Genomic DNA, 1,153,433 nt, shown 5'->3' on the forward strand with positions numbered 1-1,153,433 from the left:
CCTCCTGTATCAAGTTTACCCCCATTAACTTTTTTTTTTTTAAGATTTTTTTTTTTTGATGTGGACCATTTTTAAAGTCTTTATTGAATTTCTTACAATACTGCTTCTGTGTTTTTTTATGTTTTGGTTTTTTGGCCGTGAGGCATGTGGGATCTTAGTTCCCCGACCAGGGATTGAACCCACACCCCCTGCATTGGAAGGTGAAGTCTTAACCACTGGAAAGCCAGGGAAGTCCCTCCCTCCTTAACTCTTACCTTATCCCAGCAAAAAGTCAATACAGCTAAAGGATCTACAAACACCTCAAAATTACCTCCATAATACTTTCTACTTTACCAAAGAACATTCTGAAATAATAACTACTCATCATAAGATAAGAATACCTATCTGGCTGATATTGACAGAATGCATACCACCACTCACCTTGGTTGGATACTGGAAAACTCCTCCCTGAGGGCCCTTCCAGGTAAGAGAGGTTATCAACCTTGTGAAATTTTAGCTCCAACCACACCTATCCATTCACACCCAGCCTGTCCTTCATTGTTATTTGCACCTGACACTCATGCCAGGTACAATCCTAACTCTCACTCTTCACCAAGTAAATGGTCTTAGTTATCTAAGACATAGAACCCCAGTATGTCATTTAAGAGGTTCTGAATCTTTATTAATACAAGTCCAATATCTAGTTCCCTAGGAAAGGTGCAAGTCAGATGGACAGTAATGGAAGCCTTCCTCTAACTCTAATAATGTGTTAAGTGCACCCATTAGTCAACCCTGAAGGAAAGCATTTAATGACAAGGGTGTTAGTAGCCACTTTATCACTTAAATGAAGCTAGTCCACCTATTAATCCATGGTTCATTTTAGCTCATGACAGTAATTAGAACTGCAAATGGACTACAGTAAATAAACATAATATAAAAAGGACTGTCTTTGATTTATTCTTTTCTTCTTTGTAATAATCATTTAAGATTATTCACAATTTTGCTCAAGAACTCCAAAGGTATTTTTCCATAAAATATTTGGAGGTGATTTTCCCAGCATCTCAAAATTTAATTAAAATTTTGCACTCCACCCTTGAGAACTTACAAAAGAGAATTTGTTTTAACAAGCTATATGTTGTTACTGGGTTATTTCTGTAATAAAACAAACACCTTAGGAAGAATATACTTCGACAAAGAATCTAGATAACTGAAAGCAGAACATGGAACCCACTGGGATAAAAATAAGATTAGGTCTTCCAATGTCACACGAAAGCTGCTCAAAACCAGTATTAAGAACATATTTTTAAAACATGAGGTATGCCACCTTCAACAGAAGAGGAAAGTTGTTCCTTCTACTTTCCATTCCCAATATGTCACCACTGTCACTATTATACACATGCAAAAGAAAACAGTGAAGAAAACCCAATCCATATCTCCTAGTAACCTCACCCAACTATGCTAACTATTCATGTTTGTGAAATCATAAAAATGACAATTTCATAATTTGATTCATTAGTTTCATCATTTGTAGTAGAGTGGCACAGACAATGAGATATGAAAGAAAGCAAAGCAAATTTTTCAAACTGCCACTCATCTGACCCTCTTTAAGGACTCAAATTTGAACCTTTTTCCTAGATTTATATTGTCTAACTTTGCCTCATTTAAAGAACATTCCATTTAATACAATGAAAATATGCTACATAAGCTCCCAAAATGTGTACCAATACTATTTTTTAGTTGTACTAGCATGATGTATAATTAAAACTCAAGAGTAAATGAAAATTGAGAACATACATGGAATAATCACTTGATTAATTTGTTACACACTAAAAAGATTTTTTATTTTTTAGAAAACCAGCAAAAATGCTATTTTAGCACCAGTACATAGAAACATTTGTTACTTATTATTAATGTTTCAAATTTTAAAATACTGTGGTTAAAACTTTTGCAGCTTAACTTTAAAAACGTGGGAAGCGGGCTTCCCTGGTGGCGCAGTGGTTGAGAATCTGCCTGCCAATGCAGGGGACACGGGTTCGAGCCCTGGTCTGGGAAGATTCCCACATGCCGCGGAGCAACTGGGCCCGTGAGCCACAGCTACTGAGCCTGAGCGTCTGGAGCCTCTGCTCCGCAACAAGAGAGGCCGCGATAGTGAGAGGCCCGCGCACCGCGATGAAGAGTGGCCCCCACTCTCCGCAACTGGAGAAAGCCCTCGCACAGAAACGAAGACCCAACACAGCCAAAAATAAAAATAATAAATAAATAATAAATTTTAAAAAAAAATTAAAAAAAAAAAAAAAACGTGGGAAGCCATCAAATGTCCATCAATAGATGAGTAGAAAAAAATATGGTTTATACATACCTAGAATATTATTCAGCCATAAAATGGAATGAAACTGATATATGTTACAACATAAACACTGAAAACATTATGCAAGTGAAATAAGCCAGACACAAGAGTTAATATTGTATGATTCTACTTACAGGAGGTAGCTAGATAGGCCCAGAAAGTATGCTAATTAGAAATTAGAATAGAGCCTACAATGGTTACACAACATTGTGAACATACTTAAAGTCACTGGAATTGCACACTCAAAAGCTGTTAAAATGGTAAATATTATGTAGATTTTGCCACAGTTAAAAAAATCAACACAATGAAACAGCAAATGTCAATAAAACCTGAGATGAAAAAAAACAGTCACGAGAAAGTGATATTTCTTCCCAAACCTGTTTTTTCTAATTATAATTATTATAATATAATTACATTAGATATTAAATAAACTGACAAATGAGAAGGAAAAAGAAAGCTCTTGCTAAAAAAAGTAGGTTGAATGTTTTATGTTCAATGAAAGCAAGCCATAAAAAAGTGCTGATGAATTAGTTTTCAGTGACAACTATAAAGTTATAAAATATTGGGAAAATCATATTCTAAAACAAGCTGCACCCATATTCCTTCATAAGTAGCGACCGCCTGTCCCACTTCAATTTAAAAAAAAACAACAACTGAAAATCATGGGTGCCACATCGTTATAGTTTAAGTAAAATAAAGTCAAACTCTAACTAGCTATCTCTAACTCAAGAAAAAGGCCCTGACCCTATATCAAAAGACTCACTAATGAATCTACAGTTATATGGTATTTTTTACTTAAAATGTTTATAGTACATATTGATTTTTGTGATTCTATCATTTAACTGATTTTCAGTTAACTGACCAACTTCCATTCTCAGGCCCAGAAGGCTTATGCTGAATTATAACAATGCCTACCTGTACCTCACTGGGTTGTGGAGAAGATTTTTAAAAAAATAACACAAATGGAAATGTTTATTAAGGCACACTGCAAAGCATATAAAAGTACTAAATAAATGTTTTATATCTCTATTATTATTAATGGGTAAAGAAGGAAGCTATTAGAACACTATTAGGATTCATGTGAAGGGAACTTTTTAGAAGTATTCAATACTATAAAGATACATTTTCAGAAAGAAGCCTTCTTGAATTACATGAAGGCTCAATACTCCCAGTTACAGATGGAAAATTTTCTCTCTGGTAATTGAACTGAAAATTCCAGCTTAAAATCCTAGATATGATTCCACATGACATGATTCACAGATCAAGCAAAATTGAAAGAGAATATTGGCTCCATATCTTCCCAACTATGTGAACTTGGACAAGTTACTTAACTTCCAAAAGATTCAACTTTTCATCCTGAAATACCTCAGCGCTGCTGTGAAGATTAAATTGGACAACAAAATATGAAAGCACAAAATACAATGCCTGTCATATAGAAAGCACCCAAAATATATTTACTTCCCTTTGCAAATTGTGATGCTAATTTAGAAACAGAATACTTAAAACATTCTTAAACTACCTAAATGTAACACATTTTGATAAAGGAGGCTTTTCAAGATCTCTAGTTTCTCAGTCTCATTATAAATATCCATTATCATTATAAGGCTAAAATGAGTGTCATGTAATCTGAAAAGGGGAGGAAATGAGCTAAGTGGATTTAGTATGAACTCAAGACATCCCTGGATAAGAATGCCAGCCCTATCACGTATTACTTTATCTCAGGTAAATTACTTATGGTCTCTCTGTAACTCCTTCCTCATCTATAAAAATGAAATAATACCTATCTCACAGAGTGGCTGTGAATCAAGAGAAATTAAATGTATGAACATATAGTTAGAATATATGAACAGTGCCCTGCCCATGGTAGATACTCATAAAGGTTACATATTTGCTCTTTACTTAGTTGACTGAATATCACTAGAACATGTAAAGATAGATTAGATGAGACTGACATTTTCCTTTATCTCACAGAAATTCAGCATCTAAAAACAAGTAATGTTTCTTTTTTCCTTTATTGTGGTAAAATATATCTAACATGAAAATTGCTATTTAACCATATTTAGGTATATAATTCAGTGACATTATATTCACAGTGTTGTGCAAACAACACCACTCTTTCCAAAACTTTTTCATCACCTCAAATAGAAACTCCCTACCCATTAAGCAACAAGTACCCATTTCCTACTTCCCCTAGCCCCTGAAGCCCTCTACCTACATTCTGTTTCTGTGAATTTGCCTATACTAGGTAATTTATATAAGTAGAATCTTATAATATTTGTTCTTTGTGTCTGGCCTATTTAACTTTGCATATATTTTCAAAGTTCATTCATGTGGTAACATGTACAGCATTTCACTCCATTATAAGGCTGAATAATATTTCATTGCATGACATACATTTCATTCATTCATTCATCTCTTAATGGACAGTTGGGTTGTTTCTACCCCTTGGCTATTGTGAATAATGATACAATGAAAACAAGTGAACAAGTATCTATTTGAGTCACTGTTTTCAATTATTTGGGCTAAACATCTAGGTGGAATTGCTGGGTCAAATGACAGTTCTATGTTTAATCTTTTGAGGAACCACCAAACTGTTTTCCACAGTATGTGCACCATTTATATTCCCACTAGCGATGTATGAAGATTCCAATTTCTCCACATCCGAAGAAGCACTTTCTTATTTTCTGGTTTTTGCTTTTTTTTTTTTTTTATTAATATCCATTGGAGTAGGTGTGAAGTGATGTCTCATGATTTTGATTTGCAATTCTCTAATGACTAATGATGATGAGCATCTTCTCATGTGCTTGAGGGCCATTTGTATTTTTCCTTTGGATAAATATCTATTCAAGTATTTTGCCAATTTTTCAATTGAGTTCGGGGGGGTTACTGTTGGATGGTAAGAGTTCTTTATATATTCTGGATATTAAACCCTTATCAAATATATGATTTCTACACATTTTCTCTCATTTTATGGGTTGTCTGTTCACTCTCTTGAGAATGTCATTTGAAAAAAAAAAGTTTTTAATTTTAATCAAGTCCACCTTATCTGTTTTATACTTTTCCTGCCTATTCTTTTGGTGTCATATTTAAGAAACCATTACTAAATCCAAGGTCATGAAGATTTGTACCTATACATTCTTCATAGAGTTTTATAGTTTTAGCTCTTAAATTTAGCTCTTTGACCCATTCAGAATTAATTTTTGTAGATGGTATAAGGTAAGGGTCCAGTTTCACTCTTTTGCATGTGGACATCTACTTTTCCCAGCACCATTTCTTGAAGAGTGTTCCTTCCCCCAGTGAACGTTCTTGCCACTGTGGTAAAAAAAATCAACTGACCACAGATGTGAGGGTTTACTTCTGGACTCCCAATTCTATTCCATTGGTCTATATGTCAATCCTTATGCTAATATCACATGGTTTTATTTACTGTACCTTTGTAGTAAGTTTTAAAATAAAGAAGTATGAATCCTCCAACTTTGCTCTTTGGATTCAAGATTGCTGTGGCTCTTCTACGTCCCTTCAAATTCCTTATGAATTTTAGGATGGATTTTTCCATTTCTGCAAAACCACCATTGGAATTTTAATAGGGGTTGCATCAAATCTGTAGCCCACTTTGGGTAGTATTATCTTAACAATATTAAGTCTTCCAATTCACAAGCTCAGGATGACTTTACATTTATTTAGGTCCTCTTTCTTTCAAAAATGTTTTGTCATTTTCAGTGTGTAAGTCTTGCATTTGCTTGACTAAATTTACTCCTAAATATTTTATTATTATGGATGCCATTATAAATAGAATTACTCATTTATTAGGCCAAACAGTTTTTTTGTGGATTCTTTAGGTTTTACCATATAAAAAACAACATTATCTGCAAATAGAGATAGTTTTTTGTCTTCCTTTCCAATTAGGAAGTTTTTTATTTCTTTGTCTTTCCTAATTGCTCTGGCTAGAACTTCCAATACAATTTTGAACTGAAGTGGCAAAAGTTGGGCATCCTTGTTTTGTTCCTGAACTTAGGGGAAACGTTTTCAGCTAGTCACCATTGAGTATGATATTAGCTGTAGCTTAGTCACATCTGACCTTTATTATGTTGAGAAAGACCCTTCTATTCCTAGTTTATTGTGTGTTTTTTATCATGAAAAGGTGTTGGATTTCACCAAATGCATTTTCTGAGCTAATTAAGATGGTTATGTGGGGTTTTTTCCTTCATTCTGGTAATGTGGTGTATTACATTGACTGATTTTTGTACGTTGAGTCACCCTTGCATTCATGGGATAAATCATACTTGGTCACAGTATATAACCCTTTTAATATGTTGTTGACTTCTGTTTGCTATGTTTTTTTGAGGATTTTTGCATCTATAGTCATTAAGGATGTTGGTCTGTAGTTGTCTTCTCTTGTAGTGTCTTTGTCTGGCTTCAGAATCAGGGTAATGCTGGCCTCGTAGGAATTAGCAAGTGTTGCCTTCTTTTAAGTATTTTGAAAAAGTTTGAGAAGGACTGGTATTAATTCTTCTTTATCTGTTAAACCAGATTCACCAGGGAAGCCATCTGATTCCTGACTTTGCTTTGTTGGGAGGATTTTTATTACTGATTCCATCTCCTTACTTGTTACAAATTTGTTCAGATTTTCTACTTATCCCTGACTCCGTTTTTGTCGTTTTTACATTTCTAGGAATTTACCCATTCCATCTAGGTGATCCAGTTTGTGGTATACATAGTGGTTCATAATTTTCTTGCATAATCCTTTTTATTTCTATAAAGTTAGTGGTAATATCTACTCTTAAATTTCTGATTTACTAAGTTGAATCTTCTATTTTTCTTAGTCAATATAGTTAAAGGTTTGTCATTTTTGTTGGTATTTTCAAAGAAACCAGTTTTGGTTTCATTGATTTTATCTATAATTTTTCTGTTTTCTAGTTCATTTATCTCTGCTCTGATCATTATTTCCTTCCTTCTGTTAGCTTTGGGTTTAGTTTGCTCTTCTTTTTCAAGTGCCTCCAGGAGTACAATTAAGTTACTAATTTCAGATTTTTCTTCCTTTGTAAACATAAACTTTTACAGCTATAAATTTCTCTCTAAACATTATTTTTGTTGCCATAATTTTTGCTATACTGTGTCTTCATTTTCATTCATTTCAAGATATTTTCTAATTTCCCTTGTGGTATCTTCAATGTTCGATTGGTTGTGCAAGAGTATGCTGTTTAACTTCCACATATTTGTGTATTTTCCAGTTTTCTTTGTGTTACTGATTCTTAGATTCACGTCATTATGGTCAAAAAAGATACTTGCATGGTTTCAATCTTCCCCAATTTATTAAAAGTTGTTTTGTGGTCCAAAATATTGTCTAATCTTAAGAATATTCCATGTGTACTCTTCTGTTGTTGAGTGTAGCCTATTGTATATGCCTGTTAGGTATAACTGTCATACAGCATTGTTCAAGTCCTCTAGTTTCTTGTTGATCATTTTCTGGTTGTTCTCTCCATTGCCGAAAGTAGATTATTAAAGTCTCCAACTATTAATGTAAAACTGTCTTTTCCTCCCTTCAAGTCTCTCCATTTTTGCTTCATATATTTAGGGGCTGTGTTGTTTGAGTCATATATGTTTATAATTGCTATATCTTCCTGATGAATTGAAACTTTTATCAATAAATAATGACCTTCATTGTTTCCTGCAACCTTTTTTCACTTAAAATTGATTTTTTTTCTGATGATAATACAGATCTTCCTCAATTTACAATGGGCTTACATCCTGATAAACCCACCGTAAATTGAAAATATCGTAAGTCAAAAATGCATTAATACACTTAACCCACTGAGCATCATACCTGAGCCTAGCATACCTTATACAGGCTCAGAACACTTATATTAGCCTATACTTGGGCAAAACCATCTAACATGAAGCCTGTTTTATAATAAAGTGTTGAGTATCTTATGTAATTCCACTGAAATTGAAAAAGAGAACAGTTGTATGGTTATAAGTGTATCAGTTGTTTACCCTCATGATTGTGTGGCTGACTGGGAGCTGCAGCTCACTGCTACTGTCCAGCATCATGAGACAGTGTCACACCACATATTACTAGCCTGGGAAAAGATGAAAATTTAAAATCTGAAGTACAGTTTCTACTGAATGCATATGGCTTTCACACCATCATAAAGTCGAAAAATTTTAAGTTGAACCATCATAAGCTGGGGACCATCTGTATAGCCACTCTAGCTCTGTTTGGTTATTAGTATTTGAGTGGAATATCTTTTCCTATTCTTTTACTTTCAACCTCATTGTGTCTGTATCTGAAATGAGTCTCTTTTAGACTTTATATGCATGATTGATTATTTTTTTTATTCTGCCAATCTTTGCTTTTTAGAGAATCTATTTATATTTAAAGTACTGATAAGGAAGGATTTATTTCCACCGTTTAGCTATTCATTTACTATATGTTTCATACTTTTTTTATTGTTGTTCCTCAGCTCCTCCATTACTGCACTTTTTGTATTTGGTAGATTTTATGCAGTGTACCATTTGATTCTCTTCTTATTACTTTCATGTGTATATTTTAGTTATTTTCTTAATGGTTATCATTGAGATTACAATTAACATCTGAAACTTATAATAACCTTATTTGAATATTACCATCTTGGTTTCAATAGTATACACCCTATTCCTGTACATCTCTATCCCTCCTACTTTATATGGTTATTACGACAGATGATACATTATGTGCCCATTAACAAAGATTTATAAATACTGTTCTATACATGTGCCTTTTAAATCATATAGAAAAAAATAGTTAAAAACCAAAAATACAATAAAGCTATCTTTTACGTTTACCTATGTGGTTACTTATACTCGCATTCTTTTTTTCTTCATATGGCTTTCAGTTACTATCTAGTGTCTTTTTATTTCAGCCTGAAGAACTCTCTTTACCATTTCTTGTAAGGCAAGTCTACAAACGAACTTCCTCAGTTTTTGTTTACCTGGGAATATCTTAATGTCACCTTTATTCTTGGAGAACAGTTTTGCCAGATACAGAGTTCTTGGTTGACATTGTTTCTTCAACACTTTAAATATGTTAGCCAACTGCTTTCTGGCTTCCATGGTTTCTGATGAGAAATCAGTTGTTAATCCTATTGAGGATCCCTTGTATGCTATGAGTCACTTCTCTGTTGCTTTCAAGATTCTCTTTGGCTCTAGCTTTTGAAAATTAGACTATTATGTGTTTTAATGTAGGCCCCTTTGAAATCATCCTGCTTGGAGTTCACTGAGTTTCTTGGATGTATAGATTCATGTCTTTCACCAAATTTGAGAAGTTTGGGCCATATCATTTCTTAAAATACTCTTTCTGCCTCTTTCACTCTCCCTTCACTTTATGGTATCCCACAGGTCCCTTAGACTCTGTTCACTTTCCTTCATTCTTTCTTCTTTCTGCTCCTCAGACATGATCATTTCATTTGTCCTATTCAGGTTCACTGAGTCTTTCTTCTGCCTGCTCACATTTGATGCTAAATCCTTCTACTAAATTTTTTATATCAGTAATTACACTTTTCAGCACCAAAATTCCTATTTCATTCCTTTTTATACTTTCTAGCTCTTTATTGCTATTCTCATTTTGTTCATGCATCATTTTCTTGAATTCCTTTAGTTCTCTGTCCATGCTTTCCAAACCTTTCAACTTGATCTACAGAATCAACAATTCAATCAATTGCTATGTTTAAGAGTAAACAAGGGCTTCCCTGGTGGCGCAGTGGTTGAGAATCTGCCTGCTAATGCAGGGGACACGGGTTCGAGCCCTGGTCTGGGAAGATCCCACATGCCACGGAGCAGCTGGGCCCGTGAGCCACAATTGCTGAGCCTGCGCGTCTGGAGCCTGTGCCCCGCGACGGGAGGGGCCGCGATAGAGAAAGGCCCGCGCACCGCGATGAAGAGCGGTCCCCGCACCGCGATGAAGAGTGGCCCCCGCTTGCCGCAACTGGAGAAAGCCCTCGCACGAACCGAAGACCCAACACAGCCAAAAAATAAATAAATAAATAAATAAATAAATAAGAAAATCCTTTAAAAAAAAAAAAAAAAAAAAAGAGTAAACAAGAAAAAAATACCAGGAAAATTCATCAATTATGAAAGCTCCATACTAGGCCTTTTGAAACTTTATTATACATTTTTAAGTTGTTAATTCACTAAAAGTGTAATGTAGTCCACATCAGAGCTTATCAAATATCACTGGGTCATGAAATTAATTTACTGAGTGGATCAAGATCAACATTTATTTAACATAATAGTACAGAATAGAAAATATCAATTGCACTGTTCATAAGGCTATATATTACTTCATAAAACTTTTACTTCTATTTTGTGTATATATGAAAGCCATTCTCTTTCTACTATACCGTAACACTATCCCAACAGAAGAAAGAGGTTAAAAGAGGACACACCCTACCACAGCACCGTCTTAAGCATAGGAAAGGATTACTCATTGTACTGCAATGAGGTTCATATGCAATTACTTTTAAAAATTACTTAGAATGAAAAATATTTATTTTACTACTTTTATCAGATTATTACTTTATATAACTAATTCATAATTCAGAAACCATAAAAATCTGAAGCAAACATCTAATCTATCATAAATTAATGGGTTCCAAAATACCTCACATTCTAGGGAAGATTTACATAATTAGTCTCAAAGCTGTAAATATTAGATAAATTCATAATACTTAACTGGCATATTAAGTCTTGTTCCTTAAAGAACTTTTTAGTTTCCCTCTATTTCAACCATAAATATGACCTTATTTTTACAAGGAACACCCTTGGCACTCTGGTCAACTGGTACCTATTTGTGCTATATCAGATTTAAATATATAGCAAATTTAATCCATTTCTTAATAAATACATAGACTTTTTTAAATGTTTCACTGTGAAGTATAACTTGCTGGGAAATTTCCGTCACAAAAAAATCACACCATGTCTATAAAATTTATAATTTACCTCAAAGATTAATTTGTTTTAACAGACTTAAGAACTTCATAAAATGCTTTGCTAGTGAATAATCCTGTACATAGCAGAAATAGATCAGGACAAATATTACAACAGGTAAGACTGTTGTTGCACAATTAGCCTGTGCAGACAAAATAGGCTCCCTTATAAATTGCAGGATCCTTAACACATAAATTGGATTGACACACCTAGTACTATTTAGGATAGTCTTTCCAAATTTCTTCTAATACTGAGCTTTCAGTTAATTCATATGCAGTGTTTAAATTTAGGGATCTTCAGGGACTTCCCTCGTGGTCCAGCGGTCCAGTGGTTAAGACTCTGCGCTCCCAAAGCAGGGGGCCCAGGTTCAATCCCTGGTCAGGGAACTAGATCCCACATGCCGCAACTAAAAGCCAGCATGCCACAACTAAAAGATCTCACATGCTGCAACTAAAAAGATCCTGCATGCCGTAACAAAGATCTCACACGTGGCAATGAAGATCCCACGTGCTGCAATTAAGACCCAGCACAGCCAAATAAATAAATAAATAAATTTAGGGATCTTCATATTATTTCTGACTTCGTCTCAGATCAGACTTAAGTCTAGGACTTTACTGATACTCTGCTTTTCCTGGGAACTATTAGGACTGCATCTCAATTCTAAACTTAAAAAATAGTTCTGACTAAGTTCTTGAGTGGAATTATTAATTCTTTCTTTCAACAAATGTTTGCAAAGGGCACTGTGGGTAGAGTGGTAAATGTGCGCACCTCTGCCCTCATGGAACAGGCTCCTTTATTCAAGGTCTAGAAGAGTACAATCTATTGGCATGGAAAACTGGAAAGACTGTAGGGCAGTAGGGCTTTGGAGAATCCAAGCTTCAAATCCCAGGTCCACTCTCTACTACACATTAGGCAAGTTTCTTAATCTCTCTAAGCCTTAATCTCTTCCTTTACAAAATGAGTTTAATATCAACTATTTCCACAAAGTTATTTCAAAGGTTAAATAAAAAATACAAAAAGTGCCTAGTACAATAGAGGGAACATTACTAAATATTCAAAATATTCACAGATTCAGGGACTGGTACACAGAATCCATTCAATATCCACTCTGAGCCAAGTAACCTTAAATACCATTTCCAAAGAAAGTGAATCAACCAGAAAATACACATGATACTATATTTAATCTAATTATTGTGCCTAATATAGGTAATTACCATCTTTTTCTTCATTTTATACTCCTTAACTTGGACTTCCATTTAAAAGATATTTTAAAACATGTAAGCATGTCATCTAGTAACATAAAAGAGGAATTAAAAGTTAATTTTTAAAACCTCATGCTGACCCAAACTGCATACTGTATTACCTAAAGCAAAATTTCGTATAAAATTTAAGTAACAAAAGAATAAATTAATAAAATGGCTGGTCAAAGAAGTTCAGGCACTTATTAAAAAACACAAAAAAGTTAATTTATCAATTACAGCCATGGCACTCTAGTTCACTAACCCAAATATTCATAGATACATAAAAAGGATGACTTATTTTAGTCTCTGAACATTACAATACGTATGTTGCTATGTATGTTGCTACAACATAGCAATCTTTCAAAGTGTTGCTGCAAGAAAACATGTTGAGTTAATACAAGTAAAACCATTTTATAGATGCTAAAATTTACCTGTTTGAGTCCTTCATCAGTAAGTTTGTCCTGGTTGCCTACATGAACTTTCTGAAGTAAAGGACAGTGAGAGGCAACCGCAATAATAGAGGTGTCAGAAAGCTGTTTACACCTGTAGGCTGTATACCTAAGAAGTCCAGGACATTTAAATGCTAGAACACACACGCCAGTATCAGACATACTGCGACAATCAGAAATGTTGATTTCAATTATATTTTGACTTCTTGATGCAATTTTTTCCAATAATTCATCCGTGACCTATGAGAGGAGAGAAGAAAAGCAATAAATTTAAAAATCTGCTAAAAGTAGAAACTTACATTCTATTCTTTTATTAAATTCTCCCCAATAAATAATATAATAATTAGATTATAGCATAAAAACCACAATCAAAAGAAAACCTTCTTACTTAATATTAAAGCATAATAAGAACTGTGGTATAATAAAAAAGTATATTTGGTCTTTGTCTCCAGTTCCTAGAACAGAGCTCCTAAAGTTCTAGGAATTTCCTGAGTGATAGGAATGTCTTTTGTTATTTTTAACAAGCCCCTTTTACCATGCCTGAGTTTATACTAATGAAATGACTTAAGTTGGGGCCCCTAGATAGCTTCAGGATGGGGGCTGGTCACCAGAAAGACAAAACACCATGTGATTAGAGGGTGGAAACTTTCAGCCCCATTCTCCGACTTCCTGGGAGGGAAGGGAAACTGGAGACTGGATTATAAAAACTCTTGAACACTGAGATTTGAAGGGCTTCTGGGTTGGTGAATACATCAAAGTGCTGGGAGGTCGATGTGGATGTAAACAATATAGAAGCTCCAAACTCTCTCCCCCCGTACCTTGCCCTATGCATATTTTCCATTTGGCTGGTCCTGGTTTACATCCTCTATAATAAATCAGTAAACATAGTATTTTCCTGAGTTCTGATCATTCCAGCAAATTATCACACCTAAGGAGGGGGTTGGGGGAACTTCCAAATTTACAGCTGGTGAGTCAAAAGTATAGGTGGCTCCTAGGACTTGTGACTGGCATATGAAGTGGAGACAGTCTTATGGGACTGAGCCCTTAACCTGTGAGGTCTGCACTAACTCCAGGAGTTAGTGTCATAATTGAACTGAATTGTTGGACACGCATTTGGTGTCAGAAAATTTGTTGTCAGAATGGACAAAAACACATATTTGGTGTCAGAAAACACCAAGTGATAATGTATGTGTTAGTTTTCATTAAACGCCTAAAAATCTTTCCTTATTAGGAAAACATACTTTAATTAAACTTTCAAACTCACCAAAAACTCCCCACAAACAAAATTGTATCGAGATTTGGAGTTGGTTCTGTTTTTAACCCAACAAATAGTATATATCAGCCATCATGATGTATGACTCTTGACTTTTCACACTTATTATGAGATGATACCTACCAAAGTATATAAATTTCAATTGTTTTACTACTTCTATCAGAATACATTACATATAACTAAATCCATAGCTTAGACAATGTATCACTTTGGGTTTCAGCACACTGAAGACTTCATAGAAGTCCATTAAAAAAAGTTCTTCTCGGAAGACTCAAAGCTACATATAAGTAACCTTAAAATTCATCTGCTGAAAAATTCATATGGCCATCTCAATTCTTAAAACAAATTTTAAAAACCAACCTCTACACATTCCCTGCCCAATCATATTTCCAAAAAAAGAAAACAGAGTTAATATTATTCAAGTCTTTTGTGTAAAAATAATGATGAGAGAAAATGCACATGATGAAATTTAGAAAGGAAAAAGAAGGGCTTCCCTGGTGGCGCAGTGGTTAAGAATCCGCCCATCAATGCAGGGGACACAGTTTTGAGCCCTGGTCCGGGAAGATCCCACATGCCATGGAGCAACTAAGCCCGTGCACCACAACTACTGAGCCTGCACTCTAGAGCCCACGAGCCACAACTACTGAGCCCGCGTGCCACTACTGAAGCCCGCGCGCCTAGAGCCCGTGCTCCGCAACAAGAGAAGCCACCGCAACGAGAAGCCCACGCACCGCAATGAAGAGTAGCTACCAGCCACCACAACTAGAGAAAGCCTGCACACAGCAACGAAGACCCAATGCAGCCAAAAATAAATAAATAAAATAAATAAATTTGTTAAAAAAAAAAAAAAGGAAAAAGGAAAGAACTAGAGTGTTGAGGGATACAGGGAGTAAGAGCCAAGGTTGAAAATACCTTTGTTTATGCTTGTTGGAAACAACATACCTCTCTTTTTTTTTTTTTCCTTTTTTCTTTTTTCACCTCCAGACCTAACTACCAGGAGAGGGGAAAAGCTCTTCTTAGTCTGAGTTTGTAACAAATAGCTCAGACAACCAAGACTAATGAAGTAAAGAGCCAATGGATTACTTCACATTACCTCTCTCCACTGTACCAGCCACAACTAACTAAATATTCACCATTCCCCCTGGACACAAATTTCATGAACCTGGACAGGTAAATGACTAATTCTATAACTGTCTTAACCTCTTACCAATGAGGCAGAAAAACAAAAAGAAAACTCATCCACAAATGCTCAGGAACTTGCTTATTTTGTTTAAAGTACATGTGTTTATAAACACACACAAATGCTACCAGTGGTGTGTTGGAGTTGGCTTGTACCAAATCACAAAAGTCTATATAGTATATACCATTTTCAAAGTCAGTCATATCACTACATTCAGTGACATCACATTGGTAGCTTGAAACTGGTCATGGTACAAGTATTTGTACAACAAAAACTGGAAAATATAACAAATCAGGGCTTTTTCTTTGCTCATTTGTTTTTGAAAGCCAGCTGTTAAACATTTACCAGCACATCACTAACAATATCATGGAAGGATTTAGAGCCGGTTTAGTAGTCCAATAAAATCCTATTCTTATTGGATTTTTTTTTTTAATGTTTCCAATGCCAAGCACTGAAAACCAAGTTTAAGGGAAGAATTTAACAAGTCCAACAAATTGTTTGTAATAAGCACTATTAACTATCTTCTTTCCTAATTTATGCCACCATATAAACATGTTGGCAGTCGGGCAATAGGGAGGATTAGAAAATTCATCAAAATGAAAATTAAAACAAAATAAGTTATCTTATTCCATTTTGCTTCCATTTCTTCACACAAAATAACATTATAAGTATACTGTTATGAAAAGTATAATAATAATAATAAATTAATAGGGATAATGATAGTATCAACTCATAGGATTGCTGATCAAATGAATACATATAACGCTCACTGAACAGTATGTACATGGCACGTCAGCAGTACTATATAAATGTTTGCCTTATTTTCTACTATTAAACTAATATTCATAAAATGATCCCTTCAAAAAATGAAAAGTTTAATAACTCTTTCTAAAGGTAGTAAAAACCGGGGGGGATGAAGAGGACTAAGACACAGAGGATTAAGAACCAACCCAAAATTACCAATCCAAACTAAAAAATGTATTCTTCATCATAGGAACCTAGCTTCAACTTGAATTTGAAAAAAAATTACTAAAGCACAGAATTATAGATTACAGTCATTTGAACTACCTTGAAAAACTACAGCGTGAAAGAAGTGATTTCTGAGGAGGAAAAAGATATTTTTTGAATAGGTCAACCTGAGTGTTTCTTTAGAATTAGAATCCATACCTGCTGACGACTACTAAGATCCAGCTGCTTCCAAAACTGGAAATCTAAACAAAGGTCACGCCAGTACTTGCAAACCAATGATGCAGAAAGGCAACGCTCATCCAGGGATAAATTGGAAAATATCTGTGAATAAAAAAGGAACCACATAATATGTGCTAAAAATTTTAAAGGCAATGAAAAGGTCTTTATCAGTTAGAAAAAAATTACCCTTTTTTTTTTTTTTTTTTTTAATTTATCCTTTCTGTCGAGGGCTGACTTTAAATAGATCGCAGTGAGGGAGCTGCTCTGCTATGTAAGACACCCTGACCCAGAAGCAGGTCATCTACGAGTGGTTTAGCACCAGGTTCCCTGTGAAAGTGTGTTGTGTGAAGGGCGAGGGGGCATAACAGGCAAGGGGGTGGCTGCCTTTCCAGCCGTGAAAAATCAACTTTAAAAACAGAAAACCATCTTAAGTACAAGTGGTCATTATTAAAAGAGTCATTGTTATGGACTGTCCTAAAGAGGAAGTATGATATGGGAGAAGCTAAGAACACAACCAAGAGAGGAAAAAAAAAAGCAAACACTCAAATTACTAAAATCATGAATAAATAGAGACATTATTACCAACCTTACAAAAACAGAATAAGAGAGTATCATGAACAATTGTATGCCAACAAATTAGATAACCTAAATGAAATAGACAAACTTCTAGAAACATACAAACTACAAAAAAATGACTCAGAAGAAATAGAAAATTTGAATAGACCTATAACAAGTAGAAATATTAAATCAGTAAGCTAAAAACTTCTAACAAAGAAAGACCAAGGACCAGATGGCCTCAATAGTGATGTATTTAAAGAAGAACAAATACAAATTCTTCTTAAATTCTTCCCAAAATTGGAGCATGAGGGAATCCTTGCTAATTCATTATATGAGGTTAGCATTACCCTCATACCAAAGCCAAAGACATCACAAGAAAACTATAGACCGACGTCACAAGAAAACTATAGACCAACGTCCCTTATGAATTTAAATGCAAACAATCCTAACAAAATACATTTGACCCTTGAACAACACAGAGGTTTGGGGTGCTGACCCTCAATGCAGTCGAAAACCCAAGTATCACTTATAGTTGGCCCTCCCTATATGCAGTTCCTCACCCATGGATTCAATCAACCAAGTATCATGTAGTACTACAGTATTTACTCTTGAAAAGAAATCTGCATGTAAGAAAACCTGCACAGTTCAAATCCATGTTGTTCAAGGGTCAACTGTATTAGCAAACTGAATCCAGCAGCACATTAAAAGGATCATACACCATGGCCAAGTGGGATCTATCCCAGGAATGCAAAGATGGTTCAACATGCAAAAATAAATCCATTTAATATATTAATCCATTTAACCATATTAATAAAATGAAGGTTTAAAAAACCCAACCATCTCAATTAATGCAGAAAAAGCATTTGACAAACTCCAATACCTTCCTTGACAAAAAATACTCAGAAAACTAGGAATAAAAGGAAACTTCCTTAATGTGATAGATGGCATGTATAAACGTTCCACAATTATCATTATACCTAATAGTGAAAGACTGAATGTTTTCCCCTGAGATGAGGAAAAAGAAAAACATTTCTACCATCTCCACTTCTATGCAACATCGTATTGGAGATTCTGGCCTGGGCAATTATGTAAAGAAAAGCAGCAAAAGGGATCCAGGTTAGAAAGGAAGAATTAAAATGTTCTATAGTCACAGATATCATGATCTTATATACAGAAAAAAAAATACACACAAAAATTTAGAGCTAATAAGCAAATATTTCTGTATACTAGCAATGAACAATTCAGAAATGAAATAAGAAAGCACTTCTATTTGCAACAGTATCAAAGAATACTTTTTTATACTTTCCACTTCTTCATACTGAGATTTCCCATTTGTTGGGTCAATGTTGTCATATTCTTCTATAATTTAAATCATGTTTCCTTCCATTCTTTTAACATGTTTATAATAGCAGTTTAAAGTTTTTAAAGTCTAATAAATCTAAGTCTAATATCTGTGCCTACTCAGTTTCTATTAACTGCTTTCTTTTCTCTCAGTATAGGTTCCATTTTTTTCTGTCTCTTTACATGTCTCAATTTTTCATTCAAAACCAGACATTTTAGATAACATACTGTAGCAACTCTGGAATTTGATTTACTTTTCAGAATTTTTTTTCAACTTTAATTTCCCTGGCCTTAAATGGTAGGATATGAGTCCCCTGAAGTTTGAATGTCTCTGCTCAAGTTTTAATTCTTATTCATATTTTTTTTTAGCCTGGCTTCCTAGGGAGGTCAACCTGTGTCTAAATTGCTTAGTTTCCAGCTAGTTATTTGGGCAAAGATATGCTCAAACATCTCAAGTCTGCTCTCCAATCTGTGCGTGGGATGGGAAAAGCATATTCAAGGCTTATACTCAAGTCTGCTTTAGCCCTTGCTTTCTGCTAGATACTCTCAAGTCTCCCCTGCACATATGCATAGTTTCAGAGTAAGCCAAGGATATGTGAAGAGCTTATTATCCCTTTATGGTTCTCTCATTTCCAAGGTCTGCCTGTTAAATTCCTAGCTCGTCCCCCACTCATCCCAACTGGCACCACAACATGAGACTTGCAAATATGTGGGTTTTCACCATTTTTTTCCTAACAAGTTCATCAATTTTAGTTGACAAATACAGGTTACTTATTGCCCCAAACTAAGTTACCCTCTTAAGACACCTAAGCTGCTGGTTTTCCAAACTCTTGATTCTTGCCAAAGGTACTGGGGTACGAGGGTACAGTAGGGGCCTCATTCAAGAGTGGTGTAGACCTCCACTATTCTTACCTGAAGCTCTAGTAGTTTTCCTAAGAATAAATGCGTCTCATTTTGTTGTGTGCTTTTGGTCGATTTCCAAAGCCCAAATAGTTTTGGGCAACTTTTCCCAGTTATTTATTATATATATATAAATTTATTTTGTGTTTGTGGAGAGGATTCACCAAACTCTTCATACAGCCAAAGCTGGAAGTCCCTCTCTGGTGGATATTTTTAATGCTTGTTCCCTCATTTTATAGATGAGAAAATTTAGAGAGATTTAGAGAGACTGGATCATTTGTTTAAGGTTAAAGGACTACATGGTTTTAAAGGGCTAATTTGTCCCTTAACAAATAGAAGATTCGTGGAACATAGTCACTGGAACCAAGAAACACCTTGTTTAAAATATGTCTGACTTTCGATAGTACCTTCTTTGAACCTTAGTTTTCTCCTTTGTAAAAGTGAGATGATTGTTATCATTAACAGAAAATTGACTAATCTAGATAGATCTAGATGGGTCTTATTTATTCAGCTGAAAGGAAATTAATAAGTGAGTGAAGATAAAACCAGTACCAGCAAAGATGGATAAAAGTAAGAAAGCAAAATACTCAGCTAAAATACCAATGCATATTTAATAGATCTTTGCATATGGTTTGTGGTAGGCAACCTACAAAATGGCCCTCAATGACCCCACCTGCTGGTATTTACACCTGTGTAATTCTCTCCTCTTGAGGGTAAGCTGGATTTACTGACTCACTTCTAATGAACAGAGTATGGCAGAAGAGATTACATTAAGAAAACTGTGGCTTCCATTTTGAGTGTTCTTGACTCTGTTGCTCTATGTGATTAGCCCTATGGAGAAGCCCAAATGGCATGGCAAGGAACTTAAGCATCTGGCCAACAGCCAGTAAGGACCTGAGGCCTGCCAAAAACCATGCGAGTAAGCTTGGGTGAAAATTCTCAAGTCCCAGTTGAGTAGCCCCAACAAACACCTTGAATATAACCTCATAAGAGACCTTGGATCAGAAGGACCCAGCTAAGCCACAAAGGGATTCTAACCCACAGGAAATATGAGATAATAAATGTTTGTGGTTTTAAACTGCATAATTTGTTAAACAGAAATAATTAACTAACACGTGTTTAAACATTCCCGCTTTTCTTTCTGTCATTAAAATGCTATCTCACCCCTATCTTAACTCCTCAGAAAATAACTACCATGGACCATGCTATTTTCTTAACTCATTTAACAAACATCTGTGCACATGTACCTAGGCTTCTGTGGGAGACACTAAGACATGAGATTTATTCACTGGTTTCAAGATTATATGGTCAAAGGCATTTCTGAATTATCTTTGGATCATCTGAGATTCAAGAGAAAGAACATTTCAAAGGTTGCTTTGAAGAAAGAGAACATAAGTCTGTAAAGGACTGGCCTGGAATATTTTTGCTAAATAAGAAAGAGGAAAAAATGACAATGAAAAAACTGAAATGGCACTTGCATCAAGCCAGGAAATTGCTTACTTTAACACAGGCCTGTTAGCAATGTCTTGAGCGTGACAGAAGTCCAAGCCAAGTAGGTACTCTAAGGCTGTATTAGATCGAGGGATCTATCATCTTACATCTTGTTGCTCTTTCATCACTGCCCGAATTTATAGGGTTGAAAATGGGTTACTCTTTTAATCCAGGTGGTCTAGCCCTGGAAAAGGGAAGAGGAAGCAAAGGACAAGCAGCTGCCTTTTATAGTGTGATCTGGAAGTCATATACATTGCTTCCACTCACATCCTATTATCCAATATTTAGTCACATAGCCACCCCTATATGAGAGGCTAAGAAAGTCTCTAGTTAGGTGATCATGTGCCTAACTAGAACACGATGGGTACTGTCACTAAAAAGAAGAGAAGGGGAATGGATATTGGGAAACAACAATGACTTCTAGTCAGGACCTGGGTTGAAAACCTGCTTAATATTCTTGATCTTTACTGGCAGATCTGGACAATGCAACTAAGCTATTAATTACCAGAAAATGTACAAGCCACATTACTGATATAATCTGAACTAATCACTACCAGGCCAATATCCAAATATTTCTAAAACTTGAAGATTCTATTTTTGACTGAGGCATTGATATTAGGTATCAGAAGATACTTCAGACTAAAAAAACTTCCAGAGAACGTATCATTGCTTAACATTTGGTCATACATATCCCACAGACCTTTATAGTACTTAAAAATCAACCATGCCAACACCTACATTTGGCCATTTCACTTCTTGATGAAGAGATCTTATCTGCTATCAGGTATTACTACAAAAAGGAGTTAAGGCTTATGAGCATGCAGACTGTATGCAAGTTATAGAAATATAAGAAGTAAATCTGTGTAGCTATTTTATATTGGCTATCTTCTCTGTGTCAGTTTAACTTTTTTGGCCTTTTCAATTTTTTTCCTATGTACATCATATCTTGCCTCTTTCTTAAATATTCTACTTATATTGCTTGCCAAAAGCTTGAAAGTAAAATTTACTAAACAGTCTGTTGAATAAAGCACCATTTAGAAAAACAGAGACACAAAACATATTTCTGGTACTTTTTTTTTTTTTTTTTTTTTCGCCACACAGGGCTTGCGGGGATCTTAGTCCTCCGACCCGGGATTGAACCTGGGCCCCGGCAGTGAAAGCAGTGAGTCCTAACCACTGGACCTCCAGGGAATTCCCTTTCTGGTATTTTTCTAACCGTACAGCCATAGGGAAGTCACAGATTCTAAAACTATTTCCTAATCTGTAAAATAATTTCTCACAATTTAATCATTAAAATTTAAAGCACAGCAAACTAATAAAACCCCCAACTGTTACTACATAGAGTGTTAGCCTATAGCAAAGTCAGGTATTTACACAAGAATAAGTTTTATTCGAAAGCCAGGTCACAGAATTCAATAAAACAAGACTCTTTTTTTTAAGTATTTTGGGAGGAGACACTATGAAATAATGTGTTCTTTTGACATATCTCCATTATTCTCTGAGCACTTCCTTGCATTCTGGCTCAAAATATTCCAAGCTCATCTTATGCTTTACTTGTCCCAGCCCTGGAATCAGTCATTTCTCCAAGGAACACTGATTCCTTTTAGCAGAGAATGATATTTAGAAGCTAAGATCTGGACACTGAGTGTACTCACTGTTTTGGGTATTGCTGCTCAAAGACCCTCTCAGAGGGCAGAGCGAGGGAATGCATGCATGTACGTATGTATGTAACCAATCTCCCATCACTGTTGCTAGCTTCTTCCACCACATGGATGCCCTTACCACATCACTTGAACACCAAATTGGCCAAGACTTGGGCAAGATTCTTTATTTTTAATTGAAGTATAGTTGATTCACAATATATTAGTTTCAGGTGTACAACATAGTGATTCAATATTTTTACAGTTATACTCCATTTAAAGTCATTACAAAATAATGGCTATATTTCCCAGTGCTGGACAATATATGTTTGTTGCTTCAAGATTCTTGATAAGCATAAAACAGGATATTTAACCAAAGGTAAGTAACTTTTTAAGAAACTATTATTTTAATATTAAATACTTCCATATTTGCCTTCACATATCTTCCCTTACATTCCCTATCATTTATACAACCTGGTATCTTAAGTTGGTAAAGAACAGCTTAAGGTTACCCCCCTTGACAGCTACTCATTACAAGGCACCAAAATGTATAGACTTCTCAAAATGAGAAGAAAAAAAATCTCACCTTTTGGTAGCCTGATTTGATTAAATTATCCAAGATTACTAGGCATTCTCCAGCAAAGAACAATCTTGAACCTGACTTCCTAAGGACACTCCATTTTAGCACTGGCTAAACCATCCCTAGAACTCCAGAGACATACTTTCTAGAATTTACCTGGTACTGGAGCCTTAAGTCAAAGCACTCACGAAAAGCTACATGTAACTTAGTTCCTCTTACCCACTAGTAATCTACATTCAAAGCTTTAAAAAGTCGCATTACTTTTTTTCTTCAACTCCCATTTTCATTGCTTTTATCCTTGTTTTCATATCTGAAAAAAATAGATCAGATACATAAGCTTTCCTCCAAAGCACATTTCTCTTATAAAACTCTTCCTTGATCACTAAAGCAACCTGTTCGTAATAAAGCTATAAAAATACAGATTTAATAACTACTGATACATTATCAGAGATGCATTCCTGGTGAAGTGGTTTTCTAATGGTGGTGATAGATTTTGGGTCTCTCACCTGGTTTCCTTTGGAAAGAAAGAGTCTGCTGACAGAGAGCAAGATATCTAAATATATAGCATACAAAGCCTCTAAAATTTAAATATAGATTCAAAATACCCAGTTACTCAAATAGCTACTACTTAAAGAAAAATATTCCATTGCTATCATTTGGTAAAACTGTTATAGTGGATCCACTATATAAAAATCTAATTGTGTGGGGCTTCCCTGGTGGCGCAGTGGTTGAGAATCTGCCTGCTAATGCAGGGGACACGGGTTCGAGCCCTGGTCTGGGAAGATCCCACATGCCACGGAGCAGCTGGGCCCGTGAGCCACAATTGCTGAGCCTGCGCGTCTGGAGCCTGTGCCCCGCGACGGGAGGGGCCGCGATAGAGAAAGGCCCGCGCACCGCGATGAAGGGCGGTCCCCGCACCGCGATGAAGAGTGGCCCCCGCTTGCCGCAACTGGAGAAAGCCCTCGCACGAACCGAAGACCCAACACAGCCAAAAATAAATAAATAAATAAATAAATAAATAAATAAATAAGAAAATCCTTTAAAAAAAAAAAAAAATCTAATTGTGATATCAGTAGGTAAGGTTGCTTAAAGTAATAAAGGCAACAGGTAGCAAAGACTGAAGCTAGCTTATATGATCCAAAACAATCCATTTACCAGTCCAAGATCATATGTAACAGGTTTAAGTACTTTAGAAAATGCTATTCCCACAGTTGACCTTAGAAGAGCCATTCCCTGCTTCTCAAATTTCTAATATTTAAAGACACAATTCAACCTTACAGACCCAATTATAAAATTAGCCTCTGACTCATAATGGTTAGATGTTGGCTGGTGTAAGCTTCTCCCCACCCCCTAATTCAGGAATCTCTTTCATAAAATTCTGAGAGAAGACTATTTAAGCCCTTTTACACCATATGTTGAAAAGATCTCTAAACCTGGAAACACTGAGCTGGGTTCTAGCCCAGGGTCTGCCATTCACTATCTGAAACGTCTTGCGGTAAGCCATTTCACTTCTCCAGGCCTGTTTCTTCATGCATAAGAAGTAGGGAGTGACAAGATGACCTCAAAGGTCTCTTCCTGAAGTTACATAATTATGATTTCCAATGAAGGAAAGAATTTCCATTTTAAGAAAGAATTCATTTCATGTTTACAGAGCTCCTATAGTGAGAAAGGACTTTCTAAATTTTCAGAGAATCACATTCTTCAACCCTGAAATTCCGCTTCTTGAAATCTACCCTAGAAAAATGGCCACATGTGCATAGAAAACATCTACTACCATTGTTTACAGTAGTAATAAATTGAAAACATCCAATTATACCATACTGAAATAAATATAGTATGGCATAATACTATGGGATACTATACAACAGTTAAAAAGAATGAAGGAAACCATATACTCACTAATAAAAAAAGACCTCCAAATCATACTGTTAATGAAAACAATTGCAGAACATGTGCATTTTGATGCCATTTATGAAAAAGGCTATGAAGTTTTACACAGGGCTTTCTACAAAGAAAAAAATATTCTGGAGCTGCACAGTCCAGTACCGTAGCTGCCAGCCACGCATGACCACTGATCCCTGAAACGCAGCTACTGTGACTGAGAAACCGAATTTTAAATTTTATTTCATTTTAACTACTTTAAATTTAAATAGCAACATGTGGCTAGCGGCTACTGTACTCCACAGTACAAGTCTAGAAGAAAAATCTAAACTGGTAACAGTGGTTAGTGACCTCTGGAGAGAATACTAGATAGGAGAGTAGGGGGTGAACCAAGGCCAACTTTCGCTTTACGGGCATTATTTGAATATTTTAAGGCAAGTAATACTACTTACATAAAAGTAAAATTGAAAAAGAAAAAGCCCTATTGATATTGAGCCAAAAATCTGCATATGAACCACAGTAGAAAGAATTCAGTTTTCTTTTGCTTTTGCCATACCTGGAAAAAACTGAGCAAGTATGGTAGTTTGAGTCAACTTCCCTAAAAACATCTTTGAATCACATTTCCTCACGTCTCTCTCCCAAACTCTCTCCCCTCCACATCCCCCTTTTCTACAACTGTAGTAACTTCTGGTACAAAAGCCACAGCAATACAATTATATAAGTTATGGCCCATTATCAGGGAAGCAGGACATACTTTCTAATGGGGGTAATGGATTTGTGCCTCTCTGTGCAACAACTCTCTGGTACTGTAAAGAAAATTGTCATAGCTCCCTAAGTCTTCTCTTCTCCAAGCCTAAACAGAGCCAGAAACTCTTCACGATCCAATGGCTCTACTGCGGCTCAAAACAACAACTCAGGATAGAAAACACTTCTTAGAGACTTCCCTTATTGGCGAGGCATATTCACCCAGAGTCTCAGCTCAGACTTCCTAAAAACCTGGTCATTCACTTGTTCATCAATATTTACTGAGTGCTATTAAATGCCAGGCACTGCACTTAGGGGAGAAGATAGAGCAATGAACACTATCTATGTCACCAGAGCCTCTGCCCCCCAAAGACTTATCCCCAAAAGTTCTACTTCGGTTGGTAAACACTAAAAAACTTCGATTTCAATTCATTCCAGACAGTCCCACTCACTCTGTGCTGAATACCACCAGGACCATGAAAACCACACAGAGTATCTTTATCCAAGTTTCTAATACAAGTAATGGAAATCTATATAACATGTCTAAATACTCCAACACAATAGGGTAAGTCCAATGAGTAATTTCCCCAAATGCCCCTTACATCAGGTTTTCAACAGTCCCTAGCAAAAATATGGAAAAGAAGAATGTAGCAAATGAAATAAACTTGTTCTATAAGAAGTCTCTTTATTATGAAATCATGTCCTACCACCTTTTTTTTCTTTTTTTTTGTTTTTGTATTAATATTCTCTATTTCATGAAATAACAATGGTTTAGGTAGAAAGTGGGAAGTACCTGGTTTTTGTTTTGTTTTTAAACAGTTTTACTTACCAAACAACAAGACAGCAATCAAACCTCTATACCAAGTATTCGTTGATATTTAATTTGTCCATGTCATCCACTAATTTAAAAGGTTCAAGAATGTTTCCTCTGCCCTAAAATGCACACCCTGAACATACAGAGGTGGCAATTACTCCTCCAAAAATACACCTCTGTAAATTAAACAATTACATGTGGACACAAGGAAAAGGTAAGCTTTCCCACTCCTTTGCTATATTATTTACAAAAATATTAATATCACAATAAAACAGACCCAAACACACAGGATTACAAATATGCAAAAAGTCTAATCAAAGTATATTGTTGACAGTATATAATTATACTGTCAACAATTATAATTGATGACACTTACTTCAGTAACAATAAAAGTAGCCAAATTCTTATCTAGGTTTTTTTATCTAGTCTTAAATATCATCCACACTGAGTAACCGGGTTTATATTTATTAAGCTTCAGAAAGCTGCAGATGTGGGGGTGGGAGAGAAGAGAGAAAATGAGGGAAAAAATAACTTTTTAATAATAGCTTACTACAAATTATCACATAACTAAGTGACTAGCACTAGCACTAACATTGACAAAATTGCAAATTTTACTTAGTAGTTGTGAGACAAGGCTCCCACAAGACACCTACCTCTTCCCCACTCATCTATCCCCCAACAAAAAATACATTTGTCCTTACCTTCTGGTAATCTGTATGCTTTTATGTAAGGGTTAAAATGTAGAAAGGTAATACATCATAGCATAAATAAAAGGGTTTTCAAGTCAGGGAGGCCTAAATTCCCCAGAGCTGCCCCTTACTGTCTGTGTGTGACCTTGGGCAAGTCATTCAACCTCTTCAAGCCCCACTAGACTGGAAGCTCCGTAGGAGCAAAGACCACTTCTGCCTGACTTACTACTGTAGGCAAATGGCACTGAAATACCAGTTTCTCCTTGTATAAAGTAAGGATGTTAACAATATTTCTCTCACAGAGTTAACTGAAGGATTAAATGAGATATTACGTATATAAAGCTCTGGCACAGTGCCTGATCATGGTAAATGATCAATAAAATTAACTTTTTGACATCAACTAGCAGCTATCAAACCTGAAAATACTGTTTGAAGACGTTCAAACACTAATATACAAAGTCTTTACCCAGTCAGTGTAAACTGCTCAAGTGATAAAACAATATTTCACACAAAACTTACGAATAGTTTCTAAACCACTGGGCTGGGAATCTAATAATAGATGAACCCTGAATTATGCACAACAGACCCAAGCTATTAAAAGACATTTAGTAGACTCCAAGTTTTTCTACTTCAATAATATGCCATAGGCATCCTCCCCATTGGCTTCCCAATCTCCCCTTCGGACGTCTCCGGCTGTCAGGGAACCCCCTCCTCCATGCTTAGAGGGAGGAGAGAGAAAACCTCCGAGGCGGGGGCCGGGGTTGGGGGACAGCGCGCATCCCCGCGCCACTCGCCCGGACCCACCTTGAGCAGGATGGATGGCGGCAGCTGATTGATGTCTGGGGTTTCGGGGGATGGCTCCCTATGACAGTCGCACGGATTTTCGGGGGTCTCCTGACAGTCCGCGTCGCCGCATTCGTGCTGCTGCTGGGCGGGCGAGGGGGCGGTGCCCCCCGCTCGGACGGCGTCCCCACCGGCCTCTGTGGGGGCACCTTCCGAAGTGGGAGAGGAGCGCTGGGGACAGAGAGGCTGCGGTGGCTGCTCTGGGCCCTGGCAGCAGCCGGCGTCGGGGGGCCGCGGCGGCGAGGCGCCTCCCCCCGCAGGTCCTCCTCCTCCTCCGCTGCCGCCGCCGCCGCCGCAGGCCCCCCCGCCACAGCGGGGTTGCTTACAGGGGGTGCAGGCGGGGACCCCGGCCCCCTTCCGCTTGCACACCATCTCGGGAGGCGTGGGGGGCTCGGCCGGCGGCGGCGGCGGCGGCCCCCGGAAGAGCTGCACGGCGGCGGGCGGCCCCAGGAAGCGCACGGGCCCCAGGCTGGCCAAGAAGAGGCTCCGGCCCTGCTGTTCCCAAGCGGCTGCCGCGGCCAGCCCCAGCTCTTTGCAGCAGGAGGCGGGCGACGAGGCCGAAGCGGCGGCGGCGGCGGCGGCCGAGGATAGCAGGAAGCGGCGAGCGGCGGCGGCGCAGTCCTCGGCGGCCAGGGCCGCGTAGCGCCGCGCCAGGTGCTGCGAGGAGGCGACCGCGGCGTAGGCCCCGTCCCGCGGCGGCGGCGGCGGCGAGAGCGGCGGCTCCTCCTCTGGGCCGGCGGGGGCGGGCGCGCTGGGGCTGTGCACGATGAAGCAGAGCATGCAGGGCCCGCGGAAGAAGCAGTCCCGGCTCCGGGGCGCCGCCGGCTGGGGGGGCGCCTTGGCCGGGGTCCGGCGGGGCAGCCTGAGGAGAGGGCGGCGGCGGCGGCACCAGCTGCAACAGCGAGGCCTCTTCTGGCTTGGGCGGTTACGCGGCTCCTTCGAGAGAAGGTGGCCCATATAGAAGGCCCCGAGGAGGGGGACCGGGACAGAGAAGTAGGGAGGCCCGGACAGCCGGGCTCCCGGCAGCGAGGCAGGCCCCTCTCTGGTTGGGCCTCGGGCCCGCGGCGGGCGGCGGGGTCGCCCGCCTTGCGCACACACACGCACACACGGGCACAAACGCGACGGTGGGGGGGGTGGGCGTCAGCTGCGGGCCGGCCCGGCGCCGGATGGGGGCTACATGCTTTGCCCCGGGAAGCCGGGAGAACGATGGGAGCTAGCTTTGGGGACGCGACGGAGGGAGCGAGCCTGCCGGCTCAGTCAGTCAGTACGGCGGCACGGGGAACGCGGGGTCCGGCTCGGACCATTTTAACTGCGGCTCCGCTGGCGGCGCGCGCCCGCGACACAGCTTGGAGCCGCAGGAGCGCGCGGCCTGCTCGGGGAGGGGGCGGAGCCGCGGCAGCGGCGCGCTCGGGGCGGGGGCGCGGGCGCCCGGCTGCTCACCCGGGACGGGCCGCTAGGCGGGGACTGCTGGGAAGCGGGCCGGCGAGGGTGCGGGGCTCACGGGGAGCGGCGCGCGCCCCTCCCTCCCGTCGCCCAAGGTTTCGCGTAGCCCACGCCCCTTTTTTGGGGCGGGAGGAGAAGCTTCCGAGCCAGCTGTGTGGCATCCGTTTGCCCTGCCGCGCTGACGTCTCTAGGTACAAGTTCAAGAACTGCCATTGGCCGGGAGCCGCTCGACTCTTTCTTTCACCCCCACCTCCCGACTCGGAGACCCGGGCGACGAAGAGTAGGTAAACCCGATTCCGCCAGAAGGCCGACCTGGGTCCCCGGCGGCCCCTCGGGTGGAGTGGCAGATGCGCGGCCCTGGGCTGGTGCGGACCCTAGTTCTCACGTGAGGGACTAACAGCAGGTAGTGCGGCACTGCAGTGTTTCTCCACTTGTTTGCATACTTGTTGCTTGTGACAGACTACTGACTTTCCGTAACTTTATTTCAGAATGAAAGCATATATCGAATTATTTATACACACCAGAAAGATAAACAGTTTTTTCACCCCAGTTAGTCATCCAACATCCCAGGCTGCAAGCTTATGGATGACTTTATCGTCTGCACCCTCCAAGTCCCATCTATCCATCCATCAGGTACAGTAGTTTAAAAATGATTATGCAGTGCCTGCTCTAAGATAAAAAGTTCTAGGCAGACTTGGGAGACCCAGATGAAAAAGAGGAAATAGTCTTGGCAGACAACCTTTTAGAAGGTTTGACTACAACGAGACCAGAGAAAGAAGGCAATAGCTAGGAGCAGTACCTGGTGTTGAGAGAAGGTTAGTTTTCACAAGGGAGAAATTGGGAGAGGCTTTCGCAAGGAATTGGACATGCTGATGGGAATGAGCCAGGATAAAGGAGGAAGTAGGGAAATGAGAAGAGATAATACAACAAGGCCCCCGAGAAGATGGAGTGACGATTACCTTGGGAGGGATACCGTCTTCACTGTGACTGGAAGGAAGGGGGAAAGGATAGATCAAGGTTGAATACAGATAGGTGGACATCTTTGGTAGGAAAGTGAAAGAGTTCCTTTCAGATGGTCTCTACTTTAAGTGGAGCCTGGTTACATACTGAAGGGTGGAAGGGGGCCGATGTTTTTAAAAGCTACTGAGGGTAACTGAGAGAACTGACTGAGGAAGCAGTATTGCAATATTCAAGGCCTGTCAGCGTAGAAACCTTTGTTTGAGCATGCCTGACTTTCCCACCGCAGTGGCCAGCCTCACCCCACCTTCACCCAACGTACCATCAAACCTTTGCTAATAGAGGCCTCTTTGTCAGGAATCACTTTTATTTTTGGTCTGCCAGCATTCAGGGATCTCCCTTTCTGAGCTTAAGAACAGTGAGATGGAATTCCAAGAAACCTAGAGGCAAAGATTCATCAAAGGGTTTTACATACGTTTCTATCAAGGCACTGCCCAAACTGCATTTGCCTACAGGTATTATCCACACAGCTTTCATCCCTCTGACTTTAAAGGGTTCTTTCAGGGCCCCAGAGCTTCACTGGTGAGGAAGGGAGGTTAGGAGTGACAGGGTTACCTGAGGCCTTGTAACAAATCCTTTGCATCTCTTCCAGGCTACACTTTGAGCAAAAGGAGAGTGTGTTCTGAGCCTTTTTATTAACTCTCTCTGTGTCAAAATTGTGGACCCATTAGCTTCATATAAATTAAACACACATTATGACCTAGGAAATCCACTTACAGGTATTTATCGAAGAAAAATAAAAACTATACACACAAAAAGACTTGTACAAAAATGTTCATAGCATCCTTATTCATGATAATTAAAATCTACAAACAACCTAGATGTCCATCAGTAGAAGAATGGCTACACTGGTATGCTCATTCGATAGAACACTACTCGGCAATTAAAAGGAAGGGAGGGAGGGAAACAACATGAAGGAATCTCAAAAAATTTAGGCTGAATTAGACTCTGGAGTTGGAGGCCTAGACTTTTTACCTGATTTTAACAAGCTCCCCATGTGATTACTACACAAACAGCCTGGTACCATGCAGACCTATCAGAACTACACATAAAATCTAACGACAGCTTCTTGTTTTCAGAGATGAGGCAAGTGACTCTGAGACTTTTGAAGTGGTTTCTGAAATTTACAGCACTGGTTCTTCCAATTCCAGAGCCATTCAGCCACAAGCAGGTGGCTGCTGTACCACAGCATGTAGCAGAGGGTTTCATATGTTTTAACAAGGATTAAGCTACTACTGTTGCCACCAGAGCTATCATGAGTTTTAGAACTCATTACCTTAAGTGATAATACTGATAAGTATTCTAAATATTCAGGAGACAGAATTATGAGTAAGAGTAATAAATTGCAATTTAGAGGCAATTATAGCACTGGATGGCCTTTTTAATGAGAAAAAGGAAAGCAGCCTGAACAACCAGGAGCTGGCCTGGAACTATTTGCTAGGCCTTGGTGTTACAGGCATTCTCAACTAGGTTTGAGTGTTCTGTTGTACAAAAACAATCTCACAAAACATCAACATCGAACATGGCCACTCTGTGATCATAATAGACAAGAAAAAAATAAGATGCCTCCGTAATCATGTCTGAACACAACCAACACAAGAACACTCCAAACCACAGAAATGACCAAACATTCTGCCTAATATAAGTGATTACTGTTTCTTGACCAATTACAACCTAAGCCTTGCTCCACTCTTCCTACCTTCTAGATAACAATTATTAAAATATCCAATCATAGAATAACCTCTGCTTCCTGACAGCATCCAATCCAGAGCAAAGCCTTAAACCTTCCTCAAAATCACCAAGCACAAGCCCAATCCTATAAGTCTTTTACACCTTCTTATTGAGACTCTCCACAATTCCTCACATGTGCTATGTGCTTTTTTGTAACAAGTCAGTAAACTCAACTTGGTTTAACTATGGGTGTGCTCCTGTTGGTCTTTGGCTGGAGAGCATTAACATTTGTTATAATCAAATGTCACCACCCTGTCTAAAATTACTTCCTCTTTATGCTGTACACCTTAAATTTTATAGTGCTGTGTGTCAATTATATCTCAGTTAAACTGAAATAAAATTACACCTTCCTTTACTTTTCCTCTTACAGTGCTTTTATTTTCTTTATATTTCATTAGCACGTGTCTGTTTTGTCATTTTTTTCACTTTTAGTCTCTAGTGGAAGAGGGTAAACTCCATGAGGACAGGGACTTTGCTCAGTTTTTAGGAAGATAATCTGGCAACTGTATAGAAAATGGACTAAAGTAGGAAGAGGCTCTTAGCAGGAAGACCAGTTAAGACTGTTTGAAAGATCAATGGATGGGCCTTAAAAGCATGAATTAAGGCCAGCATGGTGGGGATAATGAAGTAGGGGTGGGATTGAGAAACATTTTTTATGTGGAGTTTTCAGGATGTAGTAACTTAACTTATGAATTAGGTAGACAGGAGGGGATGATGGATAGGGAAGAAATGAAGAACCCCAAAATAGCAACATGTATATTCATATGACTTATTTCAGTGTATAACATTGTGGTGAAATAATGGATTCTACAATATAAAATATTTACATATTTGAATAGAATTCAGACCTGGAGTAGATATGTATTGTAACATAGATTCACACTGAAAGCCAGCACATAAATTTAAAATGTTGAAAACAGTTTAAAAGAAAAGGCTTTTCTTTCTTCTTTGCTGATGTAGAATATATGTACTCACTTTGAAATTCACATTTGCCTGTAAAAACGCACCCACATATAAAAAGCTTTCATGCTTACAGCTGGCTAATGATGGTTGTTACTAATGGCTAAAGCATCCTATGGCACCAGTGATGTAAGTAGAGATCAGTTAACGTGCCGTTGGTCCCACCGATTGTGGTAGGTGCAGTGGATGACCTAGAAGGACACCCTGGGGGCAGAAGACATTGTTTATGCATCTGGAAATCATGCAACACCCCAAGTGTTCAATAAATTCAATCCATTATTGAATTGTGTTTTTGCTGCAATACTCGAAGCCAAAGATAGAGATAACTTAGCAAGCTTTCAGAGAATTCCCTTAAGGAACTGATCTGTACTCCTTAATAGTTTGTTTCAGGCACAGTATAAAAGTGCAACTGGTACCTCACTGGTTTTCCCTCAGTTCTTCCCATGACTGATTCATGCTCATCTTCCAGGTCTCAGCCCAGGTACCACCTCCTGTCACAAAAGCTCTTCCCTGGTGTCATACCACCCTGTTCATTTCCTTTACAGCAGTTACCAGAGTCTCCAGCTGTGGTATTTTATTTTAGTATTAGTTGACTATCACCAGAATTAAGGCCTACTTTGTTTACCCTTGAATCACCAGCACCTAAAGTCGCTAATCGGTTGCACTTTAAAAGGAAATTATTCTGGGTGGGCCTAATGTAGTCATGTGAAATCTTTAAAGACAGTCTGGAAGTCAGAATAAGGGAGATTCAAAGCAGCAGCGGTCGCTTTACCTTTGGCCTTAAAGAAGCAAACTCTCACGTTGCGGAGAGAGCTGCACCTGGCTGATGGCCAGTGAGAAGGCCAGCCCTCCATCCTACAGAATTCTGAATTCTGCCAACAAGTGCATAAGCATGGAAGAAGAGCCCGAACAACAAGGGAGCACAGCCCCACTGATGCCTTGATTCCAGCCCCATGGGAACCTGACCAGAGACTCCGGCTGAGCCCACGCCAGGATTTCTGACCTACAGAACTATGAAATAATAAACACGTGTTGTTTTAAATCACTCCATTTGTGGCACTTTGTTATTGTGGGAATAGAAAATGTATTCACCAAACAGTCCTGTGAAACTAAGACTTCATGCAACTTAATGGGAGAAAGAGAAAGCGAAGTAATCAATTATCCATAACTCTCCAAAGATTAATTCAAGCTCATGAAAGGAAACAACCAAGAGTTAATACAAAGAATTCATTGTTCTCCCACTTTTATATAAGTTAATGTGGTCATTGAGGCAAATGTAGGGGTTTATTTTATTTTCCTTTACTTTTTGCTTAAGATTCACATATTATTTATCTTTTCCTCTATTAAAATGAAATTAGTACAACACAAAGATGTTCTACCGTTTACATTCCCTCAATTCTGTGCCCAGCTATCTCCTATATTATAACTGGTATTTCCTTATTTTCAACTGGTAAAATAGGGCCTTTAGAAAGAATTGTTACATGTAACTCTCTAACCAATTTAATGTTTTTCCCTCTTAAGTTTAATAACATTTTTGTTTCTTATTGTATAATTTTAGAATAGTTATATATGTGCTCACAATAAACAAAGGAGAGATAATAATATTTACTTTTAGTGACTCAGAAATGGCAAGCCACAATTCTAAATGTTGACAATTTGTGGTATCAGTATAATAATCAATCAAATGTCTATGCTCCAAATTTGTTTGCTCCACTCCCAAATCTGATCACAAGTATCAGGTTGCCCCTTCCTAACCTGTTCCCTTTATAATATGGGTTTTATCTCTCCTTCCAGAGATAAAACAATAATAACCAGGATCCACAAACTACGGGGATTGAAAGAACCATTCAAGGTGTCATCCCTCCTGGGGCAGGTGGGAGACAGAGGAAGGGTGGCTGGAGTGGTGATGTGAAGTAGCTCCCACCTCTCCTCTGATCCTCTTTCTGATATGGCTGGCTTCATTAATCCCTGGATTATGGGATTTTCTTGTTTTATGTTGCCTACTTAGCCAAGTGATAAGATGTTATTCTTTGTTGCCACTCAGGGAGTAGATACTTCTCTTTGGATGTAGAAAGGGATGAGAAAGTACTTTTTAAAGTTATTTTTCTTCTCAAATATTTTTTTTATTTTTCTCTAAAAATAGTCATACCTAAGTGTGAAAACAATGGAAGAAATGATTTTAGCAACTATTCTCTTTAACCTCATAAATTACATCAATTCCCTCAACTTCCTGGAAGGACACACTTTATCAGTATACCACCTGTGTTACCTTGAGTAGCTTCGGGTTTCAATTCTGTTCTGCTTGCTTTTGAATTATACATTACTGTTTGTTTATCTTTAATTTAGTTTTTTGTGTGTTTGTTCAGTTATGCCTACAGTATGTTGTGAAGCAAGTCAATCAACCATATTTGAAGTCCATTATTTCCCACTACTTAAATGTTAAGACTAGGGTAAAGGGATTAAAAATTATATTGTCTATCATCCAATTGTGAAAGCAGACATAAAATTAATCTGCTCTAAATTTGATTATTCAGCAACACTTGCTATTAAGAGTCACCTCTCCCCCCCTCACCTAATAATGGGAATGAGAAATATGGGTGTTAGGGTCTTTTGCCCCCTCCAGGGGAATAGATCCAGAAAGCTGAGAACCACTGTTATAGGAAGCATGCTGTTCTTTGTGATTTATTGTCCTTTCACTTTATATATTCATTTCAATCTTATGTTGGAATTAAGTGTGTGTGTGTGTGTGTGTGTGTGTGTGTGTGTGTGTCTTGGGGAAGAATATGGGGAATCAGGACTTCTTCCCAATTCCTATTGATTTGCCAATGATTTTCCCTGACAAATCGATATATTTTCTTCCATATTTGTAAAAATTGACATTCCTAAACATTAGTGAATCAAATCTAATTGGAATAATTTGAATCTTTATTGGACTACAAATCAAAGGCATTTACTTACCGACAGGTAACAAAACTGCAGATAGTGATAGGTGCTGTTTTCATGTGCTGTGGATCTAGAGGAACTCTATTTCTAAACTTAATATAACTGTTTTCCATGTCAACCATGAAATGATAAATAATAATCTCCCTATGACCAACATGCTACACATTCTTATAAATAAAAAAAAGAAGAGGGCTTCCCTGGTGGCGCAGTGGTTGAGAGTCTGCCTGCCGGTGCAGGGGACACGGGTTCGAGCCCTGGTCCGGGAGGATCCCACATGCCGCAGAGCAGCTGGGCCCGTGAGCCACAACTGCTGAGCCTGCGCGTCTGGAGCCTGTGCTCTGCAACGAGAGAGGCCACAATGGTGAGAGGCCCGCGCACCGCGATGAAGAGTGGCCCCCGCTTGCCGCAACTAGAGAAAGCCCTCGCACAGAAACGAAGACCCAGCACAGCCATAAATAAATAAATTAATCAATTAAAATTAAAAAAAAAAAAAGAAGAAAATTTACTTTGAAGTCTTAAGAGCACTAAAGTGTGTGAGAATCTTCACTAAAAACATATGTAGAGCACATGGTCAAGTAACAAAAATCTATAAAGAACTGCAAGAAAATTTGTTACTTCAAAAGGAACTTTAATTCTAAGGGAAATTAACCCTAAAAACCTACTTTAAATTGTATTGCCTATTTCATGCTGTTTCACCAACTTTCATTACCAACCAGCCTCCCATCACCCCTTAAATGTCTCGTTTCTGACTGTGCCTTTCTATTCCAGACTGCACCTCAACAGTACTGAGATATGCTTCATGGTCTCTTCTTATAGATGGAGTTTTGGAGAATAGTCCATGAAGAAAATTAATAATCCTTTCAGACATGTTATAGGGAATATATGCTAAGATCAAATTAGAGAATAATCTATGAAGAAAATTAATAATCCTTTCAGACATGTTATAGGGAATATATGCTAAGATCAAATTGGAGAATGATTACTCTGAATAGAAATTCTGAAGGGTGGGTTAATGGGGGAATAATAGTTTCTAAAATAAAACATGAGCATGGAACACATTTTCTGTGAAACCATCAGTTCTTTGACTACGTGTTAGGTGCGCGTAGGTGTGTGTGTGTGAAAGAGAAAGTGGGGGCAAGAGACAGATAAAGCTACTTGTGTATGCTACCATTGATAACAATTTTCAAGAAGTACCTAACAATTCCTAACTTTAACTCATTTTCTTCCTTTGGTAGAGAAACTCTTACTCACACAAGCATGTAAAACATTTCAGGGTTGGGAAAATTTTGGCATCCTTCTGACTAGACTGAGACAAGCATCCAGGATTGGTTTATAATCTAAGCCAAAAGAGAGAAAGTGTGAAAGGAGGGAACAAAAAGAAGACAATAGAGAAATGACTTTAATGTTTTGGTGGGGTAGGGTACTTCTAATGGCACTCAGTCCAGAAACTATCCTTTCCTGCCCCCGAAACATAGGCCTCCACATCATCATTCATTAAGGCAATTCAAATTAAACTCATAATGAGATACCATCACACACCTACTAGAATGGCTAAAATTTAAAAGATTGACATAGCAAGTGTTGGCAAGGATGTAGAACAACTAAAACTCTCATATACTGATGGTGGAAATGCAAAATGGTATAGCCATTTTGGAAAACATTCTGCCAGTTTCTTATAAAATTAAACACACAGTTACCATATGATCCAGCAATCCTAATCCTAGATGTTTACCAAAGAGTAATGAAAACATATGTTTACACAAAAGCCTTTATGTAAATGTTTATAACAGCTTTATTCACAATTGTCAAAACCTGAACACAAACATTTTCCACTGGTAAATAGATAAACTATGGTACATCTGCACAATGGATAAGTCTCTAGCACATTACACTAAGTGAAAGAAGTCAGACTCAAAAGGCAACATCTTGTATGATCCCATTTACATGACTTTCCCCAAAAGGCAAAACTGTAGGGACAGAAAACAGTGCAGTGGTTGCCAGAATCTGGCAGTGGAGGGAGGGGTTTACTACAAAGAGGTAGAATGGAATTTTGGGGGGAGTTAGAAGTATTCTATATCCTGATCATGATGGCGGTTATATGACTGAATGCATTTGTCAAAACTCATCCACTTAAAAGGATGAATTATCCTTTTATCCACTAAAAAGGATGAATTTTACACTGTATAAATTATATCTTAATAAACCTGAGTTTTAAAGAAAGGAATATAGGACAATAATTTATAAGACATCTAAACTAGACTCTTCAAAAATTCACTTCATGAAGAAAGAAATGAAAAAAAAGTGGGGTATCTGAACTAAATCTAAAGAGACCGAAGAAACAAAAATACCAAATGAAATATATGAACCTAGAATGGATTATACTTCAAAATAATGTAACAAAACAACTAAGAAAATTGTTTTTGTACAGTTGGGGATATTTTAATGTGGACTGGATACTAGATAATATTACATAATTATTTTTAATTTTCTTAGGCATTAAAAGAATATTATGATTATATATTTTTTGTTAAGGAGATATAGACTGAAAGATTTAAGGTGAAACGTCATGGTATTTACAACTTATTTTCAAATGGTACTGCAAAAAAAGGCAGGAGGGAGACATGAGAAATGCTGATCATTATTGAAACTAGCTGAAGAATCTGTGGACATGAGTTGTACTCACCAGATAATATCTTTTAAGTGTAGTGATAACACTCTGATCTATAACATCACCTTTATTATATACCAAATGCCCATAACGGTTAAGAGTAAAAGGAAAACTGTAGGCAAGTATGTATCACACAATTCTAGGTTTTTTGGGGTTTTTTTTTTTTTTGGCTGCACCACACAGCTTGTGGGATCCTAGTCCCCCAACCAGGGATTGAACCCCGGGCCCTCGGCAGTGAGAGCACGGAGTCCCAACCACTGGACCTCCAAGGAATTCCACAATTCTAGGTTTTCAGAATATATGTGTGATTAGCATATTTACATCTATCTTTATAAACTCCTAAATAATTTGGCGTTGATACATATCATATTGTTAATAGTAGCACCCACTGGTAAATCAAGTGGGGGGGAGCAGAATTGGAAGTACTCAAGTGGAAACTTCATTTAGTACTCTATACTTAATACTTTATATACTTTAAAATGCTAAAATGCTTTTGGATGATTTCTACTTTTCTTGTAGTAAAAGACTCAAGGTGGAAAGGAGGTCATCTAAAACCTTATCATTTTCAGTCCTTAGTCTCATATCTGTAAAATGAGACCAAAATTCTTTCTGAAAGACTTTTGGCTCTTCCTAAAATAAAATCCTCCTTAAATGGATGAATTTCTACACTGGGGTATTCACAAGTGTACTTCTACACTTCAAGTGTACTTCTACATTTGAAGGCAATTCCAAAGAAGAATTTCAAGAAACATTCACAACAATAACAGCATCATTAGGAAAAGTATCTGCAGTCCATGGATAATATAGGCAGTTCCCAATATAACAGAGTAGTTTAAAATTGGTTTGTAAATTGTTACTAATCTTGTAGTGATGAGAAATTATGAGAGTAGGACCTTTACCTCCTCTATTTGAGAAAGCTGTAGAAATGTTACTGAGGTTTTTATTTAATCAACAAAAGTTGCTTGAAGTACATAACACATTTTTCCCACAGCAACATTGTTAAACATGTTAGTAAGACATGAAGATCAGATTGGAAAAGTTTATTCAACCCAAATGGGACTGAGCTGTAGTACTAACAGTAGACCTCAATAAATATTTGTAGTGTGAGAGTGAGTGAATGGATGAATCAATATTAAGGACTGGGAGGTTCACTAGATCGTGAACTGTCGAAGGAAGGAATTGGTCTTCCTTATGCATGTTTATATCCCCAACACCCTGCCACATAGTTGGTGATTAGTAAATGTTGAATGGATAATCCAAGGGCTATTCTCATTTTTCCTAAGTGTGGAACTGGACTTTTATAATGTTATGTTTGTCTTGACCAATTATTAAGGGACATATTTTGTAAAATAAAATCATGAACCTTGTACAAAAATAAAATAGACATGTGTTAAACAATGGTTTTACTCAATTATTGAGGAAACTAGAAAAGTGTAAAAAGCCAGTTCAAAGAGATTCTGAAGACAAGACACAAATAGAAGCAATCAAGAGTACTGAAATAAATTTGTTAACAGACAAAAAAATGGTCAAAATTCACAGGGAAGTTATTAATTGCATCTTTATCAGCAAAAGTCATCTGCATTACCAGCAGTTTTCTACAAGTAACAAAGTGGTAAAATTACTCAGAGGCAATGAAAGTTACAAATCATAACAAAGAGGGGGCTAGAAAACACCTAGCATTTCATGGGATGCCCAGTAATATTTTTTATTTTGTCATTTCAAAGTCTTTCACAATTTTTCCTTACAGTTTCCTCTCCTTGTGATAATGATAATTTCAAAGATTATTCTTAATCACACACACAAAAAACTGGTTTTATTAGGTTTGACCTGATTGTCTACATAGGTGAAGCAAGGGCAGGAATCAGCAAACTACAGCCTGTAGGTAAATTCCAGTCAAAAGCCTAACTTGCAAAATCTGCAAGTTAAGAATGTTTTTTACATTTTTAAATGGTTGAAAAAACACCAAAAGATGAATAATTTGTTGTGACATAAGAATTATATGAAAATCAAATTTCAGTCTCCATAATTAAAAATTCATTGGAATATAGCTACACTCGTTCATTGACACATTGTTTGTGGCTGCTTTCTCACTACAGTGACAGAGTTGAGAAATGTCACAGAATGGCTCACAAAACAAGACCAGGACTAAGTTAGGCAACTGAGGTACATCCCTTGGGCACAAGATTTAAGAGGGCACCAAAAACTAAGTAATGAATAAATGAATGAATAATACTTTGATGCATATTTTTTAAAATCAAAAGAATGCCCCCCAAATTGACCAAAATGTCAAAATTTTAAATGAAGACAGGACCAGTAATACTGTTTTTCCTTTTTCCCTTTTGCCTCAGGCTCCAGTATGGCTTGGCAAGGCTTTGCTACATTTTACTGCACCCTGATCCTGGCCCTGTTACAAAGCTAAAAATATTTACTACTGGGCTTTTATAGAAAATTTGTGAGCAAGAGTGTTAACCAACCATACAAGCTTCCTTGAGTTTGCTATTCAAACTGAAGCACTAAGCATTAAGGCCACAAATAAACTTCTGACTGGGAAATTTCGTAAGGAATCTTGGACTGGAATCTTAAAAGCTGCTATTATTTGTCAAGTTCCCAAACCTCTCTACACCAGATTTCTTCTGCAGTACCTATACATTTGATGACTTCCACTCTTTTTGAGGTCCTCAAAATAGGCTGTTTCCTGGCTTGCCAGAAAATGACATTTTCTTATCATTTGTAGGCGTGAGACCCTGAAAGTCAATTCTCCTAGGTGGGCTTAACAGGTATTGGTCCTGTATGTAAAATCAACCTTCTTTTTCCATAAAAATGACCTGTCATAGCTGATTAAAAGGGTATCATTCTCAAATCATAAATTCTAAGTAATTTGTCAATTGTATCCTGATATAAAGGCAGATAGAGTCTTATTGAATGTATGCAAATAACTACATTATCATGAAAAGCAACAAGACTTAGTAAAAGTTTCTGAATTTGGGAGAGCCAGTAAGAATCAAATACCATGTAAAAATGTTTAATTTAGCTCACAAAAGCAGTCTACTAAGTTGTGTGGGTTATAGATTGCTTAAGAAGAAAGAGAAAGGGCTTCTTCATATATCCAAAAAATGAAACAGTAACACAACATCAACAATATTCCAAACAAGGGGGTTCCTGAACAATATTCCAAAAAAGTAGCCATAATAACATTTCTCCCTTCACTCCATTTGGTCCTCTGTAATTAATTTTTGCTTTGCTGGATCTTGGACAGCAGTCTGCTCTCTGGACTAAAAAGAGTTCTGGAAATTCTGACTCAGTTCGTTGGTAAGGTCTGAAAGTTATCTAAGTGATATCAACTCAGAAGCCTGGGCAAGAGTCTGTTTTTTGAAATGCCAGTAGTTTGAAGTACTTGTTATGGTCCTTTCCCACTAGTCTCTAAGACTGTCCTTATTTATTGAAGACACAGACTCTGGGATGTAACTTATAACAGAGTCCTCAGGCAAGCATCAGATTACAAGAGATAGATGATAGATAGATCGATAGATAGATAAATAGATGAATAGATAGAGGGATGGATAGATAGATAAATAGATGGATAGATAAATAGATGGGTAGATAGTTAAATAGATGGATAGATAGAGGGATGGATAGATAGATAAATGGATAGATAGAGGGACAGATAGATGGATAGGTAGATGGATAGATAGATAGGTAGATAGGAAGATAGATAGAGATAGATTACAAAGACTCAATGGCTGTGGTTCATTTATTACCGTGGCTAATAATATCAGAATGAAAGAAAGTAAAATTCTCTATTGGGATACAATGCATACTATTTCATAAATTTTGGTCTGATTTCTCCTGAGAGTTAAATCCTATTATAGACAGCAAGGGCACTGGCAAACCTCTAGGGACATTCAATAAAGAACACAAGCTCTGAAAGTTATCTCAATATTTGTCTATACAAACCTATTCTAGAGAAGAGTGAACATCTCTCCTGATATGACAACACTTCCCATCCAAGTCTCACAATAGGAACATCTCAAACAAACCTAATTATTTTTAGCATCTCTCTTTTTATAAGGTGAGGAACCAAATCTTTGTGGTTTTCCCAGGAAACTTTTGCAAATCCAAAGACACTTTTAGGTGTAAAAGACATCCTGAAATTTTTATTTTATTTTTTCTAAATTTAGGGTTCTCATTTGGGGAAGGCAATTTCCAAAGAATTGGCAGAGGATATGTGGACACTTCATGAAGGTAGGATCATGGGTTACTGAGCAACAATACTTGGTTACTTATTTAATCAAAATGACAATAAAAGATTTTAAAAGTAAATATATAAGGTAACATGAATGTAAAGAACCTTAGTTCTTTCAAAAGTAAGAAGACTTTGTTCTTTTTTTTTCTTAAATAAACAAAATTATTCTGATAAGCCACAGATGTCTGCTGTGTAGGCAGATAACCCAAAAGGTAAAGAATGAGCTTTCATATTACAATTGAAGGTTATTAATCAGTGAACCAAGGAAGTAAGCCATTAAAACAAAATAATCTTTGCTAAAATTTAACATATCTTACAGCCTCTTTTCAAGCTCAGGTATTATAAAACCAAAGAAAATAAAATTCACTTTCCAAGTTTTTTCCATTACACTATTTTATATTCTGGAATAAACTGACCCTTTTCTTAAAGACTGTATTAATCCATTTGGGCTTGATGGGAGAAATTTTCACATATTCGGGTATGGGGAAGTCATTCTGGCTCATGTGAGATTTGGCTTGAACTTTATGCTAACTCAAACAGCCTGTTTATGGCCTATATCTGCTTTAACCATTGAAGAAAAGAATGCAATTAAAAATCAAAATGGAGTTATTGTGGTTCAGGCATTCAAAATGGAGCCAAGTGGCCATTGTGAGTGTGGTTTCAGACACATTCCTGAATCACTGAGAACTTGAATTTTCTAAACTGCATCAGTCTCAAGGACACCATCAGCCATTCTCAAAACAATATCTGCTAGCAGCTGCCAGCTGCAATCTTACAGTCTCAATGTCTCCCCTTGTAACTAGGCAACCATTTTGGACCCTTGCTTAACAAGCACCTTAACTTCCTGTCAGCTCCAATCCTAACTCTTGACAAACAACTTATGTAATTCTGTGGGTTTTGTCTTTATAAGCATCCCCTGTTTTGTAGTCCAGAGGAACACAGTGCAAAAGCTCCTTGAATCTGTCTCTCAGGCTACAGTCCTCAGTTTGGCTCAAATAAAACTCTTTTCTATTCCTATTATAGACTGGTTTATTGTTTACTTCTGTCTACAGGCTGCTATAACAAAATACCATATACGGGGCAGCTTAAAATATAAACATTTATTCCTCACAAATCTACAGGCTAAGAAGTCCAAGATCAAGGTCCTGGCAGAATCAGTGTCTGGTGAGAGCCCCGCTTCTTGGTTCATAGATGGCTGAGTCTCATTGCGTCCTCTCATGCTTGGAAGCTGGCAAGAGAGCTCTCTGGAGTCTATTTTGTAAGAACGCTAGTCTCATTCAGGAAGGCTCTGCCCTCCTGACCTAAGTACCTCCAAAAAGCTCCACCTCATAATACCAACATATTGGGGATTAGGTTCAACATATGAATTTTCAGGGGGACACAAGCATTCAGCCTATAGCAAGGACAGAGCCCTAAAGCTCTTTCAGGGGATGCATGAAGTAAAAACTATTCTCATAGTAATATTAAAATGTTATTTGCCTTTTTCATTCTCACTTTCTCACAAGTGTACAGTACAGAAGCTATGGGATGTGTAATATTACAACAGATTACATGCAGAAGTAGATATGAGACTCCAGCTTTTTTCTGGTAAGCCAGACATCTGAGAGATTTCCAAAAACATAAAACAATGCTATTGCCATATTTTTTTGGTTTTAGAAAATATATTGTTCATAAAAATATGTTATTTTAATATGCAATGGGTTCCTTTGATATTGCTGCTTTCCAATGATCAAAATATAAATATTTTTTATATTTCTCATACAAACAAAAGCTCTTCAGAGTCCTCAATAATTTTTAAATGTAAAGGAGCCCAGAGAATAAAAAAATTATTTTATTTTAAAGGAAAAAACCTTACTCTTTTTTTTGAAAAAAAATGCACAATTTTATTTCTCTGTCATTCTTGCTCCTATTATGGTCTCAACTACCCCTAATAATTATAACTTTTAACAAAGTTATTGGGGGGGGTGGGATGAATTGGGTGATTGGGATCAACATATATACACTACTGTGTATAAAATAGGTAACTAATGAGAACTTACTGTATAGCACAGGGAACTCTACTCAATGCTCTGTGGTGACTTAAGTAGGAAGGAAATCCAAAAAAGAGGGGATATATGTATACATATATCTGATTCACTTTGTTGTACAGCAGAAACTAACACAACATTGTAAAGCAACTATACTCCAATAAAAGATAATTTTAAAATTAAAAAAAATAAAATAGCTTGGAAAAGAATCAAAATCAAAAAAAGAAAAAAACAACCAAAGTAATTACCTGCTATTTCACAGAGAAAAATGATGGCATGCGGGTGAAAGAATTAAAATTTCTTTAAGCTTAAAACACCTGAACAATCAGCTGCCACAGAAAGAAACATTATCTAAACTTAAGCAGATACACCTGAAAATACAACTGCCATTGACCCATTTGTGAGAGATTTTCCTGTTTGGAAGGAGACTGACCCTTAGCACTAGGAAGTGCAAATTCGGCTGCTCACTAGCACCATGACATCCAATAGGACCTTCCATACTTTCCAGTGAAGCCCTAAACATGCTTCTTTTTTGTTAAGTTGGTATATAAACTTTTACCTCTGGCTAGGCAGTGAGTTACTCATTACTTAGTGACTTCGGTGAGCATGGGTGTAAATAAACCTTGTCTTTTCTTCTGCTTGTCAGTTAATTCACAAACCTACAATGAATTGAACCTAAGTGGATAAAGGAAAAGTTTTCTTCCCAACAGGGATGCATTATTGAATTGTATGTCATACACAAGCACTTGAGCAAACTAGCCTATGAACACATTTTATACAACTTTCTACAGCAATGCACATCTCTTTTACACCTCTTAAGATGGCAAAAATGAGCACGCTCATTAACATGACTGAAAGATGTAGCCTTTCTGTAGCATATAAAATAAGATGAAAAGTTGATAAATCTCAAACTTTGTTTCTTAATCAGTGGTTCAGTATTCTAATTTACCCAGAATTATCCTGATATTCAATGATTATCTATTAATTCATTTAATTTAATAACAATCCAAGGTTTTAAATTAACTACAGATCCTGAAAATTATCTTAAAGCTGACATACTTAAAGCTGACATAACAAAACATAACTGCTGTTGAAATTAAAAGTTTGTCGGAATACCAAGACATGGAAGCAACCTAAGTGCCTTATCAACAGATGATTATATTAAGAAGATGTGGTGTGTGTGTGTGTGTGTGTATATATATATATATATATATATATATATATATATATATAGTACTCAACCATAAAAAAAGAATAAAAAACTACCATTTGCCGCAACATGGATGGACCTAGAGAATATTATGCTTAGTGAAATGTCAGGCAGGGAAAGACAAATATTATATCATGTCACTTATTTGTGGAATCTAAAAAATAATACACTAGTGGGAAGCAGCCGCATCGCACAGGGAGATCAGCTCCGTGCTTTGTGACCACCTGGAGGTGTGGATAGGGAGGGTGGGAGGGAGGGAGACGCAAGAGGGAGGGGATATGGGGATATATGTATACGTATAGCTGATTCACTTTGTTATACAGCAGAAACTAATACACCATTGTAAAGCAATTATACTCCAGTAAAGATATTAAAAAAATAAAATAAAATAAAAAATAATACAAATGAATACATATACAAAACAGAAACAGACTCACAGATATAGAAAACAAACTTGTGGTTACCAAGGGGAGAAGAAAGGGAGGAGGGACAAATTAAGGGTATGGGATTAACAGATACACACTACTACATACAAAATAGATAAGCAGCAAGGATATACTCTATAGCACAGGAATTATACCCATTATCTTGTAATGACCTATAATGGAATATAATCTGCAAAACACTGAATCACTATGCTGTACACCTAAAACTAACACAATATTGTAAATCTACTATGCTTCAATAAAATAAATAAAATAAAATAAAAGCAACTATCAAAAAAATGTTTGTCAGAATAATAACTCAAATTAATTGAACAAAATTTACATTTTCCGCAGTCCTAAACATTATGTAAGAGTAATGTCAATTTATTTGATCAATAAACCTATAGCTTACGAAAAACAAATCCAAGTAAAATAAAAGGTATGTGAAGGGGTCCAGAATATGTCACTGTGGCACAAAAGTTATTTTGAACAGAAGGCATTTGAGTTCTTGAAATCCCTTATCTGCCTAAAAGCAGAGCCTTCCAAAGAACTCAAAAGAATTTAGTTGTTATAACTCCCCTCCCTGGGAGCAACCAGGGAAGATTGACCCATCACCAGAAATGAGAAGACTCTACACCCGACCTAAACAGACATGGGGACAAAACTCTGTCTCCTTTCTATGGCCCATTTATCTATCCAAAAAATCATTTGTTTTCCCATAAATGCCCTTCTGTTTTTGCTCCTGTCCCTATTAAGATGGTATATAAGCCTCAAATTCTAATCGCCCCTTTGAGTCACATTTTTCTGTGAAATTCTCAGTTATATATACGTAGGTACATGCATAAAAATCTGTCTTTTCTTGGGGCTTCCCTGGTGGCGCGGTGGTTGAGAATCCGCCTGCCAATGCAGGGGACACGGGTTTGAGCCCTGGTCTGGGAAGATCCCACATGCTGTGGAGCAACTAAGCCCGTGCGCCACAACTACTGAGCCTGCGTGCCATAACCACCGAAGCCCAAGGGCCTAGAGCCCATGCTCTGCAACAGGAGAAGCCAAAACAATGAAGAGTAGCTCCCCCGCCCCTCACCTCAACTAGAGAAAGCCCGCACTCGAGACCCAACGCAGCCAAAAATAAATAAATAAAATCTATCATTTCTCTTGCTAATCTGTCTTTTGTTAATTTAATTTGAAGGCGCCCAAATCCTGAACCTAACAATGCAAAGGAAAAGTTTTTATTCCATGACATACATTTATATTATACTTAACACTGATAAATCAAAGAGAAGACAGAGTTCTCTTTTTTTTTGAATGAAAATTATTTAACTATTCTCATTTATCTAAGGTTCACATAAATTATGTAAATTTGAATTCTTAAAATGTTTGATTTAGCTCATTCTGTAGGATAGATTTATTTTTAAGTGCAACACTTTTAAAGTATTAGATGTTTGATTTCCTTATTTTCTGGAAACCTAGAAATATACAATTTATGTAAATTCTTAGCTGTCTATAAACCAATCAGAAGAGAGTTGTTTAAGAAACTTTATTAACTAGTATATTAATATTCTCCAAAGATAGGAAAACCTTTTACAGTTACAAACCAAGAGGTAAAGGCCTTTCTGAATTATAAACACATATATATATATATAGACACATTGAATACTTATAACTCCAGTTCTACAGCTTCGGCCATAGGTCAAGACTAAACAAAGAAACAGAAAAACTCAGTGATCTATATGAGTTTGTGCCAATGGGAGGAAAAGTCAACAAAATTAAAGTCCTGGTATTGCTTGGTATTCGCCCCAGCTGAGGTACTGGGGCTCCCTCTGAGGTGTACTTCTCCACGGTGCATGTTCCCTGGCTCTGTCAGGTGAAGCCACTGGGCATCTTGGAGGATGGTGTTTTAAATTGTTAAAATTTAAATTTTTAAAAAAGGAAAATCATAGCTGTCAATCAAATGTAAAATGAATGTATGTCAAAGATTTTTTTTAAATGTGGTATTTAACGGGGGAATCAGGAAGGTTAAAAATCAGGTCAGAGGAGAAGTCAAAGGGCAGATAAAGATACAGGCAATCAGATAGGCTGAAATGAATTCAGTAACAGATGCCAAACTGGTCAATATTGCCAGGACAATAATCAATTACATCCCACTAACAAAAATGTATTTGTGTTTCTATGGACAAGAATTATTTGTATTTGTGGGAGATGAAAAAATTTTCCTTGACACTCAGAGTCCTTGGCTGGGTCTGAAAATTAAACCAACAAATACAGATGAACAGGAGAGAAGCATATGAGTTTATTTAAGTTTTACCAGACATGAGAGCCTTCATAAGGAAATGAAGACCTAAAGAAATTGTTAAACCTGATTGTTTTTATGCTAGGTCTGATAAAGAGTGGACAGTCATAGAGAAAGACAGTAAGACAAAGGGTATGAGGTAAGTGTAGTAAACTGGAGAAATTTCACAAGACCTGCTTGGATTCTTCTTGGTGTTCTTTCATCTTGGAGATAAGGATGACCCTTTCTTCTGGGTATCGGAAGGGCACCTCCCACATAAGGGTGTTATGACTGCTTCAGGGGAGAAGGGCAGGGAGGTGGGGTGGGGAAGGGAAAGTCAGAGACACCTTCTTGCTTCTGTTGTTTTCTCAAACTCCTGCAGCTTCAAATATTCAATATTCCAAAGTACCATATTTTAGGACAGTGTGTCCTGAACCCCACCATATTACTCTCTGTTTCCTGCAGCTAACAGTGATAAGATAGCTCTGAGACAATGAAAGATGTGGATAACCAGGGAGCTTGGGCTGGATAACACCTAAACTTCCATAGAACACCCAGTAATCTTTTTTCCCACTTTTCAAAGTCTTCCACAATTTTTCCTGACACAATTTTCTCCCACCTCTCAGCATGTCCCTTCCCCCCATCCTCACAAAGGCAGCCTAGTGAGACCTGCCCTTTCCCTTCTCTATCTTTCCCCTCCCTCATCACAAGTCCATTCACCTTTGGCTCCATCTACTTCATCTCCATTAACTTTGAGAAAAAGCACTAATTTACAATAATTTATAATAAGAAGCTATCAGCCCTTTACACCTTATCTGCCCAAAGGTGTGGGTATGCTAACAGTAACAACAGTAAAGATGCTTCTTGTCCTAAATGAGATCTCTAATTGAAGGTATTTTTAATGGATATCAAAGTAAAGTAAAAATTCTTTAGACAATTTACAAAGAACAAGTTTTTGATGTGGGGCAAGCACTTAGGCGGCCCAACCCCTGGCTGTTCTCTTTTTTTTTTTAAAGGGAACTTTTAAAAATTATTTTTATTTATTTATTTTTGGTTGCGTTGCATCTTCGTTGCTGCGCGGGCTTTCTCCAGTTGTGGCGAGCGGGGGCTACTCTTCGTTGCGGTGCACAGGCTTCTCATTGTTGTGGCTTCTCTTGTTGCAGAGCATGGGCTCTAGGTGCGTGGGCTTCAGTAGTTGTGGCTCGTGGGCTCAGTAGTTGTGGCTCGTGGGCTCTAGAGCGCAGGCTCAGTAGTTGTGGCGCATGGGTTTAGTTGCTCCGCAGCATGTGAGATCTTCCCGGACCAGGGATTGAACACGTGTCCCCTGCACTGGCAGGCGGATTCTTAACCACTGCGCCACCAGGGAAGCCCCCTGGCTGTTCTTGATCTGCAGAATTTCTGACTTCATAGACAAGCTCATAGCAAAGGTCCTATGAGCTCCAGTGGTCAGGAAAGTGAAGTGGCGGGGGGTGGGGGGGGGGGTGGTCAGCAACAGCCTGGATATGCAGGTGGGTCTTGTATAAGTGGCATGTTTAAAAATCTGTAACTGTCTGTTTTTTGAAGGGGACAATAATCATTGGGTAAACGACTAAGTTCTGGTCATTTAAAATCATTTTGTTTATGTAAGTCAACCTGTGGTGACAAAATGTTGTGAGTAATATGTTTTCCATGTTGCAAAAAGTGGGAGAATTGTTATGAAGTCTTTTATTTACCTAAAAGTAGATACTTCAATGCAGTGATTTAGATCATTTAAATTTGGTAATGTTTCCTATTTTTATGAAGGAGAGTTGAAATAGTTAAAGCTCTAATGTTACAGTCTTTAATATTATTTTTATTTTCACATTTCTTCCATCTCATGCAATTTTTAACATTGTGGAATTTATTGAAACTTACTACACATGTCTATTTTAAGTTACTGAAATATTTTCTCCCGCAAATAATGATGACAAAGATTCTTTGCTTGAGCAAACTTTAGTCAGGCTCCTGAACCTTTTCTGAGGTCCATCCATGAACTTCCCTGTAAAAATCTAATTTTAGCAAGAACCCTGCTAAGTCATTTTAACCAGAGCCCTTCACCCTAGATATCTGATCACCCTGGATATCTGATCAGGTCGCTCATCCCCTCCACCATCCCCCACCATCCCCCAGGTGATGTCTGTTTACTCTCACCTGTCTTCAGCAAGAATCCTGTTAGGTCAGTTTTTTGCCAGAATCCTCCTGATCCCTGATGTTTTCTCTTAGTAATTTGCCATCCACTGACCCCTCACCCTGCTCCTTGGCTATAAATTTCCCACTTGCCCATGATGTATTCAGATTTGAGCCCATTCTCTCTCTCCCACCATAAAAATCCCACTGCAGTGGTCCCTATACCTAACACAATGGTACTAAATAAAGTCTGCCTAACTATCTTTAACAAGCGTCAGTAAAAAATTTTAACAATGGCTTAGAGAAAAACTCTGTGAGGAAAATTATGGAACTGATTTTGTTAATTAAGAAAATACAAGAAAAGAAAGAAGTGATGCGATGACAGGTGGTATCTTGGACAAGGTTCTTACTATTCTCACTTTTGGGAGAAAACAATCAATAAAAATTTGTGTTCATCTCATCATCTCTTCAATCCCTACTTTTATGATTTACTGTCTCCAAACAGCTAGAATTCAAGTTCTCATTTTCCTTTCTCCGAGCTGAGTTTCTAAGAACATTTTGAGGAAACCAAAGGTATATGTCAAAGCGTAGGACAACACATTTTTATCATTTTACACTCACTTTCTTCTGACCCTGTAAGAAATCAGCTATATCTTAGAAAAACATTGAAAATATGTGTACTTTCTTTGTACATCTGATAGAAATCTTAAGAAGATACATAGCAAATTTTGAAGTTGGATGTAACAAGATTCCCTCGCTTGAGGAGCTAATGATGGGGGGCGGGGAGGAATAAACAATTAGCTATGAAATGAGACAATAAAAGAAGTGCTAAGGGCAGGAGTAAGACAAGTCCTTTGGAAGGCCAGAAAAAAAGGATCAGCTAATCTCAGGGCAGGAGGTGCAGAGGCCTTTTGGGAAGGCGTCACAGAATAGGGCAGCTGAATGGGTTTTTAAAGAATGATATGATAATGACAACAATTAACATGTGGTAGTAAGGTGCACTTCAGTGCTGCTTGGTGGTGGTCTGAGGCTGGAACGGAAGATGATTCTGGAAAGGTAATCTGAATCCAGGTTACGTGAAGTCTTCAGTTACACCCAGGGAAACCAGCAGTAGATATGCAAACCTTAGCATGTCTTGACTGGCAAAAAAAAAAGACCAGACAAAAATCACTCTTCTCACCCTATATTCCTCTTTCTTCTCAACCTAGTATTTTCATGATCTCTCAGACATCTCCTACCCATACCTTTCCAGTGAATTTAGCTGCCCTTCAAAAATCCCATTTTCACTAGTAACAATCAGAAAAAATACACAGTACTGCAACTGTATCAACCCCACTCTTTTACAGAAGAGTAGGGAAAGGTGTTTTGGGTTTCTGGTGGCTGTTGGTGTTGGCATCAGCATTTCTTAGGGGAGATTTCAGTTACTTCTTAGAAAAATATTACTTTTTAAACCCCAAACTGACTCAGGCTCCTGGTCTTCAAAAATTCCCATTTATATTCCATCTTCAGTCAGTACTTCAGTCAGTGGGTACTTCCCCCAAGACCCCCAAGGCGGCACGCATGAACACACACACACAGACACACACACACACACACCCCACACCTCTTTCGGGTGGTAAGAGTGCATTTTATCGGCCAAAGTCAGCTGTTCAAATCCAGCAGGTGGAGATAGGATTCATTAACATGTCAATGACTGCTATCTTTTATCTAAACCCTTCCTGCTAAACAACAGAAAAGTCAACTTAAACCCAATAATTCTCTGATAGAGCCTCCTCCAGATCATTTATAAAGATGCTAAGTAAGGTGGATTCTACCACTGTCTTAAGAGATCAACTCTTCACACTTCTCATTTATCTCCTCCATTTGCATTCTATCTCCAGGCCAACTTTCAGTTTTGGACAACTCCCACCCATCATTTCCCTGTCTTATTTCCCATAGCGAATTGTTAGGAAAAACTATGTCAGCATTTTATGCTTCAAAGAACTCACATAAGGCATACTTTCATATTGCAAACCACCACCCACGTATTGGTTTTCCATTTGGTAATCCTAAAACTTATAGAATCCACTAGCTCAGTTGCATAAAGTGAAAGTTAAGGCAAATTACTTCTCTGGGAGTCAATATTCTTACGTGTAAAAAAGTCCGCACCACAGGCCACTTACATGGCTAATGAACAATTATGAGAGACCCTAGCACACCGGCCTGCAGGTTCATGATCACTGCTGTTCTGCTCCAGCCCAGCTTGCTGGCGCCTCCTCTTTGGTTTACCACTGACTCTGCGACTAGCTTCTGGGTGAGTGTCCACATCTAGCGCAAGTTTACGAAGTCTGACCCACAGCGGTTCCATTTTATCCGCCAATATCTTGAGTTCTCTGGTTTTACTTTTTGTTTTTTCTGCCCTAAATCCTTACATTAATGAAGCAGGATAGTCTATGCGTACTTGCATTTGTTTTGTCAAGTGGAACTTGCAGCATTTTAGATGTGAATCTCTTTGATGTAGTAATTCACACATATCCATTTCAGGGGATCATATATTCATTCCATCAACAAATACTCTTGAGCATCTACTCTGAGCCACGCACTTCTAAGATGCAGAGTTGAATAAAACTGTCTTAAAGTACCTGCTCTCAGGGGATTTACATTTTTAGCAAATGGAGTATGTGTGTTGGGGGCTGGGGGCTATTTTAGATAAGATGGTTAAGGAAAGCTTCTTGGTGAGGTTAACATTTGAACAGAGTGAAAAATGCAATGAGCAAGTAGGTTACATGATATCTGTGGGTGTGTATGTGGGGGTGGGGATGGTCAAGTAAGTGCAAAGGCCCTGAGGTAGGAGTCCCACAACAGCAAAGAGCCAGTGTAACTGAATCAGATTGACTGAAGGCAAAGTGTAGCAGAAGTTACAGAGGTAGGGAGGGGCAATATCAAGAATGACCTTGACCATGATAACGACTTTGGATTTCATTCTGAATGACATGGAAAGCCACTAGACAGAATTCTATTTCAAAATGTGTCTTTCCGGTGTTTAAAAAACAATGTGAAAAGTCAACTCAGTCTGTACACTACTTTATTTTGACTCTGGAGCATACTTTTTTTTTTTTTTTTTTTTTTTTTTTTGGCTGTGTTGGGTCTTCGTTTCTGTGCCAGGGCTTTCTCTAGTTGTGGCAAGCGGGGGCCACTCTTCATCGCGGTGCGCGGGCCTCTCACTGTCGCGGCCTCTCGTTGCGGAGCACAGGCTCCAGACGCGCAGGCTCAGTAATTGTGGCTCACGGGCCCAGTTGCTCTGCGGCATGTGGGATCTTCCCAGACCAGGGCTCGAACCCGTGTCCCCTGTATTGGCAGGCGGATTCTCAACCACTGCACCACCAGGGAAGCCCTGGAGCATACTTTTAATTGTATGATAATTAACTGATGCAGAGATCACAAACATCTGTACAGGACCAGATAGTAAATATTTTCAACATTTCAGTCTATGCAGTTTTTGTTGCAACTACTCAACCTTGCCACTGTAGTGCATAAGCAGCTGTGGCCAAAAGAATATGACTGTGTTCCAATAAAACTTTATTAATGAACACTGAAATTTGAATTTCATGTAATTTTTCTTTCATAAAATATTGGGCTGGCCAAAAAGTTCCTTCCATTTTCAAGTAAAAATAAAAGACCCAATTTTCACCAACAACTTTATTGAACAACATATTCACCGTGTTGTTCCACTACCTTCTGCCATTTTTCAGGCAGCTGCATAATTCCATCGTCCCCAAATTTTTAATCTTTTTGAGCAAACAACTCTTCCAGGTGCCTTTTACAGTCTTCCAAGGAATTGAAATTTTTTCCATTAAGAGAATTTTGTAAAGACCAAAATAAATGGGAATCCAAAGGTGCAACATCTGGTGAATACGGCAGATGAACTTTCCAGCCAAGCTGTAACAGTTTTTGCCTGGTCATCAAAGAAACATGCGGTCTTGCAGTATCCTGATGAAAGATTATGCGTTTTCTGTTGACTAATTTTGGATGCTTTTCATCGAGTGCTGTTTTCAGTTGGTCTAATTGGAAGCAGTACTTGTTGGAATTAATCTTTTGGTTTTCCGGACGGAGCTCATAATAGAGGACTCCCTTCCAATCCCACCATATACACAACATCACCTTTGGATGAAGACTGGCCTTTGGCGTGGTTGGTGGTGGTGGTTCATTTCGCTTGCCCCACAATCTCTTCCATCCCATATTGTTGTACAGTATCCACTTTTCATCACCATCAAAATTTGTTTTAAAAACTAAACATTTTCATTACGTTTAATTTAAGTAGAGAATCGCATGCAGAAATACAGTCAAGAAGGTTTTTTTCACTTTACTTATGTGGAACCCAAACATCAAAGCGATTAACATAACCAAGCTGGTGCAGATGATTTTCAATGCTTGATTTGGATATTTTGAGTATGTCGGCTATCTCCCGCGTGGTATAACTTTGATTGTTCTCAGTTAATGTCTCAATTTGATCGCTGTCAACTTCAGCTGGTCTACCCGACCGTGGAGCATCATCCAGTGAGAAATCTCCAACATGAAACTTCGCAAACCACTTTTGACACGTTCGATCAGTCACAGCACCTTCTCCAAACACTGCACAAATCTTTTCGTGCATTTCAGTTGCGTTTTTACCTTTCTTGAAATAATAAAGCATAATATGCTGAACATGTTGCTGTTTTCTTCCATCTTCAATGTTAAAATGGCTACTCAAAAATTCACCAGTTTTGATAAGTTTTTTTTTTTAATTAATTAATTAATTTATTTTTAGCTGTGTTGGGTCTTCGTTTCTGTGCGAGGGCTTTCTCTAGTTGCGGCAAGTGGGGGCCACTCTTCATCGTGGTGTGCGGGCCTCTCACTATCGCGGCCTCTCTTGTTGCAGAGCACAGGCTCCAGACGTGCAGACTCAGCAGTTGTGGCTCATGGGCCCAGTTGCTCTGCGGCATGTGGGATCTTCCCAGACCAGGGCTCGAACCTGTGTCCCCTGCATTAGCAGGCAGATTCTCAACCACTACGCCACCAGGGAAGCCCCTGATAAGTTTTTTTTAAATGCACGTTGATATGACAGCTGGCACAATACAATCTAACAAAATTGTTTCGAATGAAGTTAAAGACAGCTAAGTGCTACTAGAGCCATCTTACGGAAAAAAGACGAATGAACTTTTTGGCCAGCTCAGTATTATTTTTCTTCTGATTTTTTTCAACAATTTAAAAATGTAAAAATTTTACAAAACCATTCTTAGCTCATGGGCCATACAAAACATGCGTTGGGTCTGATTTGGCCCATTGATTATAGTTTGCCAACCTCTATCTAAACCATAACTACTACAAAGTTGGGTTTTTATTTCTAGGCTACAGAAAGAGGAAATGAGAACTTGTGGCAGAAGGAAAAAAATTAATCCCATTTGAACTCTCTCAAGTAATGCATTCATTTATATATTTAAGACAAACACACAACATTGTAAATCAACTATACTCCAATAAAATTAAAAATAAAAAAGAAGAAGAAGACAGGACTTCCCTGGTGGCGCAGTTGTTAAGAATACTCCTGCCAATGCAGGGGACACGGTTTGAGCACTGGTCCAGGAAGATCCTACATGCCGTGGAGCAACTAAGCCCATGTGCCACAACTACTGAGCCTGCAGTCTAGAGACCACGAGCCATAACTACTGAGCCCGTGCATCACAACTACTGAGCCTGCACTCTAGAGCCCGTGAGCCACATCTACTGAGCCCGCATGAAACAACTACTGAAGCCCGCGTGCCTAGAGCCCATGCTCCGCAACAAGAGAAGCCACCGCAATGAGAAGCCTGCGCACCGCAACTAGAGAAAGCAGCACACAGCAACGAAGACCCAACACAGCCAAAAATTAAAAAATTTAAAAATTTAAAAAAAGACAAACATATATATGAAAATGTACTGAAATCTTAAGTGAATACAATCTCAAGTCTTTATGATCAGAAAGAAATAAGATTATATGCAAGATAGAGAAGGAAAAAATAGCTTTTGTCAGTAATCTGAAAAAGGCACCTACATTTTAATAGCTCAGAAACAAAATAGAAAGTATATCCAGAAATAAAGATTTAAATGTGGATTTTTCTCAAGAATCTAAAACCAGAGTGCATCTTATGTGCAGGCAAAGGATGATAACCATTAATGAGCAATTTCCAGGGCAATGGGCAAGTACTAGCACATTCCAAAATACTTTTACTACCAGCTCCATGATACCTGAAGTTTCTTTAAACAGGATGAATCCTTTTAGTCCATTAATATAAGGTTTAAAATAGAGTTAAGTTTTAAAAGATAACAATAGGTATGCACACCCATGGTGATACCTGAAAACTTTCCAAAATGTGCACTTACATGAATAGTTTAAAGTGATGTCAACATCCTTATGTATCTTTTCCTCAAATTGATCTGCCTGAAATATTTGAGTCCCCAGTGGGATGAGAATGGCATACCTGTCTCCCACCCCTAATCCAAATCTCATCACAGTGCTTGCCTCTGGGATGTAAGTACCTCTGAGGAGCCAAACAAATATTAAAGCTTTTCTTTCAAGGAACCCTCTTGCAATGATTAATTGAGGCATGGGATCTTACATACATTTCTGTTAAAGGTGAAGTTTGGCCTGAGAAATAGGGTGTTTGGCCCGTGTTGGGACACTAAATTCACAACATGGTAGGAAGCATAGATAATGATGCTTATTCCTTTAAATGCAAATGGAATGGTTTGTGAGGCTACCAAAATGTTGACATACATTGGATAAAACCCACAGATAAAAATACAACATCACTTCTTTAGGTGGACTATGCTTATTCAGCGAGGTAGTTGAGACCTATTTCATCAAATTTTATCTTGAAATATTGATTCCAATTATAATCAATCATCCTATTTTATCTTACAAAATATTTAATATTTTGTCTCCTCTATTAACAAGAAACTAGCTTATTTAAATGTATGATAAAATTTTAGTGACTTTAAAAATGAGCAGCAAGGTACACAGATTTTCATACTTATTTTAAGGGATAAGTGAACCAAAATGTTTGAAGACAATTGCCCTAGAGAACTGAGAGGGGCACTTGGTTCCTGTAGGGAAAACAAGAGGACAGGGAGAGGTGCGAGGCCTTGGGAAATTTGGGGACAGCACAAAAAGGTTGCTGAGGAATCCAAACACACACATCTACTTTGCAATTTTCCCAAAGAGTAGCCCTAGTTCTACCCACTAAATATATCCTCTTCTCCCTCCCCTCCATTTGAGATTGGGAAGAGGAAGCATCTTTATTGGGGTTTCCATGGGCAAAAAAAGTTGAGGATTAGCTAGTTTGAGTAATTTTAGTGGGATTTGGGCTATAGGATGGTCTCTAGTTGTCTGGTACCTGGCCCTAGGATGATATAAAGCAGGAAAATACTGGCTTGGTGTGTGAGAGTAAGACAAGGAGGTGGTTGGGGTTATAGATTTGGGATTGGTTGGTTTGTCTGTAAAAGAAGTGCTCCCAGCTCAGTCTTTGCTACCTCTAGAATTGGCTATCCCTGGGAGGGGCAGTCTCTCCCCAGCCAGCAAGCTTTGTAAGATGTCAAAACATCATAAAATACAAAAAAAAAATTTTTTTAACAATTAATACATAAAAAAGAGTGAATATGATCTTGGGTGGCCTCAGCTTTCAGGGCCTTGAAGCAGGATTTCAGTTCCCAGCTGGTTCCCATTCAGTTCCCAATCCTGCTTGAAGCAGGATTTCAGTTCCCAGACTGAAGTCAGGCCACAGCAGTGAGAGCACTGAATCCTAACCACTAGACCAGTAGCCAGTGACAAGGCCCTGGCCCATACAGCCTTGCAGAAATGAATTCCCATAAAGGCGGAAAGTAGTGAAACAAAGTGTTTATTAGGAGGAAAAAGAGTACATGTGGATAGACACACGGGAGGACTCAGAGAGAGAGTCCTGCCCTCGTGGTAGTTTGAATCACTTATATGGGGCATTTTTCTGGGTTTCCTTTGGCTAATCATCTTGCTTTGCCTGGTTCTGAGTTCATATTTGGCTTATCTCAGGGTCCTCCCATGTGTGCACACGCATCTCTTGGCCAAGATGGATTCTAGCGAAGACGTCTATGGGTAGGTTGACATCACCTGCTATGGTGTGGCACCCCCTCCCTTTTTGACCTTCAAGGAGCCTTTCTATACATGTGTAGTCAGGAAGGTCTCCTTGACCTTGAGAATGAGAAATGTGGTCTCTTATCTGGGAAGGGCTTAGCTCCTCCTTCTCTTCATCTTGGAGTATCTGTCCACAGGGGACAAATTCCAGCTGTTCAGCCAGAGGCCCATCTATCTCCTGCCTCAAATATATGTATATGTATAACTGATTCACTTTGCTGTACACCTGAAACTAATACAACATTATAAATTAACTATACTCCCAAATTTATTTTAATAAATAAATAAAATGATTAATACAAATTATCTGTTCATATCTTTTGTCCACTTTTATTTATTTTTTTTAAAGGAATTCCTTTATTTTTATTATTTATTTATTTATTTATTTATTTTTGGCTGTGTTGGGTCTTCGTTTCTGTGCGAGGGCTTTCTCTAGTTGTGGCGAGTGGGGGCCACTCTTCATCGCGGTGCACGGGCCTCTCACTATCGCGGCCTCTCTTGTTGCGGAGCACAGGCTCCAGATGCGCAGGCTCAGTAGTTGTGGCTCACGGGCCTAGTTGCTCCGCGGCATGTGGGATCTTCCCAGACCAGGGCTCGAACCCGTGTCCCCTGCATTGGCAGGCAGATTCTCAACCACTGTGCCACCAGGGAAGCCCTGTCCACTTTTAAATTGAGTTGTTTGCCTTATTATTGAACTGTAAGAGTTTGTAACCACAGGACCAGCCCAAACTGGACCTACTCTGTTGATTACAAGATACTTAGTTGTTTTTCAGAGATGACAGAACAAAACCACAAGTCATGCAGCTGAGCATAGGCAGAGGAGAAAATTTTGACCTCAAAGTCTCTACCTCCCCTCCCCTGTGACAGAACCAAAGGACCTGGGACATGACTGGAACCTGAACACTGGAACCCTTTCAGAAGCGAAGGGTCTACTGTCCAGGAATATCCAGTGCTGAAACTCCTTTACCGTATCTTACCATAAATGTCCAAGTTCCAAAGCCCTTCAGTTGAAACCTGCCTTGCCAGCGTTTGCACATACCAATCTGTTCCCCATAACCCCTTAAATTTCACCCTGAATCCTGGATTGCGAAGATAGATTTGAGAGCCCCCAGTCTCCTTTCAGGCTGACCTTGCAATAAAGCTTTTTCTTTTCTGAAAAGCCAGTGACATAGTACTGGCTTCTGTGTGTGTCAGGCAGTAAACCCTTGCTCGATAAAAAGTTCATTGTAAATTTTGGATAGTGGTCCTTTATCAGATCTGTGTTTTGCAAATATTTTCTCCCAATCTATGGCATGTCTTTTTGTTAATAGTTGAAGAGTTGTTCTTAAAGTGTTACCAAACCAAACTTGGGTCTGCTTGCCCGCTTTTACTGACACCAGGTTGTGGTGGAAAAAGAAAGTATGGCATTTATTTACAGGGTGCCAAGCAAGGAGCGAGGGCAGTTCATGCTCAGAAGACCAGAGTCCCCCAATGGCTTTCAGGGAAAGGTTTTTAAAGGCAACATTTGGGGTGAGGGCTGCAGGGTGTGTGACTTTCTTGTGATTGGTTGGTGGCGAGGTAACAGGGTGGTGTTTCAGGTATCTTAATCATCAACCTTCTAGTTCCAACCAGTCTGGGGTCTACATGTTTGTGGTCAGCATGTAGTCACCATCGTCCACCTGGGTGGAGGTGTTCTTAATTCCCACAGAACAACTCAAAGATATGTGACAGAATGGTGTGTATATCCCTTGAGGAGGAATTAGGACTCTGTTTTATAGCTGAACTATTGTTTCTTGATGGTTTTTCCTTTGTTTCTGCATTCCCTCACTTCCCTACTTAGTAACTGCTTGTGCCTGCTCTTTGGAACCCAGGGAAGGCCTAGAAGACCAAAGCCTTTCTCCTACAAACAAGAAACAGGGGACCCAGAGAGGCTTTTGTACCTGGGAAGGCCCTGCAGGTTCTGCTCGGTTTCCCTTTTCTTTGATACTCCTCAATCCTGAGAACAGGGGCAGGACAAGACAGGGAATAAAGTCTTGGACTGAGAAGTTAATCACAAACTTGGCAGGAAACTTGGTTTTAGGGGGACTAGATTTCACAAGTTATGATGATATCTTTCCTTAGCATAAAATTACTCAGGTCAGTGATTCTCAGTCATGACTTATGCATTAGAACCACCAGAAAAACACATATCTTTGCCTGCCCCCTCCAAAGATTCTGATTTCATTCCTCACTGCTCCCTCTCCTTCAATATTTTTTAAGGTTACCTAAGTGACCCTAATGTGTAGCTGGGATTGAAAACCACCATATTAGGGAAAGCATATAACAAGACTGTTAAAGGCATAGTCAAGGATAATCAAAGAGTGGGGCTTGTTTGATATTCTCTATTCCTACCAATTAGCAGCCCAGCCCCCTGGCCAGCTTTCTTGGATATCAGGATTTGGTTGCCTCTCCTCTGAATGCCTCCCTATGTGCCAAGTCATGTTTGGCACTTTTATGTATATTGTCAAATTTAACTCTCCCAACAAATCTTTGGGAGTAGACATGATTCCCTCTTTAGCAGATACAGGAAATGAGATTGAGAAAGGCCAAGCAAATCAATTACAAATATGCAATTATTAGGTGGTAGTGACACAAAACTTGAAATTTGTGTTCTGACTCTAAAAACCACATTCTTTCATCTACACCTCAATTTCACAACTGGGAGGCAGCACCAGCTTGAGTCAACACTTACTGCATGATGTCATTCTTCATCAGAGAACACCGTCTCATGTCCTGAGGCTTTCAGAAAGAACCGGGTATTTGAAGCAGACAGGAAGACCACAGCTGCATGCAAAACTTCCTCAATAATTAATTCCTCAGTGCCTTTAAGATTTTCTGAAGCAGATTTCTTACAAAAAGTCAGAGACTGTTAAAGGTGAAAGAGAAGAAATGAGCTCCAGAAAATTTTCATGTTTAAGAAATTCACCCTTGCTTTTAAAACTAGGGTACTAGGAGGAGGAAAAGCTTCATTAAAAAAAAACCCTCTCTAGCCCAGAGCGGGGGAAAAACCTCTATTAAGTAGAAGAGAAAGAAGTAGATTTAGGGTTAGCCTCCTAAAGTATTCCCCAGAGTCTCATCTGGAATTTTCAGCTTCTGTCTCTATGGTCAGGTTGTCAGGAAAGAAAACAGGGCGAAAGAAAAAAATCAAATTACTTGGAAGCTTCTCATTTAGAAAAATCCACTAAGGTCTTTAAGAATCTAAAGTTGGCAAAGAAAGAATAACTTGTTTTTTAAATTCTCCTTAAAAATTTTCCAGAACCCCTAAAATCTTCACAAAGTCTCTTTAGGGTCTTTCAAGTGAAAATGAAGAAAATGGTAGAAATTATTTAAAAGCATACAATCTTAGGTCTTTAAGACTATGAGGAAATAAGAATATCTGTGGGGGAAAATAAGCTCCATGAAAACTCTTAAGAAAAGAAAATTAAAAGTGCCAAGTGTGGGACTTCCCTGGTGGCGCAGTGGTTAAGAATCCACCTGCCAATGCAGGGCACAGGGGTTCAAGCCCTGGTCCACGAAGATCCCACATGCCTCAGAGCAACTGGGCCCGTGCGCCACAACTACTGAGCCTGAGCTCTAGAGCCCCCGAGCCACAACTACTGAAGCCCGTGCACCTAGAGCCCGTGCTACGCAACAAGAGAAGCCACCACAGTTAGAAGCCCGTGCACCGCAACGAAGAGTAGCCCCTGCTCGCTGCAGCTAGAGAAAGGCCGTGCAGCAATGAAGACCCAATGCAGCCAAAAATAAATAAATAAATAATAAATTTATTTTTTAAAAAAATTGCCAAGTGCAAAATAAAGAAATACAGATGACACAAAGAATTTTAGTGGAGAAAATGAGTACATTTATGTAAAAATCTTCTGAGATATTTGAGAATATGTATTAGAGCAATCTGAATATGTTTAGGCTAGCCTGCTGGAAGGGTAAGAGGATCAGATTTGGCATGACAAGAGAAAAAAACTTCACAGAAGCAATTACTTTAGGTACGAGAAAGAAAGAAAGAAAGAAAGGAAGAAAGGAAGGAAGGAAGGAAGGAAGGAAGAAAGAGAAAGGAAGGAAGGAAGGAAGGAAGAAAGAAAGAAAGAAAGAAGGAAGGAAAGAAAGGGAGAAAGAGAGAGAGAGAAAGGAAGGAAGGAAAAAAGGGAGGGAGGGAGGGAGGGAGGGAAGGAAGCAAGGAAGGAAAGAAGGAAGGAAAGAAGGAAGATCTCATGCAATATTTTTAAAATAATTAATTCCCTAGTGCCTTCCATAATTAAGATAAACTACTTCAGAGGGTAAAAAAAGAAATACTGGAGAAAGAAAAAGAGTATTGAAAAAATTACTTTTGCAAAATCTTAGGGTTTCTAAATATTTAAAGCTCCTGTTTGATGCCCCCTCCACACCCCTCTCTGGTTGTATTATTTGCTCCCTCTCCTTATTTTTCAAGCGCAGGGACTGCAACTGCTCTCCGCTTTCCCTAAGCCGCTACACACATCTTAAATTCTCATCAAACTATCCAGTTTAAGGAGGCCATTTGTTTCAAACAGGACACTGGCAAACATCATCTCCACATTTTAATGCTTAAAAACAAAACAAACACCATACATTTCCTGCTTACCTTATTTGCAGGAATGCAAACGTGAATTAGAGTCCACCAATCAGACGCAACCTCCTGAGATTTCGTGGTCGTTGCGGAGTTATCCAGGGAAGCATCCACTTTGCAGTCATGGATTACTGCAGAGGGAGTGTTTCAGTGAACTTCATTCAGGGAAGCAGAGCCACTACAAGTATATGCAATAAGGATTTATTATAGCAACTGGAAGCTTGGTGCGTTTTTTTTTGTTTTTTGGCTGCACCCTGGGATATGTGGGATCTTAGTTCGCCCACCAGGGATCAAACCCGTGCCCCCTGCAGTTGAAGCGCGGAGTATTAACCACTGGACTGCCAGGGAAGTCCCTATTATAGGAATTGGACAGTACACTAGTGGGAGAAGGGCTGGGGCAGTCAAGTTTGGAAAAGGGAGTCGGGGGGTCAGGGAAAAGGGCAGTTGTTCTGGACTATGGGCACAGGTGGACAAGCCTGAGCGTGAGCGTGGAGGAAGCCAGGCACATCCGCTACTAGCGCGGGACCCTGAAGGGCTGGCGTCAACGTCTAGGGAAGGCCGCGCCCTCCTCTTGGCTGTCGCCTCTGAGTTACAGAGGAGCATTTGGTGGTGGGTGTGGGGTCGCTCAGAACAGCCAGCTGTCGGGAAGAGCTGGGAGTGAGGTCAGAAAGGAGTACAAACCGGAACCCGCCGGCACCTCTGTGTCTGGCTCTCACACCGCCTCTGACCACAGTGACCTTCAGAGAGCACTGACTGCAGCTTCACTTCTGTTTTCCAGATCTCTCCCTGATTTCTCTTTCGGCCAGCTCTAACCCGGAACCAGACTGCTGCAGTCTTTCATGGAGTTTGGGGGCCTGCATTTCCACTAATGATCACTAGATGGCAGAAGAAGACGCTGGTCTTCTTCAGACTTCAAAGTGAAGCTGAATCCACATGTCCAGGAGCAGCCGCAGTCTTTTTTTTTTTTTTTTTTTTTTTTTAATATCTCTGTCCAATATTTGAAGAGGAGCTTATTTGAAACTGTAGTTTTTTTAAGCTTTTTTAAAAAAAAGTATTTATTTATATTTTGGCTGCATTGGGTCTTACTTGCAGCACACAGGATCTTTCATTGCTCTGCGTGGGCTTCTCTCTAGTTGTGGCCCGCGGGCTTAGTTGCCCCGCAGCATGTTGGATCTTAGTTCCCTGACCAGGGATTGAACCAGCTTTCCCTGCATTGCAAGATGGACTCTTAACCACTGGACCACCAGGGAAGGCCCCAGCCCCAGTCTTTGCTGGCTCTCCTGACAGGTGCTGTGTTGGCTGCAGTGAGGTCATCTGCACACAGGTCATTTGCAGAATTTCTGTAAAGTTTTCTCCTGTGGCCCCAGGGTTGTTCTAAGTTGTCGCAGCCATTTTGATCATCACCTGAACTGTCATGTAACTCCACCTGGCCTTGCTGGACAGACCAGAGCAGGAGAGTTTGTTAGCATGAGCCAGGTCATACTTGACATGGTATAGAGAAGACCTTAGAATATGGTGACCTGGTGTGGTCAGCAAGCTTTCCTAAAGGGATGTCACGTTCATTTTACCAATGCTACCTTGCAATTAAATTCTTGCTCGACTGGAAGCTCCCTGGGAACAGGCACCTGAAGATATAGCACTTCTAATCTGTTACCAACTAAGGATGATTATTTTTTCAGAAGAAAAAGAAATCCTCTGTGTGAAAAACAAAGCATGGGTTGCATCAATTGTAAACGGGAAGGATTGACTGTGTAATCTCCCTAGTAAAGAGATTTGTAACAGAAATAAATTTTGTATTTTCACCTCTGCATTTTCTTTTTATGTAAAATATTTGATAATTAACATTAAACATATACAAGAATTTATAACATGTATAAAGTATAAGGAATAAAATAAAAGGCTCACTCTTTTGAAAGAGTCATTCATTCATTCAGCAAATGTAGGAAATCTGCATAAAGATGGAAATGCATAAAAATATACTTATTCATTGGTCTCTCCACTTTCTTTCTGTCTGCCAGCCATTTTTTTTACACTATTCTTTTTCCCAGCTTAAATTAGAAGGTTTATTGTTTCAACAAGGCCTTTGCCCATTCTCTAAATTACTATGCTCTTTTATCTTTTCTCCCATGTCTGGCAAAACCTTACCCTGGATAAACCCAACTATCTGCTGTTCATGCTCAGCGGGACATTGATGATGAAAGTCACACAACAGAGAAGATCAGCCTCACTGAAAACTCATGATCATTGACCCTAATCCCGCTGGATTTATCTAAGCAAGTTCACTGTCTTGTCATTACAAAGCAATTCCGCCCCCTCGCAACACTGCAGGTTATACTTGCTGGCCAGGACTAAGATCCCTCAGGGTCTCTTCACTTCTCTCAAGCAAAGAAGTGAAGAGACACTGGAGGTGAGAACCTCAGCATACTGGAAACTGCCTATAGCAGGTACACGTGAACTCATGGGGTCAGGGGAGGTGGGATGGGGACCAATTATGTCTGCTACATCTGGGGTGAATGAGGTAGTGGGAGAATAGCTTAGGGAAAAGGTAATAATCTGACCTTTCATGTTTTAAGAATTAAAAATAAAAACTCTGCTCTGTGGATTATTTTCTGTGGTGAAAGGCAGACATAGTTTTGACATCATGCGGAGGTCCAAACAAGAAACCAGTCCCACTCCAGAACTTCTGGCCCAACAGAGACCCAGAGATGTGCCTGTGTATAAAAAATGGAAAGAGCTGAGCACAAAAAGCTACTGTCCAAGGAGCCCAAGGGTGGGACAAACTTGGCTGGGACAGCACTGAGGATCGCTCCCTTTCAAAGGACAATGTGCCCCTGACAGGGATCTGTGTCAGGATTAAATGAATTATATGGACTTAAAAAAACCTTTCTATTTTGAAATAATTCTAGACTTGTAGAAAAGTTGCAAAAACTGTACAGAAAATTCCCATTTGCCCTCCACCCAGCTTCCCCTAATGTTAACAACAGATTGCATAATCACAATAGAATTATCAAAACCAGGAAATTAACATTGAAACAATGATATTGACTAAACTACAGATCTTACTCAAATCTTTTCCGTTTTCTCATAGTGTCCTTTTTCTAGTCCAGTATCCTATTTGGGATCCCACATTGCATTTAGTCCACGCTTCCTTTACCTCCTCTATCTGTCACATTTCCTCAGTCCTACTTTGTCTTTTAGGATCTTGATGCTTTTGGACAGCACTTAATGGTCAGTTATTTTTTCAGAAAGTCCCTCAGTTTGGGTTTGTCCAGTATTTTATTATGCATGATTAGATGCAAGTTATGCATTTTTGGCAAAAAACCATGGAAGTGAAGATGCTCTTATCAGAGCATCCTTTCAGGAGGTACAGTGATGTCACAATGTCACATTACTGGGGATGACATTAGCCTTGATCACTTGGTTAAAGTGGTGTTGGCAGCATTTTTCCAATGTGATGTTTTCATTTTTCCTTTTCAATTAATAAATATCTTGGAGGGAGATTCTTTGAGACTACCCTATTTCTCATTATACTTGGCCCACTCATTTTTGGCATCCATTGATGGTTCTTGCCTGCCACATTATTACTATGCTATTTGCCTGATGATGATTTGCTATTTCCCTCATTTATATGAACTGATTTTCAGTAACCTGTTGGGTTGCAGTGGGAGCTAATGATGGAGATGGACTGACTGTGGTGCAGTTCTATTCCTGCATAGATGTGGAGGCCGGAGTAGCCTCCTTTTGACATTTTGGAGATTGTAATGGCCACAAGAATTCTTGTATAGATCTGTAAGAGGATGGAGATGCAACAGGGAGATAATTGACTTCCTGCTAATAAAGCAGTTAGGAAACTGAATAATTAAATAAAATGAATGAGACATCAATCATATTTATACATGATTTTGTGGAGCAGTTTATTTCAGTTAATTAATTTTTATCTGTAATACAATGATCCCTTTAAATCTGTAGATTTAGGTAAGCCTCCGTTTATTGAAAAATTTTTAAAATTGTTAGTGTTCCATAGGGCCTGCCCTTTTATTTGTACCAATTATTTATATTTTGGCTTTCTGTTGTCTTTCTTCTATATCTAATTATCTTTTTTCTAAATTATCTTTATCCTTTTTTTCCTCTGCATTGTGTGGATATCTTAAACATATCTCAATGTCATTTTTTCATTTCTCTGTAGGGTAAATTTTGCTCCAAATGAACTTGAGGTCCAACAATATTATCTTCCTCCTAAAATACTGAACTCTGTTCTGTTTTTATTCAATTCTCTTATGTCAACTTTTCTCTGACATTATTAAACACTGTTTTCTAAATTTTTTTCTATTTGCAAGAGTAAACTTTGTCCAGAGTATTCTCTTTGATGCTGGTGTTTGATTTCTTTTTCTCTTTTATAGATATTATTAAAGATTGTCTCTCTTATTCTCAACTTTGAATCAGTTTATTCAGGATTATTATTTGTCTAGAAATAACATCTATGGCTTCTTATTGGCTTATTTTCCTATTTCTCTGGGCACTATTTGAGTCTTCACTAGAGCTAGAAGATGAAATGTTCTATCCTCTGTTCACTTATGTAGCTGCATGAGCTGGATAGGAAGCCATGTCTATGGGTAACTATAGTCAGAGAAATTTATCTCCGCTTTCTCTTTCTTCATAATTCTGTTAAAACTCCTGCACCTGAGACTAGATGAATTGAGATAGTGATATTTCCCAACCAATTGTGAGGACATATTATTTTCAATGTGTTTTTCTCTTGTCTTTAGGATAAGTGAACCACTTTGGGGAACAGTCATCATATGTTTTGTCGTGTGTGTGTGTGTGTGTGTGTGTGTGTGTGTGTGTGTGTGTGTCTGCACCTACATCTCCACACTTATCTGCTTTTCCTTGCCACTATCACTCAAGATTGAGATAGTGGTCCCAGGAATTATCCCCATCCCTTCCCCACTTTGTGATGGGTCAAGGAGAACACCTCTCCTGCTTGGTATTTCTTCTAGCTTCTGCCTTGGAATGTGGGCTGAAGGGCCCCAAAGACTAGATTCCATGTCTTTTTCCCAGTATGCTCCTGTCATCAGTTCTAGTACTTCCCAACCAGACATGAAAGAAGTTTTTTACAATGTCTTGCCCTGCCAACTTTTCCTTTTCTTTTTACTCCTGGCATTTATATTTACCCTGCTCTAAATTGAATTATTCTTCATTGATGCCTTGTGAAGTTTATAGACAAGATTAGACATGTCCCCTTAGTTCAGTGTTGATAATATTGTCTTTATACATTTTTGTTGTTGTTGTTGCAGTATCTTTTTTTTTTTTTTGGTTTTGATGTCTTTTAAATTGATTTGTGGGAGGAATCTTCTGCAAAATCCCCATGTATTTTCAGAAGAATCAATATACTTTTTATAACCTAAAAACATGAAACAAGATAAATCTAGTTGCCATTTTTTTGTGTGTACTTTTGGAATTCAAAATGTCCCCTAATTGGTTTTCATTGTATACAAATCCCTTATTACTTTTGTAATCTTCAACAAATTTTACCTCAGAAAAACTTTTTTTTTTGGCTGCGTTGGGTCTTCGTTGCTGCCCATGGGCTTTCTCTAGTTGCGGCAAGCGGGGGCTACTCTTCATTGTGGTGCGCTGGAGGCTTCTCATTGTGGTGGCTTCTCTCCTTGTGGAGCACGGGCTCTAGGTGCACAGCTTCAGTAGTTGCAGCACGCAGCCTCAGTCGTTGTGGCGCACAGGCTTAGTTGCTCCGCGGCATGTGGGATCTTCCCAGACCAGGGCTCAAACCCGTGTCCCCTGCATTGGCAGGCTGATTCTTCACCACCGCGCCACCAGGGAAGTCCCTCAAAACAACTTTTGAAGTTCACAAAATAAGAAAGTACTCACTGAAAAGTTTTTAATTTTATTTTTGTTTCTTTTTTTTTAACATCTTAATTGGAGTATAATTGCTTTACAATGGTGTGTTAGTTTCTGCTTTATAACAAAGTGAATCAGTTATACATATACATATGTTCCCATATCTCTTCCCTCTTGCATCTCCCTCCCTCCCACCCTCCCTATCCCACCTCTCTAGGTGGTCACAAAGCACTGAGCTGATCTCCCTGTGCTATGCGGCTGCTTCCCACTAGCTATCTATTTTACATTTGGTAGTGTATATATGTCCATGCCACTCTCTCACCCTGTCACATCTTACACCTCCCCCTCCCCATATCCTCAAGTCCATTCTCTAGTAGGTCTGTGTCTTTCTTTATTCCCGTCTTGCCACTAGGTTCTTCATGACCTTTTTTTTTTTCCCCTTAGATTCCATATATATGTGTTAGCATACTGTATTTGTTTTTCTCTTTCTTACTTACTTCACTCTGTATGACAGACTCTAACTCCATCCACCTCACTACAAATACCTCCATTTCATTTCTTTTTATGGCTGAGTAATATTCCATTGTATATATGTGCGACATCTTCTTTATCCATTCATCCGATGATGGATATTTAGGTTGCTTCCATGTCCTGGCTATTGTAAATAGAGCTGCAATGAACATTGTGGTACATGACTCTTTTTGAATTATGGTTTTCTCAGGGTACATGCCCAGTTTTCTCAAGGTACATGCCCAGTAGTGCTGGGTTGTATGGTAGTTCTATTTTTAGTTTTTTAAGGAACCTCCATACTGTTCTCCATAGTGGCTGTATCAATTTACATTCCCACCAACAGTGCAAGAGTGTTCCCTTTTCTCCACACCCTCTCCAGCATTTATTGTTTCTAGATTTTTTGATGATGGCCATTCTGACTGGTGTGAGGTGATACCTCATTGTAGTTTTGATTTGCATTTCTCTAATGATTAATGATGTTGAGCATTCTTTCATGTGTCTGTTGGCCATCTGTATATCTTCTTTGGAGAAATGTCTATTTAGGTCTTCTGCCCATTTTTGGATTGGGTTGTTTGTTTTTTTGTTATTGAGCTGCATGAGCTGCTTGTAAATCTTGGAGATTAATCCTTTGTCAGTTGCTTCATTTGCAAATATTTTCTCCCATTCTGAGGGTTGTCTTTTGGTCTTGTTTATGGTTTCCTTTGCTGTGCAAAAGCTTTTAAGTTTCATTAGGTCCCATTTGTTTATTTGTGTTTTTATTTCCATTTCTCTAGGAGCTGGGTCAAAAAGGATCTTGCTGTGATTTATGTCATAGGGTGTTCTGCCTATGTTTTCCTCTAAGAGTTTGATAGTGTCTGGCCTTACACTTAGGTCTTTAATCCATTTTGAGTTTATTTTTGTGTATGGTATCAGGGAGTGTTCTAATTTCATACTTTTACATGTACCTGTCCAGTTTTCCCAGCACTACTTATTGAAGAGACTGTCTTTTCTCCACTGTATATGCTTGCCTCCTTTATCAAAGATAAGGTGACCATATGTGCGTGGGTTTATCTCTGGGCTTTCTATCCTGTTCGATTGATCTATGTTTCTGTTTCTGTGCCAGTACCAAACTGTCTTGATTACTGTAGCTTTGTAATATAGTCTGAAGTCAGAGAGCCTGATTCCTCCAGCTCCATTTTACGCTCTCAAGATTGCTTTGGCTTTTCGGGGTCTTTTGTGTTTCCATACAAATTGTGAAATTTTTTGTTCTAGTTCTGTGAAAAATGCCAGTGGTAGGTTGATAGGGATTGCATTGAATCTGTAGATTGCTTTGGGTAGTAGAGTCATTTTCACAATGTTGATTCTTCCAATCCAAGAACATGGTATATCTCTCCATCTATTTGTATCATCTTTAATTTCTTTCATCAGTGTCTTATAATTTTCTGCATACAGGTCTTTTGTCTCCTTAGGTAGGTTTATTCCTAGATATTTTATTCTTTTTGTTGCAATGGTAAACGGGAGTGTTTTCTTAATTTCACTTTCAGATTTTTCATCATTAGTGTATAGGAATGCAAGAGATTTCTGTGCATTAATTTTGTATCCTGCTACTTTACCAAATTCATTGATTAGCTCTAGTAGTTTTCTGGTAACATCTTTAGGATTCTCTATGTATAGTATCATGTCATCTGCAAACAGTGACAACTTGAATTCTTCTTTTCCAGTTTGGATTCCTTTTATTTCTTTTTCTTCTCTGATTGCTGTGGCTAACACTTCCAAAACTATGTTGAATAATAGTGGTGAGAGTGGGCAACCCTGTCTTGTTCCTGATCTTAGTGGAAATGGTTTCAGTTTTTCACCATTGAGGACAATGTTGGCTTTGGGTTTCTCATATATGGCCTTTATTATGTTGAGGAAAGTTCCCTCTATGCCTACTTTCTGCAGGGCTTTGATCATAAATGGGTGTTGAATTTTGTCAAAAGCTTTCTCTGCATCTATTGAGATGATCATATGATTTTTCTCCTTCAATTTGTTAATATGATGTATCACGTTGATTGATTTGCGTATATTGAAGAATCCTTGCATTCCTGGAATAAACCCCACTTGATCATGGTGTATGATCCTTTTAATGTGCTGTTGGATTCTGTTTGCTAGTATTTTGTTGAGGATTTTTGCATCTATGTTCATCAGTGATATTGGCCTGTAGTTTTCTTTCTTTGTGACATCTTTGTTTGGTTTTGGTATCAGGGTGATGGTGGCCTCGTAGAATGAGTTGGGGAGTATTCCTCCCTCTGCTGTATTTTGGAAGAGTTTGAGAAGGATAGGTGTTAGCTCTTCTCTAAATGTTTGATAGAATTCGCCTGTGAAGCCATCTGGTCCTGGGCTTTTGTTTGTTGGAAGATTTTTAATCACAGTTTCAATTTCAGTGCTTGTGATTGGTCTGTTCATATTTTCTATTTCTTCCTGGTTCAGTCTCGGCAGGTTGTGCATTTCTAAGAATGTGTCCATTTCTCCCAGTTTGTCCATTTTATTGGCATAGAGTTGCTTGTAGTAATCTCTCATGATCGTTTGTATTTCTGCAGTGTCAGTGGTTACTTCACCTTTTTCATTTCTAATTCTATTGATTTGAGTCTTCTCCCTTTTTGTCTTGATGAGTCTGACTAACGGTTTATCAATTTTGTTTATCTTCTCAAAGAACCAGCTTTTAGTTTTATTGATCTTTGCTATTGTCTCCTTCATTTCTTTTTCATTTTTTTCTGATCTGATCTTTATGATTTCTTTCCTTCTGCTAGCTTTGGGGTTTTTTTGTTCTTCTTTCTCTAATTACTTCAGGTGCAAGGTTAGGTTGTTTATTCGAGATGTTTCCTGTTTCTTGATGTAGGCTTGTATTGCTATAAACTTCCCTCTTAGAACTTCTTTTGCTTCATCCCATAGGTTTTGGGTCGTCGTGTCTCCATTGTCATTTGTTTCTAGGTATTTTTTGATTTCCCCTTTGATTTCTTCAGTGATCACTTCGTTATTAAGTAGTGTATTGTGTAGCCTCCATGTGTTTGTATTTTTTACAGATCTTTTCCTGTAATTGATATCTAGTCTCATAGCACTGTGGTTGGAAAAGATATTTGATACGATTTCAATTTTCTTAAATTTACCAAGGCTTGATTTGTGACCCAAGATATGATCTATCCTGGAGAATGTTCCATGAGCACTTGAGAAAAATGTGTATTCTGTTGTTTGTGGGTGCAATGTCCTATAAATATCAATTAAGTCCATCTTGTTTAATGTATCATTTAAAGCTTGTGTTTCCTTATTTATTTTCATTTTGGATGATCTGTCCATTGGTGAAAATGGGGTGTTAAAGTCCCCTACTATGATTGTGTTACTGTCGATTTCCCCTTTTATGGCTGTTAGTATTTGCCTTATGTATTGAGGTGCTCCTATGTTGGGTGCATAAATATTTACAATTGTTATACCTTCTTCTTGGATCGATCCCTTGATCATTATATAATGTCCTTCTTTGTCTCTTGTAATAGTCTTTATTTTAAAGTCTATTTTGTCTGATATGAGAATTGCTACTCCAGCTTTCTTTTGATTTCCATTTGCATGGAGTATCTTTTTCCATCCCCTCACTTTCAGTCTGTGTGTGTCCCTAGGTCTGAAGTGGGTCTCTTGTAGACAGCATATATATGGGTCTTGTTTTTGTATCCATTCAGCCAGTCTGTGTCTTTTGGTGGGAGCATTTAATCCATTTACATTTAAGGTAATTATCGATATGCATTTTCCTATTCCCATTTTCTTATATGTTTTGGGTTTGTTATTGTAGGTGTTTTCCTTCTCTTGTGTTTCTTGCCTAGAGAAGTTCCTTTAGCATTTGTTGTAAAGCTGGTTTGGTGGTGTTGAACTCTCTCAGCTTTTGCTTGTCTGTAAAGGTTTTAATTTCTCCATCAAATCTGAATGAGATCCTTGCTGGGCAGAGTAATCTTGGTTGTAGGTTTTTCTCCTTCATCACTTTAAGTATATCCTGCCACTCCCTTCTGGCTTGCAGAGTTTCTGCTGAAAGATCAGCTCTTAACCTTATGGGGATTCCCTTATGTGTTATTTGTTGTTTTTCCCTTGCTGCTTTTAATATGTTTTCTTTATATTTAATTTTTGATAGTTTGATTAATATGTGTCTTGACGTGTTTCTCCTTGGATTTATCCTGTATGGGACTCTCTTTGCTTCCAGGACTTGATTAACTATTTCCTTTCCCATATTAGGGAAGTTTTCAACTATAATCTCTTCAAATATTTTCTCAGTCCCTTTCTTTTTCTCTTCTTCTTCTGGGACCCCTATAATTTGAATGTTGCTGCGTTTAATGTTGTCCCAGAGGTCTCTGAGACTGTCCTCAGTTCTTTTCATTCTTTTTTCTTTATTCTGCTCTGCAGTAGTTATTTCCACTATTTTATCTTCCAGGTCACTTATCCTTTCTTCTGCCTCAGTTATTCTGCTATTGATCCTGTCTAGAGTATTTTTAATTTCATTTATTGTGTTTTTCATCATTGCTTGGTTCCTCTTTAGTTCTTCTATGTCCTTGTTAAATGTTTCTTGCATTTTGTCTATTCTATTTCCAAGATTTTGGATCATCTTTACTATCATAATTCTGAATTCTTTTTCAGGTAGACTGCCTATTTCCTCCTCATTTGTTAGGTCTGGTGTGTTTTGACCCTGCTCCTTCATCTGCTGTGTGTTTTTCTGTCTTCTCATTTTGCTTATCTTACTGTGTTTGGGGTCTCCTTTTCACAGGCTGCAGGTTTGTAGTTCCCGTTGTTTTTGGTATCTGTCCCCAGCGGCTAAGGTTGGTTCAGTGGGTTGTGTAGGCTTCCTGGTGGAGGGGACTAGTGCCTGTGTTCTGGTGGATGGTGGATGAGGCTGGATCTTGTCTTTCTGGTGGGCACGTCCACGTCTGGTGGTGTGTTTTGGGGTGTCTGTGGCCTTATTATGATTTCAGGCAGCCTCTCTGCTAATGGATGTGGCTGTGTTCCTGTCTTGCTAGTTGTTTGGCATAGGGTGTCCAGCACTGTAGCTTGCTGGTCATTGAGTGAAGCTGGGTCTTGATGTTGAGATGGAGATCTCTGAGAGATTTTCGCCGTTTGGTATTATGTGGAGCTGGGAGGTCTCTTGTGGACCAGTGTCCTGAAGTTGGCTCTCCCACCTCAGAGGCACAGCCCTGATGCCTGGCTGGAGCACCAAGAGCCTGTCATCCACATGGCTCAGAATAAAAGGGAGAAAAAATAGAAAGAAAGAAAGAAGATAAAATAAAATAAAGCTATTATAATAAAAAATAAGAAAAAAATTTAAGAAAAAAATTTTTTTTTAATTTTTAAAAATAAATTTATTAATTTTTTATAATAAAAAATAAGTTAAAATTACTATGAAAAAAATTTATTAACAAAAAATTTTCTAAATTTTTTAAAATAAAAAAATAAGAAAAAACTTATTAAGAAAAAAAATTTTTTAATTTTTTAAAATAAAAAATAAGGAAAAAATTATTAAGAAAAATTTATTAAGAAAAAAATTTTTTAAGTAAAAAAAAAAAACAGACAGACCGAACCCTAGGACAAATGGTGAAAGCAAAGCTATACAGACAAAATCTCACCCAGAAGCATACACATATACAGTCACAAAAAAAGGAAAAGGGGAAAAATTAATATATCCTGCTCCCAAAGTCCACCTCCTGAATTTGGGATGATTCGTTGTCTATTCAGGTATTCAACAGATGCAGGTACATCAAGTTGTTTGTGGAGCTTTAATCCGCTGCTTCTGAGGCTGCTGGGAGAAATTTCCCTTCCTCTTCTTTGTTCGTACAGCTCCCGGGGTTCAGCTTTGGATTTGGACCCGCCTCTGCGTGTAGGTCGCCTGAGGGCGTCTGTTCTTCGCTCACTCAGGATGGGGTTAAAGGAGCAGCTGCTTCGCGGGCTCTGGCTCATTCAGGCGGGGGTGGGGGGAGGGAAGGGTACAGATGCGGGGTGAGCCTGCGGCGGCAGAAGCCGGCATGACGTTGCAGCAGCCTGAGGCGCGCCGTGCATTCTCCCAGGGAAGTTGTCCCTGGGTCACGGGACCCTGGCAGTGGCGGGCTGCACAGGCTCCCGGGAGGGGAGGTGTGGAGAGCAACCTGTGCTCGCACACAGGCTTCTTGGTGTCGGCAGCAGCAGCCTTAGCGTCTCATGCCCGCCTCTGGGGTCCACGCTGATAGCCGCGGCTCGCGCCGGTCTCTGGAGCTCGTTTAGTCGGCGCCCTGAATCCCTTCTCCTTGAGCACCGCGAAACAAAGAGGCAAGAAAAAGTCTCTTGCCTCTTCGGCAGCTGCAGACTTTTTCCCGGACTCCCTCCCGTCTAGCTGTGGCGCACTAACCCCTTCAGGCTGTGTTCACGCCGACAACCCCAGTCCTCTCCCTGGGATCCGACCTCTGAAGCCCGAGCCTCAGCTCCCAGCCCCGCCCGCCCCGGCGGGGGAGCAGACAAGCCTCTCGGGCTGGTGAGTGCTGCTCAGCGCCGAGCCTCCGTGCGGGAGTCTCTCCGCTTTGCCCTCCGCACCCCTGTGGCTGCGCTCTCCTCCGTGGCTCTGAAGCTTCCCCCGTCTGCCACCCACAGTCTCCGCCCGCGAAGGGGCTTCCTAGTGTGTGCAAACCTTTCCTCCTTCACAGGTCCCTCCCACTGGTGCAGGTGCCGTCCCTATTCTTTGTCTCTGTTTTTTCTTTTTTCTTTTGCCCTACCTAAGTACGTGGGGAGTTTCTTGCCTTTTGAGAGGTCTGACGTCTTCTGCCAGCGTTCAGTGGGTGTTCTGTAGGAGCAGTTCCACGTGTAGATGTATTTCTAATGTATCTGTGGGAAGGAAGGTGATCTCCGCGTCTTACTCTTCCGCCATCTTGCCCAGACCGGTAACTTCTTTTTGAAACTCAGTTACATGCTGTCAGGGGCCACAGACATCTTCAAGACTATTTGAGGGCCAGGAAATCTTCGTTCTTTGACACCAGAGGTTGCTATGCCCCTTTGTAGAAGGCCATTTATATACAGTAAATTGAGTCCTTTACTTTCCTCCTCAAAGGGGGTTAGAATTTCTGAGGTTTGAGGCCTTCTGATTCCTTTGACAGCAATGTTCATAATCGCCGGCTCTCCGCTGGCAGGGCGGCACCACCGAGGAAAGCCCAGTGTGGGAGATGTGCCCAGTGCAACGATGTCGGTTAAATAAGTCTGTTTGTTTCTTTGTTTAATAAAAAGGAGCCTTAAAACCCAAACGAAATATTTCCAATGGCATAACTGTATGTAATGAACACATATGACCACCAGATGTCAGTCTTGCTTCATGCTAGATTTCAACCAGCGGCTAGAAAAGAGATAATGCAAAGCTGGTTTTCAAGTGGTAAAATATTTTTATCACTAGGGAAGACTTATATCCTCTAATTAAGCAACAAGACATAAAAGGGAGTTCATTTTAATAGTAGAAAGACAAAAAATTTGCTTGGCTTTAATTACCAAAAGAAAGAGGTAATTCTTTAAACCGCATGTCACCTAAAGAATGAAGGAGTTATCTAACACGTGGAGCTTAGCTTGCTCTTAATTATATACTGGCTTTATTAAGTTGACGTACACAATGGCTGATTCATACTTTTAATTTATGTAGGTACAATTACAACAAAATTTAAACTATTATTTTCTTCTAAGTTTTAGCAGAACGGATGAAGTTTAACTAGGTACAAACTAAAAATTATTATATTATGTTTTGAATTTTTCTTTTAAAGAAACAGAAGTGTTAACTTTTTCAAAGGTCACTCTTTTTTAAGATTGGTAAGGCCATTTAATTTCATGAGTACTATAGAAAATTATTTTAAGGATTTGCACGCTTAAAACAATGTAATGTCAATACCTTAAATTGCATTTCACTTCTAATTCCTAACATTTATTGTGTACTTACTAGATACCAGGCACTATTCAAAGCACTTTATATGTTTTAACTCATTTCATCCTCTCAATAAACCTATTAGGTCAATACACATCATTTCTTTTTGTTTTTGTTTTTGTTTTTTTTAATTAATTAACTTATTTATTTTATTTATGGCTGTGTTTGGTCTTCGTTTCTGTGAGGGCTTTCTCTAGTTGTGGCAAGCGGGGGCCACTCTTCATCGCGGTGCGCGGGCCTCTCACCATCGCGGCCTCTCTTGCTGCGGAGCACAGGCTCCAGACGCGCAGGCTCAGCAGTTGTGGCTCACGGGCCCAGTCGCTCCGCAGGCATGTGGGATCTTCCCAGACCAGGGCTCGAACCCCTGTCCCCTGCATTGGCAGGCAGATTCTCAACCACTGCGCCACCAGGGAAGCCCCACATCATTTCTTTTTTAGAGTTGAACAAACTAAGTCTCAAAGAAATTCAGTAAACTACCCAAGGTCTTGTCTTCAAACCCTTGAAGTCTGGTTCCAGGATCCACTGCTATGCCATCCAATAAAATTTTACACACCAGTAAACTTAAACGTCTGTAGAAGTTAAACTACCAAAGAATATACAGTAGTTAGTCATTTCAGTGTAGTTTTACAAGCTTGGTTATATATCAGAAAGTTATAGCCCCTTCGCTTAAAGACTAGATTATTTTTGTGTCAGTCTTCCTTACTCACTTTCAGAGGCTAACATTTCCAGTAGGGAACAAACTTAAACACTGTTCAGCAGCTAGAAGAATATATACATACATGTACATATATATTTATATATATAGAAAACAAAACTACTAAGACTGTAGGTTAAGATGCTGACTGGGATAACAAAATGCATATAATCTCATTCCTTTCCCAAAACATGCTAAAACTTCAGCCAAAGTTTACTTCCCCCCTGCCAAAGTTATTGATATAGTTGACATACAACATTGTATTAGTTTAATCTGTACAACATGATGATTTGATATATGTATATATTGCAAAATTATCACCACAGCAACTTTAGTTAACATCAATTATCTCACATAGTTACAATTTTTTTCTTGTGATGAGAACTTTTATGATCTACTCTCAGCAACTTTCAAATACTGCAGTATTGTTAACCATAGTCACTATGCTGTATATTGTATCCCCAGTACGTATTTATCTTATATTTGCGAGTTTTTACCTTTTGACCAGAGACAAGGTGTACTTTAAGATGTCAAAAACTCTCAACATAGTGACAAGTTGAGAGGAGAAAACAGCAACACAATTTTGTAAGGTGGAAAGTGGATCGTGGAGGGTAAACTGACTAGAAGACTAGATCTTCAGCTAAGAGCTGAGAAAGCTGAGAATGAACACAATTCACAATTTACTCCAGAGTCTTGAGAAGGCTGAGGAACCATTAGTTCCAGGTACATTTGGAAATGGATGTGAAGTGTGTTCATGTATGGGTGTGTGTGTTGGGGTCAAACTATAAAAAGTAGTACAGGGTAAATATTGTTTAATATATGATCATACTTTTAAATTACCTCTTGCTTTCCACACCTCTGGGCAACTGCCCAGTGTCCATCCAGGCAGAAAGCCAGAGGTTTATCTCCGGAGAGAGTAAATCAGAATCTCTGTACCGGGGGTGATAGGGAAGGGAGTTCATCCACAGCTGAGGAAACATGGGTACAATGACAGAAACAGAGGGAATAAGTGACCATACACTTTACTGAATGCTGCATGCAGAGACCTTCATCCTTCATTGAGCATCTGGAACAGTCAACCAGACTCTTTCCCTCCAGTCAGTGTCAGAAGACTTAGAAATCTAACAAGGCCAAGAGGAAATACCTAAATATATTAACATCAAATGAAGTTTATCCAGATAAACTTAAAGAGAAGCTCAGAGTTGATAGCCCTCATTCACATGCCCATTTCTAATTAGCTGTTTTTTTGAATTTTATTTTATTTTATTTTTATACAGCAGGTTCTTATTAGTTACCCATTTTATACATATTAGTGTATATATGTCAATCGCAATCCCAATTCATCCAAACACCACCCCCACTTTCCCCCCTTGGTGTCCGTACATTTTTTCTCTACATCTGTGTCTCTATTTCTGCCTTACAAACCAGTTCATCTATACCATTTTTCTAGATTCCACATGTATGCGTTAATATACGATATTTGTTTTTCTCTTTCTGACTTACTTCACTCTTTATGACAGTCTCTAGGTCCATCCACGTCTCTGCAAATGACCCAATTTCGTTCCTTTTTATGGCTGAGTAATATTCCACTGTATATACGTTCCACGTCTTCTTTATTCATTCACCTGTCGATGGGCATTTAGGTTGCTTCCATGACCTGGCTATTGTAAATAGTGCTGCAATGAACATTGGGGTGCATGTGTCTTTTTGAATTATGGTTTCTCTGGGCATATGCCCACTAGTGGGATTGCTGGATCATATGATAATTTTATTTTTAGTTTTTTAAGGAACCTCCATACTGTTCTCCATAGTGGTTGTACCAATTTACATTCCCACCAACAGTGCAAGAGGGTTCCCTTCTCTCCACACCCTCTCCAGCATTTATTTTTTGTAGATTTTCTGATGATGCCCATTCTAACTGGTGTGAGGTGATACCTCATTGTAGTTTTGACTTGCATTTCTCTAATAATTAGTGATGTTGAGCAGCTTTTTATGTGCTTCTTGGTCATCTGTATGTCTTCTTTGGAGAAATGTCTATTTAGGTTTTCTGCCCATTTTTTGTTTGCATTGTTTGTTTTTTAATATTGAGCTGTATGACTTGTTTATATATTTTGGAAATTAATGCTTTGTCCATTGATTCGTTTGCATATATTTTCTCCCATTCTGAGTGTTGTCTTTTCGTCTTGTTTATAGTTTCCTTTGCTGTGCAAAAGCTTTTAAGTTTCATTAGGTCCCATTTGTTTATTTTTGTTTTTATTTCCATTACTCTAGGAGGTGGGTCAAAAAAGATGTTGCTTTGCTTTATGTCAAAGAGTGTTCTTCCTATGTTTTCCTCTAAGAGTTTTATAGTGTCTGGTCTTAAATCTAGGTCTTTAATCAATTTTGAGTTTATTTTTGTGTATGGCGGTAGGGAGTGTTCAAATATCATTCTTTTACATATAGCTGTCCAGTTTTCTCAGCACCACTTATTGAAGAGACTGTCTTTTCTCCATTGCATGTCCTTGCCTCTTTTGTCATAGATTAGTTGACCATAGGTGCGTGGGTTTATCTCTGGGCTTTCTATCCTGTTCCATTGATCTATATTTCTGTTTTTGTGCCAGTACCATATTTTCTTGATTTCCATAGCTTTGTATTATAGTCTGAAGCCAGGGAGTCTGATTCCTCCAGCTCCATTTTTTTCCCTCAAGGTTGCTTTGGCTATTCGGGGTCTTTTGTGTCTCCATACAAATTTTAAGATTTTTTTGTTCTAGTTCTGTAAAACATGCCATTGGTAATTTGATAGGGATTCCATTCAATCTGTAGATTGTTTTGGGTACTATAGTTATTTTCACAATATTGATTCTTCCAATCCAAGAACATGGTATATCTTTCCATCTGTTTGTGTCACCTTTGATTTCTTTCATCACTGTCTTATAGTTTTCTGAGTACAGGTCTTTTACCTCCTTAGGTAGGTTTATTCCTAGGTATTTTATTCTTTTTGTTGCAGTGGTAAATGGGAGTGTTTCTTTAATTTCTCTTTCTGATCTTTCATTGTTAGTGTATAGGAATTCAAGAGATCTCTGTGCATTAATTTTGTATCCTGCAACTTTACCAAATTCATTGATTAACCCTAGCAGTTTTCTGGTGGCATCTTTAGGACTTTCTATGTATAGTATCATGTCATCTGCAAACAGTGACAGTTTTACTTCTTTTCCAATTTGCATTCTTTTTATTTCTTTTTCTTCTCTGACTGCTGTGGCTAGGACTTCCAAAACTATGTTGAATAAGAGTGGTGAGAGTGGACATCCTTGTCTTTTTCCTGACCTTAGAGGAAATGCTTTCAGTTTTTCACCATTGAGAATGATGTTTGCTGTGTGTTTGTCATATATGGCCTTTATTATGTTGAGGTAGGTTCCCTCTATGCCCACTTTGTGGAGAGTTTTTATCATAAATGGGTGTTGAATTTTGTCAAAAGCTTTTTCTGCATCTATTGAGATGATCATATGGTTTTTATTCTTCAATTTGTTAATATGGTGTATCACACTGATTTGCATATATTGAAGAATCCTTGCATCCCTGGGGTAAATCCCACTTGATCGTGGTGTATGATTCTTTTAATGTGTTGTCGGATTCTGTTTGCTAGGATTTTGTTGAGGAATTTTGCATCTATATTCATCAGTGATATTGGTCTGTAATTTTCTTTTTTTGTAGTATCTCTGTCTGGTTTTGGCATCAGAGTGATGGTGGCCTCTTGAATGAGCTTGGGAGTGTTCCTTCCTCTGCAATTTTTTGGAAGAGTTTGAGAAGGATGGGTGTTAGCTCTTCTCTAAATGTTTGATAGAATTCACCTGTGAAGCCATCTTGTCCTGGACTTTTGTTTGTTGGAAGATTTTTAATCACAGTTTCAATTTCATTACTTGTGATTGGTCTGTTCATATTTTCTGTTTCTTCCTGGTTCAGTCTTGGAAGGTTATACCTTTCTAAGAATTTGTCCATTTCTTCCAGGTTGTCCATTTTATTGGCATAGAGTTGCTGGTAGTAGTCTCTTAGGATGCTTTGTATTCCTGCAGTGTCCGTTGCAACTTCATTTTCATTTCTAATTTTATTGATTTGAGTCCTCTCTCTCTTTTTCTTGATGAGTCTGGCTAAAGGTTTATCAATTTTGTTTATCTTCTCAAAGAGCCAGGGTTTAGTTTTATTGATCTTTGCTATTGTTTTCTTTGTTTCTATTTCATTTATTTCTGCTCTGATCTTTATGATTTCTTTCCTTCTACTAACTTTGGGTTTTGTTTGTTCTTCTTTCTCCAGTTCCTTCAGGTGTAAGGTTAGATTGTTTATTTGAGATTTTTCTTGTTTCTTGAGGTAGGATTGTATTGTATTGCTGTAAACTTCCCTGTTAGAACTGCTTTTGCTGCATCACATAGGTTTTGGATCATTATGTTTTCGTTGTCATTTGTCTCTAGGTATTTTTTGATTTCCTCTTTGATTTCTTCAGTGATCTCTTGGTTATTTAGTAATGCATTGTTTAGGCTCCATGTGTTTGTGTTTTTTATGTTTTTTTCCCTGTAACTGATTTCTAATCTCATAGGGCTGTGGTCGGAAAAGATGCTTGATATCATTTCAATTTTCTTAAATTTACAGAGGCTTGATTTGTGACCCAAGATGTGAACTATCATAGAGAATGTTCCATGTGCACTTGAGAAGAAAGTGTAATCTGCTGTTTTCGGATAGAATGTCCTATAAATATCAATTAAATCTATCTGGTCTATTGTGTCATTTAAAGCTTGTATTTCCTTATTAATTTTCTGTCTGGATGATCTGTCCCTTGGTGTAAGTGAGGTGTTAAAGTACCCCACTATTATTGTGTTACTGTCAATTTCCTCTTTTATGGCTGTTAACATTTGCCTTATGTATTGAGGTGCTCCTATGTTGGGTGCATATATATTTATAATAGTTATATCTTCTCCTCGGATTGATCCCTTGATAATTATATAGTGTCCTTCCTTGTCTCTTGTAGCATTCTTTATTTTAAAGTCTATTTTATCTGATATGAGTATTGCTACTCCAGCTTTCTTTTGATTTCCATTTGCATGGAATATCTTTTTCCATCCCCTCACTTCCAGTCTGTATGTGTCCCTAGGTCTGAAGTGGGTCTCTTGTAGACAGCATATATATGAGTCTTGTTTTTGTATCCATTCAGTGAGCCTGTGTCTTTTGGTTGGAGCATTTAATCCATTCACATTTAAGATAATTATTGATATGTATATTCCTATTACCATTTTCTTAATTGTTTTGGGTTTGTTTTTGTAGGTCCTTTTCTTCTCTTGTGTTTCCCACTTAGAGAAGTTCCTTTAGCATTTGTTGTAGAGCTGGTTTGGCGGTGCTGCATTCTCTTAGTTTTTGCTTGTCTGTAAAGCTTTTGATTTCTCTGTCAAATCTGAATGAGATCCTTGCCGATAGAGTAATCTTGGTTGTATGTTCTTCCCTTTCATTACTTTGAATATATCATCCCACTCCCTTCTGGCTTCTAGAGTTTCTGCTGAAAAATCAGCTGTTTACTTTACGGGAGTTCCCTTGTATGTTACTTGTTGTTTTCCTTTGTTGCTTTTAATAATTTTTCTTTGTCTTTAATTTTTGTCAATTTGATTATTATGTGTTTTGGCATGTTTCTCCTTGGGTTTATCCTGCTTGGGACTCTCTGTGCTTCCTGGACTTGGGTGGCTATTTCCTTTCCCATGTTAGGGAAGTTTTCGACTATAATCCCTTCAAATATTTTCTCAGGTCTTTCTCTCTCTCGTCTCATCCTGGGACCCCTATAATGCGAATGTTGTTGCGTTTAATGTTGTCCCAGAGGTCTCTTAGGCTGTCTTCATTTCTTTTCATTCTTTTTTCTTTATTCTGTTCCGTAGCAGTGAATTCTACCATTCTGTCTTCCAGGTCACTCATCCGTTCTTCTGCCTCAGTTATTCTGCTATTGATTCCTTCTAGTGTAGTTTTCATGTCAGTTATTGTATTGTTCCTCTCTGTTTGTTTTTTCTTTAATTCTTCTAGGTCTCTGTTAATCATTTCTTGCATCTTCTTGATCTTTGCCTCCATTCTTTTTCCGAGGTCCTGGATCATCTTCACTATCATTATTCTGAATTCTTTTTCTGGAATTTTGCCTATCTCCACTTCATTTAGTTGTTTTTCTGGGGTTTTATCTTGTTCCATCATCTGATACATAGTCCTCTGCCTTTTCATTTTGTCTATCTTTCTGTGAATGTGGTTTTCATTCCACAGGCTGCAGGATTGCAGTTCTTGCTTCTGCAGTCTGCCCTGTGGTGGATGAGGCTATCTAAGTGGCTTGTGCAAGCTTCCTGATGGGAGGGACTTGTGGTGGGTAGAGCTGGCTGTTGCTCTGGTGGGCAGAGCTCAGTAAAACTTTAATCCACTTGTCTGCTGATGGGTGGGGCTAAGTTCCCTCACTGTCGGTTGTTTGGCCTGAGGCGACCAGCACTGGAGACTACAGGCTCTTTGGTGGGGCTAATGGTGGACTCCAAGAGGCCCATGCCAAGGAGTACTTCCCAAAACTTCTGCTGCCAGTGTCCTTGTCCCCACAGTGAGCCACAGCCATGCCCCGCCTCTGCAGGAGACCCTCCAACAGTAGCAGGTAGGTCTGGTTCAGTCTCCTATGGGGTCACTGCTCCTCCTCCCTGGGTCCTGATGCACACACTACTTTGTGTGTGCCCTCCAAGCGTGGAGTCTCTCTTTCCCCCAGTCCTGTCGAAGTCCTGCAATCAAATCCCACTAGCCTTCAAAGTCTGATTCTCTGGTAATTCCTTCTCCCATTGCCAGACCCCCAGGTTGGGAAGCCTGATGTAGGGTTCAGAACCTTCACTCCAGTGGGTGGACTTCTGTGGTATAATTGTTCTCCAGTTTGTGAGTCACCCACCCAGCGGTTATGGGATTTGATTTTATTGTGATTGCACTCCTCCTGCCATCTCATTGTCGCTTCTCCTTTGTCTTTGGATGTGAGATATTTTTTTGGTGAGTTCCAATGTCTTCCTGTCTATGATTGTTCAGCACTTAGTTGTGATTCCAGTGCTCTCACAAGAGGGAGTCATCTAATTAGTTTTTTAATTCTTTACACTTAAGGGCAAAAAGCCAAGGATTTCCAGGCACACGAGGAAAGCTAACACAGAAAATAGGACTTCCAAAGAAGATGTAGAAATGGCCACTAACCACAGGAAAAGATGCTCAACATCAGTAGTCATTAGGGAAATATTAACCAAAACCACAATGAGATACCACTTCACACTTACTAGAAGGCTGTTATAATTTATTTTTTAAAAAGATGGTAAATAGCAAGTGTTGATGAGAACGTCTGCCCCTTGAGAGAGGAGGAGCTATACTTTCCCACAGACCCTGTGATTTCCTGGTGCACACAGCTAGTATTCTTGTACAACTCCTATAAAAGTCAGCACCTCAGGACTTCTCTGGCAGTCCAGTGGTTAAGACTTCGCCTTCCAGTGCAGGGGGTGTGTGTTCCATACCTGGTTGGGGAGCTAAGATCCCACATGCCTCACAGCCAAAACACCAAAACATAAAATAGAAGCAATATTGTAACAAATTCAATAATGACTTTAAAAATTTTCCAAATCAAAAAAAAATCTTAAAAAAAATAAAACAGAAAAACGTCAGCATCTCCAAAGCAGACTAGGTAGTTCCCTCCCCTTGAATCTAGGCTGGCTTAAGAGACTTGCTTAACTAATAGAATGCAGTAGACATGATATTAGGGAACTCCCAAGTCTAAATCCTAAGAAGCCTTATAGCTTCCATCCAAGTCTTTTGGAACACTTGCTCTTGGAACCCAGCTGCATGCTGTAAAGAAGCCCAAGCAGCCTGCGGAAAAGAACTGAGCCTCCCCTAAACATCCCAGCTGAGCTTCTAGACAATAGCTGGTACCCACTTGCTTGTAAGTGAGCTATCTTAGAAGTTGAATTACAAACCCCAATCAAGCCACTCCAACCAAAGCTGTGTGGAGCAGAGGTGGACCATCTCTACCAAGTCCTGCCCAAATTACAAGTTCTTGAGCAAAATAAATAGTGGGTGTTGCTATGTTTTCCTTTTTAATCTGTTAATATGATGAATTGCATTAGTAGATTTTCTGATGTTAAATTCCCTGTGTCCTTGGAATATACTTTTAAATCTTGATGTAGTCCCACAATTTGGACACTGTACTGAGCATAACCATCACAGTTTACAGAGAAATAGATTTGCCAAGCAAATTAATAACGCTAAAAAATGCATAAAAATGTTTCACCTATTTCAGAAAATTTCAGACATATGGGTAGAACATCATTAAGTAGTCCAGAAGAACTCCTGGCTGGAAATAAGGAAAGCCAGTTTTCCTTATTTTACACAATTAGACTTTTCTTTAATTTGGAACCCTTAATCCAAACGAGCTATATATAAATTTTTTAGCTATTTTGAAGGTTGCATTTGAAGTTTAGTTTTTCTTTTTTCTTTTTTTGTTTTTTTGGTGTGTGTGTGTGTGTGTTTATGATTCAACGTACAGACTTGATTGATGGTATTGCATTTAGGAAATAACCAAGGCTTCACTAATCTGAAGTACTCGGAGGTGGAATTTTCTCTCTCTCACTCTTTCTATTTTTGTCTTATCTCACTGAGTGTTTTGCTTAATGCATATAATCAGCTGTTTACGTAAAAGTGGAGAAACACAAATGAGCTTTGAAAGGCTTTGAAAATGAAAAATTAAAAAAAGAAAAGTAACAAGGCAGACTAGAGGCTTGGGATTGCTCTAGTTTGAAAATTTATCACTTGAAAAGATGTTTTTCTGCTTTTTCAGATACAACAATATTTAGGAGAGACCCTCCCAGCCACCCCTCACTCTCCAGCTTCTACCCCAGCCACACACACACACACACACACACACACACACACACACACACTGTCTCTCTGTCTCTGTCTCTCTCTCTCTCCTATACTTCCCCACCACCTCTACAGTGACTCTCTTTTAACCAGTTCTCCAAAGCAGTCTTTCTAAGGTGGAACCAGTTCTCCAAAGCAGATTTTCTCCCCTCCTTCTACCGTCCTACCACCACCACCTTAAGAAACCTATTTTCTAGGAAAAGAAAGAGAGAGAGAGAGAGACCTTGAAGCCAAAGCAAATTCCATTTCTAAGGTTTTTCAATAAAAATGTCCTCTAAAAGATGCCTGCTCAGAAAAAGTTACTGGAGTGCCAGTGAGAGACCAGCATTTATTGCCAGAAGTGACACAAGCTGAGAGCAGAGCTCCCAGCGGGAAGCTGTCATTATGTAAATGTGCCCGCGTGACAGCCCTCCAAGGAGGACAAATGACTCGTCAGTGACTTCTTAATCAGCCTGTCTCTAGCAATAATAATCTAACCACTGGTCACCTAATTAAAAATGAAAGAAATCAGTGTCTTTTCCAAACACTGAGTTTCTAGAGCCTCAGGTTGCAGACTGTCATGAAGCAGAGAGCTGTCAGCTGTTTGCACTTCATGTCACAGACAACCAGACCCTTGTGAGGGGCCTCAAGCTCATGTCTGTGATTTGATTATCTTGCCATCATTCAGTTAATGCATTGATCTGGATGATTTGTTGCTATGGGCCCTTAGTCATTTATTCATTCATTCACCAGTTTCACAAGTATTTATTCATTCACGAGTATTTATTACAAGCTTACTGTATGCCAGGGGATATATCCTGGGGATATAAAGCTGAATAGGACACTTATGCAGCATTTGACAGATCTCTCTGTCGGGGAAACAGATAAAAAAATATTTAACTATGATACAATTTGATCTAGCTGTAATACAGAAAACAAATATATATGTGTATTGCATATTATGGAAGATGCAAAATGGTGGCCTACTGGACAGAACCATTCTACAGAATTTTTTAAAATTAATTAATTAATTAATTTTTGTCTGCTTTGGGTCTTTGTTGCTATGTGCGGGCTTTCTCTAGTTGTGGTGGGCAGGGGCTACTCTTTGTTGCAGTGTGCGGGCTTCTCATTGCAGTGGCTTCTCCTATTGCAGAGCACGGGCTCTAGGTGCGCAGGCTTCAGTAGTTGTGGCACTTGGGCTTCAGTAGTTGTGGCTCACGGGCTCTAGAGCACAGGCTCAGTAGTTGTGGTGCACGGGCTTAGTTGCTCTGCAGCATGTGGGATATTCCTGGACCAGGGCTTGAGCCCGTGTTCCCTGCATTGGCAGGCTGATTCTTAACCACTGTGCCACCAGGGAAGTCCCCATTCTACAGAATTTGAGATGCTTTTATTTGGGGCATGTGCCCCTCAGGTTACCAAAGACTCTGCCATATCCTATTCTTTTAAACTTAATCCACTTCATTCATTTATGTTACCTTCTTGGTCCTTGTTAAGCACTTCAGTTTCAGATGCTGGTGTAGAGATATGTCTAACAAGCAGACACTTGCCATGAAATGTGATATTAGAATTTAAGTATTGTTCTTTTAAATGAGTTTTAAAGAAAATTGTGTGTGATGTGTTAAAAAAATTCTTAATCACACTTTTCTCAGGTATGGAAAAAAAAAATACCTCACCAGCCACCTGTGCTGTGTAGCAGGGAAAATAACCAAATATTTAAAACTAGCCAATCAATAGTATCTCAATCTGTTTCCATTTTAGTTGTCTTCGTTGCCGTCATCAAAGAGGAGGTTCATTCTCTCTGGGTTCAATGCTCACTCTTTTACTTCTCTTCTCTACGAGCTGCTTCTCTTCAGATAGTGTTGGGGTGGCTTTCTTGACTCTGGTAGGGTGTGAGAAGTATCCTTGGAGCCATTGCTGGCCCTCCTGTCCAGTGGCTGGACATTGCTGGCCCTCCTGTCCAGTGGCTACCTCTGGACCAGTGACTGGGGTAGGACAGCCAGTCCTGGCCATTTGTGCACTATTGAGGTACAGGCACCACTGGTTAGTCCACAGTCACAGTCACTTGTTCCTGGCTCCAGAGTGTCCACTCCTGGCAGCCTCCTTTTCCTGACCTCAGCACCTGCTCATGTATAGCCAACACTCTCAGCACTTCTAGGCTACACTAAGGCACTGAAAACTTCTAGATTCCCCAAAACTCGTGAATAGATTATTGTGTTAATTGTACCGAGATCAAAGAACATAGTTTATGCCCTAAGACCTTGTTTGTGATCAATTTAATAAATATTCAATGTGTGGTTGAGAAGAGCATGCTTCTCTAATGGTTGAGTCTATATTGGTGTTCTATTCCTGTGTAACAAATTAACACAAATTTAGAAGCTTAAAACAACATCCTTTTTTTTTTTTTTTTTTTAACAACATCCGTTTTTAACATCTCACAGTTTCTGTAAGTCAGAAGTCCGGGCATGGGTTCTCTGCTTAGGGTTTCACAAGTCTGAAATCGAAGTATCCTCCAGCAGGGTTCTCATCTGCAACTCAGGGGCTCCTTCTAAGCTCATGTGGGTTGTTGGTAGAATTTAGTTCCCTGAAGTTGTAGAACTGCATTTCTCAGTTGAGAACGGCAGGCCTCATTTTCTTACTGGCTGTTGGCCTGGGGTTGCTCTTAGCTCCTTGAGCCCACTCTGCTCCTAGCCATGTGGTTTCACACATGGTAGGTTATTTTTTAAAGCCAGCAGAAGGGTATCTCTCTCCCATATGATAAGATGGAGTCAAGTATGACATAATGTAATCAAGGAAGTGACTATCCCCTCATATTCAAAGGCCCTGCACCCGCTCAAGGGGAAGGATTATATAGGATGTTTACCTCAGAGGTGGGAATTTGGGGACCACCTTAGGATTCATCCTACCACAGAATATGAGTTTTTATAAATGTTGATTAAATCCCACTTTTTAACTGTTATTCAAATCTCCTTTATACTTACATTTTTTTTGTCTGCTTTACCTATTTTAATTACTAATACAGTTGTGTTAATTGTGAATTTATTTCTACTTGTAGTTCCATCTTTTTCTTTTTTTCTACTTTATCTATTCTGAGAACATTTATTAGGTGTATGCAGTTTTGAATTATATTGACCCTCTTTAACTCTAATAATGGCTTTTGTCTTAAAATCTATTCTGTTTGGTATTAATATGTAATGTTGAATTTTCATCTTGCTAGGATTTGCCATGTATATATATTTTTAATCTCCACTCTGTACCTTATATGTTAGGTGTGTATCAGTTATCTATTGCTGCTTATTATACTGCTCCAAAATTTAGTAGCTTATTATAGCAACCACTTGACTTGCTCATGATTCAGTCATTCAGGAATGTGAGTTAGACTCAGGAGGTTCTTCTGCATTATTAGCATTATTCTTGCCTAGTATTATTCATGTGGTTGCAAGTCATCTGGCAATTTGACTGGAGCTCAATGGTTTAAGATGTCCTCACAGGTCTGGCAGTTAGTGTCAGCTATTGATTAAGCCACTCTCTTTACACAGTCTCTTATCCTCAAGGAGGACGCTTGGGCTTCATGATATAGTGTTGACAGGTGAAGACAGAGAGCAGAAGCTGCAAAGCCTCTTGAGGACCAGGCTTGGAAATCCACATGTTCCTTCTCTAGTACCCCTGCTGTGCTCAGTCATTGGCTGTGAGCAGTCAGAGGGTGTGTGGCCTCAATGTGAAACTTTTGAAGGTCCAGAGACATGTCAGTCAGTAATGCTCCTCAGAGTAGGTCCTTTGAGGGATGAGTCTGAGCAGTGCTCCTTCATGGTCACCACATAGATATGGTTTAATATCATAATTTAAAATATTTCAGACTTTTGCTATTAATGAGAAATCTTGTTATGGACTTCTGTTTTGTGTTTTCAGTGGTTGTGTTTTCCTCTCACATGTATCATGTAAAGCATTCAAAGCATGAAAGAATGAAGATATAGCTATTGGATATAGATTTACCATTAAAAAACCAATTGCTTTAACTATTGGTCAATTAACTCACACACAAAAAAATAAATTCGTTTCCTGATTTTTGGTAAAATTCAAGTACACTTTTCTTCTAAACTACTAGCTCGAAATGGCTATCATTAAGACAATGTAATTATGTAGTAAAGATCTTAAAAGACATTAAAACAACCATTAACTTCTGCTTATTAACTCTAGTTTTCAGCTTAAGGGTGTAGTCTACAGAGTAATGCTCATCCCGATTCTCTCCTTTCTGAAGCACAGCCCATGGCCTCTCAATATTTGTCTTCCCTTCTTCAATTTTTTTTGCTGGGCATATGGCTGCTACTAATGAAGGCTAGTTGTAGTTGCATAACTCAGTTCTGGAAAATGGGATATTGATGAAAAGTGATATACATGACTTCCAGATGAACGCTCTTCTCCTCCTGCTTTTCTTCTTCCTATTGGCTTAATGTTGACAAGAGAGTGGAGCTGGAGCAGCCATTCTGGATCATCAAATGATACCAGCATGACGGGGTTGACAGAGCAGCGAGGTAAAAGAAGCCTTGCGCTCGCATTCCAACTCTAGGTCATAGGTCTGTGCATTTAGATGAGAGAAAAATAAAATTCTATCATGTCTAAGCTATAGTTATTTGGGGATTTCTGTTACTAGTTGCTAAAGTTAATCCTAAACATCTTTCATATGTTTGTTTGGTTTGCTCCCCATTTTATCCCCAGCATCTGCTGTGGTACCTGAAGAGAGCAGAACTGCGAGAGGCAGCCACCCAGCAGGAGAAATATGATGGACCTTCCCCAGCTGTAACAATATGAGTTGAAATTAAGGACAAAACCCACATCTGGCATACAACATGCACTCAATAGATATTTATTGAATGAATTAATGAATTCATTAATTAATGAATTCATTAATGGGAGGGAACTGCCATGTTTTTGAACCCAACATCATACCTGTCTAGACGATCTCCGCCTTCTTACACGAGTTAGCCAACTGCTACTAATCTTCCAAGATCCAGCTTAAATGTGACTTTTCTGTCAAGCTCCCTCAGCTTTTCCTGGCGTTGGGTAGTGCCTGCCTTCTTGGTAGTAAATATCTCTGCCTCTCTTACATTTACCTCCCTTATCTCTCATCATATTGAAACTTCAGACTTTCTTCTTCGTGTTCTTAACAGCCAACATGATGTTTGGAAGGATGGAGGAGAAGTAAGGAAGGAATACTTCTAAACATGCAAAAAGTCATATAGGACTTTCCTCTGAAGATTTAGGAACTGGATTAATCAGTGTTCTCCAGAGAAACAGAACCAATAGGATGTGTGTGTGTGTGTGTGTGTGTGTGTGTGTGTGTGAGTGTATAAAGGGAGAGATTTATTTAAAGGAATTGGCTTATACAATTGCAGGGGATGGCATGTCTGAAATCTGCAAGACAGGCTGGCAGGCTGGAGACCCAAAGAAGAGTGGATGTTGCAGTCTCAAGTCTGAAGCAGAATTCCTTCTTCCTTAGGGGATCTCAGTCTTTTCTCTTAAGGCCTTCTACTCACTGGATGAGGCCCACCCACGTGATGGAAGGTAATCTGCTTTACTCAAAGTCTAATGATTTAACTGTTAATCATACCTAAAAAATATCTTCACTGCAACATCTAGATTGGTGTTTGGCCAACAACTGAGGTACCATGGCCTAGCTAATTTGACATAAAAAGTTAACTATCACAGGAACCATAAAGAGAAGTGGGTTTATTCCATAATTTTAAGTTCAAATACTACTATTTAGATGACATCTGCCAGGAAAGTTGCATGTATTACCAAGTGTCGTAGCAGGTCATCATGAAGCCAGAAAAAACGACTTATTATGACAATGAGAGAGAAGATCCTGCAGAAAACAATTAGAAATATAATCAGATGTGTTTAGTAACTTCAAATTCATTATTACTGTTTGTGTGGTTAAAGAAAGTTCACTCTCAGAGAGCATTTGCTATGTAACAAAATTAAGCCAAGCTTATGTGAACAAAGATCTCTGGGGGGAAAACTTCCTGCTTCTTTCAAATTAATTTTATACATATATATATAATTTAATTATGTTATTTATATTTTTTTTTCCCAAATTGAAATAGGTTTTTTGTTTTTTATATTATTTTTTTACTCTGGAAACCTCAAGATGGCAGCGTTTTACTTTGGAAGAAGATGTTCAGTGCCAGCAGTACCGTCCTGCTTTTCAATTCATAACAGCACTCAGGAGTCAGGCTGTCAATAGGGGGGAGGGGAATGGAGACAAGGTGGTAGATGTGTTTCGAAAATTTCTGACCTCTTACACTCTTCCCTAATTTCCCATCCACAAAGACCTCTGTAAACTGGCAGTTCAGGTAAATAGTTTCTCTACAGCAGCTGGTCCCCAACCTTTTTGGCACCAGGGACTGGTTTCATGGAAGACAATTTTTCCACAGATGGGCGGGGGTGGGCAGGAATGGTTCAGGCGGTAATGCGAGCGATGGGGCGCGATGGGGAGCGGCAGATGAAGCTTTGCTCACTTGCCCGCTGCTCACCTCCTGCTGTGCGGCCCGGTTCCTAACAGGCCACGGACCACTACCAGTCTGTGGCCCAAGGGTTGGGGACCCCTGCTCTACAGTCATTATAGAAACCAGTATTTTATTCTAGCTGCATTTGTACTGCTCCAGCTAAATAGCTGATTTTTCTGTTCCCAACACACCACTTTGCAGAAACAGTTTTTATTTTTCATCTTGGAATTAGGCAGTAAAGAGTCAATATTATAATAGTGCATTAGTGTCAGCCCTTACTTGGGCTACTGAAATGGCTTTCTTCTTGTCTCCTTAGGGCCTCTTTTCCAAACTTCACATCATGTCCCTCTCCTATTCCCAACCATCCAATGGCTTCCCATTGCAACTGAAGTAAAACCAAACTCCTTATCATGACCTGCATGCTCTACAGCGTCTGGCCCTACCCACTTCTGTGGCTTCATTGTCTATCATTCTCCCTCTTGCCTGCTCACTTTGTTCTAGCCACCATGGTGTTGCTGTTCCCTGAACACTGTGACCTTGTTCTACCACAGGGCCTTTGCCCTTCCTGATAGTCTCTGATTTTTACATGACTCATTTCCTCCTTCTAGTTCCTCCTCAAGTGTCACTTTCTTCAGATAGGACTTCCCTGATCACCGTCCCTCTCTCCCTCACCTTATCCTTCCCCTGCTTTATTTTTCTTCACTGGAAGAATAATACCACCTAATAATTGATTATCTGCCCTCCTCAAGCAGAATATAAGTTCTATGGAGGGTTGGGACTTTGTCCTATTTACTCCTGTTTCCGTAGAACCTAGAAACATGCCTGATTCATATTAGGTGCTCAATAACTAGTTGTTGACTGAGCGAAAGAACAAAGCAAAGTTCAGTCAATCTGGTGTCTTTATTCCATCTCTTTTATGTGTGGCAATGTGCCAGATACCTAGAAAGTAGCAGTATAAACCCTAATGAGGCAGTCTTATTGACACTAACACATTGGGTTTTTTTGACATACATGATTCTCTATTTTTTAAATAGATATTTGATTTTTAAAAGTCTCCCCCAAATTGTCACTAAAACAAAAGTGATCAGATAAGTGATAGCAGTTAGATGTCTTTAGTATTTACATAATTTTTAGAAAACCAAATTAGCATCAGATTTTTCTACAATAGATCTGTGAAATTAATTCCTTTTTAATATATATTCTTTATTGAAGTATAGTTGATTTACAATGTTGACTTATTTTCTGCTGTACAGCAAGGTGATTCAGTTATACATATATATACATTCTTTTTTTAATATTCTTTTCCATTATGGTTTATCATAGCATATTGACTATAGTTCTCTGTACTATACAGTAGGACCTTGTGTTTATCTATTCTATATATAAAAGCTTACATCTGCTAACCTCAACCTTCCACTCCATCTCCCCCCGCAACTCCCTCCCTCTTGGCAACCACCAGTCTGTTCTCTATGTCTGTGAGTCTGTTTCTGTTTTGTAGATAAATTCATTTGTGACATGTTTTAGATTCCACATGTAAGTGATATCATATGGTATTTGTCTTTCTCTTTCTGACTTACTTCACTTAATATGATAATCTCTAGTTGCATCCATGTTGCTGCAAGTGGCATTATTTCATTCTTTTTTATGGCTGAGTAATATTCCATTGTATATATGGACCACATCTTCTTTATCCATTCATCTGTTGATGGACATTTAGGTTGTTTCCATGTTTTAGCTATAGTGAATAGTGCTGCTATGAACAGAGGGGTGCATGTATCTTTTTGAATTATAGTTTTGTCTGGATATATGCCCAGGAGTGAGATTGTTGGATTGTTGGCAGCTCTATTTTCAGTTTTTTGAGGAAACTCCATACTGTTTCCATAGTGGCTGCACCAACTTACATTCTCACCAACAGTGTAGGAGGGTTCCCTTTCTGTGGAATTAATTCTTTTTTTTTTATTATTGGAGTATAATTACTTTGCAATGTTGTGTTAGTTTCTTCTGTACAATGAAGTGAATCAGCTATATGTATACATATATCCCCTCCCTCTTGGACCTCCCTCCCACCACCCCCCTCCATCCCACCCATCTAGGTCATCACAGAGCACCGAGCTGAGCTCCCTGTGCTATACAGCAGGTTCCCTCTAGCTATCTATTTTATACATGGTAGTGTATATATGTCAAACCTAATCTCCCAATTCATCCCACTCTCCCCTTCGCCCCCTGTGTCCACATATCTGTCCTCTATGTCTATGTCTCTATTCCTGCCCTACAAATATGTTCATCTGTACCATTTTTCTAGACTCTACATATATGGGTTAATATACGATATTTGTTTTTCTCTTTCTGGCTTACTTCACTCTGTATGACAGGCTCTAGGTCCATCCACATCTCGACAAATGACCCAATTTCATTCCTTTTTATGGTTGAGTAATATTCCATTGTTTATATGTACCACATCTTCTTTAGCCATTCATCTATCGTTGGACATTTAGATTGTTTTCCATGTCCTGGCTATTGTAAATAGTGCTGCAATGAACATTTTGGTACATGTCTCTTTTTGAATTATGGTTTTCTCAGGGTATCTGCCCAGTAGTGGGATTGCTGGGTCATATGGTAGTTCTATTTTTAGTCTTTTAAGGAACCTCCATACTGTTCTCCATAGTGGCTGTATCAATTTACATTCCCACCAAAAGTGCAAAAGGTTTCCATTTTCTCCACACCCTCTCCAGAATTTATTGTTTGTAGATTTTTTGATAATGGCCATTTTGTCTGATGTGAGGTGGTATCTCATTACAGTTTTGATTTGCATTTCTCTGATAATTAAAGATGCTGAACATCTTTTCATGTATATATAGGCCATCTGTATGTCCTCTATGGAGAAATGTCTATTTAGGTCTTCTGCCCATTTTTTGATTGGGTTGTTTGTTTTTTTGTTACTGAGTGAAGTCAGTCAGAGAAAGACAAATATCATATGGTATCAGTTACATGTGGAATTGAAAATATGATACAAATGAACTGTTTCCCTAGTGGCTGTACCAACTTACATTCCTACCAACAGAGTAGGAGGGTTCCCTTTTTGTGGAATTAATTCTTAAATGAAGCTAATTTTGCTGAGAAGTTATGCAAGTTACCAAAAAGAACTTGTCACCTATGTCAAAAGACTATCTGCATTACTAATCATAGGTGATATTTTGTCTGCAAAACAACTCTAAGGCATAGAATATTTAGGCTGCAAAAAGAAGAGTGTAAATAATTAAGATGTAAATTCAATTATGGCTGTCCCCATTACAGTTCTTTTTTTTGGTAATAGAAATATACTGTCTCCTCAGTTTATAAATGAAATTGCATCCAGATACAAGCAGGTGGAAGAAGTTCTGAAAAATTCTTGGTAAATAAAAAGCAATTCATTAAACATTATTCCTAGTAATACTCACAATATTTGATTCAGTTTTGCAACTACATAGAATCCCCAAATTCAAAATATAATAATATAAAAATATTCTATTTTGAAAAATATCAAGATAACTCCCTACCTAAATTTTTTTAGTAACAATAAATAATCTTTAAGCTAAAATATATTAAATATCTTCTTCTTTGAATTGGAATTAGGAATTAAAAGAAGTAGGGTTTTTTTTTTTCATAGTAACATAATGAGTCTCCCTGTCTGTTATTTTTCTAAATGCTCTTTAGCTTAATTCTTATTTATGATTTTAAAAAATCATTTTGATTTGATCATTTTGTTCACATTATTATATTATAACCAATGATAATAGCTGTATCTATTAAGTGTTTACAATGTGCTAGGCACTATACCTAGCATATTCAAATAAATTAATACTCATGGGCTAGCCTTGGAACCCAGTACCCATTTTTAATACATTTTCAATGGAAAAATGGATTCCAACTTTAAAAGCACTGACTTACAAATGAAGTTTTTTAATATGACGTATTTATAAGTGACTGAATTGGGTGACTGCAACTTCTAATGAATGGAAATCTATGCAGCCTGACAAACTGAGTTACATCAGAATAACCTTTGTGTGCAGGAAAATGCAGAAGCTCTTTCACATTTTATTTCCAAATAGAATTCTTGGCATTTGAAGATATTACGGCTGACAACATTGTCTTCTGCATATTTGTAAAGCTACAAAGTCTGATGCATGCACGACTTCCAGTTACTTTCACAGTAAGCATCATCCATGTGAATTCAATCTGTTGACCGTAATGTGGCAAAGTACTTTACTAGCAATGCCTCTCTACCCTCTGTGCTAAAGGTTGCCTTCGCTCAAATAGTCACACCATCTCAGATTGCCACAGCTAGCTGGGTATTCTGCTGCTGCTCTGTGTACACATCTGCGTCGGTATGATTCAGTGAAACCTTGTTGGTGTTCTTCCGCTCACTCTTGCCTTAACTCACCACAGGCTAGCTCACTGTAGGAAAGTCATTTTGATGGAGAACCCCAAATGTCCTCAAAGGGATATGGTAAGATGGAAACTTATTCTTCTGGCATGCCAGGCTGAATATACTGGACATCTGTGGTTTATACTGTTCAGCATCTATTTCCCTATATTGAGGTAAAACCATGCTCCTTTAGGGGAACCACACTCTTCCACTGATGTAGCTGAGGCCCGTGATTCTGCTGGGGCTGAACCTTCTTCTGGAGTCAGTGGTTGGTACGTGACATATGAGAGCAATATATGCCCTGGCCAGAGAGACTAGTTCAGAGGTAGACCTGAGACCCAAGCAGGCCAGTCACAGCCACAAACATCAGTTTAGGACTTTCTGCCAGAACCACTGTGAAAGAGAAACTGTCGTTGTTTTCTGGGGTTGCTAAGCCTAGACCTTCTAATAGCTATTCTGCCACCACTTGAAATCAGCCTGAGAATGAAACCAACATGGGGGTAAGCCAACTGGGAGGTGGAAAATATACAAACTACATTGTTTGAGTACCTAGATCTAGCTTCACCTGAAGGCAGTAGTGAACCCTAAATACTACATTAGCTTAAGTTACATTAGCCTAAGTTAGTTGAGTTGGCTTCTGCCCTTTGTAACCAAAAGAATCCTGAATAACACAATGGGAATGACCACAGACTGAATCTCAAAAGCAGTTTTATGGTTGTATTTGCCTTCCCAAAGAGGTAAACAGTCATTTTTGAGGACTTCAGTTAATATGGAGGAGCCCACAAAATCAACTGTTGACATGTTCCTGAAGATCAGCAAGTGTGTTGCATGTTCCTGGTGCTGTGTTTTGGAATTCTGCTTTGCTGTCCTTTATACTTTTCATAAAACTGGAGTGGCAGAGAGCAATAATCAGGGAAGTGCTGGTGCTATATCATCTTGCCAACTCTATAATCTTGAAACAAATCTTAGTATTTGGTTGAAAAATATAGAAATTAATAAACAGAAGAGTTCCCATGTGATGGACATGCTTTTGAATTTAGGTTTTGCTCCTAGATCATGGTCAAGTTACTAACCTCTCAGCCATAGCTGCCTCATATTTAAAATAGGAATAATAATAGTCCTGCCTAATAGGGCTTTTTTAAAAGAAATTAAATGGGTTAATTGAGGTAATAAGCTTGGAACAGTGCTTGGGTATAATAAGTACTCAAGGACTTCCCTGGTAGTTAAGAATCTGCCTGCCAACGCAGGAGACACGGGTTCGAGCCCTGGTCTGGGAAGATCCCACATGCTGCGGAGCAACTAAGCCCATGCGCCACAACTACTGAGCCTGCGCTCTAGAGCCTGTGCTCCGCAACAAGAAAAGCCACTGCAAAAAGAAGCCCGCTCACCTCAACTAGAGAAAGCCTGCACACAGCAGCAAAGACCCAAAGCAGCCAGAAATTATTTAATTAATTAATTATTTACTTATTTTAAAAAAGTACTCAAAATACTTTAATATTAGGCATCACAACATATGGCCCCAGAATGGAACGCTGAATTCTCACATTATGACACCATCCTCATCATTTTCTTCAGCCACATTTGGACATGGTCTGACAGCCCAAGGTACAAACACGAGACTCTAGGCTAGACCTTACCATGTTTTCAGTTTCTTGTAGGTTAATGGTTAATACAGAAAAGCAACAAACTATGACTACTGTATCAGGATTGTATTCAGCCTTGACGAAATTTCCATTTTTCTATGTTCACTTAGACCAGTTTGTATGATATGAAATCAAATTGGCAAGAACTCTGCCTAGTAAAAAGAGACATTTTCTTAGACCACATATGCCTTTAAACATTGTTATTTAAAAATTTGTTATTTCCTGGCAAAGATATGATTACAGCATTACAAGGAAGATATTGTAGTTGCACAATAGGCTTCGTTCAGCTCTCTTGAAGCAAATATTATAGATGTCTAGTGTAAGTACAACCACATGTTATAATGGGAAATTAAGTAAAGTATGTAACATCTGAAATTGGTCAGAAAATCAGAGAAAGTTTGGCTTTTTGGGCACATTTTTAAACCATTCTTTTTTGGCTTGTATTGCACAATATGAGCTTCTATTACAGAAACAAAATTATTAGAGAATGAAAATAAAGCATTAAAATAATTTAGTGAAGACTTTTTTACTGAGGTAATTCATCTCAGTTTCAAGTAAATAATTACCACATCTCTCACTTTATGGCTGCTTTTAATACTTTTTCTGCCTCCTTCTTTATTTTCAGATGGTCAGCTATCAAATGTTACAATGGTCAGAATGCTTGAGTCTAGAAGCTACCTCTTTTAATTTCTTGCTTCTAATCTGCAGTGGAGAGAGGAGTTAGATTTTCTCTAAATTAACAGTGAATAGCCTCTGAGAGTCAATTTTCTCAGGGTGAATTGGATGATCTTAGCATAAAGGGTTTATGATTTTTTCCCCCCTGAATATTCAAAGGCTGCTTGTTGCTTACTTCTTGTTTTCTCAACCATGTCCAGATGAGGATGTGACCTTTGGTTAAATGAAGTACTTTTATAACTAATTTTAAATTTCAGGGACTTTTTATACAGCTAAGCTCTGCACTTATGCATAATTTATTTTCCCTTGCTCACTACCTTGTTCATGACCTTTCAGTGAGGGTGTTCAGTAACAAGAGGAACAAATCCATATTCTATATTTTGTGTTAGTTGTTCTAAACTGACCCCCTCTTCCTTCTCTAGCCAATCCAAGACAATCATTGACCTTATCGTTGGTTCCTAAATATACCCTGCTTGCTCTTGCCCTTATGCAATATTTATACAGTTCAGTTACATTTTCCAACATGTCTCAACCCTCTCATGTTCCCAAGTCATCTCACAGCCTAATGTTTCCATGACACTAACTCTGGTCCATGTGAATCACTCCGCATTCTAATTGTCTATAACTGCATAGTCATTCCCATGCATTGGGGAGCTGATCAAATATTACCACTTATTTTTCTCTATTTGGGAGAATACATGTTTATTATCTCTAAGTATGTTATTATCTGCTTTGAGCAATTGTACATTCCTTATTCAGTACAGAGAAGAAAAGAATATTATTGTCTCTTTTTATATTCTTCCCACCACCTTGTCTTACGTCTGGTAGAAAGGCTGTGACATTATTCAGTGAGGGATGATGGAGCAGCAGAGGAAGGCTGGTGATTTGAGCAAACTTGTCAACCTTTCTTTGTTCATATTTTTGTTTCTCCTGGCACAGGCTTTCTTTGTTTAAAGGTGTCTGGATGTTGTCATGCTACATTGAAATGGGTAGGAAAAAGTGATTCCTTGATCACTCACACACACCTGTGAAGGGATTTAAAGGAAACTTGGCCTCCGAGATCTAGTTGCATACACAAAAGTTGAGAGATAAGGTCCATCTGTACACATAAGGTGGTTTCAGGCATTTTGTTTTTCAGATAGAGGATTTCTTGTTTTAAACATATGGTCCAGATATTTGACTAATATAGCTCTCTAATCATGAAGGCTTCATATTTCCAACTACAAAAGAACATCTTTGTATAATTCTGTTATTCCCACCTCAATCTTTATGTTTTATCAAAGGGAATCTTTTCCAATATGTTTCTTCTCTGTTTTGAAACCACTTTGTTGGAAAATTTATTCTATTTATTTTTGTACATTCCAGATGAAGGTTATTTTACTCTTATTCTAACCACTTGTCAATGAGTCACATAAATCCCTTGTGTTTTCCTGACCCAAATTCCAAGTGGTTTTTTTAAATCTCATAAAACGGTAAACACTTATTAGAGATGAATAAAATACTTCCTGGAAGTAAAATTTATGTCATTAATTGGATAACCCATCAGAGTCCCCACTTAATAATTCATAGAACCCAGCAAAAGATTCAAAGGTATCTGGGTTGTTTGGTTACAACCGGATGCTAATTACATAAGGTCAGAAGAGCCTCATTTCAGCCCAATTAGTTTATGCTGATGAAATTTCTGTTCTAAACATGTACACTATTTTTTTTTGGTGCAGGCAGTGATCTCAACGAGCCACCTGCTCTGTCAGGAAGGAAGAAAACTGAGTGGCAACCTCACCACTGCGAGTGAAGTTTCAAAGTGAAGAGCTCACATTTCTGTAGATGCAGGGTCAGTGTATGTCAAACCATAGTCATTTATTTCTAAATAATCTCAGAAATTAAATACCTCTATAATGCTGTGTTCCAGTTTATGTTGACCCACGACCTTTCTCTTCCTGGTGCTATAGCTAGTTCACAAAATGACACAAGGCATCAACCCGCCATATTTCATTACCTATACTCCCACACACTTCCCCAAAGCTTCTTATTAAGGAGATTTAATTACAGATCTAACTAACTACACAAAGCTGGCACATATAACATATAAAAAGCTTTTTGTTGCCAGATAAATGCTTTCTCAGTTGCATTCATATTGAATGGCAAGTGGTGATACCCAAGAATGGCTAATTACAGGTCTGATTCCCAGTGGATTATGGTGAAGCTGTGCTCTGGACTCACCTCGTATTTCAATGCAGAGGCATGAATTTGAATTAGGTAAAACTTCTTACATACCCATTACAGCTAAAAACTTACATTTCATGACTCAAAGGGCAAATGATTAGTATAAACTGCATTTTATATTTAAAATACATTAAATAACAGGATAACACTGGCATTTGACATTCTTGAAATTTTATACAAAGAGATTTCTGATATTTTCTCACTTATTTCCCACCACTTTCTTGTGAATAACGTGTTCCTTCATAAGTTTTCAGTGGAGACTTGAAAGTTTGAAGGAAAAATGTCATATAAGAGGAAAGTTTTAAAAAATAACCCAAATCTTTATTCTGTTCTGGTTAAAGAAACTTTTAGGATCCTATTATTCTGTGGATGTCTGGTGGAGAATTACTGTTTCTAACTATAGTGTTTACATTGTTTATGGTTTCACTTCCTACTCTCCAGTGTCATCACAAAAGTTAAGAGATAAGGTCTGTCCGTACACATAAGAAAAAAAGCAATATGATGTGCATGGTGAGCATTATCATAGCTTCTTGTCAAATAGATAAAATAATTAGTATTGCTAGAATCAGACTGCATCAGGTGAAGGGGATCTGAGCGATCATGGGTCCAGGTCCCTCAATTCACAGATAAAGAGAATTTAGCCTGAGGGGTAAAACTTGAATTAAAAAAAAATGAGATCTCCCGACTCAGGTACCTTCTACCACATTAATTTGCCTCTCAAACACCTATTCTGTGTTCAATACTCTACAAACCACTGTGGGAATCTAGGGGTATAAAACAAGGTCTCTGTCCTCAGGGACCTTATTTGAAAAGGCAAGTCTAGCACACGTGAACTATTAGAGAATACCAGGAGATAGCACAGTTCTAAAGACCACAATATGCAGTAAAATAATTCAGAGATAGTCAAGCAAAGGCATCATGGGAGCCACAGATCTTCAGCCAGACTGTGAAAAATGACATAATTTGGAAGGGAAGTTTGGGAGAAATATTACAGATGAGGAAAATATGTGGAAATGGGCATGAGTGTTTATGAATCAGAGAGAAGGGAAGCAGATGACCACATCGCAGAAGTATATGATAGGTAAGCGGTGGGTAATACTGTTGGACAGGGAGCGAGGGGAAAGGAAAACAAAAGGCCTTCACAACATTCATTTCTCTCTGATGTAAGAGTTCAGGTTTCTTATTTTAATGGTGAAGGAACTAGAAAGAAATGGAAGGATTTAAAGAGGAAATTGAAGTGTTGAAAGTGGTACTTAAGGCTAGTAGTTGAGGCAATGATGTGCTGAATGGTTTAGGTGGGATGTAGGACAGCTAGAGATATTGGAGGGAAGATATTTTCCTCTTGTACTCTTTTGGTGCTTGCAACTCTCACTTGGAAGTCATGAGACTGGATGCCGTCAACACCTCTTCATCACTGTCATGTGTCTACTTCCTAATATTACACTCCCTTGAGTAACTCTGGCAAGCACTACCTTCTCAACAAACTTCTCTGAACTTGCCAAGTTGTTGACTATACTTTCTCCTTTGTATGCCTACTATAATTGGGCATTTCATCTCAATTATTATTTATCACATACTAAATGGGATATTTACCAGTTTTACTCTGAACTCTTTTAGTTCTTATAAGGTCTGATTCATGACTTAATACAGTACCTGACACCAAGAGAGGCTTTATAGGAGTTCATTGAATTGTTGCATTCTTCCTCACCTGAAGTCCTCCCATTCAGTCACCCGCTCCATGGCTGATCCTTCAACCAGATTAGATCCAGATGAAATCTTAGACCCCTGCATGTTACTACATGACTAAAACATCCTACCATGTTGGTTCTCATACTGCCTTACTCCCTGGTATCCTGTCTCCTAATCCCTCCATCATCTCTCAGGTTATCAGCCTTGTCCTGTCTTCACTTCCTTCCTTCTGGCAGAGATCTATGACACATAAACACTGTTTACCTTGGTCCCTTGTTTTCACTCTACTATCCATGGAGGAGAATCACACAACCAGGTTGATATGGAACCTCTACAGATTCATGGCCTCCAATGTATGCTGATCTTTTATGCTGACTGGAATTTATCCTAATTCTCCTAATCAGCTGTCTTTCTCCATCATTTTGGTGCCTATTTCAAGCCTTTATTACTCTCCTCATATCTTTTAACAAACATGACTCTCAAGAAAGAATCTCAAATCCCTCTTCGTAGACAAAATAGAATTAACCAGGCAGAAACCTCTTCAATTTCCCCCAAGATACCTGCTGATTCAATTGCAGTCTATGTGCAGAGCTAATCGCTCCACCCTTGGTCATCGTTTTCACATCTCCAGTCCATGTGAAATAGCACCTCTTACCACTGGTGTTTCAGTATTTAGCCTGCTACATCTGTCACCTCCTTGGAGGCAGACTTTGAGTTTTTTTCTGTCTGTAGCACATCACCTACAGTAGAAGCTCAGTAAATATTTAATGTTAATAAATGAATTAATATATGTGATGGATGAAACTAGTGACACTATTGATGGGGGCATTTATTGAGAAGTAGAAACTTCTATTAAAGAGGTGTTTTCAGCTATAAAAGAGGATAATTTTAACTTTTCATTATAGGCATCTTTCTGGAAAGGATATATGGGACCAGATACTTCTGAATGAGAAAAGATTTGAATTCAAGAAGAACATTGGAGAATATGGAGAGGAACCAGGCCAGATTCAGGGAGAGTGGGAAGCCCTGAAGCAAGGCCAGGCCCTGAGATCTTGTTTTGTCCCATAAGACCTGGTCACACTCTGCTTTGCAAGAGGGCTGAAGGACAGATCTACAAAGAGTAACATCAGAAGGTATGACATTTAGTATTAGTTCAATTCTAGTGTAGCTAAAATGCTCTAAAGAGACACATTTTGAATAATGAAATTGGTAAAATCTTGTGGAAGACTCAGGGGAGAAGGGAAGCTTACCTGAATCATGAATTATTCATGCTTCACTCGAGAACAATGAGGCAGAACTTTGGCTTTTATTACTGCTTCTGACACAAAGTGATTAGTTTTAATTTTAGATGATTGCACATGCTTATGTAACACACTAAATTCTATATGGATATTAACTTTTCTTTTTTGACCCTTCCAATTTGAAATGATTTACTTTAGGTTATGGAATTGTTTCTTCCTAATGAATGCATTAGAACTGAATATCACGATATATGGAAGAATTCTTCCCAGACCTCAGTTAATCAAATAAAGTAATTTTTGCCTCTGATGCAGAACCAGAGACAAATGAATCTTTGAACTAAAATTAGATGAACCCAACACAGTCATCTGAAGAACGGAAATATACATACCCTTTGCTAATATTTATTACAAGAGAACATTCTTGTTTTCTGCTGTTGATTGTAGAGGTGCTGGCTGTAACATGACTGAAGTCACAAGTTGAGTCTCTAAAGCTGGCAAGGTGGTTCAGCTGTTTCCCCACAACCAAGAATATTGGTTATGTAGTGATAAACAGAAACAATTTAATACCAGATTGTGCACCATAATAATCACATGAATTTAGCCATAGATTTCCTGTTCGATTTTTGCTGATCAATAGTTACCACAGGGATTTTAAATCCAGAATTTCTTTGGTCATCTTGCATATTCTGCATCTCTTCAGGCTAGAGGGAGGAGTAGTTATGGATCCCTCCTAAAGCTTGTTTTAAAACTCTTGACACTTTTATGTATTTTAAAGTAGACTTATTTATATTATCGTTATCCAGTCCTAAAAAAAGTGACTGAAGCAGAGAAAATGACCATTCTTCCTGTGATATCATAAATTCTACTGCTATAGGGAAAGTCAAGAGAATGGATGCAATAATTTAAAAAGCAATGGGTGAATTAGTTTTTCAGTTAACCAAAAGGTATCAATAGAACTTTAACATTAAAAATCCTGGTTTTAGTATTAAGGAGATGATAACTTTTAATCTTATGATCAACACTTAATTTAGATTATCAGACAGAAAACAACAACCCTAGATGCCTTTAAACCTCTAGTCATCACAGACTGTGTCAACCTCCCTCAGAAAGAAATGAGGGGACTTCTCCAGTGGCACAGTGGTTAAAAGCCCTGGTCCAGGAAGATCCCACATGCCACGGAGAAACTAATCCCGTGCGCCACAACTACTGAGCCTGCACTCTAGAACCTGCGAGCCACAACTACTGAGCCCAGGCGTCTAGAGCCCGTGCTCCTCAACAAGAGAAGCCACTGCAATGAGAAGCCCACGCACCGCAACGAAGAGTAGCCCCTACTCTCTGCAACTAGAGAAAGCTCGTGCAGCAACAAAGACCCAACACAGCCAAAAATAAGGAAGGAAAGCAGGAAAGAAAGAAAGAAAGAAAGAAAGAAAGAAAGAAAGAAAGAAAGAAAGAAAGAAAGAAAAAAGAAAGAAAGAAAGAAAATGAAAGGAAGGAAGGAAGGAAGGAAGAAAGGAAGAAAGAAAGAAAGAAAGAAAGAAAGAAAGAAGGAAAGAAAGAAAGAAAGAAAGGAAGGAAGGAAGAAAGGGAGTCTCCTGAATTGTGTTTTTTAAAGAATTCTTGTGATGGCCTGAATTTGAGAAAAGTTTTAGCTTCTACATTTTGAAATGTGGAAAGATTGAAAATATCTTAGATTTCAGAAAATTATCTTTTTTCACCTTAACATTACGCATTTTGAACTAAAACTGTAAATTTTGTTCAAACGGTGGTTGTAGAAATAATTACATACACAAACACATGTTGTCTATGCTGGGATCACCTGTTAATTTGTTTACCATTTTTTCCCCTGAAATAACAGGAAACCCAGACCTTAACATTTGGAGATAATTGTCATAACTTAATTGTATTTTTACTATGAATAGAGATAAATTGATTTAGGAAATCTGAGATGTAATATTCTCCCCCAAATTAGAAGGATGAAGGTTCAGTACACTCTGTAAAGTGATATTTCTCAATCCTTTTTGATATAGGACAAGAAAAAACAATCTATATTTTCAGAGACAAGAGTAACACAAGGGCTACTTTTTAGTTGCCTTCAGCCTGGCTGTAGCCACCAGGGGCATGTCCTATTGTTTTTGTAGGTCTTTCCTGTTTTACCATTTCAAGTGCATTTTCTCACAGAACAGGGTGGAATGCTGTCCCCTCCTTCCTGTCTCCAGAGTTCCTGTGGTAATATCCCTTCTTCATGTTTTGTGAGAAGCAGTGGCTTTCCCCAGTCAATCAGAAGAGTTGAAGGTTTACCACCAGCTTAGCCCCACCCAAATGAGCTGGCCTGTGTCATCACACAATCCCCACCCCCTCACATTTCCCTCCCCCACACTCTGAAAATTTAAGCCTATCAGAAGATGAATGACTGTTAGAATATTGATTCTGAAAGGCTGATGGCACTTACTCTAAAAACTTAGATTGGATCTGATCATTTCTGTGGCTCTTTCCTTTATCTTTGCCACTTTTCCCCTTCACCTTCTCATGTCTCACTTTCTCCAAGGGAGAAGAGATTCAGGGGTGGCATCTACTTCCTCCCATAATCATTTCTAGTAATATTGCTTTTGTTTGTTTACTACTTGAGAATCCTTGGAAGAAATGTGCTATGTGCTTATAAAAGGTATGAAACATTTCTTTATAGAATTTGTGAAGACTTTTCCCAAATTGAATGGCTCTTAGAATGAAATTGAACAACTCTTCTCCTGCAAAAGAAAACAAGGAAAATGTCAGAAAGCACTGTATTCTTCTGAAGCTTTAAAAACTCACTGCGAGTTCAAGTTGAGGTTTTAGAGGGGGTAAAATCTAGAGTGAAGGAATGTGGTTGTGATAAACACACACAATGTTCAGTGGGTTTCAGCTAAAAGGTACTTTTTGGAAAAATATCCTTGGTTTTTATACCCATAGAGAAATCCTTCTTGCCTAGCTAGAAGAGTTTTGATAGTGCCAACAAATCTACAAACTGTGAGATCTGAAAACACACCAAGTGCTTACAACGAATGGGTGGCTTTGGTATCTTGAGATATCTACCAAGGAGAGGCTCTGGGAGGATCTATCAATCCATGGAAGAATAGCCACACTGTAAGAACTATTTTAGGGAGAAATAGCACTTTAATGATGTCTTATAATGTAGTAAGTCTAAAATATGATATTCTTTTCATACTCTGAGAAAAAAAAAATCTCAATTTTTAATTTTCATGGCCTAGAAAATAAAACCACAGGAAGAGGCAATACCTATGTCTTATACAGACTAGAGTCTGTTTGTAGTGGACACAATCCACTCATTCATTCATTTTATAAACATTTATTGGGCATCTAGTATTATTTGCCGAGCATTGTTAATTCATAAATAATTAAGACATCATTCCTCTCAAAGAGGGATTCAGATGAAGGAAGATGGACATATAATCAAATAATTAATTTACTACAAGGTGATAACTGCTTATGTGAGTTGCTCAGAGAACAAAGTAACTAATATTTGTTAGATATTGCCAGATGTAATTCTATGACAAGTCACATTGTACAGACCTTACTATATCCTTTTAGTATGGATTTCAGAGACAATGCTGTGGGCTTCCTGGTGAGACCTTCGCATAGGACCATAGACTACAGCGTGCATGTTATATCCTGGAGACAGGCAGTGTACCACCTACACAGACTGGCTATATTGGCTCTGTGCCTAGCACATGCTGGGTCCTCAACTTGCTGAAAGAACAGATAAACGGATGTACATACATATGCAGAGGGATGACTTATGGAGTAAAAAACTCATTTAGGTAAAAGAAGAAGTATAGGGAACTGTAGGGGTGAGGAGAGTTTGTTTAGTTTCAATATAAAGTCCTCTACACAATGATAAATAAAACCCCCATTTATGATAGCAACAAATATTTAAGAATAAAGTTAAGAAATGTCCAAAACCTATATGTGGTAAACCTTAAAACACTCTTGAAAGACACAAACATGAACTTGAACAAATGCAAAATATATACTCTATTCTTGAACAAGAAAACTCATTACATTCTTTTTAAGTGAATTTGTTAATATGATGCAACCCCAATAAAAACACCAACAAGTTTAATACAGAGTTAGAAAGTTGGTCTTAAATTTTGTATGGAAAAACAAACATGCCTGTATTGTCAGGAAAAAACAAAACAAAAATATGAGGAGTACTCTTACTAGGCATGAAAACATAGTACAAAGCCACTATAATCAAAGCAGTGTGGTACTGGTGCATGAATAGACAGACAAGTAGAACAGAATAGAAAGCCCAGACAGATATCCAAGTTCATGAAGAAATTCAGTGTATGATAAGGGTGGCATCTCAAATCACTGAGTCAAAGATGGACTTGGGTAGCCATTTGGGAAAAGGTAAAATTAGATCTCACAATATACACAAGAATAAATTTCATATTCATCAGAGATCTAAGTGTAAAATTCTAACAATTTAAGTACCAAAGGAAATATGGGTAATGCCTCTTTAATCTTAGTGTGGAGAATGCTTTATAATTATGACTCAAAATCCAGAGCCAATAAAAAAAAGAGAGCAATAAATTTAACCACAGAAATAAAAGAATTTTCCCATTACTTCTGTGATGTTTTTGCCAAAGACACTTACTGAATCTGAATCTCATCACAGGGAAACATTAGACAAACCTAAATTGACGTACATTCTACCAAATAAGTTGTCTATAACGCTTTAAAGTGCCAAGATCATGAAAGTCACTGAAAGATAAATTTCCTTCCACACTGAAGGAGACTAAAGGGATGTGATAACTCATGGAACACATGATTCTGAACTACAGATTTTTGCTGTAAAGCAGGGGTCCCCAAACCCTGGGCCGCAGACCGCTACTGGTCCATGGCCTGTTAGAAACCAGGCCACACAGCAGGAGGTGAGTGGTAGGCAAGTGAGCAAAGCTTCATCTGCTGCTCCCCATTGCTCCCCATCACTCACATTACCACCTGAACCATCCCCCACCCCCGTCCGTGGAAAAATTGTCTTCCACAAAATCGGTCCCTGGTGCCAAAAAGTTGGGGACTGCTGCTATAAAGGACATTGTTGGTACAGTTGACGAAACCTATATGGGGTTTGATGATTTGATGGTAGTAATATATTAATATTAGTTTCCTGAATTCCTTGTATTTGGGTTATAAAGGAGATTTTCCTTGTTTGTAGAAAAGTTATCCTAATGTTAGGAGATAATAGTGCATCAGGTCAATGAGCCACTCTCAGAGGGTTTTGGGGAAAAAAAACTTCTTTGCACTGTATTTGCAACTTTTCTGTAAGTTTGAGATTATATATATTGCATGTATATATATATGTAATATGAGATAATATGATCTTGTATATATAATATACATCTATCCTGGTAAAGTAATTGCATAGGAAAAATTAAATTACAAAAACTGATCTCAGAAGACATTTGAAAATACAAACAGCCATTACCAGAGAAGAAATACGAAATGTTGTCAAAAAGCAACGCCCAAAACATCATCAGGTCCAGATGTTCTCACAGGAGAATTCTATTTAGCTCCTAAAAGGCAGATAGTTCCAATGCTATCTAAATTGTTACAGAACATATGAAACAAATTAAGCCTCCAAACTCTTTTCATAAAATGAGAAAACAGCAATACCAGATCCCAAATACAGCAGCAAAAAAGAACAAGAAAAAAAAGAAAATGACAGATCAATCTTTCTTATGAATATCTATGTAATAAGTCTAAACAAAACATTAACAAACAAAATTCAGCAGCACATTAAAAAGATAATAAACCATAACCAAGTGACATTTTACCTAGAAGTGCAGGAATAATTCAACATCGGAAAAAGCTATTAATATAATTTATCATATTAATAAATCCAAGTGGAAAAATTACATGATCATCTTCATAGATGCTGAAAACGTATTAATAATACTCAACATTCATTTTTCATAAAGAATCTATAAATAAAATAGGAACCAATAGATATGTTTTATTATGTTAAAGATGAATCCATCTCCACTCTCAAGTGACACCACTCTCAAGTAATTTAAGATTGTACTGGAACTGGTTCATAAAGTGATGAGCAAGATAAAGATGTCAGGGCTACTTCACATTGTTCCAGAAGTTCTGGTCAACACAATTAGACAAGACCAAGAAACAAAATGAATACACATTGGTAAAAAGGAGGTAAAAATATTGTTATTTCTAGATGATATAATTATATGCATGGATAACATAAGAGAATCAACTAAAAAACTATGTAAACACTGAGAGAATTCAGTAAGGCATCAGAGTACAAAATTATATAGAAATAGATATCCTTCATAGATATATAAAACAGGCAACATTGAGAAATCCAACTACTGGTATAGGTTGGAAATACTCAGCATTTCCAGTAATACCACTGGATTTTTCTGTATTACGTGGATACACCTCAGAGGTGAGTTACCCAAGGCCATTATTGTTCTTTTGTAGGTAATCAGAATTTCTCTCTGGTAGCTTTTAGAATTTTCTCTGTGATTTTCATATTCTCAGCTTCATTATAATGTGGTTAGATGTGAACTGGTTTTACTCTCCTCAGGACCTGGCATGCCCTTTTCATTTGTGACCTCAAGTCTCCTTACAATTGGAGAATCTAAGCCATTTTTAATTTAAATATTGCCTCTTCCCATTGTCTCTATTCTTTACTCCTGAAACTTCATAGATATATATTGGACCTGATTTTCTATCCTCCATGTCTCAATATCTCTTTCATATTTTCTATCTTTCTTTCATATTTTCTTTTTATCTTGCTTTGGAATTCTCAATGTGTTTCCTAGATCTGTTTCCCAATTCGATACTTCTTTTTTGGCTGTATTTAAGCCACTGTTCAACTTGGGCATTGAGGCTTAAAATGTTTTAAATTGAGCTTATTTATAGATTTAAAAATCTTAAGTGAAATTTTAGTGTACTTGAGGTAGAGGAGGAATATCAAACTGTCATACGGGCCAGAAGTCTATAAACAGTTTTTTTATGTATGAATAAATATTCATGATTGCATTAATTTATGGCTAATATGCCATTTGTTTAACATCTTCCTATTCTTGACTACTGAGGTTGTTTCAAATTTTTGCTAATGTAAATAATTTTGAAGTGAATATCTTTATGCACAAGAGATTTTATTTTTTTTCATTTTAGATTATTTTCTTAAGAAGGATGGAACCAAAAGTATGCATGCTTTTAATGTTCTCAGTGCATATTGCCAAAATATTCTTTAAAGCAATGAGCCAGTAAAATGGCAGACTATAGCAGAGTGACAGACTCTGCCACTTCAGCTTCATTGGGTATTTTAATTTTGTTTAATTTTTTGCCGATTTAAAGGATGTAAACAATATCTTTTTTAAAAAATTTGCATTTATTGGATTACTGGTAGGGACTGAACATTTCTCCAAGTTTGTTTACTGGCTATATTTACTCTTTTGAGGATTGTCTCTTTGTGCACTTTGCATTTCATTTATTAGAGTCTTACTGTTTTTCTTGCTGATGTGTTTTACTCCATTCATGATACCAATATAAACCTGTTGTCATATTTGTGGCAGTTTTCCCCCTAGCTTATGGTTTAATTAATCTACAAATTGCCATGAATGCATCTATTCTCATGCATTCTATTGAAGCAGAACCAATCCTCTGATTATTTTAGTCAGCTTAGTACTGAGAGACACATTTTCTTCATGGAAATATAGAAACCGAAGCTCTGATTTCAGCTTCACATGATTCAAAATGGCCTGTAATGCTGTCCCTCTAATGAGTGAAGGTTACAGTTGTGATGGCCCCTCGATAAAGCTACACTGCTGCAGGTTGGGACAAATAGGGGCTGTCTACCTTAAAGAACTATGGCCAATATATTGTTACTACAAGATCAGCACACAAATCCATGCTAGCTTGAATAACTCACTTGTGAAGTGTATTCACATAACCAAGAAAAATTCCCAAAGGAATTTTTTAAAAAATGTACATATTTCTAAATAGTATATTAATTTGTGACCTATATTTTTTATTTATTTATTTATTTATTTATTTATTTATTTATTTATGGCTGTGTTGGGTCTTCGTTTCTGTGCGAGGGCTTTCTCTAGTTGCGGCAAGCGGGGGCCACTCTTCATCGCGATGTGCGGGCCTCTCACTATCGTGGCCTCTCTTGTTGCGGAGCACAGGTTCCAGACGCGCAGGCTCAGTAGTTGTGGCTCACGGGCCTAGTTACTCCGCGGCATGTGGGATCTTCCCAGACCAGGGCTCGAACCCGTGTCCCCTGCATTAGCAGGCAGATTCTCAACCACTGCGCCACCAGGGAAGGGAAGCCCCCAAAGGAATTATTAGACATGTTGAATAACCTGCTCATAGTTAGGTTTCAAAATGTAAACCATGGAAATGCATATATGTTGTGTCTGAGTCATTGCCCCATTTCAAGTAATATGAGCTGAATTATGAACTAAGCAGTTAGTTTAGTTCTGTTTTACGCATGGCCGTGTAGACTCACAGATATGGGAGATACATTCAAGCAGGTGTTATAAAATTTGTGAATATAATCTTGCCATTTGCAACCACAGGGATGGACCTTGAGGATATTATGCTAAGCAAAATCAGTCAGATGGAGAAAGACAAATACCATATGATTTCACTCGTATGTGGAACATAAGACAAACAAACAAAACAAAACAAAAACAAACACATAGATACAGAGAACAGACTGGTTGTTACCAGAGGGGAAAGGGGGGCCTGGGGGAAAGGCTAAATGGGTAAAGGGAGTCAACTGTATGGTGACGGATGGAAACTAGACTTTTGGTGGTGAGCACGCTATAGTATATACAGAAGTCAAATTATGTTATACATATGAAACATAATAAGTCAAAGTTACCTCAGGAAAATAAATGTTCTAAATATATATAGTGTTAGAGATAAAACAGGTGATGTAATTAGGAAAAACTTATCATATGTAATAATCAGCATTATTCAAACTGGAGATAATTGGCCCCAAAAGAGCCAAACCTGAATCAGTGCCAAAAGATTGAACTTGAACTGGCTGTGGCCAACATAGCTAATACTATCAGTAAATCCAAAAGTGGAAGAGCGCTCTCTCTGAATGGAGATAAAAACTGCATCTTTAAATGCAGGTTCCACTCCCCCAGTCCCAGTAGAATTGCTTAGGTTTAGCCTCAAGGGCAGGGTTTTTTAAAAACTGTAAATGTAAATCCAATTGTCTTTGGGGTTTCTAGCCTTTCTGCCCAGAGCAGGGTGATTCAGAACTAGTCTTTTACTACTGTACGAGAACCTCTGCTGTCTAGAGGTCCCTCCTTCCTCCCAGAAACTCCTGGTGACCCTCTGCATGCCCCGCAGAGCCCCCCATCTGATTTCATGGACAATCGTAATCAAAAGAACCAGAAACCCATCCTCATCCCTTTTATTTCTGAAAGCTAACTGAAGCAATGAATTATATTTCAGACATCCTACATAGAGCTACAGCATTTATTTTCCACTACTTGGCTTCCACTTCTTAATAAAAGCAGTTATGCTAACCAGGGTAATCAGTTCTTTTCACAAGCAATAAAGCACAAATATCACAGGTTTGAGTTCTCTTTTAAAAGAAGCACAGTTTAAAAACCTTTAGAACTTTGATGCCTGGAGCTGGATGGTATAATAACCTCTCCTTTCAAATCAACATTAGACCCAGATTGTATTTCCAAGTGAAAAGGCTGCTGGGCCAGAGAAAGTGACCTTTGGCTGAGAGACTACTTGTTACCTCCTCTGCTTCAGTGCTGCCTGCCATTAGGAAGAACTACCAAGTAATAAACTATTTACTGCCTGCACTTATCTATCCCCTACTGTGCCCTTTCTGGGGAGGAAAGTAAGGCAATTGATTTTTTCTATTCGATAGTCATCATCTTATAGTTAGATCATCTAACTGCCCAGCATTGCTTATGTTCAATTCTCAGGGTACCTTATATAACAAGGGCGATGTTTTTTTTTGTTTTGTTTTGTTTTTTGACAGATTTTAAAAGCCTAGAGCTTTTGTACAACATAAAATAATACCTAGAGCCATAGACAAAAAAAGGTACACAGACAAAGAACACAGAAAGAGGTTTTCCTGTCCTAAAGGATCTCATTTGAACCAAGCTGTAAAAGGACTAAATTCTCTCCCCATCTGCTCCAAACATTTTTATTCTGATGAATTAAGAATCATCAGATTCTTAATTTCTGGAAATTTCTTTTTGAAAATGTTTTTTAAAAAAGCGAATTCACTTACTCTCTCCAAATCTTGGTTTTCATATCTGAAAAATAAGGAAGTTCTTTTTACCTCTGCGATTGTATACTTTTAAGTAGATTTGCACACACCTGCAACTCCAACCTGCAGTTGGGAGTTCCAGCACACTATAGCCACAGGCAAAGTGCTTGATACCAAGTTGTTCAGAACAGTCCAGTATTGACCCAACTATAAGGTTTATTGACCTGAAGACTACAAGACAAGCTCTTCAATAATGAAATATGCTAGAGCTCATGTCCTCTGTAATGCATTTATAGCTACTGTGCCTTGGAATAACTATTCTTGTGGAAGTACCCGGCACACCTAAAATCATGTATATTATGTTCATGTATATTATGTTTGAATAAACACAACCATGAATATATTTGAGGCAAACATACTGAGTTTGTGATTTAAAAAAAAAAAAGGTGACACTAGTCTATGTTTGCTAGAAAAATTGCCTAACGCTATGTCTTGACTGCCTGGTTAATGTCCTGGCTTTGGTAAATTGCAGTAGTTTGCACCACTTTTACCTTTAGAAAGTCCATGTTGCCAAAGACGCAGTATAGCACAGTGGTTTGCATTGGAAAGTTGGTTTTGCCAGTTATTTAGCTGTGAGATGAAGGTAAGTTACTGAACTTCTCTAAGTGTGTTTCCTCATTTGTAAAATGGATAAAATAATAGTTCCTAGCTCATAGGTTATTGATAGGATTAAATAAGGTAATGTGTTTACAATGCTTAGCTCAGTGACTGTCTCATGGTTAATGCTTAATAAATATTAACTATTATTGTAACAGTTATTTAAAAGACTTTTGAATGGCCTCTCATACCTATTACCCCCCATTCTACTGGGAGTAGGAGCTTTGTCCCTTGTGCTGGAAGTCTTGCCTCAGTGGCAGTCTTTCACCATCCGTGAACCAGGAGTGTCAGGCATCAGGGTTGGGGTTTACTCTCCCAGGCAGAACTCTTCTCTCTGGCTCGTGTTTACCACCTCTGGTCTGCAGACCAGTGGTACAGAGGGCAATAAAAGGAGCCTGGGTGAGACAGTGCAAGATCCCACTTGGCTGATGTACAGCAAATACATCCCTCCTCTTCACCCCCACTCTAGGGAATGGTGACCTTCCTTTCACTGGTCAGGGAGAAGTCTGGCATAGCTTATTTTGTCCTCTCAGTGAAAGAGAAAGTTAAATACTCTGAGGGAAGGCCAGGAACTGATAGAGAGCCAGGGGCTTGAGAGGAAAAGTCTACTTTACTGAAGTGCTATTATACGCCAGGCACTATTGTTAAGTTCCGGGGATGTAAGTAAAATACACACTGTTCCTGCCATCAGAAAACTTAGGAGATTGATGTGGAAGGAAAAGCACAAGAAGTGATAGAAATAAGACCTGACCTAATCAAGAAAGTTCTGCCTGAGGAAGTGACATTTGAAATGAGATCTAAAGTTTCAAGAAAATACAGCCTGCTAAAGGGATGGCATACAAAGCGGTCAGCAGATGCCAGAAACCTGGGGCAGGAGAAAGACTAGTGTCCTCAGGCCTGGAAGAAAGCCATTGTGAATGGAGTAGAAAAAACAAAGGTGAAAGTGTGCAACGTGAGCCTGGAGAGGCCGGCAGGCCCAGACCCTGCAGGACATCTTTGGCCAAGCTAATTATTGTAGTACTTATCCTAAGAGCCCTGGGAAGTCACTGGATGGCTCTAAATTAGGGAGAGATTGACATGCTTTCACTTGCATTTTTACATGCTGCAGGGTAGAGTATAATGAGAGTGGATACTGAAGGCCATGGAGGAGCTGCTGCAGGAGTCCCTGCAAATGATGAGAGCACTGTGAACTAGGGTGGTCGTCCTCAGGAGGCATTAGATGCATTAGTTGTCATGGACAGGAAGGGGCTCTTATCAAGGATAACTCCAAGCTTCCTGGCTTGTACCAAGCCTGTGTGCTTGTGCCATTTACTCATGTTGGGAGTGCTGAAAGGGGACGGGTTTGAAGGAAAAGATAGTCTAATTTGGAGCATATGGAGTTAGAAACACCTTTAAGGCATTGAACGAGAAGCCTTGCACTGAGCATAGGTTCTACCCCAGTGCCTTTTCACTAGCTGTTTCCCTGTCTGGAAGTTCCTTCCTTCAGGTACCTTCATGGCTCACTCCCTCGTTTTGATCAGGTCTCTGTTCAAATGTCAGCTTATCTGATGAAGGGTTCCTGACCATGTTGTCTAGAACAGCAGATCTCACTTTTGCTTTCTATTATCTAATCCAAAGCGAGGCCCCTGCCTTTTCTGGCCTCTGGTGCCCTTGAGTGGGCAGTCCCACCTAGTGGTTTCCTGACGCCCCCTCATCCATGACGGCCATTGCCCCCCCAGGTTTCCCAGTCTCAGCAACGGCCTGATCTTGTTCTGAAGCAGAGGATGTATCTTCTTCCAAACCCCCATAGTTGTCCTGGCATAATTTTTTGGTTTGTTTTTTAACCTTTCTTCAAGTCCTAAGGTCATGTTTGATCTTCTTGGGGGTTAGGGACAAGCCCTAATGAATGTGTCAGGTTGTATTATTTTCCCCCAGTTTAATTGACCACTTAATGTTCACATGAATGAAAAGATGATGGTTCAAATCTAGTATTTCCTTCTTTGACTTTCAAAAAAAATCGGGATTTAATATTTTTATCAAAGCAACATATTATGTAGAAACAAGAATACCAAAAAAATTGATGTGAAGGGTTATAAAGAAAAAGGGTATAATCTCCTAGCCATTTTTTTCCCCACAGAAGCAGCCAACTAAAATCTTTTTTAAAATTTTTTCTGGTGATTATCTCCATACTACTAAATATGCTCATAATGCTGGTTTTTGTTTGATCAGTTAAGCCCCTGTCTTTTACTCCCTGCCTTGAAAGATGGATCTTTTCCTCATCTTTTGATCACTTCTGTTCCTTAGCTCATTTCCCACTTCTAATTTTTAGTAGTTATTATTTTAGTTCTTCTATTGGTTACATTTGAATATTTAAGCATTTATTTATTTAAATTCTATCTCTTGGCTATTCCTCTTTTAAGGAATTTGTTTACTCAAAGAGTTTTTCTTGACTCCTGCTATGGTGGATGAGAATATTTCCATTACTATCATTATGTAAGTATGGTCCATTGAAGAGGAAAGGAGCATGCTGGGTCCAATGTCATGACCCCTGAGCCACTAGAAGGCTAATATTCCTATCATGAATATTCCTACATGAATTCTCTTTCATATTTTGCATCAAGTCCAGCCATAATTTAGTTTGCTTATTCGGAGCATGACTTTTATACTCTTTTCCCCCTAAAGTTTCTCATTTTTCTTCTTCAGGGAGAAAACATTTGCTTTTTTTTTTTTTTTTAAGAACATATCATGAACAGCTATTCCCCTTTTGCTATTTACTGTCTTGGATCCATTCTATTTTGCCTAAGAACACTTCTGATGGTTCCTTTTTTTAATAGGATTTTTGTTTTGTCTGTATGATGTCTTTATCTCCTCCATGCTGATGGTTTTCTTTATGTCTATGATCTTGTTTGACTATGTTGATTGCTCCTGGTAGCTGGCCTGGAGTGTCTGTACTGTTTTTCTCATCTGATCTCTAGCACAATCAGGATGGCTAACGAGGAGTTCTGCACACCTGGGGTGTGGGGACAGAGAGGGAGCTGGCTAGGAGGCACGGGTGGCTCCAAGTGTCAAAATGGTAGTGGCTGCAGGCGCCTACCTTAATAACTAACTCTCCTCAGGCAGAGCACTACATGTTTAAGAGAAGAATCCCCTGATTATTTATTTATTTATTTATTTATTTATTTATTTATTTATTTAAACATCTTTATTGGAGTATAATTGCTCTACAATGTTGTGTTAGTTTCTGCTGTATAAAAAAGTGAATCAGCTATACATATACATATATCCCCATATCCCCTCCCTCTTGCATCTCTGTCCCACCCTCCCTATCCCACCCCTCTAAGTGGTCACAAAGCACCGAGCTCATCTCCCTGTGCTATGTGGCTGCTTCCCACTAGCTATCTATTTCACACTTGGTAGTGTGTATATATCAATGCTACTCTCTCACTTCGTCCCAGCCCACCCTTCCCCCTCCCTGTGTCCTCAAGTCCATTCTCTACATCTGCATCTTTATTCCTGTCCTACCCCTAGGTTCCTCAGAACCATCCCTCCCTTTAGATTCCATATACATGTGTTAGAACACGGTATTTGTTTTTCTCTTTCTGACTTACTTCACTCTGTATGACAGACTCTAGGTCCATCCACCTCACTACAAATAACTCAATTTCATTTCTTTTTATGGCTGAGTAATATTCCATTGTATATATGTACCACATCTTCTTTATCAATTCATCTGTTGATGGACACTTAGGTTGCTTCCATGTCCTGGCTATTGTAAATAGAGCTGCAATGAACATTGTGGTACATGACTCTATTTGAATTATGGTTTTCTCAGGGTACATGCCCAGTAGTGGGATTGCTGGGTTGTATGGTAGTTCTATTTTTAGTCTTTTAAGGAACCTCCATACTGTTCTCCATAGTGGCTGTATCAATTTACATTCCCACCAACAGTGCAAGAGGGTTCCCTTTTCTCCACACCCTCTCCAGCATTTATTGTTTGTAGATTTTTTGATGATGGCCATTCTGGCAGGTGTGAGGTGATACCTCATTGTAGTTTTGATTTGCATTTCTCTAATGATGAATGATGCTGAGCATCCTTTCATGTGTTTGTTGGCAATCTGTATATCTTCTTTGGAGAAATGTCTATTTAGGTCTTCTGCCCATTTCTGGATTGGAATCCCCTGATTTTTATCTAGGAATAACATTCGGTCAGGGGGAAGGGTGGGGAGAAGGGATAGGTAGGGAGTTTGAGATTGACATGTACACACTGCTATATTTAAAATGGATAACCAGCAAGGACCTACTGTACAGCACAGGGAACTCTGCTCCATATCATGTAACAACTTAAATGGGAAAAGAATTTGAAAAACAATAGATACATGTACATGTATAACTGAATCACTTTGCTGTACACCTGAAACTATCACAACATTGTTAATCAACTGTACTCCAATATAAAATAAAACGTTGAAAAAAACCAAAAACATTCGGGGCCTGGATGGAGAGGTGGAGAGCTAGGGGAGGAAGCTGTCCAGTGGAGCTGTTCACGATGAAGTTTTAAATATGGCATTCAAATAAATGCCTCCTATAAAGTATAAAATTTTGACTAAGCACACAATTGTAAACACTCATCAGACCCAGTCTTGGATAAAATGGGAAACTTCATAAGAAGCAAAAGGATAGAAGGAGAAGATGGAGAAGGATAATGGATTCATGAGTCAGCTAGTAGAACTTCCTGTATCAGAGAAATGAACACCACATTTTTCCATAAACATTTAATTTCCATTTGAACATCGCTATTGAGCTTACCATAATTACTTCTTTAGGGAAATGGTTCCACTTTCTGACAGCAGTTAGCTCCAGGAATATTTTCCCAATTTCAGTTTGAGTTTGACCTTTGCTCTTGTTTTACTGTTCTTCAGTTGTCGTCGATCTAAAGTCTACCTTCCTCTTAAGTTAGACACTTTTTAAAAAGTGTTTTTCTACCTGAAATGTCATTTCTTTAATCTAAATAAATCAGATCTCTTGATCTCTTTCTGGTAGTTTCCTTCAAATATCGGCAGCTTTTTTGGTTTGTTTCCAGAATTTAAGGTTCTTTTAACATTTTATCTCCCAAATTCAATTTTCACATAATGGATAAGTCAATCTTTTATTGAAATACAAAATACCACCCTAACCATTAGGTGGTGAAACCCCTTTCATCACCTTTCAAATCACAATTGAGTGAACCTTTCTTTGACAAATGCATACTCTGTATTCAATATGCTTATAGTATGTCTTCCGGGGTGGACTCATAAGGCAATTTTGAGAATCATATGCTATTCACTGCCTTATATGACCTCTCTTTGTGCCGTTCAACACATAGATTCTGCAAGTGTTACTTTATTAACACTGTGGGTCTTTGTTAAGACCCACAGCTATTCATGCAAACCCTGAGCCCAATCATTCATTCATTCATTACCAGTTATGTGCCAGAAACTGTGGTGGGCACTATGAAGCAAGAGGAATTAAAAGGAATCTGGTAGGGGAGAAAATTTCAACCATGATAAGTGCTATGAAGGAAAAGAATGGGATTAACTCTGATGGGACGAGAGGTGCTCAGGAACTTTTGCTTGAGATTGGAGATGCTATATACAAATATATTTATTTGTGTGCATGTGTGTAAGTGATATTTAAGAAGTATCTGGGACTTTAGCAGCAATAGTTTTTTTTTTTTAAATAGCAGGTTTATTGAAATAGAATTCACAAAACACAAAATTCACCTATTTAAAGTATACAATTCAATGGTTTTTGGTATATTGCATTATTAATTTTAAAAATTGTGGATATATGTAATAAAATTTTATATTTTAACTATTTCTAATTGTACAACTCAGTGACATTAATTACATTCACAATGTTATGCAACCATTACTACTATCTATTTCCAAAATTTTCAATCACCCTAAACTGAAACTCTGTAACTGCTAACTCCTAATTCTTCCTCCCCCATCCACTGGTAACCTCTATTCTACTTTGTGTCTCCATGAATTTGCCTATTTTAGGTACCTCATATAATTGGAATCATGTAGTATTTACATTTTAATGTCTGGCTTATTTCACTTAGGTAATGTGTTCAAAGTTCATTAATGTTGAAGCATGTATCAGAACTTCATTTTTATAAATGAATAATGTTTCTTTGTGTATTTATACACCACATTTTATTTATCAGTTCATCTCTTGATGGACACTCGAGTCATTTCCACCCTTTGGCTATTGTGAATAATGCTGCAGTAAACATTGGCGTACAAGTATCTGTCTGAGTTCCTGCTTTCAATTCTTATGAGTAAACACCTAGAAGTAGAGTTTCTGGATCATATGGTAGTTTTATGTCTAACTTTTTGAAGAACCACCAAACTGTTTTCCACAGTGGCTGCACCATTTTATATTCCCATCTGCAACATATGCAGGTTCCAGTTTCTCTGCATCCTCACCAGCACTTCTTATTATATTAAAAAATTATAGACATCCTAGTATGTGTGAATTGGTGTTCTATTTCAACTTTTGGAGAAGCTATCAGACTGTTTTCCAAAGTGGCTATACCACTTTACATTCCCAGCAATATATTAAGATTCTGATTTTTTCATGTCTTCACTAACACTTGTTATTATGTGCATTTTTGACTCTAGCCATCCTAGTGGGGATGAAGTGGTAACTCATTGTGACTTGAATTTACATTTTCTTCATGACTAATGATATTGAGCATCTTTTTATGTGCTTATTAGTCATTTGTAGGTCTTCTTTGGAGAAATATCTATTCAGATCCTTTGCCCATTTTTTAATTGGTTTATTTCTTTTTAAATTATTGAGTCATAAGTGTTCTAACAACAATAATTTTAATTCCAAACTACTGGGCAACATTTTGAAAAGGAGCTCTTCTTCATTTCAGTAGTAAAAGATTCTGGTCTGTAAATCCTGGGATGTTTTTATGAGTCTTCCAGTAATGCAAGGATTTATGGAGGGTAGTTATTCCTTGATTTGATTTCTTTAAGGTTTTCACATGAAGTCAAATGATCAATTCTAAAAAGACGAGAATCTCACTTTAGTTCAAAGCAATAGTCAAATAGCTAAATCTTATTATTATGCTCTACAATTTTACTATTTTCCTATACAACTTACCTTGGAATTTTTTTTTTTTTTGGCTGCATTGGGTCTTTGTTGACACGCGCAGGTTTTCTCTAGCTGTGGCGAGCAGGGGGCTACTCTTCCTTGCTGTGTGCGTGCTTCTCAATGCGGTGGCTTCTCTTGTTGCGGAGCACAGACTCTAGGTGCGCAGGCTGCAGTAGTTGCAGCACGTGGGTTCAGTAGTTGTGGCTTGCGGGCTCTAGAGCACAGGCTCAGTAGTTGTGGCGCACGGGCTTAGCTGTGGCATGTGGAATCTTCCCGGACCAGGGCTCGAACCCCTGTCCCCTGCATTTGCAAGTGGATTCTTAACCACTGTGCCACAAGGGAAGTCCCTTCCTTGGATTTTTAAAACTGTTTTGGGTTAGTGTTTAACTATATCTATTTCCACTTTTTATTCCTTTGAATTTGGTTAGACTCATTGAGTTTTATAATTATACAATTTATACCACTCCTGGGTCATGGGCAATTTTGATTCATGTCAAATTAACTCACATTTGATTAATGTCAAATTCATTTAAGGTTATTAATGAGAACTCATACTTGGGATTTATAAAGCAAGTGTAAAGAGCGTACTACATACACTCTTCAGATAGTAACTAATTATACTTTACAATATACCTGAAAGATAGATTTATTATTAATAATATTTGTCCTGATGTCAAACTCCATGAAGCACCCACTTGACATAAATGTCTAATGTGATATAAGTTAATTGAGAAGAACCTTTGCTTTTCAACTTGCAGGCAACTGTTTATCCAGATATTACATTACTAATCTCTTGGCAAATGTTTTTTTCAAAAGCAATACATCAAAATGTTACTAAAGCTTGATAAATTATACCTTGTCTTAGTAGAGGAACTGTGAATAAAAATCCGTCCTGTGGTATCTTATTTCAAGATAAAAGGAAGGGAAAATGATTCAAATTTTTTTAGTTTGAAAAGTAAATGTCTCGAGAAATGTTTAACCTATTTAAAGCATTTTGAATTTCAAGTGGATTATTTGACTACATAACAGTGGAACAAATTTCAGTGAATACTTAGGATAAAGGGAGTGCGAGGGATAACAAGAATTGAGTTCTAATCCAAACCCTGACACAAGTACTTTCATGATGCTCAGGCAGGTCTCCTAACCTGTTATTTTACTTATATAGTCATGGGATCACAGTAAGTCAGTTCCATAAACTGATAGGTAGTAGTCTGAATACAGTCCCAATTTACAATTGTTTGGCCAACACATTTTTTAAAATATTTGAGCTAGTTTGCAACATTTTTTAAAATGACAGATTACACATACAAATTCAAATTTCTAACTTCCCTTGAAAAAAATCAGGTGATCTGGCAATAGTGGTCCACATCCTTGAGTGACATTTGTTTGGGGGCAAGTAGCTGCCCCTCCTGCTAAACAGAGCAAGGCTGTGTCATTTGCCAAACCTGGCTCAGGTTGCTCATTTATGTCACCTGCCTATCTTCTGTAGTCACTTCAGTGTGCTCCTAAAAAAAGTAGGATATTTTTGGGTTTTTTTCCTAAAACATCTGTGATATCTGTGGCAGAATTCCAAGATGGCCCTAAGTTTACTACCCCTGGTGTACAACCCCTGTATAATCCCACGTCTTGAGTGTGGTCTGAACCTGTGAATATGATGGATGTCACTCCCATGATTATGTTATGTTATATGGCAAGAGATATTATAGATGCAATTAAGGTCCCTAACAGTTGACTGTGACTTAATCAAAAGGGAGATTACCCTGGGTGGGCTAGACCTAATCAGGTGAACCCTGAAAGAGTCAAGAAGCAACAGCAAATACTTTCCTGTGGATCTTAAAGAAGAAGAAATCAGTCATGTTGTGAACTGCCTATAGAGAGTGGTGTCTGTAGAAGCTAAGGCTCTCGGACCCACAACTGCAAAAAACTGAATTCTGTCAACAACCTGAATGAACTTGGGAAGAGGGCCCCAAACATCAGATAAGACCCCCATCACCGGTCGACATCTTAATTTCAGTTTGGTGAGACCCTTAACAGAGGATCCAGCTAATTCATATCCAGAGTCTTGACCCAGAGAAACTGAGAAAATAAAGGTGTTTTATATATTTTTTTAATTTATTTTTTATTTAAAAATTTTTTTATTTTTGGCTGCGTTGGGTTTTCATTGTTGCACGCAGGCTTTCTCTAGCTGCAGTGAGCAGAGGCTACTCTTTGTTGCGGTGCACGGGCTTCGCATTGTGGTGGCTTCTCTTGTTGTGGAGCACAGGCTCTAGGTGCGAGGGCTCAGTAGTTGTGGCACGCGGGCTCAGTAGATGTGGCTCATGGGCTCTAGAGCGCAGGCTCAGTAGTTGTGGCGCACAGGCTTAGTGGCCCCGTGGCATGTGGGATCTTCCCGGACCAGGGCTCGAACCCAAGTCCCCTGCATTGGCAGGAGGACTCCTAACTACTGTGCCACCAGGGAAGCCCAAGGTGTTTTATTTTAAGCTGTTAATTTTGTGGTAATTTTTTATGCAGCAATAGAAAAGTTATATAGTAACTATGAAGGAATAATAAAAAGGATACATATTTAAAAATCAAAGAATATGCCAAGAAATTGAATTATTTAATGTATGATATATATTTCATTTAAAAAGAAGGTTATGACTATAAAGGGAGAGCATGTGAGAGAGGTGGACTCACAGTTCTGAAACAACCTTGGATGTATAATAGAATTAAGCAAATGAATTAATATGTTGATGTTGGGCACAAGGGTTTTCAGTGAGGAAGAAGGGACATATGAATGTGGAATATAGGAAGGGATTGGATTTGGAGATATGAATGTGAAAATGTATATATGCATGTGTATATGCATATACCAGTTATCTATTGCAGCTTAACAAATTATCTTAAAATTTAGCAGCTTGAGACAACAAACATTTGTTATCTTACAGTTTCTGTGGGTTAGAAATCAGGGAATGACTTGGCAGGGTGGTTCTGACTCGTTGTCTTTCATGATGTTGCAATCAAGCTGTTGATTAAGGCTACAGCCATCTTAATGGTTGGTTGAGGCTGGGGCACCATTTCCAAACTCACTGATATGGTTGTTTGCAGAAAGCTTCAGTTCTTTACCCTGTTGGCCTCTCCAAACACTGCTCATGGCAGCTGACTTCCCCCAGAGAGAGGAAGGAGAGGAAGAAATGGAAAGTCAGAGAAACCAAAACAGAAGCCACAGTGTCTTTAATAACCTGAACTCAAAAGTAGACATGTCATCACTTCTGCCATGTCCGGTTGGTCACTCAGACCAAACCTTATACAATGTTGTATGCACACCAGAGTGTGAAAGCCAAGAGGCAGGGATCACTGGGGGCCATCTTGGAGGCTGGCATGGCTACTATAATGCATGTGTATATGTACATGTATAGATGTGTGTGTGTATGTTTATTTGTGTGTATGTTTGTGTGTATGTATATGTATATGTAGATATACATACATGTATTTCCTAGCTCTGTCTGTTGAAAGGGCCAAGAAGCAAAGACATGGTAGCAGCAATCAGTGTACATGGCATCCAGATTTTTATCTTTAATATCATTTTCACTAAAAACAACTAAGGTTTCTCAGAGAAATAACTGATTCCAGGGTTGGGGCAGGGTAGGTACAAGATGATACAGGAACATCATGTTATTCTAGAGAGTAAAGAAGTACTCAAAAAACATGATAGGGACATGTCACAAAGACATAGAAGCCAGTTGAATGAATTTCCACTTGCCAAATAAGTAAAATAATGAGTTTTAAATCACTGAAAAAATATGTACTCATGAATTTTTACTGGTGATGTATAGAGAGGTGACTTCTCTTGCTTAAAGTGGAATGGCTGGGCCTTTCTGGTAAATGTAGAGGGAGTGCTGGACTTGGGGAATCATCATTTGCAACCATAATGGTAAAGACTGGATTATACAAGAATCATCAATGCATGGTAAACCTAGAATTGAAGAATAGGATATTTACATAGTCTTAAAGTAGCTCCTCACAGACTGCTTATTGGTTGCAACTGAGGAAAACAACCCAGTAATTAAGGAGTGGAGAAACTGGGCAACACTTTAACCAGGTGATCAAAATTAGCATCGTCCATGAGGGACAGATGCACATTGTGCTTCATTGTGCTTCCAAATGATATACTCTAAGAGGAACACAACATCTCTGTCCTATGCAGTACTCCACCCAAGAATGCAAAACCTTAATCTAAGTAAGAGAAAACATCGGACAAACACAAAAGGAAGAAAATTCTATTTTAAAAAATTACGTAGAGGGACAGCATTCTTTAAAAATGTCAATGTTGTAAAAAAAAAGGCTAAGGAGATGTTCCAGATTAAAAGAGGCTAAAGAGGCATGACAATTACATGCAATTATCCAACACTAGAGTCAGTCCTGTACTGGAGGAGGAAAAAGTGCTATAAGTCATCTGGCAAAATGAAATATGGGCAATAGCTTACATAAAAGTATTGTGGAGGGAAAAGATTGGTCTTTTGTGTTGGCTAGAGATTGGTTTGAATGCTATATCCACCACTCCTCAATGTATGATTTCTGTGCCATGTAGAAAACCAAATGTGATCACTACAAAACTACCTGTCTCCCCTAATGCTGTGAAAGATTTAAATAATTTCCCTAGGGATATATCTTACCACCATGGGGGTAATTAAGGCCATTGCTACATGTTGTCTGATTTTTTTCAGCTACTTTAATTTTAATGGTTGGTGTTGGCACAGTCAATCAGACTGGCTGTACAACCTTGCAATTTGATTATTAACTGCCAAAACCAATTTTGATTATTTTCAGAGTGTTAGATGCCTGCTGCACACAAAATAAGACATGATACCAACCCAACAAGCTGGTTGTCTTAATGCCAAGACTATCTTTTCTCGTGTCCTATAGCTTCTATTTCGGGCATTCTATCAAGGGCATTCTTCAGAAAGGTAAGTGATATTTCAATAAATATAGAGTTGAATTAGAACAACCACATTCTTTAAGTAATTACTGGAATTTCTTAGAGTAATAGAACTAATATTGAAAGAGACTGTGTAATTCTCTAGCACAATTTTTACCTTTTTAGTAATCTTTTAGCAATTACCTTTTTAGTAACAAAGGCAACTCATTAGGAACACTAATAGTCACCAAAAATCAACACACAGCACAAAACAAAACAAAACAAGAGTCTCTGGAACTCTCACATAACTGTACACCACACATTGACTGTCTCTCCTACTGACACCTTAAAGCTGGATAAGATCACCCTTTGCACCCAAGGTGATTTTGATCTATTCCAATCTGCAAGGATTACTTGAAAATACAGAAATTCACAGGCATATTTTTAAAAATTTCTTGTTTTATTTTGGAAACAATTAATACCTTCACTCTAATATTCAAAGGGTGCAAAAAGCCGTATGATGACAAGTCCTCCTTGAACCTTTGTTCCCAAGTCACCCAGTTGCCCTCACTGGGCAATCAATGGTATGAATTTCTGGTATATCTTTCCAGGCATATTTTGTGCCTATACAAGCAAATCTTAATATATACTGTCCCCCTCTTGTGCGAATGATAGCCTATTACACACACTGTCCTGCTCCGTTTTTATTTTTCACCTGCAGTAGATCTTCGAGACCCTTCCATAGCAGCTCATAAAGAACATTCTTGTTCTTCTCTGGGGTTAAGAATATGTCATTGTACGACTGTACCATTATTTAATCAGTCTACTACAGATAGACATTTAGATTGTTTCTCAACTTCTGCTCTTGTAAGCAATGCTGTCATAAATACCCTTGTATATGTGTCAGTTTGCATATGCTTGAACATATCTGTAGGTTAAATAGTAGAGGAATTGCTGTGTCAAAAAAAATCCATTTGTAAATGTGATAGATACCATCAAATTGTCCTCCATAAAAGTGATATCAATTTACATTCCCCTGTAGTATAGAAGTGTGTCTGTTGACCTCCTTGATCTTCCCACATAGTGTTATCAACCTTTTTGACTTGCAAGCTGGCAAACAAAAAGTGCTGTTTCAATAAAGTTTTATTTGCATTGCTCTTATTATAAATGGGATTTAACATTATCTTATATGTTTATGACCCACTTGAATTTCTTTCTTCTGTGAACTGTAAGTTCATATACTTTGCATACTTTTTTCCTTGGGTTGTGGAATTTTTCCTTCTTTTTTTTTTTTTTTTTTTAGGAGGCTTAGTATTAGGAAAATTAGCCATTGATCTGTGATATGAACTGAGAATATTTTTTCCAAGTGTATTATTGTAGAGGCTTTTATAATACCTATTTTTTAAAAAAAAACATTTTATTGAAGTATAACATACACACAAAACATACTTAAATTCATGATTATTTTTTAAGTGAAGACACTTCTACAACCACTATCCAGATCAGGAAATACAATTTTTTTTTGGTATTCACAGATATTACTAATTTCAAGAAGAAGTGTAAAAATAGATCTTTCAAGCAGATATATTATTATGGACAGATTAGAGACAATAGCCAATTAGCATTTTAATTTTCATTATTTTTTTAGTGGAGTTGTTTGGATAGTGATATCAAAAAGTGGCATTTTATAGAAAAACAGAAAATTGTAAGGAATAATAATTTTTTTCGGGCTAGATTGCGTATTTTAACACCAGTTTATGCATACTCTTCTCTGATGAAGTGAAACATACCTACAGTAAATGCTATGAAGGGAGTCATGAAGAATGTTAATTTTAGATGGGCCCCAGAAGGATGATTCACCACTTTGCTCTTGGAGCAAAGATCTAGGCTTGTTCCACTGTACTCATATTTGCTACTAATTATTTTAGGGTTTCTGATGCATTTAAAATAGTATAGAAGCTTTTCTTGTTCGGGTCAATGATTCATTCAAACGCTTATTTCCTCTGAGTTCTGTAAATGTTCTAAGCGATTGTCCATTTTAACTTCTCTCCAAGTACAGCACTGAGAGCCTGTGGCAGCCACATCCAGGAAAATGATTTCAAGGCTAAACATGCAGCAACAAAAAGACCTTCCTAAAGTATCTTGATTTTAAAAGGCATTTATAAAATTTGGCCTTAGACCATACTTGATAGCTATTAAGAATGATAACAGAAGAAATCTTTTTTGAATAAATGACATTCAGCCATATTCTCAAAGTGGTGCAATTACATGTTGTCTTCCTGTTCTAGCTTCATTTTTAATAACAAATCTTCACACCCAACATGGATTTTAGAAATACCTAAATTTATATCAGCTTGGTAGCCCATAAAAATCACAAATGAGGAACAAAATACTCCAAAGTAAGGCAGTCCAAGTAAACTGTAGATGTACAGTGTCTTCCACCCTAAATTTGATCAGTTCTGAGCTTAGGCTTTAGTTGAATCCCTGGGGAATAATGAAGAAAATGTACTAATTTTGTAAATTTTGTGAGGGTTTTTGCCTGATTTACATAGCAAACATACCAAAGACTCCTTTCTTGCATAGCATTATTTTAAACTGTCATTATGAGTGATGCCTTTTGTTTTTGTTTTTTAAAAAATTTTTATTGGAGTATAGTTGATTTACAATGTTGTGTTAGTTTCAGGTGTACAGCAAAGTGTAATCACAAAATGAATACATATATCCACTCTTTTTTAGATTCTTTTCCCATATAGGCCATTACAGAGTACTGAGGAGAGTTCCCTGTGCCATACAGTAGGTCCTTATTAGTCATCTATTTTATATATAGTAGTGTGTATATGTCAATCCCAATCTCCCAATTTTATCCTCCCCACCAACCGGTAACCATGAGTTTGTTTTCTACATCTGTAACTGTATTTCTGTTTTGTAAATAAGTTCATTTGTACCATTTTTTTAGATTTCGCATATAAGCAATATCATATGATATTTGTCTTTCTCTGTCTGACCTAATTAGTGATGTCCTTTGTATAAGACTTCCTTGTAAATACGATAAGGTCAGAAAATCAAGGCTACACAGATTAACTACAAGCCACAACGTCCATGAGAATTTCTACGGATGAGGAAAGAGCTTCACCTGCTGTGAGAACTTCACCTCTCTCTTTTTGTCACAAGCAGAATGTGAAACAGCGGGAGACAGAAATCCTCCGTTCAACCCCAGTATAAGAATAGCATTGTTCTCACGGTTGATATTCAAATATGTGTTTTGCATGCGTGCTCTGAAGAGCTCAGAACATCTTGCAAACTTCAGTAGGAGTAGCACACACGTCAGCTTTTTTGAGGCTAGTTCAGTATTCCAAAATACCCAACTCATCTCTCTTAGTCACATTTGATCAAGAGCTAGGACTCAGCAAAATACAAAAGCAGACAATGCTTTTCATTTCTACCTTCCTTTTTTGTATCCTTTTCCACATCGTTAACATTCACAACCCAGCCCAAAGCACTGAGGATCCTTGGCTCCACTTATAAAACTCCTGTTCTTGTCTCCACCATGAAGAGGCAATAGGAATGAAGAAAACACTGAATGTGTATCTGAATTTTTATAGTCATGACTCTATAATGAAGTAGATGTCAGATTAGAGTTTCTTGCTACATCTCAGTGGTCTCTAAGTATCCCAGAGTATCTGCATTCTGTATTTTACATTAAAGTATAAATGACTGACAACCAGGCTTGTTAATTTATTCCACACAAAGTAAGTTCAAATCCTGAAAATAGAAGCCTCCCCTCTTTCTCAGCCTTTTTGTTGGAATTGGGAGAAGGACAGGTAAAGCAAGCAAGGACCGCAGAGGCACACGGGAAGAAGGATGATGAGAAGAGAATATCAGAGCCTATACTGGGCTATTCTGTTGTTTCTGCTCCTTCTAAAGAGACCAACCCAAACTGGTGGTGGCTAGAGCTGGGTTATAATGGGTATATATGGCTTATATGTTGCCAGGCTAAGAATAAAATATTGGCCCAGATTTCTATAGCTCTGATATTTCCTCTGATCTTTTACTGATACTATAGTTACCTTTCACTTATCAACATTTCACCTGAAGAACTGTCATAAAGACAGACATATAGAACAATGGAATAGACTATAGAGCCCAGAAATAAACCCTTGCAAATATAGTCAAATGATTTTTGAAAAGGGTGGCATAGATCATTTAATGAAAGGACAGTCTTTTTAACAAATGGTGGTGGGAAAACTGGATATCCACATGCAGAAGAATGGAGTTGGACCCTTACCTTACATTATATACAAAAATCAACTCAATAAATGTCGGCTGAATGAAGATAAAAACATTGGTTGAATGAAGTTTGTTTTTTCTTTTTTTCTCCTTTCTTGTTTTGCTTAGTGGAAGAAAGAGAAACTAAAATCTGATTTCAGTTGTGTGTTAGAAAAAGGGACAGTCGGTAATTATTCATCATGTTGAAGTACTTAGAACTAGTAGCTGTGAGTAAAAGGTTTTTTTTTTTAAAAGATTTATTGATTGATTGCTTGCTATGTTGGGTCTTCGTTTCTGTGCTAGGGCTTTCTCTAGTTGCGGCAAGCGGGGGCCACTCTTCATCACGGTGCGCGGGCCTCTCACTATCGTGGCCTCTTGTGTTGCGGAGCACAGGCTCCAGATGCGCAGGCTCAGTAGTTGTGGCTCACGGGCCCAGTTGCTCCGCGGCATGTGGGATCTTCCCAGACCAGGGCTCGAACCGGTGTCCCCTGCATTAGCAGGCAGATTCTCAACCACTGCACCACCAGGGAAGCCCAGAAAAAGGTTTTTGATGACCATCGATTTGATTGTGAAACTCTTTTTCTAGGAGAGAAGTTCTCAGCGCTAGCTGGACACTGAAATAATCTGGGTCATTTGAAAAAAAATACAGATGTCCAAATCCTACCTGAGAATAACTGAACCAGTTCCTAGGCATCAGTGTGTTTTATAATTACTCCAGATGTAATGCACAGTGCAGTTTCTAGGAGCCATATATCTCCCAGAGACAATTTCAGACAAGTTAGAAGGCAATTATTAACACAACACTGAGAATTAGCCAGAGAAATATTAAGCTATGATATCATACCAATTTAGGATTTATTATTGGAAAAGGTATCAAATTATCTTTTACGGGCAGTAACTCATTTCCTTGTTTTTCTTATCTCCCATGAGTTAATTCAAACAGTTGTCCTTATATGCTATTCCACCCCATTTCCAGAGTCCATACCAATGGAAGGCAGTAACAATATTTGGAGTCCTCTGCCATAACTTGGTGATGCTTATGCTTTTAGCCAAGTTACAACTATAGCACACTTCCTATTCAACACAGTCTGTGTCTTAATAATTTCAGCTAATGTTCATTGAGTTCTTACTGTATGCCAGGGTGATATTCTAAGTGCTTTATTATGTATTGATACTAATCTTCACAACAACACCATGAGTAAGGTGCTATTGTCATGCTTGTTTCACATATAAGAAAACTCAGCCTTAGAGAAGTAAAGTCAGTAAGTTGTGGAGCTAGGAGACCAAGCCAAGCCTCTGCCTGTCCCCAGCTCACTAGAGTGCCAAGGTCCCCTCATCCTTTGCAGCTGAGCCAACCCCCAAGTTAACAATTTGTGTGTTTAATTCATTAGAAATAGCCAATGACACCAAAAACATTAATATTTATTAAATCCTCACTATGTGCTGTGCACTGTTGCAAAGCACCTTCTATGCACTTTTGCATTTGACCCTCACGATAACTCTATTAGCTAATGTGACAATTAACCCTATTTATTCACAGGTAATGAAACAATGGCACAGAAAGAGATAAAATAATTAGCCCCAAATCACAGGTAGAGAGGGGTAAAGCATGAACTCAAAATCAGGACTCTGACTCTTTAACACACTATGCTATCTGCCTCTTAAGAAAAATGTTAAATATATCTTTGTGACTTAGAAATTCTAATAAAGAGTTACAGTTTGAGGTTTTGTTTTTCTTTCAGGTAGACTTTGAAAATACAAGATTTGTGGTATAAATTTCTTATGTATTTCTGGAAACATAAGCATCTTTGGTGGCAGTTCCCTTAATTGTAAAAATAGAACCTTAACAGATTTCTTCAAAGAACTTGTAAACTTAGAGTCAGTGGTGCTGGGTGGACCACTCTCACTGATTCATGAACTCTGATTACCTGCATCTCTTCTCAACTCTGGAATCCATGTCACACTTGTAGCTTGAAATCGGCCATGGTAGGCAAATTTACACTATGGAAATTGGTAAATGCTACAAATCCTCCAGAACATTTCCCCCCCAAAGAGCCAGTTGTTAAACATTTATCAGCACATTACTGTCTAAAGTTATAAAATAGTAACAAGTTGTCTTGTTAATATTTTAGTAATTTAAAATGAAGGAGACTGTTGTCATTTCGGGAAATCTTATTTCTTTTTAACAGGAATTTTGCTTATAGGAAATTGAAGAGTAAAATTCATTAAGTTTTTCAGATGTCATCAAATGTAAAATGCTTTACCTGTTAACTTAGTTCAGCTTCAAAGGAGATACTGAAAATGATTTTACTCTCATTTTTTGCAATGGACATATTATCTGGGCTACTGGCCAGAACACTTCGGTAATGATTTCACTTTACAAATTCAAGTACATACTACAACACTAATATTCTAACTCCCCTTGCCTTGCTTTAGTTTTATAGAACTGCAGATGTTCTGCCTCAAAAGGAGTAAATGTGAAACATCTGAAAAGGACTGTGATAGACGTGACTTTGAATCCTTGCTTTTTGGGACAAGTACTTTATATGTCTATTAATAGTCATGTTTGAATTTGAGAGTGATTCTCCCCCTTGCTGTTCAATAAAATGGAATGTTTTATCAATTTATGTGACTTTCAAATATTCAGTGTATTCAGTATATATGCAATTGCTGCTGTGTGGGACCCATTCTTTCTGAATACTTCCTTCAGCACTACCATCTCACCACCACCCTGCCCCCTTAAGATCTAGGGCTCATCCACTGGAATGTCAGGGCTGGGAACTGTAGCCAAGGCTGGAGCTGGTTACTCTGACAAAGATACCTCAGCATGCTGACATCCAGAGTGACAATTCCACAGGGGAAAGCTGAGGTTCAAGGACATTGAGAGAAGAATTGAAGGAGGGGTTTATAGAGCTAGGGATTCAGAGTCAGGTCCATGAGGTCAAGAGTTAGCAAGGTGATTGTCCAAGCACCAGTAGGGACTCTTAACTCACCTCACAGTCTGGATGTTGTGGCACATATATACAATGGAATATTACTCAGCCATAAAAAGAAAGGAAATTGAGTTATTTGTGATGAGGTGGATGGACCTAGAGTCTGTCATACAGAGTGAAGTAAGTCAGAAAGAGAAAAACAAATACTGTATGCTAACACATATATATGGAATCTAAAAAAAAAAAGAAAAAATGGTTCTGAAGAACCTAGGGGCAGGACAGGAATAAAGATGCAGACGTAGAGAATGGACTTGAGGACACGGGGAGGGGGAAGGGTAAGCTGGGACGGAGTGAGACAGTAGCATTCACATATACACACTACCAAATGTAAAATCGATAGCTAGTGGGAAGCAGCCGCATAGCACAGGGAGATCAGCTCAGTGGTTTGTGACCACCTAGAAGGGTGGGATAGGGAGGGTGGGAGGGAGATGCAAGAGAGAGGGGATATGGGAATATACGTATACGCATAGCTGATTCACTTTGTTATACAGCAGAAACTAACCCAACATTGTAAAGCAATTACACTCCAATAAAGATGTTAAAAAAAAAAAAGTTTCTGGGGCTTCCCTGGTGGCGCAGTGGTTGAGAATCTGCCTGCCAATGCAGGGGACACGGGTTTGAGCCCTGGTCTGGGAGGATCCCACATGCCATGGAGCGACTAGGCCCGTGAGCCACAACTGCTGAGCCTGCGCATCTGGAGCCTGTGCTCCGCAACAAGAGAGGCCACGATAGTGAGAGGCCCATGCACTGCGCTGAAGAGTGGCCCCCGCTTGCCGCACCTAGAGAAAGCCCTAGCACAGAAACGAAGACCCAACACAGCCATAAGTGGATAAATAAATAACTAAATAAAAATTAAAAAGAAAAAAAGTTTCAAGGTGTGTTAAAAGCCCTGATTCAATGTTATAGTCTCCCATTAGAATGACACCTCCATGAGGGCAAGATCTTTGTCTAACTCTTGCTTATATCTCTAGCATCTAGAACTCTGCTTGCCATATGGTGATCATAAACACTGAGCATTCATAAATATTTGTGCAATGAATGAATGGATGGATATGTGAAATATCCGTCCATCATCATATTGTGAACTATATGGAAAAAAAAATTTAAGGAACCTCCCATCTGGTTGGGTTATCATTTTATTCCTTTAGAACCTGTTTACTTCAAATGTGCTAAGGAAAAAAATTCTTTACTTCATCCAAAATTATAGCATCCTTCCCCCAAAATGTTCTATGACACATTATTTCTGCAAGATGCTATCACAAAAGGGTTTAATAATAAAATAAAATGGGGAAATGATGAGTGAAACAGAAATTAAAAGTATTCTTTGATGCTGGACCTCTCAGAGCTCTTAATATGCTACTGTCGTGTGGAATCTCCAAAGAAAGGAGAAACAGTGTGTGGGATTTTCCAAAATCAATTTGGCATGGAGCACTTTTACGCAGAGAAACTTGGGTATTCCAATGAAAAACGTTTAGAAATTCTTGTCTAGATGTTTTGTTACTGAACCAGGTTTGTTTTGCCCAATGTGTAGCAAGCCAAAACACTGAGATGCCGAGATTTGCAGCAAAGAGGGTTTATTCACAAGGCAGACAAGCAAAACATAAAAACAGGTCTCAGAACCACCTCCCCAAAGGCAAGGGGCTTGGAGTATATATGGGATAAAGAATAAAGCAGCAGGGCAGTCTGAGGCATGGGGAGTGTGGGGAGCATGGGGAAAGGTGTTTGGAAAAAGGTTCGGTAATCATTGTCCTGTGCAGGTGTAACTAAGTTATGGGCCTCTGCAGGTACAAACATGGAGGCATTTAGCAGCATCTGAGGGTGGAGCTTTCAGCCCTCTAACATCAGAAGGTCACCAAGCCACCTAGCAGACACTCACACATGACCACTTGGAGGGTCGGTGGTCCTAACCAGTCTTAACCAGCTCAGCTCAAACTAGACACAGCTGACCCCAAATTCCTGGAAAACGACTCCGGTAAACATCTTTTTTTTTTTTTTTAATAAACTTTTTATTTTGTTTATTTATTTTTGGCTGTGCTGGGTGTTTGTTGCTGGGCGCGGGCTTTCTCTAGTTGCAGGGAGCGGGGGCTACTCTTCTTTGCGGTGCGTGGGCTTCTCATTATGGTGGCTTCTCTTGTTGTGGAGCATGGGCTCTAGACATGCGGCTCAATAGTTGTGGCTCGCGGGTTCTAGAGCGCAGGCTCAGTAGTTGTGGCACACTGGCTTAGTTGCTCCGCAGAATGTGGGAGCTTCCTGGACCAGGGCTTGAACCCATGTCCCCTGCATTGACGGGTGGATTCTTAATCACTGCGCCACCAGGGACTCCCTCCGGCAAACATCTTAATATTTAGGCTACGTGCCACTTGGAGGATGTGCAAGTCTTTTGTAGAAAAATTAAAATGACCTTGATTTGTGAAGGCAGGTGAAATGGATTTGACTAATGATTACCCACAGTTTCATTTTCTACAGTTTTACCCTATCTAAAACAAATGCATGTGGAATCTTTTTCATGATCTGAATCTTTCTTCACCTGCTCCATACTCCATCAAAATTTATGATTTTAACCCATTTCCACCAGAGTCTGCCAGGGAACTGACTAGTCTGATAAATTATATTGAGGTAAAATGTTAGCACCCGATAAGAGCTTTCTTACCTCCCCGGGCTACCTTGGCATGGCAAAGAAACTTCAGGTAGCCCCAGCTCAAGAGTCAGCCAATTCAGAATTTCAGGTAGGATCAATCAATGGAATGGCAGCAGAAACAGGGCCGAGGATAACAAGCAGTTTGGTTTGGAAGCATAAGGTTTTTGATAACCCTTCAAGTTATATCTTATAGGGATCAACTGCTTTATCTACACAAACAGCAAACTATGTCCCCTGCTATAAAACCGATCGGGGGAAGTCTCTTTCTTTTTCAGCGTCAGAGGGAGAAATCAGTAAGATGACCAACCATCCCAATTTTTCTGAGACTAAGGGGTTTTCTGGGACTAAAGAGGTTCTAAAGCCAGGAAGGTTCTAGGCAACCATGACAAGTTGGTCACCCTCACAAAGCAGTCACTTCACAAAATGAAATGACTCTCTAGGTCTTTAAAATTTCTGGAATCAGAAGCTTCAGTGTGAACCACATATAATATTTTTCACTGAATTGCAGAAGTGCATTTGTGAGTTTGCTTATGGTGAAGGAAAACAATCCAGGAAAATAAAATGTACAGTATTCTCTCGGTCATTTGAAACCTAATCATGTAGTTGGTGGAAGGCCCAGCCTCTTCCTTCACTCTCCCACTCTTCTTTCCTTTTGACCGTTTCACTGCTTTTTTTTGGTAAGAGCACCAGAGGGGGCGCTGAAGCTGGAGGGAAAACTCTTGGCTCTGTAGGTCGAGCCTACTACTTGTGTTCTGACCCTGCTTTTTCTCACTCCCCAGTCTCTCTAGCCTATTCATTGATGTGCATCCACGCTTTCTATTATTAAATTTTATTCATTTTTCTTCTTATTATTTTGTTTGCTTTCCTAGTGTTATTCCCTAATTTTTTTAAAACGATTTATTTTTATTATTTATTTATTTTTGGCTCTGTCGGGTCTTAGTTGGGGCACGTGGGATCTTTGTTGAGGCATGTGGGATCTTTCGTTGTGGCACATGGTCATCTCTCTAGTGGTGGTGTGTGGGTTTTTCTCTTTTCTAGTTGTGGTGTGCAGGCTGCAGGGTGTGTGGGCTCTGCAGTTTGCAGCATGTAGTCTCTCTAGATGAGGCACGCGAGCTCAGTAGTTGTGGCGCACGGGCTTAGTTGCCCCGCAGCATGTGAGACCTTAGTTCCCTGACTAGGGATCAAACCCGCGTCCCCCGCATTGTAAGGCGTATTCTTTACCGCTGCACAACCAGGGAAGTCCCTATTCCCTAATGTTTTTTTTTGTGAAAAATAAGAATGATGTCCAACATTTACTCTGTGTCATGAACTGTGCTTTGAATATACTTGTTTTATATAATTTTCACAAAACCTTAAGGTGAAAAAATAACTTATCCCCATTTTACCATGAAATAGGTGAAGCGACTTGCCTGAGGTCATAATTGACAGATGGTGAAGCTAGGTTGCAAATCTGGGCTATCTGAGTCTGAGCTACTATTCTTAAATCCTGCTTTAGCTACACTGTCTCTATAGCTTTCCAAGGTTTGAAAGAAACCTAATGAGACTTTACCACCCTAGGCTGTCATCACCAGGTGAGATGGGTCTGGATGTTAAAAACTCTTACCAGTCTGACTGTCAGGTATTTTTATTACACACAGACCTATTTCAATAGCTGGATTTCCACTTTTCTCTCTGGCTGTTCCTTCTCAGTCCATTTGCATGCTTTGCCTCTAGCCAGTCATTAAATGATGGATTCCTCAAATCTCATTCCCAGCCCTCTCCTCTTTTCACTCTTTACTCTGTCCTTAGGCCAACTGATCTATGCCCACGTCTCACAAATTTACATCTTTAAATCCTCTCTTCTGAGCTCCAAACCCATACATCCAGCTGGCTACCTGCCCTTGTCCTGGATGCGGTAAATGCTCCTCATACCAAATATATTCTGAATCAAAATAAAGGAACTCCTTGCTATGCTCGCTTGCTTGGATTTGGAAAGCCTGGTTCTTTCCAGCATTCTCCATGTTACAGCCACTATATCATCTGGTTATGCAAGCTGGAAACCTGGGAGTAATCTTCATTATCTCCTCATCTAATCTGTGACAAGCACAATTAATCTCTCTTGGGCAGTTGATAAAATGTCCTAATTGATCTACCCACACCCATTCTGGCTTTCTTAACATTTTTTTAAAAATTACACCAAGAGAAATCTTTTAAAAAAGTATATCTGATCATATTAGTATGATTGTTCCCCTACCTATCTCTTCAGTCTCATCTCATACTAAAATTATCCATCTATATCAGTCAGGGTTCCAGCAAAAGTTATATGGTATAATCAAGTTGGATAATTTGTGAAGAGTTCAATAAAGATATGGGCAGTGTTAACGTCCTATGGGGCTACTAGTAAGAGGTCCTATAGGTTACCACCCAATGCCAGAAGGGGCAAGAAGGGGAGAATTACCATAATGAGGAGGTGGTAACAGTATGGAAATATCTGGCAGGAGCTGTGGCCTTGGATAGAGGGATGCAGATAATCCATGACTACCTGTCAGGGAGGGTGCGGGGGAAATAAATAACCTGACTTATTCTCTTTCTACCCTCCAGTCCCATCCCAGGGCTGCTCATTGGTTGCACTCAACTGAAAGTCAAGTGTCCAAAAGAGCCCATTGTGAGTGCATCAGCCTCCAGGGGCCAGAGCAGGGCAGAGAAGGATAGGCAATGGAGGAGGGGCAAATGGAAGATGGACAGGATGCTTACTAAATCAGGAAGGATTTTCAAATGCAGAAAGAGTATCAAAGCAAAATAAAGACTACCTCATACAACCAATAAAAACGATCATAAACTCAAAACTTGAACCTCACTTGGAATAAGTCTACTTGTTGTGCTGTGTGTAGTTCTAGAAGAAGACTTTCCAGGTTTACACAGAGTTCCATTCGCCGTAACTAGAGTTATACTTGCTCGTACTCTCATCCACAAAACCCCGTTTTACTAGACAATGGGCCCCTCCTCATACTTGAGTTAGTCAACTCAATTCAGAAATGTTCTCTCTCACTAAACCTAGTCTAACCACTTTGGAGACTGCCCCTTTCTTCTTCTTCTCCTTTTTTTTTTTTTGTTTTACATTTTTTTTTAACCACTCTACTAATTGCCTCTGAAAGAGTTCCCTCTCTTTTTACCTTAGTAAAGGAAAAGTTTGTTAGGTTTCTTTTTTTAACCCATTAGGCATGTGTTGTTATTCTCTATTCAAAACTATAGAAAATGTATTTATGTAAACAAAAACGATCATATGAATGCATTAACACTGAAACAAAGTGAGTTGTTTAAATGAAATTGACACACCTCTAAAAAAATCCAGCAGGTGTTTCGTAAATATCTGTCAGCTATTTAAATTGTGAGATTCTTATGGGAGATGATTGTATGCTTGCCTTGACTACAATATATTTAGAATATTTAGGAAATATTTTGAGACTTTTACTTCCAGAAATTTCTCAGATTAGATATTCTGAAAAACTCTCCTGCTACAAACACCCAGAAGTGCTGCATAAGGTAAAATAAACATCATTTTAAATATATAGGTGAGCTCACAATAAAACAATGGAAATCCTCAAGTGTCAAAAAGGAAGAGAGAGACAAAACCCAAAGGTGGTGATGCCTACAGGCTGCCCTGGGGCATCTCAAGTCCTGAGGAATCTGGAGACTAGGCTGTGAATGGGTCCTCAGACTAGGCATGGGGCCCTCGTCAGGTGGGGAGTTGGAACTGACACCCCTGCAGAAAGCCCAGACCCTCAAAAAGTCAGTATTTCTCTTTTTCTTTCTAGAAGAGGATGCTATATAAAGTTTTAAAATAATAAAAACTAATATTAGATATTTGGGGAGGGATATAAAATAATTAACAAATTCTGGTTATGGGAGGAGGAGAGGAAGGAGAGTGAAGGAGGTGAACACAGTGGAAAAAGGGCACAAGTAGGCTTCTAGTATATTTGCAATGTTTTACTTCTTGAGGTATGTCCAACGGAGTTTGTTATATTACTTTCTGTATTCGTGAAATATTTTAGGATGAAAAAACATAAAGAAAAACATGAGGCTACAAAGTAGCATGTATACTATGTCTGTATATGTGTGTGCACAAGTATGTGTGTAGAACTTCTAGAAGGATGTACACTTAAATGTAGACTAAGGTAAATTGCAGAAGAATTCACACAGTACAATAACACAGACAATTTAAAATATACAACACAATAAATAAACCATGGGATGTAACATAACAGCATAAGGAATATGATCAATAATATTGTAATAAATTTATATGGGGACAGATGGTTTGTACACTTATTGTGGTGATCATTTAATAATATATGCAAAGTCAAATCACTATGTAGTACACCTGAAACTAACATAATATTGTACATCAAATATATTTCAATTGATAATTTAAAAAAACATGCAACACAATACTACTGGTGCTTAAAGATATATATCCATATAATTACCAAAAAAATATGAGATTGATAAACACCAAATTATGTCCAATGGTTACCCTGCAGGGGAGAGTGGGGAAGTCACCCGGGGAGGGCCACACTAGGTGAACTGAACATTGTTGGCAATACATTGTCACTTAAGCTCGTGGTAGTACATCGGTATTAGTTATGTTATTCTTCATTCCCCTTTTGTAATATCTTAAATACTATAAAATTTTAAAGTGAAATATATTGGTGTTGTAATCTTCTGAATAGCAGCTGTTCATTCCTCAGGCTCTGAAGAGATGCTGGTGGTCTGATAAACTTAGAGAGTGAATACCTCTCCCAGAACAGTCTTTTACATTTTTTTCTAATGCAATGATTTATCTTATCAATAATATTTATTGAGTGTCTACTATGTCCCAGGCCCTGTTCTAGGCACTGGAGATAGAGAGGTGATTAAAACAGACAGAAACTATATTCTCGTGCATATCAGGTTCAGACAACATCAGAAAAATTGCTGAACATTTTCTCTTATCTGCTGTTAGTGGGCTTGACAGATGGGTTGGTAGAGGGTGCTGGGAGGTTCTTTGGGATTCGATTCTGAGAATGCTGTACATCCTCAAACAAACCTAGAAATTGTGATTGGATCCTGAATCAGCATCTGATAAAGTGCACCTATAATTACTACATTACACACTATTTGGGTAGACTCATTAGACAGGCCTGGAAGAAAATTGGATTGGAATTAAATTGGATACTATGACGGTATTTTTTATTTACAGGTCGTCCTGAGGAGATATTCTTGATATTTTTGTGGTTTAGATTGGCTCTCTTAGAAAACAGCCAGGAATCTGCTTCTGAATTTATGAAGCCACCATTCATCACCCTCGTTCTTAAGCATTGATTATAGTTTCTTTGCATATCAGTCATATCACTGAGTGATTACAACCATCTTTTTTAAAGGAGTAGAGAGTCATGCTTTCTTGGAAGGATAGAAGTCAATCTACCTGCTTGTACTCTCACCTATTGTCACTTCACAAACCACCCAAAACTTAATTCCTTAAAACAAGAACCATTTCATTAAGCTCAAAAATCTTCGGGTTAGGAATTTTAGCAGGGCGCAGCTAGGCAATTATTCTACCCCATGGGACATTGATTGGGATCACTCAATTGTATTCATTTGGTGGCTGTTTAAATTTGGAGGGTCCAAGAAGGGTTCATTCACATGTCTGGTGCCTTATTTGTGCTGACTGATGTCTGGGCTCAGGTGGGCCCCTTTCCCTCTCCTGTAGTTTGAGAGCTTCTCCACGTGGTCTTTCACAGGGTAGGTGAACTTCCTACATGTTGGCTCAGGGCTCTAAGAGAGTGTGTTCCCCACGGCGGGAAGGGAAACCTACCAGTTCCTTAAATCCTGAACCCAGATACTGGCACAGTGTTACTGTTACCAACCCTCCAGGGTCGGTTCCCAACAAGGGTCCTCCTGCCCTGTGTCCTTCCTGCCAATACAACGAGACCCAGTTCCATCCAGAAGCAAAGGGAAGCTTTATTGTTTGATCCAATAACAGAGAGGTGCAAGCTCCGCGCTAGAGTACATGCTCGCCCCTAAAAGGCTTCAGGTGCGGCTGCTTTATAGGGTTATTGCCCTTGGGGAAGGGAGGAGGCGGAGTTCTCCCAGGTCGGGCGCAGGTGTGCTGCTTCCCGCGCTCTAAACCGAAGCGCCGGCACAGTGAGCCTGCCCTCGGCCAGCCGCCGCCATCTTGAATTGCAGTGTCGTGCACAGCGCTTGCGCACATGCCGCACGGGGCGGAGGTTTCGCGAGCAGCCGTCTGGCATGAGGAGCTCTGGTCTGAAGCGACAGGTGCAAGACCTTCACACGCAGCACACTGTGAGCAAGTGAAACCGGACCAAGCACAAAGGAAAGAAAGGTTAGACTTTATTTTATTACCCAGATTCTGTTTTTATTTCCCAAGAATTGTTAATGGTAACAAATCCCTCCTCTGTCTTTTGTCCTCCTCATTCTTGAGGGGCGCTGAGGGGTGAGGTAGTCTTCTGAAACTGTTTCCTGCTGGGTCTGTGTGTCGTCATAACCACCATTTGTCTAACCTTTCGGAGACAAAGAATGCCAGACAATTTAAGATACATGGCCCAAATATTAGCAAGAGAGTAATGGTCACAAGTCAGATTTTTCCTAAAAATGAAGATATCTAGGTCTTTCCCCTGTAGGCACAAGTGTGCCCTGATGTTGAGGCTCACTGCCATGGCCTGAATCTCCCTGGTCACACTTTCGTTCTTTTTCTGGAAGAGAAGCTTCAGGTCAGAGGTTCACACAAATGGTCAAGGCGTGGGGGGCGGGGGGGGGGGGGCATGGCCCCAGGTTGTCTTTCCGGAGGTTGGGGCTGAGGGCCCTCTTCACTTGAGTGTGATGTCCCCATGGAATGATCCCCTGCACATTCAGGGCAGCATGGGTGGTTAGGATCCCCAAGTGGGGTCCATTCCACTTAGGGGTGAGTGGGTCTTGCAGGCTGCCGGTTTTCCAGGTTTTTAGGTGCACCCAGTCTCCTGGTGGAAGGGGTGGAGAGGCAGGTCAGTGGGTGCACACAGCACCTGGTTACCATATTCAGTGAGACCTTTCATGGTTGCTCCTACCTGAGGGCATACGTGAGTTGTTCCACTTCAAGGGGGTTAAGGGGTCTCTTTTCTCAGGCTTGGGGAATGGATCTACCATACAGGAGTTCAAAGGCACTTAACTTTAACTTATTCCTTGGGGCTAACCACATGCAGAGCCGGACAATCAAAAACAACTTAATTCAGTTTTCTTGGGTTTCCTGATATAGCTTGACTAAGACCTGTGTCAAGTTCTGATTGAATCTCTCTACTTGCCCAGACGATTGAGGTCTCCAGGATGAGTGCAAGATCCATTTTATGCCCAGGGTATTGATTATGCCTTTCATCACTTGAGACACAAATGCTAGATCATTCTCACTTTGTAGGGATCCTGGAAGCCCAGACTTGGAGATTATTTCTTTCAGTAATGCTTTGGCCACTTCAGCTGCCATTTCAGTTCTAGCAGGAAATGCTTCTGTCTATCCAGAAAATGTGTCTGCTAGCACCAAGAGATACCTGAAATTTCCTGGTACTCTTGGCATGACAGTGAAATCATTCTGGCAATCTTCCCCAGGATATGTTCATCTGGTCTGAATGGGCCTTATCTGGGGACCTCTCGGGGTGGGGGTGTCTAATGTTGGGGTTGTTTATTGTGCAGATGGGGTGTGTCTCAACTATTCCACTGATTATACTTTTCATGCCAGGAATTACCATGACCTCAATTGACCAATTATATAGGGCTTCCCTCCTGTAGTGAGTTCCTTGATGAGCCTCCCTGATGGCTTGACAAGCTGTAGTCTGGGGAAAGAAGTATTGCCCATCATCATTAACTAGCCACACATGGCCTCCTAGATCCCTACTGAAGTCCCATATTTGGGCTTTGTCTAATTCTTCCTTTGTGTAGATTGGGGAGTAATTGGATGGATCTGGCCTTCGAGGTATGAGAGGTAGTTGCCAAGTTAGTGGTTCTAGGGCCACCCTTTTGGCAGTCGTGTCCTCTTTGTTGTTTCCCTTTATTACCTCTGCATCCCACTTTGGGTGACTCCTACAATGAATCACTGCCACCTTTATTGGAAGCTGCACTGCTTCTAGGAGTCTCAGTATGTTTAAGCCGTGTTTCACCTGCTTATTCTCCTCATTAAGCATAACTCTTTCCTTCCAAATAGCTCTGAGTGCATGTAGGATGGCATACACCTACCGGGAGTCTGTGTAAACATTTAAAATCTTCCCTGTCCTGAGCTCTAAGGCTTGGGTGAAGGCTATCAGTCTGGCCTTTTGGGCAGAAGTCCCTGGGGGTAGGCTTCTCACCTCTCTGACTTGGGTCTGGGAGGCCACTGCATATCCCACCAGCCTTTTTCCCTCTCTCATAAAACTGCTCCTGTCTGTGAACACCTCCTCTTCAGCATTTGAGAGAGGTTTACTTCCTAGGCTGGGAGACTGGAATAAATCGTGACTGTGGTTTCTATACAATCACGCTCCGGGGACCCTGTTTCTGTGGGTAGCAGGGTGGCAGAATTTAGCATGTGACAGGTTTCTATGGTAGCCACTGGGTTGTCTAAAAGCATAGCCTGACCTTGAATCAACCTTCTGGGGGACAGCCATTCCATTCCCTTAGAACTTACTAAAGCCTGAACCTGGTGGAGTCTATACAGTGACTGGCTGACCAAACGTTAACTTTTCAGCCTCCTTTAGCAGGGTGGTAGTAGCTGCTCCTGCCTGTAGGAAAGGAGGCCATCCATTAGTGGTTTGATCTAATTTTTCAGAAAAATAAGCCATCATCTGAGTAAGGAGTCCCAGTTTTTGAGCTAATGCCCTGAGGGCGATTCCCCTTCTCTCCTGAATGTAAATGTCAAAGGATGTAGCTAAGTCTGAGAGGGCCAGGGCAAGGGCCTGAAATAATTGCTTTTTCAATTCTTGAAAGATCCCTTTGCATTCTGAGTTCCATTCAAAAGTATCATCACCCTTTCCTTTCAACTTTTCACATAGAGGCCTTGCTATTAGACCCTAGTTAGGGATCCAGATGCGGCCAAACCAGGCCATCCCCCAGGAAACCCCTAAGCTGTCTTCTAGTTTTAGGAGGGGCAAGGCTGCAAGTGACTTCTTTCCTTTCCTTTCCTGGGATGGGTTTCTCTGATCTTCTGTGAAAATGAATGCTACATGGGTCACCCTAGTTTGTGATATTTGAGCCTTTTTCTTGGACACCGTATATCCTTTATCGGCTAGGTGGTTCAGGGTGGTTACAGTGTTTTTGTCAGAGGCCTCCTTAGTAGGACTGGCCATCAGAATGTCATCTACATACTGGAGGAAGGTTCCTTCTCCAGACGTAGATCTTTTAGGTCTTTAGCTAAAGTTTCCCCAAAGATGGTGGGGGAATTTTGGAACCCTTGGGGAAGTACTGTCCCGCAGTGTTGTTGTTTTTGTTGCATGTTTGGGTCCTCCCATTCAAGACTAAAAATTTCCTGTGACTCTGAGGCTAATGGAATACAGAAGAAGGCATCTCTTACCTCTAATACAGAATGCCAGGTACTAGTGTACAGTAGAGTGGCCAGCAGGGTGTAGGGATTGGGGACCACTGGATGTATATCCTCGATGGCTTCATTGACTGCCCTGAGGTCCAGCACCATTTGGTATTCCCCATTGGGTTTCTTTGCAGGGAAAATGGGGATATTACATCCTGACTGGCGTGATCTAATAGGCCCTGGTCAACTAGGCCCTGTATAACAGGAGCAATGCCCCAAAAGACCTCCTGACAGAGAGGATACTGTTTTCTGCTGGGCCATGTATGTCTGGGTTTTAAGTGGACTATTATGGGACCAGCTCCTACAGCTCATCCTGCCTGTCCCTGGGCCCAGAGCTCAGGATTTACTCCGTAGAAGTTGACTTGCTCTGGCTGGGGAGATTTGTCCTCAGCCATTAACATTATCATCTCGTGCCCTTTGTCTAAGGGGACGGCAATCTCCAGTTTGTCTTCCATTAGGTGGATAGTAGCCCCCAATTTATGTAAGCTATCCCTTCCTAGAAGGGTTATAGGGCATTTGGGAACATATCAGAAGGAATGGGTGAGAGTTTGTTCATCCAGTTTGCATTCTAGTGGCTCTATGAAAGCCTATTCTTGGGCCTTCCCTGATAGCCCCATAATGACTGAGTTTGTCTGATCTTGTGTTCAGAACCAAGTAAGTGGTACTGATGTTGACTAAGAATTCAACAGGCTTTCTCCCTATTCCAGTGTCACCCAGGGCTCCTCAGAGGTCATTTGAAGTGCCAGCTTAGGACCCCCTGGGCCCGTCGTCCTTCATTGATTTGGACCATCTGCCTTCAAGGGGAGTGGTCGGGAACTGCCAATTCTGTCCCCCTTTGAGGGTGAGGAGGGCATTCTCTCTTCCAGTGTCCCTCTTGTCTACATATGGTGTGCTGATTGGGTCCTAGTTTCCTTGGCCTGCTATCCCTCAGAGGGGGGCGGGGGTCACTCATTGGAGTAGAGGCTCCGTGGGCAGTTAGTCAAGGTTCCTGTGCCTACCAGTTGACATTGGAGGGCAACAGCCAGAAGGTGGGTTTACATCCAGGTCTTTTTATCCTCTGACTTTTCCTCCTCTATATCTCCATTTTTAAACACCTAGTAGGCAACCGCAGCCAGAGATACGGTTATCTGGTTCTATTTCCAGTTTCTGAAGTTTATGTCTAATAGTGGGGCACTTTGGGAAATGAAATATGACCTCAGGATTGTGATCCCTTCTGATGATTACACAGGGTCATTGTTAGTATAGATTTGGAGACATTCCCTCAGGTGCTCTAGGAATGCCGAAGGGTTTTCTGTTGGCTCCTGATGGATTTCCTTTATCTAATTCCAATTGACAGGTTTCTTTCCTGCTGCCTGGATTCCCTTTAGGATCATATTTTTATAATGGATCAGCCTCTGTCTTCCACCCCATTCTCCATTGTCTCAGTGGTCCCAGCTGGGTTCATTATCTGGCACCATTTGATTCCCCCATCTGAAAATATTATGACCCGCATTGTTTCTTTTTTTTTGTCTGCTTCCTCTTGGGCTTTTGAAAAGATTGTGGCCTTTTCTTCACCTGTTAGGAGTACATTGAGGTGGCTCTCGATATCAGCCCAGGTGGGGTCATGGGTCTGAAAGTTTCCCCTAATCAGGTTCAGAAGCCTCTCTGGATCTTCCCTCAACACTTACTATGACTTTCCCAGTTATACAGATCAGAAGTGGTAAATGGGATGTGTATCTGGATGAACCTTCCTTCTCCATGGGCGACTTGTCTCAAAGGACGTTCTTTTCCTGGCAGGTTGTTGGGTAATGATTCCTGCTTCATGTACTTGCTGGACTGGGTTCTGAGGGAGGGGTCTGGTATGGAGGGGGCCCCTAGGGCATCTTGAATTGCAGGGTCATGCACAGTGCTTTTGCACATGGCCTGCTGAGTTACAGTGCTAAGCTTAGCCATTTTGCACCAGGAACTCTGGTCTGAAGTGCCGGGTGCAAGGCCTCTGCACGTGGTACCCTATGTGCAAGTGAAACTAGACTAAGCACAAAGGAAAATAAATTAGACTTTATTACCCAAATCCGATTTTTATTTCCTGGGAATTGTTGATGGGCTTTGCCAGTAACACTATTTCCAATGTATTCTATCAGCCAAAGCAGTCACAGAACACACCCAGATCCATGGGGAGTAGACATATTCTCCCAGACATATACCGAGGATTAGGGTCAATGAATTTGTGACAATCTTTAATCTGTTGCACTATCCTTTTCCATTGTTAGCTAGTAAACCTGGATAAGGATCATAGGTACTCATTGTCAGGACCCCATACATAGGCTTAGTCCACTGTCTTAAGCCAAACTCAGTCAAAACAGAATAGGTCAGAAGGTGACTAAAATATCAAATTGTCTCTTGGACAATTTTTTTTTTGGTTTTTAAAATTGTTTTATTTGGGAAAATTGCATCTTACAAAAAGGCAGCTGCAAAATACAGAGACCTCTGCAACAATTACTTGTTTTTGCTTAACGTGAAAGAATGAGTGGTATCCAAGGAATCAAAGCAGTAGGTGGACAAATCAGGGGCATCTCCAAGTTATTTTCAGGAAATAACTGAAATATCAAATTGTCTCAGGGGAAAGCCAGATAATATAACACTGGGCAGCAGGTGAACCTAATAACTAGAACAATAACTCCAGCACCTTGGAGTCAGGGGCTAAAACCAGAATGTCATTCCTTCATTCATTTACTTCATTCCATTTAATAAATGTTTATTGAATACCTACTAGGTGCCAGTTAAAATTAGGCACAAGGGTGAGATACTTGTTCTTATGGAGCCTATAGTCTGTTGGAGGTTAACAACAAATGGATAAATGATTAAGTAATCTACAAAATGTGACAGATTTGTCAGGGAGTGAAAATCTATTGGTGATCAGGAAGGACTGTTTATGGAGTGGATGTTTAAATCAGATGACCTGAGTGTTACAAAGGAGTCAAGATCAGAAGGAAGCACGTTCTAGACAGAGAGAGAAGTGCCAAGTAGAAGGAGCAGAATAAAGGTCAGTGTGTTTGGAGCAACATGAATGATGGGAGAGTTGTAGGAAATGAAAATGGAGAGAGGCAGAAGTCAGATAATCAAGGGCTTTGAAAGCCATGGTAAGGAGTTTAGATTTTATTAGGAGTGTGAGAGGAAGCCAATAAAGGGATTTGATTCAGGAGAGTGACATATCTTTTTTTTTTTAAACATCTTTATTGGAGTATAATTGCTTTACAGTGGTGTGTTAGTTTCTGCTTTATAACAAAGTGAATCAGTTATACATATACATATGTTCCCATATCTCTTCCCTCTTGCATCTCCCTCCCTCCCACCCTCCCTATCCCACACCTCTAGGTGGTCACAAAGCACAGAGCTGATCTCCCTGTGCTATGCGGTTGCTTCCCACTAGCTATCTATTTTACGTTTGGTAGTGTATATATGTCCATGCCACTCTCTCTCTTTGAGGAGAGTGACATATCTTGATCGATGTTATAAAAAGACCTCTCTGGCTACCGTGTGAGGAATGGACCATGATAGCACAGGAATGAGAGGAAGGAGACCGTGGATTGGTAGTGGCGGGGGTGTGTGTGTCCAAGGGAGAGCTGAAGTCTAGGTATTCGTGGTGGAGATGGAAACAATGGATGGATTCAAGAGATATTTAGGAGGTAACATCAATAGGGCTTCATAAAGGATTGAAAGGGGTACAGAGGGAGAGGAAGGCCTCAAAGGGGAGTCCTAGGTTTCTGATAACTGAGATCCACTGTCATCTCAACCTGCCTTGTCATCCAAACCAGGACAGAATATTTATTTAGATCATTATTTTCACTCATCTCAGCTTGCTTTTGAGAATGAGGCTTCTCTATCACCATGTGGCTTTTATAAATGCTACCAGCAGTGAGCACAGAAAAGTTCAAAGACGCTAAATATATTTTCAAAGTGCCTTTCAATTCACTAAGGGCAAAAAAGGGGGAAGTGCCTTCCTAACCCTTTCACTGTCAGCGTATTTAGCTGAGCCAAGTAACACAAGCTTTCCCCTATGTGAGTGTCACAGTGCATCTTTGAAAAGCAGCTAACCTGATCATGAAAATGAAATTGAGAGACTCAGGCTCTGTGGGACACTGACTTGTTCTCCCAGCTTGCACAGAAATAGCTCTGGGATACCTTACTTCCCTGCCACATGGTGCTGCTCCCCTTGATTTATTTTCTCAGATGAAGGGATGTTGAGTGATCACAGCTCTAGCTTTGTGCTGTCATGACCGACCTTAATCAATTATAGCCTCAGACTCTGGGCCAAACAAGAAGCCAGAAGAAAATCTGAGTGAGAATTATTTTCTGGGCAAACCTTTACAACTCTTCAGATTGTAGTTTATCATTCCAGTCTGAGTGGAAGGTGAGTTGGACACCAGAATAAAAACGTAGTTTATTGATGTGAGGAGTGACAGACAGGCACACTCTGAAGACGTAGCAATAGAAGAAAATAAACATGCTCCATTAGCCAGATGTTGTGGTCTCTGTCAAGGAAATGCCCTGGGTTCAAATTTTCAGGCCGGCTTGGCTTCACTGCTTAGCTGGTTGCTGATTTTCCTTGTGTAAATATTTCCAGGCTCATGTGAGAAACTTGTACAAGTAAATTTAAGGTGAGGGCTTCCCTGGTGGCGCAGTGGTTAAGGATCTGCCTGCCAACGCAGGGGACACGGGTTTGAGCCCTGGTCCGGGAAGATCCCACATGCCGCAGAGCAACTAAGCCCGTGTGCCGCAACTACTGAGCCTGCGCTCTAGATCCCGTGAACCACAACTACTGAAGCCCTTGAGCCACAACTACTGAAGCCCACGTGCCTAGAGCCCATGCTCCACAGCAAGAGAAGCCACCGCAATGAGAAGCCCACGCACCGCAGGGAAGAGTAACCCTCGCTCCCCACAACAAGAGAAAGCCTGCACGCAACAACGAAGACCAAATGCAGCCAATAAATAAATAAATAAACAAGCAAACAAACAAATAAATAAAATCTATTGAAAAAGAGAAAAAGAAAAAAAATTTTTTTTAAATAATAAAAAAAATAAATTGTTCTTCCTCGGTCCAAAAAAAAAAAAAAAAAATTTAAAATGAGAATCAAAGCACGTCGGTATTCGAAAGTCACAACCCTTACCTCCAACAAATAAATTTTGCTTCAACAGAACTGCTTCCCTGCCTCTTCACATTCAGCAACGTGCTATGCTCAACGTGGAGCAAGAGGTTTTAGAATTATTTCTAAATCAGTCTAAATGTGCACAAATAAATAGAAATATACAGTCAGTACCTTCTGCTCTATATGCACCAGGCTAAGGGTTGTACTTAAATGTGTGGACTAGGTATCTTACACTCAGGGCTACCACATGGGGTGACTCCAGTGGACACCATTCACATTGTGTTCCCTTTGAATCCTGTCTGCTGGGCAGTGCCAAGGGGTGCCGTACACATGCCCCTTGGAGTTGTGGAATGAAACAATCTCTTTGCTCATCCACCCATGAACCAACCTCATGAACCTATTAAATGTCTCTTTCCCAGCTGTGGCATGGTCTGTGGCACCTAGAATGGCTTCCAGGCGGTCTTGGGCTTACCAGGCTGCAGACTTTCCCCTTCACCCTGGTGGCGTACACTGCTTATAACTGGGCTTTTGCTTTGGTTTCTTATTTTGTCCTACTGGTACTAGAATCCTGCCCCAAACCCCACCCAGCACTTTTCATTCCCTTCTCTAGGGGACTGGTATCTGTTCTCTGTACCCATCGTTTGGCTATGGTCTTGTCCCACCAAGCTAAGTTTGCTTCAGTTTACTCCAGAAATTCTTTCTAGCAAAACTCATCTGCCAGATCCAACCCAGATCAAGCTCAGGTGTGTTTGACCCCCTAAAACATTGTGACTCGTCCTGATGTGAAATCAAGACCAGGCTTGATCCTGCCATTTTGAGCTTATTCCCTTCTTACAAGATCACTTTTGAGGGTCTTGTGGGCAACACAAGAGATGACATTATCCCATTATAGATCCATATTTTTGGACACTTCAGTGTGGGCTGAGTTATAAATTACTTCAAGAGTCTCTGACAGCAAAGTTTTAAATTTAGTTCATGAAACATGTCAATAAATACCACATTCTTTCTATTTTTCTTATATATGAAAAGCTCAAAATATTTGGAATATCAATTCCCAAGCATCAGATCCTCTTATATTGAGTCAGCTAGTGACATAAACTTTCTTGTCCTGCACTGTAATTCTCTCCTTCCCGTCCAAACTCCCCTATCTTTTCACCCCATGGAAACCTTAGGAATTTGGACAAAAGGAGGAAGTTAGATATAAGAGATGTAAGCCACAGGGTATCTTCAATGGTTGTTTTCCTTTGTGGTGAGTAAGATGTGATCTGTCCTTATCTTCCAAAAGGGACTCATAAAGCTTTGGATGTAATGAGTTCTATTCTGGGAAATAAACCAAAAATTGAAGTTTGGATTTTTTTTTAGTGCTACACTCCAGTCATCCAAAGAAAATAATGAGTTAAATATTTATAAATACTGTAATATGACTTAGTTACACTATTGTAATCTGGACACAGATTTAAGACACATGAAATCCCTGTGCTCCCTGGTGGTCCCCCCAGGGGTGACATCACTTATTATGAGGTTGAGAGGGAGTATCTCAAAGAATGTAGTGGAAAAATCCCAATGCACATGTAATTGGTTATGAATTCCAGAAAGTTCACTGTGTTTATACCGGGAAGACTGACTGCATCTTTTAGGCATCAAGAGTCTTTTGCTGTTACCACAAAACTGTCTGTTGAAGATCCTATTCCTCCCACTTATGAACCCAGATTTTGTTGGTTAGGAACCCAGATGTAAGCACAGGGACCTTCGGGCACTGCCTTTTTGAGAAGAATGGGAGGTGGGGTATTTAGGGACAAAGGGCAAAGCCCCAATCCTTGTCTCTTACAACCTCTCCCCACTTTCAGAGTGAGGAGATTTGGATAAATGACCAAAGACTGTTTCCCTGGTTCTGTGCAGTAGCCATATATGTACTGGTATAGTGAAAAGAGCCCTGCTTTGGCATTGGACTCGCCACCACTGGTTAAAAGTGCCTTAATCTCCCTGAGTCTGTTTCCTCATATGCAAAAGTGGGGATAAAAATATGTACCTTGCAGGAATCATTTTGAGAACTGAAGATGATAAATAACTATTATTTTCATGTTTCCCACAGAGTAGAAGTTTATAGCCAATAATAGCTATTATAAGTATCTGTAATCATTATTATTTTCTTATCATCTCTCTCTTCTATTGCTTCCTCCTAAGAATTCCTTATAGTGACAGCTAAGTCCTGAGAAACATTCTTTTTCTTCCTTTCTCTAGGAGTGACCTAGGTACTGAGGCAGAAATATTGTCCACTATTTCCCCCACAAATTGCTGAGAATTCCTCAGCCTAATGCATGCTCTGTAAGTCTCCTTACTCAGAACCTGAATGCACAGGAGCTGTCTTGCTTTAGTTACCTTTGTGGGGTCCCCTCTCCCATGCTCAGGGCCCCCCGGAGACAGTCTGCACCTCCACTTTACCACTTAAAATCTGGCCATTGAATGAAGCACAGCATCTGTTCATGGGAGGCTAAGTCAATGTTTGCCTAAATAAAGGAATTAGCTTAATCATCACACTTCACTTAGATATCAAAAATGGTCAGACACTTACTTCTAATGTTTAATGCCTTTCGCACCATAATCATAGACTTACCCATGATTATAGATTTTAAATTTATATACTACTAAAGTGTATAGAAATGTAACTTTTTTTATATCTTTATGATTGAATTCAAATGACTCAGGACCCCACCATATCCCCACTTACCATTTCTTCAGATGGTGGGAAAAATAATCTTGACCTTACAGATTAAAGATAATTTAGTCACATTCAGTTTAAAGATTAGTCTCTCAGCTAATTAGGTTCAGCAGGATTTAGAGTCATACGGTTCAAAGTTCATAGCCTATCTTTCCATTCCCCCATTGGTACCGGGGTGCAGGGGGAGCTTATGTACCATTACTTATGTTGGGGCAGTGTATGTGGTCTATAGTCTGGCCTCAGCTCTTCGCCAACCTCCATTGGCTCTTTAGAGATCAGCCTCTGTAGCACTTCATCTGCTGCTGATGTACCTGGTCACACTTGGTTGGGGGGCTTGGACGGAAATATGATGCTGATGCTTGTTGTTTCTGCCAGAGCCTCTGGTGACCAGGTCCACATCTTCTGCATCTTCTTCACCCCGACTGGGGCCTCTTTTAGTCCCCAGCTCCTCTCTTTACCTAAACACACCACTCTACCCTTCCTGCCCATCCATCCTGTGACAATGCCAGCAAACTGAGAGTGAGTCTCCTCCCACAGTTCCAGACAGGAAGTGGAGCAGAAATCTCTTCCACTTTCAGCCTACTCCCAAACCACCTGGGATTTTCATAGTCTTCCTTAGACTGAGGATCAGGGGATGGGGGGACATTACTGGTTATGATTCTGACAGCTCTTCCTTCTGTCCTCTTTGCTAAAAGAAACCCAATTTTGTTCAGGGTATCAAAGTTATTAGTACAAATATTTACCTTTTCAGACTTCTTTTTGCTAGGCATGGGCAATAAGATAACAAATGAAAATTACTGGGTAAACTTCTTAAAAGTTACTGTTTCCCGGACTTAGGAAACAAAAGCTGACATGTGCCTTTAGCCTTTGCCTTTCTTCTTTCTTGTTGATTAAAATACATATGTGATACCAGGATGTAGAATGGGCATCTTGTCACCAGCAAGACACATACTAAGGCAGCAGTTATAAGCTAGGAGACATTGATGATCGAGTACAGATTTGAACTACTTATCTTCAGACTTCTTGTTAGAGGGGAAAAAAGAAAATCCTATTTACTTACACCTCTGTGATCAGATTACTTGTACATGAAGCTAAAAGCAATAAAAATTGATTGACTTGTGCACCATATTTATCTTAGTCTTGCTGCCTGAAATATACCTCCATCTGAACCCCCCAGATTAGCAAGTGTTCTTATTGCCATCCTACATGTCAGGAAACCACTGTTACATCATGGCGGGGAAATAAAACTCCCCTGGATTCCTTAGTGCTGTCGTAAAAAACCCGAGCTTCCTGAGACACAGAAATATAAATGATATAAAGATAGAGAATATTGGCTTCCATTTCCCTTGGACACATTTTCACATATCATAAGGATTAGATCTGTAGCCATTTGTTCCGTAATGATGTAGCTAATTGCTCTGATCTGAAAGGATAATACAACTTTTCTTATCCCTCCCAAAACCAAATATCCAGAGATAGGCACCCAGGTTAGCTCCTAGGAATATATCTATAAAAATATACGAAGCCAGAGACCTCTCTAGGTGGAACACTCTAGGCTCTCTGACTCCTGGAGAGACTTTATTTACAATCCAGATGGTTAGGGTAAGATCCCAGCATCCTTTTCATCCTCATCTCAAAGCAACAAAAGGATTTTTTCCCCTTTCTTCTCTTATTTTGGGAGGAGAATAGAGGCAGCTTCTCTCCTGTACATAAACAGAAAATCCATTATTCTTCACCCAACCCCACCCCTGCCAACACGAGTTAAAAGATTCCATGGCTCTCATCAAGAAGCCTGTGGGACTAGGTTTGGGGGACTCATGCTGCAGCGTTATTCTGGTTGTTGATCTGGTTGTGTCAATAAAGAATTCTCTGGCCCACATGCCTCCTGTCTCTGCAGTACTCACATATAAAAAGTAACTGTGCAAGTGGCATAACATGTCACAGTTCTTAAGAAAACAATTGTATCTTTATCCTTGCTATTCTGTGGTCCATTTTATAACCACTATTTTTGATTTCCCATAAGTTCAGGCTCATTTAAAATTTCAAGTCCTTACTGGCTCTAAACAACCTGACTCTCACACTCTTGTGTGAAATGGACTTCATGAACTTAATGAGGAAGTCCAAATGGGAACGTATAAACGTTTGTCTTTCCTGTGTTCTTCCCTCACTCTGAAGAGGGCCTTTGGAGAAGTAATCTTGTAGGCATAAAATATGGGTAGTATAATACTTCAAAACATTAACCTGTTGTACTTTTTTGTACTAGCTGGCATGACGTTGTCATGTTACAGATGCTATAACCTTTCATGATACTGTAAATTTAACTCTTTGTCAGGTTCCTCCAGGACCACAGTAGCACTACCTCTGCTGACCTTACTGTTCATTTTGCACTGGGCCATTTCCCTCTGTCTCTTTTCTCAATGTCTTTCCTGCATGTACATGGTAGTTTGCATCTTGGGGAGGTGTAGTGTATGTCCATCAACCTCTTTTTTTCTTTCAAATTTGGTGGATTAAGTGGCCAAAAATTCTTTGATCCTTTTCCATTGAGGGGGGATGTTTATTTTCCTTCCCTCTAAGTCTGTGCACCACCTGTGATAGTGACCAGTATAATACAGCAGAAATGATGCTGCACTAGTTTCTGGGCTGCTTCCACTTCTACTTCACAGGAAACACTCTCGCAGCCCTAAGCCACCATGTAAACAGTTCAGTTACCCTGCAGAAAAGATCATACGGAGAGGACAAGGGGCCCAGCCAAGCCTAAGCTTCCAACCCTCCTTGTCAAGGCATTGAGCACATGAAATAGATCATCTTGAACCTTGCAGACCAGCCTGTCCTCCAGCTGAATACCTGAGTGACTCTAGTGGATGCCCCATGGAGCAGAAAAATTGTGCAGCTGAACCCTACCTTAATTCCTGACCCCTAAATTATGAGATATAATTAAGTTGGCTATTGTTTTTAGCTGCTAACTTGGGGGGAGTTTATTACACAGCAATTGATAACCAGAACACCCTGGTTCATTGCTGTCCTTCCTCTTTGTTGCCTCTCTTTGTCACTAGCATCTATTTTTTCCCTTCTTCTCTCCAGGACAGCCTCATAGCATCCCCAACATTGATTTTGCCCAAATGCTATTTATTATGATAAATAGCATTTATATATTAATTAATTAATTAATTAATTAATAGCATAATATATAGCATATTAATAGCATAATATGCCATTTATTATGATTCAAGGAATCATATAGTTAATTGCCAGACAAATTGCTTAATAGCCTAGAATATGAATTGTAATCATTATGTTTAGATATCTTCAGGATCTAGGTCTGTCCTCTACATGGTGAGACAAAGTATTCACTCAGAAGTAGATTTTTTAAAAGCTCTAATCAACATTATCATTATGCTGATGGAAGTTTTGGTATTAATAAACCCTAAGCAGCCTCAGGGTTTGAGTTTCTTTTCCATTTAGATCTATCAGAATTCATAAAACAAAACTTGGATTAATGCAAAGAAATATATCCAATATGCAGTGATGTAATTAGTGTCCAAAAACGTAGGGAAAAAAATAACATTTAAAAAATGTTCAAAGCAGAATCAAGATTGAAATTCCAATATGTTTCTCAGAGGGATTTAGAGAGACGTGAAAGGAAGAGGTGAAGTGGTTGCAATATGTTTGCGTAGTCATGCCATTTTGATTTTTCTTGTAAAATTTTAGAACCTTTCTTCCTTCAAAGTTCTTTTTTCCACTGGAGCCTATCCATGTTGCATGGTAGGCAAAACAGGTCCAAGGCCCCTCCAGCAGTGGGTATCGAACTTATCAGACCCAAGTTCCCCTTACTCTTCTGAAATGAAATTCATAGGTAATGTGATCTATCTCCACAAATATTTTGAACAAAATATATTATGCCTTAATTTTAATGTAAAAGAGAAATAAAAGGAATTTATAATACAATATTTTCATAGGTAAGAATTTGGGCTCAATATTATAAGAATAATGAAGAATCTGCTGCACACACACACATATAGAATCACTATGATGGTGACAGCTACAAATAATTTAAGTGTGGTATATTGGTGACTCAGATACCACCAGCACTGTTGCCACAATTGATAGGTTTTCTGGAGTGATGAACAACTGTTGGTAACATACTGAACAAAACAAAGTAAAATCATCCTTTAATTTACATAGTTGTTGCATTCTGATTTTTAAGACTCTGTTATATGTTAAATTCATTATACATTAAAACTATCCCTACTTACTTTGTTTTCATGAGTGTCCAGTGGGCTATTCAGAAGTCATGTGGCTACAGGACAATTTTCTATTGTGTAAGATTGGTCAACATGTGCACAATATCTAGCATCCCTGTTCCCTCCATCACTGTGGTGACAAAATTCCTTCCACAAATTATAAAATATCTCCCTAGAGTAGGGTTATCAGATTAAATCCATGATGCTTTGTTATATTTGAACTTCAGAGAAACAAAATATTTTTCAATATAGATATATCCTATACAGGGGCTTCCCTGGTGGCGCAGTGGTTGAGAATCTGCCTGCTAATGCAGGGGACACAGGTTCGAGCCCTGGTCTGGGAAGATCCCACATGCCGCGGAGCAGCTAGGCCCGTGAGCCACAACTACTGAGCCTGCGTGTCTGGAGCCTGTGCTCCGCAACAAGAGAGGACGCGATAGTGAGAGGCCCACGCATCGCGATGAAGAGTGGCCCCTGCTTGCCGCAACTAGAGAAAGCCCTAGCACAGAAACGAAGACCCAACAGAGCAATCAATCAATTAATCAATCAATCAATCAATCAATCTTTAAAAAAAATAAATATATCCTATACAATATTTGGGATGTACTTTCACTAAAAAAATTATTTCTTTGAAATTCATATTTTACTAGGCATCGTATATATATATATATATATATATATATATATATATTTTAAAGGAATTCCTTTATTTTTATTTTATTTATTTATTTATTTATTTTTGGCTGTGTTGGGTCTTCGTTTCTGTGCAAGGGCTTTCTCTAGTTGAGGCAAGCGGGGGCCACTCTTCATCGCGGTGCGCGGGCCTCTCACTATCGCAGCCTCTCTTGTTGCGGAGCACAAGCTCCAGACACGCAGACTCAGTAGTTGTGGCTCACGGGCCCAGTTGCTCCACAGCACATGGGATCCTCCCAGACCAGGGCTCGAACCCGTGTCCCCTGCATTGGCAGGCAGACTCTCAACCACTGCGCCACCAGGGAAGCCCCATCCTATATTTTTATTTGCTAGATCTGACTACCATACCCTCAAGGGAGGTACTGATCTCTTGCAAACCACTGCTCAGCAGGCTATTCTCAAGACCTCAAACCAAACCTCCAACATCTGGAATCATGACCCCAGGGCACATGGTGGCATCTCAGAAGGAGAAGAGATAGGCAGCAGGGTGCAAGGGCACAGCCACTTTCCCTTTGTGTCATCCACTCAACATGCAGAAGTTCTCTCATGTCAGAAACTGGTTTTGGGGTCACTCCAAACTTGCCTATGGCATTGTATTTACTTGTCATTCTGTTCTCTGTGCTAATTTTAATTTAAAGGAAGTTACAAAGGAATCCAAGGCCAAATCTTTCTAAGAAACCATTTAAAACATTTCCTTTATTGGGAGAAAGGGACAGTTAACCTTTCATTGATTTTCACGTTGGCATATTTTCTCTCTGGAGATAATGAAGATACATAGAGAAATAACATAGTACTTTATTGCATCTTTTGCTGTACATATTTCTTCTGAATACCAGAGACAGATATAGGAGATATGAAGAGAGAGGGGACAGAGAGAAGAGAGAAATAAAAATATATGTACATGTCTGTCTCTCCAACATGACTGAGAGATTTCTTGAGGGGAGGTGTCATTATTCATTCTCATGAGTCTCCCCAAAAGTGCCTAGCATAGTACCTTGTAATGGTGGAAACTCAGTTTCTCTCTAATATGATAGAAAGAATCAAAGGCACCAGAGTAAAGTAGATTTCATATTAAATAACATCATGACAAATGTGAGTCAAAAATAAGTAAACTATTTTTACAAGATCTAAAAATATTTTGGAGCAAATTTCCTCAACTTTATAGATGAAAAAAAGTCAAAGAGGTCTTCTGTGAATAATATGTTGGAGCTGGAAGTTAGGCCTCTTGAAAATAGATCCAGATTTCATTTCATTTTCCAAAAAGTGTGCTTAAGAAGAATGGTCTCGGAAGGTACTCTAGGAAAAACAAAAGTTTCTTTAGTAAAAGAAAATAGAAAGAGGGAGTTCCCTGGTGACCCAGTGCTTCAATCACTGGTTGGGGAAGTGAGATTCCTCAAGCCGCGTGGTACAGCCAAAAAAGAAAAAAAAAGAAGATAGGAAGCGTTTCATACTATGTTTCTCTACCGCAGTTTACAATGTACATTATCCTTTTAAATTTTTGAAAAGTCCTACAGTAAGTAAATTTATTTCGCTCTGATTAACTCAATTTCCCAAACATATTTAATCATGGATCTCTGCCAATATCATGCCTAGGAGCTTTAAGAAATAATGTTCTATTTTGCCCCAGAAGAATTAGAAGTACATAAAACTGACATTGGACTTGGCAAGCAGTGGTCAAAGACTCACTGGGAACTGAACTCTACCCTAGAGGTTCCCGAGTACTGTCCTGTGAGTATAGCTGCATCAAAATCACAAAAGGAGCTTATGAACCTACAGACTTTTTGATTCTATACCCCAAAATATGATCCTCTAGATCTGTATGGGGCTCAGGAATGTGTATTTGTAAAGTTCTATAAGACTGTTAACTACTGCCCTTCTAGAACTTAGTCTGGAAAAGGGTGTAAGTTACCTGATGTTCTGTCAACACGTATTAAGGGAAGGTAAAATGTGTACTGCCTTGGACTTATGTTTCCTGTGATCCCAGGCTTTGAGGAGCTTGCTGTGGAGATATTTGCACACATGTAACAGGGGAAAATGCAAGATCATCTAAAATCAATTGCAGGTTGTTAGGCTGTGAAGGCAGACATCTATATGGTTACAAAGAAAGAGAGAGACTTCATGGAGTCTTCAGGATTTAGGTGGTAGGCTGGATTTTGGACCTATAAAGAAATAACATTTTGAATTACATGGTATTATGGGTTGAATAGTGTCCCCCTGCCCAAATTAATATGTTGAATTCCTAACCCCCAGGACCTCAGAATGTGACCTTATTCGGAATAGGTTTGGTTGTTGCAGATATAATTAGTTAAGATGAGGTCATTCAATCAAATATCACTGGGTGTCATAAAAGAAGGAAACTGGGACACAGACATGTACCGAAGGATAGCGCCATATGAAGATGAAGGAAGTGGTTAAGGTGATGCTTCTACAAGCCAAGAAATGTTAAAAATTGCCAGCAAACCATAAAAAGCTAGGGCAGAGGCATGGAACAGAATCTTCCTCACAACCCTCAGGAGGAACCAATCCTGCTGACACCTTGCTCTCAGAATTCCAGCCTCCAGAACTGTGAGAAAAGACATTTCTGTTGTTTGAGTCACCTAATTTGTGGTACTTTATTATTACAGCCCTAGCAAATTAATACACAGGGACAGAAGTTACCATAGGCCATGAGGTTATCTTCCTGTTCCTGTGTCTCCACTACCTCCAGAGTTCCCCAGCCTCTGATGCCTTCAACCCTACTACTTCCACAGCTCTTCAGTAGCAACCATCTGTGGATAAGAGGTTAGGAAAGCTGCTGGTAATGATAAAAAACTGCCCCCCTCCTCTTTCCACTTCCTCTACAATCCTCCATCTTATAAAAGCAAACATGGCCTTTCAGACTCATCATTATTATTATGTATTACTATTAGTAATAATCGTAATGAAAAAGCTATATTGATTATATACAACTAAGAAGCTTAGAGTTTGCTTCTTATTACTTTTTTTTCCCAAACACACTTATAGGAGTTGAGCTCAGGGCAGGAGAGAAGCACAGAATTTCGATGACACAGTTATTAAATCGCTTAGCATAAAAACCTGATTCTGAAACCAGTTCCCTTGACTTTCAGTTCACACACAACACAAGTCTAATGGTTGTAGCAGATGCTGTTGGATCCGGCCCATAGAAACGTTTATCACTCACCATGCTGGTAGACTTAGATATCACAAGCACTCAAAACTCTTTGCCTGAGTGCTTTCTCTCAGCCCAATCAAGGACAGGCTAGCTGTTCCTCTGGGAACAGCCCTCAGCCAGTGACAGACAGGGTTAAAGGAAAAATATCCTACTTTACTTATCCTACAGGTGGGATAACTCTTTGGAATATTCCCAGAGGGTTTGAGCCCCAGTTGCCCACAGTAGCAACTGTTATCACACACTCGTTTTTAGCTTTCTTTCCTTCCTCTTTCACATCCTTATCCACTATGATCACTTCTAAAATAAACTACTTCTACTCAATTTCTTATCTCAGGGTTTGCTTCTAGGGGAGGCCAAGCTAAGACAATGATATAATTGTATAATTAATTTGGTTAATTTTTAACCTGTTATTTTATGCATTGATCTGTTTGTAACTGGTGAATCCCTCTACAGAGCCCAAAGTAATTTTATTTCATAGACAAAACATGGCTTTCATTGGGGTTGTTGGTAAATATTCTGTTTCTCCTCTCCCCAGGCACATGTAGAATTGCATCTCCCCTCTCCTAAGACAGGTATGGCCATATGACTTGGTATGGCCAATGAAATGTAAGTGGAAGTGATGTGTCTTTAAGGGCCAGTGCCTGGCCCCTCATGTTTACTTTTCTTTGTCTTGGTGAGTGATGGACAGACCCTAAGATGATCCCAAAAGACCTCCACATCTTGGAATTCATGTCCTTGTGCAGTCCCTTCGAGTGTGGGCTGGTCTGGTGACTTGATACTAACCAATAGAATATGGCAAAGGTGATGGGATGTCTTTTCCCTTATTATATCACATAAGATTGTAAGTTCAGCCTTGCAAGCACATTCTTTATCCTGCTGGCTTTATTGAAGTAAGCTGCCCTGTTTTGATTTGCCCTGTGGAGAGGTCCACATGGCAAGAAACAGAAGCCCCTGTCCCAACAACCTGCCAGGTACTATTTCTTGCCAACAACCACATGAGCTTGGAAGTGAATCCTTTCCCAGTCAAACCTTCAGATGAGACTCCCAGCCCTAATACCTTGATTGAAGCCCTGTGAGAGACCATAAATCCAAGGACCCTGCTAAGCTGTATTTAGATTTCTGGCCCACAGACCCTATGACATAAGTGTGTGTGTTATTTTAAGCTGCTAAATTTGTGATAATTTGATACACAACAGTAGAAAAATAGTTGGCAATTGTGGTAGCACAGAGATGTAACCTCCTCCCAGCTAGGTCTTGGCTGACCCAATGAACATGTAGTATGATTGAAAAATAAAGCTTTGGTATTTCAAGCCACTATGATTTTGGGGTTGTTACTGCAGCATAGTTTAGCCTATCCCAACTGAATTATAATGCAAAGTCTTTTGCTCTCCCCCACCTTGCTACCAGATTTTTTAAATAAAGAAAAAAAAAATCCAGCTGTGCTAGTCACCTCGAGTTATGCAGAAAACAGAATTTTACATGGAACCAAACTTGGTTAAAAAATCTTCCCCCCTAAATCAATATTCAGCTATAATTATCTCTGTCTTTCTCAGCTACTGGTTTTAAAATGTGACATCATCAAAGTTAAGACATATTCAGATCTCATCCTTGACATGCAAATATCCTAATACAAAAGTGCTAATATCCTGCCAACTTTCAGAATAGTTGCCTCAGAAACTAAAACAGCTAGTTCTATCCCTGTTGAAAATAACAACAACCCAGCCTCTAGCTCTAGTTTGATGATTCGCCTTTCTGACATTTTGCGTTTAGCAGGAGGTTAATTAGACACAATTGCAACACTGCTGTGCTGCCTTAGGGCACAATACAAAGGGCCAATTTGGAGACAACTGTATCTTAGAAACCCTGGGAGATACCAGCTTGAAATTTCCAGCAGGTTTAAAACAGAATCTTCTTTACAAATTTAGTGGCTTTATTGGACCCTTAAGTCTGTGGCATAAGCCCTAATTGGGCTAAAGTTTCCATGGCAATGATCTGCTCAAGAACATAATGAAAAGTCAACTTTCTGATGTGTTTATCTACTTCCTGGCTCCAAGGCACAATTGGAAATGCTAATATCCAGATGCCCTTCTACATAAAGAAACTGAGGGCTTTTTATTTGAATTATAGTGTGCAGGTTTTTCTGTAACCCAAACTAACTCACAATTAGAAAGTGAGTATACAAGAGACAGCCGACTGCTTAGCTCTATTTACGTTATAAAAAAAGGAAGAGTTAATCACCCCCAGGAATGAGGGCATTTCCTGGGCAGGCAGGCAAGCCTCAGGCTCCACCTTCCAGTGCTTGGTTCCTTCAGACCCCAACTCAGGAGGCCCTTGCTCTTCCCTGGGCCAGCTTCCTTCCTTCAAGACTTTGCTCAAGTCTGATCACTTCTCCCCCTAAAAACTCAAGTCACTGGAGGAGACAGGTCTGGATTCTAGTCCTTGACCCCTCACTTACTAGTTTACATGAATTTGTATCAAATTATTTTACCTTTATAAACTTCAGTTTCCCCAAATGGAGATAATCGCTCAGAGGTTGTGGAGAAGATTGGGTAAGACAATAAGTGGAAAGTCCCTGGCCCAGGGCTGGGCACCTTGTTAAGAGTTTTGACTACTTTTTTATACCACTCATTCTACTTAGCCGCTAATTATGATTGGCCTTGAAATACCTGAAAAACGGTTAAACCTGTCACACTTGTGTTTGCTCCTCAGCTAGCTTCTAGGTTTCACAAAAGCAATGACCAGTTGTCATTATTCTTTATATTCAATGCAACATCTAACACATAGTAACAGTTGGTTTTATGGTGAAAATGGTGAAGGCATTCACCTTGCAGGGACCTGTCACAGTGCCTTGCCCTCAAGAGTGACTTAAGGCATTGAATGATTGATGGGACACACAATAGAGGGGTCACAGTAGCACTAATTTCGGTGACCTTGCTGGAATATGATAATCTCACTAATGTGAATTATAAATGTGACCACTTGAAATAAATAACTTGTATTTTCAAGATTTGTGGGCAAGAAACATTCAGTTTGCTGAGCTTTATAAAGTTAAAGAGTGATTTGATTTGCCTCTCTATGAGTGCTTTCAGGCATATTCTTGTATTAATTAAGTCTATTTTTCAGGGGTTTTCAGCAGTACATGCCCCAAGTACTCAGGCATGAAAGGCAAGATCCTCTATACATATTCATATATTTGGAGAGGAGATTTGAACTTCTCAGGAGAGGGTAAATTTGTGGCAAGGAAGGTCTCAGATGCTTGAGGCTGTTTTCTCTTCCAAGGAGAAATGTTCACATTGGCCTCTTTTATGGACTGTACAAGGGAGTACACACGTCTGTGAAACTTCTAAGACCCAGAGACATTGTCCTGAGTCTAGAATAAACTCTTTAGAGTGTAGGTAGGCAGGGCTAGTGAATAATACAAATATTCTAATATATTCCATTTTTGCATTAAAAACCTTTGGAAATAGAATTCTAATAACACACAGAAACCTACAGACAGCTTCACTGCCAGGAATTTCTGTCAGCCTGCAGCTGCCCTGAGTCTCTGCTTAGCCAGCCTTCTCTCTTGAGGATCAAAGGGGTGAGTGACAGAAAACAGGCCTGTTCCATGTCAGTCTGAACAGGTGAGGGATTTTACCTAACAGCACAACAAATTGGATGATGCATGTTATTCCTCTGCCTTTTTGCCCTCTGTGGGTGGTATATTTGCCCTAAAGTTTCACTGAAACTGTCAATTTTAGTTTCAAAATATATTTTAGTACCAGTTACTTAGCAGCAAATGTCTTTCCAAGAGAGATGCAACTTGTGGTTCCATACTTAACCACATCTCTCTGTTCCCATTTCCCAGTTACACTCTTGCCTTTTCCAAAGGATCTGTAGGCATGTCACCTCCTGTCTGATGCTCCAGTCTCTGGTGAAGAGATGTGAAGCCTGCACACGCACACTACTCTGGCATGAAAACACTGCTCAGAACGTATGCCTGCTATTGTCATTGTAAACTTCACAGTGTGTTATATTGTACCTATTATGTTGTATGTTGTCATTGTTGATTTTTAAATATGGTAATCTTGACATGAGAAGTTTATTAGTGAGTACATCAGGTGATCATATTATATCATTAGGACCATGAAAATGATAATGACTGTGCTGGATCTTACAGCAGTTAAGATTTTCTGCGTTGTTCCATTAGTCAGGACACAGGCTAAGCTGAGGTAACAAAGAGACCCCAAAATAACGTAGCTTAAATTAGAAGCTTCTTTCCTTTTCATGTAACAACTCAGAAGTAAGCAACCTGTGCTCCACGTGTTCATCCAAAGACCAGGCTGCTGGGTTGGCCCAACCATGCTTAATATGCAGCTTCCGTCTCTACAGCTAAGGCAGCTCCTCTTGTTGTTGCCATTTCCCCCGATGGTGGGAAGGGGGAAAGTGGGAGCCCAAGGGAAGGGACTTTTCTTTATGGACATGACCAGAAGTTCCCACGTTTCTTATGCTCTCATCCCAATAACCTGCATCCCATTCAGCCTCATGTAACTACGACACAAGCTGAGACATGTAATTTCCAGCTGGTCGGTGATGTGCCAAGCTAAAACTTAGGGCGCTTTTTTTTAAAGTAAAAGGAACAAAGGAGAATGAATCTGAGAGATAATTAGCACTATCTTTTAAATTCCTTTCAATGTTAACCAAAATGGAGCAAGAAAAGAAATGGGGGCTTCCCTGGTGGCGCAGTGGTTGAGAATCTGCCTGCCAATGCAGGGGGCACGGGATCGAGCCCTGGTCTGGGAAGATCCCACATGCCGCGGAGCAACTGGGCCCGTGAGCCACAATTACTGAGCCTGCGCGTCTGGAGCCTGTGCTCCGCAACAAGAGAGGCCGCGATAGTGAGAGGCCCGCGCACCGCGGTGAAGAGTGGCCCCCGCTTGCCACAACTAGAGAAAGCCCTCGCATAGAAATGAAGACCCAACACAGCCAAAAAAATAAATAAATAAAATAAAATAAAAAGAAAAGAAACACCCACCAGGACAGCCAGGAGAGGCCACTCATCTTTGTTATACAATTCCTCTCTGACACTTGTATCCAGAAATGTTTGATGATCAATTAAGACACGTATTTCTGGTCTCCGTCTAACCTTTATGACATTTATGGAATCCTTGGATCCACCAAATAAAGTATCAGTTCTAGAAAGCATAGAAACAAGAGGCCTACTCAGACCTGAACATTATTTCCCACTATTCTTCAGGAGTTGCTAGATTTCCTGCACAAGATGGCAGTCTTTGGCCCAGCTACAGACCTTGTGAGCCCCATGGTATGGGAGCCAACACTACACATCCCTCTTTATGGAGAACCAACATGTGGAGAGCAAAAAGGGGGTGATCAGTAGACATTAATAGAAAAGATTGACCCAGAATGCATCAGCAATAATAATAACAACAACAATAATAGATCTTGAATGTGCATGTGTTTGTCAGATACGTACAATTACATTCAGTTTACAATCCTATCGTTTTGCTAAGTGATAAATAAAAGGGGTCACCCTCTCTAGGGCTGAACTCATTTTCTATTTTCATGAGGTATAAATAACAACAGGTAATTGATCAGTGATAAAAATGCCTTCTTGTTAACCTTGCTAAAATAGAATTTTACATAGTATAAGTGTAAAGCTCAAAGCCTCAGTTTATCTAGCTTAGGGTTCTTTTGGTTCCAAAAAATAGTAGATGAAGGAACAGTCTTCTGACAGCAAAAATTTAATAATTTAAATGATGGTTAAAATTTGCACACAAAACTTATTGGAAAAATATGTATTTTAAAAATATAACTACAGGGGAGACCTTCAAGATTGTGGAGGAGTAAGACGTGGAAATCACCTTCCTCCCCACAAATACAACAAAAATACATCTATATGTGGAACAACTCCTACAGAACACCCACTGAATGCTGGCAGAAGACCTCAGACTTCCCAAAAGGCAAGAAAATACCCATGTACCTGGGTAGGGCAAAAGAAAAAACAGAGACAAAAGAACAGGGACAGGACCTGAACCTCTGGGAGGGAGCTGTGAAGGAGGAAAAATTTCCACACACTAGGAAGCCCCTTCACTGGCGGAGATGGGGGGGTGGGTGGGGGGAAGCTTCAGAGCCATGGAGGAGAGCACAGCAGCAGGGGTGCAGAGGGCAAAGCAGAGAGATTCCCGCACAGAGTATCAGTGCCGACCAGCACTCACCAGCCCAAGAGGCTTGTCTGATCACCTGCTGGGGCGGGAGGGAGTTGAGAGCTGAGGCTCAAGCTTTGGAGGTCATATCCCAGGGAGAGGACTGGGGTTGGCTGCATGAACACAGCCTGAAGGGGGCTAGTGTGCCACAGCTAGCCAGGAGGGAGTCTGGGAAAAAGTCTGGACCTGCCTAAGAAGCAGGAGACGAGGAGAGGGGATAACTTCCCCATCTGCCCATGGAAGGCAGAGCAGCGCCTAAATGAGCTTCAGAGACTGGCCCAAGCCACAGCTAGCAGCTCAGACCCCAGAGACGGGCATGAAACGCTAATGCTGCTGCTGCAGCCACCAAGAATCCTGCGTGCAAGCACAGGTCATTATCCACACCACCCCCCAGGAGCCTGTGCAGCCCACCACTGACAGGGTCCTGTGATACAGGGACAACTTCCCCGGGAGAACACACGGTGAGACTCAGGCTGTTGCAATGTAATGCTGGCCTCTGCTGACACAGGCTCGCCCCACATTCCAAATATAACTACTGTACCCCTCCCTCCACCCAGCCTGAATGAGCAAGGACCCCCTAATCAGCTGCTGCTTCAACCCCCTCCTGTCTGGGTGGGAACAGGTGCCTGAAGTTGACCTACATGCAGAGGTGGGGCCAAAACCAAAGCTGAACCCCAGGAGCTGTGCGAACAAAGAATAGAAATGGAAATTTCTCTGTGCAGCCGCAGGAGCAGCGGATTAAATCCCCACAACCAACTTGATGTACCCCGTACCCTGCATCTGTGGAATACCTAAATAGACAACGAATCGTCCCAAAATTGAGGCGGTGGATTTTGAGCAACTGTAGACTTGGGGTTTGTTGTCTGCAACTGATTTGTTTCTGATTTTTATGTTTATCTTAGTTTAGTGTTTAGCGCTTGTTATCATTGGTGGATTTGTTCATTAGTTGCTCTCTTCCTTTTTATTAATATTATTATTTTTTATTTTAATTATTTTTAAAATGTATTATTTTCTTTCTTTCTTCCTTCCTTCCTTCCTTCCTTCCTTCCTTCCTTCCTTCCTTTCTTTCTTTCTTTTCTTCCTTCCTTCCTTCCTTCCTTCCTTCCTTCCTTCCTTTCTTTCTTTCTCTTCCTTCCTTCCTTCCTTCCTTCCTTCCTTCCTTCCTTCCTTCCTTTCTTTCTTTCTTTCTTTCTTTCTTTCGTCCCTTTTCTTCTGAGCCACATGGCTGACAGGGTCTTGGTGCTCCAGCCTGGTGTCAGGCCTGAGCCTCTGAGGTGGGAGAGCCGAATTCAGGACATTGGTCCAACACAGACCTCCCAGCCCCACATAATATCAATCAGTGAGCTATCCCAGAGATCATCACCACAACGCTAACACCCAGCTCCACCCAACAGCCAACAAACGCCAGTGCTGGATGCCCCATGCCAAACAGCTAGCAAGACAGAAACACAACCACACGCATTAGCAGAGAGGCTGCCTAAAATCATACTAAGTTCACAGACACCCAACAAAACACCACTGGATGTGGCCCTGCCCACCAGAAAGACGAGATCCAGCCCCACCCACCAGAACACAGGCACTAGTCCCCTCTACCAGGAAGCCTACACAAATCACTGAACCAACCTCATCCACTGGGGGCAGACACCAAAAACAATGGGAACTTACAAACCTACAACCTGCAAAAAGGAGTCCCCAAACACAAACTCAAAAACTTTAACAAATTAAAACACAGTAAGTTAAACAAAATGAGAAGACAGAAAAATATGCAGCAGATGAAGGAGCAAGGTAAAAACCCAGCAGACCCAACAAATGAAGAGGAAATAGGCAGTCTACCTGAAAAAGAATTCAGAGTAATGATAGTAAACATGACCAAAATCTTGGAAATAGAATGGAGAAAATACAAGAAATGTTTAACAAGGACCTAGAAGAACTAAAGAGCAAACAAACAATGATGAACAACACAATAACTGAAATTAGAAATTCTCTAGAAGGAATCAATAGCAGAATAACTGAGGCAGAAGAAGGGATAAGTGACCTGGAAGATAAAATAGTGAAAATAACTACCACAGAACAGAATAAAGAAAAAACAATGAAAAGAATTGAGGACAGTCTCAGAGACCTCAGGGACAATATTAAACACATCAACATTCGAATTATAGGGGTCCCAGAAGAAGAAGAGAAAAAGAAAGGGTCTGAGAAAATATTTGCAGAGATTATAGTTGAAAAGTTTCCTAACATGGGAAAGGAAATAGTCAATCAAGCCTAGGAAGCGCAGAGAGTCCCATACAGGATAAATCCAAGGAGAAACACGCCAAGACACATAATAATCAAACTATCAAAAATTAAATACAAAGAAAAAAAATTAAAAACAGCTAGGGAAAAACAACAAATAACATACAAGGGAATCCCCATAAGGTTAACAGTTGATCTTTCAGCAGAAACTCTGCAAGCCAGAAGGGAGTGGCAGGACATATTTAAAGTGATGAAAGGGAAAAACCTACAACCAAGATTACTCTACCCAGCAAGGATCTCATTCAGATTCAGTGGAGAAATTAAAACTTTTAACGACAAGCAAAAGCTAAGAGAATTCAGCACCACCAAACCAGCTTTACAACAAATGCTAATGGAACTTCTCTATAGGCAGGAAACAGAAGAGAAGGAAAAGACCTACAAAAACAAACCCAAAACAATTAAGAAAATGGTAATAGGAAAATACATATCGATAATTACCTTAAATGTAAATGGATTAAATGCTCCAACCAAAAGACGTAGAATGGCAGAATGGGTACAAAAACAAGATCCGTATATATGCTGTGTACAAGAGACCCACTTCAAACCTAGGGACACATACAGACTGGAAGTGAGAGGATGGAAAAAGATATTCCATGCAAATGGAAATCAAAAGAAAGCTGGAGTAGCAATTCTCATATCAGACAAAATAGACTTTAAAATAAAGACTATCACAAGAGACAAAGAAGGACACTACATAATGATCAAGGGATCAATCCAAGAAGAAGATATAACAATTGTAAATATTTATGCACCCAACATAGGAGCACCTCAATGCATAAGGCAAATGCTAACAGCCATAAAATGGGAAATCGACAGTAACACAATCATAGTAGGGTAGTTTAACACCCCACTTTCACCAATGGACAGATCATGCAAAATGAAAATAAGGAAACACAAGCTTCAAATGACACATTAAACAAGATGGACTTAAATGATATTTATAGGCCATTCCATCTGAAAACAACAGAATACACTTTCTTCTCAAGTGCTTATTGAACATTCTCCAGAATATATCATATCTTGGGTCACAAATCAAGCCTTGGTAAATTTAAGACAATTGAAATCGTATCAAGTAACTTTTCCAACCACAACGCTATGAGACTAGATATCAATTACAGGAAAAAAACTGTAAAAAATACAAACACATGGAGGCTAATCAATACACTACTTAATAACCAAGAGATGACTGAAGAAATCAAAGGGGAAATAAAAAAATACCTAGAAACAAATGACAATGAAAACACGACGATCCAAAACCTATGGAATGCAGCAAAAGCAGTTCTAAGAGCGAAGTTTATAGCAGTACAACCCTACCTCAAGAAACAAGAAAAATCTCAAATAAACAACCTAACCTTACACCAAAAGCAATTAGAGAAAGAAGAACAAAAATACCCCAAAGTTAGCAGAAGGAAAGAAATCATAAAGATCAAATCAGAAATAAATGAAAAAGAAATGAAGGAAATGATAGCAAAGATCAATAAAACTAAAAGCTGGTTCTTTGAGAAGATTAAAAAAATTGATAAACAATTAGCCAGACTCATCAAGAAAAAAAGGGAGAAGACTCAAATCAACAGAATTAGAAGTGAAAAAGGAGAAGTGACAACTGACACTGCAGAAATATAAAGGATCATGAGAGATTACTACAAGCAACTATATGTCAATAAGATGGACAACCTGGAAGAAACGGACAAATTCTTAGAAAAGTACAGCCTTCTGAGACTGAACCAGGAAGAAATACAAAATATGAACAGACCAGTCACAAGCACTGAAATTGAAACTGTGATTAAAAATCTTCCAACAAACGAAAGCCCAGGACCAGATGGCTTCACAGGTGAATTCTATCAAACATTTAGAGACGAGCTAACACCTATTCTTCTCAAACTCTTCCAAAATACAGCAGAGGGAGGAATACTCCCAAACTCATTCTACAAAGCCACATCACCCTGATACCAAAACCAGACAAAGATGTCACAAAGAAAGAAAACTACAGGCCAATATCACTGATGAACAAAGATGCAAAAATCCTCAACAAAATACTAGCAAACAGAATCCAACAGTACATTAAAAGGATCATACACCATGATCAAGTGGGGTTTATCCCAGGAACGCAAGGATTCTTCAATATACACAAATCAATCAATGTGATACGCCATATTAACAAATTAAAAATAAAAACCATATGATCTCAATAGATACAGAAAAAGCTTTCGACAAAATTCAACATCCATTTGTGATAAAAGCCCTCCAGAAAGTAGGCATAGAGAGAACTTACCTCAACATAATAAAGGTCATATATGACAAACCCACAGCCAACATCGTTCTCAATGGTGAAAAACTGAAACCATTTCCTCTAAGATCAGGAACAAGACAAGGTTGTCAACTTTCACCACTGTTATTCAACATAGTTTTGGAAGTTTTAGCCACAGCAATCAGAGAAGAAAAAGAAAGAAAAGTCATCCAAATCGGTAAAGAAGAAATAAAACTGTCACTGTTTGCAGATGACATGATATTGTACATAGAGAATCCTAAAGATGCTACCAGAAAACTACTAGAGCTAATCAATGAATTTGGAAAGTAGCATGATACAAAATTAATGCACGGAAATCTCTTGCATTCCTATACACTAATGATGAAAATTCTGAAAGAGAAATTAAGGAAACACTCTCATTTACCATTGCAACAAAAAGAATAAAATACCTAGGAATTAACCTACCTAAGGAGACAAAAAAGCTGTATGCAAAAAACTATAAGACACTGATGAAAGAAATTAAAGATGATACAAACAGATGGAGAGATATACCATGTTCTTGGATTGGAAGAATCAACATTGTGAAAATGACTCTACTACCCAAAGCAATCTACATATTCAATGCAATCTCTATCAAACTACCAATGGCATTTTTCACAGAACTAGAACAAATAATTTCACAATTTGTATGGAAATACAAAAGACCCCGAATAGCCAAAGCAATGTTGAGAAAGAAAAATGGAGCTGGAGGAATCAGACTCCCTGACTTCAGATTATACTACAAAGCTACAGTAATCAAGACAGTATGGTACTGGCACAAAAACAGAAATATAGATCAATGGAACAAGATAGAAAGCCCAGATAAACCCATGCACATATGGTCACCTTAACTTTGATAAAGGATGCAAGAATATACAATGGAGAAAAGACAGCCTCTTCAATAAATGGTTCTGGGAAAACTGGACAGCTACATGTAAAATAATGAAATTAGAACACTCCCTAACACCATACACAAAAACTCAAAATGGATTAAAGACCTAAATATACGGCCAGACACTATAAAACTCTTAGAGGAAAACATAGGCAGAACACTCTATAACATAAATCACAGCAAGATCCTTTTTGACCCACCTCCTTGAGAAATGGAAATAAAAACAGAAATAAAAAATGGGACCTAATAAACCTTAAACACTTTTGCACGGCAAAGGAAACCATAAACAAGACGAAAAGACAACCCTCAGAATGGGAGAAAATATTTGCAAACGAAGCAATTGACAAAGGATTAATCTCCAAAATATACATGCAGCTCAATATCAAAAAAAAAACAACCCAATCCAAAAATGGGAAGAAGACCTAAATAGACATTTCTCCAAAGAAGATATACAAATTGCCAACAAACACATGAAAGGATGTTCAACATCACTAATCATTAGAGAAATGCAAATCAAAAGTACAATGAGTTATCACCTCACACTGGTCAGAATGGCCATCAGTGAAAAATCTACAAACAATAAATGGCTGGAGAGGGTATGGAGAAAAGGGAACCGTCTTGCACCATTGGTGGGAATGTAAATTGATACAGCCACTATGGAGAACAGTATGGAGATTCCTTAAAAAACTAAAAATAGAACTACCATACAACCCAGCAATCCCACTACTGGGCATGTACCCTGAGAAAACCATAATTCAAAAAGAGTCATGTACCACAATGTTCATTGCAGCACTATTTACAAGAGCCAGGACATGGAAGCAACCTAAGTGTCCATCGACAGGTGAATGGATAAAGAAGATGTGGCACATATATACAATGGACTATTACTCAACCATAAAAAGAAATGAAATTGAGTTATTTGTAGTGAGGTAGATGGACCTAGAATCTGTCGTACAGAGTGAAGTAAGTCAGAAAGAGAAAAACAAATACTGTATGCTAACACATATATATGGAATCTAAAAAAAAAAAAAGGCTCTGACGAACCTAGGGTCAGGACAGGAATAAAGACACAGACATAGAGAATGGACTTGAGGACACGGAGAGGGGGAAGAGTAAGCTGGGATGAAGTGAGAGAGTAGCACTGACATATATACACTACCCAATGTAAAATAGATAGCTTGTGGGAAGCAGCCTCATAGAACAGGGAGATCCGCTGGGTGCTTCTGACCACCTAGAGGGGTGGGATAAGGAGGGTGGGAGGGATATGCAGGAAGGAGGGGATATGGGGATATATGTATACATATAGCTGATTTACTTTGTTATACAGCAGAAACTAACACAACATTGTAAAGCAATTATACTCCAATAAAGCTGTTAAAAAAATGTAACTACAAAGAAAAGTAAATAATTCTAAATACATTTCTGTGATTGCATTTTATGCAATTCCTAAAGAATAGTGCATGTAAATTTAAGATTTTTTCCACTATAGATCCAGAATCATATTTGTATCACTGTACTGGGCAAAGCATATTTGCAGGTCAGAAGTAGGTAGATATTTTTAAAAATATTACTCATGATTGTATATAATAGACTCCTTGGCTAGTTATTTCTGTGTGTATCATAAAACATCCTATGATCTATTTAGTAAAGCACTCCAAAAAAATGAGGAGGATAAAATTTTTTATATGTGATTACAGAACTAACATAGAAAAGCCTTCAAAGGAAAAAAAAGGCCTTGCTTGTTTTGACTCACAAAATCATAATCTAGAAATTCCTTCATTATAAATAACTGAATATTAATATGAAACCACTCCTTTCTTTCAAAGAAACTCTGATGAATTGAGGTATATAATGTTGTAAATTAAAATTTAGCCACATACAGCAGATTCTTAGGAGAAAAGATTGTGTGATGAAGATAAGAAATTTCTAATTTTCAGATTGCTTTTCAATTTTCTTCCTGTTAAAATAAAAAGTGTCATTGAATTTACACTTCTGGCTTCCTCTCATGCTCCTATAAGATTAAGAATTTCAGAGAGTGAAAGTTCTGGCTGATTGAGTTTTATAATAAGAATCTTCAAGTCAAATCCAATTAGGATGGCCTTCAAGGACTAACTCAATTCTATATTTATACTGATATTCAGCTTCAACTTGTGAAAAAGCAAACCAAACAAGCATGTTGTCTTGGACTTAGGGAAATTTAAAGTCCAGAGAGATTTCCATTGTGATGTTATATCGAAAATTGGGACTTAGCTTGGAGCCAAAGCAGTGAAGCCTTGTGGAAGGGCCAGTAGGTTAATGGTAGAGCACCAAAGAAAGGCCAAGAATTGGGAAGGGGAACTAAGCACAAAAGCAGGCAACGATCTGATAATTGATGACATCTGTCACAAGCAGTTTACATGCCAAGCAAGGAGTGGTAAGACAGAGGAGAGTTAGAGTACTCATGTTGCTTCCATGAGAAGGAGAGAAAAGTGTTCTATGCCAGACTGGTCAGATTTAGAGGGCATTTTCATATGATAACTATTGTTTTTTATGTGCATTTTGTTCCTCCCTACTGCATGTATAGTTGACAACTTTAAGTGCTTTTTTGAATATCTAATCTTTCTAGATGTTATGAAGTACATGATACATGTTAAATGTAGAAGTAGTAACACATCACATTTTGTAAATATATTTTTGTTAAAATTCATATGAAATGTTTTTTGGGAGGAATAGCCAGAGCACCTCTTTAAGCAGTACACAGGGGAGGGCAGAGGAGAAGGAAGTAGAGCTCTATGCCACAGTGTTTATACCGAGGCAAGAATTAACCACTGTCTCTTGTGTTCCTGTGTTTTATTTTACTTTGCTATGTATATTGTGTGTATCATGGACAAATGAGTCCTAATTTACAACATCTAGTCTTTCTAGATGTTAAAGAGGTTGCAGTGTATGACAAAAGTAGACTTAGTAACCAGTAACTTTTGTACATTTTGCACAAAAATTCCTGGGAAATATTATCTTCTGGAAATTTGAGCATTATATCCCGCTGGGTTGATAGAGGAATGGGAGGAGGAAAGGATTTTAGGCCAGAATATTCACATTTTGAAGATACTTTCAGATTAGAACTGTTGTTACATGTGTGCAGTTTATTCAAGACTGTTGTGTATATAATGGAGAAATTAAGTCCTTATTTGAAACACCTAATCTATCTAGATATTTAGAAGTGCTTGGTGTATGTAAAATGTAGAGGTAGTAAAATATCACTTTGTAAATAACTTTTTTGCTAAAATTCATAGGAAATATTGTCTTTGGAGACTAGAATTGTTAAATCACCTCTGTGAGCAGTATACTATTATCTATACTTGTTCATTGGTTTGGAGGAAGTGGGAGGGAAAAAATTGCAAAAGGTAAAGGCTAGTATGATCACATTTGGAAAATGAGTCCTAATTTTGCAACACCTAATCTCTAGTTGTTAAAGAAGTTGCCAGTATATGACAAAGTATTTAGTGATACTAGCACATTTTGTACCCTTTGTGTTGAAATTCAGGGGAAACTTGTCTTCTGTAAATGACTTTCAGATATGAATTTGTTCAGCCACCTCCAAGCATTACACATGCCTTTACTTGTCCACTGGATTGGTGGTGGAGAATGGGAGATGAGGAGGGAATTGTTTAAGGCCAAAATGGTCATATTTAAAAGATACCTCAAATTATAACCATTGTTATGTGCATGCAGTTTTATTTAGCAGTGCTGTCTGTGTACATAGCAGACAAGTAAGTTCTTATATCTAGTATTTCTAGATATTTAGAAGTGCTCAATGTATTTAAGAGTAGAAGTAGTAAATAACACTTTTTGTAAATAGCTTTAAAAAATTGATGGGAAATATTGTCTTTGGAAAAATGAAATGGCTAAACCACCTCAATGAACAATATACTCTTCATACTTGTTCATTGGGTTGAGGAGGTAGAAGGGAAGAAATTCCAAAAGGTGTTTTGTTAGTCTGTAATAGAAAATGTTAGCTTATCTATATGTTATGTTTAACTGAACTTTGCTGTACAATTATTTTTACCTACGTATCTATCCTTCTTTGGTTACTAAATCCTGCTTTCCTCTCAAAATCATCTCCTCCATTTTCATTTCATGAAATGAAACTTCCTCAAGGAAGTTCAGGTGACTCATCTAGCCAATCAGAGCACTGCATTCCCTAATTTGTAGTTATTGGTTCAGAGATGGACACACACCCAGTCAGAGCTAATGAAATATAATAAGACTTTTTGCTGGGTCTGCTGAGGGAAAGGCATATTTTTTTGCTGTTAGACTTAAACCTGGAAGGTTGTTGGCGTTGAAATTATTGGTGCCATCTTGTCACTATCTGGAAGCTAAGAATGAAGAAATGGAAAAGTTGCAGAGCCACAGGAAACTGGAGACACACTGGGTCCTGATGACATTGTTCCATTCCCTTAATTCAGCCATTTCTGAAGCCAGATCCACACTGGACCTATCAGATACATGAAGCAATAAATCCTTATTTGATAAGCTACTTCTGGTTGAATTTTTTGAAACTTGGAACCAAGAGAGTTATGAACGATCAACTGAACAGCATGATAATTTGTTAAGAAATAAAAAGCCAACTGGTGTACCATTTTTTTCTTGCCCTTACTTCTGAAAAGGAGGTCAACACAGTGTTTCTGAAAGTCTGAGCACATCTCTCAGGGGGATGTTAAGTGTTTTTCCATTTTAGGCTCACTGAAGCGACTTGCCCTAAAACAACAATAATCCTTTATTACCTCTTATGATTTCTGTGAGTGGGGATGACTTATCCCTGCTCCACAATGTTCAGGGGCTGAAATCTTCTGAAGGCTTATTCATTCACCGGTCTCATTGTTGATCCTGGCTGTTGGCTGAGGACCTAGCTGAGGTTGTAGGGCAAAATACCCATATGTGGTCTCTCTATATGGTTCGAGCTTCCACACAACATAGTGGCTGGGTTCCAATGGCATTGTCCTGAGAGAGAGATCAGACAGAAGTCACAGAGCATTACTTCCCCCACATTTTGTTAGAAGTGAGTACTGCCTACATTCAGTGAGAGAGGAATTAGATTTCATCTTTTGAAAAGAGGAGTGTCAAAGAATTTGTAGACATGTTTTGAAACCACCACAAAGGAGAAGGGGAAAAAGAAGAGTTTCCCTGACACTGGGGAAAACTGGAGCAGTGTATTTTTCTGATAAACAATTCCTTCCAGATTTCTCATTATATGTATTTAGGTATGCTTGGGAGAAATTATGTGAGTTTCTCTATCAGCTTTTCTATGCGTTTTCCAAAGTGGACTGTTGGGGATATTATGTAGCCATTATGATTTTCTGAAAGATTCTGGTTTCTATATTATTTCCCACTAACAGAATCAGGACTCCTTGGAAAAATGGTCGATTCTAGGTGTAGGGCAGGTAAAGAACAAGCTGTTTTGCCAAAAAGCAAATCAGTAGTCAAAGATTAATGGAGATGTATTAAAAGAACACAGGAACCAGCTTGAAGGGACTCCCACTGGTGAAACTTGAGATAACTTTAGCAAAAGAAGGATAATTATAATTTATGGTTAAAAAGAAGTTGAATAAATAAAACTTCATGAGGCTTGTTGGGTGCACACAAGAATAGGTGCATTTCTGACATTGGCTATTAAGAAAAGGATGTGTGATGTAGGGCAAGAGTTGCTAGGCTGATCAGGTAATCACTAAGACAAAGTGAAAATTAGATGGATCACCTAAAATTGAAAGAAGCTCACCAAAGCTCTGACTTGTACAGTATACAAAAAAGAAATAAATAATATTGTATATGTTGGAAACTTTCCCACGAATGTCCATTGGGTAAAGAACATATTTCAAATCTGTTTTCAGCCAAAGTATATTCAAAATGTGCATTTTTAAAGAAAATGTTATTCTTTTGTGATATTTGCAAATTCTGGAGAAGTGACTCATGCCCATCTAAAATGTGCACATAGTTCCCTGGTGGCGCAGTGGTTGAGAATCTGCCTGCCAATGCAGGGGACACGGGTTCGAGCCCTGGTCTGGGAAGATCCCACATGCCACGGAGCAACTGGGCCCGTGAGCCACAATTGCTGAGCCTGTGCGTCTGGAGCCTGTGCTCAGCAGCGAGAGGCCGCGATAGTGAGGGACCCGCGCACGGCAATGAAGAGTGGTCCCCGCTTGCCACAACTAGAGAAAGCCCTCGCACAGAAATGAAGACCCAACACAGCCATAAATAAATAAAATAAAATAAATAATAATAATAATAAAATGTGCACACAGGATTGGGAATTCCCTGGAGGTCCAGTGGTTAGGACTCAGGGGCATGGGTTCAATCCCTGGTTGGGGAACAAAGATCCCACATGCTGTGCAACGTGGACAAAAAAAACAAAAAAGCAGAAAAAAGAAAAAAAATGTGCATATAGGACTTACGAAGGCCGAAGGCTGATTTTAAATATGGCACATGTTTCCCACAGAAATTATCTGCATGCAAAATGACAGGGTCTGACTACTTCTGTGTAAAATCATTTAACTGCAAGTGACATTGATGTAGTGTAACTTCAGGAATAATCTGGGCCCCCAAATATACCATAAATGTGGAGCACTAGAGCTTTCAGATGTAAGAACCTGACTAATTGCTCCCCTGCTTCAGAAATAGTGGAAACTATTTTGAAAAGAGATTCAAATTAATTATCTGTAGTCTGACTTATACATTCTTTTTATCTGTGCCTTCTGACCTCCAAGCAGTTCAGCTTTCCCATTAGTCCCATAGACCACTTCAGTGTCCCCAAGGCAACCATGAATGAGAAGAAAGAATAGCTAGAGAGGTCTCTAACTCAGGCAAAAGTTCACCTAGTCAACTGAATGAACACAAGGCAGAGACTCCTGTCTATGTCCCACAGTGTCCTAAGTCTACAGTGCCTAGGACAGATTGGGGACTCAGTCAATGTGTTAAACTGAACATTTGGTATTAAACTCAGTCAAATTATTCAAAACAATGGCAAAGCTGTGCTGACTCACAGATCACCAGGCTGAGACCGTTCTCCTTATGAGGTTACAACTCCAATCAAGAGAAGACAACCAAGATTTTAAATCTAACCTGTTTTTCAAACTCCCCTCCTTTCTTGACTTTACACAGGGCAAAGCCTGCATGTCCATTATGGCAAGGAAAGACCCTGCTCAACCAGAGAGCGCCCAGAGATCCTATTTGAGGGGCTATTATTCAAACTGTTAAACCACAGTGACTCATAGTTTTGCATTGCCAATTTCAAGTGAAGAGTGAAATTTGAAGCTGAGAAAAGCAATCAGCATGAGTGAACAAACCATGCAGATGGCAAAGATGTCGACAGTAAACTTTGTCATGACATCAATAGACTCACATTCATCTAGGAGAGAAGTGCAGGCACACGGTGAATTCGAATGTAACTTCCCTCCCCAGTCAATTAGCAACCTCAACATGCTTCCTCAACATGGAGGAAGAAAGAACTTCCAACTGAAAATCTTTCTGTATTTAAAAAAAAAAGACTAGAAAACGTTTCCAGGGAAGCCTAGGTTCCTAAAGTTGGCTCATTAGTGGAACAAAAAGTTGATTGTAAATGAAAAAGACTGAGGTACAAAATCAGCGAGTAAGAAAATCAGAAAGAATTACTCTTCCTTGATATATGAAGTACTATGTAGCAACTACTAGAAAACTGGTACGTCCTTGAGCAGAGTTTTACTTCCACACACCTAGAAATCCCAAAATACACTCACTGTGAAACAGAATTAATTCCCCACTGTAAACCAGGGTAAAAACAATCCTTTGGGAATGACTCAGAGAATGATTTTTTTTTTTTGATCCTACAAACTGAGGCTATCCCAATCCATTTTGTAAGTGAGAAGAATTTTAGGGGAAAAAGTTTTGAATTATCACTAGGATAACTGGAGTCAAGAAATCTAGAATTTAAGGAGATACTAGAGAACATCCAGCCAGTTCTTTCCTTAGGCTCATCATTCTGTCCTTATAAACCACATGCCTTTCTCCATCATTTTTCCTCCTAAATAAATTAACCCCTGAAAATCCAATTTATTTGGAATAAGCAACTTGGTCAATCAAACACTCTGAGCCATTAGAATGTATTATACTTAACAGGCTTAGCAATAATTGAAGTAAGTGAGCTAAGAAAGAAGAATAAACAATTCTACTACCATCCACACTTATCTGAGTCTAGTTTCCTATAACTGGATTAAGGTCAACTGAAAAAAAAAAGTTAAAAACAAAATTAATTTTAGGGAAAAAACATTTTAGTTAAGCACTTCTCAAATATATGACTTGCAAAAGAAGGTCCTCGTTATGATAAGTAGTATCCAAGTTTTAAAATCTGGCTTTTAGAAGCACATCTTCTGCCAAAGCTGGGAGACCAGGTATTGTTTGGCTCTATCTTTTATACCAGTCAGGACACAGGCTGTGTGACATCTACTCTCTGTGACATCAATTCTCTTTCATAGAATTCTGAATTCTGGTTCATGTTCAGCCATGTTATAGAAAAATAAAATGTTAGAATATTAGTTTTAATCCTTTCATTATAGGTCTTTCACTTTTGAGGTTTTCGTTTTCTCCAAAGAAAATTTTCAGGGTTTGTCTAATCAAAAACCTATTTGGGAATTCAATTTTTAAAAATGGAACAAAAATCAAGCAACTGGGGAGGATAATCATGTCTTTAAAAGTCTAATCGTAGAAGAATGGTCAAATTTTATGTTTTAGTCACAAAATGGAACACTATGTAGTCATTTTAAATGATTTTAATGATCCATATATATGTTTGTTGACGTTGAAAAGATTTTTCATACTATATGATTAAGTGAAAACAAAGTTACAAAAGAGAAGGTAAATACTTGTTCTCATCAGGTTTGTGTGACTACTAATTTCAGTAACTCAACCATGTCAGTCCAATTAAATGAGGGTTATTTTAGCTACAAAGGGATTCTTATGGATTTCCGGAAACACAAACCACAGTACCGTAGGGCATCATGAAAACAGGTGTGGAATCTGGGAGGACATCTAGCCCTGGGACAATTCTCTTCAGATATACAATGACCACACAGGAAGTAAAAAATGATCAAGTGCTACTTTAAATTATTTTATTCTGTTTTTTCACCTTAGCTTTTTGTTTTACTGGAAATTCTTAATAATTGTCTTTCATTCAAGGCTATTTTTTTTCTGTTTTCTTTTTTACACACACACACTGTATTTTATTTTTACAAGAGATAAACTGACACCAAGCATTGTAAATGGATGACCACAACAAAAGCAACAATGATTGCAATTACCAAACATGAAACACACTCATAATATGTCATAATATTGACATTCAGTCCAGTAATCCTCCACTGTAATATGTACTTTACTTTGCAGTGAAAATTGATTTGTATATTTTTTGCCTCTGAGTCCTTGTGGGATTTTTTTTTTTAATTCAAACAGAAAGTCACAAAAATTATAATCATCCTCATGAGTTCACTCAGTCCCATGTAATTAATTTTTTTCTATCTTGATCTTTTGTTAGCACTTTTATGAATTCATCAGTTTTCCATTAGAGTTCTGAAAATGCTTATTCATTCAGTTCAGCAGTATAGTCAGTTACCAGAAACCTGTACTTGTCCGAGTCTTTTCCATGAATTCTTTGAAGATGAAACCCTTTTTTAGGAACATATTTGCAAAAGCACCAGAGTACACCCAGAACTGTCTGTAAATGACAAAAGATGTAAAAATGACCACGGTTAAAGATTTGATGAAAGTTCATAATAATGCAATTGACAAGGAAATTTAGTTATTTCTGAGATATACATTTAAAAGTAATAACTAGAATTATGACTTATAACATTATACCAGAACATATAAGATTTTTAGAAATTTCATGTAATGTCTGAAACATTTAAATTAACATATTTCCATACAAATAACCCAAAGAAAGTTTAGTATTAGTTTTTTTGTTTGTTTTTTTATACTGCATGTTCTTATTGGTCATCAATTTTATACACATCAGTGTATAAAATCCCAAACGGCCAATTCAGCACACAACCATCCCCACCCCGCCGCGGTTTTCCCCCCTTGGTGTCCATACATTTGACTCTACATCTGTGTCTCAACTTCTGCCTTACAAACCAGTTCATCTGTACCATTTTTCTAGCTTCCACATTCATGCATTAATATACGATATTTGTTTTTCTCTTTCTGTCTTACTTCACTCTGTATGACAGTCTCTAGGTCCATCCACGTCTCAACAAATGACTCAATTTCGTTCCTTTTTATGGCTGAGTAATATTCTGTTGTATATATGTACCACAACTCCTTTATCCATTCATCTGTCGATGGGCATTTAGGTTGCTTCCATAACCTGGCTATTGTAAATAGTGCTGCAATGAACATTGGGGTGCATGTGTCTTTGTGAATTACGGTTTTCTCTGGGTATATGCCCAGTAGTGGGATTGCTGTATCATATGGTAATTCTATTTTTAGTTTGTTAAGGAACCTCCATACTGTTCTCTATAGTGGCTGTATCAATTTACGTTCCCACCAACAGTGCAAGAGGGTTCCCTTTTCTCCACACCCTCTCCAGCATTTGTTGTTTGTAGATTTTCTGATGATACCCATTCTAACTGGTGTGAGGTGATACCTCATTGTAGTTTTGATTTGCATTTCTCTAATAATTAATGATGTTGAGCAGATTTTCATGAGATTCTTGGCCATGTGTATGTCTTCTTTGGAGAAATGTCTATTTAGGTCTTCTGCCCATTTTTGGATTACATTGTTTGTTTCTTTAATATTGAGCTGCATGAGCTGTTTATATATTTTGGAGATTAATCCTTTGTCTGTTGGTTCGTTTGCAAATATTTTCTCCCATTCTGAGGGTTGTCTTTTCATCTTGTTTATGGTTTCCTTTGCTGTGCAAAAGCTTTTAAGTTTCATTAGATCCCATTTGTTTATTTTTGTTTTTATTTCCATTACTCTAGGAGGTGGATCAGAAAAGATCTTGCTGTGATTTATGTCAAAGAGTGTTCTTCCTATATTTTCCTCTAAGAGTTTTATAGTGTCTGGTCTTACATTTAGGTCTCTAATCCATTTTGAGTTTATTTTTGTGTATGGTGTTAGGGAGTATTCTAATTTCATTCTTTTACATGTAGCTGTCCAGTTTTCCCAGCACCACTTATTGAAGAGACTGTCTTTTCTCCATTGTATATCTTTGCCTCCTTTGTCATAGATTAGTTGACCACAGGTGCATGGGTATATCTCTGGGCTTTCTATCTTGTTCCATTGATCTATGTTTCTGTTTTTGTGCCAGTACCATATTGTCTTGATGACTGTAGCTTTGTAGTATAGTCTGAAGTCACGGAGTCTGATTCCTCCGGCTCCGTTTTTTCCCTCAAGATTGCTTTGGCTCGCATGGGACAAGGGTTTGAGCCCTGGTCTGGGAAAATCCCACATGCTGCGGAGCAACTAAGCCCATGCGCCACAACTACTGAGCCTGCACTCTAGAGCCCGTGAGCCACAACTACTGAAGGCTGCGCACCTAGAGCCTGTGCTTTACAGCAAGAGAAGCCACTACGATGAGAAGCCTGTGCACCGCAATGAAGAGTAGCCCCCGCTCACACAACTAGAGAAAGCCCACGCTCAGCAACGAAGACCCAACACAGCCAAAAATAAAGTAAATGTATATATATATAAAAAAAAAAAGACTGCTTTGGCTATTCGGGATCTTTTGTGTCTCCATACAAATTTTAAGATGATTTGTTCTAGTTCCGTAAAAAATGCCATTGGCAATTTGATAGAGGTTGCATTGAATCTGTAGATTGCTTTGGGTAGTATAGTCATTTTCACAATATTGATTCTTCCAATCCAAGATCATGGTATATCTCTCCATCTGTTGGTATCATCTTTAATTTCTTTCATCAGTGTCTTATAGTTTTCTGCATACAGGTCTTTTGTCTCCCTAGGTAGGTTTATTCCTAGATATTTTATTCTTTTTGTTGCAGTGGTAAATGGGAGTGTTTCCATAATTTCTCTTTCAGTTTTTTCATCATTGGTGTATAGGAATGCAAGAGATTTCTGTGCATTAATTTTGTATCCTGCAACTTTACCAAATTCATTGATTAGCTCTAGTAGTTTTCTGGTGGCATTTTTAGGATTCTCTATGTATAGTGTCATGTCATCTGCAAACAGTGACAGTTTTACTTCTTTTCCAATTTGTATTCTTTTATTTCTTTTTCTTCTCTGGTTGCCGTGGCTAGGACTTCCAAACCTATGTTGAATAATAGTGGTGAGAGTGGACATCCTTGTCTTGTTCCTGATCTTAGAGGAAATGCTTTCAGTTTTTCACCATTGAGAATGATGTTTGCTGTGTGTTTGTCGTATATGGCCTTTATTATGTTAAGGTAGGTTCCCTCTATGCCCACTTTCTGGAGACTTTTTATCATAAATGGGTGTTGAATTTTGTCAAAAGCTTTTTCTGCATCTATTGAGATGATCATATGGTTTTTATTCTTCAATTTGTTAATATGGTGTATCACATTGATTGATTTGCATATATTGAAGAATCCTTGCATCCCTGTGATAAATCCCACTTGATCATGGTGTATGATCCTTTTAATGTGCTGTTGGATTCTGTTTGCTAGTATTTTGTTGAGGATTTTTGCATCTATATTCATCAGTGATATTGGTCTGTAATTTTCTTTTTTTGTAGTATCTTTGTCTAGTTTTGGTATCAGGGTGAGGGTGGCCTCATAGAATGAGTTTGGGAGTGTTCCTTCCTCTGCAATTTTTTGGAAGAGTTTGAGAAGGATGGGTGTTAGCTCTTCTCTAAATGTTTGATAGAACTCACCTGTGAAGCCATCTGGTCCTGGACTTTTGTTTGTTGGAAGATTTTTAATCACAGTTTCAATTTCATTACTTGTGATTGGTCTGTTCATATTTTCTATTTCTTCCTGGTTCACTCTTGGAAGGTTATACCTTTCTAAGAATTTATCCATTTCTTCCAGGTTGTCCTTTTTATTGGCATAGAGTTGCTGGTAGTAGTCTTTTATGATGCTTTGTCTTTCTGCAGTGTCTGTTGTAACTTCTCCTTTTTCATTTCTAATTTTATTGATTTGAGTCCTCTCTCTCTTTTTCTTGATGAGTCTGGATAAAAGCTTATCAATTTTGTTTATCTTCTCAAAGAGCCAGGGTTTAGTTTTATTGATCTTTGCTATTGTTTTCTTTGTTTCTATTTCATTTATTTCTGCTCTGATCTTTATGATTTCTTTCCTTCTACTAACTTTGGGTTTTGTTTGTTCTTCTTTCTCTTGTTCCTTTAGGTGTAAGGTTAGATTGTTTACCTGAGATTTTTCTTGCTTTTTGAGGTAAGCTTCTACAGGTATAAACTTCCCTCTTAGAACTGCTTTTGCTGTATCCCATAGGTTTTGGATTGTCATGTTTTCATTGTCATTTGTCTCTAGGTTGTTTTTTTTTTTCACACACACACACACTGTATTTCATTTTTACAAGAGATAAATAGACTGACACCAAGCATTGTAAATGGATGACCACAACAAAAGCAACAATGATTGCAATTACCAAACATGAAACACACTCATGCTATGTCATAATATTGACATTCAGTCCAGTAATCCTCCACTGTAACAGATCCTTTACTTTGCAGTGAAAATTGATTTGTATATTCTTTGCCTCTGAGTCCTTGTGGGAGTTTTTAGGTATGTCTCTAGGTATTTTTTGATTTCCTCTTTGATTTCTTAAGTGATCGCTTGGTTGTTTAGTAACATATTGTTTAGCCTCCATGTTTTTGTGTTTTTTATGTTTTTTTCCCTGTAATTCATTTCTAATCTCATAGCGTTGTGGTCAGAAAAGATGCTTCATATGATTTCAATTTTCTTAAATTTACTGGGTCTTGATTTGTAACCCAAGATGTGATCTATCCTGGAGACTGTTCTGTGTGCACTTGAGAAGAAAGTGTAATCTGCTGTTTTTGGATGGAATGTCCTATAAATATCAATTAAATCTATCTGGTCTATTGTGTCGTTTAAAGCTTCTGTTTCCTTACTTATTTTCATTTTGGTTGATCTGTCCATTGGTGTAAGTGAGGTGTTTAAGTCCCCCACTATTATTGTGTTACTGTCGATTTCCTCTTTTATAGCTGTTAGCAGTTGCCTTATGTATTGAGGTGCTTCTATGTTGGGTCCATATATATTTATAATTGTTATATCTTCTTCTTGGATTGATCCCTTGATCATCATGTAGTGTCCCTCCTTGTCTCTTGTAACATTCTTTATTTTAAAGTCTATTTTATCTGCTATGAGAATTGCTACTCCAGCTTTCTTTTGATTTCCATTTGCATGGAATATCTTTTTCCATCCCCTCACTTTCAGTCTGTATGTGTCCCTAGGTCTAAAGTGGGTCTCTTGTAGACAGCATATATATGGGTCTTGTTTTTGTATCCATTCAGCAAGCCTGGGTCTTTTGGTTGGAGCATTTAATCCAGTCACGTTTAAGGTAATTATCGATATGTATGTTCCTATGACCATTTTCTTAATTGTTTTGGGTTTGCTTTTGTAGGTCCTTTTCTTCTCTTGTGTTTCCCACTTAGAGAAGTTCCTTTAGCATTTGTTGTAGAGCTGGTTTGGTGGTGCTGAATTCTCTTAGGTTTTGCTTGTCTGTAAAGCTTTTGATTTCTCCATCGAATCTGAATGAGATCCTTGCTGGGTAGAGTAATCTTGGTTGTAGGTTCTTCCCTTTCATCACTTTAAGTATAGCATGCCACTCCTTTCTGGCTTGTAGAGTTTCTGCTGAGAAATCAGCTGTTAACCTTATGGGAGTTGCCTTGTATGTTATTTGTCGTTTTTCCCTTGCTGCTTTCAATAATTTTTCTTTGTCTTTAATTTTTGCCCATTTGATTACTATGTGTCTTGGCGTGTTTCTCCTTGGGTTTATCCTGCCTGGGACTCACTGCACTTCCTGGACTTGGGTGGCTATTTCCTTTCCCATGTTAGGGAAGTTTTCGACTATAATCTCTTCAAATATTTTCTCTGGTCCTTTTGCTCTCTCTTCTCCTTCTGGGACCCCTATAATGCGAATGTTGTTGCGTTTAATGTTGTCCCAGAGGTCTCTTAGGCTGTCTTCATTTCTTTTCATTCTTTTTTCTTTATTCTTTTCCACAGCAGTGAATTCCACCATTCTGTCTTCCAGGTCACTTATCCGTTCTTCTGCCTCAATTATTCTGCTATTGATTCCTTCTAGTGTAGTTTTCATTTAAGTTATTGTATTGTTCCTCTCTGTTTGTTTGTTCTTTAATTCTTCTAGGTCTTTGTTAAACATTTCTTGCATCTTCTCGATCTTTGCCTCCATTCTGTTTCCGAGGTCCTGGATCATCTTCACTATCATTATTCTGAATTCTTTTTCTGGAAGGTTGCCTATCTCCACTTCATTTAGCTGTTTTTCTGGGGGTTTATCTTGTTCCTTCATCTGGTACATAGCCCTCTGCCTTTTCATCTTGTCTATCTTTCTGTGAATGTGGTTTCTGTTCCACAGGCTGCAGGATTGTAGTTCTTCTTGCTTCTGCTGTCTGCCCTCTGGTGGATGAGGCTATCTAAGAGGCTTGTGGAAGTTTCCTGATGGGAGGGATTGGTGGTGGGTAGAGCTGACTCTTGCTCTGGTGGGCAGAGCTCAGTAAAACTGTAATCTGCTTGTCTGCTGATGGGTGAGGCTGGGTTCTCTCCCTGTTGGTTGTTTGGCCTGAGGCAACCCAACACTGGAGCCTGCCTGGGCCCTTTGGTGGGGCTAATGGCAGAGACTCTGGGAGGGCTCACGCCAAGGAGTACTTCCCAGAACTGCTGCTGCCAGTGTCCTTGTCCCCACGGTGAGCCACAGCCACCCCTGCCTCTGCCGGAGACCCTCCAACACTAGCAGGTACACCTGATTCAGTCTCCCCTGGGGTCACTGCTCCTTCCCCTGGGTCCCGATGTGCACACTACTTTGTGTGTGCCCTCCAAGAGTGGAGTCTCTGTTTCCCCCAGTCCTGTCAAAGTCCTGCAATCAATTCCCACTAGCCTTCCAAGTCTGATTCTCTAGGAATTCCTCTTCTCGTTGCCGGACCCCCAGGTTGGGAAGCCTGATGTGGGGCTCAGAACCTTCACTCCAGTGGGTAGACTTCTGTGGTGTAAGTGTTCTCCAGTCTGTGAGTCACCCACCCAGCAGTTATGGGATTTGATTTTACTCTGATTGCGCCCCTCCTACCTTCTCACTGTGGCTTCTCCTTTGTCTTTGGATGTGGGGTATCTTTTTTGGTGAGTTCCAGTGTCTTCCTGTCGATGATTGTCCAGCAGCTAGTTGTGATTCTGGTGTTCTTGCAAGAGGGAGTGAGAGCACGTCCTTCTACTCCGCCATCTTGGTTCCTCCTCAAAGCTATTTTAAAAACTTAAAAATTGAAAAGAAAATTATAGTTCAAGTTGAGAAAACTAATAATGCCCTAATATCAGGATATTTTTAATGTGCTCATAATTTGTATTTAGTTGTTTCAAACTTTTGTATGGACATCTGTTTTCAACTATCTTGGGTATATACATAAAAGTGGATTTGCTGGGTCAAATGGTAACTCTATGTTTAACATTTTGAGGAACTGCTAAACTATTTTCCAATATGGCTTTGTTGATGATACCATTTTACATTCCCACCAGCAATGTATGAAGGTTTTAATTTCTCCATATCCTCTCCCACACTTATTTTCCTTTTATTCTTTTTTTGGCTATAGCAACCAAACTAGTAGGTGTTAAGTGTATCTCTTTATTGTTTTTGTTTGCCTTTTCCTAGTAACTAATGATATTGAGCATTTTTTCATGTTCTTGTTCACCATTTGTATATCTTCATTGGAGAAATGTGGATTCAAATTCTTTGCTCATTAAAAAAGTTTTTTGGGCTTCCCTGGTGTCACAGTGGTTAAGAATCTGCCTGCCAATGCAGGGGACATGGGTTCGAGCCCTGGTCCGGAAAGATCCCACATGCTGCGGAGCAACTAAGCCCGTGTGCAACAACTACTGAGCCTGTGCTCTAGAGCCTGTGAGCCACAACTGCTGAGCCCACGTGCCACAACTACTGAAGCCTGCACGCCTAGAGCCCGTGCTCCGCAATGAGAAGCCCATGCACAGCAATGAAGAGTAGCCCCCACTCACCGCAACTAGAGAAAAGCCTGTGCACAGCAACAAAGACCCAATGCGGCCAAAAATAAAATAAATAAAAGTAAATTGAAAAAAAGTAACGTTTAGTAAAAAAAAAAAAAAAAGTTTAAAAAAAGTTATTGAGTAGTAATAGCTCTTTATATATTATGAATACTAGATCTTTTTCAAATATATGATTTGCAAATATTTTCTCCCATACTGTGGACTGTCATTTCATTTTTTTGTTAGTACCCTTTGAAAAAGAGAAGTTTTAAATTTTTATGAAATCCAATTTATCTTTTTTTTTTTGGTGGCTTGTGCTTTGGTGTCATATCTAAGAAACCACTGCCTATTCCAAGGTCACAAAGACTTACACTTATGTTTTCTTTGAGAAAGTAAAATTTTCTATAAAGAAAATGAACAATAGGTTTACATAAAGTATGGGGAGCAGGGTGTCAGATAAGGCCTCTCTGTGGAAGTGACTTTTCAGCAAATATCTGAAAGAATAGAGGAAGTAATACAAGGAAATATATTCCAGGCAAAGAGAATATAATTGTCAGAGTCACTGGAGCCAGAATGGGTTTCATGTGTAAAAAGAGTAGCAAAAAGTCCAGCATAACTGGGTAGTATGAAGAGGGAGATGGATGAGATGAATTGGAATTGGTAGGCAAGGGTATTGTAGATGCTCATGACTATAATAAAAAGTTTAGACTTCACTTTGATTGTCATGGGAAGACATTGGAGGGTGTCGTGTAGGGTTGATGTTTGAAGGGATCACTCTGATTGCTCTGCAGGGGCCTAGAGTAGAAGGGAGACCAAAAAAAGGCTAATACAGTGTCCGTGTGAGAGTTGATGGTGGCTTGGACTGGCTAGTAGCAGTGGTGGTAATGAGAAGTGTTCAGATTCTGGTGTGAATTTACATTGTGAAGGTCAATTCTACACAACTGATTGATGAGTTAAATGTGGTGTGGGGAAAAACAAAGAGAAACTAGTTCATGATCTCCTTCTCTGGTTTCTTTGCTTCTCATTCATTGACCCAATAAATATTTTCTGAGTCCCTTTTATGTGTTGAGAACTGTGTTAGATACTGAAATTAAATGGTGAGCAATAACCAGACTTGGTGGCCTTAGTGTTTCTAGGATAATGGAGAGAGAGGTGTTATTCAAATAGTCACAAAAATAAAAATGAAAAATTTTAACTATAATGTATGCTATTAAGGGGAGTTCACAGACCTATGAGAGGCTATAAGAAAAGAATGGATATCCTAAAAAGTGATGTTTCAGCAAAGTGGGAGAAAGAGTTGTCTAAGAAACAGGCAGTAGTGTTCCAGGCACAGGGGCAGTACGTACAAAGTCCCAAGAACAAAGCACTAAAAAAAGGCTAATGTGGATGCAGCAGAGAGATTATATGGTACCTTATTACAAGCCGTGTGAAGATTTCTGTCTCCCTCTTACATAAGATGGGAAGTCACTGATGAAATGTAAGGGGGTGGAGGATGGGGTGGGAGCAGTGGTGAGAGGATTGGATTTACACTTTTTTGTGGAGAATGGCTTAGAGAGGGGCTGGAGGGGATGCAGGTAAGCCATTTACTCTAGGTGAGCAAGAACAATGTCTTGCACTAGGCTGGGGCTACTGGATGCATGGTGGTGCCGTTCCCTGGGATGGAGAACAGGATGAGAACACTGCCCTAGCACAGCAACCCACTTGATTTCCTTTCCTCTGTTGTTCTCATAGTTTCTGCTCCCACAGCTTTGACTTTCATGTGACTGTTGCTTAATGTGCTCATCAAGGCCTCTCTCTTCCTACCTCTACTTCAGTGTCACTGCTAACTGCTTCAGTTTCTCAGTTTCCCAATTCCAAATTCCTGGTAAAGGTTTCTTACTGGCCCAGTTATTCTTTTTAAGGCAGGTCACATAGACCATGGTTGGATCACCAGCATTTGTGACAGATGCCCACTAGCCAGGTCCAATCAGCTTTGACCTTTAGAGCAGGGAAATGATACAGGCCACATGGTAAAAACAGATGCAAAGGTGTTTGGGATTGGTAGACATTGATAAACACCTCCACTAAGATTCCATTTTGGGAAAAGGAGCTCTCTCTACATGTAGAGAGATAGATATCAACATATATAGAAATATATCTGATGTTGTATTTGGGTTTTTAAAAAATAAGCAGGAAACACTTTATTAAACTGCAATAGGAAAGTGATCAAATACATTGTTCGTTTTAAAACCATCAAGGTAACCATCAATCTTTTTTATACAATATAACTTGAAAAAAAGTCTTAGTAAACTAGCTTTTAAATCTTTTATATTAACAACAACAACAGCAAAATCCAGGAGTCCACATTGGATAGAGAGAAGGAGGGAGAGAGTGAGACCCTATTTACCACCTTCGGAGGGACAACAGTGCCATTCCTCACTCTGAAAATTGCAATGAAAGACAAAAAAGTAAACATTTACTAAGCCTTTTTAGGAGAAAATATAGTTTATTCCAAACTCAGGGAAATTTCTTTATTACAGAAGAACATCAGCTAATAAATGTAGAAGGAATAAGTGAATTAGAAAAAACACCATTTTGCAACACCATTTGCAACACCATTTGAAAAAATGTTCCAAATAAAAATAATCAATGGATGCTAAAATCATGAGATGAAAGATTGTGAGGAGCAGAATATTTGAAGGGTTCTAAAATATCATCCCATGGATTACTTGCTAATTGTAAAGGAAGTAACATTCATTCCTAGTGGAGAGATTTGGTGATCATCAGCTTACCTAAGAGTTCAATCTTAACATCACTAACAGTGGGGAACCTTCACATTTTGTGCCTTCTGATGTGATACACTCTGAGAAGCATGGTATAACCTACAGAATGTTCTTGCCAAACATATTTAACCTCAGTCTAATTAAACTTTAGACCTTTTTGCTAATATGCAGGATATAATTTCAGAAGAGGAATAAGACATCAAGAAGAAAGAATCAGACAAATCCAAAATATGATATGAGACATTATTCTATAAGATGACTGGTTTAATTTCTTGAAAAGTCAATGTCAGAGAAAAAAAGAAACAGGGAGGGCTAAGATAAGATAGTTGGATAAATTTAATGTAGAGCAGAATTAAAATGATATAATGATGGAATTACCATTATTTTTCTTAGGTATGATAATGGTACAGTGGTTTCATAGGAGAATGTCATCACTAGAGTCACCCACTTAGGCTGATCAAGGGTCCTGGTTTGCCCAGGACTGGAGGGGGTTCTCAAGACACAGACATTCACTTTAAAAACCAGGAAAATCCTGGGCAAATAAGGATGAGCTTATCACCCTAAACCCACCAAAGAATTTGGGGGTGAAGTGACATGATATCTGCAATTGATTTTAAAATGGCTTGACAAAAAATTTATGCACACACACATATATACATATATATAGAGATAGATAAAAGCAAATTACAGTAAAATGTTAACAGTTATTTGAGTAGTGTATATTTGGTTATCATACTACTCTTTCACCATTTATATATGTTTGAAATTTTTCATAATAAAATGTTGGGGAAAACATGCTTAGGTAACAAAAGATAATGCAAATATGAAATTAGACAGGACTGAAGTTCTATTGGAACCTGAAACTAAACTTATTAGAAAAAAATATTAGAAACAAAACCTATTAGAAACTGAAAATATAACAAAAGTGAATAGATTAATAGAAGAATTGAAAGATAAAATTAAGGAAATATCCCAGAAAGTAGAGCAGAAGAACAAAAAGATGAAAAATAAGAGATCAAAATGAAAATCAAATTAGAATATTAATTTAGTAAGTTTTAATATTCAAATAACTGGAGTTCCAGAAAGAGGAAAGAAAGAAAAATAGAAGGGAAGAAATAATCAACAAAGTAAGTGAGGAAAGAATTCTAGAATTGCACAACTTAATTTCTAGGTTGAAAGGGCACACAGTGTGCAATACTTACAGATGAAAAGAGATCTACACTGAAGTACATCACTGTGAAATTTCAGGACACAGGACACAAAGAGAAAGAAAGAAAAAGAAACCGGCCAAATATTGGGTTGGCCAAAAAGTTCCTTCTAGTACGTTAGAAGCTGGAATGCTAAAGAACCTAGAATACTAACGAAGTTGGAATCAGAACGTTTTAGAATTTTCGCTAACAACACTGGAAGCTTGAAGGTGATAGAGTAATGCCTTAAACAAAGAAAATGGTCCTAATCTAGATATCTGTTCCCAGCCAATCAATGTGTAAGAGTAACATAAAGCGTCTTCAGACATATGAGTTCCTCAAAGCATCCTCTCCCATTCCTGTATTTTCAGGGCTCTTAGAAATTAAGTCAAGAAAGAGGAAAACATAGGATAGAGGGACAAGGAGAGCCAATGGAATAGGAGACAGAAGGAATGCCAGGATGATGGTGAAAGGAGATCCCAGGATGAGAGCTGTGCATCAAACCTGGAGAACTACCATTCCAGATTGATGATGTCAGAAGTTTCTGTAAGGCCCTTCTTTAGCAAGCTAAAATGGAGGTAATGCTAATGAGCCTGACAGTCTTGAGAGGAGCCTTTGACAACTGATGGCAAGCCAGGGGATGAATTAGTGATAAGTAAATTTAAAAATCAAGACAATCATTAATTCCAAAGAAAAGAAAAAATGGTGCAAGAAAGAATAAGTTACCAGAGTTTACCATGTATTTCAGCTATGGATAGCATTTATGTAATCATAATAAAATAAACCCTGATATTTATTAACCTAACAAAAATTATGATGCAATCATATTGGGAGGACAAGGTAAAAGAAAGGGAACACATGAATGGTAGGATCAGGGGAGGAAAAGGAGCCAAACTCTATTTTTTATAATGGGAAGACAATAATGTCTAAAATAAAAATTAATGATAAAAATTCAAGCACATTATTTCAAGTCTTGGAGGTAAATACCAAAATTCAGGTAAGAGTTAAATGTGATGTCTCTTAGGTAGATGCTGGCGTGGGAATGGAAGACTTCTCTTTTTCAATAAAAACCTTGTAGAACTATTTGATTCTAAAGTATGTACATATAAAACTTAGGTTTTATTAGTTAAAAATAAAGAAAGATACAGAGAGCTGGTAAAGGATTGAGTCCAGAAAAATAGAACCTGTAACAAAACTTATTTTTAAAGGAGTGTATGGAACCTTTTTTTTAAGTCTGTAGAAAAAAATTAAGAAAAATAGTTCTTTTCAAAACGTAGTCCGAGGGAGTTCCCTGGTGGTGCAGTGATTAAGAATCCACCTGCCAATGCAGGGGACACGGGTTTGAGCCCTGGTCCGGGAAGATCCCACATGCCACAGAGCAACTAAGCCCGTGTGCCACAACTACTGAGCCCACATGCCACAACTACTGAAGGCTACGCACCTAGAGCCTGTGCTCCACAGCAAGAGAAGCCACTGCAATGAGAAGCCTGCGCACCTCGACGAAGAGTAGCCCCCTCTACAACGAAGAGTAGCCCCTGCTCGCTGCAACTAGAGAAAGCCCACGAGTAGCAACGAAGACCCAACACAGCCAGAAATAAATAAATAAATTTATTTTTTTAAAAAGTAGTCTGAGAAAGTTATAAAACATTTCATACATAATGGCAATGTATAAAATAGATAATAAGGGCCTACTGAATAGCACAGGGAACTCTTCTCAATACTCTGTAATGACCTATATGGGAAAAGAATCTAAAAAAGCATGGATATGTGTATAACTGATTCACTTTGCTGTACAGCAGAAACTAACACAACATTTTAAATCAACTATACTCCAATAAAAATTTAAAAAAACAAAATGGCAATGTTTGTGACACACATCCAAGCATAAAATACCTAAACGGTGTTAAAGAAATACATCAAGTTATTTCCAATGGAAAACTAAGGCATATTGCTGAAAACAGACAGGAGCGTAGTGGGTGGAAAAATGAACAAGGAACAAAACAGATGTGTAATCAATTTTTAAGAAACAAGTATGATTTGGGTCAGCATCATCTGGTTGTTCTTATGTCGACAGATTAAAAAGTTGTGGTGCAGCTATTGAAAGAGAAAAGTTGTAAGCAACCAGAGCACAGAAGAACTATGTATAACAGAAGGCCGGATCTGCATAGAGAGCACATCCTACCAGAACAACCCCCAAGGAGGAGAGAGGGAGAATGCTGCCTAATTGATGGATGTAGGCGCCAATGGATCATTGTATCTGGGCCCTCCAAATCTTATTTACAAAATTAATTTAAAATGGGCTTGAATAAGAATCTAGTTATATTAAAAATGCTTGGATGATTATACACAATTTGGCAGATGATTAATGACAGCATAATTAAGTCTAAAGCAATGTGTAGTGGGGTGTTGCAAGGGTCCATATTGGGTCTGGTCTAGTTCAGTGCCTTTAATGAACTGGAAAAGGAAGTGAATAGAATTTAGAGATGTTACTCAATTTTCCACTGAGTTCATGGCCCTAAATAGAAGGTTTGCTTGGCGTGGTATGGATGGCACTCAATCTGGCATAGAAAAGGATGGATTACAATCTCGAGTCCTTCACCCTTGAATGCTTGCCTTGTATATTAGAATTAATATTCTTTTCACCTGGTCCATTTTGCAAGCCCTGGCTTTCTCTAAAACATTTTTCCTCTGATTCCCTTTATACTACTTTCTGCTGAAAGTCATGTGAAACGGCTCTCCCTTTTCCTATATGTCAGTTACTATTACTCTCTCAGGGCCTGAATTTATGCTCTGGTCTCTTATATGTATTTAACATACAAGTATACTATAAACTGAGTTAAAAATCTGACCACCTGTGAGTTGGACTAGTCTCTCTCTCTATATATATACACACACATATATATGTTGTATATGTTGTTTGATCTAATACTTACACGCCCCTTTCAAAATCTGATTCTTTAAAATCTCTCCCTTAAATTATGGGCTAAACCATGCCGTGTTATCTCTTGATAAGACATTCTGCACTTTATTACCTAGTTAGGAAACTCCATCATTCTCTGTGAGGTTGTGCTCTCTCCGTGTTTTCCACATTAGTTCCCTAAGAGAAGTGGCTAACTTGATTCCACTCTCTTTTTGCTTTTGATGGCTTATTAAAGAAGCCTATTTCATTAAAATGTTCTCATCAATTGAAGGCAATGAAAGTGCCTTGGTTATCCATGCACTGGGTATTCAGGTGGGGAGAGAATCCACTAATAATGCAGAGGCTTCATTATAGCCAGAAATTTCAACCCAAATCAACTTTTTCACAGTGGATAAACACAGAAGGAAAAGTAGTATTTGATTTTCATATTTGCCTTTTCTCTGTCCTTTTTACTTGGAGAACTAAGGAGGGAAGAGTAAAGATTAGAAGAGCATAAAGTAAGGATAACAGCTTGAGAGCTTTATTAAATTATCTACGTGTAGACAGTTAACCCTAATTGCAAAAAAATCTTCATTTTGTAAAGTTAAAAACATCAAAATTGGAAATTAGAGCAAAATGATGAAATGGGCAAATGCATTTACCTCCCTTCCTACCTCAAATCCCTTTTAAATATAGAAAATATATTTTACAGTGAATAAATCTTTAGCAGCATGAGAAAGCAAATTTTAAAATTATGCTGTCAACAGATAAAAGATTGTGAGAAATTCCTGGAAGATAGAAAGCAGATGGGACAAAAATGGAGAAAAAGATATCCTCAAACACACATACCACCACCACCACCACCACGGCAACCAACAGCAACTACAGAGGTAACAACGGATCCAGAAAAACTGCAAGCTCTGAATAAATAGCAAGCTCAGGAGGGAGTCTTGGGACAGCTGTTAGGAAAGTTAATTAGAGAGATGAGCAAAGAACAGCAGGGCCAGTGAGACTACCAGCTCAATCCATCTCAGCAACACTTGATCACAGGTTAAAACCTGGCATGATGAAGAAAGTAAACTACCTACTTAAGAAAGTTCCTGGTTGAGTGTAGGAAATTAAGAACAGACTTCATGGTTACTGGATATCCCATAGAAAAAAAGTCATTATCCTGGAATAAGATGTCCTAAGAACCCTCATTCCTCATGTAAAGCTTCCTTATTCTGGATAACTTGTAAAACCAGCGAGTCAGCACACTTCCATCCCCACTCCACTTGGCTAGTTTTCAGTTTGCTGTCCTACAGGAGAAATAGCACTGTCCTATAGGGGAAACAGATCAACACTTACAGAAAAAAAATTTTGCCTCCTCTGATAGAATTCTGAGATGACACCCAAGATTCCAGCCCCTTGGTGTACACATTCTGTGTAATCTCCTTCCCCTGAATGTGGACAGAACCTAGGAATACAATGGGATTTCACTCCCATGATTAGGTTACTAATAATTTGACTTTGAGTTAATCAAAAGGGAGATTACACTGAGTGGGCCTGCAATTAGCAGGTGAGCCTGCAAAAGAAGTCAGGGAAATTCAAAGCAGCAGAGATGTTTTCCTGCTGTCCTTGAAGAAGTAAACAATCATGTGAACTGCATTTGGCAGGGCTCTAGGAGGTGACAGTTGCCCTGAAGAAAGTAACCAAGGAAATGAGGACTTCACTTATTCAACAAGGAACTGAATTCTGCCAACAACCAGTGAGCTGGGAAGAGGACCCTGAGTAGAGGACCTAGCTGACACACACTGACTCCTGATGCACAAAAACTGTGAGATAATACATTTGTGTTGTTTTCAGCTGCTAAATTTGTCGTAATTTATTACGGTTGCAATAGAAAGCTAATGCACAACCTATTATTTGACCTATTTTTTTCAGTCATAAGAGTACCCTGACAACCAAGGATACCAAATGCATGAACAAGTCTGAGGTGGATGAAGAGAACAAATGACTTCTGCGAAAGCAAAGATAATTCAGAGACCAGAAAAGAACTTTTAAAAAAATGTATTGATATTCTCAGAATAGAGAGGATCTTGTATCCATTAAATAAGAAAATACTGCATTTTAAAAAAAAAGCACAAAAAGTTTATTTTAACTTAAAAACATGATTGTTGTAATTAAAAAAAATAAATAGAAGGGTTTAACAATAAAATGGATGAGGCTGACAACAAAATTAGTGATCTAGAAGATCAAGTTTAGAAAATATCCTAGACTACAAATTAAAAGAAGAGAAATGGAGTAAGGGAGAAAGAGAGGGAAGGAGAGAGAGAATGAGAAAGAGGACAGAAAATTGGGCACATGGAAAATTATCCCAGAATAATAACAATAAGTTGTTTAAATATGTCCATTAAATATATAAAAACAACTTCTAGAAGAGTAGAATCAGTATGACTGACTTCCAGATTATTAGCAGAAATATTAAGAGAAAATTAAAATGCAGTTAAGCCAATAAATATGAAAAAAATAATTAAAAGGTCAATAGAAACATAAGATGAAAGGGAAAAGTCCAAGTATAATACAAAAAAGTGAATGAGTTGAACTCCAAATAAAATAACCTAGGGTTACAGAAAAAAAAAAAAAAAAGTCCAACTGTATGCTCTCAACCAAGAGACAAACTTAAAATGACACAAGAAATTTAAAAACTAGAAGAAAAACACAGATATTCCAGACAAATGCTATAAAAGAAAACAAGTGTAACAATAGATTTGAAAGATAAAATGTATTAAAAGAAAAAGAGAGTGATATCTAAATTGAGCAAGAAGTTATTATCCACCAAGTCATTATAACAGTCAGGAAACTTTATGCATCTGAGAAAATAGATTTGAAATATGCTGACAATCACTGATATGTAAACTTATCATTAAGTTTACAAAGAAAAGTCAAAAAAACAATTTAAATAGGAGATGTCAACTTATCCTCTCATAAATAGTTGACAAAATAGATGAAAAATAAACAAGGGTATTGAAATAACAAAATTAGCAAGTATGATCTAATAGCTATACAAAGAATTTTGAAACCTGCAAATTGAGAATAGTGTGGTACATACTCCATCAGATATCAAAAATTTATATAATGTTATAGCAATTAAAATAGGGCAGTATTTGAGGGGCCATTTACAAATGTATGTATAGAACAGATTTGAAAGTTCCAAAACAAATCCAAGTATATAGGGGTATTTAGTATAAGATAAGGGAAATGTTTCAAATGCATGAGGAAAGAATATTTAGTAATAGTTGGATCAATTAGTTATCCATTTGGAAAAAGACAAAGGGCAGATGACTACTTTACTCTGTACACCAAAAGAAATTCCTGTGATTAAGGAATTGTCTATATAAAATAAAAACCTACAAAAGTATTAGAAGAAAATATAGGAGAATATTTTTACAACACTGGAGTGGAGAAGACTTTCATTTTTAAAAAAATAAATTTATTTATTTATTTTTGGCTGTGTTGGTTCTTCATTGCTGCGTGCAAGCTTGCTGCACACAGGCTTTCTCTAGTTGCATTGAGCGGGGGCTACTCTGCATTGCGGTGCACGGGCTTCTCATTGCCATGGCTTCTCTTGTTGCAGAGCATGGCCTCTAGGCGCATGGGCTTCAGTAGTTGTGGCACGTGGGCTCAGTAGTTGTGGCTCACGGGCTCTAGAGTGCAGGCTCAGTAGTGGCACATGGGCTTAGTTGCTCTGCGGCATGTGCAATCTTCCTGGACCAGGGCTCGAACCCATGTCCCCTGCATTGGCAGGCTGATTCTTAACCACTGAGCCACCAGGGAAGTCCGAGAAGACTTTCTTAAACAATACCCCAAAGTCAGAAATCATAAAGAAATGAAAGATTTGACTATATAACAATTTAAAACTTCTGAAAGACAAAATGACATCTTAAAGTTAGAAGATGAGTAACATACAACCCAAAACAATATCAGGATTATATAATGAGTTCCTAAAACTCATTAAGAAAAAGGCAAATATTCAAACGTTAAAATGCATACAAAGCACAAATAGTACACAGAAGAAAATAAATGAATAGCTAATAAAGGTAATTTAAAAATGGTTCACTTCTTTAGATATGAGAGCAAAGCATATTAAAATAAATAGGTGTAATTTATCCTCTATCTTATTTGTGTAAATAAATAAATAAATAAAAATGAAAATCCGCCGAGGCCAAGGGTGTCAGGGAAGCAGGTATTCTCTTGCATTCTTGGTGCACAATGACCAAGCCTTTAGTAGAGGACAGTTTTGTAGTATCTAATAAAATCTTTTGATTTTACCTATGACCCAGAAAGTCCACTCTCAGATATCTATCCTAGAAAAATACAAATGTGCACAGTAATGGAACAGTAATGTTGTTTGATACATTATTTGTAGCAGTGAAAACTAGAAACAACTACATATACATCAAATAGGTTATATGGTGCATGCATTACTATGAAATATTGTATGGAGCAAGTTTAAAGAAGTGAGGTGGGGCTTCCCTGGCGGCACAGTGATTGAGAATCTGCCTGCCAATGCAGGGGACACGGGTTCGAGCCCTGGTCTGGGACGATCCCACATGCCGGGGAGCGACTAGGCCCGTGAGCCTGCGCATCTGGAGCCTGTGCTCCGCAACAAGAGAGGCCGCGATAGTGAGAGGCCCGCGCACCGCGATGAAGAGTGGCCCCCGCTCACCGCAACTAGAGAAAGCCCTCGCACAGAAACGAAGACCCAACACAGCCATAAATAAATAAATAAATAAAATTAAAAAAAAAAAAAGTGAGGTGTATCATAGGGCAAGGTTACCAGGACACATCATTAATTGAAAAAGAGCAAGTTGAACTTTAATACATTGTTATTTAACTTCAGTATTGTTAAAGGTAAAGAAAGCAACACTAGATATTTTTATGTGTCTATACATATATGAATAAAAGGATAAAAGTCTGGAAAGATACACATAAAACTGTTAAGAGCACTTGGTTTTCTCTGGAGAGTGGATTGGAATTTGGGGAGAGTGGTAAGGATTATGATCTTCACTTTATATTCTTTTGTACTGTCTGTGTTTTTAATAAGGAGAATATATTTGCAATTTCCTTACAAATATTGATGATAAAAATATTTAAAGAAGAACACTTCTCTAAGCAGTCTGTATTTCCCCTTAGGGGTTAATTTAAATTTAGCCCCAAACATGTACAGAGAAAAACACACACTGCTTTCCAAATGAATTAATACTCAAGTGAGTAAAATTAAGAAAAAGTGTTATTAATTTTTTCTGTCTCATTACTGGGAATTAAAATAATTACCAAGGAATTTCTCCTAGAGACTGCATATTCTTACTGAGGAAAAATGCTGGAAAACTGAGCAGCAAGTTTCCATGGGCTCTAATGAGTGGGAGGTGGGAGAATGCGAAGGGTACAGAGATATTCAGGAACAATGGAGAAGGTGAATTGTGCACTGAACTACAGATAAGAAGACATCCATACTTTAGTTATGTTGTCCAAATGCATTTATTTTTCATACTGATTTGAGAGCCTATACCCTGGGTGAGCATGATCCCACTTAAGGGGCCCTGAGACCAATTCCCAAAGGCGTTAGTGTGACAGCAGTTTAGCAGAGTCTCAAGAAATGCATATTTGAAATGACAGGCAGCAGGCAGCTGAGTATTTCTCTATTACTTTTTTAAGTCATATTCATGTGGATCTGATCAAGCCAATCTTAAGCTCAAATCAGTTCCTATTTATTTATTGAGAACCAACCATGTGCTAAGCCCTGGACCAAGTGCTTTCACATACATACCTCATTTATTCCTCAAAACAACACACAAATTAACAAGTGTGAAAATAACTGTGCTTATTGCCTTTGAAACATGAAGTCAATCTGAAGATACGCAAAAGCAGTTTAGAATCCCCTTCCTTCCTCTATTAAATTCAGAGATTTAATGATTATCTTAAAGGCTGAATGATTTTAATGCTAAGACATCAGCATTTAGAGCTTATTTTTGTCCCCCACCTCCCGCCTTTTTAAAAAGACTAACTCAGTAGTGCTCAAACTTTAAAATTACTATTTAAAGTTACATACACAAACCATTTTAGAAATTTTCAAAGACTGTTTTGACTACAGGGGATTTCTGACTTACACAAATGACTTCAGAACCCAATGCTACTGGAAGATGTATAATCTAAAAGACATGGGATTGATTCCCATGTTTTTAACTTCAGAAGCTCCTATACTTATGTACAGGTTAGATTTCCAAGTTTGATCCTAAGTCCATTTATCTATGAGGACAACATGCCTATGGACAAAGTATATTTGTGTAGAGACAAGATCACTTTGGTTTCCATCATAATCATGTACCTGTTTTTCTAAATACATTCAATACTACTATGTTTTTTGCACTTATGGGATTTGACAGGGTTTGTAACAGATCTGGAAACAAAGCACAAATGTGACAAACTTGCTATGGGTTAACAACCAACACTGTATCACCACACAACTGCTGACCCCATTTTCTACAGAGGGGGCTGATATGACACTTTTGCACAAGCATGCAGCTTTGCTTAATCTCTCCAAATTCCTAAGTGAAAGTTGGTTTGTAGAGGAGCTTCTGTTTTACAGTCTATTCCAATGCTCCCATCTCCACTATATTATGTCAAAGCAAATTTGGTCAGTTAAACAAAGGGAAGGAAGAGAATTTCATACCATTAATTACCTTCTCCTGGCTTCTGTGGATACTGAGATATTACTAACACAATGCAACTATTGATCTGTATCCATCACCTAAACTGCTGTTACCACCCAACAGTAAAGTGGGGAAATGGCAGCCTATCTTTCTACACTGCTTTATTATAATTCATTCACTGTCTGTCTCTCCAAATAGAATAGTTTTTTAAGGGCAGGGATTTCATCTGTATTGTTCATCTCTGTACCCCCATGCATAGAAGGATGTCCAGTATCCATGTAGTAAAGGAAGAAAGGAAAGGAGAAAAGGAGGAAGAAAGAAAGAAGGAAAAACTAGGAGCAAGAGTGTAAGAAATTAATTGATCTTTATTACAGTTCTTATCTAGCAATTGTATTTCCTATTATACTTTTATGCAGCCAAAAATTATATTTGACAAATGGGACTTCCCTGGCGGTCCAGTGGTTGGGACTTCGCGCTTCCAGTGCAGGGGGCGAGGGTTCGATCCCTGGTTGGGGAACTAGGATACCACATGCCGCATGGTGCAACAAAGAAAAAAATTATATTTGACAAATGATGCAAGAGAATGCAGTTCTCTGCATATAGATTTTATTTTCAATAAGCTTTTGATCTCTCAAGTCAGTTGTCATCCTTATGAAAAAAAACTTTTTAGAACTTTTCCTCTCTTGCAAGCAAATTTGCACTATAAACCACGATAACTGCTAGAAAATCCTCTTCAGTATCCTGCTGATCTTTAGTTCAAGTAAAGAAGGGAAAATGTGTGTGTGGTAGGGGGGTGGGGGGGTGGCATAAATCAGAAACTAATAGAACTGAACTGATTACCCACAAGTGATGAATGAGAACAGAATGGAAGAAATAGGGGAGACCTTCTGAATATATATTTTAATATAAGTTTTACCTTTGAACCAAATCAATGTTTTATATATTTAAAACAGTGTAATTATAACAACAAGGAGGGGAAAAACCTAAAATTGAATATTAACAAAAACAAATGAACCTAAAATTTTGCATATCAAATATGTAACAAGCACAAAAATGCATCAAGTAACATCTGAACACAGTACATTATATGTATACAGTATATGCACTCAGAACTGCAAAGGAATCTGGGATTTTACTTAGTTGGTTTGTTATTGGTAGTAGTATAAGTATAGTGCTTCTAAAATAATTTTTTTATTTTATTTTAGAATAGAGTAAATGATTAAATATATCAGTGTTTGGAACCAAAGCTCTCACTGAGGGAGTTGAAATACAATAAGGAATGGAGGTGGTGTTGAAATGGAATAGGCAATATCTATACGAACTCACGATTAAAAACAACCCTCATATTTCTTCACTTTGTCACTGAAATGGTTTAGAAATAATGATGCATGCGGCAATGTGCACATTTAGTGCTCAGGTTTCTCATTGCTACTCCCCAGTAAAAGGAACCAAATATCCATGGAGAAATAACCTGACTCCAGGCCTGAGGCAAGGAAAACACAAAGCAAGCTGAAAGATCTTATGCTAGAAGGAAAATGCTCAAGGACAAATGACAACATGTCAAAAAGTTACAAGAGCCAGCTTGAGGACATTGTGACTGGCCAAATTTGGAATCTGGGACAATTTGAGCATCAAAAAGAATAACTGTGAAAGATAATACATTGAATTTTAAAAATAGAGTGAGCTTCTGGCTTCTTCTTAGGATCTGGAAAGTTGGAAGGAGTGTCATTCCCACCCTAGGATCGGGCAAATGCTGCATATTGTATAAAATCATTTTCTTGAACCCATTTAAGAGCTAAGTTTTCAGTGCATCCAACTATCATGAAATCTGACTTAAAAATGGATGCCTTCAGGAAGAGAGAGTACATGAGCCCTGGTTTGCCTGAGGCAGGGCACCGAGGAAGGTGGGGTCACTATGCAAGCAAGTAAGATTTCAGGTCACTTTTAATGAATTGCTAAAAGAAGAGGGTGAGCAAGCATAAGAACAGAGAAGCTCTGGGAACCTCATACACAAGGATGTCATAGCACTTCCAGGCTCCTCTCTCAGACCCCAGAGGGTGCTTGCAAGGGGATGCTGTGGGTAGATTACCTCCCTCCTGGGACTGGCTGGGAAGAGGAGAGCAACGGTCACTGAAGAGACTTGACAACTAATTGTAAGGAGCCTGGCTCTTTAAACAAACAAACTATATGACGTTATTGAGGAAATTGAGGAAATCTGAATACAGCATTTACATAAGAAACAATTTTTTCAATTTGATAATTGAATTGTGGTTATGTAGTACTTTCATGGTTCATGTCCTTGTTCTTAGAAGATACACACTAAAGAATTTAGAAGTGAAGTGTAGTAATGTCTACAACTTACTCTTAACTGGTATAGATAAAATGCGAGTGTATGTGGATAGAGAGAGGGAGAGAGAAGAGAGAGAAAACAAATGTGGCAAAATTTTAACAACTGGTGAATATAGGTATAGAGTATATGTGCGTCCAATTGTATTAATAGTCTTTCAACTTTTCTGTAGGGTGTAGCAAAGAGTGAGGACCTGTTAACATTTGAGTTCAGGTGTTATTTGAGTTTTAAAACTTTTTTATTGAAGCATAACAGCTACAACATTTATACAGAGAAGTAAACAAATTATGAGTGTGCTGTTGGATGCATTTTTATAAATTGAGCACACCTGTATAATCAGCGCCCAGATAAAGACACTGTGTATTCCTACATATAAGCCCACATATAAAGCAAAGATGTATGTACTGTGTAGACCCTGTGCTTTGAGTCAGCAGACTGGGTGGGAGGAATAGTTATACACATGATCCAAGAAGGAGATAAATGCAACTTTCCTTACCTGTCCGTGTAGTACAGGTAGATACTAACACAAGACCTACTTGTTATCTTTGGCTAGTTGGCCATATGTACTAACAGGAGACATAGGAGAAAGAACATCAAATAACTAAACATCCTAAAAGGTGAAAAAACTATACTTATAAAAAAATTTTTATTGGAGTACAGTTGATTTACAATGTTGTGTTTCAGGTGTACAGCAAAGTGAATCACTTATACATGTACATATATCCACTCTTTTTTAAGATTTTTTTCCATATAGGCCATTACAGAGTACTGAGTAGAGTTCCCTGCGCCATACAGTAGGTCCTTATTAGTTATCAATTTTATATATAGTAGTGTGTATATGTCAATCCCAATCTCCCAATTTATCCCTCCCCCCCAACCCTCTGGTAAGCATAAGTTTGTTAGAAAACTATACTTTTTGACAAGCTTATTTCATTGAATTCAGTTTGGCTTTTTTTTGGTGACCAGTGAAGTTGAGTATATTCTCATATGTGTATTGGCCATTTGGATATTCTCTGTTCAAGTAAAAGTTTATTTTTGTATTGTCTGTGTTTTTCTTCATGACTTTCTTTACGTAACATGTTTCCAAGTCTTTGGTTGGTTATCTGTATCACAAATATCTCTCCTCATACCATGGGCTGTAGTTCTGCTCCTGTAATGGTGTCTTTTGATACACAGTTCTTAATCTTATAGTTCAGTTTATCAATTTTTTTCTCAATATACTTAAATGCCTTGTGTCTTTTTTTTATATATACGTCTTTATTGGAGTATAATTGCTTCACAATGCTGTGTTAGTTTCTGTTGTACAACAGAATGTATCAGCCATATGCATACATATATCCCCATATCCCCTCCCTTTTGAGCCTCCCTCCCACCCTCCCTATCCCATCCTTCTAGGTCGTCGTGAAGTACTGAGCTGATCTCCCTGTGCTATGCTGCTGCACCCCACTAGCTATCTATTTTACATTCGGTAGTGTATATATGTCAGTGCTACTCTCACGTCGCCCCAGCTTCCCCTTCTCCCCCACCATGTCCTCAAGTCCATTCTCCAAGTCCGAGTCTTTATTCCTGCCCTGCCACTAGGTTCATAAAGATATTTTTGCCTGTGCCACAGTCATGAAGATATTCTCCTGTTTTTTCTTCTAAAACGTTAACTTTTCACCAAGTATAAGGTGCAACCCTCTTAGAATTTATTTTTGTATATCCTTGGGGGGATACAGATTCTTTTTTTTTCATATGGACATCCAATTTACCCAGCACTAATTGCTGAAAAGATAATCCTTTCCCCCACTGCACTGCATTGTCACCTTTGTGATAAATAAGTTCTGGAGATCTAGTGTACGGCATGGTGACTATAGTTAACAATACTGTATTGTATACTTGAAATCTGCTTAAGTGTTCTCACCAGAAAAAAAGAAATGATGGTAACTATGTGAGGTGATGGATATGTTATTAGCTTGATGGTGGTGATCATTTAACAGTGTATACATATATCAAAACGTCAAGTCGTACACCTTAAATGTATACAAGTTTTATTTGTCAATTATACCTCAATAAAGCTGTTAAAATATATAACCATCCTAGATAATAGATATTATTCAAGTAAAATATACTGATCCATATTAATCCCTAACTTTAACTCTCCACTCTTGAGTCTAGTCATTTCGCATCACAGAGTAGTCAAGGCAAATAATGATGAAAAAAATAGAAAGAAATTAGAGTTCAGAGTTCACATGAAACTTGCTAAAATCAGATCCCTTTGCACTTCCAGTCAATACATTTCCCTTCCCTTCATTTTGTTCCTTTACACTCACGCTGAAAGGAAACAAAAGTGGAGCCATGTCCTAACATTACTATTTGTTATGCAGGTCATGGCTGCTGTCACCTTCCCTGTGGAGCAGCCCCTCGTTCCCAGCTGTTCTATATTATCATGGTCTGCATATATTCACTCTGTCTTGCTCCTAATTTTCACATTCCACTTGCAGCTCCTGGTATCATTTTGGTGTTGTCTCTGGGTGACAAATGAGTGTTCAACTTTCTCTCTTTTCATGAGAGTGTTATGTCATAGTCTCTAAAACTCAAGAAATGCCATAATATCTTTGTGAAACCGATGGTAATACTGTCAAAGCTACGGAAAATTTCTTTAGACAAAGGAGAAAAGAGAATAAATCTTTGTCAACAAGCTTCTCTATCCATTAGAATAAGAATTTCATGCCAGCCACATTTAAAGTCTTGTACGATATTAATACCAGTGTTTATTAACATTCAGACATGTTCACAACTGTTGTAGCAGCTGAGTGCCTGTAAGTTAAATTGATTTTAGTCCTTAGCTACCCATTAACAGCATTGCTTCCCATTTCAGTAATGGAGTACAGTTGTTTGGGGGGTGTTTATGAAATGACATCTATTTGATTTATAAGTAACCTTGACTAGGAAATCTCTGTGTGTTAGAATGTAAATGATCAGCTCCCGCACTTTGATTGCCACATTGCAGCTGTGCAGTCTCATTTCCAAACCGTAAGAGACCAGAAAGATCTGGAAACACAACAAATACTAAGTTAGTCTCTCAGCCTAGAGCAGATGCATTAGCGGAAATAGCTTTCAGATTTGCTTTTAACTGGCCCAACCACAAGCCCACTAAGGGGACTGTGTGAGGATGTAGTGAAGAGACCTTGGGAGTTTTTCTGAATTCAAAAGAAGACATTTTTTTTGAATTCTGGCTCAATATGCTGACAACCTATTCTCAGACACATTTTAACCCTAAAAAAACTTAGAGTCTGACATGCCTTGTATTGATTTGAGATATTCAATCAAAGCAAGCTCCAGAGTTATAGAGGAAAGAAAATGCCACCCCCTGGTTTTCTGCCCAAATGGAACTTAACGTCGTTTCAGAGATTTGCTGGAACGAACCTGGTTGCAGACCCCAGGGTCAAGACACCTCCCTCTCATTCTCTGAAAAAGTCTGCACAGAGGGAATAGAGGGATTGACAGACTGTTCCTCTGCTTCCATGATACTCCCTTCTGAGTACTTTTATTTAAAGAATTTTTTTTTTCTTTTGGAAGATAGTGAGTGCACTGGCCAAGAAAAGATAACTCCAAGTGCTACTCTTCTCTACTGAGGGGAAAAGAGTCAGGGAAACATCCCAACCCAAGGCCACTTTTAGATTATGACTACCTACTTTCTGAATTTTAGCTTGAGAGTTGCATCAGTTTTATTTTAAGCACAGCAGAAGTCCCAACAATGTTTTGTACTTCAATGTTTTATTATTCAAGGCTGAATCACAATGTCCCTTACATAGGTATTGCAAAGCAAATTTATAGATGTGCTTACTTATTTTCCAGGGGGATTCTTTTTTTTAAAAAATAAATTTATTTATTTATTTATTTATTTATTTATTTATTTATTTATTTATTTATGGCTACTTTGGGTCTTTGTTGATGCACAGGGGCTTTCTCTAGTTGCGGCAAGCAGGGGCTACTCTTCCTTGTGGTGCGCAGACTTACTGCAGTGGCTTCTCTTGTTGCGGAGCACGGGCTCTAGGCACGCAGGCTTCAGTAGTTGTGGCTCACGGGCTCTAGAACACAGGCTCAGTAGCTGTGGCGCACAGGCTTAGTTGCTCCGTGGCATGTGGGATCCTCCCAGACCAGGGCTCAAACCTGTGTTCCCTGCATTGGCAGGCAGATTCTTAACCATTGTGCCACCAGGGAAGTCCCCAGAGGGATTCTTTAAGTACCAGATTCTTCTTTGTGTAACACTAAAGGGGAAAGTTTGTATATGAGGACAGGTTCCCACTGGGCTCCATGGCTAGAAGGTTTTCTGAATGCTGATGTTCTGAGCATCTCCATTTTAATTTACAGGCAATAATACTGTTTCCACGGACTGTACATTTTTTTTAGGGAATTTTGTGAAAAAAAGCAAATAAATGACTGTAGAATTAAGAAGGAAATGTAAAAACTTGCAGGTCACATTTGCAATAATATAGATAGTAGAAAACATGGCAGGAAATGGGAGGTAAGAAAATATGCAAGATAGAAGTACAACCTCATGCATGCATCAGGAAGAGGTCCAGTAGGGTTATCCTCACAGAAAGGACAAGACAAAATGCTTTCTTTGCGGGGAAGAATGGAGTTATTAGTTGTTGGGACTGGGGAGAGCTGACCTAAAATAATACGATAACAACAACAATGAAACCCACGTCTATTTCATAGATAATTTTTATGAATCTCCATCCTAGATTCTTGTCCATTCTACCACATAACACCCACCTCACATGTCCTATACTTTAAAAACTGAGTGGTCCCGAAGTGGAAGGTTTACAGATTCTTCAAGGCTGTTCATAGTAGTTGTCTTTCCTCTTTTTTCTGCCCTCCCCTTGTCTAAATCTCTGCTTCCACCAGACTAACCTCTTGGCACTGCACCTTCAACTTCAGTCCTGCCTCTGACCCTTTGTCTGCCCTTCTCCTGCAGAGTCTGCTGGCTTGCTTTGTCCTTTGGCTCTCTAAACCCTCAGGACAAACCCTCAGATCCACACCAACAATTTATGCAGTGCCAAGCCAGCCAAACCACCATTCACTTCCCATAAGAGGTCCTGAGTTCACAACGAGGTCCAAGGCCAATGATTTCTATCCATAAGGAACTCACAAGCCAGGCTAGGAGACACAGGCAGAATTTTTCAGAGGGATGCGTGTGTGTATCTTCCTGTCTGGTTTTGTTTGTTTGTTTGTTTTTTGGTATTTGTTTTTTGGAAGGGTAAGTCTTAATGAGGGAGAAATTATATGGGTTCTCCTGGACTATCACTTTAGTAGTTTTTAGAGGGATATGACCACATTTTTCCTAGGACTGCTGCTTTACTCTGCTGCAAATTCCCATGCTCACGCAAATAGGAAAAGGGAAGAGAAGGCCGTGGAAGTGAAAATACAGAAGGGAAACTTGCATTACTTGAGGTATGAGCAATTTGCTCCCCAAAGGCATAATATTTCCATATAGTTCTTACTCTAAAAATTGAGCAGGCTCAAGGTGGGAAAGGGTTACTGAAATCTACTTTCATTAAGTCATATACCCCAAATTGAAATATGTAATGAAAAGAGCATAGAGTCAGACAGGTCAAATTCTAGTTCACTTACTCTCTGTGTAGAAACCTGGGCAATTTAGATATTGTCAGCCTCAATATCCTTACCTGTAAATATGGAAATAATAATTCGTATGTAACAGGGTTTTCTAGGACTGTATGAGATAAGGTATGTGAAAATCCCTTATACTGAGGCCTAGTCTTAAATAGGCACTCAGTACCTACTTGTTTCCTTTCCTTTCACTGTCTTTATGGATGCCAAATAAAGAAGCTAATGTACTTTAATTTATTCTCCCATTCTTGTGGGGATAACAGTTATTTGAGCACATTAGAATGAATTTGTTGTGCATTTTCACTGACTTATTCCCTGACAGGTGTCTTTAATAATTAGTCCTTTGCCCTGCAATCATGAGGATGTACAATATATGCATTACATAAACAAAAGTTGTCTTTAAGCTGCATCTAATAAAAGGGATGGATCTTAAAAACATGCTCTGAATATACCTAAAAGCACTCTTCAGCAGAGAAGAGCAGTAATAACAGGGAAATATTCTTTTGGAATGAAGAGGTAGAAATCTGGTTGAAGCCAGCTGACATGTCACCAAGGTTTGTGGCCCCTCCCCCTCTTATGGCTCTCAGACCTTTTATACCTTAACCTCACAGGGGATGTCACAGTTGTGAGAAGTGCTTGTTTGTTCCCAGACCACACAGCAAGTCGCTGATCCTATGTTCTGTCTCTGGCCTGTACTCTAAGCTTGGTGCACTGGACTTCTCAAATGCAGTCTGCTCTCTTGGTTGCTGTTGACAATTATGATTTTATAGCCCGAAGTAATTTGTTTGAGGGAAGGAGCTGCAGCTTTGGGTATCCTCTGCCATGATTGGTGGGATGGGCTTTCAGCCTCCATAATAATGCACAACAGCTGCTGAAGAACATCTCATTCTAAGTGACACCACATTGGAAATGGAGAACCAGCCTCCACAGTCATTTGTACAGTCATTTGTATGATTGAATTTCCCAGTTTGAGGGAGGCAGATGACATTTTTATCTAAAAACAATTTAGCTTTCTTTCTTTGGTGAGGAGGAGCTAGATCTACCAGCAGAATACAAAACAGTTTATGGAAAGAGGGAGAAGGTCTGGATGGAAGGAAATGAAGCAAAGCAATAAAGTGAGGAATTTGCATCTACCTGTTTTTGTGCACAATGACTATTTCTGCCCTTGAATACTTACTCCCTTAAACTGGCTCCTCCCCTGTGCTCATAATAAAGAAGGATTGGAACAGCCAAAAGTTTAATTTGTATTTATCACATGGTCGAATTGCTGGGCATTTGAGCAGCTTGGGAAACAGGATAGCTGCCTGGGTGAGAAGGGAGAGCTGTTCTGAGACACCCCAGGTGCCCTTGCACCAGAGCCTGGAGCAATTTAGACTGGTTGTCCATTAACTAAACTCCAGCTGTCTCCAATCCAGCAGTTCCCTCCCTAAAATGAATTACTTCAGGCTGTAAATGTGTAGTCTTTAATCTGTTGTTATGACTGAGTTGGCATCAGATTGTACTCTGCTTGGTTGTGACATCTAAATTCAAAAAGCGCATTGTGATGGGGAAAGTCTGGGTTTTAAGACATAGTTCCGTGTATGGTCCCAAAGAATGGCATTTGGGGGAAGAATTACGAGCTTGAACCACCAAATCCAATGTTAGTTTGCTGCAACTTCTGAGTTATTTGTGTTGTCTCTTCCAAATTTCCCTTCTTCTGCTCTTTCCCTTTGGAAATTTCCCAGAACTTCTTTTAAGAAGGAGGGAGCCTTTTCCCCTGACTTCCCACAGGCCTTTTTCTGTACACCTCTGCACATTTCACAGACACAGAGCAGGAGGGTTGGATTCCTGCCTTGGCAGGTTTCTAGGTACCACTCTGACCACATCTTCCTCATAACCTGCTTTCTTTTTAGTTAAACATGTAGTTGGACATTCTAAGTAAACCCAGGTTTACATATGAACTACTCTATTACTGAGTTCATTCTTAAGGAAGTGGTTTGAATTCTACTTGAAAACCATGTGTTGGGCTATGCTTTAGCAAAAAAGAATAGAGTTGCAAGGGCTAAGAGTCTAAAATACAACTGTGCTGGATACAAAGTGGTGTCCAGGGACCCTCTGCAGAGCTAGCATAGAAGTGCAACCAGATCTCTAAATTCCAGGGTGTATGTGTAAGGTGAGTGGTAACCTCATCTCAACAGCTGTTTCTCCTTTGAAGGAGGACTTGTTCCTCTTTCTCTTGACACTTCTACAAGCAGGAAGAGAGCTATGAAGGAAGAAGTAGCGTAATAGTGTTTCTTTCCTGGCACAGCCCCTTTCCCAGGGTTTTCCCATTTTTACCAACAACGAGGCATCCTCTTTGCTCTCAGACTTCAATCTGGAAATAAGAAAATTATTCTATTTGAGGGCAAGAGGAAAAGAAAAATGGGTCTCTGAGTCTTGGAAGAGAAAAACCTTCTTAACATAACGTACTCTGAAATAAAATGCTTGTGAAAATTGATAGGTGGACTGAGATTTCCTTTCTCCTTATTACATGAGGGGATTCCATTTTGTCCGGGGTACATGTTGAGTTAATACATGGAGATGTGGAAACTATTAAGTACAACTTAGTTATGAACCAGAGCTGCTGTCTCTCTACTAATGTGATAGAGAAACTGAAATTTAGAGAGAAATTCATTGTTTGTAAACAAGAAACATGTAGCCTTGTTAGTCATTGGCAGCCATCTCACTACCATGAAGGAAGCCAGGTTGAGGCCCAAACCAACACAGTGGGAGGGCAGAGCCAGCACTACAGAGAAATGGAGCCAATGTCCTGATCAAACCATGCTTGAAGGCTATCCTACCACCAAACTGTTTATCACACAAACCGATAAAGCACTTTCGATGTTTAAACCACACTGCATGTTCTATTCCCTTTAGTCAAATACATCCTAACAGACACAATTTATTCCCAGAAATAAGGTGTGGAAAGTAACAGACTATAAAATGTGAGGATTATTGAATGGAAATTAGGTAGTGAACGCACTTTATTCTAGGCTGGGAAATTGGCAATCATTGTCATATGATAGCAAAACAATTGGTTAAACATAAGGATGGTGATCATGTGCCTAATGAGGATATAGAACTAGAAAAACTGGTAAGAAAAATTCACTAGGTTAGAATGCCTTGTGGTGTTCAATTTGATCCTAAAATAAAAAGGCAAGCTTAGGCTTAAGAGGGCTTCTACAAAAACAAGGAAGAAAGTACATGTTTTCTAAGAGAGGCCCTCTCGGGAAGCTTGAATCTAGCAGTGCTGGAAAAGCCAAGAGAATTACAGGGAAGGACATGCAACCCTAATTAAAGCTCACCTGAAGCCCCAAACATAAATGATATAAGCTATAAATCCCCCTTCCAAGCTCGAGTTGCGGTTTCAGTTACTTATAGTTACTTATCTTCCATTGAGGTTTTACTAACCTTTAGTTACTTTCTTTAAATCAATACAACAAGGTCTAAAATGTGTTGTTGCTGTTGCTTGTTAACCTTTATTCCATTGTATTGTTTCTGCCTCTTCCACGAGATTCAAGATTTGAATATTCTTCTCTTGAGTATCTGGCTTCTGCCTAATCCTAAAAGATAGATAAGCTAAATGCTATATATTTGAGTAGGGTGACTCCTTAACTACATGATATCAGATCAGGATTCAGAAAATAAGCCTGAGTGTGTGCTTTAGCAATGGTTGCATGATAAGACATTCATCATTAAGGCTAGCTCTGGACAGATCTGGTGTCTGAATGGTGAACCAGCAGTCTCTTCTTGGTGTTGGCTTATAGCTTTCTCCCTGCCTTTTTACTGAGGGCTTGATGATTACTCCTGGGGCCAAGCCTTGGGAATGTAGTTCTCTATACCAGGGGTCCCCAACCCCTGGGCCGCGGACTGGTACTGGTCTGAGGCCTGTTAAGAACTGGGCCACACAGCAGGAGGTGAGCAGAGGGCAAGCGAGCGAAGCTTCATCTGCCGCTCCCCATCGCTCACATCACCTCCCGAACCAACCCCGCCCTGGTCCATGGAAAAATTGTCTTCCATGAAACTGGTCCCTAGTGACCAAAAGGTTGGGGACCACTGCCCTACACCTTCTCTGCCTCCAACTTTCCAATATACACATTACCTCTCCAACCCTTTTTTAAAACTCCCTTCTTAGGATGGTCGTGACAACAATTGGATAGTCTTTTCCATATTCTTTTTTTTGATGTGGACCATTTTTAAACTCTTTATTGAATTTGTTACAATATTGCTGCTGTTTTTTGTTTTGGTTTTTTGGCCACGAGGCATGTGGGGTCTTAGCTCCCCGACCAGGGTTCGAACCCGCACCCCCTGCATTGGAAGGCGAAGTCTTAACCACTGGACCACCAGGGAAGTCCCCATATTCTTACCTAAAGCAGAAATGTCCACGGATTCTCAAGATCTCAATTGTAAGGTGCAGAAACACAGTTCCAACTATCTGAAGAAGGAATGAATTAGCTCACATAACACACCATGGAAAAGCTGGGATCTGATTCCAGGGATGATTGGATATAGGACTCAAAAGCCAAACAAGACAGTCTCTATGTGTGTGTGTGTCTCTCTCCAAGTTTCTTCTCTGCTTCTTTCCGTAAGTCAGCTTTGGTCTTCCAGGCCAGCTCTCCTTATGTCCTTCCAGGCTCTAATGATGGCCAGATTTAGGTTTACATCCTGATAACTTCCTGACCAGATATGAAAGAGAGTTCTGCCCAGCCAACTCCAAGTATGAAAATCTTGAGGAATGATAGAAGCTATAAATGCTCTCATTGGCTTCACATAGGTCACAAGCTCTACCACAGTCACTGTGGCCTAGGTGAAGAGATACAAGATTTGGCCAACCTGGGCAGGTGCCCACTTTTCCTGATAGAAGAGGATCATCTGTATCTCTCTACAGAGTCATGTGGTTGAAATGAGTGAGGAGCACTTCCCAAAAGAAGGGGAGGGGGTACTGTTCTAGGGAGACACAATAATAACCTGTCTGTCCACTAAAGACAGCAATGCCAGCAAAGGAACAATCTGTAGTGAAGTGGACACATAGTATAATAATTGCTGACTCACATGCAATATATCCTCAATAAATGCTACTGAATAGATAAGTTAGTCTTGAGTTCTCTAGCTTTAGAAATGGATTTTACTCATTTCTCTGTCTAGAGATTTCTGTTTAATCTCTGTCTCACCCCTGTTCTCAGTCTGGAGTCCTTCTGCCTAACTTCTCAAGAAACCTTATGACTTTTTCAGAAATAAAGCTACCAGTAAGTCATGCCATTTACTTGCCTCATTCCTTTTGAAAATTGAAATATTTTCTCCTTCTCAATCTTTGCTATCCCTCAGCCTCAACTCCTGGCTCCTCTTTGAACTTAGTGGTTTCTATAGCCACAGTCATGACAGTTTCCTAGAAGAATCGTCCTGTCAGCCAGATGCAAGATTTATTTAAGGTATGTAAATGCCAATGGCAAAAGTGCAATTACACACACAGACTGTATTTAGGAACCTTCACATGGGGATGCCTCCATTTATGATAAATCCCTGATATGCTGTTGGTGACAAGTGCAGAATGAATACAGGCATACCAAGAGATTTTGTGGGTTCAGTTCCAGACCACCACGATAAATAACTGCAATAAGCCGAGCACAGGAATTTTTCAGTTTCCAAGTGGGTATATAAAAGTTATGTTTATACTATACTATAGACTATAGTATGTACATACCTTAATTAAAAAATACTTTATTGCTAAAAAATGCTAACCAACATCCAGCCTTTCATTAGCTGTAATCTTTTTACATTAGTAACATCACAGATCACAGATCACCATTAACAACTGTAATAATAATAAAAAAGTTTGAAGTACTGTGAGAATTACCAAAATGTGATACAATGAGCAAATACTGTTGGAAAAATGCCACCAATAGAGTTACTTGAGGCAGGATTACCACAAACCTCCAATTTGTAAAAAAACAGTATCTGCAAAGTGCAATAAAATGAGGTAAAGCTGTACTTCCCAAGTCCTATTTCTAACCAGCAATAAATGTGGAAAATCCTGAAGCCAGTTTTTGAGTGGTTTCTCTTTGAAATTTCTTGCCAGCTGACTGCCTTGTTGCAATCAAACATGTGGGACACAGACAAGAGTTCCTGAAGAGTGATCATTAGGTGACTATAAATAACCGGGAGACAAATGTCCACTGGAAGCACAAAGAGGATTAGCTTGGCAAATAATATAACAGAGAAGAAATAGAAATGGATAATTGCTTCCTTCTTCTTGGTACAAATACAGAGAAATGGAATAATCTCTCAATGTCTTAGAAATAAGAAAGTGCATTCTTCTGAAAAACAAGGCAATAAAATTATGTATTGCTTTGGAAGAAGAGTAGACTCAGGATCACACCATTTTGCAGCATAACTACAAGTAAGAAGCTCAGATAATTTCAAATAGAGACACATGGTATACAGCATTACCACCATGAATCCTCTGAGAGACACAAGGATCTAAACCATTGATTCTGGCAACTCTTGTATGACTTTCCATTTACAGCAAAGTTACTGAAGGGGAAACGTGGACTGCCATTTTGCAAAAAGGATAATCTCAAAAACATGGCCATCTTGAGAACAAGAACATACAGACATTGGACTATTTATTTCTTGTCTATTATTGCTAGATTTCTCAGAATTCACGAAAACAAAACAAAATACTTGGTTAGCATTTACTAAGATGGAAAAAAGAATATCCTATCTGGTATGTCAGATTAGTCATTGAGAAAAATGCAAATTAAAACAGCTTGTGGGGAAAATGATGTTCTGTAAATATATCTAGCAAGTTTAAAAAAGGAAAGTGTAGAGGATAAAAGGAAGCTCATAATATTAAGAGCAGCTGATGTGACTTGTCCAAAAATATCTATCAGATGTTTGTACACTGTGAGCTTCATAGCTTATCACTGATGATGTCAGTCTTTGTTATTAATTGAATGATGAGCATTCAGAGTTAATTTCAAACACTTAATTTTTATTGTGATTTTAAAGCAAAACATATTTCAGGAGAAAATCATAAAGATTAAAAATAAAAAAAAATTAAATTTCAAACCAAATAAGCCGTTTATTTATGATATTAAGGATATTCTTCCCAAAGGAAGTCACGTTTTAAATGCATACCTATTGTATTTCTCTTTGTAAGAGATGGGTGTGAATCCCAAGATTAATGGCTAGAAGATGACATGAGTGAGAATTGGCATTTCCTTAGATAATTTACAGTTATCCAAAAATAGTGTAGGCAGGGATCAAAGTAAAAAAAAAAAAAAAAAAATAGAAGAAGAAGCAGCAAGTGACTTAGAACTGACCACAGTCATGGAGAGATGATAGATGATGTGGCCAAAGCTAGAACATTAATAGAAAGACAGTGGAAGAAGTGGTAATATGTAGTACTGGGGCTTTTGATCCAGTACCCACCCACATTGGTGGTGTGAAGAAAGTTCATGAGTTGATTCCAGAAGTACGTGATATCATGGAACGTTTGCCCTAGAAGAAACCCTTCAATGAGCCCCACCCTTCCATCTGACAGGCAGACCAAAAAGGGCTGGGGGTTAGCTCAAGGTCACAGCGTCTTTCCAGCTCTTTCTGTCTGAAGACCACTTACAGGTGAGAGTTTCTCTAGTTCTTCTCACCATCACAAACACAAAATCTTTGAGGACCTTGCCCGTGGAAAAGAAGCATAGGTTTAATGTCATTTTTTTTAAGTCTTCATTTTCTGTCTTTTAAAAAGCAGTTTCAAATCTGTGATACAGAATATATATATATTCTGGGGAAGTCCAAAGTGACAGAGCTTTTTCATTTGACTTGCATTTTGAATCAGCCCACACACCACCTGGTGAATATTAGACTCTCAGAATGTTTGCAATGAAAAGGCCTCAGGGAGCATTTGGAAGCACATCCCTGCTTAGAAATGGCGGGCTCTCTCACCTGCTGGCGTCTGAAAGGAAGCGGTGAGGCAGAGCAGGGCATGGATCCAGCACTCCTGACCTCCACTCTAACACTACTTCCACTGTTCCCTGCTTCCTCTCTAGCTTTCAATTTCTTCCTCAGCAAGAAAAAAGAAAAAGAGAGAGAGAGAGAGAGAGAGAAATAGGAAGTTCTCATGCTGACCTAATATAGAAAGCCTTTTAATTGTCTGACATTTTTGCCAATAATCTGTAGCATCTATTTGGGGAAATCATCATTCAGGTAGATAAATCACTAGTGCAGCCCTCTCATTTATAAATGATCATTATTCATGGACTGTTTGGGACTTGCATTTTAAGAACCACCTATGACAAATGATTCTTTCATTCATGCATTCATTCAGCAAATATGTATTGAGAAGTTACTCTCTGCCAGAAACTGCTAGATATGGGGAGAAAAAAGCCCTTCCCTTAAGAGGCTCATGGTCTAGTGGGAAGGACAGATGTACATCAAACATAAGTGCACTTCCATGTTCTGAGTGCTATGCTACAACCGCTATACAATATAGTAACTTAGCACAGCAGTTAATTGACTCGCAGTGCCAAGGGAGGCGTCTCACTTCTGACGCTTCTGAAACTTTCTTAATCTCTCTGAGCTTCAGCTTCCTCCTTTTCAAACTGTAAACAAATAATAGTTCTTATGGCATAGGTTGTAGGAGGATTAACTGAAATATAACTTGTAAACATGACTGGCATATAGTAGGTGCTCAATAAATGTTAGCCATTGTTATTATTCTTTCTACAGTAGAAATGAAAAAGAGGCAGTGTTTTATTTGACTTGTGAGGGTCTAAAAATGCTTCATGGAAAGGATTTCCTCTAGCTGAGTCTTGAAAATGAACTAAATTTCTGCCAGGTAATTGTGGGGAGAGAGAGGTTCTGGGCAAAAGTTACATGAGTAGAGTGCTAAAAGCAGGGCACAGCCTGACACATTGGAGAATCTTCTGGCCATAGGGAGTAGCCAGCATTCAGGATGCAGGCCTGGCTGTCCCACACACAAGGCCCAGACAGGGACAGGGCCAAAATGCTATGTGTACCTGGTTCTGTCCTACTCTCCCTGACCTGGGCCAAGCCAGTCCTATGCCTTGGCCTTAAGTTTCTTATTTGGGAATTAAAGTGGTAAAAGTAGATGACCTCTACTGTCCCTCCTAGCTCCAAAATGCTACAGTTTTATCTTAGGATCTAATCAAGTCAAACCAGAAGATTTATCATGCGTACTGGCCCAAACTAAGTGAGTGCTACGAGTTGGGATGCTGCTTAAGAAAGATATCAGTTCTTCTGTTACCAAACCAAACTTGGGTTCATTTGCCCAATGTGCAGCAAAGCCAATCTACTGATCCCAAGTTTTGGTGGAGACAAGGACAACATTTATTGCAAGGTGTCCAACATGGGGCCAAGCAAGTAGAAAAAGCAGCTCATGCTCAGAAGACCTGAACTCCCCAATGGCTTTTAGGGAAGTGTTTTTAAAGACAAGGTGAGGGACAGGGTCACAGCTTGATCACCTTATGCATGGTTCTCTGATTTGTTGATGGTGAGGTCACAGGGGTCAGCATTACCAATCCTCAGGCTCCAGCTGGTCTGGGGGCTATGTGTTCATGGTCATCATGCAGTTACCTTCTTCCACCTAGTGGGGGTTTTAGTGTCTGCAGAACAGCTAGGATATGGCTCGGGATATTACCTGTAGCCCTTGAGGAGGCACTAAATGTCCTTGACTTTGTTTTATGACTAAACTATTATTATTTTGTCTTACTTGACTATTTTCCTTTGTTTCTGCATTTTCTCACTTCTCTGATTAAATTTGCTCTTTGGAACTTGAGGAAGGCCTAGGAGGCTAAAACTTTTCTACACACAAGAGGCAGGTACTGGACATGGGGGTTCGGGGGTCTGTCTCTGGGAAGGCCCCTCAGGGTTCCTGCTCAGTTTCATCTCAAGGAAGTCTGTGTGGGGAGGTGCAGAACTGTGGGGAAAGGGTGGGCACAAATTCGTGAGCAGTCACTGAATTAAAGGATCAGCTCCTTCATCCTCATACTAATGACTACCCAAAAGTGAAGGATTGATATGACTCAAGTATAATGCACTACTGTATTTCAAACTTGTGAAATTGTTCAGTTTTTTTTTTCAAGGTGTTCAAATGCTTCTGCTTTTGTCATTAAGTAATTTTTCAATCAGTGGATACTAAATGTTCTGCTCCTACAATGTGGGGATCAGAAAACATTTTTAACCTGTTAAAGGGTCTTAAGTATGAAAATCCTGAGAATCACTAAACTAGACACTGCTAAATTGCTATGAATTGACTTTTACCTCAGGGTTAAAAATTAATCCACACAACCTGAAACTATAAAAATATAAAGAAAGTAAAATGATGCCCAGGCAAATAACATGACACTAAGGGAAAGTGAAATATGACAAAAATGGAGAAGCATCTCCTGAAGAATGAATGCAGTCTTTCTTGGAGCTTTTGGAGTTTTTCTGTACCAGAAATCTGGTACTGAAGATACTGATAATGTGGGACAGATTGTGGACTTTCTGTAACCACTCCTCACCCACATGAGTTTGAAAGCTCCCAATAAGACAGTTTACATAGAAGACATTTGCATGGCAGAAACCACCAACAGGCTAGGTTAGTCCTCATTGGCGCTGACTGGTGTGATAGTAAGAGCCTTTCATATTTTCAAAAGCCCAGGTGAGCTCCATGTTTGAACACAGGGTTCATTCATAGTGGAAGCTGCCCCAGGAAGGGTGCAGGACATAGGCCAGAATCTCAAAGACAGTTCTCTACCCTAATCCAGGGGTATTACCTCCCATTCATAAGGCACATCTCAGAATATTCACATAGATGGTGTTTTAGGAAGTTCAGGCTCCAACCTAAGAGATGCAGAGTGGTAGTGGGGAATTGGGGACTGAAAGAGACAAGTGAGTGAAACCAGATAACAGCTATAACTGGCACTGAGATCACATGCACCCTTCAGTCTATCCATAGGGTTCAAACCATGACTTGAAATGTGGTCTGTATTTAACAAAGGACATTGTCCACCTCTGCCACTCCCGCTTGCCAATACTCTTCTCACAGGTCTCTTCAACACTCTCAATGTTAAGTCAGTGGCAGTTTTTTTAGATTTGAAGAGACTTTCTCACTTCTACTTGTATAAATAATTCAAAATTATTTTATAATTATATACAATGGTTCAAAATAATTTAGTTTTTTGGTTTTTTTTTTTTTTTTTTTTTCCTTCTTAGAAGAATCTTCCATTTACGGTTGGAGGATTGGGGAAAGGTAATTGCTTATGGGTCCAACTGTATCAAAACCCTAAACCAAAAATTTGGTGGTATTCTTCCTTTGAAGTTGTCACAGCTTCCATATTTGGTTGTCTACAATGTCTCAGAAACAAATCTTGCTTTGTTTCTAATGTCATTGAGATGCTTCAAGGGTAATAGGCAGCAAGTGGATGCAAAGTCTGTTGCCTTCTGGGCTTTGTACTAGCTAAGATGAAAAGACAACAAAGGTGAGATGAGAGGGAAAAAATGGAGCTCCCCATGATGACCAGCACTGCCACATATAATATTGCAGCACAAAGTCACTGCACCGCTAGCCTGAGAGAGTCCTGGAGTAAAGGTGCCAGAAGGAAAGGAGATGGGCCCCATGCAGGACACACGCAATTTGCATAAATTATTTCATTTAATCTTCACACTAACCCCTACTGATTTATAACTGAGAAATCTTATGTTTCAAGAGATGAAGCAACTTGCCCAAAGAGCTAAGAAGTGACAGAGACAAGATTAAAATCTTGCTATAATTTCAGGCTCAGGAGAAAGGACTTATGGAGAGTAAAAAATTATTGCCTTGACTGGTACATGAAGTTTTGTTGTTAAAATTAATTTTGTGTAGTGGTTTTCCAAATATATTCTTAGAAAAACTACTTCTCTGAAGTTTTAGTGGTTCTTCAGTGGTTCGAGAATAATCTATTACTTCATTCACAAGATAGAGTTCTAATTTTAATAAAACACGGGTGTTATATACCAACACCTAGGAAACCATGAAATTATTCATTTAAATTCTTATTGGTTAATTTCATAAGTAAATGTTACAATTTGGGACTTGCAAAAAAAGGGGAGGGGGGATTCTAGTAAGAAAAAAGTTTTTTTCTACAGTTGGAATTCTGTCACCATCCCATTTCCACCATCCCATTTCTCTGCTTCTCTTTTCAGCAATATTTATTGAAAGAATTCCTATTTTTGATCACATCTCCCAAACCCCCATGCTCTCTTCAACCCACTTCAATCAGCGTTCAACCCCATCTACTTCACAGAAACTTACTCTAGTCTGTGCCAACATTCCCTTGGCCAAATTAAGCCAGCCAAATTTGGGGGTTTTTTTGGTTTGTTTTTTTGTGGGGTTTTTTGGGCTCTGATTTTATGTGACCTCTCAGAAACATCCAACATAGATGACAGCTCCATCCTCCAAACCTCTTGCCTACCCGCACCCCGCCCAACCATGTCTTGCAGGATGCCACGTTCCTCTGGATCTTCCACCTTAATTTGGCCCCTAAATATTGGGGAGATCAGCACTCTCCCCTCCGCTCCTCCCAGTCACCCCTTCTTCTTAGGTTATCTATCTAGTCTCAAGACCTTAAGTACTACCTACATGATGATAACTGTTACTAAAGTAGGTTCGATTTGCTAAAGCCCTGACATGCCGAAATCTGCAGCAAAGAGAGGATGTATTTGCAAGTCAGTCACGCGAGGAGACAGGAGAGATCTCAGATCTGCCTCTCTGAAAGCAAAGGGCTGGGGTAATTATAGGATAAAGAATACGAAGCAGGGTGGTCCGAGGCATGGGGAACGTGGGGAAAGGTGATTGGAAAAAGGTGTGGTAATCCTTCTGTGCTGTGCGGGGGTAACTAAGCTACAGGTCTCTGCACATTCAAAAAATTGAGGCATTTGCCAGGCTCTGAGGGTGGAGCTTTTGGCCCTCTGACGTCAAAAGGTCACCAAACTAGACACTCGCGCATGCCCAGTTGGAGAGTTGGTGGTTGTAACCAGTCTTAACCAGCTCAGCTGGAACTAGACACAGCTGACTGCAAACTTCTTATTGTCTAGCCTAAGTGCAGCTTGGGGGACAGGCAAGTCTTTTGAAGACAACCTTGATAAGCGAAGTCAGGTGAAACGGATTTGACTAATGATCATCCATGGTTTCATAACTAACCCTGACCTTTAGATTCAGACTCCTATTCAGCTGCTCACTTGGTATCTCCACTGTATAACAGATGTCGTAGTAAGATACCTAGAACAAAACTCTTGAACTTTCCCTTCTCAATCTATCTCTTGCCTATTCTTCCCCATCTTGGTAAATGACCTGACCATCTACTTAGTTGCTCAGACTAGAAACATGGGAGTCACCTTTGACTCCCTTCCTTAACTTCCCACAGCCAACTTATCAGCAGGTCCTGTCAGCTCTATCTGCAAAATATATTCTGAATCACTCTACCTCTCTCCAACTTTGTTGCTGCCATTTTAGTCCAAATAACCATCATTTCTCCTGGGTTCCTGCCTCGGCCTTCTGCTTCCACTCTTTCCCCCTTCCCGAAAAATCAGTTCTCTATACCATTAGCTCAGGGTTTCTCAACTACAGCAGTACTGACCTTTTAGGCTGCCTATTTGTTTGTTGTGAGGGCCGTCCCAGGCATCATAGGATATTGAGCAGCATCCCTGGCCTCTACCCACTAGATGTCAGTAGCACTTTCCAGTTGTGACAACCAAAAATGGCTCCAAACCTTGATAAATGTCCCCGGGGTGGGGGTGGGGGGGCAAAATGTCCCCCTGTTAAGAATCACTGCCATAGCAAGAGCAATTTTTATTTAAAAAATGAATCATAGATAATAATGATAATAAATATTAAAATAAAAATAAAATAAAAAATAATGTCACCTCCCTACTTTAAACCCTCCAGTGACGCCCCAGGTCTTTTGCGTGTCCAGGAAGGCTCTGCATGATCTAACTCTGCCAATTTCTCTGATTTTAAGGCTCCCGGTGGCCTTACTTCTATTCCTCATATAAATTAAGCTCATTCTCACCGCAGGATGTTGCCCTTGCTATTCTTTCTATTTAGGATACTTCTCCCCTAACTTCCTAACTTTTGCATGACTCCTCTCTGCACATAATGGATCTAGCTTCTCGGCAATTCTTCTCTCACTACTCTGCCTTATGTGTCCCACTTTACATTTCCACATCTCCTTTCTTCATAGCATCTGCAGGTACCCAAAATTACCTTATGTCTGTGTCTCTCCAACTACAGTGTAAGCTCCGTGAGGGGAAGCTCCTAGTCTGTGGAACACCCTGAGTGCATCTCCAGTGCCTAGAATAGTGCCAGGCACACGGTAGCTGCCTGAGCAATACTGGTTTTCAAAACTCTTCACGTCTTGGCTAGACATACTGAAGGGGTTACACGTGAAGCTTTGCAGTCTAATGTCTGCAGGTGTTGTTTAATAGAACAGGATACCTAGCACACAGAGCTCAAATGAATTCCTGTGTTGACACCATGTGTTTGATGTGACAAATGTGGAAAATGCCCCTTCTGTAAGGAAAGGCTGCTAGCCTGATGGGATTGTGATCGGAGCCCAAATGCCAATAAACAAAGTTTGGCAAAGTTAACACCATGAAACTCTTCCTTTCAAGTGACCTAAGCTGTGTGGAAACCCATTCCCAGAGGTGAAAGCCTAATGAATCTGTCTCCTGTGCCATCGAGCCTTCTGTTAGATATAAGCTTCGTCAGGGGAATGAGGTATTGATGTTTTAATGTCTGTGGATTATGGTAATGTGCTTAACTATATTGATCTGTTCAGCATTCTGTACTTGCTTTGGCTGCCATCCCAAAAACTCCAAGAGAAGGAGATGTCCAGATGGTCATAACACGGGCTATGAAAAGGGATCAAAGAAGTAGCACATCAGTGTTACTCATAAAATATTAGACATCACATTTTGACACTTCACTTAAGCCACAAGCCTAATGGGAAGGTGCTTAACGGGCTAAATTAATCCTACCACTGACAAAAATCGTGTGTGTGACAAGAATAAGAACTTCCCAGCTGACCTGCAGTCTGGGAGGGACAGAGAAGTAGCTTTCCATGGGTGAAACCTTGGGCTGTGCCGTTCAGGCAAGGACCTCACAAGTAATGCAGTAGTGGGTCACACAGACAGAGGAGGCACAGAGCACTGGGGGGTCCAAGAAGGCCCGGCAAAAGAACCAGAACAAAAATCAGAAGGGTGAAAAGTACTCAGCCTGTGAAGTTGGGCAGTCCAGGGTTATCCCTCAGCTCTGCCACTTGCTGATAACTTCTTATCTGCATACCTGCCTGTGGGTTATTTTACTTCCTGATGCTTTCTTTTTTTTTAACCTATAAAATACGGTAAATAATGGTCTTCTCTCATAAGATGGAAGGAGAATAAAATGTGCTAATGTAAAGTACCTGCAGCAGAATAGGCACGACAATTTTCCTCTTCCTTGTTCTCTATTTCCTTCCAGACTCTGTAGTGTCTACTGTAAATAACAAACCATGCGCATTACCTACCTGACCTTGAAATCAGCAAAGACCTTCAGAGAGGGAGCCCAGAGTCACTCTTCTGTTCCCGGCAGAGTTTTTGTCAGCTGCCTCAGAGGAAAGATTAGCATGTGTGAGTTGCTGACATTGAGTCGCCCTCTGTTCTGTAAAGGTGATCTAAGGTTTGGCAGCAGACATTGGGGGATGGGAGGGAGTGCTTGGGGGAGCATCTGCTCCCACTACCCCAAATTGCCAGCCTGCAGGAGAAGAGCAGGGAACAGCAGACCCCTGTCCTGCTAGGCTGATTCTCGTCACAGATGCCACAGACACTTTACAGCTATTATAATAAAAGCTGAGTCTGCCAGCCCTGGCTTCATAAGATGAGGGAATAAACAATAACTTGTAGATTAAATAACACAGGACATGTTACATTCAAGTTTGAGAGTTTAGTAGAAACTGAGAGCATAATAAATAAAAAAGACTGCAATAGCCTTTAATAAAGCAAACAGACCAAGGAGTCATTCATTTACCATATGAAGGATTTGTTTTCCAGGGCAATCATGCAAAAAGGCTTAGCCTATACTGCAGATGAAAAATTGGCCTGACCCTCTCCTGCCTAGCTGAATGAACTCTGCAAACAGGATTTTCAAAGTGCTCTTTTTCAATTAATGTTTTAATATTTTGAGCCTTTTCATGGAAATTATAGCTTTAGCTGCTCAAGATGACTTAAGCGACTGCCTGATTTACACATGCACCCAAGCAATGCCAATGGCCTTTGCAAATTAGATTTTTTAAATAATTCACATGGTGGCTTTTTAATGTACTCAAGTGCTTCCCATATGCTGCATTCTAGCCTCATTCTGAAAAACAGATTTTCAGACCATAGTGCACATTTCAACTCTTTTTTCATACTTTCCCTTTCCCTTTTAGATAGCTTCAACACTGCTTTTATTTATCAGAATAGTGAAAGGAGAGTCATAGGACTCAAGATGAGATGTCAGTCATCAAGGTTTCCTTCACGTTGAGTCTCAGATCATCGCCAGTCTTCAACCCTCTCTCCTCATTCTAGCATCTGTATTGTTGCCACAGCCCCTTGCTGTTTGATCCTCTCCATACATTGTGGCCAAGGTGTACTTCTTCTTCTTTTTTTTTTTAAAGCATCTCCAGTGACCAATGGCTGGGAATCCTCTTATTAATTTTATTTATTTATTTATTTTTGGCTGTGTTGGGTCTTCGTTTCTGTGCGAGGGCTTTCTCCAGTTGCGGCGAGCGGGGGCCTCTCACTGTTGAGGCCTCTCCCGTTTTGGAGCACAGGCTCCAGACGTGCAGGCTCAGTAGTTGTGGCTCATGGGCCTAGTTGCTCGGCGGCATGTGGGATCTTCCCAGACCAGGGCACGAACCCGTGTCCCCTGCGTTGGCAGGTAGATTCTTAACCACTGTGCCACCAGGGAAGCCCCAAGGTGTTCTTCTTAAAACATTGCTCTCATCACTATTCCCTGCTCAAGAAATACAGAAACACCCTGCTGCCTCCAGTCTAAACTTTCAATTCCCCATACTGGCTTTTTTTCTCCACCAAAAAAAAAAAAAAAAAAAAAAAAGGCTATTTTTTAGAGTAGTTTTAGGATCACAGAAAAATTGATCAGAAAGTAAAAGAGTTCCCCTATACTCCTTCCCCCCCACACAAATAGCCCCCCTCCCCGCACATTATCAGCATCCTGACTTAGAGTGGTACATTTGTTAAAACTGATGAGCCTACATTGATCCATCATTATCACCCAAAGTCCATAGTTTACACTAGGGTTCACTCTAGGTGTTGTGTATTCTCTGGGCTTGACAAATGTACAATGACATGTATCCCCCATTGTAGTACATACAGAATGATTTCACTCCCCTAATCCTCTGTGCTCTGCCTATTCATCCCTCTTTCCTCTCCAATCCCTGGCGACCACTGATCCTTTTGCTGTCTCCATAGTTTTGCCTTTTCCAGAATGTCATATAGTTGAATCATACATTACACAGCCATTTCAGATTGGCTTTTTTCACTTACTAATATACATTTAAGATGCCTCCATGGCTTTTCATTCTTTTTAGCACTGAATAATATCCCATTGTCTGGATGTACCAAAGTTTATTTATCTGTACACCTACTAAAGGGATTCTTATTTGCTTCCAGGTTTCAGCAATTATGAATAAAGCTGCAATAAACATTCATGTGCAGGTTTGTGTGTGGACACAATTTTCATCTCATTTGGGTAAATCCCAAGGAGTGCGACTGCTGGATTGTACGGTAAGAATACGTTTAATTTTGTAAGAAACTGCCAATTTATCTTCCAAAGTGGCTGTTCCTTTTTGTATTCCCACTAGCAATGAATGAGAGTTCCTATTGCTTCACATCTTTGCCAGCATTTGGTGTTGCCAGTGTTTTGGATTTTTGCCATTCTAATAAGTGTTGCAGCCTGACTTTTAAATCCTGATTTCAATTTACCTTGTCTCTCCAAATGTGTTCGCAGTTTTTTCAAACAAGAGCATCCTACTGTTGTCCAGCTTGTGTTCCAACTGAGTCTCCACCAGCCTCAGTTCAAGCTCTGCGCCTTTACCCATGCTTTCCCTCACATGAAAGTACGCCACCTTCTTCTGTGTCAAAATATCCTTTGCTCTTGTCTGTGGGATCTTCTTGACTGTACCAGACATTATTTCCCTTCCTTTGCTATGAATTTCTCTAAGGATATGGTTGTCAACCCTAGACAGCTTTAAGAGATACTGGAGGCTAGGTCCCATCCCTAGAGATTCTGATGTTTTTGAGCTGCGAGCAAGGACTTTTAAAAGTCCTCCAGATGATTCTAGATGTGCCCCCGGTGTCAAGAACCAAACACTGGGACTTACAGTCTTCACTGGACTATCAAGTACATTGTATGATCCGGTTCTCTGGAGGTAGGACTCAGCACCAGTAATTTTTAAAGCTCCCCAAGTGATTACAATGTATAGTTAAAACAGAGAACCACCAGCATTCTACCTTACAATTTGCTTCACATGTATATTCTCTACCCAGTTAGATTCCCAGTTAATAAATGGGGTTTCTACTTTTTGATTGCTGATCCCACCCCACCCCCATTCCTAAAACACACCGTAATACTGAACACACAACAGAAATTAGTCAGTAAGTAAATATCTAAGTAGGTAAGTAAGTAAGTCCTTCTGGTGGCCTGTTTGATTTTATCAATTGTTTAGGCTCAAGGATTAGAGGCAAGATCATAGGTTTCAATGTCAAAATGGTTATTTATCTTCACTCAAATTAAATTACTGCCCCATCACCAAAGGCTAAAAATTTACCCTCTGCTAATTGCCTGATAAATGTGCCATCTTTTAGAGCAAAGACCAGCTGAGCAAGTGTAGATGATACGGTACAGCCTGTCACACCATTGAGGAAAAGAAAAATGTCAATAAAAGATGAGGAAAAGAAGCATTCACATTCATTACTGATTTTTTGTTTTGAAGATTTTGCTGAGTCTTGTTCCATGGTTTTGTTATGATGCCACCATTATCACTTGCTGACTTAAAAAAAAAAAAAAAAGACTGTCAACCAGACAACAAATGCTACTTGCTTGCCCACCTAAGCTGAGCTTCTAGATTTTTCTTACCAACTTCAGCCCATCCTGAAAATATGATTCAGCCCTCTAGAAATTAGTTTTCTTCATTTCTTTCCCAGGCACAAAGCATATCAGGAAAAATCCACTGATGGTTAGTCACAGCAAAGTTTCCAGGGAATGAGTCCCTTCCAGATAGTGATGCCAAATATTAGTCCATTGACTCAGTTCTCTGCTGGAGTGGTTGAACTTTGCCTTTCCTAAAATTTACCTCTTTTAAAGTTTTCTGCTCACTATGATGCTGCTATAATACCAGAGCAGTAAGAATGTTTATTTTGTGAAAATATATTGCTTTCAAGGATGCACATGATGTTAAAGTGAACTAAGCCCATCAAAATGCAGAAGCCAGGTTCTGGTTCAGAAAGTTGACTGAAAACCTGTATTTATTTCTTCTCCCCCCATGTCCCATAGAAATGACAGTAAAGATAGCCAAAGAGGGATAAATCCATAGTAATATGTGACATGCCTCCTTTCTTTTACCCTTTCAAAAAAGAAATCTCCTTTGAGTAACCTTTAAATATTTCTCTGAAATGTGTTGATAAGGTCCCCTGATACCATAAGGATGTAGAAATCCTCCCTCTCCTTTATCATTTATATGCTCTTCTAGGCGTATATAGCCATATACATAAGCAATACATTATGAGCTGGCTTGCCCTGGATGGACCAAGCTTTGGAATGTTTGCCGTGCCCACAGCCCTTTTAAGATGTGATCTTCCCAAAAGTTGCCTCACTGTTGCGTGTGGTCCCAGGTGAATGAACAAGGGCAGCCAATCAATAAACCTACTGGCTGGAAACACTTTAGGGAGCCAACAGGTGAGCTTTGCCTAAAAAGTTCTCTCTCAAGAGTTCTGAACTTAAGGCATTAGCATGAACCATTCATTTTGGGAATGAAGTGAAATACACAAGGAGAGACATCAAAGTCATGAATAATCACGAGTAATGAGGGGCAATAAATAGAAGCCATGTAAAAGAGAGGAAAGTGGAGAGAAGTTGGTGGGAAACAGCAGGAGTAGTAAAAGCAGAGATAATAAGTAGATGAATGGACCAGTAGAAGAAAGATAGGGCTTTGGGGAATCCGTTTTAAGGACAGTCTTGACCAGCATGCTTTTCTGGCTTTTAGCCTTTCATGAAAATAAAAGCCCCATACACTAAAAATATCAGTGCAGGAAGTTGGAAAAAGGCATAGACTATATAAAGTTCCTTTTCTAAGCTACTTACCAAGGCAAACACAACCTCCCAGATTTTTTTTCTGCTTAACTGTAAAGAAGCTCTTCAAGTATATGTAGCCTATGGCAGTGAGGAAATAAAGGGAAAAAAGGTCTAGATTTCAGTCCTAGGATTCCTTTTGAATTCAACATCTGATTCTATATGTTGTGTTTATATGACATCAAAGTAACTATTTTAACTTGTGGGGTAAAAAAGGAGTCTTTGACACCACATAGACAAGAGACTCAAGGATTTTTCTTGTTTAACCTCTCCAGTTAGCATCTATAGAGAGAGCCCCTCTACTGCCAGACTGCAGTGTCATTATTTTCCTCTTCCATAGAGGAGCTGTAAATCACTCAGAGGATAAACTGGCAGGTGCTATATAAACACTGAATGCAACTGAACATTCCTTTCAAATAGTGTCATGGTAAAACTCACAAGGCTCAAAGAATTTGCAATACTCTGAAGAAGAAAGCAATACAATAGCCTCAGAAATACTGACATTGCTAGTGAAATAAATCTACAGTATTGACTTTGAGAAAAAAACAACAAAACAACAACAATGTCTATATGTAAAAGGAAGCAACCAATGTTAAAGTAAATAAAATGTCTTCCTATAACCAGAAATACTGCTGCTTCCCACAGGTTTGAAGTGCTTTTATGCTGCAAAATTACAGTTTACAGTTGCTTGTGTGATTAAAGAAGTGCAGTGAAAATGCCTACCTGTCTTTTGGACGAAACAAAAGCCAGGTATGAAGTAGAAAGGATAAAAGCTATTTCCTATTATTTTTCTCAGGACTTAAAGTCAGTTCACTGCAACAAATGTTAGCTTCATTTCTACATGGAAAGCCCTTCATTTTCCTTTTCTCTTTGATCCAAGTCACACTAGTTTATTGAGCATCTACTCTGCGCCACTGGTGAAAGATGCTGGATATTTAATGACAAAGAAGATTCAGTGGGGGGAGTGGGATTCAAATGGGGATGAGAACCTATGTGGCTGGAGGGCAGAAAAGATACCAGATGGGAAGTAACATCTGAAAGAGACCTTTAAATAATGAGCAGGTGGAGATGGCTACAGATTGTGTTCCACATTGAAAGAACTGCACAAGCAAAAGCATGAATATACAGTCATCAGGCTCTGAGACAAGAGCAGATAGTTTGGCATAATTGTAGAGGGGTAAGAGGAGATGCTTGAAAAGGTAGATGAAAGCTGTATTAGTCAGAATTCTTTAGGTTCAGGATTCTTTAAGCTCAGAAATTGGCCCACAACTGGAAAGTCAAGGGGTGCTCTGGCTTCAGTCGTAGGTGGATCCAGGAACTCCCACCTTGCTCTCTAAATGTCACCTCTTTTCTCTCTGTTGGTTTCATTATCATGTTTTACCTGTTAACTCCTGGCAGCTTCAGTCTTTTATCATACCAATTCTAACAGTCTCAACAGAAAATGAGCTTCTTTTTCTCAACTGTTCAGCCAAAAGACTCAGAATAGAGATTCACTGGTCTGATTTAAGTCATTTCTGCCTATCCCTGAACCAATTACTGCGTCATATGTCCACCCCTAGAGCCAAGAAGAGGGATGGGTGCCAGCCAATCCATATGGACGAGGGAATGGGGAGTGGGTTCCCATAAAGAATCTTAAAGACACCTACCAAAAAAAGAACTGGCTTCTGGGAAGGAAAAACAGCAGGTGTCCCAAACAGGGGCCATATTTTGGGGGCTCTGAAACCAAACTGAAGAATATGCACTTGATTCAGCCATGGAGAGTCACCAAACATTTTTATGCAGAGAAGCAGCATAATGAGAGCTATTCCAGAATGATCTAGCACGAAGATGAAGGAAAAAATAAGAGAGATGAGATATAAGAGGATCCAGTAATAATTTCTGAAAAAGAAAATGAGGGTCCAAACTAGAATTGTGGCCCTGATGTGAAGGTGATGGATTAGAGATGGAAGATGTATCAACTTGGTTATTGGTTGAATTCTGTGTAAGAGAAAGAAAATGAGGCAAATGAGGCAATCAAAGATTGTTGTTTTCAGATCTGGTCAACTGGAGAAACAGGGAGTCAGGAGGAGAAGTAGTTTGGGGGTGGAGTTAGGAGCTCGGCGGCACTGAGTTTGAGGATAGGTGATGCTCCCAGTACAGATTTTCATCAGGCAGCTGGGAATTGAAGTCTGAGTAAAATCCAGAAGCAGAGCCAGGTCCATACAGGTAACAATGGGAAACATCAAGGTAATCCCAGGAGGCAGTAAAGTGAGCATAGGACAAGAGCAATCCGGGAGCAGAGAATGACCAGTGGAGCTGGTTTCCATGTTAACACCCATTGGTTGTGTGTGAGGTCCTGACAGGTACTGAAGAGCAGTCAAGGGCCTGGGGTTTTGCCCAGGTGGTCACCATGGATAGGTAACAGAGGTAAGGAAAGAGGACAGGGCAGATTCTTTGTGTGATCAGCTGATTCTTTTCTTGATCTCTTCCGTAATAATTGAAAGTTTTCATTTCTTCCTTCCACTGTCTTACTTTTCATTATTCATATATATTCTGACCCTCCAAGGTTGTTAGCTGGTCTGCATAATCTTTCTATTCCCAAGTCTCTAGATTATTGTTGTCAAAATAGCTCCTCTGTGGTTTATCAGCTCCCCCCCCACCTCTGTCACATTCATTCCAGCAGTTCTTGTGAAAGAAGCCATTCCAGCACGGGACTAAGAACTTTGCTCTGGATCAGAGTTACTGTGTGACTGTGGCCAAATTATTAGCCTTTTGAATCCTCAATTTCCTCATCTGAAAAAAAAAGTCAGTAACCATACCTACTTCATATGGTTGCCATGAAGATTAAGTAAAATACATGTGGTGCAAAAGCAATAATGATGTGTTTAACTTACCCAATTTTGTATCTTAGTGGAAAATAATTTGCGAGGAAGGAGTTCAAATCTGGATAAGAATTCCATCTTTCTGTTCTTGAATTTTTTACTCCACTCCTCATGGGCCCTGCTCCATACTCCCCTCCCCAGAAGCACGTGGACAAGCTCAGTGTGAGATTCCCATGGACAGCCTTCACTTTCACAGGTCACAGCAACTGAACAGACGGAAGAGTGAGGTGACCTCCTTCACATTCACTGTGAGCACTGTGAGGCCGTTGCCATGGCAAAGACTCTCCTGGTCCTGGGTGTGCAGCAGCAAAGGAGGATGAGGCGAGCTCCCAAACCTCTGAGCTGCTATCTCCTCCTTCACAAAGAAACCAGGATACCGTTAGCATTAGTTCCACCCAGGTGAGGACCTAGGGGTGTGTGGTGTGTGTAGGGTGTGTTGTCGCCAGAGATATGTAGGAGAGAGGCTGGCATATAATAGTAAAGGGGAAAGGAGCAGGACAGTGTTATAAGCACAGACCAGCAAGTGAACTAGGAATACAGGGGATGAGAAGGAAATGGTGCCATCTGGAAGAGATGCAAAAGGCAGGACAAGGATGCCAAAGCCAAGTGTGTGTCTGAGGCCAGCCTCTATCCTCTCACTGTATAGAGGGTAGAAAAGATAGAAAGCGTTAAGGAAGCCCAGGAATATCTACTTGAGAAAATTCGCTTTACGAGAGTTTCTGCTTTCTTCATTTGCTACGGATTAGAGTCAAGAGCCTACACCTTCTTTATTCTTTAAATGTTGTGGTATCCCACCAAAAGAGTGAAGCAGGAGGACATGGACAGCCAGCACAGGTGGCCTTGGAGGGGAACAGGAGGCCTGTGTGTGCTGCAGGTGCGGCCGCGCGCAGCAACACTGATTCCGCATTCCCACAGTGGGACCAGGCCAGCCCCAAGAGCATATGTAGGAACGACTCTTTAATGAATCGTGCTATTTTGAAAGGGCCGTTCATCCGTCAGGCTGACCCAAAATAAATACAACTGTCACAGTCGGAAGCCCTGAAGAAAGCCCTTCTCTTTGGCACTCTGATTACAGCTGGAGCTGACATTCCACAGAATGCAGTGATTTATGCAGCAGGAAGATGACTGGCTGCGGGGCAACAGGGAGATTTTCTTCTGCAAGAATTTCTGTCATGGCCTTTCCTGACCCTTCACCCTGGTGATTGAAATTTAAAAGTAAAATGAATGCCTTTTCCATGAGTTATTGAGTTTTCCTACCCTGTACTTAGCATAACTTGCTACTTGGGGGGAAAAAAAGGGATAAAGGGCTCTGTTCAGTCAAATGTCTGAATTAATGATCTCCCTAAGCGTCTTGGATTTAAATGGTAGGTTTGAGGGTGTAGAGAACATGGGTGTGTTCAGTGAGATATGCAGCTTTAATAGGGCTTGTTATAGAAAGAGAAGCTAATCAGCAAAACGGTGATGAAACTCCAGTGAGGATGATGACCCCAGTTTGAAGTGATTTTAAGCTGTTCTAGTGAACCAGAGGAACTGGGTTTCCAAGTCCTCTCTGCTCATGTTGACCTGGTTTCAGGAAATTGATTCACAAAAGCACCAGCCCTGACACTACCAAAGGGGGGTGGTAGAAAGAGGACAAAGCGTATTTATCTTAGACTTGCCAAAATAAATCTGGTGATTTAATTGAAAAAGAATGGGTATCAATTAGAGCTGGGGGCAGAGAAAGCCAAAAGGAACCATATGGCAGCTCTTCATTTCCCTGAAATTGCTTTACAGAGAATTTTTATATTTAAATCAAAAGTTTCCAAGATCTTTTTACAATAGCCATCTGACACTACAGGAAGTCAGAGAGAATGGATGTATGTTGTACTACAATGGACAAAAAAACCTGTGCACTCAGCACCAGCCTGTGGGTTGACACTGTTTTCTTCTAGCTAGAAGTTTACCCTAAAGCCATCAACATCTGCAACAAAGCAACTTAAAGAGAGTGAGGCTGGAAATACAGAGGTCCACATTAAACAGCTGAGATAAGCAGTGTAATGCAGAGAGAACAGCATCTGATTAGAACCAGGAACACCTTCATCCAAGCTGGCTGCTTAGACAGCCCTCACCACAGCAGCCTCACACTGGAAGGACAAAGAGAGGTCTGAAAGAGGGGCTTCCTGAAAGCCTTCCATCCACTAAGCATACCTACCAAGTGTCAAGAGCCGAGGGACTATACACAGAAGCGAGGCACAGCATTTGATGAGTAAGAAATGCCTACATAAACAGCCATAATGCAAAACGCAATGTCATAAGCATACAAAAATCTCATAGTTAGCTTTCTGACAATCTCTGGGAGCCACGAGGCCTATCAGTAACTGCCTGGCAAGTCAAGATGTGACTACAGTACCCAACAAGCACTTATTTAACAGCAGCCATTAGAAGGTATACCCCACAAGGCAGGGGATTTTGTCTGTATGGTACACTGCATTACTGTTCCCAAGAGAACAAGAACAACAACAATAGCAGCTACCCCTTACTGAGGGCCAGTTATGCCAAGCACTGTGGTACAAAGTGTACATGTATTAACTCATTTCATCTTTTCAACAACCTAATGAAATAGACAGCATTATCCCCATTTTATGGCTGAGGAAACTGTGACAGATCGGAAAATCAACTTGCCTAAAATCTGACAGAGCTAAAGGACAGAGAAGCAAAGATGGAACCTGAGCCAACCACTGAAGAATAGGTAGGAGGAAGGCATGGAGGTGGCCAAGCAATAAGAAACGCAGAAGTACAATACGAGATAGTTAGATGCAAGTCAGATTGCAAGCCAGGGTTTGGCAGCTGTGTCAAGTTTGTACAAGGGGATGACAGATAACAGAGAATGTTCTTGCTGGATAGCATTGAGTCTAAGGCCTTTCACACTTTAATGTGCATACAAATCACCTGGGGATCGTGTTAAAATGTAGACTCTGATTCTGCCAGTCCTGAGATTCGGCATTTCTGACAAACTTCCAGGTGATGTGATGTTCCTGGTCTAAGGCTTCAATTTAAGTAGAAAGAATCTAGTTGATTGGTCCCGAATATTGGCCTAAGAACCAGTGCTCAACAGTCTATAAGGTCCACGAAGCTAAGTAAAAACAATAAAGACAAACTGAGTGGTTTTGTTTTTTTCTGCTTACTAGATTGCCAGGTTTTTTAATAAAAGGATACCACTCAGAACAGCCAGATGGAAGAGGCTCGCAGGCCAAGGTATGGGGAAAGGGGTACAGTTTCCATGCCCTCTCCAGGTGTGCCTCCCTCCCAGCACCCCCATGTGTTCACCGACCCAGAAGCTCTCCAAACTCCAGTTGCTGAGTTTTTTATATAGTTAACTTTAATCAGCATTTTCTTGTTATTTATGTTAAGTTGTAATTCACTTTATTTGCAACACAATCCTATTAAGATAGACCAACTGTATGAATATCAAACTTAATCGTAGACTAAAACACTGGGAACCCTATGTCAGTCTCCACATTTTTTTTTTTTCAGAAAATCTAGGAACCAATGATGTGATCCAACTTCTTATTTTATAGATGGGGAGACTGAGGCCTGGAGTGGAGAAGTGCTTTACCAATTAATAGAAGATGTAGGCTGAGAGTCTACTCGTTCTGAAAGGTAAAGCTAAGGCTACAGAGGTAGGTAGATTAGAACACACTGCAGAGAGCATTACTTGTCACATTGAGAAACACAGATTTTATCATATAGGCAAAGGCAAATTATTGAATATTTTGACAAAGAGAAGTGTCAATGAAAATTCTGAGTTAGGGTAACTAATCTAGCAACACAGCACAGCATAAGTGCCCAGAGGCTGGGAGATGAATTCAGAATCTTATGCCTTCTTAGCTTGATCTATAAAATAGAACCTAAGATGCCACCAGTTATAAGAAGCACTTATGTACCCCAAAGAAAGAAAAATGTCTGTCAATAGAACTATGAAAAAATGATTTCTTATTGCTTTGGAATGTTTATTTTATACGTATTGAATTGCTCTTATATACTAATGTAGACATTACTTTTCTATTATGTATTATTCTTATGCATTCATAAAAATAAACCACGAGCCAAAAGGACTGACTAAGGCCATGGTTCCCAGAATATGCACCAAGCCACCTCAAGGAGCCACAAGGAGTGGTTCCTCAAGGAGTGAACTAACAGGGGTACCATGGGATGGTTTTATTTTCAGAGGAAACACAGTAATACTTGACATCTGTTAGACATGGTACCAACTATGAGCTCAAAGTTATTTCTAATTTCGACATTAGATCAGGCTACACTCTTTTTGATGACATCGTATTTTGTGAATCTGGGTTGTTGGCAATTGCTGCGATAAAAAAGCAAGTACTGAAAAAAATAACGTGGAACAGGAAATGAGAATGGCAGTGTCCAATTTGATTCCAAGGTTTGGAAAGTTGTGTAGTGCCTCCAAAGCACATCCATACCATTAGTAAGTAATTCTAGTTATTTAAGAGTGAAATTAAAAGTTATTTTTTCAAATGGCTATTAAGCTGTTGAACCAAAGCATTTAAAAAAATGAAACTGTTAGATAATTCTTTTAGCCTAGGGGTGCTATGAAAAAGTACTCAGACCCTAGAAGTGTCATGAACCAAGAAAGTTTGAGAATCTCTGGGGTAAGGTATTCCTAAAGCTTCTTCACGTTCATAGTGCAACTCACCTGGATCACTCTGTTTCAAAGTAGTCTGCGCCCATGTTTTATCTATATAGCACCATTCTCTGTGCCATGGATGCATTGGTGATATGCCATATTTTTAAGAATGCTCCACTGTTGTTTCTACAATTTTTAAAGACCCATTCATCCTGAAAATCTTGTTGCTGACAAATATCCCAGTTTGTTCAATAGAAGGTTTTTAGGCAATAACCAGACCTCATATTCCTTCCTTGAACAATCTATTAGGAGCTAGCAGTTGAGAACAGTGAATTACATTTATTTCACCAGGAAAAATATGTCAGAATGAGCTAGCATAGGCAATGACAAATACACCACTACTGCTATCTTCTGTTAATACACCACTACTACTACACCAATAACAATTGTAAGTTGACATTGAGAGTAAAACCTATTACAATTTCAAATATATTAAAATGTGAAAAAAGGTATATGTAGCAAGAAACCAACAAAATACAATATCTATCTCACAATGCCATGAGAGTTGAGGTAATAATGTGAAAAGGCGTGTTGGAAGCTATAAAGCACTACCAATATTATTCTGATTAGGCACCAGGAGATAAGGGCCTGAAAGAAGGTATTGAAAGAGGCCATAGAAAAAGGGCTACAATGTTAAGAGGCACTGAAGTAGAATCAACAGGATTTCAAAATTAGAACACAAACTTGGGTCATTCAGCAACTCTCAACTCATGAAGATTGTCATAAAAGTGCTTGGTGAGGTACCTGTACCCACCATAACTCATAAGTTAGAACTTATGAGAAACATACAATCCACCTGGCAACTCCTTGGTTCTCTGTTACATCTTGTTCCAGAGTCATGGCCACAGATTCAAGTTACGTGTGCTTGACACTGATATTTATCCAGTGGTAGAATCTAGACCCCTTAGTAAAATTATGAAGAAAATGTCCTAGATATTTACAGAAAATCACATACATTTCATTCTTGAAAAGCAGTTTAGGTTGGTAGCTAAATTTTAAACTGGTTTTGGTAGAAACAGTCCTAGGTTATAGGACTGTTGTTCTTAAAACATTTATAGGACCTTTTTTTCTTAATTGAAGTGTAGTTGACTTACAATATTAAATTAGTTTTGGGTGTACCAAAAAGTGATTTGATATTTTTATAGATTATACACCACACAAAGTTATTATAAAATACTGACTATATTCCCTGTGCTATACATTACAACTTTGTAACTTATTTATTTTATAACTGGTAGTTTGTACCTCGTAATCCCCTTCACTTATTTTACCCTTCCTCCCACCCCTCTCCTGTCTGGTAACCACTAGTTTGTTCTCTGTGTCTATGACTTGTTTCTGTTTTGTTATATTTATTCATTTGTTTTGTGTTTTAGATTCCACCTATAAGTGAAAGCATATAGTATTTGTCTTTCTCTGTCTGATTTATTTCACTAAGTATAATACCCTCTAGGTCCATTCACATTAACACAAATGGCAAGATTTCATTCTTTTTGTGGCAGAGTAATATTCCTCTGTGTGTGTGTGTGTGTGTACACCATATCCTCTTTTTTCTTCATAAATTTATTTATTTATTTTTGGCTGTGTTGGGTCTTTGTTGTTACACGCAAGCTTTCTCTTGTTGTGGCAAGCAGGGGCTACTCTTCATTGCGGTGCACGGGCTTCTCATTACGGTGGCTTCTCTTGTTGCATAGCATGGGCTCTAGGTGTGCAGGCTTCAGTAGCCGTGGCATGTGGGCTCAGTAGTTGTGTCGCACGGGCTCTAGAGCTCAGGCTCAGTAGTTGTGGCGCATGGGCTTAGTTGCTCTGCGACATGTGAGATCTTTCCAGACCAGGGCTCGAACCCATGTCCCTTGCATTGGCTGGCAGATTCTTAACCACTGCGCCACCAGGGAAGTCCCTACACCATATCTTCTTTATCCATTCATCTGTTGATAGACACTTAGGTTGATTCCATATCTGGGGTGTTGTTAACAATGCTGTTATAAACATTGGGGTGCATATATATTTTCTAATTAGTGTTTTTGTTTTCTTTGTATAAATACCCAGGGGTGGAATTGCTGGATTGTATGGTAGTTCTATTTTTAATTTTGGGGGGAACCTCCATACTGTTTTCCATAGTGGCTTCACCAATTTACATTCCCACCAACAGTGCACTAGGTTTCCCTTTTCTCCACATCCTCGCCAACACTTGTTATTTGTGTTCTTTTTGATAATGGCCATTCTGAGAGGTGTGAGGTGATATCTCATTGCAGTTTTGATTTACAATTCCCTGATAATTACAGTAGGCACAGGAGAAGATGTTAAGCATCTTTTCATGTGTCTATTGGCCATCCGCATGTCTTCTTTGGAAACATACCTATTTAGTCCTCTGCTCATTTTTTAAACTGTATTGTTTGGTAACTATACCTTCTTTTTAGCTGTGTGACCTTGGATCTCTAAGCCTCAGTTTCCTCATGTCATAAAATAGAAATAATTATAATACCTCCTTCATAGGGTTGAAATGAGGATTAAATGAGATAAAGCATAAATCACAGAGCTTGGCTTACATTTAGTATTTAAATGTCAAAAAGACCAAGATATTCTAGTTCTTTTGCCACTTCTTTGACACAATTGGATTCATTTCTCATTGGAGTTTGTTCTCCTGCCTAAAATTTCATTTGGAAAAGTTTCATGAGCAATTAATAAACTGAAGCCAAATGTGAATCATATGTAGAATCTTTTCACTCATTCCATCTTCACAAGTATCTCCCTAGTCTGTGCTGCCACCATGTTTTCACTGATGCAGAACTATTCCTTCTAACTAGAAATCTTGCTTCCACTCTCAGCTCACTGGAATCCATTCTCTACCCGCATTTCTAAATTTTCTTCAGAGTCTGTCACTACTCATGTTAAAATACATCCAGCAGCTTCCCATTGCACTAAGAATAAAATGCAAATTCAGTACCTAGACTTTCCAGCTCTACTGTTTCACCTCACTTCCTGCCATATACTTACCACGTCTCTTCACCCATGTTGACCTGCCTTTTTTTCCTTCAACACGCCAACCTCATTCCCACTGTAGGGACTTTTATGTTCCCTGTGCTTAGCACTTTTCACTCTCTGGCATTTTCCTTGTTTGTTAATTTATTTAACAACCATGTTTTCTTCATCCACCCCCAGCCCCAGCCTTCAGAAGGTAAACTCTGTGAGAGCAGATATTGTTTTGCTCTCTGCTATGTACCCAGTGCCTAAAGCACTATCTGGCATTTATGAGGTATTCTATAAATAATTGCTTCATCATAAATAAACACATACAAATTAAACATCAGCAAAATACCATTACATATGTACCCTTCTGGGTACACATTTCTTAAGAGACAACATTCTGTAAGCAATAAATAACAACATATATTATAATTCATATCTGACAGTGAAGAACTGAAAGAATCTTACCCAGATACTGATAAACTGAATTTGCGCAAAGCCAAGGAAATGATGTTTTATTGTCACCTCTCTTTGTTTTAAACTGTTCTGTAACCAAAAGCTAACTGTAGGATTTTTCCTTTTACGTCTAGAAAGTCTTCTGGTTCTGGTTCCTGAAAGATTTTCTTGTCAGTTTATTTGCTCAGACAATACATCTCAAAGATTGACATTCTATTGCAAATTGAATCCCTTACAATTACTTGATCCTCCTAGCATTTAACAAGTAAGCTATTCCAAAATTCCAGGCTAGTAGTATGCTCTGAATAGCTATCAAAGGAGGAGACATTTATCTCCCTATGTATCAATAAACATATAGGAATCTCCCTTTCTCTCTCTCTGTCTCTCTAATTTTCTCTATTTGTTATTGGTGGAGAAAATGTCAATTTACAGTAGAGATTTATTTCTTCAAATTCTTTACTCATGAAGCTGGCAAAAACTGAGAGCCAGATACATTTATTCCATTCTGAAGGACTAGTCTCTTTCAAGCAATCAGCAGTAACAGCATATAAATCTGTCAGCATGATAGTAGTTGTCTGAGGAAAAATCTGTAACTTAATTACTGAGAAGGTACAGCAGAAGAAAATGGTCCTCAAACTCTGAATCAATGTAAATAAGATTCTATTCAATTCATTTAAATTAAAATGTTCATTGAACAACCACTATTACTCTCCAAGTACAATGCAATAGCAAGTCAGACACCTGAAGAAAGAGCTTTAGGAAAAGTGTATAAAGTGTCAAGCACAAGGCTAGGCACACAGAAGGTGCTCAGCAAACACTGGATTTCTCCCAAAGTCTCTTGATTTTGTCCTGTGACTCTGGGGATGTGTCTTTAAAAGTACTATCAAGCAACTCGACTCAGGTGGGCAAAGGTGGGGGCAGCAGCCCAATGGGACAGCCTTGTCTGTGCCCAGCATGGGACAAGACACTCACGTACATAAAATCTCATTTCTGTCCTCATAGATAGGTATTTTATTACCATTTGCCAAAATAGGAAACGGAGGCACTGGGAGATTAAATAAATTGCCCAATAATGTGTGATAGATACAGAACACAAATTAAATTCTTCTCATCCATAGCCATACTCATCTCACTCAGAACACATTTATTGATCACCTTGAATCCCTGAGGCTGAGGATTCAAACAATCAGGACATGCTCCAAATACCCAAAGAGCTTTCCTTTAATGTGGGATGATACATATAAAACAATTAACTTTCTTTTTAACATCTTTATTGGAGTATAATTGCTTTACATTGTTGTGTTAGTTTCTGCTGTATAACAAAGTGAATCAGCTATACGTATACATATATCCCCACATCCCCTCCCTCTTGCATCTCCCTCTCACCCTCTCTATCCCACCCCTCTAGGTGATCACAAAGCACTGAGTTGATCTCCCTGTGCTATGCAGCTGCTTCCCACTAGCTATCTATTTTATATTTGGTAGTGTATATATGTCCATGCCACTCTCTCACTTCATCCCAGCTTACCCTTCTCCCTTCCCCATGTCCTCAGCTCCATTCTCTACTTCTGTATCATTATTTCCGTCCTGCCCCTAGGTTTTTCAGAACCATTTTTTTTTTAGATTCCATATATATGTGTTAGCCACGGTATCTGTTTTTCTCTTTCTGACTTACTTCACTCTGTATGACAGACTCTAGGTCCATCCACCTCACTACAAATAACTCAATTTCATTTCCTTTTATGGCTGAGTAATATTCCATTGCATATATGTGCCACATCTTCTTTATCCATTCATCTGTCGATGGACACTTAGGTTGCTTCCATGTCCTGGCTCTTGTAAATAGTGCTGCAATGAACATTGTGGTACATGACTCTTTTTGAATTATGGTTTTCTCAGGTATATGCCCAGTAGTGGGATTGCTGGGTCACATGGTAGTTCTATTTTTAGTTTTTTAAGGAACCTCCATACTGTTCTCCATAATGGCTGTATCAATTTACATTCCCACCAACAGTGCAAGAGGGTTCCCTTTTCTCCACACCCTCTCCAGCATTTGTTGTTTGTAGATTTTTTTAAAAAATGTTTTGTTTGTTTTCAATTTATTTATTTATTTATTTATTTTTGGCTGTGTTGGGTCTTCGTTTCTGTGCGAGGGCTTTCTCTAGTTGCGGCAAGCGGGGGCCACTCTTCATCGCGGTGCGCGGGCCTCTCACTATTGCGGCCTCTCTTTGCAGAGCACAGGCTCCAGACGCGCAGGCTCAGTAGTTGTGGCTCACGGGCCTCGTTGCTCCGCGGCATGTGGGATCTTCCCAGACCAGGGATCGAACCCTTGTCCCCTGCATTGGCAGGCAGATTCTCAACCACTGCGCCACTAGGGAAGCCTGTTTGTAGATTTTTTGATGATGGCCATTCTGACTGGTGTGAGGTGATGCCTCATTGTAGTTTTGATTTACATTTCTCTAATGATTAGTGATGTTGAGCATCTTTTCATGTGTTTGTTGGCAATCTGTATATCTTCTTTGGAGAAATGTCTATTTAGGTCTTCTCCCCATTTTTGGATTGGGTTGTTTGTTTTTTTTGATATTGAGCTACATGAGCTGCTTATATATATTGGAAATTAATCCTTTGTCAGTTGCTTCATTTGCAAATATTTTCTCCCATTCTGATGGTTGTCTTTTGGTCTTGTTTATGGTTTTCTTTGCTGTGCAAAAGCTTTTAAGTTTCATTAGGCCCCATTTGTTTATTTTTGTTTTTATTTCCATTTCTCTAGGAGGTGGGTCAAAAAGGGTCTTGCTGTGATTTATGTCATAGAGTGTTCTGCCTATGTTTTCCTCTCAGAGTTTTATAGTGTCTGGCCTTACATTTAGGTCTTTAATCCACTTTGGGTTTATTTTTGTGTATGGTGTTAGGGAGTATTCTAATTTCATTCTTTTACACGGAGCTGTCCAGTTTTCCCAGAACCACTTATTGAAGAGGCTGTCTTTTCTCCATTGTATGTCCTTGCCTCCTTTGTCATAGATTAGTTGACCATATGTGCGTGGGTTTATCTCTGGGCTTTCTATCCTGTTCCATTGATCTATATTTCTATTTTTGTGCCAGTACCATACTGTCTTGATTACTGTAGCTTTGTAGTATAGTCTGAAGTCAGGGAGCCTGATTCCTCCAGCTCCATTTTTCTTTGTCAAGATTGCTTTAGCTATTCGGGGTCTTTTGTGTTTCCATACAAATTGTGAAATCTTTTGTTCTAATTCTGTGAAAAATGCCATTGGTAGTTTCATAGGGATTGCATTGAATCTGTAGATTGCTTTGGGTAGTATAGTCATTTTCACAATGTTGATTCTTCCAAACCAAGATCATGGTGTATCTCTCCATCTGTTGGTATCATCTTTAATTTCTTTCATCAGTGTCTTATCGTTTTCTGCACACAAGTCTTTTGTCTCCTTAGGTAGGTTTATTCCTAGGTATTTAATTCTTTTTGTTGCGGTGGTAAATGGGAGTGTTTCCTTAATTTCTCTTTCAGATTTTTCATCATTAGTGTATAGGAATGCAAGAGATTTCTGTGCATTAATTTTGTATCCTGCAACTTTACCAAATTCATTGGTTAGCTCTAGTAGTTTTCTGGTAGCATCTTTAGGATTCTCTATGTATAGTATCACATCATCTGCAAACAGTGACAGCTTTACTTCTTCTTTTCCGATTTGGATTCCTTTTATTTCTTTTTCATCTCTGGTTGCTGTGGCTAAAACTTCCAAAACTATGTTGAATAATAGTGGTGAGAGTGGGCAACCTTGTCTTGTTCCTGATCTTAGTGGAAATGGTTTCGGTTTTTCACCATTGAGAACGATGTTGGCTGTGGGTTTGTCATATATGGCCTTTATAATGTTGAGGTAAGTTTCCTCTATGCCTACTTTCTGGAGAGTAAAACAAGTAACTTTTTAAAAGTGGAAATATTATCACAGAGGTACACTTGGTAGGACAGAAGAGAAAATAGCTCACTCTGCCAAGGTGGAGTGAGGGTGAGGGATAGTGAAGACTTTTCCAGGATGTAATAACAGATGAGTCTTGAAAAAATGAGTAGGAGCCCATGGGGCAATCTATGGGAGGAGGAGAAAGAGGAGATGGTGGCAGTGCAGGAGTGAGGTGAGTTGGGCATAGGGAACTGCAAATGTGGGTCCAGGGGACTTTAGGGAACCGCAAGTCATTTGATTGGTCTGGAATGTGAATGTGTGATGGAGGTGGCAGGAGTTGAGCCTGGAGGAGGGAGCAGAGGCCAGGCAGGAGGGCTTTGTGTCAGGCTGAAGAGTTCAGACTTTATCATGAAGGTCACAGGGACCCAATAACAGATTTTTAAGCAAGAGGATGACATCCTTAGAATGGTATCATCTAAAGGTCCTCCACCAGTGGTTTGGAAGAAAGATTAGAAAGAGACTTATTCAAGGAAGCAGGAAGACCTGAGAAGAGGCTTCTCCTCCAGTCCTGGCAAGAAAGGCCCCAATCCAAAGCAGTGGCTCAGAGATGCTCCTGTCTGGGCCCTCTCCACTGCATAGCTCAGCGTGGTGTGCTCCTTGAAACAGCTCTGTTCCCTCAGCGAAGTGAACCGACTTCAAGGAATAGGAGAGCCCTGCTCTCAGCCAGTGCCTGACACTCACTGTCCTGTTCAGTCCTCCAATTGGATTTTGACCTTGCAAGAGTCCTGAAATTAGCCCATTAGTCACTCCTTTGCATCAAGTTAAGGAGACCCCTATTAAATTTACAGCAGATGCCCTAAGAGGAACGGAGCATTATAGGCCACTAATGCCCTGCCCTTAATTGCTTCCCCAGATTTATTAGGTGGCTCCCCAGCAAGGCCCTAATCAAAGGGGGACAGAACAGGTAAATGTTGATGAGGTGAGGGCGTAAATGAGATTCAAGGCACTGGGCACAAGCTGGGAGGGACTGTGCTCAGCAATCCAGGCAGAAATGGAGCACCAAATACAAAGGAGAAGAGTCAAGAAAGAAGGAAGGGCAAAGAGCTTTAAAGACAAAGGAGGTCAGCTGGGCTCATCGGGCATGGATTCCACTTAGAGCCCTTTCACCATCTCTGATGGGTCCTCTGTCCTAGAAAGAGATCCTCACCTGGGACAGCAATGGGGACTAATCAATGTCGTTTTTACATCCAGCCAGTTCCTATAACATGCTGAGCAGAGTACTGGATGCTTTCTATGCGTTCCCTTAGTCAACTCACATGACCATGCTCTGAGCTACACTTACTGTTTCCAGGTTTCCCAGGAGGAAACTGAGGCTCAGAGAGGTTAAATAAATTGCCTACAGTCATACAACTGAGCACCAGAGTCAGGATTTGAGTCTAGATCCATTTGGCTCCAGTATTTTAACCGCTAAGTCAACCGCGCCACGTCTTACCATTCACTCCAGCAATCACTACCTCAAATCTTCTCACTGGTTTAGGGTTCCCATGGCCTGCAGAGGTAGTTTGATGTTTAGAAGTCCTTGGATGCATTAAAAAAAACCCAGTCCAGCTCCATTTGCACCCCATATGGGCACCTTACTGCATCCTCACCATAGCCTGACGCTGCACTCTGTGGTGCACCAGGAGACTCGTAATCCCTGCAGTCTGAGCCCCAACAGAAGAGATTACATACCAAGGGAGCTGCTGGATTCTTACAGCAGTAAATGGTAGAACTGGAATTACAACCCAGGTCTGTTTGACCGTAAAGCAAATGCATGTCTATTCTATGACCTTCTCAGGTCATATTTGAGATAAACTTGAACAATGAGTCACAGAGGTGCAGAAAAGTAGAAATTGTAGGCAGAGGCAACACCGTCGGCAAAGGCATGTAATGTAGGCCTGATGCGGCAAAAAAATGCTTGGAGTACGATGAGGAGCTTAACGTGCTTGTGAGAGAAGACAGATGGCAGGAGATGAGGTTGGAAAAGAAGTCTGGATTGATGCTGGAAGGTGATGATCTGGGAAGCATTCAGTGGAGGGGAATGCCCTCATTGATGAGATGATGCAGGCATCTGAAGACTGTGGGGAGAACACAGCCTGCAGTGCTGTTGGCTGGTTACTACTAAGTTGTATTGAAGCCTCACAGAGGGATAATTAGGAACCAAGAGCTCCTAACAGTTAAAGGGTCAAAGTGAGCGCTTACCTGGTAGTTTACAATGAGGCGTTTATATCCTGCAGAGGGAAAGCATCATAGCTGAGGAGCAAAATCAAGATCTGGTAGTTGAGGTTCCTGAACTCTAGTGATATTTAAGTACTCTGCCAAAGCAGGTATGTGTGATAAGGTAAGGACTGAAATTGGGAAAACCTGGGACCCTGAAATGTGAAATGGGGACATCTGGGTGGGTGCTTCTTTGTAGAGCTCCCTGAAATATCAGAGCTTGAAGAAGTGGCCCACCTCTCTGGAGGAAGAGCTAGCAGCCCCAAGAAGGAAGATTCTGCTGAGTTCTTTTCCCCATAAAGCAATAGATAACCCCCTCAGGAGTTAATTCTACCTGCACTTCTGGCTGCAGGCTAATTACTAGGATTAACCCCACATAATCTGACTGGGGACTTACTGTACCTAAGAAGGAAGGAAAGAGATTTCTGTTGAAGGATCTGCAAGAATTAATCAGCATGTATTATATATGAGCTGGGGGATTGCCTCTAGGTTTGAATTTGGTGGGGTACTTGATCAAGGGAATCACAACATAAAACTGGATAAGCAAAAATTCAGTAACTTGAGACACTTTCTCAGGACACAGGATTTACCACCCTAGCAAGGACTCAAGGGGATGGGACAAACCTTCAGCTATGATGGCTCTTAGAAGCCTGGAAAACACAATGTCCTATGCTAGACAAAGTAGAAATGCCTGAGTTGCCCTGCACATAATATAGGAGGGAATAAAAAGGCTAAAGAAAGTGGGATGCTGGAGTAGATATATTATTGAAACCAGAAGACCTACTGCAGGATTATATATTCCACGGAGGGGCCCCGAAGATACCAAGGCCACTGGGAATGTGCTAGTGAGAGGGGCACCAGCAACGTTCAAGAGTTCAGGGCCGGCCTCATCTGCAGGCCAGGGAGATCACAGAACTGGATTCATGATGGGAAGTGAAGTAATAGCGGCCAGTCAGTGGAGCTCAGCCATTAAAAGCCAGAAGGCCACAATTATCATAACAACCAGCAAGGATAGAGGGGCAACCAAGGATACTTGATCCAGGAAGTTGTGGAGAAAATTAAAAGAGCATGGTATCCCAAGGGGCAAAGTTGATCAGTGCCACTTAACATCTACAAGCAGAAGCAAGACCAGAGGGCACAAATAAGCTGCATGAACAGATAGCCTAGCCCTTTAGCGCAGCTGTACAAGAACCCCTGTCCCAGATCACATCTATGACTATCTATAGTTCCCTTTATGACCAGCTGTAGGAGGGGAAAAAAGCCTAAGCTTGGTTTGCATATGGATCAGGTCAATATGTGGGTACAAACTAAAAATGAACGGCAATTGTATATAGCCGTATTCAGAGATGGCTCTGCAACACAATGGAGAGGGAAAATCTTCCCAGTGAGCAAGTACTATGTCTCATCATTAACTGTGTGTGTAACAAAAAGTGACTCAAGGCAAAAATATATATAGATTCCTTGGCAGTGACCAATGACCTAACCAGGTCATTAACCAGGAGCCTAAAAGGTAAAGCACTGGAAAATCAGAGACAAGAAGTTCTGGTGTAGACACAAATAGATAGCAAATGGTAGCGGGTACAAAGTATGAGGATTTTTGTTTTCCACAGTAATGCCCAGCAGAAAATATCTGCTATGGAAGAGACAGTGACCAAGCAAGTAAAAAAAAAAAGAAAAAGGTAGTTGACATTAGCCAGCTTTCGTTACTGGCACCGCAGAATGAGATTGATGACCCAGTAGAAGAGATGAAGGCTACACATGAATCTACAACATGTACTTCCATTTGCTAAGGCTGATCTAGCTGCCACTGCCTCTGAATATTGAACCTGTGAGCAACAGAAACAAATCAGTGTTGATCCCTCAATCTGGCATTACTCCTTAAGCAAACCAGCCATCTACTTGGTGGCAGGTGAACAATGTTGAGACCCTTCTACTTTAGAAGGGCCAGTAGTGCACCCTCAGAGGGATAGATACCTATTCTGGATATGAGTTTGCCTTTCCTCTTCATAGATCCTCAGGCAGCATCCCTGTCTTGAGGCTTACAGAATGCTTGATCCATTGGATGGAATCCCACATAACATGGCATCCAATCAGGGGAACCACTTCTCAGGAAAGAACACAGTTTGTATCACCCACTGTCCCATCCAGAATCAGCCAGCCTCACAGAGTACTGGAACAACCTACTGAAGGCACATCTGAAGTACCATCTTTAGGCACAGCATGCTACAAGCATGGGCTGGCATCAGAGGACCTCTAAATGGTCTCAATAGGAAGAATACATACATCTGGGAACCAGAAGTAGGCACAGAAGTAGCCCCACTTATTTTCACTCTCAAGATCTACTGGGGAGCCCTGTGCTTCTCCCCCATTCAATTCTGGACTCTGCAGGGCTAGAGGACCTGGTCACCAAAGGGGCACACTCTTGTGAGGAAGCATAGCAAGTGTCCCTGTGAACTACAAACTATGACTGCTGCTAGATCACTTTGGACTCCTCAGGTCCAAGGACCAGCAGGTGAGAAGAGGAGTCACCATCTTGGCAGAGATAATTTACCCCAACCAGCAGAAGGAGGTAGGAGCTGTATTGACAAAATGAGGGCAGAAAAGATATGTGGAACCAAGATGGTCCACCTGGCTGTCTCTTGGTACTGCTGACACAACTGTAACTGTGAATGGGCATGTGCAGCAACCCTGCCCTGAGAAGGGTATGATTTCCAAGATATCAGACCCATCAGATATGAGGGTTTGGGTTATACCACTAGGTAAGCCAACAAGACCAGCAAAGGAGATATCTGGGGGTGAGAGGAATTTAGAATGGAAGGAGGGAGAGCATGGTTATCATTGTATGGCAGTCCTGGAGAAGGGCTGTCCAGATCTCCAGCCTGCTGTAAGGAACATAGTTCCTGATAATTTCTCCCTGCTGCCCCTGGCAGCACTAAGACACACTTCCCACAGGCTGCTCCCAGTCACTGACTGAGCACAGCCGTGGTAGGAGAGCCAGTCCACTCCTGCTCAACACAGTTTCTCTAACAGGAAACTTTTTCTCAGTGATGTCTCATCAGCACAGCTGAGATTTTCTTAGAGCTTCGCTATGGCCTGTGACTTTTCTCATCCAACCCTTCCTTCCTTCTCTACTTGCACAGGATCTAAGAGCTCTCCCTGCCTATGCCAGCTCCTGTATCCTGCCCAGGCATTTCTCTCAATATATCTCTTGCATGTCTAATCCTGTCTCGGCAACTGTTTTTTCAAAAGTTCCAAACTGATACACCTCCTATACTTTATGTTCCATGAAGGCAGGAATCATATCTGCCTTGTTTGCTACTGTATCCTCAGTGCCTAGCACCATTCCTAGGAATTAATCAATGCACTTGTTAATCATAGCAGCATCGATTACATGGAAGGAGTGGAATCCAGGCTGGATGGAAATGGAGACAATAAGTCCAGGACACACTTTCAGGAATACTGGCAGTGAATGAGAAATAAGACTGGGGGTTGAAGGTAGCTAGAGGAGATTGACAGGAGTTCTTTTTGGATTGGAGAGGCTTGGTCACATTTATATGCAGAGGAGAAGTCAATGAAGAGGGCAAGACTGAAGGTACACTTGACATGGAAAAGAAATAAGTGAGGAACAGAGCTCAGATGGGAGTAGAGGAGGAATGAGAAGTTGAACACCCGCCTTGGGGTCTCTGTTTTTTTAGTGTCGTAGGAGGAAAGATCATCTGCTGAGAAAGAGAATGGGTAGTGAGGGATAGTAGGGTCCATGAGGGGGAATGAGGCAACTAGCCCCCAGTGGTGAATGGACACAAGAACACTCTGGGCCATGTGTAAGGCTGACAGAAGGAGTTCTTCTGAGGCCAGAATCATGAATCTATAATTCCAGCCATGGGATTTTCTTCAGCATCCCTTAGGGGTCCCTATGAAGAACTGGAGATGTTAGACAACTATGGTGATACAGGGTGGGGAAAGGCAGCCTATGAGGAGGGCTCTGGGGTGGAACTACAGGAATGAGAGGAGGTTGATGGTGACTGATTTTAAGCAGTGATTTACCAAGGTCCAAGTTTGGAGGAAGGAACTCCCATTGAGGGAATAATAAACTGACCACATTTCCTCCCTGTATCTTGTCTAATTCTCCCACGTGAAAGTATTTTCTGCCCACAGATGAGGTCCTGGAGGCTCAGAGAGGTTTGTAGAACATGCCCAATTTCCCTCAATTTTTGTGTATTGAAAAACTCTTCCAAGATGTAGAATTGGCTCATTCCACAAGAAGGTTTATTCTTCAAGGGAACAGAGACGATTGCCCTGGTTATGTTCAAAATGGGCTCTGACGAGAATTTTAAGAAGTTTTGCAAATGAGATTGCTCCCAGAAACTTGTTCGCTCATTATGAGGGCCCTCATCCATTATCTGATAAAGACAATTTGAGTCAAGTAAAGGGTGAAGTTCAAAATGAAAGCAATGAAGGATTTATTTTCACATCTGGTGATGACTGTGTTCCCATGAGCATCCTAGTGAATTCAGATTTATGGACATATGTGACTCTGCAACATGTCTTAAAATTATACTGCATTGCCTGTGGTGCCATCTTTGACAGCTGGTCGCATGTAAACGTGAGGCTGGACTATTAACCACACAACGTCACAGATGAATGTGAGAAGCGTGGTTCAGGCTGTCATTCGTTTTAATTTTTTAAGAAATTAACTAGAGGAAAAGTGAAAAGATTCATTATATACAGAAGAGGAAGCAAAATTTCTTTCCTGATGTTTTCCTATTGGAGTTGGAAGAAATAGTTCACTGAATTATCAGTTAATGGATAAGCTCTTCATTAAGGAGGAATTTTATTAAAATAATATTTTAAAAATCCAAAATGAATCAGATCTACCAAAAATTTGTGAATTGTTTAAAAAAAAAAAAAGTTCTATAGGAGTACCAGGAAGAATTTGTGCTACAGGTTGATTCTGAATCCCTGTTAATGTGGTAAGACCCTTGCTCATTACAAGTAATACCCAATTTACAGTGGGTTTATGTTTCCATTTTTTCATAAGTGGGTAATTTAGAGCTTCAGAGACATCTTGCTAAAGAAAAAAAAAAATACTGCCACAGAACCAATATGGGTCAGACTCATAGTAGGAGTTTTAGATACCTAATCCTTTAGATAGCTAATCCTGCAAGGCTGCCCATTTCATAAGTGAGAGAGTGGAGGCCCAGAGGTTACCTGTGTGGAGCTAGTCAGGTCCAGCAGTGTCAGTCTAAGCTCTGCAGCCTGGGAGAGGGCCATGGCATTCGAGAGGAAAGACATGAAGCTTAGAGAAATTCTATCTAATTCTTAGTCCTGGAGCAGGGCAGTGAAGAGGGCAAGTGCTCAAAAGGGCAAGTATCCTGAAGGTCTGGAGCCTTAAGGTTAAGAACTTTTTATTTTCAAAATCCTGACTTTTTTTTTTTTTTTTTTTGAATAGAGAAGGAGGGCTCTGTTAATTGAATAAGAGGGAAGAACCCAGCTATGAGTAGAAGAAGTGGAGGGGTGGTGGGGTCTAGTGGTTGATAGTTGTGCCCAGTGGCTGACTTGGGTGCAGAGGTGGCAGATGCAATGATCAGCAGAAAACCACATAATGACGAATAATGAGGATCTCAGTGCAGTTCTGATGAGCTCAACACCAGGCTACTTGGGATTCCTATATAATGCTTATAATGCTAGAGAGGAAGGCCTCCTAAACAGGACTTATACTGAATTTCTTTGCATGCAATATGATTTTGAAAACTTAAACAAAATATCCTTTGTTGTCCCAAAGATTTTTTAAACCAATCCTGCCCAGTTATATACATACATTTCTGAATGACAGATATTACCTTAACCATCCCAGAAGCTTTTGCAATCCTTATAAGAGGCTTTGATATTAATTAATTAAATGAAATTCTCATTGGTGAGAATTTTTTTTTTTAACAGTCAATTGCCTTTTTATTTATTTATTTATTTATTTATTTATTTATTTATTTATTTATTTATTTATTTATTTTTGGCTGTGCTGGGTCTTCGGTTCGTACGAGGGCTTTCTCCAGTTGCGGCAAGCGGGGGCCACTCTTCATCGCGGTGCGGGGACCGCTCTTCATCGCGGTGCGCGGGCCTCTCACCATCGCGGCCCCCCCCCGTTGCGGGGCACAGGCTCCAGACGCGCAGGCTCAGCAGCCGTGGCCCACGGGCCCAACTGCTCCGTGGCATGTGGGATCTTCCCAGACCAGGGCTCGAACCCGTGTCTCCTGCATTAGCAGGCAGATTCTCAACCACTGCGCCACCAGGGAAGCCCCGGTGAGAATTTTAAGCAACGTAAAATAATGAAAATTTAAGAAAAAGTCATGGGAAGATAGTCATCTGGGCTTTGGGGGATCCGTTAAGCTGCCTTGCTCCTTAGCATACCATTCCTCCACTTCTGAAATTACAAGATCTTTCGAAGTTCCAGGATGGTTTCAGCTCTTAAAGTTTCCAAGGTGATTTTCATTTGTTTATTTGTTCCCTCTGGTGGAGATGTCAAATGCAGAAGTTTGTGTAACACAAAATATCCAGGTACACATAGCTATTGCTATGAATCAAATCTTCTCTATACCAGGGAAGATCTCCCAAACTACTCTCATTTTATTTCTCAGTAGCCTTTAAAATAACCAGGTAAGATCAGTCATTTGGGTTTAGAGACCCAGAAACTGATTGCTGGAAGCATTTAATCCTTAATGTTGCCTCACTGAAATAAACCAGTCATTTGTCTTTGTCCATGAAATAAAACTAGATTGACTAAGGTCTCTTCTCAATATTTATTTTTTTCTCTCCTAAATATGTATTACACTTGATCAGAGCAATTAGACGTGATCCAATTCAGGTAGGAAGGTATTTTCAAAAACCTGACAACCAATCTGAATTCCAAATCCATGAAGGAGACTTGCCAGAATGCTGTTAGTGTGTGCAAATATATGCACTGTTCAAAATCAAAGAGAAAAAAGATGAAATTCTGTTAAAGGTGGCCCAAGATAAAGGCATTGAAACTCCTGTTCCTGAGAACTGCTGCTGAGTTCTTTCAATGTGAGGTGCGCTGCTGCGTGCAGACAGGACATAAAGGGATCAAAGGAACAAGTAAACAAACAGAAAGTGTTCTCAGAACTCCTGCTTGATGGCCTCAAAGAAGAAGTAGAAATAGATCAAATCAAAGCCTTTTTTATAGGTGCTGAGATGGCTTTTTAAAGATCAGCATCCTAAATGCCAGATGGTTAATGAAGGTCAGGCAGGCAACTTTCATAATTTGTCATTATGAGTTTAGTCGTGTGCCTTTATTAGGAACTGGTGGATAACTTCCCAGTTGGCAATATTTTAAGGAGTATTTTTCCTATAATAAGTAAAGTTTTAAAAATATGAGCATAAAAGTATAGCATAAAAGTAATTTAAAATTCTTTTTTTTTTGATAGAGTTAGGAAGGCAAATGAATTGCTCAATAGCCATGTTTATGCAGCCAAATGAGATTAATTGCTTGCTTTACTTTCAGCTGGAGCGGTTTCTGTGAATCTGAATCACATTTTTGCTGACTTTTGAGTTCAAGAACAAAAGTTAAGGCAGATAAAGCTGAAGCAACCAGTTAAAATGGCTTTTGCAGTACAGATTTCAGAGGCTAGAGGGCATAATTGTTTTAGCTGATCCAAAGCAAGGAAAAGCAAAATCTATTCATCTGTTTCTTACACAGTGACCTAGAGGCTTTAAAATTTGGATCACGAGTGCAAGCTCGTTTCTCATTAAAAACCAAATCGGTATCAGCAGAAAGGAGCAGCAGAATAAGATGTGCATTTTCTATGGTTGTTGGGGGTGTTTTTGCGGAGGCCCTGGGCTTGTGAGAGAATGTAGAGCACGCTCAAAGGGACCCTTTGGTTCTGCATATATTCCTATCTTTAGGTTTATCAAGCGGTCTGCTTGATCTCCACTTGGGCTAGTTTTCCCCCAAAACAGCAGCCCTCCCACCAAAGAATATGTATATATGTATGTATGTATATATACAGTGTCGTCAAGGATCTTGATAAGTAATTGAATACCATTAGGAAATGAGAAGGTTGATTCCAGGTAGTGAGATTTGACTTTTATGAAAATTCTTTCTTTTTAAAATGTATGAACCTCGATAATTTTTCTTCCAAAGTGGTTAGCTAATCAGTGACATTGTATGGAACTAACGTGGTTTCTACCTTTATTTGGCCTCTTCCTACTTAGGACTTTATGGGTCTTCTTTGCCATTTTACCTTCTTTATTATGATATACTTCTTATTTCCCCTCCTCACATATTGTATGTGACCCCGAGCCCCAGATCACCTACCTCTTCATTCATTTATTCTACTCCTGTTCATGCCAACATACCCAAATGGAAGAACAGTGGAAAAAGTAACTTCCACACTCACAAATTCCTCCTTAATTTCATCATGTCTTTGCCTCACAAACCACAATTCCTATGACCACATTCAAATTTTTCTTGAATGACAGTTGTCTTTCCCCTCTCTCTGCACACCGAAAGCCCTCAAACAGGATATTTGTAGACTAATGAATGCAAGTACTCAAGGAAATGATGGGGGTCTTTAAGAAGTTTCTAAATAAGGGATAAATGTCTCATTAAATAAAATGTTAAACACTTTTTGAAGCGAATCTTTTCACCTCCACCTCCAAAATATATTCCAAACTTATCTATGATAGGCAGAATTTTGGTCCCCATGATCGTTATTCCCTGATGTTACTCCTGTGAATATGTTACTTTGTGTAGCAGAATGGATTTTGCAGGTGTAATTAGGGTCACTAATCAGATGACCTTAAAACAGGAAGATTACTCTGAATTATCCTGGTGGGCCCAATGTAGTCACATGAGTTCTTTAAAGCAGAGATATTTCTCAAACTGTAGCAGAAGATGAAGTCATATTTGAAGCATGAGAAGGATGTGTTGATGTACCACTGTTGGCTTGAAGATGAAGAAGACCATATCAAGGAAATGGAAACCTAGTCCTATAACCCCCAAGGAATTGAATTCTGCCAACAACCTGAATGAGCTTGAAAGCAGAATCTTCCCAAGAGCCTCCAGATAAGAGCCCAATCCAGCCGATAACTTGATTTCAGTTTTGTGAGGCCCTGAGTAGCATACCCAGTTGAGAGATGCTGTGCCCAGACTTCCAGCCCATGGAACTGTGCTTGTAATTATTTACAGCAACAGTAGAAAACTATTAGACCACTCCTTCTTGTTATGTGGGATTTTAAAAGTCTTTGCTATTTAATGTCTTCATTTTCACTCTTCTGTTATTTATAATTGAAAAATAAAGTTTTATATCTGCTTCTCAAGCTGTGAAAAATAAGTCCTAAAATTCAGACTTTCCCTTCTTTTCTGATGGACTATTGTATGTATTGGCCTTTTGATGAAAGAATACAATTCTCTTTGCATTAGCTGAATGTCTATCAAGGACAAGGTCCTATACTATTCAGTTTACAGATCCTACTTCCAATCTTCAGAACAACTTTTATGTCCCAGAAGGGGATATAAATGTTCAAATTGGGGAAGAAACAGTAACCATCTCTGATGGTAAGAAGAACAGGAAACAGTATTCCAAAGGAAGCAGGTATGTAAGGAAACAGTTTATTTTTGAATCTGACTCCAATTTGCAAAATATCCAGGATTTCAGGAACCAGCTACAGAGCAGAAATGTTTCTAGTTTTAAGTCTTATGACACAAACTGAACTGTCCAGTAAATGAAATTTAAAAATTTTTATATGACAGCTTAATTGTTTACTCTCGAGTCCTATAAAAGAAACATGGTGCCAGACCAGTAAAACAGTCAGGGAAAACTTTATTCAACACAGTTGCAATAGGGGAGAGAAACTGAATTCAACTCCACTGAAACAAAAGGTGGGAGGATTTTTAAATGCTGGGATGAGCTAGTGGAAAAGTACAGGGGACTTTAGGGAAGTTGGTCACTGTGATTAGACCATCCAGATTTACTAATTGTCACTTTTCAAAGTTAGGATCCTACCTTCCCCCAGAGACTATGAGACAGGGCCTCTATCTTTCTGGATGAATTACATTTCGAAGGGATGGCTCCCTTGTTCTTGAGAAAGACATTTCTGGGTTGTATAAAATTTACATTACAGGGCTTCCCTGGTGGCGCAGTGGTTGAGAATCCGCCTGCCAGTGCAGGGGACACGGGTTCGAGCCCTGGTCTGGGAAGATCCCACATGCCGCGGAGCAACTGGGCCCGTGAGCCACAACTACTGAGCCTGCGCGTCTGGAGCCTGTGCTCCGCAACAAGAGAGGCCGCGATAATGAGAGGCCCGCGCACCGCGATGAAGTGTGGCCCCCACTTGCCGCAACTAGAGAAAGCCCTTGCACAGAAACGAAGACCCAACACAGCCAAAAATAAATAAATAAAATAAATTAAAAAAAAATTACATTACAAAGAGACACATGATTTACAGCTGCAAGTTTTCCAAAGTAAATGCTCTAGGAAAAAGTTGGTCAGGAACCTATAGTCAAGAACAAGCTTGTCTAAAGTTTAGTCAAGCTGAGGGGAATATTAAGCCTATCTTGGTCAGTCCCCATTTTGCTTACCTTCAGGAAATTTAAACATAGTCTTTTTGGAGAGTTTTACTTCTCAATTCCAGGATTCATTCCAACCCCTACCTACCTCTCAGCAGTTAAGTTGTGGTTCCAGGCACCCCTCTGAATATCAATTGTCCATCTGCCCAGTTTATGGCAGAATGGTCCACTGTGCTGGTTAGCACAGCTCCTTCAAGACCAAAGGCTCTCTGCTGCTTCTATGCTATATTTGGAGCACAGGAATATTACTTGTAAGTGGCTTGTGAGCCAGTCCGCCTACATAACCAGGATAGTTCTCTCTCTGCCACATTTCTTATCTAATCAAACTAACACTTAGCCTGATGGAGACAACAGGAGTAGAAGAAATAAAAAGAAAAATAACAGTTAATTTCTCAAACATATTTTCCTGCCGCACATCCTAAAGAATAGGCGGATTCAGGCAACAGACACGACAGCATTAAGATGCTAATGTTTTGCATTCACATGCTAATTCAGGAAACAAAGGAAATGTATCTCATTAGCCTAAAGTCATTAGAGTGAGCATCACCATCCTTTCAGTGTAGTTTCTATAGTATTCAAAGAACTTGTCAAGATAGAGCAGTAAATTTAAATATTAAATACATTTTCTTTTCAGTAGCACCCAGTATTGGAAATCATTCAATTTTAAAATATGCTTTTTACTCTCATATTATTAAAAGTTTTTGATTGTGTACTATTGTTAGCTATATAGGGATTTTATTTTTTAAGTTTTTTTTTTTTTAACCTTTCTGATAATCACATTTAGTGAAAAAAGAATAGGACAAGGTATAACATACCACATAGAATGCATTTATTTGTGTAATTCTGCAAAAATAAGGTATAGTCATTTTTTTTTTGAATTTTAGAATTTTATTTATTTTTTTTATACAGCAGGTTCTTATTAGTTATCCATTTAATACATATTAGTGTATATATGTCAATTCCAATCTCCCAATTCATCACACCACCACCCCTCCCCCACCACTTCCCCCCCTTAGTGTCCATACGTTTGTTCTCTACTTCTGTGTCTCTATTTCTGCCCTGCAGACCGGTTCATCTGTACCATTTTTCTAGGTTCCACATATATGTGCTAATATACGATATTTATTTTTCTCTTTCTGACTTACTTCACTCTGTATGACAGTCTCTAGATCCACCCACATCTCTACAAATGACCCAATTTCGTTCCTTTTTATGGCTGAGTAATATTCCATTGTATATATGTACCACAACTTCTTTATCCATTCCTCTGTTGATGGGCATTTAGGTTGCTTCCGTGACCTGGCTATTGTCAATAGTGCTGCAGTGAACATTGGGGTGCATGTGTCTTTTTGAATTATGGTTTTCTCAGGGTATATGCCCAGTAGTGGGATTGCTGGGTCATATGGTAATTCTATTTTTAGTTTTTTAAGGAACCTCCATACTGTTCTCCATAGTGGCTGTATCAATTTACATTCCCACCAACAGTGCAAAAGGGTTCCCTTTTCTCCACACCCTCTCCAGCATTTGTTGTTTGTAGATTTTCTGATGATGCCCATTCTAACTGGTGTGAGGTGATACCTCATTGTAGTTTTGACTTGCATTTCTCTAATAATTAGTGATGTTGAGCAGCTTTTTATGTGCTTCTTGGCCATCTGTATGTCTTCTTTGGAGAAATGTCTATTTAGGTCTTCTGCCCATTTTTGGATTGGGTTGTTTTTTTTTTAATATTGAGCTGCATGAGCTGTTTATATATTTTGGAGATTAATCCTTTGTCTGTTGATTCATTTGCAAATATTTTCTCCCATTCTGAGGGTTGTCTTTTCGTCTTGTTTATGGTTTCCTTTGCTTTGCAAAAGCTTTGAAGTTTCATTAGGTCCCATTTGTTTAGTTTTGTTTTTATTTCCATTAGTCTAGGAGGTGGATCAAAAAAGATCTTGCTGTGATTTATGTCAAAGAGTGTTCTTCCTATGTTTTCCTCTAAGAGTTTTATAGTGTCTGGTCTTAAATTTAGGTCTCGAATCCATTTTGAGTTTATTTTTGTGTATGGTGTTAGGGAGTGTTCTAATTTCATTCTTTTACATGTAGTTGTTTAGTTTTCCCAGCACCACTTATTGAAGAGGCTGTCTTTTCTCCATTGTATATCCTTGCCTCCTTTGTCACAGATTAGTTGACCGTAGGTGTGTTGGTTTATCTCTGGGCTTTCTATCCTGTTCCATTGATCTATATTTCTGTTTTTGTGCCAGTACCATATATACAGATTCAATGCAATCCCTATCAAATTACCAATGGCATTTTTTACAGAACTAGAACAAAAAATCTTAAAATTTGTATGGAGACACAAAAGACCCCGAATAGCCAAAGCAGTCTTTAGGGAAAATAACGGAGCTGGAGTAATCAGACTCCCTGACTTCAGACTATACTACAAAGCTACAGTAATCAAGGTATAGTTTTGTATATAATCTCTGTACATGAGGATGAAGCCTATGATAAAATTTTTAGAGATCATTTATATGTTAAATATGGATCTGGTGTTCACATCAGGAATAAGCATCGTAAGTCCATGGAATGATTTCTGAAAAGATTGAGAGATAAAAAGTGAAGACTTTTTTTTTAGAAAACCTTGCAGTTTTAAATAACATAGCAGACATCAACAGACATTAAGGTTGAACTACTCAGTTCATGATGTTGCCATGACAACAAATCTCAAAAACTGAAAGGCGAGGATAAAGTTGAATGAAAATTTGGGTTTTAGACCTTATGATCAAATCCTTAATTTTTTTAAAAAGAAATTTTCCAATGAACAAGGTTCCTGTAGGAATCCCTGGACAATAGTACTTCTCTCTTTGCCTCCTAAGGGTTTCCTGATGCTGCCACTGCACCCAGCCTCTTGAGTCTTTCTGCTTCCCTTGACTGTTGGTTGAAAAGTGACCAAAAAAATTCCATGCCTTGGTAGTGCAACAGAAACAGCTTGGAACACTCCAAGAGAGACTTTAATAAGAAAACAGAGAAAATCAAAAAACAATATGAAAGCTCCCCAAATCATTTTTCAATGATTCCTAGGTGTGTCTCTCTTGTGTGACCAGTTATGGAGCTATGACTAGGGAGACTAACCTGTCCAAGCTTTCCCAGGAATTCCCTGGTTTTAGTAACTGAAAATCCCACATCCTAGGAAACCTCTTAGTCTTGGGCAAACTGAAATGGTTCATCATCCTACCTGTCTGTTAGGGGGAATTCCATAAAGGGCTTCTTTTCCAGTCCTTGGACTTTTTCCTATTCAACTCCTCCAGTGTCCCTTGATGGTAGACACAGATGATAAGAAGGTTGAATGAGCTTGTTTCAATTTGAGAATGGAAGGGTCCTGCTTATTCAGATATGTTAGTGTGGCAATAGCTAGTCAGAGGGTCATTGAGCCATGGACTTGTAAATGAGTATTTCACCATAGAACTCAATCAGTACTCTTAGAAACAGATGTCATCAAACTCCAATAGTAGACAGCTGCCCCAAAGTTTATCACATGTATAGCAGGTGCTGGTGTCAAAGATAAGCTGGATCTTTGGGTAGTGTGAATAGTCAAACAACAGCTATTCAACTGAGTAATGTGTAAACAGTCAAAACAAAGTGGCTCTGAAGACTTTTTGACCCAAAAGTCCAGCACGCTTGGTCTTTTGTAGACCCAATGCACAAGTATGGACAAAGAACACTCTCAGAAATATCAGAATACCATATACAAATTACAAGTGGAGGATTGACTTTACTAAAATTAGAGCTGCCATTAACCTCAAATATGAGTGGAATTTTTATAAGTGACTTTTATTCTTTTTTATATGTACCCATGTAGAAGTATATATCTATATAGAAAAGAATAGAGAAGACAATGAAAATCACCAATAATCTTATTACACAGAGAAATCCACAGATAACATTTTATCATTTCTTCCTGATCTCTCTCTGTATATACTAACACATATATGCATATGTATCACATAGATATAATATATGTAGTTTTCTAATCTTTTTTTGACATAACATTTGTTAGGGACTGAATGTTTGTGTCCCCCTCCAAATTCATATGTTGAAGCTCTAATCCCCAATATGATGATATTTGGAGATGGGGTCTTTTGGAGGTAATTAGGGTTAGATGAGTTAATGAGAGTGGGACCCTCAGGTTGAGATTAGTGACATTATAAGAAGAGACACTAGCTCTCTCTCTCTCCCTGCCATGTGAGGACACACCAAGAAGGCAGCCATCTACAAGCCAGGAAGAGAGCTCTAACCTGACACCAAATCAGCCAGCACCTTGAACTTGGACTTCCCATTCTCCAGAACTAAGAGAAATAAATTTCTGTTGTTTAAGCCACCCAGTCTGTGGTATTTTGTTATGGCATCCCCAGCAGACTAAGACAACAACCATGAAAATTTTCCTATGTTAAACCTTCTTCAGATACATTTAAAATGACCAATCATCCACCATACAGTATGAATGTACTATAACTTATTTTACCAAACCACTAGTTTAATTCATTTAGATATACAATGTACACTTTTGGTTGCCCTTCCTATTTTCCAGAAAAGAATAACGATTTTGTTCAGGAATATACTTCTCCTCCATGTAACCTTGCACCTCAAAGAGAAATAATTCCACCACAAAATCCAGGAGTGGACCTGATTGGTCTAAGAATAATATAATTCTTTCCCAGTGATTGGTTCAGAAATGGCATATGGCCACTTCTAGCCAATAAGATATGAAGGGAAGTTCTGATGGAGAGATTTGAGGAAGTTTTCTGACATCTAAGATAGAATCATAAGAAGTAACAGACTCTCTTCTTCTTGAGGCCATTGTGAATTGTGGATGTACAGCCATCTTACTTTCAGCCAGCTTTGAAGACTGTAGAAGAGATTAATGAAACTTAGTTCTTTGGTGACATTGATGAACCACTGAATCACAACCCTGAAACCTACCTCCTCCTCTGTACTTCCTGTTATGTGAGATAAATTTCCTCTTTATTTAAGTCAGCTTGTGTCAGGGTTTCTGGTACTTGCAGCTAAAATATTTTATAAATTTTGCTGTTACAATCACCTTTGTACATAAACCTTTGTCTTTGTACATAAACCTTTGTACATATACCTCAGATTATTTCCTAGGATAGACTCTCTGAAGAGAAAATCCTAGGTCAAAGGTAGGAACACGTTTAATATTCTTCATACCTACTGCCAAATTTATTCCGAGAAAGGCTGCATGACTTTACACTCCCATCAGCAATATTTAAGTGACTATTTCAATGTACCTTTACTAGCATCAAATACTATCCTTTTAAAACCTTTCATTGCTGTGATGGAAAAATAATGGTACCATGTTGTGATATCAATTTGAGTCTTTGTTGAGAGGGTTGAATATATTTTCATATACAGTATTTATTAGTCACATATTTAGGCATCTGTACATTGTCTATGGCTGCTTTTGCTTACTGTTTTCTTAAGTGGAATTTGAGGACAAGTAGTCATTTTAAAATGTTGGTTATAACATACTTTTTATTTTAGTATCTTTCTAGTTTGGATGGAAAGGCATATTATTACAGGGAAGAAATTGATTTTGGCTTTTTAGTTCATAAAATGAAAAAAAAACCCCCAAAACCCTGAAACTCACTAGAGACACAAAAAGCTTCTCTTCTTTTAAAGATGTTCTTATCTATGGAGTTTGGGTAAATTCGTGAAATAGTTTGATTGTTGTAACCCAAATTCACATGGAATCTTCTTTTTGATTTCTCTAATCAGTACTCTTAGGCTATCTAACTACTCATTTTAAAGCTTCATTTATTGTAAAACGGATGGCTAGTGGGAAGCTGCTACATAGCACAGGGAGATCAGCTCGGTGCTTTGTGACCATCTAGAGGGATGGGATAGGGAGGATGGGAGAGAGGCTCAAGAGGCAGGGGATATGGGGATATATGTGTATATATAGCTGATTCACTTTGTTGTACAACAGAAACTAACACAACATTGTAAAGCAATTATAAGATATCCAATAAAGATATTTTTTAAAAAAGAAATACTACAAAAAAAAAAGCTTCACTTATGACCTGTTCAGCAATATTTAGGTTTCCCTCTACTGTTTTGATAACTCACTATGACTTTCTTCATGTACCTTCTTGCTAAAAATTGCTTTATGTCAGGACTTAGCAAATTTGTGATCAGCTGGAGAAAAACATGGGTGTGGGAAAGAAAAAATGAGCTCTAGTAATAATACATACTCAAGATATAGGAGCCAAGACTTGTCCATTTTTATTCTGAATGTGCCAGTTTTCAGTGTGTCTGCAACCCTGGAAAATAGCATAATGCAGTCTTCATTATTAATGTGTTCAATTACACCTTTTTTTTTTTTTTTTTACAACTTTTTATATAGGTTGGCATTAGCTAGGTGCTCTCTTGAGGGAAAAGGGGAAATGTGATTAATGATACGTACTTCCTCATTGCCAAACTCCTCCCATGATTTTGGCTGGATTGGAAAGAAGAATATTGCCAAGTATGGCAGCCTGCTTTGCCCAGAAGCTTTGTCAGAAGGAAAATTTATGTCACTCTTGAGTCTGGCCTTGTATGTAGGTGTGGAGGAAGAATGGCAGCCTCCTCAGTGTGACTCAACAGGTACCTCTCAGGCAGGAGCACAGGAGCCAGGAATCCTGGATGGGTGATCCTTGAGTCAGACAGGCTTATCCTAGAGGTCAGTCCCCAGACCAGGCAGCGGGGCTGCAATCACTGAAGTCTTGGGGTAGGGCTTTAGTGACCCAGGAGAAGCTGGCAAGGGGAAGACAGGGTAGCAGGACCAGATTAAAAAAAACAAATCCTGGAAACTGAAACATAGTGGTAGAAAGAGCTTCTGCCAGATTTGACTGGCGGCAAAGGAGACTCAGACATGTGGAAGCTCAGCGGTTGGCTCTGCACAACCCAAATTCCAGGTCTGTTGGAAGTAACAAATCTTTGCAAACTAGTTTTAGCAAAAGAGTGCGGTACAAAAGGGTATCATAGGACCCATGGGCAGGGATTCAAGAAGGGATTAGAATCAAGAGCAGGAAAATCATCACCAAGCCATGTTCTGCCATCTCTGCTTCCCATTGTCCATCTGCTACATTCTTCTCTCTATGTACCTGTGGATAACTTACCTTGCTCCACACAGAATGCAGCAGCTCCCAGCTCCAGAGTTTACATATTATAGTCCAGCCACACAGACCCCGAATCTTTTTTTATCACCCTTAGTCTCTTGCAAACGTTTCTTTTTTTTTTTTCAAACGTTACTCTTTAGATAGATAGATAGTAGGTAGGTAGGTAGATAGATAGATTCTATTCCAATTTCTATTCACTAATGGGCCCAGCTTTTAGTCCAGTGAGCTGTGTTTATGGCAGGTGAGGTCACAGTGAACAGACAGAACTGTGGAAACTCAACCCTGGATATTGGAGTGAATGAGGGGTAGCAGGATGGGCAGTTAAGAGATTATTGTGAACCATTTACTCAAATTCTGAATTTCATTAGATTGGAGAGGAAGAGTGAGGCTATTGATATACTGCCTGCTGCATAATGAGACTGGCCTTTGATCTATGGACACAGCTATTATTGAATTAAGGACAGTAGAAGCCACTACCGACGTAGTTCCTTTCTTAAGAAATATTTCTGAGGAAGTGGCTATGTAAGTGCTTATAAATTGTTTTGTTAAATAAGCATATATATTTAATATGTATTTGTTTTTATACTTTAAAAAAATACTGAAAACTTTCTGCCATGATGGAACAATAGTGTCTAGATTTGCCCTCCCACCTTCAACAGTTAAAAAATCAGATAAAATGTATAAAATGATGGTTTTCAACCATTAAACAATGAGTACTACAGGACTCACAATCTACAAGAGTGGAAGCTATGACTACCCCAGTTTACTGCCTGGAGAGGCTGCAGAACAGGTAAGCAAACCCAGACACAGCCCAGCACTTTCATGAGTTGAAAGTTCAAGGAGGCCAAGGGAGCTAGAATTTGTGGGGCATGGTGTTGGAGAGAAGGAGAGAGAGAGCTCCATAGATCTGCAAAGGGCCTTCCTCGTATCTTCATTTGAGTAATGATCTGAGTAAGCATGCATGTGAGGAAACTACCCGAGGCCAGGGAATGAACCAAGAGAAAAGAATAAGCATAAACATCACTGGAATTAATGCATTGCTAGGAGTAAGTCATGTTCCTACTAGCCCAGATGAAAAGATTTCCTAATACATAAGACATTGGGTAGACCCCTCAAGGGCTATTGCCTTGGTGGTGGGACCAAATTAGCTGTAGACCAAAGGCCATTCTGGTCCAAACCAAAGCTTAAAAGCAAGCCTCAAAATGATTAAAACTCATTCCAAGTGACTTAACTATGTCCCTAAACAGAGCTCATCAATGGTTACCAAAAACAAAAACAAAACCACTTAACAACATAAAATTCAAAATGTCTGGTATCCAACCAAAAATCACCAGACATACAAAAAGCAGGACAATATGATCCTTAGCTAAGAGAAAATCAATCTCACATATGTTAGAATCAACAGACTAAATATTAAAACAGCTATTGTAGATGTATTCCATATGTTCAAGAAGATAGACAAAAACATGAATGCATGAATATGATAAGAGAAATTGAAAATATAAGAAAGACCTAAATGTAATTTCTGGATGAAAATACAATATCTGAAATGAAATCTGAAAACAATACCTGAAATGAAAAATACATTGCATGGTGTAGAAGAAAAATTGTCACTAGCCATCTGCCTTTACAAGGATTAGGTCACTATCCACTGAAGTCACTGACCTTCAGAAAGGAGTTCAGGGCAGAGATCAGGAATGAGGCACCCTGTGCTCTGGGAAAAACTGGCAGAACAGGCTTTCAGATGGTTAGATGTTTTCTGGAAAAGATTTTATGAGCCCAATTTCTTGCATCTTCTCATATCTAGTAAAGCACTAAAATCATTAATGGAGACACATCTGCTCCCTGTGACTAGAAGCAACCTTGGGCCAAAATGTGTGCTTAATTGCACATAGCCCCCCTTTGCTAAAATCATATATATACTGACCACCCCCCTACTTCTTCAGAGCAATTCCTCAAAGCTATCTGAGGCGCTGTCTTCCAGGCTATAATCCTTATTTTGCCCCAAATAAAACTTACGCAGAACTCTTGCATTGTGCTTTTTTTTTTCTTTCTTAAGTCGACAATGGAATTAACGGCAGGGTAACACTAACAGAAAAAAAAAAAATTATTGGACTTGAAAAATGCAGCAACAGAAACTATCCTCAAAGAAAAAAAGAGACAGAAAAAAAAAAAAATAGAGCATCAGTGCCCTGAAGAACAGCATTGAGCAGTCTCATACACGTTGATTGGAGTCACAAAAGAAAGGATGGGCTGCAAAATGGAAAAAAAATTTTTTTTGAAGAAGTATTTTCCAGCAGAAGCAAGAAGAACTACAGTCCTCCAGCCTGTGGAACAAAAACCACATTCACAGAAAGATAGACAAGATGAAAAGGCAGAGGACTATGTACCAGATGAAGGAACAAGATAAAACCCCAGAAAAACAACTCAATGAAGTGGAGATAGGCAACATTCCAGAAAAAGAATTCAGAATAATGATAGTGAACATGATCCAGGACCTCGGAAAAAGTGTGGAGGCAAAGATTGAGAAGATGCAAGAAATGTTTAACAAAGACCTAGAAGAATTAAAGAACAAACAGAGATGAACAATACAATAACTGAAATGAAAACTACACTAGAAGGAATCAATAGCAGAATAGTTGAGGCAGAAGAACGGATAAGTGACCTGGAAGACAGAATGGTGGAATTCACTGCTGCGGAAGAGAATAAAGAAAAAAGAATGAAAAGAAATGAAGACAGCCTAAGAGACCTCTGGGACAACATTAAACACAACAACATTCGCATTATAGGGGTCCCAGAAGGAGAAGAGAGAGAGAAAGGACCAGAGAAAATATTTGAAGAGATTATAGTCAAAAACTCCCTAACATGGGAAAGAAAATAGACACCCAAGTCCAGGAAGCACAGAGAGTCCCATACAGGATAAACCCAAGGAGAAACACACCGAGACACATAGTAATCAAACTGGCAAAAATGAAAGACAAAGAAAACATATTGAAAGCAGCAAGGGAAAAATGACAAATAACATACAAGGCAACTCCCATAAGGTTAACAGCTGATTTCTCAGCAGAAACTCTACGAGCCAGAAGGGAGTGGCATGATATATTTAAAGTGATGAAAGGGAAGAAGCTACAACCAAGACTACTCTACCCGGCAAGGATCTCATTCAGATTCGATGGAGAAATCAAAAGCTTTACAGACAAGCAAAAGCTAAGAGAATTCAGCACCACCAAACCACCTCTACAACAAATACTAAAGCAACTTCTCTAAGTGGGAAACACAAGAGAAGAAAAGAACCTACAAAAACAAACCCTAAACAATTAAGAAAATGGTCATAGGAACATACATATCAATAATTACCTTAAACGTGAATGGATTAAATGCTCCAACCAAAAGACACAGGCTTGCTGAATGGATAAAAAACAAGACCCATATATATGCTGTCTACAGGAGACCCACTTCAGACCTAGAGACACATACAGACTGGAAGTGAGGGTATGGAAAAAGATATTCCATGCAAATGGAAATCAAAAGAAAGCTGGAGTAACAATACTCATATCAGATAAAATTGACTTTAAAATAAAGAACCTTACAAGAGACAAGGAAGGACACTACATAACGATCAAGGGATCAATCCAAGAAGAAGATGTAACAATTATAAATATATATGCCCCTAACATAGGAACACCTCAATACTTAAGGCAACTGCTAACAGCTATAAAAGTGGAAATTGACAGTAACAAAATAATAGTGGGGGACTTTAACACCTCACTTACTACAAAGGGCAGATCATCCAAAATGAAAATAAGGAAACAGAAGCTTTAAATGACACAATAGACCAGATAGATTTAATAGATATGTATAGGACATTCCATCCAAAAACAGTAGATTACACTTTCTTCTCAATGTGCACAGAACATTCTCCAGGATAGATCACATCTTGGGTCACAAATCAAGCCTCTGTAAATTTAAGAAAATTGAAAACATATCAAGCATCTTTTCTGACCACAACGCTATGAGATTAGAAATGAATTACAGGGAAAAAACGGGTAAAAATCTCAAACACATGGAGGCTAAACAATACATTACTAAATAAGCAAGAGATCACTGAAGAAATCAAAGAGGAAATCAAAAAATACCTAGAGTCAAATGACAATGAAAACACGACGATCCAAAACCTATGGGATGCAGCAAAAGCAGTTCTAAGAGGGAAGTTTATAGCTATACAAGCCTACCTCAAGAAACAAGAAAAATCTCAAATAAACAATCTAACTTTACACCTAAAGGAACTAGAGAAAGAAGAACAAACAAAACCCAAAGTTAGCAGAAGGAAAGAAATCATAAAGATCAGAGCAGAAATAAATGAAATAGAAACAAAGAAAACAATAGCAAAGATCAATAAAACTAAAAGCTGGTTCTTTGAGAAGATAAACAAAATTGATAACCCATTAGCCAGACTCATCAAGAAAAAGAGGGAGAGGACTCAAATCAATAAAATTAGAAATGAAAAAGTAGAAGTTACAACAGACACTGCAGAAATACAAAGCATCCGAAGAGACTACTACAAGCAACTCTATGCCAATAAAATGGACAACCTGGAAGAACTGGGCAAATTCTTAGAAAGGTATAATCTTCCAAGACTGAACCAGGAAGAAACAGAAAATATGAACAGACCAATTACAAGTACTGAAATTAAAACTGTGATTAAAATTCTTCCAACAAACAAAAGTCTAGGACCAGATGGACAGGACAGGTGAATTCTATCAAACATTTAGAGAAGAGCTAACACCTATCCTTCTCAAACTCTTCCAAAAAATTGCAGAGGAAGGAACACTCCCAAACTCATTCTATGAGGCCACCCTCACCCTGATACCAAAACCAGACAAAGATACTACAAAAAAAGAAAATTACAGACCAATATCACTGATGAATATAGATGCAAAAATCCTCAACAAAATACTAGCAAACAGAATCCAGCAACACATTAAAAGGATCATACATCACGCTCAAGTGGGATTTATCCCAGGGATGCAAGGATTCTTCAATATACACAAATCAATCAATGTGATACACCGTATTAACAAATTGAAGAATAAAAACCATATGATCATCTCAATAGATGCAGAAAAATCTTTTGACAAAATTCAACACCCATTTATGATAAAAACTCTCCAGAAAGTGGGCATAGAGGGAACCTACCTCAACATAATAAAGGCCGTATATGACAAACCCACAACAAACATCATTCTCAGTGGAGAAAAACTGGAAGCATTTCCTCTAAGATCAGGAACGAGACAAGGATGTCCACTCTCACCACTATTATTCAACATAGTTTTGGAAGTCCTAGCCACGGCAGTCAGAGAAGAAAAAGAAATAAAAGGAATACAAATTGGAAAAGAAGAAGTAAAGCTGTCACTGTTTGCAGGTGACATGATAGTATACATAGAGAATCCTAAAGATGCCACCAGAAAACTACTAGAGCTAACCAATGAATTTGGTAAAGTTGTAGGATACAAAATTAATGCACAGAAATCTCTTGCATTCCTATACACTAATGATGAAAAATCTGAAAGAGAAATTATGGAAACACTCCCATTTACCACTGCAACAAAAAGAATGAAATACCTACGAATAAACCTACTTAGGGAAACAAAAGACTTGTATGCAGAAAACTATAAGATACTGATGAAAGAAATTAAAGATGACACCAACAGACAGAGAGATATACCATGTTCTTGGATTGGAAGAATCAATATTGTGAAAATGACTATATTACCCAAAGCAATCTACAGATTCAATGCAATCCCTATCAAATTACGAATGACATTTTTTACGGAACTAGAACAAAAAATCTTAAATTTGTTTGGAGACACAAAAGACCCCGAATAGCCAAAGCAGTCTTGAGGGAAAAAAACAGAGCTAGAGGAATCAGACTCCCTGACTTCAGACTATACTACAAAGCTACAGTCATCAAGACAATATGGTACTGGCACAAAAACAGAAACATAGATCAATGGAACATGGTAGAAAGCCCAGAGATAAACCCACGCACCTATGGTCAACTAATCTAGGACAAAGGAGGCAAAGATATACAATGGAGAAAAGACAGTCTCTTCCATAAGTGGTGCTGGGAAAACTGGACAGCGACATGTAAAAGAGTGAAATTAGAACACTCCCTAACACCATACACAAAAATAAACTCAAAATGGATTAGAGACCTAAATGTAATTCTGGACACTATAAAACTCTTAGAGGAAAACATAGGAAGAACACTCTTTGACATCAATCACAGCAAGATCTTTTTTGATCCACCTCCTAGAGTAATGGAAATAAAAACAAAACTAAACAAATGGGACCTAATGAAACTTAAAAGCTTTTGCACAGCAAAGGAAACCATAAACAAGATGAAAAGACAACCCTCAGAATGGGAGAAAATATTTGCAAATGAATCAATGGACAAAGGATTGATCTCCAAGATATATAAACAGCTCATACAGCTCAACATTAAAGAAACAAACAACCCAATCCAAAAATGGGCAGAAGACCTAAATAGACATTTCTCCAAAGAAGACATACAGACGGCCACGAAGCACATGAAAAGCTGCTCAACATCACTAATTATTAGAGAAATGCAAATCAGAACTACAATGAGGTATCACCTCACACCAGTTAGAATGGGCATCATCAGACAATCTACAAACAACAAATGCTGGAGAGGGTGTGGAGAAAAGGGAACCCTTTTGCACTGTTGGTGGGAATGTAAATTGATACAACCACTATGGAGAACAGTATGGAGGTTCCTTAAAAAACTAAAAATAGAATTACCATATGATCCAGCAATCCCACTACTGGGCATATACCCAGAGAAAACCATAATTCAAAAAGACACATGCCACCCAATGTTCATTGCAGCATTATTTACAATAGCCAGGTCATGGAAGCAACCTAAATGCCCATCGACAGAGGAATGGATAAAGAAGTTGTGGTACATATATACAATGGAATATTACTCAGCCATAAAAAGGAACGAAATTGAGTCATTTGTTGAGACGTGGATGGATCTAGAGACTGTCATACAGAGTGAAGTAAGTCAGAAAGAGAAATACAAAAACCGTATATTAACGCATGAATGTGGAACCTAGAAAAACGGTACAGATGAACCAGTTTGCAGTGCAGAAGCTGAGACACAGATGTAAAGAACAAACGTATGGACACCAAGGGGGGAAAGCCGTGGGGCTGTGGGGACGGTGGTGTGTTGAATTGGGTGATTGGGATTGACATGTATACACTGATGCTTATAAAATTGATGACTAATAAGAACCTGCTGTATAAAAAAAAAATTAAATAAAATTCAAAAATTAAAAAAAAAGAAGAATTATTTTCCCAGGTTTAATGAAAATTATAAACCCATAGATGCAAGAAGTTCAACATTAAAAAAAGAACAACACTTTGGTAGGCAGAATCATGGTCCGCCAAAGATATCCATGTTGTAATCTCCACAACTTGTGAATATGTTACCTGACATCACTTTGCAAGGTAAGGTTCTTGCAATGGGAAGATTATCCTGAATTATCTGGGAGGACCCAATATGGTAACGATGGATCTTATGAGAGTGAGGCAAGAGAGAGTCAGAGAAGGAGATGTGACAGTGGAGGCAGAGGTTAAAGTGATGCAATTAACAGGCCAGGAGCCAAGAATCGCAAGCAGTCTCTAGCAGCTGAAAAAGGCAAGGAATGGATTCTCCCCTAGAGCCCCTAGAGGAAGGCCGCCCTGCCACCACTTTGATTTTAGGTCCATATGACCCATTTTTGAACTTCTGACATATAGAACTGTAAGATAATAAATTTGTGTTATTATAAGCTACTAAGTTTATCATCATTTGTAACCACAGCAATAGGAAACTAACATGGAAGCCAAAGCACATCATAGCAAAACTGCCAAAAAACAACAACATTGCATATTGAGGAATGAATCTTAAAAGCAACCAGAGGAAAAAATGCACAATATATATAAAGGAACAGACACGTTCTGAACACACTGACAGTGTTGGAGTTCACTCGCTATGCCTTCAGTATATGTTTTGGCTCTCATTTTTACACAGCTTGGAATACCATCCTTTTATGAGTAATAATAATAGTTCCCCCCCATTTTTTTTTAATGTGCCCCTGCTAGAATCCAGGCTTTTTTCACTATTCCCAACCCCACCCCTAAATTAACCAGTAAGGTTTTGAACCTGAAGATAGATGATTAGTAAATGGAAGAGGCAGGATTCAAATCCAGATCCTCTTAAGAGGATATGCTCATTTCACCATGAGCACTTTTCTTTCCTTAGGGAGAACCTACACATCCATCAAAGCCTTATTTAAGTCCCACCTCTTCAGCGAATTGTCTTCCTCGACAGTCCTAAAGACAATAATCCTTATTGTCACTGAGCTATTGTACCTTGTCTTTCAGGATATACCACTCCCCTTACCCTCAACCCCTACCCTACAAACCATACACCTGATAAACTCAAGGCCAGCATAGCCCTCATCTGAGCTGACTCTGTAACTCACTTTTTGACCAATGGATTGTGATGGAAATGGAACTGCATAACTTCCAAGCCTAGGAAATAAAATATCTAGAAGCTTCTTCCTGGGTCTCTGAAATGACTCCCTCTTGGGGACGCCAGCCTTCATGTAAAAACTCAGACTACCCTGAGACTGCCCTGCTGTGAGGAAGCCAAATGAAGGGGACACGTGGGGAAAGGGACAAATGTCTGATCAGCCTCTAACACTTCCAACCATCCCCATCCCAGCTGAGGCAGAAGAAAATGATATTGGATGGAAAAAAAAAAATCCTTAAAAAATGATAATTGACATTAAGCAAAAACAATAACAGTGTACTATGGAGGTTATAAAATGTACAGGTAACATTTATGACAATATGACCACAATAGCACAAAGTAAGAGAGGAGAGAAATGGAAGTGAACTGTAGCATAGTTCTTAAAAGATACTTTCAAGTGGTATAATATTATTTAAAGGTATGTTGTGATAAGTTAAAGATGTATATTGTAAACCCTAGAGCAGATGTTGGCAAACTATAGCCTTTGAGCCAAATCTGACCTGCCATCTGTCTTATAAATAAAGTTTTATTGGAATACAGCCAAGCCCATTTATTTTCATATCTGTATGGCCCACAAAGCCTAAAAGATTTACTCTCTGGACCTTTAGAGTAAGATTTGTCAACCCTGCCTTAGAATAACCACCGAAAACCCAGCAAAACAAAGGAGTATAGCTAATAAATCAGTAGTGGAGCTAAAACAGAAACATAAATAAATACGCTTAATCCAGAGGAAGCCAGAAAAAAGAGGAACAAAGTAACAATCTTCCTGCTCCATCTTATGCAGTTGAGCATGCTGTCCTTGATTCTCCTTCTCTGGCTCGGGCTTCTCCTTCTCAGTCTCCTTCCCAGATTTCTCTTCCTCTGCTTCTCTCTGAAATGCTGGCCCCTAGCTACCAGCTTGTCTACCTCACTAGCTTGTCTGCCACTTGCCACATGCGTCCTCCTCTCCAGACATGCAGAACCAGCTGAGTCTTTGCCCAAGATATTCCCTCTATGTGGACCTCCTCACTCCTTTCATCCCTCAGTCCCTACACCAGCTACGGCCCTGTGCCCTTGCTAACTCTGGTTAACTCTAGTTCAAGTTTGAGGATTTAACTTAGACATGATTTCATCCATCCCCAAAGCCTTCCCTCAAACCACCCCACACATGCCCAAGCTTGTTTCTGCTATTAAGGCTCTTACTGCATTGAACTGTAATTATAAGGTTACATGATTTTCTTCTCCATGAGACCCTAGGATCCTTGAAGCTAGTAATAATTTCTTATGTGACATTTTTTTATCCCTGATACCTATACAAAGTAGGGTGTTGAATAAATATTTGTTAAATAAATACATGAAAAGTTAAATGAATATCTACTTATAAAATAAGGATATTATAAAATAACTTGAATAATTATTAAAGGATACTTATGTTCCAGGCACTGTCCAATGTGCTTTACATGCATTAACTTATTTAATTTTTATCGTAATACCTATTAGACAGGTATTATTATCCTCATTAACTGATAGGTTAAGTAATTTTCCTAAAGCGGTAGAGAAATAATCAGGATTCAAACCGAGGCATTCTGATCCCACAGCCTAAGATCCAGAATGTTAGAGTTAAAAGAAACCCTAGAGATTGTGTGTTCTAACCCCTTCACTTTAGAGATGAGGAAGCTGAGGCTCACAGAGCTGATATGTCTTAATCTTCAAGAGGATAACTGAACATTCAGAAATATTTATAAATTTGTTGTCTTATTTAATTTATGAACAAAGTATCTTCAAACTATTAACACCTCCAGAGAGTGGCATTGTGTAATCCCAGTTGGGTTACAGGAAAGCAAGCCGTTCTCCTGGCAACCACTGTCTTAATGAAAGAGTGGAATGTGAAGAATTTAATAAACATTTTGAAATCCTTGGAAGAGAGAGAGATGCTGCCAAAGATAGAGGAAGAAGGTTAATTCAAAGAGAATGTATGGATTAAAACACAGCAACAGAAATCTTTGTACTTAAAATTAAAAATGAAGAAAGATAATAGAAGGCAGGAATACAGTAATTTTGTTATCTATAAATAAGCACTCATGATGGACACTGTGTGACCTTATTTGTGCTTGTGTTTATGAAAATGTAATATCCAGTAGTCTATATGCTGAGGTTATTTTTTCACTAATATAGACATAACATAACAAGAAATGAAGTCCTGTATTCCTACTCAGTCCCTGGTAGTCAGGTTTTGTTTGTTCATCTTTGAAAATAAGTAAGAGACTCTGAGACTGGCTGTTTTTACCACCCCCTAAGTAGGATTTAAAATTTTTATATCATGTTTTAGAAATGATTATATTTGATTATTTCAAGTAAAGTTTTTCTTTTTTTACCTCAAATGTTTATCTATATCTGTGAGCAGATATCAATAACAAAATAATCCTTTGTACAGTAGTAATTCTAATGGTGAGACTGGTGATACCAGTTGCAAAGGACAGGTAAAATATGTTCTACATTCCTGGTGTCCTAACACAAAGAGATTATCAAAATAGTTTATAACTGAGACCTAAGAAATAATTGCAGACAAAGCAAACAGGCAGAGAATTTTACAAGAGTAACTTCGTATTCACAGAGTACAAGGCCTGGCAGTTTTAGATTAAGTTTTTGCCTAATGAACTTGTAGTAAAAAAATTCTCCAAATTCCCAAGGTTGGCCACCTAGATGGGTTCAAATACTGAACATTAAATTAGAAACAAGACTTTGATTATGATGGAAAAAGGATACAGTCTTCTATTATTCATTTTTAAGTTGTCGTTCAGTCTAATTATCCTATGAGGCACTTTTCTAGATTTAAAGAAAATATCCATGGTAACAACCACATATTAAATAAAAATTACACCCTAAGCCACATTTGGATTTTTTGCCCACTTTTTATTAGAAGACCAAAAAAAAAAAAAAAATCTTTAGAATGAATATATATTTCCCATCAACAATTACAGTTTTCAGCTTTTCAAACTCTGGGGACTTTTAGTCCTCTTAGACCCACCTCTGGATTTATATCAATCTCTCTCTCTCCTTAAGGAGATGGGTTGTGGGTGCTTTTCTTTTTATGAGGCAATAACTGCAGTCTCCACTAAATAAACTCAGTGGCTGAGGCATTTATAGGAAATAAACTCAAGACTAAAAAGCTAAAGGGTTTTTTAGCTTAGGATTTGATGATAATTGAGTATTTCCTGGAGTACACCCTCAAGTTAACTCTGTTATACTGAACTGGCATCTCTCTCCCCCTTTCCATTTTTCTTCAAGATCTTAACTGACTCCACATTTAAAAGGTAGCTCTAAAAATTCTGTAATTAATTTCTCATTTCTCCATAACAAATGCTTTATTTTTAAACTGTCAGACTTCAAACTTCCTGCAAACTCACCAATTACAAAGTCAACACAGAGCATTCAAAATTTTAAAAGAGAGGGGCTTGGGTCTCCTCTTTCTCTACTACAAGAAGCATAGGAAAAACATTTATTAGCCCTCATGATTTAGAATCAGTTAAAAACTATAGTCATAAGATAAGGAAATAAACAATTTTAAAACAGTCCTGAGCTCTGTCCCTTGGGGAAATTGGGATTCGACGGTTTACTACCTTAGCTTATTTCAGTTCTGAAATCCAGTTTGTTACCTATATAAAGAAAATGGGGTCTCAAATAAAATGGAGTCTTTGCTTGCTTATTGCTACAGCATGAAAAAAGTAGCTGAACAGATTTTCACCAATTTTGTAGGGTATGTTTAGAATGGTCTGATGTAACAAAAAACAAACAAACAAAAATTAGTTTACAAGGGTGTACACATGATTCATTTTGAAAAGTCATTAGGATGGCACTTCAAAGAGACAGGACAGTATCCTCCAGAACAGCTGTAGGCTTTCAGATTTGCAGGGCAGTTCGATCACATGTACATGCATATTACATGTAAAAGCAGCATTTATTTGACAATGGTTAGTGATACTCCAAAGCAATGCTGGGTTGGCCCAGTTAATGCTGCCAATGTTTTTAAATATGTAAATCTATAATCAATTGTAGTATGGTCTTAGAAATGAATATCATTTTAGTTTCTCTTTTTATATTATAAGCCTTCCTTAAATTGGGAATTAAAAGTTGAAAGCTAATTTATTCTATGATACAATTTGACTGAAGCAGAAATTCACTTATTTATGAAGTAAACTGTTCTAATACAATTAATAAAATTTCTGGTGATTAATTGTTGTGAATTAATTCACATCCTGTAGCAGATGCTGTCAACGTCCCACTCATATCTCATGGGTCCAACCCGTGTGTGTTTCAGTGGTGGTTTCCACATATACCAAGGATATCCTTCCTTAAGCACCTGCATCTCCTGCTCAGCACATGTATGCTACAGGCCAGAAATGCCAGGGAATTCACCTCTTTAGGAACTACAGTCAATCAATGAAGGATGAAAACTGGCAGATAAATACACCAACTTCCTTGCCCCTTGGTCGGTCAGTTTTGAGCCATGTTCTACACAGTATCTCATAGTTCCCAGGGGACTGAGCCCACACAGTAATGTATTTGTTAATGCACGCTTTATCAGCTGTCCTCCTTTCTCTGCCTTACCTCCTCACACTGTGCCTCCCGAGATCACCTCTCAGATGACCTCTCATGCATCCAAAGCCTTGTCTCAAATTTGCTCTGAGGGGAATCCAAACTAAGATAAATTTAAAGCAGTAGCAATTCCATAACTTGGTAGCACTAATTTTTTTCTTTTTTACATCTAATTAGGAGGTTAAATTACGTGCTTTTCCACCAAGCAGGCCCAGATTTAAATCCTGACTTCCCCTCTAATTAGCTGGGTAATTTGAGCAAGTTACAACTTCTCTGAGCTTCAGTCTTCTGTATCTATGGCGTGGGGATAATAACAGCACCTATTTTAAGGTGTTGTATCTTGTGTCTATGGAATTAAATAATACACTCAGCATAGTGTAATGCATATAGTGCCTAATACAGGCATATCTCAGAGACATTTCAGGTTTGGTTCCAGACCAATGCAACAAAGTGGATATTGCAATCAAGTAGGTCATAAAAATTTGGGGGTTTCCCAGCATATAAAAGTTATGTTTACACTATACTGTATATTAAGTGTACAATAGCATTATGCCTAAAAAATAATGTACCTACCTTACTTAAAAAATAATTTATTGCTAAAAAATGCTAAACATCATCTGAGCCTTCAGTGAGTTGTAATCTTTTTGCTGGTAGAAGGTCTTGCCTTGATGTTGATGGCTGCTAACTGATCAGCGTGGTGATTGTTGAAGGCTGGAGTGACTGTGGCAATTCCTTAAGACAAGACAATGATGAAGTTTGCTGCATCTATGCAGTCTTCCTTACACAAACAATTTCTCTGTAGTATGCAATGCTGTTTGATAGCATCTTACCCAGAGTAGAACTTTCAAAACTTGAGTCAATCCTCTCAAACCCTGCTGCTGCTTTGTCAGTTAAGTTTATGTAATACAATCCTTTGTTGTCATTTCAACGCCTTCACAGCATCTTCACCAGGAGTAGATTCTATCACAAAAAACTCCTTCCTTTGCTCATCCATAAGAAGCAACCTCTCATTCATTAAAGTTTTATCATCAGATTGCAGCAATTCAGTCATTTTTTCAGGTTCCACTTTTAATTCTAGTTCTCATGCTATTTCTATCACATTTGCAGTTACTCCTTCCACTGAAATCTTGAACCCCTCAAGGTCATTCATGAGGGTTGGAATCGACTTCTTCCAAACTCCTGTTAATGTTGATACTTTGACCTCTTCTTATGAATCACAAATGTTTTTCATGGCATCTAGAATGGTGAACTTTTTCCAGGAGGTTTTCAGTTTAATTTGCCTAGATCCATAAGAAGAATCACTGTCTATGGCAGCTATAGCCTTACAAAATGTATTTCTTAAATAATAACAATTGAAATTCAGAATTACTCCTTGATCCATGGACTGCAGAATGGATGTTGTGTTAGCAGGCAAGAAAAGAGCATTAATCTCCTTGTACATCTCCATCAGAGCTCTTGGGGGACCAGGTGACCATTGTCAATGAGCAGTACTATTTTGAAAAGCATATATTTTTTTGAGCAGTAGAAAAGTGGGCTTAAAATATTCAGTAAACCATGTTGTCAACAGATGTGCCGTCATCCAGCCTCTGTTCCCCCATTTACAGAGCACAGGCAGAGTAGATTTAGTATAATTCTTAAAGACTCTAGAATTTTTGGAATGTTAAATGAGCATTGGCTTCAACTGTAAGTCACCAGCTGCATTAGCCCCTAATAAAAGAGTCAGCCTGTCCTTTGAAAGTTTGAAGCCAGACATTAACTTCTCCGCTCTAGCTATGAAAGTCCTCGATGGCATCTTCCAATAGAAGGCTGTTTTGTCTACACTGAAAACCTATTGTTTAGTGTAGATACTTTCATTCATTATCTTAGGTGAATCTTCTGGATAACTTGTTGCAGCCTCTACATCAGCACTTGCTGCTTCACCTTGCATTTTTATGTTATGGAGATGGCTTCTTTTCTTAAACCTCACGAACCAACCTCTGCTAGCTTCAGACTTTTCTTCTGCAGCTTTCTCACCTCTGTCATGAAGAGAGTTAGGACCTTGCTCTGGATTAGGTTTTGGCTTAAGGGAATGTTGTGGCTGTTTTGATCTTCCACCCAGACCGCTAAAACTTTCTCCACATCAACAATAAGGCTGTTTTGCTTTTTTTTTCTTTTTTTTAATCATTTGTGTGTTTACTGGAGCAGCACTTTTCATTTCCTTCAAGAACTTTTCCTTTGCATTCACAGCTTGGCTAACTGTTTGGTGCAAGAGGCCTAGCTTTTGACCTATCTTGCCTTTTGATATGTCTTCCTCAACTAAGCTTAATTGTTTCTAGCTTTTGATTTAAAGTGAAAGATGTAGGACTCTTTCTTTCACTTGAACACTTAGAGGCCACTGTTGGCTTATTAACTGGCCTAATTTCAATTGATTGTGTCTCAAGGAATAGGGAGGCCCAAGGAGAAGGAGAGAGATAGGGAAATAGCCAGTCAGTGGAGCAGTCAAAACACATACAACATTTAAAGTTAAGTTCACTGTTTTATATGGCTGTAGTTTGTGGTGCCCCAAAACAATTACAATAGTAACATCAAAGATCACTGATCACAAGTCACCATAACAAATATAATAATAATGAAAAAGTTTGAAATATTGTGAGAATTACCAAAATGGGACACAGAGACACAAAGTGAGCAAGTGCTGTTGGAAAAATGGTACCAATAGACTTTCTCAAAGCAGTGTTGCCAGAAACCTTCACTATGTAAAAAATGTAATATCTGCAAAGTGCAGTAAAGTGAAGCACAATAAAATGAGGCCTGCCTGGACATACAATACAGTGCCTAGTAATAAAGCATAATACAGTGCCTAATACATATTGTAAATATTCAGTAAGTGTTAGTGGTGGCTTCTTGGTTTAACATCTTCTTGTTTTGTTGCTAGAAGCATGTAACCTATAGATACTTGTTGAACAAAAAATAAATTAAGTTTTAAAAATCACAACCTTGGATGTCTAGAATGACCAAACACACTTATAGAATCTTAATGCAGGAAGGGCTCTTACAGATGCTTTATCCTCCTCACTTTAAAGTGTGAATGGGAAACTTAGGCTTTAAAAGGTCACATAGCCAGTAACTGGCAGTGCTTGATAGAACACAGGCAGTGTTCTTTACTTCAGTGTTCTTTACTTCAGCCTGACACTTCCCTAAAAAGCACGTGGCGGGCTTCCCTGATGGCGCAGCGGTTGAGAATCTGCCTGCCAATGCAGGGGACACGGGTTCGAGCCCTGGTCTGGGAAGATCCCACATGCCGCGGAGCGACTGGGCCCGTGAGCCACAACTACTGAGCCTGCGCATCTGGAGCCTGTGCTCCGCAACAAGAGAAGCCGCGATAGTGAGAGGCCCCGCGCACCGCGATGAAGAGTGGCCCCCGCTTGCCACAACTAGAGAAAGCCCTCGCACAGAAACGAAGACCCAACACAGCCAAAAATAAATAAATTAAAAAAAAAAAATGTTCTTAAAAAAAAAAAAAAAAAAAAAAAGCAGGTGGCACTCAAAGCCCTGCCAGAGGCAGCGTGGGGCCCCCACTGTTGCCACTCTTGTCCACAGCCGAGACCCCAGCATGTTCTTTCAGCAGCACTGCCCACCAGCACCATTGTTGATACATAACACCCTCAAGCCCTTGCCCCAAAGTTTCCCAACCTCCTATTCCTCTGGATTCTTGCTGGCAAAAAACAACTACTGATTCCAGATAATTTAGACTAAAAACAAACCAAATGAACTTACTGTAAGTAGCCCATTGAGCTGGTAGGGCAGCTGGAACCTAGGCTCAAAAATGGACAGGAGCGAACAGGGCCAAGCTACAGTCAAAATTACATCATAGTAACAGCCTGTGGCCATTGGAGGGGTACTCATGCCACCCTGCTGGAATCCACATTCCGGCAGGATGGCATGAGTACTGGCTACCATGAGGCAACCATCTCAGGCTATCCCCTGACCCTCACCCCACAAAGCCACATCCAATTGGCCAAAACTGGTTTTATCCACCATACCCTTCCCCTCCCCAAGTGCATTAGCTTCTGAGAGCGGGACTATTTGCTGCTCTTCAACTTTAATCATGGGAGGCAGTGCCTTTTTTTTTTTTTAATGGTTTCTATGGGAACTTCTTACTAATACATTTCAACAAAATCATTGCCTTTGGTATAAATTAGAATTAAGATTAAAAGTATATGTAATTTTCTGCTCTTGGATTGGAAGAATTAATATTGTTAAAATGGCCATACTACCCAAAGCAACCTAGAGATTTAATGCAATTCCTATCAAAATACCCATGACATTTTTCACAAGACTAAAACAAATAATCCTAAAATGTATATGGAACCACAAAACACCCAGAATTGCCAAAGCTATCCTGAGGAAAAAGAACAAAGCTGGAGGCATAACCCTCCCAGACTCCAGACAATGCTATAAAGCTACAGTAATCAAAACAGAGTGGTATTGGCACAAAAACAGACATATGGATCAATGGAATGGAATAGAGACCTCAGAAATAAACCCACACACCTATGGTCAATTAATCTTTGACAAAGGAACAATGGAGAAAAGACAGTCTCTTCAGCAAGTGGTGCTGGGAAAGCTGGACAGCTTCATGTAAATCAATGAAGTTAGAACACTCCTCCACACCATACACAAGAATAAACTCAAAATGGTTTAAAGTCCTAAATATAAGACATGACACCATAGAACTCCTGGAAGATAATATAAGCAAAGCATTCTCTGACATAAATCATAGCAATATTTTCCTGGATCAGTCTCCCAAGGAAAGAAAAGCAAAAATAAACAAATGGGACCTAATTAAACTTAGAAGATTTTGCACAGAAAACCATAAACAAAACAAAAGGACAACCTATGGAATGGGAGAAAATATTTGTAAACAATGCAACTGACAAGGGGTTAATATCTAAAATATATACAACTCAATATAGAAAAAACAAACATCCCAATCAAAAAATTGGCAGAAGACCTAAACACACATTTCGCCTAGGAAGACATACACACATAGCCAATAAGCACATGAAAAGATTCTCGACATTGCTAATTATTAGAGAAATGTAAATCAAAACCACAATGAGGTATCACCTCACACCAGTCAGAATGGCCATCATCAAAAAGTCTCCAAATAATAAATGCTGGAGAGAGTGTGGAGAAAAGGGAATGCTCCTACACTGTTGGTAGGAATGTAAATTGGTGCACCCACTGTGGAAAAAAGTATGGTGCTCCCTTAAAAAAACTAAAAATTGACCTACCATATGATCCAGCAATCCCACTCCTGGGCATATATCAGGAAAAGATGAAAACTCTAATTTGAAAAGATACATGCACCCCAATGTTCATAGAAGCACTATTTACAAAAGCCAAGACATGGAAACAACTTAAATGTCCATCAACAGAGGAATGGATCAAGAAGATGTGGTACATATATACAGTGGAATGTTATTCAGCCATAAAAAAGAATAAAATATTGCCATTTGCAGCAACACGGATGGACCTAGAGAATATAATACTAAGTGAAGTAAGTTAGACAGAGAAAGGCAAATATTATATCACTTATATGTGGAATCTAAAAATTAATACATGGACATAGAGACTGTCATACAGAGTGAAGTAAGTCAGAAAGAGGAAAAAAAATATATTAACACATATATGTGGAATCTAGAAAAATGGTACAGATGATCTTATTTGCAAAGCAGAAGTAGAGACACAGATGTAGAGAACAAACATACGGATACCAAGGGGGAAGGGGGGTGTGGGGTGAATTGGGAGATTGAGATTGACATATATACACTACTGATACTATGTATAAAATAGATAACTAATGAGAACCTACTGTAAAGCACAGGGAGCTCTACTCAGTGCTCTGTGGTGACCTAAATGGGAAGGAAATCCAAAAAAGAGGGATATATGTATACGTATAGCTGATTCACTTTGCTGTACAGCAGAAACTAACACAACATTGTAAAGCAACCATATTCCAATAAAAATTAATTTAAAAAAATAAAATAAAATAAAAAGTAGGGCTTCCCTGGTGGCGCAGTGGTTGAGAGTCTGCCTGCCAATGCAGGGGACACGGGTTCGAGCCCTGGTCTGGGAGGATCCCACATGCCGCGGAGCAACTGGGCCCGTGAGCCACAACTACTGAGCCTGCGCATCTGGAGCCTGTGCTCCGCAACAAGAGAGGCCACGATAGTGAGAGGCCCACGCACTGCGATAAGGAGTGGCCCCTGCTTGCTGCAGCTGGAGGAAGCCCTCGCGCAGAAACGAAGACCCAACACAGCCAAATAAATAAATAAATAAATAAATAAATAATAATTAAAGGTGCTAATAATTAAAAAAAAAAAAAGTAAAAATTAATACAAATGAATCTATGTACAAAACAGAAACAGACTCACAGACATAGAGAACAAACTTATGGTTACCAAAGGGAAAGGGGAGGTTGGTGGGATAAAATAGGGGTACAGGATTAACAGGTACAAACTACTATACATAAAACAGATAAGCAATAAGGATTTACTGTATAACACAGGGAACTGTATTCAACATCTTGTAATAACCTATGATGGAAAATAATCTGAAAAAATATGTATATGTATAATGGAATCACTTTGCTGTACCTCTGAAACTAACACAATATTGTAAATCAACTACACGTCGATAAAATAAATAAATAAATAAAATTAAAAATAAAAAACATTTCCAGCACCAAAAAAAAAAAAAATAAGTACATGTAATTTTCATGGAGTTGAAAATTGAATATGGCGTATAATGATGGAGTGCTAAAGTTGCTCTAGCTGTGCTAAAAATCTTAATATATTCACTGTTAGAGCCCCGTTAGGGATTTTTCCCCTTTCATACACCCCACAGTAGTAGGCTAACAAAGTTACAACTGTAAGTTTGATAGGATTGTGATTATGATAGGAACAAATTATATTTAAAACATATCTTAAAATTAAAGTGTAAAATTTTTTAAATTTCATAAGGACATTACAAAGATACTGTGTTGTCTTATACTCTACATGTTGCTCAGATGTTTGATGTGTATTTCTCTATTCTCACCAAAGTGATTGTAAATTCCATGAGAGCATAAGGGAGGCTGTACCTTGTATTATTTTCTTGGGCCCCACAGACCTCCAGTATTCTGTGAATAGCAGACATTTAATGAATGAATCTCTGGCTGGTGTACTAAATGAATATATACATGTACTATGCATTGCTTTTCCAGGAGTAGATTTATATTAATTTGCAGTCACTTTCTTGCTCTTCATCACAATGAGAACCACTGGCATGAGGTAGTGTCTGTGGCCGCAGAACATGTGGGTTTTCCTGAAATTGGGATTCTATCTTGTTAGGCTACACCAAATATTAGTTCCTTTGCCTCTGCCAGATTCATGTGTCATGAATTCTGCTTAGTCATGAGAGACAGAACAAATTCACACTCTAGGAGGGTGGCAAGGGCAGCCTGTGCCCTTGGGCAGGTTCTTCACCTTGCTTGTACATGCAGACCATAATGGTACCTCCTCCTCTTGAGATCATTCTAAGAATTAGAAGAAGGAATAATGGCCTCTGACAAGCACTCCAAGAATGCTAATCGTTGTTATTACTTCTGTCTGTGCATGGTGTAGGTGGTAAGAATGCTGCACTAGTGAACTCATAGGTTCCATCCCTGGTGGCCCTGTTGTTGGCCACACCCCCTCTTGTGCTGTCCTTAGGGCAGGGTTGGTAAACACAGTGAAGTCACGGGGGCTGGAGGTTTTGGTGAGAGGCATAAACCTATAAAGGGCTCTACTGTAGATTTTAAGATGAAGGAATGAAGGTGTTTCTAAAACATTTCTATATATTACAGAGATAGGACAGCAAATGGAGATGTGGGGTATTCTATATGATTAAAATATCACATGGTTAACGTTTGTAAAAAATTTTAACCTATCTTTGGTGTTGTAATTGAGCTACTAACGCCACTTGTGTTTCAGGCAGTGTGGGATGAGTTTTTCCCCCATCTTATTATGTAGAGATGTGTACAATTGATAAAATAAAACTTTATTTTCTAAGGCAAGTCAAGGAAAATTTAAACATAAAAAGTTTCCCTGCCCTTTGACCTTTTCTGTCCCTTTTACTGTGCACAGTGTATCCTCATTATGCGTCAACCAAACTTCCCCCTCCGCAGAAATAGCTGCTCAGCCATTAAGAGCAACATATCCTAGCATCAACAAGATAACTCCTTAGAAGGTAACCTTCCTGCTTAATCTTGGAAGGGGCCACAATGACCCATGACCCACTACTCGTTTTGTATGCTTAGATCTGGATTGTGTAAACCGTCAATAATATGTTATTTAATGTACAGCCTTCTGTCTCAAAAACTTATATATAACTGTGATTTGACCTTACCTAGTGGAACAGTTCTTGGAGCTTTCTGAGAGGCTGTTCCCAGCTGATAATCCTCAATTTGGCTCATATAAAATCTTCCATTTTTTTCTTAGATTGACTGATTAATTTTTTCGTCAACAAACCAAAGATAGCACCTCCAATTTTACTTCTTAGAATTTACTGTATTCTCAAAGATGCTCATATTTAGATTGACGTTGATTGGTGCATTGTTTGTAATAGCAGAATGTTGTAAGTGTCCTACATATCACCCCCCGACACACACACACACACACACACACACACACAACTGGGGACTGGTTAAGTAGTTTGTAGTGGATGGATACTGTGGAACACTGTGTGGTTTACGGTCACTTAGCATTCAGCACCCATTTCTACCCCTCTCTATGTTCTTTCCCAAAGGAAATAACTATTTTTCTCAAACTCACTTGCAGATAGGCTTCTGGATGAGAATTTGCTTCCACCAATGAGAAGTGTGTGTGTGAGACTTGGAAGTTGGAAGTTAGAGGGAGGCCTCCTTCGTAATGAGCTGCCAGCTTATTAGTATTTGCAGCTAGTCTCAACATTCCAATGTCTCGTTATCTCCCTTGTCATTATCTAGAGGCAGCAGCCCAGATGCAGCAGTCAGAGTCTAGTCACCAGCTTCAGGGGGAACTGAGGCAGCTGTGGGGCTCTCGCAGTAGAAACATCAGCAATTTGCCAACCTCTGGATTATAGTGGTGTGCCCTTGAAATCGGTATTTGGTAACACATCACTGTCTCCTGCTCCTTGAACCCAAACTACAATTTTGTAAGCACCTAATTTAAATCCCTTTCTATCTGAAGTACTTAGAGTGATTTCTGTTTCCTGCACTAAATTCTGACAGATAAAAATACTATACGGATGTCAAGAAGAATTAAAATAGCTGTGGACTGTAGAACGATATTCAAGTTATAGCATTAGAGTACAAAAATAAAAGTAGAGAATAGTGTGTAAAGTATATTTTCATTTCTGTAAAAATTAAGTGTGTGTGTATATTAACTTATATTGTTGACCTGAAACAAATGACTGCCAGGTATTTCTCCAGCAAGGATGGATTTATTCTGGATCAGCAAAGAATTGCAGTTGGGGGTCTGAAACCAACTGCATGCAAGTCACCACCTGGCAAGGGAAAAAGAAGTCTTTTATAGAGAGGAAAAGGAAGTTGGGAGGGCTGTAGTAAACAAAGAGTCCATGGCTTTTCATTGGCTGAGTCCCTGCCAGGAAAGAAGAGAAGTCTTTTTCCTGGCCTGTATTATCATCACAGGGCATGAGAGTTCCCCATTCTGGCCTCCCAACCCTATTTAATTATGGTTTCTGTTTATTAATTTTTTTACAACATATACGTACACATGTATGCTTCTTTATGTGTAGAAAAAATTCAAAAAGTTTATATAAGAAAATGAAATCAGTAATTGCCTCTGGGAAAACAAAAATGGAGTCTGGGATAGGAAAGAGCTTTACATTTCGTTTATATACCCCTTAAACTGTTGACTTTCTTTTTATATGTTTATGAAATACATTTTTTTCAATTAAAAACATTTTTAATTATAAGAAAATGGCAAGTTTTTGTAACAATTTGCAAGCAAAAGGAAAAACACCCATTAACCCACCAACTTCACATATTATCATGTGTTTTCATGTATGTGTTCTCCAAATCTTACAGAAAGATATGTACACAGACTACTTTATAGTCCAGTTTGGTTTTTTTGTCTGTTTTGTTTGTTTTGTTTTTGTTTTGCTTATCATATATAACTAGCACTTAGGAAGTACTGTTCATCTGTCAGGCACAATGGTTAGAAGTTTCCTTGAATTATATTTCATTGAAACTAAGATGTTATTGATTGTAAGATGCACCATTACCTTATGTATCATTAAGAAAGAAATTTTTTTTAAAAAACTGCCTGCTAAATTCTTACACAAACCACACATGGGCTTTCTCCCTCAAATGAAACATGTATCTCTGGAAGTTAAGCAACTTCTATCTGAAGGCAACAGGACATTTCTGACACACTGATGCTACCACTCTGATGATGGTTTTACAGAAGGCATGAATTGGCCAGACCAACCTCTCACTGCTTTGAGATTTCTTTCATCTCTTTCAAGCTATTTCACAGTTTCTCTTGCCTTTAATGGCATTGGCTGGTGTATGACAGGTTCATCTCACAGTGACAAAATGCAACACAGCTTCCTCTTCAAGGTTGCTTTGCATGAATGTGTGGAATTGCAATCTTTCTTTCAGGGACAAATATTTGTTTGCTAGGATCGTATATAAGCCCTCCTGCTCTACTTCTGTACCTTGTCCATACACAATAACATTTATTTCCATGCTGAATCATAGTGTAATTTTAAGGCACTTAAAATGGCAGTTAAATTCAAATTGTGGTACCATGATGTACATAATTCAGCTGATGTGACAACCACATGAGCAGAGATGGCCAGGTTTACATGGGTAAACAATACCAACTCTGTGATTGTAAGACACCTTCAACTGTAAGTCACAGCCCAATATCAAAGATGTTAGAATAAATGTGAAAAAAATATTCTCCTTAGAATAGATGAAACATTATCCATTTGATCCTCAAACAACCTTTAAGTCAATTCTATTAAGCCTCAAGTAAGAAAACTGGGAAACAAGGAAGTTATCAAGGTATTTAGCTATTAAAAAGCAGGTCTTTTTAAAATGTAGTCAATCTGGTTCTGATGCCCAGAGTCTTAATCAGTAAGCTGTGTTGTCCTCTTGTTGTTATAAAACTTTTCCTTTATTGCTACATACTATTCATAGTATGGCTGCTTAGTATTCCATTAAAAGGACAAATCAGAATTTAATAGTTATCAAATATTAGATAGATTGCTTCTAATTTTCCCATCATAAATTATGCAATTAATGTATCAATGCATATGGCTTTTCACAACCCAAAGAGATATATTTTATTTTTTTAAATACAAAAGCAACACATGTTCTAGAAATTTTGGAAAATGCAGAAATTATCAAGAAGCAAACAACAAAGTTATTATAATCTCATCACCTAGGGGCAGTCATTGCCAACATGGTAAGAAGTTTCTTTTCAGTTTTTTCCATAAGCCTTTTCATATAGTTAAGATTATAGTGGAAATACCTTTCCATGTTCTACTTTATTCTCTTAGAGTGTTGTATTAGTTTCCTGTGGCTGCCATAACAAATTACCATAAACTTTATACCTTAAAACAACAGAAACCTATTCTCTCACAGTTCTGGAGGCCAGAAATCCAAAATCAAGCAGTGAACAGGGCCACTGTACTCCCTTAATCATAACTGATCAAAACATGTTGCTTTTATAATGTTCTAAGATTACAATCATAAATGAAGAGGGTAATAACCAGTTGTGAATACTGGCACCTCACTGCATTCTCTTTAGAAGCTAGACACACTCAAATCAAGGAAGACTCATTCTCTATAGTCAGTCATCAACACTTTCCCTTTTTGAATTTTATTTATTTATTTATTTAGGCCCTGCCACTTGGCTTGCCGGATCTTAGTTGCCCAACCAGGGATTGAACCCTGGCCTGGCAGTGAAAGCGCCGAGTCCTAACCGCTGGACCGCCAGGGCATTCCCAATCAACACTTTTCTTGTTGCTTTAAAATTGGCTTGGAGAGATGTGGATGTGACTCATTTGTGACTGTGGCAAATGAGGATGTGACTTCATCAAGTTGACGGGTCCTGTGCCCTGTGTGTACCACTTTCCTAAATAAGGCTAGACATGTTTGCTTCAGATAAGTGTTCAAAATACAACAAAAATGCTGAGAAATTTCCACAGTCTTGGTGAATATCTCATTTAACAATGTTGCTTTATAAAGAGACTGATGAGTCAGCTGTGTTGGATTTGTAAAGGATGCTGTCCTCTATATTCAGGTGGTTAATTTGAACATAGAACTACCATTTACTAAAGAATGGATTTGCTGGAGAGGCAGTGCTTTGTGAAAAGAGGAAATATGAAGTCAGATCTGGATTCAAATGCTGGCTCTGGCTGCTTTATTTTCTGTAACATTTGGGAATTTAACCTACCTTAAAGAGTAAATGAAGATGATAAGGAGTATTTAGACGTTTGTGAAGATTAGAGATGGAGTATATAAAAAACATTGCACAGCCAAATTATTTTAGTCAGCAGATTATCCTTCTAGAGAATAAGGCAGTGAGTGGACAACTAAAGACCTTGTTTATTACTCGGTTGCCATTAAGCTTCAGTAGCGGTACAATGTGCTGCCATAATGCTAATGTTAGCTGCTTTGCATCAACAATGGAAACCAGTTAAATGCTTGGTGAAAGATTTCCCTTTGAAGGCATATATTCTCCTTCGCCCCATCCAAAAGCAAAGGTTCCTGGAGTGAGGCACAATCATGGAGTCTACATTTAAGGGTAAGTCTACACTTCAATAGATCAAATGAATGATTCACTATTCACAGCACATTGAAGAATTAAGTTGACACTGATGCTTTGGCCTTTCAAATAAAGTAAATAAAATGATGAAAGATAAATTGATGTTTCTAGAGTAGCAAAGCTTAATAAAATGTAATATAATTAGCAGACCAGCTCATGGTGCTTCAGCACTGATAATTCTGACACCAGAGTGATCTTGAAATGACTTATCAATGAAGTTATAAATTATTCTCTTTCTTATTGCAAAATGAAATTGTAAACCTGTTATAGTAAAGGTCTTTGGATATATTTAAGTTATTATGTGTTTTTTTTTTAATTCTGCAGTATTTAGAAAAGTCTATAGCTCTCTTGGAAATTAAACCAAAAAACTCTTTGGCAAGAAGAAACCCCTGATGACTTTGACAGCAGCTGAAGTCATGGGCTTCTCAAGGAACTGCCGGGACAGAGCTCCAAATGCAGGAGATCACTACCCCAGAGTTGTGAGTTCTTTGATGGCAGAAACATTGTCATATATGTTCATTCCTTATACATCACCGTGTGGCTGGACCAGAGTTGATGCTCGATAAATGTTTGTTGGTTCAATAGCTTATCTAGAGAAGCATTGTTTTCCATTGTGGTGCAACATCATTGTTTAGGAAGTTCTTCACATACAGATCCTACGAAAGTAGTAATCCTAAAGTATTTGCATTTCTGTTCTATTCCCTTCGTGTTCTCCATGTGTGATATTGATTCATTAGATAGAAAAGGGAAGCATATTAAACTTATAATTAACCTTTTCTCTTGACATGTAATTAGCTAGGATTTATGAGATGCTAAAGACTTCAATGTCTGAGAAAGGGAGCATAAATAGGGCTAATTTTGTATTACTAAGCTTGGAGTAATACAGTCATTTATTTTCATTGAGACATTATGTATCTGATATATTTTTACTTTAAAGTGGCTAATGATCTTCTAAAACCTTAGGTATATTATTCTAGTCCAATCCTGGAATAGAGATCTGATTTTAACTTTTTTCCACCATAATTGGGGATCATATCAGTTCAAGTCCACATAAAATTTTACAGATTGTGAATTCACTTTCATCTTCATTTTGTTAAGATAATTTTATTATTATGCTACTATCATAATTCAAAATTATACTGTCGATAGAGTAACATTTTAGATGAACCAAACGAATCTTATAGGAAAAATATATTAAAATTTATATTAAACTAGAACTTAAAACTATTTGTACTGTTTTACAATATGTTACAAGCAAACTTTTATCAAATAATAGTTATTTTGCATTAGATGGAATTAATTTTTAAGGTTTCTTCTCCTTTATTTAGGAAGAAATATTTCCCCCCTAAATTTAGTAGGCTACCTTCAAGAGAAAAAAATGCCTATAGTAAGGGAATAGATTACAAAGTATCTAATTTTTCACTTATTTGGAAAAAAATCTAATTGGCTTGCCCAACGAAATATGAGAGATTTTTAAACTTTGGAGTCTTTCTCCTAAACTTAAAAGTGTCTCACAATTTCTGTGTTGTCAAGAACATAGACATCCAACCTCACCTGAACTGTCTTTTACCTTACAATTCTCGTGCTTCTAAATCTTGTGAAAACCTCTCTAACATCAGTTATATCAGATATTTTCTTCCGGTCCTATACTTTATCATGCCAATTGATTAAGGAGGCTAAAATTAGTAGCTAGAACTCTTGTTCAAAGCATCACTTTTCCTCATCCGTACTGTAGTAAAGCACTCTTTTTATACTTTTTTAATTCACTTTCTAAAGTTTAAACCAGAAATAGTAGATATTTGCTCCATACTTAGCAATATTCCTTGGCTTCCTATTTATTTCAATTTTCAAATAGGAGCTCTACCTATAATTAGTATCATTATTAATACTATTGTTATCTTTCATAAGTACAACTTATGTTCTGCTAATCCCCTTCCCTTCTTGCTAGTTAGATGTATGTGATCTTTGACTAATAGGCTTATATTATAGTCTTTACGACCCTTCTTTCCCGTATTTACTTTTCCTAATCATTTGAATAGCATTTATTTTGTTCTATGATTTAATAATTGTTATTAAACTTATTGTTGTGACTTTTATGGTAAAGAGTTTTTTAAGAAACACATTTTAATAAAATATAAAATATGTGAGTTGAAGGAAGTAAAAATGCAATAAACACAAGAAAGACATATGAGAAGAAAGAAGCAAAGTTAAGTTAGCTGAACAGTGGTCTTTTGTTTAGGAAGTTCCATACCTCTCTTATGAGACCCGCCGTAAATCAAAGATAGGCTGGTCTAGGTTCTTCTTGATTTTTGCTTATGATGGGGAGGAAAAACGGCTTTTAGTTACCTGTTCCATTACCTATTCATCAAGAATCTGGGCATTAGTTTTCATTTTATATTTTGACTACTATCCTCAGAGAAATTCTTTGTTTCCGATGATTGCAATGGTTTCTCTCTTTTGAGAGTTGCTGATCCAAAGTTAAAGTTGATTATTCCCTCAACCTTCTTACAAGTGTTTTATTAAATGGTACCTGTCTGTACTTAAATATTAGATAGCAGAGCTATTAGGAAGGAAAGCCAGGAGGATAGCAGACATAAATATCTTTTTCTGTGCTGCTGGGACAAGGTGACCTGGAAGCCAGTTGCTGTGTTACTGTTAATGAGGATAAACAGGCCCTATAGGAAGACTCAGATTGTAGAGCCCAAATCATAATGTTCAGTTCAAAGGGTACCAGGCTCTGTGGTCAGAATGCAGAGATGAATGAGATGCTCTGCCCCATGAAGCTTGTCTAGATTCTTTTTTCCTGTGAGAATAGGAAAGCCCTATAGAATTGAGGCATCACTATTGGAATAACGTAGAGGAACCCCTCAGAGTGAGCCAGTGGGCATATCTCAGAATGAGAAAAATCAGACTTCGTGTGACACAGAATTTTTTTTAAAAAAATAGGATTTTTAGCAATTAATACTATTCATCTCCAACTTTTTACTACTAGACTTATCAAATAGCTGGTGTGCCACTACCATCTTTATTTCCTTGCTACTTCATTCCTTAACCTCTTGAGATCATCCAGCCTGAGCACTCCTCTGAAACTACATTCTGATCACTTAACTGAAACTACATTCTAAAAGGACATAATTTCCTGACTGTTAATTTAATGGTAAAATGTAGATGGAACAGCAAGGTAGTTAGTAGAATGAGCTTTGCAATCAGCAGACCTGGGTTAAGATTCTGATTCCACCACTTACTAACTAGCTCTGTGACTTTGAGAAAGCATTTTTTAAAGTCTCATCTGAGAAATCAGGATAATAAAATCAATCTAATAAGATTATCATAAGGATTGAGAAAATATATAAAGCACCTATCACAGGGCAAGGCACATAGTTGATACTCAATACTTTCATGATTATTTTGTTAAAGGCTTTTCACAGTCTTTATTTCTCCTGACATTTCTATAACATGTAAAAAACGCCACCATCTCATACTTACTAAAAATGTTTTCTTTCTTCTTCTAGGTCACAAACCTTAAACAGTCCTTAATGTTCAATCCTTGTACTGCTATTCTTTATTCCATAAGAAGCTGTTATCACATTTTACCTAAAGGGATGAAGGGAGTGACTTAAAAAGTCAGTGCATCACTTTGGAAGAAGAAGTAACCCTCAGTGGAGGGACATAGCCAACCCAAGACAACCTTGTAGGAGCTAGAGTAGTCAGTATTACCCTGATCTCACTCTCTTCCTTCTCTCTGATCTGCTGCTGGGGCCCCTTATTGGCTAAGAGCCAGAAAGCATAGGAAGCCATGGATGGAGTCTGTGTAGTCTGTACTTCAACATAGGTTCCACATGAATACTGACAAATTTTCAAATCAGTTTGTGCAAATTAATTACTCTACTGATACTGTCTTTGATATGTTCTATAGGAAATGCAGCTCTGATCTTTGAATGTTCTTGTGTACAGAACAGATGCCATTAGAAAAAAATTACAGCTAGAATGAATGAATGATCCCATCAAAGAATCTATTATTTTAAAATATTTTACTCTCCTATTTCTCAGGGTTGTATACAAGCAGGCCTGATTTTGCCCCCAAGGGACATTTGACAGTGTCTGGAGACATCTTTATTTGTCGTACTTGTGGATGAGGGTGGGTGCTACTAGCAATTAGTGGGTTTAGTGTGTAGAGAAGCCAGGGATGCTTCTAAACAGCCTATAGTGCACAGGCCAGTCACCCACAATAAAGAATTATCTGGCCCCAAACCAAAATATTAACAGTGCCAGGATTGAGAAACACTCCTCTAGCAGAAACTAAAGATACCAACAGTATATTTAAAAAGATAAAATAGATCTTTTTAAAGATATATATGTATATATATTTACACTGAATATACATGTATGACATGTGCTTATAAAGTAATGAGATGGGCTTCCCTGGTGGCGCAGTGGTTAAGAATCCTGCCAATGCAGGGGACACGGGTTTGAGCCCTGGTCCGGGAAGATCCCACATGCTGCGGAGCAACTAAGCCCGTGTGCTGCAACTACTGAAGCCCACGCGCCTAGAGCCCGTGCTCCACAACAAGAGAAGCCACCGCAATGAGAAGCTCAAGCACTGCAACGAAGACTAGTTCCTGCTCGCCGCAACTAGAGAAAGCCTGTGAGCAGCAATGAAGACCCAATGCAGCCACAAATAATACATAAATAATAATTTTTAAAAATAAATTAAAAAAATAAAGTAATGAGACCACTTTGATAACATATGAAGTTAATTGTTAACATTTCAATAATGGTTTACTGTTTATGAAATTCTTTCTAAACACTCTCCCTGGCAATATTACCTACTCCCACAGCCTCAACTTTCATCTCTATAATTATGACTGTCAAATATTTATCTCTAGCCCAGGCTTCAATATGTTACCACATACTGATTTTCTGTCCTCAGTATTTCCTGTCACTCCCCCTGCCCTCATACCACTGCATTAGTTTGGCCTCATCCTTGTTTGCCTGGATTACTATGTGACCCTCATTGTCCAAGATCACACCATCCTGTGGCTATAAATAAGGAGACACCTTTTTCTTAGTGCACAAATGATAATAATCTCAGTTCTGATTCACTCCCAGAAATCAGCTCTCATCAAATTACCTGCCGGCTGCTTCTGAGAGCTCCCAGGGTTCTGCCGTGTAGTCTCCTGAGCAGGTCCACAGGATCTTGTCCCTGCTAAGGTTTGAATGCTGCCATGTCTCCCTATAAGATCACACTGAGGACTCAGCTGGGCACGGATTTCTGCAGACTGTTACCAGCACCCAGGTCTCAAGGAGGAGGTATACTGCTCACCCCTTTGCAACTCTTTCTGAAGCACAGGAGGAGCACTTCCTGCATCCCCCGCAATGTAACCGAGTCCAGACTGTAACTTTTGACAAAATTTTACTGCATGTTTAGGAATAAAAAAAGAAGGGGTGTAGAATGAGGTAGTTACAACCTGCCCAGGCCCAGACCCATGCAAAGTTTCCATGCAGGGATCTCATTCCCAGCCCGTCCTCACCTGGCAGGGTACCTTCCACTCTAGAAATGCCCTAAGAATCTTTATGCTTGAAGTCCATTCCAAACTGATTCTGGGACCAGAAACAGGATAGTTTTCCTTCATTCATTCTGAAATCTCAAGTATGACTGGAAGAAGAATTTAAATTTCTTGTAGATAGAACTTCACCACACCCCTTACATGGAAGGATATGACCCAGTCCCCCAAAATAATCATATCAGAATACAGGGGCCAATTTCAGTTCATTTACCAGAGGCTGGATAATTCAATCTTAAAATAATCTCTCATGGGCCATCAACAACCCAGTGGAAGCTGGGCTGCACCAACTTTATGCTAGCTTATTTTCAGTCTCTCCTCATGAAACATTTAAAATCTTCATGTCAGTCTCACAAAGAATCACCTTGTTATGACAAAGATGAGTTTCCAGCTAATCTCCTTCCTCCAGTCTGGTCTTATCGAGTTCACTCCTTCCCTGCTGCCTATGTCCCATCAGAAATGCAAATCTGATCACTTCTTTACTTAAGACTCCATAGTGATTCCTCTTGCCTATTTCTCCACCCCCGTCACTTCTCTTTTCCCTACCCACACCCTGTGTTCAAGTCCAGACGCTCAGGTTTCCTACAAATCCCTAACCATGTATTCTCTCTCATGCATCTGCCTTTGCTGTTGTCTAGGCCAGGAATGCTTTTCACCCAGTCATCAGGGGGCCATATCTTATTTATCCTCCAAGATGCAACTCAGTTGTCACTCTTCTAGGAATCCTCTGTTTGCCCCATCCTCAAGCCTGGAGCACATTGTACTTATCTTTGACATGCCTCTCATCACACTGTAGTGAAATTGTTTGTGTCTTCCAGAAGACCATGGGAGCTCCCTAAAGGCAGAGGAAATGGTGTTGCCCTATGCATTTTCATGCACCTGGCATAAGCATGCAATATAGTAAATCCTCAGTTAAGTTTAATTGATGTTGACTCAATATTTTCATTTGATCCTCTAAACAACACTGAGAAGCTAGTATTATTTCCAACAGTGCTGGCGGAAAGCAGTGAATGCATTTAATTTAAGACTAAGATGAAAACAACCATGAAAATTACGGTTACAGAATAGAATGTAAAGTTTATGAATCATGACAATGTAGAAATAATATAATTAACAAAGAAGAAAGGAGAAGGGGGTGAAAAAGTGGGATGTGTGTAAGTTGTTGATTTTCTCTGTTATAGACGAGGTTATAAAGGTAGGTTTTAAAGCTGACAGATCAAGTAATAAATGTACAACCACATTTCGCAATATAAAAGCAAACAGAAAATATAGAAAAATAATGCATTAATTAAAACCAGGGTTTAGAGGGTAGGGAGCGGAAAAGGGTGATACTACTCACAGTGGGGATATATATATTTAGATATATTTTAAAAAGAAGTAGAGAATATGTTATATAAAGTTATGGTAACTTTTAGCCTAAAAACAACCTAGAGTACAATTTATTTTTTTACATATTCAGGAGAAATACATGTACAAAATATAAAATACAAATATAAAAATATATGGAGCATATATAGTAAAAAATAAAAACTAGAAAACATAAGGGGTATCTATCATACCAATAAATTTACCTATGAAAACAAAATGGCTCTCAGAAGGATTAGAAAACAAAATCTAATTAAATGCTATACACAAGATATATTCCTAATACAACATATCTAAAAATGTTGAGTATTAAGAAGTATAGAAGCAAGTCACAAAGTGAAACAAACATAAATAATACTGAGAAAATACTTGCTATAAAATATTAAGGAAAAGACTAAAGGAAAACAGTAGAAAAATGGGCAAGAAACTTGAGCAGACACTGTCAAAGAGCACATTTTTTCATTAACACATGGAAAGGTGCTCTACCTCATTGTTGATCAGGAAATTAAAGCCTCTACAGGTAGTTGTAAGAGTGGGTTTGCCAATCCCACACAAGTTTCTCTCTTTGTCTCTGCCTCTACAATAGGCAGTGCTTCAGATGGTGGCTTGAGTTCTGGAGTGAGGATGCCACAGAGGAGCATCCCCAGCCCACCACAAGGACATGACGTGTGAGCAAAAACCATGTGGCTGACAGGATCTTGGTGCTCCGCCCTGGTGTTAGGCCTGAGCCTCTGAGGTGGGAGAGCCGAGTTCAGGACATTGGACCACCAGAGATCACCCAGCCACACATAATATCAATCGGTGAGAGCTCTCCCAGAGATCTCCGTCTCAATGCTAAGACCCAGCTCCACCCAACGGCCAGCAAGTTCCAGTGCTGGATGCCCCATGCCAAACAACTAGCAAGACAGGAACACAACCCAACCCAACCTCCACAAATCACATCTTGGGTCACAAAGAAGTAAAACTGTCACTGTTTGCAGATGACATGACACTATACATAGAGAATCCTAAAGATGCTACCAGAAAACTACTAGAGCTAATCAATGAATTTGGTAGAGTAGCAGGATACAAAATTAATGCACAGAAATCTCTTGCATTCCTATACACTAATGATGAAAAATCTGAAAGAGAAGTTAAGGAAACACTCCCATTTACCACTGCAACAAAAAGAATTAAATACCTAGGAATAAACCTACCTAAGGAGACAAAAGACCTGTATGCAGAAAACTATAAGACACTGATGAAAGAAATTAAAGATGATACCAACAGATGGAGAGATATACCATGCTCTTGGATTGGAAGAATCAACATTGTGAAAATGACTTTACTACCCAAAGTGATCTACAGATTCAGTGCAATCCCTATCATACTACCAATGGCATTTTTCATAGAACTAGAACAAAAATTTTACAATTTGTATGGAAACACAAAAGACCCTGAAGAGCAAAAGCGATCTTGAGAAAGAAAAATGGAGCAGAGGAATCAGGCTCCCTGACTTCAGACTATACTACCAAGCTAAAGTAATCAAGACAGTATGGCACTGGCACAAAAAAAGAAATATAGATCAATGGAGCAGGATAGAAAGCCCAGAGATAAACCCACACACATATGGTCACCTTATCTTTGATAAAGGAGGCAAGAATATACAATGGAGAAAAGACAGCGTCTTCAATAAGTGGTGCTGGGAAAACAAGACAGCTCCATGTAAAAGAATGAAATTAGAACACTCCCTAACACCATACACAAAAATAAACTCAAAATGGATTAGAGACCTAAATGTAAGGCCAGACACACTATAAAACTCTTAGAGGAAAACATAGGCAGAACACTCTATGACATAAATCACAGCAAGATCCTTTTTGACCCACCTCCTAGAGAAATGGAAATAAAAACAAAAATAAACAAATGGGACCTAATGAAACTTAAAAGCTTTTGCACGGCAAAGGAAACCATAATCAAGACGAAAAGACAACCTTCAGAATTGGAGAAAATATTTGCAAATGAAGCAACTGACAAACGATTAACCTCCAAAATATACAAGCAGCTTATGCAGCTAAATATCAAAAAAACAAACAACCCAATTCAAAAATGGGCAGAAGACCTAAATAGTCATTTCTCCAAAGAAGATATACAGATTGCCAACAAACACATGAAAGATGCTCAACATCACTAATCATTAGAGAAATGCAAATCAAAACTGCAATGAGGTAGCTCCTCACACCCGCAGGAATGGCCATCATCAAAAAATCTACAAACAATAAATGCTGGAGAGGATGTGGAGAAAAGGGAACCCTCTTGCACTGTTGGTGGGAATGTAAATTGATACAGCCACTATGGTATGGAGGTTCCTTAAAAAACTAAAAATAGAACTACCATATGACCCAGCAATCCCACTGCTGGGCAGATACCCTGAGAAAACCATAATTCAAAAAGAGTCATGTACCACAGTGTTCGTTGCAGCACTATTTACAATAGCCAGGACATGGAAGCAACCTAAGTGTCCATCGACAGATGAATGGATAAAGAAGATGTGGCACATATATACAATGGAATATTACTCAGCCATAAAAAGAAATGAAATTGAGTTATTTGTAGTGAGGTGGATGGACCTAGAGTCTGTCAAGTAAGTCAGAAAAACAAATACCGTATGCTAACACATATATATGGAATCTAAAAAAAAAAAAAAAGCAGATGGTTCTGACCAACCTAGGGGCAGGACAGGAATAAAGATGCAGACATAGAGAATGGACTTGAGGACACGGGGAGGGGGAACGGTAAGCTGGGACGACGTGAGAGAGTAGCATCGACATATATACACTACCAAATGTAAAATAGATAGCTAGTGGGAAGCAGCTGCATCTCACAGGGAGATTAGCTCGGTGCTTTGTGACCACTTAGAGGGGTGGGATAGGGAAGGTGGGATGGAGACGCAAGAGGGAGGGGATATAGGGATATATGTATACATATAGCTGATTCACTTTATTATACAGCAGAAACTAATACAACATTGTAAAGCAATTTTATTCCAATAAAGATGTTAAAAAAAAAAAAAGCCTCTACAAACCCACCAGAATGGCTAAATATTAAAAGGACTAAAAAACCAGTATTTGTGAGGATACAGAGAAATGGGAATTCTCATACAGTGCTGGTGGGTGTATAAATTGATAGAACCACTTTGGAAGACAACTTTTTATGCCATTATGTTGAAGAATGTGTTCTTTATGATGCAGCCACTCAATTTCTAGATATATACCCATCATAAATGTGGGCATACGTGTACCAGCGGACATGTATAAGAATGCTCACGTGTACCAGCAGACATGTATAAGAATGCTCACCGGTCAAAAACCAGAAACAATTAAATGTTTGTCAAGGGTAATGATAAATTCATACAATGTAAAGCAACACAACAATGTAAATAAATGGATTATAGTGTAAGCAATGACACAGATGAATCTCACAAACATAATGTTGAGCTAAAGAGAAAAGACTACACACTGTACGATTACTGAATGATTCCATTTATATAAACTTCAAAAACACACAAAACTAAGCTCTAATGAAAACAGATGCACACTTATATAGTAAAAGAATTAAAAGAATAAGGAACAACTACATAATATTTCCATAAATATCAGGAAAGGACTACACTTAAGGAGAGAGAGGAAGCCGTGGTTGGGAATGGGCATGGAAGTAGGGGTGCTTCTTGAGCTTTACCAGTGAGCTACTTCTTGAACCTGAATTGGTGATTACACGATGTTCTAATTGTAGTAATTCATTAAACTGCATGTTTATGTTTTATGCAATGTTCTATATATGTGTTTCATTTGACAATAAGAAACTTTTTAAAAAGTGAAATATAACAGATTCTGAAAACTTCCCCTGAATTTTTTAAATAGACTTTGAGAGATGTTTATAAATTTCTAGTGTAAGAATGTTTTTCTTTTAAAAATCTTTTGAAAACTAAAAATACGAAAGAGTTTACAATGATAAAAAAAATCTATCAAATACATTATATCTGTGCATGGAAACTTTATCAAGATCACTCATTTAGCAAATTCACTCCTCCCGAAGGCTATAAGTTCTAACGCTTTTCTCATGATGCTACTATATCTTTGCTTTGAGATAACTTGGGCTGTATTCAGTCAAAGTCAACTTTTAAATTTTAAACAATAACAAACGCATGAGTCATAAAGAAAGCATATTCTAAGAGGAGAGAAAATTCCTGAATATGGTGGCATTACTTCAGAGCTAATAAAAAATTTAAAACATCTAATTTTTTAAAATTTCTAGTATTCATTTGATATTAACTATTTCTAAAACAAAATATGAAAAGCAAAAAGAAAAGCATTTACTATTGATTTTCTAATAGCCACTTGGTAGACAGGTGTCAAGAAAAGAAAAATGCTTAATGTTATATTATATAATTATGTAAATTAATTGATTTTGTCCCCCAAGGGATATTTGGCAATGTCTGGAGACATTTTTGCTTGCTGCAACAAAACGGGGAGTGGTACTAATGGCATCTAGTGGGTAGAGGGGCTGCTGTTAAACATCCGACAATGAACAGGAAAGCCCTACCCCCCTCCCCAACACAGAATTATCTGGCCCCAAGTGTCAATAAATCTAAGGTTGAAAAAAAGCCTGGAATAAGTGAATCAAGAGAAAAAAGTTATCACATATTGTTAAGCAAAAAGGGAGATTACAAAAGATTAAAGTTAAGGGGACTTCCCTGGTGGCGCAATGGATAAGACTCTGCACTCCCAATGCAGGGGGCCCGGGTTCGACCCCTGGTCAGGCAACTAGATCCCACATGCATGTCACAACTAAGAGTTTGCATGCTGCAACTAAGGAGCCCGCCTGCCGCAACTGAGACCCTGTGCAACCAAATAAATAAATATTAAAAAAAAAAGATTAAAGTTAAGTGTGATCCCATTTTTGTTAAAAAAAAAAGTGATTGTTTCTATGTGTATGTAATGTGTGTGCAGTATATTTACATACAAATGCACAAAAATGTCAACAGGGTTTGGCCCTCAATGATGAAATCATGGATTAATTTTATTTCCTTTTGCTTTGTTTTACTTGGCTTACCTGGAATTTCTAATTTTTTCTATTGATCATTATATTACTTGAACAACAAGAAAAATACGAAGTTTGGTTTCTACCAAAGAAAGAACACGGCTTTGGCATCAGAAAAGAACTGAGTTTGAACACTGGTCATCTTTCACTAAGAGTATGACCACTTTTAACCTTCTGAGACTGTTTTCTTATTGGTAAAATGAGGAATTAATACCTCATGTACTTGCTCCTTTTCTTTTGTTCAGTTTAAATACAACTACACATACTCACACATACATGCATACTTACCCCAACTCAATAGAAAAATGTTGAGAAAGAATTCATTTTACTGCTATCTTTAATGTTTGAAGGAAAGTATATTTATTTAAAGGGTAAGAAGATACATGAAGATGTGTGACGATTCTGAAGGGAATTTCTAGGCATTTTCAGACTTTAGAAGTTAACCTCCCATTTACACCTATTTCACTTAAAACTTTAACAATGAATTCCTTTTTTTTTTCCATTCAAAATACATTCACTGAGTACCTATAATATACCAGGCATTGTGCTAAGCACAGGGAAAACAAATGGAAAGAAAGAAGGAAAAAAAAGACTCAGTCTCTATCAGTAAGGAAGTCTAATTAATGAGTGGAGAATAATACAAACTAGTCATAATACAATGTGGTAAATACAGTCATAGACATATTCACTGGATATTATGGAAACAAACAGGAGGAACAGTTAGCTATACTAGCTTATACTAGCTAGTATTACCAGTATCCTATACTACTATGCTTATGCTACTTATGATTAGATCTCTTTTTTAGTTCATAAATAAAACTGATAAAGTAATTTTCTAATCATAAACAAAAAAGACAAAGAAAAAGCAATGGATATGAACATATGGAAGGTGCCTAAAGTAGAATTACAATGCTGTGAGCAGCAATAAGCAAAGGAAATTAAAGAGTAAGATATGTACACAATATCCAGTCAGGCAGGAAAGTAGATGGTGGGGTGAGCTGAGTCAGTCTCCATCCAGTTACTATCGGATGGTTCTGAAATGCCTGGCTGGCATCTGGAGTGGAGGAATAGGAGATGAAAGCCTCCTGAGTGGGAAGAAAAGGAATCCATGCATAGTAAACAATTTATATGTTGGATTGGGATAGAATTCTTATAAATAAAAAGTATGCCTATATTCAATAATTGCAACTATTTAAAGTAATAGTATTAGTCTATTGTGTTAGCAAACAGTGGTTAAAGGATAAACATTTTCTGGAGTTAAGGAAATATTTGGGATATCAAGAATCGATGCGCTAAATAAGAACACAACTGCTTCATAATGTGCAATGTTTTGAACAGCTTTTAGATTAGAGAATTGAGATAAAGAATACAGGCTCCAAAAGAAGTCAACATCAACTGAAGAAAACAGTGAAGGGTGCAGCAGAGCAAAAGTTGGAATTGAATATGGATCCTTGGTTTGATAGAGAACTTTGCAAGCAAGTTAGTTGTTTAAAGTTGATTTAGAAGGCAATGAGAAACCATAGATGATATGATACTGTTTTCTTCAGCTTTTCAAAAATAACTGTTTTGATCAAACAGGACATAGGAAAAAACTGCATGGTGCTTACTATAAGTAAAAAAGATTAGGACCAAAATTAGCTGCCGGCTTCATTGCCTTACTATGGGGAGGGGAGGGACATAAGGAAGGGGAGAAAACATATGAGTAAAGCTCGCTATCGGTGCTTTGCAAATACTTCCAGCGTGACTGATTCCTCCACATCTTTTAGGTCTCTTCCCCATCTCCACCTCCTCCCCATAGGAATCTCCCTGTTATAAATTCTCAAACTTATAATTTTTGTTTGTTTGTTTGTTATCTTATAATTGTTTTTTGGTTAATTAGAGTCTGTCTCCTCTTCCATACTCCAACCAACCTCTCATCTTCAAATAAGCTTCAGAAGGGCGCGGACCCTGACAGTTTTCCTCACCAAAGTGTGAGTGTTCTTCTCTAGCGCCTTGCACTATTGATTGATGCACAGCATGCTACAAGCATGTCTTGAATGAATGAGAATGAGCTTCCGTGTTTAGTGGTTAACAATACCAGGCCCATAGGAAGCGCTCAAGAAATAAACAGCACTTAACTGGTATTCACATTTATTATCTCATTTATTTCTCACAAAACCCGGTAAGTATTAAACCCGGCACTGGGATCTAGAAAACTAAGGAGGGGCTTCCCTGGTGGCGCAGTGGTTGGGAGTCCGCCTGCCAATGCAGGGGACATGGGTTCGAGCCCTGGTCTGGGAGGATCCCACATGCCGCGGAGCGGCTGGGCCCGTGAGCCACAACTACTGAGCCTGCGCGTCTGGAGCCTGTGCTCCGCAACGGGAGAGGCCGCGACAGTGAGAGGCCCGCGCACCGCGATGAAGAGTGGCCCCCGCTCTCCACAACTGGGGAAAGCCCTCGCACAGAAACGAAGACCCAACACAGCCAAAAATAAAATATAAAATTAATAAAAAAAAAAAAAAAAAAAAAAAAGAAAACTAAGGAAAGTTAAGCAGCCCGCCCGGCGTCAAGAGACACCAGAATAACAGCGCCGGGCCTGGGACCAGCACCGAGCACCTCCCTGGCCGAGCTCTTCTCGGTTACCCCAAGCGGCGGGCCACAGTCTCGCCCTCCGCGGCTCGGTCTTCAGCCGCCGGCCTGCCGCAGACGAAGCTCGTTTCCGTGGTTGGAAGGAGGCTCGGGGCAGGAGGCAGCGCCGAGGGCGGGACGAAGACGACCTAGGGTCAGCACAGGCGGGCGCCGGAACCGCCCGAGCCTGTGGCTGCCCAGCAGGCGGAATCCCGCTCCTCAAAAGGAGCCGCTCCCACTGAGGGTCGCGCCCCGGCGTCGGGACTCGCGGTCCTCTCGCCAAAGCGCGAGACGGCCCGCCTCTCCGAGGCCTGGAGCTGGCAGCTGGGCCGAAGCAGCAAAACTCATCCGGGGACCCCAGCCCCGCGCCGGCTCTCCGCGGCCGCTCTAGGACGCCGGAGGAGGGGGCGGGGGTGGCGGGGCGGGGGGGCCCTCCTCTCTGTGGTTGGGACTGGGCCGCCCTCCGCCGGAAGCCGGCTACCTTCGGGCGCGTCCTGGCCTGGGTCCTAGGTGAGGTGCAGGTCGGGCGTTAATCCTCCTGCGAGCGAGCTGCAGTAGGAGCTGGGAGAGGCCGGGAGAGGCTGGGAGAGGCGTACGCTCTGGCCTGTGTTCCCCTTCCACGCGCAGGCTGTCTCTAGAAAATCTCTGATTTCTAAAAATCTCGGAGAACAACCGTGGTCAATTTTTGCCCACAATTCCACCTTCCTTTGCTGCGTGGAAAAAAAGGAAAAAAAAAATTCCTAGTTTTCTTAGTTTGTCTTTATTATTTTCAAATGATTTCTTGTGTATTTATTAGTTTTGTTTCTAATTCTTGCTAAAGAAGCTTCACGTGGTGGAAGCAGATGAAGGGAGCCCCTCACTGCGATTTCTTAAGCATTGGGCAGAGTATGGGATCAGGACGTATTTTTTCCCCCCATACAGAGCTAACAGCCTTTTTTTTTTTCTTTTTTAAGGATCAAACATTTGCTCTACTACACTGTAGCCAACTCAGCTAACTAATTCATAAATTTATAAGTACCAAGGGAGAGAGGAAAAATTATACCGTTAGAACTACAAATATTAAAGATGAGAAGTTTATAGAGCCCCAAGTACTGAGTGAGTGCTACATTTCCCATTTGAAACTTGAGTAACTCTGTATGAGATAAATGGAAATAGCAAGGGAAAATGAAGTGATTGGTATATGTATTTATAAATGTAAAATTATCAACTTAAAAAGCCCCTTTTATGACTAGGTTTATTGAAGTGACATGCACTAATCTTTTTTTTTAATTTAAAAATTTTTAATTTTATTTATTTTATTAATTAATTTTTGACTGTGTTGGGTCTTCGTTGTTGCGCGTGGGCTTTCTCTAGTTGTGGCGAGCAGGGACTACTCTTCGTTGTGGTGCGCGGGCTTCTCATTGTGGTGGCTTCTCTTGTTGTGGAGCACGGGCTCTAGGTGCATGGGCTTCAGTAGTTGTGACACTCGGGCTCAGTAGTTGTGGCTCGTGGGCTCTAGAGCACCAGGCTCAGTAGTTGTGGTGCATGGGCTTAGTTGCTCTGCAACATGTGGGATCTTCCAGGACCAGGGATTGAACCCATGTCCCCTGCATTGGCAGATGGATTCTTTTTTTTTTTTTTTTTTTTAGTTATTTCTGAGATATACATTTTAAAGTAATAACTAGAATTATAACTTATAACATTATACCAGAACACATAAGATTTTTAGAAATTTCATGTAATGTCTGAAACATTTATATTAACATATTTCCGTACAAATAACCCAAAGAAAGTTTAGTATTAGTTGTTTTTTTTTGTTTGTTTGTTTGTTTTTTTAATACTGCAGGTTCTTATTAGTCATCAATTTTATACACATCATTGTATACATGTCAATCACAGCTGCCCAATTCAGCTCACCACCATACCCACCCCACCGTGGTTTTCCCCCTTGGTGTCCATACGTTTGTCCTCTACATCTGTGTCTCAACTTCTGCCCTGCAAACCGGCTCATCTGTACCATTTTTCAAGGTTCCACATACATGCATTAACATACGATATTTGTTTTTCTCTTTCTGACTTACTTCACTCTGTATGACAGTCTCTAGATCCACCCACGTCTCTACAAATGACCCAATTTCGTTCCTTTTTATGGCTGAGTAATATTCCATTGTATATATGTACCACAACTTCTTTATCCATTTGTCTATCGATGGGAATTTAGGTTGCTTCCATGACCTGGCTATTGTAACTAGTGCTGCAATGAACATTGGGGTGCATGTGTCTTTTTGAATTATGGTTTTCTCTGGGTACATGCCCAGTAGTGGGATTGCTGGGTCATATGGTAATTCTATTTTTAGTTTTTTAAGGAACCTCCATACTGTTCTCCATAGTGGCTGTATCAATTTACATTCCCACCAACAGTGCAAGAGGATTCCCTTTTCTCCACACCCTCTCCAGCATTTGTTGTTTGTAGATTTTCTGATGATGCCCATTCTAACTGGTGTGAGGTGATACCTCATTGTAGTTTTGATTTGCATTTCCCTAGTAATTAGTGATGTTGAGCAGCTTTTCATGTGCTTCTTGGCCATCTGTATGTCTTCTTTGGAGAAATGTCTATTTAGGTCTTCTGCCCATTTTTGGATTGGGTTGTTTGTTTCTTTAATGTTGAACTGTATGAGCTGTTTATATATTTTGGAGATTAATCCTTTGTCCGTTGATTCATTTGCAAATATTTTCTCCCATTCTGAGGGTTGTCTTTCCACCTTGTTTATGGTTTCCTTTGCTGTGCAAAAGCTTTTAAGTTTCATTAGGTCCCATTTGTTTATTTTTGTTTTTATTTCCATTACTCTAGGAGGTGGATCAAAAAAGATCTTGCTGTGATTTATGTCAAAGAGTGTTCTTCCTATATTTTCCTCTAAGAGTTTTATAGTGTCTGGTCTTACATTTAGGTCTTGAATCCATTTTGAGTTTATTTTTGTGTATGGTGTTAGGGAGTGTTCTAATTTCATTCTTTTACATGTAGCTGTCTAGCTTTCCAAGCACCAGTTATTGAAGAGACTGTCTTTTCTCCATTGTATATCTTTGCCTCTTTTGTCATAGATTAGTTGACCTTAGGTGCGTGGGTTTATCTCTGGGCTTTCTATCTTGTTCCATTGATCTATGTTTCTGTTTTTGTGCCAGTACCATATTGTCTTGATTACTGTAGCTTTGTAGTATAGTCTGAAGTCAGGGAGTCTGATTCCTCCAGCTCCGTTTTTTTCCCTCAAGACTGCTTCAGCTATTCGGGGTCTTTTGTGTCTCCATACAAATTGTGTCAAATTTTAAGATGATTTGTTGTAGTTCTGTAAAAAAAATGCCATTGGTAATTTGATAGGTATTGCATTGAATCTGTAGATGACTTTGGGTAGTATAGTCATTTCCACAATATTGATTCTTCCAATCCAAGAACATGGTATAGCTCTCCATCTGTTGGTATCATCTTTAATTTCTTTCATCAGTGTCTTATAGTTTTCTGCATACAGGTCTTTTGTCTTCCTAGGTAGGTTTATTCCTAGGTATTTAATTCTTTTTGTTGCAATGGTAAATGGGAGTGTTTCCATAATGTCTCTTTCAGATTTTTCATCATTAGTGTATAGGAATGCAAGAGATTTCTGTGCATTAATTTTGTATCCTGCAACTTTACCAAATTCATTGATTAGCTCTAGTAGTTTTCTGGTGGCATCTTTAGGATTCTCTATGTATACTATCATGTCATCTGCAAACAGTGACAGTTTTACTTCTTCTTTTCCAATTTGTATTCCTTTTATTTCTTTTTCTTCTCTGATTGCCGTGGCTAGGACTTCCAAAACTATGTTGAATAATAGTGGTGAGAGTGGACATCCTTGTCTCATTCCTGATCTTAGAGGAAATGCTTTCAGTTTTTTACAGTTGAGAATGATGTTTACTGTGGGTTTGTCGTATACAGCCTTTATTATGTTGAGATAGGTTCCCTCTATGCCCACTTTGTGGAGAGTTTTTATCATAAATGGGTGTTGAATTTTGTCAAAAGCTTTTTCTGCATCTATTGAGATGATCATATGGTTTTTATTCTTCAATTTGTTAATATGGTGTATCACATTGATTGATTTGCATATATTGAAGAATCCTTGCATCCCTGTGATAAATCCTACTGGATCGTGGTGTATGATCCTTTTAATGTGTTGTTGTATTCTGTTTGCTAATATTTTGTTGAGGATTTTTGCCTGTATATTCGTCAGTGATATTGGTCTGTAATTTTCTTTTTTTGTAGTATCTTTGTCTGGTTTTGGTATCAGGGTGATGGTGGCCTCATAGAATGAGTTTGGAAGTGTTCTTTCCTCTGCAATGTTTTGGAAGAGTTTGAGAAGGATGGGTGTTAGCTCTTCCTTAAATGTTTGATAGAATTCACCTGTGAAGGCATCTGGTCCTGGACTTTTGTTTGTTGGAAAATTTTTAATCACAGTTTCAATTTCATTACTTGTGATTAGTCTGTTCCTATTTTCTATTTCTTCCTGGTTCACTCTTGGAAGGTTATACCTTTCTAAGAATTTGTCCATTTCTTCCAGGTTGTCCATTTTATTGGCATAGAGTTGCTTGTAGTAGTCTCTTAGGTTGCTTTGTATTTCTGCGGTGTCTGTTGTAACTTCTCCTTTTTCATTTCTAATTTTATTGATTTGAGTCCTCTCCCTCTTTTTCTTGATGAATCTGGCTAATGGTTTATCAATTTTGTTTATCTTCTCAAAGAACCAGCTTTTAGTTTTATTGATCCTTGCTATTGTTTTCTTTGTTTCTATTTCATTTATTTCTGCTCTGATCTTTATGATTTCTTTCCTTCTACTAACTTTGGGTTTTGTTTGTTCTTCTTTCTCTAGTTCCTTTAGGTGTAAGGTTAGATTGTTTACTTGAGATTTTTCTTGTTTCTTGAGTTAGGCTTGTATAGCTATAAACTTTCCTCTTAGAACTGCTTTTGCTGCATCCCATAGGTTTTGGATCGTCGTGTTTTCATTGTCATTTGTCTCTAGGAGGTATTTTTTGATTTCCTGCTTGATTTCTTCAGTGATCTCTTGTTTATTTAGTAACGTATTGTTTAGCCTCCATGTGTTTGTGTTTTTTACGTTTTTTCCCCCTGTAATTCATTTCTGATCTCTTAGCATTGTGGTCAGAAAAGATGCGTATATGATTTCAGTTTTCTGAAATTTACTGAGGTTTGATTTGTGACCCAAGATGTGATCTATCCTGGAGAATGTTCCGTGCGCACTTGAGGTGAAAGTGTAATCTGCTGTTTCTGGATGGAATGTCCTATAAATATCAATTAAATCTATCTGGTCTATTGTGTCATTTAAAGCTTCTGTTTCCTTATTTATTTTCATTTTGGATGATCTGTCCAGTGGTGTAAGTGAGGTGTTGAAGTCCCCCACTATTATTGTGTTACTGTCGATTTCCTCTTTTATAGCTGTTAGCAGTTGCCTTATGTATTGAGGTGCTCCTATGTTGGGTGCATATATATTTATAATTGTTATATCTTCTTCTTGGATTGATCCCTTGATCATTATGTAGTGTCTTTCCTTGTCTCTTGTAACATTATTTATTTTAACGTCTATTTTATCTGATATGAGTATAGCTACTCCAGCTTTCTTTTGATTTCCATTTGCATGGAATATCTTTTCCATCCCCTCACTTTCAATGGCAGACGGATTCATAACCACTGCACCAGGGAAGTCCGACATGCACTAATTCTTAAATATTCTGCAATTAGAAGAGTTTCTATGTTATGAAGGCAATTTAGAAGATTATAGCAAGATGGTGAAGCCTGACTCCTTTTATATGCTTATTTTTCATTCGAGAGGCTTTTATCAGTAACCCAGATCTTTAAAAAAGAAGCCTAATTCCACTTATTTTCATGTGAGTACTCTAATAAATACCAAAACTAAAATCAAATGTTTCTTTGTGTTTAGATACAGATAGAAACATTCTTGCATGGATCAACAAAGAGGTATGGATAATTTAAACAGAAGAAAAAATAATAAAGTTGATGCCTTTGACTAGCTAAGAACCCTAAGGAATTCAGTTTCAGTTGGAAAACCTTAGAGCTATTTCAGAATACTTATTAACGAGCTTATTGTATTATCCATTTTAAGACTCTGTCTTGGCAATCTTTTATTCATAGTGGCTCCCTCTGACAACTTCCTCGTTTTGTTGCTGTGTGCATAATGATGTTCTTTATTATATCCAAGAGAGTTTTTGATGTTGGAATATGCAATGACTCAAGTTTCACTCTAGCAGCTTGAAAGAGTGATAATGAGGTGCTCTGTTTTTTACTCTGTTTATATGCCCCTTCCAGGTGTATAATTTCATTTAAAAGTTGATATTGTTCTTCTAGATTTTCTATTCAATAATGAAATGCAAAGCAATGATTGTTCCCCTAAGAACAACTTTAAGTTTTCTGAGAAATGTGGTAAGGACTTTGCAGCGAACTCTGAAGGTATCATTTTGGGAATTTAACACAATATGCTTCAAAGCCAAATAAAAAGGAAGGTTCTGAATTAAAAAGTGTGGATGAAAATCTATAATCTGGCACTAAATCAGTTGAGATGTAGTGGCAAAAAAAATTGCAAGAAGAAAGTGAAGATTCTGGTTGCCTGTAGGTTTTGTGAGTAGAGCTCAACTCCAGCTTAAAATTGTAGGAAGAATTACTTAGACCACAAAGACAGAAGGAAAAATGGTGTTTGAAGATGAAGAAGCTCAAGCAAGTAAAATACTAAAAATAATAGTAACAGTAACTAACACTTATAGAGCATGGTGCCAGGCACCATGATAAGCATTTTCTGTGCATGGTGCCGTTTAATCCTCACAACAAGCCTGTGAAGTTGGCACTGTTGTTATCCTTATTTGACAAATGAGAGAATTAAGATTTAGTTAAGTAATTTCCCCAAGGCCACAAGCTGGGAACTGGTGGAGCAGGTTCTCAAACTTAGGTCTGTCATACTTTTAGAGCTATTAAGAGATTTTTATATCAGCTATGCTATTTTTTACTTTGAAAGATCTGATCTCCCCTCCTTTTTGTCATTTTGCTTGGCTGTTGATCATCTTTCTTTCCTCTCAGAATCACTCCTCTACTTCTGAATCAATGGACTTAACTGGCAAAGCAGGCCTAGATAACAGTTAAGCGGCTCTTGCATTAGATCATGTGAATTCAAATCACAATACCTGTACCAACAAGCTGTGAGACTATAAATCATGTATAAATCATGTATTTAACTTCTCTTTGCTTTTTTTTTTTTAACATCTGTAAATTGGGATAATATTAGTGCCTACCCTACAGGGTTTTTGTGACTTAAATGAGACAGTGTGTGTAAAAGCACTTGGTACATATCTGAGCATATAATAAGTACTTAGTTTATATTATTTTTACTGGGACCCAATAGTGCATATGAAAACATTCTCTAACAAGATCCTGTGAAGAATCATAGGCCCAGCTGGTAGGAGAATGAAGTAAAACATTTACCTCCAGGCCTCTTTGGATCTTATGAGCTGTTCACTCAGGGTTGGGGAAGAGGAGATGAAATAAAAAATTATCAGTGACTAAATACAATCTATAACTGCTGTAGAAAAAGCAATTTCTGTGTATTTTATACCATTGGTGATGGACTAAGTACTAAAGAGTTCTTACTAAATTTACACATTGATTAACATCATTAGATAGGCAGCAAAAGTTCAGGCTCACTCTGCATGGAAAGGATTTATAAAGAATGCTTTTTTTATATCAATCAAACAGTGCTTATTAAAGCAGGAAAAAAGTGCTGTTAAAGGTGCTAAAATAGAAGGCTTTTTCCCCTTTTTACTGCAGCCTCTCTTTCTTTCTCTCTCTCTTGAGATGTGCTTTTTATTTGCTACTAAATAAAAGAATCTTTAATTTTAAATTATTAGCATAAATTTACTGTTCTTTCTATGGTGTATTAACAATTTTAAACGCGAATATAAGAGCATTTAACTTATATGTAGAATCACCAAAACTACAGAATTCATATTACGTAGTTCATATATGAGTACAGTATATATTTCATTCTTACCAGAACAATGTAAACTACACAAAACTAACTCAGTTTTTAAAATTTCACTTTTTGATGTGTGCACATCTATCAACCCTCTCTAGCTTTAGCTTGCTAATGAGTAAGAAAGGACAAAAAGGGAAAGTAACTATATGATGCCCTGTGTCCCCCTTTTCTCCTATGTCATCATTTTAGTATGAATAGTTGGCTAATACAGGAAGTAACACAAATAAGAAAAAATATGATAGGATTCCTTGTGTGTTCATGTTTCTTAGAATGCCATTGCCTTCTTTCTGCACTCGAAGCAAGTTCTGGTTTGAATGGAAAGCATACCCTCTCAGGCTTGTCAGTGTTCCTTTTAACTCAGTCATAGATGTAACACACTGACCTTGTGCTCACTTTGATCTCGCTGAACTCTCATGCACTGTGGGTCCACCGGAAGGCTGTACTCGCGAGGCATTGGGAATACTACTGAGAACAGAGTGGCAAGGAGCAGTGCAAACGCGTATCTTGCATATCTTCTCTGTTTACATGTATGTTCCATCGTTCCTTCAGACTTCAGTTACAAAACACAACTTCAAAGATAAAATTACTAAGAATTTCAAGATGGCGACAGGAGAGCATTAAATGAAGGACAAGGCCTTCTGAGTGTGGGGACATGTTCAATTATATTGTACCTGTGTTCACTTTGCTGAGTGGGCCCACCTTTCCTTAATGTGTATGTATTGGGAAGCTCTGTATATAGTAAGCCTATTATCTTAAAATATTTGGAGGAAATATCCATGTTACATATTTTCCTGGACTTTTGGAATACTGCTGCCCAGGATATTAATTTATTAAGGGCTCCTCATTTGGTCCTTAGCACTAATTCTAGGCCTAACAAAGGGGGCTGCACTTAAATTTAGCAAATCATGGCTTTTTGAAAAATGCAGTTGGGCTAAATGGCCTCCAGAATAGACAGAAGCTTCTGATTTTCAGAGAAAATGATAATACAGTAAGCTTTGACAAAAACTGAAACTGAAGAGAATTGCTATTTCAACAAAATCGATAAAATATATAACAGAATTTTTCCATTTTTAAAATTTTCTATAACTGTGTACTTAGACAAATACATATTCACAGATCCATACAAGACATTATATATAGTTACAAAATATACTTTACCAGACCTGCCCTAGTTAGATATAACCTCCCTAAGGCTAAGATATAATGTAAGCAATTTTGAATCAGTAAGATAATGCCATCCATCCATAGTACTTATTATTTCAGTCAATAAAGTTTCATTTCATTCCATGGGAACATACTGCAATATATCAAGTGTCTGGCAAATACATTCAGGTTTTTAGTTAAAAAGAGGGCCAGAATATAAGGGTATATTTATTAGTGTATACATTGTATTTTACAGGAAAGTAATAATGGCTGAGAAATGTTCATTCATTCATCCACTAATGGTCCAGACATATGGATTCTAGCTCATCTGGTCTTTGAAGTTTTCACAGAGCTGAGATTTGAGTTGAGCCTGAAAGAATGGAAAGCATTTCTTTAAAATCAGAGAGTTGTATGCTGCATATATGCCCTTCATCAGATGTGTGATTTGAAAATAGTTTCTGTGGCTTGTCTTTTCATTCTCCTGCCCATATCTTTCATAGATCAATTTTCTTTTCTAATTTTAATCAAGCCCAATTTACCAATTTTTTTCTTCCCCATGTAGTGCTTTCAGTGTTGTATCTAAGCACTCTTTCCTTAACTGAAGTTCACAAAGATTTTCTCCTGTTTTTTCTTCTGAAAGGTTTGTTGTTTTATTTTATATTTAGGTCTATGATCCATTTTGTGTTAGTTTTTGTATAAGGTGAGAGATATGGGTAAAAAACAAACCACCAGAAAACTTTTGCATGTCAATGGCCAATTGTTCCAGCAACTTGTTGAAAAGGCTGTCCTTTTCTCCACTGAATTGTCTTTGCACCTTTGCCAATAATCAACTGATCATGTTTACATGGGTATATTCTGGACTCTTTATCTATTCCATTGATCTGTATATCTATGTTTTCATTGATACCTCACTCTCTTGTTTATAGTAAGTCTTAAAATCAGGATAATAGTCCTTCAACTTTGTTCTTTCTTTCAAAACAACAATCCAATTTTAAAAAAAAATTTATATTTTCTTTTATTTATTTATTTATTTGGTTGCACTGGGTCTTAGTTGTGGCAGGTGGGCTCCTTAGTTCAGCTCACTGGCTCCTTAGTTGTGGCACATGGACTCCTTAGTTGTGGCATGTGAATTCTCAGTTGTGACATGCATATGGGATCTAGTTCCCTGACCAGGGATCGAACCCAGGCCCATTGCATTGGGATTGTGGAGTCCTTAACCACTGTGCCACCCAGGAAGTCCCAACAACTACTGAAGCCCATGTGCCTAGAGCCCGTGCTCCACAGCAAGAGAAGCCACCACAATGAGAAGCCCGCACACCACAGTGAAGAGTAGCCCCTGCTTGCTGCAACTAGAGAAAGCCTGCACGCAGCAACAAAGACCCAACGCAGCCCAAAAATAAATAAATTAATTAAATTAAATAAAAAATTTTTTAAATTAAAAAAAAAAGAATTAGTGCATGTCACTTCAATAAACCTAGTCATAAAAGGGGTTTTTTAAGTTGATAATTGTACATTTATAAATACGTATACCAATTACTTCATTTTCCCTTGCTATTTCCATTTATCTCATACAGAGTTACTCAAGTTTCAAATGGGATCTGTAGCGCTCACTTTCAGTACTTGGGGCTCTATAAACTTCTCATCTTTAATATTTGTGGTTCTAATGGTATAACTTTTCCCCTCTCCCTTGGTACTTATAAATTTATGAATTAATTAGCTGAGTTGGCTACAGTGTAGTAGAGCAAATGTTTGATCCTTAAAAAAGAAAAAAAAAAAGGCTGTTAGCTCTGTATGGGGGGAAAAATAAGTTCTGATCCCATACTCTGCCCAATGCTTAGGAAATCGCAGTGAGGGGCTCCTTTCATCTGCTTCCACCACGTAAAGCTTCTTTAGCAAGAATTAGAAACAAAACTAAGAAATACACAAGAAATCATTTGAAAATAATAAAGACAAACTAAGAAATACTAGGATTTTTTTTTAAATGGGCAAAAGCTTTGAACAGATACTTCACCAAAGAAGATATGTGGATGTCAAATAAGAACATAAAAAGATGCTCAACATTATTAGTCCATAGGGAAATGTAAATTAAAACCACAATAATATACCACTACACACCTTTCAGAATGAGAAAACAAACAAACCCACCAATCCACCTCCCCCTACTCAAAAAAACACTTGACAATACCAAGTTTTGGTGAAAATGAGAAAAAATTGGAACTGTCATGCATTACTGGTGGGAATGTAAAATGGTGCAGCCACTTTGGGAAAAGTTTGGCAGTTTCCTACAAATATGTACTTACCACAGGACCTAGCAATCTCACTCTCAGGTATTTGCCCAAGTGAAATAAAAATGATCACATATATATGTGTTAATATATGATATTTGGTTTTCTCTTTCTGACTTACATCACTATGTATGACACACTCTAAGTCCATCCATGTCTACAAATGACCCAATTTTATTCCTTTTTATGGCCGAGTAATATTCCATCGTATATATGTACTACATCTTCTTTATCCATTCATCTGTCGATGGGCATTTAGTTTGCTTCCATGTCCTGGCTATTGTAAATTGTGCATGGAATCTAGAAAAATGGTACAGATGAACCTATCTGCAGGGTAGAAATAGAGATGCAGACATAGAGAATGAATGTGTGGACATGGGTTGGGGAAGGGGGATGGGATACATTGGGAGATTGGGATTGACATATATACACTACTATGTGTAAAACAGATAGCTGGTGGGAACCTGCTGTATAGCACAGGGAGCTGAGCTTGGTGCTCTGTGATGACCTAGATGGGTGGGATGGGGGGGTGGGGGTGGGAGAGAGGTCCAAAAGGGAGGGGATATAGGTATACATACAGCTGATTCACTTCGTTGTACAGCAGAAACTAACACAACATTGTAAAGCAACTCTACCCAATTAAAAAAAAAAGATCACACAGTAAAACCTGTATGTGAATGTTTATAGTAACTTTATTCATAATAGCCCAAAACTGGAAAAAACCCAAATGTCTCTGAACTGAGAAATGGATGAACAATGAAATACTACACTGCAATAAAATGAGAGAAACTGCTAAGACATGCTATAACATAGATGAATCTCAAATGCATTATTCTTAGTGAAGAAGTCAGACTCAAAAGGCTATATACACTATGACTGCAATTATATGACATTTGGGAAAAGGCAAAACTATAGAGATGAAGAACAGATCAGGGGTTGTGTGAGGATAGGGTTGACTACAAAGGGGTAACATAAAGAGACTGTGTTTGTGTGTGTGTGTGTGAGGGCAGGAGAGGTTTGGAACTGTTCTGCATCTTATAGGGGTGGTGGTTTGATGGCTATGAAATTCTCAAAACTCATAGAACTGTACACCAAAAACAGTGAATATTACTGTATATAAATTTAAAGTACATGTGGAGGTGTAAAGTATTCTATTGCTGAAGGGAAATGGGGAAAGGTTAACAGTGAGGTGGGCGGGAAGTCTGGATAGTTAAATTGCTTGTAGATTTGTAAAGGCTGAAGTCAAGGTTAGGAAACTAGATTTACCTCTAAGTTAAAGCATTTGAATGTGGAAACATCAAAATGAAAATGATGGTTAGGTGGCTTAAATCTGTTGACAATGTGTACCATAGAACCTTAGGGAAGCAGTCAAGGAAACCAGTAAAGAACTGATAAGGGCTCCCCTAAGGGTAAAAAACTTATGTTTGAATAGGAATTTATATACTGAAAATTCATTCGTTTACTCTATCTCAATTTATAGTCATAAGAACCAGTGAAGTTAGAATTATTATTTGCAATTAATAGATATAAAAATGGAGGCTCAGAATGGTTAAGGGATTTGCTTAAGTTCATAGTATAAAACTGTGAAGCTAAGACCCAAATCTTAGTTGTTTGATTCTTTCCAGTTCTCTTTATTTTCTCACATTTTATTCATTTCTTTCCTGGCATTTATCAAATCTATAGATGGTCTGTTAACTTGTTTTCTTGCTTATTGTCTGTATCTCCTACTTGACTTCAGGTGAAGAGCCCTGCCTCTACAGTTTCCTGTCATATCCTCAGAACTTCTCACACTGTTTGACACATAATAGGTGCTCAAGAAATATTTACTGAGTGAATAACCATCCAAGTTAGAAGGCAGATTATGTCTGGTTTTATTCTTTTTACCATGTATGCTATATGCAGTGATAGAGACAGGTGTTCCTTTTCCTTGTCCTGTTCTTTATCCCAGTAGTTCTTAAACTGGCTGTGCAACAGATTCACCAACAGACTTTTTTTTAATGTTTATGTTTATCAAAGCAATGCAAGTAAAATGATAGCCCAAGATTGATAACCTCCAGCCCTAACCACTGTTACTTTTCAGTTCCCATCCTCATCCCCATAGTTGAACTCAACTTTCAACACTGGTGTTTATCCTTCCTAGCATGAAGCAGGCTTTGAATACCCTGTCTTGATTTTTTCAGAATTAGCAATTATCTACTAACTTCCTACTATGGAAGAAGAGGATTTAGCTCTCTTACATTATTTCCACTCAAGAGTTTCCTTTACTCTATTCCTACAATATTGTAGGAATTACCGTATTGTAATTTTTTGTTAAATCAACATTCAGTGCTTAGAATAGGATGATTATGTAATTATCTTTTTAGGCTGAGTCACATGTACACTCTGGTTGCATTTTTTAATGTAAAATTTTTTTAAATAAATTTTTTTTCCTGTGACTAATAATTGCTTCATCTTTTATACGCCTACTCTTTAAGTCATCTCCAAATTGTGTCATAATGCTAATACATCTCTCCTTGTAGTAAAATGCATCAGGTAATGTATTGATCCCATTATTGTTTTTTTGTTGTTGTTTTTTTTTTCTTGGAAACATCAGTTCTGGAGACTTCCATTCTCCTGCCTCAGTCTCTACTGGCTGCTTTTTAGGCCCCTCAAACAGTTATTTTCCTGGAAATTTCCTTCACCATCATTCTGGGCATTCCCTTTTCCTTTCTCCACTGTTGATCCATGTCTTCATCTCTCTTTTTTCAATCCCTCTTTTTGGTGGAAAACACTTTTAAGTATCTTCCTAAGAAGAGGTTTCACAGGAAGAAAACTTTCTGAGATCTTGCATATCTGAGGATACCTTTATTTTGCTGTTAGACTTGATTGATGGTTGGGTTTATAGGAAATTCTAAATTGTAAATAATCGCCCTTTGGAATCTAAAGATATTGCTCTATTTTCTTCTAGTTTCCAGTATCATTGTTGAAAAGTCCAGTGCCATTCTCTATTATCATGCCTGATTTTTTGTCTGCAATCTGTTTGTTATTCTATTTGAAGCATTTAGGGAATTTTCTTTATCTCTGCTATTCTGATATTTTAGGATTACGTGAGTCTTTTTCATTTATTTTTCAGACACTCACTAGATCCATATGATTTGGAAAAACACTTCTTTCAGTTCTGTGGAAATGCCTTTCTTTGATAATTCCACCCCTCCTCCATTCTCCTCCTTTTCTTTTTTTAATAACTTTTATAGTTTAGCTGTACAATCTCCTGGATTGATCCTAAATTTCCTTTTATCTCATATTTTTCAATTGTATTTTTGATCTTCTTTTGAGACTTCTCAACTTCATTTTGTCATCTACTACTGAATTTTAAAATTTATTTTTTAATTCCCAAAACTCATTTTTTCCCTCTGAGTATTTCTTAAAAAAAAAAAAAAGCATCCTCTTTTTATTCATAGAATTTCTTTCTTTAATGACATTGCTCATAGTTCTGAAATTTTCTTCTGCTCTCTGCTTTGGTTTTGTTCAACTCTCCCCCACCTCTTCCCATAATTTTTTCTGTTTGTTTTGGTGTCTGATTTTCATGACTGTGGGTTTCCTCAAAAGTGTGGTGATCCCCAAATGTCTCCTCACATTTAAGAATGAGAGAAGCAACCTGCATGCTTGGAACTTGTGGATTGGCAGACTTCATTTTTGATGTGATTAGGCAAGGAATCACAATGTTGGAAGATTCGCCCCTCCCCTCCACTATCCGTGAAAGTATTTTCCTTGGGCCAGTCAGTTTCCTCAGAAAGTGTTGATCTTAAAAACAAAAGAGCCAGCTATTTTACCAGCAAAATAAGTTTATTTGGGAATAGCAGAGAATTTCAATTTGGGACAAGCAAACTGTGGTAAACCATAGGTAAATCTGGAGAACCGAGGAGAGAGACTTGCTTTTTTAGAAGAAAGGAGGAAACTGGGGAGGCTGTGGTGGTTCTTCACAGGCTGCAGGTAGTGGGCAGCTTGTTGGGTCAGAAGGCTACAAACTGTGGTGAGTGATACCTGCGTGAGAGCTCCCCCTTCAGGGCTTCCCAACTCCACTTTAAATGAGGTTTCACACACATGAAAGGACGCTCAACATCACTGATCATTACAGAAATGCAAATCGAAACTGCAATGAGATATCACCTCACACCTGGCAGAATGGCCATCATCAAAAAATCTACAAACAACAAATGCTGTAGAGGGTGTGGAGAAAAGGGAACCCTCTTGCACTGTTGGTGGGAATGTAAATTGATACAGCCACTATGGAGAACACTATGGAGGTTCCTTAAAAAACTAAAAATAGAACTACCATATGACCCAGCAATCCCACTACTGGGCATATACCCTGAAAATACCATAATTCAAAAAGAGACATGTACCACAATGTTCATTGCAGCACTATTTACAATAGCCAGGACATGGAAGCAACCTAAGTGTCCAACGACAGATGAATGGATAAAGAAGATGTGGCACATATATACAATGGAATATTACTCAGCCATAAAAAGAAACAAAATTGAGTTATTTGTAGTGAGGTGGATGGAGCTAGAGTTTGTCATACAGAGTGAAGTAAGTCAGAAAGAGAAAAACAAATACCATAAGCTAACACATATATATGGAATTAAAAAAAAAAAGGTTCTGAAGAACCTAGCGGCAGGACAGGAATAAAGACACAGACATAGAGAATGGACTTGAAGACACAGGGAGGGGGAAGGGTAAGCTGGGACGAAGTGAGAGAGTCGCATGGACTTATATACACTACCAAATGTAAAATAGATAACTAGTGGGAAGCAGCTGCATAGCACAGGGAGATCAGCTCTGTGCTTTGTGATCACCTGGAGGGGTGAGATAGGGAGGATGGGAGGGAGATGGAAGAGGGAGGGGATAGGGGGATATATGTATACATATAGCTGATTCACTTTGTTATACAGCAGAAACTAACACAACATTGTAAAGCAATTATACTCCAATAAAGCTGTTAAAAAAAATTGCATTTCTTAGCATGGTGCTTGGCATATGGCAGGCAGTTTTTAAGTTGGGAGTGAATAGGTGAGAACTGAGAGAATTGTTGAAGAACTAGAAAGATTCTTACTCTTTTCAGATATCTGAGTTCCTTAAAACTCACACACACACACACACACACATACACACACACACACACAATGTATAGCAAACAATTCTATTTTTCACACCAGACTTTTATTTAAAGCTACTTTCTGCACATATGTGATAACAAATTCATAAACCACATCTTTCCAGATTTAGATTTTCTTTGTATAAAGATAGAGAAATCCTAAGGTTCTTGGAAAAGATATGCCTTGGTGAAGCAATTCCCAAAGTTGTATTTTGGCTTTGTCTAACCATATAATGCATAAACATTCATCGATTTCTTTCATATTGACTTGACATATACCACAGTATTTAATATTCATAGATAATTAATTTCTTTTCTATTTTAAGAGGTTTATTCACATATGTTTAGTTTGTGCAGTTAACAGTCATTACAAAATACATACCAAACATTAACTTTATTATTTCTGACTCAAAATGTATTTTTAGTTCGGCAACACATTATCATCTAATGTGAGGTCATTTTTGAAAACAAATTAAAAACTAGAAACTAATTACTTTCTTTAACTTCATAGTCTTGATATTTTAGGCATAGGTATTTTTTGGGGAATATAAATAAAAACAAAATGTTCTCCCAACCCAGAAATTCTCTCCACAAACGCAGTGGAGAAATAATATTTCTCTTATTGAATAAGCAGTACACCAGAATGTGATGCGCATTGCAGGCAATCTGCAAAGAGACTGCAAAGACAGAAAGCAATCTCACCCTTTTATACAGCCTAGCAGATACAACCCATTACGTATGTTTTCAAGATAAATAATAACTAGTCATCAAGTAATAGGCCTTGATAACATTGCACACATAATTCATCTTGATTTTATTTTGTAATTGGGGTGACCATCAGAGTTAGCTAATAAGCATTATCCACAGGAAAAACAAATGTCTCATCTTTATGACAGAAGGTAGTTTTGCAACTTGGAAAAATTTGCCCACAAAGTTAGGCTCCTACTATCCCATAGAAACTGGGAGAGAGAGGTGCTATCTCTCTCTCTTTTAATTGAGGTATAATTGACATATAATATTACAATAGTTTGAGGTGTACAACATAATTCCATATTTGTATATATCTCTAACTGATCACCACAGTAATTCTAGTTAACATCCGTTACCATATATAGTTACACAATTTTTTTCTTGTGATGAGAACTTTTTAAGATCTACTTTCCTAGCAATTTTCAAATATGCAATACAGTATTATTAACTGCAGTCTTCATGCTATTACATTCCTATTTTTTATTTTATAACTGGAAGTTTGTACTTCTTGACCATTTTCACACATTTCACCCACCTCCCACCCCCTGCCTCTGGCAACCACCGATTTGTTCTATGTATCTATGAGGTTTTTTTTGTTTTTTTTTTAAATTCCACATTTAAGGGAGATCATATGGCATTTGCATTTCTCTGTGACTTATTTCACTTAGCATAATGCCCTCAAGGTCCATCCATGCTGTTGAAATGGCAAGCTTTCATTCTTTTTTTAAGGCTGAATAATATTCCATGCTGTATATATATGTATACCACAACATCTTTATCCATTCAAGGGCGCTAGCTCTCTTGACATTTGCATTTCAAAGAGATAGTTCCCAGGTCCTTGAGAAACACATTTCTGGGATATAACGCTAACAAAACACAAAATGACAGAGACCTATCCAGTCTTCAAAATAATTTATATACATTTCAAAGAGATGAAAAAGTATACAACAATTACCAGTTTTCTAAGGCAAGTGCTCTAAGAAAGGGAAATCCCTTCTTCCATATCCAATAGGGAGAATTAAGCTTTTTAAAAAAAATTTTTGTCTTTACATTTGTCTAGTTGGATATGTGTAACCTTTGTAATTTTACTTAACCTTTCTCAACAGTAGAATAATTTAAGAATAAAATAAAAGGTCTTTTAGGCTTAAAAAAATACAAATAAACAATTAAAACCCCCATAACACAATGGAAAAAAAATAAAATTCTTGTCTTTACAGCACGTTTTGGTTTCTTTAAAAGAGTAGACATGAAAAGTCCCGTTTAAAATTTGTCTATGTGTAGGGGCGTTTACTACAGTAAAATAAATTACTCTGTTTATAAATTATTAATTATGAACTAATTATTCACTCTTCTTTGGCTCCCATTGTAATACACAAGTTTTGGAGGAGGAGGGTCGAGATAGGGTTGACCTTAGAATTTGCTCCAGGCAAAGCATGTGGTTCAACCAATGCAATGTACGATACAATGCCTTAAAGAGTCGGCTACAGAAACATACCCTGCAATAGTGACTAATAACACCTATCATACTGTTACAGATCACCTACGTCTCTTTGTTTAGCTCAAATTACTCATTTTCCACTAAATTCTTTTGGTGAAGGACGCTTCAGAAACAACCCTCACTGGAGGAGCAAACCAACTTCGGTTCTTCACGCATGCTAGACTCTGGAAGAGGTAAGAACTTACTACAGGAGACTACTCACAGGACCTGCTGTACACTTTTTAGTAGCATCCATCACAACTCCAGCATTGTCTAACCTTTTTTTTAAAGAAGGTCTCAGGCACTGGGAATTACAGGAATGAGAAAGACACTGTTCTCGCCTTTCAGGCACTTCAAGCCGAAAACTAGTTTAAAAGAATCAACGTTACAATAGATGCAAGTAAGATATATACAGAAAAAGTGACTGATTCGAAGGGGTGAAGGATGCGTATTTAGGGGTGGAGGGTCCGCGCCCCCAAAGCAGCTTCCGTTCCCGGAGATTTCAGCTCCCGGGATCACCCAGCACCCCGTGGGCACCATTAACATTTTAATCACGTCTCCGTCCCCACCCTCCGAATTCCTTTCCGGCAGCCGACCCGCCGGGTAGTCCCTTCCAGGCGGCCCCAGCTTATCACCCCCGGCCCGGCCACTTCCCGGCCGCAGCCAGGCGAGCCTCCCAAAGTTTCCTGTGACGCCGCCGCCCGCCTCCGGCCGCATCCCGCCCAAACTCCCACCCCGGCAGCCCTGGACACCGGCTAGAGAGGAGCGAGTTACAAGGACGAGGAGAGCTGCGCCACTAGGAGGGCCGCGCGACCCCACCCAAGCTGGGGAGCGGGCCCGGAGGGCGGTGGCCGACGCTCCACGCCTCCCCTCGCCACGCCCGCAGCCCCCAGTCCGCGCGCGCCCACCGGGCCTGGTGCCCGAGCCCCACCCCTCCGGGGTCCAGGCCAATCGGCCGCGCCCCGCCTCCTGGGAGGTGGTGGAAGAGGGGGTTGGGGGTCGGGAGGCAGTGCCCGCCTTCGGCGGGTGCCCATTGGCTGAGGCCTCGAGGGTGCCCGGAGACCGGAGTGCAGCTGGATTGGCCGCGGAGGCTCGTGACAGCAGCGCTCATTGGCTGTGGCGGCCCCCGTGACGCGGGGTGGCGACTGGCTCCCGTGTCTGAGGGGCTCCTGCTTGTCAGGTTCTAGATAGGTGAGTTTCGCGCCGCCCGCGGCAGGCGCTGTTACCCGGGGCAACGCCGGGGGAGGGGGGAAGAGTAGGGAAGGCCAGCCGAGAACTGGGGCAACACTCCCTGCCCGCAGTGGGGCGCCTGGGGCTCTGCCCTGGCTGCGGCGGCTGCGCCGGCTGCGCCGAGGGCTCTTTCTCCGCCCTCAGCCAACCCCCCCTCCTGCCCCCGGCTGCGGGGTCTCCCGTCCATCCTGCGCTCGCGGCGGCGCATTCCTGTTTGCGGCTTGGGCCGGGCTGCCCACCCGGCCGGGCGAGGCCCGCCCTTCCCACCCACCCGGGACTGGAGGCTGAGGGGGCGGGTGCCGGCGCGAGAGGGCTGAGGCGGGCGCGACGGCTCCGCCCAGTCGCCGGGTCCGGGGTTTGCGGGGTGTGGGGGCGGTGCTGGGAGTACTGTGGGCACCGCCCATCACGCCCGCACCCCCTTTTCTCGGCGCGATCCCCTCGGCGCGGGCCTCGGGCTGGGCGGCCACCCCCAATCCCTAGGTGTTCCCTCAGCCCCTTCCTACCGCTGGGGCCTTGCGGTCTCCCTGGACCGGCACAGTCCGCCCCCAGCTCTTCTCTCGTGTCAGCTTCCCCACCCCCTGCTTTTATCCCCCACCTTCCGTCCCTACTCCTGTCTTGGCCAGGAGTGACCCTCAAGAGATAGTGTGAAGCTAGCGCAGGCGGGGCAATTTCTGTTCTGTTCTCTTTGCCATTTACGGTTGAGGAGGTGTTTGGAGTCACCTTCGGGTCAGCTTTCTGGTTAGTCTCCTTTAAGATCAACTTTCTGAAACACGCTAATTGAGTTGGTTTTGGTAGGGTGGTACGTCTTGCACAAATTAACTGTGAAGTCGCTTTTGTGTGTGTGTGTGTGTGTGTGTGTACATTTGTGATTTTGATATATAGTGCAATGTCTAATAATTTATTAAGGCTGGCACTTTCATTTTCGATTGCTTTACGGTTAAAAAACCTTAATCTTTTTAATTCATAAGAAGCTGCATATATTCGTAGTAGTCTCACTGTAAATTTGACATAAATTACTCTGGGTGTAGTGCCATTTTTTTCTCTTTCTCCAGATGTTTTAAAATACTAAAAAAATTTCTTAAATGGAATAACAACGATATAAAAGTGTAACAGAAAAATCAATAAGAATAGACCAAATCTATTTTAGTGATTAAAGACTGGAAAGTACTTTTCCACCTATGGAATGGGGACAGGATTTTTAAAAACTATTGCAAAGTATAATTATTTCACTGTAAAGTGTTGTTCTGGTGTATCTACCTATATGGGCTTTAGGAAGACATACTTGTGAAGAGCCACACATTTGTCAGTGAATGCAAAGGAGGGCTCAGTGTATGTTTTGTGATCTGGGGAATCTTTTCTGCTAGTTCTCTTGAGCCAAGTGAACTGTTTTCAAAGGTACTGGAAATATATTAAGGGAGTACATAGGCATACTTGGAAACCTTTCTCCAGTTTCTTCCATGAAAGACCTTTGGCGAAGATCTGTTTCTCTTCCATACTGATGGTTGGCAGCATTAAATATATACCATGTAAAATTATTTAGGATCCGGTTAATGCAGCTTCTGCACTATTTCAGCGATTGATGTCAGTAGTTGAAGAAATAATTCAGGCTTTTGGTAGACCCTTCCTTTTCATTTCATCTTCAACTGTTATGTAGCTATAACTCTGGTCTATGAACATTTCACATTTGCCTTTTTTTTCCTCCAGTATTTCACTATGAAAAATTTCAAACAATGTAGGCAAGTTCAGATGTGCTGTGAATACTCACCATCTACAGAGCAATAACATTTTCAGGACAGCTGTTACATGGTATATACTAAGGAACAGAGGAACTGAAATTATCAGGTTTGAAAACCAGCATAATATATGTATCAAACCAAAATATTGTGAAGTGCTTATTTCCATTTGTAGATGGTAATAGTGTTATAAAAACTGTAGTAATTGAATTCCATGAGACTATTATAAAGCAGTCCTGTGAGTAGGAAGTCATCATCTTTATAAATCAAGGCCTTGGTGAGTTAACTGTGTTTTGGTAATCAGAAAAAAAAAAGGAAATCTAATGAACTTGTTATACAAATAAAAGTCTTGTTTTAAAATTGGACTCTTGTGTTAATAGATTATAGTTTTCTACTTGATTTTTAAATAAGCGTCTTCTATTGAAGACAGGTCGAAGGGACTATCAATTATGCACTGTTTTGGTAACATACTTAATAAATTGGGTCATCTTATGTATGTTGTTTTGGAATAAGAATGTGTTTTTGTAATGGAAAAAGAATGCTTACAAATGTGAACTTTTTTTAATATAACTTTTCCATGGAAAGTGAAGTAATTAGAGAGATTTAAGTTAATTTTGATAGGACTCAAAACTATCTTGCGTGTTGTTTCATGGTGTTGCTAAAGGAATATTTTAATACAGAACTTCAATTTGTGATAAAAAGAATAAGAAATTGGTATAAATTCACATATGTGTATATTATAATTTTCCCATACTAAGGAAATTCCTGCACTCTTCTTTAAGTATGTGAATCCTGCTTTTCAGTTTTAGTATGCCCTAAATCTGTTTTTCATACTTTGCTCAGTTAATAACTAATTTCTGAAATAGTGAAATTGAGCTATGTCTCAGAATTTATAGATCTTTGGATTGCCTCATTATTATTTTTCCATATCTCATTTGACTTTGGCATGCTTATGTGTGGTTTATTTTTCATGCCATGCCATTGAGAGATAGAAGGGAACAAGCAGGTCATAGTTTTGGAACTTTGGAAAGAATAAGATGTTCAGATATTTTTTAATCAAAGCTCCAACTTCCCCACCCCCCCTGCCCCGCCTTCCTCCCTCTTTCCTTTTTTCTTGCTCTCCTGTTTTTATTATAAAAGTTAAATGCTTTAAAATCAATTCAGAAAACTATACAGAAAAAAAAGTCATCAGTAATTCCACGATAGTTAATGTTTTGAAATAACTGAAACTTTTGTTTCTTCTGTAACACTCTACCAATCATTGCAATTTTATGGTCTTCATTGCAGTGTGTCAGCACTTATATGTAAACTTGGAGGAGTTCCTGAACTTGAGACTCAGTTAGCCTAAATTAGAAGAAGACTCCAAAATCTGGAGGAAAAATGGAAAAGAATCAATAGAGGACAGATTAGAGTCAGAACAAAAGAATCAGACCCAAGCAATTACCCACTTTTTCTTTTTTCTTAAGTATAAATATAGTCCTAGTTAACCATATGAAACTGTTGTATGACTGACAAAATATGGAGCCTCTCAGGTTTTTTCTTTGGAATTCAAAGTCTCCAGGTAAGATGAAGTTTACTTAGTGCCTGTCTACAGAAGTTTTCGGAGTTTTCTATTTGGGGGCAATATTTCATATTCAGCTTTTAAAAAATTTAATGTCATGCATGATTTGGAATTATTTCCTAAATATTCATTTATACTTATCAAACTATGACTAATTTTTAGCCTATACATTATCACCGCTCACTATAAGCTTAATACTGTTTCCTCCTTTAGAAGGTTTTAATTAAAAGACTGAAAAGTTCAATGTATGTGTTTCTTGTGAGATAGCAGGGTATAGTGAAAAGAAGAGTCATTTATTTTGGAGCCAGATAATCTGGGTTTCAGTCAGAAATTAGGATTTTTCTTTTGTGGGATCTTGGGCAAGTTTCTTAATCTCTTTAAACCATAGTTTCCTCATCTGTAAAGTGGGGATGATATAATTGCCTCACAAGGTCGTTATGAAGAAGAAATGAGACAATTGAGGTAAAATGACTGAATTTAGGGAGTGTTCAGCATTCACGTTCAGTTCCTTTCATGGTAATTTTCATTTCATCTCTTCTAGTATTACTGTGTTTATTCTATGATACTAAAAGTCCCTAAGGGGCTTCCCTGGTGGCGCAGTGGTTGAGAATCTGCCTGCCAATGCAGGGGACACGGGTTCGAGCCCTGGTCTGGGAAGATCCCACATGCCACGGAGCAACTAGGCCCGTGAGCCACAATTACTGAGCCTGCACGTCTGGAGCCTGTGCTCCACAACAAGAGAGGCCGCGATAGTGAGAGGCCCGTGCACCGCGATGAAGAGTGGACCCCACTTGCCGCAACTAGAGAAAGCCCTCGCACAGAAACGAAGACCCAACACAGCCATAAATAAATAAATTAAAAAAAAAAAAAATCCAAAATATTAAAAAAAAAAAAAAAAAGCCCCTAAGTTTTAGACTTTGGAAATTAAAATAATGTACATTAAGCTTACTTAAATTGAATGATATTTACATTTGTACAAACCAAATAATTAGAAATATCTCAGATTAGCTGGGTTTTTTTTTTTTTTTTTTTTAGCTCTTGGGTTACTGTATCTCAGTAGCGATAATCAGAAATTTACCTTAACTGATTTTTACCTCAAAATATGTCCAGTTTGTCTGAATTCCTGAATTATTTTTCTTTCACATTAGATTATCATCTGTTGTTGGATGGTTTCCCTGAATTCCTTTCCTTTGAACCACAAATATTTGTTTAAAAGTGGTACAGAAAAGCTAAATGTTACCTTCTTAAATCTCTAACTAATGCTCCCTGCCGCCTTAAATTACATTTACTTAATCTTTTTAAAAGTTAAACTTTATTTTCAAATGTAATAATACACAAAACTCTTAATTGAAAGTTTTCTGTCTCCTACAGAAATCTCCTATATGATTATTTTTTAGGGAGCAACATTTTACAGATACCCCTATTTCAAAATGTGTGTTCAGTAAGTATGGGGTTCTGATTCTTAAAGAACACACACTTATAGTTTAAATGCACAGACCAGCCTATAGTTATTGGGTGTTGTGAAGCAAGCACTGAACTGGTAAAAAGTTAGGATTGGAACTAAATAGTCCTTATTGTCTCATCCAGCAGTAAAAGAAAGATTTTGTGATCTAAGTCAATGATTCTCAATATTTTTTCCCACCCAAGTACAAGATATGTACATGTGTGACATATTCTAATACGTAGTTTTCTAGTATGCCCTCTATAATTCCATCTTATCCTCTCCCACTCTAGGAAGCATATCAGAATGCAAGTGATTGAGAATGACACTATTATAGGGATAAACTTGAATCTACTCTGATTTATTGAGAAAAGTGAGTCATTAAAAAAAAGGTAAATAACTATTATTAGTAACAAATACTTGAGACACACCTTATAGTACTATCTTTGAGACCCAAGTTATTTCTGCATTTTCCTGAAATGAATGCTTCTTCACTTTTTCTTATCAGTGTTGTAATGCTTATATAAGAAGAGATTACTAATTTTATGTAATTGATAGTGAAGAGCCTTACATTTTAAAGTCAGAGTAAATAAAATAACATTATCATAGAAAAATTGAAATTAGTTTTCCAGTGTAAGTTATTTTACTTGCAGAAAAGGTATTTCCATAGTGGGACAAATGGTTTTAGGAAAAGGGGAAACTCTTAATAGTAGAATATTTATATTCTAGGTGTTTAGTATATAAAAATGCTCTTTAGAGCGGCTCAGTCAGAAAAATTTCTTTAAAATTACATATCTGTGAATGAAATTGCTCTTGAATAGTTCATCCTACATAGAAGTAGTATGTATAATATACAGTTTGAGGTGAAGACTTAGAAAAACTATGTTCGTTAGACCCTTAACATTAGCAAGTGGTATTTCTTGAAATCTTTGTGGACCTAGGATATAACTACCTTCATAAAATACAGATTTAATTGAAAAATTTAGTTGATCTCTCCAGACCCTTAATGATTCTATAAACAGGACTCTGTCGTCAAAGTTGTTAAACAATTTTTTGCTTCTAAAATGAAGGCTGGATGATTTTCATTACACCATTAGTATACATGCAGAGTTTCTTATTCTTGGTTTTTTTGCCCTGGGGTTTGTAGAACAAAAGAGTGTTTTTGGCTTAATCGCAAAGCCTGCTGCACTGTCACAAAGTTGAAGAGTTAGTCGTTGGTCACTGTAATGCTTGATGCTTGCTGCTGTTTCTTGGTCATGGTTTGACAGGAGTTGGACACTTCAGGAGTTTGTGTCCCTTCTACTCTCTGTATGTCTTCAGCTTGGGAAGATTTCCCAAGCTTCTCCTGTCAGTTGGTGGAACTTTTTGTTATTATACCAAGAATAATGCATTTGACTCTTCTACCAATATTCAGTTTTGGTAACAAATGGTTCAATAGCCACCCTAGCAGCCACATGACTTCTTACTTCGTGAGAATGTTTATACAGTGCTCTGACTTTCTCTTGAATTATATTTCCTTCAGAATCACATGCTTTCTATATACATTCGTATACAAGTTAGCCATCATTTCAACTTTTCAGTAAGGTTTTAAAATTTTGCTTTGGTAGGAGCAAAGGAAACATTTTAAGCATAAACTTTTTGTTTGTTTTAGTATAGAGTCTGTGGTGTATGGTGGTCTTTCTATTGACGCTGATCCAGTCACTGTCACATTTCTTATCCATTCTGAATTTACTGCAAATTTATATATTTTGGTTAAGTACCATCACTTTGTCAGGCCTCTTTACTTTCTATGTATTGAATAAATTGGCAATAGTAGATTAATTAAAACAAACTGAACAGTGCAGTTGTATCAGATAATTTTTAATGACAAATAACTTGATGATCATTATCCTGATTATTTATAAACAATTATGTTGGACAAAGGATAAGAATTTTCATCTAGATTTATATATAATAGAACTTTTTGCAAAGCAGGAGACTGATTTCTTTCTCTTACCAATAGTTATGTGTGTGTATGTATGTATATATATAATATATTGTATTATGATTATTTATGCATAGCCCTTTTTTATCCCCTCCTCAACATTTCTAAGGAAGAAACAGTTTCTGTCAGGAAAAGTCTTTGAGTAAATTACATGAATTCAGATATTGTTATGGGGGAGGGGCATTGACATTTCTTTAGTGCCTGCTAAAAATGTTAGGCATTTTTGTACATTTGTTTTTATTTTCATCACAGCCCTATAGATTGGGTAGCTTGTATTTTCTTTTTGTGATCTGGAACCAATCTTAGGTCATATCCAAGGAGATTTAGCTATAAAGTGATACCCGGGATTTAAATTTAGGTCTTTCATATGCTAAATCTCAAATAAATGAAATGATAAAAGTCTAAACATAGTGAACCATTAGCTGTCTGGACTTAACAGCAGTTTCAATTACTTGGGAGTGACTTTAAGAGTACATTTTGAAGTATTTGAAGTTTTGCTGAAATAATTTCCCCTTATTGGAAGTGAGACCCTAAGATATGCGTGACCTCACCTAACTGCCCAGTGTCTACATCTCACCCTGACTTTGTTCTCAGTTTGAAGTTATCCTGTATAATAACTTTTGTCAAGTGATAAAATGTTGCTTCTTTGTAAAAATTTTCCTGAAAAAGAAAGCCAGCTGCTAGAAGTGAAGAAAAAGTAGAGGCCTAAGAAAGTGGTAGATCTTAGCCAGAAAATAGGCATTTTTCAATATGTTTAAAGATGGAATGTTGAATCCAGTGAGTCTGGATGTGAATCAATCTACCACACCTTCTAGGGAAACAAAACTTGCCTTGTGGAACATTGTTATTGAATGTTTCAGCTCTGTCAGAAATTCTCATGGTTTTAAAATTTCTTGAAAATGTCAGGGGTCTTATATTCATAAATTCTATCCCATTTCCCTTCTCTCTTACACTCAACAATAATATTGAAAGAGATTTGACTGTTTATAAATAGCTGCTACTTTCTAGAAGTTAATGTCATTCTGACAGATATCTTAAAATACTAACATAAACAATAGTATTCTCACTTAAAAGATAATATGGGTGTCCTTTTCTGAGTTTCACAATTCATTATAACAGAATAGTAGCTAGTCAGTGGTGATGGCCTCTTTCTAAGGTTCTGATGTTCTATTAATATTTTGGAGCCAATTTACCCCGTCACTGAAACTGGCAGTCTAAGCTTGAAGTGACTTAGCTTAGAGACACTTGCTATTACATGTCCTTAAGGTAGCTTACATTGTAAAAATAACGCAGAAATATTCTATGCTATACAAGAGGCAAGTTGTTGCAGGAATGGGACAGAGTGGAGGAAGGTGTGAGATTCTTCTTTTTTTGATTATTCAACAAATGTTAGTAGAATGCTCACTTCATGTAAGGTCTTACTTTATGGCTACAGATAATTTTAAAGCGTAGAGAAGTTTCAGACTGTTTCCTTGAGAGAGAGAGTAGATGTAGTGGAAAGAGCATGACTGTTAGAGCTAGACCCATTTAGGGTTGCATCTGTGCTACCAGTAATTAGTTGTATGAATTTAGGCAAATAATTTAATGTTTATATCTTCAGTTTTTTGTTTTTTATTTTTGGTCTGAAAACTAACCTCAGTTTTGTCTAACTGGTAATGATACTAGATTTTTAAATACCTTTCAGTTGCATGAGACTAAACCCCTACTCACAGTATCTTAGGGCACTGGGACAAACAGGAGTGTATTCTCTTCAGGTATGGTTGGATTCAAGGGCTCAATGGCCTCAGCAAACTCAGTGGCTTTCTCTTGTGTTAGATATGCTCTCAGGTAGGATTTCTCCGTGTGGAGCTCCCTCATGGTTTACATTCTTTCAGTTTAGCAAGCCCAACGTAAAAAACACTTTTCCTACTCATAGTTTTAGCAAAAGCCCTGGGATTACATCTCATTGAATGAGTTAGCTCATTTTTCCATCCTTGATCCTGTGGTCAGGGGAATAGTATATGATGATAGGCCAGATCTGGATCAGGTGTTAACTCTTGGAACTGGGAATAGGAAGTGTGGTCAGCCACATGGTCTGAACCATGTGGACTGAGAGTCAGGGTTGGTGGTTCACTGAAAGAGAAAGAAGGTACTGTGATCATGGGAAGTGGGAGTGGATGCTGGGCAAGCAGAACCAAAAGACATTCACTGTAATCCTCCTAGTGTGCACCCGTGTCCTCCCTCATATATAAACCCTTGAAAAAATGCCCTTATCTAATATAATGCAGTGTTTCACTTACAACTTCCAGTGCATTTACCACTTGACCCCCAACAGAGGAAGACAACTCAAAGACTTGTTTAATTACTGCATCAAACTTTAAGTCTAGAATCGCTGGGTAATTTCTCTCAGTTCTGTTTGAAAAGACAGCCTCAGGGTCAAGAAACTTATGGTTAAATCATAAATATAACTAATCGTAATAAAGCCAGTATTCAGTGATAGAAGGAAAATAACATAAGGACAATAAAAACTCTTAAGTAGAAAAGAGAAAAAGGGGAAGTAACCCACAGAGATTTTCCAATCCATGATCTGTACATATTTCATTGGTCAGGGGTGGCAAGGACTCTGCCTTGGCAGTGGAATAAGATTTTTGATTAGCCAACATGGTTGTCTCTTCTTCCACCCAGCAAGATCTTTGTTATTTCTCCTCCTGGTCACAGCCGACATGGGTATTGAGAAGAATTCCCTTACGGGGGACTGTACAGTTTTAGCAGCCCTTTTGCTATTGATGAGAGCTTGGAGTCCAGGGAAACATCTTGAGGGCCGAGCAGTAACAAACCTTTGCTGGGAGTTTCTTAGTCAATACAACTTTCTTATAAACTTAGTAGGTTTTTGATTTATTTGTATTTGACCAACTTCTCCCCAGTACCCAAAGCCCAAAGCCTAGTCCTTGAATCAAACTATTGCCCTGGTATGTCTCTAAACAACTTTGCCACCCTAACCCAGTGAGTTGTTCTCCAACAGGGGGCATTATTTTATTTTATTTTTTACTTCGGGATATTTGGCAATGTCTGGAGACATTATTATTATCACAGTAGGGGGTGGTGAGGTGAGTAGGCAGGTGTCACTGGCATGTAGAGGTAGTGCCCAGGGATACTGTTAAACATCCTACAATGCACAGGACAGCCTCCCACAACAAAGAATTTTCCAGTTCAATATGTCAATAGTACTGAGGTTTGGAATCAAGCAGATTCTAGGCTTCTCAATCTTCATCTTGGCCTCTGTCTCTAGGCCATTCAGAGCAACTTCTTGAAGTAACGGTGTACAACTAGTTTGTCCCTGCTCCCAAGCTGTAAATATGTTTTTTGCTAGGATGGTTGGGGAGGAGCCCAGAGCACCAGGCTTTCCCCGCCTTTTATTTTGTGTGGTTAAAGACCCGAATTTTAGTTTAGGGATATTTGATTTTCAACAATGTAAATTGCAAGATAATCAGCCATCTTGAATTTGTAATGAAAGACTGAAAAGATTTTCCTTTTATTAAGACTTCACTCAAGTTTGCTTCTTTTTTGAGGGGCCTTACTGAAGACTGCTGCATAGTAGGCAATATACCAACATCCTGACATTTTTACTAAGTGCCCTTCAGTTCCATCCTTACTAGGCAAGTAGTCTGATTTTTAAGAGGTGGGAATTTACCAGATGTTTTGCTTATTATGGATTGGTCACTTCTCACCCTATAATACAGGGATACCAGATTCCCTTCATTTTCTTTTATTGACTCAATCAGGTCTACATTTTAGGGCTGTCATTTGTAATTATTGATTTCCAGCATAAATTTTTATATTTGTCAGTCTTCTTTTGTATGCCAGTGATAGAAATCCAGTTAAAAAATCAATCCTTCCCATCTCTGTAAGTGGCAACTCCATTTTTGTTTATGCTCAGACCCCAAACCTCGAAGTTATCCTTAACTCTTTTTCTTTCACCTCCCCAATACAATCTTTCAGTATATTCTGTTGGCTTCAAAATATATCTGACATCTGACCAGTTCTTATCACCTCTACTTGGGTCACTCTGGTTCAACACCATCTTCTCTCTCCTTCTACATAACTCCTAGCAAGTCTCCCCACTACTACTGGTACTCTCAGAATATTTGCCTCAGAATACTAATAACATTCTTTTGAAAAGTAAGAGATTACATCACTTTTTCTCAGAATCTTTCACTAGCTTCCCATGTAACTCAGAGTACAAGCTCTATTCCTTAAAATGAGCTAGTTTTGTGGTCCTGCTCTCCCTCCCTCCTGAGGATCTTTCTCTGAACTCAGATTTTACTGTTGTCTCCACCGCTCACCCCATGTAGGCCTCCTTGGTCTTCCTTAAGTAGGTATTTTGACTTACTGCTCCCCCAGCCTGGAATGCTCTTCTCCAGATATCCATATGACTCACTTCCCTATCTCCTCTAGGTCCGTGCTCAAATAGCACTTCCTCTGTAAGTTCTTTGATTACCGAACAGAAATCTGAAATCTCCTACCTCCCTGATACTTGTTACCTTTTCCCGCCTTTTCCTTCATTATAGCCCTTATCCTTTTCCTGCTTTTTCTTTCTTTATAGCCCTTATCACCACTTGGCACTTTGTATTTTACTTATTTATTTTGTTTTTTTTTTCCTCTCTCTAGAATATAATCTCCATGAGGGCAGGAATTTTTGTCTCTGTTGTGTGTGTGTGTGTAGGAAAATGCAGGACACATATTTTAGTAGCCTTCCAGCAAATATTTGTTGAATGAATTAATAAATAAGCAAAAATAGTTTATTGCATCATGTAATTGATAATTCTAAAACACTGATGAGAACACCCTGCAGAGGGAGAGAGATTACTCATTGAGCAAATCTTCTGTAGGGGAGAGGGGGAAAGTGTCATCAGATTTATTAACCTAGACTGTAAGTCAGTATAAGTATAAAAAAGATGAAGTAACGGGACCCCTTGGTGGCACAGTGGTTAAGAATCCCCCTGCCAATGCAGGGGACACAGGTTCAAGCCCTGGTCCGGGAAGATCCCACATGCTGTGGAGCAACTAAGCCCGTGAGCCACAACTACTGAGCCTGCACTCTAGAGCCCGTGCTCCGCAACAAGAGAAGCCACCACAATGAGAAGCCCGTGCACCACAATGAAGAGTAGCCCCCTGCTCGCCACAACTAGAGAAAGCCCGCGCGCAGCAACGAAGACCCAATGCAGCCAAAAATAAATAAATAAATTTATATATATATCAAAAAAAGGCCAAATCTATTCTAAGATAAATAAGGCTTTAAAAAAATATGAAGTAACATAAGAAATATAAGTTAAAAAATATAAGTAAATGTCTTACAGGGAAGGGAACCAAAGGGCTTTATTTCTCATTGGAGGTCTCTATCTTTACAGAGATATTGTTTCTAGTCTCTAAGTTTGTCTGTTATGCAAATACCCTTGTAGTACCTTTTGCTTAGAAGGCTCTGACTGTACAGGAACTTGAGAAATCCAGAGAGAATTGTTTCCCAACAATAATTCTGCATTCCAGTAGCTACATCTGAACTCAGATGTGATTAAATCTAGAGATAAAATGTTTTCAAAGTTTTCTTCATTTCTCTTGTCATCCCTTGGCACTTCTTTGGGTTGGCTCACTGTCAAATAGGTACTTACTGTGTTCTTTCAGTTTAGCAACCTCAGCTGAAAGTTTTCTTTCTGATTAGGTCCTGCAAAATTTTGGGATTGAGTCTTATTGGTCCAATTGGGTCACATGCTCATTCCTGAACCACTGCTTGGGGCAGGGAATATGCTGATTGTCCAGACCTGGGCGCCTATTCCACCTGCACCTATTCCAGGAACTTTCTGCTTATTCCAGGAACTTGAGAGTGGAAAGGATCAGTGCCACGCAAACTACAGTGATTGACAATAGAGAAGGGTGGTTCAACAGAAGAAAATTTAAATGCTGCTACCAAAAGGAAGGGAGTTGAAAACAACACAGGTCCATCACTTACGTTCACATGCAACTCACACTCATTTTTTTTTAAAAGCTCAGACTCTTATTGTATGTAGGCATTCCTGCCTGATCTATTTTTCACCTAACATCACATCATGAATGAGAAATTTTCTTTGAAAACAATTTTAAATGGATATAAAATTAAATTTAAATTCATTGCTTGATCTTAGATATTTGGATTATCAGAATTAGATTTTGGTTTATCAGAATTGGGATGTTACTTATTGGAGAAGTAGGAGAAGTAGAGATCAGAAGGAGAAGTAGGGCCAGGACTGGGGTGAGGCAAAAGAGATGCCTGGGACACAAAGTGTACGTCGATACTCACTTTTAGGGTCATGCAACTGCAGGTGGCACTTGCATGACCCTGAGAATGAGTGTCTCTAAATTTTGCACCCTGGGCACCTCTCTTGTCTCACCCTAGTCCTAGTCATAATGAGAAGCACATTCAGGGAATAGGAACTATGTTTGGCTGTGAGTGTGAGTTAGAGATGGTAGCCTGTATAATTGAGCAAGTTGGTGGGAATGATTAAGGTGCACTAGATAGTAGTTATTATACATTTTCACTTGTCTATAGAAATCTTTGCTGAGCTCTGATAAGGATGATAATACCTTTGAAGTAATACAAGGAATATAAGTTTTATTCATGGGTTTATAGTAATTTGAATAAGGAAATGTTCCATTTAGAGATACTACCGAGAAAGCTGTTATTTATTTTTAACTCAAACTATTTCAAGTGGAATATTATTTTTTTTCATTGAAAAATAAAAATTGTAGAAAAGACTTGAGTTAGAGAGTGTTACATAAGTAATACCTGTGTACTTTGACTAGCTTCCTTAAGCAAGACATTTGCCACTGCTCAATGTTGGATATGAAATCCCAGTAGAATAGTTGTCTTTCTTGTTCTTAAGTCTTTGAAAATAACTGTTTCTGTATCATAGTGAGAGGCTAGAATATGGAATTCTAGACAACTCTCAAGTTCCTTTGCTGATAGAGAAGAGAAGCTGGAAAAATTTTAAATTAAACAGATTGTCCAGTAATTTTGAGGTCTGTGTTTGAAGTGGAATTAGATAACATATGTAATGTCTGTATACTTAGGTACACATTCACTACATTTTGTTTCTTGGAAATCTGTAAGTATTACTGTTTAATATTGGAGGTTTGATTTAAGATACTCTATTGAAAGCAGTATAGAAGTCATGATTAAAACTTCCATATTTAAGTATCATTTTAAGGCTTTGACAACTTTTGTTAAAGCCTTACTTTACACCAAAGTGTACAAATCAGAGAAAGCCGTAATTCCCCTTGGAATTTCATCCATTCAGTAGCCACTTGTTTGGTGGCTATAACGTTCAGGTATTGTGTAGGATGCTGGCTATATTAAGATAATCCCTGTCCTTAATCATGTCACAGTTTAGTGGAAGAAGAGGAATGTAATAACACTTTCATTGTATGTTGATTAGATTTCCAACCCGTTCTAGCATTGAGAACCTTGTCAAATCTAGAAGAGAGTAAAATGCTTGTTAGGGGGCAAAGAAGGAATGCTTTTGGAAATGCGTAAAAACCTTAGAAGAGTAGGAGACGTGGAAGATATTCCTGATATACTGTGTTTGGTTAGTTTCCTGACCAGAAAGAAAGGAATAATCTTACTTATTGGTAGCATCTATGAAATGTCCTCTGATTCATGTGAAAGTCAAGGAAGCAAGGGAAATGACAGGAAACAGAATAGGCGAACAGAAAAGAGGAGCTTGAAAGAAGAGAGTTGATTACAAACCAAGAAGTCAGGGTTAGAAATACGAGGGCATGAGGCAAAAAATGAGAAACTGTGACAGGGCTGTAAACTGCACATTCAACATCAGTGATAAAGATGAGAGCCAGTGACCAAGGAACATCTTAGAAATTCTCCTAGTTTCAAGGATTGAATGAGAGCAGCCAACATCAGAGCCATGCTTTGGCATATCGAATCATGTTAGACAAAGAAAGTGGGTGTTTGCCAGGAGAATCCTTCCCAAACATACCCAGCCTTTGACAAAGTTTTTCTTACATAGTTAATTATTTCTTTAGGCTGTAATATCTTAACATATTATATATAAAATATTTAAAATTTTGCTTCTTCTAATGTGTTTCAAACTTGAAATTAGTTTTATGGTGTGAAAATGGAGAAAAACATGAATTACCTCTTCAAAACTGAGGAAATAGGTTAGGGAGAAGATAAAATGCATTACTTATTGCTAAAGTTGTGGAAAGAAAGGGGAGAGAGTAAGCAGGGGATGGACAAGCTAGGTAAGCATAGCATCCTGATTTTTAATGTTGTGAGCGTGATGAACTGCCAGAGTTGATTTCCAGTAGGAGCCTACCATACTCCATGTGTCCATTTTTACCTTTTTCTCTGTAGTGAACAGTTCTGACTCCTTGAATTTCTTCTTGCAGCTCATGTTTTCTGCCTAAACATATGATCATTCCCGTGAGACTTCACTGCACGTTTTGTCAAGTGTCTTCCTCATCCCTAATGTGTAATCCTTCAACATGGACCTGCTACTTTAGCTAAGATATGACCAGCAACGAATAGTAGTAAGGTAGGATTACTTTACTCTTCTTAGTAAATTACTAAATAAATTTATATATATATACACACACACACATATATTAATACATATATATACATATATATATATATATATATTTTTTTCCCTCTGAAACTGTGAAAACAGTTTTGACTTGTCTTAATTTTATAGTGTTCTTTATGTTATTCTCCTACCTAGGCAGGCTACAATCATTTTATATTTGTGTTATTTGTTTTTTTGCTTGGCATTTATCCTACTGCATTCTATTCCATTTGTGATTTAGTTATTATTTTTTTCAGCTAACACTTAGAGTCAGCAGAAGCCAAATCTGTATCTCTTTCCCGACCTGTGTGCCCACCAGTCCCATATTTTCAACTGCCTTGTACCAAACTCAGTGTATTTTATTTTTCTTCTTAAACACTTACTTCTCCTTCTGGTTTTTATATTTCCATTAATAGCATTATTAGTCCATTATCTAATATAGTCCTGTATTCACTTACTATTTTATTCATTTATTTGATGCACATTAACAGGCTTGTATTAAGGATCAGAGAATTTCCTGGGGATTCTGGTGATATAATGATGGATAAGTTGGATATCCTATCTTTATAGCTTATATTCTAGAGGATGGGAGAGGTTAAAAACTACACTGACAAAATAATTATGAATTGCAGTAAATTTTCTGAAGGAAAGCAAATGACTTGGAGATAAGGTGGCCGGAGCTACTTCAGATAGGGTGGTCACAAAAAGCTCCTCTAAGGAGTTGGTATTTAAGGTGAAACCTATATTTGAGAAGGAACTATTTCAAGGAGGGTGTGTGTGTGGGGGGTGGCATGGTGGTGGTGGTATTTTTGGTGGGGAAAACATTCTCATTTGAAGAAATGGAAGAGTGAAATAAGTCAAACAGAGAAAGGCAAATACTGTGAGTTCTCACTTTTATGTGGAATCTTAAAAAGCCAAACTCATTGAAATAGAGAGTGGAATTGTGGTTGCCAGAGGCTGGGAAGTGGGAGAAATGGGGAGATGCTGGTGAAAGAGTGCAAACTCCTAGCTATAAGATGAATAAGTTCTGGGGATCTAATGTAGAACATGGTGAATCTAATTAAAAATACTGTATTATATACTTGAAAGTTTTTAAGAGAGTAGATCTTAAATGCTATCACCACTCACACACACACACACACACACACACACACATGCACACACACACACACACATACACACAGACTCAGTTGTAATTATGTGAAGGTATGGAGATGTTAACCAACTTTATTGTGATAATCATTTTACAATGTATACATGCATCTAATTATCACATTGTACACCTTAAACTTACATATCTTATATGTCAATAATATCTCAATAAAGCTGGGTGGAAAAAAAGAAAAAAAAAGGAATAGTGGGTACAAAGACTTTGAAGGAGGAAAGAGCTTGGTGAATTTGAGGAATTTAAAACACCGCATTGTGGCTGACACAGTAGGAGAGACCGAGATGGGTAGGAAGAAGTTATAGAAATATTCAGGGCTTTGAAGGGTTTGGCATGTAGTTTGTTTTGTTCTTAAACGATACCATCATTTTAGCTACTATGTGAGGAAAGGACTAAGTGGGCTGGAACTGAAAGCTGGCAATTTTAGGAGCTAAGGTGAGAGATAGTGGTGCCCTGATTAAGATGCTAGCAACAAGAGCGAGATGGATGGATTTGAGATGACTTTCTTTTTTTTTTAGTCAAAATCTGTGGATATTTTTGGTGTGGGAAGAGTGTTACTCAAGGATGACTCCATGATTTTTGGGTTTTGAACAACTGGGTGGGTGCTAGCATCAGGTACAGAATCTTTTTAGATAATTATCTTTCCCATTATCTCAAGGATTAGTTGTTTTACCAAAAGGGAAATTAATTATAATGCTACAAATAACATTAGTGCTGGAAATAAAAGCATCTGACAAATTTGTAATATGTACTAGTTAATACTTTGTTTTGCTTTACTTTAGGTGCAAACACATAGTTTTTAATTCAATAGAAATTGAATAGATATTAAAGTAGATCTTTCCACTCTGTGTTACTTATTTTTTCTAAGTTAATTAGTAGTCATATCTTTCTTTTTTTTTTTTTTTTTGCTGAAGAATTTTTACAGTGTTTTCAAAAGAGAGGAGTTAATATTTATTGTTTGTGACAAGCATTTGGCTAGCTGTTTTAAATACTTTATTTTTTTTTACAGTCCTGTGAGTTTTCCCTCTTCGCATATGGTTATCTTTTGAGTTTTAGAGCTGAGAAGTAGTTGAATAATGGGATTTTGTAGCTGGAAGTTTACCTTAGAGATCATTCACTTCCTCTTCTTTCAGCTGAGACCTAGAGAGCTTCCATGACCTGCCCAGGATCACACAGTTGATTTTCAAGTTTGCTGAGACTAGTGCTGCTTTTACCCCTTAGGCTTCCGTCAAGCTGGCATCTTCTCAAGCCATCATCCCACCCCTTCAGTATTTCATTTTGAAAATGTTCAGTGCTACAGAAAAAATGGAAAATGCGGGACAATGAACACCCATATTACCTTTCATCTGTATTCACTCACCGTTAATTTTTGCTACATTTTCTCTCTCGTTATATATTTATTTATTTTAAAAACCGCTGGAAACTATATTAAAAATATATATTATATTTATATTATAATATATAAATATATAATATAAATTTTTAAGCGTGCATTTCCTAAGAATATGGATAATTTTCTGCATGATTATAATATCAATATTTATATAAGAAAATTAACATTAATTTAAGAATATGTTTAATATAATGGTCCATATTCAGATATCCCCAGTTGTCCCTAAAAATTTTTTTTTTGAGTTTTTTGGATTTAGGATTCAATCAGGTTTCATGCACTGTGTTTGATTCTTATCTCTTTATTCTCTTTTAATCTTGAACAGTCCCCACCTCTTTTTGTTTTTCATTATCTGTCTGTATTTTCTCTTAAAATATATAGTTTGTGAATACTTAATGTCTTTCTTGAGAATTGCCTGGTTTCTGAGAACATTATTCATCCAAAACATATTTGCAGTTTGCTTTTTCCTTCCAATTCTCTGAGGTTGCTGGAGATAAAATTGTTTATTCCAAGCTTTTTTTAAAAAACATCAATCCAACTTTAAATATGCATTGGCTGAGGTTTCTACATTTGGTTGCATTAAGTTAAAGATAAAAAAAAAAAACTGGGAAATTTATGTTGTATTCAACCCACTGGTGCCAGTTGCCAATTGAAATTCATTTAAAACAACTGAAGTCTGCAGGATTTATTCCCCCACCTACTGTGGCCCACTCCCACCTCCCAACCAGTTGATTATACCTAGGAATATATATGTAGTCACTGTGGACGTTACAAAGCTGTAGCAGTCTAAGTCTTCATCTTTGAAAAATGCACAATTTCAAGTGGGAAGTAGATAGAAATGCAAATGATATATGAGCAAGTTAGTAGAGACAACCAGAGCTAGGCACAATAAGAAAAGATCTAAGTACCTGCTCTCTCTGGTACATGTGTAGGGCTGGCCTTCAGTGAGTGTTCTCTTTCTTCCTTCCTTGCTGGCTTTTGAGTTTCACAGATTTGTTTGGTTTTCTTTAAGAACTACATGGCATTTAGGAAAAAGTGGAGCTTTGTGGGGAGGAAGTAAGAGGTAAGTTTTAAGCAGTATTTTCAAAGTGGGGAGAGTCATATTTTGGTTGAGGGGAAAGGAAGAAAGTACCAGTGAGGAAGGAACTACTCTGGATGTTTTAGGGATGTCTGTGAAGACTTTTCCTTCTTCTTCCTTCAGCCAGGATTAGATTATACTTCTGTGTTTTTACTATACTTGGTACAGGGATTCCTTAGAGCAGTTATTGTTAGGTATTAGAACTCTTCCTTTCCTCTAATAAGCTTCCTGAGGCTGTGACCAGTACTTTTTTATCTCTGTACTCAGGACTTCACTTAGTGTCTGGCATATTGTAGACATTTTAAAAGTACTTATTGGATGAATAAATAAATGAATGAAAGGCGTTTACTAAGACATAGAGCAAAAAGACAAAGATTCCTTTCCTGGGCAACTACAGTAATGGTTCAACCTGTGGTTAGATCAATTTATTGTTGAGGTGCTGAATTAGAGCTAGAATTGGTTCAGGTAAAACCTGAAAAGAATGAGGGAATAGAGAAGGATGAGACTTTTGATTCAGGAGCCTGGGATATGGAACAGGGATAAAATTGTTCAGTGGAAACCAGAAGCATTCTGTGAGAGGGGTCAAGATTCTGTTATGTGAATACAATTGGGAGATTTTTCTGTCTCATGATATAAATACCTTTGCCATTTTCTGAGTAAAAATAAATTAACTATACTTGAGGGAGAAATAATTTTTTTTTTTTTTTTTTTTTGGCCACGCCGTGTGGCATGAGAGATCTTAGTTCCCCGACCAGGGATCGAACCTTTGCCCCCTGCACTGCGAGCATGGGGTCTTAACCACTGGGCTGCCAGGGTAGTCCCATGAAGGAGAAATAATTTTTAATGTTAAGCATTCATCTCTGAAATTAGATTTTTATCTTCTCAGTCCTCAGTCTTAAAAAAAACTTGTTGGGGAGTCTTTTCTTTAAATTTTGTTAACATTATAAAATGAATATATCCTCTTAGAAAAATACAAACTAGAGATACATAAAATAAAAAGTGACATTCTTCCCAGTATTCTAACTCTCATTCTTCAGAGGTAGCTAATGTTAAAGGTTTGATGTGTATCAGTTTGAACTTTTAAAACGTATATAGTCATCCCTTGGTGTCTGCAAGGGATATCAATGATGCAGGACCCCCTGCTGATACCAGAATCTGAGGATGCTCAAGTCTCTTATATAGGTGGCATGGTATTTGCATGTCGCCTACACACATCCTCCCATGTACAGGCTACCTCAGAGATATTGTGGGTTTGGTTCCAGGCTACTGCAATAAAGCGAATATTGCAGTAAAGCAAGTCACACTAATTTTTTGGTTTCCCAGTGCATGTAAAAGTTATGTTTACACTGTACTGTGGTTTACTAAGTGTGCAATAAATAGCATTATGTTTTAAAAAACAATGTACATACCTTGATTAAAAAATGCTTTATTGCTGAAAAATGCTAACCATCATCTGAGCCTTCAGTGAATCATAGTAGTAACATCAAAGATCACTGATCACAGATCACCATAACAGATATAATAGTAATGAAAAGTTTGAATTACTGAGAGAATTACCAAAATGTAACACAGAGACATGAAGTGAGCAGCTGCTGTTGGAAAAATGGCGCAGATAGACTTGATTGATGTGGGGTTGCTACAGACCATCAATTTGTAAAAAACGCATTATCTGCAAAGTGAAAGAAAGTGGAGTGCAATAAAACGAGGTATGCTTGTACTTTAAATCATCTCTAGATTACTTATAATACCTAAAACAATATGAATGTTATAGAAATAGTTGCTGGCCTGTGGCAAGTTCAAGTTTTGCTTTTTGGAACTTTGAGGAATTTTTTTTTCTTGAATATTTTGATCCACAGTTGGTTGAATTCATGGATGTGGAACCTGTGTATATGAAGGGCCAACTGTATTAAAAAACATGTGTGTTTATATTTGTATAATTTAAAAAAGAGGATCATTTGATATACATATTCTGAAATTTGCTTTTCCTACTTGTCCTTTCATTTCTACTTATACTTCATGTACTTCCAAAATTTGTTTGATGTGACTTTTTTTTTTTTTTATAAATTTATTTATTTATTTTTGGCTGCGTTGGGTCTTCGTTGCCGCACGCGGGCTTTCTCTAGTTGCAGCGAGCGGGGGCTACTCTTTGTTGCAGGGCTTCTCATTGCGGTGGCTTCTCTTGTGGAGCACAGGCTCTAGGTGCACAGGCTTCAGTATTTGTGACACGCGGGCTCAGTAGTTGTGGCTCACAGGCTCTAGAGTGCAGGCTCAGTTGCTCCGTGGCATGTGGGATCTTCCCGGACCAGGACCTGTTTCCCCGGCATTAGCAGGTGGATTCTTAACCACTACGCCACCAGGGAAGCCCTGATGTGACTTTATATTTGAAACGTAAGAGGACAGAATCACGAGCAGAGAGTAACAGACAAAACCTAGAGTTAATCGAATGTCTGAGGAAGATAAATTTAAAAAGCTCATGCTAAGGAAAATACCTGCTAGTTTTTATTTGTGTAATTGCTATCTTTGACTTGTTTAATCTCTATGAAATTGTAAAATTTCATAGTAATCATTTTTCATATGATACACTTCAGAATAAACACATAAAAGATAATTAGAGTCAAACTTTGAGGCTCATGGAGTACATCTATGGGAATACACATATATGCCTGACATTGTATGAGAAACATGAGGATACAGTCATGAATAGGATACTGTCATTCCTGAATGTTATGATAACAAAGGGCAGAGGCAAGAGAAGGCTGCCTAGTGGAGGTGATCTGAACACAGTCTTGAAATACTAGTAAGAGGTAGTGAAGCTTTAAAAAAAAGTGGCTAGGGGGAAGAAAGAAGGATTGATTAAGAGTTGCAGGTTTTTAGGACAAGTAAAATAGAAAGAAAGTTAAGGGAGGTCAGTTGATTCACAGTGTGTAGGGAAAGAAGTAGGGGGGCTCTATGTCCTAGTTTGTCTAGGGCAGACCAGGTTTACACCTGTAGTCCTGGCATAATGAAGAATAGCTCCTCATTTTACTCTGAAAAGTACCCTAGTTCTGGATGATAAGTGACATCCTTACCCTAGAAGGGAGAGAATACAGGGGGAGCTGATAAAGTTTAGAGGAAATAGTGGGTGATTGGAGATCATTTTGAGGTCAAAGAGTAGGTATAGTAGCAGTTTAGACTCCAGAGAGGAGTAGGAAGGTAGTAGGTTATGGTCTAAAACTAGAATAGTAAAATTTACCATTGCAGAGATGAAACAGTTTTGGATTCAGGTTATGGCCAGTAACAATGGGTAGTTGAAATGGACTTGATTGAATGGATCTTTGGAGAAGAGAAAGACTACAGAGGTTAAAATCTCTGTGGATGAAGATAAGACTTGGGTTGGAGAATAAGATTGGGAGCAAGTAGAGATTGAGAACCAGATTTGGAAATAATAACAGCAAGGTGGAATAGAATTTGGTAGAGCTGAATGGTGTACATTTCAAAGGAGAAGATGTTTTTGAATAAGATTGGAAGAGCAGTGATTTGGAAATGGCACTAGGGAATCAGGATACTGTTACCCACCTCTCATCCCCCCGTGCCGCCCCCCCACCCCACAGCCCCATGGATGTGGGTGGTGGAATGTAGGGAAGGTGTAGTCTCCACGTGAGAGCCTGTGTTTTGGGGGAACCAGGTTTCTGATGGGAATGAAAGGGTAGAGATTTAGGGAAGTTCATTTACAAACTGAATGGAATTCTAGAAGAAAAATTTAGGAAGAAAACAGATTTGTTGGAACATGACTGTAGAGAAGGATGGGACAGGAATGGGAGTTAGGCCTTGCCTTTTGGGAAAAGATGGAATTACACAAAAAAGCCAGGAATGAAATTGACTTTCCTCCATGTTTTAAAGAGTGGCACAAAGTTTGCCTGATATGGGCTCTCTGACAGGCTTTCTCACTGCAGAGTAGGGACTGGCTTTGGCCTAGTTCATATAACTTATAACTGATGAAACCTTGTTGGTTGCCATTCTGTTAGTATATGTGTGCCTTTAATGAGCCTATTTGAAAGTACACATGGATTTTGAAATTATTTTTACTTCTCCCTACATTGTTACTCTCCTTGAAGGAAAAAAATTTGGCCTTAATTTGAAAACTGAACTCTTTATAATAATTGATCATATAGGAAGAGTTAAAAGGTCAAGAGGTATCTAGATAACAGTTATAGTTTGAGAATTTAGGGCATACAAGTTAGTATGCATTGTGCACTTAACCCTTTTAACTTTGTTCCCCTGTTTTCCTTCAAATTAGCCATGGTTTGCAAACATGTTCCCCATTTTCCCACCTGTGTATCCTTGCTTATGTTCAAACTTGTATTTAGAAAGGAGCCCTCCTCCATCACTTGCTCTTCTATGTTCTCTCTTGTGTGGGTGCTCTCTCTCTCTCATGCTTTATTAGCAATGACTGCTTTTTAATGTCTCTCCAAAGCCGGACACACTAAATACTTTTATCTCATCTAATCTTCACAATAACCCTGCAAACTAGGTATTACTATCCCCATTTTAAAGATAAGAAAACCGATCTTTTAGGAGGTTAATTAAAATGTGCAGTTACACAGTTATGAAATGGTAGAGTTAGGATTTCAACCCAGGACTGTTTCCAAAGCCGCCTCTACACACACCTTTGCAGAGAGACATGCATGTACATGAGCTCCTTTCACGACTATCCCTCAAGGCTTGCCAGAGATTTTTTTTTTTTTGATTAAAAATAGTTTTTCTAGCTTTAATGAGATATAATTGACATGTAACATTGTATAAGTTTAAGGTGTAGAGCATGATACACATATAATTGTGAAATGATCTTCTCTTCTTAATAAAGGTTTTTTGAGAACTCTGCTCAGCTGTACTCTTTCCTTTCTCTGTGTCTTTGTAGCACTCTGTACCTCAGGCTTTTATATTCTGTGAAGGCTTCCCTGATTGTCTCTAGAAATGTGGTACATACTTCCCCTGTATCCCCACTGAGCTCATAACCAATTTGTATTTGTGAACCTGTTTAATTATATGGCATTTGTTTGTTTCCACATTTGTTACCCCTAGTAGGTGGTGAGCTTCTTGAGACTAGGGGCTGTAATTTTATGCATCTTGGTATTCCCAGCGCTGAGAAATATGCCTGGCAAATAGGTGCTCACTACTGTCGCTGAATGAATTTTGAATGAATTGTGTCATTGTTACCTGTGAACTTGTCTATTTATTCTTAATACACAGTAAATAGTTTGAAGGCAGTAATCCAGGATTTTATTTATCTTTGTATCCCTAACAGTATCTCTCCCATGGTTACTCAATAAATACCTGTTGATTTATATAATAGCTTAAAACAAATAAACAAAAATTCTGTTAATAATCCTGCTCTGCCCAAATAATTTTAAATATCAGTACTTCAAATACATTTTTAAAATAAAAAAAAAAACAACAGTTAATTTAAAAGCAAACGTGTTGTTCATTTGTTTATATCCTCACACAGCTTTTATTCAGTGTTCTCTTGCAATGAAATATCATTATCTGTTAATGCTGTTCCCATAGGCTGTCTGGCCAATCTAGTGCTGTTTCAGTTGAATTTAACTTTTATTTTAAATTAAGCTAAAGCAACACTTTGAAATAAGGAAAGTGCAGGAGGAGTTTTAGATACCATATCTGTAAGGTGGTCAAGGTCACCATATATTAACTGATAATGAATGATGTTGTCTTTGTGGTTAAACTTTGGTGACTGTTCATTCCAGCCTGTTTAACTGCTTCTGAAAAAAGCACCTCATTTTGTATTCATGTGAGGTCTATTTTTTGTTTTGTAACTGTGGTTATTACTTGCGCACTTGGTGGCTTTTTGTGACTTTGTTTCTGTCTTGCTGCAAGCAGCTTAAGACTTTGTTCACATAGTCACTGTTTCTGACTTCTGTCACTATTGAAACATATAAAAGGTAAGAAATACTGTTAAGTAATAATTTTTGTACTTTGGCGAATGATTTTATAGTCTTTATCAATGAACAAACATATTCTGATAAAGTAACTTGAACCATAAACTGATTTTGATGGGTTTTATTAGTCAAGGATTATAAATTCAAATTCTATTAAATTTCTTTTTTTAGTTTTTAAATTTAATTAATTTTTTTATACAGCAGGTTCTTATTAGTCATCAAGTTTATACACATCAGTGTATACATGTCAATCCCAATCGCCCAATTCATCACACCAACATCCCCACCCCCCCCCACGGCTTCCCCACCTTGGTGTCCATACGTTTGTTCTCTACATCTGTGTCTCAACTTCTGCCCTGCAAACCAGTTCATCTATACCATTTTTCTAGGTTCTGCATACATGCGTTAATATATGATATTTGTTTTTCTCTTTTTGACTTCACTCTAGATCCATCCACGTCTCAACAAATGACCCAATTTCGTTCCTTTTTATGGCTGAGTAATATTCCATTGTATATATGTACCACATCTTCTTTATCCATTTGTCTGTTGATGGGCACTTAGGTTGCTTCCGTGACCTGGCTATTGTAAATAGTGCTGCAATGAACATTGGGGTGCATGTGTCTTTTTGAATTATGGTTTCTCTGGGTATACGCCCAGTAGTGGGATTGCTGGATCATATGGTAATTCTATTTTTAGTTTTTTAAGGAACCTCCATACTGTTCTCCATAGTGGCTGTATCAATTTACATTCCCACCAACAGTGCAAGAGGGTTCCCTTTTCTCCACACCCTCTCCAGCATTTGTTGTTTGTAGATTTTCTGATGATGCCCATTCTAACTGGTGTGAGGTGATACCTCATTGTAGTTTTGATTTGCATTTCTCTAATAATTAGTGATGTTGAGCAGCTTTTCATGAGCTTCTTGGCCATCTGTATGTCTTCTTTGGAGGAATGTCTATTTAGGTCTTCTGCCCATTTTTGGATTGGGGTGTTTGTTTCTTTAATATTGAGCTGAATGAGCTGTTTATATATTTTGGAGATAACCCTTTGTCCGTTGATTTGTTTGCAAATATTTTCTCCCATTCTGAGGGTTGTCTTTTCATCTTGTTTATGGTTTCCTTTGCTGTGCAAAAGCTTTGAAGTTTCATTAGGTCCCATTTGTTTATTTTTGTTTTTATTTCCATTTCTCTAGGAGGTGGATCAAAAAAGATCTTGCTGTGATTTATGTCAAAGAGTGTTCTTCCTATGTTTTCCTCTAAGAGTTTTATAGTATCTGGTCTTACATTTAGGTCTCGAATCCATTTTGAGTTTATTTTTGTGTATGGTGTTAGGGAGTGTTCTAATTTCATTCTTTTACATGTAGCTGTCCAGTTTTCCCAGCACCACTTATTGAAGAGACTGTCTTTCTCCATTGTATATCCTTGCCTCCTTTGTCATAGTTTTGTTGAACATAGATGCGTGGGTGTGGTGTGTGGGTTTATCTCTGGGCTTTCTATCTTGTTCCATTGATGTATGTTTCTGTTTTTGTGCCAGTACCATATTGTGTTGATTACTGTAGCTTTGTAGTATAGTCTGAAGTCAGAGAGTCTGATTCCTCCAGTTCCTTTCTTTTCCCTCAAGACTGCTTTGGCTATGTGGGGTCTTTTGTGTCTCCATACAAATTTTAAGATTTTTTGTTCTAGTTACGTAAAAAATGCCATTGGTAATTTGATAGAGATTGCATTGAATCTGTAGATTGCCTTGGGTAGTATAGTCATTTTCACAATATTGATTCTTCCAATCCAAGAACATGGTATATCTCTCCATCTATTTGTATCATCTTTAATTTCTTTCATCAGTGTCTTATAGTTTTCTGCATACAGGTCTTTTGTCTCCCTAGGTAGGTTTATTCTTTTTGTTGCAATGGTAAATGGGAGTGTTTCTTAATTTCTCTTTCAGATTTTTCATCATTAGTGTATAGGAATGCAAGAGATTTCTGTGCATTAATTTTGTATCCTGCAACTTTACCAAATTCATTGATTAGCTCTAGTAGTTTTCTGGTGGCATCTTTAGGATTCTCTGTGTATAGTATCATGTCATCTGCCAACAGTGACAGTTTTACTTCTTCTTTTCCGATTTGGATTCCTTTTATTTCTTTTTCTTCTCTGATTGCCATGACTAAGACTTCCAAAACTATGCTGAATAATACTGGTGAGCGTGAACATCCTTGTCTTGTTCCTGATCTTAGAGGAAATGCTTTCAGTTTTTCACCATTGAGAATGATGTGTGCTGTGGGTTTGTCATATATGGTCTTTATTATGTTGAGGTAGGTTCCCTCTATGCCCACTTTGTGGAGAGTTTTTATCATAAGTGGGTGTTGAATTTTGTCAAAAGCTTCTTCTGCATCTATTAAGATGATCATATGGTTTTTCTTCTTCAGTTTGTTAATATGGTGTATCACATTGATTGATTTGCGTATATTTGAAGAATCCTTGCATCCCTGTGATAAATCCCACTTGATCATGGTGTATGATCCTTCTAATGTGTTGTTGGATTCTGTTTGTGAGTATTTTGTTGAGGAATTTTGCATCTATATTCATCAGTGATATTGGTCTGTAATTTTCTTTTTTTGTAGTATCTCTGTCTGGTTTTGGTATCAGGGTAATGGTGACCTCATAGAATGAGTTTGGGAGTGTTCCTTCCTCTGCAGTGTTTTGGAAGAGTTTGAGAAGGATGGGTGTTAGCTCTTCTCTAAATGTTTGATAGAATTCACCTGTGAAGCCATCTGGTCCTGGACTTTTGTTTGTTGGAAGATTTTTAATCAGAGTTTCAATTTCATTACTTGTGATTGGTCTGTTCATATTTTCTATTTCTTCCTGGTTCACTCTTGGAAGATTATACCTTTCTAAGAATTTGTCCATTTCTTCCAGGTTGTCCGTTTTATTGGCATAGAGTTGATTGGAGTAGTGTCTTAGAGTGCTTTGTATTTCTGCAGTGTCTGTTGTAACTTCTCCTTTTTCATTTCTAATATTATTGATTTGAGTCCTCTCCCTCTTTTTCTTGATGAGTCTGGCTAATGGCTTATCAATTTTGTTTATCTTCTCAAAGAACCAGCTTTTAGTTTTATTGATCTTTGTTATTTTTTTCTTTGTTTCTATTTCATTTATTTCTGCTCTGATCTTTATGATTTCTTTCCTTCTGCTAACTTTGGGTTTTGTTTGTTCTTCTTTCTTTAGTTCCTTTAGGTGTAAGGTTAGATTGTTTACTTGAGATTTTTCTTGTTTCTCTAGGTAGGCTTGTATAGCTATAAACTTCCCTCTTAGAACTGCTTTTGCTGCATCCCATAGGTTTTGGGTCGTCGTGTTTTCATTGTCATTTGTCTCTAGGTATTTTTTGATTTCCTGCTTGATTTCCTCAGTGATCTCTTGGTTATTTAGTAACGTATTGTTTAGCCTCCATGTGTTTGTGTTTTTTACATTTTTTTCCCGGTAATTCATTTCTAATCTCATAGTGTTGTGGTCAGAAAAGATGCTTGATATGATTTCAGTTTTCTTAAATTTACTGACGCTTGATTTGTGCCTCAATATGTGATCTATCCTGGAGAATGTTCCATGCGCACTTGAGAAGAAAGTGTAATCTGCTGTTTTTGGATGGAATGTCCTATAAGTATCAATTAAATCTATCTGGTCTATTGTGTCATTTAAAGCTTCTGTTTCTGTATTTATTTTCATTTTGGATGATCTGTCCATTGGTGTAAGTGAGGTGTTAAAGTCCCCCACTATTATTGTGTTACTGTCAATTTCCTCTTTTAACTGCTGTTAGCAGTTGGCTCATGTATTTAGGTGCTCCTATGTTGGGTGCCTGTAGATTTATAATTGTTATATCTTCTTCTTGGATTGACCCCTTGATCATTATGTAGTGTCCTTCCTTGTCTCTTGTAATGTTCTTTATTTTAAAGTCTATTTTATCTGATATGAGTATTGCTACTCCAGCTTTCTTTTGATTTCCATTTGCACGGAGTATCTTTTTGCATCCCTCACTTTCAGTCTGTATGTGTCCCTAGGTCTGAAGTGGGTCTCTTGTAGACAGCATATATATGGGTCTTGTTTTTGTATCCATTCAGCAAGCCTGTGTCTTTTGGTTGGAGCATTTAATCCATTCACGTTTAAGGTAATTATTATTATTATTTTTTTTCACACACACACACACTGTATTTTATTTTTACAAGAGATAAGTAGACTGACACCAAACATTGTACATGGATGACCACAACAAAAGCAACAATGATTGCAATTTCCAAACATGAAACACACTCATACTATGTGATAATATTGACATTCAGTCCAGTAATCCTCCACTGTAACAGCTCCTTTACTTTGCAGTGAATATTGATTTGTATATTCTTTGCCTCTGAGTCCTTGTTGGATTTTTTTTTTTTAATTCAGACAGAAAGTCACAAAAATTATACTCATCCTCATCAGTTCACTCAGTCCCATGTAATTAATTTTTTTTTTCATTTTGATCTTTTGTTAGCACTTTTATGAGTTCATCAGTTTTTCATTAGAGTTCTGAAAATTCAGTTCTGCTTATTCATTCAGTTCAGCAGTACAGTCAGTTACCAGAAACCTGTACTTGTCAGAGTCTTTTCCATGAATTTCTTAAAGATGAAACCCTTTTATAGGAACATATTTGCAAAAGCATCAGAGTACACACAGAACTGTCTGTAAATGACAAAAGACTTAAAAGTGACCACAGTTAAAAATTTGATGAAAGTTCATAATAATGCAGTTGACAAGAAAATTAGTTATTTCTGAGATATACATTTTAAGGTAATAACTAGGATTATGACTTATAACATTATACCAGAACATATAAGATTTTTAGAAATTTCATGTAATGTCTGAAACATTTATATTAACATATTTCCATACAAATAACCCAATGAAAGTTTAGTATTAGTTGTTTTGTTTGTTTGTTTTTTTATACTGCAGGTTCTTATTAGGCATCAATTTTATACACATCAGTGTATACATGTCAATCCCAATCGCCCAATTCAGCACAACACCATCCCCACCCCACCGCAGTTTTCCCCCCTTGGTGTCCATATGTCTGTTCTCTACATCTGTGTCTCAACCTCTGCCCTGCAAACTGGCTCATCTGTACCATTTTTCTAGGTTCCACATACACGCGTTAATATACAATATTTGTTTTTCTCTTTCTGACTTACTTCACTCTGTATGACAGTCTCTAGATCCATCCACGTCTCAACAAATGACTCAATTTCGTTCCTTTTTATGGCTGAGTAATATTCCATTGTATATATGTACCACATCTTCTTTATCCATTCGTCTGTTGATGGGCATTTAGGTTGCTTCCATGACCTGGCTATTGTAAATAGTGCTGCAATGAACATTCGGGTGCATGTGTCTTTTTGAATTATGGTTTTCTCTCGGTATATGCCCAGTAGTGGGATTGCTGGGTCATATGGTAATTCTATTTTTAGTTTTTTAAGGAACCTCCATATTGTTCTCCATAGTTGCTGTATCAATTTACATTCCCACCAACAGTGCAAGAGGGTTCCCTTTTCTCCACACCCTCTCCAGCATTTGTTGTTTGTAGATTTTCTGATGATGCCCATTCTAACTGGTGTGAGGTGATACCTCATTGTAGTTTTGATTTGCATTTCTCTAATAATTAGTGATGTTGAGCATCTTTTCATGTGCTTCGTGGCCGTCTGTATGTCTTCTTTGGAGAAATGTCTGTTTAGGTGTTCTGCCCATTTTTGGATTGGGGTGTTTGTTTCTTTAATATTGAGCTGAATGAGCTGTTTATATATTTTGGAGATTAATCCTTTGTCCGTTGATTCGTTTGCAAATACTTTCTCCCATTCTGAGGGTTGTCTTTCCGTCTTGTTTATGGTTTCCTTTGCTGTGCAAAAGCTTTGAAGTTTCTTTAGGTCCCATTTGTTTATTTTTGTTTTTATTTCCATTTCTCTAGGAGGTGGATCAAAAAAGATCTTGCTGTGATTTATGTCAAAGAGTGTTCTTCCTATGTTTTCCTCTAAGAGTTTTATAGTATCTGGTCTTACATTTAGGTCTCGAATCCATTTTGAGTTTATTGTTGTGTATGGTGTTAGGGAGTGTTCTAATTTCATTCTTTTACATGTAGCTGTCCAGTTTTCCCAGCACCACTTATTGAAGAGACTGTCTTTTCTCCGTTGTATATCTTTGCCTCCTTTGTCATAGATTAGTTGACCATAGGTGCGTGGGTTTATCTCTGGGCTTTCTATCTTGTTCCATTGATGTATGTTTCTGTTTTTGTGCCAGTACCATATTGTCTTGATTACTGTAGCTTTGTAGTATAGTCTGAAGTCAGGGAGTCTGATTCCTCCAGCTCCGTTTTTTTCCCTCATGACTGCTTTGGCTATTCGGGGTCTTTTGTGTCTCCATACAAATTTTAAGATGATTTGTTCTAGTTCCGTAAAAAGTGCCTTTGGTAATTTGATAGGGATTGCATTGAATCTGTAGATTGCTTTGGGTAGTATAGTCATTTTCACAATGTTGATTCTTCCAATCCAAGAACATGGTATATCTCTCCATCTGTTTGTATCATCTTTAATTTCTTTCATCAGTGTCTTATAGTTTTCTGCATACAGGACCTTTGTCTCGCTAGGTAGGTTTATTCCTAGGTATTTTATTCTTTTTGTTGCAATGGTAAATGGGAGTGTTTCCATAATTTCTCTTTCAGATTTTTCATCATTAGTGTATAGGAATGCAAGAGATTTCTGTGCATTAATTTTGTATCCTGCAACTTTACCATATTCATTGATTAGCTCTAGCAGTTTTCTGGTGGCAGTTTTAGGATTCTCTATGTATAATATCATGTCATCCGCAAACAGTGACAGTTTTACTTCTTCTTTTCCAATTTATATTCCTTTTATTTCTTTTTCCTCTCTGATTGCCGTGGCTAAGACTTCCAGAACTATGTTGAATAATAGTGGTGAGAGTGGACATCCTTGTCTCGTTCCTGATCTTAGAGGAAATGCTTTCAGTTTTTCACCATTGAGAATGATGTGTGCTGTGGGGTTTTCATATATGGCCTTTATTATGTTGAGGTAGGTTCCCTCTATGCCCACTTTGTGGAGAGTTTTTATCATAAATGGGTGTTGAATTTTGTCAAAAGCTTTTTCTGCATCTATTGAGATGATCATATGGTTTTTCTTCTTCAATTTGTTAATATGGTGTATCACATTGATTGATTTGCGTATATTTGAAGAATCCTTGCATCCCTGGGATAAATCCCACTTGATCGTGGTGTATGATCCTTTTAATGTGTTGTTGGATTCTGTTTGCTAGTATTTTGTTGAGGAATGTTGCATCTATATTCATCAGTGATATCGGTCTGTAATTTTCTTTCTTTGTAGTGTCTTTGTCTGGTTTTGGTACCAGGGTGATGGTGGCCTCATAGAATGAGTTTGGGAGTGTGCCTTCCTCTGCAATATTTTGGAAGAGTTTGAGAAGGATAGGTGTTAGCTCTTCTGTAAATATTTGATAGAATTCACCTGTGAAGCCATCTGGTCCTGGACTTCTGTTTGTTGGAAGATTTTTAATCACAGTTTCAATTTCATTACTTGTGATTGGTCTGTTCATATTTTCTGTTTCTTCCTGGTTCAGTCTTGGAAGGTTATACCTTTCTAAGAATTTGTCCATTTCTTCCAGGTTGTCCATTTTATTGGCATAGAGTTGCTTGTAGTAGTCTCTTAGGATGCTTTGTATTTCTGCGGTGTCTGTTGTAACTTCTCTTTCATTTCTGATTTTATTGATTTGAGTCCTCTCCCTCTTTTTCTTGATGAGTCTGGCTAATGGCTTATCAATTTTGTTTATCTTCTCAAAGAACCAGCTTTTAGTTTTATTGATCTTTGTTATTTTTTTCTTTGTTTCTATTTCATTTATTTCTGCTCTGATCTTTATGATTTCTTTCCTTCTGCTAACTTTGGGTTTTGTTTGTTCTTCTTTCTCTAGTTCCTTTAGGTGTAAGGTTAGATCGTTTACTTGAGATTTTTCTTGTTTCTCTAGGTAGGCTTGTATAGCTATAAACTTCCCTCTTAGAACTGCTTTTGCTGCATCCCATAGGTTTTGGGTCGTCGTGTTTTCATTGTCATTCGTCTCTAGGTATTTTTTGATTTCCTGCTTGATTTCCTCAGTGATCTCTTGGTTATTTAGTAACGTATTGTTTAGCTTCCATGTGTTTGTGTTTTTTACATTTTTTTTCCCGGTAATTCATTTCTAATCTCATAGTGTTGTGGTCAGAAAAGATGCTTGATATGATTTCAGTTTTCTTAAATTTACTGACGCTTGATTTGTGCCTCAATATGTGATCTATCCTGGAGAATGTTCCATGCGCACTTGAGAAGAAAGTGTAATCTGCTGTTTTTGGATGGAATGTCCTATAAGTATCAATTAAATCTATCTGGTCTATTGTGTCATTTAAAGCTTCTGTTTCTGTATTTATTTTCATTTTGGATGATCTGTCCATTGGTGTAAGTGAGGTGTTAAAGTCCCCCACTATTATTGTGTTACTGTCGATTTCCTCTTTTAACTGCTGTTAGCAGTTGGCTCATGTATTTAGGTGCTCCTATGTTGGGTGCATATATATTTATAATTGTTATATCTTCTTCTTGGATTGATCCCTTGATCATTATGTAGTGTCCTTCTTTGTCTCTTGTAACATTCTTTACTTTAAAGTCTATTTTATCTGATATGAGAATAGCTACTCCAGCTTTTTTTTGATTTCCATTTGCATGGAATATCTTTTTCCATCCCCTCACTTTCAGTCTGTATGTGTCCCTAGGTCTAAAGTGGGTCTCTTGTAGACAGCATATATATGGGTCTTGTTTTTGTATCCATTCAGCAAGCCTGTGTCTTTTGGTTGGAGCATTTAATCCATTCACGTTTACGGTAATTATCGATATGTATGTTCCTATGACCATTTTCTTAATTGTTTTGGGTTTGTTTTTGTAGGTCCTTTTCTTCTCTTGTGTTTCCCACTTAGAGAAGTTCCTTTAGCATTTGTTGTAGAGCTGGTTTGGTGGTGCTGAATTCTCTTAGCTTTTGCTTGTCTGTAAAGCTTTTAATTTCTCCATCGAATCTGAATGAGATCCTTGCCGGGTAGAGTAATCTTGGTTGTAGCTTCTTCCCTTTCATCACTTTAAGTATATCATGCCACTCCCTTCTGGCTTGTAGAGTTTCTGCTGAGAAATCAGCTGTTAACCTTATGGGAGTTCCCTTGTATGTTATTTGTCGTTTTTCCCTTGCTGCTTTCAATAATTTTTCTTTGTCTTTAATTTTTGCCATTTTGATTACTATGTGTCTCGGCGTGTTTCTCCTTGGGTTTATCCTGTATGGGACTCTCTGCGCTTCCTGGACTTGGGTGGCTATTTCCTTTCCCATGTTAGGGAAGTTTTCGACTATAATCTCTTGAAATATTTTCTCTGGCCCTTTCTCTCTCTCTTCTCCTTCTGGGACCCCTATAATGCGAATGTTGTTGCGTTTAATGTTGTCCCAGAGGTCTCTTAGGCTGTCTTTATTTCTTTTCATTCTTTTTTCTTTATTCTGTTCCGCAGCAGTGAATTCCACCATTCTGTCTTCCAGGTCACTTATCCGTTCTTCTGCCTCAGTTATTCTGCTATTGATTCCTTCTAGTGTAGTTTTCATTTCAGTTATTGTATTGGTCATCTCTGTTTGTTTGTTCTTTAATTCTTCTAGGTCTTTGTTAATCATTTCTTGCATCTTCTCAATCTTTGCCTCCATTCTTATTCCGAGGTCCTGGATCATGTTCACTATCATTATTCTGAATTCTTTTTCTGGAAGGTTGCCTATCTCCACTTCATTTAGCTGTTTTTCTGGGGTTTTATCTTGTTCCTTCATCTGGTACATAGCCCTCTGCCTTTTCATTTTGTCTATCTTTCTGTAACTGTGGGTTTTGGTCCACAGGCTGCAGGATTGTAGTTTTTCTTGCTTCTGCTGTCTGTCCTCTGGTGGTTTAGGCTATCTAAGAGGCTTGATGGGAGGCTCTGGTGGTGGGTAGAGCTGACTGTTGCTGTGGCGGACAGAGCTCCGTAACACTTTAATCCACTTGACTGTTGATGGGTGGGGCTGGGTTCCCTCCCTGTTGGTTGTTTTGCCTGAGGCAGTCCAACACTGGAGCCTACCTGGGCTCTTTGATGGGGTTAATGGCAGACTCTGGGAGGGCTCACACCAAGGAGCACTTCCCAGAACCTCCACTGCCAGTGTCCTTGTCCCCACGGTGAAACAGAGCCACCCCCCGCCTCTGCAGGAGATCCCCCAACACCAGCAGGTAGGTCTGGTTCAGTCTCCCCCAGGGTCAGTGCTCCTTCCCCTGGGTCCCGATGCGCACACTACTTTGTGTGTGCCCTCCAAGAGTGGGGCTCTGTTTCCCCCAGTCCTGTCAAAGTCCTGCAATCAATTCCCACTAGGCTTCAAAGTCTGATTCTCTAGGAATTCCTCCTCCCGTTGCCGGACCCCCAGGTTGGGAAGCCTGACGTGAGGCTCAGAAGCTTCACTCCAGTGGGTGGACTTATGTGGTATAAGTGTTCACCAGTCTGTGAGTCACCCACCCAGCAGTTACGGGATTTGATTTTACTCTGATTGCGCCCCTCCTACCGTCTCACTGTGGCTTCTCCTCTGTCCTTGGACGTGGGGTATCCTCCTTGGTGAGTTCCAGTGTCTTCCTATCGATGATTGTCCAGCAGCCAGTTGTGATTCTGGTGTTCTCGCAAGAGGGAGTGAGAGCACGTCCTTCTACTCCGCCATCTTGGTTAATCGGTAATTATTGATATGTATGTTCTTATGACCATTTTCTTAATTGTTTTGGGTTTGTTTTTGTAGGTCCTTTTCTTCTCTTGTGTTTCCCACTTAGAGACGTTCCTTTAGTATTTGTTGTAGAGCTGGTTTGGTGGTGCTGAATCCTCTTAGCTTTTGCTTGTCTGTAAAGCTTTTAATTTCTCCATCGAATCTGAATGAGATCCTTGCCGGGTAGAGTAATCTTGGTTGTAGCTTCTTCCCTTTCATCACTTTAAGTATATCATGCCACTCCCTTCTGGCTTGTAGAGTTTCTGCTGAGAAATCAGCTGTTAACCTTATGGGAGTTCCCTTGTATGTTATTTGTCGTTTTTCCCTTGCTGCTTTCAATAATTTTTCTTTGTCTTTAATTTTTGCCAATTTGATTACTATGTGTCTCGGTGTGTTTCTCGTTGGGTTATCCTGTATGGGACTCTCTGTGCTTCCTGGACTTGGGTGTCTATTTCCTTTCCCATGTTAGGGAAGTTTTTGACCATAATTTCTTCAAATATTTTATCTGGTCCTTCCTCTCTCTCTTCTCCTTCTGGGCATCCTATAATGCGAATGTTGTTGCGTTTAATGTTGTCCCAGAGGTCTCTTAGGCTGTCTTCATTTCTTTTCATTCTATTTTCTTTATTCTGTTCTGCAGCAGTGAATTCCACCATTCTGTCTTCCAGGTCACTTATCTGTTCTTCTGCCTCAGTTATTCTGCTATTGATTCCTTCTAGTGTAGTTTTCATTTCAGTTATTGTATTGTTTATCTCTGTTTGTTTGTTCTTTAATTCTTCTAGGTCTTTGTTAAACATTTCTTGCATCTTCTTGATCTTTGCCTCCATTGTTTTTCCGAGGTCCTGGATCATGTTCACTATCATTATTCTGAATTCTTTTTCTGGAAGGTTGCCTATCTCCACTTCATTTAGTTGTTTTTCTGGGGGTTTATCTTGTTCCTTCATCTGGTACATAGTCCTCTGCCTTTTCATCTTGTCTATCTTTCTGTGAATGTGGTTTCTGTTCCACCGGCTGCAGGATTGTAGTTCTTCTTGCTTCTGCTGTCTGCCCTCTGGTGGATGAGGCTATCTAAGAGGCTTGTGGAAGTTTCCTGATGGGAGGGATTGGTGGTGGGTAGAGCTGACTCTTGCTCTGGTGGGCAGCGCTCAGTAAAACTGTAATCTGCTTGTCTGCTGATGGGTGAGGCTGGGTTCTCTCCCTGTTGGTTGTTTGGCCTGAGGCAACCCAACACTGGAGCCTGCCTGGGCCCTTTGGTGGGGCTAATGGCAGAGACTCTGGGAGGGCTCACGCCAAGGAGTACTTCCCAGAACTGCTGCTGCCAGTGTCCTTGTCCCCACGGTGAGCCACAGCCACCCCTGCCTCTGCAGGAGACCCTCTAACACTAGCAGGTACACCTGATTCAGTCTCCCCTGGGGTCACTGCTCCTTCCCCTGGGTCCCGATGTGCACACTACTTTGTGTGTGCCCTCCAAGAGTGGAGTCTCTGTTTCCCCCAGTCCTGTCAAAGTCCTGCAATCAATTCCCAGTAGCCTTCAAAGTCTGGTTCTCTAGGAATTCCTCCTCCCGTTGCCCTACACCAGGTTGGGAAGCCTGATGTGGGGCTCAGAACCTTCACTCCTGTGGGTGGACTTTTGTGGTATAAATATTCTCTAGTCTGTGAGTCACCCACCCAGCAGTTATGGCATTTGATTTTACTGTGATTGCACCCCTCCTACCATCTCATTGTGCCTTCTGGTTTGTCTTTGGATGTGGGGTATCTTTTTTGGTGAGTTCCAGTGTCTTCCTGTCGATGATTGTCCAGCAGCTAGTTGTGATTCTGGTTTTCTCACAAGAGGGAGTGAGAGCACGTCCTTGTACTCTGCCATCTTCCTATTAAATATCTTGCCAGCTTATGAAAATTTGTCTTGGAGGAAGAATGAAAGATTTCCTATTTTTATGACACAGCTTTTATTCACTTATTTTTGGATTTTTCTAAGTAATCATACCTTCCGTGGTATATTTGAATTTTTTTTCAATGTTAAAAAAAGGAAATGATTAAAGAAATATTTTTGACAACAATATATCATCTGTGTTAACATAAATCTTCCTTACTTGGAAGTATTCAGTACAGATTAAAGTTTCTTTATCCTGTATAAAAACAGTATTTTCTCTGTATATTTGGAGAATGTAAAAAAGTTTCCAGGGTGTAAAAAAGTTGTGGGGCCAAAAGTTGAAAAACAAGAGGCATTTTAGAACAAATACTTGCATATACCCTTATACTTATAAGAAATACCATGGGAATTCTATTGTCCTGCCAAGGAAACTAGTTATCTGTTTTATATTTTGCTATTAAATAGTGTCCATTTTTGTTTAAGAAGTATGTATTTATAGATCTATTTTATACAGGATGAAATTCTAATTTTTGAAAATATGGCAATTTTTAATGGTTCTTTTAAAGTTTTTAATCACTATTTACGGTGAATTGAAAACTCAACATAACTCACTTGATCTTAAATACCAAGCTGAATGCCATTAACTATGAAAGATTTAAATAAATTTAAATAGTCAATAATTTTTTAAGGATTTTTACTAGTTTTACCTTTTAAGAAAGATGCTATTTTAATAGATGCTATTTATTAGTGTTACCTTTTAAAAAGACGTGTATTTTAAAAGATGCTATTTTAAAATAGACATCTTTGGTAATGACATGCATGTACTTTTGTATAATACTCTATTTCTGCCTGATTTGTACTCAGCATCCACTAAATTATAGGAATTTTTATTTTAAAATCTCATTTATAAATCTTTTAAAAAATGGGTTTGCTCTTGCAATTATTTATAATAAATTGAATGCCTACTGTATGGGTAGTAATTTTAGCCCGAGTGTTATAAAAGTGAAAACTCTGTAATATTCTTATTTTCATGTAGATCATAGTTTGATGGGAGAAATATACCTGAACAAATAATTAAAATATACTATGAGAAGTGTTATATTAATCACAGGTACATACATGATCCCTGAGATCTGAGAAAAGGGAACACCTAAGTTGGTTTGGGTAATTATGGTTGTGGGGATGGTCAGAGAAGGTTTCACAGAAAAAACAACTTTACAGTTTAGTTGTTGAAAATTCTGTAGGCAGACAAGGGATAAAAACATTTAGACTGAAGGAAGAACATCTGCAAAGGCACAGAGGTATGATCATGAGACATTTAAGGGACCATAGTTAGAAAGTTGTGGTACTATTGTTTGAGGGTGGAAGGCTGTCTGAGGCCAGCTTGGATTACCAGGCAAAGGAGTTTGAATTTTAACCTATAGGTTAGGGTTGTAAATTTAATACCTCGTGTTACAAGTAATAATAGAATTAATACCTAGGATCACTAAGTATCCTAAAGAATGAAGAGGGCTAAGTAGGGATTGTAGGGCATGAGGGGATGCATGTATAATGCTGTGTAGCCTCAACCAGTTAATTCATTTAACAGATTTTTATTGTCTACTATATATGCAAGGTACTGTTTTAAGCACTGGAGATAATAGTGGGGGAAGAGAACAGAGTAATTCCTTGCCCAGTTGGAACTTATATTACAAATCAGTCTGTATTTTACCCCCACCTGCTTGCCCTCTGTCTCTCTTTGTAATTTTTGGCTACAGCATGATTGTATAATTTCCTTGTAATTTTTTTTTTCATCTTCCTTATGGTTGACATAGGCAGCTCTGCCCTATTACTTGTAGAAGAATGTAGCTAAATTTGTGACACCCTCTCCACATTATTGTTCTTCCCCCGACCTGTAGTTTGAGGTCTGGGCATTACTTTTTTTTAAAATTGAAATTTCTTTTGAGGTAATTGTAGATTAATACGCAATTATATGAAATAATCCTTGTACATTTGGTCTAGTTTCCCCTCATGGTAACATTTTGCAAAACTATGACAACCAGGATATTAACATTGACATAATCCACTAATCTTATTCATATTTCTCCAGTTTAAATTGTACTCCTTTGTTGTGTGTATGTTAAGTTCTGTAACATTTTATTACTTGTCTAGATTCATGTATCCACCACTACCATCAAGGTACTGAACAGTTTCAACACTACTAGAATCCCTTGTATCCTCCTTCTATAACCATACTTACCTCCCTTTTCCACTCTGCAGGCCCTAAACCGTGGCTACCCCTAATCTGTCCTTTTCCCAAAATTTTGTCACTTCAAGAATGTTATATAAATGGAATCATACAGTATATAACTTTGTGGGGTTGGCTTTTTTCGTTCAGCAGGATTCCTGGAGATTCGTGCAAGTTGTTGTCTATGTCGATAGACTGTTCCTTTTTAATGTGGGTAGTATTCCATGGTATGCATTCACCTGTTGAAGGATCCCTGTGCTGATTCCAGCTTTTGGCTATTACAAATAAAGCTGCTATGAACATTTGTGTACAGGTTTTTGTGTGAACATATGTTTTCATTTCTATGGCATAAATGTCCAAGAGTGCAATTGCTGGGTCATATGGTAGTTGAATGTTTAGTTTTATAAGAAACCAGAGTGGCTGTACCATTTTTTTGTATACTAACCAGCAACAAATGAATGATCCACTTTTTCCATATCCTTACAAGCGTTTGGCCTTGTCATTATATTTTATTTTAGCCATTCTGATATGTATGTAGTGGTATCTCCATGTGGTTTTAATTGCATTTCCCTGATGGCTAATTTATGTTGAACACCTTTTCGTGTGCTCATTCGCCATTTTTATATCCTTTTCTGTGAAATGTCTGTTCATGTCTTCTGCTCATTTTCTAGTTGGATTGTTGTTGTTGTTTATAAATGTTGAATTTTAAGAGGTCTTATGAATTCTAGGTACTAGTTCTCTGTCAGATATGTGGTTTGCAAATATTTTCTCCCAGTCTATAGCTTGTCTTTTTCTCATCTTCACATGGGCTTTCACAGGGCAACCTTTTTACTTTTGATGAGCCCAATTTATCAATTTTTCCTTTTATGGATTGTGTTTTTTTGTTTCAAGTCTAAGAACTCTGCCTAGCTTTAGATCCTGAAGATTTCCTCCTGTTTCTTTTTTCTTTTTTCATAGAAGTTTTGCAGTTTTACGTTTATGTTTAAGTTTTTAAATTAATTTTTGTGTAAGGTGTTAGGTCAGAGTTCATTCTTGTTTTTCTTTTTTTGGCCTATAGATATCCAGTTGCTCCAGTACCGTTTATTGAAAAGGCTAGTTTTCCTTCATTGAATTGCTTCTAGACCTTTGTCAAAAAATAGTTGAGCATATTTGTGTGGGTCTATTTCTGGGTTCTCTATTCTGTTCCATTCATCTACTGTCTATCCTCTACTAATACCACACTGTCTTGATTTCTCATTCACCAAGTTGGACATATTTCTTTGAATACTCTTTCAGCCCTACTTTCTTCTCTCCTTCTGGAACTCAGATGATACAAATGTTGGGTCTTCTGTTATTGTCCCACAGGTCCCTGAGGCTTTGCTTATTCTTCTTATTTTGTGTATATTTTCTCCCTGTTGTTTGGATTGGTTGAATTCTATTCCTCTTTCTTACATTCACTGATTGTATCCTTTGTTGTCTACTATTGAGCTCATCTAGTGAGTTTTTTAATCCTGTTATTGTATTTTTTAGTTCTATAATTTCCATGCTTTTTAATAACTTCTAGTTTTTGCTTAGATTTTCTAATTTTACAATTGTTTTAAGGGAATTTGTAATTGTTGGTTTACATTTGTTTTAAGAGAATTTGTAATCGATTGTTGAAGCATTTCTATGATGGCTGATTTAAAATCCCTTTCTGATAATTCCAACATCTGATTCATCTTGTTGTTGGCATAAGTTGATTGTCTTTTCTTTTTTAACTTGTGATTATTTTTCTTGGTTCTTGATATGACAGGTGATTTTGAATTGAAGCCTAGATATTTTATCTATTTTGTTAGGAGACTCTGGGACCTATTTCAATCTTTTATTTTTACAGGCAGTCAATCACTCTGGTTAGATTTAACATGCAGTTCTTGGCCTATTTTTGTGGTCTGTGGTTCCAGTGACAGTTTAATTTTCAGAGTCTTTGTGCTGTTATTTTGGTTTGCTTTATCTGGTATCACTAGGGCTCCCACTGGTTCTTGGTGGTGGTGGTGCTGCTTGAGGGAGTAGAAGACATTTTTCTTAGGCTGAGCAGTACTAGATGTCTATTGGTTAGAGAAGAGGTGAGATAGGATTTCTTTACTGTGCTCCGTAGCTGCCCTACAGTCTCTGGTCAGGAAAGGAGAATCTTGGACTCACAGAGAACAAGGAGCTTCCTGGACTGGACCTCTTGCTAGAGCTGGGTCCCTTTTGCCAGTTCTGTGTACCTGCTCTGGTGTTTCTGGGTGGGAAAGGTGATCCTTGGACCTGTGGGAACAGGGAGGCTTTCTGACTGGGCTGCTTGCTATTGCTGGATCTCTCTTGCTGGTTCTTCGTGCCTAGTTCCATTTCTCTTGGCAGAAAATGGGATTCTCAGGCCTATCAGGGAAGGAGAATGCTTCCCCTTGTTATTTGTTTTTGGTGAGGCTCATAATCTGTCTCCCTTGCTGGTGGTGTCTGGCTTGCCTGATGTTGTCAGAGGGACTCTTGTTGGATCCTGGGAGGAGTTAGCCTACACGGACTGCCTTTTGTTCCCAGACTGGAGGTTGGGAAAAGTCAGGGATGGATGACCGTTTTCTGTTGGGTGAGGGGAGTACAAGACACCCTGCCTCTGTGCTGTTCTTCCAGTCCTAGGCCCAAAGGAGTTTCCCTTTTCTACCTCTCAGAGTTCTTCTTTGGTCGTCCCTTTTGCTATTTTCAGTGTTTATAGTTGTGTTTTTTGGGGCTGAGCTGGGAAAAATGGTCTATGCCATCTTGTCTGGATCAGAAGCTAGGTTTTACTTTTTTTTAAAATTTATTTTTAATTTTTGGCTGCATTGGGTCTTGATTGCTGCACACAGGCTTTCTCTAGTTGCGTCGAGCGGGGGCTACTCTTCGTTGTGGTGCGCGGGCTTCTCATTGCAGTGGCTTCTCTTGTTGCGGAGCACGGGCTCTAGGTGCACGGACTCAGTTGTGGCATGCGGGCTCAGTAGTTGTGGTTCGCGGACTCTAGAGCACAAGCTCAGTAGTTGTGGCCCATGGGCTTAGTTGCTCCACGGCATGTGGGATCTTCCTGGACCAGGGCTCGAACCCGTGTCCCCTGCATTGGCAGGCGGATTCTTAACCACTGTGCCACCAGGGAATTCCTAGGTTTTACTTTTAATTTTGGTTTTTTTGTCATATGAGCATGGTGATAGAGGGGTGGGGAAGTATTGGCTGGGACTGAGTTTGGCCTTGTTGAAGGCCCTGAGATTTACTCTCTCTTATGAGATTCCATTAAACATCCTGTACTTCTGGATTTAATTTCATCCACCAGTTCTTCATAGAGCCCTGGAAAATGGCAAGCCAAGGCTGCCCTCCCTGCATTTTTCTGAGGTCCTGTCTTGGTACAGAGAAGCTTCTTTCTTTAGTTCTTTTCTTTTTTTCTTTTTTAACATCTTTATTGGAGTATAATTGCTTTACATTGTTGTGTTAGTTTCTGCTGTATAACAAAGTGAATCAGCTATATGAATACATATATCCCCATATCCCCTCCCTCTTGTGTCTCCCTCCTGCCCTCCCTATCCCACCCCTCTAGGTGGTCACAAAGCACCGAGCTGATCTCTCTGTGCTCTGCGGTTGCTTCCCACTAGCTATCTGTTTTACATTTGGTAGTGTATATATGTCAATGCCAGTCTCTCACTTCTTCCCAGCTTATCGTTCCCTATGGTTCTTCAGAACCATTTTTTTTTTAGATTCCATATATATATGTTAGCATACGGTATTTGTTTTTCTCTTTCTGACTTACTTCACTCTGTATGACAGACTCTAGGTCCATCCACCTCACTACAAATAACTCAATTTCGTTTCTTTTTATGGCTGAGTAATATTCCTTTAGTTATTTTCTTGATTTTTCCCTAGGTTGGTCTGTTCAGTGTCTGCTGCTGCTTTTCATTTTGGAGTATCCAGTGTGAATTCTAAGGATTTTGTTAATTCTTCTTCCTCAGGATATCTTCTGAAAGTTGAGGGGTAGTGTTGGGCACATTTCCATGCTGCCTAGAGCACCAGAATTTTCTCTTTCTTTCCTTTGAAACTATGCTGTGAAACTTGTGGCATAAAGTTATACTCCTTTATTTGCTGATGATATGTTTAAATTTTTGTTTTTTCTTAACAATTTTTGTTCTTTTTATCGGTTATTGGTGGTAGGAGCTTCTGAAGTACTTCTTTTACTATACTGGCTTTACCTGAAAATTCCAATAATGACTTTTTGCAGTTTTCACTTCTCTCTCTGACATTCGACATTGCTAATAACTTCTTTTTTATCCCATCATCTGTAACTCTGTCAAACCTCTTTTTTGCTTACTTAATCTCTACCCTTTGGCTTTTCTTCTTCTAGTTCCTCCATTGATACATTCTCATGGGCTTTGTCCTTATAATTCTCTGCTTTTCTGTCAACATTCAATCTATTGGTTTTATCACCTTTAAGCAGAGGACTCTCAAATTTGTATCTTTAGCCTTGTATTTTACCTAAGCATTTATTTCCTGCCGAAATGAATGTATTTTTTTAAAAGTAGCTCTGTATTCTCATTCTTCCATTTCTATTGATATTGTCATCATTTATTATTAAAGCCTTGAAGTTGTCATTGTGTCATCTGTCTCTCTTTTCTTTAAATACTTTTACCAGGTCAAGCCTCTTTGATCTTAACTCTCACTGACCTTGTCAATTATAGATCCTCATTTCTCAAGCTGTATAGCTGTAGTGACTTATTAATTTGCCTTCTTATGTCTCATTTTATGTTTTTGCTGTCTCCAAGCTATTTTATACCTAGCTTCCAGATTAAAGGCTATCTCTATGTCTCTTTTTAAATTAACTATAACATACATATAGAAAAGTGCACAAATCACAGATGCTCAGCTTTATGAAATTTCACCAACTGAACACACTTGCGTAACTAGCACCAGCAAATTAATAATTTAAAGCATCACATTCTTGATCTTGTTATTTTGCCTTAAACACCAGTTAAGGAGTTTGAGCCTTATTAGTTCCCTTAATGTTAGAATAGCAAGAGGTAAATTGACATGCCATCTGCCACTGCTTGCCACATATAGCTTGATTTTGGAGACATTTCTTTTTTTACTTCACCCCCTAGTCACTTATATTCCCCATATTCCTTCCTGAAATACATTTGCTTTTTGACCTTTTTATCTAAATCATGGTTTTTCCAACCTTAACTCATGTCTTGCCATTTCTAGGAAACTTTTCTGGATTACTTCAGGTTTCATTAATTTTTTCTTTTTCTCTTCAAAAATTCTTTAATTAATTTTTGAATAAGTAATAGCAATATGTTCACTTAAAACAAAATTCAAATGTACAAAAGGGTATATAATGAAAAGTCTCCTTCCCATTCCTGTGTCCCAGCCACTGTGTGTTCTTCTAGAAATATTTTATGTACTTACAAGTAATTTTAATTTTTATTATTCTTCCTCCTTTTTACACAATGTAGGCATACCAAGTTCTGTATCTTACTTTTTTCTATTAATAATTGTTAATGATAGTTCCAGATCAATACACAAGTTTTCTCATTTTTATATTAGGGCTGAATGATACTCCACTGAATGAATATGCCATGATCACATCTACTACATATGGTTGTGAAGGTTGGACATTGAACAAATTCACACAGACTATGATTTGAATGGTACTCCCTAGGATTTCTCAGTTATCAATACAATCAACTGCAGCAGCTTTGATTGTAATTTACCTAGTCAGTTCCTTTTAATTAATATTTCCAGTTTTTAAAAAAATTCCAAACACTACTGAATTGAATAGTCTTATGTATATCATTTGACATCTATGGAAAAATTATCTGTAGGATACCATTCCTTTTAATTCCTTAAAGTATTTATAATCTCTACTAATTTAATAATTAGACATATAATCAGTTAATTATGGAGTTGTTTTTAAAAATTTTTATTATTTGTCATTCCTCAAGGAGTGGTACCATGTATTAAATTATTTTATATTCACCCTGACCTAGAATACTGGTGTACATAAATAAGCCCTTAGGGTGGGCTGGAGTGTTTCTCAGATAGCTGCCAGATTGTTTCCCTTTTTATTCATCTAAGCTCTTCATAATCCTTTTGAAATTCCTAATAATGAGAGAAAAAAGCTATTGTCAAAGCTTTGACCACAGCTAGATGCATTTAGAAGCAGAAGTCATGTTTATTCCAAGCTACAGAATAAAATGAACCACAATCTCAGATATAGTTTAAAAAAAAAAAGCAAAACGTTTCACCTTTCTTTGGAAAAAAAAATGTTTCTTATTCTTCCATTGAAAACATGGTATGAGATAGAGTATATCTTCACTGAGACTTAGTTGAGCTATAAGTAAAATAACAGAAAAATGTTCTTTTTTGTGACCCATAAAGATACAGTATATCAAAGTAAATTTTTTAAAGCTACTACCTACAAAGTGAATAAACTGGAATTATCCTACTTGATATTAAAGTGAATAAGTCAATTACTTTTATTGATTTATTTATGTTAAGGTCCATTTAGTGTCCTGCTTGCAACTTTGGAAACCTTGATGGAGTACATTTTTCCACAACCTTTTTCCCGCTCTACTTGTTCGATCATAAAATGAGACAGTTTTCAGTTGTGAAAAAATTGGAATTTGTTTTCTATTTCGAAAACCCACACATTTTTACCATCTCTTTAGATGGTATCACTGAGCTTAGAGAGAGAAACCTTTTCTTATTTTTCTGTATACGTTAGAGGATTTCAGCTGAATTAAATTGACTTCTGATATGATGAGCCAGACTTAAAAATAAAAGATGTGTTTCTTTATTTCTTCTAACTGACCCTAAAAGATTCTTTGCTTGAAATTCTAGGAGACTGGAGGGGAAAATAAATTCTATCATAGTTCTTGGGATTTATAGCAAACAAGCAGGAATAACTTTGGGTTGTCTGATAAGTGACCTTTAGATGATTATAAGTTATACTGTAGGATTTTTTTTTTAAAGAACTTTGAGCTGTAACTCACATGCTGAAGAATTCACCCATTTAAACTGTACAATTTAATGGTTTTTATTCTGTTCACAGAGTTGTGCAACCATTACCACAATCAATTTTAGAACACTCTACTCACCCCAAAAGGAAATCCAGTACCCGTTAGCAGTCATTCCTCATTTCTTCACAAATTTGCCAGCTCTAGTCAATACTAATTTGATTTATGCCTCTAAAAATAGATTTTGGACATTTCATATAAGAAGATAGCACAACATGTCAGTCTTTTGTGTTTGGCTTCTTTCACTTAGCATGTTTACAAGGTTTATCCATGCTGTAGCTTGTATCAACATTTCATTCATTACCATTGCCAATTTCTTTGTATGGATACATTGTGTTTTATTTATCCATTCATCAGTTGATGAACATTTGGGTTGTTCCCCTTTGTGACTATTATGAATAATTCTGCTCTAATATTCATGCACAAGTTTTTGTGTGGGCATATGTTTTTATTTCTCTTGGGTACATACCTAAGAGTGGAATTTCTGGGTCATATATAATAACTGTTTAAGTTTTGAGGAACTATCCATTTTACATTTACACCACCAGTATCTGATGGTTCTAATTTCTTCACAGTCTCCAACACTTGATATTATCTGTCTTTTTGATTATGGACATCTTAGTGGTGTGAAGTGGTATCTCATTGTGGGTTTTTTTTTTTTTAATTTATTTATTTTTGGCTGTGTTGGGTCTTCGTTTCTGTGTGAGGGCTTTCTCCAGTTGTGGCAAGCAGGGGCCACTCTTCATTGCGATGCGCGGGCCTCTCACCATCGCAGCCTCTCTTGTTGCAGAGCACAGGCTCCAGACACGCAGGCTCAGTAGTTGTGGCTCACGGGCCCAGTTGCTCCACGGCATGTGGGATCCTCCTAGACCAGGGCTCGAACCCGTGTCGCCGGCATTGGCAGGCAGATTCTCAACCACTGCACCACCAGGGAAGCCCTCATTGTGGTTTTGATTGGTATTTTCCTAATGGCTAATGATATTGAACATCTTTTCATGTGCTTAGTGGATGTCTGTAAATCTTATTTGGAGAAATGTCTACTCAGATCTTTTGCCCATTTTTAATTGGTTTGTCTCATTATTGAGTTGTAAGAATACTTTATATAATCCAGATAAAAGTCCCTGATCAGATATATGATTTGTAAATATTTTCCCTATTCTGTGGTCTTATCACTTACTTGATGGTGGCCTTCGAAGTACAGAAGTTTTTAATTTTGATGAAAACAAATTTACATATTTTTATTTTGTTGCTTGCACTTTTGGTGTCATATCTAGAAACCATTGCCTGGACCAAGGTCATGAAGATTTACTACTATATTTTCTTTTGAGAGTTTTATAGTTTTAGCTCTGATATTTAGATCTGTGATTCCTTTAGATTTAATTTTTTGTGTATGGTCTAAGGAGGCATCCTGCTTAACTCTTTTGCATGTGGAATCCAATTGTCCCAGCATCTTTAGTAGAAAAGACTTTTTTTTCCTCCATTGAATAGACTTGGCAGTGAAGTCTGAGTCCTCCAGCTTTGTTCTTTTTCTTCAGGGTGTTTTGGTTTGTTTGTTTATTTATTTGGTTATTCTGGCTTCCTTGCATTTCTTTGTAAATTTTAAGATTAGCATGTCAATTTCTGCAGAAAAAAAAAGCTAGCTTAGATTTTAATATGGATTGAGTTAAGTTTGTAGAACAAGTTGGACAGTATTGCTTTCTTAACAATATTAAGTCTTTTGGATCCATTAACATGAGTCTTTCCATTTATTTAGGTCGTCTTTAATTTTTTTCAACAATATTTTATAATTTTAAGGGTAAAGTTTTGTGTTTATTTTGTAAAATTTATTCCTAAATATTTTATTCTTTTTGATGCTGTTATAAATGGAATTGTTTTGGAATTGTTTTTTAATTTTGTTTTCAGATTGATCATTGCTAGTATATAGAAATACAGTTGATATTTGTATATTGATCTTGTACCCTGTAATCTTACTGAGCTCATTTATTAGTTCTAATACTTTAAAAATTGTATTTCTTAGGATTTTCTATATACATCATGTCATCTGCAAATAAATATAGTTTTACTTCTTCCATTCCAAATTCATTGAAAATTATTTCACTTATTTCATTGTACTGACTGGAACCTCCATTATAGTGTTGAATAGAAGTGGTGAGATTGGACATTCTCATCTTGTTCCTGATTTTTGGGGGAAAGCATTCAGTTATAACGATTTTTTTTTACTCTAAAAAGAATGGGCCATAACTTTGCTTTGAAGACTAATTTCCTTTTGATTTAAGATTCTTTTCTTCTGTTTACATACACAGATATGTGCTGATTAGACGGCTCAATTGTGCAGTGTGGAGGATAAGACAGTGCCTTACAAAAATGGGGTTTGGGAGTGACCTGAAGAATTCACATGAAGCTGTGTTAAAATTGCAAGACTGGGAATTACGGTTACTGGAAACAGTGAAGAAATTTATGGCCCTGAGAATAAAAAGTGATAAAGAATATGCATCTACTTTACAGAACCTTTGTAATCAAGTTGATAAGGAAAGTACTATCCAAATGAATTATGTCAGCAATGTATCCAAGGTAAGAAGAATGATTTCATCATTTATTGTCTATAGCATCATAGTTGTCCTTAAGGCAAATAGATCATACTATTGAATAAGCGTACCTAAGTCAGCATTCTAAAATCTTCCAAAATCTTGCTGATTATCAGAATCTCATGGGGAAAGTTTCAAAAATTGTAAAATTTGGGCCCAGCTCCTGATATTCTGAGTCAGTAGGTCTGAAATTTTTGAACTTTGAAATCTTTTTTTCCTATAGATGTCCAGATTATTCTAATGATTAGTTAGGTTTGAGAACCCTTCTTACAAATTTCATTTTCTTTATTACCCTACCTCCTTAGGTTCCTTGAGCCCTGCTGTTTTCTTCTTTTGACACAAACTTTCATTATAACCCACCTTCCCTGCATTCTTCTGTGAATCATTTGTATTGTGAATCACATGGAGTATTTTAACATGTAGGTGTTCTTTGCTGTCATTTCATTACTAAAATACTAATATATTGATGATTTAATCACACATAAAAATCCTTTGGATAAACAATATGGTTTTTTAGCTCCAAGATTATAAAGTATAATATAAAATTTAAAAATAAGGGCTATAAAAATAAAGGCCAAAATTGCACTGTTAATTGTCCTTTGAAGGCATAAAATATGAAATATTACACACCTTAATAGTTCTTGGATTTTCGCTCTGTTTATTTTCATTGTCTTACTTCACATTTCACTATATTTATTCAAAGTTAAAATTTCTTTTCACCTTACTTGGAAAGTTAAAAAAATTAGTGTGTTTCTTGCACTCATGGGTCTTAGGATTTGAGTAAATTGTAGAAGAAACTCTATTTCTTATGGGGAATGTGTGTATGTGGTATGTGTGATCAGGTAAAGATCTGTGATTTCGCTGAGAACTCCTAATGTTAATATCTTTAACATCCTTTCCTGGGCCAATGAAATTCCCCAAAGAACAATTCTCTAGTCTCTAGTCTGAAGCTAAGGTTGCCAGATGTAGCAAATTAAAATATAGAACACCAGTTAAATTTGCGTACAATATTTGAGAAATGCATACACTAAAAATTATTTATTTTTTATCTGAAATTCAAATTTAACTGGTGTCCTGTATTTTGTTTGACTATTCTGTTATGTTATGGGAATAGACAGGGAAAGTAGATTGAGTGTTCAAAGAGTCATATTTTAGTTAATCCTCCTGTTGTTGGTAAGCTGCCTGGTGTCTCTGAGTCCAAAAGCTCTCTGGTTAATTTTTTCCTCTTGTTTTCTTCTGCACTGGGGGAAGGATAGTTGCATGTCTGTGGGCTGAGCAATAGGAACTAGAATTCTGGCTGTTCCTTATATAGACTGAATCAGTCCTTCTGTTTCAGTGCCCTCTCCTTTTTCTTCATTTAGATTTCTCCAGTTCCTGAGCTTTATTGGAGTTATCTGAACCTATGAACTGGTCTTTTCTTCTTTTTCTCCCCCAGTTTCATTGAGATATAATTGACATACATCACTGTATAGGTTTAAGGTGTATAGCATGATTTTTTTTTTTAAAGGGCTTCCTCATTCTTTTATTTTTAATAAATTTATTTATTTATTTATTTTTGGCTGCATTGGGTCTTCGTTGCTGCGCGCGGGCTTTCTCTAGTTGTGGTGAGCGGGGGCTACTCTTCATTGCGATGTGTGGGCTTCTCATTGTCGTGGCTTCTCTTGTTGCGGAGCACGGGCTCTAGGTGAGTGGGCTTCAGTAGTTGTGGCACATGGGTTCAGTAGTTGTGGCTCATGGCCTCTGGAGCGCAGCCTCAGTAGTTGTGGCACATGGGCTTAGTTGCTTCCCGGCATGTGGGATCTTCCCGGATCAGGGATCGTACCCGTATCCCCTGCATTGGCAGGCAGATTCTTAACCACTGCACCACCAGGGAAGTCCAGCATGATGGTTTGATTTATGTTATGTTGTGAAATGATTACCACAGTAGATTTAGCTGATATCCAAATAATAAAAGGAAAAGAAAAAAATTTCTCTTTTTGATAAAAACTCTTAGAAAGCACTCACTTAACGACTCTCTTTATCATACAACAGTGTTAACTATAGTCATCATGCTGTACATTATATCCCTAGTACTTATTTATCTTATAACTGGAAGTTTGTACCTTTTGATCATTTTCCTCCAATTCCCCCTCCCACCATGTGGCCTTTTCTTCTTGACCTCCCCTTTGCCGAACACTTAAGTTTCAACTTTTCCTGATATGCTAATCAGTTACCACTTACCTTTTCTAACGTTTTGTTGGCAAGTCTTATCTGTGATTGTTGCCTTTTCTATCTTTGTTATTGCGAATTTATACTTTAAGTAACTATGTTATATTTTGGTAGGGTTTTGGAAAGGAGTGAAAAATAGCCATGTGTTTTATTTACTATGTTTAACTGAAATTATACTGTTTAGAAAAGTATGGGACTTCCCTTGGCGGTCCAGTGGTTAAGACTTCCCCTTCCAGTGCAGGCGGTGTGGGTTTGATCCCTCGTTGGGGAGCTAAGATCCCACATGCCTTGCAGCCAAAAAGCCAAAACATAAAAGAGAAGCAATATTGTAACAAATTCAATAAAGACTTTACAAATGCTCCACATCAAAAAAATCTTAAAAAAAAAAAAGTAAGGTAGTAAAAGGAACAAGAAATAGTATTAACAGGTAAGAAGATTGAGGATTTATGAGGTCAGGACAGAGAAGGAGTCATCAATGTGTATACTGAAGTGTCAGGTATTTTGGTGAGGGATAGATGGAGACGAATGCTGAGATAAAGAGGGCAGGAGAATTTGGGGGATGGGAAAGGGGGATAGGAAAAGGTGATAGATTGAGAGGAAGTGGTTTAATTGGTAGTATTGCCTTTCAGAGAGGAAATGTTGAGAGATAACAGTTGAACAATGGTTGGAAACCCAAAGAAAAACAAGGAGTATGTCAGCTTTTCCTCTTAACTCTGAAAATGCATCACACTATTCTGATTATTGTTGCTTTATAGTAATCTCAAAGTTAGATAGTGTAATTTCTCTTTGTGCTTTTTTTTTTCTTTCCAAAATTGTTTTGGCTACTTTAGTTCCTGTGCATTTCCATATGAATTTTAGAATCAGCTCATCAATTTCTATAAAAAAGGCTACTGAATTTTGATTGAAATGCATTGAATATATAGGTAAATTTTGGGAAAATGTATATCTTAACAGTATTGGAGTTCTAATCCATAAACATGGTGTATATCTTCTTTAATTTTTCTAATTAATCTTATATCAATAGTTTTAAGTGTATAGGTCTTTTGGATTTATGTGTATTTCATATTTTTTGATGTTCTCATAAATAGTATTTTTCCTAATTTTCCGTTTTCCACTGTTCATTGTTATTATGTATGTTAATCTCAGAACCTAAACTTTGCAAAACGTACTTATTTGCAGTTGTCTTGTAAAGTCCATTGAATTTTCTACACAGATGATTATATTATCTGCAAACAAAGAGAATTTTAGTTCTTCCTTTCCAATTTGGATGCCTTTTATTTATTTTTGTGGCCTTCTTGCAATAGCTAAAACCTCTGGTGCAGAGTTCAATAGAAGTATTGACAGCAGACATCTATGTCTTGTTCCTGATCTTAGGGGAAAAGCGTTTAGTGTTTCACTATTAAGTATGATGTTAATTTTGAGTTTTTGTAGTTATCTTCTATAAGCTTATAGAAATTCCCTTCTGTTCCTGCCTAGCTGAGAGCTTTTTCATTAATTGTTGTTGGATTTTGTCAAGTGGTTTGTCTTCTGCTTAGGTGATTGTATTGTTTTTTCTTTTCAGTTTGATAATATGTTGAAATGTATTGATTGATTTTCAGATGTTTCAAACATTTGAAGATTGTTAAAAAAAAACCAACCTTCCCACTTCATCTTGTTTTATTATCCTTGTTTTTATGTCATTGGATTCAATTTGCTAAGAAATTTTTTTTGGAGAATTTTTGTATCAGTGTTGCTGAGGGGTATAGATCTACAGTTCCTTTTCTTGTAATACTGTCTGGTTTTGGTAGCAGAGTAATAAGGCTGGCTTCATAAGACAAGTGGGAAATATTTTCTTCAATTTTCTGGAGAAGTTTATGTAGAATTGGTTTTATTTCTTACTTAGGTGTGTGATAGAATTCACCAGTGAAGTCATCTTGGCCTAGAGTTTTCTTTGGGAGAAGGTTTTTAGTTATAAATTTAACTTTTAAAATAAAGGGCTATTCATATGATCCTTTTCTTCTTCAGTGAACTGTAAGGAATTTGTTTATTTTTGCCTAAGTTGTCAATTTTTTAGTGTTTATTATTTTGCCTTATTGTCTTTTTAATATTTGGAGAATCTGTAGTAGTCTTATCTCTCTCATTCCTGATATTGATAATTTGTGTCTTCTTTTTTTTTTTTCTTGATTGGACTGGCTAGATGTTTCTCAATTTTACTGATGTTATATGAGAACCAACTTTTGATTTCATTCATTGTATATTGATATTCTGTTTCCTGTTGCATTGATTTCTGCTGTGAAATTATTAATTTTTTTTCCCCATTTAATTTTTGTTTCATTTGCTCTTTTTCTCCCCTGGATTAATAAAGTAGAAGTTGAGATCACTGATTTAAGACTATTCTTCTTCTGTAATACGTACATCCTTATAGTGTTCTTAATTTTTTCTGAGTACTGTTTTAGCTGCATCCCAGAAAATTCTCATATGGTTATTTTCATTTTTTTCAGTTCAGAATACATTTTAATTTCACTTTTGATTCCTTCTTTGACCCATGTATTCTTTCAAAGTCTCTTATATAATTTCCAAGTAGTTGTTTTTTTTTCTAGAGATATTTTTGTTACTGATTTCAAATTGAGTTCCATTGTTTTCAAAGATCCTATTTTATATGACTTGAATCCTTTTAAATTTATGGATACTTGTTTCATGGCCCAGAGTATGGTGTGTCTTGGTAACTCTTTCATGTGCACTTTATACTCTGCTGCTGTTGTTCGCAGTGTTCTTATAAATGACAATTAGGTCAAGTATGATTGTTCATAGTAGTGTTCAAGCCGTTTATTTCTTTACTCATTGTTTTTTTATTTTAAAGAATATGGTTACACTTTTTTAAAAAAAAATTATTTGGCTGCATTGGATCTTAGGTGTGGCACATGGGATCTTTGTTGTGGCATGCGGGGTCTTTCGTTGCGGTGTGCATGCTCTTTGTTGCGGTGTGTGGGCTTCTCTCTAGTTGTGGCACATGGGCTCCAGAGTGCCTGGGCTCAGTAGTTGTGGTGCGCAGTCTCAGTAGTTGTGGTGTGCAGGCTCTAGAGCATGTGGGCTCAGTAGTTGCAGTGCATGGGCTTAGTTGCCCCACGGCATGTGGGATCTTAGGTCCCCAACCAGGGATCGAACCGCGCCCCTTGCATTGGAAGGTGGATTCTTAACCACTGGGCCCCAGGGAAGTCCCTCCTTACTCATTTTTGTCCACCTGTTCTATCAGTTATTGAGAGAGTGGTGTTGAAATCTCTGATTATAATTGTGAATAAGTCTGTTTCTCCCTGCAGTTTGATCAGTTTTTATTTCATGTATTTTGAATCTTTGTTAAGAAGTACATAAATGTTTAGAGTTGTTCCTTTTTTTGACAAATGAATTAACCAACCTTCCTTCCTTCCTTCCTTCCTTCCTTCCTTCCTTCCTTCCTTCCTTCCTTCCTCTCCTTCATGTTAGGATAGTTTTTTTTGTTTTTTTTGTTTTTCATTCCAGTAAACCTGGTACCTAACATTTTGGTTTCAGGTGTACAACATAATCAGTATCTGTATATACCATAAAGTGATCATTGCAATAAGTCTAGTTATCATCTGTCACCATATAATTGACCGCTTCACCCCTTCCACCTACACCCCAATCCCTTTCCCCTCTGATAACCACCAGTATGTTCCTGTACCTGCGAGTTTTATTTTCTTTGCTTATTTGTTTTGTTTTTTTAAATTCCACATATAAATGAAATCATATGGTGTTGGTCTTTCTCTGACTGACTTATTTCACTTAGCATAATAGCCTCACAGCCCATTCATGTTGTCATAAGTGGCAAAGATTTCCTTCTTTTTTATGGCTGAGAAATATTCCATTGTGTATATATACCACATCTTCTTTATCTCTTCATCCACCAATGGACACTTAGGTTATTTCCATATCTGGCTGATTTAAACAATGCTACAGTGAACATAGGGATAAATATATCTCTTTTAGTTAGTGTTCTTGTTTACTTCATATAAATACCCAGAAGTGGAATAACTAGAGCATATGGTAGTTCTGTTATTATTTGAGGAAGCTTTATATTGTTTTACATAGTAGCTGCACTAAATTACATTCTCACTCACAGTGTGTGAGGGTTCCATTTTCTCTACAAATTCTCCAATACTTGTTATTTCTTGTCTTTTTGACAATAGCTATTCTGACAGATATGTGGTAGTATCTCATTGTGGTTTTGATTTGCATTTGCCTAATAGCTGGTGATCTTGAGCATCTTTTTACCTACCTGTTGGCCATCCATATGTCTTCTTTGGAAAAATGTCTATTCATATCCTCTGCCTGTTTTTAAATTGGATTTTGTTGTTGTTGTTTAGTTGTATGAGTTCTTTATGTGTTTTGGATATTAGCCCATTATTGGATGTATGATTTGCAAATATCTTATCCTATTCTGGAGGTTGTCTTTTTGTTTTATTGCTGGTTTCCTTTGCTGTACTGAAGCTTTTTAGTTTGATATAGTCCCAATTATTTATTTTTGCTTTTGTTGCCATTGCGTTTGAATTAGATCCAAAAAATACCTCTAAGAGTGATGTCAGGGAGCTTACTGCTTATGTTTTCTTCCAGGAGTTTTATGGTTTCTGATCTTACATTCAAGTCTTTAATCAATTTTGAGTTGATTTTTGTGTATGGTGTAATATAGTCATCCAGTTTTATTCTCTTGCATGTGGATGTTGGGTTTTCCCAACACCATTTATTGAAGAGACTGCCTTTTCCCATTGTATATTTTTGCCTCCTTTGTTGTAAATTAATTGACCATATATGTGTGGATTTATTTCTGGCTCTCTATTCTGTTGATCTATGTATCTTATGCCAATACCATACTATTTTGATTACTATTGTTTTGTAGTATAGTTTGAAATCAGGGAGCATGATACCTACAGCTTTGTTCATTCCTTCCTTCTTTCTGTTCTTCCTTCCCTTCCTTCCTTCCGTCCCTCCCTCCCTCCCTCCTTTTCTTGGGGACTTTGGTCCCATACAAATTTTAGAATTATTTATTCTAGGTCTGTGCAGAATGCCACTGGAATTTTGATAGGAATTTCTTGATATTATTTCAGTCTTCTTAAATTTATTGCGACTTGTTCTGTGGTCTAACATGTGGCCTATCCTTGAGAATGCTCCATGTGCCCTTGAGAAGAATGTGTATTCTGCTGCTTTTGGGTGGAATGTTCTTTATATTTCTGTTAAGTCCATCAGGTCTGATGTTTCATTTAAGGCTGATGTTTCCTTATTGATTTTCTGTGTAGATGATCTATCCATTGATGTAAATGTGGTTAAAGTCTCCAACAATTATTGTATTGCTGTCAGATTTTCCCTTTAGGCCTGTTAATAGTTGTTTTATATATTTAGATTTTCCTATGTTAGGTGTGTAAATATTTACAAATGTCATATCCTCTCGTTGAATTGACCACTTTATATTATGTAATGCCTTTCTTTGTCTTTTATTATGTTCTTTGTTTTAAGGTCTGTTTTGTCTAATGTAAGTATAGGTATACCAGCTTTCTTTTCATTTCCATTTGCATGCAATATCTTTTTCTATCCCTTTGCTTTCAGTCTGTGTGTTCTTAAACCTGAAGTAAGTCTCTTCTTGGTAACATATAAATTATTCTTTTATTTTTTTAAATTTATTTTTTTATCTGTTCACCCACTCTGTGTCTTTTGATTGGATAATTTAGTCCATTTACATTGAAAGTAAATATTGATAGGTATGTACTTGTTGCCATTTTGTTGATTGTTTTCTGGATGTTTTTGTAACTTCTCTCTATTCCTTCTTTCATCTCTTGCTGTCTTCCCTTGTGGTTTGATGAATTTCTTTAGTGTTATATTTAGATTCCATTCTCATTATCTTTTGTGTGTCTGCTGTACATTTTGCTTTGTGGTTACCATGAGGTTCACATATAACACTCTCTATATATAGCAGTCTATTTTAATTTGGTAGCAACTTAAATCTGAACACATTCTAAAAACTTTACATTTTTATTCCGCTCAGTCATGTTTTATGTTTCTGATGTCATATTGTACGTCTTTTTATTTTGTGTATTCTTTAACTAATTATTGTAGTTTCAATTAATTTTACTACTTTATCTTTTAACCTTCTAATTGCTTCCTATGTGATTAACCCACTACCCATACCATATATTTGCTTTTAGCAGTGAGATTTTTACTCTCATATATTTTTCTGTTATTAGTTAGCACCCTTTTGTTTCAGCTTAAAGAAGACCCATTTACTTTTCTCATGAAGTGGGTTAAGTGGTGATGAACTCCTTTAGCTTTTGCTTATTTAGAAAACTCTTTATCTCTCCTTCAGTTCTGAATGATAGCCTTGTCAGGTAGAGTGTTCTTGGTTGTAGGTTTTTCCCTTTCATCACTTTAAATATGTTGTGCTACTCCCTTCTGGCTTACAGAGTTTCTGCTGAAAAATCAGCAGATAGTCTTATAGAGATTCCTGTTTATGTGACAAGTTGCTTTTAAGATTCTCTCTTTAACTTCTGACATTTTAATTATAATTTATCTTGGTGTTCATCTTATTTGGCATTCTCTGTGCTTCCTGGACCTGAATTTTTCCTTAGGAAAGTTTATGGCCATTATTTTTTCAAATAAGTTTTCTGCCCCTTTCTCTCTTCTCCTTATGGGGCCCCCTATAATGTGAATGTTATTCTGCTTGGTGTAGTCTCATATGTCTCTTAAGTTACCTTTACTTTTTAAAATTCTTGTTTCTTTTTGCTGCTTGTTTGGGTGAGTTCCTCTGCCCTACCTTCCAGGTTGCTGTTTTGTTGTTCTACTTTAGCTAGTCAGCTGTTGAACCCCTTTAGTATATTTTTCAGTTCAGCTATTGTGTTCTTCAGTTCTGTGACATCTGTTTAGTTTTTAAAAATATTTTCTATCTATTTGATATAGCTCTCACTGTGTTCATCCATTCTTCTTTTGAGTTCAGTGAGCATCTCTTTTAACTCTATATCAGGTATATTACTTATCTCTGTTTTATTAAGGTCTTTTTCTGAGGTTTCATCTAATTCTTTTGTTTGGAACATATTCCTCTGTTTTTATCTTTTGCTTGACTCTGTATAATTGTTTCTGTGTATTAGGCAAAATAGCTACCTCTCCCAGTCTTGAAGAACTAGGCCTTATGTAAGAGATGGCTCTTATCATTCAACCTTGCTCTAGCTCTTGGTTGTCTCTGGAACCTATGTGATTGTATAAGTAGTCTGATTTATTCTTGATAGGTCTTGCTTACTGAGGGTGTGCCAAGACCTGTCAGTGTTCTAAAGGGAATGATCCTAGTCAGCTTAAATTCAGGCTGATTGGAAGCCTGTTTCTCAGACAATAGCTTTTGAAGTATGCAGATAGATATATAAAGTCCTATGCGACGACATTTGTATACCCTGCCAACCTCCAAACTGAGGTCCAGATATGTCCCCTTGGCAGCAGTTGGAAGAATTGGGGTTTCAGATGAGTGTATAAGCTTCTTTCTGGGAGGTACCAGAATGCTGTGGTGAGGCCAAGACAGGGTGCACAGGTGGTGTCTCCTTGCCTACATTCCCAAAGAGCACCTATGTAGCCTTTAGATGTATTGCAAACCTGAAACCTGCCCCTCAGGTTGAAGCTCCAGGACAATTAAGGGGCCTTTTTCATGTGCAGATCAGGGATGTTTCAGTCTGCTGTTTATGTAGTGTCCTGGGTGTGGTATTCTGCCCAGAACTATCTTTCTGATTGTTACGGTCCCATGGGGCCAGGAGCGCAAGCCCTTCTGGCTACCAGAGCCTGGCAATCAGGAGTCCCCTGTGTAGACTGTGCTTTAGTGAGGCTGTAAGAGAGTATTGCGGACAGGGCATACCCTCAGCTTTAGAGAGGCCAGGAAAGAGTGCTGGGGGAGAGGCACGCCTGCAGTTTTCACAATATTTGAGGAAACTGTTGTGAATGGGGCATGCCTTCCGCTTTAGGGAGGCCTGGGATGAGCATTTTGGGTGGGATAGACACTTGACTTTAGAGAGGTTGTGTGCTCGCCCACTTGCAATAGCAGGGTGGAGGGAGAGTGCAAAAATGGTACTCTTCAGTGGCACCATCCATGGCGAAAATCCCAGTTAATCCCTGTCCCACCAGCAGATGCTTTAAGGTTAACAACCAAATCTCCTTTATACATAATCCAGTCACTTTTCGCATTTTTTTTTTTAAACTTTGAGTTTGTTTATTTATTTATTTATTTATGGCTGTGTTGGGTCTTCGTTTCTGTGCGAGGGCTTTCTCCAGTTGCGGCAAGTGGGGGCCACTCTTCGTCGCGGTGCACGGGCCTCTCACTATCGCGGCCTCTCTTGTTGCGGAGCACAGGCTCCAGATGCGCAGGCTCAGTAATTGTGGCTCACGGGCCTAGTTGCTCCGCGGCATGTGGGATCTTCCCAGACCAGGGCTCGAACCCGTGTCCCCTGCATTGGCAGGCAGATTCTCAACCACTGCGCCACCAGGGAAGCCCTCCAGTCACTTTTCAAACTTGCATTTGTGCTTGTTCCTGGAACCAGTGAATCTACACATGAGCCCCTCAACAGGAGTATCTAAGATTCGCGCAGCCCCGTGGGCCCCCTGGATGTAAGCCCCATTGTTTTCTAAAGCCAGATGTTTTGGCACCTTGTCTCTCTGGTGCAGATCCCAAGGGTTGGGGTGCCCAGTGTGGGGCACAAACCCTTTGATCCTTAAAGAGAGGCTCTGGACTTGTGAGATGTCTCCCTGCTGTGTGTCACTGCACTGGGGGATAGCGTTTTGGAGTCACTGCATCTCTGCCTCTACTACCCATCTTGCTGTGGTCCCTTTATCCCTTATTGTGGAGGGTGCCGTTCAGCTAGTTTACAGTTCTTTTTACCTGGAATTATTACTTATGTAGTTGTAGATTTGGTGTGTCGTGGGAGAAGGTGAGTTCAGGGACTTCTTATGCCGCTTTGTTGGACCCCGCCCCTCCTTGCTCTTTAATAAGCCTATCAATGAGTTAACTAACTCTCCCTGAACTCTCCTATTCCAACAGTATCACTTCCTCCTCCCTTCATCTTCCTCTGCCAATGTCACTTCCTGTCTCACCAGTATTTCAAGTTAAACATGCCGGTGTATGCCAGTCCTTTTATCTTTTCATACCTGCCAAAACTCAGATCTTCCTTTTGCCCCACACCTGTACTTAGGATGGAGGAATTGGAGAGAAGGAAACAGAAACCAAGTAGCTGAGCCATTTCCATGTTGAAAATGAGCAAGTCATAAGTGAATCATTGTAATAGTTCAATTTGAATCTTTTAAAATATTTTCCATTTCTCTACTTAATATATTTATTCTTTCTTTTAGTTTCATGAACATATGGAATACAGTCATAGTGACTCTTTTATTCTCCTTGTCTTCTATCCTCAGTGTTACTTCTGGGCCAGCTTTGACTGCCTGATTTTTCTGCTCATTTTGGGTTGTATTTTCCTGCAACTGCATGCTCTTGATGCCAGGCATTATGAATTTTACCTTATTAGGTACTGAATATTTTTACCTTTCTTTAACTATTCTTGAGCTTTGGGATATGATTAAGTTAGTTGGACACAGCTTGATCTTTTTGTCTCTTGTTTTTTACATTTGTTAGGTGGACCAGCAGTATGTATAGTCTAGGGTAAATTTATCTCCTCTCCTGAGGCAAGATCATTCTCAGTATCCAAAGGATGCTCCCCATATTATGAGGTTTTAAACTCTGGCTGTTGGGACCTGGTACAATTCCGTGATACTATGTGAGCTCTAGACAGTGTTTCCTGTAATCCTTATTGGTGGGTTATTTCCATGGCATAGAGTAGTTTCCTCATGCCCTGAGCTAATCAGTAATTAGCTAAAAAAATCAAGGGTGAGTCTTTGCAGGTCTCTTGAGTTTTCTCTTTGTGCAGCTCTCTTCTCTCGAGTACTCTGTCCTTGTCTCTTCACCAGTTCTCTGACTATGTTGGTGTCTCTGTGCTCTGAGCAGTCTCTTTAACTTGCAGAGATTACTGAGTTCTGCTTGGCCCTTCCTCCCTGGACCATATCCTGGACATTTTCTCCATTCAGTAAGCTGGGATAATCTTAGCGTTCAGATCATTTATTTATAGTCTCTCAGGGTTCACTGTCCTTCCTTGCCTGATGTCCAGTGGCTTGAATACTATCCTACATTTTTGTCCAGTTTTTAGTTGTTTTATGCAGGAGAATAAATTTATGCCTGTTTCTCTATCTTGATGGAAGCAGAAGGCTTGCAACAGTGATTTTTATGTCTTTACTTAAAAAAAATTAAAACGTGCAGCAGAGTTTCAAGAATAGAACAAAGATTCCCCTATGAACTCTACTGTATTTATTAATTGTTAACATTTTGCCATATTTGCTCTGTGGTTTCCTTTCTCTCTCAATATAATTTGTGTTTTATATATATAATTTTTTGGGGGAATGATTTGCAAGTTAGTTGAAGACATCATGTCTCTTTATTCTTAAACATTTAAGCATGTATTTTCTAAGAAGATATCCACAATGTAATGATCAAATTTGGGAAATTTACCATTGTTACCATGCTATTATCAAAAATATATCGCATATCCAGCTTTTGTCAACTGTTCCAATAATGTCCCTTTTGGCAAAAATTTTTTTTTCATCCTCATTCAAGATCTAATAGAGAATCACTTATTTCATTTAGTTGATAGGTTTCTTCAGTTCCTTTAATCTGGAACATGTGTGTGAGAAGTCACACTTTGTGCTTTGGTAATTTTTCTTTTTTACTTAAAGTTATTTTTGAAGTGTGTACATTCTGCCTTTAATCCTGAGGGCATGGTTTAGTGTGGTTTTATTTTTACGTTTTTGTTATTTGTATTGCTCTTGGAAGAAATATTAGGAGATAGAAGTGTAGGTAACCATGTTTTCTTTCAATTACCTGGACTGTTTCCCTAACATTCTTTGAATACTCTATATTTCCTGGCATACTAAAATATTCCAGGCTCATCTTTTGAATGTTTCCTTTTCCTTCAATAAACCTTTCCCCGAGGGATCCTGGTTCCTTTTGGTAGTGAGAATATTTAGATACTCAACCAAGTTACTCTGTTGGGATATTATGTCTGACAGTATTTTGCAGTCACAAGTATTGCTGCAGTGAATAACTTTGTTACAGATGTGTTTTTGTATCTTTATGAGTATCTTTAAGGTACATTCCTGGAAATGGGATTTCTAGGTCAAAGTGTAAATGTCTATGTAGTGTTGCTATATATTGTCAATATAAATTTCCTTTATAGCTTTTGTACCATTTTGTATATCTACTGGGAATATATGAAACTACCAGTTTCTACTTAATCTGGGCAAGAGAGTATGTTGTCAAACTTATGAATTTTTATTAATATGATAGGTAGAAATGATACCTAGTATAGCTTTAATTTATATTTCTCTAATTGTGAGTGAAATTAAACATCTTTTCATATTTTAACAGCTATTTTAGTTTGAGGACTTGTTTTATTCTGTGCTAAAGGTGAATTTTACTTTGTGTTTCTTTATTCATCTAAAATTACACCTGTCAGAAATAAAAGGCATCCAAATGGGAAAGGAAGAAGTCAAGTTGTCTCTCTTTGTGGAGGACATGATATCATACAGTAAGTCCCCTACATATGAACCTTCAAGTTGTGAACTTTTAAAGATGTGAATGTGTATTCACATGTCCAATCACGTCAGTTAGTTCACGTGTCTGGTGTACATTGTCACATGCGTGCATCTCTGCAAGTGGTTGTGCATTTGTGTACTTTACTGTACAGTACTGAATAGAGTAGTAAAGTAGTACAGTATCTTTATTTCAAGCCCAGGATGTCCGGAAGCCAGCGTAAAAGCAGCAGTGATGTAGCTGGTACTGCTAAGAAGTGCCAAGTGATAACGATAGAAACAAAAGTGAAAATAATTGAGAGAGTGGAGCAACAAGAGGAAGAAGAAGTAACTGAAGAATCGAAGAGATTCACAATTCAGGAAATGGCAAAGGAATTTTCTTTTTTTGAGGCGGCACTGTTTTTGAGGCACAGGACCTGAACATAGAACGGTACACAGAGGTTGTAGTAGCCGTTCAGAATGCAATCCAGGGCTACCGTGTCATCTATGACGAGAAAAAAAGAGCTACTACCCAGACATCACTGGATAATTTTTTCAAGAGGGTAGATAGAATTGAATCCAGCAAGGAAGCAGAACCTGTGCCATTAACGTCAGGCGAGAGTGAAATTGCAGCTTGCCCTCCATCTCCTATTGCTGACGATCCTTCAGCTCTACCATCTCCCACCTCCCCTCCCTCCTCCAGTCAGTAACTCTTCTTGCCTGTTCACTCGATGTCAGCCCCTGTATGCCAGCTGTTGTACTGTACTACTGTACTTTTCAAAGTACTATACTGTAAGATTAAAAATGTTTTCTTTATTTTGTGTGTTTGTTTGTTTTTTATGTATTATTTGTGTGAAAAGTATTATAAGCCCATTACAGTACAGTACTTTATAGCCGATTTTGTTAGTTGGGTACTTAGGCTAACTTTGTTGGACTTATGAACATATTGGACTTACAAATGCACTCTCGGAATGGAACTCGTTCATATGTAGGGGACTTACTGTATATAGAAAATAATAAAAATACTACCAAGAAACTAATAGATGAATTTCGTAAAGCTTCAGGATTAAAAAAAAAATCAATGTACAAAAATCAGTTTTGTTTCTATACACTAACGAACTATCTGAAAAAGAAAGACAATAATTCCATGTACAATAGCATAATAAAATTAAAATCCTTAGGAAAAAATTTAACCAAAAAGGGAAAGACCTGTACACTGAAAATTATAAGACATTGATAAAGGAAACTGAAGAAGACACAAATAAATGGAAAGACATTCTGTGCTAATGAAATGGAAGAATTAGTATTGCTAACATGTCCTTACTACCCAAAGCCATCTATAGATACAGTGCAGTCCCTCTCAAAATTTCAATGGCATTTTTCACAGAAATAGAAAAACAATCCTAAAATTCATATAGAACCACAAAGACCCCAAATAGCCAAAATAATTCTGAGAAGGTAGAACAAAGCTAGATACAATTCCTGATTTCAAAATTTATTATAAAGCTATAGTAATCAAAGGAGTATGGTACTAGCATAAAAACAGACACATAGACCTATGGAACAGAACTGAGATCCCAGAAATAAACCCTTGAATATATGGTCACCTAAGATTTGACAAGGGAGCCAAGAATAGTCTTTTTAATAACTGATGTTGGGAAAACTGAATATTTCCATGCAAAAGGATGAAATTGGACCCCTGTCTTACACCACTCACAAAAATTAACTGGAAATGGATTAAAAACTTAAATGTAAGACCTGAAACTGCAAAGCTACTAGAAGAAAACATAGGGGAAAACCTCCTTGACATTGTTCTTGGCAACAATTTTTTGGATATGACACCAGAAGCTCAAGCAACAAAAGCAAAAATAAATAAGCAGCAAAAGCATTAATAAAAAGCTTCTGTACAGCAAGAAACTATCAGCAAAATGAATAGGCAACCTACAGAATGGGAGAAAATATTTGCAAAAATCTATTTCGTAAGGAGTTAATATCTAAAATATAAGGAACTCATTTTACTCAAGAGCAAAAAAACAAGTAATCCAATTAAAAAATTATCATGTCAGCATGAGGTACTTCCTTTGTCTCTCCATTTTAATCTACAACCAGTAAAATCCATAACTCAACAAATGTGCCTCTGTCTGCAACACTAGGATGCTGGAGAATTCCACATATCTGTACATCTAAAACGTGGGTGTCTTGGAACACATAGAGGAGGCATAGAGGGAACAGTGAAGGCAGTACTGTAATCTCAGACCCCTGGCCACAGAGTCTGAGCCTGCAACCCAAGAGAACCTGGTAGCATTAGGGGATGCAGCACACACAACACCAGCTTCCTGGCTGCAGAGGCACTCACAGCTCCTAGGAACTGGACAGCAGTGGTGGTGGAGCCTGCAACCACATCCGTCCAGCTTCAGAAGTGCCCACCACTCCAGTCCCTCCCCACTTCGCCCACAATAGCAGAGCCTGTGCACCCTAAAACTCTGGTCACAGGAAAGATAGCTGTAACCGTGGCTTCCCTCCAACCCCCCCACCCCCCAAATCCATGGCCGCAGAGCCTGCTACCCAGGAGACTGAACGTGGGAGAGGCACCTGACATTGTGCCCCAGGGGGTGACACTGTTGACACCAGCAGCAGTAAGGCATCAATAACCCCAGAGGCACAAGCAGTGACATCTAGGGCACTGGGTGATACCTTTCACCCGGGTGGTGGAAAGTGGAAAGTGCCAACTCTCGAGTATAACTGGAGGCAGCTCAGGTGAGACAAGCCAAAAACTTGTGCTATAGTGCCACCTACTGGAAAACAAAAGGCCTCTAATTACTAACCTATTGAATCCCTAGAATCAAGGTTTTTTTGTTTTTTTCTCTAAAAGCTTTACCTAAAGGAAGAAAGGTATTTGCTGCTTCAGATACGCTGGCAGAGGAACAACTCATCAAGCACTGTGAAGAACCATGGTAACACGGCATCACAAAAAGAAAATGACAATTCTTCAGAAACTGAACTTAGTCATAGAGTATTGCAATGTAACTGATAGAGAATTCAAAATAGCTGTCATGAAGAAACTCAGTGAGCTACAAGAAAACTCAGAAAGGCAGTTTTATGAGGGATAATATTAATGACCAGAAGGAATACTTTACCAGAGAGATTGAAACTCTAAAAAAGAACCAAACAAATTCTGGAGTTAAAGAAGTCAATAAATGAGATGAAGAATTCACTAGAAAGCATTGGCAGTTGAACAGACCATATGGAAGAGAATTAGCAAGCTCAGAGATAGAAATCTAGAGATGGTATGGTTAGAAGAGGAGAGAGCATTAAGATATTAAAAAAAAAAAAAGGGCTTCTTTTGTGGAGCAGTGGTTAAGAATCCACCTGCCAATGCAGGGGACATAGGTTCGAGCCCTGGTCTGGGAAGATCCCACATGCTGCGGAGCAACTAAGCCCATGCACCACATCTACTGAGCCTGCGCTCTGGAGCCCGCACGCCACAACTACTGAAGCCTGCGCACCTAGAACCCATGCTCCGCAACAAGAGAAGCCAGCGCAATGAGAAGACTGCACACCGCAACAAAGAGTAGCCCCCGCTTGCCGCAGAAAGCCCGCACACAGCAGTGAAGACCCAATGCAGCGAAAAATAAATAAATAAATTTATATATTAAAAAAAAAAAAAAGAAATTCTATGAGAACTCTTCAACTCTATTAGGAAGGGCAACATTAGAATAGTGGGTATCCCAGAAGGAGAAGAGAGGCAAAAGGGAGCAGAGAGTTTAATTAAAGAAATAATAGCTGAGAACTTCCCAAACCCGGGGAAGGAACTGGTTATCCAGTACATGAAGCTAAGAGAACTCCTTATAACCTCAATACAAAAAAACCTTCTCCAAGACACATTATGTTAAAATTCTCCAAAGTAAATGCAAAAAAAAAAAAAAAATGTTAAAGGCATCCAGGGAAAAAAGGATGGTAACCTACAAAAGAGCCCACATTCCGCCATCAGCACATTTCTCAGCAGAAACTCTATGGGCCTGGAGAGAGTGGAATGACATACTCAAAATATTGAAATATAAAAGGTGTCAGCCAAGAATACTCTGTTCAGCAAAGTTATCCTTGAGATATGAAGGAGAAATAAAGGTTTTCCTAGCAGGGAGTTAGTTTATCACCACTAGACGTGCTTTATAAGAGACGTTGACGTTTCTGCTCTTCTCCTAAAAAAAAAAGCAGAAGTGCACAAAACTACGAATAAGGTGATAAATAGACAGAATCAGGAAATTGCAACCCTATATCAGAATAGGTTGTTAAACACTTGATTATTGGATAAAGGTTAGAGGGAAAAAACAGTAAAAAAAGAAAAATTATGGCTACTTCAATTTGGTAACGAACTCACAACATAAAAGGGATAATTTGAGACAACAAAAATATAAAAGTAGAAGAGGAAAAGGATGGAAACCCCTGTAAGCAAATGAAGATAAGATGCTATCCAGCAGAAAAAAGGACTGTTTTATCTATGAGATATTTTATACAAGCCTCATGGTAACCACAAAACAAATCTAGAGCAGAGACATGAAACATTAAAAAAAAGGAAACTGAGAAAAATCTCATGGAAAACCATTAAACTAAAATAGCAGATAGAAACATAAGGAAAAAGAAACAATGGAGATATAGAGCAACCAGAAAACAAAAGATAAAATGGCAGTACTGAGTACTCATTTATTAATAATCACCCTCAATTAAATAGATTGAATAAAAAGTCACATTATGGCTGGATGGATTAAAAAATAAGACCCAACAATATGGTGCCTCCAGGAGACTCATCTCAACTCTAAAGACAAACATAGGCTCAAAGCGAAGGGATGGAAGAAGCTACTTCAAGCAAATGGCAGCCAAAAGACAGGGAGTGTCACCATACTCATATCAGACAAAATACAGTAACAAGAGACAAAGATGGACATTGTATAATAATAAAGGGGGCAACTCATCAAGAAGACATAACAGTTATTAATATATATGTACCTGACATAGGAGCACCAAAATATATAAAGCAAGTATTAACAGACTTAAAGGGAGAAATTGACAGTGTTACAATGATAGTGGGGGCCTTTAACACCCCAGTTACATCAATGAATAGATCATCCAGACAAAAAGTCCACAAGGAAACAGCAGCCTTAAATGAAACTTTAGATCAGATGGAGTTGTTAGATTTATATAAAACATTCCATCCCAAAGCAGCAAAATATATATTCTTCTTGAGTGCACATGGAACACTCTCAAGGATAGACCACATGTTGGGGCACAGTCTTGATAAATTTAAGGAGATTGAAATCATATCAAGCATCTTTCTAATAACAATGGTATGAAAGAAACTAGAGATAAATTACAAGAAGAAAGGTGGAAAAATCACAAATATGTGGAGATTAAACAGCATGTTCCTGAGTAACTATTGGATCAATGAAGAAATCAAAGGAGAAATAAAAAAATACCTGGTGACAAATAAAATTCAAATAAGACATACCAAAAATCTATGGGGTGTGCCAAAAGCAGTACTAAGTGGAAGTTTATAGCAATACAGACCTGCTTCAAGGAACAAGAAAAATCTCAAACAATGTAACCTTACATATAAAGGAACTAGAAAAAGAAGAAAATACACAGTCCAAAGTTAGTAGAAGGAAGGAAATAAAGATCAGAGCAGAAGTAAATGAAGTACAGACTAAAAAGAAAATAGAAAAGATCAATTAAACTAAGATCTTGTTCTTTGAAAAGGTACAATATTGACAAACCTTTAGCTAGACTCACTAGGAAAAAAGAGAGAAGGCTCTGGTAAATAAAATCAGGAACGAAAGAGGAGAAATAGCAGTGGATACCATAGAAATACAAAGGATTATGAGAGAATATTATAAACTGCCATACACCAACAAGTTGGACAACCTAAAAGAAATGGATAAAAATTTCAATCATACCATACAATCTTCCAAGACTGAATCACAAAGAAATAGAAAATCTGAATAGACTGATCAATAGGAAATTGAAACAGTAATGAAAAATATCCCCCAAAACAAAGTCTAGAACTAGATGGCTTCACTGAAGATTCAAAGAAGATTTAATAACTGTCCTTCTCAAATTCTTCTAAAAAATTGAAGAGGAAGGAATGCCTCAACTCATTTTATAAGGCAAACATTACTCAGATACCAAAACCAGACAAGGACAACACAAAAAATGAAAATTACAGGGCATTATCTCTGATGAACATACTTGCAAAATTCCTCAACAAAATATTAGTAAACCAAATAAACAATACAGCTGACCCTTGAACAACGCAGGTTTTGAACTTCACAGGTCCACTTATACATGGGTTTTTTTCTGTAGTAAATACAGCACTGTATGGTATGTGTTTGGTTGAATCCACTGGTGTGGAACCATGGATATGGAGAGCCACCTGTGGGACTTGAGTATCAAGCAGGTTTTGGTGTCTGTGGCAAATCCTGGAACCAAACCCCCTTGGATACTGAGGGACAGTTGTACATTAAAAGGATCATACACCATAATCACGTATGATTTAATCCAGGGATGCAAGTATGGTTTGACATCCACAAATCAATCAATGTGATTCACCACACTAATAAAATGAAGGATAAAAATCATATGATCATCTCAGTTGATGCAGAAAAAGCATTTGACAAGACTCCGAACCCATTTATGATAAAAACTCTCAATAAAATGTGTATAGAAGGAATGTACCTCAATATAATAAAGGACATATATGACAAATTCACAGCTAACATCATATTCAAAGGTGAAAACTTGAAAGCAATCCCTCTAAGATCAGGAACAAGATGACGATGCCCACTCTCACACTTTTATTCAACAAAGTATTGGAAATCCAAACCACAGCAATCAGGCAAGAAAAAGAAATAAAAAGCATCCAAATTGGAAAGGAAGAAGTAAATCCATCACTATTTGCAGATTTCATGATGTTATATATAGAAAACCCAAAAGACTCCATCAAAAAACTATTAGAAATAGTCAATGAGTACAATAAAGTTGCTGGGTACAAAATCAATATAGAACAAAAATCTTTTGTGTTCCTATATACTAACAACAAACTAGTAGAATGAGAAATTGAGAAAAGAATCCCATTTACAGTTGAAGCAAAAAGAATAAAATACCGAGGAATAAATTTATCCAAGGATGTGAAAGACATGTACACTGAAAATTATAAGATGTTTTTGAAAAAAATTAAAGATGACACAAAGAAATGGAAAGATATTCTATGCTCATGGACTGGAAAAATTAAGATTGTTAAAATGTTCCTATTACATTAAACAATGTATGGATTCAATGTAATACCTATGAAATTCCCAAGGACATTTTTCACAGAAATAGAACAAAAAAATCCTAAAATTTATATGGAACGAAAAAGACCCTGAATAGCTAAAGCAATCCTGAGAAGAGAGAACAAAACTGGAGGCATCACACTCCCTAACTTCAAATTATATCACAAAGCTATTGTAATTAAAACAGCATTGTATTGGCAGAACATTGCACACATAGATCAGTGGAACAGAATTCTGAGCCCAGAAATAAACCCACACATATATGTATAATTAATTTATGACAAAGGAGCAAAGAACATACAATGGAGAAAGAATAGTCTCCTCAATAAATTGTGTTGGGAAAATGGATAGCCACATGCAAAAGAATGAAACTAGACCACTATCCTACACCACTTACAAAAATCAACTCAAAATGTATTAAAGACTTGAATATAAGACCTGAAACCATAAAATTCCTAGAAGAAAACATAATATACTTTTTGACATTGGTCTTAGCAATATACTTCTGGATGTGTCTCCTCAGGGAAGGGAAATAAAAGCAAAAAAAAATCAAAAAACAAAAAACACAAATGAGACTACATCAAACTAAAAAGCTTCTGCCCTGCAAAGGAAACCATCAACAAAATGAAAAGACAACCTACCAACTGGGAGAAGGTATTTGCAAATCATATACCCATTAAGAGGCTAATATCCAAAATATATAAAGAACTCATACAACTCAACAACAACAAAAAACAACCTAATTAAAAAATGGGCAGAGGATTGGAATAGACATTTTTCCAAAGAATACACATTAATGGTCAATGGGTACATGAAAAGATGCTCAATATCACTAATCATCAAGGAAATGCAAATCAAAACCACAATTAGATATTACCTCATGCCTGTTTGAATGGTTATTATCAAAAAAGGCAAGAAACAAGTGTTAGAGAGGATGTGGAGAAGAGGGAATCTTCGTATACTGTTGATGGTAATGTGAATTGGTGCAGCTACTATGGAAAACAGTATGGAGATTCTTCAGAAAATTAAGAATAGAACTACCATATGACTCAGCTGTTCCACTTCTGGGTATTTATCACAAGAATATGAAAACACTAATTGTAAAAGATATATGCACCCCTCTGTTTATCACAGCATTATTTACAATAGGTAAGATATGGAAACAACCTAAGTACCCACCAACAGATGAATGGATAAAGAAGATGAGATATATATCTATATCTATATATCTATATATATAAAATCACACTGTAGTGTATACAGAAATAGAAATATAGTACACATGAAACTTATATAATGTTATAAACCAGCAAAAAATAAAAAGGAACTTACAACTCAAGAGCAAAAAACCAAACAATCCATTTATAAAATGGGCAGAGGATCTGAATAAACATTTCTCCAAAGAAGACAAATGGTCATAACTTGGTACAGTTACTTTGGAAAACAGTGTGGAGGTTCCTCAAAAAATTAAAATAGAATGACCATATGATCCAGCAATTCCATTTCTGAGTATATATCTGAAGGAAATTAAATTATTATCTTGAAGAGATATGTATGCCCCCATGTTCATTGCAGCATTATTTATAATAGCCAAGATATGGAAATAACCTAAGTGTCCATCAATGGATGAATGGGTAAAGAAAATACCCATGTTCATTGCAGCATTATTTATAATAGCCAAGATATGGAAATAACCTAAGTGTCCATCAATGGATGAATGGGTAAAGAAAATATGGTATATATACACAATGAAATATTATTCAGTCATAAAAAAGGAAATCCTGTCTTGCGACAACATGGATAGACCTTGAGGTCATTACGCTAAGTGAAATAAGTCAGACATAAAATAATCACATTTAGGAATTCAGAAAATCTCTTGAAATAATGTATTTTATGTAAAAAACAGTATTTTATGATATAATATTAATATTATTTACTATACCACTCAACATTCTGAAAAATGTTCTAAAACTTAAAGTCCCAAACCAATCATTTGTTTTCCTGGAGCATAAAGAAATGTGTACTGTCAGTGTTAAAGTGGTACTATTTCTAATTATCCAGTGTGGTATTGGGGTTGTTTAGGTAAGAAGATGATTTATTTCTTAATTGTTCTGTTTAGGAAGATTTGAAGGGTGGTTCATTATTCTAGTTAGAAACTCAAATACAGTGAGAGGCCTCTTTCTTTTTCATCTTCATTTCTTCTAACAGACTGTGTCATATCAAGAATGACTCACTAATCTTGGCCTAGGACTTCTTCACTTTAGCTGTTTGTTATTCATGCTACAAAGTAGGTGGCCCACAGGGAGTAGATGGCTTTTCCCTATGGCTCTTAAGCTTGTAATTTAATGATAAAGTACTAAATACAGATTAATGTAATATTTAACCAGTTTATAAGGTACTCTCATCAGTTTAGCTTAGATATTATTCTCAAAGTAGTCCTTCATTGCAAGGGTCTTTAGGTTCCCATACTTCTGTATCCTCCAGACTTCTTAGGTTGTATCCAGTCTAACACATTAAGAGGTAGATTTGGGTTGAAACTGAGCTCTTCCATTCGTTAGCTGTGTGATCTTGGACAGATTACTTAATCTCTCCAACACTGTTTATAAGATGAAGATATGTGTCTCAGAGTGTTGATGTAAGGGGTGAATAAGAAAAAGCCTATGAGTGTATCAGAGGTAGACAGTGTTGGAGAGGAGGAGTGAAGGGCCGTCTTGACAAGCAAGGTTAGCTTTAATTGGGGTGGAGTTGGGGAGAAGTAATGGAGAACATCAAACTCACCTCTTGGTTCTGTTTTACACAGGATATGAGAAAAGAAAACAGCATTTCTTTGGTAGAGCTTCAAAAGGGAGTATCCTAAGTCTACAGTCTGGTTCATACCTTCTGGAAACAAATGCAGAGCTTTAACTTTTTTCCCCCCCAGAAGTCTATTTGAGGGGCTTTTAAAAAAGATTAGATTGAGCAGTAGCTGGAAGAACTGGTTGGATTGGGGAAGGGAAAGGCTTTGTTTTTGTAAAAAATGTTGAGTTGAAAGAGCCAATCAAGGAAATTTTGGGGATACAGGAAATAGGGAATAACAGAACCACTTCTCTAGGACATGGATGGGGAATGGGAGTGGGATGCAGCAGGGTGGAGAACAGGAATATTACCCAGAAACTAGAGGGAAGTAGGCAAACATCTCCTTACTGTAATTTATTGTTTTCTTTAAAATTTTCAAATAGGCCATCCCTGTATTAACAAAGATCCACTAGAGCTGGATCAACAAAGCAATCTTCTGTGGACATGAGCTACAGAGGTCAATGAGTTTATGAGGATGATGAGGGAAATAGCTAAGTAGAGAACAACTACAGGGTGCTGGAGCTGGAAGAGACTGTGGAGGTCTTTAATTCAACCCGTAACTTTTGGTAGGACAAACTGCTGAGCTTATGTGATTTACTTCTGAAGGACAAAGGTGACTCTGGCCAGTTATCTTTGTTCCTCAGAAGAACAAGAAGAGTGGCCTTTAAGTCCAAGAAGAACAAAAGCAATTGAGGGGCACTGAGTCTAGAAAATTGAAGAAAAAGTATTAGAAAAGAAAAGGTAATATAGTTTCCTTCGTGGTCTGAATCTGTGCTTAAACCTTTTTTTTTTTTAAACATCTTTATTGGAGTATAATTGCTTTACAATGGTGTGTTAGTTTCTGCTTTATATGAAAGTGAATCAGCTGTACATATACATATATCCCCATATCTCCTCCCTCTTGCGTCTCCCTCCCACCCTCTAGACTTTTTTTTTTTTGGCCGTGCTGTGTGGCATGCGGGATCTTAGTTCCCCAACCAGGGGTTGAACCTGTGACACCTGCATTGGGAGTGCAGAGTCTTAACCACTGGACTGCCAGGGAAGTCCCTGTTTAGACATTTAGACTTACTCTTTTTTGGTAGCAGTACCAATATTCTGGTAGTCATGTGTTTTCCGGAAATAGCTTTTTTCTTACTGCTGAGATTGGGCAATGACTGAGATAATGTGGCTCAGCATCTTTGGCACCACTCTTTAGAACCCAGGATATTGACTTTGATTATGTTGATTATTTTGATTCTATTTTATTTAAAAATATTTAGTAATTTTTTGTCTACATAGCATTTTTATTCAGGATTTGTTTTGATTGTGTTGTCAGTGTTTGATAATCTGAGAATTTATAGTACTTGAATAACAGGGTCTAAAAAGTTTCAACCCTTTCTTTCTTTTTTAATAAATTTATTTTTAATTTATTTATTTTTGGCCGCATTGGGTCTTCATTGCTGCGCACGGGCTTTCTCTAGTTGCAGCAAGCAGGGGCTTCTCTTTGTTGTGGTGCACGGACTTCTCATTGTGGTGGCTTCTCTTGTTGCAGAGCATGGGCTCCAGGCGTGGGGGTTTCAGTAGTTGTGGCATGCAGGCTCAGTTCTAGAGTGCAGGCTCAGTAGTTGTGGCACACAGGCTTAGTTGCTCCACAGCATGTGGGATTTTCCTGGACCAGGGATTGAAGCCATATCCCCTGCATGGGCAGGCAGATTCTTAACCACTGCACCACGAGGGAAGTCCCTCAACCCTTTCATTGTTAGAAAGGCTTAATTAGAGAAGCCGAAATCCCCTGAAATTAAAGGACATATTTAACTCGGATGATCCATTTCTCGCTCACTCACTAAGTAAACTCAGTCCTTTGGTTCTTTGCAAATCTCCACCAGATGAGATCATACCTGTAGAGATTTCTGGATACTGGGATATAAACCATGCAGAGGAGACCAGTCAATTCCTGCTATATTTACAGGGGAGGAAATTTTAAATGCTGTAAGAAAAAAATAAGTTATCCAGAAACTCATCAAAATGAGTTACAGAATTGATGGGTTTCATATATATAATCAGTTTGTGAAAACTATTATATTATCATTATAAAACATTTGAATGTCCCAAGGCTGTTTGACTCAGATATGGTACTGATAGTGTGGGGTTTTTTTGTTTTGTTTTGTTTTGTTTTCATGTTTCTTGTGCTGGGATTGATTGAGCTTCTTGAATCTGTGGATTTTTCGTTTTCATCAAATTTTGAATATTTTCAGCCATTATTTCTTCAAATACTTTCCCTATTCCTCTCTGTCTCCTATGATGTTTCTAATTATACACATATTAGATCTCTAAAAGTCCTAAAGTTCAGTGATACTCTGTTTATTAAAAAAAAATTTTTTTTTCTCTCTGCTTCATTTTTGATAGTTTGTATTGCTATGTGTTGTTGAGTTTTGTTTGGGGACACAGTTACGTTACTTGGAAAGAGTTTGATCTTTTGGATCCTGATTTTAAGATTTGTTAGGCAGGACCAGAACAGTGTTAATTCCAGGGCTAATTACTCCCTACTAGCAAGGCAAAACTTTTTTGAGTATTCTACCCTGTGCCCCATAAATTTTGAGTTTTTCCATGTGGCTGGTGGGAATGGGCAGTATTCCCAACCATGGGTGGGCACCAGGTCCTGTTTCCTCTAGTCTTTTCAGCCAGTTCTTTGCCCAGCTCATGTAGTTTTCTCACAGGCATGCACTGATCAGTGTTGTGCTGAATCCTGGACGGAGCGGGGCTCGCTGCAGATCTCTGGGCTTCTCTCTGTGTACCTCTATCCTCTCCAGTAGTCTGTCCCATGAACTCCAGTTGCCTTGCTCTTTCCTGACTCTCAGCTTTGTCTCCTCAACCCACGAGTTCTGCTGGTGTCTCCTTCAGTTTCTCCTTCCTGTGCTGCAGTCTCTCAAGTCAATAAGTCAGGGCAATTGTAGGGCTCACCTTGTTTGTTTCCTTTTCTTGGTGATCACTGTTCTTCTTTGGCTGGTAAACAGTGTCTTGAAAACTGTTGTTCCATATCTTTTGTCCATTTTTTGCTTGTTTCAGGTAGAAGGGTAAATTTGGTCCCTGTTACTCCATCTTTGCTGATTTTATTTTTAAAGATTTTTCCCAATAGCATTTTATTTTTCTTCTGGGAAGATGTAATTAGCACTTATGAAATCAGACTACATATTTAGAATTTAAGATAATTCAGATCAGGTGAGGGTTTGCATTATTATTTTAATTAAAAAATGTAAACAAGTATAAGCTATGTGAGGCCCAGAGAGTTTTCTTCTTGACCTTTTAATTTAACCCCTGTAATGGCCAAGTCCCATGCCTAAAATTTCTGATTGGGCATTGTAATTAGTATATATCAAACTTTTTACTATGACTTCTAAGTCTGTTTATCTCTGATTTTCTCCCTGCACTTCCCTTAAGAAAATACCTCCAGGAAGGCAACTGGGGCAGTTTTAGACCTTTCAGTTCTCTTTGGGATTCCAGCCCTGTGCTGCCTGCTGTCCAATATATGAAAAGAGTGTCATTTATGATGCCCTATTTTCTAGTTGTTTTCAATGGGAAGATGAGTTTGATTCCAGTTAGTATGTCGTGGTCAGAAGAGGTCCTTTACTTTGCTGGTTATTTTATCTCCTCTTTCTAACATTGTTACTGGTACAAAGGAATCAATCAGTCAATCAAGAAAAACAGTGTTTTCGTGTTTCCTTCATCTCATTTCTGAGTACCTGATAATATGCATGATTAATTTGTTAATTACAATTACTAATATATAGAAATATAAGCAGTGTGGTAGGATCTTTACATTTCATGCCTGTTGCTATTGTATATACCTGAATGGAATAAATTATTTTCTGTGGAAAATTCTAACATTTAATTTAAAAAAATTAATTTAGACTTTATTTCCCCAAGGTAAGTTAAACTAGTGAGTTTTTACCACGTTGTGGAGGAGCTGCTAATATTTCCTACTACCTTTGAGTAGATATTGTTTTTATATTTTTTCACACTATCATGTAATGATTAAAAAATAGCTCACCTTGTTCTGTATTATTTTATTTTAGATATAGTTTTGGCTTCTAGTGTGATGATTGTTCCCTGTTCCATATGAGAGCTGCAATTTAATTGCATGGAAGCATCTGTCCTAAATTTGGAGTGATACAGTAAAGGCTGGTGTTTCATATTTTAGTAAACCATATGTTTGGAAGTGCTATCGTGGTGTTAGGTCACAGTGTGTATGTATTTTGAGCAGCTTGTGGATGGAATTTGAGTTGGTACAGAAATAATTTTGTTTTGGATTAGTTCTAATATTTACATTTTTACAAGGCATTTCAGGTTTGAGGAGAAAAAAATAATTTGTTATCTTTTCCACATTTCATGTATAGTCATTTATTTATCAAGACATTTATTTATCTTACAGAAATAACTTTGTACTCTATAAACTGTTCTGAAGATTGGCTTTTTTACTTAGTTATGTATTTTGGGCTTTCTCTGTATCATTTCACTTGCAGTTACTTTACTTTTTTTAATGGCTGCATATCATTTTATAATTCATTTCTTCAGTTTTTTTTTTATTGAACTCTTTTTGCTCTTAAAATTGTGATAAATATCCTTGTAAATAAAATCTGAATTCTTGTGAAAATATTATTTGTGAGATAAATTCTAAGAAGTAGAATTTCTGGGTATAAAGTTTGCCCACTTAGAATTTTAGTAGCTATTGCCAAATTTGTTTTTCAGTAATTTACATTTCCACTAACAGTGCATTAGAGAGCCTGTTCCCATATACACTCACCTACAGTGTGTGGTTGTTTAATTTAATTTTGTCAATCTGATACATGAAAAATAATAATTTCAAATGGCTTCATTTGTATTTTTTTATTATTAGAAGGGGTAAGCCTTTTCCTTTCAAATCATTATCTTCAGAGGCATCTAAGAAACAATGTTAAATAACATTGTTGATATTAAACAGCTTGGTTTGTGTTTGACTTATATGGGAATACTTCTATATTTGACTATTAAATATTCATTTTTGAAATGTTCCCAAACTGATTATGAGACGTTTTTCTTTTAATGGGCAATTTTGCCCAATTAATATTTTACTTAAGACTTTTGCATTGGTATTTATAAATGAATTTAATTTTGTAGTATCTTCATCATTTTTTGTTATCTGTGTTATGGTGATTTTAGGAACTTTGTTTTCAATCTCCATTTTTAGAAACAATTTAAGTAATACCAAAGGTATCTCTTTCATAAAGGTTTGAAATTATTCATTAGGAAAAAATGTTTGAGCTGTGTACTTTATTAGAGGTATTTTATTGATAATTGATTTATGATAACCATGTACTCCATGGTTATTGGTCTCTTTGAATTTCCTATCTGTGAAAGTTAGGGTTCAGTCAGGAAAACAGAACCTACACTAGGTACTTCAATAAATAGGATTTAATTGGGGGTAAATGTGTTCAAAAGTTTTAGAAGAGCTAAGAGCAAGCAGAGAAAGGTAAGGCACCTCAGAGATTAGTGACTATGTGGAGCCTCTACCATCTGGAAGCCACAAAGGGAGGAGGAGGGCTTATTACAAGCAGAGAGACAGAGGAAAGAAAGAATCTGAGAGGGAGAGAGAAATATATCCTGGCTTCTCCCTTCTTCCTGCCCTTCAGCCTTGTGCCAGTACCTCCCATTGCCCAATAAAGCCAAAAGCCAGTTAGCAAGGGAGAGCCTGGGAAATACAGTTTGCAGAGATGAGGTCCCAGCAGGTAAAGGGCAGGGAATGTACCTGTGAGCAAAAAATGGAATGATCTGTATGCAGTCTCTTGGAATGTCAATTTTGCTAATTTGCATTTCTCTTTAAAAGAAAAAAAAAGCTACTTCACTTATTTTCAGATTCTTCTCTCAGTTTTTGCAATTTTGTCTTAATTTATGGTTATTTCTCACTTCTAAGTGTCGATTTTATATACTTTATTTCCTTTGTTATTGTTATTTCCTTCGTTATTGTTAAGCTCTCCTTTTTAATGCTGTCAACATTTTTTCTATTTTTATTTTTGTCTAATTAATAAATATTTTTCATTTTTTCTTTTCAGTTCCTTCTTTGTACTTTCCTTAGTTTTATATTGTTCTCCCTTTTCTAACTTCTAAAACTGTATTTTAATAAATTTATTTTAAAATTTTCTTACTTAGAAATAGAAGTGTAAAGTTTGTGAATATTTGAGCATATTGAGCTGTATATCATGGAGCTTGATGGTCAGTGTTTTATTTACTGTTATTTCTAGGTCTTCTTTTAGTTTAAAAACTTAACTTTTTTGGCCTATGCATTTTTTTAGGAATTATTTGATTTTTTTCCCTTAAAAAATTCTGATAAGGATTTTTTCCTTTAAGTGAAAGAGGCTAGATAGTGTGGTTAGTATGCACTATTTCTAATTTTGAGGAAGTTTATGAAATTTCTTATAGCCCAATATTATCTAATTTTTAAAAATATTCTTTTAAAATAGGTATTTTTAGACCTGTAGTGTATAGAGTTTTATATATGATGATAGATCAAACATATTCATTATTAAATTACTTATTCAGATACTCTGTATTATTTTTTTTTTTAGTCTAGTCTGTCACAGGTAGAGATGAGCATATTTAATTCTCCTACTACTTTTGATTTCTCATTGCATTTTCCACCATTTTTGCTTTCTGTTTGGATGTACTGTTTTCTGGAATGAAAAGAATCACAACAGTTATATATTCATGCTGAGTGATATTGTTTGGCAACATACTGTGCCCTTCTTTGTTTTATATTTTGTGTCTAGAATTCAGTTTTATATCGTTTGAATATAATGACTGCTGGATCTTACTGTTCATATTTTTCTGGGAGAGGGGTTTCCGTATCTTTTCTGTTGTTGTTACATGTTATTTTATTTTACTGATGTTTCTCATTTTGTGTATAGTGAAGTTTTTTCCCCTCTGATTTGATAATGTTTTCCTTTTCATAGATGTTTAACACATAAAGTTTACATATAATATTTAACAGATGTGTTTAGTATAATTTTTATTTTGCAGCTTATTTTTAATTTTAATCATTTTAAGTTTCTTTTGTTTTCTTTCTTTTTCTAGTGGACAATGTTAACTTTCTTTAAAAATTATTTTTGTAATTCAGAAGGTCTATATAGTCTGCTTTTTTCTAAACATTCACTTGTTTAAGTTTTGAAACTTAAAAATTATAAGCTTATATCTGTATCTGTTTATTTACAAACTTTACAACTAAAGCTGTCTATTGACTCTTCTGTATGAAAGGTGAGGAAATGAACATACTTACACTTCTTATCCATCTCTCACTCCTGATTTTGTTAGTATCCTTTGGGATTTTTGTCTAGTTTATTATAGTTAAATTATTCCTACTTTCACATTTTATAGCTCTTCTCTCAAAAGTTGATACTTTTTTCTATTTTGTAAATTTAACCACAATGGTTTTATTTTCAAATTGTATTAATATTCTTTGCCTGTGATTAAATTTTTCTAAAATTAAACTTCAGATATTTTCACTTTTTATTATTTCTTAACCTATCTGTAGCTTTCAGCATCAGTGACTCTGACTACTGGTAAAATTCCATTATGAGGAACATTATTAATCCCTTAAGCAGGATTCTGTATAATAAAGCAATTTGAATGTCTGCAGATGGTCTGCAGATGAGATGAGTATTTTGTTTATCAGGTTAGAAGGAATTATCTTCCACAAATTATCCTCATCAACAAATAATTTATCTATGCTTTGGCCACTGCTATGCCCGAACTAAAGAGCATATCTGCAAAGTGCTGTATCAGTTTTATTATAAATGTTGAAATGCATCTTTTTTGTTTGTTTGTTTCTTTATTAAGCATCTGTTAACATTTTGCTCATCTCTCTTTTTAAGAAATATTCCAGCCATGCATCTAATTCGAGTTATACACCACCCAAACATTTTCTTGCACACTCACTCATTCCTTTTAGGCCAGTGCTTCTTATTGCATTATGTGCTGCTCTAATCCCTCTGTTGTTTTATCAGTTGAAGATAGACTTGTTAATTTTCCTTCCCCATCATAATTGGCATTGTTCTATGCTATCTAATTCCAGTTTGAAACAATTAAAAAAATCTTTTAATGGCATATTTTCACTTCATGGTTTTATTCTACATTTGTTCCTCCTTCCCTCCCTCTCTCCCTTCCTTCTTTCAAAGAATATTTAGTAACTATTATTTCAGGCTTCACAGTGAATACCTAAAATAGTGAACAAAGAGACACAGTACTACCCTCATGGAGCTTCCATTGTAGTTGGGGAGACATTAAAAAAAAAAGTATACATACAAATAAATAATTGTTTTAAGTGCTAAGATAAAGAATAGCAAGCATTAGACCTACATGAGATTTAGCTGATTTCCTAAAGGAAGAGGTGGATCTTGCCATGTGAAAGAGAGGATGAGCTCCCAGGAAGAGAGAATGTTTCAGAAACTAAAGGAAGACCAGTGCTCCTAGAACTTATTTAGCTGGGTAGATAATGGCAAAACAGAAGTTGAAAGGATAGACAGAGGACACATAATCTGAGACACTATAGGTCTTAGAAGGAAGTTTGGATTTTTCTTTAAATGAAAAGGAAAGCCAGTGTAGGATTTTATGCAGGAGATGACAATTTCTTTTGCTACTTTAAGGAGAATGGTTTGGAAAGGAGCAGAGTAGAAGAGAGGACACCAGTTAGGAGGTGCTGCAACAGTCTAAGCCAGAGATAATCATATCTTCCAAAAGGGGTGGCAGTGAATATGAAGAGAAGTGGGTAGATTTGTGGTAGACTTTGGAGGGAGAATCAGAAGGAGTTTCTGATGGATTGTTCATGTGCAAGGGTGACTTGAGCTTCAGAAGAACAGAGACTTTTAGGAAGAGAGGGCATATTTATTAGCAGTATTAGGTTGTTGTTAGTAGGATCAAGCCAGGTTTTTGTTACAGATAGAAGACAAATGCAAAGTTCTGATAAGAAGTATAAGGAGTTTTCTAATCATAGAGCAAGAGTTCTTGAGAGTACAGGATTCTATAGATAGTGTCTTGGGTCAGAATAGGAGATATTGAGGGCAATATGGGATTGACAGTTGGGGTAATAATATATACCTTGGGAGGTTTTGACTTTTCACAGTGACTGCAGTGAACAGGGCTATTAGACAGGATGAGATGTGCCCTCCTGGGAGGTGAAGGGCAATCTGACCCAGTTATGTGATCTTTAATATTAGCTTCTAAGAAGGCTTCTCCCTAGGCTGCAAGGACTCCTACATAGAATCACAAAAATTTATTGCTACAAAACACTTAGAGAGTATTTGTTTTTTGAAGATAGAGAATATTTGTTTTTTGAGAAAGAAACTGATTCCTCTCACTTTATTTTTGGTAGCCTTAATATTCTGCACATGCTATAGAATGTTTTTCTAACATGGTATTTTTTAGAGTGAAAATATCAAATGAAAAAGGCAAAGCTACAAGAATTACTAGGGCAATTTAAATTATGTTTTTAATCCATGTTTGTATAGTTTTTCTTGTTTTCATCTTTGTTAAATTTTATATTTTAATGGAGGAGCTACATCAGTTTTAAATGGCTTTGTGGTATCAAGAGCATCTTAGTACTGAGGTTTTTGAATTTGAAGTAAATATGATGAGTTCATAGGCCACCTGTCTTATTTCATGTTCATAATAGCATCTCAGAACTAAAAATGACGTTTTTCCCTAAAGAAATGTCCTCAAAGATTACTTTTTTTAAAAAACATATATTGCGGTGTATCAAAAACAAGATTACTAAGTTAGACCCTGGTGAGTTCTGACTGACTAAGAATTTGCTTCCTTTAGGCTATACTTTTGATTTAGATACCTATTAAATTTTGAATTAGGATTATTTTGGGCTACTAACAGAAACAGAATTAATTCTGTTCATTCACAGATCAAAGGTAATAGTGTAGAAAATTACCCTTGTGAAATACCTGAAACTATACCTTGTCTATTTTTTGTATCTTTACCATGGATCCTCTCTGACCATGGAAAATCTCCAACACCTGTTTCTGAATAGAATTTTGAAGACCTGTAGTGAAGAGCATTCCTTTAACTTTTTTTTCAGTATTTATAAGCTAGAAAGTCTAAAAACAAATGACTTGTTCTTCGAGCAGTATCCATATGCCCACTTGTCCCAAACCCACCATTATGTGTGTCTGCTATTGAGGCAACGTGTTGGGCTAGAAAAACCATTGAGAACTAATGGTATTTATTAAGAAAAGAGATAAGATAGAAATGTAGAGAATACAAGTATTTAAGACATAGACAGCAAAAGAAGAGCAGGTATAAAGTTTGAGAAGGAATTTTTAGGAAGGGAGGAAGGCAAGGCAGCATGTTGGAAGATAAGAAGCCATAGAAACCAAAAAAGAGAGTTTCAGGAAGAAGTGAGTCAGTAGGATCAGATGCCTCAGAGAAACAGGTTAAGAATGAAGATGGGTAAATTTCTGTTGCATTTGATCATTAGGAAGTGTTAACCTTACTGAGGCAATAGAATGGTTTGGGCAGAGGCAATGTATCAGTGTGTTGAAAAACAAACAAGAAGTGGTAAAATGAAGACTGCAAGTGTGGCTTCTCAAAGAGTCCCTTAATCCTGTCCTAGAATTCTGCAGTCTCTGATTACTGAATTTTGAAGCATTTGTTCTTGAATTTAAAGATATTAAATATGAACCACTCATATAGCTCCTTGCATAATTGCCAGAAACCTGCCATTTTTATATTAATGTAATAATTTGTGTAAAACTAAATATTTAAAGTTCCTGAAGACAGCTAAGTGGAAACCTCTAATACAAGTGCTAATTTTATTTCTTATTTTTTAAAAAGTCTTGGCTACTTATGATTCAGCAGACGGAACAACTTAGTAGGATAATGAAGACACATGCAGAGGACCTAAATTCTGGGCCCTTACACAGGCTCACCATGATGATCAAAGACAAGCAGCAGGTGAAGAAGAGTTATATAGGTGTTCATCAGCAGATAGAGGCAGAGATGATCAAGGTTTGTCTTTCCGTTCTGGAATTCTTTCTTTAATTTGATTTTTAAATTCACTGAAATACTTTATCTTGTTTGACTTTAAAAACTGTTTAGTCACCATTTCCTGCCAAGAAATAGATTTCAGTGCCTCTAATAAGTAGTATCTTATTTTTACTGAATATACAATTTTATTGATTATAAGATATATTGTTACTTTATATACTCTCATGAAAGAAAAAAATGCTGCCAATTAAACGATGATACAATCACTTAGAATTCTTATCACTTAGAATTTTTATTTTTTACTCACTGAAATAGCTCTTTTAGGCTTTTAAAAAATTAATTTGCATCATGTAATTCTATGCATATAATAAAAAATAGGCAAAATAAATTAATTGGAATATTTCTATATTTTTTTCACAGAGTCTGTCTCTTCTGGATAACTTTTTACAGTGGTTTTTGTTATGAAAATGTGCAAATATACAGAAGAGAGAATTGTTAAATGAACTCCCATTGACCTATCCATCCATATAGTCAATATTTTCTTTTCTTTTTTTTTTTTTTCATCTATACTCTCACCTACTTTTCTTCTACACTGGATAACTTTAAAGAAAATTCCAGTTATTATTTTATCCATAAGTATTTTAGTATATATTGCTAAAATAAGTACTCTCTTTTAAAAAACTATGTTATCATTAACCCACCTAAAATAACAATAATTTCTTAATATTATTAATTATCCTGACTATGCTCAAATGATTGTTAAATGTTTTCTACAGTTGTTTCATTTGAATCATGATCCAAACCTGGCTCATATGTTGCATTTGAATAATCTCTTTTAATCTCTAGGTTCCCCTCACCACCCCACTTTTAAAATGCCATTTATTTGTGGAAGAAACTGGGTAGTTTATTCTATAGCATTTAATTCCTTCATTTTGGATTTTGCTGTTAGCATCTTGTGATGCAGTTTCACATATTCCTTCATCCTCCAATTTTCTTGCAAACTGGAAGTTAGATCTAGAGGCTTGATAAGATTTTGGCTGTTTATTTTGGGCAAGAATACATCATAGGTGCTGGTATAGACTTCCTGTTGTCTCATATCAAGAGGTATATAATGTCTGCTTGTTTATCTTTTTCTGATGTTAAACTTGGCTAATAGGTTACAGTGTTGCCAGCCTGGTCAATCTATTAAAAAAGTTTCTCTTCAGCCTTTCACCTAATAGTTTTAGAAACACTTCATATTCACCGCTTAGATCCATTAGCTCAGTGCAGGTTGTAAAATGGCAATATTTTACTTCTGTCATTCCTGATGCAATTGTTAGCTGGAGTTTTTCAATAAAAATTTTTCCTTTATCAACTATTTGGTTGCCATGAGGTGTAAGGTAGGATAAATTCTTGCTTTTTGATATTAATTTGCCAGTTTGGGACTTCCCTGGTGGCGCAGTGGTTAAGAAGCCGCCTGCCAATGCAGGGGACACAGGTTTGATCCCTGGTCCGGGAAGATCCCACATGCCACGGAGCAGCTAAGCCCGTGTGCCACAACTACTGAGCCTGCGCTGTAGAGCCCGCGAGCCACAACTACCGAGCCTGCGCTGTAGAGCCCGCGAGCCACAACTACTGAGCCTGCATGCTGCTAGTGAAGCCTGTGCACCTAGAGGCTGTGCTCCACAACAAGAGAAGCCACCACAATGGGAAGCCAGTGCACTGCAATGAAGAGTAGTCCCCGCTGGACACAACTAGAGAAAGCCTGCGCGCAGCAATGAAGACCCAACGTAGTCCCCCCACCCCCGAAAATATTGCCAGTTTGCCGAATAGTGAATTGGTTGTTTAGCAACTTCAAAAGTTAAGACTTCTAGTTTCCAGACCAGCATGTAAGAAGTTTGGAAGTTGTTCCTCCATCCTAACAACAAGTAAAAAGCTGAACAAACTGAAAAATCAACAACTCTTCTTAGATCCATTAGAGAAAGTAGGTCACGGAGCAGATGACTGCCCCTCCCCCCCACCAATTGGAGAGACTGACAAGCAAATACAGAGAATCACAACTTATCAGAGCAGCAGTGGTCTCAGGAACCACTGTTGGTTGTAGAAAAACCTGAACTGTAACTGACAAATTCTGGAAGTTCAGTGTGGACATTTCTGAGGGTTAAAAACTCCAGGAGGACCCACTCATTGAGGGGCCTTTACACTTGTGAATTTTACCTCCCAAATCCCTATGAGGTTCTCACAGAGAATATAGGAAAAAAAAAATCTCATGATCCTGGTAGTGGCAGAGTAAAAGGAATAATTTTGACATATGCTAGAGCATTCTGTTTTTAACAAGGTCTGTCGTCAGGACAAACTGTTTAGCCAGAACCTAACTGACCTGGGGGAAGGGAAGTACCCAACTCCAGCTCACTCTAGCCATCCTGTCCCATGTAAGGCGGGATGGAGACTGAGAAGTACATGTGAAGTTCACGGTCCAGGGGCACAGGCTCAGTGAAAGACCAAGACCTAATCAGAGGGCTATAAAATGCTTCTCCTTCCTTGACAACTTATCACCACATTAGTACAGGCCTGTTTACCTCAGTTCCTTTTACCCAGTACATTATACCTGACAATCAAGAAGAAAGAGACAAGGCTTACCAAGAGGCAGGAAACACAATTGGAAGAGACAGAGCAAGCATCAGAACCAGACATGGCAGGGATCTTGGAATTATCAGACTGGGAATTTAAAGCAACTATTAATAATGTGCTAAGAGCTCTAATGAGTAAAGTAGACAGCATACAAGAACAGATGGGCAATGTAAGCAGAAAGATAGAAATCCTAAGCAAGGACCAAGAAGAGATTCTAGAGTTCAGTAACATTATAACAGAAATGAAGAATAACTTTGATGGGCTTATTAGGAGACTGGACATAACTGAAGAAAGAATCTCTGAACTTGAGTTTATACCAATAGAAATCTCTAAAAGTGAAAAGCAAAGAGAACAAAGACTGAAAAAAAAAAGTAAACAGCATATTCAAGAATTTTGGGACCACTACAAAAGGTGTAACATACATATAATGGGAATTCCAGAAGGAGAAGAAAGGGACTGAGGAATAGAAGAAATTTTTGAAATAATAATGACTGAGAATTTCTCCAAATTAATGTCAGACACCAAATGACAGATCCAGGAAGCTCAGAGAACACCAAACAGAATGAATGATGAAAAACCCCCTCATAAACCTAGAATTCTGAACCCTGTGAAAGTATCCCTCAAAAGTGAAGGAGAAATAAAGTCTTTGTCAGACAAACAAAAATTGATGGAATTTGTTGCCAAGAGACTGAGAAAGAAAGTATGATATAGGTCAGAAACTTGGATCTACATAGAGAAAGAAAGAGCATTGGGGAAGGAATGAGTGAAGATAAAATGAAAACTTTTATTTTTCTCATTCTTAATTGATTTAATGGATAATGGTTTATTGAAAATGATAATAGCAACAATGTATTTGATTATGTACACTCATGTATATATCCTGTGTGTGTGTACATATTTTTATGTATGCTTATATATAAGTGAAATGAATGACAGCGATAATACTTGGGATGGGAAGGAGGAATTATGATTATTTTGTTATTGTAAGGTATTTACACTATGCATGAAGTGGTATAGTGTTATTTGAAAGTAGGAGTGGATTAGTTACAAATGTATGTTGCAAACTCTAGGGCAGCCACTAAAAAAAAGCAAAAAAAAGAAGTATACCTAGTATGCTAAGAAATGATAGAGAATAGAATCACATAAAATACTCAATTAAAACCACAAAGACAGAAAAAGAGTGGGAGACAAAAATTGGAACAAATAATAAGGGTAACAAATAGGAAACAGTAACAAATATGGTAGATACTAATCCAAATATATCAATAATTACTTTGAAGGTCAGTGGTCTTAATGAACCAATTAAAAGACAGATATTGTCAGAATGGATCAAAAAACAAGACACAACTGTATGTTGTCTACAAGAAACCTACTTTATATATAAAGACACATATAGATTAATAGTAAATGGATGGAGAAAGATATACCATACTAACCCTAATCAAAAGAAAGTGGGAGTAGCTATATTAATTGCAGACAGGCCAGACTTAAAAGTAAAGAAATTTATCAGGGATAAAGAGGGGAATTACATAATGTTGAAGGGGTCAGTTCTCCAGGAAGACACTGTAATCCTTAACATGTATGTGCCTAACAACATAGCATCAAAATACTGATAAAACTGCAAAAAGTGTTAGAATTGTAAGGAGAAGTGGATGAACCTCTATTATAGTTGGAGATATCAGCACCCTCCCCACCCCCCATCAGAAATGGACAGATGCAACAGGCAGAAAATCAGTAAGGACAGAGTTGAACTTAATAATATCATCAATCAACTAGATATAAGGAACATGTATAGACTACTTCATCCAACAGCAGGAGAATACACATTCTTCTCAAGCTCACATTGGATGATTCAACAAGATAGACCACATTCTAGGTCATAAATCACACCTTAATAAATTGTAAAAGATGGAGTTGATACAGTGTCTTCTCTGAGACCACAGTGGAATTAAACTAGAAATCAGTAACAGAAAGATAGCTGGAAAATCCCCAAATACTTGGAGGTTAAACAGCACACTTCTAAATAACACGTGGATCAAGGAAGAAATCTCAAGAAAAATTTAAAGATATTTTGAATGAAATGAACCTGGAAACAAAACTTATCAAAATTTGTGGGATACAACAAAAGCAGTGCTTAGAAGGAAATTTATAGCATTGAATGCATTTGTTAGAAAAGAAGAAAGATCTAAAATCAATCATCTAAGCTTCCACCTTAGGACAATAGAAAGAGAAGAGCAAATTGAATCCAAAGTACACAGAAGAAAAGAAATAATGAAAATTAGAGCAGAACTCAATGAAAATGAAAACATGAAACTAATAAAGTCAACAAAACCAAAATCTGGTACTTTGAGAAGAATAAAATCAGTAAGCCTCTAGCCAGGCTAACAGAAACCCAGTGTGGGTACAAATTACTAATATCAGAAGTGAAAGATACATATCCCATGGATATTAAAAGGATAATGAAGGACTACTTTTTAAAAACTCTTATGTCCTAATTCAAAAAGAGTCATGTACAACAATGTTCATTGCAGCTCTATTTACAATAGCCAGGACATGGAAGCAACCTAAGTGTCCATCGACAGATGAATGGATAAAGAAGATGTGGCACATATATACAATGAAATATTACTCAGCCATAAAAAGGAACGAAATTGAGTTATTTGTAGTGAGGTGGATGGACGTAGAGTGTGTCATACAGAGTGAAGTAAGTCAGAAAGAGAAAAACAAATACCATAAGCTAACATATATATGGAATCTAAAAAAAAAAAAAAGGTCATGAAGAACCTAGGGGCAAGAAGGGAATAAAGACACAGACCTACTAGAAAATAGACTTGAGGACGTGGGGAGGGGGAAGGGTAAGCTGTTACAAAGTGAGAGAGTGGTAGTGTATATATGGATATATATACACTACCAAATGTAAAATAGATAGCTAGTGGGAAGCAATCGCATAGCACAGGGAGATCAGCTCGGTGCTTTGTGACCAGCTAGAAGGGTGGGATAGGGAGGGTGGGAGGGAGGGAGACGCAAGAGGGAAGAGATATGGGGGTATATGTATATGTATATGTATAATTGATTCACTTCGTTAAACAGAAACTAACACACCATTGTAAAGCAATTATATTCCAGTAAAAACGTTAAAGAAAAAAAAAAAAACCTCTATGTCCATAAGTTTGATAACCTGGGAGAAATTGGCCAAAGCCTTGAAGGACACAGTCTGCTAAAACTCACATAAGAAGAATAGACAATCAATAGGCACATATCTATTAAAGTAATTGAATCAATTAATTAATAACCTTCCAAAACAGAAAGCACCAGGCTCAGATGGCTTCAGACTCAGATGGCTTCATTGGTGAATTCTATTAAACATTTAAGGAAGAAATTATGCCAATTCTCTACAAACTATTTCAGAAAAAGAAACAGAGAGGAGCTTCCTAACTCCATTCTATGAGGCCAGCATTACCTAACACCAAAAGCACACAAAGACATTAGAAGAAAAGGAAACAACAGACCAATATCTATCATGAACATAGATGCAGAAATTCTTAATACACTATGAAGAAATAAAATCCAACAGTGTAGAAAAAGAATTTATACACTTTGACCAAGTGGAATTTTTTTCAGGTGTGAAAGGCTGGTTCGATATTTGAAAATCAGTTAATGGGATCCACTATATCAGGAAATTAAAAAAGAAAAATTACATGAGCATATGAATAGATGCAGAAAAAGCATTTGACAAAATCCAACACCAGTTGGGTTGGTTCTCAGTAAACGAGGAATAAAGGGGAACTTCCTCAACTTGATAAAAGATATCTACAAAAAACTTATAGCTAACATCATCCTTAATTGTGAGAAACTCATAACTTTCCCACTAAGATCAGGAGCAAGGGAAGGATGTCTGCCCTTACCAATGCTTGTCAACATAATACTGGAAATCTTAGCTAATGAAACAAGGCAAGAAAAAGAAATAAAATGTGTACAGATTGGGAATGAAGAAATAAAGCTGTCTTTGTTTACAGATGACATGGTTGTTCATCCAAGAGAATCAACAAAAAACTCTTGGAACTAATAAACAGTTATAGCAAGTTTGCAGGATACAGTGTTAGCATACAGAAGTCAGTCACTTCCCTATATATTAACAATGAACAGGTGGAATATGAAATTAAAAACACAATACCATTTACATTAGCACCTCAAAAAATGAAATACTTAGGTATACAACTATCAAAATATGTACAAGATCTATAGGAGGACAATGACAGAACTCTGATGAGAGAAATCAAAGAAGAAATAATTGTAGAGATATCCCATGTTTGTGGATGAGAAACCTCAGTGTTGTCAAGATACAAATTATTCCCAATTTGAACTATAGATTCAACAGTCCCAATCAAAATCTCGGGAAATGCCAAATTGATTCTAAAATTTATATGGAGAAACAAAAGACCCAGAATAGCCAACAGAATATTGAAGGAGAAGAACAAAATTGGAGAACCGACACTACCTGACTTCAAGATTTATCATAAAGACACAGTAATCGGGGAGAGCTTCAAGATGGCAGAAGAGTAAGACGTGGAGATCACCTTCCTCCCCACAAATACATCAGAAATACATCTACATGTGGAACAACTCCTACAAAACACCTACTGAACACTGGCAGAAGACCTCAGACCTCCCAAAAGGCAAGAAACTGCCTACATACCTGGGTAGGGTAAAAAAAAAAAAAAGAAAAAACAGAGACAAAAGAATAGGGACGGGACCTGCACCAGTGGGAGGGAGCTGTGAAGGAGGAAAGGTTTCCACACACTAGGAAGCCCCTAGTCTCACGGGTGGAGACTGCGGTGGCAGAGGGGGGAAGCTTTGGAGCCACGGAGGAGAGCTCAGCAACAGGGGTGCAGAGGGCAAAGCGGAGAGATTCCCGCACAGAGGATCGGTGCCGACCAGCACTCACCAGCCCAAGAGGCTTGTCTGCTCACCCGCCGGGATGGGTGGGGACTGGGAGCTGAGGCTCTGGCTTCAGAGGTCAGATCCCAGGGAGAGGACTGGGGTTGGCTGCGTGAACACAGCCTGAAGGGGGCTAGTGAGCCACAGCTAGCCAGGAGGGAGTCCGTGAAAAAGTCTGGAGCTGCCGAAGAGGCAAGAGACTTTTCCTTGCCTGTTTGTTTCCTGGTGCGCAAGGAGGGGGGATTAAGAGCGCCGCTTAAAGGAGCTCCAGAGACGGGCGCGAGCCGCAGCTATCAGCATGGACCCCAGAGACGGGCATGAGACACTAAGGCTGCTGCTGCAGCCACCAAGAAGCCTCTGTGCAAGCACAGGTCACTATCCACACCTCCTCTCCCGGGAACCTGTGCAGCCCACCACTGCCAGGGTCCCATGATCCAGGGACAACTTCCCTGGGAGAACACACAGCGCGCCTCAGGCTGGTGCAATGTCAGGCTGCCTCTGCCGCCTCAGGCTTGCCCCGCATTCCTACCCCTCCCTCCCCCGGCCGGAGTGAGCTAGAATCCTCTAATCAGCTGTTCCTTTAACCCCGTCCTGTCTGAGCTAAGAACAGACGCCCTCAGGCGACCTACACGCAGAGGCAGGGTCAAATCCAAAGCTGAACACCAGGAGCTGTGTGAAAAAAGAAGAGAAAGGGAAATCTCTCCAGCAGGCTCAGGAGCAGTGGATTAAATCTCCACAATCAACTTGATGTACCCTGCATCTGTGGAATACCTGAATAGACAACAAATCATCTCTCCCAGAGATCTCCATCTCAACGCTAAGACCCAGCTCCACCCAATGACCAGCAGACTCCAGTGCTGGATGCCCCATGCCAAACAACTAGCAAGACAGGAACACAACCCCACCAATTGGCAGAGAGGCTGCCTAAAATCATAATAAGGCCACAGACACCCCAAAACACACCACCAGACGTGGACCTGCCCACCAGAAAGACAAGATCCAGCCAGCCTCATCCACCAGAACACAGGCGATAGTCCCTTCCACCAGGAAGCATACACAACCCACGGAACCAACCTTAGCCACTGGGGGCAGACACCCAAAACAACAGGAACTATGAACCTGCAGCCTGCGAAAAGGAGACCCCAAACCCAGTAAGTTAAGCAAAATGACAAGACAGAGAAACACACAGCAATGAAGGAGCAAGGACAAAACCCACCAGACCTAACAAATGAAGAGGAAATAGGCAGTGTACCTGAAAAAGAATTCAGAATAATGATAGTAAGGATGATCCAAAATCTTGGAAATAGAATGGAGAAAATACAAGAAACGTTTAACAAGGACCTAGAAAAACTAAAGAGCAAACAAACAGTGATGAACAATACAATAAATGAAATAAAAAATTCTCTAGAAGGGATCAATAGTGGAGTAACTGAGGCAGAAGATCGGATAAGTGACCTGGAAGATAAAATAGTGGAAATAACTACTGCAGAGCAGAATAAAGAAAAAAGAATGAAAAGAATTGAGGACAGTCTCAGAGACCTCTGGGACAACATTAAACGCACCAACATTCGAATTATAGGGGTCCCAGAAGAAGAAGAGAAAAAGAAAGGGACTGAGAAAATATTTGAAGAGATTATAGTCGAAAACTTCCCTAATATGGGAAAGCAAAACAGTCAATCAAGTCCAGGAAGCACAGAGAGTCCCATACAGGATAAATCCAAGGAGAAACATGCCAAGACACATATTAATCAAACTATCAAAAATTAAATACAAAGAAAAAATATTAAAAGCAGCAAGGGAAAAACAACAAACAACACACAAGGGAATCCCCATAAGGTTAACAGCTGATCTTTCAGCAGAAACTCCGCAAGCCAGAAGGGAGTGGCAGGACATATTTAAAGTGATGAAGGGGAAAAAATCTACAACCAAGATTACTCTAGCCCACAAAGATCTCATTCAGATTCGATGGAGAAATTAAAACCTTTACAGACAAGCAAAAGCTAAGAGAATTCAGCACCACCAAACCAGCTTTACAACAAATGCTAAAGGAACTTCTCTAGGCAGGAAACACAGGACAAGGCAAACCCCTACAGTATCAAACCCAAAACAATTAAGAAAATGGTAATAGGGACATACATATCAATAATTACCTTAAATGTAAATGGATTAAATGCTCCAACCAAAAGACATAGACTGGATGAATGGATATGAAAACAAGACCCGTATATATGCTGTGTACAAGAGACCCACTTCAGACCTAGGGACACATACAGACTGAAAGTGAGGGGATTGAAAAAGATGTTCCATGCAAATGGAAATCAAAAGAAAGCTGGAGTAGCAATTCTCATATCAGACAAAATAGACTTTACAACAAAGACTATTACAGGAGACAAAGAATGACACTACATAATGATCAAGGGATCAATCCAAGAAGAAGATATAACAATTGTAAATATTTATGCACCCAACATAGGAGCACCCCAATACATAAGGCAAATACTAACAGCCATAAAAGAGGAAATTGACAGTAACACAATCATAGTAGGGGATGTTAACACCCCACTTTCACCAATGGACAGATCGTCCAAAATGAAAATAAATAAGGAAACACAAGCTAAATGATACGTTAAACAAGATGGACTTAATTGATATTTATAGGACATTCCATCCAGAAACAACAGAATACACACTTCTTCTCAAGTGCTCATGGAACATTCTCCAGGATAGATCATATCTTGGGTCACAAATCAAGCCTTGGTAAATTTAAGAAAATTGAAATCGTATCAAGTATCTTTTCCAACCACAACGCTATGAGACTAGATATCAATTACAGGAAAAGATCTGTAAAAAATACAAATACAAGGAGGCTAAAATACACTACTTAATTACCAAGTGATCACCGAAGAAATAAAAGAGGAAATCAAAAAATACCTAGACACAAATGACAATGAAAACACGATGACCCAAAACTTATGGGATGCAGCAAAAGCAGTTCTAAGAGCTAAGTTTATAGCAATACAATTCTACCTCAAGAAAAAGAAACATCTCAAATAAACAACCTAACCTTACACCTAAAGCAATTAGAGAAAGAAGAACAAAAAAACCCCAAAGTTAGCAGAAGGAAAGAAGTCATAAAGATTAGATCAGAAAAAAATGAAAAAGAAATGAAGGAAATGATAGCAAAGATCAATAAAATAAAAGCTGGTTCTTTGAGAAGATAAACAAAATTGATAAACCGTTAGCCAGACTCATCAAGAAAAAAAAGGAGAAGACTCAAATCAATAGAATTAGAAATGAAAAAGAAGTAACAACTGACACTGCAGATATACAAAGGATCATGAGAGATTACTACAAACAACTGTATGCCAATAAAATGGACAACCTGGAAGAAATGGACAAATTCTTAGAAATGCACAACCTGCCGAGACTGAACCAGGAAGAAATAGAAAATATGAACAGACCAATCACAAGCACTGAAATTGAAACTGTGATTAAAAATCTTCCAACAAACAAAAGCCCAGGAGCAGATGGCTTCACAGGCGAATTCTATCAAAACATTTAGAGAAGAGGTAACACCTGTCCTTCTCAAACTTCCAAAATATAGCAGAGGGAGGGACACTCCCAAACTCATTCTATGAGGCCACCATCACCCTGATACCAAAACCAGACAAAGATGTCACAAAGAAAGAAAACTACAGGCCAATAACACTGATGAACATAGATGCAAAAATCCTCAACAAAATACTAGCAAACAGAATCCGGCAACACATTAAAAGATCATACACCATGATCAAGTGGGATTTATCCCAGGAATGCAAGGATTCTTCAATATATGCAAATCAATCAATGTGATACACCATATTAACAAATTGAAGGAGTAAAACCATATGATCATATCAATAGATGCAGAGAAAGCTTTAGACAAAATTCAACACCCATTTATGATAAAAACCCTCCAGAAAGTAGGCATAGAGGGAACTTTCCTCAACATAATAAAGGCCATATATGACAAACCCACAGCCAACATTGTCCTCAATGTTTAAAAACTGAAACCATTTCCACTAAGATCAGGAACAAGACAAGGGTGCCCACTCTCACCACTATTATTCAACATAGTTTTGGAAGTTTTAGCCACAGCAATCAGAGAAGAAAAAGAAATAAAAGGAATCCAAATCGGAAAAGAAGAAGTCAAGCTGTCACTGTTTGCAGATGACATGATACTATACATAGAGAATCCTAGAGATGCTACCAGAAAACTACTGGAGCTAATCAATGAATTTGGTAAAGTAGCAGGATACAAAATTAATGCACGAAATCTCTTGCCTTCCTATACACTAATGATGAAAAATCTGAAAGTGAAATTAAGAAAACACTCTCATTTACCATTGCAGCAAAAAGAATAAAATATCTAGGAATAAACCTACCTAAGGAGACAAAAGACCTGTATGCAGAAAATTATAAGACACTGGTGAAAGAAATTAAAGATGATACAAACAGATGGAGAGATATACCATGCTCTTGGATTGGAAGAATCAATATTGTGAAAATGACTCTACTACCCAAAGCAATCTACAGATTCAATTCAATCCCTATCAAACTATCACTGGCATTTTTCACAGAACTAGAACAAAAAAATTTCACAAATTGTATGATAACACAAAAGACCCCGTATAGCCAAAGCAATCTTGAGAAAGAAAAATGGAGCTGGAGGAATCATGCTCCCTGACTTCAGACTCTACTACAAAGCTACAGTAATCAAGACAGTATGGTACTGGCACAAAAAGAGAAATATAGATCAATGGAACACGATAGAAAGCCCAGAGATAAACCTTCGCACATATGGTCACCTTATCTTTGATAAAGGAGGCAAGAATATACAGTGGAGAAAAGACAGCCTCTTCAATAAGTGGTGCTGGGAAAACTGGACAGCTACATGTAAAAGAATTATATTAGAGCACTCCCTAACACCATACACAAAAATAAGCTCAAAATGGATTAAAGACCTAAGTGTAAGGCCAGACACTATCAAACTCTTAGAGGAAAACATAGGCAGAACACTCTATGACATAAATCACAGCAAGATCCTTTTTGACCCACCTCCTAGAGAAATGGAGATAAAAACAAAAATAAACAAATGGGACTCAATGAAACTTAAAAGCTTTTGCACAGCAAAGGAAACCATAAACAAGATGGAAAGACAACCCTCAGAATGGGAGAAAATATTTGCAAATGAAGCAACTGACAAAGGATTAATCTCCAAGATTTACAAGCAGCTCATGCAGCTCAATATCAAAAAAACAAACAACCCAATCCAAAAATGGGCAGAATATCTAAATAGGCATTTCCCCAAAGAAGAGATACAGACTGCCAAGAAACACATGAAAAGATGCTCAACATCACTAATCATCAGAGAAATGCAAATCAGAACTACAGTGAGATATCATCTCACACCGGTCAGAATGACCATAATCAAAAAATCTAGAAACAATAAATGCTGGAGAGGGTGTGGAGAAAAAGGAACCTTCTTGCACTGTTGGTGGGAATGTAAATTGATTCAGCCACTATGGAGAACAGTATGGAGGTTCCTTAAAAAACTAAAAATAGAACTACCGTACAACCGAGCAATCCCACTACTGTGCATATACCCTGAGAAAACCATAATTCAAGGAGTCATGTACCACAGTGTTCACTGCAGCTCTGTTTACAGTAAGCAGGACATAGAAGCAACCTAACTGTCCATCAACAGATGAATGGATAAAGAAGATGTGGCACATATATACATGGAATATTTCTCATCCATAGAAAGAAAAGAAATTGAGTTATTTGTAGTGAGGTAGATGGACCTAGAGTCTGTCATACAGAGTGAAGTAAGTCAGAAGGAGAAAAACAAATACCATATGCTAACACATATATATGGAATCTAAAAAAAAAAAAATCATGAAGAACCTAGGGGCAAGATGGGAATAAAGATGCAGACCTACTAGAGAATGGAGTTGAGGATATGGGGAGGGGGAAGGGAAAGCTGGGACAAAGTGAAAGTGTGGCATGGGCATATGTACACTACCAAATGTAAAATAGATAGCTAGTGGGAAGCAGCCCCATAGCACAGGGAGATCAGTTTGGTGCTTTGCGACCACCTTGAGCGGTGGGGTAGGGTGGGTGGGAGGGAGGGAAATGCAAAAGGGAAGAGATATGGGGATATAAGTATATGTATAACTGATTCACTTTGTTGTAAAGCAGAAACTAACACACTATTGTAAAGCAATTATACTTCAAATAGATGTTAAAAAAATTATTCTGATACTTTTCTCTGGATAATGAGTATTTGGCTTATGACTTGATGCATATCTATATAGGTGTGTATATATATATATATATAAATATCTTAATATATGAAAGATAATTAAAGGAGTATTTTAAATTAAAAAAATACAGTAATCAAGATAGTTTGGTATTTGTGAAAGACAATAGACGAATAAATAGATCAGTGGAACAGAATAGAGAGGGAGAGTCAGAAGTAGATCCACATAATTGTAGTTAACTGATCTGTGACAAAGGGGCAAAGTCAACACAGGGGAGAGAAGTTAATATTTTCAACAAATGGTGCTGGAACAAGGGACCTCCATGTGTAAAAAAACGAATCTAGACACATACTTTACACCAGTCAGAAAAATTTACTCAAAATGGATCACAGATCTAAATGTAAAATGTAATACTACAAAACACCTAGAAGATAAATAGGAGAAAACCTAGATGACCTCGGGTATGAAGATGACTTTTTAGATACAACACCAAAGGCATGATCCATGAAGAAATAATTGATAAGGTGGAATTCCTCAAAATTTTAAAACTTCTCTGTTTTCTTTCCTTTCTTTCTTTCCTCTTCCCTCCCTGTACTGCATGGCTTGTGTGATCTTAGTTCCCTGACCAGGGATTGAACCTGGGCCCTCAGCCTTGAGAGCACAGATTTCTAACCAGTTGACCACCAGGGAATTCCCTCCTTTCTTTCTTTTTTAAAACATTATAACTCCACAGAAATGTGTGTGACACGTGTTGCAAATGGCAAAGGAACACATGAGTTTTCATTTAGAGAAATTCTACTTAACACTGGATGTGAGTCATGGTATGAAACTGTGCCTCCAATCTCAAAGGGTATGTCATCTTTAGTACAGAATTTAAGGGAAAGTAAGAGCATTGGAAGTGAAACCCAGAAGGGTCTCAGGTACACTTTGGGTGGTCTATAAGCAAGTATGGAACTATAATGACTTCATAAGTTTAAAAGATATAATGAACTCAAAGCAGCCTGATAGGCAAGATAAAATGAACCAGATTGGCAAAATTCTCAGACAGGTTTCAACACCAGACATCAAAGTGATACAACAGTTTAAAAGTATGCAAAATGGAAAATAGTTCGAGCCCCTGAGACCAGAGCAGTAACTGTGATGGGCAATCATGCAGACGGAAGTGTCCATATTTCTTGCCTGCTCCAAGCAATATATATATATATATATCATATATATTGTATTCAGGTTCTCCTCAAAAAAATAAAAAATAAAACTTCTGCTCTGCAAAATACAATATCAAAGGAATGAGAAGATAAGCCATAGACTGGGAGAAAATATTTGCAAAGGCACATTTGATAAAAGACTGTTATCTAAAATACACAAATAACTCTCCCCTGGTGGCACAGTGGTTAAGAATCTGCCTGCCAATGCAGGGGACATAGGTTCGATCCCTGGTCCAAGAAGATCCCACATGCTGCGGAGCAACTAATCCCATGAGCCGCAACTACCGAGCCTGCACTCTAGAGCCTGCGAGCCACAACTACTGAGCCCATGCGCCGCAACTACTCAAGCCCGCATGCCGCAACTGCTTAGCCCACGTGCTGCAACTACTGAAACCTGCGTGTCTAGAGCCCGTGCTCCACACAAGAGAAGCTACCACAATGAGAAGCCCGTGAACCACAACAAAGAGTAGCCCCCGCTCGCTGCAATTAGAGAAAGCCTGCGCCCAGCAACGGGGACCCAACACAGCCAAAAATAAATAAAATTAATAAAAAAAAATACACAAAGAACTCTTAAAAGTCTACTAAGAGAACCAGCAACCTGATTAAAAAACAAACACCTCACCAAAGAAGATATACAGATGGCAAATAAGCACATAAAAAGTTGCTCAACATCATATGTCATCAGGGAAATGCAAATTAAAGGAACAATGAGATACTACTACGCATCTATTAGAATGCCCCAAATCCAGAACGTTGACAACACCCAATACTGGTGAGGTTGTGGAGCAACAGGAACTCTCATTCATTGCTGGTGGGAATGCAAAATAATCAGCCACTTTGGAAGACAGTTTGGCTGTTCCGTACAAAATTAAAAATACTCTTACCATAGGACCCAGCAATTGAGCTCCTTAGTATTTACCCAGAGGAGTTGAAGACATATGTCTACACTAAAGCCCACACATAGCTGTTTATAACAGCTTTATTCATAATTGTCAAAACTTGGAAGCTACCAAGAAGTCCTTTAGTAAGTGAGTGGATAAACTGTAGTGCATCCAGACAATGGAATAATATTCAGAGCTCAAAGGAAATGAGCTACCAAGCCACAGAAAGACATGGAGGAACCTTAAATGCATATTACTAAGTGAAAGAAGCCAATCTGAAAAATATGTATGATTCTAACTATATGATATTCTGGAAAAGTCAAAACTATGAAGACAGTAAAAAGATCATTGGTTCCCAGGGGTTAGTGAATAGGTGGAGCACAGAGGGTTTTATGACAGTGAAACAACTGTGTGTGGTACTATAATGGTGGATACATGTCATTATATGTTTGTTCAAAACCATAAAATGTACACCAAGAGTGGAACTTAATGTAAACTATGGACTTGTGTGATAATGATGTGTCATTGTAGGTTTATCAGTTGTAAAAATTTACAAACATACTCTAGTGGAGTATGTTGATAATCAGGGAGGCTGTGCATGAGTCAGGGTAAAAGACAACTGGGGAATCTCCGTACTTTGTGCTAAATTTGGCTGTGATACTAAAACTGCTGTAAAAGGTAAAGTCCATTAAAAACAAAATGTTAACCAGTGAGGTTCTTTTTAAAAGGGAATGATTTGAACTCATTTATATCTATATCATAGTTGTAGATATTTTTGTTTATTTACACAGTGCAATCCTCCATGCTGTCAAGAACATTTGTGATGCAGAATTTGTTTAAAGTGGGCTCTGGGATTTTCTTCCAAGTTGCTTATGCCCCTTTAGCAAGTTTCTAATGCTGCTAATTTCTTACTCTTCTCAGAAGGCTTATTAGAAGTTTTTCAGATACAATCTAAGACTCTCAATTTTTTCTCAAATGCTTGTTATGGCTTTTTGACTACAGAGTCAGGGACTTGGATTTGTCTAGCCTTTCTGTAGAAATAATAACCAAGTTCATGTGTGCATGCAGTGACCACTGTCATGATTGCTGCCTGGCCAGCAATGATTGTTAGGTACATCTTTTCAGAGATGTTACAATGTGAAAAAAAAAATCATGTTAGAACTGGTGAATTATGACAACTCAGAGTTATTCTGTACAATTAAAATAAGTATTTTAAATTATTTTTTTTATTAGAGAAAATATTTTTGTACACAGCAATTAATTATTGGCCTTTACATTTTAGATGATGACAGCACTATTTCATGATTTGCTCTTCTTTTTAAGAAATGTTTTTTTTTTCATATGCTGTTGAATTTATCACCGATTTCTAAGCTAATTTTAGTTTATTGGTTATAATTGTATATTAAAGAGCACCTCTGACCCATAAGCAGTAAAATATGCATCTGTTAATGCTTTGGAATTTAAGTTCTTGACTGATATAAATTTAAGCATTAAAAAATGTTTTTTCATTTCTCTTTTTGACAGGTCACCAAGACAGAACTAGAGAAATTAAAAACAAGCTATAGACAATTAATAAAAGAAATGAATTCTGCCAAAGAGAAATATAAAGAAGCTGTAGCTAAAGGTATGATGCAATTATAAAAAATGTTTATTTTAGTGATTTTTATTCTTATCATTTGAAAGTTATCTTTGTAAGTGGTGGAATGATTCCACTTAGACCAATTCACATTTAAAAAATATTAAAATAAGCCAAAATAGACTAATTACCAAACTATGTAATAAGTATTCCTTTTTTTGTTTTGTTTTTTTAAAATAATGGAAACTATTTTTGAGTAGTTCATATTATTAATAGAATTATGCAGTACTTGTAATAGAATGCAAGGAATGTTTAAATTTTTCTCATAGGCTTCAGATTTACTTACTTAATTACTGAGTACTAAATAAGAAAAATAAAGTTGTATTTGTTTAGAAGCTTTTATTGATCCTCTTTTTACCTGTATTTAAATGCCATTAAAATCACAAGTCATTTTATAGCTTAGTTTTGCTTTCATAGCTTAATTTTATATCTATATTGTACTAAAATTTTCATAATAAGCTTTGGAAGTAAATGGAAAGAGAAACATTATGTTTTAATCAAAGGTTTGTGGTTATAGTTTTTAAATGTGACTAAATAGTCTTCATATTTAGATTTTTTTTAATTATAAAATTTTTGTTGTTTTCTGGTTAAATAGAAGCATTATTAGCAACTCTTTTTAAAACATTTTTTTAATTATTAAATTTACCTTTCTCATTTATTAATATATTTTCTCTTTTTCTTTTACTTGTATATTATTTTGTCGTTTGGTTGAGGTAAATGAAATAAACAGCTCCGATATTTGGATATACCTTACACAATGAAAATACTGTGTTTTTGTTGTTATTCCCAGTAGACTAGAAGGGAGACTGATTTTGATGCAGTTTCCCCCCCTCCTCCCTTTCTGTCTCCCTTTCCCTCCTCCTCTTTCTCCTCCCTACTTCCTTCCTCTCCTTCCTTCTCTGTCCCTCCCCTTCTCTCCCTTGCCCTCCCTTCTCCCAGTATTCCCTTCAGCATTTACTTTGTGTCTCCCTTTCTCCCTGTCTCCATCCCTCCCACATTTATTTCACGTTTCTGCTTCTTGCAGTGTTTCTAGATGAATTAGTATTCACAGTTTACTTATTTTTACTTATTTTTCTTGTACCTCAACCAGCATTTTGAGATTACGATCTCTTTTTAATGCAAACATATCTTTTAAAATGCTTTTATAATTCAGTTATGTAAGTTATTTAAGTGAAGAAAAGAAAAAATGCAATAGTGGAAAGATGAGTCAGTCTTTGGAGTCAGATAGTCTTAGATGTAAGTTCCAATGTTGTACGATTATTTCATAATTTTCAAACTTTGTATACCTAATTATTATTCCTTTTTTATTTTAAAGAGTGCTTTATATAATCAAGAAGTATTTACTGAGCATTTGCTATCTTTAAGTTATTGAGATTCAAACATTCAAGGAGCTTACCCACTTCTAGTTGATATTCTAACTTGGGAACTGCAAGTCTTTACTGTTTTTCAAAATTTAGTCTTTATACAAGGGATCCCTTGCTAAACCATCAAGAGTGATTCAGAAATAGTTTTGTACATTGAGCATTACTACTCAATCTGTCAAAGGGTTATTTTTATAAAGTTCATTACATAATGCTTGGCTAGCATTCTCAAATTAGTTTCCTATATTATAAATATCCACACATTAAATTCACCCAGAACAAGTGGTGACTTAATCCAACTATATTGTAATCCATCTATGCGAAGTATTTCACACTAGGTCTATATCTGTTGGAGAATGATTAGTTAGGAAAAGAAGTACATAATTACTCCCAAGTGTTTGATACCTACTTTTAAAGACATAGTTTTTGTTTAAAAAATGAAATCTAATTGTGATATCATAATAAAGTTTTAAATAGTTCTTGTACCTAAAGTTTATATTATCAAAGATTATTCACAGGTAATAATTGTTCTTTATTACTTATCTTTATTATTTATTATAGAGATAAAATACCATTCAGTGTTGTATCAGTAGTAAGAAGGCAACTAGAAAATCTGAAGACCATAGTTTTAATTGATCTTAAGAAATGTATTATTTGACTGAGTCTCCTGAAGTTAAAATATGTGAGCTTATTTACATTTTCTTTCTAACGGTATTAGTGATAGTACTTTTTTATTTTCAAGAATTTGATTACTCCCATTAAATCAATTTATAATGTATAGAGTATATAGTTTTAAAGTAAGTTCTTATATAACTATGTAAATGCATGAGACATATGTGAATTCCCCTTTTATAATCACAACTGTCTTTATACTCATGATTACATGAAAAAGTATAAAATCATATTTTTGAAAATTTTGTATCTGTTTTCAAACTCCTTCTACCTTTAACATGGAAATAGGTTTTTTTTTGTGAAGTCATTTACTCTTTATAAGAATGATGTGTTGGCAAATTCTTCCAACATTTACAGGCTTTATGTCAGAACCTTAGTTTATCTGGAGAGGCCACACCAGGCCATTTCTGGAATAGGCTCTAGGAATTGCTGGGGCACTGGTGGTGGATACCCAAGCTGTGACTCTGGCATTCAGAGTCGTTGCTTTAGACATTAGGAGGTCTTGGAAAAGCTATTTAAAAACCCAATCTGATATATAGTGTCCAGCTTGAGAAGACAAGGCTTTGGGGGAGATAGGACCCAGAAATAGCTCCTATAGTAAGTAAGGGTTAAATCTGGATTTGATCAAGAATTGGTTTGGAATCAAGGGTTCAGTTACTGCAACTGGAGGTTCAGCAGCAGTAGCAGATGAGCTGGAAGCCTGGGTTAATACTGAAATTCCAAACTCCTGACCCCTGCTGTATGGATTAAACAAAATAGTTTAAATTTTCAATGTTAGAATTTATATCCAAAGGAACACTGATTTATGTTGTCTAATGTAAATTAACATTCATTTGTAATATGAATATAGCACCATTTTAGTTAAATTTTTTGGTATTGAATAATATACCCTAAATATCAAAGTCATTTTGCTCTATGCTGTGTCAAGGGAACAAATGTTTGTCTTAAATTGACTTGGACTAATTTGGACATTAGTCTATTGATTATTATTTATAACATGTATGCTGAGAACAACCAAAATAATTTTAGCCTACTGAGCTGAAGTTAATAGAGTGTTTCATGATAGCATGGAATAATAAGTTCTTGAATGCAAGATACACAGGTTTTACTTTCCTATAGCATATTAAGTTCTGAATACTTTTAGTTAGTTAAACACATTGTTAGGTTTGCCATAAAACAATTTTGTGAATCCATAAAGCTTGTGTCCAAACTAAGGTTCTGACATAATGGCTGTAAATGAAAACATTTGCCGTCACATCATCTTTATAAAGAGTAGATGACTTCTCAAAAGAACTCCTATAAGATCATATTGTCTATGAACAAAGACAGTTTTCCTTTTCCTTTTCAATCTGGATGTCTTTTTTTTTTTCTTTTTCTTGCCTAATTGCCCTAGCTAGACCCTCCAGTATAGTGTTGAACAGACATAGAAAGAGCAAACATGTTTGCCTTGTCCCTGATCTTAGGGGAAAGACTTTCATCATAAATATGAAGTTAACTGTAGTTTTTCAAAGGTTTTTCTTTTTCTTTAAAAATTAATTAATTAATTAATTAATTAATTTTTGGCTGTGTTGGGTCTTCGTTTCTGTGCGAGGGCTTTCTCCAGTTGTGGCAAGCGGGGGCTACTCTTCATCACGGTGCGCGGGCCTCTCACTATCGCGGCCTCTCTTGTTGCGGAGCACAGGCTCCAGACGCGCAGGCTCAGTAGTTGTGGCTCATGGGCCTAGTTGCTCCGTGGTGTGTGGGATCTTCCCAGACCAGGGCTCGAACCCGTGTCCCCTGCATTGGCAGGCAGATTCTCAACCACTGCACCACCAGGGAAGCCCGGTTTTTCCTTTTATCGGGTTGAAGAAGTTCCTTTTTATTCCTGCTTAAGAATGGATGTTATATTTTGTCAAATGCTTTTTCCATATCTGTGGAGATGGATATTTTTTTTCTTCTTTTACCTTGATATGGTGAATTATTTTGATTGATTTTTAAAATATTATACCAACTTCACATTCCTGGAATAAACTCCTCTTGGTTATGATGTATTATTATTTTTTATGTTGTTTGATATGGTTGGCTAAGTTTTTTTGGATTTTCAAATTTGTCTGTTTCTTTTACTATCTTTGTCTCATTTTTGTATAAGGATAATACTGTCCTCTGCATGATTGCCCCCTCTTAGAACTATTTGTGTTTAATTCTTAATATTTCTTAAATATTGGTAGAATTCACTTGTGAAGCCATCTGGGTCTGCTTGCTTTATTTTTTTCTCTTTTGCTAAGATTTTTAAACTATAAATTCAATTTCTTTAATTGATATAGGCTATTCTGTTTATCTTTTTCTTTGAGTTTTAGTAGGTTGTATCTTTCAAGGAATTGTCCACTTCATTTGTTTAATTTATTGGTACCAAGGTGTTCAGAATACTCCCTTATCCACCTTTTTATATTTGTAGAATCTGTGGTGATATTTTTTTTCTCATTTTTGTTATTGGTACTTTGTGTCTTCTCTTTTTTTCCTAATCATTTTGGCTAGAGGTTTATCAATTTTATTAATCTTCTCAAAGATTGGCTTTAGGCTTTATTTTCTTTCTATTTTCTGCTTTCTGTTTAATTGATTTATCTCTAATCTTTGTGTTTTTTTTTCCTTCTGCTTGCTTTAGGCTTAGTTTGCACCAGTTTTTCTATTTTTTCTTTTTTTTTTTTTTAATGTGGAAGCTAACTAAGATCATTGATTTGAGAATTATCTTCTTTTCTAATACAAGCATTTAGTGCTATGAATTTCCCTAAGGACTGTTTTAACAACATTCCATACATTTGTATATATTGTGTCTTCATTTTTCTTCAGTTCAAAATACTTAAAGTATTTCCTTTTGGCCTTTTTTTTCTTTGATACATAGGTTATTTAGAAATGTATTTGGTTTCCTAAAATTTTGACATTAAAAAAAGTTTCTATTTTTCATTTATAATTTAATTTCATTTAGTCTGAGAATATTCTTTTTGTGACTTTATTCCTTTTACATTTATGAATACATGGTATATGGCCCAAGTATGGTTTATCTTGGTAAATGCTTCATGTGCATTTGATAAGAATATGTATTCTGCTGTTGTTGGTTGCAGTGGTCTATATTGCTATCTTGGGCCAGTTGGTTAATAGTGTTATTAAAAATTTTTATGTTGTTACAGATTTTCTGTCTACTTGTTCCATCAATTATTGAGAGAGGGCAATTGAAATCTCCCACTGTAATTGTAGATTTGTTTGTTTCTTCTCATAGTTTTGTCAGTTTTTTGCTTAATGTATTTTGAAACTCTTGTTATTGGGTGTAAAAGTAGTCATGATTGTTGTATCCTCTTGATGCCCTGACCCTTTTGTCGTATGAAATGACCTTTATTATCCCTGGTAGTATTCTTTGCTGTGTTATCTGTTCTATCGGATATTAATATTAGATACTTTGATTAGTGTTTACATGATATATCTTTTTTTCATCCTTTTACTTCAACATTTTTTAGTCTTTATATAGTTGAAGTGCACCATATAATTAGGTCTTGCTTTTTTATCTTGATAATCTTTACATTTTAATTGGGATAGTTAGACTATAGTTAATGTGACTGATTTTGACAATGTTAGGTTTAAATCTGTCATCTTGCAGTTTTTTTCTCTCTTTGTTTCATCAGTTCTTTATTCTCCTTTTCCTTTTTTCTGCCTTCTTTTGGATTAATTGAAAAAAATTTATTAAGATTCCCATTTATCTCCTTTGTTGTCTTATTAGCTGTAACTTTTTCTTTTGTTATTTTATCTTTGCTTTACCATAGTATACCTTCAAGTGATATTATATCACCTTGTGTATAATAAGGAATCCTTACACTGGTATAGTCTTCCTATATTTGTGCTATTGTTGTGATATATTTTACTTTTGCATATGTTTTTAAGTTTGTACTATATTGTTAATATTTTTGTTTTTGTTAAGTCAAGTATCTTTAAAATTATAATAAAACATCTTATATGTTTATCCATGTAGTTATCTTTCCTAGCATTCTTCATTCCATCTGGTATCATTTTACTTTTGCCTGAATGACTTACTTTAACATTTCTTGTAAGTCTACACGTAGTAAGTTCTCTCAGCTTTTGTACATCTGAAAAAGTTTTAATTTCACCTTTGATTTTGAAATATATTTTTGTAGGGTATAGAATTTTCTTTTAGCAGGTGGTTTTTTCCCTGTTGGATCTTTAAAGATGTTGCCCTTTGGTCATGTCAAGGAGAAATCTGTTCTCATACTTTTCTTTGTTGCTCTGCATGTTTTATATCCCTTTGGCAGCTTTTAGGATTTCCTTTTTATTGTTGATTTTGAGCAATTTGATTATGATGTGCCTTCCTGTAAGTTTTTTTTTCTCCTTCTGTTTGTGGGTTTTGAGCTTCTTATACCTGAGGGTTTATAATTTTCATCAAATTTGGAAAACTTTCAGCTGTTATTTCTTCACGTATATTTTCTGTCTACGTCTCTCTTTCTGCTGTCCTTTGAAGACTCCAGTTACATGTGTATTAGGCTGTTTGTATTTGCCTCACAGCCAACTGATGGTCTGTTTATTTTTTTCCCCTTGTCTTTTTTGCTTTCTGTTTCATTTTGGTTAGTTTCTATGATTATATCTACAATTTTACTAATCTCGTTTTCTGCAGTGTCTAATCTCCCTTTAATCTCATGTAGTATATTTTTCATCTTAGGCATTATAGATTTTGCCTGGATAATTATGATGTGGGTCTTTTCTTAAATCATCCATGCGTCTACTTAACACATTAACTTAAGTTTTACAGTCTTAGTGGACTTCATTGTCTTTCTTCATTTGTTCTGAAAGTTGTTATGAGTTTATTCACTCCCAGATTTCTTTTTGGTTCACTGTAATCTCCACTTTTTTTTTTCCCCCAATTCATTCCCCCCACCCCAGCTTCCCCCCCTTGGTGTCCATATGTTTGTTCTCTACATCTGTGTCTCTATTTCTGCCTTGCAAACCGGTTAACCTGTAACATTTTTCTAGATTCCACGTGTATGCGTTAATACACGATATTTGTTTTTCTCTTTCTGACATACTTCACTCTGTATGACAGTCTCAAGGTCCATCCGCATTTCTACAAATATCCCAATTTTGTTCCTTTTTATGGCTGAGTAAAATTCCATTGTATATATGTACCACGTCTTCTTTATTCATTCATCTGTCGATGGGCATTCGGGTTGCATCTGTGACCTGGCTATTGTATATAGTGTTGCAATGAACATAGAGATGCATGTGTCTTTTTGAATTATGGTTTTCTCTGGGCATATGCCCACTAGTGAGATTGCTGGGTAATATATGATAATTCTATTTTTAGTTTTTTAAGGAACCTCCATACTGTTCTCCATAGTGGCTGTACCAATTTACATTCCCACCAACAGTGCAAGAGGGTTCCCTTTTCTCCACACCCTCTCCAGCATTTGTTGTTTGTGGATTTTCTAATGATGCCCATTCTAACTGTTGTGAGATGATACCTCATTGTAGTTTTGATTTGCATTTCTCTAATATTTAGTGATGTTGAGCAGCTTTTCATGTGCCTCTTGGCCATCTGTATGTCTTCTTTGGAGAAATGTCTATTTAGGTCTTCTGCCCATTTTTGGATTGGGTTGTTTGTTTTTTTAATAGTGAGCTACATGAGCTGCTTATATATTTTGGAGATTAATCCTTTGTCCGTTGATTCATTTGCAAATATTTTCTCCCATTCTGAGGGTTGTCTTTCCATCTTGTTTATGGTTTCCTTTGCTGTGCAAAAGCTTTGAAGTTTCATTGGGTCCCATTTGTTTATTTTTGTTTTTATTTCCATTACTCTAGGAGGTGGATCAAAAAAGATCTTGCTGTGATTTATGTCAAAGAGTGTTCTTCCTATGTTTTCCTCTAAGAGTTTTATAGTATCCGGTCTTACATTTAGGTCTCGAATCCATTTTGAGCTTATTTTTGTGTATGGTGTTAGGGAGTGTTCTAATTTCATTCTTTTACATGTAGCTGTCCAGTTTTCCCAGCACCACTTATTGAAGAGGCTGTCTTTTCTCCATTGTATATCCTTGCCTCCTTTGTCATAAATTAGTTGATCATAGGTGCCTGGGTTTATCTCTGGGCTTTATATCCTGTTCCCTTGATCTGTATTTCTGTTTTTGTGCCAGTACCATATTGTCTTGATTACCGTAGCTTTGTAGTATAGTCTGAAGTCAGGGAGTCTGATTCCTCCAGCTCCGTTTTCTTCCCTCAAGATTGCTTTGGCTATTTGGGGTCTTTTGTGTCTCCATTACCGATTTTAAGATTTTTTGTTCTAGTTCTGTAAAATTGCCACTGGTAATTTGATAGGGATTGCATTGAATCTGTAGATTGCTTTGGGTAGTATAGTCATTTTCACAATGTTGATGCTTCCAATCCAAGAACATGGTATATCTCTCCATCTGTTTGTGTCATCTTTGACTTCTTTCACCAGTGTCTTCTAATTTTCTGAGTACAGGTCTTTTACCTCCTTAGATAGGTTTACTGCTAGGTATTTTATTCTTTTTGTTGCAGTGGTGAATGGGATTGTTTCCTTAATTTCTCTTTCAGATTTTTCATCCTTAGTGTATAGGAATGTAAGAGATTTCTGTGCATTAATTTGGTATCCTGCTACTTTACCAAATTCATTGATTAGCTCTAATAGTTTTCTGGTAGCATCTTTAGAATTTTCTATGTATAGCATCATGTCATCTGCAAGCAGTGACAGTTTTAATTCTTCTTTTCCAATTTGCATTCCTTTTATTTCTTTTTCTTCTCTGATTGCTGTGGCTAAAATTTCCAAAGCTATGTTGAATAATATTGGTGAGAGTGGGCAACCTTGTCTTGTTCCTGATCTTAGTGGAAATGGTTTCAGTTTTTCACCATTGAGAATGATGTTGGCTGTGGGTTTGTCTTATATGGCTTTTATTATGTTGACGTAAGTTCCCTCTATGCCCACTTTCTGGAAAGTTTTTATCATAAATGGGTGTTGAATTTTGTCAAAAGCTTTTTCTGCATCTATTGAGATGATCATATGATTTTTATTCTTCAGTTTGTTAATATGGTGTATCACATTGATTGATCTGCGTATACTGAAAATCCTTGCATCCCTGGGATAAATCCCACTTGATCATGGTGTATGATCCTTTTAATGTGTTGCTGGATTCTGTTTGCTGGCATTTTGTTGAGGATTTTTGCATCTATATTCATCAGTGATATTGGTCTGTAATTTTCTTTTTTTGTAGTATCTTTGTCTGGTTTTGGTATCAGGGTGACGGTGGCCTCGTAGAATGAGTTTGGGAGTGTTCCTTCCTTTGCAATTTTTTGGAAGATTTGAGAAAGATGGGTGTTAGCTCTTCTCTAAATGTTTGGTAGAATTCATCTGGGAAGCCATCTGGTCCTGACTTTTGTTTCTTGGAAGATTTTTAATCACAATTTCGATTTCAGTGCTTATGATTGGTCTGTTCATATTTTCTATTTCTTCCTGGTTCAGTCTTGGAAGGTTATACCTTTCTAAGAATTTGTCCATTTCTTCCAGGTTGTCTATTTTATTGGCATAGAGTTGCTTGTAGTAGTCTCTTATGATGCTTTGTATTTCTGCAGTGTCCATTGTAACTTCTCCTTTTTCATTTCTAATTTTACTGATTTGAGTCCTCTCCCTTTTTTTTTTTAAATAAATTTATTTATTTATTTATTTATTTTTGGCTGTGTTCGCTCTTCGTTTCTGTGCGAGGGCTTTCTCTAGTTGCGGCGAGCAGGGGCCAGTCTTCATCGCGGTGCGCAGGCCTCTCACTATCGCGGCCTCTCTTGTTGCAGAGCACAGGCTCCAGATGCACAGGCTCAGTAGTTGTGGCTCATGGGCTCAGTTGCTCCGCGGCATGTGGGATCTTCCCAAACCAGGGCTCGAACCCGTGTCCCCTGCATTGGCAGGCGGATTCTCAACCACTGCACCACCAGGGAAGCCCTCTCCCTCTTTTTTTGATGAGTCTGGCTAAAGGTTTATCAACTGTGTTTATCTTCTCAAAGAACCAGCTTTTAGTATTATTGGTCTTTGCTGTTATCTTTGTTTCTATTTCATTTCTTTCTGCTCTGATCTTTATAAGTTCTTTCCTTGTGCTAACTTTGGGTTTTGTTTGTTCTTCTTTCTGTAGTTCCTTTAGATGTAAGGTTAGATTGTTTATTTGAGATTTTTCTTGTTTCTTGAGGTTGGATTGTATTGCTATAAACTTTCCTCTTAGAACTGCTTTTGCTGCATCCCATAGGTGTTGGATCGTCGTGTTTTCATTGTCATCTGTCTCTAGGTATTTTTTGATTTCCTCTTTGATTTCTTCAGTGATCTCTTGCTTATTTAGTAATGTATTGTTTAGCCTACATGTGTTTGTGCTTTTTACATTTTTTTTCCCTGTAATTCATTTCTAATCTCATAGCATTATGGTCAGAAAAAATGTTTGATATGATTTCAATTTTCTTAAGTTTATCGCGGCTTGATTTGTGACCCAAGATTTGATCTATCATGGAGAATGTTCTGTGTGCACTTGAGAAGAAAGTGTAATCTGCTGTTTTCAGATGGAGTGTCCTATAAATATCAATTAAATCTATGTGGTCTATTCTGTCATTTAATGCTTGTGTTTCCTTATTAATTTTCTGTCTGGATGATCTGTCCATTGGTGTAAGTGAGGTATTTAAATCCCCCACTATTATTGTGTTACTGTTGATTTCCTCTTTTATAGCTGTTAGCAGTTGCCTTATGTATTGATGTGCTCCTATGTTGGGTGCATAAATATTTACAATTTTTATATCTTCTTCTTGGATTGATCCCTTGATCATTATGTAGTGGCCTTTTTGTCTCTTTTAACATTGTTTATTTTAAAGTCTATTTTATCTAATATGATTATTGTTACTCCAGCTTTCTTTTGATTTCTATTTGCATGGAGTATCTTTTTCCATCCCCTCACTTTCAGTCTATATGTGTCCCTAGGTCTGAAGTGCTGCATTTAGTGTTGTCCAAGAGGTCTCTTAGGCTGTCTTCATTTCTTTTCATTCTTTTTTCTTTATTCTGTTTGACAGCAGTGATTTCCACCATTCTGTCTTCCAGGTCACTTATCCTTTCTTCTGCCTCAGTTATTCTGCTATTGATTCCTTCTGTGTATTTTTCATTTCAGTTATTGTATTGTTCATCTCTGTTTGTTTGTTCTTTAATTCTTCTAGGTCTTTGTTAAACATTTCTTGCATCTTCTCGATCTTTGCCTCTATTCTTTTTCTGAGGTCCTGGATCATTTTCACTGTCATTATTCTAAATTATTTTTCTGGAAGGTTGCCTATCTCCATTCATTAATTGTTTTTCTGGTGTTTTATCTTGTTCCTACATCTGGTACATAGTCCTCCGCCTTTTCAGTTTGTCCGTCTTTCTGTGAATGTGGTTTTCATTCCACAGGCAGCAGGATTGTAGTTCTTTTTGCTTCTGCTGTCTGCCCTTTGGTCAGTCCCCACTTGTTTATGTTGTAGGAAATATACATAATCTTTACCTATATACTTATATGCACATCCTTCTTCATATTGCCATGTAGTACCTTTTTCCAAAGTTAAAAAATTTTTTTTTTTTTTAATTTATTTATTTATTTATTTTGGCTGTGTTGGGTCTTCGTTTCTGTGCGAGGGCTTTCTCTAGTTGCGTCAAGCGGGGGCCACTCTTCATGGGCCACTCTTCATCGCGGTGCGCGGGCCTCTCTCACTATCGCGGCCTCTCTTGTTGGGAGCACAGGCTCCAGACGCGCAGGCTCAATAGCTGTGGCTCGCGGGCCTAGTTGCTCCGCGGCATGTGGGATCTTCCCAGACCAGGGCTCGAACCCGTGTCCCCTGCACTGGCAGGCAGATTCCTAACCACTGCGCCACCAGGGAAGCCCCAAAAAATATTTTTTAAGAGTAAGTGTATGCTAATTTTATAAAAAATAAGGAATACCATATTGAACCAGATGGTATTGAATTAAGTGAATTTAAGTATGATTTTGCATTGAAGATTTTTAGCTTACTTGAAGATATATTGAAATATTAGAAAAGATGGTCAAAATAACTGCTTCACAACTATGTATTCTGATGGCTAGAATTACACTATGGTTTAATATTTACCAAGCCTCAAAATACCCACAAAGACATTTGTGGGGCTTCTCTTACATGGGTAGAAGTCTGAATGCTTCTGCTTTATTGTACATCATATTCAGGAAAGAAGCAAGACAGGATGAGCTCTTCCCCATTGTACATGTGCATACCAGTCAGCCTAGAGAAGTTTGAAAGGAGCTCTCTTCACCCCTTTTATAACAAGAGCAGGGAAACAAACTCCTTTTCAAATTCTTTTTTCTCTATGAGAAACAAAGAAGAATGCTAAAGGATTGGTAATATCCCTGATTATTTACAAGCCCTCACTTACCCTAAGCCGACATAGTAAGAGGGTACCTACTGCTAGAACTGTCGGGAATTAGTTGGAAGACTCATTCAAAAGTAAAGTTTTCTCTAATTGAGAAGTATATTTTCTTAAATTGCCTCTTCACATATTATGAATAGTTCTGTGATATTTTATAGCCAATTAAAATTGATTAGATCCATTGAGTTTTCTCTTTAGAGTACTTTAATTATGAAAACCAGTTTGAAATGAGTCCAGACTTGAGACAGATGGTTAAATTCATGTTTAAATAAATCTAAATTTAAAAAATGAATAAAACTTTGAAAAGGCTCTTTTAGTTGATTTCCTTATTTTGAGTCCACTAAGAATGGCAACTGGCTTTCTTATTTGATAATCACCAAATCTTGGAGATTTTAAAAAATCAGAATCATGTATGGATGATTCATGGAGGTCCTCTAGAAAAGTACTACAAAATTCAAATTTACCTCTCAGTTCAGCATATGAAAGAAATGCATTTTGGATGCATGACCTACTAAAGACCAAAGTAGAGTTCAGGCTATGTTTATTGGTTATCAGTTTTGTTGAAATGACCTGAAAGTGGGAGGATTTGTCTTTTTTTGGACCTAACTATTAATACATGATCTATCAGCAGCTACCTTATGGCATGAATGCTTTTCAGTGAATGGAGCTTAATATGATAGGACCTTTACAAGGTCATAAGGAGTAATGGCGCTCTTAGTTATTAATCTAATTTGCATTGGGTTAAAGCTGCAGAAATTGGAGTGACAGCTGTAATATTTGCATCAGATGCTGAAATGTTATGTGGGATGGAATATGCTACATGATTAATTTATATTCTGCAGATAACTTCCTAAAAATAATATGAAAGTTCAATAATATGATTTGTCCCTATTTTGCTTAGTTTTATTAAGTAAACAAAGCTAAGTTTCATATACAATGAGATTAAGAGAAGTTATGTCCTTTTGCTGATTTTCCTCTATATTTTATAGGTGAGCTCCTTAACAATATTAGTTTTGGACTTGATTACTAGAAAGATGATATAAACAGATGCAGAAGGTAAAATTGTAATCTTTCTATAACTTTTAATTTTAAAAAAATTATTTAAGTTTAAATTTATTTTTTTAAAGTAAGAACTATATTAATTTGTGCATTTTCTTGTTATGTGCCAGGCACTGTTATTTGCATAACTGATCTTGTAGATAACAGAACATATGGAAATCCCTGCCTCCTTGAGCTTACATTTTAGAGCAGAAGATAGCTAATTAGTAAAATAAATAGATGAAACATATGGTATGTTAGGTGGTAAAAGGTACAGTGGAGAAAACATGGTAGGTAGATAGGATGTTGAGAGGATGATCAGGTTAGTTGTCATGGAGAAAGACATTTAAATGAAGAGTGAAAGAAGTGAGGGAGTGAAGCATGTGATTACCTGGGACAAAGAGTACTCCAGGTAGAGGGAAAAGCCAAAGCAAAGTGATTGAGATGGGATCATGTGTGGCATATTTGAGGAGTGGTATAGACACCTGTGTGGCTGGAACTGAGGGATTGATAAAGGAAAGGTGTGGAGGTATGAGATGAGGTCAGAGAGGAAGAATGATGGTGGGTGGTACGGGAGGCACAGCTTATGCTGGATCTTGCTGGTTCTTTTAAAACCCTTGGGCTTTTACTCTGAGTAAGATGGAAAACCATTGGAGGGTTTGAGCAAAGGAATGACATGAACTTACATTTTAACAGGATAATTCTGGTAGCTTTGTTGAGAATCATATGAGTGGTTGGGGAAGGATGTAAGTAAGATTACTTCTAGGCTATTGGAGTAATACAGACAAGGGTTCATGCTGGCTTGGACCTGGGTGGTAGCAGCAGAGGTGATGAGAAGCGGGCAAATTCTGGATACATGTACAATTGATTCTTGTTATTTATGGTAGTTATATTCTAAAAAGTCACTGTGAATACTAAATTAGCATTAGCTGATTACTGAATCATTGCCCCTGGTGAGCATAACATAAGGGATTAGGTCCCTTTAAGCAGGGTCACAACTTTTTCGACAGTTGATCAATACATCACTTTGTTTTTTGTATGTTTCTGTTTAAAGACACCTTCTTTAATATATATTGTTGACTCATTAACATTGAACTCACAGCTAGCAGTACTATAACTCACGACTAAGCAAAGCTATCTAACACATATTTGCTCTATCAGAGACATCACAGCCTCCTTGAGCATAAGAATACTAGGCAGCACTTCAGCACTCTGCTTGGGGGTCATTTTAAAATCAAAGTTACCATCGAAAAGCACAAAAATGCAAAAAATGTGGAACTAAATAGACTACAAAAAGGAGTTTACAGTAGAAGAGCTGAAACAAAAAGGCCGAGCATAGCTTTTCAACCTCAGTTGAGAATGTGTGTATCAGGTGACTCCTTTGCTGCTCTGCATGTGTGCATGTCCATGATTGACCTGAAAAGCAATGTGTGTATCAATTTTGGGATTAAAAAGAAATTTTAGGCAGTAGGTCTGAATTCATGGAAATATGGAATCCATGGATACTGAAGATTTATTATATACTGAAAGTAGAGCTTAAGGATTTGCTGATGAATTAGATGTAGAGTGTGAGAGAAAGAAGTCAAGAATGATTCCAATATTTTTGGCCTGAGCAATGGGAAGGATGGCATTGTTGTTACTGAGATGGAGAAAAATATAGGAGGAGCAGATTTGGAGGTGAAGATCAGGAGTTTGGTTTTGAGATTCTTATTAGACATCTAAGTGGAGATGTCAGATTTGCACTTGGATCTCTAATTTTGGAGTTCCAGGGAGACTTCTGGGGTTGAACTATCAATCTGATTGTTAGTTGATATTTAAAGCCATGAGATTTGATGATATTACAAAGGGTATTAATTAAGATAGAAAAGAGTCCTAAGTCTGAGCCTAACATTAAGAAGTCACAGAAATGTGGAGGAAATTGTAAAGAAGACTAAGATAAAAGGAAAACCAAAAGAATATATTATTCTGGAAGCCAGATGGGGTGAAAGGATTTCAAGGAAGAACAAATGATCACGTGATTTGCAGTTGCGTGCTGCTAAGACAAAAGATGAGGACTAAAGTTTGGATTTAGCAAAACGTACATTATTGGTGACTTTGACAAGAACAGTTTCAGTGGAACAGTAGAAGGAAACACCTAAATGGGATGGGTTTAAGAAAGAATGAGAAGAAAAAAACTGGAGATAACTAGTATACACAAATCTTCTTAGAAGTTTTGCAGTAAAGGGAAAGAGAGAGATAGGGAGTTAAGTAAAAGAAGTAGAGTCAAGGGGGAATTTTTTTTTAAAGATTAGGAGCTATTGTAGCTTGTTTGCTGACAAAAATGTTCCCATGAAGAAGGAAAAGTTGATGAGGCAGCAGAATGAAGGAAGAATTGCTGGAGCAACGTGCTTGTTGTATAGGAGAGAATGGATCTAGTACCCAAGGGAATGGATTGGTCTTAGCTAAGAGCAAGGGCAGTTTATTCATTGAAATAGTGCAAGAGGGGCTACAGCCTTATTCAGATAAGAGGTTAGATAGACTGGTGAGAGCTTGTGGAATTTCCATTGAGATTCCATTTTCCCCCCTTAGTGGGGTTCATGGGCTTCCTCTTCATACTTATATGGTTCCAAATTCAAAATCACAAGGTACAAATCAGTAAGTAGATGGTGAAAACTTTTTCTCCCACGTATTACCCAGTTTTTTTTTTTTTTCCTCCAAGGAAACCAATATGATGTTTCTTCTAGATATATTCTACTCATAACCTGTGGCTTTTAAACCACTTCATTAAGGATATTCATCAACTTATTAGATAACCTTGTATATTATAGCACATTATTAGGAGTTTTAGATCAGTGACTAGTTGGTTATCCATACTAAATATATGGTGATCTCTACACTCCCTCTTCTACAATTATATCCTAACATTATGATGACTGTTTTGTGAACCTCCATCTTAATTTTCTTGTCAAGCATTTTTAAAGAAGAGACTATGAATATGTGTCTCTCACAGAACTTAGGATGTCATGGACTCTGGATAAAGATTTAAAGGATGAATGCCCTTAATTTGCTGTAAATGTTGTTCTCCCACACACTTGACTAGTCTTATAAAGTAGAATGATAGTTTTTTTTAAAAAAAATTCTGGCTGTCTTTATCTATTAATATTACCTATAGTGTAAGCATACCTGCTTTGAAACATACATATTAAAACTAAGTTTTTTTCTATCACTGAGACTTTTAATCTCTAGGCTAAATAACTGAATTTTTTAGATTTAGTGAATATTCAGATACTTCTGAGCGTTAATCAATTTTTACAGCTTTCCATTTTTAACTTTTTATTTTGACATTATTTCAGACCAATGGAAATTTTGAAAGAATAATACAAAGAATTCCCATATATATTTCACCCATATTCTCTAAATATTAATATTTTAGCACATTTACTTTATCCTTTTCTTTGTCTGTACATGAGAGAGAAACAAAAACTGGTTCTTCTGTCCTTTTGACATGTTCCTGTTATTTATTGAGCACTTATTTTCTGGCTTATCTTATACTTTTTCTGCTCTAGGTCTTGCTTCATTTCCCTAAGGAGTCATAGTTCCATTTAGTAGAAAATAGTATTTAGAAACCAATATTTGGGCACTGGGTGTGCTCATTGCTACTAGGATGTCTTTGTTTTAGGTCCTTTCAGTGGATATAGATAAGAAATAAGCAAATGTACGCGCACACACACACACACACACACACACACACAAATACATCTGTGCCTATTACTATACCTGTTGCTCTATCTATATTAAAACTGAAGTATTCACATTGATATTTCCAATTCCAGTTGAACACCAAATAGTTCATTCTGTCTTTTCCTATTTACGTATTTGTAATTTCCTTCTCTGACAGTGAGACACCTGGCTACTATTATTCACAATCTACTTACTTGTTCAATCCTAAAATAACAGAAGATAATTTCAGAATTGCTAATTTATGCCTCTGAAAAGGGAAACCTACTGACTACAGTTCAGTATTTGTTTAGACCTCTTTTTGTCTTTAGTCTTCCTCTGTAGTCAAATACTGTTTCCAAAGTTACTTGGATTAATGCTTTCCTTCCCCACTCCTTTCAGTGTGGTTACATTACTCACTGGGAAATACAGTTTGGTTCATTTGTTTCTATTGTGTCCCATTTTAGGTTGTTTTTCTGCTCTTACCCTTGTTGATTTTGTTTATTTATTTTGTTAATGGTTAGACATTAATGGTTTCAAAAGTCAGAACTGTACAAAAGTAGATATTTAGAGAACTATATCTTCTTTAACTATATCTCTTTATTTCTTATACAAAAACTACAATATTATGATATGCTTTTTTATTTTGATTTTCTACCTGACATTGTATCCTGAAAGACCTCAATATTTCAGTTTGTAGATTTCTTTGTTATTCTTTTTAATTGCTGCATAGCACTTCATTATAAGTTATTCAAGCACTTTCCTGTGTATGGACATATAGTTTATTTGTAGTTTTTTCAGTTATTTATACTACAACCATGAATAAGCTTGTGTGTAAGTTTTTTTTTTTTATTGTTGAAGGAATATCTTAAGCATAAATTTCTAGAAGTGTGAATGCAGAGTCAAAATATAAATGTGTGTGTAGTTTTGTTAGATATTGCCAAATTTCCTTCTATAAAAATTGTACCGATTTACATTCCCACTAGATATGTATGAGTATCAGTTTCTCCACATCCTTGCCAAAACAGTGTTTGCTAAGTTGGTAGGTAATTTTGATTTGCATTTCTTTTATTATGAGTGAGGGATTGAGGTTGACAACCTCTTTATATGTTTAAAGCCCATTTTAAAGTATTTATTTTTTAGTGAGTTCTTTTGCCCATTTAAAAAAATTGAAGTTTGGTCTTTTTTTTTTCTTAAAATTTTAAGAATTTAAAAGGTATATTACAGTGAATAGCCCTTTATCTGTTATACACGGTACATACATTTTCTGTGAATTTGTTGGGTGTTGTTTGACTTTACGGTCTTTTGTTCACAAATGATGATACTTTAGCTACTCATACTGCTGTGAGAAATAAACTGTCCTTTGTCTCTGTCCCAAGAGTCTTGTCTCTTTTGCCCACATCCATGAAATTGAGGCAGCCTAACTTTTTTTTTTCTTTATTTTTTATTTTTTTTTAACATCTTTATTGGAGTATAATTGCTTTTCAATGGTGTGTTAGTTTCTGCTTTATAACAAAGTGAATCAGTTATACATATACATATGTTCCCATATCTCTTCCCTCTTGCGTCTCCTTCTCCCTCCCACCCTCCCTATCCCACCCCTCTAGGTGGTCACAAAGCACCGAGCTGATCTCCCTGTGCTATGTGGCTGCTTCCCACTAGCTATCTATTTTACGTTTGGTAGTGTGTATATGTCCATGCCACTCTCTCACTTTGTCACAGCTTACCCTTCCCCTGCAGAAAAAGAAAATAAAGAAAAATAAAAGGACACAAATCTTTGTCAAGAACATGAAAAGAATGAGAGTCTACCCTACTTGGCAAGTTAAAAAGTGAGGCCCAGGGTAAGCCTAACTTTTTACCTTGCCAAGTAGGATAGAATCTCATTCTTTTCATGTTCTTGACAAAGATTTGTGTCCTTTTATTTTTCTTTATTTTCTCTTTCTGCAGGACTTTTTCTTTTTCCCTTTACAAAGTCCCTTCATTTTAACCATTTCTGCCTGAAGTATTACCTTTCTAAGACTGCCTCCGTTATCTTCCATATACACTTTATTTATTTTTCTTCCATATACACTTTTAAGTCCCTACCTTGTAGTCAGTTCGGTGATCTACCATTACACGTTTTCAGTACTTTCACATGTAGGGTGGATCTTCTTATTCTTATGGTGGTTTTAGATGAGTCTTAGGCATACTGCTAGCTCTTGTCTCTTTAGCGCATTTTTCTTTTCTTTTTTTTTTTCAGAACAGTCTTTGGTGTCCATGAATGCTTGCAGTGGGAGGGTGAGAGATCATTTGCAAAGATTTGATGTTTTATTTTATTTTATTATTTTATTTTATTTTGGCTGTGTTGGGTCTTCGTTTCTATGCTAGGGCTTTCTCTAGTTGCAGCAAGTGGGGGACCACTCTTCATCACGATGCGCGGGCCTCTCACTATCGCGGCCTCTTTTGTTGCAGAGCACAGGCTCCAGACGCGCAGGCTCAGTAGTTGTGGCTCACAGGCCTAGTTGCTCCGCGGCATGTGGGATCTTCCCAGACCAGGGCTCGAACCCATGTCCCCTGCATTGGCAGGCAGATTCTCAACCACTGCGTCACCAGGGAAGCCCTGATGTTTATTTTTCTACTCATTGAAAATTTAAAATTTGGACATTCTCTGCCTATTATACTGAGGGTGCAGGTTTTGTTTTTCTTTTTGTTCTTTATTATATTTTTAGATGATATTTGGGAGATTCAGAATTATGCTGCTGCCCAGCTACTCAGAATCCCCCCAAGCACAGCTTTGGGACTTCCCTGGCGGTCTAGTGGTTAAGACTCCGGGCTTCCACTGCAAGGGGCACAGGTTTGATCCCTGGTTGGGGAACTAAGATCCCTCAAGCCACGTGGCCAAATAAATAAATAATAATTAAGAAAAAAAAGAGAGAATATAGCTTTGACCATGGTATATCATTCAATTTATAGGTTATTAAAAGACTGTGGGTCAATTGAATCTAGCAGTCACTATATGCAAGGAAATGATATTTCCTTGCTTGATATTTCCAAACTAGAAAGCTTGCTTTTTAAAGGTATTTTATATTGAACTTTAAAATATCACTGTTTTAGTTCCTTGAACAGTTTAAAACTCATAATGCATTTCAATAAATATTTCTAGATTGATACATCAAATTTTCTTATACTAGGAAATCTATTAAAGCTAGCACACTATGGATGCACATCTTGTATTTTTTAATGCTTCATAGGAGCATATAATCAAAAAGGTTTTTTCAGCTCTCCAAATTCTGTCTTCTTTAGCCTTTGTTGTTAACTGTGCATTGTGACAACTTTCTGCCATTTGATTTCCATCACAAGCCAATGGATTGAGTAGAGCACACGATTTAACTCCCAGGATTAAAAATTAGAAGCTAAAATTCAGACTAAATGATCTGCTTGGGTTACACAGCTAAACAAAGGAGAAGCTGAGATGAAAATTGACTCAGAACATCACTGAGTAAAATAGGTAGCTCATTCATTGTTCCCACATATCATACTTGAACTTTAACTTCCAAGTGAAAAAACATATGCGGACATTTAGGCCAAATAACTTGTAAGTTAAGATGAATTCTCATTCATTTTCTTTTTACTCAGAGTAATAAGTAAACGTTACATAGTTGAGGTGGAACGTTTTGAAAGAAAGGAAAAATGTAAGGTGGGAGAATGTTTATTTATCCAAATCAAAGCAGAGACTACTTGCGGTTTACTTTTGGAAAATAATCACTTCTCATTTATTATCCAGAGGCTTTTCACCATAATATTTAACAAATGGTAAATGCTTCAGAAGTTTATAATAAAAAATACTTGACTTTCTAGACTAGCTTAATGGCTAGTCTAGCCTGTCTCTTATAAATGTCAAACATACATAATTGAGTTTTGCTGGCTTCATAATATTGTTTGTGGCATGACATGTTGTATACACACTCTGTTATTACAAACATTAAACGGGTTTGTCAACAAGTGGTGGAAAAGAATTGTAATTCAATCTCTTTGTGAATTTCATTATGTGGAGGAGGAAAAATTCAATGTTTTTCTCCCTGTTAATTGACACGTAGAATAACTCCATTCCCTGCTTCAGTGCTTCTCATCATTTGAAAAAAAAAAAAAAGCATACAGCAACAGAGGTATGATTCTGTGTCTGTCATTAGAATTTATTCACTCTGTGTACTTCACATTGATTTTAAGCTCAAATGTAGTTATTTAAAAGTTAAGAAAGTTTAATATTGATCTGAGATATTCTGAACCAAAAAGCTGTGTGGCAGGAATGGTGGTGGGTAGTATTTTGCAATATATTTTACGTGAATGGAATTAAAAAAAAATTTAGTAGTAACTTTGGTTTTCACACAGTATTACTATTTCTTGAATTTACTTACATAGTCTCTTTGGGACCCTAAATGTTTATTTTAAAACAAATCAAGAAAAAAAGTACAATAGGATCCCGTTTCAAATCATGGCAAGTGAGCATGTTTTTGAAACTTTTTGTTCATGTCTACAAGGGAGGAAGTATGGGGTGCATGCCCAAGTACATCTTATAACCAAGTGCACGAGTGTCTATGAGCGTAGAGGACAACAAACGAACCAACAAAAGAGCCCTACTACGGCATACCCCAATTTCAGTTTTAGACCCAAAGCTAAAGAATCTTTTAGCATTATGTATTATTATTTTAATGTAATGGATTCTGCCTCAGATGTTTTCAAAAGCATATTTTTTCTAAATTTGCTAATGACCACTGGTAAGCTGTTGATAATTAGATTTTGGCTATGATAGCCTTCTTCAGATTGTTGGTCATACACTGTATCTGATAAAGAGAAAAAAATTATTTGGGAAGTTCTTAACTTTTCTAATGTAATTTTGGATTATAAAATCTTAGTGAGCTGAGTGTTGTGTATTTCATTCGTCATTTCTATACCAGCTAGAAGGACAGATGGGTGGTGTGCAGCTTAAAAATCTGTGCAATAGGAGGACAGATGGGCGGTTTAAATGGTTTAAATGTCTCCATGAAAATGTTTGTGTGGAGAGCTTGACTCTTGAAGTTACACTAAAAAATCTAAGTAATTAATTGGGAATAATAGAGTTCATATAAAAAGCAATATTTTTAAAGAGGTGACATAAAGTATGGACTTCATTGAATTTACTAGTTATAATTTTTAAACTTATAATAAAAATCAACAAATTAGAATACAGTACTCAAATATTGTTGCCTTATTTTCTTATTATGAACACGTGGACCCCAGAAGACTTCTTTATTACTTAGAATTAATTTATCTGCATAATTGTACATGAACTTTTGAAATGTCTGTTGTCAGAATTTGTTGAATTCCAAGCAACAGCAACTTAAACTAGTTTAAAAATGATGAATCAAAAACAAAAAGAAAGCAAAACAAAACCAACTCAAGGAAAAGGGCCTTAGAAAGGGCTGTTCTGGCAACTTCTGCAGCAAATGTTCATGGACTTTCACTCCAGCAGGTGTTCAGGCATTAATGTGACATAGCTCCCAGCCGAAAGATTGGTACCTATTTCGTTGGGAATACAATTTGGATCTTGGGTGGTATCTTCACATGGGAGTCTCCCCCTGACTCATGTGGGTAAGCAGAAAAGGGGGTTGTCATTTTAGAGGAAGGCTGCAGGGCTGGCCATAGATGTATCAATTGTACTGGCTCTTTTAGAAATGTGTTTCTACAAGAAGGATGCTAAGTAGCAATGTTTATGGGTAAATAAATATAGTATTCTATGAAAAAATTATTAAAGTAACTGAACATGTAGGCAGGTGTGTTCCTGCGAATGTTAAAAAATCATTTGTGATTAGTATTATTGAAGTGGTTTATTAATTCCTAAGTTAATGCCATACAGAGTAAGTTACAACTACTCTAGGGATTTATATTAGATGAGGCAAAAAATTTATTGGTTTCCGAATGAACATTTTTAAAAATTCATAATTCAAATGATAGAATTTTTAAAAAATCACAGAGCATCCTTCATAATAAGGGGAAGAATTTTTTAATGAATTTCTTATTTCAGTTATGTATTTAAAAATTTATATGATTATTTACTGGTTCATGGTGTAAAATATATTATCCTGTGGGTTGAAGTCAAAAAGTGAGAAAACCCACTCATTTGATGGCTAATGTTATCTTTTTCTGACTCCTTCAGATCAGAACTGAGTTAATATATTTGCTCCCATCCTCCCACTGTAGTGAATCTCTTTCACTCTGTATTAGAATCTCTTTGTAGTCAGCTGTGAAAGGGTTAGGAAATATACCCTAGTGATTAAGTTATTTTCTCATCAACAAGTTCTTTATGTTATAAAGTGAAATAGGTTATCCAGGGCAACATTTTATGAATAACTTGGACAATTATGAATATCCCTCTGAATAGGAACCAGCTAATGGTCTTTGGGTAGAGAATTATGCTCTGTGAAATATTATATGCAGCTCCCCGGGAGAAGTCAGTGGTGGTTCTAGTATCCAGAAACACTAGAATTTGTTAGTAATAGAGACATACCAGTCTGCTGGAAAGTTCTGTTTCCTTTTTCACCAGCTGGATGTAGTTCCTTGCCTCAGAATTAGGAAAGTGATGAGAAAGGCAAGAAAATTGTTCTAATTCTATTGCTATACCTGGGCATGGTCTGAGGTTTCCTCTGTCTGCAAAACCCCTGGCCTTTTCTCTGCTTTTGGCCCTTGGCTGAGGACATTCTCCAATATGGAATACTTTTCTGACTCCTGTCTATAGGGAATACCCAGATGGATGCTGAGCCTGAACAGATTGGAAGCAGAGGACAGCCTCTGATGTCTAAAATTCTCAACATAAGATCTATTTTGGGGAAAGATTCATTTGGAGGAGTCTCCTTGGATAGAGGGCAAAAATTAACATATACTTTGAAAAGTTTATTCCCTAAATCTAAATAATTGACAAGAAATATTTGTTCAGTTTGCATCAAACATTGAAGATCTGCTTAAAAATTTCATTTATTTGTATAGTCATTCATTTATATTACCAGTCTGTAAATATTTTCTGAATGATTTTAGTAAAGGAACCACAAAAGGTGTTTTTTTTTTTTTTTTAATTAATTTAATTTATTTTTGCTGGGTTGGGTCTTTGTTGCTGCGCGTGGGCTTTCTCTAGTTGCAGCGAGCAGGGGCTACTCTTTGTTGCGGTGCGTGGGCTTCTCATTGCGGTGGCTTCTCTGTTGCGGTGAGTGGGGGCTTCGGGAGTTGCCGTGCGCGGGTTTAGTTGCTCTGCGGCATGTGGGATCTTCCTGGACCAGGGCTTGAACCCGTGTCCCCTGCATTGGCAGGTGGATTCTTAACCACTGCACCACCAGGGAAGTCTACAAAAAGTTTTAGTTCATAAAATTATCATCTCTTAGACTTCTTCTGCATCAAGTTTAAATTTCTGTGCTTGATTTCTAAGTCATTCACAACCTAAAACTGTCCTACCTGTACAGACACATTTCCTTCATTTCCTCAAAACTTGCTGTCTTTGAGCTTACTGCTTTGCTTGCCGATGGAACATTGCTTTTTCTCTTCATGTTTTCACTCAATATTTCAAATCACTAGACCATGGGCTGTATGTCAAAGACTCTGTTTTGCCAAATACTCAATTCTCAATGTCTAGCACAGTTCCTGGGGGTGAACAGTTAATAATATTTACTGAATGAAAGGAAGGAAGAAATGGAGAAAGAGAAGCTGAGAGGGAGGAACTGTTGTCTATCCTGTCTTTCTTATACCTTTCCAGACTTGCCTCATCTTTTTAGGTCTGTTTTCTCCACAGTCTCGTCTGACTTCCCTGGTCTTTATTCATATCTCAAACCTAGACCTCAAAATTTAACATTATTTACAAACTTTCTTGTTTTCTTGGTTATACAGTTTCACGTGCACTGTTGTTCCAGTTTGGTGTGAGCTCCTTGAAGATGAGAAGGATCATATATCTGTACAATTTTTCAAAAAATTGTCCATTAACCTTTATTCACCAAACATTTACTGCAGTGCATGCTTCCTTCAGAGCATCCTTTGTACAAAGTACTGGCAAATAAACATAGTATATGTTCAGTAACCTTTTTATTATTCATAAAATGTATAACATGAAATAGTGGTAACTCAGTTTGCACATAGTGAAGATAGAACTTTTAAAATTATCTCTTTGCTAACTTTATTCAATGTTTTTTTCAGGGAAAGAAACTGAAAAGGCTAAGGAACGTTACGACAAAGCCACAATGAAACTTCATATGTTGCATAATCAATATGTATTGGCATTGAAAGGGGCGCAGCTTCATCAGAATCAGTATTATGACACTACACTTCCTCTGCTTCTGGATTCCTTACAAAAGATGCAAGAAGAAATGATAAAAGCACTGTAAGATACATTTCCTATTTGATATAAAATCCCTTCATAAAATGATTTTAACATTTTTTTTTCTGCTAGTTCACCTTTCGTATAAAAATTGTCTTTGTTTTGTAAGCTGCATCATTGAACTAGCTCAATGGGTATTTCACACCTCTTCTACCTTGTTTTTCACTTCTGTTATCCTTTCAGTTTACACTCACTCATCTCCGCAACCTTCTAGCTAGCCCCAAGAATGTCTCTTATTTTTGTATGTTTTTGTTTTGCTCCAGTTAGCTAGAAATTTAGCTGAAAAAAAAAAAATCTTTAGTTTGACAAGTGTTAGTTTTTGTTTGTTTGTTTGTTTTTTGCCGTGCCACACAGCTTGTGGAATCTTATTTACCCAACCAGGGATTGAACCTGGGCCCTCGGCAGTGAAAGCACAGATTCCTAACTACTGGACTGCCAGGGAATTCCCTTGACAAGTGTTAAGAAGTGGATATCTACCTCCAGAGGATTGGGTTTAAATCCTGAGCAACTGATAAGCCCAAAGGAAATAATTTTTTGGTTTATTTGCCAGCTTTTTGTTGTATGAGATTAAAATGAACAAATGTTTATTGAAGTTCTGCTGTATGCAAAGCACCCTGGTGCTTGCAGATGTAGAGATGAGTAGGTCACAATTTTTCCCTTCAAGGAGCAAACAACGTTGGTCAGTAATTCAAATGCATACACGTTTACCATACAGATCAATTCAATATGCCACCCTATGGTAGACTTCATCTCCTTTATTTGCTGGTTTAGGTGATCCCCCATTTCCCAAAAAAAGATAAAGTGTTTTTAGTCAACTTGAATATGTCAACTTTTAAGGGTATTGATGAAATAGTGAAATGTCTACTTAAAATATTTAATTCATAAATTTAGTAATGTCTACTTTAAATTACATATTGTTGATCTATAAACGTTTCCTTTCCTACTTTCATTTTATGAATCAATATTTTCTCAAACTCTCCATATGAATCTTCAATAATAGTGTCTTCATCATCACAAGAACATCCTTTTTTGAGACATATAATAGTTTCACACAGTGTATTATCTTTACTTTGTAATAAATTTTTTTAGACCTAGCATTTAAAAAAATCCAAGCATGATAGTATCACTGAAATTGAATCCTATGTCACAAGTACTCATTCATATAACATTAGGAGACTTCTTCCTTTTTTTCCCCATTTATCTTAAAGATGTGTTAATGATCTCCACATCATAACCACTTACTGTTTTGCTTTTTAAGAATTATCTAGATAGTCTTATTTACGTTAATATCATTCAGTACTTTCAATTGTGAGGTCATAACCCCAGGGATATTTACTAAATCTGTATTAAGTTTCTCTGCCTCCCTCTTTTCTTTAAACTGTGTCTATCAGGTGATTTCTGTAATCATTCCAAGCTAGCATTGCCTGAAGCAGTTTGAATTTAATTTTTTTTTAACCCAAACAGTATTTTGCTATTCAGAATGAAGTAATTGAGAGAATGCTTCATAATAAGAGAGGTTTTGTAGGATTACTTTTTATGAGTGATGACTTTGGAAAAGAAAAACAAACAAGGCCTTATATTTATTTGGGTATATGCAGGATAAGCTTGTTTGTCCACACTTTTTAAGGCTACTAATGAGCAATGGTGTATTTTTACAGCATAACATTTTTTTTTTTTAATGTGTGTTTTTATTTATTTATGGCTGTGTTGGGTCTTCGTTTCTGTGCGAGGACTTTCTCTAGTTGTGGCAAGCGGGGGCCACTCTTCATCGCGGTGCGTGGGCCTCTCACTATCGCGGCCTCTCTTGTTGCGGAGCACAAGCTCCAGACGCGCAGGCTCAGTAATTGTGGCTCACGGGCCCAGTTGCTCCGTGGCATGTGGGATCCTCCCAGACCAGGGCTGGAACCCATGTCCCCTGCATTGGCAGGCAGATTCTCAACCACTGCGCCACCAGGGAAGCCGGGCATAGCATTCTTAAATTGGGGATTGGGTCTTTGTAACAGAATAGTTTTTCCTTTTGCATTTATTAGATAAGTCCATTAACTTTTATGATTATTTTTGCTACTAACTGGAGGTTAGGAGAAGAGATTGAGATGTCATTGAAGGTATAAACCAATTAAACTCTCTAAGTATAATATGAAAAAGAGCAGAGGCCCAGGAGCAAGAGAAGAACCAGGAGCTAGGGCATGTGAGGAAGCGGCAGGCACTGAACGAAACATTAGATAGACAGGAGTTGATCCACAGTTCCATGTTATGGAATCAGCATTTCAGTGGTGATGTTTAGAAATGGAAAGTGATTAGCACTGGCTTACACTTTGGATATGTTAGATAGATATTGGACGATGTAATGCCTTACTGTAGATCATTTACAATTATTATATTATATCAAATGTAAGTTGTTAATCTGTACACGTGTATAATCTCTTCACTTCACTATCCAGGTATATGAAATAAGGTGGTGCATTAAATCACCATCTGTAAAAATTGGCATTATATTTCATATTGTTTTAAATCCTTTTTGGGCCTATGTTTCCCTGATAAAACTTTAAAATGTTGTATAATTTTCTTTTCTTTTCAGGAAAGGTATATTTGATGAATACAGCCAGATAACCAGTCTTGTTACAGAGGAAATAGTGAATGTCCATAAAGAGATTCAAATGTCAGTTGAACAGATAGACCCTAGCACAGAATACAATAATTTTATAGATGTTCACAGGTATGTATGATATTTTCATTCTTCTTTCAGTATTTATGACAGTATTACTTTTTTTTTTAACCATATAATATTTAACTGAATTAAAATAAGAAATATTGAAGAGCTTGTTAGGAAATAGGCTATTTCATATTAATTTGTTTTTTATTATTTTCAAAATCCTTTCTCAATGATGATAACTATTTAATTTATATAATGAACTTGAGAAGTTTTTCAGTTGTTACTACATCACTGCTTAAACCCATATTTAATCCATGAAATTGTATTTTCTTTTTAACAATTAAATAATAATAAACTTATGGTTTTCTGTTTGTGTTAAACTTTATAGTAATAATAATCAATGATTTTTTCATGCATGCATCATCTTATTTTATACTCATTACCATTGAGGAAGGAATAAAGCAGGTTAATATCTGTATTCTACAAATGAGGAAGCTAAGCTGAAATTACTTGACTAGATCTTTGAGGCCTAAGGTTTAGTTTGATTTATTCTATTTGTTTTTACTCTACTTTGTTAACATAATTTTAAATAAGAACAAATATTCTGCCTTTGGTATGTACTAAGACATATTATGATAGTACATTCATATTGATCAAAATTATTTGGCATACTTTACTAGAACGACGGCTGCTAAAGAGCAAGAAATTGAGTTTGATACTTCCTTACTAGAAGATAATGAAAATCTACAGGCAAATGAGATTATGTGGAATAATTTAACAGCAGAAAGTTTGCAAGTAATGTAAGTATTTAGAAAATCTGAAGCTTAAATATTAGTGTTACTACTTATAGTTAAATTTTATCAGATTTAAAATTCTAATTTTTATTTTCTTGGAAGTAATGAAAAGTAAATTAAACATGAACTGATCTTTGGTCAGAGTGAAATGTTTTGAGAAATATGTTAACTTTACCCATTATCATCACTAATTCGGTAATTCTGAAAATCAAAATTCTGTGTGATGTTACATTCATTTGCCCAGTTATTGCTGATATCTTATATTGGAATAATGCTTTATTTTTTCCAAAATTTATAGAAATTTTTTTTATCCCTGTCATTCTCTAAATAGCAGAACCATTTTGGAAATGAGGACAATGAGTGTTAGAGATAAGAAGAGACTTATAGATGTCAGAAGCATTTAGTATAAAAATTTGACTTTTGAGTTCTTTTCTCTTTAAGCAGAAGTATCTTCTGTTATAGGCTATTATATCAATTCCTTTTTCACTTTTTGTTATTATTGCATAAAATTTTAAAAGAGTTTTGAGAAATCTTAATGTGTTTTTTGTCCTTTTCAAACATTTAAGGCTATTAACAGTACATTTTAAAATTTAGAAAACATAATTAAGGCATTCTACTTTTAAAGTATATTTAAAGATATTTAACCTATCTGCTGATTTTGTTCAGGAGCAACACAAAGAAACTTTTATTTATTAATAAGTGTTGTATGTACCTATACCTGTGTGAGAACTACAGCTAGAAATGAGTACATACTTATTTTCTTTTCAGTATTGGACATGTTATATCATCTAACTTATTGAAATTTTACCTCAAAAAACACAGCCGAAAGTTCCTATCTATGTAATTAAACAATCTTCCTTCTGTTGTTCAGTGACGTTGTAGTGTTACAGATAATTAAGTGGTAGGATCCTGGGACTAGCTCTTGGTAAGGGGTTTAATGTCTTTAAAGTTGGCCAGATGGGATGAAGAAACTAACAAATGCTTGTTGAATTACCTCGTCCAAGATGAAGGCTTAATAGTTACGGGGGACTGACTGTTGATGAGAGGAATGGAGGCATGGGAGTACCCTGCATGAGAGGGTCTTTTTGAGAAGCCATAATGCGATTCTTCAAGCTATTTCTCAAGTTTTAAGACCCTTCTCAGGAATCTCTTTTTGACTTTAGATACACTCTTACAATGTCAGCTATCTCTAAACCAGTGGTTCTCACCCTGGGCAATTTTTGTTCCCAGGGGACATTTGACAATGTCTGAGACATTTTTATTTATCAGTTGGGAAGGTAGAGGCCATGGATGCTGCTAAGCAGCCTACAGTTCACAGAACAGCCTCCAACAACAAAGAATTATCTGCCAAAAATGTCAGTAGTGCCAAGGTTGAGAAACTCTGCTCTTAACAATAGAGTTGAATGCATGTCATAAAATAGATGGTAGAGTTTCTCAATTCTTGTGCAGTGACAAATTCCATTCCTTAATTCCTGTGTTGCTTGGTGAAGGAACATGACATAAATTACTCTTGTTTTTTTAAGTCATCATATTACCCCCAAGTAATTCATTCATTTATTCATCAAAATATATTTACTGTGTGTTTAAGGTTGTAAGGTTTAATACTTTCAAGGAGTTTATGCTACAATTGATCAATTTAATTTAATACACCAAGAAAGAATGAGCATATAGATATTGGAGTGTTATGAGGTAAAATTAAAAATAGCTACCTGTTATAAGCTTATGTAAAATAAGAGATTTTGTGACTAAAGAAGAATTTGTTTTATTGCTTTTTAGGGTATAATTAGAGCAAAACTAGTTATATTCATAAATCATTATTTCTTAATTGTGGTGATGAAGCAATGAACAAAAATGCAATAAATTAAAGGTAATAAATCTTTGATAATGTGGTAGATTTAATTGCTTACCTCTTACTGAGGCAAAACTTTAGCTATATTTTGTTGAACAGTGTCTAAATTCAGGATATGAGTTTAAGATTAGACTTTCCTCAAGAATTTTATTCCAAGAATGAGTTATTCAATGTGTCTATTGGCACTGTTAAAATATTCTAAATTAATTCCATTAAAACATGTATATGTATGTATATATGTATATATGTGTGTATGTATATATTTTAATGTAAGAGGAAAATCTTCCTTTTTACCATAATGTTAGTGTATTAAATGTAAACTTATATCTTTTCTTTCCTGAGGCATTGATTTGCTAATTTTGTTGTTTATGTTGGAATATTAGGTGCAATAGAAATGAATGAAACAAATGAACACATAGTTTCCAGAAAAATAAACACAAATGACCAGTAATCCTGTGACAATTAAAGAAATATACATTTTTTAAAAAAGAAGCTATTTCAACTACTAGATTGGCAAGGATTACGTAATTTGATAGTACCCAGTGTTGTGTAGGATATGGGAAAATAAGCCTTCTTATAAAGTCTTGGCAGAAATGTAAATTAGTATAAACTTTTGGGAGAATAATTTGGCAATATACATCAAAATTCAACTTGCAAACCTTTTAACTTAGAAATTCCACTCCTAGGACTTTAGCGTACAAGTACGCAAAGATATATGTACAAGCTTAACATATTGAGTTGGTTGGGTCTGAATCCTGACAGTATGGCTTATTACCTTTGTGAAAATGGACAGATTATTTAATCCTTTTATGCCTCATTTTCCTCAAAATGTAAAATGGTAATAATAATGGCACCCAATTCATAGTGTTGTTATGAAGATTACATGTATGAGTAAATGTGGAAAACTTAGAAGAGTTCCTGGCACATAGTAAGTTCTGTGTATTAGTATTTTTTTTTAATTGAAGTATAGTTGATTTACAATATTATGTAAGTTACAGGTGTACAATATAGTGATTCACAATTTTTAAAGTTTATACTTCACTTAGTTATTACCAAATATTGGCTATATTTCCTATGTTGTACAATATATTCTTGTAGCTTATTTTATATATAATAGTTTGTACGTTTTAATCCCCTACCCCTACACTGTCCCTCCCTACTTCTGGCTCCCCGCTTGTAGCCACTAGTTAGTTCTCTATATCTGTAAGTCTATTTCTTTTTTGTTATATTCACTAGTTTGTTATATTTTTGGATTCCACATATGAGTGATGTCATACAGTATTTGTCTTTCTCTGTCTGACTTATTTCACTTAGCAAATACCCTCCAAGTCCATCCATGTTGCTGCAAATGGCAACATTTCATTCTTTTTTATGGCTGAGTAGTATTCCATTGTATATATATACAGCATCTTTTTTTATCTATTCATCTTTGATGGACACTTCAGTTGCTTCCATGTCTTGACAATTGTCAGTAACGTGGCTATGAACATTGCGGTACATGTATCTTTTCAAATTAGCATTTTCATTTTTTCAGGTATATACCCAGGAGTGGAATTGCTCGGTCATATGGTAGCTCTATTTTTAGTTTTTTGAGAAACCTCCATACTGTTTTCCACAGTGGTTGTACCAATTGACATTCCTACCAGCAGTGTATGAGGGTTCCCTTTTTCCACATCCTTGTCAACATTTGTTATTTGTGTTCTTTTTTTGATAGCCATTCTGACAGGTGTGAGGTGATATCTTATTGTGGTTTTGATTTGCATTTCCCTGATGATTAGTGATGTTGAGCATCTTTTCATGTTTCTGTTGGCTATCTGCATGTCGTCTTTGGGAAAATGTCTATTCAGGTCTTCTGCCCATATTTTAATCAGGTTGTTTGTTTTTTTTTTTTTGATGTTGAGTTGTATGAGCTGTTTATAAATGTTGGATATTAACCCCTTATTGGTCATATCATTTGCAAATATTTTCTCCCATTCAGTAGGTTGGCTTTTTGTTTTGTTGATGGTTTCCTTTGTGATGCAAAAATCTTTAAGTTTAATTAGGTCCCATTTGTTTATTTTTGCTTTTATTTCCTTTGCTTTAGGAGACAGATCCAAAAAAGTATTTCTATGATTTATGTGAAAGAGTGTTCTGCCTATGTTTTCCTCTAGGAGTTTTATGGTTTCCTATCTTACATTTAGGTCTTCAATTCATTTTGAGTTTATTTTTGTACATGGTATTAGAGAATTTTCTAATTTCATTCTTTTATATGTAGCTGTTCTGTTTTCCCAGCACCACTTATTGAAGAGACTGTCTTTTCTGCATTGTATATTCTTGCCTCCTTTGTCATAGGTTAATAGACCGTAAGTATGTGGGGGTTTTTCTGGGCTCTCTATTCTGTTCCATTGATGTATGTGTTTGTTTTTGTGCCAATACCATACTGTTTTGACTATTGTAGCTTTGTAGTATAATCTGAAATCAGGGAGCATGATTCCTCCAGCTCTGTTCTATTTGTTTTGGCTATTTGGGGTCTTTTGTATTTCTATGTATTGGTTTTTGTTCTTGTTTTTTAAATTACTGCTTGGGGTGGTTTTGTACATTAAGGACTCTGAGCACAATGCTTAGGTTTTTCAGGGGCCTCTGGCTATGTTTGAGATCTGGAAAATTTTTGTTAATTCCAAAATATGAAAAGAAAACTGTTACAAGGTATAATATTATGTCATGTTCATTAATTATTAAATTTGGTATATACAAAAACATTTCAAACAATTTGTAGGTTAAACTTTCTCACTTATTAATATCTGTGTATGAATGAGGGTTTCTGAGAAATCACATATATATGTGTGTGTATATACACACACACACACACACACACACATATATATATAGTTTGGATAGAGACCAAGGATTATACAGGTCTCAAAACAGTGGCAAAACACTGGAAACACACTAAATATTCATCAGTAAGGGATTGGTAAATGAATTATGTTAGGTCTATACTAACCCCACAATTTTCCCATATTATTCAGGTTTTAAATAGAATAAGATAGGTTTTTATATATGCTTGTATGGAAAGATCACCAGAGTATATGATAAAAAGCAAAAACAAGTTATAGAATAACATTTATGGAATGAGTCTATTAATAAAAAAGTACATATATGTTTGTATATACATAGAACATATTTAGGAATGGAGGTGAATCAATGGGGTATGTAGGGAAGCATGTTGGGGCCAATATTTATAATAATGTTAAATAAATGTGGTTTTATTTCTCATCTGTTTGCAGTTTTATTTGAAAACTTATGTTAGCATGGCTCTCTCCAGAATATTAGCTATTTATTTTCCTTCCCATTATGTTAGTTCCTTATCCTTTCACTAAACATTTGTTCCTTAGTCACATTGCTTTATGTAGTTTTAGAATAGAACACTCTTAAAGCTCTTTTTGAAAATGCTAATATTTTATGGCCTGTGCTTCTTTTTGTTCTATATTTTTTCTTAGCCCATCTAAAAGCTCTAATGCATTAATAAAGAATGGTATTAAGGAAAACTTCAGAAACATTTTTCTTTTTGTTTTGCATTCCTTTATGTTTGTTTAAGTGATCAGTGACCCTATCCTTTGTGAAAGGTTACATTTGTTTGGAAATGAGAATCATTAATTTTTGACTTCTGGAGAATTTTTCTATAAATAGAAGTCATACTGGCAATCTGTCGGACTGCTGATTAGTAGTGACTATGAAACAAAGAAAAAATTGGATTACATTTCTCTTGGACTTTTCAGAATTCTTGGCTGGATGTCAGATGTTGTGGGTGATTTATTAACATCTTTGTTGAATGAGTGAGTGAATAAAGATGGTTTTATGGAGATATTTCGGGGAGTTTCTGAATAGCGAATCTTGTCTCTGGCTTCATATTAGGATCACTTAGGGAGCTTTAAAAAATGCTGATGCCTGGGACCTGACCCAAACCAATTAAATCAGATTTCCTGAGAGTTAGATCTAGGCATTGGAATTTTTTGTAAACTTCCCAGGTGATTTTAATGTGCAGACTGGATTAAAATATCTGCTGTATCCCGTTAAAACTTTTTGTAGAAATGTGTGTTTTACTTTCTGGGGGGAGGGTGTGTGCAAATTTTCAGAGGGCTTCTTAACCCAAAATGGCTAAGGACTACTGCTCTAGTTGAATATCTTTCATATTTGAACAATGTCTTTTTTGTTAAACTTTTCTAACTTATATTCTTCAAGTTGTATAGCATTATTGGGGAAAAATTAGCATTTTTACGGTAGTCTAACTGGAATTTCTTTTTAACTCTGTTTTTTCTTCTGATCTACCATACTTCTGGACTAGTCTTGACTTGTAAGGTATTTGAAGTTTAAAGAGATGCCCTTTCCCTGAGGTTATCTCTTTCACTTTGCTAGTCATAGAAAGATACCTGTGAATTTTTTCTTTTTTCTTTTTTTTTTAGATTCCTAAATATAGCATAAAAATTATTTTCGTTAGCAAACACTCATAAATTTAATAGTTTATATTCTTGGTTGCTCTTTATTGTATCATGTAGAGCTTTCACAAGTAAATGCATGAGATTCTGAGATTATTACACAATTAGTATTTATATCTAAAACAAGATTATACAGTGTTGCTGCCTGCCCCCTTTTCAGATTTAATGGAAATCTAATGATATAATAGTAAATGACAAAGTTACTGCATTTACCCATCTAAATATGTGCCACAAAGCATTTTTATCATACTCTCATTATTTATCTATCAGCTATAATTATAAAGGTAATACACCGCCCCCCCCCCACACATATGGAGAGAGAGAGAGGGAGGAATTCAACTCAGCTATTTGTAGGTTGTTTGTTTATCTCCTATTTATTGGAAATGTTTTTGCATGGTAGATCACTATGTGGTAGAGGGCTATTTCTCAGCCTCTGATAATTTTAGCACCTGAGATCATGCATGTGCCACCACACATGCGTTCAGGTTGTATTACCTTCAGGCTTGAATCTGAGGTTGCTTCCTTTGTCTCTATCATCTACAGCCTCTCTCCTTCCCCTCCAGCACCCCTTTGACATCTACCTCATTTTTGGGTCACCCTTCTTTGCCAAAGGCTGGAAGAGGTACTATATTTTATTGACTTTAATCATCCATTTATTAAGATTATATATGCAAATATTTCCTGTCATCTAATCACTACTTAATTGACTAACTGGGGACTCAGTAGTTTTAGTTCATCCAAATAACTTGAAAAAAAGGTCTATAAAATTTGGAACATTAGAAGAATATATTTAAGTGTCTGTTGTGTGGGTTTTGGCATTTTCGATAGATGAGGCATCAATTTGTGATCTATTGCAAACTAAAAAGCAGGGTAAATGGAATTATGAATCCATAGTTTAAGTGAGGCAAATTAAAGATAGCAAGTTGCTCCAAAATATGAACATTAACATGTGTGACAAAAGAGGAATTTTGATTAATTTTAGTACAACGGTAGAGAGTAAAGGTCCTGTTTAGTTCTTTTGTTGACTCAATTTTCTAGTTTCAAATGAGGTCTCTTTATCATAAGTTGTTATTACCTATCAGTAGGAAATATATTGGAATTCTAGAAGACTGTGTTTAACTCTCTAGTCTTATATTCTAAAGTAAAGCCTAACCTCAGGCCTCATGTTTCCCAGTACATTTAAAAAAATTTAAAGTCAGAACATGTTCAACTTTTACAGTGGAATATAAATAAGATCTCTTAATTGAAGAATGGTAATTCTCTATGTGGAAAAGTGATTATCTTGGATTTTGTGAGATATGAGTCAGCAAACTATAGCCTATAGGTCAAATCCAGCTAGCCACCTGTTTTGTGCAGTCTATGAGCCAAGACTGCTCATTACACTTTTAAATGGTTAAACAAATCAAAAGAAGAACTATATTTTTTGATATATGAAAATTATATGAATTAAACATCAGAGTACATAAATAAAGTTATATTGGAACACAGCCATGCTAATTCATTTACCTGTTGTCTATGGGTGCTTTCCTGCTACAGTGGCAGAGTTGAGCAGTTGTGACCATATATGGCATTCTCATCACTTCACACTGCTGCTTGGCATACTGTAAATCACAGTGACATGGTTATAATTCAACAGTGTTTTGAATGCCACACATATCATTGTACTACAGCATTTACTTACTTTTTATTATCAGTGCATGCATGTCATGTCAAAACAAGAAAACAAGAGAAAATGGATTTTGGATGTCACACTTTAAGACACAGTGGAGTGTGGATTATTTTGTTATTGAATTAGATGGCAAAGCATTGTGTTTATCATGCACTGGCACTATGGCTGTGCTAAAATAAATGTTGACATTATCAGACTAAGCACTCGTCTCAATATTACTGACTCACAGGAGAGCACTAGTCAGAAAAATTAAAAAAGTTAAACTGGAATACCTCATCACAGCAGACTTTCTTCAGAAAAATAAAATATGAAAATGTGGATGAAGCCACAATAAGTTTATGGGTGGCTTATTTGTTTGCCAAGCAAAGAAAGCCATTTATCAGTGGTAAATTAATTAAATAGTATTTTACTGCAGTAACTGAAGAAATATGTCGAGAGAAAATAAGTTTATGACCATTACTCTTTCAGCAAGAACATTTGCTTGAAGGGTTGAGAACATTGGGAGCTAAATCATTAGTAAATTGAAAAAACACGACAAATGATTTCAACTAAAGAATTACTTTTGATGAATAAATAGCCTGTGTGGATCAACTACAAACAAGAATATTTTCATTGAAGTTGAGAAAACACTAACTCAGTACAAACTGAAGTGGAATCTGTAAAGATGTATTTTACAACTGATGTTGTTAAAAATATGTGTGGATCAGAAACAGGTTTAGTTGAACAATTTACAAAGCTTGTGAAAATGTTAGGTGTTTAAATCCTGTGGTTATTCATTGTATTATTCAATAGTAGGCACTTTGTGGAAAATGTTGTAATCTAATCATATGGTTATTGAACCAGTAATGTCAACAGTGAACTTCATTTGCTCTCCTGGACTTGACTATCATCAATTTCACGGATTTTTGTCAGAAATTGAAACTGAATATCCTGAATTGCCTTGTCATATAGGACTTTGATGATTTAGAGCTGGTAAAGTTTTATTGTGATTTTTTTTGAGCTCAGAGTCATGATTGAAATTTTTCTGATAATCAGAATTTCCCTCAACCACTGTTATTGAACACTAAATTCTAAAAGCTTTGGAAATTAGCTATGTAATGAATTAAACCTAAAATTACAATATAATTCAGTGCTTACATATAGAACTTGTACTCCAGTAATGTCATTTAGATGACAACTAATGTTGTTTGAATCCCAGGTAATGTCAGGCAGTTTTATATACTTTTTGTACTATCAAACATTAAAACATGAAGCCAGATCACCATTCCCACCAAATTTGTAGCTGATGTATTTTTTGAGCTCAAACTACATTTCCAGCAGTGAATTTTGGATTTCGGTACAAATATTTTGACATTTCAAAATCCATTTAACTGTGCAGTTGAGGAATTCCCACATAACTTTCAATTAGAAGTGATGAATCTGCAACGTAATGACATGCTAAAAAGCATGCAATATAATTTTATAAATGCCTGCTAAGCAATAAATATTCTCAATTAAAATATGCTCATGGATTGATACTAGTATTTGGCAGTACCCATCTTTTCAAAGTGAAATACATAAAATCTCATTACATATCTTCATTTACAAGTGAATATTCTAGTGGATTTTGTTGATAACCACTAACTTTGAGTCCCAGTGAAAGGAAATAATAGCACCCTCCAAAGATTTCTGTCCTTATTAGTAGATTGGTGTTACAATAAATTGTACCCAATTATTATTATATTTTGAATTTGTCGATAAAATATTTGTGAATATTTGTTTTCTCTTTTGCTATATTAATACTTACATAATATCCTTGATTTTGCCTCATGGGGGCAAAGACTAAAATATTTACTCTCCAGACCTTTATAGAAAATGTTTGCTGACTTCTGTTGTAAGGAATGACACCAAGTTAACCCACTGGCATGTCTGAATCAACCTTATCAATTAATGGAATGACAAATAATGCAGTACTCTCACATGTTAAGCAGGACCTCGGTTTTTGTTATGTCTGTTTTTGGCTGTTTTCATTTATAATCTTAACTCGATTTTGGTCTTTGTTTAAACATATACTGCAGTTATATTGGATTGTGTTAGGCGAATACTTTTTGAGTGAGTGAGTTGGGAAGATGTGGAAATATGTAAAATGTTAGAAGGCAGATGATATGTTAGAAGGACAGTTTGGTTAAGGGAAATAAATCATAGAAGGCAGGTGGATTTTTTGTATTGAGGTGGATTAGGTTGTATATTAGGAGAAATTCACAACTTTTGCTTGGTTGGTTAGGAGCCATCCTCTTCAGTTTAATCTGTTTAATCTTGAGAAAAGCTAATAGATTTGTGACATGGGAGAGAAGGTCATCCATAAATTGCTATGCTGCTGCAATTGTATTTTAAGAAAGAGTTTCCAAGAAATGGTTTATTTCTTCAATTTATGTGGCAGTAATAGAGAAGAAGAGTTGTCAGAAAATTTACTTCAGACAACTGTAACCCTTATTCCACTTGGGTTTTTATTAACCCAAATGTCACAATTAATGTGACAGTATTAGGAATTTGCAATTTATAATTTTTTAGGAAGTTGGCTCTCTTTAAGAGTGCTGTATGATTTAAATAATAATAGCCAATGGTTTGAAGATATATAAAGTATTGTTATAAGTATTAGAAGCTTGTTATTATCCACAATAATTACTTTAAGCTTTTGTATCTTTTAAATACAACTAAATCTTTAAAAATTATCTAACTAATACATGTGGATGATAAAACTGCAAAATCTTACAAAAGGGTATACAGTGAAAATCAAAGTTCTCCCTTTTTTTTTGACCCTATTTCAACCTTCTAGTGTGAATTCATGAAAAAAGTTTATGTATCTTTCCAGAATGTATATACAAGCATATGAATGTATATAAATTGTATTCTTAAGTGGAGTTATTCTATGCATACTCTTGCATCATCTACTTTTCTTAACATATATGAAATCTTCTTAATAGTGTACAGTGTTTTCCTGCTTTCATGTATGTAACATAATTCATTTAATTAATTAATTTATTTATTTTTTAATTAATTATTTATTTATTTATTTTTGGCTATGTTGGGTCTTTGTTTCTGAGCGAGGGCTTTCTCTAGTTGTGGCAAGCGGGGACCACTCTTCATCGCGGTGCGCGGGCCTCTTGCTATCGCGGCCTCTCTTGTTGCGGAGCACAGGCTCCAGACACGCAGGCTCAGTAACTGTGGCTCACGGGCCCAGTTGCTCTGCGGCATGTGGGATCTTCCCAGACCAGGGCTCGAACCCATGTGCCCTGCATTGGCAGGCGGATTCTCAACCACTGCGCCACCAGGGAAGCCCTAATTTAGTTATTTATTGATGGACATTTATGTTATTTCTACTGTAGTTTTTTTTATTGCCAGCGGCAGATGCAGGTTCTGTCGAGCCTGAAGCTTACAAAATTTGGAGGGGAGGAACATCTAACAGAAAAACTATACAAATTTGCAAATATAAAGTTAAGTATGGGGCCTTGGAATCTATCATGCAGGTGAGGTTTCTGAAGGTTATGTGTCATTAGCATCATAGTAAATTCACCTTTGGTTATTGCGAGTGTAAGTAGTGGCACAATAAACATCCTTGTATTTACAGCTTTGCACACTTGTTGAAGCATATATATTGGATAAATTTTATGAGGTGGAATTACTAAGATGGAGAATATTAGTTGTTAAGATCATGGACTTAGAGTTTAAGCTGCCTGGGCTCTAATACCAGGTCTTCCACATACCAGCTCTGTGAACTTGGACAAGATCCTTAACCTCTCTGTACTTCAGTTCCTCATATGATAATGAAAATAATATTAATAGTTTTGTTATAAGACTGATGTGAATTTAAGTGCTATTTCTAAAGTGCTTAAAACTGTGCTTGTCAGTCAGTACATGTTAAGTATTATGTCAGTTTTGTGAGTTTTTTAAATGAGATAGTGTCATTTTATGACATTTAAATACTTGCATCATGATTGTTTAAGTATACCATGATATCTAATTTAAAAATTTAAATAAGCCTTTTGAACTGTTACTGTTATATTTGTGTACAGAACATATACAACAATGACATCATGGTAAATAGTTCTTTGAAATTTGCAAACTATTTTTACGTTTATTAAGTCATCTATATATAACCTGTGTATACTGGAATGTTTTTCTCTTAATCCATTCTGCTCCAGGTGGAGAAAAGGGACAATATTTTCCCCATGTAATTCCATTCTTCTGAATCTTCTTTGTCTTTTCTACTTTGAATTTGCAACCATGGGTCTGTAGAGATTTAGAAATATTAAGAAATTTTGACTTCAAAGGCTTATCTTTGCTCAATTTTTTTATTTAAGAAGACTTTGTATAAAGCTCAGCTATGGTTTGTTTGCGCTAAGGCTGTAAAAAATTAAAGCCTCAAGAAGGGGTACTATTTTTTTTGACATGATCAAGAGCGAGATAAAGTAGAGGAAACTAATATTATTATTCCTTTTTCTCTGATCTTCTCCTTCCCTTTTTCTTGTCTCCTTTCTTTCTTCCTCCAGCCTTCATTGCTCAGTGTAACAGGTAGTAAATTCTAGCTAACATAACAGACCTGCCAGAGAACAGAAGTCTTACTAGCTCTTCTAGGCCTTTGTTTTAACTTCTAGGACCTTTCCAGCTCTTTAGAGAATCTAATAAGCTGGTGGTAGTTTTCTTTCTCTTTCTGGGTTAAAATTGTTTTAGCACAAATCAGAAATTTGAAAAGAAATCACGAGTACCACCTCATTCTTCTCACAAATGAGCTGACATGTGTATACCACAAGTTGAGCATATACAAAACTTCATATTTAATTCCTCATTGAAAGCTTATATGATATTTTTCAGAAGGCTGAATGATTGCTAAAGGAAGTAGAAAGTATTAGCAGATTTGGATTTTAATATACTTGGCTAGAATTGCCACGTGCCAGTGATCTCTGATAGAGGGAGTTAGGCAGTCTAAGGTGGTTTAAACAGTGGATCAGGACTCTCTGGCTTTCACCTCATTCCTCCCTTCTTACGCCATTTCAAAGTAAAAAGAGGGCAACACTACAATTAACTACAGTAACTATGATGTTCACCACAATCAAGTGTCTTCCCTTGAATTTTTCCAAGTGATAAATATGAAGAAATCAATAGTAAAACTCCTCATTTTTTGCTTCCTTTTAAATCTGTGGTGATATTATTACTGTCATGTCACATCAAATCAACATGTATGTGTGTGTGTATGTGTGTGTATATGTGTGTGTATAGAGACATACTGTTTTGTTTGCATCAAGAATAACGAAGCCATGCAAGCTTATGTTAATTTCTCATGGAACTGAAATCCGTCACATTTCCAAAAAGTTAAAGTTCTTGGAAATGACACTGTTGTAAAGGGAAAAACAACATCTAATTATGAATGGCTCCTCTACTTTTGATGTAGCATTCTTGCAATTTCTTTACTTTACTTGTCCTTAATTAGGAATAATGTATAAATAATATAACCTGTTCTTGAGTTTTATTTAAAATACACTCAATCCTACCTCTGCCTTGAGAGCAGTGTTAATTTTTGCATCCAATGTTAACAAAATATTCTTTAAAAAAGTAGAAGACAATTTTTTTTTTTTTTGGCTGTGCCACGTGGCCTGTGGGATTGTAGTTCCCCGACCAGGGATCGAACCTGGGTCCTCTGCAGTGAAAGCATGGGGTCCTAACCACTGGACCGCCAGGGAATTCCCTAGAAGACAAAATTTAAAGTTACTTTTCAGAAAAATATTTCTTACGAAACTAGTAAAATTGGTTAATAATATACAGTTACATTTATAGGGAATATGCTATGCTTCCAAATCCATGTTAGGAAGTTTAAAACTATTCATCATAGTTACAGAAACCCTTTAAATTAGATATTAATTTACGTTTTATTAGGGAAGAAAATGGAAGTTTAGAAAAGCCAAGTAAATATTGAACGTGAAGGTGTCTGCTTCTAGACCTGTTGTCTGTTATACCAGAGTAAGGTGCTTTACAAAATGCAGTAGAGGTGTAGAGTTATAAACACAAATAATTCTCTTTATCTGATGTAGAAAGGTAAAGTGATTAGCTTGATGATAAAATGTTTGCATGAAAGGAGTCAACACTGTACTAATGACATCTATATACAGAGGACTAAAGCTTCCCTCACTGCACCACTGCAGTAGGGGTTCATATATCAGTTTAGCCCATATGGTGGGTGAAAGTCATAAATTGTGCTGTTCCCACATTGAGGTAGCTCTTTGGTTTCACTTTCTAGATATTTCAGAAAGATTGGAATCAGGAGAGCCTTGGGAGTTATTAGGGAATTGCAGAAAAAAGCTTAATGTGTGAACTCATGAGAAGAACAGGACATAGAGAACTGAGTTGAGCACATACTGTGTGCAAGACACTGTGCTAAGTGTAAGGGATGTGCTGTGAAGAGTAAGCCATGGTGCCTGCATCTTACAGTTTGGTGGGACTATGTATTTATTTCAGGATGGAGCAGAGAATATGGTACAGTGAGAAGAACTGAGAAGAAACTAGGGAAAGAAACAGTAATAGTCAAAGAGAGGAAAGAAGAAGAAGAGAGGGTTGGAAGAAAAAAGGTCGATGTCTCTTCTACTAGAATGTAAGTTTCCTGAAGCCAAACTTGTTTACTGTTGTATCCCTAGTGTCTAGGAGCATGCCTGACACAAAGGTATGCGCTTAGTAAACACCTGTTTAGATGAATGAAGGAAGAATTGAGAAGAGAGGTGAATGGAAAATTGAGCAGGAAGAAAAGAAGAGAATAGAGAAAGGTATAGGAGAGAGAAGTAAAAGAACAGAAGAGAAGAAAGTGATAAAGAGAGGGAAAGAGCTTTCTATCAAATTCAGCTTTGATGCAACATGGCCAAGGCAATAGTGAGAAGCTTGTCTTTATTACCTCTAGACTGGAGTTAGGACGGGTACAGAGGTAGGGTCCTGTGTTCCAGACTTTCATGTGGATTAAATGAGATTATATATAGGGCAGAGTTTTATAAAGAGCAAAGCATTATGTGTGAGTATTATTTACTTATGTATTTATAGTTGTTAATAAGTAGCTTGAAGCCAGAAGTTGAAATGTAGGTTTCTTGAGAATGACCTCTAATTTTAATACAGTAATGCTTTCTGTGTCTAGTAGTCAGGATATGAACTATTCTACAAAACTGAATTTTCCTGATAATCAAAGCTTATGTTGCCATCAAATTCAACAAAATAATTTTACCAGATTTGATGTATGTCTCTTGTAAATATATATATATTCTTAAAAAAATGCCTATCTAATTTAACCTTTCCCTTATGATTCTGGATCATTATTATAAGCATCATTGATTATGTTTTGCTGTAATATATTACTGCCCTCAGAAACCTGTTGAGATTTATTATGTTGCTTAACTCTAAACATAGATGAAGTAATCTGGATTACTATTTTCTGAGTTCTTCTGATTATGTCTCGTGGTTTTTCTGCCTCTTCTATCTCTATTACCTATTATTTAATAGTGTAAAAATCAAATTAATTTTTGTTATGAGATTTAAATAATATAGATAAATATAAAGTAAAATACGAGAGGCTTTTTTTGTCCTTAAATCACGCTCTATTCCAATCCCAAATCCCTCAGAGTGATGATGAAAGTTTGGTCTGTAGTAACCTGGGTTTTCTCCACATATAAATACATACATAGTGTATTAATCTGCTACGGCTGCCATGATAAAATACCATGAACGGGTGGATTAATCAACAGCAATTTACTTCTCATTGTTCTGGATGTTAGAAGTTCCAGATCAAGGTGCTGGCCAGTTTGGGTCCTGGTGAAATTCTTTTCCTGGGTGTAGACTGCTGCCTTCTTGTGTACTCACATGACCTCTTCTTTGCCTGGGATTGGAGAGAGAGAGAGCATGAGTGAACCCTCTGGTGTCTCGTCTAAGGACACTAATCCCATCATGAAGTCTCCACCCTCACCAACTCATCTAACCCTAATTACCTCCCAAAGTTCCCCTCTCCAAATACCATCACTTTGAGGGTTAGGATTTCAACATATGAATTTTGAGGGAATACAATTCAGTCAGTAGCACATATACACATACATTTATTTCAATATAAATGGAACCATGCTATATGTATTTTTCAGCATCATGCCTTTTAATTTAAGACTTTGCCTTGGAAGAATGTTTTATTTGTGTACCTCATTCTTTTTAGTGACTCTATGCTATTCTGTATCTTAAATGTATTAAAATTTATTCAGCTATTCCCCTGTTGATGAACATTTAAATATTTTCTAGTTTTTTGTTTTATAAACAGTGTTATAACAAACATCTTCATATGGACTAATTGTGTGCACTTTGTAAAGTATTTTGGTAAGACAGATTTTTAGATGGTCAAAGAATATTCTAATTTGAAGTTTGAGAGACAATTCCAAGTTGACCACTAAAAAATTTGTGCTAGTTTTGTCACATCAATAGGGTATGTGTCTTCCTTCCTTCCTCCCTCCCTCTCTCCCTCCTTCCCTGTATTTTGAGTTGTTCTGATTATGTCTCATAGTTTTTCTACCTCTTCTATCTCTATTACGTATTATTTAATAGTTTAAAAATCATATTCATTTTTGTTATGAGATTTAAATAATATAGATAAATATAGAGTTAAATATGAGAGGCTTTTTTGTCCTTAAATCACCCCCTATTCCATCCCATACCCCTTCCATCCTTCCTATATCTCCTTCCTTCCTTCCTTCCTTCCTTCCTTCCTTCCTTTTTCTTTCTTTCTTACTACAATATTGAGAATAGTGAATATGATCACTTTTTTGCGCTTGTCAATTTAGTAGGTGAAAAATAACTTACTATTCATTTAATTTGCAGATTTTTTTTTTGTGGTTCAGGTTGTAAATATTTCTGTGTGCTTACTGATCATTTGAATTTTTCTTGATGAACTTCCTGTTGTGGTTTTTGTCCATTTTCATAGTAGGTTGACTTTTTTCTAAGAGTTTTTCTCCATGAGCTTTTGCTTGTAATTCCCAATGCAAATATTTCTTCAAAGTTTGACTTTATCATCTCTTTAACTTTAAATAAATTCAAATATTCATATACTTGGGTTATTTAATATTTTGTATGTTTTGGGTTTCATGTCTTGCTTTAAAAAGCTGAAGATAAAAATTTTAATGTGATATGATAGCTGTGTATGTATTTTTTATGATTATAGCAATTTTATTTTTCCTTTTTGTAATTGAACTATAGTTGATTTAAAATACTGTGTTAATTTCAGGTGTTCAGGAAAGTGATTCAGTTATATATATATATATATATATATTCTTTTTCAGATTCTTTTCCATTATAGGTTATTAAAGGATATTGAATATAGTTTCCTGTGCCATACAGTAAATCCTTGTTGCTTATCTATTTTATATATAGTGGTGTGTATCTGTTAATCCCATACTTCAAATTTATTCCTTCCCTCCCTTTCACCTTTGATAACCATAAATTTGTTTTCCATGTCTGTGAGTCTGTTTCTGTTTTGTAAATAAGTTAATTTTTTAGATTCCAGCTGTGTGTGTTTTTGTGGTAGAAATATTTCTATTCAGGACCAAATGCATTTTATGTAACCAAAAATTGGTCTATGGGTATATATTAATTTTATGTATTTAATTGTATTCAAATCTATATATTAATAGAAAATACCTCTATTGCAATATGTGAAAACAGAAATAGCTTGTATTAAATTACCATGTGACTGAGCCTTACTTTCTTTTCTTTAAAATAAGGATAACAGCATCTATCTCATAGGTTGTTGTGAGAATTAAATGAGATGACCTATGCAAATAATACTAGATGCCTCCTAAGTACCATTCATTATTTATACATTAGTGTATTTCATCTTCAAAACAATGCTCGGAAGCAGGTATTACAGTACCCAAAATACTAAAGAGAAAATAGATCCAATGAGCTTAAGCAAGTTGCCCAGGATCTCAGATAAAAAGTGGCAAAGCCAGATTATAAATACATGTTATTCTGAAAACAAAAATCATGGTATTTTCACTATACACTCTTCCTGGGAGATGACAGGTATTTTTTATTTTAGTCCTTTTCTCTTTCTCCGTTTTCTTTTTCTGTTTCTCTTTTGCTATTTGATGAATAAGACTCTCTAAAACAGACTGCCCAAGAGTACTCACTGTGATTATTGAAATGTTCTTTTCTCTGTCCAAAGAGGTAGCCATTAGCCACATGTGTCTGTTGAGTGCTTGAAATGTGGCTGATGCAACTGAGGAACTGAAATTTTACTCTTAATTAATTAATTAAATTTATATTTTTATATGCATTAACTTTTTTTTAACATCTTTATTGGAGTATAATTGCTTTACAGTGGTGTGTTAGTTTCTGCTTTATAACAAAGTGAATCAGCTATACATATACATATATCCCCATATCTCCTCCCTCTTGCATCTCCCTCCCACCCTCCCTATCCCACCCTTTATGGTGGTCATAAAGCACGGTGCTGATCTCCCTGTGCTATGTGGCTGCTTCCCACTAGCTATTTTACATTTGGTAGTGTAAAATTACATGCGGCTACTGTTTTGGACATTGCAACCTTAGACGTATGAATGCTTTTTTTTTTGTATGTATAAAGTGAGTGTAATTAATGTATTGATTGATAATGAGGAAACTGTTCATTCTAGGTTGAAAACTTTAGCAGAGGAACTTATACAGACACAGCAGATGCTTTTAAATAAGGAGGAAGCTGTCCTGGAGCTAGAGAAGAGGATTGAGGAATCTTCTAAGACCTATGAAAAGAAGTCTGAGTGAGTAAAACAAAAATAATTTGAAGGAAGAAAGTTTAATTGATGTAATTTTACAGAAATACTTCAGTTACATGGAATTATGGACGTGTAATTTCTAGAAGCTGAAATTTCATGTTAAGTATAAAACTGTGTATGGTTGAATTACTTTCTAGGACTCTAGAAGAGTGATTTTGTGTTTTTATCAATATAGTGTACTGATCATATGTCTCAATGTTTTAATGGTTTGAACTATTTTCTGAAAAACCCTGTTAAAACCTGTCTTTACTCCCCCTCATCAAAGTCTACCAGATTCACTGTGAATTCCTTGTTAAGAAAGTGACAGACCAGTATTATCTAGAAACTGGTTTCTACTGTGTTAGAAGGAAGCAAATAAACTTACTAAAAAAACAGTCTGTTTCACCTATAAAAATCCTTCTGATATTTGCTCTGCTGTTTTTGTCTTACTGTTGTTTTTCTTGCTGATTTCTGGATCTGTAAATATTTTCATGGACCCTCTGACTTTACTTGTTTTGCTATACTCTTGTTTTTACTGATTTCAATAATTATGTTTTCTACTGTATTAAGGTTTAAATTTTGATCTAAAATTTAAAATTTCTAATCTGACTTTGGTCATTGTTTGCATCTCCAACAGGGGTTACTGGTATGGTTTCTCTAATCCTAGACTAGAATATATAAATTTCTTGCTATCATACTTTCCCAATTGGTGTGATTTGCCAAGACTTTCAAGGATTGTGATGTGTAGCATTTGTCTGGTCTATACTTGCTCTTACTTTCTACACAACTTTTCAAATATTTTCTGCTTCTCTCAAATTTCTGATCCTGTTATATACCCCATCATAGTCAGCAGATGAACCTCTCCTACATTACAGAAAAAATTAGAATCATTAAGTGGCAAGTACCTTATTTTCTAGATATTTTAGATACCTAAATGCACCACGTTTGTACCTGTTCTCTTTCCTAACTTCCATAGAGGACCTGTTCCTTGTCCTGTTTATTTCTTGTGCCTATTTTTATATCTCATCATCTCTTACTTTCCCAGAAATTTTACATTGTTTTATATATTATGTTCACCTTTTCTTCTCAACTGTGTCCTGTGTTCACTTTTTAAATATTCTTAAGTTTTGACTCCTGAAAATAATCTCTACCTTTCTGACCACCCTAGATAACCTGTCTTTAATCTTCATCTTTTCCCTCAATTACTGTCTTTGCCTTCTGTTTTCTTAGTCAAACTTGTTCTAAGAGTGCTAATGAGCACTCATTTCCTCACTCTCACTTAGTACTTAACCCACAGATATCTGGCTTCTGCCCTGTCACCGTTGAAATAGGTAGATATCTATAAAATCATCAGTGACCTTTATATTGCTAAATTTAGCAATTATCTTACTTGACTTCCTCACAGTATCTTTGTTGACTTCATTTCCCTTGGCCTTTGGGACCAAGGTGACAGATCTTACTTCTCTCTTTCTGGCCATTCCTTCTTTGTAAACTCATCCTCCCCACTCAGCCAGTATATTTTGGAGTTACCCAAGGCATGGCCCTAGGCTATGTCATTCTCCTCTCTGTACTCTATCTCTAGGTGATCCCCTGAAGATGACTCATGTATATTACTCTCGCTCAGATTTCCTCTCTGAACTCTATGGCCGTGTAATCAGTTGCCTAGTTGACATGCCTCCTTGGATGCCTTAGAAGTACACTAAATTTCTCATATCTAAGGCTGAATTAAAAATCCCTTCAATATAACCCAACCCAACCCAATGCAACCTAGTTCACTCTTAGTATTTTTTAAAATTTCAGTGAATGGCAACACCATCTATCCTATTGTACAACTCAGGGTATTAGGAGCCTGCTTCTCCCACTTATACTATGGCTTTTATTACAACTTGGTGTTAAATGTCATATTGAAATTGATGAGCCTTTTAAAGGTGAGAACAGGAAAATTTGATTTACTCTGGATATTCCTTTAATAAATCTGGAAATTTTCAGTATTGCATCAACAGAAGACTCTATTGGGATTATAAAAATAAAATTTATCAACCATTGCACATATAAAGTTAAAAAAAATTATCTTTTGTTTTTCTCTGTTTGCTAGTAAATCTCTTCAGATGACCAAGTAGTTGTACGTTTTACAGTTTTGTACATGTGCACATTGTAAGTGACTCCTGTTTTATAATTTAGCAGATATAAAGAAATACAGTAGGATAGCTGACCCTCTCACCAGCATGTCTGAGTTGCTGGGGGAGGCAGTACTTAAGTGTTGTCTTACCGTGGAAGTTGTAGATTCTTTGATTTTTTTGGTATGTTCTCTTGACTCACATCTTCGATTCTCTCTTCATCTACATAATCAGTGTGATCCACATTCCTCCACCTACTTGTATTTATCAGAAGATGAGAATGGACATAGAGGAGAGGAAGCTTAAAGGGTGATGGACATATGGGAAATAACATCTCTTGAGTTCGTACTCTGTTCCACATACTATGCTAGATGTTTTATATATGTTAATTCACTGAATGTTATCTTCACTATGCTTCCTGTGTAATTACCTGGATTTTACCTTTAAGACTTAGAGAATTTAGATAACTTACTTAGGATCACATACCCAGTAAGTGATAGAAAATGCATGAGTTTCTGACTCCAAGGTTTCTGTCTGTTTGATCACAGCAATTGCTTGATCTTACGATTTTAACAGTGTTCTTAGGAGAATAAATTAGAAGGGATAAGTATGTCAAGCAGTTCAGGGAATGAGTCCTGTTTAACCCAAGTTCTGTCACCCCTTTGTTATTCATGGAGTTTTTATTGTTAGCTTCAGGGTATAATCTTGAAGATGTTAAGCATATGTATATAACTAAGTAGTCATTGTGAAATCTCATTAATTTAGACATTGGTAGGGTTGAAGTTTGTCTTTGAATCATGTTAAAATATTTTGCTAAACAAATAGTCTGAAAGGGATTCTAGGGTAAATGTTTGCATTTCATTTTCTTAATATTTCTTAAACATTTCCATTTTTTGTGTGTATATGTAAATATATATGTCTACATATATTTATTTAAATATATGATTAAAAGCAATTTTTATCTAGTTTCAAAAATATTTATTTTTACTCTGCAGACTTTTTTAGCTTCATATACCATGTTAGTTAAAAGTAATAAAACAGGGACTTGCCTGGTGGTACAGTGGTTAAGAATCCCCCTGCCAACGCAGGGGACACGGGTTTTATCCCTGGTCCGGGAAGATCCCACATGCCACGGAGCAACTAAACCCATGCGCCACAACTACTGAGCCTGCACTCTAGAGCCCACGAGCCACAACTACTGAACCCACGTGCCACAACTATTGAAGTCTGTGCGCCTAGATCCCGTGCTCCGCAGCAAGAGAAGCCACCGCAATGAGAAGCCCGTGCACCGCAATGAAGAGTAGCCCCCACTAGCCACAACTAGAGAAAGCCCGTGCACAGCAACGAAGACCCAACACTGCCAAAAATAAATAAATAAATAAAAACTAAAAGTAACAAAACAAACAAAACTACATTTTTTCCAAATACTAAAAATATCCTATATTAGATAATTTACATTCTTAAATTATTTCTAAATTAATGGAATTATGTGAATGTTTACTTAATAGAAATAGCATTTGTATTCCTATGAAAATATAACATATGAGGGACTAATGTTAAAACCTTTAAATTTAGGTTTAACATAAATTTCTCCAAAACATCTTATAATAACAGTGAAAAAATAAACTATATGAGAAATCATTTGATAGCTTTGAGTCCTATAATTGGATAATATAAAGTGAAAAATGAACTTAAAGAATGGTTTTTATGTGACATTAAATTCACACTAAGAAGCACAGAGTTTTAGCTTATATAAATGATGCAGTTGCAGTACAGCTATTGCAAAATTTTATTTAAAAAATAGGGTGAAAGGAATAAAACCAACCATTTGAAATGGTATAATTTTAATAGAACACAAAGCGTCACTCTAGTATACATATCTTTACTCATTACTTCCAAAGCATATTTATTCAAATGGAAATAATATCCATCTTCTCCTGATCTATGATCCTTGACTACTATATTAGAAATAGTTTATGGGAAAATATACCAAGCAAATGTCATTTATGAGTCATTGGCATAAAGAGCTGGTAATGTTACTATTGGTTTTAATGCTTGATTTGATTTCCAAAAAGTGAATGATTATTCAGTTTTGTATTGTGCTGTACCGTTATCACCCAGTACTTAAAAATACTTTGTACATTATAAAATCATAACTCTTAGAGCCATGCAAAATCTTAAGAGATCATCTGATTCAACCTCCTGGTCTTTCAAATTATGTGACATCTGAGGGCCAGAAATTTTAAGAGACTTGCAAAGATTCACATCTAGCTTGTAGTGAAGGTAATACTTGAACCATCTGGAGTATTGTTCTGGTTTGAAAACTCAGGTACCTTTTATTTTTGTCTCAGAATTTTTAGATTATATCCACTAGGTGCTATGAATACAGTGAAAGGTAAGACACATATGGTCACATGTCTCATGAAGCTTACACTTTTGTAGAGTAGACCAGTACAAAACAGGAAATTAACAATTGTGATAATTGCTGTGAAACAAGGAGTTCAGATAGAAGAATAACAGAGGAGTACCCACTTAAGATAGGTAGTCAGGGGTCTTCTAGGAAATGGCATTTTTGCTGAGACCTGAAGGACAGAAAGTGCTCTCCAAGTGAAGAATGCATGGAAAAGAGTAGTCAGAAATAGGGAGTAAATAGCACCTGCATAAGTCCTGATCCCTTCAATGTTTTAAATTTATTTATAGCTTCCTGTGCATCTTGTATTATATAATCATGCATTTATTATAATTTTCTTCTTCTTGAAATATTTATAGCTTTTTTACTCAATGGTGTTATAAGCATATAAAATAATTATAGTGTGTTACATAGTGATTATAACAGTATTGTTTAAAAAGTAATTATTGAACAAAAGCAAGATGTTAATGTATTTAGTAGGTCCTTGTTGATTGTGGTTTTTTTTTAAAATTTTATTTATTTATTTATTTATTTATTTTTGGCTGTGTTGGGTCTTCGTTTCTGTGCGAGGGCTTTCTCCAGTTGCGGCAAGTGGGGGCCACTCTTCATCGCGGTGCACGGGCCTCTCACTATCGTGGCCTCTCTTGTTGCGGAGCACAGGCTCCAGACGCGCAGGCTCAGCAATTGTGGCTCACGGGCCCAGTCGCTCCACGGCATGTGGGATCCTCCCAGACCAGGGCTCGAACCCGTGTCCCCTGCATTGGCAGGCAGACTCTCAACCACTGCGCCACCAGGGAAGCCCTGATTATCTGTTTTATATATAGTAGTGTGTATATGTTAATCCCAAACTGCTAACTTATCCCTCCCCCCCACCTTTCCCCTTTGGTAGTCATAAGTTTGTTTTCTAAGTCTGTGAGTCTGTTTCTGTTTTGTAAATAAGTTCATTTGTATCACTTTTTTAGATTCCACATATAAGTGATATATGATATTTGTATTTGTCTGACTTACTTCACTTAGTATGATAATCTCTAGGTCTATCCAAATTGCTGCAAATGGCATTATTTCATTCTTTTTTATGGCTGAGTGATATTCCCTTCTATGTATTTCCTAATTCTTGGCGTTAGGATAGTGTCTCAGAATGTCTAAGTGATTGTTGATATGACATAATAGATATTTAGAACTCCTGAAGAAGAATTTAAAAAGGCCTATTTCTAAAACAGATTATTTAGGAACCCAAGGTATATGAGATGATAAAAGCCTCACGTTACCACAGGAAGCAGCAGCAGCAGTGAAACTTTTTTTTTTTTTGGCCACGCTGTGCGGCCTGTGGGATCTCAATTCCCCAACCAGTGATTGAACCCGGGCCACGACATGGGTGAAAGCACTAAACCCTAACCACTAGACCACCACTAGACTGCCAGGGAACAACCAGTGATACATATTTTTTTTTTTTTTTTATAAGGTTGGCTTTTTTTTTTTTAATTTATTTATTTATTTTTGGCTGTGTTGGGTCTTCGTTTCTGTGCACGGGCTTTCTCCAGTTGCGGCGAGCGGGGGCCACTCTTCATCGCGGTGCGCGGGCCTCTCACTGTCGCGGCCTCTCTTGTTGCGGAGCACAGGCTCCAGACGCGCAGGCTCAGTAGCTGTGGCTCACGGGCCTAGCCGCTCTGCGGCATGTGGGATCTTCCCGGACCGGGGTACGAACCCGTGTCCCCTGCATTGGCAGGCGGATTTCTAACCACTGCGCCATCAGGGAAGCCCGATACATATTTTTAAATTAAATTTTAATGGAGATAATTACAGATTGGCATGTAGTTGTAAGAATTAATACAGAGAGATCCCATAAACCCTTTACTCAGTTCCCCTTAATGGTAGCATCTTGCAAAGCTATAATATAATATCATAATCCAGATATTAACATTGATACAGGCATGATATGGAACATTTTCATCACTGCAAGGATCCCCCATTTTGTACTTTTATAGCTACACTGCCTTCTATCTCCCACCCCCTCCTTAACCCCTGGCAACCATTAATCTATTTTCCATTTCTATAATTTTGTCTTTTCAAGAATGTTATATAAAATGGAATCACACTGTATGTAACCTTTTGAGATTGTCTTTTTACATTTATCGTAATTCTCTGGAGATTCATCCAGGTACTTTCATTCCTTTTTACTCTTATGCAGTATTCCATGGCACGTGTATTAGTTTCCTAGGACTGCCATTTTGAAGTACCACAAACCGGACAGCTTAAAAAAAGACATAAATTTATTCTCTGACAGTTCTGGAGGCCAAAAGTCTGAAGTAAGGTGTTGGCAGGCTGGTTTCTTCTGGGCTCTAAGGGAGATTCTGTTCCATGCCTTTGTCCTAGCTTCTGCTGATGGCCGGCAGTTCTAGGCATTCCTTGGTTTATAGAAGCATCACTCCAATCTCCACCTCCATCTTCATATAGTGTTCTGCCTGTGTGGTCTCTTCTCTGTATCCAGATTTTCTTCTTCTTACAAGGACATCAGTCATGGATTATGGGCCCAACCACTCCAGTATGACCTCATCTTAACTAATTACATCTGCAACAACCCTATTTCCAAAAAGGCCACATTCTGAGGTTCCTGGGGTTAGGATTTGAACATATCTTTTTAGAGGGCACAATTCAACTCATGACTGTATAGATATACCATACTTTGATCATTCACCCTGTGAAGAATATCTGGTTTGTTTCTGTCTCCATATAGTTTTCTTTTTACTGTCTCCATATAGTTTTGCCTTGTACAGAATGTCACATAATTAGAATAATACATTATGTAGCCTTTTCAGATTGGCTTCTTTTGCTTAGTAATGTACATTTAAGGTTCTTCCATGTCTTTTTGTGGCCTGGTAGCTTGTTCCTTTTGAACAGTGAAAAGGATTCCATTGTCCAGATATACCACAGTTTATCCATTCATCTGCTGAAGGACATACTGGTTGCTTCCCAGTTTTGGCAATTATGAATAAAGCTGTTGTAAACATTCATGTGTGGGCTTTTATGTGGACTTAAGGAGTTAAGTTTTTGACTCCTTTGGCTAAATACCAAGGAGTATGATTGCTGGATCATATGGTAAGAGTATGTTTAGTTTTGTAAGAAACTACCAAACTGTCTTCCAAAGTGACTATACCATTTTGCATTTCCACCAGTAATGAATGAGAGTTCTTGTTGCTTCACATCCTCACCAGCGTTTGGTGTTGTCAGTGTTCTGGAGTTTGGCCATTCTCATAAATGTATGATGCTATCTCATTGTTCTTTTAATTTGCATTTTTCTGATGGCATATGATGTGGAGCATTTTTTCATGTGCTTATTTGCCATCTGTATATCTTCTTCGGTAAGGTATCTGTTAAGGTCTTTGGCCCATTTTTTAATCAGTTTGTTTGTTTTCTTGTTGTTGACATTTAAGAGATCTTTGTATATTTTGGATAACAATCCTGTATCAAATGTGTCTTTTGTAAATCTTTTCTCCTAGTCTATGGATCTCATTCTTTTTTTTTAAATCAATTTTTAAAAATTGAAGTATAGTTGATTTACAATGTTGTGTTAATTTCTGCTGTACAGCAAAGTAATTCAGTTATACATATATATTCATTCTTTTCAAAAAATATTCTTTTCCATTATGGTTTATCACAGGGTATTGAATACAGTTTTCTGTGCTATACAGTAGGACCTTGTTGTTTACCCATTCTGTATATAAAAGCTTATATCTGCTAACCCCAAACTCCCACTCCATCCCTCTCCCAACCCCCTCCCCCTGGGAACCACCAGTCTGTTTTCTATTTCTGTGATTCTGTTTCTGTTTTATAGATAGGTTCATTTGTGTCATATTTTAGATTCCACATATAAGTGATATCATATGGTATTTCTCTTTCTGACTTCACTTAGTATGATAATCTCTAGTTGCATCCATGTTGCTGCAAATGGCATTATTCCATTCTTTTTTATGGCTGAGTAGTATTCCATTATTTATATGTACCACATCTTCTTTATCCATTCATCTGTTGATGGACATTTTTATTGTTTCCATGTCTTGGCTATTGTGAATAGTGCTGCTATGAACGTAGGGGTGCATGTATCTTTTTGAATTACAGTTTTGTCTGGATATATGCCCAGGAGTGGGATTGCTGGATCATATGGTAATTCTATTTTTAATTTTCTGAGGAACCTCTGTACTGTTTTCCACAGTAGCTGCACCAACTTACATTCCCACCAACAGTGTAGGAGGGTTCCCTTTTCTCCATGCCCTCTCCAGCATTTGTTATTTGTAGACTTTTTAATGATGGCTGTTCTGACCAGTGTGAGGTGGTACCTCAATGTAGTTTTGATTTGCATTTCTCTGATAATTAGCAATGTTGAGCATCTTTTCATGTGCCTATTGACCATCTGTATTTTTTCTTTCGAGAAATGTGTATTTAGGTCTTCTGCCCATTTTTGGATTGGGTTGTTTGTTCTTTTTGTTGTTGAGTTGTATGAGCTGCTTATATATTTTGGAAATTCAGCCCTTGTAGGTTGCATTGTTTGCAAATATTTTCTCCCATTCTGTAGGTTGTCTTTTTGTTTTGTTTATGGTTCCCTTTGCTGTACAAAAGCTTGTAAATTTGATTAAGTCTCCTTTGTTTATTTTTGTTTTTATTTCTGTTGCCTTGGGAGACTAACAGAAGAAAACATTGGTATGATTTATGTCAGAGAATGTTTTGCCTATGATCTCTTCTAGGAGTTTTATGGTGTCTTGTCTTACATTTAAGTCTTTAAGCCATTTTGAGTCTATTTTTGTGTATGGTGAGAGGGTGTGTTCTAACATTGATTTACATGCGGCTGTCCAACTTGCCAGGACCACTTCCTGAAGAGACTGTCTTTCCCAATTGTCTTTTACTTATTGGTAACTTACTTTCAGTAGTGCATGGCACAGTTCATTAAGATATTAATACACTTTATTATGTTGAGGTAAGTTCCCTCTACACCTGCTTTCTGGAGGGTTTTTACCACAGCCAACATCGTTCTCAATGGTGAAAAACTGAAACAATTTCCTCTAAGATCAGGAACAAGACAAGGTTGTCCACTCTCACCACTATTATTCAACGTAGTTTTGGAAGTTTTAGCCACAGCAATCAGAGAAGAAAAAGAAATAGCAGGAATCCAAATTGGAAAAGAAGAAGTAAAACTTTCATTGTTTGCAGATGGCATGATACTATACATAGAGAATCCTAAAGATGCTACCAGAAAACTACTACAGCTGATCAATGAATTTGGTAATGTAGCAGGATACCAAATTAATGCACAAAAATCTCTTGCCTTCCTATACACTAATGATGAAAAATCTGAAAGAGAAATTAAGGAAGCACTCTCATTCACCATTGCAACAAAAAGAATAAAATATCTAGGAATAAACCTACCTAAGGAGACAGAAGACCTGTATGCAGAAAACTATAAGACACTGATGAAGGAAATTAAAGATGATGCAAACAGATGGAGAGATATACCATGTTCTTGGATGCAAGAGTCAATATTGTGAAAATGACTATACTACCCAAAGCAATCTACAGATTCAATGCAATCCCTATCAAACTACCAATGGCATTTTTCACAGAACTAGAACAAAAAATTGCCCAATTTGTATGGAAACACAAAAGACCCTGAATAGCCAAAGCAATCTTGAGAAAGAAAAACAGAGCTGGAGGAAGCAGGCTCCCTGACTTCAGACTCTACTACAAAGCTACAGTAATCAAGGCAGTATGGTACTGGCACAAAAACAGAATTATAGAGCAATGGAGCAGGATAGAAAGCCCAGAGATAAACCCACACACATATGGTCACCTTATCTTTGATAAAGGCGACAAGAATATACAATGGAGAAAAGACAGCCTCTTCAATAAGTGGTGCTGGTAAAACTGGACAGCTACGTGTAAAAGAATGAAATTAGAACACTCCCTAACCCCATACACAAAAATAAACCCAAAATGGATTAAAGACCTAAATTAAGGCCAGAGACTATAAAACTCTTAGAGGAAAACATAGGCAGAACACTCTATGACATAAATCACAGCAAGATCCTTTTTGACCCACCTCCTAGAGAAATGGAAATAAAAACAAAAATAAACAAATGGGACCCAATGAAACTTAAAAGCTTTTGCACAGCAAAGGAAACCATAAACAAGATGAAAAGACAACCCTCAGAATGGGAGAAAATATTTGCAAATGAAGCAACTGACAAAGGATTAATCTGCAAAATTTACAAGCAGCTCATGCAGCTCAATATCAAAAAAACAAACAACCCAATCCAAAAATGGGCAGAAGACCTAAATAGACATTTCTCCAAAGAAGAGATACAGACTGCCAACAGGCACATGAAAGGATGCTCAACATCACTAATCATCAGAGAAATGCAAATCAAAACTACAATGAGGCATCACCTCACACCAGTCAGAATGGCCATCATCAATAAATCTATAAACAATATATGCTGGAGAGGGTGTGGAGAAAAGGGAACCCTCTTGCACTGTTGGTGGGAATGTAAATTGATACAACCACTATGGAGAACAGTATGGAGGTTCCTTAAAAAACTAAAAATAGAACTACCATATGACCCAGCAATCCACTACTGGGCATATACCCTGACAAAACCATAATTCAAAAAGAGTCATGTACCACAATATTCATTGCAGCTCTATTTACAGTAGCCAGGACATGGAAGCAACCTAAGTGTCCATTGACAGATGAATGGATAAAGAAGATGTGGCACATATATACAATGGAATATTGCTCAGCCATAAAAAGAAATGAAATTGAGTTATTTGTAGTGAGGTGGATGGACCTAGAGTCTGTCATACAGAGTGAAGTAAGTAAGAAAGAGAAAAACAAATACTGTATGCTAACACATATATATGGAATCTTAAAAAAAAAAAAAAGGTTCTGAAGAACCTAGGGGCAGGACAGGAATAAAGACATAGATGTAGACAGTGGACTTGAGGACACGGGGACGGGGAAGGGTAAGCTGGGACGAAGTGAGAGAGTGGCATGGACATATATACACTACCAAATATAAAACAGATAGCTAGTGGGAAGCAGCCGCATAGCACAGGGAGATCAGGTCCGTGCTTTGTGACCACCTAGAGGGATGGGATAGGGAGGGTGGGAGGGAGACTCAAGAGGGAGGGATATGGGGATATATGTATACGTATAGCTGATTCACTTTGTTATACAGCAGAAACTAACACACCATTGTAAAGCAATTATACTCCAATAAAGATGTTAAAAAAAAAGGTATTAATACACTAAGTATGACAGCATTCCCAGAGGTATTCCTCACCGGCACTGCCTGTTTTCTTGTGGCTTTAATGTGGGTGAATTAATTTGAAATTCCTATTAGGGACAGCCTCCAAGGGCTAAAAGATCACTATAAGGTAACATGTGGCCTGTGTTGTTCTCTAACGGAGAAATGGGGAAGCCTACTGTCTTTATAATGGTGTTATGGGGAAGATTTGGGGACTTACACTCATTCCCTTTGTCCTTATCAGAACAGCTTTCCCCAGCTCTAAAAACACACCCCTCACAATATGCATACAGCTTGGTTCCAGGCTGTCACCTTGATTTGGTTTATTTTACTCTAGGCACAGGTCTGACTTTAGCTATGTTCCATTTGAGATTTGAAATAAATTAAGATTCTCCTTCAGTCATATCAATTCATTTTAGGCTCTACATTTATGGACCTAAGTGTCTGTACTTTGTGAGGTAGATGGTTTAACTGTAAAATGAAATGAATGCTATATATCATAATACATTTGAAAGCATCTTGAATTTGGTTTTTGCTTCTAAACATTTCCTTCCATTTTGTTAATGCTAACATTTAATAACTACTGTGATGATTCAAAATCTGTTTAGTTTCATAATTCTTATGATTCTGAATGACTCTTATAAAGAGGAGAATGAAAGAAAATAGGAGCAAAATATACATATATATATATAGTTTCCTTTAAAGTCTTTATTTCTTTAAGAAGTTGAAATAATTTATATTAAATCTGTTCTCTTTTAGTATTGTACTTCTGCTAAGCCAAAAACAGACACTTGAAGAGCTAAAACAGTCAGTCCAGCAGCTGAGATGCACTGAGGCAAAGTTTACAGCACAGAAAGAATTGCTAGAGCAAAAAGTGCAAGAAAATGATGGGAAAGAGCCGCCTCCAGTAGTAAATTATGAAGAAGATGCACGATCAGTTACATCTATGGTAAGCCAAAGAGTAATCAAATGAGAAAGTTGAAAGAGTAGTATATAGGTAATAAGTGAATACAAAAAGTAATTCTGGTTGCTATAACAAATTATTACTCTTGTTAATATGCAGGTCCTATTAAACTTGTTTGTAAATGCAAAATAGACTTGTCAGTCACCTCAGGTCACCTGGAGAGCACTTTCAGGAACCACCTGTAGAGTCAAAGGAAAAAGCTCTTCTCTTGCCTTCAAAACTGAAAACAAAGACTGCAATTGTTTTTATTCCTGGGAGACAGCAGGAAGGTAGGGTGTTATTCTTAAGATAGAAATAAGAAATAAGGAGAAAGATATTTATTAATTTTTTTCTTATATAAGAACAGTAGAATTTATCTGAGATTGATGATATGTTTATTGTTTTCACAATACAAAACATTGATTTTTTTAAAGACGATTTTTTCTTATAAATAGCCTTAAACTACAATAAACACATTTAAATGTAGCAACTAGAAATTCAACTTCATTTTATACAGATTTATTAACTGTTTAAGAATGCCTAGTTTAAAATTACTTTCTCTCTCTCTTCCCCTTCCTTCCTTCCTTCCTTTATCTTATGTTGGTGGTTTCTATCAGGGGGCAGTTTTGCCCCCCAGGGGTCATTTGGCCATGTCTCCAGGCATGTTTGGATTTCACAGCTGGTGGATGCTATTGCTATCTCGTGGGTAGAGGCCAGTGATGCTACTAAATACCATGCAGTGCACGTTACAGCCCATCCCTTCTTACTCCCAACAAAAACTTACTCAAACCAAAATATTAATAGTGGAAAAAAAAAAAATTAATAGTGCCGAGGTTGAAAAAGCCTGAGCTGTATCCTTGGATTTTTCTGTGGGTAACTGTATGTATGCAGTCCATAAATAGAACTATTATATTATAGTTAATTATGCTATAGGTGATATTTTAGTAATTTTTAGTTTATGTGATTCTAAATAGTACAATTTGATTGTTAAATGGATTCAAATGTCTCCATAGGAAAAAAAGACTGCATTTGAAATGTCCAATTCTAGATAAATCTGGATATGAATAGGAAGTGTTTAAATTATTGTGGTTATTACTATTTTTTATTAATTGAGACTTAGTGATCTATATATTACATTGTGAATTATGAATTATAATTTTTTGCTCTCCTTTACTGTCCTACCAGACAATAAACATCTTACCATGTAGACCAGGGACCCTACTGGATTAATTTTCTTGCTTCTTGATTTTTGATAACTAACATATGCATTTTTTTCAGAGGAACTTCTGAAGGTTTATTCTTTTGCTTGGCTTTGAAACCTTAGTTAGTAAATCTTTTGTTCTCTAAGTGTGGTTTATAGTATTTCCTTGTCCCCATGTGGTTGTGGAATTGGTTACTTCATAGCCTTTTTTTAGTGGCAGATAGGTTAAAACGGGCTATCGAATTTATTTTAAGTAATTATGTATGCAGATGACTCATGTTGGCATTATTATTATAGAATAAAAGATAGTTCTTCAAGTCACTAAATGATAACATATCCCCATTTGGTAACAACAACTAAAAACTAGACTTTGGAATTTAAAATATAACAGTTCATTAATTCTTATTTCATTAAGAACTTGTAATCATTTGGAGTTTTATCTTTCATAATCATTGAAGAAAAACTTTTAAATAAATGAATAAATAATGTTTTAGAGAGAATGTATAATTCAGTTTAAGAGGCTAAACTGCTTTCTGGTACTTTCAAACTTTCTCTTATACCCATTTATTAAATGATAATACCTTATAAATTTTTAGAAAGTGATGTCACATATTGCATTTATCCAGTTTATTTTAAATAGTTGAAATGCTATTTGTTTCTATACATTTATCTATTCACTGAAACAATGACTTTAGTAAGTCTTTAAGGAATTTACAAAGGAATGCTATGTGTAGTTTAAAGTAATAAAGTAACATTTTATAAATCAAACAGGACATTCCTCAGATTGATGGCAATTAATGAGTTTTTCAGTATGTTTTATAAAACAAGTAGAAATATTTGCAATTCTTAGTTGTTAAAACTAAATAATACTCCCACGTATATCAGTGAAATTTTTGCTTAATTCCATCTTTCAGTAATAATTAGAATATAACTTTTCATTTTATTCAAAAACAGTCAAAATATTAAAAGTATAAATGATTTTTTCCCCAAATGACTGTTTAAGCATTGTTTTATGAATAACATTACCCAAAAAGCCTGAAATTAATGTAAGCAGTTCCATTGCTTTTTCCTCTTTATAAATTCCATCCTTAAAAATGGTGTTTCAACAAGGGAAATTTAGTTGAATATTGGAAGAATTGGAAGAACTAAAAATTAAAGCATAATATCATGGAAAATAGTAAAAACTTGGCCTAAATATTATTTAAGAGTAAGTATTAACTATTTTACATGATCCTAATTAATGGCAGTGTTAACCAAAACTCAGACTCTTTGGTGGTGAATGCTTCTGTGAAAGAGAGCCCTTAAGGAACTGTACTGCTGAGATGGGCCATGGATTGTATATTCTTATAAAAATTCCAAGGTGATTCAGATGTCAGGGTTAGAATTGTAGTCAGGCTCTTAGATGTACTGATGTTTATTTTGACTTTATAATTCGATGAGAATTAAGACCCATCTATTAATTTACAGAAATCTAAAAAACTGTGGAGACAGGTAATGTAAACATCTTTGTCAGGAAAAGTCATCCTTCTAGTGTTGTCTTTTTTCACCTAAGTCTAATTTTGGCCAAAATACCAAGAAGAAAATGATATTGATAAATATTAAGTATTGCACAGTAATTCTCTATTATCTGTGGATAAGTATGTTTCATTTATCCATTCAAGCAATATTTATTGAGCACCTACTATGTGTGGAGGATATTTCTAGATGCTTGTAATATATCAGTGAATAAAACTAATGAAGAATCTCTCTTAGAGGTTACATTCTGTGGTGAATGGCAGTTAATAAATAAGTAAATTATATATTATATTGGAAGGTGCTAAATGCCAAGGCGTAAAAACAAAGCAGGATAGGGGATTGGGGGTCTAGAGGGTCACAGGTTGGGATACAATTTTAAATGCAAGTAAAGATAAGCATCATCGAGAAAGTGACATTTTTTATATAAACAATGTTCTTTTTAATGAAAATATGAAATAATAGGTTAATAGTCATCACAAAATCTCTGCATGGTAGGAGTTTTTTTCTTTATCATTTTCCCTAATTTCCAAGATTTCTAAAAACAACATATGTGGCTTTAATAACTACAAAATAATAAATGTTATTAAATAAATATAATACATTCCTACCACATAAAATAAGAATAGTAAATAAAATAAAATATCTCATAGTTCTACTTACCATTCAAAGGCATCCACTTATCAATTTTACACAAGAAAGTGACGTTTGAACAAAATCTTGAACTGGGGAGTTAGTAAACCACTTAATTTCTGGGGAAAGAGCATTCTAGTCAGAGGGTGTATTTATTGCAAAGACTATAAGGCAGGGGCAGGTCTGGACTGTCTAAGGTACAGTAAGGAGCTCTGAGTAGAGTGGAAGGTGAGAGTATAGCGAATGAGATTAGAGAAGTAATGGAGAACAGATCTCAGGACCTGTGGAACATAATTAAGGGTTATGGCTTTTCTCTGAATGAAATGGGGAGCCATTGGGTTGGGAGGTTATAACAGAAGACTGACATGCTCTGACTTTTGAATTAAATGGATCACTGTGTTGATAATATGCTTAAGGTTAATAAGAATGGAAGATTGAGGTTGTTACAGCAACCCAGGTGATAGAAGATGACAGTTTGAGCAAGGATGGTATCACAGGAACTAACAGGAAGTGTTTAGCTTCTGGATATGTTTTGAAGGTTGAGCCCATGAGATTTCCTGTGGATTAAATGTGGGGTATGAGAGAGAGGAGTCAAGGACAACTTTAAGGTTTTGTGCAGGAGCACTAGAGGAATAGAATTTGTTTCAAGTGCATGGAAAGAGTACACATAGAGCAGTTTTGATGAGGAAGAGCAAGATTTCAGCTTGTTTTTCCAAAAAAGAAAGAAAGAGAGAGAGGGAGGGAGGGAGGGAGGAAAGGAAGGAAGGAAGGAAGGAAGAAAGGAAAGAAAGGAAGGAAGGAAAGAAAGAAAGAAAGAAAAAGAAAGAAAGAAAAGAAAGAGAGAAAGAAAGGAAAGAAAGAGAGAAAGAAAGAAAAGAAGGAAAGAAGGAAAGAAAGAAAGAAAAGAAAAGAAAGGAAGGAAGGAAGGAAAGAAAGAAAGAAACCCCATCAGTGTAGAAATTTGGTAGTTCCAGAGGATGGTTTGGACTGGAGATATAAATTTGAGAGTTGTAGGCATCAAATGGCATTTAAAATTATTTGACTATAGAATGTCACCAAGTGAGAGAGGATAGAGAAGAAAAGAGAAACAAGGACTGAACTCTGGGACACTGCAAGTTAGGTCTAGACAAGGAGGAATCAGGAAGAGATTAAGAAGGAATGACCAGTGAGGTAGTAGAAAATCAAGAGAATTTGGTGTCCTCGAAAAATGTTCGAAGGAAAAATGAGTTCTAGAATTTCGGACATACCCGGTTAAGGCAAAAGAAACAGCTGTATTGACTGCAGGAATTTTCTAAACTTTTTGTATCAGATTCCCAAGAGGAGAACTATAGCACGGAATGCAGTGTCTCTGGAAATACTGTTCCAATCCCTTTTCAAAGAGTGTCCTGAAGGGACCACTGCGCAATGGAAACTGTACTTTGGGAAATGATGAATTAGAAGACAGATCCTTTCTTATCCATTTGAGTTATTGACACTTAAACGTGCTGTTAATGCTGAAGACATTTGAGTTGTTTAAATGGACTATAGACCCAAGGATTATTTTATTTTATTCTTCACTTCTAGTTCTGCAGGCAGAAGAATCTGCCTTCTGGGGCAAATTAGAAGGCTAAACTCTTTGTTGGCTGCCCTATCTGGATAATGATGGAAATACCAAGATTTTCTAGTCCCTGACTAAACATTGTCTGACTTTACTCTCTCTCTCTCTCTCTTAATTTATTCAAAAATATCACGTTTGTTTTTAGCTATCCAGTTGTAAGAACATAAGTTTTCAACCAGTGTCTGTTGAATTGAGGAATTGAACTTCCTTTTTACTCCAGAGTAATCTAGTTATTTTCCTTTTAACAGCATGTGCTTTAGGCCAAATAATTTTTGTTGAAAGAATCTCTGTTGTATGTCAAATATATCTGGCACCATGGAATGAGTTCCTAATTTTTAAATATGTTTAGCTATCCTGTAAGATAATTGCCTTTACTTTGATGTTTCTGAAATTGCACATTTTTAAGCCCTTTTACTAGACTAATACACAACATATATTTATCTTCTCTGCATATTTTATTGAGTTCTGCTTAATTGAGCAGCACTATCAATAAAATCCTGTTTTGTTACATTTTCAACCAACAAAATATCTGGTTTGTTGACTAAATATTGTCTGTATTATGATTTGATAGTAATTCATTTTACCATAATGTTCAATATATTTTCAATTTTATAGTTAGTCACTAAATTGGAATGATATCAGTTGAGATATATTGACAGCATCATTGAAGCTTTATCTGTTTTCATCATCAGGTATATTTTCTTTCTTTAAATACATAAGGTAAATGTTAATTCCAAGCCTTACTATCAAATACACTGAGAAGAGTACCAGACTAAGAATCAGGAGACCTGAATTGAGCTTTGTCTCTGCTGTGTAACTATCGTCAGGTTACTTAACCTTTCTGAGTTTTCTTTTCCATAAAAGGAGGAAATGAATGTGTACCCACCTTGCCTGACAGGATTTCTGTGACACTGAAATGAGATTATGTTGAGTATTTTATATGTTAAGAAATACTGTTACAAAAAGATTCTATTTTACTTTTTTCTAATAATGTACCTTAGTTCACATGTAAATTAATTTGTAGATACTTACTGAGTTCTTAAGTATGAATTGTAGATTTTTCTGTAGGATTATCTTTTGTAATATTTCTTATTTATGAAGGCAAAACCTTAATTAATTTCTCTGAATATGTAGTACATATACGTGCACAGGTGTCTAAGTATCCTTTCCGTAGTCCCTAGTTCCCTACCTCACAGGTAACCTTCCAGAAGCATTGTATGCAAATATAAACATAAATTTATATTATATGCTTCCTGCTCTTTTGACACAAATGGTAAAACATACAATACTGTTCTGTACCTTGCTTTTTACTTAATATATTTTAAGTATCATTTTGTAACAGTGAGTATACAGTTACTTTTTTTTTCATTTATTTGTTCATCAAACATATTTATTGAATGTCAGGCGTCAGGTGCCATTTTAAGTTCTGGGGATACAGTAGTGAACAAAATAAACATTTTTTTTTTGTCCTCATGGACCTTTCACTCTAATTGGAGGAGACAGACAATAAACAATCATACACACACACACACACACACACACACACCTACATACATATATATGTCAGGTGGTGGTAAGTTCTTTGGAGAAAAATAAAACAAGCAGGGAGAAAAAGGGTGCTGGGATGGGTTTTCATATATATGGTGGTCAAATAAGGCTTAGTGATAAAGTGATTTATACAGAGATCTGAAAGAACTAAGGGAGCAAATGATGAGATTGCCTGGGGTGAGAACATTCCAAGCAGTGGGAAAAGCAGTTGAGAGGCACTGATGCAGGAGTATGGTTCTTGTGTTGGAATAACAAGGAAGCCAGTGTGGCTGGAACAGAGTGAGCCAGAGTAGTAGGAGATGGGGTCAGAGAAGTAGTGGGCATTTAGATCGCATAGTCACGCAGACCATTGTAAGGACTTTGATGCTAACTCTTAGAGAAATAAGACTCTGAGCAAAGAAGTGACATATTTACATTGTTTACAATTGTTTGTTATTATAAAGACAGCTGGTGAAATCCTATAATTTTACTATGGGTATAAATAGAGATTATATGTAAGATACATTTTGGAAGGTTTTGTGCAGTTTATATAGGTTTAGATTTTACTCTCAAAGTAATTTAAAGGTTTCTTAACCTGAGAACAATGTCAGTTATGGATATTAATTACTACGTTAATATCGACATTAATATTTCAGTTTTATAGATTAATAAATTCTTGCTTCCAGCTTTCCTGTGACAAGAATTTTATCATGCTGAACTTTCAGTGGCTTTCTAGACCATTAAATTAATAAATTCTCCTGTAGATCTGATACTTAAAGTGTATTTAGAGGTATATGCTTTATGTTTATTTGATGCATAAATTTCTAATTTATAAAACGAAGTTAGGAGGTGATAATGATTACATTATAAAAAATGTGTTGATTTTTCTAAATGATTCAGGTCAAGATTCCTTAACATTGCTGATCATCAAGGAAATGCCAATCAAAGCCACAATGAAATATTACCTTACACTGGTCAGAATGGCCATTATCAAAAAGACAACAAATAACAAGTGTTGGCGAGGATGTGGACAAAAGGGAACCCTCTTGCACTGTTGGTGGGAATGTAAATTGGTGCAGCCACTATGGAGAACAGTATGGAGGTTCCTCAAAAAATTGAAAATAGAACTACCGTACAATCCAGCAATTCCACTTCTGTTTATTTATCCAAAGGAAATGAAAACACTAACTTGAAAAGATATCTGCACCCCCATGTTCCTAGCGGCATTATTTACAATAGCCAAGATATGGAAACAACCTAAGTGTCCATCAATAGATGAATGGATAAAGATGTGAGATATATATATATATATATATATCTCATATATATGTTTACACACACACACACACACACACACACACACACACATGAAATCTTGCCATTTGTGACAACATGAATGGGCCCTGAGGGCATTTTGCTAAGTGAAATAAGTCAGACAGAGAAAGACAATTACTGTGTGATCTCACTTATATGTAGAATCTTAAACAAAACAAAACAAAACAAAACAAAAAACAACTCATAGTTACAGAGAACAGACTGTGTTTCATTGCCGGAAGTAGGGATGGGGAGTGGGTGAAATGGGTGAAGGTGGTCAAAAGGTACAAAATTCCAGTTATAAAATAAAATGAGGAGGATGTAATATACAGCATGGTGATAATAGTTAATAATACTCTATTATATATTTGAAAGTTGCTAAGAGAGTAGATCTTAAAAGTTCTCATCAGAAGAAAAGAATTTTTATAACTATGTGTGGTGATGAATGTTAACTAGACATGTTGTGGAAATCATTTCTCAGTATATACAAATATCAAATCATGATATTATGCGTCTGAAACTAATGTAATGTTGTATGTCAATTATATTCAATTAAAAAAGATTCCTTTAAATATTCATTTTTCTTTGGTTCATACAAATGAAGTCATTTCACATCACAGACTAGTTAATGGATGATGCCAGAGACATTTTTGCATTAGGCCACTGTATCTTCAGTATCAGGGGGAAAGAAAACAAAATTTAAGCTGTTTTTAACTTATATTTTAACTATCTCTGCTCATATTTATATGCATATTCAGTGAGTAAATAAGCCAAATCAAGTATATGGTAAATGAAAGGTAACTTTTTCATTTTTATACACAAACACACACACACACATATGCATGTAATATACTACAAACCAAATGAAAAAGCTACCTTTCATTTTCATGTATATGTATATATATGTATACATATATATATATTCCTAATTTGTCTTTTTAATTATGGATTTCTTAATATCTTAGTACAAACTAACTAGCCAGGGGTTAGCTAGCTCTAAAAGGATATAATAAAAGAACACAGTAAAGTTAGGCAAGAATTAAATATTGCTATGATTAATGCAAATTAAAAGATTAATAACTCAGATTTATTCAGTCATTTGAGATTAAACAAGTGTTTAATCATTACTACATGAATATTTTGTACCGGGGTTTTGTGGGAAGGGTGGGTCAAAGATAAAATAGATTTAGACCCTACCATAGGTTTGGTGGGGGTAGATGGAGCAAAAGTAATTGATTTAACAATTAATTTGAAAGTTGGCTGCATTTTGACTTGTATATATCCATATATTAAAATATTAGAAAAAATTTAGGTGCCTAGCAGTACGTAGATATACACTCAGCAGATGTTTACAGAGGGACCGAATAGGTACAGAATTTCAAAATATCTGTTTATAGGTTATAATTGATGCCATTCAGTTTTTTTAAAAAAAGAGTTAAATGTTGATGTTAGCTTCTATCAAATATTTCTCATTTTATAAATAATTGTGGCAGTGGTATTCTAACAGAGTGACAAAGTCTCCAGTAGTTACAGAGATAATGACTAATGAGTTACTGCAATAGAGTCATCACTCTAGAGAGAGCTCCAGCTGCAGAGCCAGACTGCTTGGATTTGTATCCATGCTCTACCACTTAGGAAGTGTTAGGCAAGTTTCAGGACTTTTCCTGCCCTCATTTCCCAATGTGTAAATCAGGAATTACAGTTTTACTTACTCTTGGGTTTGTTGTAAGGAATAGTTAAGTTTACACATTTAAAGCATGTAGAACAGTGCCTGCAACTTAGTAAACTACCATTGTCTTTTATGTAGATGATAATTATCACAGAAATGATTTAATGTAAATGCTTATTTTCTGCTAGTCTTTATTCCTTAGTCTTGATATTATTTTTCACTAAGCATGAGTATTTTCTTTTAAAAATGTATCCTGTTAAGTTTTAGATGATAGATAAGCATGTTTGGGATCTACTCTGTATTTGAAGTACAGACTTTCTTGGGTATCCAAGGGGGATCGGTTCCAGGAGCCCCTGCAGTAAAATGGTATGGTATTTGCATATTACCTACACACATGATGATACTTTAAATCATCTGTAGATTACTTGTAATACCTAATACAATGTAAATGGTATGTAAATAGTTGTAAATACAATGTAAATGCTATGTAAATAGTTGCCTGCACAGGGCAAATTCAACTTTTACTTTTTGGAGCTTTCTGGAATTTTTTTTTCCAAATATTTCAGATCCATGGTTGGTTGGATCTGTGGATGTAGAACCTGCAGACGTGGAGGGCCGACTGTATTGTGTTCTTTAGCCATAATAGATTACAAAGTATTTTTTAAACAAAGTATCATGTAATTAATTTTACTTATATATTGCTGGCATCAATAGGATTGACCAGCTAATTTTTTAAAGAAAATTTTTAGTGTTATTAGTTTACTGTAAGCTCATTTTTTTCTTCTACTACACTATTAAAGTTTGTGTTTAAAATTTTGCACAAAGCAATTTTTATAAAAATGTAACTCATAATCACATTTTTAAATGACAGTTTTCTTTTAGTTTGAGTGAAAAAAAAATTCCTAAATGGCATTATATTTTATAATTATTCATTCCTAAAATAACATTTTTCTTTTAAGTTTGCAATTATGGAAAATTCAATTAACAGCTTTTAATACTTATATTGCCTTTTAAAAATAACTCTCTTTGTTGTCAATTTATGCCATACCATTATTTATTCATTCTGTCAGTTGAAACTAGTTTTTCTTTATACCTCATTGATTCCCTTCTCTCAGTATTATTTAAAGACTCTCTTTTTACCAGCAGGGCAGGGTGGAGAAAATGTGGAAACTTGAGTCAAATTGTCATGAGTTTCATTACCTTTAAGTAAATTTTTACCCCGCTAAACCTCAGTTTCTTCATCTGTAAAATGTGGTTAGTAATATGCACCTCAGAGGATTGTTATTAGGACTAAATGAGTGATGCAAAGGCCAAGGCACATTATAGAGCCCAGACATAGGAAGGTGCTTAGTACGCATTTGGTTTTTGTCCCCTTTCTTTTCCCTCTCCTCTCCATTTCTCTTTTTCCTCCTTTCTTCTATCTCTTGCACCTTTGTCCCCATTTCTCCTCTTCCTTCCTCTGCCTTCTTATTAAACACAATTAACCAACTTCTATGAATATCTATTGTGTGCCATGGATGGAGACATCCTGGAGTGAAAGAGAGTCTCTGTACTCAAAAATCTACATTCAGCAGGCAGGAAGTTGTAATAAATAATTGATTAACAAGAAAACATTGGAGTGAAGTGCTGTGATGAAATTGATCATTAATATTCCTCAGGCTTTAGCCTTCAGCCCTTGGCTTTCAATCCTTTTCTTTTCTTTGTATTCATGTTATCTGTGGGCTTTTTTCCTTCTGTCATGACTTAAACATCAACTGATGATCCCCAAATTTACATGTCCAAGGAAATTAGGAACACTGGAACACCACTCAAGATAAACATAAAAAATGAGAGCAGATAAGTTAAGTGACTTATGCAAATTCACACAAAAAACGTTAAATGTAATACAAATTTTAATTTAACAACAATTTCATTATTATTCACACACCAATTAGATTTTCTTTTTGTGTGTTTTTTTTTTTTTGGATTAACTGTTAACTGATAGACATAGTATTAACTGACATTCATTCTATGTTAATTAAAAATTAAAAAAACCTTTGGACTTTTTTATTGTAGTTTAATGCAGATACATTATTTGAAAAGACAGGGGAGAGATCTAATCATCTGAAGAGAAAAAAGATTTTTACATACATGTCTAATTTGTCATAATAATTGTGAATAATAAAATTGCTAAAAATTTCTATTGATAATGAATACAGTTCTTCCTTTTTTCCCATAATATAGTTTTGTTTTTGCGTACCCATTAAAAATAAATCAATAAAAGGCAACTACTTGGCATATAAACCATTGCATAACGTGTTCAGGACGTTCTTTTAAAAATTCAAAAATTATCTAATTTTCTTCAACCTAAGAAAAGTATTTCAGCCCCTGCAATTTATTTGCTAATTCCTCTATTAAATTGAATAGTATTTGTCTTAAAATTTATGTGTGAGTATGTTATCTTTTGACTTGAATTGAAAGTAGACAGTTGGCCTTTCATGTAGTGAAGGATTCATATATTTTTATCTCTAAAGTCTTTTGTCGTAAATTTTGAAAGTTATTTTTATGACATATCAATTTCTTTAATTTAATTGAAAGGTTTAATAAAGAGAATATGTGAATATTATGATTTATTGCTTCATTTGGTACCTAATGAAAGAATTTTAAGTCCTAATAAATTTTCTCTTTTATTATAGTGTTCTGAAGAAAATTATTTCTCAGTATTAATATTTAAAAGATTAAGACTCAACTGTTAATTTTTAAAATCATTGGTTTAGTTTGAAAATCCCAGACAAATGATAAGATCTGGGACTAAGGAAAGATTTTCTCTGTCAGAATGTATCTAGAGATCTTTTAGAGTAGAGGCTAATTCTTCCAGATAAGTTCTCAAAATTGCTTAAAAATCATTGAATCCTTGGAAGGAGAAATAACTCAATCAGAAAGAAATCATTTATACTTCTACTGTGTATTTAACTATGTGTTAGATGTTACAAGGGTCTACATGAGAATATAAACAAACTCAGATCCTTTTATCTGCCTTCATTTTGAAATTTGAATGAATGCTATCATACTGACGTTAGAAACATAACATTTGAACAACTAGAAGTACATTATTAAAACAGCATAGTTAGGAAACAAGAATATACAGATAGATTAATAGAATACTAGTCCAAAGAAGCCTATATATGTTCTTAATATGAGTATAAGGCTATTTTAAGGAAAACAAAAGATTAAAAGATTATTCAGTTTATATCATTTTAGGTCTTAAGCTCATGCCACATAAAAAATAAATTTCAGATGTATTACTCAAATATAAAAAAATAAAGCCACAAAACGACTAAAGAAAATATAAGTGAACATTTTCCTGTGTCAGAAAACAAAGAATTAAATTGCAGAATAAAAATTGGGAATAATATGTGATGCAAATATGACAAGGATTAATGTTTTAAAATATGTAAGTAAATCATCCAAGTTGGTTTATAAAGAAGGAATGCGTCAACTAAAAATGGACAAAGAACATAAGAAATTTATAATAAAGGATATATAAGCTTTAATAAAGATAAGAAAGAATTTTCAGCCTCACTAGTAACGAAAATAATCATTAAGAAAAGCAGTTAGAAAATGAGATTTTTAACTTGTCTGTTACCATCCACAGTGGCCTCCTTTCCACCTGTTTGCTATGCTCCAGCCAAAGTAACCTTTTAAAATTTCAGATCAGGACAAGTCTGGTTATATTGACCCCCACAAGAATGGCTGCTTATAACTTTTAGGCTAAACAGTACTTTTTCTGAATGGCCTGCGTAAAAGGCTTTCCTTATATTGTCTGGCCCCTACCTTGGACTCTGACCAATCAGAATGGATGCTTGTCATAACTACCAGGCATGTCCCTATGGAAGAAAAGCAAAAAAAGAAAGACGTATATAAGGGGTGAAGGACTGGGATAAAAATCTTGGAGTAGTCCAGGGACTGACTATTCATCTAGTTTAAGAACAAGTATAGTTGGAGTAAGGTAGTTAAGAGGCTTATATGAAGCTATTAAGTGTGATCTGAAATTTCACATGTGAAGCAATTTTGACTGGTACGTTCCAAGTTATGAATAGTAGAATGCAATGCTGAAGTTAAGCATAAATGAGCATTGTTGGAGATGAAGACATCCAAAGGAACTTTCAGGCCTTGGGTATAAGAGTCATGTACTGGAAAGAAAATAATTATAAGCCACTTGCAAAGATCTCAGTAAATAAAGGAGAGTGTCTGAGAGGCCAGTAGATGATAGCATTGAGAATGAAAATGCCCTGGCTTCATTTATGCTATTATTATAAGTACCTCATCTCTTAAATTCTATATAAAGCTTCTGGTGCTTAAGACAGTACCTGGCAAAGAGTAGGTCCTCAATAAATTTTTCTTCAACGTGAAGAGATGAAATCATCAGTGTTTAGATTCCGGTCAAATGTTTGACTCCTTTTCTACATATTCCTTGGCATATAAGCACCGAACAAAACAAAACACCTACTCAGTTAATGTCGAGGGGTAAATTATTCTAGAATATGTTCTAGAAAGTAATAAATTCCTTATAACACTGATGGAAAGGAAAGGATACAGAGAAATAGCTTTAGCTAGCATATTCATCACTTAGAGGTAGGCAAAATCAGAAACTCAGTATGCTGTGTGATTTAAGTGGGGTCAGGATGCACTGTGTCCTCAAAAATATCTTAACCACCACAACTGCTTTAGGAAAATTATTTGGCAATATCTACTAAAGGATATGGGCACACCCTGTGACCCAGAAATGAATACATATGTTTCCCAAAAGACATGTATAAGAATATACACAGGAGCACTATTTATAATAGACTGAAACTGGAAACTGCCAAATGTCAATCAGCAGTGGAATAGATAAAATGTGGAATATGTACCCAGTGAAATTGTCTGCAGTTATAAGAATGAACAAATTACAGCTATATACAGCAGTATGGATGAAACTTACAAACATCATGTTGAGTGAAAGATACCAGACGTTACATAATCTGTGATTCCACTTATATAGAGTTCGAAAAGAGGCAAAAGTAATCTATGATATATTGAAAGTTAGGATAGGGATTACCCTTGGTGAGATGAGGGAAGGACTGAAAGGGGCACACTGGGGACTTCTGGAGTGCGGAAACGACTTGTATTTTGATCCATGTTCTCGTTACGGGGATCTTTTCAGTCTGAAAATTCATAAACTGTACACTTTTGATTTGTACACTTTGCTGAATGTATCTTGTACTTCAATTAAGAATTTCAGGAAAAAAAATTTGCTCTAAGTGCAGGACCAAAATGAAGGCATGTTCCACTGTGTGTGTGTGTGTGTGTGTGTGTGTGTGTGTGTGTGTGTGTGTGTTAGTTTGTGTCTGTGTGTTGGGCTGTTCATGGCTGTCCTTTCAGAATTACTTGGGACGAGGAGGGGCTTTTTAAACTACACAGGCCATACTTCTGTCTCTCTGTCACCCTCTTCCTTCACCCTCTTCCTTCCCATATTATGTTTCCTCCATGGACTACATTTCTCCCTACCTTTCTCTTTTCCTAACAAGCCATAGTTAACTATAATGCATGCTGTGAAAGTGTTGCATCCTTCAGGTCTCTTGGGGTTGAAAAAAGTTTGAGAACTATTAGGCAAAGGAGTTTGTCTTAAAGAACTCTTTTAAATTCTGAATGCCTCTTGTGAAAGTAGCTTATTAAGCATTGTAAGATAATAATATGTACCTCAAATCAGGAGCTTGGGGAGCTAAGAGAGTGTCAATTACCCCAAAACTGGGTAGTGCAAGCATGTTGATTCTGACTTTTCACTGGTTATTTAACTCACCAAGAGAAAGTGTCTTTGTACTTTCTAGCATTTGATGACAGCATACAATTTAGAGGTCTCACTTTAATTTAGTGGTCGCTTATTATAATTTGAAAATTGTGCTGGGGAATTAGATCATAATTATTTCTATTTTGAAAGATAGACCATGCTTTTAAAATGGTGGAATAATTTGTGCAGATACTAAAGATATTTGGTATGTGAGCAGTAAAACAAACATGGACTGCCCATACCATGAAAAAACGCTGATCTGTTGTTTTCCATAGGAATTTGAAAGCCTAATTTAATTTTCGTCTGCCATTCTTATAGGCTTCTTGGATGATTGTTAGGGATGTTGCCTCTTTCCTGTCTCCCAAAGTCAGAAAGTCAGAGACAGCTTGACTTCTTGCTCTGTGGATGTACAATGTGATTTGGGATTAGGATGTTAAAAACCAAAGAACACAGGAAGCCTTCCTGTGTCCTCCTATTTTTCCATAGAGTTCTTAAGCTGATTGACAGGAAGTGAAAAAGAGCTAATGCTTTAAGCTTCAGCTGTATCACTTCTAAGAAAGGCAGCCTAGTAGAATGACCATGTCTAGGGGTCTGAAGATTGCAGAGATCATGAAGTCACCAATATGAGATAATCAGGTTTGTTTTAAATTGTTCGGCGAAAAGACTGTTAGCTCTGGGAATTTGTAATCTTCACATTGCAAGGCTTTTTGTATAGATTTCATATTTGCTAGTTTATATACTTGTGTCATTCACTCATTCATTCATTTCCTGCCTTAGTCCTCAGAGTATTTGAGGTAGCTAATGATGACAAAATACAGCAAAATACAAATAAAAAAATAAAATCAGCACCAGGAAAAATGGAGGTTGTAACAGGATATCAAGACTGGAGGAAAAGCTATGTAGGTCATAGCTTGGATAGTTACTACAGTAGAGCTATTATTTTGTGTCTAAGCTTCCCAAAGGCCAAAATGAAAGGGACGATAAAGTCATGTAATAGTTACTGTTAAATAAAAGAAGACATGCCACATTGCAGGGGAAGCAAAGCTTTTCATTGTATTTAGCTCTAATAGAATTTCTTACTGGAGGCTTTGACATTGACTTTTGCAGTGACAGTGCCCTTGACAATATCACTACAGCTCATGCTGGAAGAAGATTCATAAGGCCATCTCTTTCAGAATCTAGAATCCCTCAGTGGAAGTGGAGGCCATAACACCAAAATCAGTCCATGGAGGTCTAAGAATGCAGCTGTATGTAAACGGAGTTCATCCAAGAATATACTCTAGATTTAGAATAATTAATGAACTTGGATGTGATTCTAATGATTCTCTCTTAGTACCATTTTTCTCAGCTGCAGTTAGGTTATGCAGTGGATCATTATTTTCCCTGGGAAAAGTTTTCAACTGCAGGTATTTTATACTTGTTTGCAGGTGGATCTGTAAGATTAGAAGGATTTACTAGTAAATTAGCTGATTTTTAAAAATTGTTGAAGACCTATATTTTAAATTATTGGAAATATTTTATGTATGTAAAATAATTTTGTTATGTTGTGAAAATGTAACTCCCATAACATTATTCAAAGCTTGCCCCTTGTTAGGATTAAAAAACGTTATTGATGATTAAAAGGAAATTGTCAGTGTTAAACTTCAACTTTTGCTTGCAATTTTCATGATAAATTGTGATAATTGTGATGTCTCACTCTTTCCTAGTTGATTATTCTTAATTTAACTTTGTAGATTTTTTTGTTGGCTTCATGTATAATTACTCTATAGATTTTAAAGATAAGTAGTTAAAGAGTGCTGAAAATCTCACTATTATATGAAATGTTCCATTTTGGAGGATTTTTCTAAACAAATTTTTTAATATCTATTACAATTCAAAATTTAAAATTTCCTAAAGGATTATTCTTTGAGAGACAGTGGGTTTGATTCATTAACATCTGGCCATGTAAAGCCTCATACGTTAGGTTGCTCCAATATGTCATTTAAGGAAAATTACTAAAAGAAAGGAACTGACTGTATGCTGGACATAAACTATTGTTACTGGCAAACAACCCTGCAAGGAAGGAGTGATTCCTACCTTTCAGATGAGAACCCTGAAACTTGAAGAGAGTAAGGAATTTGATCAGAATAAGAGTGGCAGATTCAAACTCAGAATTTTCTGTCACAATAGGTTAAATTCTATCCAAGCAGTGTTGCCTGTTTACTAAGCCAACAGACTTATAGTCAGAGAGACCTTAGTTCAGACCCTCTCTGTGTTATTAAAGATATGACCATAGGAAAAGTCAACACAACCTCTCTGAGATAAATATCCTTATTGGTAAAATGTAGCAAATCATAGAAATCTCATAGAATTGTTTTGAAAATTAATGAGATAATGTTTGTAAAAATGTTTTAGCACAGTGCCTGGCATATAGCTAAACTCAATAAAAGGCAGCTATAAAGAAAGAAAAAGTTACCATGATTTCTCCTAAATGTGATTTTTCAGTGTATTTATGTTGGAGGCTATATTCCACTTAAACACACTTTAATTCTTTTTCATAGTGTAATACCTAAAGATAACAAATTCCTAAAGATAAGAAACTACCAGCAGGTGGAGCTCAGTGTCAGAGAAACCAAGTTTCTGAAATTGAGCTATTTTTCATCTTATGAATTAAAAATAAAATTAAATAAATGCATATACAGTTTTGAAATTTACATGTGAAGGCTTTCTATTTTTAGCATGCTTACCAAAAGTCATCACCTGCCACATGGTTCTTGAATATGTAAAAATAATGCTTTGGTTATTCGGATCATCTAAAATTCTTTGTTGTTTCTGGTATTATATATAACGTATGACAGTCATTTGCATGACGAAGACATACTTAAAGTGAACTTCATTTAACAAGAGTGACTTAGAATTTGATTATTTCATTCAGGAATTGGACTGATAATCTCGTATTTAACTTGTCAAAACCCTCAAATCTGCCACTCTCACAGTATTCCACTTCTTAGTAAATGGTATCACGTTTAATCAGCTGTTAAAGCCAAAAATCATGGGAATCACCCTTGTGTTCACTCTTTCACAGATCTCACATCCACTCTATCCATAAGTTCTCGTGGTGCTATCTCTAAAATACATCCCAAATCTGACCTCTTGTCAGCATCTTCACTGTGATCATCAGAATAAAACAGTAAGTTGTAGCCTGACTGCTTCTTCCAGACTACCTGTCTGCTCCCTTGCCCTTCCTACATTGTATTTTCTACGTAGTAACTGAGTGATCTCAGTGTGATCTTGTGTTATCTCCTGCTTATGACCCTCCAGTGGGATCCTTGTGTAATCAAAATAAAATTTCTTATCAGAGCTTAAACTACGTGATCATGTCCCTGCCTAGCTCTCCCCAGCATAGCCTCCCACTCCTTCTCATCCTCCACACTCTAGCCTTTCTGATCTATTGTCCTTTGAGCAGGCCAAACTGCTTCTCGTCTCAGGGCCTTTCTGTTTCCTCTCTCTTTAATACTCTTTTCCCCAGTTTTTCATATGCCTGACTGCCTTCTTTTCATCATTTCAACTCAAATGTCATTCCTTTGAGACATCTCTCTGACTATTCTAGCTGTAATAGGCTCTTTCATTAACCCTCTACTCCCTGCCATCATTATCCTATTGCCCTTTTCCACTTCTTACATAGCCCTTACTTCTAGTTCTTTGCTGCTACTACTACAGTTTTGTTGGCTAACATTTACTATGTGATAGGTTTCTTTTAAGCGTTTCTATGCATTAAATATTTTAATATGTGTATTTGTATGTTATTAACTCATTTAATTATGGCATTTGATTATGTACATATGTATGATTTTAGTATCTATTTCCTTCCCCTATAATCCCTGCTAGCCCCCCAAACTGTAGCTCCACGAAGACAGGCACTTTCATTTTGTTTACTATGATTTCCTTGGCCTTGAGCAGTACTTGGCAAATAGAGGAGGCTTAGTAAACATTTTTTGAATATTGTGCAAGTTCTTAGAATTCATAATAACAAATAGAGTCATCAAATATTTAAGTAAAAAACCTTCTAGGGGAAAGGGAATATTTTCTAAGGAAGAAATCATACCTGATTGTTCTTAGAGTTCTTTTATATGAAGGTAATAGGGTACAGAAAAATCATCTACGTAGGTTTTAGGAAAGACTTGGCAATGTTCTTTACGAAAGATTGCTAAATATTAAGTCACCATTGGGTGGGAAGTATGCTTTTAGCATGGCCCAAGAAAAGATTTAAAATCAGAAATCAGAGGGTAGGAATAAACAGGTATTTATTTAACTGGAAAACTGTAAAGATAAAGATACCTTAGCAATTAATAATCCCATCTGTTATGGGTTGAATTGTTTCCTCAAAAAGATATGTTGAAATCCTAATATCCAGTACCTGTGAGTATGACCTTACTTAATTGGAAATAGGGTCTGTAGATGTAATTAAGTTAAGCTGAGGTTATTAGGGCAGGTTCTGATTTAATATGACTGGTGTCCTTATTAGAAGAAAAGATAGACTGACCTACAGGGAATACAGCCATGTGAAGGCCAAGGCAGAGATTGGAGTTATGCTGCTATAAACAAAGGATTGCCTGGGGCTACCGGAAGCCATAAGAGGCAAGGAAGGATACTTCCTTAGAGTTTTTGGAGGAAGCATGACCCTGTCAAAACCTTGATTTCAGACTTATAGCCTCTAGAACTGTGAGAAGACAGATTTCTTTTCCTTTAAGCCATGCACTTTGTGGTATTTTGTTAACAGAAGACCTAAGACACTGATACAACATCCATTGTACTTATTATCTATATAAGTGACCTGAAAGACTGCCTAGTGAGGTATCTAGATGACATCATATTTTTCTAGTTGTGAAGAGAAAACCAGTGGGTACAGATGATCACAGGAGAAATACCCGAATTAGCTTTTTTTCTGGACTGGACCAAGAAGCAAGATATCTAGCTTCTCTAGATTTTATATTCCTTGACTGTGAACATTAATTTTGATTTATTTTATCTCCAAGATTGTTTCAAGATTTAAAGTTTTATGATTTTTATGAGCCTGTGAATTCATATGCCAGGCATCTAGTAAATGCTCAATGATTATTGAAACTATAAATAAATAAAACCACACAGGAAATAAGGAAAGGTAGGAAAATATAAGTAAATCTATGTAGGTGTAAAAATACAAATTATATGTTTAAAATGGTTTAGAGAAAAAAATGAAACAAAGGAAAGAATATTGAGAATAAAAACTCATTGTTTCTTGAGTGTGTCAAACTATAGCAAAAAGACAAAATTAATAAATTGCTAATGCATCCTTTGAGACTCCATTTTGGCAACAGAATACTTTTGGTGAGATGGAGCAGGGCTTTAGCCCAAGAAGCATAATATAAGTTAATTGCATAGATTTTTGGAGCAGAGCTGCTTAGATTTGAATCCTGGGTTAACCGCTTATTGGCTGTGTGACCTTGGGCAAGTTAGTTAACCTTTCTGTGCCTCAGTTTTCTCTTCTGTAAACTAGGGCTTGTGATAGAACCTTTCTCATAAGGGTTATTGTGAGGGATTAAATGAGATAATCCACCTAATATGTTTTAAACAATACCTGGCTTATAAGGAGCTCCCTACCCCATGTTGTCTATTATTATTTATTAGTTGTAACATTTTATTAACTTATTCTCAAAATATAAAATGGGGCTTTTCCCTGATGGACATGATATAAAGATGAATGATTGTTATAACAACAAAATCAAAATGTATATATTTAAACTAGAGAAATAGAGGAAATTATACAAAGATGTAAGTCTTAATTTTGTTTTTTTTAAAGTGCATGGAATTGGAAAGGGAAGCAAAGGGTTTAAAAGAAGAGATTTTATATCAGAATTGTGACCCAGGAAAGTTTTACTGAGTAAGACTTTTGTATAGTAGGTCTCTCTTGCTCTTCTTCTATTTTTTCTTATCTGTTTTAAAAATGTTTCTTGAACTTTGGTCCATTTTAAAGAATGTGCTGCACAGTACCTGAATATGATATCTGGCATCTAGTATGGTTGCATAGTACCTTCTTTTCGAAAAAATGAATGAATAAAACAAGGATTTATGTAGCAATGAACAAACTATTATAGAACAGATTAACAAGATAGGAGCCCTATTTTCAAATTAAACGTTTATGCTTTAAGTATCCCGAACCCTCTACTGCTTCTCCAGCCCTTTCACCTCATTTTATGTTGTTAAGCTCAACACATTCCTGTCAGGAAATATTTAATTTTTATTTTTATTTAGACCTTAAAGATCATTTGTGTGTAATTTAGATTCTTTGTGAATCAGAAGAATTATAAAGAATTGGAGAACTATACCTCAGTAAAATTAATTAAAAAACACTGGATTAAGAAAGGCTTTTTTAGCAAAGCTTTTTGCAAGTTTTTTTTTTTTTAAACATCTTTATCGGAGTATAATTGCTTTACATTGTTGTTGTTAGTAGCTGCTGTATATCAAAGTGAATCAGCTATACGTATACATATATCCCACATCCCCTCCCTCTTGCGTCTTCCTCCCACCCTCCCTATCCCACCCCTCTAAGTGGACACAAAGCACGGAGCTGATCTCCCTGTGCTATGCAGCTGCTTCCCACTAGCTATCTATTTTACATTTGGTAGTGTGTAGATGTCAATGCCACTCTCTCACTTCGTCCCAGCTTACCCTTGCAAGGTTTTGTTTCAAGAGGTGCTTGAAAGTTTGGCCTGTTCTCAGAGATCTCAAGATCCAGGTTTCTGAAGCAGATGACTTCTACATGTTGAATAGGAAGGTATTTTATTCAAAAAATCAATTACAAAATAGATTTATTTCTTAAGTAATGGATCTTCACTTAATGCATGAAGATTTCGTCTTTATTGCTCAATAAACCAGTAACATTTGTTGGATATGTCAATTCCTTTCATCCAGAATTGACTGGTATACTTCCATGCCAACAGGGGGAGTTAGCGTCAAATGGGAGATCCAGATCTGTGCCTTTTCTATCTTGCTTTTGGCTCAGACAGGAAGGTCTGTGGACAAATTGGCTTCTGTGGGCCCACTATCACCAGCTCTTGGTTGAGATTTGAGATGGAGAAGAAAAATAGATGTTCCCACTGTGAGGGTAGGCTGGATCCTAGTTCTGACTCCCAGTCCTGTAAAACCTGTACTTTAAAGTACAGCTCTGAGGCTTCCTATCCTTCCACATCAGAAGTCAAAAGAGAACAGGTAAGGGGGAAGGCTGTCTCAGACCTACTTCAGCCAGGGCCCAGAAATGATCTCAGAGTCCAACAGATCATCTGTTTTATGCTGCTTCTTTATAAATGGGAAGAATATTTTTTCTTGACTTCCGAATATGATAGTAGACAAAATTCTTTTGAAGGAATTCTGTCACTCAGATGCCAAGCAAGCCCGTTAAAAAATGAAAGTGGCTTGTTTTCCATTTTCATTTTATTTTATTTGTTTCCTTTATTCACCTCTCAGATTTGAGAAAAATATGTGCTTTCTACTATTCCAAAACATGGGAAGGGAAAAGAGTGCAGTTTTGTTAGATATCTGAGGAGAATCATTGCTCAATTTGAAATCTGTGATGGTATTAAGATTTCTTTTTTCCTGATTTCAGTTTCTTTCCTGCCTGGTGAGCCCAATTTTACCTTCTTATTTTCAATTTCTGTCAGCAAAGGAAAATAATATTTTTCTTGATTGGTATTAAAAAATCGGTGATAATACCTGATAAAGCTTTTCACAATGATATATAACTGTATAGTTAGTACTAATTTTATAATCAATTCTTACAGTTTAATTTAGAAACCTGGAACACACTAATTTCTTAGTATTTTAGTGCATAGCATATCATTTCTATAAATAAGAGGAATGGAGTCCTATCTTAAATCTGTTGTTAGTAAAGGATTATGTTTGCATTTTATTTTGTAGTTTAAATTTAATTGCCTATATCCAGCAAGTCCCTTAATTAATGACCCTATATTTTAGGCTGTCATTCTTCTAGATTCACTACATTAGGAAAAACAAGTTCTGGCCTTCAAATAAGAATGGTAAATGTCAAAAAAGAACATTTGATGATTATGTAGCTTCATATATTTTTTCTTTTATATTTGAAGAGAGTTTAATAGACACGTAATTCTTGTTTTAATGTTACTAAATTCAATATTTAAGTTATGGTGTTCTAAATATTAGTGTCTTATAGTCATTGGGTAAGTACTATTCATAAGTATAAGAATCATTCCTTATATTTGTATGTTTTGTGTTATCTTGATTTAAGGAGTCATAAAAATGTTAGAGAATGTAGAATCCATTGGTGTCATCTTGTCTAATCTATCATTTTATATATAACAGTGTCTCTGAAGCCCTAGATAATTAGTGGCTCATGTAGCTAGCTAGTGACTTATACAACTCTAATTTTCTATAGCTTTAAAATAAAGTCCTGCTTCCTTTTCACTCTTCATTTCCTGATATATTTTATTATCTTTATTTGACATTTTTCTGTATTTGTATTTGTATTTTTTGTATATCTCTTATTGTTTTTGCAAAACAACTTTATGCTCTTTATTTACTGTTCTTGAAATTGTTTTTAATCCTCTTAATTTTTATTTTTTTCTTTTGTGTCAGCTCTGCTGCATGTTTTCAAAATAAAGTGGAAAAGGTTAAAATTTTGTTATTTAACTATTATATAAATTTCTACATTGTCATGCATTATTCCTACACTATCCTAAAGTAAACAGAATAAGAGTTTTTGTGTTGATGGCTGTCAGGCACCATCCTCAAGTAGACATTAAGTATAGGTATGCACACTGTCTTTAAGTAGATACTTACTGAAACTCTCATACCTGTGAACTTCCACCCATAACTGTGATAATTTATCTTTGGTTATTAGCTAATGCTGGCCTAAATACAATGAGATTTTTTAGACTTATGATAAATCTATAAATATACTTTTAAGCATTTAAACATTTATCATCAGTCTGCTTAGTCAGATGTTACTATACCCACTCACACACACACATATTCAGATCCACCTCTACTAGCTTATGTGATGATTCTGTACCTGAATTGATTAAAGGAGGGTTCTGTATTCTTATGGATTCACTATTTATCCTCCTTTCATAGGGTGTTCTGACTTCTTTGGTTCTTACTCTCTGATATTATTTTATGATGTTTCCAGTGAATCCTTATCACCGTAAGATACATACTGACTCATAAGTGTTCATTTTAGGCAGGAGCCATTCCCTTTTACCCAGAAAGTCAGATTCTGGTAAAAGATCCAGGCCTAGTTTGTCGTCTTCTGCTAAACTTTTGCCCCCCACGTTGCTGTCGCTAGCCATCTGCTCCCTCTGTCAATTAGTGTGTCATATTAATTCTGTGTTGTATATGGCAGATTCATTCTTTACTGTATTTTCACTTCCCTTAAGCATCCTCATACAGCTCTCATCTTTTCAAAAATTTTTTACTCTGCCCCCTGGAATCTTATTCTGGTAAGCAAACTTCCTTTTCAAGAGAGGATTCATCCTCTCATATCCAGTATAACTCAGTGTTGAGAAGTGTTCCTTAATACTGCCTTTTGTATTCCTTCACTTGATGTGAAAGCCTCTGTGTTATCAAGGCTTGTGGGGTTTGGTTGTACTACATTTACTCCTTCTCATTGCTGAATTCTTTCATGTTTTGGGTCATTCCTCTTCATTTATCAAAGAATGCGTTCTCTGGTTCATTGTCTGTTTCTCTACCCATAGCTATTTGGGATGACTTTAGCATTCATGTGGAAGATCCATCCAAAACCTTAGTTTCTATGTTCATCAATCAAAAAATAGTATTGACCGAGGGATGGTAGCTAGTAAGCAAGTTTAGGTCAAGAGAATTTCTCTTAAAGATGGAAGAGAGCTCCTTGGCCCTTGTTCCTCTTGAGTTTCTGGCATCAGCTCTTGACTGCTTACTTTCCTGTTTTATAAGAAACACAAAACCTTATTTGGTTAGGTTAGTTTTAGACACATTTTTGCCACATATAGTTTAATGCAATTCTGACTGAAGGAATAAGTAAAATTTTAGTGAAAATAGAAAAATGTGACTTGGAATAGTACTACTATTTTCACTGTTATTATTTATTTGTTTGTATGTTTTAGAAGGTGCTTGCTTCCACAGGAGCTTGTGTGGCATTAAGATTATTAAGGTAGAAGAATTTTAATGCCTCAATAGATGTTACTGATTTTAATATTAGCAAATCTGGTTATCACATTTTGCTTTTATAAATATCTATATTTTGAAGGCATGGTATTCTCCCTCCCCGCCAGCTCTCTAGTTTCTGGTTGAGTTTTTAGGAAGACTTAATTGCCTCTGCAGATTGACAGAGTGTCGCAAGATGTTTTAAAGTATTTCAGTGTTTGGTGATATGATAACAGTATTTATAAAAGTAGTTAATTTGGTGAGTTCTTGAGATTTATTGTAGGACATCTTTTTCATAAGGACAAAAACAAAGATTTCAGGATTTTAAGGGAAAATTTTACATATGTTAAGAGAAAACAAGGTAATTGTACATACTTCAGATTGTCCTTGCTAATTTTATAATTTTAGGTTATTGCTTTATATGCTCAATTTCTAATTAATTTCTGAAAAATGATTTATTCTAGCTATCAATGATGTAATTTTTATATGGCATCTGCCTTGAAAGTATACATCTATTAAAACTGTTTTTGCTTGTTTCTTAAGAGGATGAGAGAGAGTGGAAGTGGTAGAAAGTATGGTCAAAATTATAAAATAAACCAAAAGGATGAATGATAGGTGAATACTTTAGACTCTGTATCTAGTCATTTAGCCAAATAATCCCTGGGGTCTCTATAGTTTACTTTTTGTTATGCTTCTCTATGTATTTAAAAAATATTATATAAACTTTATTCTGATTAAGAAACATACCTAGAGACATGGGAGAACATTCGATATATGTTGAAAATTCATCCCAAAATACAGACTCTAGTAGCCCTGAGGGAACTGGTGAAAGAGGAATGGCATGAAATATTTTTTAGCTTTTTTTACTCAATCACAGCAGGTAAAGTATTTCTAAATTTCTAATATTATAGAGGTGTATATCCTGCAATAATCAGTAAAAATTGCTGTCTCTTGTTTTGTTTGTGGTAGCAAGAAAGCATTGGCTACCTTAAAGCTTCTCTTTGCCCCCCCCCCCACCCAAAATAATCTTGAATTAACAAAGCACACAAAAGTAGATTGCAGAATGTATTATTGCTAATTCACTCTAAGTGATTATGGAACCAAGGGCAAATACTTCGTTAGATAAAGCTAAATCTTGTAAGTGAATTCCTATCATAACTATATGTTTCCAGGTATAATCTAGACACCATTCGAGCTACTGTTTACTAGAATTCCAGAAATCCTCGGTTACATGGTTTATCTATTGCATTATTTCACCCAATGAAAAGTTAGCTTTTCCTTTGTATTTAAGTTAACAGAAATAAGGTACATGAGCATCTTATGGAATTGAGCTTGAGAAATGACGACTCTTACGGCTTGCTGATGATGGGCTCTCTGTGAATGAAGGGAACAGCAATAAAGTAAGAAGACCTGTTGATGAAAAAATTGTTCCAGAATATGGCCTTGTTTCAAGGTTAAGAATACTTTAAGCCCAGTAGTAAACCATGTATTTTTTTTTAAGAATGGTTATAAAAAGTGGTAGGCAAAATACTGCTTATTTTAAAATTATAGGTCTCTACTTAATCACAAATCTGTACCATTATTCATCTTTGAAATAAGCACAGAATACTTATTACAAACATAAAAGTTTTGAACTCCACAGTTGGCTGATAGTTCATGTAAACTTTACCATCTAACTTAGATTTTGGTCAAGTGTTAGTTTATATTTTATAAATTATTATAGATTTTTCTATCTAAGGCAAAAAAAAAGCAAGTATGGTTTTGGGGGGGGGTGTTAAGTGAGCAGGAATGAGTGACTAACTGGCTCTATGAGTGAGTGAGAGGGAGAGACATAGGTGGAGTGGAGGGTGGCTACCTTAGGTGACTGAAGTCATACTGGCTCCACTCACGAAGTGCCCAGAGCAGGAGGAGCAGGCAGATGGGAGCGAGTGATTGCAGTTTGGGACGTTTAAAATTTGAGGTGTCCTGAACTTTCTTGTAGAGATGATTAGCAGGCAGTTTGGGATGTCCTTCTGAAGCTGGAGATTAAGACTTGGGAGTGTCCAGTGTAATTAAAGAGGGAGTGAGAGAAAAAGAAGAAAGTAGGGTAATTTGAAAGATACAAGAACAAAGGAGTAAACAGTGCAGTGGACGGATAGATAAGGCTGAAAAGCTTTCTGTGATTTTGGCAACTTAAGAGGTCCTTAGTGAGCTCAATGAGAATTGTTTCTGTGGAGGGGGGAGGAAGGAGGTTTGGTTGCAATAGACCTAGGAGTGAAGGGGGTGAAGAAGTGAGGTTTCAGTTGAGGAAACAGTTTCAGAATATTTAAGAATAAGATGTATTTGAGATTAAGTCCAGAATGAGGGACTTTAGACATGTTACCTCACCTCTCTGAGACTGAGTTTCCTAAAAAACAGCTGGCGATTTGAGTCTGAAACACAGGAGGCGAGGCTGTCTTGGTTATCGTAGAATCAGTGAACACCCCACAGGAGCAGGAATTTTTTTTCTGTTTGTTTTTTCACTGATAGCTCCCTAGAGCCTGCATTACCATCTGGAACATTGTAGTTGTTCAACACACATTTGTTAAAAAATGAGAGTGATCACACAGGAAGATGGTACAGTATGAGGAAAAGGCTAAGACCAGAAGCTTGGGGAACTAGGTGGGTAGAGCAAGTAAGGCTCACAGTGGAGACTAAGGAGGGACAAGAGAGAGGAAAGAGGAGAGTCACACAAAGAAGCATTTCAGGAAAGGAGCCATCAGTAAGACACAAATGCTGAGAAGGCTTGCGTTAGTTTTCTATGCTGTGTTACCAATCACCACAAACTTAATGGCTTCAAACAGGACCTGTTTATTAGTTTACAGTTCTGTGGGTCCAGTTCTGTGTTGTCCAGGCCTGACCCAACTCTTTGCTCAGGGTCTCATGATGTTAAAGTCAGCGTGTTGGCTGGCTGCATTCTCATCTGAAGCGTGGGGGTCCTCTTCAAGCTCATGTGGTTGGGGCAAAATTCAGTTCCTTGCACTTGAGGACTGAGGTCCTCGTTTGCTTGCTGGCTGACAACTGGACGCTACTTTTAGCTCGCAGAGACCACCAGAATACCTTGCTATGTAGTCCCCTCCGGCAATGGAGAATCTTCCTCACACTGAATTTCTCTTAAGCTTTAAGTCTCTGCCTTCAGGAAGAGGCCAGTCTCTTTTAAGGGCTCACCTGATTGGGTCAGGCATACTCAGAATATTCTCCCTTTCTTACAGTCAGCTGTGCCACGTAACATAACCTAATCATGGGCGTGAAATCCACCATATCACCATCCTAGTGATCATGCAGGATGTGCATACGAAGGGGTGGGAATTTTAGAGGCCATCTGAGAAATCTGCCTTCCACAGAGCTCAAGCAAAATGAAAACTGAATAGAGACTAGGAGATTTGGCAATACCTTCTTCCAGGATGGTAGTAAAAACCTGGAAATACTACCCACATTTAAGGCATGCAGGTATAGTTTTACACTTAGAAACAAGTAGAAAAACACCCAATTTCTCCATAGGTCATTCTTTCTGTGACCTCTACTCTGAAACTAGAAGTAGGAGAAAAAATAATCTATTTGGATTTCACAGATGAATGTAACTAAGTTCACATAATAAAGATCAGAAAGAATCTTAGAATTTTCTACTCTTATTTGGAAGCAGTTCTAATGAACTTATTTTCATGATTTCTCAGTGTACTGTAGATTAGAAAGAGCAAATGGTAAATAGCGAGTGCAGGCGTGGGGTGGTGGAGGAGAGGGGGAGGAGTGGAATCAAGAATTGTCAGTAGCAATAAGTGATAACCCATATTTTAACACCAAGGGAGGAATCTGGGAAAAAAAAAAAAAAGGCACAAAATACAGATAGAAGAAATTCCAAAACAGAGTCTTATAGTTTTGACTCAGCAAGATAAGGCCAGATTATGTTCATTTTGAACTATGTAAGAAGACAGAAATACAAATTTGATTTGTGAGGATAATCTTTTTTAAGGATATGGTCAAATGAGGCATCTCATTAGTGCCATTTAGTTTTAAAGTAAGTTATTCTTTTAAAAAGTATTAATTTCTACTCATTAAGATATGATAATTAGCTATTTGATTTTATTTTGTACATTTAAAGCCTTAAGACAATTTGTTGGTAATTTTTTGAATCTATAGATAATTCTTAGAGCGCTGAAGCTGATTTAAAAAAATTATAGATATTAATCCTTTGGTTCTATAAATTATATTGTTGCTACCCAATCAGTGTAGGGAAGAGAACAAATGATGTGATTTAGATTACGTTACAGGTTTGAGTGTAAGAATTAGTATTCTGAGTAAGAACTTCTTATTGTCCTTGCAGAAGTTATTTACCCACTCCAAACTTTGGCTTTCTAATCTATGAAGTGAGGCTAACAGGACCTGCTCTATAGTGTTATAGATGATTAAATGTACAGAAGACTGCATGGACAGGGTCCATGGTGCTTGGCACATAGTTAGTGCTCAATAAATGTTAGCTACCTTCAGTGTTAAAGAGTCATTTTCTAAGCATGTCAATATTTTTTCCACAGAGACTTCAAGCAGTGTATTATGACTGTCTTCTTTGACATAGCCCCTAAAACTTTAGCAATAGTGATGTTTTATTCATGTATTTGAGAATACTTAAAATCATTTGGGTTCTCACTACTTTGAGATTTAATGAATTTATAGGCACTGAATGAAGCATTTCTGACATGTGGATCCAAACTTTCCTGTATTTGTATTCAAAGGCCTCTCCCCTATCTTAGTGTTTTATCTTTAGTGAAAAAAAAAAAAAGATAATTGTATCTGTCTGATACAGATACAATTTCGGTCATATCTAACATTTCGCCATTTCGGGTCCCAAACGGCTGTGTGTGTGTGTGTGTGTGTGTCTGTGTGTGTGTGTGCACGTGTGTGTGTGTGAGAGTGTATCTTCATATTAGCAGCATTCCTCAGTCTTATAATTATTTGTAATTAAGATTTACTGGTCGTTTTCTGTTTTTACTACATTCCTTGAGTTATGGTATTCAAAATAGTGCATCTTTTCTGGGTGTAAATGAACAACAGTTTTATACTAAATATTATAAATTTGAATGTAGTAATTGTTTCAATGTAACATTTCTACTTTAATGTCGTTAGAGCCTTTCCTCCCCACCTCACCCTAAATTTTTGAATGAGTGACCAATGCCCAGCATTTGGTTGACTTTGTGGATGTAATCTAGGCCATGTGTTACAGTGGAAAAAGGAGTTAGCTTTGGCATCATATGTGTGTCATGAGTCAAGTCATCTTACCTACTCTGATCTCCATTTTCTCAACTGTTATGAGTGAAAATGTTGAAGTAGAAAAATCTCTAGCTTGGAAGATTCCTTCTAACACTGATTCTATATAAAACATGAAAAAAGTGTGATAGAATAAGGACTATGGACCAGTAATTTTCATACTTATTTTCAATGTGAATCTTTTTACTACATGCCCTATCTGTGTAAACTTATACTAATCAACTTATTTTTTTTTCTTAGTAGTTGGTTGCCTTTGAAATTCCTTCTTTCTTTGCTGGCACCTTATTATCGGAAACAATATCGGACCCCAAAATGTAAAAACTGCATATGCTAATTAGTATGAAAATAGATGCTAGCAAAGCAAATAAAAAAGTTAGCCACTGTTCCAGCTACTGTACTGTAAATGAATGAAAAGCCAGAGGGAGACAGTCCTGTGACCTTGCTACTGCTGAGCTGTGCATATTGCTGTATACTTTCTGGAGTTATCAGGGTTCCTGTTGAGAAAAACTGTCTTTGGGACTGCAGCTATACTTCTGATAGTGGATTTGGGGGCAAGGTGTTGCTGGTCAGCAACCTAACCTTGGTCAGAGATTAGGTTCTAAAACCTGGAGTGGGAAATGAACAATAAAAAATGCGTATATGCACATTTTAATCTCACTGTATAGAATTTATGAGAATAATGCAATTTTTAACCAGTTTTCCTGATGAATAGAATTCATATAAGGGTGATTTTGGTGGGTTTTTTTTTTGATGTTTAGAATAGCTGATGATCACTTTACAAGGTAAATATTCAGTGATTCTTTATCAGCTGTGTATTAGTTTCCTAGGACTGCTCTCACAAATTACCACAAACTTGCTGGCTTAAAAACAACATAGATTTATTCTCTCACAGTTCTAGAGGCCAGAAGTTAAAAATCAGGGTGTCTGCAGAGTTGGTTCCTTCTGGAGATTCTGAGCGAGAACAGTTCCATGTCTCCCTCGTAGCTTCTGGTGGTTGGCTACTGGCAAACCCTGGCATTTCTTGACCTGTGGACACATCACACCAATCTCTGTTTCCCTTCTTCACATTTCCTTCTCTTCTGTGTTTTTTCCCTCTTCTGTTTAAATCTTCTTATAAGGAAGCTTGTCTTTGGATTTAGGCCCCACCTGGACAATCCAGGACGATCTCATTTTGAGACCCTTAATTTACTTATATCTGCAGAAATGCTTTTTCCAAGAAAGGTCACATTTACAGGTGCTGGGTGGACATATCTTTTGGGGGAGGGTGTCACATCCAACCCATTACAGCTGTGTATTATTCTCTTTAATTATCAAGAAAGTTTTCAAAAGTTGAAGCTTTGGTTGTAGGTGAGACCCTTAACTTTGAGAGAAGCCTAGTTCTTTTGGCCTTTCATTCAAATACCGTTTGAGTACCTATTCTGTGAGCCCCAGAAATATTACATAAATTAGCCCAAGGTTATGTGCGTCAAGCAGCTGTAATTAAATCCAACTTTTTTTAAAAAAATTAATTAATTAATTAATTTATTTATTTATTTATTTTTGGCTGTATTGGGTCTTCGTTTCTGTGCGAGGGCTTTCTCTAGTTGCGGCAAGTGGGGGTCATTCTTCATTGCGGTGCGCGGGCCTCTCACTGTCGCGGCCTCTCTTGTTGCAGAGCACAGGATCCAGACGCGCAGGCTCAGTAGTTGTGGCTCACGGGCCTAGTTGCTCCGCGGCATGTGGGATCTTCCCAGACCAGGGCTTGAACCCGTGTCCCCTGCATTGGCAGGCAGATTCTCAACCACTGCGCTGCCAGGGAAGCCCTAAATCCAGCTTTGATACCAAATTTTTGCTTTCAATCACTGTGCTATTTTGTCTGCCTGGAGTAGTTTTTGCCAGCCCCTGGCCTCATACTTCCCAAGTACTCTTTTCCAAACCCCTCAAAAAGGAATGTTGTTTAAATTTTGGTCAGTAAGTGTCTACGAAATTGCTACGAGGATACAATAAACACAGGACTTTCTGGTCTCATAATACAGATAGAGACACTTGATTCTAGTCCTGGTTTTGAGTTTAACTCAGACTTGAACCAAAAACATCTTTGAACTTCTGGTGAAACAAGATTATTTTTATGGTATCTTCCAGTTCTGAAATGTTATAACTATTTTTTAAAAGATTTTTCTCTAATTTTGCCTGTGGACATTTGGAAGTAGAATGCCTTTGCATATTATAATGTGTAACACAGAACTTTTCCTGTGTTTTGAATATGGCAGCAGCAGCATATTTAGAGAGGGTTAACTAGTTATTGAGTGCTAGGAGCTTTGCTTAGTCCTTTCCATGCCACATTTAATCCTTACAGCAACCCTATTAGGCAGAACTATTATTATTCTTAATAGGCAGTACTATTATTCTCAATTTATAGAGAAGGAAATTGATGTACAGACAGTTAGGCAACTTGATATGGATTGCAAGTAGGAGAGCTAGGATTCGAACACCCCCAGTCTGACTGTAGAATCTGTCCTCTTAACAACTGCTTATATAGCCTTTGTTGTATAGTTTCTGTAATTTAAGTGACATAATAAGGGTTGGAAAATTATGGCCCATGGGCCAAATCTGGCCTGCTGTCTATATTTGGGTGGCTTATGAGCTAAGAATTATTTTTACATTTTTAAATGGTTGAAAAAAATCAAAAGAAGGACTACTTTGTGATATGTAAAATTTATATGAAATTCAGATTTCAGTGTCCATAATAAAGTTTTATTGGAACACAGGCTTCAGGCTAGTTGGGTAGGGGTGACAGACACCATGTGGCCCAGGAGCCTAAAATATTTCCTGTCCAGCCCTTTACAGAAAAAAATGTGCCAGCCAATATAATATTGCTGGTAATTTGTTATTTTAATCTTTTTATTGCTTTTATGGCAAAAACATTAAGCACTTCTTTTTAGGTAATATAGTTTCTTTTTCAAAAAGGCAGATTTTAAAAATAGTTTTAGATTTTTAAAAATTTATTTTTAATATTACATGCCAAAATAAACATTTGTCAGTAGTCAAGGAACGGTAATGAATGTTTAGGAAATTGTATAATTGAGAATTGTACATGAAAATACATTTGTAGGCCTATTAGTAATAGTTTGTAAATTTTCATAGACTATCATAACAACTTCATAATGCAATGTCTAAAAGTATATTGAATATTTTCTCTATGTTTGAGGTAATTCTATATAGTAGAATATCCCTTTTTTATCTTGATGACTTATATTTAATTATTTATATTTGAGAAGATTCACATTCTTCATTGGTATACTTATTTACCCTTGGTATGAAGAAAGTGAAAATATTGTTTAAGTCTCAAGTGAAAATGTATTATTATTTGGTAAATGTAATAACTGTACTTGAATAGTCCAGTTAGCTAATCACGAATAGCCATCCCACACAGATTTCTCATTTAAATCTGTACCAAATGTCTTATTTAAGAGGACTGCATGTTGCATTTCTGGTGAAATTACATTCTTATATTTATCTGTCAGATGAATTTTAGTAAACTGGTACATGCCTGTTGAAGGGAGAAGTATGAAATTGTATCAGTAATAGGTCTCATCCAGACTAGCCACATGAGATTTAATCCATGTACTTGTACATTTTTTTCTCTCCTGGTTTATATAAGTATCGTTAACGTAAAAGCAAAACTGGTTAAGAAAACATTGTCTTTACACTCTTATGCATTCTGGTTAGTATTAGGCCAAATGATTAGCATTGTATCTGTGCAACCTACTTTGTTTCATTTATCTCTCTTCAACATGCATTTCAAAATAATGAGTTCTTTTTAATTTTTTACACCTAATATTATCTAAGTAACAATGCTTTTTGTTAAAGTTATAAGAATTTAAGGATAAACTCTATAACCAAAGTTATTTCTAGCAGATTTGAATCTTTAAAAATACAGTTTTATTTAAACTTAGTTTTTCAAGAATCTTTACCAGTCAGATGATTTAGTGTGCTTGAGTACTTTGCTGGTTGAATTGCTTTGCTAAGTATCCATTGGCTGGTATAGTTTCTGTTATACATTTTACTCATTCACTCTTGGGTAAAAGCTTTAAAATAATGAGAAGTTTGTATAATGTGCCAGCCAGTATCTTATTTATGTATCTGGATTTTTCTTTAAAATCTTTTCCAGTAGTATGGTATTTTTGTAATTCAAATAAATGGACTTCTGAATAATAATTTTTACAAGTAAACATGAGTAAATGGTAGACCAAATATCTATATACATTAAATTGTAGAGATCCAGTTAAAATACCTTGTTCTGATACAGAGATTATTACTTTATGTAGTATCTTTGGAACTTTCTATCTCAGCAGACATTTAGAAAACATTATTGCAATGAAAGATTTTAGAGCCAATTTCTCATGTTAACCTTTGCAAAATAATCATTATAATTTATCTTTATAATAACATAGTTATTAGCTTATATCAATGCATTAGGTACTGTAATATAAGTTTAATTGAAGCCCAAGGTGGAATAACTTATTTTAAGCCAGAAAAGTAAATATGAATTTTCTTAAGTCAGAAAAAGAACTTTGGTATACTGAATTTCATATTAGGAATTTGGATAAGTTAGGGATAAGAAAAAAACTTAAAACATCTACTTGAATTAAAACTTCCCATCCAAAGAGAGATGGGAAGTTGAAGATGACCAAGGAAAAGAATTTAAAAGAGTTACAGATAACTAGGGCTAGGTTTAGTGTAGCGTCAGCCCTTGATTATCCACTTTCTAAGTTTTTTATGGAATCATTTCTCTTTGTCACATAGCTAAATATCATGGTGCTAAACGGAGATAACCCTACAAGACTCCATAGAAATACATCAGTGAACCTGCGAATATGTGTATGTTTATTTCTGGACCACATTTAAATGCTGTTAAAGACATTACCCATGCTTCTATCTTGTTTCAGTCATTTACTAACTGTGCTTCAGTGTCCTCATCTGTAAAAAAGAGAAAATAATAGTACTTGTCTGATAAAGTTGTTTGTGAGGATTATGTGAGTTAATATATGTAAGGCCATTTACAAAAGTTTGTTATATATTAGCTTTGATTATATTTACCTTAATCACCACCATCATTATTATTATTCCATTAATGAGTATATTTTAACTTATCTTGATTTGTTTATAATTCTTGTTTCAAGGACTTTGAATTTAAAAAATATATCCGTATAAAACAGTTAAACATTTATCCTGCCTTTCCTATATGAACTGTATTAGCAGATAATTGCTGATTAACCAAATAATTGATGAGGGAAAGCATCTTTTTATAGAAATATTCCAACTAATAAATGGGAAACTCATGATAGAATTTGAAAGAATACCACCATTTTACAATACCCCATGAATTAGTGGATGTAGACATTGATCATCAGTAGCTGCTAACATCACAAAAAGAGAGAACCAGACGTTGTCTCCTGATATTTGCCACCATGATCTCACTAAAGGTACTGAATCCAAGTGTGATCTAGCCTCTGATCCTAGCTGCCAGTTTGTAGAAAAGAGGACAGAGGACATGTTGGACTGCCCCATGAGTATGAAATCATCAAATTCATGCTGTGGAAAACTCTGAGTCAAATGGCTGGGTCTTTTTTTTTTTTTTTTAACATCTTTATTGGAGTATAATTGCTTTACATTGTTGTGTTAGTTTCTGCTGTATAACAAAGTGAATCAGCTATACGTATACATATATCCCCATATCCCCTCCCTCTTGCGTCTCTCTCCCACCCTCCCTATCCCACCCCTCTAGCTGGTCACAAAGCACCGAGCTGATCTCCCTGTGCTGTGCAGCTGCTTCCCACTAGCTATCTATTTTACATTTAGTAGGGTATGTAAGTCCATGCTACTCTCTCACTTCGTCTCAGTTTACCCTTCCCCCTCCCCGTGTCCTCAAGTCCATTCTCTACGTCTGCGTCTTTATTCTTGTCTTGCCCCTAGGTTCTTCAGAACCAATTTTTTTTTTTTTTTTTTAGATTCCATATATATATGTTAGCATACGATATTTGTTTTCCTCTTTCTGACTTACTTAACTCTGTATGACAGACCCTAGGTCCATCCAAAATGGCTGGGTCTTTAAACAGCTGAATTGTAAGGAAAATATAGGGATGGAGAGGGAACTTATTGATTAAAAGATGCTTAAAGATACATTAAATAAAATTTTAAAAATGTTCAAAACTAAAAGTATAGTATCTAGGGATGCACACTAAAAACTAAAAATAAAACTAAAAATAATGCAAGTGAGTGATTTACTGTGGAAGGCATGATAGTGGTAACTTTGGAGGAAAGGATGTAGGTGGTTGTGACTGGGACCTGTCTGTCACCTGGAGGCCTTCTGCAGTATTTGATAAAGTTCTATTTCTTGAACTGGGTGGTGATTACGAGGACATTTACCCTAATTTATATATTTCTTGTGTTTGATTTTCTGAATCAGTTTTTGTAATGATAAAAAAGCTAAGATACTTTAACTATTCTAATTAAAATATTTGGCAACAGTCTCTCCTCTGTCCACCAAATCTAACTTATGGAGTAAAATTGATTTGGAAAATGTATTCGTTGATTCACCAAACTTTATGTATATGTGTTAGTACGTGTTGTGCATATGTATACTCCACTGTGTGTGTGTGTGTACTTTATGACAGGCACTCTTCTGATGATCTATTGCTATGTAACAGATCACTGCAAAACTTAAAGGCTTAAAACAACCAGTTATTTCATTTGCTCATGAATCTCTGTTTGGGAAGAGTTCAGTGTGGAAGGCTTATCTCTGTTCCACGTGCCATAAACTGTAACAGTTGGACTAGAGGCATTAGGATCCACTTCCTAAGTGGTTCACTCACATGACTTGCAGTTTGGGTGCTGCTGGCTGCAAGTTCAACTGAGCTCTGTTTACCTTCTTTTAGATCTGTCTCTGGGTTGCTTGATGTTTGTTACAGCTTGAGGTGGCTAGGTTCAAGAGTATATGTTCTAAGAAAACCAGAAGGAAGCTGATTGTATGACCTAGCCTCAGAAGTCATGTAGTGTCCCTTTCACGATTGTCACATACTCGCCCAAAATCAAGTGGAGAGAACATATGCCCCACTTCTCAGTGAAAGAAGAGTCAGAGTTTTTATGGTAAGAAGGGCATGTGTGATGGAGATATTGTTGAGGCCATTTTGGAAAGTACAATATGCCACACGCACTGTCTCAGCTTTGTATACAAAGCTGAATGAGATAAAGTCCTTGTCCGCAAGGAGCTCACAGTTGAGTGAAGTTAACAGATAATTATAACAAGAATGTGACGAGAGTAAAGTTTGGGTACTGTCAGAGAACATAAAAAGAATACTCTTGATTTAGAGTGCCAGATCTCGGGGTAAAAGTCTGCTTTGGGCCTGAAGAAGGAATAAGAGGTGGACCGGCCAAAAAAAAAAGAAAAATTTTGGAATAGTATTTCAGGAAAAGGAAGAAGCATCATGTATCACTTAGGTAAAAGAAAATATGGTGCATTCCAAATCTTCAGTATTTATATATGACCATATTATAGGTATGAAAAGTTAAGTGGAGAGAGAGGAGATTGAATAAGTATGTAGGAGCTATATTATGGAAAAACCTTTTTGTGTGAATTGGGATTTTATTGTGAACTCAGTGGGGGAGCCATTCAAGATAGTAAGCAGCAGAGTGAAATGGTCTGATTTACCTTTTTACAAAGACCACTCGGGGCTTTGTAGAGAACAGGAGCAAAGAACAATCCAGGGCAGTAATGCTGGTGCCTGAACTGAAGTCACATCAGGGAGTACTGAAAGAAAGGGGCTGATTTTAGAGATATTTTACAAACTTTTGAATTTGGTGACTGATTGGATATGGATATGAGGGAGAAGGAATACCAAGATTGACCTCCAGGTTTCTGCCTTCAGAATTCTGTAGTTGTCGGCGCTAGCCACAAAAGAAAGGCTCATAGGAATAGAAGCAGATTGGACTGGGGGAAGGATGATGAGTTCTAGTTGGAGGTCTGGCCTAGAGATGTAGCTTTTGGGCATCATCAGCATGCAGATGATAATTGAAGTGATAGAGATAAATGTGTTTGATTTTGCGGGGGGGGCAAGAGAGGAGGGCCAAGGATGGCAATGTTGGGTGACCGACATTTATGGGGCAGGCAAAGAAAAAGGATGTTGTAAGGGAGAATGAGGTGGAACAACCAGACAGATAGGAGGAAAACCAAGAGGCAGTGATGTTACTGAAGCCTAGGGAAAAGAGGGGAGTCGTCAACAGGGAAACGTTCTGTGGAAAGTCAAATAAAGTACCCAGTGGGTTTGGCAACATTGAGGTCATGTGGGAGAGCAAATTAAAATTTCAGTGACACGAGAAGCAAGTGGCTAACAAGGAATAAGCAGAGACGGTTATATAGTTGATTTTTTTTTTTTTTCTATCAACACTTTCAGGTAGCTAAGTTTCAGAGGGAAGGAAAAGTTAGGATAATGATCTGTGGAAAATAAAGTATATTTTAGTTGGACTGCTATCCCAATGTTGAGATTGATCATTGTGGGTGTCATTGGTCTTTCATCCATTGATAGAGTACTTCCTAATTATCTGCTGTTCTTGTATAATCTTCCTCCATTAACTCATCTGCTTTATTTTATCACATGAAGCAGAAAGAAAGTAGGCTAAGGTACTTATGATAATGCTTTCATATTGTATCTGGTGGGTTTTTTTTTTTGATTGTTTGTTTTTTTTTTATTTTTTAATGAGAGGAAAATTCCAGACTCCTTTTTAAAATAAAAAAAAAATTTTTTTTTGGTGAGATAATCTTTTTTCTTTATCCTTTGATAAAGAGGATTATTGTTTAATTAGGATTCATCCTTTATTGAATTGCTGTTTCTCCTGGTACTATTTCAAATGAAAATATTATGTATCTGTCAGTCAGTTCTATAGATATTATACTACAATTTGAGTAGTACCGGTAAAAGATTAAGTTTTTACTTGGAATAAAGTATAGCTGTGCAAAGGTATTCTGAATTAGAAATATTACAAACTAATCGTGTAGTTTCAATGACTTCTATGGCCAAGGAAATCATTGATATTTTTGTCTTATACTGAAGATTAGAAAAAGTAATACCTGTCTTCTTTCAGCTTCATATCCATTAGAGATAAAGTTCTTTATGCTCTTCGAATTTTAAATGTGAATTGTGAGCTTATCATGACTTAAGGGGGGGTGAAATGCTTTCTGAGGCGTGAATTTTGTCTTCTGAGAAACTCTGAATATGGCTAGATAGTGTTTTGAGGCTCTGGAAAAATTTTTGCTATGTCTAAGGCCATGAAAGTATGATTAGAATCAAATGCCCTACACCTATATAGAATTATTCTAATTCTCTTGGATATGTAAAAACAAAACAAAACAAAATAACTGCTGAGCTTGCTATGTACCTTTGAGCATAGCTATTTGTGTTAAGTAGACCTAGATTGGCTCTAAACCACTTCCTCTTTTCCTTACCCGTCCTGAGAAGTTGTGAATCCATCTGATTGCTACTAGACATTACAAATATTTGTATCAGCTTTCCTTCCCCTTTATAAGAAAATTTTCTTCTGTATAAACTTTTCTGAATCTCAGGTAAAACACATTGCAGCCACTTGTAAGGTAGGAAGTTAATGCTTGGCAAGGAGAAAATATTTCCAATGTGTATCTTGAAACGAGAGTTAGCTTGCCTAAGGAATGAAGACAGTGAAGAACAATCATGGTGCCTTTAAAAGCTGTGCTTTCTAAAATGTGTAGGTCATGCAAACCTAGGAAAGTTGAGTCAAGACATTTGACATTCCCTTTGGCCATTATTTAAATAAAATATAGCCTCTCAATTTTTAGGGCTGCCACTCCAACTGAACAAATCACTTCTTAACTCTAGTTATATATTGAAATAGAAAGTATATAATCAAAGTCAAAAAGAATGTTGTGGGATGAAAAATTCATCAGGAATAAAAATTTAAACACCATTTATAACCTTTCAGTTACTTTTATTAGAATCTTCATGAAATTTTGCTCTGAGTGAGGTAACTACAGGAAACCTTCCTGGAGAGGCCTTATTTTGAGGATTCAGTCATCTCTGTGCTCAGAGAGCTATATAGAGTTTTTACCTCAAACTGATGGATGAAAATACGATTAGTTTTTCTGGGCTATACTTTCTTTGTTATTATATTTTCTATGTGCATTTACGATAGGTATAAATTAAGGTTTCCTCTATAAGGACAGAGATAGACAACGCTAGTTATAAAATCTCTGGAGAACTCAGTAGGAACAAGGGGATTTAGGGGATGTTCAAATTCTCATATCTCTAAACTTTTTCTCCCATGTAATAATTTTGCTTAATAAAAAATACAATTTTAAATATTTGGAATTATTGTACTATTATTGTACCTTTAATAATTTTGTGAAACCATTGATATGGTTACTTGATGAATACCCACTCTAAATTTTCAGCTGAAAAACTGTAGTTTGGACGATGACACCTAATCAAAGTTCTTCCTGATAGTAAGTATGATATTTGGAGTTACATATTGACTGTTCTAGGCCAGTATGCTCTTCATCACTTATTGATTCTGCTCTGCTTATTGCCTAGTGATGAAATAATGAATGAATTTCTGAAAATACCAGTATATGCAATGGATGCTTTATTAATTTAAACAGATTAGTGCCTATTGTATAGGAATAGAGACTTGGTCCTGAGATTTCTAGCTCACATAGATAACTCTTTTAGAGATTTTTCTTTTTTTGGTAAAAAGCAAGCAGCAGCTGGAGCAGGATGTGTGGTAAAGGGAAAGGTTCATCCTTTCTTCTCTTCATTTCTCTCTCCCACCTCCTTTCTCTTACTACCTCTTCTCCTTGTTTTCCTATGAGAGCAACTTAAATATAAAAGCTGATGGGACAGTACATCAAAGAGAAATCTATTAGGTTTTTTTAAGGTGTAAAGTCCTTAGGAGGACAGGAAGGGATGAGGTACAAGTAGAGTGGTCACCCTTGGTGGGAGAGAGATAGCTTCATGTTTCCAAATGGGGAAGAGGTTAGAATGGGAAGAGAAGGAATGGATTTGTAGGTTTGAAAAGGGAAGTTGAAGGAGTTGCTGGCTTGTAGCTTCCTTCTAAAGAAGCTGTAGAGGGTAGAACAAGGTGGTTTTAGACACAAGAAAAGTAAGAAAGGTTTGAAATGGTTGACAACGGCAGTGGGAGAGTTAAGAAGTGAGTTGGGGGGCTTCCCTGGTGGCGCAGTGGTTGAGAATCTGCCTGCTAATGCAGGGGACACGGGTTCAAGCCCTGGTCTGGGAAGATCCCACATGCCACGGAGCAACTGGGCCCGTGAGCCACAACTACTGAGCCTGCGCGTCTGGAGCCTGTGCCCCGCAACGGGAGGGGCCGCGATAGTGAAAGGCCCGCGCACTGCGATGAAGAGCGGTCCCCGCACCGCGATGAAGAGTGGCCCCCGCTTGCCGCAACTAGAGAAAGCCCTCGCACGAACCGAAGACCCAACACAGCCAAAAATAAATAAATAAATAAGTAAATAAAGTAGCTATAAAAAAAAAAACACAAATGCCTTAGCCCCACCCCTAGAGATTTAAAAAAAAAAAAAAAAGAAAAAAAAAAAAAAGAAGTGAGTTGGCCAGAGAAATTTCATAGTATGTCAGATATTTAGGGCTCTTTTGAAGTAATAATCATGTGCTTCTCCCCATCAGTGGTGAGTTGCTGAATGCAGAAAGTTGAATCGATCCACCATTAGGGTTTGCTGCCTGGGGACAACTAAGAGACAGGAGAGCAAGAGAATTTAGAATATTGGCAAAAGTGTCAGTGAAATGATGTGTCATGGCATCTCAGTTAGAAAAAGAAGAGAAGAAATGAGAAGGTGATTGATTGGGAGAGATTAGGAGACTCAGAGCCTTAGGGTTTCAGTGACATTGGAAAATGATTATAGTGGAACTGGTGAAAGCAAACCAGTGGGGTAGGTGCTTGTGGCCAGAAAGAGAGGAGCTGGAATTAGTTAATTTGGAGCTGTTACATGTGAAGATAATGTCCAAGAAAAAGCCATGACTGATGTAAAGTGGAGGAGAATGTTTTCCCTCCTACTGCCTCATAATGAAAGCCTCATGACAGCATTTCTTGAAGTGAATTTTGCAGAATAATATTTCTTCCAAAAAAAGAGTGCATGTACTAATGCATTATTGAGGCTCTGAGACATGTTGCATTTAAGAAATCTGTTTAAATTTGTTTAACTGAGCAGTTCTAAAATCTGTGGAATTACTGAACCTTTTGTAGTATAACATCTATTAATAACCATCTAAACTAGGGTTTTCACCAACATGTTGAGCAGTTATTTTCTGTGTCATGTGCTGAAACTGTTAAATTAATGGGAATAAGTAAGAGTAATCATCACAACATAGTAAGTGTTTATTTTGCAAGTAATTGTTACATTTATGTTAATGTATTTCAATATTAAAATATTTATTTTCCTGTTGAAAGTAAATGTGTCCAAAACATTAAAAATGTTAGTGCATTATTTTGTTAGTGACAATTGTGATATTTGTAATCGTTTATTAGAAATCTTCAATTACTCATGGATATTCTAGGAAGGCCTGCTGTATTCATTCTATGTAGCAGTCAAGTAAGGCAGATTAGTTAAAGCAAAAAAGAGAGTTTATCCACTCACATAACTGGATATATCCAGAAATTCAAACCATGTCATCAAGAATTTGTCTGTCTTCATTTCTCACCTTTTATCTATTAACTTCATTCTCAGGCAGGCGGTACCAGCAATCCCATAGTGTGGAAGTTTCTCTTAGAAAGGGGTTGAGGGTGAGACAAATGCTTAGAACCTAACTGACTTCTTTCTAAAACAGGTTTCCCAGTTGGATTTTATTTGCTGATAATGGAAGCGTAACATTATAAGCGCCACATTCCTTTCTTTAAAATTTATTCTTTTTTGTTATTTTAGTCATGATTTTCTTTTGGGTCCTGCAGTTGCTGATTCCATTCTAATAAAGTCTCGACTGAGGCCTTGAAACTTGAAATGTTCTCAGTTATTAGTTCCAGTAACAAAAGGAGCTCTGAACAGATAAGAGGATTATTGATACATGTGCAGTATGAAAATATCAAACAGTAAAACCGTTCATGAAACTTCTTAGATAAAGTTGGAAACTTAAAATGTTTACAGAAATGAAATATGTACATAGTAGTCTTTGTAGTGTCCTTGTGAGGTCCTCTGCAGAAAATATAAAACCAATAAACTTTATCTCCCCTACCCCCCAAGAGCAATCAACAAAAGAAAACAAACAAACAAAAAAACCAAAAAACAAGAAAACCAAAACAGAATAACAATCAAAATTTTTGAGTTGTCTGGAGTTTAACCCTTTAAATAATCTTCTGAGGAACATAGTCTTTAAAGGCCTGTTGTGATAATTGACTGCTTTAGAAAATGGTAGTTAAATTAAAGTCTGTAACTTTTGATAAATTAATGGCTTCTTTGTCATACTGAAGACCCTTAAATTGTGTCTTTTTATTTTCTTGGTTTGTGAATAAAGGTAAATAAAATTATGACTGGTAGGTTACTTGTCTTAATAAAATACATATGAATGCTGCATCTTGTTTGGATATAGAAAGTCACAAGAGACGTTCATTCTTACCTCATAACCAAAATAAGGAGGATAAGGTACAAAATAATAGTTAAAAAAAATACTCATCAGGGATCTGAGGACAGAAAGAAACCTAAATGAACCAAAGTCCAGAAAGTGGCAAGCCTTTCATAGGAAACGAAAACAAAACCCAAAAACAAGCAAACAAAAAACCTGTGACTACTTCCATCCTTGGTGGAACTGAGTGATAGGAGGAAACTTCCATCGAAGGGAGTAAGGAGAAGTCAACTCAACAAGCTTTTAACAAACTTGTAAGAGCAGTGTGCAGGCTGGTGTGGCAGATTAGAATCTGAAGGAGCCCTCCCCACAGTGAGGCAGCATCCACTCACCAGCATTTACTCAAGGGTCTTCCACAAGTGGAGCAGAGAATCAGAGAAGGAGACTTGAGAAAGATACTCCAAGTGAAGTTCTCCCCGCACCAAAAAGGTGGTACACTGTTGTTGGGGGTGTGGGTGGCGTTTGAGGCTTTTGGACAGGAGGACTGAGCACTCTGGATTTTCACCAACAGAGGAAAATACGAAATCCCTCCCAAGTTGATTCTCTTCAGGGAATTCTGGGTCTTCACAGAGTACAGGGCAATGGCTCTCCAAAGGCTAGGAAGAAGGGTAGAAAGTTATCTTAGATATATATAGTGGGTGAGCCTGGAGAGTAAAGAGAACTCCCTAGTGCCCCCCTATCCCACACCCCCCCCAAAAAAAGAGGGTGCTGGAATCTTGCCAGGGCTCAGATTCCATTCCTAGCTGAAGAAAAACTCTTGATCTAGCCCAAAATATTTGAAGCTGGTGGTGAACTAATTCAAACCAGAGCAGCAGCAGAGGCCAGGCCCAACTTATTAACTACAGCCCCAATTCTAGCAGCCTGACAGAAAAAAGGAGTATGTGTGCCTCTTTCTTGAGGTAAATATTATTGAATTCAGATTCTACTGTTTTTTTTTATACAAACCATCTGGCACACAATCAAAGATTATATGGCCCACTAAAAAGTAAGAAATGTGACCCACAGCTAAGAAAATAAGCAGACTCAGATATGGCCCAGGTATTGGAATTATCAGACAATGTCTTTAATGTAGCTTTTACAAAAATACTAAGGGATCTAATAGAAAAGATAGACAATGTATATGAAAAGATGGAGAAGTTCAGCAGCAATGTGGATGCTATAAAAATAGAAATTCTAGAATGAAATATATAATATCAGTGCTGATCAATTCATTAGATGGACTTGTCAGTAGACTGGACACAGAGAGGAAAATTATAGTGAGCTTTGAAGACAGGTTGACAAAGTATTCACAATGAAGCAAAAAGAGAAAAATAGGTAATAGAGTGTTTGAGATCATGGGGTGATATCAAAAGGGCTAACATACATGTAATTAGAATCTAAGGAAGAAAGGAGAGAGGGAGGTGGGAGTAGAAACATATTTGAAGAGACAATGGTTAAGTGTTTTCCAACATTTTCAACCCACAAGTCCACGAAATTTAACAGATCCCAAGCAGGATAATTAAAAGAAAAAAAATAACATGTACTTATTTCCTAGTTGATTATAAAAGCAGTGAGAGAAAAAAGAAACATTATGTATAGGGGAATAATGACATGAATTTTAGCTGACTTCCTACCAGAAGCAATGGAGACCAGAAGACAAAGTGCTGGAAGAAAAAACAAAGCCATCGACTTTTAATTCTATATCCTGTGAAAATATCCATTAAAAAAATAAATGCAAGCAGCACTTTACAACCACTGGGATGATGATAATCAGAAAAACAGAAATAATAAGTGTTGGTGAGGATGTGGAGAAGTTAGAAGCCACATCCGTTGCTGGTGGGAATGTAAAATGGGTCAGCCACTGTGAAAGAACAGTTTGGCTGTTCCTCAAAAAGGTAAACATAGAATTACCATATGACACAGCAATTCCACTCCCAGATAAATCCCTGAAAGAGTTGAAAACAGATACCCAAGTACATGTGTACGAGTGTTCATAGCAGCACTATTCACAATAGCCAAAAGATGGAAGCAGCCCAAATGTCCTTGTCAATATTAGTAAAACCCAAATAATAATAATAACAGCTAATATTATAAGCATTCATTATGGTAAGGAAGAGAGGGAGGAGAAAAGAAGGGAAAATGGGAGGCAGAGAGGGAAGAGGGAGGAGAGATAAGGAAGCTGCTGTGAGAAAGACATGTTCAGCATACACAGGTAATGGCAAAGGGATTATTTTGATCTGTTCAAAATAGTGTATTAAGTAGAATAACGAGCTTGGGAATAATGAATAATAATGATGAATAATGAATAATTTGTTAAATAGAATAATGAGCTTTGTGAGGGTATGGCTGAAACTGGTAAAGTGCCTTGATTACTAGACATAGGGACCTCTAATGAAATACTTTCATTCTCATCATAATGTATTCTTTGTTTTGTAATTTATTAGTTTAAGCAAAGAAGATAAATGTACTGCCCTATTATTATGTCCCTTAATTGTTTTAAAAGCAGAATTTCAGTTAAGATGTCTTGATAATTTAACTCATAGTACTGTAAGTTTTAAAAAAAACTGAAATGCACAGTTGCTCACTGAGCAAAATCTATCAGTACTTAAATTGTTGAGTCAGTGAGGTGCTGAAAAGGAAACTGGTTGGTGTACATCTTGCACTACTGAATACTTTATTAAAAGAATTATAATACGTTTTTGCTCATACATTTGAGAAAATCTCCATGGAACATGAATTATACTTCGGTATTGAACAGGGAGGGAGCTGATTATAGCCTGGGGCTTGGGATTTATGTCCCTGGAGAAATCATTTAAGAAGTTACAGAGTCAAGAAAGCAGGAAGAATGATAGAAAGCTTTACAACCTAGGTTTCGTTGAACTCCATTCTGTTATACTATAAATTTCCTTAGCATTGTTATTTTAAGACAAAATCTTAATCATTCAGATGTTCCTTTTGCACATTTAGTTTCCAATTTCATTATTTCAAAATATGAAAATGCTTGACTTAGCAAGGGGGCTTTCTTTTAATAAATGTTCTTAATATGCAAGCATCAAAGAAAAAAAGAAGCATGACAAACTAGGTTACTAGGTAGTGAATACTTCTAAAATGATTTCTCTTCAGTCAGAACCCAATTGCTAAAATAAATCCTTTAGAAACTGTTTTATACTTAAATTGTATACCGTGATGGGATGGGAATAGAAACTGTGTATCCTTCATTCTCTCCAGCAAATCAATATCTGCAAAAGACTAAGTTATTTGTTGATTTATAAATGCATTCCTTTTATGAAGGACATATTGATATTTGAAGTATTTCATTTATGTTATAGAGTTATCAACAGTTTAGAATTTTTTTCAGGAGACAATCTTCTCTAGGGTTATAATTTCCCTGTAGTTATTTCTCACAAAATCCCTCCAAATTTCATGGCTGCTTTGCATAAGTAGTCCCAAAGATATTTGGCACTCAGCCTGGAGTTTGAGCATGAATGTTATCTTTTTCTTGAATCTTATTGCCTACTGGCTTGAATAAGTCTCTGACTGTTCCTACAGGGCCAAATAATCACTTTCATTGTTCCTTCTAAGAATGTTATTAGGTTGAGTTTATTTACGGAAGTCTGTAAGAAATAATATATGGTTATTGCTTCAACAAGCTATTATTAACAAAAAAGTGTTCCATTGTTACCTTTCACTCTCCTTAGTTCATCCTTCCATTGGGGAACAAGTTCTGAGGACACCCTCAGGCAGGATATAACTAATTGTCCTAAGGGGAGTAACTCTGGTTGCCAGCCTGATGCAGTGGAGCTCTTCTATGAAAGTTTCATCAATGATCAAGGCAATGCAAATGACTGGGGATTTGAACAATGGTCACGAATTTTCTGAGATGAAGATTTTTATCTAGTCCAGTGTCCTCCTGTTTACTGATATGGAAACTTAAGAGCCAGAATAGTTAAGTGATTTGCCCAGACTTAAACTCTTTTTTCCTTCTGACATCAAGAACCTTATTGTTTCTACCTTAGTGCCTCCTTTAAGAGCCTTGCTTTGAGAACTGTTCTGTGCTTTTTGGTTAAAGTTGTTCATTTGTAATTTACCATGGCATCTAAATAGACTGTCATTTGGAAGAGCTGGGGTGTTTGGGATTTTTTAAAAATCTATTTCTAGTGCTTGAGAAATCTTCTGAAATAAAAACATTTGGGAAGGCGAAAACTGTTAAAAAGGTATAGCCAAGATGTGGAGAATGGAAGAGTGGGGAGTAAGGCATATACAGCAGTTGTTTTGTAATTAAATTTATGAAGAATATGTCACAACTACAGTACCATCTGAAATTTTCTGTTAGACTGGTTCCTTCTAGTTTGTGTCTTTTTTTTTTTTTCCTCTGAGCACTAATATTTGGTTTTCTGTGTGTTTCCTTAGCATTTCTTGTTTTCTGTCATCTCATGAATTTCTATTTCTTTCTTATTTTTCCCCAAATCATGACATTTATTGAGGGACCAGGAAAATAAAATGCTATAGAGTTCATATGCGTTTGGTTATTTTTAATTCTTAATGTTAGGAAGCTTACATTTTATTTACTTGGAAGACAGAGTGGATGGACATAAGCTGTGGATAAATACCTAAATACCTAGCATAACTGTGTATATACTAGATAGTTTACTACTGCTGAAGGCTTCTTTCTTAATCTCTCCAGGAAAGAAAGGAGAGGCTATCCAAATTTGAGTCTATTCGTCATTCAATTGCTGGAATCATTAGGTCTCCAAAGTCTGCACTGGGCTCTTCAACAGTAAGTAGGATGAACTCTGTGTGCTACTGAAAATAGTCATTGTCTACCTTCTTTCTGATATACCAATGAATATAATATGTAAACTTGTATTTATGAATGGAAAGGTAAGTACACAATTTAACTTTTTGTGGGCATATGAGTCTGTGTATATATGTGTATATTAAAACCCCTAGTAACAGTGATGTAGGCAGGAAAGAAAGAAACTTGTATTGTAGATTTTCTGTACTACATATAAGTAGTTACAGGGAGTATTTTATGTACTTTGGGGCTTTATTAGAAGAAAAATATAAACAAATTTCTTTTACAGTGAAACATGTTTTTATAATAGGGATTATTGTATATGTATTTTTAAAATGTATCAGTTTATATGTGTGTTCATACCTTTGAGAACATTTTAATTAGATAATGGAAGTCCGTTTGAAATTTGGGCTAGGCACATCACAGTAATGCATAGAGTATTAATTACCCCTAGTAATAGCAGCTATAGGCAAGCAAGATAAAAAATATTCTTATCTCATTTATATATAAAATTATAAAATATTTTTTTTCCTTCATGACCTATAAAACTAAATTATCAAACTTTTTATTCTAGCCATGCCTCATTCACAGTAGAGCCTTATAATAATATTTTATTGAATGATGGTTAAAACAATATTAAGTACAAATTAATTACATGCTTTTCCCCCCATCTTGTGAAGTTTCTACAGAATAATATCTTAATATCATTTCTTATTCTTTAAAAGTTCAGCTAAGACAATGTGACCTCCTCTTATTTAGAAAAAAAAAGTGTTTCCTAACCTTAGATTAGTTAAATGTCCATTCACATTTTGGATTTATTTGCTCTAATTCCTTTTTAATATAAAACACATGTTCCCATATTTATTCCACTCAAGCAACAATCTTTTATGTACAATTGCGGCAAAGCGTCAAGTATTTTAATTAACAAAAAAGCAGAAAATTATATTTTTGTATAAAAGAGATAGATTTTAACCTTTGATGCTGCCACTGTCACTTCCAATATGCTGAAGTGTTCTATGGGAGTAGAACTAATGCAGACCATCTCATGTGGCATTAAATAGCAAGTGAAAATAAAAATAATTATGGGCAAGGGCTACCTGATAGAGTAAGTCTCTTTCAAATCTTATCTCCTACTTTTGTTTTCTTAAATTTACAACTTTACAGATAAATAGTAGTTCATAGGACTTGGTTTATTATGATTTGACAGTCAAAATAAAGTATAGGAGACTTGATTAAGAGTTTATAAGAAGTTTCAGAGACTCTATGAAGAGAGTCTTTTGATAACTTTTATTAGAAGAAAAAAAGAAAAACAGTTCTTAAAAGGAAATATTTAAAAACAGTTTTTTAAAAAAGAAAAACAAATGTAGTTCTTGAAAAGAAATGTTCAAAAACCTCAGTGAACCGTTTATAAAATTATTTAACATTAAAATGAGTCAGTGAAACCCAGGGCATAATTAAGTTGTCATTAACTCACCTTTATTTCACTTAGGTCAGAGGTCTTTGTGCCAGCACCTAATAGCTGATTTGTGAAAGGCGTCCCCCACCATTTTTTCTTCCTGTGTGCTGTTAAAGATCAAGCTTGACTTGAGTAAAATGTCTGAAATACTTGAGAGCCAAGGCTCATTATAAACTCAAGGTTTCCTTTAGTTTTACTCTTAGATGGAAATGTAGGAGAGTGGAATTTAGAGCTTAAAAAGTTTAGCTAGTGACAGAAAAATAAGAATTCTATGATTGTGGGAATGGGGTACGATTTCCCATGTTTGTCTTTTTCCCTACAACTTGGGCTGCCTGAGAACCTTGTGCCCTCAAGATAGGTGCCTAGGAGTACGCAGTGGCTCTGAGACTTCATGCTGCCTACATTACTTTGAAGTTCATTGTTATGGAAAGTTCAACTTTTGGCTCTAGGCAGAGCCTGTTTTGATAAATCAGGGTTGATCCGAGGACGAGAGAGGTTTTTTCTTTCAAGACACACTGATTTACATCTAAAATTAAAAAAACCCTATTTGTTCATTAAGATGAAGTTGTACAGGGTTGGCACTCCTAAAAGTGTGTCAGGTATAGTATGTACAATCTTCATAATTAACTGGTATAAACTGTAACTTTTTAAATATCTGAAAGTATTTGCATATTGTTTTCTCAACTTAAAAGTAAAATTATTATAAGTAATTTTACTTAATAAAATTCTTAAGTAATTTTACTGAAGAATAAAATTACTTTATTCTTCAGTAAAATTACTAAATTGACAGTGATTGATATAGGTTAAAATTTGGTGTTTACAAACTGCTTTTACCTGAAATGAAGTGCATTTCCCACAAAACCTGTGCCTCATTCAGATATACATTTTTAATAAATTTATCAACATCCTTGAAGCTATGAAATGCTCATTTCATTTAAGAATATGTTTCCTCTGTAATTTAGAATTCTAGGGAACGGTCACTTCCTCCCCCAGTTGATCACATTTTATCTTCATGATTACGGCAATCATTATCTCCATCAGTTAAGTGCCCTTTGATATTGCCTGATTTATTCAGAAATCTCATGAACTAAAAAGATTGAGATAGTCTGTAGTTTATGATGCTGTGGTACACTATGAATAAAGGTACAGAACTATTTCTGTAAGGTGTTAGATATCCTATTTATTTGAAGATTTTCCCCTCGACTACAGAGGTAACTGAGGTTTTAAGTCTTAATGCGAATGTGAAGGTTTCAGGTATTAAGTATGATAATCTAAGATGGATAAAATTTAGAGGCTCCTTAATTGTAATTTAAAATTTTTTTCTGACATAATTTAGTAGTTTTTGGAGTATTCTAGTTTGGTAAAGGTAACATAGAGGAAGGAAAATTTTTAATTGCTATAAATGATTTTTTTCTTCATAAAAAACATTTTTTAAAAACCCTGCAAAATGGCAGACTTACGCCTATTTAAATTATTTTATTGTGATATACTTCACGCAACACAAAAATCAGCATTTCAAAGTGTACACACAGTGGTTTTAGTATATTCATTATGTTGTGCAACCATCACCACTATAGAATTCCTGAACCTTTCAATCTCCGCAATAAGCAGCTGCATTTCTGTTAGCAATTAGTCTTAATTCCCCCCCTTTTCAATTTTCTGGTAATCACTCATCTATTTTTGATCCCTATGGATTTGCCTATTCTGGACATTTCACATAAAAAGAGTCACACAATATGTGACCTTTTTTGTCTAGTTTCTTTCAACTTAGTGTAATGTTTTCAAGGTTCATCCATGTTGTAGCATGTATCAATACTTCATTCCTTTTTATGCCTGAATAATGTTCCCTTGTATGGATTTATCATATATTGTTTACCCATTCATCAGCTGATGGATATTTGGGTTGTTCCACCTTTGGCTATTATGAATAATGCTGCAATGAATATTCACATGCAAGTTTTTAAGTGAATGTATGTTTTCAGTTCTTTCAGTTATATACCAAGGAATTGCTGGGTCGTGTGGTAATTCTACGTTTAAGTTTTTGAGGAACTGCCAAACTGTTTTCCACAGTGGTTGCAACATTTTGCATTCCCACCAGCAATGTATATAATGCATGAGTCTTCCAGTTTCTCTACAGTCTCAATACTTGTTATTTTTTCCTTTTTTAAAAATTGTAGGCATCCTAGTAAATATGAAGTGGTATCTCATTGTAGTTTTATTTGCATTTTCCTGATGACTAATGATGTTGAGCATCTTTTAATGTGATTATTGGTCACTTGCGTATGTTCTTCAGAGATGTGACTATTCATATCCTTTGCACACGTTTTAATTGGTGGGTTTTTTTCATTGCTGAGTTATGAGTTCTTTATATATTCAGGATACAAGCCCCTTATCAAATATATAATTTGAAAAAAAATTTTCTCATTTTGTGAATTGTCTTTTCACTTTCTTGGTAATGTTCTTTGACACACAAAAGTTTTAAATTTTGACAAAGTCCAATTTATCTAATTTTCTTTCATTTCACATGCTTTTGGTGTTGTATCTAAAAAACCATTGACTAATGCAAGGTCATGCCAATTTTCACCTGTGTTTCCTTCTAGAGTTTTATAGTTTTAGCTTTTACATGTAGGTCTTTGATCCATTACAAGTTAATAGCTGTGTATGGTGTGAGGTAGACATCCAAATTCATTTTTTTTCTGTGTGGAAGCATGTTTAATTTAAAATCTTAAAAAAGCAGCAACTATGAAATCACTGTTTCTTTACTCAAATAAACATATAAAAATTGGAACTATAGAGCATAATTTTAGATAAAATAAAACAGTTAATTGCATTATACATAGGGAAATGAATTAATCATGATAATATTCCCATTGAACTTGTCATAGCTACTTATTTTACCATTTTTTACAGTGTGACTAAAATGTAGAGCTATCTGTGAAGACAGTCTAATGGAACACTTTGATCAACAGTGTTGCTAGAAGGAAGAATGTTAGATAATTAGCTTTAGATGAATTTGGCTTTAACCGAATACAGTATCTGATGGTAGATGTTTAATATTTACTGTTATGATCAGCCCCAAGCATGTTTTCTTTTTTTTTCCACTGTACTAAAAGAGTTAAATAACCTATCCATGGTACCTCCAGGTACTGAGGTCTGCTCCACATCCAGCATCTTTCCATGCTTCAGGAGGTTATAAATTTGCATTGAGGACTGTTTCTCCTAGACTGCTTCTGAAGTCAAGGACAAAGGTGTTAGACAGGATTCATTGTATAATCTGAAAGCCTACTGGCAATCATGAGGGTCCATTTCCATTGAAAATCTTTCAAACCACAATATATTTGATGAGATCTGTTCTAGTCATGTCAAGAATACTGCCCTTTCTCCAGAGCCATTGCTTTACTGCAGAATTTTTGTTATAAGTGGCTGAGCAACAGTTTGTTCCATCTTACAGCCCCTTGTGAGTACTAGTTGTTCACTGATCTGCGGAGTACAGAACACCCTTATAACAATAGCACTCTTTGAAAAATGTTCTTTAAAACCAGAATAAAGCACATTTTGGTCCAGATAATTGTTCTTTAGATGTCAGAAGAATTATTAAATTATTCTTCTGTCTCTTTAAAATTAATATTTTTCTGGATTCTGTTGATATATAGATTATTTTAATTTTTGAATTACTTTGCATTTGAATTTAGAAAATAAAAATACTGATAAATAAAGATGTGCATCCATTATATATAATAATGTAGTAAATAAGATTTGCTTATTTACTTCTATTTAGAAAATTAGCAAACTATCATTTAGCTGTGTTTAAGTTGTATATCAGTTATCATGCTGGTATTGTAACGCTTGGCTTCCACCATTGGCATAGGGCAATATAGTTATTTTCATTCATAACATAATAAACTGCTTATATTTTTTAGTGTTTTCCTTCATGTCTAGCGGAACAACCTTGTACTTCCTCTGACAATGCATGTTAAGTTCAGCTTAAATATTATGTATTTTAAACCTTGGTTGTCTTCCTTTATTCTGAAGGTCTTAGTATTTATTTATTTATTTAGCCCAGACACTCAGATGTAGAAAAATGAGAAACAAGGGAAAATAAAAATTAAATTTCTTACATCATATCACTGACATAAATACATTGAATTCTCCAATATAGTTAGCCATGTTTAGGAAAACTAAATATTATTCTCAGAGTTGCAAGTTTTGAATCACTAGTATTATCATACATAATTTTCAAGAAGAGCTTATCAGGATTTATTTTCTATAATTTCATTATATAGAGAGTAAATCTCATCTTTTATGTGTTTGCTCAAATGCTTAAAACAACCCAGATCATGTCAGAACGATGCTATATTCTATATAAGCAATCCCAACTTGATGATAAATGTTTAAATTTACTGAGCTATGATTTCATACTGACTCATTAGAATGATCTGGTAAGAGTTTTAGTTGAGATGTGTAGTATAACATTGTCACTGATTACAGTTAATGGACTAAAATGTTATTGTTGATACTGTGGCACATTTTATATGTAATATTGCATGAACTTAAGGTAAAGATATTTGATACTGAAAAAATAAAGCTGTAGAAGAAATTGCAGTGATATGATGGGATGAGGGAGAATAAATGAGAGTCACAAGCACAATTGGAAAAAGTAAATGGATAAAAATGATAAAGAAGAAAAAAGAATAATTACGAATAAAGAGAAGATGAGTAAGGGAACTAAAGAAGCAGGCGAAAAAAGAGTAACGTGAGGGGAAATCAGAAGGTAGTGGAGGAAGCAGAAGTGTGAGACCAAAAATGAATGACTTTTAAGAAAATATATTTTGCTAGAGATAGGGTCTCTTGTTAGAGATCCAAGAAGGTGCATAAAAAGGCAATCGGGAGCGGGGGGAGACCTTCAAGATGGCGGAAGAGTAAGACGTGGAGATCACCTTCCTCCCCACAAATACATCAGAAATACATCTACATGTGGAACAACTCCTACAGAACACCTACTAAACACTGGCAGAAGACCTCAGATGTCCCAAAAGGCAAGAAACACCCTATGTACCTGGGTAGGGCAAAAGAAAAAAGAAGAAACAAAGACAAAAGAATAGGGACAGGACCTGCACCAGTGGGAGGGAGCTGTGAAGGAGGAAAGGTTTCCACACACTAGGAAGCCCCTTCACGGGCGGAGACTGCGGGTGTCAGAGGGGGAAGCTTCGGAGCCACGGAGGAGAGCGCAGCAACAGGGTTGCGGAGGGCCAAGTGGAGAGATTCCCACACAGAGGATCGGAGCCGACTAGCACTCACCAGCCCGAGAGGCTTGTCTGCTCACCTGCCGGGGCGGGCAGGGGCTGGGAGCTGAGGCTCGGGCTTCAGAGGTCAGATCCCAGGGAGATGACGGGGGGTGGCTGCGTGAACACAGCCTGAAGGGGGCTAGTGTGCCACAGCTAGCCGGGAGGGAGTCCGGGAAATAGTCTGGAACTGCCTAAGAGGCAAGAGACCATTGTTTCTGGGTGCTCCAGGAAAGGGGATTCAGAGCATAGCATAAACGAGCTCCGGAGACGGGCGCAAGCCGCGGCTATCAGCGCGGACCCCAGAGACGGGCATGAGACGCTAAGGCTGCTGCTGCAGCCACCAAGAAGCCTGTGCGAGCACAGGTCACTATCCACACCTCCCCTCTTGGGAGGTTGTGCAGCACGCCACTGCCAGGGTCTCATGATCCAGGGACAACTTCCCCAGGAGAACGCGTGGCGCGCCTCAGGCTGGTGCAACATCACACCGGCCTCTGCCACCGCAGGCTCGCCCCACACTCCGTACCCCTCCCTCCCCCCGGCCTGAGTGAGCCAGAGCCCCCGAATCAGCTGCTCCTTTAACCCCGTCCTGTCTGAGCGAAAAACAGATGCACTTAGGCGACCTACATGCAGAGGCGGGGCCAAATCCAAAGCTGAACCCCAGAAGCTGTGCGAACAAAGAAGAGAAAGGGAAATCTCTCCCAGCAGCCTCAGGAGCAGCGGAATAAATCTCCACAATCAACTTGATGAACCCTGCATCTGTGGAATACCTGAATAGACAGCGAATCATCCCAAATTTGAGGTGGTGGACTTTGGGAGCAACGATATATATATATTTTTCCTTTTTCTCTTTTTGTGAGTGTGTGTGTGTACGCTTCTGTGTGTGATGTTGTCTGTATATCTTTGCTTTTACCATTTGTCCTAGGGTTCTGTCTGTCCGTTTTTTGTTTTTCTTCTTTTTTGAATTACTTTTAAATTTTTTTATTTTTAATATTTTTTATTTTAATAACTATATTTTATTTTATTCTTTCTTCCTTTCTTTTTTTCTCCCTTTTCTTCTGAGCCGTGTGGCTGACAGGATCTTGGTGCTCTGGCCAGGTGTCCGACCTGTGCCTCTGAGGTGGGAGAGCCAAGTTCAGGACATTGGTCCACCAGAGACCTCCTGGCTCCACGTAATATCAAACGGCGAAAGCTCTCCCAGAGATCTCCATCTCAACGCTAAGACCCAGCTCCACTCAACGACCAGCAGGCTACAGTGCTGGACAACCTATACCAAACAACTAGCAAGACAGGAGCACAACCCCACCCATTAGCAGAGAGGCTGCTTAAAATCATAGTAAGGTCACAGACACCCCAAAAATACACCACCGGATGTGGACCTGCCCACCAGAAAGGCAAGATCCAGCCTCATCCACCAGAACACAGGCACTAGTCCCCTCCACCAGGAAGCCTACACAACCCACTGAACCAACCTTAGCTACTGGGGGCCAACAGCAAAAAGAACAGGAACTACGAACCTACAGCCTGCAAAAAGGAGACCCCAAACACAGTAAGTTAAGCAAAATGAGAAGACAGAGAAACACACAACAGATGAAGGAGTAAGGTAAAAACCCACCAGACCAAACAAATGAAGAGGAAATAGGCAGTCTACCTGAAAAAGAATTCAGAGTAATGATAGTAAAGATGATCCAGAATCCTGGAAATAGAATGGAGAAAATACAAGAAACGTTCAGCAAGGACCTATAAGAACTAAAGAGCAAACAATGATGAACAACACAATAAATGAAATTAAAAATTCTCTAGAAGGGATCAATAGCAGAATAACTGAGGTAGAAGAACGGTTAAGTGACCTGGAAGATAAAATAGTGGAAATAACTACTGCAGAGCAGAATAAAGAGAAAAGAATGAAAACAATAGAGGACAGTCTCAGAGACCTCTGGGACAACATTTAACGCAACAACATTTGAATTATAGGGGTCCCAGAAAAAGAAGAGAAAAAGAAAGGGACTAAGAAAATATTTGAAGAGATTATAGTTGAAAACTTCCCTGATATGGGAAAGGAAATAGTTAATCAAGTCCAGGAAGCACAGAGAGTCCCATACAGGATAAATCCAAGTAGAAACATGCCAAGACGCATATTAATCAAACTATCAAAAATTAAATACAAAAAAAAAAGTTTAAAAGCAGCAAGGGAAAAACAACAAATAATATACAAGGGAATCCCCATAAGGGTAACAGCTGATCTTTCAGCAGAAACTCTGCAAGCCAGAAGGGAGTGGCAGGACATATTTAAAGTGATGAAAGGGAAGAACCTACAAACAAGATTACCCTACCCAGCAAGGATCTCATTCAGATTCGACAGAGAAATTAAAACTTTTACAGACAAGCAAAAACTAAGAGAATTCAGCACCACCAAACCAGCTTTACAACAAATGCTAAAGGAACTTCTCTAGGCAGGAAACACAAGAGAAGGAAAAGACCTAAAATAACAAACCCAAAACAATTAAGAAAATAGTAATAGGAACATACATATCAATAATTACCTTAAATGTAAATGGATTAAATGCTCCAACCAAAAGGCGTAGACTGGCTGAATGGATACAAAAACAAGACCTGTATATATGCTGTCTACAGGAGATCCACTTCAGACCTAGGGACACATACAGACTGAAAGTGAGGGGCTGAAAGAAGATATTCCATGCAAATGGAAATCAAAAGAAAGCTGGAGTAGCGATTCTCATATCAGACAAAATAGATTTTAAAATAAAGACTATTACAAGAGACAAAGAAGTACACTACATAATGATCAAGGGATCGATCCAAGAAGAAGATATAACAATTGTAAATATTTATACAGCCAACATAGGAGCACCTCAATACATAAGGCAAATGCTAACAGCCATAAAAGGGGAAATCAACAGTAACACAATCATAGTAGAGGACTTTAACACCCCACTTTCACCAATGGACAGATCATCTAAAATGAAAATAAATGAGGAAATACAAGCTTTAAATGACACATTAAACAAGATGATCTTAATTGATATTTATAGGACATTCCATCCAAAAACAACAGAATACACTTTCTTCTCAAGTGCTCATGGAACTTTCTCCAGGATAGATCATATCTTGGGTCACAAATCAAGCCTTGGTAAATTTGAGAGAATTGAAATCATATCAAGTATCTTTTCTGACCACAATGCTATGAGACTAGATATTGATTACAGGAAAAGAATCTGTAAAAAATACAAACACGGGCTTCCCTGGTGGCGCAGTGGTTGAGAATCTGCCTGCTAATGCAGGAGACACGGGTTCGAGCCCTGGTCTGGGAAGATCCCACATGCCACGGAGCAGCTGGGCCCGTGAGCCACAGCTGCTGAGCCTGCGCGTCTGGAGCCTGTGCCCCGCAACGGGAGGGGCCGCGATAGTGAAAGGCCCGCGCACCGTGATGAAGAGTGGCCCCCACTTGCCGCAACTAGAGAAAGCCCTCGCACGAACCGAAGACCCAGCACAGCCAAAAATAAATAAATAAATAAATAAATAAATCTTAGAGCTTACATCCTTGTCCAGACATTGGGCTGATTGCCACTTCTGTGCCTTGTCAGATGCTGTTCTCTCTGCCTACCTATCCCAAGTGAACCCCAAGACACATCTACTTCTTAAAAATGTAATAAGTACTGAACAAATATAAAGGGTTTATAAAACATGTTTCAAAAAGTGTAACATACAAAGAATGACAATAAAACAAACAGCCGTGAACTCACCAATCATCTAAAAAAAAAAAAAAAATACAAACACATGGAGGCTAAACAATATACTACTTAATAACCAAGAGATCACTGAAGAAATCAAAGAGGAAATGAAAAAATACCTAGAAACAATTGACAATGAAAACATGACGACCCAAAACCTATGGGATACAGCAAAAGCAGTTCTAAGAGGGAAGTTAATAGCAATACAGTCCTACCTCAAGAAACAAGAAACATGAAACATCTCAAATAAACAACCTAACCTTACACCTAAAGCAATTAGAGAAAGAAGAACAAAAAACCCACAAAGTTAGCAGAAGGAAGCAAATCATAAAGATCAGATCAGAAATAAATGAAGGAAACAATAGCAAAGTCAATAAAACTAAAAGCTGGTCGTTTGAGAAGATAAACAAAACTGATAAACCATTAGCCAGACTCATGAAGAAAAAAAGGGAGAAGACTCAAATCAGTAGAATTAGAAATGAAAACGAAGAAGTAACAACTGACACTGCAGAAATACAAAGGATCATGAGAGATTACTACAAGCAACTGCCAATAAAATGTACAACCTGGAAGAAATGGACACATTTTTAGAAAAACACAGCCTTCTGAGACAGAACCAGGAAGAAATAGAAAATATGAACAGACCAATCACAAGCACTGAAATTGAGACTGTGCTTAAAAATCTTCTAATAAACAAAAGCCCAGGACCAGATGGCTTCACAGGCAAATTCTATCAAATATTTAGAGAAGAGCTAACACCTATCCTTCTCAAAGTCTTCCAAAATATAGCAGAGGGAGGAACACTCCCAAACTCATTCTATGAGGTCACCATCACCCTGATACCAAAACCAGATAAAGGTGTCACAAACAAAGAATATTACAGGCCAATATCACTGATGGACATAGATGCAAAAATCCTCAACAAAATACTAGCAAACAGAATCCAGCAGCACAGTAAAAGGATCATACACCATGATCAAGTGGAGTTTATCCCAGGAATGCAAGGAGTCTTCAATATACGCAAATCAATCAATGTGATACACCATATTAACAAACTGAAGGAGAAAAACCATATGATCATCTCAATAGATGCAGAGAAAGCTTTCGACAAAATTAAACAGCCATTTATGATAAAAACCCTCCAGAAAGTAGGCATAGAGGGAACTTACCTCAACATAATAAAGGCCATATATGATAAACCCAACAGCCAACATCGTTCTCAATGGTGAAAAACTGAAACCATTGCCACTAATATCAGGAACAAGACAAGGTTGCCCAATCTCACCGCTATTATTCAACATAGTTTTGGACGTTTTAGCCACAGCAATCAGAGAAGAAAAAGAAATAAAAGGAATCCAAATGAGAAAACAAGAAGTAAAGCTATCACTGTTTGCTGATGACATGACACTATACATAGAGAATCCTAAAGATGCAACCAGAAAACTACTAGAGCTTATCAGTGAATATGGTAAAGTAGCAGGATACCAAATTAATGCACAGAAATCTCTTGCATTCCTATACACTAAGGATGAAAAATCTGAAAGAGAAATTAAGGAAACATCCCCATTTACCACTGCAACAAAAAGAATAAAATACCTAGGAATAAAACTACCTAAGGAGACAAAAGACCTGTATGCAGAAAACTGTTAGACACTGATGAAAGAAATTAAAGATGATACAAACAGATGGAGAGATATACCATGTTCTTGGATTGGAAGAATAAACATTGTGAAAATGACTATACTACCCAAAGCAATCTGCAGATTCAATGCAATCCCTATCAAAGTACCAATGGCATTTTTCACAGAACTAGAACAAAAACTTGCCCTATTTGTATGGAAACACAAAAGACTCTGAATAGCCAAAGAAATCTTGAGAAAGAAAAATGGAGCTGGAGGAATCAGGCTCCCTGACTTCAGACTATATTACAAAGCTACAGTAATCAAGACAGTATGGTACTGACACAAAAACAGAAATATGGATCAATGGAACAGGACAGTAAGCCCAGAGATAAACCCATGCACATATGGTCACCTTATCTTTGATAAAGGCAGCAAGAATATACAATGGAGAAAAGACAGCCTCTTCAATAAATGGTTCTGGGAAAACTGGACAGCTACATGTAAAAGAATGAAATTAGAACACTCCCGAACACCATACACAAAAATAAACTCAAAATGGATTAAAGACCTAAATGTAAGGCCAGACACTATCAAACTCTTAGAGGAAAACATAGGCAGAACACTCTATGACATAAATCACAGCAAGAGCCTATTTGACCCACCTCCTAGAGAAATGGAGATAAAAACAAAAATAAACAAATGAGACCTAATGAAACTTAAAAGGTTTTGCACAGCAAAGGAAACCATAAACAAGATGAAAAAGACAACCCTTAGAATGGCAGAAAATATTTGCAAACGAAGCAACAGACCAAGGATTAATCTCCAAAATTTACAAGCAGCTCATGCAGCTCAATATCAAAAAAACAAACAACCCAATCCAAAAATGGGCAGAACACCTAAATAGACATTTCTCCAAAGAAGATATACAGATTGCCAACAAACACATGAAAAAATGCTCAATATCTTTAATCATTAGAGAAATGCAAATCAAAACTACAATGAGGTATCACCTCACACCAGTCAGAATGGCCATCATCAAAAAATGTACAAACAATAAATGCTGGAAAGGGTGTGGAGAAAAGGGAACCCTCTTGCACTGTTGGTGGGAATGTAAATTGATACAGCCACTATGCAGAACAGTATCGAGGTTCCTTAAAATACTAAAAATAGAACTACCATCTGACCCAGCAATCCCATTACTGGGCATATACCCTGAGAAAACCATAATTCAAAAAGAGTCATGCACCACAATGTTCATTGCAACTCTATTTACAATAGCCAGGACATGGAAGCATTCTAAGTGTCCATCAATGGATGAATGGATAAAGAAGATGTGGCACATATATACAATGGACTATTAGTCAGCCATAAAAAGAAATGAAACTGAGTTATTTGTAGTTAGGTGGATGGACCTAGAGTCTGTCATACAGAGTGAAGTAAGTCAGAAAGAGAAAAACAAATACCGTATGCTAACACATATATATGTAATCTAAAAGAAAAAAATGGTTCTGAAGAACCTAGGGGGAGGACAGGAATAAAGATGCAGACGTAAAGAATGGCCTTGAGGACTGGGGAGGGGGAAGGGTAAGCTGGGACAAAGTGAGCGACTGTCATGGACTTATACACACTACCAAATGTAAAATAGATAGCTAGTGGGGAGCAGCCGCATAGCACAGGGAGATCAGCTCTGTGCTTTGTGACCACCTAGAGGGGTGGGATAGGGAGGGTGTGAGGGATTCGCAAGAGCGAGGAGATATGGGGATATATGTATATGTATAGCTGATTCACTTTGTTATAAAGCAGAAACTAACACACCATTGTAAAGCAATTCTACTCCAATAAAGATGTTATTTAAAAAAAAAAGGCAATCAGGGAAATAGAAAGCTGTGGAAGTAAGGTAATATTTGAGTTTGGCCTAGGTGTGTATCTTTTTAAATAAAGTTTTGGGGAAAATTGTATAAGAATGTGAATTTGTTCAGCATATAATTCTGCCTAGTCATTATGATAGACCATAGTTATATTATTAGCTAAAGACTGAACAAACTCAAATTTTCAAAAAGTACAAAAAATTTTAATTAAGAAATTTGCACATAAGAATTTTGTTGCTAGTTTCATAGTGGAAAGTGAACATTAGGTAAAGTATATTTATAATAAAAATAACTAAGCTATCAGTGTATGAAAACAATGATCAGTTCTACTTTATTGCTAAAAAAAAATAGAATTCGTCAATTTACAGATAGGCCTTAGTGCCTGTTAATGATGGAACCATTGTTTTACATCCTGTTTGTCTAGCCTGAAGGCAAACAATCATGAAGATCAAATATCCCAAATAGTCTTTGTTTTTCATTATTTTAATAATTAACTCATTCAATGCATTCAAAACATAACTGTTTAGAAATTTGAAAAAAAGTGGCAGGAAGAGCATTATTATTCATGTTTTCATTTTATGTTATGCATTTGTTCAACTATCAAACTCTAATTGGTATAAAATACATTTTTTCTACCTATGGTTACATTGCCCTTTCAGTGAAAGTAGCTTTTAGTACCATCAGGCAGATTCCTTTTCAATAGGCCAATATTTCCCACCCTTTGCAAGTGTTTGGTGCTTCTCTTACTTCTGCTTATATGACATTTGATTCTTAATCTCCCCGTAAAATTTCCCAGTGATATATAGCTTTAAAATTAAAGGGGTCATTATGGAATTTTTGAGAAATGTTTAAAATCCTGTGAGTTACTTGTAATCACCATAGTATATTATTATACTAGATCTGAAATAATTCATTACTTAGATTATTAAATTAATAACTAAATTTATATAAGATATTAAAGAATTAAATTCACTTTTATGGTTATTAAAAATTCATAAAAACTTTTATGTTAGTGTTGAAGTTTTATTTAGCTTGTTGACGCTCATTGAGAGGTTTACTTGTATATTTTCCATGCTGTTATATTTTAGTTTTTTTTTTTAATGGTTTCTTTTTTGGGTACTTAATTTGAGTAAGATCCAGACTTTGATTTTTGTTTTTAAACACTTTTGTCTCTGCCTCTCAAAAAGGATCTCATCTTGTGCTCAAATGTTTGAGATAAAAGCATACAAATCTTCATTGAATTCTTGGGAATTAGCCTGAACTAGGCTAAGAAAAAAAAATAGCCTCTTATTCTTAAGTCAAGAAAAAAATATTTTCATTTTCTTGTGCCGACTCCTCATTGCATCTTCATTTAAACCAATCTTTTTATTTCACTAAGCTCAGTATGTTTTTGCTGGAATATTCTTTAAGAATAAGGCCCAGGGAAAATAACTAACTAAACAGCTAGCCTAGTCAATCAGAAAAGCTTGTCTTATTAAGTATAACTTGTTAACTGTATTGGATTACTATACATTTTAAAAAGGAGACTTCCCCTTCCCCATATCTTTGGCAAAAATTTTAGATAACTTAATGACAAGGAAAAATCTTTCCCCACTTAGGCTTAGAAAGCTGTGATATTTGAAGTAAAAAGCTTCATTTCATTTTTGATGTAATTATGAAGGCTTTTGGGATGCTGGGATTTTGTTGCTGGTACATCCTGCATTCTATCACTGTCAAGTTTGCAAAATTGTATTGGAATTTACTTGAAATCATATTAATTAAAACGTTCCTTCCAATGTTTCCAGGGAAGTCCCTGAAAGACCTGATAGAACCAGACAGGGGATAAGTACAACCTTTCCCTGTGTATGCCTGTCACACATATACACACACACACACACTCATAGTGAGTTCAGCCTACATTTCGTTACAGTATTGTCTAGGAGCCGGAAACAGAAGATTTCTATAAGTTTCCCTTCCTACCCAAAAGAAACTAATAAACCCAGAGGACTGACATGTAATCCCTATGAAATAGCAATATAAGTTCCTTCCTATTTACTCCTCTTTTTTAAACAAAGAAACAAACATAGATGGTTTTTTTTCCCCAGATGTATTCCTCACCTTCAAATCCTTAAATGAATTTCTCAGTGTTAGCTCACCTTTTGTATTTCAAATGCCCTTCTGACTTAATGAATTCTCCAGGCTCTTCATTCTCACAATTCTAAATAAATCAAAATTTGGGAGGATAGGTTGAATAGGACAAGAAATCAAGCATATGATATCCTTGTTTGTGATGCTTTTCTATTATGTAGACCTTTTTTGAGAGATAATAATAAAAAAGTTTTTTGCCAAGAGGTGACATTGAATTTCTTATTTTATTGATTTTTTTTTTCCTCTGGAAAAAAGCAATGAAACACTTTGCCATTGGTGAGACTTGGATATATTCGTATAACAGTAAAAATTTTAGTATTTTCTGTATTGAAATGCACTGTGACAAAATTTTGGAGAAGAAATATTTAATCATTTTGACCACCTACTTTAAGAATTATAAACTATTAGTATCAGTATACACAAAAAGTTAATTTTGTGTGGATTATGCATTTGTTTTTAAAAATAATACTTTTTTAATCTCATAGTTGTGGCTAGTTCTTTATATAATTTACTTTTTAAACCCATTTTTGGGAGCACAATTTAAAATTTCTTTGAAATATAGTATTTATCATAATTAGTACTAAAAGAAAAAGGCTTATTTAGCTTATAAATGATTTCCATGTATAGTCACATCATGTATGCAATTAAAGAATTAAAGAATATCATAGTGGTAGAAGTAGAAATCAAACTGTGGACTCTTTGAAAAAGTCTGATTGGGACTTCTCAACGTTCTTTTTTTAAATCAGTCAGATGGGTTTTGGATAATATAAAATGGAACTTTGACCAGTAAGTTTTAAGCCTCTTCGTGTGGTACAAAACAATGCAGGCTCTCTTCAAAACTAGTTCTCATTTACCAGAAAGGTACTGTATTTTATCCCTATGTAGAGTTCATAATATCAACCTGAAAAACCTGATTGATGTGTGAATATTTGTCTTTCATTTATTGTTAATTCTGATTTTTCCGATTTATGAATTACTTTCTCATGAGGCATTGTGCATATTATATTTTGAGAACCTTAAGGGTTAGTGCATATGATTATACCTTACCCATAAAGTACTCTTATCACCTGGGGCAATTTAGTTTCTGTGGGTAATAAATATAAGCAAACAAAAAACTTTTTACTTGCAACCGGAAAATGTGTGATTTCATCTATTATTAATTAGAAACATTTCAACGAAACATAACCAACTCTTAGTTATCTCTATTTGTTATTAGCACTTGGCCTCCTAAAATAACAGATAATTTGCTTTCCTGCTGTGCTCATGACTTATATTCCTCCCTTGTTTTTGCCATATGTTTGTAATTGAACATTGGTGGTTTCAATGAAGCTATTTCACCTAAGGCTTTGTCTGCCATTGCTGTACAGGATCAGGACCAGCCATGTGGCAGAGGTAATGGTTAAGGAAGTCAGGGGAATAAGGATGAGAATGAGAAGGCACAGCAACAGAGCACCATCAAATGACGACTTAGCACTCCTGGGACTCATGATGGGGACAGTCCACGGCCCATGTGATTAAGAGTTAATTCCATAAAAAGATATAACTCAACTTTTTTTTTTTTTTCTTTTCATAACTCAACTTTTAAAATGAAGTTATTTTATGATAAATTTCTCTGATCATACTCTCTTTTCATCATAATTCTCTGATTGAAAAATTTTAAATATATGGATTTATTTTATGACATGGTGAATAAGACTATAAGTGCCAACTCTAAATGTTGATGTTTTGTGTACCTATGTATGATAGATAGAAAAAACAAATAACCTTCAAGTATTTAAGGATATGTATTTGTACTAAGCTTCAGCACCAGTGCTCTAGGACGTATTTTCTTTAAAAATTATGAAAATTTCAGATTCATCATATAACTTTTAATTGGTTAATTAAAGGGAAGAACATAGGTAAGAAGTATTTATAATTGCTGTTAGCTTTACCAGAAAAAAATTGCTATTTTCTCTAATTTAGTTTTTTTTCAATATTTGCTCAAGTTCTGTGATACGATCCCCATAATTGAGAAGCCTCTGGCAGAACAGGATTGGTACCATGGTGCAATTCCCAGAATAGAAGCGCAAGATCTGTTAAAACAACAAGGAGACTTCTTGGTGCGAGAGAGTCATGGGAAACCTGGTGAATATGTCCTTTCTGTATTTTCTGATGGACAAAGGAGACACTTTATCATACAATTTGTTGATGTACGTTTCCAATTTAGTTTATATGTATATTTTGATATAGTTAATTGAGGTATAATTATAATAAATGATGAATAATTTGTGATAAATGCCTGTAACACTAACTTTAGCACTTAATTTTTCTTTTTCTGAATTCCATAAGTAGAGTGCTCTAAAATTCACTAAAATGTTAACCTTTTTAAGGAAATACATATTTTACAATATAAAGTTAAGAATAGTTGTTACAATTTACATTAAATTTAAATGCATAAATATTTAATGTTTTAAGTTAACTTTGAACATGAAAGATCCTTTGTATTAAAAATAAAAAGAAATAATGTGATTATCATAATTTTTTTTAGAGAAACTTAATTATGAATTTTATGCTCTTGAAACCAGCCCTTGAAATTGCTCAAAAATGTTACCATGAGAGATTTTTAAGAAATATTTTATTAAGTAGTAATAATGAAATACCTTAATGAATGGGACAGTGATAGTTGAATTGTTTTTATGATTCTTTGAGGATTAAGGTTGTTTTTCCACTTATGTATAAGCTATTATTTGTTGGCATTAACGAACAATAAATAGAAATCAAAGAAAAATTTTTAAAATGATCTGGGCATATTGCTTGTTCTAATACTGATTTATTTATTGAAGTTTAAGTATTGTAAGCTTATTTGTTACATTCTTTATTAAGCACTCAACAGATGAAGAGTGATCTCAAAATTTTGTTTAACTTTACCCACTGAGAAATTTTTAATATTTTTGGCATAGGAAGGAATTGATGCCTGTATTTGTCATTTTTTACCCCATCATATCAAATGGCATGCATTTTCAAGCTGGCTGTCTGTAGGATTTCAGTTTATGTCCAGGCACTAGAGTGATGCTAAGTACCGTATAAGAAGATTGGACCATTATCATTAGATGAACTTCAGAGGGTTTTAGGAACATATATGTTGTTCAAGTTCATATATAGTTCACATATATATAAGTTCATCTAGTGATAATATATATTGCATATTATATTATCTATATACTAATACAGATATAATTCTGAGGTGAAATTCACATACCATAAAAGTAACCATTTAAAAGTTGCATTTAGTATAATCACATCTAGGGATTATATTTAAATGAAAATAAATGCTGTTCAGATGGGTTAAAATAAGTATATTAAAGTATATATTATAATTTTCATACTACCTGTTAATTTTGCATAGTATTCAGACCTCAACTTGATAATTATATTTGCCTACTCTTATACATCCAACCTACTGTTTCTAATAATATGTCATCCCTTACTTTCTTTAAATTTGTATGTGCCTTTAAATTATGGATGTAGATAACCTTCCTTATTACACCCAGTGACCATGTTGGCAATATTTATAAAATTGTATGAGAATTGTAGAAGGAAAGATGGTAGACAAACTATAAACTACAACTTATATGAATGTTTCCTTCTATTTTCTAAGCTCTAAAAGTTACTCTTTGAAATATGTCATACATTAAATAAGACTGAAATATTTCCCTTATTACCTCTTGTAGTTTAAAATGTAACTGTAGGAATTTAACTTAGTATTTTTAGAAACAAAATGGAAAGGGTCCACTTGCAAATTATCACTTGTCTTTAATATTGCCATTTTGTTTTAAGTAACTAAAGTGAACAGCATAATATATTCTAAAAATAAGATATTGTTACAAGTTCACATTTAAAGATTTTATTCAGCTTCCTCTGTCATTGAAATTTTGCAAAGATCTCTCTTAAAGAAGAGAGTACTTGTATTTCTGTAAATGCCTCAGGTTTTCCAGTGCCTAATTTTATTTAATTTGCCCTCATTGTATAATGTTGAGTTCTTCAATCAGTTAAAAAATAAGAGTTTTAAGGTGAAATCGACTGTTTGGGGAAATTTTAATTCTTTTTCTTCTTGTGCAGGTGAATCTTGCTTGATCTAAAATTATCCCATTTCCTTCCTCATACACCTGTTGTCTGGAAGGGGTTTATAAATGGGGGAAGTCATTACCAGATATTTAATGATTGCCTATTATATTCCAATCAATGAATTTATAATCCATTAGTAGATTATAAAAGCTGTACATAAACGTGGGGTCAGGTGTCCTAAGTGAGGAAGACATAAAGAAATATAGGTTTCTGTGGAAAAAAAGTCAAATAGTAATCAATGAAAACTTGAGTTTCAGGCCCAGATCTGTACTTTACAAGCTCTGGTTTGGGAAGTAATTGGGGGTAATAGCTGATATACTGATTGTGAGAGTCAAACAGTGAATATATTCTTTGTAATGTGTGAAGTGCTATGCAGATCATTAGGCATTTTTACCATTGTTTGAACACTTTATTTAGAAAAACATACAAATGTACTTTGTACGAAATATAAGTGTAATTGGAAAAGTTAAAATTTTTCTTTTTGGTTCCTATTGAGATTTATTTGTGAAATTTAAATAGTAATGAAAATATTGTTTTAGAATTTATATATTTAAGTTTGAGGTATTCATTGATCACAAATAACGTTATTTTTAGCAACATTATCTCTGTCAACTAGAGTCTAGTTGGCAGTTATTTTGAAGCTTTATTTTTGTATGCATGTCACAGTTATTTTTTTAACATGGTGTGAAACTCTGCATGCTGTGAACATTATGACTGATCAAGATGGATGCAGATACTTTAGATTTTTACATTTTTTACTACTCTAGCGGAGAATATCTGTTGTTTTAGCTAGTTCAAGCAAGGAAAACTGTACTTTTTATTGGACACTAATTACATTAATTTCATAAAGCCAGATATATTAAGCATAGCTAAGTATCTGAATCTCAGTGTAATTCTAGTGTTATTTACTGACTTATTCCATAGTTACTAACCTGTTTATGGTGCTTGATGTAAAGCCACAGTTAGAGTTTGTACCTAAAACTGTTTATCTTTTGTCATAAATATTGACAGATTTTCATAGAGATTCAAATAGCATTGTTTCATTTGATAGGTTAGTATATAATCAAATCCTTGCTTTTGTATAAGATAAACAAAAAGAAGTGATGAAACAAAGTACTTCAGAAAAAAACTTTTTGTGCTGTTATTAATAGGAAAATACCAATTCATATTTCTCTAATTTTATTTATCTGACACATATTTGCTAAAAACACATTTTGGCAGAGTATCATGTTATGCAGTGTAGGGAGGTGAAACTGAAAATGTATGGCCTACTGCTCGGTGAGCTTAAGACCTGGTAGGTGAGACATTAGTAGAATTCATGAACAGAGAAACATTAAAGATGCAGATTTAAGGATAATTGAGCCAAACATTTGAATTAACATCTGGTGATGAATTGAAAAATCACAACATAGTAAATATTTTAAAAGTAAAACCTGGGGGAACATCCTCTACCTAATGGCATATCATCCTTTTTTATTTCTTCATTCATTTCAATCAAAAAATACTAATTGAGCAAGTATTCTATAGAGTCCAGGGATACGGGCCAATAAAACAAAAATAGCACAGAAGTGGAGGCTGTGAGTAGCTACTATGTGAAATTGGGTAGCTCGGTGTATTGTATCATCAGTTCATTCAACAGATATCTATTGGATGTCTATCATGTGCTGAGTTTCACTTTAAAGTGATGGATGTAGTCTCTGAATGTACCAGACAGGTTTACTTTGTGTTTTTTGCCACAATCTCTAGGCTCTTTGAACTACCTTTTAAATTCATACTGTGGATCTTAAGAAAGACTAAGTGAAAGTATATACAGACCCAAAACTTGTTTGTATGACAATTCCAAGTTTGTGTTCTTATCCTTGTACACTTAAGATTATTTTAACTGTTTTACTCCAGCCATTCAAAGATTCAAGAGAAGGCAATACGTTCCTTGAAGTTAAAATGAATCAGCATAAGATATCATTTTCTGTGCCCCAGACACACAATTAGGGACTTAGGAGACTTCCTTCTTAACAATAAAGCAAAGCCATTCCAAAACCTTATTAATTAGTTTCCAGGAAATACTAATTGAGTGAGTACTTTTAAGACCCAGAGATACAATGGTGGATCTTACAGTCTAGTGGGGAGGCTCATGGTCATTTGTAAATCACACACAATACATGTAATTATAAACTCTATTAAGTGCTGTAAAGATACACAGTGCTATGAACACTTTTAACTGGAAAACTTAAGGAAGTTACGTTTGAGACAACCATCTGAAGAATGAATAAAAGTTAACTAGGAGAAGCCTTACCAAAATCTTATTAATTTTATTCCTCAGATTCCCCAACAATCCTTCCTGTTTACTGGTTTAACTAGTAATATAACTAGTCAATGTGCTTTTTTTATTTGAGAAAGCTAAAATTTATGTTTTACATTTTTACTGTTGGGTACTACCCAAAAAAGGAGTGTTCTAGCCTTTTGTTTTTATTCAGCTTATTCATCTTGGCCTCTTTCAGAAATGATTTTCCCTCTTTCCTTTTTGTTTTTTTCTTATGCATGCTTATCCTTGATGGTTTTTCAGGAGATCTACTCAGGCATAATATTTCAAATTACACATTCATTGAATCCCCTTCTCATTTTTGTGTGCTTATTGTGTTCTGTCTGACTTCCTTGCGTAATAATAGTCCTCTGGAAATATGTGTAGCAACAAAATCTGATTCTACTTTTTATCGTTTTTCATCTATATGCATGACTGATTCTTAAGTAGCACAGTGATAAATCAGGAATGAATTCTAGATATAGTGAATGTTTTAAAAACAAAAATAATGCATACTCTTAGTAAAAATTCAGAAATATGTATCACGGAACATGTGCTTCACAGTTAATACCCCCTTACGGGCTCACTGTATATTCTTTGAGATCTTAAAAATGTATTTTAATTATGTGCAACTATGTAATTCTTATTTTACAAAGATTGATTCATAGCATATTTTTAATTTATACTTCTTATTTTTTAATGATATATTACCTGGTTTTTTAAAATGTAATACAAATGACTATCAACAAAATGATCTTTGTAGGAATTTGTAGAAATTTATTTTTTACTACTATTTTTTATTGCTTCTTTTGGAATTCACAGAAGAGATCATTAGTAGCTCCAAAGAGAAATCTCTTATTTGAAAGTTAATATGGATTCTCTCTGTCACATTATTAGTAAAGCCATATAGAAAAACTTTAAAAAGAATTCTCTATATGTGAACCCAACCTCAGGTTGTCTGAGCTATAAGAAATTTACACAAATTTGTACAAAGTCAAATGTAATATTCAGAATTTTGAATGTATCAAGAAACAAGTCCTCAACATTTTTGGTGAATGTATTTTTTTCTTTTTAATTGTAGTACAGTTGACTTCTAATATTACATTTGTTCCAGGTGTACATCATAGTAATTTGATACTTATGTACACTACAAAATGATCACCATGATAAGTCGTTACCATCTGTCACTATACAAAGTTATTACAATATTATTGACTATATTCCCTATCCTGTACAATACATCCTCATGACTTATTTGTTGTATAGCTAGAAATATGTACCTCTTAATCTCCCTTACCTATTTCTTTCATCTCTCTACCGTCTTCCCCTCTGGCAACCACCAATTTCTTCTCTGTATCTATGAGTCTGTTTCTATTTTGTTATGTTTGTTTGTTTTGTTTTTTAGATTCCACATATAATATTTGTCTTTCTCTGACTTATTTCACTTAGCATGATACCCTCTAAGTCCATCCATGTTGTCGCAAATGGCAAGGTTTCATTCTTTTTTATGGCTGAGTGATATTGTATTGTGTGTGTATCTTGTTTTTTATCCATTCTTCTTTACCCTTTCATCTATTGATGGACACTTAGGTCTCTTCCATATCTTGGTTATTGTAAATAATGCTGTAATAAACATAGGGGTGCATGTATCTTTTCTAATTAGTGTTTTTATTTTCTTCAGAAAAATACCAAGAAGTTGAATTGCTGGATCATATGGTAGTTCTCTTTTTAGTTTTTTGAGGAAAGTCCAAACTTTTTTCCATAGTGGCTGCACCAATTTACATTCCCACCAACAGTGCATGAGGGTTCCGTGAATGTATTATTCTTGACCTTAGTTGCTTAGGTGAACTTTATAAGCAAACAGCCATAGTATCATTTTTAGATTCATTACATTATCTTCATCTTTAAGGAAGTGAGTTAATTGGTTTTGCACTGTGTTAGGACTCAGAACTTCACTGATGTCAGAGGAATTGTTTTAAACAAATACTTGCTAGGAATCAGTTTCTCATTTTAGCCCTTGAAGGAAGTACTGCTGCTTGTATTACTGTATTAGTTCATCATGATTACTGTGTCAATGGCAGAAAAATACCTTTAGATTAAAAACTAGATATGTTCTTAAGAAAGGGAAACTGAAAATTCCTATTATTTTATTCTCTATTTCTCTAGTTATAAGGGGTATATTAGAAATTTATATAAGGCCTTATGACACTAGTGGCTGATTTAAAATTTTCATTCTGTGTGAACTTCATCTCATTATTTACTTTTTATTAAACATTCTACAGGGCATCTTGAGTTTGTGTGGGTGTGTGAACTTTCCAGTATTCATTTCTATGTTAAGTTGTCTTACTTTAACTTTATAGTCATTTTAGATGCATTGCATTTCATTTATTTCACACACGTTTATTTATCCAGGCAATATATGCCAAGCACTGTTCTTGACCAGAGGGATACTCTGATGAACAAAACAAAGATAAAAATTTATCATCTCAGGAGCTTATATTCTAGAGGAGGAGATAGGCAATAAACAAGATACATAAGTAAAATATATCTGATGTTAGATAGTGATAAATTCTAAGGAGAAAAATTTAGTAAGGAAAAGGAGGTAAGAAATTTAGTTGGGGTGAGAAATGGATATTGGATGGCCTGAGTAGACCTCACTGAAAAGGTGACATTTGTTGAAAGACTAGAAGGAAGTAAGGGAGCCATTACCCAAACGGCCATCCAAGGAACTATTTCAAGCAGCAAGTGTAAACTCCCTGAGGAGGGAATGTGTGTAGTGTGTTTATAAAACAAGAAGGAAATGAGTGTGGCTGGAGGGGAGTGAGGTGGGACGGGGGATTTGGTAAGAGATGAGGTGAGAGAGATGATAGAGGACAGATTAGAGGGCCCTAAAGACCATGGTAAAGACTTAGTCTTTTATTCTGAGGGAGGTAAAAATTTTGTGCAAAATAATGGAATGGTCTGTTATAACAGGATTTCCTGGCTCTTTATTAAGAGACTGAAGAAAGACAAAGGGAGAAACAGTGTGTGTGTGTGTGTGTGTGTGTGTGTGTGTGTGTATACACACACACACACACTTCACTGAGGAATACTAAGCAAATATAATTGTATATATTTAAAGTGTACAGCATGATGATTTAGTACACATTGTAGAATGATTGCCAAGATCAAGGGAATTAACACATCCATCATCCCATGTAATTAACTCTTTTTTTTTTTTTGTGGGAATGCTTAATATCTACTCTCAGGAACTTTCAAGTATACAAGACCATATATTTGGTTCAGATATTACTGTTATTACTACATGTTACACATCTATAACATTTTACCTTTCTTCATGTCTTATTTTCATATAAGAATGCCTTCTAGGATATTTGGTTATTTACAGATAATCATTATTCCTTGAGAACATGTTATTTACACTTTTAAGTGTCCTTTGAAAATGTTTCTTATCATATATCCAGATTTGGAATTATTTTTGTAATCCAAGGTTTATTATTGGTATGATGACTTAATAATTGAGTGTGTACCATGTACTGTATACTAAGCAGTGGTTTGCATGTTAATACTTGTTCAGGCCTCACGCTTTTTCTGTGAGGATGTCCAAATATTATTTCTGTTTTGAAATAAACTGAGGCATTGAGAGAACTTCCTCAGTGCATTGCACATCTAGCAATAGACTACTGTCCTTAGTGTGAGATATTCTTAAGTATCTTTACTAATATATCATAGCAGGTCTGGCTGTTGTATGCAACAATTCTTTAGTCAGTTTATTAACAACTGCCTTGAATTGACCCTAACACAAACTGCCTTGAGTTGAACTATATAGTTAAGTGTTAAAGTAAGCTAATGCATGTTTGTTCCTCACTTGACGAAATGGAAATATTCATTTTAAAAGTTGTATATAAATTAGATTCTGGGAAATTGAATCTAATTTTATATTATGGAAAAGGAACTTTGCGTTTTTTATCCTTTAACTGGGAAAATAATCTTCCAGTAATGTAAATAGTATCCAAATTTAGAGAGTTTTGAAATTTCTTATTTCTTAGCATAGAGTTTTCTTAAAATGGAGCACGTTTGTATCTGTATTTGTACACATCACCCGTATATGTACAGGTGAATTCTTTGTGAACAATCAAATGGAAGCCTTTATTACATCACACTGTATTGTAACGCTTTTTGCAATGAAAAATAGGCCCAATAAGATATTTTTTCTTTGCTAAATTTATTGCCATCAATTCATCCCTATGATTACTGACCTACATGCCTGTTTGAAATATGAAGACAGAGAAAAGGGATCTTGACAGAGTTTGGGAAAATGTTACTAACTTGATGTTTTGAAATCAAAAAGTGCTACGATTTGACTTTGCTGATATATGCAGTTTTGTGTCTGATGCATTTTATTTCTTTATCAAATGTAAGTGAATGTGAATGTCTGTGTGGTTTTGGTAAAAGAATAATACATGAATAACCCCAGTGTAGAAAAACCAATCAATACTGTATTGATAAAAGGGAAATAAATGATCATCAGAGGTATTCTTAAAATACTTATTATTATATTGGATATACTTCCTCAACCTTTTGACACTATTTTTGATCTTGAAAATTTTATCAAATGGAACATATAAGCAAACATATATACACATATTTCTTGTTCCTTAACTTAAATGTATCCTGTGCTTTATTTCCTTTGGTTATTATTTTAGCAAAATGCATTCCAGGTCTGTAAGTTTTTCTTTTCTTCTTTTTTATTTTTTAACAATCTGAATTATATTTAGTCATTATGCAAATTAATTTCTTGATGCAAAGGTAAATTTTTTTAGCATGTTGGAATTTTATTTATTTTTATTTTTACCATCATAACCATTTTTAAGTGTATAATAGTTCAGTAGTGTTAAGTATTTTCACATTGTTGTGCAATAATAGTTTTTCTTAAGTGGAACTTTGTTGATGAATGTAATGTTGCTAAAGCAATGTCTTCATATTTATTCTACTTTATTGTCCTTTCTCCAGAACATGTATCGTTTTGAAGGCACTGGGTTTTCAAATATCCCTCAACTTATAGACCATCACTATACAACAAAACAGGTCATCACTAAGAAATCAGGTGTAGTTCTGCTGAATCCTATTCCTAAGGTAGGTGCATATATTCACATTTTTTTTTTGAGACTGCTTCGTGAGTTATTTCCCACAGTAAATAAAGTTCTTAGATTATTTATAGAAGTTTGGAAACAAATATAGTCGAAACATGGAACTTCCTTGGTTTTATTAAGATGGGAGATGGGTTACCTTTTTATTCAGTGTTTGCAAATGGCCTGTTTTTCTTTTTCCTTCCCAGTTTTTCTTGAAAGACTTGAGGCCTTCCTTCACACTATAAGGTTCAGACTTTAAAGGCTCAGTTTATAAAAGATTCTGAGATGTAGAAGTCAAAGAAAATGTCCAGCAATCAAGAGTAAATTAGAATTTTAATTTTGGGTGTTAAGGTTACAATATATTATAAGACACTGGAATTTTTTAAAACTACACTACTCTTCACAAAGGCAGTAAATCATAACTTCACTATGTACAACCAGGTAACTGGGCAAGAGATTGTTCTAGGTCATTTTTACCTCTAAGATATACCACAGAACAGATTGCTTTTCATGAACTTTAAGAGATTTGCGAGGTAGGGAATGGGTATGAGGCAGGTTTGTGTTTTTAAGGTAAAACCTGTGGGGCCTGACCTGGGAGGAACAATGGAGCTGGCGTAACTTCTGAGCACTTTTAATGTTCCAGGAATTGGGTTGGGGTCAACAAAAGTCCCTTTCCTTTGGGGCCCGTCTCATATGAAGAACAGTGTAGAAATAGGAAAGTCATAAAACCTGGTAGGTTAATATTTGCTGATTTGAGGTTTACATATCTAGGGATGACTTTTAATATGAAGCAAGTGTTATTCCCAAGAATGCTAGTATATAATCCAAATTCACCTAAAATTTAAAAAACTTTTAAAATTTAAAACTTAAAAAACAACGGTTATATTTCCCTTTGTTAGTCTGGAACATAGTGTCTGTGTTTGTACTTGTGTTATATTACTCAGTCTTTATTGAGGGGCTGAGTTTTAACATTCTGCTCACAGAAGATTTTAACAGTCAGTTGCTAAATATTAATTCTGTGGCTAAGGAATTGTCCTTCTTGCATAATTTTCTAGAATTATGAGATGGGCTCATTCTTTGTTCATATTTTTCCGGTCACTTTTTTTTACATTTAATTGCAAAGAAACCCTATAAAAATTCTCCTTGAGTCTGGAACAGGTTGTCATATTTTATCTCTAGTAAAAAAAAAAAAAAAACGGTCTATTAATGTTTTCTCTTTCATCAACGAATAACTGCTGTTGTTTTACAGAATTCTAAGTTCTTTTTTTTAGTTAAGGTCCTCTATTCTCATAGCTTCATTTACTATTAATACATCAGTGACTTGCAAATTTATATTTCCAGCTCAGATATATATCTTTCCCACATCTAAAAATTTTCTACTTTTCACCTAAAACTGAGTTTATCACTTTTAAGTACAAAATTTGTTCTTCCTTTTTTTTTTTTTTTTAAATTTATTTATTTTATTTATTTATTTTTGGCTGCATTGGGTCTGTGGTGCTGCGCACGGGCTTTCTCTAGTTGCAGCAAGCAGGGGCTCCTCTTCGTTGCGGTGTGCAGGCTTCTCATTACGGTGGCTTCTCTTGTTGCGGAGCATGGGCTCTAGGCACGCAGGCTTCAGTAGTTGTGGCTCGCAGGCTCTAGAGAGCAGGCTCAGTAGTTGTGGCTCACGGGCTTAGTTGCTCTGCGGCATGTGGGATCTCCCCGGACCAGGGCTTGAACCTGTGTCCCCTGCATTGGAAGGCAGATTCTTAACCACTGTGCCACCAGGGAAGCCCTGTTCTTCCTTTTTAATAAGTGGTACCACCAAATACCCAGCTGCTCAAACCATAAATCTGGGGGTCCTTTGACATCTCTTCACCACTGCCCTTCCTCCAGCACTTTAAGTGACAGGAGTTTTGTATACTTAATTGTACATGTGAAAGTATGAACTCAATTCCAGTATATCCCAATATGAAGTAAAGTTCACTGCAGTGAAGATACTTTTTACCGTGTTAGGTTAATGAGATACACCCGAGTTTTCATAGATAGTGACGTCTCATTTCACAAGCCAACCTAATATTTGCATTGTCTCCTTGCTTAGCCAGGTCTAAATTGAGAGATCAAAGCCATAAAAGAGGCACATAAAAATGCTCATCTGGGCTTGGGTAGGAACATATAATTGCAAATAAAGCTATATCCCTCATAATATAAACTTTTCCATGAAACGAGCCTAGATAAATGGAGTAGATTCTCTGGACTGTTACATAGCCAATTATTCTCTTTCTTCCAAACCTCCAGCACTGGCTGTGGAGCTGAATATCCCATCATTTTATAGCACTATCTATGAAAATAACTAAACTGAAAGCTATAGAAGATTAAGGGGCTACATATGATTGTTTTATGAGGTAGAAATTTGAAGTTAATCTAGCTGACTATTAACCTGATCTAAAGTACTGATATTTGAAATATTCAAGTAATTATCTCAGTGTGTGGTAAATATTGTTATGCATTTGATTTAAGGAATCATATCACTCTTTTAAAAGAAAATCACAAAGCAGAGGTTGTGAAAGTAGATAATTTTCAATTATGAGTGGAGAACAAATTGATATGGATTTTTTTATGGTGGTATTATCTGTTATTATCTTCCTTTGGGAAGTATTTGTACTCTTATAACTGGAATCTCTTTCTTGATTTAATTTGTGTAAGAAGTTAATGTCTTTGACCATATAATGTGCTGTAAAACATCTAATTTCCATCTTGCCAGACTTCATTTTTAGCCTACATAAAGAATGCTATTTTGGTCTCAATATAATTTCTGTTTATAGTAACTTACTTCTCTCTTTCCATTTATTTCTCTCTTACCCATGAGAATGTATGTATAACATCATATGCCTAACTAGAGGACACAGTAGCCAAGGTAGTCTCTTTCTTATCTCCAGAGGTAAAGGAAACTAGGCAATCTAAATTAGAGAAAGTATTTAACTTTCTCATGATAATAAAGCTAATGAGTGCCCTACCCACTCATGCCCACCCTCCACTGGCTGATTTCTCCTACACTATCTCCCGAAGCCTGTGTAAAGATATGGGAGTGAAGGTCATGTTGTACACGGGTTATTGATCACTCATAATCATCATCTTTATAATTAGGAAACACTTTGGGATGCACAGGGCCTGTTCTTTATTTAGTTCAGTCTCTGTTCAAATGTCATTTCATCAGAGAGGCCTTTTCTGACTACCATGTGTGAAATAACACCTTACCTCCTTATGTTCCCCTCTTCTTAATTTCTCTTTGTTATGGTTATGTTTACCTGACATTATATTGTATGATGTATTTTTAGTTGTCTGTCTCCCCCCAAGAGAAATGTAAGTTCCATAACGGCCAGAATTACATTTAATAATCAGTGCAACTATATCTCCAGTACCTAGAACAGTGCTAGCCCCTAGTAGGTGTTCAGTAAATATTTGTTGAAGAATTTAATTTACTGACCAATTCCTAGAAGCCAGGTACTTCCAAGCTTTATATATGCATTAACTGTATATATTCCTATGAAGTAAGTATTGTTATTAACCCCATTCAATTATAAATCAGGAACTGAAGCTTAAATGGTAAATGATTTGCACAAGATAACACAACTCTTAAGAGGCAGAGCTGGGATTCGAGCCCGTGTTCTTAACCATTATCTATCTAGATTGTAGAGTCTAGATCTTAGAGACTTCAGAGAAAAAAATGTATATTTTAAGGAACATGGATGCGGGTTTAAGGGAAAAGAAGAGTCTTTGATTCCATAAAATGTCAAATTGAATAAGTCTTTAACATAGCAATATAGGTCTCTGTAAAAGGTAAATTATTAAACAGTAATAGCAGGTGACAGAGCTGGGATTTTAGGTAAAATATAGGACTTTGTAAGATATAGGTAAGGAAGACATCTAGTTCAACTTTAACATTTAAATGGTGCCTTGAAAGTTTGTCTTTGTTAAGTTTAATATTTCTTCAGATTTAGCTGTTTAAAAATTTTTTTTCTTTCTGAATGGAAGTTAAAGTTCATGATTAAATTCAGGCAAGTTAGGAGTGAGTTGCTAAGTTGAACCTTAGACAAATAACTTGCCTGCCAGCTTAAATCAAGTAATTGTGGCTTTTTGATCAGAATTTGGTATAGCATGCCAGAATATTAGAAACAGATTTTTGCAAGGAGAGTAAATCTTTCTGTGACTGAAACTATCTTGTCATAAGGTGACAGGTTCCTGATAACAGCATTCTTGATCAAATACATGCAAACAAAGAACAGTTTATGAGAGGAGAGCTTGACTTTTGATTTAGGTACTCTATTCAATTTTTTAAAGTTTCAGATCACTTAAAGACTATTCATTTTACTTTATACTTGAGTAATATAGTTACTTCTTCCAATACTTACCAGATTACTGGTTTTTTATAAAAGGAGGTAACTCAGGAAAAGTCAAATTTTCTCTGTGGATTTTGGAAACTGTAAAATACCATATACTTTCCTGTTTAAAAACTTCTTTTACAGGACAAATATATCAGAACAGAAGGCAAATTTGGAAGTTTTTAAATTGTGAAGGAAGAAAAAAATACATTTATTGAGTGTATAGTCTGTTGATAACACTCCACTTCTATTATTTTAAAAATATTTTCAACAACTGTGAACTGAGTATTATTATTATCCCCATTATTAGGTGAGGAAACTCGGAGATTGTAATTAACCTAAACCACATTTCTCGTAAATTTCAGAGTCGTGACCTGAAAATGATTCTGTTCTGTTCATCATCTTTTTACTACAACCCCAGCTAGCATAAATTATAATCTATAGTCTTAGTAACGTCAGTAGTTCAAGAACAATTTTTTTCTGTATTTCGGTGTTCTAGCAGTACGTAACAGTGAACTTGACAGTTATGATCCCATCCCATATGAAACTTAGTCTAACAAGAACTATAATAGCATGTTGTGCTAAGGGAAATACAGAAAGTATTTGAATGTTTAGCCTTCATTTAGCATGGTTTGGGGAGTCAAATTAAACTTGGATTTTAGGCTTGTTCCATTTAATAAAATAAAAGAACCTTGTTATAGAACATAAAACACATAGACTGTCTTTCAGTTTTTTATCTCGAAATTTACCAGCAGATATTGTGAGGAGGAGCAATGTTGGACTCAAAAAATTAATGGACCTTGGAGACCGCTAATGTTTCTTCTTATGTGATCTCTCAAAGGTATTTCATGCATAAGTCTTCCTCAGACTTTCTTAAATATCATAATATTTTTAGTCTGAAGAGCCAAGTTTTTTGGTAGATATGAATATTCTTCTTATCCATCCTATAAATAGATAAAGGATGACAGGAGTAGGCAGATGGCGCCCAAGTGGTTAAAAGAAAAGTCATTGGAATTTTTTTAATGCAGATTGAAAGATAGGATTTGGTATTTACAGCACAAACATTGCCTGATGTGTATCATATCATCATTTTAAAGTATTTACAAAATCTTCTATATATGTATGGACCCTGGGAAATGTAGACATATACAAGAAAATATATAAGAGGATCTCTGGTATGAACAGGGTTGCATAACTTAACATTTTTTCCTTGTTCCCTGTTGGAAACCATAGAACAGTAACAAAAGAACAACAACAACAAAATACAAAATCTATAAACTGCATTTTTCATGAAACTAGGAGCTGTATATTATCCACAGGCTTAAAAGTACGTGTTTAGGTAGCCAAAAGCACCTTAGATTGGGCAGAAGTTGTGTAGCACAAAGTTAAGAAAAGACGTGATCAAAGAACCAAGTTGCTGTAGATCTTACCAAGCTCCAGCAAAAATACCTGTTGAAAGGGAGGAATTTACCCTAAATTTCTATATTCCTTGCTTGCATCAATGAATGCAGGACATGTGTGGGGAAAATAAAGTTTTATATATAGCTTAAGTGATGCGGATGAAACTGCCCTTGGAGGTAAATTCAGAGCCTTAAAAACTTAACATCGACAAAACAAAAAGAATGAAATAAATGAGTTAAGCATCCAACTCAGAAAATTAGGAGAAAAATCCACAGTTAAATAAAAGGAAAGCAGAAGAAAGAAATTAACAAAGGTAAAAGCATAAAAGAATGAATTAGAAAAAGGGAAAACAAAATATATATAATAACTGCTTTTTAAGAGATCAACAGAAAATTAAAATACTTGCTAATCTATTCAAGAAAACCCATACCACAAGGGGCTAATCTCTTTAATATATAAAGAACCTCTAGAAATTAATAAAGACAATCAAATAGCAAAATTGGCAATGGGTATGAGTGGATAGTTCAAAAAATAAAAATACAAATGGCTTTTAAAATATGACAGATGATTACATTACTCAGTAGAATAAAGGAAAATTAAAGCTATAATGAGATTTTTTTACCTATCAGACTGGCATAAACTCACAGTTTAATAATTCACTTGCTTGGCAAAGATGTGCAGATAAAGACCCTTAGGTAATTTGGCAATGGGGGTATAAATTAGAAAAACCTCTGTAGAAGGCAATGTGGCAGAATCTATAAAAATTATAAAACATATATACCTTTGACTTAGCAATAACACTTCTACAATTTATCCTTTACTTATATTTGTGTATATATGAAATGATATCAGTATAAGGTTATTCACTGCAGCATTGTTTGTAATATCAGGAGAGTGGAAATAATTAAATGTTCATTAACAGGAGTCTAGTTACATCAATTATGGTACCTCATCCAATGGAATACCATGAATGAGAAAGCATCTATGTACTGGTTGGAGAGAGTTCCAAGATATATTGCTAATAAAAGGAATTAAGCTAAAAAACAGAGTATATATTATGTTATCTTTTATATAAAACGTATGTGAGTATAAGATTATATGTCTGAATTTGCTTTTATATGATAAAGAAATTTTATATACTCAAACTAATAACGATGTTGATGTATAACAGGGGTTACATGTTTTAGGAGGAGGTTGAAATGGCAATAGAGGTGTTAAGGGAAACTTTTTAGAGTCTAAATTTGATATTTTTCACTTTTAAAAAACACTGTGAGTGTATTACCCCTTCAAAAGTTAAATTTAAAAAAAGTATTTTTTTTTTGGCTTAAGTGTAGTTTAAATTTTTTTTTCATTGAACATATTATTTTTGTAATGTTAAAAATTTTCTAAAACCATATTATATGATAATATTTAATAGAACACTATAAAGCAGTGTTTCCAAAACTTTTTTTCCACAATGCATAGAAAGAAATTGCATTTTATATTGAGACCCAGGACACACAAAATTGGAAACGTTGGTATGTATGTGTGTTTATAACTGAGACAAATTTTACAAAACAACTTTTCATGTTTCTTAATGTGATGCACTCTATTATATTTCTTTAAAGTCTACATCCAAAGAGTTGATTTTATGAACCTCAGTTTGAAAAATACTTATATAAAGGATTTTTAAAGTAGTGATAAGTGAATTTAGAAAAACATATGGCCTAGGAATGATTCATAGAGAAAGATAGACTTGAAGTAGGTCTTGAGAATAGGCAGAAAGACTAGGGAAATTATTTGGAGTTATAGTAAGGAAGTAATCTAAAACTTGGGAAATTCTGAGACTTGTTTTAAGGAAGGCAAGATCAGTTGCCTTGACAGAAGCAGACGATTTAAAAGATGAGGAATCTGAAAAGTTTAGGTTAAAGCCAGATTTTTGAGAGCCTTGAATACCACGATTAGGATTTATCTATGGAAAATGCCATTTCATTGAAGGTTTACAAGCAAGGGTTGGATGTGAACTAAGCACATCTAAAGTGTAGTTGGTGATAGCTCATACCTCACTAAATTACTGAAGCCTATCCAGCCTTTTAATTGCTTGTAGAAGTTAAGGTATTTATCGGCACATTTAAAAAACAGAAAGAAATCAATTTTGATTTTAATGTGTTTCACAGAGAACTTGTGTAGCCATATCCAAATTATATTTCAGTGAATAATATTAAAACATAAATAGAAACAAATTATCAATACCATGGAAAAATAATTGATAGTGAAAATTTAACAACAGTAAATAAAATACAAAATGCAGTTTCCTAAAGACCTATAATAGTTTCCACGTTGAGCTTGAAATTTAGCTGTAAGCCATTGTAGGAAAAGTTAACTAGTTTCATGATTAGAGAGGAGGAAGGTTATTAATTTGTTTAAAGTGAAGTTTTACTACCAATAACTTCTAAAGGAAATTTCTGTCTTGGGATTTTAGATATAACAGTGTCCTTAACAACATTTCTGCAAAAGTTTAAGGACAGATTTCATAGGTTGTTGCTTTTAGTGTCCTTTAATAATAGCCAAGGGCATAATATTAAGTTGTATTTTATACAACTTAATGAAGAACATTCTCCATTGGAATTTTTTGTCTACTTTCAATTTTTGCTGAACAGAATAGTAAAATTCTAGGATCCAGATTTATGATCAAAATAGTAATAAAATTAGCATTAAATACAGTAAAAAGTTTAAACAGGAGATCAAAAGTTTAACCAAAAGATCACACCTATGACACTTACAAATCTCTCTCTTAATTATATACCTGAACAATTTAACATTTAGCTAAGTTTTTCACACAGAGTGAAAAAACCCTAACATGGAATGAGGTTTTGTTGAAGTGTTGTTTTCATTCATATTGCCCTTATGGGAAAAAAAAAGTCCACAATATGTTGCCAATAATTGAGTTTTTTAAATTTTATAAATTACCTTTTCTGGATAATTTAATGGAGGTTTACCATCTCTTTTACTGTCTTACTTTCCAAATCTTGAACTTAGACATTGAGAACATATTTGATGTTCTAAAAACCCCAGAGTACAATGGATTTAAGTTAGTGAGATCTGGAAAACAACAAAGTCTCTACCAACTAAAAGACAAAGACATTCCAACAGAGTGTTCTTAATGTTGGTTCTTCTATCATTCAAGCCAGGAGAGAAGTGGTCAGTAGAATAGGAGGGACACATGAGAGGTGTTAAGGGGTGAGTGAGGTGAGTTGATAAGAAGTTGAATATGGCAGAGAGAGAAGACGGATCTGTTGCTTCCATGCTGGTTTAGTCTCATAAGTCACACAACCCCTTATCCTTATTACTACTCTCCTATCTCTGCCTCTACAGCCTGCAGCCCACAGAAACTTCTGAGGTAGAAAACCTCTGATGATGATGTGTAATTTCCATTTTATTATGGTCAACTTTATTTAATATAGATGTTCATGGAGTATTCCATAAAAAACATACTCTTCCTCTGGGCTCACATCTAACTTTGCAGTAGTTAGGGTACTTACTTTATTGTCTGCTGTTATTGTTCATTTTGTAGTTTGACATCCCCATTCGATAAGCTCCTTGAGAGCAAGAAGGATAGTTTTACTCATTCTTTATGTATCTCACAGTGTATAATGCATAATTCACTAAATATTTGTCATTATTTTTGAGAAAATCTGGATATTTAATAAATGCTTGATATAATATTTGAAAAAGATTTATAACTTAAAGATCTTAATACTCTGTTTTTAGAATAATATTAAAATGTTAGCTTTTACTGTTTCCAAAGTGGAGCATGGTTTAGATTTATGAATGAGATCTCTTTGGAAATGACACACTCCATTTCAGTTCTTTTAGTATAATAGCTTTTTTGTCATATTTTCATTTCCTTCTTTTATTGCTTTATATTAGAAGTTACTTTTTCATGTAGTTACGTTGCTCTTGCAGACTTCATAAATACTTTTTTTTTAAAATTTATTTATTTATTTTATTTTATGACTGTGTTGAGTCTTCGTTTCTGTGCGAGGGCTTTCTCTAGTTGCGGCAAGTGGGGACCACTCTTCATCGCGGTGCGCGGGCCTCTCACCATTGTGGCCTCTCTTGTTGCGGAGCACAGGCTCCAGATGCGCAGGCTCAGTAATTGTGGCTCACGGGCCCAGTTGCTCCGTGGCATGTGGGATCTTCCCAGACCAGGGCTCAAACCCGTGTCCCCTGCATTGGCAGGCAAATTCTCAACCACTGCGCCACCAGGGAAGCCCCATAAATACTTTTAAGTACAGATAGGAAATATTTCTGATGCTCTCATTCAGTTTATAAGTATTTTATACTACTATGAACTATGATTGGTTCCATAAAATTCATTTGACACCTTGTTGAGATTTCTCTCTGATATTAACTTTTAAATGGTGAAGCAATCTTATGTAATATTTAATATTTCTTATATGCAAATTATTGTCCTGTTTTAACCCACTTCAAAAGTGAAAATGAAATACAAGAATTGGCAGTGCTTGTTTTCACTTTTTAAAAGAACCATTTATCTTTCTTTACCATATTAACTAAATTAGTGCTCACCTTCTGCTATGTTGTCCTTGAGGGGGACAATTTAATTGTGCCACAAAAGATTTGTCCCACATCCTACTTTACAGAGACTAAATATGCATGCTAAGAATTCTAATGACACTGAAATAATAGGATTTAAATTAGAAAGACCAAGGACATTAAAAAGATATCTTCAAGTGATTTTTTAAAATGAAAAGCCTCATTCATATATAAGCCTTAGAGAAAATGAAACTTTAAGGTTTTATTTCTGCTATTTATATAACAACTGGCATGCATGAAAATTATACCAAAAAATAAGGTCTAATAACAGAAATACCCATAATGGGAAATTATAATCTCGTGGACATCCTTGGATCTTGATTGATAACTATTTAATGAGAAATAGACTCAAGAGCAACAAAGATCAGTTATAATTTCTTCTGAACATGAAGACCTCCATGTTCAAATCATGGCCCTTACTGTTTTATGGTTTTATTATTAGAAATATTTTGTAATGGTGAACTCAAGAGGTATGATTTTACTTATACTTTCTAGTAGTGCTATGATCGCTTTTAAATAATAAATCTATATCTTTTTTTGCCCTTGGAATCAAATCACTTCAGTTGGAGACCATGAGAATCATTTTTTAATGTCCATAACAATGAACTGTGAGAGAGTCAATAGAGTTTTTAAATTCTTCTCTAGGAATAACTTCTAAAAGACTCCTTCACTCCTTGCAGTCTTGAATGTAGGGTTTCTGGAAGGTCATCAGTGTTCATCTGAAGTAAATAGGTCAAAATTTTCTAGGAATTCACAGGTTTTAAGCATGCCTCTGTCTCTTTAATTAGCATTCAGTAAATATGTATTGAGTGCCTATTTTATAATAGAAATTAGGTACTGATTGAGGTGATAAATCCTATTCTAGAGGAAATATGGTCTTTTAGAGGACATAAGAAGGGCATCTTACCTTGATGGTTCAAGGAAGGCTTCCAAGAATTGTGAAGGATGACTGAGGGTGTATGGGTGAAGGGCCTGACAGAGCATAGTGGATGGACCTAGAGTCTGTCATACAGAGTGAAGTAAGTCAGAAAGAGAAAAACAAATACCGTATGCTGACACATATATATGGAATCTTAAAAAAAAAAAAAAGGTTCTGAAGAACCTAGGGGCAGGACAGAAATAAAGATGCAGATGTAGAGAATGGACTTGAGGACACGGGGAGGGGGAAGGGTAAGCTGGGATGAAGTGAGAGAGTGGCATGGACATATATACACTACCAAATGTAAAATAGATAGCTAGTGGGAAGCAGCCACATAGCACAGGCAGATCAGCTCAGTGCTTTGTGACCACCTAGAGGGGTGGGACAGGGAGGGTGCGAGGGAGATGCAAGAGGGAGGGTATATGAGGATATATGTATACATATAGCTGATTCACTTTGTTATATAGCAACAACTAACACAACAATGTAAAACAATTATACTCCAATAAAGATGTTAAAAAAAAATCTATGATACTTTTTTTGGTTTTGTGAATCAATGCAGGGTTATTAGTCCATTCTGGATTTTCCCTAATTGGATCCTTGTTCATCTGCCCAATTTAGCCCTTCTTCCTTGCCTCTTTTTGTCCCTTTCCTTTTGCTGTCCCTTTGGAATGCATATATAAGAATGTAGAACCTCAAAGTCAACATATACAAACAGGAACTCATGCTGATTCTTTCCTTCATTCCCCCCATGGCCCAGTTTCTCAGTCTTGGTTTTGTTAACACCATCCATTTAGGCATGTAAGATATAAAAAAATATTGGGAATATTCATATAATCCTCAGTCTTCACAGTTAATGAGTCATGAATTCCTGAAACTTTTGCCTCATAAATGGCTTTCCAGTCTGTTACCTCTTGTATTGCTCCTTGCTGCTGCTACCTCAGCTGAGGCCAACATCAAAATGGGTCCGAAGACACTTGTAAAGAGTCCCTTGCTTCTCATGCTTGCTAATCATTTGCCCTGTTGCCAGGCTTAGATGTCTGGGATGTCTACGTAGTAACTGATCAGGTCTGGGAGATGCTTCAAATACTCTTAAGGAATCTTTGTTTCCTGTTGCTCAGGTTGAAGCATTCTAGCATTCAAGGACCTTTTGCCATCTAGCTCCTTTCAGCCTTTCCAGTTGTTTTTCCCCACCAGTCCTTCACATGTCTGAAGTTGCAGCTTGCCAAAATCCCTTTCACTTCTCAGAATGGGATCTGCTGTTTCACAATTTTCGATCTCTGTAATGCTGCTGTCTTTTCCTGGGATGTAATATTTTGTGTGTCATTTCCTGTCTAAAGTCTTTCTTAACCCCACCAGTTCAAATTAGATTCTCCTTTCCCTGTACTTCCACAGAATTCTGCACAAACCATAATTATATCACTTATTTCATAGTATTAAAATTATTTTAATTTTTGTTTACTTCAAGTTGTGGATCTGTGAAGTCATGGACTGTATTAATTCACTTTTGTCTTCTTTGAGCCTGGTTTAATGGTGGCACACAAAAGGTGCTAAATAGATATGAGTTGAAAGAATAATTTAAAAAACATAGGGTAACATGAACTCATAGATGCAGCTGTGTACAAGCTGTCCAAAAACTTCTGGGCATTAATGAAAATGTTATAATTAATAAAATGGGTGATAGTCTGGTCTTTGTTCAGTGCCTATGGTAGCACCTAGATGACTTAGACTATAATTCTAGTAGCCACCTTCAAGAAAGGGGCAATGAAACTAGAAAAGATCCAGACTGGGAGAATTGTAGGGATTACTAATTTGGAAATGTTATACCACTACCAATAATTAAGCAAACAGTTATTGTTCAGCGATTCAATGATTTTTTTATGTGTATCATCCTTTCAGGGCATATTCTGAGATAATGGAGTAAATTTCCAAGCTGTTAAGAGTGTGCAAATTATTCCCAGCTACCACAGATCTTGTGAATCAAAGTATTTTCTTAGATATTTTGGAGAAGCCCAAGTCACTGATTTGGTTGATGGCAAGTTGTATTCCCTTATTAACCCCTTAAAAATTCTAGTTTGGAGTTAGAGGTTTTCCCCAATTATTTCCTGTAGTTGAGTAGGCAAGAAAGGCTGTTCAAAGTCTGATTCAGGCTGACCTCCTCCACCAAATGTATCTTCACTGGATTGTTTTTTGTATAAGACTTTAGACAATACACATGATCTCTTTGAGTCCCAATTTATTTTTCTGTACCTACTTCACAGTGTTGTTGTAAAGGCACGGTTATGAAAGCACTTTGTTAACTCTCAAGTACTTTAAAAATATCACATATTATCATATAGTATGCAATGAAATTATGGCTAACTAGGTTGGAAAGTCTAATATCCATAGGCTTGGGAAAATGTATTATCCATTAAGCTTTGGAAGCTTTAAAAAAATCAAGATATCTGGATACTGGTCATCTTTTTCATAATAGTGTGAACTTCCTTAATATCCCTTAGGTTCCTATTACAGAAATATAAGTTTGACCTAGATGTATTAAACAGATATGCTTGCAATATAGGACAAAAGACAGGGGAGACACTATATCATTGTGTGTGTAATAGATTGAAATAATGAGTTATACTGAATTCATTCTGAAAATAGAAAAGAAACTAGGTATATTGTGATGGTGAGTTCTCTCATTTAATAACCTAAGACAATAGTGGAGAAATACCTGGAAGTCAAAGTTATTAAAATGGAAAAGTGGAACAATAACTGGAAAATTAAGAATTTAGAAAGTCAGTGTTTGAAGGTTATAGGTTATATATTTCACATTTATATATTAAGATGTATTTCACATATATATATTAAGTCACATATTATATATTAAGTCAAATCCAAGAGTTCAAGAAATGTTATACGATATTACTTTGAGTGAAGAGAAAGACATGACTTTAAAAAATTATTTAAAAAAGTAATTCATATTGAAATATCCCTTTCCTATCTAAGTATATCATTAACTGTGGTATAAAATAATCCCAATTCTGTTAACACTGGATATTACGCAATATTACTTCTCTCCATTACTGGTAAAAAAATAATTCATACGACAGGCTAATTTTGCTATGTTGACTAAGTGGCCATGAAAGATAGTATGTCCTGTTTTGATCAATTCTTTAATTGTTCCAATTCCTGTGTCTAGTAGAAACCATTCAAGCCAAAATACTATTTAATACTATTTCTCTAATTCTGTTTCACCTGAAGTATATGAAAGTGTGAAACTTCATCCCAGATTCCCATGTCAAGAACTAATGTATTTGAAATTGGTTGATTATTTAGGCATTTTGGCAAGAACATAGGATATACTTAAAAGTCACAGTGAAAAAATTGTGCTTGAGGGTTTGGACCAATAAGAAAATGTGAATTTCCAAATACCCAAGTTGAACATATTTATTATTGTCACCAGATTCCCATAGTCCTCAAGTGGTCGTTAAATATCCCCACTGGGTCTCTTACTGAATGGTGCGAAGAAGCAAAAGAAACAAGTGAACGCTGGCCTCACATGTTTAGTTGCACAAACATGCACCCTAATAAAGTCTCTTGCTATTTGTTCAAATTTTAGTGAAAACTGAATATATGTTTCTTAAAAGGGCAAAATAATGACTTATTGGGTGGGGTTTTTGAGAGAAGGTCTTCTAGAAGGGATTTGGGTCATCATTTGAAGTATGTGGATAGGATAGCATATACTTCATGATTTGTCAAAGGCACTAAAAAATAGCTGAAGTCATTTTTTTGTTCATAATTGAAGCTTAGTTTGTTTTAGTTTACTTCCATTGTTTAATAATTGTGGTAAACATAAAAAAGTCAGAGCTATAATATTTATTGGCTTATTGATTTATATATATCATACTTCATTCCAGTAAAGGATTTGGAGACTCTTACAAAGATATGTTTAATAAAACAGACTAAAAATGAGGTGATGATGACACTGGAGTGAAGAGAAAAAGTACAATAACATGTTCAATCAGGGAATAATTGTTATATAGAAATGTTTATGAGGCATTCTTCCAAGTGAATATAGGCCGGAAATTCAGTTGTGTGTTAATAAACAACAAAAGTAGAAAAAAAGGAGGTTGCTCAGGAGAACAGATATTCATAGTTCTGAAATCTGAGAGAAAGTCTTTATTGAGGAAACGAGCTTTTACTTAATAAACACTTTTGTATACTCTAAGTCAGACGTTGGTGTATGTGCTTTCCTCATTTAAATATCAGAAAAACCCTTTGAGGTGGTATTATTTTCCCACTTTTGTAGTAAGGAAATTGAGGCACATAAGTTAAGTAATTTTCTCAAGAATACTTAGCTATTAAGTAGAAGTATAGCAGACCTTGGATTCCAACCCAAGCAATTTGCCTTCAGAGTATTTGCTCTTAAACACTACGCTACGTTGCCTTTCCAAGTGGTATAGAGAGGACAGTGACTGTAATTCCATGTTTGTAGTCAGTACGCTGAGTTTTGTGTGACTGTTATTACAACCATCAATGATGCTAATGAAGGACCAGTGAAATTGAGTTAATTTAGGAAATATCAGTACTTTCCACTTTTAGTTGTAGATCTCCCTAAGGTTCACCTCCTAGACATGTGGTTTTGAAAGTACATTCCCTGGATCATAGCATCAACATTACCTGGGAACTTGCTAGAAATGCAGATTTTCTGGCCTCACTCCAGACCTACAGAATCAGAAACTCTAGAGTGGGGCCTGGCTCTCTGTTTTAACAAGTCACTTAGGTGATTCTGATGCTCCCTAAAGTTTGAGCACCACTATTTCAGATGGAAAAAAAGAGCTATCTTGAACCTATAAATTCTCTTAATTACCTTATGTTTGTAATTTAGACAGGGAGAATATAGGAGGAATTTGAAATAAAAGTATGTGTATTCTACCTTTGGAAATGAGAGAAGAAATCACATTTATCAGGTAATAGGCTGGTAATTATTTGAGGTATAAACAGTGACCTCTTTAAACTTTAATCATCTTAAAGCATCCTAATGATCAAGAATCAGTGAAGCAGAAATGCCTATTTTACGGCTTTTTGGAGAAGTTGATGTTCCAAAATTGATTTTCACAGTCTAATCAGAATTCAGAAGAAAGATATGTAAAATGATATTCTGCATGAACACTATATTTTTTTATCTTCTTATTATAAGCTGTATATTCACTGTAATCATTCTGAAATGATTCTAAGACAGAAAATGATAAAGTTCATCTACTTAATTATAATTTTTAACCCTGTGTTTGGTTAGTCGTATTTTAGAGTGGTCAAGAAAGCTAAACTGTAAAAATTATTTTTTCAAGAAATGTGCTTGACTTCCAGGCAATATCAGATACCCCACTACACATTTTAAATTTCCTCCTCAACATTTTCCATTTTTTTTGTAATTATACATTTACTAGTATGACACTATTTAAGCCTCATTTCCTTACCTATAAAATGGTGATAATCTTACCTTATTGGTTCTGTTATCTCAAATGAGATAACACATGCTTGGAAAATTTGTAGTTGTTTTGTAGTCATTTAATACTACTAATACAATAATATCACTACACAGTGAGGCCCATGAAGGTACTTTCCATTGTGTCCCGTAGCACTTAGTAAGTAATCAGTATTCAGTGAATGAATTGGTGGATTGAATGATTCTAACCTTGATGAGATGCCATGGCAATGTGGAATTACGTACAGCACCAGTAACAATTTTAGAGATAATTGAGCATCACAGCATTTGTGGTGAAGGAGTCAGTAGCACAAAATTTTAAGACTGATAGCATCTCTGACCAAGATGTATACATAGACGATGACATAACACATTCGCCCCATCTTACCGCTTTTCTGCTTCCTCAAAACCCCTATTCTTTTACTTTACTCTCTGCTTCCTTAAAACATCTTGGTACTTTCAGCCTAAACCAAGTTGAAGTCTAATTATGTTTTGAAATTGAGTTGATTTTTTGGCAGAAATCTGGACAGCTGATTCGTAGTATTCTTCTAGGTATGAAATATATGCAAAGTAGTAAATTAACTTTTGTCATCTTATGACAGTGAATTTTTTGACATGACAATCATTCTTAGCAGTTTCATCAACACATCAAGCAGATGAGTGGTATTCCTAAGCCATATGGAACTCCTAGGATGAGAGCAGAGGGAACAGTAGAGTTACTCAACAGGAGTCTGTCAGCACAATTTGATTTTAGGCACTTCAGAATTTTAATAGCAGCAGCAAGGTCACAGAGGAGCAAGAGAATCAGCAGAATTTAAGGTCACAGAGGAGCAAGAGATAAATGGTGGTTTAAAAAGTTGCAGGTCCTTCTTCCAAAAAAGGATAAAATTGTGAGACAACTCAAGAACCCTACTCAAGGCATGCTAACCTAGATATACTCACATGTTCTTTTCCCCTTTGCTCTATCACCTTTTCTCTCCCTTTTTCTGCCCTCTTGGTCTCTTTCATGCAATCAGCAAATATTTATTGAGCACCTGCTGTGCACCTGGTGCTGGCAATGCAGTAGAAAACAAAATACACATAGTGCCTACTCTCTTGAAACACGTACTATGGAATGTTACACGATTTTTCAAGAAGGTTCTCTTAGGCCATCTAATCCTACTGGTACTTTTCTGTCTTCTCCTTTGCTTGCCCTACTTTCTGAATACTTTTGCAGATGTGAAAAACTCCTAAAAGACTTCCTAGAGCCCTATATCTTATCTTTCTTCGCTCTTAAACTTCTCTTTGTGGAGAGTTAAAATTAATGAAGGCAAAGATTTGGAGGCATGTGGGAAAAGGAATTGGGAATATGCTCACCAGATTTCCAGAAACAACTCAATTAGTCAAGTTAAAAATGACTCAGGAGATAGAAATATAAAAGTTGAATAAAATGTCCCACCTAAACCAGGTAATTATATGCACAAGTGTAAGTACCTTTAGGGTCTAAAACTGGAAAATATAAAATTAAATGTCCATCAACAGAGAAATGGATAAAGAAGATGTGGTACATATACACAGTGGAATATTCGTCAGAAAAAAGAATGAAATAATGCCATTTGCAGCAGCACAGATGGACCTAGAGATTATCATACTGAGTAAAGTAAGTCAGACAGAGAAAGACAAATATCATATGATATCGCTTATATTGTATGTGGAATCTAAAAAAGAATGGTACAAATGAACTTATTTACAAAACAGAAATAGAGTCACAGATGTAGAAAACAAAATTATGGTTGCCAAGGGGGAAGAGGGGTAGGGATAAATTGGGAGATTGGGTTGACATATACACACTACTATATATAAAATAGATAACTAATAAGGACCTATGTATAGCACAGGGAGCTCTATTCAGTACTCTGTGATGACCTATATGGGAAAAGAATCTAAGAAAGAGTGGATATATGTGTATATATAACTGATTCACTTTGCTGTACACCCAAAACTAACACAACATTGTATGCTATACTCCAATAAAAAATATTTGAAAACTAGACTCCAATAAAATTATTTTAAAAATTCAAAAGAAAATATTTATTGAGGTATAGTTGATCTGCAATATCATATAAATTACAGGTGTACAATATAGTGATTCACAATTTTTTAAAGGTTATGCTCCATTTATAGTTATTATAAAATATTGGCTGTATTCACTGTGTTGTATAATATATCCTTGTAGCTTATTTTATACCTAATAGTTTGTACCTCTTAATCCTCTACCTCTGTATTGCCCCCCCACCCCGCTTGCCTCTCCCCACTGGTAATCATGAGTTTTTTCTCTACATCTGTGTGTTTGTTTCTTTTTTGTTATATTCAGTAGTTTGTTGTATCTTTTAGATTCCACATGTAAGTGATGTCATACAGCATTTGTTTTTCTCTTTCTGACTTATTTCACTTAGCATAATACCCTCCAAGTCCATCCATCTTGTTGTAAATGATGAAATTTCATTCTTTTTTTATGGCTGAGTAGTATTCCGTTGTATAGTATACACATCTTTATCCATTTATCTGTTGATGGACACTTAGGTTGCTTCCATACCTTGAGAACTGTAAATAATGCGGCTATGAACATCAGGGTGCATGTATCTTTTTGAATTACTGTTTTTATTTATTTCATATATATACCCAGGAGTGGAATTGCTGGGTCGTATGGTAGTTCTGTTTTTATTTTTTTTTTGAGAAACCTCCATACTGTTTTCCACAGGGGCTGCACCAATTGACATTCCCACCAACAGTGTACAAAGGTTTCCTTTTCTCCACATCCTCACCAACATTTGTTATTTGTGTTCTTTTTGATGGTAGACATTCTGACAGGTACGAGGTGATATCTCATTGTAGTTTTGATTTGCATTTCCCTGTTGATTAGTGATGTTGAACATCTTTTCAAGTGCCTGTTGACCATCTGAATGTCCTCTTTGGAAAAATGTCTACTCAGGTCTTCTGCCCATTTTTTGATTGGGTTGCTTGGTTTTTTGATGTTGAATTATATGGGCTGTTTATATATTTTGGATATTAACCCCATATCAGTCATATCTTTTGCAAATATTTTCTCCCATTCAGTAGGTTGTCTTTTCATTTTGCTGATGGTTTTCTTTCCTATGAAAAAGCTTTTAAGTTTGATTAGGTCCCATTTGTTTATTTTTGCTTTTATTTCCTTTGCTTTAGGAGACAGATAAAAAGAATATTGCTATGATTTATGTCAAAGAGTGTTCTGCCTAAGTTTTCCTCTAGGAGTTTTACGGTTTCCAGTCTTACAGTTAGGTCTTTAATCCATTTTGAGTTTATTTTTGTATATGGTGTTAGAGAATGTTCTAAGTTCATTCTTTTTCCTGTAGCTGTCCAGTTTTCCCAGCACCACTTATTGAAGAAACTTTCTTTTCTCCATTGTATATTATTGCCTCCTTTGTTGTAGATTAATTGACCTAAAGTGCGTGGATTTATTTCTGGGCTCTCTATTTTGTTCCATTGATCTATGTGTCTGTTTTTGTGCCAGTACCATACTGGTTTGATGACTGTAGCTTTGTAGTATAGTCTGAAGTCAGGTAGTGTGATTCTTCCAGCTCTGTTCTTCTTTCTCAAGACTGTTTTGGCAATTGGGTTTTTTGAGTTTTCAGACACATTTTTAAATTATTTGTTCTAGTTCTGTGAAAAATGCCACAGGTATTTTGATAGGGATTGCATTGAGTCTGTAGATTGCCTTGGGTAGTATGGTCATTTTAACAATGTTAATAGTTCTAATCCAAGAACATGGTATATCTTTCCATGTGTGTCATCTTCAATTTCTTTCATCAGTGTCTTGAAAAACATAAAATTTGAATGAAGATTAAGCATATTTGAAAATATAGAAGAAAAATATCTGGGAGATGAAATTGTTCTTAACTCAAGACATGATGCTGTAGAGTGAATGAATACCAGTCAGTAGTTATTTCTCTACATTTTTCCTAGTTAGATTTCTCCGAGTATTATGCTTGTGTCTTCTCCTTACACTTAGAAACACACAGATGTAACAAATTACTATTCATGTGGAAGTATGTGGGGAAAATACGATAAAGGATGTGTCAGAAATCAGTTGGGAAGGGGATTTTCTCTCACTCAATGGCAGTGAGATAAATTGGTTAGCAGTTTGGTAAAGCAACAATTTAGTCACTGTCACAATATTATATGTTTAGAATTGGTTAGAATTACATATAAAAATCAAATGATAATAGAGGAGAAAATAGAATTTAATATTTATAAACTTCTGGAGATGGGACTTTCAGATGTTAGAAAACATACAGAAAATTAATAAGGATAATTTGACCAATTTTAAATATCTAACAATACACTAATCTTAAATTTTAAAAGAAAGAAGGTCTGAGATAATAAGACAAATCGCCAACTTAACTGATGCTGCATACAGTGTGTATTTTTCTTTACTTGATCAGATTAGGATTTTTACATTTTTTAATTTCTTGTATACAGCTATTTCTCTCACTTTGTGTCTTGATGATTAGTATAAGTCTTTGAAAAATGTCCAAGGAAGCAATTATGCAAATATAATTATTATATTAGTAGTATTTCTATTATAAAAATTTCATGTGGAATAAGCATGGGAGTACATAACTATTAGTATGAAGGAGTTTAATATGATATGGGTAGACATTTAATACATTTCTGTTCATTTGAACAAGATCATTTGTACTCTATTCACCAATGTTTGATTTAGTTATTTGCAAATATTCATACTGTCCTTTAATCAGTCTAAGGTTAAGGAGTATATCATAATAATTTTGTATTCCTATAGAGCCTTGTACTTACTAGGGACTCAATACATGTTTCAAGAATTGATTAGGTGATTTGGGCCATGCCACAGATACAATCCACTTAATTTTTTTCTATTGGAAACATACAAAATAAGCTGCTTCTTAACATTAACCTATGTCAGTAAAAGCCAAAAAATATTTTTTAAAAAAGTTAGCTTAGGCATGAAATAAAATATTGATGAATCTGAAACCAAGCTAATACTTTTAAGATCTTTTAGTGGTCGGTCAAGTCAAGCAATATTAGAAGAAAAACGTATGATTTTGCTAACCTGTTGAAACCTGGTAATTCTCATTTATATTCCGCTTGTATAGATAAATATTGTAATCAAATTGTAAAAAGTATTGTTGATAAGTAATTTTATAAGTTTCAAAGTGCCAGACTTAAATTTTGTAAAAAGTATTGTGAATGACATCTTGATTTATACATAGCAGTATTTCAGCTTAGAAAATTATGATGATACTTGCTATAATATTGGGGTATGCATGTGTATATGTGTATGTACCTGCATCCTACCTGCCTACTTATAATTCAAAGAAAAAAACAAAAAGAGAAGGGGATTTGACAAAAAATTGCAGATGAAGAGAGAATGAAAGAAATGGATGAAAGGATAATGGAAAGTAAGTTAATACCATAGAGCATTTTGAAAGTGTTAATATTTTTGGTGGTTGAAAGAGGTGAAGTGGATAATAGTATCAAGAGACCAATGGAAAATACATCTTTATAAGGCTAGAAATAAGGGAGAAAATGATGAGAGTTATTATTCAGTGAAGTAGAGAGTTGAGTCATCTTCATTAGCATCTGTAAAATAAAGCTTAAATAAGGCAATACAGAAACCCTCTACCCAAGTATATTGCAGAGCTATTTGTTTTTAGATGGACATTCATGATTTGTCACACTGATAACTACTAAAATAGTCTCAGTACTCTACTCTTAACATTAAGATATGTACATAACTTATGAGGCATGAAATAAGGCTTTTTTGAAAATGTATTCACACATTATACCTGTGAGCTTGACATAAACATTTCATATTTATACATACATATATATGTGTGCACACATACATATATATATATATATATATATACACACACACAAAGATATATCTTATACAATGGTACTCTTATTTATAATGAGACAGAAGGAATGTTATTAGCAATACAGTATATTGGAGAAAATGTCAATATTGACACTCAATACCCAGGTTGCCCCATACACACACACACACACACACTCACTCACGTGTATGTGTGTATTTCACGTGGATTCTAGCTTATCACTAAAGAAGTTGATTGGATTATTACATAGTTTAATTGTTTCAGTTATTAGCAAGGCAAATGAAAAAACTATAGGTATATTTTTAAATCATGAGTGATTACAATGAGCTATCATGTTTCCTACAAAAACAAACTTAAAAAATTCAAATTAATGAAGAATTACTGATTTGGTCACCTATATGTAAGGCTTTAAAATTTAATGAAAAGATACAGATTTAATAGAAATCAAATGCTTTTCAAATAGATGGACCAACTTTGATATATTATTTTTTAAGGGTTATATATGATTTTTAGGATCACCATTTATACCACATTTTTACAAAATTTGTAATCTCAAACAGATGAACATTTTTTTTGTACTTCCAGATCTCCTACTTTACTCATTTTTTATTCATTCATTCAATAAGTTTTATTAAGTGCTGATTTTTCTTTTTTTTAGCACTTGCTATTTTACTGAGGAAAAACTCTCTCTAAGCAATTTCAAGCCCTCAAGCTACAGCTTAGCCACAGAAATATGTTAAATAATCTCAAATTTTTTTCTTCTTTTGGGTCTTCTAGTTCTTTTTTCTCCCCATATATATCTCAAATTCAAGATAAGGATGTTCTGATATTAAATAGTTGAGTGAAATATATTGCCCCCCCCCCACTAATTCAGCCTTATCTGTCTTTATATCGAAAGCTTAATGTCCAACTTGAGACAGGTTTTGAAGGTGAATGAAAGGATAGGAACTTTGAGCTTGATATTTGACATTTAAATATCATTCTGTGCCCTGTACATTGTGGGGATGCTTGATGAATGTTAAGCAATCGTGATAATAAATAAAATGAATAAGATGAATTGAGGTAAAGCTGTAACCAGAATCAGTCTTACAGAACTGCACAGATTTTAAGAAATAAAATCTAGTCTCTGTTAAAATAGAAAGTACCAAAGAGTTAGTGAAAGGTCCCCTGGCCATAAAGGCAGGGTTTCTCTCTCAGTTTTTTGGTACCCTTTCCAATTAACACATTTCTTCTCTGAGTTCCCTGTGGGTCCAAGTCGGGGCCCAAGAGAAAAAAAATTAACCAGGAAACTCATCCTTGCTATGAGTTTTTATAAGTTTTGCATCTCCTCCCAATCTGCCTGCCATTGTTAACTTTTTAGTGTCCTCAGATAATTGGTTTTTGTATTTTGTCCAGAGTTTTAGATGTAATCAGTACCAGGGGTAGATGGTAGCGAGATGACTTCATCTTGTTTGTTATTGGAGGTCTCCACTCAAATTGCCTTTTAAGTGATTTATATACATTTTATTTTGAAAAAGATTCTAGAGAATTCTTCGTAGGTTCTTTTTTTTTAGTTTGGTAATATAAATTATTTCAAACATGAAAAACTACAGAGAATAAAATAGTACATACCCATATACAAGCTCATTTAAATTTTTTTCTAATATTTTACCATACTTACTTAAGTTTTTTAGAAATAAGAAATTGAAACAATGTGGATAAATGTGAAGCCCTCGTTGATTCTATTCCTTTTTTAGTTGCATTGCTACCTACTTATTTGATTTATCTTTTCCTATATTTCTATACTATAATTATACTCTGCTATTTGTACTAGCCAAGCACTGTATTTGTATGTTTCACATTTGTTGCATGTTTTTCAATTTTTATAAAACTTTATCATTCTGCAACTTGCTTTTTGTACTCAACATTTAAAAAAATTATATTTGCCCATATTAATAGCTCTGGTTTATTTATTTTAACTGGTTTTAATCATTTAAAAATTATGGATATAACACAATTCATATATTTTCCTGTTAATAAATATTTTGGTTTTTTTATTTGCCTTTAATTTTCACTAACACAAACAATGCATAAAGAATATCCTTGTGTAGATGTGAGGTATGTGTGTGAGTTTCTCTTATTATTTATACCTAGAAGTGGAGTAGCAAGATGAAAGGGTATGCACATCTTTAATTTTGTTAAATATTGCTGAGGTTGCTTCCCAATGTGTTTGTGCCAATTTATACTCCAATCAATAGAGTAAAAGAGTTTCTGTTTCCTTACATCGTTACCATACTTACTATTTTTGCCATTCTGTTAGATATAGTTTCAATTATATCCCTCTGATTGCTAGAGAGACTGAACGTCTTTTTCTATATATACTGGCTTTTCTGGTTTCCACTTCTGTGCATTGTATATTTGCTGTTTCGAGCTGAGATCCTGGGTCTATTTTTAGTTCCTTTTACTAAGTAGGAGGAAAGCCCTTTACCATAACTGTCTAATTCCAGACACATAACACACAGAAACACAGCAGATGAAGCATCAAGTCTACTTACTGCTTTGTATCTCTGTTCTTTGAAAGTATTTTTGTTTCTGAGTCCAGCACAGCCTTTTTGACTATTTTTATATTTTATTTGTCATTTGTATGTGTCTGAAGCAGGGGTGGTGTTTTGAAGTATGAGTTCACTGTTTCATCTTGACCCTTTTTTCTCATAAAGGTGATGAGTAAATTATGTATAAGTTGACATTTTATCTAATTTGGCTTGGGATAAAAACACAAACATAAGATCAATAAATTTAAAATGTAAAACTTCTGTATATCAAAAAGCACCATAACAGAATTAGAAAATTATTTGCAACAGATATGGCAGGAATTCATTTATTTAATGTATAGAGTACATTTATTCTGAGAAAAGCAAATTCACCCACTAGTAGAAAAATTGGCAAAGAAAAAGAACAGTTAACAAAAGAAAAACAGAAAACATGAAAAACTGTTTAACCCGTGCATTTAAAGAAATATAAATTAAGAAGCAATTACCTCTATCTTTGCCTATCAAATTGACAAGTAATACATTTTTAATGAACGAATGGGGAAATGAGCACTTAATTTCTGCTAGTGAAAATGTAAATTGCCACAACTTTTCTGGATCGGACGTTAGGTATCTAACACTGTGCTGTGCGATACTGCACAGCCAATAGCCACATTGGCTATTTAAGTTAAATATTTCTTCAGTCTCACCACATTTCAGGTGCTCAATAGACATACAGCTAATGGCTGCATATTGCACACAGCAGATATAGAACATTTCCATAATCGCAAGATGTTTAATTGGATATCATTCATCAATAGTTTCCAAATATTCATATCCTTTTCCCCCAATAACCCTCCTTCTAGGAATGTAGTCTAAAGAATTATTAGAAGTTTAGGGATCATCACCAAAGCATTGGAAACAATAGTAAAATCTTGGAAATCATTTAGATGTCCACAAAAAAGAACAGATAAATGATTATAAATTCATATAATAGAATATTATGAAGCCTTTTAAAATATGTTTTTGCATTAGTTAATATCATGGTAATATGCTCATAATATGCTGTTAACTGAACAAACAGACCATAAAATATTATTTATAGCATGATTATAAATTTACTATAAAATATTTTAAACTTTATATTACAAAGCATGGCAAATTTTTGGTAATATTTTCTATCAGACACACAAACACACTCGTATATTACTTTCATAGTCGCAAAAATTAAAAAATCAAAAGTACGTTTGTTTGGGAGCTGTCTGGTTTTGAACCTTATGAAGCAGTTAGTAATTGTGGTCGTTTTAGGTGTTCAGTTTCATTTGAAATTTAGTGTTGGTTGGTATATTTATATATGTAAGTATCACATTACGTATGTGCAGGTGATATACTTCTCTGTGTGTATGTATGTGAAGGCCTGGTAGAAAACACAATTCAATCCAGATGGCTTAAATGAACAGATTTTTTAAAATGAAGGAGCTACTAACAGGAACATGGACAGGATTAAGGGAGCACACTAAGGATGGTTAGTTTCCCAGAAACTGAACACGGTATGAAGTCATTACTACCCTTAGGAATAAAGAGACAAGAGACAGAAATAGAATTACTAGAGCCAAGTGTGTCCTAGAACTTTTCAGATCAGATTTCTCAGTAGAAGCTTTAATCATGAAGAGATGCAGCAACTGCCAAAAACACAGCACCAAGCAAGAGAGTAGTGGAAAGAAACAAGAAGCACCCAGACCTCTTTTCTTTCACCCTTGGAATCTAACTGGAAGTTCATCAACTCTTCAGAGAATCTTCAAAGTGAAGTCTGAGGAGGAGTCAGCCTCCGAAGGCACAGAACCCCTGTAGGTTGCCCTGTTCTGGCTGGAGTTGGATCAGGAGGCAGGTCGGCAAGTGGACAGTAACCAGACACTGTGTGTGCGTGTGCGCGTGCATGTGCGCGTGCGTGTGCGTGTGCGCGTGAATTCATACAGACTTGGATAACACTGTGTATATGGTATGTTAGTGGTTGGTATTATTCCATGAAGGGTGATACATATATGTAGAAGTCTATATCATCTATGTGTGGGGGGATTCTGGCATTTGTATATACTTATACACACATACAAACATATACACAAGATATTTACGTTCCAGTAAGTATAGAACACTGCCGAACTGGCTGGAAAAGAATTCTGTTCTAGAGAGGAGACTTCCAAAAAATACCTAGAGAATCTTCAGGAAACACTTATTTTAGTTCCATGTGCTCTTGCACACAAATGAAAGCTTACCAAACACACAGAGTTTAAATATCCCTTCAGTTGAAGTTCCTTAAAAGCAAAGGCTTTGTCTTCTGCCTTCTTGCACTTTGTAAACTCTTATATAGTGCTGCATGTCTAGGAAATGTCAATCATTATAAGAATGAGTGAATCAATTATCCCATCTTAACTACATATTGTTTTCCCTCAACCAGAGTATAACTTAAGACAAATTCATATCTTTATGGAGACCACTTTTAGCACAATTAACTGAATTGAAAAGCAACTGTAAATATTTTAAATTCTTGTTTTCAACTAGTGTTGCTTAATTCAGATATACTCTAAGATCACCTCATGGTTTTGTTTACAATACTTTACAAAGCTACTTATGTGCTCTTCATAAGAACCTCATGAGGCAGACAGCAACAGTATTAAAGTAATATCATAAATGATGAATCTTGGATAGTTAAACAATTTTCCTTTTTCTTTCTACTCTTCCATAATGAGATAGTGAAATGAAGAAAGCTATGACGCGTTTTCGCTGAGCCATAAATAAGATTTTGCTTTTTATATTTACCATGTACCTATGATGAAAAACAGGTCTCTTAGATTTTTTGCTTGTTTGTTTGTTTTGTTGTTTTGTTTGTAGAGTGCTAACAGAAATAGGGAAGTGGGGGAAGAGAATTGTTATTTACATATGATTTATAAAGATGAGTAAAAAACTGTAATCTAAGTTTCTTCTTGAACAAGTTTACTTTTATCTTACTTTATAATACAAACATCTCCTAAAATTAGCCTAAATAAAGTGATTGTGATGCTTATATGGTGGAAAGATCTTATCTACCTCACCTCACTTAAGATTATTTAAGCAATATATTGATTCTAAGAGCAAATTTGTAGAGGAAAAGCTTTCATAAAAATTTTTTTCAATTTTTTGTTTTAAACGTTTACTTAACTTTGGTATTGAATAAAAGTAAATTACTATGAAACCTATGCTTTGTATACTCTGATGTGCTAAGCAACTATCTTTATTATTGGAAACGATCCAGTTAATGGCTTTTTATAATAGGTTATTTGGAAAATTGAGAAGTAATCTTTAACTTCATTTTATTTAGGATTTAAAAAGCGGTTTTTAATTACATGGTTTATTGATATTTGTTCAATGGAGTTTTGAAGCAATACTTCACATTCTAAAATGCTATTATTAACATTATATTAGTATAGTAGTCCTGTTGTGTTTTGGTCCAAAATAGTAAGAGACAGCAGTCTTTGCAGTGTCATTTCATTTTGAAAGGCACTTTACATTGTTTCAGTCATACCTATGGAGGGATACTTTATATACAGAGAAATGAAAATTAATCCATTTGAGCATATATTCTAATGATTTAGACAAATGTGTGTATGCATTATATAACTTCCACCACAAATTATAGAACGATTCCAACACCCTCCAAAATTCTCCTGTGTTCTTTTCTAGTCAACCTAGCCCTTTAAAACTTATCAAGAATGTCACATAAAAGAAATCATGCAGTATGTATCCTTTTGCATTTGACCTATTTCGTTGAGCAAAGTACAAATGAGATTCATCCATATCGTTTTGCACAGATCAGTAATTTTCTCTTGTTGCTAAGTAGCAGTCTGTTGTATGGCCATACCACAGTCTGTTTTTCCATTCTTCAGTTGAAAGATATTTCCAGTTTTTGACAATTATTAATCTAACTGCTATGAACATTCATATACAGGTTTTTGTGTAAACGTAAGTTTTCATTTCTCTTGAGTATATGCCTGTGAATGCGACTGGTGGTTTGTCTGGTAAATGCATGTTTATAAGAAACTGCCAAACAGTTTTCCAAAGTGGCTGTGTCATTTTGCATTCCCACCAATAATACGGGAGAATTTTAGTCACTCTACATTCTTGCCAGTGCTTGGTTTTGTCACTTTTAAAAAATAATTAAGTATTAGTTATTACTTTTAGCCAGTCTCATAGGTATGTTGTTATCTCATTGTGTTGTTAATTTGCATTTCCCTAATGATAATGATGTTGAGCATGATTTCAGGTGCTTATTTGTGATCCATATATCTTCTTTGGTGGTTAGTTTACTTTTGACAACCACGTAATATAGAAACCAGTGTATTAAAATGATAATCTTGTACTCATGGAGGAAATAAAGTGTGCCCCTCTTTAACATTACATTATTGAGTTTATTAATACATGGAATTGAGTAAAAATACTGTCTTACTATCTATTTAAGTGACAAAATAGTAATTCTTCTCCCTAACTACAACTGTCATTACAAATGTTTACCACGTTGCTTGACATAATAGTTCTCATGTCTAATTGATTCTGCTCCCCATTTCCCACAGCTATTTCCAAACTTTACTATTTTTCTCAAGCTCTTAAACTATTTTCTGTTCCTTCCATCTTAGCAAGTGATCTTGCTTTCTTCTTTTTTCTAAGAACCTGGATAAGAAACTCCTGTGCACTCTACCAACAATTATTTTCACCTGTCCTAACCTGTCTTTCTCGCTTATCCCAGCTCTTATAATTTACCTAACATGTTTGTTTTTTTTTTTCATTTTTATCTGGTTAATTCACTGTTATGGACTGCATGTTTGTGTCCCCCTCCCCCTGCCCCAATTCATATGTTGAAGCCCTATCACCCAATGGGATGGTTTTAAGAGGTGGGGTCTTTGGGAGGTAATTAGGTTTTGATGAGGTCATGACGGTGGAGCCTCCACCATGGGATTAGTATCCTTATAAAAAGAGGAGGAGCCAGGGGCTCTCTTTCTCTGCCATGTGAGGATACGACAAGGTGTTTGCAAACCAGGAAGAGTGTTCTTACCAGACACCAGACATTTTACCTGCTGGTGCCTCAATCTTCAACTTCTCAGCCTCCAAAACGGTGAGAAATAAATGTTTGTTGTTTAAGCCACCTGGTCCATGGTATATTGTTAGAGCAGCCCGAACTAAGATACTACTCACCCTTGTCCCATCTCTTCTCACCTCCCTTGGGCCTTTGATATATCAGTTTTCTCTATTTAAAAAATATTTTTCTTGTCCTCTTGCAATCTTTTCCTCAGCCCCTCCATCCTTATCTTAAACAATCATGGCTAAAGCTTTTGTTCAACCAGTCTTCCTCTTCAGCCTTCTAAAGTAGCTCCTGTCTTTCCTTTCTTATAAAGTACCTTGTAAGAGTAATCCATCTTTCTGTGTCAGTTTTTCTCATCAGCTACTCATTTGAAACCCACCGAAAAAGGCTTCTACCCTGACCACCTTACTGAAATTGAACTCTCAGGTGTCTGAGATGACTCCTCTTTACTAGCTTCAGTGACCTCTTCTTAGCCCTCAGCCTTTTTAAAACTTCTGCTACTTCTTGAAAATTCTGACTATTTAATAGAGCCTGTCTTCTGCCTTTGCTTTTTGCTTCTTCCTGGATACAGTCCTCTGTTGGTTCTTGTTTCAGTTGATTATTCCCATATAAAACACCACCCAAAAACTTAGGGTCTTAAGACTATGTTTTATCATTTCTCATGATTCTAGACTGTTCTGCTGATTTAGCCTGGGCTCACTCACATGTTTGCTTTCAGCTGACAAGTTAAGGGGCAGGCTCACCTGACAGCTTAAACGGCTGGTCTTCAGTGCCAGTCTTCTTCACATCATCGTCATCTCAGCCTAGTGTTCTAAGATCGCCAAGATGAAAACTTCCAGGCTTCTTGAGGTCTAGACTTTGTAACTTGCACAGAACCACTTCTGCCATAGTCTATTGGTCAAAGTAACAAGGCAGGCCAAGATTCAAGGTGAGGAAGAAACTCTGTGTCTGGATGGGAGAAAAAAAAGTCACATTTCAAAATGGCATATATACTTGGATGTGGATATGAAACAGTCTACTACAATTCTTCACTTTTGAAACTTACTCTGTTTTCTCTTTTGATTCTCTTTTTCTATCCCTCTTGAAATGTTTTGTGCTCCCATTCTCTTACCAGTCTCATGAACTTTTGACCAATAATTATAATTGTCTCCAAGGATTAACACCTGTATTTGGGTGTCTTAAAATAGTACAAAAGATAATTCATTATCTTCATTCCAGACCCCACACCTTCACTTCTTTTCCTGATTTTATGTCTTAATCCATGAGCAAACTAGGTTTTGGGGCTATCTTCCATTATCTCCCAAATCTAGTGCTCATGTAGCTCTGCTGACTATAAATCTTAAACATCTGATCACTCTTATTTTCTACCCCAAACTGTTAGGAAGGTTCACATTATTCTCTTTACTTGACTATTATTTTTACAATGTTTTGGAGTTTTGAACATTTGGTTTTTGGCACAAATAAAATGAATTTATTTTGAAAAAATGAGAGATGGATATGCAAAAAATACAAAAGAAATTCTTTTTTATGCTCGACACTTGGTTCATCATGCTAACATAACACTTTCTTATTGTGAAGATGTCTGTGATGGTGAGCTTCTTGAATGTAGAGATCATATGTTAATATATGCCTGCCATGTTATAGGCTTGCTAAAAATGCTTAGCAAATTGGGTTAGTAAAGATAATGATTACACCAACATAATGTTTGCATACATCAAGACAACTCAGCTGGGTTTGTGTTTAAATGTAGAGAGGATGGTTGTGGAGAATGGGGGAATTGCTGATTTAGTTGGCTTTTCATAGCAGGAGTAGCAACATTGCCTTCTGTTAACTGTCTAGTTAGATATGTGCCGATCAAAATTGTATTTACCTGTTTTGTGACTAAATCTGAAACCACACTACTAATTTAGTCCTATTCAGAGGATACTTATGACCCCTCCCCCCTACTTTTTTTATTCATTTTTTTCAGAGTAAGAGCTTTTATTTTTAAAGCAATAACTTTTCTTCATGTAATACGATTTCCAGAAAGTCTTCTCAAAGGTTGCCTTCTTTGAGACTTGTGTAGTGTTACTGTGATGGCATTACATCAACATTGTGCATAGAACTTGAAACCAGAGAGGTTTGTTCAAAGAGATACAAATTTTTCTTGATGGACATTCAATGAACATAGAGCTATGGATGAAAATAAATGCTAACTACAATTTCCTTTAAATTATGAATTACTTATTTTCTTGCTTTTGCTTTTGCCAAAATGGAAAGGGAAAAAATAAAGGTAAATGCTGGAAAAGTCTAGGAGAATATGATGAATAATAAAGAAAAATTAAAACTACCCAGATCTTATCTGGCAGACGTAAAATGACAAAAGCAAAGGACACTAGAAGTAAACACTATCTTCGCATACTTAACTCACTGATTTCTTACATTGCTGAACACGGGGAATGGGATTACCTAGTCCCAGAAATCATGAAGTCTTAAATGCATTTTCTGACTTTAGTATTATCTCTGTTTTTAAAGTAATCTTTTTAAATGTTGATTTTTAAAGAACATTTTGTTCTAAATGTCTCTGTAGGTGTTAATGTGAAAGTATGATATTTATGTTTCCAGAAATACTGTCAGACTCAATCTAATTATAAGAAAAAGTTGTTCTTATGTTTGACAGTTATATGGATCATGACTCTTGTGTGTATGTATGATTTCATAAGCTCTTCGGTTCTAACACATAGCAATGCAGCATTTTTATCAAAGCAACATCTGCTAGCCCCTTTGCAGTCATCACAGTGGAATCATCATTTCCATTTATAAGTTTTTGCTATTCAAGCTTTTTAAAACTAGGCTGTATCAGTTTCCTTTGTAGTAAAACTTGAAATACCAGTTCTTGGCATCAAATGACTTTTTCTTTTAAAATTAACTTGTAGATAAAAGTGGTTTAGAACTTGATGGAGAGGCAAGTGCTTGACTTTAAAAAAAAAAAAACAATAGTTGGAGGGAGCATATAGTCACTCCTTTATTTATGCAACGTTAATTGAATGCCCATTATGTGACAGTTTCTTAATAAACTCTGGAACTATAGTGATGACTAAGACATAGTCTCAAGGAGCTCCCTGTCTGCCAGAGGAGCCTGACAAGTAAACAGATAATTATAATACAAGGAGACATAATCTAAGCATGAACAGAGAGCTGTGGGACGCACTAGGGCAGGATCAGCACACCGTGTCTGGGGGAATCAGGAGATACCATTATAACATGTTTTGTAAGATGAAATGGGATCATGAGCAAAACTATATTTTTAAGCAGAACTGTGGTATTCTTAATGTAAATTAAGCCACTTTTGTGCTGTGTCATATTACATCTGTGATTTACCTTCAGCGGCTTTGGGTGCCCCTGAATGAAGTATTTGTATTTCTCTCACTCCTTTTGGAGGACTGGGCCACATTCAGCCAAAGGATCACAATAAGTGGACAAAGAGGAGAATAAAAACACCATGAGCTAAGGCAGCCCTTTTCTAGGTGACCTTTTTTCCTCTATTCAAAGCCTGAATTGTCCACTTCTTCAATGGCCAGAGACTATAATTACATGTTTCTGTTTTCTCTCTCTGTATCTGCTTCGTGAGATCTTGGTGCACACCAGGGCACCCTATGTAGGAGAGTGTACAATATATTGTTAATTTTGGACCATTTTATCAGTCCATCTCAATCCTGTAGGTTGATACTAAGCTTGAAGATGATAAGGTCAGGTGACAACCTGCTGGAAGAACAGATCTTTAGTAGCTCAGGATCGTTTTTCTATAAAAATTCATTTTATATCATCCAGTCTGATTTGGACTTGTGCTGAGAATGAATAACAGCAAAATGAGCAAGTGCTATAAGGCAAGGTGAAGTTGCAAGCAAAGTATAGAGCACACTATTGTCACTTTAACCAAGGACCACTTTAATTACTAAATATACCTGTGTACATTTTGGTGTCTCTGAATATATCAAACCAACTTATGGTTTATTGATAAAAGTGTGGTTATGAATATAAATGACAATTTTCGGTCATGTCTTTTAAGACGAAAAGCTATTGTTGCAAAACAATAGCAAAATTTTGAAATGTATGTTAGTATATTTAGTCAGTGTTTAGAACTTCATTATTTCTTATTTGAGAAATGTATATGTTTACCTCAAGATTATTCTAGATTTTCCCCATGTGCTATGGACTGAATTGTCTCTTCCCCTTCACCTGCCCTCCCTCCCCCTCCATTTATATGTTGAAATCCTAACCCACAATTAGACTGTATTTGGAGGTAGGGCTTTTAGGAGGTAGTTAAGTTTAAATGAGGTGATAAGGGTAGGATCCTAATCCAGTAGGACTGGGCCTTCTCACAAGAGGACAAACAGAGAGAGCTATCTCTCTACATGCATCTAGAAAAGATCATTAGAGGACACAGGCAGAGTTCTCTCCAGGAACAAAATTGGCATGTACCTTGATCTTGGACTTCCCAGCCTCCAGAACTGTGAGAAAATAAATTTCAGTTGTTTAAGTCACTCAGTCTGCGGTATTTTATTATGGCAGCCCGAGCAGACTAATATACCATATTATGAACATGGTATTTTCTTCCTGTATTTCTCAATTCTTTTGTGTAGTTATTTTAAGAATTTTTGTATTGCATGCCTTTTAGTGAAAAGAGACTAGTTTTTTATGGTGACCTTAAATGTATGAGCATGAGAAGATAGTAAGTCCTATAGGGGGCATGGAAAGAAAATTTTTCCTAAATTTGTGAATTTTCTAGACTAAAACATCAAATTTGTCAAAAAGATGTTAGGCATTTTGCAAACCAAAATTGTTAGAGAAGACAAGATAGTTATTACAGAATTGAAGATACCATATTTTCGTGAAATTCTAGATACAAAATTTCAAAGCTAATTGATCTAAGAATTGTTTTGGATTGTCTTGTTTTGAAGCAAAATATTGGATATGCCTCTGTTCATGATTGCCGAGATAATAGACAAAGGACATAGTAAGATTTTCATGCTTTATAAATAAATACTGTTACTCATTTTTGGATCCTTTGCCTGAAATAATATAATTCACATGAAAAGATAAAACTTATTTCCATATGATGTAAATTTTAATTCTTTTAGCTTGGTCCAAATAAAATTATATTCATTTAGCTTTTATTCTGTTGACTAATTTTGGAGGATATATATTATATTACTGGCCTTAACTTTATTATGGTTATCTTATTATTTTAAGATAAAATATGTCCTTTTTTGCAATGGATAGATTTTTTTAATTGAAATGCAATAGACATATAACACTGTAAGTTTAAGGGGTACAATGTGTTGATTTGCTACATTTGTATATTGCAATATGATTACTGTAGCATTGGATGCCTATCACATCACACAATTACAACTTCCTTTTTGCCGTGGAAACAATTAAGATCTAGTCTCTTAGCAACTTTGGCATTTATATGATACAGTATTGTTGACTATAATCACTATGCTGTGCATTAGCTCCCCAGGACTTATTTATCTGCCAGTTCCAATTTTGTACCCTTAAACAACATACTCTTAATTCTCCCACCCACCAGCTTCTGGTGACCACCATTCTGCTATCTGTCTTTTTGAGTTTGGCTTTTTTAGATTCCACATATAAATGATAATAAACAGTATTTGTCATTCTCTGACTTGTCTCAGTGTAATGCACTCAGAATCCATTTATCTTGTTGACAAATGGGAAGATTGCCTTCTTGTGGCTGAATGAATGATATTCCATTTTATAAGTATACCCTACAACTTCTTTATCCATTCATCCGTCAATGGACACTTGAGTTGTTTTCATGAGTTGCCTATTGTAAATAATGCTGCTATCAACAAGGGTACATGTGTCTTCTCGAGATAGTGATTTTATTTCCTTCAGGTATATACACCCAGAAGTAGGATTGCTGGATCATATGGTATTCTATTTTTAATTTAAGGAACCTACATACTGTTTGCCATAGTGGCTGAATCAATTTACATTTCTACCAACAATGTACACGTGTTCCCTTATCGCCACATCCTCACCAACACTTGTTATCTCTTGTCTTCTTTAGAATAGCTGTTCTAATGGGTGTGAAGTGATACCTCGTTGTGGTTTTGGTTTGCATTTCCCTGGTGACTAGAGATGTTGAGTACCAGTTTCATGTACCTGTTGGCTGTATGGCTGTCTTCTTTAGAAAAATGTCTACTTAGTTCCTCTGCCCATTTTTAAAAATTGGGATTGTTTGGTTTTTTGTTATTGAGTTGTAGTAATTCTTTATATGCTTTGGATATTAAACCCCTTATCTGATATATGGCCTGCAAATATTTTTTCCCATTCCGTAGGTTGCCTTTTATTTTTTATTTCTTTTGCTGTGAAGAAGCTTTTCAGTTTGATGTAGTCCCACTTGTTTTTGTTGCTTTTGTTGCCTCTGCTTTTGGAGTCTTATCCAAAAAAATCAGATTATCCACAGAAATTACTTGCACTGACTAGAAAGCATTAGTAAGAATCATTGAAGTTTATACTTTTGCTTTATCCTGCCCATTTAAAAACATACTTGTCTTCATATTGAACATATAAAGATTTAAGGTTGATAAACAATCTATTATGATGTTGATGTAGAGTTAAAATAATACCTTATCATTGGGATTATACATATAGAGAACTCTAGATAACCAAGGTTTTTATAACCACCTTTTCCCCATTATCTTTTGCCTTTTCACAATTTTCAATGTAGTTTGGCAGTGAAGAATACAGACTTGAGTATCAAATCTGAATCCTGACGATGCAGATATGTAGGTTGGGTAAATTTATCATTCTAAACTTTCATTTCCTCATCTATAAACTGGATTTATGATTGCCTGGTAGGTTTCGACAGATTTAAATGGATTCATACATATATAATCATACACATGTGAACGTTATAGTGTCTGGCATAGAGTAATCTTTTAAAATGTCATAGCTATAAGAATTACTTCCCACAGCATTTTAAAGGATTCACTGTGTTCTCTAAGCAAAATATGAACTTTAAGGAGGGCTCAAGTTGTAGAGTTGCTTTCCCCCATGTTGTTTTCTGAGCATCTTTGCCTAGCCCTTGGTTGGGTAAATAATAAGGAAAAATGCAAAACAAGAATATGAAAGTTTGATAGCTAGTTAAGTAATACCACTATTAAACCATGTGACTTTGAGAAGCCACTTGTCTTAACACAAAAGGTTGAAATGTCAAAGCTGATTCAGGCAAATCACAGCTATCATCCAACACCAAAATATTATAATAATTCAAAAACTAAAGCAGAAATCAGGCACAAATGTAGTATTTTTTCCCTGAGGGGCTTGTGTCCATGATATACAGCTTCAGAAAGTGTCCCTTTCTTCACAGGAGGATAAGTTTTGGTTTTGGATTAACAGATAAGTTCCAAACAATGTATGGTTTGGGGACTCTATTCTTTCAGTCCCTTAATTTTACAGAAAAAAAATCCTTATGTAACTACTTCCTATTCTCTAGCTAGTCATGCCCTCATAAGTCCTAAAATTATAGGTTTATCTACAATAACCAATCTAGAACACCAGTTGTATCTGGCTTAACTTTATAGGTAAGCCCTCCCTGGTAACTTTCTCCTAGGTATATACCAAAGTACTAGTAGTAGTAGTGTCAAAGTATGATCAGCAGACCAGCAGCATCAACTTCACCTGGGAACTTTGTAGAAATACAAATTCTTGGGTCATCTGCCAGACCTACTGAGAAAGTCTTGGGGTGAGACCTGTCAATCTTGCAAAGTCCTCCAGGTGATTCTGATGCAGACTGAGGTTTGAAAACCAATCTATTCATAACTTTACAAGGAGGTCTGATGGAGGTCCTTCATTCCTTCTGGCATTCTTCCCTGTAGTGCCAGAGAAGAAGTGAGTCACAAAGCTGCTGATAACTCTTTCCTTCCCAAACTGAACCTTTGGTACATATAAATCTAGCTACTTCCATAAAGTTCTAAAACTAATGTAAAGAATTCTGATAATGATTTACGCTTATTATCATCAAGATAATCTTGAAGAAGAAAAATTCTAACAATGCTGTGCTTCCCTAAAAATGCTTTAAAATTTATTTCTTTTGCGACTGACTTCAGGGTAACTTTTTTTTAAAATAAATTTTATTTATTTATTTATTTATTTATTTATTTATTTATTTATTTAATTTATGGCTATGTTGGGTCTTCGTTGCTGCATGTGAGCTCTCTCTAGTTGTGGCGAGCGGGGGCTACTCTTTGTTACGGTGCACGGGCTTCTCATTGTGGTGGCTTCTCTTGTTTCGGAGCACGGGCTCTAGGTGTACAGGCTCCAGTAGTTGTGGCACGCAGGCTCAGTAGTTGTGGCTCACGGGTTCTAGAGCGCAGGCTCAGTAGTTGTGGCACACGGGCTTAGTTGCTCCGCAGCATGTGAGATCTTACCGTATGTCCCCTGCATTGGCAGGCAGATTCTTAACCACTGCACCACCAGGGAAGCCCCCAGGGGAACTTCTGAACCACACAAAATGCGTCTTTCTACTTGGCAGTCAACTTGTTTTTTTAGCAAGTTTGGCCACCTATCACACCCACCAGATTTGACTCTTAATGATTGACCCTACAAAATTCTACTTCCATAGGTTGATCATCTGCTAACATTGGAAATGTTCTTAAGTTCTGAAGGCAGTTTTTAAAATGGATTCCCAAAGTTGTTTTGAGCAAGAGCAGTATTCCTGGAATAAGTTTACTTAGAAATAGTGCTTTAAAAATATTAATTTAAATATTAATATTTAAATATGTAATATTACTTTATAGTCATAAATAATATAGCATATATTTGGTCATGTCTCTGGTCTCTACCACAATGTAGAAATACTCTGAATCAAATGGCATTTTTATTATCTTCAAAACATAAAGACCATCATGACATTAGTATACCTATAACCAGGAGTTAAGGAATCATTCTACCTTTATTCTCCTTGGGTTTTTTTTTTCCACAAATTTATTCAGTTTATTCAAAGAAGTTTACATAATTCCAACCACATTTCTACCTATTTCATTCACTGTATTTCTTTTATAAGAAAGCATTTGATTTTCTGATTATTAGTATAGGCATTCTATAGTAAAAGTGATAATACAAAGAAGAAAATAATTATTATTCAAATCCTAGAGATAACTTCTATTGATAGTTCAGGTTCTTTCTTTTCGATCTTTTTGTTTTTTTATTCTTTTTAAATTTCAAGTTATTTTCAGTATTTTGCTTCACATATTAAGTAAAATGATTCTAGTGTAGCTACTTTAACACATCTGTTCTCACAAATGCCAAAATATTTCACACCCACCTCATGATTAGATTCAAAGAAACAATGACTTTTTGCTCTACTCAGTGCCATCTTACTACCACTATAATTAACAAACTTAGATTTTTAGCTGGTATGCAGGAGCATTGTAAAATTTAAATTTTGGCTAACCATCAGCCTTTTTAAGTTTTCCTTGACCTGAATAAGAGTGATATCAGGGGCCATAATATTGGATTCTCTGCTGTGGCGTCTTCTTGGATCTTTCTTTTCATCTTGAAATCAAGAAACTTATAGTCGGATAGTTTCTTTGAAGAGATACAATTTGATACCAAATGCATAGTATAGTGGTATGTTTAAATAATTATCAAGTAATTTAATGAAAATTTGACTCACAAACAGAAATTGCTTTTCATTTTTAGTGTTCTAACAATTTGCTAAGTTCTGTAGCTAGAATCATGTTTTGAATATTCTACATATGCTGAATATAAAATACATTAGAATATTTTCTTCTAAAAGTAAGCCTTTTCATTGACCAGTTTCTTCCTACCTATTAGCCTTTAGTTTATAACGAAAGATTCTCAGTATTTATCTTAATATTCTATAAAATTACTAAGGCTTTCGGATAACATATCTGCCATCTTATAAAGTTGATAACTTTTACTACACTGTAAGTCTTACACAAATAAGATTAGTTGAAATGCAAATGCTTAGTTTCCTTAGATTTGGTAGGTATTTATTTGCAAAACATGACCTTGTGAAACATTTTTTCTAAAAGTTGTTGTATTTTCATGCTATCACTGTAAGAACTATAATCCAACAAGTGTTTATTAAATACCAGCGATGTATGTGTCAGACATTACAAGACAGACAAAGCTCCTATAAGTATGCAGCTTACCTTTTAGAGGGAGGAGATAGAGAAAAGTAAACAAATAAATTAAAAGATAATTATAGTTTAATGTTGCTGAAAAGGAAACAAGTGAACTGGTGAGGTCCTTAGGCCCAGAAGGAGTTTACGTAGCTCCTGCTGTGGCTCCACTTTGGCACCCCGCCAGTTGTGCTCTGCCTGCAGTTGAGGCGTTTGTAGCCCCCGGAATGTGTGCCCACATATGGTTGGTGGATTCCCCTTCAGGGTCTCGAGGACGTCAGATACCCTGCCCCAGCAACCCTGGATCCACCTCCATGGCCTATCCAGGTCCATGCTCTCAAGGGTAGACCATCTGAAGGGCAACCAACAGGTGGCTGTTCATGGCACACACACATGCAGCTTGGATGTGCAGGATGGGGTGTCCACAGGTGTGTATACATGCTAGGCTCCTTGAGGAGTGCAATGGAATCATGAGTGGGAAGAGAAGCAGCAAACTTAGAGAATGAGGCCTGGATCAAACTTTGCTTATAGCATCAGATTATTTCCTTCTTAAAGTAAGCTTTTTTAATGGCCAGTTTCTTCTCACCATGTTCTAGTGCAGAACTCTTGAGAAGTATTTGACTTCCCAGATATTGGGGGAGGTACATTTGACAAAGGAATGTAATAGAACATAATTTATGTAACAGTTTAACTGAATATATAACTTCTGCATATTTAGATAAGTGATATTGGGCCCCACAAATGTTAATGACATAACACAGAAATATTATACTACCATTTGAAATCCGTTTTAGATCAGATGGTCAGATAAAGTTTCTTTGAGGAGATACAATTTGACTGGAAGACCTGGAACATGAAATGGGTTATCTATGGAAGAAATTAGAGAGATGAGTAAGTCCTAGGTAGAGTGACTTTGTAGTACACATGTACAGAGTTCAAAATCAACAATAACCACAGACTTAGTCTATGTAAAGAATGTAAAGAGGTCCTCAAAGGAGGTAGTGGAATAAGATAAGTGTAGAGAACTGTGGGAACGAGATCATGTCCTAGTATGCTATGGGAGAGAGTTTGCATTTTATTCTAAGACCAATGGGACACTCTTGGAGTGTTTTAATAAAAGGGATGACAGTTCTTAATTACATTTTTTGTTTGTTTGTTTTTTTATACTGCAGGTTCTTATTAGTCATCAATTTTATACACATCAGTGTATACATGTCAATCCCAATCGCCCAATTCAGCACACCACCATCCCCACCCCACTGCAGTTTTCCCCCTTTGGTGTCCATATGTCTGTTCTCTACATCTGTGTCTCAACTTCTGCCCTGCAAACCGGCTCATCTGTACCATTTTTCTAGGTTCCACATACATGCATTAATATACGATATTTGTTTTTCTCTTTCTGACTTACTTCACTCTGTATGACACTCTCTAGATCCATCCACGTCTCAACAAATGACTCGATTTCGTTCCTTTTTATGGCTGAGTAATATTCCATTGTATATATGTACCACAACTTCTTTATCCATTCGTCTGTTGATGGGCATTTAGGTTGCTTCCATGACCTGACTATTGTAAATAATGCTGCAATGAACATTCGGGTGCATGTGTCTTTTTGAATTACGGTTTTCTCTGGGTATATGCCCAGTAGTGGGATTGCTGGGTCATATGATAATTCTATTTTTAGTTTTTTAAGGAACCTCCATATTGTTCTCCATAGTGACTGTATCAATTTACATTCCCACCAACAGTGCAAGAGGGTTCCCTTTTCTCCACATCCTCTCCAGCATTTGTTGTTTGTAGATTTTCTGATGATGCCCATTCTAACTGGTGTGAGGTGATAACCTCATTGTAGTTTTGATTTGCATTTCTCTAATACTTAATTACATTTTTTAAAAGATCATTTACAACTCTCTCATGCATTTAGAATATTTATGAGGTAAGGATGGAAGCAAGAAATCAGGTTAAAAGACTGTTTCAGTGGTCTAGGGAAGAAATGATACCTACTTGGTCTTAAGTGGTGGGATTAGAGATGGACAGAAAGTACATGTGTTAAGATCTTTTGGAAGTAGTTGCAGCATTTCTTGATGGATTGTCTATGGGAGACGAGGCAGAGAAAAGACTCAAGAATGACTCTTATGATTTTTGGTTTGAGAAACTGGATAGATAGTAGTTAACACCGAAATGGGGAACACCATGAGAATGCATTTTTTGGAGATAGGAATAGAGTTCCATTATGAACCTGGTTAGTTTGAGATACTGTTATACATTCTAATAAAGATGTCAAGTATATAATCGTATGTCCAAGTCTAGAACTCAGGGGATCAATATGGAATCTGTTTCTTGGACATACCATGCTCTTCCCGTGTCTCAGAGTCTTTGTTCCAACTGTGCTTTCTGTCTGGAATATTGTGTCCTTGTCTCTGCCTAGTTTCAGACTCAGTTTAAATGCCAGTCTGTTTAAATGGCTACCTCCACTGTTATTCTTTATCTCAGTATTATTGTTTGTGTTTTATATCTTTTTTTTTTGTAATTTGCAAACATATTTTCACTTTTTCCTCTCCTCAAGGAGAGGGACTGGCTTCTGTCACCTTTTTAAGCCAGTGCCTAGCACAGTGCCTGTCACTTAATAGACATTGAGTAAATCCTTGTTGAAGGAAGGAAGGAAGGTCTGAGCAGGATCATGGTTTGCTTAAAAGGAAAGACAAGGTGCTTGAGGTAGATGAGTGTGAAAGATGACGGACTGCTCTCTTCCCAAAGGTTTGAGGGATCTTGAGTAAGGAGAATGGTGAGTGTTCAGTAAGCACGTACTGTGTGTGAAGCGCTGTGCGAAGCTCTTTATAAAAACCTCATTCAGTGTTTAGAGCCACTCTGTATGGTAGCTGCTGTTTTCGTCTTCATCTTGAGATAAGGAGACGGAGGCTCAAGGAGGCGAGGTTGATGACATAGCACAGCACAGCCATACTTAAAGCCCAAGCACTTTGACTCCACAGCCTCCACTCTCAACCACCACATAGCACAGAGGGCTCTTGCTGCAGTGCCATAGAGCCCTACGTTCCTTTAGCCTTCGGAGCTGTAGAGGAAGGTTCTGATAAATCCCATGGAATTGTCCTCAATACCACTCAGCCGCCTTTTGCCAGTGTCTGGTTCCAGAGATAACTCCACTGACCCCCCAAAATGACCCTGCCATGTGTTCCTTGAGGAGAGGACAAGTGGCACTCCTTGCATATCTCTTGCTCATGAGGGTGCCACCCCCTACACAGAGTGGAGAGAGGTCCCAGAAGCAAGGCCCTGACCCACTTCACTCAGACACATCTCCTCCTGTTCAGTTGGCCACTGGGGAGAGAGCCGAACCCACCTGAGAGAGACCTCATCTCAATGGGCGAAGTGGGGGGGGTGTAGAAAGGAGCAAGGGTAGATGCCAAGACTAGAAGGAAAAAGCTAGAAATTTCATCTCTTTCGCTCTCTAGGGATAAAGGTACTGTAAGATCTGTTTCTTTCTCCTGTTCTCACTGGATAATAAACTCCTAAAAACAGAATCTATACTTTGCTGTCATTTTAATGAACCCTTGTGCCTTTCACATTGTGTTTGTTAAACTCAATCCCATCAGCAAAAGGGATAATTATCTATGACATAGTATTAATGGATGAATAATAAGGTATATCTTGTAGGAATTTGATAGACTAAGTTGAACCTGCATATTGTTCTAGCTGGTTATTTTTAGTCATTCAGTTTCCAGAACGTAGAAAGAGTCTGTATCAGCATTTTTTTTTTTTTTTTTTTTTACTTATTCCAGCTGCGCGTGTCTCCCTTTGGAGGGTGACTTTGGCTCTGAGAGTTTTAGTCAAGAAAAATGAGATGTTCTAAAGTTCAGATGAATGAAAGTGAGTTGAAAAATATTAATGTGTACAGAAAGTTATATAGCCTTTTTTCAATTAATAGTATACTAATAGAAACAGAAGTTTATAATGTAAGTAGAGAATTTGAGTAGGCATGCATTAAAAATAAGAATTAAAATTCTCTCTCAAAAGACAAAAGTATACCATACACATACAAAAACTATTTTATGTAACTTTCAGGTACAGTAATGAAATATTTTCTACGGTGATAAATGGAAGTTTCCCAAATAACCATTTGGGGGCAAAGAACTTTTGAATTATTTAGTATTAATTTATAGAGCATTTAAACAAGTATTCAATTACTAAAAGCTACTCAAGTGGATTCCAGACAGGCAGACTACTTTGCATACTTGTCAATAAGGATTTTTATTCTAAAGCAACCCTGATAACTTTAATGACAAAGCTGATCAAATTCTGAATAACCCTTGGACTCAAAAAATAAGCTGTGGCTGAAATTTTGAGTGGAACAAATGTGCTAAGCAGGTAATGAAGCAGACTGACTGAAAACCTGTGTATAAAAGAAGAGATAGCAATCATTTCTCAGTATGAATAGTAGAAAAATTACAGACTCTGACAATCATTTTATGTTCTGTATTGTGACATTTTGTTAATTATTCCTTCTAAGGATTATACACTGGGCTTGTGGCTTCAAAATAAAAGCTCTGAAATGTCATGTTGTCAATATATTCAGAAATTTATCTGCTTTAGGTGTTAAACCTTTGTAGTGAGATTTTTTTAAGTCTGTGTTTTTGCCTTTTTAAAAAATGCATTATACAGGAGGATTACTCCCATCCATTTAACCATGGGATGGATAAAGCTTGTATTTTCACTATTTTTGGTAACTAAATTCTCAAGTTGGACCTATATTACATTGGTTCTTGCTTGGGAATAGGTTGTATTATTGCATTAGTGAGTTGTCCTGTATTTGTTTAAGGCAGAAGTAATTACTAAAAAAATGTAAAAGTGAAAATGTTGCATTAAAATATATCTCTTCTTCACCCTTATGGAAGAACTCCTTTTACTGAATTTTTAACATGGAAAAGATATAGGGATAGATAAGATTGTTCTGTAGTACCGTTGGGAGTATTTTAGGTGGGCTTTTTTCCTGGAGAAGTGACTATTCTCTTAAATCATTCATTCAAATCATACTCCTAATCCCTCTGAGTTATCTGCTTAATCTAATTTCAGATATGTCCCTGTATCCCTGTAAAGCTCTTTAAAAGGATAACTGTAGGAAGAAATGCACAGCCATCCCAGAGCAATTTGGCAGGGATTAATTGGCATAATAAATAGTGACCATCTGCACCCTGTGGCAGTCCACCAAGAAGCACTGATTAGTCCCCTGTAGCCCACGCAGACTGTGGCTAGTTTTCTTCCATAGAACAAAGGAGAAGCCGCTTATTTGCTACTTTGTTCACTTCATTTAAAATAGCTACTTTTATGAAGCCAAAGTAATTCTAAAATTCAGGTTTTAACATTTTAAAGCTGTCATTGGGTTTTATTTGTAGCTATTTTTATAGCTCATGCCTATTATTATACCTGTTCATGTGCAAAGATGAAGGATTACAAAAGCCTAGTGTTTTCATGAAAGTGGAAAATATTATTATGACTTAATTTTTTCTTGTTTTTTATGATTTCTTTAAATTTTATAGAAAAATTGATAGAGTTACTATGGGAAAACGGAATATTTGTCATATCTCATCTAGTAGGAATAAGTGGTCTAGAGACTGAAGTTCTTATTTTAGGTTATAGATTATTTTAAAATTTTACAAAATTGATTCATAATTCTGCCAGCTATATGGAGTCATTTTACTTAACTACAACTTTAAAGTTTTATTGTGACTTTATTCTTTGACCCCCAAATTGTGAATGTGCAAAATGTAAGGCTTTAAATTAGATTATAATCTAGTAAATTCAGTTCAGTGAAGAGCAATCTATAATTGAATTACATAGCAATCATTTGCTGAAAGCGAAGTATATAAAACATAAGTCAGAAATCTTCTTTTAGGACTAGAACTTGAAATAGAACGTATAACCCATTGTGTTTCAGTTAATTAAAACTGATAATTGCATGATAGTCAATCTCTGAACTTGAACGAGTCATATGCATTGCTTTAAATATAGTACTCTATTTGGGGAGGCAGTGTAAGTTGTTAGAAAGGACATAGCCAGCAAAGTCAGAAAGATGTGGGTTCAAACACTGTTTCCGCCATTTGCTGCCTGAGGAACCTATCTCTCAGAACCTGAAAGCCCTGAGTGTCTTGATAGTCCCACCCCACCTACTAGTTCACTGGAAAGACTCACATAAACTTACTAAAGTTATACTCAAGGCTAAGATTTATTGCAGCAAAGGATACATGTGAGAACGGCAGGAACAGCAAAGGAGAGGTCAAGTACAGGCTTTCTTGCCCTGTTTATGCAGGAATTGCATGGGCATGTCTTTCCACCTACAAACTGCAGAGATATGCTCAGGAAACTCTGAGTCTTGGAGTCCAGAATTCTCAGAGGGAGCTGATCCCATACCTGCTACATGACCAGCCATGGTGTGAGGACCTCAGAACAGGTACCAGATGCACAGCATGACTCTTCAGGTTTATTTTAAACAAGCTAATAACATGTTCATCTTGACCTGCCACTTGAGGCATATGGACTAACATTACTCAGTAACATTTGAACATTCCAGAAGTTCTCAGTTTTGACTAAGGGTATGCTATCAAGGTAAGCAGGAACCAAGTGAAACTGATCTGTTGTGTTAACTCTTTCCTCACACGGAGTTAAATGAAAGTTAAAGGGGAATTGTCCCATGAGTTACTTTTCCTATGTCTCTTCTATCCTAATTAACGTTCCGTTGGCTTCAGTATCTGCCCCATTGGAGTATCTGGGGTACAGAAAACAATTCATTGAGGAGTAGAAAGAAAATATTACAACCCTGTTTATTTTTGATCACATCCTTTTAGTTTTCCTTCATCCAAGAATGTCTTTATTTTACCTTTATTCTTAAAAGATAGTCTTGTCACCTGTAGTGGCAATTGACAGTTCTTTTCTTTCAACAATTGAAAAATATTGTGCTCCCTCCTTCTGAACCCCATAGTTTCAGAGGAGAAATCTGTCTTTTGAATTGTTTGCCTATAGGTAATATGTCATTTCTCTCTGGCTGCTTTCCAGACATTTTCTTTGTCCTTAATTTTGAGAAGTATAATTATGATATGTCTAGTTTAACTGATTTCTTTGGGTTTATCCTATGTAAATTTCTCTCAGTTTCCTGAATTTGTAGGTTTGTGTCTTCCAAATTTGTGAAAAATTTGGAAATTTTTCAGCCATTATTTGTTTCAGTAGTCTTTCAGCTTCTCCCTCTCCTCTCCCTCTCCTCTCCCTCTCTCCCTCCCTGGGTATAAGATTAAGTGAATACTAAATTGCTTGGTACTTAAAGCTCTCCATGGTTTGGTCAGAAAGTTTATCTGTAGTTTTTCTACCCACCACTACCCCCTTTAAGAACTTTTTGCTTCTACCATATTGGTGTATTCACTCTGCCTAGAAGATCTGCACTTTTTTTCTAGGCATTTGCTGAAGTTATTTTCTCCTTTTAGTATATCAGAATTATAACCATATTCAAGGCTTATGTTAACTGTTACCTCTTTTTTTTTTAACTTTTACCTCTTTATGAAGCTTTTTTTCTGAGTTATCTAATACAATATGGCTTCTTTTCTCTGACTTTTATCATCAGTTATATTAGTCATGTGACACTTTAAATAACATTTTGAATAGAGTGTACTCTAAAAGTTTATCTCTAATTGATTCTTTGGAGATGAACTTTCCTAGAGAAGCAATGTTTGCAATGATGTTTGGATTCTTAAATTTATTGATCATGTATTTAATGTATGGGTCAGAACCACCATTTCATAAGGGTCTAATAGAATATACCCTTATGTTTTGAGTCTGTCTTGAAATTCCAGGACTATATATCTCCCTAGCGTTTCATCTCTTCCCCTCCAGTGTAGTTGTAACATTGAGTTCCATAGGAGTGATGGCTCCTATGGCCTATGGCAGAGACTGCTGCCTGGTATATGGGGAAAAAGTTTGGTGGGAATGAAATAGAAAAACAAACCCTCTAGTTTGAGGAGAGGCTGGGAAGAAGAAAGTTAGTGTTGGTGAAATGATGACAATCATCCACCACAGATAAAAGAAACATTGCGATCCCTGACCAACCCCTACCCTTCACTCCTGCACTGAAACACATACCTCCTGTGCCTTTTTTTTTTTTTTTCTCACCCCAAGCAGCTTCCACTTAACCTTTTCCTTTTCCTTTCATGGACCCTAGGGAGTAGCATGGCTGTTTTCTTTTCACAAAGACTATGTATGACTTCTGACCACCTAAAGCAAGAACTTTATAGTTTTCTTAGTTTAGTAACTTGTAGGAAATTAAGGAAAAGTTACTCTGAGAAATTTGGGAAACCTTTCTACCTCTTCTGTGAAGCCTTTTTTATGCATCTTTATATTGACCACATGCACCTCAGTGTTCCAGCTCTAGACTATTCATGCTTCTGACTCTTTACTCTCCATATGCTTATATTAAAGCCCTTGAGAATGGGAACTGTGTTTAACTCATCTTTGAATTCACATATCTTTGAATTTCTAGCACAATTCAGTGTATACATGGTAGGATGGATTTGGAGCCAGGCTTTGTGCTGTATCTCAGCTTCCATTGTTTCCCCAACATGCTATTTCACTGTTTTGGCTTTCTTTTAGTAAGTTGCATAGCTTGGTGTATACCAGACTGTTCTGTTGTCTTCTTGTGTATTATATTGTGCCTCAAAGTGAGTCCTGGAAAAATCTTTCCTAGCAGTAGTCTCTTTGACTATATAGAGCCCATTCATGTATATTATATGAACTAGACTAGACCTCTTTTTTTTTTTTTTTTTTTTTATTTATTTATATATTTTTGGCTGTGTTGGGTCTTCGTTTCTGTGCGTGGGCTTTCTCTAGTTGCGGCGAGCGGGGGCCACTCTTTATCGCGGTGCGCGGGCCTCTCACCGTCGCGGCCTCTCTTGTTGCAGAGCACGGGCTCCAGACGCGCAGGCTCAGTAATTGTGGCTCACGGGCTTAGTTGCTCCGCGGCATGTGGGATCTTCCCAGACCAGGGCTCGAACCCGTGTCCCCTGCATTGGCAGGCAGACTCTCAACCACTGCGCCACCAGGGAAGCCCTAGACTAGACCTCTTGACTGCTCTCTTCAGTCCTGCTTTCTTCCAAAAGAGTATAATTACATTTTATTGTTATTGCCATGGTAGTAGCAGGTGTATTCTAGTTTTCACTCTTCTCTTCCCCATTTCTTATTTGCATACCTTTCAGAAAAGGAAAGGAAAGAAAAAAAGATGAATCTCAAGTCAGTTAATTTTACTTACAATTCTGGTACTAGAATGGATGAAGTTAGAAGTTATAAGCTATCAAATCTATTGAATAAACTTTTGAGTTTCTTTTATATCAATTTCTGTGAGTTAAATATGCTTTCTCTGATGTTTATTGTGATATGTTTCTTTGTAAGAAGGGTTGACGTGTAAAAATTCACTCTAATATAAGGAATTAATTAGGAAATTACCTGATAGCTTAGCTATGAATTTTAACCTTAACTGTTTCAGAAAAAATTTCCCTTTAATTCACTTTGTGAAGCATTTTAATCAATACTGATTCTTTATGTTTCAGCATCTGCTTCTACTTTTGTCCATATTTACTAGTTTATTTCTGAAAGCCAAAGATTTTCTAAGAAATAAGAAACAAGGTTTGAGTTAGCAAATAGAATTGTCACGGTATTCTGCTTTAGAATATGGTGCTAAAATTGGATTAACTGTTAATGGAACTTCTAATCTCTGTTACTTTATTTAAATTTCATTCTTTTTACTTTGAAATATTTGTGTAAAACATGGACAATATGCCTGGTTAGTTAAATTCATTTCTTAGAACTGATTTTGAGTACAAATTATTCATATTTTCTTACAGAATTACCATTTTCCCTAAAAGTGTGTGATTTACAAGGATTGATCACATTCACAGATGAGAAATTTGGCCTCAAGATGTTATAAAATTACATCATTCCTAAGAAAATGGAATTAGAATATTTAATTTTGCAAATTTCAAAAATTTATTTTTAGGTAATTTTTAAGTGTCCTGAGTATTTAAACAATTCAATGTTTAAAAAAGTATTATCCTTGGGAGATTTTTTTAGATATCAATAGTTTTTTAGCAATATTTGTCATTGTAATTATTATGTCTCTTTGATAAGACTTAAATCATCTATTTAGAAATACAGAGGTATCAGGTGCATTCCGATGGCTTTTGGAAAAAAAAAAAAAAAAAAAAGGAAAGCCATTTTATGCTAGTTGTACTAAGCTTAAAGAATATGGAGTCTATGGATATTACTGCCAGAGCCCACTGGAGTATTTGCTTCTTCCAAGTGATAAAGCACCTCCTCTCTTAGTGATGAGGGTGAATTCCAGATGCACATTATGTCATAAATCTCCTAACTAGAGATAGTGGAAGCATAGGTATATACTCCAAAATATTACCTAAAAGTTTCAGGATGATGTCAGTAAAAACAACACTCAAAATAAATATTAAGATAAAATCCCCAAATGTTAATAATCTGTCAACTATATTGAATATTTGTTTAGCTTACCTAAGTCATCTAGTTATTGCTTAGCTTGCCCGTTAACTTAGAATTGCCCATTTCTTTTTGTCTTTGTTAAAGTAAGTATAACTGATATTACCTTTGAAAGTTAAATAAATTTCTTGTTACATTCAGTGAGTAGACTCTGCAAACAAATATATATATGTGGGAGACTTGGAGTAAAGATAGAAAGAGGTAATGTCAGACAGATTTGCACTCTTTTAAAGAGTACTTGGTAAGGACAAGAGGGTCGGGAAGGTCTAGAGGAGAGGCATCCTTTGGGATTCTAAGTCTTTGGGAAGATCAGGATACACATACGATAAAGTGTTGCAGCAGATGCTGCCAGTGTAGTGCTCATATTGTTTGGACCTTTCACTGCAGGATTTTTTTCATTTAGTTGCCTTCTGTCCAAGGGTATGAAAACTGGGGAGTTCATGAAATATTAAAATCCCATCACGTAGTGCTGGGAAACCTGGACAGTTACGTGTAAAACAATGAAATTAGAACATTCCCTCACATCACATACAAAAATAAAGACCTAAATGTAAGACATGACACCATAGAACTCCTAGAAGAGAACATAGGTTGAACACTCTGACATAAATTGTAGCAATATTTTCTTAGATCATTCTCTAAAGGCAAAAGAAATTAAAGCAAAACTAAACAAATGGGACCTAATCAAACTTAAAAGCTTTTGCTCAACAAAGGAAACCATCAGCAAATCCAAAAGACAACCCATGGAATGGGAGACAATATTTGAAAATGATGCAGCCCACAAAGGATTAATATCCAAAATATACAGACAGCTCATACAACTCAGTATCAAAAAGACAACCCAATCAAAAAATGGGCAGAAAACCTAAACAGACATTTTTACTCCAAAGAAGACATACAGATGGCTGACAGGCACATGAAAAGATGCTCCACTTCTCTAATTATTAGTGAAACGCAAATCAAAACAACAGTGAGGTAGCACCTCACACCAGTCAGAATGGCTATTGTTAAAAAGTCTACAAATAATAAATGTTGGAGAGGATGTGGAAAAAAGGTAATCCTTGTACACTGTTGGTGCAGCCACTATGGAAAACAGCATGGAGGTTCCTTAAAAAACTAAAAATAGAGCTACCATATTATCCAGCAATTCCACTCCTGGTCGTATATCCTGAAAAAATAAAAACTCTAATTCAAAAAGATACATGCACCCCAATGTTGATAACAGCACTGTTTATAATAGCCAAGACATGGAAACAACCCAAGTGCCCATCACAGATGACTGGCTTAAGAAGTGGTATATACACACAATGGAATATTTCTCAGCCATAAAAAGAATGAAATATTGCCATTTGCTGCAGTGTTGGTTGTCGTAGAATATTATGCTTAGTGAAACAACTCAGAGAAAGACATACTATAGATATTACTTATATGTGGAATCTAAAATAATACACAAATGAATGTATACACAAAACAGAAACTGACTCACAGGCATAGAAAACAAACTTATGGTTACCAAAGGGGAGAGGAAGGGAGCAGGGAGGGACAGATTAGGAGCACGGGATTAACAGATACAAACTACTATACATAAAATAGATAGCATCAAGGATTTACTGTATAGCACAGGGAATTATACCCAGTACCTTGTAATAACCTATAAGGCAATAGAATCTGCACTGTGCTGTACAGCTGAAACTAACACACTATTGTAAACTATTCTTCAATAAAAACAATCCAGTATTAGACTCGTTTACCTGTATAGTTTAGCAACATTTTTGCCCTCCTGTGTCAGAGAGGAATTTTGATATAAATATTTGATGCTACAAAAATGTAAATAACTCTAATAAAGATAAGAAGTAACCTATAGAAAAAATTACTTCTACACTTTATTTCTTACATTCTAGTCTCTCATATCTACTTGTAATGCAGTAATTTACTGAGTTTTTTAATGTACCACTAAAGCACTGACATATCATTAGAGTAATAATTATGCAGTTCCTGTTTACTATTAGTCTTAAAGCTCTTTATGTTAAACTACATTCATGAAGATTACCCATGGTTTTTTTATTTTTCATCATTAAGAAGAAATACTTGTAAATTTTGAGAAACTCCTAGTTGTTTATTTACTGGGTTATTATGGTTGTATGGTTATGTGAATTTTATGTTTGACCTAAAATTTTGACAACAGTCTTAATTACTTAAGGTCTGTTATTTAAGTTGTAAAAAAATAAAGATATCAAGTATTAACATTAGCTCTACACTACCTGCATCTTCTACTTATCATATCACTGACAAGATTCATCACAAAATCATCTTTCAACAAAGTTGCCCATAAAAATACAGAAAACAAACATTTCAATTATAAAAACCTCCCTTAGAAAACTGGGATGTATTCCAAATTTCAGTAAAAAGTCTTTTAAATCAGTTGGGAATGTTTATGTCCTGCCACATTTTTCTTCTTGAAAATACACTGTTTCCCTACTAATAATTTTCAAATGAATTGTTACGTTTTAGAAACAGAAAAAAAAAACTATTCCCTATATCATACTTGATGATTCAACGAATATACAGTGCTAAGATATTAGTAAAATAATCTTAGTAATGAAGGAAAAGTTTGAAGATTGTAATATTGTTTCCTTTATTTGTGAACATGAAAGCGGAAAGGTAGTGTGAGATGTACATACATTTCAGAAAACTAAGTAGATCACAATATATTGTTCATTATAATTTAACTATCATGTGCTCTCAGATATAGTTAATGACCACTACATATATTTCAGAAATGTCTAGAAGTCACTTCACATGAAAAAATGATGGAAGGAATGCTAGACATTTAACGTCAGAAAACCTTGCCTTCAGGAGGATGTGCTTTTCGTCTTCAAACATATAATTCCCTGTTAGGTAGTAGACAGAGGAGGTGCATCCTTTGTGTTCCTAGTACTAGAACCAACTGATTAAAAGTTAAATATAATAAAATCCTTGTAAGAATTAGAATAATTCAAAATTAAATTGGCTTCGTTAATGAAACAGAGTGTTCTTCATTACTGGGTGTTTTAGTGATTTCTTAATTGCTTAAAGTCATAATTCTCATCTGCTGTGAGTAGCAGTGTTTGATAAAGATTTGTTGAAGGAGTGGATAACTAAACTGATGAATGGATGGATGGCCTATCACTGTTGGGGCAGAAGGGTGGACTACATCACCTCTGAAATCTAGATTGGCGTCCTTGCCAATCTATATTTCTTTGGTGTTTTTATTCCAGTAGAGTCGGAGAAGTATATTCAATAGCAGGAATGGGCTATAGTGATTCTCCTCAAGAGAGGAGCAGTATTCCTAGCATACTAGACAAGTATTCAAAGACTTAAAGGATATCCAAGATTGTGGTAAGGTTTTATAGGTACTAGTGGTAGAAGCACAAGCCCGGGAATCAAGAAATCTTCATTGCTTTAACAAATTAAAAAAAAAAAAACTTTTGAATTTCTATTAATACCAGCTAATTAAATATTTCTCATTGTTTAGCTTACTTTACTTTTAGAATTGCTGGTTGTTCCTTGTCTTTATTAAAGTTGGTAAAACTGGCGTTACCTTTGAAGTTTAAACAAATTTCTCCCTACATTCAGTGGGTAGTTTGGACTCGGCAGCATTTGCTAACACAAGTATGGAGGCCAAAGATTTTCAGGAAGAGAATACAAATAAACTTGACACATCCTAAAACCTTGACTGAGAAATGTTGCCATGACAACCATGTTTTTAAATTGTACTTAAAGCTACCCATGGAAATAAATGATGATCTACACTCCCAATATAGGCTTCTAAATTGGGACTTGGATGACAACTTACAATGTAGTTAGAAAATAGGTTGAAGTTCTGGGAGGTGAGCAAACTGGAATCAATGTTATTGCCGTGGAGATGGTCGGCAGGAGGTGTGTAACGATTATGCAAGGTGCACTTTAGGCAGAATTCCCATATCTTCCAGCTGAGTTGCCGCAAGCCCATATGTTCTTTGCTCAAGATGATTCAATTCTCAAAGCTGCTTCATTGACCTTCCTGGTCTATAACTCAAATGAAAAACCTTTTTGCAATCGATTATGTTAAATATAACAGTTAAAAGTCTCAATGAGACTTTATATATGTGAAAATTTTTACCTCTAGGGTAGTTCTACAGTTTGGCATGAATTGGCTCTCTGGTAACATAACGCTCATTTATCATATATTGTAGGTAAATATCTAAGATTTTAAATATTAATGGCACTTATTCAGGTTATAGATAGTATGTCCTATATTTGACCCTTCTTTTTAATTACCTGACATAATATACTTATATTTATTATTCAGGCTCAGAAAATTATTATACTACTGAGTTTCATTTTAAATGTAATATTCTTTACCACACTGAAGAGACCAGTGAAAGGCAAGGAAGAATGTGTTGGAATAGTGGGCCAAAAGACAAAAGATCAAGGTTCTTATCTCAACTCTGAAACTTAGTACCTGTGTGATCACAGTCAGGATTTTATCTTCTCAAGGCCTTGGTTTTCAATGTGAAGTGGAGATAATGCATTTCCTGCCAATCTAATGGGGGTTCTTCTGAGATTTAGCAAGCAAGTGTATGTGGGAACATGTTAAAAATGTGTCCCCAGCTTTTCTTTACAAAAGTTTGGATTTCAGACAAGTGATAATACTTACTTTCCTTTGCCTGTACTATGGTGGGCTGACTTTAAATCTACTCTTAAGCAGTTTTAGAAAATATTCTGATCAGTTGATGAAACGCAGAAATTCCTTTTTTTTTTTTTTTTTTTTGCCACACTGCTCGGCTTGTGGGATCTTAGTTCCCAACAAGGGATTGAACCCGGGCCCTCGGCAGTGAACGCGCCAAGTCCTCAGTACTGGACCACCAGGGAATTCCCCAGAAATGCATAGTTTTAAAAAATGTATTAAGGCCTTAGAGTTGTCTTCCATTCCCCCCTTTAAAAATGAGTTGTCCAGTTTAGCCCAAATAATTTGATGTTTCAAAATGTTATTTTTTTCATTTTCAGAGATAACTGATAAATGGGGGAAGTATATGTTTCTTTCACCATGGTAATGATGTGTTAATATTCATGAATTAAGGAGTGGAGTCCTAATGTCAAGAACATTTGAAGAGTCTAAATCAAGTTTTTTGTAGCTTCAACATCAGACAAATTTAATCATTAGTTTTGGACATAGGTTTGTGGATATTCCTATATGGTCACAAATCACTAGCAAGCAGATGAAACAGTAAAACTGTCAACTCTATTCATTATGGTTTTAATGCATATTTTTACGTCTGTTTTACTTCTGTTGACTTATACTTTAGTACAACTTTTATTTTCATTCAGTTGATCTGTGAAACCAGGGAAGATGCTGCCATTCCTGTTTCTTGGAGGCAATCTGCCTCCATTCTTTCTGTTCCTTCTCCAGATTCAAGAAGGTTGTACAAATCTCCTTGCTCCTCTATAGAAAAAAGAGTAAAGATAAAGCCAAGAGTATGTGGTATAATCTCTGTAGGAGATACCAGGTCTGGGACAGTTGTTAAGGAGTGAACTGCAGCTCTTTCTGGCAACCCTTCTGAGTGTGACTTTGCTTTGGAGCAAAGGGGAAAAGAAGAGAGGTCAATAAAGATGGTGGGGAAGACAAGGATCCAGGCTCCTTCGGCAACTCTCCATTCTCCAAACTCCTTGTTACTTAATGTCCCTATTCCCTAACCTTACCTTTGAATTATCTTCTGATGTAGTCTCTGCTTGTTTGCTTTTTGTTCCCTTGACATAAATTTATGTAAGAGTTGGACCTCCTTTTGTTACCATATCCATCATTGCCTGAGCCAGAGGCCTAGTGTTTGGTGAAGCTTTAGTATCATCATGTAACTAAAGTTGCTTGTCTTTCTCAATCACTCAGCAGCCTCAGTAGGAGTATTTCGTTTATTGTCTAAGGGAGGAGTTGCGTAGTTCCCCTCTTCAGAGCATGTGTTAAATGCTACTGCCTTTTTCCAATTTGACAGTTTGGAGTTTGCCCCTCTATCCACATTTCTACAAAATTGCAGTTATCAAATTGCCACTGAATCCCCTTTGGGTATTTTGTCCCTCCCTCTTACAGATGGAGTCACAAATCTAAATTCTGAGGCTCTAGGCTCCTTCTCTGTGATCTTCATTTTAGCTAAAACAGATCAAGAGCAACCTTATTCTTAACTGACTCCTCTTCAATTTTAGGGTTTTTGGTTAGGCAGTTAGTCCTCTTCCCAGCCTTGTCTTCTCCCGGACTAATCAGTGGAAAGGTTATTTTTGTGACTTCAAATCAGGAGTGACCCCCTAGCCATTCTGGCAGTAGTAAGCATTCCACATCCCGTTTAATATCCCATTTCTCCCCTTACACCTCTTCCCTGACAATAGCACCCCTCATCTTTCCCCCAGGTAACACCATAGTCGTTATTTAAATTACAGGAGTTAGGGGTCCTTTCAATATCTCATCCTGTCACCAACTGTAAACAAGCATAAAAGATCTGAGAGACATCCCAGACACAGACAGGCTCTTCAAGGCACTTTCCTTTTTTAATAGAAATATAGTTGATTTACAGTGTTAGTTTCTTGTATACAGCAAAGTTATTCAACATATATATGTGTGTGTGTGTATATATATATAAACTTTTACAGATTCTTTTCCATTATAGTTTTTTTTTTTTTTACAAGATACTGCATATAGTTCCTGTGTTACACACTAGGAACTTTTTGTTTATCTATTTTATTTTATTTATTTATTTTATTTATTTATTTATTTTTGGCTGCGTTGGGTCTTTGTTGCTGTGCACGGGCTTTCTCTTGTTGCGGCGAGCGGGGGCTACTCTTCCTTGCAGTGCGCGGGCTTCTCATTGCGGTGGCTTCTTTTGTTGCAGAGCACAGGCTCTAGGCGCCCGGGCTTCGGGAGTTGGGGCGCACGGGCTCTGGAGCGCAGGCTCAGTGGTTGTGGCACACGGGCTTAGTTGCTCCGCAGCATGTGAGATCTTCCTGGAGCAGGGCTCGAACCCGCGTCCCCTGCATTGGCAAGCAGATTCTTAACCACTGCGCCACCAGGGAAGCCCCACCTATTTTATATATAGTAATTTGTGTCTGCTAATTCCAAACTCCTAATTTATCCTTCCCCACCCCCTTTCCCCTTTGGTAACCATTAGTTTGTTCTCTGTCTGTGAGTCTCTTTCTGTTTTGTAAAGTTCATTTGTATCGTTTTTTTTTAGATTCCATATATAAGTGATATCATATGATATTTGTCTTTCCCTGTCTGACTTACTTCACTTAGTATGATAATCTCTAGGTTTATCCATGTTGCTGCAAAAGGCATTATTTCATTCTTTTTCTGACTGAGTAATATTCCATTGTATATATATACCACATCTTCTTTATCCATTCATCTGTCCATGGGCATTTAGTTTGTTGCCATGTCTTGGCTATTGTAAATAGAAGGCACTTCATTCTAATGGTATGAAGTGGCATCTTATTTTGGTTTGTATTTGTGTGTCACTGACTAGTGATGTTAAACATCTCTTGATGTACTTATTGTCTATTTGTCCATCCTCTTTTGTTAAGTATTCTACCCAGTTTCTTAAAATTGGGTTGTTTGTCACCTTGTTTTTGAGGTATGCATTCTCTGTATGTTTTACATACAAATTATTTGTCAAATATACGTATTGCAAAAATGTTCTCCCAGATTGTAGCTGGACTTTTCGTTTTTTCAAAAGAGCCTTTGGAGGAACAAGTGTTTTTAATTTTGATGAATTCCAGGTGTTTCTTTTATGTGCTTTTTGTGTCCTAAGAAATCTTTCTTTACATACTTGGTAATGAAGATATTCTGCTATATTTTTTTTCAGGACCTTTATAGTTCTGGCTTTTTATTTAGGTTGAAAGACTTGTCATGGAGAAAGAAAACTTCCTCTACCCTTCTAGGTTCTTCTGGCTGGTCTAAGAATTAAATTGACATGAGACATATTAACAGGAGAATATCGGATCTAATTTTGTACATACAGGAACCCCACAGGCGTGAGAAGTTGAGTTAGAAACGTAAAATGAGGTATATGTGCCATCCTGAGCTAAGGGATAGGATAGGGGCGTGAGGCTTCAGAGAGAAGGAGGGTAATTCACAAATAGGAAGAGCAGTTGTTTAGTAATTGGATATTTGCCCTGTCATACAGATAGGTCATAAAAACTTATTTCTGGTAATAGCTCTTATTATGGGTAAGGCCCCCAATTTAAATTCTTTAAGGGAGAAGTAAAGCTTTGCCTTGAGCCCACAGGGTCTCAATTGCCTTTAGCTCAAAATAATCCACATGCTAAAGTAGCACATCTTGGGGAGGCTATTCTGAACCCCTAAAGATTATACATGTAAACCATTTTAAAAAATCATTGCTGTTCCCTTTGTTGAACAATCAGAGGGTGGTGGTTGAGTGTTTGTCACATGGTGTTTCAGAAGGTAAAGTACTTCAGATGGCTGTCCAGGACATTTTTAAGCCATAGTTAGGGTGGATTCTTACTTCAAGATGTTTGATTACTTGTTACAATTCATTCTATAGCTCATAATTATATTTCAGTCTGTGTAATGGGGGAATACTATACTTTAACATTAAATTTTTTAAAAATCAAGAATAAAATATACCATTCCAGGATTTTCTTTTCTTCTTTCTCTCTTTGCTCCATCCCCTCATTTTTCCTTCTCTCCTTTCTCCCGCCACCCCACTTCATTCATTTTTCCTTACTTCTTTTTTTTTTTTTTTAAATCTAATATGTCTTTCTAACATTACAGTATTGTGTGCTCTCATAGCTGAGACTTTTTAGATGATAAAATATTCCCTAAGTACTGATTAGCTCTTGAGATCACATAATGGGATGTTCTTTTATCATGGCATGTTTGCATCACTGATCTTGTGTACCTTGATGATACTGTAATTGATGTTTGGGAAAGATGTGGGACTATATGCAGTGTAACAGACAGCTATAATTCATGATCAGTTGTGGAAAAATTAGCTCTTAGTAATGTAGTTTGGGTATAAAATAATTCTCTATGATCAAGTGAGGATTGGAAATTTTACATTGCAAAATGAGATTCCCTCATGTACTTATGACACAGCGTTTTTGAAATGACAAATAATAGCATAGCCTAAGCTTTATGGTGGGAGGAGAATGCATGCTGTGTTCTAGTTACAGGGGTACTATCATTTTGAAGGCTGAGAATTCTGATAGAAGTTTGCTATAATGTAGACCTTAAAGTTCTATTGTGTGGTAACATTTCTTAAATCTGTTTTATAACCTCTTGAGGTTACAACTTCTTAGTGTGCTGATTATTGAATGGTCTGAATGCAATATCCCTTAGGTCTATTTGCCACTGCCTCAAATGCATCTTACAGGAACTGCATTCTTGCTTGGGCTAAAAAACTGTTCTTTTTCTTTGCCACAGGATAAGAAATGGGTTCTCAATCATGAAGATGTCACGTTGGGAGAATTACTGGGCAAGGTATGTAATCCACTGAGCTGAAAAACCAAATCTTGATAGTGATTTTGAACTCTACAGATTCATTTTCTTCAAAGCCTTTCTTATATTCCAGCACACAGCAAGGCACATTCCCCCATGAACCTAGAAGAACACAGTGCCATATCTGTTACAAATACTGTGATGTTCACTGAAATAGAAGTGTGAAAATCTTTGAAAAGTTTAAGAATTATCTTGACTTTTAAGAATATTATATTGTATATTTTCCTCTGAAAGAACTAAAAGCCACAATAATTTTATTACAGTGTAGTAAAGCCAAAACTAGTGAGCTGAGATTTGAAAAGAAACTGTGATGTAATAAAAGTTTAAATACTTAATAGTCTTGTTCTATTTGTTTCTGGTTATACATGATAGTTCAGAGAAAATGCAGTACTGCTCTTTGGGATTTCAGAATTGTATATAGAATCACAGTATGTGACAACATGGGACATGTTATTTCAATCTGAAAATTATGTGGACAGGGCACATGTTTCAATATATCCATTTTGTAGCTAGCTCTGTTAGTGGTCAGAGGAGGCAGCTATATATGATGAAAGTCTCTTTCTTCCAACCTGGTTGGGAGTTTCTTCCAACTCATTGGCCATATGAAAGTATATTATAACTAATAATGATGGCAGACATTTAATAATCAAATGGGCTATTTGGAAATTTGTTATTTGTTTATAACTGAGTTCCAATAGATAAATATTAACTTCTTTGTCAATGACTTAATTAGTGATGTTTGAATTGAGTTGAGGTTCATAATGCAATGTAAAAAAATAGTATAAAACCCAGATAGCTAGGGAAAACTATCACTCATACATTTCTGAGTGATCAGTACTAGAATTTAAGGCTCAACATTTCAAGTAAAGAAATAAATGATTATTCATTACTTTTTTTGATTTAAATGTAAACTTGATGAATTGACAAATTTCCCCTAGTTTTTAGTCCTGATGTGTGTTGAGAAAGTAAATCCCTGTTGAAACAATCTACTTTGCAGGATTCTTACTATTTTAAAATATCTTTTCCAAATAGAAGCATTAAATTGCTATTGGAAAACAGTTTCTATTGATTGCTAATACTTATTTAGTAAGTAAATTCTAAAGAATTTCAAGCTACAAGCAGTAGCTGGTATGTTTATTTCCTCTGTGATGTGGCCATAACTCTTAAGGAAATATTTCTTCTTTTTCATTACTTTAGGTAACTCAGTAGCAGTGATTGGGCTAAAAATTATTACAAAAGTAAATTAATTTCCATGAAAATACAATTAAATAATAAGTTATAAAATTAAACCAGTTACTGAAAATAGTGTGTTGAGAAGAGTAGATTTTTCAGTTCTAAGGAAAAAATACTTTCAGTTAAAAAGAGATGTTTCAATTATCTTTGTTTAATATGTGATACATGGTATTTCACATATTAGGAGGAATTTTAGCCTTTAGGTCCTCAATAAGGTTATTTCAAAGAATAATTGTTTTCAATGACAAGGCAGTAGCATGATATCAGCTTTAATAAATTTTATCATTTTTAGTAAAACACTTCAACTTTAGAGACACTATATAGCTTAATTTCAGCAAATATATTTGAGTTGAAAAATGTCCTTTAATATTTTCATTACCTATTCTGAATATTTATAGTATACTGCATGAAAATGCATGAGAAAAATAATTAGCCATGGTTCTTATACTTTGGAATTTAGTAGTAGTATAAGGTTGAGATGGGAACTCTGTTTTTGAGCACTGTATTTCTATAGACTGTACTTGATATATAATTGGTATTCAAAAATATTCATTCCTCAAATATTTACTGAATGCCTTCTGTGTGCCAGGCACTCTTCTAGGTTCCTGGGATACATCCGTGAACAAAGTAGACAAATATCCTCGCCCTTAATGAAGCTCATGTTCTATCTAGCAGGGAAAGACAGGAAAACAATAAACTTAATAAACTTAATAATAAGAAAACTGCATAATGTTAAAGGGTGCTAAATCCTGTGAAAATATAAGGAATTTAGGAGTGCTGTTAGACTGCTATTGGTTGGACTTGCAATTTTTAATGGGGGAATCCAGGTAATAAGCCTTATTAAGATTGTTTCTTTCCAATGAAAACCTGGGGAGGAGGGATTTAGCCATGTGGTCAAGTGAGGAATAGGGTGTTAGACAGAGGGAGTACCAATGCAAATTACATTTGATGAGCAGGAGAGACAGTTTGCCTGTAACCCAGTAAGCAAGGAAGAATAGGATAGGGCAGCAAGTCAGTGAGGTGGTGAGAGTATAGGTCGTGTAGAGCCATGTAGATCACCGTAATTATCAATACTTTAGCTTTAAATATGTGTGAAAAGGTAAGCTAGAGAATGATTTTGAGTAGAGGAGTGGCATGATCTTACTTTCTACAGAGTCCACTCTGGCTACTGTGTTGAGAATAGGCTGAGTTGGAAGGTTAGGAAGCTATTGTATTTACCTAACTAAAGATGATGGTTGCTGGATCAGAGGGTATGGCAGTGGAGGTGGTGAGAAGTGGTGAGTTTGGATTTGTTTTTAAGGTTGAACCAACTAAATATCCTGATGCTCTATGTGGGGCATGGGACAAAGAGGGCAGTTGGCATAGGTGTAGCAGGTTTGGGGGGAATGAGATTAGGAGTTTGGGATGTAAATATTAAGGTTTGTCTGTTAGACTTCTAACTGGAGATGTTGAGAAAATGGTTGGGTATTAAGTCTGGAGTTTGGAAAAGAGGTGTGGATCAAAAGTACAAATTTGGTAGTTGTCACTTACTTATTTTCTGGTTAATTTAGATGAGTTCAGCAATGGAGTGAGTCTAGATAGAGAAGAGAAGAGAGAGATTGAGCCCTGGTCACGTCAAAATCAAGAGGCTGGAGAGATGAGAAGCAAGATGATTGAGGTTGAGAAAGAGCAATCTCTTGGAAGGCAGGAAACCAGGAGATAGGATGCCTTAGAAGCCAAGAGAAGAAAGTATATGAAGGAGGAGAGAGTGATCAGTGGTGGCAAGTGCTGCTGAGAGGTCAAATGAGATGATGACTGAGCACCATTGACTTTAACAGTAAAGAGATCCCTAGTGACTTGGCTGAGCACTTTCTTTAGAATGCTTTATGTGAAAGCCAAACTGAAATATATTTAAAGGAGAATGGGAGGAGAGGAATTAGAGATAGCAAGGATGTAACTCTTTGAAGTTTTGCTACTTCATGTAGCAAACTACATGTGGTGGTAGTTTCAGAAGGAATGATTTGTGTGTTGTTGGTTAATCTGAGAGAGGCAGCATGCTGGTTTGCAGTTGGCAATATGTAGTGAAAAATTCAAGATTTTGGAAAGAGATGAGAATTGCTGAAATAATATCATCAAGTAGGTAAGAGGGGATGGAATTTAATTTACAATGGAGGATTGACTTTAATAGAAGCACAGTAGTTCATTTTTATAACAGCAAGGAAGATTGGTAGGAGGGTAAATGTGGGACTGAGAGTCTGGAAGTTCTCTTTATATTGCTTCAATTTTCTCAATAAATTGAGCAAGATTATTAACTAAGAATGAGGGTGTGGGGAAGGTATGGGAGCTTTAAGAGGAGAGTCGAAGCAGGGGGAATAGTTAATTGGAAGAATGAGAGTGTGAATGGTCTAGGGAATTGTAATATAATTATTGAGCAGTATTAAGGCCCCCCTAGACGTTTGTGTTCATGAATTTAAAGTGAAACTAGTCAACATCATTGTGGATTTTCTCCAGCCACATTTAGCTGCATAGGAACAGAGTAGGCCGTGTTGCATTTAATCTGGGTTGTGGATTTGATGAGGGAGTTCTACAGATGAAAAGGAACAGAGAAGTTGAGAGTATGTAGTAAACAGTTGTTATAATTATTGAGCATGGAATTTAAGCTGAATAAGGAAGAAAGCGAGGCTGTTAGGGGGTTATGGACAATAAAAAGTAATAGGGTCTGAAGATTTGGAGGTTCCTATAGGGTCAAAGGATTCTGAGTCCGAATACTAGAGGAAGTAAGCTAGAAAAATAGAAGCCAACCAGGAGATGGGATGAATGAAGTAGGTATTACAGAGGAGTTGCATTATTGGTGACGGCAAAGTTTAAGGTATGATCATAGAAAATAGGTTGGAACATGGATCATTGGAAGAGGGATGATCACGTAACAGAGTTTGAAGTGTTGGAAGGATCTTTAAGTGTCTATTGAAATTTTCAAAGTTTTAAGACAAGAGTAACACTGGATACAGTGATCCAGGAGCTCAAATTGTCAACAAATGAGGGAAAATATTTTCAAATTCAATAGCTGCTAGCAACAGTAAGGGGTAGTGGGTATATAATCAAATAATAACATTTCAAAGCTAGGGCTTTTTAGGAAAGCAGAAGGGAAAATGTTTTGAAAGTAGTGACAAGGAGCTCGATGAATCCTGTATTCCATCTCTCAGGTGGTGGGAGAAGCATGGTGTGTGTGTTGGGGGTGCGGGTGGGGTCATCACAGTTTTAGAAGGCACAGGAAGCTCACCCACCATTTGAGTGTTCTCAAGTGAGAGCCAGGTTTCTGTTAGAACAAGAAGGCGAAGAGAAGGACCAAAGAATAGATCAAGATAAAATTTTGATGATGGACCACAAGTTCCAGAAGGCAACTGGAGGTTTAGGACAGAAGGGAAATAGTTGGAGATAGCAGGTTGACGAGGAGTCTGCAGAACCTAATGAGAATTAGAGAGGGGGAAATGAGGACCACCAGGATCTTCTGTGAGGACCAACAGAAACACACAAGAGAAGTAATGAAATTTAGCCTCATGGACTTAAAGCCAGTAGCAGAGATGAAGCTGTGCCTGTTACATGGTAGGGAGCAATGGATGTTGTAGGCTTTTTCCTGACCTCTTTGGATGGAGAAGAGGTGGTCTGTGAAGCAGAGTCTTTTTTGCAGTGTTTGGAGATTCCTGCCTTGACCACTGTTAACAGAATTGAAATCTTCTGAGTAATGATTGTTAAATGAATGTTTACAATTTTCAAATGCCTTGTATGTGCCAAGAACAGTTATATAGGACAGAAACCATTAGAAAGGTACAAAGGGGCAATGGGATGATAAGTGTTCAGGAACAAGATGTATAATTTTGGGAAGATCAAGAAAGTCTTCATGAAGGAGGTGGCATAGAAATGAATTTAAAGATCAGTTAACATGTTCTCTGATTGGAGGTGAGGGGAAAATGTACAGAAGGCATGGCATATCTTTTGGGATCACTAAGTATTTGAATTTAGGACACATGTAGCAGTCAGAGGCTAAGATGGCTAGACAGAGGCTGAGAAAGGAATGGTAATGGAAGGATAGATATTAACTAAGGCAGTGGTATAATCAAAGTTGTGTCTTGGAGAGATTAATCTGGCAGTGCTGTGGTGGACCAGCTAAAGAGGGTGAGGGACTAAGGATGAGATCAGTTTAGGTGAGAAAAATGAGATCTTGAATCAGGGTAGGCTGTCTGAGGTGCTACGAGGAAGACAAAAGTGTTCCACAGGAAGAATCTGAATGCTTGTAGAGAGTAATGGCCCTAGTAAATGAAAAGGTAATGTAGTCAGGAAATGTCTTCTAGTGAATAAAATGTTAAGTTTCAGACAAGGTGAGTTTTAAGTGCTTCAGAATCATTCAGATAAATAGAGGCCCAGCAGTAATTGTGTGTACTAATACCTTCTCTCAGCTCTAAATGATGTGATAATTGTGGGAAGGAAAAAAACCTTGAATAACAGGGAAGGATATAAAGCTCAAATTTTTCTTTTTCTAGTTTGTGATGAATGTGCACTGTGTTGAAGTTATTGTATGTTTACTTTTCATGTAAGGGTGATCAATCATCATTTTGAATGAATAAGAGTTGAATATTAGATTTAATAATACTATTCATTACTTAAATATTCAAGTATACTTAAAATATTAAGTAAAATAAGTGTTAATTAAATTAAGCAAATAGTAATTCTTTAATAAATGAATTTATTAAAATACCTATTTTAGTAAATTTAAATGATTAGTAACATAAAATTTATACACCTTGGATCATAGGTTAAGAGTTACATTGAACTTAGAACTCAAACTCATTGATTATCAGACCTCTAGTTTAGTTACTTGTTGCTCAACAATGACAGCATTAAAGCTAATTATAATACAGTGCTTGCGCATTATAATTATAGCTATGTAAAAAATACATATGCATACATAGAAAGACTTGAAGAGAATACTCCAAAATAGCTGTTGTGTTAGCTTTATAGATCTTTTCTATATTCTTTTGTTTCATAACTATAATAAAAGTGACTTCAAACTGGAAATAAGGCATTTTAAATCAAAATATGTTCTAGCCATAGAGTAAGGTTAGGAGTTCAGACATTTGATAGAAATGAGCTCATCATGGGTGACACTGGCATTTGGGCAAGCACCTCGTTTTCCTTGGTATCTTTCAGGGACTGACAGCCTGCAGCAGTGGCTGTTGACAGTCCTTCATCTGCCTTGATTCTGTTGCCTCTCATCTAGTGTCTTACTCTCTCACACTCTCGTCCAAGTGACATCTGGCTGTGTGGATCAATACCACCAGTCACCTCACAGAATCTTGGCTTTATTTATTTATTTATTTATTTATTTATTTATTTATTTATTTATTTATTTAACATCTTTATTGGAGTATAATTGCTTTACAATGGTGTGTTAGTTTCTGCTGTAAAACAAAGTGAGTCAGCTATACATATACATATATCCCCATATCCCCTCCCTCTTGCGTCTCCCTCCCACCCACCCTATCCCACCCCTCTAGGTGGTCACAAACTTGGCTTTATTTTTAAACGCCAACCTAATAAAACTTAGAGCTAAGGGGGTGAAGGGAACTAGATGGAGTGAAACTTAGGTACTTCTGACAGCATTAGTTTTTCCTTTTATTCTATTTCAGTTTTTTCCCATTTCCTTTTCAATTCTCCACAACCCTCAGTCCCCCAAATGGTTGGTGTGTTGGGTAGTGTATTTAGAGTATTGGTAAGAGCAACATTCCCAGTCTTTATTTCCACTTAAAACTCTGAATAAAGCTAACAGAGTACTTTGATGAACTCAAAACTCATCATTACATGCTTTCCTTGTATTTTGCAAAGGTTTACGTGGCTGTCTTACACTCCAAACAATAAATATATTTGTATTTTCAGGGAAATTTTGGTGAAGTATTTAAGGGCATATTAAAGGATAAAACTGCTGTTGCTGTTAAAACGTGTAAAGAAGATCTTCCTCAGGAACTGAAAATAAAATTTTTACAAGAAGCCAAGTAAGTTCTCTAAAGTAATGTAAATATGTATTTATAATATAAGTAAGTGATTCATTAAAACGTAAGTTTGAAGATATCGTAAATATGATTTGATGAATTAGAAGTAAGCACTTTCAGGGCCCTCAAAAGTAGGCACTTATTATACAATGTGAAAACAAAAAGTTTTTATGTGTTTGAGTTAGACTGCAGGTCAGTTAGACAATCACAGTCAAAAGAACCAGATGCTTTTGAGAACAGTGAGTATTCTTTGAGTCCTTGAAAAATTTTGCAGTATTTTTTGCTTTTATCACACATGCATATACACATATGCATATATGCAGTGTTGTGATTGTCCTGATACTAAGAATATTACTGTATTCTATATATAAAATCCATAATTTAGACATATATTTAGGTATATAATTACATCTTTCCTACCGTCCTTAGATATTATTGCTTGATTCTTTATTCCCAGCTGTTAGCTTTATTTTCTGAGAATCTCAAATTTCTTCTTCAGCTCATTGCATTGTTTCTTTTCTAACTGATCTTTTAGGATGATTGTCTTCTCTTTTTTCTGTTTTAGCTAGAATTTAATGTTCCAGCTTGCCAGCCCTATGTTGCAAATAGTTTAAACTCCTCTGTTAGTGGTAAAATCTAATATATACAACAAAACACAAAACAAATGGAAAGGGGCTTTGGATAGAGTGAGAATGGACGTATGAATGGGAGATGGATGGATGGATGAGTAGGTGGATAGTTGGGAGGGAGAGAAGGAGAAGGAGGATATATAGATCCATAGATTGGTGGTATAAAGGGAAGGAAGGAAAGGTGTGTGTGTGTGTGTTGTCTCCATCATGGCATTGTATATAAAATTGAAGTTTTTATAAAGTGCCATGGGAGAACAGAGGACATGGCAATGAAAGAACTAAATCCCGTGGCATAGAGCATCTTGATGTCATTTCTCCATCATCTAAAAATGGATATTTATAGCAATGGATTAAACTAGTTGGGTGCATTTATTAAATATTATCTATGGAATAAAGTTGCAAACCTTTTTCATGTATATTATTAGCAATTCAGAAAAAATATCCTATGATGAATTTAAAGGTATGCTATCACAATTGAAACTTGTAGCCTCATTATTTTAGTTATTCATAGGTATCTTAAGGTATCTTTCTTTCTAATTTGTGAATGTTTTACTGAAAGTTTAATTTCTTCTTCTAAAGTGAGACTGAAATTTTATGTTAAAAATGACAATTACATCCACACAAACTCCCAAGTATCCTTTAACAGATAATAAAGCTATATATTTAGCTATTTAATGTTATTTGGATTCATCCTGGCTGTTTTGTGGAATTTCTTTATTAAGCAGTTTTCAACCTAAGAAATGACATTTTGGATTACAGTCAATCATTCTAAAACTTCCTTTCTAATTCCTCATAGAAACTGCAAACTCAGTTATTGACAGAATATTTTCTTTATCTCTAGAATTCTTCCCAGTGTATTTTTTCATTTATTAAACTTTATATATGTTCAATCGATAACATTTTTCTTAGAGCTATCTCTGCTTTAGTTGTCCATGTACAGCACACATATAAACTGTTTTATCTTTCTCCAAATGAAGTTAGTTTTTTCATTCTCCTAGAAAGGAAACTGTGTTTTTTCAAATACCAGTGAATTTATAACTATGTCAATAGGATAATATGGAATATCATTTGGTAACAGAAATCATCAGGGTAGACAGTCCTCTGAGGGAATCTAATCTATTTTTAACTCATGCTTGGGATCCTATAGATGAGTCTATGCTACTTTTATAGCTCTCTGAAATTCTGCTTTTAGCCAACTAAAACTTCTCTGCCTCAGCTTAAGTTATATTACTCATTGTTTAACCTTCTGCCAGGTTTCTCAAAACTTTTTGAGTTTTCACTATTTTGAAATTGATCATGATCATCAAGAAAGTATGTATTATGAAATCTAATATGAAGTGATTACTCTATAGCATTTACCAATATGAATCGTTCTATTTTTATTTGTTTTAAATGAAGTATATACATAAAATAAAACAAAACAAAAAGATGCTGCCCTAACAGCTTACAGTTTTTGGTCCACTAATACTTTCCAGCTTTTGTGAGGGTGCCTAAAACCAGATACTTTGAAGGGAGTTCTACATATTTTGGACTAAGTAAGTTATTCCTATTTAGCATGGTTATTAGCTATTCAGAGTAGATAATAATTTTTAAATGAATATTTAATTGAATAAAAACTGACTCATTTATATCTATATTTTGCCAAGATTTATCAAGACTTATATACATCCCATTTATCATAATTTGGGTTTGTACTAAACTTTTAAAAATTGTGTTGATTAAAGTGCATTCTACTTGTGCACACTACTCATGATCATAAATTAATGCTTACAACTTAAATGGTAACTATTCTTATACTTCTCTTATCCAGAATTCTCAAGCAATATGATCATCCCAATATTGTCAAACTTATAGGAGTTTGCACACAAAGACAGCCTATCTACATAATTATGGAACTGGTTCCAGGTAATATGATTTTAGAGGTTTCCTCAATGACATTTTAATGTCATGTTTTATTGCTTTTATATGTTCAGTCTCTTTGATTTCTCCTTGTAAAGTTTCCAAGGATTTTGTTTAACATTTTCCTGATGACGAAGAGCTTGTACACATACTTGATATTTTTATAGTCTATAATACTTGCTATTTTCTAGAAAGTGTCAGCCAACTTTTTTAAGAGAAGATATATTATTACATTGCAGTTACACATGGAAATTAGTTATATATAATCTTTCTGTGAGAAAGGCTCTTTAGATAAATAGTCTACTTAGGTTTACTTTATAATGATAGTACTGTCTTATATTTAGTTCATTGTATATCATTTTACAAGTACATTACCACACATCCTTTTGTTTAGTTGTATATAATAATATCATAATGCTTTGGGTCACAAACTATGAGCTTGTTTGATATGTGGACAAAAAAAAGGTAATCTCTCTAGGAATTTGTCCTTTTATTTCTTTCTGGTGACTTTTAACACCTCCAGGTATTTTGGTTAACTACTTTTGCCAACAAACAAGGATAACATCAAAGTGATATCGTATTATCTTTAAGTTATTTTTATTGTACATCTTTCTGTTGTAGAAAATATAATCAGAGGTAAAATATGATCTTGATAAGATTTATAAATACAGTATTTAATAACTGAAAAGGATTTGCTTTGTTACCTTAACTATTTATTCATTTTAAAAGGAGAAACTTAAAGGAATAGAAAACATTTTTCTAACTTTAATATGCATCACATAAACCTGATATTGTAGATTACCCATTAAAAACTTTCCATATAATTCTTTCATTATTAAAGGATAAATTGGTCCAATTTTACCATGCTGGTTTGATTGCTATTGGAATATTTCTTTATTACCATAAAACTGCAGGATTCCTAGATCATAATCATTTTCATCCTCAAGATGGAAATATATATTTGCATGGTTTACACTATTTACGATTTATATCTTAAAGTAGCTTTCATACAATTTTCATACAAAATTTTTAAAATAATTGAATAGCCTATAATTTTAATTAAAATGGGATATTTAAGTATTATAAATACATAAAACATTCACATAATACAAATGATGCCCCCAGTTACTAAGGGATGTCACTGAGAAACTTAGATTTGAGAGGTAGGGCAGACTTGATGAGGAAAAGTCATTTTGGTGTTACTATGACTGATTAAAGGAGCATGGTAACAAATTCCTGATGGCAGGTCCAAACTGAATAAAGCAAAAGATAGCTTTGGAAGAGAGCCAGGGAAGTGTTTATCTGGACACTAAATAGTAACCTTTATTGATTTTTTTTTTAAATGATTAAGAATAATAAACTTCATTAGAAAACGTCCTACTCAACAATCTGATCTCACCCCAAAGCTAATTGCTATTTATTTTTTTGTGTTTTTTCCCCCCAGGAAAATATTTAATATAGATACCATGATTTTATGCCAATGTTTTAATTATTCAGAATCTTAACATTGATGATCTTTTTTTCTATTTTTAATATAACATGGTTTCATTGTTTCATATTCATCCATATAGTTCTACCTTTTCTTTATAATGGCTACAGAATATTCCATTATATGGCTTTCTATAATTTAAATCGATCTTCTATTTATGGATACTTTGGTTGTTTGCATTTTTATTATTTGGGGTTTTTTTCTTTTTTAAACAGTGCTTGAGTTGGATCTGAGTTTATGTGCATTTCGATTTATGGTTAATGTATTAGTTTTCTATTGCTGCACAACAAATGATCATAACGTGGCAGCTTTAAACAATATCCATTTATTACCTCACAGTTGTGTAGGTTAGAAGTCCAGGCAGGCTTTACTGGGGTTCTCTGCTTAGGGTCTCACAAAGCCAAAAATCAGTACATCAAGCTGAGTTCTTGGCTGGAGGCACTGGGGAAAAATCCATTTCCAGACTCCTTCCGGTTGGTGGCAAAGTCTCATTTCTTGCAGTTGAGAAATGGCCTAAGGTTCCGTTTCTTTTCTTGCTGTGAGCCAAGGGCATCTCCCAGCTTCTTAAGGTTTCCTACATTCCTTGCTCTTCAGACCCAGTGTGTCACATCTTTCAAGTGCTTTGAATTTCCCTAACTTCTCCTTCTGTTTTTCATTTTGTTCTGTTTTGTTTTTCAAAAAAGCTGGGAGAATACCCTCCACGTTTTTGAAAGGTCTTGTGATTAGATCAGGCTCACCTGGCTAATCTGCCTATCTTTAGGGCAACTGTGCAATATGACAAAACATAATTATGGGATTGATATCTAATCATGTTCACATGTTCCAGGGATTAGGGTGGGACATTACTGGGAGGCCATCTTCAAATTCTGCCTACCACAGTGGACTTTGCTAAATTTTCTTGGAGGTTAGTTGCAGTGTGGGATCTGAAACTACATTGAACTTTTCGTACTCTGTTACATTAGTTCCATTGGTCAATCTTATAAGATGAATGCATGATTTTTGTAGCATCATGCTTTGTCATTTCTCATTTGGAAAATATCAAGTGACCAGGTTATATAGATCTTCCAAACAGTGAAGTAATTCATTATACAGTATCAAAAGACCACATTCATTAATGTCATCACTAATCTCACTGGAAAAGTAATAGGAAGTATCAATTTCTTTATAGCAAATGTGTTTTCCAAAATTTTAACTTTCATTGCAATGCTTGGATTTTTTTCCCTGGTAACAAAAACTGTCAGTTTTTTGCCTTGAAGTGTTGGACTTACTTAATTCAATTTTGAGAGAATGTCAAAAATCTAATATTTAATAATCATAATTTGTCAATCTTTTTGAAAACAGATTTATTGATATGTAATTGACATATACTTTATATATGTATACTTTATTGTATTGACATATGTATACACTTGTGAAACCATCAGCACAATCAAAGTAATGAACACATCTATCACCCCCAGATTTTCTCCATGCCTCTTCGTAGTCCCTTCCTCCTCCCCCTCTCAACCCCTGTCCCAGTCAGCCACTAATCTGCTTTCTGTCACTACATATTAGTTTGTGTTTCTTAGAATTTTATATAAATGGAATCATATAGTCTGTACTACTCTTTTCTTTTTTGGATCTAGTTTGTTTCATTCAGCATAATTTTGAGATCCATCCATGTTGTAATGTTTATCAGAAGTTCATTCTTTTTTATTGCTGAGTAGAATAGCATCATATGAATATATCACCGTTGTTATCAACTGTTGATAGACTTTTGGGTTGTTTCCTATTTGGGGCTACTGCCAAGTAAGCTGTTGTGAACATCCATGTATAAGTCTTTGTATGGGTATGTGCTTTCATTTCTCTAAGGAAAATACCTAGGAGTGGAATAAATGAATTAGATAGAATGTACATGTTTAAATTTTTAAGGAATTGCCAAATAGATATTAAAGTGATTATACTAGTTGGCATTCCCAGCTGTAGTTTCTCTACATCTTCATCAACATTTGGTGTGGTCAGTCTTTAGATATTATAATTTTATGCAGAAGTGTCTTATTGTGGTTTTCGTTGTCTTTCCCAACTGACTAATGATGTGAGCATCTTGTCATGTGCTGATTTACCATTCATATATCTTCTCTGAAGTGTCTATTTAAATAATGTGCCCAATTTTTTAATTGGGTTGTTTTCTTGTAATAAAGTCTCGGTTCTTTATATATTCTGGATGCAAGTCCTTTATCAGATGTATCATTTTTAAATATTTTCTCTCAGTTGACTTGTCTTTTCATTCTTTTAATAGTGTCTTCTGAAGAGCAGAAGTTTTTAATTTCAAACTTTAAATTATGTTTTTCTTTTATAGGTCATGTTTTTGATGGTATATCTAAGAAATCTTTGTTGAATCCCAGGTCACAAAGGTTTTCTCCTATGTTTACTTCTACAATTTTTATAGTTTTAGAATTTAGAATTTATAGTTCATTCTATGGTCCATTTCATATGGTTGTGAGAAATGGTTTGAAGTTCATATTTTTGGCATATAGATATTCAGTTGTTCCAGCACCAACGACTCTCCTTTCTCTCCTGATTTTTTTTACCTTCATTTTTTAAAATATATTTATGTGTAGTTTTATTTTTGGACTCTAATTTCTGTCGATCTTTTTGTTTGTCATAATGCCAATACTACACTGCCTTGACCACTGAAGTTTTATAGTAAGTCTTGTATCAGGTAATGTTAGTTGTCTAACTTTGTTCTTTTTTAGAAATGTTTTGGCTGTTAGAAGTCCTTTGCATTTCTCTAGCAATTTTATTATTAGTTTTTCAGTTTCTATATAAAGGATTGCTAATATTTAGATTCGGATTACATTGACTCTATAGATCAGTTTGGGGTGCATAGACTTCTTAACAATATTGAGTCTTCTGACCCCTCTACATGACATATCTTTCTAGTAAGATAGGTCTTCTTTAATATCCCTCAGCAAGGTTCTGTAGAGTTTAGTGTACAGGACTTTCCATCTTTTGTCAAACTTATCTCTGAGTATTTGATCTTTTGTGATGCTATTGTAAGGGATTTTTTTAAAGAAATATGTTCACTATGGAAGTCACAGAAGATGTGAATAACACTGTCAGTCAACTTGACCTACTGACCTTTATAGGACACTCTACACAACATCACCAGGACATACATTCTTTTCAAGTACACAGAGAATATTTACCAAGATAGATCATATCCTGGGCCATAAAACAAATCTCAATAAATTTATAAGAATTTAAGTTCTATGAACACAACAGAAATAAAACAGAACTCAAGGATAGAACAATATTAGAAAAATCTCTAAATATTTGGAAAGTAAACAATGCATAGCTGAGTAACCAATGGGTCAGAGTGGAACTTAGAAAGTATTTTGAACTAAATGGAAAGAAAAAAAAAAACACAACGTCTCCGTATTTATATGATGCCTATTAAGCAGTACTTAGGGAAATAAATATAGCACTAAATGCCTATATTAGAAAAGATGAAAAGACTCAAAATTTTGACCTCAATTTCTACCTTAAAAAGGAGTGCAAATTAACCCAAAATATATAGAAGAAAGGAAAAAAATATAGAAGAAATCAATGGAATCCTTTGAGATTAATGAAGTTGATAAAACCTCTACATAGACTCTTCAGAAAAAAGAAGGCACAAATTACCAATATCAAGAATGAGAGAGGTGACATCATTGTAGAATCTACAGATATTAAAAAAGATATTCATAATATTTCCTTAACTTTATATAAAGAAATTCAACAACTTAGATGAAATGGACAAATTTTCTGAAAGGCAAAAACTACCAAAGCTCATTCAGCCTTCATAACCCCATATCTTTTATAGAATTGGTCATTAAGAAACCATCCTTCAAAGAAAACTCCAGACCTGTATGGCTTCACTGGTGAATTATACCAAAGTTTTAAGAAGAAATACACCAACTCTACACAAATTCTTAGAAAATTGAAAAGGAGAGACTACTTCTCAACTCATTGAGATCATCACGACCTGATTCTGAGACTAGACAAAAATATTACAGCAAAAGAAAACTACAGACTATATGTCATTATTACATATATAAATTCTGAGCACAATTTTAATGAAGCAAATGCAGCAGTAGGTAAAAATACATCATGATCAAGTGGAATTTATCCTAGGACTACCAGCTGATTTAACTTTCAAATATCAATCAATGTAATTCATATTAATAAAATTTAAAACTACATAATCATTTCAATAAATGAAGAAAAATCATTTGGCAGAATCCAACATTAATTCCTGTTAAGAATTCTCTGAAAATGAGGAATAGAAGAGAATGTCCTCACCATGAGTGGCTCCTAAGAAAGACATGCTCCTAAGATGACATCATATTTAATGGCAAATGACTGAATACTTTGCTCATTTATATCAGAAATAAGACAAATATGCCTACATTTACCACTTAAACACTATACTAGATGTTCTAGCTTCTAGGACAATACAGCAAAAAATAAAGCAAGAAAAAGTAAATAAAAATCACCTTTTAATATGTTTAAGGTATTTTTCACCTTTGCCACAATATTTCTTTGCCAGTGTTTGAAATCAAAATGCTAGCTACTATATTAATATAAAAGACATTATAGCATTCTATGGTAAAACCACTATAGCACTTAAAAATAAATGATTGGTTTTTTTCTTTTAAACATTTTTAAAGTAATTTAAGATAACACATAGTCTTTAGTGATTTTTTCTCTTCAGACACAGCTTCAAAATCTCTAGTATTGAACCACTTATAATCTAACATTCTAATGTTACGAAACCTGGGCCAAAATAGCAAGTTCAAAAACAATGAGCTCATAATTTTGACATTTTCAAGTTAAGGCCTGATAAGAAACTCTTCCTATTCTCTCAATTTATTGTTGTTTAAGCCTTATGCATCTTTTCCTTTCTCATCAGTGAACACGTTTACATACCAGAATATAAAGATAAATGAGGCAAACACCATAAGGTTCCTTGTAAAAAAATATATATATATATATTTCCACAATAAGATGAAAAGCTGATAAATACATGGTTATCAAAAGCATAGGAGAGATTTATCCCAGGTTTGCAAGCCAGTTTCAACATTTGAGAATTTGTTAATGTAATCCGTCACATCAGTAGGCTAAAAGAAAAAGGTGATCATATCAATAGATGCAGACAAAGCATTTAACAAAATCCAACACCCCTTCATGAAAAAATTTTAAAAACTCAGAAAACTTGAGGAACTTGCTCAGTTTGTTTTTAAAAAACTCTATAAAAACCCTACAGCTAACATTATAGTTAATGGTGAGAGACTTGAAGCTTTCCCACTAAGATCAAAAACCAAGGCACAGATGACCCTCTGACCATTCCTTTTCAACATCTTACTCAAAGTCCTAGCTAACATAATAAGGCAAAAGGAACAAAAGTTGTACTGATTGGGAAGGAAATAAAACTCTTTGTTTGTAGAAGACAGTTTGGCAGTTTCTTATAAAAGTAAGCATACTTTTACCGTGCAATCCAACAATCGCATTCTTTAGTATTTACCCAAAGGAGTTCAAAACTTACATCCACACAAAACCTGCACAAGGATGTTTATAGTAGCTTCATTCATAATGCCAAAACTTGGAAGCAACCAAGATGCTCTGCACTAGGTGAGTGGATAAACAAACTATGGTACATCCAAACAATGGAATATTATTCAGCACTCGAAATAAATAAAATATTAAGCCATGAAAATTCATAGAGGGAACTTAAAAATATATTGCTAAGTAAAGGAAGCCAATCTGAAAAGGCTACGTACTTTATGATTTCAACTCTGGCATTTTGGAAAAAGGAGAACCAAGGAGACAGTTAAAAAAAAAAATTTCAGTGGCTGCCAAGGGTTATGGAAGAGGGAGGTATGAATAGGTAGAGCACAGAGGATTTTTATAGGATATTTAAGCTACCATGTATGACATAATAGTAGATACATGTCATTTTACATTTTTTCAAACACATAGAACGTACAACACCAAGAATGAAACTTTATGTAAACTATGGACTTTGGGTGATAATGATGTGTCAATATAGGTTCATCTGTTGTAACAAATATAACAAATTCTAGCAAGGGATTTGATAATACAGGAAGCTCTCTAGTAAGGAGCAGGGATTATATGGGAAATCTCTGTATCTTCCTCTCAATTTTTTTTGTGAATCGAAAACTGCTTTCAAAAGTCTTAAATTTTTTTTTTTAACATAAATGAAATAGACTTGGCTGTCTTTGAGTAAGTTTAAGCTCTGTCTCCCTCACTCCTCCATTTAGATCCTCCTTCCCTCCCATTCTTTTTTTTTTTTTTTGACTGCATTGGGTCTTCGTTGCTGCGCGCGGGCTTTCTCTATTTGCAGCGAGTGGGGGCTACTCTTCGTTGTGGTGCGCGGGCTTCTCCTTGCGGTGGCTTCTCTTGTTGCGGAGCACGGGCTCTAGGCGCACAGGCTTCAGTAGTTGTGGCTCGCGGGCTATAGAGCGCAGGCTCAGTAGCTGTGGCGCACGGGCTTAGTTGCCCCGCAGCATGTGGGATCTTCCCGGACCAGGACTCGAACCCGTATCCCCTGCATTGGCAGGAGGATTGTTAACCACTGCGCCACCAGGGAAGCCCCCTTCCCTCCCATTCTAGCATTCAATGTCATGTGTGCACGGTTATTGGAAGCCTACAGAGGGTAGTGGTGAAGATCATGAGCTCTAATAAGTGTTGGTGAGGATGTGGAAAACTGGAACCTTCATACATTGCTCATGGATCGTAAAATGATACAGCCACTTTGGAAAAGTGTCACAGTTTCTCAAAAAGTTATACATAAATTTTCCATATAAACTAACAGTTCTGATCCTAGGTATCCACCTAAGAGAACTGAAATGTGTGTCCACACAAAGACTGCAGTTGTTCACAGAAACATTATTTATAATAGCCAAAAAGTAGAAAGAATCCAAATGTCCATCAGCTGCTGAATGAATGAACAATATAGTATATCCATACAATAGTAATATTACTGTTAAATGATAGAGTCATGAGCTAATAATATATGCTACAGTATAGATGAACCCAAGTCCGATACAAAATGAAATGCCCAGAAAAGGTATCTATAGATAAAGAAGGAAGATTCGTGATTTCCTGGGGCTAGGGGTTTAGATGGGGATTGACTCTATACAGGCGAGAGAGATCTTTATGGAGTGATGAAAATGTTCTAAACTGTATTGTGGTGACAGTTGTCCATCTCTCTCTGTAAATCTGTCAAAATTCACTGAATTGTACATTAAGATGTACAGCTCTTAAAAAAAAAAAAAAAAGGCCAAGAGCCAGGCATTTTGGCCAGAAGCTTGTAAGTTCTATAATCTTGCTCAATCTACTTAACCCTTCTGTTCCCTCCCTTAGTTTTCTTACCCGTGAAGTAAGAATAATATACTTGCTGTAAGAGCTAACGTACTGTGATTTTGTATGTGTATACCAAACACACATAGACACTTTACATATGTATATGTATATATAATTTATATTTATATATATAATCTTAGAATGTTTAACCATAATGACCACTCTGTGTATTCTCATCATGTCATAATTTTTATTGTTATTATTTTATAATTGACCAACAGAAGAAAATGACTATTTAAAATGACTCCTATAATCCAGGCAGAACTTTAACCCAACCTCTGAACTTGCCCCTGCCCCTGACTCTAATCCTAACCCTAGATTTCTTTAGCCAAGTGATGTGACAGCAAATTGGGAAGCATAAAGTTTGGTTTAGCTCTTCCCTTTCCACCACCGTTTGTAACTGTTTAGTTTGTATGTTTTAGTATTTACCCTTCATGGGTCTTTCTTTACTTGTATCTAAAACTAAAGTGGCTGGATTAAAATGGCTTCTAAGTTTTAGCTCTAACCTATAATTTTTTAGTTAGGAAAATTTTTCTTAAATTTGAAACCTCTCATAACAAACTATTAGATTACTTCAAAACAGCATCTTTCTGTCCTTTCCTCATTTTACAAAAGGCATGATGGGGAAATAACCAGTTACTTTTCATTCTTAATAAAGTAGCATAATAATAAACAATATTTTACATTTACGTAATATTTTACAGTTCTCAAAGGACTTTAATTAACATTTTGTCATTTGCTCTACCAGGCGGTATTGTTATCTCCATTTACAAATAAGCTAAATGAGGTTCAGAGAGCTTAGAGTGACTTGTCAACATCAGTTAAATACCAAGTGGGAAAACTGTGCTCTTTCTATTTTCTATTATGTCATTCAAGTTATAAGTGGGTCAAAATATATAATCCTTTTATGAATTGAAAATTTAAATGAAAATTCAAGCAAAATGCCTATGCAAGTACCCTGTGGGCAGATACATGCATCCCCATTCCATAATCTCTCAACCTTCTGCACAGATAAGTAAATAGCTTATTACAGTAAACAGGAAGATTTTTGTTTGAGTTACTTTTTTCTCTACTGGGAATCAAGCTGTGGAGAGAAGATTTAGAGAACTGGTAGGTTAAAAGCAAGATTTAATAACTGCTTGGTGTCTTATATGCAAGCCATTTCAGAAATGTATTATGCAGAGATTTAAAATGCTCCTGTTCTCGTCAGATAACTGAGCCCTTTGAAAACATAAATCTGAAATACATTTTAACTAGAGTAATGTTTGAGGAGATTATAAGCATTTGAGGATTCAAGTTTAGAGTGACTACTCCAAGATGATCCTTTCTTCATTTGGATCATTTCTTGAATTACAAATACTTTATTTATTGCTTGCTTATAGGTTGCTGGATAAACAAAATCAAACAAAAGGCAATTGTAAATGGTGCTAGGAAGTACTGAAAACAAAGACAAACTCTAATATGCTAAAAGATGACCCCATTTTATTTTGCAAACAAGTTGTTTTTTACTTAGAGATTGAAATGAAGGAAATGATGAGAGGACTTTTTTTTCAAATGACAAGCCATGATTTAAAGGAGTATTTATGGTCCAGGCAGCTGTCATTTATTTTCACATATGTGGTTAAATTAGGGCTGACGTAAGATACCCTGATGAATAAGAAACCAAGCACCTTAACCTCCAAGTACAACAATGTGAGGTACAGATCCTGGGTAGAGGTAATTAATTTTAGCAAGACAAACATCAGTCTCTAGTCTTATACTAGATATTGCTAACTGCCCCTTCTTTTGGACCTGGATGTTATCTTTGAGTTCAGAACTTCTTGGAACTAATTGAATGTTATATAATATGGTACATTCCTCAGCTCTCACAGGTGCATGCTCTTTGGCAATCCTCAAACTTATCTTAATTTTAAAATGACTTATGGCTTTGGAGTTTTTAGAATTACTGAAGAATTTTTACCAGGTTTTAGACATCATCAAAATATCTCACCTCTATAACAAATTTGAAAAAATATTGAGCTCGTGTAGTTTATATTGTCTAGAGATTTTAGCTTAGAAATTTGGACATTATTATTTATATAGTTCTCATAAATGCCTTTCAATAGAATCTTTCCATTGTCAGAATTTTTTCTTTTAATTATTCATTTCATTTGTAATTTCTAGGGGAAGTTCACTAAGTTTAGCCAGAAGGTTAAATTGTTTTAAAAAATAAATGTTTTTCCTTCCCAATTCATAATGAACTTTTATATTTTTATGTGATTCTAACAGAATCAATTTGTTACATGACATCACAGCTATAGAAGGTTATTATGGGAGTCACTGGAAATGACAGTTTCTGTTCCTTTGTTAACAAAGTCCCAGTATCTTGGCTCTGGATCCTTGCCTGGCATTTGTTTCTTTCACTCATTATAAATATAGAAAGGGTAAATTGTGCCAACAAAAGATTAAGGAACATGGCTCCTGGCACTCAGTAAAAGAGCCCTTGAAGTCTGAACTGGCACATGACCTTATACAGATTTAACCCATCTCGCATCATACAATCCATTACCAGTTATGTAACAATATCACTTCACAGCAGTAAATTTTGAGTTCAAGGTAAAGGACAAATAATTCTCAAATTAATATTTTGTGCTAAAGATTATAAGATATGTCAACTCAGTGGCTGAGTTTTTTTATGCTGCTGATAATTACTAAAGAAGAACCTAATTTTGTGGGCTTTATTACTTTGTTGTTTGGAGATGTCGACAGAATACTCTTTTAAAACAAAGTTTGTATGAGTCTAAATGAGTAATTATAAATTAGTGCATTGTAAATTTCTATTTGGAAGAATGGGTAACTTTTCTATGTTAACTGACATTATAACATCTAAACTTAGATATTGGTCTTTATAATTCAAGCATATTACATTAATGAAAAGCAAAATAAATGTGCTTAGTTGACTTTTTAATACTTGCAAAACAACATTTTAAAAAGATAGCATCTTTAAGTTGATATTTCTTTCTCGGCCAAATGATATGTTGGGTTACCCTAATGTTTCATTTGCTGCCTAATATCCCAAAGCAAATGCAGATGGAATAGTTTAAACTGGCCGTTTCTCCAGACAATAAAAGCACTAATATCTTTTGAAATCAGTTACTTTATTTAATTTATGCACGACTTAAATTGATAACCTGGTGGTATTCCACACATGTGGTATTAGCATTTTTCTATTGTTGTTTTGGGTAGACCATACCCTTCTTTCCCAGAGGTTGAGCTAAACACTAAAAACATTAACCCAAAAGAAAGCTATGAGAAATGAAATCTAAAATATAGCAACTATTACTGTATCCCCTCTTTGACTTGAATGGTTATAAATAAGTGCTTAGGGATTTTCTTTTTTATCAGCGAGCAAAGGTTGGTGCACTGTGTATATCTGAGCAATATTACCCATATGTTTTTCATGTTCTGAGCATCTGATGGCTCTTATACCTTAAGTACCTCCTGCAAGGAGGCAGATAGCTTGGTGAGAAGGAGAAAGCATATTCTGAACCATATTTTCACTCTTAGATCCTGTTTTGAAAATGTCTTTCTGATAATTGAAGTTTCTTAATGAATTAAAGGAAAATGTAAGCGTTATGAACATATATGCATCCTTCCTCATGGATAAAATACTGATTAGTTTTACTTTTGTTATTGTTTTTTTTTGTTACTGTACATGGAAAAGTCTTAAAATTTGCAGAGAAAGTTTAAAGTAATATAAATGATAAGAAAATTTGCTTCATTGTTAAAAGCCTACTTATATTTGATGCAAATGTTAGACGTATGAACAGGGCTAGTAAAACTGTGATGAATTCAGCTGAAATAAAAATTTTTACATATAATGTGTTTTTAAAAATAAATAAATAGGTTTTCCCCAATAGTATACCCAATGTATATGACTCTGAAAGAGCCTATTTAGTATGAGATTTTCATATTATCAGAATTGTAAGGAGAACAGTTATTAAAACAATGGGGAACACAAAATATTTCCAAGATTAAAAGACAACTGAAAATCGGTTGAATCAAAGTTCTTAAACAATGCTTATTTTATTTATGATGAAAGTTGAAAAGTGAATATGTTGGGAGGTTTTTTATTTGCATTGCAGTACCATAAATATTCAAACTATTTTACGTAGAAGCCGAACAAACGCCTCTTGTCAGCATTAGCCAAAGATATTGGCTCTCTCTTCTTTTGTTTATCCCTTTCTAGTTTTAAGTTATTTATATCCCTATCTAGTTGTAAGTTACCTTGTCTATTCAGAAATGATAGGCAAACTCTGGACTCTTCTTAAATTTGTGGAAGAAACTAAAACCTTATCCATTAATATTTGAGAAGGTACGTCACTCTCCTCAGATACACCAATATTCTTTAAGTAGAATTGTACTTAAAAACTATTTAAGGCTAGATATTCTGTTAGATTATTCAGTCATTTGGTCACCAAACGGTTACTGAATGCCTCCCGTATATGCCACATACTGGGGATTCAACACTGAAGAAAACAGACCAAAAGACCCACAAAAAGAAAAACTTCCTACTCTCGTGAACCCTATGTTCTGGTAGGGAAAGAAATAGGTAAGTAAAACATATAGGACGTTGAGTGGCGTGAAAAGATAAAGCATAGAGGGAAGAGGATAGCAACTATTGGTATGGGCAGAGGTTGGAGTCTTAGAGAGAGTGGCCAGGGAAGGCCTCAATATGGGTAGAACGTTGAGTAAAATGCCTGGTGGAAGTGAGGAAATCTGTGTAGACACTGGAGGATGGACATTCGAGGCTTCATGGAGCTGCAGAAAGAGTGGTGTGGATGAAGGAAGAGTAAGGGGAGAGTAGTAGGAGATGAGGTTAGAGAGGGGATGGGGTTCAAGCCATGCAAAGCCTCGTAGATCATAGTAATGAGTTATTTCATTTTAAGGAGTCACCCTGCAGTGATTACCTTAAACTGGGCATGCTATGTTCTTGCTGTTCTTACCAGCTTTCAGGGTAACTAATGTAAAGAAAGCTTCATCTTTATGAGCAATTCCTTGGAAAATACTGAATATCTTTTAGGCCCTTGAGGCCTAAGAGTCTGTGTTATGTTGTCTCCAATGGACAGGAATGTGTACATTTTTGCCTTTTTCCCCCCATTTCCTTCATAAATTTGAATACATTATTAAGGATTAAATCAATCTTCTACTTGCTAAATGCTCATTTTATGACCAGCCAAATTAATTACTTATGAAAATCTATTATGCATTTTTTCTTTTCTCATTTCTTCACGAGTCTTCTGGTCATATTTAATATCTCTCTTCTCATTTAGGTACTCTCTTTTTTCTTTTTCTAGATTTTCAGATGCTATATACATTAAACATCTTCACAGATTCATCTTGAGTGATTGCACTTTATGTTAAGTGTTGCATACCCTTTTGTCATTGAAAATGTGAAAATAATATTAGAAACTCTCATTATAATAAGGTTTTGTGTATATGGAACTTTCCTGCTCTTCGTTTGCCTTCATCTGTCCTTCTCTGTAAAACTGAAGTCGATTGTCATTGGTACCTATTTATGGGCATGAATTTCAGTTCCAGTAAGAATATTATTCAATACCTGACACAGCTGTGCCTCAGATCGAGAGCTTAATAAATACACATAGAAAATGTAACCTTTGCTAGAAAAGAAAAATTTGCCTAAATTCTTCTGTGTCAAACTTGAGAAAACAATATCACACTTGACAATACCTGGATTCAAAATGAAAGGCTTTATATAACAAACTGCAAGAGATTTAAAAAGTGACTTTATATAGCATCTTTAATAATTTTGTATCTTAAAAGATTACATGTATTCCCATATTTTCTGTTTTTCTAAGACATTGTTTTGTTTTCTTTTGTTTTTTCCTTCTCTTACATGTTAGTCTTTTACCTGTTAGTCTGTGGATTAGTATTGAGAACATTTTTCAAGATCTTTGATAAGACTTCCAAGTGAATTTGTCTTCTAAAATATTATTTGCTACCAGCAAGTGGTTGAATTTCTATATTTCCTATCATGGCTACTAAAATTAAGAAAGAAACCCTTTCTTTGTTTAACATCTGTCATTTGTTGAATAGGATAAAAGAATTAGATACTTATCTTTTTGCAGTTTTTTACATCTTTAAAAGTGCTTTTTAAGAATAAAGGATAGGTAATCATATATTAAAAATGTATAAGTATTGTATAATTGTTATTACTTTTAAGAGTCATAGTTATATTCTTCAATTCTCTTTAAAGTGGAATTTCTAAGCTAATGAGGCTGTAGTTTGAAGGAGCTTTATTATTCTGTCAAAAATATTCTAAACCAGTCGATTTTGATAAAAAATAAACACAAAAAATAACTATTTTTTAGACACATATATCACCCTGTGTTTAAGTGATTTTTTTTAACATCTTTATTGGTAAAGTGATTTTGAAACTTGGAAATACACCCCTTTTTCTTTAAGACTTTCCATTCTTTATAAACCTATTGTTGTGAGATTTGGATTAATTACTTTATTTGATAAATACTTAGCATTAACTGTGTTCCATACACCATATACATTGGTGAAAAATATAACTATGATCTCTTCCCTCATGAAATTCAATATAGTGGGAGAGACATATATTTAAACAGTAATCGCAAATAAATTTATTATTGCAAATTTTGCTATTAAGAGTTTTGCTCAGAGAGATAGTCACAGGTAGCACCTAATTTGTTTTAGAGGTCTTAGGAAACATCTCTAGAAGGTGGCATTTGTCTTAAGACCTGAAAGATAAAAATAATCTACCTTTGCTAAGTGTTGGGGAAAGGGTAGGAACAGCCTTTGTGTTTGAGGAACAGGAAGAAGGGTAGAGTGACTGAGGCATGTGCGCCTGGGAGAAACACGTAAGTAAGGTTGGAAAGGTAGGAGGGATGGAATGATGAAGGGCCTTACAGTTCAGGATGACCAATTTGTTATTTCCAATGCAATTATCTTTTAGGCAGTGACTTTTTTTTTAATTAATTAATTTATTTCTGGTTGTGTTGGGTCTTCATTGTGCTGTGCGCGGGCTTTCTCTAGTTGTGGTGAGCAGGGACTGCTCTTCGTTGCCGTGTGCGGGCTTCTCATTGCGGTGGCTTCTCTTGTTGCGGAGCATGGGCTCTAGGCGCGCAGGCTTCACTAGTTGTGGCACACGAGCTTAGTTGCTCTGCAGCATATGGGATCTTCCCAGACCAGGGATTGAACCCGTGTCCCTTGCATTGGCAGGCGGATTCTTAACCACTGCCCGACCAGGGAAGTCCGGCAGTGACTTTTTTTTAAGTGTTACTTTCAAAGAGTACAATAGGAAACACAATGAAAAGCCGTTTTTCTGTCCCCGACTCCCCATTCCCTTTGGAATTCTTTTTAGAGGCAGCTGCCCTTACTAGTTTTTTTGAGGAGGGATTTTGTTGTTTGTTTTTGTGTGTTTAATTTTACTTTTATCCTTCTAGAGTTTTTCTATGCACATGGAAATATATATGCATATACATCTTTTTATTTTTAACACGAACAATAGCTTACCATACATACTGCTCTGATCTTTGTATTTTTTTTACTTGACAAAATATCCTAGTCTTTTTACATCAGTATATATAGATTTATTTTGTCAGTAGTTGCATGGTATTTGCTTACACAGTGCTTGATAATTGTTTTTCTAGTCATCTGATACCATAAAGAGTGTTTCAGTGGACTTTTTTGTACATCTGTTCTCACATGGAGATACATTTTAGGTTAAATTCTACTGTCATGAATATCTAAATAGATATGTTATAGGAAAGATTCATAGATATTCTCCAAACTTTAGACCACTGGATCAACAGTTCAGGCAGCATTAAATCTGAACTCAAGAGATTTCTCTAGAAAATACGTGACTCCCTGTGGAACCTGTGCTTCCAGAAGCCCTCATAGTATTTTGTATAAAAGCAGGTACATGTGAGAGATGAGTTTATAGATGGCAAGCAAACCCCATACCCTAGTTACGGCCGTAATTGAGATTTAAGTTTTTAGGAGTAAGAGTATCAGAAAATGTTTTTCTTATCTCTATATAATGTTCCTTTTGTCCACATTTATTTCATCCGAATGTGCTTGATTATGGAGTCAGAATTTCTTTTAAGAAACAGGGAAGTGGGAGGTTGGGGTTAGCAGATGTAGGCTTTTATATATGCAACAGATAAGTGCCTACTGTATAGCACAGAGAACTGTGTTCAGTATCCTGTGCTAAACCATAATGAAAAGAATTTTTAAAAAAAGAATGTATATATATGTATAACTGAATCACCTTGCTGTACAGCAGTAACTAACACAACATTGTAAATCAACTATACTTCAATTAAAAAAAAAAAAAAGGAAAAGAAACCGGGAAAAATACTCACCTCCAAAGTATTTGAGGCTTCTCACTGATCACTTGTGATGTTCTGTTGTTATTCACTTTAACACTTACAATAAAAGAAATGCTCAGTGGGATTCAGAGTTCACTATGACTCTCATTTGGGAGTTGCTATACTGTAGAGTGACTTGCCTGTGTAAACATGACCGCTTTGGCTTTGGAGCCAAATATGGGTTTAAGTTCCTACTCTACTACTTCTAGTTGTGTGACTTGGGGCAAGTTACTGAATCTTTCTAAGGCTTAACATCTTTCCTTATAAAATGAGGGATGAGAATAATAATGTTCCGAGAGTTACATGAAGTAATATATATAAAGAATGTGGCACAGTTCTTAACACATTCTGAGTTTTTAATAAATATTAGCTCCTACTAAAGTAATCTGAGCTGAGGAGTATCATTAAGTATAGATTGGATTTTCAGTTCAATGAACTCTCAGATTCCTATCGTGCCCAGATACTTCAGAGTAAACAATATCCAGCCTTTGAAAACTGTCAGTATTTTCAAAGCACAGGTAGTTACCCATTTTGTCCTAGATTGTTTAGTCAAAATGTTAATTAAATAATTAAAAATTAATCCAAGACACTCATTTCTTTCTCTTCCTACTAGAGCATTACCAAATAATTGAATTTTAATTTAGCAGAAAAGAAGGCTATTAATGTATAGGTCAGTACGTTCTTCTTGATTTTTAAAATACAAAACCTTTAGATTTTAGGAAAATATACAAAAAGAATTTCAGAAAGCAGCTTGCAGTAGACCAAACATTTTATCTAAAGTCAACCGTAAACAAAGAAGGAACTATGATTCTGAGATAAAATACAAAACATATTTGTAATAGGAAAGAGTTTGAAATGCAGTCCAAGCAAAATCACAGTTGACAGGTTCAGAAATTCATAACAAGAGATGGACAAATCAAGGTTAGAAGACTAGTGGATAGTAAGTAAGTGGTTTGGAAGACAAGTAATCTTTGGAGAGCTCAAAACCTGTCAGAGGTGGATAGGAATGAACAGAATACCAATTTCTAAAATGTGTTGGATGTACAGAAAACCAGGGTATGTAAGACAAGGTTGGATGATAAAATAATTTGGCTGAACTGTCTTCATGCCCTGAGTGTACTGAAGATAGATTTATGAAGAGTTTAATTTTAATAGTTGAGGTGGGAAATGATTAAGCTATGAAGAGTAGTGTTGAGTCCAAGTTAGTATAGGTTCTGGCAGTATTCCAGGGAGAAATGACAAGGTTTTTGCCAAAAAAGAAAGATGATGTTGATGTCAGTGATCTTTCAAAGTGTTCTTGTATTTCCAAGGCAGTGTTTCGGTATGTTCCGTATCCATCTCATAAAGATGAGCCGTATGGGTTTTTCTATTTGAATAATAGCTAAGTTGTTAAGGAAATAAAAAATTTTTATTGTGATGAATTAAATATTTGACCTATTTTACTTCATTTTTTTTAGGGAGCTAAAATTTTCATTGTAGAATGGACATTGAAGTTGTTTTATATAATCCATAGGTGGGTATAAACTTAAACTATTGAATAATTCCAAGAACATGCTTCCAAAACTTTTTACAGTAGTTGATCATAAATAAACCTTAGGGTTTATGTGCTCACCTGTTGAGTGTAAGTTGGGCTCACTGACAAACTGTTATTCAGGTGTAGTATGTTACAGATTAAGTGAAGTGAAATGTGTGTAAATCTTAATTTACTGTGCTAAGTATTCCCTAATATTAACATAGAACTTCATTTAAAAAACACGTGATGATTCCCAAAGTATAAGCAAAGACAAAATTAATGAATTGATGACTTGCTCGTAGTATTCTATATGTATAAAATGATATATCTTATATATCAAATTGAATTTTTATCTGAACCAGGTATTGCTAATTTAATGAAAATCAGTTTTTAGGCATCCAAATTCTGCGTATATGATTAGTTTTCTGATGTTTCCTGTGTCTCCTCTGTATGCTCCCCTTCCTAAATCATTGAGTCTGCCTCTTGGCTCTCATTACTCATCACCTCTCATTTCCCTTTCCTTGGTCTTGCTCCCCCCACCTCCCCTTTTTATTGAGAAATAACTGACATACGATCGCTTTGTAAGTTTAAGGCCTACAGCATTATGGTTTGATTTACCTATATTGTGAAGTGATTACCACAGTAGGTTCAGCGAACATCCACCCTTTCGTATAGATATAATAAAAAGAAAAGAAAGAAAAATCGTCTTCCTTGTGATGAGAACCTAGGATTAACTCTCTTAACAACTTTGCTCTATATCATGCAGCAGTGTTAGCTATAGTCATCATGTTGTATGTTACATCCTTGGTACTAATTTGTCTTATAACTTGAAGTTTGTATCTTTTGACCTCCTTCAAATTCCCCTTCTCCATACTTCCCACCTCTGTTAACCTCAAATCTGATCTCTTTTTCTATGAGCTCTTTGTTTGTTTTTTCAGATTCCACATATAAGTGAGAACATACACTTTTTATCTTGCTTTGTCTGACTTATTTCAGTTAGCATAGTACCTTCACGGTCCATCCATGTCGTTAGGTTGTTGCAAATGGTAGGATTTCCTTATTTTTAAATGGCTGAATAATATTCCATTATGTGTATACACACACACACACACACACACACACACACACACACACACACACACACATATACACCACAACTTTATGCTTTATTCATTCATCCATTCATGGACACTTAAGTTGTTTCCATGTCTTGGCTATTGTAAATAATGCTGCTGTGAACATGGAGGTGCAGATATCTTTTCAAGTTAGTGCTCTTGTTTCCTTTGTATATATTTTCAGAAGGGGAATTGCTGGATCATCAGGTAGTTCTGTTTTTGATTTTTATAGGATTCTCCATGCTGTCTTCCATAGTGGTTATACCAGTTTACAATCCCTCTCACAGTGTATAGGGTTCCCTTCCCTTTTCTCCACATCCATGCCAGCATTTGTTACCTCTTGTCTTTCTGATGATAGCCATTCTAACAGGCATAAGATAATATCTTATTGTGGTTGTGATTTACATTTCCCTAATGACTTGTGATGTTGAGCATCTCTTCATGTACCTATTGGCCTTTTGTGTATCCTCTTTGGAGAAATGTCTATTCAGGTGTTTTGAAAATTTCTTAATTGGATTATTTGATTTTTTGCTATTGAGTTGTATGAGTTCTTTTTTTAAATTTATTTATTTTATTTTATTTTTGGCTGCGTTGGGTCTTCGTTGCTGCACACAGGCTTTCTCTAGTTGTGGCGAGCGGGGGCTACTCTTCGTTGTGGTGCACAGGCTTCTCATTGCGGTGGCTTCTCTTGTTGCAGAGCACAGGCTCTAGGCACGCGGGCTTCAGTAGTTGTGGCACGTGGGCTCCATAGTTGTGGCTCATGGGCTCTAGAGCGCAGGCTCAGTAGTTGTGGCGCATGGGCTTAGTTGCTCTGCGGCGCGTGGGATTTTCCCAGACCAGGGCTTGAACCCATGTCCCCTGCATTGGCAGGTGGATTCTTAACCACTGTGCCACCAGGGAAGCCCCGAGTCGTATGAGTTCTTTGTATATTTTGGGTATTAACTCCTTATCAGATACATGGTTTGTGAGTATTTTTTCACATTCTGTAGGGTTTTTTTTTTCACTTCGTTGATGGTTTCTTTTGCTCTGCAGAAGGTTTTTCATGTAATGTAGTCCCACTTGTTTATATTTTATCTTGTTCATTGTGCTTTAGGTATCATATCCAAAAAATCATTACCAAGACCCACAGCAAGGAGCTTCTATTCCTATGTTTTCACCTAAGGAGTGTCATGTTTAGGTCTTAAATTTAAGTTTTTATCCATTTTGAGTTAATTTTTATGAGTGGTGTAAGACAGGGGTCTGTTTTTATTCTTTTACATGTGAATATCCAGTTTCCAGCACAATTTATTGAAGAGACTGTCTTTTCCCCATTAAATATTCTTGGCTCCCTTGTCAAGTATTAGTTGACTATATATGCTTGGGTTAATTTCTGGGCTCTCTATTCTATTTCATTTATCTGTTTGTCTGTTTCTATGCCAATACCATGCTGTTCTGATGAGTATAGCTTGAAATCAGTAAGTGTGGTACCTCCTGCTTTGTTCTTCCTTCTCAGGACTGCTTTGACTATTTGGGATCTTTGGTTGTTACATATAAATTTTAGGAGTTTTTTTTTCCACTTCTATAAAAAATGCCATTGGAATCTTGATCGGCATTGCACTAAATCTACAGATGGCCTTGGGGAGTATGGATATTTGAACACTATTCTTCCAGTCAATGAACACAGGATATTTTTCCATTTATTTGTGTCTTCTTTGATTTCTTTCTTCAGCGTCTTGCAGTTTTCAGTGTAGGGATCTTTCACCTCCTTGGTTAAGTTTATTCCTAAGTATTTCATTGTTTTTGATGCTATTGTAAGTGAGATAATTTTATTTATTTTTCAGATAAGTCATTCATGTATAGAAACACTACTGATTTTTGTATGTTAATTTTGTATACTGCAGCTTTACTGAATTCATTGGTTAGAGCTAACAGTTCTTTGGTTGAGTCTAGGATTTTCTGTACATAAAATCATGTCATCTGGGCTTCCCTGGTGGCACAGTGGTTAAGAATCCACCTGCCAATGCAGGGGACACGGGTTCCAGCCGTAGTCCAGGAAGATCCCACATGCCGCGGAGCAACTAAGCCCGTGTGCCACAACTACTGAGCCTGCGCTGTAGAGTCCACAAGCCACAACTACTGAGCCCACGCGCCGCAACTGCCGAGCCCACGTGCTGCAACTACTGAAGCCCACGTGCCTAGAGCCCATACTCCACAACAAGAGAAACCACCGCAATGAGAAGCCCATGCACTGCAACAAAGAGTAGCCCCTGATAGCCATAACTAGAGAAAAGCCCGCGTGCAGCAACAAAGACCCAACGCAGCCAAAAATAAATAAATTTTTTAAAAAATCCTGTCATCTGCAAATAAAGACAATTTTGCTTCTTCCTTTCCAATTCTTTTATTTCTTTTATTTCTTTTTCTTGCCTGATTGTTCTGGCAAGGACTTCTAGTACTATGTTGAATAGGAGTGGTGAGAATGAGTACCCATGTCTTGTTCCTGATCTTAGAGGAAAAGCTTTCAACCTTCCATCATTAAGTATAACATACATACTTATATGTGGGCTTATCATATATGGCCTTTATTATGTTATGTTCCTTCTACACCTTATTGTTAACAGTTTTTATTAAGAATGGATGTTGAATTTTGTCAAATAGCTTTTCTATGTCTATTGAGATGATTATATGATTTTTTTCTTTCATTCTATTAATGTGATATAGCACATTGGTTTTACATGTGTTGAACCATTCTTTCATCCCAGGTATAAATTCTACTTGATCATAGTTAATGATCCTTCACCTCTCTTAAATGTGTCTGCCTTTTATTCACTGTCCTTAATGTCAGCTACCTTGTCTGACTTTTATCCATTGTCTTTAATATGAATTTAATACATTATTAAAAGCAAGAATGAAACCACATAGTGCCAGATTTTAACAATAGTACTAAAGTTTAAAAACTTGAGACATTTTGGGTCAAAAATGTTTCTGAATCAATCTATGAGAGAGTCAGGTATCAGAGAGGGTTATTCCAAGAGAAATTGCATTTAAAACACAGGATCAATTGTAATGAAGTTTGTTTAGATTTTCACACCATTTTGATTTCCCCTTACTGTATAAATTAACTGCTAAATCCAGTCTAGTATGGCCATTTAAACAGAAATCCTTAAAAAAAAATCTTAAGGTAAGGTAAGATAATCTCTTATTGTATCAAGAATTACGGCATTCAGAATAATTTTTAAAAATTATATACATCTCTTATTAATGGAAATTACTTTCAAAAAAAAGCAGGCTGTGGAATTTAATTTTTCAACAATATTCTCCCTATTTACTACCCACATAAAAAGATAATATCAATTTGTTATGGATCATTTACATTGCAAGGCCTTTTGGAAGCTCTCTGTCCTTAAGCCTAATAGAAGCAGACCACTTACTCTGGGCCACCCATCAGGGCAATACTCCTGGTTTCCTGGGCCCATTTTCTGGACAGGTCAAGGGCCCATCCTTCCCCTTCCATCTAGTTTTACTACCTTGTCATTAACTTACTTATTTGACTTTCTTTCCTCCGTGACCAGTAACCAGTCTGCATATCATTTGGCTAACAACAGCCAAACAGAAATAAAGGAATAATGGCAAAAAAATGTATATCACACAACAAATATTATTATTGTTTTTCTTTAACTTTTTCAAATTTGATGAGAGGACTTTATTTTATAAAGGACTTTAAACATATTATTGGGTTAGTTTTTCATAATTATAAATAAATCTGATTTGTTTTACCCTATATAATATTGAAGTATTACTATAGTTTTCATTTTAAAGAGGAAATTGTGACTCAAAGATTATTTAGTGTAAGCGTGTAAATCAAGAGTTTCTGAAATAAACTAGCAATCACCAGTATCCCCAGAGGGTTTTAAAAGTTCAAGGCTGGGGCCACAGATTAGCTGGGAGTGGTCCACCAGCTGTGAGAAGAACACCTAGAGTATAAGAATAATAAAGGAACAAAATTGAAGACGTATACTACTAGTGACATCCCTCTTTACTTTATATTATACAGCGATTAAGGATTCAAGAATATGTCCATGGAATCTATAACGTGTTGCAGGAGTGGTGATCTTGAAAATAATGCTTATGGAGAAGCTGGTAGTATATTAGTTCATTACTAACCAGAACTTTTTTTTACTCCTTATTGTCAAGAAGGTGATTAAAATCTGCATGATTAACTTAATGGTGCATTATTTATATATAACCGTCTCTGGGTAATTTCTCTACATCTTTCTTAAAATGAGTAGTCACTGTCTGACTTCCAGTTTCTTCTTTTTTCTCAGTCAGCTTGGATAGGTCTGCAGAATCAGGCCAGGTCACACTAATGTCCTTTCCTATTGGGCTTCCCTCAAGAAAGATGTATGTGTTTACTGACTTCTCTCCTTTCCCATCATCCAAGCAATGAGATTAAGAAGGTGATGCACTGCTTTAGAGTAGACAACTGTTGTAAAAACTAGGTATATACTCAGTAAATATTTACTAAGTCACTCTTAACATGATGAACATAGTTACTCACTAGGAATATAAAATACCATAAGTCTTTGCCCTATAGGAGTTGGTCTGTAGTTTACATCTAGAAAATTTTGCCACCAGCAGATTTACATAGAATGTCCACATTATGTCTCATATTCGAACACTGTCAAAATTGGTTCCTTGTAACATCAAAGTCCATGAGAGAAGGTAACTATAAGCCACATTTTAAAATACAGTTACCAGGTGAATATTTTTGCCATAATTATTACCTGTTCTCTAGGATGAAAGGAAGAGAACAAAGTGAAACTGTATTCATTTTATTTCTTGTTCCCATATATTTATAGACTCTGTGATGTCTTAAATCTTTTCGCAACCATACCCACCAAGCTGAATACCAGATTGAGTGAATGATGGGTGGCTTTTAAAGATAAATTTGTATAAAATATCCTTTTCTGTTTTTTCCAGTAGTAGTGGAAGAAGACTAAATACATTTTGACTAGAATCTGTTTTATCTTACTTGAATAGTATAGACCTATTTAAAATCAATTGAAGAAGATGCTGTGGTTATGGAAGCATCCTAACCACTGCTGCTACACCAGGGGAGAAGGGAAGAGAGAAGAAATAGTCCAAAACAGTGAAGGAAAACTTCTCTGGGGGTGATACATATATATAACACTTTCTTCTGTGTAGGAAAGTGGAGAGAGATTGGGAAATTGTTGAAGGCTTTTTTGACATATGGTGACTCCAGATTAGTGCTCTAAAGTATGGAATGAAAAGTATTCTTTCATCATAAGTCTTGAATGTCTTATGGTGTGGTATTACACCATATTTGCTGAGTGAATGAATTGCAAAACGCAGTAATAGTAATTTCAGGTTTTTTTCTCATTTTTTCCTAACATTAATAAGAGATGTCCTCATTTTGTACAGCTGTAAGTCAGATAAACAGCGTCCTGGTTATAGAAGGAAGACTTATCCATATAGATACTAGAACCCATAGGCAAAATTCTGGCTTGAGTGTACTGTAGCCAAGCAAGAAAACGATACCCGGAAAAGGTTATAGTTACCCCAGAGAAATCTATTCAAGGCAGAAGCTGTCCAGTCAGATTAGATCCTGCAGATTTTTAGGGCACCCTTTCCCCTGTGTGCATTGCCCTGTAGTGTGCTGTCAGATACGACAGCTGAGCCACTGGCCACTCTATAACTCCCTTTGTCCTCCTGACCCCACTGCTGGACTAAATGCCAACATGTGCTCTTGAAGCCCTTTCTGGCAATGTGGGAATTAACTTAAAGGAGCTCATTTCCTTTTGTCATTCTATCCACATTGTTTGGATCATACTCTTACCATGGTGTACGTTTATGGTTATGAGTTTGGTAGTTTAATAAAACTGGTGTCTTTTTTTGAAAAATAACAATTATTTTTTGCTCCCAGGTGTAATGATAAATTATAACCAAAATGAAAAAGAAAATCCCAGTTATACTTGGCATTTTTCTCTCTGCTTGCTCATTGAGCTTGTATTCATGTCATAAAATGAAAATAATATCCAATAAGAAATGACCAACAATAACTTGAAGAGAATGCCCATGTAATCTAAATCTTTTGTTGGTCTCTCTGTGACATTTAACCTATCACTTTAATGAAAAAGTTTTAATTGCCTATTTGAACTTCGTGTTGAACGAAGTGACTTACCTACTGGGCTGTGCCTTCTGGAAGTTTATGATAAAATACTTGGAATACTCCATGTGAGTGGTTGTGAAAAGGTCACATAGATAATAACTTAACAAAAAAATCTATATAAACAGTGAAATATTTACTGTTTGTAAAAGTGAAGTTTTGGGGTTATGAAGGGATAGAGGCTGCATTACTCATTTCGAATTGGTGATATTGGTAAAAGTCATCTTTTGTTCAATGAGGAAGGAAGATGCTTAAGGATTTTACGTCTGAATAATGGGAGTGAATTAGCTGGCAAACTATAAGGCAGGATGATTCCATTTTCTTCCTAGAGTTTGATATCAAAAAACAAAGTTCTCACTAATCCCAAAGTGAATGACTAAGAGTTCAGGTTAAAGCACTAACAGTAAAGGTTAAATGATAGAGGCAAGGAAGAGGATTATAAATTGGATATGCAGAATAAAGTATGTTAATAAAGAAATCATTATTCTCAGATTGCTTGAATGAGATTTCAGAGAAGTGATGACACTAATGTTTGGGATGGGGAGAGTCAGGAATGGCGGAGAACGGCTGAGCAGCTCCAGCTTTATCAACAGGTCATACACACAGATGACAGTGCCAGAGCCCTGGCATAGAGAGAGATGATATTGGGGGGTAAGAATGGAAGGCTTCTATAATAAATAAAATATGACAGCGTGCACCCTGTCCAAAGTAGAGCATATTAAGATTAGGAACCCAGAGATGGTGACTGAATAATCCTCACTGTCTGTTACACTGAGCTTCTGGCTCTAGATTGGAACTTAGAGGTCAGTCTAGCCCAGTCCCTTTATATAAAGTGAAATGGGTGAAATCCAGAGAAATTGAATGATTCACCTAAATTCCTACAACTAATTACTAACAAAGTTGGAATGAGAAGACAGTCTGCAAGTTTATGTAGTAAAACCCTATTAAAGTTAATCTTAAAGATGTATAGAAACTTTTTTTTTCCTTTAGATAACTAAAATTTTACTGCATGCGTGGTTCTTATCTCTTTCCTGAAAGTACTTATCCTAGGAAAACCATTTAAGTCAAATTACTTTAATAAATCTTTTTTTCCCACTTAGATTTGAGAACATTCAGCGTCATTGGGAACCCATTTCATTATGATCTGAATTAGTAGGAATATCTGTTTATGGCCAAACATTCTTGTGCTTCTAGAGGATCATAATTGTTTCTAGCACAGACTCACATTCCACCAGAAAAATTCCAAAGAAGGCATTAATTTTTATTTTATATCCAAAATCAAGTTTAAAGAAAAAGATATTTTCGATATTAGAGTGAACCCAATTTAGTTTTTCCTCCTATGCAGTTACCCAGGAGAAAACGTCAGTATTCATCATCAGTAGTGCCAGTTTAGCGCAAAAAATTCAGCAACGTGAAAATAGAAACAAACACATACAGAAATGTGAGCCTTTGTTCTGTAGATGTTTACTTCTCGTGAGCTCTTTGTTTTAATTTATATCTTTCACTTTTAAGGTAAATACAGGTACTTCTCCTTTGTTTTCCCCCCACTGAAATCCTGCTCCATCCTTCACAGCCTTACCTACTTGCTGAATCTTTCTCCAGTTCCATAAGTCAGATTTCATCGTGTGTTTCTGAACTATTACAACATATTACTTGTGTATATATTTAGCTACTATTTCACTGTGTCTTTTAATGTAGTTTATTTCTGAATTTTTTATCTTCCTTATTAGATCGAGAACCACTGGAAGAGAGAGTATCCATTAATCTTTAGTAGGCCTTCAGCAATTTACATGGAATCCTATGGAATTGAATTAAGCACTTCCACTTTTTTTAGGCTTAGTTTTTCTTCTGTAAAGTCCTTTGAACATTACTCTTTCCTGTCTCCTTTCTTGATGGAGCTCTGCCTCTGCCTAATGTATCACAGGAGACTCTCTGTGAGGCGGCTGGCAGAAGAGCTTATTAACTGTCTCCCTTGAGAGGCTGTACACAGGGCAGCCTGCCAGGAGGCCTCCACAGCCCCTTCACACGTGGAAGAGTTTGGTCACGTGTGCCCCACCTGACACACGACAAGCGCATGTCCTTTCAGGACACAGTCACTGCTCTGTGCCTGGAAAACTGCTATAGCCGAGAGAATTCTGATCTCTAGACAGCATAGCATACATGGACTTGAGACCCAGTACTTCCCTTTTGTAGTATATTCTTGGGAAAGTCAATTAATGCTTAAAGTATTGTTAAGAGAATTCAATGAGATAATGCCTGTGCCAGCACGTGTAAACTATTAAATACATGCAAGACACTTTTAATATTAAACTCCTCAACCGAGGGTTTTACTTATTAGGGAAGATGAATATTTTTCCTGATTCTCACTGAAATCCCAAGTGTAGGGGGGCTAACTCCTTGTAATGAGATATTGCCAAACTAAATATATTTGCTGTACGTATTAGAATGTCAGCAGTCCTATTCTATATGTTTGCCTAAGATAGATCAAGTTAAGCCAATTTAATCTGCTAAAAAAGTCATCCATCCTAGGAAATTTTGATACCTCTAAAATCTCTTATTCAATATGAGAAATCATCTTTTTATCATTGATTATTCATGATTGTAGAAATATGTCAGACTCATCACAAGTACTCACTTTGTATTTTTTTTATTCTAAATGGTAAGCAACATAGCTTTTCTGCTCTAAGCAAAAAGGGAGATAAAATTTCCTGATGCAGATATTTGAAGGTGGAAAGATAGTGTGAACTCACACATGAGGATTTCTCTTAGTATTTTTGAAGAAATAATTTAGACATGGTATCCTGGCACACAAAACATAACCCTTACTTGAAACCTGAAGTTACACGAGAAATAACGTTCTTATTTCATTTTTTTTAAAAAAAAGCTCTTTACATATTTGAAAGCAGCTTTGATATCTCCTCAGAATTCTTTTTGTCAGATTATTAGAACAAGTTCACTTAACTTTTTTGTACTACATGTAACATGCCTTTTGTGTCTTCATCCAAATTCTTGCCGAAAATTTTGAAAATGAGAGGATTAAGCATGGAATTCCAAGTCATACTTGATCACTTCCTGACAAATCTCCATCAAACCTTAAATCAAGATTCCATGGCTATCATTGTTCAACCTACAGATCCACTTGCTATAATTCTGTCTAGCTCACTTCATCTCCATTTCTACAAAGTGATTACAATGATGAGTCAAATGACTTGCTGAAATCTTGTTGTACTTATGACCTTCCTCTGATCTATATTTTTTTGGTATTAAAAAAAATCTAGTAAGCTTTTTATTAAAGTATGTTTAGAGGTACTCTTCCATTGATCTCTTGCATTCCTACTCATCTTACTGGGTATGTCAAGAATGCAAGGCCCTGACTGATCTTTACCTAGGCCATTTCTCAGGGATGTGTTTGTTGTGAGCAGCTTCTAGGGATAAGGTAATGTCTCCCTCTCAGACAAAGAGCAGGCTTGCTTACTGCCTGCTATAAAACAGCAGCTTTCCCAAACTCATCGTTCCTCTCCTGAAACACATCCTGCTCTATGTGCAGGTATCCATCTGGGCTTATCCACAACACCCCCATGCTGTGCTGTGAGTAATAAAGGTCTTCATCTCTGACCCATGAAAAAGTAACAGTCTAACTTATTAGCTTATAAATAGGGTGAAGTACTAGATCAAACAAAATATAACACAGAAGAGTACACAAATTATAGAGCTCAAATTATCACAAAGTATACACTTCCATGGTAACCATTTTCCTGACTTATAGATTAGTTTTGGCTGTTCTTGAACTTTGTATAAATGGAATCAAACCTTTATCTCAGAGGGAGACACTACTGAACTATATACCTAAAAATAGTAAAGATGCTAAATTTTATGTATTTTTTTAACCACAATGAAAATGGTTTTTATTTTAAATTAAAGAAAAAGTCAATTCCTTGGCTTAACTCTTCACTTTTTAAAAAAAAATTATTATATTGGAATAGAGTTGATTAACAATGTTGTGTTAGTTTCAGGTATACAGCAAAGTGATTCACTTATGTATATACATGTATCTATTCTTTTTCAAATTATTTTCCTATTTAGGTTATTACAGAGTAGCTGTTCACTTTTTTTTTAATGTTTATTTTTTTAAATTTTATTTATTTTCCTTATTTTTTTGGCTGCATCGGGTCTTAGTTGCAGCACATGGGATCTTCATTGAGGCGTGCGGGATCTTTCGTTGTGGCACTCGGTCTCTTTGTTGCACTGCTTGGGCTTCTCTCTAGTCGTGGCACGTGGGCTCCGGAGCATGTGGGCTCTGTAGTTTGCGGCACGTAGGCTCTCTTGTTGAGGCACTCAAGCTCAATATTTGTGGCGTGTGGGCTTAGTTGCCCCACGGCATGTGGGATCTTAGTTCCCCGACCAGGGACTGAACCCACGTCCCCTGCATTGGAAAGTGGATTCTTTACCACTGGACCACCAGGGAAGTCCCTGTTCACTTTTTATAATGATGTATGTATGCCTCTCTCTCTCTGTCTGTCTCTTTCTTTCTCTTTATGGTTACTGCTTTCTAAGTTCTAAAAAATCTTCACCTTTACCAAGATCACAAAGGTATTTCCTATGTTTCCTTCTCAGAGCTTTAAACTTTAGGTCTATAGATCACTTGAAATTAATTTTGTGTAGGTGTGAGGTAGAGATTGGGGTCTATTTTTCCAAGACAGTTATCGAGTTCTTCCACTACCAGTTCTTTAAAATGGTATATGAATTCTTTACCAGAATTTCCTTTTCCCATTGAATTGCTTTGGTGTCTTATGTAGTATATGAATCGGCCATTAAGTAGGTGGGTTTATTTCTCGACTCTGTTCTGTTCCATTGATCTACTTGATTATTCTGAAGCCAAAACATACTCCCTTGACTGTAACTTTATAGTAATTCTTAAAATTGGGTAGTCTGTCTCTTCCCAATTGGCCCTTTTTTTCATCATTATTCTCTATTCTAGATCTTCTGCATGTCCATGTAAAAATTTATAAGCAGCTTGTGAAATCAAACCAAAAAGCCTGCTTGGAACTTGGTTGGGATTGCACTTGATCAGTTTGGGGAGAATTGACTCTTAACACTCAATATTAATCTTCCAATCCATGGACTGGGTATATTGTTCCATTTAATTTGGACTTCTTTAATTTCTCAACAGTGTTTTGTAGTTGTCAGTGTAAAACTGTAACACATCCCTGTCTAAAAGTATTTCTAAGTATTTTGGTTTTTGATGCTGTTATAAAGGATATTCTGATTTCAGACTATCCCCTCTTTATTCAGCCAGTGCAGTTGAAGGTGAATTATAGACAATTAAGATAGCCCCAGGTGGATGAAATGATCAAGAGCTCCTTCAGAAATGAACGATCTCTTACAGAGAGAAGCACTACAGAAAGATACCTGTACTGAGACATGTGGTTCATCTAAAGAATCAAGTGTTATTGACAGTGAGCCAGGAAGTCAGAAGAGTTTCTACTATACGCTACCTCAGATTTCTGATGAGCAATTTTAAAATGTGTATATTTTGTTCTCTGATGAGTGAGGATGGCAGTTAGTACTTGACATGAAAGTAGAGACAGAAACAGTCAGTTAGACTTTGCATAAGTAGCAGACATTGGGTGGGGAGGGTAGAAGGAAATTTGTGATCTAAGTGTAAGTGTGTTTTATGTGTAAATATGATACAGGGGTGATTCAACATATGAAAATCCATAAATGTAAGATACCACATTAACAGAATAAACAACAGAAGTCACAGGATCATCTCAACTGATGCAAGAAAAATATTTGACAAAATTCAACACCTTTTCATGATAAAAACACTCAATAAACTAGGAATAAAAAATTTATTTCAACATGATAAAGATCATATGGAAAAAAGCTCAGGGCTAACATCATACTCTGTGGTGAAAAACTGAAAACTTGTTCCTCTAAGATCAGGAACAAGTTAAAGGTGCCCACTCTTACCACTTCTATTTAACATAGTACTGGAAATCCTATAACAGCACTCAAAAATCAGTTGTGTTATTATACAATAATAATGAACAATCCTAAAAGGAAATTAAGAAAATAATCCCATTCACAATAGCATCAAAAAGAATAAATTGTGTAGGAATAAACTTAACTGAGGAAGTGAAAGACTTGAAAGACTTGTACACTGAAATTATAAAACATTGCTGAAAGAAATTAAGACACACAAAAAATGGAAAGGCATCCTGTGTTTATGAATTGGAAGACTTAATATTGTTAAAATGTTCATACTACTCAATGCAATCTACAGATATGATGCACTCCCTACAAAATCCCAATGGCATTTTTTTGCAGAAATAGAAAAAAAAATCCTAAACTTCACATGGGACATCAAAGGACCCAGTATAGCCAAACCATACTATTGAGAAAGAAGTAAAAATTTAGAGGCTTCACACTTCATGATTTCAAAGCCTATTACAAAGCTACAGTAATCAAAACAGTATGATACCAGCACAAAGACAGACAGATAGACCAGTGGAACCAAATAGAGATCCCAGAAGTAAACCCTAACATATACAGTCAAATGATCTTTGACAAGGGTGCCAAGACTACAGAATGGGAAAGGATAGTCTCTTCAATAAACGGTATTGGGAAAACTGTATATCCACTTGCAATTGAGTGAAGATGGACGCTTATCTTACACATGTACAAAAGTTAACTGAAAATGGATTAAAGACCTAAATGTAAGATGTGAAACTATAAAACTCCTAGAAGAAATAATAGGGGAAAATGTAATGGCATTGAAATGGGCAGTGATTTCTTGGATATGACACCAAAAGCACAGGCAACAAAAGGAAAAATATACACACATAAAATGATACTACATCAAAGTTAAAATCTTCTGCACAGCAAAGGAAGCAGTCAACAGCGTCAAAAAGCAACCTACAGCACAGGGGAGAAAAAATTTGCAAATCATATCAAATAAGGGGTTAATATCCAGAATATATAAAGAATGCCTGTAACTCAATAACAAAAACCCAAATATCTCAATTAAAAAATGGGCAAAGGACTTAAATATACATTTTTCTAAAGAGATAAACAAATAGCCAACAAGCATATGAAAAGATGCTCAGTATCACTAATCATCAGGAAAATGCAAATAAAAACCACAAAGAGATATTACCTCACACCCATTGGGATGGTCACTATCAAAAAAACAAGACAAACAACCCAGAAAATAATGGGTGTTGGCAAGGATGTGGAGAATTTGAACGCCTTGTGCACTGTTGGTAAATTGGGACAGCCACTATGGAAAAGAGCATGGAGATTCTTCAAAAAATTAAAAATAGAACTCCAATAATGATCCACCAATTCAACTTCTCTATATATATCCAAAAGAATGGAACAGGATCTTGAAGAGATATTTGCACACCTACATGCATTGCAGCATTATTCACAATAGTCCAGAGGTGGAAACAACCTACATGTCCATCACTGGGTGACTGGATTAAGAAAATGTGCCATGTACATACAATGGAATATTCTTCAGCCTTAAAGAAAGAAGAAAATCCTGTCAAAATCTGCAACATGGGTGAAACTTAATGACATTATGTTAGGTGAAATAAGCCAATCACAAAAAGACAAATACTGTATAATTCCACTTTATATGAGGTATCTAAAGTTATCAAACTCATGGAGACAGAAAATAGGATGGTGGTTGCCACAGGCTTTTTGGAGGGGGAAACAGAGTTGGTCATTAGGTACATAGAGTTTCAGTCATGCAAGATGAGAAGGTTCTAGAGCTCTGTTGTACAATATTGTGAATATAGTTAACAGTATTATACTATACGCTTAAAATTACGAGGATAAATTTGAGGTTTTTTTCCACAACTTCCTAAAAAGTGAAAAAGGAGACTGTTTTTTTCTGATTTTTCCTTAATGCTGACATTCCAAACACTTTGCTGCAATGTGTTCTTTAAAAGTATATTTTAAAGTAATAATTTTTATTTTGATAGAAAGTTTCATAATTTGTGAATGTTTTTCTGATCAAAACCTTTGCATAAATTCTGACCATATCCAACAAAAATGTGTAAATGTGAAGATATAAATGTATGTTTCTAATTATTTTAGATAACAAGATTATGTAATAGGTCTTAATAAAGTAGTCACTGATATCATTGATTTGGGGAATATAATGTCTCTAAAATATCTAGCCTATGATAAATTCAATTTCTAAAAATATTGCTAGCTTTTTTAAACATTTTTCCCTTATTAAATGTAAACGTACTTTTGGATTTGTCTTTTTATCCCTCATCTCTTTAAAAATCTAAGGAAGCTTGAATTGATGCCTTTTTCTTTTTCTCTGCATTTTTCCTGTACTAGATAGAGATATCAAAATAAGCATTCCATTGAATTTTTTATTTAGAAAAAATGCCATTGTAGCATCTAAGTATTTAAAGGGTATTCCAGGAGCCAGCATCTTTATACACCATCTTCCTGTCCATTCTTTATATTTTATATCAAAGGCAGCTTTGAGGGGCATAAGAAGCCACAAATAGAAAAGTAAGTCGTTTGGCCTGAAAGCAGGGAGAGACGGACTGTGGAATTTCTTTGTCTTGGTGGCAGACAGTGCGTTGTGGCTGGGGAGGATGGCGGGGGATTTGTGATCTCGCTCTATTTATGTTTTCGTGTGTAACTATGTGTGTCAGCCTTAGGACACAAAATTAATTGGTGAATCTGCCTTTTCACCTTCCTTTTTGAGCATTAAAAAATAGCACTATTGAGCCCTCATGCAAAAAACACACAGTGAAAAGTAAAATCTTGGTTCAAAGTAGCCAAAGCAATCATAAGAACCTTTGAATGAAAGGGACTACAGCTATATGGAATACTGAGTAATATCTTAAAACAAGAGTCAGCAAACTTTTTCTATAAAGGGCCAGATAGTAAAATGTTTAGGCATCAGTCTCTTGTCACAACTCTGGCATCATAGCTTGTAAGCCTCTGTAGATAGTATGTAAAGGAACGAGTGTGGTGGTTTTCCAATAAAACTTTATTTACAAAAACAGGCAGTGGGCTGACTTTGGCCTCTAGGCCATAGTTTGCAGACACTTGCCTTAGAATTTCAATTATATCACCAAAATCACCACCTTAAGAATAAAAGGTCAATTCAGTTCCCTCCCCCACAATATGAAAAAGCTGATTATCTCCAGAGTACTTTCTGGAAACTGACATTCTGATGGTTTGTGAAAGTTGACTCTGGTATCTGTCCTGGCAGATCACATAATGTCTAGCAATATTATAGCTGGTGCCCCTTGAACCAGCAAGTTAAAAATACTGTGAAATGCACTCTTTTATTTCATAGAACTGTTATCATGACCCTTAGGGAGTTATGTTCTCGGAGATCATCTACAAAGGAGAAATACAAAAGGTCCCGGTACTCTGCAGTGCTGGCAGAGCGTGGCTATTAGGAAACCTCATCTGAAAAGACTAATGTCATGTATTAATCTAAACTGGGAAAACCACACACTCAGCTCTGCCTTTGGCCCAGCCGAACTACGTTACTTAGGTAGCAAGCTGTTCATAAGGTGCATCTTTAAAAAGAACATGATGGTATCAGAAAAGCCAGTATATTCTTGGAGTCACTTTGTTTTTCAGTGTTTCATGTTTCTCATCTTTCCCCACAAACTGACCCATGTCTAGCTTTAGTACAGAGTCTTTTCAGATCTAATGCTTTTGTCTTTTTTTTCGGAGGGGGGGAGGCAGATAATTCTTAGTATAAGCCCTCATCACCTCGATTAACAACTCACACGTTCTCCCAGCTAATCTCTCTTTCTGTGAAATCCATGTCTCCTAAGTATAACCTACATGTACCGGTCAGTATTCTCTGCTTCAGTGTTTGATGAATCCTTTCTTCTTCAAGAACTTGTTTTGGCTTACCTCCTATTATATAAAACCTATTCTGTGTCGCATTGGGTAAAAGTTGAATCAGCATTCATTGTTTATGATTATCATATAGATTTTTTTCCCCTTATTTTTGATGGGCTGGCTAACAGTCAAAACTCTATTGACTTAAACAAAGGTTTATTTTTGTTTTAAATAAGAACTCTGAACAATGACATAAATGGAGCCCCCATAATAGCTCTCTATAATTTAATAGTTGCTTTGATTACGATCCTATTTTAAATGTATAAGTGAATACAACTAAACCAAACTTCTCAGGAATAAATTGATATCCTAAAAAACAAGGGTAATGAATTATACATTTTATATATCACTAGGGACTAGTATCTTAGTTTAATAACCTTTGAAGTTGTTTGAAGATAAATTAAGATCTCTACATGATTCAATGACAAGAAGTCATTAGTGGTATGGCCCTGATGATCCCTTTTCTCAAATGACAAATTGATAAATTAGTATTCTTGTTTACATAATAACCTCTCCGAGTTTGTTTAATATGATCAGTTCCTCAGAGTCCCATTAATACTGAAAGAACAGGTAGGATCAGATTTTCACAGCACAGAGTAAGAAATCTTGGAGGAAGAGCTGCTGAGAATAAAATGGTCTTTTATCCTCTTACTAAAAGTTGGCTGCAAACAAAATAAAGCACTTCTATTTATTATTTCCTAATTGTTCCAGACATTTATATATATATGTGTATATATATATACACACACACATATATATATATATTATCTTTTTAATTCTCAAGGTCTTCTAATATAGATACTATTTTATCCATAAGGAATCGTTGAGTGCTAATACGGGAGATATATCAAAAAACTTACAGAGCTTGTATTCGTTCACTTAATTGGAAAATCTAGAGGGAAATCACTCTTGAGGCAGTATGTGATCCAGTGGATCAAACATGTCACCAAAAAGTATTCTTTTTCCTTTACTCTTTCTGCTTTCCATGGTGATAGCTTGATCCCAAGGCTGCCCGTCTTTGTGGTGCTACATGCTGTCCTGTACACTTCCACTTGCAGAGAATACTTCTTTCCTGGTACTTCTCTCAAAAGAAAAAAAAAAGTTTATTTCACCCTTTAAAGTATCTCCTTGTATCTCAGTGACCTAAATTAAACTATGTGCCTATCCCCGAGCCAGTCACTGGGAAATGGACTCCATTGATTGGGGTAAGCAAATCTAGGATCACCTTTATTGTTGAGGTGAGGTAAATACTTTCCAAAATGGGAGAAGGGCAGTCTCCTAAAGGAAATTGAGGTGAATGAGGGAAAATTGATGTGCGACAAACAACCAGTCCCTGCTACAACTCTTCCTTATTTTATATGCAAAATAACTTCAACAAAATTAATGATAAGTTGTAGTGTTTATTGTGTGTACCATGTGCTAGGCATATGCTTAGTGCTTTAGATACATTTTAGTCTTCAAAACCATCTTGAGAAATAAAAGGAATTAATCCTTATGTTTTAAAGAAGTTTAGAGAGATTGAACGACTTACCCCAGGTCACATAGCTAATCATGTAACCAAAAGTGGGGTCGGCCTGCTCGCCGCTCAAAAGCCAATAAAGAGGCCAGGTTGGGGGAAAGGAAAGTTTGCTTTATTTTGGATGCCAGCAACCAGGGTGGACACCTGTCCAAAGGCCGACTTCCCCCACCCGCCGCCCCGACAATCAGGGGCAAGAGCTTTTATAGACAGAGGGAGGGGGCTACGTGCAGAAGCAATACAGTCAGCTCTGACAGTCATCCTGAAATTGGTCATCGGTGGTCTGACAGTGTCATCTTGATTGTCCTAGGTACAGTTAATCTTCAGTTCCCGGTTCGGTTTGTTTCCATTTCTTTGAGGCCAGTTCTCGGAATTGCGGCAGCTTATGTCATGGCCACAGCCTAGCCATCATGTAGTTAACTTCTTCCACCTGGTGGCGGTTTCAGTATCTATAAGACGGCTCACAGGATACGGCTCAGAATATTATCTATAGCCCTTAAGGAGGAACTGAAGGTCCTCGATTATGCTTAATGACTAAACTATTATTATTTGGTCTCCTTTGACTGTTTCCTCTGTTTCTGCATTTTCTCACTTCTCTGATTAAACTTATTCTTTAGCTAAAGTTTTTCCACAGACAGAAGGCAGGCTGAGGACATGGGGTGAGGGGGGCTGGGCAAGGACCATAGGGCCTGCTCTGTTTCAGTCAGACCTAGATCAGCACGACTTCAATATCCATGTTCCTTTCACCATGTAATGCTGTCTCGTGAGTAAACTAAAAGTTGGCTCTAAGAACATGCTAAGAATTGTCTTAGAAATTGATCACTGGTGAAGAATTCTAGAAAATAATCCATCCTGTCTTGGTTTAATGTGCCATACAGAAGTAAGCTTTGGTAAGACAGCTACAAAGGGGGAGTTGTGATCTTGTTTTACCCAGTTATGAACACCACCATCTTATTGCAGTGGTCAGGTGGGGTACTCTAGCTACACACATACACACATACATATACAAACATGTGTACACATGTGCTGCATATATGATTCTTGTATGTATCACACATTCTAAGAGAGGTTCTTTAAACTTCCACAGTGAAAATGACAAAAGAATGAGTTCAAAGAAACAGACACTATCTTCTACAGTAACCTCACAGTGAATACTAAAGATCGTATCATCTGATGTCAGTCTCCAGTTCTTCTTCACTAAATGATAATAATCGAGTACAGTCCCCACGGAAATGTTTCTGGCCCAGTCTGAATTATTTTCTTGGTATCCTAGCTTTAGTCTCATAGTCTGTCCTTTGGAGAGTTTACTCTTTGCTTCAGGGTCCTTAATGCCTACACTTGCCCAAGGCTTAGGCTTTCCGTACTGAATCCTAGTTATTCAATTTTTTTCCTGAAGACCTTGCTTCTCGACAGTGTTCTGCAGTTAGCTGACTAGGGCTGTGGAATGGTGCAACTCTGCTACTTTACTAAAGATCACTGTGTCTGTGGCATGAATAACTATAAATTGGAATTAAATTAAAATTTACTTTAATGATTTAGTGATTTTAAGCAAGAAATTTCTCGAAGGTAGAAATAGTCTTGGATTAACTAAGGGACAATCAGATACCCTTTGTCTGTATCTTTGGCTGTGTCACAGTATTCTGAAATAGCTGTATCTAACTCTACCTTCCTAGTACTTTATTGACTTGGCATCACTTTTCAGCCAATTTTTAATTCTATTTAAGTGTTGTCTTCTCTTTGTTTATTAATCTAGTGTGCATTTGTTGGTTTACAGTCTTATCTATTAAGGATTGCTTCTTTACAAATTATTTTTGTAAATGATGCAGTTTGTAAGGCAGTGGTGTTACAGAAGCATCCATCAAGATGAGCTCAGAGTCTTAAATGTACTAAGTTTTATTGTTGGAATCTAAAGAATTTTATGGCATCTGTCAGGTGCCATTGATAAGAGATGTAATGTCATCCTTTTCTAAACATTATTTTAACATTTAACAAGTACTTGAAAAGCATAGTTCTAACCATTGGAGAAAAACTAAGGAAGAAATGTTTAAAATGAATAAAAAATTTCTTGAGTAGCTTGTCTTCATGCTTATTGAGGTATTATTACATGCTAGACAGCCTGTGGTGGGCACTGAAATTAGCATACTGAACAACAGAAGCGCAATTCTCTTCACAGGGTTTACAGGCTGGGCCGGGGATTGGGGTATGAAGAGGATTATGTGAAAGACTAATTTAAAAAGAGCAGGAGGCAGAAGGAAAAGTGCTGAATGTGAGCTAGTTTTGGAAAGAAATAATATTAGGATTCTGCAGAACACTGGGGTTATGTCATATGCTGCTTTAATCAAATTGCAGAAAAGATTTTTTCATTTGAAAGTTATTCCATAGCTTAGAAAAAATGCTATGTGGTTTCAAGACCAGAAGGGTGCACTTTTTCTAAACTAGGCCAATGTATATCTAACAAAAGAATTAATATATGTGAATATTGGTCCAGGAAGTAACTTGAACTAAATATTGATTTCAAGTCCATTTTAATAGACATTTTTTGTACCTATTAAAGTTGAGAAATTAGTGGTAATTTTGCTGTTTACTGTTGCATTTAGGTGTTTTTGTTTTTGTTTCCGAAAATTAAGTCAAGCTTGATAGAAGCTATTTCAGTAATGTTCATAGTAATAAATTTGATATTCTCTTTAAAAGAACAGAAAAAAAAGTAAATTATCTGACACCATTAAGATTATTTTTAAAGCATATAGCTTAGTGATTTTGCAAATAGTCCACCTAAATTTGTGTAATACTGATTTGTGAATAGGAGAAGAGATTAGAAAAAGAGAACTTTCTAAGGAGAGTTAGGTGTTTATTTTCTAGGTATTCTCATTAAAGAAAAAGCCATTAAGTCTTCATCTCTAGAGTTGTTCTATTTAAGGAGGCCTAGGTCCCTGGTGAAGAGGATCAAACGCATCAGGAAATGACAATTAAAATGTTAATCCCTCTTGCAAAATTCTGGCTTAATATGGGAGGGCCTAATAGAAAGAGAAAGTAGGGATGAGTGTTTTTAGAGAACGTTCATTCTAATATACTTTAACTTGGTTTTCTTTTGTTTTGTTTAATAATGCAATACATTACACTATACATTAACAAGGAAATTGTTTAATGCCATGCTGTTAGTGAATGCACGGTGTAAGGCTACCCTATTTAACATGGTTGTCACTGGCCATATGTGGCTCCTGGGCTCTTGAATTTTTGAAATGTATCTAGTGCTTCTAAAACACTGAATTTTGAATTTCATTTAATTTTAATTGATTTAAATTTTAAAATTTAATTTAATTTCCAATAACATGATTCAGTTATTAGAAAAGGTTAAGTATGTTTGGAACAACCTAGGTATGTGAGTCTACTTTTTTAACCGTAAATTTGATGAAATCTAAATACAGATCAAATACTTCAGATGGAAATGTGCATCTAAATTGGGATGTCCCATACATGTAAAATACACAACATATTTTAAAGACTTAGGATGATAAAATGTAAAATATGTCCACAATAATTTTGTAATGATACATGTTGATTTAATAATATTTTATATATATTGGGCTAAAGAAAAAACATACTATTTCAGTCACTTTCACCTTTTTATTGTTGTAACTTTTTAAAATGTGGCTACCGGTATATTTAAAATTACTATGTGGCTTGCATTACATTTTTTTTGGACCATGCCGTTTTATGGAGTTTCTCTAAGTCATCACTGGAATTCATTTGATGCACAAAAATGCAATCTGACTCAGCAACTAAATCTTACCAAATCATAGCCTTCTTTTTTTTTTCCTGTCTGACTCTACTATTAGTGATGGTGTTGTTAATAATCTCAATTTTTTAAGCAGTCACTGAATCTGATAACTAATTCGATATCATTTACTTTTTTAACTCATAATAATTATAATCTTTTATTTGGTATTAGAGAAAATAAAATTTCTTAAAAAATTTTAGCCAGGCAAATTGGTAAGAAATTGTGACAGAGGAAGAAGTATGACTTTGAATATTATTATGTGTTGGGTAATATACAGTGTGAAGCACTTAAAGTACTTAAACTGCATCTAAGAAAATTCATGGTGTCTGCTTTCTAATAAGATGTGTTCTTTTCATATTTTCTTTTATCCTCACCTTAAATGAAATGAGCAAAAGGTATGGTTAAATGTGTAATGCTTTTTGTTCTGTCAGGTATCTCTAATAGGTGATAAATATGATTTTCATCATGATCTTGTCTCATTGTTCATCTTTCAATTCTTCTAGGAGGTGATTTCCTCTCCTTTCTGAGAAAGAAGAAGGATGAAATAAAACTCAAACAATTAGTGAAATTTTCATTAGATGCTGCTTCTGGTATGGCCTATCTTGAGAGTAAAAACTGTATACACAGGTAAGGAGAATATTTTTTAAACATTTTCCAGTTTTATTAATAGGGTATTAGAAAACCGATATACTTGCTATCATAAAGCAATGAATTTCTTTCACAAAACATGTATTTTCTTGTTGGTTTTCATATTTTGTGTGAAAGCATTCTTTGACAGTTGCTTACTTAGTTTACAGAAACACTTGTTTTCTGTCTTCCTGAGGTAAGTATACCTCATTAGACAATGACTTACTAATTAAAATTTGTTTTATTATAATCATGAATAGCATAGTGATAAGATATACCACAAGTTAGTTGTATAAGCAGCTACAAACTTATAGCCAAATAAGATTGTTTCATGTGTTACTTATTCTCCTTTTTCAAAGAAATTACTTATAAAGTTACAGAAAATCCTACTGGTAAAACAATTCATGACAGTGAATTTGGCCAAGGGTAAAAGATTTGAGCACACTAGTTATTTCAAAGGAGATTTTAGCAAACTTTCTCTAATTATATCAAGACCAGCAACTTGGTTTTAATGCTTTATAGATTGTGGTTTTAGCTGCTTGTAGCTGAAAGTAATCTTCTTTTGCTAAGTGTGAATACAAATTAAGATCTCTTGCAGAATTCATGTCAGATCCTAAATATGGCTAAGTGTATATAAGCAAAATAAAGTGGGGGATTTGATGTAGTTTTTATTTACTTGAAACAGCACATGTACTGTTTAACGTGGGGAGGGTTCATTGTCAGATTGAACCATTGTGAACTTGAAGCTGGTTGGTTATAGAAGTATATTTTTCTCTCATGTGTTTCATTATGCAGCCTTTGACTTCATCTTCTTGTGAGGTTGTACAACATAGAATTGCAGCAGAACAAAGTTATATGCACCTGAAATATACATTTATTTGACCTCAATGAATATTTTTTACTTAATTCCCCCCCCCCAAATTTTGCTTAGTGTTCAGTTTTATTCTGAAACTAAAATTATGGCTTATGTTTCAAATATGGTTCAACAGTCACATGTGTTTTAAAATACATTTCAACAAGGATACTATTTTTCTGGAAATTAAAACAACTAAAACTAAGCTACTATCATATTCCTGTTTTACTTTCTATGAATATAGACTATATTTACTTTCAATGAATGTAGGTCAAATCACATTGTAATAGATATTTGTGAAGACTAAAAAAATTGATTTTGGACAAGAATTGCATTATCACTAATTTCATTACTTCATGTTAAAAGTAACAATTAAGGATTTTGCCCTTTATTTAGAGAAAACCTATAATTTTGATTGCTCAGGTGTTAAAGCTACTTTGGGTATCACATTCTCTACTGCAGTTTTTATCGTGTCTCAGATTTTTTTTTAAACTCTTAGACTATTTATGGCTTTAAGCCATAATAAATACACATTCTTGAAACTGTTTTAATGTCAGTTACCAATAACAGTCTTTAATTTCTGGTGTGTTGTGGTTGAGGGAACTGTTGTTTCAATTTCTTGCTGCCTTAGTGATTGCTTTTCTTGCAAATGGATGATTGTATTTTTTTAAGTGCCTCTATCATGAGAATTGAAACCATTCTAAATTGCCGATGGCAGTTAGCTTTCAAAAATTTATCCCACTTACAGAATCATAACATTATCTGCTGTAATTTTATTTTCCCATTTTGGTTTTTAAGAATTTTCATGCATTTCCAAATGTTTGAAAGTCAACCCGCGCTTGACCACATATCCTAGAAGGTTGTACATAGTCCTGTACTATTTGCCTGGGGGTAAGGTTCCTGATTGAACATCTTGAACAATGTTGCTGAGAGCAGGTTTGACAAATAGGTTTCAGTGCCGACTTTCAGTGATTGGTAGTGGCTGTCTGTGTTGTGCATTGAGAAGGATTCCAGGATCAGTGACAAAGAGTCCAGTGATCGATTAGTCACATCTGTCAGGGTGCTGATAAGCATTAACACAAAAACTCCAAATTTGTCATCTGTCACATAGAATATTTTCTTTTTGTCTTTATTTTCATAAATACATTTTTGATATGATTTTCCTTACTAGGTATATTATAACAACAATATAATATTTTTCTATAATCACTTCCACTGATACCTTCTAAACTATATGCTATTCTTATTTCTCTTGTTAATCATGATTACTGGATGAATTTCATGATATCTCTAGCCAGTGATCTTTTTGTTCCTCTTCAATCTTAACGTAAATGTTCTTTTGGATGAATTCAATTTTTTTCTCTTCCTTTTTGGTACCTCACCAATACATGACTCTATATTGAGAAAGTAAATCATTCTTTGTGTTGAATTTTTTATGGAAGTGACTTGTGCTACAGAACTGTGTTCCTCTGTGTCATTCTGTGGAACTATTTCTGTGGTAGCAGTAGTAATTGCAGTGGAGTTTTAATTGATTTATATTTAATAGATATACTCAAGGCATGTTATACGTTTTTTTCTCCTAAGAAATATCATATATATATTTATGTAGTGTAAATATAACAAATATATAAATACTATATATGTATATAGTATACACTACAGTGAAAAATATTTTTCCTCATTGGAAAAATTTCTAGTAAGGTATTTCAAAATTTAATTAAAGTTTCTAAAACGTGATTAAAAGTTTCCTTTCATTTTTCAAGTAATGAAGAAAGGCCCCAAGCCCCATTCTTGACATCCCAAAATATATGTATGTCTATGAATTCTAAAGTCTTTGTCCTACAAATCAAAGCAAAAAAATTTAAATATGCTTTAAATTTTATATGAACTTATACATTTTATCCTGTTAGAGGCCACTGGAATTCAGAACTTGAAAATACTTCTAATTGAATCTCTCCAGAATATTATCTTAACTTTTGGGGGACGCATTCTCTTTCTTTAGCTTTGTTGTATTGTTTTGATTACTATGAGAAGAGCAGAGCAATGTTTCATTAAAGATAAACAAGTATGACAGCTATAAAATGGAAACAAATAATTGCATAAAGAAATGGCATGCTTTTTTGGAAAGTGTTCTTGTTGTAATTTCCATTTCACTTCCAGGAGTGTTCTCTTGATACACTAAGTTTCTAATTGAAACTATTTCTGCTTATAATTTGAGAGTGTTGGATATTTTGTGTTTCAATTTAGTTGTAATCAACCCTGTTTTCTTTATAATTATTCTATAAGCCAATGTGAAATTTTCTTTCCTACTTGTACTTCATACAAATATTTGAAGTACACTGATAAACTTTGCAGGGGTGTGTTTACTTACAGTGAGTGGCATGTTATTAGATCGCTAGGTGTCACTCTGGAAAAAGTATTAAACCTGATGATTCTTGATGTTAAGTGGATTGAGGTTTGACATTATATTAGATTTAAATGGTAACGGTGTTTATGGTTTTATTGCTGATGAGTTCTACTGCAAGATTTATTTTTATTTGGGTTTATTTTTAAAAATTGGTTTTGTGCCATGTATTTTATTTGTCCATGGAAAGTAAAGGGAGGATAAACTCTTGATTGCCATGTATTTGAGTTAAAGACCATAATCTATTGGGAGTCTTGGAAGCATTTCTTCATTTCATGATATTTTATGTCATTGTCAATGCCAGAAAAAGTATCTTGGGAGAGGTACTATAGAATATGATTTCTGTTTCTATTTTTTTTTTTTTTTTAATTTTATAGCTACTTTATTTATTTATTTATTTATTTTTGGCTGTGTTGGGTCTTCGGTTCGTGCGAGGGCTTTCTCTAGTTGCGGCAAGTGGGGGCCACTCTTCATCGCGGTGCGGGGACCTCTCTTCATCGCGGTGCGGGGACCGCTCTTCATCGCGGTGCGCGGGCCTTTCACTATCGCGGCCCCTCCCGTTGCGGGGCACAGGCTCCAGACGCGCAGGCTCAGTAGTTGTGGCTCACGGGCCCAGCTGCTCCGTGGCATGTGGGATCTTCCCAGACCAGGGCTCGAACCCGTGTCCCCTGCATTAGCAGGCAGATTCTCAACCACTGCACCACCAGGGAAGCCCTCTGTTTCTATTTTAACTCTTGTACTGATTTCTCTTCATTTTTGATTACTCTACCACAATGATGTTTCTTTGTTATGGAGTAAGATTAATAACTCTACAAATGAAAATATATGACTGCAAATATTTTATTGTTTGCTAAATGTTTTGCTTATCCATTGAGAACAATGATATTTCTGGCACTTCAGAAACATGAACATTAGCTTATTCTTTGCCAGGATGATAGCAATATGAGAATCATGATCCCTGCCTTCAGATGGATGTAACAGAAAATAATAATAATGCAAAGAGATTATCAGTTTAGTGACAATGTGTACAAGATACCATGGGAGTAATATCAAGAGGGTCTAATATGACCTGTCAGTATGGGAGCTATGGTGGGGAGTAATCAGGGAAAGTTTTGCAGATGATACTGTTTGAGTGAGACTTGAGTGTATCATTGAATAGAAGGGGAAAGAATTTTCTAGCTGAAGCAAAGTTGAAAGCAAAGTCACGTTTTTCATGAGAAAGCATGACAATCATGGAACTACAAAGAGTATAATACTATCAAAATGGGAAGACCAAGGAACATTGGGCTGAGCCAGATAAACAGGGTCTTTCTTTCCAAGGGCCGTGTATACCCTTTAATTTGGCTAAACTTGGGAATATCTAGCCATACATTCAGATAATTTTAAGACAGTTAAAAGTCTGTGGTTTTTAACTGGAAAAGGAAAGTAATTTGAACAAAATTTACAGAATCTTGAAAAATGTATAATCTTGTGAAAAGGTGTAGGTATGGGACCAATTTTATTTTTAAGTTTCATTGGAAAAACAATTTAAGAAAGCTAAGATTGCCCAGAAAGGAACAATATTACATTTCACTTAGATATGTTCCAGAAGAAGATTATTTCATCCAGTGATTTCTGATAAGACTTAGGCATGTGTACTTTTTAAGATAAATGTAAGATGTAGCTTCTGTCTTATTTTTGTTGTTTGTGATTTCATATTTTATGAAGCTAAAGATTTGGTATGATATTGATCATTTACATTTTTCCCTTGAAAATGGAAACTCTCTTGAGAGTTTTCTTTATTTTTTAAATGCAACTGACTAGCATCTGAGTTCTTCCTAAACTTTGAACGTAGTGGAAAAGTATTCTTGTGCTTAAGGTATCTGCATATTTTCTTCAGTGTTTTTGAACGCTTCATCTTTTCTGTGTCTTATGATCCACCATATATTTAATAAAAGGGATCAGTTTACAGATTAAGTAATTGCGGCCGAGAAAGATTAAACGAAGGTCACCTAGAGAATTAGTGGCAGGGCCACTGTTAGTTCTTGGATGTGCTGACTTCATTATGACACATTCCCATTCCAGTGTTTTGTTCTGTCTCATCAAGTATTCATGAACCTAACAGCTGACATTTATTGATTACTTACTGAGTACCAGGCATTATGCTAATTAAGTGCTTTTGATTCAATATATGAGAAATTAAGCTTCAGGAGGGCAATAATTTTTACCTATATTGTTTACTTTTGGATTCCAAAAGCCTGAAACAGTGCCTGGCACTTAAAGGTGAATGAGTGAATCCACAAGGCAACAGTAGGTACTATTGTTGGGCCTGTTGTAACATGAGGAGACTTATGGTTAGGGAGGTTGAGCATCTTGCCCAAGATCATTTTAAAAGAAAGTGGCAGATCCAGGACGTGGATCCTGGCACTCTGGTTTGAGAGCCCCACTCTGAATCACTACACTGGACTCAGCTGCTTTCCATAAGACATGCATCTTCTGACCAATTAGAAGATTCAGGGCAGAAGGCCAGGTGGTGTTTGGTGTGATGGCTCAGCTTATAATCAACATCTGGACTCTTTATGGTCATGAGTAAAAACAGAAGAGGATGCTGAAGCCTGTGAAATATAATTTTAGAAAGACATACCAAGGTGTTTTCTGTTGTTTTTTAATGAACAGTTGCTGAAATGCAGCAGTATTTTGTTATTGCTTCTCCATTTAATTAGAGCTTGAAAATTTTTTTCATTTTTTTGTACACTATTGTTTAGATACCCCCTTCTGCTTTATCTGTTAATTAAAAACACAGGATTAGCGTAGAAATGTGATAATCTCAGTTAGTTGACTAAGCATTTATGACTGGTTTTCTTGTTCTAACATTTGATTATAATTTTGAATATATTAAGCTGTACTTTTATTTTTAGCTTCTAAACCAATTTTGCTACAGTACAAAGAGGACTGTAATTTTAAATGTCTCAAAAATATATGGTCCTCCTCTAGTTTAACCTTTTTTTTTTTTTCCTAGAGCAGTTTGGTATTCACAGGAACACCTTCCTAAAAATTATTTATCCTGCTACTTTATTCAGTGTCAGAATTTCCTATCGCTAGTTTCATTCATTTTAATTAAAGGATTTTTTCCTAAAGTCACATGTATGTTTCCAGGAATGAAAAAGGAGGCCTTCTCTTATCCTGGAATCAATTAACATGTTGGCTTGAGTTAATGTACCAGAGTATCTAACTGCCTTCTTAGAAAACAGAAATGATAGATTTGGGGTAAAGGGTCAGAGAACGGATGAGTTTTGATTTATGGTTACGGGTAGGAAAGATGCAGCATATGTAGGATACTGTTCAGGAATTCAGCTCAGTCCAGTAAACGGAATGAAAGTCCTTGAGAGTGAAAAGAGAGGGGAAGAAGGGAATAGGAGTACATGAACACTGTTTCATGGCTTAGCGAGGGCTAGCCTTGTCTTATGTTACATAGAAATGATGCAGGAAAATTGGCCTATACCTCATTCTCTATTATTTCTGACTTTTATTCACTTAATTACATTAAGTACATTTCTGGTTCAGAATGTCAAAAGTGATCTTTTACATTAAACAAACACAAATGGTTGGTTTACCATTTTCTCTTAGGGCCTATTTGATTACAAATAACAGAAATTGCTTAAGCTAATTTAAGCAATAGGAAATTTATTAGAGGAAATAGAGTTATCTCACAGAACTCAAAAGACAGGAAGTTCAGCCAGCTCTGGGGGTCATTATAATTAGGAACTGGGAAGCAGTCAGGAGCCAAAGCAGCATCTCTTTCTGTTTACCCTCTGTGTTCACTTGGTCTTTCATTATTTCTTCTTGCTATGTTGCTACTTCATTTCCCTCTTGCTCTGAAAACTACATTCCTCTGCCCCGATGTGCAAAGGTCCCTCAAGTGACATTCGAGTCACAACCTTCCAAGCCCCTCATCTGCAGATAATTAATTACTCTTTGAGGTCTCATTTCAAATTCTTGGCAGAAAGAATTGATTGGCCCAGTTTATATTAGGTGTCTACCCCTGTTTTAATCAATAACATGGCTAGACAAGGGAAAAGTAAGCAGGATGACTGTTACATAGATTTACGGGAGCCGGTTACTGTGTGTGAGGGGATAATTCTCAGAGGGTGGGACACATACTGAGCAGGCTCCCTAAAGGATGGCCACCACACATTCATTGAATGATTCCTATTGGGCAAGCACATTCATTATCTTATTTAGTCTTCATATTTCTATGACCATTTCTCTCTATTTCACACTAGAAAAAAATTGAGCCATCAAAATAAGTAACTTGTCCAATGTCATACAGCTGGTGAGTGGAAGACCCAAGTCTAGATCAAGTGAACGACAAAGCCTGTGAAACGAAGCAAAACACTTAAACTATGTGTTAGATATACTTTTCAGTTTCTTCCCTTTTGTGAATATAAGCAGCCATGTGGACATCTCTTGTATGAAGCAAATCTTAAAACCATTTAATAAATGCTGATTTAGAGAAAGCCTCATTGTAGAGATAAGAGAGTGCTTTACAAGTCTTAACTCCATATTTTCCTGGGATGATTCATCCCCACCCAGTTCCTTGGTGAAGGGCTGGTGGGTTTACTCTTTCCTGCAGGTGGTCGTGCAGTCTCCTTGAATCCTAGCTCACACCACATCCATACGACAGAGAGGAGATTAAGGCCAGAACCGTGGAGTTGAGTTCATGATTACCCCAGGGATTTGGGTAACCATTGGTTGAATTCAGGTTCTAAAGCAAAACCTGATTTATGCTAGAGTAGCTAGCTTTTCCTAATAAGTCTCGGTCAAATAGAAATTCTGGCTTCTGAAGAATCCATTAGAACACGGATGACATAGAAACAAGCTTAACCTTCTCGCTTGCTTTTTTTGTTTTTTATGTTTGTTTCCTACTCTCTGGCCGCCGAGGCAGGATCAGAGCAATCAACATGGAACTAGAGAACTCAAGCCTGAGCCATTTACTGGGCATTGACTCACCTCACTAATATTGAGAATTACTAGGGGTTTTGTCCAATTGTTATCTTTAAATATGTTTTTTATTTGATGAAATTCAAAAGCACAATGAGAAGGCCTTTTCATTCCCAGGTTTTCCTTTTCAAGTGTCTCTGTGCCACTCAGACTATCTGCCTCTGCACTGCCAGCTCTAACAGCCTGGAAGCCTAGTGTTTGCAGAGCCATTTAACAGCTTCAGCATAGTGGTTAAGCCCACAAATTTGACACTGGAATGCTCTGTGTTTGAATCCTGGCCCTGTAGCACATCAGCTGTGTGACTTTGGACCCCTTCCCCGCCCCTACTTCAGCATTCACTGTAACTTTTACCCTGCTTCATTTTTCATCAGTCCTTATCATGACCTGACATTTATTTTATTTATATCTACATATGCAACTGTGTGTGTATAAATATATGTATATGTATAACAGTGGTACATGTAGACATAGAAACCATAAAAAAGTACTGGTTTACTTTTTGTTGTCTGCCTCAACTAGAATGTAAGCTCCATGAGGATACTGGCTTTATCTTGTTCATTCCTTGATACAGAGAACAGTTGCCAGTATCTAGTTTTGGTGCTCAGTAAAAGTTTGTTGAATGGATGAATGAATGAAGTTACCTACTATACTTTTGTCTCTTCCAATATAAATTGAAGATAATAATACTCTTTCTGACACACTGATTTGGGTTAGACACTGCAAGGCTACTTGAGTAGGAAAGGGGTATCTCCAAGCTCTCCAATAAGAAATATCCCTACAGCATTTCAAGAGGCTCACAATTTAGCAGGAAAAGACCACTCATGTCCATACCACTGTAAGATTAGATTCAGTTGTCTACTTAGCCAAGGATGCAGAAACTTTTCAGAAGAAGATGGCCACGTAAGGCAAAAGCAAATGCAGGATATCTCAGTTCACTTGACCATGGTCCCCAGAGTTTCTAATGATGACACTGTCTACATAGGATAGGGCCTTGTTGAATCTGAGACGCTCATTTTCTTACTAATGGCTGTAATGTGGAGCTTATGACACTATTCACGGAGTACTTATACATCTGTGTGATTTTGTTTAATGTGATATTTTAAACATTGGGCTCTATTGGTTCTTGTTGGTGCCAACAAGTCCACATCCTCACCCTGAAGAAAAAACAAAATTAAAGCCTAGGAATCTCCAGGTGGTTCATCTCTATCTCCAGCCCATTTCTCCACAATTTGCTACCTTACTCTCATTACCCTTTGAGCTATGTGTTTCCAACCCTGAGTATGTTTGGGCCAGACACTCTTCTAGATACTATGGCTACAGCAGTATAGGGGAGGATAATAATTTTCCCTCTGCCCTTCTAGGTTCTTGGCTGAGAGTCCTGTAATGAAAGACAGATTAACAGGAGAAAAACAGAAGTTTAATAACAAGTATACCTCCTGTATACATGGGAGATACCCAGGAAAACTGAGTAACTCCCTGAAATGGCCCAAGCCACCACCTTAAATACCACCTCCAGTTAAAGACAAAAGAAAGATGTTGGGGAAGAGGGGAGGCCAGTTACAGGAAGTTACCAGGAAAAGCACAATCAACAAGGGTAAGGTTGTTATGCAGATTTAAGTCGGTGTTTTCTCCATTGATGAGTTTTTAGAGATTTAGTCATCCCTCTCTTCCTGGTACAGAGAGGGAGACACCCTTACAAATGGAAATTTCCCTTAAAATGGGTAACTACTCAGTTTTCCGAGCTTCTCCTGTGTCTGCTCAAATAATCAGCTCAAAATAATCCTTAAGCCTAAAAGTCATATTTTGGGGTGGCAAATTCTGCTCCCCTTCAGTAGCGAATAAACAAAACTCTGCCCTTACGGAGCTTACGAAAGAGAGGGGAAGCAGATAATAAATGCACTTAAAAAAGAATAAGCAAGTAAATATAAAATATTCCACATGGTGAGAAATGTTATAGAGAGTCACAAAATAGGATTAAAGGGAATGGGAAGGTAGGGCAGGCACTGTTTTATATAGGGTGTAAGAGAAGACCCAGAAGAGAGAAAGGAGTGAACCCTGTGAATATCAGTGAGAAAAACTTTAGCAACTTTGTAGCAAGTACAAAAAGCCCTGAGATAGGCACCTGCCAGGTATGTCCAAAGAAGGCCAACAAGGGAGACAGAAAATGAGGTTAGATGGTTATGCGGTAGCCCGATCAGGAAGATCTTGTAAGTCATTGAAAGGGCTTTGCTTTTAGTCTTCATGAGATGGGGGCCATTGAGGACTGACTTGATCTGTCCCAGGTTTTTTAAGGATTAGTTGGAATTCTTTTTTAAAAATAGACTCTAAGGGGGCAATTGCAGAAACGGGAAGACTGGTTAGAGAGCTATTGCAGTAATCGAAGTGAGAGACCATGGGAGCTGGACCAGGAGGGTAGTGGTGGAGAGCATGAGAAGTGGCCGGTTCTGGGTGAATGTTGAAGGAAGAGCCATCAGGATTTGCTGCGATATTAGACCCTATATGTAAGTGAAAGAAAGAGTGAAAGATAACTTCATACTTGCTCAGATATCAAACAATGATCTTCCAGTATTATTTTCCTCATAAAGTCAGGTGACTGTAAGACACTCTCCAATGTTTTATGTTCTGTAATTCTAGTAATTCAAACATGACTGCTTCAAACTATAATGAGCCAAATAAAAGCATAACACGTAGTTTTCTTTTTACTGGGAGCCTGCTAAATGCTGAGAACTGTGCTAGTGACAGAGCCAAGAGTAGACAGAGCGCCACTCCTTCTGGCATTCTCACTTTCCCACACTAATCTTATATTTCTCATAATGGAAGAAAATAAAAGAAAGTAACCTCAAGATCTCATCTGTAATTTTTTGCATTTAATTGGACTTATGTTTTCCAAATAAGATACAGATCTTTAAGAAGGGTACCTTGAAAATAGTATCCTAGGTCACAGACCCATTGATTTAAAGAAATAAGTAAAATTAAATGTATGCATAATTTATAGAGGGTTATATTTTCCCCCGGGTCTCTGGTTTTATGACTTGTGTATGAAAATAATTATTATTTACCTAACCTAATAACTCGGTAATGTTGCTGGTTAATAATTACCTAATAACTCGGTAATGTTGCTAGAAAATAATTATTATTTACCTAACCTAATAACTCGGTAATGTTGCTAGTTAATGGTTTAAGTCTGATTCTTGGAGGTATAATGTCATCTGTAGAACTAAAGTGACACAAGAGAGAAGATGTCATTCACTTGCTATTTTGTTTACTAAACAAAGGCCATTTCCTTCTAATGTAAGGTTATGTACTGTAAAATAAAATGGCCTCTATTATAATGAATATCAAAGTTTTATAAAATAGCTTAGAGACTTACTGTTTGTGGTCCGGTACACTTATTTATACTTCTTATGAATAGACATTTTTATTATTATAGAAAAGAAACACGTCCCTATTTTGTGTTCTCAAATTGACCTTTTAATACTGAACATTTTTTATTGCACAGTTTGATTTGCTTTTTTGTGGGGAAGGAAATAGTGTAAATTTTCTGTGAACATTTTTCACTGGGTACTTTTCAAAAGGTAGGAGTGTGATAAATATCTGATATATGAATAAGTGGATAAATTAATGAATAAATGAAATAGGTCTTATCTGCTGTCCAAAGTACTAATCGAATGCCATTAGATGACTAAGAACTTTCTGGAAAAATAATTCTAAATTCTTTCACTCTTAAATGTTATTCTTCCATTTTTATTTTTCACTGATTCATTTCTTTATATTGCATAAATGAAGAAGTAATTATGTGTGATGCAAACCAGTATGTGTTATACAAACAGACCAAAATTCTTTTTCTGTTGTGAGTCAGAATGAAGGTTTTAGGATGCTCAGAGTATTTTTTTGATTGTGTGAATGTGATCACCCCAGAGTTTTAGTGAGACAATGTCAGTGCTCTTCTCCAGATGTTGTCATCCTCCAAGAGTCACAGAAGGTGAAGACTATCCTGTTTCAATCCATTTTTCATCTAACAGTAGTTATTTTTTATATTGACCCTGTCCCATTGCAGACAATGATCAGGGCTTAAGAAAACAGCAGTAGTTTATAACATGCCAGAAAGTATTAATTTTTAACATGTAGTTTGAAATAATTGGGCAGCAAACATCAGATGTATTATTATGTATTAGAGAGCTCAATAGGCACATATTTCATTTAGCTTCTTTCTCCCTTACGTGCCCTCTGTCCATTCATTGTGTAAATAGAGAATATAAATGGTATGGCTAGAATAGTACAGAGGTACTTAGTTCCTTGCGTTTTAAGACAGTATATAATGAGTAACTTTAATTCTCAGTGAATAGTATTTCTCCCTTCATTCTTAAGTTCCCATTATACTTTTTTAAAATTAGGTATCGATTTACTTATATAAATTAATGAAGGAAAAAAATTAAAATAATTATGTCTGCTATTTGAGATGTTTTAAAACTCAAGGTAGGACATAACCATATGGCATGATATACAAATAATCTCTAAATCTCTTCGTAATCAAATGAAAACATAAATGGTGTGTAATTTAAGAATTCACTCTTTTTTTAATCACATTGTGCCATATTATAAATTTTAAGACTATTTTTTCAAATATATATTAGTAGAGGAAAGAAAATTATAATTTTTATATCAAATTTATACTTAAATGCATATCCTAGTAGAAACAATTATTGAAATTTCTATATTTTTGCTTTTTGATATCATATAAACTTGCCTGGTAAAATTCCTCAATTTATTCATAATTTCTAAAGCCTCTATATTCCATGGGTTAAATCAATGAAAAACCATGTATTGAATGCGTTCTTTGTAAAAGGCCCTGTTTAACCATGCTCTCTGCTCTCAAGGAAAGTGAGAGAAATGAAAGATATTTGATAATTTGTTAAAGAGTACATTGGGGGAAGGGAGTGGACAAGAAACAAGATAGGATTTCCAAAGGCCTTTTATAGTAGGGATTTAAAAAATAGCATACAGGGGCTTCCCTGGTGGCACAGTGGTTGAGAATCTGCCTGCTAATGCAGGGGACACGGGTTCAAGCCCTGGTCTGGGAAGATCCCACATGCCGCGGAGCAACTAGGCCCCTGAGCCACAAGTACTGAGCCTGCGCGTCTGGAGCCTGTGCTCTGCAACAAGAGAGGCCGCGATAGTGAGAGGCCCGTGCACCGCGATGAAGAGTGGCCCCCGCTCGCCGCAACTAGAGAAAGCCCTCGCACAGAAACGAAGACCCAACACAGCCAAAATTAAATTAATTAATTAATTAATTAATTATTTAAAAAAATAGCATACAGCGGTCTAAATTGCAAGAGCCACCCAACAAATATTGGGGTAATTTACTGAATTTCTTTTATGTGACTGGCTGTATTAAAAATAAGCTTAATTCCCAAGGGATTTCTAAATTGACCTTTTACCATATTTAGCAGAACTTAAACATTTTACTTTTCCCTTCTAATTTTATTAAAGAATACTTTATCCGCTTACTTTGTAAGCATCTGGGTATTGAAAAGCAGTCAAAGGGCAAGTGTTCCATAATGTTAGTTCAGTTGAAGTCATCACATATTTACTTAAGTACTTTCTATGCGTCAAGCACATGGTTGGTGTTTGGAATAATAAACTGAGCAAATCAGATGGGGTCTCTGTCCTTGAGGAGCTTAAAGTCTAGTGAATGAGCCATACATTAACAGATATTCATACAAAGAACGCATTTTAAAGTGGGATATGGCCCCATCCTGAGGCTGTGGAAGGCATCTCTGAAGAAATGACATTTGAACCGGAAGTTAAGTAACTAAGGGAAGGTGGAAGAGGAGAGAGGTAACAATCAACTGGGAGAGAGTGGCTTGGAGGTGGGAAGGAGAATGGCCTTTAAAGGCAATGAAAGGTAAATCAGACTATGACTAGGTTAAATAGCGACTTGACGTGCGACCAGAGAGGTAACAGGGGCCAGACCCTGTGAGGTGTAAGCCAGGTGCAGGAGGGTAGTCCTGACCCTGAGAGCAATGGAAGCCATTGTAGGGATTTTGTTTTGTTTTGTTTTGTTGTTTTTTAAATTTTTATTGGAGTATAGTCGATTTACAATTTTGTGTTAATTTCTGCTGTATAGCAGTGTGAATCAGTTATACATATACATATACCCACTCTTTTTTAGATTCTTTTCCCATATAGGTCATTACAGAGTATTGAGAAGAGTTCCCTGTGCTATACAGTAGGTCCTTATTAGTTATCTCTTTGTAGGAGAGATCACATTCATGTTCCATGCAGATTACTCTGGCTGCAGTGTGGAGACCGGACTAGAGGGAAGAGTGGATGCAGGGAAGGGAAGCTTTCAAGGAAGTCAGTATCAAGACATCTTCCATGTTTCTGGCATGTGCAGCTGGATGATAGGTCTCTAGACTCAGGAAATACTGGAAGACGAGCCCGGTTTTTTGGTTTGTTTGGTTTTGGGGGTTTTCTTTGGGGGGGGGAGGAGATTGGGGATGAAATAATGAGTTTATTTTGAGGCATGTTGAATCTGAAGTGCCTGTAAGATATTTGTGAAGACATTGAAAAGGCAGGTGAGTATTTAGAAGTAGAATTGAAGAGAAAGGTCTGACATGGAGATAAACAATGTGGAAATGATGAAAGCAAAATGAATGAATAAATGGATGAGTGAATCAGTGAAACTTTGAATTAATCGTGAATCAGTGAAAGAAATATTTGAGGGTAAGAAAAGAACATGGAAAAATATATGTGATTTTTTTAAACCATTCATTCATTCATTCATTCATTCATTGAAAAACTATCAGTTCATTTTGCCCCTAGCTTTTTTAAATGAGGAGGCAATTTCAATATTACTTTTAACTTTTGGTGGTAGTACCCAATGTTTGTCATTTCTAGTACTGTTAATCTAGTTTGACAGTAAAATGGCTCTAGAATAACGTTTGTTTATTTAACTTATTTGCTTACTTAAGGATTCACTGATAGTTAAGTGTTTCCTTTAAGATCTTAAATTATTTCATCCTTGATAACTTTATAGTGCCACAAATAACAATGACAACTGGAAAATGAAAGAGAAAAATATTTTTCACTCTATTCAGAAATGTCCCTAATTCTGTACAAATAAACTATCAGTCAAAGAAAGAAATTGATAAAAACACCGTTCATAGAAAGAAACCTGTTTCCTTTGGAAACTTTTCTTCTCTGGGAAGAAAACCAGGAGAGTAACCGGGTTTGCTTCTTGGGAGTCTTGCTATCTGGCCAATAGAACTCACTGTAACATGTGAAACAATGTAACAATGAAATACCTGGACACAGAATACAGCTTTGTGCTATTCTCAAATGACTGGGATTTAACAATGACAACACCGAAAGTGTCTCTTGTTGTTTTTTTCACATCTCAAGGCATGTATATTGGTTTACCTAAAATAAAGACATTTCCCTAGTTTTTCTATGATTTAAAAAAACAAATTAAAAGAGAAAATTATCTTGAAAAAAGTGTATTATATCCAGATTTTCTCCCTTCCTCTGTTAAGAGAGGGTTAACAATACCTACTTCACAATCAGTGGCTATAAGGTTAAATTAAAATAAGAGATAAGAAAGCCTTTGAGAAAACTAAATGGCAATTCAAATGATACATAGTGTTAAATGACTGTCTAGTTACAGAGGAAGAGGGGGTTGTTCACCAAGGCACCTTAGAACTAGATGAAAGAAAACAAAGATGGATGAAAAAATATATGGGTTAAATTTTTGTAAAACCTTTTGTAAAAAGGTTTGAATGAGGTAAAAGCAGCTGGTGATCATTCTTCTGTATTTACAGTGTGGTCTCTATGTAGCTACAGTAAAGGACGAAGATGTCAACCATAGTGGTCTGAAGTAATATTTACTATTGACAGCCAGTGCTAGCCATCTCAGTGGGTCTTCCCTGGGCTACTGCTACAAACCGGCTACTGAAAGAGGTCACTGCCCAGAGCTATTTGACTGTATATACCTTTTCTCTTATTTTTCTCTTTCCATTTTCAAGGCTTTATTTATTTAGAAGAAAAACACTACAACATTGAAAAAGTTTTACCTGATGTATTTATGTCTGTTCTTTTCTTTATAAAAGAGAGGAATTAGCCTTTTCCCCATCATCTTTATTAACCCCCTATTTTTGAGCTGAATTGAAACCATTTTATGAAATATTTGAATATTGCTTAAAAAGGAACATTTAATGCAGAAGGGCCACTGCAGTTTTCAGCAGTGCATGTTCTTCCTATTCATCTTGTTGCCGTTTGTCTGTACCCTGTTGGGAAGAGCAGACAGGCAGTTTTCTGATCTGACATATCAGATATACTGCCTCTCCATAGCATGAAACATTCATATTTTCATAGATATCTGTTGCCATTTGATTCATCTGCCTGTCTTTCCTGAACCATCTGCCTGTCCAGCTGTCTTTCCCAATGCAAGAAAACATGGTCATGGTCTAGAATCCCCTAGATTTTGAGAAGAGATAAGAATAGATTTCTGTCACTGCTGAATCTAAAACCAGCCTGGTGGCACTGGAATACAATGCTCATCTTCCACAATTGCTGTTAACAGTTGCAGAGTTAATAATGTGAGGGGGCTTGTTACATCATTGCTGGACTGAAAAGTGGTTTACTCTTGCCTGCCTGAGCTTGATCTGCTCTAGCATCTTCTGCCTGTGTACCTGTGACTTGGACATATCAGGAGTCCTCAATTAAGCAGGAGGAAAGGATACAAAAAAGGTGTGAATTTTATATATCTTTTTCTCATTTTTTTTAACTTTAAGAAACAAGGGAAACTGGATATTTCAGGAAGCTTTTTATATTACAGGATGAGAAGGTCAGAGAACCACCGCTTTCAAACACTGTCTGTTGAAGGAAATCTCTTGTCACCTATTGGGTGTCAGAAATTTACTTAAATTTTTTATTTGAAGCTCTTCTCTTTGAATTACTCATTTCTTCTGAAGTTGTTTAAATATTGTTGCTTTAAACATACACACGTGCACAGCAAAAGCTGTGAATCTCTTGAAGGGTGAAACTATTTCCTTCATGTTAAGGCCTTATTCCCATAGGTAGCACAGTGCCTGGCATGTAGGACAACTGAGTAATGTGTGTATTAAAGAATCAAATGTAGATTATTAGTTAGGGAATCTTAAAATTTTTGCAGCACAAAATATACACAATTTTTATAGCTACTTTATTTATTTATTTATTTATTTTTGGCTGTGTTGGGTCTTCGGTTCGTGCGAGGGCTTTCTCCGGTTACGGCAAGTGGGGGCCACTCTTCATCGCGGTGCGGGGACCGCTCTTCATCGCGGTGCGCGGGCCTCTCACTATCGCGGCCCCTCCCGTTGCGGGGCACAGGCTCCAGACGCGCAGGCTCAGCAGCTGTGGCTCACGGGCCCAGCTGCTCCGCGGCACGTGGGATCCTCCCAGACCAGGGCTCGAACCCGTGTCCCCTGCATTAGCAGGCAGACTCTCAACCACTGCACCACCAGGGAAGCCCCCACAATTTTTAAAAATACTATTTGATAATGGTACTTGGTAGAAAAAAGTCAATTCCCCTTATTTGCTCCAAAGGGCATAATATACTCAAAATATTATCTAATGCTAAGTTATTTAATATGCAAGAGAAAAGCCATGGGAAATAAATAACAGGTGAAGCAAGACATCAACATAGAAAAATATATAATCAGAGGCATAAGAATGGCATTTCTAAGATAGTATTGCCCTTACACTTTCTCAGTGCATGTGGTAATGATGGTTCCTACTGAAGGACATTCTTAGACATGGAAGTCTTTGTGCACCCAGTCAGCTATTTATAGGCAGTGATCGGTGCTCATTTCCCTGCCCACTGTGTTAATGCTCATCCCTTGGAGGTACAAGGACTTGTCATAGGATTGATTCCATAAGCCATGTCTTTTGTAACTTACCATGAATGTAGATGGTGAGCATGGGACACCCAGGACTAAGTTCAATATCACTCATTTCTTTTAAGGTTCCTAATAGCTCAGTTATTAATTTTTTCCTTTGTCACTTTTGAACTGTACAACACTACAGATGTTTGAATAGACAGAAGTAACCTTTATTAAAGTGATATTCTGTGAATGGTACTACCTCCCTCATTTTTCATATGCTAATATCAAGACCTCATTGCATATAAAGATATCTGTAATATTGCGCACAGGATTTTTTTTTTAACATCTTTATTGGAGCATAATTGCTTTACAATGGTGTGTTAGTTTCTGCTTTATAACAAAGTGAATCAAGTTATACATATACGTATGTCCCCATATCTCTTCCCTCTTGCGTCTCCCTCCCTCCCACCCTCCCTATCCCACCCCTCTAGGTGGTCACAAAGCACCGAGCTGATCTCCCTGTGCTATGCGGCTGCTTCCCACTAGCTATCTATTTTACATTTGGTAGTGTATATATGTCCATGCCACTGTCTCACTTTGTCCCAGCTTACCCTTCCCCCTCCCCATATCCTCAAGTCCATTCTCTAGTAGGTCTGTGTCTTTATTCCCTTCTTGCCCCTAGGTTCTTCATGACCATTTTTTTATTTTTATTTTTTTTTAGATTCCATATATATGTGTTAGCATATGGTATTTGTTTTTCTCTTTCTGACTTACTTCACTCTGTATGACAGTCTCTAGGTCCATCCACCTCCCTACAAATAACTCAATTTCGTTTCTTTTTATGGCTGAGTAATATTCCATTGTATATATGTGCCACATCTTCTTTATCCATTCATCTGTCAATGGACAATTAGGTTGCTTCCATGTCCTGGCTATTGTAAATAGAGCTGCAATGAACATTTTGGTACATGACTCTTTTTGAATTATGGTTTTCTCAGGGTATATGCCCAGTAGTGGGATTGCTGGGTCATATAGTAGTTCTATTTTTAGATTTTTAAGGAACCTCCATACTGTTCTCCATAATGGCTGTATGAATTTATATTCCCACCAACAGTGCAAGAGGGTTCCCTTTTCTCCACATCCTCTCCAGCATTTGTTGTTTGTAGATTTTTTGATGATGGCCATTCTGACCAGTGGTGCACAGGATTTTAACTTGAAATTTTTGAGAATAATAAAAGGATTAGATGAACATATATGAATCCTTGCTCTAGAAATTTTTCTTCAGGGCCAGATAGTCAATATTTTAGGCTTTCCAGATCATCTCCATCACAGCTACTCAACTCTGCCATTGTAGGACAAAAGCAGCTATAGAAAATATGTAAACTAAACAGCATGACTGTGTTTCAATAAAGCTTTGGCCTGTGGGTCAAACATTTTAAAAGGGTTACATCCCTCTTCTAAGCCTTTCTATCTCTTTTTCCCTTTGAGACCAGGCTCAAATCCTCCTCCCCCCACCAGCTTCTTCTCCTCTTCATCCCTGTTGTCTGATCTGTGTGTTATTACCTTCCAAAACGAATGTCTTGTTTCTCCAACTACATTGTTAGCTATTTGATTGTTTCCTTCCTTCCTTCTTTACTCCTTCCCTCCTTCCTCCTTCTACCTCTTCAGTTCTTAGTAGATGAGCCAATAGATATTTGTTCCTAAAAATGCATTTAACTCTTAACTATCATTATAAAGATATTATGAAGTAATTATTTTATTTTAATGTCTCAGGCCTTAACATAGTAGCCATTCAATGCTTCTTGTTGCTAATGAAGATCTTAATTTTTTTTCCTAACAGTATTAATAAAACTTTAGAACAGTGGTCCCCAACCTTTTTGGCACCAGGGACCATTTTCGTGGAAGACAGTTTTTCCACGGATGTGGGGATGGTTCAGGCAGTGATGCAAGTGACGGGGAGCGATGGGGAGCGGCAGATGAAGTTTGGCTTGCTAGCCCATCACTCACCTCCAGCTGTGCAGCCCGGTTCCTAGCAGGCCGTGGACCAGAACCGGTCTGTGGCCCGGGGGTTGGGGACCCCTGCTTTAGAACACGTAAGACTAGGAAGACCACTTAGGCAAAAATACGACAAAGGCCTAAACTGTAGTAGACATGGAAAAAAGATGAAAAATTAAAGACAATTTATGATTTATTGATAAGAGTCATTTATCTCAGACCCAAATTAAATACAGATGTTTTCCAAGTAATACTACCATACATATTAACCAGCCTTGGCAGTTGTAAGTGGAAAAAGGCTTACACAGGCATAGCAGAGTAAGTGGCACATTAACGAAGTATCTCTACGTCTAGGAGTTTTGTAAGATTCACTTATAATAATGGTTTTCTTATATTCAGGTTATTCACCCTAAGATTATGAAAACACTCCAAGTTATTTTTAGACATCTCTATAAGTAAGGTTTATTAGTACTCTACCAGACAGATTTTATAGGAGTTTTTGCCAGGAAAGACTCCTCTTCTTTTGGAAGGATTATTATTTTCAGCTTCCACTGACTTTTTGTGGTTTGTGGTACTTTTATCCTTACAGTTTGTAGTTAGATGTTTTTTCTTTATAATTCAAAATTGTAAGACTATACCATACAAAAATATGACTATAAGTTCTTCCCTTTTTTCCTACTCCTCCTCTTTCCTTTCTTAAGCCATGTTGGTTTACTCTGTGCAAATGTTAGTTCTGTTAGGGAATTCTAAAATAAGAAACTCCCTTCCAAGTGTTTTTTTCCCCTTGGAAAAGAACATATAAGACATACATATGCAACCAGACTATAACATGGAAAATGATGAGCTGCAAAAGAAGTCAGATAAAGTAGTTTGAATTGAGGAAACATGACTTCCATCAGCTCAGATGAGTGAGCAAGAGAGAATGTGTTAGAACCCTGTGTAAGTTACAGATCTCAGACTAATGGTACTGGTGTCCTGAAGAGGTCACCACACTTCCAAAAATACTTAAACTGCACTAGAGAGATGGAAACCTGTGAAATATGATTTTTACCAGTTTTCTTTGCTGATAGATGTTGACAAACAATGTAATACTGCTGACTGTAGATATCAGTTATAATGGAATTGTTTTAGCTTTAGCCTTGGTAAAAGCTTTGACTGCTTTGTAGATTTTCTCTTTTCCCTTTGCAAAGAGAATATCAGATGATCCAAAACAAAACAACAGTGTCAATAAATTGCTTTATTTCTGCTTGCAAGTATAATTTGACAATGTGTTTGTTATGTAAAATGTTAAGAAATTAATCACTCTTCCAGTTCTATAGCATACCCATTGACTTAAATCAAATCTGAACCAAGTTATTTGTTTAAAATGTTGCAATTTTGCCTTATTCTGAGAAACAAATGGATATTCACATTCTACTTGTGCTGATGTCCTTGATTGTAGGCTGCCACTGTATTTCAAGATAATTATTACTGATGCATCCTGTCTTCATACACATATAACATTTGCATTGCATTTTGCCTTTGGGATGTCACTCTTTGTAAGTAGACAAACACATAGTTTGAGTGAAGACAAATGGCATTTTAAGCATAATGTTATTTTCCAGTTCTTCTTCTTGTATGAATGAAAATTATTCAGCAGTTCAGAGGAAGGACTTAAGTGAAGTAAATAAAGAAAAAGTATATCCATATGTGATCAGGCTTTTTGAAAATGTCAGAACATAAGATGAATGGAATTTCAAGGTTTATGATAAAAGATTTAGCTACCTTCTGTCAATATGCGTCAGAACTCTTGGATGAGAACCTGTTGTGAGACAATTTGTCCAAGCTTTTCGGTTTCCATTTTATCTGACATCTGGGATTTTACTTTTATTTTAAGGGACTTTGTTGACAATACTGATTCTTTCTCAGGTGTAGTATGTTAACTCCATTATGCTCATAATGTTACAAATACAGAAAAGTTTTCTTCCCTGCAGGATAACATCCTAGAATGGTAAAGGTCATCCATTAAGCGTTGAGCTTGTTTTTCTATACATGGATGAGATCACTGTATGAAATTCTATGGGTCAGAAGTATCATTGACTACAACATAATGATTCCCATGTGCTTTTAATGTATACAATTCTACAAGTTCATGCCAAACAAGGAAATATCAAGCTCTTATAAATCATTTAGGCATAGTTATATACTCAAGTAGGGGTAAATGTACATTTATCATTTTGTGAATTTAAAATATCAGTCCTGGGAAACCGTGAGTAAGATGAGGTCCCTGGGAGTAGGGTTTTCAGATGCCTGCGTTTTTGTAACAATTAGCTATACATTATACTGATATGCTCCCTCAGTAGTGAAAATTGATGGTAGCTCTGCCTCCCAGTCACTTAGCAAAGGGACTTTGCATCAAATAGGAATCACCAAATGTTTATTGACTAAGTGATAATGTACTAACATAAATAAAAGTTATTTATAAATGGTGAGCTATACAAATAGGTAATGTTATTATTTTTATTGTATAGGATCAGACCTAGAAGCTATTGTGTTGAAATAAAAAGAGAGAAAGTATTGCATACTACTTGTGGAGTATATATACCCAAGTATAGCTGACATAGTTCTTAAACTCATGAAAAACATCTTTTAAATATTTTCTCCTAATTTTCTTCACTTAATAACATTGTATTCACATTTACTTTTTAAATTAAAAGCTGTGTAACCATTCTGTGGTGTATGTAAAGACTGAAGTTTTAATACTTCAATCAATGACTGCTAGGCCAAAGAAGGTTAATTTACATTTTCATCATTGCTTCTTTTAGCTAAAGAACATTTTAATCTTTCAGTCATCTCAGAACATCTCAGTCAGTATCTCTATAAACCCATAAGTTACTCTTGTGGGCTTATGTTAGCAGTGATATTGGCCAGAAACCTTTCAAAGGAACAGAAAACTAGGTGCTTGGCAGTTTCCTTTATCCTTGTTATAATAACCAACTTGAAAGCTTTGAGAAACAAAATGCAGGGGGAAATTATTAGCAGTATTCTTCCATTCAGTGGCTTGTACAAAAGACCAATAATTCATACGGAGTATGAACACCTTGAGCACTGGTGAAATGGAAGACATTTTTCATTAGATGCCTGTATAAATTCCTAAAAATCACTGTGTGGATTCCCTTCCCTTCCTCTGTGTTCAGAAAGGCATCAGTTTTCCTTAGAAACATAACACCTGTCATCTCTAAGATTTTGCTCTGTCCTTTCTTACAGACGTTTTTGTTGGTGGTTTTCTTTACCACCTTCCTTGATGGACAGCAGCCTTCAACTGAGATCTCAAAACTGTGACTGAGCCAATTACTTAAGCTCTTGTGGGAGAAAAGCGTTTAATAGGAAGAAAATATAAGATTAGAAATGTGAGTTCTCCTTTTAAGACAAGTTGACTACTACTCAGTAGGGAAAGTCTTAAATCAAATATTTTTTTTCTTTCGGTAAACTTTACTGTTCTCAAGATCCTAATACCTCAGGAGGTAAATATTTAGAATTATTGGCTGTACTTTCCTCTTAGATATGTTAGAACCCTATATACAAAACAGTGGATTCAAATGATTTGTGAACCATTGTTTGGATAAATATATAACCATAACGTAAGAAGCACTGTGAAAGTAGTGATTTAAACATCTTATAAATGCATACAAAAGATTTTATGTGAATAAGTTTACTAAGTTTTTCTTAGAGGTGAATTATAGTCAAAGACTGTAAAAACATCTGCAGTTCAGCTTATTGTCTCCTCCTACTACAGTCAGATTTTTTAAATAACATAACCCCAGCAACTCATGTAACACAGTCTGTAAAAGTGGGATAATAGCAGTACTTATAGAATTTTGGTGAAGGTTGTGTTTAGCACAGTACGTAGAATATTCTAATCACTCCATCAATGTGAGTTAGTATTAGTAGTAATAGTATTGTTTTCGAAATGTTAAAGTAGCAGACAGGAACTACTGGATTTTTTTTTTTAATCTTTTGATGTACTTCTTCTAAAATCTGATATTCCCAAGTGTTTTATATTATAAATCATCTCATGGAAGACTTTGTTACTTGAGAGGTAGCAGTTTTAGGGTAACAGCATCCACACATTGTCCTTAATATCCTTGTTCCTAAATTGGAAATTCTTTTTAGGCATCACCTCTAGGACTCCTTGTTCTTCTGACTTGTCAGAAAGGATGAAACAGTGAGGGCTCAGACCGCTACATCCAGGGATGGCTCATTCATTTCTTAGAGCTCAGAACCTCATATCTACAGCTGTTGTTTCTTTCCTGATGCAGCCAGTAATTGACTCAGTTCCAGAAACTATACTTTCAGTCTGAGAGACTCCCTGACCTTTATTGAATTCTCTGTGGAAAACTACAGTTATGTACTTGGAAATAATTGCTGATGTACCTTTAAAACACAGAAAAATATCTCTAAACATCCACCGTGTGGTCTAGGATAGCTACTTAAGTCCAAAGGGGACTTCCTCTCCCCCTCCCTTGCACCCAGTTGTCTAGTCATCTGGGCCCCATTATATGTGCGTTCTGAGGTAAAGGCCCTGCAGCTTCCCACACTTGCTAGATCTTAAAGCAGTCCAGCTCCATTCCTCTTGGAAGGGCTAGAGCAATAGGAGCTGTACTCCCTTGCTTTTATCCTCTGTTTACTTATTCACCTTAGCCATTATATGTGGAGCTACTACACAGAAGGTGCTTGAAAAAAAGAGAGTTTGAGATCTTGATTTCAGGGTTGTGCCCATCAAAACCCAAAAGCATGGACAGGAAAATTTTCTAAGTCAAAGTAATTGGATAATTTTCATTTTCAATAAAGGGATTGATTAATGAATCAGAATTCACTGCCTATGCCATTTCTCACAGCTACGAACTTACAGTGACTAAAGCAAACCTCCTCCAACCTAATCTCTACTTTCTTTCATCTTGCAGACACTTACTGGAGTGTTTATTTTGTGCAAAGCATTGTATTAGGTACTGGCTGTATCACTCCTTGTAATTATATAGCTTATAATCAGGTACAGAAGGCAGATAAAAAGGTAAACACATAATTAGGTATTCACTAGTTGTGATAAAAGCTGTGATGGAAGCAAACAGGATACAATGATGAGAATAAATTGTATGGAAGGGGGAAGGGAAAATCTACTTACATGGGGAATCAGGAAAGACTTCTGAGAATTATTCATTTTGGTGAAAACTGAAGGAGTTAGCAAGGTGAAGACTGGGGGGAACAGGATCCCAGGCTCTGTTTTGAAAGGTCGCTGTGGGGTCCACCAGCCAGTAGAAAAGATTATAATAGACTCTTACCCTTTCACATACTTCCAACACATAGAAACCTATTAATAACCCCAGAATTCTTAACTGGCAAAATTCTGAGATTATTTTTTACAGTGTTTTAAATATTTATTGGCATTTATTATATGTACTTCCATCTAATCATGGTTTATCTTTCAATGTAGTCACTTTGGGGAAACAAGAAGGCTTTGTCACACATCTGTATTGAATGCCAGCACAAAATTCTAAATACAGATCATTTTAAGGTTATCTGCCTTTGCGGATTATCTTTGCTGCTATTTATTACAACACATAATGAAGACTTGTATATATATTGTGTGTTTGTCATACCTAAAATAATAATAAATTATTAATGTTAATCCATACAAAGCATACTTCAACTCTTGTTACATTTTCATTTTTAAAGATTACTGTTTTAAGAAAGGTATTCCTAATTCACTATATTAGGAGTCATAAAAAGCAAAAATATCCTTCATGTTTTTATGTTCAAACTTAATTTTTACATTTCACTTGGGACCCAGAATCAGCCTGTACTTTCAGAAGTAGGCCCCTGAAATCAATACATATGTTCTCTAAATAACAATTGTTATTTCATAATAGCATGGACAAAGAACATATATTTCCTCAGCCTCTCCTTCTCTACCCAATTATCGGTCACACACATCTTTGTCATACCTTTGTGAGATATACAAGTTTTTTCATGAGAGAAATACAGGTAACTATTTCTTAATTATGAAGTAGTATACTTTAAGTTCCTAGATCCTCAAGGTATATTTTTTACATGTAATCATGAACTTTGGCATATTGTGAATATCTGTGACCACTTTCAGTTGTCAGTTTTGTAGGCATAAAATAACAGTCTTCATCTTAATAAGGCATTCACAGTAAACACTTTTAGTATCAGTACGTGATTTTAGACTGTTGTCTTTGGCCTTGTTAATAATTTGATGATATTTCTAAATTCATATTTGGGAGTTACTTAATAAAAAGCAGGAAAAATGCAGTTAGGATAGTTTGTCATCATTTGGGTGTTTGCTGCTTTATAGTATGCACTTCATCATGTGTATAATCTGTAATGCAGCAATGCACAGTGAGGATTATAAGTACTATGCTGCCCACACTAACATTCAGCAATACCTATAGGTTAATCAGGCATAAAGTTCTAAAGTATGTGGATGGCAATGTATTAAAATAATGAATACACATGTTATGCAAATAAAATGAATTGTAATTTTTATTTTAATATCTGGGGCATGCATTTAATATACTTCCTGTTAAAACTGAAATGTAGTTTTGCTTTGGAAACTTTATAAAATGATTCTAAAGTATATATGGAAAGATAAATATGCCAAAATAATGAAGAAAACATTGTAAAAGCAAAAAGGATGAAGAAGTTTCCCATTTGTGTGTTAAAACACTTTATAAACCTATAGTAATTAAAACAGTAATGTGTGGGCATAAATGTATACAAAAATATTGGGAAAATAGAATATAATGTCAAGAAACAGACTAAAGTATAGATAAAGATTTGGAGTACAATACAAGTGATATTGTAAATTAGTAGGAAAACATTTATTTTAATAAATGGTGCTGGAACAATTAGCTAACTATTGGTGGGATGAGGGCAGAGGAATAAACTTAAATACTCACACTTCATTTTATTACAAAATGAACTCCAGATGGAGAATCTTAATAGTCTGTTAAGGTTAAATAATTATTATTGGAAATATGGAAATTTTATAACTTAAAAATTAAATGATATTTAATATGTACCTTAATATTCTCATTAATTCTTCTAAAACCTTGCATATCTATGTATACTAACTTGTTTATTTTTTGCTTGTTCTGTTTAATGCTAAAAGTGATATATTAAAGTTCTCTATTATTTAGTAATTTTTTCAAGACCTCCTTGAATCTCAAGCCTCTTTGCCTTTTATTTATTGCCTGTTGTGTACTTCCACATAGCAATCAACCAACCACTGTTACACAGAAACCTGGAAGAAAAGGTTTGAAATAGATGTGGTAAACTAGATCTGAATATTCCATAACATATAAAGAGCTCTTAAAAAGCAATAAAAGAGCAAATAGAAAAATGAGCAGAGCACATGAACAGGCAGTTAATTTAGAACATGAACAGGTTTATTAATTTTTAATAAACATTTGAAAATGAAGAAATGTAAATTTAAAACAATGAAATATTTTCTGCTATCAGATTGGTAAAGATTTTTTAAATCTTTAATTCTTATTATTAATAAGTAATGAAAAACACATTCTCATATGCTCTTGGAAGAGGTATATATTGGTACAAGTTTTTTGGATTCAAATTATTAAAATGTACTAAACATCTGTAAGAATGCATACCCTTTGACACAGCAATTCACCTCTTAAGAATTTACCTCAAGGGACTTCCCTGGTGGAGCAGTGGTTAAGAATCCTCCTGCCAATGCAGGGGCACAAGTTTGAGCCCTGGTCCGGGAAGATCCCACATGCTGTGAAGCAGCTAAGCCCTTGCACCACAACTACTGAGCCTACGCTCTAGAGCCCACGAGCCACAACTACTGAGCCCACGTGCTGCAACTGCTGACGCTCACGTGCCTAGAGCCCGTGCTCTGCAATGAGAGAAGCCACCACAATGAGAAGCCTGTGCACCACAATGAAGAGTAGCCCCTGCTCATCGCAACTAGAGAAAGCCCGCATGCAGCAACGAAGACCCAATGCAGCCAAAAATAAATACATAAAATAAACAAATTTATTTTTAAAAAAAAGAATTTACCTCAAATCAGTAATCAAAGAAGACATAAAAAATGTTTTGAAAAATATACTGTTTTGAGTTGTCTAACATATCATTGTATATAGTAGCAAATTTTGGGAAACATCCTAAATCTCAACATATATGAGATTATAATTTTACTATTAATAGACATAATCACAATACTAAATAAAGTATGATCTAATTTTATAGAAATAAATTTGTATTTCTATATGCATAAATATTGATACTTTAGGACATATAGCAATGTGTTAATAATTGTGAATAGGTTTTCTTTTTATATGTTTATACTTATCTCTGCTTTCAAAATGATTCAGAGTGGACATACTTTACAATTAAAAAAAAATAAAGCCATCTCCATATTTTAAAAATGATGAAGGGGCTTCCCTGGTGGCTCAGTGGTTAGGAATCCGCCTGCCAATGCAGGGGACACGGGTTCGTGCCCCAGTCTGGGAAGATCCCACATGTCGCGGAGCGGCTAGGCCCGTGAGCCACAACTACTGAGCCTGCGCATCTGGAGCCTGTGCTCCGCAACGGGAGAGGCCACGACAGTGAGAGGCCCACGCACCACGATGAAGAGTGGCCCCCGCTCGCCACAACTGGAGAAAGCCCTCGCACAGAAACGAAGACCCAACACAGCCCAAAATAAATAAATAAATAAATAAATTTATTTTTAAAAGAATGATGAAGAAGATGATTAAAGATTTTATACTGTAGTAAATATCACAGTTAAAATATATTTGTTTAATAAAAAATTTGACATTTAATATGAGACTTACATATTTGGTGAACTTTAATTGATTTTTTTTCACATTTTGATGCTTAAGAGAGATCAGTTTTCCCCTGAGGAAGCTTTTTTTTATATTCCTTCCTCTCTTTACTGTACTATGCTAGCACTTATCAAAGATGACAAACTATAGTCCTCTGTTAATTTATCTGTACCTTCTATTAAATATGTCCAATGAATATGTAATATGAGCCACTATGTTATTTAAAATATTCTAGTAGCAACATTAAAATGCAAAAAGAAAAAGGTAAAATTGATTTAATAGTATAGTTTATTAACTCAATATATTAAAAATTTCTTATTTTAACATGTAATTAACATGAATCATTATTGAGGTATTTTACATTCTTTTGTTTGTTTTACAAGTTTTCAAAATCCAGTGGGTATGTTATACTTAAAGCACATTTCCATTTGGACTAAGTGCGTTTCAGATGTCACATGTGGCTAGTGGCTACCATACTGACCAGCACAGCATTAGAATGTTAATCTCTTTGAGGACCAGGGCATCTCTTTTACGCTTATATCCCCAGTGCCTAATAAGTGTCTGGAACTTAGTAAGCACTTTTAATATTTGAACCTGCTTCTGCAGAGTTTTTTCTGCTACTCCTACCTCGGTAGTATCACTTGCTCTGTTGTACTTTTCATTTACGTGCCTATCTCCTGTAATAACTGTGTGTTCCTCAAAAGAGCAACCATGTTTTATTCAACTTTATATGCCTGATATAGTAGATGTTCCATACATGGTTATTGGAAGGAAGTTGGGGAAGAAGAGAAAATACTCATTTTTTATTACAGAGAACTTTTTTTTCTGGTAATTCAGTCTCTTGAAATATTATATGTTAAATCTCACAACGTCAAATAGAATTATATAGTGTTTAGCAATAGAAATTGAAAAACCTCAACTCTTCATTTATTGGGTCTTTAGATTAAGACCAAATTGGGTCTTTAGATTAAGCCATCCAAAATGGTTGGTCGCTGATTTTCTTTTTGAAGATCACTATGGTTTAGAGCTTCAGTAGCCTTACTTAATATAACTCTGTCCCGTGTTGAATAAAGTTTATAGCTACAGAGTTCTTCCCTGTCAATCCTAATAATCCCTTGCTGTAACATAAGACTTTTCTCCTGTGATCCTCAGTGGAGGCAGACAACAGTTGGTCAGCATTAATCATAATGTGAGCTTTCACATTAGTAATGTTACTTATTATATTTTCCTTCAACGTTCTTTTTCTAAATTATTGAACACCAATTTTTCAAAATTTACATCAGAATTTTAAAAATATATTTTTCTAATAGAAAAGATGAGATCAGTAATGTGTTTATTTATTGGGTTTGTGAGATATCTTTCCCCACATAAATGATGTTATAAATACCACTGGTGAGCACTTGTCGACTGTCAGTAATAACTGAACAGCCATCAAATGCCAATATGGTGTTAATTGCTAAGAGCAAGAAATAATCTATGTTTTTTTTCTGATGTGCTCTTAGCTTATAGTTTTATTTTAGGTAGGGGCCTAGGAATCACTGTTGAGCCATGTTATCATCATGCATACTACTTATCAGAGTACCTGGAGTGTAAATTAAAATAGGTTTGCTGTCAATCCCAGTTCAAATCCAGGCTTTGCTACTTGTCTGGCATCTGTACATCTTACCTGTATGTTATCTATCTCATAAATTAGTTGCAAGGATTACATGAGAAAAATCTGTCTGAAGTACTTGACTATTTATTGCACATATATGCATTAATATACGATATTTGTTTTTCTTTTTCTGACTTACTGCACTCTGTATGACAGTCTCTACATCCATCCACGTCTCTACAAATGACCCAATTTCGTTCCTTTTTATGGCTGAGTAATATTCCATTGTATATATGTACCACATCTTCTTTATCCATTCGTCTGTTGATGGGCATTTAGGTTGCTTCCATGACCTGGCTATTGTAAATAGTGCTGCAAGGAACATTGGGGTGCATGTGTCTTTTTGAATTATGGTTTTCTCTGGGTATATGCCCAGTAGTGGGATTGCTGGGCCATATGGTAATTCTATTTTTAGTTTTTTAAGGAACCCCCATACTATTCTCCATAGTGGCTGTATCAATTTACATTCCCACCAACAGTGCAAGAGGGTTCCCTTTTCTCCACATCCTCTCCAGCATTTGTTGTTTGTAGATTTTCTGATGATGCCCATTCTAACCGGTGTGAGGTGATAACTCATTGTAGTTTTGATTTGCATTTCTCTAATTAATTAGTGATGTTGAGCAGCTTTTCATGTGCTTATTGGCCATCTATATGTCTTCTTTGGAGAAATGTCTATGTAGGTCTTCTGCCCATTTCTGGATTGGGTTGTTTGTTTTTTTAATATTGAGTTGCATGAGCTGTTTATATATTTTGGAGATTAATCCTTTGTCCGTTGATTTGTTTGCAAATATTTTCTCCCATTCTGAGGGTTGTCTTTTCGTCTTGTTTATGGTTTCCTTTGCTGTGCAAAAGCTTTCAAGTTTAATTAAGTCCCATTCGTTTATTTTTCTTTTTATTTCCTTTTCTCTAGGAGGTGGGTCTAAAAAGATCTTGCTGTGATTTATGTCAAAGAGTGTTCTTCCTAAGTTTTTCTCTAAGAGTTTTATAGTGTCCAGTCTTACATTTAGATCTTTAATCCATTTTGAGTTTATTATTGTGTATGGTGTTAGGGAGTGTTCTAATTTCATTCTTTTACATGTAGCTGTCCAGTTTTCCCAGCACCACTTATTGAAGAGGCTGTCTTTTCTCCATTGTATATCCTTGCCTCCTTTGTCATAGATTAGTTGACCATAGGTGCGTGGATTTATCTCTGGGCTTTCTATCCTGTTCCATTCTGTTTTTGTGCCAGTACCATATTGTCTTGATTACTGTAGCTTTGTAGTATAGTCTGAAGTCAGGGAGTCTGATTCCTCCAGCTCCATTTTTTTCCCTCAAGACTGCTTTGGCTATTCAGGGTCTTTTGTGTCTCCATACAAATTATAAGATTTTTTGTTCTAGTTCTGTAAAAACTGCCATTGGTAATTTGATAGGGATTGCATTGAATCTGTAGATTGCTTTGGGTAGTATAGTCATTTTCACAATGTTGATGCGTCCAATCCAAGAACATGGTATATCTCTCCATCTGTTTGTATCATCTTTGATTTCTTTCATCAGTGTCTTACAGTTTTCTGAGTACAGGTCTTTCACCTCCTTAGGTAGGTTTATTCCTAGGTATTTTATTCTTTTTGTTGCAGTGGTGAATGGGATTGTTTCCTTAATTTCTCTTTCTGATCTTTTGTTGTTAGTGTATAGGAATGCAAGAGATTTCTGTGCATTAATTTTGTATCCTGCAACCTTACCAAATTCATTGATTAGCTCTAGTAGTTTTCTGGTGGCATCTTTAGGATTCTCTATGTATAGTATCATGTCATCTGCAAACAGTGACAGTTTTACTTCTTTTCCAATTTGCATTCCTTTTATATCTTTTTCATCTCTGATTGCCATGGCTAGGACTTCCAAAACTATGTCTCCCTCTTTTTCTTGATGAGTCTGGCTAAAGGTTTATCAATTTTGTTTATCTTCTCAAAGAACCAGCTTTTAGTTTTATTGATCTTTGCTATCGTTTCCTTCATTTCTTTTTCGTTTATTTCTGATCTGATCTTTATTTCTTTCCTTCTGCTAACTTTGGGTTTTGTTTGTTCTTCTTTCTATAGTTCCCTTAGGTGTAAGGTTAGATTGTTTATTTGAGATTTTTCTTGTTTCTTGAGGTAGGCTTGTATAGCTATAAACTTCCCTCTTAGAACTGCTTTTGCTGCATCCCATAGGTTTTGGATCATCGTGTTTTCGTTTTAATTTGTCTCTAGGTATTTTTTGATTTCCTCTTTGATTTCTTCAGTGATCTCTTGGTTATTTAGTAACGTGTTTCTTAGCCTCCATGTTTTTTACGTTTTTTCCCCTGTAATTGATTTCTAATCTCATAGCATTGTGGTCGGAAAAGATGCTTGATAAGATTTCAATTTTCTTAAATTTACTGAGGCTTGATTTGTGACCCAAGATGTGATCAATCCTGGAGAATGTTCCATGTGCACTTGAGAAGAAAGTGTAATCTGATGTTTTTGGGTGGAATGTCCTATAAATATCAGTTAACTCTATCTGGTCTATTGTGTCATTTAAAGCTTGTGTTTCCTTATTAGTTTTCTGTCTGGATGATCTGTCCATTGGTGTGAGCTGTGAAAGCCCCCCACTATTACTGTGTTACTGTCGATCTCCTCTTTTATAGCTGTTAGCGGTTGCCTTATGTATTGAGGTGCTCCTATGTTGGGTACATATATATTTATAATTGTTATATCTTCTTCTCAGATTGATTCCTTGATCATTATGTTGTGTCCTTCCTTGTCTCTTGTAACATTCTTTATTTTAAAGTCTATTTTATCTGATATAAGTATTGCTACTCCAGCTTTCTTTTGATTTCCATTTGCATGGAATATCTTTTTCCATCCCCGCACTTTCAGTCTGTATGTGTCCCTAGGTCTGAAGTGGGTTTCTTGCAGACAGCGTATATATGTGTCTTGTTTTTGTATCCATTCAGTGAGCCTGTGTCTTTTGGTTGGAGCACTTAATCCTTTCACGTTTAAGGTAATTATTGATACGTATGTTCCTATTACCATTTTTTTAATTGTTATGAGTTTGTTTTTGTAGGTCCTTTTCTTCTCTTGTTTTTCCCACTTAGAGAAGTTTCTTTAGCATTTTTTGTGGAGCTGGTTTGGTGGTGCTGAATTCTCTTAGCTTTTGCTTGTCTGTAAAGCTTTTGATTTCTCCATCAAATCTGAATGAGATCTTTGCTGCGTAGAGTAATCTTGGTTGTAGGTTCTTCCCTTTCATCACTTTAAATATACCATGCCACTCCCTTCTGGCTTGTAGAGTTTCTTCTGAGAAATCAGCTGTTAACCTTATGGGAGTTCCCTTGTATGTTATTTGTCATTTTTCCCTTGTTGCTTTCAATAATTTGTCTTTAATTTTTGTCAATTTGATTACTGTGTGTCTCAGCATGTTTCTTCTTGGGTTTATCCTGCCTGGGACTCTCTGCTCTTCCTGGACTTGGGTGGTTATTTCCTTTCCCATGTTAGGGAAGTTTTCGACTGTAATCTCTTTAAATATTTTCTCGGTCCTTTCTCTCTCTCTTCTCCTCTGGGGCCCCTATAATGCGAATGTTGGTGTGTTTAATGTTGTCTCAGAGGTCTCTTAGGCTGTCTTCATTTCTTTTCATTCTTTTTTCTTTATTCTGTTCCACAGCAGTGAATTCCACCATTCTGTCTTCCAGGTCACTTATTCGTTCTTCTGCCTCAGTTATTCTGCTATTGATTCCTTCTAGTATATTTTTCATTTCAGTTATTGTATTGTTCATCTCTGTTTGTTCTTTAATTCTTCTAGGTGTTTATTCTTTACTTCTTCTAGGTCTTTGTTAAACATTTCTTGCATCTTCTCGATCTTTGCCTCCATTCTCTTTCCGAGGTCCTGGATCATCTTCACTATCATTATTATGAATTCTTTTTCTGGAAGGTTGCCTATCTCCACTTCATTTAGTTGTTTTTCTGGGGTTTTATGTTGTTCCTTCATCTCGTACAAAGTCCTTTGCCTTTTCATCTTGTCTATCTTTCTGTGAATGTGGTTTTCCTTCCCCAGGCTGCAGAATTGTAGTTCTTCTTGCTTCTGAAGTTGTATAGTTTTGCCATGTTTGTTCCTGACCAGCTTTCATGCCAGGCCTCTTTTTCTCTGTTCAGATATCTCTAGAGCCTCTGCAAAGGCACCAACCTTGGTCTAGCTTTTAGGAATTTGGGAACGTATAAGAGAAGGATAAGGCTAGCTTCCAGTTAGAGGGAATAGAGCCATGGGGGAACCCAAGACAGTATCCAAGGTAAAGTCCAGCTCATTAATCACAAACTGACCTAACAAGCCTCCCATCTAGAGGAGAAATGAAAGAGAATGAACCAATATCTGGTGGAAAGGAGCCACAAACAGAGATAGAAATATCAGTGGTAGGGGCGTAGTAAGAGGCTGAGCTTGGTGAAAGGCCCATAAAAGATAAGTACTCTTCATAGTGCCCTTGTGGCTTCAGCCCTGTGAGGAAATAAGCAAATAAGGACACCAAAACTGGTTTTCAATTCCACTCCACTCTTTAGTGCTTGAGGTTTCTATCAGGCTTGATTCTACTCTTTTCCTTATGGACTTGGCCCCCACCCAATTAACTTGGGAAGGATGTCCTCTCCTAGTTTCCTCCTGAAGACATAATAAGCCTACCATCCAGCCCTAGCCCCTGACTGATTCACTGACTGGCTCTTCCCAGTTCCCTGCAGCGTAATTCAAGCCTGGAGGATTTCTGTCACATTGGAACTGGAGGGACTTCTGCCTTGGAAGTGTAGGAGAGGATGTCACGTGTAGGGCTGGAACAAAGGATATACAGGAAAAGGAGGGTGGGGAAAAGAGGAGGAACAGCTACTTTACCCCTTGGTTTAGTAAAAGAGGAAAATACTTTATCTCCTTGAATTGACCATGGGATACTTGCAGGTCTTCAGGGTGTTTTGTAATTCATATTATTATTAATTATCCTGCATGTTTCTTGTACTGGGCATTATCAAAGACAGTAAAAAGATGTTAGAAGAGAGATTCAGTGAGACCATAATGTTAACTAAAAGCCTTAGACTTAGTTACTCTCCCCAGAACTTCCATTTTTCTTGTTTGAAGCTGTACTACTGCCTTAAAAATTCTTCATTTCTCCAGTTTCTCCCACTCTTTTAGGATGCAGTCAGCTGTCCGTGAGTTTCCATCTGATGTTTCACAGATTGGAGGCTGTGAAGTCACTTACCCGCTCTGAACAGTTAGACTATCCTAGTTGTCTAAGAAAGCAATGGAGGGCCTGTACTGTGACACATGCAATGTGAATGACAAGGAAAGGTTGAATTCAAGAGTTTTTTCAGATGTAGAGTAATTATAAATTATTGATGTGACAGAGTGAAGAAAAGGGAAAGGTCAAAGAAGATTTTGAGAGTACATTTCTAATGCGGATAGGGGGCCCATGGCAATCCATGAACCAAGATAGGGAATAAGAGTCAGGAGCAGATTTGTGGGGGAGGAACAGTTTGACATTTGTTTTGGACTTGTTGAGTTTGAAATAATTGTAGGCCATCTAGGAAGAGGAATATTTAAGAGTCCAGCTGAAATAGTGGAGTGGGAGATATAAAACTGGGATCTGTTGATGGCTCTATGTGATCATTAAAGCCATGAGAGAGAACAAGGTTGCCTAAGGAGAGAGAAGTGGGCCTGGGCTAGAGCAACATTTAAGGAGTAGGAAGAAGAAGAGCCATTGAAAGACTCAAAAGGAGCACAGAGGGGCCGGATGGGTCAAGGGAGGTATAGATGAGCCTCAGGTCTTTTCTTTAATATTATCTATCAAAATCTCTCCCTTGTCTCCCACAGACACCTTCCTGAATCTCTGCCCTGCTGCCAACCCTGCAGAAGATTCCCACTCTCACCCTGTACCCCAAAAGGACAGGGCCCATGTCTTTACTTCTCATTCTTCATAACTTAGGGACCTTAGTAAAGGATAGGAAAATTGTTTCTATTGAACCTTACCAAGGGAGCATTTTTTAAGGAAATATAGTTTGACCGTTAACTTCAGATGTCAGAAGTAGTTTTTATTTCATTTTTTCCCCATTAAGATTTAGAGATTTTCTGGTTAAATCAACATAAAAATTGTAGTAATTATATGCGCTGGTATGAAAGCAACCCCCCCCCCATTTTCTTCTGGATAGGATGTGTAGATATGGGAGCACACATTTTGCTGACATGTTCTGAAGCTTAGTATTTTGATAAATTTACCTGGGAATAAGAATTGATTGAAAACTTCTCAGTTTTACATTGGCTGAGGTTAAGTATCAGAAAGATGGGCAGCCAATTAGCTGACAGGACCTGCACAGTGCTAGATGGATTGCAATAAAAAAATTGAGTCAAAGAGAGAACACTGCTATCAGTTACCAGCTGACTGGAGAGTATGTTATTGAATCATATCAGAAATAAAGGCCCAAACTTTTTTCTCTGACTTCCCAAAAAAGCTCAAATTGCAAATACCTTTAGTGCCTAGTAAGCAAAACAGTGCTGCCTTATGTAATGTGAAATATTATTGTAGACAATGAAAGTGCTTAGGTTTTTCTTGCTGTTAGCAGATGAAGCCTGGTTTTATTCTGTGAACACAAAAACCATATTCACATTACATTAAAAAGTAATGCATTGGGGCTTCCCAGGTGGCGCAGTGGTTGAGAATCTGCCTGCCAATGCAGGGGATACGGGTTCGAGCCCTGGTCTGGGAAGATCCCACATGCCGCGGAGCAACTGGGCCCGTGAGCCACAATTACTGAGCCTGCGCGTCTGGAGCCTGTGCTCCGCAACAAGAGAGGCCGCGATAGTGAGAGGCCCGCGCACCGCGATGAAGAGTGGCCCCCGCTTGCCACAACTGGAAGAAAGCCCTCGCACAGAAACGAAGACCCAACACAGCCATAAATAAATAAATAAATAAAAATTAAAAAAAAAAAAGTAATGCATTATTTTAGTGGCTCTTAATAGTGATTCATATAAAGCCTTAAATAGAAAAAAATGGGTTAAAGTAGAAGAGAATTACACCTATAATAAATTAAAATCACATTTCCCTTTTCATTATATTGGATAATTACACAGACACAAAAGAAGAAATAGTACAAAAGATATCCTTTCTGAAGCAATATTACAGTCATCTTGAACTGGGCAACTTACCACATATTAATCATAAGGTCAGTTCACTTCATGCTCATATTGGCCAAATTTTTCATATAAAACCCATGGAAAAGAGTTTGGTTGTCATTTGTAAGATATGTATCATCAGTGGTATTGTTACTAGGGGCACAGAAAAATAGAAAAAGCAGGGCCCAACCCTGCTTAGCTTCTGAGATCAGATGAGATCAAGTGCGTTCAGGGTGGTATGGCCGTAGACAGAAAGCTATTGATGATTTTTGAGAGAGCAGAGAAAAAAAATGACTAAATTCTAAACCTGTTGAAATGATTTTGGTGTTTGATGCTGCCCCTTCTAAAAGTCTTGGACTTCAAATGCTTCTTCCTTTAACACCCCTGTTAGTGATAGACAAAGATTAAAGCCTTCTAACTTATAACTGGAGACATTAAGAATGCACAGAAAGTGCCTTTCATCATCTGAGTCATCTTATAATAGGGTGGAGTGTATTTAAATTGCAATGAACTAGGGGGAAAGAGATTGTTATGTGGTGGAGATAGACATTCTTATCATGTGAGTGGAGAACTTGGAGAGTTGAGCATTCTCCTCATAACTCATGACTGCCTTTCAACTCACAAGCAGTGCCAGAATCCACTGGACCCATGCTCTGTGATAGCTCCTCTTCCTCCACATTTCTTGCGTATGTTTAGAGAACTGGAAAAATTTGTAGGAACTAGTAGCTACCTATATGTGAGTCCCTATAAGGGTCTACATTCGAGTATAAGACTGAATGGAGGCCTAACTAGGTCAGCATCTCCAGAGGGCACAGAGGTGGCCTCTCTTACCTTGTGTACCTAACATGATGAGTTCTACATGGCACTAGAGAGGACCTTTTTCATGAGTAAAAAAAATTTTCATAATTTGAAAATATAAATTAAACTTCCTTTCTCCATTTTCCCACAAGCCATGTTAATGATATCCTATTTCATCAAGAGTATCTGAAGTATTTATTAGGAATGTGAAAAACTCACAAAAGTTTCAGGTTATAAAATAATTAAAGATAGCAATTTTTTTCCTCTGCAGTGGACTTGATTGAACATTCACTAAACTGAAAAGCCATAAGAGGTACTGCAGATCAGCTGTAAATATCACCCATATTCCAGCCATCACTAAGGACAGAAAAGTTTTGCCTTTTGTATCAGTTAGGACAAGCTAGATTATGCTGCGGTAACAAACAACATGAGAATCTCAGGAACTTAAAACAGCTAAATGTATTTCTCACTGCAGTCCATCATGGGTCAGAAAAGGAGCTCTGCCCACAGACACAGGAAGAATCTATTGCTTCTACAATCACAGAGGCAGGGAACTTGCCAAGCCATGCACTGTCTCTTAAAGTTGCTTCCTAGACATAACAATCATCACTTCTCAAAATTTACTGACTAAATCAAGTCACATAGCCATGCTTGGGTTCAACGTGGTAAGGCTGTATATGTTCAGCATGGTGAGGTATAATCCTCCTACAGGGAGAAACACTATACATTTGTGCACAATAATATAGCTACCACAGTGGCAATTCTACCTGCTATGCCAGTGGAGTATAGGTTCTTGAACAGTTTCCTTGGTTTATTGTAGTTTTAAAAGCCACCAGCTTAGAAGTCTAGAGACACATCAGGTGGGAGAGGCCTTAGACTTCGTGGCCTGCTCTTCCCAGTGTGGCTTCCAGAGCATGGATTCCAAGGTTCTTTCTTCCTAATTTGTTAGCACCAGTGAAATTTCCATGAAAATTATTACCTCCACCGTGGATTTCACATAGTAGCTTTAGGCTGAGGGGAAAAAAGCATTAAAAACCATCTCTGTTAGGAGACTGAAGATAGGAGAAGGGTACAAGAGACTGCTATAAAAATCTGTTTACCTTCTGTTATGGACTTAATGGGATTTTTCACTAGGAACTGCTTTTTACATGAGTTTTTGAAAAAATTAAATAAGTTGTCAGTGAACCGTACTAAAGCATTTGGAAGCTCAGTTCCATTCTTCATTTGCTTGACTCTAATAATCTGACCCCAACTCCCTTCCCCATTGTTTTTATTATGTAAATTATATGCATGGCAAGCGTGGGTGCATTGTTTGATGGAGAGCCACTGAGCAGGTGTGGGAATTAGACAAACAAAGAGGCTTCAATCTGGGAAGTTTTCATAAAAGAGGTAGAACTTTAGGGACTACAAAATTATTTGAAACTGTTAAATAACAAGAACTGTACTTGAGGGAAATAAGAAGAATGACATGCCTTCATGGAGCATTTATTAAACAACTGCTATAGAACAGACTGTGCAAGATGTCAGGGATCCAAAGAAGAGGAAGAAATGATCTTCCCTTGAAAGACATACAAAAGCATACCTAGTGTACATAATCATTTGGGGGGAACTTTGGAGGGAGATTTATTCAAAGGCCTCAGAAGGCAAATTCAGCTAACAAAAGACATGAAGATGGGGGAATTCCCTGGTGGTCCAGTGGTTAAGACTTGGGCTTTCACTGCTGTGGGCCCAGGTTCGATTCCTGGTCGGGGAACTAAGATCCCACATGCCGTGCTGCATAGCCCCACCCCCCCAAAAAAAGAAAGACATGAAGATGGACTAGAGAATAGGAAGAAATTAAGCATCAGAGCTCTCAGTGACAGTTCAATATATATATTAGCTCTGAGCTCCTTTTACACTTCATTTCGGCCCCTTCTGAGAAATCTACTGCTTTGTATGAAAATGTGAGAAGTGTGGAGTATTAGAATTGTAGATTGTATTCTAGTAGTCAATACTAATCGAGCTTAAAAGTTCTACCTCTTCAATGTTAGGGAGATTGATGGCCAGACAGTGACAAATAGGTCTTTTTTGTTATTATTCTGTCACTAAAGATGGGATGTGATTACTTGATGACAAAAGCAACAACCTTGCATCACTTCTGTCCACTCTAATTTAGGCAAGAACCCAACTAGGTTGAGTGGTCTGCTCCTGTTTCATTAAGAAGGAGTTCAGGGTCAATGAAAAATGCCAGCAGCTTTATCATCCCATTAAGTAACTCGGACAGTCCAAGTCAGCATTTGGAGCAATCTTGGGCACATCAGGAAGAGTTATATCAGGGAACAAGATACTGTACTGCTCGAGCCAAGTTCACTTGCGGGGCACAAAAAGAAGAGCTTGTTCTATGCAATAAAGTGCTTGACTATAGACACATAAATGCAGTTGTCTTCTTGCCAACCTAAAAGATAGATTGTCTAATCAGTCTTGTGAGTATTGAGTTAAAGAAAGACCAGCAAAAACATTTGGGGAAAAACTAGGGTCCAGTGTGAATAAATTTTTCTTTAACTTATCTTTCATCTCAGAACTTTCTACCAGCCAAACTGCCACTCACAGTTCAAAATTCAAAGGTCTCCTCCTCTTCTCAAATATCACCTCCTCGGAGGCCTTCCTGTCAACCCTGTTAAAATCATCTCCACCCGCTCCCTTACACTCTGTATTTATACCTGTTCTTTTTTCCCTAATAACAGAACTATCAGCAATTGTATTACTTATTTACTTGTTTATTGTCTGTGTGTCAAACTAATTTGTAAGCTCCATGAGGAAAGGAATTTATCCTCTTTACTGTTGTATCTCAGTAAATATTTGTTAAATTAATTGTCAAAGCCATTACTCACCACAAATGTGTGATTTAGGAGAACACATTTTTCCTGGGGAAGGCAATTCATATAGCTGAAAGTAGAGAGCTCTCTAGGCTTCGAATCCCTTCTCCCCTGCTCTTTTTTTCCCTAATACTTTTCCTTCTACCATTTTTTACTGATAGTTGTTTTTATAAAAGTAAATAGTATTAAAACACTGATAATTTTAGAAGTCAAACATCAAAATAATTCCTTGTGTCTCAGAGGCTGCGTGGGAGTCCTTCATAAAGTGCCTACTGGAAGGAGTAAATGTTCCTTGTGGCCCTGATGGGGCCTCTGACCAGCCATGGGGCCCTGGCTTCCTCCGGAGACCCAAGCCTTCCATGGAAAATGAGGAACTTAGAGGGAATCCTTTCAGGGCCTTCTACTCTGTAGCATGCTAATTGTGATTATCGACATCTAGGTGATCTTTTCTCACCCTCATTTATATCCTGAAAAGTGGGAACGTCTGAGAAATGGAATTTGTTTGTATGTTTATTTGTCTTAGGGTTTTGTTTAGTTTGGTTTGGCTGAGCTAGCCAGAACCGGAAAGCTTTTCATTTTTTGGCCACATGGCTTACAAGATCTTAGTTCCCTGACCAGGGATCAAACCCGGGCCCCAGCGGTGAAAGTGCCAAGTCCTAACCACTGGACTGCCAGGGATTCCCCAGGAAAGCTTTTTAAGGACCTAGTCAATTTCCCTTCATTCCTGGAATCACTACGGGCCCAAGAGCTGCTACCAAATGTCGTTTGGACGTCCTAAGGACACAGAGTGTTTCAAGAGCTTACTTCATTCGTAGAGCAAGAAAGGAGTGTAATGAATATGAAAACAAATGTAAATACCTTTTGTATTCATTCTAATTCCACATTAAGAAAATTGGAGAATATGAGAATAAATATGATATTGAATTTGTAACAATTTCTCTTTAATTCTTCCCTCTATGAGTAATCTTCAGGTTGTGAAGAGACAAGTACTGCTGCTTTTATTCATCAAATCTCCTGTTGCTGTTTTTTTCAGGAAGCTCAAATAATCTGACTAGGATTATTTCCTTTATTTTACTTTCTTGATTGAAAACATAACCACAATTTTATTGTTATGTTTCTTACAGACAAGAATACACGTTTGTGCTAACAATGTGTGGCAAACTCAGCTATAGAAAGCTTTGCCTAACAAAATTCTATTTTTCCCTTCATTGTAAACTTTCTAACAGCTCCAGTGTTGCACACGCACATAAAGTCACTGACTACCCAGTGTGTCCCAAAGAACAAGGTGACCCTCACCAGAGCTTATACAGCCAAAACAGGAAAGTGACTCTCTCCCCAAAGGAAATGCTCTCTTTGAAATCTACAAGCTAACAAATAGCAAAAACATTTCCTTGTAGAGCTTTACCACAGTGACATAAAGAAGGAAACAGGATGTTTAAAGAAAATTTTTTCATATGACTTTATGAAGCTAAATCTACCTTCAAATTATGTGCTTTGGTGCTTTATGTTTGCTTTATAAATATTTTCGTGCCTGAGTTGTAAAGAATTCTCCCTCTCTCCCCCTTAAATCACTCATCTGTGCTTTGCAGTAGTTGGCATCAACCAGTACTTGGTATCTTTCCATGGAGGCAGACTCGGGGGGCATCCTGAGTGCTAGCAACATCTAACATGCAAAAGCAAAATAATGTTTTTCAGGGGATCTTTATTCAAATGTGGTTCAGTGTTTTCTGAGATTATTCAGAGTTGAGATTTGTGGAAGAGAGAGAGGCTGTATACGTAAAGAATGTTGTTATTGGGACTTTATTGTCACTGATATTGCATTTGTCAGGAAATGTATGATGATGTGTTTCTGCTTGCTTTTGTTTAAGGCCTTGAGTAAATGGGCTGATACTGAAGCTATTTGGCTACCTACAAAATAGACCTTACAGTTTATAAACTGTATATTATTATGTTTAAGAAAACAACAATAATCTCACAGAACTTTGTATAAATAACAGAGAGAGAAACTGAGATGATTTACATCTTGATATTTAATTTTTAAGGTATGTACAAATAACATACCAGGCAAGCAGTAAAGAACTATGTGATAGAAAGGTTCCTCTCAATAAAATTAAGAGAATTTTTTCAAATATATTTTTTCATCAAAATTATATGAATATATTGAGACTTCCCTGGTGGCAAAGTAGTTAAGAATCCGCCTGCCAATGCAGGGGACACGGGTTCGAGCCCTGGTCCAGGAAGATCCCACATGCCACGGAGCAACTAAGCCCGTGCGCCACAGCTACTGAGCCTGTGCTCTAGAGCCCATGTGCCACAACTACTGAGCCCACGCGCCCAGAGCCCGTGCTCCACAACAAGAGACACCACCACAATGAGAAGCCCGCTCCCGCTTGCCGCAACTAGAGAAAGCCCGCATGCAGCAGCGAAGACCCAACACAGACAAAAATAAATACATAAAATTATATGAATATAAACAATGAAAGAGGAAGACTGATAGATATTTGCAGCAAAAATATCTTTAGTTTTCAGCACTTTTCTAGGGGTTTTAAAATATTTTGGGGCTGTGAAGTAGAGACTTAGGTCCAGCCTCTTTCCATCTCAGAAACAAAAGTAGAAAACTTCTGATCTAATCCAACTGGCAGTAGAGAGATTAAATACATGTATTCCAAGGCTACTGACGTGAGTAATATTATTGACTACTAATCTTTTCATGCTTATAGCATATCTATTTATGTCTCTTCTTTCATTATCGTAATTGTTTTATCTTGCTTGTTTTTACCTTTCTACATGTAGTAACATTTTCCTTATATGTCAGAATTTCTAAATTATAATTTTGTGACATTTATCCATGTATTCAACATGTATGAAGTACCTATGATTTATGATATTATATACATCATATAATTACATATGCTTCAAAAAAGACACAAAGTCCTTTGCAATCCACATGTCATAGATGAAGTACTGACAGAATGAACTGCAGAGTTTAAAATATTGCTCCATATGGCAAGTACAGCATTGGCACAGCTTTATTTACCATGCTGTATGTGTCATTATCTCAGAACTGATGGGTTGGGAGGAAGTTCAAAGGAGATTTTATTAAAAAGCAGAGTAGAGCCTTAGAAAATCTATCAAAGTGTTCAGTAATGGGATAAAGGAACAATTAAGAAACAATAGATTTTTAATTTAAACACCAAGAGTAAAATTGAGGCAAAAGTGTTGGGAAAATATATAATATATATGACAAATGACACTTTTAACCATAAAGACTCTTTATAAATCAATAAATAAAAAGTAAACAACCAAATGGAAAAATTGGTAAAGGCAATGAAAAGGCAATTGAAAATGATGAGAAGGCTATTCACAGAAGAATGATGACACAAATGCCCCCCCAAAAAAAGGAAAAAATTTTGAATTTAGCATATTTATATATTTAAAATTTTAACATATTTGAAAAAAATGTTAAAATCCCATAGTCATAAAAAATGCAAGTTAAAAATGAGTATCATTTTTCTCTTGCAGATTGGCAAGAATCGAAAAGAATGCTATGATGAATCAGTGTGAATGAGGATATGGGAAAGCAGACATGCATATGCCCCTGGTGGGAGTGCAAATTGCACAGCCTCTTTGGGTTGTAATTTTAGAATATGTCCCTAAAATTATGCAAGTTTGCATTACTTTATCCCAGATATTTCACTTCTAAGAATATATTCTGTGAAACTAACTACAGAGGAGCAAATAGATGTGTGTGACCACGTGTTCATTGCAGTCTTATTCATGATAGCCCAAAAAAGGGGGAGTATCTGGAAAAGTAATCTAAAATGCCCAACGATCAAGTGTTAGTTATATCAATTATAATATGCCCATTAATGGAACACAAATGCTGACATTATAAATCCTGTGATGCAAGAATATTTGTTGGCAGGAGAAAACGTTCATACTATATTCCTAGCTTAAAAAAAAAGGAGGACAAATTTCAGAATCTACATAATACCACTTTTTTAAACAGTGTATATGCACACAAACATAAATATTCTCTATACAAAGGGAATATATATGTATATATAAAGAGAGAGAAAGTAACACTAATAAAACACACCAAAATATTAAGAGTGATAGCTTTAGTTAGATTTCAAGTATTTTTTTTCTTTATTTTCTTCTAATTTTCCATATTTTTTCCACTGAGCAATTACTTTTGTAATTAGAAAAAAATTAATTTCTCCATCCATACTCAAATATATTTATTTTGGAATTACATATAATGTCAGTTTTTCTTCTTTAATTATGTATTTCTTTGGTAGATTTTTTTTTTAATGTTGTACATATTTATATGGTTAACCATAGTAGGGACACCTCTTAGCTGGGTGCACTCGGGTGCCGGAATCTATATATAATAGCTCCCTTACCTGGCATGCAATTATTTAGCAACTCCATCTATCCAGAGCACGTTAAGAATGGGAAATAATCAATGAAAGATCTCTAAAGCCTAAATAAACGCCGTAAAATCCCCTGCATTGAAACTCCAACACTTTAGATATGGGAATTTTCCTTTGGAGCATCTTGATTTTTTATTCTAAGCATAAGCCTCTTAAGTTTGGTTTTCAAATTCTCACAGATTTGAATCAGCAAGTTAGAAAAGGCCATGGGGGGCTTCCCTGGTGGCACAGTGGTTAAGAATCCGCCTGCCAATGCAGGGGAACACGGGTTCAAGCCCTGGTCCAGGAAGATACCACATGCCGTGGAGCAACTAAGCCCGTGTACCACAATTACTGAGCCTGTGCTCTAGGGCCCGCAAGCCACAACTACTGAGCCCACATGCCCCAACTACTGAAGCCCTCGCGCCTAGAGCCCGTGCTCCGCAACAAGAGAAGCCACCACAATGAGAAGCCTGTGCGCCACAACAAAGAGTAGCCCCCGCTTGCCGCAACTAGAGAACAGCCCGCATACAGCAATGAAGACCCAACACAGCCAAAAATAAAATAAATAAATTTATAAAAAAGAAAAAAGGGCTTCCCTGTTGGTGCAGTGGTTGAGAGTCTGCCTGCCAATGCGGGGGACACGGGTTCGAGCCCTGGTCTGGGAAGATCCCACATGCCGTGGAGCCACTAAGCCCGTGAGCCACAACTACTGAGCCTGCGCATCTGGAGCCTGCGCTCCGCAATGGGAGAGGCCGCGACAGTGAGAGGCCCGCGCACCGCGATGAAGAGTGGACCCCACTCGCTGCAACTGGAGAAAGCCCTCGCATGGAAACGAAGACCCAACACAGCCATAAATAAATATAAATAAATAAATAAATTTATTAAAAAAAAAGAAAAAAAAAAGGGACTTCCCTGGTGGTCCAGTGGGTAAGACTCCGTGCTCCCAAGCAGGGGGCCCGGGTTCGATTGCTGGTTGGGGAACTAGATCCCGCATGCATGCCACAAATAAGAAGTCCGCATGCCGCAACGGAGATCCCAAGTGCTGTAACTAAGACCTGGCACAGCCAAAATAAATAAATACAATAAATAAATAAATAAATAAATATTTTTAAAAAAGAAAAGGCCATGGGAAGGGTGTAGACCAGGGAGAGAAGAAACAGACACTTTGAGAAACGGACAAGACAGTACAAGAAGGAGGCAATATTCTTAAAGCAGTAGATAGCATGTGAGAAGAAATCTACTTCCTTTTAAAGTCTCACTCAGGCATCACTCTCTTATACTAAAGTTTAGTAATCGTTATTCATAATGACTGCCAGTAAGTCATGGGGGACAGAGAGACGTTCTTTTCAGTCTGTAGGAATGTAAGAGAGTGTGCTACATTTTAGAAAATTTTTCATTAAAAGTGGTTAAAACTGTTTAAAGGTTTTTCTCAAAGGGTTATTAACCCTTAGTTACTTGGGTATTTTCCTTATGTAAAATACTTATTTCCTTGACCAGGACAGTCAGAATGAGGCTTTGCTGTGTGTATATTATCACAAGGCAAGAGAGTCTCCTGCAACATGATTTGATGGTTGGGATCATACATACCAAAGTAGCAATGATTGTGCAGGATAGTTTTGAGGATGCTGAGAATTAGAAATACTATAAAATAAGAATCTTACAGAGACTTGCATTTTAACCTATCAGTAAATTATAATATTATTTAGGAGAGTAAAATATTGCCAAACTATATCTGCTTTACCCCTTGTGATCAATTGCCACCTAACCAAGTTGGATCAGAATCTTAGTTCAAAATGGTTACTCAGGTCACCTTCCTTTTTTCTGTTACATTAAACAATAAAGAAATGCAAAACCAGGTTATAAAAATAGTGACATCTTTTTACTATCCAGTCTTATCAGACTGTCTCTGTGATCATATGTGCAACCTCATTTAGATAGAGATAATGAGAAAAGTCAAATTTGAGGCCTCCTAAATGTAGGCGTTTCACAAAGCTCTCCTGCTCTTCCCCTTCACCACCACCCCAAAGAGCAAACAAGATATGAAGTAGTTCACTTGTAATGGGTGTAAGGAGGAAGAGGAGAGCGAGAAAAGTCTTGGGCATGAGACACCTCAAACCTTTCTGAATGTCTACAGTCTTATTCCTTAGACTGAGCATCTGAGAACAGAAGGTCCCTCAAGCTGAGGGACCTGATCAGCTGGTACCTCACTTCCTGTCACCAGTGCCTTCTCTGAACCCCCCCTTTCCCAGTACACCTCTCTTGTGCTCCACTGGCTTCAAATATTCTTTCACTTCCCCTGGAGCATTCTACACCCGTCTCACCTTGTTACTTCTTTCAGATTCTAGTTAGACCTCATTTCACTTAGCAAGCCCTGCTTCTCTACCAAATCTTGGTTACCCACCCTTCTTTTTACCCTATCACAGCACTCACTGCACTAAATTATGATTGTTTATTTAGTTGTGATCTTTCTCCCCAGTAGGCTTTATGACAATGCTCTAGAATATAAAGTACTACCTGCAGTTATCTAGGAAGTAGAAAACCTTCATAGAATAGCATGGAAGTCAGCTAGCTGGTTCTTAAGAGAGGAAATAGAACAGTAAAGTATCCTTTTTCAGGTCCTAGAAGCCAATATATCTTTGAAGTGATAGTTGGTGTTGTGTTAATCCCTATCATTAGTATTCTCCTGGCATATAAATTTACTGAGAAGCTACTGAAAATGAAGTTTCATGTGTCTTTGCTTTTTTGTTATTACTAGAACAATCTGTAATGTATTTGTGACATTTTAAACATTAGACCTTGAAGTAGAGCCCATTGCAAATTTCTCATACTTAACTCTGAGTCATCCTAACAGAATATTATAACTAAAAGATTTTAAGGTAATCAAAATGACATTTTATAAAATTGCTATTATCTTGGAAATAAGTGATGGGCTCTATAAAATGAATTATAGACAAGTGTTTGGAAGAACATGTATCTTTGACTGGTTTGTTTTCCCTCTGAAAATGGAAAAGTAATCTAAAATGGCCCTGCTGAACAGAAAATTGTTGTAATTCATTGAATGATGCTCTCCTATTGTGCTATACTTTTTTGATGGAGGTTTCAAAAAATTTTTTGAAAAACATTTTCTATATTTGTTTTCTCTATTTTTGAGCGTTAGTGGTAATATTTTTTCCACAAACCACTTTGAGACACAAAAACTAGAATCATAAGTTTAAATTCAGTCAAATCGAATTGGTGGTAAGACTACTAACTTCAAAATTAAAATTTTCTATTTTACCTACAGTATACTGAATTATCACTTCAAAGACCATAATTGAAAAACTTGCTTAATAAGAGAAAATGCAGATTGGTAAATTTACAAACTGGTACAAAAGCTATAGACACACATTTACCCAAGGTAAAAGATGAAAAAATATACGAAGTTAGAAAACATGTCCAGGGTGTGTAATTTCCATTTTGCTTTTGCTAGTAGGACCTATTTTCCTTCATTGATATATTAGGGCATTTGCTGTAGCAGAAATTAAGGGAGAACTTGACCCTGGAGGAGATTTCTCCAGCAAAGACACTTTTAGAAATTGGTTGTTGTCATTACTCTGACAACTGTCATCTTCTGGAAGGTAAGTTACAATAACTCTGGTCAACGCATAATCTGACATCAGCTCAAAACATGTTTCATATTTCTGATGTTTTAGAGACAGTCCAATGGACATGTTTACAGCCATTCAAAAAGATTTTCTAAGTCTCATCCCAAATTAACTTATAAAACCAGAAAGCAAATGATTGCGTCATTTTAGCTCCTTAAAAATGTGTCTTCAGAGTTAAGGTTTACTGTGGTGCCTCCTGCTTTTAGGGAGGATCAATATAAAAATTGTCAGTTTATACAGCATTTCTGAAACTTTGAAGCAACCATAGTTGAAGATAGTCAAGATCATTTATCCTAGGAGAGAAACTATTTCTACATGAGTTTAGTTCCACGAAATATTTGCATGTACAGCTGATTTTGTACATCAAATGAGGAACCAAGGCTATGTAACCCCACATATTTGTCATTCTGCCTTAGCTGCCAAAAATTTAGAACCAGAATAAATGCCTGAATATGATAAATCTGCTGTATCATCAGCTCGTTCTTCCATTTAGATGGTCCAAAATTTTTTTTTATCTGTGTTTTACCTACCAGAAAAAGTCATCAATATAGTTATATAGTTTGTGCCCTACACTAGGGAGTGAATGGGAACTAAACGCAGCCTGCAATCCACTTGCCCACCCAGAGAGGGCACCCTTTTTAATTTTTCACAAAAGCATTGTAAGGGTAGCGGTGCTCCCACTACCATAAGCCCTTTAGAGTTAGGCAGGGATAAATCATTAATAAATACAAATATCAGTTTTAGGACTCATGCAGCCCTCTGGCAAAAGGATTGAATTATGATTGCTGTCAGAAAAAGGTCAACATATGTCTCTGATTTATGTATATAAAATATATGAAACAAATATAATAATTCAGATACATATTGAATTACAACTATTTGCAGAATAATTTCTCTGTGAAATTACTTGCATATGTATTGCTATCTTATACTTATGGCTACATTTTCTATTTAATTGTTCAGGAAAACAAAGCCTTTCCGGTAGACTGTGTCAAGGAAGGAAGTATGAAACTTGTAGCTTTATTTACTACCTGCCTTATTATCACCATTTTAATAAAATTTGCATTATAATTTAAACCATTAAAATGTGTAATTTTGGAAATTTCGTTTTATAGTATTGAGCTTAAAGATCATTTATGTTGTCTTAAAAAACAGATTAACAATGGATTAACAAAATACAGATTAAAAATAAAGAGTAACAAAAATACAGCAAGAAGGTACCATAGTTTTATATGTGTATTTAGCTAAAATCAAGTGATGTAATCTTTGGAATTAGGAATGTTCACTAATTAGCCAGAGAGTCAAAATGAAGTTGAACATAAAGACTTCCTTAGCTCCTAATCAGCATAAAATTCCATTTTACTCTGTTGGTCCTGTTTTCTAAGTGAACTTGTAACAGAATTTTAGGGTAAAAAAATTAGTTACATATCCACTTGAGTTTTTATTAAAAAGCAGCATTATAATATGATCAGTAAAATTAACCTATCCATTGATTTAGTTCTGTTTTCTGAGTGTATGTATACATAGGGAGATATTCCAAGTGAAGGGATTTGAGGTGATATTTTTCCTTTGTAGTTTTCTATTATTGCTTGAATTCCTTATCAAAAACATGTATTATTTTATAAAAACAATGAAAAATTCTAAAAATTAAAAAAATTGACTTATGGTTGCATTTTCAGTAATAAAGCATACTACCAAGTCAAGTATATCATATCTGACTTTAAGGATCCAGAGTGGGGTAGTGGAAAAAACACTAGATTCACTTGTAATACTAAGTCAGTTATTAACTATCTGCATAACAAAATGGTCTCAGACATTTTTGTATTGCTTGCTTACTATGTGCCAGGACTGGCTTTATTTTTTATTTATTTATTTATTTATTTTTGGCCATGCCATGCAACATGAGGGATCTTAGTTCCCCGACCAGGGGATCAAACCGGTGCCCCCTGCATTGGGAGGGCGGAGTCTTAATTAACCACCAGGGACCTCCAGAAAAGTCCCTAGGACCGGCTTTAAATTTTACTCACTTAATCCTCACTATGAGGTGGGTAATACTGTTTTCCCAATTTCACAGATAAGGAAATGAGGCCCACAGATGTACATGTAAGTGGCAGAGTCTGAATTTGAAGCCAGATTCCAGAGCCCTTATTATTAATCATTAGCAATTATGCTATCTTTCACCTTAGGAAAGTCGCTTCAGCTATCAGAGCCTGTTTCCTCATCTCAAAAATTAAGATATTGGTCCCAAAATGTTATGTACAATTTGACTGGAAGCAGCAGAAAGCATCAAGTAGCAGGGGAACAGTGAATGACCCTGTTCTCAGTGATCTTACTTGCTGACTTCAACAGCTGTTTTCTCTAGTCATCGTCCTATATTTGTTTAAGTATCTCTAGGTTTACAGAAACTAGCAAGGATATTGACAGTTATGTTTGGGGAAAGTGCAAAAATCACATACTGTTGAAAGGTTAGGTAGGCCCAGGCTGCTTAAGAATTTAGTTCTTAGGAGTCTCCCACTTGGAACCAGAAAACAGGTGTAACAGATATTTGGTCATTATACTTCTTCTCAACAGGTGTCAGGGATATCTATAACATTTCTGAACCTTTACCAGAAGTATGAAAACTGAAGTAACAGGCAAAAAATCTCCAAAGATTGTACCACATTTGTCTTGCTGCTGGAAGGTATCACCAGCCCTGGGAATATTACATGCAAGGTGATCTTTACAGTATATAAGGTGAAGGCTTGATGAATCGATTTCTGTGTTCCATATTACTTGGGAAGATAGAATAAATAATTCAAAAATGGAAATAGGAAAGATCTTTTTTATCGCAAGTAAAAAAAGAAGCAAAACCTATGCCTGTAAGATGAAAGTGGTAAAATAGGTAAGTGTAAGAATATAGGGAGAAGAAACTCTTATCCAGTAGCACCTACTATTGATACTTAGATAAAGAAAGGAAAGAAAAATATAGTTTAAGACATCATTCTTGGATATGTTTACCTCAGACTTTAGAAAGTCATTTTCACAATTTTTAGAGAAAGAAAAAGTACTATTCAACATCTGTATTACTTTCCTGTTGCTGCTGTAACAAATTACCACAAACTTAGTGGCCTAACACAAGTTTACTTTCTTACAGCTCTGGAGTAAGAAGTCCAAAATGGGTCTCACTGGACTAAAATCAATGTGTTAGCAGGTCTGCATTCCTTCTGGGGTATGCCAGGGGAGAATCTGTTTCCTTGCCTTTGCCAGATTCTAGAGGCCACCTGCATTCCTTACCTCATGGCCCCTCCATCTTCAGAGTGCATCACTCCAACCTCTGCTTTTATTGTCCATTCCCTTTTTCTGAATGGCCTTCTTATAAGGCTTGTGATTACAGTGGGCCTGTCCAGATAATCTGGAATAATGTCCCCATCTCAAAATTTCAAATCCCTTTTGCCATGTAAGGTAACATATTCATAGGTTGCAGGGATTAGGACACAGACATTTTCGGGAATGGGAGATGGCTAAATTATTCAACCTATTATAACATCTTAAAATCCTAAGGGGGAAAAAAATGACTCAATTGGATCAGGAGCCCTTCAAAACTAAAATTTTGAAATAATGGTGAAAAATGCTGTATTAGCTAGGAAAGATTAAACTATGCTGCAATAACATAGAAATACTACATCTCAAGGGCTTAATGTATAAAAGAGTATTTCTTGCTAATGGAAAATCTGTTACAAGTTCTGTAACTGTGTAGAGCAGCTCCCTTCCAAGCAGTGACTTAGAGATCCAGGGAGGTTTTAGCTTATGCCTCTACCATCTCAGTGTGTGCTCTGCTGTCACCATGGCAGGGGGAAAGCCAGATGGTTGTATAGGAGCTTTTCACTCCCTTAGACCAAAAGTGACACATGTCACCCATTCCCTTGTCATATGGCACATATAACTGTAAGGAGGCTAAGAAAGGCAGTCTTCCATGTGTTCAGGAATGAAAGAACCAGATATTGATGTGTCTTAAGTAACTGATACGATACTGCCTAGGATACTTTCTAGAGAGAAACTCTGCAAAAATAGCATCAGCAGGTTAAAAGTTAAAATGAGGTGAAGCTATTGAAAAATATGAAGAGTAGTCAAAATAAAAAACTAGATGGCCATTTTTTGGTGGAGAGTAATGTTTGGACTAGGAAGAATAGAGCCAGTTCTCGGAAAAGATGTGATCATTTTAGCAAGTGACAGGGCAAGTTTGGAGAGAGCAGTGAAACATTAAACACGACACTCTCTCGAGTATGACTTGAGAGTCTGAGTGGATGTTGGTACCATTCTTTGTCAGGGGAACACAGAAAAGACCCACTTGTATCATAATGCATTTTAGGTTTCTGTAGGGTAGTGAAATGGAGACGTAGGGAAGCTCTGGAACAAAGGAGGGATCCAGGGTAGACATAAAGGTTTAGGAGTCATGAGCGCATAGATGATCATTAGAAGTGGAGCAGTGTGTGAAACCATCCAGAGAGAGCCTCTAGACCGAGAAGAAAAGCACCCGGGACCAAACCTGGGGGAACATTGATGTTGAAGGGTGCCGTGGGCAGAAGAACTCAAGAGGGTATCGTTGAAGGTGGTCTGGTGTCTCAGAAGCCAAAGGGAGAGTTTTAAAGAAGCAGTTATGTCAGGCCAAGCAGTAATGCGAGGCCAAGAACAGGAAGCAGTAATGCGAGGCCAAGAACAGGAAGGCCTTCGAGTGTCCATAGCCAGTAGCCACAAGGAGGCAAGAGCATGGTCAATAAAGTGACAGGAAGCGGGGGTGTGGGGTGGAGGGCAAGATTTTTACGTTCAGATGCTAATGAAAAGAATCAGAGAAGAAGAGGCAGAACAGGCTAATAGGAAGTAAACTGTGCTAAACTGCGACCACTTATTTCTCACAGGCCATTTAACCCAAAATATCACAGTATTTTTTGAAAACCGGTAAGTTATGTGAACTTCATACTGGTCACATTGTTTGGAAGCTGGGTGTAGCCTCTTCCTGTCTCCACAAGCCAGTCAAGCCTGTGGACTTACTATTTTTCAATGAATCGAAATATATACACTATTAGATTGAATCAAGTCTTTATTATCTCCCAAGAGATACTGTTGTGTTTTTAAATCTGCTGGCAGTTCGGTGTTACACAGATTTTCTTAGTGACTATTTCTATGAAAACACTTTAAAATGAAATTTACTGCTGTGATCAGCAACGGGGGAATGCTGTAAAATTTCCACTGTTCTAAGTTCTATTCCCCTTGATTTCTCGTGCCTGAACTATAATTTTTTTTAACCCATTTATCTTCTTGTTGGACTTTTCTGTGGGCGTATACACTGCTAGTGATTTTATTTGATCACTGGCAACGAGTTCTGATATTCTTTTTCTGATATTGAGCATTTCAAGCAGTCCCTTAATGAGTTGGCCTGTGCACTCCAGTGCTGTTAACTTTGATAGATTTCCTATTGTGAGAATAAGTTCCAAAAATAATCGACTTATTTTCCTTAGTGCTTCTCCATTTTTGTGGAATTTCATTATTTCTAAAATTGTAGATTTTAGTTTGCCTACCCAGAACTTCCCTATTTAACTTCCCAATTTAAGTAACATTTGAATATCAGGGACTTGGAAAGTTGGGAATTTTCATGCATTTATTGAGCAAAAATGTATCGAGAACTACTATGTGGCGTGTACCTGAGTGTTGAGGTGCCAGGCTCTCATCAGAGGCTCTGCACAGAGCTGACATTTAAGACAGAGTCAGACAAGTAAATCTGTGATTAGCATTCAGTGAGATACACAATGAACTATGCTATGGTACACAATCAGGAAAGACTTCCCAAAGGTAACGGTGCTTAAGTTAGATTTTGAAGAATGAGTAGGATTTAGCTAGATGAAGAAGGGAGGGAACATCTGAGTTAGAAGAAAAAACTGTTTTTTAAAAAATAGTCTGTATTTTATATAAAGAATCTGGGAGTCTGTGAAATAAATGAATTGGAAAAAAATGTTGGCAGGGAGAATGCTTCACTTAAGAATTAATCTCCTCCTAGAATTATGGCCTCTATTCTCTCCCTCAATCCACCATCTACTCTTGCTTCAATATTCTCGTAAAACTCAGCTCTGTCCATGATACCTCTCTTGAGAAATCTTTAGTGGTTCAACATTGCCTTCCGATAACATTCAGAGGCTAAAACCAGTCTTCATGGGCTTCAGGCCTCCTGATCAACCTCAGAAACCCAAGTACTCACTGTTCCCTCTTTCCCATTTCTTAGTCTTTATTTAGGTTGTATCTTCTGCTTAGAATAATCTTCCTTTCCTTCTCTCTCCCTTCCCTTTCATATCTTACCTGGTTAAAAGCCTTTTCATCCTAAAAAGTTAAAATATCTCAAAAATGATATAGCCATACAATATAAAGTCATTAAAAATAATTTTATGGGATAAATATTATGAAAAGGTTATTTAATATATTAATAGGTAAAACAAACATGATATAATACAGTATGTTTAGTTTAATCGCATTTTTAAGAAATGCACATGCAGAACAAAGGACTTTAGGTATATTCAACATGGTATGAACAGTCATTATCTCTGGCTCATTGGATAATGGCTGCTCTTTATTTCCCCCTTTTCAGCCCACTGTATTTTCCATTTTTTCCTAACAGTAAACATGTGGTGCTTTTACAGTAGGAAACAAAATGATTGATGATATTTTCAACTTTTTAAATAGTTTTTTTAAAACCCTACTCTTCCTTCAAGGAGCTCAACTCATTATTTCCATCTTAGAGTCTTCTGTCATCTACCAATTAGAAATAATCTTTACCTTCTTTCTACTACCATTTTTGGTCTTCTCATATAATAACATACCATAGTTTACCTTATATTTTAATTATTTGCTACAGCTCCCACAGTAACCGGCTGGCAGTATGAACAGAGATCACTACTTGAATGAATCAATGAATGAATCAATGAATAAATGAATGCTTATGGGAATTCAAAGAAGGATAGTTCATTTCTTTTTTTTTTTAACGTCTTTTATTGGAGTATAACTGCTTTACAATGGTGTGTTAGTTTCTGGTTTATAACAAAGTGAATCAGCTATACATATACATATATCCCCATATCTCCTCCCTCTTGTGTCTCCCTCCCACCCTCTCTATCCCACCCCTCTAGGTGGTCACAAAGCACTGAGCTGATCTCCGTATGCTATGTGGCTGCTTCCCACTGGCTATCTATTTTACGTTTGGTAGTGTATATATGTCCATGCCACTCTCTCACTTCGTCCCAGCTTACCCTTCCCCATCCCCATGTCCTCAAGTCCATTCTCTATGTCTGCGTCTTTATTCCTGTCCTGCCCCTAGGTTCTTCAGATTATTTCTTTAAAGAACATAAAATCTTACTAGGGAGACATTACATGTAGTCAAGAAAAATATAAAATAAAAGCTAATTTATAAGACACTAGGACAATAATTGTTAAGAAGCACGTAATGTGGAATGTGGTGTATAGTCAGTGGTGGAGGGATTTTTATAAAGTGTCAGAAGAATCCTGTTCGCCAAAATGAGATTCAGGGATTATAGCTGAGATAGACAGGTGCCAAAAGAAAGCACTTTTGTTTGAAAACATACTTCAGTGACATTTGAAGGTCAAATTATGAATGCAGAGTCACGGACTAGAGCCTGTGAATAGTCCCAGCCCACCGTCCCCAAGCCTCTCCTAGTGGCTCTGAACAAAAATAGAATGTGACTGCAATAATCTACAAAGCAGATCATCCATGCTGATAACAGGCCACTAACTAGTTTTAGTTTACCTGGCTATTGAAATTCTATTTTCCTAGCGATGGTTATTAAAGTGACAAAGAAAAGGACTGCATCTTTTTTTTTTTTTGGTCCCAACTTGAATCTTGTAAGAGCATCTGCTGAGAGGAAAGAAAATGAACCCAAGACATCTTTCTGTCTCAAATCAAATAAATATTTTGTGATAAATTGGAATGCCATTCATGCTTACTATTTTCAGATATAATACTCTAAGAAATAAGGCATCTTATATAGATTTCTCCCCCTAAAATTTAAAGTTAGCCTGTGGAGCTATACAGGTATCTCTTAGGGATTCAGTCATAAACCAGACTCAGTGATATTGATTGTTTTGTGTTCAGACCACATGGGAAGAAACAGTGATGAATCAAATGACAGGGCTGAGAAGAGATTCGTGAGGCATTCGGTCCACCAGGTAGTCCTGCTGCTTCCTAAATGCAGAACTGGTTCAGTCAGTTTTCTCCCATCTCCTTTCTTTATTGGTATCCTAGTAACTTCTCTTGAAGGACTATTACAGACATAATTGCAAAGATTCTTTGTAATGTTTCGTGAGAAGAAAAATCCTATTATGGAAGCTTCCAGTCATAACTTGGTGTGCAAAATACTAGCCCATCATATAAAATTTCTTCCTTACTTCAGGTATTCATACCTAGAGCTGTTAAATTTTAGTTCCCTGTACTAAGTAAATTAATACATCAAAATCCTAGTTCCTTCTCTCTGTCTTGATATTTTGTTTTCATTTCTATTGCCTTTAATTTTATTTTGTCTCATTTTAAAATGAAGAGTAAACATAACTTGGCAGCCTTGAGCAGCATCACATGTGCGTTTCTGAGTTTCTTTTTGTAAGCAGAATGTCAGCTGTCTGGGTCATAGATAAAGGGAGAGACAAACCCTTGGGACCAGACCAATTGTGTGACTCGATAAAAACATTCTGAGAATTTTTCTATCTAGATTCTGAATTTAAGCTAAAAATAGACCTCAGTACCTTAACTCTCTCTGATAGGCTGATGGATGCGGCATATGGAAATTTGGGGGAAAACCATACCTTGATGTATTATTTTGTTTTTTCCCCACTCTGAGCATGATTACCTTTTTCAAATTCTGTCTCTTCAGCGTACACTAAAGGCTTTGGGGAAACGGTCATACAGAAACACCAAGTGCAGAAGTCACGAGCAAAGTAAATGCAAAAGATTAAAAATAGGACCAATTGCTTCATGTACAGTGTAACACTGATATGGTGAATGTATTCTACTTTCAGCTTCACTGTTTGCAAAATGTTCATTATTTGTTTAATTATCCTTTTCTAATACTTTCTCTAGGATGCTTTGTAATTAGTATTTTAAAACTTCTAAATTTTGAGGCCATAAAAATCTTGAAAGACTTTATTAAATGTTTTCAGTGGTCTAAAAAAAGTGTGTACTTTTTCAGGAATGCGTTGCTCTCAAGTCCTTTTTGTACTGTTAGTATCTTTTTAAAAATATGAAATATAAAAAATAAATGATGAGTTATGTAACATTTAATAGTATAACTCAATCTCTAAGTCATGAGTTGTAGTGTTTAGTTTCTTTGGTAAGAGTTTGGCATTATAAGCCCTTAAAGGAAAATAAAGGGATTTCATTTGGGTATTAATGCAAACAACCCCTTTTTTTATGGGATAATAGCCTTAAAATAAAGTGATACGAAGATAGTTTATTGAATTTTCGTTTGACTATTTTACAAAAAAAGACCACAATAGAAAATATAAGTGCCATAAAGACAATTAGCTGTTCAGCATTAGAAAAAGCCATTTTGGAACCGCACACTCCCATCCAAGCCTTACCCCTTCACTAACAAACACTGGTTACAAGGGTACCGTTCCTGTGAAAATGACTGAACAAAACTCTCACCAAGATAGTAAAGAAAGCAGAAAATTTATCCTCGGAAGCATCTTCACAGATTAAAGAGAGACAGTATTTTAATAATTTTATTTGCTTGGTTTAACTTAAGAATAAATTATTTGACTGTGTGGTCCCTAAATTATTTTGAAATCCCGTGTAAAGAAATCCCAAAGTAACATGCTATCCCAAGTTCTTTATTAATAATAACACCATTAACTTTATAATGATGAAATATATTTGTAAGAATCTTCAGATGCCCTACATATTTTTAATTATCTTTATTGTGATATAGTTTAAATACAAGAAAATGCACTTATTTTAAGGGTGCAGTTTGATGAGTTTTACCCAATGTGTACAGTCCTTGTAACCAGCACTGCACTTCCATCACCCCCAAAAGTTCCCTGTACCACATTGTAGTCAGTCCCCTTCTACCCCTGGCCCTGGGAACCACTAATCTGTTTCTATCCCTATAGTTTATAGTTTATAATTTCCTAAAATTTCAGGTAAGCGGAACTATTTAGCATAAACTAGCCTGTTGTTCTAGCTTTTTTCACTAAAAACATAATGCTTTTGAAATCCATCCATGTTGTTGCATATAGTTTTTTCCTTTTAAATTCTGAGTAGTATTCCATTTTATACTACAGTTTGTTTTTCCCGTCACCAGTTTGATGGACATATGGATTATTTCCACTTGGGGCCTATTATAAACAAAGTTGCTGTGAATATTCATATGTGTCTGTGTGTGAATGTATGTTTTTGTTTTTCTTGAGTAAATATCTAGAAGCTGAATGGCTGGGTTGCATGGAAAAAAAATTATAAGAAACTGCCAAACTGTATTCCAAGTTCTGTTCCGTTTTGCATGCCCACCAACTATATATGAGACTTGCACTTTCTCCCTACAATAAGTAACACTTGTTACTGTTAATCTTTTTTTAGTTTTTCTAGTGGGAATGTAGTGCTATCTCATTATGGATTTAATTTTTATTTTACTTTCCTAATGACTAATGATACTGAGTTTCTTTTCACGTGCTTATTTGCCATTCATATGCCTTCTTCTGTGAAGTGTCTGTTCAAATCTCTTGCCCATTTTTGTTAATCAGGCTTTTGTCCTGTTTTTAAGTTGTAAACATTTGTTATATTTTTTGGAAACAAGTCCTTTATCAGAAGGAAATTTTATAAATTTTTTCTCTCAAGGTGTGGCTTGTCCTTTCCTTGTTTTTCTTTTCAAGAGAAGTTGCTAATTTTAATGAACGTTAATCCATCACTTTCTCCTTTTATGCATCATGCTTTTGGTAACATATCTAAGAACTCCTTTGTAACCAAGGTGACAAAGATTTTCTCCTATGTTTTTCTTTCTAAAAGTTTTTTTTTTTTTACGATTTAAAATATATATATATATTTATTTATTTGGCCACACGGCGCAGCATGTGGGATCTTAGTTCCCAACCCGGGATTGAACCCACGCCCCCTGCATTGGAAGCACAGAGTTTTAACTACTGGACTGCCAGGGAAGTCCCTCTGAAAGTTTTATAGTTTAGTTCTTGCTTTCAGATCTAAGACCTGCACCATGCCTGCCTCTTGTTTGTGCTGATTTGGGACCATTTCTCACTCTTCCCATTTAGTTCTTCACTTCCTCATCTGCCTGTTTCTGGCTTTGCACACCTTCTGGTCAGAATATATCCTATTGCCTTTTCTGGGGACTCCCAGTTTCATTCCTATCTCATCTCTTCCTGGAGGTCAAAATACATTGGGAATCCCCTTTTAATTGTCTACCTTTTCCTTTTCCTCTGACTTTTTAGTAACACTTCTAAGAATATGTCCTTAGATGTCCTATACATACCTCTTTCATGCCGTCCTTTAGAAAAAAATGTCAAATTTTTAAAATTTGTTTGCCTGGTGAAATGTGAAGGTTCAGACATGCATAGGGCTTGAAATAACCCTTTTAAGGTTTTAGACAACAAATATTTAAATTCGGCTAGAACTTAGTGCAAAGTTCAGAGAATTCCATGATGTTAATTTGATAGCACTGGAAGTTATTTAGTTGATCTTCTATGTAAGGACAAGATTGAGAGATTTTTTTTTTCCTGGGTTATGTCAAACATAGTTTTTATGTCTGGATAATTGCCCTAGCAAACATGTAATCATTAGCAAGGCTGCCTTCAAGCCTGAAGCATTTCTGAGCATCCTTCTCCTACCTCCTTCCCCTTCTGTGCCCATCATGCCCTCTGTAGACCTCTACTGTCTCTCCTACAGGATCGTTTGTTACTACCACTGGATAAACTCCTTAAGGACAGAACCTGGTTTTTTCCAACACTGCACAGTACTTGCTACATATTTGGTGCCCAGGAAATGTTTGCTGAATCAATCATTTTACCCTTTCTTTAACATTCCCAGAAAAGAGATCCTGTCATCTCTCTATATGCTAACATCCTAAAAATTCCTCTGGACAGAAATTCTGCTATTTCATCTGCTAAATAATTTGGACCCACTTTCTCCAGTATTTTCTTATTTTTCTTAATTACATTGTCGACTAAAATGTTTATCCACTGACTGTCACTCTCTTGTACACTATTGGCCTTTTATTAAACCCAATAGATGCTTTTGAGTTTTTAGTAAATAATGATCCTGTCTTTGAGTGTGGTCTTTATCTTTCTGCCACATATCCTTTGGAACAGGAAGACTTTTCTTTATCATGAATCATCTTCCTGAACCATTCAGTATGAGTAGAATTCTTTGTTATTATTGTTGGAGAGAACTTTGGTAAGGCAAATGTTAGAGGAAAAAAAGTTTGGATATTGGTATAAAAATAAACATCTGCTCTTCCACTACTATCAGAAAAAAAGAACAAAATTATTTTTAGTACATAAAATTCAATTTTAAAGAAAATATTCAACATTCATTTTAAAACATGACTGCCACTTAGTATATTCTTTGATAATCTGACATAGATATAATCCAGAATATGAAAAAAAAAAAACCTTTATAGAATAGTTTGGGTGCCTGGTATGACTTTAGACAATAACCTCATTATTTAGCACATGGCAATTTGATGAGATTTACATGTCTATTCTCCAGCTAATATAATGGAGTATAGAAACATTCAGAAAATAAAACCAATGTCTGCATAATGGTTGTTTTGCCTATTACTGTATTAATAGAATCAGTCACCAAAAGAACTAAACTGCAGAAAACCTAAGCTAGTTATTAGCTTTAAAAATAATAGTAATAATTGGTTCTGAGATTATAGCTGTAAAGACCTAGTAGAAGATTTGCCCATTCTTTCTCAAAGGCAGTTTTGCTCCCAATAAGGTGCTCCCAGAGGCCCCAATCAGCCTTGCTTCAAGTTAGCCAAGCAGTGAAACAGGCACAACTTCTCCACAAAATGACATCATTCCTGTTTAATAGTCAGACCACATACTGGTATAGTGTGGGATTCCATAATTACTCTGAGTGTTTCCGCATGGATTGAATTTGAATGCCCTCTCTTCCATTAGTGATAGTATTATTAAAGTACTCCAAGGTGGCCTCCATTTTCCTTTACCAGTGTTTAAGTTGCTGTTTGCTTGGAAAGCAGGTCCTCTGGTCCCTGTTTGATAATTGCTTCTGATCCTGTCTCACTCCATCTCTGCTGATACTGCTGACATTTCATCTATTCCATGTTTATACATTGACCCCTTCTAAACCAGTTCTAGGTCTATATTAAATTATGCTGCTTTTGTTTTTGCCCTTAACTCATGATATGTCTAGATTTCCTGTTGTTTTCACTGTTTGCTGCATGTCCCATTTAGTATCATTAACATGTATCATTTTGGTGAATTCTACTTTTTTAGAAATATAGTTCTTTTTATTCTTATTGATGCTCTTTTTTCCTCCATTCTGCTTTCTGATGGCAGTATTGCCACAACTGCTTTTGTTTGTTAGCATGCGCTTCTTACACCTGATCTTTTTTACATCCTAATCCTCTTCTCTTTTAGTGGGAGCAGGCTGATGCCCTTAGCACAGTTCGTCCTACTCCCTCCCACCTCCTCCCTTCCATTTAGCATGTTGAAGACATATAGGATTTTTTTTAACAGAATGGATCAACAATTATTTAGACATAATAGTGTCACTCATGTCTTTGCTCCTGCTGTTTTTTGCTCACTACTTCTTTCTCTTTTATGGATTCCCTTTTTATATTATATCGAATATGTCCTTGAGTAATTCTTTTAGATGTATCATATTTGATAATGCATCATTTACCTAGTTTGTATCAAAGGAATGTAAGTTCCATAAGGACATGAATTTTTGTGTGTCTTGTCACCATTTTGCCTAAAAGAGTGCCTGGCAAATAGTAAGTGCAAAATACATATTTTTGAGGGAATCAAATCAATTTATTTTATCACTTGGCCTTCTCTTTGTCAATTTTAAATCTTTTATGGAAATAATTATAAACTGCCTATCACATTTTCCTACTTTCTGATATCAGGTATTCCCCATAATTGTTCACCTTTATTGATGACTCAGGGGCAACATTATCCATATCACTTACTCTGATTTGTTCTAATCTGATAGCAAAATTCCCTCAAAGCATCTTAGAGAAGTTTACCTCTAAATTAACTGGCTTCCGTGTGCCAGATAGCGTAAATTTATTTTTCTTCTCATTATATCACGTTAAAAGTGGTTGGTAGTACAGAAGCTTGAGACCAGGTGGAGCCCTCTGGGAACGTCATTTTCTGGACACAAAGAAGCAATGTCTAGAAGAGATACTAGTCAAATACCCTGGCATTCATTAGTGCAAAAAGCTTGAAAGGGAAAATTCAGCCCATGAAAGCTATGTGGCCCATAAAAAGTTAGATGAGAAAACAAGTTCAAAGCTGAGGATCAGAAGCCAAGTGAAGAGAAATTATTGCACCAATAAGAAGGTGCCTGCAGCGATTCTCTACTAGGTATGGATGAGAAAGAAGCAGGTAGCAGATTCAGACCTTTCATGAACAGTGATAATTTTTCTTTGGTCTCTTGCCCCCAACTCTGCCCTACCCATCCTCACTGTTGAACTTTCATTCTCAATGCTGTTGATAAGCTTGCTGTTCCAATTATCTATTGCTACATCAAATACTACCCCCAACATAGTGGCTTAAAACAACAACCATTTCTTACTTATTTTTGTTTCATCAGTTCAGGTCAACAGTTTGGCCTGGGCTCAGCTGAATGGTTTTCTGCTTTTCTCCCCGGGGTCACATACATCTAGTAGATTGACTAGGGCCGGAGGGTTTAATATAGCCTCACTCACATGGCTGGGCCTTCCTGCTTACGGTAGGGTGGTCCTCTCTCTCTCTAGATGGTTTCTCACCCATGCTTTTTTACATGGTGTCAGGACTGTTCCAGGAAGACAAAAGTGGATGCTGCAAGGCCTCCTGAGGTCTACACTCCAGCACTTCATAATATTACTTCTGCCACGTCTGCTCATTGAAGTCACAAGTTAGCCTAGATACAAGGGATGGAGAAGTACAAAATATTGTGGCCATAGTTTTCATACCACATCTGTCTCTGAGAGCCCACTCCTAATTTTCAAACTTGTAATTTCTAATATTGTAATGTATATACTAGCATAGCTATTTCTTCTTATAATATTTAATTCCCTGAGAGAAGGAATTAGGTTTATCTTTATCTGCAGCACATAGCAGAGAAGCCGGTACCTATTAAGGCCTTAATAAAGAGAAGTTGAACCAATGGTGGGCTGATTCGTTGAGATGTACATACAATGCATTTATGGATACTCTGTTTTGTGTACTTTTTACAGCTAGATTCTAAGATTAATGGAATAGTACTTTTAAAAGTACAAAGTAAATTATAAGTATGTCTTTTTGATGTAAAGTAGTAAGAGTTTTTGTGTATATCAAACAGTAACTATAGAATGCCGGGTTCTTAGAACCTAGAAACTCATCTGTGTAATAGAGACTTAGTAGTGTTTCCTTAATCAGTTCCCAGGTCAAAAAACCAGAAATGATTTCATCTCTTTTCTCTACTATCATTGTTATAAAAAATGTTGGGCCTCATAGTCTAAGATATATATTTGTCTTGTGGCATGCATTTAATGTCAGATTAATGGCGATTTGTGCCAAAATAACAAGATCTTAGTAAGGAAAGTCTGTTTGCAAATGTAGCCCCTAATTCCTTTGCTTTAAAAACACTTTGAATAATCTAACAGGCTCAACTATTACCTAATGTCAGCTAAGATTCAATTGATGGCACTAAAGGAACAATTCGGTATTTCATAGAATTTAAAAATCCTGTGTCCTAGTTGTTTCCACATAGGTGATTATTTTACATGTAATTTCACCAAGATCCAGGGATAGCCACTTTGATTTGCCCCCATTGCTGTACCCTGTCCTGAATGTTGTTAAAGCAACTGTCACATTTTCCTATGATAGTTTGGAGATGACTGTAATTTGCAAAAATATGTGGTATCCTTTAGGCATGATAGGCTTTACATTTATATAAATTATTATTTTGTCCACTTTGAGTCTTTCAGACACTTTTGTTTTATGTAACTGTGGTCTGCAAGTTGGTAAGAGACCAAAAGGACACATGTGTATGCAAAGTTAATATTTGCTCAGACAGGTAATCCTTTATGACTGCAAAATGCAGATTTTGTATGGACTACATCAAAGAATCACAGAACGAATAATAATTAATCATAGAAGGACATTTGGTGAACATTTTTAAAAACTTTTGTAGAAGTACAAGAGAAAAATAGTTACATATATGAAATCAAGTCTTAATGTAATACCACAAAAATAGTCTTATCAAACATAATATAGAATTAAAAGTGAGTGAAGATAAAGCAAGCTCTCCTGACTATGGAAGGAAAATAGAGAGAGACAGAAAAGAAATTGAATTTCAGATCTTTGTTTCAAGATAAAAATGAATTATTATAATAGACCTTATTCATAACTTTGGCTTAGACCTTATTCATAACTTTGGCTCTCCTATTTGGATTTCATATGCTGAAAGCAATCATAGTACTGAAGGGAAATTTATAATAAAGTCACCTGGGATATCACTTCATAAACCTAGAAAACAACATTAGACATTGAAATGGGAATAATGAAAATTTCATTTTAAAAGAATGTATAAGGGAGGCAAGGAAAGAACTGTTGAGATACATGGAAGAAAGTCATTACTTCTCTTGAATTCCTGTAAGTACTGAAAAATGTTTTCCATTAGCAGGATACTGGTGCCACAGTAAATGTGATTCGATATTTCCCCTCTGTACATAGGGGCTCAAACTGTTCTAAAGACACTTTTTGTGTTAGCCTGCCAGACACGGCCATCTTCCTACTTGGCTAAGAGTATGGCCTAAGAATCTACTAAGCATCACCAGACCAGAGGCAAACGTGCAGCTTGACCAAGTAGCTCTGTCTGGTTGGAAGAATTGAGGGGCAGGGCATTTGGAGGACATAATCCATTATTGACGCTCTCAGCAAAGTGCAAAGTCTGTGGCATCCCTTGCATAGAGATTATTATCCTGCAAAGGGTTAACCATCTGTGGATCATTCAGTATCTAAATCTAGGTGCGTTCCATCGTAATTAGAGTGTGTTTGTTCATTAGTAACTGAACATTTTGCAGACCTTAAAAATTTAAATGATCTTGAAGCTCATTGTGGCACCTTGTGCATCAGATTACACAGTTGCTCTCCTCTTTATGTGCCTTTTGTGTCCTAATTTAGGTGCCAGAGTATGTGTATCATATAGTGAAAGTATAAACAACAAATGGTTTTGGAGGAATTGTTATGTGCCTTTATACAGAGTAGAAAAATAAAATAGAAAATAGAACAGAAAAAATAATGTTTACTTTAGTCCTCTCAATATAGTGTATATTCTAGAGCCTAAGCACTGATCAGGGGCTCTATTTCATCAAACTTAAATAGAAAAGAAGTCAAGTCTCAGGAACAAAATGGCAGAAATCTATCTACTCAGAGATTGCAGAGTACAGTAAGTCCCCTACATACGAACAAATTCCGTTCCGAGAGCACATTCGTAAGTCCAATTTGTTCTTAAGTCCAACAGAGTTAGCCTAGGTACCCAACTAACACAATCGGCTATATAGTACTGTACTGTAATAGGTTTATAATACATTCGCATCTTTGAAAGCAGCATGAAGGTTCGTATGTAGGGGATTTACTGTATAAGTTTTGTCAAGATAAAAATGAACAGTAGTTCAAAGGAACCAGAATACTCAGCATTGTAGAATACTGAAAGCACACAGGCTTTGGAACAAGACAGATTCCATACTCAGCCACTTATCAGCTATATTTTCTTGAGCAAGTTATTTAATCTCTGAGCCTCAGTTTCTTTATCGGTATAATAGAGATACTTACACTTAAAATAGGGGTTAGGGATAACAGGTTAAGCTCCTGGTATCATGCCTGACACATACTAGGTACTAAATAAATTGTCACTCTTATTCTTACAGGGTTGAGAAATGTATTTGCTTGGTCGTAGCTTGTAACTTGTAACTTACCCTCCCAGCTTTACTTCCATCCATCAGCTGTTGGCATTCACTCTTGCAATGGAAAGGTGGAAAACTCTTCACCAGGATCATCTAGCATCACTGTGTGTCTAGATTCATCCAGCCAGTTACAGTAAGACAATGCCTTTAACGTAGAGCTTACAGAATGTTGAAAGGACCATGTGCTGGCCACCAAGTGGTGGACCATGGACCACTGGTTCCTCCAACTTATTGCAAGTGTTCCAAGTGTACATCAAGCATTGTTTGAGACAGAATAATATATTTGTATATAACTATATGCAGTACTATTTTACTGTTGTGATTAATAGAATACAAATTTGTTTCAAAACATCTTTCAATCCCTAGTAGCCTTTCCATTATATTGTATTTTCTCTGTCAGCCATTATAAAACATACACCTCTCACATCAGGGTAGATGTGGTACAAAGGAATCATAAAACTGTTGGATATTATGCGGGAGCCCTTATGCTCAAAAAAAGTCAAGAACTGGTGCTCTCATTTCCAAGGTCCAGGAAAATGATGTGTGATGTACTCGTTTACACATCTTATTAAGGAAAACACTGGTGAGAACTCAAGTCTCCAACCCCTTGTCCAGAACTCCCAACAGTGGAGATGTTTTCATTATTGCTTCTGGAAAAATCTGAAATGTATCTAATGTTCAGATTAGTATGCATGAAGTTGAGTATTAATCGAAAATCAGTTATTTGAAAAAGATCTAACACTGTACCTGACACATATAAAACACTCAACAAATGGTTGCTATTATCTTGATGACTCTTTAGTAAGGCGTGATTTTGTCACTTTTTTCTACCTGTTGCTCAGAGTAACTTACTGCATCCAAGTGTAACATTGTAGGTTGTATCATTAGTCACCCAGGCAAGTGGCTTTTGTTCTCATTTCTCATACTCTCAGAATAGGAGTGGTTGGATATTTTCTAAATCTCCCTTCCAGAAGTCTTTTAGGAGTAGAGGCTCTTGCCATTAGTACTGAGGCTAACTTTGGAGGCAAGTCCTTGCAACGCATTTTATTGCAGCCTCAAGACAGCTGTTGGCCTTTAATGTGCATGCTTAAGACAGCTCTGTGTTGTTGCTGAATTACCCATTGGGATTTGATACATTTCTGTGAACTAAAGAGATTTAAACATTTACTAGCCATCAATGTTTTTTAATTTGTTCTCCTCCCCGCCCACCATGCCCCAGTTCCTATTGGCCAGAATCTTTTTATTAATAGATTCAACATTAGATCAATATTTATTTAAAATCCGTAGTGGTCTCTAGGTATTTGGTATCTAATTTCACAACGTGGCCCTCAGGTGATAGCAGAAAATGGTGAATGAGAGATATTTATTTCTGACCATACAAATAGAGCTTTATAAAACTATAAACCATCCAGGTTAATCCCAGTAGTTAAATACAAAGAAAGTTTCCCTTGGGTTTTTCAGGTAAATTGAGGACTGAAGCAAGTATTATCACTACGTGTTTGGTTCTGAATTTTTTTCAATATCCATATTTAGTATGAGTTCCCTTTCTTTACCTAACTATCCAGGAATTGATTTACAAGCTAAATAAAAGAATACGTGGACCACAAAAAAAAAAAAAAAAAAAAAGAATACGTGGAGTCTTTACTTGTGCATGGCCAGCTGGAATTCGCTTGTTGCCCAAGGGAAGGAGATGAAAGAGCCAAAAGAAGTAAGCACTTCTATATGTGCTGAACATGTCCATTTTAAGTAAAGGCAGATGACTTCCAGGAGCTTCCATAAGTGGTTCTCATGCAGCCAGCTCTGTCAGGCAAGGACTTAATTGTTTCGTGCCCCAGCCATCAGGCAGCAGCCTCATTAGAGGAGATCACCAAAGGCCTCTGTTTCTCCGCAGAATGCAGCCCAGTGGAGCATTACTCCAGTGTAAGTAGATTCAGTGGTTGAGGCAGCTAAGCCTCCAGTGGTGATCTTCCTTTGCTGTTGAGAAAGAGAGTCACCTGGTTTAGAATAAATACACTAGAGCTAGCCCTAGACAGCTTTTTTAGAAGTTGTAGCTGCATTTTGCCCACACCCAAAGCCCCATCACACTCATATATTCACCCAGTGTCCGGATTGACTTTCCCCTAAGAGCCCGCTGTACACCCTGCCCAGGCCGGCTCTCCTCAGCCAGTTCTTGTTACTCGATTTTACCTTTTCTCTTCTTTCTTCTCACTGTCAGAACATGCCTGCCCTATCATCCTTAAGATTTTGTATGATGTCTATTCAATTATCTCTTGGAATAATTTATGGCAAAATGTGAGTAAAAGGTAATACATGCCTCCCTCCCCACAGGTAACATATTCGCATTTTTGCAGAGGCTTTAAGTAAATGAAGAGACTCAGATCTTGAGGAATCTAAGTGTCCTGGCGGGAAGCAGGACAGGGATTTCAGGAGCCCATTGACTCTCACCATATAAACCCACAGGGCACTGGGCCAGCCCTTAGCAAAAAGGTATAAATTACACTCTGACCTTCCCTCCACACATGGTCTGCTACTGCATTCACAGAAGCAGCACTTTCCTTCCAACCTCCCAGAATTCTGTGACACTCAACAATTTTTCAAAGGAACAGGAAAAGCACAGTTTAATAATGGGGCTAATTTTCACAGGGAAAGGAAGCTGAGGCTTCCTTTGGGGCCTGTGCCTTTAGAAATAAGTGCCCCATTAACACTGGGCACAGAGCTCACCAAGCGAGAGGTATGAAGTGTGATGGAGGAAGTTGCGAAGGGAAGAGAGAGAGGTGGTGAGGAACAATGGGACCAGTGGAAAACTGGGAGTGAAGTCACAGGTGCAACTGAAAACAAGAAATGGAGAGAGATTTTCACATTTACATGTACTTTATTCAAAGGAAAGATAAGGTAGATTCTGAAGTGGAAATAAGCAACGTGTGATTGGAAGAAGGATCTGGCTGGTCATCTCTTTTTTGTCTAATTTCTGATCCCATCACTGTCAGCTAAATAGTGGCTTTAGTATCGGCTGGTATAAAACCGTCCCCTAGGTGCCAGCTCTGTTGCCAAAGACACTCCATCTTGCCCCACCTCCACTTCCTGGTGTGCTCTGTCAGACGGTTTATAGTTCTATTTCTGTTATCATGTACAAAATTTTCCAACAAGAAACAGGCAATCCTACTCTCTTTCCATCAAAACAATCATGTATATTGTTTTAAAGCAATTAGTGACTCTTGGCTTCTTCAGAAAATGGGTTTTTCATGTGCTTATTATATAGATTATTTTGGGGTTTTTTTTTCACTTTTGAGAGGGGAGAGAGTTTGAAGTGTCACTTCTTTTCTTAAAGGTAACCAATTTTAACCCTTTTGTTGTTTAAAATTCAGAAATTGTAGCCATTGGCTGTAGATTAAGTGGTATGTAATTGGATTACATTCTGAAAGAGAATTACAAAATGTGTTGAGAGGCATGATAACAGGTGGCTAAAATGTCAGACTCTGAGGCTGGGCTGCTGGGGTCCAATTCCTGCTTCTCCCCACCTCACCCCTTTGTGGGCCGTGTAACCTTAGGCAGTCACTTCACTCTCTGGGCTTAAGTTTCATCATCTATAAAAATGAAGATCAAAAATACAGTTAATTAGAATAATTAAGTGATGTTTATGAAAGGAGCTTACATGCCTGACAAGTAGTAAATACTATATAAATCGTTGTTAGGAGCACTAAATTGAACGGCTTTTATATTTATATAAATAGAAAAATAGTCAAATATTCCAATTAGAAGCGGGGAAAAGGCAGTGATTCTCCAACACATGGCTTCTGTGGCTAAAATTCAAGTTTTACTGTGGTAAATGTGAAGTTTTATATCTGTGTGGCTATTTTCCAATTACTGTGCTACACAGTTTACGTAATTTTCACAACAATCTTGGGTAGATACTATTATTATTCCTACTTTACAGATGAGAAAACTGAGGCTAAGCATAAGTAAACTTCTAAGGGTCCAAGAGCTAGTAAATGATGTCATATTTCAAAATTGCTGCTTTTAACTACTCCTCTAAATGCCCCCAAAATGTGCTTCCACTATCAGTTATAGATGTTGTGCAGTAATAAGATATGAGAATTCTGTTCTTTAGCAGAACATAATAAGGCAGATGAAGTCTGCTTCATTTCTCCCCCATCCCTGGGTTGTTGGCTTTATGCCATGTGTTAGAATGAGGAAATCTCAGGGCCTTAAAGAGGTTTTCTCCTCCTAAGTGCTGATAGTTACTTGTGGCTCAGTATTATCCAGACCCAGTGGGAAAAGAAGCAAATACTTCTCTAACTCCTTTCCTATGTGAGGGATAAATCTTGACTTGGGAGAATCTTAGCTGCAAGTAGTAAGTGACGTTTGGGATAAAGAAGCCGGCAAAGGAGAACATTGGCCCAACCTCCTGGTTGTTCCTGGTTTACCATAGTATTTGCCCTGAGAGGCAACATCACCACAGAGCTAGATGCGCACTGCTGTACTTTCCAGAGAACAAAGAAAATGTGCTCATCTCCATGGCCTGCTGGCGTTGGATTTCCTGTAACTGTTCTGTTCTCATTTTATCCTTAATTAGCCTCATAAATAGTCTCATATTATGTACAACTTGTAAGACATCCCTGGTATACACTCAGAAGTTGGAGTTTTCAAATAAGATTACTCAGCAGACATAAGTGGAACATTTCCATATCCTTTCAGCTGCCAGCAGCGTTCACTGTGATATTCCTCTGCACATGGTGAGATACAGCTATCTCCGATACCTCCTGTGAATGACCATACCAGCCTGTTATGAGACTTCTCATCTCTGAATTCCTGTAGGATTTGCAGTTGGTAACACACTGGCTCATACTGACTTGTTCTCTGGCAGTTTCATGTGTGAAGAGGCAGGGAGCATGAGCGGTCTCCAAGAGTGTCTGTCCCGGGGCTGGGCAACCGTGAGCTTAATAAAGAAAGGAATGGAGAGGCGAGAAGGGGCAGAGGTGTGTGTCTACCTTATCTCCCAAATTAGATTGTCAGCCTCTCAGCCCAGAGACCATATCTGTCGTTCCTATCTCCTTTAATTCTTTTTAGCACACTAGGCAAACTGTGAGTATGCAGGGCATGCTTACTGCCTGAAGGCCTAAGCTTTTAATTCATAGAGTATGCCCAAAAGATATCATTTCCATGCACTTGAACTTACTGCCACCCAAAGAAAGTAAAGTTTTCTGTAAATCTTTTTTTTTTTATACACCTTTTTCTTAATAAATTTATTTATTTTATTTATTTTTGGCTGTGTTGGGTGTTCGTTGCTGCGCACGGGCTTTCTCTAGTTGCGGAGAGCGGGGGCTACTCTTCGTTGCAGTGCGCGGGCTTCTCATTGCAGTGGCTTCTCTCGTTGTGGAGCACGGGCTGTAGGCGCGTGGGCTTCCGTAGTTGCGGCACATGGGCTCAGTAGTTGTGGCTCACGGGCTCTAGAGTGCAGGCTCAGTAGTTGTGGCGCACGGGCTTAGTTGCTCCGTGGCATGTGGGATCTTCCCAGGCCAGGGCTTGAACCCGTGTCCCCTGCATTGGCAGGCAGATTCTCAACCACTGCGCCACCAGGGAAACCCCAGTTTTCTGTAAATCTTAACTGAAATGTTATTTACATTGAATTGAAGATACGGCTACATTAGTTTTAGTTTGGTCCCTCATAGAACTGTAATCGTCATTTCAGAGGACAAACACTAAGCTGGCGCTGCAGTGAAGATAGTTACAACAGTAAGTGTATGTAGTTGTAAAGCTTAGGTATTATTCTGAGGAAGGTACTAACACTGCAATCCTGTAAATGACTAAAATGCTGCACTGAATAAAAGCTCATTCCGACCAAGAGTAATGGCATTTGGCTCTGAGGAGGTGTCAGCCAGTTGACTGAATAAGATTGGGAGGTGTGCCCTGCAGTGCATTGTACTTCTGTCACAATCAGTTGACCATACGTATGTGATCTATTTCTGGACCCTCTATTCTGTTCCACTGATCTATAATATCTTATTTTCCTTTACTTAACTGTATTAATAACAGTAGCTTTATAGTGAGATTTAACATCAGGTTAGGTAAGTCATTCAACTTTATACTTCTTTCTTAAAATTACTTTATTCTAGAGCCTTTACATTTCCATGTCCATTTTTTAAAAATTTTTTATTGCAGTACAGTTGATTTACAATGTTGTGTTAGTTTCAGGTGTACAGCAAAGTGAATCAGTTATACACATACATATAGCCACACTTTTTTAGATTCTTTTCCCATATAGGTCATTACAAGTATTGAGGAGCGTTCCCTGTGCTATACAGTAGGTCCTTATTAGTTATCTATTTTATATATAGTAGTGTGTATATTACAGTCCCAATCTCCCAGTCTCTCACAGTATCCCTCCCCTGCCCCTTTCTCCCCTGGTAACCATAAGTTTGTTTTCTACAACTATGACTCTATTTCTGTTTTGTAAATAAGTTCATTTGTACCATTTTTTTTTTAAGATTCCACAGATAAGTGATATTATGTGATATTTGTCTTTATCTGACTGACTTCAGTCAGAATGACAATCTCTGGGTCCATCCATGTTGCTGCAAATGGCATTATTTCATTTTTGTTTATGGCTGAGTACTATTCCATTGTATATATGTACCACATCTTCTTTATCCATTCCTCTGTCAATGGACATTTAGGTTGCTTCCGTGTCTTGGCTATTGTAAATAGTGCTGAAATGAACATAGGGGTGCATGTATCTTTTTAAATTGCAGTTTTCTCTGGATATATGCCCAGGAGTGGGATTGCTGGATCATATGGTAGCTCTATTTTTAGTTTTCTGAGGAACCTTCATACTGTTCTCCATAGTGGGTATACCAATTTACATTCCCATTACAGTGTAGGAGGGTTCCCTTTTCTCCACACCCTCTCCAGCATTTATTGCTTATAGACTTTTTGATGATGGCCATTCTGACTGGTATGAGGTGATACCTCATTGTAGTTTTGATTTGCATTTCTCTAATAATTAGTGATGTTGAGCATCTTTCAGTGTGCATCCTGGCCATCTGTATGTCTTCCTTGGAGAAATGTCTATTTAGAACTTCCACCCTTTTTTAAAATTATTTTTTATTGGAGTATAGTTGATTTACAATGTTGTGTTAGTTTCTGCTGTATGGCAAAGTGAATCAGTTATACATATACAAAAGGGAAAAAACCTACAGCCAAGAATACTCTCCCCAGCAAGGGTCTCATTCAGATTCGACGGAGAAATCAAAAGCTTTACAGACAAGCAAAAGCTAAGGGAATTCAGCACCCCCAAACCAGCTTTCTGCCCATTTTTTGACTGGGTTGTTTGGTTTTTTTAAGTATCGAGCTGCGTGAGCTATTTGTATATTTTGGAGATTAATCCCTTGTCGCTTCGTTTGCAAATATTTTCTCCCATTCTGTGGGTTCTCTTTTCGTTTTACTGTTTCCTTTGCCATGCAAAAGCTTTTCAGTTTCATTAGGTCCCATTTGTTTATTTTTGTTTTTATTTCAATTACTCTAGGAGGTGGGTCAAAAAAGATCTTGCTGTGATTTATGTCAGAGAATGTTCTGCCTATGTTTTCCTCTAAGAGTTTTATAGTATCTGGTCTTATATTTAGGTCCTTAATCCATTTTGAGTTCATTTTTGTGTATGGTGTTTGTTAGAGAGTGTTCTAATTTCATTCTTTTACATGTAGCTGTCCAGTTTTCCCAGCACCACTTATTGAAGAGACTGTCTTTTCTCCATTGTATATTCTTGCCTTCTTTGTCATAGATTAGTTGACCATAGGTGCATGAGTTTATTTCTGGGCTTTCTATCCTGTTCCATTGATCTGTATTTCTGTTTTTGTGCCAGTACCAAACTGTAGCTTTGTAGTATAGTCTGAAGTCAGGGAGCCTGATTCCTTCAGCTCCACTTTTCTTTCTCAGGATTGCTTTGGCTATTCGGGGTCTTTTGTGTTTCCATACAAATTGTAAAATTTTTTGTTCTAGTTCTGTGAAAAATGCCATTGGTAATTTGATAGGGATTGCATTGAATCTGTACATTACCTTGGGTGGTATATTCATTTTAACAATATTGATTCCTCCAATCCTAGAATATGGTATATCTCTCCATCTATTTGTGTCATCTTTGATTTCTTTCATCAGCATCTTATTGTTGTCTGAGTACAGGTCTTTTGCCTCCTTAGGTATGTTTATTGCTAGGTATTTTATTCTTTTTGATATGACAGTAAATGGGATTGTTTCCTTAATTTCTCTTTCTGATCTTTCGTTGTTTGTTAGTGTATAGGAATGCAAGAGATTTCTGTGTATTAATTTTGTATCTGCAACTTTATCAAACTCATTGATGAATTCTAGTAGTTTTCTGGTAGTGTCTTTAGGATTTTCTATGTATAGTATCATGTCAGTCACCTGCAAACAGTGACAGTTTTAGTTCTTCTTTTATGATTCGGATTCCTTTTATTTCTTTCTCTTCTCTGATTGCTGTGCCTAAAACTTCCAAAACTATGTTGAATAAAGGTGGCAAGAGTGGACATCCTTGTCTTGTTCCTGATCTTAGAGGAAATGCTTTCAGTTTTTCACCATTGAGAATGATGTTAGCTGTGGGTTTGTCATATATGGCCTTTAAAATGAGCTTGTCTAATTTTACAAAGATGTCTGCTAGAATGACTGAGATTGCATTAAATCTATAGATTAATTTGGCCATCTTAGCAATATTGACTTCTACTTCATGAGCATGGACTGTCTTTCCTTTTATTTATTATTTTTTTCTCAGTCAAAAGTTTTATAGTTGTGAGTGTAAAAAGCTTGATTGTCTTATTTTTAGGTATTTGTTTTATTGGCATTACTGTAAATGGAATTTATTTTATTTTCCAATTGTTTGCTGCTATCATGCAAGAATATTTTTTAATATTAACCTTTTACCTTGCAACTTTGCTGAATTTGTTTATTAGTTCTTGTTACATAAATTCCTTGAGATTTTCTGTGTAAAAATAAAAATCATATCATCTGCAAATACTGCAGGTCACAAACTCTATCTCACTGTTGCAGGTCCTCTTGTAGTAGTAGTAGTAGCAGCAGCAGCAATAGCTTGTTTAAGACTTATTTTGAATCATATATTGCATACTAGCACTTTACAACCATTAGCCCATTTAACCCTGCTAGGTTGTGTTTTATAGATGCCTAAAATGAAGATTAACCAAGGCCACTCAAATAAGTGGCAAAGCTATTGTTTATTCTGGCCATCTCTGCCATAGGTAGGACTTGGTGTTCCTGAGCACATATAACAGTTCCTTCCTACAGATTAAGATGGACCAGCATTTCACTATCACTCACTTTGTCTAGCAACAAACCAGAGTTCCTCACTCTTCCAGTGGGTGCTGGGAAGCAAGTCAAAGATTTAATTTTAACCTTGGGCTTCTTCTAAGGTTCTCCATTGTGAAACTTGGATCTGATGAATAAAGCCAATCTTAGCAAATTAGTAAGGTAGAAAATGTCACATTCCTTTCTGAATGTGTTTAGGTACTATCGCCCAAGGTTCCTACTAAAACATAAAAGGCTAATTTAACTCCCTGAGGAAATATCATCATTACCAGTCAACTTCTGATATAAGTCAGTTGCTCAAGGTACTTCCTATGTTACAAGACCAATCCTATAAATTAGACTTTATTTTTTAGAAGCCTTGAGTCATGTTTGACATATAGAGGTGCATTTCAAAGGTAAATATGTAAAACAATCTCAGCTGAAAGAGAAACAAGTTGTTGATTGTTCCTCAGGGGAAAAGAATTACAAAAGAAAGCTTAGAATAGACGACCTGCCTTCAGCAGGGATCACTGCTAGGATAAGACAATATATATATGTATTCATTCAACAAACATTTATTGAGCACCTACTATGTGCCAAGTACTATTCTGGGCATTGGGGATACAGCTCTGAAGAGCACAGATGGATACCATCACATCTTTTCAAGGGCTTCACACCTGCCATTGTCACCTTTCCCTTCCTGCATTAGTTTTACCCTCTATACAGTATTATTCCTGTCTGCATAAATACATGTAATAGCCCCCATATTAGGGGAAAAACTCCTTTGACCTGAAACCCCCTCTAGTTGCCTCCCCATTTCTCTGTACCCCTTAATAGCAAATTTACTCAGAAGAGCATCTAAACTCACTATCTCCACTTCTTTTTCTCATTCTCTTTGAACATACTCCAGTCATGCTATTGTACCCACCACTCCTCTGAGATTGCTCTTGTCAGTGTCTCATTAAATTCCATGTTGTCAAATCTAATGGCCAGTTCATAGTCCTCATCTTTCTTGTCTTCTCAGCAGTAGATGTCAGTTAATTTCTATTCCCCCTTAAAAAGCTTTCCTCACTTGGCTTCCAGGACACCAGCCCCTCTGTTGGTTTCCCTCCTGCCTCACTTGCTGCTCCTTCTCAGCCCTTCTTTCTTCAATCCTTGAAATTATGGAGCACTTTTACTATAACAGAAGAGGAAATGGACATTAGGGGGCAACTGGCTGTCTCTGCCACACTCTGTGAATCTTGTTCTTCCCCCAGTTCCCCATTTCACTGTTAGCTCCAATCTTCCAGTTGCTTAGGCCAAAATATCTTGGGTCATCCATGACTCTTCTTCTCTCCTACTCCACATCCAGTCTACCAGCAAACCCTACTGATTGTATTGATACTTACAAAATACATTCTGAATCTGGTAGCTGCTGACCACCTCCACCACTTTCATCTTAGTGTAGGCTATCGTCACCTCTCCTAGACTTCTGAAATAGTCTGCTTACTGGTCTCTCTGGTTTTGCCAGTCCATTCTCCACATAGTAACATATAATCCTTCAAAAAATAAGTCACATTATGTCATTCCTGTGTGCAGAACTCTCTGGTTACCTCCTAGCTGAATAAAAGCCAAGGAGCCTACTATTAAAAGGCCATATATTATTTGGTCCTGGCTAACTCTGATTAAATCTGCTATTCTCTCCCTCACTCATTCCCTTCCAGCTCTGCTGGCTTCCTTGATGTTCCTTGAATATACCAAGCATGAACCAATTTTAGGGCCTTTGTATCTACTATCCCTTCTACCTTGACCACTCTTCACCTAGATATCCTCATGGCTTGTTCCTTAACTTCCTTCAGGTCTTTGATCAAATATCACACTGTCAAAAAGAGACCTCTCCTAACAACCTTTCTAAAATAGGATTCCCACTTGTAAATCTTTTTCCCTTTATACAACTCTTTTTCTTCTTAACACTCAACATCATTTGACCTATTATCTGATGTTCTTTGTGTGTGTGCATGCTCATATACTTTTTATCTATATTTTCTGTATATAAACATTTATATGTACATATATGAATGTGATTATTGAATGTCTTCCCCACTAGAATGAGAGTACTTGGTCTGTTTTGTTCACTGCTGTCTTTCCTCTTAGTTAAGGGTGGTCAAGATAGAGTTCTCTGAGGAGAGAAATGTAATGGTACTTCCCCTTTCTTTTAAAGAAACTTCCTAAAAATTCTAGACAACTCTTCTGCTTATATCTCACTGGCCAGTATTTAGATTACGGCCACAGCTAGCTGCAGGGGAGGTTCGGAAGTATAGCAGTTTGAGCTAAGAATGAATGAAGAGGAGCCAGCTATGCAAAAGCCTAGAAAGAGAGCACTACAGGCAAAGGGAATAGCTAAGTGCAAAGCCCTACAGTAGAAATAAGCTTGCCATGTTGAGGGGATTTGTCCTATGTTTGGGGACAAAAAGAAGCTGAATATGGCTGGAATATAGCAAATTATGGACAGACTGGAACAAGACAAGTTGAGAGAGAGAGAGGCAGGGCAGATCATCACATAGGGTTTTGCACATCCCAGATGCAAAAAAAAAAAAAAAGAGTCGCCGGACTCTCTGGCACCTCAGCCACTCTCCAACCTTTGGGAAATTCTAGGGCTACACTGCCAAAGGCTACTTAGCAGCTACAAGCCACATGCAGCTATTTAAATTAAATTAACTAACTGAAAGTAAAGAAAATTTAAAATTTCAGTTTCCCATCACACCAGCCACATTGCACATGTTCAATAGTCTCACGTGGCCAATGGCTACCTACTGGGCAGCACATGTCATGCCAGACAGCATTTGCCATTGTCACAGAAAGTTCTGTTAGTGCTGCTCTAGGAAAGCCAGTCAAAGGAGAAATAATGCCAAGTCTGCTTAGTCTCTCCTCTGTGATTTTTCTCTCTTAACCCTAGAATCAGTGTCTTTCTATTTAAATAGAAATAATATATGTGGTGCCTAGAGATTAGCATGTGGCCTGTTCCATATGCAAATGTTCTTGTGGATGATTTTTACCTATGACAGAAAAGATGGGAAAGACTGGTAAATTGCAAGCATTCTTAACCTCATTATGAATACACTGCAAATGTAAAATTGCAAAGCATGGAAGTCGTAAGTGTGAAAGCGGCTTTCAATTTGTTTTAATAGGTGTTTTCTATGTCTTATTGTAACCTAGGGATCTTGCTGCAAGAAACTGTCTGGTAGGTGAAAATAATGTTCTGAAAATCAGTGACTTTGGAATGTCTCGTCAAGAGGATGGTGGAGTGTATTCATCTTCTGGCTTAAAGCAGATTCCCATTAAATGGACAGCACCAGAAGCTCTTAATTATGGTAAGAATAGACTTTTTTCTTTTTGGTGGTAAAAATGGACTCCATTAGCACAAAACTCACAAGCAAAGTTACAGGGGTAGAGCAGAGCTCCAGTTAGAATCATCTGAGAAGCAACAAAAAAGGATGTGTAAGTGTTCAGACTTTACACTTGAACATGAGCACAAACTTAATTCACTGATCTTATTAATCAGATTTTTGTATGGAAGATTGCTAGATTTAAAAGATGGATAATACTTACAAGCATTGTTAAGTATGACTGTACCTCTGAAAGTTTTTATTGTTATCCAAAAAAAGATTATTTATTTCTATCTTAATAGTCAAATTATACCCAGAGTAAAAATGTTGCTGTGGCTCTGGACCATTTCTTTTGAATGTCTTATAATTGGTCCAATAACCTCATCTAATGTTAGGTTCCTAAATATTAAGTCAGTGAATGCTGTTGTTTCTCACTCTGAAAATTGACATGGTTTCTTAGCATCTCAGTCTCTGGAACTTGTATAAATCTTGTGGGAAGAGAGAGATGGGAGTTGTTACATTTTAAAACAGCAGGGATTTTTTTCACTTGAATTTTTATGTGTCATTGTAATTGGAAGTAAATACAGCTTGTATTATCTGTGGTTGGGATGAAATGGGCCATAGCAAGATGAGTAAGAGCTCAAGAATTTTATTTTTTTTTAAAAATGTGCTTTTAAGTGAAATTAAAAATGACATTTTCATTAAGGGAAGCAGCATATGAGCCATGAGTTGGTGAATGGGTATAGTATGTTTTGAATAAAAATATCTTAAAGTGGAGGGAAGCATCATGCAGTGTCCCTGTGTCCTCAGTCCTGCTCCTCAAAGTGGAGATGCACAAGAGGCAGGCAAGGGCGCGCAGCTTGTGAGACTCCATGCCAGCTGGCACCATGCATGTGTGGCCGCTGCCCCTCATCATGGTCCCCACCTTGCTGCAGCTCGTAACAAAGCATGCATCAGAAAATATTTAGTAAGTGCCACCTTCACGTGGCCAGGGCACCAAGCCTCGCCTCAGCCTCCTACTTCTGCTTCCTTCCGGCTGGACCTAGACCAGGTGTGGGAGGGAAGAAGCTGAGGTTTGTGACATGAAAGTATATTAGGGAGATTGAAGACAAGATGGCAGAGTAGAATAGGACTTGAGCTCACCTCCTGTTATGAAAACACCAAAATCATAACTTAACTGCTGAACAACCATCAGCAAAAAAAAGACTGGAACCTACCAAAAAAGATATTCTACATCCAAAGACAAAGACGAAGCCACAATGAGATGAGGGACAAGATCCAGCTCCACCCACCAGTGGGAAGGCACCAGGAAGCCTGCACAAGCCCTTGGACCAACCTCACCCACCAGGGGTCAGAAATCAGAAGCAAGAAGAACTACAATCCTGCAGCCTGCAGAACAAAGCCCACAAACACAGAAAGTTAGAAAAAATGAGACAGCAGAGAAATATGTTCCAGATGAAGGAACAAGATAAAACCCCAGAAGAACAACTAAGTGAGGAGGAGATAGGCAGTCTGCCTGAAAAAGATGATCCAAGATCTCAGAAAAAGAATGGAGGCACAGACCAAGAAGATACAAAAAATGTTTAACAAAGAGCTAGAAGATTTAAAGAACAAACAGAGATGAACAATAACTAACTGAAATGAAAAATATACTAGAAGGAATCAGTAGCAGAATAAATGAGGCAGAAGAACGAATAAGTCAGCTGGAAGACAGATTGGTGGAAATCACTGCCACACAACAGAATAAAGGAAAAAGAATGAAAAGAGATGAGGACAAACTAAGAGATCTCTGGGACAAGATTAAATGCACCAACATTCACATTATAGGGGTTGCAGAAGGAGAAAAGAGGAAGGGCCTGAGAAAATATTTGAAGAGATAATAGCCAAAGACTTCCCTAACATGGGAAAGGAAACAAACAATCACTCAAGTCCAGGAAGCACAAAAAATCCCATACAGGGTAAACCTGAGGAGGACCGTGCCAAGACACATATTAATCAAATTAACAAAAATTAAAAACAAAGAGAAAATGTTAACAATTTATTGACAGGAGACATATTAATATGTCTCTTGTTACCCGAACATTATTGACCAGAGACATATCAATACGTTTTTAGAGAGTGATACAATTAATATCAACTTGCAAAGTTGTTAGAGCTTAAAGTTGATCAACAGTTCATTAGACAGCTTATGATGTCATTATCATTCACATTTTGCTCTGTTAGGTTTTTGTTCCAACCTTGTGTATATTATAAACACAAGTTTATTACCATAAAATTTTCAAAAATGACACATCGCAAAATTTTGAGTGAAAAAGAATTTTTTGGTGAATTTTATGCAGATACTTTCTCTGATTGAGCAACATATATACTAGTGTCTCAGAAGATGATAGTTCTTCAGAATATAGTTCTGATTCACACGATGTGAATATTAGACCAACAAAAAGACAAAAAACCTTAATGATTGATTCTGATACAGAAAGTGAAAATGAAACTCACGGTGCTGGAGAATGCTCCTTTGCTTCTACAGAAGAGTGGATTGAAGACAACATTTCATGAAAATTAGAAGACTTTACAGGTGTGTCAGGTGTAATTGCTGACTGTAATAACCCACAAAGTGTTTGTGAAATAACAATTTTTGGTAATGACTTTTTTGAGTTGGTCACTTCTCAAACAAATTTGTATCACCAGCAGAATGGGAAATCATATAAAAACTATGATACGGATTTAAAATGGACTGATGTAACCAGTAGTGACATGAAGAAGTTTCTTGGATTAATAATTTTGATGGGACAAATAAGAAAGTCACACTGGAAAGAATATTGGTCGACTGATCCCTTACTTGAAACACCTGTCTTTCCAAAGATTATGACAAGAAGAAAGTTCGAACAAATAATGATATTTCTTCACTTTAACCATAACTCAGAAACTGCACTTCCTGCAGACAGAACTTCAAAAGCTAAACCTCTTTTGTATTATTTTCTACCAAAATTTCAATTGATTTATATACCCAAACAAGAGCTATCACTTGAGGAGGCAATGATAGAGTGGAGAGGACGACTCAGATTCAAAACCTATATTCCCAGAAAACTTACAAAATATGGAATTTTGGTCAGGATGGTTACCGAAAATGAAATGATATATATGCTACCTTGAGATTTACATGGGTGAAGGAAAGAAACTTCAAGAAACAATATTATCAGTCCTACAACCTTATCTTGGTTCATGACACCATATTTACAAAGACAATTATTACAACAGTGTGTCCACATCTGAAATATTGTTGAAAAATAAAACCGGAGTTTGTGGGACTATAAGAGAGAATCATGGTCTACCAAACCAATTAAAGAAGAAATCTAAAAACCTACAGAGGGGAGAAATGACATCCTTATGGAAGGGAGAAGTGATTCTTCTTATATGGAAAGACAAGAGGCTAGTCTGCATGGTGACAACTCTTCATGACGCCACCATAGCATCTACAGGAAAGGAAGACAGGAGGACTGGCCATCAGAACTAAACCCACTTGTATATTAGAGTATAATAAATATATGAAAGGAGTTGATCGATCCGATCAATATCTGGCAAACTTCAATATCCTCTGGAAAACTCGAAAATGGTATAAGAAAGTGGGTTTCTATTTGAGTAGTTGTGGTTTATTCAATGAGTTTAAAATTTATTGTAGCCTTAATGCACAGAATAAAATGATTTACAAGCAAGTTTTGTTAGCAGTAGCTAGAGAATGGGTAACTGACAATTCTAGTAAATGCAGTGGTAGTCCTGCACCTGGTCCTGCTTGTGGCATTTCTAAAAGAGCCCCCCACAAAGATCCACCTTGTCAACTATCAGGTAAAATAAAAGAACATATTCTAGAGGAAACAATACCCACAGGACTAAAAAAACAAATGCCACCAGAAAGTGTAGCGTCTGCTCTAACAGGGGAAAGTGCAGTGAAACACAGTATATTTGTAATAGATGTTCTGTTCCCCTGCACAGAGGTGCCTGCTATACTGCCTATCACACTCTAATGAAATATTAGAATACCTTAGTAAGACATGTACAAAGTTTCAAATAAATACATTAAGTGCAAAAAAAGTTGTTGATATTTACTCAAACGTGGGTGTTTCAATATTCACTTACATAACAAATTGCCTGACCATAGACGTTAGTTTCTGCAAAAATCCCCCAGTCAATAATGTGTTAAAAGCAATATGAGAAAAGCAACAAATAACATAAAAGGAAATCCCCATAAGGTTATCAGCTGGTTTTTCAGCAGAAACTCTGCAGGCCAGAGGGAGTGGCAGGATATATTTAAAGTGATAAAAGGGAAAAACCTACAACCAAGAATATTCTGCCCAGCAAGCCTCTCATTCAGATTTGACAGATAAATCGAAGCATTACGAACAAGCAAAAGCTAAGAAAATTCAGCACCACCAAACCAACTTTACAACAAATGTTAAAGGAACTTCTCTAGGTGGAAAAGAAAAGGCCACAACTAGAAACAAGAAGATTACAAATGGGAAAACTGACCAGTAAAGGCAAACATGCAGTAAAGGTAGAAAATCGTCCACATGCAAATAAGATATCAAAACCAGCAGTCATGAGAATAGGAGAGTACACATTCAGGATATTGGAAATGCATTTGAAAATAAGAGACCAGCAACTTAAAGCAATCTTGTACATATATAGACTGCTATATCAAAACCTCATCGGAACCACAGACTAAAAGTCTACAATAGATACACAGAAAAGAAAAAGCAATCTAAACACAACACTAAAGATAGTCACCTGGGCTTCCCTGGTGGCACAGTGGTTGAGAATCTGCCTGCCAATGCAGGGGACACAGGTTCGAGCCCTGGTCTGGGAAGATCCCACATGCCGCGGAGCAACTGGGCCCATGAGCCACAATTACTGAGCCTGCGTGTCTGGAGCCTGTGCTCCGCAACAAGAGAGGCCACGATAGTGAGAGGCCTGCGCACCGCGATGAAGAGTGGCCCCCGCTTGCCACAACTGGAGAAAGCCCTCACACAGAAACGAAGACCCAACACAGCCATAAATTTAAAAAAATAAAAAAATAAAAAAAAATAAAGATAGTCATCAAATCACAAGAGAATAGAACAAAAGAGGAAGGTAAGAAAAAAAGACCTAAAAAAACAAATCCCCAAAAATTAACAACATGGCAATAAGAACATACATATTGATAATTACCTTAAATGTAAATGGATTAAATGCTCCAACCAAAAGACACAGACTGGATGAATGGATACAAAACCAAGACCCATATATATGCTGTCTACAATAGACCCACTTCAGATCTGGGGACACGTACAGACTGAAAGTGAGGGAATGGAAGATAGTATTCCATGCATATGGAAATCAAAAGAAAGCTGGAATAGCAATACACATATCAGACAAAATAGACTAAAATAAAGACTGTTACAAGAGACAAAAAAGGACACTACATAATGATCAAGGGATCAATCCAAGAAGAAGATACAACAATTGTAAATATATATGCACCCAACATAGGAGCACCTCAATATATAAGGCAAATGCTAACAGTCATAAAAGAAGTCAACAGTATCACAATAATAATGGGGGACTTTAACACCCCACTTTCATCAGTGGACAAATCATCCAGACAGAAAATCAGTAAAGAAACACAGGTCTTAAATGACACATTAGACCAGATGGACTTAATTGATATTTATAGAGCATTCCATCCAAAGGCAGCAGATTACACTTTCTTCTCAAGTGCACACGGAACATTCTCCACAACATATCACATCTTGGGTCACAAATCAAGCCTCAGTAAATTTAAGAAAATTGAAATCAAGCATCTTTTCCAAACACAACACTGTGAGACTAAAAATCAACTACAAGAAAAAAGCTGTAAAAAACACAAACATGTGGAGGCTAAACAATATGTTACTAAATAACCAGTGGATCACTGAAGAAGTCAAAGAGGAAATCAAAAAATACCTAGAGACAAATGACAACAAAAACACGACGATCCAAAAACCTATGGGACACAGCAAAAGCAGTTCTAAGAGGGAAGTTTATAGCAATACAATCTTAACTCAGGCAACAAGAAAAATCTCAAATAAACAACCTAAACTTACACCTAAAGCAACTAGAGAACGAACAAATGAAACCCAATGTTAGTAGAAGGAAAGAAATCATAAAAATCAGCAAAGAAATACATAAAATAGAGACAAAGAAAACAGCAAAGATCAATGAAACTAAAAGCTGGTTCTTTGAGGGAGGGGCAAGATGGCAGAAGAGTAAGATGCGGAGATCACCTTCCTTCCCACAGATACAGTAGAAATACATCTACACGTGGAACTGCTCCTACAGAACACCCACTGAACGCTGGCAGAAGACGTCAGACCTCCCAAAAGGCAAGAAACTCCCCACGTACTTGGGTAGGGCAAAAGAAAAAAGAAATAACAGAGACAAAAGAATAGGGACGGGACCTACACCAGTGGGAGGAAGCTGTGAAGGAGGAAAGGTTTCCACACACTAGGAAGCCCCTTCATGGGCAGAGACTGCGGGTGGCAGAGGAGGGAAGCTTCGGAGCCAAGGAGGAGAGCACAGCCACAGGGGTGCGGAGGGCAAAGTGGAGAGATTCCCTCACGGAGGATCGGTGCTGAGTAGCACTCACCAGCCCGAGAGGCTTGTCTGCTCAGCCGCCGGGGCGGGCGGGGGCTGGGAGCTGAGGCTCGGGCTTCGGTGCTAGCCGGGAGGGAGTCCGGGAAAAAGTCTGCAGCTGCCGAAGAGGCAAGAGACTTTTTCTTACCTCTTTGTTTCGCGGCGCGCAAGGAGGGGGGATTCAGAGCGCCGCCTAAACGAGCTCCAGAGATGGGCGCGAGCCGTGGCTATCAGCGCGGATCCCACAGCAACAGGGGAGCAGAGGGAATAATGGGGAGATTCCTGCACAGAGGCTCGGCGCCGAGCAGCGCTCACCAGCCCGAGAGGCTTGTCTGCTCACCCGCTGGGGCAGGCGGGGGCTGGGAGCTGAGGCTCAGGCTTCGGTGCTAGCCGGGAGGGAGTCCGGGAAAAAGTCTGCAGCTGCCGAAGAGGCAAGAGACTTTTTCTTGCCTCTTTGTTTCATGGTGCGCAAGGAGAGGGGATTCAGAGCGCCGCCTAAACGAACTCCAGAGACGGGCATGAGCCGCGGCTATCAGCACGGACCCCAGAGATGGGCGCAAGCCACGGTTATCAGCGCGGACCCCAGAGACGGGCAGGAGACGCTAAGGCTGCTGCTGCCGCCACCAAGAAGCCTGTGCGAGCACAGGTCACTATCCACACCTCCCCTCTTGGGAGGTTGTGCAGCACGCCACTGCCAGGGTCCCGTGACCCAGGGACAACTTCCCTGGGAGAACGCACGGTGCGCCTCAGGCTGCTGCAACGTCATGCCGGCTTCTGCCGGCGCAGGCTCACCCCGCATCCGTACCCTTCCCTCCCCCCACCCCCGCACCCCCGCCTGAGTGAGCCAGAGCCCGCGAAGCAGCTGCTCCTTTAACCCCGTCCTGTGTGAGCGAAGAACAGACGCCCTCAGGCGACCTACACGCAGAGGCGGGTCCAAATCCAAAGCTGAACCCCGGGAGCTGTACGAACAAAGAAGAGAAAGGGAAATTTCTCCCAGCAGCCTCAGAAGCAGCGGATTAAAGCTCCACAAACAACTTGATGTACCTGCATTTGTTGAATACCTGAATAGACAACGAATCATCCCAAATTCAGGAGGTGGACTTTGGGAGCAGGATATATTAATTTTTCCCCTTTTCCTTTTTTTGTGACTGTATATGTGTATGCTTCTGGGTGAGATTTTGTCTGTATAGCTTTGCTTTCACCATTTGTCCTAGGGTTCGGTCTGTCTGTTTGTTTTTTTTTTTTACTTAAAAAAATTTTTTCTTAATAAATTTTTCTTAATAATTTTTTCCTTATTTTTTATTTAAAAAATTTTTTATTAATAAATTTTTTCTTAGTAATTTTTTCTTATTTTTTATTATAAAAAATTAATAAATTTATTTTTAAAAATTAAAAAAAAATTTTCTTAATAAATTTTTTTTCTTATTTTTTATTATAATAGCTTTATTTTATTTTATTTTATTTTATCTTCTTTCTTTCTTTCTATTTTTTCTCCCTTTTATTCTGAGCCATGTGGATGACAGGCTCTTGGTGCTCCAGCCAGGCATAAGGGCTGTGCCTCTGAGGTGTGAGAACCAACTTCAGGACAATGGTCCACAAGAGACCTCCCAGCTCCACGTAATACCAAATGGCGAAAATCTCTCAGAGATCTCCATCTCAACATCAAGACCCAGCTTCACTCAATGACCAGCAAGCTACAGTGCTGGACACCCTATGCCAAACAACTAGCAAGACAGGAACACAGCCACATCCGTTAGCAGAGAGGCTGCCTAAAATCATAATAAGGCCACAGACACCCCAAAACACACCACCAGACATGGATGTGCCCACCAGAAAGACAAGATCCAACCTCATCCACCAGAACTCAGGCACTAGTCCCCTCCACCAGGAAGCCTACACAACCCACTGAACCAACCTTAGCCACTGGGGACAGATACCAAAAACAACGGGAACTACGAACCTGCAGCCTGTGAAAAGGAGACCCCAAACACAGTAAGATAAGCACAATGAGAAGACAAAAAACCACACAGCAGGTGAAGGAGCAGGGTCAAATCACACCAGACCTAACAAATGAAGAGGAAATAGGCAGTCTACCTGAAAAAGAATTCAGAATAATGATAGTAAAGATGATCCAAAATCTTGGAAATAGAATAGACAAAATGCAAGAAACATTTAACAAGGATGTAGAAGAACTAAAGAGGAACCAAGCAACGATGAAAAACACAATAAATGAAATTAAAAATACTCTAGATGGGATCAATAGCAGAATAACTGCGGCAGAAGAACGGATAAGTGACCTGGAGGACAGAATGGTGGAATTCACTGCTGCGGAACAGAATAAAGAAAAAAGAATGAAAAGAACTGAGGACAGTCTCAGAGACCTCTGGGACAACATTAAATGCAACAACATTTGAATTATAGGGGTGTCAGAAGAAGAAGAGAAAAAGAAAGGGACTGAGAAAATATTTGAAGAGATTATAGTTGAAAACTTCCCTAATATGGGAAAGGAAATAGTTAATCAAGTCCTGGAAGCACAGAGAGTCCCATATAGGATAAATCCAAGGAGAAACACGCCAAGACACATATTAATCAAACTATCAAAAATTAAATATAAAGAAAACATATTAAAAGCAGCAAGGGAAAAACAACAAATAACACACAAGGGAATCCCCATAAGGTTAACAGCTGATCTTTCAGCAGAAACTCTGCAAGCCAGAAAGGAGTGGCAGGATATACTTAAAGTCATGAAGGAGAAAAACCTACAACCAAGGTTACTCTACCCAGCAAGGATCTCATTCAGATTTGATGGAGAAATTAAAACCTTTACAGACAAGCAAAGCTGGTTCTTTGAAATGATATACAAAATTGATAAGCCTTTAGCTAGACTCATCAAGAAAAAAAGAGAGCGAGCTCAAATCAATAAAATTAGAAATGATAAAGGAGAAGTTACAACAGACACCACAGAAATACAAAGGATCATAAGAGGCTACTACAAGCAACTATACACCAATAAAATGGACAACCTAGAAGAAATCGACAAATTCTTAGAAAGGCACAATCTTCCAAGACTGAACCAGGAATAAATAGAAAATATGAACAGACCAATCACAAGTACTGAACTTGAAACTGTGATTTAAAGACTCCCTACAAACAAAAGTCCAAGACCAGATGGCTTCATAGGCGAATTCTATCAAACATTTAGAGAAGAGTTAACACCTATCCTTCTGAAACTATTCCAAAAAAATTGTAGAGGAACGAACACTCCCAAGCTCATTCTATGAGGCCACCATCACCCTGTTACCAAAACCAGACAAAAATATCACAAAGAAAGAGAAGTACAGGCCAATATCGCTAATGAACAGAGACACAAAAATCCTCAACCAAATACTAGCAGCTACATCTAAAAGAATGAACAGCTACATCTAGAAGAATGACATTAGAACATTCTTTAACACCATACACAAAAATAAACTCAAAATGGATTAAAGATCTAAATGTAAGGCCGGATACTATAAAACAGAGGAAAACACAGGCAGAACGCTCTTTGACATAAATCGCAGAAAGGTCTTTTTGGATCCACTTCCTAGAGTAATGAAAATAAAAACAAACAAATGGGACCTAATTAAACTTAGAAGCTTTTGCACAGCAAAGGAAACATAAACAAAATGAAAAGACAACCCGCAGAACGGGGGAAAATATTCGTAAATGAAGCAACTGACAAGGAATTAATCTCCAAAATACACAAACAGCTCATGCAGCTTAATATCAAAAAAACAAACGACCCAATCAAAAAATGGGCATAAGATCTAAATAGACATTTCTCCAAAGAAGACTTACAGATGACCAACAGGCACATGAAAAGATGCTTGACATCGCTAATTATTAGAGAAATGCAAATCAAAACTACAATGAGGTATCATCTAACACGAGTCAGAATGGCTGTCATCAAAAAGTCTACAAACAATAAATGCTGGAGAGGGTGTCGAGAAAAGGGAACCTTCCTACACTGTTGGTGGGAATGTAAATTGGTACAGCCACTATGGAGAACAATATGTAGGTTCCTTAAAAAGCTAAAAATAGAACTACCATGTCCTCCAGCAATCCCATTCCTGGGCATATATCTGGAGAAAACCATAATTCCAAAAGATACATGCACCCCAATGTTCATTTCAGCACCATTTACAATAGCCAGGACATGGAAGCAACCTAAATGTCCATTGACAGAGGAATGTATAAAGAAGACGTGGTGCATATACAATGGAATATTATATATAAATGGAATATTAGTGATAAAAAAGAGTGAAATAATGCCATTTGCAGCAATATGGATGGACCTAGAGATAGTCATACTAATTGCAGTAACTCCGACAGAGTAAGACGAATATCATATGATATTACTTATATGTGGAATCTAAAAAAAATGATACAAATGAACTTATTTACAAAACAGAAATGGACTCACAGACTTCGAAAACAAACTTATGGTTACCAAATGGGAAAGGTCGGGGGTGGGGGATAAATTAGGAGTTTGGGATTAACAGATACACACTACTATCTATAAAACAGATAATCAACAAGGACCTACTGTATAGCTCAGGGAATTCTACTCAATGTTCTGTAATGACGTATATGGGAAAAAAATCTGAAAAGGAATGGATATATGTATGTATATATAACTGAATCACTTTGATGTATACTTGAAACTAACAACATTGTAAATCAAGTATACTCCAATATAAAATAAAAATTAAGTTGAAAATATAAAATGATTCTTTATTGATTTAAAGTGAAAAATTACTTCACCATGAGAAATTAATAAGGTATTTACAAATGTCTTAATGGCTTAATTAAAGACCAGGTAACTTAGAAAGAGCTTGGAGGTGAAATTCATGTAACATAAAATTAACCATTTTAAAGCAAACAATTCAATGGCATTTAGTACATTCACTGTGGTGTGCAACCACTGCCTCTGTCTAGTTCCAAAACACTGTCATCACTCCAAAATAAAATTTATACCCATATTAAGCAGTTAGTCCCCATTCCTTCCTTCCCTCAGCCACTGGCAACCACATATCTGCTTTTTGTTGCTATGTATTTACCTATTCTGCATATTTCATATAAATGGAATCATACAATATGTGACCTTTGGTATGTGACTTCTTTCACTTAGTATAATGTTTTCAAGGTTCATCCATGTTGTAGCATGTGTCATTATTTTACTCCTTTTTATGGATGAATAATCATTCTGCTGTATATATTTACCACCATTTATTTATCTGTTCATTCATTGATGTATATTTGAGCAGTGTTTACCTTTTGGCTCTTGTGAATAACTCTGCTATAAACATCTGTATTCCAGGATTTATTTGAGGACGTATTTTCAATTATTCTGAGTACACACTAGGTAATATGGTAATTCTGTGCTTAACTTCTTGAGGAACCACCAGATGTTTTCCAGATAAAGCTTTGGAATGTTATTGTTTTGGAAGTGAATTGGGGGTGGATCGAGACACCAGAATCTGCTTTGTATTTTGCATATCAGCAAGGCTATGGCATAGATAAGTGTAGGTAGTTGTCATTGTGAGAAATTGACTAAGCTGTTCTAGTTCCCAACAATGAAATTTTTTACCTTAATACTCCACAGAAACTAATCCTCACCCTTAGTGTGTCTTCCCATGTGCTGGCAAGAGAAGCTTTTGGAAGCTTTGCAGATCACAAACTAATTCCACCATTCCTCAAAATCTAGAGAAAATGGCAGCCCTGCTATTTTCCAGTGATTCTTCTCTGGGGTGGTTATTACTCTAAAGCTATATTCCTAAGGAGAACAATCACAGGATAAAATAAAGGACTGTATTCTTTTTATTTACTCAGAGGTTTTCTTTAGATGACAAAACATTGTTAAGCACCTTCTTCTTGATTCTTACAGCATCCCTATAAAGGAGCTGGAGCTGGACTTGGGAGCCCTAAAACCTTATCAATAAAATCCAGCTCTCTAGAATGTGTTCTTAACCCTGTTTGCCAGATTCTCTATATTACACTGCCTTTAAAACTCCTCTTACTGCTAAGCAATTATGCCAAGTAAAATCCTGCCTTTCAATCACAGTGTGTTTTAGTTGAATTTCAAGCTGACTAAAGTATTTACAAATCAAAATTCTAATTCCAAATATCTTTAAGAGCCAGACCTACATTTGGTATGTCATATAATAAAGACAGGCAAGAAGATCTTTGATTGGCAGTGAGGGACCTCTTTTAGCAGTCTTTAATGTTAACTTTATAAAATGCAGAACAACACACCCTCTCACCATACACAAAAATAAACTCAAAATGGCTTAAAGACTTTAACATAATACATGACACCATAAAACTCCTAGAAGAGATCATAGGCAAAACATTCTCTTACATAAATCATACCAATGTTTTCTTAGGTCAGTCTCCCAAGGCAATAGAAATAAAAACAAAAATAAACAAATGGGACCTAATCAAACTTACAAGATTTTGCACAGCAAAGGAAACCATAAACAAAACGAAAAGACAGCTTACAGAATGGGAGAAAATATTTGCAAGTGACACGACTGACAAGGGCTTAATTTCCAAAATATATAAATAGCTCATACAACTCAACAACAAAAAAACAAACAACCCAATCAAACAATTGGCAGAAGACCTAAATAGACATTTCTCAAAAGAAGACATACAGATGGCCAACAGGCACATGAAAATATGCTCAACATCGCTAATTATTAGAGAAATGCAAATCAAAACTACAATGAGGTACCACCTCACATCAGTCGGAATGGCCATCATTAAAAAGTCTACAAATAATAAATGCTGGAGAGGGTGTGGAGAAAAGGGACCCCTCCTACACTGTTGGTAGGAATGTAAGTTGGTGCAGCCACTGTGGAAAACAGCTCCTCAGAAAACCAAAAATAGAATTATGATATGATCCAGCAATCTCACTCCTGGGCATATACCCACACAAAACTATAATTCAAAAAGATATATGCACCCCTATGTTCACAGCAGCAGCATCTACAATAGCTAAGACATGGAAACAACTTAAATGTCCATCAACAGATGAATGGATAAAGAAGATGTGGAACACATATACAGTGGAATAAAAAACGAAATAATGCCATGTTCAGCAACATGGATGCAACAAGAGATTATCATACTAAGTGAAGTCAGAAAGAGAAATACCATATGATATCACTTATATGTGGAATCCAAAATAGGACACAAATGAACCTATCTATGAAACAGAAACAGAATCACGGACACTGAGAACAGACTGGTGGTTGCCAAGGGGGAGGGGGTGGGGGGAGGGGTGGAGTGGGAGGGTGGGATTAGCAGATGTAGCGTTATGAATGGATAAACAACAATGGATAAGCACAGAGAACTATATTCAATATTCTATGATAAACCATAATGGAAAATAATATTTAAAAAAAAGAATGTATGTGTATGTATAACTGAATCACCTTGCTGTACAGTAGAAATTAAAACAACCTTGTAATCAACTATACTTCAATTTTAAAAATTGATAAAAAATAAAAAATAAAAAATAAAATGCAGAACAATTTAGATGAGGGAGAGATTTTTAACAGGATGAGAAAGAAGTGGGGAGTATTTGTTACCGAATCCAATGAGGGAGTTCCTGAGTGTCTACAAGTGTCATGGCAACCCTGAGAAATTTAGTTCTCATAGACTAAAATTACTGCAGATTGGCTCTGAATCCTAGCACTTTTTTAACAAGAGAAAACATAAATATTTTATGAAAGTCTTATTTTTTGTTCCACTTCTTCCATGTTTTATGCAAATATCAATTTATGATTGGTGGTAAAATTTTGCCTCATTTCCAGGGGTCTTTTTTTCCCCACAGATTCTTTTTTTCACTTTTGCCCTCAGAGTAGATGAAATGCTGCCCAAGTCTTCATGCAGTGTGGGGTTAGGGTAGATGGGAAACCCCTTCAGTCTAAGAAACCTCTGTGAAATTTTGGCTTAGGGACATAGAATTAAAGTTATTTTCACCATTATTTTATCATTAGTGTTGTCATTTAATTTTTGAAAAGATGATGCATAAACTTGTTTTCGTTTTGTTTTGTTTTGTTTTAGTCAAGCAGTATGTAAAGGCCCTACAATGAAATGTAAGCCCCTCTCCCCACCCTTGTCTCTAGCCATGTAATTCCCCTTCCTAAAGGCAAATACTCTTATCATATTGTTGTATTCTTCTCAGAGATTTCTCAGCCATCTAATTGTACGTATCTCCCCCCCTTTTTAAGCACACAGTGGTAGCGTACTACATAGCCTCCTCCGCATATATTGCCTCCTCAGTACAGCTGTTACCAAAGGTACTGTGATTGTAAGGGGCAAATATGATACTGATTTCCAACTAAGGAATAAAACAATCTGTGTAACGATCATTAAAAGAACTTTTTTCATTTGTCACCTGGGAACTTGGGGCTGATACAACCCATAGAAATTTAATTACTGTGAAGTAACTAAGTACTCTGAAATGCAAGAGAGGTAGGATTTATAATGTAAAGAGTCCTGGATCAGCCATCAGGACCAGGTTTCCCAACCAGTCATGTCATTAGTTGCATGACCTTAGCAAGCGATCTATTTCTCTACACCTATGTTTTCTAATTTGCAAATGAGAATGATAGTATCTTCCCCTGCAAAGGGTACTGTGAGCATCAAATGAGACATGGAAAACTAGCAATGTGCTATATGGCTGTAAGTAACTTTTAGCCCATTACAATTATCCAGCAAGGTTTCAGGTCAAGATGGCAATATAGGTAGATCCTGAACTCACCTCCTCCCACAGACACATTGACTCTACAGCTACATATCGAACATTTGCCCCTGAAAAAAAACCTAAAAACTAGCTGAGCAATTCGTACACATTGGGCAAAGGAGGAAAAAAGCCACATGGGAGCAGGTAGGAGCAGCTGACTTAAAATGTTGCCCTAAATCCCACCCCTGGCTCAGTGACCCACAATCAGGAGGGAACTCAAAACCTATAGCTTCTCCCTGAGGAGTGAAGGAACATCAGGCATCCTATCTTTTAAGACCTGCACCTGAGAGATGAGCCCCCAAAACATCTGGCTTTGAAAATGATCTGGGCTTGCATCCACGAGGCCCTCAAGGCTTTAGCAAGCTGAGAACTGCTTCTTAAAGGGCTCACCCACCACAGGGCCCAGCGCAGAATCAGCTAATGGAGAGACTCCTAGACTTTACATGAAAGAGCTTCACTTGCTAATCTTAACACATTAGCCTGAGGGGCAGGCATCTGATTTAATGCATCTAGGGCCCTGACAGGGTATCTCTAGGGACAGAGGCTGGCAGGCACCATCTTCATGCTTTCCCTCTGCTATGATCCAAAGTGCCAGTATCTCCCAGAGGGGAGCTTTTACACATGTCTGGTGGCCTGGTTTTTGTAGCTGCCACCCAGGGGACACCCTTTGATCACCAGGCTCTGGAGACCAGGGGTCGTGTATTCCTGGAACCCACAGGACTGTAACAATCTGAGAGTGAGTTTTGGGCAGACTGCCACCTCCCAAGGCACTGCACTGGCAGCAGACTGAAGCACACCCCCAGTCTTTCTGATAAAGACCATTTGCTTATCCAGGAGCTTTGGCCTGAGGGGCAGGCTTCTGGTCTGGCACACTTCTAGGGGCCTACAGAATTGCTCTCAGGGAATGAGGCTGGTGGATGCCGTCTTTGTGCTATCCCTCTGCCTCACTCTAGCTCACTGGTATCTCCAAGAAAGGAGCTTAAACACTTGTCTGGTGCCTCAATTTTTTCAGCTGCTGCCAGGAGACACCTCTACATTGCCTGGCTCTGGTGACCAACAGGGCTGACACTCCTGGGTCCCACAGAACTGAGAAAGCGTTCTTAAACAGCTACCACCCTCAGGGCACAGCAAGAGGCAACAGACCCAGGAGCACAGTCTTTCCGTGAAAGGCCTATAATCTTGTGCTGGAGCTTCAGCCTGAGGGCAGGCTCCAGGTTTGTCACACATCTAGAAGCCTATCAAGGTGCTCTCAGGGAATGCAGGCCAGAGAACAGTATTTTGTGACTCCCTCTGCCTCGCTACAATTTGTCAGTGTCTCCCAGAAAGGAACTTATACACTTGTCTGGAGCCCCTATTTTTGTGACTGTAATCCAGGGGACATTCCAGATCGCCTGGCTCTGATGGCCAGCATGGCTTACACTTGCAGTCTGATAGGACTGTATATATTTGCATGCTTTAAAGTTGCTGCCCGAGGGTCTGGCTTCCAATCAGCCTGAATCTATGTGCTAGATATTCCTCTTTGGGACACTGACAGGTCTTGGAACACCTTCAACTACTAGGAGATATTAAAAAATAAAATAGGCTGCTTGGACAATCACAAAGGCTTGAGAGACATCAGAGAGTTAGGTCAGAGCTGGATGGTAAGTTGTATCTCCTACAGGAGGCCACTCCTACAGGTCTGGGGGAGGTGGCTGTTTCATCTAATGTATGGAAACGAACACAGAAAGTCAAGCAAAATGAGGAATGTGTTCCAAACAAAAGAACAAGATAACACCTCAGGAAAAAACCTTCACGAAACGGACATAGTTTATCCACCTCATAAAACATTAAAGGTGGTAAAGAATGGATGAACATAGTGAGAATTTCAACAAAGAGATAGAAAATATAAGAAGGTACCAAAGAAAAGACATAGAGTTGAAGAATACAATAACTGAATTGAAAAATATGCTAGAGAGGTTCAACATCATACTACATGAAACAGAATAAAGGATCAGTGAGCTCAGAGGGCAATGGAAGTCATCCAATCACAGCAATAAAAAGAAAAAAGAATGAAAAAAGCCAAGAGAGCTTCAGGGACTTATGAGACAACATCTAGCAGACTATTTGCATTATAGTAGTCCCAGATGGAGGAGAGAGAGAGAGAAAGGGGCAGAAAACTTATTTGAAGATATAATGGGGGACTTCCCTGGTGGCACAGTGGTTGGGAATCCACCTGCCAATGCATGGGACACGGGTTCAATCCCTGGTCTGGGAAGATCCCACATGCTGCGGAGCAGCTAAGCCTGTGCGCCACAACTACTGAGCCTGTGCTCTAGAGCCCGTGAGCCACAACTACTGAGCCCGTGTGCCACAACTACTGAGCCTGTGTGCCACAACTACTGAGCCCGTGTGCCACAACTACTGAAGCCCGCATGCCTAGAGCCCATGCTCCACAACAAGAGAAGCCACCACAATGAGAAAGAAGCCTGTGCACCGCAACAGAGAGTAGCCCCCACTCGCCACAACTAGAGAAAGCCCTCATGCAGCAGCAAAGACCCAACACAGCCAAAAATAAGTAAATAAAAAAATAAATAAATTTATTTAAAGAAAAAAAAAAATATAATGGCTGAAGACTTCCTACCTGGGAAAGGAAAGAGACATCCAGACCAGGAAACCCACAGTGTTCCAAATAAGATGATGAACCCAGAGAGACCCACACCAAACACATTATAATTAAAGTGTCAAAAGTTAAAGAAAAGTAAATCTTAAAAGCAGCAAGAGAAAAACAACTTGTTATATACAAGGGATTCCCCATACAACTACCAGCAAATATTTCAACAGAAACTTTGCATGCAGGAAAGGAATGGCATGATATATTCACTGTGCTGAAAGAAGAATACTTCCAACAAAGAATACTCTACTTGGCAACGTTATCATTCAAAATTGAAGGAGAGAGAAAGAGTTTTCCAGATAAGCAAAATCTAAAAGAGTTCATCACCACTAAACTGGCCTTACAAGGAATGGTAAAGGGACTTCTCTAAGCTGAAAAGAAAGGTTGCTAATTAGTAACAAGAAAATATATGAAAGTATATATATCTCACTGGTAAAGGTAAATATGTAGTAAGGTAGTGGATCAATCACTTATAAAGGTAGTATGAAGGTTAAAGACAAAAAAAAATAAAAACTATAACTACAAAAATTAGTTAAGGGATATATACAAGATAAATAGATGTAAAATCTGACATCAGAAACATAAAACAAGGCAGGGGGAAGTGAAAATGTAGAGCTTTTGAATGTGTTCAAGCTTCAGTTTTTTTAATCAACTTAAAAATGTAAGTTGTTATATGTAAGCCTCATGGTTACCACAAAGTCAAAATCTATAGTAGATACAGTAATGATAATGAGAAAAAATCTAAGCATACCATTAAAGAAAGTCCTCAAACCACAAAGGAAGAGAGCAAGTGAAGAAGTAAGGAACAGAGAGGAACTATAAAACAGCAAGAAAGGAATTAAAATGGCAATAAGTACATACATATCAATAACAACGTTAAATGTAAAGGGACTAAATTTGCCAGTCAAAAGATAGAGTTGCTGAATGGAATAAAAAATAAGACCCATCTATATGCTGCCTACAAGAGACTCATCGCAGACATAAGGACACACAAAGACTAAAAGTGAAGGGATGGAGAAAGGTATTCCATGCAAATGGAAACCAAAAGGAAGCTGGGGTGGCTATATTTATATCAAACAAAGTAGATTTTAAAACAAAGACTGTAATCAGAGACAGAGGAGGGCATTACATAATGATAAAGAGGTCAATCCAAAAAGAGGATATAAAATTTGTAAATATTTATGCACCTAACATAGGAATACTTAAATATATATTAAAAAAAAATTAACAGACCTAAAAGGAGAACTAAACAGCAATACAATAATAGTAGGGGACTTCAGTACCCTACCTGAGTCAATGTAAAGATCAGACAGAAAATCAGTAAGGAAATGTCAGCCTTAAATGACACTTTAGACCAGATGCACTTAACAGATATATATAGATAGATAGATATCTATAGATCAGTATACACATGCCATCCAAAAGAAGCAGAATACATATTCTTTCCTAGTGCACGTGGAATATTCCCCAAGACAGATTATATGTTAGGCCACAAAACAAGTCTTAATAAATTTAACAAGACTGAAATCACATCAAGCATCTTTTCTGACCACAACGGTATGGAACTAGAAGTCAATTACAAGAAGAAAGCTAGGAAATTCACAAATATGTGGAAATTAAACATGCTACTGAACAACCAGTGGGTCACAGAATAAATCAAAAGAAAAGTCAAAATTACCTTGAGACAAATTAAAATGGAAATAGAACATACCGAAAGTTAGGTGATGCAGTAAAAGCAGTTCTGAGAGGTATGTTCATAGTAATAAATGCCTACCTCAAGAAACAAGAAAGATCTCAAACAACATAACATCACACCTCAAGGAACTAGAAGAAGAAAAAATAAAACCCAAAGTTATTAGAAGGAAGGAAATAACAAAGATCAGAGCAGAAATGAATGAAATAAAGACTAAAAAGACAATAGAAAAGATCAATGAAACTAATAGCTATTTCTTTGAAATGATAGAATTGACAAAACTTTAGCTACACTCAGCAAGAAAAAAAGTGACAGAAACCAAATCAAAACAGTTAAAAATTAAAAATGAGACATTACAACTGATACCACAGATATACAAAGGATGGTAAGAGGCTTCTATGAACAACTATATGCCAACAAACTGGACAACCTAGAAAAAATGAAAAAATCTCTCAAACAAAAACCTTCTGAAATTGAATCAGTAACAAAAAAACCTCTCAACAAAAAGAAGTCTAGGAATGAATGGCTTCACTGGTGAATTTTACCATACACTCAAAGAAGATTAATACCAGTCGTTCTCAAACTCTTCCAAAACAGAAGAAGAGGTAATACTCCCAAACTCATTTTATGAGTCCATCATTACTCTGATATCAAAACCACATAAAGACATCACAAGAAAAGAAAATTACAGGCCATTGTTCCTGATGAACACAGAAGCAAAAATTCTCAACAAAATGTTTAACAAACGGAATTCAGCAATACATTAAATAATAAAAGGATCATACATCATGATCAAGTGGGATTTATTCCAAGAATACAAGGATGGTTTAACATTTGCAAATCAATCAACATGATGCACCACATTAACAAAATAAAGGCTAAAAATCATATCATCATATCATCTCAATAGATACAGAAAAAGCATTGGACAAAACTCAACATCCCATTAAGATAAAAATTCTCAACAAAGTGGGTACAGAGGAAATGTACCTCAACATAATAAAGGTCACATATGACAAGCCCACAGCTAACATCACAGTTCACAGTAAAAAGCTGAAAGCTTTTCCTCTAAGAACAGGAACAAGACAAGGATGCCCACTGTCACCACTTTTGTTCAACATAGTATTGGAAGTCCTAGCCACAGCAATTAGGCAAGAGAAAGAAATGAAAAGAATCCCATTTGGAAAGGAAGAAGTAAAACTGTCCTTATTTGCAGATGAAATGATATTATATAGAAAATCCTAAAGTCTCCACCAAGAAACTGTTAGAACTAATCAATGAATACAGTAAATTGCAGGATACAAAGTCAAAATACAAAAATCTGTTGTGTTTCTATACACTAATAACAAAGTATCAGAAAGAGAAATTAAGGAAACAGTTCCATTTATAATTGCATCAAAAACAATAAAATATCTAGGAATAAATTTCACCAAGGAGGTGAAAAACCTGTACATTGAAAACTATCAGACACAACCAAAAAAACTGAAGAAGGCACAAATAAATGAAAAGATATTTCATGCTCATGGATTGGAAGAATCAATATTAATAAAATGTTCATACTACCCAAAGCAATCTACAGATTCAGTGCAATCCCTATCAAAATTCCAATGGCATTTTTCACATAACTGGATCAAATAATACTAAAATTTTCGTGGAACCGCAAAAGACCCTAACAGTCAAAGCAATCTTGAGGAAGAAGTACAGAGCTAGGGGCATCATGCTCCCTGATTTCAAACTATACTACAAAGCTATGGTATTTAAAGCAGCATGGTATTAGAATTAAACAGACACGCAGATCAATGGAACAGAATAGAAAGCCTAGAAATAATCCCATGCATAAATGGTCAATTAATTTATGACAGAGGAGGCAAGAATATACAATGGGGAAAGGACATCTCTTCAGTAAATGTTGGGGAAACTGGACAGCCACATGCCAAAGAATGAAACAGACCACTATCTTACACCATATGCAAAAATTAACTCAAAATGGTTAAAGACTTGACTATAAGACCTGAAGTCATAAAACTCCTAGAAGAAAACATAGGCAGTAAGCTCTAGTGCTGGAGATGAGTTTTTGGATTTGACATCAAAGCAAAGTCAACAAAAGCAAAAATAAACAAGTCAGGCTATTTCAAAGTAAAAAGCTTCTGCACAGCAAAGGAAACCATTTACAAAATAAAAGGACACCTACCGAATGAGAGAATATATTTGCAAGTCGTATATCTGATAGGGGTTAATATTTAAATATATAAAGAACTCATGCAACTCAAGACAAAAAACAATCTGATTAAAAAATGGGCAGAAGTTCAGAATAGACAGTTTTCCAAAGAAGGGATATACATGGCCAACAGTTTCATGAAAAGATACTCAACATCACTAATCATCAGGGAAATGCAAATCAAAACCACAGTGACTTATCACCTCATACCTGTTAGAACGGCTGTTATTAAAACAAGAAGTAACAAGTGTTGGCCAGGTTGTGGAGAAAAGGATCCCTCCTCCACTGTCGGGAGGAATGTAAATTGGTGCAACCACTATGGAAAACAGTATGGAGGTTCCTCATAAAACTAAAAATAGAGCTACCATACGATCTAGCAGTTCCACTTCTGGGTATTTATCTGAAGAAAACAAAAATGCTAACTCAAGAAGATATATGCACCCCTGTGTTCATTTGCAGCATTATTTACAATAGCCAAGATATGGAAATAGCCTAAGTGTACATCAATGGACGAATGAATAAGGAAGATATAGTGTGTATATACAATAGAATATTATTCAACCATAGCAAAGAGTGAAATCATGCCATTTGTGACAACATGGATGGACCTTGAGGGTATCATGCTAAGGGAAATAAGTCAGACAGAGAAAGACAAATACTGTATAATCTCATTTATATGTGAAATCTAAACAACAACAACAAAACCACTCTCATAGATACAGAGAACAGACTGGTGGTTGCCAGAGTCTAGCAGTGGGAGGTAGGGGGAGGGTTAAGGTGGTCAAGAGGTACAAAATTCCAGTTATAAAACAAATGAGTCATGGGGGTGTAATGTAAAACATGGTGACTATAATTAATAATACTATATTGCATATTTGAAAGTTGCCAAGAGAGTAGATCTTGAAGTTCTTATTACAAGAAAAAAAATTTTTATGACTATGGATGGTGACTATGGATGGTGATGTTGACTAGACTTATCGTGGTGATTATTTTGCAATATATGCAAACATTAAATCATCATGCTGTACACCTGAAACTAATATAATGTTGTTAATTATATCTCAATAAGAAAAATAAAGAAGTAATTATTAATTAATTTTTTTAAATTATCCAGTAAAACCAGATTCAAAAGTCAAGGTTGCAGGGCTTCCCTGGTGGCGCAGTGGTTAGGAATCCGGCTGCCAACACAGGGAACACGGGTTCGAGCCCTGGTCCGGGAATATCCCACATGCCACAGAGCAGCTAAGCCTGTGTGCCACAACTACTGAGCCTGCGCTCTAGAGCCCGTGAGCCACAACTACTGAGCCCCCGTGCCACAACTACTGAAGCCCACGTGCCTAGAGTCCATGCTTGGCAACGAGAAGCCACTGCAATGAGAAGCCCGCGCACCACGACAAAAAGTAGCACCTGTTCGTCGCAACTAGAGAAAGCCTGCGCACAGCAATGAAGACCCGACGCAGCCAAAAATAATAAAATTTTTAAAAAAAAGAAAAAAAAAAGTCAAGGTTACAGAGTTAGGTTATAAGCTTTCACTTCTAGAGTGTGATCTTAATTTATAATACAACTGGCCATTCTTGATATCTTCCCAGATACTATCTTACAAAAATAAGGTATTTGGCTCTCTATGCCTTGTACTTCCTTAAAGAGTTAATTAGTCTTAACTTGTAACCATTGAATGATTTTCATGAAAAGTTTTAAATTATTGGATGCCAAACATGAAAAGAGTTGATATGCAGACAGGGAAACTAATCTTCCTACCGACTAGCATAGTGAATGTCCGTAATTACTGTCTAGTAAGAAGGAAGCTAATTCACACAGCTGGAGATGATGATCAGCAAGTACACTCCAAACTCTGACGTCAGAGCAGTTATAGCACAGGCGTACTCTCATTCTCATTGCACTGTTTTCAAGAAAGAGAAAAGGCCATCCTACTCAAAGTAACAAGACATTTTGAGAGGATGGGCATTTATACATCCCGGAATGGCAGAATTATGTTGGAAAATCTTGAAAATTCATAGCCTTTTCTGCCTCCCCTCCTTGATTTCACATTCATTCCAGAAGATATCTGGTATTGGCTTTTATCTCCTTGTTTCTCTAGAAGATTACCAAGGGAAAAAAAACTAAACTAAACTAAACTAAGAGTTAGCTTATGTAATTCAGTAAAGCAGGTGCACCAAGATATTTTGACAAAACACAGCACCATGTAATTTAAAGAAGTTGTTTTTATCAGCCAGCTATGTTAATTTCTACTCTATTCAAAACACAGAAAAATGTATTTTCCATAAATGAAACTATCAGTGGAGAAAATGAGAACTTTAAGCGTGTAAGAATATCTGTAAACAGTGATGAGTAAAAAATTGAAGTTAAGAAACTTTCCTTATTGCTTTAAGTTTGTTTGTAATTTTAGTAGAAAGAAAATGATGCAGGCAGAAGACAAAATTGCAGAACTCCAACTTATTTAATCTCCTAGGCATCGATGTGTACAAATTTATATCTTTTTTATATAAACCATCCATCTCATTTAGAGGCCACAGAGAAAGTAAGCTTGCATACTGAGTGAATATTTGTTCTTGGTGGGGGAAATGTGATTTGGAAGGTGGTTTGGTTAAAGTAGCAGCCTGAAGACTATTCATTTAATTGGTAATATTACTACTCCTGGAAAGCAAAACTAGTCAAGAAAATAAGTTCACTAGTTATTGAATTCCTGGTAAGTTTAAATATGTTAATATGTGACTGACATAGACATACACAACCAGAAACGGTCACCCGCTTATCCAGTGACCTGAATGTGGTTTTGTTCGCCCTGCAGGGAGATACAGCTCTGAGAGTGACGTGTGGAGCTTTGGCATCCTCCTCTGGGAGACCTTCAGCTTAGGGGTCTGCCCATACCCTGGAATGACAAATCAACAAGCTCGGGAGCAAGTGGAAAGAGGTGAGCCAAAGACACGGGGTAGCAGTGTTCACACCCAGCCCGGGCAGTGCTGGTGCCGTGTCTGCATTTCCTGCGAGGAGGAAGGGGGTACTCTTGGGCACGCGATAGAAGAGCTGCTGGTTAATCTACTTTTGAACTTTATGGATGGTGTGGCTCTTACACAACCAAACCAACAACAACAACAACAAAGACTTTAAAAGATAGATCCCAGCTCTTTGAAAATGGAAAGCTCTAGGCTTTTCTTCCACTCCCGCTGCCTGGCATGACACCTGCAAGGCTGTGCCATTCGCTATCTTCCAGGGAAATAGGAGACTGAGGTAGACCACCTATTTTTTATTCTATGCCAAATAAACACTGTTAATATTACTGCAAAGTGAAATGCAGTTAGACTTCAGGAAGAAGTTGAGAATTTTGGAACAGTTCTGAAGAAGCCCTATGGTGTTCTCAGATCAGGGACAGGAATAAGCAGGTGACGGTGACACCCTCACGTGCACTTGTGTAGTCCCCGGCTTTCAACAACAGCAACACAATACTTTCAACAAAACACCAGTGCCCTAGGGTCAGGCCCCTCGAGGCGGGTATGGTTGTAGAATCGGGTGTAGGAAGATGACTTTCCAGCTTCCTTCCTCCCTTTTCCTACCGCTCCGGAGGCAAATGCACACAGGCACACACATACCGCCCAGCACACTGCCGGGACACTGCCAGTTAACTTTGAATGAAAGATAATATTCTTCTCAGACCGTAAAGGAATATGCCTCATATTCATTTTTATTTCACTTTTAAATTAATGTTTATAAATCCTCATCCTTTTCCTCATCTTTAAAAACCTGAGTTGTAGAGATGATTTTTTAAAACTCTGCCTACAGCATCTAAAAGCAAATTCTAAAAGCAAATTCTAAAAGCAAATACTTAGAGCAACTGAAACATGCGTTTGTATGTGATGTATCTTACATCAGACTTTGTGACAAATGAACAAACAGAAAATGGGTTCTTTGAACTAGAAGGTAATGATGTTGCTCTATTAATATTAAAGTCTGCATTACTTATAGAAAAAAAATCAGTTTGCCCCGAAATGGATTTTTTTGTTTCTATTAACCGACAACATAAGGTACTAAAAATTACAAACTGCATAATGCCCTATGTGAACATTTATATCTTATCCCCATTCTAAATTCTCTGTTCTTCTTCTCTTGGGTCTTCAGGATACCGAATGTCAGCCCCTCAGCATTGTCCAGAGGACATTTTTAAAATTATGATGAAGTGTTGGGATTATAAACCTGAAAACCGCCCCAAGTTCACTGAACTTCAGAAAGAGCTCACTGTCATCAAGAAGAAAATCACATAGTGACAGAACAGTGCAAACTCAGCCTCCAGGACTTGGTCCTCCAGCAGAGTAATATTGTTCTTCTCGTTAACAATGAGTTTATACCACGTTATGTGCAACAGTCTTCTAAGGTTATTTTTTTTAATTAACTGTTTTTTAAATATGTGCCGTTAAAAAAAGTCAAAGGCAAATGCATTCAAGAAACAGGTAGTCCTACCAAGGGCTTTCTTAGCTCACCACAGCAATCCTGGCATTTCAGCCCTTTGTAAATAGAAAAGCACAGGCTCTAAACGTGAGGGGGAACCAATCCATCTTTTTCACACCAGGACCATCAATGTTTCTCAGAGATTTTTTACTTCAGACCCAGTTCACGGCTGCTGTCCCATGCCACAGACCCTACTCGATCGGTGCTATCAGCTGCATTGGTAATGCCATGTCTGCAGGACACATTCCAACCAAAGTTGGCTTTCTGCTCTGCCAAGGCAAGAGTGTATTTGTAAACATCATTTTATATTGAGAATTATTTAGACCTCCTAGGGGTTTTCTTTCCTTTCTCGCCAGAAATAAGCGCAGTGTAAGAATCCTCACATTCCTGTCTTATTGGTAAACCTGTTGTTTCCCTCCCCTTTTGTCCAGGCATCAGAAAATGATACCTGGAACGTCCTCAAAGAGCTCTTAATTGAGGCCACAGCTTTTAAAGAATGTTTCAGACAGCTGTGATGGCAAGAAGTAAGTTGGAACAGGAGGACGGTCTGGAGAAAGGGGCAGCTAAAGTCATCATCAAAGAGAAGGAAAGGAAAATAGAAAATCTGCCTTCTTACCAGAGTTATGCCTTTACACACACACACACACACACACACACACACACACACACACAGACGTGTGCTTTATTTTATGGTCTGATTCATGAAAAAGGTTTTAAGAAATGTTTTCAGGAGTTCATAGATAGAGCCTTCTTGTCAACAAAAAATTCTTTAGAGAAATTCCAAAGCACGAGTCTACAGAAATAGCAGCATAATTTTAAGTACCTTCATTTGAGAGGAGACATCCCAGAATTTAATTCTGTTCATTTGTGCCAGTTTCCAGAGCTGTCAGAATATGATGATTCTAGTTCATAAACACATCCATGTGTGTACACACATGGGCGTGCACCCCACACACAGCCACACACACGCACATAATACCGAGAAACCTGGCAGGTATGAATGGAGTAAATGGTTAAGAAGTCAGGTGAACCTTATTAAGGAAAAAGCTGTAGAGATAGCGCTCCTTTGTCCACCTTCCCCCTCATTTACTCTTATACTGCTACCTGAAAATTCTTATCATTAGCCGACCCATATATGAGCACAGTTTGGAGATGCTTCATATGAATAAAATGTAACAGAGTTTAAACTAGGACTGTCTTTAGCTGAATCTTAGCTTCATCCAGGGAACTTACCCCATGGTCTGTATATAGTTGCCTCTCAGGATAAATATGTGTGTAAGAGATGGTCACGCTCAGGGGTAAATGTGGCCTGGGAGCTTTTAATAAGTGCTCAGGCCTGTGTCCAAATAGCACAGTAGTGATTATTTGGTCTACATTCATTGGAAGAGCTTATGGGATAGAAAATTCCTCCTGCCCCCTCCACATATTTGCTGCCTAGGAATATCACTGCGCACAACTCACACCCAGTACTACTTTCAAGAGTAAACAGGATAATACTGAGGAGAAAAATGGCTTGTGTCTACCACTTCAATCTCCTTGAAGTTTCACACACATTTAATGATTACCACATCCAGACGAAAATGAAAGCATAATAAACTCGCCCACAAAATATTGCAATATACAAAGTAACTGTTTTAATCAGCATTGTTTCCCTTCTGTCAAATATTATGAGTAAAATGAAACCTTCTTTTCATGGCATATACTGTGGTAAATCAAAGCAGACTCATGAATTAAGATTAAGAGCTCTGGTCTTCAGGCACTTGGCCAGCCTTCAAAAGCAAGAATAAAATGGCGACATTTCCACCCTTTGCCAGTATTTCCAAGTGCATCTCTCTGTAATATTCTTTGCTTAAAGAAAACAGCCTCCCATCACTTAGCAGCCCCAATGCTAAGCTCTCAGCAAAGAGAGAGAATGTTGGTTTGGGCTTTAATTTTGTGAACAAGACCTGAAGCCTAATCATTGCATTCTGGTGTAGAGAACGAACATGGTATTGATATTTCACTCATCCAGGCTGTTAGAATTTGCAGTTCACATCGTAACTCTGTGCTTAAATTAAAGAAGCTTTTCAAAACATCATGACATCTGCAGCATTTAAATTCTATTTTATTCTTTGTCCCAAAGCAGGCAGTGGTACAGTTCAGGATTAATAACTCATCGGGAGTCTTTCAGGATCATATCAGTTATATAGAATATTAAATTTAATATAGGCACATGCATTAAGAAAAACTTATGCAGACTATTTTTTACTGTTAACTTTGTTGTGCTTGAAGCATAATTTATTCATCCCTTCTGTCACTGATAGTTATTGGAATTATGTACTTTAGGAGGCTAATCCATACCCAAAAAGCATACACACAAATACTCCTCTGAATTTGCAAGTTGATATAGGGAAAGGTTTCAGGAACACATAAAATCCTATGACTTGTTTAGTAAGAAAACAGTAACCAATATTTTAGTAACCAAAATTGCCACTGGTCTGAATGTAATTCAGCCAGATCACAAATCTTTGTGTTGTTAATGGATTTTTCACGCGTTGCATCTGTTACTCCTATGTACTTTCTGTCATAATTCCTTAAATTTATGAATATGGAGGGGGGGGTGGTAAGCCCAGGCAGCCTGACTCTCACCTGCATTTTTCTATCTTGAATCACCAAGGAACCTTTATGAGAAATATTTAGGTAGTTCATCATTTTTCAAGGAAAGAAATCTTTTATTGTCAGATTAACATTTATCACCAACATGTGAAACCTAAAATTATTTTGCACTCCATGTAATCTAAGGTTACTTCCCAAAGCCAACATATTCTTTCTCTTCTAGGAAATAATAATAAAGGATGAATAGGTTTTGTTTAGACTTTCAAAACCAGAGGTTTCATTTCAGTCCATCCTGCCACTAGGTCCCCAGTGAAAGGTCTTATGTAATCATTTCTCTCTTATCTCCCAAATTTAATATAGTCAATAAAATTCTTCATCCATAATTCACCATTTTATCACAAATACAATATTACTGAAACCTGTTACTAGCACACCAGTGTAGAACATGAGTCTAATTGCTTCAGCCAATTTTCAGTACACATTTCACAACTGTTTTCATTTGAGGGTTGTTTTAAAAGAAAAGAAAATGTTTAGTCATGAACTAGTCTTAACTTCCTTTAAACCATGATATGGTTTTCTTGTCTGTGTTATACTCATTGTTTCAGTTTTGCCATATAGTTTTATATAAAGTTTGGCTAATACCACTAAAATAACCGTGGCTTCACAGTACTGGTATGACTTGTGTCAAGAAGAAAGTGTTTTAATTATACTATATGCCACACACTGAGGATCTTGTAGTGGGATAAACATAAAAATGAGAACGCAAAAATACATGTCTAGGTCGTATGTTACTGTCATTCGGTTACCTCAGTCACACTACTTTCCAGTTCACTCATCAGATGTTCTAAAAATGTACCTGCAAACCTTCCCTAGTATACTCTATGGGCACTGTTCTGTGGCTGTGTGTCTTCTGACGTGAGATCAGTTGATACTTTCTGAAAAGAGGGTTTGTTTGTTTGTTTGTTTGCCTCAACCCTCTTTTTACATATACGTACCCCCCCATCACACCATTGGTATTTTAGTTGTTTCTTATCAACAGAATTGATTGTCCATAAACACTATTCTGAGTCATGTAAAGACTGACTTTTGTATTTAGGAGGTCAGAGCCCTCACACAAAACAGAGAATAATGCAAAATACAATGAACAAAAAGGGACAGACAATTGAAAAAAACATGGTTTCTTTATGTATTAATATGTTAATTAAAACAAAGATTTTATATGAAAATGAGTTTATATTACAGTTCCATTACACTATTAAGTTAGCATGAAAGTTTACCATTAAAATAAAGTATTACCTCTTTTTACTAACTCTGATTTGCTTATACGTACCAGAAATTTTTATTAAATATTTTAGTTTTATTTATTTTTCTCTGTTTTGATTAGTTTCATATCAAGTCTGAATAATATATTATTTGGGAAGATCCAGAACTACATATTAATTTCTGCCAAAGAAAATATTCTAATTAAAAGTCAATATTTCATGTACCAAGATTACCTACTTGAAGGAGATACTGCTACAGTTGTAGAGTCCCATAAAATTCTCCTTTAAAAAATAGTGCTATAATACAGAAAGTGTAAAACTGTATATCTTAGTCATAATTCAATTTAAGGAAATATTTGTAACCCCTTGAAGACCATCCTACTGCCTCATACTGATTCAAAGATTAAATTCTGAAATGTTAAGTGTAGACATTAAAGACGGCCTAATAAAGACTGAGATTCTTAGGTGGTAGAAAAATCCTACTGTACGAAATTCCTAGTCACTTTAAACTGGGGAGATATAATGAGCATAGGCTTCAGCACATCTGTTACTAAGGCACGGAGGCAAACGTCTACAAAGGCAAAAGAGGAGAGCACCAGTTATTCTAAGGCAGGATGATGCAGCCCCTACAGAGAGTGTAGGATAATTAAAGTGGAACGAAGACTTGGACAACGTCACTAGGAGGCCTGAGGAGAACAGTGCCACCAGGCCAGATCCTTTCCTACAGAAAATTTAAAAGGTACCAGAGTCAAAAGAAGCAAAAGAGGTCACCTGCCAGCGTGTGGGCCTTCATGTGAGCAAACCAGACACCTCTCCCTTGCATGTGTAGCAGCCTCTTATCCCCAGCTCAGAGGCGACGCTGTGCTGGGCGACACATGCCCATTGTCCTCCCAACTAATGGGTTTGGCCGTATCTGCTTAGACTTTTAACAGAGACTTCTCTAAGTCTCTTTGTATTTGAGTTAGTGATACTATTTCTTCAACTAAATCACTGATTATTCACACCTCATTAGAAGTCTGGTTGCAGTGGGGCTGGTCTCCTAAGTGAGAGCACGCTGAGATCAGCCATGTCACCTTTTGACTGATGTTGACTAACTGGCTCCTAGAGGTACCCCAGAGGGACCTTCCTCTGATGAGCGCAGCTCTGGGGAAACATGGAATGCAGCAGGGAAGGAGGGGAGCACCGATTAAATAGCCATGCTCCTTGTCTTTATACTAATAACATGTGAGGGAAGGAATCTCAGAAGCATCCTAAAGCCAGTCGCAGCGCAGCATGGCTTAGGTCAGACATGGAAGGCAGAAAAAGAGACACCCAAAAAGGAAGATTGAAGGACAGGAAGGGCAAAAACAAAGTGCCAACGCAAAGTGACTCAAGGGCTCACCTTCCAACAAATAAATGTGGTATCAATGAGGGAAAGCGAATCCTCAAAAGGGAATTTTGAGGTGCTTCCCGCTGCATGGTATTAAACATTACGTACCTCTCAAGTTTCTACAACACTTCTTAAAGGGCACTAAGTGGGGTATTGATTTGATTTTCTTTATGCTCCCTATAATCTCAAGAGCAAGCCACTGTTGAATGAGAATTACTCTTGCTTGGTTTTTCTGGAAGGCTGCAGGTATGACAGTGGTTCAGCCCACTTCCTAAGCAGTAAGGAACTGAGGGTGGCACACATATGTCTGGGGCAGCCAGCATTGGAGGAAAACTGCTGTGAAATTTCCTTCTTATTATTTTATGAAAGAAAAGATACCTTGCGGGTGTCTCTGCCTGCAACATAAAGACAGATTAAGCTTCCCTCCTTGCCAGCAAACTTGCAAGGGCTCCCAAAGAAGAATATTTAGAATTCACTCTAAAAAGATTCAAATATTGAATTTCTAAATTATCTTCCCAAACATTACCACTAAAGTCAGAAGATGTGAGAGTTCTACAAAGTAATAAAATGTTCTAAGTGACGGTAATGACCCTGGTAGCAGAATTTTGTAATGTTTTCCCTCAGCTTTATTCCTTCAGAAGCTTTTTCTCAATATCTGCCATGTCAGGTTCAGGGAACCCTACTGGGTGCTAGTTTTTCTAGGTTTTTTTTTTTTTTTCTGGTTGGTATTTCTTTTTCTCATGTTCAGTTTCTTAATCTTTACCAAAACAGAAAAGCCTTTTCTCATCAGCTTTTATCAGACAGTGTCTTAACTGGCCTAGACCAAACGGTTTCTCCTCACGTGCTCAGGAGGCCCTTGCCTTACAGAGAGCTCCCAGGCACCCATTTACCAGGCCAACCGCATACCCTGTGTGAGAGGCCCCGAGGCACATGCAGCTTAGAGCACAAAGAGGCCTCGCTGTAGTCTCTGTGGTGGGGATAGGACGACTAGGTGGCAGATGTGTTTGATGAGTTACACTATCAATAGAGGTTCTTGGGAGATTTTCCCAGGATGGAAAGATCATTGTGAGCAGATGTGTCCAGGGAAGCAGCCTGTTGACTTGGCCGAGTAAGCTCACTAGGTGACCTGCCTCCAAAAAAATGTTAAAACACTAACAATGATTATTTTAAAACCCCGGACATTTTCAATTTTTCCATTCCACTCTTCTCTGCCAGTATTTTTTATTGTTTCCTTCATACTTCTCTTGTCAGTAAATGTCTAAAAGTATTTCAGTTGCACAATGTCAAAGAGTTTTTCCATAGCTTCAGAAAAGAGGGTAGCAAATACAAAGACTCAGGTTTAAAATAAGGCAATCTACCTAGAGACACAGACCCCAAAGCACTACTGTGTTGAAACACAAACTCTACAGTTTCCCCCAGAGCGGTACCCTTCCTACAAAGCCAAACTTAGTATCAGAATAAGCACCTTCTAGATGCTATCCAAAGCAGATTCTAAAATGACATACGAAGAAGCCAGATTTCAACCATTAAAGCAACAACAGAAACACTACTTTAATCCCTTTGTACTCAGTTAAAACATCCATGCAAAAACTATCAATAGAACCATCCAGGCAGTTCATCTAATGAGGAGCTAGTACCTTATTTTGAAAGCATAGGATGGATGTCAATGGGAAATAGCAATGTTCTGGGCAACACAGAGTAAATATAAGAAGGCCATAAAAAAAAAATCCCAATTCCCACATTGAAGCAGCAAAAATCTGAGAATGAAAAATGAAGTTGTATATGAGCCCAAACTTAGTATTTTCTTCATGTAGCTCTTGTCAAATTGTACAACCTTGGGGGTCCTCTTTTGAGTTGCCTGAAAAATCCTTATGAAGCAAAAAACTAAATCCACCCTGCAACCCGCAATGGGAGCTTGAATTTCTAAGTGCCCTGGATTCAGAAACTTAGCGGCTGAGAGGGAATCTGGAATGTTATTACTGAGATCCCAGGCAAAAGGCCCATCTTGGCAGTCTTTGCAAGCTTGCTAATCCATGCTTTTGTTAATTTTTAAACATGGAAGATGGCAGAGTGGTAGGGGTGAGGAAAACACCCTATTATCTACAAATTTTTTTACAAATAATTTTACTTGGTAGAAATAAACTTGCCTCCTTGCTCTTAAGAAATGCCAGACTGTTGTAAGCAAATGGAAAGGGCATGGTGCCCAGAGCCATGCTTAATATGACCGTGAAGTTTTCTCCTAACCCAAAGTATAACAGTTCTTGTATTTAGATGATAGGATGCTGTGAAGGCCCATCCCCTGCCGGTCTAATTGCTTTGCCTCAGCTGCAAGTGGAAGACCAATTCCAACAGAAATGAACTTATTTGCCATAATTCCTCCTCAGGTGCTAGGCCTTTCACACTTGGAATGCATGCAAAATATACGTGTTTTAATGGAATTCACTATTTTGGGCTTTAGTGTCCAAGAGATTGGTTCCACAAGGTTCACCTGATTCCCCATAACAAGTATATTTTATAATCCTATGATTCTAAATCCAATCCCAGCTATAGGTTCTGAGCATCAAATCAAAATCAAAGATAAAGGGGAACTGGTAGAGAGGGGTTTTGTTTATTTCAGACTCATGACCAAAGTGGCCCAAAATGTGAAACTCCCTTTCACTTGACGAACATTTCACCATATGAAATGCCAGTTACCCCACAGCATCCTGTGACATAATCAGACTCTCAACATGGACCAGTGGCCAGGAGCACACTTTTCATGGGCCATTTCTGTTTATCATTTTCCTTCATAAATCATTGAGATTTCTCACTAAGAGAGCTTTATTAGTCAGAGGTGTATAGGTTTTATGTTTAATTTATGTTAAATATATTAAATCACATGGCCTACTTAAGCAACATATGAGTATAGCAGGGGTTGGTGGCAGTATGAATTCTGCTGACTTTATGTTATGGTTTCTTTGTGTTTCTCTTGGTATGGTCTGGTGAGTACCCTAAAAGATTAGAACTCTCTGAAGTCATAGCCATACAACCACGTAGGGTTAGGAAAAGCCAGATGAATGCAGGAGAATAAAATCAAGTTGTCAAAGTCCCAGGAACAGCCCTGACTTCTTCAGGAACTCAAGCAAACGGAAAGCAAAGACAAAATGTACAAATGGCGCCCAAGCCATTTGACGGTGGGCGGCCCACTGGCCTAAGGCACTGCATGCTCCTGGCACAGACCCACAGTGAGTGGTTGCAGAAATGTGACTTTCTGGGTTGCTTCCACTTCCCTTTGTTAGAAGATGAGTGTGGGATGACGGGGTGGGAATGGGGTGTGCCCTCAGCCCCCCATGGTACAGATGTTCCATCTGCAAGCCTCATGTTGAGCAAAGCACTCCTGTGGTTTACAGTTTCCTTTTAGTGCCAATATTGTCAGGTTAAAGCACCTTTAATCTTCTTTTGTTGTTATTTTAAAATAATATATTTGTTAAGTGGATTAAAGAAACACTGGAAATAGGGTGCTTCTTATAAAACGCTAAAGTGTAAAACACAGAAGCAAGTCCTTTGGTGAGTTTATCTGGCTTTGTAAACAAGTCTGAAAATGAATGAGAGAAATATCTAAGCAGTTAGTTGTCTGTCTTTTACCATTTTTAACTCGGATCTGTATTTAACACTTATTTATTTGTTAGTTTTACATTCAGAAGAAATACACTTTGAACTTCAGCTAACATTGTAGGGTGTTTTTAAATTGTTTTCTACTTTTTTAAAACATGATTTCATCATTTTTGTAAACTTAGATCATTTTTGAATAGCCCTTTTTTCTTTTCCAATAGACCAATTACCATGCATAGGTCTGTGGAACTTTTTTTTTTTTTTTACTGTATTCTTATAATAAATGTAAATATTTGTAGCAAACTGTGCCTTGTCTTGTTTAATCTTTCCATCGTGTTTATATTTCTTTCTTTTCCATATAAACATTCTCTAAGCAGAAGAAAAGGAAGGAGAGATTTCCATGGTAACTGGCCTCCTAGGGATGTAACAGTGTATAAAAAACCATTAGCTTTCAGTTTCTCTGTAATTAAGCTTCTGAGTTCTGATGATAATGGGTGTGTGCTGCTTACCCTCCAATCACTGCTTCCTCTGTTTAGAAATCAAAACTGAAATATAGTTCAAGTCCCATTTCTCTGTGCGGACTGGCTCTTTGCCAGGGTTTTTGTTGCTGTTGTTTCATAACACGATTTGTTTAGACATAACAAAAGGATTTAGGGGAGAAAGGTGGCTGAGAAGGATGTTTGGAAAGAGAAGCTGAAAGCTGCTGCTGCACGGCAGTTACAGGCGTGCATCCTTGCCTGGCTTGTGTACAGGGCTGAGCTGGTCACAGAGCCAAGATGATGCTGGACGACTGTTTACCCTTCAGTCAGCAAATCGATAACCTTTCTAAAACGGCATGCTGTTATTTACACAGTTTCCCCTGCGTTAAACCAAGCCCTCTCCCCATCCCTGATCTTGGATTGGAAGAGGTAACCACTCCCCTCTCAAAAACACGTTTCCTGTTTGTGGGGCAGCCCCCAAGCTTCTTAGGACAAGCAAAACGAATCCATACAACCCTCTCCGACCTTCCTGTTCCTGCAGCACTCTGGCTGACCAGAGCTGGGTGTTTCTGGCCCTTGGTGAATCCTTTCACCATAACTATTAATTGTCCGTCTGAGATTGCATCCTCATCTCTGGCAGGTTTGATTTCTGACACAGCAGCCCAGACAACCTGTGCTTTTACTGACTTCAATTAATTAGGACCAGGTGCATCCATCACCAAGGGAGGTTGGCTACTGGACTGAAGTTCCAGTCCCCAGGATGGATGAACAGCATCTCTGAAATTCCCTGGAGTTCTCGTGGTATTTAAAGTCCTAGACTTCACTGTACATCCCCCTCTGGCTAGTGATTTCTTTAGGCAGATGGCAATGATGTTGCTTGCAAAAAAACATGGATGTAAGAACTAGTTTCCATTAATTAAAAGCATCAGTGGTTGTTCCTTCAGGTAAAAACAGTGTAAATGAAGTGTATTTTGAAACTCCCCTAATCTGCTACAATTGGACTGACCCAGCACACTTAGGCCAAACTCGTGACTACAGCTGAGTCAGGCTGTTGGTGCTACTTCCAAAGGCATCTGACATCGAAACAAGCATCAAACTGGGAGCTAGGAAACCTATGTTCTCATGCCTGGTTGGACTCTCACTAGTTTGTAAACGTGAACAAGCCACATCACTATCTAGGCCACAGTTTCCTCAACTGTAAAACAGGTTGGACTAAATCATTACCTAGTATTAAAACTTTTTTTTTTTTTAATTTTGCTTCTCTAAAAGCATCCTGATTCCTTCTTCAGTATTTAATGTAGTCCAGATGGTGCCTTCCCACTATGGAAGCCAAAGGACCGATCCATAATCTTTATTTACCCAATTGGATACTTTCTCCCAAAACTGAGTCTTGAAGGACAGATGAAAGAGTTGGAAGGCATTGTTCCTAGGAAAATACTGCTGTAAAGTTGCCCTAGTCCTCCAGAGCACCCTTGGTTTCTTCCCATTCCCAAGCCTCATTCTCTAGCCTCCTATTGACCTTGGAGCCTCATGATGGCCTTCCAGCTCATTCCCTTTTACTAAGCTATCCATAGAGCAGTTCTGTTGCCTGCGGCCAAGGATCCTGGCTGATTCAGTGATCTCTAAGGCGAGGCCCCTTCCAGCTTTGGGATTCTGTGATCTCCCAAGTCTTCTCGGGGTCACTTTAGAATCTCTGAACACCAGCACTGTGCAGGATGGGTTCTGTTCTCTTGCTTTCACAGTGCAGCTGTCAGAATTCCAGAGTGATGAGAAAAAGGAAAATTCCTGAAAGGTTCAGTCATCTAATGTGCTGATTATCTAAACTGAGCCTTTGAATGTCTCCCCAGCTCTGGACCTAGGGAATTCAAAATTATAAATGTTTCTTTTGCAGTCTCCCTGTGGTGACAGTGGCACCATAGGATAGTTAAGTGATAAGGTCAATGGACTAGAACATTAGAGAGGCTAATTGATCTATCACAGCAATATAAATGCCAAGAATTAATAGAAAAATAAATGTCATGGGAAGTGGAGATATTGACAACCTTAGAAGCTATTCTCTCCTGGCCTCTTCCCACCTTTCATTAGGGCTTGGTCTTGTTCCATATTCAGAGGATCTTTCCCTTTCATGCAAACACATCCAGCCCCCAAACGTTTCCTTCTAGACCTGGGTAAAAGCCAATGAATAATTTAAGCCTGTTGGGTTTTTATCCCAGTTTAATTTTCCAAGCAGCCTCTGGAAGCCTCCCCTCTGCCCCCCCTGCCAAATGTCAAGGAATGAGTATGACACAGTCATACAGCATAGCAGGACTCGAAGGAACACACTGAGGATGTATGTGCGTTATGAAAGGGAGTGAGTGGGCAAAGTGGGAGGATTTGCTCACTGATGTCCCTCACTGAAGCTCCTGTTGCAGCAGCCAAAACCCCAGAAACCAGGCCTTTTCTATTCCAGAACTGTACACTTCATCAGTCTTCCAGGGGATACCAGTCAGAGATGGGAACATCTCATCTGCTATGGTTGAACCTTTCATCTCAATCAAATCAGGGGACAGGCAGCCATCTGCCCCAGCCAGTTTAACTCCTAAATTTCATTTTATATCAAACTAAATCCAGCCTCTCTTCTACGTCACTCTGATGCATATAGAAAGTTAGAAATGGGAGACCAGCAGATTCACAAGAGCATATCTCCTGTCTTTGCTTCATTGTTCTCTTTCTCAAACCCTTTCTCGTGGCTTGAAATCAGTCCTATATCAGGATACCCTCACAGTTTTTTACCCCAAAGTAGATGTTCCATGAAAATAATCATTGGTGTATATTAAAGTACATTCCTCAAGTCCTAATTTGGGAAGACCAGAAGTCATCTACAAGGTTAAACATAAGGTAAAAGAGGAAAATTGTAAATAAAAACAAAGTCCAATTATAAAGAGAAAAGAGAGGAAACCAGATATCTAAAATCTGTTAATTACAACGAGGCAATACATTTTACTGAATTTCCTGACAACCAAAAAAAAAAAAAAAAAAAAAGGCTGAAAATTCATGAGCTAAGCATTCAACTTAAAAGATTAGAAATAAAGTGATTCTAGAACTTTGTTTTCTAAGATTAAACATAAGAGTCATGGCAGTGGTTTTCAACTGGAAGCAGTTTTTCCCCCCAGGGGATATTTAACAATGTCTGCAGATATTTTTGGTTCGTCACAACTAGTAAGTGTTCCTGGCATCCAATAGGTAGAGGCCAGGGTGCTGCTAACCATCCTACAATGCCCAAGACAGACCTTCACACTAAAGAATTCTCTGGCCCCAAATGTTAATAGTGCCATGGGTGAGACACCCTGAGTTATGAGGCTTCTCTGCATTTCCATGCAGGGGAAATGGAAGGCTTTCTTTAACTGGATAAATTTTAAAGGAACAATGAAAGACAAAAAAGAAAGCTGCTTTTTAATTTCTTTCCCTACGCTGATATGTTTGACATACTGCTTACATAGAAAAACAAAGCCAAGACTTCATTCTTCAATGAGATTCAGCAAGAAAAAAAGAATAAACTATCTTAGGAATGAAATAGTAGATATAAATAACTACAGAAACAGCAGGGCTCGAAAAGATAAATAAGTGAATACTGTGAACTCTCTGATAATAAATTTGAAAATAACCTAAATTAAACAAAATTGATGAATTCCTAGAAACAATATAACTTGCCAAAGCTTACTCAAGAAAAAATAGCATTCAAAATAGTTCTGTAACTATTAAAGAGCTGAAATCAGTAATTTAAAATAGTCTTGTAGCATTTAACCCAGATAACTGAAGGTTTATTTCATGCATAAACTTTTACATACATGTTCATAGCAGCTTTTTTGGATTGTTTTTTGGTTTTTTACTATTTTAAATGAAGCTGGAGGAATTTAATAATGATACCCTTTAATATGATTCAATTCACTGCAGGGCTGTTAGAAAATCAGGGGTGAAGTTCCTAGGCTTAGGAGAGAGATGTTAGAAGTACGTTAGCAAGATATATTATTACATCTTTAAAACCATTTAATTTAAAACTTGTAAGGTCACAGAAGCCTTTAAAATAACTTTTAGACGAGATCAAGTGTGTTCAGTGTGGTATGGCTGGTAGACTACAGCCAACATCATACTCAATGGTGAAAAGCTGAAAGCATTTCCTCTAAGATCAGGAACAAGACAAGGATGTCCACTCTCACCACTTGTATTCAACACTGTTTAGGAAGTCCTAGCTACAGCAATAAGAGAAGAAAAATAAATAAATAAAAGGAATCCAAATTGGAAAAGAAGAAGTAAAACTGTCACTGTTTCCAGATGACATGATACTATACATAGAAAAGCCTAAAGATGCTACCAGAAAACTACCAGAGCTCATCACTGAATCTGGTAAAGTTGCAGGACTTTGTTGCAGGACAAAATTAATACACAGAAGTCTGTTGCATTTCTATACACTAACAACAAAAGATCAGAAAGAGAAATTAAAGAAACAACCCCATTTACCGTCGCATCAAAAAGAATAAAATACCCAGGGATAAACCTACCTAAGGAGGCAAAAGACCTGTACTCAGAAAACTATAAGATGCTGATTAAAGAAATCAAAAATGACAGAAACAGATGGAAAGATATACCATGTTCTTGGATTGGAAGAATCAATATTGTCAAAATGACTATAGGCAATCTACAGATTCAATGCAAGCCCTATCAAATTACCAATGGCATTTTTCACAGAACTAGAACAAAAAATTTTTTTAATTTGTATGGAGACACAAAAGACCCCAAATAGCCAAAGCAATCCTGAGAAAGAAAAATGGAGCTGGAGGAATCAGGCTCCCAAACTTCAGACTATACTACAAAGCTACACTTATCAAAACACTATGATCCTGCACAAAAGCAGACATTTAGATCAATGGAACAGAACAGAAAGCCCAGAAATAAACCTCTGCACCTGTGGTCAATTAATCTATGACAAAGGAGGCGAGAATACACAATGGAGAAAAGACAGTCTCTTCAGTAAGTGGTGCTGGGAAAACTGGACAGCTACATGTAAAAGAATGAAATTAGAACATTCTGTAACACAATACACAAAAATAAACTCAAAATGGATTAAGGACCTAAATGTTAAGACCAGGTACTATAAAACTCTTAGAGGAAAACATAGGCAGAACACTCTTTGACATAAATTGCAGCAGTATCTTTTTGGACCCATCTCCTAGGGTAATGAAAATAAAAACAAAAATAAACAAATGGGACCTAATTAAACTAAAAAACTTTTGCACAGCAAAGGAAACCATAAACAAAACGAAAAGACAACCCACAGTATGGGAAAAAATATTTGCAAATGATGTGACTGACAAGGGATTATTCTCCAAAATTTACAAACAGCTCATGAGGCTCAGTATCAAAAAAACAACCCAATCAAAAAAATAGGCAGAAGACCTAAATAAACATTTCTACAAAGAAGACATACAGATGGCCAAGAAACACATAAAAAGATTCTCAATATTGCTAGTTATTTATTAGAGGAATGAAAATCAAAACTACAGTGAGATATCACCTCACGCCAGTCAAAATGGCTATCATCAAAAAATCCATAAACAATAAATGCTGGAGAGGGTGTGGAGAGAAGGGAACCCTCCTACACTGTTGGTGGGAATGTAAATTGGTGCAGCCACTATGGAGAACAGTATGGAGGTTCCTTAAAAAACTAAAACTAGATGCTACCATATGATCCAGCAATCCCACTCCTGGGCATATATCCAGAGAAAACCATAATTTGAAAAGATACATGTTCACTGCACCCCAATGTTCACTGCAACACTGTCTACAACAGCCAGGACATGGAAGCAACCTAAATGTCCATCGATAGATGAATGGATGAATAGGATGTGGTACATATCTACAATGGAATATTACTCAGCCATAAAAAAGAGTGAAATAATGCCATTTGCAGCAACATGGCTGGACCTAGAGATTGTCATACTGACTGAAGTCAGTCAGACAAAGACAAATATCATATGATATCACTTATATGTGGAATCTAAAAACAAATGGTACAAATGAACTTATTTACAAAACAGAAATAGAGTCATAGTTGTAGAAAACAAACATGGTTACCAGGGGGGAAAGGGGTGGGGGAGGAATATATTGGGAGTTCAGGATTTATATATACACACTACTATATTTAAAATAGATAACCAAAAAGGACCTACTGTATAGCACAGGGAACTCTGCTCAACATTCTGTAATAACCTAAATGGGAAAAGAATTTGAAAAAGAATAGATATATGTATAACTGAATCGCTTTGCTGTACACCTGAAACACAACATTGTAAATCAACTATACTCCAATTAAAAATTTTTTAAAAATAACTTTTAACCATGTGCAGTTAATTTGATAGCAGCTTTTGTCATAACAGCCCAAAACTGGAAACTACCCAAATGTTCTTCAATAGGAAACTGTGGTACACCCATACTATGAAATACTACTCAGCAATAAAAATGAGTGAACTATTTTTTCTTCTTGAAAAAGTCTAATTACTATTTTCTTTTAGCCATGAGCAACAACTAAAACAAAAGGCAAAGATTTTCTTTTTTTTTTAAACTTTTTATTTTATATAGCCAATTAACAATGTTGTGATAGTTTCAGGTGTGCAGCAAAGGGGCTCAGCCATACATATACATGTATCCATTCTCCCCCAGACTCCCCACCCATCCAGGCTGCTACATAACATTGATCAGAGTTCCCTGTGCTATACAGTAGGTCCTTGTTGGTTATCCATTTTAAATATGGCAGTGTGTACATGTTGATACCAAACTCCCTGACTATCCCTTCCCCTCATCCTTCCCCCTGGTAACCATAAGTTCGTTCTCTAAGTCTGTGAGTCTGTTTCTGTTTTGTAACTAAGTTCATTTGTATCATTTCTTTTTAGATTCCGCATATAAGGGATATCAAACAATATTTCTCTTTCTCTGTCTGACTTACTTCACTCAGTATGACAATCTCTAGGTCTATCCATGTTGCTGCAAATAGCATTATTTCATTCTTTTTAATGGCTGAGTAATATTCCACTGTATATATGTACCACATCTTCTTTATCCATGCCTCTGTTGATGGACATTTAGGTTGCTTCCATGTCTTGGCTATTGTAAACAGTGCTACAATGAACATTGGGGTGCATGTATCCTTTTGGACCATGTTTTTCTCCAGATATATGCCCAGCAGTGGGATTGCAGGGTCATATGGTAGCTTTATTTTTAGTTTTTTAAGGAACTTCCATACTGTTCTCCATAGTGGCTGTAACAGTTTACATTCCCACCGACACTGCAGGAGGGTTCCCTTCTTCTCCACAACCCTCTCCAGCATTTATTGTTTATGGATTTTTAGATTATAGCCATTTTGACTGGTGTGAGGTAATATCAAAAATGAGTGAACTGGACTTCCCTGGTGGCGCAGTGGTTAAGAATCCGCCTGCCAATGCAGAGAACACAGCTTGGAGCCCTGGTCCGGGAAGATCCCACATGCCGTGGAGCAACTAAGCCCGGGCACCACAACTACTGAGCCTGTGCTCTAGAGCCCGTGAGCCACAACTACTGAAACCTGCGTGCCTAGAGCCTGTGCTCCACAACAAAGAGAAACCACCACAATGAGAAGCCCATGCACCGCAATGAAGAGAAGGCCCTGCTTGCCGCAACTAGAGAAAGCCTGCGTGCAGCTACGAAGATCCAACGCAGCCAAAAATAAAATAAAACAAACAAACAAAAAAATGAGTGAACTATTGATTCACACAACTTGAATGAACCTCAAGAAAATTATGCTGAGTGAAAAACTTCAATCTTAAAAGGATACACACTGCATGATTTCATTTGTGTAGCATTCATTAAAAAACATCACAGAGAGAAAACAGATCAGTGATTGCCAGGAGCTCGGGATAGAGAAAGGGGATGGATGTGGCTATAAAGGAGAAACATAAGGGAGACTTGTGGTGACGGCACAGTTCACTATCATAATTATAGTGGTGGTTACACAAGGCTACACACGTGATAAAACTGCACTGAACTACACACACACAAACATGAACGTGTATATAGGTAACTGGTGAAATCTGAGTAAACCCTACGGATTGTTCCAATGTCAAAATCGTGGGGAAGGCTGGGGAAACATGCTCAGGATTTCCCTGTACAGTTCCTGGTAAGCTCTTCTATATCTATAATTATTCAAAGCTAAAAGTTAAGAAAATAAAAATCTTCTCACAAAGACAATACCAGGCCTAGAGGTATAGGGTTTAGAGGGGATCCACCAAGCTTTCAAGGAACAGATAATTCCTTCTTACAAACTCCTCCAGAGAGAGGAAAATAAAGAAAGAAGACTCTCCAATCCATTTAATGAACTAATATAACTTTGAAAACAAAGAGCAAAAAAACTACAAGAAAAGAACATTTCAAGCCAATATTCATCATGAATATGGACAAACCTCCTCCAAAGTAAAGGCAAACTTAATCCAGCAATGAATAAAATATTTAAAATATCAATTCTGAATTAGATTTATTCCAAGAATGAAATAATGGTTTGATTTTATAAGAACTTTTTAATGCAAGTTATCATACAAAAAGAGAAAATAGGAAAAAAAACCACATAAAATTCTATGAGACAGTCAAAAATCCAGTAAACTGGGGAGAAAAATATAACTTCTTCAAAATCAGAAAGGAATCTTCAAAAAACCCTACGGTAAACATTGGTGAAACATTAGCAGCATTCCCTTTAAAAATCAGGAGTAAAACAAGAGAATATCTATCACCATCTCTATTCAACCTTGTACTGGATGCCCTAACAGAAAGTCAAGAAAAAGAAATATACAGTGCTATTCATAGATGATATATGATTGTTTACATTCTAAACCGAAACACATTCTTATAATGAATAAAAGAACTACCTAAATTTCTATATATAAGATCAACATGAAAAAAAATCAACTACATTTCTTCACCAGTCAAAGAATAAGAGTAAGAACAATATTTTTTAAATGCTATTACAACAGCAACAAAAACTATAAAACACCCAGGAGTAAACTAATGAGAGATGTGTAAGCCCTTTATGGAGAGTGTTTTCAAAGCATCCAAGAAGACAACTAAATAAATGGAGAGTTATGTCTTTTAATGGCAAGGGACACTCAGTATTGTAAAAATATCAATACTTTCTAAATTATTTACTACAATCAAATCCAATTCTTATTTAATATTCAATAGAAATCCTTATACAAATTAACAAGATGAATCTAAATGTATATGAAAAAAGGGTCAAGAACAGCAAAGATATTTTTAAAGAAAAATCAAGGATTACAAGGTATAGAGGTTTCTCCTATTATACAAGACTTATCTTAAAGCTATAATATGGTATTAGCACACAGAAACAAACAGAAAAATAGACCAGAATAACGAGACTGAAAATAAACCCAAATACAAACAACAGATACATTGCAAAGGTGGTACTGCAGATGAGTGGGGGAAAGATGGACTATTCATTATATTGTACAGGGAGATTAGGTTATCCACATGGGAGAAAATGATACTAAATCCCTACTTCACACTCTATGTACAAAATTTTTTTTTAATTTAAAAACTGACAAGTGGATTAAAAACTTAAATGTAAAAAGCAAAACATTAAAAATTTTAGAAGAAAACATCGGAGATATCTTTACAACTTTGGAGCTGGAAAATGCTCCTTAAACAAGACACAAAAGGAAAAAGTTACTAAATGCAATAATATTAAAATTAAACACTTCAATTCAGCAAAGGACATCATAAAAAGACAAATTATACACTGTAAGACAATATTTATAATATATGTAACTTACAAAGAATAATCAACAATACATAAAACACTCCTACTACAGATCAAAAAGAAAGGACAACCCAAAAGAAAAATGGAACCCATTTTACAAAAGAAGAAAGATGAATGACCCATAAACACATGGAAAAAAAACCTCATTAGTAATCAGGGAAATGTAAACTGAAACTACAATTACATATAACTTTATACCTACAAGGCTGGTAAAATTTTAAATGTGGATAATCCCAAGCATAGATGAAGATGTAAAGCGTAATAGTATCTGTACGTGGCATCTTACCCAGTAACCTAGCAATTCCTTTCCTAGGTACATGTCTGAGAGAAATACTTGTGCTGGTGTACCAGGAGACATTTTTTAAAACATTTATAATAGCATCACTTGTAATAGAAAAAAAAAAAAAACCCTGAAAAGTTCATCAATAGGAAAGTGGAAAATGAATTGTGCTATGTTCTTACCGTGAAATACTATGCAGCAGCCAAAATTAATGAGCTGCGTTCACTAGCATCTACATGAATGAATCTCAGAAATAAAATTCAGGATGCTTCTACTTCTGCTTAGGATGTAGAAAGTCACAGAAAAATGTCACTCCCACTCTAAACAATGAGAAAGAAAACTGAATAATCTACAAAATCATAATTTTTTTTTAACCATCAGAGAGCTGATGTCACAAGATAACCAAGTAAACTGCAAAGAGTGACAAGTCCTTTGAGGAGACACAGGGCACACAAATTGTTTCACCTTTGACTGAGCACAGGAAAGAGTGACAGCCACCATAAAAGCAGTTAAACAGAAAACTACAGAAAATAACAAATTAAAGCCTAAGTGAGAGAGAGCGTAACAGAGAGACATCGGCACCCACTTGCCATGCCTCTTCCATGGGTATCCACCACAGGCTCATGAGGGTGGGAAACCTGAAAATGTCCTTCTTGGTGGCTGAGACATGAGGAAACTGCCAAGATTTGAGAGTGGAGCAAGAGTATTATGAGGAGTCCATCTGCAATCTTAGCCCAGCAGAGGTGCAGGGTCACCGTTGGCTGCTGCTAGAGGACAAACAAGAAACCATCCCGTGCCCTTGATTCAAGCATTTCTGTGCTAAGAAACAAAAACCATCTGCCTATGAGGCAGAAAATCCTCTGAGCCCTAGAACCTACACACTGATTAAGAGGATGTAGAAGTGGTCTGCCATCAGGGTGGGGACAGGTATGCTGAGAAAACCCCATCTCTAAACTCAAAGAAAATGGAAAAATAAAATAATAAATTTTCTGGAATGCAGCTAAAGCAATGCTTAGAAGGAAATTTATACCATCCAAAGCTTTTACTAAAAAAGAAGAAAGGTTTCAAATTAATGACCTAAAGAAGTTACAAAAAGAAGAGCAAATTAAACCGAAAATAAAAAGATGGAAGGAAATAATAAAAAGCAGAACTCAATGAAATAGATAACAGGAAAACAAAAGAGAAAAATTAGTGAGAGTAAATACTAATTTCTTGAAAAGATCAATAAAAACAACAAAGTTCTACCAGGTTGATGAAGGGAAAAAAAAAGGAAAGAAGATACAGATGACTAATATCAAGAATGAAATAGAGTGACAATCCTACTGACTCTGCATACAGTAAAAGGAAAATAAGGAAATATCATTAATAACTTTATGCCAATAAGTTTGCCAACTTACTAAAATCAACAGATTCCTCAAAAGACACAACGTACAAAAACTCAGTCAAGAAGAAGTAGATAACCTGAATAGCAGAACTGTTGTTGACCCTTGAACAACATGGAGGTTAGGGATGCTGACCCTCCGTGCAGTCGAAAATTTGCGTATAATGTGTAGTTGGCCCTCCTGTATAGGAGGTTCCTCCATATCTGCAGTTCCCCTGTATCCATGGTTCTGCATCTGTAGATTCAACCAACCAGGGTAGTACTACTGTATTTACTATTGAAAAAAATCCACCTATAAGTGAACCCGCATTGTTCAAACCCATGTTGTTCAAGGGTCAATTAAATAAAGTGAATTTGTAGTTAAAAACCCAACCACAAAGAAAACTGCAGGACCATATGTTTCCATTAATGAATTCTACCAGTGATGGTTGAAATAACAACAATATTACACACTTCTAGAAGGTAGAAAGGAGGAAATACTTCAAGACATCTTATGAGACCAGCATCACACTAATACCAAAACCACACAAGGACATCTTAAGAAAACTCCAGACCAATATTACTCAAGAACAGAGATACAAAAATCTGTAACAAAATATTAAGAAATCAAATCCACTAATATGTAAAAAGGAAAATAAAGCATGAACAAATGGGTTTTAATCCAGGACTGTAAGGGTCGGTTCAACAATCAAAATAATAATAGTAATAACGAACCATGTCAACAGACTAATAAAGAAAATCTATATGATCATCTCTTGGGTGGAGAAAAACATTTGACAAAATTCAATAGCTTCTGATGATAGAAATTCTTAACACAATAGAAAGGAATATCCTCAAATGATAAAGGTTATCTATGAAAGATCTATAGCTAGGAGTTTGGAATTAACATATATACACTATTATATATAAAATAGAAAGAAAACAAGGACATACGGAATAGCACAGGGAATTATATTCAATATCTTGTAATAAACTATAACGGAAAAGAATCTGAAAAAGAATAAGTATATAGATAGATAGATATGTATGACTGAATCATTTTGCTGTACACCTGAAACTAGCACAACATTGTAAATTAGCTACACTTCAATTAAAAAAGAAAGATGTATAGTTGTCATATTTAATGATTTTAAAAAGTAATGTTTTTTCCCCTAAAATTGGGAACAAGGCAAGGATATCCACTCTCACCATGTTTATTCAGCACTGCCCTGGAGGTTATAGCAAGTATAATAATGTAAGAAAAAGAAAAAAAAAAGTAATAAAATCTGAGAAGAACAAAGTAAAGTCATCTTTCATCTTTATTTGCAGCAACATGACCCTCCATGTAAAATACCCTAAGAAATTACCAAAAAAGCTCCTAGAACTCAATAAGTGAGTTTATTTAGCAAGGTCACAGGATAAAATGTCAACATACAAAATCAGTCTGATTCTATATACTAGCAACAAACAACTGAAAACTGAAATTTCAAAAAACCATTTACAATAGTATCAAAAAAATGTAATATTTAGGATAAATTTAATAAAAGGTATGTAAAAACTGTACACTAAAAAATACAAGTGATTGCTAACAGAAATTAGTGGAGAGAGACATCATGGTCACGGATTGAAAAACTCAGTATTAACTTTTCAATTCTCCCCAGATGATGCACAGATTTGACGTAATTCCAATCAAAATTCCAGCAGGCCACTTTTAAATACTGCTGAGTCGATTCTATAATTTATGTGTAAAGGCCAAAATTTTTGAAAAAAACAGAGAAAGACTTATACCACCTAATTCGCTATAAAGCTACTGAAATCAAACAGCATAGTATTTGCATAAAAATAGACATAGAGATCAATGAAACCAAATTGTGAGTCCAAAATAGATCCATACATGGTATATAAGATCAATTGATTTTCACCAGAGTGCCAAAATATTAAATATCTCTATGCAAAAAAGAACCTTTGCCATTACCTCTCACCAAATAAAAATTAACTCTAAATGGATCATAAACGTAAACATAAAAAAAAAAAACTATGAAACTTCTAAAAGAAAACACAGGAGAAAATCTTTATGACCTTAAGTTAGGCAAAGAATTTTTAAATAGAATACAAAAGGCACAAACCATAAAAGAAAATGATAAATTGGACTTTCTCAAAATTTTTTAAAAATTGCTCTTTAAAAGATACTCTTAATAAAATGAAAAGACAAGTGAAACCTAGGTGAAAATAAAATATTTGAACCAACATTTTACCAAAGAAAAATGAAAAATAACCAATAAACACATAAAAAGATGTTCAATGTTGTCATCAAGTAAATAAAAATTAAAACCTATACCACAGCACAGCCAGCAGAATGGCTAAGCCTATAAAGATTGACATTATCACCACTGGCAAGGTTGTTGAACAACTGAAAAATCTCATATATTACTGGCAGGGATGCAAAATGGCATAGAAAACACTTTGGCCTTTTCTTTTCTTTCTTTTTTGGCTGTGCAGCTTCCAGGATCTTAGTTCCCCAACCAGGAACCGAACCGGGCCCCCTGCAGTGGAAGCACAGAGTCCTAACCACTCGACCACCTGGGAAGTCCTGCCCTTTTCTTATAAATTTAAACATATACCTATCATATGACCCAAAAAATCCACTTCTAGGTATTTACCCAACAGAAATGAAAGCAAAAGACCACAGAAAAACCTGTTTGCAAAAGCCTTTATGCTAAGTGAAAAAAAAAAAAGCCTAACACAAAAGACTTTATAGTGAAGGACTGATATCACCAAGATGTTGACAAAGGTTGTTCCTGACTTTTCTCTCCCTCACAAGAACAACTAACAACTGCTCATGGACAAGACACCATTGAGAGAATCCTAGAAAGCAGGGGTGAGGCTGAAGCACCCTCTGCACCACAGGGAGCAAGACAGACTGCATTGAGAAGAATGAGGAGAGGCTACACACTGACCACATCGCCCCTGCCCCAGGCCAGTGCAGCACCATGCTGAGAGGCCTTCCCTGAGCCCGCGGGTTCCTCCAGGGGGAAAAGAGAGCTTACGGTGGACATCTAGCACCCCCAGCCTTGTGGGTCACTTCTTGGGAGCCCCATTCCCTCCAGTCTTGCCCCATGGGGATTGCAGGGGGAATCTGTGGGGCTTGACCACCAGGAAACTGATTTTGAAGGAGAAGGGGGGGAGGGACTTGCAACAACTGGCACTCTGACCTTGGCAGACCAAGTAAGTTCCTACCTATAGTGTCCAAGTAGTAGTCCCAACCAGCTGCTTTGCTTATCTGCAGAGCCAGGACGGTGGCACAGTTTGACCAGAGAACTTGGTGAGGTACACATCTGCCTGATTCAGGTCTTCTTCCTGGCCCTGAAGCCTGTTCTTCCCCCACCGAGGCAGGAGGGCTGAGTGATAGCTCCCCGCCCCACCTGGCCAGAAAGCCAGGCTAGAACACCTGGAAGCTGCAGAGCCCGGCAACACTCAGGAACAAAATATGGCAGGTAGAGCTGATCTTCTGCAAAGCAAAACCAGTGGCTCTGTTTGGCCAAGAAACTTGCGGAGTGGGTCAGCTTGAGTCAAAACCACAAAAAGCCTTACTGGACTTAGAGAATTCCCTTGCTTCACACAGGCATGTGAGCTAATTCATAGCCTGGCCCACTGTTGAGTGTAGCTTGTGGCCCCTCCTGACCAGAAAGCCTGATTGGGAATACCTGGAAAGCTTCTTGGAGCAGGCCTTTCTCATCTTCCCAAACAAGAGACCTGATTCATAGCATGACCCGCTGCTGAGTGTAGCTCCTGGCTCCTCCCAGCCAGAAAGCCTGATTGGGAATACCTGGAGGGTGCATAGCCCAGCAACACTCAAGCAGAGAGTATGGCAGGCAGAGCTGATCATCCACAGAGAAAAACTAGTGGCACTGTTCAGCCAGGGAACTTGGGCATGAGTCAGCTTGAGTCAAGACTACAAACAAAGAGCCTTGCCAGCCCTGGAGCTGGTTCTCCCACTACACCCTGGCAGGAAAACTAATTCATAGTTCTGCCTATTGCTTCAACCCACTCAACCAGGGAACCTAACCACAGCATGCAGGAAGTTGCATGACCCATCCAACAGCCTGGTTTACAATAGAACTTGAACAAAGAGCATAGCTCGTTACTTTCCACCTCTGCAGAGCAAAACCAGTGGCTCCATCTGGGCAAGGAATTCAGCGCACAGTCTTGACTGATTGGGTCCCCAAGCAATGAGCCATGCAAGCCCTGGGTCCTATCCTGCTGTCCTGGAAGGGCAGGGAAGGTTTCATAGCCTCACCTACTGCTCAGTATAGTACCCAGTCCCAGGCATCTGGTAAGCTTGACCAGAGAACTCGGGTACTGTGGAGCTCATCCTACAGCCTTACTTGGGCAGGGAACCAAGCCAGTAGTCCTATCCAACTGATCTCAGCCAGCAGCACCCCATCCCTACTTGACCTCAGAGCTCAGGCAATGGCTTCTCACAAAAACAGACCCTAATAGCAAGCCCCACTGCCCAAGGACATGACTAGCAGACAGGTCCAGAAACCCAGACTGAGATGACAGGTGAAGAACTATTTCTGCCAGCGTGAACCTGTAAAGTCTGGAAGAAGAGACTGCTTACTCAAATGTGCAGATGCCAATATAAGGAATAAAGAATCACACACAAAAAAAGGTATACATGACACCACCAAATGACACTAATAAAGCTCCAATGACTGACCCTAAAGAAATGGAGATCTCTGAACTGTTAGAAAAAGAATCCAGAATAATCCTCTTAAAGAAGTTTGTTGAACTACAAGAACACACATATAAGCAACTAAACAAAATTGGGAAAACAATAAATTAACAAAACAAGTTCAACAAAAAAATATAGAAGCCATAAAAAAAAAATTCCAGATATCCTAGAACTCAAAAATACAATGACAGAACTAAAAAAACCAAGGAAAAAAGTGAGAGAACCCAAATCAACACTACTTTCGATGAAAAAGGAGACATTACAACTAATACCACAGATATATAAAGGATCGTAAGATGGTACTATGAATAGCTATATATCAAACAAACTGGACAACCTAGAAGAAATGGAAAAATTCTTAGAAACATACAACCTACCAAGATTGAATCAGGAAGAAAGAGAAAATTTGAACAGGCTAATTACTAGTGAGGAGATTGAATCAATAAGAAAAAAAAATTTCCCAATGGAGGAAAGCCTAGGAACAGAGGGCTTCACTGGTGAATTTTACTAAACATTTAAAGAAGAATTAATGCCAATCCTTCTCAAACTCTTCCAAAAAATCAAAGAGGAGGGAATGCTCCCAAACTTATAAGGTCAGCATTACCCTGATACCAAAGCCAGAAAAGGACACCACCAGAAAAGAAAACTACAGACCAATATTCTTGATGAATATAGATGCAACAATTTTCAATAAAGTACTAGCAAACTGAATTCAGCAGCATATTAAAGGGGGAATTTATCCCTAAGATGCAAGGATGGTTCAATATACACAAATCAATCAATGTGATACATCACATTAATAGAATGAAAGAAAAAATACACAATCATCTCAATAGATGCTGAAAAAGCATTTGACTAAATTCAACATTTAATTATGATAAAGTCTTAAATTAGGCATAGAAGGAACGTAGCACAACATCATAAAGGCCATATATGACAAGCCAACAGCTAACATCATATTTAATGGTGAAAGGCTGAACGCTTTTACTCTAAGATCAGGAACAACACAATGGTGCCCACTCTCACCACTCCTATTAAACATAGTACTGGAAGTCCTAGCCAGAACAACCAGACAAGAAAATAAGTAAAATGTATCAGAATTGGAAAGGAAGAAGCAAAATTGTCTCTATTTGCAGATGAAACAATTCTACATATAGAAAACCCCAAAGACTCCACCAAAAGCTGTTAGATCTAATCAACAAATTCAATAAAGTTGCAGGATACAAAATTAACATACGAAAAATTAGTAGCATTTCCAGAGATTGGTTCAAGATGGCGGAGTAGAAGGACGTGCTCTCACTCCCTCTTGCGAGAACACTGGAATCACAACTAACTGCTGAACAGTCATTGACAGGAAGACTCTGGAACTCACCAAAAAAAATGCTCCACATCCAAAGACAAAGGAGAAGGCACAATGAGATGGTAGGAGGGGCACAATCACAATAAAATCAAATCCCATAACTGCTGGGTGGGTGACTCACAAACTGGAGAACACTTACCACAGAAGTCCACCCACTGGAGTGAAGGTTCTGAGCTCCACATCAGGCTTCCCAACCGGGGGTCTGGCAAAGGTAGGAGGAATTCCTAGAGAATCAGACTTTGAAGGCTAGTGGGATTTGATTGCAGGACTTTGATAGGACTGGGAGAAACAGAGACTCCACTCTTGGAGGGCACACACAAAGTAGTGTGCACATCAGGACCCAGGGGAAGGAGCAGTGACCCCAGGATAGACTGAACCAGACCTACTTGCTAGTGTTGGAGGGTCTCCTGCAGAGGCAGGGGGTGGCTGTGTCTCACCATGAGGACAAGGACACTGTCAGCAGAAGTTCTGGGAAGTACTCCTTGGCATGAGCCCTCCCAGAGTCTGCCATTAGCCCCACCAAAGAGCCTGGGTAGGCTCCAGTGTTGGATCACCTCAGACCAAACAACCAACAGGGAGGGAACCCAGCCCCACCCATCAGCAGACAAGCAGATTAAAGTTTTACTGAGCTCTGCCCACCAGAGCAACAGTCAGCTCTACCCACCACCAGTCCCTCCCATCAGGAAACTTGCACAAGCCTCTTAGATAGCCTCATCCACCAGAGGGCAGACGGCAAAAGCAAGAAGAACTACAATCCTGCAGCCTGTGGAACAAAAGCTACATTAACAGAAAAATAGACAAGATGAAGAGGCAGAGAGCTATGTACCAGATGAAGGAACAACATAAAACCCCAGACAAACAACTAAATGAAGTGGAGATAGGCAACCTTCCAGAAAAAGAATTCAGAATAATGATAGTGAAGATAATCCAGGACCTCGGAAAAAGAATGGAGGCAAAGATTGAGAAGATGCAAGAAATGTTTAACAAAGACCTAGAAGAATTAAAGAACAAATAAACAGAGATGAACAATACAGGAACTGAAATGAAAACTACACTAGAAGGAATCAATAGCAGAATAACTGAGGCAGAAGAACGAATAAGTGACCTGGAAGACAGAATGGGGGAATTCACTGCTGCAGAACAGAATAAAGAAAAAAGAATGAAAAGAAATGAAGACAGCCTAAGAGACCTCTGGGACAACATTAAATGCAACAACATTCGCATTATAGGGGTCCCAGAAGGAGAAGAGAGAGAGAAGGGACCAGAGAAAATATTTGAAGAGATTATAGTGGAAAATTCCCTAACATGGGAAAGGAAATAGCCACCCAAGTCCAGGAAGCACAGAGAGTCCCATACAGGATAAACCCAAGGAGAAACACGCCGTGACACATAGTAATCAAAGTGGCAAAAATTAAAGACAAAGAAAAATTATTGAAAGCAGCAAGGGAAAAACGACAAATCACATACAAGGGAACTCCCATAAGGTTAACAGCTGATTTCTCAGCAGAAACTCTACAAGCCAGAAGGGAGTGGCATAATATACTTAAAGTGATGAAAGGGAAGAACCTACAACCAAGATTACTCTACCTGGCAAGGATCTCATTCAGATTTGATGGAGAAATCAAAAGCTTTACAGACAAGCAAAAGCTAAGAGAATTCAGCACCACCAAACCAGCTCTACAACAAATGCTAAAGGAACTTCTCTAAGTGGGAAACACAAGAGAAGAAAAGGACCTACAAAAACAAACCCAAAACAATTAAGAAAATGGTCATAGGAACATACATATCAATAATTACCTTAAACATAAATGGATTAAATGCTCCAGCCAAAAGACACAGGCTTGCTGAATGGATACAAAAACAAGACCCATATATATGCTGTCTACAAGAGACCCACTTCAGTCCTAGGGACACGTAGAGACTGAAAGTGAGGGGATGGAAAAAGATATTCCATGCAAATGGAAATCAAAAGAAAGCTGGAGTAGCAATATTCATATCAGATAAAATAGACTTTAAAATAAAGAATGCTACAAGAGACAAGGAAAGACACTACATAATGATCAAGCAATCAATCCAAGAAGAAGATATAACAACTATAAATATATATGCACACAATATAGGAGCACCTCAATACATAAGGCAACTGCTAACAGCTATAAAAGAGGAAATCAACAGCAGCACAATAATAGTGGGGGACTTCAACACCTCACTTACACCAATGGACAGATCATCCAGACAGTATATTAATAAGGAAAAACAAGCTTTAAATGACACAATAGACCAGATAGATTTAACTGATATTTATAGGACATTCCATCCAAAAACATCATTTTCCACTTTCTTCTCAAGTGCATGTGGAACATTCTCCAGGACTGATCACATCTTGGGTCACAAATCAAGCATCGGTAAATTTAAGAAAATTGAAATCATATCCGGCATCTTTTCCGACCAGAACACTAGGAGATTAGACATCAATTACAGGGGAAAAAACGTAAAAAACACAAACACATGGAGGGTAACCAATACATTACTAAATAACCAAGAGATCACTGAAGAAATCAAAGAGGAAATAAAAAAATACCTACAGACAAACGACAATGAAAACACGACGATCCAAAACCTATGCGATGCAACAAAAGCAGTTCTAAGAGGGAAGTTTATAGCCATACAAACCTACCTCAAGAAACAAGAAAAATCTCAAATAAACAATGTAACCTTACACCTAAAGGAACTACAGAAAGAAGAACAAACAAAACCCAAAGTTAGCAGAAGGAAAGAAATCATAAAGATCAGAGCGGAAACAAATGAAATAGAAACAAAGAAAACAATAGCAAAGATCAATAAAACTAAAAGTTGGTTCTTTGAGAAGATAAACAAAATTGATAAACCATTAGCCAGACTCATCAAGAGGGAGAGGACTCAAATCAATAAAATTAGAAATGAAAAAGAAGTTACAACAGACACCGCAGAAATACAAAGCATCCTAAGAGACTACTACAAGCAACTCTATGCCAATAAAATGGATAACCTGGAAGAAATGGACAAATTCTTAGAAAGGTATAGCTTTCCAAGACTGAACCAGGAAGAAATGGAAAATATGAACAGACCAACCACAAGTAATGAAATTGAAACTGTGATTAAAAATCTTCCAACAAATAAAAGACCAGGACCAGATGGCTTCACAAGTGAATTCTATGAAACATTTAAAGAAGAGCTAACACCCATCCTTCTCAAACTGTTCCAAAAAACTGTAGAGGAAGGCATACCCCCCAGCTCATTCTATGAGGCCACCATCACCCTGATACCAAAACCAGACAAAGATACTACAAAAAAAAAAAGAAAATTACAGACCAATATCACTGATGAATATAGATGCAAAAATCCTCAACAAAATACTAGCAAACAGAATCCAACAACACATTAAAAGGATCATACTCCATGATCCAGTGGGATTTATCCCAGGAATGCAAGGATTCTTCAATATAAGCAAATCAATCAGTGGGATACTCCATATTAACAAACCAAAGAATAAAAACCATATGATCATCTCAATAGATGTGGACAAAACTTTTGACAAAATTCAACACCCATTTCTGATAAAAAACTCTCCAGAAAGTGGGCATAGAGGGAACCTACCTCAACATAATAAAGGCCATATATGACAAACCCACAGCAAACATCATTCTCAATGGTGAAAAACTGAAAGCATTTCCTCTAAGATCAGGAACAAGACAAGGATGTCCACTCTCGCCTCTATTGTTCAACATAGTTGTTGAAGTCCTAGCCACAGCAATCAGAGAAGAGAAAGAAATAAAAGGAATTCAAATTGGAAAAGAAGAAGTAAAACTGTCGCTGTTTGCAGATGACATGAGACTATACATAGAAAATCCTAAAGATGCTACCAGAAAACTACTAGAGCTAATCAATGAATTTGGTAAAGTTGCAGGATACAAAATCAGTGCACAGAAATCTCTTGCATTCCTATATACTAACAACAAAAGAACAGAAAGGGAAATTAAAGAAACAATCCCATTCACCATTGCAACAAAAAGAATAAGATACCTAGGAATAAACCTACCTAAGGAGGTAAAAGACCTGTACTCAGAAAACTATAAGACACTGATGAAAGAAATCAGAATGACACAAACAGATGGAGAGATATACCATGTTCTTGGATTGGAAGATTCAATAATGTGAAAATGAGTATACTACCCAAAGAAATCTACAGATTCAGTGCAATCCCCATCAAATTACCAATGGCATTTTTTACAGAACTAGAACAAAAAAAATCTTAAAATTTGTATGGAGACACAAAAGACTCTGAATAGCCAAAGCAGTCTTGAGGGGAAAAAACGGAGCTGGAGGAATCAGACTCCCTGACTTCAAACTATACTACAAAGCTACAGTCATCAAGACAACATGGTACTGGCACAAAAACAGAAATATAGATCAATGGAAGAGGATAGAAAGCCCAGAGATAAACCCACGCACCTATGGTCAACTAATCTATGACAAAGGAGATAAGGACATACAATGGAGAAAAGACAGTGTCTTCAATAAGTGGTGCTGGGAAAACTGGACAGCTACATGTAAAAGAATGAAATTAGAACACTCCCTGATGCCATACACAAAAATAAACTCAAAGTGGATTAGAGACCTAAATGTAAGACTGGACATTATAAAACTCTTAGAGGAAAACATAGGAAGAACACTCTGACATAAATCACAGTAAGATCTTTTTTGATCTACCTCCTAGAGTAATGGAAATAAAAACAAAGATAAACAAATGGGACCTAATGAAATGTAAAAGCTTTTGCAAAGCAAAGGAAACTACAAACAAGACAAAAAGACAACCCTCAGAATGGGAGAAAATATTTGCAAATGAATCAACGGACAAAGGATTAATCTCCAAAATATATAAACAGCTCATGCAGTTCAATATTAAAAAAAACAAACAACCCAACCCAAAAATGGGCAGAAGACCTAAATAGCCATTTCCCCAAAGAGGACATGCAGATGGCCAATAAGCACCTGAAAAGCTGCTCAACATCACTAATTATTAGAGAAATGCAAATCAAAACTACAATGAGGTATCACCTCACACCATTTAGAATAGGCATCATCAGAAAATCTACAAACAACAAATGCTGTAGAGGGTGTGGAGGAAAGGGAACCCTCTTGCACCGTTGGTGGGAATGTAAATTGATACAACCACTATGGAGAACAGTATGGAAGTTCCTTGAAAAAACTAAAAATAGAATTACCATATGACCCAGCAATCCCACTACTGGGCATATAGCCAGAGAAAACCATAATTCAAAAAGACACATGCACCCCAATGTTCCCTGCAGCACTATTTAAAATAGCCAGGTCATGGAAGCAACATAAATGCCCATCAACAGACGAATGGATAAAGAAGATGTGGTACATATATACAATGGAATATTACTCAGCCATAAAAGGGAACGAAATTGGGTCATTTGTAGAGACGTGGATGAATCTAGAGACTGTCATACAGAGTGAAGTAAGTCAGAAAGAGAGAAACAAATATTGTAGATAAGCACATATATATGGAACCTAGCAAAATGGTACAGATGAACTGGTTTGCCGGGCAGAAATTGAGACACAGATGTAGAGAACAAACATATGGACACCAAGGGGGGAAAACTGGCGGGGGGGTGAGGGTGGTGGTGGGATGAATTGGGCAACTGGGATTGACATGTATACACTGACGTGCATAAAATGGATGACTAATAAGAACCTGCTGTATAAAAAAATAAATAAAATTCAAAGAAAAATTAGTAGCATTTCTATACACCAACAATAAATTATCTGAAAAAGAAAATGATCACTTTTACAATTGCATCAAAAACAATAAAATACTTAGGAATCAATTTAGCCAAGGAGGTTAAAGATCTCTACACTGAAAACTACCAGATATTGATGCAAGAAATTGAAGAAGACACAAATAAATGGAAAGTTATCCTACATTCACGTATCGGAAGAATATTGTTAAAATGTCCATACTACCCAATGCCATTTACAGATTCAATGCGATCCCTATCAAAATTCCAATGGCATTTTTTACAGAAGTAGAAAAATCAATCCTAAAATGTATATGGAAACACAAAAGACCCTGAACAGCCAAAGCAAAACTGAAAAAGAACAACAAATCAGGCGGCATCATGCTTCCTGATTTCAAGCTATATTATAAAGCTACTGGCATAAAAACAAACACACAGACCAATAGAACAGAATTGAGGGCCCAGAAATAATCGATGCATATAGGGTCAACTAATATTTGACAGTGGGGCAAGAATACTCCAATAGAGAAAAGAAAGTCTCTTCAATAAATGGTGCTGGGAAATTGAATATTCACATGTAAAAGAATGAAACTAGACCCCTATCTTACACCTCACAAAAATTAACTTGAAATGGATTAAAGAGTTAAATGTAAGATTGGAAACCATAAAACTCCTAGAAGAAAACATGGGAAAAAGCTTCTTGACATAGGTCTTGGGAATGATTTTTGGGACATGAGATACGACTCCTAAATCACAAGCAACAAAATAAAAAATGAACAAGTTGACTATGTCAAAGTATTTTAAAATCTTCTGTACAGCAACAGAAATGATCAACACAATTAAAAGAAAACCTACAGAATGCCAAAAAATAGTTGTAAACCATATAACTGGTAAGGAGTTAATACCTAAAATATACAAAGAACTCATACAACTCAATAGCAAAACCACAACACAAATAATCCAGTTTCAAAATAGAGAAAGGACCAAACTCATAGAAAAAGATATCAGATTTGCGGTTATTAGAGGTGGGAATTGGGGGGAGGTGATATTAGATGAAGGTGGTCAGAAAGCACAAACTTCCAGGTATAAGATAAATAAGTACTAGGAATGTAATATGCAACATGATGACTATAGTTAATACCGCTGTACATTACATATGAAAACTGTTAAGTGAATAAATCCTAAGAGTTATTAGGATTTACAAAACATTTTCTTTATTCTTTTTTGTATGTATGAGATGATGGGTGTTAACTAAACTTACTGTGGGTAATCACTTCACAATAAATGTGAGCCAAATTATGCTGTTCACCTTAAACTCATACAGTGCTGTATGTCAATTATATCTCAATAAAACTAGAAAAAAAAAGACTTTATACTGTAACATTCCATTTCTTTGATATTCTGGAAAAGGGAAAAAATCGTAGTGACAGAAAACAGATCATTGGTTGCCAGAGGGAGGGACTGACTATTAGGGATATGAGGAAACTTTATGAGGTGATGGAAATACTATTTATCTTGGTTGTGGGGGTTATTATGCAGCTGTATACATTTATCGAAACATTTCAACTGTGCTCTTTAAAAGGTGAATTTTATTGTATGTAAATATACCTCAGTAAACCTAACTTAAAAAAATTTGAGTGTGAAAGCAAATCATAGAAGAATCTATAGAGTATGAGCCCATTTACATAAAGATCAAAACTTTATATACAATTTATAATATTGTTCTGAGATAAATAAGTATTCAGTTAACATTATAACATAATAAACACAAAATTCCAAATAGTGCTTTTCTATGGGGGAAGAGAAGAGAAATAGGATCAGGAGAGGTAGGTAAGGTCTTCAAAAGTCTTCTTCATCCTCTATTTCTCAGGATGGATGATCTCTACATTATATCTATATTATTATTCTTTATTTCTTATACACTATATATATATATATATATCTGTATATAACATAATAAAAATTTATTGGTTTAATATTTTTCCTATAGGGAAACAATGCTTGTAGTACCTTGTTTCTCTAATAAATGTGTCATATGTGCAGACAGCAGAGTTTTCTGCTGAAATGGGACAGCAGACCCATGGAATGACATGCTCTAGCTCTAAAATGTCTTTCAGGAAATCGTCTCAAGACTTCCATCCATGTTAAAGAGGACGCTCTCTACCTGGCAGGCCTGGGGGACAGAGAGAACACTTGGAAAGGCTGTCCTCTAATTTGAAAATAATTCCATCTTCTTGTTTTCTCTCAATAATGGCCACAACTTTGCTTAAACATCTAGGTTCAAAGTGTTGAGCATGATACTTTGTTGACCTTAATTCCAGCACTCAGGCTACAACATGCTTGGCTATCTTGGTCCAGGCAAATCAAGGGACCAAAGGAGCTGGTGAGAGAGTGCACAGAGCACTGGGGAGTACTAAGCAGATGTCCCAGCTTGGACAGCTTGCAGGGAACTTTTGGCATGGAGCTTTCCTTCCCACTTCCAAATCCCCTGCCCAAAAGTCTGGACTGTGTCACCTGCTCAATCCTCCTGAATTTGTCAATCTTTCCACATTTATTCTTAAACTGCCTGTTGGCTGAGCTGCCATACAGCCCCCTCTGTCCCTTGGAAGAGATCAGATGCTTCACAAGTGTGGACCAGGACAGCACAAACAGAAATGAAAGTCATGAAAATGGTCCACTGACCTCAGGACTGGCCAGGCAACAGAGTGGAAGCTGGGCAGTCGCTGGTCCTCTCATAAATACTTCTGTCATGAGTTTGTCTGACCCAGCTCTCTTCCCTCTATTGAAGCATTAGGCCACTGCTGTTAAAAAGTCTGTGCAATACTCAAACTCACGCCTAATCAGAGAAATGAAAATGAAGGCTACATTGAAATACCATTTCTTTCCTTTCAGATCAGCAAAATTCAACACTTCAAAAAAATTTAAAAAAAAAACAAACAGATTCTGAAATATACATGAAAGTTTAAAGGGCCTAGAATATCCAAAGCAATCCTATAAAAGAACAAAGTAGGAGGACTTATACTAAGATGGCTATACTGGCATAAGGATTGACAAAAGGATAAATGGAACATAATGGAGCCCAGAAATTGACCTCAAATTATATACTCAATCGTTGACAAAGGCATCAAAGTAATACAAAGGGAGAAAGAAAGTGTTCTCAACAAACGGCCCTGAAATAGCAGGATATGGAAAAACAAAACAAAACAAAGAACTTCGACCCCTACCTCAAATGATACTCAAAAATTGAGATGATACATAGGCCCAAAATAACAGCTAAATCCATAAAAATTTTAGAGGAAAACATAAGAGTTTGTGACTCAGTGAGGAGGTAGTCAAAAGTTTCTAGGACAGAAAAAGCAAAAACCCTAAAAAATTTTGTTAACTTGACTTCAAAATTAAAAACGTACACTCATCAAAAAGAGATAATGAATAGGCAAACCTCGAACCAAGAGAAAATAATCACAAAACACTTATCTAATAGAACTTCTACAACTCAATAATAAAAGACAACTCAATTTTTTTAATGGATAAAAGATCTTTTTAAAATAAAAACCTTTTTTTTTTTTTTTTAAATGGGCAAAAGAAACAGACCATTCACAAAAGATGTGTGAATGGTGAATAGGCACTGAAAAGGCACCCAACATCATTAGTTATCAGGAAAATCAAAATTAAAGTTGTAATTAAATACCAGAACACATCTACCAGAAGGACTAAAATTATAGGCTGATGATACCAACTACTGACAAAGATGTAAAGCAACTGGAATTCTCATACACTGCTGGTGGCGTGTAAAATGGTGCAACACACACCTACCCTACAACCTGCCAATTCTACTCCTAAGTATTCACACAAGAGAAATGAAAACATATGTCATAGGTTAACAAAAAATAGAATATTTATAGAGTGTTAGTAGTCAAACACTAGAAAGAGACTAGGTGTCCATCAATAGGAGAATGAATAAACTGTGGTCTTTGGGGTAAGATATCCCAATACAGAGGGATCCTATTCAGCAATAGAAAAGAATGAATTACTGATCAACACAACATGAATGAACCTTAAAAGCATTATGCTACATGGAGAAAGCTTTATATAAAGGAGTATGTACTATATGATTCCATTTATGTGAAGTTAAGCAAAACTTCTCTGTGGTAGAAAAAAAACAATCAGAACTGTGGCTGCCTCTGGGGTGGGAATAGGGATTGACTAAAAGTCACGTAGGAACATGGTTGGGAAATCATAACGTTCTATATCGTGGAAGGGGGTTGGGTTTCACGGGGACATCCATTGGTCACAATCAGTAGATGTACACTTAAGCTTTGTGCACTTCATTGTTTGTAAATTTTATATCAAAAGAGAAAAGTCGGGCTTCCCTGGTGGTGCAGTGGTTGAGAGTCTGCCTGCTAATGCAGGGGACACGGGTTCGAGCCCTGGTCTGGGAAGATCCCACATGCCGCGGAGCAACTAGGCCCGTGAGCCACAACTACTGAGCCTGCGCGCCTGGAGCCTGTGCTCCGCAACAAGAGAGGCCACGACAGTGAGAGGCCCGCGCACCGCGATGAGGAGTGGCCCCCGCTTGCCGCAACTGGAGAAAGCCCTCGCACAGAAACGAAGACCCAACACAGCCAAATAAATAAATAAATAAATAAAAATTAAAGGTGCTAATAATTTTTTTTAAAAAAGAGAAAAGTCAATGAATATTGAACTCTAATTAATAATATTCATGCTGAACTATATAGGAGTGTGATGATGTCTGTGATTTATTTTGAAATACATTTTTTTAAAAGATGAACTAAAGGGTAGAGGAATGAAGAAATGAATAGGTATGTGATAAAACAAGTATAGAAAAGTGTTAATTATAGAATATAAACGATGGGCATATGGTTGGTCTTACAACTGTTAAAAATCTTCCAACTTTGCTGTTTGTTTGAAATGTGTCATAACAAATGCTTTCTTAAAAGATGAAGACCTTTAGATATAGTATGTGGTCTTTTATTTCAGAAATAGGAAGAAATAAGAATACATATAGTCTCTCCTTGCTTATATTTGTCTAGAGTAACACTAGTAACATAAATGAGGAGGTTGATGAGGGCATGTCAGTGCATACCTTTAATATTATTTCACTCTTTGAAACATGTAAATTTATAACCTATTCAAGACAATGAAACTTTTAAAAAGAAGACAGTTTGTCCATAGAAGGAATAAAGGCTTAGGGGATCTAGCTGACCAGCTTCTCGTTTCTCCTGCCCTCCCATGTTTGAAATCCACTCATTCTAAGGTCTTTGGGAGAAAAGAGAAAAGGCAGGTGGCTGAATTCTTGGACGGTCACCTTGAAATTTGGAAATAATGGATTTCTGTCTTAGCTACACCTTTATCCTCCCTTCTGCCTTACATACACACTCACATACCCTCATCCACTCACACATACCAAACACACACACTCACCCATACTCACTCATAGAGGAGTGTGCATGAATAGTGCCAAGGAGCCATCTCCAGTGTCCCTGTGGCCTCCCCCCCCTGCCCATCCCCACACACCCCAGTTCCTTTCCTCCCCCCTCCCCCCGCCCCTCCCCCTCCCCCCTCCCCCTCCCCCCCCCACCCCAGCCTCCTCTCCTCGGGGAAAAGTTTTTCAGCCAGGTACACAGGATGGCGATGGTGGGGAAGACATGCATTCAACAAACAGCCACCCCAAACCACCTCATCCACTTTCTCAGACAAGGATCCTCCATAAGGGGTGCTGCTGTGAAATGCTTGGCTCAGAAATGTGACCGAGCTGAAGTGACAACATGACCCTGGGGAAAGGAATCCCCAGCTCCCACCAGAGTTTTCCGAAGACTCAGCAACCTAAAATTGATACATTGTTCGCACATTTTCCCTCCCCGCTCAAAAGGAAGCGCCTCGTCCAGCTGGCCCCAAACTGCCAGAGGAAACAGAGCACACCCACCAGCAGGACAAGGAGCTCAGGGCAGCGACCCCGTGCAGGCGGCCCCATACGCAGGGCGCTGGTCTACCAGATGCCAGCAGCAAGGTGAACCCGAGGGGTAAGGAAGTTATGAGAGGACAGAATCTTTGGAGAGATGAGGGAGAGAAAGCATTTTTCTCAGGTAGGTAGAACGCTTGCTAAGACGGATTATTCTGGGGAAAGGCCAGGGAAGGGCAAATACGTTGACCCCAAAGCTAAAAATTAGGACTATGAACAGCAGCCAAGAAAACCCAACTGATGACGCTGCCTCTAAAGAAGACACATCAAGGAAGAGATTAAATTAGAGCCGCGAATTTTAAGTCGTGGATGGGCTGTCTGTCAGGATCGGCTGACATCGCTAATGGAATCCGAATCTCTGTGGAAAGCCGCGGGGGATAATACAGAAGTAGAAAGAACGTCAAGAGGAGGCTGGCTTGAGAAACGAGTGTCCTGGGAGAAGCGAGATGTTAATTAATCAGCGAGCCTGCGGGAACCACCCGTGATCTTCCGCTTCCCCTTCCTGGAGCTGAGCCCGGCTCTGGGAGAGCCTGAGCCCAGAGGGCTAAATCTGGGGGAAGAGAAATCGCTGGAAGGAAAGGAAGGAATTAAAGAATGCAAACAAAAATAAAAGGGGCTGCTCTGGAGATCATTTTGCACACAAGGGGCGTGGCCTCAGACACTGCGGACAAGCTGCCGGTGCAGTGCCCAGGCTGCACCTGGGGGCCCGCACGCCCGGCAGGGCCTCCACCTTTGGGTCCTCTCTGGCTTTCAGCCCGGGCTTTGCCTGTTGCGGGGTACGCAATCCTATACTAGATGGGGCTGGCAAGATCCTGGCTCTCCGGCAGGCACAGCCAAGCCTCAGTGGGATTCCCCTCCCCCCCCATTCGGGAACTAGGAATGATCCCATTTGCGCCAGAACAGGAGACATGTCCATCCTTACTTCTGCCAAGAAGACACTGCTCAGTGGGGCTCAGCAATGTTACAGCCCCAGAGGGTGGTTATTTACCCAGTTCCCCATAGGCTGTCCTTGGAAGTGGCTACAGGGGCCTTCTCGACATAACCAGAACATCATGCAAAGGAACAGAAGAGACTGCAAGAACCCTACCCACTTTGCTCTGGTAAGTCTCCTCTTCCACCTCCCAAGCAGGCCAGCTCTGGGCAAAATTACTATGGGGAAGGGTGGGGCGGCAGGGTGATCAGCGTTTCACTCTCCTGAACCCTTCGCCTGAGCCCTAGAAGCCTGGCACTCTGATTCTTTCTTCATCTTGGCAATGGCTTCTCTTAGGGGAAGTTCTGCTATCAATTATTGTCACCTCAAAGTAAATGAGACAGTGGGGTCTATTAAAAATTACGTGAGCTTTAGCATCAAATGATCTAGGTTCAAATCCCGGCGCCTCCACACACTGTGAAGCGCTAAACAAATAACAGTCTCTTTGAACCTTGGGTCCTCCACCTGCAAAATAAAGATAATAACACCCACACCCCTTTGGTGTGCACTTTAATTAAGAGCAGTATGTGTAAAGGGGCCTAAAGTAGCACTTACTACCCAGAAGTGCTCCATAAAGTATTCCCTTTACCTTTCCTCAACTTTCTCCAAAGATCTCCACTTCAAAATGCTTATAGAGATAACAGTAACTTGCAGGCAAAAATCCACTGTATTCCAACTAGATTTTAAAATGTCTTGAGTTAGGATGAGTTTTGGTGGACTCTGTGTTCTCTAAGTATACTAGAGCCCATTTTCTTAAGCATCTCTATCTAACTACTCTGACCTAACGGCACCTCACAAAGGCACCTTAGGACATTCTCTGCCTCTCATTTCTTCATCTTAAATCTTGCTCTGTGACCAGCACAGCCAGGGTATCTGTGAGGCCTTGGCCTTTTTGGAAGGCTGAGAATTGCCTTTCAACATATGTTATGGGCTGAATTCTGTCCCACCGAATTCATATGTTAAAGTCCCAACCCCCAGACCCTCCAAATATGACTGTATTTGGAGACAGTATCTTTAAAAAGGCAATTAAATTGAGAGTATTAGGGTGAACCCTTATCCAATAGGACTGGTGTCCTTATAGGAAGAGGAAACTTGGACATAGATATGCTTAGAGGGAGAATGCTGTGTGAACATGAAGAGAACTCAGAAGAAGCCAAGCCTGCCAACACTTTGATTTTGGACTTCTACCTTCCAGAACTGTGAGAAAATAAATTTCTGTTTAAGCCACTCAGTCCTGTGGAACTTTGTCATGACAGCCCTAGCAGACTAATACAGTGTCTATTCTCCCCTTCTTCATTTTAGAAATAGAGTTCCTCTAGTTTTAGCTAAACATATGGCTGCCCAGCTAGCGACTACATTTCCCAGCCTTCCTTGCAGCAAGGTTGAGCCTTATGATTAAGTCTGAGCCAGTGGGATGTGACTAAAAGTGACGTGGCAACTTCCAGGTCCCGACTTTAAAGGGAAAGCTGCTTGCACTCCACTTCCATTTGTCCACTTCCTGTTGGCAGAGAGATGGCTACAATTGGAGCAGCTTCCGTGGTCAAAGAGATGGAAAGCACAGCTAAGCTCTCCTCCAATACTAGACCACCCCTCTCTATACCCAGAACTTGATAGAGAAATACATTGCTACCTTATCCACGCCTCTGTTGGGTACTTTGGGCCTCCTGATCATGGCAGCTTAGCCTGCCTTTGGGCTAATATGGCTGTTCTCCCTCCAACACCCAGATGCTCTAGCTCCCAGGTTCCCTAGAAACACCTGGCTGTAGGAAGAACAGAGACCACTAGTGCTGCTCAAAGTTGAGACTCTCAGAAATCAGGTGGATGGAGGCCCAGGATCCCTGGATCTTAGAGGGACCTTGGTAACCCTCTGGCTTCCCTTCCCACTTAAGGCAGGTATAGAAATCTCCTCATCTGTGTGGCCCACAAGTTCTTATCCAGCCTTTGTTGGAATGATTCCCTCGACACAGATCTCACCCCCTAGCAGGCCACCTTTAACACAGGTGTGGTCCAGGTGGGTGTGGGACCACACCTGTAGTCAGACAGTCCATCCTTCTGGGATCTGAAATCAGCCTCCTGTAACTTTGCCCTCTGCTTCTAGTCCCAGCCTCTAGGGTGAAACGGAATTAGCCCTGCAAGCATCTAGAAGACCGGATTGCTGAACACAGGGCTTCCCAAATGTCTCAATTCTCAGGGTCCTGAGCGTCATAGTTAACTTTATTCACAACATCTAGGCCAAAAGAAATACTAGGAAGTTCCATTTAATAAGGAGTTACTCCAAACCAACTTAATAAGTATATCTTAATAACTTAGTAGCTTGAAATAATACACATAAACTGAAAGAAAAAAAAATTTTGATTTTGTTCTTAAATAACCACAATTACTTACTAATGGGACGTGTGTCCTATTGGGCACTGCACAGCTTCTCAGACCTCGGAATCACATTGGACTTAACCACCCCTCATTCTCTGTTCCACACCAATTTTTATTCAGTACTTGCTTTTTCTTGTAGCAACCACTGGAAATCCAGCTTCACAAAGATATGACATCATCAAATAGACTGTAATATGATCTAATGTTGAAAATGTAAGCTACATGGAGATGGTAATTAACACAATAGTCAAAAGATGTTTCCCTCAAATTTTTAAAATATCCTGTGGGGTGCCTGTGAATTTCTATGGTACTTTGGGGTGCCTCAGTGCACAGTTTGGGAACCATGGGCCTAGTCATAATTATTTAGTTATTGGAAGTCTACCTGGGTTCAAATTTTGTCAGTTTCCACATCTATAAAATTTGTAAAATTATGGTGCCTACTTCATATGGGTCTTGTGAAAATTAAATATGAGTATACATTTGAAAATGGCTAGCACAGGACCTGACAAAGAGAAGTCCTTTGTATTCGGTTTCTATTGCTACATAACAAATTATCATAAACTTAGAGGCTTTAAACAATACATATTTATCGTCTCATGGTTTCCATCAGGAGACATGGCTTAGCTGGGTCCTTTGCACCAGGGCCTTACCAGGCTGCAGTCAGGCATTGGCCAGGGCACAGTGTCGTCAGAGATTCAAATGAAAAAAGCATCACTTCCAAGCACCTTCAGGTTGGTGGCAGAATTCACGTCCTCAAAACTGTAGGACTGAGGTCCCCATTTTATTACTGGCTGTTGGGGCTGATTTCAGCTTTTTATGGCTATGCTCAGTTTCCTGTCATGTGACCCCCTTCACAGGTAGTTTTATATGACAGCAGCTTGCTTCTTCAAGGCCCGTGGAAGAATTTCTCTTTCCAGTCTTCAAAGACAAGAGTCTTATATAATGAAACATAATCATGGGAGCAGCATTTGCCACGCAAATAATCTCATCAAGAGAGTGACCTGCCATCACTTTTGCATCACATATTCTGTTCAACAGAAGAAACCCACAGGTTCCACCCACACTCACGGAAGGTTACTCTAAAAGGGAATGACTCATTGGGGGCCACCTTAGGTTAGGTCTACCACAGCCTTGAAAATACTGTCATGCCCCCTTCTTTTCTCCAGACTAAATATGCACAAGTGTATCAACTCTACCCTGCGTGGCTCTAGCCCCTGTGCTGACATCAAAAGACTTTTGCCTTGGGAGGAAACTGGTTCGGGGGGGCGGTCCAGCACTGCTTTATTGTGTAGGGGAACTCGGTCCCATGAAGAGCGGTAGATGACACAGTGGAGGCACTTTCCATTTCCATTTAATTTACTCACCCTTCCACTCATTTATTCGACCATTTTTGGGGAACAGTTTCTATGATACAGGCCCTGGTCTGGCACTGAAGGCAAACAAGGATTAAGGAAAATCCTCATGGTCCCTGGACACAGGGTCCCATCCCCCAATGCTGGACACAGACCCCACCACTTGAATCCATTCAAATGGTACCTTTAGCACATTTCCTAGCCTTGTGACTCCTTTGAGGTCAGGGAACTGATACTCCCTGGGAAGAGCTGTGGCCATTCGTTTAATACAGATGTGGTCAAGAGCCATTGGCCCTGGGGAGAAAGAGAGGGAAGTGGCAGAGGTGGGTGACACCGAGCAAAGAGAATATGACCAGGTCGGGGTACTTGAGTTTCAGGGCCCTCTTGGTGTGTGTTCCTGGAGTTCCCCAGAGCTCAGTTTCTTCATCTGAACAGAGTAGGGGTGATCTGAGCCAGTGGCTACTGAACTTTCCACCACTACACACTCATCTTCATTATCCTCCCAACATGCACATTTTGAAAAATTGTGTCTATCCAGATCAGTTGCACACATTAAAAAGTAGTCAATAGGTTTTCCCACGAAATCAGCAGTGCTCTACCTGAGTTGCTATCATTTCAGTCCATCACTGAGAAGCTAATGCTTTTGGCAGACACAGATAGCCAGGGGGCATGCAACTAAGTGCAAGACGTTAGAAACTGAAAAATGCTCGTGGCACCCAATATTACTGCTGTGGCCCTCTGTGCATACAGGGGCCCAGCCTACCTGCTATTTCCTCAAAGTGGTACGTGAGCCACTAGGTAATCCTAGAGATGATTTAGGTGGCATATCATATTTATAGGTACATATTTATTTTAATATGCAATAATAAAAATTATAAGTAGCCCATCAAACCAATGAGATAACATCCATTTTAAATAAACTAAGTGAAAAAAAAATTATACAGAATAAAATAAGTACCAGTCCAGGTGGTACATGACTCAGTAACACCATGTGCGAACGACCAGCATTTGAGAAACTGGCTTCCCTCACCCCCAAGGACCCTCACCCCATGTTGTGTGATGCTGTTTGAGTGCACTTCCTTTCTCAGGGCATCTCCCACATACCACCCCAACTCCTCTCAGCCTCTACAAGAATGGGGCTCTTAGACACACTAGGAAAATGGTGCTCCGAATAGCCAAACTGGCTAGCCAGCTCTTTGGTTTCTGTGTTTTGAACTGCTGATCGGCTGTTTTACAAGAGCCCTAACTCTTCCATCCCTATAATTTGCTGTCAAATATCAGACAGTGAAGCAAAACATGACAACGGTCAGGGATGTTTTTGTCTTGAGATTTTAAAAAATAATGGTATCGTTCTCACTAAAGATCAAATGCAAGGCTGTTTCACTCAGAAGCACATCAAGAACTGTGTTGCCTTGATGCTTCCCCTGACCCTCCTCTGTGTGATACATTAGGATGCCTGCTTTAAAAATCTTTTTCTTTTTTCTTTTTATTCCCCAGCATTTTTCCTGGCAAGAAGTTGACAGTGAAGAGGTGAAAACTAAGCCTAGAGCCTCGACCCTGGAGATTACCAGGAGACTAAATGAGAGCTCTGTCTGTCTGTCTCGGGTACGTCCACAGGTCCCCACCTCCTCGCCAGCTAAGCGCTGTGGACAGAGAGCCATGGCATGCTCTCCTGATTTATCTGTGCTCGCTATATTCCTCAGAAGCACATCGTTTAAAGAGAGAAAATTGGTATTTTTATATCTCTTATGGATGGGATACTTTCTCCCTATCTATAACAGTTTGGAAATGCTTTTAAGAAACCCAGATGATGAGGTTAGGAATAAATCTTTCTTCTGGCCTTGGAGTTCCCTGAGGAAGAATGAACAAGGGCCTCTGCAAGGCCAGCAGAGCCACAACACCATCTCATGTGTCTAGAAGAATCATGCTGCTCCACTGTCATACCCACCCCTCCATGAGGCAGGACTGGGGAAGAGGGACTTAGCCTCAGTGTAGGGAGTAAGGGCAGGGGGGAGATTTGCCTTGTATTGAATACAAAGGCCAATGCACTGAGAACGGCTTATAGGATGGTTGCAATTGACATCTACTTATTTGTTAGAGCAAAATATGCTCCTAGTTTGAGGAAAATAGAATGGGCAGCAGGAAAGCCACCTGGCTTAGTTCTCTGAAAAATTTTAAACGCTTTTGCCTCTTCCAGTGGTGTATGTCATGCTGGATACTTCCCCCATCCTCTTCTCCCCTTCTATCTGCCCTTCTAAGATCTGCTGCCCCAATTCTAAGCTCCCTGCGGCAGCCCTGGATTCCATTATCTGTCTGTCTCCTAATGTGACTCAGCCCTTGGGCTCACCACTCTTTGGTCTCCGGGTGCTCAGAAGCCCAGGAAAGTAAGAGCATCACAGCTCACAGAGGGAATATTCTACAAGTGCTGGGAGGAGGGAGAAGAGAGGAGGTGGAGGAGAAAGTGGTTGTCACATGTTTTTTCTTGGGATCCTGTTAATTTACATCACTGTTGGAACTGAGGGAACATATTCACCTTATGAACATATTTAAAGCTCTTTTATGCTAGTTATGACAATAACAGCCACTGGAATATCTCATATAAGTAAAGCTTGAGTTACATTTCAAGGACCTGTCCTATCTATTGCCTCATTCATCCCCAAAGCAATGCTAGCTCAAGACACTCTCAAGGACCTGCTATGTTTGAACATCTACAAGGAAGGGTGTTGACTGACAGAATTCACAAGAATCACCCAACCTTCTTGCCCACAAAGTGAAGCAATGCCTTCAGATCACTGGCCCACAGATGCCAAAGGGGGGCTGGAAGGGTCAAAGGTTGGGGGCCATAAAAGTTTGAGATTATCTTAACAGTGAAAGGGGATTCTCTTAATAACTGGGACCACAGGACAATCCTAAGCAAGCTGGGAGGTGCAGTCACCAATTCTAAGGGACCCTGCTTGACACTGCCTCCCTATCTGCCACATAGAGCCCCTTCCCCTCCCCCCCCCCTTTTTTGGTAAAATTAACTTTGTAATGTTGAACTCATACAAATTGAGATTTATTTAGGATGCATGCAATACACTGGGGATGAAGAGAGGTAGATTTCCAGAAAATACATCTAAAAGGGAATATAGGGGAAAGAAAAAATTATTGCTCATTGGAATTGAACTATATGGAAAGGTACTAGCAATGTAATTCAGAGCCAGAAATGTGACTCTGCTCAAATACAGAGATATTTCACTACAAACTGCTTTCTTTTCATTATCTCATCAGCCCAAATTCAGCCATCTTGGGCTACTTTGTCCAGTTGATTATAAAGGCAGTGGGGTGCTTACAGGACTCAGTGAAGCTGGCTGCTGGGGACTGGGGGAGAGCAAAGCAGGTGAAGAGGTTGGCCTGGCACATGAGAAAGCAAGCTTCCCCAGCTGTGGGGCCATGAGTAAGTGATGACATCCCTCCAAATTTCAGTTACCTAATCTGTATGTGGCAGGGGCACAGCTCAAGCCTAAAACACATTCCCTGCAGGATTCAGGCATTGGCTCCAGTTGAAATCATGTCCCTGGAGGATTCAGGCCTATCTGGGGATAATTAGAGGACTGGTGGGCAATGCTCTAAGGCCTATGGTTAGATAAATGATTAAGGAGTCATGGTCAGTATGGGAGGATGGACAGATTTCAGGCACACAAAGTCTGTCAGTCATGATTCCCAACTGATATAGCCCATCCAGAGGGGCCAATTTACATGCCTTTGTCTTTTTTTAAGAATACCAACCCCAAGGCCAGCATTACCCTGATACCAAAACCAGACAAGCACACGACAAGAAAAGAAAATTACAGGCCAATATTGCTAATGAACATAGATGCAAAAATCCTCAGTAAAATATTAGCAAACCAAATTCAGCAGGATTGCTGAAAAGGGTACTTTTAAAAGGATTATACATCATGACCAAGTGGGATTTATTCCAGGGATATAAGGATAGTTCAGCAATCACAAATCGATCAATGTGATTCACCATGTTAACAAAATGAAGGATAAAAATCATATGATGATCTTAATAGATGCAGAAAAAGCATCTGACCAAATTCAACATCCATTTATGATGAAAACTCTCAACAAAGTGGGCATAGAGGAAACATACCTCAACATAATAAAGGCCATATATGACAAACCCACAGCTAAGTACACACTCAATGATCAGAAGCTGAAAGCTTTTCCTCTAAGATCAGGAACAAGACAAGGATGCCCACTCTTACCACTTTTATTCAACATAGTATTGGAAGCCCTGGCCAGAGCAATTAGGCAAGAAAAAGAAACAAAAGGCATTCAAATCGGAGAAGAAATAAAACTGTCAGTATTTGCAGATGACATGACATTTTACATAGAAAACCCTAAAGACTCCACCAAAAAACTGTCAGAACTAATCAAAGAATTCAGGGTACAAAATTAATATACAAAAATTGGTTGCATTTCTATACACTAATAAAAAGCTATCCAAAAGGGAAGTGAAAAAAACAATCCTATTTACAATTGTATCAAAAAGAATAAAATACCTAGGAATTAATTCAACCAAGGAGATCCAAGACCTGTACACTAAAGACTATAACACGTTGATGAAAAAAATTGAAGATGCAAATAAATGGAAAAATAACCATGCTTACAGATTTAAAGAATATTGTTAAAATGTCCATATTACCCAAAGAAAGCTAGAGATTCAATGCAATCCTTATCAAAATTCTAATGGCATTTTTCACAGAAACACAACAAACAAGCCTAAAATGTGTATGGAATCACAAAAAATCCCAAGAACCCAAAGCAATCTTGAGAAAGAAGAACAAAGCTAGAGGCATCATGCTCACAGATTTCAAACTACACTACAAAGCTATAGTAATCAAAATGGTATGATACTGGCATAAAAACAGACACATAGATCAATGGGACAGAATAGACAGCCCAGAAATAAACCCATGCATATATGGCCAATTAATTTATGACAAAGGAGCCAAGAATATACAATGAGGAATGAAGAGTCTCTTCAATAAATGTTGTTGGGAAAACTGGACAGCCACATGCAGAAGAATGTAACTGGGCCACTATCTTACACCACACGCAAAAATTAACTCAAAATGGATTAATGACTTATATGAAGACCTGACGACATAAAACTAGCAAAAAGCAGTCAGTAAGCACCTTAATATTGGTTATGGTGATGAATTTTTAGATTTGACAACAAAACAAAGGCAACAAAAGCAAAAATAAACAAGTGGGGTTTTATCAAACGAAAAAGCTTCTACAAAGCAAAGGAAACCATCAACAAAATGAAAAGGCAACCTACTGAATGGAAAAAAATATTTGCAAATCATGTACCTGATAAGTGGTTAATATCCAAAATATATAGAGAACTCATGCAACTCAATAGCAAATAATAATAATAATTCAATTAAAAATGGGCAGAAAATCTGAATAAACATTTTTCCAAAGACGACATAGACAGGGCCAATGGGTACATGAAAAGGGGCTCAACATTGTTAATCATCAGGGAAATGGAAATGAAAACCACAGTGAAATATCACCTCACACCTGTCAGAATGGCTACTATCAAAAAGATAAGAAACAATAAATGTTGGCAAGGATGTGGAGAAAAGGAAACACTTGTTCACTGTTGGTGGGAATGTAAATTGCTGCAGCCACTATGGAAAGAAAGCATGGAGGTTCCTCAAAAAATTAAAAATAGAACTACCAGCAATTCCACTTCTGGGTATTTATCCAAAGAATACAAAAAAACATTAACTCAAAAAGATGTATGCACCCCCATGTTCATTGCAGCATACGTACAATAGCCAAGACATGGAAGTAACCTAAGTATCCAAATGATAGATGAATGAATAAAGAAAATGTGGTATTTATATACAATGGCATATTAGCCATAACAAAGAATGAAATCTTGTCATTTGTGACAACATGGATGGAACTTGAGGACATTATTCTTAAGTGAAATGAGTCAGAGAAAGACAAATACTGTGTGATCTTGCTTATATGTGGGAAGGAAGGAAGGGAGGGGATGGAGGGAGGGAGGGAGGGAGGGAGGGAGGAAGGAAGGAAGGAAGGAAGGAAGGAAGGAAGGAAGGAAGGAAGGAAGGACCAAAAAAAAGAAATCATAGAAAACAGATTAGTGGTTGCCAAAGGCCGAGTTGGGGGCAGGGGGGGTCTTAGAAATAGGTGAAGGGGGTCAAAAGGAACAAATTTCCAGTCAAGTCATGGGGATATAATGTACAGCAATGGGGACTATAGTTAGTAATACTGTATTGCATATTTGAAAGTTGCTGAGAGCAAATCTTAAAAGTTCTCATCTCAAGAAAAAAATTTCTGTAACTATGTGTGCTGTCAGATGTTAACTAGACTTGTCGTGGTGATCATTTTGCAATACATACAAATATCAAATCATTATGTTGTACACCTGAAACTAATATAATGTTATGTGTTAATTATAGCTCAATTAAAAAACAAAGACAAAAAAAACCTGTCTATTACTCACAGCAATAGTAGTAGGCAGAGTAATATCTTGCACCTGTTCTCCAAACCCCGATTCCCACAGAGCGAAAAGATCAGGCCAAGTGTCGCCTGCACATGCAGTGGGGTGCATGGAGCCCTGAGATTAGCAAGCCCCAATCTCATATAAGCATTTCTGGAAAACCTGCCCATCCTCATTTCCAGAGAGAGAGATTACCCTGGAATGTAAACCAATCTGCTCTGAGGAGGGGAGGGGGACGTCGCCATCTTTATTAACCTGTACTGTAATAGACACTGCTATTTTTCCAAGGCTGCTTGTTTAAACAAACATTCTCGAAAACATAGTAACTGGCTGTTACGCCTCATCATCTAGAAACTTGAGAGATTCATGGAGAATCATCTCCCGATTTGTACGCCAACACTGTAAACTTTGACTGGCAGAGGAGGTAGCCAAGGAAGTTATTATCTGATGGCCTCAATTTTTCTCTTTACAGTCAAGTACCAAGTAAGATTATTTGTCAAGAAGAAAGGGTGGTGTGGTGGAGGAGCGGATTTTTAAAAGGCAACTGAGAATGAAAAAGCACCTGAGCAAAGTGGAGAGATAAATGGCTCAGACCCAGTGAAGGCTTTTCCAGCATCAAGAGCCCAGCTAAGGCTGGTGATCATGAATGTGGAGCACAGAGCAGTGCTCAGTGTGGGACAGGAGCAGAGACCACAGCCTGGAAGATGGATGAAGGGGTGGGAGATGGCAGGGCAAGCACAATGGAAGCCAAGAGAGTTTGGAGCAAAAACTAGAGGGATTGAAGTGAAGGACTGTGAGATCTAAGCAATTATTTCCTAACTCTTTGCACCTGGTGGTACATGGGGGGTGAATGGAGACTGCCTGCACTTGGACACAACTGACCAGGGGCTCCAGCCCCAGGAGACCGAGGGGATTGGTATCGCTACATACCTGTTGCTCCATCAGGACACACTGGAAGGAAGCTCAGAGCTAGAGAAGGAAATAAAGTCAGGGGGAGTTGATATACGGGGAAGATATCCAAGGTTAACAGAAGGCTGAAGAGTCTGTATTAGGGGTGAGTGAGGGAGACAGCTGGAAGGACTCAAGGCTATAGTTATAATCAGTACCTTAATAATATTGAGTCTTCTGGACCATACATGGAATATCTCTCCATTCACGTAGGATCCACACCTTGATACGCCACGAGTTGCTCTCATTCTGTCCGAAAAGGCGCCTGCCGACCCAGTGAAGCTCTGTACCATGCATCTGTGTCCCTCTCAGTCTGCTCTCCTACACACCGTGGCTGGTCCGCTCAGCCACACAGGGCCACGAATGTTGCTCTGAGGGCAAGGGGCCCTGCGTTCCCAGATGCCTCTAGCTGGCGTGGGTTTCTGCCCTTGTGGATCCTGGAAGGAGTAGAGACACAGCAGGGCTCGCGTCTACTCCCACCAGCATCTACCCACTAATCACTCTCCTTTTGGGCTCCCAGTCTCCGCGCAGGCTCAGAGTTGGGAAGCATTGTCCTTGTGTTTCACACATTTAAAAAATGTCTTGATTACCTGCAGGGCCCAGGTTTTTGAAATGTAGAAGTTTCTTTTGCTTCCTTTCTGCAGTAATAACCCTTCTCTGAGAAAAAGACTCCCAATTGGTGCAGCTGCTGTCTGAATGGGGATAAGGGGCAGGTGTAAAGGAAGTACGGGGGCGGAGGGGCCAGTGGGGGAAGCCTCCAGCAATATTTTATTTTATCACTTTAATACTCCTACAATATCCAACCCACGTGGCACAATGCCTGGCGTCTAGCAGCCATGGTAACTCTAGGGCCCTTCTCCCCAACCGCCGCCAATATAAATTCCTTTCCAGATCTAACATTATCTGTTTCTCCACAACTGTGTGCCTCCCACCCCAGGTGCCTCTTTTCCTCCTTGCCTTGCCTAGGGAGTTCCCTGGGGGCTCTGCACAGGCAATTACAAATACAGAGCAGCTAGGAAATGCTTCTCCCCATTGGGCCCCAGTGCTGCGGTCAGTGTTTCTCGCTTGACCATCTATCTTGTATAATTACCACTAAATTCTGGGCTCAAGTTCTTATGTGGGTCCCCTAAATAAATTTGAACAAAGCCCCGAGGAAAAATAATGATCTCAAGATGAATCAAACCTGACTGCTTTTGCTGAGTGTATCAGCTTGTTAATGTCATTTGGCTTCTTTCAGAATAAACGATTCAGTCACAATTCAATTGGTAGCTGGAGGACAGAACGCTGCTCAGTCCCTGAGTCTCACCCACAGGGAAGCCAAACGCTGCTCTGTCTAGAGAACCACTTCTCCAAGACGTCATTTGTGAATCCAATATTTCCTCTTTAAAATTCTCCATCAGTTCCGAAATGCTGAGACTTGCGTTTTGTATATAGCACAGGTTTGAAATTTGAGTCTAAATTAATTTATTTGAAGATTATTATTCAAGGATTGCTCTATATTCAGCAAATCGTCCAACTTGGGCTTTAAGCCTCGAATGATTTCCTAGCTGATGAAATAACCAGGTGCCCAAGAAGCAGCATTTAGCCAAGATGAAGTGGGAGCAGGAGGGTAGCAAAAGCCTGAACATTTACCTCTGTATAAGAGAGCATATGATGCCACCATGAGACACAGATGTGGTAAGTGAGAAAGAAGAGAGTCTGAGGTATATAGAGACCTTTACAGTTTATAGAGGGCTTTCCCATATGTCACAGCATTTGTTTTGTGGGTTGACTCTGGCATTAGTTCAGAAGTTTCAGTGTTCTAGAAAGATACTGAGCTGGGGGCCAGAGCCTGGGTTCTGCTCTTAGCTGTGCCACTGATTAGTTACTAACAAGAGCAGAGAGCCGGGGTCCTGATCCCAACCCCCCCAATGGTGAGGAACCATCCCCTCCTGCGAGGTTGCATGAGGGAGGAGTGGGTGGGAGCTGGGTCATGCCCGCCCCCCAGTAGCCTTGGAATCTTCTGAGATGATGTCTTTCAGGCCCCCTTTATTCTGCAGATGAGACCAGTCGGCCAACAGGCTGGGCCTTTTCCAAAGCCCAAGAGTGAGGACCACGAGTCTGACCACAGTGAGCTCCCCTACTGCCTGCCCTCGGGGGACCATTTGATGGTGTCCCTTGTCATCCACCACGCTGCTCGCCCTGGCCACACGCTGTGAGTGAGAAGTGGAGGAGCAGGGGAAGGAGACGGGATTCTTCCCAACAGCCGCAGGAAGACCATCATTGAGTGCGTTCAGATCTGACCCTCATGCTTTGGAAAGCACCCATCCTGTCAGCCAACCGACAGGTTCCAGGAGCACAAGAGGGCCTGACATAGATGTGCTCAAACGCTCTGAGGCCATAGAGAGACACACGGCCTGTCAGGCCGTGGTGCTCGCATAACAATCCGCTCCCATATGGGGGGAGCCCCGCGTTCCTGAGCAGCCAGCAGCTGCCGCAAGAATCTCTTTGGGGGCCACCTTCTCCAGGGCAGCTTTCAGGAATGCTGGCTGGAGCCTTGGGCCCCAAAACAAAGGTGTAAATTGATCCTGGGCCTGCTGGGTTTGGGAGGCCTAACCACACTCTGTCATATCAATCAACAGATGCTGGTTTGGGAAAGACAATTCGGGGATCCCAGCAGCACAGAGGTACACTTGCACGCGTGACCAAGTAGCCCCATTCCTTCAGGCCTTGCACGGTCCCAGGTATCGGCACTCAGAACTCCCACATGTCAGTACTCCGGAGGCACGCTGGGTTATCCAGTGTCAGCCAGAAACGAGAGGAGTCTCTGTTCAACCCGAAGGAAAGAAACAGCTCGGCTCAACCTGGCCTTTTCTTTATTTTTTAAAACCTTTGGTCTAGGGCTTCCCTGGTGGCGCAGTGGTTGAGAGTCTGCCTGCCAATGCAGGGGACACGGGTTCGAGCCCTGGGCTGGGAAGATCCCACATGCCGTGGAGCAACTAGGCCCGTGAGCCACAATTACTGAGCCTGCACGTCTGGAGCCTGTGCTCTGCAACAAGAGAGGCCGCGATAGTGAGAGGCCCGCGCATCGCGATGAAGAGTGGCCCCCGCTGGCCGCAACTAGAGAAAGCCCTCGCACAGAAACGAAGACCCAACACAGCCAAAAATAAATTAATTAATTAATTAATTAATTAAAATAAAAAAAAACCTTTCGTCTACCTCTCAGAAGTCTCCACGGATGCAGAAAATAGTGCTGACTCCAGCTGTTCTTAATCCCCCTTTTCAGTTTATTGGCTTTGAGTTTGATGCTTCTGCTTCTCTTAGATACTAACCTTTTTCAGGACTTTTTGATTTCTCTTGACTGATTATATTGTTCTAAGGTGCTTCACCTACCTTAGAAGAACGTATTCATATCTAGCTTTCTGGATAAGATTTCTCCTCTAACAGCCCGGGGCCAGGATTTGGAGTGTCTCACACTTATTCTTCCTTCAAACGTATTCTTGCCCATACCGAGTGGATTGCTGCTGTTGAGGCCTCTTTTGGAATTGTTGAGCTGCCTTAACCGAGTCTTCTTGCCCACAGTGATCTCGATAACATTCACGGGAGTTTGTTCTCCTCCTGATCCTTTGGGAAATGGTGATAAAATCTCAGCCCAGAAGTGCATCAGGAGACTTGTGTGGCTGTGAAATGCCACCTCTCCCAAGCAGCCAGCAATTTGTAGCCTTTTTTATTCCCAAAGTAAGGTTGCTTTGCCAGGAAAGGGAGACTTACTTGCATCCCTTCGCAGGGGTGTGAAAGTCATGAGAACAGTCAGGGAGGAGAAGGGGCCAGTGGGCAGAGCTGGAAATAAGCCTTAGATTTAAAGGGGAGATGGAGGGTAAAGCTGCTCTGAGGCCCTAGGAGTCCTCATCCATCACAGAGATGGACTTTGAGGATCTGCTCCCCAGCCCCCAAGGTGCCTGGTCTGAGACAGTGAACTCACTACCAGTAGGGAAGAAATAAGCAGCAAATGGGGAGAGGGTTTCAATTCCCCAGAGCCAAACATAGTTCAGGAAATGCACAAATAATCCAAGCCTCTCACCTGAATCAATGATTTCAAGTGCTTCTCCTACCTCGGGTTTAACAAACATTGCACAAGAGGGAAGGAGAGAGACCATGAAGCATATGAGCACTGAGCATGCTAGGTCTTAGGTAATTAATTTAGGGGAGACTAGGACTCAGGGAAATGCTTCTCAAAATGCTTGGAAAAGGTTGCAACCGGTTGAGCAATGAAATGGCGTGTGAACCTTCAGAGAGTGAAAGAGATAAAACTTTGGGCCTGCAGAACAGCCTTCTTTGAATGCCTGCCAGCACTGAACCTCAGGAGACTCCACTGATTCAGTTCTGGCCCCAAAGTCTCCTCCGACCGCCTGATCGAAGGAGATTCTCCCTCAGGCATGCTGCGAGGTTTCTGTGAGTAAGCAGTCCTTGGAAACCATGGCAGCTGGCCAGGCCGCCAGCGTTTTGCTGGGGTTAATATGGGTCCCACTTGTGGTTTAGTTTCCTTTGTGCCTCCTTTTCCTCCCCTCTCCACTTCCCTTTCCCTTGCAGTGTTGGTGTCCATGGGGTAATACTCTGCTGGTAGGGTCGGTTTGCAAACAGCCTTCAGAAGGTTTGTTTTTACACACAGCCTCTGGTCTGTCTCCCCCAGGTGCTGATTCAGTGGCTCTGGGACGCCCTCACAGCCATGAAGCAAGTGTCAGGTAGAGGCAAGGGTATTTTGAGGTAGAATGGTGGTTTTCCCACACTCAAATAAAAATTAAAATTACTAAAATAACTGAACATAACCTTACTAAGTATTGCTAATCACTTAGTAAGTACTGCCATCTTGTCCCAGACTTCCTGGGTTACTTTAACCCTCTAGATTCACCTAGAAGCCTGCAGAAGGGTCCAGAACATTCTTTGTGGCCTCTTCCTCTTCCCCAGCAGCCTTTTTCCTTTCATCAGCTTTGAAGAAACAGCCACCTTAGTCCACGCTGACTTTTCAGGGAAAATAAGGGGCCTCAGGGCATAGTTTGGCTAAATTTTACTCAACTCAACATTCTTAGGTTTCCATAAAGCCTTTGCATTTGTAACAGACTGAATTAGCCTTCTCCAGGCACCGCTGGAATTTGTTCTCTTTCAAATGCTTGCCATCCCTTCTTCTAGGCTTGGTCAGGCTCTTTGGAGGATTTAAGATATCAAAAAACAAAAAAATGTGCAGCTTGTTGCTTTTTATCTGATGACTGGATGTTACAATCATTACTAATTCTTGCACTATTTTTTTCCTTAGTTCTGAACAAGGTCTGATCACCTTGATTTAGTAGGATGATTTAGGGAGCCTTTATAATCAGTAGCATTATTTGTAAAGGTGGCATTTTCTTTTTTTTTTACATTAATTAATTAATTAATTTATTTATTTATTTTTGGCTGCGTTGGGTCTTCGTTGCTGCATGTGGGCTTTCTCTAGTTGTGGCGAGCAGGGGCTACTCTTTGTTGCGGTGCGCGGACTTCTCATTGCAGTGGCTTCTCTTGTTGTGGAGCATGGGCTCTAGGTGCGTGGGCTTCAGTAGTTGTGGCACGTGGGCTCAGTAGTTGTGGCTTGCGGGCTCTAGAGCGCAGGCTCAGTAGTTGTGGCGCATGGGCTTAGCTGCTCCACGGCATGTGGGATCTTCCCAGACCAGGGATCAAACCTGTGTCCCCTGCATTGGCAGGCGGATTCTTAACCACAGCACCACCAGGGAAGCCCCAAAGGTGGCATTTTCTAAGGAAAGTTGCATATTTTGACTCACTGAGCCCCTGTAATAGTCTGACAGGGAAACCTGAGGCTTCATGGAGAGAGGAAAAGCATAGATGGAGACTGCCTACACCCAGACTTGGTACTAAGAGTTACAGGAATGATGTGATTTTGCATCAGGTCCCTTCGAGTGCAAAATGCACGCTGACTCCAAATGCATTTGAGTCCTTCAAGCACTAACTTCAAGGGGCTCTGCAACCCCTCCCCCCACTGCCCCCCACCCCCGCCATTCACTCCTCAGATCCCTGCCAGGGACGGAGGCCAGACACCCCAGAGCCACAGTATTCTTTCTCCTCTCTGTGGTCATGAGAGTCTATGAGACTATTTAGTTTTTGATTTTGTGGGGCTTTATTTCTATATTTTTAAGCAACCTCCTGATTGTGATAGGTAAAAGAGGTACCTGACATCGGGCAGATCATGGTCACTCTGAAGCAGTATTGTTAAACAATCTCATGCCATCTCCCTTGTATAATTAAGATGTGGTTTCAAAAGCCCCAAATGCAGTGGCTTAAACGAGACATAAATTCATTTTTCTCCATATGTATGTCCAAAATTAGGGGGACAAGAACATGCGTGAGGCCTCGGCAGGGGGAGGGGAGGGGAGGGCGGGGCTTCCTCTACCTTGCTGCTCAGCCACGTGGAGCTCCCATTCCCCAGGCCACCTCGTGGCTAAGGTGGCTGTCCCAGCTCCAGCTGTCATGTTCACACTCCAGTCAGAGAGAAGGAAGGAAAGCGTGGACAAGAAAGATGCTTCTCAGAAATGCCAAACACCCTTTCTGCTTCCATCTCATTGACTAGAACTTTCTCACATTTTCATGCCAGCTTCAAGAGGGTAGAAAATATAGTCCTTTTTTTTTTTTTCCTGGAAACCCTATGCCTAGCTACAAAATGGGGCTTCTATTATTACAGAAGAAGGGGGAATGGATACTTCTGAGAATAGCCAGCAGGGTCTGCCACACAGCCTCGGTTTCATTCCCCTCAACACACATATTTTTACATGACCACGTTAAATTATCTTTAATCTTATTCTGTGCTCAAATCCACCCCGGACGTTGCCAACAGACTCCAAAACTTCAGACTAATTTGGATCAAAATCTCTTGAAACTTCCTCCAGTAGCTACTTTGCATTTCCTACTGAAAACCCACTGGCCTTTCTTGATCATGCAGTTGTACTAGCATCCTCATCCTTAACGCCTTGACCCCCAGGCAGAAACACACACACGGGATCCCAAACTCTTATTTTTCCATTCATCCAGAAAGAAATTAGAATCACAGATGTTGTCTGTTGATAGAAACCCTATGGCTTTCTTTTGCAACTAAAAGCTGGTAGTTTTCTAATCTCTTGTTTAAGAAGAGACAGAGGGTCCTCCTCCAAACAGGAGTCACCAGAGCCGTGTGTCTTGACATCTTTGGGCTATCTAAGAACAACACCTTTGTACTCTTTTTAAGGGAAAGTGTTTTTTAAACATAAAATAACATTATAGATAGAAAATGGTCAAATGGGTAAAAAAAAAATATGTATTATGTATCATCTATAACCTCATTACTCTCACACAGGCACTGCTATCACTGGGGCAATTTCCTTCCAGCCTTTTTTCAAATGGGCATAATTTTATAAAATATACACATACATCTTTATTTGACATTATTTCCTAACATTTTTCATATCTCTACCTTCATTTTCAATAAGCCCATTATTCTAATAACTACATAATGGAGTAGATGTATCATAACTTATGTAACCGTTCCCTGTCATGAGCATGCAGCTTGCACCCAACTCTCTTCCTTTCCCTGAAATAATAAACAATAAGAACTCTTATAAAGATTCATTTCATATTCAGAGTCACAGGGATTCAGAAGTTTACTTTTTAAATGGATATTTTTCAACTAGTGTGATTTTATTACACAAATAATACATTCACATGTTTTTTAAAAAGCTAACCAGAGGGGGCAGAGTCAGGATTGCAGACTAGGAGGGCGCAGAATTCGTGTCTATGCACAACTAGGGCACCTACTAGGCACCAGTGGGGGAACACGGACTCCTAAGGGGGTGGGAGGAACCCACAGTGACCGGCTTGCGGGATCTTGGTTCCCAGGCCGGAAGTCGGGCCCGAGCTCCGAGTCCAAACCACTGGACTAACAGAGAACCTCAGATCCCAAGGAATATTAATAGGAGTGAGGCCCCCCAGAGGACCTAATCTCAGCACCAAGACCTGGCTGTATCCAACTGCCTGCAAACTGCAGTGCTGGACGGCTCAGGCCAAACAAGCAGTAAGACAGAAATACAGCCACACCGATAAAAATTTTTAAAAAATTAAATGACAAAAAAATTTGTTACAGATGAAGGAGCAAGGTAAAAACCTACAAGACCAAATAAATGAAGATGAAATAGGCAACCTACCTAAAAAAGAATTCAGAGTAATGATAGTAAAGATGATCCAAAATCTTGTAAACAGAATGGGGAAAATACAAGAAACATTTAAGAAGGATCTAGAAGAAATAAAGAGCAAACAAACAGTGATGAACAATACAATAAATGAAATTAAAAATACTCTAGAAGGAATCAATAGCAGAATAACTGAGGCAGAAGAACAGATAAGTGACCTGGAAAATAAAATAGTGGAAATAACTACTGCAGAGCAGAATAAAGAAAAAAGAATGAAAAGAATTGAGGACAGTCTCAGAGACCTCTGAGACCACATTAAACGTGCCAACGTTTGAATTATAGGGGTCCCAGAAGAAGAAGAGAAAAATAAAGGGACTGAGAAAATATTTGAGAAATTATAGTTGAAAACTTCCCTAACATGGGAATAGAAATAGTCAAACAAGTCCAGGAAGCACAAAGAGTCCCATACAAGAAAAACCCAAAGAGAAACATGCCAAGACACATATTAATCAAAGTATCAAAAATTAAATACAAAGAAAAAAGTTTAAAAGCAGCAAGGGAAAAACAACAAATAACATACAAGGGAATCTCCATAAGGTTAACAGCTGATTTTTCAGCAGAAACTCTGCAAGCCAGAAGGGAGTGGCAGGACATATTTAAAGTGATAAAAGGGAAAAACCTACAACCAAGATTACTCTACCCGGCAAGGATCTCATTCAGATTTGACAGAGAAATTAAAACCTTTACAGACAAGCAAAAGCTAAGAGAATTCAGCACCACCAAACCAACTTTACAACAAATGCTAAAGGAATTTCTCTAGGCAGGAAACACAACAGAAGGAAAAGGCCTACAATAACAAACCCAAAACAATTAAGAAAATGGTAATAGGAACATACATATCAATAATTACCTGAAATGTAAATGGATTAAATGCTCCAACCAAAAGACATAAACTGGCTGAATGGATATAAAAACAAGACCCATATATATGCTGTCTACAAGACCCACTTCACACCTAGGGACACATACAGACTGGAAGTGAGGGGATGGAAAAAGATATTACATGCAAATGGAAATCAAAAGAAAGCTGGAGTAACAATTCTCATATCAGACAAAATAGACTTTAAAACAAAGACTATTACAAGAGGCAAAGAAGGACACTACATAATGATGAAGGGGTCAATCCAAGAAGAAGATATAACAATTGTAAATATTTATGCACCCAACATAGGAGCACCTCAACACACAAGGCAAATGTTAACAGCCATAAAAGGGGAAATCAACAGTAACACAAAAATAGTAGGGGACTTTAACACCCCACTTTCACCAATGGGCAGATCATCCAAAATGAAAATAAATAAGGAAACACAAGCTTTAAATAACACATTAAACAAGATGGACTTAACTGATATTTATAGGACATTCCATCCAAAAACAACAGAATACACTTTCTCCTCAAGTGCTCATGGAACATTCTCCAGGATAGACCATATCTTGGGTCACAAATCAAGCCCTGGTAAATTTAAGAAAATTGAACTCGTATCAAGTATCTTTTCCAACCACAACGCTATGAGACTAGATATCAATTATAGGAAAAAACTGTAAAAAATACAAACACAATGGAGGCTAAACAATACGCTACTCAAAAACCAAGATATCACTGAAGAAATCAAAGAGGAAATCAAAAAATACCTAGAAACAAATGACAATGAAAACACGGCGGCCCAAAACCTATGGGATGCAGCAAAAGCAGTTCTAAGAAGGAAATTTATAGCAATACAATCCTACCTCAAGAAACAAGAAACATCTCAAATAAGCAATCTAACCTTACACCTAAAGCAATTAGAGAAAGAAGAACCGAGAAACCCCAAAGTTAGCAGAAGGAAAGAAATCATAAAGATCAGATCAGAAATAAATGAAAAAGAAATGAAGGAAACAATAGCAAACATCAATAAAACTAAAAGCTGGTTCTTTGAGAAGATAAACAAAACTGATAATCCATTAGCCAGACTCATCAAGAAAAAAAGGGAGAAGACTCAAATAAACAGAATTAGAAATGAAAAAGCAGAAGTAACAACTGACACTGCAGAAACACAAAGGATCATGAGAGATTACTACAAGCAACTATATGCCAATAAAATGGACAACCTGGAAGAAATGGACAAATTCTTAGAAAAGTACAGCCTTCCAAGACTGAACCAGGAAGAAATAGAAAATATAAACAGACCAACCACAAGCACTGAAATTGAAACGGTGGCTAAAAATCTTCCAACAAACAAAAGCCCAGGAACAGATGGCTTCACAGGTGAATTCTATCAAACATTTAGAGAAGCGCTAACACCTATCCTTCTCAAACTCTTCCAAAATATAGCAGAGGGAGGAACACTCCCAAACTCATTCTATGAGGCCACCATCACCCTGATACCAAAACCAGACAAAGATGTCACCAAAAAAATTACAAGCCAATATCACTGATGAATGTAGATGCAAAACTCATCAACAAAATACTAGCAAACAGAATCCAACAGCACATTAAAAGGATCATACACCATGATCAAGTGGGGTTTATCCCAGGAATGCAAGGATTCTTCAATATACGCAAATCAATGTGATACACCATATTAACAAATGGAAGGATAAAAACCATATGATCATGTCAATAGATGCAGAAAAAGCTTTTGACAAAATTCAACACCCATTTATGATAAAAACTCTCCAGAAAGTAGGCATAGAGGGAACCTACCTCAGCATAATAAAGATCATATATGACAAACCCACAGCCAACATCGTTCTCAATGGTGAAAAACTGAAACCATTTCCTCTAAGATCAGGAATAAGACATGGTTGCCCACTCTCACCACTATTATTCGATAGTTTTGGATATTTTAGCCACAGCAATTAGAGAAGAAAGAGGAATAAAAGGAATCCAAGTCAGAAAAGAAGAAGTAAAACTGTCACTGTTTGCAGATGACATGATACTACACATAGAGAATCCTAAAGATGCTACCAGAAAACTACTAGAGCTAATCAATGAATTTGGTAAAGTAGCAGGATACAAAATTAATGCACAGAAGTCTCTTGCATTACTATACACTAATGATGAAAAATCTGAAAGAGAAATTAAGGAAACACTTCCATTTACCATTGCAACGAAGAGAATAAAATACCTAGGAATAAACCTACCTAAGGAGACAAAAAACCTGTATGCAGAAAACTATGACACTGATGAAAGAAATTAAAGATGATACAAACAGATGGAGAAATATACCATGTTCTTGGATTGGAAGAATCAACATTGTGAAAATGACTATACTACCCAAAGCAATCTACAGATTCAGTGAAATCCCTATCAAACTACCAATGGCATTTTTCATATAACTAGAACAAAAAATTTCACAATTTGTATGGAAACACAAAAGACGCCGAATAGCCAAAGCAATCTTGAGAAAGAAAAACAGAGCTGGAGGAATCAGGTTCCCTGACTTCAGACTATACTACAAAGCTACAGTCATCAAGGTACTGGCACAAAAACAGAAATATGGATCAATGGAACAGGATAGAAAGCCCAGAGATAAACCTATGCACATATGGTCACCTTATCTTTGATAAAGGAGGCAAGAGTATACAATGGAGAAAAGACAGCCTCTTCAATAAGTGGTGCTGGGAAAACTGGACAGCTACATGTAAAAGAATGAAATTAGAACACTTCCTAACACCATACACAAAAATAACTGAAAATGGATTAAAGACATAAATGTAAGGCCAGACACACTATAAAACTCTTAGAGGAAAACATAGGCAGAACACTCTATGACATAAATCACAGCAAGATCCTTTTTGACCCACCTCCTAGAGAAATGGAAATAAAAACAAAAATAAACAAATGGGACCTAATGAAACTTAATAGCTTTTGCACAGGAAAGGAAACCATAAACAAGATGAAAAGACAACCCTCAGAATGGGAGAAATATTTGCAAACAAAGCAACTGACAAAGGATTAATCTCTAAAATATACAAGCACTTCATGCAGCTCAATATCAACCCAATCCAAAAATGTGCAGAAGACCTAAGTAGACATTTCTCCAAAGAAGATATACAGATTGCCAACAAACACATGAAAGGATGCTCAACATCACTAATCATTAGAGAAATGTAAATCAAACTACAATGAGGCATTACCTCACACCGGTCAGAATGGCCATCATCAAAAAATCTACAAACAATAAATGCTGGAGAGGGTGTGGAGAAAAGGGAACCCTCTTGCACTGTTGGTGGGAATGTAAATTGATACAGCCACTATGGAGAACAGTATGGAGGTTCCTTAAAAAACTAAAAATAGAACTACCATATGACCCAGTAATCCCACTACTGGGCATATACCCTGAGAAAACCATAATTCAAAAGGAGTCATATACCACAATGTTCATTGCAGCACTATTTACAATAGCCAGGACATGGAAGCAACCTAAGTGTCCATCGACAGATGAATGGATAAAGAAGATGTGGCACATATATACAATGGAATATTTCTCAGCCATAAAAAGGAATGAAATTGAGTTATTTGTAGTGACGTAGATGGAACTAGAGTCATACAGAGTGAAGTAAGTCAGAAAGAGAAAAACAAAGACCGTATGCTAACACATATATATGGAATCTAAAGGGAGGGATGGTTCTGATGAACCTAGGGGAAGGGCAGGAATAAAGATGCAGACGTAGAGAATGGACTTGAGGACATGGGAAGGGGGAAGTGTGGGCTGGGACAAAGTGAGAGAGTAGCATTGACATGTACACACTACCAAGTGTGAAATAGATAGCTAGTGGGAAGCAGGTGCATAGCACAGGGAGATCAGCTCGGTGCTTTGTGACCACCTAGAGGGGTGGGATAGGGAGGGTGGGAGGGAGATGCAAGAGGGAGGGGATATGGGGATATATGTATGCATATAGCTGATACACTTTGTTATACAGCAGAAACTAACACAACATTGTAAAGCAATTAAACTCCAGAAAAGATGTTTAAAAAAAAAAAAAGCTAACCAGAGAGCAGGGCATTAAACAATCTCTCCCCATGCCTGGCACTCACTCACTCCCCACTGCCATGTTTCTGTTGTTATTCTTCTGGTGACCTTCTAACATAGCTTAAACAATATTTATGTGGCTTTAAATATTTACATCTATGAGCTGGTAACTCCTGAATTTATACTGTCCTCTTGAGCAAGGATTCTATGTGCATCAAGGTCTAATGGATTCATTTTTATTTACTTTCTCTAACTTTTTTCATATCCCCTGGCTCATACTCAACTCTCTGTGTCTCTTGTTTCTGATGCCATTAATCTTCTGGATTCCTTACTTGTGTTTTTCTGGAATACAACCTCAAATAATTTTTTCAGATGAACGTATGGGGGGCCGGTAAACTTTACAAGTGCTTTCAGGTTAAAAAATGCACCCCAAACTCCCCCCGGCCACACACACACTTGATTGACAGTTCAGCTGAAAACAGAACTCTAGGACTAAATTCCTCTTAAATTCCTTTTTCCTCAGGACTCCGAAGACAGTCTTTTAAGGACAGATCTCACATTGGTGCTGAAAACTCTGATATGGCAACAGTCAGACTCTTTTTCCTTTGGATCCCGGGCACTCACTTTATAGCAGGGTTTCTCAACCTCCGCACTATTGACATCTAGGGTCCAATAATTCTTAGTTGTGGGGTCTGCCCTGTACATTGTGGAATGTTTAACAGCATCCCCGTCCTCAACCCACTGGATACAATTACGGTTGCAATAACAGAACCAGTCATAGGAGTGTTAGAGCACAGATGAGGGTTTCATCCATGGTGGCAGCAGGGAGGTTAGGGAGCTGTCGGGTGATATTTGAACTGGGTCTGAAAGAAGGAGAAGAGGGAGTGAGCCAGGCAGAGACTGGGAGACCATGTTCCTGGCAGGGTGTACAGCAGCACAAATACATGGAGGCCTGAAATCAAACATCGCACCCGGGAGACCTGAAGCAGAGTTGTGTGATGGGGGCCTGATGGAGAGGAGGTAAGGGACAAGGAGGGAAAGGCAGAGAGGGCCAACTCCTCGGGAGGGTGCTACATTCTAGGAAAAAGAAATGTTCATCCAGACTTCGGGCTGCAGATGACAGCAAAACCATCACTCTCTCCTCTCCTTCTCCCTTCCATCCCACCCTATTTCCTTCCCTGTTCTCTGTCTCTTGGCTCAGATTTCCTTGATCTTGGTCATTCTCACGTAGTTGATCCTCAAGTGATGGATCACTGGGGATTAATGATTTTAGAAAGAAATGGATGCCACTTTCCTCACAGCTCCAGCAAAAGTTCCCAGGGGAAAATCTGGATGAGCTCTGCTGGGGTTGGTTGGGCATCTATGACCCAGTCAGCAGGGATGGGGTAACCTGGGGCAGACCTGGGTCATGTGCCCACCCCCTAAGCTGGGGGGTAGGAGATGCTGAAAGGCAAAAAGCATATCTCCTCTATAGGGAACTCTTGAAGGGATTTTAGAATGATGATTGCTGGCAACAGTGTAGAAAGTGGCTTCAAGGGAGGGAACAGCAGCTAGAAAGACAGATTGGAAAGTCTTGTAAGGTCCAGGAATGAGCAGATGAGGGCTGTAGGCTAGAGGGAAAACGTCACGCTGAAGAGATGTTTAGGAAGAAGAATAAGCACAAGGTGAGGGGTACTTGAGTGTGGGTGTGAAGAGGGGGGTGTCTAGGTTGACAGGCTGATTTCTGATTTGGGAGAGGTTATCCCCTGGCAAAGTCACAGCAGACAGACCTTTGTGCCCTGGAGCATTTTGGAGCTGAAAAACTTCAGGGGCTGAGAGAAAACACATCTGATAAAGCAGAGAGAAAAGGATCTGAAAAGTGCTGGGGGATTTTTATTCCCTTTCTCACATTCCCTGCTTTTCTAATATAAATGTAAATTTTTTTAGCAAGAAAAAGGGGGGCTCTGACTAATTGAATCAGTGTGTATTAATTATGCATTAGTGAAAAATTCACTGCAGTCCTCACAGTCTTCAAGCAGAAGGTAAGTGTGGAATATAATTTTTCATGATAATAATAAGATCTATTAAAGACGACGAGTCCTCAGCACCACTCTTGCTAGAAATTGAATCAGGAGTAAAGTACTTGACAAACTGTCTGCCGGGGGTTGACAAACAGGCGGCCTCTGTGGCCAAACAGCATGGCTGTGCAGAGGCTGGGCTAAGGAAAGTGTCTGAGTGTGCTAGGGATGCCATAACAAAATACCACAAACTGGGTGGCTTAAACAACGAAATTTACTTTCTCACTGTTCTGAAGGCTAGACGTCCAAGATCAAGGTTCTGGTCCATTTGGTTTCTGGTGAGAGCTCTCTTCCTGGCTTGCAGTTGGCCGTCTTCTCGCTGTGTCCTCACATGGCCTTTCAGTGGTGTGGGGAGAGGGAGCTCTGGTGTCTCTTCCTCTTAGAAAGACACCAGTTCTATTCGATTAGAGCCCCACCCTTATGACCTCACTTAACCTTTATTGTCTCCTTACAGCCCCATCTCCAAGTACGGTAACATTGGGGTAAGGCTCCAACGTGAATTTTGCTGAAGACACGATTCAGCCTCTAACAGGAAGTCTGCCACAATACAAGTAGTTTTCACTGGAGGCTACCTCATGTCTAGAATTTCTGAGATTACCTGAGCTGAAATAGAAGGTGACAGCCGAGTGGCTATAACTAATATGATACCCAGTGCTTTTCCATCCTGTTTCAAGGCTGCCTTGCTATTCGTTGTGCAGCCTCGGGGACACAGAGAGCAGAGGTGGCCAGCATTTTCTCTGAAGCCCCCTGCCACTCCCAAAACCCAGATCCAGAGCCTTGAACATTTATGATATGGGGAAGCGGAAATGGGGCCACAGTGGGCCAGACAACAACCTTGGGGTAGCAAAGGCCTGGAACTGAGGACCGGAGGTTTTTCTAGGAACACGTTCTTCAATCTCTCTGCAGCTCAGGTTTCTCATGTATAAGATGATGCTAATGATGCCAGTTTCACAGGGTGGTCAGCACATTAGATAAAATGATGCATGTAAATAGCTGGCCTTTGAGAATTCATGCTTTTGGTTTTCTATTTTGGTACAATGGGAACTATTCCAAGGGCTTTTACTCTCCTTGCCTAAAAAATAAACCTTGCTCCACAGGACAGAGAGCCAATAGAGAGATTCTGCCAGTTGCTAATTTCCTCTTTTCTAATTACACCCTCAAGTGCCTGGGAAGTAGAATGGAGCCATCAGACACATTTTGAGGTGGACATGGACCAAAACATGAACTTGTACCAAAACACCACTTCCAGCTTGACCTCACATTCTGTCTAGTAGACCACACTGGCATTTTAAGAGCCAAGACCAATGATCCCCTAGACGGCTGGGCATTTCCCTCCACCAGTATACAGTTACCCTGGTGAAAGTCTGCAGGTCCCTTAGAGAAGGCTAAAAGGGAGATTTAGAGGACATTTTTGTGACTTTGTCATCAGGTCCTTCCTCAAGGTTATGCCACACCCCTTCACTCAGGGAGCTTCAGATCTGCAAACCATCTCAGGCTTGGGAATCAGGGGAGGGGGCCTGATCCTCTATGATAATTCAAGCTAGCTTTTATTCTGAGGCACAGACTTTTTTCAGCTCCACAATTTCAGGAGTGCCTTAGTGGGCCACCCATCCATCCTAGTTCTAGGGACTCTGTGACTAGTCAGTCACCAACAAAGTTCCTTGAGGATCAAACCATTCTGATATGCCATCTGGCCGTTTGCCCATAACAGAAACCATGCCAACCTTGCCCCTGGCAGATAACTGCTGCTCCTTGCCCTCTCCTACCCAGGAATCTAAACATCCACACTGAAACCAAGGAGGCTCTTTCAACATCAGCATCTCCACCTTCATCCTGGTCCTCGGAGGATAGCCATCTCTGAACTTTTCAAAGTTGTGAGCTGTCATAGCTCAGGTTACCTAGAATCAGAGCCTGGCCAGGGTTTATTTGTGAAAATAATTTATTGGTGAGTGGTCTCAGGAGAAGGGAAGTGAGAGAAGCAGGATAGAGCAGGGAAAGAAAACTAAGCAAGGAGGTCTTGGCTGGACACTAGTTTCAGCCTGGTCCCCAGTGCTGAAGTATGGATTGCACCACAGAGCTGGTAGCACCCAGGGGCAAGGGGACCTGCCTTAGATTCTTTGTGTCCATCAGTCTTTGGCCTCTGTCTGCTTAGGAGAGCAATGGGGGTGGGGTAAGCTCTCAGTCGAATGGCTTCTGTTTGGTGGAAGGGAATTCTATGGAGAAGGCAGTAACCAGGACTCAGAGCAGCTGACGATAGATGTTCCAGCCTCATGAAGGGGATTTGGCACCAACAGTATCCACCATGCAAACATTCCCTTACCCATGTATCACTCAACACCGTGGTGAAGGAGGTGTCCTGTGGATCTTTCAGGGGACATAGGGGCAAGTAAGCCAGTAGCACATGACTAAGTTACTGTAACATTTCTTCCTATATCCCCAAGTCTTTGAAATCCTTCTTCTACATTACCCCAAGGAAGTTCTGACATCTCACCTTTGCTTACTGTCGACCTAGACCACTACACTAAATGGAAGGAAGGGAGGCAGTGTTCCAAACAGAGGAAACAACGACTGTACAAAGACTCCGACCCAGCACAGAGCATGGCAAGTTCAAGGACACGGAAGAAGTTCAGACAACCGGTGTGAAGAGAGTGAGGGAGGAATGACCAAAGACAAGTTAGAGAGGTAAGTGGAGGCCATGTGATATGGGGGCTGGGGTGTAGTAAAGGAGCTGAACTTTATAGAGCAGCAACAAGGGTTCTGACCATGGAAACAGTATGATCACACTTTGTCTTCAGAAAATTTCACTGCGGCTATGTGTCAAGATTGGGAGTGGGTTGAAGGAGAGCAAGAGTGATCAAGGGGCAAACAGTTTGGAGGCTGTTGGGGTCATCCACACAGCAGATGATGGGACATTGGGCTTAGGTGTTACTGGTGGCAATGGAGAGAGGGATTAGATCCGAGAGATTGTTAGGACGGTAGTTTTCAAACTATGGGTCTTGACTGATTAGTGGGCATAAATTTAGTCATGACTAGAATTGTTTTAATGAAATAGAACTAAACAAAAACTACCAGAGGGGAGTTTTACCCAGTTTCCCTGGCTAGCTCCCATGTATACAGGAGGTATAAATGTTAATAAACTTGTTTTTTTCTCCTGTTAAAGTAAATAAATAGATAAATAAATAAAAATAAATGCTACCAGAGGACTTTGCGTCTAAGATGGATAGGTATTGCTTCCTGAAACGGTTGTTTCAGGTATGTGTGTGTGTGTGATTGTGTTGTATGGTACGCTGAGCTGCCACATACAATGCATGCCTTCCTGTGGGCCACAAGATGCGTTTGAAACCACAGATGCAGAAGCAAGACCTACTGAATTTGATGACTGATGGGATGCGTAGACGGACGGAGGGGCAGGAGCTGGGAGTGACTCTGTTTTCAGGTGCCACCTCCCCCAGCTGGGGGGGTAGAAGTCACTGAGGTAGGGATGGACGCTACTGAATGAGGAGATGGGATAAACGATGTTTCTTTATCATTTTAGGTGGACCAAAATAGGTTACAAACCCTGTGGGGATGGAGGGTCCTTGGGATACACAGTGCTCCCAAAAAAGGCCTCTTGGCGGGAGGAAGCTGGCTCCTCTGCAGCATTTCCTGCCCGTCAGAAAAGGTATCAGCAGCCGCTAGGCTGTGGGCAAGGTCTCGGACCTGGGCCTGGACCCTAGTCCCCTCCCAGAGGCATCTCCTGCGCGGGTGTGGAGCGGCCCACACGCCCATCACAGACTCTGCAAGGGATGCTGTCCGCGGAGTCGGCGCCGGGATTTCGGCCTCGTATAACTCACAGCCTGCTCCTGGGGTGATGGATGGCCTCTGCGCGGCTGGCCATTGATCCGGGTCCGTGAGGAGGAGTAAAACAGCAGGGGCCGCAACAGTTACATCGCGCGCTGACACGTGCCTGCCGGGCTGCGCCAATGCCCGCGGGACTGTGCCCGCGACATCGGCGAGGCAGCGCACGGCTCAACTGCTCCTTCTCTCGCCCCTTCGTAAATTGCCTTTGTCAGCTTCTCCTAGCGGAAGCTACTCTCTCCATCAATCAGAACCAATGGCCTGTTGGAATGAAAAATCCCCCTTCCCAGCCAGCTGAAGAAAAGGGTTTCAGGCCTGGGCGCTCCCTCTTGGCTCTCAGGCACCACCAACGCGCTCCCACACCCAGTGCTGGGCTGTCGGGCCCCAGCCCCACCCCGTACACACACACACACACACACACACACACACACACACCACACACACACACACACACACACACACACGTCCTGCCTGCAGCCCCCCATGGCCGGGCTCTCATCTCCTACCTGACGGTTTTGGTGCCTGAGCAGAATTCAAATTTCCTCCCTTGATTGTAGGGATCAGACCTGCCCAATTTCTAGTCCTAATAAAGACAGTATCTACTTATATGATTTTAGCACTTTATGTATCCATTAAATGTTTCATTAAGCCTTCCTTTATGAAACACATGCTAAATGCCTGCCTTCTGGAGGCAAGGGATTTCCAAGATAGTTACACATAGATTATCTTGGAAAAGTTACAGCATAAGGCGATGAGAGGAGGCCCTGAGGCCAGGCTGTGCAGGGTTCGGTTCTGCTTTGCTACTGCTACTGGCTAGCTGTACAGCTGTGGGCAAGTAAGCCACTTAACCCGTTATTTCTGTAAAAGGAGGATCATATGGGTACCTATCTCACAGGAGGGATATGAGGACTAGAAGAACTGATAGATGTCTTACAACACTGCCTGGAACACGGTAGGTGCTATGTAAGTGACACCTATTACTATCATCACTGTCACCAACAACACCATCATCATCACCATGTTCATCAATATCTGAGTCATCCTGTGAGAGAAGAAGATTAAGCATTATTATGCCCATTTTCTAGACAGAGAAACTGAGCCTCAAAAACTTAAAGATGTTAAGTGACTAACTCACAGCTCTGATGTCCGCAAGTATGTCCCAGCTCCAAACCTAATGCTCTTTCCACCTCAGTTACGTAGGTCTATAGAGTTAAGAAGTCTCTTTTATGCACTTTATTACAATTCTAAGAAAGCTTCCAGAGCTCCCCACTCCCAATATGATTTGAACATCCTTCTCTATGCACCCTCTCCTCCTTGTGGGCAGGATAAAGCACCCCCCCCCGACCCAAATGAGACTCCCGTTGGGGTGTCTCCAACGACATGGTTTCCAAAGGCTGCTGCCATCTGTCACCAGGGGAATGGTGGGGGACAGAGGAAGTGTCACTGCCCTGAGGCCCACCACCACCATCCCTTTATGTCACCTGGGAACAAGTATGCCCCGGGAAAGGTAGTCATCCAGTAAGCTGAGAATCATTTCCCAGGTTGCTGGTGATACACAAATCTATGGATGTTAACATCAGTCCTCGTCTTCCAGCGGCTGGCCGGCCACCAGGACTGCAGGCCGCACTGCTCCACAGCCAGTGAGAGAAGTGGCTTGGCTTCTGCCTTCTGTTTGGCTGGAGGTGGGAGCACAGTGCGGACCCAAGGGGATCACTTGATGGGGGAGCTGTTCAACAAGGTCCACACTGACACGGGGCTCCCGGGGCCCCCCCTGCCCACAGGGGATTTGCTCCCAGCTCCTGAATGTCACCTTGTCTGGACAGACAGCCCAGTCTGCCCTGCAGCACCCTCACCTAGGCCCCTCGTTGCTGCCTCCCTTCCTCTCTGTCCTCTCTCTGACATAGTCCCATGTCTCCAACAGCCAGCCCCAGCTTCCCGAGGGCTCTCTGTGGTCAGCACTTTTGGTTCTGGCTCCTGACTTGATGTCACCCCCTCCCTACCCCAGCCTTGGGCCCAGTGGGCTTCCTTACTCCTCTAGGAAGTGGTAGCCTTTCTTCAAGGGTGCTCCTGCCTAACTGCACTGAACAATGATGGCCCACAGAGCTGGTTTCTACTTGTGGCTTCCCTCTGCTGCTATTAGCCATCCATTTCCTTTCATGCCTATCTCCTGAGTGACAGAGCTAATCAATCTCCACTAGCCCACCTCGGAGGCATTAATGCAGTTGATTGCCTACTGACAACAGCTGGTGGAAATACATGAGTCTCTTGTTATGAGGGAGGTGGAAGAATGTTTATGTAAACAGAGCAGCCCAAAATTTTAACCTAGCAGAAGAATGGATGCCAGTATTGGAAGTTGGAATGAAAACCCTTATCTGTACAACATGCATCTTCCTGCCTTTTATACAAATTCTTCCTAAGAAATTCTGTGTCTCACACTGCTAGAATCCTGAATATTCCAAAAGCAAAACAGCAGCAACCCAAGCAAGAAAAGGGCATTTGCTGTAATTTACACTCACTGCTGGGGCGCTCATTAAATATGCTTGTTGTTGTGTGCTGTGAAGGTTAAACCCGTAGAGGGCAGAGGTTCCTTCATGAGACACTAAAAACACTCAGACAAGGCTCAGGAGCTCATTTCCAAGCTCCTCAAGGTTAATGGAGGTGCCCCCAAGAGCTTCTGCTTACTGTTGAGGGAGGTTGGAGTGTGCTGGGAAGATAGTGCTGTTTGTGATGTGACGGCTTAGCTCTTCTGCATCTACAGTCCTCTCTGCAGCTTTAGAGGTGGATTTGCTGGTGGTCGCAGTGAGCAGAGGCGGGGACATGGCTGCTGTCGCCTGTGCACATAGAGAAACGTGTCCACGAGCACAGCTGTGCAAGCACACACTCTGGAGAGGCCACAAACGGGGCAAATGCCTGAGGATGTCTCCCTGAGCGCAGGCAAAATCACTGCGTGTCTGGGGTCAGTGAAGACTGGACGAACAGTGGCGTGGAGAAGGGGGATGGTAACTGTGGACTCAGTACTCATGAAGACTCAGAACTTTTGGGTCCAGGAATTTTCAAACCTCTCTCATTCAAATTAGGAGGTCCTTTGTAAAACCAAGCGCTACGCTTGCAATACGTTTTGGTGTGGTTGGCATTAAACCCACAAAGAAACAACCTAGTAAAGTCCCCGCCGATTTACCTGTTTATTTATTTTTTGCCATCTCCATCCCAATTCTTCTGTTAGAATAAAATGTTATTGTTTTAGGTTTTATCAGCCTTGGAGCTGCCTCTGTTCTCTGGACCAAACCAAGCTGACTCTGGTTTTACTGCCATGAGCTAGAAGTCACAGGACACTGAGAGAGAGATACTGTCCATGTGCTTTCCACATTCTTCATTCCCTGTCAGATGCCATGTCATGTCCAGATTGAGTATCTACTCTGTTCCCGGCTTCCTGCCCTCAGTGAGACTCTTCACCTGTGTAATCAGGGCCCCCAGCACTGGTGCCGCTTCTTCAACAGTGGGGGGGCTGTGGGAGGGAAAGACCCAGGGGGTTGCCCACATCTTCAGCCGGCTCACTGCAGGTCTGCAGGCGCTCTGTTCTAAGGCAGGAGGCGGAGGGACCCACATTTTCCCGGTGTCCTCAGGTCTCAGCTGTGGACCCACGTCCATACGCAGTCTCAGCTCTCCAACCTTCTCTGGGACAGCTATGGGCAGGGTTTCCCCTGTTCTTTAATGGGGACATAAAAAGTAAGGGAATTTACAGCTGTCACCTCTGTCTACCCATTCTGTGGTGAGGTGCCCTGTCCTCAGGGAAGAGGGAGCATGGGCCTGGGTGTATTTTGCTTCAAGAAGAGGGAGAGAATTCCCAATGTATCAATCCCGTCAGCTTCCCAGAGGACGTGCCTCGGGTGTCAGGTGCCTGTGGAGGAATTGTCCTGAGAGCCCCTGCGGCACGGCAGCTGAGTGACAGGTTTCTTAGTACCAGAACGCTTTCTCGACACATTTGCTCCCAGCAGAAATCACTTCAGAGCAGAACATGGAGACACAGATCCAACACTGAAGCTTCAGTGTAAAGCTGTGTTGAACTCTACTGTACAGTGTCCAAGGGGTAGAGACACTCTTTGCCTGGGACGGAAATCCTGCCACTTTCTCATTACCAGGTTTCCCCAAACAACAGCAAAAGCTCCTGATTTATAAACACTTTCTCTTTCTCCAGAGCCCCTCGCTGAGCTATTTTTGGCCACTTGCTGAGGAACGGAAGCAAAATTACATTAGAACCAACCATTAGTTTACTGATGCTGAGAAGGTTGTTAATCAATTCAGACTTTTTCCTTTCTTGATCAATACAGATCTGGCTTGTCCTGCGAACAGACAGTTACCCAATTACCCGCCTTCTAATCGCAGCCTCTACATCCTTTAACAATTCAGCTGGTTTCACTAATCATGTAACAGCTAAATTGGCACCGGGTCTCTTGCAGAACAGATTTAATCTGGCCTGCATTTGATTAAAACGCCTCACCAAAACCAGTGCCAGATGTGATTTTATCACTTGTTACAGTGCCCTCAGGAGTTTCCACAGCACAACATGTAACAAGGCCTAGCATGGGGAAATTGAAGTTATAAGTCCACTCACCAGTCCTTGGAGGGCCCCAAATATACGACGGGATAAATGTGTCCCAGAAACACCGAATTCCTGGTCCTCACCTCCCTGAGAAAAATTTCTAGAAGTGGAATTCTCAAGTCAAAGGAGCAGTTCCTTACACATCTGATGATCTGTTGACTGCAGAACAAAAAAAATCAGAATATAAATATCACCAAAATATAACTATGGGAAAATAGTGTTCCCTTTGTAAATTGATTTAATAAAAGATAAATTTTGTGAGAATCACAGTGTGATACACTAATAATTTTATAGAAATCTTTAAAACAATTCCTATGTCCTCAAGCATTTGTGTTGCTAAAATTTACTTAACAAATCTCTCATATTGTGAAAAGTTTTTAATTAAAATGCAAGTGTAGACTGCAATTCATTCATACAGAGTAATCACTTACCCTGTCCTTGGGGATTAAATAATGAAGCCAAAGGCTTTCTAATTACCAAAGGAAAATAATCTGTTATCTGTGTCATTAGTTTTCACCTCAACCTTGCAAAAGGAGAAAATGCAATTAATTCATTTGCAATAAGAATCCTAAAACTGTAAGTAGAAACCCAAAATATATCCAGTATTTTATAATGTGTGATGTAAATATAAATTATTTATAAATGGATTACATTGTACTTGCAACAGAGGAACAATGAACTTCTTGTCCAGGATGAGGCAAATAAGGAACACGGTGACTCATTGTAAGATGCCTTAGAAGCCGTGGGGGAAAGTTAGGGTCAGGATTCCTGCCTTGACTCCACATAAACTATCTAGGCAGCTGTGCAAAGGGAGCTCAAACCCAAAATATGTGCTCAAAAATGTAGAAATATAAAATATTTAAAAATATAGAAATGTTTTTTAAAATCTGCTTTCTCACCTGAGAGGAGAGAATCAAGTTCGTTGTTATGGAATAATGCTTTATAGTCTTGTTTAAATAATATTAGAGTTGGATTCAGATGAAATGCCTGCACTTCCTTATCTGAAACCAGAAATAATAACAACACACCATTAATATTTACAGAATTACAATATTATTTACAAAAAAACCATTCGGTGACAATTTTCTTTCTGTAAGTCAGTACTATACAATAAAGTGGAGGCAAATATAAGGGCAACAGATTAAAAAGAATACCTGCAAAAAACAAATCGTGGGATTTCTAGATTTTACCTTTCTAAATCACTCATACTGCTCTGAGAAAAACTACCCTAAAACAATGGACACTGGAACCTGGAGCTTCACAGAACAGGAGCCAAGATGGGAAATCTTCAGTTTGCTGGCGGCCACACTTTTCTGGCTATTTCCCAAATACCAGAAACCCCCCTGTCTTGCTAGGTTAAGCAAAATCCAGCTTGTCATTTTCTAGGACATCGTGTGAAGTACATTCTTGGATGGAATTGCCATTAATAGAAAGTCTCTAGGAGTCCACAAGAGACTCTGCTTTTCCTTCCTTCTCCAGGCCCTTCACGATTGCCTTAACCCTAGTTCCATCGTTCCTTCTGACAAGGGGATTTGACTGAAGACTATCAATATGGCCAAGCACCTCAGCTATTTTCAGGGGACAAATTGGCAGGTTCTCCCCTGTTTTGACTTGGCTTTAGCTATTGCTTTCTGAGGGAGCAGAATAGCTTTATCCTTCTGAGGAAATGTCTGAAACTGTTTCTGTTGTAAAGTACTAGGTGGTGCTATCTTTCAAGATTGAGAGCACCTTCAAACTGGGTGGAAGTGGGACCATTGAGTGCTTGCCTAAATTGTCCCCAGGCCCCCAGATTGGCATATAACCTGGGGGTCCTCAAGTGAAAATAACACTTTTTGTGGAGATGACGCTGAGAAAGAGTAAAGGTGATTATTGAAGTGTTTCCTGCTAATGACGAATTGGAGCCAGCTTCCCCTGGGTCTGTCATGTCACGTAGTGGGTGCCTAGGCCTGGCACACAGTAGGTCCTCAAAGAGTGTTCCCTGAATAAGTCTACAGTGCAGAAGAGTTGGGCTTTTACTGCCATTTCTGATAATAGTCTCTCGGGGTCAGACCAGGGCACCTAGGGACCAGGGCTCCTAGGAACCAGGGTGGCTATAGACCCAGGCTAGTCTACTCAACACCACTTGGAAGGGTCTATTCACTACAAGGTTCCCGTGTCCAGTGGGGCTTAGGAATCTTCTTACTGTTTACATTCTTCCTCCTATGCCACGACCTCTTCCTTTTTCTGTCCCTACTTCACTCCAGTTTGCTTCCCCTCCCAATCTCAGCTTGCTTAGTCTCCTCTCCCTTAATGCAGCCAAAAATCATAGACATGAAGAGACGAAAGAAGCATTTGTGATTTTCTATTCCAGTGCTTTCATTTTACCCATGAAGAAATCAAGGATTGGACAAATTACATGATTTGCTCAAAGCCACATAGCTGGTAAGTAATAGTTATGATAGTTAACACTTGAGTGTTTACTGTGCGCCAGACACTGTTAAGTGATTTACAGCTGTCACTTAAGCTTTACAACGACCTGTGATGTAGGTACTTGTGGCGGGTCAACTTGACCAGGCTACAGTCAAGCATAACACAATTAGATGCTAACCTATGTGTTGCTATGAAGACATTTGTAGATTTAATTAAAGTCCATCATCAGTTGGCTTTAGTAAAGGAGATTGTCTTGGAAAATCGGGATGGGTTTAAAAGCAGAGGTTTCCATGGCTATGTGTGTGAAGCCTTTTGTTGGAGGCTAGATTTGAAGGAAACTTCTGAGCCCCAGCTCAGCCCTAGAAGCCAGGGATGGTGGTTCCTTCCTCCTTCCTGTTCACCTGGAAGCAAGGGTGCTGGGCTTTCACCAGAAAGGGTAATACTCTCCCCCTGCAGTTTGGGGGTGGGGGGGTAGTCACAGTGGACTGGCATCTAACTATCAAATTGAAATGGCAACATATGACTGCTCTGCTGGTAGAAGGAGGGGTGAGGGGCAGCTACAAAGGAAAGGCCTAATCCTGCAGCGCCTACCCTCCAGGCTTCCCATGGACCAGCCGTGAGCCGTGGGCAGAGGCAACTTCAGCCCTGCTCAAGAGGGCCACCTGGAGGGGCAAAGTTCCCTCAGGATAACGAGGCTACAGGTGAACCTCCGAAGTTCAAGGCACATCATGAGAATAAATCACCCACATCAAGGGGACTGCAAGGGGCAGTTCCAGGCAAAGGGGTCAGGGAGGAAGGGTCTCTAGCCCCCATGAGAGTCAGCAATAATACATGCCAGGCTATGTACGAGAGGGTGACACTCATAACAGTGAATTATGGCCCAAGCTTGGTGCGGGGAGATGCCTCCATTTTAAATCAAGTTCATAGTTTTGATTATTACAGGGACTGGGCTTGTAATTTCTAAATACTGTGCCGAAATTTAGAATACCTGGAGGATTTGTATGACATGAGAGTGACCAGGAAATTCACGTGATACCCAGCTCCAGGGAAGGAATTGGCCCTACCAACTAAATTTAAATGGAAACAGAAAAAAGTTTTTGTTTTTTTAATACAATGAGACACTTGTATGAGACAAGTCTGCTCTATGTACCATTTACATGAGTTGAACATTTCCATAAAGTTTGCCACCCTCAATGCCCTAGAACTGGACACCTTCTTCTCCAGAGAACGTAGCACTGTTTTATCTTCTCTGAGGGTTCTTTGCAGTCTTAGGTGCTTGAGCTGCAAACTCAGATATCTGTGTCTTTGAAGTTACTCATTATCTTGAGAGTGACTCTGTTGATTGTCATTATGCAAGGAGAAAAATGCAAGCAAACAACTCATTCTTATTTATCCTTCTACTTCTGACAAATCATTAGTCTTTGCAGATTCTTCAGCTGTCATACTTCTCAACCATTGCTACATTTTAAGCCTCCTAATTTCAAATTTTATTTTTAGGCCCCCAATTCTGAAATCAGTACTTCTCTACTCTGCAGGATCTGGCGCCACAGTGGGTCTTAACATATATTGCTTTTACTCTGTTCCATGAGGAGGTAAGAGAGTGGGAGATTTTTTTTTTTATTATTAACACACACATACCCACACATTTAAAGGGAGATTTTTATGTATTTGTACTCAAGCATAGAAGATTATGAAGGAAGAATGCTACTCTCCAAAGCTGTAACTCCAAATAAAATTTACTTGTGGACGTACCTCAGATGTTTGGGTCTCATCTCCCTCAAAATTTGTTCTTCCCTTTCCTTCCTTTTCTCTCTCTCTTCCTTCTTTCTCTCCTTCTAAAGTAAGCCTCTGTCGTAATGTGAGAAGTTACGTATCTTTTCCTTTCCTCTGTGCAAGAACACTTCTGCCCATCTCCTGTGATGATGCACCTATCCCACAAATGGAAGTTTCACAGGATCACTTGCTGAGAAGGATGGGCTCCCCCTCTCTAATCCATAAAGGGAGATTAATTGTCAAATGTGTGAACACAGCGAACCAGGCAGAGCTGCTGTCAGACCAGTGATCTTGGATCTTCAGTGTGCACCGTTTTAAATACCTTGTCTCACTCACCTTCGTGAAAGACTGAAAGAAAGATAAAGTAAGACAAACCCCAAATCCTACAGAAGGCAAAATAGTTTTCTATTAACTTAAGCAGCAAAAGAAAGCAATTGTACAGGGTTGTATATTTGGAAAAGCCTCTTTGCATTTCAATATTGTGCTACCTACAAATATAACCAGCAAAACTGAATTTAGGTTAAATAGATAAGATGCAACATCTAACTGAAGGGTTACAATGCACGAAAAACGCGTATTCATTAGGAGATTACAGTTATAATCTCTGCTTGTTATGAGAAGATAACACAAAGGTGCAGATAAGAAATGCGATGCCCAGAGCCATATAGAGATTTACGTGCAATCATCCTTTTGGAATTCCACTAAATTCTCCCAAATTGCCTCCTTTCTAAGAAAATTGTGTTGCTGTTTACAGGAGCTCTTTTCTCCTCTTGACATTTACCTGTTGGCAATCACTGTCACAGACTATTACGTTTTCCTCCCTCGACTCAAGTCCAGGTCAGAGGCAGGATGGAAATAAGTGACACAGTCATTCAAGACAAAATTTCCGGCTGAGTGTCCTGGCTCACGGCAACCTAAGAATATCTGTGACCCTAAAAAGTGATGTTTGACTCTTGACCAGACACCCCCATTCCCATTCATTTTGAGTTTTCCCAGGTTCTTCAGTCTATGAGATGAATGACCACGTGAGTAGGTGGAAATCATTACAAAGAACGTGAAACAAGCCGATTTTCATCTTGTCCACAGCCAACCTGGAGTCACCCTGAAAGATGCCATCCAGTACAAGAATTGCACGTGTTGCCATGAGGACACAGTCTCCATGGGTAAAGGGACTAAGGGACCGGCAGTTTTCTGGGCGGAGCTGGAGCTGGAAGCCCGGTCAGCAGTTCTCCCGGCACCCTCCCTAGACTGGCTCAGTTTGCCGGTCGGAGGTTTTGTGGACACACAGCCTCAGGAATCTCAGGAGCCCTTGGAGCACCCATCCCACCTCTGCTAAGGTGGGAAACTGTCTAGAAAGAGACAATTGTGAGAGGAGAGCGTCTCTGAGGACCCCAGTCAGTGCTCCATATCCACTCTAGAAAGGGGGTCTCCCCTTTATCTTCTCTCTCTGACTCCCCCAAGGCAGGAATTGATCCAGTAACTCTCCTGCCACTGTCTGGCTATCCACCCCACCCCCAAATCGTCAGTTTTTATTAAGGCAAGTTTACTGAAGTATAATTTGCACACAGTAAAGTTCACTCCACTCCCACTCCCAGCTCCTGGCAAATTCTGATCTGCCTTCTGTTCCTATAATTTTGCCTTTTTCAGAACGTCATTTTGTATCTAACTTCTTTCACTTAACAGAATGCTTATAAGACTCATCCATGCTGTTGTATTTATCAGTATTTCATTTCTTCTTATTGCTGAGACGTGTTTCATTGAATCGCTGTTCCACAATTTGTTTATTAGTTTACAGTTGATGAACATTTTGGTTCTTTCCAGTGTGGGGAGATTACAAGTAAAGCTGCCTTGCAGGTCTTTTTGTGGACGTGTATCTTTAGGTCTTTCTCTTGGGTAATAACTTAGGAGTAGAGTTGCTGGGTCATATGGTAAGTGTATGTTAATTTTATAAGAACTTGCTAATTGGCTTCCGAAGTGGCTGTACCATTTTGCATTCCCATCAGCAATGTGAGAGAGTCCTGGTTACTTCACATGCTTGCCAGAACATGGTACTGTCCATTTAAAAACGTTTAGACGTCAGTGGGTGTACAGTGGTATAGAGGAATAAGAAGAAGGAGAGGAGGAGGAGTACCATTTCCTTAGCTTTCTCCAGTTGAGGCAGTTTACTTGGTGTCGGTCTGCTATAGTCTGAATATTTGTGTCCTCCCACAATCTATATATTGAAATCTTAATGCCCAATCTGATGGTATTAGGAGGTGGTATTGAGAGGTAGAGCCCCCATGAATGGGATTAGTGCTCTTATAAAAGAGACCCCACAGGGTTTCCCAGGTGCACAGTGGTTGAGAATCTGCCTGCCAATGCAGGGGACACGGGTTCGGGCCCTGGTCTGGGAAGATCCCACATGCCGCGGAGCAACTAGGCCCGTGAGCCACAACTACTGAGCCTGCGCGTCTGGAACCTGTGCTCCGCAACAAGAGAGGCCGTGACAGTGAGAGGCCCGCGCACCGCGATGAAGAGTGGCCCCCGCTTGCCGCAACTAAAGAAAGCCCTCACACAGAAACGAAGACCCAACACAACCAAAAATAAATAACAAAATTAAAAGAGACCCCACAGAGTGCCCTAGCCCCTTCTGCCCTGCGAAGACCCAGAGAGAAGTCAGCAGTCTGCAACATGGAAGAGGGCCTTCACCAGAATCCCACCTGGCTGGTTCCACGATCTTGGACTCCCAGCCTCCAGAACCGTCAGAAATGAATGCTTGTTGTTTATAAGCCACCCAGTTTATGGTAATTTCGTTACCGCCGCCTGAACAGACTAAAACAGGGTCTTTTCTCTCCACTCAGGGACCTGGTTCCCACTCATCTGGTGGCCCAAGATGCAGACATAATCTTTGTCCACACCCCCCAGCATCTCCGCTGCACGCCAAGGCTGCCTGACTGCCAGTACCTGCCACTCTCTGCCTGATCAATATCCCAGCTTCCTCGCTGCCCTCCACCCAAGGTGAAGTGACTGATGTGTGTTCCACACTGTCCCCAGAATCCCAGGCAGGACTGAGCCCTGGTTCCCCAGTGGCAATAGGCCTGAGGCACACCCTTTATTGCCCTCTTTCTTCTCCCTATCTCACTTCCCCACTTCCTACCTGGGTTCCTAGTGTCAGCCATCAAATTAAAATTGCATTTAAATTTGTCTCAGGGTCATTTAAATTTGCATTTAAATTTGTGTCAGGGTCAGCTTCTGGAAGAACCCAAATCAAGTTAATTTTTTTGCATTCTTTTGGACAGCGTTGCCCTTATGTCTAAAATACAAGCCAAATCCTTTTCAGAGAAAGCCCTGGCCAATACCAGAGAAGCAGAAGGATGGATTCTGGCAGTCTGGTATCAGGGTAGTCCACCCGCAGCCCTCTGGGCTGCCTCTTTATCCTATATGCTTCCAGTAGATTCCAGGTCCAGTTGTTTCTAAAATTCAGAGCTAAATATAGTTTCACTTAAGAGAATTCAGTGGGTCTGGCATGACGTGCTTCACACCAAGTCAGGCAGCTTCTGAGTCGCCAACATGAGTGGCTGTGGACGGACCACATTTAGATCAAACCATCAATGACCTTCACCGAAGTGCAAACCAAAGCAACAGTTTACATACACGAGATTCATCCAAGTACTTTCCTAAACCAAATAGCTGGGAGTATTTTATCTAACAGACCGGCAAAATGCTTTAAGAAAATTAGAAAAGCGTCTTGCAATAAGAGTCAGTCTAGTCTCAGATCAAGCCTATTCTGAAGTATCCACTTTATGAGCCCAGGCCACTTTTAATACAATGAAACTGCCTTCTTTATTGGCCTATATCATGTTTGAACCCATAAAGCAACATGACCCAGCTTTGACATTATTTGTAGGTATAAAAACATGGTGTTCTGAAAAGAATTATAAATGCTTCACTGAGCTTTAGGAGGAAAGCCTTCTCTTGAAAAATGGAAATCAATATCTAGTGTAACATGTAACACACTTAGAAATAAGGCAGATTCTATACAAGTGACAGAAGCTTGTCGGAAACAGCAAGCTTGAGTGCACTCAATCCAGCCGTTGCTGTTATTCCTCACAGTAGCTGGAGCAGGTTCTTAACAGGAGAGATGGGAATGCTGGCTCCACAGCGCAATGAGAACCACATGGGACACACCGTAGTGTCGGTGTCGACAGCTGTACTCACCATGCAGCGGGGTCTCATGTCAATGTCTAAAGCACTGTCACTAAGGAATGAATGAGAACATCTGGTCCACTGTGACCAGGGACTTGCACCTCTTCAGGTCTGTTCTGGTTGGGTCTGGGAGTCTCTTAAACTTGCCAGGTTCTACTGGTGTTCATTTGTGTGCCACGAATGATTTTATTATCTTCTTTATTGCCAGACTCTTTACTAATTTTCAGAAAATTCTTAGCTCCTGTGTATGCAGTTGTTCAATGCTCACTTTAGTACTGAATCTTTACTTGATTGCTAAGAGTCTTCTACTTTCCATCACTGTGCCCCACATCGCTGGCTGCTGGTTACTCACAGCCTGGAATGGCATCTCTCCACCGCACTGCAGGGCAGGGCTCTGAGTCCGAGCGTGCCCATGAAGCTGCCCAGGTTGCCATCGTGCGAGGGTTATTTATTATGCATGCTTACTTTTAAGTGGGAGGTAAGGAGCATCCAAAGCTCACAAGATTTAAACAACATATGGGAATATGAATCCCAGGACTAATTAGAGTCCCCATTTGGATGGTTCCAGGAGATTCTTTCCCACCTGCATTTTCTGTGAGATTCTCTTTGAAAATTAAACTGTTAGCACTGATATAACTAAACAGCAATGCTGACCAGTATATCTCTTTAGCTCAGGTCTTTGTTGGTCAGAGCTGAGCTGTCTTGAAATCACATAGAGCTCTGGGTTTGGGCCAAACTAATTTATGTCTCTGTAAATGTCTTGCTTGGAGATGACGTTTGTTTTTAAAACAATTAAAGGCAGAGCAGATGCAATAGATCTTTAGAGGAAAAGAATGTTCCCAAGATAATGAAAATCAATTGGATAATGTTAATGTGGAAATGGCTTTCAGAAATGGTTAGAGTGGTTTATCATAATATTAGTCACAGACCTCCGAGAACATTAAGAAAATGTTACACACGTATTAGAGCTCAGGGAGTCTTTTCACAATCATATAACTTTAGATGCAGACGACCTGCCATTTCTCTTAGATTTGTTTAACGGCTCCAATGCTCAAGATCCTACTTAATGGTGATGTTTAAGATTCTTGAATGTGAGGGGGCAGCCAGAAACCTTTCCCCGCACGCAAGTGTTTGCTGGATCTCAGCAACAGGCCAAACACCAGGGCAGGACCATTAATCATCTTGTATTAAAATCCCAGCCGGGTTCAGGGCCTTGTGCTATTGATTGTTCCCTTCCTCTCCTGTACCATCAACCTGTTCCTTGCAACTAGCTCCTTTCCATTAACATTTAACATTTAAATAAGCTCCACGTGCTCCTGTCTTAAAATTCAAATGCCTCCTCTTATGGCTTTCTTTTCACAGCTGGATTCCTTACACTTACCGGCTTCAATTCCTTACCTCTCTCACTCGTTCCTCAACCCACATGCAGCCAGACACGAGCTCCATGAACACTGCTCTTGCTCCTTGTCACTGAGTCCAATGGACACATTTCAACCTACATCTCCCTTGACCTCTTGTCAGCTTCTCATGTTGTTGACCTCCTGGGGATTCGGCTGGGACGGGGCAGAGGCTGACAGGCTGAGGGGGCAGCTCCCTGTGATGCTGAGTGACATCATAAGAGGTGGGAGTGTTAAGGAAGTGGGAACTGGGAGAGTATAAAGTTTCAGGACACACATCACCCCCTTCACAATTCTGCCCACACTGATGCTAGAAATATGACCCAGCACCCCATGCTATTTGTTGCAGGAAGGAAGAACCAAGACTGGCTTTGCAGCACTTTTTTTTCTCCTCCTTAAAATTCACCCATTCAAGTAAGGATGACAGTTTCCAAGCAACATGCCAAAATAAGGGCATCAGCCTTCTCTCTGAATTTCTGGTTAGTTTATCAAGCATAATATGCTAAATTGTAAGCAAACGTTTTTTTTTTTTAATTTTAAATATTTATTTATCTATTTTTGGCTGTGTTGGGTCTTCGTTTCTATGCGAGGGCTTTCTCTAGTTGCGGCAAGCGGGGGCCACTCTTCATCGCGGTGCGCGGGCCTCTCACTGTCGCGGCCTCTCCTGTTGCGGAGCACAGGCTCCAGACGCGCAGGCTCAGTAGTTGTGGCTCACGGGCCTAGTTGCTCCGCAGCATGTGGGATCCTCCCAGACCAGGGCTCGAACCCGTGTCCCCTGCATTAGCAGGCAGATTCTCAACCACTGCGCCACCAGGGAAGCCCACGTTGTTTTGTTTTAACTGATGGAACTGGGCAGGTTAGCTGTCATCTATGTATTCCCCTTTTACCTTCAGTCACATGTCCTTCCTCCACATCACCTCACTGCCAGCTTCATTAATTTCTGTAAGTAGTCATAACTTCTTTTTTTTATTTTTATTTTATTTATTTATTTTTTTAAACATTTTTATTCTTTTATTTTTGGCTGCGTTGGGTCTTTGTTGCTGCACGTGGGCTTTCTCTAGTTGTGGCAAGCAGGGGCTACTCTTCGTTGCGGTGCACGGGTTTCTCATTTCAGTGGCTTCTCTTGTTGCAGAGCATGGGCTCTAGGTGCGCAGGCTTCAGTAGTTGTGGCTTGCAGGCTCTAGAGCGCAGGTTCAGTAGTTGTGTCACACGGGCTTAGTTGCTCCGCAGCAAGTGGGATCTTCCCGGACCAGGGCTCGAACCCGTGTCCCCTGCATTGGCAGGTGGATTCTTAACCACTGTGCCACCAGGGAAGTCCTGAAAGAAACCCTTTGAATGTGATAAATGTGGGAAAGCTTTCATTTATCACATAAACTTTCAAAGACATATGAGACTGCACACTGGAGAGAAACCATACAGATGTGAAGAATGTGGGAAAGACTTTTGTCATCCCAGTTCATCCTGAAGGCATGAAAGGAGTCACTGGATAAATACTCTTGAAGTCATAACTTCTTGATTTACAAACCATACCTTCACGCTTGCCAATATATTTGTCTCCTCCATGATTCTGTAGCCATGACTTCTATCCAGGTAGCTTTCTGTAATATCTGGGATGACAGTCATGAATTTGTTTCCTTTACAGTTTGCTTTTTTTATTTCCTAGACAGAGCTCTGGAACATAGACACATGAGGCCATAAATACTGGTCTTTGCGACCTCCTTCTCATTCCCTCCTAAGCACTTAGGTAACCATTTTGTGACTTTGCCTTTTTTTGTGCAACATCTCTTGTTGAACAGCTCTCTCTGCTAGAAAGCCCTTTTTACACATTGTGGTACTTAGTAAATGTTTTGCTGGACATGCAAATCTCTCTCCACCTCCAGCAACTTTCATTCTTCTTTCCCGTGTCTAACTTCTGGGGTTACCTGAGAATACCTGTGGGTTGGGCTAAAGCATGGTGTGTTTGCAGAACTGGTCATTCTACATGACAGTCATTATCGTGAGTGAAGATACATGTCCTGTGTTTGGTTAGGGCAGGCACCTCAAAGCACTCCCTCTTTTCTACTACAGTAAAGGAAAATGGTTTTTACTCTGATAAAAATAAAAATCCTGGGCTTCCCTGGTGGCACAGGGGTTGAGAATCTGCCTGCTAATGCAGGGGACATGGGTTCGAGCCCTGGTCTGGGAAGATCCCACATGCCGCAGAGCAGCTGGGCCCGTGAGCCACAATTACTGAGCCTGCACGTCTGGAGCCTGTGCTCCGCAACAAGAGAGGCCGCGATAGTGAGAGGCCCATGCACCGCGATGAAGAGTGGCCCCCGCTTGCCACAACTAGAGAAAGCCCTCGCACAGAAACGAAGACCCAACACAGCCAAAAATAAATAAATAAATAAATTTGAAAAAATAAAAAATAAAAATCCCTAAATCTTTACAGTGGTGTACGAGGCCATACTCCTGCTATCATCATGCAAACCTCCATCTACGCTCCCCGCTCACTGCTCTCCAGCCTCACGGCTCCCCTGCTGTTCCTCAGACACTCCCGGGACATCCTGCCTGAAGTCCTTGCTCTCCATTCCCTCTGCTTGTGCCGCTCTTCCTCCCCGCTTCCCGCTGGGCTCTCCCGCCACCTCCATCCAGTCTGCCCTCACTACCTGCAACTTTGTCGCAGAGCTCCCAATACCCCGAATTCTTGCTCCATCCTCTGGTCCACGGTAAATGATGTAATTTACTTATTTCCTAAGTTCATTGCTTATTGTCTGTCAACCCTAAGCCTCGCCATGAGGGCAGGATGTTTGCCTCTTTGTGTCTCTTCACCGTGTATTCCAACTACTGAGAAAATGCCAGGCACATAGTAGGTGCTCAACTTATCCATTACTGTATGAATAAATTAATGTAAGCAAGGTGGATATAAAAAAGTAAAAGTGTATTAATTATAAGCAAGTTTCAGCTGGTTGTCTTTTTCTGATAAAATGTCTACAGTTCTATTTACTATCTTCATGCTTTTTCAGAGCTCAGTGGAAAATTAGTCCTTAGAAAAGAGATTAAAGAGGTTCAGTTGCCAGAAGCCATAATTTTGACAAAGGATCATGTGGTGGGGTGGGTTTGGAGAGGAGGAGTTGGAGGGTTAGGTTCAAGAGATGGTGGTGAAGGCGGAAAGCCGCAGCCTCACACCCAGAGCTACTGAACAGCTGGGCAACGGGGAGCGACCAGTTCAAATGAGCTCATGGTTTCCTGCCGGAAAGGAGCCCCACAGAGACATTTGCTGTTGCTGCTGTATTTCACCTGAGTTGCAGTAGGCTTTAATCATGCTTGCAGAGCCAGAGGAAGGAAGGCCAGGAGACCTTGTAAACTGCCTCAGTCCAGGGAACAGCCGACCTCAGGAAGAAAATCACAGGAACGGTTTGTGAGTGGATCAAGGGTGTGTGGCTGGTGACACCGTGGCGCCCCCTAGAGGTGTGTCTGCATTACATTATCAACAGGCACTCATCCAAGAGCTGCTCTCACCCCTTAGCACTCTCTATGCTAGAACTCCTCACTCTCAACTTCCCCAAACTGGGAACAGGAACTTTACTGGACAGTGGATTGAGCCAACCTTTCCAGAGCAGCTCCCCTGTGCCAGGACTGTGTTGGGTCATGAGAAACATGAGAAGACAATAGATGTAGCAATTGCCCTCAAGATGCTCCTCACTGAGGGGGAAGACAGGTGTGCACACAGATGACCAATACAGTGGCCACGACCGACGTTAAAAAAAGGCCTTTAGTCTTAGAGACTGTTTCTGTTTGGAAGAATCAGAGAAGCTTTTATAGAGGAGGTGGAGGCTAAGCTGGAATGGGAGAGTAGGTAGGATCTTAGCGGGGCGTGGGGAGCCCCTTCCTGGCAGAGGGGACTGCATAGGAAGAAACACGGAGATGCTGAGAAGGGAAACTGTGGCAGATATTCCACTCAGCAAAATACATGGAACCCTTCAGGAGCAGTCAGGGAAATAAGCACAGAGAGGAAAGTCACGTTCAAATGGGGTAGGACCCCATAGTCCAGTCTCAGGGATGAGCTTTATTGCGGCAGTGACAAGTCACTGGATGTTTCTGAGCAGGTGTTTAAATGGATCAGAGGCAGTCTTTCCTTAGATGTCGAGAAGTGAAGACTAAAAGGAACCCATTGGGGGGCTTCCCTGGTGGCGCAGTGGTTAAGAATCCACCTGCCAATGCAGGGGACACGGGTTCAAGCCCTGGTCCGGGAAGATCCCACATGCCGCAGAGCAACTAAGCCCACGCGCCACAGCTACTGAAGCCCGCGCGCCTAGAGCCCGTGCTCCACAACAAGAGAAGCCACCGCAATGAGAAGCCCATGCCCTGCAACGAAGAGTAGCCCCCGCTCGCCACAACTAGAGAAAGCCCGCGCACAGCAATGAAGACCCAACGCAGCCATAAATAAATAAATAAATAATTAAAAAATAAAATAAAAGTAGCATGACCAATATTCAGCAAATATTTAGAAAAAATGAATAAATAAAAGGAACCCATTGGGAAGGAGGCTGCACAGTTCTGGACTATTCTCGGGTCCAGCTACCATGACAGACGTAAGGGATCGCAAGGCCAAATGGAATATTACAGAAGCTCAGGGGACTGCTCCTCTGCTCCAGGCTCTGGGTCACAGCATCCAGGCCTCTCTCTGGACCTCCCTAAGGCGGGTGGCCACAGGCCACAGAAACGAAGAAAGTATATCCAGGCCCAGGAGCAAAAGCAGTCATGTATCTGAAATCTACGTCCCCTAAATAGAGTCTCTACCTCAAATTGTTTCTGCCAGCCTGCCAATTTCTTTTTCTGGTTTTACATTAAGTCAAATTTTTAAAAAAATACAACCTTTAAAAGGAAACATACTTTACTGAGCTCTGACCGCCACAGCAACAGTCAGCTCTACCCACCACCAGAGCCTCCCATCAAGCCTCTTAGATAGCCTCAACCACCAGAGGGCAGACAACAGAAGCAAGAAAAACTACAATCCTGCAGCCTGTGGACCAAAAACCACAGTTACAGAAAGACAGAGAAGATGAAAAGGCAGAGGGCTATGTACCAGATGAAGGAACAAGAAAAAACCCCAGAAAAACAACTAAATGAAGTGGAGATAGGCAACCTTCCAGAAAAAGAATTCAGAATAATGATAGTGAAGATGATCCAGGACCTCGGAATAAGAATGGAGGCAAAGATTGAGAAGATGCAAGAAATGATTAACAAAGACCTAGAAGAATTAAAGAACAAACAAACAGAGATGACCAATACAATAACTGAAATGAAAACTACACTAGAAGGAATCAATAGCAGAATAACTGAGGCAGAAGAACGGATAAGTGACCTGGAAGACAGAATGGTGGAATTCACTGCTGCGGAACAGACTAAAGAAAAAAGAATGAAAAGAAATGAAGACAGCCTAAGAGACCTCTGGGACAACATTAAACGCAACAACATTCGCATTATAGGGGTCCCAGAAGGAGAAGAGAGAGAGAAAGGACCAGAGAAAATATTTGAAGAGATTATAATCGAAAACTTCCCTAACATGGGAAAGGAAATAGCCACCCAAGTCCAGGAAGCGCAGAGAGTCCCATACAGAATAAACCCAAGGAGAAACACGCCGAGACACATAGTAATCAAAGTGGCAAAAATTAAAGACAAAGAAAAATTATTGAAAGCAGCAAGGGAAAAACGACAAATAACATACAAGGGAACCCCCATAAGGTTAACAGCTGATTTCTCAGCAGAAACTCTGCAAGCCAGAAGGGAGTGGCATGAAATACTTAAAGTGATGAAAGGGAAGAACCTACAACCAAGATTACTCTACCCAGCAAGGATCTCATTTAGATTTGATGGAGAAATCAAAAGCTTTACAGACAAGCAAAAGCTAAGAGAATTCAGCACCACCAAACCAGCTCTACAACAAATGCTAAAGGAACTTCTCTAAGTGGGAAACACAAGAGAAGAAAAGGACCTACAAAAACAAACCCAAAACAATTAAGAAAATGGTCATAGGAACATACATATCGATAATTACCTTAAACGTGAATGGATTAAATGCCCCAACCAAAAGACATAGACTGGCTGAATGGATACAAAAACAAGACCCATATATATGCTGTCTACAAGAGACCCACTTCAGACCTAGGGACACATACAGACTGAAAGTGAGGGGATGGAAAAAGATATTCCATGCAAATGGAAATCAAAAGAAAGCTGGAGTAGCTATACTCATATCAGATAAAATAGACTTTAAAATAAAGAATGTTACAAGAGACAAGGAAGGACACTACATAATGATCCAGGGATCAATCCAAGAAGAAGATATAACAATTATAAATATATATGCACCCAACATAGGAGCACCTCAATACATAAGGCAACTGCTAACAGCTATAAAAGAGGAAATCGACAGTAACACAATAATAGTGGGGGACTTTAACACCTCACTTACACCAATGGACAGATCATCCAAAATGAAAATAAATAAGGAAACAGAAGCTTTAAATGACACAATAGACCAGATAGATTTAATTGATATATATAGGACATTCCATCCAAGAACGGCAGATTACACGTTCTTCTCAAGTGCACACGGAACATTCTCCAGGATAGATCACATCTTGGGTCACAAATCAAGCCTCAGTAAATTTAAGAAAATTGAAATCATATCAAGCATCTTTTCTGACCACAACGCTATGAGATTAGAAATGAATTACAGGGAAAAAAACGTAAAAAAGACAAACACATGGAGGCTAAACAATACGTTACTAAATAACCAAGAGATCACTGAAGGAATCAAACAGGAAATAAAAAAATACCTAGAGACAAATGACAATGAAAACACGACGACCCAAAACCTATGGGATGCAGCAAAAGCGGTTCTAAGAGGGAAGTTTATAGCTATACAAGCCTACCTAAAGAAACAAGAAAAATCTCAAGTAAACAATCTAACTTTACACCTAAAGAAACTAGAGAAAGAAGAACAAACAAAACCCAAAGTTAGCAGAAGGAAAGAAATCATAAAGATCAGAGCAGAAATAAATGAAATAGAAACAAAGAAAACAATAGCAAAGATCAATAAAACTAAAAGTTGGTTCTTTGAGAAGATAAACAAAATTGATAAGCCATTAGCCAGACTCATCAAGAAAAAGAGGGAGAGGACTCAAATCAATAAAATCAGAAATGAAAAAGGAGAAGTTACAACAGACACCGCAGAAATACAAAACATCCTAAGAGATTACTACAAGCAACTTTATGCCAATAAAATGGACAACCTGGAAGAAATGGACAAATTCTTAGAAAGGTATAACCTTCCAAGACTGAATCAGGAAGAAACAGAAAATATCAACAGACCAATCACAAGTAATGAAATTGAAACTGTGATTAAAAATCTTCCAACAAACAAAAGTCCAGGACCAGATGGCTTCACAGGTGAATTCTATCAAACATTTAGAGAAGAGCTAACACCCATCCTTCTCAAACTCTTCCAAAAAATTGCAGAGGAAGGAACTCTCCCAAACTCATTCTATGAGGCCACCATCACCCTGATACCAAAACCAGACAAAGACACTACAAAAAAAGAAAATTACAGACCAATATCACTGATGAATATAGATGCAAAAATCCTCAACAAAATACTAGCAAACAGAATCCAACAACACATTAAAAGGATCATACACCACGATCAAGTGGGATTTATCCCAGGGATGCAAGGATTCTTCAATATACGCAAATCAATCAATGTGATACACCATATTAACAAATTGAAGAATAAAAACCATATGATCATCTCAATAGATGCAGAAAAAGCTTTTGACAAAATTCAACACCCATTTATGATAAAAACTCTCCAGAAAGTGGGCATAGAGGGAACCTACCTCAACATAATAAAGGCCATATATGACAAACCCACAGCAAACATCATTCTCAATGGTGAAAAACTGAAAGCATTTCCTCTAAGATCAGGAACGAGACAAGGATGTCCACTCTCACCACTATTATTCAACATAGTTCTGGAAGTCCTAGCCACGGCAATCAGAGAAGAAAAAGAAATAAAAGGAATACAAATTGGAAAAGAAGAAGTAAAACTGTCACTGTTTGCGGATGACATGATACTATACATAGAGAATCCTAAAACTGCCACCAGAAAACTGCTAGAGCTAATTAATGAATATGGTAAAGTTGCAGGTTACAAAATTAATGCACAGAAATCTCTTGCATTCCTATACACTAATGATGAAAAATCTGAAAGAGAAATTATGGAAACACTCCCATTTACCATTGCAACAAAAAGAATAAAATACCTAGGAATAAACCTACCTAAGGAGACAAAAGACCTGTATGCAGAAAACTATAAGACACTGATGAAAGAAATTAAAGATGATACATACAGATGGAGAGATATACCATGTTCTTGGATTGGAAGAATCAACATTTTGAAAATGAGTATACTACCCAAAGCAATCTACAGATTCAATGCAATCCCTATCAAAGTACCAATGGCATTTTTTACGGAGCTAGAACAAATCATCTTAAAATTTGTATGGAGACACAAAAGACCCCGAATAGCCAAAGCAGTCTTGAGGCAAAAAAATGGAGCTGGAGGAATCAGACTCCCTGACTTCAGACTATACTACAAAGCTACAGTAATCAAGACAATATGGTACTGGCACAAAAACAGAAACATAGATCAATGGAACAAGATAGAAAGCCCAGAGATTAACCCACGCACCTATGGTCAACTAATCTATGACAAAGGAGGCAAAGATATACAATGGAGAAAAGACAGTCTCTTCAATAAGTGGTGCTGGGAAAACTGGACAGCCACATGTAAAAGAATGAAATTAGAATACTCCCTAACACCATACACAAAAATAAACTCAAAATGGATTAGAGACCTAAATATAAGACTGGACACTATAAAACTCTTAGAGGAAAACATAGGAAGAACACTCTTTGACATAAATCACAGCAAGATCTTTTTCGATCCACCTCCTAGAGTAATGGAAATAAAAACAAAAATAAACAAGTGGGACCTAATGAAACTTCAAAGCTTTTGCACAGCAAAGGAAACCATAAACAAGACGAAAAGACAACCCTCAGAATGGGAGAAAATATTTGCAAATGAATCAACGGACAAAGGATTAATCTCCAAAATATATAAACAGCTCATTCAGCTCAATATCAAAGAAACAAACACCCCAATCCAAAAATGGGCAGAAGACCTAAATAGACATTTCTCCAAAGAAGACATACAGACGGCCACGAAGCACATGAAAAGATGCTCAACATCACTAATTATTAGAGAAATGCAAATCAAAACTACAATGAGGTATCACCTCACTCCTGTTAGAATGGGCATCATCAGAAAATCTACAAACAACAAATGCTGGAGAGGGTGTGGAGAAAAGGGAACCCTCTTGCACTGTTGGTGGGAATGTAAATTGATACAGCCACTATGGAGAACAATATGGAGGTTCCTTAAAAAACTAAAAATAGAATTACCATATGACCCAGCAATCCCACTACTGGGCATATACCCAGAGAAAACCGTAATTCAAAAAGACACGTGCACCCGAATGTTCATTGCAGCACTATTTACAATAGCCAGGTCATGGAAGCAACCTAAATGCCCATCAACAGACGAATGGATAAAGAAGTTGTGGTACATATATACGATGGAATATTATTCAGCCATAAAAAGGAACGAAATTGAGTCATTTGTTGAGACGTGGATGGATCTAGAGACTGTCATACAGAGTGAAGTAAGTCAGAAAGAGAAAAACAAATATCGTATGTTAATGCATGTATGTGGAACGTAGAAAAATGGTACAGATGAGCCAGTTTGCAGGGCAGAAGTTGAGACACAGATGTAGAGAATGGACATATGGACACCAAGGGGGGAAAACTGCGATGAGGTGGGGATGGTGATGTGCTGAATTCGGCGATTGGGATTGACATGTATACACTGATGTGTATAAAACTGATGCCTAATAAGAACCTGCAGTATAAAAAAACAAACAAAACAACTAATACTAAACTTTCATTGGGTTATTTGTATGGAAATATGTTAATATAAATGTTTCAGACATTACATGAAATTTCTAAAAATCTTATATTTGTATTTGTATGGAAATATGTATGGAAATATGTTAATATAAATGTTTCAGACATTACATGAAATTTCTAAAAATCTTGTATTTGTATGGAAATATGTATGGAAATATGTTAATATAAATGTTTCAGACATTACATGAAATTTCTAAAAATCTTAAAAAAAAAAAAAAAAAAAAAAGGAAACATAATAGACATACCGAGTGAAAAATAAGCAGAAGAGAGCTGTAAATCATATTTCTAAAAGTAGTAAGATGGAATAATCACATCCATTTCAGAATCTTGGCCACAAAGGCAACATCTAACGCCTGATTAGATAGTCCTCTTCAAGAAATAAATATAGATGATGACAATTTTGTTGCTTTTTGTGTATGTCATCATGGGCCTGACTTCTTCAGAGGTTACAGGGCAGGAGTAGAAAAACTGCTCTAAAGTAATCCTCTGTCATTTTTCAATTTCCAAATAAAATTGGTTACTTGGCTCAGAAAGTACTGCACAAGAGACAAATCATTTTTAAGAAATATTGAACTGCTATTAAATTTTTTTATTTATGTGGTAGACATTCTCACTTTAAAGATAAATATGTACTTTACAAATTAAAGTATAGCAGGAGCATTTGTTCTACCAAAGTTGACAAGAAAACATGTCGAAAGGAGCATGCCATCTGTGTCCCTGCCTTATGTTGATATGCCCCATTCCTTCGTATGTACCTGCACACCTCGATGTACATCACGTATTAATAACAGGCAGTGTGACAGATGCTCCTGTTTCTGCTGCTTTTGGAAAAATTTAACAGATTGTATTTAGCTCTTCCGTGATTATACTGTCTCATGTTGAACAACCACCGTAGACTTATTCTGTTCTGTAAATAGCCAAAGCTAAGTACCAGCCATGTCTTTTTACTTTACTCGAGGGCACTGGCTGTGGAGCTGTATTTTAAAACCAGGAAGTCTATCTTAGTTCAGGACTCTATAACAGAATACCACAGACTGGGTGGCTTATAGACAAGAGAAATTTACTTCTCACAGTTCTTGAGGCTGGAAAGTCTAAGATCAGGGCACTGGCAGATTTGGTGTCTGGTGAGAGCCTGTTTCCTGGTTCATAAACAGCCCCTTTTCTCTGTGTCCTCACACGGTGGAAGGCGGAAGAGAGCTCTGTGGGTCTCTTTTATAAGAGCACTAATCCCACTCACGAGGGTGCCAACCTCATGCATGCAGCACCTCCTAAAGCCCTCATCTCCAAATCCATCACACTGGTGATTAGGTTTCAACATATGAATTTAGGAAGGATACAACCATTCCGTCTATAGCAAAGGTATAGCAGCTTTGTCTGGCTTCCTCAACTTCTTTGTTCCCTCTTCTATAACAGGTAATGCTGGCCATAAAAAAAGCATCTTTATTTTTAAAATTTCTATGTATTTTGATTAACTAACGTGTGCAGAAATACTTCATTCTTAATTAAAAATAAAACATTGTGTGCATATGGGCACGTGTGCACACTCATGCACACGCACACAGAAACACACACGAGGATGTTGAGATTGCATTTTTCCTTAAAGATATTTAGTTAAAGTTCACAGAACCATCCCAGCGCTTGAGGTAAAATCCAGTTTGAGTGTGCCTTCAATCAATCTCCACATTTGTTTCAGTAACTCCATTCCATTCCACTCACACACATCTTTGTCTTTTCACAGTACATCTTTGGAGTATTTTCAATTAGTTAAAAAGCAATGCTAAAAAGCTTTATTGTTTTAATACAATTACCAGGTAAAAGCGCAGGATGTGTCTGTTGCTGAAAATTTACAGACTTGGTTTGACAACTCCGTCTCTCCACAGTGTGGAGGGGATATTTTATTATGTGTTATTGGATTCAGGCTTATCATGCAGCATTAATGCATTTATTAGCTTACATTGAGGGTTCCCTGTTTACATGCAATCACAGTTTTATTTTACTTTTAGCATAAACACCTCTGATGAACATAATGTATCCTGCAGTTAAGTGTGACATTTCCCTGCTTCTCTTCCACCTTGTCTGACCTTTTATGCATTCGCTGAATACCTTTCTGCTGTAGGACTTGAACAGCCCTTCCTGTGGCATGATGAATCCAATCCAAAGTGTGTCCTGGAGAAGATGGAAGTACTGACGTTCAAGGAGAGGAGAAGAAGGAATTAAGGAGCACAGGCCATTCTGAGGTGTGGGTGTCACTAGGAATATTACCGAAGAAACTTACAGCCCCAACAAACATGGCCTCCAGGGGACCATATTCCAAACACTTTTACCATTCTGAGCACTGTCCCGAAGAGTCCAGAAACTCTTCCATGTAAAGAAGAAAGAAGCTGCTGAGGAGCCTTCTCTCCTCCCTCCCTCCAGTCACGATAAGAAATGGCTAAGGGCCGGATAGAGAAGATGGCGGAAGAGTAAGACGCGGAGATCACATTCCTTCCCACAGATACAGTAGAAATACTCCTACACGTGGAACTGCTCCTACAGAACACCCACTGAACGCTGGCAGAAAACGTCCGACCTCCAAAAAGGCAAGAAACTCCCCCCGTACTTGGGTAGGGCAAAAGAAAAAAGAAATAACAGAGACAAAAGAATAGGGACGGCACCTGCACCAGTGGGAGGGAGCCGTGAAGGAGGAAAGGTTTCCACGCACTAGGAGCCCCTTCGCGGGCGGAGACTGCGGGGGGCGGAGGGGGGAAGCTTTGGAGCCACGGAGGAGAGCGCAGCCACAGGGGTGCGGAGGGCAAAGCGGAGAGGTTCCCGCACAGAGGCTCGGCGCCGAGCAGCGCTCACCAGCCCGAGAGGCTTGTCTGCTTAGCCGCCGGGGCGGGCGGGGCTGGGAGCTGAGGCTCGGGCTTCGGTCGGATCGCAGGGAGAGGACTGGGGCTGGCAGCGTGAACACAGCCTGAAGGGGTTAGCGCACCACAGCTAGCCGGGAGGGAGTCCGGGGAAAAAGTCTGCAGCTGCCGAAGAGGCAAGAGACTTTTTCTTGCCTCTTTGTTTCGCGGCGGGCAAGGAGAGGGGATTCAGAGCGCCGCCTAAACGAACTCCAGAGAAGGGCGCGAGCCGCGGCTATCAGCGCGGATCCCACAGCAACAGGGGCGCAGAGGGAAAATCGGAGAGACTCCCGCACAGAGGCTCGGCGCCGAGCGGCGCTCACCAGCCCGAGAGGCTTGTCTGCTCCCCCGCCGGGGCGGGCGGGGCTGGGAGCTGAGGCTCGGGCTGCGGTCGGATCGCAGGGAGAGGACTGGGGCTGGCGGCGTGAACACAGCCTGAAGGGGTTGGCGCACCACAGCTAGCCGGGAGGGAGACCGGGAAAAGGTCTGCAGCTGCCGAAGAGGCAAGAGACTTTTTCTTGCCTCTTTGTTTCGCTGCGCGCAAGGAGAGGGGATTCAGAGCGCCACCTAAACGAACTCCAGGGAAGGGCGCAAGCCACGGCGATCAGCGCGGACCCCAGAGACGGGCGTGAGATGCTGGGGCTGCTGCTGCCGCCTCCAAAAAGCCTGTGTGTGAGCACAGGTCACTCTCCACACCGCACCTCCCGGGAGCCTGTGCAGCCCGCCACTGCCAGGGTCCCGGGATCCGGGGACAACATCCCCGGGAGAACGCACTGCGCGCCTCGAGCTGGTGCAACGTCACGCCGGCCTCGGCCGCCGCAGGCTCGCCCCGCCTCCTCCGTACCGCTCCCTCCCCGCGGCCTGGGTGAGCCAGAGCCCCCGAAGCAGCTGCTCCTTTAACCCCGTCCTGTCTGGGCGGGGAACAGATGCCCTCAGGCGACCTACACGCAGAGGCGGGTCCAAATCCAAAGCTGAACCCCAGGAGCTGTGCGAACAGGGAAGAGAAGGGGAAATCTCTCCCAGCAGCCTCAGAAGCAGCGGATTAAAACTCCACAAACAACTGGATGTGCCTGCATCTGCTGAATACCTGAATAGACAACGAATCATCCCAAATTCAGGAGGTGGACTCTGGGAGCAGGAGATATTAATTTTTCCCCTTTTCCTTTTTTTTGTGAGTGTATATGTATATGCTTCTGGGTGAGATTTTGTCTGTATAGCTTTGCTTTACAATAGCTTTATTTTACTTCACTATATTATAGCCTCTTTCTTTCTTTCTTTCTATTTTTTCTCCCTTTTACTCTGAGCCGTGTGGACGAAAGGCTCTTGGTGCTCCAGCCAGGCATCAGGGCCGTGCCTCTGAGGTGGGAGAGCCAACTTCAGAACACTGGTCCACAAGAGACCTCCCAGCTCCACGTAATACCAAACGGCAAAAATCTCCCAGAGATCTCCATCTCAACATCAAGACCCAGCTTCACTCGACGACCAGCAAGCTACAGTGCTGGACATCCTATGCCAAACAACTAGCTAGACAGGAACACAACCCCATCCATTGGCAGAGAGGCTGCCTAAAATCATAATAAGGCCACAGACACCACAAAATACACCACCAGACGTGGACGTGCCCACCAGAAAGACAAGATCTAGCCTCATCCACCAGAACTCAGGCACTAGTTCCCTCCACCAGGAAGCCTACACAACCCACTGAACCAACCTTAGCCGCTGGGGACAGATACCAAAAACAACGGGAACTACGAACCTGCAGCCTGTGAAAAGGAGACCCCAAACACAGTAAGATAGGCAAAATGAGACGACAGAAAAACACACAGCAGATGAAGGAGCAGGCTCAAAACACACTGGACTTAACAAATGAAGAGGAAATAGGTAGTCTACCTGAAAAAGAATTCAGAATAATGATAGTAAGGATGATCCAAAATCTTGGAAACAGAATAGACAAAATGCAAGAAACATTTAACAAGGATGTAGAAGAACTAAAGAGGAACCAAGCAATGATGAAAAACACAATAAATGAAATTAAAAATACTCTAGATGGGATCAATAGTAGAATAACTGAGGCAGAAGAAAGGATAAGTGACCTGGAAGATAAAATGGTGGAAATAACTACTACAGAGCAGGATAAAGAAAAAAGAATGAAAAGAACTGAGGACAGTCTCAGGGACCTCTGGGACAACATTAAACGTGCCAACATTCGAATTATAGGGGTACCAGAAGAAGAAGAGAAAAAGAAAGGGACTGAGAAAATTTTTGAAGAGATTATAGTTGAAAACTTCCCTAATATGGGAAAGGAAATAGTTAATCAAGTCCTGGAAGCACAGAGAGTCCCATACAGGATAAACCCAAGGAGGAACACGCCAAGACACATATTAATCAAACTGTCAAAAATTAAATATAAGGAAAACATATTAAAGGCAGCAAGGGAAAAAAAACAAATAACACACAAGGGAATCCCCATAAGGTTAACATCTGATCTCTCAGCAGAAACTCTGCAAGCCAGAAGGGAGTGGCAGGATATACTTAAAGTCATGAAGGAGAAAAACCTACAACCAAGATTACTCTACCCAGCAAGGATCTCATTCAGATTCGATGGAGAAATTAAAACCTTTACAGACAAGCAAAAGCTGAGAGAGTTCAGCACCACCAAACCAGCTTTACAACAAATGCTAAAGGAAATTCTCTAGGCAAGAAACACAAGAGAAGGAAAACACCTACAATAACAAACCCAATACATTTAAGAAAATGGGAATAGGAACATACATATCGATAATTACCTTGAATGTAAATGGATTAAATGCTCCCACCAAAAGACACAGGCTGGCTGAATGGATACAAAAACAAGACCCATACATATGCTGTCTACAAGAGACCCACTTCAGACCTAGGGACACATACAGACTGAAAGTGAGGGGATGGAAAAAGATATTCCATGCAAATGGAAATCAAAAGAAAGCTGGAGTAGCAATTCTCATATCAGACAAAATAGACTTTAAAATAAAGACTATTACAAGAGACAAAGAAGGACACTATATAATGATCAAGGGATCGATCCAAGAGGAAGGTATAACAATTGTAAATATTTATGCACCCAACATAGGAGCACCTCAATACATAAGGCAAATACTAACAGCCATGAAAGGGGAAATTGACAGCAACACAATCATAGTAGGGGACTTTAACACCCCACTTTCACCAATGGACAGATCATCCAAAATGAAAATAAATAAGGAAACACAAGCTTTAAATGATACATTAAACAAGATGGACTTAATTGATATTTATAGGACATTCCACCCAAAAACAACAGAATACACATTTTTCTCAAGTGCTCATGGAACATTCTCCAGGATAGATCATATCTTGGGTCACAAATCAAGCCTTGGTAAATTTAAGAAAATTGAAATCGTATCAAGTATCTTTTCCGACCACAACGCTATGAGACTAGATATCAATTACAGGAAAAGATCTGTAAAAAATACAAACACATGGAGGCTACACAATACATTACTTAATAACGAAGTGATTACTGAAGAAATCAAAGGGGAAATCAAAAAATACCTAGAAACAAATGACAATGGAGACACGACGACCCAAAACCTATGGGACACAGCAAAAGCAGTGCTAAGAGGGAAGTTTATAGCAATACAAGCCTACCTCAAGAAACAGGCAACATCTCGAATAAACAACCTAACCTTGCACCTAAAGCAATTAGAGAAAGAAGAACAAAAAAACCCCAAAGCCAGCAGAAGGAAAGAAATTATAAAGATCAGGTCAGAAATAAATGAAAAAGAAATGAAGGAAACAATAGCAAAAATCAATGAAACTAAAAGCTGGTTCTTTGAGAAGATAAACAAAATTGATAAACCATTAGCCAGACTCATCAAGAGAAAAAGGGAGAAGACTCAGATCAATAGAATTAGAAATGAAAAAGGAGAAGTAACCACTGACACTGCAGAAATACAAAAGATCATGAGAGATTACTACAAGCAACTATATGCCAATAAAATGGACAACCTGGAAGAAATGGACAGATTCTTAGAAATGCACAAACTGCTGAGACTGAACCAGGAAGAAATAGAAAATATGAACAGACCAATCACAAGCACTGAAATTGAAACTGTGATTAAAAACCTTCCAACAAACAAAAGCCCAGGACCAGATGGCTTCACAGGCGAATTCTATCAAACATTTAGAGAAGAGCTAACACCTATCCTTCTCAAACTCTTCCAAAATATTGCAGAGGGAGGAACACTCCCAAACTCATTCTACGAGGCCACCATCACCCTGATACCAAAACCAGACAAAGATGTCACAAAGAAAGAAAACTACAGGCCAATATCACTGATGAACATAGATGCAAAAATCCTCAACAAAATACTAGCAAACAGAATCCAACAGCACATTAAAAGGATCATACACCATGATCAAGTGGGGTTTATCCCAGGAATGCAAGGATTCTTCAATATACGCAAATCAATCAATGTGATACACCATATTAACAAATTGAAGGAGAAAAACCATATGATCATCTCAATAGATGCAGAGAAAGCTTTTGACAAAATTCAACACCCATTTATGATAAAAGCCCTGCAGAAAGTAGGCATAGAGGGAACTTACCTCAACATAATAAAGGCCATATATGACAAACCCACAGCCAACATTGTCCTCAATGGTGAAAAACTGAAACCATTTCCACTAAGATCAGGAACAAGACAAGGTTGCCCACTCTCACCACTATTATTCAACATAGTTCTGGAAGTCCTAGCCACAGCAATCAGGGAAGACAAAGAAATAAAAGGAATCCAAATCGGAAAAGAAGAAGTAAAGCTGTCACTATTTGCAGATGACATGATACTATACATAGAGAATCCTAAAGATGCTACCAGAAAACTCCTAGAGCTAATCAATGAATTTGGTAAAGTAGCAGGATACAAAATTAATGCACAGAAATCTCTTGCATTTCTATACACTAATGACGAAAAATCTGAAAGTGAAATTAAGAAAACACTCCCGGGCTTCCCTGGTGGCGCAGTGGTTGAGAATCTGCCTGCTAATGCAGGGGACACGGGTTCGAGCCCTGGTCTGGGAAGATCCCGCATGCCGCAGAGCGGCTGGGCCCGTGAGCCACAATTGCTGAGCCTGCGCGTCTGGAGCCTGTGCTCCGCAACGGGAGAGGCCGTGACGGTGAGAGGCCCGCGCACCGTGATGAAGAGTGGCCCCCGCTTGCCACAACTAGAGAAAGCCCTAGCACAGAAACGAAGACCCAACATAGCAATCAATCAATCAATCAATTAATCAATAAAAAAATAAATCTTTAAAAAAAAAAAGAAAACACTCCCATTTACCATTGCAACAAAAAGAATAAAATATCTAGGAATAAACCTACCTAAGGAGACAAAAGACCTGTATGCAGAAAATTATAAGACACTGATGAAAGAAATTAAAGATGATACAAATAGATGGAGAGATATACCATGTTCCTGGATTGGAAGAATCAACATTGTGAAAATGTCTCTACTACCCAAAGCAATCTACAGATTCAATGCAATCCCTATCAAACTACCACTGGCATTTTTCACAGAACTAGAACAAAAAATTTCACAATTTGTATGGAAACACAAAAGACCCCGAATAGCCAAAGCAATCTTGAGAACGAAAAATGGAGCTGGGGGAATCAGGCTCCCTGACTTCAGACTATATTACAAAGCTTCAGTAATCAAGACAGTTTGGTATTGGCACAAAAACAGAAATATAGATCAATGGAACAGGATAGAAAGCCCAGAGATAAACCCACACACATATGGTCACCTTATCTTTGATAAAGGAGGCAAGCATATACAGTGGAGAAAAGACAGCCTCTTCAATAAGTGGTGCTGGGAAAATTGGACAGGAACATGTAAAAGTATGAAATTAGAACACTCCCTGACACCATGCACAAAAATAAACTCAAAATGGATTAAAGACCTAAGTGTAAGGGCAGACACTATCAAACTCTTAGAGGAAAACATAGGCAGAACACTCTATGACATACATCACAGCAAGATTCTTTTTGACCCAGCTCCCAGAGAAATGGAAATAAGAACACAAATAAACAAATGGGACCTAATGAAACTGAAAAGCTTTTGCACAGCAAAGGAAACCATAAACAAGACCAAAAGACAACCCTCAGAATGGGAGAAAATATTTGCAAATGAAGCAACTGACAAAGGATTAATCTCCAAGATTTACAAGCAGCTCATGCAGCTCAATAACAAAAAAACGAACAACCCAATCCAAAAATGGGCAGAAGATCTAAATAGACATTTCTCCAAAGAAGATATACAGATGGCCTACAGACACATGAAAGAATGCTCAACATCATTAATCATTAGAGAAATGCAAATCAAAACTACAATGAGATATCATCTCACACCGGTCAGAATGGCCATCATCAAAAAATCTACAAACAATAAATGCTGGAGAGGGTGTGGAGGAAAGGGAACACTCTTGCACTGTTGGTGGGAATGTAAATTGATACAGCCACTATGGAGAACAGTATGGAGGTTCCTTAAAAAACTACAAATAGAACTACCATACGACCCAGCAATCCCACTACTGGGCATATACCCTGAGAAAACCATAGGTCAAAAAGAGTCATGTACCAAAATGTTCATTGCAGCTCTATTTACAATAGCCAGGACATGGAAGCAACCTAAATGTCCATCGACAGATGAATGGATAAAGAAGATGTGGCACATATATACAATGGAATATTACTCAGCCATAAAAAGAAATGAAATGGAGGTATTTGTAATGAGGTGGATGGAGTTAGAGTCTGTCATACAGAGTGAAGTAAGTCAGAAAGAGAAAAACAAATACAGTATGCTAACACATATATATGGAATCTAAGGGAAAAAAAAAAAAAGGCCATGAAGAACCTAGTGGCAAGATGGGAATAAAGACACAGACCTACTAGAGAATGGACTTGAGGATAGGAGGAGGGGGTGGGGTGAGATGTGACAGGGTAAGAGAGTGTCATGGACATATATACACTACCAAATGTAAAATAGATAGCTAGTGGGAAGCAGCCGCATAGCACAGGGAGATCAGCTCGGTGCTTTGTGACCACCTAGAGGGGTGGGATGGGGAGGGTGGGAGGGAGGGAGATGCAAGAGGGAAGAGAAATGGGAACATATTGTATATGTATAACAGATTCACTTTGTTATAAAGCAGATGCTAACACACTATTGTAAGGCAATTATACTTCAATAAAGATGTTTGAAAAAAATAAAAAAAATAAAAAAAATAAAATGTAAAAAAAAAAAAAAAAAAAAAGAAATGGCTAAGGGAAAAGCAGGGAGGAAACTGGTACTGTGTTGTTCCTGGGAACAGAGTCAGGGTCAGAGTGGGGAAGTCAGAAAGGACTGATTTTAGCATTCCAATATTAAGATGTAATCTGTACCTAGATTTGTCCTCTAGAGGAATGAATGGCCTTATGAACTCCATGGCACTGGAGTTTCCATGGGGAACCACAGATATTCTCTACTGGAGGGTGAAGTTGGCCCCAATCAGTGGTTCTTGGTGCTGACTGTACTTTAAAATTATTGGAAGAAATGTTTTTAAACTGAAGATTCCTGGACCCTATGCTTACTAATCAGAATACTCAAGGGGAGGCCATAAATATTTGTCTTTTTATAAGCTCCCCAGGTGGTTCAGATGTGCAACCAGCACTGGGAGCTACTTGTAACAAATAACTCTTAAGATGTCATTCCAAATCAAACTTCTACTCAAATATCCACAACAATATGATAGCAGTAACAATACTAACACTTTGGTATCAGATATCTGCTTCTCTTTCCATGCCTAAATTTCGCTTTCCTTGGTCTTGGATCAACAAGGATCTCTCCAAGGGGTGGTAAACTGACAACTTTCATATACTCCCTTCCAAGTAATACTTATTTGCCAAAAATCTTACATTTCCCCTAATACGAATAGAGGCATGAAATGAAGCAGGAAGGAATTTTTAAGGAATTGTGTGCTGTTAACCTACACTCATATGAAAGGTTTCTTTTTTTTTTTCCATTTATTTTATTTAATTAATTTATTTATTTTTAAACATCTTTATTGGAGTATAATTGCTTTACAATGGTGTGTTACTTTCTACTTTATAACAAAGTGAATCAGTTATACATATGCATATATCCCCATATCTCCTCCCTCTTGCATCTCCCTCCCACCCTCTCTATCCCACCCCTCTAGGTGGTCACAAAGCACCGAGCTGATCTCCCTGTGCTATGCGGCTGCTTCTCACTAGCTATCTATTTTATATTTGGTAGTATATATTAGTCCATGCCACTCTCTCACTTCGTCCCAGCTTACCCTTCCCCCTCCCCGTGTTCTCAAGTCCATTCTCTACATCAGCATCATTATTCCTGTCCTGCCCCTAGGTTCTTCAGAACCATTTTTTTTTCTTTTAGATTCCATATATATGTGTTAGCACACGGTATTTGGTTTTCTCTTTCTGACTTACTTCACTCTGTATGACAGACTCTAGGTCCACCCAACTCACTACAAATAACTCAATTTCGTTTCTTTTTATGGCTGAGTAATATTCCATTGTATATATGTGTCACATCTTCTTTACCCATTCATCTGTCGATGGACACTTAGGTTGTTTCTATGTCCTGGCTATTGTAAATAGAGCTGCAATGAACATTGTGGTACATGACTCTTTATGAATTATGGTTTTCTCAGGGTATATGCCCAGGAGTGGGATTGCTGGGTCATTTGGTAGTTCTATTTTTAGTTTTTTAAGGAACCTCCATATTGTTCTCCACAGTGCCTGTATCAATTTACATTCCCACCAACAGTGCAAGAGGGTTCCCTTTTTTCCACACTCTCTCCAGCATATATTGTTGTAGATTTTTTGATGATGGCCATTCTGACTGGTGTGAGGTGATACCACATTGTAGTTTTGATTTGAATTTCTTTAATGATTAGTAATGTTGAGCACTCTTTCATGTGTTTGTTGTCTGTCTGTCTTCTTTGGAGAAATGTCTATTTAGGTCTTCTGCCCAATTTTGGATAGGGTTGTTTGTTTTTTTGTTATTGAGCTGCATGAGCTGCTTGTAAATCTTGGAGATTAATCCTTTGTCAGTTGCTTCATTTGCAAATATTTTCTCCCATTCTGAGGGTTGTCTTTTCATCTTGTTTATGGTTTCCTTTGCTGTGCAAAAGCTTTTAAGTTTCATTAGGTCCCATTTGTTTATTTTTGTTTTAAATTTCCATTTCTCTAGGAGGTGGGTCAAAAAGGATCTTGCTGTGTTTTATGTCATAGAGTGTTGTGCCTATGTTTTCCTCTAAGAGTTTGATAGTGTCTGGCCTTACATTTAGGTCTTTAATCCATTTTGAGTTTATTTTTGTGTATGGTTTTAGGGAGTGTTCTAATTTCATTCTTTTACATGTAGCTGTCCAGTTTTCCAAGCACCACTTATTGAAGAGGCTGTCTTTTCTCCATTGTATATTCTTCCTCCTTTAACAAAAATAAGGTGACCATACGTGCATGGGTTTATATGGGCTTTCTATCCTGTTCCACTGATCTATATTTCTGTTTTTGTGCCAGTACCATACTGTCTTGATGACTGTAGCTTTGTAGTATAGTCTGAAGTCAGGGAGCCTGATTCCTCCAGCTCCGTTTTTCTTTCTCAAGAATGCTTTGGCTGTTTAGGTTATTTTGTGTTTCCATACAAATTGTGCAATTTTTTGTTCTAGTTCTGTGAAAAATGCCATTGGTAGTTTGATAGGGATTGCACTGAATCTGTAGATTGCTTCGGGCAGTATAGTCATTTCCACAATATTGATTCTTCCAATCCAAGAACATGGTATATCTCTCCATCTGTTTGTATCATCTTTAATTTCTTTCATCAGTGTCCTATAGTTTTCTGCATACAGGTCTTTTGTCTCCTTAGGTAGGTTTATTCCTAGGTATTTTACTCTTTTTGCTGCAATGGTAAATGGGAGTGTTTCCTTAATTTCTCTTTCAGATTTTTCATCATTGGTGTATAGGAATGCAAGAGATTTCTGTGCATTAATTTTGTATCCTGTTACTTTATTTATTTGTATCCTGTTACCAAATTCATTGATTAGCTCTAGTAGTTTTCTGGTAGTGTCTTTAGGATTCTCTATGTATTGTATCATGTCATCTGCAAACAGTGACAGCTTTACTTCTACTTTCCGATTTGAATTCCTTTTATTTCTTTTTCTTCTCTGAGTGCTGTGGCTAAAACTTCCAAAACTATGTTGAATAATAGTGGTGAGAGTGGGCAACCTTGTCTTGTCCTGATCATAGTGGAAATGGTTTCAGTTTTTCACCATTGAGAACGATGTTGGCGTGGGTTTGTCATATATGACCTTTATTATGTTGAGGTAAGTTCCCTCTATGCTTACTTTCTGGAGGGTTTTTATAATAAATGGGTGTTGAATTTTGTCAAAAGCTTTTTCTGCATCTATTGAGATGATCGTATGGTTTTTATCCTTCCATTTGTTAATATGGTGTATCACATTGATTTGCATATATTGAAGAATCCTTGCATTCCTGGGATAAACCCCACTTGATCATGGTGTATGATCCATTTAATGTGTTGTTGGATTCTGTTTGCTAGTATTTTGTTGAGGATTTTTGCATCTATGTTCATCAGTGATATTGGCCTGTAGTTCTCTTTCTTTGTGACATCTTTGTCTGGTTTTGGTATCAGGGTGATGGTGGCCTCGCAGAATGAGTTTGGGAGTGTTCCTCCCTCTGCTATATTTTGGAAGAGTTTGAGAAGGATAGGTGTTAGTTCTTCTCTAAATGTTTGATAGAATTCGCCTGTGAAGCCATCTGGTCCTGGGCTTTTGTTTGTTGGAAGATTTTTAATCACACTCTCAATTTCAGTGCTTGTGATTGGTCTGTTTATATTTCCTATTTCTTTCTGGTTCAGTGTTGCAAGGTTGTGCTTTTCTAAGAATGTGTCCATTTCTTCCAGGTTGTCCATTTTATTGGCATATAGTTGCTTGTAGTAATCTCTCATGATCCTGTGTATTTCTGCAGTGTCAGTTGTTACTTCTCCTTTTTCATTTCTAATTATATTGATTTGAGTCTTCTCCCTTTTTTTCTTGATGAGTCTGGCTAATGGTTTATCAATTTTGTTTATCTTCTCAAACAACCAGCTTTTAGTTTTATTGATGTTTGCTATTGTTTCCTTCATTTCTTTTTTATTTATTTCTGGTTTGATCTTTATGATTTCTTTCCTTCTGCTAACTTTGGGGTTTTTTAATTCTTCTTTCTCTAATTGCTTTAGGTGTAAGTTTAGGTTTCTTATTTGAGATTCTTCTTGTTTCTTGAGGTAGGATTGTATTGATATAAACTTCCTTCTTAGAACTGCTTTTGCTTCATCCCATAGGTTTTGGGTCATTGTCTTTTCATTGTCATTCGTTTCTAGGTATTTTTTGATTTCCTCTTTGATTTCTTCAGTGATCTCTTGGTTATTCAGTAGCATATTGTTTTGCCTCCATGTATTTGTATTTTTTACAGATTTTTTCCTGTAATTGATATCTAGCCTCATAGCGTTGTGGTTGGAAAAGATACTTGATACAATTTCAATTTTCTTAAATTTACCAAGGCTTGATTTGTGACCCAAGATATGATCTATCCTGGAGAATATTCCATGAGCACTTGAGAAGAAAGAGTATTCTGTTGTTTTTGGATGGAATGTCCCATAAATGTCAATAAAATACATCTTGTTTAATGTGTCATCTAAAGCTTGTGTTTCCTTATTTCATTTTGGATGATCTGTCCATTGGTGAAAGTGGGGTGTTCAAGTCCCCTACTATGATTGTGTTACTGTCAATTTCCCTTTTTATGGTTGTTAGCATTTGCCTTATTATTGTGGTGCTCCTATGTTGGGTGCATAAATATTTACAATTGTTATATCCTCTTCTTGGATCGATCCCTTGATCATTATGTAGTGGCCTTCTTTGTCTTTTGTAATAGTCTTTATTTTAAAGTCTATATTGTCTGATATGAGAAGTTCCTTTAGCATTTGTTGTAAAGCTGGTTTGGTGGTGCTGAATTCTCTTAGCTTTTGCTTGTCTGTAAAGGTTTTAATTTCTCTGTCGATTCTGAATGAGATCCTTGCTGGGTAGGGTAATCTTGTTTGTAGGTTCTTCCCTTTCATCACTTTAAATATGTCCTGCCACTCCCTTCTGGCTTGCAGAGTTTCTGCTTAAAGATCAGCTGTTAACCTTATTGGGATTCCCTTGTATGTTATTTGTTGTTTTTCCCTTGCTGCTTTTTAACTTTTTTCTTTGTATTTAATTTTTGATAGTTTGATTAATATGTCTTGGCATGTTTCTCCTTGGATTTATCCTGTATGGGACTCTCTGTGCTTCCTGGACTTGATTAACTATTTCCTTTCCCATAATAGGGAAGTTTTCATCTACAATCTCTTCAAATATTTTCTCAGTCCCTTTCTTTTTCTCTTCCTCTTCTGGGACCCCTATAATTCGAATGTTGGTGTGTTTAATGTGGTCCCAGAGGTCTCTGAGACTGTCCTCAATTCTTTTCATTCTTTTTTTTTTATTCTGCTCTGCAGTAGTTATTTCCACTATTTTATCTTCCAGGTCACTTATCCGTTCTTCTGCCTCAGTTATTCTGCTGTTGATTCCTTCTTGAGAATTTTTAATTTCATTTATTGTGTTGTTCACATTGTTTGTTTGCTCTTTAGTTCTTCTAGGTCCTTGTTAAACGTTTCTTGTATTTTCTCTTTTCTGTTTCCAAGATTTTGGATCATCTTTACTATCATTACTCTGAATTCTTTTTCAGGCAGACTGTCTATTCCTTCTTCATATTTTTGGGCTGGTGGGTTTTTACCTTGCTCCTTCATCAGCTGTGTGTTTCTCTGTCTTCTCATTTTGCTTAACTTACTGTGTTTGGGGTCTCCTTTTCACAGGCTGCAGGTTCGTAGTTCCCGTTATTTTTGGTGTCTGCCCCCAGTGGCTAAGGTTGGCTCAGTGGGCTGTGTAGGCTTCTTGGTGGAGGGGACTGTGCCTGTGTTCTGGAGGATAAGGCTGGATCTTGTCTTTCTGGTGGGCAGGACCGTGTCTGGTTGTGTGTTTTGGGGTGTCTTTGACCTTATTATGATTTTAGGTAGCCTCTCTGCTAATGGGTGGAGTTGTGTTCCTGTCTTGCTAGTTGTTTGGCCTAGGGTGTCCAGCACTGTAGCTTGCTGGTTGTTGAGGGGAGCTGGGTCTTAGCATTGAGATGGAGATCTCTGGGAGAGCTTTTGCCGTTTAATATTACATGGAGCTGGGAGGTCTCTGGTGGACCAATGTCCTGAACTTGGCTCTCCCACCTCAGAGCACAGGCCTGTCACCTGGCTGGAGCACCAAGACCCTGGTAGCCATATGGCTTGCTTCCCCCTCTTGCAATCCTGGTCTCCATCTCAATTTCTATTCCTGTGGCAGGCACCTGACATTTGAAAAAGCAGAAGGGTTTAAAGTCAGAAGAACTGGATGAAGTGATGCCTCAGTCACTTGCTGGTTGTGGAACCCAGGTACAGCCCAAATCTCCCCGAGCCTGTTTCTCACCAATATTAATGGAAGTTTGGAAGAAGTTGATTCCAATCCTCATGGATGACTTTGAGGGGTTCAAGACTTCAGTGGAGGAAGTACATCCATTCAGCCCCAGGGCTGTTCCAACGTCATCAGGGTTCTGCCTGTCCCTCATGGCTGGTGCACCTCCTCCCCAGTGTCTGGCCCTCAGGTGACCTGGAAAGTTTATTTTCTTATAGAAGGTGAACTGTGGGTCTCAATTCCTCCTGAGAATAGTGCAAGACAAAACAAGTTTGGTTTAGAGACGAAGACAAGCACCTTTTCACTGAAGGTCATCACACCTGGAATATGTTACTGAGGGTACAAGCATTCCTTGTAGGAATCTCTGGAAACTACATGGGCTCCTATGTGCCCAAGAGGACTGAGTTCTGTCTACAGGTCAGAGGCTCTTGCAGCCCTAAATTCTGTATTAACTTTCAGCCCCCAAATGCATCTGCAATTTTGACTGCTTTCTCAGGTGTAGCTTCAGTGTCTCTCGGGGAGAAGGTGTGTCTGCATCTGGCAGCAGGGGTGTAGTAGTGGTGTGGCCCAGGGCCTGGCTTTAATTTTCACAAACTTTATTTTCATTGTTTCTCTTTGAAACCAGGACACAAGAAGGTGATTGGACTTTTGTAGTTGTTTTGTTTATTCATTTATTATCTAACTCTCCTTTTCATAATGAGAGAATTAAATTTGTTTGATTGGCTCAAAGACATTATCACCAATGCCTAGAACTTCTGTTGAATGAATTAATCAGAAAAATAATTCGTTTGGAAGCTGGGAGATCAGTGGCCAACTTATAGGTGCTTCTTACTTTCTTTGCAGACTTTGCATGCACTTGGTCCACCTGACCAAACACAAGGTCCCCTCCCCTCTGGGGAGTGAAACCCTGGCCAGGGTACTCCCAGAGTGATGAGGGCCAAAGAGAGTTTGTGGTCTATGAGCTGTGCTTGCCTTGAGGAGAGGTCACTTGGTGGAGGTCATTAGCCACAGACCACTGAGTACAATCCTGCAGGAAGCTGGGAAGGTGGTAGGGAAGCATGGGTGATGTGCAAAGTGCAGAAGGGCTGTTCACTGTGCAGAATATCTAGGTGTTCCATGGGAGTGTCCAAGAAGCTCCATGTTATGAAATCAGGGAACTGAGGATAGATGTTTACTGAGTTGGTGTCAATGGAAAGCAATATCCCACGTCAACCAATCAGAAGTCTTTTCATCTCCTCATTTTGCTTTTTCATTTATCTTTATTGGTAAACATCCTCCTCTTTGGATATGTCAATGTTGCAAATGAAAAATATTTTACTGCTTTTTTCTTATAGAAATTCCAACTTATTGAGCCTACTTTGGCCACTTCTAAGATTGTGTTTGATAGAGAACACCCTGTCTTCAAGTGAGTTAGTGCAAGAGTGATCAAGGTGGTGGCCTGAAAGCCAGGAGGGGGATGGTTTGGACATGCCATTCCACAGGTAACCTGTCCTCCATGGGAGCTGCCAACTGGCCTTGACTGTGCCAGCTCATATTATTTTTGGATCCAACATTCTACAATTCACACTTAAACAAGAAATAATGTAGTGAATGTCTTGTATTCTTTTTTAACCTAGAATTTCTTTTGCCACCCACCATCTAAACATGACAGACCAAATCTTCTGAAGAGTTTTCAACACCCACAGCCTGGCAACTCAGAATAGGAAAATATCATGCACAATATACACTTTAAAAGTATTTTTAGTTTTTTCCATGAAGTGACATTTTATCTTACTCTTCTTAAAAACATTTAAGTGTCAGCAATGGCTCATGTCTGCTAAGTTCTGCAATTTCTCTGAACAACTTGCTTAGTTCCTCAAGACAATGGACAGCTTCATCATAACTTGTTTGCCCAAGTTACAGCAGGTTCAGAGCAATTTGGTGTGATTGTGAAACAATAGAAGTTTACCAAGGGAAGTGGTAGGATCTGCTCTCCCAAAACCAAAAATGTCCAAGTCCTAATCTAGAATAGGATACATTTAGATCTACCTGACATGATATATATGAGCTGTATCAGTGTCCTTGGGGAAAAAATGGCCGATCCAAAGCAGATAATTTGAGGGATTTTTTTTTTAATGGACTACTTGCAATGCTGTAGGCAGGGTGATGGCAAGTGGTAAGGCAATTTGCAGGACTAGCAACAGCAGGGAGTCACCACCTCTAGGCCTTAGATGGATGGAGCAGTTATAGGACCCCAGAGACAGTAGTTGTACAAAAAGCACTTCCTAGTCCAGACCTCACTCTCTGCCTATCCTCCAGTCTCCTGCCAGCGGTTCCCATCAGCTAAACCTGTCGGAAGCCAGATGACAAGGGAACCTGTTGATTTAGCCTCCTAGGTCACAGGGAGGATGGAGAAGGATGGACAATGGATCCCAGGGCATGCGGAAGATACGCAGTAAATGGGGATTTAGAGAAGCAGAGGTGACTAACCAAATGCTCAAATTCAGCTCTTTGTTCATTCATTTACTAATCAAACATGTATTTGTTAAGCACTTTCTATATATTGTTAAGCACCTTGGAAAACACTGGTGAAGAATGATCAATAGTTCCTTCTCTCAAGGAGCTCTTAATTGAACAGGGGAAAGAAGGCATAACCACGTGGAATGTCATAAAACAAAAGCTCAGCTCAAAGTAGTAGCATGGCAGAGTCAGAGGAGGGGGTAGTCAGCATGACCCCTGAGGGAAGGGCATGGATGGAAGAATAAGAGGATTTTAACAGGATCTACGGAGTGGGTGGGGGTGGGGAGAGGAGTCCTGAAGGCTTCAGTCCCCACCTCAGCACCTCTGGAGTGACAAGCTAACCTAGTGATTTCTCAATGAATCTTAGGACCATACAAAAACTAAATATATATACTGCTTTTTATTGAGTACTTACAATGTGTCAGGCATTTTACATACAATATCTCACTAAAGCCTTATGATGACATTGCTGAGATGGATGTTATTTTCCACATTTTATGGATGAGGATAAATGAAACTCCACGAGGTAGTGTGTCTTATCTAAGATAACCTATCTAGTGGTAGAAAAGATGTGATTCAAAGCCAAGTGTTTCTGACATCAAATTCTAAGCTATTAACTGTAAATAATAATGGCAGTAAAGGACTTAGCAATGGTGCCTGACTTGGGTTTAAACATTTCTCTTGATAACACCCCCGTGTGTTCTCAGATGACTAGTAGCTAGAACTAGCTATTCCCCTATTTTAAGAAGCTGCTTGACGTGTAAAATAGGTATTAGCTGCCTACATTTAGTTGTAGCATTGGCATCCGAGGAAGTCTGAGGTGCTGCTATCTTTGTATCACCCCTATTTAAAGCCTTCTAATGACATTTCATTGTGCTTGGAATTAATTCCATGAGCTGTATGAACAAATGATCTAGCCTCTCCTACCTCTGATTTGTCCTCTTACTAACCGCCATTTTCTCACTCTGCTCTAGCCACACTGGCTTTCTTTCTAGTCTTTGAATAAGTTATGCTCTTCCCACCATGGTTGTTGCTCTACATGTTCCCTCTGTCTAGAATCCTTGCCCCCCAAGTCTTCACAAACAGGCTTCTTTTGTTACTCAGTTTCAAGAGAAATGTAAGAGAGTCCTTTCTGACCATGTCCCATAATGGCGCCCCAATCAATCTCTAAAACATTACCTTTCTCCTAGAGTAATGGAAATAAAAACAAAAATAAATGGGACCTAATTAAACTCAAAAGCTTTTGCACAGCAAAGGAAACCATAAACAAAATGAAAAGATAGCCCACAGAATGCAAGAAAATATTTGCAAATGATGAGACTGACAAGGGATTAATCTCCAAAATATACAAATAGCTCATGTGGCTCAATATAAAAAACACAACCCAATCAAAAAATGGGCAGAAGACCTAAATAGACATTTCTCCAAAGAAGACATACAGATGGCCAAGAGGCACATGAAATAATTAGCACATGAATAATTAGCTCAACATTGCTGATTATTTAGAGAAATGCAAATCAAAACCACAATGAGATATCACCTCACACCAGTTAGAATGGCCATCATCAAAAAGTCTACAAGCAATAAACGCTGGAGAGGGTGTGGAGAAAAGAAAACCAGGGAACCCTCACATACTGTTTGTAGGAATGTAAATTGGTACAGCCACTATAGAGAACAGTACGGAAGTTCCTTAAAAAACTAAAAATAGAGCTACCATACGATCCAGCAATCCCACTACTGGGCATATATCCAGAGAAAACCATAATTCAAAAAGATACATGCACCCTAATGTTCATTGCAGCACTATTTACAATACCCAGGACATGGAAGCAACATAAATGTCCATCGACAGAGGAATGGATACAGAAGATGTGGTCCATATATACAATGAAATATTAAACAGCCATGAAAAAGAATGAAATATTGCCATTTGCCGCAACATGGATGGACATAGAGATTATCATACTAAGTGAAGTATGTCAGACAGAGAAAGACAAATATCATATGATATTGCTCATATGCTGAATCTAAAAAAATAATACAAATGAACTTATTTACAAAACAGACTCACAGACTTAGAAAACATACATATGGTTACCAAAGGGGAAAGGTGGGGGGGAGGGATAAATTAGGAGTTTGGGATTAATATATACACATTACTATATTTAAAATAGGTAACAATAAGGACCTACTGTATAGCACAGGGGACTCTATTCAATACTCTGTAACAACCTAAATGGGAATAGAATTCAAAAAAGAATAGATATAGATATATATATGTATAACTGAATCACTTTACTGTACACCTGAAACTAACACAACATTGTAAATCAACTATACTCCAATACAAAATAAAAATTTTTTAAAGAAACAAGAAAAAAATAAACATCTGTAATATTTTTAAAAATTTTTTAAATAAATAAAACATCACCTTGTCTTACATAACACTCATCACTACATAATGTTTCCTGTTGGTCTATTTACTCTCCGTCCACAAGAAGACTACAAACTTTCACCATCTTATGCAATGCTAGATAACCCTTGTCTTGGATAGTGCTGGACTCCTTAAAAGTTTGCCAAATGAATGAATGAATTCATGGAGATGAGCCCTGGTTCAGAAAGAAAAGTAATCAGCATGTTGTGTTTATTTATTATTTAATAGTCACCTACCTTTGTATTATTTCTCCTTATATTTCATGATGAGAAAAGTAAAGTTTAGGGATGCTCAAGACATGCAAACAACAGAGCAGGACCACAACACACACCTTCTGACCCCAAGCCTATTGAGCTTTCGAACCCACTACTGCTGCTTAATAAGTTATGACTGTGATTATGAGGCCCCCATGTACAGTGGCTTAACTAAGATAAACTGGTTTTTCTCCATGTAAGTGTAGAAGTCAGTGTCTCTGCCAGGTGGAAGGTATAGCCTCCCTCTATGGGTCTAGGCTGGCTGTTCCAGCTGTTGCCATTTCCTAGCCCGTGGAAAGGGGGAAAGAGGGAGGGGAGGGGAGAGGAGGGCCCGCAGTTCCTTGTGAAGACACGACGGGGAAGTTGCACACTTCACCTTCACCAGAGCTGCATGAGAACCTGGTAGATGTAATGGCTGGTTTGGAGAATATGTGTCCAATTAACACTTGGTGAATTCTATTACTAAGAGGAAGAAGGGGAAACTAGACGTGGGGGACAATAAGCAGATCTTTAGGCCTTATAACAATCACATCAGATAGAGATTAGTATCATTTCCATTGTACATATGGAGAAACTGGGGCTTAAAGAGGTCAGAGATCACACCGTTAGTCAGTAAAAGGGCAGGACTCACAACAAGATTACATTTTAGTTCACTGTTTAACATTTTTGTCTGTCTGTCTGTCTCTCTCTCTCACACACACACACACACACACAGAGCTCAGTGTTCTGTGCTTAGATGGGATTTATCCCATTTTCATGCTTGGAATGTCATTCATCCTTGACCTCTTAGAAAGAATTCAACCAACGAGGACAAGGAAGGAAGTAGAGGTGAGTGTCTGGAGGGCCAGGACCCTGTCTGACCCTCTGACAGCAAAGCTTGCCTCCTGGGGAAGCTGCCTCTGGGGGCAGCAGGTACTGATGAGTCAGGACCTGGGTCTCAGGTGGAGGGGACTGAATGTGCACTGGGAGCTTTGTGAATAATGAAAGGCCGGGGTCCCTGACTCTTAAGCAACAATAGCAAACAGGCCATCAGTAGGTATGGGGGCCATAGGTCCTTGTGAACTGAGATAGTCCTTGTGCACAGCTGTTGTCCCAGTGTATTTATTAAAAGTACCTCTCTAAAAAGTGCCCCAGTTTGGATAAATTATATGGTCACCCTACCAACAGCCCTATGTTACCACTGGTACTCAGCCTTGAAAGTGTCAGGGTAAAAACTATGGCGATCTTAACAGCTTGGAGAGATGCCTAAATATGAGTCCTAAATTTAATTGCCATTGTTAAATCCCAATAAGAAATTGATCAGCTGTTCAAATTAACAGTAATTCCACCCTGCTGGATAAACCCGAACAATCTAATTATAAAGGTTAATTTTATAATTCATACTTAGATTACTGAACAGAGTAAAAATGTTGGAGTGTGTTTTATGCTGCAGAATCATTAATGATTAAAATGTCTGGGAACAGAAGCATGAATAGTTACAAATTATTCAAACCACATAGGACTTTATAAAATTCTATCTAGGAGAGGCATTCAATAAATAACCCAGAATTCATCTATTTCATGTCCATGCCCTTTGGTTTCAATGACATTCTCATTTTTCAAAACAATATTGAGTTACGCTGCACATGGAGTTTCAGAAAAGTTCTTCCCAGTTAATCAAAATTTACTCAATTTGTAGCACAACAATTTGATTCCCCAGAGGTCATCATTGACACTCCATATCTATGAACCTGACCAAAAAATCCTGGAAGGAGAATTGCAAAATGACAGTCCTCAAGGAACTTTGTGATTTGGAATCAGAAAAATGTAAAGATCAAGGCATAAGAGAAGTTTCTCCTTCTTGAAACATGTCCTTGAAATACAGGACATGTTCATTATCTAAGAATAATGGATAAGAGAAAGAAAACAGCAATTTAAATTGAACTCACATAAAATAGGGACCAACATTTCACAGTAAATGATGAAAACAAAACAAGTTTCCATAGAAGTCAATGAAATTAAGAACTGTGCAGATTTTGTGTGACTTTCCAACAAAATTGTACTTCAGCATATGCCATATTTCATTTGATGCGTGATTTTCACAACATGACCACAAAGAGGATCATTTAACAAAAACGTGTGAGGGCTTCCTTGGTCTCCCCATGGGATTCCTTTAACCCTTTCATATCCAAATATTTAGTTGGGTGCTTAGCTAGTTGGCCTCTTTGTCGTCTTCTCCTCTCAGCTGTCAATTAGTCTGACTCCAACAAAGTCTTAGCACATGTGCCTTTGAGCAGTTTTCACTTCCATCAACCTCAAGAAACCCTGCATCTTTCACAAGATGTGCATTTTCACTTTGCCATCAACGTGAATTGTACAATATTAACAGTGCATTGTTGGATATTCCAAACAACCAATAATCCTGGAGTCTGCAAAACAAAGACATTGATGTGATTGGTGGGAATCAACCCTAAACGGAGCAGAATGTTTGAATGGGGAATAACTTTATGACTGCCCATTAGATAATATTTTTCTTTTAAGCCCCCCCTTGCCAACTGTGTGAACCCTGGGGTAGTCGGGACTCCCTAGTATTTCAGGCTCAAGTCCCAACTCCATCAACTTGTTCTATGGTCTTGAGCAAGTCACTTTATTTCAATGACAGTCCAAGCCCAAGAAACACAGATTTATCTTCTGGGATCCAAGGAGTTCTGCATATATGTTTTAATGTGCATGTTCTCAGGGAGTTTGCTCATGTGTTTCCTAAAATTCTCAAAAAATGTCAAACCATCAATCGTGAAGTTTCTCACAGGATCTCTAAAGTTGCTTCTGGCATTCACATTCTCTGATTTCTGACTTTCCCTGGGTCAAACTATCTATAGGGAATACAAGTGGAGGATTGGATTAGGCCAGGGGAAAAATATCTGTGAACCTGTAATCAGTGTTGAAACATAGGTAGGTAACCCATCTGTTCTAACCAACAATCTGCTTCCCAGCAACCTCTTGAAACTTGTTTTGAGAAACTAAAGATTTTCAAGTTTGTTGTTTCAGGAGAGGCAGAATGCTATATAGATGATTTAATAATGCTTGCACAAATTGTTAGAGAAATACTGGGCACTCAGCTGAGTCTATTTCTAAGGATCTGAAACATCCCTAATAACTACCATCCTGTATTAGTAATTAATTATGACTAAAGTCATTGCAAATGTCAGAACCAGAAAGATAGAAAATGATACATAATATCTGATGTGGGCAGAGCAAGTAGGTTTTCTGAACTGGACTTTAATACAGTTATTCCAAACCTTGACATCATGATAGCTATAAGTTTATTAAATACTGAATGCTAAATTTATATTTAAAACTCTAAAGATGATCTCAGTATGATATTCTTGTAACAGCAAATACAAGGGGAAAAAAAGGAAACTGCTCTGATGACATCAGTTTCACTTTTAAAGCTCTTTAGAATCTCCTTTGTTGGACTCAAAGGATCTGAGTCTCATTTACATATCTATTCATCAGAAATGGAAGGGACTCAAGATGGGGAAATCTGGTATGACACTATTGCACTATTACACTATAACTCATGAAATCTTAAACGACAATATTCAATAGTGGAAGGGCTAAGGCCCAAGACTTTAGGAAAATAGCCTATATATTTCTATTTAGCATTCATAGGCAAATAGAGCCTATACCTTTGTAAGTGTGGGGTTGAGAAATTTATGGAAAAACTTGAAACAGGTTATAGAGACTGACTTAATTCAAATATAATGAGAAGCTAGGACACAGAAGTTGTTAAAGCGATTTACTGTCTACTTTCTCAACCACAGAATTTTTAAAGGGCTCTGAGAGAACAAATATGTTGGACTCCTGATCAGACCATGCTTCCTTACAGATATGGAAAGACATATGAACAAAATGATTGAAACTGTATGGAGAAACAGAGAGCGTAGCTTGCTAATTCAAGTATATGCCAGGATTTATATTGAAATTAGATAGAAATATTGGGTAACTGACAATAAGAAGGAATTATTTTCTATTGCCAAACTGCCAAGCGCTTATTTAAGTCACAGATTTTCAAAACTTGCACAATGGTGAAAGTAAATTAATAGTTTCAGAAGAGATCTGTAGGTTTTTATGACCACATAGTGGGTGACATTTCGGACATTTGTGGACATTTGCCTTCCCAGCATTCATCACCCCTTCTTTCTTGCAGTTGCCCCTGTTTTCCATTGGCATCCACCCCTTCCCCACTATCACTCTATAGGTCTATGCAACTCCATCCAAGGCTCCAGCGGTGGTCTTGTGCTCAAACACATGACTCAGGCCTGACCAATTACAGCACCACTTCATTCTGGTCACAGTGATTTGAAGAGTAATGGGTATGACCAACGTGGCTGCAATCATATTGCACCTCCGGGCTGTTGGGGAGGCTACTGGAAAGACCTCTCTCGATTTACACTCAAACGTAGAAGGATGTGAGGCTGTAGATGCTCTAGCGACTTTGTCAGGCACCACGCTGAGGAGACTGAGGAAAACGCACTGCTACCATCTAAGCCCCAGACCTCACTCCGGTTTATGCAAAAACGTTCAGTTCTGCACCACGCATTGCATTTAATGATCATGTCTCTGGGGTCCTTTTTAGTCTGGAACAGTTTCTCAGCTTTTCTGACTTTCCTGACCTTGAACCTTTTGAAGATGACAGGCCAGCTGTCTTTGGAGTGTTTCTCCACTTGGGTTTTTCTGATGTTCCTTCATAGTTAGACTCTGGTTATGCATCTTTAGCAGGAATATCACAGAACTTCTTCTGAAGGCCACCTATCAGGTGACACTGGATCTCAATTTGTCTCATTACTGATGATGTTTGTTCACTTTGACAACTTGGATAAGGGGGTGTCTGCCAGACGTTTCCACTGCAAAGTTATCTTTTTGCAAAGTGTTTTATGGAAAAGTACTTTGAAATTATGTAATTATACTATTTTTTAATCAAACTTTCACTTATTTGTTTATTACCTGAACGGATTCATAGTTTCCTAGTTTGGTTAATGGGTTATAGTCTTTCATGATCATTATTTAATTCGATGCACAAATTGTCCTCTATTTGGCCAGTGGGAGCTACTTCTAGCACCTTTTGAGACTTTGTGGCCTGTCTCCATCATTCTCTGATCACTTGCTTTTCTGACTCAAGGTGTTTTAGGCTCACTTGTACTTCTCCTAGCCCAGCCCTAGAACCAGCCATTTCTCCAATAAGCCGTCGTCCCTTTTAGTGGAAGATGGTTTTTAGAGACCAAGATCTGGGTATTTGGATTATCACTACTCCTGGCATCTCAGTGGACAGAGGTAAGCAATGCATGTTGGTATGCACATACACATACAGGCATTTACATCTGTATTTCTATATCTGTGTATACTGAAAACCATGAATTCACACTGACATATCCAATTCCAATCAATACCAGAGGGTTCATTTTCTCCCTCTCCACATTTGTAACTCCCTTCACTGACAGTAAAAAATCTGGATTCTGTGTCATTAGTATATTTATTTATTTTATCAATCTCCCTGGATGTAACCAATCTCCTATCTCTGCCACCACCATGTACACCCTGCACTCACCTCACAGGCTCTGGCTCTCTACACAGGGCTACCTCTGCGTGGATGCCCACCTCACCCAGCTTGGCCTTGGCCTTGACTCTCTCTGGCAGCCACCCCACTACTGCTTGGGATCTGATTACCCTGCTGGGCCCTTCTCTGCGGGGACGCTCTCCACACCTGTTGGGCTCCAATACCCCGCCCTGGGGCACTTGCACACACCATGCTGAGCTGCTATGGAGATGTCTCCTTCCCCTTCTCAGACTTGGGCACCCACTCTGGGCCACATGGCTCCCCTCACCCCGGTGCCTATACCTCCCTCACTCTGCTCTACCTAATGGCTTTAGGACTGCAATTGTTCAGGAAGGAAAGAGGAAGAGGTAAGCTTTAGATTTTTTTAAGTAAATTTTTTGTGCTTTAAAGAATAGCTTTGGTACTGAAAAGTGAACCATTCCTTTTGATTGGAAAGAAAGAAAGAGAAGGAAGTTTTAAGGGCTTCCAGTGGTAGTCTGGTCCTCGCTTAAGCTTTTTGTTGAGAGTAATAGATGAAGGGATTATGAATGTCTTTATAGAAGCGGGTCCCAGCACAGAGAAAGTGCTTTTCCCCTTAATGGCTAAGAGAGACAACAGGCCTAGGGAACCACTACCATAGGCCCAGCCTTGGGGGCACCTCAGCTGGGTTCTTCAACACTAATTGTACCCTATAGAGGATAACTGCATGCATACTTCAGAGGGCCTCCTGGCCCATGGCTCTGGCCTCCGTAGCTGCCCTAGCAACTTGACCCTCAAATATATTTTTCTTTTGCTATAGAAAAGCTCATGTCCTGGGAGGCTTCATAATTTATCTTCAAAGATTTGAAAATAAATTTGGGTCTTTTATTCAGCACACTACTTAATGGAACCCTTGCTATTTAGGAGAGTGGGTTATTAGTGGATTTGATTATTATTCATGAATTCTGTGAAAATCTGGATGATCATTTTATCCTGGACAGAAATTACAAATGATTATAAAGGAAAGCATGAGTTTTTTTAATAACTCAGTAGGCTTATTTACACACACAGGAGGTGAGGGAAGTTTGAATTTGGGTGTTGGGAGCTCTATTTTAGCAGAACTTGGCAAGATGAGCACAGGGACCTCCTGACAATGCCACGTGGCACCAAATGGCTGGACCCCAGCCTGTGCGCCTGGCCCTCCTCCATGAGCAGAGCCCTCGCGGCCTATGGAGCCCACGCAAGAAATAGCAGTGAGGGAGGAGTTCATGCTAGAGCCATAAATGGCCAGGAAAAAGCCTCATTTGTCTTAGAAAACATGCTTGCTTACTTTTTATGTTTCTGAAAAAGATTAGGGAAATTCTTGCCCCTACAGAAGGTACCTTACCCTTCTTAAAAAGATAAAATACAATTTTGATTGGGTGAAACCTTGGGTTCTCAATTTCTGCCTTGAGTGAAATTCACTGTCTGAGTGAAGTCTCTAAAGTGGAGAACGTGCCCCACTTCAGAAGGGTTTCCTCTCTAGTGCAGCGGAGGCTCTGTGGTGACAGGGGACAGGCCCTGTCACAGGCCTCCTCTTGGCACCTCACTGCCTGGAGGCCCAGGACTTAGGGACAGTGGAGGATCCCACCCTTGGTTTGAGGGCTGGAAGCAGTGGGATCATGACTGGGTATTTCACGGCACTATAATAATAGAGGATTAAGGAAAACTGAAACACTTTGGCCAGGCTTAGGGCTCCAGAGTCCTGTGCTTTCTGTTTTGTTGTGATCAAGAACCAAGTGAAGTGCATCCTGAATAGTCAGTCAGTCCTAACTATGGCAGGCAGGCCTCAAAGTGGAGGGAAAGCAAATAACAATCCTATGACAGGACAGCTTGCTTAAAAGATAATATTCTAAGCAGAAATTATTAAATTATAAATAAAAATTTCTAAAGAAAATCTTTGAGGATAAATAACACTCTGTTCACTGAGTTTTTAACTAAACACACACACGTGGCATACTTTCACAGGATTCAGTTTGCTTTAAGAAATAATATAGATCACAGAAATCCCTGTGTGTGTTTCCTTGAGGGCTTTTGCCTTAAAAAAATTTTTTTTGCTCTAAACTTTAGTGGGCATGAGGTTCACCCAGGAATCTGTTTACAAGGCAGATTCCTGAGCTCCATCCCCAAAGACTGTTTTAAATGATACAAAGAGCATACTTCGAGAAACAACAAATTAGAGAGAAAAGAGCAAGTCTTGTCACAGGAGACAAGACTGCTTAGTGTGACTCAGACATGGGGACCCTGGGGCTGCAGATTGCTGGGAGAAAGGCAACGGCTGACCCTCCCTTAGAAAGAAGGCATTTATAAATTATATTAAAGTAATATAACTATATTACATTTTTTTAAAGCAGTAAGAAATAGAATCCAATTACTCTAACATACTCTCTACTATCACTTTATTCTCATCCTTTTTACAGATGTTAAATTTTCCTTAGCTATAGTCACAAGATATACATTTATAAAATTGCGTTGCCTCCTTTCCTCCTTATTTTATTTCACAGAAGTCTTATTCCCTGTCTCTCCCTGGCCTCCCTAACATAATGGCAAAGCACTCCATATTGGTTTATTGATTGGTTTAGCAATGACTTACTTTATCATGTCCTTCCTACATTTAGTGAACATTTAGTTTGCTTCCAATTTTGCTATGTTGAATACCTTCATTCGTATAACCCTTGACCTTTTGAATTAAATGCTTAAGGTAGATACACTTCTTTCTGGGCATCTTGTTTTTTAACCCATGAATACATCTCTCTTGTCATCTTTCCCTCAAGTCAGGGCCCAGGTACAGTCTATGGGCCTCAAGAGCACTGCAGTTGAGGGCTAGGAAGCAAAGAGTTTTCATTCAGTCCAAACTACTGAAGGATATTAAGAAAGAAGGGGATTTCTTTCTGTGCTATTGTCCAGGTCTCCAGAATAATCATAAAAACAAACAACAACAACATCAACAAAAAATCCAGGGATCTTGCAGAGCTCAGAGAAGAGTTTATAAGCTTTTGAGAATGGAAGGGAAGGAGAAAAATGAAACATAAAATGCAAACTGAGGAAGTGGTTCAAGACAGCAATGTAGGAAGATCCTGAACTCACCTCCTCCCACGGACATACTGTATCTACAGCCACACATGGAAAAATTTCCTCAGAAAAAGGTCTCAAAACTAGCTGAGCAACTCCTACACATGTGGCAAATGAGAAAAAGGTCACATTGAAGTGAGTCAGAGAGGCTGAGACACAATCTCACCATGAACCACACCCCCAGTGTAGGGACCCACAATCAGGAGGGAACTCACAAACCCTGAGCCTCTCCTTGAGAAGTGAAAGGTTCATACCTCACATCAGACACCTCAATTTTTAAGACATGCACCCGACCAACAAGCCCCTAAAACAGCTGACCAATGGGGCTCGTTTCCATGAGAACCAAAGGGCTGTAATGAACTGAGAAACACCTCCTAAAGGGCTCGTGCATGCTGTCACCCACCCCAGGTCCCAGGGCAGAAGCAGCCATTTGAAATATGCCTGGACTTCATGTGAAAGAGATTCATTTGCTAATCTTAAAGTGTTAGCCAGAGGAGCAGAGGCTTGTTGGGATATTCTCTGGGGATGCAGGAGTTGGCAGGTGCCAGTTTTATACTCTCCCTCTGCCTTGCTAAAGCCAGCAGACATTACTATTTTTATTTTACTCTAGATCTTTGTTTTTTTCTCAGCAAGTGCCATCTTTATCTTCCAACTGACAGGCATCATCTTTGCACTCTCCGTCTGCATCTCCCAAAGGGGAGCTTTCACACATGTCTGATGCCTCAGTTCTTATATCTGGTGCCTCAGTTTTTACAGCTGCAGCCCAGGGGATGCCCTTTCATTACCAGGCTCTGGAGGTCAGGCGATCTTGCATTCCTGTGTCCAAGGGGGCTGTAACAATCAGAAAGACAGTTCTTGGCAGGCTACCACCTCCAAGGTACTACACAGATAGCTGACTGAAATACACCCCCAGCCTCTCTAGGAAGGCTAGAGTGTCAGCCTGAGGGGCAGGCTTACACTGGAGCGTTAGCCTGAGGGGCAGGCTTCAGGTTTGGCACACATCTAGGGGCCTAGGGAAGTGCTCTCAGGGAACATAGGCCAGAGGACACCATCTTTGTGCTCTCCCTCTGCCTCACTACACCTTGCTGGTACCTCCCAGAAAGGAGCCTATAGATCACGTAAAGCCCTAATTTCTGTGATTATCATCCAGGGGACACTCCAGATTGCCTGCTCTGGTGTCTGGCAGGGCTTACAGTTGCAGTTACACAGGACTGTATATATTTGCATACTTTAAATTTGCCACCTGAAGCTGTGGCTTCCAATCAGCCTGAATCTAGGTGCTGAGATTCCACCCCTCTGGGACACTGACAGGTCTTGGAACACCCTCAAAAATTGAGAGCTATTAAAAATAAAACAGACTACTTGGACAACCCCAAAGGTTCAAGGGACAACAAAGAGCTAGGACAAGGTTGAACAAGGTCCATCTCCTGCATGAGGTTACTCCTTCACAAGTGGGAAAGGTGGCTGTTTTATCTACTACATAGAAACAAACACAGAGAGTCAAGCATAATGAGAAAACAGAGGAATATGTTCCAATGAAAGAACAAGATAAAACCTCAGAAAAAAACCTTGTTGAAAAGGAGATAAATAATCTACCTGATAAGGGGTTCTAAGTAATGGTCATAAAGTTGTTTCCTGAACTTGAAAGAAGAATGGATGAACACAGTGAGAATTTCAACTAAGAAACAGAAATATATGAAAGTACTAAATAGAAGTCACAGACCTGAAGAATACAATAACTGAGCTGAAAAACACCCTAGAGGGGTTCAGTGGAAGACTAGATAAAGCAGAATAAAGGATCAGTCAGCTTGAAGACAGGGCAATGGAACTCACCCAATCAGAGCAGCAAAAAATAAAAAGAATTTTAAAAAGTGAAGATAGCTTAAGGGACTTATGGAACAACATCAAGCAGATTAATATCTGCTTTACAGGGCTCCCAGCAGAAGAGAGAAAGGGGCAGAAAACTTATCTGAAGAAACAATGGCTGAAAAATTCCCTAACCTGGGGAAGGAAACATATCCAGATCCAGAAAGCCCACAGAGGTCCAAATAAGATGAATCCAAAGAGACCCAAGACAAATTATAATTAAAATTTCAAAAGTTAAAGACAAGAAGAGAATCTTAAAAGCTGCAAGAGGAAAGCAACTTGTTATGTGCAAGGGGACCCCCATAAGACTATTAACAGATTTTTCAGCAGAAACTTTGCAGACCAGAAAGCATGATATATTTAAAGTGCTGAAAGAAAAACATTTCCAACCAAGAATACTCTAGCTGGCAAAATTATTATTCAGAATTGAAGGACAGATACAGAGTTTTCAGACCATCAAAAGCTAAAGGAGTTCATCACCACTAAACTGACCTGAAAAGAAATGTTAAAGTACTTCTCTAAGATGGAAAGAAAGGGCACTAATTAATAACAAGAAAACATATGAAAGTATAAATCTGACTGGTAAAAGTAAATTTATAGTGAAGGTAGTGGATTAATCACTTATAAAACTAGTATGAAAATTAAAAGACAAAGTAGTAAAAATAACTATAACTACAATAATTAAGGGATACATGAGATAAAAAGATGTAAAATCTGACATCAAAAACATAAAATGTGGTAGGGGAGAGAAAAATGTAGAGATTTGGGATGTGTTCAGACATAAGTTGTTACCAATTTAAAATACACTGTTATAAATATAGGTTGTTATATGTAAGCCTCATGGTAACCACAAAGCAAAAATCTATAGTAGATGCACAAAAGATAATGAGAAAGGAATCTAAGCATACCACTAAAGAAAGTCATCAAACCACAAGGGAAGAGAGCAAGAGAAGAATAAAAAAACAGAAAACAATTTTAAACATGGATAAGTACATATCTATCAATAATTACATTTAAAAAATGGATTAAATTCTTCAATCAAAAGACATAGGGTGGCTGAATGGATTAAAAAAATAAGACCCATCCATATGCTGCCTATAAGAGTCTTATATCAGATGTAAGGACACACACAGACTAAAAGCGAAGAGATGGAAAAGGATATTCTATGAAAATGGAAGCCAAAAAAAAAGCTGGGGTGGCTATACTTATATCTAACAAAACAGACTTTAAAACAAAGACTGTAATCACAGACAAAGGAGGGCATTACATATGATAAAGGGGTCAATCCAACAAGAGGATATAACATTTGCAAATATTTATGCACTCAATATATGAGCACTTAAATATATAAAGCAAATATTAATAGACCTAAAGGAAGAAATGGACAGCAATACAATAATAGTAAGGGACATTAATACCCCACTTACATCAATGAATAGATATCAGCCTTAAATGACACATTAGACTTAATAGATATATACAGAACATTTCAACCAAAAGAAGCAGATTACATATTCTCAAGTGCACATGGAAGATTCTCCAGGATAGATCATATGTTTGGCTACAAAACAAGTCTTAACATATTTAAGAAGACTGAAATCATATCAAGCATTTTTCTGATCACAACGATATGAAACAAGAAATCAATTACAAGAAAAAACTGGAAATTTCACAAATATGTGGAGATTAAACAACATGCTACTGAGCAACTAATGGGTCAATGGAGAAATCAAAAAATACCTCCAGACAAATGAAAATGTAAATACAACATACCAAAATTTGTGGGATGCAGCAAAAGCTGTTCTAAGAGAGTTCACAGTGGTAAGTACCTTAAGAAATAAAAATAACCTCAAATAAATGAAGTTTACATCTCAAGTAACTAGAAAAAAAAAAGAACAAAGACCTAAATTAGTAGAAGGAAGGATATAAGAGTGAAAATAAATGAAATAGGGACTAAAAAGACAAGAGAAAAGATCAATGAATCTAAGAACTGGTTCTTTTAATGATAAACAAAATTGACAAAACTTTAGCTAGACTCATCAAGAGAAAAAGACAGAGGACTCAAATAAGTAAAAATCACATATGAAACAGGAGATGTTACAACTGATACACACACAAAAATACAAGGAATCATAAGAGACTTCTATAAATAATTATATGCCAACAAATTGGACAACCTGGAAGAAATGGATAAATTCCTAGAAACATACAACCTTCCAAGACTGAATTATGAGGAAATGGAAAAGCTAAATAGAATGATTACTAGAAAGGAAACTGAATTGATAAGCAAAAATCTCTCAACAAACAGAAGTCCAGAACCTGATGGCTTCACTGGGGGATTCTACCAAACATTCAAAGTAGAATTAATACCAAACCTTCTCAAACTCGTCCAAGAAAAAAAAAAAAAGGAGAGAAAAGAAAACACTTCCAAACTCATTTAATGAAGCCAGCATTATCCTGATACCAAAACCATAAAAAAATACAAGAAAAGACAATTATAGGCCAATATTCCAAAGGAACATAGACACCAAAATTCTCAACAAAATATTAGCAAACCAAATTCAACAGTACATTAAAAGAATCATACACCATGATCAAATGAGATTTATTCCAGGGATACAAGGATGGTTCAACATTCGTAAATCAATCAACATGACACACCACATTAACAAAATGAAGGCTTAAAACCCGTATAATCATCTCAATCGATGCAGAAAAAGCATTTGACAAAATTCAATATTCACTTATGATAAAAACTCTCAACAAGGTAGTTATAGAGGGAATGTATCTCAACATAATAAAGGCCATTTTTGACAAGCCCACAGCTAACATCTTACTCAATGGTAAAAAGCTGCAAGCTTTTCTTCTAAGATTGGAAATAAGACAAGGATGTCCACTCTCACTACTTTTACTCAACATAGTACTGAAAGTCCTAGCCAGAGCAATTAGGCAAGAAAAAGAAATAAAAGGCATCCAAATCAGAAAGGAAAAAGTAAAACTGTCATTATTTACAGATTACATAATAATACATATAGAAAAACTTATAGACTTCACCAAAAAACTGTTAGAACTAATCAATGATACATAAAGTTGCAAGATACAAAATCAATATACAAAAATCTGTTGTGTTTCTATACTCTAATAACAAACTATCAGGAGGAAAAATTAGGAAAATAATCCCATCTAGAATTGCATCAAAAAGAATAAAATACCTAGGAATAAATTTAACCAAGGAGGTGTACACTAAAAACTATAAACATTGATGAAAAAAGTTGAAGAAGACACAAATGAAAAGACATCCATGATCATGAATTTTAAGAATTAATAGTGTTATATATGTGGAATCTAAAAAAAAATGGTTCTGAAGAACATAAGGGCAGGACAGGAATCAAGACGCAGACATAGACAGTGGACTTAAGGACACGGGGAGGGGAAGGGGAAGCTGGGACAAAGTGAGAGAGTAGCATTGACATGTACACACTACCAAGTGTGAAATAGATAGCTAGTGGGAAGCAGCTGCATAGCACAGGGAGATCAGTTCAGTGCTTTGTAACCACCTAGAGGGGTGGGATAGGGAGGGTGGGAGGGAGATGCAAGAGGGAGGGGATATGGGGATATAAGTATACGTATAGCTGATTCACTTTGTTATACAGCAGAAACTAACACAACAATGTAAAGCAATTATACTCCAATAAAGATGTTAAAAAAAAAAGAATTAATAGTGTTAAAATGTCCACACTACTCAAAGAAATCTAGAGATTCAATGCAATCCCTATCAAAATTCCAATGGCATTTTTCATAGAAATAAAACAAACAATCCTAAGATTTGTATGGAACCACAAAAGACCCTGAATAGCTAAAGCAATCTTGATAAAGAAGAGCAAAGGAGGCAGCATAATGCTCCCTAACTTCAAACTATATTACAAAGCTAAAGTAATCAAAACTGTATTTTATTGGCATAAAAACACATGAATAGATCAATGGAACAGAATAGAGAGCCCAGAAATAAACTCACGCATACATGGTCAATTAATTTATGATAAAAGAGCCAAAAATATACAAATGGGAAAGGACAGTCTCTTCAATAAATGGTGTTGGGAACACTGGACAGCCACATGCAAAAGAATGAAACTAGACCATTATCTCACACTGTACACAAAAATTAACTCAAAATGGATTAAAGACTTGAGTGTAAGAACTGGAACCATAAAACTCCTAGAAGAAACATAAGCGGTAAGCTCCCTGACTCAGTTTTAGCAATGATTTTTTGGATCTGACTCCAAAAGCAAAAGCAACAAAGCAAAAATAAACAAGTGGGACTACGTCAAATCAAAAAGCCTCTGCAGGGCTTCCCTGGTGACGCAGTGGTTGAGAATCTGCCTGCCAATGCAGGGGACATGAGTTCGAGCCCTGGTCTGGGAAGATCCCACATGCCGTGGAGCGACTAGGCCCGTGAGCCACAATTGCTGAGCCTGCGCATCTGGAGCCTGTGCTCCCAACAAGAGAGGCCGCGATAGTGAGAGGCCCGCGCACCGCGATGAAGAGTGGCCCCCACTTGCCGCAACTAGAGAAAGCCCTAGCACAGAAACGAAGACCCAACACAGCCATAAATAAATAAAATTAAAAAAAAAAAAAAAGTCAGGAGCTCCGTGTGCCACAACTACTGAAGCCCACGCACCTAGAACCTGTGATCCGCAACAAGAGAAGCCACCACAATGAGAAGCCCACGCACCGCAACGAAGAGTAGCCCCTGCTCACCACAACTAGAGAAAGCCCGCATGCAGCGATGAAGACCCAATGCAGCCAAAAATAAATAAATTTATTAAAAAAAAAAAGCCTCTGCAAAAAAAAAAAAAAAAAAAGCCTTTGCATCAACAAAATGAAAAGACAATGTACTGAATGGGAGAAAATATTTGCAAACATTAAGAGTCCTCATCACAAGGAAAAAAAATGTGTAACTATGTGTGATGATTGATGTTAACTAGACTTATTGTGGTGATCATGTTGTAATACATATATATACTGAATCATTATGTTGTATACCTGAAACTAACATGATATTATACGTCAGTTTTACCTCAATATTAAAAAAATGTAACCTGAATGTTTAAAAAATGATAATAACTAACTTGGAGTGCTTACTATTGAGGACTTTGAGAGGGCTTGAATAAATAGCACCCCTCTTTCCTGACCAAATTCTAAACAAACTGAGGAATAAGACAAAAGGGTTGCAGTTAGTGGCAAAAATAGCACCTCTGTTACTGATAAAGGTAGGATGGGGGAATAGCTTTTTTCTATGAGCAAGTGCTTTTCTCCAGGACAACCCCTAAGGTGTGCAAGGCTCCAAAAATATTTTTGTTGGGCCCTTGTTTATATAAATAATTTGATTAAAAATATAAAACTCATGGACCCATGTGAGGTACTGTGATTCATCAATCAAGATTTAGAACCAATAATGAGAAAAGAAGATGTACTTACATATTTGTTTATTATCCATCAGTGCATGTGAATATTCTTCATACTATGCAGGCACCATTTCTTCCTGTCCAGGTTCAGGAACCATTTATTCATGTTCTTTATTATCATATGCAACGTTCCTGGCTAATTTCGTATCTCCCACAAGGAGGAAATGATAGCAATAGCATTATTACTCATGAGGCCATGGCTTTCAGAACCTGTTTGTATTGAAACATAGTTCTTCTTGCCTCTGCAGGTTCCTCCTTACATTATTTAATGCTGGTTACATCATTACTCCTGATGCCACTGTATCCCTCAAAGTGTGGCCTGTGGATACCGGCTTCCAAAGACTCCATCAAAGGTTGTTATTGTGCTTCATTGATGACCACATGTGCAAGTCTTATCCAGAGTAGGCAGGAAAATGGGAACAATAACTCATCTTCTAGATACGTTAAATGTACTGTTCTGAATTTTATGGCATAAACAGAACAGCGTATCTTCCAGCTACATCCTCTCTTGAACTCCTTAGGCTGCAATCACTTCATTCCTCGAATGTGATCTCTTTCCATGTAGACCTCTTCCACACCATCAACAGAGAGAACGGGTGTCAGCTGGCGGGAAAGAGCAGTTCCTTCCGCACGAGAAATGCCTATCCCTCCCTCATCCAGCACAGTTTAAGACCAGCCTGTGAGAGCACCACGATGTCACCACGACTGGAGGCAGGAGACACGGGTGGAAAGGGTCCCACTGGTGTGGTGGGGCAATGGTCTCTAGGGTCCTCAGAGGAGATGGCACTGCCACCCCAGAGACGACCTGCTGGGGGTGGGTGACTGCCCTGGGTGCCAGCGGTGGGAGTGGAACAGGGTAAAGGACACCTGCTGGCCCCCACCTTAAGTGCCATAGAGCAGGCGGCTTCAGTGACACACGTCCACACATGCAGCTCAAGCCAAGACTTGAACTTGCTCCCTTTCTGATGTGAGTGAGAGGCACTCCGGATCAGCATGATTCTGGCGGCCTAATCTTGTCCACTTTTTCAAAAGAAATATTGTCAGTCAGCGGGAGAAAGCTGCTGCCCAGGTCATCCTCCCGGGACCAGAGCCTGGCCATGGCTCATTGCGCCCACTTGCGTGGTAGAGGGTGAGGGAGCAAAGGCCGGGTCTGGGGCCCACAGGGATACCTGCCCAGACGTCACGGCCTGTCTAGCCAGCCCCAGGCCCTGGAGGGGGACCAGGAACGCCTTGAGGAAGCAACGCCAAGGCGCAGGACCCTCACTTGCGGCAAAGCGCAGCGCGGCTCGTCTCAATAGGGAATCTGGGATTAGCCTGCTGGCGCCACCGTTACAGCGCTGGGCCAGAGCCAGTCTCGTATGAGGACCGCCCTCGGAAGGGCAGAGGCGACTACTCACTTCCAAGAGATGAAGAGAAGCTGAGACAAGCACGCCGGTTTACTCACCCTAATTCTAACCGGATTAAGCCACTGACCAGCAAGTGAGAGCGAGAGAGGTTGGGAGTGTCTCAGCAGAGGAGTTCCCGCCCTGTGGAGGGAAACATGGGGAGTGGGGAAGAAGTGTTCCCCCCTAAAAGTTATTAGGGGCCTGACCAGACTCAAGTATCACTGTACTGACTCACTCAACTCTCCTGACCTGTACTGACTCACTCAACTCTCCTGACCACCCTACAAGAGAAATACTATCTATCCCTGTTGTATAGATGAGGCAACACACATGGAGGTCAAGTAAACTGCCCAAGATTTCACAGCCGGTAAATGGTGGGATTTAGGATTTCAACTGAGCCAATCTGGCTGATGAAGGAAAGAAGTAAAAGAAGGAAGGGGAGGAGGGAAGGAGGGAGAGAGAAGAGTAGAAAAAGGTAGTGCCTCTCACCTCTGGAGTAACAAGCAGGATTGAGGTGTTTTTCTCTTCCCTTGTAACTTGGATTGTGTAAATATTGCTTCAGCTTCCCTCTTCTCAGGCTCAAGAAAGTCTGCACAGAACAACCTGAAATTTGTATTTCCATTTGAAAAGAAAAAATATTCTCCTTGGGTGCAATGAAGCTTATCCTCACTTTTGTGTACATCATCTCTTACTTTTAACACCAGAGAATGCTATTACTCAATTTACAAGACAGAGTGTTCCCTTCAATGTGATTTTTTTTTTTTACCCAGCAGGTTCGCTACTGCAGGACCACGAAGCAATCACCAGCTCCTAGGGATGATTAATCAGTGTTATCCTTAAAAAGCTCGAAATTTCACCCTGTACTTTCATTTTAATAAAGGGCCTCCTGCAAAGCAAGCTCTCAGAAACGCAAAGGCAGGCTAGGCTCCAGTCTAGAAGAGATGAAATGTACCTCACCTCCTGCCTGGAGCTGAAGAAACATTGCTTCCCGTGAGGCCTTCCACAGACTTTTCAGGGAGGAACTACGGTGGAAAACAGGCCAGAGGTTAGAGGTAGAATTTTCTGCAGAGGGAGTCCAACCAGAGAAGGATAAATGAATTCCTTTAAGACATGTCTTCCTGAATGCAGTGCAGTTCAACTTTTACAGTGATTTGGGAGCAGAGCATTATAACAGCGCAGTCTCTTAAAGCTCGCAGGGTAGGAAGCTTATCTAGCTGCTGGGCTGAACAGCTGTGGCATATCCCACAGTAAACAGAGAGGTTTGGGGGTGGGGAGCAGGGCGTAGTGAGGTAGAGCTGGGAGCAAGCACAGCTCTCAGCCCCCAAGCCACCTCTCCCGCACCGGAGGTAGACATACCTTCCCAATCGTGGCACTCTCTCTCTCTGAGCCTGGATTCAACTGTACTCCCTCCAGCAAACTGATCAGAGTTGACAAGTTAGGCAAAGCCTATTTATAATCCTTGACGGTGGGAGACATAATGTGGTTTTAGAAGGGCCTCTGAGAATGAATCAGGTAGTGGAGGTTGAAGTCAAAACAACTTTCCTAGGGACACGGCCCTTTTTTGAGGAAAAGGAACGACTACTATACATAAATATACATATGAGCATTTTTTTTTGTCAATGTGGTAAAATGTTAATAGTTCTTAAGTTGTCAAATCCACTGCAGACAGATGATGGGTATATAGGGATTTGCTATATGTTCTTTTAATTTCTCAGGTATTTTTGCAATGTTATTAAAATTTATTTTTTAAACTCGTGACATTTGTATTTTAAAACTCCTTAGAAGTTTAACGTTTGTGCTCTGCAAGAGCACGGAACACCTATTGAGAAATTCCCGCAGGTGCTGGAAGCCAGAGAACCACTGACATTGCTTTTATTTTTTGTCTCATTCTAGTTCCCCGCTCTGCCACTCTGTTTTCTCTCTCTCTCTCTCTCCCCCTACCTCCTCACCCCAAGTCTTTTCTAACTTAAAAAGGCCCCAAAATGGAAGAATAAAAACAGGAATTCACAAGCAAAAGTCTACATCTGCTTATTTGTCATTATTTTTTCTCACTTTGCTGACAGCTGAGGACCTACGCACGGAGCAGGTTTGGAGGTAAATACCAGCTATTTCTGATCTAATCTTGCTGCTGCCCTGACTCACCAGAGGATGACACTGGGCCGGAAAGCAAGAGCAGTTTGGGGCATGGTCAGGAGACGTGCCTTCAGGTCCTAGCTCCAGCATTTTCTGGTTGTACGATCACGGGCAAGCCGCTGCTTCCTCCTTAGGCGAGGTAATATGTTGGTGATTTAATTGTTAAGTTTTCATTGATTCTAAGCACAGCAGTCTATGAATAGTAAAGCACCTTCTGCCAAGTTGCTTGGGCAATGCTATCCCAGCTTCCCGTGGTATCTGTAACTGGAGATGATGAGGCCGTGGGTACTCATTAACCAAAAGGATTCGCTATCTGGGACAGAGACTAATTAGGACAGAACAAGACCATGTGGAGTGGATTAAGGGTGAAGAATAGTAGGGACTTGACATTTATCCCCATTCAATCACAACCTGCTTTCTACCCAGGCCTTACCAGTGTGAAAAATAACAGGCTTCCTTGACCATATTATTGTTCTTGCTTACTTAGAGATGTGGGTAGTGGTCCCTGGTACTGTGGGTACCACAGGGACTGACAAGAGAAGAATGATTGAGGCAGAATTCTCTCTGCAGTGGATTGGAAAGTAACATAAACTTCTGCAGCTGCTGAGATCTTTTTCTTTTTTCAGGTAGGAGACTAAAGCAATTTAATATGTTTAGGCTCCTCTGAGCCTCTTTGGGCTTATTGATAAAGGTAATTACCAACTTCAGAGTAGTTTTTGGTCCAAATGTTAGGTTAGGCTATTGAACTTGCAGGTCCGTCTGCGAGAACTATCAGTACTGAAGCTGAAATTTACTTCATTTATTCTTACCTTGAGTGTTAACTCACTTGCCTATGCAGGATGCCATAGAACAAAGCAGTGAGGAGCACTGGATTGGAATCCTGACCCCCCTACTTACTAGCTGTGTGACCCTTGGCAGCTACTTAACCTTTTGATGCCCTTTGGAGATTAGAAGTCTACATCTAAAAATTTTTGTTAGGATTAACTAAGATAATGCATGTAAAACTACCTACAAACGTTCCTGGCATATAGTGTGCACTCAATAAATGTTAGCCAACTTACTGTCCTACGACATCTTTCTGCACCTCTTCTGTTCCTTATAACCTGAGTTCTTTTTCAACTAAAGACTCACTCAAATTCTCTGCAGTAATGGCTTGTGTATGTGTTACTATAACAGATGCCCATTTTGGTGTGGGGAGCAGATGGGGATGAAAAGTAAGGAGCTATGACTGCTTCTCCGTTCTAGTGTCCACAGTAACGAGGCTCCGCTTCCTGCCCTCCACTGCAGTTGCCTTCCTTCCCAATCCACTCTTGCATATCTTCTCCCACTCGTAGTTTCTAGTTGCTCTTACTTTCTGCTGCCTCATCGCTTCAGCATGATCGTGGCTACTCACAACTTTAATCCCTCCTCGTACAACCCTTTTGCTGAATTCATCTCCCATTTCCTACTGGGAATTGCCTATTTCCCAACCAAGATTAGTGAGAGGACCTGCTGGCCTGCCTAACCTTTAGCCCCTGGCCACTGGCCAACCTCTGAATGGACGGGCCTTGAGTCTGGTACCCCCATCAGTCAAATCAGCTGTGGCTGGGGTGAGTGGGGTTTCTTGACCTGCAGTATCCCATCCCTTTAGCAGGGCCTACAGGTGTTGGGAGACAATTCATGGGTTCCTTGTGTTTCTCATGTCCTCTGAGCAAGAGGCATTGACAGCTTTGCTCTGTACTGGAGTCTGTATAGAAAACTCCTAGAAAACAGATATATATTATCCCTCCCTCATCCCCCCAGGTCAGAGGACAGATTTGTTTCCTGACCAAGATAACATATAATGTCTTTCTCCAGGGCAAGGTTAGGCAGGTTTACCAGCAGTCCCTTTATAAGACTAGGGTTTCCTAAGCTCGAATTTTCTCATCTGTGACAGACTCGCTGTGTGCGCAGCGTCCACCTGGGCCAAGCTCTGCATCGTCCGTGAGGGACACGCGGGCAACGGGAACTGTTTAGGCGATTATGCTGCCCACTGTACCATGAGAAATAAAACCCTTTGTCTCTGATCCAGGGGTCCCATAGGTTCAGCCAGAATCTATGAAATGTGTTAGCTTACAAGCAGGGCAAACTCTCAGACCCTCTGCAGCTCTGGGCAATGAGAAGGGATGCTTCAAGTAGGGTGGCCGTGGCAGGCACCATCTAATGCAGCCTTCTACTCTGCTTTCTCTTTATAAAGTGGCACCTACAGAAGGATTAAATAAGCTCTAGCGGCTTCTCCAGGACCTGATTTGGGGGAGAAAAATGCGTTATACGGCAGTGGGGGTTGGGGGGGAGACCCAAAGAACCCAAAGGATTGCGCAACATTTCTGCCCTCCCTGAGTGAGCCTTGGCATGCGTAGATGTGGCACCTGTGTACCATGGTGCTGCTGCTGAGTCAGGCAGGGGCTGTCCTAACACGACTGTGCATCTGCATAGCGTTTAGTGCCCTTGCTGCCCAGTTCATTCAGCTTCTATGGTAATCACAGTGTAGAAAATTTGATAGTGGTGCTTACTCCTTGTCCAGCCCTTAGTAAGACAGTTTTCAGGGTATGTTAGCTTTGGTCCTCCAGCATGGTTACAAAAGCCAGCAGGAAAGCAATGACTCAGAATTGCCTGCTTTATGTTCCATTTTCTGGGGAAAAGCACACTGGATGCTTATGTGTAAATGCCTTAGAGCACAGGGAGTAGGAGGCAAAGGTAATAATACAACACAAATAAGGTGAAACACTTTAAGTTTTGCTTCTCTCCATTATGGCCAGCCCCATCTCTGGGGAAAAAAAAAAAATCTTTCCAAATTCTCTGGTTGTGAGACATCATGACCTGCTGGGGGCCATAGGGCATATAACCTCCTAAGAGATTTTCAACCTATAAATACAGTAACACAGATACAGATCATTGGGAAATGACAGTAGCTGCTGGTAGCTAGTCACCCTGGGGGGCTCGGCATGTGTTATTCTTTCTCCCTGCTTTGGTTGTTTCTTGCTTGGATAATCACAGGCATCCTCCAGGCCAAGATGAACTCCTTCCCATACAGTGAATCCAGCTGCTTTGGGAAAAACGTGTAATAGAGTCTCCTCAATATAGGGAACACTCCAGGAGGCCAGGGAGTTTGATGATCTTGCTAAACGTTGTGCTAGATTAGGCACTTGATAAACATTTGTTAAACAGATAGCAGCTCAGCATATGGAGTTAATTTGTTGGATTTGATGAAAGTGTTGTTTCCACAGATTCAGTGAGGATGCTAGCCTGATATGTTTAATATATTATTTTATAAGCCAACTAATTTTTATTAAAAAATTTAAACATGTTCTTTCAGGTGCTATTTACTCATTTAGATTGGGCTATAACCCCGGTCCACTTGTGAGTCATCATCATCCAATCTAGGCTAGAGCTTGCTTTCCAGACAAGGTTGATTTTGTAAGTTCCCCAATTCCTATCCTCATCTGCCTTAAATGTGAATTTAAACTAAAATAAAAACTCTTGACATTCTTTAGTGGCACCAAACCTAGGGTACTGCAATACCAGGGTTGAAGGATCCTTGCTCCGGGTCAGGAGGAGGAATTGTTTGTGGAGGCCAAAGGCTGATCACAATGGTGGTACGTAGTGAAGCCCCTTATAATTGTTGTAACACTTGAGGTCTTTTAACAAGAAAATGGAAATAGAATAGACAAGAGAACTAGGGCATAGCTTAAATGCCTGGAAAGAATTTAAAATACCATTTAAGGACTGAAATCAAAAAGAAACCCTGTGTCAAATGTTTGTTCCTAATGATGAAGCAATCTGGGGGTAAGTTCTCCACTCTGAGTGATTGCAACTGTGAGGGCAAATGTCCATGGCTTCCGAAGGAAGAAATCCAGAGACTTTTGTAAAGGGTAGGGCTAGCTGCTTATAGACAGATATCTGCGTTAGTAAGGTCTCATTGGTTGAAGAGACAAGAGGATGCCACACACCTCTCAGGCCAGAGAGAGTTTCTGCAGAATAATTTAAGGATCCCAAATAATACAGCAAAGGTAGGAAGTTCTCATCAGATCTTAATGGTGACTAAGAAACTTCACTAAGTAGGACATATAACTTTGGTCAGCAGTATATTACTTAAGGCAAAAATGTCTCTCTGTAACAATTTAGCAAAATAATACAAAAAGGAAAAACTAACAAAATATTTTTCAGAATTTTAAAGACCCCCCACTTTTCCCATTTGTAAAACTCAGACTACATTTCAAACAACTTAGTAAATATTAACATTGATCATATAGGTTGTTCCTACCCAGGAAGGTGGCATGAACTACACAGAACTCTCAGGCTCTTGTTTAAGAACCAGGACTCAATTTTTTTTTTGTAAAAGTTGGAACAATATAAACTACGCTGCAGATTCATTATGAAGATTAGCTAAAACAGAAAGCCTAACACAATGTCTAATATTTAGCACTTCATAAATGGGAACTATTCTTATAATGTAAAAATGCATTTTTCTCAGTGAATCTTATTAAGAAGAATTGCTGTTTTATAATCAAAGGAAAAGAAATAATGGTGGCTTGCATAATTTCTCTTACTGACAGTGAATGGCTGAGAGGTATTATCTTTCCAAAAAAATAAGATAAAGACCTCCCTTCTCTAATATTTACTAAAAAACAGCATATTGATTATAAACTAAGAATGCAAAATGGAATAAATTGCCATATCCAGGCATGTAGCCTTTTAGTAAAACTGACATTAATTAAATTTTATTTCTTTTGATTTTATAAAGTTTCCATGTCAAATTCTTTCCGCTCCTGAGAGGTGATTAAGATGCTTTTTTATTCCCCATGACTTTGCACATCAACAAAGAACATTTTTTTCAAACCTTTACCCATGCACAAACAGGAGTACTGAACCTTTAATTCACAGTCTTTATACAGAAAACAGAAGCAGAGTGATTAAGTGACTTGTCAAGGTCATGTTACTTCAAATATCATTAATTTTAGAGAGGAAAAAAAGTAGATTCCAAAAATTAGAAAAATGAGGTTGACATTGATCACTTATCAAATTCTAGGGAAGATTAACAGATGGCATGTGAGCAGTTAGAAAAGGAGGTTGTATGGCTTCGCTAAGAGCGAAGCATTTCCGGCTAACTTCACTTATTTTCTTGATTTAATATACTAGCAGATTAGGCTACTTCCATAGTGCTTGTTGACCAAACAGGACAAAATTTCTTACGGTGTCCTTTTAGGAACCATGAAGGAACAAAAGCACTTAAGTGACTGGTAGTTGCTTCAACAACTGTACCCAGAGTACTGACTGGTGGATCAAAGTCATCTAGAGGGCAGTCTACAGTGGCATTCTGAAGAGGGTCTGTATTTCATCCTGTTCTATTCAGTATTTATCAGTCACTTGGACAAAGCCACTAAACACAAAAGGCATGCTTCATCAAAATTGGGACTGATACAGGATGAGAGAAGAATCAGAATTCATATGGACCTTTACTAGTTAAATTTAGTAAGGATGAATGTAGTCCAATTGGGTTAAGAAGAAATTGTGTAAGTAATTATTAGGAACAGACTTGGCTTACCAGCAATACCTTGAAGTTTAGCAAGAGACAACAATGTGATATGCTTGCCTAATAATGATGGTAATGATAATAACATCAACATACACGAGTCATAACAGTCATATGAGAATCACTTTGATGTTGGCAATAATGCTTCTGGACCTTGCTCTAGTCAGACAACAGAAGAACTGTGTTTAGTTCTGAGCAACACATTTTAAGTGAGGGATGGAAATAGCCAATGCCAGGCTGGTCTAGAATAGATATCATGCAAGATCTGAGAAAAGTGTGAAGCCTGAGGGAAGATAGGAAGAGGTGGCCACACAGAAGAGACAGAACCTTTCTGCCTAGCTTCACATATGTGCTATTTATAGGAACATTTGGGTGATACTCTTCTAACGAAATCCAACCCTTGTAGGGGTGCTGAGTGGCTCCAACTCTGGAAGTCCATCAACCACTTCTGTACAGCTGAGGTCTCTTTTAGGGTTTTCCTTCTTAGATCACAGTTAAAGGACTATAAAATCATGTGCTCAGGAGCCTATTCCAGGCTTCCTTAGTAGCTGTGTACTTTGCTATAAACACTAAATTCTCCAGGGGGTTACATTATAGAAGTGATAAGACTACACAATTAAATATTAGAAATGACCACTGAGTATATCCTGTTTATTGTTTATGATTTACACGAAAAATGATGGATTGGGGTTGTAGAACAATAAACCAATCATTGCATTTAGACCTGGGCTTTTGAAAAACTTGCATTCCATTTTAACAGTTCACATATATTTAACAGTTTATATATAAATGCAGATCACAAAGAGTTAGTTAGCTTAGAGATAAACAATTAAGAAACACGAAAGAAAACCACATAGATCTACCTTTAAATATCAGCATTCAAATTACAAGAAAGAAGAAAACGTTTAAAAAAATAAAATTATTAGGTCAAGTCATTTAACATATAATAGAGAAATAAGAGAAACAATACTTTTATTAATATTTATATTTCTAATTTACCTTCATATATTCTTTACTTTTTCAAAAGGAGCCAAGATGTGATCAAACAATATTTAGGTGTCCTAACTTGTCAGCCTCAGCTTATATCAGCTTGTTACAATGAAAATTCTAAAACCTCAATTTTCTTTTTAAAAGAATTTTTAAGCCAACTCTTATTCAACTTTTCTCCTTCATAGCAGCTGTTTACAGATAGTAGGGAGCCAAGAATGAAGGGCAGAAACAGATGGAAAGCAAAAAGTACAACAGCTATCTTAAGTTCAGCTCTCAACACTGCTGGTTGAATTTGGAACCAAAACCTCTTAACAACTGGCAGATAATAGCTAAATCTTAACAGCCAAAGAAGAAATATTTTCTTTGGGACAGCTGCTATCTAGGAGAAGAAAACCAAGGTCCCTTTATACTGCCTAAATATAATGTGTGGCTTATTACAGAGAAATCTGTAACAATGTCAGTTTAACCACTAAGTGTCACAACTGATCATTATTATTTAAAGGAAACAAACAACAACAATAAAAATCACACTAGCCACAAATATCCACAATATACACATGAGAATTAATTTTAATTTGATTTGACTCCTTGACACTAACTGATCATCAATGAAATATGGTATGGAAAGATCAGAGAGTAGAAAACAAGCAAAGATTAGTTTATACAACAGTGACTATATACATCAGAAGGAAAACATGCTACCTAATGCAACATTAAGGCTTGAATGTAAGCATTTCCAAAGTCACAGAAGCCCCAAAGAACCCCTAAATTACAAAGTCACCACATTACATGCATGCAATGTTCAGTTTTGTTTTACCCATAAAAGGATACACAGTATTTTGCTGTAAGTACCAGACACATTTACAGTATATGCAAAAATTAGAATGCAAGTGTTATGTTCCTTATATTTAAGCCTCAAATATGCCAACAGTGAAAATACATTTATTTTTAAGAATGAAGAAAAGAGATGGAATATAAATATGCAGAGAAATTAATTACACAAATAAAATGTAATTTTGCATTTGGGAAGCCATATAAACATTCTTTTTATGTGTCTAAACTAAATTATCATTGTACTACTTGGATGGATGTACACTCACTATGTGTTTTACTATTTTACTTGCTCAAATGTGGCATTCTAACACCCATCATTCTCTGGTGTTGATACCGAATCACATCCATAAGTTAAATATTATGTCCATGTTGATACATACTTGCCTACTGGGTGTGATAACCTAAACAGAAAGCTGTGTGCTCTTCGTTTGGTTGCATAATTACAAAGATGACCCTGTGGGTCAAATTTCCCATTAAAAAAAATGTAAAGTAAGGAAAGCTGATTTCCTCACTTTTGTAAAAGCTTGTGAACAGATCTCTTTCAGAGGATAAATGTGAGGTCAGCATCTTCTTTTCTCTTTTAGAGAAAGGAAATTAAGAACGGAACTGTGTTACCTGTTCAGTTCTGTTCATACAGTCACTAGGCAATCATACAATCTATTCCTTTTTCACCCATGGATTAATTTGAAACTACTTGTTTTTATTTTAGTTCCAGGTGAATAATTTTCCCAAAATAAATTAGTGTAAAGAAACAAAGGCTGATAATGTAATATGACTAATCCTTGTTCAACAATATTTTAAAATAATAAATTATAACATAGTAAGGTTTAGATATGTTGTAAAAAGGTATGGCCAAATATGTCCTGGACCCCCTCAGTTTTATGCTTTATACAAGACAGCACAATTAATCTTCTAGTTTTTTAAGGATTCAGGTTTTCCTTCGGTATACAACAGAATGAGTGTTTTAAAACACTTTATGCTTGTTTTCAGACTTTCCAAAATATTTCAGAGCCAAAATTACCTTTAACTATATCCAGTATTTATTACACAAATGTGCCAAGAGTGTTCTGGACCTTCAAGTATAATTTTAACCAAACAGAAAGGATTTCATAAGGCCATCTAATTCATCTCACTGTACCAAGCACTGAGCACATGAGATTGTTTATATGCTTTACTAACCTTACTTTAAGCACATCCACCATTTCAAATATAATAACTTATTTTACTACCTAACCATTTCAAGGAGATTACATTTAAGATTTTAAAATTTTGTGATGCTCTAGCCAGAAGTTTTGTTTGGCATTCTAAAAAGTCCTAATTTTAAACAAAGATGAAAGAATAGGTTATCTTCTTATAAAACCACTCAGTATTATGAACCAAGAGGTTTTGATGAAGCAAAAGCAAAGGGACCAATGAAAAAGCATGCTTTAGAATTCTTTTTTATTTCCAACGAAACCAAATTTCACTACTGTTGTGATCACAATCTTCACATTTGATGCAAATAGGAAAGCTTAATTATAATCACTTAGTGGCAGTACTTCAGACAAAACCAATAATGTGTGCCACACAGATGATTATTTCTTCTGGATAAAGTTAATTGATAAGCTTGACATTACAATTAATAACATATTAAACTAAAGAAAATGAATGCATTACTTCAACATTCAGCTTGAAAATGTTTAGTACTTTCTGCAAACCTAAATTTAGTTTAGAAAGGTTAATATTCTCTTTCTAAACTATGGCATAGACTATATATAGCATTTTAAATATATTTATATATAAGTATTTGCACATCAGATTTAGAAGGATCTGCAGATTTACTTTGATAGACCGATCTCATTCAAGTGTTCAGGTTTAGGGGGCTTCTGCAGTACTGTCGTTTGCAGGTGGGGCATCATGATCAGGCTCAGAGGAAGCAGCTGCAGGTGTTTCCATCACAGCAGGTGGGAAATGACGGCGGCACACAGGGCACGTCCCTGACTGGGGGGAGAATAAAACAAGTTCACAGCCAATGGAAAGATCTTAACTGCTACAAAGTATCAGAACAGTATCATTATCCTCAAAACAAGTCAAATAACTTAAAAACAAAACCAAATAAACTTCAAATCCACACAGTACAGAGAGGCAAAATTTTGATGCTATTTCCTCTTCATCCCAATCAGACTCAATTTCTCTGAGGGTAAACAGTGTCTCCTAATCATGTCTGTATCTTTTAGGTCATGCATCTTTCATTTAGTGAGTATTAATTAAGAGTCTACTACATGCTCCACTTGGCACTGGTGCTACAAGGGTGAGCAAGGAGTCACAGGGCATGTCTTCACCTGAACTGAATGCATGTGTTAGAGAAACCAGAGACCTAATTAATTCACATATTTATTATACCAAATTATCCCCCTAGGATCTTCCTCATATATACTAAAGCCTCACTTTAGTGTAGCACAGATATGTCAAAGCAGATGGACCGCAGACCTTCTTTATAAGCCATATACTTCCTTTTCAAAAAGATATGGAGAGTTAGGTGCCTTCTACGTGATAAAACAAATCAGTGAGGGAAGGTGGAACAGGGAAAGCAGTTAGACTGGGAGTACATTATTTTAGGACCAATGGAAGGTTATAGAGATGTGTCATCTGGCGATATGTTATCCCCTCACAAATCTTGTCTTCTTCCCAGAGATCTCCCGAATAGAAAAAAGGTTGAAGAAATCAGGCTGTTGAAGGTGACAAAGATTTAGAACTTGGAAACCTTCTCCCTAGAGGAAAGGCTTCACAATAAGCTGCTTCCTGATGGGAGACAGACTAAAGAGATTATTACCTTGGGTTAAAGCAAAATCAATGACAATTCAAGATTGTACAACATACATAATATTTACAATTCAAGAATTTAATTCAGCAAACATTTATTGTGCACTTGCCATACAGATGGGGCCAAAAGAGCAACATTTTAGAGTCAAATATATCAGTACAGTCTCAATCAACCACACACTAGCTGTGTAACCTTGGATGAATAACAATGATTGGAAAATGAGAATAAGGATACCAATATGTCCCAGAGTTACTGTTAGGATAAAATGGGAAAACACACATCAATCATCCAGCGATACGTGACACAGAGCAGGCACAGACAACGCTAGATCCTTCTTAAGGCTCTGATACCATTGTGGGAGTTTAAAAAAGAGGATATTAAGGATAGAAAAGGTCGAATTTAAGCGGACCTACCTAGATCATCTATTCTTACAGTAAGGGGAAGATCACACCAGGCTAAGCAAAAATGAGTAAATGTACAGAGGAGTAAATCTGACGAGATAGACTAGATCACAGAAGGCCTGGAAAGCCTAGACAGAAACTTTAGATTTTCTAAAGGAATCAGGAACATTTCTGCACTGGATTTTAGATATTAACTAGAGTTTTGACAAAGATGAAGTAGCAGTAGAGGGGGAGCAACAGAAAAGAAAGAGAAAGGAAAGAAAAGAAGAGAGAAAGGAGAGGGTAGAAAGTAAGAGAGGAGAGAAGGAAGGAAGTGGTTATAGAGAAGAAAGGGAGCCATATCCGTAAGTAATTAAACTGGGAATGTGATTTGGGAATTTCTACTGAACTGCATGTAAATATCCTTTATGCAAGAATAGAATTCACTGAGAAGATTTAAGTAAAACTTTTTTTTCTTAAGTAATTCACATATACTTAAAAATTATTGGGTAAACATTGAAAAACAGTATATAAAAATTTGAATAGGAGGTACTTAGTAGGTTATTAAATATCATATACATTTGAATATTTAAAATATTTTCTTGTAGTATAGTTGATTTACAATGTTGTGTTAATTTCTGCTATATAGCAAAGTGATTCAGTTATACATATATATATTCTTTTTCATATTCTTTGCCATTACGGTTTATCCCAGGATATTAAATATAGTTCCCTGTGCTATATGGTAGGATCTTGTTGCTTTTCCTCATATACATTTTTAGAGATACCATCTCATATTAGCAGAATATCTGTACACTGTTATAGTACTCTGAGTAGTCCTAAAGGCTTCTTTACTTAAGATATTCCTGAAAACATCAAATTTCAGGGATATATAATCAAAGATCTAATTAGCCTTATCCTAAAATCATTTGCCTATATTGTTTTTAGACAATGTTAGTAAGGTAAAATAGTTTGATATATCATTAATCTGTAATCATTAAAAGGTAACCAATTTCAAACACTGAATTAAAAATTACTACAAGTATGTAGCTAAATAAAATAGGCTTAAAGGACACTACTATCATCATTAACTTGTAGGACAAACTATTAACTTTAAAAAAGTAAATCTGCACTCACCTTCTGCAGCCAAATTGAGACACAAGGTTTGTGAAAGAAATGATGACAGGGTAACTCTGTTGCTATATCATCCTTAATATACTCGCTGCAACAGATTGGACAGCATTGCTCCTGACCAATAGCTGAAAACAAATAATTTGATTTATCAGTCCCATAAAGTTCAATTTTAATAAAATTGAAAACCAACATATTGACTCATAGACAATACCTATGAAAGACAAAAGAACCAGACTTTGGTGAATTAATTGGCAAAAGTGTTTCAGCTTAATACATGACAATTTGGAATTTAATAAACATTGCTTTTGTAGAAAAGTTGACTAGTGAACATTTGTCCCAGCCTATCACTTGATAAATTAAAAAATTCCACTAGGTAAAAGTTTGTCTGAAGTAGGTTTCATACAAAATCTAATGAAAGTTTCTGACAGTCACTATTTTATCTTCTAGGTGCATTGGTAATATACTTGAATATGCAAAGTGTCATTCAACATTAGAGATCAACTTTGCCCTTACCAGTGTGATCTTCAAGAACAAGGGTCTCTGGAAGACCATCAATGCTCTCCTTACTGGCTGGTGGATTAGCCACCTCAACATCCACTGCAAGAGACTCTAAATGTGCCAGGGCAGTCTGAAAATGAAAAGTCGCATTTCTTTGTTAGGAAACACTTTTTAAAACAGTAACGAAATACTATTTTTAAAGGTATCTTCCAAAATTATATCCACCATTATCCTCTTCCTCCTGGTTTCTTTTGCTTCAGTCCCTGCCCTTTTTGCCTCCTTCCAAAAGAAACCATCACCAGACCAAAAAATCAAAAAACACAGGAAAAAAAAATCCCTACTTTTCACAAGTACAACAAAAATCTATCTTGTCTCAATAACCATTTACTTGCCCATCACAGTTATATTTTCAAGAGTGGTTACCTCTTCCAACTTATGAGCTTATGTGTGAGATCAATAACATGAAAGAAAATAAATACTTTGGACAGGTTCAACTCATGAAAGATAAAATGTGGCCAAGGTTACAAGATGTTCAAGGTAGGGAAGCAAATAATGCATTCCTGAACGGCTGTATCTACTACTGGCATAGAGTCAGCACACCCACATTACTGGTTCACTAGTACTGGCACAACTCATTTTATTGCACTGTGCAGATACTGCATGTTTTTACAAATTGAAGGTTTCTGGCAGCCCTGGCTCAAACAAATCTATCAGTGCCACTTTTTCCAACAGCATTTCTCACTTCATGTCTCTGTGTCACATTCTGGTAATTCTCACAATATTTAAAACTTTTTCAATATTATTATAATTGTTATGGTGATCTGTGATCAGTGATCTTTGATGTTACTACTATGACTCACTGAAGGCTAAGATGATGGTTAGAATTTTTTAGCAATAAAGTGTATTTTAATTCAGGTATGTACGTTTTTTTGGACATACTGCTATTGCACACTTAATTGACTACAATATAGTGTAAACATAACTTTTTTTTTTAACAGATTATTTTTAAAGGATTTTCTTTTTTATTTATTTATTTATTTGTTTATTATTTTTGTCTGTATTGGGTCTTCGGTTTGTGCGAGGGCTTTCTCCAGTTGCGGCAAGCAGGGGCCACTCTTCATCGCGGTGCGGGGACCGCTCTTCATCGCGGTGCGCGGGCCTTTCTCTATCGCGGCCCCTCCCGTTGCGGGGCACAGGCTCCAGACGCGCAGGCTCAGCAATTGTGGCTCACGGGCCCAGTTGCTCCGTGGCATGTGGGATCTTCCCAGACCAGGGCTCGAACCCGTGTCCCCTGCATTAGCAGGCAGATTCTCAACCACTGCGCCACCAGGGAAGCCCAAACATAACTTTTATATGCACTGAGAAACCAAAAATTTGTGTGACTCACTTTATTGTAGTGCTCTTGAACTGAACCTGTAATATCTCTGAGGTATGCCTGTATTCCTAGGTTATCTGGGTTGTGAACTTTATTTAGGGGTTCAAATGTCTGGAAAAAGTCACTAACAGGAATGGAAAGAACAGCAAATCATATGACCATCTAGTATGAGTCACCCTCATCCTTTTGTGGCTTGATTAGCCCTTATGGCTACAATTAGATTAGAACTGCAGATAGGACCTGTAATCACAGGATCTAAAAGGTAGAAACACACCAAGTATCCACTGACAGATGAATGGATGAACAAAATGTGGTTAGTAAAGATAAATATTCAATATATAGTCAAATTCAGAATATTTTGATACTGTAATATGGTAGTATATTAACCACTTTACTAAGAATAAACGTTAAAGGACAAGAGTATTAAAAATAATTATACTACAATAGCTTGTTAATGAATACTCAATATAAAAAAAGGTAAACTGTGACATCAAAAACATAAGACTGGGGAAATAAAAGGGTAGAGTTTTTGTAGGCAATTGAAGTTATCAGCATAAAGTAGGCTGTTAAGATGTTTTATGTAAACCTCATGGTAACCACAAAGCACAAGTCTACATTAGATTCACAAAAGGTAAAAAAATCACCAAGTCACAAAAGAAGACAATAAGAGAGGGAGAAAGTAACAAGGGAACTACAAAACAGCCAGAAAACATAATAACAAGGCATTAGTAAGTTCTTATCTATCAATCATTACTCTAATATAAAGGGACTAAATTCTCCAATCAAAAGGCATACAGTGGTGAATGGAAAAAAAAACAAGACCCAACTACATGCTGCCTGTAAGAGACTCACTTCAGCTTTAAGGAAACACACAGGCTCAAAGTGAAGGGATGGAAAAAGATACTCCATTCAAGTGGAAACCAAAGAGAGCAGGGGCAGCTATACTTATATCAGACAAAAGAGACTTTGAGCCAAAAATGGTAACAAGAGGCAAAGAAGATTATTATACAATGATAAAGAATCAACTCATCAAGAGAATACAACAATCATAAATGAATATGTACCCAAAAAAAGAGCACCTAAATATATTAAGCAAATAAAAACAGATCTGAAGTGAGATTAGACAACAATACGATATTAGGGGAGTTCAATATTTCACTTTCAGTAATGGAGACATCATCCGGACAGAAAACAAAAAGGAAATATTGGACTTGAACTATTCTTTAGGTAAAATGGACCTAACAGACATATACAGAACATTCCACAAAACAGCAGCAGAAGACACATTCTTCTTGAATGCACATGAAACATTATCCAGGTTAGATCATATATGTCACAAAACAAGTCTTGGCAAATTTGAGAAGACTGAAATCACACCAATTATCTTTTCTGACCAAAATGGCAAGAAATGAGAAATCAACAATAGGAAGAAAACTGGAAAATTCACAAATATGTGGAAATTAAACAACACACTACTGAACAACCAATGAGGCAAAGAAGAAATCAGAAGATATCTTGAAACAAACAATAATGGAAACACAATATGCCAAAACTTATAGGACAAAACAAAAGCAGTTCTAAAAGGGAAGTGTATAGCAAAAAAATGCCTACATTAAGAAAAAGGAAATATACCAAACAACCTAACTTTACATCTCAAGGAAGTAGAAAATAGTTTGAAAATGTTTTTCAAAATATCTGAAAAAGAAACTAAGCTGAAAGTTATCAGGAGGAAGGAAGTAACAAAGATCAGACCAGAAGTAAGTGTGGAGACCAGAAAAATAGAAAATACCAACTAACACCTGTTTTTTTGAAAAAATAACATTGACAAGCCTTTAGTTAGACTAAGAAAAAAAGACAAGACCCAAATAAAATAATAAATGAAAGAGGAGACATTACAACTGATAACACAGAAATACAAAGTATCAGATGAGACTATCATGAATAACTGTACACCAACAAATTGGATATATTAGAAGAGAAACATAAAACCTACCAAGAATGAATCATAAAGAAACAGAAATACTGAACAGACCAATACAAGTAGGGAGAATGAATCAGTAATCAAAAATCTCCCCCAAAAGAAAAGCCCAGGATCAGATGGTTTCCCTGGGGAATTCTGCCAAACATTTAAAGAATTAATGCCAATCCTTCTCAAACTCTTTCAAGAGGAGGAGGGAACACTCCCAAACTCATTTTATGAGTCCAGCATTACTCTGATAGCAAAGCCAGTTCAGGACACAAGAGGCATACCTTGTTTCATTGAGTTCTGCTTCATTGTGCTTCACAGATATTGTGTTATTTACAAATTCAAGGTTTGTGGCAACCTTGCATTGTCAGATGATGGTTAGCTTTTTTAGCAATAAAGTATTTAAAAATTAAGGTATATACATTGTTTTTCTAGACATAATGCTATTGCCTACTTAATAGAGTAACTATAGTGTAAACATAACTTTTTATATGCACTGGGAAATGAAAAAATTTGTTGACTTGCTTTATTGTGATATTCACTTTACTGCGGTGGTCTGGAGCCAAACCCGCAATATCTCCGAGGTATGCCTGTACAAGAAAAGAAAGTTACAGCCCAATAATCCTGATGAACATAGATGCAAAAATCCTCAACAAAATAGTAACAGACCATATTCAACAGCACATAAATGGATCACACACCATGATCAAGTGATATTTATCCCTGCGATGCAAGGACGGTTCGACACATATGAATCAATAAATATGATACACCACATTTATAAAATGAAAAGATAAAAAGCATATGATCATCCCAATAGATGCAAATAAAAAAAAAAAAAGAAAAAGAAAACACTCATTTGACAAAACACAGCGTCCTTTCATGATGAAAACTTTTCACAGATGGGTATAGAAGGAACATACCTCAACATAATAAAGGCACACAAAGCCCACAGTTAACATCATAATCAACAGTGAAAGGTGGAAAGTTTTCCCCCTAAAGTCAAGAACAAGACAAGGGTGCCCACTCTCACCACTCCTATTAAACATAGTACAGAAATCCTAGCCAGAGCAATCAGGCAAGAAAAATAAATAAAAGGCATCAAATTGGAAAGGAAGAAGTAAAAGTGTCTTTGTTTGCAGATAAGATCTTATATGTATAGAAATTCCTAGACTCCACAAAAAAAAAAAAAAGTTAAAACTAATCAACAAATTCAGTAAAGTTGCAGGATACAAAATCAACATATAGAAATCACTTGTGTTTCTATACATTAATAATAAAATATCTGAAAAAGAAATTTTTAAAAATCCCATTCATGACAGCATAAAAAACGTAATAAAATACTTAGGAATAAACTCAAGCAAAGAGGTGAAAGATCTATACACTGAAAACTATACCACTTTGCTGAAAGAAGACATGAATAATGCAAAGACATCCCATGTTCATGGATTGGAAGAATTAAAATATATGTTAAAATGTCCATACTACCTAAAGCAATATACAGGTTTAATGCAATCCCTATCAAAATTCCAATGGCATTTTTCACGGAAATAGAAAAAAATCTTAAAATTTGCACGGAACCACAAAAGATCCTGATCCTGAATAGCCAAAGCAAACAACAAAGCTGAAGGCATCACATTTCCTGATTTCAAACTGTACTACAAAACTATAGTAATTAAAACAGTATGGTACTGGCATAAAAACAGACATATAGACCAAATAACAGAATCAAGAGACCAGAAATAAACCCTGGCAAATAAGAACAACTGATAAGGGAGCCAGGAATACTCAATGGGGAAAGGATAATCTCTTCAATAAATGGTACTGGGAAAACTGGATAATCTCATGCATAAAGCTGAACCCCTACCTTACACCACTCACAAAAATTAACTTGAAATGCAATAAAGACTTACACATAAGACCTGAGACTATAAAACTCCTAGAAGAAAATACTGAGAAAAAGTTCCTTGACATTGGTTTTGGCAATGATTTTCTGGATGTGACAACTAAAGCATAAGCAACAAAAGCAAAAATAAATAAGTGGACTACATTAAACTCAAAAGCTTCTGCATTGGAAAAAAAAACAATCAACAAAATGAAAAGCCTAGCTACAAAGTGGGACAAAATATTTACAAATCATGTAACTGGTAAGGGACCAATATTCAAAACATGTAAGGAACTTAAGAGCTAAAAAACAAACAATAAAAAAAAGAGCAGAGGAACTGAACAGACATTTTTCCAAGGAAGACATACAAAAGGCCAACAGGTACGTTAACAGACGCTCAATATCACTAATCATCAGGGAAATGCAAATCAAAACCACAATGAGATACCACCTCACACCTGTTAGAATGGCTATCATGAAAAAGACAAGAAATCAAAGTGTTGGTAAAGCTGTGGAGATAAGGGAACCCTCATGCACTGTTGGTGGGAAGGTTAATTGATGCAGCGACTATGGAAAACAGCAGAAAGTTCCCCTCCAAAAATTAAAAATAGAACTACCATATGATCCAACAACCCCACTTCTTGATAGTTATCTAAATGAAATAAAATCAGGATCTTCACTGCAGTATTATTCACAATAGCTAAGATATCGAAACAACCTAAGCATCCAATTATGAATGAATGGATAAAGAAGGTGTGGGGTGTGTGTGTGTGTGTGTGTGTGTATAGATCTATCTATAAAATGGAATATTATTTAGCCATGAGAAAAAAGGAAATCCTGCCATTTGTGACAACATGGATGAAACTTGAGGGCATTATGCTAAGTGAAATAAGTCAGAGAGAGAAACACAAATACTGCATAACTTATACACAGAATCTAAAAAAGGTGAACTCACAGAAACAGAGAATAGAATGGTGGTTGCCAGAGACTGGGAGTTGGGGGAAATGGGCAGTTACCGGTCAAAGGGTACAAACTTCCAGTTATAAGATGAATAAGTTTTGGGGATCCAAGGTAGCAAAGTGATTATAGATAACAAATTGTATTATATACTTGAAAGTTGGAAGAGAGTAAATCTTAAATGTTCTCACCACAAGAAAGAAATGGTAATTATGTGAGATGATGGAGGTTAACAACCCTACTGTGATAATAATTTCACAATATATAAGTTCAAATCAACACACTGTACACCTTAAACTTACACAGTGTTACATGTTAAATACATCCCAATAAAGCTGGAAAAATGTGGTATACACATGCAATGGAGTAGAATTCAGCCTTGCAAAAGAAGGGAATTCTGACACATGCTAAAACAAGGATGAACACTGAAGGCATTATGCTAAGTGAAATAGGCCAGTTACAGAAGGATAAATATTGTATACCCGATATGAGGTACCTAAAGTAGTAAAATTCATAAGATAAACAGTAGAATGACGGTTGCCACAGGATGAGGAAAGGAGGAAATGCGGTTAATTGTTTATGTATAATGCCATTTAACTATATACTTAAAAGTGGTTAGAATAGTAAATTTTACATTATGTGCCTGTTACCACAATAAAAAATAAACAAACTAGGCTTCCTAGGTAGGAACAGGATTCTGCCTGATGGTTAACATTGCGTTCTCTTGGATGGCAAACATAATCTTTTGTATACTCCTCAAGATCTAGCCAAGATATTTTAGGAACTGTCTTTCCAAAAAGGATTTGAGATGACTTACAATAAAGGATAGGGCCAAGGCCAAAGCAGTCAGGAATAAAAAAAGAGCGAGCAAAATAAATTCATTGTAATAAAAGTTAATAAACATAGTTAATAACATTGAACACCATATTTGACTCTGGATTTGCAGATAGATATTGCAAAAAGAAAAAGTGTGCCAGTAACAGAATTATTGCCTCTGACAAATACACCTTTCATTTCTGTTCTGTGAAAATAGATCTGGGCCCTTTAAATATTTTTCCTTTGTCAGCTACCATGATCTTAGGCTCTGCAGGAGAGGGTGCTGGAGAGACATCACAGGAGGAAAGGGCTGTTCAGTTCTAGCAGGCTTGTTGGGAGCAGCGTGTGAGGCTTCCCTGTTGTGGGCTTCTGGAGCACAGACGGCTTCTGCACCAGGCTCCTCCAGCGTGAAAGGTGTCCCCAGCACCTGGATCCGGAAGCACATGCAGTTTCCCCAGTGCCTGACAGCTGCAGTATAAGGTGGCCAGCAGCTTCCCCTGGCACCCATCTTGGGTGGTTTTGTAGCAGGAGCGCTTCCAGTTAGTCTCTTCCCTGTGAATAGTTTCTTTAGCACTCCAAAGGTAGATTTTTGCCAAGATCCAGAGGGCAGATTTCCAGCAAGTTCTGCCAGCATAGTAGCATAAACACTTCTCTAAGAGCCATGGTTGTGTCCTCTTCAACACAGCCTAGATCTCAGCCCTGGGGGGTGGGAAGGTAGAGTGCTTCATCTCAGCCCTAAGGCTCTTCCTTAAATCTGCTATTCCTATATTCTTTAGAATTCACTTTACTTCCTAGTAGCCTAACTATAGTTAGTAATTCTTTATACTAAACTTACCCCATTCAAATTAATTGTTTTCTCCCTTGTGACTGAGCTCAGACTGATACAGAATTGGTATCAGGCATGATTCCATGAAGTAAGAATGGGATTGGTTTGGTTGAGCTTTGGGGCTTGAGCTCACTGCTGAGCTCTTTACCAACTGAAGAGGGATGCCATCAATCCATGGTCTTCAGTGGCATCAAAACTAAACTATCACTGTGGCTGAACACAATGAAGTGCCACCTAAAGCACATGTCCTGGGAGCCCAGGTGGCTGCTGCACCTGACCTAACGGCAGTAATGATGACTATAAAACCTGTGACGTGGGATGGCTCCTCCTGAGTGCTCCTGCCTGCTTACAAAGAGAAAATGACAGACTTGGGCCCATTCACTCTCAAAGTGAAGCACAGTATGAGAACCAGAGCATGTCCATGAACCAGAGCATGTTCCTGAAAAAAATCTCTTACTTCTGAAAATCAAACATACATTTTAAATTAAATGAATTCTTAGTCAAGTTGCTCAAAAGTTTTATCACTGATTGGTTAAAAAACAGGATTCTGAGACTTAGAATGGGGACATCTGGTTGCACTCAGATGAAACTGACTAGTTTGAATCCCCATGTCACTCTGAGCCTCCTTGTACCAGTAGGAGTAGCTCACCCTCCACAAACCAGCCTTCCTCTACTTGAAAGTCCTGTGATAATTTCAAGTATAGAGTATACATCTCTTAGTACTTCTATGCCCAATAGTATAAAGTTACCAGAAAACTACAGCAGCCAAAAAAGGCAGGATGATTGAGGACACAGACTCTTGGGAAATGTAGGTTTGGGTCACACCACCAAGTAAAGAATCCCAACCAGGTGAGATTCTTGCTGATGACAGAGAAAATAAGGAAGAAAGACACTATAGCTATGAATTACAGTCTGTGACCAAATACAGAAACAAGGACTAGTAGCTTTGCATATTTTCTATTTGCTTGTTATATGTATATATTTATCTGTATCTACTAACCATTTTCTTTTTTTCCGTCCTTCCCATTTTTATTTTATACAGAAGTCAACTTTACAATTTAATCTTTATATAAGAGAATATTCAGTATGACTGACAATTTATGAGGTAATTAATATAGCCAGCGATGAATACAATGACTCTTGGGACTGTTCATCTGTTCATTCTGGGGAAAAGGTGAAAACTTCTTCTTTTGTTAGAATAGCTGTATCTTGTTAGGTAGAAATATAGCTGTACTGTTGTTGGACGGCAGTTGAAATGTGTGTAGAAAGGTGTATACAGAATCCAAGTAGTCAAAAATACGGACTGTTCCAATAATCAATTATTGCTTCTCAGATCTAAATTCACTGTTTTTGTAAGCTCTGCGAAAATGGATTTGGGCCATTTAAATATATTCCCTTCTGACAGTTGTCATGATGTTAAGCTTTGTTCATAGAGGATGCTGAAGAGACAATGCAGGAGGAAAAGGACTTTGTTTCTGATCCTGGTTGAGAAGCCTTGACAGGCTTCTGCGGCATGCATAGCTTTCTCCAGCACCAGACTCCTGCAATGTGCACAGCTTCTCCAGCATCTAGCTCTTGCAATGCACGTGGCCAGTAGCTTCCTCCAGCACCCACCTTGCACAGTTCTTTTGTAGAGGGTTTCCAGTTAGACATCACCCTACAGGGCTGATATTCAGCAAGTTCTGCCACCCCGGTATCACAGCGACTTCTCCGCTATTCAGTGAGCCACAGCTATGCCACCTCCATCAAGGTATGGATCCCAGCCCTGGAGCAGAGTGTGAACTCTTCCTTAGGTGATCCTGGGTGGCAGCTGTTCCTTATGTGTACTTTTTCTATATTGTTTAGAATGATCTTTATTTGTTATTAAACAATCACTTTTTACTCTAATCCTGTTACAGTTAATAACTCTTTATATTAAACTTTCCCATCAGGAGATAGGAAATGGAAAGTAAGAGCCTATTATTTGTCCCTTCTGTCTCATGAATAACTGTAGCTATAATCATGAATCTCCTCCAATTCCCTATGTAGTTCTCAAGGCAGACTCTGCAAGAACTTATCTGTGCTACACATAAACAAAAAGAAGGGATACTATTTACAGGAAGATCCACTTGGGTAGGTTATTCCAGGCTAACTATGCTTTAATACATGTTTGTGACAATAGGTTCCTTATTCCTTTCTGAAGACTATCTGCATATTTGTAGTGCTAATAAATACTTGAAATATCAATATATGTAAAAATAATTTATTGCTTTGGTACTGACATATATTTAAGGTGATCTGGGATCACTTATAAGCAACAAGAGCAAGAGAGATGATTTTATAGCCACTGCTATGAAAATCCATAAAAATCTGTCTATAACTTAGTACAGTATTTATTCAAATGTTAGTCCAAGTGTCAGGAAGACAACTAGATGGCCTAAACAGCCCAACTGGAATATATCTAGTTTTAAATACATCTAGTTTTAAAGATTTTGTCAGCACAAAATCTAGTTTCTAAAGAATAAAACATAATTTAGTTTTTAAAGAATCAATACCTACAACAAATGATTTAATACTGATTTTGAATGACCAATGAATCCAGATTTGCTAGATGATTACCACTTGGTTGACCGCTAATTTGAATGTATCTTTGAATATATCCATTTACTGAGAGCTTACCATGGCATCAAGTATTTTGCTAAGTGATTTAACACAATCTCACAATAACCCATGAGGTAAATTTTGTTATTCCCATTTCGTAGATGAGGACCTGAAGATTAAAGAGGTTAAGTGAACTATCCAAGGTCACATAGTCTAAAAGAATCAATCTAACTCAAAAGCCTATGCGCTTACCTCACGTATTATCTTCCTAAGGCCTACACCTTAGTGTAAATGAGGTACTCTGTAAATATGTAAAGACTTTCCTAGGGGTCCACGGGCATGCACAGTCTTAAGAGACTCAATTTCAATTAACTATCTTACATAATCTTTCCTCAAAGGAATCTGCCTAACAATGCACCTGCAGTCACAGTATCCAGCTGGCTCTCCTGTTCCCACATTCCTTTTTATACTCACCGTTTTTCCACTTTATAAATAAAAGCATACTTCTTCCCCATTCAAAGGGGTAATCTGAAATACTGGGGTCAAACTGAACTATAATGACTGATAACAAATCTTTGTAGATGGCTTCCCATTTTCTACTTTCAAAAAAAATAGAAGGAGGATCTAAACAACTTGCCAAGTTTTTGTGATTTTGGTAAATATCTCAGAAGGATTTAGTGACAATGGTATGATAAACTCCTTCCATCCCTACCAATTTACTTATCTGAATAAGGTTTTTCAACCTACATTCATTAAGATAAAAAACAGAAATAAAGTTGATGCTGAATTATGCCTCATTCTAGGAATAAAATTCACTCACAAAGTAATTAGGAAGGAAAAAAAGCTTCTCTCTCATTAAGAGATGCATTTCTAGTAAAATTTTACTTTATGTTTAAGTAATTATTTACCAAATTTTATAACAGTTTGTTTTTGATCAATAGACACAACAAACAATTTTAACTCAATCTAAACCAATTTTTTTACATTTAAATTCCTGAACATATTTTTATTGCAAAAGTGATATAATAGGGTAAATAATATTACTTAGGATTTATGCCAAAAAATTTTAGATGTCAACGTAAAGATGTGCAAAGGAATACTTTTTTTTTTTTCTAAGATTTCTTTGGGAGTGAGTAAAAAGCTTTAAAATCATTTTTTCAGACAGTTAAATATCTTAAATATTTTGCCCTCATATCTGAGACAGAGATATGAGGCAAATGTTTATTGCCAATATATTCACCAGTATCTACTACCCGAAAAGAAAGATCAGCCTAGTACTGGAAAAATAACAGAAATGAAAACAACCACTGCCAGAAAGAGACAGGGCTGCTGAGAAAAAAAACAAATCAAAGCACTCAGTCTGTCTTATTACTTGTTTTTGCTTATTTAAAGAATGTTAGTGTTAAATTTAAAAGGAAAAGTCCTAAATTATAAATTATTTGTTTCATTTTTCAAAATGAATAAGTGTATGGTAGAAAAATAAAGATTTCTAGAGAGTGGTAGGAAGAAGGAACTGTATTGATTCTCTAGGAGAGAAGCATGTCTCAGATTCAAATAAAATAAAGCTGAGCACTAAATCTGAAGAAGCTGTTATGCTGTGGGGAAGGGGAGACATTTAATGCTATTAATCTGAAACAGAAGGATAGATGGGTAAGAACCACTGAGAGTGGCAGTTGCCACTGGGTTCCAGAGAGCAGGAGGCAACAATGTGGAGACTCTATATTCCCTGGACCTACTACATTCTTTCCTTCCTCTTGTCTTGTCCACTCTGCTAATGCCTTCACCTAGCATGACCTCGCATGACCAGTCTCTCTCGCTCTTCTTTCAAGATGCCAATCAAATGTCACAGTTCCCATTAGTAATAAATAATAAAACTTTTAATTTTCAAAACTTTTTTATAAAGACATCTCCATATTGTAGGAGTCATAAACCACTAGCATAATAATGGAAACAAACTATTTAAGCAGTGTGAAACCAGACTCTAATATTGATGTATACTCCATGTGGTCACTTAAAATGTCTTTAACTCAAGGAAGTTAGTGATCCTTAATCTTTATATATTCTATTCCTGATGCAGGTTATCATGCTGTGCCACTGTTTCCCATGTGTCAGAATCTGGCAAGGCCAGTTATATAATCTGGGGAAAGTCCTAAGTGTATTATCCTGTCTCACGACATTCTGACTTTTCTTCTAGGACATAGTATTTTTCTTTTTCTTCTCCCAGCTTTATTGAGATATAATTGACATACAGCACCATGTAAGTTTAACATATACAGCATAATGATGTGACTTACATACACCATGAAATGATTATCCCAATAAGGTTAGTGAGCACCCATCGTCTCAATATAGATGCAAAATTAAAGAAATAGAAAAAAAGTTATTTCCTTGTGATGAGAACTCTTAGGATTTACTCTCTTAACAATTTTCATATATAATATACAGCAGTGTTAATTACATTTATCATGTTGCACATTACATCCCTAGTGCTTATTTATCTTATAACTGAAAGTTTATGCCTTTTGACTGCCTTCATCCAATTCCCCCTCCCCCCAACCCCCCGCCTCTAGTAATCACAAATCTGATCTCTTTTCCTGAGTTTGTTTTTGAAGTATAATTGACCTACCACACTGTATTAGTTCGTTACACTACATAGTGGTTTGATATTTCTATACATTTCAAAATGATCACCATGATACATAGTATTTCTGCTATGGTCACTTTGAGAAAAACATACACTATAATGCATAATTGACAGCAATGATCTCCATGGAAGATTACACACACTGAAAAAAGTGATGCCAATGCAGAGCTAACTTGTGTGTGTACCTGTGCATGCGTATGTGTGTGTAGATAAATAGGTCTGGATCTCTCTATCTACCTAATACCTAATTTATAAATCTAAACTGGGCTTTCTAATCTCAAAACATTTCAAGATAAAATGGTATTACAGTGTTCCTGAAAGTTCCGTCTTTCATTTTTGTTCTCTCACTTTTGACTCATTCACGTTATTACTGTTCCTCTACTTTGGAAATCACTGTGGAAATAGTGATTTAAAGAAAGACTTCTTACAACAAAATCCACTAGTGTAGTGGAAGTTCCCAAACATGAAAATGCTTGGGCTTTTGACCATAGGCAAAGACAATTATGAACAAGTTTTTGTGTTTTGGTCAAATAAAGCAAAGAAGGCAAGACAAACAGGCACCAAATGTGCCACATTTATTAACCTGTGTATGTGAGGGGATGAGAGGGAATAACTTTTCTAACTACATTAAGCAGCTAGATAGATTCAGAAGCCATAAGAACCAAAAAAGGGAAGTGATTTGTAATATATCTTTAGAGATCTTTAACTGCATTTAACAAATATACCTGTCTGTGTGTGTATAAAATATTCAGATTCACAGACTTGTATACAGTAACTCTGTAGAGGAAGAACATTTTCTAAATGCAAGCAAAACAAACACTTTACATTCTGTAGTAAAAACTGGAAAATATTGTGGTTTTAGGCAAATTGGCAGGATGTCAAGTACAATTTCTATACACATACTGAATCACAATTCAGTAATTGTTATTAAATTGATAAGAAAATTATTCACCTTTTCTTAAAAGCAGTTAAAGAAACCTTTAGTTTTTATCACTTGGCATCCCACCAACCTACATATGGGTACCAGAGCACTAAAATAAGCACGGCAATACCTCCATAGCCTGGGCTAAGCGTTCTTCTAGTGCCATGTAAGTGAGGAACTGAGGATCCACGTAAGAAATAGCTTCAGCAACTCCTAGTCCATCTGCAAAGCCATCAAACAGGCTGGAAAAAAAGTACAACCGTGATTTGGGAAGCCTTTATAGTGAAGACATAATTATATTAGCATACTGACAAGCCAATAAAGATGCTACAAGCAGAAAACCTTAAAATATTTTAATATAAATCTCATGGGGTGAGGGGCAGGAAGAACCCAACAGAAAAGTTAAATGCTAAGCATAAGGAGTTAAGATACCATACCATTCCCATTCCCAATAGGCTGCCACACTCACTGCACAAAGTTTGTAAGAAAATTCTCTATGTTTCTAGTTCTAGCTCTGGGAACTGTTTATGGCTGGGATAAAGGTAGTACTTTTTCCCTCCTAATTCTTTACCGTATCTTTCCTCTTTTAGTTTCCAATCTAAATTTAGGTGAGAACATGTTAAGAATACTGCATTTATTTTAATTCTATCATTGGTCAAAGACTCTTTTTCTTCTCTTACCTTGTACTGCTTATTAATTACTTCAGGCTTAAGAAAATTGTATTTTCTCAAGTTTATCTCATTAATCTCTCTTCTATTCTTCTAAAAACAAGGGCTCCTCCCTTATTATTCAGTTTGAAAAAGATTTAGCTCCTAACTGCTCATTTTTATTATTATTATTTTTTTCTGAAGGGTTGTAAGCCCCTTGAAGAAAAATATTATGTCTTAATCTGGTCCTTATCTTCTTCCTCCATGCCTACATATATACGGATTCCTCCTTTTTCTCTAGTCTTGGAAATACTAAGTATTTCAAGATTCAGAAAACGTAAGTATATCCTCAGTCCTCTTCTTTCTAAATCTTGTTCCCTTGGCAATTACATTCAAGTCCACCCCTTCAATTATCCTTTCTACAGATAATTCCTAAACCTCTATCTAATTCCAAAATCCCTCTTGAGTTCTTGAGCTACATTTTTAGTTTTCTGTGGGGCACTTTACCTCAATGAACTCCTACCACCTCAAATCCCAGATCTCCAAAACTGAGCTTATCTTGTCTACCTAAAGGAAAACTTCTGTTGACTTCCGCATTTCTATCAGAAACTGAATATCATAGTCAGAAAAATCCAGTTACACATGCTAGCTCAAAATAGTTATGATGTCAATCTTTGTGCCACCATTAAAATTACAAATCTATTGCCCAGAGATACAGAAGTATTCCTATGAAGAATATATTAAAGCTTAGTAGTATCTAGAAATCAGCAGACATCACATGGTACAAAGGAACAGACATTTTCATACAATCACAGATTTTAGAATTAGAATTAAAACTAAGATGACTGAATAAACCTCCTCTGCAATACTAGAACTCATTCATCTATCAGTGAAATGTACTGCAAAGAGGAAGAGTCTTGGAGTCAGATAGGAATTTAATGTCACATTTAACTGAGTCATAGTTAAACAGTATGAAAATATTATTTAACTGTTACTGATTCTTTATCTGTAAAACAAATTAAGTGAGTAGATGCCCACAGGTGCCTTGCACAGAGATGGCACCAGAGTAGGCATTCAAGAAACAGAAGAACCATTTCCTCCATGCGGAAAACTTACCGCTTTCTAAGCAGGAGCATGCAGTATGGGAGAGCCCTAACAGAAGTTTGAAACTTATGTGAAGTAAGTGCTCTAGTTCTGCCTGCTGAAGCAACACAAACTATGCCCACTGTCCCTTTGCAGAAAACTCCTTCAAATGATTGGAGTCAACTATCCCCCAATAATTCTTTTCTTCTCTGGGCTAAACAAATCTAGACACTCAGAGCATGGTATTTGGTTGTAATTTGGTAACTTAAGAATAATCAGCTAATATTAAAAATTATAGTATCATTCATTTGGTAAACACCATGGTCATAACTGTCTCAGACAACAATCACCAAGGACACTAAAACTAGCAGATGGAAGCTTGATAGTTTGAAAGGAAACAGGTTATCTTCCCACTAGACACTTATATAAAGCTAAAAATGGCAACTGTACAGTGATGAGATCTGAAAGATAAAACCTTTACCAAGTGATCGGAATTAACATCATCAGTAATGGGACAATTCGACACCATGTGCCTTCTGATATGAACTGAGAAGAACAGAACATTGTTTCTATGCTATTCCTACTAAAAATGTGTAACTCGAATCTAATTATGACACTGGACAAAACCAACCTGAGGGACATCCTACAAAATAAATGGCCTGTATTTTTAAAAATGTCAAAGTTATAAAAGACAAAGAAGACTGAGGAAATACTCCAGATTAAAAGAAACTAAAGAAACATGTTAACTAACATGGTGGTCTTGGATTGGACCAAAAAAAATTTCTCTAATGGCATTAGTGGGACAATTATAGACATTTGAATAGGTCTGTAGATTAGATAATGGTACTGTATCAGTGTTAATTTCCTCATTTTGACAATTTTATTATGCTACATAAGCAAATATCCTTGTTTTTATGAAAGTCATTCTAGGCCATCATGTTTGCAACTTACACATAAATGCGTCAGGAAAAAAATATCATGAATATAAAGAAAGGAAAGAAAGAATGGTAACACGAATGTGGTAAATGTTAACATTTAGGGAATCTTAGAGATATATGGGAATTTTCTGTACTACTTTTGCTATTTTTCTGTAAGTCTGAAATAATTTCAAAAGAGTTTAAAAATTCTATTATTAAAGCATGGTTATATCCGCAAAGAATTAATTTCTCACAATCTTATTAGGTTAATTATTACAACCCTGATTTCTTATTAGGTTAATAATTATTAAAAAATAATAATTATAACCCCAATTTCTAACCAAGAGAAAGCTTAAGTTGTTATCAAAGAATAAATAAATGGTACATTTGGGATATGTCTAAATCCAAAATCTATGTTTTCTCCACATCAACTCCTACCACACCAATCTATGAAATATTCTCTGGTTATTCTACAATATTTCTGTGACTTAATCAAAACAAATAAACAAACTTTTGATAGAGGACTTTTTCCATTTTCCTTTAAGCTAAAATAAAAAAACCAAAGGGCTTTAATTTTTTTCCTAAGCAGTGGCAAAACTGAAAAGAAAGTGTGTCAAATTTTGTCTTTAGATAAGAATTGCTACTGTTTGTCATGGCTTTTCCTTTTAGTTGTCAAAATGACATGCTATTTTAATATGAAAATCAAACCACATTTTCACCTTATCAACACTTAGCTATTACCACATAAATTGAATAAGAGTAGCACAAAAGCAAATAAGGAGGTGTTGCCATATCTAGACAAAATTCAGAACAGTAACCTTCAAAAATTTTGTCTTAAAATCAATGCTAAATTGTTTTCCATATTAAAAAAAAAAAGTACTTTGAAGCTCCCCAAATTTTGGAACAATCAGCAATGTCTCTAAAATCTAATACAACAGCCATATCCAGAAAGATCATCAATGAATCAGAAGTTTTCAAATTTAAGCTAAATTTTGTTCAATAAAGACCTCGATTATACCTTCAAATTTTTATGTGAGGGCTTCCCTGGTGGCACAGTAGTTAAGAATCCGCCTGCCAAGGCAGGGGACACGGGTTCGAGCCCTGGTCTGGGAAGATCCCACATGCCGTGGAGCAACTAAGCCCGTGCGCCACAACTACTGAGCCTGCACTCTCCGCATGCCTAGAGCCCGTGCTCCGCAACTAGAGAAGCCACTGCAATGAGAAGCCTGCGCGCCACAACGAAGAGTAGCCCCTGCTTGCCACAACTAGAGAAAAGCCCGCGCGCAGCAACGAAGACCCAACGCAGCCAAGAATAAATAAATAAAATAAATTAAGAAAAAAAAAAAAGCTGATGGGACCAATGGACTGCAAAAACAAGTGGAGAAAAAAAAATTTTTTATGTGAAACCTGTTTTGAAAGTTATTTAGAAATATATCCAATACATCGAGATCTTAAAAAATATCACACATCTCAGTAATGTCACCTCTTGTTAATCTGTCCTAAAGAAATAAACTGAAGTACAGATCAAGTTTTATAGGGGGGGAGTTTGCTGCACTATTTCAATGGGGAAACAATTAAATTTTAGTGCATCTATAGGATGGAGCACCTATATAATGGAGTGTAAAAATTATATTCATAAAATTTCAAAAATGTGCAAAAGAACAAAATTCCTCATGTAAAACCATAACTGCCTCCCAACACACATAGATGACACTAAATAGGCAATTCTGTCACCTGCTGAGCACTGTAATGACTTTGTATAATGTCATCAGAGAAGACATCAGAATTAACAAGGAGTTCAGTAACAGGGGAATGGGCAGACATAAAAGAGGGAAGAAATGAAGGGGGTGTCAAGATCACCAAGACTAGGACTAGGTGAAGCCACTGATTTTCCACAGTGTTTGGGAAGACAGAAAATAGGTTTTGGAGGAGAATATTTAGGATGGAATTACAAATTGTTTGTGTGGCTGTGAGGAAACCCCACTTCTACTTCCACAACATGGTCAATAAGAGTCTGCTCTGAACACATAATTTTTTTCTTCCCCTGGGGAGTGAGAAAAGGAAACGGTAAGGAGGAATTCATGGAGATGCTGAGTTTCATGTCTGGAACAATTTGGAGAAGTACAAACAAGTAACTAAACACTCAGAAAGAGAAAGTGAAGACACAAAGCAGGCCTTAAAAACATAAGTTCTAGAAACCTGCAGGGTTACCAGGGGTATGAATGAGTTTTTCTTACCTTTATTTTTCTAAATTTTCTGTAATGGAATTTTAACTGGAAAAACAAGACAAATTCTTAAAAATATATCTGTGCAGAGATGAAAGCAAGAGTAGTACCAAGTCATGATTTTTCCAGAAAAAGTAACAAAAAGGGATTAGTTGGAACATTCCCTCTACATCTCAATAATTAGCTACTTCCAGAGGGTTACTGCACACTTGAAAAATAAGTCCAAGTTTATAAACCAAAACAGTTAAATTCTGATCATTATATCATGAGCCATAACAATTCTATAATCCATTTAATTTATATGTTACTTTTATTTGAAGCTCACTGTTCTTTGTCAGCATAAAGTAAATTTAATACATTCAACATCTCTGGGAAGGAACAATTATATTTTCCATATTTTGCATATGGAGAAGGAAAACTATCGTCTTATGATTCAATCACAGGTTTTGAAATTCTTCAGGTAGTATTCATCATGGACTTTTTATTTTTAAAGGATTACACTAAGTGTTATATTAAGGAGATTGGGATACATGACATGTATTTGTTGTATAAAAAAATTTTTTTTTAAAAGCCAAATTTAGAAGTCGGAAACCTCAAACCATTAAGTGTATAAATAACTAGGATATAAGGTGAGCTTCCATAGAGCTAACGGTCAAAGAAGGAAGAGGTCACTGACTGGAGTTAAGAAAGAAGTTCACGTAGGAAGTGACATCTGAAATGAGCTTTGAGGGAGAGGAAGACTGACAGATGAGAAAACAGATATTTCTTAGCTGACTGTCAGAGATTCAGTTTTCATAATTCAGAATCAAAAACAAATTCTACTCAATGATCAATTAAGGACGGTAATCACACTGTGCTACATACCTCCAGTCTACATCCAAGTCCTCACTCACACTGGAGTCATCCTCAAGGTTATTGTTACCATCCAACATGAAAGCTTCTGGCTGTGCAAATTCGTTGGCAGGCTCATTTCCTTCATCACTGCTGCTTTCATTGACTTCATTGTACTGCAACCAAGGAATTTCTCCTTCTTCCAAGGATGTCTGTTCCCTAATACAAACATTTTAATGGAAGAAAAAGTATTATTTTTAAAACACATCATAAATTTTTTCTCTAAAGAGTTCTATTTAGTGCAAGTAGATACTTTATTCTTTGAGTTCTAAATTCTTGGTACTTAGATGATTCTAAAAATCTGTTTTCTTTAAAATGTAAAATTATTTAAAAGGGAAGCAAATTTGTTATAGGGTCATATGTATATAGAAATAGCTCCTAATTACATAATAACCTATTTATTTGATATACATATTATCTATGTTCCTGTATTTCCTCTTTTGGAGGAGAAAAATAAGAAAAACTCATCCTAGACAATCTGAATCTTTAAGCCCTGATCTTGAGCCCTGATCTTCACAGTTAAAATAAAACCTAAGTGCTCAGCCCGGCCTACAAATCTCTACATAATACATGCTTTCTCCTCAGCCCTCTTTTCCAACTCTTCCTATGTTCCTCACCACTCTTCCCCCATCCCGCATTTACTATACTCCTACTATTCTTTCTTCTCTTGGAGCACATGGAGGTCATTCACCTTGGGGCCATTTCCTCTACCTGAAATGTACTTTCACCAGAGTTTTGCACAGCCTCCTTCCTTGGTTTTCAGAGTAAATGTCACTTCTTTCAGGGAAGCCTGTCTTGACCACTCATTTTAAGTAGACCACCAGTCACTGACTATATGTCATTCTTCTTGTTTTCATTACAGAACTTACTTTTACTTATCATTTTCTTATTTGTTTACTGTTAGTCATTCTCCCACTAGAAAATAAGCTCACAGAAACAGGGACAGAGAAATCAATAAAGAAAATAAGAAAGATGAAAGAAGTATTTCAAAACTATAAGGAAAAGGATCACTCGATAAATGATATTGAGACAACTGGGTATCCACCTGGAGGGAGTTAAATCTCTATGTCATTATTTAGCCTTAAATAAATTCCAGATCTACTTTTAAAAAATGCATGTCCATCCTCAACACCACTAAACAAAAAAAGTACTAGAAGAATCAGGAGAGATATTTTTACAAAAATCTCAGTGTCATTTTAAACATTATGCAAAACCTTGAAGCCAAAGATAAACAGATTGTTCAATTTCACAACATACATATTAAAGAAAACACTTACAGAAAAGTCAAAACACCAAAAATCTGGACACAAAGACCAAATTGAGAAATATTAATAATTATAATATATAAGAAAAAAAAGGTATTTCAAGGCTGCAATGACCATTTATAAATAAATTATACTGGTAGGATTTTCTTTTTCATTTTATTTAACAAAAAAATACCTTTTACTATATCAAAAGGAGGTTAAATATTATAGTCTTGGTAAAGTTTAATTTTAGTTTGGGTTTTAAGATGAGAAATAATGTTATACAACAATTTATGTATTTCAACTTGAAGAACAACTCTAATTAGAATTCTATTCATTCTAATGTGCAAATTTAACTTGAGGGATAAAAATACTTATGAAAGAGATGCAGATAATGCCCACATACAAGAATCAACACATTTTAAATACAAAGAAACAGTATCTCTTTGTATAGCTAAATTCATAAATGTTTCTTTAATTTCAGATCCTAAACTACACTTCAGAATAACACATTTATAAGATTTAGTCTCGTAAAATCAGAGAAATTAGCATAACAAAATGTGCTTGTTTTGTTAAAGTTTTAATGTCTAATACATAAAGATAGTAGATGCTTTCTTTTTGTGCATAATAATTAGGTCCAATGAAAAATTAAGCCTCAAATGGTTTTAAAATACAAAATCAAACTAAAAATTCCTAAGCAGCACATCTCTCTTCACACCTTTATGAGAGTATTTGCCACATTGTACTGTAACTCTTCTGGTGACTCACTTGTCTTCTCCTAGACTGGGAACCTCTCAAGGGCATACAATGTTGTCTCTCATCATTGTAGCCTCACTTCCTGTAACAAGTGCTTGACACATCATAGGTACTCTCTCTCTCTCTCTGTTGCAAATGTAATAATAAATCCTTGAAAAATAATCTTTTAAAAGTCGAATAATTTAGAGATTAAGCCCAGAATAGTCCTTGGAAATGCCTGTTATTTCTAATGTTATTTCTAAATACATTTGTTTCCTATTATACAGCCATCAAAATAACTCTGTTACTCTGTACTTCAGATACATAACATAAAAACTCAAATACATTGGTAAAAATGATACAGTATAAGAAATAAACATTAATTTATGAGTTTTTTTAAATTCAAAGAAGAAAACTAAAATAAGAAATAATTCTGAATCAATAAACAATAATGTCATTAATACTCTTTTACTATATAAACAATTCTTGGCTACATATTTTGCTTAAACATTTGATTGTCTTTCACGACTCATTATAACACAGTTACAGAAACAGAAAATAAGTGCTGTGTAGCATATGCTTTCAACATGTTACATAAAGTTCATTCACCATTTAACACAAAACTTATCAGGCTAGAAGAGTAGCCATGTGCTGGGCCGGAGTTGGCTTGATAGTATAACAAAAGGAATTTTGATCTTTAAAAAAAAAAAAAAAAGAGATTCTGAACAATAGGGTCAAAAGTATCTTTTATTTTGTGTAGCTAACAAGAGAAACAAATATCCCCATGGGAATGTAAGTATATAATGTAAGTTTAGATGCTTAAAAAATCTTGAAAACATTTCAGCAATCTCTGTTTTCTTCCTCCCTATATATATATACACATATGCCCATACCACACACACACCATATGTAACACATTCACAAAAATTTAGACCTCCAAGTCCCTTTCTTCATTTTGGTAATTCAAAAATCAACAAAATGTCATTACAATGTTACACAGTAATTTATGAGACTTAAAAAGACATATTATCTAATCATACCTCCAAATGGTCAAGTCTAAAAAAGTAACGCAGTAGATGGAAGATGCAGAAGCCCTACCGCCACTACTACCAACGTCACAAGTATTTCACCTGGGAAGGGAAATTGCCAATCTGTTCTTTCCTTTTGAGCAATTTCAGTACAGTTTGGAGGAAATGAATGCTGCTGCCGTAACAGGAAGACAAAAATGCCCCATCAGGTATCTGCACAACCTACTTCCAGTGAAAATCCTAGAAGACCACCCACATGATATTCTCTTAATTTCAGGCTATACTGTTACTTCAAAGCTTCAGATAAATAGACTGCTGCTCCCTTTATGATTTATGCTTCATGATTAAAGATCTCTATTCTTCAATAACAGAAACTAAATTTAATAACATTACTGGAATAGCAGTATTAAAAGTATTAAGATATACCAATAAACTAATACTATTGGGTATCTTAAAGAAATTTTCATTAAAAAGTTTTAAAATATGCTATTATATAATCTTGCATCATAGAATTTCCTGAGAAATGAAGAAAATGAAAGGCAGACAAATCAACTTAAATCCCTGAAAACACTAACTACTCTGATTTTACAAATCTGAGTGGCTTCCTTTAGCTAATAAAATCAGCAATTTGAGTATCCATTAAAAACAGCACAGAATATTAAATTTTCAGGTTAATACCAACATTTTAAAGGGCTAAGGCTTTCATAAAATAATATAGCTATATTATAAGAAATTTATTTTATAAAATTCTGGAGAGCATAATAAACATTCCTAGTTAAATGGTATTTAACTAACCGGTTTTCATTTTATAACTCAAGACACACATACATTTAAGTACTTGCTAAGCTTTAGATATAAGCTCTTTTTTTTTTTTTTTTTTTAAATTACACTATACTAGGTCTGCTTTATTTATTTATTAATGGCTGTGTTGGATCTTCGTTTCTGTGCGAGGGCTTTCTCTAGTTGTGGCAAGCGGGGGCCACTCTTCATCACGGTGCGCGGGCCTCTCACTATCGCGGCCTCTCTTGTTGCGGAGCACAGGCTCCAGACGCGCAGGCTCAGTAATTGTGGCTCACGGGCCCATTTGCTCCATGGCATGTGGGATCTTCCCAGACCAGGGCTTGAACCCGTGTCCCCTGCATTGGCAGGCAGATTCTCAACCACTGCGCCACCAGGGAAGCCCTAAGCTCATTTTTAATAATTCTAATTGTATAGCAAATGTTTAAGATTTCTAATCCCTATCGTGGAGGTAAAGTACAGAGGAAAGTAAATGAAATTTGACTTAAGAGTTAAGAAAGCCTAAAGGGAATTACAGCTTACAAAATCAAGGGTACACTGTTGCAAATCCTTTGCATGGATTCCAGGCATCCAGTTGCAAAGATGGATTCCCAGCACTTAATTTGAAGAATTGTTTCTTTATTCTAATATATTTAGCATTGATTAATAGAAAAATTTTATTATTAAATTTTTACTAAAAACTGTTAAGAGTATTCACATTAAAAGTTTGTAAAGTCACCAGAACAGCTGGAAAAGCCTAAAGAAAAATACAAAAGTGTGATGTCTCGAATTTAACTTTAAATTCAAAAACATAAATCTCAAATGGACACTTAATACTGTCCAGCAATTACTAAGTGTCTACCTAGGAAGTTTGTTGCCTGGTTCTCTGAAAGCCCATTTCCCACCTTTTTCTTCTTAAATTTCACCTTCCTATCCTCCCCATCTCTCAACATCTAGTAACAATGAGAATACTGAAGTCACTCGAGACTCATCTTTTCTTCCCAGCAGCAAATCTACAGACTCACCTACACTTGTACCTACCTGTTACTTTCCCACTAGTTACAATGGAGGAGACTCTGCTCCTATAGACCCTCTCCCTGAGCTCTGGATCCCTTCTCATCTTCTCAAGAACTTTACTTTATCTTTGCTATAATTACCAGTTAGTTACTTTCTTCTTGAACATTCTACAAGCAAACAATCATGCTTGTAGGTTTTTAGGGGTGAGAACAACACTTTTCTAGGCCCCCAATCCACCTGTAATCCCTCCACTTTAGTGAAGAATTGGGTATCTCCATTTTCTCACCTTCAATTCCCTTTATTTTTTAATTCCTTTTTTTTCAAATGCAAAATATATACAATCTATTTTAGTTCTAAAGCATACTATACTGAACATTCATAAACCCACCACCTAAGCCAGGAACTAGAATATTACCACTGACTAGCATATATACCTTGTTTTCTACACTTTTCCTATTCCCTTGGCCTGACCACAGAGCAAAGTACTATCTTGTTGATGCTGTTGTCATTCCACTGCCTTTTTCTTTTTTTAAATATTTATTCATTTTTTTTGGCTGCGTCAGGTCTTGGTTGCAGCACGCGGGATCTTTTGTTGTGGCACATGGGCTCTCTAGTTGTGGTGTGCTGGGTTAGCTGCCCTGTGGCATGTGGGATCTTAGTTCCCCAACCAGGGATTGAACCGGCGTCCCCTGCATTGCAAGGAGGATTCTTAACCACTGGACCACCAGGGAAGTCCCTCTATTGCTATTTTTCTTTTTCAATTTTTAAAAATATTTATTATTATTATTTTTTAAATTTTTGGCTGCATTGGGTCTTCGTTGCTGTGCACGCGGGCTTTCTCTAGTTGCAGCGAGCAGGGGCCACTCTTCATTGCGGTGCACGGGCTTCTCATTGTGGTGGCTTCTCTTGTTGCGGAGCAGGGGCTTCAGGCGTGAGGCCCTCAACAGTTGTGGCACGTGGGCTCAGTAGTTGTGGCTCGCTGGCTCTAGAGCGCAGGCTCAGCAGTTGCAGCACATGGGCCCAGCTGCTCCACGGCTCATGGGATCCTCCCAGACCAGGGATTGAACCCGTGTCCCCTGCACTGGCAGGCAGATTCTTAACCACTGTGCCACCAGGGAAGCCCCACCTCCATTGCTTTTTGAAAGATGTTTTCACTATTTTTGCATACTTAAACAAGATATTTACTACTGCTTGTTTTTAAGCTTTATGAAATAGGTATCATACACATTTTCCCAGGAATGCTTGTTCTCACTCAACATTCTACCTGTAAGGTTCATCCATGTTTTTGCACATAGCTGTGGCTCATTCATTACCATTGCTGTGTAATACTCCATGTACGAATATGCCACTAATTTTTCTCTTATTAATTCTTGGGTAATATCCACCTCAACAAGCAGTGTGTAAGAATTGATTTATATCCTCCAAAACACCTGACATTGTCATATTTCTTAATATTTGCTAATCTGATGGGTGGGCAAAAGATGATACCTCCTTGTAATCTTAATGTACACTCCCCTGATTACTAATGATCTAAGTAAGCATCTTTTGATATTTTTATTCACCATTAATATTTCCTCTTCATTGAATTACCTGCTCAATGTTTTGATGATTTTGCAATCAGACTGTCAGTTTTTCTTACTGATGTCTAGGAGTTCTTTATACATTCTGCACATTAAGACTTTACACTATAAATATATTTTCCTAGTTTGGTTCTTTCCTTTTCGGTGTCTCTTCCTTTACATCTTCTTTTATTTTTCTGCCTTTTATTATTCTCCCATCCTGCCATGCTAATACTTCCCCCCCCAATGGCTACAGAAATGGTGCAACTTGTCTTGCTCCTGATCTTAAGGGGGAATTTTTTTTAATGCTTCCTTATTGAAATGATTTCTATTTTTTTTTTAGATAGTTTTTATGAGGGCAAGGAAATTCTGTTCTGATCTTAGGTTCTGAATTTTTATCATAAGAAGGCACTGAACATTACTAAGTGATTTTTTCCCTTGCATCTACAGAATTTATCATATGAATTTTCTCCTGTATTTTGCTAATGATTTGGTGATGACATTTACAGGTATTCAATGTGAAACTACTTTTGCATATCTGGAATAAACTCAGATTGGTAACTGAGTTTTATCTGTTAAAAAAAATACACTTACAAATTCAGATTTCCAATAATTCTGTTTAAGATTTTGATGTGTATTTTAATGAACGAAATAGGTTTATAATTTTCTTCACAAACTCTTTTGGTATTAGGGTTGTATTGGCCTTATTTGAATGACTTGGAGAAATAGTTCTTTTTCCATTCTCTTGAAAGGTAGTGTGATACGATCCTTGAAAGTTTAGTTTAAGAGAATTCAGCTCTAAAATCACCTGGATCAGTTTTTTTCTCCATGGGAAGATTTTAAACCACTGATTATGTATCTGTAATAGTTATCATATTATTTAGGTTTCCTATTTCTTCTTGAGTGAGTTTTGGTGAATTCTATTTTTCTAGGAATTTGTCAACTTCTTCTAAGTTTTCAAATTTACGGGTAAAAAGTTCATAGTTAACTCTTTTTAAAAAGTCTAGGGGCTCTGAGAGAAGATGGCGGAAGAGTAAGACGCGGAGATCACATTCCTTCCCACAGATACAGTAGAAATACTCCTACACGTGGAACTGCTCCTACAGAACACCCACTGAACGCTGGCAGAAAACGTCCGACCTCCAAAAAGGCAAGAAACTCCCCCCGTACTTGGGTAGGGCAAAAGAAAAAAGAAATAACAGAGACAAAAGAATAGGGACGGCACCTGCACCAGTGGGAGGGAGCCGTGAAGGAGGAAAGGTTTCCACGCACTAGGAGCCCCTTCGCGGGCGGAGACTGCGGGGGGCGGAGGGGGGAAGCTTCAGAGCCTCGGAGGAGAGCGCAGCCACAGAGGTGCGGAGGGCAAAGCGGAGAGGTTCCCGCACAGAGGCTCGGCGCCGAGCAGCACTCACCAGCCCGAGAGGCTTGTCTGCTTAGCCGCCGGGGCGGGCGGGGCTGGGAGTGAGGCTCGGGCTTCGGTCGGATCGCAGGGAGAGGACTGGGGCTGGCAGCGTGAACACAGCCTGAAGGGGTTAGCGCACCACAGCTAGCCGGGAGGGAGTCCGGGGAAAAAGTCTGCAGCTGCCGAAGAGGCAAGAGACTTTTTCTTGCCTCTTTGTTTCGCGGCGGGCAAGGAGAGGGGATTCAGAGCGCCGCCTAAACGAACTCCAGAGAAGGGCGCGAGCCGCGGCTATCAGCGCGGATCCCACAGCAACAGGGGCGCAGAGGGAAAATCGGAGAGACTCCCGCACAGAGGCTCGGCGCCGAGCGGCGCTCACCAGCCCGAGAGGCTTGTCTGCTCCCCCGCCGGGGCGGGCGGGGCTGGGAGCTGAGGCTCGGCTTCGGTCGGATCTCGGTCGGATCGCAGGGAGAGGACTGGGGCTGGCGGCGTGAACACAGCCTGAAGGGGTTGGCGCACCACAGCTAGCCGGGAGGGAGACCGGGAAAAGGTCTGCAGCTGCCGAAGAGGCAAGAGACTTTTTCTTGCCTCTTAGTTTCGCTGCGCGCAAGGAGAGGGGATTCAGAGTGCTGCCTAAACGAACTCCAGGGAAGGGCGCAAGCCACGGCGATCAGCGCGGACCCCAGAGACGGGCGTGAGACGCTGGGGCTGCTGCCGCCGCCTCCAAAGAGCCTGTGTGTGAGCACAGGTCACTCTCCACACCTCCCCTCCCGGGAGCCTGTGCAGCCCGCCACTGCCAGGGTCCCGGGATCCGGGGACAACATCCCCGGGAGAACGCACTGCGCGCCTCGAGCTGGTGCAACGTCACGCCGGCCTCGGCCGCCGCAGTCTCGCCCCGCCTCCTCCGTACCGCTCCCTCCCCCCGCCTGAGTGAGCCAGAGCCCCCGAAGCAGCTGCTCCTTTAACCCCGTCCTGTCTGGGCGGGGAACAGACGCCCTCAGGCGACCTACACGCAGAGGAGGGTCCAAACCCAAAGCTGAACCCCAGGAGCTGTGCGAACAGGGAAGAGAAGGGGAAATCTCTCCCAGCAGCCTCAGAAGCAGCGGATTAAAACTCCACAAACAACTTGATGTGCCTGCATCTGCTGAACACCTGAACAGACAACGAATCAGCCCAAGTTCAGGAGGGGGACTCTGGGAGCAGGAGATATTAATTTTTCCCCTTTTCCTTTTTTTTGTGAGTGTATATGTATATGCTTCTGGGTGAGATTTTGTCTGTATAGCTTTGCTTTACAATAGCTTTATTTTACTTCACTATATTATAGCCTCTTTCTTTCTTTCTTTCTATTTTTTCTCCCTTTTACTCTGAGCTGTGTGGACGAAAGGCTCTTGGTGCTCCAGCCAGGCATCAGGGCCGTGCCTCTGAGGTGGGAGAGCCAACTTCAGAACACTGGTCCACAAGAGACCTCCCAGCACCACGTAATACCAAATGGCAAAAATCTCCCAGAGATCTCCATCTCAACATCAAGACCCAGCTTCACCCAACGACCAGCAAGCTACAGTGCTGGACACCCTATGCCAAACAACTAGCTAGACAGGAACACAACCCCATCCATTAGCAGAGAGGCTGCCTAAAATCATAATAAGGCCACAGACACCACAAAATACACCACCAGACGTGGACGTGCCCACCAGAAAGACAAGATCTAGCCTCATCCACCAGAACTCAGGCACTAGTTCCCTCCACCAGGAAGCCTACACAACCCACTGAACCAACCTTAGCCGCTGGGGACAGATACCAAAAACAACGGGAACTACGAACCTGCAGCCTGTGAAAAGGAGACCCCAAACACAGTAAGATAGGCAAAATGAGACGACAGAAAAACACACAGCAGATGAAGGAGCAGGCTCAAAACACACTGGACTTAACAAATGAAGAGGAAATAAGGAGTCTACCTGAAAAAGAATTCAGAATAATGATAGTAAGGATGATCCAAAATCTTGGAAACAGAATAGACAAAATGCAAGAAACATTTAATAAGGATGTAGAAGAACTAAAGAGGAACCAAGCAATGATGAAAAACACAATAAATGAAATTAAAAATACTCTAGATGGGATCAATAGTAGAATAACTGAGGCAGAAGAAAGGATAAGTGACCTGGAAGATAAAATGGTGGAAATAACTACTACAGAGCAGGATAAAGAAAAAAGAATGAAAAGAACTGAGGACAGTCTCAGGGACCTCTGGGACAACATTAAACGTGCCAACATTCGAATTATAGGGGTACCAGAAGAAGAAGAGAAAAAGAAAGGGACTGAGAAAATTTTTGAAGAGATTATAGTTGAAAACTTCCCTAATATGGGAAAGGAAATAGTTAATCAAGTCCTGGAAGCACAGAGAGTCCCATACAGGATAAACCCAAGGAGGAACACGCCAAGACACATATTAATCAAACTGTCAAAAATTAAATATAAGGAAAACATATTAAAGGCAGCAAGGGAAAAAAAACAAATAACACACAAGGGAATCCCCATAAGGTTAACATCTGATCTCTCAGCAGAAACTCTGCAAGCCAGAAGGGAGTGGCAGGATATACTTAAAGTCATGAAGGAGAAAAACCTACAACCAAGATTACTCTACCCAGCAAGGATCTCATTCAGATTCGATGGAGAAATTAAAACCTTTACAGACAAGCAAAAGCTGAGAGAGTTCAGCACCACCAAACCAGCTTTACAACAAATGCTAAAGGAAATTCTCTAGGCAAGAAACACAAGAGAAGGAAAACACCTACAATAACAAACCCAATACATTTAAGAAAATGGGAATAGGAACATACATATCGATAATTACCTTGAATGTAAATGGATTAAATGCTCCCACCAAAAGACACAGGCTGGCTGAATGGATATAAAAACAAGACCCATACATATGCTGTCTACAAGAGACCCACTTCAGACCTAGGGACACATACAGACTGAAAGTGAGGGGATGGAAAAAGATATTCCATGCAAATGGAAATCAAAAGAAAGCTGGAGTAGCAATTCTCATATCAGACAAAATAGACTTTAAAATAAAGACTATTACAAGAGACAAAGAAGGACACTATATAATGATCAAGGGATCGATCCAAGAGGAAGGTATAACAATTGTAAATATTTATGCACCCAACATAGGAGCACCTCAATACATAAGGCAAATACTAACAGCCATGAAAGGGGAAATTGACAGCAACACAATCATAGTAGGGGACTTTAACACCCCACTTTCACCAATGGACAGATCATCCAAAATGAAAATAAATAAGGAAACACAAGCTTTAAATGATACATTAAACAAGATGGACTTAATTGATATTTATAGGACATTCCACCCAAAAACAACAGAATACACATTTTTCTCAAGTGCTCATGGAACATTCTCCAGGATAGATCATATCTTGGGTCACAAATCAAGCCTTGGTAAATTTAAGAAAATTGAAATCGTATCAAGTATCTTTTCCGACCACAACGCTATGAGACTAGATATCAATTACAGGAAAAGATCTGTAAAAAATACAAACACATGGAGACTACACAATACATTACTTAATAACGAAGTGATTACTGAAGAAATCAAAGGGGAAATCAAAAAATACCTAGAAACAAATGACAATGGAGACACGACGACCCAAAACCTATGGGACACAGCAAAAGCAGTGCTAAGAGGGAAGTTTATAGCAATACAAGCCTACCTCAAGAAACAGGCAACATCTCGAATAAACAACCTAACCTTGCACCTAAAGCAATTAGAGAAAGAAGAACAAAAAAACCCCAAAGCCAGCAGAAGGAAAGAAATTATAAAGATCAGGTCAGAAATAAATGAAAAAGAAATGAAGGAAACAATAGCAAAAATCAATGAAACTAAAAGCTGGTTCTTTGAGAAGATAAACAAAATTGATAAACCATTAGCCAGACTCATCAAGAGAAAAAGGGAGAAGACTCAGATCAATAGAATTAGAAATGAAAAAGGAGAAGTAACCACTGACACTGCAGAAATACAAAAGATCATGAGAGATTACTACAAGCAACTATATGCCAATAAAATGGACAACCTGGAAGAAATGGACAGATTCTTAGAAATGCACAAACTGCCGAGACTGAACCAGGAAGAAATAGAAAATATGAACAGACCAATCACAAGCACTGAAATTGAAACTGTGATTAAAAACCTTCCAACAAACAAAAGCCCAGGACCAGATGGCTTCACAGGTGAATTCTATAAACATTTAGAGAAGAGCTAACACCTATCCTTCTCAAACTCTTCCAAAATATAGCAGAGGGAGGAACACTCCCAAACTCATTCTACGAGGCCACCATCACCCTGATACCAAAACCAGACAAAGATGTCACAAAGAAAGAAAACTACAGGCCAATATCACTGATGAACATAGATGCAAAAATCCTCAACAAAATACTAGCAAACAGAATCCAACAGCACATTAAAAGGATCATACACCATGATCAAGTGGGGTTTATCCCAGGAATGCAAGGATTCTTCAATATACGCAAATCAATCAATGTGATACACCATATTAACAAATTGAAGGAGAAAAACCATATGATCATCTCAATAGATGCAGAGAAAGCTTTTGACAAAATTCAACACCCATTTATGATAAAAGCCCTGCAGAAAGTAGGCATAGAGGGAACTTACCTCAACATAATAAAGGCCATATATGACAAACCCACAGCCAACATTGTCCTCAATGGTGAAAAACTGAAACCATTTCCACTAAGATCAGGAACAAGACAAGGTTGCCCACTCTCACCACTATTATTCAACATAGTTCTGGAAGTCCTAGCCACAGCAATCAGAGAAGACAAAGAAATAAAAGGAATCCAAATCGGAAAAGAAGAAGTAAAGCTGTCACTATTTGCAGATGACATGATACTATACATAGAGAATCCTAAAGATGCTACCAGAAAACTCCTAGAGCTAATCAATGAATTTGGTAAAGTAGCAGGATACAAAATTAATGCACAGAAATCTCTTGCATTTCTATACACTAATGACGAAAAATCTGAAAGTGAAATTAAGAAAACACTCCCATTTACCATTGCAACAAAAAGAATAAAATATCTAGGAATAAACCTACCTAAGGAGACAAAAGACCTGTATGCAGAAAATTATAAGACACTGATGAAAGAAATTAAAGATGATACAAATAGATGGAGAGATATACCATGTTCCTGGATTGGAAGAATCAACATTGTGAAAATGTCTCTACTACCCAAAGCAATCTACAGATTCAATGCAATCCCTATCAAACTACCACTGGCATTTTTCACAGAACTAGAACAAAAAATTTCACAATTTGTATGGAAACACAAAAGACCCCGAATAGCCAAAGCAATCTTGAGAACGAAAAATGGAGCTGGGGGAATCAGGCTCCCTGACTTCAGACTATATTACAAAGCTTCAGTAATCAAGACAGTTTGGTATTGGCACAAAAACAGAAATATAGATCAATGGAACAGGATAGAAAGCCCAGAGATAAACCCACACACATATGGTCAACTTATCTTTGATAAAGGAGGCAAGCATATACAGTGGAGAAAAGACAGCCTCTTCAATAAGTGGTGCTGGGAAAATTGGACAGGAACATGTAAAAGTATGAAATTAGAACACTCCCTGACACCATGCACAAAAATAAACTCAAAATGGATTAAAGACCTAAGTGTAAGGGCAGACACTATCAAACTCTTAGAGGAAAACATAGGCAGAACACTCTATGACATACATCACAGCAAGATTCTTTTTGACCCAGCTCCCAGAGAAATGGAAATAAGAACACAAATAAACAAATGGGACCTAATGAAACTGAAAAGCTTTTGCACAGCAAAGGAAACCATAAACAAGACCAAAAGACAACCCTCAGAATGGGAGAAAATATTTGCAAATGAAGCAACTGACAAAGGATTAATCTCCAAGATTTACAAGCAGCTCATGCAGCTCAATAACAAAAAAACGAACAACCCAATCCAAAAATGGGCAGAAGATCTAAATAGACATTTCTCCAAAGAAGATATACAGATGGCCTACAGACACATGAAAGAATGCTCAACATCATTAATCATTAGAGAAATGCAAATCAAAACTACAATGAGATATCATCTCACACCGGTGAGAATGGCCATCATCAAAAAATCTAGAAACAATAAATGCTGGAGAGGGTGTGGAGGAAAGGGAACACTCTTGCACTGTTGGTGGGAATGTAAATTGATACAGCCACTATGGAGAACAGTATGGAGGTTCCTTAAAAAACTACAAATAGAACTACCATACGACCCAGCAATCCCACTACTGGGCATATACCCTGAGAAAACCATAGGTCAAAAAGAGTCGTGTACCAAAATGTTCATTGCAGCTCTATTTACAATAGCCAGGACATGGAAGCAACCTAAATGTCCATCGACAGATGAATGGATAAAGCAGATGTGGCACATATATACAATGGAATATTACTCAGCCATAAAAAGAAAAGAAATGGAGGTATTTGTAATGAGGTGGATGGAGTTAGAGTCTGTCATACAGAGTGAAGTAAGTCAGAAAGAGAAAAACAAATACAGTATGCTAACACATATATATGGAATCTAAGGGAAAAAAAAAAAAAAAAAAAGGCCATGAAGAACCTAGTGGCAAGACGGGAATAAAGACACAGACCTACTAGAGAATGGACTTGAGGATATGGGGAGGGGGTGGGGTGAGATGTGACAGGGTAAGAGAGTGTCATGGACATATATACACTACCAAATGTAAAATAGATAGCTAGTGGGAAGCAGCCGCATAGCACAGGGAGATCAGCTCGGTGCTTTGTGACCACCTAGAGGGGTGGGATGGGGAGGGTGGGAGGGAGGGAGATGCAAGAGGGAAGAGAAATGGGAACATATTGTATATGTATAACAGATTCACTTTGTTATAAAGCAGATGCTAACACACTATTTTAAGGCAATTATACTTCAATAAAGATGTTTGAAAAAAAAAAAAAGTCTATACACACTTTATTGTGTTTGCAGCTGTGTCCACTTTTGTATTTCAGTATTATTTATTTGTGTCATCTTTATTTTCCTGTTCACTATCAAGTAGAATGTCTCTTTTTCTTAATCTTTTCAAAGTATCAGCTTCTGATTTCTTTGATTCTATCGTAACTGTTTTCTGATTTATTGATTTTTGTTCTTATCGTCCCTAATTCTAATTCTTATCTCCTTAGTTTCTTTGTTGATTCTAATATTCCTTTCCTATTTTTTAAGTTAAATGCATAGCTACTCCATTTTCAGCTTTTGTTCTTTTCTAACATAAGCATTTATAAAGATAAATTTCCCTTTAAATATCAATTTCATTGCAATTCCACAGATTTTGATTGGTGGTATTTCCATTATCATTGAGTTGGTGAGCATTTTAAACTTCTAGTATGATTTCTTCTTTGTCCTACTGCTTTTTTAAAAGGATGGATAATTTAAAATGCATGGAGGGTTTTATATACATATAAAGTATATTTATATATTAAGAATTTATATTTGTATTATTTATTTCTAAATTAATTGCACTGTGGTCAGAGAAAATGGTCTCCAGGATATTGATTCTTTGAAATGTGTTAACCTGTACTTTGCAGTCTAGTACATGTTCAGTTTTTGTGTTTGTGTATTCCACAGCATGCAGTGTTCATTAAAGCATGCTTAAGTTGTTCAAATCTGCAATTAATTTTTTATATCCATGAATTATTAATTGAGAAAGGTATTTAAAAATTTTCTAATATGACAGAAAATCTGTCAATATTCTCTAGTTTGGTTAAATTTTGATGTATATATTTTAAGTCTGTGCATTCAAGTTTAAAACTGCTACATTTTACTAGTAAATTGGACTTACTACATAGTGACCTTCACTCTCCCCATTAATGCTTTTTCTGTCTTTAAGTCTAAATTGCTAATGTTAGTATAATTAGTCCATTTTCTTTTGGTTAGTGTTTCCCTGAAATATCATTTTCTGCCCTTTTACTTTCAATCTTTCTGTATATTAATGCTTTAAGTGTGTCTTTTGTAAACAGCATTTAACTTTAAAAAAATCCAACTGATTTGAAGCTTTTCTTTCACAAGCAGAGAGTAAGCAATTTATATTTATTACAGGACTTTTTCTTACATCCTGCTTTTTTCATCTCTATTTTTCTTCCCTTTTTTATGCTTTTTCTTCCTTTTTATTTTTTTACTGTTATTTGTATTGACTTTAAATGTTATTTTTCCATGTCTTAAATTCCTTTTTTCCTCTTCTACTGGTTTCCAATACATATACTCTGTATTTATTCTTGTAGTTGTTACCCTTGAAATTTTACCATACAAATTTAACTTATGTCAACAGTTAACTTTCAGACCTCTCCCATCATCTTCTCCCATCAACTGAGATACTACTGCTGTCCAGCATTTTAGTTCTGTCCCCCTCACCACTTGACTTCTATTTTTTTTTAATCAAATTACCGGTTTTATTATTGTAGGATATCAATGCAAGTAGCTGATGATTTTCAAATGTGTTTCTGTTTACACATATACCTGTACATCTAACTACAATTCAGGATACTTTCCTTAAACTTGTAAGTTAAATATCCAAGTGCCTCCTGCCATCTACAATGCATGTCTAACTGGCACTTAAAATTTCAAAAAGGAGTTCCTACTTCCCAGTCCTCTCCTCAGGCTTCCTCATCTCAGTCAACAACATTAATATCTACCCAATGCTCCAACCAAAAAACCTAGGCATAACTGACTGATTTCTCCCTCATATCACACCCAATCTTTCCTAATATTTATAACTCAAAAATATTCTCAAACCTGTTCACCTTTTTAAATTCTCACTACCATCCCCTCACAGCCTAATCCACTCTCATCCTCTTTTTCACTTTAGTCCCTTTCCAATTCGATCTCCACAAAGCTGTTAGAGTGATCTTTTAAAAATGTGTGTCAAATCAGTTAATTCCCCACTTAAAATTTCATTGCTCTCTGAATAAATTCCAGATGCTACATGTCCTGCATAGTCTGGTTCCTGCCAACTTCATCTCATATTACTATTCTTTCCACTCGTCTGCTTCAGCCCCACTACCTTCTTACATGCCAAGCCCTTTCCTTTTCAGTACCTCTGCTCTCATCTTTCTTTTTGCCTAGAAAGCTCTCCTTCAACTAACTGCTAATTCTCATCTTTTAGACATCAGCTCAAAAGTCAATTCCTAAGAGAAGTCCTCCCTGATCACTTTAATTAATGTAAGCCCCTGTCAGTTACTTTATCACATTAGTGTTCTATTCCCTTCACAGTAATTACCAGTTTGTAATTTATCATATTTGTATCTTGTTTATTACCTGCCTCTCCCACCATAATGTAAACTTCATGGGAGAATCTTATTTGTCTTGTGCACTGATATAATCCCAGGATCCAGTACCATGCTTGGCACATACTATATGCTCAATAAATATTTGTTGCATGAATAGTTACTATCACAAATTACATATGAAAAATTTAATAAAACTTAGTAAACTAACTAATAGTGATTACAGATGATCAAACATAAAGTTAGGAAGAGGAAAAAAATGCCACCTCAACCTACCACTATCAAAACTAATTATGTTCTTACATTTCTTTCTTTACAAATTTTCTAATATGCTTTATTTCCGGAGTTTCTTACAGAAGTAATTTGAAACTGGAAATTTATACTTTTTGAGAAGTAAAAATTTTAATGTCCAAGTTGAAATAGTTTTTTCCTAAGAAAACATATTTACCAAAATAGGTCCCTTGAGAGACTAAATTAGAACCAATTATCATAGAAAAAAAATTTAATTATCAAAGAAATACTCCCTCGTAACAAAACACCAAGCCTAGAAGGTTTCACAAGCAAATACTAACAGCCTTTAAAGGAATAAATAGCTATTTAAACACCAAAAGATACACACACACACACACACACAAAATATATATATATATATATATATATATATATATATATATATATATATATGGTCTTTTAGCAAAGCGAGTATCAAACTTATCAAGAAAAAAAATTTAAAAAAACACAAAACCCAACCAGAACACAGCTAGAGACAATTCATACTTACAGGTCTCAATATAAAAATCCTATGTAAAATATTAGCAAACAGAATCTAGCAGCTCATTAAAACAACAATAAACCATGACTATGTGATCATGTTGGGTTAATTAAATAGAAGTAAGGGTGGTTGAATATTAGGAAATCCAGTAACAGAATAATTGTTCATGACCATTAGACCAAAAGTAAAAAATCATTATATCATTTCCATTGGTGCTAACAAGAGTTTAATAAAATTCAACAAACATTCTTGCCAGAAACCTATAAAATACAAACAGGGTAAAATTTCCTTAGTGTGATTGGGATTGACATATATACACTAATATGTATAGAATAGATAACTAATGAGAACCTGCTGTATAGCATAGGGAACTCTACTCAATGCTCTGTGGTGACCTAAATGGGAAGAAAATCCAGAAAAAGAGGGGATATATGTATACATATAGCTGATTCACTTTGCTGTACAGCAGAAACTAACACAACATTGTAAAGCAACGATACCCCAATTAAAAAAAAATTTTTTTTTAAATTTCCCTAGTGTGATTTAAGACAAAAAAAATTGTGCATATGTGTCTGTATACGTATGAAATCAACCTAAAACCCAGAATCATTCTTACTAGGGAAATACTAGCAGAGCAAGGGCTGGTAAACTATGGCCCACAGGTTATTTCCAGCTTGCCACCTGGTTTTATAAATAAAATTTTGCTGGAAGACAGTTACACCCATTCATTTACATACTGTCTATGGCTACTTTTACACTATAACAGTATAACTGAGTAGCTCCAACAGAGACTGACACACAAAGCTGTAAATATTTACTATTTGGCCCTTCGTAATATAAATTTGACAAGCCCTGCACTAGAGCATTCCCATTAAAGTTAGGAAAAGACAAAGATATATATCATCAACCACTAATTTCTGGAGATATCATCCAATGCAATTAGAGAGAAATATTAATACTTCAACTTTTACAACTGCCTGCATTTCCATGAAAAAAATCACTGATTTCCCTCTGAGGGCTTCCCTTCTCCCTTGCTATTATCTTCACTGAAGAGCAATGGCAGCTCTGATTCACTCATACCTGACTTACCAAAATGATCTTTTAAATGTCCAAGGTTTCTTTAATAAAGCAAAATGGAAACACATACTGTATCTAAGACAAGACACTGTAATTACCAGTATTTTCAATTTAATTGTTCTTTGGAAAATACCGAAAGCATAACAAAATTCAGCAGGATCTACTGGTCCTACATAGGGCTTGTAAATGCAATTAATACCATATCCAACATCTGAATGTGATGCATAACACTCTTGTGCAGTATGCATAAAAATAACAACTCTTACTGTTGACATACCCTTCCTGAAGAGATAATTCTTGGTTTTCCTCTTCGGGACCACTGCTATCACTTTGTAGTTCAGGTTCATTCTCATCTTTTCCCGGCAGAGTCTCCCAGCTTTCATCACTTGAGGACTGGTCTTTTTCCGTACCAGAAAATCGATGAGGCAAAGAGGCAGACCATTCTCCGTCACTGCATTCTGAACTGCAAATTTAGAACAGAAATATACTGTCATTACAAGTGCATTTATCATTTGGAGTGTTAACCAGCCATCATGGTAGAGTGGAGTACTGATGCTCTACATGTTTCATGAGGTGCCAATTAAATTTTAACATATTTAAAAAATAAATACAGAGATAAATATTCAGCAGAATGTAACTTTTTCAAATGAATATAGCATATGGCAAGTTATGAAATTATCAATTTATTATTTTCTTCATTAAAGTAACTAATTCCGTGGTGCTTAGACACAGGTTCTTTATATTTTAGACATACTTCTACACAAAATTTTCAGTAATTTATTCGGTAATGCCAGATTAAATGCTATCTGGAATAAATAATAGAGTTATTACTCACCTGACTTAAAACAACTTTCTAATTACATACTGACAACTGATATCATATCCTCTATGAATAAATTTTCACTATTACCATGTTTTAAAAGCTTACTTTTCTCTTCCTTTTACAAAAAACACTTTACAATGGAGAGAGATTCAATTCATAAAAAGCAGCACTGACAAATCGTTACTGAAGTCCTTTGGTAGGACTGTGAACACAAAATAAATTTCAACTCAAGAGAATATTTAGATAAGGAATGAAAAAGTGTGATAAAAGGGTTAATAAAAAAATCTCCGAAGAATTACTTTTAGATAGTATACGTATTTAACTTTGGTTAATTTGGTTACATTCAACAACTCGCAAAGCATCAGACATCTTATATTACCAGAAGGTAAAATATTACTTAACAGTGTTGAAAATAAATCTTAAATGCTTTTTCTAACCATATCAACCATTCTGGTCAAGAATTCTCTTAAAGATATTACCTTTTGTGCACTGACTTTTAAGAAACCCAAAAATAACAAAATTTAATTTACTTTTTTGAAAGGAAGTGATAATTGGTGTTGTCTCCTTCTCCAGGCAGATAAACCCAAGAGATTAAGATGCAATTAACAAAGAGCAGCATTAATCTGAGCTCTGAGAAATTTGCAGAAGTAAACAAAATAAAATCAACTTCCAATTTTCAGGGCCCAAACATCCTGGAGAAGAAATAGAACATAGCCCTGGCATAGCAAATAAAAGGTGTTCCTTCACTGGGTGTGAGCCAAAACTGCTTATATTCTGTAAAATTTTCTGTGACCCAAAGAATAATCTAAGATCAAGTAAATCATTTCCAGACTTGTATCAGTGTCAAAATCTAACACAGAAAATAGTTTTAAAGGAGCTTACTGAGCTAACTTTCCTTGACTATGAAGCTTCTCAAATTCACAGCTAAATTACCAACTCCAGTTCTGAAATGTTTTTAAGAAGTAGGGTTGGATTTCTGGATTAATTTCTGGCAATTTTTAACATTCTTACTTAAAAGCGAATTTCAGTTTTTAAACATTTCTCTCAGAGATTGATCCTGTCCAGAAAGATAACATATGAAACTTCTGAACTTTTCTGAATTAATGAAATAACTGATGGAATATCTCCAAATTTCAATAGAAAAAGAATGTCTATGATAAACAGTCAACATATTTAAGAAGCTTATGTTAAGGACTGGCAAACTATAGCCTTTTAGCCAAATCTGGCCCTGCTGCCTGTTTTGTTTGTTTGTTTGTTTTATGGTAAGTGAGCTAAAAATGGGTTTTTTTACCTATTTATATTGGATTTTGCCTCTTAGTTAGCAAAACCTAAAATATTTACTATCTGGCCCCTTAAGAAAGTTTGCAGACCCCTGGCCTACATCATTATTACTCATTACACATAACACTCACCTCGAAGTAGATAACTTTTAAATATATATCCCCAGCCCTGATCACCATACTAAGCTTTCATAACCACTAACTGCCCACCATTTTTAGATTTTCAGCCTCCTTTTAAAAATTGTATTTTTATAACAAAATTCATCTGCCATTTAAGTCCCTTTCTTGATATTCTATCTAATGGTATTATCCTGCCCTTAAGCTGGAAACCACATATCTGTGACTCTTCACAAAGTCCCCACATTTAAGTCCTTTTGTACTTTCCATTCTTTCTGTTCAATGGCTCTTATATCCTAGCTCCTTGTTCTCCATTTCCCCTAAAAAACCTTGGTTCAAGTGCTTTTCTCCAAACCTAGATTGAGATAATCAATTATTAACTGGTGTCCCTAAACTTAATCCCAACTCCCTCAACTCACTTAATGAACGCATTCTGAATATCCCTATCACTTCCATTTATATCAAACAGTACATTTATAACATTACTCCAAAAATCTTCAACAGTTCCTCTCTACTAAAGCTGCATTTCATAAACTTAAGCCATTTGCCTACAGTCCTCACAATTTTTGCTACAGCTGTACATTAACACTGTGTCTTAAGGTACAGCAGTTGAGAACACAGGTTCTGGAGTCAGCTGGCCTGGATTTGAAAGCACCAGTTATTAGCTGTGAAAAAGTTACTTAACCTCTCTGTACCTTTATTGCCTCACCTATCAGGTAAATATAATAGTATCCACTATCTCACTGAGTTCATTTGAGGAATAAATGAGTTAATATATAGAAAACATTCTAACAGTGCTTAGTAAATAATGTCATCAGCAACTATTATCAAATCTTCTTTTTAAACAACAGTTTTTTTTTCACTCAAATACATTTTAGTTATCTCTTTAATAACTGTTTGAGGACAAGATCTTGAGTTTAAAAGAACCTTTCAGCCATGCCAGCACATTTTAACCTTAGGCCTAATTGTTCTGAAGAGAGGTGTGCTATCTCCTGACCACTTCTTATAGTACTTGTTTTTTTGCAGAGTTTTTCCTGTCCCTAGGCCTTAACCTTTGCTTAAAAGGTAAAAAACCTTACCAAAGATAAAAATGTCAGGACAACTTTTTTGTTGTTGTTGATGACTTTGGGAGAATAAAAGGAATATTGGTTATATAGTTGATTATGATTTGATATACTTAAAAAGGATTTATTGAAATCCTCCCAGGGGTTTCATCCATAAAGTTCCAAATTTGATGTGCTAGCTATATTTTTTTTGATTCACATTAATATAAATATATAATGATAAAAATTAAAAACACTTGTCTGTGTGCCACTTTATTTTACCCACTTTAAAAAATACTGGCCTACAGAAAAAAAAAGTTTGAACTTCGAATGGCACTTATGATTTACTACAGCTGATCCCAGTTATGAGTACATCCTTACATCCAACTCTTTCCTTCCAATATGCTCTATTCCAAATGCTGTCCCCCAAATACGAATTTTTATCACAACCATTCCTCCCACCACCAAGAATGTCTTCACAATCACTTCACCTTTTTTCCCATTTCAGGACCAGATCACTCTTTCAAGACCTTCCTCTACAACACTGCTTCTTTTGTTTTTCAATTAATTCATGGACTAGCCTTCTTATTCGTTCAGTCTAAACCACTAAAGTGCAGCTGCTTCTTTAACACTGCATTTAGAAGTATTTTTCTAAGTGCAAAATCACAGTTCCTTTTCCCAGAAAAGCATCTAAGGAGATCTGTCTGAATTGTGAAGTACCTGTAAGCTCTTGGAAGTTAACTAAGACTGTGCTATCGAACGACTTTACATAGAGAACTTTCAGTGATATCAGTTTATTTAAAAAGGGCCAACAATTAATCGTCTTTAAAGTACGTTCCCCAGAAATTAATACACATTTGTGATATAAGTGATAGAAAGTAATATATCAATAATTTCCGATTAATATTTCATTCTGAACATTATTATCTATGACAAATTTCAAACTTAATGTCTATTACTAATTTGTAGCTCTAAAAGTCCAAACTGGCTCAGAGGGCTAGTCAGAGGAAACTACAAATCGATGGCTAAGATTTTTTACTATGAAAAACAAAAAACCTACCACAGGCAATTTCTTTACTGAAGAAACAAAATACTACATTTAACATCAGGTGAAAGTTCCATCTACAACATATGATAGCCTTTTTCACCGTGGCAGTGGAACACCACAATGGCAAGAGCAAGCTTTGAAGTCTGATAGAGTTTAGGTTAGGATCTGCTCAGTACTTACTAGTATAAGCCTGCGCAATGAATGAACTTGCCTGAGCTCACTTTTCCTCATCTGTAAAATGAGGATATTAATATTTACTTTTCAGGTCTACAGTGCTGTTTAAATGAATACCACCGATAAAATGTTTTGCACAATTTTTGGAAAATGGTAAACATTTAATAAAGGTAGTTACTTCTTTCATTATATAAGCTGTTTGCTTAGAAATTTCATTTGGATTTCCTACCAGCACACCACCATTTTCCTCTTTTCTCTACCAAAGAAAATCTACTTGACATCCTCTGGTCTGTCTTACTGAATAGCAGTATCAGCCTCCTGGTCACCCAACAGCTTTATACCAGAGGTCAGCAAATTATGCCCTGGAGCAGGAGCCAAATCCGGCTACCTGTCTGTTTTTTAGTGGCCCGGAAGCTAAGGATGTTTTTTTCATTTTAACATGGCCATACAAGTATCCACATAATATCCTCAATGTTGCCTTTTGGTCCACAAAGCCTAAAATATTTACTATCTGGTCAACCTTTTTAAAAAAGTTTGCAGACCCCAAAGAAGACGCAGCAAAGAAGCATCGAACATGGGTCAATGGAAGAGAAACCATGGAGCAGAAAAGGGTGAGCAAACAGCTCAATGGTAGCACTGAAGTCAAAGAAAATGGGTAGAGAAAAAAATCAATTGGCTATGGAAATTGGGAGGTCACTGTTAACATGGGAGAATATAGAAATAATACAGGGAGTTAGATTTTGAGGCATTTAATAATAGTGGATAGTGAAGGAATAGAAGCAGTAGATGTGGAACATTTATTCTGAAAATTCAGCAGTGGAAGAGAAAATATAAACAGGCAAATAGTTAAAAGAGGGAGCAAGATCAATGAAGGCTGCCCCCAGGATTTAGAAAATTTAGAGAAGGAACCCAGCAGTAAAGGTAACAGATATGTAAGGTGTCAGATATGACTGCAGGCACAGAATGAGAAAAAGTCAGCTCTCTTCATTGAAGAAGAAATTTAAAATAGGAACCAATACCAACATATTCAAATATGTTAGTATGTTAGTATGTATTCTGATGGAGGAGAGGAAAACAAGAAAGTTCACATTTAATTATTTCAGTATCTCCAGGAAAGCAGAGACAAAATTATCTACTAAGAATGACAGGAGTATAAGGAACTAAAAGCAAAAAGAGAAAAGATTTTAAAATAACCTTTCAAGGAGAACAAGCAACAGAACAAACAGGACACAAAATGGTCATGGACTAGCGAGGACCCATTTGTTCTTGATTATAAAAGCGTATGAGTTAAACATTTAAAATTTTTCAAAGTAAAAACTAAAATACCACTGTGACTTTTATATGGTCTCTCATTAGTACCGTCTCACATTAACATTTAGAGCTATATGCAAGAGCAGAAAACTGTAACTTACTCAAGTATTACACTCTTTACAGATTCAATTGTGAATCGAAAAACCTTTTTCACGTAAATAAAATTATATGTGGTTTCTAGACAAAACATTTTATGTACAAATCTAGGTAGAAATAAGATACAGAAGTAAAACCAGCCAAAAGCAACCTCTTATTCCCTAGTCCCCCAAGGAATTGGTTTGTTTGTCTTCTCTGATATTTATCACATCCACAAAAACTCAACTATATAAGGAGCTTAGGGAAGAGTGAAATTTTAGATAATTTTCTTATCTGACCAGCTGTGGATCAAAAACACTTTCTGAATTTTATTGAAAATACTCTGGAAGGAAATTATATTAAAACATATTATATAATTCTCTGCATTTTCCAAAAAAGTATACTAAACATAATCTAAGCAGTTTGGGACTTTTTATTAGTACTAACACTGAACTATGTTGTAATAAAGTAATACAAATGGAAGCTGTTCAAATCTATGTCTACTTAATTTAGTAAATAAGGCCCAAATGGTTTGTTTTTTTGGCTGTGCCATGCAGGTTGTGGGACCTTAGTTCCCTGACCAGGGATCGGACCTGAGCCCTTGGCAGTACCACGGGACCTCCAGGTAAGTCCCTGGTTTATCTTTTTGAATTGTGCCTGCCTTTTACAACTTTCTGATCTTTTCCCCTAATATCAAAATACTATAATCTATGACTCCCTAAGCATGCCTGAGGAACGAAGTTATTTATCCCCAATTTACTCCTTTTAAACTTCTATGAACTTGGAAACAAGATAAAAAGTTTTCCTAAAATATTAGAGTGTGTGCTTAAAGATCTTTGTTTTGGCTGTTCATAGATGTTTTACTTGTTGGGAGACAGCAAGATCAGAGGAGCTTTCTTCATGGCTTTCAGTGAACATATAGGAGAGGAAAGGAGCTTAATTTAGCCTCATGATAATTATCTGTATATTCTGTCTTCCTCATAAGGCTGGTGAACACCAAGGCAAAAGGAATCATCATTATTTGTACTTACAGAGTACCTGAAACAAAATGTGACCCCTGGGAGGATTTCCATAAATCCTTTTTAAGTATATCAAATTGTAATCAACTATATAACCAATATTCCTTTTATTCTCCCAAAGTCATCAACAACAACAAAAAAGTTGTCCTGACATTTTTATCTTTGGTAAGGTTTTTTACCTTTTAAGCAAGGTTAAGGCCTAGGGACAGAAAAACTCTGCCAAAAAACCTCAAGTACTATAAGAAGTGGTCAGGAAATAGCACACCTCTCTTCAGAACAATTAGGCCTAAGGTTAAAATGTGCTGGCATGGCTGAAAGGTTCTTTTAAACTCAAGATCTTGTCCTCAAACAGTTATTGAAGTTCTCAGGGTATATTTCAAAAGAGCAGGGTATTAACCTAACTCTCTGGTCTAATTCCACGTCTGGTAATTATATGCTGCCTGTTAAAATTCCCCTTGCAGTTCTAATTTAATAAGGTGGCGTTCAGTTCTCCTCAAACAGCTCAGAGCAATGCAACCAGCTATAATGCTTATCCCATAAAGTGTAATGTTTCAGATGTGACTAAGTGATCATTTAGAATTTTTCAGGGAATCAGGTCATACATTCATTAAAATATTTTTCCACTTGTAAAGAATAAACTATATACTTTTCAAGTGGCCAAAAATTCCTATACCTTGAAATGTCACAGTAAATTTTAGTTTATGTTCTTTATAAGAGAGTTCTATTTGTAGCTATTATAATACTAACATGACAAGAAAACTCTTCAAATATATCATCTTCAAGTTTTACAACGCAGAGAAAATGCAAAAAAACCCTCACAGACTCAAAGCAGAAGCTATTTATACTTTCCTTCTCAAGGTACTGGTGGGAGAGTCACTGTGTTTCCCCATTTCTCCAATCTGCAAACACCAGAACTTAGCAGAACTACAGTAAAACATTAGGAAGATGAACAAGTGGCAAAATGAAACTAAACCGGAGTGTACAGCTACGAAATTTCAACATTTATCTGGTGACATATTACAAGGCATTCCAGAACTTTGATCTTTTGCAGAGAGTAAGGGTAGAGGAACTGGAAACAGTAGCACAGAAATACAATTACTCCCCAAGATTGTACAGGCTATTGAAATGAGGACCTAAAACATATCTTAAGGCTTACAGATGCATATATAAGCAGAATCCTAGGTAAAATTGTTATCCTTGATGAGAGCCTTAAAAAACAAACAAACAAAAACAAAACAGTAAGTGTTTCTGGCATTTCAATGTGTCTTAAAGAATACTCTAAAATTAGTTCCATCATTTAAGTACACCCCAACTACAGGTTCTGTAAGTCAATATATTACTAAAAAGTCAAAAGAAAAAGAAGTTTCTATTAACTGTGTTTTTCTCATCTGTATATTCTGTTTATAAAAAAATCTGTCATTTTTCGGAGTACTGACATTATCACTCAAGGAAAAAACTTATAAATAAATATACTAAGACAACACCCTATAACCCTTAAAAGTCCAGAATCATTCTAGGCAAAGAAAATATTGCTACTATTAACAACAACAACAACAACAAAATCAATTTAAAAACCAAGAGCCGAAAACACTCTCATTTACCACTGCAACAAAAAGAATAAAATACCTAGGAATAAACCTACCTAAGGAGACAAAAGACCTGTATGCAGAAAATTATAAGACACTGATGAAAGAAATTAAAGATGATACAAACAGATAGAGAGATATACCATGCTCTTGGATTGGAAGAATCAACATTGTGAAAATGACTGTACTACCCAAAGCAATCTACAGATTCAATGCAATCCCTGTCAATCTACCACTGGCATTTTTCACAGAACTAGAACAAAAAATGTCACAATTTGTATGGAAACACGAAAGATCCCGAATAGCGAAAGCAATCTTGAGAAAGAAAAACAGAGCTGGAGGAATCAGGCTCCCTGACTTCAGACTATACTACAAAGCTATAGTAATCAAGACAGTATGGTACTGGCACAAAAACAGAAATATAGATCAAGGGAACAGGATAGAAAGCCGAGAGATAAACCCACGCACATATGGTCACCTTATCTTTGATAAAGGAGGCAAGAACATACAGCGGAGAAAAGATAGCCTCTTCAGTAAGTGGTGCTGGGAAAATTGGACAGCTACATGTTAAAGAATGAAATTAGAACACTCCCTAACACCATACACAAAAATAAACTCAAAATGGATTAAAGACCTAAATGTAAGGCCAGACACTATCAAACTCTTAGACGAAAACATAGGCACAACACTCTATGACATAAATCACAGCAAGATCCTTTTGGACCCACCTCCTAGAGAAATGGAAATAAAAACAAAAATAAACAAATGGGACCTAATGAAACTGAAAAGCTTTTGCACAGCAAAGGAAACCATAACAAGAGGAAAAGACAACCCTCAGAATGGGAGAAAGTATTTGCAAATGAAGCCACTGACAAAGGATTAATCTCCAAAATTTACAAGCAGCTCATGCAGCTCAATATTAAAAAAACAAACAACCCAATCCAAAAATGGGCAGAAGACCTAAATAGACATTTCTCCAAAGAAGATATACAGATTGACAACAAACACATGAAAGAATGCTCAACATCATTAATCATTAGAGAAATGCAAACTAAAACTACAATGAGGTATTATCTCACACCGGTCAGAATGGCCATCATCAAAAAATCTACAAACATATGCTGGAGAGGGTGTGGAGAAAAGGGAACCCTCTTGCACTGTTGGTGGGAATGTAAATTGATACAGCCACTATGGAGAACAGTATGGACGTTCCTTAAAAAACTAAAAATAGAACTACCATATGACCCAGCAATCCCACTACTGGGCATATACCCTGAGAAAACCATAATTCAAAAAGAGTCATGTATCACAATGTTCATTGCAGCTCTATTTACAATAGCCAGGACATGGAAGCAACCTAAGTGTCCATCAACAGATGAATGGATAAAGAAGACAAGGCACATATATACAATGAAATATTACTCAGCCATAAAAGGAAACGAAATTGAGTTATTTGTAGTGAGATGGATGGACCTAGAGCCTGCCATACAGAGTGAAGTAAGTCAGAAAGAGAAAAACAAATACTGTATGCTAACACATATATACGGAATCTAAAAAACAAAACAAAAATGGTCATGAAGAACCTAGTGGCAAGATGGGAATAAAGACACAGACCTACTAGAGAATGGACTTGAGGATATGGGGAGGGGGAAGGGTAAGCTGGGACAAAGTGAGAGAGTGGCATGGACATATATACACTACCAAATGTAAAACAGATAGCTAGTGGGAAGCAGCCACATAGCACAGGGAGATCAGCTCGGTGTTTTGTGACCACCTAGAGGGGTGGGATAGGGAGGGTGGTAGGGAGGGAGACACAAGAAGGAAGAGATACGGGGATATGTATATATGTATAACTGATTCACTTTGTTATAAAGCAGAAACTAACACACCATTGTAAAGCAATTATACTCCAATAAAGATGTTAAAAAAAATAAATAAATAAAATAATTAAAAAAAAAAAACCGGGCTTCCCTAGTGGCGCAGTGGTTGAGAGTCTGCCTGCCAATGCAGGGGACACGGGTTCGAGCCCTGGTCTGGGAAGATCCCACATGCTGCGGAGCAACTAGGCCCGTGAGCCACAACTACTGAGCCTGCGCGTCTGGAGCCTGTGCTCCGCAACAAGAGAGGCCGCGACAGTGAGAGGCCCGCGCACCGCGATGAAGAGTGGCCCCCACTTGCCGCAACTAGAGAAAGCCCTCGCACAGAAACAAAGACCCAACACAGCCAAAAATAAATAAATAAATAAATAAAAATTTAAAAAAACAAAAAACAAAAAACAAAAAACAAAAAACCAAGAGCCAAGAAAACCACCCTTTTTCTTGAGGTGGAAAACAGTGTAAATATTTCATCAACTTCATTAGATGACATCAGGCCTAACTATAAAAAGCAAACAAAAGAAGATTTTATTTTTGATTAGTGTCTATAATGGAGAAAGCACAGCCAAATTAAATGATTTTCTTCAAAAAAGCAAAATGTAGTAAAAAATGCTTAGAAATACTACTTAACAATTCCCAGTGGGGTCTAAGCCAGCACCCAGAAATCAAATACTTTCATATTTCTGTAGCAAAATGTATGAATACTTGAAAATGTCCTCGTTTTATTTTAGATCTAGAACTGCCATCAAGTAAGTTAATATTAGGTCAGGTTTTGTTGTCAATTTCTGTTTTTAGAACTTTGTGGATTTTGGATAAAAGACTGTGGACCTAAACTGAAAAAACAGAAATAAATCAGGCACAAGTTCTTTTTTTTTTATTGCCCACACCACACGGCATGCAAAATCTTAGTTCCCCAGCCAGGGATAGAACCTGTGCCCCCTGCAGTGGACGTGCAGCATCCTAACCACTGGACTGCCAGGGAAGTCCCAGGCACAAGTTCTTAACTAACTTTATTCTTAGCTTAGAAAATAGTAGGTTACATAAATATTGTCTGCTAACCCTTGAAGATTACAAACTTCAAGATAGCAGTAGAAAAATGTCAATTGTTTCTACAAGTTACTTATACTATACTACAGAAGCTTAATTCATACAGCCAATGAAAAGCAAAAAGATTTTATTAACTTTATGATATGAAATAAAATATATAAAATGCATTCATATTCAAAAGGATAAATTCTTCCCTTGCAGTACTTTCTAGTTAAAAAAAACTATTTCTTTAAATTAATAAAATCTTGAAATCGCACTGTAATTGAGCATGGCAAGGGTTCCCACTAGCTTAAAAGGATAAGTGAAAGTGACTCTGGGGTAATGAAAAGTCAGCAGTTGGACAAAGAAATTCTCCATTTCTCTGTTGTTTCTGTTGTCCTACAGTTTGGAAAAAAAGGAAACTATGTAAGAGGAATCAGAATGCTTATTATAAGAAAAGTTATATGTTCTCTTGAAAATAGTAAATTATAGTGGTGAAGAACACAAGAGCCTGGAGTTAGTCAATAAGTAGATAATCAAATTCCAGCTCCACCTTTTACTAGCTTTGTGACCTTAGGAAGTTAGTAAGTGCTCTTATGCCTCAGTTTCATCTACAAATGCGAAAAATAATAGAATGTACCACATAAAGTTAATGAAAATTAAATGCTAAACAAAAATAAGTAAAAAATAAACAGTGACAGGAACAGCAACAGGAAGAATAAACAGGTGATATTAGTAAATACTGGCAAAGTTAATGCAATATTACCAATCAAAATTTTCTGTGATTTTAATCACTTTTTAAACCCAGACTGGCTTAGAAATTTTTTTAAATACAATAAATGTTTACCTTGCATTTTATTAACTGAAATATCATGAACTGAAATAATTAGTAGCTCTGTCTTTTTGTAATAATGAATAACCATCACCTGAACTTATAATTTCCGTAAACTCCTGAAATCCCTCAAAGAGAGTTACTGTGAAAAACTAACCAGTAGTTTACATGTATGGTTACCACTCAGTAAATAAGAATATTTGACAAGTCAAAATATCTAATTCCCTGACCATGTCAGACAGCCCATCCACCAAATATCATGGTACTAGAAATAAACCACTTTGCTCACTAAACCATCTCAAGAAGCACAGCACGAAACCTTACCTATCTTCATCTTTGTCGTACAGTTGGTAATAATCTCCACAGCCATTCCAAAACGTGTTATCCACGACTTCCTGCCTTCCCGTGGCTCCATCTTCTGGTGTTATTTGGTTATCTGCTGTTTCCCTCTGTGTAACTCTTGCGAAAGGCAGATCCAAGAACATACAATCATGTTCTCCATCATAGTCATCACATTTTATTAAGAGGTCATCTGAGCCATTTTCCTCAACTTCCAAAGCCTCTCTCCACCTCTGAACACTTCTCTGCTTAGCCTCATGCCTATTAAAACCTGTTTCTTGGTCCACCTGGCTTGAACTTATCAGTTTCCTAACTTTGGGCCTCACTACCTGTTCAGGAGAACTTCCCTGGTTTTTGCCCCTATCACTGGTATTTTGCTCACTGCAAATATGCCTGGGAGCACAGGCTGAATCTTCAACTGAATTTTCTCTTTGTCTCTCCTGGCTAGTATTATTTTGTTGTTTCTTTCTAACCACTTCATCTTCAGAAGAGGACCTCTGAAATTCCTGATTGTTCTGATTGACAAACTCAGTATCACCAGCTGAACTTTTCACTAAAGGTGCTGAATCTACCTCTTCAAACTCATCTCTTAATTCACAGTTAAAAGAGGGACCTGTCGGTGAAAGACCAGTGTATGCCTCTACCTCTCCGTTTTCCAACTCAAACACTGTATTGCCCAGTGCCTCCTGGTATCTACCACCTTCCACAACGTCTGCAGAGAGCCGATGACGGTCATTATCCTCTCCGTGTCTGCCATCTGGATCATAAGAGTCAGTATGAACCAATGTAATTCCATTTTGGACACTTGAAGCATTACAAACTCCTGAAGTATATTCTCCCTCAGAGTGACTGTGAAGATCCGTACTGCTTCCTAAGGTCTCCCTGCCTTCCTCGCTATGATGTACTGCAGCAAAGGATGGACTGCTTTCAATGGTTTGATTCAATGCTGTATCACAAATGGGAATTTCTGCTTCAGTTTTTTCAAATAAAGGGTCATTGGGTAAAGAAGAATGAACTTGATCCAATGGACTGGAACCTTCACAGAAAACAAAAGAAAACATATTTAGAGGGATTAATTTAGATAACGTTTTATTTAATAATGACTCTTTAACTAGAAATCGTACCAATTATTACTTATTTGAGAATATGAGTGAATTTCTCTGACAGGTGCTTCTAGGCTCCCTAACTTAACTGGGAGGGCGGACTGGTTACCCTATGGGTTCATTTATGCCACTGTGTAGCCTCTTAATATCCTCTCCCTCAGATGTCTTCTGTAGGTTTTTCACCTAAATCCTAATAACTGAAACATTCTGTAAAAGACATTTAAAAGAGAGGCTAATGAGAGACTAACAATGAGAGGCATAAGTGAAGTCACAGGGTAACCAATCTGCCCTCCCAGTCATTGGACTGTGCAATTCAGACTTAAATTACTTTATTATATGTAGATTTTTTAAACAGTGGTTATAATAGATATAAGAACAGGCTATATATAGATCTAACAGAAATGAGACTCTACTGTGTTTTATGTCAATTCAGAAGATTATATCTCAGTCCCTAGATATATATTAGATTTCTATCCCCAAAATGAATTGTTAAAATATATCTACAATGAGTTAACTTTAACTATGTTACAGCTATCAGTGAAAAACAACAAAAGAGTCAATATGTTGATTCTCTTTGTCATAGTTTGTCAGAATTCTGAGACAAGAGTAAAATCCTATCTACTCTACAAATTACTTTAAACATGACTATCTTTTACCACCACTAACGTAGTAACAAAAAATGAAGATGTTAAGACCTGTTGGAACAAAAATTTATAAATAACTGAAGGGAAGTCTTGTCATATCACAAAAAGGCTGCTTTAACAGAATGAACTTAGCTAATAATTCAGATTCTTGTATATAAATTACAGTAAAAAAAATAACCTAGAATTATCAAGTTTGCTCAGGACAAGAGGAAGATGACATTCCAGTCCAAAAATGTGTAGTTATAGTACATGGATACCTGCAAAATACTTTTTCAAACTAATGAATAATTAGGAAATTTTAATTAAATAACTATGTATTACTTGACATTTATATTTTATATGATTCTAAAAGAATCAACTTAACCAAGCTAAATTATTGAGATACAAATAAAACAACAAAAAGCTATTTAAATGTAATATGCAGGGAAAAATATACTCAGTTCACACTAAAAATTTTTTTGGATTGAAAGATGAAGATTTTCTCTGGCTGAAGGATGTGACAACATGTAATCACTGCCATGACAATGTAGTTATATTTTAATGATTGGCCATATTCTATCTTTTTCTATGTTTAAATGTATATACTATTAAGTTAACAGAAAATTTTGAAATGAATTTCTTGATAGGAAATGTATAGGATTTACTCAGAGACACACATAAAACCCACTCACTATTTCAAATATTACAAGATCAATTCTTACATGGTTATTAATAGCTTTTAAATAATTCCATGTTGCATACCTGAGGAATTTTCTTTTGGAACATCATCTAGTTCCAACACTTCATAGTCATCACCAGCCCTACCTAAGCTTCTTTCATGCCTGGTCATACACGGTTTGAAACTGACATATGCATGTCTTCTGCCATATCGCCTGCCTGTGATTGTCTGATATCCTCCTGCTGGTTTGGGCCAGGCCGCCTTGCTGGCTTCTTGATCCATTGCTGAAAAACAGAGTTAAAAATAAAAGAGGCACAGCAATGACTCTTATTCTGACATTTGGGGTAATGTTTCAACATATATTGCCAAATCATATGCTACTGAACATCGAGTGCCCCTTACTAGTAATATAAAACATACTTGAAAAGAAAACATGAAATACTATATTATGAGAGTTATGTGACCCCCTTATCCCCCAAAATATCTTTTAAAATTTGGTTCCTTTAAGGTATTTCAGATTTTTATAACGTTACTTACCCCAAAGTTTTTCCACTTGCCGAATTACTATACTGTAAAAGCTCCTTAAGGATTGGAGAATGATTCTCCAAGTTATCAAAGTACCTTATGTATAAGTGCTCAATACATATTTGTTGAGTGAATTACTCGCACGCACATGATACAATGGTTTCAATTACGTTAAAAGTGAATAAATTCCAGTCAAAGGTAACAAGTAATTTCTTTAAATGGTATCTGTACAATTATAAAGAACTAATGGGACCACAATAAAATATATCCCAAAGATCAGGGTCAGGTAAAATTCTCCAAAAGAAAACAGTGGTGAGCCAAGTCAAACTTTTCAAAACTACCAATGGTATACATATGGTATGTATGAAAAGAAAAAACCATCAACATTTGAACAAGTCGAATACTAAGTTCTGATGCCTGAGGGATATATAGTAGCAACAGTAGCATCTTTTACTGAGTAGGACATTATCTCATATATACATAGAGCAAAAGTTTGCTTAGTCAATTGAGTTTTACATATATTATGCAGGAACTAAACAAAATATTTTCTCACAGTATACGGAATAGTCAATAAATGAAAAAGTTACACATTTTTGTTTTATTGCATTGCAATAAGAAATATAATTGCTTTTAAGCACAAAAACAAACATGTATTTATAACATTATAATATATGATACCAAGTGTTACATTGTTACTTCATCCCCTCACAAACCTGTTGAGGTGGATACTGTATTTTATTTTAAAGAATAAAAAACTAGGGTTAAAATGAATTATTTAAGAAACTTGTCCAATAACCCAATATTATGACTCCAGAACCAGTACCCTTAACAACAACTCCACAAGAATAGTCTCCAAAGTGAAAAGCACAATAGATGCCAAGGGGGTATGGAAAGAAAATATGAGTTTCTATTTATACTCATTTTTATATCAAAAATCAGAAATTAAGCTTTATAAATATTCAATACATGGATTGAAACTGGCCTTAAGTAAGACCATGATCACATATCATGTATGGTACTCAAGGAATCTGGAAGGAAAAATATGAAGTTCTCAATGTAGAGGAATTGACAGAGACACCTTGCTTACCTGCTGGCTCTTTTTCAGTATACTGTGACATATATGGCAGTTTTTGTGTGCCCAGTTCAGTGGAATTATGGATGTTATTTAGTTTTTACTCACACAATGGATAAGCTGCAGGAGATTCCTACAAAGAAACCATGGATTAAACAAAATATTAATAATACAGGCACAAAACAAAAATAGCAAAACTAATACTACTTCTCCTAGTGAAGCTCTTAGCTAGCCCATAATAACACAGAAAAACACAATTGGATCTGACAAGTCAATCAAAAAACCTCAAAACTATGAAGATGGCTATTGGAAAAGAGATTTAGATCTCCTCTTGAAAAACCTTGCCTTAAGTATATATCATCCTTAAGAATGACAATGATAATAACACACAAATAATTTATAAGTAAAGAAGCAAATATATTGGGAGAAGTGTTGATTGGGGTATGTGACCAAACTGTTTGGGGGTCTACTACACACTATCTGCTTCTCCATCAAGCACTAAAGTTCCTTTAGCCCTGGCATTGTTAAAAGAAGTTAACCCTAAGAATACAAACTTCATTTTAAAAATGTATAGTGGTACATGTTAAAAATATATAGTGGCTTATGACAATTAATAATTAATGTGTATAAAAATGATACACTTATTCTTTACAATAATAGTCAATTGATCATTCGGATATTTTAATCCCAAAAAAAACCCATTCTAAATTAGAAAAACTAAAATTTACCACGCAAAGTATAAAAAGACTTCATCTGTTTTGAAATTAATCCATTTATTTACTATTTTAAAAGTTGCAACCTGTGCTTTTTTTAAAGTTTGTCAAGAGCTTAGCTTTTTAATTAAATACCTTAATTACTTAAACACTTGAGCTATTGCTAAACTGCCTACCACCAACTTAAAGTTGTTACAAGATGACAGTTCTTAAAATTAGTTTAACTGTATATGTTATCTATCTAGCCATGTATAGCTATAAATTAACATACATAAAAGTACACACATTCTCCCATATAAATTATAAATTCAGCAATAGGTTGTACAGTAATGCTCTAATATAGCTAAATCAAGTCAGATGGTTAACAATAGCTAAAGGATAAAGGAATATCAAGAAAATAATTCTACCATACTGGCAAAAACACAAGCTCTGATTAATATTGTTTTAATAGTAAGAAAAATAATCTGCAATTAACTTGAATCTTCACAGATTCACAGTATAATACATGGCAGACTCAAAGGTCAGCCATGGATTTAACTTCATGAGTATTTTACCCAAAGCCTTTTCTTTGAAATAAGGCAATATTCCAGGCACTATTTTCAATGCTGAGGATATAACAATGAACAAAATAGACAAATATTCCTGTCCTCCTAAAACTGCAGTGTGGGGTATAGACATTAAACAAATAAGTAAAAAATAAGGATATGTTAGACAATACATACTATGGAGCAAAACAGAGCAGAGAATAAAGAGCTGCTAGGGGTGTGCAGTTTAAAGCAGTGTGGTTAGGGAAGGCCTCACTGAGGAGGGATCAACTGAGCAAACACCTGTGAGGAGAGAGCCATGTGTAAACCTAGGGAAAGAACATTCTCAGCAGAATAAACAGAAGATCCTGAAGTGAGAATTTCCAGAATTTACCTTAGCAAGAAGTCTGGGATGGAATGAGGAAGAGAGAAAGTAACAGATGAGGTTAGAAAGTTAATTAGGGAGAAGGGAGTAAGGTGGAACAGATTACATAGGTCTTTACAGGATAATAAAAAAAAACGTAGGTTTCATTTTGAGTGAGAGGGAAAACCACCAAACAGTTCTGAGAAGAGAACTTCTGTTTTAAAAGGAACACTCTGGCTACTGTGTTTAGATGAAGGGGAACAAGGTCAAAGGCAGGGAGACTGGCTGGAAAGCCATGGAAATACTGACAAGAGATCACAGTGGTTTGGACCAGAGTAAAAACAGGTGGTGAGAAATGGTCAGATTCTGGCTATGTTGTGAAAGTACAGCCAACAAAGTTTTCTGATATAGGTTATGAAAGAAGGTAAGGATTTGAGGTTGACTCTAAGTTTTATAGCCTGGGCAACTAGAAAAACAGAGTTGCCATTAACTGACATAGGAAAATTTGTGGAAGACGTAGGTTTGGAGAAAGTATCTTGAGTTTAGTTCTGGATGTGTTAAATTTGAGATATCTATTAGATATTCAAGTAGAAATGTTAAATAGGATGCTGGAGTTCACTGGACAATTCTGAACTGCCATTATAATTTGGGAGTTATCAGGATATAGACAATATTCAAAAGGGCTTGAACTTGGAAGAGATGTCTAAGTAGGCTTGGAGAAGGAAAGAAGTTCATGGGCTGAACCCTGAGACGATCCAAAATTAAGAGGCCAGGGAAAAAGAAGTATCAGGAAAACCAACCAGTGAGAGGGGCTTGTGAGAGAAAAGAAAAAATCCAGGAGTGTGGATGTCAAATGAAGACAGTGCTTTAGACCAAAGAATTGATCCACTGTGCCAATGCTGCTAAAAGGTAAAGTATGACAAGGATCTATAACTGACCACTAGACTTAGCAACATGGAAGATTACTGGAGTTCCTGACACAGGGCACCTTTGGTAGAATAGTGGGTATAAATGCCTGATCAGAATGTGCTGTTAAGAGAGAGTGCTGTTAAGAGTACAAAATCATGAAAATCGCTCTGTTTCTTAATCATACTTTTCTTCAACATGAATCCACTTCTTTCTAAAAGATTCTTTTTGGAGCCCTCCAACATCCTGATATAAATTTAGTCTACTTGTTTTCAAGATCCAACTACTTCCGTGATAACTTTTGATGGTACTTCTGAGTTAGGTCCCCTGATTTGAAACCCATGTTTTCCTTTCTTTTGTTTGTTTGTTTTGGGAAGGGGTGTGCATTTGTTTGTTTTGTCTTTACTAGAAGATCTTCAAGTAATTGTTTCAGGAATTTTATGTAAGGAGGTAAACGTTGAGTCTTTCCATGTCAAAATATTTTCATCTTTCCCTTACACTTTGGATATAGGTCAAAACAAAATCATTTTTTTACAAACTCTAAAAGGCAATGTTTTCTAAGCATCCCATGTTGCTGTTAAGAAACTGTTCTGCCAATTTATTTCTCATCCTTCTGTAAGTAAACCAATTTTTCTCTTTGGAATAATTAGGATTTTCTCTTAATAAACAGTATTCTATAATTTCGCAAGGACTTTCTTAGGCCATTTAAAAAATTTCTACTGCATAGCCCTACTAGGGCTGCTTTAATTTAAAGGCTTTCATTAGATTGTCTCAAAGATGTCCTTTTTTCTTTTCCTTCCTATTTTCACTATATTTGGCCCACGTAGTTTAATCCTTTGTCTCTAAACTTTTCTTTCTCATTTTCAATTTACGGAATGGTAGCTTTCATCTGCTTTAAATTCCAGCCTTCCAATATTCTCTACAATAATTTTTAAAATTTCTTGCACTTTCTTATTCCCTTCTTCTTCTATCATCATCATCATCATCATCATTTTCAATAGTGGCTCTTGTCTTATGAATAAAATGTAGACTAGAATCTTTCTGTAGACACTAATTACCTCTATTTTATCTGAGGCCAGCTATGTAGACAAATGTAACTCATTCCTATCTCTGAAGTATAAAAGAGAAAACAAAGCAAAACAGGGAGGAGAGGATAAATAATAAAAAATAAAGACCTAGCTGTGTGTCAAGATTAAAATGATTAATTCATCAGTGCCAAATTTGTACCTAAAGTTTATTGGCAACATTTGGTTTCTGAGTCTTCTCTAAAGAAACGTTTCCTTTGCTAGTACTATTCACCTAATAGGTAACATGATTCCTCTCTACTTGTGACGATTATTCATCTCAAATGCTTTGGAATCTTCATATATGTCTTCCTAATTGTAAAAACAAAAACAATAACCAAAAAGAAAAACAAAAAAACTCCATAAATGTGCTGCTGTCTAAGAATAAAGGAGTTAATCAGGGAAGTATTAATTCTAGATCTTCCAGTTATTTACCTAGATATCATCATTTATCATTTTAATTAGGATAGTACACCAGCAGCTCTAGATAGGCAATGGAAACAACCTTCAAAAGAATACAAGGAAAAGCATGGGTGTGGGGTGTACACCTCCCACAGCAGAACTGAAAGACTGTGGTGAATTTAAAGATAAAGACCTTGTTTTAAGTGCATTATGTCTATTAAATGCACTGTGTCCTTACATTCTCTAACAAGATACAAATTTAAACAGTTGTGAAAAAAGGGATGAATGAATGAATGGCAATTCTGTCCTCCTTTCTCTGATGGAAATATGAAAATATAATGAAAAGAGATGAAGAGTTGGGAATACTTATATTCTAACTCCAACTCTTATACTTACACACATTAAATGAAAGCTAGCGGTAGTAGAACTAATTCAGAAAACTAAAAATCTAAAATAGTAATAAAAGAGGACCTTCAAGATGGTAGAGAAGTTAAGACGTGGAGATCACCTTCCTCACCACAAATACATCAAAAATACATCTACATGTGGAACAACTCCTACAGAACACCTATTGAATGCTGGCGGAAGACCTCAGACTTCCCAAAAGGCAAGAAACTCCCCACGTACCTGGCCGTGTGGCTGACAGGGTCTTGGTGTTCCAGCCCGGTGTCAGGCCTCAGCCTCTGAGGTGGGAGAGCTCAGTTCAGGACACTGGACCACCAGAAACCTCCAGGCCGACATAATATCAATCCACGAGAGCTCTCCCAGAGATCTCTGTCTCAATGCTAAGACCCAGCTCCACTCAACGACCAGCAAGCTCCAGTGCTAGACACCCCATGCCAAACAACTAGCAAGACAGGAACACAACCCCACCCATTAGCAGAGAGGCTGCCTAAAATCGTAAGTTCATGAACACCCCAAAACACACCACCTGACGCAGTCCTGCCCACCAGAAAGACAAGATCCAGCCTCATTCAACAGAACGCAGGAACCAGTCCCCTCCACTAGAAAGCCTACATAACGCACTGAACCAGCCTTACCCACTGGGGGCAGACACCAAAAACAACGGGAACTATGAACCTGCAGCCTGTAAAACGGAGACCCCAAATAAAGTAAGTTAAGCAAAAGAAGAAGACAGAGAAATACACAGCAAATGAAGAAGCAAGGTAAAAACCAACCAGACCAAACAAATGAAGAGGAAATAAGCAGTCTACGTGAAAGAGAATTCAGAGTAATGATAGTAAAGATGATCCAAAATCTTGGAAATAGAAGAAAATACAAGAACCATTTAACAAGGACCTGGAATAACTAAAGAGCAATCAAACAATGATGAAAAACACAATAAGTGAAATTAAAAATTCTCTAAAAGGAATCAACAGCAGACTAACTGAGGTAGAAAAATGGATAAGTGACCTGGAAGATAAAATAGTGGAAACAGTTACAGCAGAACAGAATAAAAAAAAAATAATGAAAAAAATTGAGGACAGTCTCAGAGACCTCTGGGACAACATTTAAACACACCAACATTCGAATTTTAGGGGTCCTAGAAGAAGAAGAGAAAAAGAAAGGGACTGAGAAAATATTTGAAGGGATTATAGTTGAAAACTTCCCTAACATGGGAGAGGAAATAGTCAATTAAGTCCAGGAAATGCAGAAAGTCCCACACAGGATAAATTCAAGAAGAAACACACCAAGACACATATTAATTAAACTATCAAAAATTAAATACAAAGAAAAAATATTGAAAGCAGCAAGGGAAAAGCAACAAGTAACATACAAGGGAATCCCCATAAGGTTAACAGCTGATCTTTCAGCAGAAACTATGCAAGCCAGAAGGGAGTGGCAGGACATATTTAAAGTGATGAAAGGGAAAAACCTACAACTAAGATTACTCTACCCAGCAAAGATCTCATTCAGATTTAATGGAGAAATTAAAACCTTTACAGACAAGCAAAAGCTAAGAGAATTCAGCACCAACAAAAAAGCTTTACAGAAAATACTAATGGAACTTCTCAAGGCAAGAAACACAAGAGAAGGAAAAGGTCTACAATAACAAACCCAAAACAATTAAGAAAATGGTAATAGGAACATACATATGGATAATTACCTGAAATGTAAATGGATTAAATGCTCCAATCAAAAGACACAGAGGGGCTGAATGGATACAAAAACAAGACCCATATATATGCTGTCTATAAGAGACCCACTTCAGACCTAGGGACACATTCAGACTGAAAGTGAGAGGAAGGAAAAAAATATTCCATGCAAATGGAAATCAAAAGAAAGCTGGAGTAGCAATTCTCATATCAGATAAAACAGACTTTAAAATAAAGATCATTACAAGAGACAAAGAAAGATACTACATAATGATCAAGGGATCAATCCAAGAAGAAGATATAACAATTGTAAATATTTATGCAACCAACATAGGAGCATCTCAATACAAAAGGCAAATGCTAAAACCCATAAAAGGGGAAATCAACGGTAACACAATAATAGTAGGGGACTTTAGCACCCCATTTTCACCAATGGACAGATCATCCAAAATGAGAATAAATAAAGAAACACAAGCTTTAAATGACACATTAAACAAGATGGACTTAATTGATATTTATAGGACATTCCATCCCAAAACAACAGAAAATACTTTCTTCTCAAGTGCTCACGGAACATTCTCCAGGATAGACCATATCTTGGGTCACAAATCAAGCCTTGGTAAATTTAAGAAAATTGAACTCATACCAAGTATCTTTTCCGACCACAATGCTATGAGACTAGATATCAATTACAGGAAAAAACTGTAAAAAATACAAACACATGGAGGCTAAACAATACGCTACTCAATAACCAAGAGATCACTGAAAAAATCAAAGAGGAAATAAAAAAATACCTAGAAACACAATGACCCAAAACCTATGGGATGCAGCAAAAGCAGTTCTAAAAGGGAAGTTTATAGCAATACGATCCTACCTCAAGAAACAAGAAACATCTCAAATGAACAACCTAACCTTATACCTAAAGCAATTAGAGAAAGAAGAACAAAAAAGACCCAATGTTAGCCGAAGGAAAGAAATCATAAAGATCAGAGCAGAAATAAATGAAAAAGAAATGTAGAAAATGATAGCAAAGATCAATAAAACTAAAAGCTGGTTCTTTGAGAAGATAAACAAAGTTGATAAACCATTAGCCAACTCATCAAGAAAAAAAGGGAGAAGACTCAAATCAACAGAATTAGAAATGAAAAAGCAGAAGTAACAACTGACACTGCAGAAATACAAAGGATCATGAGAGATTACTACAAGCAACTATATGCCAATAAGATGAACGACATGGAAGAAATGGACAAATTCTTACAAAAGTACAGCTTTCCAACACTGAACCAGGAAGAAATAGAAAATATAAACAGACCAATCAGAAGCACTGAAATTGAAACGGTGATTAAAAATCTTCCAACAAACAAAAGCCCAGGACCAGATGGTTTCACAGGCAAAGTCTATCAAACATTTAGAGAAGAGCTAACACCTATCCTTCTGAAACTACAGGCTAATATCACTGATGAGCACAGATGCAAAAATCCTCAACAAAATACTAGCAAACAGAATCCAACAGCACATTAAAAGGATCATACACCGTGATCAAGTGGGGTTTATCCAAGGAAAGCAAGGATTCTTCAATATATGCAAATCAATCAATGTGATAAACCATATTAACAAATTGAAGGATAAAATCCACATGATAATCTCAGTAGATGCAGAAAAAGCTTTTGACAAAATTCAACACCCATTTATGATAAAAAAAAATCTCCAGAAACTGGGCCTAGAGGGAACCTATCTCAACATAATAAACGTCATATATGACAAACCCACAGACAACATAGTTTGCAATGGTGAAAAACTGAAACGATTTCCTCTAAGATCAGGAACAAGACAAGGATGCCCACTCTCATCACTATTATTCAACATAGTTTTGGAAGTTTCAGCCACAGCAATCAGAGAAAAAAAGAAATAAAAGGAATCCAAATCAGAAAAGAAGAAGTAAAGCTATCACTGTTTGCTGATGACATGATACTATACGTAGAGAATCCTAAAGATGCAACCAGAAAACTACTAGAGCTAATCAATGAATTTGGTAAAGTAGCAGGATACAAAATTAATGCACAGAAATCTCTTGCATTCCTATACACTAATGATAAAAAATCTGAAAGAGAAGTTAAGGAAACACTCCCATTCACCACTGCAACAAAAAGAATAAAATACCTAGGAATAAACCTACCTAAGGAGACACAAGACCTGTATGCAGAAAACTATAAGACACTGATGAAAGAAATTAAAGATGATACAAGCAGATGGAAAGATATACCATGTTCTTAGATTGGAAGAATCAACATAGTGAAAATGACTCTACTACCCAAAGCAATCTACAGATTCAATGCAATCTCTATCAAAGTACCAACGGCATTTTTCACAGAACTAGAACAAAAAATTGTCCAATTTGTAGGGAAACACAGAAGACCCTGAATAGCCAAAGCAATCTTGAGAAAGAAAAGCAGAGCTGGAGGAATCAGGCTTCCTGCCTTCAAACTATACTACAAAGCTACAGTAATAAAGACAGTACGGTACTGACACAAAAACAGAAACATAGATCAATAGAACAGGATGAAATACCCAGAGATAAACCCACACACATATGGTCACCTTACCTTTGATAAAGGAGGCAAGAATATACAATGGAGATAAGACAGCCTCTTCAATGAGTGGTGCTGGGAAAACTGGGCAGCTACATGTAAAAGAATGAAATTAGAACATTCCCTAACACCATACACAAAAATAAACTCAAAATGGATTAAAGACCTAAATGTAAGGCCAGACACTATCAAACTCTTAGAGGAAAACACAGGCACAACACTCTATGACATAAATCACAGCAAGATCCTTTTTGACCCACCTCCTAGAGAGATAGAAATAAAAACAAAAATAAACAAATGGGACCTAATGAAACTTAAAAACTTTTGCACAGCAAAGGAAACCATAAACAAGATGAAAAGACAACCCTCAGAATAGGAGAAAATATTTGCAAATGAAGCAAATGACAAAGGATTAATCTCCAAAATATACAAGCAGCTCATGCAGCTCAATATCAAACAATATCAACAAACAACCCAATCCAAACATGGGCAGAAGACCTAAATAGACATTTCTCCAAAGAAGATATAGAGATTGCCAACAAACACATGAAAGGATGGTCAACATCACTAATCATTAGAGAAATGCAAATTAAAACTACAATGAGGTATTACCTCATACTGGTCAGAATGGCCATCATCAAAAAGTCTACAAACAATAAAAGCTGGAGAGGGTGTGGAGAAAAGGGAACCCTCCTACACTGTTGGTGGGAATGTAAATTGATACAGCCACTACAGAGAACAGTATGGAGGTTCCTTAAAATCTAAAAATAAAAAAAACTACCATATGACCCAGTAATCCCACTACTAGGCATATACCCTGAGAAGACCATAATGCAAAGAGTCATGTACCAGAATGTTCATTGCAGCACTATTTACAATAGCCAGGACATGGAAGCAACCTAAGTGTCCATCGACAGATGAATGGATAAAGAAGATGTAGCACATACATACAATGGAATATTACTCAGCCATTAAAAGAAATGAAATTGAGTTATTTGTAGTGAGGTGGATGGACCTAGAGTCTGTCATACAGAGTCCAGCAAGTCAGAAAGAGGAAAACAAACACCATATGCTAACACATGTATACGGAATCTAAAAAAAAAAATGGTTCTGAAGAACCTAGGGGCAGGACAGGAATAAAGACGCAGACATAGAGAATGGACTTAAGGACACAGGGAGGGTAAGGGTAAGGTGGGACGAAGTGAGAGAGCGGCACTGACATATATACACTACCAAATGTAAAACAGATAGCTAGTGGGAAGCAGCTGCATCACACAGGGAGATCAGCTCAGTGCTTTGTGACCACCTAGAGGGATGGGATAGGGAGGGTAGGAGGGAGACGCAAGAGGGAGGGGATATGGGGATATATGTATACATATAGCTGATTCACTTTGTTATACAGCAGAAGCTAACACAACAATGTAAAGCAATTATACTCTAATAAATACGTTAAAAAAATAAAATAAAATAGTAATAAAGCAAAAGACTTAAGCAAACAGAATGAGTGTACATATATAAATGAACACAATATACACTGAAGTTGATACATACTAAGCCTACACCTTGAATTGCCTTCAGAATCATAGTTCTCCTACACCACTGAGTAGTCAATAGACCAGCTTGTATAATACTTAAAACTTACACATTATTATTATTTTTGCGATGTAGCCCACTCACTTCAGTAACGTCACCATACCTCTGTTAGAATAATGTGCTGGTTTTATAATATGTCCACAAATTCTTTGATTCTTCTCCCTTCAAAAAGCAGAGCCTAATTTGTTCCCTTTAAGTGTAGGCTATAATTAGTGACTTGTTTCTAATGAAGATAAAATGATAGAAGTAACAGTGTGCGATGTACAAGATTCAGACACAGAAGACATTGTGGTTTCCTCCTTACTCTCTCGGCTCACTCTCTCTGGGAGAAGCCAGGTGCTACATCATAAGATCACTCAAGTAGTCCTATGGAAAGGTCCACGTGATGAGGAACTGGCAGTTTCTGCCAAAAGCCAGAAGAAACCGAGGTCTTCTGGCAATAGCCATGTGAATGAATCACCTAGGAAGCAGATCCTCCAGCCCCAGTCAAGGCTTCAGATGACTGCAGTCCCAGCCTACATCTTGATTGTAGCCTCATGAGACCTTGATCCAAAACCACCCAGCCAGGCTGCTCGTAAATTTCTGACCCATAGAAACTATGAGATAATAAATGTTCTGAGCTGCTAGGTCTATTGCTGCATAACAAATTATCCTGTATTAGATAAATACAAGCAATTTCAATTACGTGTACTTAGATTCTGAATTTTGTTATATTTCCACCTATCACCAGAACAAAGATTTTCTAATACCATCTCATGAAGGTACATTTTCTCCCTTTAAAAGATCTACTTATTCTCAGCTTGGAAAATGCCACATTAGGGATGACAGTACCAAAATGAATTACACTGGTCTTTTGCTTGTTGACAGTGTCAGAACTGCTGCTTAGCACTTACACTCCACCTATCACCTAGTAGATACTCATTGAAAAGCTACTGGATCAGGGACACTGACTTTTAGAATTTACATCTAAATAATTTAAATGAAGTTTTAGGCAGAAGGAGAGAGAAATCAGTTGAACTTCCAGAGGAAAAGTTTCAACTGAAAGCCTGTATCTATTCCACTGTGATCCATTTGCTGGGAGCCAGAAAAAACTCACTTGGAGAAAAAAAAAAAGAGGTGTTAATGACATATAACATTGTATTAGGTGTACAACATAATGATTCAATATTTATACATATTGTGAAATAATCACAAGCCTAGTTAATATCTGTCACTATACAGAGTTATGAAATTTTTTTGTGAAAAGAACTTTTGAAATCTACTCTCTTAGCAACTTGCAAATATGCCACATAGTACTATGAAGTATTAACTATTAGTCACCATGCTGTACATTACATCCCCATGACTTACATATTTTATAACTGGAAATTTGCACTTTCTGACCCCCTTCACCCATTTTGCCTGCTCCTAACCCCCACCTCTGACAACTACCAATCTGCTCTCTGTATGCATGAGTTTGGGTTTTTTTGTTTTTTAAGATTCCACATGTGATCTGTGAGATCACATGGTATTCGTCTTTCTCTGTTTGATTTCTTAGCAAAATGCCCTCAAGGTCCACCCATATTGTCACAATACCAAGATTTCATTCTTTTTAATGGCTAATATCCCATTACATATATATATATATATATATATATATATATACACACACACACACATATATATATATATATACACACACACACACACACACCACATCTTCTTTATCTATTTATCCACTGATGGGCACTTAGGCTGTTCCCATATCTTGGCTGTTGTAAATGATGCTTCAGTGAACATGGCGTGCATACATCTTTTCAAGTTAGTGTTTTCATTTTCTTCAAATAAATACCCATAAGTGGAATTTCTGGATCAGATGATAGTTCTATTTTTAATTTTTTGAGGGACCTCCATATTGTTTTCCATAGTGGCTGCACCAATTTACATTCCCACCAACAATACATGGTAATGAATGGTAACTAGACTTTTGGTAATGATCACTTTGTAATGAACAGAGATGTTGAATCATAATGTTGGACACCTAAAACTCAGATACTGTTATATAAAAAACAGAACAAAACAAAAAATTAGTTCAGAAACAAATACAATTTGATCCAACTATTTGAAGAAGGAAGTCTTGATTACTCAAGCCCACTGGAATATTTATTTTATATTCTCCCATATTTAGCTTTACATATATGCTTCCAAAGTGCCCTAGAAATGTTTCTTAAAATTCATCTTAAAACAAACTTTAATAATTATCTAGCCTGCATTTCCTTTTAGTAAGATAATTCTTTAGTCATACAAAATTTTGTAATTATTATCACACTTGAGCTATAAATTCAGAAATAAAAACTTCATGACAAAATGAGTTTATGACAAACTCTGACAAATGCCACTAGAAAGCTGTTTCATATATGTTGGAACCAATTACATTGAAACCTAGCTTCCTAACATTATCTCATCGTTCCACTTTCAGTTGCTAAGGCAAAGTAAATATCCCAAGAGATTATAAAGTATCCATTTTGAACAATGTAAGCTTGCACTTGATTCTGTTTCACGCTTACATATTATTGTTAATGTATCTCCAGATTTTTCATGTCTTCTATCCACAAGCACAAATGGTTGCTTATACATATATACAACTGCAAAATATTCAGTACATCTAACTAGTAAACAATAAATAAGGACTGATGTGACATTACTCCCATATATCACTGTAAGCAACTGGACACATTACTAAAACTAACTGCAGTAAATCAAGTAATCTATTATCAACCACAGACTTGAAAGTTACAAGCTGCTACACAAGCAAACTTCCAGGCTATGACTGGCAAATTCTGCAAGGAACAGCTGCAGAAATGATAATACCTAAATCAGAGAGAAATTTTAAGGTACAACTGTTAAACTTCTAAGATGAAATGAGTTTGCTATCCCTAGTTACAAGAGGTAACCTGATAGAAGGCTACACTTGATTAACTACTACTTTTCTCTCTAAACTTTTTTGTAAACCACTGTAAAAGAGGAACAGTAAACTCAGCATTGGTACAGTGAAAATTACATTATAAAACATAACTCAAACATAAAATATACATAATCAGAAACAAATAATCCAAAAATGTTATATTTAAGTAGGTAAAAAACTATATTTTCAAATTCTGTTCTGGTAAACCCTCTATCTCACCAAGTGTTTATAAACTTCTCATTCTGTTAAAAAAAAAAAAGTGTTATAAAATACTGTTTTTTTTAAAGACTATCAACAGCAATCTTTGAAAAAAGACTTGAATGAGCATACACCCAATACCCAACACACTAGAACAATATTTTCTATGTTTTACTGAAAGCATAATTGGCTAAGGGGGAAAAAGATTAACAAAAGAAAAGTAAGATGAAAAAATATAGTATCAATTCATTAAAAAACAAGATGAAGAACATTCTTCAAATTTGCCTCTCATTTAGATAGGAAGATCTCTGATTCAAATGTGTCACAAATAAGGATGTTGCTCAACCTACCCTCTTTTGAGATGTGCAAGTCAATCAGCTCAGAATAAAAAAGCTGCAGAGAACTAACAACATTGTAAATCAACTATATTTCAATTAAAAAAAAAAGCTGCAGAGATTTATTTTCATGTCAATGAGTCAGGAAAAGAAAAAACAAGGGTACAGGAAATAAGGAAAATAAAAATTAAATGTTATGTATACGAAAAGGTAGCAAATTTCATTTGATGTTAAAAAACACAAAATATGGTCAGAATAAGTTAATGTATCTGTGACAGACATTTAGATGTGAGCACTACCAAAAAAAAAAAAAGGAACATATGTGAATGGGGGTTGGGGAGATACAGAAACAAGCATGGCAAAATGTTGAAGGAAGATGATATGTACACGGGGGTTCCTTGTACTCAATAGAAATTTGTTTGGAAATTTTCATGATAAAAACTTTTAAATTATTTTCCCTTTCTCTGCAATCATTTGTTGAAAAATTGTTTACATATAATAAAGTATAAAACTCAAGTATACATTACAATTCAATGAATTTTTACATACGTATATATCTGAATAACTACCACCTAGGTCAAGATGTAAATCATATACCATCACTTCAGAGGGTTCTCTCTCTCTCTCCTTCCAAGACACTGACTCCTCACAACCCAAAGGCAACCACTCTCCTGACCTCTATTACCCCAGTTTAGTTTTTCCTATTTTAAACTTCATACAAGTGGAATCATACATCATGAACTCTTTTGTGTCTGTCTACTTTTGCTTGACACAATGTTTCTGGGATTCATTCACATTATGAACATCCTTGTACATGTTTTGTTTTGTTTACCTTTCTTGGGTACATCTGACCTGAAATTACTGGGTCACAGTACAGAGCTATGTTTAGCTATAACACATACTGACAGTTTTGTAAAGTGGCTGAAACAACTTGACATTCCCACCAGCAATATCTAAGAGCATCAGTTGTTTCATATCCTTGGCGACACTTGATATTGTTTCACATCCTTGGCAACACTTGATATTGTCAGTCTCTAATTTCAGCCATTCTGGCAGGGGTGTGATGGTGCCTCATTGTGACATTTCCCTGATGAGTAATAATGTAGAGGAGGGGTCCCCAAACCCTGGGCCGTGGACCACTACCAGTCCGCAGCCTGTTAGGAACCAGGCCGCACAGGAGGAGATGAGCAGCGGGAGAGGGAAGCTTCATCTGCCACTCCCCATCTCTCTCCATTGCTCGCATTACCGCCTGAACCATCCCCCCTCGCCGGCCCATGGAAAAACTGTCTTCCACGAAATCAGTCCCTGGTGCCAAAAAGGTTGGGGACCAATGATGTAGAGCACCTTTACCTATGCACATTGGCCTTTTGGATAACTTCTTTTGTGAAGATCTGCCTGCTTTTTTGCATATTTTAAAAAGTGTGTTGTTTGCCTTTTTCTTTTTGATTTTTAAGAGTTACTTATATTTTCTGGATACAAGTCTTTCACCAGATTTACTTAATGTGAGTATATTCTTGCAGTCTGTGGCTTGCCTCTTCTCTTTAATGATGTCTTCATGAATAGAAATTCATAACTGATTGTAGTCTAATTTATCAGTTTTATGTTCCATTTAAGAAATTTTTGCCTACCCCAAGGTGATGAAGATATACTTCTAGGTTTTCTTCTAGAACCTTGATAATTTTAACTCTTACATTTAGATCTATGATCCAACTCAAATGAGCTTTTGAATATAGTATCAGGTAAAAGTCAAGGTTCATTTTTTCCCAAATATCCAATATCCAATTTATCTAACACTATTAAAAGTGTTTTCTTAACTTCAGTGGAGCTTTTGTCAGAAACCAAGAAACGACATATGTGAAGGTCTATTTCTAGACACTCATATTCTTCCATTGGTCTTTTTGTCTACCTGGTGCTAATATAACACGGTCTTAATTACTGTAACTTTATAGCAAGTCTTGAGACATTTACATTTTGATATAAATTTTGGAATCCATTTGATTAAAATTTTTTAATTCTGGGATTTTAATTGAAATTGTATTGAACCTATAGCTCAACCTGGGGGAAACTGACATTTTAACAATATTGAGTTCCTACCATATGGAACTGGTAGGAACCAGAAGATGGAATATTTCTCCACTTATTTAAGTATTTTAAAATGTCTCAGCACTGTTTTATATTTTTCAGTGTAGAAGTTTTGCCCAAATTTTTATTATATTTATTCTTAGGTATCTTACATATTTTGAAGCTATTCTAAATGTACTTTTTAAATTTTATTTCATACTTTTTGGTTGCTAGCACACAACTTACAATTAATTTTTGCATGTTGTCCTTGTATCCAGTCACCTTGCTAAATTCACTTATTCTAAAACTTTGCTGGTAAACACTTTTTAGATTTTTTTCCATTTTTTAAAATTAACTTTTTTTATCCTGAGGGCACTGGTTAGAATTCCAGCATAATGTTAAATTAAAAAAAAGATATGGGACATGAAACAAGGTTTTTCATTGAGTATGATATTAGCTGTAGGATTTTTTTTATTGTTGTTGATACTCCAGAAAATTAACAATGTTTTCTTCTATTCCTAATTTGATGAGGATTTTTAACACGACAGATGGTGACTTTTGTCAAATGATTTCTCTATCTACAGAGATGATCGTATGAGTCTTCTACACTGTTAAAGAGATGGACTACATTGATTAATTGTAAAACAACAAACCAACCTTGTATTCCTGGAACAAATCTGTGATATCTTTTTTACATATCACTGGATTATCTCAGTATCTATGTCCTTGAGAAATATTGGCCTGTAATTATCTCTTCTTTCTCATGTTCTTGTTAGGTTTTTCCTACCAAGATTATGCATAAATCATAAAATGTTCAGGAAAATGTTTTCTTTTTCAGTTCTCGAAAAAGTCTGTGTAAAATTAGCATTATATCTTACTTAAATGTTTGAGAGGTTTACCAGTGAAGCCATCTGGGCCTGGGGCTTTCTTGGTGGAAAAGTTTTTAATAAATTCAATCTGTTTTTCAAAGATTATGACCTTTCATTCAAGTTATCAAATGTACTAATATAAAATTGTTCATAATTTTCCTTAACAATTTAATATCTTTACGATTTGTAGAGATGCTTCACTTTTTCATTCTTAGTATTGGTATTTTCTGTTGTCCCCCAATTTTTTCTTGATCAGTCACTACAGGTTTATTATTTTTTAAAAGTCTCCTCAACAAACTGTAAATTTTTCTGTTTCATTGATTTCTACTTTTATATTTATTATTTCCCTCTTTCTGCTTTCTATGGGTTTGAGTTGTTGCTCCCTTCAGTTGTGAGCTTACACCACTGATTTTGAACTTTTCTTCCTTACTAATATATGCATACAGGCATACCTCGGAGATATTGTGGGTTCAGTTTCAAACCACCAAAATAAAGTGAACAGTGCAACAAAGGAAGTAAATTTTTTTTGGTTTCACAGTGTGTATAAAAGTTACATTTCTGCTATACTGTAGTCTATTAAGCATGCAACAGCATTGTGGATTAAAAAAAACCAATGGACACAACTTAATTAAAAAATATTTTACTGCCAAAAAAGTGCTAATTATCAGGGAGAAAATGCTGTTGGACAAATGGCACCGATAAACTTGCTCATTGCAGGGTTGCCGCAAACCTCAGTTTGTAGAGAAACAGAGTATCTGCGAAGTGCAATGAAACAAAGCACAATAAAAACGAAGCGTGCCTGTATAAAGCAATAAAGTCCTCTCAAAGCACTGCTTCAGTTACACTCAACAAGCTCTGATGTGATACTTCTGTTGTTTTTCAGATCAAAATATTTTCTAATTTCCATCGTGACTTCATTTTGATTCATGGGCTATTTAGAAATGTCTTGATTAATTTTCAAACATTTGGAGCCTTGCTAGCTATTTTCTGTTACTGAGTTGTAATTAATTCCACAGTGATCAGAAAACATGTACTGTATAATTTCAATTCTGTGAAATTTGATCACACTTCAAGGACCAGAATATTTTGGCAAATGTCCCAAGTGCACTTGAAAAAAAAAGTATAGTCTTCAGTCTTTAGATAAAATGTTCTATGAATGTCAATTATATCAAGTTGATTAATCATGTCATTCAAATTTTCTATTCCCATACTGATATTTTTATATAATTGTTCTATCAGTTACATCAAATGTATATGTAAAATCTCCAGCTATGAATGCACACCTATCTTTACTGCTAATTATATTAACTTCTATATTCAGAAGCTATGTTATTAGGTAAACACACACTTAGGATTATTATGTTGTCTTGATGAATGTACCTACTTATTATGATACTTTCCTGTTTATCTCTTATACTTCCTCCTTTATGTCTATTTTGTACAATATTAATACAGGCACATCAGCCTTCTTTTGGTGAGTGTTTGCAAATATTTATCCAATCGTTTTACTTTCTTATTATGTGTGCCTTTAAAGTGCTTTTTTTTTTTTAAATAAATGCTTTTAAAGGTGTTTTGGTTTTTTTTTTAATCATGCAAACACAAATCAAAAGAAAGATGGAGTGACAGTATTAATATAAGATAAAGTAGACTGCAGAAGAAGAAATATTACCAGAGACAAAGAAGGATACTATATAATGATAAAGGGGTCAATTCACCAAGAAGACATAACAATCCTAAACATATATGCATCTGACAACAGAGGTTCAAAATTCATGAAGCAAAAATAGTTAGAACAAAGAGGAGAAACAGACAAATCCACAATTATATTTGGAGACTTCAATTCTTCTCAGTGACCAACAAAACAAGTAGACAAAACCTCAGTAAGGAAACAGAAAAACTAACAAGCACCACCAGTCAACTGACAATTACAGAATGTTTCATATAAATATATAATTTAGTATTTAATATGGAATGTAGAATTTATAAAATAGTCCACCCCAAAGCAGCATAATATACATTATTTTTAATTGCACATGGAACATTCACCAAGACTTACCATATTCTGAGTCATAAAACTTCAAAGAATTCAAACAAAATTATACAAAGTATGCTTTCCATCTAAAACAAAATTAAGCACAGAAATCAATTATAGAAAGAGAGAGGCAAAATCAACAAATAATTGGAAATTAAACAATATACTTCTAAACAACCCATGGGTCAATGTGAAAGTCACATAAGAACTCAGAAAATATCAACATAAAAATTTGTGGGACCAGGGCTTCCCTGGTGGCACAGTGGTTAAGAATCCTGCCAATGCAGGGGACACGGGTTCGAGCCCTGGTCCCAGAAGATCCCACATGCCATGGAGCAACTAAGCCCATGTGCCATAACTACTGAGCCTGCGCTCTAGAGCCTGCAAGCCGCAACTACTGAAGCCCACGCGCCTAGAGCCCGTGCTCCACAACAAGAGAAGCCACTGCAATGAGAAGCCTGTGCACCACAAAGAAGAGCAGCCCCCACTTGCCATAACTAGAAAAAGCCCGCGCGCAGCAACGAAGACCCAACGCAGCCAAAAATAATAAATAAATAAATAAAAATTAAAAAAATAAAATTGTGGGACCATCTAATGTGGTGCTTAGAAGGAAAAGAAGAAAGGTCTCAAATCAATAGCCTAAGCTTATACCTTAAAAAATTGTAACAGAGTGGATTTAAATCCAAAGCACACAAGAAGAAATAGTAAAGAGCAGAAATCAATGAAATTGAAAACATTTGTTTTTTGAGTAATAAAATAAAAAACTGGATCTTCGGAAAAATTAACAAAATTGATAAACGTGGAAACAAACTAATAAAGACAAAAGAGGGGACACACTGCCAATATCAGGAATGAAAGAAAAGACACCACAATAGATGCTATAGACATTAAAAGGACAATAAAGAAACAACTTCATGGCAATTAATAGATGAAAGAAACAAATTCATTGAAAGATACAAACTACTAAAGCTCATATAGTAGGTGACTCACATAGTCAAAGACTGAAAGTTTTTAAGAAAAAATTAGATAACCCTAACCATCCTATACCTATTAAAGTAATTAAATTTATCCTTTAAAGCCTTTCAACAAAGAAAACTAGGCCCAGATGAGTTAGCCTGCAAACTCTGACAAACATTTATGAAATAACACTAATCCTATCCAAGATTTTTCAGGAAATATAAGAGGAATAAACACTTTAAACCTATGAGGCCAGCATTATTCTGAAACAAAAATATTATACAAAAAGGTATTCTTCATGTACACAGATACCAAAACACACTCAACAATTTATTAGCAAATCTAATCCACCAATTTATGAAAATGACAATACATCACAACCAAGTGAAGCATACATAGAGAATGCAAGGTTGACTCAACATCTGAAAATAAATCAATCTAATCCATCTTATTAACACACCAAAGAAGATAAACTATAAGATCACCTCAATAAGTACAGTTAAAATAGTTGAGCACAATGTCCAACCATGATTAAAAAACTCTCAGCAGTCTAGAAACAGAATGGGGACATTATTAACATTAACTTGATAAAAGGATTATTATACTTAATATAATAATATGTAGTATATAATAAAACCTGATAAAAGGCCCTAGTATACTTAATAATGAAAGACCGAAAGCTTTTCTCTTAAGATCAGGAACAAGACAAGGATATCTGCTCTCACCACTCCTGTTCAACATCATACTGGAGGGCCTAGCCAGTGCAATAAGGAAAAAAAAAGGGTGGTAGGGGAGGTGGTTACACACAAACTGAAAACAAAAGAAACAAAACTGTTCTATATCCACAAATGATACAACTATCTACATGAGAAAATCCAAAAGAATCTACCACAAAAAAAAAAAGTTACTAGAATAGGTGAGTTTAGCAAGGTTGCCAGGTTCAAAGTCAGTATACAAAATCAACTGTATTTCTAAATACTGTCAGTGAACAACTGGACATGGAAATTTAGGAAAATTATATTTATAATACTATCCGAAGTGATGAAATACTTGGATATAAATCTGACAAAATATGAACAACATCATCTGTATGTTGAAACTATAAAGTGCTAATGATGGGAAATGAAGATCTTTGATTAAAACAAAATAGATGGAGATATCGTGTGTTCACTGATGGGAAGACTCAATATTAAGATGTCAATTCTTCCCAAATGGATCCATGCATTCAATATAATCTAAATTAACATCCCCTCAGTACTCTTTGTAGAAACCAACAAGTCATTTCTAAAAAAATTTATGGAAAAGCAAAAGAACTAGAATAGCCAGAATGATTTTGGAAAAAAATAAAGCTGAAGGACTTACATTACCTGATTTTAAAACTTACTATAAAGCAACAATAATCATGACAATGTAGCATTGGCAAAATGACAGATACAAAGATCAAGGGGACAGTCCAGAAACAGACTCACATACACGGTCAATTGATTTTTGACTAAGTTAATTCAATGTCGGAAAGGAAAGTGTTCCCCAAAAATGGTGCTAGAATTGGGAAAATAAACTTGACCCTTACCTCACACCATATACAAAAATTAACTCAAAATAGATGATACACCTTGACATAAAAACTATAACATTTGTAGAAGAAAACGTAAGAGGAAATATGCGTAACTTTGCACTGAGCAAACAGAACACAGAAACACAAATCATAAAAGGAAAAACTGACAAAGTGAATTTAGTCAAAATTAAAAGCCCCTCTATTTTAAACAGGAAAATGAAAAGGTAAGCTTCAGACTGCACTCTCTGTATATGCATCTGTGTGGGTCAAAGGACTTGTATAGAAAAATGTATAAAGAATTCCTCCAACTCAGTAAGACAAACAACTCAATGTTTAAAAATGGGCAAAAGATTTGAACACGTACTTCACAAAGGAAGACATACAAATGACCCGTAACACGTGAACAAATTCTCAATATCATTAATCATCAACATAAATACAAATTTAAAATACAGTGTCATACTACCACATATCCACTAGAAGGGCTAAAATTAAAAAAAATAAAACAACCAAGTGTTGATGAGAATGTAGAGCAACTAGAACTGTAAAATGGTAAACAGTTTGGCAGGTTCTTATAATTAAACATTTGTTTACAATACAACCCAACAAATCCATTTCTAAGTATTTATCCAAGAGAAATGAAAACATATGTTCACACAATAACTCATGAATGAATGTTCATAGCGGCTTTACTAATAACAGCCCCAAACTGGAGACAATCCAAATATCCATATATAGGTGAAATGGTCAATAATTGTGGTAAATCAATACCATAAACTACTACTCATCAAAAAAAAGTGGTGAACCAGCTAAACATACAAACATATGGATTATCTTCAAAAACATCACAGTGAAAGAAAAAAACATGGATGCAAAAGAATACATATTACATAATTCTGTTTATATAAAATTCTAGAACAAATGAAACCCATTTATAGTGAGAAAAAGAGGACAAACTGTTTCCTAGAGCTGAGGGTGAAAATGTGACTTACTGCAAAAGGGCAGAATGGAACTTTTGGGGATGACAGAAATATTCTGTATCTTTACTGTGGTAATGAAAATATTCTACTCTTGATTGTGGTAGTGGACACATAGGTGTATACATGCCAAAACACACCGAGCTGTACATTTTATTGTATGTAAATTATCCTCAATAAAGTTGATTCTTTAAAAAAGAGCTCTCTTGGGAAAATATTAACCAGGGAATACTGGTGATGCCCCTATACGACCACTCAAAAGATATCAAAAACATCAATAAAATTCAATACCCATTTATGGTTTTTTAAAATGTCATCAGAAATGAAAAACAACAATAAAATCATCTTGGAAAGCTAAGAATACAAGAACACATTTTAACCTATTATACTCTCCATTTATCAGAAAGCTTCAGCAAACATCATAACTGATGGCTAAAACATCAGAAACAATCCCCTTAAAGTCTGAAACAACACCAAGTTGAACTATCACTGCTATTATTTAACATTATATAAAACGTATAATAGACAAAGCAATGAGGAAAACACACAAATTATAAAATTTAAAAGAAAGCCACAAAACTGTATTTTCAGATAAACAACTCAATAAAGTGATTAGATACATGATAAGCAGAAAAAAATTCGAAAGCTTTCGTGTAACTGTAGGGGGAAAAAAAGAGAAAAAATGTTACTAGAAAGTTTCCATCCACCAGAGCTATCAAATCATAAAATAGCTAGGAATACTAAGAAGGAATGTCATACATATGGGAATAAAACTATAAAATTTTCCCTAAGCAAGGTGTGAATAAAATGTAGAGACATGCCATACACACATATATTTCTGAGGGGAGAGACTCAGTATCACGAAGGTCAGTTTGCCCCATATTAATCTAAAATTTCAATATAACCTCATTCAAAATACCTGAGGATTTTTAATTTAATTTACAAGTTGAGTCGAAAGTTCATTTGGAGAAGAAATGCATAAGAGTCAAGAATAACTTCGAAAAGAGTAATAAGGAGGGAGAAATGGTTATCAAAATTTTAAATATGCATTCTCTTTTTAACCCAGCAATTCCATTTCTAGGAATCCATGCTCCAGAAATAATCACATAAAGAGGAAGTTTCCTGAACAGCTGACTCTTAGGATGAAGGTAGAACTAGAAGGGGAAGTGGGAGGTACACTTTTTACCTTACAGTCTTCCATACTGTCTGAAGTCTTAAAATTTAAGAAGATTTAAAGTTTGTAACTAAAAACAAATAAATGTAAAAGTTGGCTTCAAATAAAGCATTATTTGTGATAGGAAAAAGTAATTAATTCAAATGTCTTTCAGTAAGGGAATGGTTAAGTAAATTACAGCCCATTGAAGCTATGGAAATATCATTTAGCTTTTAAAAAGTATCAGGGAGACTTAGGTTTAACAAGTAAAGATGGCCAAGGTATGTAACTTAGTGAAAAAAGCAAGTGATATACCAATGTGTTTGATATACCCCACCAAACTCCCCCAACTTTACATGTACGCATATGTGTTTAAAAGTGTACATGAGAAAAGTACAATACTGTTAACTCTAGACACTGGAATGAGACTGGGGGATGAAAGGAAATGTTCACATTTTACTTAAAGTTCATTTTCTGTATTGCTGAATTTTACATCTAGTTCGTATGTCTAATTAATTTTTTAAAATTAAAGTTATTTCATATAAAAGTGATAAATTCCAGAGGACATGGGAAAAAATAGTTTAAACGTTTATAAAAATCTTTAAAACGTTTATCTTCATGTTTATTTACATACTCTGCAAATGATCTATAGTTTTCACCAGAGGTGGCTGCCAATGTAAAGAAATTTAACTTATCAGTTATGATAAAAATAACAACATATTAAGCCTTTAAAAAAATCATAAACTTCCCCGAACCAGCAGACTCAAAGCAGTGCCTATGCGTATGTTAAAAAAGAAGAAGAAGAAAAAACAATGCCTGGAGAGGTTAAGTCTCCTAAATAGATTCTTCCTCTCAGTAAAAAAGACTACCTCCTCCCCTCTTCAACTTGGTCTGAGCGGCTTTAAACTCACCATTTTGAATGTGCGCAAAATGATTAACAAGCAGTAATCTCAGGAAGGCCGAAATTGAAGGTGCATCCGCCAGAGGCGGGCTCTGACCTGACAGCGCTAACTGGGAGAAGCATTGATGGAATGGTGCTAATATCGGGAGAAGAACGATTGTTATGGTCTGTACAGGGTGTCTGCGTGACAGAGCCTCGGTGACAATCGGGAAAAATGCAAATACAGTCAGTAGAGCGACGGCAACGGAAGGTTTTTCGGGGAAGGGGTGCTGATGCAGGCCTGTGGCGTAAGATGGATCAGCTCTACACAGGGTGACTGGAAATGGGCAGAGAGGGCGGGTGAGAGGTGTTAGTAGGGGACACACTCTTCTAACAGTCGCGATTGTAGGGAGAAAGGCAGCGGGGTCCTTGGCCAAGGCACCAAGGACAGCAGAAGAGGCAGCGAGAAAGAGCGGCCGGTGGAGACCCCGATACCAATCTATGCCATCGCCGGAGGCAGCGGGCGCTGCGGCCACCGACACGAGCGTGGCCCCAGGTTCGGGCTGGACAGGGCCCAGAAGGCGAAGAAGGCCTCTCCCAGCCATCAACCCCACCCACCATGGCCGGCGCGGCGGGCCAGGGACAGGCCCCACTCCTTCTCGAGGACAGAAATTAAGAAACGGAGGAGGTGAAGGCAGCAGTTTCCTCGCCTTGTCCCTCACCTTCCCAACACGAAAACAAGCCCTATTAAAAAAACAAACAAACAAATCCCCTCACCGAACTGTGCAGCGGCTCCGGAGCGAGAACAGCGCTAGAACCTCCACCCGCCGCCACCGCCTTCTTCTCCGCCTCCGACTCCTCCCCCGCCGAACGCGCAGCGGCTGGCGGCGGCGGCGGCGGCGGCGGCAGCGGCGGCGGCGGCGCCGGCGGCGGAAGCAGAAGCGGCCGCGGCGCGTCCCGCCCCTTGCGCCGCGGTAGAGGAGAAGGAGGAGGGAACGCAAGCCCCGCCCCTAAAGCAGAGTTGACCAATAGGCTTAAAGGACCTCTGAGGAAAAAATCCACATACCCAATCGGAACCTGAGGAGTGGGCTCACGTCAATGGTTGGGACGTGGCAGAAAAAGGGAAAAATACTTGGACTGTCTTTACACCCTGGTCCCCCTTCCTCGCCCAGGGGGAAGTTCACCGATTGGCCGTAGAGCGGAAGGACGAAACCCACCCCTGCCTGGCCCCGCCTCCTTTCCCTGCAGCACTGCGACGTTTGAGGGGGGGCGGGGCACCACGCTAGGGCTGGAACAGCAGGCCTTTTGTGGTTTGGGCTGGGAGAAAAGGGCGGGGTCTCAGGGAAAGGGAAGGGGGTGTGGAGAGCTAAAGGAAGAACTGGCGCAGCTAGACTCTCAGAAATTCCAACAGCAACAATCAAGATGGAGGCGTTAGAATCAATACTAATTTGACTGGAAACCTAACTAACAAGATTAGGGTCTCCTGGCATAAAGTTCAAACCTTTGCAGTTCAGATATGGGTGGGCCAAGAGAAAATAGCAGAAGGAAGAAGGGCAGGTCTTCCTCCCTGCCCACCTTGCCTGCGCACTATATAGTGCCTTCTCCCCTCCCACTCCGCAGTCCCCCAGTCAGTCGCCTGCCCCCTCTTTTCTGATTCTTTTGGAGTGGGGGCGGGTTATAGGGGATGCCTGCGTTTCCTCTGTATAGCCATGGCCTGACCAGAGCCTTCCAGTTGCACCTTGGGGCTGATGGGTTGTCAAGCCGGGAAGTAACATCACATGCAACCAAAATAAATACAACAGCTGTAGTCCCTGGATACCTTGCTTAATTTAAACAAGGATAACAGTTTAGTCAGTCATGTCACTGATGCTAAATTGCTTCTTCGTCCTGCATAGGTCCTCTTTTTCATCCTGAACGTGTCCGCTTCTCTGATTACCACTCTCCTCCCATCTTACCCCCAACTCTCTTCACCTCTTCACCCCCTCCGCACACATGCCCAATGCCCAAGATACATTTATCGCATCCCCTCCGCCAAGAGTTAAGAACCCCATTTCTTGTGCTGTCCCTGGCAACTGCGAAATCTCCTGCCGGTGAACCAAGACTAATTTTTTTGCTGTTGATGAAAACAAATTATCCCAGATCTCCTATAAAACTTGGACTATGAGAATTTGCTTGACATTTTGTGAAGCCACACTAACTCTCAGCCCACTCCTGTAGTATATTTCTTACCCAGAAACCATTTCGCACTTGATATTTCTCTGCTTTACACATGTTGCTCTAGAAGTTGTGGCTCTTTCTCCATCCAAGTCTCTCCTTCTTTGAAAGAGAATTGATACTTTAATCACATTTCCTTGATCTCCTTTTAGGTTGTTGCATATTGATTGAATTGGGTACACTAACCAGTTTGTTGGGGGCACGGTTTCCCCAAATTTTAATCTCTTTCATACCATATCTGTGTATACCACTCGCAGTAGTATTTATTATTTTCTTTAAATAAATGTGTCTTTCCTTTAATTTCTTTAAGAGTAAAACCTTTGGGCTTCCCTGGTGGCACAGTGGTTGAGAATCTGCCTGCCAATGCAGGGGATACGGGTTCGAGCCCTGCTCTGGGAAGATCCCACATGCCGCGGGGCGACTAGGCCTGTGAGCCACAGTTGCTAAGCCTGCGCGTCTGGAGCCTGTGCTCCGCAACGAGAGGCCGCGACAGTGAGAGGCTCGCGCACCGCGATGAAGAGTGGCCCCCGCTTGCCGCGACTAGAGAAAGCCCTCGCACAGAAACGAAGACGCAATACAGCCATAAATAAATAAATAAATAAATAAATAAAAATTGTTAAAAAAAAGAGTAAAACCTTTATAAATTACTATTAATGGAAAACCTGTATCACCTCTCCTAACTTGAAAGTAACTGAAAGAAAAGTGAACATAAAACAATGTTTTAAAATTCTGGGGATAGAGAGTATGTTTTCTACTAAGGTCTCTCAGCCTAAAGACTACTCCCTGTAAAAAGGGAGGGTTACCAAGCACTAGAAACATTTAAAAAGCAGGTAGGCAAATGGCATTTTTATCATGATGTAATCAAAGGATAGAAAAATAGAACCAAAATAGGAATCACTGTCTCACTTATGTGAGTCATTGTTTTTAATCCTGCATGCATGTCCCAACTAAAGTTATCCAAGGCATCAGAAGTGATCTATGTTACTCTTTGAGAAACACTCTTGTGGAGGCTTATAGCATGTATTCCAGAATCAAAAGACTATACTCTCATACTAGCTCCCGCATTTATTGCTGAGTGCCTCTGGACTCTTACACCTCTGGCCTCAATTTCCAGTTTAAATATGTGTAAAGTAATAAAGCCTACTCATGAGCTGTTGTACTATAGACTAAATAACCTAATAAATGTGAAACATATCATACCTAGCATGTATTTAGTACTAAATACATATTTATAGTGGTTTATGTATTATATTATTACATATATAGAGATATGTATTAATGACATATGTATTATTATTGATTTCAGAGGTGGGAAACACTCCCTAAGGCAATGAGTTGAAGGTACCACAGGATGTAATGCAGTAGTTCTTAAAGAGTGATCCCCATACCAACAGCATCAGCATTACCGGGGAACTTTTTTAAAATGCAAATTCTCAGGTAGGTCCAACCTCAGACCTGAATTGGAAACTCTAGGTGTGGAGCCAAGCGACCTGTATCTTAGCAAGCCTTTGAGGTGATTCTGATGCATGCAAAGTTGGAGAACCACAGATGTAACAGAAGGAGGATTGGTAAAGGAGTGAGAGGACCTGAATTCAAATTATATCCTTAGAGTGACATCAGCAAAAATGGAGATGTAAGCACCTCTGAAAATTCTTTTCTCCATAAAAGCAATGAGAAAACTGGCAAAATTGTCAGAGTCAACTTTTTCAGAACTGTGGAAATCAACCAAGGGCTTGCAGCAACCCAGGAAGCATTTATTCAAGAAAACAGCTTACTCTCAGTAAGAAGAGCAAGGTTTGTAATGTTTTGGCTTGTTATAATCTAATCCCATCATCTCCAACTCCACTATAGCACTGAAAAACAATAGTTGACAATCATGGTGAACAGAAGCAGCCTGGCAGATACCAGACAAGGCAGAATGAGGCTGGAACTCCTCCAAAGCCTAATTCCAAGAGAAGAGTCATCATTTAACCTATCTGGTGGTTCCCCAGAAGATCTCACTTGCAAGCCTATCCTAATTTGATTTGATTCAGAGCCAAACCAGTGGTTTTCTGGGGAAAAGCCTTTTCCCCAGAAGTGTTTGTAAAAAACAAAACAAAACAAAGAGACAACAACAACAAAAAAACACAAACAAGCAAACAAACAAAAATAACACAATGAAAGGGAATTGATTAACTTTGCCACACCTTAGGCAGTGGAAACAGGTTGGGGCAGACAATAGGTTAACCAAAAAGTTTAAAAGGAAAAGCTAGAGATTTGTCTGTAGGAACTTTGTAAGCTCCAACATATTCATGAGAATCCAGAAACTCACACACATGCCCAGGGCTGTGCTAAGCAGTGCGTAAGCTCAGGAAAGACCTGAGAAGGCCCTAAACATTCACCTAAGGCTGACCTTGAGGCTTTGCATAAGCAAGAAGTGAAGGCTAAGGGAGAACTGTCAACTGCCTGGCTTGGTGTTGAAGCCCTGCCCAAAACACACACACACACATACCCTCAACAAACCCTGGGAGACATACTGATTCAAGGCATCTAAGGAAATCTCTGTCTAATCATTAGATGAGCATGAAGCTAACCAAACGGAATCATCAATGGCCACACACCACTGCTGATGAAAAATTAATCAGTCAATATAAGAAAGAAATGGAAAATTTTATTCAAGACAAATTGAGGATTATAACCCAGGGAACAGCAACTCAGAAAGCTCTGAGAATACTCCGCCCATTACAATTCAAGGCACAGTTATATAAGCTTTTTGAGACAGGGCTGTGCATTAAATGATGTATTATTGACGGTTTACATAATCCATATCTAAGCATCATTGTGGTCCCTTACAAGATCAAGAAGCAATGTTATCTTTTAAGGAGTTGTCTTGTTGATGTCAGGAAAATGTTGCTCTTTATGGTTGAGCAGATATTTCTGCTGATGGGGGAGGTTTGGTCAATATATAATGCACAGTAGAGGGGAGAGAGGAAGCCAAAGGGAGAAGAATAAAAATTTTTTTATGGTTAAATGTTTCTTGTCTTGTCATGAAATATGAATTTTATTTCACAATTTCCCCCTTTTGATCATTAACCTTTCGATAGAAAGCAGTAGGTGAGCAAATATTTTCCGGGGTGGTTGCTTGCCTGCACTGCGTCATCATGTCCCTTGATGCCAAGTCTTTTTTTTTTTTTAACAGATTTATTTATTTATTTATTTATTTTTGGCTGCATTGGGTCTTGGTTGCTGTGCACGGGCTTTCTCTAGTTGTGGAGAGCAGGGGCTACTCTTGGTTGAGGTGCACGGGCTTCTCATTGCAGTGGCTTCTCTTGCTGCAAAGCACGGGCTCTAGGTGTGCAGGCTTCAGTAGTTGTGGCACGCAGGCTCAGTAGTTGTGGCTCGCAGGCTCTAGAGTGCAGGCTCAGTAGTTGTGGTGCACGGGCTTAGTTGCTCTGCGGCATGTGGGATCTTCCCGGACCAGGGCTTGAACCCATGTCCCCTGCATTGACAGGCGGATTCTTAACTACTGCACCACCAGGGAAGTCCTGATGTCAAGTCTTAATAGCCTGGTTCTCTCTTTTTTTGAGGGATTATAATAGCAGAATGTTTGGCAAGGACTGACAGTCAATTCTAGGTTGTCCAGTAAGACTTAAGCCAATTTTTCTCACATGTGCATTGTATATGTCCATTATTTTATAGAGAACTATTGGTGTAATCTATAGTTTCAAGTCATTTAGACATCATTATCTTAGTATGAGCAAGTGACACATAGCGTGAAAGGCAAGAAGCTCTTACCTTGTAAGTTCCACAAACTGTAACTAAAATTGCCAGTAGGATCAACAACATCATTAGCAAAGATTTAAGCCAAGATCCTCCTGAATCAAACCATTTTCCTAATGTTTCCCCTAAACTGGGAAGAGGATTGTTCAGAGCAGAAATGTGACACTTCCTATGGGTCATAAGACTGGTTACATTTGAAGACTCATCAGGTACAAAGATGCAGTATTCAGTACATATTACTGCACAAGTTCCCCCTTGGGAAGCAGCTAAAATATTGAGGGCTATGCAATTCTGTAAGACTGCTTTTTTCATCATGGAGACTTCCGAATTGAGCAGCTAATGGTTTGATTACTATCATTCAAAGCTTGCTGAGTGAATTTTGCTAAAGCCTTTATATGAATAATGATATCTTCTATTCCAAGTGAAGGAACAAATATTGAGATCAAATGATCGTACCCTTCTTTTGATGATTGGAAAACTGATCAAGCCCCATGTGCCTGCATTAAAGGCAGATTGGCAGATTGGCAGGAGCTGTTTCACCACTTACATACCTTCCTAAGCAACCTGGAGAGAGCCAAGGTCATAAACTTGTTCCAGAAATCCATTAGGTCCTGTTAGGAGCCACCCAATATTCAATATCTAATAAAAATGAGTATTTATGGCCAGGGTCAGAATAGGCATTATTAATTGACTGGGTACGAGGTTCTCAGTGATATTGGTGGTAACATTAGCTTGAGTGGTGCTAGAGTTCTTTCCTTTAAAATAAAAATTTCTAAGAGCCATCCAGTTAGAACCCTGGAGAGGAGAAATCCACCAAGGCAAACAGGGAGTAATGGACATAGGTAATTGGCCATAAACCCAGCAATTTGATTAGTTTTTGAAACTTGCATAAGATTGAGCACAAAGAAGAAACACATTTGGTTTATAAGCAAAAGCATGAGCAATTGTCAAAGTAATCAGTATACAGGCCTAGTCCGGTGTCCTGGGTTAGCTGTATACTTCAGATGTCATCTTCTTCTCATCCCTGGTAGTGCTGGTCTTAGTTGTAGTCAAGTGTCAAAAACAGGAGTTGCAGTTCATCCAGGAGAGGCCTGAGATGGTTTCTTCCAAGGTGGCTGTAAAGAGTCCTTTATGTGAAATCTTTTCCAGTATGCATAATCTCCTGGTTGCAGGTCATGGTGAATCCGACTTTCAGCCGAAGTTAGATCACTGTGATAAGCTTCAGAAACAAACTTAGAGTGTCCTTTTAATAACTAAACTTTACAAGGAGCTATCTAGAAAGTGAGTCTTAGCCAGTAAATACAGACCTCAATTAACAAAACTAGAATTTAATAGTCACTAAAACATAATCTTTTTCTCCCTAAAATTACCCTCATTTCTACCAAATATAGCCAAATTAAGACTAATATGTTTGCAAAATAAGTCTGGTTAATTGATGACATAGGCTTTTTCAAACTGGCTGTGCTGGAACCTTTCATAAGTAATCTCAGATTGAACTTTAAAAAAACAAAAAACAAAAACTCTCAAGGCCAGGAAAGCCACACCAGGGGTGTGTCATAGATTCCACTTATGATATCTACAGATTTGGGTGATGGATTTGGGTGAATTCTTCTCTTCTGGAGGTTGCCAAATACCTTGAGATTCTGGCACCTTTTAGAAATTGGCCTTCCTTATGCCTGAGAAAGCTTCTGGGAACTTAAGAGTTTCCAAATTCTGGAGGGATCAGGTAGAGAGGAAAGATAAATGTTTCAGTTCTACTTACTGAGGTATAATTTAAAGCTTTCCTTATATCTGGAAAACACAGGTTAAAAAACAGTGATATTTCAGACAGAAAGAAAAATTATAACCATACTCATAAGTTTGTTCAGTCCTATGTAACTTATCCTTGATCTTAATCTTCTGTTAATAGTTTTTTGAAGTCATCAGGTTTTCCATTAGAATTCTTTAATTCCTTACCCAGTTCAGTGGTATGATCTGACAGTTATCAGAAACCTGTACTTATCAAAAAGTCATTTCTATGAATCTTCTTGAAGATAAAGCATTTTTGAAAAAGCATCAGAGTACAACAATAAATGACAAAAGACTTAAAAAGTCGAGGTTAAAGAACTGATTACAATGCAATTGAAAAGAAACTTGGCTACTGCTATGACATATAGCAATTTAAGATAATTACTAGAAACATGACTGATAACATTTTACCAGGACATACCAGAATTTTAGGAGCTCCATATAATTTCTAGAATATCTATGTTAATAACATCTACCCACATAATACAACCAAAGCAGTTTTATCACCACTCATTCAATAATGTTTCCCTTGTAATTCAACATACCAAATAAGCTTAATTACTTTAATATTACTCTCTGAGATAGAGAAAAAACAAATATTTTGAGGTGTTTCAGGGACCCTTTGGTAAACCTCAAAGTTAGCTAGAAGTCAAATGAACTTTATTTAAAATTTGACGTTTGGGAATTTGTCAAAAATATCAAGAAGTTTTAAAACACCTGGTCAAATAGGATCTTAAGTTGATGTGAAACAATATCCATTCAAGCAACCAAAGTGACAATAAAAGATCTCAAAAGTTGTAATAAATCACTTAAATACAAACAAACTCACACAACCTATTAATCAAAAGCAGTTCAATATTTAAGAAAACTTTGTCCTCTTAGAGAGAAAACAAAATTCAGGTTTAGTAACACTTTACCTTTAAATCCATTTTCTTATTTAAATTCAATCTTCTCTTAGCCAATCCTGACCAAGCACTCCCTCAGTGTTCCTCTTCCACAAACCTTGCATAACTTTCTGTATCCATATTAATCCGTCCCCTATTTTCTTTTCCATTCAGAAACAACCAGCTCTAGGACAAAACTAGCATTTTCCCCTTTAACAAAATGCATTTCCATTCTTCACACCTTTTTTTTTTTTTTTTTTACTGAAAACACCCATCTTATTTTCCTGGAATGCTGATTCTGGATTGTGTAAACCGTTGGTAATAATATCATTTATGTACAGCCCTCTGTCTTCTGACTTCTTGTCTCCTTGTGTACTAAGAATGCCACTTTTGGCTTGAACTCTAGTACTTGGCACCACAATATGGTAAATGCTCTCAAGGAAAAATCCAGGATGAATGTGAAGCTTCCCATATGTTTCACTTCTCTCAAGAATCATAGGTTCTTAAGTCCTACCTGTATTGGTACCTCTTCAATGCCTTCAAACATTGTTTTATATATTTTCCCCCTTTTTATAATTACTTTCAGTGGGAAGGTTAGTCTGATGGACGTATATCAATTGTGGTTGCAACCAGAAGTACACCAGATGACTGTTTTAAAGTCTGAACAAGGAAACGCATTTTTAGTCATGAACCATCTAGAATCATGGTTCTTTATCAATAAAATTCCTTTCAAATCTTAAACTTTTGACATTTTTTCTTCCATGCAGTGTTAGGTGATATTAGCCATATCAAGACTTCTTTCCCAGATTTTACTCCTAAGTCTTGTTTAATTCTTTGCTTTCTAAACTCCATGCCTCTCTATTTCCATTTAGTGGTGATTACCTTGAGGCCATCAGGCTTGGGTGGGAAAGACTAAAGATTAGTCTTAATTGGCCTGTATTGATCAAAACCTTTCTCAGTCTTTTATCTCACAGCTTAGAGTGGAAGTTCACTTTTCCAGTAATTTGCAGCTCCAAACTTCTGAATTTCTCTATTCCTATTTACATACAACCATTTCTTGCCTGAGCGCATCTCTTTCATCTTATACTTTGATAAACTGTCGGTGGCAACAGCACACACGTCTGACATTCTGTTTTCAAAATTTTGTAGACTCTGCAGGCACCTTATCTGCCTCCCAAATTACCACAGTGATAGCTCTTTTTTAACCAAATGCTTTGAGACTGCATAGCATGGATCCCCATTTTTCTAGCATCTGCTATCAGATACTTTACCATCTGCTGACCAACTGCTAGGTCAGTGCCATGTATTTACAATATTTTGTTATAAGAAATCTTGTATTAATTAAGCAAAACTAGATAATGCAACAGATAAAGCCTAAAACGTTATGGAGTAACTCAAGAGAAGTCTATTGATATTTCCTGTATACATAAGGACCACTTAATGCTGGGAGAGAAAGGGGATGGGGGAGAGGTACTTCTTTATACTGTAATTCAATCACCCATCCTGGAAGAGCCTGAGTCATCTACAAACATGTGTTCCAAATTTGTTCCGAGACTCCCCACCGAACAGTTAAAAAGAACTTTGACCACCAACAGGGCAAAAGAAACATGAAATAGGTAGTTGAAAAAGAGGTTACAAATACTATATCAATTACAGCCTGTGACACAATTTATTCTAAATCTTAAACCTGGAGAGGGCAGACAGCAGAAGCAAGAAGAACTACAGTCCTGCAGCCTGTGGAACAAAAACCACATTCACAGAAAGATAGGCAAGATGAAAAGGCAGAGGGCTATGTACCAGATAAAGGAACAAGATAAAATCCCAGAAAAACAACTAAATGAAGTGGAGATAGGCAACCATCCAGAAAAAGAATTCAGACTAATGATAGTGAAGATAATCCAGGACCTCGGAAAAAGAATGGAGGCAAAGATCGAGAAGATGCAAGAAATGCTTAACAATGACCTAGAAGAATTAAAGAACAGAAAACCAGAGATGAACAATACAATAACTGAAATGAAAACTACACTGGAAGGAATCAATAGCAGAATAACTGAGGCAGAAGAACGGAGAAGTAACCTGGAAGACAGAATGGTGAAATTCACCGCTGCAGAACAGAATAAAGAAAAAAGAATGAAAAGAAATGAAGACAGCCTAAGAGACCTCTGGGACAATATTAAACGCAACAACATTCGCATTATAGGAGTCCCAGAAGGAGAAGAGAGAGAGAAAGGACCCGAGAAAATATTTGAAGACATGATAGTCGAAAAATTCCCTAACATGGGAAAGGAAATAGCCACCCAAGTCCAGGAAGCTCACAGAGTCCCATACAGGATAAACCCAAGGAGAAACATGCCGTGACACATAGTAATCAAATTGGCAAAAATAAAAGAGAAAGAAAAATTATTGAAAGCAGCAAGGGAAAAACGACAAATAACATACAAGGGAACTCCCATAAGGTTAACAGCTGATTTCTCAGCAGAAACTCTACAAGCCAGAAGGGAGTGGCATGCTATACCTAAAGTGATGAAAGGGAAGAACCTACAACCAAGATTACTCTACCCAGCAAGGATCTCATTCAGATTTGATGGAGAAATCAAAAGCTTTACAGACAAGCAAAAGCTAAGAGAATTCAGCACCACCAAACCAGCTCTACAACAAATGCTAAAGGAACTTCTCTAAGTGGGAAACACAAGAGAAGAAAAGGACCTACAAAAACAAACCCAAAACAATTAAGAAAATGGTCATAGGAACATACATAGAGATAATTACCTTAAACGTGAAAGGATTAAATGCTCTAACCAAAAGACACAGTCTTGCTGAATGGATACAAAAACAAGACCCATATATATGCTGTCTACAAGAGACGCACTTCAGACCTAGGGACACATACAGACTGAAAGTGAGGGGATGGAAAATGATATGCCATGCAAATGGAAATCATAAGAAAGCTGGAGTAGCAATACTTATATCAGATAAAATAGACTTTAAAATAAAGAATGTTACAAGAGACAAGGAAGGACACTGCATAATGATCAAGGGATTGATCCAAGAAGAAGATATAACAATTATAAATATATATGCACCCAACATAGGCGCACTTCAATACATAAGGCAACTGCTAACAGCTATAAAAGAGGAAATGGACAGTAACACAATAATAGTGGGGGACTTTAACACCTCATTTACACCAATGGACAGATCATCCAAAATGAAAATAAATAAGGAAACGGAAGCTTTAAATGACACAATAGACCAGATAGATTTAATTGATATTTATAGGACATTCCATCCAAAAACAGCAGATTACACTTTCTTCTCAAGTGCGCACAGAACATTCTCCAGGATAGATCACATCTTGGGTCACAAATCAAGCCTCAGAAAATTTAAGAAAATTGAAATCTTATCAAGCATCTTTTCTGACCACAACACTATGAGATTAGAAATGAATTACAGGGAAAAAAACGAAAAAAACACAAACACGTGGAGGCTAAACAATACGTTACTAAATAACCAAGAGATCACTGAAGAAATCAAAGAGGAAATTAAAAAATACCTAGAGACAAATGACAATGAAAACACGATGATCCAAAACCTATGGGCTGCAGCAAAAGCAGTTCTAAGACGGAAGTTTATAGCTATACAAGCCTACCTCAAGAAACAAGAAAAATCTCAAATAAACAACCTAACCTTACACCTAAAGGAACTAGAGAAAGAAGAAGAAACAAAACCCAAAGTTAGTAGAAGGAAAGAAATCATAAAGATCAGAGCAAAAATAAATGAAATAGAAACAAAGAAAACAATAGCAAAGATCAATAAAACTAAAAGCTGGTTCTTTGAGAAGATAAACAAAATTGATAGACCATTAGCCAGACTCATCAAGAAAAAGAGGGAGAGGACTCAAATCAATAAAATTAGAAAAGAAAAAGGAGAAGTTACAACACACACTGCAGAAATACAAAGCATCCTAAGAGACTACTGCAAGCAACACTAGGCCAATAAAATGGACAACCTGGAAGAAATGGACAAATTCTTAGAAAGGTATAACCTTCCAAGACTGGACCAGGAAGAAATAGAAAATATGAACAGACCAATCACAGGTAAAGATTAAAAATCTTCCAACAAACGAAGGTCCAGGACCAGATGGCTTCACAGGTGAATTCTATCAAACATTTAGAGAAGAGCTAACACCCATCCTTCTCAAACTCTTCCAAAAAATTACAGAGGAAGGAACACTCCCAAACTCATTCTATGAGGCCACCATCACCCTGATACCAAAACCAGACAAAGATACTACAAAAAAAGAAAATTACTGACCAATATCACTGATGAATAAAGATGCAAAAATCCTCAACAAAATACTAGCAGAATCCAACAACACATTAAAAGGATCATACACCATGATCAAGTGGGATTTATCCCAGGGATGCAAGGATTCTTCAATATATGCAAATCAAGCAATGTGATACACCATATTAACATATTGAAGAATAAAAACCATATGATCATCTCAATAGTTGCAGAAAAAGCTTTTGACAAAATTCAACACCCATTTAAGATAAAAACTCTCCAGAAAGTGGGCATAGAGGGAACTTACCTCAACATAATAAAGGCCATATATGACAAACCCACAGCAAACATCATTCTCAATGGTGAAAAACTGAAAGCCTTTCCTCTAAGATGAGGAACAAGACAAGGATGTCCACTCTCACTGCTATTATTCAACATAGTTTTGGAAGTCCTAGCCATGGCGATCAGAGAAGAAAAAGAAATAAAAGGAATACAAATTGGAAAAGAAGAAGTAAAACTGTTACTGTTTGCAGATGACATAATATGATACATAGAGAATCCTAAAAATGCCAGCAGAAAACTACTAGAGCTAATCAATGAATTTGGTAAAGTTGCAGGATACAAAATTAATGCACAGAAATCTCTTGCATTCCTATACACTAATGATGAAAAATCTGAAAGAGAAATTATGGAAACACTCCCATTTACCACTGCAACAAAAAGAATAAAATACCTAGGAATAAACCTACCTAGGGAGACAAAAGACCTGTACGCAGAAAACTGTAAGACACTGATGAAAGAAATTAAAGATGACATAAACAGATGGAGAGATATACCATTTTCTTGCAGTGGAAGAACCAATATTGTGAAAATGACTCTACTACCTAAAGCAATCTACAGATTCAATGCAATCCCTATCAAATTAACGATGGCATTTTTTACAGAACTAGAACAAAAAATCTTAAAATTTGTATGGAGACACAAAAGACCCCGAATAGCCAAAGCAATCTTGAGGGGAAAAAACGGAGCTGGAGGAATCAAACTCCCTGACTTCAGACTATACTACAAAGCTACAGTAATCAAGACAATATGGTTCTGGCACAAAATCAGAAACATAGATCAATGGAACAAGATAGAAAGCCCAGAGATAAACCCACGCACCTATGGTCAACTAATCTATGACAAAGGAGGCAAGGATATACAATGGAGAAAAGACAGTCTCTTCAATAAGTGGTGCTGGGAAAACTGGACAGCTACATGTAAAAGAATGAAATTAGAACACTCCCTAACACCATCCACAAAAATAAACTCAAAATGGATTCAAGACCTAAATGTAAGACCGGACACTATAAAACTCTTAGAGGAAAACATAGGAAGAACACTCTTTGACATAAATCACAGCAAGATCTTTTTTGATCCATGCCCTAGAGTAATGGAAATAAAAACAAAAATAAACAAATGGGACCCAGTGAAACTTCAAAGCTTTTGCACAGCAAAGGAAACCATAAGCAAGACGAAAAGACAACACTCAGCATGGGAGAAAATATTTGCAAACAAATAAATGGACAAAGGATTAATCTCCAAAATATATAAACAGCTCATGCAGCTCAATATTAAAAAAACAAACAACCCAATCCAAAAATGGGCAGAAGACCTAAATAGACATTTCTCCAAAGAAGACATACAGATGGCCAAAAAGCACCTGAAAAGCTGCTCAACATCACTAATTACTAGAGAAATGCAAATCAAAACTACAATGAGGTAGCACCTCACAGCTGTTAGAATGGGCATCATCAGAAAATCTACAAACAACAAATGCCAGAGAGGGTATGGAGAAAAGGGAACCCTCTTGCACTGTTGGTGGGAATGTAAATTGGTACAGCCACTATGGAGAACAGTATGGAGGTTCCTTAAAAAACTAAAAATAGAATTACCATATGATCCAGCAATCCCAGTACTGGGCATATACCCACAGAAAACCATAATTCAAAAAGACACATGCACCCCAATGTTCATTGCAGCACTATTTACAGTAGCCAGGTCATGGAAGCAACCTAAATGCCCATTGACAGATGAATGGATAAAGAAGATGTGGTACATATATACAATGGCATATTACTCAGCCATAAAAAGGAACGAAATTGGGTCATTTGTTGAGACGTGGATGGATCTGGAGACTGTCATACAGAGTGAAGTAAGTCAGAAAGAGAAAAACAAATATCGTATATTAACGCATGTATGCGGAACGTAGAAAAATGATACAGATGAACTGGTTTGCAGGGTAGAAGTTGAGACACAGATGTAGAGAACAAACATATGGACACCAAGGGTGGAAAGCCATGGTCCGGTGGGGATCGTGGTGTGATGAATTGGGCAATTGGGATTTACATGTATACACTGATGTGTATAAAATTGATGACTAATAAGAACCTACTGTATAAAAAAGTAAATAAAATAAAAAAAACTATTATGAGCAAATATGAATGTTGCTTTAAGACCTAAAAAAAAAAAAAACGAAAACTTACACCTGTGGTTCTCAACCTATTGAACCCGCACAAGTGCAACAGCATCACCTAGGAACTTGTTGAAAATGCAAAATTTCAAGCTGTATCCCACACTTACTGAATCAGAAACATTGGGGTTAAGGTTCAGCACTCTGTGTTTAATGAGCCCTCCAGGTGAATCAAATGCAGGCTAGGATTTGAGAACCATTGGGTTTCAAAACATCAATATTGTTTTGAGAAGTGGGTGCAGTGACCGATAAGACTTTGGTTCTCTTTCCTAGAAAGACTAAATGCAGTTATATGGTAGCTGTTTTTGTGTGAAAGTTTAAGTATGAAAAGAAGAGAGCTGGGGCTGGAGTATGACAGACAATGATTATTGACCTCTTCAGCTTTCCTTACAACCTTCTGAGATATCTGAAAACTGGAAAGTTAAGAACTCTCCTTCTTCGATTCTATTGCTGCTAAGTTTCCAGATATGATTTAGGTTCTGCCAATTACATGCACTCATGTGAGATTTGTAAGGTGAAAGTGAATCTCACAAGTCAATGCTACCCTTCTACTGTTCTGTTTATTTCTGCTGTAAGCCCAGGTTGGAAGAATTGGAATTATCTCTAGCAGCTGTGGCCGAGATCCTGGTGTCTGCTCTTAAGTTTTGTGGCAGTCCAGAGTTAGGAGGTGAGATATCCATTTTGTTGGTGTCGATTGTGGTGGAGATGATGCAGTTCTGGAGCTGGGAACTAAGGTGATCATTTCTTTGAATTGCCAAACAGCTCCTGATACTCTGTTTTTCTGTTCATGGCAAGGACAGAAGTTCTTTTGGTGGTCCAGCTTTTCAGTGTGACTTTGTGGATAGTTCTTGGATGCCCAAATCAGAGCCTATTTCATCAGCCCTTCCTCCCAGCCATTTTTTATCATATAATAAATTTTACTAGAGTGGATTTCAGTTTTCTGAAACTGTTTCTAAATGATATAGTAGGTGACCTGTAGTTTATCCTCTCTGGAAGCTTTTAGCACTTTTTTTTAAGATAAGATCTCCCTTATCTTTTGTGTTCTAAACTTTTACAGCAATTTGTTCTAAATTGTGGGTCTATTTTGATTCACGTGCTAGGCACTGGGTAAGTTTTGGTATGAAGACTTAAATCTGAGCACAGGGAACTTTTTAAAAATATTATTATAATTGATAATTTCCTTCACTCTCTTTTCTTTGCTCTCTCTCTAGATATCTTTCAATTCTTTGCTCTCACTCTTTCATCCTCTAAAATTTTCTTCAGCTTTCTAAGAGTTTGTAAATGTTAATTCCTCCTATTGAATTATTTTTTCAGCCCTCATATTTTTTATTTCTAAGATTTTTTCCTTTTTTATGCCATACTGCTCTTATTTTTTGGATGTAATCTTTTCTTGAATCTTTCCAAAGATTAATTCCACCCCACTCAGCTTTACTGAAGTATGATTGACAAATAAAAATTGTATATATTTAAGGTATACAATCTGATGTCTTGCTATACATATACATTTTGGAGTGATTACCACAATCAAGCTAATTAGCATAGTAATCACATCATACAGTTACTTTATGTGTGTGTGTGAACACTTGAAATATACCCTCTTAGCAAATTTCAAATATACAATACATAATTATTAACTATAGACACCATATATTATATTAGGTCTATTTGTCAGGCCTCTAGAACTTGTTTATATTATAACTGAAAGTTTGTATCTATGATCAACATCTCCCCTATTCTCTCACCCTGCCACCATCCTACTTTCTGTTACTATGAGTTGACTTTTTGAAATTCCACAAGTAAGTGAGATCATGCAGTATTTGTCTTTCTGTGTCTAGTTTAGTTCACTTAGAATAATGTCCTCCAGGTTCACACATGTATAAATGGCAATTTTTTAAAAGGTAGAATAATATTCCATAGATAGATACATCTATTTGTCTCATTTTTGTGGGTACTCATTCACTGTGCTCTCACTTTCCCCTGTGGGAGAAATTGTTGGTTAAAGGGACCTCTCTCAGCACTGAGCTGTGCTGCCTTGGGGAAGGGGTATCATGGGTACAGTGAAACTATTCTTCGTACCTTCTTCAATACACTTATTCTTGGATTTTTTTGTTCCAATGGTGTGCTGAAACTTCTCCACTGGACTCCTGGACTCCCACAAAGGTGCTCTTATCCATGGGTGGTTGTCAGAATCAATGCTCTGTGGGGGAAATGATGATAGAAAACTCCTATTCTGCCATCTTGCTGACCCCCAAAATTCTAATTAAAGGTTTCTTTTATTTTTTTAAAGCTCCCTTCTGTTATGTTTCCTTCAATGTTATTTATAGTATTTTTTAATCTCAATATTCCTCTCCCTTTTATTACAAGCTTTCTTTACATATATGATGACCCTTGATTTGTGTTCTGATTTGAAAATAATAAGTAAATTGTAAGTTCTGTGAATATGAATGGGGCTTGTTGACTGGAAGACAGCCTTTTATTTGTCTTTAAGTGGAGGAAGCTCTTTTGCTGTGAGAATCACAGATATTAAAATGCCAAAATATTGCTCCAGGGCCATTCAGTTTCTTCAGGGGAGTGAAAGCACATTTAACTATTCTGTCTTGGAGATGGACACTTGACTGTTCACTTTTCCCCATGGAATTTCATATAGAGCTACATTGTGCAGTATAGTAGCCATTAGCTTCATGTGGCTACTGAGCACATGAAATGTAGCTAGTCTGAACTAAGATGGCTGTAAGTATAAAATACACACCAGAGTGTAAAGATTTAGTACAAAAAAGAAAACTCATTAAAATTTTTATATTGATTACTTACTGAAATATTAGTATTTCAGATATGTGTTGGGTTAATTTAAATATATCAAAATTAACTTCACTGTTTCTTTTTACTTTGGGTACTATAATATTTAAAATTATATATGTGGCTCAAAGTATATTTCTATTGCTTAGCATTTATATAGAGCTTTCAATTATCTTTTTTCAGTTCCATATCTTACTTATGCTTTTCGTACTTCTAATATCTAGCTTGCTGAATAACAAGTATGTCTGAAGCTCTTTTAAGTTTGCTAATTTCCCACATCAGCTATAACTCCTTCTAAGTATCCTTGAGATTTTAGCTTTTTTCTGACTGGTTCCATCAGTTACATTTTCCATTTGATTTCTATTTCCTATAAATTAATTGAAGTCTCTCATGTGCTGATGTCCTTCCTCTTATTACCTTTATAATTTAGGGTTTATACTTATAAGTTTTTAAAAATATTATTTTCATGTAGATTCAAGAGGAAGAGGACATAACATGTTGTTTCAAAAATACTCTTTGATCTAATAGATTATTCAAGCCTAGAAGTCTTTCTCTGGATCTTATACTCGTATATGTCTTCAGCATTGCCAGGCAAGGAGCACTAAAAACAGTAGGGATTCATTTAATTTCTAATGAATCCATACTTGTAAGAGAAAGAGAGTATATATTTAAACTGAAAGTGATGAATTCTGTTTCCTTATGATGGGGACTGTATCAGTTAAGGTTGTAATTAACCCAAAGTGGTTAATTAAAGAGGTAAGTGAAAGTACTGAAAAAGAAACTGGTGTGGAGATCAAAATGGTGGAGTAGGAGGACATGGTGTCACCCTTCCCCCATGAACACATCAAAAATACATCTATAGGTACACCAATGCTCACTGAAAACAAAGTGGAGACTGGCAGAAAGATTCTTGCACAATCAAGGATGTAAGAAAAAATCCACACATAATAGGTAGAAAGGTCAGGACCTGTACACTCATCAGGGAAAACAGAAGAAGAGGGGAATCCTCCCTGGGGAATGAGTGGTTTGAGCCCCATATTGGGCACCACAGCCCTGGGATCCAAACCTGGAAGATGGGTTTGCTTAGCTGGTTTGAAAACCAGTGAGACTAGCAGGAGGGCTGTTAGAAACCTAGACTCTTCTTGTGAAGGGTGAGCCAACACTTGTTTACTCCCAAAACAAGGCAGAGGAAGCAGATGGAAATAGCCCAGGACTTTGGCCATTTTCCTGTGACTGCCACTGTGTGCCCCCCAGTCTGAGCCAAGCATCCGCTCTGGCCACACTTGCTCTGTGTCACAACACCACATTAAGGTAAGGGCTGACAGAGCTGATGGTAGTGTGGAATTGTTAAGGCACAGTACAAGCCTGGACCCAGAATGGCATCTGAATAGGGTAAGGGTGGTCTTTGCTGGTGCCTATAAAGGCAGTAGATCAGGAGCAGTCCAGGACTCTGACACAGTCTGCACCCCGTTCCACACTGAGCACCTGCTCCAGATGCTCTTGCTCCAGAATTGCTCCCCTCTGGGCCAAGAGTGTCAGTGCTGCAATGGAGGAAACACACTCTTACAGAGAACAGAGCCAGCTTGGACCCAACCATCAAGACTTCTGCTCCAGCAACTTGGAACCCAACCCTGCCCCCATAAGGTGATGGGTGGTGTTGGCCACTGAGCAGAGGAGAAGCCCTGGCTCACAACTGCCTCTGGCTCTAGTCCCTCCAGATCCAGCGTCACTTTCTACCAAGGTGATAGCCATCAGCACACCCTGAAGGAGGGCATGACTCATGTTCACATCAGATCCAGTTCTCCCACCAAAGTCACTGGGTACACAAAGACTGTAAAGGGACACTCCCATGTAAGAAAACCCCTTCAAGACTGCAATAGGTAACTATCTCACCTAATTTCATAGAGAAAGAGAAACTTCATCAAAATGAGAGGACAAATGTATTTATTTCAAATGAAAGAACAACAGAAAAACCCTGAAAAACAGCTAATGAAACACAAATAATTTATCAGATAAAGAGTTCAAAGCATTAGTATACAAATACTAAGTGAATTAGGGAAAAGAATAGGTGAACACAGTGAGAATTTTAGCAAGGGACTAGAAAATATGAAGAAGAAGCAGTCAGAACTAAAGAAAGAAGAACCAGTCAAAACTGAAGAATACAATAACTGAAATAAAAAATACACCAGAAGGAATTAATAGCAGACTGGGTGATATGGGAAAACGCAGAAGTGATCTGAAAGATACAATGCTGGAAATCACACATTCAGAACAGCAAAAAGAACAACAAAAACTTTACAGTTTAAGGGACCTCTAGGACAACATGAAGGGTACAAATATTTGCATTGTAGGGGTCCCCAGGAGAAGAGAGAGAAAAAGTTGTACACAGTGGATTTGATGAAATTATCACTGAAAACTTCCTGAACCTGAAAAATGAAACAGATATCCAGGTACAAGAAGCACAGAGGGTCCCAAAAGAGATGAACCCAAACAAACCCACACCAAGACATATCATAATTAAAATGGCAAAAGTTAAAGAAAGACGTCTAAATGCAGCAAAAGAAAAAAAAAGAGTCATATACAAGAGACATCCCCTCCCCGCCCCCCCGCAATAAGGCTATCAACTGATTTTTCTGCAGAAACTTTTTAGGCCAGAAGGTAGTGGCATGATATATTCAAAGTGTTATGGGGAAAGACATACAATCCAGGATATTCTACCCAACAAGATTATCATTTAGAATTGAAGAAGAGGTAATGAACTTCTCAGACAAGCACAAACTAAAGGAATTCATCAATACTAAACCTACCCTAAAAGATATAAAGGGTCTTCTCTAAGTAGAAAAAAATGGCTACAACAAGAAGTAAGAATCTATAGGAAAGGAAAAATCCCACTAGTAAAAGCAAATGTATACTGAAGGCTGTGGATGAACCACTTAAATAAAATAGTACAAAGATTAAAAGACAAAAAAAGTAAGACAAACAATAACTATAATAAACAGTGAAGGGATAAACTTGAAGATGTAGAACACATCAAAAACACAAAATGTAGGGGAGGGGAGTAAAAAATGTAGATATTTTAGATGTTTTAGATTCTTTTTGAACCTAAATGACTACCAGTTTAAAACAAGTAAATGTAGTTCTAGGTCAACATATATGAACCCCATGGTAACCACAAATCAAACACCTACAGTAGATACACAAAAACCATAGAGAAAGGAACAAGCATACCACTAAAGAAAACATCAAACCACAAGGAAAGAAACTAAAACAAAAAGAAATGAACATAGAACTATAAAAATAATCAGAAAACAAGTTTAAAAATGACATTAAGCACTATCAATAATCAATTTAAATGTCAATGGACTAAATGCTCCAATCAAAGGACATATGGTTACTGACTGGATTTAAAAAAAAAACAAACTCACCTATATGTTGCTTATAAGAGACTCAATTCAGAGCTAAAGACACACAGAGACTAAAAGTGAGGAGATGGAAAAAGATATTTCATGCAAACATATGACAAGAAAGTGGGTGTAGCAATACTCATATCAGACAAAATAGGCTTTAAAACAAAATCTATAACAAACGACAAAGAATCACGTTATATCATGATAAAAGGATCAGTACAAGAAGAGGATTTTATATTTGTTAACATATATGTACCCAATACAGGAGCAACTAAATATATAAAGCAAATATTATTGGACATAAAGGGAGAAATCACCAATAATATAATAATAGTAGGGGACTTTAACACCCCACTTACACCAATGGACAGATCATCCAGACATAAAATCATTAAGGCAACAGCGGTCTTAATTAATACAATAGATCAGTTGGACTTAACAGATATCTACAGGGCATTCCATCCGCAAACAGCAGAATACACATTGTTTTCAAGAACATAAGAAATGTTCTCCGGGATAGATCACATGCTAGGCCACAAAACAAGTCTCAATGCATTTAAGAGGCTAAAAATTATGTCAAGCATGTTTTCTGACCACAACATTATGAAACTAGAATTCAATTACTGAGAGAAAAATGAGAAAAACACAAACGTGGAGACTAAACAGCATGCTACTAAAAAACAAATGGGTCAATGAAGAAATCAAAGAGGAAATCAGAAAATACCTTGAGAAAAATGAAAATAAAACCACAGCCTTCCAAAATCTAAGGGACACAGCAAAAGCAATTGTAAGAGGGAAGTTTATAGCAATACAGGTATACCTCAAGAAACAAGAAAAGTCTCAACTAAACACCCTAACCTACCATCTTAAAGAATTAGAAAAAGAAGAAAAAACAAAGCTCAAAATCAGCTGTAGGAAGGAAATAATAAAGATCAGAGAGGAAATAAATAAAATAGAGACCAAAAAAGCAATATAAATTCCAATGAAACAAAGAGCTGTTTTTTTTTAAAAGATAAACAAAATGATAAACTTTTAGCTGAGCTCACAAACAAAATAAGAAATTAAAGAGGAGAAATAACCAATACCACAGAGATATAAAAAATAATAATAGGAGAGTACTATGAACAGTTATATGCCAACATATTGGACAACATAGAAGAAATAGATAAATTTCTAGAAACACACAATCTTCCAAGACTGAATCAGGAAGAAATAGACAATCTGAACAGAACAATCACTAGTAGTAAAATTGAATTTGTAATTTTAAAAACTTCCAGCAAACAAAGGTCCAGGACCAAACAGCTTCACAGAGGAATTCTACCAAACATATAAAGAAGATCTAATACTATCCTTCTCAAATGATTCCAAAAAATTGAAGAGGATGGAACACTCCCAAATTCATCTATGAGGCCACAATTACCTTGATACTATAAACAAAGACATCACATACAACAAAATTGTAGGCCAATATCTCTATGAATATAGATGCAAAATCCTCAACAAACTATTACTGAACTGAATTCAACAATATATAAAAAGGATCACACACCATGATCAAGTGGGATTTATTCCAGGGATGCAAGGATGGTTCAATATCTGCAAATCAATCAGTATGATACACCACATTAACAAACTGAAGAATAAAAACCATATGATCATCTCAATAGATGAAGAAAAAGCTTTTGACAAAATTCAATGTCCATTCATGATAAAAACTCATCAAAGTTGGTATAGAGGGAACATATCTCAACATAATAAAGGTCATATACGAAAAACCCACAGCTAAAATCATAATGGTGAAAACGGAAAGCCTTTTTTTCTAAAATCAGGAACAAGGCAAGAATGACCACTCCTGCTATTTCTATTTAACATAGTACTGGAAGTCCTAGCCACAACAATCAGACATGGAAAAGAAAGATGAGGCAACCAAATTTGAAACATAGAAATAAAACTGTCACTCTTTGCAGATGACATGACACTATATATGGAAAACCCTGAAGTCTCCACCAGAAGACTATTAGAACTACTAACTGAATTCAGTAAATTTGCAGGATATAAGACTAATATACAGAAATCTGTTGCTTTTCTATGCACTATAATGGACTATCACAAAGAGAATTTAAAAAACCAATCCCATTTACAATTGCCCCCAAAATAATAAAATATCTGGGAATAAATTTAACCAAAGAGGTGAAAGATCTATACTCTGTAAACTATAAGACATTGATGAAGGAAATTGAAGAGTATACAAATAAGTGGAAAGATATCCCATGTTCATGGATTGGAAGAATTAATTTTATTAAAAGGTACATACTATTCAAAGCAATCCACAGATTTAATGCAATCCCTTTCAGAACACCCATGACATTTTTCACAGAACTAGACCAAATAATCCTAAAATTTATATTGGACCACAAAAAACCCTGAATAGCCAAAGGAATCTTGGAAAAAAGAACAAAGCTGGAGGTATCATACTTCCTGACTTCAGACTACACTACAAAGCTACAGAAATCAAAACAGCATGGTACTGGCACAAAACAGATATATAGATCAATGGAATAGAATAGAGAGCTCAGAAATAACCCCCTGCACTTATTCTATTAGTCTATGACAAAGGAGGCAAGAATTACAGTGGAGAAAAGACAGTTTCTTTAATAAGTGGTGCTGGGCAAACTGGACAGCTACATGTAAAAGAATGAGATTACAACATTTTCTCATACTATACAGAAAATAAACTCAGTATGGATCAAAGATATAAATGTAAGACCATAAACCATAAAACTCCTAGAAGAAAACATAGGCAGAACATTCTTTGACATAAATCATAACAATATTTTTTTTGGATCGGTCTCCTAAAGCAAAGGAAACAAAGGCAAAAGTAAACAAATGGGACCTAATTAAACTTAAGAGATTTTGCACAGGAAAGGAAACCACTGACAAAATGAAAAGCTAACCTACTATAAGGGAGAAAATATTTGCAAATGATATGACCAATAACAGGTTACTATCCAAACATATAAACAGTTCATATAACACAGTATCAAAAAAAACCCCAAGGTAACCCAATTGAAAAATGGGCAGAAGACAAGAATAGACGTTTTTCCAAAGAAGACATACACAGGGCCAACAGGCACATGAAAAGATGCTCAACATCACTAATCATCCGAGAAATGCAAAGCAAAACCACAATGCGATACTAATTCACACCTGTCAGTATAGCTATCATCAAAAACACTACAAATAACAAATGTTGGTGAGGGTGTGGATTAAAGGTAACCCTAGTATACTCTTGGTGGGAATGTAAATTGGTGCAGTCACTGTGGAAAACAGTATGGAGGTTTCTCAACAAACTAAAAATGGAACTACCATATGATCCAGCAAATCCACTCCTGGGTATATATCCAAAGAAAATGAAAACACAAATTCCAAAAAATACATGCAAACCAATGTTCAGATCTGCATTGTTTACAGTAGCCAAGATGTGGAAGCAACCTAAGTGTCCATCAACAGATGAATGGATAAAGAAGATGCGTTTTTAAAATATATACAATAGAATATTACTCAGCCACAAAAAAGAATGAATTTCTGCCATTCCAACAATATGGTTGGACCTAGAGCATAGTATTCTTAGTGAAATAAGTCAGACAGTGAAAGACAAATACTGTATGTTATCACTTATATGTAGAATCTAAAAAATATAACAAACAAATGAATATAAGAAACAGAAACAGACTCACAGTTATAGAGAACAAATTAGTGGTTACCAGTGGGGAATGAGGAGGGTTGAGGGGCAAGATCAGGGTAGGGGATTAAGAGGTACAAACTACTATGCATAAAATAAATAAGCTACAAGGAAATGTTGTACAACACAGGGAACATAGTCAATATTTTATAATAACTTGAAATGCAGTATAATCTGTAAAAATTAGAATCACTAAGTTGTTCACCTGAAACTAATATAATATTATAAATCAACTATACTTCAACTAAAAATATATATTGGGTAGTTCCCAGAAGTGTATAGAAGACTGGAGAAGTAAGCTTGGGGAAATGGCAGGGACAAATAGAGGTTGGGCATGCAGAATCATAGTCTAAGATATGCCATATAACCACGCTATCAGTACACTGCTGCCACCCCACTGAGCACTGGATGATACAGCCTGCACCAGTGCTGGATTTTGCTCTTGGCAACTCTGCCTCTGAAAATTGGTTGCTGTTATTGCCAAAAGAATTCTTCTCTGACCATGCTTCTTTACATCACCAGCTCCTGAGTCAAAATCACTGGAAGGGGCATCTGATTGCCAGAGCCTAAGTCATGTGCCAGTAGAGAGTAGGAAAGCAGGTATCTGGCATTTTCTGCTACTATAATGGGAAGCTCTGCCTTCCCTTAGGATTTGTATAGTAAGAAATTCCTCAAACAGCAAAGAAGTTTGGTTTCCAGGTAACCAAAAGAAGTAATAAATGGCATCCTCAGAGCACATAGCCGATATTCAGAACAAATATTCGGCATAACTTTTAGAAATGTGAATGCTTAAATATGTTTAGAAAATAGATTCTTGTAATTATAGTAACAGCAAAATGCAGAGATAAATAGGCTGTGAGATCTACAACACTATATCAAATGATTTCTGAAAGACAAAAAATCTGAAGATTTAAAAGAAAGAGTTGATTATCAATGATTCAGCTTCTTACTCAATGCAGAAATCCTTCCCCAAGATCCATTTGAACCCTTGCAGTATTTAGGGAGCTCACTGAAATGGGGTTTCATTCCAACGGACTTGTTAGTAGTGTGATGTTAGAAATTTCCTCCTTATATAAGATGAACTTTTCTCTCTTATAACATCCACCCATGAATCCTAGATCTGATGACTAGTTATTCAGAATAGAGTGCAATACTTAAAAGTTTTATTTTAACTACTGGAGTCAGACCAATATTTGATTCCTGACTTTGTTTCTTACTAGCTCGGTGACCTCTCTAATTCTTATTTTCTTCATCTGAAAAATAAGGATTATAACAGCATCTACCCTAGAGAGTTATTATGAGGTATAAGGTAGTAATTTAGTGCTTAGATCAGTAACCAACACAGAGTGAGCATTCAACAAATATTAGTGATGATAATGATTGACTGACTGATGATGATGATGATAACAGCATTTCCGAAACTGAACGTCAGCTGCCATGAAAATGTAGAATGAAACTGAAGAAAGAACACTGAACTGTTGTGAGATTTCGGTTGCAATCCTGATTCTACCACTGACCAATTCCGTAGACTAAAAGAAGTTACCATATCATTCTTTCTGCAAAATGAAATATTTGGATTAAATTATCTTAATAAAGCCCCTTTCAGCTCTAAATTTCTGAGATTCTGTATACACATGTCATCTGTTTTTCATACTGAACATTACCAGATCTCTCAACTGTACCTTGTATAACTTAACAGACTCTTCACAGCATTTGTCACGTTTCCTCAGCAATACTTGTCAGTACTCAAGCTATTATTTTATTAGTAGGCTTGTTTCTTCAGATAACTGAAATTCTTAGTTGTATTTTAAAAATTGAAAATAGAGCATAACCATATATATGTATATATATATATAATACAACAATATAAAGCTATGAACCATATGGCTTGCATTAACTCATGAAAAGAAAGTAATCTTACACAAACAAAATATGATCACCTGTGTCTTAAACACAGGTCTTATAGTCCTAGAAATACATATGTATTCTGTAGATTGTATGTTTGATCACACTCCTCTATAAACTCTATGAAGACAAGATATGTGTCTTTTCTTTTCTCCGCTGTATCCTGGCATTTAGCAAAGTATATATGAATGTACACATACACACACACACACACACACACACACACACACACAAACGATGAACTGAAAAATTGCAACATTTGGGCAACCCTAATTCTACCTCTAAGCAAAGACCGACATTTATCTCTTCAAGTGCTGACTTTGCTTTTGAGGAATGTTGTTATGAAGAATTTTGAATGGCACCTCAAAAAATATGGTGTATTTGTTTTGTTAAATTAATTTAATCCAGGCTTTTCAGCCATTACTAAGACTTTGAAAAGTCAATGCTGCCTGGAGTTTATATTGCCAAAAGTTTGGAAATGTTGACTTAGAGGTGGGAAGAAGTAGCCAGAAATTGCTTTTGTAGAATACCCCTTAATTTTGTTTTGAGGAAAGATTAAGTGTAGATGAGGACACTGAGAAAGAGAGATATTTTGGACTGCAGGGCCATCATTATGCAGATAATATTCAGCTTTATTCAGCCATACATCTTTTCCTCCAGCCCAGATGGTGAAATGACTCATCTATTCCACTGGCCAACAAAACAAGGGAGACAGAAGAGGAGCTGTTATAATCCAGATAAAAATGGATGATGTTTCAGAAGCAAGGGGAAAATATTTCTAGGCAATGATGATGGTACATTGATAGTACTTGTTAATACTTTACATTCCTTTTCAGATTCACAGCTTGAGTTTCATATTGCTTCCAGGATTCCTGAGGAGTAGTAGTTCTGGCCAGGAATTCTTTTTATCTTTGTCGTGGATGTAAGTTGCAAATATTTTTGAGCATCGAATTACTTACTTTAGCAATTTTTCTTTGTGAAGCCTAAACATCAACCTTCAAACGTGTGACTTTTAAAATTAGTTTCTGTGAAAATCATCTAACAATTTTGTGTGGAGCATTTTCTAGTTAAGGATTTGGCTAGGATGAATGTACAAATTCCTTTATTGAATAACTGGGAAAAAATGGCTACTGGGTAGGAAGAACGATGAGGTAGATAATTAAGGGGCCTGAAAGACAAAAATTAATGGGATAGGATAAAGAAGGTTTTGTGTATGCTTGCTTCTATGATTGTCATTATGGAAGGTTATGCTGAGTCTCTGTGTAGGACTTTTTAGATATATCTTTACAGAAAATCATGAATCTTGCCTTCTTCCCCAAAGATCTGAAGAAATAATTGATTTCTAGGAAATCATACTTGTCTTTCACTAACTAGAAACTTTGTTTCTAATGCAAGAGAGAATGGAAATAACTAGGTAAGATTTGTTCTTAGCTATTAGTGGCATAACTGTATTTTGAATCTAACTTGCTATTCCGTTTGTTCCCAAAGCCATTGACCTGAGATTGCTTAACTACAGTGGCTATTAGTATTCCTCAATCCTAAAGCATTTGGTAGCTGTCTATGCCCTGTGACATTGGGTAAAATCTCTCACCAGCACAGTGACAGTTCTACACAGCTGAGCCTTCTTTCCTGTTGTTATCCTGGAAGGGCTATTTACATGCTCTATGTTAGCCAAACTAAACTTATTGATAATATATATAATTTATTGTGATTCCACTACAACTGGCTACCAATGCTATTATTACTCAGAATACCTTTTCTTACTACAGGAGGCATCTCTTATTTTGCCTGCCTAACATACATTTCTCCTTCTTCTGGTAATAATATCTAGATTTTCCATTGAGGAAGAACTTCCTCTCATTGCATACAATTTTTGTGGGTCCATCAATCAAGGTGTTCATCCCAACTCTGGCTAAGGAGTAGATACATTACTTATGGAAAGCCAGTCAGAATCTATCTCTCCCTGGAATTTCAATCTTGAGCAGCATAAGAATAAACATAGTTGGAACTATTCATCAAGATAGTAGTGTCTATTAAAAAGATTGTCAAACATCTCCTACTTTCTAGCTATCCAGAGCTGCTCTGTTTCACATCCATTCCAACACAAAATTATTCAGCTTCTCTGTAATTCTATGAGCTAAACCTTTATCCATCTAATAAATTCTCTATCTGCTTAAGTTAGAGACAATTTCTATTGCTTGTAAACAAAGAATACTGATGGCCTCTGTGGTAGACAAAATAATGGCTCCCCAAAGATGTTCACAACCTAATCACCAGAACCTCTGAATATAGTATGCTACATGGCAAGGGGGAATTAGGGTTGCAGATGAAATTAAGATTGCTAATCAGCTGATTTTAAGATGAAGAGATTTTTCCAGGTGGCCCAATGTAATCACACAATATTAAATAGGGAAGAGGGAAGCATAAGAATCAGAAAGAGAGAGAAACATGTGACCCGCAATTGCTGGCTTTAAAGATGGAAAGGAGTCATAAGCCAATGAATGTGGGCAGCTTCTAAAAGCTGGAAAAGGTAAGGAAATGGATTCTTCCCTAGAGCCGTCAGAAACACACAGCCCTGCTGATATCTTCATTTTAGCCCAGTGAGACATATTTCGGATTTCTCACCGTCAAAACTGTAAGATATAAATCTGTGTTGTTTTAGGCCACTAATTCTGTGGCAATTTGTTACAGCAACAGTAGGAAACTAATACAGACTGATAAGATATGACTGTGTAAATCCCATATATCCTTCAAGGGAAATACCACTTTCTCCATGTAGGCTTTTATTTTTAATTATTTTTTAGTTGTGAAATATTTCAAACATTTATAAAAATCTAGAGAAATTTATCATGAATATACATGTATACCATACAGTTTTGCAATTATATTTATTGATATAATTATTTACTTCAGTATTTTTAAAAATAAATAAAATATAACAAAGTCCCTTGAGTGCAGTTTTTTAAATCTCATTTCCCTCCCACCTTCCCTAGATATATGTCCTAACCTGAATGTATCATTCCTGTGCCTACATTTTATAATTTTATTTATTTATATATAAACAATACGTAGTTTTCTTTTTCATATTTTCACACTTATATAAACCTGTATAAATCATTCAACAACTTCTTTTCACTGAAAATTGTATTTTTGGCTTTTATACATGATGAAATATATAAATATAATTCATTAAATGTTGGTATCTAGTAGTACATAAGCTAAATAGAAGTAACAAACCCCCTCAAAGCAGAGTTGCTTAAAACTAGATAAAAGCATATTTCTTTCTCAACATAATAGTCCAAGGTTGGGCAGTACAAGGCTATTGTGCCATCTTCAACATGTGGTTTCCATCTGTGGGATGAAGATAGTTATGCTCTAGCTCTTCCCATTTCCCAGACAAATAAAAAGGGAAAGGATAAGAGTAAGGTAGTTGCATTGTTTTTTGGTATAACTAGGAAGTGACATATCACTTCAGCTCACATCCCATTGCCTGAACTAATCACAAGTTCACACTCAGCTGCAAAGAAGCTGGAGAATGCGACCTCTAGCTAGGCAGTGAAATGCCCGGCTATAATTTGGAAGTTCTGTTACTGAAGAAAGGAGGAGAAACTTCAATACTCTCCTATCAGTAAAATAGACCCAGTAGAAAGAAAATCAGCAAGGACAGAGAGAACCTGAATCCTATCAACCAACTGAATCTAGTTAACATTTATAAAGTGTTCCATCCACAACAGCAGAAAACACATTCTTTTGAAGTGCACAAACACTTACCAAGATAGATCGTATTTTAGATCATAAAACAACCTTAACAACTGTAAAAGAATTGAAGTCATGCAAAATGCATTCTGACTATAATGGAATTAAACTAGAAATCAATAAAAAAAAATGACAGAAAGATCTTTAAACACTTGGAATTTAAAATACAGTCCTAAATTCACTACTCAAAGGACAATTCTCAAGGGGAATAAAAAATGTTGAACTAAATAAAAATGAAAATACAACTTAGCGAAATCTGTGGGATACTGCTAAAGCAGTGCTTAGAGGTAAATTTATAGTATTAAAATTCTTATACTACAAGAAAAGAAGTTTCAAATAAATAAAGCTTCCACCGCAAGAAACTAGAAAAAGAACAAAATAATCCAATGCAAGCATTAAAAAATAATAAAGACCAGAAATTAATGAGACAAAGTATAAAAACAATAGAGAAAAATCAATTAAAAGCTGTTTCTTTGAAAAGATTAATAAAATTGATAAAACTCTAGCAAGTCTGACAAATGGAAATAGAAGACACCAACTACCAATACTAGGAATTCAAGAGAGGATATTTATAGACTCTGCAGAAATTAAAAGGATAATAAAGGAACACTAAAATAACCCCCAACACACGTAAATTCAATAATTTGATAAAATGGACAAATTCCTTAACACCAAAAGATAAAATATATAACAATTAGTCTTATAACTATCAAAGAAATTGAATTAGTAGTTTAAAACCTTTTAAAAGAGAAATCTCCATACCCAGGGTTTTACTGGCCAAAGTGGGAACAATTTGAGCAAGAAAATAAAGTAGTATGGATTACAGCCCAGAGTGGAAACTTAATATCAATGAGTCCATACTGATAGAAACAAATGATTAAATAAAGTAACAAATGGGAGAGAAGAGACAAATCTGTGCAGAAGAATTTCAAATAATTTATGTAGATACTCCAACCTCAAGGAAGGGAAGCGTAACACCCCACTCCTTAAGGGCAGTCTGTGCACAGTGACTTCCTTCTGAAGAGGACTGTATGGAAAGTGGGGAAAAAAGAGTAACTTTACAACAGAGAAACGTGACATATACCACCTCAGCCAGGTGATCAAGATCAACCTTAATATTCATAAATCATTTGCTGGTAGTACATACTCTCAATGAAATGTGATGAAAACAACACTTGACCTGTGGGGTCTTCCTCCCCCTAGCCTATGACCCCAGTCTTATCATGAGGAAAACATAAGACAAATGCCACTAGTGGGACATCGTATGGAATATCTAACTAGTACTAAAACTGTTCTAAAACAATGTCTATTTTCAAAATAAAATAAGATAAAAAATAGGGGGGGGGAGAGGATCAAAAATCATTAGAAAAAATGGGGGAAAGAGAGAAGCAGGCAATTCACCAAAAAAAGATACAAAAATTGCTGTTAAATATGTGAAAAGCTGTTCAATTTCACTTATATTAGAGAAATACAAATTAAAACATTTCTAATTTTGTCTTTGCAGAACATCTTTCCTCTTTTGGAGATAGCTTTTAACCTTTTGTTAAAAAGTGTTCTTCCACCCCACTCCATCCCAGTAGTTCTAGCTAACAGGGTCAGTCATAACCACTTGATACATACCAAGCACTCCGCTAATGTCAGCTAGTAAATTGTTATTTGACTTGTGGCAAAACCCGCATTTGAGAAAATTTCTGTTCATGGACAGCTTGAAATTGAAACACAGTCCCCTCCTAGGTTTGGGAGTTTGGAAAGAGGGTAATAGTGACCATAGTGGGCATAATGGAGGCAGCAATGTTGGCCGGGGAATTATACATATATCAGGATCCTCTATTAGGTCAGGCCCAGGATATACGATACACAGCTACACAGAGAGGTACTCCGACCCTGCTCCCCCTTTCTTACTTGCATGATCGATACCTATCACAATGGCCACCACAGTGACAATTATGAGCTGGTATTAGTTTGATTTCCAGGTCAGACATCAGGAAAATCTATTTAGATTCTCTCTCTCTCTCTCTCTCTCTTTCTCTCTCACACACACACACACACACACACACACACACACACACACACTGTTCACCATAAAACTAACAGTTATGCAGGGAGGAACATCTCACTTCAAGGGCTGCCTGAGCCACATACATCTATCTGTTCCAGGCTCTGAGAATAATGCTCATTTGTAGGTTTCAGTTGATTGGGCCACCTACACAGTGGTGGATGTTGAAATCCACCTTGTGATATCAGACATCCCCAATTCGTTTTTTTCTTAGCAAACTCTGGTTTACAGACCTTGATTTGGTTTCTAATATTGTAGCCATGGTGGCTTAGTTTAGGATCAAGTATAGAAATTCCCAGATAGATCAGCATTTGCAAGTGGGCTCAGGGAGAGGCCACTGATAATGGTCAATTTCTAGAAGTCCTGTGACACTGATTTAACATAAGCTGCCCAGGAGATTGCAGGAGATATCAGAATGTGAATTTACTAACTAAAAATGAAAAACAACTGTCATGGGAACTAGAAGACCCACAGTCAGAATGAAGAGCTTTTCCCTCTTTATAATCAAGTTTATATGATTAAAAGGTTATCTGAACATAAAAATTTTAGCAACAGGCAATAGATAAATCAAATGATTGTTACTATCAGGGCTGATGTGTCCAAATCTCCATGGACATAGTCTTGCCCTAGAGACAGTAATCAAAGTATGATGCCTAAGACTCCCTCTCATTAAGAACCCATTGAGATGGACACTGCCAATGTTATCCTTGATAACTCTCCTTTGTGTGTGCAGGGAAGGATCCCAAACTACACTCCATGACTCTCCTTTTCTGGATTTCCTGGGCTGACATGACAGGTATGGATATAAACATCATCCAAACTTTATAGTTCTGAAGGGCTAGAAAGTTATCTCTTTTGCAGGATAATTTGCCCATCAAAGATATGGTAATTATGCTCATTTTACAGTTTGTCTCATAAAGCAGTCCATTTCCTTCATTTCTAAGTTCTTGAGGGCCATCTCTATATATAGTTCTCTATACACACCAAATCTAGCTTCTGACAAGCACAGCACTTTCAATTTGTTTCCATATGGAGAAAAGCATGTAAGAAATTTGTTTCCATATGGAGAAAAACATGTAAGAAAAGCATGGATAATAGCCTTAGAAATTTATCTTTATATTATGAAATGCAATAGACAGGTGCAAAATTGTTGAGTTGCCAAGTTAAATTAATTATAAAAGATATATCCATAAAATAATCAAAGCAAAAATTTGTTCTTAGTCTAGACGGCATTCAGTCCTTTTGGATCATTCATCATGTTTTCTGTAACTTAATTGATTTTTAATATTTGATGCATTTTTATCTTATTAACTGTATAATAGCAATCAGCATCAGATGAGGGTACATTTGTTTCCAGAATGAGTGATTAATGTCCTAAAACCATTTTGTGAAGACCATAGCATATATCTGAGTGAGAGATCCAAGCATGTTAACAATACCAAAGGAACTATGTTATCAGCTAAAAATTGTTCAGATGCTGGCATCTGCACATTCTTCTTCTTTTCTTAAACTTTTCATGTATGAGATAGTGGTAAATCTCAACTATTTTTCAAAGAGGCAAAGTTTAAAATTATGAAATGTCATTAACTCATTTGCAATTTTATGTTTTGACCATTTGCCAGGTCAACTTCCTTTCTCACATGGCACTTATTTTAAAGCTCACAATATGTTAGTTGTATGAAATAGCTTGCCTGCTGGAAGGATTCTGGAAAGAAGACACCGTTCCATCTTGGTTTTTGTTCATACAGGCTAATATTCTGACTCTGGAGAGGAGACGAGGCTGAAGTCAAACTATGCTCTGGGTGTGGATAAGAGAGCAATTTCTTCTGTATTTAAGCCAGTAACTCCTGCACAGTCACTCTACCCTGGAGCTGTTCTTCTGGATATTCATCGTGTTTTTGGCCCAGCATTTTTGAACAAATGCCCAAGTTTCACAGAATTTCTACTTTATGAGGTCTGCCTCACCAAGGTAGAACACTGAAAATCCAGTCTCTTTAGCAGTGAGGAAACAGGCATATGACCTATATGCCTCCATCAATCACTCTGTCATGTGAAACTTTGATTGGGGAGTCAACAACTCAAGGAAGGAAGCTCTGGGGGCCCTATTTGACTGGCGAGGATAACGACTAAGATGTATGGCTTTTGAGGGTGGCAATGGTTGCACGCTTGAGTTCTGGACTGGCAGTGGCCTTACTACCATCAGCATTTGAGCTTTTGGCACCAGTGTAAACAAAGCAACTAGTGTTGATGGTGTCAGTGGCAGCATCGTGGTAGTTTCTTTAGACCATTCTTGTTGGAAGCCTGGCTGCCGGCATGGTTCTTTAGCCTTTACCATTCTGTAGCCTACAAAGTAGTCTTTTAATAAGCTCACTTTCTGTTTAATCCTCAGACTCAGAGTCTGTGGTTACAAGTAAGAACTCCGACTATAATGTAAAACTGGTAGATATAAACCTTGAAATTTCAGGGGCCCTGACAAGAAGATAAATTTGAAAATAAAGTTAGCATAAAAGAAAGGATGACTGAATGATCAAGAGCTAGAAACAGAGATTTGATGAGTACGTGGATCCAGCCTTACCTGAAGCTAATATGAATAGCTATGTAAGCCAATAAATAAATTCCTTTTTTTTTCTTTTTGCACAAATCATTTTGGGTTGGATTATTTGTCACTGAAGTTGAATGCATTCTGATTAATACAGGTTCTTGATTAATATCTATCTATATCTATACTTATGGCAGGAGTGTCAAAGAATTTGTGGGTATTTTAAGACCACTATAGTGACACAGCTGGTCAGTGACAGAGTTGGGATTCAAACCTAGGAAGTGTGACTCTTACCTACTATGTCAAAAGGGATCTATTAATCAGAATATGATATACATATATATGTATATGCCCCAAAATACACACATTAAAATTTATATAGAGCAGTGATTTTTAATTTTTCTTTTTAGCAGCAGAACCCTTTAAAAAGATAAGTTTTTTTATTTAAAAAGTAAAGCATATTTTTTAAAAAATCTCCTATTGATGAAGGTTGGATTTGGGATGGGATCGGGGTGGGGAGGCACTCTGTCCACTCAGCCACAGTCCAAACTCTGAAAACACCTCAGGAATCTCAGAGGAAGCTCTAGGTCTCTTCAAAGTGCCAGTTTCAAACTGTTTATACATGAAAATTCAGGGATTTATGAAGATGTTCAATATGCAGGGTTGGTGAGAAAAGCAAATTAAAAAACAATATGTGCACCATGGTCCCATTTTTGTTAAAAAAAAAAGCAACCCCACCTATACATGAAAAAATTCAAAGGAAAACACATGATAATATTAATGGACTGGTGGGCTTGCAGGTGATTTTAATTTAAAAAAAATTTTTATCTGAATTTATTAAGATTATCTTTGTATGGAGAAAATCAAGGCTTTTTTGTTAAGTTCAACCTTTCTAAGATGACTTCCCCTATACTTAAACCCTGATGTCACTACTTTAATATGTTGACAACTTTTGATACTGAATCAAATTAATTTTTCAAAGTTATCAGTAAACTGAGAGACATAGTCAGTGATGTCTGGGAAATTATGTATGTAGCATATATTTAGCAGCATGCTGACACTTAGGAGTATTTCAATCCTGAACTGAACTTAGAATTCTTGGTTCTTCCCTTTTATTCTATTGAATAGAAACCCCAAAGTGGCTTCAGAGCTTTTAAACTAGCCAAGGAATATTTGTCCCTTTCAAAAACATGGCATTTGAATAGACACTGTGGCTTTTAGATGCAAATAGATAATTTACTTGATACAGAGACCTCATCTCCTCTCACCTCCTCTCTCATCAATGCCCTTTGCAATCTCACTGAGATACATGTTCAGGCCTAGTCATTGGATCTGTTCTGGTTCAGTGGTGTACAAAATTAGCCTCTATGCAGATAACATCCTTCTACATTTGCATGAAGAAGAGAAAATCATTATTGGTCCTTCATTATCACCACTAAAGATTTTGCCGTTCTGATTAAAAACTGTAATTTTTTAAGTCATTGAAACAGACAGAGATTCAAACTCTGTTTTTTATTTTTTTAGTTTTTCCTTTGCAAAAAATTTAATCTTGTTCCATAAAACAGGTTCTTTATAACTTAACTGCTTTTATGAGACTGTTTATTTACCTTTCTACAATTTTGACCATTTAGGCATGCTAAAGTTATAAAGTATGCTTATTCAGACCTTAAGTTTTTAGGTATGGATGACCGAGGGCAATAATTTCAATGTCAAACTCTGTTTTGTTCTCCCCTCCAATACATGGCATCAGTGTTTGTGTATTTAAAGACAGCTGTAATGAGAAAAATCATGGCATGTTGGAGTTGTAAGGGGTCTTGGAGATCATATGAACTTGTTTTGCTGGTAAAGAAACATACACTGCAAAAGTTGTGACTTGTCAGAGTTACATAATACAGAGTAGGATGACCAGACTAGAATCCAGCTCTACTTACTTTGGGGCAGTTCTTGTGCAATCATGCTATACTACTTGTTATGAGAGAGCTTCCTAAAAATTCCCAAATGGGCTTGAGACCTCTGGTGTTTCTATGTGATGATTTTTTTTCTTATGGGAACATGGAATTACTAGCTCATGACCATTGTTTTTCAGCAAAGTATCCCAGGGTCACAGGGCCCTTTTCTGAAAAAGAGGCTGTATGTCTGGAGTGTGAGTATGTGGGTAATATCTGTGCAACTCCTGCAATGAATCTATAATTGAATTTCTCATTGAGGTCACAGTTTTACCTTGTGGAAAATAATAAAAAGGGTCAGAATATACTCTTCTTTATGTGGGGAGCCCCCCCCCACCCGATAGAGACTTGGATTTAGAACTATGAAAAAACATTTTCTGTTATATACTCCCCAGTTGCCACCTAAGAGACCTCAGCTCTGGGGCTCAGGACAGCTCAGACAAGATTCTCACCATTAGACAAAGAACTAGGAGCAACTATTAATTGGGAATTCATAGGGAATGAAGGGAGTATGAAATGTTCTATCTGTGGATATCCTGTTAATTCTTTCTCATTGCAATAAAAAGAAATTTAACCCAAACAGGAGGTAATTCCTGTAAGTTTAGGAGATTTCTACAACAACTCTATGATAGCATTCTACGATGTAAAGAAGCAATTTTATTTTATATGATTCTCTTAACAGTTCTGTGATATTAGCACAGATGAGAATGATGCAGTCCAGAGAAATGGAACAACAGGACTCGGTTGAAGTTCTGACTCTGCACAGGGAACTGCTCCTCAAGCTCTTAGTCATTGTTGATGCAGCTATAGGAATCTTACAGACATGGAAACAGTCAGTTCAAAAAAACATAAAGATTAAACAACAGGAAGTATTCTGTTAAAGGCAAAAATCCCATGACCTACGTAGTCAAAATACTGTCCTCACAGAGGCAGAGAGGCTGAGAGTGGCTTCTTTTCATTCCGGCTTTTGGATATGAATTTGCAACTTTGAGAGACTATTCTATTCTCTCAGCTGAGAGAATGAGAAGTCTAAGAAAATGAAAATGTTTATTTTAAAAATTGTATCCGCAAAGGGGATACACACCACTCCATGTGTCATTGGGGTATTAACATTTGAAAGCAACTGGATTTTGACATGCCCTTATGGTTGATAGACTTAAAAAGCAGTACAACTAAAAATGAAGGTCTTCCACCCTGTGGTGAAGTATACTTTAAGGTTCTGCTGCAAAATCTTTTATAGCATCTGGAGAGAGGTTCACAGACTGTCAATCTGCAAAGCTGTCCAGACGAGCTTCCCACATATCAAGCTGACCTAAAGCACAGTGCTATGCTGACAATTTCCAGCAGATTGAGACACTAGTTTACTAGTTAGAGGATTCGATAGTTTCACTTTTATTCATTCAAATTACTCAGAGATCCAGTTCTTATAGGTTTAGTTTAATTTCATTCAGGTTGTATAATTTGCACGGCTGATTTAGCAAAATAATTACATTTTTCTGGTAAAAAATCCTTTTATAATATTCATTCTTTCATTCAATATTCACAGCAAATATTTATTAAGTTAGACTTGCAAATTTTGTCCCTCTTTTATCTATATGTCTTTCTAGATATGTATACTCTTCCCTCCATCTAGAAATATCCTTACCCTTTTTCTTTTCTAGCTAACTCCTCCTTACCCTGCAGACTAATCTCTTCTGAAAAGACTTTCTTAGTCCACAAATTACTTTGATGCCAATACCTTTATTTACTCCCTGATGGGAATAGATGATTTTCACTGGGGAAGAACATGTCATGTGAAAAAAGAAGAATTGGTTTGTAAATGGACATACAAAGGAAGCCGTGCCTGCAAGGGAGAAGGAAAAGGAACAGCTAGAGAGATACAAGAAAAACCAGGAGAGAAGCCAAGGAACCACTGTTTCCAGACATAGAGCATAGTGAGCCTTGTTCACTGCTGCAGAGAAAACAAGTAAGCTAAGAAGTGAAAACAATCATTGGTTTATATTTGTATCTCCTTCAACGCACATAGAGTACACTGGAATGATTCATAAAACAGTGGTTACCTACAGAGGAAAGCAGGCTCTGGGCAGATGAGGAATATGGATGGAAGGTTGACTTTTACATTTTGCATACCTTCTAAAGTTATTGAGTTTTGAATTATGTTAATGCAATACATATTCAGTAAATTAAATTAACATTAATTAGACTAATTGTAACTCATTAATGTTCGTATCAAATTAGCAAAACACACAAACTTCTAAAACTTTTATATGAAATTAAAATTGAGTTTAATGGGTCAAATGATCTAATCAACACTTGCATGAAATTTGTACAATAAATTCTTGTGAAAATAATTTTTTCCTTTGTTTATTATACTGAATTGGAAAACAGAGGATGTTTTCCAATTGTATAAGGCATTTTCTTGATTTCACAAAGCTTCTGGAATCCTTTTATTTTAAAGTAAATGAAGTGCACCTGAAGTACAAGATTTATGTATACCTAATGAGGTATCAAATTTTTATGTTCATCACGGAGTTTATATAAGAATGAAGACTGTTAAAAACACAACTTTCCTTTGGGAAAATGAAATAATGAAAATGATAGAATTATTCTATTTTCCAAGGAATACTTGTCAAAGTATTTGTGTCCAAAATATCCCATCAGATAGGCTAAGGATTTTTTTTCTTGTTTTATATGTGGTATATTCTAACATTATGGGTTCCTAGCGCTGCCTATATGGACACCTTTTTAATGCACTGGTTACATATTATAATTTCTGTGTATTCAAGCTTTCAAAATGTTTCTATGCCATTTGCTGCAGTCACTTTCTCTTTCTGTATCAAACCCCCTGTGTGGGGTCTTGGGATGACATCTAACCTGTCAGACCCTCCTTTCTGGGCTTATTTGTAGCTAAACAAGAGATTGTTTTTCACTGATTTTAGCTGAGCCGCCCAAAATAAATTCCAATTTATTTTTATTTTTTAATTAAAATCTAGAGTTAGGAAATTCCCTGAAGTTCAGTAAAAATGATAGTATCTATTCTTTTTAAGAAGTATGTAAAATACTTGCTTATATACCAACTTTTCTAAAACTTCCAAAAGAATTTTCCAAGAAGTTAACAGTTTTTAACTTTTTAAAAATAAGACTTCCTTCCAATGGTTAAATTCCACACTTTTACCTAAGAGAAATCCTTAGGTTGTGTATTGTATTATATAGTCCCAAAGGGTGATAAAGGGACATACTCCAACCTTAGAGTAGTCTTTTGAAGTCTAGTAGGCATATATGAGTCCTTAATGGGAAAAAATGTCAAAAGCCCAACATTTGATTCATTCTCCATTTTAAGCACAATTATAACATTATAATCTAAATTTTATTAGTCATAAGAGAAAATAAACTGATTTCCATAATTTTTCTTTTTAAGATAAAGTCCCAATCAAATAATTTTTCCACTATTTATATTGAAAATTTGTTTTTCTGATTAGGACACTTAGGACAGGCTAGGTTATCTCGCAGTAGTAAACGAATCCTGAAATCTCTATGGCTCAACACAACAAAGGTTTATTTCCTGTTCATAAAATGCTAATGCAAGAATGATACTGTCCACCATGCAGTGACTCAGGGATTCAGGCAGCTCCCATCTTGTGGGTTTGCCATCTCAACAGGTGGCCGTCATTGCTGTGGAGGCACCTTCCACTCCACTTTCAGGCCAGTGGCCAGACTTAGCCACCTGGCCACAACCAACCATAAGGAAAGTTGTAAAATGCTATTTTTCCTTGTGTTCAGGAAGAGAAAATGAAATAGACTAGGTGAACACAAAGCATTGCCTTTGCCACAGTTTTAAATGTAAACCCTTTGAAAGTACTTTTTCTAGTACCAAATATTCTTGGAGAAGGAGAACCTCTATGACTGAAACCAAATTAGAGCTGTTACTCAGCTCTGATTCCTTCTGTTTATGATGGAAATGTTTCAACCATCCATGTACCCACATACAACTGACCATCCAGTAATGGGATTTGTGAACATCCCTGGTGTGCTATTGCTTTCAAGATTTAATGTCATAATTTGTTTTATTTTAATTGGATATTGCAAATAAGGAGGGACTGCAGATGTAAGAATATATCAGTTTTTAGTATTGCCAAGCAGAGAGAGAGTCTCCCGCCGTGACTTTTGTGTAGCTTTTAAAAATATTACCATCAAAAAGGTTTGCATGCCTCTGATAATAAAACTTAAAAGTTTTACTGCATTAAGCATTTGATGGAGTTGAGAACCTACATTAACAAAAATGAAATTATATCTAATAAAAATACTCTATAAACATCACAGAGATAAATGAGGTATTTTCATAACTTAAAATTCTCTCTCATCTGGGAGCATTTTTAACCTAAAATAAGAACCCAGATTTCCCCAAATTTTATAGTTTCAGGCTATTTTGAATTTCACCAGAATGAATTTTTTTAAAACAAATGTTTCTCTTCCAAACTTTAAAGTGCAGTCAGAGAAGGCTGAGAAATTTGCTGTTGGTTTGCTTTATTAATGTGAAGACATCCTGGGTACAAAAGAGAATCAATGGCCATATATCTAACATACCTATGCTTTTCCTTGCTTCACAGGGCACTTGGAACAGACCATATAGCTGTCATTTGAGGTCTGTGGGTTGACCTACTGGGTACAACATAAGGGTTATATACAGTAGCTGGCCTGGCAGGTCTGAGCATTGGTACAATATTTATGAGTTTCAGCGTGGCTCCTGGACCCTTTATAGTCTCAAATAAGTAACAGGTAAAACCCTGAAAAGTAACTTTACTGTTGGAAGTGAGGCAAACTTACTTTAGCCAAAATAATAAATAAATAAATAGATAAACAGAGAAGCAAGAAAATTAAGCTTTAAAAAATTTCCACAAAAGAGATTTCTTATCTCACATTGCTATTAACAACACTGATGGCAAAATCTAACTTGAGAAACAAGGCGAAAAGCACATTTTGAACTTTGAGCTCCCATTGACTCAGAAATAGCCAAAAGATAAAGATTTTTGTTTGTTAATTCCTGCCAGCAGCCTTAGTTACCAAGTCATAACTGTGGACAGGGGAACTAAAAGCAATTTTTATAGGGAAGAGGAAAAGAACTCAGAGAAAGTAGCTTCTTCTGTAAGCTATTCCTCCTAGTCTCAAAACATGGACGGAAGACATATTTTTGCAATGTACTAAAATATAAGCCACAGAAATCATTAAACCCAATGGTCAGAGGAGCCAAGAGAGAGCCAGCCATGGAACACTGTGTGGCCAGCACCATTCAGGGGACCAAATTGGGTTAAGCCTTCCCATGGCCAGCATAGCCATTGGAATCAAGATGGGCAGTATGATAAGAGAAATTTGGGAGACATCTGGAGGGGTCCTTAAACTTAAGGCTCAAAGAACTAGTCATGGGCCTTCTAGCTGGTGGTCCAAGGTTGTGGTCCCTTTGAAGATCAGGCACCTATAGGAAATGTTCTAGTGGTTTATTTTTTTAAATTTGTATATGTAATTATATGCATGTAACTCCCAGGTAAAATGAGATTACTAGTTAACAAGACTGTACCTATAGTAGACATATTCATTATTTTCATAAACAAATCCTAGGGAACATTTGGGATATATACATAACCATATACCTAAGCTGGCAGTTCAGTAAACATTTTTATTATTTACCTGTCTTTTCCAAAATTATGAATTAAATAAGTCTTTGAGATATTATAAAAACTGTAACACCTCCTTGACCCAGATACAGCCATTTGATAATCTAGGGTCCTGATAATATTCCATAATCAGGGGTTGTTCCATAATTGACACCCTTAGAGAGATAGGTCCCTCAGTGGCTTCTGAGCAGGGGTCAGGGCTGGCTTTGACATCTGCAGAGTGTTGCACCTGCAAAGAATGGCTTTGGCTGATCAATAATGTGGTGAGTAGGGTAATTGTCACTAGACAGGACCTTTTGGAAGGAATGTACTCATCCATTCACCCTTCCTTTCACCCATTCAAGAGTATCTACTGAATGCCTACGTTGCACAGGCTTGGGTATAAGTAAGACCGAATCCTTGCCTTCAGATGGTTACAACTTAGAAGGATGATAAGTGACCAATGTAAAGCAAATGGGGCAAGTAATTTGAAGGAATGAACAAAGCTAGCATTCAGTTGTTGAGAAAATCAGATAAGTTATGAGAACTCAAGCAAGCAAGGATGGTCGGGTGGAAAGGGTTTTGTAACCAAGCAGACCTCTCAAGAAAGGGCTCTGAGGACTTATCTGCAACAACTCCTTCAGTGAACTTTGTCACCCCAGCAGAACTGGCCACTCCCAACTTTATCCTCTGTTGTACCAGGAACAACTTTCAGTACAGATAGCTTTAATTTGGTTGCTATATTTTGTATATTTTTTCCCCTCAAAACTCTGTCTTATTCATCTTTGAATCACCATCACCTAGTGTAGTATGTTTAGGATTTAGATTGCAGATTATTTCATCTGATCCAGTGGTTGATATTGGACTAGGGGTTGTCTGGACTTTGAGGGTGTTATCAGCTATGAAAGCAGCTGAAATAATTAGGTTGTCTCCACACAGATTAATGATAACTAGGATACATTTTTTCTACTCCATAGTACTTTGCACAATGCTCTCAAGGATATAGTATTTGCTCAATAAATACACAGTTACTTGCTATTTAGACAAGCTAAGCCAAGTACTAGTGCTTGCTTTACTTGTCAGCTGATGGTTGCTCTTCAAAGTGGATGTAAAGGAAGTGAAAAAAGAGTAACAGGAAACATACCCTTGGCTCTTAAGTATATAGAAAAAATGATCAGTCATTTTCATAATAAAAGAAATGTAAATTAAAACCATATTGAGATATCATTTTTCACCTAATCATTGGCAAACACTGGGAAACTTAAATAACACTATTTTTAAGAACATGCAAGTGTAAAACTAGTACAAATTAGAAAAGTAGTTTCTGGAAGGCAATTTGACAATATCTTTCAGAATTACAAATGTATATACCCTTTTACTCAGGAATTCCACTTCTAAGGATACTGGCATCAATATTCTCATATGGGGAAAATGATGAGCCAGAAAATTATTCAGTACATCAGTGTCTGCAAGAGCAAAATATTGGAAACAACCTAAATATGTAGTCAGTAGGTGTCTGGTTCAAAAAATAATGGCACAAGGTACAGTGAAATACTATGCAGCCATAAACAGAATGGGGATGCCTTCTGTTTTTGTATTGGTGGAATAATCTGTAAGATATGCTAAGGGGAGATAAGAAAGGTACAGAACAATGTTGCAATTATGCTATTCTTTTTTTTTAAGAGCTGTTTTTTTAAATTAATTAATTAATTAATTATATTTTTGGCTGCATTGGGTCTTCATTGCTGTATGTGGGCTTTCTCTAGTTGCAGCAAGCGGGGGCTACTCTTTGTTGTGGTACGTGGACTTCTCATTGCAGTGGCTTCTCTTGCTGCAGAGCACGGGCTCTAGGCATGCAGGCTTCAGTAGCTGTGGTTCGTGGGCTCTAAAGTGCAGGCTCAGTAGTTGTGGTGCACGGGCTTAGTTGCTCCGCGGCATGTGGAATCTTCCTGGACCAGGGCTGGAACCCGTGTCCCCTGCATTGGCAGGTGGATTCTTAACCACTGCGCCACCAGGGAAGTCCTGAATTATGCTATTCTTCACGTAAAATAAGGGGGAAAAGAATGTATGTTTATGCTTGTATATGAAGAAGATATCTTTGGAAGATGACAGAAGAAACTAGAAACATTGATTGCTCTTGAGGAGGGCTGAGAGGCAGGAATGGGAAGGAGAGTTTTCCCTGTGTGTCCTTTTACATTTTTGAAATGTAGAACCTTATTACTACATGGCCTATAAAAAAATAAATGACAATAAACACACTAAATTGGATGCTGTCCTGGCAGGGAGCTGCCGTTGCCATGGTCACCTGCTGCAGCTGTTACATTGGTGTGGTCACCTACAGTGACATCTGCTGGTACTTCCCAACATCTCTTTTAGGTCAGTGTTTTTAAAACTGCTAGTTTGAAAGTGGGCCATGAAATCACTTTAGTGGGTTCAACGAGCATTCAAAAAAAGAAGGAAAGAAATAGAATGTAGAATGAAATAGAATAGAAAATTTCAGGGTTCATAACCAGTAGTGAAAGTAAGTCCTATCGTGTAAATTTTGTTTGGTTTATTTGTATATGTGCTCTGATATAACATATCTTTCTTACTCTGCTCAAAAATGTTATAAAGCCACCATCCTAGGTGGTGACCTTTTTCCAGCCAATCTAGACTTCCACAGTTCTCCCTGAGCAACCAATATATTTATAGGGAAGTCCTGAAGGTCCCATGCTGGTTGGGCCAGGATTTTCAGACCATGGATGTGGGGTTCCCAGCTTCGCAGGCTGGTCCCTCTGCTTATGTCTCCATTACTACTGTACACAGTGTCTATTCATGCAGGCTCCAGGCTGTGTCTCCTCACATGAAAACACATCCATTCTCTTTAGGAGAGTACATCCCTCCACATGGAATACTGTGCTGTCAACAAGGATGTTTGGGGTCTAGATGGGGTAACTGGGACTAACAGCCAATGTGGAGTCCTTCATGGATCCTGAGATTATGACCCTGTAGCAACTTCCCTTCTCAGATCGACCTCAATGCCTTGGATCATGCAGCTGCGCTCAGCAATGCCCTTCTCTCCATCTCTGCTTACTCCAGTCTAGCTTCCTTCAAGATCCTGCCCAGTACTACTTCCTCCATGGAACGTCCCTAATTCTCTCAGTCTAAGGTGATTTCTCATGTAGCTTCATGCTCTCTTGATGGCAAATGAAAGAAACTCAGTGCAAACTGGTCTTAAGCAAAGAGGGGGAATTAGCTTAACTAATTGAGAAGTTCAAGAATAGGTTAGATGCACAGGCTAAAAAGGCACCATCAGGACTCAGTCTCTCTCAGTCTCTCCCTCTCTCTCTTTCTTTCTCTCTTCCTCTTTCTCACTCTTCCTTTCCCCTGTCTACTCCTCCCCCATTCCCTTGCTTTCCTCTGTGTTGGCTTAATTCTTGAATAGACCCTTCTTTCATGGTGGCAAAATGTCTTCTAGGAGCTCAATGATTATATCCAACAAGCTGAATTCCAATAGGAAGAGAAGTCCATTTTTTTTTATGACCCTACCAAGAGTTCCATGGATGTGTCTTACTGGCCTAACTTGAGCCATGTGCCCAACACTGAGTCAATCGTTGCAGCTGAGATTAGAATCCACTGATTGGCCAATCTCAGATTACTACTCACCCCTGGAGACCAGCCAGCCCAGGTGTGGAGAACAGCTACATAGAGTTTGGAAAAGGGATGGTTCCTCAAATATATATTAGACGTGCTGTCATCTGAAGGAGAGCAATGACAAAACAGGCAAAAACAGTAAATGTCTTTGTCAAATTGTAAGCTGTACAGTGAAAATGCCAACAACCTAAGTATGCTTTTCTGTGTTAATACCTTACCTATGTGAGAATGAATCATTTAAGATAAAGATGTCAGGGAAGTGAGATTAACATTTCAATTCTTATTGAATTGAATAAGTTATCTCATTCAATTGTTTTTCATATTTCAGGCTTCTCCATGATGTGTTTTCCCTTAGGATTCTGTTTAGATCTCCCACTAACTAATCCTTATGAAGAACTGAATAATTCATCAGTTTATAAAATCTATACCAATTATAAAAATACTGAATTCATTGCTTTTTTGCCCCATTATTTTTGGTCAAATATTTTATTCACAATAGAAATTTAAATTTACAAAAGAAGACCAAAGCACACTTTGAGGAGCACATATGTCGCTTCTGCTTTTGCTCATTCTTTCTCAGGAAACAGAAAATATTTCTAAAGGGAAACATCTTAACACATCCGGTGTGATTTTCTAGTTATCCAGTTTAAGCCAAAAAAAGGTGGTATCATCTGTTTTTCTTTTATACGTTTTGAAACATGAGTCTCTGAAAGCTATTTCCTAACATATGTCAATTTAACATCTGCTAGTTCCTAACTGATTGCCAGAAACAGCCGGTAGCCCCCTGAAATGGTACTAAGGTATTTCCCATTAGAACTGTCTTCACTTTGGAGTTGTCAGTAATATTTTTACTCTAGGGGTAACCTATTTTCTTAACTTGAAGGAGACGTGAGTTGGAAGCATAGAGCAGGAGGAATAAACAGGACGATGTATTTACAGTTATACAAGGGTATAGCAGAGAAAGGTTTCAAAAAGAAGTATTAGATAAGAAAGTCCATGTCATAGGTTATGGATTAAACAGCTTCTGGCAAAGCATGCTTCACTATACCACATCTTAATTTCTTCTTGTTATTCAATATAAAAAGTGTTTGCAAGCAGAATTAAGATGTATTAACAATATCTAAGGGTACCCAACCATGTCCAAAGCTTCTCTTATATTTCTTCTCCTTTTTAATCCTTTGCTGGAATTTAAAGTGCATCAGTGAGCTTCCATTTCTGTCTGGGAATTCACAATAGAATGATATTTTGATATTTATTTTGAAAGAGGGAGCCTAAGTGCCGGTCCTGGGAGAGATCAATATTTTTACCTGCCCCAAGATAATCTGGTGTTGAATTTAGCAGTTCAACAATTTCCAGACCTAGCAATTCAGGGTCCTCCAAATGATTAGTGTCATTTGTTCTCTTTAATACATTTTCCCCACCCTCATAACATTACTGCATTTTGTTTCATTGGACTTTAAAGGAAAGGTATCACTGTGGGCTCATCAAGGTCAAGGCTATCTGCACGTCATTACTTCTGTATACTCAGTGTCAAACTCAGTGCTTACACAGTCAGTGTGGAATGAATTAATCAATCCTGTCCTGAAATTCTGAGATCCAACATTTGCTCTTAGAGTCCTCAAATTCAGGCAACTTGAATAGTCTTACATAAATTATAAATCCATGAAACTGACTTTGATAAAGAAAGAAGAAATAAGTTCTAGGGCTTGGACTTCCACAGGAAAACTTTAATGGCAGTTTTCTCTAAATAAATTTGGGAACTCACATGTACTCTACACCAAATACCATTTATGGTAGTGGCCACTTAAAAACGTTTCAATGAATATAGTGGTTCTGAATATGTGTGGGGATTGTGGAATGAGAAGGAGGTTTGGTGACTGATGGAGTTGAAATAACTGGATCCACTCCTTACAAAGTTATTTAACCTCTACTTCCCTGTCCTCAAAATAGGCAGAACAACACTACCATGCAGGGCTGTTGTAATTAATTGAGCACAATAATAAAAAAAAAGCTTAGCCAAGTGCCTTGTATTTGTGGTCACTCACTAAGTGGTAGTTATTATGATGCTTATTATAACAACTCCTGATAATAGCTGTTCTGATATTATATAGCACAGAATATATATATATATATATAAACCAAACCTTTATAGCTTAGTAAGTTAAAGCCAAACTCTACCCAGTTCTATGTTCATCACTGTTGCAGAATGGTAAATTATGTTCCTTTTTCATATCTTCAGCAGTGGGATCTAGCAAAGTCTAGATTTTGGGCATGGCTAATAGGACATGGCCCTAATAAAAGTCATGCCAGGGCTTCCCTGGTGGCGCAGTGGTTGAGAATCTGCCTGCCAGTGCAGGGGACACGGGTTCGAGCCCTGGTCTGGGAGGATCCCACACGCCGCGGAGCACCTGGGCCCGTGAGCCACAGCTACTGATCCTGCGCGTCTGGAGCCTGTGCTCCGCAACGAGAGGCCACGACAGTGAGAGGCCCGCGCACTGCAATGAAGAGTGGCCCCCGCTCACCGCAACTAGAGAAAGCCCTCGCACAGAAACGAAGACCCAACACAGCCAAAAATAAATAAATAAATAAATAAATAAATAAATAAATAAATAAATAAATTTATTTATTTAAAAAAAAAAAAAAAGTCATGCCATGAGGTCTCTGTGGTTGACCGAGGTATCATTAATGGTAGTGAGAGAAGAGACATGCTTAGTATTTCAAACAATGTTTCCCCTGTTGGAATGACATCTCCCCAGTCTATGACATATTATCCTACAGATACAAGCGTATATTTGCATTTTGTAAATCACAGACTGAGCAGAACAGTCTCAGGTTAATTCTTAATGTGATGCAAAAGCAGGTTTCCAAGGGAAACCTCCCTCTCTCCCTTCATTTCTCCTTTCTTTCTTACGATGTGCCAGGCACAGTGCATACAAAGAATATTTACAGTTGATTGGATAGCAGATAAGAGATTCCAATATTTTTGCTATCTTGACCTTTTCAGGAAAAGGTGAAAGTCATTCTATGAAAAGTTAAGTGCTGTAAAAATACACTGACTCTTGATTCACTAAAGAGATGCTATGAGTTATATCTTTTTGATGCATGAATAGTTGCCATAATCCTCCTTAACAAAATGGATAGAGTGTAAAAGGAATGAGTCAATAGAAGTTATTTTCCAAAATTAGTTAACAGTATGAGCTAAAAATAAGGGTGAAAGTTGTACTTCTACCCAACCATTAGGCTCATGCTTTTCCAGCAATAGTTCATCTCCAAAGTTATGGATTAAAGTGATAAATTATGTGCTTAACTGTTGGTGGGAATGTAAATTGATACAGCCACGCTGGAGAACAGTATGGAGGTTCCTTAAAATACTAAAAATAGAACTACCATACGACCCAGCAATCCCAATACTGGACATATACCCTGAGAAAACCATAATTCAAAAAGAGTCATGTACCATAATGTTCATTGCAACTCTATTTACAATAGCCAGGACATGGAAGCAACCTAAGTGTCCATCGACAGGTGAATGGATAAAGAAGGTGTGGCACATATATACAATGGAATATTACTCAGCCATAAAAAGAAACGAAATTGAGTTATTTGTAGTGAGGTGGATGGACCTAGAGTCTGTCATACAGAGTGCAGTACGTTAGAAAGGGAAAACCAAATACTGTGTGCTAACACATATATATGGAATCTGAAAAAAAAAATATGGTTATGAAGAACCTAGGGGCAGGACAGGAATAAAGACACAGATGTAGAGAATGGACTTGAGGACACAGGGAGGGGGAAGGGTAAGCTGGGACGAAGTGAGAGAGTGGCATGGACTTATATATACTACCAAATGTAAAATAGATAGCTAGTAGCAAGCAGCTGCATAGCACAGGGGGATCAGCTCTGTGCTTTGTGTCCACCTAGAGGGGTGGGATAGGGAGGGTGGGAGGGAGATGCAAGAGGGAGGAGATATGGGAATATAAGTGTATGTATAGCTGATTCACTTTGTTATAAAGCAGAAACTAACACACCATTGTAAAGCAATTATACTCCAATAAAGATGTTAAAAAAAAATTATGTGCTTAGTTTACCTACTTTTAGAGAAAAAAGAGGCCTACATATGCTACATTGTATGACCAAGTAGAGCATTTAAATGCAATCTACATATAGACATAATTCTAGCCAACACCTTTTAATAGATACATAATTGTTTATAGATTATATATATTGATTTCTCTGAAATATAAGAATTCTCTTGAGACTTATTTTTAGGATCACACATTCTCATAAAAATGACCTCTGGGGGACTTCCCTGGTGGTCCAGTGGTTAAGAATCTGCCTTCCAATGCAGGGGACATGGGTTCAATCCCTGGTCAGGGAACTAAGATCCCATGTGCCGCGGGGCAATTAAGCCCACTTGCCACAACTACTGAGCCCAAGCACCACAACTAGAGTACCCAAGTGCCGCAACTACAGAGCCCATGCGCTCTGGACCCCACACGCCACTATTAGAGAGAAGCCTGTGCACCGCAACGAAGAGCCCATGCACTGCAACGAAAGATCCCGTGTGCTGCAACTAAGACCCAATGCAGCCAAAAATAAATAAATAAATAAATAAATATTAAAAAGAAATGACCTCTGCAGTACACTGATTAGATGTACAAAATCTGGAAGTCCCCTGAAACCAACTCAATACTAAAAGAACCAAACAACCCACCCAATCAAAAATGGGCAGAAGACCTCAATAGACATATCTCCAAAGAAGACATACAGATGGCCGAGAAGCACAGGTATAGACCCTCTACATTGCTAATTATTAGGGAAATGCAAAACAAAACTACAATGAGATATCATCTCACACCAGTCAGAATGGACATCATCAAAAAGTTTACAAATAATAAATGCTGGAGATGGTGTGGAGAAAAGGGAACCCTGTTGGTGGGAATGTAAATTGGTATAGCCACTATGGAGAACAGTATGGAAGCTCCTTAAAAAACTAAAAATAGGGTTACCATATGATCCATCAGTATCATTCCTGGGCATATATCCAGAAAAGACAAAAACTCCAATTCGAAAAAATACATGCACCCAATGTTCATAGCAGCACTCTTTACAATAGCCAAGACATGGAAACAACCTAAGTGTCCATCAACAGATGAGTGGATAGGGCTTCCCTGGTGGCGCAGTGGTTGAGAATCTGCCTGCCAATGCAGGGGACACGGGTTCGAGCCCTGGTCTGGGAAGATCCCACATGCCGCGGAGCAACTGGGCCCGTGAGCCACAACTACTGAGCCTGAGTGTCTGGAGCCTCTGCTCCATAACAAGAGAGGCCGCGATAGTGAGAGGCCCGCGCACCGCGATGAAGAGTGGCCCCCACTCGCCGCAACTGGAGAAAGCCCTCGCACAGAAACAAAGACCCAACACAGCCAAAAATAAAAATAATAAATAAATAATAAATTAAAAAATTAAAAAAAAAAAACAAAAAAAAACAGATGAGTGGATAAAGAGGATGTGGTATATATACACAATGGAATATTACTTGGTCAAAAAAAAAGAATGAAATATTGCCATTTGCAGCAACATGAATTGACCTAGAGATTATCATACTGAGTGAAGTAAGCCAGACAGAGAAAGACAAATATTATACGATATCACTTATATGTGGAATCTAAAAATTAATACAAATGAACTTATTTACAAAACAGAAACAGACTCACAGATGTGGAAAATAACTTATGGTTACCAAAGGGGAAAGAGTGGGGGAGGGATAAATTAGGAGTATGGGTTTAACAGATACACACCCCTATATGTAAAATAGATAAACAACAAGGATTTACTGTATAGCACAGGGAATTATATTCAACTAACCTATAATGGAAAAGAATTGGAAAAAAATATATGTATAACTAAATCACTTTTCTGTACACCTGAAACTAACACAATACTGTAAATCAACTATACTTCAGTAAAAAATTTAATAAAACAACAATAATTTATTATTATTTTATTAATTGCTCCCAAATCTGCAATTTGGGTAAGACCCAGCAGTGTCAGTTTTCCTCTGCTCCACATGATGTCAGCTGGTGTATCTCAAGATAGTTCAATTACGTTGAGTGAGATACTGCTGGCTGGCAGCTGGAAGCTTAGCTGGGTTATTGGTTGGGGGCCTTTGTTCCTCTCCATGTGGATCTCCCTGCAGGGTTTCTTGGGTTTCATCACAGCACAGTCACTGAGTAACAAAAAGGATTGTTCCAAGAGGCCCAGGAAGAAGTTGCAAGACTTTTTATGACCTAGCCTCATGAGTCTCAGAATGCCACCTTTGCCACATTGATCAAGCAAGGCACTAAGACTATTGAGATTCAAGGAGAGAAGCAGTCTCTTAATGGAAGGAGTAGTAAAGATTTTGAAGGCATTTTTACTCTACCATGTCCTGTCTTTATCCAAGTTCTGCTGAATCTACTATCAAGACATCTCTCAAATCCATTCCTGATGCTTTCCTCTACCCAAATCTTCTTATGCAGAGCAGAAAGAGAAAATCATGTTGGCAGTGCCAACAGATCAGGGAAAGAGATGATGTAAGATCCTTGCAGCAATGTGTTGGTCTGTCTCCAAACCGCCACAAAGGCAGCTTTGAATAAGTTGAGACACTGGGACAGGTTAAAGGGAAAATATACTTCCAAGGGAGGTCCTCACCATTGTCATTGTCATCTTTTTTCTTATAATCATCCTTAAAATCATTCACTAAACTCTTCCTTCTACTCTGTGATGATTCATTTATGATAAATATATTATAGCTGAATTTGATTTTTTTTAAAGTGCTATAGGTACATTTGCCCACTCAATGTAGATGGGAGCCCCATGCCCATTTTATAAGATGTGGAGTATGATTTTTACTGTTTAAATATTATAGACATATCTCATTGTTGAAACTTTGTTTTTATGGCAAATTACCTGGAAAGTTTTTGTGTCTCTTATTTAGGAATATGACCCTCAGTTACTATGCTAATCTTATGAGGGAAAGTGATCTGTGTTACCACAGATCCCTATATGGCATGATTTCCAGGAAAGCACTGTGGACATGAACAAGAACTGTCTGTACTGTTCTAGGAAGTGAAAACAATACAATCCAGCATTTGAGGGAACATTGAAATGCACCCTACAACCAACCACTGGATCAGGGTGCAAGACAAGTGAGGATTCTAATGGAACTTGGGGAAGAACACTAAATGGAATTTAATATATTGTTGCCTAACTTATCTTTCTTTATGTCTCTATAGGGGGCTAATTGTTTTCCTCAATCCTGTGACAAAAAGAATTGGAGGAGACAGGACGAGCAAGAACAATTTGGCTCTAAGTTAATTTTCAGTAAATGAGTAATGAACTTCATCAGGACCAACTTCAGGAGATTGATGAAGATGGCAGAGTAGGACATGGAATTCAGCTCAAAAATAGAACAATTCTCACTGAAATCTAACTGGAAACTGGCAGAAAGACTCCTGTACAAACAAGGCTGTAAGAAAGATCCACACGGAATAGGAAGGTAAGAGAAGTGATCAGGTCAGGACCTGTGCCCCTAGTAGGAGACTCAGAAGAAAAGGGAAATAACACAGCAGGAGATCCACCCTGGGGAGTGAATGGTTTGAGCCAAATATTGGGCATCACATTTCTGGGGTCCAACTCAGGGAAGATGAGCCCCCTCGGTATGTTGGAGGGGTGCTGGGACTAACAGGAGGGCTGTGTGAGGCCTGGACTCTGCACTGGCTTGCCCTCAAGGCAGGGCAGAGAGGGCAGATTGAAGAGTGCTTCAGTGGCTGCAAGGTTTCCTGTGACAGCCCCAGCCTGGCAGCTGGAAGCTTAGCTGGGTTATTGAGCCAAGCGAACGGTCCAGCCCTGCTTACTTCACCTTACAGGTCAACACTGGACTGAGGGCTGCAACAACTGTGGATAGAGCTTGGCCATGGGATGCAGAGGTGACTTGGACCTGGGGAGGTGTCAGAGGGGGGTGGGGACAGCCACTGCTGGTGCTTACACAGGGAGTTCATCAGGGGTAATCTTGATCTCTGATAGCACAGTCCCTGCCCCATACACACTGAGAACCTATGCAGGGCTGCATGTCCCTCAGTGCAGATCCACAATGGGGCAGGGGCAATGGAGGCTTGGGGAAGTGATTGGTTGTGAGGAACAAAGGAGACTCAGGCCTGAGGCTGTATCTGAGCAGGGTGGGGGCAGCCACTGCTGGCACTTGCACAGGTGGAACATTAGAGACAGTTTGGACCTCTGTCTGGAGCTGCCCATAACAGCCCCCACCTCTTAACCAGCCAAGAGCCTGCATGGACCCCTCTTGCTCCAACAATGCTCCCCTCAGGGGCAAGGGTGCTGCTGCTGGGAGAGGGGAGAACATACACTTAAAAGGAATGGAGCCAGCTCGGACCTGACTCACAGAGCTTCTGCTCCAACAAGTTGGGATCAGACCCCACACCCAATAGGGCAGTTATGGCCACTGAACAGTGGGGTAACCCTGCTTCACACTTGGCTCTGGCCCTAGCCCATCTCCAGCCCCACCTCCTACCAAACTGATAGATGCCAGCAAATCCTGAAGAAAGATGTGACCTGTTTTCAAGTCAAATCCAGCTCTCCCACCAAAGGCACTGGAGAACAAGAAGGGTACAAGGATGCTCCCACATAAAGAGATCCCTTCAAGACCACAATAGGTAACTGTTTCACTAAATTCATAGAGACAGGGAAAGTTAAGCAAAATGAGACAGAGGAAATGGTCTCAAATGAAAGAGCAAGAGAAAACCCCTGAAAAATAGATAATGAAACAGAAATACACAATTTACCAGATAAGGAATTCAAAGCATTAGTAATAAGAATGCTAAATAAATTACAGAAAAGATAGATGAACATAGCGAGAATTTTAACAAGGAGCTAGAAAATACAAAGAAGAACCAGTCAGAGCTAAAGAATACAATAACTAAAATAAAAAACACACTAGAAGGTATTAATAGCAGACTAAGTGATACAGAAGAAGGCATAAGTGACCTGGAAAAGAGAATAATGAAAATCACCCAATCAGAATAGCAAAGAAAAACAAATTAAAAAATAAAAACAATTTAAGCAATCTCTGAGATAACAGCAAACATACCAACATTTGCATTATAGAAGTCCCAGAAGGAGAAGAGAAAGAAAAGGTGATCAAACATGTATTTGATGGAATTATGGCTAAAAACTTCCCAAATCTGAAGAATGACATATATATATCCAGGTACAGGAAGCACAGAGGTTCCCAAACAAGATGAACACAAACAGACCCACAGCAAGATATGTCACAATTAAAATGGCAAAAGTTAAAGATAAAAAGAGAATTCTAAGGCAGCAAGAGAAAAACAAAGAGTCATATACAAGGGACCCTCCATAAGGCTATAAGGATCCCCCATAAAAGCTGATTTTTCTGCAGACACTTTGGAGAACTGAAGGGACTGGCGTGATAAATATATTCAAAGTGGGACTTCCCTGGTGGCGCAGTGGTTAAGAATCCACCTGCCAATGCAGGGGACATGGGTTCGAGCCCTGGTCTGGGAAGATCCCACATGCCACAGAGCAACTAAGCCCGTGTGCCACAACTACTGAGGCTGTGTGCCACAACTACTGAAGCCCATGTGCCTAGAGCCTACGTTCTGTAACAAGAAGCCATCTCAATGAGAAGCCCACGCACCTCAACGAAGAGTAGCCCCCACTCGCTGCAACTAGAGAAAGTCTGCAGGCAGCAACAAAGACCCAATGCAGTGAAAAAAATAAATTAAATAAATAAATAAAGGAATGAGTATCTTAAAAAAAAAAAAAGAAAAGAAATCTGCCACTTATAGTATAAAAAAATATATATGTATATATATATATTCAAAGTGCTAAAGGGAAGAACATATGATCCAGGATACTCTACCCATCAGGATTATCATTTAGAACTGAAGGATGATATAAAACTTCTCAGACAAGCAAAAACTAAAAGAGGTCATTAATACTAAACCTACCCTAAAAGAAATGTAAAGGGTCTTCTCTAAGTGGAAAATAAAAGGCTATAACAAGAAGTGAGAATCTAAAGGAAAGGGAAAATCCCACCAGGAAAAGCAAATAAATAGTAAGGGCTAGGATCAACCACTAAAATAAGCTAGTACGAAAATTAAAAGACAAAAATTGTAAGAGCAACTGTAACTACAATAAACAATGAAGGGATAAACATGAAGATCTAAAATATGACAGTAAAAATACAAAACGTGGGGGAGGGGAGTAAAAAAATGTAGATCTTTTAGAATGTGCTTGAATTTAAAGTAGATATAGTTATAAGTCAACATACAGGAACCCCATGGTCACCACAAATCAAAAACCTACAACAGATACACAAAACTAGGAAAGAACAAAAGCCTACTACTAATTAAAATCATCAAACCACAAGGGAAGAAACAAAAAAGAAAAAGAAATGAAGAGAGAAGAACTACAAAACAACTTGAAAACAAGTAATAAATGGCAATAAGTACATACCTTTCAATAATCACTTTAAATATCAATGGACTAAATGCTCCAATCAAAAGCCATAAGGTGGCTGACTAGATAAAAAACAAACCTATCAGGCCTTCCCTGGTGGTACAGTGGTTAAGAATCCACCTGCCAGTGCAGGGGATATGGGTTTGAGCCCTGGTCGGGGAAGATCCCACATACCACAGAGCAACTAAGCCTGCCCACCATAACTACTGAGCCTGTGCTCTAGAGCCTGCGAGCCACAAATACTGAGCCTGCATGCCACAACTACTGAAGCCCATGCACCTAGAGCCTGTGTTCTGCAATAAAGAGAAGCCACCATAATGAGAAGCCCGCACACTGCAATGAAGAGAAAGCCCGCACGCAACAATGAAGACCCAATGCAGCCAAAAATAAATAAATTTATTAAAAAAACAAACCTATCTATATGCTGCCTACAAGAGACTCACTTCGGAGCTAGAGACACACACAGACTGAAAGTGAGATGGAAAAAGATAGGCAAAGAGAAATGACATGAAAGAGGGGGTAGCAATGCTCATATCAGACAAAATAGACTTTAAAACAACACCTATAACAAAAGACAAAGAAGGGCATTATATAATGATTAAAGGATCAGTACAAGAAGAGGATTTTATACTTGTCAACAGGAGCAACTAAGTATATAAAGCAAATATTGGACATGAAGGGAGAAATTGCCAAAAATACAATATAGTAGGGGACTTTAATACTCCACTTACATCAACAGACAGATCATCCAGACATAGAATCATTAAGGCAACAGTGATCTTAATTAATAAAATAGATTGGTTGGACTTAGTAGATATCTACAGGACATCCCATCCCCAAACAGCAGAATACACATTCTTACCAAGTACACGTGTAATGTTCTCCAGGATAAATAACATGAAAGACTACAAAACAAGTCTCCACAAATTTAAGAGGCTAAAAATTATATCAAGCATTTTTCTGACCACAACAGTATGAAATTTGATATTAATTACAGAAAGAAAAATGAAAAAAGCACAAACATATGGAGACTAAAAAGCATGCTACTAAAAAACAAATGGGTCAATGAATAAATGAAAAAGGAAATCAGAAAATACCTCGAGACAAATGAAAATAAACCCACAACTTTCCAAAATCTATGGGATGAAGCAAAAGCAGTTCTAAGAGAGAAGTTTATAGAGATACAGGTATACCTCAAGAAACAAGAAAACTCTCAAATAAACAACCTAACCTACCATCTAAAGGAATTAGAAAAATAAGAACAAACAAATCCCAAAGTCAGCAGAAGGAAGGAAATAATAAAGATCAGAGAGAAAATCATTAAAATGGAGACCCATCCCCTCAAAATAGAAAAGATCAATTAAACCAAGAGCAGGTTTTATCTGAAAAGAAAAACAAAATTGATAAGGCTTTAGCCAAACTCATCAAGATGAAAAGGGAAAAGACCCAAATAAACAGAATAAGAATTGAAAGAGGAGAAATAACAAGCGATATAAATATTAGATAATCATAAGAGAATACTATGAAAAGTTATATGTCAAAAAATTGGACAACACAGAAGAAATAAATAAATTTCTAGAAACACACAGTCTTCCAGGACTGAATCAGGAAGAAACAGACAATCTGAAAAGACTGATCACCGGTAGAGAAATTGAATTTTTTAAAAAAGTCAGAGCAAATAAAAGTCCAGATCTAGATGGCTTCACAGGGGAATGCTACCAAACATATAAAGAAGAGCTAATACCTATCTTTCTCAAACGATTCAATAAAACTAAAGGCAATGGAACACTACAAGTTCATTCTACAAGTCCACCATTACCCTGATACCAAAACCATAAAAAGACACTACAAAAAAAAGAAATTACAGGCCAATATCTTTGACAAAAACAAATGAAAACTCCTCAACAAAATATTAGCAAACTGAATTTGACAATACATAAAAAGGATCAGATACCATGATCAAGTGGGGTTGATTCCAGAGACACAAGAATGGTTCAGTATTCTCAAACCAATCAATGTGATACACCACATTAACAAAAGAATGGATAAAAATCATATGATCATCTCAATAGACACAGAAAAAGTATTTGACAAAATTCAACATCCACTCATGATAAAAACTGTCATCAAAGTTGGTATAGAGGGAACATATCTCAACATAATAAAGGCCATTTATGACAAACCCACAGCTAACATAATACTCAATGGTGAAAAGCTGAAAGCCTTTTCTCTAAAATCAGGAACAAGACAAGGATACCCACTCTTGCCACTTCTATTTAACATAGTATTGGAAGAATTAGCCACAACAATCAGACAAGACAAAGGAATACAGGGCATCCAAATTTGAAAGGAAGTAGTACGACTATAACTATTCACAGATGACATGATATTATATACAGGAAACCCTAAAGTCTCCACCCCAAAACTACTAGGACTAATAAATGAATTTAGTGAAGTTACAGGATACAATATAAACATACAGGAATCTGTTGCTTCTCTATACACTAACAATGAATTATCAGAAAGAGAATGCAAGAAAAAAATCACATTTAAAATCACATCAAAAATACTAAAATACCTAGGAGTAAACTTAACCAAAGAGGTGAAAAACTTACACTCTGAAAACTATAAAACATTGATGAAGAAAATTGAAGATGATACAAAGAAATGGAAAGATATCCCATGTTCTTGGATTGGAAGAATTAATACTGTTAAAATATACATACTATCCAAAGCAATCTACAGATTTAATTCAATCCCTATCAAACCACCCATGACAATTTTTCACAAAACCAGAACAAATAATCCTAAAATTTGTATGGAACAAAAAAGACCCAAATTACCAAAGTAATCCTGAGAAAAAAGAACAAAACTGGAGGTATCACACTCCTTGATTTCAGATTATACTACAAAGATACAGTAATCAAAACAGCTTGGTACTAGCACAAAAACAGATATATAAATCAATAGAACAGAATAAAAAGCCCAGAAATAAGTCCATGCACCTATGGTCAATAAATCTATGACAAAGGGGGCAAGAATATACAATGGAGAAATGATAGTCTCTTCAATAAGTGGTGCTGGGAAAACCAGACAGCTACATGTAAAAGAATAAAATGTGAACATTTCTTCACACCACATACAAAAATAAACTAAAATGAATTAACAATCTAAATATAAGACCTAAAACCATAAAACTCTTAGGAGGGAACATAGAGAGAACACCCCTTGACATAAATTTTAGCACTAATTTTTTGGATCTGTCTCCTCAGGCAAAGGAAACAAAAACAAAAATAAACAAATGGGACCTAATTAAACTTAAAGCTTTTGCACAGTAAAGGAAACCATTAACAAAGCAAAGGACAATCTGCTGAATGGGAGAAAGTATTTGCAAATGATAAGACCAGTAAAGGGTTAATATCCAAAATATATATACAACTCATACAAGTCAATATCAAAAAAACAAAAACAAAAACAAAACAAACAACCTGATTTATAAAATGGGCAGAAGACCTCACTAGACATTTTTTCAAAGGATTCAGAAAGATGCTCAACATTGCTAACTACTAGAGAAATGAAAATCAAAACCACAGTAAGATGTCACCTCACAACTCTCAGAATGGCTGTTATCAAAAAGTGTACAAATAACAAATGTTGGGGAGGTTTTGGTGAAAAGGGAAGGCTTGTACACTCTTGGTGGAATGTAAATTGGTGCAGCCACTACTGAAAACAAGTATGCAGGTTCCTCAAAAAACTAAAAATAGAACTACGCTATGATCCAGCAATTCCACTCCTGGGTATATATCCGAAAAAAAAAAATGAAAACACTAATTTGAAAAGATAGGGCTTCCCTGGTGGCGCAGTGGTTAAGATCCTCCTGCCAATGCAGGGGACACGGGTTCAAGCCCTGGTCCGGGAAGATCCCACATGCCGTGGAGCAACTAAGTCTGTGCACCACAACTACTGAGCCTGTGCTCCAGAGCCCGCGAGCCACAACTACCAAGCCCACGTGCCACAACTACTGAAGCCCATGCACCTAGAGCCCATGCTCCGCAACAAGAGAAGCCACTTCAGTAAGAAGCCTGCACACTGCAACGAAGAGTAGCCCCCACTCACCACAACTAGAGAAAGCCCGCGCACAGCAACGAAGACCCAATGCAGCTAAAAATAAATAAATAAAATAAATAAATTTATATTAAAAAAAGAAAAGATACATGCACCCTAGTGTTCATAGAAGCATTAGTTACAATAGCCAAGATATGGAAGCAACCCAAGTGTCCATCAACATATGAACAGATAAAGAATGTTTGTTGTATATAGACACAATAGAATATTAGCCATAAAAAGAACAAAATTCTTCCATTTGCAATGATGTGGACAGACCTAGAGAGTCTGTCCACATAACTTTAAATGGAGTATAATCTATAAAAACATTGAGTCACTATGTCGTACATCTATAATATTCTAAATCAGCTATACTTCATTAAAAAAAGATAAATAAGTACTAGGGATGTAATGTACAACATGATAAATATAATTAACACTGCTGTATTATATAAGAGAGTAAGTCCTAAGATTTAACATCATAAGGAAAAATTTCTTTTTCTTTTTCTTTAATTTTGTATTTATATGAGATGACAGATGTTCACCTAACTTATTGTGATAATCATTTCATGATATATGTAAGTCAAATCATTATGCTGTACACCTGAAACTTATACAGTGCTGTATGTCAATTACATCTCAGTAAAACTGGAAGAAAAAAAGCCCAATTTAATATTTTAAAACAATATTTAGACAAATTTATTTAGACAAATGATTTTACACAAGTATTTTCAAGCCTGATTTGTGCAGATAACTTCTTAGACTGATCAACTTATATCCAACAATTCCAGTGAAATATGACTAGAGCATGCTTATTCATTCTATTTAAAATTTTATTTCTGTTTGGATCCATTTTCAAATCTAAAAATGTTCCCAGCCCAGCGGGGAAGAGCCAGCCCTGAGTAACCTTGGCCTCCCCTTCAGCAGCTTCGACCACTCAAAAGCCCACTACTATCGCTATGATGAGCAGCTGAGCCTATGCCTGGAGCGGCTGAGTTCTGGCAAAGACAAGAATAAAAGCGTCCTGCAGAACAAATATGTCCAACGTTCTGTTAGAGCTGAAGTTCGCCATCTCCGGAGGGTGCTATGTCACCGCTTGATGCTAAATCCCCAGCATGTGCAGCTCCTTTTTGACAATGAAGTTCTCCCTGATCACATGACCATGAAGCAGTTATGGCTCTTCTGCTGGTTCGGCAAGCCATCCCCTTTGCTTTTACAATACAGTGTGAAAGAGAAGAGGAGGTAGGGGCCAAGCCCCCACCCATCCCTCTGCCCTGCCCTCCCCAGATATTTATGTGAAATTAACCTTGGCTTTATTTTTTGAAATAAAAACTTTAAAAAAAGCAAAAAAACCCCCCCAAAAACACCAAAAAACTTTTAAACATTTGCATTTATTTAATATGCTGTGTTTATAATGCAATACTAAACGAAAACATAACTAAACCATATTTTCCAAATTTTCTACAATAATCAGAAAAAGATTATAAATAATAAATTCCATGGGAAAATCTTAGAGTATTTCTAACTGGCAAATTTGACCTATAGTTAAACCTAACATACCATGTAAACCAGAAGCTGGGAAATGCAGCTCATGTTCTTCTAAACCTCAGCCACAGTTGAAAAACTGACATCCATATACCTTTCAAGCAAGTGAGTATTCCCTAAAAGCAATTTTTAAAAGGGAAGGAAAATGTTATCTCTTCCTCATAAGCACCGTCTTCTCTATTGGGTCTCATATTTTCCTCCTTTGTTTGCAAATTTCCAAGGTGGGGAACAAAGTCAGCATTTATACTTTGAAATTTTCCCTGGATCAGATCAAAAGGCATCTGAATTCTATATTCTGAGGAACAAAAGAATACAGAGGATAGTCGGTATAGGGCAAAGATATGTAGGAGGGGATCAAAATGTCAGCTTTCTTTCTTATGAAATATAAATGAATCACTAGAACATTCCTCACTTTACTTCAGGTAACTGGGGTATAATTTATGGAAAGCTGAAAGCTGAAACAAAATTTATTTAATTTTGTTTAGTGAAGACTGATAACAGTGTGAGAGAAGTAGTTCTTGCCATTTGATCCTAGTTCCTGGAGAGCTATGGTTAAGATTTTTTTTCTATTTACTCAGTCGATAATTTAATATGATTATTTGTAAATGGGGCCCTAAATTTATTACATTAAAATGGCAGGTAGTGGTGTGGCACAGAATGAAGCATGAGATAGAGGAATCTGGCCAGCAGAACTGTATCTTTGTTGCACAAAGGATACAATTATAATTTTTTTTTCTTGGCTCTTTTTGATTGGGCTAGAGTAGCTGTAAGATGAGTGGCTCTGATAACCAAGCAGAAAACAGAAAATATACTAGAAAAAAAAACCTCCAATGATATTATAGGGCTCTGGAAACATTTTAATAGTCTGCATGCCTCTAGAGGTAGGAAGATAAGTTACTGCTTCTCAAAAAGAAAAATCAAAATGAAAATTCTATTTCTTGTGAGAAAGTGTTAGAAGTAATCATTAAAAAAAAAAAAAGCAAAGAAACAGAACTCACATTCTATTTTTTATTAATATTGCTCCCTAAATATAAAAATAAGATAGCATTGAAAAACAACTATAACTGTAAGGCTATTAGGGATAGCTGAACTGACATGTCAGAATGCTTTTCTTATTTCTTTAAAAATAAAACTTGAATGTTGAAGTGAAATGTTTTCTTTAAATTATGACCTATTTTAAATATATAAATAATATCCACGTATTTGTTACCCAACTTTATCAAATCTCAACATTTCCCCTATTTGTTTTAGATTTTTTAATAAATGGAAAGGAACAGTTGAGGTTTCCTGTGTCTCCCTTTCCACCATCCCCAGAAATAACATGACCATGAGCTTGATATTTATTTCCCAGAATTTTTTTATGATTTTATAAATAAATAACTATTCATAAACAACTTGTTTGTCATGTTTCCAAACATTATATAAATTGTTAAATAATGTAACACCATAAAAACCACACTTATTTATCCATTCACCTACCAATAGAACATTTAGTTTGTCTCCAAATTTTTGTTTTTACAAAAAATGGTACTTCTATGATATTTATCTAGAAGTGAAATCGCTGGGTAGTAGATGGTGAGCATTGTGAAGCTTATTTGATATTGACAAGTTGTCCTAGGGAATAATGACCAATTTACATTCTACCAGGAGTGTATAGGAGTTACAGTTTCTTCACATTATCACAAAACGTAGAGTTAACAGATTTTTAAACTTTCACCAGTGGAACAGGTGACTTTCTGTAGTTTTAATCTGCATTCCCTTAATAACAGTGAATTTAAACAGCTTTTCCTATGTTTATTGGCCACTCAGGTTTCCTATACTGTAGATTGACATTTTTATATTGGATTATTTATTTTTAAAACTTTACCTGGGATTAGGAACCAAGATGGCGGAGTAGAAGGACGTGCTCTCACTCCCTCTTGCGAGAACACCAGAATCACAACTAGCTGCTGGACAATCATCAACAGGAAGACACTGGAACTCACCAAAAAAAGATATCCCACATCCAAAGACAAAGGAGAAGCCAAAATGAGATGGTAGGAGGGGTGCAATCACAGTAAAATCAAATCCCATAACTGCTGGGTGGGTGACTCACAGACTGGAAAGCACTTATACCACAGAAGTCCACCCACTGGAGTGAAGGTTCTGAGCCCCATGTCAGGTTCCCAAACTGGAGGTCTGGCAACAGGAGGAGGAATTCCTAGAGAATCAGACTTTGAAGGCTAGTGGGATTTGATTGCAGGACTTTGACAGGACTGGGGGAAACAGAGACTCCACTCTTGGAGGGCACACACAAAGTAGTGTGTGCATCAGGACCTGGGGAAGGAGCAGTGACCCCAGAGGAGACTGAACCAGACCTACCTGCTACTGTTGGAGGGGCTCCTGCAGAGGCAAGGGGTGGCTGTGGCTTACCATGGGGACAAGGACACTGGCAGCAGAAGTTCTGGGAAGTACTCCTTGGCATGAGCCCTCCCAGAGTCTGCCATTAGCCCCACCAAAGAGCCCAGGCAGGCTCCAGTGTTGGGTTGCCTCAGGCAAAACAACCAACAGGGAGGGAACCCAGCCCCACCCATCAGCAGACAAGTGGATTAAAGTTTTACTGAGCTCTGCCCACCATAGCAACAGTCAGCTCTAACCACCACCAGTCCCTCCCATCAGGAAAGTTGCACAAGCCTCTTAGATAGCCTCATCCACCAGAAGGCAGACAGCAGAAGCAAGAAGAATGACAATCCTGCAGCCTGTGGAACAAAAACCACATTCACAGAAAGATAGACAAGATGAAAAGGCAGAGGGCTATGTACTAGATGAAAGAACAAGATAAAACCCCAGAAAAACAACTAAATGAAGTGGAGATAGGCAAACTTCCAGAAAAAGAATTCAGAATAATGATAGTGAAGATGATCCAGAACCTTGGAAAAAGAATGGAGGCAAAGATTGAGGAGATGCAAGAAATGTTTAACAATGACCTAGAAGAATTAAAGAACACACAAACAGAAATGAACAGTACAGTAACTGAAATGAAAACTACACTAGAAGGAATCAATAGCAGAATAACTGAGGCAAAAGAACGAATAAGTGACCTGGAAGACAGAATGGTAGAATTCACTGCTGTGGAACAGAATAAAGCAAAAAGAATGAAAAGAAATGAAGACAGCCTAAGAGACGTCTGGGACAACATTAAATGCAACAACATTCGCATTATAGGAGTCCCAGAAGGAGAAGAGAGAGATAAAGGACCCGAGAATATATTTGAAGAGATTATAGGCAAAAACTTCTCTAACATGGGAAAGGAAATAGCCGCCCAAGTCCAAGAAGTGCAGAGAGTCACATACAGGATAAACCCAAAGAGAAACATGCTGAGAAACATAGTAATCAAACTGGCAAAAATAAAAAAAAGAAAAATTATTGAAAGCAGCAAGGGAAAAATAACGAATAACATACAAGGGAACTCCCATAAGATTAACAGCTGATTTCTCAGCAGAAACTCTACAAGCCAGAAGGGAGTGGCATGATATACTTAAAGAGATGAAAGGGAAGAACCTACAACCAAGATTACTCTACCCAGCAGGGACCTCATTCACATTTGATGGAGAAATCAAAAGCTTTACAGACAAGCAAAAGCTAAGAGAATTCAGCACCACCAAACCAGCTCTACAACAAATGCTAAAGGAACTTCTCTAAGTGGGAAACACAAGGGAAGAAAAGAACCTACAAAAGCAAACCCAAAACAATTAAGAAAATGGTCATAGGAACATACATAGAGATAATTACCTTAAACGTGAATGGATTAAATGCTCCAACCAAAAGACACAGTCTTGCTGAATGGATACAAAAACAAGACCCATCTATGTGCTGCCTACAAGAGACCCACTTCAGACCTAGGAACACATACAGACTGAACGTGAGGGGATGGGAAAAGATATTCCATGCAAATGGAATCAAAAGAAAGCTGGAGTAGCAATACTCATATCAGATAACATAGGCTTTAAAATAAAGAATGTTACAAGAGACAAGGAAGGACACTACATAATGATCAAGGGATCAATCCAAGAAAAAGATATAACAATTGTAAATATTTATGCACCCAACATAGGAGCACCTCAACAATACATAAGGCAACTGCTAACAGCTGTAAAAGAGGAAATCGACAGTAACACAATAATAGTGGGGGACTTTAACACCTCACTTACACCAATGGACAGATCATCCAAAAGGAAAATAAATAAGGAAACAGAAGTTTAAATGACACAATAGACCACATAGATTTAACTGATATTTATAGGACATTCCATCCAAAAACAGCAGACTACACTTTCTTCTGAAGTGGACACGGGACATTCTCCAGGATAGATCACATCTTGGGTCACAAATCAAGCCTCAGAAAATTTAAGAAAATTGAAATCATATCAAGCATCTTTTCTGACCACAACGCTATGAGATTAGAAATAAGTACAGGGAAAAAAACACAAAAACATGGAGGCTAAACAATACGTTACTAAATAACCAAGAGATCACTGAAGAAATCAAACAGGAAATCAAAAAATACCTAGAGATAAATGACAATGAAAACACGACGATCCAAAACCTATGGGATGCAGCAAAAGCAGTTCTAAGAGGGAAGTTTATAGCCATACAAACCTACCTCAAGAAACAAGAAAAATCTCAAATAAACAATGTAACCTTACACCTAAAGGAACTACAGAAAGAAGAACAAACAAAACCCAAAGTTAGCAGAAGGAAAGAAATCATAAAGATCAGAGCAGAAATAAATGAAATAGAAACAAAGAAAACAATAGCAAAGATTAATAAAACTAAAAGCTGGTTCTTTGAGAAGATAAACAAAATTGATAAACCTTTAGCGAGACTCATCAAGAAAAAGAGGGAGAGGACTCAAATCAATAAAATTAGAAATGAAAAAGGAGAAGTTATGATGGACACCTCAGAAATACAAAGCATCCTAAGAGACTACTACAAGTAACTGTATGACAAAAAAATGGACAACCTGAAAGAAATGGACAAATTCTTAGAAAGGAATAACCTTCCAAGACTGAACCAGGAAGAAACAGAAAATATGAACAGACCAATCACAAGTAATGAAATTAAAACTGTGATTAAAAATCTTCCAACAAACAAAAGTCCAGGACCAGCTGGCCTCACAGGTGAATTCTATGAAACATATAGAGAAGAGTTAACACCCATCATTCTCAAACTCTTCCAAAAAAGTGCGTAGGAAGGAACACTCCCAAACTCATTCTATGATGCCACCATCACACTGATACCAACACCAGACAAAGATACTACAAAAAAAAGAAAATTACAGAAAAATATCACTGATGAATATAGATGCAAAAATCCTCAACAAAATACTAGCAAACAGAAACCAACAACACATTAAAAGGATCATACACCATGATCAAGTGGGATTTATCCCAGGAATGCAAGGATTCTTCAATATATGCAAATCAATCAATGTGAAACACCATATTAACAAATTGAAGAATAAAAACCATATGATCATCTCAATAGTTGCAGAAAAAGCTTTTGACAAAATTCAACACCCATTTATGATAAAAACTCTCCAGAAAGTGGGCATACAGGGAACCTACCTCAACATAATAAAGGTTATATATGACAAACCCACAGCAAACATCATTCTCAATGGTGAAAAACTGAAAGCATTTCCTCTAAGATCAGGAATAAGACAAAGATGTCCACTCTCACCACTATTATTCAACATAGTTTTGGAAGTCCTAGCCACGGCAATCAGAAAAGAAAAAGAAATAAAAGAAATACAAATTGGAGAAGAAGAAGTAAAACTGTCACTGTTTGCAGATGACATGATACGATACATAGAGAATCCTAAATATGCCACCAGAAAACTACTAGAGCTAATCAATGAATTTGGTAACGTTGCAGGGTACAAAATTAATGCACAGAAATCTCTTGCATTCCTATACACTAATGATGAAAAATCTGAAAGAGAAATTAAGGAAACACTCTCATTTACCACTGCAACAAAAAGAATAAAATACCTAGGGATAAACCTACCTAGGGAGACAAAAGACCTGTATGCAGAAAACTATAAGACACTGATGAAAGAAATTAAAGAGATACCAACAGATGGAGTAATACACCATGTTCTTGGATTGGAAGAATCAATATTGTGTAAATGAGTATAGTACCCAAAGCAATCTACAGATTCAATGCAATCCCTATCAAATTACCAATGGCATTTTTTTATGGAACTAGAACAAAAAAATCTTAAAATTTGTATGGAGACACAAAAGACCCCGAATAGCCAAAGCAGTCTTGAGGGAAAAAAAACGGAGCTAGAGGAATGAGACTCCCTGACTTCAGACTATACTACAAAGCTACAGTAATCAAGACAATATGGTACTGGAACAAAAACAGAAACACAGATCAATGGAATAAGATAGAAAGCCCAGAGATAAACCCACGCTACTATGGTCAACTAATCTATGACAAAGGAGGCAAGGATATACAATGGAGAAAAGACAGTCTCTTCAATAAGTGGGGCTGGGAAAACTGGACAGCTACATGTAAAAGAATGAAATTAGAACACCCCCTAACACCAAACACAAAAATAAACTCAAAATGGATTAAAGACCTAAATGTAAGACCGGACACTATAAAATTCTTAGAGAAAAACATAGGAAGAACACTCTTTGACATAAATCACAGCAAGATCTTTTTTGATCCATGTCCTGGAGTAATGGAAATAAAAACAAAAATAAACAAATGGGCCTTAATGAAACTTCAAAGCTTTTGCACAGCAAAGGAAACCATAAGGAAGATGAAAAGACCACCCTCAGAATGGGAGAAAATATTTGCAAACAAATAAATGGACAAAGGATTAATCTCCAAAATATATAAACAGCTCATGCAGCTCAATATTAAAGAAACAAACACCCCAATCCAAAAATGGGCAGAAGACCTAAATAGACATTTCTCCAAAGAAGACATACAGATGGCCAAGAAGCACCTGAAAAGCTGCTCAACATCACTAATTATTAGAGAAATGCAAATCAAAACTACAATGAGGTATCACCTCACACCTGTTAGAATGGGCATCATCAGAAGATCTACAAAGAACAAATGCTGGAGAGGGTGTGGAGAAAAAGGAACCCTCTTGCACTGTTGGTGGGAATGTAAATTGATACAGCCACTATGGAGAAGAGTATGGAGGTTCCTTAAAAAACTAAAAATAGAATTACCATATGATCCAGCACTCACACTACTGGGCATATACCCAGAGAAAGCCATAATTCAAAAAGACACATGCACCCCAATGTTTATTGCAGCAGTATTTACAATAGCCAGGTCTTGGAAGCAACCTAAATGCCCATTGACAGATGAATGGATAAAGAAGATGTGGTACATATATACAATGTAATATTACTCAGCCATAAAAAGGAATGTAATTGGGTCATTTGTAGAGACGTGGATGGATCTAGAGAGTGTCATACAGAGTGAAGTAAGTCAGAAAGAGAAAAACAAATATTGTATATTAACACATATATTTGGAATGTAGAAAAATGGTACAGATGAACCAGTTTGCAGGGCAGAAATTGAGGCCCACATGTAGAGAACAAACGTATGGACACCAAGAGGGGAAAGTGGCGGGGGGGTGGTGGTGGTGGTGTGATGAATTGTGCGATTGGGATTGACATGTATACACTGATGTGTATAAATTGATGACTAATAAGTACCTGCTGTATAAAAATATAAATAAAATAAAATTTAAAAAAAATTTATTTGTAAGAAGAATGTATGTGTTGCAGATATCTCAATTCAGGGCTTGTCTTTTCTTCTTTGTGTTATTTTTTGATGCACAGAAATTAATATGGGAAAATTTATCACTTTTTGTTTTGTGCCTTTAATGTTTTATTTTAAAACTTCTTCCCTATCCTGCGATTAAAAAAAAAAATCCTACATTTCTTCTTACAGTTATAAAGCTATGGTTGAAAATATTTATGTTCTTAGTTGTCCTGGAGTTTATCTCACTCATGTGAGATAAAATTTTAATTTTATTTAGAGTCAATGTTTTCCCATTTGAATTCTCTTTCCTTTGATTTTTGGAATGCCACCATGGATTTTTTTAAACTGGATTTCTATTTTGTTCCATTGGTCAAGTAAGGCAAGTTACTGCCATATGGTTCTTCTTCAATTGAACAGAGTATGTATCAAGTCATGTATTATTATGTATAGATTTAGTATTAGCTTGTTAACTTACACAAACAAATGTATTGGTATTTTGATTGGAATTGTATGTAATATGTAGATCAATATGCAGAAAGTGACATCTTTATATTATTTAGTCTTTCTATCCATGAACATTGTATACCTCATCATTTTTTTAGGACTTTTTAATGCTGTTTAATAATGCTTGACAATTTTCTGTATAAAGGCTTTGCACATCTGTTGTTAGCATTATTCCTGAGTACTTTATACTTTTTGTACCTATTGTGAATGGGATTATCTCATATATTATGTTTTCTAATTGGTTATTGTGAATACATATGTAATAATGTCATTGGGTTTTGTATGCTCATCTTGAGAAGAAAGCTTTTAAAGCCAATTCGTAATATTTACTAGCACAAATTTTTATTAAAGAAATAAATTTGGCATTCATTCTAATTCAGCTAAAATCATGGTTGTCTGGAGATGAGTTAACAATTATCTGCATTGGAGCGTTAAAACACTATAGATCTTTTGCTTTAAGATCATTACATAATATTGGACTCAGTTTGGTAAGACTTAATGACCCCATCTAGTGGCAGCTTGAAGTCTAAGTGAATTGGAAAATGCACTTACAGATTTTATTGGATAGCTATTTTTGTTTAAAGAATTATAATAGCAAAAATATCCTTGTTGGAAATGTCAAGAAACAGCAAAGATTAATTTGACACATCAAAATTAATTATGTGTATAGTCTTGTGTTGCTGATTTCAAGATTAGAATGAGGTATGCTTACAGAAAAAATTATGTACAATCTTCCATGCTGGAGCCAAATTGTGTATGTGGAGATTTAATTTTCAGGACTGTTATTCAGGGAGTTAACAAAGTCACGTTCACATAATGTTTTAAAAATAATATTACCAACAGCTGGCTGGAGTCAATCCATATGACCTTTATAATAACATGATACTCAGAGTCTAACTCATAAGAGGACTGTTTTATAGTGAAGGACCCTTTAAAATGAGGCCCAGTTTTATATTTCACTAATTAGAATTTTTTCTTTGTGTAGGAAATAACAAAATTTTATGCATAATTGTACTCAGTTTCAGAAAACATTGGGACAACTTGGTAATCACTCAAAAATGTTTTTTAACTCTAAAATGAATTCAAGATGTATTTAAAATGTAAACGTACACACAAAAAGATTTTTAAAGTGTAAGATTAAAATACTTGTGAAAGCTAATTTTGAAGTGGGGAAGACCTTTCTAATTATAGACAGAACCTCTAAGAGTAAAGGTTGAGTAAAACCTTTTATTAAAAAATTTAAAAAATTAAATTAAAACAACACTGTCATATCTTTGGTAACATTTTTAAAATGATGACTCCCTGGGTTAATACAGGTTAAAGATGAAGACATCAAGAACAGGCTTTTCTTGGATTGCTAGTGGAGAATATATTTGGAATAAACTTTCTCAAGGGAGATTTGGCAATGCTATCAAAAGCCTTAAAATATGCTAACATTTGCCCCAGAAATTACACTACTCAAAATAATGACAGGCATACAACAGAGAAATGATTATAAGAATATTCTTTATAGCAGTATTTAAAATATTTTAAAATTATAAAAAATAAACCTCCATCAGTAGGTGAGTTGGGAAACTAATTAGAATATATACGTACAGTAGAATTTTGTTACTATTAACCTTAATGTTACAGAATAACACTTGAAGATATTTAAAATATTTTTACATATTTAATTACATAATTATACAATTAAGTGGGAAGATATTCTCAGAATAGTATTAAATGAAAAGCAGAGACTGACAAATTATTTTCGTTTTCTACAAATTCTTTTTGTTCTTATGCAGAAAAACAGAATTTAAATACTCAACAGGGGTTATATTCTGAATTGTGATGTGTCCCCCACCCCCCAATTTATATGTTGAAACCTTAACCTCCAATGTGATGATAATTGGAGATGAGACCTTTGGGAGGTAATTAAAGTTAGATGAGGTCATAGGGCAGGCCTTCATGATGGGATTAGTGCCTTTATAAGAAGAGTCATCAGAAAGCTTGCTTGTTCTCTCTCTCTCTCTCCACCACGTGAGGACACAGTGAGAAGGCAGCCATCTGCAAGCCAGGAAGAAAGGTTTCACCAGGAACTAAATTGGCCAGCACCTTGATCGGGGACTTCTAGCTTCCAGAACTTTGAGAAAATAAATTTCTGTTGCTTAGGCCACCCACTCTGTGCTATTTTGTTATGATAGTCTAAGCAGACTAAATCACAAGATGAGAAGGTTTCTTTTTTTCCCTTTTTTTTGCTTATCTATATTTCTAAATTTTCTCCAATAAACATACTATGTTTATAATTTTAAAAGATATTATAAAATATATTAAACAGTATTAGGACATTTTCAGTGCATACAGATGAGTTTCAGTGAGAAACTCATCATTAGTAAAATCAGTTATTCAAAGCTTGTTTGTGATTACCTTGACATATCTTCATTAATTCTCTTCATACACTAATTATTTGGCCTACAATTAGACTTAACAAAACAGATTGAATCCTTCTTAGCTATGAATGTCAAAGATTGATAAGGTTTCTAAATATACCACTGAAGGACAGATTTGTTTTCCTCCTGTATAACTATCCTACAGTTATTATTTGGAAATATTGACTATTTTAATCACTATATTTCCAATTAGAGTGACTAATTAGCATTCTGCCTTAGGATCACATGCCTAATAATGGTGGAATTATACATTTTCTTGCATTACAAGACAATTTTCTAATTATCTTATCCATCCTATTTCCCACTTATGCCATCAAATTTCTAAGAAACAATTTACTCCTTTTTCTTTTGTTACAATTATGTCCAACCATAAAGCAGAGGTGAGATCATAAGTTCCTCCATGGCAATATGGGATGTCTAATACATCTACACATACACATACACACACATGCACACACAGTTTTTATCAGTTTTATCTTCATCACCTCAATATCCCATGTTAACACTGGGTATGCTGGTGAGGGGAGGAATGGAGGAAGCAGGGCACATGTTTCATGAATGGCAACTTTTCTTTGTGGCAGCAAAGGTCTGAACAATCCTGGGATCTGAGGAATGTGAAGTCCATCTCCAGACAGCTGAAAAGTACTTGGCAGCAGGAAACTTCTCAGGCACAGTAATCCACAATCAGTGTATAGAGAACACTCCAAATGACTAGGCCTGTAATGTATATTCATCACTTGAGCTACCTGCCATGTTTGAGCACTTTCTTTACATTATGATAATTTCCCACATTTTATGTCTCACCTTCCCAAAGAGGAAACCAGAAAACCTGCAATCCCGAACTCCCTGCATTAGGGGGCAGGCATGACCTAGCTTCCTCTAAACAGACTATCCTCCGAAGACAGATCTGGAGGCAGCATGTGGGGAGGCAGGTGCACCTAGGAATATTGGTCTTTTGGCAATCCAGGAGGTGGAAGGATCCAGTTCTTGGGGGCAGGGAGTGGCAGTGCTTTGGGAATCCAGTCCTGAGCATCGTAAGTGCCAACCGCCAGTGTCAGTGGTATTTCTGCTTAGAAAAAGAGTGGTTGGCTACTGCTCATGGAGGTTCAGATTTATTGTTGGATCCTCTGGCCCTACTAGACATTCTGTGAACTGTCTCATATAGTCTCATCAATTCCTTTCCTACTCAAATTTGCAAGAGTGGATTCTGTACATTACAGTTAAGCCCTTTGTCAAATGTATCATCCCAATCATAACACTCCTTCTCTCCTCAAAGCAAAACAAAACAAAACAAAGCCTAACCCTAGTAAAGTTTCACTGCTCATTGTTTAATTACCACAAAGACCAACCATATTTATAGCTAATAATAAGAAAACTTTACATGTAAATCAGTGCTATTTGTTTATTTACAGAGCTTTAGTAATTAAGAAAAGAATTTTCTGGCCAAAGCACCACTCTCTCTCTGCAGTGCTCAGCAGAATTCATTCTTCCTGTTTCCTTGGTTTCACAAATAACACAAGGATTCAAACAGAACCTGTGAAGTTGACAATTTCCTCATTAACACATGTTTGATCTCTGTAAAGCCTCTCTATTCATTTACTAGGTGCTTAACTGCTTATTTTCCTGTCATGCAAACATCCTGAAATTCTACTTCATATCACATTCGGTGTTGACTATCACATGAAAAACCCTAGCTATCAGGCCGTGAATATTCTCAATGTAAACATAAACGCCAGCAGGTGAATATTTGTGTTAGGAGCAATGTGTATCCAGGATGAAGGAAGGAAAGGACACAGGAATCAACTGAAATACATTCCCACATGAAAGGCCTGTAATTAGAGAGGCCACTGCACTCGGGGACAATACAAGAGCACCAGACTCAAGTGGCTGAAATTGGAATTATGTTTCCAGCTTTATTGAGATATATTTGACATAAAACACTATGCAAGCTTAAGGTGTACAACATGATGATTTGATATATGTTTATGTTGCCAAATGCGAAATTGGAATTTAAAGAGATTGTGGGTGCATGATAAGCATTTGACCATGTGTTAGAGTGGTTATATCTCAAAAATAACTTCCATTTTCTATTTGATGGGATACTATACCACCTAAACATTTATACTTTGTGAAAGTTATTTTTAGCTAAATTTATTGGACATTTAGTACAGGCCAGCATTAAGATTTTGCGTCCCATAACTCATTTATTTCTCCTGAGAGCACAAGGCAGATACTGTTAACCCTATTTAGGGCCTAAGTGATTTGCAGAGAGATTATTCACCCAAGATAATACAATTACTAAATGACAGAGGTAAGATCTGCCCCCAGGTCTGTTAGACACCAAAACTCCCTACGCTGAATTACGAAGGCTATGCAGCAACACTGAAATAGTACTTTTGGTTTTACGTTAAATGCCAAAGGAAGAGTAGAAAATTGTACGCACACTATGATGCAACTATGTGAAACTTTATACACACATGGACAAAGGCTTGGAAGGGAGCACATATCATGTGCTGCTCATTTCTGTGTCCAAGAAACTAAGAGAATGAGGAAACAGAGAGTCCTTAAAAGGGAAAAGAGATTAAGAGTTTGTGTGTGTGTGTGTGTGTGTGTGTGTGTGTATGCGTTTGTGTACACGCGCCGCACCATGGTTTTAAGAAAAGAAGTTAGGAAAGTTGAACTCCTTTACTAAACACATAGAATACATAGACTTAGAACTCACAGAGTCTCTTCACTATGCAGTTTGGAACTGGGATTATTGTTTTTCCCAGTCTTTTTTTTTTTCCCAAATGTTCTTGAAAGCTGCTACATTGTTTTTAAAATTAAAAAAAGAGGTAAGAGTATGCAATACACAGAAGCAGAAAGGTTCAGGATTTCAGTCCCTGAGAAGTGCTGAGCTTGTAAAGGCTGAGGAAACCAAGGTCAGTCCCACCCCATTGCCTCCAGGGCAACTGCTAGGCTCTGCCCAAAGCCGAAACCATGTTTGGATTGAGAGTCTGTAAAGTCACTGAGCAAACAGATTGAAAAGGTCATGCTGTCTCACAGACAATCAGAGACCTGCTAGAAGGTAAACATCCCCTCCTTCCATGAAGAGAAACATGTTATCCTAGGATCCTAGGGAATGAACCCTTCTATGACTGTTGAGAAATTCGTGGCTGTTTTTTAAAATCAGTGATTTGGCAATCTCTTAATCTGTGGGGTTAGGGTCATCATGCCTCGCCAGCTAACACAGTGGTCCCCAACCTTTTTGGCACCAGTGACCGGTTTCATGGAAGATAATTTTTTCACGGACCAAGAGTGGGTGGGTGGGAAGGGATGGTTTTGGGATGATTCAAGCGCATTACATTTATTGTGCACTTTATTTCTATTATTATAACATTGTAAAATGAAATAATTATACAACTCACCATAATACAGAATCAGTGGGAGCCCGGAGCTTGTTTTCACTTGCCACTGATAGGGTTTTGATATGAGTCTGCAAACAATTGATTTATTATGGTCTCTGTGCAGTCAAACCTCTCTGCTAATGATAATCTGTATCTGCAGCCGCTCCCCAGCACTTGCATCACTGCCTTAGCTCCACCTCAGATCATCAGGCATTAGATTCTCATAAGAAGCGCGCAACCTAGATCCCTTGCATGTGCAGTTCACAGTAGGGTTCGTGCTCCTATGAGAATCTAATGCCGTGGCTGATCTGACAGGAGATGGAGCTCAGGCAGTAATGTGAGCAATGTGGAGCGTCTGTAAATACAGATGAAGCTTCGCTCGCTTGCCCCCCGCTCACCTCCTGCTGTGCGGCCTGGTTCCTAACAGGCCACAGACTGGTACTGGTCCATGGCCCAGGGGTTGGGAACCCTTGAGCTAACAGACTCGCTGCTGGTACTACCCCTTTACAAAGTTCTATCATATGAGCAGCAGCTTGTGCCCTCTTACTCACTGAAGGGTAAACAACGGAAAGAGAGAAATCAGATAAAATGTAACTGTAGCTCGGAGAAGAGAGGAACGAAAGATCAGAGGAGGCTCCCTGAAGGACCTGTCCCTGAAGTTAGGCCATGAAAAATAATATGAGTACTTGGAGAAAGGGTAGAAAGCTATTCTAAATGGACAGAAAATGAACTGAGTGCAAAGACCCTTTCTGTTCAAAGACCCAATGAACAGAAAATGAACAGAGTGCAAAGGAAAGAAAATTCAAGGCTAGCTAGCATTCCTCTGAAGCTTCATCTATTGATGATAACCATAATTATTTTTAATTTCTCAAAAACTAGGATGACATGCTAGATGCTATACAGTCAGTTACAGATATGTGACCTTTGAGTTCTGGTAGCTAATGTTTTTCAATAAACATATCCAGTTTATTTGGAAGAACAGATAAAACCCTTAAAGTACTTCAGTTATATATAATAGGGTAAATATTTTGGTTTGTGCTTTGAGAAAGGAAAACTTCAGTATCACACAGTAGTTTACAGCAGTTTAGCTTGGAAAGAACAGGAAAATAGAGACAAACTGGATTACAGTCATCAGCAGGCTAAGCATGTCCAGGACCAACCAGGGCTGAAGAATAGGTACCCATGAGCGGCTGTGGCAGCCTGCTTCCAAGATAGCCCCAAGGCTCCCTGCCTCCTAGTATTCACACCCTGTGTAGTTCCTTTCCACATTACCCCAGGGTTGGTCTGTGTGACCAATAGAATACAGCGTTAGTAAAGGTATGTCACTTCTGAGATTAGGTTATACAAGACACTGTGGCTTCTGCTTCCGTCTCTCTTGCTTTCTTGGATCACTTATTCTGGGGAAAACCAGTTCACATTTCATGAGCAGTTCTACGAAGAGACCCACATAGTGAGGAACTGAAATCTCCTGCATGAATAAACTTGGAAACAATCCTCCAGCCTTGGATGTCAGCTTGGCTTTGCAGAGATCTCATGAGAGACCTTGGGCCAGAATCACAAAGCTAAGCTACTTCTGGATTCCTGGACCTCAGCAGTCGTGTGATAACAAATGTTTGTTGTTTTAATGTGCCAAGTTTGGAAGTAATTTGTTACATAGCTCTCACTTTGTCCCAGCTTACCCTTCCCCCTTCCTGTATCCTCAAGTCCATTCTCTAGTAGGTCTGTGTCTTTATTCCTGTCTTGCCCCTAGGTTCTTCATGACCATTTTTTTTTTTTTTAGATTCCATATATTTGTGTTAGCATACAGTATTTGTTTTTCTCTTTCTCACTTCACTCTGTATGACAGTCTCTAGGTCCATCCACCTCACTACAAATAACTCAGTTTCGTTCCTTTTTATGGCTGAGTATTATTCCATTGTATATATGTGCCTCGTCTTCTTTATCCATTCATCTGTTGATGGACACTTAGGTTGCTTCCATGTCCTGGCTATTGTAAATAGAGCTGCAATGAACATTTTGATACATGACTCTTTTTGAATTATGATTTTCTCAGGGTATATGCCCAGCAGTGGGATTGCTGGGTCGCATGGTAGTTCTATTTTTAGTTTTTTAAGGAACGTTCATACTCTTCTCCATAGTGGCTATATCAATTTACATTCCCACCAACAGTGCAAGAGGGTTCCCTTTTCTCCACACCCTCTCCAGCATTTATTGTGTGTAGACTTTTTGATGATGGCCATTCTGAGTGCTGTGAGATGATATCTCATTGTAGTTTTGATTTGCATTTCTCTAATGATTAGTGATGTTGAGAATTCTTTCATGTGTCTGTTGGCAATCTGTAGATCTTCTTTGGAGAAATGTCTATTTAGGTCTTCTGCCCATTTTTGGATTGGGTTGTTTGTTTTTTTAATATTGAGCTGAATGAGCTGCTTGTAAATTTTGGAGATTAATCCTTTGTCAGTTGCTTCATTGGCAAATATTTTCTCCCATACTGAGGGTTGTCTTTTCGTCTTGTTTATGGTTTCCTTTGCTGTGTAAAAGCTTTTAAGTTTCATTAGGTCCCATTTGTTTATTTTTGTGTTCATTTCCATTTCTCTAGGAGGTGGGTCAAAAAGGGTCTTGCTATGATTTATGTCATAGAGTGTTCTGCCTATGTTTTCCTCTAGGAGTTTGATGGTGTCTGGACTTACATTTAGGTCTTTAATCCATTTTGAGTTTATTTTTGTGTATGGTGTTAGGGAGTGTTCTAATTTCATTCTTTTACATGTAGCTGTCCAGTTTTCCCAACACCACTTATTGAAGAGGCTGTCTTTTCTCCACTGTACATTCTTGCTTCCTTTATCAAAGATAAGGTGACCATATGTGCGTGGGTTTATCTCTGGGCTTTCTATCCTGTCCCACTGATCCATATTTCTGTTTTTGTGCCAGTCCCATACTGTCTTGATTACTGTAGCTTTGTGGTATAGTCTGAAGTCAGGGAGCCTGATTCCTCCAGCTCCGTTTTTCTTTCTGAAGATTGCTTTGGCTATTCAGGGTCTTTTCTGTTTCCATACAAATTGTGAAATTTTTTGTTCTAGTTCTGTGAAAAATGCCAGTGGTAGTTTGATAGGGATTGCATTGAATCTGTAGATTGCTTTGGGTAGTAGAGTCATTTCCACAATGTTGATTCTTCCAATCCAAGAACATGGTATATCTCTCCATCTATTTGTATCATCTTTAATTTCTTTCATCATTGTCTTATAATTTTCTGCATACAGGTCTTTTGTAGGTTTATTCCTGGATATTTTATTCTTTTTGTTGCAGTGGTAAAGGGGAGTGTTCTCTTAATTTCACTTTCAGATTTCTCATCATTAGTGTAGAGGAATGCAAGAGATTTCTGTGCATTAATTTGGTATCCTGCTACTTTACCAAATTCATTGATTAGCTCTAGTAGTTTTCTGGTAGCATCTTTAGGATTCTCTATGTATAGTATCATGTCATCTGCAAAAAGTGACAGCTTTACTTCTTCTTTTCCAATCTGGATTCCTTTTATTTCTTTTTCTTCTCTGATTGCTGTGGCTAAAACTTCCAAAACTATGTTGAATAATAGGGGTGAGAGTGGGCAACCTTGTCTTGTTCCTGATCTTAGTGGAAATGGTTTCAGTTTTTCACCATTGAGGACAATGTTGGCTGTGGGTTTGTCATATATGGCCTTTATTATGTTGAGGAAAGTTCCCTCTATGCCTACTTTCTGCAGGGCTTTTATCATAAATGGGTGTTGAATTTTGTCAAAAGCTTTCTCTGCATCTATTGAGATGATCATATGGTTTTTCTCCTTCAATTTGTTAATATGGTGTATCACATTGATTGATTTGCGTATATTGAAGAATCCTTGCATTCCTGGGATAAACCCCACTTGATCATGGTGTATGATCCTTTTAATGTGCTGTTGGATTCTGTTTGCTAGTATTTTGTTGAGGATTTTTGCATCTATGTTCATCAGTGATATTGGCCTGTAGTTTTCTTTCTTTGTGACATCTTTGTCTGGTTTTGGTATCAGAGTGATGGTGGCTTCATAGAATGAGTTTGGGAGTGTTCCTCCCTCTGCTATATTTTGGAAGAGTTTGAGAAGGATAGGTGTTAGCTCTTCTCTAAATGTTAGATAGAATTCGCCTGTGAAGCCATCTGGTCCTGGGCTTCTGTTTGTTGGAAGATTTTTAATCACAGTTTCAATTTCAGTGCTTGTGATTGGTCTGTTCCTATTTTCTATTTCTTCCTGGTTCAGTCTTGGAAGGTTGTGCATTTCTAAGACTTTGTCCATTTCTTCCAGGTTGTCCATTTTATTGGCATATAGTTGCTTGTAGTAATCTCTCATGATCCTTTGTATTTCTGCAGTGTCAGCTGTTACTTTTCCTTTTTCATTTCTAATTCTGTTGATTTGAGTCTTCTCCCTTTTTTTCTTGATAAGTCTGGCTAATGGCTTATCAACTTTGTTTATCTTCTCAAAGAACCAGCTTTTAGTTTTATTGATCTTTGCTATCGTTTCCTTCATTTCGTTTTCATTTATTTCTGATCTGATCTTTATGATTTCTTTCCTTCTGCTAACTTTGGGGTTTTTTTGTTCTACTTTCTCTAATTGCTTTAGGTGTAAGGTTAGGTTGTTTATTTGAGATGTTTCTTGTTTCTTGAGGTAGGATTGTATTGCTATAAACTTCCCTCTTAGAACTGCTTTTGCTGCATCCCATAGGTTTTGGGTCACTGTGTTTTCATTGTCATTTGTCTCTAGGTATTTTTTTTGATTTCCTCTTTGATTTCTTCAGTGATCTCTTGGTTATTAAGTAGTGTGTTGTTTAGCCTCCATGTGTTTGTATTTCTTACAGATTTTTTCCTGTAATTGATATCTAGGCTCATAGCGTTGTGGTTGGAAAAGATACTTGATACGATTTCAAAGCTTGCTTTGGGACCCAAGATATGATCTATCATGGAGAATGTTCCATGAGCACTTGAGAAGAATGTGTATTCTGTTGTTTTTGGATGGAATGTCCTATAAATATCAATTAAGTCCTTCTTGTTTAATGTATCATTTAAAGCTTGTGTTTCCTTATTTATTTTCATTTTGGATGATCTGTCCATTGGTGAAAGTGGGGTATTAAAGTCCCCTACTATGATTGTGTTGCTGTCGATTTCCCCTTTTATGGCTGTTAGTATTTGCCTTATGTATTAAGGTGATCCTATGTTGGGTGCATAAATATTTACAATTGTTATATCTTCTTCTTGGATTGATCCCTTGATCATTATGTAGTGTCCTTCTTTGTCTCTTGTAATAGTCTTTGTTTTAAAGTCTATTTTGTCTGATATGAGAATTGCTACTCCAGCTTTCTTCTGATTTCCATTTGCATGGAATATCTTTTTCCATCCCCTCACTTTCAGTCTGTATGTGTCCCTAGGTGTGAAGTGGAGATCTTGGAAACAGCATATATACGGGTCTTGTTATTGTATCCATTCAGCCAATCTCTGTCTTTTGCTTGGAGCATTTAATCCATTTACATTTAAGATAATTATCGATATGTATGCTCCTATTACCATTTTCTTAATTGTTTTGGGTTTATTATTTAGGTCTTTTCCTTCTCTTGTGTTTCCTGCCTAGAGAAGTTCCTTTAGCATTTGTTGTAAAGCTGGTTTGGTGGTGCTGAATTCTCTTAGCTTTTGCTTGTCTGTAAAGGTTTTAATTTCTCTGTCAAATCTGAATGAGATCCTTGCTGGGTAGAGTAATCTCGGTTGTAGGTTTATCTCCTTCATCACTTTAAATATGTCCTGCCACTCCCTTCTGGCTTGCAGAGTTTCTGCTGATAGACCAGCTGTTAACCTTATGGGGATTCCCTTGTGTGTTATTTGTTGTTTTTCCCTTGCTGCTTTTACTATTTTTTCTTTGTATTTAATTTTTTTTAATGTCTGAAACATTTTTTTTTTTTCCTAATCTACACAATGTCTAAAACAGATTAGTTGATCTTGAAGGCCACTGACAATTATAAAAAAGCTTAATGAAAATAATTAGAATTAGAACATTTCCAATGGGCATCATTAAGCTTGGTAAAGCCAATAATATAAAGATGGGCAAAGACAAAATATCTGTTTACATGTAAGTTATAACAATAATAATGAGTGTCACCGTATGCAAAGAACTTCATAATTTACAGAGCTCTTTTACATTTGATTTTTTGACCACTCTGTATATCAAATCATTTTATTACAACCATTTTTACAAATAAAGAAACTGCATATCTAACAGTGATATTTTACAGTGAAATTTTAGTAATGACAAACCAAGAACTTAGATCCAGACTTTCTCCAATTCCAAATGTTATTGCCACTATACTACTACAAGTATGAGTACCGCTATTGCTGCTACGATTATAACGAAAAATAACAAAAATGACAGTATTTACTATGTTAATTGCATACCAAACACTTCTTTTTTTTTTTTTTTTTATTTGTAACTTACTTTGTTTATTTAATATGTTGTCATGTTCTTCTATGTAGATATACAAGGAGTTGTCTCATTTTTTTTTTTTTTTTTTTTTTAGTCAATATAGTCACATGTTTATTTTCTGCTAAAAAGTGCCATTTACCAGATTCTGTTATTCAAGCATTGTCAATATTTGGAAGAACTGGAAAATCTATGACTATATTGATTTGCAAGTACTTTCTTTTTTTTTCCACACACACACACTGTATTTTATTTTTACAAGAGATAGATAGACTGACACCAAGCATTGTACATGGATGACCACAACAAAAGCAACAATGATTGCAATTACCAAACATGAAACACACTTATACTATGTCATAATATTGACATTCAGTCCAGTAATCCTCCACTGTAACAGCTCCTTTACTTTGCAGTGAAAATTGATTTCTATATTCTTTTCCTCTGAGTCCTTGTGGGATTTTTTTTTTTTAATTCAGACAGAAAGTCACAAAAATTATACTCATCCTCATCAGTTCACTCAGTCCCATGTAATTAATTTCTTTTTTTTCATCTTGATCTTTTGTTAGCACTTTTATGAGTTCATCAGTTTTTCATTAGAGTTCTGAAAATGCTTATTCATTCAGTTCAGCAGTACAGTCAGTTACCAGAAACCTGTACTTGTCAGAGTCTTTTCCATGAATTTCTTGAAGATGAAACTCTTTTATAGGAACATATTTGCAAAATCATCAGAGTACACCCAGAACTGTCTGTAAATGACAAAAGACTTAAAAATGACCATGGTTAAAGATTTGATGAAAGTTCATAATAATGCAGTTGACAAGAAAATTAGTTATTTCTGAGATATACATTTTAAAGTAATAACTAGGATTATTACTTATAACATTATACCAGAACATATAAGATTTTTAGACGTTTCCTGTAATGTCTGAAACATTTATATTAACATATTTCCATACATATTTCCATACAAATACAAATATAAGATTTTTAGAAATTTCATGTAATGTCTGAAACATTTGTATTAACATATTTCCATACATATTTCCATACAAATACAAATATAAGATTTTTAGAAATTTCATGTAATGTCTGAAACATTTATATTAACATATTTCCATACATATTTCCATACAAATACAAATATAAGATTTTTAGAAATTTCATGTAATGTCTGAAACATTTATATTAACATATTTCCATACAAATAACCCAATGAAAGTTTAGTATTAGTTGTCTTGTTTGTTTTTTTATACTGCAGGTTCTTATTAGGCATCAATTTTATACACATCAGTGTATACATGGCAATCCCAGTCGCCCAATTCAGCACACCACCATCCCCACCCCACCGCAGTTTTCCCCCCTTGGTGTCCATATGTCCATTCTCTACATCTGTGTCTCAACTTCTGCCCTGCAAACTGGCTCATCTGTACCATTTTTCTAGGTTCCACATACATGCATTAATATACGATATTTGTTTTTCTCTTTCTGACTTACTTCACTCTGTATGACAGTCTCCAGATCCATCCATGTCTCAACAAATGACTCAATTTCATTCCTTTTTATGGCTGAGTAATATTCCATTGTATATATGTACATCTTCTTTATCCATTCGTCTGTTGATGGGCATTTAGGTTGCTTCCATGACCTGGCTATTGTAAATAGTGCTGCAATGAACATTCGGGTGCATGTGTCTTTTTGAATTACGGTTTTCTCTGGGTATGTGCCCAGTAGTGGGATAGCTGGGTCATATGGTAATTCTATTTTTAGTTTTTTAAGGAACCTCCATATTGTTCTCCATAGTGGCTGTATCAATTTACATTCCCACCAACAGTGCAAGAGGTTTCCCTTTTCTCCACACCCTCTCCAGTATTTGTTGTTTGTAGATTTTCTGATGATGCCCATTCTAACAGGAGTGAGGTGATACCTCATTGTAGTTTTGATTTGCATTTCTCTAATAATTAGTGATGTTGAGCATCTTTTCATGTGCTTCGTGGCCCTCTGTATGTCTTCTTTGGAGAAATGTCTGTTTAGGTCTTCTGCCCATTTTTAGATTGGGGTGTTTGTTTCTTTAATATTGAGCTGAATGAGCTGTTTATATATTTTGGAGATTAATCCTTTGTCCGTTGATTCATTTGCAAATATTTTCTCCCATTCTGAGGGTTGTCTTTTCGTCTTGTTTATGGTTTCCTTTGTTGTGCAAAAGCTTTGAAGTTTCATTAGGTCCCACTTGTTTATTTTTGTTTTTATTTCCATTACTCTAGGACATGGATCAAAAAAGATCTTGCTGTGATTTATGTCAAAGAGTGTTCTTCCTATGTTTTCCTCTAAGAGTTTTATAGTGTCCAGTCTTATATTTAGGTCTCTAATCCATTTTGAGTTTATTTTTGTGTATGGTGTTAGGGAGTATTCTAATTTCATTCTTTTACATGTAGCTGTCCAGTTTTCCCAGCACCACTTATTGAAGAGACTGTCTTTTCTCCATTGTATATCTTGGCCTCCTTTGTCATAGATTAGTTGACCATAGGTGTGTGGGTTAATCTCTGGGCTTTCTATCTTGTTCCATTGATCTACGTTTATGTTTTTGTTCCAGTACCATATTGTCTTGATGACTGTAGCTTTGTAGTATAGTCTGAAGTCAGGGAGTCTGATTCCTCCAGCTCCGTTTTTTCCCTCAAGACTGCTTTGGCTATTCGGGGTCTTTTGTGTCTCCATACAAATTTTAAGATGATTTGTTCTAGCTCCGTAAAAAATGCCATTGGTAATTTGATAGGGATTGCATTGATTCTGTAGATTGCTTTGGGTAGTATACTCATTTTCACAATGTTGATTCTTCCAATCCAACAACATGGTATATCTCTCCATTTGTTGGTATCATCTTTAATTTCTTTCATCAGTGTCTTATAGTTTTCTGCATACAGGTCTTTTGTCTCCCTAGGTAGGTTTATTCCTAGGTATTTTATTCTTTTTGTTGCAATGGTAAAGGGGAGTGTTTCCATAATTTGTCTTTCAGATTTTTCATCATTAGTGTATAGGAATGCAAGAGATTTCTGTGCATTCATTTTGTATCCTGAAACTTTACCATATTCATTAATTAGCTCTAGCAGTTTTCTGGTGGCAGTTTTAGGATTCTCTATGTATAGTATCATGTCATCCGCAAACAGTGACAGTTTTACTTCTTCTTTTCCAATTTGTATTCCTTTTATTTCTTTTTCTTCTCTGATTGCTGTGGCTAGGACTTCCAGAACTATGTTGAATAATAGTGGTGAGAGTGGACATCCTTGTCTCGTTCCTGATCTTAGAGGAAAGGCTTTCAGTTTTTCACCATTGAGAATGATGTTTGCTGTGGGTTTGTCATATATGGCCTTTATTATGTTGACGTAGGTTCCCTCTATGCCCACTTTCTGGAGAGTTTTTATCAGAAATGGGTGTTGAATTTTGTCAAAAGCTTTTTCTGCATCTATTGAGATGATCATATGGTTTTTATTCTTCAATTTGTTAATATGGTGTATCACATTGATTGATTTGCATATATTGAAGAATCCTTGCATCCCTGGGATAAATCCCACTTGATCGTGGTGTATGATCCTTTTAATGTGTTGTTGGATTCTGTTTGCTAGTATTTTGTTGAGGATTTTTGCATCTGTATTCATCAGTGATATTGGTCTGTAATTTTCTTTTTTTGTAGTGTCTTTGTCTGCTTTTGGTATCAGGGTGATGGTGGCCTCATAGAACGAGTTTGGGAGTGTTCCTTCCTCTGCAATTTTTTGGAAGAGTTTGAGAAGGATGGGTGTTAGCTCTTCTCTAAATGTTTGATAGAATTCACCTGTGAAGCCATCTGGTCCTGGACTTTTGTTTGTTGGAAGATTTTTAATCACAGTTTCAATTTCATTACTTGTGATTGGTCTATTCATATTTTCTGTTTCTTCCTGATTCAGTCTTGGAAGGTTATACCTTTCTAAGAATTTGTCCATTTCTTCCAGGTTGTCCATTTTATTGGCATAAAGTTGCTTGTAGTAGTCTCTTAGGATGCTTTGTATTTCTGCGGTGTCTGTTGTAACTTCTCCTTTTTCATTTCTGATTTTATTGATTTGAGTCCTCTCCCTCTTTTTCTTGATGAGTCTGGCTAATGGCTTATCAATTTTGTTTATCTTCTCAAAGAACCAACTTTTAGTTTTATTGATCTTTGCTATTGTTTTCTTTGTTTCTATTTCATTTATTTCTGCTCTGATCTTTATGATTTCTTTCCTTCTGCTAACTTTGGGTTTTGTTTGTTCTTCTTTCTCTAGTTTCTTTAGGTGTAAGGTTAGATTGTTTACTTGAGATTTTTCTTGTTTCTTTAGGTAGGCTTGTATAGCTATAGACTTCCCTCTTAGAACTGCTTTTGCTGCATCCCATAGGTTTTGGGTCGTCGTGTTTTCATTGTCATTTGTCTCTAGGTATTTTTTAATTTCCTCTTTGATTTCTTCAGTGATCTCTTGGTTATTTGTAACGTATTGTTTAGCCTCCATGTTTTTGTGTTTTTTTCGGTTTTCTCCCTGTAATTCATTTCTAATCTCATAGCGTTGTGGTCAGAAAAGATGCTTGATATGATTTCAATTTTCTTAAATTTACTGAGGCTTGATTTGTGACCCAAGATGTGATCTATCCTGGAGAATGTTCCATGCCCACTTGAGAAGAAAGTGTAACCTGCTGTTTTTGGATGGAATGTCCTATATATATCAATTAAATCTATCTGGTCTATTGTGTCATTTAAAGCTTCTGTTTCCTTATTTATTTTCATTTTGGATGATCTGTCCATTGGTGTAAGTGAGGTGTTAAAGTCCCCCACTATTACTGTGTTACTGTCGATTTCCTCTTTTATAGCTGTTAGCAGTTGCCTTATGTATTGAGGTGCTCCTGTGTTGGGTGCATATATATTTATAATTGTTATATCTTCTTCTTGGATTGATCCCTGGATCATTATGTAGTGTCCTTCCTTGTCTCTTGTAACATTCTTTATTTTAAAGTCTATTTTGTCTGATATGAGTATAGCTACTCCAGCTTTCTTTTGATTTCCATTTGCATGGAATATCTTTCTCCATCCCCTCACTTTCAGTCCGTATGTGTCCCTAGGTCTAAAGTGGGTCTCTTGTAGACAGCATATATATGGGTCTTGTTTTTGTATCCATTCAGCCAGTCTATGTCTTTTGGTTGGGGCATTTAATCCATTCACGTTTAAGGTAATTATCGATATGCATGTTCCTATGACCATTTTCTTAATTGTTTTGGGTTTGTTTTTGTAGGTCCTTTTCTTCTCTTGTGTTTCCCACTTAGAGAAGTTCCTTTAGCATTTGTTGTAGAGCTGGTTTGGTGGTGCTGAATTCTCGTAGCTTTTGCTTGTCTGTAAAGCTTTTGATTTCTCCATCAAATCTAAATGAGATCCTTGCCGGGTAGAGTAATCTTGGTTGTAGGTTCTTCCCTTTCATCACTTTAAGTATATCATGCCACTCCCTTCTGGCTTGCAGAGTTTCTGCTGAGAAATCAGCTGTTAACCTTATGGAAGTTCCCTTGTATGTTATTTGTCGTTTTTCCCTTGCTGCTTTCAATAATTTTTCTTTGTCTTTTAATTTTTGCCACTTTGATTACTATGTGTCTCGGTGTGTTTCCCCTTGGGTTTATTCTGTATGGGACTCTCTGCGCTTCCTGGACTTGGGTGGCTATTTCCTTTCCCATGTTAGGGAAGTTTTCGACTATAATCTCTTCAAATATTTTCTCCGGTCCTTTCTCTCTTTCTTCTCCTTCTGGGACCCCTATAATGCGAATGTTGTTGCGTTTAATGTTGTCCCAGAGGTCTCTTAGGTTGTCTTCATTTCTTTTCATTGTTTTTTCTTTATTCTGTTCCGCAGCAGTGAATTCCACCATTCTGTCTTCCAGGTCACTTATCCGTTCTTCTGCCTCAGTTATTCTGCTATTGATTCCTTCTAGTGTAGTTTTCATTTCAGTTATTGTATTGGTCATCTCTGTTTGTGTGTTCTTTAATTCTTCTAGGTCTTTGTTAATCATTTCTTGCATCTTCTCAATCTTTGCCTCCATTCTTATTCCGAGGTCCTGGATCATCTTCACTATCATTATTCTGAATTCTTTTTCTGGAAGGTTGCCTATCTCCACTTCATTTAGTTGTTTTTCTGGGGTTTTTTCTTGTTCCTTCATCTGGTACATCACTCTCTGCCTTTTCATCTTCTCTGTCTTTCTGTAACTGTGGTTTTTGGTCCACAGGCTGCAGGATTGTAGTTTTTCTTGCTTCTGCTGTCTGCCCTCTGGTGGTTGAGGCTATCTAAGAGGCTTGATGGGAGGCTCTGGTGGTGGGTAGAGCTGACTGTTGCACTGTATTTAATTTTTAATAGTTTGATTAATATGTGTCTTGGTGTGTTTCTCCTTGGATTTATCCTGTATGGTACTCTCTGTGCTTCCTGGACTTGATTAACTATTTCCTTTCTCATGTTAGGGAAGTTTTCAACTATAATCTGTTCAAATATTTTCTCAGTCCCTTTCTTTTTCTCTTCTTCTTCTGGGGACCTCTATAATTCGAATGTTGGTGGGTTTAATGTTGTCCCAGAGGTCTCTGAGACTGTCCTCAGTTCTTTGCATTCTTTTTTCTTTATTCTGCTCTGCAGTAGTTATTTCCATTATTTTATCTTCCAGGTCACTTATCCGTTCTTCTGCCTCAGTTATTCTGCTATTGATCCTTTCTAGAGAATTTTTAATTTCATTTATTGTGTTGTTCATCACTGTTTGCTTGCTCTTTAGTTCTTCTAGGTCCTTGTTAAATGGTTCTTGAATTTTCTCTATTCTGTTTCCAAGATTTTGGATCATATTTACTATCATTATTCTGAATTCTTTTTCAGGTAGACTGCCTATTTCCTTTTCATTTGTTAGGTCTGGTGGGTTTGTGCCTTGCTCCTTCATCTGCTGTGTGTTTCTCTGCCTTCTCATTTTGCTTAACTTACTGTGTTTGGGGTCTCCTTTTCACAGGCTGCAGGTTCATAGCTCCCATTGTTTTTGGTGTCTGTCCCCAGTGGTTGAGGTTGGTTCAGTGGGTTGTGTAGGCTTCCTGGTGGAGGGAACTAGTGCCTGTGTTCTGGTGGATGTGGCTGGATCTTGTCTTTCTGGTGGGCAAGTCCACGTCTGGTGGTGTGTTTTGGGGTGTCTGTGGCCTTATTATGATTTTAGGCAGCCTCTGTGCTAATGGATGGGATTGTGTTCCTGTCTTGCTAGTTGTTTGGCATAGGGTGTCCAGCACTGTAGCTTGCTGGTCGTTGAGTGGAGCTGGGTCTTAGCGTTGAGATGGAGCTCTCTGGGAGATTTTCACCATTTGATATTATGTAGAGCTGGGAGGTCTCTTGTGGACCAGTGTCCTGAAGTTGGCTCTCCCACCTCAGAGGCACAGCCCTGATGCCTGGCTGGAGCACCAAGAGCCTGTCCTCTACATGTCCAGGTACGTGGGGAGTTTCTTGCCTTTTGGGAGGTCTGAGGTCTTCTGCCAGCATTCAGTTGGTGTTCTGTAGTAGTTGTTCCACATGTAGATGTATTTCTGATGTATTTGTGGGGAGGAAGGTGATCTCTGCCTCTTACTCTTTTGCCATCTTGAAGCTCCTCCTCTACCAGATTTTGAGTGTCACTCACTTTTCTGTTGTTTCAGATTCTTGATTATAAGCCAGAAGTCATGTGACCTCAGTGATTCATACCCTTGAATGCCTGGACTCTGCTGTCGAACCCCTGGGGACAGGTGTGTGAGTGACTCACCCTTGTGGGGATTTCTCTGAAATGAATCCTAACTACTTTGTCTGAATACCATTGGGCTTTGACAAATCTAGAGGTCCTCACTGGTGGTTCTGGAGTTCCTGTGCAGACTCAGACCTCCTCTTCATACTTAATATTTAGAGTAGCTAATATTTTAAATAGCTGTGCCACTGACCATGTGCTAAATATTTCATATGAATTTTGTTATTTCATCTTTATGACAATCTTGTTACATAGTTTTAGAGTAATTCTCATTTTAGAGATAAGGAAACTGAGGCAAAGAGAGGTTATATGGTAAGTGTGCAAGTCCATAATGTTCTTAAGTGACAGAGTTAAGGCATGGATCTGATTGGTCTGATCACAATGCCCATGCTCTAAACTACCCTGCTATAAATGCCTGGAAGAGAATTTTTGCCACCCATAGACTTGCCACTTCTGGACAATCAGCCCATTTGGGGGGATATTTGACTCTTCACACAGAACCCCTCATTCTTTCTGGTTGATTGCAATAGTCAAGTTAAACATCCCCAGATTCAGCTGTATCAAATCCACAGCTTAAATCTTTCCACAAAAAGAGCACTTCATTTTAAAAATGTAAGTGGGGAGAAAAATGGCTTTCTTATCAATGTTCAAGTTTCTTACACCTAATCTAAAATTATACACTTTGCGGTACCTCTTCACACTCTCTCTCACTGCTCTTGGCTTTATGATGGAATAATGCTTTAATTTGCTCCTCATATAATATCCTTGCACCACTGTTTTCTGTAATTTATCCCACATGCTGTCCACTTTCTTGTACTATTTTATTCGGTAAAGCACTTTGGATACCAGTTTATATGAAAGATGTTATTTGAAATGAAGTTGTTTGCAAGCTACATTATTATAATTTCCTTCTTGCTTTGGTCCTACTTCATCTTACACTGTTGCCTGTTGTTTGATGCAGTGCTGAAATTTAAATGAAAAGAATGTTTGGAATTGATGCACACGCATTACTTATTTAATCTGTTGCCAGAGCAATCCACTACACAGTTCTATTTTTCAATATCTTCCAAGACCTGCCCTGACATCCATCTTACTTGTTTCATGGAGAAAATATGCACTACGTACATTGTTACAAATTAAGTATAAATGAGCAAGTTGTTTTGGTTTTGAGGCAATGTGTCACAAGATACAACTTAGTAACAACACACAATTATGGGTAGTAGAAAACTTCCTCAGATCTCACTTACTCAGGGACTAATTGTTCCTGTTCCTTTTCCATTCTGTTATTTTTCCTTTTATTCATTCCAATGATTTACTTTAGTACTTTTAGAAGTTAAACAAAGAGGAAGAAAAATTTGAATGGGTCACTTGAATGACTTTCTGGCAGATCTTGATAAAGACTCAACAAAACAGAAGAAAAGATTACTTTGAAGACAAAGGTGAAGCTAGTGCCTGAAACCTACATGTTCTCTGTATTTGTGATTCTCTGGATCTGAATATACATCTTTATCATATTTCAGGTATTGAATGAATGTTGCCTAACTTAATTTTGCTAGAAGGAATATACTGATACTGAGTAATAATAAAGATGACAGTAATATTATTGTTATTAACATTTACAAGAAAACACATTCTCTTTTTGGTAGAGAAGAAATATGCTAATAATGTAGACAGCACATAAGATAGTTCTGGGTTACTATTCTGTCCCCTTGCTTTAACCTCTGAGTGTTTCACCCATCCTGTGGCTTAAGGCTTATGGTCACCTCCCCACTCTGACTCTCAGAGCACTTTGTGGTGCCTTTCTGGCAGTGGATATTTATATATTATGCTCCAAACCAGAGCATGCACTTTGAGGGTAAAGAAAGGTTTTGGTTCATCTTTTATTCGTCCCACCACATGTAGAAAGGAGGTGTCAGGAAGTACTTCAATAACTAGATTTTTATTTCTTTTTCATTCTAAATATTATACAATTTACCAGTAAAATACTGTTGATATGTAAATAGCAACAGATTCTCCCAGGCAGTCTTTGAAGGGAGGGAAGATAGAACTGGAAGAGATCTTAGAGAGTAACCAACCCAATACCAGATTTCACAGCTTGGAGATCTTGAGTGGCTCTAACATTTATGGTCAGCATGCTCCTGGGTAGACCATTTATCAACTCTGAATTTAAATTTACTCTATTTTGAAAAATGGTAATATTTACTTTACACAGTTGCTGTGAACATTAAGTGAGATGATAGATACAAAAGTGTATTGTAAAATGTTAATTACTCTATCCACATTAGATCAGGAGACTGGTGTTTAGAGAAGTTAAGGGACTACTTCACAGTATTTTTTACAGTTGGTGGCAGAGCCAAGTTTCCTTAGGTGGTGTAGTGTTATTAAGTAAGAACTGAATTTGGAGTCAGAGGAAGGTACATTTCAAGCAGATCACAGTACTACTTGGAATATACCCAGAATATCCTTGCCACTTTGGTTAGTGCTAATTAGAAATATAACAATTAAATGGAGAGTTTTGAAAAATAAAATTGACTTCAAGATACTGTCACTCCTCAGCTGAGCTTGTTGGTGAAATGTAGAATGGGGATGATAAGAGCAGTTCTACCTACCTTAAACAGAGCTTTGTGTCTACCAAAGGGGATAATGCATGTGAAAGTATTTTGGTAAAGAGTAAGGAGCTATGTAAATGTCATTATTATGGTCTCCTGCTTCCTCTGTGTAACTTTTTATTGTATTTCTCACATCAGGAAGAAGAAAAATAATTCTCATGCAAATTACAGATTAAGTCAATGGAATAGTTTAGTATAACATTTTTTGGGGAAATAACATTGATTTTTTTCAGCATGATAAGCCCATTAAATCCTCCTTTCATGATACCCATTCCATTTTTCAAAAATTCTCTATCTTATTTTCTTATTTTTCTCCCAAAGACCATTACTGCATATTCGTTATTATTTTTTGATTCTGCCCTGTGTCTCCTACTATTAATTATCTTGCTTCTTTATTTCTTGTCATTAATTTTTTACCATATACTCTTTATTTCCCCTACTACCTGAGTAACTCTCTCCCTCCTTCTAAACCCACCAAACTTATGGAGTCTTACAAATAAGGGCTCTGAATTAAGGCAATATTTTTTTCAGGAATTCTTCAGTTTCCCTTTTGGGAAATGGTTGAGATCCTGACATTGTGTTTCTCTTTAAGAGAATTACTACAAAAGAAAACCGTCCTGAATCATAACTCTTACCACTCCCCAATTTATGGAGCTCTCTCTGCATAAGAAAAGAATCCATACAGAAAGAATAGCAAATAAACACCTAATAAATGAAATTCAGCTCACATTAAAATACTAGAATACCAGATGGTGGAGTTTAAGTATTATTCAACTACTGTTTATCCTACCCAGTGCTCATTTTAAATTCAACATTTCTGAGAATTATTCATGGAGCCACGGTTGTATCTCATGCAGATAACAAGCTTAGTTTGGAGTGAATTACCAGAATGCACCCATAATTTCCATACCTCCTTGGTTATTGTTAATTTGGGTTGCAACTATTAGTTAAAGTTGCAAATTGACATCAAGCTATCACGGACAATAATTTGTTCAGCAATCTGCAGGGAGGGCAAATCATTAAATTTTACAGGGTGGAGGAACTCACCAAAGAATGTGATGTTCCATCTGCCAAAGCTGAAAAACACAACTGTTGGATGAGTGTGTTTTTTCCTCTGTAGCAGCCCGCCCATTGAGCAGGCAATTATTCTTGCTTTTATCTAATGGCTGTGGCATAACTTTTAAGTGAATGTAAAATGCAACTTCATCTTCCAACACCTCTCCATGTGAATGGAAAAAAGATCAACCGAGCTGTCTCTGACACAGCACAGTTCCCTATGTAAAGTCACAGGGCCCTTCGAGTTGATCGCTAGGACACACACTATGGAAAATGTAGATTACTGAGCTCCTCCCAACTCCGGTTCCTACCATACATTTGTGTTTTATTCACATTGTGTTAGGAAAAATGACAAGCTGCCCTGCACTGAGTCATTAAAAAAATATTAGGAGAACTTTTAAAAGAACAACATCCATTCTAATGCTGAAAGCTAATGCTTTGACATCTTAAAGAGTTTACTTGATGTTTGAAATTAATCTTTGAACAAAAAAAAGTTAAATTCAATATGATACATCCCCAATGCCTGAAAAAGATTTTACATGGAAAAACAGGCCTTAAAAGTCTCCTGATTTTATTGTTGAGTTTTCCAAATTTTGAGAGCAACAAAAGCTAAGAAAGAGGACTTTGCTTACAATCATCCTAGAAGACATCATTACTGCTCTCTATTGTTGAGCACTCTGTACGTGCCTGAATTCTGTTCTGGGAGCTTCGCATCCATGATTTCATTTAATTCCTACAATAACTCTACAAGGGATTCCCATTTCACAGAGGAGGAAACTGAGCCTCAGAGAGGTTAGTAAGTATTGAGCTAAAATTCCAACTTGACATGGTCTGTCTTCAGGGCTCCTGTTTTTTCTATTGTGACATACTTCCTCGAGCAAAGTAGATGTGAAATTATATATGGAAGTTAATATTTACATTTTAAAAGTGACATCACAGAGAGGAAAGCACAATTTATTTTTCAAAACACCTACAGAAAGTTTACCTTGGGTGCTTCTTTACACCCAGCCCCATTCTTTGAATAGCTCTTAAATTCATGCAGTTCTCTCTAAGCTTAAAGTTCTTCATTTGTATGTGGAATAATGACAGCACCTACATCATGTTGTGAGATAGTTCTCCATGAGTATCCTACATTTCTACATGTCCTGCAAGTACAGGCACAGAATGCCTTTGTTCTGGACTAACTGTTCAAGGATGTCTGTTCAGTAAATACCCTTGAAAGACAGTGATAGTGTCTCCCTCTGGAGCAAAGAGTAGCATGCTTACTGTCTATTTTAAAAGCATCAGGTTCCCTAAATTCAGGGCTCCTCTTCCATAATGTAACCCACTGTGTATTCTTCATGTTGTCTTGTGGGAACTGGGGCTTGGAGGACTGGCCCAAGAAAATGCTGATACTCTAGTTTTTGTTATTTCTGTGGGTAATAAAGTCCTTTGTCTCTGACCCAAGAGTCTCATGTCTTCTGCCACCATCTATAAAAGTATGGTAGGCTATTTTGTTAACTTCCAAATAGGGTAGAAATCTCAAACCCTTCATAATTTTTGACATCTCATAAAGCTGTGACAATTAAATGAGATAATCCATGTAGCTGCATTAGTGACTGGCACATAAAAAGTACTAAGTATATATTGGCTATTGATGTTATTATTGAATCAGAAAAAACAATACATAATTGTTTCATTAATAATATAGGTACTTTGGAATTTTACATGAATTAACTTCAAATTGCTTTTTTTTCTTGGTATGATAAACCATCTAATAGTAATATTCCTTTGTATATGCTATAGATAATGTAGTTGGGACTCTTGGAGGGTCAAGTCAGTTCTATACAGACAGGATTCATGAGTTTTTTTTTGTCTCTTATGGTTAGGGAAGTTGGTATAGAAATAATTCGGAAGGCATATTTTATAATGTAACTTGAATATAGATTTTGAAATGTTATAATTGAATGTTGAAGGAAAATTAATAAAGCAATCCTACAACAAGTGGCATTCAATAGTCTGCTAAAGTTTAATGACTCAGAAACCCCAAAGCCCATGACTCTTTATGAATTTCATCTAAGGAACACTGGAAATATGATTTTTATTCCATCTGTGAACCATATAATTTACTGACATGAAAATGAGTTAAGATATACAAATGATAATGCAGCTCTGAAAACTATGGAATCCATCTGGAATTTCTTCTGTTTCTCTTCACATTTTATCTCTTTATTTTAGCTCTGCCCTTGAATTATTGAAAAGAGAAGGTTTTTTGGTACTAACGGCAAATCATTTGATCCTTTATGCCTTTTTGAGGGTGCTTTTGTTTCATATGCTCTGCCTTTAGCATTTCTAAGATTCTCTAGTTTAGGATAATCATAACAGCCACCAATGTCTTCTGGCTTTTGGTGTCACTAGTAGAGTTCTCCTATGTATGGATTACATTTGCCTTTCCTTCAAAAGTGAGTTGCTTAGTGGGTGAAATTTAAGGAGAAATAGGACATTTGAATAATTTCAAAGTATCTCTTATTATATGTAAATAAATTCTTATTAATTACAAAGGGAAAAATAGTAGATTTGTGGTGGGGAAATTGGGCAGACACAGCCTTAACCAAGATTAACCTCAGGATTAACCTCAGCCAACCAAGACATATCCACAGGTACCCCCTTATATGGTACAGTGATGATGGGCACTTCTGTGATATTCTTTCTAACAAGGCATAATCTCAGTCTAAGCATGAGAAAACATTAAACAAATCCAGACTGAGGAACAGTCTACAAAGTATCTGACCAGTACTCTTCAAAAGCCTAAAGTTAATGAAAGACAACAAAAGACTAAGGAACTGTCAAAGATTGGAGCAGACTAAGTATACATGACAAACCAAATGCAATCTTGAATTAGACCCTGGGACATAGAAAAAAAGGACATTAGTAGAAAAAACTTGTGTAATCTGAACAATGTCTCTTGTTTAATAGCATTGTACCAATGGTAATTTCTTAGTTTAGAGATCAATACTCTCTATCTCTTTGGTTGAGTAAGGTGTTAATGGAAACTGAATGAAGTGGACACGGAACTCTGTACTATTTTCAACTCTTCTCTAAGCCTAAAATTATCTTAAAATAAAAAGATTTTAAAAGAATTATAAAGTGAGTTATTTATTAATCAATGTGATAAACTCTGGTTTTATTTTCCATGCTAGGAAATAAAGTTAAAAGGTGAATGAATACAACAGATTAATCTTCATAAGTGAGGATAATTATGTAACATCATGGAGATGCAGGATAAAGTGAGGTCATTTATGAAAGACATTCATTAAATGGCATCCACTTTGCTTTGATCACTTTTAAAGTGTAGGTGGGTCGATAGGCATAGTCTGTCTCCCAAAATAGATAAGACCTCCTACCTTTTATTTTTCCGCTGTCTAGTTCATATTTTTATACACACTAGATGTTCATTGGAGGTTTGTTTTGATTGTTGAGGATGATAACCAAGTGCTCTCTGCTGGCTCAGATCTCAAGTACTCTTTTATCTGGGTGCTGAATATCTGCTCTATAGACTCTCAAGTTGCATATTCAACATAAGTTCTGAGCTACCAATTTTTCTATAAAATTTAGGAAAAAATACTTTTTCTTTTACTTCTAATTCACAATTTCTCTCAGCATTACCAGAACATATACTCAAAGAAGATCATATAACACGTTTTCTTTAACTAGTGACAAGAAAAATGTTTTATTTCCACTACTCAATTATGTTGAGTGTTCATGTCAATGAATGAAGGGTTGAAAGGGATGGGTGAAGGCTTATGCTTATAGTGATATTTTTGAGAGGCTGGAGAAAGATGCAAATTATACTGATGTTCATACAAAGGAACTCTTATTCTGTTACCATCTCCTCCTTCATGTGTATTTTTTCCTTGAAACCCCAACAGGTTTTCATCATTCTCATCAGAAGATTATGTTTTGTCCATGTCACTACAACAGAGATGGACAAAAACATGTGGTCCCTGACTTCAGGATCCTGTAGAACTGAGACTTTTAGGTGTCGCATTAGAAAATTCAGCCTCCTTTTCTGAGACTATAATCTTAAAATACATCCTTTATCAAACTGTCACTGATCTAAAATTTCATCATTAAAATTTCATCCCATGGTTGCTTCCTATTCAAATGCAACCAAAACTAAAAATTATATTATTACATATATATTAAAATTATATTATTATATTATTAAATCCCTGCTAACATGATATCTGGTTGAAAGTCAGTTTGAATATGAAGAGCTCAGAAAAGAGGGAACACCAAGAAAGAAATAGGAAATAGGGAGGGTATGTTAAATACACTTTTAGAATTAATAAGACCCAAGGTTATATTCTGGCTTTTACATTTACTAATTGGTTAACTTTGGATATATTGTTTCCCCTCTTTTAGCTCATTTCCTTCATTTGTTAAAGTGGAAATAGTTAGCTCACCTCCCTGGAAGTTATCAGATTTAAATGAGCTAAGAAATGTGAAAATACCTAGTATGGCACTTGAACAGGAATAGGTACTGAAGAGTCTCCGGTTTGTCTTTTTGTCCTCTTCACAATTTTGACTGTAGGAACAAATTTAATTCAGAGACCTCAACACTATCCACAGAGGTTTAAAGACAGTATGGGAGACATCCTTGAAGCCCATTTCTTTGCGTGTTTGTGCCTTGGAAACTGAGCTCTGGATGTGCAGCCTGCCATTGCTCTGCCTGTACAGAAGGCATGAAAACAGCTGCTCTCTCCTTTCCACCAAGGTGTGACCCTGGTTTCTTCCAATAGTACCCTAGGCTGGCTTGACCTGGGAGGCAGTCATGTTGGATGAAGGGGAGAAGTTACCAGCGATAGAAGTCGCTGTGCAACCCAACTGTGAGGGAGAGCCCTAGGTGAGTTATTAATGATGCCCTCAATTGAGGACGCCAGGAAAGGTGAAACTCCAAGGCATTTCAGAGGCTAGACAGATTTATGAGGAGCAGAGCCCTATTTCCAGTGAATCTGAGGGAGATAATTGGCCTTTTACATGGACCTGATACAGGTCATCTGTAATAGCTGTGTCTACTTCTAACCACCTCTCCCCTGGCCTGGAAAGGTGTAACTCAAGCTTCTGTTTGTCCTGCCTCGGTGCAAACACTGTGAATACCCATCTCTATGTTGAGAACAATCTTTGAATAGCAGCACTTTTAGACAGCAGTTGAAGGAAGCTTTTCTTGGAAGCTACTTTTAGAATCCAACTGGGCTCTTTTTTAGTAAAGGAGAACTTAAAACATCAACAAAAGTAATGCTTATTTTTCCCTGAGGGTTTTCATTGAGGTCTACTTTATTCATCTATGTTTATACATTTACTTTAATTTTGTCTCATTAGTGTCTAAAACAGCACTAACCAGCATGAACTTCTGTCGTCATCTGTATGTTCTATTGTTTGGGTATTTCTTTTAATGAGTATCACCTCTGAATAATCTGAAAAAATAACCATCAAGTTGAAGAAGCCATCAGAGAAAACAGGTAAACCCCACATATCTGCCATTTGTCTTTTGTGATAGTCGTTCTCTATGCTCATGAATGAGGATATATCTGTGCTTCAGAGACTGTTGGCAATATACCCAATCAGTGTTATTACTTCATAGTCATATTATTTTGACTCAAACAGTGTCACACAGTTTGATGACTGATCTTATTTACTGCGTACTAATACAAAATTACTTTTTCTTGAGGTTTTGGAGAATATAAAAGATGAATTTTTAGGAAGTGGTCTCCAAGCTCAAAGAGTTTATAATCTATGGGTGGACGTATGATACCCAGTGAGGAATTTATTTTCAAAAATCAGGTTTTGTCAATTTTGAGAGTATTCAAAAATATGAAATGTGGACTGCTGGTGAAAGTGTCAGTTGGAGAGAAGTTTGGTAGTAATAAGAGTTTTAAAAAATATACATTCTCTTTTATTCTGGAAATTCTACCTCTAGAAATTAAGATAACTTCTAGGAATTGAAATTCTACCTCCATTGAAATAAATAAATGTAAACAAAAATTCATGTACAAGATTATTCATTACAGTGTTATTTACAAAAACAAACTATGGAAAACATTAGATAAATCTGGCAATAAATTGCTGTATATCTGCTGAACACTATGAAGCCATTAAAATGATAGTGACAATAATATTTAATGACAAGGGGAAATGTTTAAAAAATAGTAATTGAAAAAAATCAGGTTACAAAACATGCAGAGTATTTCCAAATTTGTAAAATGTATACATGCACATTAGATAGATTAAAAAAAACCTGGAGTATATACCCAAACTTTTATGATTATTTTTAAGTGGTGGGATTAACATTGATTCTGCGTGTGTTTCTGTATTTTTCAAAGTTTTCAGTAGAACGTCTGTATGTTTGTAGTTCAAAAAATAGTCACAAAAATGTTAAAAGTGTTTTGGCTTTTGAAGGTGATTACAACAGAGAAATTGTAAAAGTGTTTTGGCCATGTTTGGGTTATTATGTAAAAAGCTCCATGTGATGATTACTTGGAACTACCTCTATGTCTTATTAGTTTCCAAACAGGTTATTCTACAAAAATGTATTTCACATATTTGTTTAAATATAGGGAACATTTTCCCAAAGAAAACAGCAATCCAAATAATCTGTAAAGAAGCATCTGGGTGCTTACTCTCTAGAAATCTCTCTGCTACAAGCTCTGAAGAGTACAAAATGAATGAGAAACAGCTGGGCTGTCAGGGCTTGCAGAGCTTAGCTGACTTGTCCAAGGTCACCCATCTATGTAGAGGCAGACTCTAGAATTAACAAATGAGACATGTCCAGAGGCCAAGAATCCTTAAGTCCTATTGATGACTCTTGTTCTGTGTCATGTGCCTCCACTCACCATGTGGTCTTTGACCTTCTCTCTTTCCAGTGTGACCAGTCTGGAGACACATGAAGATGCACTGATCATCACCAGCCCAGATCTCTTTCCCTTGTATGTACTGTTCACTGGGGCCCATCACTGCCTCCACCCTTGCCTCATCCTCCTTACCTTTTAGTTTTCATTTTTATTAAGGTCAATCATATACAATATCTAAAGATTCCAATAGTTGACAAGATTTGCTATGAAACACAGCATTGCTCCAATCCTTCTCAACTTTTGCCCTTCCGGAATTAATCACTTTCATCTCTTTCACCTCATTACGTTGTCATTTAGCTTCATGACTCTAAGTAGCATTCTTGTTACTTCTTGATTTTTCAGTTTCTGGCATTGTTAGTTGACTTCCCATTATAAAGTTGAGACTTGCATCTCTCTTTCCCTCTCTCCCTCCTTCCCTCTCCACATATGCATAGTGTTCTCATTCCCTTTTCTTCTAGTAGATTTATATTGTAATTTTGGTTAAATTAATATTGCATATTAATACATTATTATGACAATGTAAATTCTATTTTTAGCTGAGACATGTAGTAAACTATGAGCACTATTCCTTTCCTGTACAACTTTGTGTTTTCCCTAGAGTTATAATTGTTTTCATTTGCTTCATTTTTAATCTGTTTAATCACTATTCAACCTCTCACTCTTCAACAATTGTCTAAATTTTCTCTCAAGATTCTTCCTGAAAACACTTCTATTGAGTTTTCATTTTTAGCTATTTTTCATTTGTAAAAGCTCTTCTTTGTAATCTATTTCTTTAGTATCCTGTTCGTGTTTTTGGTTGCATGATTTCTCATCTCTCTGTAGATACTAATGCTGTTTCGTATTTATTTTCAGGTTTTCTTGTTTTTGCACAGTCTCTGTTGTCTGCAAGTTGCTTTAAATTTATTTGTTTTGGTCTCTTGCCTTTCAAGTTATATGCTGGCTTCCAATGTCTGACAACCCTTAATTGTCTTCTCATATTTTATAGTATTGTTGTCTTCTCCTATGTCTTAATATTTTATATATAATTATATATGCATATATATATATATATATATATTTTTTTTAACTTTCTTTTTTTGGCTGCACTGCGCAACATGTGGGATCTTAGTTCCCTGACCAGGGATCGAACCTGCGCCCCCTGCATTGGAAGCACAGAGACTTAACCACTGGACCACCAGGGAAGTTCCTATATATGTGTATATATTATTGTCTTCTCACATTTGACATATATTTTCTTTTCATATTTTGTAGTATTTTTAATAGCTCACTGGCCCCTTTGAGTGCATTAGCAGGCCTTATAGATTGTGAATTTCATTTAGAGTGATCAGGTTGGGCTATTTACTCAGTAAAGTTCTGATGTTGGCATCTTTGGAACTTCCTCTTGAGTTGGTATTATTTTCTAGAGACATTTAATCTCTTCCCTGGAGGATGAAGGCTTGGCTACCAGCATATGGGGAGCTGAGTGGGAGAAAATGGCTAAATTTACATAATTCTTCAATTTTCAATATAGTACTCACACCTTCAATTTTGTCTTTTTTCTTCTAGATCAGAGACCCTCTGTCTTACACACTTCAGAAAATGAACCTCCAGTCCTCAGTAAATATAACTGAGGTCGATTCAGAAATCTTATAAAAGATCAGAATTTGTCCAACAGAATTTGTCCAAGCATGTCTGTCTATAGACTTGCCACATTTTGGGGAAAAGTGTGGTTTAGAATTCCTAAGACCAAATAATAGTGTAATAAAAATAACATAAAAATATGGAGCATCAAATATACACATCAATTGTAATGGCTTATATTCCAAACATATATGTGTGAGCAGCCAACTTCACATTAGATGGAAATGATGATGGGTATTGAAGACTTGGCTTTCTCAATTCTTGACCCTGAACATCCCATCCTTTCACAAGAAGGTGGCCCAGTGCGACACGTCACTCAAGAGTAGAACACATTGATGAAATAATATAAAATGGTCTGCATGTGCAATGTGCTCCTGCCCATGTCACTTTAGGTAACTGGGAATGCCTTTTCAGACTACATATCTGAGATGAAGGTGAACTTTAAGTGTAAAAGTAAACATTTGTTTTGGACACTAAAATAAAATTTAATCCATGGCATTTTTCTATAGTGGCCAAGTCCCTAAAGCATTCTGTTCAACAGAACCTACCTTTCCTAGGGTCCTATTTGTAAAGACATCAAAGAGTTGAGGAAAAAACATTTCTTTTCAACCAGAGTAATGGGACTTCTTTCCTGTTTTGAAAGATCTTAATTTTCATTTGAATTTGAATATTGTTTCCCTTCGGATGATATCTGACATTCAAACAGGTCTTGTTAATAAAATTTAGGCCACCTTCCATTTGAGTAATTGGGCATGATTAGCTCCATCAATCAGGCTTTCTAACATTTTTCCCCATAAATTAAGCTTTGGAGCTTTGAAAAATATGAAACAATCAAATTACTGTTATTTGATAGATACAGTGTGTTATGCTGCAATTTGGTTTATAATGGGAGCTCATTACCATACTCATTACTGTGAATTATGGGAGTTTCCTGGCTGGCCTTCATTAACCATCTGGCTTGAAACATTGATTTGTGGTTACATATGTTATTTTTAGAAAAGAGCACCTGAATATCTACTGAAAACATTTGTTTCATCTTGTTCTACATATTTTTAAAGGCCATGAGTCTCGCTGTTGCAAAAATCTTGTACATTCTGGTGTGTCTTCATCTTTGACTTATATTCAGGTATTATTTATCCAAAGAACATGCTAGCCATGTCATCAAGTCTTGATCCTATAAGCTGCTTTTACTCAAGGAATTTCCTAGGAAGTGTGATAGGAAAATATAGTAGGTGGAAGACGAATCTAATCCTATAGATTTTCATTCCAATGTAGTAGAAAATTTTATATATTTGAAAGTGTATAAGGACTTTGATGTTGGAGTATTTTAAACAAGAGGATACTAAAAACATTCATTCATTAATTTAGTCACCAAATATCTAGTAAGCACTTTTTAGGGAATAGAGACTATTCAAGGTGCGGGAGATGCTGGGGATGGAACAGTGAACAGCAAGGCTCCTACCACATATAGCTGGACAACAAACAAAGGAAAGGACCCATAATCAAGATAAGAGTATGAAGGAGATAAATTGGACTTCATAACAGAGAGAAAGTTAGGGAAGAAAGGCTACTTTAGAAAAAGTAGAAAATGTCTCGCTGAGGATGATATGAGGATTACCATGTGAATAACGAGTAGAAGAAACTTCTTGGTAGAAGATGCAGTGAATTCAAAAGACATCAGTCCATAAAGAGCTGGATGTGTCATGAGACAGAAAAGAGGCCTCTGAGTCTAGAGCACAGGTAATGCAAACACACTGTGATAGGAGATGAGCTTAGAAGTGCTGGCAGGAACCAGATCCTACAGGGTCATGGTAAGGAGTCTGGATTTAATTTTCATTGTGACTTACATTTAAAAAACATTATGGCTATGGTGCAGAAAAATGACTCTAGGAAGGTAAGAGTTGAAAGATGGCGACCACTTAGAAGGCAACTGTAATAGCCAAAGTGACAGATAATGATGATCTAGACTAGGTCAATGACATAGAGATGGAAAGGAATAGAGAGGTGTGTAGTTTTGGAGATGGAACCAACATGACATATTGATGCACTGCATGTGAATAATCAGGAAGCAAGGATGACTTCTAGAATTTTGGATTGAACAAATGCATGGATAGAGGTACCATTTACTGAGATAGAGAATTCTGACAGAGGAGCAGAGTGGTGGTACACCAGGAGTTCATTTGTTGACAAAATAAATTTAAGTTGTCTTTTAGACTTCAAGATGTTAAATAGCAAATAGGAAGTTGTATATGCATCTTGAGGGATATAAATGAGTCAAGATAGACCAAGATCACCCAGGGGAAGAATATAGACCAAGAGAAGAAGGCCCAGAACAAGTACTTCCTTCCAGGAAGGAAAACAGAAACCATAATAGTTAGAATGATAGGCAACTGGTTATGCAGAAGTCAGAAGGCTGAAAGAGCAAAAAGAGGATGCTGAGGTGCCCAGAGATGAATGACAGGAGGAAGAAGCTCCCACTCTCAGGCCTGGAGAACATAGGAAAGAGGCCGTTAACCAAAATCTATGAGCGAGGAGTATGGGCCCTACAGAGCTAGTGCTTGGGCCTCTGGGAGGACACTCCATGCAGCTGGTGCTTGAACCTCTGAGGAGGGGCATGGCCAAGTGGGTTCTCCCAGGTCTCAGGAGTAGCACAGTTGGTAAGAGATGGCAGTGTGCCTCCTACTAGGGCTGCCAAGGGTCTCAGCTTGGTTACTAGTAGGCAACTTGGTGAGACTGGAACTGTGAGTGTTGGAAAAAGGTGGAAGTTGCAGCCAACTGTGAGCTATTATTGAAGATTTTTGACAGGGAGTAGAAAAGAGAAAACAAGCTTCTTGACCCCTCCTTACTACGTCCAATAATCCTCTGGTGATTCCCGTTGGTAGGACCTAATAGAAAGCCAGATGGTAAGGGAGTCTTGGAGATGTAGTTTGAGCAATCTAAGTCCACCAGTATAGAAGATGGGCTTGGAGCTGAGAAATGTCTTCTAAATATTCCTTGATTTTCGATGTGAGGTAACAACTTTGCTTTCATAGCAGGTATGCAATTCTTCATACAAGAAATGAAGGCTATTAAGGAGGCGTTATACTGATGGCCCTACAAGGGTGAAGTAACATCTCCTTGCCTATTGAGTAGACCTAGGTCAGGCATAGTGTCTCATCTAGTTTGTCTCTCATGCTCAAACCAGAACATGTTTCCTTCCTGTTCCTTCCTTAGAAAAACCAGCCAAACATTCTCTTGGGTACTTTATAGAAACATTTTTTGCATATATGGGTATTTCCTTTATTCACTCATTCATTCAACATTGAGCTGTTTTTGGTGCAGCTCTAAGTATTAAAGGCATAGGGATGAATACGACAACATTCCTGTCCTTATGAACCTTAAATCTTAACAAGTTGTACTGTGTGCAAAAGGGAAGGGTTAGTAATTAACATATAACACAATTTTTTAAATGAGATGTTTTCAAGCAGTGCTAAGTCCTATGAAGAAAATCAAACACGGTGACTCAATACAAGTGACAGGGTGAGGCACTCTAGCAATTATGGACTCCACTTCACCAACATATTAGTAATATCACACAGTTTCAATCAAAATAGGCTAATTCTTTCAATAAGATATAGCTACTAGCAGCTAGAAGGTTGGTCTAAGGAGGAGGAATTTGCACTAAGACTTGAAAGATGAGCAGAAAAGACAGTTATGTGAAAATTGGCAAAACATTCCAGACAGAAGGGATAAGCAAGTACAAAGGCGCTAGGCTGAAATGAGCTGGGCAAACCTGGAAGATAGAAAGGCCAGTATGGCTGGAGGACAGTGAATGGGGGAAGGTGGCAAAATATCTGCACTCTTTCGTATCTACTTTACCTCACTTAACAAAAAATCTTGGAAATCAGCCCTTATCAGAACTTCCCTCTTCTTAATAACTGCATGTATTCTACTGTACAGGCATTTAGTTTATTTAAGCATTTTGCTATCATCAGATCTTTAGATTGTCTGCATTCTTCTCTTCTTACAAACAGTGTTCAGGGCGGTAGCAAATACAGATGTCCCCAACTTACAATGTTTCAATTTTACCATGGCACGAAAGCAATATGTATGCATTCAGTAGAAACTGTGCTTTGAATTTTGATCTTTTCCTGGGCTGGTGATATGCAGTAGAGTACTCTCTCACGATGCTGGGCAGTGTCATCGAGCCGTGGCTCCCAGTGAGCCACGAGATCATAAGGGTAAACAACTGATACACTCACAACCATTCTGTAGCCATACAACCATTCTCTTTTTCACTTTCAGTACAGTATTCAATAAACTACATGCGATATTGAGCACTTTATTATGAAATAGGCTTTGTGTTAGATGATTTTGCCCAACTGTAGGCTAATGTAAGTGCTCTGAGCACAGTTAAGGTAGGCTAGGTTAAGCTATGATGTTCAGTACGTTAAGTGTATTAAATACATTTTCAACCTACAATAATTTCAGTTTATGATAGGTTTATTGGGAGGTAAGCTCATCATAAGTCAAGGAAGATCTGTATCATTGTACATATGGTTTTGCATGTTAACATGATTATGTCTGTAAGAAAAGTCCTAGAGACGTGTGTGCCTTAAGAATTTTGCTCTGTTCATTTTAAATTTTGGTAGATATTTCCAAATAGACTTCCAAAGAATTTTATCAATTTCGATCCCCACCAACAATAGCGCCCTCATCCATCCAATGAACGATAAAACATTTGGGTTTTACTAGATCTGCCACATGAAAATGGTATATCATTATAGTTTTGTCTTATATTCTTTTTTTTAAAAAATTAATTAATTAATTAATTTATTTATTTTTGGCTGTGTTGGGTCTTCGTTTCTGTGCGAGGGCTTTCTCTAGTTGCAGCAAGCGGGGGCCACTCCTCATCACGGTGCGCGGGCCTCCCACTATCGTGGCCTCTCTTACTGCGGAGCACAGGCTCCAGACGCGCATGCTCACGGGCCCAGCCACTCCGCGGCATGTGGGATCCTCCCAGACCAGGGCTCGAACCCATGTCCCCTGCATTAGCAGGCAGACTCTCAACCACTGCGCCACCAGGGAAGCCCTGTCTTATATTCTTTATCAGAGAGATCGAGCTCACGTTCATGTGTTTAAAAGCCATTTGCTTTTTGAGTGTACTTGAACTCTCAGCTCATGTTCTTTGCCCACTTCTACTGGACTGCTAAGTCTATTTCTGTAATGAGTTCATTACTGGTTGTCTTCTCCAGCAAACCCACAGGGCGAGTGATTATGCTCACAAATGGGAAGAAGCAATGAAGATCCTCCCTCACCGTGCAGTAAACTATTAGCTTTGCTACCAGTTTAGAAATTGTAGTGGTAATTTTGGTTTCTTCCCTGTACTCTGGGCTGGGAAGCTGAAAACAAAATATTTTTAGTGGGGGGAAACCAAGATTCAGTCTCTCTATTCTCCCCCCTGCTTCCAGGTCCTAAATCTTCAGCACAGAGCTGAGAAACATCCCCCTCTTACAAGGTATTCAGAGAAAATCCAAATGTGATCATAGTTGGAGACTGCTTTCTAGTTCCATGTATTTCTTTTCCCTGATACAAACTGCAGAAGTTCTTGGTGGAAATTTGTTTCACGCTTGTACTTGTGGCTGGATGAACATGTGAGAATGTTTCTATAATGTGTTCTATGTGGTTATAGCCATGAGTAATAGAACACAGATAAGTTTAATCAGGAGAACCAAGAAGAAGAATATAATATATTATAGTACCTGTCTCAAAATCCTCCTGCACTCCTCCCCTCCCCTGGCAATATTTAGTCCCCCATTCAAACACATATACACAATTTTATATATATATTGGAATCTATGTTTGCCAGGATTTTAAAACAGTAATCAGAGAGCATTTTTCTTCACTGCAAATGATTAAACAAAGAAAGATTAAATGAAGATGAAATCAAAACTTCAGAGTGCATAATTCTGGAGACCACATAATCACACATACGGAATATTTTTCCATAGCGAAGCCCCCCACAATTGATGTAATTGTAAATAAGCAGAATAGTCTCAGGTTTACCTAAATCCATTCCCATTTTCCTAAACTACAGATCATATATGCTCTATCATATAAATTTGTTCAGACTCTGAATGGTGTTGGAAAGAATCTTCATAAAAAGGTTAAAAAGTCATCTCCAGGAATTTCAAAGTTTTTCTTGAGAAATATTTTAAGTAGTCAAGGGTATCTGCAACAAGACAGTCATCCCCTAAGAGGTACAGGGATTACTAAGTGTTAATTATGATACAATTTACTCTTACAAGTTCTCCATTTTACTTCTTGTCCGTGTCTTACTTTTAATTTAATGTTTCTCTTTGAGCTAGGAGAGCAGTAATTTTCTTGGCTGTTTCTTCACTAACAGATTTGCTATTCTTTCCAGCTCTTGATAGGCAGCTTCTTTTTCTACTAAGAGAAGCTGAGAAAAAAGCATACAGCATCAAACATAGGGATGCTAAGCTCTGAGATATTGTTAAAATATTGTTCAATCACAGAACTTCCCTGAGCCAGTGCTGAACAATAGTTTTCTGTTTCTCTCTGTCCCATGGCTATCATTCATTCATCATTCTTTTCATTCATTCCTCTGTTTGATCATTTGTTCATTGATTTATCTGTTCATGCAACATTTGTTGAGTATACTTTGACTTCCAGGCACAGGGTTAGGTACTGAGGCTCACAAAGTTGAACAAGACTCAGCCTGTTAGGCATTTCATTTATAGGTGAGACATGGGGATGAATAAGTGTAACGTAAGTGCTTTATTCCATTTGAACCTCAGACTGGCCCTGTAAGTTAGTGCTATTGTCTGAATGTTTGTATCCCTCCAAAACTCAAATATGGAAATTCTAACCACAGAGAAGATGTGATTAGGAAGTTTGGCCTTTGGGAGGTGATTAGGTCATGAGGGTGGAGCCCTCGTAAATGAGATTAGTTCTTTTATAAAAGAGGCTCCAGAGAGCTCCTTAGCTCCTTCCTCCATATGGTAATACAATGAGAAGTCTGAGACTTGGAAGAGGTTCCTCACCTAAGCATGCTGGCATCACGATCTTAGACAGTCAGTCTCCAGAACTGTAAGAAATAAATTTCTATTGTTTATAAGCCACCCAGTCTATGGTATTGTGTTGTGGCAGCCTTATTGAACTAAGACTGTTAAGTAGGATGTATCTTGATATTCTCACTTTATAGGTAAAGAAATGGAGACCTCATTACAAGTAAAACATTTTTTCTTTTTTTTTAACTTTAGATGATGGGATGTTCACTAAACTTACTTTGGCAATAATTCCATGATGTATGTAAGTCAAATAATTATGCTGTGTAACTTAAACTTAAAACTTGTATGTCAATTTATATCTCAATAAAACTAGAAAGAAAAAACAAAAAAGAAATGGAGACTTAAATGATGGTTAAGTAAATTATCCAGTGCCCTACAAATAGTAATTGTAGGACCAAGATACAAATTCAGTTCTATAATTCCAAATCCACGTTCTTCTCATTGCCATGCTACATGGTGCTAATGTCCTTCCTTGAGAAACTCTGGAGACAGCATTGCTGATGTGACCACTTTACTAACCCTTGCCCATCTGTGCCATGAACCATGAAGTATGTCCACAAGCAGACAAATTCACTAAATAAACTCATGTTTCATTCTTTTTATCTGTTGATAACAGAAAGACAAACTTATACTATGCCCCAAAGTTTCCCATAGCTGTGCTTTAGCAGGAGCAAACTTTAAAATCCAATTAAGCCCCATGCATGGAGGAATCAGACTCATCCCTCAGAGCAAACTAACACACATCTTCCCAATGATGTTATCGACACCACACATTTTCCTTTCCTGCAACAAGTCAAATTATCATGGTGTTCCCTGAAGGGCCAAATTTTAATATATAGCAATCCATGTTGTGATAAGTGTAAGAAAGAGATAAAGCTAGGTGTGTATCACTGGCATAATATAAGCTGACTGACTACTTAGAAATAATTTATCCAAGAGCAGAATTTAAACATGAATGATGGAGATGCCAGGTCTGGATTTAGAAGAAACACACACATAGTTACAGTAATTATAAACAAATAGCATCAGGTTTGCATAGGGCTTCACCCCCTCTCCTGTACCTTCTGATCTCTTCTGGGGTGATATATGATACAACTGAAAACTGGCCAAAAAGAGGCTCCCACATCCTGGATGTCGTTGGTCACATTACCCTAGCTAGACCAATAAGACTCCATTTGGGGATTTTTGTTGGGACAACAAGGAAAAAGAAACTCTCTTTTCTCCCTCCCTCCCTTCCTTCCTTCTTTCTTTTCATGCTTGATTGGAAGCTGTAGGAGGATGTAAGGCTCCATAGAGCTTATAAGGGGCACAAGACAGAAAGAGACTGTCTGAGAGTTAAGCCAACACAGAGAAAATTTGATTTAAAAAAATGGAGGAAAACTGAATCCTAATATTATCGTCTCAAACCAGGACCCAGCCTTGCCTAAAGTGAGAGATACCTCTGTACTACTCTGGTAATTAAATCAATAAATTCCTTTTGATTTTCTCTCCCCCTTTCTGTTTCTTGCTCTCACTTTCTTCTTACACCAGTCTGATGTGTATTTCTGTTACTTGTTACTAAGAGCTCTAATTCAGAAAAATAGCAACCAACCTTTCTTCTCAGTGATTCTGTATCTCTTTGTCTGAAAAATGATAGACTATTAGGGACAGTAGCCATTTAGCCCTATAAATCCTTAGCTGTGCTGTCCACAAGATTCAGCCTTGGCCCTTTTCTTGATATATATATATTTTTTCACACACACACCCTTTTCTTGATATTTAATGAGCAATTGAAATAGGTTTTGGAGAAAACATAGCCTAGAATGACTTAAAATTTTATTTCTTTTTTAAATTGAAGTATAGTTGACTTACAATATTGTGTTAGTTTCAGGTGTATAGCATAGTGATTTAGTTTTTTTTTCTTTTGCAGATTATATTCCATTATAGGTTGTTACAAGCTACTGAATATAATACAGTAAATCCTTATTGCTTATCTATTTTGTATATAGTAGTTCATATCTGTTAATCCCATACTCCTAATTTGTCCCTTCCCCCCTCCCCTTTGGTAACCATGAGTTTGTTTTCTATGTCTGTGAGTCTGTTGTATATAGATTCATTTGTATTATTTTTTAGATTCCACATATAAGTGAAATCGTATAGTATTTATCTTTCCCTGTCTGACATAAAATTTTACTTCTTAATGAAAAGCTAATTCTATTATGAAATCCTGAGACCAAAAACAGTTAAATGCTTGCAAGGTTAATGACATTTTCAGTTGCTATAATAACATGCAATCTTTTACTTTAAAGATCACAGCCATTTAAAATGATCCAATAAACATGGTACACTGAGTTCATCCTAATGCTCTAGTCTCTTTTTCATAATCTCTTTAATTCTGCCAGTTTCCCCTGAAAAAACACCTCTGGTTTCAGTGAGATTCCATGAGCACGTAGTTTTGTACAGTTTCCTTAATATTTAGAACTGAAAAGGGAAGAATGGTTTCTAAAAGTAAAGATCTCTGGAGCCCTACATCTGAAATCCCCAAGGTAGATATCATGTCTCAGTAGGTTTTTCTTTTTCATTTTATACCTTCATTCAACAACAACCATGACAACAACAGAATTTTTGAGGAACTATAGACTTTGTACACACAGATTAGCAAGACACATTCTCACTGTCTCATGGCAGAGAGGGATAAGAAAGTCAATTAGTAGAGTGCTTTTTGTTTTCTTTATTCTAAAAGTCTCCATGCTATTTTAATGCATTTATGTGAAAACTCCTCGGCCCCCAAAATTATAGATTGAATTTTGAGTAAGCAGTTTAAGCTTGAAACTAGTTTATTAGGCAAATATGTTGACTTGTCTGGTTTTGGTACCATATAAACACAAATATGTTGTATGGGCATGAAGGGTGGGCTAAGGTTTAATAAAAAAAAAAAAGAACTTTTTTCATGAAAAAAGTTCATGAAAAGAACTTTAATACTTCAAGTGAAAGTCAATGTATAACCCACAGCAAATGCTAAAAGAGGTGGTAGGGAAACCAACACTTGTTATGAACTAATGTGCTAAGAACGTTTATAATAAGTTTTCTCAATTAATTCTCAGAACATCCTATGACGTTGGCACTATTATCCCTGGGGACCCATTCTGCTCTCCCATCCCCAGGCAGGCCCCATCCTCCAAGGCAGTTGTAAGGGCTGGGAGATCCCTCTGGGGAGGCCTGGGTATTTCAAACCTCTACAACCAGGTACCAGGAGACTGGGCACTTGCCATTTCCCAGTCCAGGGCTCCCGATTTTGGGGGTTTCCTTCCAAGCAGCAGTCTGATTAGACTAAGGGGCAAAGTGCAGATGTGCAACTACCTGATTTATTATTTACCTCTCACTCTCACCAAAGTCAGCTCCAAGAAGCAGCAGGTCATCAGTACCAGATGCTCTCCCAGTGCTCAGGCACAAGGTAACCCTTTCTTGAACAATCATATTCTCTGTTGTGACATAAATTTTTGTCTGTAACATAATCCCTTTTCAAACTCCCTCCCAGATAATTCTTAAGGCAACATTCATTCAATTACAAGGAATTGTTTTCTTTGTAATGTTAAAGCAAGTATCCTATTGTTAGGGCAACCTGATATAGGGCATAATTGTGAAGGTTTGACCAAGACCTTTATTCTTACCTGGGCAGAGTCCTACTTCGCTCCTGAGTTTTCCCATTCTGCGGTTACAAGAATGAAAATCAGGTCATTGTTCTGCCTCTTTCTGGCGTTGTTCTGTCTTTGTCTCTGCCTGTGCCCTGGTTGATCTACATAGCTCCTCTCCTTTCTTAGATCAACTCCTGCTCTTTCTACTAGTTAACCCTAGTTAACTTCCCGTACTACAGATGACTCCTCTGAGCTCTCTCAATAACTTCCATTTTCCAAGTGAAGACAATGAGGTTCAGAGAAGTTAATTATATCACTAGTAATACGAGAGCAAAGATTTGAATTCATAATTTCAAAGCCCATATGCTTTACTCCACACTGTGGCTCCTCTCATGATTGCTTCATTTGTGATTGATTTAGAAAATAAAACAGTAACAGAATGGAGTTTTTGGATTATTTAACATGACTCATCCCCTACGGCCAATTATCCTGCTGTTGAACATTTTCAACGACACATAAATAAAATATATATGTTCACACATTATAATATTTTTCATTATTATTATTTCACCTAAAGACATCCTAAAATTGATTTGTTTTTTCCCCAGATTTTTAGTAAGAATCAATTGTATCATATAGCCTTGCAATTTTTAAGAAAATTATGCTGCTTTGACATAAAGACCTTGTGAAAGGATATTCTCCAAAGGAGAAAAATGAAGTAATAAATAATAGACAAGGTTAACTCTAGTTTCCTCAAAATAACTTCTGCCCTTGGTTGGGTTTGTATAATCTTATTGGCATTGGTATGTGTAAATATAACTATTGATGATGTTCCTATGCCAGGTTGCAAGTGGCTAATAATTAAAGTTAGCACTGGAAGTTGAAAATATTTTCAAGGTTATCTATATTTTGAAGGTTTGCTTGTGGTTCATTTTCTACAAAGTTCTTCTTACTTGATGGACAGGATTTTATTTTATTTGAGGGCTTTTAGGGCAATGTAATCTCATAAATAATTATTATTTTGGACTGTAAAATAGAATATATCCTTGAGATTCTGTTTCTTTTAGACCAAAGTTATTGATTGCTAAATTACTTCTCAGGTTTCTAAAAGCCATATTGTGTATGAATGTTAATTATTGTCAATAACTTCCACTGCCTTTTTTTACTTCTATTTTATGCATTTAGCCAGCCTAATCTGCTAACAAGGCAGATTGTGAAATGACTTTGTGATAGTCATTCATTTACTCATTCATTATACAAATGATTTGAGCAGCTATTGTGTGTCGGGCACTGTGTTAGATACTGAGGATGAACTAGCCGGCAAGACAAAGTCTCTGCCCCCGTGGAGTCTAGTTGGGAAGACAGATGGTGAATTAGTAAGTAAATATCTCACCTACTACATGCGATCTTGGGGCTGTATAGGAGAACTTGAAAAGCAAAAACTGGTAAAAATAAAGACTGAGAACAGGAATCTAGACTGTTCACGTTCATCCTTCAAAAACATTCCCTTTGCCACATATTCCTGAATCTTGGCCATTGTACTTTTGCTGTATCACCTGAATAACATTGTCTTCCCCAAGAAAGTGGCAAACTTGGCCCAGTTAAAGATCAAGAAGCAGGCAAAATTGGCTGTATTTATTTATTTAGCCACCCATTCCAATAAACATGTATTCACTTTGTTTGATCCTTTTTTAAAAATTAAAGTATAGATGATTTACATATTATATTAGTTTCAGATGTATAATACAACAGAGATTTAATATTTTTTTTTAAATTTTTTTAAATTTTTTATTTTTTTAATGCTATTCTTGTCTGCTTACATTCTTTTTATGTATGTATGTATGTATGTATATATGGCTGTGTTGGGTCTTCGTTTCTGTGCGAGGGCTTTCTCTAGTTGCGGCAAGCGGGGGCCACTCTTCATCGCGGTGCGCGGGCCTCTCACTATCGCGGCCTCTCTTGTTGCGGAGCACAGGCTCCAGACTCGCAGGCTCAGTAATTGTGGCTCACGGGCCGAGTTGCTCCACGGCATGTGGGATCTTCCCAGACCAGGGCTCGAACCCGCGTGCCCTGCATTGGCAGGCAGACTCTCAACCACTGCGCCACCAGGGAAGCCCCGAGATTTAATATTTTTAAAGATTATACTCCATTTAAAGTTATTATAAAATATTGGCTATATAATATATTCTTGTAGTTTATTTATTTTATACATAGTAGTTTGTACCTCTCAATCCCCTACTCATATCTGGCCCTTTCCCCCAACCTCTTCCCACTGGTACCCACTAGTTTGTTCTCTATAACTGTGAGTTGGTTTCTGCTTTGTTATATTTATTCATTTGTTATAATGTTTAGATTTCACATATAATTGATACCAAACAGTATTTGTCTTTCTCTGTCTGAATTATTTCACTGAGCATAATACCCTCCAGATTCATCCATGTTGCTGCAAGTGGCTAAATGTCATTCTTTTTTATGGCTGAGTAATATTCCATTGTATATATGTTTCTTCTTTATACATTCATCTGTTTGATGGACACTTAGGTTGTTTCCATATCTTGGCTATTGTAAGTAATACTGTTATGAACATTGGGGTACAGGTAGCTTTTCAAATTAGCATTTTCATTTTCACTGGATATATACCCATGAGCGGAATTGCTGGTTCATATGGTAGTTCTATTACTAATTTTTGAGGAACCCACATACTGTTTCCCTTAATGGCTGCGTATTAAGTATATCATGCCAGTCCCTTTTGGTCTGCAAAGTTTCTGCAGAAAAATCACCTGATTGCTTTATGGGGGTTCCCTTGTTTGTGAATCTTTGTTTTTCTCTTGCTGCCTTTAAAATTCTCTTTAACTTTTGCCATTTTAATTATGATGTGCCTTGGTATGGATCTCTTTGGGTTTATCTTGTTTGGCACCCTCTGTGCTTTCTGTACCTGGAAATCTGTTTCCTTCTTCAGCTTCAGGAAGTGGGTGCCTGGTATGAGCCTGGTTGTGCACTGGGACGGTCCCAGCAAGCCAGTCAGAGCCCCAGGCAGTTTCCAATTCACTGTCTCTGTGCCCTCTCTGGCAATGGCTGCCCTCGCTCCATTCAGAGGCAGGGCCAGGTCTGAGTTGACTTTGCTTCCTCCTGGTGCATGCATTCCCACCCCCCAACAATGGTACCTTCACCCTAGTGGAGAGCAGTGCCCGAGCAAGAGGGGTTGCAATAGGTGCCCAGTGAAGGCCAGGGCATTCTCTAGGGTGTTCCCGGCATGCCAGTCAGAGACTCAGGTGGCTCCCAGTCTGTGGCCTCCTTGTACACACTGGCAATGGCTGCCCTCCTCTTGTTCAGATGCAGGGCTGTGTCCGAGCTGGCTCTATACCCCAAGTGTGCACTCTCCTTGGCAACAGCAGCCAACCTCCAGCCTAGTGCAGAGCTGTGCCAGAGCAAGAAGACCTGGAGCAGGCACCTGGTTCAGGCTGGGGTGCATGCTGGGGTGGTAACAGGAAACCAGCCAAGGCCCCAGGCCATTTTCAATTTGCTTTCTCCACCTTGTTTCAGGAGTAATCAAGCATGTGTGCACTCTCTTCTTGATCTGCGTCTTAGTTCCTTATAGCCCTCTGGTAAGCCCCACTGGTTTTCAAACCAGCTAAGGAGATTTGATTTCCTGGTGTTGGACTCCAGGGCTGGGGTGCCTAATATGTGACTTGGACTTCTCACTCTCCAGAGAGGATCACTTAGCCTGTGATATCCCCCTCCTCTTCTGTGTCCCCTGTTAGGGGTGTGGGTCCCAACCTGATTGCGCTCTTCCCTTCCTACCTTACTCTGCGTGGATCTTTCTTTACAGCCGTAAAAGATCCACTATTTACAGATATATTTTTGATGTGTTTGTGGGGGGCGGTGAGCTCAGCGTCCTTCTACTCCACCATCTTGATCTCCCTCCACTTCTGTTCGATCCTCTTGGAAGGGCAGAGTTGTAAATATTAGAAATATGTGGAGAAGGACTTCTGCTTCTGAGCAGAATGTGAGAGGTCAATACTCTTACTTGAACAAACAAAATATTACACGAGTCATTTTCAAAACTTTAGAGAGCTGTGAAAGCAATGAAGACTAAGTGAATTAAACTTCTAGAGAGAGAGAGAGAGAGAACAATTGAGATGATCTCATGATTGTCAGCTATTTTTCTCTTGGGGCATTTGTCAGTCTTGGAGATGCACTGATGCTTGGGGTTGACCCATGTGGAGGGACTCTGCTAGAAGAGGAGAAACCAGAAAAGCTTTCATAATCTTGGAATATAATCTTGGAGCATTGGAAACTTGAGGAGCTTCAAATGCATGCCTGGGTCTCCCCACTGTATTGAAATCTCCCACAGTCTCACAGAGCTTAGAAACAAATTCTCATTAGGAAGAGGTCTGTCTCAAACACATGGCCAGTCTCTTTCTGAGGACATTTGTCAACTCTTGAAGTTGCATGGGACAGGAAGCCAAAAAGTACACTTAAAACTTCTCAAGGGAAGAAATGTATCTCCTAAAGGCTTTCAGTAATGAAGAGGCAAAGAACCACCATGCTTAAAGTGAAAAGCCTGGGATAGTCATGCACAAGGAAAATGATTAAACCAGAAGTAAACTGAATCTTACTAAAACTCTACCCCAGTCCAGTTCCTGACTGGTTTTAAGTGATTAGGCCCCATTTTCTGCCTAATAGTGGTGTATTAGTCTGCTTGGGCTGCCATGACAAAATACTGAAGACTGGGTGGTTTAAACCCCCAGAAATTTATTTGTCACAGTTCTGGAGCCTGGGAAGGCCAACATCACGGTTCTGGCTAATTTGATTCTGCTGTGAGTTCTTTTCCTGGCTTGCTGATGGTGGCCTTTTTGCTGTGCCCTCACATGCCTTTCCTCAGTGCATGAGAACAGAGAGGGGGTGGAGGTGGTGAATATTTCTTTTTCTTCCTATGAGGTCACTAATCCTAACAGATTAGGTCCCTACTCATATGACCTCATTTAATTTTCATTACTTCTTTAAAGGTCCCATGTCCAAATATGGTCACATTGGGAGTTAGAGCTTCAATATAAGAATTTTAGGAGGACACAATTCATCCATAGCAAGAAGAAAGGGAAAATTTTTTCTTGTGGAAAATAATAATAACTGGAACCTCTATGGGTCTTTTGTACAAAATATCCTATCTGCAATCAAATGTTACTAGGCATGTAAGGAGGCAAGGTCATATGACCAGTAATCAAGAGGAACAAAACCAACAAAAATCAAACAGACAGATGATCCATGTAATTGAAGTTAGCAGACAAGAACTTCAAAACAACTATTATTGGGGACTTCTGGGTAGCTGAAGACAGCAACAGCTGCCTAACTACTTGCCTCCTGATATTTCTTCTTCAAAGGATTCAAAACAACAAGATAGGATATGTACATCTGCATTAAACAATGTCTTCAGCATAACTTAAAGACAGAGAATGCCAAAACTTTAAAATGCCTGTGACTAAAAAGAGAAAAATCACCACATCCCAGTATGATCCCTCATACTTGCTGACCCCTGTACCACCATGAGGCTCTGTAGTGGGCAAAGGCAGACTGAGGAAAACTGCAGGAAAGTCAAAAAGGGAAGCTAGCAGAGGGGCTTAAAGTTCATCAAAAACTACCATCAAAAAGACTAAATCCACCTTCCATATGAAAATATTATCACAGTATCCAGGCAGAGCACAACATAGAAAGGGAAGTCTTTTCACTATGGAAAGAACTTCAGAATATGTGCGATTAAAAGGATCAAGAGTTATTTAAAGGGTATTGTTCAAAACATATTATTTAAGGGGAGAAAAAAAAGGAAAGGAGAAACATCCTTTGTAATTGGGCCGTCAAGGGAAAATAAAGCAAAAGGCAGAAATTTTAGGGTCCTACGATCAAAGAAATACAACATTGGATGACTTACAACTCTTCCCTCCCACTACTAAAAACATGAACAAAATAACCCCTAAAAAACACACAGACCTTGCTATATTGCTGAAAGATGTAGCCATTAAGCCAGGAATCTTATAAAACACTACAATACCATAAAAATAAAAAGCAATATCAACAAATTCGTAGAGTTGTTTCAAAAAAAATCAGGAATTTTTTTTTTTTTTACATAGATCAACTGAGTTAACAACCCACCTCCCATGAGAGGCAGAAGAAATTTGTAAGTCAACAGTCCAAACAGAATCATATATTCTCATTCAAGCATTTGAAGATATAAAAAAAAACCCCTTTGAATCAGAAATTAAAAACTGAAAGGACAGAAAAGGACAAAAGCTTGAAGAAATACAAAGAGCTGATTGAGTTCAGGAAAGAAATGGATTAAAAAAACAAAAAAATCTGAGAAATAAAAAGAATATAAGGACCCCAAGGAAGAAAAGACATAAAAATCTAATAGGCATACAAAAGAGTCAGGAAAATAAATAAGAGAATAAGGTAAAAAGAAAGTAAAAATGGTTAGAGAGAAAGTAATGGAAGTGGAAGAAAGGCAAAGAAGAACAATACAAAAAAGAAAACTACTCCCAAATATCCTCTTGGTATTGATGCAAAAATACTAAATAAATATTAGCAAGCAGGGCTTCCCTGGTTCCACAGTGGTTGAGAGTCTGCCTGCTAATGCAGGGGACACGGGTTCGAGCCCTGGTCTGGGAGGATCCCACATGCTGCGGAGCAACTAGGCCCGTGAGCCACAGTTACTGAGCCTGCGCGTCTGGAGGCTGTGCTCCGCAACAAGAGAGGCCGCGATAGAGAGAGGCCCGCGCACCGCGATGAAGAGTGGCCCCCGCTCGCTGCAACTGGAGAAAGCCCTCGCACAGAAACGAAGACCCAACACAGCCAAAAATAAATAAATAAATAAAAACATGTCAATTCATTAAAAAAAACCCCAAAAAAACCAAAGTTTAAAAAAAAAATATTAGCAAGCAGAATCCAATACTACATTAAGAAATACACCATGACCAAGTGGGATTTATTCTAGGAATGTAATAATAAATGTAATGAATGAATGTAATGCATTTTCAATATGAGGAAATACATTAATATCTTACACTATCTCAACTGTGCTAAAGAAAAAAATCACATGATTATCTACATTGATACTGGAAAAATCTATGACAAAATTAGAAACCCATTCACAATAAAAACACTCAAAAACAAGAATTGTGAAATAAACAAATGGGACCTAATCCAACTTATAAGCTTTTGTACAGCAAAGGAAACCATAAACAAAATGAAGAGACAACCTATGGACTGGAAGAAAATATTTGCAAATGATGTGACCAACAAGGGGTTAATTTCCAAAATATACAAACAGCTCATACAACTCAGTAACAAAAAAACAAACAACCCAACTGAAAAATGAGCTGAAGACCTAAATAAACATTTCTCAAAAGAAGACAAACGGATGGCCAACAGGCACATGAAGAGATGCTCAGAGAAATGCAAATCAAAACTACAATGAGGTACCACTTCACACGGGTCAGAATGGCCATCATTAAAAAACTCTACAAATAACAAATGCGGGATAGGGTGTGGAGAAAAGGGAACCCTCCTACACTGTTGGTGGGAATATAAATTGGTGCAGCCACTATGGAAAACAGTATGGAGGTTCCTCAGAAAACTAAAAATAGAGTTGCCATATGATCCTGCAATCCCACTTCTAAGCACATATCCGGAGAAAACTATAATTCGAAAAGATACATGCACCCCAAAGTTCACAGCAGCACTATTTGCAATAGCCAAAACATGGAAACAACCTAAATGTCCATTGACAGATGAATGGATAAAGGAGATGTGGTATATTATAATAATATGGAATATTATTCAGCCCTAAAAAAAGAATGAAATAATGCCATTTGCAGCCACATGGATGGACCTAGAGATTATCATACTAAGTGAGGTAAGTTAGAAAGAGAAAGACAAATACCATATGATATCACTTATATGTGGAATCTAAAATATGATACAAATGAACTTATTTACAAAACAGAAACAGACTCACAGACATAGAGAACAGACCTGTGGTTGCCAAGAGGGTGAGAGGCATTGGGGAGGGGTGAATTAGGAGTTTGGGATTAGCAGATGCAAACTGTTTTATATATATATGTATAACTGAATCACTTTGCTGTACAGTAGAAATTAACAGAACATTGTAAATCAACTGTACTTCAATGAAATAAATTTAAAAAACTAAGAATTGTAAAATACTTTCTCAACATGACCAAATTTATATATATACATTTATATATATACATGTATATATACTTCATATACATAATGAGCTCCGCTTCAAGTAAGAAAGAAGGGGATATGAGAAAATATATATGCATCTGTTAATCTGTGCAAAAAAAAAAGGGAGTATAATCCTAGCACTAAAGAAACTGTTTACCTATGGGGGGACAGTATGGAAAAGGAGTAGAAAGAATGGAGAAATGAAGAAGGAATAGTGAGGAGGAGAAGAAAGTGACACTTTTCTGAGTATCCTTAAGTATTGCTTTCTTTGAGCCCATTGTCTGCCAGTTGGTTTAGCATAGAGGCCAATGGCCAGGTTTTCTTCAGGATTGGACACAAGAGGCCAGCCGAGCCACAATACTCATTCCTTACTTTTGTGCTTTTTACACTAACTATATTACTTCACTTATAAAACAGCACATAGTTCTTTGTCTAGATTTTTTAACCTTAAAGTAACTAACATCCCATTTAGAGCAATGGTTAAAAGCAAAATCAATTTTAAGTACCAAATAGATCATTTTATTTCTAATTTGTTAATTATGAGTTTACAGTAACCATTCCCTTTTTTTGATACCCACAGGGTACCCTAGGCACTTTTCACTACTCTGGACAATCAAACTAATTCATAACTGGTTGACTTTACACAGGGGTTAATTATCTCCTTAACACATTCCTCTGTCTTTCTTAGCACTAACTGCTCTTAATTGCCTTCAGTTTGTGATGAGATAACGGGAGAAGAAAAAGGGGAAGACTGGGAACTCTGGTACCCTGCCTGTCGTCTTTTTGTGTAGGTGAAGCAGAGTTACTCAAGCAATTACTAAGCCAGTTCAGAAGCCTTCTCTTTTCATCCACCATGGCTTATATCTTGTGATATTTGCTACGAGAACATGTGATCACCATAAACCATGTGTCCTGATTATTCTGGCGTAACTCTATTTAAATTTGTACGTTTTAATTTAAGTTGCTAATGTTACTTAGCCTTGTTTCCTTCATATAGGTAAAAGAATTAGAGCTGAATTTGGATTCTGACTCCTGCTTACTGACTTCAGGCAAATCTTTCTGAGTACTAGTTTTCCTGTTTGTCAAGCTGTAAAAAGAATAACTATATAATAAAACCTAAGCCACAGTGCCAGTTACTAGTAACATTCAGTTAATCTTAGCTTAATCCATTTAAAAAATTTAATCTTCCTTCTGTAATCAGTAAGAACTCATTTTCTATCACTATTTTTGAAAATAACACAGAACAGTGTTTCCTAAGGTCATTTGTTTCATTAAAGGTTTGCAATCGCACACAACAGAAACTAACTCTGGTTGATTCAAGCAGGAAATTATTTAATTAAAGGATACTGGACAGATCATAAAACCTCCAAGAAAGCTTGAGGACCAGGCTTGGAGGCCACATAATCTGGAAAAAATGCTCCACACCAAGCCCCAGAACTCTGTAGAACAGCTGCAGTGGGCACAGGCAGCAGATGGTACATGCAGCTCCTCAGATCCTGGAGCCAGGATGATGCCACCAGACCACAGAGCCCGTAGTCTCTGCCTGTGGCCTTGCTAGGACTGAGTCCTTGCAGTCCCTGATTCTATATGTCACCACCTTCTGAATCATGCCTAGGGCGGGCTCATCAGACTGGACAAGCTTATGTCTTGTGTCTGTGCACTGACCATAGGGGTGACTGGAAGAATGTCTTTTAGGTGTTTTCCTCTTCAAGGGGGAGTTGTGTCTGGTTTATACCATGGGGGTCCCCCCAAATAAGAAAGGGGTTCAGGTACTGGTCAGCCAAAAAAATGACAAATATGTACCACAGAATTTGAGGACATGCAGTAAGCATTGCATGAGAAAATGAGAGTATATCCCATGAGCAGATAAACTGGGGAAATGCTCTTTCCCCTTATTTCTTCCCCCTACCCCGCCCTCATTCTCTATCTTCACCTCACATAAACTGTCTCATTCCTTAGGCAACTTCTGTCTCTCTCACTCACGAGTGTATATGAAATGTTAGCAAGGGGTAATGGCATTAGGCTACGGATAATCTTGAATCCCCTCTAATTTATTAAGGAGAAAAGGGGAATCAACTATAAAGTTTGGTATTTATTATTCTTAGCAAATATAGTAGACTGTAGATGACTCTGATACATTATGAGTCATAACACCATGACTAAAGCATGGTTTAGGCCAAAGAGTATCAGAAAAACATTCTGCTCAAAAAGTGCAGTTTTGGAGCTTGCTCTGTGAACATTAATACTCAGCCAAGACCCCAATGGGTTTTGCTGTGTCCTCTTTCCTTACTATTGAGTACAGCTGGTTGTGCTATTACTAATACTACTGTGTTGTGGTGTCCACTTAAGCTTCCAGTACCTTTCCACATAATCCGCAATCAATTCTAAATAATTATAAATTTAAATAAAACTTTGTAACCAGCCAACATTAATAGTTGCTTTCCTCAATTACAAGGCTTCCCAAATGATTAAGTCCATAGGCTAGTTAATGTACAGTGCTTTCAATTCTAGCCGATTATGTCAATTACAAACCATTTTGTGGCATCTGGTAGTGCCGATTTGTGAGTTGTGCTATCACGTTATTGAGCTTTTATCCTGTTAATGACCCTGATGCCACAATCCTCACGTCATTCAACATAAATTAGCCGTGGTTCCATGCCTTACCAATGGAGCAGAGTGTGTGTGTGTGTGTGTCTGTCTGTGTCTGTGTGTTTCTCTTCAAAAAAAAAAAAAAATCTACTCTTTTGTTAATAGCCTGAAAGTCTCTCATTCAATGATCAAGTCAAGGGTATTGCCAGAGATTGATTGGTGCCTTTAATGCCTTGGGGGGAAATTCCACCGTACTATATTTGCCATTGGCTCTCACCTCTAGAAAGATAAAGCCATTTATCTAAATTTAGCATAGAAGTCCCATGAGTGATCCTATCATCTCCATCTGGCCCAGTTTCTTCTGTTTTTGACTTACATCCCCTGATACAGTTTAAATTTCTCCTTCTTGCTATCTCATTCTGAGCCCCTATCCCCAGTCCCCTCCTTCCTCAGGACTTTGCCTTGGGTTTTGGATGAAATGGATACCAAGTAGACCCTCCCCACTAGTATCCTAGGATGTCCCTGGACCTTACCTGTCCCCAGTTTTCATTACCCCTGGTGGGAGAATACATGTCAAGGCATCTCTCATTCCATTGACAGTGCTGGTCTGGAGAAATTTGAAATGCATCAACACTATCTTTTCTCATTTTCCTTCTGACAGTGTTTCCAAAGTGTAAGAAATGAAAAAAAGGGAATCAACAGGAGACAAGAAAATGGAAGTTGCTTGTATAATCCATAGGCTACATATTTCAAGTTCCAAATAAACAAAGGATGGCGTAGATGCATATTTAGAAACCTTAAGTTGTTCCTATTTGCTTTTAAAAACTGTAAAATTTATGACATTTCAATATGGCAGGCACAGTGCTAGGTTATATTTGAATATACAACATAACACAATATAATGTAATATACTGCCATGTACTATAGATTATATATGATATTATTAATAATGTGTAAACATACACACATAATTTACTTCTTACAACAACCCTATGGTACAGGGATTATGGGAAATAGTAATTATCTGGTTTGAGGCAATCAATTTTCCTGTCTGAAAAATTGGTCCCTAATTTGTATTTGACGTTTGTGTCTGAATTATTCCTATAGGTTTTACTCTTCCTTCAATTTAAAGGAATTAAATAATGTTAGGTGACCTACTAGAACAGCAGTTCTGCTTCTAGTAGCAGAAAATTAGGCTAGAATCCTCCGGAGATTTGCCAGCAAAATTAGCAGCAGAGGGTATAAAAGCAGCAACTAATTCTGCTAGAAAACGAACAGAAGGGAAGGCACTAATCTTATTAGCAGCTATGTCATTAGTCAAAACAGCAAGAACGTAGGAATGACGTTTTGAAGGCTATTTTCTTTTTAAGAGTCCCTGTTTCTCTTCTTATTTCAGACCAATGACAGGATAAAGGATAATGGTAGCAAAAGAAATTTAACAGAGGTGAAAAAGCAGAGTTGTATGATTGTTCTGTTGCATAGTTCTGCAAAAGCTGGACATGGCTCAAGAGTGACTTCAGGTATGCACGGCATTGATTGCCCAGATGCCACAAGCAGTTGCCACTGTGTTCAAAGTATGCTGAAAGCTTTGTAAGAATAGTCCCTCTGCGTAGGGTTAGCCTGAGTGGGTAGGCTAATTGGAGTCAAATATGAAGGACGTGCGTCAAGCCCAGGTATTCCTCAGAGAGGACAATCTGCCTTGTGCTGGCTCAGCCCACAGTCCAGAGGCCATGACGATGGACCACAGACCATAGGGATGTGTTCAGTTCACTGACCTCTAACCACAGAGACTATATTATTGTGTATGTGGCCCAGCAGGTGAGGTGGGGTGGGTACTTTGTTTCTCCTTTTATTCAGTGTAAGGTTATAAGTCAACAAAAGCCTAGGGTTTGATGAGAAACCTACTTTTCTCAAAGGAAAAGGACTCAAAAACTATATAAGAAAAATATGATCTCATACTTTACCAGTATGATAGACCTAATCTTAGACTATGGCTAAATGCTCAAACTTGTTGGTTTACATTGAATTATTTCCCCTGATATGAGTTGACCTGAATTTTATTTCTAGCTTTTAGGGTCTCTGGTCTCTCATCTGTAAATTCTCCAAGTCTCCTTCCAACATTAACACTCAAATTTTGTAACTAATCAAGTCAGACTCACAAGAACTGGAACAGCTGAAACATGTAGACACAAGTGTTTATATGAAGTCTTATGAGGACACTAAAAAAATGGTATTTCTGAGTTGCCAAATATCATGGCATCAACTTAATTTCCAACTAGATACAATCTCTGGTGACTTGACACAGGCCCAGTATGAAATTTAAAATATAATTACTTTTCCATTTTCACATTCATTGCTGAATTGATAAAATATTCATTTTTTAAAACCCATACGGTTGTTTATTTTTCCTGAACACAATTAAGGAACTCAGAGTATCAATACAGTAGTTCAGCCTGAATGACAATATAGCCTCATGTGATAATTTTCAAAGGAAACTGGGATAAAGCCAGAAGTACTTCTGGGGAGATGAGCAAACCCCTACCTAGCCCTGTCCTTGGCACTAGAGAGCTCAAAAATGTCATTTCCATCCCTCTTCTGTACTGTCTAGTTTACTCTGAAAAAATCATCGGCTAAATCCAGAATTCTCCATAAAACTACCCTGCTAGGAAAGTTGGCCTGTTTTTCAAGCTGAAGGGTGGAGACTGGGCTCCCATATTGGCCTGCTGTTCATTTGTATTTGCCCCACCTACACTCTTATTTTTTATTTTTATTTTTTTAATAGTACTTCGGTTTTCCTTTTGGGAGCCATTCTTTCATAACTCTCAGCCTATCAGATTTAGGTGGCTGGTGCCAAGATGGACCCATGCCTGGCTAACCAGCAAATTCATACACAATGATTCTTACCTCAGTTTACTTGAAACTCATCTGTCGCTGGACTTATTGGTGATATTATAAATTCCATTTCTTAAAAGCCAAGAATTCTAGCCCTCTTATTTTAGAGCAAAGTCCTTTGCTTTCCACACAGGCAAATTCCATTTTGTGTGGCAACAGTGCCACTAGGGTCATAGCATTTTTGATAGACAATGACACTCCCATACTTGCCCACTGTTTTGATTTTCTGAGCTCTGCTCAGGATAAGACACTACGGACTTTTTTTTCTGAATTTTTCAATTTTAATTTATTTATTTTTTTCTACAGCAGGTTCTTATTAGTCATCAATTTTATACACATCAGTGTATACATGTCAACCCCAATCGCCCAATTCAACACACCACCATCCCCACCCCACTGTGGTTTTCCCCCCTTGGTGTCCATATGTTTGTTCTCTACATCTGTGTCTCTATTTCTGCCCTGCAAACCGGTTCATCTGTACCATTTTTCTAGGTTCCACATATATGCATTAATATACAATATTTGTTTTTCTCTTTCTGACTTACTTCACTCTGTATGACAGTCTCTAGATCCATCCACGTCTCTATAAAAGACCCAATTTCATTCCTTTTTATGACTGAGTAATATTCCATTGTATATACATACCACATCTTCTTTATCCATTCGTCTGTTGATGGGCATTTAGTTTGCTTCCGTGACCTGGCTATTGTAAATAGTGCTGTAATGAACATTGGGGTGCATGTGTCTTTTTGAATTATGGTTTTCTCTGGGTATATGCCCAGTAGTGGGATTGCTGGGTCATATGGTAATTCTATTTTTAGTTTTTTAAGGAACGTCCATACTGTTCTACATAGTGGCTGTATCAATTTACATTCCCACCAACCAGTGCAAGAGGGTTCCCTTTTCTCCACACACTCTCCAGCATTTGTTGTTTGTAGATTTTCTGATGATGCCCATTCTAACTGGTGTGAGGTGATATCTCATTGTAGTTTTGATTTGCATTTCTCTAGTAATTAGTGATGTTGAGCAGCTTTTCATGTGCTTCTTGGCCATCTGTATGTCTTCTTTGGAGAAATTTCTATTTAGGTCTCTGCCCATTTTTGGATTGGGTTGTTTGTTTTTTTAATATAGAGCTGCATGAGCTGTTTATATATTTTGGATATATATATATATCTCCTTTGACTCGTTTGTTCTTTGCCCTTTGATTCATTTGCAAACATTTTCTCCCATTCTGAGGGTTGTCTTTTCGTCTTGTTTGTACTTCCCTTTGCTTTGCAAAAGCTTTTAAGTTTCATTAGGTCCCATTTGTTTATTTTTGTTTTTATTTCCAGTACTCTAGGAGGTGGATCAAAAAAGATCTTGCTGTGATTTATGTCAAAGAGTGTTCTTCCTATGTTTTCCTCTAAGAGTTTTATAGTGTCCAGTCTTACATTTAGGTCTCTAATCCATTTTGAGTTTATTTTTGTGTATGGTGTTAGGGAGTGATCTAATTTCATTCTTTTACATGTAGCTGTCCAGTTTTCCCAGCACCACTTATTGAAGAGACTGTCTTTTCTCCATTGTATATCCTTGCCTCCTTTGTCATAGACTAGTTGACCATAAGTGTGTGGGTTTATCTTTGGGCTTTCTATCCTGTTCCATTGATCTATATTTCTGTTTTTGTGCCACTACCACATTGTCTTGATTACTATAGCTTTGTAGTATAGTCTAAAGTCAGGGAGTCTGATTCCTCCAGCTCCGTTTTTTTCCCTCAAGACTGCTTTGGCTATTCGGGGGCTTTTGTGTCTCCATACAAATTTTAAGATTTTTTGTTCTATGTCTGTAGAAAATGTCACTGGCAATTTGATGGGGATTACATTGAATCTGTAGATTGCTTTGGGTAATATAGTCATTTTCATAATACTGATTCTTCCAATCCAAGAACATGGTATATCTCTCCATCTGTTTGTGTCATCTTTGATTTATTTCATCAGTGTCTTATAGTTTTCTGAGTACAGATCTTTTACCTCCTTAGGTAGGTTTATTCCTAGGTATTTTATTCTTTTTGTTGCCATGGTGAGTGGGACTGTTTCCTTAATTTCTCTTTCTGATTCTTTCATTGTTAGTGTATAGGAATGCAAGAGATTTCTGTGCATTAATTCTGTATCCTGCAACTTTACCAAATTCATTGATTAGCTCTAGTAGCTTTCTGGTGGCATCTTTAGGATTCTCTATGTATAGTATCATGTCATCTGCAAGCAGTGACAGTTTTACTTCTTCTTTTCCAATTTATATTCCTTTTATTTCTTTTTCTTTGATTGCCGTGGCTAGGACTTCCAAAACTATATTGAATAATAGTGGTGAGAGTGGACATCCTTGTCTTGTTCCTGATCTTAGAGGAAATGCTTTCAGTTTTTCACCATTGAGAATGATGTTTGCTGTGGGTTTGTCATATATGGCCTTTATTATGTTGATGTAGGTTGCCTCTGTGCCCAGTTTCTTGAGAGTGTTTATCATAAATGGGTGTTGAATTTTGTCAAAAGCTTTTTCTGCATCTATTGAGATGATCATATGGTTTTTATTCTTCAATTTGTTAATATGGTGTTTCACACTGATTGATCTTCATATACTGAAGAATATTTGCATCCCTGGGATAAATCGCACTTGATCATGGTGTATGATCCTTTTAATGTGTTGTTGGATTCTGTTTGCTAGTATTTTGTTGAGGATTTTTCCATCTATATTCATCAGTGAAATTGGTCTGTAATTTTCTTTTTTTGTAGTGTCTTTGTCTGCTTTTGGTACCAGGTTGATGGTGGCCTCATAGAATGAGTTTGGGAGTGTTCCTTCCTCTGCAATTTTTTGCAAGAGTTTGAGAAGGATGGGTGTTAGCTCTTGTCTAAATGTTTGATAGAATTCACCTGTGAAGCCATCTGGTCCTGGACTTTTGTTTGTTGGAAGATTTTTAATCACAGTTTCAATTTCATTACTTGTGATTGGTCTGTTCATATTTTCTGTTTCTTCCTGGTTCAGTCTTGGAAGGTTATACCTTTCTAAGAATTTGTCCATTTCTTCCAGGTTGTCCATTTTATTGGCATAGAGTTGCTTGTAGTAGTCTCTTAGGATGCTTTGTATTTCTGCGGTGTCTATTGTAACTTCTCCTTTTTCATTTCTAATTTTATTTTATTTTATTTTTTTTTTTATACTTTTTTTTTTTTAATTTTTATTTATTTATTTATTTATTTATTTATTTTTGGCTGTGCTGGGTCTTCGGTTCGTGCGAGGGCTTTCTCTAGTTGCGGCAAGTGGGGGCCACTCTTCATCGCGGTGCGGGGACCGCTCTTCATCGCGGTGCGCGGGCCTCTCACTATCGCGGCCCCTCCCGTTGCGGGGCACAGGCTCCAGACGCGCAGGCTCAGCAGCTGTGGCTCACGGGCCCAGCTGCTCCGTGGCATGTGGGATCCTCCCAGACCAGGGCTCGAACCCGTGTCTCCTGCATTAGCAGGCAGATTCTCAACCACTGCGCCACCAGGGAAGCCCCCATTTCTAATTTTATTGATTTGAGTCCTCTCTCTCTTTTTCTGGATGAGTCTGGTTAATGGTTTATCAATTTTGTTTATCTTCTCAAAGAACCAACTTTTAGTTTTATTGATCTTTGCTATTGTTTTCTTTGTTTCTATTTATTTCTGCTCTGATCTTTATGATTTCTTTCCTTCTACTAACTTTGGGTTTTGTTTGTTCTTCTTGCTATAGTTCCTTTAGGTGTAAGGTTAGATTGTTTATTTGAGATCTTTCTTGTTTCTTGAGGTAGGCTTTTATTGCTATAAACTTCCCTCTTAGAACTGCTTTTGCTGCATCCCATAGGTTTTGGATCGTTGTGTTTTCATTGTAATTTGTCTCTAGGTATTTTTTGATTTCCTCTTTGATTTCTTCAGTGATCTCTTGGTTATTTAGTAACATATTATTTAGCATCCATGTGTTTTTGTTTTTTACTTTTTTTCCCCTGTAATTGATTTCTAATCTCATAGCGTTGTGGTCAGAAAAGATGCTTGATATGATTTCAATTTTCTTAAATGTTCTGAGGCTTGATTTGTGACCCAAGATGTGATCTATCCTGGAGAATGTTCCGTGCCCACTTGAGAAGAAAGTGTAAACTGCTGTTTTTGGATGGAATGTCCTATAAATATCAATTAAATCTATCTGGTCTATTGTGTCATTTAAAGCTTCTGTTTCCTTATTAATTTTCTGTTTGGATGATCTGTCCATTGGTGTAAGTGAGGTGTTAAAGTCTCCCACTATTATTCTGTTACTGTCGATTACCTCTTTTATAGCTGTTAGCAGTTGCCTTATGTATTGAGGTGCTCCTATGTTGGGTGCATATGTTTATAATTGTTATATCTTCTTCTCGGATTGATCTCTTGATCATTATGTAGTGTCCTTCCTTGTCTCTTGTAACATTCTTTATTTTAGTCTATTTTATCTGATATGAGTATTGGTACTCCAGCTTTCTTTTGAATTCCATTTGCATGGAATATCTTTTTCCATCCCCTCACTTTCAGTTTGTATGTGTCCCTAGGTCTGAAGTGGGTCTCTTGTAGACAACATATATGGGTCTTGTTTTTGTATCCATTCAGCGAACCTGTGTCTTTTGGTTGGAGCAGTAAGACACTATTGATTTTGAAGGTCAAAAAGGCTAATTCTTAGAAAAGAATACCAAGAAGTATGCAGTTAGGACAGAGATAATAGCGAATGGAATGTAGCAACAACCTACAGTGAGCTTTTCCTAGGAGAAAGAAGAAAAGAAAGCTTATTCACGTATACAAGTCCACAATAGAGCAGTGAAATAGAAATCAATGGTTGTTGTCATTGTGTACACCATAATCACTGAAGGAGAAAAAGAACACTGAGCAGCAGACAAATATCTTTCTAGAGCTTTTGACTTTCTTAAGAGAGGTAGTATAGCATGATGGTTAAGGTCATAGACTTTGGGATCAAATTGCCTGGTTCCAAATCCCACCTTGGTCATTAACTAGTTGTGTCCTCTTGAGAAAGTTAATTAATTCCTCTGTGCCTTACTTTCTTCATCTGTAAAGTGGAGATTAAAGCTATCACACAGGTTTTCATTGTTTTGTTTTTTGTTTTAAGGAATTAGTGTATGAAAAATTCTTACAGCAGTGACAGGCCAATAGTAAATGCTATTTTTATTCTTGTCAGGTAGCACTGCGTCATCTTGTTATTATTTGCTCTTTATACTCACAAATTTCAGGATCACTCCACAGCTCTTAGATCTATATCTCTACCTCACCTAATCTCAGGTCCTTTTCTCATCTACCATATTTCTGACAGTGGTGCCTCTATTCTCAAGTCTAAACTCCGAACTTTCGGATCATCTCAAGCATTCCTCCCCATGTGATGGATCAAAGAGGAGTAACCCTCTCAGATTCTAGCCAAGGCCAAAACAGACACATGTCCCATCCCAACCAGCAGTGTGAGTTCGGGAATATCCCTGTGATTCTCTTGTCTGTAAAATGGGTAAAATTGCTCCTGTTGAGTCTATGCGGGGCTGATGCTGGAGTCAGCTCCAAGCCTTACAGGCAGTCCTCGTGTTCTGGGGCCCCAGAAGTCAGTCTGAGTTAGTGGGTCCCTAAACTGTGAGCTCCCTGAGGTGCGTGAGGGCACACCTTCCTGTTTGCTGTATCCCCAGGCCCCACCATGGGGTTGATACTGGAACACATACTTGTTAAATAAATGAATAAGTGGCTTAGACATAAGAGCAGCTTCAACTTTAGGGATAACAATCGCCTAATTGCCTCAAGGCTAGTCACTCACAGGGATTACCCCCAATAACCACTTTTTCAGTGGGCAAAAAATTAGGCCATATTGTTTTTTTTTTAATGTAATTTTTATTTTATATTGGAGTATAGTTGATTTACAATGATTTACAGCAAAGTGATTCAGTTATATATATATGTATATACATTCTTTTTCAGATTCTCTTCCCATATAGGTTATTACAGAATATTGAGTAGAGTTCCCTGTGCAATATAGAAGGTCCTTGTTGTTTATCTAATTTATATACAGTAGTGTGTATACGTTAATCTCAAACTCCTAATTTATTATATTGGTTTATGGGTCTCTAAAATTGTTTATCCTAGTTACTAAATTGTCCCAAGTGAAAGCTACATTTTATTTTTATTTTTTTATTTGTTTTGGATTCAACTGAGCAGATCTTTATTAAGTACCTTTCATATGCCAGCACCAATCTAGGCATTGGGAGGGGGTAAGAATTGTACAGCTGTTTCCCTGCCATTAAGGAATTTGTCATTCATTTGGGGAGGCACAACTAACACACAAAAGACAATCGGAGAACACAAAAGATGCAGTATGTTCTGTTCGCAAATTGTCTAGCAGTTTTTACTGTGGGGACATCAAGAAAGAGATCTCTGTGAACTAAAGCAGACTAGGAAGAGTGTACGAAGGAAGAGGGATGAGTTTGAATGGATTTAGGCTAGAGTGTCATCAGACTAGGAATCTAGGAAAAGGCTTACTGTGTGGGGAGGAAAGGATGATGGAAGATTCAGACCTGAGGTTGAGTGAAGCTGGCAGATGGAGTGTCCCTGTCAGGCAACCTGGAGGAGAAAGCCTAGATAGTTGAGGTGTGAGTAGGTTTTGAAGTCCTTGAATGCCTGGTTAAAGGATCCCATCTTAATCTAATACATAATAGAAACGGGATATGACCAACAAGACAATGTGATATTGAGCACAAAATTTTAGAAGTAGGAGCAAAGCCAGGTAGGGTGCTGGTCCTCCACCCTGGGACACTGTCAGCCACATGGATGCTCTGAGATGACAAGCTTGAGGTTAATGACTTTTTTTCAGCTTCCGGTTGGTTCTTGAACCAAAGACCTAAATCCTAAATGTACAAGGGGAATGGCCCTAGCCTGAAAATGCCAGCTGAAACCAAATTAAGAGAAATATAGACTCCAGCCAGAAAAACTTGCAAAAGAAAGATCGAAGCTGAGGCCCCCTTGTCAATTTGCAAAAGCCATGGGCCAGTCAGGCAGTTCTCCTGGGACCTCAAGAGAGAAATTACAGCCAAATCTAACTGACCATCTTCATGATCCTGAAATCATTTCTTATAAGTGAAGATGTACTCTCTGCTGGGGAGGCTGAAAGTGACTAGTCAATTGGATGCGGTCAGGAGACATTCTACTGCCTGACAGATTCTGTGAATTTTTCACTTACAAGCCAGGGTGACAGTGGGTAGGAAAAGCCACAGCATTACCTGAGTGGGGCACATTTTCTGAGCCCTCGCACTCAGCCCAGTAGTGAATAAAGTTGAAATGATGGGTAAAGGGAATCTGTCTCTGTCATCAACTTTCATGGAAGGCCCTTTACACAGGAGCAAGGTTCTGCTGGAAGACCCAGGCCCGCATTAGCAGCTCTCTGCCTTCGGTTTCACTCCGCTTTGTCACTCATCAGCCACTGTGGTCTCTTCCGCTCCCCCAGGGTACAGTGAGTGCGCAGCTAGATCCCATGGGTCCACCAGCCCAGAGCCTTACCGGGCTCAGCAGCTGACTTGGGAAAGATGGAAAGCGGATGTTGAGAGGCCACCATAGCACATAAGGATCCTCAGCAGGGCCACAGGTGCAGGGAGTGGGAGGTGAGAGGGTGGAGGAGACACGCTGGGTATTTCATCTCCTCTAGCTCTGGGCAAAACACTCCTGCAGCGTGCTGCCTTCCATTCCAGTAGAGGGTACACGTGAGAACTGGATCATCTGAGTGCAGATCTGAAGTGCGTTCTGGGCCCGGTACGGAGCAGTGGGTCCGGGACTGGCACGGTCTAGGCGCCGCGGCTCGGCGCTCCGAGCGGCGGCTTCCATCTTGCTCGGGCTCTCCCCGGGGCGCCGAAAGCTACATTTTATATGTTTATGATAATGCTTTCTTTTCAGTTTTAGTCTGGCAGGTTTTTTATGTCATGGATTAGTGCTGCACAAAGGCATATGCTTTATTATTTATTTCTTTTCATAGAAGTTCATTTAAAAAAGTTAAGAAATAAAATTGCTTGTACATGGTTCGGTAACAAACCATGAAATCTTTTGGGGGGCATCCTATGAGTACTTTTATAATAGCTCTTTTCTTATGCAGTCACATTGAGAAAAGCATATTGTCTATATGTGTTACATTTTCTTTGTTTTTAATTTGTTGGTAAATTTAGAACAACCTTTGGCAATACTAGCCATAGGTTATATTTATAAAGCTAGATTGAGGCTTCATTAATCACTGTGTCATGAATTTACATTAGGTTTAGGAAATCTTACAAATATTTATAACATTTAGTTTTTCAATAACTTGCTAGAAGGAAGATCTTGAATAATTTGTTAGTTAAGACATCAATGAAAACAGATTCAGTTAATTTATTAAGGAAATAGTTGCTACAATCTCTCAGAGCAAAACCTTCTTTCCTGTTATATTTATTGAGTTCTATCCCTAGTATGTGAATCTGAGAACTAGGCTACTTAAGACTGGAATTAGAAAAGATTATGGCAACAAACTGAACATTTAGATGGGCATTCATTTTTTTTAGCATTAAGTTTTAATGGCAGATATTTGTTAACTGTGCTCAATTTCTTAAAAGTAAATCCAGTTTTATTCAGGGCAGGAGTTGATGCAACTGAAGGGTAGATTTTCCTGGTAAGTCACAGAGCGGCTATAAGAGGTGCTGGGGTGTGCTTGCTATTATTCCCTGAGGAATTTTGTCTTTAAAGGAGATAATAGCATGACAGAAGTCATCTCATATGTAGTACCTTGCCATAAACTAAGTTGGCCTTGGGACAAAAAATTTTTTTGGAGAACTTTTCTTTAAAAAGGCCTCTGGCTTATCAAATAGTTAACAAAAGTAACTCCTTTCATAAGTCTCAGAGCATCTCAAATTCAGTATGGTTTCATGAAATCCAGAGAAGGGCTCTGTTTACTGTAATTTGTGCCTAAGCACAATGCCATAAACCGGGCAAGAAACTGCAAAATGCTCTCATGGGGTTCACTGTGATAGTGAACACCATAAATACAACTAAGCTGGGCGCTCCATTCATTCACTGAACAAACACTAAATGCAAACTCAGAGTTTCCTGTCTCTGTAAAATACGGACGAAAAGGCAGGAACCAGAATAGCTGATGTTACATAGCCCCAGTTTGATTTGCTACTGGTTGTACAATTAAAGTACAATGTATG

General features: G+C 37.5%; 4 protein-coding genes across 13 annotated transcripts in view; 2 read left to right on the top strand and 2 right to left on the bottom strand.

Moving 5' to 3' along the window:
• FBXL17 (F-box and leucine rich repeat protein 17) overlaps positions 1 to 29,201 on the bottom strand; it is a 470,181-nt gene extending 440,980 nt beyond the window's left edge. For 3 of the 4 annotated variants that reach the window (XM_057540929.1, XM_057540930.1, XM_057540931.1), the window contains exons 1-3: positions 28,064 to 29,201; positions 16,601 to 16,723; positions 12,963 to 13,220 (exon numbers count right to left, since the gene is read on the bottom strand). In XM_057540929.1, coding sequence (XP_057396912.1) covers positions 12,963 to 13,220; positions 16,601 to 16,723; positions 28,064 to 29,059 — 1,377 coding nt within the window. In that variant the 5' untranslated portion in view covers positions 29,060 to 29,201. The remainder of the gene's footprint in view (positions 1 to 12,962; positions 13,221 to 16,600; positions 16,724 to 28,063) is intronic. The other variant, XM_007192078.2, reaches the window with a different exon arrangement.
• Positions 29,202 to 330,598: 301,397 nt separating this feature from the next.
• On the top strand, positions 330,599 to 798,173 carry FER (FER tyrosine kinase). Of its 5 annotated transcripts, none has more exons than XM_007192079.3 (20): positions 330,612 to 330,819; positions 345,990 to 346,135; positions 380,001 to 380,268; positions 415,115 to 415,288; positions 432,728 to 432,827; positions 458,229 to 458,412; positions 460,988 to 461,125; positions 461,743 to 461,862; positions 480,526 to 480,648; positions 493,224 to 493,413; positions 542,432 to 542,524; positions 560,635 to 560,838; positions 570,066 to 570,188; positions 630,599 to 630,655; positions 637,817 to 637,932; positions 640,369 to 640,463; positions 682,241 to 682,364; positions 762,459 to 762,613; positions 787,438 to 787,560; positions 788,763 to 798,171. In XM_007192079.3, exons 3-20 carry the CDS (start codon positions 380,062 to 380,064, stop codon positions 788,903 to 788,905), a joined length of 2,469 nt encoding a protein of 822 aa, XP_007192141.1. In that variant the 5' UTR covers positions 330,612 to 330,819; positions 345,990 to 346,135; positions 380,001 to 380,061; the 3' UTR covers positions 788,906 to 798,171. The 5 variants fall into 5 exon arrangements, with proteins under 5 accessions (XP_057396530.1, XP_057396531.1, XP_007192143.1 ...); XM_007192080.3 differs by lacking the exon at positions 330,612 to 330,819 and adding an exon at positions 331,202 to 331,596; XM_057540547.1 differs by lacking the exon at positions 415,115 to 415,288 and having other exon boundaries at positions 330,599 to 330,819; positions 788,763 to 798,173.
• A 132,621-nt stretch (positions 798,174 to 930,794) lies between these two features.
• Positions 930,795 to 1,017,195, bottom strand: PJA2 (praja ring finger ubiquitin ligase 2). Of its 3 annotated transcripts, none has more exons than XM_007192084.3 (11): positions 1,017,037 to 1,017,169; positions 1,010,762 to 1,010,823; positions 992,064 to 992,181; positions 990,535 to 990,735; positions 988,032 to 989,082; positions 975,777 to 975,962; positions 956,518 to 956,703; positions 950,912 to 951,023; positions 936,826 to 936,940; positions 936,316 to 936,437; positions 930,795 to 933,975 (listed from the first exon to the last, which is right to left on the bottom strand). In XM_007192084.3, exons 3-11 carry the CDS (start codon positions 992,092 to 992,094, stop codon positions 933,850 to 933,852), a joined length of 2,130 nt encoding a protein of 709 aa, XP_007192146.1. In that variant the 5' UTR covers positions 992,095 to 992,181; positions 1,010,762 to 1,010,823; positions 1,017,037 to 1,017,169; the 3' UTR covers positions 930,795 to 933,849. The 3 variants fall into 3 exon arrangements, with proteins under 3 accessions (XP_007192146.1, XP_057396315.1, XP_007192145.1); XM_057540332.1 differs by lacking the exon at positions 1,010,762 to 1,010,823 and adding an exon at positions 1,000,721 to 1,000,797 and having other exon boundaries at positions 1,017,037 to 1,017,164; XM_007192083.2 differs by lacking the exon at positions 1,010,762 to 1,010,823 and having other exon boundaries at positions 1,017,037 to 1,017,195.
• A 53,302-nt stretch (positions 1,017,196 to 1,070,497) lies between these two features.
• Positions 1,070,498 to 1,079,105, top strand: LOC130707123 (polycomb group RING finger protein 1-like). The gene is made up of 2 exons (XM_057540358.1): positions 1,070,498 to 1,070,551; positions 1,078,649 to 1,079,105. Exons 1-2 carry the CDS (start codon positions 1,070,498 to 1,070,500, stop codon positions 1,079,015 to 1,079,017), a joined length of 423 nt encoding a protein of 140 aa, XP_057396341.1. The 3' UTR covers positions 1,079,018 to 1,079,105.
• Positions 1,079,106 to 1,153,433: the final 74,328 nt, after the last annotated feature.

Source organism: Balaenoptera acutorostrata, chromosome 2 (genome assembly GCF_949987535.1).
Source record: "Balaenoptera acutorostrata chromosome 2, mBalAcu1.1, whole genome shotgun sequence".
Taxonomy (NCBI): domain Eukaryota; kingdom Metazoa; phylum Chordata; class Mammalia; order Artiodactyla; family Balaenopteridae; genus Balaenoptera; species Balaenoptera acutorostrata.

What these genes read in the sequence shown, in the direction of transcription:
- LOC130707123 (XM_057540358.1), top strand. Translation starts at nt 1,070,498, where the DNA reads ATGAGTAATGAACTTCATCAGGACCAACTTCAGGAGATTGATGAAGAT. An exon ending in AGATTGATGAAGATGGCAGA is followed by an intron (nt 1,070,552 to 1,078,648) that starts GTAGGACATGGA and finishes AAATGTTCCCAG; the next exon opens with CCCAGCGGGGAAGAGCCAGC.
- FER (XM_007192081.3), top strand. Translation starts at nt 380,062, where the DNA reads ATGGGGTTTGGGAGTGACCTGAAGAATTCACATGAAGCTGTGTTAAAA. An exon ending in CACGATCAGTTACATCTATG is followed by an intron (nt 493,414 to 542,431) that starts GTAAGCCAAAGA and finishes TAATCTCTCCAG; the next exon opens with GAAAGAAAGGAGAGGCTATC. An exon ending in AAATTTTTACAAGAAGCCAA is followed by an intron (nt 637,933 to 640,368) that starts GTAAGTTCTCTA and finishes TCTCTTATCCAG; the next exon opens with AATTCTCAAGCAATATGATC.
- PJA2 (XM_007192083.2), bottom strand. Translation starts at nt 992,094, where the DNA reads ATGTCACAGTATACTGAAAAAGAGCCAGCAG. An exon ending in TCCAAAAGAAAATTCCTCAG is followed by an intron (nt 989,083 to 990,534) that starts GTATGCAACATG and finishes TTTTCTGTGAAG; the next exon opens with GTTCCAGTCCATTGGATCAA. An exon ending in TACGACAAAGATGAAGATAG is followed by an intron (nt 975,963 to 988,031) that starts GTAAGGTTTCGT and finishes CTAAATTTGCAG; the next exon opens with TTCAGAATGCAGTGACGGAG.